General features: G+C 42.5%; 8 protein-coding genes, 7 long non-coding RNA genes, 2 other non-coding genes and 5 pseudogenes across 48 annotated transcripts; 12 read left to right on the top strand and 10 right to left on the bottom strand.

Moving 5' to 3' along the window:
- Nucleotides 1-8,776: 8,776 nt before the first annotated feature.
- On the bottom strand, nucleotides 8,777-9,231 carry LOC137209574 (cytochrome c oxidase subunit NDUFA4 pseudogene; annotated as a pseudogene).
- A 34,007-nt stretch (nucleotides 9,232-43,238) lies between these two features.
- LOC137220057 (uncharacterized) lies at nucleotides 43,239-65,200 on the bottom strand. 2 transcript variants are annotated; one of them, XR_010941438.1, is made up of 5 exons: nucleotides 64,881-65,200; nucleotides 53,412-53,639; nucleotides 50,244-50,328; nucleotides 47,833-47,878; nucleotides 43,239-43,428 (listed from the first exon to the last, which is right to left on the bottom strand). It is a non-coding gene; the product is annotated as an uncharacterized lncRNA (long non-coding RNA). The 2 variants fall into 2 exon arrangements; XR_010941439.1 differs by lacking the exon at nucleotides 50,244-50,328.
- STUM (stum, mechanosensory transduction mediator homolog) lies at nucleotides 63,221-130,509 on the top strand. The gene is made up of 3 exons (XM_067729587.1): nucleotides 63,221-63,652; nucleotides 118,656-118,835; nucleotides 123,485-130,509. The coding sequence occupies exons 1-3, from the start codon at nucleotides 63,445-63,447 to the stop codon at nucleotides 123,517-123,519; spliced, it is 423 nt and encodes a 140-aa protein (XP_067585688.1). The 5' UTR covers nucleotides 63,221-63,444; the 3' UTR covers nucleotides 123,520-130,509.
- Nucleotides 130,510-168,160: 37,651 nt separating this feature from the next.
- On the bottom strand, nucleotides 168,161-265,545 carry ITPKB (inositol-trisphosphate 3-kinase B). Of its 5 annotated transcripts, none has more exons than XM_067729581.1 (8): nucleotides 265,241-265,542; nucleotides 261,673-263,795; nucleotides 182,842-182,941; nucleotides 181,294-181,507; nucleotides 176,773-176,977; nucleotides 174,555-174,656; nucleotides 172,824-172,895; nucleotides 168,161-171,439 (listed from the first exon to the last, which is right to left on the bottom strand). In XM_067729581.1, exons 2-8 carry the CDS (start codon nucleotides 263,581-263,583, stop codon nucleotides 171,224-171,226), a joined length of 2,820 nt encoding a protein of 939 aa, XP_067585682.1. In that variant the 5' UTR covers nucleotides 263,584-263,795; nucleotides 265,241-265,542; the 3' UTR covers nucleotides 168,161-171,223. The 5 variants fall into 5 exon arrangements, with proteins under 5 accessions (XP_067585682.1, XP_067585684.1, XP_067585683.1 ...); XM_067729583.1 differs by having other exon boundaries at nucleotides 265,245-265,542; XM_067729582.1 differs by lacking the exon at nucleotides 265,241-265,542 and adding an exon at nucleotides 264,393-264,541.
- Nucleotides 239,094-239,638, top strand: LOC137220055 (uncharacterized). Its single transcript, XR_010941437.1, has 3 exons — nucleotides 239,094-239,278; nucleotides 239,400-239,431; nucleotides 239,558-239,638. It is a non-coding gene; the product is annotated as an uncharacterized lncRNA (long non-coding RNA).
- A 59,098-nt stretch (nucleotides 265,546-324,643) lies between the features above and the next one.
- On the bottom strand, nucleotides 324,644-367,315 carry LOC137220050 (uncharacterized). 2 transcript variants are annotated; one of them, XR_010941433.1, is made up of 6 exons: nucleotides 367,158-367,315; nucleotides 366,845-366,944; nucleotides 336,861-337,052; nucleotides 330,817-330,855; nucleotides 329,473-329,531; nucleotides 324,644-327,571 (listed from the first exon to the last, which is right to left on the bottom strand). It is a non-coding gene; the product is annotated as an uncharacterized lncRNA (long non-coding RNA). The 2 variants fall into 2 exon arrangements; XR_010941434.1 differs by lacking the exon at nucleotides 336,861-337,052.
- PSEN2 (presenilin 2) lies at nucleotides 367,295-394,088 on the top strand. 10 transcript variants are annotated; one of them, XM_067729577.1, is made up of 14 exons: nucleotides 367,295-367,408; nucleotides 368,276-368,399; nucleotides 372,248-372,332; nucleotides 372,903-372,938; nucleotides 376,832-377,028; nucleotides 379,285-379,499; nucleotides 380,768-380,909; nucleotides 383,044-383,111; nucleotides 383,812-384,032; nucleotides 385,063-385,161; nucleotides 387,682-387,765; nucleotides 388,124-388,225; nucleotides 391,958-392,076; nucleotides 393,355-394,088. In XM_067729577.1, exons 5-14 carry the CDS (start codon nucleotides 376,852-376,854, stop codon nucleotides 393,508-393,510), a joined length of 1,383 nt encoding a protein of 460 aa, XP_067585678.1. In that variant the 5' UTR covers nucleotides 367,295-367,408; nucleotides 368,276-368,399; nucleotides 372,248-372,332; nucleotides 372,903-372,938; nucleotides 376,832-376,851; the 3' UTR covers nucleotides 393,511-394,088. The 10 variants fall into 10 exon arrangements, 8 of the variants coding, with proteins under 8 accessions (XP_067585678.1, XP_067585681.1, XP_067585676.1 ...); XM_067729578.1 differs by having other exon boundaries at nucleotides 367,330-367,408; nucleotides 368,255-368,399; XM_067729576.1 differs by lacking the exon at nucleotides 368,276-368,399 and having other exon boundaries at nucleotides 367,318-367,408.
- A 3,771-nt stretch (nucleotides 394,089-397,859) lies between these two features.
- LOC137220051 (uncharacterized) lies at nucleotides 397,860-427,406 on the bottom strand. The gene is made up of 6 exons (XR_010941435.1): nucleotides 427,058-427,406; nucleotides 420,905-421,003; nucleotides 411,750-412,042; nucleotides 410,792-410,963; nucleotides 402,002-402,111; nucleotides 397,860-398,086 (listed from the first exon to the last, which is right to left on the bottom strand). It is a non-coding gene; the product is annotated as an uncharacterized lncRNA (long non-coding RNA).
- On the top strand, nucleotides 400,578-409,812 carry LOC137220052 (uncharacterized). The gene is made up of 2 exons (XR_010941436.1): nucleotides 400,578-407,207; nucleotides 407,626-409,812. It is a non-coding gene; the product is annotated as an uncharacterized lncRNA (long non-coding RNA).
- Nucleotides 412,365-417,497, top strand: LOC137220045 (uncharacterized). Of its 2 annotated transcripts, none has more exons than XR_010941429.1 (3): nucleotides 412,365-412,753; nucleotides 413,299-413,437; nucleotides 415,703-417,497. It is a non-coding gene; the product is annotated as an uncharacterized lncRNA (long non-coding RNA). The 2 variants fall into 2 exon arrangements; XR_010941428.1 differs by having other exon boundaries at nucleotides 412,366-412,753; nucleotides 417,242-417,497.
- Nucleotides 426,713-476,324, top strand: COQ8A (coenzyme Q8A). 2 transcript variants are annotated; one of them, XM_067729570.1, is made up of 15 exons: nucleotides 426,713-426,870; nucleotides 453,998-454,183; nucleotides 456,700-457,107; nucleotides 457,370-457,436; nucleotides 466,987-467,061; nucleotides 469,970-470,092; nucleotides 471,906-471,991; nucleotides 472,108-472,248; nucleotides 472,738-472,819; nucleotides 472,909-473,002; nucleotides 473,296-473,437; nucleotides 473,669-473,776; nucleotides 473,911-473,976; nucleotides 474,270-474,356; nucleotides 475,176-476,324. In XM_067729570.1, the coding sequence occupies exons 2-15, from the start codon at nucleotides 454,007-454,009 to the stop codon at nucleotides 475,461-475,463; spliced, it is 1,944 nt and encodes a 647-aa protein (XP_067585671.1). In that variant the 5' UTR covers nucleotides 426,713-426,870; nucleotides 453,998-454,006; the 3' UTR covers nucleotides 475,464-476,324. The 2 variants fall into 2 exon arrangements, with proteins under 2 accessions (XP_067585671.1, XP_067585672.1); XM_067729571.1 differs by lacking the exon at nucleotides 453,998-454,183 and having other exon boundaries at nucleotides 426,721-426,870.
- Nucleotides 476,325-477,118: 794 nt separating this feature from the next.
- CDC42BPA (CDC42 binding protein kinase alpha) lies at nucleotides 477,119-802,413 on the bottom strand. Of its 13 annotated transcripts, XM_067729568.1 has the most exons (40): nucleotides 801,039-802,413; nucleotides 738,669-738,760; nucleotides 696,223-696,306; nucleotides 686,770-686,865; nucleotides 673,389-673,537; nucleotides 643,793-643,886; nucleotides 632,011-632,211; nucleotides 630,022-630,270; nucleotides 627,609-627,688; nucleotides 624,702-624,868; nucleotides 612,483-612,605; nucleotides 600,279-600,412; nucleotides 590,407-590,649; nucleotides 590,049-590,159; nucleotides 571,309-571,556; nucleotides 564,980-565,085; nucleotides 554,842-554,966; nucleotides 541,442-541,547; nucleotides 540,866-541,014; nucleotides 539,297-539,388; nucleotides 536,858-536,934; nucleotides 535,741-535,788; nucleotides 528,350-528,388; nucleotides 521,233-521,337; nucleotides 517,279-517,362; nucleotides 511,676-511,781; nucleotides 509,084-509,220; nucleotides 508,257-508,396; nucleotides 506,918-506,999; nucleotides 504,543-504,759; nucleotides 503,596-503,658; nucleotides 502,094-502,687; nucleotides 500,295-500,392; nucleotides 497,764-497,848; nucleotides 495,745-495,868; nucleotides 494,943-495,060; nucleotides 489,934-490,119; nucleotides 487,059-487,176; nucleotides 481,992-482,149; nucleotides 477,119-481,557 (listed from the first exon to the last, which is right to left on the bottom strand). In XM_067729568.1, the coding sequence occupies exons 1-40, from the start codon at nucleotides 801,214-801,216 to the stop codon at nucleotides 481,426-481,428; spliced, it is 5,538 nt and encodes a 1,845-aa protein (XP_067585669.1). In that variant the 5' UTR covers nucleotides 801,217-802,413; the 3' UTR covers nucleotides 477,119-481,425. The 13 variants fall into 13 exon arrangements, with proteins under 13 accessions (XP_067585669.1, XP_067585658.1, XP_067585662.1 ...); XM_067729557.1 differs by lacking the exon at nucleotides 521,233-521,337 and having other exon boundaries at nucleotides 801,039-802,412; XM_067729561.1 differs by lacking the exons at nucleotides 528,350-528,388; nucleotides 535,741-535,788 and having other exon boundaries at nucleotides 477,119-477,288.
- LOC137219822 (sialomucin core protein 24 pseudogene) lies at nucleotides 565,383-567,032 on the top strand (annotated as a pseudogene).
- Nucleotides 707,261-719,221, top strand: LOC137219789 (cathepsin B-like; annotated as a pseudogene).
- TRNAK-UUU (transfer RNA lysine (anticodon UUU)) lies at nucleotides 711,186-711,257 on the top strand. The gene has a single exon. It is a non-coding gene; the product is annotated as a tRNA-Lys (tRNA).
- A 40,645-nt stretch (nucleotides 802,414-843,058) lies between the features above and the next one.
- On the bottom strand, nucleotides 843,059-908,914 carry LOC137212133 (uncharacterized). Its single transcript, XR_010937373.1, has 3 exons — nucleotides 908,150-908,914; nucleotides 903,378-903,450; nucleotides 843,059-843,897 (listed from the first exon to the last, which is right to left on the bottom strand). It is a non-coding gene; the product is annotated as an uncharacterized lncRNA (long non-coding RNA).
- Nucleotides 856,225-857,608, top strand: LOC137212126 (beta-citrylglutamate synthase B pseudogene; annotated as a pseudogene).
- Nucleotides 908,915-943,878: 34,964 nt separating the features above from the next.
- AHCTF1 (AT-hook containing transcription factor 1) lies at nucleotides 943,879-1,023,328 on the top strand. Of its 3 annotated transcripts, none has more exons than XM_067729555.1 (36): nucleotides 943,879-944,232; nucleotides 957,874-957,998; nucleotides 959,852-960,105; nucleotides 963,562-963,742; nucleotides 967,692-967,899; nucleotides 969,550-969,666; nucleotides 970,996-971,080; nucleotides 972,420-972,570; nucleotides 973,900-974,032; nucleotides 974,147-974,328; nucleotides 974,772-974,833; nucleotides 975,761-975,889; nucleotides 983,216-983,306; nucleotides 984,381-984,470; nucleotides 986,808-986,948; nucleotides 987,616-987,720; nucleotides 988,583-988,676; nucleotides 990,124-990,247; nucleotides 990,383-990,439; nucleotides 991,260-991,406; nucleotides 991,973-992,160; nucleotides 997,027-997,171; nucleotides 997,252-997,383; nucleotides 998,073-998,223; nucleotides 998,677-998,827; nucleotides 999,160-999,267; nucleotides 1,001,433-1,001,625; nucleotides 1,003,218-1,003,421; nucleotides 1,004,099-1,004,378; nucleotides 1,006,121-1,006,244; nucleotides 1,008,370-1,008,467; nucleotides 1,010,525-1,010,733; nucleotides 1,012,296-1,014,132; nucleotides 1,018,773-1,018,906; nucleotides 1,020,002-1,020,084; nucleotides 1,022,054-1,023,328. In XM_067729555.1, exons 2-36 carry the CDS (start codon nucleotides 957,881-957,883, stop codon nucleotides 1,022,241-1,022,243), a joined length of 6,696 nt encoding a protein of 2,231 aa, XP_067585656.1. In that variant the 5' UTR covers nucleotides 943,879-944,232; nucleotides 957,874-957,880; the 3' UTR covers nucleotides 1,022,244-1,023,328. The 3 variants fall into 3 exon arrangements, with proteins under 3 accessions (XP_067585656.1, XP_067585655.1, XP_067585654.1); XM_067729554.1 differs by having other exon boundaries at nucleotides 1,004,099-1,004,513; nucleotides 1,008,370-1,008,455; XM_067729553.1 differs by having other exon boundaries at nucleotides 1,004,099-1,004,513.
- On the bottom strand, nucleotides 978,408-983,084 carry LOC137219737 (polyribonucleotide nucleotidyltransferase 1, mitochondrial pseudogene; annotated as a pseudogene).
- Nucleotides 1,023,329-1,023,483: 155 nt separating the features above from the next.
- Nucleotides 1,023,484-1,109,006, top strand: LOC137209558 (kinesin-like protein KIF28P). Its single transcript, XM_067711183.1, is given in 23 exon segments — nucleotides 1,023,484-1,023,552; nucleotides 1,039,471-1,039,665; nucleotides 1,050,112-1,050,315; nucleotides 1,060,485-1,060,520; nucleotides 1,064,303-1,064,527; nucleotides 1,066,386-1,066,540; nucleotides 1,070,420-1,070,531; nucleotides 1,071,990-1,072,057; nucleotides 1,074,051-1,074,271; nucleotides 1,076,769-1,076,875; nucleotides 1,078,299-1,078,389; nucleotides 1,079,938-1,079,992; nucleotides 1,081,506-1,081,629; nucleotides 1,082,666-1,082,810; nucleotides 1,088,069-1,088,187; nucleotides 1,088,824-1,088,931; nucleotides 1,099,105-1,099,379; nucleotides 1,100,901-1,101,035; nucleotides 1,101,776-1,101,942; nucleotides 1,102,194-1,102,300; nucleotides 1,102,561-1,102,732; nucleotides 1,102,993-1,103,183; nucleotides 1,108,332-1,109,006. Coding segments are annotated over 23 exon segments (3,234 nt in total). The 3' UTR covers nucleotides 1,108,485-1,109,006.
- Nucleotides 1,093,723-1,093,829, bottom strand: LOC137220258 (U6 spliceosomal RNA). Its single transcript, XR_010941570.1, has one exon. It is a non-coding gene; the product is annotated as a U6 spliceosomal RNA (small nuclear RNA).
- Nucleotides 1,109,007-1,110,963: 1,957 nt separating the features above from the next.
- SCCPDH (saccharopine dehydrogenase (putative)) lies at nucleotides 1,110,964-1,152,019 on the bottom strand. Its single transcript, XM_067729547.1, is given in 13 exon segments — nucleotides 1,110,964-1,111,597; nucleotides 1,112,663-1,112,744; nucleotides 1,114,005-1,114,116; nucleotides 1,129,882-1,129,938; nucleotides 1,130,028-1,130,147; nucleotides 1,132,407-1,132,524; nucleotides 1,133,188-1,133,318; nucleotides 1,139,480-1,139,529; nucleotides 1,141,848-1,141,977; nucleotides 1,144,133-1,144,213; nucleotides 1,149,534-1,149,646; nucleotides 1,151,345-1,151,570; nucleotides 1,151,572-1,152,019. Coding segments are annotated over 13 exon segments (1,626 nt in total). The 5' UTR covers nucleotides 1,151,872-1,152,019; the 3' UTR covers nucleotides 1,110,964-1,111,491.
- Nucleotides 1,152,020-1,153,433: the final 1,414 nt, after the last annotated feature.

Genomic DNA, 1,153,433 nt, shown 5'->3' with positions numbered 1-1,153,433 from the left:
CCCTGGGTGGAGTACGATCCCTCTCCTGTGAACAGTGAGGAGGGGCCAGCCTAGTTCCCTGGCTCCGGAGTGGTAGGGCTGCCGCTTCATTCCAGCTCTTTGGACTCTCCTGATCCAAGGCTTGTGCAACCGGCCTGACCAGCAGGGAGCCAGGGGTACAAAACAGGAACACTCTTCCTCTTTCTGCCCAGCCTTGGGAGTACAGCACGGAGGTTTTTTTGCTGAGACATGGGCAGTAAGTGGCTTTTTCTTCCATGGTTAGAGCACGTTGCAAAGACAAAGAACAAACCCTCAGTAATTTAGTTTTGATCATCTTGGGAGTTGCCAGTGGACTTCTGGAGCCTGAGTGACAGCTGCAGAAGGGCACCCTGCCCCACTTCCTTCCCACCAGCTCTGGTCTTCTGATTTTATCCATTTTAGTTAACCCCCAGCCTCCAAAACACCTTGGGAGAGACTTCCGTGGGGCCTGCAGGTCCTGATGCCCCAGCTACACCAGCTTGGACCCAGGACTTCTTCAGGTATGCTCTCAGGCCCAGGATCTGTAGAGGCCCTCTTACCATCCTCTGCTTAGCCCACTCACCTAACTCACCTTCACTCCCCATGCCCTCCATAAAACATTTTCGACCAGGGATCGAACCTGCACCCCCTGCAGTGGTCTTAACCACTGGCCCACCAGGGAAGCCTCATGCCCTCTGTAAAGTGTAACCATCCAGAACCCACCAGAACCCTGCACACTTTTGCCTCCATACTTGACATGTTTTTTTGTGTTTTTAAAATATATTTATTTATTTATTTGGCTGCATCAGGTCTTAGTTGCGCACGCAGGACCTTCGTTGCGGCATGCGGGATCTTTCGTTGTGGTGCGCGGGCTTCTCTCCAGTTGTGGCATGTGGGCTCAGTAGTTGTGACACATGGGCTCTAGAGCGCGCGGGCTTAGCTGCCCTGCGGCATGTGGGATCTTAGTTCCCCGATCAGGGATCAAACCCTTGTCCCCTGCATTGGAAGGAGGATTCTTAACCACTGGACCACCAGGGAAGTCCCGACCTGTATTTTTTTACCCAGAATCAGTTGTTCCCAACCCTGACTGTGATTTGTTATTGCATTTAACGTAATTTAATTAATATCATGCAAACTGGTAAAATCTGAGTGCAAAAGGTTTTTTTTGAAAATTAACCTAAATGTTTGGAAAGATTTAATAAAGGCAAATCATACAAAAAAATTTTTAGATGTAGATGAGAGGAAAAGATAGGGGGAAAGATACTGAAGAGCCAGGATTCTGAACTCAGATTGCCTCACAAGCATCTTTACCACTTCCCCTCACTTTAAAGAAATGGAGACTGGAAATCCTCAGGGATAAATTATGGACACGCTTCCTGTGAGAAGAGGACTCATAACTCGCAATGGCAGATCTACAAGCACAGCCTTGACTCCACAGTAAAGGAATGGAGGAATATTTATGTGATTTACATAAAATTAAAATGTTTAAGGGACACTTCATTTTAAGTGATTTCACTCTTTGTTTCGATTAACACAACGGCTTCCAGGTTTGAAAGTGTTGGATAAGAGGGCTCTGACACACTGCATTATGGGAGGATGGCGGGGTGCTGCCTTGCCAGACCGCTGGAATTCAGAGAATGAGGCCCGTGGGAGCCTGTGGAATCAGTGGTACTTGGACTAAGTCTTAAAGGAAGGTCAACTCTGGGGGCCACCATTTTCATAGAGCCACGTTCCTTTTCTTACTGGTCCTCACTGTGCAGGGTCTACTCCTCCCATTCAGGCATGAACAACATCAAAGCAGGGACTAGATGTGGTTTTGCCCCCCATTGTGTCTCCATAGCGCCTGGCACACAGGCTCTCAGCTAACATCGACCCATGAATGAATCAATGAAAGGGTCTCATGAACACCAGAGAGGTTCCTAGGTCACCTGTGTGTGTTTTAAGAGGGACTTAATTTTTTTTTAGAGCAGTCAGGTTCACAGCAAGATTAAGAGGAAGATATGGAGAGTTCCCACATACACCTGCCACCACACAGGCTTAGCTTCCCCATTACCTACATCCCCAGCAGAGTGATACATGTGTCACAACTGATGAACCTCTATCGACACATCATCATCACCCAAAGTCCATAGTTTGCATCAGGGTTCATTCCTGATGTTGTATATTCTATGGGTTTGGACAAATGTATAATGACGTGTATCCACCTGTATAGTATCATACAGAGTGTTTTCACTGCCTTAAACATTCTCTGTGCTCTGCCTATTTATCCCTCCTTCCCCCAACTCCTGACCACCAGTGATCTTTTTACTGTCTCCATAGTTTTACCTTTCCCAGAATGTCATAGAGTTCGAATCACACAGTATGCAGCCTCTTCAGATTGTCTTTAACTTAGTCATTATACAGTTAAGATTCCTCCATGTCCTTTCATAGCTTGATAGCTCCTTTGTTTTTTTTTAAGCATTGAATAATATTCCATTGTCTAGATGTACTACAGTTTAGTTATCCATTCACCTACTGAAGTTTTGTGGCTTCCAAGTTTTGACAATTATAAATAAACATCTTTACAGTGCTATAAACAGTGTACAGGTTTTTGTGTGGACGTAAGTTTTCAACTCATTTGTGTAAATACCAAGGAGCGTGATTGCTGGATCATATGGTAAGAGTATGTTTAGTTTTGTAAGAAACTACCAAGCTGTCTTCCAAAGTGGCTGTACCACTTTGCGTTCCCACCAGCAGTGAATGAGAGAGTTCCTGTTATTTTTACATTCTCGCCAGCATTTGATGTTGTCCGTGTTCCAGGTATTGGCCATTCTAATAGGTATGTAGTACTGTCTCATTATTGCTTTAATTTACACTTCCCTGATGGCATGTGATGTAGAGCATCTTTTCACATGCCCGTTTGCCATCTGTATATCTTCTTGGGTGAGGTGTGGTTACCTGTGTTTTAATGAGTCCAAATCTTAATCTTCTGAAGGTAGAACAAGAAGGAATGTTCTGAGAACTCTCCCTTGGAGCTACCTGGAAACTGCCTGATGAAGTGGCATCGTCACTGATGTTTACTTTACGTGTCCTGTTTCACTTGTCACATCGGGCACCCACACTGCCCCCGACTTAGCATGCAGAGCATAGGAGCTAATATAGACCAGCATGTAGAGCATAGGAGCTAATATAGACCAAAGTCCCTTGGTCAATACGAAGTGTTAAACAAAAAGGTAGAACAGATATTAGGTATTAGTATATTATAGTACCAGTGGAGTCCCTGACTTTAAAAAAACCTCATTAAAAAGTCAGCGTTAAGGTACAGCTAGACTAGGGAGCAGTTATTTGCATTATAAGAACGTCTTCACTTTGCAAATAAAGCCTACAGAGGTGGGTTAAAAAGCAGTCTTCTCTAGCAACTTTAAAAACGCAGTGTAATTTACAGTTAGAAAAATATTTTCTGAATTTAGAAGTAATTATTGTAAGGCCAAATCTGTCGGATCAATCTACGTTTGTGTGTGCTTGTATGTGTGTGGTGAGTGTGGGGTTGTTCCTGAACAGGCTTTTGGTTCCTCTGATAGGGGTCATAGACTTGGCCATACCCATCCAGAGCTCAGATCATGTCCCTCAGAGCCGGGTATATCTGTAAAACAGGCATAATAAAACTGTGAGCAGCGTTGGGAAGATATATGTGAAGTGGGCTGAATAATGGCCTCCAAAGATATTAGACCATAATCCCTGGAACCTGTAAATTTTAAATTATTTGGAAAAAGGATCTTTGCAGTTATGATTAAGTGAAAGATCTTGGGCTGGGGAGACTATTTTGAATTACCTGAGCGAGCTCTAACTATGATCACATGTGTCCTTATTAGAGGGAGACAGAGGGAGATTTGACCACACACAAAGGAGAAGGTGATGTGAAGATGGAGGAAAGAGATTCGAAGATGCTGGCCTTGAAGACTGGAATGATGTGGCCACAAGCCTAGGAATGCTGACTTGTGGATTCTCTCCTAGAACCTCTGGAAGGAGTGTGGCCCTGCTGACACCTTGATTTTGGCCCAGGGACACTGATTTCAGATGTCTGGTCTCCAGAACGCTGAGAGAATACATTTCTGTTGATTTAAGCCACCAAGTTTGTGTAGTTTTTGATAGTAGCCATAGGAAACTTTATACAATATATAAATCAAATAGCACAGTGCCTGGATGCAGAAAGTGTTTAGGAATCCAACAGACCTTGGTTTGAATTATCTCCTCATCCACTTGCTATGTAACTTTGGAGAAATTATTTAATCTCAGTCTAAACCTTAGTTTTTTCACCTGTAAAATGGGAATAACAGCAACTGTTTCACAGGATTATTATGATGATTAAAGCAAACAATGTACAGTGTTTAGGATAGAGCAGAATTTCCCAGCCTTGGCACTATTTTGGGCTGGATAATTCTGTGTTGTGCTGGGCATTGTAGGAAGTTTAGCAGCATTCCTCTCCTTTACACACTCAGTGCCACGGTACACCTCACCACAGTGGTGATACTCAAAACTGTTCCCAGACATCGCCACATATTCCCTGGGGGGCAAAATTGCCCTAGTTGAGAGCCACTGGTGTGGAGCCTGACTCATAGAAAGTGTTCAACAGACAGTAAGTATTATTATTTGCTGAATGAGTGGGTCTTTTAGGAGGGAAGTGGAGCGTGGTGCTTAAGAGCATGGGCTCTGGTCTCAGACTGTCCGGGTTCTGATCCCAGCTGTACCGCTTACCAGCTCTGTGACCTCGGCACATTATTTAACATCTCTATGCCTCTGTTTCTCACCTGTAAAAAGGGAAAAGAATATCTACTTCATAGGGCTACTGTAAGGATTCGATGAGATGATCCAGATACAGCATTTAGAATGGAGTCTGTCATATTGTAAACGTCAATAATAATAATAATAATAATAATTGCTACCGTTATTTGCTATGTCTGAACAAGCAGTTGGGAATCAGAATGTGAGCACAGTTTGGGTTGGTCTTGCCCAAGAATGAGGCAGCCCTTCCTAACTTTACCCTCAATCCCAGCTCTGCAGTAAGTCTGTGCAGGTTGCCTCCTGTCCCAGCAGCTTCTTGGGGGCCTGGTCATAGCAATTAATTGATCACTGCATTTAGAAGGAGTCCGTGTCATGGGCAGAATTTGCCCATACTACTGTTTTCATACTGGCCTGGTCAGACCTCTGCAGAGGTAGTGCATGGGCAGAGGGCAGTCCTGTCCTCCAGGCTTCTCATATAGAGGTGGCTCTGAGGATGCTTGAGGCCAGACATATGGCCAAGGGGGCCAGGATTCCATGTTTAATAGTAAAGATAGGGACACTAACGTTCCTTGTGGGGTACTGACCCAGGCACTATATGTGTGCTGGGAACTTAAATTCCTGCTGTCTGGTACCTCAGAGCCAAATAGGAATACAGACAAAAAAACATGGACAAGTGCTCGCAGGACCGTGATCTAAATATGCTGATGGCGGAGGCACAGGTGCCTGGCATGCAACTAGGGCAGTAGGTAACCCCATTCTGGGGTGCTGGATTAATCAGGGTCTGGTTCAGCTGCATAAAACAATAATATACAAAATAACAGAGGCTAAGAAAATTTATTTCTCTCTTACTGCAAAAGCAGTCTTGAGTTAGGCAGCCCAGGGTGATAGGATGCACCATTAGCTGTTAAGCCCTAGTCCACACCTTAACGTTCCTTAACCCCAGGCATTGTTTAAAAACTAAACATTTTTTTAATTGGTAACTATATTCTTTTTTTTTTGAATTTTATTTATTTATTTATTTTGTACAGCAGGTTCTTATTAGTTATCAATTTTATACATATTGGTGTATATATGTCCATTCCAATCTCCCAATTCATCCTAAAAACTAAACTTAATTTTAACTGACTTGATCCCTATCCTAAACTTAACCCTAACTCTAACCCTAACTTCAACCCAACCCTAATCCTAACCCTACTCTAACCTGATTCCTAACCTTACCCTTCATGCTAACCCTACCCCTACCTCAAACTCAACCTGAATGCCAACTCTAGCCCCGATATCCCTCGAATCTTAACCCTAACTGTAACACTGCCTTAATGTTAACCTTAACTTTAACCCTAAATCCAGTCACAACTCCAACCTTGTATTAGTCAGGTTCTCCAGAGAAACAGAACCAATTAGATGTGTATATATAAAGAAAGATGTATTTTCAGGAATTGGCTTACATGATTATGGAGGATGGCAAATCCAACATCTGCAGGAAGAGCTGGTGTTTCAGGTCAAGTCCAAAGGTTGTCTGCTGGCAGAATTCCCTCTTGCTCAGGAAAGGTCAGTCTTATTCTATTTAGACTGTCAACTGATTGGATGAGGCCCACCCACAGTAAGGAGGGCAATCTGTTTCACTCAAAGTCACTGCTTTAAACATTAATCTCATGCAAAAACACCCTCACTGGGACTTCCCTCGTGGCACAGTGGTTAAGAATCTGCCTGCCAATGCAGGGGGCACGGGTTGCATTCCTGGTCCAGGAAGATCCCACATGCCACGGAGCAACTAAGCCTGTGCGCCACAACTACTGAGTCTGTGCTCTAGAGCCCACGAGCCACGAGCCCACTGAGCCTACATGCTGCAACTACTGAAGCCCACATGCTCTAAGGCCCATGTGCTGCAACTATTGAAGCCTGCACTCCTAGAGCCTGTGCTCCACAACAAGAGAAACGACCACAATGAGAAGCCCATGCACCACAATGAAGAGTAGCCCCTGCTCGACGCAACTAGAGAAAGCCTGCACGCAGCAACGAAGACCCAATGCAGTCAAAAATAAATAAATAAAACAAATAAAAAATTATATAAATAAACAAAAACACCCTTACAGACACAGACACATTCAGAGTAATGTTTAATCACATATCTGGCCCACCATGGCCCAGCCAAGTTGACACATAAAATTAACCTTCACAAACCTCAACCCAAATCCCAGCCCTAATCCTAATCTTCTCCACAAAGAGTTCATTCTCCCTACCAAGCTGATACCTCTGCAGATAGGCTGGTTGACATGATGAAAGAGGTCCACTTGGTGGGTGAAGTGGGTGTGGACACAATGGGTCTCATGAAGCCAGCCTACCTTGGCACAGGGGGTTAACAGCCGGCGGGGAGGGGAGTGCAGAACCACAGCAGGAACGTTATGTTCTCAGACCCAGGCCCACCAGGCAGCATGAACACTGGTGGTATTGCTGTATAAAGTGGTGTAACTTCAGAATGCTATGTTACCATTTGGCCTTCATGTTGAGTTTAAGTACAATTGTAGCAAACTCTGCTGATTTTTATTTCACAGGCTTAGATTTAATGGCTTTTGAATTCATCTTCTCAACCTATGTAAATTATCTACTGTGGTCTCAAATCCAGCAATTTTTATAAGAGGACTGTGGTGTTTTTTGTTTTTTTTTTTTCTTTTGAGGACTGTAATTTTTGTAGGAGGATTTCATACCAGCTTCTGTTAGCACTGGCTCACTGGGCATGGACCCAATAGAAGATTCAAATGAAGAATGAAAGAGCATTAGTGAAATTCATAGGAACAAGGAACACTTTTTAGAGAGCAGAAGAAAAGCAATAGATGGCCCTGTTTTGGTACAATTCAACAAATGTTTTTTTGGATACATGCAAAGAACTGAGATTGGCACTGCTAGAAATCAAATACAAGAGAAATGGTTACCAGGCATGGGGATGGGGAAACTGGAGAGGAGGTGGCAGGATCAACACACAAATCACTTCCCACACCCTCATTCTGTGCTTCAGTGTTACAGTATCAGAAAGGCCTTCCTGTGCACTCTACGGAAAAAGACAACCCTCCTGTATGAGTCCGGGTCCCACGGGAAACAGAAGGTACATTCCACAAGGATTTTGAAGAACATTAATGAAGAGCTGGGAGTAGGGAAAGGAAACTAGGGATAGTGAGGAACCCAGGGACCAGCTTCACTGAGAGGCTGTTCCCAATCCCAGACCTGAAGAGGTAGGAGGAGGGAATGGGAGTCTCAGCATCTCGTTAGAGCTGGAGTGGCCTAAGAGGCACTGTTGTCTAGAGCTGCAGTCCTGAAGGGATGCAGCCCCTGCCGGGACCGAGGACAAGAGGAAGCTGAGAAGACATTCCCTCTCCTCCCACCAATGGTGTGTTGAAACTGGCTTATCCTGGTTCATCAGGGCCCACGGTAAGCATCTCTTTCCAACTCCGACATCAAGATGGCTGTTTGAAATCTCTCAAGGTGGAGTATTTACACCACAGAAATGGGCAAATGCTACAAATCAGGTTGCTTTTCCTTGGAGAGCTGGTTGCTAAACACTTACTGCCACACCACTGCCCCCCATTCTCTCATCTCCTCTTTCTGCCTAAGCCAATAGGAAGGCAGAGGGTGAGGGAGCTTGGGTGAAAGAAGCCTTGTAGGCCAGTCCCTGGGGCATGGAACAGGGCTGAGAGGGAGGACGATGGGTGAATTGTATGGGAGGGAGGGACAGTAAGCAGAGAATAGCCAGCACAGCCCACTGTCACTTTTGATCCCTTTACCCTGTTCTAATTGTTTTAAGGAACTCGTCACCACCAGCCATATTGCAGGTTCATGGTTGACCACCTGGCTCTCTCCCTAGAGGGGAAGCTCTTGGAGAAAAGGGACTTTGTTTTCTTTTCTAACATGTCTTTAGTACTTCCAACAGCAACAGATTCTCAGTAACTTTTTTTTTTTTTAAGTTTCAGATTATTTATTAATCAGTGTAAACCCCAACACAATACACCAACATAATCACGCATTGAGAGGGGAACTATTTCCTGGTCAAGTGCAAAATTGTGCAGATGGCTTCTGGAAGACCTTCATTCTAAGCAGCTTTATAGTGAAATGTTTCATTTAGAAGTCTGGACCTTCTTTCTTCACTTTGCTGTAATCTACATTCACTGGGTAGAACTTGTATTAATCATTGGAGCCCACTTTGTTCCAGGGTTCTGGGTTATTCTTTCTGTCCCAACTGACATCTGGGTTGAACAATGCCAGGCTCCAGACATACAGTGCTCCTCCAGTACCTCCTGCTCCAATAAATACGAAGAGGGGGATCAAGCTAGGATGATTCTTGGCCTGACCAATGATCTGGTGGAGCACGGTTGTGACACAGGCCTCGAGTAAATAATTTTGTTGAATGAAAGAGTATAAGGCAGAATTTAAGTGGCTTAAGAGGAGTGCTGGGTTATGCAGAGGAGAGATTCCATCTAGCATGGAATGTGAGGCACCCGTGCAACACCCAGGGAGAAAGGTCTAGCAGGCAGGTGGAGAAACAGAGGTTAGGGTTGAAGATACAACCTGATTGAGGGTTGTGTCAGATTGAGGGCCTGATCATGGAGGATACCAGTCTGCTGGATATCACTGGAAGAACGTCAAAGGAGGGGACAAAGGCCAAAGAGACGCCAAAGGAGAGGGGAAGGGAGAACCAAGGAAGCAGACAGAGAAGGTCTAGACAGAGAAACAGGCAAATGAGCATGAGGTGTGGAATTTAAGGAAGGAGCATGCCAGAGAGAAGGAAGTGAGTGATGCCAGTAAAAATTGGCATTTAGTGAACACTCAACCCGTATTTGTGCTGAATGAGGTTGAAATGAAGCCTGAGATATGGGAGTAGGGAAAGGAAAGCCTTACAGCCTTACAGTCTTACATTATACAGTCCACTAGACTGTATAATGAGGAAATTACTTGTGACCTACATGAGTCATTTTAATAAAGAGGTGGATTCAGAAGCCAGATTCCAGTGAGTAGAGAAGTGAATGGATCACTTTAAAAATTAAGTATAATGCTACAACACAGATGAAACTTGAAAACACGCTAAGTAAGAAAAGCCAGTCACAAAAGACCATGTATTGTGTGATTGCACAACTCTGTGAATATACTAAAAACCATTGAATTGTATACTTTAAATGGGTGAATGTATTGTATGTGAATTATATGTCAATAGAACTGTTATTTAAAAATTTGTTATGCTTATACAACTCAATATCAAAAACCAGACAACCCAATCAAAAAATGGGCAGAAGACCTAAATAGACATTTCTCCAAAGAAGACATACAGTTGGTCAGTAGGCATATGAAAAGATGCTCAACATCACTATTAGAGAAATGCAAATCAAAACTACAATGAGGTATCACTTCACACTGGTCAGAATGGCCATCATCAAAATGCCTACAAATAATAAATGCTGGAGAGGGTGTGGAGAAAAGGGAACCCTCCTACACTCTTGGTGGGAATGTAAATTGGTGCAGCCAGTATGGAAAACAGTATGGAGGTTCCTTAAAAAACTTAAAATAGAGTTACCATATGATCCAGCATTTTCACTTCTGGGCATATACCTGGAGAAAACTCTAATTCGAAAAGATCCATGCATCCCAATGTTCATAGCAGCACTATTTACAATAGCCAAGACGTGGAAGCAACCCAAGTGTCCATCAATAGATGAACGGATAAAGAAGATGTGATATAGCTATACACATCTATCTATCTACCTATCTATCTAAATCAGCCATAAAAAAGAATGAAATGGACTTCCCTGGTGGTCCAGTGGTTAAGAATCTGCTTGCCAGTGCAGAGGACACGGGTTCAATCCCTGGTACGGGAAGACCCCACATGCCGTGGGGCAACTAAGCCAATGTGCCACAACTACTGAGTCTGTGTGCCACAACTACTGAGCCCGTGCTCTAGAGCCCATGAGCCGCAACTACTGAGCTCGCGTGCTGCAGCTACTGAAGCCCGCGTGCCTAGAGCCTGTGCTCTGCAACAAGAGAAGCCACCGCAATGAGAAGCCCGCGCGCCGTAATGAAGGGTAGCCTCTGCTCGCCACAACTAGAGAAAGCCCGCACACAGCAACGAAGACCCAGTGAAGCCAAAAAAAAAAAAAAAGAAACAATGCCAAATGCAGCAACATGAATGGACCTAGAGATTATGATACTAAGTGAAGTCAGACAGAAAAACACAAATATCATCTGATATCACTTACATGTAGAATTTAAAATATGACATAAATGATGAATCTATTTACAAAACAGAAACATACTCTCAGAGATTGACTTATGGTTACCAAAGGGGGAAAGGGGCAGGGAGTGATAAATTAGGAGTTTGGGATTAGCAGATAAAGAAAATTAGGAGTTTGGGATTAGCAGATAAAAACTACTATATATAAAATAAACAACAAGGTCCTACTGTATAGTATACGGAACTATATTCAGTATCTTGTAATAAACTATAATGGAAAAGAATATGAAAAAGAATCACTGAATCACTTCGTTGTACACCTGAAACTAACACAACATTGTAAATCAACTATACTTCAATAAAAATAAATAAAAATTTATTATGAAATATTTTTACTTACAAATACATACCCTGTATTTCATCTGCTCTTAGACACCATCAATTGTCAGAAGCATCTTCTTTTTTTTTTTGGCCATGCTGCTTGGCATGCAGGATCTTAGTTCCTTGACCAGGGATCGAACCCACGCCCCCTGCAGTGGAAGCACGGAGTCTTAACCACTGGACACTTCCCTTAACTACAGGGAAGTCCCAGAGGCAGCACTGTTTTATGTACCACAGAGAAAGATAATAGCCTACCACCTAAACTATGGCACAAGGCCATTCTTACCACATTGGTTGTGAGATGCATCCCAATTTCAGAGAGATTACATTTTTAACATGTGAGCTTTAGAATCCATGAAATAAGGTGCATAGCATACCTGTGTTGTTGCAGAGGGGGCAGGTGTGGCTGGATATAGGCAATGTACTAAACAAGTATAAGAGTCTGAGTACTCGAGGACTCACCCTCGGTACAGTTGTAGCCCTTTCTTTTTCCCCCTCCCTCCCGCTGCAGTGACCACCATCTTGGTTTTTTTGTTTTGTTTTTTTTAATGTGGTACAATATATATAACATAAAACTTGCCATTCTAATAATTTTTAAGTGTACAGTTCAGTGGCATTAAGAACATTCACATTGTTGTGCAACTATTACCAGTATCCACCTCCAGAACTTTTTCATCATCCCAAACTAAAGTTAAATAAACTGAGTTAAACAATACCTCCTCATTCCTCCCTTCCCCAGACCTCGTAACCACTGTTTTTACCTTCTTCCTCTATGAATTTGGCTACTCTAGGTACTTCATGTAAGTAGATAAGGGCAATATTCGTCCTTTGGTGATTGGCTTATTTTACTCACCATAATGTTTTCCAGGTCCATTCATGTTGTAGCCTGTGTCCGAATTTTCTTCCTTTTAAAGGCTGAATAATATTCTACTGCATGTATGTATATACCACATCTTACTTATCCATTCATCTGTTGATGGACATTTGGGTTGTTTCCACCTTTCGGCTATTGTGAATAGTGCTACTACGAACACTGGTGCACAGATAGCTGAGTCCCAGCTTTCTTTTGTGTATATACTCAGAAGTGGGAATTGCTGGGTCAAATGTAATTCTATGTTGAATATTTTGAGGAATTGCCAGATTGTTTTCCACAGTGGCTGCATCATTTTACATTTTCACCAGCAATGTACAAGGGTCTCAATTTCTCCACAGCCAGCATTTGTTTTTCCGTGTGTGTGTGTGTGTGTGTGTGTGTGTGTGTTTAAATAGCTATCCTAATGGGTATGACTTCATCCTTATCTTGAGCGTGTAATTCTTTTGCTTTTCTTTATAGTTTTACTAAATATATATACCTCTAAATAATACATTGTTTACTCTTGCAAGTATTAAAACCTTATTTCAAGAAATCACGTATTCACTGAGCATTTGTTGGATGCAGGCACTGTGCTGGGTGCTGCAGAAACCACAGTGATGGACTGGGGAGGCCCTGCCACGTGGTGCTGGCAGCCTAATGGGCATGATGCTTTTCCAACAGGGAATCACAGGTAGGATGCGCGTCCCCAAAGGCACTCATTGGAGAGGATTGTTAGGGAGGTCAACCTAGTTCCTTTGGAAGGCTGAATAATATTCTACTGTATGTATATACGTACAGTTCCAGGGGGTGGGGAGGTCTTCGGAGGAGATAATTTAGGAAGTTTGGTAACGTGAAGGGGAAGCAGAATCAAGAGAAGGATTTTGATTTGGGTAAAGGAAGTCTGCCCCAAAGAAGGTGCAAGGCGAGAGGGGCAGATTGAAGATGCCAGGCCCGGGCCATGCGAAGTCCCAGAAGAGGCAGGTGGGGTGGGATGTGAATCATTGAACACAGGCCCCAGCGACAGCGATTCCCGCCCTTCTGCAGGGCACTTGGAGACATGGTGTCCGGAAACACGAGGGAGGAGCTTGCTCTCGGGATTCGCAGGTGCGGCCCCGAGGCCCTGGTGCTCATCCGCCCGGCGGCCTCGCTCCCAGAGGCCTTTGCAGGATCTCCGGGAACCCGGAAAAGGCGGATTGTGACGGAAGAAGCTCAGCTGCAGTGGGCTGAAGGGATGGAGGAGAAGGGAAGTGCCGGTGCCCGCAGTCGGGAATCTCTCACCACCGCCGAACACGACAGAGGAGCCGCTCCACCCACCCGTGCCATCTGCCGCGTGGTCACCCTTCTGCCTCGTTCTATTGATAGGCTCGGGGAGCGTGTTCCACCTCAGCTCAAAACAAGTTGACTCCAGTAAAAATCTTCTGCAAACAGGTGGGGGGGTGCTGTGGGCAGAAGGGGTTCAAGCCTCCAGGTGCTCGGGCCCCTTTCTTCTGACCTCCTCCTCTCCACAGGCAATGTGCCCAGAGTGTCACGGTCGCGAGAGGAGGTGGGACCAAGGCGGCCAGGCCGGTCCGCTGTGCTCCCGGGCCCGTGGGGTGGAGCTAGGAGGGAAGGGCAAAGGCATCCCGCTGCTGAGCAGCCCGGGACACCTGGGATGGCCAGGTGCTCAGAGGGAACACTGCACACGCAGTATAGCTCAGTGCAGGGAGACAGGTTCATCTCCTGAATGTTACACTTCCCTGCTGTGTGACCTGTGGGAAGTTTTCTTAACGTTTCTGAGCCTTGCTTGTCTCAACTGTAAAGTGAAGATTACTGTTCTTATTTGCGGATCAGTTTGAGGACTGAAAAAGATAATGTATGTGAACTCACTAGTAGAGTTCCTGGCATATAAGAAGTACTTAATACAAAGTAATTATATATATATAAAGTAATTATGTTCATATAATGGAAGCCACTCAGTAACAAAAAGGAATGAACTACTGATACGAGCAGCAACGCAGCAACGTGGCTGGATCTCAGAACAGTTATGCTGAGTGAAAGAAGCCAGACAGAAAAAGAATACATACTGTAAGATTCCATTTATATAAAACTCCAGAAAACGCAAACTAATCTCTGGTGACAGAAAGATCAGTGGTTGCCTGTGGATGAAGGGAGGGGAGGGGAAGGATGACAAAGGACACCAAGGAAACTTTGGGGTATGTTCACTATCTTGATTGTGTTGAACGTTTCATGGGTGTGTACATGTGTCAAAACTTACCAAATTGAATACTTTAACTATGTATTGTATGTCAGTAATACCTCAATAAAGCTGTTAAAAGCAACAAAAATGTAACTATGATGATGATGGTATTGAGTTGTTTCCCATCCCCACCCTTCCCATTCCTAGATGATCGCCTTTCTCAAAAACAGGAGAAATTCTGCAAAGAGGGGCTGATGCGATATCCCCTTACATGAAAGCATCAATAGAACTCCTCCAGGGTCTTGCAGAGAAGAGCTTTGGAGGGAAAGGACCCCAGAGAAGGTTCTAGAGGCTGCTCTGATGCACCCCCTCTCGCTGAGAACTATGGACAAAGGGAGCTGAGGGAAAGGACAACCACAGCTCCTGGGCGACGGTCCCCCCCAGCCCGCCCACAGTTCAGGGACAGGCTACCCGGCACCACGGGGCATCACTCCACCCTGTTGGTTTGGCGGTTACGGGCAGACCACAGCTTTGGGAGTTCTCTGGTCTTCTTTACAGGCGTGCTTCGCTTTCTTTGTTTATGCTCTGACATACTTGTTGTGACAGCGGCCACCCCACATTCATAGTGGCAGCCACTGCAGTCACAACTCTAAGGCAGGAGGGCAGAGAAGGTGGGCAGCAGAAGGGACCTAATCCAACTCAAGCCCATTTGTGCTCAGGGGAGATGTTCTCAGCGCCCAGGAAGCAGGGAACCTCTCATGGTCCGTGGCTGGTTCCTTCTGCTCCCTCAGCCAAGCAGCGGCTGAGCTGCCCAGTGCTGTGGGCCGTGCGGGGACCCTGGGCTTCTTCCTTGAAGAGGGCTGCGTGAGCCCTTCTCTTCCCGGCTGGCCACCGTTCTCCCTTCACCGCTCTCCTTGCCAGGCTGGAAGTGCAGCTGGCTTCTTGTCAGGCTCAAGGGCTCAGCTGGGGATGCAACGTCCCTGGAGTGCTTCTGGGGTTTGTGTGTGTGTGTGTGTGTGTGTGTGTGTGTGTGTGTGTGTGTGTGTGTGTGTAGGGGTGTGGGACACAAGGAGGCTTGGAAGACTGTCACAGCCACGTCCCTAATCCCCAGAGATTGTGGGATCCTGGGCACAGAGCTTCTGCCGCAGGCTCCAGGACTGAGCATACAGGCCTGAGGGTGGCCCACAGGCTGCTTTCGTCTGGTCCACACAGGCACTGGTTTTTGTTCTAATTGCATTAGTTGCCAAATGGAAAAATGGAGAGATTTTAAACAAAAATCCAGATTCCCAGCTTCTTTGACGTATTGGGAAATCTGGCATCACTACATCCACCTTGCTGAAGGACGATAGTTGTGTCTGGGGTTGAGCCACAGCTGCTTCTCTAATAATAGTGATAATAATGATGATGATGATGATAATAGCAACTGATAATAACAATGAACACTTAGGGAGTTCTGACATGTGCCAGGCGTACTTTACATGCAATTCATTTATCACTTCCCCCAGGACCAACTTCCCCTCTTTAGGGTCTTGGCCTGGTGGCTGCAGGCTTCAGTTTGCAAGCCCTGCTCCAGAAAAGAAGGAAGAGCCTGTAGGGAGGACCTTGGGCCCCAGCGCATCTTTCAGGCTGCTGCCCCACACTGATGGAAGGCCACATCTCCTCACCGCTGCGCCAGCCACTTTTCGAATCCATTTTAATCTCACTTCTGCCACCTGGCAGCCGCTGTCACACTTCACCCTCTACCTCCTCCCACTGCCCGCTATCACTTCCAAACACCACTAGTCTTTTCGATCTTGCTTTCAGGAGGTCAGAGGAGCGCCTTGATCAGGGCCAGGCCAGATATAACAGCACAGAAAGACTTGGGGAGGGTTGGGGGAGCTTGTTGGGTGTTGGTTTATTACTTCAGGGAGCCTTGGGAGGTAAAGTCTTGATGAAATTTCATGTTGGAATGTAGACTTGACTTCAGCAAAACATTTGATGAAATGCCTCAAGTCCTTGCAGCCAAGCTGAAGAAATGTGGGCCCGTTGATGGTGGATTAAGTGGATTTTTAAAAAAATTTTATTGGAGTATAGTTGATTTACACATTGTGTTAATTTCAGGTGTACAGCAAAGTGAATCAGTTATGCATATACATATATCCACTCTTTTTAGATTCTTTTCCCATACAGGTCATTACAGAGTATTGAGTTCCCTGTGCTATATGGTAGGTCCTTATTAGTTATCTATTTTATATATAGTGGTGGGTATATGTCAGTCCCAATCTCCCAATTTATCTCTTTCCCCCTGGTAACGATAAGTTTGTTTTCTGGATTAAGTGGATTTTTAACTGATGGAAAACTGCACCCACATAGTCATGATTATTGGGTTGATGTCAGTGTGGGTCATTGATGAAGCCAATGCTCACTAGAAAGGAAACAGAAAATATGTTTGCCACATGTGTAGAGGATGAAGCCCACAACACTGAGATTAAGAGCCTTGGTTCTGGAAACAAGCAGATACAGGTTTAGATACCAGCTCTGCCACTTTTAGCTGTGTGACCGCAGGCAGATTAGTTACATCTCCCAGAGATGTAACTAATTTTGTTCCCTCATTTATAAAGCAGGGATCATAGCAATACCGTCTTGTGCAGTTGCTGTGAGGATGAAATGGTCTGATGCCCAGGAGACTGCTCAGTAACTGTCACTCTGATGGAGATCAAGTTCATCACAGTGCATTGCTATGGGAAATGAGGCACAGAGGCCTAATTTTCTCCCCTGTTAAAACAGTGTGTACCCACCTCACTGGGCAAATGCTAGGCTCTGTTGTCCACTGGGTCAAAGGGAGATGGCAGGGGTAGGGTCACAGGGTCTCGGCCCCCCTTGGACACTGAGGGACACAGCTGAAGCCAAGGATAATCAGTAGAGGAGGAGAAGAAAAGGAGAAGCAATTGTAAGGAAGGAAAACAGATTGGAGTTACAGGAGGAAGGGGGCAGAGAAAGATGAGGGGGAGGGAAGGAGGGAGACACAGAGGGTCTCTCTAGTCCTGCCCTTTTCTGGGGGAGAGTCTTACAATGTGACAAATGGGGACCTCGAGGGGGCTGGCAGTGTTCCAGAAGCTACTGCTGGGGCTGCAGAGGAAGGAGTGGATGACTGCAATAAGGGACGCTGCCCCTCAGATCCACTGGAGAGCAGAACGTTAACACCAAACAATTCCCAAACTCCCCACCTTGGAGGTAGCCACTGCTTGTGCACTTCCTGCACCCTGGAGGGGGCTCTGGCTCCAGCTGAGGCCGCTGGAAGCCCATTTCTCTCCCGAGAGCCCAGGAGAGCTGTGTGCATGTTTGCTCTCGTATATTACAAGGGATATTACAAAGTAGAATCTTTGGCCTGAAGTGAGAAGTATAATTTTTCTCTGAAGCTCCAGTCTCCAAGTTCCTGACACACAGCAGATGCCCAATAAATGCTGAGAAAGGAAAAGAATAAAGCCTGAGTGGGAGTGGGCGGCTAGCAGCTCAGAGGAGCTTGGAAGTCTGTTCTGATGGTGGCGAGGATGAGAGAGGTTCCCCATGTAGCCAGCCTCACCCCCTGAACAGATCACACAGCCCTCTTACAATTATCAAAGTAATATGTGTGCGTGGTTAAAAAAAACAATCAAGTGGTGCACAAGGCTTATAATGAAAGCAGTAGATCCTTGCCCTTTCCTGTCCCACTCCCCAGAGGCAACACTATTAGTAAAATGATCTCCCCTCAGAGATACTTATTGAAGCGTTAGAAGTATCTAACTTCACAATAGAAAAGGGTTGGAAATGACCTAACTGTCCATCAAATGGTCAATGAATGCTAGACCACGGCAGAAAAACAGTGAAGAATCTCTTTATGTACCAATTTTAAATCATCTCAGGATATATGAAGTGCAAATAGTGAGATGCATATGTGTTTACATAACATGGTACCAGTTATGCAAAAAAGGGGAAAAATATGTATGTATCATCATGTTTATAGAGGGCTCCGTTAAGGCCTGGCACATTTGAGCAGAGAGCTAAGGGAGCGAGGAGTAACATGTGTATGTCCACATGTATTATATAGACAGAATCATTTGTTAAGTTACGAGAGAAACTGGTTATATTTGTTGCCTCCCAGGGAAGAGAACGTGTTGGCTAGGAAATGGGTGGGAGGGATCCATTAATACTCTTTTATGTATTTTGCATGACTTCTTTATGAAAAAACATTTAAGAACCTCTTTGTGGTGGATAGAATTTAGGGTGATCTCAGTGGTCCCAGCCTCTTGGCGTTCACATCTCCCATCTCCCCTCCCATGGCAAGGTGATGGGATATTACTGCTATGATTATGCTGTGTTATATAAGACTTTCTTCATAGCAAACTGGAGCCAGAGGCTCTCCCCGTGGGCTTGATAAAGTCAGTGGCCATGTTGGAGAAGCTTCCATGGCAAGGAACCGTGAGTGGCTTCTAGGGACTTCGGGAGGCCTATAGTCCTGAGGGTGGCCGCCAGCTAACAGCCAGTAAAAAGCTGGGGCTTTCAGTCATACAACCACAAGGAAATTAATCCTGCCAGTGACCTGAATGAGTTTGGAAGATGATTTTTCTCAGTTAAGCTTTCAGATGAGAACACAGTCCCAGCTGATGCCTTGATTTCAACCCTCTGTAGAAGATCCATGCCCAGACTCCCGACCCAGGAAAACCATGAGAAAATACATGTGTTGTTTTAAACTGTTAAGTTTATGGTGATGCAGCAATAGAAAACAAGCACACTCTTTGAGCTGTTTCTTCTAGCATTTATCTCTATATTTCTAAGTAATGTGCTTATATTTCTTTCCTTGATTTACCAAATTTAGAATTCATCTGTTGAGGTCCTGATATGGTAGACAAGGATTTGTCCTCTTCCCATTCCCTTCCCTTCTCTTACCCTCCCAGGATAATGGCTCTGATACTTTTAGTTAATATAAGTAGTTGGTGTATAATTATTATAACTGTGTGAATATTATTTATGGTAGAGCAAGTAATATGCAGTGATTATATTTCCTACCTTCCTTTGTTTATCCTGGGGTTAATAATTATTTCATTTAAAAATTCACCTAGTGCTTTTCTGATGGTGTGCCTGCTCTGAGCACTACAGCCAGAAGTGTCTAGGCTCGGCTGCCTTAGGGGCCCAGGGCTGTGGCCCTGACTGCTCTGTGGGCTGCTTGGAGGCAAGAAACTACTTTTAATCAATGGTCATTAATCATGGCTTAGAAAGATGGGATGTTTTCAGGCCATTCTTATTGGAAAATGGCAGTGAACCTTTAGAGTCAAGAGAATAAGACAACCGTTTCAGGAGGTACTGCAGCTCTCTTTTTTTCCCAAATGTGATTTGACAAAGCAAGGTTGTTAAAGAAATTTAAAAGTATGTTTTTAAACAGAAGAACAGCAAAAATGTGTAACCCTAACTCAGGAAAACCCTGTCTCCTGTCACTGGCCTGCCCTGCTGCACTTGGCTATAGTTAGCCCCCGAATATAGCTGCATCCTGCCAGCCCAACTCCTGCCATTGGGATCAATTGAGATTTACCCCTGGGATGCTAGGAGCATTTAACATACATAAATTAACCAATGTGACACACCATGTTAACAAATTGAAGAATAAAAATCTTATGAACATATCAAGAGATGTATCATAAGCTTTTGATAAAATCAACATCTATTTATGATAAAAATTCTCAACAAAATGCATTAGATGGAACATACTTCAACATAATAAAGCCCATATAAGACAAGCCCACATCAACCATCGTACTCAATGGTGAACAGCTGAAAGCATTTTCTCTAAGATCAGGAACAAGAAAGGCACAGATGCCTGGGCTCACCACTTTTATTTAACATAGTATTGGAAGTCCTAGCCATAGCAATCAGACAAGAAAAAGAAATAAAAGGAATCCAAAGTGGAAGGGAAGAAGTAGAACTGTCACTGTTTGTAGGTGCAGATAGCGTTGAATCACTTTGAGGAGTAGATTCCTCAAAGTGAGGAGTTAAAACTCCATTTTAACAACATGGAGTTTTTCAATCCATGAACACAGAATGTCTTTCCATTTATTTCTGTCTCTTTACATTGCAGGGGAGGTTGAAGCTGTAATTCTAAGGGAAAAAAATCTGGACTTTGAGGTGACATAAGTCTTACTTCAATCCCCACTCCACCAACTAGCATTTGTCAGAGCTTGGGCAATTACTTCTCCTCTTAGCCTCAATTCTCTATTTGTAAAATGAGGATAATGATAATAAGGATTTTGAGGAATAAATTGAGATAATGCATGCAAAACAGTGTAGTGCTTGGCATACAGCAGGCACTAGATAAATGGCAAATATTATTATCATAGCTCAACAGATGTTTTCATTGCCATTTATCTCTGTATAAATACTTGCTACTCAAAGTATGACGCACAGACCAGCAGCATCCACCTGGGGACTTGTTTGTAATGCAGTATCTCAGGTCCCGCTCCAGAACTACTGAATCAGAGGCTACATCTTATGCTGTGTTTCATAGGCATATTAAACTTTGATAAGCGCTAGTCTAAACGATCTTAGATTACAAACGGGGTTCATGTTTGTACGTTTATCTTTTACTTAAAAAAAATGTCCATTTACATGACTTCTTCCTCCCATTCTGGAAATGTAAATGGTTAGGACAATATTATTGGGTAAAAACGTTCATTTTGGTGAAGAAGCATTTGCCATGGCTATGAAGAAACTTGAACCAGTGGAATGAAATTGGATGGAAAATGTATAAATTGAGTGCAAATTAGCTGCCTGCCCCTATTAAAATATACCTGCTTTATTGCCAAAAAGAAAAAAAAAAGAATTCACCTAGTTTTCTATGTAACTTGCTCCTTTGTTTCTGGCAAAGGCCTAACAGTATAATTTCTGAATGGTGAGACCTATCATTTAATGTATCTATCCCATTTTCCCCCAGTGGTCTCCCTCCTGGAGCAGCTCTCCCTCCTTCTCCAAACCATAAGCTTGCTCTCTAGGCCTGCTGCACATCTGTCATCCAGGGACTTACATTCACTGCTCTGTCCAATCCCAGCTCTGCTGTTTCCTCAGGCCCATATCTTCTTTCTTGATTTACAGCCTAGTTTTGGTGGAGCACATCCTTCAGCAGTTTTTTAAGACAGGGTACATGGTTGGTCAGTTTGGTTGAGTCTGTTTACATGGAAAAACTGTCTTTTTTCTATCCTCACGCTCACTGAGAGTGGCTGAATATAGAATCCAGTTTGAAAATAACATTTTCCCCCTGAGGATGCTGAAGGCATTGTTTCCTCATCTCCTGGCTTCCAGTGTTGCTGCTGAGAAATTGGTACCAGTTTGATTCCTGCTTCTCTTATTGTGCCCTGTTTCAGCTTTCAGACCCAAGCTTTTTGGATCTTCTCTTTATCTTTGGTGTTCTGACATTTCAAAATTGGTGTAGGTATTTTTTTTTCATCTGTAATGATAGACTCTCAATTGGCCCTTTCAATATGGAAATTCACACCCTTCTATTCCAGGAATATTTATCTAAATATTTAAAAATTATTTCCTCCCACCTGTTTTCTCTTTGATTCTTGAAATTTTTAAAAAATTTCATCTGTCCTGTTTTCCCTCTTTGTGTTTTAATTTTCTTTTCTGGCAGGTTTCCCTTTATTGAATTTTAATTGCAAATGTTATGTATATTTTTTATCTCCAAGAGTTCTTTCTTGTTTTCTGATTATTTCCTTTCCCATAAAGGGCAATGTCTGCTCTTGATTCTCAGAATTTTCACTAGAATTCGTTTTGAAACTGTCCTCTGCTCCTTGCCCTGTCTCTGAGATGCTAGGTGCTCTGACACCTACTCCAGAGCTGCCTTTTTTTAGGTCTCCTTTTCACGTTGGAGTCTTTCCTCAAATATCTGTTAATCCTTGACTATCTGATCACATTTCCAAGAGGCTCTATAAAGCCGATTGAAAGTTCTGAATGCTTGGGTGGAGCGTGAAGACAGGTGGGGCTTTTTACATTGGAAATTGTCAAATGCCAGTATTTAGAGATCTTTTTCTCTGGGGTAGTTCAGTTACTCAAGAGGAGAATCCTCTAATCTCTTGCTTGGGGGCAGGATGCCTGTAGCAGGACCAGAAAATGGGACTCAGAAACCCACTGTGCAGTTTTTTGTTTTATTTATTTATTTTTTATTTATTTATTTTTTTATTTTTATTTTTTGCCGTAAGCGGGCCTCTCACTGTTGTGGCCTCTCCCGTTGAGGAGCACAGGCTCCAGATGCGCAGGCTCAGCGGCCATGGCTCACGGGCCCACCCGCTCCGTGTCTTGTGGGATCCTCCCAGACCGGGGCACGAACCCACGTCCCCTGCATCGGCAGGCGGACTCTCAACCACTGCGCCACCAGGGAAGCCCCACTGTGCAGTTTTTAGAATGCAGTCCTGAGCCTTACCCCTCACTTTGCCTGGTATCCCCAAATTTGGAGCTTTCTCTCTGCTTCACCAGAGAACAAGCCTTGGGCATCTTGCCCAGGTGGCGGTGGAGGAAGCATGTGAGCGGCCCAGTTGTGCAGGGCAAAGGGGGAATCTGGGGGGTGGGGTGTCACTCAGTGTGGATGCCCACACAAATCTCCTTTTCCCAGCCCCACTCCTGCCCACAACTTTCTGTACCTGTTGCTTCTACGTCCTGAGCATCCCAGGTTTTCTGCCGGGCAAATGGGTTCGCTTCTCATCTGGAACCTCCTTTGCAGGCATTTCAGCTTATATCTTCCTCTGCTAATTTTCCTCCTCCATCTGCTTTTCATCTTTGTCAAAATCTCTTATCTATAATTGTCTCCTCTCCTAGAGGAGAAATTCTCCTAGTCTTTGGGCTTCTACTTTCAAAAATGCCTTTGCTTTCATTTCAGTGGGGTTTTTGGAGAAAGACAGGATAAAAACCTGTAGTAATATTTGGGAGGGGAAGCGCATTTCTTGTCCTTCAGCCTGGGTACCAGGGTCTCTTCCCCATTTCCTGATGGCTCTGGGCAGCTGTCACAGGGAGGCGGAGATCCCAGATAGCAGGCATATGGCACTCAGAGTCAGGTACGTATGGTGGCAGGCGGAGCCAGTAGCCTGGGCTGACAGCCAGTTGTCCCCGGGGAGGTCCAGCCTCTGGGAGCTGGGTTTAGCTGGAGTACTGAGGTTAGATTTGGGGGAAGGTGGGATGCCTGCTCCCAGGGGATGGCTCAAGGCATGGATGTTGAGGCAGATAGTGGTAATACAGGGGACAGTTCTTGAGGCTGAAGTATAGGAGGGGGAGGGACAAGGGGACAAGGCAAGTGTCCTGGAATCTGAGCCGAAATAACAGCAAATAAGTCCGGCCTCCCGTGACAGCCTTGGGACAGATCATTCCCAAGAACGGGTCAGCCATGACCCGGGGCGGGGGTGGGGGTGGGGGGATGACGTCAGGTGGGTACAAGGCGTGGAAGCCGGTAATTACAGAGGAGTCTTATACACCAGCAGGACCTGGGCGCAAGCGAATTTGCTCCTTGCAGAGGACCTTTCCCCAGGTGGGATCTGACTTTGACCTCTCACTAGCTCCGCAGCAGAGTGAACAGGAGGGAGATGCACCGTCCTCTGCTGGGATCTGATATATTTGCTGGCAACTCTCCCAGTCTTGATCTGGAATAAGGGGAGAGAATGAGCTTCTGTTGAATAGGCACTTTACAGGCCTATTTAATCTTCTTATCAGCCCTTGGACATGGTCTTCTCACCCCATTATGCAGACGAGGAACCAAGGGTCAGAGAGGTCGAGCTGGCTGACTAGGGTCACACAGCTAGTGAGTGGCAGACCCAGGACTCAACTCGGGTCTGCATGAAGCCAAACACAACGTCCCCCGACTCCCTTTGCTGCTACCAGAGAGGTGATTCCTATTCCTTCAAGGCATGTGTGGAGTGGCAAGCTTTGATTTTAGGACGTCCTGTGGAAAGCCCCAAAGCTGCTGTTGAAGTTGATCGAGGCCTGGAATCAGCTGATGGGGTTACTTCTCTGGTAATGCAGCAACCCTGAAACCCTGGTGTGCCCGAGCAGCTAAGCAGAAGCCCTGAGTCTGCCTCTCCCCGGCACACAGAGGGGTGTGTATGTGATGGGAGCAGCTCCCTTTGGAGCCAATAGCAGGATTTAATTTGCAAGCCTGTTCTGATCTCTCCTAAGTTGGCCAAGTTAATTAGGTTGGGGGCATCTGTGGGCTGTGATGAAGCATCTATGTAATCTGGGAAGGGCTGGTCCTGCCGGTCTCGTTAGTATTTGTCCAAATAGTCACAAACCCAAACCTCCTCCAGCTGCTGCTGGAGTGTCAGAGCTCAGAGCTCAGAGCTCAGGCTCTGAGGGAGACCTAGAGAGAGGGAAACAATATGGAGGTAGAGACATTGGGATCGAGAGGTAGAAATAGAAATGGATGTAGTTATATAGTTGTAGGTAAGATAGATGGATGGATACATATAGATACATAGATATCACCAAAGACAGTCCAGGCAAAGGCACACATTTGGAAGAAAAAAGCTACCACTTCCTGAGTTCATTTAATCCTCATAGCAACCTGTGAGGCAGGAATTTTTATCCCCATTTTACGAATGAGAAACAAGGGCTCCTGGAGGTTGAGTGACTGCCTGGGTCTCAGTGATGGAGAACCGGACCACGTCTTGTTCCTGGGGCCTGAGTCCCATCACGGTGAGCGGCCCAGGCTGGGGGGTCCCTGGATTTGGTCCTTCCTTGCTCCTGGCAGACTCCACACCCCTGGGACTGGAGTCCTGCTGGCCGCTGGAAGCCCTCCCTGCCCTGGCCTCCATCCCCTTACCTGCTCTGCCTTGTCTTGGAACCTTCCTAACACCTACAGGTAAGGTGTGACTCAAGTCCTTTATTTTTTAATGTTGTTGAACCATTTCTACAGGCCAGACACTTCAACGGGCACTGGGGAGAAAGTGGAGAATAAAACGAGATGGCCCAGGCCCAGGGGGAGCTCATAGGCGGCAAGGCAGAAAGATACTGAACATAACATGGTAATGGTGGTCAGCGCCATGGAGACCCTAAGGGCTGTGGAGTGTTTCATAGGGGAGGCTGAGCTGGTCTGAAGGGGTCAGGGAGGGCTTCCCTGAGGAAGTGACGTGTGAAGGTTCTGAGGCAGGAAGATGCCTGGGGGAACCTCTGAGTGTTGAGCACAGTGGATGAGAGGGAGAAGGGGCACAGAGAGGCTGGCAATGCGGGTAGGGGCTTTCTAAACCGGCGGTTGCCTGTCAGTCCCCTGAGCAGGATCGATCAGGCCTCCCCTGGGGTGGGCCTGAGCCCTGCCCCTTCCCATTGCACCTTCCAGGGAGGTCCCATCCAGGTCCTGCCACCCGCCAGCTGCCCCAGTTACAGGGCCATGTCCAGCTGGGTTCCAAGATCTCATACTTTGTCTTCCCCTCCTCATATAGCCTTTCCTGTTGCCGCATGAGTCCTGGAAACAGCCAAGACTACAGGACCCCAAGCCAGAATTTATGATCCCTTTCACAGGGTTTGCTGCCCGTAAACCTCAGAGCAAGAGAAAAGTGAAAGGATAATCCCCTTCAGCAATACTTTGATGCTGTGAGGGAGGCCCTGGGTTTGATCTTTCCTGAGCTCGTGGTGGCCCTGAGAGCCTGGCCCTGGTCCCACCCACTGAGTCTCCTACCTGTGGGGGGTGGGTGACCTCTGAAGCCCCCTCATGGGCACAAGCTGGGGGAGGAAGGCTCAAAGGGAAAGTCTGAGAGAGGGACATCGTCACCAGGCCCTGCTGGGTGCTTCAGGACATCCTGCATTCCTAGAACCAGGCCGACTCTGTTATTTCCTTTGATTAAACTTCTGTTTTCCCTAAGCCCACTGGATCCATCTTTCAATTATTTAACTCCAGCTGTAATAAAAAAAATCTATTGAACTGCACACAAACACAATATGAGGCTGTGAAGCAAACAGCAGGCCTGGGAGGGGGGAATTGAGCAGAGAGGAATCCACAGGGCTTTGTTGCTTTTATGTGCTCTGGTACATAAAGTCTGATCGCATTTGGACTCAGAACGTGGGGCTGGGAGACGCACTAAGTACAAGCTGGGGGCTTGGGGCGGGGGCAGGAGGAGGGACCTGTGCTGTCCTTGCTGATAGCAAAATGTTGTCCTTTTCCTCAGTCACAGCTCCCCTTCTTACAGCTTTTCATGCGTCCAGGTCCTGGGCCTCCACCCAGCCAGTCTTAAGAGACTGCAGGCCACGTACCAGCACCACGTGAAACAGGCCTCAAGCCGCCTTATGGTATTCGCATCTTTAGGCTGAAATCACATGCTCTGACCCACCTCCAAAGCCTCTAACCAAATTGTCCTTGCTCTTCCAGCTTCTGTCTTTGAGGCTCATTTCTTTCTCTGGCTTTGCCCCACCCCACAGATCCACACTAACAGTTGATTATCCGGCTTTGACTTCCTGAACATTTAGTCCCTTCTGGGCCACCGCAGACCCCCTCCCTGGACCATTCTTCCAGGCCTCCTGGCTCACCAGGCTCCCGCAATTGGTTCAGGCGTGCTTGGGAGTTGCCCATTCTGGTTATGGGGGGCTCTGAAGGAGAGATGGCTGCCCTGGCCAATTCTCTGCCTTGGGGACCACCCCTCTGTGCTGGCGGAGCCTGACCCCCCAGATGCAGCTTCCCTAGGGGGTCGGGTAAGGAGGACTATTTCATCCCTGGGGCCCAGGAGCCGCTGGAGATGCCCTTTCAGACCAGCAGTTCCCATGACAGGGTGGGACCCGAAGGAGAGTTTCAAAATTATGAAAAAGTGATCTGCACAGGAACGGACCCAGCGTTGACTAAGCCCCAGCCCTCCCCTGGAGCAGGGGCCTGGAGGTTCCATGCAGGGCCAGGCATTAACCCTTGAGGTATGGGATCAGGGGAAGCTCCAGGGTTCCTATGGGGGCTCCTGAGCCATCAGGGCGATGGGGTCCAGGAGGAAGACATTAGGACAGCAGCTGTTTGTCAATGTGCATGAATGTATTTCAAAGTTTTACCAACAGGTACAACTGTACCGGTGCACAGCCAACTGGTTAGCAGTCCTGGTGGCGCTGCTGAATGACAGTCGGGCAGAAAAACAAGCCTCAGTTATAGGGTTCCTCTGTGGAGGCAGCTGCTTTGTCTGAAGGCTCCATTGAAGCCACATTCCCTCAAGGCTTCCCCAGGGGGTGGTCAGGTTACTGACCTCAGATTCCTGGTCCTGCCCTCATTTGCTTTTTCTGAGAGGAGGGGAGGGGAGGGAAGGGGAGAAGTACATAGTGGTCAAAAACACAGGCTCTGGGGTCAGACTATCCCAGGTTTGACAGCTATGTCATAAGCTGTGTGACCTTGGGAAAGTTGCTTAACCTCTCTGAGCCTCAGTTTTCTCATCTGAAACATGAGGCTCATAACATCTTGCTCCCTGGGAGGCCATAAATGTTCATTATGTTAAAAGTCAGTAAAGTACCTGGCATAGAGTAAGCTTAAAAAATGGTAACTAATATTGTTGTAATTGATTTGACTCTGATGGATCAAGCTGACCATCTTCCCTTTGCCAACCTGACTATGCCTATATTCGGCCCCCGCAACTCCTGGGAGCTTGCCACGTGCCAGACACTCTGCTAGACCTTGGGCTTCAGAGAAGAACACCACAAACTACATACTAAGTGCTATGCAGAGCTTAAGTAAATGAACGAGGTACTGGCCGTTCACCACCTCCCTCCCCTTACACCAACCCCTCCGCTATCTTGCGTGGAGACACCCCTACCTATAATGGTCTGTGGTCCTGAGTTCCCACAGAGAGGCCAAGAGGGAGGAGGATCCATGTCACAGAGGGCCAGTGCCTACACAAAGGCAAGGGGCTGTTGACACAGAGGGGCCTTTGACCCTCCTTGAAACTGATCAGTCCTCGGGGAAGAGAGCTCTTCATGGCTGATGCAGCGGGTGGTACAGCAGGGTCCTGAGCACAGGCCAAGGACAGGCCTCTAGTGTTCAGGGCAGGGTGGGGACCAGCCTGGGGAGGGGGGCGGGACAGGTTCTCTCCACCCTGAGGACAAGATGCTTGTGGTTCTTTCCGGGGGAGAGCCAGACATTCACTGCCTGGAATGAGGTCTGTTTCAAATGGGCACTTAACATTAGAGTTGATGTGTTTCTTTTAAGAGTTTTTCAAATGTGGGTACTTAAATAGGCTATCTAATCTGTCTTCTCACCTTCCTACCTATCTAGGGTTCAATTAGGGATCACAACTCAGATCTGATCTCCCTGCTAAAACTGAAAGGGTACAATCTGCCATGCCTGGAAGAATAGAAACCATATTCCTGGCAGATTGCAGATCTATTGGCAATATTTATTGCACTTATAAACTCGATGCTGCTGGTAATAATAGCTATGAGAAGAGTTCTCGTACCTTTGAAATGGAGATAATTGCTTGATTTTCTAATATGGATAATTTGAAAACAATATTTGTACCCATTGCCTGAGGCAGATGCCACCAGTCGACCGCATCCTTTTAAAGATACCCTCATCACGGCCTGCACATCCACCTGTGTCCTTGGCATGACGTACCTACAGGAAGGCAAGCAAGATGGCCCAGATGTACACGGAGCCCATGTGCTTCTCACACGAGGAACGTAGAGGTGAGGCTGCATTTCCTACTTGTCAAGCACTAAAGCTTAATTGGGCCAGAAATACTCCCTGGTTCCTGCTTCTGGAAGACAGATCTCAGCTGTCACTAAGCATCTGTGGTACCCAGAAGGGACGAGTGGAGTTCTGTGGGTTGGAGACTTTGAGAAGATTTTTTTCCCTCTGTGCCAATTACGTGCATGGTATTTGGTTTTCTTTGTCTAAGCCATCACGTCGGAACCTCTGGCCCTGGGGCTGACATTCTGAGCACGGCTTAGTCCCCAGCACTGCTTACTGCCGTGACCCTCAGGGAAGCCTGGTACTGTAGGCATTAGAGCAAAGGGGGCCTCAGACTGGAGAGGCTTCCAGAGGCAGGTGAGGGGAGACATGAGGTGGTGACGATCTTGGATCTTGGAGGGAGGTGGCGGGGAACAGCGGAGCTGTGGGCGCAAAGGCACGGAGTTATTTGTTGAGGACTCACCGTGTGTTGCAGCGATCATGGCGGACCCTGTTCCTGCCGTCGAGGAGGGGAGAAAGGCGACGAGCAAACTCATAGATTTGATGGTATCTGGTGGTGAAGTGGGCTTTGAAGAAAAATGAAACAAGGTAAAGGGAGAGAGAAGGAGTAGGGGGCTGGTTGGGAGGGGGCAGAAGGAGCAGAAGGTATGAAGGGCGCTGCCAGACCAGCAAGGTGTTTGGAGGACTGGGGAGGGGCGTGGCTAGGGTGGGTGGCACGCCACTGGGCATGTGATGTAGCCTGGAGAGTTTTGTTGGGCCTGATGGGCAGTGTGGGGTCCTTAGTGACGTTACCCACTGGGCCAGGGAGGGGGACTGCCAGGTGTTTGGGCTGAGCCCTCTACTCTGTGAAGGAAGTGTCACCTTATTCCACCCGAGCCCTCCAAGCCAGCCCAGAGGTGTCCGTACGTGAGAGTATCCAATGAGCCCACCAGCATTAATGGAGGAGGGAACTGAGCCCAGAGAAGGGAAGTGACTCACCCAAGGCCACTGGCCCACACAGCTGCCTCGGAAAGGCTGTGTTGGCCCGGCTCAACTTCTGAGGAAGGTGAAGAGTGAGGGGAACAGCTATCCCGGGGCCTCGGGGCAGTTTTGGGGAAGTATGGCTAGGCATTGCTGCGGTGAGCTTCCCCCATTTGACCAGAGGACCTTCCCTGGTTCCCTAACCCCTGCCCTTTGCCTTCCTCAATTCTTGCCCTTTCCTCTTCTCTCTAAAGCTCCTTCCTACATTTCCCACCCAGGGGCTGTGGCGTGGCGTGTCCAAGACCCGACTGGATTCCTTTAGCACCTCTGTGCAGAAACCCCCAGATGCTGTGACTTCCGAGGGAGAATCTGCCTGCAAACGCCAGCCTCACCCTGGGCCAAGGAGGAGCCTGTGCCTGGCCAGTCTGCAGACCCTGTGCGCGTGGTGCAGAGTTCCAAGGCTGTGTATATTCCAGGCGGGTGCGGGATCTGACCTTTTCTGTTTATTAACTCCCATGGGGGCCACTGAGCAAAGGACCGGCTCTGGTAGAAATTGCCCGTGTCTTGAAGGGCCTATTAATGCTGTCACGGGCCAAAGGCAGGCCGTCACTGGCATTTTAGCTGCCACTAGAGTGATCCTTCAATCCACATGAAGGTCTCAAAGCCTCTCCTTCGAGACATTCATTAGCCCCCAGTTAATGTAAGACAGAAGCTCACCCTGGAGAGAGAGCTGGATTCACTTCAGCTCCAGAGTCTGTCCCTCATTTGTCTGCAAATGGCCCAGCAAATCATGATGATTTAATCCTTTCTTATCAAGACAGCTAAGTGAGAAAATTAAAGGGCCTTTGGAGGTTCATTTATTTCTTGGGCCTGTCATTGAAGAGTCCCCCAGTGCGGGCCCAGCCATGCCTCCAGCTTTTTTTTTTTTTTTTTTTTTTTTGCGGTACGCGGGCCTCTCACTGTCGTGGCCTCTTCCGTTGCGGAGCACAGGCTCCGGATGTGCAGGCTCAGCGGCCATGGCTCACAGGCCCAGCCGCTCGGCGGCATGTGGGATCTTCCTGGACCGGGGCACGAACCCGTGTCCCCTGCATCGGCAGGCGGACTCTCAACCACTGCACCACCAGGGAAGCCCCATGCCTCTAGCTTTATCTCCCGCTTCTCACTGTGGCCTCAGCCCAGCGCACAGAGAACCCTTGTACGCAGCAGCTTGGGCCTTTAATTAGCAACTCTGGAACGAATTAGTATCTCCATGGAATGGAAATGCCAGGGTTTCTCTAAGAATTATCCTTAGCGGGTTGCATAGGGGTTTCTGAGGCGAGTGGCACTGTCACGGTGACCCCTCTGTCCCCAAGAAGAGGACTTTGCTGTCCAGTGCAGGCAGCTGGGGTGTGAGTCGGGGGAGAGAAACCAGGATGTGGTTCCTAAGTGGGCTTTTGTTCACACTCCAGGCAGCTCTCGGGCACCCACACTACTGCCTGAGCGCTTAGGGGAAAAAGCAATGAATAAAGTCGCAGCTGAGGAGGGCAGTCAGCCCTGCTCACAAAAAAAAAAAAAACGACATAAGGGAAGGCGGAGCCCGATGGCAGAGGCTCAGGCCACATCTGCTCTGGGAAGACAGTTTGAAGTCGGCCAGCTCACTCAGTCCTTCTTTATCTCCCAGGACTCTCTCACGACACCAGTCTCCCAGAGCGCAGGGAAGAGGGAGCGGGAGGCTGAGAGGCCGTCTTCATCGTGGGCGGAGGTGCAACTGACATTCTCTTTCCCACCCACTCCTGCCCAAGCAACCGAGACCCGGAAGAGGCTTTGGGGCGGGGACAGGGGCAGGGCCTCTTAATATATTGAAAGGCATGGAAGTGGGGATGGGAAAAAAGAAAAGGTCAGGACGTTGAAAAGACAGGGTGTGCGTGAGACCAACATCCTTTCTCTCCCGACTCTCACCAGCATTCCACCACGTGCACGCACACACCTGTGCATACACACGTGTGCACACACACACACTCAGATGCAAAGAGGGGGGAAGGGAGGAGTGTGAGAAAAGAGAGAGAGACAGGAGGAGGATGGAAGGCTATATGATGCGATAAACCCTCATTCCTTAACCATCCCTCAGGCTCTAATAACAAAGCAAATTGTGGCCCCTTTATCAGTGCCTTTGAAATATGACTGTAGTTGGCAAACATCAAGAGTAAGGCTGGCTGTTCTGCTAAGTGCTGGGCAAGAGAGAGCTGCCCGGAGGCTATTTGCAGTCTCTTTCCATGGAGAACTATATACAAGCCAGCCCATGGTGAACGCTGAACAAGTGAGGAGTTATACAACTAAGAACATGACTTGCATTGGGAAGTAGCTTGTCTATTTGTATTTTAATATTTTGGCATTTATTTTTGAAATAGAAGTTTATTTTCCAACGGAATTCTGAAGAAAGGTTTAGGTTTAGGTTTAGGTAGTTTTCTTGGGCTGGGAGGGCCTGGGTCATTTCCCTCATTATCATGACTCTACAGGTGCCCCAAGGCAAGGACCTGAGGGGGCTGGGCTGGGCATTCCCTGTCACCACCTTTAGGGTTCAGGTCATTGGCGGCCTGGGGATTTGAACAGGGAAGGGGAGCCACCTCATTTAAAATTACCTACACTTGCAGCCAGGCGATCTAATTCCCCCAATTATTTTATCTCTCAGAATATTGTCAGCACGGGAGGCAAGTCCAAAATAGCTTCTCATCTTACAGATCCAGGTCCCCCAACACTTAGGCGACGAGCCTGATTGCTCAGCTGAGGGGTGCTGAGCCTCTTTTCCTGGCTGGCTGGAGGGCATTTCTACCGTTAAAAAACCTGACAGTATATAGTGATGCTACATGTGCGAGAAGCTATGTGAACAAATCGTAAGAGACAGCAGACTACAAATGTAATAAAATGTATACAAATGTAATACAAATGTAATAAAAACTGTGGAATTAATTAAAGAAATCTCAGCTAAAACTAGAGTCGAGACAGGCCTGTAGGGGAGGCTCTCACGCCCCACCAGGCATCCTCGGATACTCTAAACTCACATCTCAGACAGGAAGGTGTGGTCTACTTTACTTTCTAGCAGAAAGAAGAAAGCTTCCCTTCACTGGAGGACAGCCCAGCCAATCAAAGCAGCCCAACCAATGAGAAGCCTCTATACTTTGGACTCCTGGCTCTTCCAATGGATTCTTTGGTTATTACAAGCTCTTCTAACCCCCCACCCCCCCGCACTTTCCCTATAAAAGCAAGTTCCCCTTCCTTGTTCTGCGGATTTGTTTATGGATCGCCGTAGTTTGTGTGTGGGAGTTGCGTTTCCTCTGGCTATTCCTGAGTAAACTCACTTTTCCTGGTAAAATAACTGGCGATTGCATTATTAAAGGGGACAAAAGCAATACAACAAAATTATTCTAATACGTATTCAATCATATAAGCAATGCATGTGTGTGTGTGTGTGTGTGTGTGTGTGTGTGTATAATAGAAAACTTAACGTGACTAGTTCAGTACTTGAACCCTCACCCTAAGGGTCAGTTAGTCTCCTTCACAGGCTCCTGCCATGCCCTGTCCTTTGGGGTTGGTCCATCTTGCCCTGGGTTGGGGGATATCCACAGCTTAGCCCATGTGCCACAACTACTGAAGCTTGTGCGCCTAGAGCCTGTGCTCTGCAACAAGAGAAGCCACCGCAAGGAGAAGCCCGTGCACCGCAATGAAGAGTAGGCCCTGCTCGCCACAACTAGAGAAAGCCCGTGCACAGCGTTGAAGACTCAACGCAGCCAAAAATAAATAAATTTAACAAAAAGGATTATTAGCACCTGGAAGGCGGCTTTATGGCCCCTCCCACGTACTACCACTTCACAAAGAAAAGCACTCTCCTGATTTCTAACATCCTAAGTTTTGCTTGGTTTTGAAATTTGCATAATTGTGCTGTTTGTACTCTCATATTTTTTAAAGAGGAAACAATCCTGAGTTCATACTAATATTTCCAATTCAAATGTAAGATTACAGAGTTTTCACTTAACTTGGTTGAATTTACACTTTCACTTTCTCTTTGCTGAAAAACTTGGTTTTTAACGACTTTAATAACACAATTGCTTGTTTGCCTGTTCCGCAATACAAGTATAATAATTTCAAAATAGCTATATGCATATCGCTGCTGACAATGAGATGACTGAATGCAGTATAAGATATCTTTGTTTTTGTCCTTAGAATATTTCCCACTAGGACTGTATAATCAATTCTATATTTTAAAATTATTTGAAGCAATTATTTTGTGTGTGTGTTGTTATGCCACCATCTTGACATGCAGTTAGGTGCATTTCTTTCCTTTTGTTTTCAATTTTTAAGACTTGCTTTTTGGATTTTTTTAAAAAAAATATGGATTCAAGTCAAAACTACATAACAAAATATATTCAGAGAAATCTAGCTTTCACCCTTATCTCCTCCATCCTGTTCTCTCTCTGCATGGGTAACTTTTATTAACATAAGTAATATGTATTAGCATTTGGTTTATCCACTCATCAATTTAAAAAAATATAAACAAATACGTATGTATTCACATTATCCCCTCCCATTTTGTGGTGGATTAGTGAGGTAACCAATTCTTTGTTACTCTCCCCGCTGAGGGATGAAGTTTCTCCCCGCTTCCCTTGAACCTGGGTTGGTCCTGGGACTGCCTGAACCAATAGAATGCAGAGGAAGTGACCCTCTGCTAATTCTAGGCCTATGAGGATGGGCAGCTTTCATTTCCTCCTTGGTTCGTTCACCCTTGGGATTTAGGATTCAGCTGCCAACTATAAAAGCCCAAGCTAGCCATGGGGAGATAGAGACGTCCTAGCCTCTCATCCATCCCACCAACACACCAGACACGTGAGTGAGTCATCCTGGACCATCCAGCCCAGCAGCCATCTGACTGCAGCAGCATGAGAACCACCCCCCAAAAAAACCTACAGAAGAATTGTTCAGTGAACTTACAGATTCATGAGAGATAAGTTAATGTTTGTTGATGTGTTAAGCCATTAAGTTTTGGGATGGTTTTTTATGCAGTGGTAGATAACCAAAACATATATATATATATATATATATATATACATATATATATATATATATATATATATATTTATACAGAAGGAAGCATTCTAGCTATGCCACTCTGCACCTTGATTTAACCACTTAATGAATGCTGGAGAGCACTATGTATCACATATGTTGATTCTTACCTTTGTGATGACCCAGGTTATATATGGAGATCTGAGGTTCAGAAAGGTTGAGTAACTTGTCCAAGGTTGCACAGCTATTTTATTAGTTTGCTAGGGCTGCCAAAACAAAATACCACAGACTGGGTAAGCTAAACAACAGCAATTTATTTTCTTACAGTTCCAGAGGCTGGAAGACCAAGACCGAGGTGTCAGAAAATTTGCTTTCTCCTGAGGACTCTCCCCTTGCCTTGCAGATGGCCACTTTCACCCATGGCCCTTCCTCTGTTTGGGCACATCCCTGGTGTCTCTGTGTGTGTCCAAATCTTCTCTCCTTATAAGGACGCCAGTCATATTGGATTAGGGCTCACCCTAATGACCTCATTTTACCTTAATCACCTCTTTAAAGCTCTGTCTTCAAAACAGTTACCTTCTAGGGAACTGGGGGTTAGGACTTCAACATGTGAATTTGGGGGGGGGGGACACACAAAAATTTGTCCAAGAATTTGTGACCATCTTCAATCTGCCACATTGGGTTTAGACTTGTACATATGCATAAGATCTTCTCTTTCTGAGGCTGTTGGAGATATTGGAGAATAAATTTGTAATCTCTCAAAGTAACATGAATGTGATGGATAAGAATTCAAATAATAAATAAAGAACCGATTTGGAAAGCATGAGAAGAGAGAGTAAGAGACTCTCCCCACCACCACATTATAATAGTTCAGGAGAATGATTTTGAAGGAAAACTTAGCTAGGAAGTTAAGGAGGACAGTTCTTTTACTAAGAATATCTCTGTTGTGATAATTGTCATTTTGTTTAATACCTATTTACCTCTATCTTCTTAAATTGGAAAAAAATTAAAAGGTGTTACATGGGGCATAAGTGTTCCCCAAAATATTAATGTCAGTTGTCTCTGAGTAGTGGAACTATGGGTAAATTCTTTCTTTTTAAAACTTTCCTGTACTTTTCCATACTTCCTCTGGCTACTTCTTTTATAATGGAAAAAATAAACATCACAGAAGTGTTTTGAGACAGATAGGGCCATTCTCTTTCTCATTCTTTTGTCCTGATGAAGGCTGGTTAGTGGTGAGGGTAAGGGGTGGCTGGGGTGATGGGGAAGGTATCCATCAACGGCTGGGCAGGAAGCCAGGGCCATGACAGATACTTCCATGGAGGGAGCTAGTCTAGCTCATGGAGCACAGAGCGTCCTCGGGGCTGCAGGTTTGGCCATCCCAGGGAGGGGGTACAGGGCTCATCTCTTCGCGGCAGCTCAGTGCAGCCCCCTGCCAGGGCATGGCGTGTCCACTGAGCTGCCAAAGGTTAGTGGCATCAACCCTCATGGCCAGCTTGCCCTCCCACCCTCAGAGCTGCCTCGGTTACCTCCTGCTACCCTGACTAATGAATCCACTTCCTGTGTTCATAGAAATTCAAGACGTGGGGTTTTATTTGCCTGAAGTTTTCTCCCACTTTCCCTCCCTTTCCTCCTTCTTTCCTTCTTCTCTTCCTTCCTCTCTCCCTCCCTCGCTCCTCCTTTCCTTCCTTCCTCCCTGCTCCTACTTTCCTTTCTCCCTTTCTTCTTTCCTTCTAGAGGGGAAGGAGGGAAAGGGGATAAGAGAATGGGCAAGGGGACAAAGTACAAACCCTTTCTCTTTAGGGAACTGGCCACCTTATCTCATGATCTCAGTGCTCAGAAACCCCTTAGGTCTTGTGGAGAGCGATGCCCTGTCTTTAACCCAGAGCAGAGCCTGGCTTGGCCTGTCCAGCAGAAGGGGCCTCCGTGATTTTCCATGCAGGAGCCAGGAGGGGCCCCACGTGGTGATGACGTGGCCTGTCTGCAGCCAGAACACGAAAGGAGCAAAGGCAGGGATGCTGTGCTGGGAGACGCCAGGTGCAGGTGTTTCCTTCCTTTGGAACTTCACAGCTGGACCTCGCTCCGCCCTGAGGGGTTCCTGGAGCCCAGCTGCTCGCTGTGGGGGGTGGAGAGGATGAGCAGAGCATGCTGATGCAGGCGAGGCCCTGCCGGAGCCGAAAGCTGGCCCCGAGATTCTCCCGCCGGCGATGACAGGGATGCCTTGCTCCTGAGTGGCGCTGCCTGGCCACGGAGCGCTCTCACATTGGGCTGCCTGCCCAGAAGCAGATCTAGAAAGTTCTGTTTGAAGGATAACATTAGTGTACTCGCCAAGAGTCCACAACCTAATGATGTCTTTGATGTAAAGTTACTTCTTTTCTAAGAAACCTGGGGGACCTCCCGTGCTGTGTCCCAAAGCACACGTCACGTACCAGCTGGCTCTTGGGTTTCTCGAGAGCCACGTCCAGGTGGTGAGGCGCTCTCGGGGTCGCACAGGTGTGCTGGAGGCACAGTGGCCGGTCGACTCCGAGGAATGACAGCAACGGGGAGAGGTGCTGGGGGTTGGAGCCGGGAAAACCCACCCGGATCTTTTTAGAGGGAACAAGACAGATTTTAACATCTACGTGTTGGTGAATATGATGTCAATCCACAAGAAATTGCTACAGAAAATTGTTAAGTTCGTTGATTTTTTGAGTACTTAGGGGAAAAAACTAGTCCTCACTAGGTGCCATTGATCGCTAGTTGTTTTTTTTTAATAAATTAAAAAAAATTATTTTTGGCTGTGTTGGGTCTTTGTTGCTGCACGCGGGTTTTCTCTAGTTGCAGCGAGCAGGGGCCACTCTTCGCTGCGGTGCGTGGGCCTCTCGTTGCGGTGGCTTCTCTTGTTGCGGAGTACGGGCTGTAGACGTGTGGGCTTCAGTAGTTGTGGCACGCGGGCTCAGTAATTGTGGCTCGCAAGCTCTAGAGCACAGGCTCAGCAGATATGGTGCACGGGCTTAGTTGCTCCACAGCATGTGGGATCTTCCTGGACCGGGGATCAAACCCATGTCCCCTGCATTGGTAGGTGGACTCTAAACCACTGTGCCGCGAGGGAAGTCCCTGATTGTTTACTAAAAATGAGCTTTCAAAGATTTCTGTGTAAAGATATTAAAGCCAGATTAGAGCATCTTCCTCTCCCTGTACTGACACCAAAACCACAGATTTTATCAGAAAGGAAAATCATGGTCCCATTTCACTCATGAATATAGATGCAGAAACACTAAACAAAATATTGGCAAATAAAATACCAACATGGCATTAAAAAAATATATACCACATTTAATTGGGTATATCCCAGCTGTCTGGGATGCCCTAGTAATAGAAAACTGCAAATATATCATCATATTAACAGATTAAAAGAGAAAAACCATCTAACCATTTCAAGGGGGGGCAGTAGATTTAACTTTGATAAATTTGAACACTTTCATGCTAAAAACTGTTTCTAAATTAAAGATTATTTTGAAAACAAGTATCCATAAAAAAACAAAGAAATAAAATCCTAATAGGGGAAATATAAGAAGCATTTCCTTTAAAATCAAGGATGAGACAAGAATCCCTGCTACCATAAGTTCTACTGTATTGGAAGACCTGGGCAGTTCAGTAAGATAAGAAAAAGAAAAAGAGATTAGAGACATGAAACTGGAAAGCGGGTAATAAAACTCAGTATTTGCTGGTGACATGATTGCTACATAGGAAAGCCAGAAGAATTCATATGCTATTATTGACATGCATCATACCAGAGTTTAGCAAAATTGCTGGATATAAGATTCCGGTATATTTTTGTATACCAGCAGCAAATGATTAGGAATGTAATTACTATTGAAGACAGTGGAGAATATCAAGTGTCTAATAAAAGCATCAGAGAATATCAAGACTCTACCAAAATATGCGCAGGACCTCTATGGAGAATATTATAAAATTTTGTTCGCGATGCTAACGACCCAGATAAGTGGATACACCAAACTTCTGGACAGGAAGTTTCAAGATCGTGAAGATGCCAGTTCTGCCCAATTTGATCTATAGATTCAATGCAATTTCTATCAAAATCTGAACAATGTTTTTCATAGAACTTGATTAAATCATTTAAAAATTCATATGGAAGAAATAAAAGGCTAAGAATAGCAGAGCACTTCTGAAGAGGGATAGCAGGAAGGTGGGGAACGCCCCCCACACACCAGGATTTATGAACCTACAATAAGTAAGGCAATGGGGGATTAGTGTAGGGACGGCAAATGGACCAATGCAGCAGAGCAGAGAGCCTCCTAAAAGACCTTACGCGGATGATGTAGTCAGCTCAGGCTGCCAACAAAATACCGTTGGTTGCATGGCTTAGACAACATTTATTTCTCACAATCCTGAAGGCTGGGGAGTCCTAGGTCAAGGTGCAGATTCAGTTCCTGACATGCAGAGAGCTGCCTTCTTGCTGTGTCCTCACATAGCAGAGAGCGAGTGAGCTCTGGTCTCCCTGGCTGGCTGAGCTCGAGTTCTCTTCATTACACCATGCCGCCTTCTGCAATCATCTGTCATGTTCTGCTGAGTCCAATTCTTTTATATATAAAATATATATTTTATTGAAATATAGTTGATTTACAGCGTTGTGTTAATTTCCGCTGTACAGCCAAGCTACTGAGTCTACTTCGTAAATATCTCTCAGGGCTGTCCTCCCCAGCTTCTCCTCATTGCCTCCTCCTTTTCAGGGCCTTATCATCTTTTCCCTGGATTGTTGCATGATCCCTCACCAGGCTTCCTGGTTTCTAGTTTTTTTTTTTTTTTTGCGGTACGCGGGCCTCTCACTGTTGTGGCCTCTCCCGTTGCGGAGCACAGGCTCCGGACGCGCAGGCTCAGCGGCCATGGCTCACGGGCCCAGCCGCTCCGCGGCATGTGGGATCTTCCTGGACCAGGACACGAACCCACGTCCCCTGCATCTGCAGGCGGACCCTCAACCACTGCGCCACCAGGGAAGCCCGTGGTTTCTAGTTTTTACCTTTACAATCTATTCCCTGCATTGCCATCTGAACTTTTTATTTTTTTATGTTTATTTATTTGGCTGTGCCGGGTCTTAGTTGAGGCATGCGGGACCTTTAGCTGCAGCATGCGGGATCTAGTTCCCTGACCAGGGATCAAACGCAGGCCCCTTGCATTGGGAGTGCGGAGTCTTAACTGCTGGACCACCAGGGAAGTCCCACCATCTGAACTTTGTAAAAACGTGCATCTGGTTAAGGACCAGCTGCGTCTACAGAGTGAGGATGCATTGTCCTCAAAGGGGACAGGAAAACATGCTGGGAGAACACTTCAGTTCACAGCAGAAGGAAAGAGTCCTCAGTGTATGGGAGAAGCCCCATACACATAAGTATAATACATATGACTGTAATATATAAGAGTATAATCAGGTAGCTGTTACTGGGATCACAGTTTAAGCGGTACATACATTCATTTTTTTTTAAAACCTACCATTTATTGATCACGTACTTTGTACCTCGTGTTTGGCCTATACTATTTTATTGCATTCTCCCAATAATTCTTTGAGGCAGGCGATTCTGGTTCCATTTTACAGATGAGCACACCAAGGCTCAGAGAGGTTAGGGAGGTGCTTGAAGTCACACAGCTAGTGAACAGTGGAGTTAGGATTCCCTACTCCCACCCCACCATTGACCCAAAGCCTCCTACTCACAAATAAGTGTATCCAGAAGAACATGTTCAGGGCACATAAGGACACGTCGGAGGAAATGGGTCTTCTGGACCTGGAAAACAAAGACATGACACTATAGAGAACAGTATGGAGGTTCTTTAAAAAAATGAAAATCGAGTTACCATATGATTGTGCAATCCCACTCCTGGGCATATATCAGGAGAAAACTCTAATTTGAAAAGGTACTTGCACCTCAATGTTCATAGCAGCACTATTTACAATAGCCAAGACGTGGAAACAACCCAAGCGCCCAACAACAGACGATTGGCTTAAGAAGACACACACACACACACACACACACACACACACACACAATGGAATATTACTCATCCATAAAAGAATGAAATAATACTATTTGCAGTAACATGGATGGACCTAGAGATTATCATACTAAGTGAAGTCAGACAGAGAAAGACAAATGTCATATGATATCACTTATATGTGGAATCTAAAAAAATGATACAAATGAACTTATTTACAAAACAGAAATAGACTCACAGACATAGAAAACAAATTCATGGTAACCAAAGGGGAATGGTAGGGGGGAGGGATAAATTGGGAATATGGGGTTAGCGGACGTACACTGTTATATATAAAGCAGATAAAGAACAAGGACCTACTGTATAGCACATGCAGCTATACTCAGTATCTTGTAATAACCTATAATAAAAAAAAAGACAGACAGAGACCGTCAATTGTGAGCTCCTGGACACTGGGAGACCCACATGGAGGTGGGAAAGCCAAGGAGAAGGCTCCTGCCTTGCATGAGAAGTTTGGAGAATGACTTACGATTTCATAGCCCTTTCTTTTCCACCTCCCTCTTTGCTGTTTGTTTCTGAGTCAGTCAAATCTAGTTAGCCTTTCTGTTGAGTGGAGGGAGGGTAAGAAAAAGTTGGAAGAAAAAAATAGTTAACTTAATTAAGACCAGTTAACTAGGATAGCTGTCATTAGAGGGACAGAGTTGCTGAAGTGGCCATTGCTGGGCAAGGAGAGCTGGAGGGTTCCAGTCCCTGCTTTGCGGGGACTCTGTGGTCTTAGGAGGGTGCCCATCACTCCCATGTCACCTGTGGGACGTGGGGTCCAGGTCAGATACTCGGCACTTCCCTGCATCATCAGTGAGTCTGTGAGAAATGAGCAGAAGAACATTCCTATGAGAATGTTCTTACAGGAAATGAACATCCTTCTCCTATAAAAATGTTTTCGGAGCTCTATTTTCAAAAGCAAAGCATTTGGAAAAAAAATTTGACTCATAAATTTTTTAGTAAAAATATTATAAAATGCCTGGGGCTGGGAATAGGATCAGAGAGCGACTGCAACCGCACATAGGGATCTTTCTGGGGTGATGAAAATGTTCTAAAATTCAACTGTAGTGATGGTTGCACAACTGTAAATTCACTCAAAACCACGGAACACTATGCAAATGATACTTCAATAAGGCAGTTAAAAATGATCACTGAATTCTGGGAAAATCGACACCAAATAACCCCAGTTGCCTTACAGATAGGTCACTCTGTGGCAGGCAGTGTGAGCAGGCTGTGCCCGGGTATTTGACAGAGCCCGTAAGTTATCCTGGGGAGGAAAGGCGTATAAATACAAATTGCTCTGGCCCATGAAAGCACGTGGTTAAATGGTACCAAAGAGGCAGAAAACAGAATCAGGAGGAGAGCCTTTAGGAGGTTCTGATGGGATGCAAGCCAGATGAGAATCCCAGGCAGACTCTGTGAAGGGCAGAAAAAGGAAGACAGTGCAGGCCACACACAGTGCAGGCCACGGAGAATCAGGAAAGGCAGGACTGGGGGACACGTGTGGGTAAGATAGTCCCTCTTCCTAGGCCCCTAGGGACCCAGCTGGACCAGACATGCCCAGAGTGGCCATGGGAGGGTCACATGGTCATTTGACTGTGCGGAGTGCCTGCGAGGCTGGGCTTCAAAACTGGGGAGGATGAAGTCACCAGTTAGTAAATGGCAAAACCAGGATTTGGACTCTAGAAGTATGATTCTGACCCTTGGCCCTCAACGACAACCCCGTGTTGTTTGTCTTACTAGACAGGAAACCAAAGCTCAGAGAGGCTGATTGAGCTACCCAAGGTCACACAGCAGAAAGTGGTAGGGCTGGGATTCAAACGAAGGTCTTCTGGTGCCGAGGCTGAGGCCGATCCCACTAGCCTCCCCTTTCCAGTGCAAAGGAGGGCATGAGGACTCAGCTAGTCCTGCTTTTTTCCTTGTAGGACTCTGGTTCGTGGCACTGCGGGGTGGGGGTGGGGCGGCTGCTTCCGGATGCAGTCAGGGGGCTGGGGAGGGGATGAGTATACTCTCATCAACCTGGCTCTCGATAAAGAGGGGACTCAATCTCCTTTAAACACTCCTTTTGGGGTGCTTGTTATTCACCCCAGCAGGAAATGGCTTGACAGGGGCCTGCTCAGCATCTGAAAAGGCTGCCAGCCCCCCATGGCCAAGGAGAGAGCGCCAGGCTATTTTAACCTGGGAAAAGCCTTCAACTTACCTCCTTCAGGCTGTCTTTTTCTCTCTTATTTGCTTGAAGAATTCTCATTCCTTTATTTAATGTGATAACACGCATTGAATGCAGTCTAGAACAAATGTCCAGTCGTGGCTCAATGTCCATATTTAGCCCGGAGCTGGCGAGGGTTCCGAGCCAGGTGTACCCGCGTGGCACAGGGCGCTCCACTCTCCCGAGTGATCTGGGGAAGTAAACAGGGCAGTGTGGGAAGAAGGAAGGGCACACTACATGTCCAGCCTTGGACGCCCCAACAGGGATCCAGAGAGCAGTGTTATCACCCCTGCTTCACACGAGGGAACAGAGAGAGGGATCCAATTCCCTGAGTGGCTGGGCTGCGGCGTCCATCTTCTCCATCCCACTCCTGCCAGCATCCCTTCCATCCCAGGAGACGGCAGTGTCTGTGGACACAGCCTGTCCTCCAACAGGATGGAATGCCTGTACCTCTGCAACTCCCGTGGCTCTTCTCCACTCCTGGGTGCCATCCACTGGCAGGGCCCACCCTGGACCTGGCCTTTATGTCCACAGCTGCTCCTCTGCCTAAATCTTTGCTTCCAACCAATGTTTCACTCTCTGGCTGCAGCCTCTACAACACACCTTCTTAGCTAAGCCCTGCTGGAGAAAAATCACATGGCCTGTACATTGGCCTGTGATCCAACCGTCCATCGCCACTTGACCTGGTCCCCTGATCTCCCTTAATGACTGTGCAAACCTTCACCACTTCCTTCCCGTCCTCCGTCCTCGCATTGCCCCTCTTTCACCTACTTTATTGAGCAAATCGCTCTGGGCTGCGTGCACGTGCCCCATGGGGTTGTAATGGCTTATTTATGTATTTGTTTCCCCAACTCAGCTGTGCCCTTCCTTGGGTCAGGATTTGTCCCTTACTCATCTTCCTGTCCTCGGTACCTGACGCAGCACCTGGAATCTGTATGAGTAAAGCAGAGTGGCCAATGGCAGAGGATGGCTCAAGGAGATGCCCTTGCTCCATACATACACCAGAGCAGCTCATCGGCTGCCTCCTGGGCTCCGTAATGCTGCTCAGCTGGCATTGAAACAAGAGAAAACCCATCCCTGTCTCTGCCTTCTGCGTTCTACCGATAAACTCCTATGTCAGGAGATGAAACTCAAAATGCAGGTCATTCAGTCCTTTACGGGGAGGTTTCCACGGTGACTGTAGTCCATGCCTGGTGGGGACAGCCTGCCTCGCTGGAGCAGGCCTGAGTCCCACCTGTGTGTGTATAACAAGGGCCACCTTGTCCTCTCTCCACCGGGCAGGTGTTCATATGTTTCCAAGTCTCTTGTCTCCTACTTCACACACTGAATAGTAGTTTAGCCCACGAACTTCCCTGCAGAGTTGAGAGCTTCGGGAAAAGGCGGCACTAACCCTGAAGGACGGGCCTGCACCCATGCACCCTAGACTCCTGGGCCCTCCCTCAAGCACCACCCTCCAGAGTCACCTGACCCGGGCGGAGCCAGGGATCTTTTGGCCTTTTTTTCCGTGATGGGGTCTCCGGGAGAGGTGTCGACCTAGTTTTCGCGTGTTTCTCACCTCTGTCCTTCCCCTTTGGGGTACAGATGAGCTTTGTGGTCAACAACTGGCCCTTTGGGGTCTCAATTGTCTCACCTGAACAATGAAAGTGTCAGATGCAATGGTAGCCACTTCCAATTATACTGCATTTCCGTGTCTGCCAGCTCCCTCTCTACCTCCCTTCCCAGCCCACCCTCCTCTTCACTCTCCCCACACTCACCAACATCCCTTCCTGCCCCCACCTTCCCTGTCCCATTGGCTCCAGGTGGCCTAGACCTTCCAGCACTGTCCACTGACCTCCCGGTCTCTCGGGAACGAGGGCCTTGGAATCTCTTCGTATTTCTCTTGGGTGTTTGGACCCCTGTCCATCCTCGAATGAAGAAGAGGTTAAGAGAGGAAAGTGAACAGACCAGGCTGGTACACGGCAAGGTTGCTCACCGAAACTAGAAAGAGATCTCTCAAGGTGTCCGCCTCCCAGCCCCAACTCAACCATGTCTCTTTCTCTCGCCTTTCCCTGTCATTTCCTGTCACTACCTGCCCTGCATGCAGGCTTTCACGCTGGTCACTAACTCCGCAGGAGTCAGCTCAGCACTGCTGTCTCAGAGATGTTTATCCTGTGAGTCTGGTTGTTTTCAGTTCCCGCCTCATGCGGGCTGAGAAGTTTAAATGAGATGATGCTTATCGCTGCCAGCTCAGGCCTAAGTGATTGAGCCTGGGGAAGACCAGGACAGTCACCAACCTGAAAATTCACGGCCTCCCTCTCATGTCATGACTTCTCCGCCGTCCTCTTGTTCGTGTCTTGTCCACTCTGTAATGCTTGGCTGCTCCAGCATCTCCCACTATTATATCCCATTTTACAGCTGAGGAAACTGAGGCACAGGGAAATGAAGTAACTTGCCCAAGGTCGCGGCTAGTAATTGGCAGAGCTGGGATTCAGCCGAGGTTGTCTGATTCTAGAATTGATGATCTTAATCACTACGGTATTTTGCCTCTGCTTTAAAAAAAATGGCTAAAAAGAAGTTCCCTTGTCCCTGCTTCATCCTCAAGTCAACTTTCCATCTCTGACTTTCCTGCTGGGCTGGCTGACCCTTCCCACTGTAGTCTGGGGACAACTCGTGACTTTCCTGAGTCGACTCCCTTGAAGGATATTCAGAGTCTGCAAACTGCCAAACTCGATGGCTTTGCTCGGTTCTCATCCTTCCCACAGAGGGGCCATCTTCTTTACATCACTCAGCATTGTGTAAAATAGCTTGTTTTGGACTCTGGGAAAATGCCCACATGCTTTCTGGAATAGTCTTGCTGCTCTCCCATCCCAAGAGCACCCCGCTGTCTTTGGCAGGACGTTTTCTCTGGGGGACCATATTCTAGGAGGCCCTGCCTGCTCCAGCCCACAGAGACCTCCCGCTGACCAGTGAGGTACAGAGAAATTGCGGTCCCCAGTTCCCCTGTGGAAAGCTGCTGCTTTTCCTGTTTCCATGACATCAGAGTCATTACAGGCTAAACTCCTTCCTCTTCTTCCTCCTCCTCCTTCTTCTTCTTTAGCATCTTGGGATATATTTACTCAGAACAGAGTGGTTTCTTTCTATCCTTGTCTCTTGCTTGAGTTTTTCCTTTTATTTGTCAGTTTGGAAGTAATGAAATAGTTTATTAGCGTCCTCAACTGATTATCAATTAGTTTCTGTTTTTCTTAAAACTATCATTACAGACTCACAGACTCAAATATATTTGACCTGTTTCAATCTCTTGAAGTTACTGTCCTCACTGATACATACTGTTGTCTCTCTTGCCAGGGAGAACCTCTTCAGCCTGGCTCCTGAGTCCTTCGGCCCTGGCCCTAGCCGTCTTTGTTTTTTGTTTTTTGTTTTTTTCGCTTCTCACTGCCGTGGCCTCTCCCGCCGCGGAGCACAGGCTCCGGACGCGCAGGCCCAGCGGCCATGGCTCACGGGCCCAGCCGCTCCGCGGCATGTGGGATCCTCCCGGACCGGAGCACGAACCCGCGTCCCCTGCATCGGCAGGCGGACTCCCAACCACTGCGCCACCAGGGAAGCCCCCTAGCTGTCTTCGATTGCTTCCTCGCTGTCTGGTGTGACAAGTTGCTCTCGGCCCGCATCATTTTCAGGGGCCTTTTCTGTCAGTGTTGGTGGGAGACGTCTAATTGAGTTTTCAAAAGAGTTCCTTATAGCATCCTTTTCCCCATGGCAGGGAGAAAGGATAGAAAGGTGGGAGGTAAATCTCTTTTGTGTTTGAGGTCTCAGGAGACTCAAGCTGAATTCCTTTGGGTTGGAGGAGGGGCCAGGGCTGGTGCTGGGAGGGGCTGATCCAGAAGCAGGGGAAGAAGTTTCCCCAAGGAAGGTGAGGGGCTGTGTTTGGGGGTTTCTGAGGGTGGCAGGGAGCAAGCCCTGCTTCTCTTGGAGCCTGGGAGCTGTCAGACCTCTGCAGGGGTGGCCCATGGATGCAGGAGGCCGTTTACAGTGGGCTGTGGACTTAGGCTCCTCCACGGGGATCCCTGTTCCCAGCCTTAGCTGGACAGAAACAAAGCTGCCCGTGGACCATGCCAGCCTGGCAATGGGCATCTCAGATACGATCCCGTGATGGAAGGCTAGAACCCTTTCCTGGTTTCTGCAAGTTCTGCTGTCTAATGTTGCGCCGCTCTCCGGAGGGGGAGGCTGAGAGGCACCACCCGGGAAAGGGGCTCAGAGCCTCGTTTAATTTAGTTTAGGAGAAGTCATGAGGGCAGTCATCTGTGACCAGGTCTCCAGTTTTGAGACACACTCTTTGACTTAGACACTTTGGTTCCTAGTCCTAAGTCTCTGGGGGAACAGGAAGTCATCCTTTCTCCAGATGTGGAGAAGAGGAAGAGGAGAACCACTTCTTAAAAACCCTTCCTCAGGGCCGGCAATTATGATTTCCCTCTGCACCGCATCATCCCAAGAACTCCAGCCTCACCCTGCCTCCCTTTCCAGGCCCCCCCACCACGCCTTCCCCCATCACACGCCATGATTGACTTCCAGTCACTTGGAGCCACTTGCAGCGTGTGAAACATGCCATGTGCTCTCTTACCTCTGGACCTTGGTACGTGCAGTTGTATCTGTTAGAACCAGGCATGCTGCAACAACAACACAACTGATAAGTAGTTTGAATATGGTGTTTATTTCTTTTGTGTGTGAAAGTAGCTAGGTGGGAGGCTCTCCAGGGCTGGCCCAGCTGCTTCATAGTTGTCAGGGACCCAGGGTCCTTTTGACTTTCTGCTCTACCATTCTTAGCAGTTGGTTTTTATCCTCAAATTTGCTTCATGGTACAAAATGGCTGCTGGAATTCCAGCCATCAGGTACAGAGTCTAGACAGGTCCTAGGTGAGACAGAATTCCTTCCAAAGAATCTATATAAACTTCCATTTATATCTCATTATTCATTATTAGAAACAAGGGAGTGTTTTAGCTGGGTGCGTTGCACACCGGGCTAAGAAGATATTCTAATCATAAGGAAGTGATGGATAGATATTGGGTAGGAACTAGTAATCTCTGCCTTTCAATGTCCGTTCCCTTTGTTCAGCTGTTCTATTGACCCTTTGTTCTCAGCTTAGATACAGCTTCTTGAGGAGTCAGCCTTCCTCTAGGTGCTTCTCTAACCCCAAACTTACCCATTATCACACCACATTGCACCTGCTGGTTCACCTGTCAGTCTTTCCCCTTGAACGGTGAGCTCTGGGAAGGCAGGGATTGTAGGCGCTCAAATAACGCATATGGAGCGAATGCGTGGAGTCTGGGGCAGCGTTCATTCTAGAACATTTCACATTAATTCTCCCTATTCAGGATGTTGTTATAATCCCCAACGGATCTTGCTGTTTTTCCACTTGTAAGTCATTACCACACGTGTACCCAAATTGCTTTTTTTTTTTTTTGGAAAGAAAAGGCATCTCTTCCCAAACCACTGGGGATGACACATGATTTGCGCCTTCACAGCTTTGGAAAGCAACTAGCACATCCAAACCAGCCTCCAAGTCTGTCTGGATGGCAGTTTGGAGGGTAATAAAATAAAAAGTAATTTATAAGTGGCAAAAAATTTGAACCAAAGCATAATTCCATTTTGTGCAGAAAGCCAAGCTGTTCTGCATGATTTGTCATCCAGCCAGGGCTCTCCGACTCGCTCCAGCCAAAGGCTCCTACCTACCCCCCCATCTCCTACTGGCTCCTTCTAATTTAATTCCAAGTGGCAGGGCTCCCAGTATCCCCAGTGAAGATGTTTGTTATCTCACAGCTGAGCCAGCTGGTCTATGCTCTTTGTAAATGTCTGACCTGGGATGAAAAGTCTTGGCTATACTAATCCCAGAAACTTGCTCCCAGGAAAATCCTATCAGTGGTTTTCGGTTATCTGTCACCGCATAACAACCACTGCAAGATGTAGTGGCTTAAAATAACCATTTATTATTTCTCACGATTCTGTGGGTTGGCTGAGCTCCCCCGGGCAGTGCCGTTCCATGTGAATCTTTTAGGTCACTCATGTGGTGGCACGCGGCTGGGCGCCCACCTGTGGCTGGAACATCTAAAACGGCCTGCCGTCTTCCAGAGCTTCTCTTCATACGGCCTTGTAGCATTCAATAGCCTAACAGCGTGGTAGCTGTCTCCTAAGAGGGAACTCTGTAAGAGGGCAAGCCCCAATTTGCAAGTGTTAATCCAGCCTCATGTGGCTAATATCTCAATTGGTCAAAGCAAGTCACATGGCCAATCCCAGAGTCAATGAGACAGGAGGATAGACAGGTATATCTCCACGGATACTGGGAGGCGTGGTTCCTTGGGCCACCAATGTACCAGTCTACATAAGAGGCCTCTGAGGAGAGTGGCATAGGGAAGGAGCAGCCTGGCCTGGAGTGAGCCAGGTTCCTCTTAGTATAGGTTACATAACTTATTGTTTGAGCTCCAGAAGCAGGGCCAGTGGGGGAATGTTACAGGGAGACAGATTAGAGTTTTAATAGGGAGACACCTGCTTTGTGAGATAGTGAGTTCCCCGTCATGGAAGGCGTCCAAAGAGAGCCTGGTGGGGATGTATAGGGAATGCTTCCCTGCCTTAGGAGATGGATTCAGTAACCATAAGCTTCCTTTCAACTCTGAGTCTATTTAAAGCTCTCCTAGGCAGGCCAGGAAGAACATTTGTCTCACAGGTGGCAAGTTCACGTCAGGGCATTTGAGAGGTGGGTCGGGGGACAGGGATCGTAGTCTTCCAGGTGGAAAATATCTTAGTGGCTGTATATTTAGGGACTCAGTATGGATGGGGAACATTCTTTTTGCTCTCATTGATTGACAGCTGTGCTGGGGATGAGAGGGTGGGACTTCCTGTTCTGGCCAGCCCTGAGGGAGACAAACAGGAAGTCCTGACTGGGCCGCGGGCAGGAAGGTCTAAACAAACTTCCAAGAAGCACTTCCGCTGAAGTCGGGGAGGGGGCAGGCAGGGGTCTGCTGGGTAGAGGCCACTCACCTCCCTCCACTCAGTCAGAGCTGCTCCACTTTTGTGCCCTTGCAGACTGAGTTTTCTTGTATGATTTTTGTGCGAATAAAGGGTTCTAAGAAAATAAAAGTTAAGAAGTCACTCAGAGAGATTTTATCCATAAGAAACATGAAGTCAGCTCAAGGGCTGTGCTGCAGGTGGAGACACGGGATGGGGGATGTCACACACAGGATCAGAGATGGGAAGCAGGCCCACAGGCCTTTGCCATGGAGGGAGGGAGGGAAGCAGCTGAGGTGCGCAGGGTCCAGCATCGGCTCCAGGACCAACGCTGAGGCTACAGTCTCGACACGCTTGCCTACTTACCCAGGGGTGGCCCCACGTCTAACTAAAGGTGGTGTGAGGTCTCAGGTGACAGAGCCAGGGCCAGGGATGCTCAGATGACCACTCCCTGGGAGCACAGAAAGAGAGGGAGGGCACTGGTCTTGGACCAGATCTGACTGGAGAACCTGGAGCTCCCCCTGAACTCCCAGCAGCCCCCTCCCTGGGTGAGCCTGGGAGCCAGGGACCTTTTGCAACAGAGCACTTGGCTTTCTCTCAGGGTGAGGGGTCTTGGCGGTGTGACTCAAGGGTGCCACTCTCCTCATAGCAGCTTCAGGCAAGGGTTCTTCGGGGAGCAGGACCCACAGACATGGCCCCTCTCCACCTCAGGACAAAGATAGAGTGGGACCAGCAAGGTGATCAGGGTTGAATATTTTGGCCCGAGCAGGTGCTTCCCGGAGACAGAAGCAGGCTAACGTGTTACAGTTGGAGGCTGTCTTCAGCTCCAGGACGTTTCCCTCCATAATATTAGTTTTCTGTCACTGTCACAGATCACACATGTTTAGCAACATGAAGCAACACACTTCATTCTATCACAGTGTTTGTGGCTCAGGAGTCTAGGGGTGGCCTAACCGGTCTTCTGCTCTGGGGCTCACTGGGCTGCAACCCAGGGGTCGGCTGGCCTCCTTCTCCTGAGGAGGCTCGACTGGGGAAGAACCCACTTCCAAGTTCATTCGAGTTATTGGCAAGGTTTATTTCCTTGCACTGATATGACTGACGCTTCTGGCTTTTTGCTGTCTTTGGGCCGGAAGCTGCCTTCAGGTATTAGGCTGTCAGCTCCCGCCTTGTGGGCTTCCTCAGTATGGCTGCTGACTTCACCCAGGCTGCAAGGAGAGCTGCTTACCGCAAGGGGGAGCCAGTCCCATTTTAGGTGGTTTCACCTGATTAAGTCAGGCCCACCCAGAACAATTTCCTTTTAAATTAACTCAGAATCAACTGATTTGGGACCTTAGTTCCATCTGCAAAATCCCTTCACCTTTACGATATGCCATTGGCTAGAATAAGTCACAGTTCCCAGCCAGGCTCAAAGGGTGTGAACAGCAGGGGGTAGGAATCATGGAGGCCACCCTGGAGTCTGTCCCACACACCCCCTTTTAGAAACCCCAGGCTCCAGTGCCCTAATCCATGACCTTGCTTGCTGAGACCCATACTCTCTCCACCCTCACTCCCCCCCCAACCTCATGCCCAACTCCAGACCGGCTCTTCTCTGCTGGTAATCAGAGACTCAGCCTTGCATCTTACCCCAACGCAACTTTTCTCCCTGCTGTCCAACAAGGCCGAAATGATCAGATCAAAGAAGTAAGTCTCCCAAGGAGGCCTCAATGCCTTTTCTTTGTCTGGGGCCTCTGCCTTATCCCAAATAAGTGACCAGAGGTGGACGTGTTAGGGATTCGGGACTCATTTGTGGTAAAGATGGTTTATTGAGATGCTGGGAAGGTCACTCTTAATTACTCTGCTTAGATAACCACGTAGTTTTCTACTTTTTAGGGTCATCTCTTGTAGGGTTCTAGGGTCAAGCCTCCCTCCTCCCGCCACCCCAGAGGACAACTGGCCCAGTAAATCACCTGGACTTTGTGTGCTTGTGTCTGGCAAATGGGATGACTAGAGCTACCTGGTACCAAGGGAATTGTCTTGGTCTCCTCTAGGAAGTGTCAGTAATGATAATGGTAATGGAGTACTTGCCACGTGCCAGGCGTCGTGCTCAGCATTCTCTATGCAGCCCTCAGGGCAACGTTATGAGGTGGGCACTATTATTGGCCCCCCCATTTACAAGTGTGGGAACAGAGTCTCTGAGAGTCTGTCCCTTGCCCCAGCTTGCGCAGTTGGTGAGTGACAGAAGTAGGATGGTACCCCCTGGAATGTCTGACTCCAGAGCCCATGCAACGGCCTCTCGAGAGCCCGAGTGTATATCCTTGTGTCCTGGGTACTGAGCACGCGTGTGCACACCTCCCAGGGCGCGGCCCCCCTGGGCTCTCTGAGGCTCCCCCGGGACCCTGGGCGAGTGGGGGTGGGGACAGGGTGCAGGCCTGAGAGGCCTCCTTCAGCCCCTCTGAAGCCCCTCTGACATCAGTACTGGGTGGTTACCAGAGAGACAAACCAACCTACGCCCAGGGACTAAGGGCCGACAGAACCCAGTCTGCGGTGTCTGCCAGAACGACAGAGCTTCGTGTCCTCATGCGTCATCACGGGAAGCAGGAGACAAGGCACCGGTGCAAAAGCAGCCTGGGACCCAGAGGGGGGGCCCCGGAAGGCGGAAGGAGGGGCCAGGAAGCAGGAGCCAGCCAGCCAGGCTGCTGGTGAGTGGCCGCAGGGCTAAGCCTCCCAGTTTAGGGCCAGAGGGAGTTCAGCTGACGGGTTAGGAACCAGGTCAGTAAGAAGACACTGGGTCTCAGCTCTGACCCCCCTTCAGTGATTTGAGGGTGTCCAGGGCTGATAGCGCCTGCCTGCTAGGTTGGATGGGCTTTGTGGTTGCCTTTCTCTGTTTTGTTTTCTAGTCTGTTACTCTCTTAGTTAAATGCCAGGGTTGTGAGTGTAATGGCACACGATCCACCCTTGTGCCCTGGTTCAGATCACCTGTAAGGTGAAAGGCAGGCTCCCTCTGTCTCTGTCTCGCCTTTCCTCTCCCATACCCTCCTCTCTCTCTCCTTCGCTCTCATCTTCGCTATTTCTCTTTTGATTCCTCCTGGTTTCTCTCATCCTCTAGCAAGTCATCAGTTCTAGGACTCCCACTGTTTCCGAAAAGACATCAGCGAATTGGGGGATGTCTGGGACAGCCGGTTAATAAAAATTGCATGTGGAGATATATGAATTGATTGGCACCTGAATGAGTAGGCGAACTCAATCCACATTGATCGAACACGCGGGATGTGGCAGCCGCTGTGCTCAGGCCGGCGTGGGAGGGTATTGCAGGGAAGAGGAGTTGCCGGTGTGGGCGTGAAGGCTACAGAATCCCAAGCCGGACGGTAGGGAATCTCCATAGGAGGGCGGGAAGAAAGGTCAGCATCCCGGCCTGGACGAAGCACACTTGCTTCAAACCCACTTGGGTTCCTGGAGAGAAAGGAGAGGCAGGTTGATTTTCAGTTTCCAAGGCATCTTCCCCAGCTGTCCTTCTTAGCACCCCTGCCCCCATCTTTGGTCCCCACAGTTTTCAGGGCATCTTCACCCTCTGGCCTTAGCACCCCTCTCCATCTTTGGTCCCCACCAAAGGCTCACGGCTGCTGGCCGTCCCCTTCTGTTTCTGTCAGAAACAGCCAAAATCAAGTGTAGAGTTTCCAGACTACGTAGGGGACTGACACGTCTCAGAAAGTCCCACTCCCTCCCACTTCTGTACCCCAGTGGAGGGAGAGAAACCCCAGGAAACCAAAGGAGAAAGAAAGTACCCAAGACCCAGAGGAGGAGGGGTATCTGTGAACGGGAGGATGAGAGCTCTGGAAGATTCTTGCCTATCTTGGAGACCCCCTTTTTCCGTGACCTTCAGGATCTTGACCTCCAGCCTGAGGTCAGAGGTCTGGTCTGGCGCCCATATCCTCAGCTTTGGGGACAGGTGGGGAGGGGCACAGCAGCGAGCCAGGTCATCTGTGGTCAGGCCCTGGCCGGACAGGCCACAGGAGAGAAGACATAAGGTGTTTGAGGTCACCCCATTTTTTCTGTCAGTCAATTTGATTCATTGCTCGGCTCCTCAGCTGTAATTACAGGGAAACGCAAACCTAATCCCTACCAGGTTTTCTCAGGAGAGTTGATTTATAGGTTGATTACAACTTAATAAATTTATTAGAAGCTGAGGGGAAGCAGTGAGTAATCGGCTGAGTGAGGCCATGCTGTTACATTGGGAGACAGGAAAGAAGAATAAAAGCCAAAAAACCGGGGGAGGAAGGGAGAGGGTTAGGATGTGAGGAGAGAGACAGGCAGTGGAGAGAATCCAAGGAGAAGGAGAGACGGGCCTGGGCCGGGGAGAGAGGAAGAAACAGGTGGAATTTAGTGAACGGGGGAGAAAGCTTTCGGGACCTATCTAGTCCAGCTCATCACTGAACTTTTCTGAGTCACACTGTCTTCATCTGTCAAATAGGCACAATTACTACCGCCCTCACTAGGTGGCTGTGATGGTAAAATGAGACTGTGTATGTGAAATTGGGGAGCATGGGGCCTGCTGCATAGAAGGGGGTGCAGCAGGGAGTGGGGTAGAAGGAAGAGGGAGGAAATAGGAAATTAGGAAGATAGAGAACAGAGAGAAAGGTTACAAGAAAGAAAACTTGGCAGAAATGGATTCCAGGGCTACCCACATAACTGCCATGGAAGAGATTGCTACGTGCCCCCAACATCCATGCTCCCTTTCTCCCATAGGAATACACTTTTTTTAAAAAATTAATTAATTATTTATTTTTGGCTGCATTGGGTCTTCGTTGCTGCACGTGCGCTTTTGCTAGTTGCGGCGAGCGGGGGCTACTTTTCGTTGTGGTGCACGGACTTCTCATTGGGTGAATTCTCTTGTTGTGGAGCACAGGCTCTAGGCATGCAGGCTTCAGTAGTTGCAGCACATGGGCTCAGTAGTTGTGGCTCGTGGGCTCTAGAGTGCAAGCTCAGTAGCTGTGGCGCACGGGCTTAGTTGCTCCACTGCATGTGGGATCTTCCCGGACCAGGGATCGAACCCATGTCCCCTGCATTGGCAGGCAGCTTCTTAACCACTGCACCGCCAGGGAAATCCAGGAATAAAGTTTTAATTTTTCACCAGAATAAAGTTTCCCAGCTTCCCTTGTAGTTAGGTGAGGCCATGAGACAAAATGGGGCCAAGGGATGAAGTGGAAGGGATTGATGCAGGCCTAGGTGGTGCCTTTAAAAGGAGCTGCGATGCTTCCTCTTTCCCTCTTCCCTTGGCTGGGGCACCGTTCTCAACCATGTGGACCAGGAAACACCCTCGCAGTGGCAGAGCGTCAAGATGGAAGGAACCTGGGTCCCTGACTCTGTGGACACCACATGAGCATAACTGGTCTTGATGACTTTGGGGAATTGAGCAACTTTACTGACGTGGAATTTTATAAAAGAGGGAAATAAACTAATACCTTGGTTAAGCCACTCGGTGTTGCATCTTTTTAACATGCAGCTCAATCCTATTCTAATTCAGTGCTGTCCAATCAAATTTTCTGTGATGAGGAAAATGTTCTCTAATTGCACCATCCAATATGGTAGCCACGAGCCACAGGTGGACATTGAGCACTTGAAATGTGGCTGGTGCAGGTGAACTGAAGTTTAAGTTCTGCTGATTTTTTTGTTTTTTTGTTTTTGTTTTTTTTTCTGCGGTACGCGGGCCTCTCACTGTTGTGGCCTCTCCCGTTATGGAGCACAGGCTCCGGACGTGCAGGCTCAGTGGCCATGGCTCACGGGCGCAGCCGCTCCATGGCATGTGGGATCCTCCCGGAACGGGGCACGAACCCATGTCCCCTGCATCGGCAGGTGGACTCTCAACCACTGCGCCCCCACCAGGGAAGCCCCTGCCTGCTTTTAGATCAGAAAGGGCTGTGCTAGCTCTCCTGGTCTCCCTCTTAACAGCATTCCATATTTTTCTTAGTAATTGCAGCCTGACCAACTTTAGAAAACTGTCAAACTGTTTGCACAAGAAGTAGGACTTGGTCAGATAAAGCTCTGGCTGAGTGTCTGCTGAGGACTCTTAAAGAGATGGCAGTCTCCCCCCGAGGCCTTGCTCGTCACATTAACGTGTTTTTCTCAGGTCATCAAGACTCTAAATTCAGTGTGATAATAATTCTTCCCTTGATCCTTAAATACTGTGCAGGGCAAGGAGCAATATTGTTTAACAGTAACTCTGGGTCCCAGGTCCTTCTTCCCCTGGGGTGGAGATGCTATGTCCAAGCTCACCTTCCCACTTGGGGGATAGGTAACTTCTGCTAAGCTTCACCCTTCCCTGTGAGGGGTGACTTCCTATGAGCAGTAGGTTTCCAAATTCTGTAAACAGTTAGTGTCCAAATCTAGACAGCCTGGTCTGATTATGGCCAAGGTTTCTACCATGCTTACCTATTAAATATAAAAAAGAATACCCACAAAGGGGAGCGCCCCTCCTCTAGAACAGGGACCCACACTGAGTCCAGTAGAACACTCTGGCTCCGGCATGGGAAGATGGGAGAGTGGGGGGCCCAGGCCTCCACTTCTCTGTTTGATCTTGGCCTTATAAACATTCCTTTTCTCTCATTTTGTTCCTCTGCAAACCTCATACCATTATGGCTTTGGGGGAGGCGTAGGGAGGGCAAATGTCACTTTAGGAAGGAAGATGAGAAGTTCCATCCACAGAGGAAGCAGGGAAGTGATCCACCTGATCCCAAGACCTGAAATAATACTACTGTTCTAATTTATGATCTAAATCCACATCCCTGGTCTTTTAGTGTGAGAAGGCTGGGCATGAAAATTCCTATTCAACAAATGGATAAATGGAGACACAGAGAGATGACTTGCTCTGACTGAGATCACACAGTTGGGTAGAAGTGCAGATGTGAAGAGAAGCCAGGTTGGGCTCTGTCTTTAAGACCACACTTCACATGAGTGTGTTGCGTCTGGGAAAGGCAACCAGAAGATGTGTCAGTGGAAGTCAGCATGTGGATGGAAGTCCGAACACATGACTCGTGTAGATCAAGATCAGTGACTTAGAACGGCTCATCACCAAGAAGCCCACTAACAGTCTTTGCGGTAGACTGTGGTCACTACGCTATGTTTGTCTAGCATACACCCCCAGACACCTGTTCTGGTTACAGTAGCACCTCTTTTTTGGGGGGTGTTTCCACCCACTCCTTGAGGTTTGATGGGGGCTGTCAATCACAGAATCCCACTCATGACAAGCCTGGTCAAACTTAACATAGTATTCTGGCAAAAGTGATTGATGCAAAATGTGGACCAGTCAGAACCCCTTCTCTGTGGGAAAGAAAGAAGTCTCTTTCTGCTTGGTTCGATTGGGAAGATGTGAACCTAGTGTTCAGAGACCATCTCCCTCACCACATGGGGAGAACCAGTGTACAGAACGAAGCCACTACACAGAGAGGGAAGCAGGGCTGAGAGATAGAGAGAGAGAGAGAGAAGAAAAAAGAGAGAGAGAGGAATTGATCAGATGACTCATTGCTATAGTTTGAGCCCTTCTCTGGACTTCCCAGCCATGTGAGCCCATTGTATCAGTTGGGATTCAATCAGAGAAGTAGAGCCAGCAGAATCACAGATGACTGACAGATAGATAAGGATACAGATATGGATTTATTACAAGGGATTGGCTTGTACGCTGTGGGGGTTGGCTAAGCAAATCTGAGGTCCAGGCAGAGAGGGAGAGAAGATCACAAGCAAGTGGGAAGCCCCTGGTAAGAGTTGAAACTTGACGTTCACAGGTTTGGGTCACAGAGGAAGATCTAGAAGGAAGGGAAAGCAACAGCTGACAGTCTCTTGGAGTTGCTCCCTCAGAGGAGGCCTAAGCCTGCTTTTAAAAGCACTTCTAACTGATTAAGTCAGGCCCAGCCAGGACACTCATAGATTAACTTAAGGTTGACTGATGAGGGACTCCAATCACATATGCAGAATTGCTTCGCCACAGCACCTAGATTAGTATGTGATTAAATGCCTCAGAGAAGGTGCTCGTATGGTATAAAGTGGCCACCGCCTCCATCTGTCCTTCAGCTCTTGAGAGCCGTCATCATCTGTAGCCCACGCTAAATGGAAACAGGTTAGAAAGGGAATTCTGGGAACTGTAATTCAGCTTTGCCACGCTCATACATCAAAAAGCCATCACATCCATAAATTCCTTTTTTCTCCTCTAAGTTAAATTGGAGTCGGGTTTTTCTATCACTTGGGGTGAAAAGGCTCCTGCCTCAGTTGCCATTTATTGAGTATCTTGCACATATTTTTCTCCCTTAATCCCGACACATACACAAATGAGATAAGTATTATTTACAGTTTTGGAAACTGAGGCTCAGAGAAGTTAAGAAATTGTTTAAATACAGGGAACTCCAAATACAGTCTGTCTTTCTACTGCCAAGGCTACGATGTAGTCTTTTCCAAAAGGAGACATCCTAGTTGATATATGAACTCCGTGTACAATTTGGAAGATGACTTAAGCAAAAAAAAAAAATTTTCAGCTAAAAAGGGGTTCAAAGCTGAGGTACTTTATTCAGCTGAGGACAGAACAAAGCCAAACAACAGATTTTATCTTCATGACCCAATGCATGGCCTAGATGTATTTGGCTGATGTAATCAACTGTTTGCTCTGTTTCCTCTGCTGTATTTGTGTCTGATTTGGGGGCGGGGAGATTATTTTTTAAGGTTTCAACTTTTTTGGAGACCTCTTACTACCTGAAGTAGCTTAGATCTTAAACTCACCTTCAAACGTGTCATGGTCACCATGTCAAATAGATATAAACCCCTTGCAAGAGGGCTTAAGAAAAAAGAGAAAGCACAAATGACCAATATCAGGACTGAAAGAGGAGACATCATTACAGATTTCACAGACATTAAAAAGATAATAAAAGGATATTATGAATAATTTTATGCTAACACATTCAATAATTTAGGTGAAATGGGACAAATTCCTTGAAAATGGACACAGTAGGTGAGATTTTTGAGCTGGGATTCCAGTGAGCTGAACCTCCTAACAGCCAAATCTAATAGGCACTTTCGGCGTCTTACTCGACCTTTCTATGGCATTTGACACGGCTGACCGCTCCTCCTTAAAAATCTTCCTCTTTGGCTCCCATGAAACACTCTTAGTGTTTCTCCTTTAAAACCTCCTTCTCCCTCCTCTCTTTCTGCTTGGTTTCAGTAGCCTCTGGTGAGTTTCCTGGAAACTCTAGTCTTCTTATTCCACATTTGCGTTACTCCACAGGGCTTTAAGTATTATTTGTATGCTGAGGGCTCCAAAGTCTGCAGCCCAAATAGCTTTACTGAGACTCACACTGACTGACAGTCAAGACAGCTGGTTATATAATCAACAAGTGCCCACCACCCCTTGGCTGTCCTCAGCCCCTCAAACTCAACTTTCCGCTTTGTCTGCTAATAAAATCACTATTATTTGGGAACTATCCCTTCCCTATCCCCATCCATGGAGGTCAGGAAGAGTCCTTCCTCTCATGAGCCCTAATTTTACACTGTCAACTGAGGAACAAAAACAAACAAAAACAACCCATAAATAATGCACAACCTAAAAGTTGTTGGTTATGTTGTATTAGGGGAACTTACTGATGACTATAGCCTGGGAAATAGCCTCTCAGATAGCTCTGAAGGACTCTTTTAAAGAGGTAAGGGAGGAGCTGGGATGTATAGGAATTTTCGTTGAAAAACAAACAAACATGGAGTCCAGCATCAAAAGATTACTGCCAGTCACAAAAAATAGACATCTCAAGTTAATAATTTTAGTGCTTTTCTATGTCTAGAAAGATGCAAGAGTCTGGGCTCATTGAAATTATACCTTTGATACGCATCTTAACTACCTAGGGCCAGTATCCCGTTTCCCTCCATCCTGAATTCCCCTCAGGGCGCACCGTCAGGGTGGCAACAGTAACGGATGGCTTGATGGAGGGCAACATTCGTTGTTTACTGATATAACAGAAACATTTTTTTTTTTTTGGTCTACAACCCCCTCGAATCCATCCTCCACACTGTTGACTGAGTGGTCCTTCCCCCAAACCGTATCTCATTAGGGTAGTTTTAGAACCAGGGCTCAAATTCTTTGACATTACTCCATTGAGAGGTATGGTGTCCTCCATTTGAATCTAAGCAGGATTGCGACTGCTTCGATCAACAGAGCCCGCAGAACTGACACTGTGTGACTTCTGAGGTTAGGGAAGAAGGTCCACACAGCTTCCACTGGTCCTGCGATGCCCACTCTGGGGAAGTTTCTCCCAGAACCCAGCCACCACATTGTGAAAAGTCCACGTCACGTGGAACGGCCATATGTAGATGCTCTACGGAACAGTCCCAGCTGAGCCAGCTGTTAGGTTATCCCAGTCAAGGTATCAGAGTTGAGAATCCTTTTGGAAGTGGACCCTCTAGCCACAGCTGTTCCAGCTGCCACCGTTGGAGTCCTCTCAGCTCCAGACATAATAAAGCAAAGAAGACCTGTCTGAGCTGCACTCTGTCCAATTTCCTGATCCACAGAATTTGTGATCATAACAAAATAGCTGTGTCTGTGGGTAGTTTGTTACATAGTAACTAGAATATTCAATTCATGCCACATGCCTGCTTAAAATGTTGCAGTGAAGGCTTCCCTGGTGGTGCAGTGGTTAAGAATCTGCCTGCCAATGCAGGGGATACGGGTTCGAACCTTGGTCTGGGAAGATCCCACATGCCACGGAGCAACTAAGCCTGTATGCCACAACTACTGAGCCTGGGCTCTAGAGCCCGTGAGCCACAACTACTGAGCCTGCGTGCCACAACTACTGAGCCCACGAGCCACAACTACTGAAGCCCGCCTGCCTAGAGCCCATGCTCCGCAACAAGAGAAGCCACTGCAATGAGAAGCCCATGCACCACAATAAAGAGTAGCCCCCACTCGCCACAACTAGAGAGAGCCCATGCAGCAACGAAGACCCAACGCAGCCAAAAATAAATAAAATTATATTAAAAAAAATGTTGCAGTGATTCCATATAATCCAAATTCCTTTGCCAGTCATTACTTGGTTCCTGCCCACTCCACCAGAGCCATCTTTAGCCCCTGCCCATACCAGCCTTAGTTCTGCCACACTTGAAATCCTGAAATGTTCCTACTTTTCTAGGTTTCCATGCCTTCATACATGCTGTTGCTCTGCCTAGATGTCTTTCTGACGTCCATTCTAGATATTAAGAAAATCATCTAGAAAACTGGAGGATGTATATCCATTTCCTTCCCTGAAACCGTTTTAGTGGCCCTAAAACCATTCAGGTGCTTTGCAAAAGGATGTTCAAAGAATGTTTACTTAACCTCTCTGTGCTCCAATCTTCCCATTGGTAAAATGGGGTAATAAATAATACTTACTTCACAGAGTGTGGTAAGGCTTAACTGAGTTAAAATATGTAAAGTGCTTAGTGCCCGGCAGACTGCTTGGATAAATAAATGTTTGTTTAAAATAAAATAAATCTCCTGCAAGTAGTTAACTGTAGTCTTTGCTCAAATCTCATGTACTATCAGCGTCTTTGGGAAACCTCCTGACGCCTCCCCTCCGTAGCTGTTTTCACAGATGGTTCCATGTTTTCCCAGCACCTTCAGCTTACCCAGCTACAGCATTCATCACCGCCTGTAATTCTGTCCCTTGTAGTTGTTAGTATCTATCAGTTCCTCTATTAGACTCTTGAAGTCAGGGGCTGGGTTTTACTCCTTTCCCTCTCCCCAGAATCCAAGTCATATTAGGTCTTCAATAAGCAAGTATTAAACTGAATATTGCTTTGATTTTACAGTCACAGTAACTCAAGCCCATAAGAGGTTAAATGAGTTCTTTTAAGTCATACAGGTAACTAGCGGCCGAATAGAGACGAACGTTTCGGTCCTGTTCACTTCTGACTGCCAGGCCTAACTAGTTACTGTGTGTGTGTGTGCACCAGTATCACCACTACCCTCTGCTGACCATCTGCTTTTAAAATTATTTTATTCAGATACCCATAAAGTAATACCCATGGTTCTTTTTAGCATCCTTCTTCGGAGTCCCTGGGTTGTTTGGGGATTATTCAATCACCATTTTTCCTGGAGAAAGAGGGTTACTGAAAAGGAAGGGGATTTATGCAGACAATTTGCTGAACATCTGGATAATTCTGATGCCTTGAATCCCTCCCTAACATAAGAGGCGGTTGCTTTCGTTCATTTTTTCCAGGTGTGGAGGTGAAGGTGGCGTTATTCAGGAAATCTGATTAAACATGGGGCCTCCTGGTGCCGGCTTAGACCCGGCCCGGCCACATCCTTCTGCTTCTACCAATTGCTGCATTATCAACACCAGACGGCGCTGTGTCTTCGCTGGCTTTTTAAACACCAGGTCCAGCTCACAAAAGCCCCAGGTTTCTACCAGAACTGTTCAGGGGATGGTCCCCAACACCCACCTCCCCAACCCCAGTTCCGAGCAACAGGCTCATTTCTTTTAGCTTTTCGCATCTGTGTGTGTGTGTGTGTGTGTGTGTATGTAAGGAAGGGTCCCATTTAAACTAGTCTCATGGACCTGTTTGAAAAGCTGCGTCTCCTGCTTTCAGCTCGATTATCGATCCTAAAATCGCTTTTTCTCTGACTCAAGTCCATTTAAATCAGAACGAATTTAAAGCGTACTAGATACCAGGCGCGGCGCGTTCCTTGCCTCCATCTCCCTAGCGTTAAATGCATCCTCCGGAGTAAAGGACTCAACCTCGAAGCCTTTCCCCGCCGTGCCAGCCGAGCGCACACGCCCAATTCGCGGTGTCCTTGGCTGCGGTTCCCTCCTGGTTCACCTGTCTGGGGAGCGAGACGTGTGTCCATTCCTCCTAATACCTGGACACCAGCTCCCTCTGCGTTCCTCTTCTACTTTCTTCCCTCCTCCCTGATTTGTAAGTGGTATTTTGGGGGGTGGGGGCAGCGGAGGGGAGGGCGGGGAAGGGGCCCCGCGGGGAGGGGCGTCGGAGCGCTGTCACCGAGTGTCACGCCGCCCTCCCCGCCCCTCCGCCGGGGCTGTGGGAGCGCAGCGGAGCGCGCGGCAGAGGGCCGGGCGCTTGGGGACGCGGGAGTGCGGGGCTCTGGGCGAGCCGCGCGGCACACCGAGCACGCTGGACGCCTGAGCTCGGCGTGGAGCCCGGAGCCCGGAGCCCGGAGCCGGCCGCCACCCGCCTCCTGTGCACTGGGCGGCAGTCCCGGCCGCGGCAGCCCGGCTCCCGGGGAGCGCGCCCCGCCATGGAGCCTTCGCACAAAGACGCTGAGACGGCGGCAGCGGCGGCGGCGGTGGCTGCGGTGGCGGCGGCGGACCGGGGGACGTCCTCGTCCAGCGGGGTGGTGGTGCAGGTCCGCGAGAAGAAGGGCCCCCTGCGCGCCGCCATCCCCTACATGCCCTTCCCCGTGGCCGTCATCTGTCTCTTCCTCAACACTTTCGTGCCCGGACTGGGTAAGACGCGGCGGCCGCGACCCCTGCGCCCCGGGCACCGGCGCGGGAGGGCGGCAGGGGAGGCGCCGGGGAGGGACCCTCGGACGGCAACCACGGGCGGCATGTGCTGCGCCGGCGCTCCCAGCGCCCTCTGGCAGGTGGCAGAAGCGCCTGGAGTGGGCGCCCGGAGGGAGGCGCGGCGAAGGGCTCCTGACACACCTTTCACCTTCTCCGACCTGGGAGCCAGGTGATCCGGGCCCAAAGAGCCAGAAACTTTGCCGGGAATGTTGGATCACGCGGGCGGCGGCCCGGGCGGCTCTCTCGGCCCTGGCTAGGTTCCCCTCCAAGCGCCCCCAAATCCTGTCTTTTCCCTCCGCCGCGCTCGCCCCCCTACGAGCTCCTGTCTCGGAGGGGCGCGGGCCCCCAGCCGGAAGAGCGTTGGGGCCGTGGGTGGGGGTGACCAAGGTCTCGGGCATTCGAGAAGTCGGCCGAGCTATGGAAAAGCGGGGCGAGCCCGGATAGAAGGGTCCTCTCAGCCCCGCCTGCGTTCGCACGGTGCTGGGCGTGTGTGGGCGAGAGCTCTTTAGCCAGAGTCTCCCCCACCTCCTTCCCGAGTGCCCGCGATTCCGCCGGCAGCCCCGCAGGACGCCGAGGGGAAGGGGGATGATTTTGTTAGTTTAGATGCCTGTGGGTTTGAACCGCACTTGGCCAGAGGTGACCCCATAACTCCATCCCATCACTTCCGTTCCTGAGAAAGTGGAGAGAGCGCGGTTGTAATTCGGTGTCGGACTTTGGCTGCCTGCAGGGTCCTTGATAGCACCAGTGTCCCAAATTTTAACACAGAGGCCCATCACAGAGATGGGAGTGCCGAAGAGGGCATAAAGGGAGGAAATGCTAGGTTTCCTTGACCCTCCCTCTCCTAACCCCACGCCCAAATCTGACTGCGCGCCCTCCCCGGCACTCCCAGCTTGCCAGCTTGGCACCGTCTGTTCTTCCGTGCTAAGAGCACCACCCCCCCCAATTCCATGCGGGACTGGAGAGGCAGGCACCTCTGTGCCCAGGAGAAAGCTTGCCGCTTGTAAGGCTCCAAGTTCCCAAGAACAGAGGTCAGCTAGGAGTGGTTTTCTGTTTTGCTTTGGCCTTTCTCACGGCCCCGCTCTCAGCCAGCTCTGCAGGGTCCTCTGCAGCGCTGATAGCGAAGATCACACCCACCCACGCAGGTCGCGTTCACTTTCCCCTTCGTGCTCACCTTTCTGCCCCCTGGGGGGAGGTGGGGGGCTGTGGCCAGAGCAGCGTATCTGTCTGAGCAGGAAGTTAGGTGGTCTTTAGTTGGGCGTCCGCCTTGTTGGTGCCTTCATCAGCCTGGTTGGTGTCATCAGGGCGGCTCTCTTAGTACATTTAGACACGGTGGGGACGCAAGCGATGTTAATTTAAGTTGTCAGAAATCCCCACCTGCTGGAGTAAAAACACACTGCCTGTCCATCTCTCCGGGGATGTGAAGATCACGAGCAGGGATGTGTCTCGATTCCACTTTTCTTAAAGTGGTGAAGCAAATGCCATCTTATGGTCTTTGAGGAAAGAAGCACATTGGGGCCTGGTGGGAGGAGCTACGTCAAGTCTCTGCTGGCTGAGGCCACAGCGCCTGTGCACCTGCGCCCGCCCTCCTGGGTCTGCCTCACTAGGTCCCTTTCCCACCCTTAGCCCTGCTGCCACGCCCCCTGCCCTTCTGCCCCCCTGCCCTGGGTATCCAGCTCTTCTCTCTTTACACTTCCCTTTGTTAGATCAGAATCCTATGGGATTTTTGTAAGAAACCTTTCTAAGAAGCCAGAAGAAAATAAAGAGGAAATAAAGCAAACTACAAAAGTAATAAAACAGGCTGAGATGAGCCATGGGTGTACAGACTTAGGAATTTTCAATGACGAAATCCAGGCCTTTTATCATTTTGTTTTGACTATCATTGTACAGTGGACTGAGTGCACAGGCCCCTGCCCCTCTCCACCCTGAAGGGGTTCCAGATCTTTGTTGGTGTTTCATATCTGTGAGTCAGGGATGCGTGTCTCTCCAGGTTGCTGGGAGGATGAAATGAGATTACGTAAAGCTCAGGGTCTGGCCGTTAGAGAGTGTTCCGGAGACCGTGGGTCCCTGTGGCTCTTTGCCCTTCTACAGAGCTGAGCGCTACTCCCATCTCTGGTATGTGGGGCCGCCCCCGGGACCTTTCTTCTGAGTACTTATTGATCTCTCTGTTCCCCTCGACCTGCAGTAGAGTCCTGGACGGCAAAGCAGCCCAGGAAAAACTTGCAGGCTTTTTTTTTTTTTTTTTCTGCACTGCCCCCTCCCCAGTGGTTTGAATGGTCCCAGCTCTCAGAAATTTTTCCCTCAACCCAGATCTACCTCTCCAGGTCCTCCTGGCTCATCTGATGCTCCTGCAAAAACTGAGTACTCGTGTCTGGCTTTGCCCTTTGAAGAAGCGAAGCTTCTTTTAATGCATTCACTCATTCATTCGACAAACACAGAGCACCCACCACATGCCTGGCACTGGGGATGTGATGATGAATAAATCAGTCAAGATGTCATAGATAGTTGAGGGAAATTGATGCAAACTTTGTTTACATTTGAAAGTGCCATGATGGCAGCAGGAAGAGTATTTGAGCAGTAATTGATTCTTCCAGGGTTGGGGTGGGTGTTCAGAGAAAGCCTCCCAGAGGGAGTAGTATTGGGTTAGACTTTGCTGAGCATATCCATCACGAGGCCCCAAGCACTTGCCAGCCTCACTTCACTCTCACTCTCTGGAAACTGGTCACAGCATTGGCCCAAAGAGCTCTTCTTTTTTCTGGAAGCTTCCTTACCTGCAAGTCCTCTCCTCATTTGCAAATTGGATGAGAGTGCCAGTGTTAGGCTGAATGCAGGCACAGTTTTTCTCTGGTAGAGTGTCTCAGGTCCACCCAGTCTGCAGGACCTGCCATGGAGAAGCCCAGTCCTTACAGTTCCCTGGTGCCTTCTCCACCCAAGCAACAGTGCTGTTGGGATAACATACATAAAAGGGATGTTTCCTTTCCTGGGGAGTGGATGGGAAGGAGAAGTCATTTATGATCGCTCTGACACCTCATTGGAACAATGCAAAATAAATTTGAAAAATGGATGATGGTAATTTCCTATTCAGTGAAAGTCTACTAATAAAGACCATGGACCTTCATAGTCCAACTGGTAGGGCATTTATAAGTACACACAATTACTCACACATGTCATGGAAGTTCACCGTTATGCCCCCAGATGGCCAGAGGGTTTATCTTTTGGTTAGGATCCAAATGATACTTTCATATTTGAAAACTGTCATTTATCTTTATTGACTTGGTGAAATGAAAATGTTGATAACTCAGATAGTGGCAGGGAAAGTTGGACAGAGAAGAACTTCCAGTGACTGTTAACCATTCCATCAGATTAATGTTGGATATTAATCTACTGTTGAATATTCATAAATATTTAATCTGTCCCTAATATATTGCCTACTTTTTGACACTCAGCTAAGGTCTTGCTTCCCTGGTCAGAGCACCACAGGTTGGCTCAGCTTCTCTCTCTCTTTCCTTTAAGCCTGAGCCTCTAGTTGATGATGAACCATGCCCTACCCTGTGGCATCTTTTGTATTGTTGCCTTTTTATTATTGCTTCAAGAGTTTATTATTTGTCTATCTAGATAGATTGTAAGTTCCTTGAGAGCAGGAACCATTTAAAATTTCTCCTTGATATACTATCAACATGCTATTTATGGAATGCACACTGACCAGAATTTTACTCCTTGAATAGGCATTAGAGATCATCTCACCCAATGCCTTTATTTTATATAGAAGTGAGTCAGGCCGGAGGATCAAAAGACCAAGGAAGTTTACATCCTACTCAACCTTTTTAAGGAAATCATTTGAGGGTGTATTTCAGCAAAACAAGAGAGTAAACCAAGAAAGAAGATATGAGATCCAGGGAATAATGTATCCAATTCAGGGTAGACATGAAAAGCCACGCAGGATAAAATTGTTCAGCAAGCCTGCAAAGCAGTCAGTCTTCATTAGAATGGGAGGGTAGAAGGCTCCAGGAAGCAGGTTTCTAAGGATGATGTGAGGAGGGGACATTCCACAGAGTAGAGAATATTATTGGTATACTGCAAGAGATTAAAGTTGTGATACAAAACAGAAAGCAAGCAAGAAAAACAGAAGGCAATTAGTAACTGCAGTAAAGACAAAAAGCTATGCAAAAGCATTAATAGGCTCAAATGAAGCAACCTACCCAATTATATCAGGAGGCCAGTAGGCTTCAAAAAGAATAGAAGATTCCAAACAATCAATGAGAAAGAATTTGAGGATACTAGGGATATGATGTAGAAAGCACGTTTCTTCTACCAACAATAAAAAAGAGAGGTAATAACAACTTCAGGAAAAGCAACAACAAAAAATTATTAAAGATATAGCTCAAATAGGAAGCAAATCAAAATGTGGCCTGATTTTAAGCAAGTGGTGGAACGTAAGGAAAGCTCTTTTAAGTGCATAGAATCTGTCATTGGAACAGTGGTGCACTGTATGGGCTCTTAGCTTCCCTTTGATTCTGTAGTGAAGAATATTTGCTTAGTCATAATGATATAAATGCTCCTCAGTTTTGTGGGTTTTTCCCCACATCTTTATTGGAGTATAAATGCTTTACAATGTTGTGTTAGTTTCTGCTGTACAACAAAGTGAATCAGCTATATGTATACATATATCCCCATAACCCCTCCCTCTTGAGCCTCCCTCCCACCTTCCCTACCCCATCCCTCTAGGTGGTCACAAAGCACTGAGCTGATCTCCCTGTGCTATGCAGCAGCTTCCCACTAGCCATCCATTTCACATTTGGTAATGTTTATACGTCAATGGTACTCTTTCACTTTATCTCAGTTTCCCCTTCCCCCTTGTGCCTTCAAGTCTGCTCTCTACATCTGCGTCTTTATTCCTGCCCTGCCACTAGGTTCATCAGTACTGCTTTTTAAAATTTCATATAAATGCGTTAGCATACGGTATTTGTTTTTCTCTTTCTGACTTACTTCACTCTGTATGACAGATGCTAGGTCCATCACTACAAATAACTCAATTTCATTCCTTTTTATGGCTGAGTAATATTCCATTGTATATACGTGCCACACTTCTTTATCCAATCATCTGTTGATGGACATTTAGGTTGCTTCCATGTCTTGGCTATTGTAAATAGTGCTGCAGTGAACATTGGGGTGCATGTCTCTTTATTTTTTTTATTTATCTATTTTGCGGTATGCGGGCCCCTCACTGCTGTGGCCTCTCTTGCTGCGGAGCACAGGCTCTGGATGCGCAGGCTCAGCGGCCATGGCTCACGGGCCTAGCTGCTCCACGGCATGTGGGATCTTCCCGAACCAGGGCATGAACCCGTGCCCCCTGCATCGGCGGGCAGACTCTCAACCACTGTGCCACCAGGGAAGCCCCTGTTCATAGATGTTTTGATGATGGCCATTCTGACTGGTGTGAGGTGATACCTAATTGTGGTGTTGATTTGCATTTCTCTAATAATTAGTGATGCTGAGCATCTTTTCATGCATTTGTTGGCCATCTGTAGGTCTTCTTTGGAGAAATGTCTATTTAGGTCTTTTGCCCATTTTTGGACTGGGCTGTTTGTTTTTGTGATATTGAGCTGCATGAGCTGCTTGTATATTTTAGAGATTAATCATTTGTCAGCTGCTTCATTTGCAAATATTTTCTCCCATTCTGAGTGTTGTCTTTTCATCTTGTTTATGGTTTCCCTTGCTGTGCAAAAGCTTTTAAGTTTCATTAGGTCCCATTTGTTTATTTTTGTTTTTATTTCCCTTATTCTAGGAGGTGGGTCAAAAAGGATCTTACTGTGACTTATGTCATAGAGTGTTCTGCCTATGGTTTCCTTTAAGAGTTTTATAGTGTCTAGCCTTACACTTAGGTCTTTAATCCATTTTGAGTTTATTTTTGTGTATGGTGTTAGGGTGTGTTCTAATTTCATTCTTTTATATGTAGCTGTCCATTTTTCCCAGCACCACCTTATTGAAGAGGCTGTCTTTTCTCCATTGTATATTCTTGCCTCCTTTATCAAAGATAAGGTGACCATATGTGTGTGGGTTTGTCTCTAGGCTTTCTATCTTGTTCCATTGATCTACATTTCTGTTTTTGTGCCAGTACCATACTGTCTTGATTACTGTAGTTTTGCAGTATAGTCTGAAGTCAGGGAGCCTGATTCCTCCAGCTTTGTTTTTCTTTCTCAAGATTGCCTTGGCTGTTCGGGGTCTTTTGTGCTTTCATACAAATTGTAAAATTTCTTTTTTTTTTAATTAATTAATTTTTATTTTTATTTATTTTTGGCTGTGTTGGGTCTTCATCGCCATGCTTTCTCTACATGCAGCGAGTGGGGACTACTCTTCATTGTGGTGCGTGGGCTTCTCATCATGGTGGCTTCTCTTGTTGTGGAGCATAGGCTCTAGGCATGCAGGCTTCAGTAGTTGTAGCACGTGGGCTCAGTAGTTGTGGCTCGCAGGCTCTAGAGCACAGGCTCAGTAGTTGTGGTGCATGGGCTTAGTTGCTCCACAACATGTGGGATCTTCCCGGACCAGGGCTCGAACACATGTCCCCTGTATTGAGGCGGATTCTTAATTACTGTGCCACATGGGAAGACCACAAATTGTAAAATTTCTTGTTCTAGTTCTGTGAAAAATGGCTTCGGTAATTTGATGGGGATTGCATTGAACCTGTAGATTGCTTTGGGTAGTATAGTCATTTTCACAATATTGATTCTTCCAATCCAGGAGCATGGTCTGTCTCTCCCTCTGTTTATATTACCTTTGAGTTCTTTCATCAGTGTTTTATAGTTTTCTATGTACAGGTCTTTTGCCTCCTTGAGTACGTTTATTCCTAGGTATTTTATTCTTTTTGTTGTGATGGTAAATGGGATTGTTTCCTTAATTTCTCTTTCTGACCTTTCATTGTTAGTGTATAGGAATGCAAGAGATTTCTGTTCATTAATTTTGTATCCTGCAACCTTACCAAATTCATTGATTAGTTCTAGTAGTTTTCTGGTGGCATCTTTAGGATTTTCTCTGTATAGTATCATGTCATTGGCAAACAGTGACAATTTTACTTCTTCTTTTCCCATTTGTATTCCTTTTATTTCTTTTTCTTCTCTGATTGCCATGGCTAGGACTTCCAATACTATGTTGAATAACAGTGGCAAGAGTGGACATCCTTGTCTTGTTCCTGATCTTAGAGGAAATGCTTTCAGTTTTTCACCATTGAGAATGATGTTTGGTGTGGGTTTGTCGTATGTGGCTTTTATTATGTTGAGGTAGGTTCCCTCTATGCCCACTTTCTGGAGAGTTTTTATCATAAATTGGTGTTGAATTTTGTCAAAAGCTTTTTCTGCATCTGTTGCAGAGATGAAGAGATGACATATAGTTTTTATTCTTTAATTTGTTAATATGGTGTATCACATTGTTTTGCGTATATTGAAGAATCCTTGCATCCCTGGGATAAATCCCACTTGGTCATGATGTATCATTCTTTTAATGTGTTGTTGGATTCTGTTTGCTAGTATTTTGTTGAGGATTTTTGTGTCTGTGTTCATCAGTGATATTGGTCTATAATTTTTTTTTTGTGTGTGTGATATCTTTGTCTGGTTTTGGTATCAGGGTGATGATAGCCTCGTAGAACGACTTTGGGAGTGTTCTTCCCTCCACAATGTTTTGGAAGAGTTTGAGAAGGATAAGTGTCACTCTTCTCTAAAAGTTTGATAGGATTCACCTGTGAAGCCATCTGGTCCTGGACTTTTGTTTGTTGGAAGATTTTTAATTACAGTTTCAATTTAATTACCTGTGATTGGTCTGTTTATATTTTCTAATTCTTCCTGGTTCAATTTTGGAAGGTTGTACTTTTCCATGAATTTGTCCATTTCTTTCAGGTTGTCCATTTTATTGGCGTATAGTTGCTTGTAGTAGTCTCTTATGATCTTTTGTATTCTGTGGTGTCAGTTGTAATCTCTCCTTTTTCATTTCTAATTTTATTGATTTGTGTCCTCTCCCTCTTTGTTTTTGATTATTCTGGATAAAGGTTTATCAATTCTGTTTATCTTCTCAAAGAACCAGCTTTTAGTTTTATTGATCTTTGCTATTTTCTTTGTTTCTATTTCATTTATTTCTACTCTGATCTTTATGTTTTCTTTCCTTCCACTAATTTTGGATTTTGTTTGTTCTTCTTTTTCTAGTTGCTTTAGGTGTAAGGTTAGATTGTTTATTTGAGATTTTTCTGGTTTCTTGAGGTGAGCTTGAATTGCTATGAACTTCCCTCTTAGAACTGCTTTTGCTGTGTCCCATAGGTTTTGGATCATCGTGTTTTTGTTATCATTTGTTTCTAGGTATTTTTTGATTTCCTCTTTGATTTCCTCAGTGATCTCTTGGTTATTTAGCAGTGCACTGATTAGCCTCCATGTATTTGTGTTTTTTCCTGTTTTTTTCCTGTAACTGATTTCTAATCTCATAGTGTTATGGTCGGAAAAGATGCCTGATACAATTTCAATTTTCTTAAATTTTCCAAGGTTTGATTGTGACCCAAAATGTGATCTATTCTGGAGAACTTTCTGTGTGCATTTGAGAAGAAAGTGTATTTTTCCACTTTCGGGTGGAATGTCCTAAAAATATCAATTAAGTCTATCTGGTCTATTGTGTCATTTAAAGCTTGTGTTTCCTTATTTATTTTTTGTCTAGATGACCTGTCTGTTGGTGTAAGTGGGGTGTTAAAGTCCCCCACTATTATTGTCTTACTGTCGATTTCTCCTTTTATGGCTGTTAGCATTTGCCTTATGTATTGAGGTGGTCCTATGTTGGGTGCATAAAAATTTATAATTGTTACGTTTTCTTCTTGGATAGATCCCTTGATCAAATGTAGTAAAAAGACTCTTATAACAGTCTTTATTTTAAAGTCTATTTTATCTGATATGAGTATTGCTACTCCAGCTTTCTTGTGATTTTGATTTGCATGGATATCTTTTTCCATCCCCTCACTTTCAGTCTGTATGCATCCCTAGGTCTGAAGTGCATCTCTTGTAGATAGCATATATAAGGGTCTTGTTTTTGTATCCATTCAGCCAGTCTATGTCTTTTGGTTGGAGCATTTAATCCATTGACATTCAAGGTGATTATCAAGATGTATGTTCCTATTACCATTTTCTTAATTGATTTGGGTTTGTTTTTGTGGGTCCTTTCCTTCTCTGGTGTTTCTCGCTTAGAGAAGTTCCTTTAGCATTTGCTGTAAAGCTGGTTTGGTGCTGCTGAATTCTCATAGATTTTGCTTGTCTGTAAAGCTTTTGATTTCTCCAATGAATCTGAATGAGATCCTTGCTGGGTAGAGTGATCTTGGTTGTAGGTTTTTGCCTTTCATCACTTTAAATATGTCCTGCCACTCCCTTCTGGCTTGCAGAGTTTCTGCTGAAAGATCAGCTGTTAACCTTATGGGGATTCCCTTGTGTGTTGTTTGTTACTTTTCCCTTGCTACTTTTAATATTTTTTCTTTGTATTTAATTTTTGATAGTTTGATTAATATGTGTCTCAGCATGTTTCTCATTGGGTTTATCCTGTATGGGACTCTTTGAGCTTCCTGGATTTGATTGACTATTTCCTTTCCCATGTTAGGGAAGTTTTTGACTATAATCTCTTCAAATATTTTCTCAGTCCCTTTCTTTTTCTCTTCTTCTTCTGGGACCCCTATAATTCGAATGTTGGTGCGTTTAATGTTGTCCCAGAGGTCTCTGAGACTGTCCTCAATTCTTTTCATTCTTTTTTCTTTATTCCACTCCCTGGCAGTTATTTCCACCATTTTATCTTCCAGGTCAGTTATCCTTTCTTCTGCCTCAGTTATTCTGTTATTGACTCCTTCTAGAGTATTTTTAATTTCAGTCATTGTGTTGTTCATCACTGTTTGTTTGCTCCTTAGTTCTTCTAGATCGGTGTTGAATGTTTCTGTTGTATTTTCTCCTTTCTGTTTCTGAGATTTTGGATCATCTTTACCATCATTACTCTGAATTCTTTTTCAGGTAGGTTGTCTATTTCATCTTCATTTATTTGGTCTTGTAGGTTTTTACCTTACTTCTTCATCTGTAACATTTTCTTGTTGTTTCTATTTTTTTTTTTTTTTTGATGGGTGTGGCTGTATTCCTGTTTTACTGGTTGTTTGACCTGAGGTGTCCAGCACTGGAGTTTGCAGGCAGTTGGATAGGGCTGGGTCTTGGTGCTGAGATGAGGACCTCCAGGAGGCCTCACTCTGATTAATATTCCCTGTGGTCCGAGGTTCTCTGTTAGTCCAGTGGTTTGGACTCAGAGCTCCCACCACAGGAGTTCAGGCCTGACCTCTGGCCTGGGAACCAAGATCCCGCAAGTTGTGTGCCGTTGCAAAAAAAAAAAAAAAAAAAAAGGAGCAATACAATAATAAAGAATAATAAACAAAATAAAATTAGAAAGATAAAAAATATATTAGGAAAAATAAAAATATAATTGAAACAACTGCAACAAGGTAAAATAAAACCACAACAGAAAAAAAAAAATCCTTGGCTGTGGAGGCGGAGTTTAGGTGGGGGTGGAACTTAGGCAGGGGCAGGGTTTATGGTGGGGCGGGACCTAGGCAGAGGGGCGGGTGATGTTTGAGTGTGGGGCGGGGCATCTGCTTAGGACCTGCCCAGAAGGGCAGAGGCAGCACGTGGAAAGGAGGGCCTCTGGAGTGTGGAGTTTCGGAGTTTGGAGGTAAGGCCCTGGGTGGGCTTTAGGCCCAGCGTGATGGAGGGGGTCTCCGAGTGTAGAGGTGGGGCCCTGGGTGGGGGTGCAAGGGCGGGGCTTGGGCCCTGCACGGGAGGAGGGAGGCTCCAGAGAGCAGAGGATTGGCCTGGGAACCCAACAGGCTCCCTGGTGCCCAAGTGGACAGGGAAAGCACTGGCCGCTTTCCCTTCTGTTCCTCCATGCCACCCCACCCATGGTCTCCCCCAGGGTCTCCTCTGTCCCTGCTGGACCTCTAATGGTGGGTGGGTCCTGCTGGGTGTAGGAACTCCTCCCCTCCCCCAGCCACCCCTCAGGGGTGCCAGTCCTGTAGTTCCGGCCTGTACTTTTGCTCCCCCTTCCCTCCTTCCCACTCCCTCAGGACCCACATAGCTGGAGGGGGCCTAGGTGGGCAGAGGATCAGGCCCGGGATCTCAGCAGGTTCCTGGGGGTCCAAGTGGGCAGGGGAAACCTGGCCACCCTCCCTTTTGATCCTTCACCCTCCCAATCGTCCCCCAATGTTCCCTTCGGATGTGGGATCCCTTCTCCCCCAGCCATCCCTCAGGGGCGCCAGTTCCGTCTGGCCTCCACTACTCCTCCCCCTTCACTCCCGCCATGCCCCACGGCCTACCTGGTCACTGGAGGTTCCTCCCGTCCCCTTAGGTGTAAGTGGTCCCCCACAGGTGCCTGGTATGTGCCCTAGTTGTGCAGAGACGCGAATTCCACGTTCTCCTAGTCCGCCATCTTGACTCCGCCCTCCTCAGTGGTTTTCAACTTTTAAAACCAACCACAGGCAAAGCACTGAAGAGTACTTAATAATAGCTATAAAGGAGTGTGAAAGATTTTTTTTACCTTGGCAATATAAAATTTAAAAAAAAAACAGCTTGTAGAAGTTGGCAGGTAGATTGTGATAGATTAAATTATTGTTCCCACTTAGCCACTGAAAGATGACGGCACATCTCCACTTAATGCCCTGTGGCTCGCCACGATTCCTGTGGGAGGGGACTACTTCGTTTCCTGCGCGTCGATATCAGGCTTGGCCATGTGACTTGCTTTGGCCAGTTGAGTAAGTGGAAGTGACATAGGCCATGCCTGAGCAGACATCTTCAGAGGTATTGAGGTTCTGCCACTGTTCTTTTCCCTCTCTCATGAGAATGGCAGGTCTCAGATGGGGGCTGCTCTTTAACCTGGCTCCCAGAATAAAGAGGGTATCAGAAGCAGAGCATGACATGTCACATGAGTGAGTAATAAGCCTGAGTTACTGAGATTTTTCTGTTGTTGTGTTAGTGTTGTTATTGTCCCAGCACAGCCTACCAAAGCTGACTAATGTGTGGAGGGTGGAGTAGAGATGTGAATACCCTCCTCATGTGGAGTGAGTGATCAAGACATACTGTCTGTAGTTGCTAGACCAAGAAATAGACTACCAAGGAAATCAACAGATGCACTGAAATACAGTAGCGATGTCTTGGGACAATGGGATAATGTGGGAACAAGAGTAGAAGGGAGATGAGGAATGGTTAAGTAAGCTAACTCTTATGTATCATAGCAGAAAGTCAATAAATGATGTCTGAAGTTGATAAGACAGAAAAAGCAACATAAGCCTACTCTGGAGATTAGGAAAACACCAGAAGAATTCCCACTCTTTCAGACATCATCAATTTTCCTTTGTCTAGTGACTCATTATTAGCACATATACATACTGAAATTGTCTCCCATCATTTTGAAATAGGATCTCTTGATCCCACACCCACCTCTGCCCATTGCCCATCTCTCTGTTCCCCTTTGTGGCTCAGTCCCCTGAAAGAGTTGTCTAGATTTGTTGTCATCAATCCCTCTTCCCTCATTTTCTCTGGAACCCACTCTAAGCATGTTTTTACCTCCATCAGTCACCTAAATTGCACTTATCAGCATCACCAGTCTCCTCCAGATTTTCTGAATCCAGTGGTCAATTCGGCCGTCAACTTCCCAGACCTCTCAGTCGCATTGGACACAATTGCTCACTCCCTCCTCCAAACACTGTCTTCACTCGGCTTCTGGAACATCACCCTCTCCTAGTTTTCTTTATACCTTGTGACTCCTTCTCTGTTCCCTTTGCTCATCTCATCAGTGTCTAAACTTGGGAGTTCCCCAGGGCACTTGATCTTCTTGCTCTCGATCTTCTCTTTGACCTTGATCTCTTTTCTGCCTACACCACCGCCCTCCCCCGATGTTCATGCTGAGTCTCCTGGCTTTACACTGCATCCTTGTGATGATGACTCCCAGATCCAGATCTCCAGCTCAGACCTCTCCCTTGACCTCCGGAGTTTTATACCCAACTGACTTCTCAATATCTCCCCTTGGAAAGCAAAAGGCATCATAGACTTAAATTATCCAAAACCAAACTTCTGATTTTCTTCCCCAAACTTACTTCTCCCTCGTCTTTCCCCATCGCAGCAAATGGCATCCTTCCAGTAGCTCAGGCCAAAAGCTGGGATTCATCCTTGACTCCTCTTTTTCTCACACCCCACGCCCAGTCTGTCAGGAAACACTTGGCTCTGCTTTCGTAATGTAGTCAGTATCTGACCACTTCTCACCATCTTGTGTCTACTTCACTGGTCCAAGCCTCCATCTTCTCCAGAGTGCAGTGGCCTCTTAACGGGCTGCTTGCCCATACTGACCTCCCTTATAGTCTGTCCTCAACGTGGCAATAAGAGGGATCCTTTTAAAACACAAGTGAATCAGATAATGTTACCTTTGGGCTGGAAACCCTCCAATGGCTCTCACGTCACTCAAGTAAAATCTCAGGTCCTCATGATGACCCACGTGGCCCTAGGCCAGAACTGTTAAAAAGAAATATAACATGAGCCACAGGTGTAATCTTAAAATTTCTGGTACCTATATTATAAAAAAAGTAAAAAGGAACAGGTGAAATTAACTTTATTAGTATATTGTACTTAACCCAGTATATCCAAAATTTCATCATTCAATGCATTTTTTTTTTTTTTTTTTTTTTTTTTGCTGCATTGTGTCCTCGTTGCTGCACGCGGGCTTTCTCTAGTTGCGGCGAGCGGAGGCTACTCTTGGTTGCGGTGTGTGGGCTTCTCATTGCAGTGGCTTCTCTTGTTACACAGCATAGGTTCTAGGCGCACGGGCTTCAGTAGTTGTGGTATGTGGGCTCAGTAGTTGTGGCTTGCGGGCTTAGTTGCTCCGCGGCATGTAGGATCTTCCCGGACCAGGGCTCGAACCCGTGTCTCCTGCATTGGCAGGTGGATTCTTAACCACTGCGCCACCAGGAAAGCCCTCAATGCATTTCAATATGAGAAATTTATTTTCTCACAGTTCTGGAAGCTGGAAGCCCAAGGTCAAGGTATTAGCAGGGTTGGTTTCTCCTGAGTTCTGTCTCCTTGGCTTGTAGACAACCACTTTCCCCCATGTGTCTTTACATGGTCTTCTGTCTGTGTGTCTCTGTGTCCAGATCTCCTCTTCTTATAAGGACACCAGTCATATGAGGTTAGGGCCCATCCTCAAGACCTCATTTTAAGTTATTTACCTCTTTAAAGACCTTATCTCCAAACACAGTCGCATTCTGAGGCACTGGGAGTTAGGACTTCAACATAGGAGTTTTGAGGGGACACAGCTCAGCCCATAACACCTTCCAGACGATCTTACTTAAAATTGTGGCTCTCCTCCTCCTCCCCAGACTCCCTATCTTTCCCTAGTTCATTTTCCTTAAGAGCGCTCTCACTATCAAACATACGGTCTACTGCAGGGACCCTGTCCCCTTTGACCTTGCATCTCAGCAGGAGCACAGTGCACATCTGGGGAGTGATGTGCTCTGTAGTAGGCACCGAGTCAACTGTCCTCTGATCAGCACGCCCCTGGGTCTACACCTGATTGCAGCACAGACTTCCTTAGTATCACCTGCTGACTGACCACGTCCACTCCCCACAGCAGCTCCGTTTCTTGCAACATCTGGGAAGAAATGTGGATGCTATTTACATTATTGAACCGGACCTGGTCACCCCTCAAAGTATCGCTGCCCAGGCTGTGACCCAACTCACGACAGGATACGTCCCATGGGAGACTCACTGAGCGAGTGTCGCTTGGCACAGTGACATTTATACATTGGCTTTTAAGTGATGCTGCAATACATAGGCAGGCAGGTAGGGTAAATACAGTGGGGCGACCTGGAGGGCACTGGACTAAATCACATCTCCAGTTGCGCGTCAGATTCATGAAGCCACGAGGTGTTGTGGAAAGGGGGTGAACTAGAAGTTAGGAGGGCCCAGAGCTAGTTCTGATTTTTCAGATCCGTGCAGCCCTGAGCCCCTTCACCTCTCTGAGCCCATTTCCCCATCCGTGAAACGGAAATAGTCCCCGCTCTGCCACCTCGCAGGGTCGTTTATGTTCTGTTTAACCACGAAGCACTCCATGGTCAGAAAGGGGGTTATCACTGCCAGTTAACATTAACAAAATGTCCTTTGTCCCCAAGCTCATCCTGGGCTCTTCCTCACAGTGGCGCGAGGGCGAGCGGGAGAGCTGCAAACAGGGCAGCTTTTTCAGCATCTGGCCCCATGTGGCTCAGAGCTGAGACCTGGGACCTCCTGCTGGGCACTGCTGGGGCCTCCCATACCCAACACGCTGGGGGCAAGGGGGCAACAGCGCACATTCTCTAGGGCTTGGTTTACCATTTACCAGAAGGTTCTGCCATTATAACCCCCAAACCCTGGGTCTCTGAGAGGGACGCGTCTCTGAGGCCGACTCTGCCGTTTGGTAAAAGGCTGTGGGAGCATCAAACTGGAGAATGAATGTGTGCCTGTGTATCTGGACACGCAGACACATGCACAAATGCCCCGCAAGCTTTACCTGTAGTTATCTTACTGTAAAAGTTAGACAGGTCCTAGGTTTGTGTTTGAACTTCCCAGCTCATGATTCCAGGGAAACCGTTTATTCATCCTGGAGGCCATGTAGGTGGTTTGTAGCCCTGAAGCCCTATCACCTGGGCAACGGGCAGAGGTCGGCCTTGGGAGGATGTATTTTTATTGAAGTTTAGTAGATTTACAACATTACATTAGTTTCAGGTGTACGACATAGTGATTCAGTGTTTTTATAGATTTAAAGTTATTACAAAGTTTGGCTATATTCCCTGTGTTGTATAATATATCCTTGTTGCTTATTGATTCTATACATAGTAGTTTGTATCTCTAATAGACTTGCCCCTAACTTGCCCCTCCGCCTTTGCCTCTCTCCAGTGGTAACCACTAGTTTGTTCTCTCTGTGTTTCTGCTTTGTTATATTCATTCATTTGTTTTACTTTTTTAGATTCCACATATCAGTGATATCATACAGTATCTGTCTCTGTCTGACGTATTTCACTAAGCATAATACCCTCCAGGTCCACCCACGTTGTTGCAAATAGCAGAATTTCATTTTTTAAAATTTAGTTTATGGAAGTATAGTTGATTTACAGTGTTGTGTTCATTTCTGCTGTACAGCGAAGTGATTCAGTTATGCATAAATATATATTCTTTTCCATTATGGTTTATCACAGGATATTGAATGTAGCTCCCTGTGCTATACAGTTAAGACCTTGTTGTTTATCCATCCTATATATAGTAGTTTGCCTCTGCTAATCCCAAACTCGCAATCCTTCCCTCTCCCCCCTTCCCCCTCCTTGGCAACCACAATGCTGTTCTCTATTTCTGTGAACCTATTTTTGTTCTGTAGATAGGTTCATTTGTGTCGTATTTTAGATTCATATAAGTGATATCACGTGGTATTAGCCTTTCTCTTTCTGACTTACTTCACTTAGCATGATAATCTCTAGGTCCACCCATGTTTTTGCAAATGGCGTTATTTCATTCTTTCTTATGGCTGAGTAATATTCCATTGTGTATATATACCACATCATCCATTTGTCTATTGGTGGATACTTATAAGCATTTATTTTATGAAAGGTCTTAAATTCATTGAAGAAGTCATTTTTCTTGAAAAGAAAAAAATGACATGAGACCAGGGCTGTCCTGGAACCTGGACTGTGTAGGGGCCACGGCCAGGTCTTCTGTAGGCTTTGGTCTTCACTGACTGAGAAGTTTGACCCCAAAGCCAAGAATAATTTGGTGTTTGTGGACAAGAGCCTGTCAGCTGTCCTAAAATCTCAACAAAGAAAATGGTCCCCTTTTCCCAGGGCCAGGCAGCTTTAGGGCTGTCCAACCCCTTCACTTTACAGAGAAGAGGTCTCCTCCCGGACCGAAGGCTCTTACCCACAATCTCACGTCACTTACCCCAGCCCAAGGTCTTCCTGCCCACTCCAGTGCCTGGCTTGTACTGGAGGGTTAATTACTATTTGTCGAATTAAATGAGTGTGTGGCTATTATAAAGACCTGATGAGGGCTGCAGGAGACAATACATGACTTGTCAGTGATCACATCCGATCCCACCACCTGAACCTTCTTTTTCTCACTGACCCAGCCTTTTTCCCTTCATAACAGCTTTATTGAGATATAGCTACATAAAATAAACGTCACTCTCTCAATGTGTACAACTCAGTGGTTTGTAGTCTATTCAGAGCCTTTTGTTCCTTCCCCTGCCCTGCTTTCCAATTCCACCATTTGGCCCGTCTCCTTTGAGAACCTCGGAAGCTTCATGTGACAAGAACACCTTCAGGCAGGTGGTTTTGAGGAAGAGTGATTGTCTGGGTACCTTTTTCTCAGAGTTCTGCTAGTCAGCAATCCGCATCTCAGAAGGCGAGGCCCAGATGGGCGAGACGCGAGCCGCTTGGAGGCTTTCAGAAGAAACATTTTTTGGGAGGTTGTCATGTTTTATTTTCTGTTTTGTTTTAAAAAGAAGCGTCTCACCAAGAGGGAAAACTTTCTCAATGAAAAACGTAAAAGCATGGCGCCAGTGGCATAAGTTGAAACGTGGGCCATTTCCGAGGTGGAGTGAGCCCCTCCCTCTGGAGACAGATGGGCTCTGGCCCTGGTTGTGGGTGTTGCATTGGCCCGAGAAGAGTTCCCCTTAGTCCAGGCGGCAGAAGGGAGTGCCCACAGCACCTCAGGTGGACGTGGGTCTTCCTGGGCAACAGCTCAGTGCACCTATGGTTTTAGTAGAATTTCTATGCTAGTAGATTAAGCCATGTCTGCCCATGGCTCAGCTCTGCCCATTTCATTCTTCTGCTCTGAAACCTTCAATAGCTCCCTCTTGTCCACAGACTAAGTTCACATTCCACGTTAGACCCACCAGGATTCAATGAACTTCACCTATTCTTTCCCTCCCTTTTACTGAATCAAACCGGACGACTTGCTTTTATGGTTCTGCCCACGCCTTTTTGCTCCTCTGTACCCCCGCCTGGAACACCCTTCTCCACCATCGTGTCCAAATCCTGCCCAGCTTCCAGGCCCACCTCCAGCGCCCTGCCGCTCCAAGCTTTTCTTGACCGTTTCCGTGTGGGGAGCTCCTCCTTCCTGGGGCTGTCAGGCCACTTAGGACATTTCTCTTGCTCCCCTTAAATTCTGTTCTGCTGTTAGTGTCTTAATCTTCTCGTATGAATCATCTCCTTGAGCGGAGGAGCCGTGCTTTATCACTTCAACCTCCCACAGCACCTAGCACGGCCCAGTAGGCATTTGTTGAAGGAAAGATGTGTGTGCAGACTGACTTCTGGTTGTGAAGGTGGAGTCAAGAGCGTGTCCTGGCCCCGTTAACCTAGTGAGTGTGTCTCTTACCCAAGGGACATAGGCTCTCGTGTCACTTCTCAGCCTTCCCGGCTCAGAGGGAAGGATGGGATCCAGTTCTCAGGGCTGAGGCAGGACTGGAGGAGTGTGGTACACGCTGTACCACAACATGTGTGTCTCTGGTGGGTCCTTGGTGTTCCAGCCACTCAGGGGAGGGATGTTGGCCGCCCCCGTCGCTGGGCCAGAGGGCTTGCTCTGTGGGGAATTCACTGAGGACGGTCACCATGTGACTGGGAAGAGCTGGGTCCGAACCCATCCTTTCAAGTTGCTCAGCCAACAACTGAGAAGCGTGGGCGGGGAGGGGGAGGGGGAGGGCGGAGCAGCGGAGGCGATCAAGCTTCGTAAACCATTTTAATAAAGATTGCTTTGGGCAATAGCCATCAAATTAAACCTAAGGGGACATTTTGATGAGAAGCAGGATATCTGCGTGATCTTCAAGTGTCTCTCCACAGAATGCTCATTGCTTGCGAGGGGAAAAAAATCATAGAGCAGAGAAAGTAGACTGCATCTTGACTGGGTGAACAAAATAACATTACCTGGACCTTGAGAACGTCATGCTAGGTGAAAGAAGCCAGTCACAAAGGACCCTATATTGTACGATTCCATTTATGTGAAATGTCCAGAATGGGCCAATCTGCAGAGACAGAAAATAGCTGTCGGGGGAGGAGTGGCACGGCTGGGAGGACATGGGGAATGATTGCTAATGAGTACGGGGTTTCTCTTTCAGGTGATAAAAAATGTTCTGAAATTGATTGTGGTGATAGTGGCACAACCTGAATATACTAAAAGACACTGAATGATTCAATGGGTGAATGCTATGGTGTATGAATCATATCTCAATAAAGCTGTTAAAAAAATTAGCATCACCAAGGAGGATCGCATGCCTCCTGATGTGACATCCTGAGAGGGACACATCACTACTTTTGTGGTATCCTAGCCAGGGGTGCATAATCTGAATCTATTCATGAGGAAATATCAGAAAAGCCCCAAATCAAGGGGCATTCAAAATACCTGGGCTGTATTCTTCAAAAACATCACCGTTATGAAAGATTAAAGGAGACAGAAAACCATGACCACTAAATAGAAAGCATAATCTTCGGGGTATTGGATTCTGTACTGGAGGGAAAAAGAATACCAATAAGGACATTATTGAGACAGTTGATAAAATCGAAATATGGACTGTAGATTAGAAAGAGTATTGTATCCATGTTATGTTTCCTAAAATCAGTAACTGTGCTGGGGATACATAAGAGAATACCTTTGTCTTTGGAAACACGCTGAAGTATTAAGGGATAAAAAGCCAAGATGTATGCAGCCTTGTTTACAAATAGTTCAGAAAAAAAGATACCACTATGTAAAGAGAAAGGGAGAGAAAAACAAAAGAAATATAGTCAAGTGTTAAAATCTGGTAATCTGGGCAAAGGGTAGACACGATTTTTCTATATTATTCTTGAAACTTTTCTGTAAGTTTGAAAGTATTTTCTAATAGGTTAAAAATTATATGGTTAAAAGCCGAACGTTCTGAACTCACATAGTTCAGATATAGCAATTGCACCTAAATTTAAACTACTGTACCCTATGTAAGTGCTTTCCTATCACTTCAAGTCTACCAGCTGTAATTCACTCAGGGGCTGCCTGGGGCCATGGGAACAAAGTCATGGTACAAGGTGGCATTGGCTTGCAGGGTCCAGACGCCCAAAAGAGATTCTCTCAGGGATGCCAACCATTAAAATCCCAAGGAGGCACAGAAGCTTCTTGCAGACATTTGGGAGCGTGAACCGTTCCTCTGTTCCATCAGCACATCAATCAAGTACAACAGGCTTGATCATAACTAAAGTGAGTTTCCGGGGAGGCTGGGGCCCGTGGGCAGTGCACACAGCTAGCCCGCCTTGCAGTGACTGGTTGGGACTGACCCGGCTACATTCCCAGCCTTCCTTTGGGGCCGGTCAGGCATCTGAATGCTTCAGCCAGAGCTGGAGCAGGTCCCGATGCTGCAGAGCTATTTTGGAGAAGTCTTTCTTGTCTTGGTAATTCCTCTTTTTGACATCTCAGTGTGGAGTCCAAGAATCATTCGTGGACCTCAAAGAAACCAGCCTCAAGCCGACAACCAATGACCACACCATGCCGGGAGGGCACGGGAGAGCCTACCCTTGGCCTCGGCTACTCTGAGGGGTCATGTGGATAGAATACACAAGTGGAATCTTTTCAGGGATCATCCTGTGGCCTGACTCAGGAAGGAGAAAAATAAACATAACCATCTTAGGCCCTAAAGCTGGGGTTCTGAGGCTTAAGGCAGAAGGGGGGCGGGTAGTGGCTGATACACCAAAGCTCACAAGCTGGGCGTGGCCAGGTTTCCAAAGTCTAGGACCTCAGTGTCTGTGGCTGGACTCTGAGTCCATCCTGAGGAGAGGGGCCTCACTCTGGGGCTTGGGAATTGATTTGGGCTAAAGGAAAGCAGAGAAAGCAATGGCCTGGGCAAGATCCCCAATTGCTTGGGCCCACGGTTGGGTAGGGTGGCTGTGTGTCTTGTTTTTGGTTTTTGGTTTTCTTGTACACTTTTTTTTTTTGGCCACGCAGCTTGTGGGAACTTAGTTTGCCGACCAGGGCTGGAACCCACGCCCCCTGCATTGGAAGCGTGAAGTCTTAACCACTGGACCACCAGGGAAGTCCCATGGCTGTGTGTTTTATTTTCCCCACCGGCGTCTCTGAGCCCAACGTAAACCTGCCACAGGGTGCCGTCAATGATCCTGTGCGGGTTCCCCTGAGGACAAGAGCTGGTCTACCCCATGTCAGGATGTAGGTACTTGGAGATGGACCCACACACTCCTTAAAGGTAGACCTAGGAAGGAAGGAGTGAGCAGTTATGTCTCCCCTGTGCTGTTTGCGTCCCATCATTTCATATTCTGCATGGGGTTCCTCACCCACCACCCCCAGGCATCAGGGGATCGGCCATGGGAGAAATGCACGTGGTTCTTAGCATAAGTCTGAAGACAATGAAAACTGACTGGTGGTAGGGGATACGGTGATGGGTAGGATATGCCTTAAAACTGAGCATTTATTTACTCTTTTGGATTATCTGGCCTACCTGCTGCTCTAACTTTGGGTTTTCTAATCTATCACATGGGTTCGACTTGTCTCTTCAACTACACCTCTTTTGTGTCATCCCCTAGAGTGTGGTCCAGCGCAGAGCACAGAGCAGGATCCCAGCCACACTCGCTGACTGATAATAAGCTGGGAAGGAGCGTGGCCCCCGCTGGGCTGAGATCTGGCATCCCAGCTTCTCATTCCAGATCTGTCGCTAACCGTACCTTCGGCCCGTTGGCGCTCACCTCCCTGATGGGCCCTGCTCTGTACTCCTCCGAAGCAAGAGTGATTATTATTCTTGCCTCCTTGTTTGCGCTGAGATAGTTAACGACATAAGATCAAGGTCACATGCACCCTGTCCCTTTAAGTCAGGAAGTGAATGGGGGCTCTGCTCCAGCAGCTTGTCTGGCTCGTCCCACCCACGCAGTCCGGCTGATCTGCTTTCATGCTCTGAGGGCACGAGGCTTGCCCTTGCCGAGGTGGGCAGCAGCGGAGGCTTCCACATCCTTCCTCCTGTCCCCCATCCGTTCTCAACTCATCCCTGGCCTTGAGGCTGACCTCTCCGTGACCTCACCTGCTCCAGGCGCGTTGGCCAATGGGAGGCACCGGCAGGGGATGGAGCAAAGGAACAGAGAGGTGGGATGTTGCCCCTCGGGCTCCCTTCGGCTTGTGTATTGACCATGGTTTCTATCCTGCACCCCCCTTCCTCCACCCAGCCCTCTGGAGACTCAGCACCCCGTTCCCGCCCCTTCTACTGCTAAACATCAGCATTTCACTGGTTGGTTCTCCTGGTCCTGCCCAGACCTCCGTCAACAGTCACTGCCTTAAGACCCTGACCCCCACTGGCAGAGAGACCTGTGTTTCTAGCGCCCCCAGCTGGGCTGTGGGATCCTGAACCACCAGCTTGGCACCATTACCGCCGCCCGGCCGCCAACCCGGCAGTCACGCCCCTCCCCGACCCAGCCCGGTTTTCCTAAAGAAGTTGGTTTCCAACAGTCTTCCTCCTGGAAGCTCTGGAACAGCCAGTACACAGAGCCAGAAAAACGTGGGCGTCCAGCTTCCAAATGGCTCTCGTGCTCGTGAGATGCCACATTCCCAAGAGTGCCCGGGGGAGGGGGCGGCGCAGGGAGGGGGGGCCTGACACGGTGCTGAGCGGCGCCCCCGGGCCCCAGGGATCTTCTTCCTGTGTTTTCCTTTATGGTTTTTCACGTTCTTGTTTAACGGCGGGCGCCAGCCCCAGCTCCTCCCTGGGCAGTTCTGGCCCCTGGCGCCTGGCTCAGAGATCTGTGCGCCGCCCCTCTTTCCCCAGCGGCCGAAGCCAGGTTCTGCGCTCCCACCCCGTCCGCTCTGCAGATTTGGGTCGCCGGAAGCATGGCTGCCCCAGGAGACGCTGCTCTCTCATCCTGGAGCCCTCGTCTTTACTTGCCCATTGGCCGCTCGGCCCCCTCTCCCCCGCTTCCCCTGACATGAATCCGAACACCGTCCACCTTTTCAGAACTAACTCACCATTCACAAGCAACTTTTCGCTTGTGATCTCTATGATCATTTTGCAAGATGCAGCATCAGCCCAGGCTGTTGTACTTGTAACAGCTATTCCTCTTCACGCTTCCTGCTATAAATGGAAGACACTGAAAGCAAATCACCACCTCCATCCAGCGTGTGTTCCTCTCTGGAGGACCCATCATTTTGCATTTTGCCCCCCATTTCCTTTGGTTGTACCCACCACCAGCCCTCCCCGTTGTGGAGACTGAGACCAGTTAGAGAACGAAGTCGTCAGGTGCATGGCTTGATGTTTCTCCCTCCACTCTCAAAAAGAACCCCCACCGTTTGAGTTGTTAAAACCCTCAAAGGTTCCTTGTTATGAGAAGAGTCACCAAAATACGCCTATTACGTTTAAAGTCTTTACAAAAGACACCAAAAATGAGTGCATCAGCTACTTAAAAGGATCCCCTTTGATAGCCATACAATTAACATTTTTAAAAAGCAAAAAGATTCCGGTTGGGTACCTCTGATCTGTTTTTTTCCTCCTCCTGTGTGATTTGTGTGCAGACTTCTGAGAAGCAGATTTTATAATAGAGATTCAGCCAGGCTAAATCACAGCGGCAGAAGCTTATGCAACTGTTAAAAACCTATGAGTTAAAAATGGAATAGTCTTACAGAGTGGGGAAGGTAATAATATCAGTGATGTGAAAATAGAAAGTAAGAAATTAGTATTTCAGCAATTCAGGTCTCTTATCCACATTTTTCTGCACTAGGAGATCTTGGTGTCATTTTCCAGAATAAATCCAAGGTGCAACCTTTTATTAGAAAAAGGAAACTTTGTTTTCACAAATTCAGCCCTCTGTCCGTAGTTAATCTAGGGTCAGGAGCCCTTTTTACTGACTTTTGGGCATCATGTCATGAAACGTATTTTGTATTTGTTCGAATCTGTGTGTTCACTAATGTCCATAAAGGAACAGATTTTAGATTTTTATAAGTGGGTTTTGTTAATTTGCTATTTTAAAAATACTTGTGAGACCTTTACAGTTGCCATGGTGATATAATTTCCATAAACATGATTTTTGTCGAGATTTTTGCACATTGAAGGCTGAGGTTGATATGGTTGGGGGAAAGTAGGTGGTAAATTTGTCAGCCACCAATTGCTGCTCCCTCAAGTGCTAGAAATCTGATTCCAAGAATCCATGTTATGACAGAGACCTGGATCTCTAAAGAATGCAATCGACACGAGAGGCTTCTGGGAAGTGGACTTGGTCAGGGGAGAAGGAGTCCAGCCTGCTCTCCGGATGAAACCAATGGGGTGGTGGACTGTGGGCGTGGTCTCAGCTAATCAATGATCCTCTCCAGGTTTCAGTGACCTGCAGTCTCTTTAAACCTGGCTTTCAGAAAGCCTTTGAGGACCAGACACCCTGGAGCTACCCAAGGTGTGGTGAAGAGCCTGAGGGCTCTTTTATTCCTTTTAACCAGATTTGCCAAAAATAAAAAAAACCCATTTAATGCACAATACGGCTAAAATGCTGAAATCTATAATGGAAAATAACAGGAAATCAAAATGTAACAATATTAACTGCTAAACAAAACAAGAAGACATTGAATCAGAAAGAGTTTTATAGTCATCTTGAATGCCAGCAGTTAAGGAAAAGCAGATTTAATTAGAAGAAGAGGTAGATGGTCCCAGTGGCACCAGACTTTTTATCAATGATGCTAGATATTTCTTTGGCTCATAAACAGAGGGGCTTCACAATGAAACTTCATTTCCCAGAAAATGGAATATACAAAGCCATCGAGGGAGAAGCAGAACACATAAGAGAGAGGATTTTCTAGTAACTAAAAATGTTTTGGAAAAGAAATGACCAGTAAAAGGAGTTAAAAGAGGAAGTGTGTCAGCATGAGATAAATTCCACCGAGGGTTCTCCAGTGAGCAGGGCAGGCATTCAGTGCCAGGAGTTGCTAATTGAGCACCTGGGCCCAGCCGAGGGGTTTGAATCATACAGAATTATGAATCATAAGGCATTATGAATTACTAGAAAGCCATTGTGTTGACTGTTATTATTTATATAGTGCTGGAAATTTGAACAGGACCACCCAGAGGATGTGCGAGACTCCCCGTCTGGCGGAGTGCTGATCTCTGTTCCTTGAAAGCCAAACTGCGATGCCCGGGAGACGCTGTATGTGCACACCCGGTGTGTGCACGTGTGAGCCTGCACACTGGTGCCCCCGGTGTGCACAGGACAAGGGCATGTTCAGAGTTTGCACAAGTTAGAAAGGTGCAGAGCCCCAGCCCTACTACCCACAGTCTCACCCTCACACAGTGGGCTATCCAGTCTACAGACTCTGGAGACAGCAGCTGCTGCTGACTTGTTATTTGTTAAGTGAGTTTATTGAAAAAGAAAAAGAGTGTGAAAGAGAGGCGTGAGGCTCCCTTCTAGAGTAGGTGGAGCTTGGGGCAAGGCTCATGGTGGGGGTGACCTGGGCTGGGTCCCACTGTGGATGCCTGGTGGAGAGCTGGCACCTTTGCTGCTGGGGCTTCCCTGCCTGGGGCATGGGATGTTCCTGGCTGTCAAGCCTGGGTGGAGTGACTTGATTATGACCTGGTGACTAGTTTGTAGTGGTGCCTTCCAGGGCTGCTCAGAGGGCTTCCCAGGCATTTTTATTTGCCCTGAAATAGCCCAGAGGAATTTGGCATAGAGGGCTGCCAGAAAGTGGCTCACTGCCCCGTCCAGGGTGGGAATCAGAACCAGAACAGTGCCTGGAGCACTGCTCCAGCCTCTTCCCTGAATACATATTTAATTTAGAGGGTTTTTTTAAATAATGCACCAGTAGCAGGCAGCACGGCTGCGGCCGTTGGGCAGCTGGGAGAGGGAAGGAGCCTGGAGCGTTTTTTCCTGTTGCCCACTCTGGCGGCCGCTGTCCTGCTGCAGGGTGGAGGCCCAGGTGTGCACTGCAGTGGAGAGCTTTGCCCTGGGGCGTCGCCTTCTGAGATGCTCCTCAATGCTCAGGGTGCAGGAAGGCCAGGCTGGCCCTTGCTCCCCCTGCCAGGAATGGGAAGATTTCATTCTCAGGGTGGGAAAAATAAGTAGAAGCAGAACCACCTGCTACACTGCCCAGAGATGAGGGCGTGGGAGGGAGAGGTCCTCTGTGGGCTCGGGAGCAAAAGGGCATTTGATGTGGGGAGTCGGGGATCCCCAATTTTCTGTGTGTGCTTCAATGAATCCGGGTGATCCTTTTCTGGGTATAACTTCTTTATTTTGCTGCGGGCCTGGATTCTACTCTACCATGTGATAGCTGTGTGACTTGGGCAAGTTACTTAACCTCTTGTGCCTCAGTTTCTTCATCTGCAAAATGGGGATAATAATAGTACCCACTTCATAGGACTCTTTTGAAGACGAAATGAGCTATTACACATAAAGTGTTAAATTGTGCTTGGAACACAGTGAAGACTACATTTTTACCAAGCTCTAAAGGAATTTATTTTTTTACCTCTTCTTTTCCCTTACACCCCAGCCTTTGCTAACCACCATTCTACTCTCTGTTACTAGGAATTTGGCTTTTTTTTTTTTTTTTAAAGATTCCACTCGTAAGTGAGATCATGCAATATTTACCATTCTGTGTCTGGCTTATTTCATTTAGTATAATGCCTTTAAGTTCCATCCATGTTGTTACAAATGGCAGGATTTCCTTCTTTTTTAAAGGCTGAATAACATTTATGTGTGTGTGTGTGTGTGTGTGTGTGTGTGTGTGTGTATATATACACATGGCAGTTTTTTCATCTATTCATCCATTGACAGACATTTAGGCTGCTTCCATATCTTGAGGATAATGCTGTGATGAATATGAAAGTGCAAATATCTCATCAAGATAATGATTTTATTTCCTTCAGATAAATACCCAGAAGTAGAATTGCTGGGTCATATGGTAGTTCTATTTTTAATGTTTTGAGGACCCTCCATACCATCTTCCACAGTGGCTGCACCAATGTACATTCCCACCAAGAGTTCTCGAAGGTTTCCTTTTCTCCACACCCTCTCCAACACTAGTTAGCTCTTGTCGTTTTGGTAATAGACCTTCTGACAGGTGTGAGGTGATAGCTCATTGATTTGCATTTTCCTGATGATTAAGGATGTTGAGCATTTTTTCCTGTACCTGTTGGCCATTTGTCTTCTTTGGAAAAATGTCTATTCAGGTTTTTTGCCTATCTTTAAACTGCTTTTTTGAAAAATTAAATATTATTCTTATCATCCTTGGAATTTGTATCGGGGTGAAGCTAGCCCTCCCATTCCAGCGCTGAGAGCACGGATGCTGTATAAACCAGCAGGGCCTCTAGACTATGGGCCTGTTGAGCACAGGACCGGTCCTCACACTCAGCTCTGCCCCTCGGAGGCTGGTACAATGCCTGGCTCATAGCAGATCCTCAGTAATTTGGGATCACAATAGCCAGTTGGGGACATGGCTGATGTGTGGTCCTACACCGTGGTTCTTCGACCTCAGGGTGTATTAGAATCCCCTGGGAAGCTTGTTAAATGTCAAATCCCAGCTTTCATCCTCTGAGAGTTTGGTTTAGGATTAGTAGGAGTGGGGTGGTGCACAACCTCAGCCCGTGGCACTCTGTGGTGTCCCCAGAGCCAGGCCTGGAGGAGAAGGGAACCAGGGGTGACTGCTACCAGCAGGGCCTGCCCCAGGAGTTTCTCAAATGGGGTTCTTTTTTAAAAATGCAAGTTCCTCAGCCCCACCTCACTCCTACTAATAGGAGTAAGCGTGGGGTAGGGCTGCGAGGGGAAGGTGGTGTCCCTCACAGGAGCCCTTGCTCTGTGCAAGGAAGGCTGGAGCCTTCCAGGGAGAGAAGTTGTGGTTGAATTTGGTCTAAAGCATGATTAACTTCGAACCGCTCTACAGGGAATGGTGAGGTCAGTGGTTCCTAGAAACCCTCAAAGGAGCCCCCCGGATGGGGTGGGGGGGTCCCTCGAGGCATCTCTGCACATCAGGGCCCTGCTCGTCCCCTCAGCCTGCGCTGGTCCCTCCTAGGAGGCCCTCCTTCACCAGCCACCTGCTCAGAGCCTGCAGGCAACTTTGGCCAGGGTGGTGCCCTTCTTTCTGTCCAAGGCCACCACCCCAAGCTCTGCAAGTAGCTCCCCTGTTTGCATCATTGGAGCAGTTCATTGGATTTTCCTCCAGGCTCAGACTGAGGCCTTTGCAAAACAGCTATTAGTTTAACCTAAGCAGCCAGAGAAAAGACACGCTGGAGTCAAGTGAGGAGGAATGTGCTTTTATGGAGCTGTGTGTTTAAAGATACCTCTGGGATTTGTTTCTTAGCAACAGGGCTCATCCAGAGCACGCTGGCAGTGTCGGAACATCCAATGATGCCCGCAGGCACCCTCGCAAATACAATAAAGATCTGTAGAGTACGAGAGAAAAGTCTGAGCATAGTGCCTCCAACAGGCAGAAAAACTCAGAACCCCGAACAGATGCAGCAGCTGTTGGTTTACATTAGAGAGCTCCGCGGGAGAAAAATTCCTACCCAGGGACGCCAAGCCACTTCCCTCCACGAGGCTCCCTTCTGACCAGTGGAAAAAGCATCACTTGGAGGGCTTTCCTCTCCTCATGGCTCCCTCCTTCCCCGGCACCTGGAGACCCAGCGTCCAATCAAATGGCCTTCCATGGTCTGTAATTGAAGAGTGGCAGGTTTGAGCCCTCGAGGAGATATTAGACCCAAATCCAGGGGTTCTGAAACTTGTTTGGTGCCATTGGACCCTTTAACAGTCTAGTAAAGCCTTGGATCCCCTTTCAAAATAATTTTAATGCATTTTTAATGTATTTACTACATAGACTTATAAAGAAAATGAATGATTTTAAAAAACAGTTATCAAGGGGGCTTCCCTGGTGGTGCAGTGGTTGAGAGTCCGCCTGCCGATGCAGGGGACGCGGGTTCGTGCCCCGGTCCGGGAAGATCCCACATGCCGCGGAGCGGCTGGGCCCGTGAGCCATGGCCGCTGAGCCTGCGCATCCAGAGCCTGTGCTCCGCAACGGGAGGGGCCACAGCAGTGAAAGGCCCGTGTACCACAAACCCCCCCCAAAACAAAAAAAAAACTGTTATCAAAATATTAAAAACAAATTTGTATATAGAAACACCAGGCTTCTGTATTAATATACTAAATAAGACGATCCAGCCGTGAGTCTAATTACCATAACTTTGAAATAATAATAAGTGTCAGTGATATTTTGAGAAATCTACTTCTCAGCTTCGTTGTGGTATGGAAATATCTTATTGGTGATGAAGACCAGGTTCTGCTAATATTATGGTGGCTGTTGCCTACATCTATAATGAAAGGAAATGCTGAAATTGAGTTAAAGGTTAGTGAAAATAAAGAAGTAAATTTTTTCCAGTCCTAGTTCGTGGATCCCCAGGGGGGTTGCGGCCCCCTGTTTACCCCTTAGAACCTGTTCCCTTCCTAATCCTCCTACTTTGCACTTCTGTGTACCCAGCCCTGTTAACCAAAGTTGCTTAAAAACCTACGTTGTCAGAGCTGCTCCACGGGCATGGACAGACAGACAGACAGAGAGGCAGCAAGACACTGTTGAACAAACATAGCGAATACGTGTTGACGGGCGTGGCGGCGCTGGGGCTGCCATGAGAACCTGTGACCTGTGTCGTCAAGGAGGCCTCTGCCCTCACCTTCCTCCACAGAGAGGGGCATTCTCAACACAGGCGTCCCGGGCCAAGGTCACTGAGATGTGATGTGACCTCGGAAACCTCGGAAACATGAGAGCTTCTGACTATGAGGGACAGCTATGGGGCTTGTTTTCAGTCTGTTTCTCTCATATTTACTACATCCATGTAACAGCTCTCAACAGCCTAAAATTTAGTCACTCGACTAGATCCTGGGTCTGCAGTGCTGTTCTCATGAAGCTGGGCTTCAGTGGAAACCAGGAAAACCCAGGTGGGGAGGTTGACAGCCCTGCGCGGCCAGGTGCCCACGGGAGACAGAAAGCGAAGCTGATCAGGTGGCACCGGGAGCGGCCCCTGCCTCACTGCAGAGCACCCGAGACCTCTGGGTCAGAGGAGGGGATGCCCTGCACGAGCTGCACCCACCGGGCAGGCCTGCAGGCAGGTTAGGTGGGCAGGGAAACCTCCACGTGTTCCCGGAGTCCCGGAGTCAGCCACTGGGCAGGGTTCCTGGGGCCCAGGGCAAGCCTACGTGTAGGGGGCCCCCCCAGCCTCTGAGCAAAGGCTCAAATCCTCCCTCCCCCGCCCACCACTGATTCTGCTCCATCACCGAGCAGGAAGGTTGTGGGCCCCATGGTGCTGGTTCTGCCAGAATGTCTTTCTTCTGTTTCCCAGGACCAGGGCCACAAAAAGTGAGACCTGGAAGGGTCCTTGGGGAACATGCCATCCAAGCGTCTCAATTTACAGACTTGGACACCAGGGGGCCAGAGTGAGGGGACTCTCCCAGGTCGTGGGGCAGTGGCAAGAGGCAGGGAGAGAGCCCTGGTCCCCTGACCACGAGTCCTGAGCAGTGTGCTGTGACCACACCTTCCTCTTCTCGCCCCAGGCAGGACGGAGGTCGCTCCTGAGTCCTGGGCCTGTTGCAGTTTACGGAGTTTGGCTTGTTGTTTTAATACAACTATCCGAGAGTCAGTTCAGCACGCACAGCGTGTTACCTGGGCAATTCTGATGAGGCGATGTGGATCCCCACCTTGGTTAGTTACCGCATGCTAAGGTTTTCCAAAGTGGTACCTCAGCCCTGCCATCCCTGGCTCTGCTTTGTCTAACCTTGGGCAGGTCATTGAAGCTCTTTGTGCCTGTGTTCAAACAACCTGATGTTACTAGTACCTATTTCACGGGCTTGTTGTCATGTGAGTTCATACACATAGAGCTCCTGGAACACATGGTGATGGGTTACCGCCTTTAAGTTAGAAGTGTCAGGAAACCAATTCAACTGGCTTAAACAAAAGAGAGAAGTATCGCCTTACAGAACTGTGGAATCTAGTGGCACGGTGGATTTCAGGTTTTGCTGGATCCAGGTGCTCAAAGATGTCTCAGGACTCAGTTTCTCTTCCCAGCTCTTGGCCCTAATTCCATTCCTCTATGTTTGATTTTTAGATGGGCTCTTTCTACACAATAGCTCCCAGGTGCTTCATGTTGACAATGTCTTTTAAACGAGCAATTCCAGTGTAAAGAGGGCTTTTTCTCCCAGTTGGTCCAGCAAACTCCTGGAACTGAATCTCAAGGGCCTGCCTTGAGTCATGTGCCCATCTCTGAGCCAGTCACTGTGGCCTGGGGAGTGGAATGTCTGGATCGTCCAGGTCTGTGTCATTCATCTGCCTTGGGAGTTGGGGGCCAAGGTCATTCCCATCCAAACTTCATGGCCTGAGCATGGGAGAGAGGGAGGCCCCAAAGGAAGCTATGGGTACTGTTTCCAGAAGAAGGGGAACTGATATGAAATAGGTAAAAATTACAGCTGAGCAGACAGGTGAGGGATGTGGTGACCTCACAGAAACCTGTGCATCTAGGGGAGCTGACGGTGGGGATGTTACCACTGCCAACTCTCAGAATGGAGAGAGCTGAGTGGAGGAAGGGGCCATGGTGGCTACAACTGGTTTGCAGCACAAGCAAATGGACAAAGTATTAGAGAAATTGTCCCTGATATAAACCCGAGGCAGGATTGAGGGTGTTACTCATATTAGTTAATAGATTTGGGTCCATAAGTCTGGTTCCTGTCTACCAGTCGTTGCCCTGTGTGGACAGGAAGCACCTTTCTGAAGGAGCTACGGGGCGGGCTTCAGAAATCTGTTCGAGTCCAGAATCTAAACGTCTCCAGGAGTCCACCTGAGCTGGGGCTGTGAGAGGACTCCTGAAGCCCAGAAGAGGATAGGAGTCAGGTTCTGGCAGTGAATGAACCAGAGAGATGGAAGGGGGCACCAGGCTGGGTGTCAGGGGACCCCAGGGATGCAGACCTCATAACCCTCCAGGGAAAGGCCTGCCTAGCACTCACAGGGGACAAGCAACCAGAGCAGGTGTGGATGGTCACCCCCATCCTGTGTTATGAGCAGGGTGGAGAGTGTCACAGCGTCAGGGTGAAGAGTACAAGTCTGGGTCACGCACCTAGACTCTCCCTGTAGGTGTGACCGTGTGCCTGGCTGTGTTGCAGGAGCTCTGTGTGTACTCACTCACTTATTCATCACACCAGGCCTGTTGCTGTGGACTGAACTGTGTCTGCCCCCAGCCACTCCATTCCTACACTGAAGCTCTAATCCTCAGTGTGTCTGTATTGGGGAGGGCTTTTAGGAGGTAACTGAGGTTAAATAAGGTCATAAGGGTGGGGCCTTCTTGGTGGGATTAGTGTCCTTATAAGCGGAGACCCCAGAGGCCAACTCTCTCTCGCTCCCTCTGCCACCTGAGAACACAGTGAGACGGCAGCCACCTGAAGAGCCGGAAGAGAGCTCTCACCAGAAACTGAAGTCAGTTGGTACCTTAATCTCAGACTTCCCAACCTCCAGAGCTGTGAGAAATAAATTTCTGTTAAGCCACCCAGACTGTGGCACTTCGTTATGGCGGTCCAAGCTGCCTGAAACACCTGTGCAGCAGGTACAGTTAACATCAGCCCTGTGGGGCAGAAGGAGGCCGGAGGCACAGAGGGCCTAGCTGACCTGCCCAAGGTTGGAAGGGGGCAGAGCCAGGTTGGCGTGGGCACCCTGGCACCATCAGCAGCCCGTGACCAATGTCCCACCCCCTCCCTTGCCAGGAGCGCCCACCTCAGGGCTTTTGTGGGGACGGAAGGAGTCTTTGCAGGCGGAGCACTTGAACAGGCCTGGCACAGAGCGAGCCCCAGTTGAGGCTGAGCGCTGTCGCCCTGCCCCATTGCACACAGAGGACGGGGAGCAGAAAGTTAGGAAGCACCCCAGCTGGGAGCTGAAGGTTCCCAGAGAGGTAGGTTGGCCTGGCCTAGTTCTCCGGCAGGCCACTCTCTGGCCCCCACCCCAGCAGAGCCCCCAGGGTGGGTAGCCGGGGAGAGAGGCCGGACGGAAGCGGCTGGTCGCTGAACTGGGCAGCCAGGCCTGGCTGGCCCCTGGGTCGCGGGGAGCAGCAGAGCAGGGGATGGCTAAGTGGCAACAGGGAAGTCTGGGGCAGGGGCAATGGGCCAGTCTCCACCTACACTGTCCCTGCTGGGGAGATCGGGGTAGGGATTTCTGGGAGTCCATCAGAGGGCAAGATTTTCCAAAGTACCATTTCCGAGAGGAAAGAAACAACCAACTGTTTCTACAGAAAGGCATGCCTTACTCACTTGCCCAGTTTCCAGCCCCCTTTTAGGCGATTGGGATCTATAGTGACGAGTCTGAACTTCTAAAATATTGAAGGGAACTACACTCTGATCACAAATTCTGCTTTTCACATCTGCAGAGCCTTCTTGCAATGTCTGGTGGTGAGCTGCTCCCCAGAGCCTGCCTGGGCGTCTGGACTGGGGCCAAGTCCCACCTCCCAGCTCCCGGGCTGCCACCTTCGTTATTTTCCTGCTTGTTCAGATCTCTGCAAAGAGAATATCCTACCGAGGTTGCAAAGCCCCCAGATAAGTCTCCTTCCACCTAATGAGTTCTGCTCCAAGAAATCTATCAGCTGCGGAAGCGGCTCTATCTGACTCTGTGCTTCTCCCCTTGGCTCGGTAGTCAGATCACAGGAAGGAACACGACTCATCTCCCGGCCGCTCCCTGGCAGGTGGATTGATGGTCTGTCCTTACTCCAGGTCTCAGAAGCTCCTCATTAAAGTGAGTGACACACAGTCTCCTGGAGCTGCTGACCAGGGTGGCTGCAGGAGCAGAGTTAGTGGGACTGAGCTGTACTAGGGGCAGGGGATGGGGTGGCAGGCTGTGTCTTCTGGGGTCCCCAGCTGTGAGTGCCCCTGGGGGGGGTCAGTGGCCCTGATTTTGGCGTTCACACACTGCCTTCCTATAGGTTGGACCTCTTTAATCAAAATGGCATTCAAGGGGGCTTCCCTGGTGGTGCAGTGGTTGGGAGTCCGCCTGCCGATGCAGGGGACACGGGTTCGTGCCCCGGTCCGGGAAGATCCCACGTGCCGCGGAGTGGCTGGGCCCGTGAGCCATGGCCGCTGAGCCTGTGCGTCCGGAGCCTGTGCTCCGCAACGGGAGAGGCCGCAACAGTGAGAGGCCCGTGTACCGCAAAAAAAAAAAAAAAAAAATGGCATTCAAGTCAGAGAAGAAAAAAAATTCTTTCCATATGCCAGAAGCCATGATGAAATTAAATTGAGACATGGCGAGATTACACAGGATCAAGGCTCCCGAGTGGCTGCCGGGCAGGGTGTGTACATCCCCGGTAAAGGCTCACCTCTCACTGAGGCTGCCGACTAGTAGAGATCCAAAAGTGACTTTTGTTATTGTGGTAAAATATACATCACATAGAATTGACCATATTAACTATTTTTAAGCGTACAACTCCGTGGCATTAAGTATGTTCACATTGTTGTGAATGTGAATATACCCATCACCACTCTCCAGAACTTTATCATCTGAAATGGAAACTCTGTATCCATTAAACGGTAACTCCTCACTGCCCCTCCCTTAGCCGCTGGTAACCTCAATTCTTTCTGTCTCTATGTGGAATCAGACCGTATTTGTCCTTTTGTGACTGGCTTATTCAACTTAGCATAATGTCTTCAAGTTTTATCCATGTCGTATCACTTGTCAGAATTTCCTTCCTTGTTAAGACTGGATAATATTCCATTGTATATATTCCACATTTTGTGTATGCATTCATCAGTGATGCACACTTGGGTAGGGCATTTCTGAAATGCAGTGATTGTTCTGAGGGTCTCTCTAGATGTCTAGCTGTGACATCTCACCGTAGTAGTCTCTGGGATTGATTTGTTTGCCTGGGAAGAGGTGTGCCCAGGAGGAGAAAGGAGAGAGGCCCACTGCTCCCAGGTAAAGGCTGTGTGTGGTGGGCGGGAGTTTGACTCCCAGCATCCTTTCCACCAAGATGACTAGTCCAAGCCAGTCTTATAATTCCAACTCTCTTATGGGTGACCGGCTCAGGAACTGACAGGCGACTCAATGATCATTAATTAGGGAAATGTTTCCTCGAGCGTGAAAGAGGGCCACAGGAAGAGGTTATCTTTATTCTTGCAGACAGTGTCATGTCTGGATTGAGATCTCTGGAACTGCCGCAGCCATCTGTGTACAGCCTGAGGTTGAAGCCAGCTCTCAGAGTGGCCGTGCAGGTACGGAAAGAGCCTGGGCCCTTGGGGACACAATCGAGCTCCTTTAGACTTCCTATCATCTGAGGTGATACACACTTCACATCACTCAAGCTCGTTTGAGTTGGCTTTGTGTCACACTCAGCCCAAAGCATACCAAGAGATACCATCTCCAAGCAGCTATGTTCCTCGATTAGACCCTCGAAGCGCTTTGGAAAAAAAGCCTAACAACAGGGCAATTTATCAGCCTCAAGAATGACATGAGCCTGCCATTAACTGTAAATATAGATATAATGTAACAAATCCAGTTGCACTATCCATGCACCCTGACCAGCCCCAGGACCTTGGTTGGTGTACCTGCCATTCCACCAGGGTGTCTGCGTAAGTGCCGATGCCTGTCTGCATCTGCACCTACTTCTTCCAGCCCTGTGGAGGTGGCGTGCAACACTGCAGCAGATGATGTGCTGAGTCTAGGAGTGCAGGGTAGGCCTGACTCTGCTCTAATCTCACCTCTAGAGATGAGGTTGTTGATGCTGAAGGTGGCCACTGCCCTCCAGCATCCAAACCTGCCGTTGCCCGTCCCCACTGGGGAAGCACCGGAAAGGGACACAAGGGAACGGGCTTTTGTGTTTACCCAACGCTTGTGTGCTCTGCCTTTGGACGCCATCGCCTTTGAGGGGGTGACTGGGACATGAAATAACTCCTCACCTACAAGACGCACATTTATGGGCGATCCTCTTGTCCTGCGTGTCACCGGTCTTAGCAGGGCTGCCGCTGCTCAGAAAAAGCTCATGCCCTGGGGATCTGCTCTCAAGGTCGGCGGCACATTTTTTGGAAAATTCTAAATCATTCCCAGAAAGCTCACCCAAGGAGGGTGAAATTAATTTCTGGAAAGAGCCAGTTTGCACCCAAGCGAGGTGAATAAAGTGAGCGATTGAGCCAAGTATTCTGACTTCCATCAGGGTGAACTGTGACCAAGACCTATGAGTCTGAATCCTGGTGTGGGTTCTGAGGGTCTGCTGCCGTGTTCCTGTCCTGACGGTGTGGGTGCAAAACAGTCACAGCATCTCAGGGAATGAAGTGTGTACTTTGGGGCGACTATCTGTGTGGAATAATGGTTCACATATCTTGAAATGTTCCTGCCATTTCATTGCGGGGGAGGGGGCTATGGTCTCCCAAAACTCTTTAAGGACACGTTCCTTGATGTGCGCTTGGGTCTGTTTGTGTCCACTTTTAGGGTGTGGGAAACTCTGGGACATAAAGTCCTTATGCTGTTCATGTAGCTCCTTCTCAACAGGGCTTTGGTCTCTTGTTGTCAGGCTGTCCCCCGAGGGCTTCTGTCCCTTTCCTGTCTCCTTCTCGGACCCTGCCAAGCCTGCAGGGAGGGTGGGGAGTTACTTCCTGGACTGCACAGCCCCCAAGAAGCTACGTCATTTCCATTTCAGATGGCAAAGTGGTGCCCAGATCGAACATCCTGGGGACTGAATACTGCTGGGTGCCTATAATAACATCAGTAGGGCTTCCCTGGTGGCGCAGTGGTTGAGAGTCCGCCTGCCGATGCAGGGGACGTGGGTTCGTGCCCCGGTCCGGGAAGATCCCACATGCTGCGGTAGCGGCTGGGCCCGTGAGCCGTGGCCGCTGAGCCTGCGCGTCTGGAGCCTGTGCTCCGCAATGGGAGAGGCCACAACAGTAAGAGGCCCGCGTACCGCAAAAAAAAAAAAAAATAATAATAATAATAACATCAGTAATAATAACCATCCCAGGAGTAGGAGGATGCTTAGAGAGGGGAAGTGATGGCCGAGGTCCTGCAGTGAGCGATGAGTGTCCAAGTAGGGCTGGAGGCCACGATGTGACTCTGCTCTCCTTTACCATGCGGCCTTTCCTAAACAGCCCAAGGCTTTGGAGCATGTGCAGGCAGTCAGTTTGTCTTCCCAGGACCTCAGGCCATCTCTCATCTGTAGGGACCAGAAAGAGTGGATCCAGCTCCTTGGCTTGCGTAACCTTCAGCTTCTCGGGGAAGATGGTCCCGCGAGGGCACTGCTCTAATGTGAGCTGTGTGCCGACCACAGAAGCGGGTCAGGGTGTGGGATGGGGACCCAGTGGAGATGTAGAAACTCACAAACACATCTCGCCCGGTTCTGTAGACACACAGATCTTCAGGCCTTAGCTGCCGCCTCTGTGGAGATCTATTCATGTACTAAAGGTCTGCCACGTGCCAGGCATCGCACCAGTGCCTGGAAGATAAAGGGGAGCGAAATGCACACCCTATTTCTCGTGTCCTAAGAGTTAAAGCACACACTTCCGTCACACTTACTGGGTGCCCTGTACTGTTCTAAGCTCCAAACACCTCCTGTAATGTTGATGACAGCACAGAGCAGTAGATGATTGCTCTCATCCTCAGATGAGGAACTGAGGCCCAGAGAGGTTAAGTGAGGTCACCCAGGTGGTAAGGGGCAGAGCCAGGGCTCAGACCCAAGTAGGCTGGGTTCACAGTCAGCTTCCATACCTTTTGGCTGCACCCCTCGAAGGGCTCGTAGCTTGTGTGGGGGGCAGAGTGTAACTTCTTGGGACCACTCTCCAGCCAGGGGTTGTCCTCACTGTGCTCCATTCAGATTCCTTAGACACTTGAGTACCTTCTATGTGCCAATTATGCTTCTAGGCAACGTAGGGGCCTCAAAGGTGGACCAGACAAGGCCAGGGCCCTCGAAAGGCTTGCACCGTGGTGAGTGACCTACCTGCAAATAGTACAAAGCGGTGAGCGGAGGTCCGTGGTGCCCGGGTGGAGCGTGGGCTGCTCGCAGCACCACCCAGGCTCCGAGCTGGAGCGTTCAGGTGGGTTGTACAGCGGGAGGGAGTGTAAGCGGAGAAGATGGTGGGGGCGGACGGACGGACAGCCAGCTTGTGGGCGGGGAGAAGAATAGGAAACTAGCAAAATCGGCTGAGAAGAGTTGGCTGGTGGGTAGGAGGCCGGGCTGGGAGACTCACCACCCGTTAGCGAGTTCCCTCCTGAGCCTAGCCTGGCGCCCTCGGGTCACGGAGAAGCTGCAACGGCTCTGGCAGAGCCATTCTCTGGACTGACCGTGGCCAGTCACCTTGGGTAGTAATGTAGATGTCCCCTTCGCAACTGGGATTCCACTGAAATCTTCTTTCTTTCCATTTCCAACTGCAGACCGCCCAGCTTCTGCCCTCCCCTCCCTCCCCACTCATGTATCTGCCCCGTTGAGCATCACAGCTTCCGCGTCCCTGCCATGTGGGCCCCTCAGCTGAGTCACCCTGCAGCCACGGTGGACATTCCCAGCCTCCTTTGGAAGCTTTCATCCCAGGGGTGCTGCCCCAGCTCCACCAATACTGAGGCTGGAGCTGGGACAGCTGTGTGGCCCCTGTCCTATAGAGATCAAGTCCCAGCCTCCCGGACCTGAGGGAAGGCCTCCATCAGGACAGCTGGCTTAATTCTTGGTCCTTTCCTGAAATAAGTAGGTTTATCAAATCCATTCTCCTCTTGGCCCCTGTAAGAAATCAGCAAGTACATGCTGCCTCAGAGGTGGTCCCTCTGGAGGGCAATCCATGGGGAGCCAGACCAATTTTGTTTGGCTATTTTCCGAAAAGCCTTTCTCGGGTCCCAGGATAGGTTCTGCAGCCAAAGCCTGGGTCCTCCCCTCCCTCCTGTTCTCTTGATGGAGCTGAGGGCCTCCAGTCTTCTGGCCTCTCGTTCCCCTTTCCTGGCGTCCACTGGGTTCTGAAAACAGGCACAGTTGGTGTTTAGTTAGCTTTTGCTGCATAGCAAACCTCCCCAAGATGTAGTGGCTTAAAGCAGCGGCCATTTACTTAGTCCGTGGGTTGCACTGTGGGCTTGGTTCAGGGGGGCTAGGCGTGGTTGTTCTCAGCCACGATGGCCGGGTGGCTGGAGTCTCCTCCACGTGGCCTCATCCCCCAGAGGACAGGCTGGACTTGTTCACATGGCGGCTGGCCGGAGCTCCACGAGAGCAGGTGAAGGAACGCGTTGCCCTGTGGCCTCGGCCCAGAACTGCCACGATGCCACTTCTAGCCACGTATCGGCCCATGAAAGTCACAAGGCCGGTCTGGAGCCAAAGGGTGGGGAAACATTCTTTTCATGGGCAGAGCTGCAGAGTCACATGGCGAAGGACATGGGTACAGGGAGTAGAGAATTGGGGCCACTTCTGCAATCGACTACAGTTGGTTAATGCACCTTGTATTCCAGGTCTTGTCTGTTAAATGAGGATAGAGACGTGGCTTGCTGTGGGAACCGGGTGAGGTAATACAGTAAAATGTTAACCTCTAACGAATGCTCGATACATTATAGATCCATAATCAGAATCGTAATAACGGTTATACACGTGGCCGTTGGAAGGTCGGGAAAGGACCTTTCTGTAGACATCAAGCACACGTATCTGGCAGAAAGGACAGTAGAAGCAGTTCTCTCTTCTTCCTTCTCAGTGAATTATTAGTCTGTCCCTGTCCACCTGGCACGGTCCTCAGGGACCCCCTCCTCACTGGCCCCTTCCTCTCTCTTTCCCCATAGCCCCGGGGTCCACTGTACTGCTCCTCGATGGAGTGGGGCGTTGGAGGGGGAGGCGAGGGCATCAGTTCACTGTCCAGGAGACACAGAAGTCACAGTGGCCCAGCTACAGGGCAAATGAGCCTCTCTTGTCCCCGGCTGCCGCCTCCAGTTGTGTGGGTCAAAGGTCACACCATACGTGGCCGGCAGCCCTATGTTTTGACAGTATTGAGTACTTCTAGTAACATTGCTCCAGTGTGGTGTTGTCCTAACTGAATCCCTGACTGTCGGCGGCTGTCCTAGCTCGGTGTGGAGGATGGGACTAGGCACCCAGTGCCCAGGGGGCAAGCAGAACTGGCCCTCTAGGATTGGAGTCAGGTGGTAAATGAGCGCTGTAAGAACCAAACAGCCTGGCCCACTTCCTGCTACCCTTCCTTCCCCACCACTGACATGTTGCTCAGTGACACCCCTGTTCCAATGATCTATTGCTGTCCAGCAAAACCTCCCAAAATTTAGTGGTGTGAGAAAAGCCTTGTGGGAGGCTCATCAATTCTGTGGGTCAGGAATTTGGACAGGACACACTGGATATTTCATCTTTGCTCCATGATGTCTGGAGCTTCAGCTGCGAAGACTCAAAGACCAAGGTGACTTGATGGCTGGCGACTGGACTTATCTGGAAGCATCCTCACTCACATGTCTGGTGGCAGATACTGGCCATCAGCTGAGATCTCACCTGGGCTGTTGGCTGGACACCTACACACCTCTCCACGTGGCTTCTTGAGGAGGCTAGTTTGGGCTTCCTTACAGCATGCCCGCTGGGTTTAAGAGTGCGAAGGTAGAGATTCAGGAAGTGGAAGTACCAGTTGGTTACGGCCTGACCTGGGAAACTAGCACAGTGTTACTTCTCTTATATCCTGTTGGCCAGCCACAGAGCACAGTTTAAGAGGAAGGAATTTAGACCCCACCTCTTGATGGAAGAGTGTCAAAGAATTTGGGGCGATCTTTTAAAATCACCACACCTCCATTTAAAAAATGATGGTCCAATGTGTCATTTCTCTGCTGGACTTTGTAACACATTTCTGTTAGCAAACATCAAAGACCACTTACCAGCCTCATTTTACCCTCTTCTCACTTCCCCCCCAAACTAAGATTTTCACTCAGAAGTCGACACCTCCTTCACACAATCTGGGCGTTGTAGGGAAATCTGACCCTATTTCTAGCTCCAGGGGTGGGCCCAATTGCTTAAGCCAGTAAGTACCTTCCACTTTCTTTGACAAATGGTTGGTTCAAGGGCGGGTATGTGACGTACACAGTCCGATCTAGGTAGATCTCAGGACTCCTGCTCGGAACACTGGGACAGAAATGTTCTGTCTTCTCTGGACAAGTGGTATGTAGATGTGAAAACTGGAGTTGCTGCAATCATTTTGTCACCATGAGGGAAGTTGGTCTTGCGATACAGTTGATACCATGGAAGACACAGCAGAGATGGAAGATGTTGGGTCCCTGCTGAATCACCGAGTCATGGAATCAAGCCAATCCTGAATTCTTATTAATAATCAGACAGCATACAGCGGTTAAGGACTTAGTATGTTCCAAGCACTTTAAATGCGTAATCTCTTTTAAGCCTTACAGAGAGCCCTGGATAAGGGTATTATTATAACTCCTACTTTACAGATGAGGCAATAGGTGTACAAATGTTTGATGAGGGCACAGGCCTCCAGGGGCAGAGTCATTTGCCCACGTTCCCACAGCCAGTAAATGATAGTCAGAAATCACACTCAGCAGTCTGACTCTCGAGCCTACATGCCTAACCACTGCCCCACACCGCCTTCCTGGACGTTCCCAATTATGTGAACCAACAAATCCCTGTGTCGTTTGAGCCTGTTTGAGTTGCTTCCTTCCCAAATAAAGACCACAACTGACAACACCTCTCTGCCAGCGTGGCACGCTCCTGTGCCATGAGCTGCAACGTCAGCCCTGCTTGGAGAGAGCCAACAGGAGCCTAGTCCCAGGAGCCCGGGCAGGAAGTTGTCCCTGTCACGGAAGCACACACACACGGGCCACCCTGCAGGGCACGGCTCCAGGAAGGAGCAGGTGTGCCTGCTGGGCCAGCAGGGAGTCCCCAGCCAGACAGGGAGCATCTGAGCACGAGCCCCACACAGGCCTCCTGCCGCCCTCTCTCCTTCCTTCCCAGTCCTCCGGGAGGCTGGGGTACCCGCTCAGCCCAGCCCCCTCCTTTCCTGCTCTTGCTGTCGCGTGGCCTCCTAAATGAACCCACCGTGGCTCCTCCAGGTCTCTTGGGACTGGAGTCCTTTCCTGGCTTCCAGACAGGAACCTGGAGCATCCTCCTTCTCATCCCACCTCCAGCAGGTGAGCCCAAGCCTCCCATTTAGCTTGATAGCCTAGCTTTCCCTGCTTAAGTGGGAAAGACGCCGTAGGGTTGGGGGCTGCATTCCAGAGGTGTTCCTGGAAGTTCCGGGGATTTTGTCACAGCCCTTACGTGGTCACATGGCATCATTTATTTTCTGTGTCAGGTGTCTGCATGCCACCTGTCCCCTAGTTGGCTCGACTGCCACATGGTTTTCTCTGTCAGCAGTAAGATGCTGTTTGGCGGACAGCAGAGTTGGATTTTGACAGGTGCCTGAAACTTTTTTTAACTGGAAAGAGAATTTGTTTCTGAAAAAAGAGAAGAAGCTACCTCTAATCCTGCCATGGCAAAACAATTCTCATTTTGCTTTAATGCACTCCAATCCTTGTCCACAGCGTAAATATTTTTTAAATAGTCCTCTGCACAGTATACGTACTATTTTTGTAATTTCACTTAAAACACTGGCCTGGCTTGCTGCGTAGTTGTCATAACTATAACTTTTACTGGCTGCATGGTACCGTGGCAGATGGATGCGTGCCGAGCCTCTGGCTCCGTGAGGCTGACACAGTGAACTCGGCAACTGTAGTAAACTTTGTTTTAAGGTAGAGTGAAGAGTAGTACCATTGGCTACAAGCCGCTAGGAGAGCAGGATTCATGGAGATCTTCAGTTTCACTCATGTTCACTGAGAATAACTCCTTTTTCTTCAGGGTTCTGCTCCAGCATTGCCTCCTGGGGAAGACTCTGGGTCTCCCTGGTCGGGGTGAGGGCCCTCCCCTTGCTCCCACGAGGGTGTTCCAAGTATTACATGCATGAATTCAGTCCTCACATCCCTATGAGGCAGGCTACTATCATTACCTTAACTTCATAGATGGGGAAACTGAGGTCTAGAGAGGTTAGGTCACTTGTCTAGGCTTCTGGAGGATCAGCCGGAATTCTGACGCCAGAGCCCCCCCTTTGTAACGTGGGGTCACCCCGCCTCTGCGCTGTCCCCCAGGACTGACCACACAGGTTGTGTTCCGTGGCTTCTTCTCTCTCACCATCCTGTGAGATTCTTGAGGGCCGGGACACTCCTAGCCCTGGTCATTGCATAGCCGCCCTCCTGGTCCTATCCCCAGTTCCTCAGTTTACCCTCTGCCGTTTAAGCCAGAATCTGTCCTGACAAGGCTCAGAACTGGGGAACCGAGAAATTCCACGTGGTTGCATTTCTGCTCAGGCTTAAGATCCCGGGGAGATCTTGGGGCCTCTCTGGGGCCCCCGAGAGACCTAAGGTGTCCAGTTCTGTCCTGCAGCTCGTCTAGGGCTGGGAGCACATCTTGGAGCCCATCAGGGATGTGGCAGGGGAGGCTGAGGGCAGAGGAGATGTGCTAACAGCCACAGGGAGGCTGATGCAATGCCCAGTGCCATTAAAATTAATTATCTGCTCCAGTCAACCTGCCCGTCCGCGGGACAATCAGCCTGATGTCACGGTGGAGGCAGTAAGAGGGACGGAGGAGGGAGCTAGTCTCATTTTCTCTGCCCTCCATGGAAGGATGACAGATTTATTAGTGGCAGCCGGAGGGGCTCCCGTCCTCCTTCCTTTAAGCCACGGAGGCTTTTCAGTTGGAAAATCTAAGGCCCCTCAGTGGCTGTGGTGTCGACCCAGGACTGTTACCTGCCGAGGTCTCCCTTGCAAGCCCCCTTATCCATCTGATGGCTTCTTCCTGGCTGCCTTTCTCCAAGCTCCTCAATCCTCGGGTCCCCATGTGACTCCTCAGCATTTGCCTGAGGGCCAGGGAGGAATACAGAGAGGGTATCCCGAGCTGGTACTTTCTGACTAAGGAGAGTGGAGAGGAGAGGGGGCACCGGGTGTGGGGTAGCAGCTGGGGCTAATGGTGAAGTGGTCCCGGGTACCATACACCTTCTCTTTACTGGGAGCACAGAAGGCCCATCTGTCCACCCTTCATTATTTTTCTTCCATGAAATTGATGCTTGGAAATGTTTAAGTCGTAATAAATTCACTTTCTTGTTTCTAATTGATCAGAGGTGGATAGAACAGCCCCTAGGAGATGCTAACAGCAGGAGGGAACCCCAGTTACTGCACTAAAATGATGAGCTTCCAGCCACACACTTCTAAGCCGCCTTCTGATGGGCTGCTGCGACCTCATTAGGGATCTTTGTGCTGTTTGGAATGGAGAGAACAGTTCACGAACCCTTTTGCCACTGGTCCAGGATCTATGGGGCAAAGACACTAGCAGATTTTTTTAATATATTTTTATTCCAGTTTTACTGAGATATAATTGACATACAGTACTATATCAGTTTAAGGTATACAGCATAATGGTTTGACTTATACACATCATAAAATGATCGCCTTGGTAGGTTTGGTGAACATCCGTCATCTCATGTAGGTACAAAATTAAAGAAATAGAAGAAAATGTTTCCCTTGTGATGCGAACTCTTAGGATTTACTCTCTCAACAGCTTTCATCTATAACATAGGGCAGTGTTTACATATTTATCATGTTGTACATTACATTACATAAGTAGTACTTATTTATCTTACAACGAACCTCAAGTTGGTACATTTTGACCCCCTTCATCCAGTTGCCCTTCCCCGTAGCCCCTGACTCTGGTAACCGCAAATCTGATCTCTTTTTCTGCAACCATGTGTGTTTGTGTTTGAAGTGTAATAGGCCTATGACACTATTTTAGTTACTGTTACACCACGTAGGGATTCGATATTTCTGTACCTTTCCAAATGATCATCCTGATAAGTCTAGTTACCATCTGTCACCATACAAAGATATTACATAATTATCGACTGGATTACCCACACTGTACATTTCATACCCAGGACTCACGTATTTTGTACCTGGAAGTTTGTCACTCTTAATCTCCCTCACCTATTTCTTTCCTCTCCCACCCCTTCCCCTCTGGCAAACCACCAGACTCTGTTTTATGTGTTTATGCCTCTGTTTCTGTTTTGTTTGTTCATTTGTTTTGGGTTTTTTTTAGATTCTACATATTACTGAAATCGTACGGTATTTGTCTTTCTCTGTCTGACTTATTTCACTTAGCGTAATTCCCTCTAGGTTTATCCATGTTGTTGCAAATGGCATACTTCATTCTTTTTTTATAGCTGAGTACTATTCCACTGTGCGTGTGTGTGTGTGTGTGTGTGTGTATATACACACACACACACACATACCACATCTTCTTTATCCTTTTATCTATTGATGGACACAGGTTGCTTCTCTACCTTGGCTTCTGCAAATAATGCTGCAATGAACATAGCATATACCTCTTCAAGTTACTGTTTTCATTTTCTTCAGATGAATACCCAGAAGTGGGATTGCTGGATCGTATGGTAGTTCTGTTTGTAATTTTTTGAGGAACCTCCAAACTGGTTTTCACAGTAGCTGCATTTACATTCCCATCAATAGCGCAGGAGGGTTTCCTTTTCTCCACATCCTCGCCCACACTTGTTATTTGTTGCCTTTTACTGACGGCCATCCTGCCAGGTGTGAGGTGATACCTCATTGTGGTTTTGATTTGCGTTTCCCTGATGACTATTGATGTTGAGCATCTTTGCGTGTGTCATCTGTATGTCTTCTTTGGAAAATTGTCATCTGTGTATCTTCTTTGGAAAAATGTCTATTCAGCTCCTCTGTGCAATTTTAAATCGGGTCGTTTGTGTTCTTGTTTTGATGTAGAATTGTATGAGTTCTTTGTATATTTTGGATATTGACCCCTTGTTGGATGTATCATTTGCAAATATCTTCTCCCGTTAAGTATGTGGCCTTTTTGTTTTGTTCTTGAGGGATGCAGTTAGCTTTGTTTCGAAGAAACAAGGCAGATTTGTTTTGAAGACGTTGAGGGTGGTCAGGACTGTCCGTGTTTTACCTGCACTGTTCTCTCTTGGTTTTATAATTGGTCTCCTCTTTGCAAGTTCCTTGCTGGCCGGGACACGAGAAGCATGGTGTTGGGTCTACGAAACACGTTCTGGAGGAGGACACAGTCGTCCTCACAGACCTCCACAGCCTTGGACCTTGGGCTGACTGTCCTTCGGCTCCCAGCGATACCCTTCGTTCTCTGAGACGCACGAGGTCCCGCTTGTACTGGTCTGGCGTGCATTCCTTGCCCGCCTAGCACAGCCTTCTCAGACTCTGTTCGACTTATCAGGCTGAAAAAACAGACCGTGCCTTCCCACAAGCACATGTGAACACACAATGTCCAAAAGCCTCTCCCCTTTCTGCCCCGTCTGTTAAGAAATCAGAACCACAGGAGCCGGGATGACAGAAGGAACATGCAGGACCCCATCCAGGACCAAGGCCTTATCTTTTGCAGACCGACCCTGGCTTGCTTAGGCCACAGGCACTTTTATTTTATTTTTAATTAATTTTTACTGGAGTATAAAAATTTTTCCTGGAGTATAATTTTTATTGGATTATTGCTTTGCAATGGTGTGTTAGTTTCCACTGTACAGCAAAGTGCATCAGCTATAGGTATACCTATATCCCCTATCTTTTGGATTTCCTTCCCATTTAGGTACCACAGAGCACTGAGTAGAGTTCCCCAAGCTATACAGTAGGTTCTCATTGGTTATCTATTTTATACGTAGCGTCAGTAGTGTATATATGTCAATCCCAATTCATCCCACCCCCTCCCCTTTCCCCCGTTGGTGTCCATACATTTGTTCTCTACGTCTGTGTCTCTATTTCTGCTTTGCAAATGAGATCATCTATACCATTTATTCTAGATTCCGCATATATGTGTTAATATACAACATCTGTTTTTCTCTTTCTGACTTACTTCACTCTGTATGACAGTCTCTAGGTCCATCCACGTCTCTAAAAATGACCCAATTTCGTTCCTTTTTATGGCTGAGTAACATTGCATTGTATATATGTACCACATCTTCTTTATCCATTCCTCTGTTGATGGACATTTAGGTTGCCTCCATGTCTTGGCCATTGTAAATAGTGCTGCAATGAACATTGGGGTGCATGTGTCTTTTTGAATTATGGTTTTCTCTGGGTATGTGCCCAGTAGTGGGATTGCTGGGTCATAGGTTAGTTCTATTTTTATTTTTTTAAGTAACTTCCATACTGTTCTCCATAGTGGCTGTCACAGGCACTTTTAAACCCTCCTGATTCTGTCTTCCTAGGACTTTTGTCCAGAATCATTTGTGAACTTGTAGTCATTTCTTTTTCCTTTCCTTTTCCATTTCCCGTTGAAATGATTGCACAATGATGAAAAGATGATGACCAGACACACTGAATTACAATCTTAGGTTGGTGTAGCCCAGGAAGGTGTATTTTTAGCACGATCTCCATTGCTTCTTATGCCCCCACCTCCAGGTTTGAGAATTGAAATCTCATAGGGCTGAGTTTGACCCTGAACGTGGTCTGCCGTTTATCTTATTCTGGCTGTGAACTGGAACACACAGTCAGCAGTGGGACGTGTTTTGTACGGTGTGGCTTGTCCTTCCGAATCAGCTGTGAAGTCCGGGCCAAGCCTTCCCTTACATTTCCTTCCCCTCCCCCGAAGGTCACGTTCAAGGTTGTGCTGGTAAGAGAGCCGTGCTCAACCAGCCCTCCCTGGAGGAATGATGGAGGGGGTCCAGGTGTAAGTCTCGGCCACTGACGAGTAGCACATCTTAATGACCGCAGAGCCAGCTGCAGATGATGGCTGGGATCCAGCTGGACTTATTGGTCTCCGTCCCAGGGGAGCGCATTTTCTGGGGAGCAGCTTCTTCAGAGGACAGCTCTGCCCTTCTCCCCCTGAGTTCAAGAGGCCTTGAGAGCCCCCCTTGAGCCCAGAACCTTCTACTTCTCTCACGTGAGTCATGTGACAAGCTGAACCTGACGGGGCTCATGAAGGACGATTTCAGCCCCTAGGCTCAATCTTATAGAGCGGAGCCAGCCCCTCTGCTGATGGGAAACTGTCAGCCCACTTCTGGCACCTGACAGAAGAGTGGCGGGGGAGCGGGGGAACCAGGAGCCCTCCCCCAGGACGCTTTGGGATATCCAGGATGGAAGTGGAGGGATGCTTTCCCCTCCCCACTGCCTGCGCCTGGGGCCTGAGCCCTGAGCTCCTCGGGGAAGCCAGTGACCTCGGCAGATCCATGGTGGCCAGAGAGGGCTATGGCTGCAAAGTCCTTGGGGGTCTTTGCTGTAAATCTCTGTGCGGTGAGGGTGGAGTCCTCCTCAGGCTTCTCCCACCCTCCTCTCCCCCTCAGGATCCTGTAGGACATGCAAAGCACATGTCCATGCCTAAGTTGCAGGTGTCTTAGAGCACACACTGATTTTGGGGGTTGACAGTTCAGTTCATTACCATCCTTTTCCTTTATGCCAATTAGTGTTGGCCGGGCCTTGACACCCCCAGAAACATTATGGCCGGGCCCCTGCCTCTGCTGCAGAGGGTAACCTCCACTGACTCAGCGCCGGGTCACGTGGCAGATGCCGTGGGACAGAGTGAAAGGCCGGAATCACGGACTAATTTCCTACCAGGTTCTGTGGTTTTCCGGTTCTGTAACCAGGAAGCCAGTCTCTCCGCCCCTCGGAGAAGGATTCTCAAACCTGATTGTGAGTTAGAATCAGCTGGGGGGCTGTTTCTTTTGTCCTTTCAAACAAGCAATCCCTGGACCCGTCCCTGGATGCGTCACTGTGCCCTTGGTGGTCTGGAGGTGCAGCTCTGCGACCTGCATCTGCATGAACCTCAGTTGGAGAATTCTAATGCGCAAACCGGTTTGGGAAATCTGCTGTAGCCCCCCCCCCACCCCTCACCTTCTCACCTTATCGAGAACCTCGCCACCCACTTACCCTCTATCTGGTTATGTCCTCATCCTCTCCCCTCTCTGGCGGCTTCTCAGCAGACAGACAAGCTGAAGTTTCTCCCAAGTACTTCTGACACAGTGGTCCTCGCCTGTGTTCTGAAACCCTCACCTCATTCTCCCCTCAAACCTCTGACATTCTCTTCTCTCCTCATCATCCTCTCAGCCCCCCTTCTGAGGCTGCTCGTGACCTAATCAGACCCGGGACCCCGCTGTCCCTTCTCCTTCTCTGCGGTAAGTGACCCTGTCCACCAGCTTCTCTTCCCTGAGACTCTGTTTCTGGGACACTCTCCCTCACCTCTCGGATCGGCCCCGCTCTGTCCCCTTTGTGGTCTTAATGTCCCCCTGGGTCTTTTCATGACTCCCCGGGTGACATCATTCGCTTTGGTGACTTGTGCTACCCTCAGCCTCTGTCTCCAGCTCGGCTCTGCTCAGCCCATGGGCACAACCCTCGCTGGGCTCCATACCTGGTTCGTGGCTCAACCCTCATCACAGAGTGCGGGAAACCAGACACCCAGACCCACCTGTGCCCCCTTCTCCCTTCCCCGACATGGAGCAGGTCCCCCAATCCCCGGGACACCATCCCCTCCTGGGGGTCCTTCTCCGCCTCCCCTCCCCACTGCCATGCCTCCCTGACCACCTCACCTCATCTCATCTCCTAGCCTCTGCCTCACCCCTTCTGCCCCATCCTCCCCTTGGGAGTCAAAACCCTGGTCTGTGATTCCCCATTGAAACCCTTCCCGGGGCCGCGTGTTGCCTAGAAGAGGAAGTCGAGCCCCACAGCAAGTCCCTCGGGGCCCTCTGCAGTCTGACCCCTGCCCGCCTCCAGCCCCGTTTTTCATCCCTGCCCCGAACGCTGCACCCTATGCTCAGCTCCCTGTGCCCTCAAAGTCCCCTGCCACCCTCTGAGCTTCCAGACGGACACACTGGGTCATCTCTGGGATGCACTTCCCCTCTTCCTCCCCTTGAATGTTTCCCGTCAGCTTTCCAGACCTCTCCCCACTTCACGTTCTCTTCTGTGAAGCCTTTTCTGATAAACCAAACAAGATTCGTCACTGTTCCTTTTGTGACCCAGTGTCCCCACCAGAATGTGAGCTCCCGGAGTGGGACCCGGCCGAGCCCCATCTCCTGCTGCACTCTGTATTCCCAGGGCCCAGCATGGGCTCGTGGTTGGTGCTCATGCAATAAGTTAGAACTAACCCGTCGCTGTTGGAGAGGGTCCGTTCTTTAGCGGGTAAGACTCATTTAAAGTAATTAACACCTCTTCATATGAAAGGGTGCTAAAATCATTTTAAAAAACTTCTGGTTGAATAGATTAAAACGATGTTTTTATATTATAAATCCATTCACGGGACTTCCACAGGGCGCAGTGGTTAAGAATCCGCCTGTCAATGCAGGGGACACGGGTTCGAGCCCTGGTCCGGGAAGATCCCACATGCCGCGGAGCAACTAAACCCGTGCGCCACAACTACTGAGCCTGTGCTCTAGAGCCCGCGAGCCACAACTACTGAGCCTGCACACCTAGAGCCCGAGCTCTGCAACAAGAGAAGCCCCCACACCGCAGCGAAGAGGAGCCCCCGCTCTCCGCAACTAGAGAAAGCCTGTGCGCAGCAACAAAGACCCAACACAGCCAAAAATAAATAAATAAAATACATAAATTTTAAAAAACAAAACCAAAAAAAGTGTACAGTTCAGTGGCATTAAGCAAATTCACATTGTTGTACAACCATCACTACCTTCCATCTCCAGAACTCTTTCATCTTGCAAAACTGAAACTCTGTGCCCATTAAATAATAACTCCTCATTTCTTCCTCCCCCAGCCCCTGGCAACCACCATTCTATTTTCTCTTCCTATGATCTGACTACTCTAGGTACCTCATACAAGTGAAATCAGAAAACATTTGTCTTTTTGTGACTCGCTTATTTCACTTAGCATAATATCTTCAAAGTTCATCCATGTTGTAGCCTGTGTCAGAACTTCCTTCCTTTTTAAAGATGAATAATATTACAGTGTCTGTATAGATCACATTTTGCTTGTCTGTTCATCCATCTGTAGATACTTGGGTTGCCTCCACATTTCAGCTATTGTGACTAATGCTGCACTGAACATGGGTGTACAAATATCTCTTTGAGACTCTGCTTTCAGTTCTTTTGGGTATATACCCAGGAGTGGAATTGCTGGGTTATATGGTGACTCTATTTTTAATTTTTTTGTGAAGGGCCATACTGTTTTCCATAATTTTCCTTAATTTTTAATGTAAAGATGCAACCTCCTAGACTGAAAAGAGCTCAGCCTTCCACACTAGACAGATGTGGGTTTAAATCTGCACTCTGCTATGTGGGCAAGTCACTTAGCCTTTCTGAGCTTTGGTTTCCCCTTCTATAAGGTGGGAACCGCTATCCAACTGTCGTAAGGATTAGAGGTAGTGTGGTTAGGAGAAGGTAACATGCTGCAGCACACTGTGGGTGTGCAGTAGATGATATCTGTGTTAATTTTACTGAATATTTCCCCCACGTGCTTGTGTTCACCTTCTACCATCTTTCTACTTCAGTGGTGTTCTCTTTTTTAATGGTGTCAGCTTGTGTTCATCTCATATCCCACAGCATAATACACGAGCAGAGGCGAAGGATGGTGGCGCACACTTTCTCATGGTCCCTATGTCCTGTTTCCTCCCGTGCCCACTACCAAGCCCTGAATTCGTGTCCCCATCATTTTTCAGCTCTGCTTTCTTCGTTTGTCTTAGTCATCTCAGACACTTTCAGTCTACTCAATACCCTGCTGACAAAACGGACTGTCCGTCTTCCCTGGTGGTGTAGTGGTTGGGAGTCTGCCTGCCGATGCAGGGGACAGGGGTTCGATCCCTGGTCCGAGAAGATGCCACATGCCGCGGAGCAACTAAGCCCGCGTGCCACAGCTACTGAAGCCCATGCGCCTAGACCCCATGCTCCGCAACAAGAGAAGCCACCCAATGAGAAGCCTGCGCACCGCAACGAAGAGTATCCCCCCGCTCGCCGCAGCTAGAGAAAGCCCGTGCACAGCAACGAAGACCCAACACAGACAAAAATAAATAAATTTTTAGAAACCAAAAAAAACCGGACTGTCCATTTGGTGAGAGTGGGAGAACAGCATTTGCCTCCCCAAATCTCCCAGAGGGCCACCCCTGGCGCTGCGTCAGGAACACAGAGGGGCTGTTTAGACTTGAATCTTGATCTTGAATCTGTTTGGTTGATCTTGAACCCTTGGTAATTACACTTTAGTGAGCATTATCATTATTTGAGTGGAAGGAGAAACTTGCTTAGAAATGCAGATTCCTGGGCCACCCCTCAGACATCCAGCTCTCGGACGGACACCCAGGCATCTGCATTTTAAACAAATACTGCAGGCGATGATGCAGGTGGTCTGAGGATGAACTTCACACGGGTTGCATTTCTTTGGGTCCCCGTATCCCACCTGCTGTTCACCAGGCGCTGTGCTGGGCTGGGGGCAGAAAGGTGGATGGGATGCCACCTGGGACCTCAGAGGAGTTCTCGGTAGCTCAGGAGGCAGAAACACTCACAAGCAGTGGCAGGTGTTCGGATGAAGAGGAGGACGGGGCAGGGTTGGGATCAGAAATCAGCCTGGTGGACTCAGGGGTCAGCCTTGGATCTGAGGCACGAGTGTGTGGGCTGAGGGAAAGGCCACGTTAGGAAGCCAGTAGGAGCCACCAAGTTTGGGCAAAGAAGGACCAGCAGCCAGGGTGCAGAGAAGGAGGGGAATCAAAGCTCCCCCCACTCCGTCCACCCCAATCCCCGCCTGCCGAGCAGCTTCCTCAAGGAGCAGGAAGTATGAGAAGTAGGAACGTGAGAATCATGGGCTGATTTCCCAAGTGGCTTGTGTTCTTATCTGGACCCGCTCTCCCAGGTCACGTCACCTGTGAGGTCAGGATGACAGAGCATGGCCATCCGCGTCAGACAGCGGTGGGGTCAATGCCCACCTGTGAGTGTGACCTTGGATAAGATACTTAACTCTTGATTGTGTGTGTGTGCGTGCTTTAAAATGTAGATTTTATTATTAGTTAGGTATGGTGAGGCCAACAGATCAGGAAATCATGGCCACTGAAAAGATAGTTTTTTTCTCTTTAACATTCCTCTTTTAAAAAAAGTTTTATTGAAGTATAGTTGATTTACCATGTTGTATTAATTTCTGGTGTGCAGCAAAGTGATTCAGTTATACATATATATATTCTTTTTCATAGTCTTTTCCATTATAGTTTATCACAGGATACTGAATACAGTTTTCTGTGCTATACAGTAGGACCTTGTTGTTTATCCATTCTATATATAATAGTTTGCAGGAAAGATAGTTTGTTACTCACAGTTCCTAAGAGGAGGGGGCACACCGCACTTCGGGGGTGGCAAATAAGAAAGCACAGTTAGGAGGCAGAGGGAGTGAGGGGGAAACGTGGGGAGGAGCCTTTACTGTGGTTTCCACGGGAAGGAACGGCAACACAGGGTAAGCAGGTTTAGGATTGGCTAGTTTGAATCATTTCAGTGGTCTCTGGGGTGTAGGGGCTGCCCTAGTGGTCTGGTACCTGGCTCTGGGTGATTAGGGTAGCGGGGAGCGACCCAGAGTGTGAGAGTCCATAAAGGAGGAGTTTGGGTGTGGGCTGTGGATTGGTTGGCTTGCGTAAGAAAGTCATTTAGTATCTCTAGGACTTGGCTAGCTCTGGGAGGGGTTCTCTCCAGGGTCAGCAAGGCCCCAGATATCAAAGCATCAGAAACACCTGGTTAATACAATATGTAAGCTAGTGTGGTGGGCAGAAGGATGCCACCCCCCCCAAAGATGTCCATACCCTGGTCCCCAGAACCTGCAAATATGGTACCTTACATGGTAAAAAGGACTTTGCAGATGTAACTAAGTTAAGGGTCTTAAAATGTGGGAATTACCCTGGATTATCCGGTGGGCCCAATGGAATCACAAGGGTCCTTATAAGAGGGAGACAGGAGGATCAGAGTCAGAGAGAGAAGATGTAAGGATGGAAGCTGAGGTCAGAGAGGAGAGAAGTGCAGCTCCTGGCTTTGACGACACAGCCACGAGCCAAGGAGTGCAGGCAACCTCAAGAAGCTGGAAAAGGCCAGGGAACCTCCGGTCCCCCAGAGCCTCCAGAAAGGACCCAGCCCTGCGGACCTGTTTCAGACTTCTCATCTCCAGAATTGCGTTGTTTTAAGCCACTAAGTTTGTGGTAACTTGTTACAACAGCCATAGGAAACTCATACAAATAGAAGGAAGGCCAGCTGCCTTGCAGGGTCATTGAGGGGCTCCGAGCCTGTGTAGATAAGAGCCTGGCTGGAGAGAAATGTCAGTAAATGCAGCAATAGTACCCGCAGGGCTCTGGGAAGTTTGGGACGAGGTAAAGACCGTGGACACACCCACCACGTTGCTCTGTGCTTTGCGGCTGCCCAGTAAATCTCGGGCTCTCTGTCCTTCCCCTTTCAGGTCTGGGGTGCTTGGGGGAGCCCCCTCAGGATATGCCCTGGCCTGTGCTCTCTCCCCTCTGCTGGCACCCGCCATCAGCGTGTGTGCCGGGGGTCATTTCCTGAATTTACCCTGTGGGTGGCTTCTGTGTCACCTCAGCGGCAGCAGCTCCTACCTCTGAACTGCTAGGCCCTGAGGATCTTTGCCGCACGAGGTCGGTGCCCTTTCCACCCGCTGTCTGTTGTCCTTAAAAGTGGCTGCACCATCGTTCCTTAATGGCAGGGACCAATTGTCCTGTGGCCTCTGTGTTCCCCCAGAGGCCTCAGGACTGTGCTGGGTCCTTGGCATCCCCCGGCCATGCCTCCTCCAGGCTGGGACATTGGCATCTCTAGTATGGGCAGCAGAGGTGGCCTGAGCCGGAAGGTGCCACCCAGGCCGCTCTCTCGGAGCTCCCGGAGGGTGAACCGCTAGTTCATGTGATGAGCGCACGTGCCGCTGTGATATGCGCTAGTGATGAGCGCACGTGCCGCTGTGTCTCGCAGCGCCCTCAGGAGGCTGTCCCCTCCGGCCTCTCACAGGGACGTTCGTCTCGGCCTTCACCGTGCTGTGTGGCGCCCGCACTGACCTCCCGGACAGGCACGTGTGCTGCGTCTTCTGGCTGAACATCGCCGCGGCCCTCATCCAGATGCTCACGGCCATCGTCATGGTGGGCTGGATTATGAGCATCTTCTGGGGCATGGACATGGTCATCCTCGCCAGTGAGTAACCGCTGGAGCGGGCCGGCATGCGGGGAGCAGGGCTGGGGGAGGGGCAGGGGCCAGGGTGGTCTGGGTGTTTGCGATGCTTCGGGGCATGGGGGCGTCGCAGGGCGATCTGCCTCCGGGACCCTCCCCGCACGCCCAGCCCCGAGGCCTGCAGGGAATCTGAGGGACCTGAGCCGGAGGGGAAGGGCGTGAATAAGGGAGGGAGGGAGCCCCCGTTCAGCTCAGAAACAGTCCTGCTGACAACCGCGGTAGCAGGGGTGTGGCCCGCGTCAGCTCAGGTCCCCTGTGCCCCCAGCATGCCGTTTCCAGACAGAAGGAAAAGCCCACTGGGTATGTTTGCCCTCAGGAAACACTGTAACTTTTTCTACAACTAGAACAGCCTAATTTCAACTTCTTTTAAACTAAGCTTTTTGTTCCTTGATGCTAAAGCCTTACTCTTCCTAATTTGTATGCAGTGGACCTTCACCAGTCACTTAACACAAACTTGATCTGGACACAAAACTACCAGAGAAGACTTGATTAACATTTTAAAAATAACCTAGTGAGATCTTAAAACAGACACATATTTTAAGCAGCCGTACTCGTCACCGTGTGCCCCTGTGCATGGCCCTGTATTGTCACACGTTCCGTCTACCTCATTAGGCCTCAGGTCCTAACAAGGACCACGTCTCCTCAGGCACTTTGCCCTTCTCCCCACACCCCACGCTCCTACTGTGTCCTACACCTGACAAAACCATTGACAGGTGGAATGTCAATGCCAGAGGTGAGCTGTGCCAGGTAAGGACAGCAGAAGCAGGAGGGGAAGCCCAGGGGCCAGGGGCTCTAGAGCGATCTAGAATGATTCCTAGTTGACCCAGTCTGAGTTCAGGATCCTGTGAGGACCCAAGATTCAGGGCACACACAGATGCCAGGGCCCAGCAAGGCTCGGGTCAGTGACCAATTAAGCCGCCAGGCCGGAGAAAATGCAGGTCCCTGAGCATGAGCGAGCTCGGCAGAGCCCGTAGATTGGTCAGACAGGCTGCTTGGAAGCAGCTCCTCCCCTGCCTAGGATGCTGGACTGCCAGGGCATCCCAAAGTTAGAGCTGGGAGACAGGGGCAGCCAGAGAAGAGGGAGGGGGACACTGGGCAGGGAGAAGCTGAGGAGCCGTCCTTCCTTGCTGTGGAGAGCTGCTCTCAGGGCAGGGGCTGCTGTCAGGGAGGATGTCGGAAAGTGGGCAGAGCAGGCAGAGACCAAGGCAGGCCCCTCATGGGAGCCCCGCCCCATGGGCCTGTCCACGGACCACTTGCATTTGTGGGGAGGGGTGCAGAACATCGCTAATTGGACGGAAGTGCTGCCTGTCATCCTGTGAGTCCTGAGAAGCCAAGTCTGACAATTTCCCAGGGGGAGTTGGGTGCTTCCCGAGAGGCCTGTTGTAAGCTCCTGACCTTGGTCCCAGTTGGAAACTGGAAGGGGCCTCTGCTCTCAGAGGCTTCCTCAGCGGCAGATGGAAAGCCTGTGATGGCTGCCCCATCTCCACCCAATAGGAGCCCCGACCCCTCTTACTACATCATCTCCTCATCACACAACTGTCTGGCCAGGCACTGGGGCATGTCAGTAAGGAAATTTCCTGTTACAGCGGCACAAGCCTGTGTCACAGGGTGGGTCTCAATAAATGTGTTGATGCCTAATCTGATCCCGAGAGCTTCCTGGTTTCCTTGTTTTGGTCATGCTTGACACCGGGACCCACAGGGGTCTGGATCTTAGAGACAGCCTCAAGAACTCCCCTTATCACCTCCTGAAGGAGGAAACAGAGACCCGAGAAGGGCAGATGGGGGTCTGTCGCTTCCTCACCTTCCACCACCCTAGCTGTTGACTCAGCAGAAATCCCTCTTCTGTGGCTGGTGTCGGGGCCGTATTTGGCGCCAGGCTAATCAAGTGCTGGAACCCACCTCCCCACCCTTCCTACCCTCTCCCCCCTCCCCCCCGCCCCGATCCAAGCTTTCACTGTGGGTCACCTCCTTGGTTCCAGGGATGCTGTCTTTGTGTCAGACTTTTTAGAACACTGTTTGGGGGATGGACTTGAGGGCTGTACCAGAAAACCCAACACACCTCACCGCTACCCACGTACCCCACCTGGCCACCAGACTTGCTCACCTATCTCAGCAAGGGGTGCCTTTGCCCTTTCTCCAAAAAGTAAGCCCACCCTCAAAGGATGAGTAATTGCCACTGTTGAGATGGTGCTGTGGGCTGGAACTGCCCCGAGCAACAATGCAGTGTGTGTATCCCAGGATGACTACCTCGAAGAGAATAGCCACAATTGACTTAATTGTCCTGGTAGATAGTTGGATAAGGGGCTGTTCTTTCCGGTGTCACTCCAGCCTCGTCCTGTGAAAATGAAGGGAACTTTTCAATTATAACAATACAGCGTGATTTTTCTTTTACCTGGCATTGCCTGGGGTGTCATCAAGAAATGTACCATCAAGAAAAACCTCCTAAGAGGTGAATCAGAGAAATATAGATCAAAGTAGAAGTTAAAATCAGGAACTTACAAGGCCGCTGCTCTATTTATATGAATAATAACAAATAACAGTCAACAACAGCCTGTATTGGTTGTGGGTCAATAAATATTTGGTAGTTGTACGAGAGCCTCTCTCTACTGCCATACCCATGACAGACATTGCTAATCAATCATGACACTTTCTGCTGAATAGTCTTACATGTTCTTAACACAGGGCTTCAGGCAGTCACTATCAATGGATCCAAGATGTCTGCAAGATAAAGTCTGTTTACCATCCCCCACCTGGATCTTTCCCAAAGCAATAGGTTTTATATATGTGGCTCCTGTCCACATAAAAGGCAAGCCCCGTGGCTCAGACAGAGCTGGGCTGGGGCCAGGATGGGTCACTTCAACATCTTTAGGTTGTCACAGTTAAACCTGTCCTGTACCCATCCCTCTTGGGGTCCATCCAGAATTCCATCTCAAGACAAACATGGGTTGGGGGTGGGAGAAGAGTGAGGGGCAGAGATGAGCAGAAGAGCGGCCTTGGCTGAGATAGGGAGGGAAGGGGAGAGAGCTTCTTGGCAGTGTCTCACCAAGTATGACCCCCAGGGAGGGGAGGATGCTCTCTGTGCGCTCCTGCAGCCAAGTCCACACGCCTGCTGGGGCTGGCCACTGGCCGCAGGGGCTGGTCACTGTGAATACTGGCCACGGCCCGCTTCCATCTCCTGGGCCGCACTGTGCATCCTCCCTCTTTTTATATTTCAGGCAGTCCCTCTGGCCTCTGTTTTCAGACTGTTTTCTCTTTCTCTTTTTCTCCTCTTCCTCATGCTGCCTCATAACCCTGTGTTGCTCCAAAGTTTCCCAAGGTGAGTCTGTTGGGGGATGACAGGCCACATGCCTGGGCTGCCTTGGGCCTCCCCTTCACTGTCCTGCCCTGCACCCCCAATGCACACAAACACCCCCTCTCCCAATTGGTCAACAAGCTTCTATTTTCAGAAGCTTCTTTTTTTTTTTTATTTTGGAAAATGTTTAAACATAGACACAAGTAGAAGGCCTAGTACAATGAGTCCCTAAACGCACATATTGGCTTTAACCATCATCCACTCATGGCCACTCTGGTTTCATCGATTACTCCCTACATCTTCCTCTACCCCAAACAACTAAATTTGATGAATATCTGGTAAATAAAGAGAAAAACTACATGTAAGTCCACTGCTGCTCCTCTGTGGGCTGAGTTACCAGCTAATAGGGGTAACCACTCCGCAAATTCCAGACTTATAATTTCACCCTTAAATATTTCAGTAGATGTCTTTTTTTTTTTTTTTTTTTTTTTTTTTTTGTGGTACGCGGGCCTCTCACTGTTGTGGCCTCTCCCGCTGCGGAGCACAGGCTCCGGACGCTCAGGCTCAGCGGCCATGGCTCACGGGCCCAGCTTCTCCACGGCATGTGGGATCCTCCCGGACCAGGGCACGAACCCGTGTCCCCTGCATCGGCAGGCGGACTCTCAACCACTGTGCCACCAGGGAAGCCCAGTAGATGTCTTTAAAAAAAAAAAAACCCACAATACCCTTTCATGCTCAAATAAACTAGCATCAGTTCCTTAATAGCAACAGTGGTCAATTTTTTCCCATGTCCTCGTAATCATCACCAAGGCTTTAAAGGCTCGAAGCCATCAGTCGCCTTGGCCAGTGTCCGAGGCGTCCAGCTGATGGAGCACGCACACTCGGCTCCTGCCTTGTGTACGCTGTCTTCCTTTTTAATTCTTTCCTCCTCTCGGTCCACATGCACCAGATGCCCATCACTTGGGGAAGCCTGCCTGGTACCTTCTCCCAAGGCTCCGCGTTGGGAAATCACAGCAGGCCAGTCTGCTGGGGCCACTTTTGTGCAGTAGCTTCAAGGGTGTGGATTCAGGAGCACAGTGATAACCTTCCAAGCCCCACCAGATCTGCAGCAGACACCCTCCTCTCATATATCCCCCACTAAACCCAAAGATCCATTGTTCTCCATTCATCCCTTTGTTTCCCGTTAAAAGCCAATGACCTTGGCAGTCATTTACACCTCTGTGTGAATAAGTTCTAGCATATTCTAGTCTGGGGGCACCGCCTGGAGAAGTGCTGAGGGAACCGGGTGTCTGACCATCTCTCCTCTGCTTCTTCCTTACAGGCTACAAGGAGCAGGGCATCCCACAGCAGCTGTGAGCCCGGGCGAGCCACTGAGAAGCCCGGTGTCCCAGAGGGCCACGTCAGGCAGAGGCGGGCACGGGGTCTTCACATATTCTCTTCTGCCGCTTCCCGGGTTTGGAGTGGAAAGAGGGGACTTAAAAATATTATTTATTTTGAAAACTCATCTGCTTCTCTCAGTAGGCTCTAAGGGCTACCAGCTCCTCCCGCTGCTCCAGAAAGCCCTGTAGTGCAGACACACAGAGCATCTGGGTTGGGTGGGGAGTGGGATGGAAATGGGAATGCCTAGAGAGAGGCAGGAGCGCCCCGGCTCGGCCCGCTTCGCGTCACCCGCCGCCCACTGCGAGGGCACGAGGGGCCGCCAGTCCAGGCAGCAGTGGCCCTGTCCAGACGAGCAGGGCTCGTCAAGGGACAGGACTGCAGTGGACACCTCCTCCGGGTCCCCAGCCCCTGCCAGATTGGTCTCCTGGGGGCAGCGGGAGTGAGGATGGACAGACTCCAGCCCAGCGTGGAAAGGCCTGCTGTGCCCTCAGCTGTCAGGGGGACAGATCTCCGCAGGTGTCTGCTGACCCTAATCGCAGCCCTCACCTCCTCGCCCCTGAAATCTCCAGGCCTGGGTGTGTTTGACCTTTGTTTCCCTGGGAAGGAGGGCAGTGGCTCCATTCCCGGGGCGAAACTGCTGGAATTGCCCGATGTTCATACACAAATTTACCAACCCAGGTTTGCATGGGCAGCCTTTCCCGTTATACTTAACACCATTTGGGGTCCACACCCCTTTTTCTGAAATCCTTGGGGCCAAATGGGTCTCTGACCTGACAAATTTTGGATCTGAGGAGGAGGATAAGAGATGTTTGCCATACTTCCTTACAGCCCAGCAGAGTCTGGAACAGCTCACCACCATCAAACACGCGACCATTTCTGCAAAGAAACATGTGAATATCAGACTAATTAGGATCAATAAAACTGTAAATAGCCTTACCTCAGTGCAGGTCAGATTTTGCCACTAAATAAGCTATGGGAGAAATGTCACCATTTGAGAGCTTTGGCGGTTTTAGGATTGCAAAAAACAGAAAGAAAAAACAAAATTGTATGGGGTGCTGGCCCTCTCTCTGAAAATCCTTCTTGCAAACAGATGCATTCAGGTGATACTGTTGGTGTTACACAGGGATTTCTCCTGTTGCAAAGGGACGGTCAGGCCCTTTAAGACACCTCTGTAAGTGACTGTTACAGAGCCGGGAGCCAACAGAAGCTGTCTGATTCAAGATCCATCAGAAATTAAGAGAATGGAGACCTACGTGACAGGGACAAGATGGACATTTACATGTCTGTTTTCTTTTCCTTTTCATTCTAATGTAGGAATCGCTAAAATGTGGGACTGGCCCAAAGCCAAGTTTTTGGCCTGACTGGACTTTGTGCCATTGGGTGTGTTTCTCTCCAAGGGGCATTTCCTATCCATCAGGGGCTCTGTCAGAATTTGGCCAGGGCGGGAGGAGTGGCCTGTCTGGCCTTTTTCCCCAAAGGATTGGGGAGCCGGCCGCAGGACAGGTCCCTCGCTCCACCGTGAGCCCCTTTGCGAGCCGCTGCTTGCATAGTCTCTGTTCCTACAACCCTCCACCTGGGGCAGTGGCCCACCTACCCCATCCGCTGGGCTTTCTAATTACAGTCCTGCTGGGAAGTGGGCCTCAGGGTTCCTGTGGCCCGGAGAGCAAACCGGCATCCTGGGAGAGACAGAATTCCTCCCAGCCACTTGCTCCCCTAGCCCACCCTGGCCCTGACTCAGGGGTGGGTTCTCTCCTTGGCCTGATCCTACCCCGCTGTCCACTCCTTAGCTCTGATGAGCTGCCTGGGGCGGGGTTGCACTTTCTGGACACCTGGCAGTGTCTATCTCTTCCCCCTCCTTTCTTCCTGGCCCCAACCTGGGCCTTTGCTGCTCCTTTCACGTTTGGCAGCCTCTGTGTTTTCAAGGTGTGGGCTCAGATCTGGTTTTATCCAGAAAGTCAGAACCTTCTGCTGTGTGAAGACAGCATCCTCCAGGCCAAGAGGAGAGCAGGCTGGCGGCTGGCTGCTCTCGAGGAAGCGGCATCAGAGCACAGAGCCTCCCCTAGAATCAGATAAAAACAGCTCCAGCTGAGGGAAGTAACTCCAGCCCACGGCCCGTCACCCCAAACAGCTCCCCCGAGTTTGCTTGACTCCCCGGAGAGATGACAGGTATCAGGAGGGGACTGCCCCCACAGGGAGAGGGGGGATCTTATTTTCCTGGCGTGGCCGGGGGTGGCTGCTAAGGAGGTAGAGAAGAGAGAGCAATTTCTGTCTCGTGTTTAGTGACACATTCAGACACGGGTGGAGTTTTCTTGAGTGACAAGTGTCACCATGTGTCCCAGTGTGGGATGGTTTCATGCCAGGGTTTGTGTGCTTGGAAGGACATCTCCCCTCCTACCCCCCGGTCCCCGGACCCTCCCCTCACCTGCGGCTGCTTCTCCAAACTTGAGAAGACACCAGCCTCAAGAGGTAGCCCCTTTCCAGGTAACTGACGTGCAGAAGAAACCAAGAGGACCCCAGCCCGTCTTCTGAGCAATGAGTCTATGAGGATTGCCAGGCGGGTGGAACGGCTCAAAATAGCTTCTCTCTGAGTGAGACCATGGTCTCAGAATCATCATCATCATTAGATAAGGAACAGTGGCTGGTGTCCTGTTAGTCCCCTGAGCTGGCCGCTCAGGCTTTTAGATGGCCAAAGTTAATTTCTGAAACACCAGCTGGCTGAAAAGCATGGTTCTCTGGCCAGCAAGAGCTTGGTTGACACACAGCCCTTTGCTGACAGATCTGGGCTTACCTCAGTGGTACAGCACAAGGGTGATGGTCCAGAAACTCCAGGGTGCATTTCAGGTCCAGCCATTTATCAGTCAGAATTCCGTAGGACAGTCCTAGGCCACGGGTGTTCAGGGCAGGGATCACAGGCACACAGAGAACTTCACAGTGAATGAGATACTCCCAGAACCTCATTATGACACTTGGAACACAGTAGCCATTCCCTTGGGCCAGAGCAGGATCCCGGAGCAAGAATCAGCCACCTGGCCGCCTGGGAGTGTCTTGCGGACGGTGGACACAGCTGACCTGGATCTTAAGATCTGAGCCCAAGCCAGGACTTCGGGCCGGGAAGGCCGGGGTCCCCGTGGGGAGCAAAGGGGCGGATGGCTCCCGGCTCCGGTCCGGCACCCCTCCCGCCTGCCGTGGCGCTGAGGCTGCAAGCAGGAGCCCTCCCGCGGCCCCTGCCTGATGAGCAGCAGGCCTGGCCTTGGAGCCAGCCTCGGGCTGCACTTGAGGGAATGTAAGGAGGGGACACGAGGCCCTCTCTCTGCTGCCTCGGACCCACGTGTCAGCCCCCACGACAAGGGCAGCCTCTAGATGCTGAGCCCTTGCCAGGCACTGTGGGGTGCATTTCATCTCCTGTGACCCTTACCGATAGCCTGCCGGGGAATCGGAGGAGGGGGATATCAGTGTGCGAGGATGGGAGGGGGTGGGGTGTTTTTCAGATGTCAGAACTGAGGTGACAAGAGAGGGTCCTCTCGGGGGGCAGTGCCCGGCCCACTCAGAAGTAATAGGGTGCCACCCTGCTGCCACCATCCTGGGCGGCCCTCAAACCTGCGCTCCCTTGATGAAGGAAGGCAAACCTGCCTGGTCCCAACACGCAGGACCCCGCCCAGGGGCTCCAGTCCCTGACCCACCGTGTCTCAGAGGCACAGCAGTGATTTCAGCCTCGTCTGGGCGCCACCAGGGCTGAGGAGCTGTAGGGGGCACGCAAACGGGAAGGACAGAAAGAAAGAAAGCCACACGGCAACGTTTCCTCCTGGAGGAACGGGGACCCAGATCTGAGAAAGAAAAACCAAACACCAAGCCCTGAGGCCAGTGAAAGGAGGGACCGAATCCACGGGACCAGGAGGATGGCTTCCAAAGACCTGGGGCTCCTGAGGAGGGAAGCAAGGGGCTGGCTGACAGTGGTCTTTCTGGGCCATCTTGGCTCTCTAAAATTAAAAAAAACAAAGACCTGACGTGTTTTCTTTAGTGAGCCCCCATTCCTGCCCAGACAGGTGAGTTTGTGAGGGTCACTTCAGTTCTGCCTGGATCCACCTCCCTCTGGGCCGCTGGGCCCCAGCCAGGGCGGATCCTACCCTGGGAGAAGCTGGGCCATGGGCTCCAGGCCCACCTCAGGATTTAATGACACCCGCTGTTTTTATCCTGTTAGTGATGTTGACAGAGAAAGCCTCCTCCATTGTGTAAACGGCCTGGGGATATGTAATTGAGATGCAAACCCTCCAGTTGTTGGCTACAGGGCTGTTCACTGTTATTGCTACTCCCTCTGGCAGGCTTGCTTAGAGGGCTTTCAACAGGGGCATCGGAGGTGGAGGAACACTTTTAAATCACCAGCCGCCACTTCGGCCACACTGACCCTCCCCAGAGACCATGACCTTGGCAGTGGGACGAGCAGTCTGAAGCAGTTGCTGACCCTCCGCGGACACACACTCCCCCGTGGAACCTGGCCTTTGTCTCTATGGGCTCCCTGTGCTGGCCTCTAGTAGGCCCGCCAGGGGAGGCTCCCTGTTTTGCTTTTATGCATTCAGCAAGCGCTCAGTGGGCACTGAGTGGGCCAGGCAGGTCCTGGGCGTGGCCTCGGAGGAGCAGCTCAAAGATACCACTTACCTGGTGAGCAGCATCTCTAGAATCCCCACCTCCACAGGTGGAATAGCAAGGTGAGTGGAGGTCCAAGAGAGGAGATGCTCTCCAGGGCCTGGGGCTGGAGCCTCTCCCCCGCAGAAGGTTCTGTGTGTATTGGAGGAGACAGGAGGCCAGGCTGTCAGGGGAAGGGAGGCTGAGGTCAGCCTGAGCAGGTGGCGATGCCCGGGGTCCTGTATTTTTCATCACTTTTCTTCCCGTTGGATTCTTAGAACCTCAGAACGCTCTTGGGCTCAACAGAGGTGTGGAGGCTTACGCTCAGATTCTCATGGATCCACCCCAGATCCCACGTGGAGACAGGATGAGCCGCTCTGCTGACGGATGGGGGAAACCCCAACCAGAGTGACCCCGAATGTCCCCCGAAGCCCCCGGGGGTGAGTTCCAGCCTCAGCGCTATTCGTCTCTCCCAGTGTCTTGTGCCTCAGTTTAAAATCTATAGCTTGGGTACAAGGAGGGGCTTGGGCAACCGTCATCCTTCCCACTTCTCTCAGAGCAAAGGGCTTGGAGGACGAGCCTTGTCAGGCGAGGGCCAGGGCCAGGCCAGGGAGTAGCCGGCCCCATGGACTTAGAGGCCAGGACTCTTCCTAGTAAAACAGAAACACTGGCCCCCCAATTCTGCTCTCCCTTCCTGACTCTGCCCCAGAGAGGGGAGGTTGACCACAGGGTCCCACTTGTGTGTCCTAATTTCTGGTACAAGTTGTCTCTCACTTTTGATTTAGCTGTGGAATCTCTGTTCCTAACCCCTCTTCCTCCCTGTCTGGATTTGCCAAAATGCCAACCACCCAGGCTGGTCCAGACTCCACGGTCATCCCCGACCCCGCACCTTCACCCTGGAGTGAGCAGAAGCACAGACACATGCACACCCCTGCCTGTGCACACACACAGCGCGCACGTGCACACTCACAGCCCCTTTGATGCTGGGAGAAGTCAGGCCAGGGTCTGTCTGGAGACTCAGGATTGGTACTTACCGTCTCCAGAGGAGCCCCGTGCCCCATCCAGGAGCCACCTCCCTTCAGCAGGGCCTCTGGCCGGTGGTACTTTTGCCGTTGTCACCCCCATCCCAGGCCCAGATGCCCACACTGTTTCCTCTCCCTCCAGGGCCCCTGGTCTTGGAACTCTTCCTCCCAGGGTCCACGGGCTTAGCACCCACACCTCACCAAACCTGACTGTGCTCAGCCCTACGCCCCAGCTTGGCCTTCTGTGGGAGGGACAAGAAGAGTCTGCCCAGAGAAGAGGGGACAGTGGTCTCCTTCTGGGCTCTTGTAGGACTGCAGACAACCCTGTCCTCTGAGGTCCTTTTCTGTTCCTACAACCCTCCCACCAGCCCCGGTATAGGAACCAGTGAGGAGAGAAGGGGGACAGAGGTCACGTCCACCCGACTTTCTGGCCCATGTTCCAAGCAGGGAGAGGGTGACGGTGGCTCTAAGTGGCCTGGGCGCCCTGAGGGAGCCCTTGGCCGGCCCCCTTCACAGCCTAAGCTCCATGCTGTTGTACGTGATGCCATTTTTAAAGAAAACAACATACATAGAAAGAGGACTGGTTCTGTTGCTTATCAGCTGAATTTATATATGGATGAGTGCTGTGATTTACAGTTTTTGATTCCGTGATTGGCTTTGTTTGGGTCGCTCTTCTTTATGTTAAATTAATCGCCGTATGGTTCTATTGTTCTCTGGCAAGATCTACTCCCCGATCTCCAGGGCATTCTTGTCTCACTTCTACCCTGACCATTGGGAGCCCACCCTACCTCCACAAGCTTCCCCTGGGATCCAATCCAGCCAAGGGGCTTTTCCAGCCCATGGCAATGACTGGAGCCTTCCTCGGTTCCAAGAGAGGAAGAAACTTCTAATGCCACAGACTAGGGAAGCTTCCAGACTTGCCCTGGCCCAAACCTTGCAGCCTGGGGCCCAGGCCTGCCTGCAGCTTAGCTCCCACAGACCCTCAAAACCCAGCCCCCACTGGCAGACCTGCCCACTGCTGCTGGGTCTCTACAGCGCCCTCTAAGCACTGAGCAGGGTTCCAGTTTCTCCAGCCTTCTGCCAGCTTTCAGATGCATAATTCGAGCACCTTTACTGTACATGTAATGAAAAATACCATGTATGACAATAAAAACTTGTGTACATATCTCCATGTACATATTTATATATTCCTATTATAAATGTAGAAAGCATGGCATCTCTCTGACATTCCAAGTTTGTGTTTTTTTAAATCCCGGAACTATGGCTTTGGAAACCTTTTCTTCCTTTCCCTCTTTTCTATGTAATAAACACCCATGTGACCTTTCTGGTGGCTTCTCGAGTCCCTGTGTCCTCTCGTTTTCAGAATTGGGCAGATCTCTGACTGGTCCTCGATGCCTCCCTCCTTCTCCCTCAGCAGCATTTGCTGTCGGTGTCCTTCCTGTTACGAAGGTTGCCCTTCTCCGAGGCGGGCCTTGCCTTCTTCCTTCACACTGCTTCCTCGCATCCCCCTTCTCCTGGGAGGCTTGTACAAGTTACTCCTCAAAGGCCCACATGTTTGGTAATCTGATGCCTTCTCAACCTGGAGTTTGCGGGCTAAATCGAGTGTTGGGCCCAGACTGGGTTTTCCAAAAATAAGTGTACAGATGAAACTCATTTTCTTCTGTTGATTGCCAGACGGGTTGATGAGGGACGTGTGTATAGAGTACTTATTTGTCCAAGTCTCCGGTGTAAATAAGAAGCTGGGTAAGGGTGGTTAGGAGAACTTATAACTAACGGGTCAGTTGTAACAAGGGACTGGTTGAACGGATGTTACCTTGGAGGGAATTTCAGGGCATGGCCCGTGGCCCAGTCGGTGTTCTCTTTAATAACTGAATGAAGACCTAGATAGCTTATCCAATGTGTTGCTGAAGGGAACTAAATATATTAGACCAATCAGAATTCAAAGAGCTCTCGAGAGGCAGAGGCCATCTAACAAGATGAAATCTAATAGCGTGAAATGAACAAGTCGTGCTTGGAATTAAGAAGGCTCCAGGCTCTCCCTCGTGCCAGGGAAGCATCTGACAGGCGGCTTGGCACTCAGCAGCAGCGCGGTGTAGGTGACAGAACAGAACGTCTGATTTCCGATGCCTTAGGAGCAGCAACCTGGGGTCCAGAAAGAGGCCACATCTGCAGTGCTGCATTCAACGCCGGGGGCTGTGGGAGGTGAATCCCCACGTGTCACCCCAATACTCACACCCCAATGGAAAGGCCTTGCCGCTCGCTGTTTCCTCAGGTCAGCCTGGGACCCCTGGGGCCCGCCATCCTCGTCCACTTGCCGGGGGCGTTTTGGTGTGTCTACTGAGAGATGCTGCCGTCTCGGGACCTTGATGCTGCTGTGGCCCCAAAGAATGAATCTGCTGCAAGGTACACCTTCCAGGGAGGCTTCAGACTCAACCTCAGGGACTGCTTCGAGGCCCCAGAAATGCCATCTGTGCCTAAGGGTTCACTTTAGTCACTGCTAAAACCAGGACGCAAAGCTCAAGGCAGCATAATGACCGAAGACACATCACGGTTGCCCAGACACCCCAGGGAGCATTTCTTGACGGTGTGCATCTTCCAAGTACTTACTGTGCTCAGGTTATTCCAGGAATGCTTTTGGCTAGAGACTGCTTCCTGCAGAGGGTTCCGGCTTCAGGGGGCTGGTGGGAAGGCACAGTGGGAAATGAAGTTAGCAGCATTCTCCAGCCCTGCTACGTGACAGAAAAGAACCCTGGGGGGCACCGACATCTCCTCTCCCCTCCCCGCCGCCACCTGCTCATCCTGAGGAAGGTGACGTGGTTGAACCTTCTAGTGCCTCTCCTGGAGGGTGAGGAACAGTGTCCCCCAAAGAGACAGAGAGTTCTCAGACCCAGAGGGAAGGGGCTGTGAAAAACACAGAGCCATCTGCTGTCCAGAAATCCCTGCACTCCCAGAGCCCAGGCTCTGAGGGAGATTTGTGGTCGCCTGTAGTCAGTCACAGGACGGAATGCGGGAGGATACGTGGGGGGCAGGAGGCGGGGGGGCCGTGGTTGGGCTGTGGATCTATTCTGAAGATGCATGGCCTCCGGAGCAGAAAGAGAGCTGGGGCAGAGAGCATGCTGGGAGCAAGAACTTAACTAGGACTTGTTGTCACTAGTGAGAGGGACTCAACTTGAATCAGTTTATGGAAAGGAGGAATGGAATGGAGGGAGGGAGGGCAGAGGTGCTAAGGAAGCAGCGGGCCCGGGCAGCTCCTTGAGCAGGAAGCTGAGTCCTGTACGCATGGCTCCTCTCCCCCAGCCCCATGACCTGTCCTCAGCCCCCAGCTGGCCAGTGGCCCAAAGTGCTGGAGGATGGCCGCCAGCTAGGTCACTGAGACCTCCTCACACAGCGACATAAATTAGGAATTACTGAGATGGTCACTTGGTGGGTAGCAGGGGGCAAAGGGGGACCCCCCGCAGAAAAAGAGGAGACAGAGCAATGTCTGGCCACGTGAGTGGGGTACACTTTCATGGCTCCGGGGGCAGCCCCATGTCCTGGGCCTAGGGTGCCCACCCACTTGCCAGTTTCTGTGGGGCGCAGCTGTGTGGCCACTCCTGTGGCCTTGGCCCTGAGTGTCCTTGTGGAAAACCTGGAGACCTGAATGGCCCCTGGGTTAGTGCCCCCTCCACCCGCGATGCTGAGTCCAGGCCCCGCGACGGGCTCTGGCTCTGTGGAGGGTAATCAGAGGAGGGGCTCAGAGCAGGAGCCTGCAGCTGTCTCTCCAGTCAGGGCGGTGATTATTTATATTTTTGTCAAAAATAGCTATGTTTAAAAAAAAAAGAAAGAAAAAAGCTCTAGAAAGCAAAGAAACTTTTAAAACTAGGAATGTCTTCAGTGAAAGAAATAAGCACTTTCCAAGCCTTAGAAGCTGTCCCCATCTCCTGAGGTTCCGGGCCAGGAGGGGAGCCCAGCAGTCAGGGGACAGAGGATTCACCTCCGCTGCTGCCTTTAAGTTTCTGGGGAAACTTGAAACACATCCAGAATCTTCTGAAAAAGCCGAGGTGGTGATGTATAGATTTTTGTTACAAAGAGGTCAGAGTGGTGGCTTTGAGCATCCTGTCCCCCCAGCATGGGGGTGCCCCCAGAGTTGGCCGCCTGTTCCCTCTCCCTGAACGGAGGCAGCCCGCCTCCCCTCTCCACTCAGATCCTCGCTGGCTCCCAGGCCCAGCTCAGGAGCCGCACCCACCAGGGCGAGACAAGACTGGAATCTTCTTTGCTCCGCTCTCCACCTGCATTTCCCAGGGGCCAGCTCCTCCCCTGCTCGGCGCATGGGATTCTGGGGGAGGAAGCCACTCCCAGACCTCTCCCCACCCCAGACAGGCCCATAGCATGTCCCTCTTGCTGGGCTAACCTGCAAAGATCCGGCTCCTTCCTGAGATCTTTCTAACAGGAGTACGGGAAAGCAATTTTCCCTCCTTGGTCCTGAGGCGGTGGTTCGTCAGCCTAAACCTGCCAATGGCCAAGGTCCCCCCACTCGTGGAGACATGAGGATGGAGCAAGACATCAGCACACTGGGAAGGGTAGAGGTGAAAGAGGGAGGGAGGATGCCACCCGTCACCCCCAAGGCAGTACCAGCCCTGCCCATCCCACAGTTTAAATGCATGAGCCATCCAGCCCCACTAAATTCTCCACAAAGCAAGGCTAGTGGCCCAAGTCGCTTCACAGAGGGAACTTGGTTTCTCAGACATGAAACTCTCCCCCAAATAGCACCAGCTCAGATCATTTTTTTATTTCCCTTGTGCCGTCTCTGGCCCTGTTCCAGAGAAATTTCATTGCACGGGGCAGGAAGAGTTAGAAGCAGCAAGTTGCTAATTGACACGAAGCACACCTGCGTATTGGCCTCCTATTCCACCTCCCACCTTCTACCTAGAATGGGAAATATTCTGTGCAAAGACCATCTCGGAACCTAGAATAGGAGCAAAGTTTGTGTCCGTTGGCTTCCTGCCTGTCTGAAATGCTGGTTACTAGTCATGAAAGTAAGCACAAGTCAAAGAATTTCATTTGGACCAGAAAGAAGCTAGACAGAAAGAGAACAAACAGATGGAAGAAGGTGGACAGTCAAGCCTCTTGAAGCGATGGTGACACTTGGGACTGACCAGGATTTCCAAAATGTCTCTCAATTTCAGCGAAAGCATTAACCTCCAGGCTCTGTTCTCTCTTTGCTGTGAGACACAAGAGGCACTGTTTGCTGTGGCCGTATGGCAGCCCAGAGTCCTGAGGCCCCAGGTCATTTGGGAGCATGCCTGGAAACATCTGAGGGAGCCGCACTTTGCAGAGGTAGGGAACACTGCATGTGCCAAGGACCACGGTGTAAGGAAAGAAGGCACTGCGGGTCACTGGCCTCAACTTCTGCCTTGGCCTCAAGGTCCCAGCCTGGGAATTGGTCTGGCCGTCCCCGTGGAGGTGGCCTGCCCTGAGTGCCCAGCTGGAGAGATCAGATTCTCTACTGACAGTAGTTTGGTTTGAGTGGTGAAGGTCGAGACCATCCCGTTCAAAACTCACCTCCCCAGATTGCTTCCCACATTCATTTCCTGTCAATCATGCCATTATTACATCCTCTTCAGGACACAGGCAGACCATCTGGTTTTGCAGGATTTGATGCAAAAAAATTGAGCCTTTAAATGTATCTTTTTCACTATAATAGCAATGCATGTTCATGAAAACTTTTTGGAAAATATAAAAAGGCAGTTAAAATAAAAGCTTATTTGTTGGTTGAAAATTACTTTTCTGCATGGCAAGTGGCTCTTCATAAAATCTCAGAGTTGGGAGGGAGCTTGGAGGTCACGGTGCCGCATCCCCTACCTTTTCTGTGAATCCCCCCTACCGTCGGCCAGATGAGTGGTCATGAAGCTTCTGTGTAAATTCCTCCAATGACCAGGGACTCACTACCTTATTCCTCTGTGGGATGGAAAGAGAATTGTGAGAGCCTGTTGGGTGAGTCATAACCTACTTTCCTGTAACTTCTCCCCATCAGTCCCAGTGGTTCTTTCCAGAGCTAAAGAATGAGGATAAGATGGGAGTACAGGAGGTCCTCTCCCTCTTCTACTAGATAGCCAGCCCCTCGATTATCTGAAGGTGTCTCTCTTGTCTCCATCTCCCCTTCTCTTCTGCAGGGTAAATACCTTTGATCCTTTTAACCGTCACCCATGTGATCTGGATTCCAGACATGCCCATGTTCTGAACAAGGAATCCTAGTCCTTATGTTTTATTTGTTTATTTGTTTGTTTGCGGTACGCGGGCCTCTCACTGTTGTGGCCTCTCCTGTTGCAGAGCACAGGCTTTGGACACGCAGGCTCAGCGGCCATGGCTCACGGGCCCAGCTGCTCCGCGGCATGTGGGATCTTCCCGGACCGGGGCACGAACCCGAGTCCCCTACATCGGCAGGCGGACTCTCAACCACTGCGCCACCAGGGAAGCCCGTCCATGTGTTTTGATTGCTGACAAGTGTATGTGCGTGTAGGTGTAGAGAGTGGGTGTCTCACCAACTAGATCGCAAGTCCCAGTGCTCCACCATCCAGGGCCTTGAGATTAGAAAAGAGCTGGGGTCACCACAGCTCTCTCCTTGCAATGGTCACCTCACTGCCCAACACAGGTTTAGGCATAGCCATGAAATAAATGAGTCCTCGGCACCCACCTCGGCCTCCCTTCCTGAGTGATTGCAACCCCAGGCTTAAGACTCCCCACACTCCCCACACCCCGAGCCCTGAGAGAGCCTGAGCCAACTCGCACCCTTCCCTGCAGATGCTAGAACTTCCAGCCCTGCCACTGCTGGCGCATCCACTCTGTTCTCTCCCGAACGAAAGGGCCAAGAGAAGGAGCCTCTTCCATAGCCACTGTCTCCTGCCAGAGACAGGTGGAGGAGAGTGGATGCTGGCTGGGAGGACTCCAGCTCCTCTCTGGAAGGCCCTGCTGCAGGAAAGCCTGCGGCTCTTTCACCAGGGAAGGGGCTCTTGTCAACCTAGTGCAGGGGAAGCCGGAAACTGAGTAGGGAGGAAGGAGAGAGGAAGGGAGAAGCTTAAAATAAATAAGGGGCCGCAGAGAGAGAATTCACTGACTGGGATTCTGCAGAAGAAATGGGGGAGGAGGGAGGGAGGGAGAGAAAGGTCAGGATGCCATTCCTTTCTTTTTAACCTGAGAGGCAAGTCAAAATGTTTCTTTCTTCTGTCCCTGAGGGTCTCGCCTCTGAGTGGAGTAACACAGTGGGAAAGGACAGGACCCACTGAGCTACTAACTAGCTGAGTAAATTGATGCCTATCGTGATGCCTCTGAGTTCTGGTGTATCTTTCAGGCATATCAACCAGAGAAGCAGAGCCAGTAGGAGACATAGATAGCAAGGAAATGGTTTAGGCAATTGTGGCAACTCCAAAACCTGTAGGGCAGACCACCAGGAAGGGCGTGCTGGAATGCTTGGACGTGAGCAGACGCTACCATGCACAGGTCAAGTTGCTTCTCCTGGGAAGTCTCAGTTCTGCTGCTCTAGTCTTTCAACTGATTGAATCCAGCCATCCAGGTTATCTGGGTTAATCTTCCTTACTGAAAGTCAACTGGTTATGGACTTTAAACACATCTATAAAATACCTTCACAGCAACATGAGGTTGACACACAGAACTGACCATCACACTTGGTTTCTGTAAATAATAACCATGTTTAAGGATAAATGAAATAACACTTGCACAATGCCTAGAACAGAGCTGATATAGAGCAGGCAAAGGGTAAAGGGTGATGGTGCACAAAAAAGATGTGTAGAAGGAATTAGTCCAAGACACTAACAGTGATGCTGGGTGACTTATTTTCTTTATGTTCCAGCCTTTTTTATTCATAACAGAGATCAATTAATTTTTCAGTCAGGTTTTTGGAGAAATAATTTACATAATTCACCCTTTATAGGGAATAGTTCTATACACAGTCCTATGTACAATTTGTCAGTCACATACAGCTGTATAACCATGACCACCATGAAGGTATAGAAGAGCTCCTTCCCACCAGAGAGTTTCCTGTGTTCAAGCCCTGCCCCGAACCTCAGCTTTTCGCAACCACTGCTGTTTTCTGTCACTGTAGCTTTTACATTTCCAGGATGTCGTATCATGAGAATCATATATAATTATAACTAGAATAATTGTTCCTTTCACTTAGCATAATGCGTTTCTGATTCATCCAGGTCGTTGCCTATACCAATAGTTTGTTCCTGTTCATTGCTGAGTAGTATTTCACTGTAAGGATAACCACAGTTTTTATGTATTCACAAGTTGACGGAGATAAGCAGAGTTTTGTTTTTCATGATCGTGAATAAAGTTACACACATTTGGGAATGTTCTTGTGCGAACATAAAATATTCATTTCTTTTGGGTAAATACGAGAGATCGTGGGATTGTTGGATTGTATGACAAGCGTATGTTTATTTTATATGAAGCTGTCAAGCTATTTTCTAAAGTGACTGCACCATTCCCTTCAGTATCCCCTTCAGCAGCGAGTCAGAGTCCCACTTGCTCTGTATCCTCACCAGCACTTGCAATCACAGTTTGTTTTTTGAAGCCATTCTAATAGGTACGTAGTAGCAGTTCATTATGGTTTTAATTTGCATTTTCCGTATGACTAATGATGTTGAGTATCTTTTTATGTGCTTATTTCCTATCTTATTTGGTGAGATGTCTGTTCAGATGTTTTGCCCATTTGGCGGAAGGTTATTCGTTTTCATATTGCTGAGTTTCTGATGCCTATCAATGGATGAATGGACAAAGAAAACATAGAATAGATATACAATGGAATAGTATTTAGCTTTAAAAGAAGGAAATCCTGTCATGTGCTATAACATGGATGAAACTCGAGTACATTCTGCTAAGTCAAATAAGCCAGTCACGGAATGACAAATACTGTATGATTCCACTTACACAAGGTATTTAAAGTAGTTGAACTCACAGAAGCAGAGAGTACAATGGTGGTTGTCAGGGGCTGGATGGAGAAGGAAACGGAGAATTGCCGTTTAATGAGTACAGAGTTTCAGTCATGCAAAATGAAAAAATTCTAGAGATTTATTGTACAGCAATGTGCATAGAGTTAACAGTAGCATAATGTACATTTAAAATTTTGTTAAGAAGGTAGATTTCATGTTATGTGTTTTGTACCACAAAAAATTTTTTTTAATATATTCTGGATACAATGTTTGCATCCTTTGTCAGATACGTGTTTTGCAAATATTTTTTCTCAGCCTGTGGCTTGTCTTTTCATTTTCTTAACAATATTGTTAAAAGAACCGAAGTTTTGGGGACTTCCCTGGTGGCACAGTGGTTAAGAGTATGCCTGCCAATGCAGGGGACGTGGATTCAAGCCCTGGTCCGGGAAGATCCCACATGCCGCAGAGCAGCTAAGCCAGTGCACCACAACTACTGAGTCCGCATGCCACAGCTACTGAAGCCTGCATGCCTAGAGCCTGTGCTCCACAACAAGAGAAGCCACCACAATGAGAAGTCCATGCAATGCAATGAAGAGTAGCCCCTGCTCGCTGCAACTAGACAAAGCCTGCACGCAGCAACGAAGACCCAACGCAGCCAAAAATAAATACATTAATTAATTAATTAAAAAAAAGAACAGAAGTTTCTCCGCCTAACTCCAAATCACAAAGATGCTATCCCATATTTTCTTCTGGAAGTTTTATAGTTTTAGGTTTTACATGAGTTTACATGAGTTCAGTTTACATGAGTTCACTTTTGCATGTGATGCAAAGTTTGAGTCAAGGTTGTTTATTTTGTGTATGGATGTCCAATTGTTCCATCACTATTTGTTGAAAGAACTATTCCTTCTTCATTGAGTTATTTTTGCATTTTTGTTGAAAATGAATTCATAATCTGTGTATAGATCTCTTTCTGAACTCTCATGTCCCACTGATTTATGTGTTTATTCTTTTTAATTTATTTTTTTAAATTGAAGTATAGTTGATTTACGATGTTGTGTTAATTTCTGCTGTACAGCAAAGTGATTCAGTTATACATATATGTACATTCTTTTAAAAATGCTTTTCCATTATGGTTTATCTCAGGATATTGAATATAGTTCCCTGTGCTACACAGTAGGGCCTTGCTGTTTATCCATTCTATCTATAATGGTTTGCATCTGCTGATCCCAAACTCCTGATCTATCCCTCCCCCACCTCCCCTCTCCCTTGGCAACCACAAGTCTGTTCTCTATGTCTGTGAGTCTGTTTCTGTTTCGCAGATAGGTTCATTTGTGTCATATTTTAGATTCCATATATAAGTGATATCATATGGTATTTGTCTTTCTCTTTCTGACTTACTTCACTTAATCTCTAGTTGCATCCACGCTACTGAAAATGGTATTATTTCGTTCTTTTTTATGGCTGAGTAGTATTCCACTATATATATGTACCTATGTGTCTATTCTTGCATTGGTGCCACATTGTCTCAATTACTCTAGCTTTTTTTTTTTTTTTTTTTTTGCGGTACGCGGGCCTCTCACTGTTGTGGCCTCTCCCGTTAAGGAGCACAGGCTCCGGACGTGCAGGCTCAGCAGCCATGGCTCACGGGCCCAGCCGCTCCGTGGCATGTGGGATCTTCCCGGACCGGGGCACGAGCCCATGTCCCCTGCATTGGCAGGCGGACTCTCAACCACTGCGCCACCAGGGAAGCCCTACTCTAGCTTTATAGTAAGTAATGAAATCAGGTAGTTTGAGTCCTCCAACTATGTTCTTTTTCAAAATTGTTTTGGCTATTCTAATTACTTTGTCTTACCATGTATATTTTAGGATAAACTTATCAGTTTTTACCCCAAAAAAATCCTTCTAGGGTTTTGATTACATGAATTTTGAGACTTGACATCTTAACAAGATTGAGTCTTCCCATACATGAATATGTTATATCCATCCATGTATTTAGTGCTTCTTTGATTTCTTTCATCAGCATTTTACAGTTTTCAGCATATAGATCCTGCACATATTTTGTTAGATTTATACCTAAGTATTTCATCATTTTGGGCATGATTTATGGTAAATGGTACTGTTCTTAAAATCTCAATATCTATTTGTTCATCACTAGTATATAGAAAAAATAATTGATTTCTGTGTATTTACCTTGTATCCTGAGACATTGCTAAACTTACCTGTTAGTTTTAGTTGCTTTTTTGTAAGGTTCTTTTGGATTTTCTGAGTAGACAAAAATGTCATCTGCAAATAGAGACAATTTTATTTTTTTTCTTTGCAATCTGCATGTTTTTAATTTCTTTTTCTGGCCTTATTTCCGTGGATAGGACCTTCAGTACAATGTTGAATAGGAGTGGTGAGAGAACATATCTTTGCCTTGTTCCCATTCTTAGGAGAAAAACACTTAGTCTTTCACCATTAAGTATGATGTTAGTTGCAGTTTTTCTTGTAGAAGCCCTTATTATGTTAAGGAGTTTTTTTGATTCCTATTTACCTGGAATTGAATGTTGAATGGATGATGAATTTTGTTAAATAATTTCTTGGCCTCTATTAATATGATCATATATCTTTTCTTATTTAGTCTATTGATATGATGAATTGCATTGATTAACTTTCAAATCTGAGCTAGTGTCACATCCCCAGGCTAATCCCCATATGGTCATGATGTATTATTCTTTTTGCATATTGCTAGACATGATTTGCTAACATTTTGTTGAAAATATTTGTGTCTATGTTCCTGAAAGTAATTGATCTGTCATTTTCTTGTAATGGTTTGTCTGGTTTTGATAACAGCGTACTGCTGACCTCACAAAATGAGTTGGAAAGTGTTCCCTTCTCTTCTACATTCTGGAAAAGTTAGTGTAGAATTTGTATTTTTGTTTCTTTCAACAATTAGTAGATTTTGCTAATGAAGCCATCATGGCCTGAATTATTCTCTGTGGAAAGATTTTTTCTTTTTTTGCATATACGTATTTTATTTATTTATTTATACAGCAATTTCTTATTAGTTATCTATTTTATACATATTAGTGTATATATGTCAATCTCCCAATTCATGCCCAAACCACCACCACCCCTACCCCCTTGGTGTCCATATATTTGTTCTCTACATCTGTGTCTCTATTTCTGCCTTGCAAACCAGTTCACCAGTACCATTTTTCTAGGTTCCACATATATGCATTAATATACGATACTTGTTTTTCTCTTTCTGACTTACTTCAGTCTGTATGACAGTCTCTAGGTTCATCCACATCTCTACAAATGACCCAATTTCGTCCCTTTTTACGGATGAGTCATATTCCATTGTATATATGTACCACATCTTCTTTATCCATTCATCTGTCAATGGGCATTTTAGGTTGCTTCCATGACCTGGCTATTGTAAATAGTGCTGCAATGAACATTGGAGTGCATGTGTCTTTTTGAATGATGGTTTTCTCTGGGTATATGCCCAGTAGTGGGATTGCTGGGTCATATGGTAACTCTATTTTTAGTTTTTTAAGGAATGTCCATACTGTTCTCCATAGTATCTATATCAATTTACATTCCCACCAACAGTGCAAGAGGGTTCCCTTTTCTCCACACCCTTGCCAGCATTTGTTGCTTGTAGATTTTCTGATGATGCCTATTCTAACTGGTGTGTGGTGATACCTCATTGTACTTTTGATGTACATTTCTCTAATGATTAGTGATGTTAAGCATTCTTTCATGTGTTTGTTGGCAATCTGTATGTCTTCTTTGGAGAAATGTCTATTTAGGTCTTCTGCCCATTTTTGGATTGGGTTTTTAATTTTTTTGACGTTGAGCTGCATGAGCTGCTTGTAAATTTTGGAGATGAATCCTTTGTCAGTTGCTTCATTTGCAAATATTTTCTCCCATTCTGAGTGTTGTCTTTTCATCTTGTTTATGGTTTCCTTTGCTGTGCAAAAGCTTTTAAGTTTCATTAGGTCTCATTTGTATATTTTTGTTTTTATTTCCATTTCTCTAGGAGGTGGGTCAAAAAGGATCTTGCTGTGATTTATGTCATAGAGTGTTCTCCCTATGTTTTCTCTAAGAGTTTGATAGTGTGTGGCCTTACATTTAGGTCTCTAATCTATTTTGAGTTTATTTTTGTGCATGGTGTTAGGGAGTGTTCTAATTTCATTCTTTTACATGTAGCTGTCCATTTTTCCCAGCATCACTTATTGAAGAGGCTGTCTTTTCTCCATTGTATCTTCTTGCCTCTTTTATCAAAAATAAGGTGACCATATGTGCTTGGGTTTATCTCTGGGCTTTCTATCCTGTTCCATTGATTTATATGTCTGTTTTTGTGCCAGTACCATACTATCTTGATTACTGTAGCTTTGAAGTATAGTCTGAAATCAGGGAGCCTGATTCCTCCAGCTCCATTTTTCTTTCTCAAAATTGCTTTGGCTATTCGGAGTCTTTTGTGTTTCCATACAAATTGTGAAATTTTTTGTTCTAGTTTTGTGAAAAATGCCATTGGTAGTTTGAAAGGGATTGCATTGAATCTGTAGATTGCTTTGGGTAGTATAGTCATTTTCACAATGTTGATTCTTCCAATCCAAGAACATGGTATATCTCTCCATCTGTTTGTATCATCTTTAGTTTATTTCATGAGTGTCTTATAGTTTTCTGCATACAGGTCTTTTGTCTCCTTAGGTAGGTTTATTCTTAGGTATTTTATTCTTTCTGTTACAATTGTAAATGGGAGTGTTTCCTTAATTTCTCTTTCAGATTTTTCATCATTAGTGTATAGGAATGCAAGAGATTTCTGTGCATTAATTTTGTATCCTGCAACTTTATCAAATTCATTGATTAGCTCTAGTAGTTTTCTGGTAGCGTCCTTAGGATTCTCTATGTATAGTATCATGTCACTGTAAAACAGTGACAGTTTTACTTCTTCTCTTTCAATGTGTATTCCTTTTTCTTCTCTGAATGCCATGGCTAGGACTTCCAAAACTATGTTGAATAACAGTGGTGAGAGTGGACATCCTTGTCTTGTTCCTGATCTTAGAGGAAATGCTTTCAGTTTTTCACCATTGAGAACGATGTTGGTTCTGGGTTTGTCATATAAGGGCTTTATTATGTTGGGGTAAGTTCCCTCTATGCCCATTTTCTAGAGAGTTTTTATCATAAATGGGTGTTGAATTTTGTTGAAAGCTTTTACTGCATCTATTGAGAGGATCATATTGATCATATTGTTTTTCTCCTTCAATTTGTTAATATGGTTTATCACATTGATTGATTTGTATATATTGAAGAATCCTTGCATTCCTGGGATAAACCCCACTTGATCATGGTGTATGATCCTTTTAGTGTGCTGCTGGATTCTGTTTGCCAGTATTGTGTTGAGGATTTTTACAACTATGTTCATCAGTGATATTGGCCTGTAGTTTCCTTTCTTGGTGACATCTTTGTCAGGTTTTGGTATCAGGGTGATGGTGGCCTTGTAGAATGAGTTGGGAAGTGTTCCTCCCTCTGCTGTATTTTGGAAGAGTTTGAGAAGGATAGGTGTTAGCTCTTCTCTAAATGTTTGATAGAATTTGCTTGTGAAGCCATCTGGTCCTGGATTTTTGTTTGTTGGAAGACTTTTAATCACAGTTTCAATTTCATTACTTGTGATTCGTCTGTTTATATTTTCTATTTCTTCCTGGTTCAGTCTCCAAATGTTGTGCTTTTCTAAGAATTTGTCCATTTCTTCCAGGTTGTCCATTTTATTGGCATAGAGTTTCTTATAGTAATCTCCCATGATCCTTTGTATTTCTGTAGTGTCAGTTGTTACTTCTCCTTTTTCATTTCTAACTCTATTTAGTTGAGTCTTCTCCCTTTTTTTCTTGTTGAGTCTGGCTAATGGTTTATCAATTTTGTTTATTTTCTCCAAGAACCAGCTTTTAGTTTTATTGATCTTTGCTATTGTTCCCTTCATTTATTTTTCATTTATTTCTGATCTGATCTTTATGATTTCTTTCATTCTGCTAACTTTGGGGGGCTTTTTTGTTCTTCTTTCTCTAACTGCTTTAGGTGTAAGGTTAGGTTATTTATTTGAGATGTTTCTTGTTTCTTGAGGTAGGATTGTATTGCTATAAACTTCCCTGTTAGAACTGCTTTTGCTGCATCCCATCGGTTTTGGGTTGTTGTGTTTTCATTGTCATTTGTTTCTAGGAATTTTTTGATTTCCTCTTTTATTTCTTTAGTGATCTCTTGGTTATTAAGTAGTGCATTATTTAGCTTCCATGTGTTTGTATTTTTTACAGATTTTTTCCTGTAATTGATATCTAGGCTCATAGTGTTGTGGTTGGAAAAGATACTTTATACAATTTCAATTTTCTTAAATTTCCCAAGGCTTGATTTGTGACCCAAGATATGATCTATCCTGGAGAATGTTCCATGGGCACTTGAGAAGAAAGTGTATTCTGTTGTTTTTGGATGGAATGTCCTATAAATATCAATTAAGTCCATCTTGTTTAATGTATCATTTAAAGCTTGTGTTTCCTTATTTATTTTCATTTTGGATGATCTGTCCATTGGTGAAAGTGGGGTGTTAAAGTCCCCTACTATGAATGTGTTACTGTTGATTTCCTCTTTTATGGCTGTTGGCATTTGCCTTATGTATTGAGGTGCTACTATGTTGGCTGTATAAATATCTACAGTTGTTATATCTTCCTCTTGGATTGATCCCTTGGTCGTTATGTAGTGTCCTTCTTTGTCTCTTGTAATAGTCTTTATTTTAAAGTCTATTTTTTCTGATATGAGAATTGCTACTCCAGCTTTCTTCTGATTTCCATTTGCATGGAACATCTTTTTCCATCCCCTCACTTTCAGTGTGTATGTGTCCCCAGGTCTGAAGTGGGTCTCTTGTAGACAGCATTTATACGGGTCTTGTTTTTGTATCCATTCAGCCAGTCTATGTCTTTTGGTTGGAGCATTAATCCATTTACATTTAAGGTAATTATCGATATGTATGTACCTATTACCATTTTCTTAATTGTTTTGGGTTTCTTATTGTAGGTCTTTTCCTTCTGTTGTGTTTCCTGAGTAGAGAAGTTCCTTTAGCATTTGTTGTATAGATGTTTTGGTGGTGCTTATTTCTCTTAGCTTTTGCTTCTCTGTAAAGGTTTTAATTTCTCCGTCGAAGCTGAATGAGATCCTTGCTGAGTAGACTAATCTTGGTTGTAGGTTTTCCTCTTTCATCACTTTAAATATGTCCTGCCACTCCCTTCCGGCTTGCAGAGTTTCTGCTGAAAGATCAGCTGTTAACCTTATGGGGATTCCCTTATATGTTATTTGTTGCTTTTCCCTTGCTGCTTTTAATATTTTTCCTTTGTATTTAATTTTTGATAGTTTGATTAATATGTGTCTTGGCATGTTTCTCCTTGGATTTATCCTGTATGGGATTCTCTGTGCTTCCTGGACTTGATTAACTATTTCCTTTCCCATATTAGGGAAGTTTTCAACTATAATCTCTTCAGATATTTTCTCAGTCCCTTTCTTTCTCTCTTCTTCTTCTGGGACCCCTATAATTCGAATGTTGGTGTGTTCAATGTTGTCCCAGAGGTCTCTGAGATTGTCCTAAAATCTTTTCATTCTTTTTTGTTTATTCTGCCCTGCAGTAGTTCTTTCCACTATTTTATCTTCCAGGTCACTTACATTCTTCCGCCTAGTTATTCTGCTATTGATTCATTCTAGAGTATTTTTAATTTCACTTATTGTGTTGTTCATCACTGTTTTTTTGCTCTTTAGTTCTTCTAGGTCCTTGTTAAACGTTTCTTGTATTTTCTCCATTCTATTTCCAAGATTTTGGATCATCTTTACTATCATTATTCTGTATTTTTTTCAGGTAGACTGCCTATTTCCTCTTCATTTGTTTGGTCTGGTGGGTTTTTACCTTGCTCCTTCCTCTGCTGTGTGTTTCTCTGTCTTCTCATTTTGTTTAACTTACTGCATTTGGGGTCTCCTTTTTGCAGGCTGCAGGTTCATAGTTCCCGTTGTTTTTGGTGTCTGCCCCCAGTGGCTAAGGTTGGTTCAGTGGGTTGTGTAGGCTTCCTGGTGGAGGGGACTAGTGCCTGTTTTCTGGTGGATGAGGCTGAATCTTGTCTTTCTGGTGGGCAGGACTGTGTCCGGTGGTGTGTTTTTGGGTATCTGTGACCTTATTATGATTTTAGGCAGCCTCTCTGCTAATGGATGGGGCTGTGTTCCTGTCTTGCTAGTTGTTTGGCATAGGGTGTCCAACACTGTAGCTTGCTGGTCGTTGAGTGGAACTGGGTCTTAGCGTTGAGATGGAGTTCTCTGGGAGAGCTTTCACCATTTGATGTTACATGGATCTGGGAGATCTCTGGTGGACCATTGTCCTGAACTTGGTTCTCCCACCTCAGAGGCACAGGCCTGACAGCCGGCCGGAGCACCAAGACCCTGTCAGCCACATGGCTCAGAAGAATACAGAGAAGGAAAGAAAGAGAGAGAGAGAGAGAGAGAGAACGAACGAACGAAAGGAAGGAAGGAAGAAAGAAAGAAAGAGAAAGGAAAAGAAAGTTATTAAAATAAAAAATTATTAAAAATAAAAAAGAATTAAAAAGTAATAAAGAAAAGGAAGAAAAAGAAAGAAAGAAAGAAGAGAACAACCAAACCAAAAAACAAATCCACCAATGATAACAAGTGCTGAAAACTATACTAAAAAAAAAAAAAGAAAACAGACAGACAGAACCCTAGGACAAATGGTAAAAGCAAAGCTATACAGACAAAATCACACACAGAAGCATACACATACACAATCATAAAAAGAGAAAAGGGAAAAATATATACATATCGTTGCTCCCAAAGTCCACCACCTCAATTTGGGGATGATTTGTTGTCTATTCAGGTATTCCACAGATGCAGGTACATCAAGGTGATTGTGGAGATTTAATCTGCTTCTCCTGATGCTGCTGGGAGAGATTTCCCTTTCTCTTCTTTGTTTACACAGCTCCTGGGGTTCAGCTTTGGATTTGGCCCCGCCTCTGCGTGTAGGTCACCTGAGCGCATCTGTTCCCCACCCAGACAGGAGGGGGTTAAAGTAGCAGCTGATTCGGGGGCTCTGGCTCACTCAGGCTGGGGGGAGGAAGGGGTACCGAATGTGGGGCGAGCCTGCGGTGGCAGAGGCCAGCATGACATTGCAACAGCCTAAGGTGCACCGTGTGTTCTCCCGGGGAAGTTGTCCCTGGATCATGGGACCCTGGCAATGGCGGGCTGCACAGGCTCCCGGGACAGGTGGTGTGCATGGTGACCTGTGCTTGCACACAGGCTTCTTGGTGGCTGCAGCAGCAGCCTTAGCATCTCATGCCCATCTCTGGTGTCTGCACTGGTAGCCATGGCTCGCACCCATCTCTGGAGCTTGTTTAGGTGGTGGTCTGAATCCCCTCTCCTCGCACAATGGTCTCTTGCCTCTTAGGCAGGTCCAGACTTTTCCCTGGAGTCCCTCCCAGCTAGCTGTGGTGCACTAGCCCCCTCAGGATGTGTTCGCACAGCCAACCCCAGTCCTCTCCCTGGGTTCTGACCTCCGAAGCCCGAGCCTCAGCTCCCAGCCCCCACCCGCCCCGGCAGGTGAGCAGACAAGTCTCTCAGGCTGGTGAGTGCTGGTCAGCACCAATCTTCTGTGTGGGAATCTCTCTGCTTTGCCCTCTGCACCCCTGTTGCTGCGCTCTCCTCTGTGGCTCTGAAGCTTCCCCCCCACCCCCCACTCCCCTTCTCCACCAGTGAAGGGGCTTCCTAGTGTGTGGAAACCTTTCCTCCTTCACAGCTCCCTCCCAGAGGTGCAGGTGCTGTCCCTATTTTTTGTCTGTTTTTTCTTTTGCCCTACCCAGGTACATGGGGAATTTCTTGCCTTCTGAGAAGTCTGATGTCTTCTACCAGCGTTCAGTAGGTGTTCTGTAGGAGTTGTTCCACATATAGATGTATTTCTGATGTATTTGTGGGGAGGAAGGTGATCTCCACATCTTACTCTTCTGCCATCTTGAAGGTCTCTCCATGGGTCTTGTTTTTATATCCATTCAGTGAGCCTGTGTCTTTTGTTTGGAGCATTTAATCCATTTAAGGTAATTATCAATATGTATGTTCCTGTTACCATTTTCTTAATTGTTTGGGGTTTGTTTTTGTAGGTCCTTTTCTCCTCTTGTGTTTTCCACTTAGAGAAGTTCCTTTAGCATTTGTTGTAGAGCTGGTTTGGCGATGCTGAATTCTCTTAGCTTTTGCTTGTCTGTAAAGCTTTTGATCTCTCCATTGAATCTGAATGAGATTCTTGCTGGGTAGAGTAATCTTGGTTGTAGTTTCTTCCCTTTCATCACTTTAAATATATCGTTCCACCCCCTTCCGGCTTGTAGAGTTTCTGCTGAGAAATCAGCTGTTAACCTTATGGGAGTTCCCTTGTATGTCATTTGTCATTTTACCCTTGTTGCTCTTAATCATTTTTCTTTGTCTTTAATTTGTGTCACTTTGATTACTATGCATCTCGGTGTGTTTCTCCTTGGGTTTATCCTGCCTGGGGCTCTCTGTGCTTCCTAGACTTGGGTGGCTATTTCCTTTCTCATGTTAGGGAAGTTTTCAATGATAATCTCTTCAAATATTTTCTCGGGTCCTTTCTCTCTCTCTTCTCCTTCTGGGACCCCTATAATGGGAATGTTGGTGCATTTAATGTTGTCGCATAGGTCTCTTATGCTGTCTTCATTTCTTTTCATTCTTTTTTCTTTATTCTGTTCCGTGGCAGTAAATTCCACCATTCTGTTTTCCAGGTCACTTATCCATTCTTCTACCTCAGTTATTCTGCTATTGATTCCTTCTGGTGTATTTTTCATTTCAGCTATTGTACTGTTCATCTCTGTTTGTTCTTTAATTCTTCTAGGTGTTTGTTCTTTAATTCTTCTAGGTCTTTGTTAAATATTTCTTGCATCCTCTCAATCTTTGCCTCCATTCTTTTTCTGAGGTGAGGTCCTGGATCATCTTCACTATCATTATTCTGAATTCTTTTTCTGGAAGGTTGCCTATCTCCACTTCATTTAGTTGTTTTTCTGGGGTTTTATCTTGTTCCTTCACCTGGTACATAGCCCTCTGCCTTTTCATTTTGTCTGTCATTCTGTGAATGTGGTTTTTGTTCCACAGGCTGCAGGATTGTAGTTCTTCTTGCTTCTGCTGTTCGCCCTCTGGTGGCTGAGGCTATCTAAGAGGCTTGTGCAAGCTTCCCGATGGGAGGGACTGGAGGCGGGTAGAGCTGCATGTTGCTCTGGTCGGCAGAGCTCAGTAAAACTTTAATCCACTTGTCTGCTGATGAGTGGGGCTGAGTTCCCTCCCTGTTGGTTGTTTGGCCTGAGGTGATCCAGCACTGGAGCCTACCTGGGCTCTTTGGTGGGGCTAATGGCAGACTCCAGGACAGGATGGCTTATGCCAAGGAGTACTTCCCAGAACTTCTGTTGCCAGTGTCCTTGTCCCTGCAGTGAGCCAAAGCTGCCACCTCTGCAGGAGACTCTCCAACACTAGCAGGTAAGTCTGGTTCAGTCTCCTATGGGGTCACTGTTCCTTCCCCTGGGTCCTGATGTGCACACTACTTTGTGTGTTCCCCCCAGGGTGGAGTCTCTGTTTCCCCCAGTCCTGTCAAAGTCCTGCAATCAAATCCCGCTAATCTTCAAAGTCTGATTCTCTGGGAATTCCTCCTCCTGTTGCTGGACCCCCAGGTTCAGAAGCCTGACATGGGGCTCAGAACCTTCACTCCACTGGGTGGACTTATGTGGTATAAGTGTTCTCCAGTTTGTGAGTCACCCAACCAGCAGTTATGGGATTTGATTTTATTGTGATTGTGCCCCTTCTACTGTCTCACTGCAGCTTTTCCTTTGTTCTTGGATGTGGGGGATATTTTTTGGTGAATTCCAGTGTCTTCCTGTTAATGATTGTTCAGCAATTAGTTGTGATTGCAGTGCTCTCACAAGAGGGAGTGAGCACACGTCCTTCTATTCCACCATCTTGAACCAATCGATGGGGAAATATTTTTTATTTATTTATTTATTTATTTTGCGGTACACAGGCCTCTCACTGTTGTGGCCTCCCCCGTTGTGGAGCACAGGCTCCGGACATGCAGGCTCAGCGGCCATGGCTCACAGGCTTAGCCGCTCCACGGCATGTGGGATCTTCCTGGACCGGGGCACGAACCCGTGTCCCCTGCATCAGCAGGTGGACTCTCAACCACTGCGCCACCAGGGAAGCCCGATGTGGAAAGATTTTTAACTACAAATTAATTTTCTTTAAGAGATATAGGACTATTCAATTTATTTATTTCTTCTTTATGAGCATTGGTAGCTTGTCCATTCTATCTGAGTTGTTAAATTTAAAGTTATTTATTTTAAAAAAAGTTATTTATAATATTTATTTCTTGTCCTTCTAAATGATGCACTGTTATCCCTTATAAGGATAGTTACCATCACCCATCACCAATTTTAGAACATATTCATCACTCCAAAAGGAAACTCAATAACTGTTAGCAGTCACTCTCTCTTTCATCCCAATCCCCCTAGCTCTAAGACAACCACTTATTTACTTCCTGTCTCTACAAATTTGCCTTTTCTGGATGTCTTATCCAAATGGAACCATTTGATATGTCGTCTGGCTTCTTTCACTTAGCATAATGTGTTCAGGGTTTGTCCATGTTGTAGCATGTATCAGTACTTCATTCTTTTTTATTCTCAAATAATATTCTATTGTATGGATATACCAATTTTATTTACCCATTCGCTAGTTGATGGACATTTGTATTGTTTCCACTTATGACAATTATAAATAATGGTGTTGTGAACATTTGTGTACAAGTTTTTGTGTGGACATATGTTTTTATTTCTCTTGGGTATGAACCTATAGTGGAATTTCTAGATCATATGGTAATTCCATACCTGTTGAGGAACTGTGAGACTGTTTTCCAAAGTGCCCATTTTTCATTCCCATCAACTATTTATTTTTGTGTATGGTGTGAGAAAGTAATTCATTTTGATTATTTTGCAAGTGTCTGTCCAGTTTTCCCAACACCATTTATTGAAGAATCTCTCTTTTACCCTTTATATATTCTTGACTCCCTTGTCATAGATTAATTGACCTATAAGTGTGGGTTTATTTCCAGGCTTTCTATTCTGTTCCATTGATCTATGTGTCTATACCTACTGTTATGATTACTGTAGCTTTGTAGTGTAATTTGAAATCAGGATGTGCGATACCTCTACCTTTGTTCTTCTTTCTCAAAATTGTTTTGGCTATTTGGGGGTATTTTGTGTTTCCATACAGATTTTAGAATTATTTGTCCTAGTCCTGTGAAAAATGCATTTAGTATTTTGATAGGGATTGCATTAAATCTGTACAATGCCTTGGAGAGTATGGTCAGTTTAACAATATTAATACTTCCAATCCATGAGGATGGTATCTTTCCATTTGTTTTTGTCATCTTCAATTTTTTTCATCAATATCTTATTGTCTTTTGAGTACAGGTCTATTACCTCCTTGGTTAGATTTATTCCTAGGTATTTTATTCTTTTTGATGCCATTATAAATAGAATTATTTTCTTAATCTCTCTTCTTATAGTTCATTTTTAGTGTATAGAAATACAGCAGATTTCTATATATTAATTTTGTATCCTATAACATTACAGAATTCATTTCTTAGCTCTAATATTTTTTGGTGGTGTCCTTAGGATTTTCTATATATAGTATCTTGTCATCTGCAAACAGTGACAGTTTTATTTCTTCCTTTTCAATTTGGATTCTTTTTATATCTTTTTCTTGTCTGATTGCTGTGGATAGGCCTTCCAATAATATGCTGAATAAAAGTGGTTAGGGTGGGCTCCTTGCCTGGTTCCTGATCTTTGAGGAAATGTTTTCATTGCAGAGTATGATGTTAGCTGTGGGTTTGTCTTGTATGGCCTTTACTATGTTGAGGTATATTCCCTACCCACTTTGTTGAGTGTTTTTATAATAAATGGATGTTGGATTTTGTCAAAAGCTTTTTCTGCATTTATTTAGATAATCACATGATTTTTATTCTTCAGTTTTTTAATGTGTAGTATTGCATTGACTGACTTCCAGATATCAAACCATCCTTGCATCCCTGGGATAAATCCCACTTGATCAAGGTGTATATCTTTAATGTATGATTGAATTGGTTTGCTAATATTTGTTGAGGATTTTTTCATCTATATTCATCATTGATATTGGCTTGTAATTTTATTTTTTTGTGCTATCTTTGTCTTGTTTCCATATCAAGTTGATGCTGGCCTGTACAATGAGTTTGGAAGCATTGCTTCTTCAATTTTTTTAAATAGTTTGAGAAGGATAGGTGTTAACTCTTCTTTAAATGTTTGGTAGAATTCACCTGTGAAGCTATCTGGTCCTGGACTTTTGTTTGTTAGGAGTTTTTAAAATATTATTATTATTACTGATTCAAATTAATTACTGGTAGTCTACTCATATTTTCTATTTCTTCCTGATTCAGTCTTGGAGATTGTAAGATTCTAGGAATTTATCCATTTCTTCCAGGTTGTCCATTGTATTGGCACATAATTGTTCACAGTAATCTTTATATGATCCTTTGTATGTCTGTGGTGCTGGTTGCAACTTCTCTATTTTCCTTTCTGATTGTATTTATTTGAGCCCTCTTTTTTTTTTTTTTTGAGGAGTCTGGTTAAAGGTTTATCAATTTTGTTTATCTTTTCAAAGAACCAGCTCTTAGCTTCATTGATCTTTTCTATTGTTTTTTCAGTCTCCATTTTATTTATTTATGCTCTGATCTTTTTTTAAATAAATTTCTTTATTTTATTTGTTTATTTTTGGCTGTGTTGGGTCTTCACTGCCATGCACAGGCTTTCTCTAGTTGTGGTGAGCGGGGGCTACTCTTCGTTGCGGTGCATGGGCTTCTCATTGCAGTGGTTTCTCTTATTGTGGAGCATGGTTCTAGGCACACAGGCTCCAGTAGTTGTGGCATGCAGGCTCAGTAGTTGTGGTGTGCAGGCTTAGTTGCTCTACAGCATGTTGGATATTTCCAGACCAGGGCTCAAACCAATGTCCCCTGCATTAGCAGGCGGATTCTTAACCACTGTGCCACCAGGGAAGCCCTATGCTCTGATCTTTATTTTTTCTTTCCTTCCACTACTTTTGGGTTATATTCGCAAACTTTTTCTAGGTTCCTTAGGTATAAGGATAGATTATTTATTTGAGATTTGTCTTGTTTCCTAGGTTAGGCTTGTATTACTACAAAACTCCCTCTTAAATCTGCTTTTACTGTATCCCACGGATTTTGGATCATTGTGTTTCTATTTTCATTTCTCTCCGGATATTTTTTGATTTCCTCTTTGATTTCTTCAGTGACCCATTGGTTGTTTAGTAGTGTATTGTTTAGCCTCCACATTTTTGTGATTTTTAATTTTTTTTCTTGTATTTGATTTCTGGTCTCATATAATTGTGGCAGGAAAAGATGCTTGATATGATTTCAATCTTCTTCAAGTTATTGAGACTTGTTTTGTGGCCTAGTATGTGATCTATCTTGAAGAAAGCTCCATGTGTAATTGAAAAGAATGTGTATTCTGCTGGTGTTGGATTAAATTTTCTCTTCATATCTATTAATTCCGTCTGGCCTAATGTATCATTTAAGCCCAGTGTTTCCTTATTGACTTTCTGTCTGGGTGATGTGTCCATTGTTGTAAGTGGGGTGTTAAAATTCCCTACTATTATTGTGTTACTGTCAATTTTTCCCTTTATGTCTGTTAATATTTGCTTTATGTATTTAGGTGCTCATATATTGGGCCCTTATTCACTTACAATTGTTATACATATTCTTACTGGATTCATTCCTTTATCGTTATGAAATGTCCTTGTCTCTTTTTACAGGTTTTGTTTTACAGTCTATTTCATCTGATATAAGTATTGCTACCCAACTTTCTCTTTGTTTCTGTTTGCATGGAATACCTTTTTCCATCCCTTCACTTTCAGTCTGTGTGTGCCCTTATATCTGAAGTGAGTCACGCGTAGGCAGCATATATATGGGTCTTTTTAAAAATTTTTAAAAAATATATTCAGCCACTCTATGTTTTTTGGCTGGAACATTTAGTCCATTACATTTAAACTAATTATTCATATGTATATACTAATTGCCATTTTGTTAATTGTTTTCTGGCTGTTTTGATAGTTCTTTTTTGTACCTTTCTTCTTCTTTTACTCTCTTCCCTTATGATTTGATGACTATCTTTAGTGTTATATTTGGACTACTTTCTCTTTTTTGTGTATGTATCTATTATAGATTTTTGGTTTGTGGTTACCATGAGGTTCATATATAACACTATTATTATTTCATATACATACATGATTAAGTTGATTATCTCTTAAGTTTGAAGGCATTTTAACAACCCCTAATTTTTACTCCTTCCTTCATGTTTAATGTTTTAGATATAATATTTTACATCTTTTTTGTTTGTGTATCCCTTAACTGCTTATTGTTGATATAGATGATTTTTACTACTTTTGTTTTTTAATGTTCCTACTAGCTTTATAAGTGCTTAATCTACTACATTAACTGTATGTTTGCCTTTACCAATGAAATGTTTTCCTTTCATAATTATCATATTTCTATTTATGGTCTTTTCTTTTTTGCTTAAAGAAATTCCTTTAACATTTCTTTTTTTTTTTTGTGGTACGTGGGCTTCTCACTGTTGTGGCCTCTCCCATTGCGGAGCACAGGCTCCGGATGCGCAGGCTCAGTGGCCATGGCTCACAGGCCTAGCCGCTCTGTGACATGTGGGATCTTCCCGGACCGGGGCACGAACCCATGTCCCCTGCATCAGCAGGTGGACTCTCAACCACTGCGCCACCAGGGAAGCCCCCTTTAACTTTTCTTTTAAAGCCAGTTTAGTCATGCTGACATCTTTTAACTTTTGCTTGTCTGTAAAACTCTTCATCTCTCCTTCAAATCTGACTGATGGACTTACTAGGTAAAGTGTTCTTGGCAGTAGGTTTATTCCTTACATCATTTTGAATATATCATGCCACTTCTTTCTGGTCTGCAATGTTTCTGCTGAAAGTTAATTGATAGCTTTATGTGAGTTCCCTTGTAAGTAACTAGTTGCTTTTCTCTTCCTGCTTTTAAGATTCTCTCTCTAACTTTAATTTCTGCCATTTTAATTATAATGCATCTTGGTATAAACCTTTATGGGTTCATCTTATTTGGGACTCTCTGTGATTTCTGGACTTGGATGCTTGTTTCCTTTCCCAGGTTAGGGAAGTTTTCAGCTATTATTTCCTCAAATAAGTCCTCTGCCCCTTTCACTCCTCTTCTCCTTCTGGGAGCCATATAATGCAACTGTTAGTATGGTTGATGTTGTCCCAGAGGTCTCTTAAACTATCCTCATTTTTTAAAAATTCTTTTTTCTTTTTTCTGTTCAGCTTGGATGATTTTCACTACTCTGTCTTCCAGTTCACTGATCCATTCCTTTACTAATCTACTAATCTTTGGTTGATTCCTTTTAGTATATTTTTAATTTCAGTTATTATATTCATCATCTCCACTTGGTTCTTCTTTATATTTTCTAACTCTTTCTTAAGTTTCTCACTGGGTTCATCCTTTCTTCTCCTGAGTTTGTTGAGCATCTTTATGATCATTACCTTGAACTCTTTATCAGGTAGATTGCTCATCTCCACTTCACTTAGTTCTTCTTTTATTTCTCCTTCATTTGGAACATATTGCTTTATCTTCTCATTTTGTCTAATTCTCTGTGTTTATTTCTAGGTATTAGATAGGTTGGTTACCTTTCCTGATCTTGGAGAAGTGGCCTTATATAGGAGAAGTTCAATGGGGTCCAGCAGCCCACTCCCCTCTTGTCACCAGAACTATATGTTCTGGGCTACATGGGTCCTTCTATTGTGGCAGGGCTGACTACTGTGAGTGCACTGGTCAGCAGGGCTGGGTCATGGTCTTTTTGGCTGCTAAGCCCTGCCTTGTGAATGGGCTGCCAGCCTGCTGGTGGGCAGGACTGGGTTCCAGGGTGGCTGGCTGTGGGACCTGGGGACACCTGAAGCTGGTGTTGGCCTACTGGTGGCAGGCAAGCCTCTGGCACTAATAGGCTAGAGGGAGGACTCCAAAATAGTGCTTTCCAGCACCAATGTCCTTGTGGTAGAATGAGCTCCCCCAGATGGCTGCTGCCAACATTTATGGCCCCAGAGGCAGTCTCAGTTGCCTCCTGCCTCTCTGAGAGGGTCTCCAAGATCAACAAGTGGGTCTGATCCAGGTTCCTTTTGAATTACTACCTCTGCACTGGGTCTCAGAGCATGTGAGATTTTACATGAGCCTTTTAAGATTGTAGTCTCTGTTTCCTACAGCCCTCCATCTCTCCTATATGCAAGCCCTGCTGGCCTTCAAAGTCATACATTCTGGGGACTCATCTTCCTGGTGAAGGACCCCCAGGCTGGGGAGCCTGATGTGGGGCTCAAACCCCTCACTCCTTGGGGAGAACCTCTGCAGTTGTGATTATCTTCCCATTTGTGGCTCACCTACAATATATGTGTCTTGACTATATCATATCTCCACCCCTTCTACTCATTTCATTATGGTTCCTTCTTTATACCTTTAGTTTAGTTGTGGAAAATCTCTTCTACTAGTTTTCAGGTCATTCTCATAGGTAGTTGCTCTGTAAATAGTTGAATTTTGATGTGCCAGGAAGAGATGAGCTCAGGGTCTTCTAACTCTGCCATCTTGGTCACACCTCTGTTGGTTGTTCTAATTTTTTAGAAAATTTTGAAATCAGGAAGTATGAGTCCTCCATCTTTGTTCTTTTTTTTTTTAAGATTGTCTTGGCCATTCTGGATCCCTTTATTTCCACATAAATCTTAGGATCAATATGTCAATTTCTGCAAAATCCAACCAGCTTGGATTTTAATAGGGATTATATTGGATTTGTAGATCAACTTAGGATGTGTGACATCTTAACAATATTAAGTCTTCCAATCTATGAACATGGGATGCTTTTCCATTTATTTATGTCTTCTTTAATTTCTGTCAGTAATGCTGTGTAGTTTTCAGAGGTTAAGTTTTTCGCTTCTTTTGTTATATTTATTCCTATTTAATTTGTTTTGATGCTATTTTAAATAGATCTTAAATTTATTTTCAGATAATTCATTGCAAGTATATAGAAATACTGTTGAGTTTTCTATATTGATCCTGTATCCTTCAACCTTGCTGAACTTGTATATTAGTTCAAATAGTTTGTTTAGTAGATACTTAGGATCTTCCATATGCAAGATCATGCTGCTTGTGAAAAGAAATAGTTCTGCTTCTCCCTTCTCCCTGTATTTTTTTGTGAGATAGGTCAGCTAGCAACATATTTTATTGTCTTTATAACTGAGGATGTCTTTATTTCACCTTCATTTTTCAAAGATAGTTTTGCTGGATATAAGACTCTTTTTTTTTTTTTTTCCTTTCATCACTTTGAAATGTCATGCCAGTACCTTCTGGCCTTCATTGTTTCTAATGAGAAGTTAGCTATAATCTCATTGGGATTCCCTTATATGTGACAAGTCATTTTTCTCTTGCTGCTTTCAATATTTTCTCTTTAGCTTTGTCTTCCAGGATTTATTCTATGAAGTGTTTGTGTTTATACTAAGAGTCTGTTGAGCTTCTTGGATGTGTAGATTAGTGATTTTCATCAAATGTTAAAAGTCTGTCTTTCATACATATCTTCTAATGATTTTTTTTCCCTGCTTCTTTCTCTCTCTCCTCTCCTTCTGGTAGTCTACATACATGTATGTTGGTGCATTTAGTAATGTCCCAAATTTCCCAGTCTGACTCAGCCCTGAGCCCCTGGTGCCCTATAGAAGTACAGGTCTTGGAAACTAAAGCCTGAACAGGCCCCCAAATCACAAATCTCTAACACTTTTCTCTAAAGATCCTGGGTGTTTGCCAGCACAAGGCCTGTGTGAATCACAATGCCCACATCCAGCAGCCAGGGGAGCCAGACCTCCTGGGCCTCAGCAGGGTGGGAGGACAGCCTGGAGGGAGACTCCAGGCAGCGTCTAGGGGAAGAATGTTGAGGACCATCTCTCCTTCTGTTTTGTGGAGTCCAACAAAATTCCCACCTGTGAGCCTGGCCCTTCACTTTTAAGGGGCAGCCTGTCCAGCCCTCACCCAGCATCCAGCAAAACCAGGCCCTCAGCACCTTGCCCTGGACCCCTCCTCTCACGCTCTTGTGCTCCTTTGCTTCTTGACCCCACACTGTTTAAAGTCCTACTCACTCTTTGGTCAGTTTCCTGGATACTGACCTCCCACTCCCCTGAGGACCTAGGACACACTCGTTCCCGCTGATCACACCCCAAGCCACCACCTGGCCAATGTCCACCACAGACACTCAGGGGTGGTTCCTGGGGTTCTCCAGTTGGAATAAAGCCCAAAGGCCCAGGTTGTGGGTTCCAGGGAGCACCATTCACAGGAGATCCAAGGGAATGATGCTCTGGGGCTGGATCCAGAGCTTGTATCCTGCTTGGAAGGTGCAGGGGTTTCCCTCCTTTGTGATCCTTTGAGCCTGAGGTGATGCCTATGTCATAGGGAAGGAAACTGAAGCTCAAGCCCACACAGCTCCGAGCAGTAGTTCCCACCTCTGGACCCTGCAAGGTTCTTCTCACACCAGTTAGCAAATGAGAGGGCCAACAACCTCAGGCAGATGAAGGTCAGGGGCTTTTCCACGTATGGCTCCTCCAACCCACCTGCACCTTCCCAGTAGCCCACCACCATCCTCACAGGCCACCTGCAACCTAATCTGCTCCACGTAGCAGCTGGTAGCTCCTTGAATGACCCTTCATGGGACTGGAAGCAAGAAAAGGGCAGAAAAGTCAGATATGGCACATTCAATCTCATTTTAAAATTATTTATTTATTTATTTTCGGCTGCATTGGGTCTTTGTTGCTGCACACGGGCTTTCTCTAGTTGTGGCGAGAGGGGGCTACTCTCTGTTGTGGTGCGTGGGCTTCTCATTGCGGTGGCTTTTCTTGTTGTGGAGCACGGGCTCTAGGCATGCGGGCTTCAGTAGTTGTGGCACGCGGGCTCAGTAGTTGTGGCTTGCGAGGTCTAGAGCGCAGGCTCAGTAGTTGTGGTTCACGGGCTTAGTTGCTCCGTGGCATGTGGGATCTTCCCAGACCAGGGCTCGAACCCTTGTCCCCTGCATTGGCAGGTGGATTCTTAACCATTGTGCCACCAGGGAAGCCCCTCAATCTCATTTTCTAAAGAAACAACCAAACCGGTCCTTCATCTAAACTTTTTTTAAGAGAATCTGTTAAGATACATAGGTAGGAGAGTTGCACTGCCTGAAAATGAGAGAGGTTAGTGTTTCTGAGCAGAACTTTGTCTGAAAAGGGGAAAACAAAATACAACACGCTGTGGTTTAAAATATGTGTTTGCTGGGAATTCCCTGGCGGTCCAGTGGTTAGGACTCCATGCTTTCACTGCGGGGGCTGGGGTTCGATCCCTGGTCGGGGAACTAAGATCCCCACAGGCCGTGTGGCACAACCAAAAAAATTAATAGATAAAATAAAATATGTATTTGCTATAGCTTGGTACTGTGCCTCACTAAATATTTATTTATCTTATTTTATTAATTTTTTCATATGGGGGTACCTAAACATGGTACAAAACTCAAAGTAACAAAAAGACACACTGCAGTGAGAAGAGGCCCCCTCCCACAGGATCCCACCCACAGCTCTCCCCACCCCCGGAAGCAAGTATTGTTGCCAAAGAGTCTACACAATAACGAACACATGTTGTTATCAGCCTAGCTGTTTTCCAATTAACTATATGCTCTGGAGTGGGTTGCCTCTCAGTACTGATAGAGCCGTTTCGTTCTTTGTAACAGCTGCGTTAGAAGGATGCATGTAGACAGTCCCCACGATGACACGGAGGGCGTTTGCAATCTTTTGCTGTCCTGGAATAAATATACTTGTGTCAGTGTCATCGGACATGTGGGCTATGGTATCTATAAGTAAACACCTGGACAGTTTTGCTCAGTCAGAGGGTATGTATGTGCTTTAAAAACTTGAGACTATTTACCACCAAATTTTCCCCTATGAAAGTAGCGTTGCTTTTTTTTTTTTTTTAACAAGAGAAAAACAGACAGAAGTTTATTAATGTGTGCATTGTGCATACATATGGGAGCACCCGGTGATGAGTACCTTGGAGGAGGTGGTTAGAACCTGGGTTTATATGGCATCTTTTTTTTTTACTATATCTTTACTGGAGTATAATTGCTTTACAATGTCGTGTTGGTTTCTGCTGTACAACAAAGTGCATCAGCTATATGTATACATATATCCCCATATCCCCTCCCTCTTGAGCCTCCCTCCCACCCTCCCTATCCCACCCCTCTAGGTGGTCACAAAGCACCGAGCTGATCTCCCTGTGCTATGCGGCTGCTTCCCACTAGCTATCTATTTTACGTTTTGTAGTGTGTATATGTCAATGAGTAGCGTTGCTCTTTATGAGCTCATTTCTGAGTTGATATATTATTCATTACTGATCCTTGTTTCATATTAGCATTTCATTAGCATTTACAAATATATCTTTCTTTATAAACAGATTTTGCCAAGGATTCAGAGCTCCGTAAAAAGCAAGCTCCTGTCCCCTGCCCAAGCCTGTGAACCCTGACAAGGGCACTGTCAAGGCTCTGGGGTACATGCTTTGTGGTAGGTCTTTTAGGTTTTATTTTTCCATTCATGTGACATTTATCATGCCACCTCTGCATGCCAGGTCCTGGGCTGGAGCTGAGGACATTGGGATGACCAGGACTCAGACCCTCCTGCAGTTCAACAAATACAACAGTGTGTGATAAGCACCAGAAGGGCTGGGGGACTCGGAAAGTGGTGCCCACCGCTGCCGGGAGGGTTCCAGATGATCTGGTTACAGAGGTAGTGACTAAAACAAAATTGCTGATTATGGAAGCAAATTATGCTTGCTGGGAAAGTTTTGATTAAATAGAAAACTGTAAGGAAGGAAATTAAAAGCACTCATGATCCCATCACACAAAAAAAACACCGTTAATAATCTGATGGTTTCCTTTTAACTCCAAAAACCCAGGCTAAATTGCACATACAATTCTGAATTCTGCTTTTCTTACTTCTGGTGATATTGTGCATTCTCCCTGCTCTGGCCTCCCTGGGGAAGCCCACAGTCTATCCCGACGACTCCAGAAGCATCGTTTCCCCCCTGGGCCTGGCTCTTGAACTCCAGGCCCGTGTGCCCAGTTGTCCGAGGACGGCTCCACGTGGATGTGCCCCAGGCACCTCTAACTCAGGACGTCCAAACTAAACTCATCATCAGCTCCCCCTAGCCCGACCCCAATCCTGCTTCTCCTCCCTGCCTTTCCCCTGGGGGAGTGGTGTCACTCTGCCCCAATCTACCAGCTGGTCACTCTTGGGCCCCCCAGGCCCAGCCCTCCTGCGGCCACTCATGGAAGGGCACCCACACTGCGTCTCTCACATCTCTGCAGCCCACAGCCTTCGTCTCATTTCAGGACCCCAGTATTTCTCTTCTGGCTTATCCTAACCTCCTCCTAATGAATCCCCTCACCTCGTCCGTCCCCCCAGCGCACCCCCAAGGCACAGGCAGCCAGAGACATCCGCCATGTGCCAATGGCGATCTCGTCACATCCTGGTGTAAGAGCCTATAGAACGGCCCCTTACCGGGGGGCAGGGGGGAAGTCCACGCACTGCACTGGGCTCACCAGCCCTGTGATAGGGCCCTGCCCGTCCCCCAGTCCCATCCGCCACCTCAGCCCCGCACAGACCCTGTGCTCCTGCCACCTGAGTGACAGCTGACCCGTGTCCTCCCATGTGCCTCTGTGGCTTTGCAGGTTCTCTTCCCTCTACCTGCCCTCCCCTTCCAGATAATTCCTACTGAGCCTGTCAACCGACCTTGGTTGGCACCTGCTCTGCAAAGACTCTCTCCAGTGGCCTTCTTGTGCCTCTCCTGGATCAGGCACCCTCCTCTGTGCCCCATGGAGCCCCATGTTCACACTGCATCGCACGTGCCTGCTTACTGCCCACCTCCACACCACACCTGTACACACTGCATCGCACGTGCCTGCTTACTGCCCACCTCCACGCCACGCCTGTACACCTGGGTCCACAGCTGGTATTTACTTGCAGTGCAAGCTTGGTCAAATTACTTAACCTCTTTAAGCCTCAGTTCCCTGATTTAGACAGCACAGGTAGTAATACTAACAATACCTCCCTCAGCTGGGTGTTTTAAGGATTAAATGAGGTAATGTACGTACTGTGCTCACCGCCATGCCTCCCCACCCGACACTGAACCCTCTGTAATGGTAGTTGGTGATTCCTTCATCATTGCCACGGCCACTGCATCCCCGTTAGTTAAAGATGTAGCTAGGCTTGGAGAAGCCATGAGAGGAAGGGAACTTTCTCTTCCCCAGGGCATTCCTGGGGGACAGCAGAAGAAGGAGTCTCGCTGAGCAGCGGGGCTCCCAGACCTGGAAATTCAACGAACTCTCCACCCATCTTCCTTTTCTTCATGTACCTTGTAATGCACATGACTGTCCAGAAGGGGGCACCCTCCCCTGAAGTGGCCGCATTATTTCAGCAGCCTCTGTAGGCTGCAGTCTTGATTTCACTCCAGCATGTGTTCTCGAAAGCATGACTAAAATTGGGCATTTTTTCCCATTGAAATAAAACAGGGCTGCTGTCGACAGCAAATTGTCTCAGTAAGATGCTGGTTGTCCATGATTTGCAGAAACTATTTTTAAAATAACCCAAATACAGGTTGCAAACCACATTGCAAACCACAGAAACTAGCGTTGCACGCCCCAAACCCACCCCCAAACTGCTTTACTAATTCACCAGTTTGGAAGGTACAGGACTGGAAGATGGAGTTGGAAACAGTCCCTGAAGTTAGGTAGCACAGGAGCTGTGTTATGGACTGTGTCTCTCCCTGCCCCATTCATATGTTGAAGCCCTAATCCCCAGAAGTGATTGTATTTGGAGATGGGGTCTGTGAGGGCCTGATAAAGGTTAAGTGAGGTCATAATGGTGGGGCCCTAATCAGATAGAGCTGGTGCCCTTAGAAGAAGAGGAAGAGACACAGGAGCTGACTCTCCCACTCCCGGCCACTGTGCTGTGTGAGGACACAGTGAGAAGGCAGCATCTGCAAGCCAGGAAGAGAGAAACCCTCACCAGAAACCAAGCCCTGCCAGACCTTCATCGGGGACTTCCACCCTCCGGAAGTGGGAGAAAATTAATTTTTGTTGTTTAAGCCACCCAGTCTGTGACTTTGGGTTGTGTTTTGAGACAGGTACCTAGTCAGGGAAGCACTTCCTTTTCTTATATTATTATTGTTGTCAGTATTATATCAAACTAGTTATTTTCTTCTTAAAAAAAACGAAATAACCGCAAGCCCTCACCTCTTGCTAAAGTGTGAAAGCCCTCTTCTCACTCAGCACTTTCCACTCCCTTCCTGACTTCTCTGCTGAATTTGTCACCTCAGGCCTGTACACGGCACACGGAAAGCCAGGAGCAGGCCACAGCTGTCACAGTAAAGAGAGAAAAACGACACACGTGCTGTTTCCTGGTGTTTTTGAAAGCTAGAACGCGTCTTCTGTTTTTCTGTGGAAAGGCGTGTGAGTCAGCCTGTGAACTGGCAAGTGAACTTGGCTCTGCACGGTCTGCTGTGGGTGGGGTAGGGGGAGCAGTGTGAGTCTGAGTGTTGGTGTCACGGTGCTGTGCAGGCTGCACTTCCCTGCAGGGTCCCACAGAGTCTAGAACAAACAGTGCCTCATCAGAGAGCACCTGATCCAGGGTCTCCCTCCACCCCCGACTCCCCCAGGCTGGCTGGAGACCAGGTCCAGCCTGTTGGTCTTAGGGGTTCTGCAGCTCATCCCCCAGCCCCAGGAGAAGGCCATGCTTGGGATTAACATTCCCAGGGCCTGGTCAGGTTTACAGTCACCAAAACCAGGACTCCTGGCTTGACAACGGGCCATTCCAGCAATCCTGTGATGCAGCCAGGTGTAGGGACAAGCCCTGCTGCTTGAGGAAACTCAGTCATGCAGGGTCATGGAAAGATCTCGAGTTTTGGTTCAAAACCTGGTCTGTTGCTTATCGGCTGTGTGATCTTAGATAAGTTACTCACCCCCTCTGTGCCTCTTCTTTCTTGTGTACAAAATGGGGTTAACAAATCTCATTTCATGAAGTTTTTATAAGGGTTAAACCAGGTAGCCTTAAATTACCTGGTATGGTGCCTGACAGGTAGCAATTCTTCATCAGTGGTCACCGTTATTCCATAAGGCAGGGGTTGGAGGACTTTTCGATAAAGGGTCAGATAGTAAATACTTTAGGCTTTGCAGCCGTTCAGTCTCTGGCAACTACTCAATTCTGCTGTTTAATATGAAAGCAGCCAGAAGCAGTACATAAAGGAATGGACATGGTTATTTCCCATAAAGCTTTGCTTAAAAGCAGGTGGGCCGTAGTTCAAAGGTGGTGCCTGTACAGAAGGCTGCGTGGTTAAGGGAGGGGAAACGGGGGTTGCAGAGGCCGGGCAGGTCTCTGATGCACAGAGATGTCCATGCAGCAAGGGGAGGCGGGCACGTGTCCCTAATGTACTATTAGGAAGGGCTATTACAATCCAAGGGTTCTTAAACCAGGGCCCGTAGACCATCTGGGATATTTTCAAGGGACTTTGGGGGGTGTCTAGGAGTCCCTAAATTTGTACATACGTTTGTTTATGTATATGCTTATGCACATTTTTCTGGGAAAAGGGCTCATAGCTCCCTGTAGATTATCTCAGCCATCTGTGATCCTCAAAAGGTGAAAAACCACTGTGTTAAGACACGTGACTCCCCAGACTTCAGTATTGGGACCGCTCTTCTCAATGAAGTGTTATCTCATAAGCTTTCACCCCGGGTTCCGTGTTTCAGGGAACCCAGCCGAGGTGGCTGGTGCCAGAAGTGGTCCTGGGATGCAGCAGGGTGACTGACCTTCAGGTTCCCCATGATGCAGGACTGTCCCGCACAGTCTGTCACCCTAGAAAGCGGAACCTCCGGGTGGGGTTGAGAAGTCGGCCTGCCCACCGGTCTGGAGGCAGCGAGGCAGCTGTGTCAGCAGGTGGTCCAGTGGAGCGAGGGGCAGGTGGAAGGCGAGCAGGGCAGGCCCCAGTCAGTGGCCGGGCTCTGTGGGCTGCCCTCGTTCTGGGAGGGCCAGCGCTTTCCCTTTGCACCAGCCGTCAGTCTTCCGGGGGTTGTGCTGACAGAGCTGCCTGGCGCCTGAAAGGCCACCCTGGGCCTCTGCTTAGAGAGGGGCTTATAGAGTCCGTGGGATGAAGGAGTTTGGGCCCCTAGCCATCCCACCGCGAGTCCAGTGGGTCCACAGAGCCAGCCTGGTTCCCAGGGGTATAACTGAAATGGCTTTAATCTGCAGCGGATGGAACCTCACTTCAGCGCCTTGACTGGGGTAGATTCTCCCAATGAAGCAGCACGCACTCAGCTGCTTCCGGCTGTTTTGTGCAGACGCCCAGCCAGCTGAGAACCATGGAGGGAAAGAGGTGGCACTCCTCCCTGCCACTGGGACCTCCCTGCTGGCGGGACCGCGCTGGAAGGACTCAGAACCCCACTCCCCCGCCGATCCCGTCTCTACCCAGGATGGACGGGGCCTGTAGGCAGCAGGCTCCCTGAGCTCCACTGGTTCCCAGGCTGACTCTCCCTTCCCAGGGCAGGCAGAGCTCGACAGGCCACCTTGGCCAGTGAAGTTTGAAGCAGGCAGAAAGACCCAAGATCCCATTAATTGAGCCAGAGAACAGCTCTTCCCCACCCAGGGGCCCACGCCCTGGTGGTGCCCAGGCTCCTCTAAGGGTCTCCCCATGGCCTGGGGTCTGGTCCTTTCTCTGTGGCCAGAGCCTCTAGGGGATGTGTGGCGTCCACTCCAGGTTAGCAGGATGAGGGGTGCAGAAGCTGAGAAGGACCGTCCTCCGGTGGGTGGCCCAAGTCCCAGGGCGGGCGGGAGTGGGGGACAGTGGCACCACCCCTGAAGGGCTGAAGGAGCATCTCCATCAGCCTGTGCGCTGGACACAGGAGGCTGAGCAGGGAAACCCAGGCAGGCACAGGAGGCCGGGGTTTCATGGCCACAGGGGCTCCGCATGGGTTGGGGGTGATCACAAAGCCCTGGGACGGGGGTAACCACAGCAGAAAGGATGAGAAGAGGGAGTGTCGCTCACCCATTCCAGAAAGTACTTGTTGAGTGCCTTTACTGGTCAATTACCGGCAACAGCAAGATCTGGAGAGACACTGAGAACGGCTGGCTGAAAGGGGCGCAGATAAGATCGCAGGAGAGGACCGAGCCCAGAGAAGCCACACGACCTGGGAGTTGTTCTCCTGCCTAAGAAGGGGTGTCTGTGTGCCCCACTGCCATGGTCACGCAGGTGCTCAGGGACCCCATCAACATTCCCTAAGCACCTGTACCTGGCACTGCGAGACACTGAAAACAACAGTTAAAAGGTCAAGTCCCCACGCTCAGGGGCAGTGTCGCAATGGAAGAGACAGACCCCAAGTCCTGTAGATGGTTTTGAACCCTGAGCAACAGTGTGGGAGATGAGACAGGGCACTGAGAGTGCGGCTGGGGTACGCTTGCTTTAGCTGGGGGTTCAGAGACCACTCCAAGGAGGCAACATGTGAGCCAAGATCTACACGATGGTGTATCTCTGTTCAGGTTCCCCAGGGAGAAAAGCCTGAGGAGGAGGCTTATTTCCTGCTGCTCTGTCAGAGCGCAAGCCCCACTAAGTGCAGCTGGTTGCTTGATCTCATAGGACCACTTTCGGGGAAGCCAATCAGGATGCATCCGTCAGGGGGGGGGGTGTGGTGAAGGGGCAGGGACCTACTGACCTGTTCTCATCTCCCATTGGGGAAAAGTTTGTACCATAGGGGGATTAAATCCCCCAGACTTCAGGGTTACATGGGCACGGGGCTGGGTACCTCCCGGGGCTCTGGGCTGACAGGGGAGGAAGGGCAGGAAGCAGTTTGCGTGAACCTGTGTAGACAATGGTTGGAGCCCACTGAGCCAGCTGTGGGGCAGGAATGAGATACAGGTGTGAGAATCCGGAATGAGCATAGTTACCACGTGATAACCTGGGGAGAGCAGTCCAGGCAGAAGGGACAGAAGGTGCAAAGGCACTGTGGCCTTTTTGTACTTTTGTCCTATAATTTTTCAGAATGGTAAAGGAAGGAGGCACCAGCCCCCAGATACAGAATTCTGAGTTCTGCAAATGAAGCCACTAGCTATCCAGAGCTGGAGAGGCCTGAAGGCAAGTGCACGGAGAACGTTTGATGTGCTGCAGGGGCTCCTGTTCTCAGCTGTCTTCCTTGGCCATCCCAGCCACACGGCCATTCATGAGTCCATCAAACCCTCGCCGGGCAGCTACTACGTGCCAGGCCCAGTGCTTAGCGCCTGGGATGCAGGGTAAAGATAAGCCAAGCTCTCTGCCGTCTAGATGCTCCCTAGGGAGGGAGGAAGACAACTGGTTTTGAAACCAGACACATTCTGGATCTGAATCCCTGCTTCCCACTTATTACCCAGGTCAAGGTGTTTGTTCTAAGCCTCAGTTTCCGCATCTGTAGACTACACAGCCTTAGTCACGGAGTTAATACAGGGATCAAAGGGGACTACGGATGCAAGCACCCAGTGCCTCGTACAGAGCTCCATAAGCAAAAGTTGCTGGCAGCTCGGCCAGCCCGGGGTGGGGAAGGTGGGGAGCAGTTTGTTGCTTCGTCCCTGAGCTGCTATGTAAAAGTTTTCATGGAGAGAGCAGAAAAGAGCAGTTTTGAAGAGTGTTTAAAATCCTTTGCAGATTAAAATATTACCCAAATCTGACCCCCACCCCTGGGGGTTGTCATAGCCCCCACTGGATCCTCCAGCTACCAAAGACCCCCTCACCCCCAGACACTCCTGGAGGGCTTGGGGTGACAAGGACCACACGCAGACAGCACCCAGCACCGTGGTCTCCAGGGCCTTTATTCAGGAAGGTACAGAGCGTCTGCAGTCTGTTTGCCAGGCACTGTGCGGGGGTTTGTAACAGCTCAGTTTTCTCCAAAGGTGTGGCAGGGAGAGGGGTGCAGGAGGAAGGAGGACGCTCAGGGGAGTTCTCTCCTCCAGAAAAAGGCACTGGCAGGGGGTGAGCACCCTGCTTCTTCCCAAGCAACGGCCTGGGTTATGTACACACGGGGGTTGACCAGACGCAGAGAAACTCAAAGCTAAATACAGCGAAGCGTGGAAAGAGTCCATGGCGGAGGGTGGTGGGGTAGGGTGGGAGGACGGCCAGGGCTGCATCCGGCTCTTTCCATTGGGTGGGAAAGGAAGTTCGGAAAGAAGGCAAAGCTTTAAAGGAGAAACAGAATCCAGCCTCTCAGACTTAGTGTTTTGTGCAATTAAAAAAACCCGACAAAATAAATATAACTTAAAAACTTCTTACATGACACTAAAGGCACATCTGGGACAAGCAGTTGAGATACCTCCCTCCACTGCTGAGCAGTGCTGAACCCCAAGGGCCCCGGGGCCCCATGGGGACAGGGCAGAAAGGGCGCCCACTCACCTGTGCGCAGGTGTGCACACCACGTCCCACCCTCCTGGCACCTGCACGGCCGGGATCCAGGGAGTCCCTGCCTGGACCAGGCTGGCTGGGGAAGGTTTTCAGACCGCCTGGGCAGGGGTTCTGGGAAATCACATTCCAGGATCCATCTATCCCGCTCGGTCAAGGGAGTGGGGGGACAGAGGGGAGAATGGGTTGAGAGAGAGAGTAGGTGTGCAAGAGAACTAGCATGGGAACTACAAACCCCCCAAACCCCTAATAGCATTAACCCTAGAAAGATGCCACTTTCTACCATTCACATATATACTGTAACTCAAAGCAAAAGATCGCCAGTAAGAGGCCCTATGGGCCTCCTTTAATGAACAAGTCACTGGCATATTAGCACATTGTTTGCAAACAACTGGTGCCTGCCTAAAGTGCTTGGAAAGTTTGTTCTCTTAAATTGGTTAAGTTGGTCCCCTGTAATTTTTGTTCATAGCATTAATTTGCTTTAGCAAACTCTTTTCATAGATAGAATGAGGGTAACTTGGCCAGCCCACAGTCGTAGAATTTTACATCTGAATTAATGCTGTCCCTTCCCTGCAGACAGGAGCAGCCCAGACCCCCGGGGTCCCTTCTGACCCAGCTGACTACAGCTCCCAAGACCCCGGGCTGACTTTGGTGCTTCTGCCTTCTAGGGTCATGTGGTGTCACAAGGTCTCTCGTGCTCAGCCGGGAGGGGGTGTGACCTTTAGCAAGGCAGCCCACACGGGAGCTCACTGCTGTTTTGAACAAGAGCCAGGAAGTTCAAAAGTGATTTCCATTTTTAAACTCTGTACTTATGCATCCTCACGTGTCCCACCTTCTGCCCCCACCAATCATCACTCACCCAGCATGAAAAGGGAAACGAACGTGTCACGTGGGCAAGTTGACAGTTCCCCCAGAGACCCTGCGGTGACAGGGGGCAGCCCAGGAAGGCTTCCCCCTGGATTGGTCCTCCAGGCACACACCCCTGGGGACACATCATCTCCAAGTGTCCCTGGACCAGCTCCCTGCAGAGCAATGGGTCCAACCTCCGACAGCAAAGGTGAACACCTGGGGCCCAGCTCCAAATGGCCAAAGAGCTGGACTTTTGTTCTTTACAACTCATGCAAATTTACATTCTTCTCAATAATGTAGACCTACTTGCTTTACAATTAAAATAAGGCTTATAGTTGGTTCCTTGTGAATCTTCAAGCAACCTAGAGATCCCAGGAAGAGATGCCTGGCACCCTCCACATACTCTGGAAGCTGCTCACACCGTATCTGGGAAGCGGGTCTAAGCCCTTCAGGCCGTTAAGACTTATTTCGGGGGCGGGGTGGGGGGGGGGGGTGGGGGAATGATGGCAGTAAGCCAGCTTCCTGCCTCCTCCCTGCTTAGCGCTGGCCTGGAGCTCTGCCCCATCACTGCTGGGGACCCTGGGCCTCATGAGCATCCTGGGTGTGCAGCAGGTGGACCACCTGGCACCAGGAAGTTGGGAGGTGAGGGGACAGGAGAGGAATGTCCTTGGCAGGTTCTGTCTTTTTTCCCCTGGGGCTGCCTGGGCCCTGGCCCACTGCCCTCCAGCCCTGAGGACCCTGTCACAGCAAGGTGGGGAGTGGCAGGTATAAGTGGCTCTGGGGGTTGGGTGGCATCCCTGGAAGCTCAGGGTTGCAGAATGTCCCTCTGAATTCATGGGCGAAAATCACAGACGGGAGAACGCAGCTCCTGCCTGCCCCCTCCTGGGAAGGCCAGTGTCAGACAGCACAGTCAGGTTGGGTCTGGACTTCTGGCTCCTGGGTCTGTCCCAATGCTGGAGGGTTTCAATACCGGATGGATGGGGTCTCTGCTTTAGCGGCCCTACAAAGGCCACCACGGCATCTCTCGGAGTCCCCAGGCTGCTAGGCAGAGGGTACTTTATTCATGGCCAACATTCTGTTCCCAGTGGTTTTGTGCCCCAAATACCAGAAAGCCTGGCACCAGGCACCTATTTTTACAGCACCAGCCCATCCCCAGGCTGAGAGGATGGGGCAGGAACCGGCTGTGCCTAACAGTGGTGCCAATAGCGCTGGCCACCAGGGGGCAGCAGGCCTCCACAGGTAACCTGCCCAGAGGCTTGGGGTGGGGGGCTCTTCTGTTAGCTGGAGCCAGGAACCCCACGGCTACCTGAACCTCCCTCCAGGTTTAAACCCTACTGACCTCCCTGCAGGCGGCCAAGCCTGGGTTTGGGCATTTCTCTGCCAGTAGGAGATCCTATTGAGAAAGCAAAACGGAAGCCCCAGCTCCAAACCCTTCAATCAGGCAGTAACTAGAAAATCTCATCTCGTCTACAAAGTGTCTTGTAGTGCCGTTCGGGAGGGTCAGTTCTAGGGCTTGCACCCAGGTGGAAGTGAAGGAAAAATTCAGAAGGAGAAGGGAAGCAAGGGGGAGAAGACGCCAGGGTGGCGACGAGGTGGGGCGGAGGGTGGCCTCAGGAGAGGGGGGCGCCCGGGCACATTTCCGTCAGGATGTCGACGAGGTTGTTCAGACCCGACAGGTAGCCGTCCTCCCGGTTCCCTTCCTGCCACGGGATGTCGTGCTGCAGGGTCTGGCCCTCGGGCAGGGGCGTGGTTTTCCCAAAGTCGATCATCCACACCTTGGCCTGTTCCTTCTTGTCGTGGATGAAGAGGAGGGAGCTGCCGATGACCTGGAGGGGAGTAGGCGGGTGAGGCGGGGAAGGGCTGGGGCCCCGCCCTGCCCTCCAGACAACAAGCCGGCACCTTAGGGGGGCTTGGAAAAGCCTGAGACCTCAGGGAAGTGGAGCGAGCTTTGCTCAGCCGATGGGCTCTGTTCCCCATTCTCACCTGAGCGGCAGAGCCTGCCCGAGTGGCCACGCCTTGGACGGGGGACATGGGACCCAGAACAATGACGGCCCACACTGCCAGGGAGGAATGTCCAGGACGACAGACCCCGTCTCCATCCCCCAGTCCCAACCTGCACACTTTCCTCTATTTCTAGACCACAGCTAACCCATCCCTCAGCACCTCTGAGTGCTACCCAACTGCCCGAGGGGGAGATGCCAAGGAGATGCCACATGCCCGTCTGTGGGGAGACCGGAAAGGACCCTGTCCCAAGGCACTCACAGCCCCTCGGGGACGGCGGACCGCCAGGCTCAGGTCACTCCCAGCCCGGGAGCACACCTGCTGCAAGTCCTGGGCAGACAGGGCTTCTGAGGCTGGTCTTTGCTCACGGTCTCTGCCAGGGACAGCGGGCACCCTCCCTGCTGTGGTCAGAGCACCTGCGCGGGGTAAGGCGCCTTCCCAAATATGAACACACCCTCCGACCCCCTGGGTCACCTGTGTGAGGCCCGAAGGAGACGTGGAGGTGTGGCAAGGCGCTGAAGTGTCATTCTAGCTCCCAGGGCCCCGGCCAGGGCAGGGAAGACCCCCTGGACGTGCTGAGCTCAGAGAAGGGGGCTTTCTCTTCCCAGATGGAAAAAAGCAGAAGCCCCAGCTCATTTGGCCTCGGTCTGGACCTGAAGTTTCCAAGTGAAACTCCAGAAAGAGTACAGCAAAACAGTTTTTCAGGAAGTAACAGCAAAGTGCTGAAGAAGGGGGGGGCAGAGCCGTGAGACGAAGGCTGGGGCTGCCAAGTGGGCAGCCGCGGGTCCTTCCGTCCACGCAGGAGGTCATGGGCGGCTCTTCGGCCTCAGGTCCTTTCAGCCTCGGCCCCAGGCTGTCCTCCAGAGAAAGCAGGCCAGCTGGAGGAAGCTCTGCCGGCTGCACAAAGCTAAGAAGACAGAGAGACCCCAGGAGAAGCCAAGGACCCAGGGACGCTGGGCTTCAGTGAGGACAAAGGGAGAAGAGGGCATTTCCAGGATGGCCGGACCCAGTGCAGCTACACAGGGCAGAGCCAGGCCGAGCCGGCCCTCCGTATGCCCCACTCCTTCCTTATGGGCGGCCCGTCTAGGAGCAAGCAGGTCTGCTAGCACGGGGGTCAGGCGCACAGCTCAGGCGGGCGTGCCCAGGGGTCGTGGCCAGCCACACGGAACACGGCTCTCTGTCCCCGAGGACAAAGCCCCACACACCTACCTCATGGCACATGAAGAAGGGAGAGACTTCCAGGGTGGCCCGAATGTCCTTCAGCCGGTCCCGGTAGGCGATCTGGGAACAGAAAAGATGACCAGATTTTTAAACACGTGGGCGTGGGAGGTGGATTTTAGGTGCTAATTGGCCCATTAGAGTCTCTGAGCGTCAGCGTGAGAGGGCCTTACACCCTGCTTATTCCAACCTCCTCATCTAGAAATGAAGAAACTGAGGCCCAAAGAAGGCGGAGCAGCTGGGGCCCTGGTCCCACACTCCCCCCACTACACACTGCTTTGTGACAGGAGGCGCGGTTTGGGGACGGGGGAGCGGGGGACAGTTCCCGAACAGCCCGGAGGCCTCCAGGAGCCCCTCGCACGGGGGTTAAGTCTATCCTGGAACGCCAGCAGTGTGGAGGCAGCACCCAGAGAGCCCGGTTGCCATGGTGCTTGTCTTCCTGATACAAACTTCAGTGCCCTGAACTCCTGAAAAGGACAGAATACGAGAGCCAGAGCCACAAATATCTCTGCCAGTGGCCTCTCCACAGAGCTGCGCTGGCCCTGGGGGTGCCCGCCCTCCCCAGGGGCTGCGAGGGAAGCCTGTCGCACACAGGCTCATAGGGTCCCTTGATGCCCATTTGAAGCAGCGCCAGCCTGGGGCTCAGGACCAGGAATAACCCCTCTCGTCCGGGCGCAGGCAGCGCGCGTTCTGTGGCAAACTCTGCTGAGGAGCCGGAATCCTCCCCGGCCGCTGACCCGGCGTCCAGAGGCTCCAGCTATGGAAGAGTTGGGGTGCCTGCCCCGTGACTGAAGCCTCAGCTCTTACCATGGGCCAAGCGAAGTCTCCCAGCTGGAAAAGGGGGGTAGGGAAACTCCCCAGTTCCAGCCAGTGCTGAGTCTCCTTGGAGAAAGGCTGTCTGGGTCCAGCCCTCCCCACTCAGCATCCCGGGAGCCTGTGCAGGGGAAGGTGCCTCTCACAGGGGCTCCAGGGCTCAGGTCCCTGGGGTACCCAGGTCTCTGATTGTCACAGGGCGCCCTGTCCTTGGGGTGTGGGGACTCAATACACCCTACCTCAGCTGATCTCAGTGCTCAGAGCCTCTGTCCAGCAGCCTGCCTGCGGCGAATGAAGTCACTTTGTCGTGAACTTCTGCCACCCACACCTCCAGGCTCAGAGAGCCCATCAGTTCTGGCTGGGGAGGGTGACGTGGCACCTCGCCCCGCAACGCCCACACACCTCCCTCACTCAGTCTCAGCCTGGCGGAGGCCCAGCCAGGCCTAGAAGCGCAGGGACCAGCAGGCTGCCGGCCCACCTGGGTGTGAGCTCCAGCTCCCCCTTTCCTAGCTGTGTGCCCTTGACCTCTCAGTCTCCTCATCTGTAAAATGGGGACAAGGATGCCAACCCGCGGCAGAGGGCTGCTACGAGGGTTTGATGAGCACTTGGCACAATACTTGGCCTTAGAGGAATACGGGCATCGGAAAGGGTTGCTCTGAAGGGGATGGAGACGTTTTTGGGAGCTGAGCTGCTGGCTAAGGGAAAGAGTGAGTGCGTGTTCACCCGCTGGACGGGCTGACAACCACACCACCTCCCTCTTCACCTTCCAAGCAGAAGCTTGGGGCCAGGGTTTTCTGTGTGGGAACCTCGGTTCCGTCTCGGGCTGGGCAAGAACCTCCAGAGGGGATGCAGCTACCCCTGCCCGGAGACCACACGGCCCGACCCCTTCACAGGGGGCACCCAACTCACCAGGATGTTCCGGTTTCCTTTAGTGAATTCTCTGAAGGCCTCAATCACCTGCTCCCTCGTTTTGGTCTTCTTGAAGTCCCGGTTCACGGAGCCATCTTCTTTCTGAGAAGGAGAATGACACAGTGCCTCAGAGCCACGAGCCCCAGGCTGACCCCCGGGCAGCCAGGTGCCTACACGGGGCACAAGGAGGCAGGCGCCGCGTGGTCAATCCGACCGCACGGCACGGGGGAGCCTGTCCTGCGCCCTCGCTGAGGAGAACAAAGCAGGTGGCACCAGCATCCCAGGCAGAGTAAACGGCATTAGGGAGGCCCGGAGGCCCGAGGGGCGCTTGGACCAAGACTGGAGGAGCGAGGCTGCGGGGCCCGCACGTCCATCCTGGGGGTCCTGAGTGTGAGCAACTGGGGGCTGAGGGAGATGCATGGGCCTCTGCTTCCACGAGGGGCCACGTCCCTGGAACCGGGGTGCCTGAAGGTCCCTGCTGCCCAGGGACACCCTCCCTCACCACAGGAGAGAGGCGTTCCTCGCCCCAAGCTCAGCTCGATTCCCTTGTAATGGAAGGTCTCTTACTTAGGCTCCCTGAAAGCGAGGATAAAACACAGCCCATCCCGCTCCCTTCCCCACCCAGCGCACGGAATGGCTCCATTTCCTGAGCCCAGTACTACGTCTGTTCCAGGCTGTTCAGGCAGCACGTGGGGCTCAGCATCTCTACGAGGAAAGCTGTTCTTTAAGATCAAAGGGTGAGAAAGGCTGGCTCTACTAGGCCCCCAGACGTGCATCTGTGCACCACCAGGGTGGCGCTGAGCGCTGTCGCTGCGCGCTATCGCTGCCTCTGCAAGAACAGGCAGGACCCTGGGCAGAGGGAGAAAGCCGAGGGCTGGGCCTTCCCCACAGGGGTCTCTGCAGGGCCTTTCCTGGACCAGGGACGGGGGAGGCGGGGGTGTGCTGGTGAAGGCAGCTGGCTTCTTTCGGAGCTGGTGGCCCGCAGCCCGAGAAGATGGGCTGTCGGCCGTTCCTGCAGCTGGACAGTGGACAGAGACCAGGAGATCCAGCGAGAGACGGAGAGAGAGGTCAAGGGGAAAGCAGACTGTTTCAAACAGATACAGAAAGGAAAGGAGCCTTAAGAGGAAGAGGATGAGCGTATAATTTACTCTCCCACTGGATCCAAAAATACAGCAAAAGCTGATTTCAGAAGACAGGGGAGGGGCAGATGGCTTTCTCAGCCTGGAGGTCGTAAAGCAGCTGTCACAGGAGAAGGCGAAAACTTTGCCCCACTCGAAACCATCGGCAGCCAGGCACTGCCCCGCAGGAACTTCCAGCCAATGCCATCGGCAAGGAGGCTGTCCTGGCTTCTCTCGCTCGTGAGTCAGGGCTCCCCGCTGCCCTACTCTGACTCGAGGGCTGGCCAACGTGGGCCAAGAATGGGCAGAGAACAGAAACCCGAGTATGATCGGACTGTCCTCTGCTTGAGAGGGACGGCTGCCCGAGACCGAGGGGCCAGCGCCTCACAGCCCCGCTCCTTGGGGTGAAGCGTGTGTCTGAGCAGAGGCTCTCACATCTAGCAGCAAAGGAGGCGTGTGGGAGCCTGGGTCTAGGGAGAGTGTTCTCAGGCCCTTCCCGGGAGAGTGAGAGGAAAGAAAAGACACTGAGGCGGCCCCGACCCTGGGGGTGGCCTCGGTACAGCCTCCCCAGAGGGGCTTGGTGACCGGAGGAGCAGCGCCTCGTTCTGCCTCCCAGGCAGATGGCTCGGACGTCAGAGGCAGCCGGCGCGCTCCCTCCCTTGGCTGTATCTCACTGCCAGTCCCAATTTTCGGGCCCTGGGCAGAAGGAGCCAGCTCCCGGCACTGGCACGCGGCAAGCCGCCTCCTGGGTGGGTGGGGTTCTGTGCTGGGCATGGTCTGGGCTAGATGTAGGGCCCTCGGCGGAGGGCTCAACGCTGGGTGGGGCTAGAAGCCAGCCCTGCTCCGAGGCCCCAGCCCCCTACGTGGCCATCCCACCCGGACCCAGACCAAGGAGCAGGCCAGTTTCCCCAGATGTCTGTCCCTGGGGCCGGCTGCCCATGCCCTGGGCCCATATGGGGAGGAATCTTACAGCCTCCGTAGGGTCTTGAGAGCATCCAGGACCGCTGGGTGAACGCTGCTGGAGCCCCAGGACCCAGTCGCTTCCCCACCCAGGAGCGGGGCGGCTCAGGCAGCCTCAGGCCACCGCAGGCTGTCCTCACCTTGATGCCCTCGATCCTGAACCCGAGGGTGGCCGTGGAGCTGATGGTCTCCCTCCACTGCATGTACCGCGGCTTGGTCACAGCCCGCTGGGCTTTCTCCTCCTCGGTAGGGGCCTCTGGGTCCACCTCTATCATCTTCTGGTACATGTCCTTCCGGAGGCTGGGCTTCTTCCGGGCCTTGGTGAGTTCCTCCTCCAGGTAGGTCCTGGGAGGGAGGGGAAGCCACGTGAGGGCCAGTGGCCGGAGCGCGGCCCACTGGTGCCTTGCCCGAGGGCTGCAGTCAGCTTAGCCAAGTCAGCCTCGTCCCGGACAGGCGCACATCTGCTTGCGCTGGGCCTGGCTGTCGACCGAGCACGGGCCAGCCTTGCCTAATGCGAGCAGCTTTGTTCCAAGGGCTCTGGGAAGGCCCGACAAAGCCCAAGGAGCTCTTCCTTCTGGGCACCTCACAGGACCAGCAGAGGAGCGAGGAAGAGGGGCAGCTTGGCGGCTCGTCCTGCTGGCGTGAGGGTGGCGCAGGGGGCTGAGGGCGGGTCCCCCCAGGATCCAGCTGTCCCCCCGGCTGCCTTCCACGAGGCGAGGGCTTCGTAAGCCAGCACCTGTGTGAGTCGCGGAGTGCGTTTCGTCCACATCTCCCTGGTGCCCCGGCAGCCTAAGGGCTCTCTCCGAAGAGGGGGCACCTTCAGGCCAGAAGGCGGCCTCTGAAGGGGCCCCAGTGCTGGAGGGAGAAGCCCGTGATGCGAGGCAAAGCCTCGGGGCTCTTCTTCTACCACAGAGACGTGCTGGGCTCTTCCTGCCCCTCGGACCCCAGGCCTCAAGACAACGTGGCCAAGTAAACTGTTCACCGCCCTGGCCTCCGCACGGGCTGGTAGGGTCCCCTAGGAACTGGCAGAGGTAACAGGACTGGGGACAGTACAGGATCTGGGCAGCCCGAGACCGGCTTCCCGGCCCCAGGCTGCCTCCCTGGCCCCCTTCGCCAACGGGGTGAGTCACCCCTGCTGCACATCACAGACGCCTACCCTCCTCCCTGCTTCTATTTGAAGCTCCCCTTCTCCCCCACAGTGGGCTCAGCGGCTGCCCGTGACCCTTCCTGAAACAGGAATCCGCAACGTCAGTTGAGTGGAGGGAAGTCTTCTCCCTGGGCCTGTGTGCGTGGGCGTTGCCCACACGGCGGCCTGTGACAGCAGGCCCAGCCTCCACTCTCCATCTGTCCCCGGGGCCTTGCTCTACCACTTCCCACCATACCTCTAACCTGCTGGCTTGGGACCCAGGACAGACTGGTCAAATCCTTTAAAAGATAAGTTTCCAGAACCACTGTAGCAACTCTTTCAAGAAAAAAGCAAATCCTTGGTGGTGAACTTGGGTCTGGTCGTTTAGGACCTTCCAGCGGGTGATGCAGACCATACGGAGGTTCTGTCCTTGGTTGCGCCCCTGCACACGTACACACGCACACACACACACACACACACACATGCACGCATGCACGCACTACTGTAGGCACGCCCACGCACGCACACGCGCATGTACGAACACGACCGCGTGCAGAGCCCGGTCAGTGCCGATAGCGCGACAGTGCAGAGCTGCGAGGCAGGCTGCTTTCGCATGGACTTGTGTCATGCTGGCCCGTGTGTGTATTTGTGTGTGTGTGCTGTGTGGTGGGCAAAGGGTTTGCCATCCCCAGTGCTCCTGAGCGTGCTGCAGGGCCTGCGGGTGGATGGGTGCTGCACTTCTGCAGAGACTTCTCAGTAGTTCCGTAAGCAGGAGGCAGCCCTCACCGTCAAATCCCTTTCCACACGGGGCTTGCTCCAGAAAGGGCCCGTGCGGCGCAGTCTGGGCAGAGTTGCTCGCCCTCTGGGAGAGGAAAAGGGCCGGGCAGAGATGCCCACAGGGGTCACGAGCCTGGTGGTGGGGTCAGGGATCCACCGGGAGGTGAGCTGCAAAGCCTCCCCAACCCTGGTGGCCCGGCCCACCTTGCCCACCCCAGCAGGAAGGTCGGCCAGCCCATGGGGAGCCAACAGGTGACACACCAAAGCCATCCACTTCCCACCACGCTCTCTCCAGCCTGCTTCCCACCAGGGCACAGGTGCTACAGACAGCTCTGGTCTCCACCTGCCAGCCCTGGTCCAGAGGTCGGGAAGACACTCCTGATTCTCCACGGCAGGCTACGTGACACACAAGAGATACGGGGTCAAACCTAAGAAAACGCCCTAGAGCAACGTGAGCTCATGTCCATGTGGAACCGGGGTCCCCAGACACCCCTCGTTAGGACACTACGGGTGGCTGCATCACCTTTCCCTCAGGCCTCACCATGGCTGGGTCTGCTGACCAGCCAGCCCTTCCACCACTGTGACAAGTCTGTGACAAGCCTCAACCTCTCATGCCCCGGACTCAGGGCTGGTGGTGGCCCTGGGCTGTGGCCTCCTCCCTCTGGCAAGCACAGAACCCTTGGGGAGTGCCGAGCTGCAGCCCAGGCTCGACCTGGTAGTCAGAGCCCTGGTGTAGAGGCAGGCTGTGTGGCTGCGTGGCCCCGGGGAGTCCCTTAGCCTCTGGTGTCAAAGGGACTGCTCAGACTGGATGGTGGCCCATCCGCCAGGGCGGCTGTAAGGAACACCCAGCGCTCGGAGCACAGAAGGGCCTACACCCCGTCCTCAGGACCCGTGAGACAGGGAAGGGGGTGCTGGGGTGGGACTGGTCCTGGGGAGACCTACTCCTCCCCTCCGTAGGGGATCCTCACACACGTCCTCCCTCAGCCTCCAGGCGGCCCTGCCCAGGACTGGGTTAAACACGTCCCAGGCTTGCTGGTCACTCTGGGTCTCTCCTGAGAGCCCTGGGTGCAGTGGGACAGAAGCTCCAGGCAGCAGGGGGATGGGGCAGCCTTGGTAAGAGAGGGGGCTCCTGTCCCCAGCAGCCTCCCAGGGAACAGACAGGCACCCCGGCAGCCTTTTAGGACTGGCCACACGTTCCACCCACAGGGTGTACTTTTTCTGGCCCTGGTCTGAGTGAATACCGATCAGAATATTTATGTGTCGCCCCCTGAGAGGGCACATCCTGCTGCACCACGGGAAGGCCTTCCAGGGACAGAAATAAGACTCTGGGGAGGGCAGTGGCCGAGGGGTGGCTGGAGGGACATTCTGTCTTCTCCCTGTGGGCTGGAGATGGTGAGACCCCTGGATGGAGGGAGGGAGAGGCTGGGGACAGCGCAGAGAGTGGGGTCTCTACTTCCCCACCCCTTCGTCCCTGCCCTCGGGGCCAAGCCAAGGGAACACAGCGGGTCCGCCTGCAGGGTCAGGGTCTGATTTTACGACACAATTCCCAGGAGGAACGAGGAAGGAAGGAAAACCGACTGGCTTGGCTTCTTTCCTGTGGGCGCGCGCGCGCGCGCGCACACACACACACACACACACACACACACACACACACACACACACATACCCCTTTCTCAAACTCCTCTTATAAGAAATAAAACCGCTTAAACCATCCAAGGTAAACGCAGGCTCCAGCTGTGAGCTCTGCGTCTCGGAGCCTGGTCTCCCCGGAGAGCGGCGGGCCGGATGGAGGAGGCCCGCGCCTGGCCGTCCCGTCTGGGCACCTGCAGTCGGCGGCTCTCTGAGGCTTCAGAGGACTTCACCACCCGCTGACCCGCCAGGGAGGACCTACTCCACGACTCCTGAGACGGAATGGTCAGAGTTTGAGAGGAGATGAGAAAACCCTGCTGCCAAAGCAGGGTCCAGAGCACAGGCGCCTGGGGCTCGGGTCCTCCTGGCTCTGCCCCCCATCCTGTCTTCTCCAGCCCACTCCTCCCGCCTCCTTCCCTCCCGGGTCTTCTCTGGGCGGAGCCTGGTGGTGGTGGGGGGAACACACCCATTTCCACACACATGACCACATACCCATCTGGCCCTGTGCCCTGGACCACGCAGCTACTGGGCTGGGGTCACCGCCAGCCCCAGTCCAGAAGGCGGCAAGCTGGTGACTTGTCAGGGCCTCTCGCACCCCTCTCTCCTCCACTGCACCCTTATGACAGGCGCGAGTCTCTTTTGGCAAATCAACACAATCTGCTAACCGGCTGCCTCTTTGGCCCGGTGTTGGGGGGCGGGGGGCGGGGGAGGGTGGGATGAGAACAGCCTCTACTCCAGTCTCCCCCTCGCAGCCCACATTAACGGGAAGTCGCCCCCTGCTCTCCCCAGCAATCCCACCTGACCAGATGGGCAGCTCTCTCTGCCCTCTCCCTGGGGAGGCTCCGCATCCACCAGGTCCCCTTTCTGGTCCCACCGGCTACCGGCTACCGGCCCCTCCCCCGCCGGCCCCTGGCTCACCAGAGAAGGGAGGGGGCCGTCCTGAGCAAAGCCAGCACATATGTGAGATGACCAGAGCGGGGTCCAGCCAGACCCCTGGCCCACATGAGGCCTCAGGGACAGCCCAGAAAGCCCGGCCTCCTGGAAGCCTGGAATGCCATGCCTGGTATCTGCCGCCCGGCCAGCTGGGGGCTGAGGGGCGGGTGTGCCCCATCTGAGGAGCCTGGCTCACCTGACGCCCATCTTGCAGTCCATCACGCACGGCGAGTCGAAGTCGGCCAGCAGGTCGTCCATCTGGTTGTAGCGCTCCCCGTCCTTCACCACGTCCCCGTGGTAGGCAGGCACGTAGGGTCTCAGCACGTCGGCCATCAGCCGGTCCAGGCAGCGCTGCTCCGACTCACAGTGCTTCTTCAGAATCCTGCCATTGGCAGCCGCCTTGAAGCTCCCTGCACAGCAAGGTGGGAGGAGGCCCTGGGTCCCCAGCCTGAGCCCTCCCCGCTCTGACCCCCGCCCCTGCCAGACACGCCCTCCGTCACAGGGCCCGGGCCGCTCGGGGATGCTGTGGAGCTTGCCAAGCACGGGGCTGAAGGTGTGCCCAGGTCTCCACTGGTGGACCGAGCCCTTTAAGCGGAGTGGGTGCAAGTCCCAGTCCCCGCCCCGCCCCGGCCACGCCCCGTGCCCTGACGGTGGCTCCTGGACTTCCCAGACCCCAGGCTCCTCCTCTGAAGATGGAAGTACACCAGTGCTCACCACTGGAGGGTGAGCAAGACGAAGTGAGAGGTCTGTGTCAGGACCTATTCACCCCTCTCTGTGCGACTACCACCTCCCAACCCCACCATCGACCTTGCTTCCCAGCCACGAAAGTGTCTCCGGTCTCAGTGGAGGAGAAGCCTTGATAGAACCGGATTTAGCGCCAGGAGAGGGAGACCAGCTGAGAAGCCGCGGTCCAAGGCTCTGCAGGGCTGGGTGGTGTTCCTTCTGCGCCACACCCTCAGGTAAGTATTGAGGAAGGGTGTCCATCCACCTGCCTTGGGGTCTGGGCCAACGTGGTTAAGGGTGTAAAAAAAAATGTCAGACCCTGTGCTGGCCTGAAATCCACGGGCGGCCACTGAATTGTCCCCTGGGGACGATGCCCACCAAAGGACCACCATGGTGGGCTAGACAGCTCTAGACATCGTCCCCTGTCACTGAGGGGCCACCTGGAGACCTCATGGCTAGCCCAGGGCATGGCCACTGCAGCCGGTACTCCACTACGTCTTAACACTCTTGGGGCGACCTGCCTGCCTCTCCCACCAGCTACGAGCTCCTTCGGGGCTGACACTATATCTACATACGTATTGTCACCCAGAGGAGCACCCTGATGAGGGGATACAACAGGCACTCAGGGAAACACTTAGCTTTGTCTCTTTGTCCCAGGTGACAAATGGCAGGCAAGCTATAAAGACTGATGACTTCAACTGTTTTATTGAGTTAAAATGGAAGAGAGATTGAAAGAAAGAGATTGAAAGAGACAGAGAGACTGAGGGGGGAATGTGTGTGATTTGTGGAGAGGTGGCACAGACTGTGGAGAGGGCGGGTGTCCATGTGCATTTTTGAGGCAGTGTTAAGGCCCGTCTCTCAAGTACGCCTGCGACTGCAGACCACGAAGCCTCTCGGGGAGCACCTGTTCAGATGCTTCATCCCCAGGAGCATCCAGGGCCAGGCCCGTCCCCCACACGCGCTGGACGCCTCCCCAGAGAGCCGGACATCCTGTCAGAAAGTCCGGGAGAGCTGTGGCTACCTGCGTGTCCTGCCAGCTGGATCCAGGGGTACTTCTTCTTGAAGGACATGACAAAGGGAGACCAATGCACCATGTTTTTTATTTTCCTCCATGATTTGCTCTAGAAACAAGCAAACGAAAAGCTCTACATTAGAAACACAACTACTACTTTCTGGTTAGGATGAATTCAAAACCAGGGAACCCCCTGCCTGTGGCACAGGACAAGAGGTGAGTCTGAGGACTTCACCTCCATCAACTACGTGGCATGCATCTATGGGCTTTGTCCCATGCTACAAACAGGCTGAGCAAAACACCCAGAATCAAAGGGACAAGGATCTGACAGGCTCTGGGAACAGAGGAAGGGAAGGACAGAGCGTTCTCCATCCAGGGCTGACCCCATCCCACGCCACTTCCCCATCAGGGGACAGCTAAACCCGCACTGCCTTTCTTTGTGTCCCCTCTCAGTTTCCTCATCTGTCTAGTGAGGGATGGACAGCTGGTCCCCCATGCTCTTTGGATCAGCGGACACTCTAGGACTCTGGAAAATGACCTCTTGCATCCCAACAGCAAGGGCCCCTCAGAGGAAGACCAGAGAGGCCACGATCACCCAGCTGCAGCGTGTCACCTCCTACTGCACTTGCAGATGCGATGCCAGCAGAGGCACCTCTTGCCTGTGAGAGGTTTGAGGAGACTTTAAAGGGAACTCCCCGGGGACAGCAGAGCCTCCAAGGCTTTGGTGCACACAGGGGTGAGCCAGCCCGCAGGACTCTCTCTCCACTGCACTTCTCCTTCTCAAGACATTTCTTAAGTAAAAACTCTGTGTGTGTGTGTGTGTGTGTGTGTGTGTGTGTGTGTGTAGGAGGGGCTCCTTGGACAGAAAGGAGAACTAACATTTATTGAGCACCTTCTTATTTTATTTTCACAGCAAGGATGCAAGGTAATCATTATTTCCATTTGCAGAACCCAAGCCTCAGACAAGCAAGTGATAAAGCCGCGTTTAAACCTTCACCTATATGACTACTTTAAAGAAAATCCTTTTTATCCCCAGCTATAAACATTTCTCTCTATAAAAATATCCCTAAGTTACTTTAATAAGAACGGGCTGTAGACATGAAGATCAAGTGTCCCCAGACATGAGCCCCTGAAGGGAGTGATGAGAAGTGAAGCATTTCAAGCTCCTGAGAACAAAACCAGACAGTAAACCCCCAAGGCTCTGCGCTGGGAAGGAGAAGCTGGGAATTCTACAGAAGAGGGAGGTGAGAAGTGGTCCTGCCTGGACAGTGGACCCCAGGAGAGGCGGGTCCTCATTCTCTGTCCTGCAGCGTCCGCTAGCAGCCACGCTGAGGGTTGCTGGACTGACTCCAGCTGCTGGAGCCTGAGGTTAAATCAGTCTCCTTTGTTTTTTTCTCTCTGGTGAGACTCAGCTGCTTCTGTCATCAAGGTTTCAAGTTAAAATCTGTTTAAGGAGAAGAATTCTTCCCTACCGAGCCTGGCAATGTTTACCCCACCCCAGAAACCCTCACTCCACCGCCAAGACCTAGTCTAAAGCGAGGGCAGCGCTCTGCCAGGCCACGTGACAAAGGACCGGCCTCACCGACAAGGGTGTTTTTCCTAGATCCTTCTGATGCAGATCTCCGAAGAAGGCTAAGGAAAGCCAGCTTTTCTTATCTAAGCACCCAGAAGGCTGCACAAACACTCAGGACAGACAATGCACGGGGGCAGCAATGGGAAAACCTAATTACATGAGATGACCAACCAAGTGATGGTCTGTCCAGAAGGGAAGCGCACAGCTCTCACCACCTGCTGGTCATACCCCTGCAACAGAGCTCAGAGGGGACGAGGGTCCGACGGGTTCAGAGTGGGGTGGGAGGAGGGGGAGGGCAGAGCGTTTTCCATCCAGGGCGGACCCCATCCCACACCACTCCCCCATCAGGGGACCACTAAACCCACACTGCCCTTCTCCATGCCCCCTTCTCAGGGCCTCAGCTTCCTCATCTGTCTAGTGAGGGATGGACAACTGGTCCCCCCAATGCTCTCTGGATCAGTGGACACTCTAGGACTCTGAAAAATGACCTCTCACATCCCAAGAGCAAGGGCCCCTCAGAGGAAGACCAGAGAGGCCACGATCACCCAGCTGCAGCGTGTCACCTCCTACTGCACTTGCAGATGCGATGCCAGCAGAGGACCCAGGGAGGATGTGTCCCGCTGCCGGGTCGGGGGCCTGCAAAGTTGGATGCCTGCCGGGGAGGAAGGTCATCACAGAGGCTGACCCCACAGACGCAGGCTGGGGGCACAATCGACGGAGCAGAAGAAGACTACTGCGGGCAGCGGGGCCTGTGGGAACAGAGGTCCGGGACTGGGCTTTGGAGCAGTTGGGCCGGATGTGCTGGGAATGGGAGCCGGAAGCAGTGGCTGATAAGGGTTAGAGGGCGAGGCCAGCTCTGCACGCGGGGCCGAGACGCTGGGACTCTGGGGAGTGTGGTGTTGGGGAGGCAGGCTGCCCTGGGCCTGAGTCCTGGCTGCGTCTGCGAGCCCCAGAGGTAAAGCCATCAGAAGTTCATGGGCACCGGGGTGTTTGTGGAAGAGTCTTAGTGGTCTGAGTTCAAGGAGGGGTGCCCCTGAAGTCATCCCAGGAACAGTCAGTCCGGAGCCAAGTGGCGGTGTTGCCATAGTTACTCAGGAATAAAGGTCACGGAGCCTGGGGCTGGACCAAACCCACCCTGTCAGGATGCAGCTCTCTGGGGATCCACGGGGACACACTGGGCAGTGGACCTGGGACCCGGGAGGCAGGAGGGAAAAGAGCTGGGCGAGAACAGCCAGGTTCGAGTCCAGCAGGGTCATCTGAGCTGTGAAACCTCTAGTTCCCGGACCGCTCTTCAGGGGTCCAAAAAGGAGAGGGGTGCTCCAGGGCGGGGTCCTCTGATGGCTCGCGGGACCCGAGAGCCTCCCAACACGGCTGAGCTCTGAGTAAATGGGGCATTTTCCCGCATAGCTTCCTCTTTCCCACACCTCCTCCACAAGGGAGCATTTCTTCAACATGAAAATTGGGCCCCACATGGCCAAGGCCAGAGAGTCCCCCTGCTTCCAAGGTGGAATATTCCACTGGGGCGGGTTTGCACACCACGGGATTTCTCGACTGTGCTGGCAGCAGCAAGCAGGGGGTTTTCCTGTGGTTTTTAAATAGCGGCACCCAGGCAGTGCCTAGAGTCGCTGCCAAACATTAAACAGAAACGCAGGTCCAGGAAAGGCCCAGGAAAGACGGCGGCAGGGTGACCATCGCCCCTACCCCCGGCCACAGGAGTGGAGAGAAACAGAAGGGCAGGAGATGACAGAGAATCGATTCCCTTACGATGCCCGGGAGACCACAGCACCCATTTAAGAACCACCAACTCTAGGCAGAAGCCGCTTCCAGGTGGTCGGTCCCAGAGGGTCAGTTGGGCTAACAGTCTCCCTGCAAGCCCCTCGCTGGACGAAGACGCAGTCCTCAGGAATGGATACCAGGCCTCTTCCCCACCAAAGACAGCTGACGAGGCAAGAAAGGAGGGCAGCCCAACAACCTGGAAGAATCCCATCCAGAGGAATTGATCCCCTTTTCTCTCCTGGGAGAGTCTCAATTAGCCTCAGTCACTTCTCTGCAATCAGACTACAGTCCCAGGTCTCGAATTTCTCGAGCTGAGCTGTGTCAGACACACAGGCAGCTCTCAAATGCCGTGAACACGGTGTGGCAAAGGGCACCTGGTCCCTCCCCCTCGGCAGCGCTGGCTGCCGGATGATTTCACTGGCCCCGTCCCTCCATCACCTCCCAATCACCAGGGTCATCTGAACACCCTCTGCTGACCCTTCCTGGAACGCCCCCCAGAGCTCCACATGCCTGCCAGGCCCCCTGGCCTCTCTGGGTGGCGGGGTCCTCCTGTGTAAATCTGACGAGTCGGCCAGCTGACTCCGCCAAGCTCTACCCTGGCACGCTCCTTACACGCGGATCTGATAGATAAAATGGCCCACCTAATGGATACGCTGGGGTGTTCTTCCTAAGTCCACTGGGCATGACAGAGCAAAGGGAATGGCTCTTAGAAACTCCCTGCAAGCTGGCATCAGTGGTCATCTCACCGGCAGGGCTCTTTTCCCTAGATGTGCAACAGGACGGACGGATGGCCAGCCTCCCCCAGCACTGGGCCTGGCGTGAGCGTTCACGACTCATCACTATGGGCTCTCACTGTGTGACAGGAGCTGGACCGGGCTCCTTATGGCCTCGTTTCTCATCTTCAAACAACCTGGTGGTAGATAGGATTCTTTTCTCTGTAAGATGAAGAATCTTACAAGCTGAGTTGCTTCCCCAAAGTCATTCCATTCTCCTCCCCGCCAGTAGGTTGCCACATCACCCTGGGAACCTCAAAGCAGTTCACCAACTGCTGTGCCTATCAACAAGCAGGGGTCCTTCCAGCCCAGAGCACGCTGGGCAAGGGGATGGGGACAGAAGATCGGGCAGGAAGGACCAGGAGATTCCTTCAAGGAGGTTCCCCTGGGCAGCCAGGCCGCTGGGCCGGCAGGACAGTGCTCCGGGGCAGGGGGTCTTCCGGCTGCTTCTTCAGCAGAGGAGCCCAGAGCCTTCGGGAGAGGCTCCACAGCTGGCCATCAAAACCCCAGATAGGTCTCATTCCAGGGCTGGGCAGGTGCCACTTCCAGCTTAGCTACCAGGGGACACAAGACTCTCCCATGAGTCCGATCAGACCAGCTAATCGCCCCTAGACTGTGGCTGGAATGTTACACTTGGGATGTTCTCGGGCAGCACTTCAAGGGAAAGGCAAGCCCCACACAGCCGATTGCCTCCTGTGCAGGGAAGGAGCCACAGGGCGGGCTGACGACAAACAGCCCTCACCTTGATTCTGTGCTGGGTGTAAGCCAACTGCAGACCAGAAGTGAGGTTTTTCAGGTGACACCTCAGGCTCCTGGGCTTGGATGACCCAGCTCCACAAATCCCTAGACGCCTGCACTCCTGGGTGAAATAAGCACTGCTTTTGTTTCGCTGTTTTCTACTTGAGTGAAGGCAGGGCCTTTTTGTTACAGCCCTGACCTCGCTCTGTAAGAGGTGGGGTCATGTTCTCTGCTTCGGCTGCACAGGAAAAGGTAGGGCCCTCATTCACACAGAGGAGCTCAAAAGGATCAGAAAAGAGCCAGGCCTGGGGAGTGGAGGCTGGTCCTTTACGACTCAGAGCGGCTGGAGACTGCCTGGGGCTCTGAAGCTGCTCTGGGCAGTTCCCTCCCTTCATACCTGACTTGACAGGAGCTGAAATATTCAGAGAATGTGGAGAGGGATTTGTAGCAGGAGAAAAAGCCTAGTAACAACAAAACCCCACCCCTCTTTAAGCTTGAGGTGACAGAAGTCACCTGGAAAGGGAGTTTCAGAACCCCAGCTGAGCCCTCTGCAGCCACTGGTGCCCTTGGAAGGCTCGGGGGCTCTCACTTTTCCCTCCTCCTCTTTGCCCGAAGACTTCTGGTCTCACAGCAGACATGCATCTACTCCCTAACGGCCCATACCCCCGTGTGGCGACCTCTCCCCTCAGCACGAAGAGCCTCAGGGCGCCCGGGGCAGCCCTGGCGAGGAAGGGCAGCTTCTCATCCCTCTGGCCTGGACTCACCCAGAGCCCTTGAGAGCCCAGCATGGAAACGGTCCACTGGCCAGTGGGGCCCAAGGGAGGAAGCCTGGGCAGCGTCTCGGACTCTGTGTTTATCTAAACCGGACTCCAAGCCTCCCAGGGATGCTAATGGCTCCTGGGTAAACGCCACCCTCTGGCTGGTTCCCCCAGCCAGTCATCTGCCTCGTGCTGCAGGGAACACTGCCTTAAATAAAAAGGCTAAGTGGATGACCTCAGAGGCAGGTCTTTCTTTGACTTCCATCAAACAGGCCAAAAGGACTGGTGGAGATGAGGAGAGGAAGGCGGGGAAGCAGGGACCCAGAGCCAAGGCTGGGGGCTGAGGGGGCCTCTAGGCACCCCACTCACAGGACACTTTAGCTGTCATCAGGATCAGCTTCATGATATGCATGGCCCAGAAGGGGTGGTGACGTGGGGGCCAGCTGTTCCTTTGCTGGAGGACTGCCTCACATGCCCTAGGATGTCTGCAGGCCTAGCTCTCCTCCCCCATCCACACACGGAGGTATCTGCAGTTCAGGAAACACATGTTCTCTCAGGCCCAGGAGATTCTGCAGGCGACCCCTGGCTCGCCGCATGTACCCCTGCTCACCCACCCTCAGACACCGCAAGGGTGACACCTTCCGCCACCAGGAATTTTTTGCAAGCAATGGAGTGGAGGCAAAGGACTCCGCTAACCCCCAGGCAGCTCAGAGACCCCGGAGGCCCTTCCTCTGCTCGAGCTGTCCCTCCTGGGTGCTCCCACAGTGCCCGGGGCACGCCTGCACCCCAGCTCTCCTCTGGGCGAGTGTACCCTCCCGACAGCCAGGATCCCCAGCAGCTGGCTCCGCCAGATACTTGGCAACCGCCTGCCGCAGGTCCAGGAGAGGCCACCAGGGCCAGTCAGCTAGGCCTGCAGGCGGGAACCTGGTCAGAGCCTCTGGAAGTAAGCTGAAGTTTCCAGGGTCCTGCGGGCTCTGCTGCCCTCTTGTCGGCCCCAGCAGTGCCTGCACTGTCTCCTGTCCGGAGAAGCAGGCCTCCTGACAAAGCCTCTTTACCCAAGGCAGCCGGCCCTTCCTGCAGCTTCCCTTCCCGCTGGCTTTGCCAGGCTTGCCGCTGTTTCCGCCCTGCAAACTCAGGCTGAAGCGACGCACTCTTCCCCTCCGTCTCGAGTGTGTTTAAAATCCTCTGCCTCTGAGGCAGGCCACAGTGTTGGATTTTGTTTCCAGAAGACAGCACACGACCCAGGCTTTGGAGCTAGAACGATCCCTGGCTCTGCCACCTCCCGGCTGCAGCTGTGAGCAAGCCTTTGAACCTCTCCGACCTCAGCGTTCTCACCTGTAAACTGGGCACGATAACATCACACTTGCCCTGAGGCACACTCTACCTGATCAGTTCTGAGAGAACTGATGAGGTGGTACACATGTACACGGGTGCTCTGTATACCGTCATTGGACAGGTGAACCTTAGATGTTCACTTTGTTTGTACTTCTGTGTCTATTTTGTTTTGTTTTGTTTTAATTGAAACAGTTTTCTCCTCCAAGGCATAGGAGACTGGCAAAAATCCGCTGGGCACTTCCATAGGGTCAGTCATTGCCGGTGGCAAGAAGATGAGCTAATTGTGTGGTTAATTGCTTACAAAACTTCCCTTTGGATGTTCATGGCAACTGCGAACACACAGGGCAGCTCCTGGGGCCTCGAGCTCTGTGACTCAGGGAGAGCAGAGCCGGCCGGCGTCCAGGTGCCTCGACACCAGTTTCTGGTTCAGAAGGTCAGTAAAGTTGCTAAAAGGATAAAGAAGAGTTCCCCAAAGAACGCCATTTCACACGTGTGGAACTCTGCTAGGCACCAGCGAAGTACATAATAAACAGTGAGACTGCTGAACGGATTTCATTTTATACAGAGGGTTTACACACTCTTCTTAACCCCTTTCCCATCTGAGCTGTTCCCCTAATATTCTGCTCTTTCCTCCAGTACTTCCCTTTTTATGTAAATAGTTAGAGCACTTGCCAAACTTTTATTTTTAGATAATTATTAAGAGTATCCTTTTTTTTTTTTTTGAGTGGAAGTGATGAAGGGAAATCTCTAAAATATCAGAAAAGGGAAATTATCTCTGGACCCTATGACTCTTCCAAGCAATATTGCCAGAATCCTTTGCCTTGCTGCACATGTGTGCATGTGTCTATGATGCCTGTGCATATGTGCTGGTTAGTGGTGATAACCTGGCTTGTCCAGGGAAAGAGGCAGAGAAATCACATATTAAATGCCTAACATGTTGCTAGGTACTATGCCAATATTTCATGTAATCCTCACTCACAGCACTGATGCTTATCTACATTCTGCAAATGATGAAACATGTTCAGAGAGGTTAAGTAACTTGCTCAAGGTCACACAGCTTCCTGGTTTGCTCCGAGGATTTTGTTTTGTTTCAGCCAACAGGGTAACTGGGCCCCCATCGTCTCTCCTCCAGTTAAAAAATAGCCTCAGATAAACAGCAAGTGCTTTGTCAAAAGAGTGACCTTTCAGATGGGGCAGGCTTGAATAATGACCCGCCTTGCCCTCCTTTCCAAGTGGTTCCCAGAACAGCCTCACTGACACCCACTTTGGGAAGACACATTAACAAAGCGCTGAAAGTGGGTGAAGACGCCCGTGCCCGGGAAGGTTCATTCTGTGTCAGTGCCTTTGTTCTGGCCTTGCAGAAGTCTGAGCAAAAGGCACTGAGTTGTCCATGTTTGGAAAAAATGCTTTTTTCTTCCTTCTTTTCTTCTTTTGGTCTTTCTAAAAAAGCAGTTTGGGTTTCCCTAGTGATCGTTCTTTCCTTCGCTGGGGAAAAGGCTGTGCTTCTCCCAGGAGGCAGAGCCAGGGCAAGACAACTTTGTTCATTGTATTCGCCCTGGCAGGGCCCTCCTGTGACGGCAGCTGGGTGCAAGCCCAGGCAGGTAGGGGCCCCTGGCTCAATAGCTCCGTCCTGGAGGCCTGGTTAGAAACCTGGCTGGGGCCAAACCCACCCCTGCCAAAGTGAGCTGGGAGCCTGGAGCGGAGGAGGGAAGGCCTTTCAAAACCAAGACACCAAGGGTAGGAGAAACAAAGCCCAAGGACTTGGCAGGGCAGGTAGCTCTGGCTAAAAATAAGCATCTGGATTTTAAGACTAACCGTCTTTCCCCTTTAACAGACAAGGAAACTCCCCTAAAAACCGAATGCAGAAACACTCTTTGAGAAAGACCTGAGTAACGTTGAATTTCATCCCTACGTCTCTCCCCGCCCCACACGGTGCTCCCACAAGATGAGCGGTTCAGTGTCTACGGCTGGCACAGCGTTTCCTCACCTGTCCTGCACGGAACCCACCCACAGATCACGCTGAGGGCAGTGGGGTGGGCGACGTACCTCCCACAGCATCAGCGGCTGCTCTAGGGCAGGAGGATGAGGACGGCCGGGCCCTCACCAGCCCCTGCAGGCCCGGACCCCTTGGCTACTGAGGGCCTGAGAGGCAGGGACCAGCTCTGTGGTCTCAGGGTGGGTGCTCTGTCCTCTCCACTGCTGGTCGGATCAGAGGGCTGCTCTGCTCCGGGTTTGGAGCGTAGGACCCGGGCAGGGCCCAGAGCGCCTGTTGAAAAATGGGAGCTCCTGATGCAAGTGTTCGGCTCGGGCTGGCCCTTCCTGAGGGCCAGGAAAACCCTGAGCAGCTGCCTTCTTCCTGTCGCAACCAGAGGCCCAGTTTCTGGGACAAGGGTAGCACCCAGATTGGCACACAGGGGTCCATCCCTCATTGCCATTCTCCCTCCCCTACCATCCTCCAGAATCCCTGCCTGAGGAGTCCACCCAGGCCCAGCTGGCCCGACTGGCCACCAAGAGTTCCCTGACCACCTACAGGCGGGATCAAGGCCCCCACCAGGGACAGAGGGCCGCCCCAGACACCTGCCCACCCTCCTCTCCTACGCTCACGCTCTCGGACGCCCTCTCTGATCCTGCAGGGCTGGCCACCTTCTTGTCCCATGCCCACCCCACCTCTAGGTCCCCGCTCCCGCAGGTGTTCTTCCTGCAGTGTTCTCCCCCCTCCTTTTCTTTATCCACACCCCACCTGTCCCCACAGCTGATGGTGCTGGAGTCCGTGAACTGGCCCTACCGTCTCCATAAAGCTTCTCAGACCAGCTACAGGCCATTCCAAGAACCCTCCCCGCTGGCAGGAGAGGCTTTGAGAACTTCGTGATCCCTGTGTCCTGTGCTGTGTCTCCCATCAGAGGGTAAGCTTCTGGAGAACCGGAATTTGTCCAGAATTTGTTCTGGACTCCCCTCCAGGCTGGACACACAGTGGGAGCACAATACTACCAGCTGCGTGACCGACGAGAAAATTTTACAGGTCCGTCACACGGCCGGGGCTCAGGCCCTGCTGCGTGCCATCTCCTGGGAATTGATTCCATCTCCTGGAATCTCCACCAGCTCGTACCTCTTTATGCTGGCATGCTCAAGCTTGGAGCTTTCCAGAGACATCTCCAGGGGGAAGACTTGGGGGGATTTCCTGTCCAATCTGCCTGGGGCTCACTACACACCACCAGCCTCCAGGACAGTGGGCCCCGGCCCCAGGGCCTTTTCACATGCACACATAAGGGTCTGGAGGACACTCGTTCACTCTGGTTAGTCAACCCAGCAAAGAAAGCACTTCTCCCAATGACTGTTCCAGATCCACCCTCCTTCCCTCTTCCTAACTTTACAGGAGCTGGCAACAAAGGGGCTCACAGTCTTGCCAAACCAGTCTTTTTTTCTGGTTACCAAGGAATGGAGGTATCCTTCACCCAAAATGGAAATGCTCCAAATACCCCCTACCAGGAAGGCCCGGCAAATGCTCCATCTCTGATCTAGAAGGTCACAGGCTTGGCTTCTCCTTCCTCCTCCCTCCTGGACTTCATCTTCTTAAGAACTAAAAATAATGGAGCGCTAGAAGAAAGAGGCCAGAGAGGGGAAGCAGCTGAAAGCAAAGGAAATGCTTTGGTGCGCAGGGGCCTAGCCTACCTCTCACACCAGGAGCCTGCCGGGGCCACTGGAGCCGAGGCTGGGGGGGAGGCAACAATTGCAGGAAACAGGGAGTGGCCAGGGGGCTGAGGAAGAGCCCTGGGGGATGGGGAATGGCAGCCTCTAGCAGCTGACTTCCTAACGGACAAAGCTCACAGGACAGAAAGGCTCAGCCTTTCCTCTGGGAAAGGGCATCTAGAGCCCTGCCCAGCTGGTGGAGGCGGCCCCTGCGACACACACCAGGTCCCTTCCCTCCCTCCGCTTCGTCCACCCCTCCCCAGAGATTTTATTTTTACTTTGGTTAAAATGCAAAAAACAAGGCCGAGTTACAGAGGGTGGAAATTTACTGAAGGTCTTCACTGGTCAACAGACAATTGGCACCGAAGGCCTGGGACGGCTGAGCACCCCCAGTGCCCCTCCTGAGCGACTTCCTCACAGGGGCCGGTCATGACACCCCCAGCCCCAACACAGCTCCTGCAGCTCAATCTCCCCTTCTCAGCTCGCGAGACGTAAGGCCAGGCGGGCAGTGCGGTGGAGCCAATAGCACTGTGGGCTGTTCTAGTAATAAATAGGTGACATGTCTCGACTGTTTTCTAGAGCCAGACACGATGCCAAGTGCTTGATAAGTATTATGTATGCATGATACAAATATCTCAACCTGTCACACAGGTCATCTCATTAGCCCATTTTACAGATGGGGACACTGAGGCACAGAGACATTAAGCAACTTGCCCAAGGTTCTACACATGATAAGTGGCAAAGCCAAGATTTGAACCCAGGCAGTCTGGCTCCAGGGTCCAAGCTCTCCATCACTCTGCTAGGCTGCCTCATTGGTCATTTGTAACATGTAAACTTATAGCCGGATAAACCTAGGTTTAGATCCTGTTATTCTTGGCTGGTGGTATTAGGCAAGTTACCAAACCTCTCTGAGTTTCAGTTTCCTCCTTATCTGTAAAATGGGAATACCACCTACCCTACAAACCTCTCATGTGTCCAGTCTGGTCTGTAAGCCCCCTGAGGGCATGAGACTGTCTGTGGGATGAAACACACAGGAGGAGACTCTGCGTTGGCTCAGCAGAATTAGCAGCAGGGTCTGATCACCTCCTCCTCTATCCCAGCCCTGGCCTTCAGGGGCCACTTTTCCAAGAGGAAAGGGCAGAGGGTGAAGGCCACAGACGGCAGGCAGTGGGTCCCCAGGAACTAGCCGATTCCTTGCCATGAAATGAACCCTGGAGGAGCTGGGGGCTGGCCTTAAACAGAGACTTTCTGGAAGTCCAGAATGCCCAGGAGCCCTTCTAGGATGGGTGTGAGAGGCGGCACATAAGGAGGCGGCCTTGCACGGAAGCCACCAGCGGTCCTTCTGTTTCCTGCAGACCCTCCCCTCCCACCGCCCCAGTCCACCCCACGGACCCGAAGTCTGAAGGAAGTAACTCTGCCTGTTCCCAGGGAGGCTCAACCCAGCAACAGGACTCATGGGCTCTGACAGGTGGCCCATGTGGAAACAGACTGCTTCATCCCATGCTGGAAGATGACATTTAAATTAAGCCAGCAATCTGAAATGAAGTTTTCTGCAAAATGAGGCAGAATCAGAAAAGTCCTCTTCTCTGCCCCCAGCTCTTACAAGCACAGCCCTGCTTACGGAAACAAGCTTCTCCTGTGTTAGCAGCTCCTGTATTTTCTCCGAGATTCTCTGAGATTGAAAATCTTCTGGTTGTAAATTTGAGAACCTAAGGATCCTACTGTGTACATAGTAGAAGGGACAAGATTTCCTCAATCTCCAGTTTGCTGAAAGCTTACTTCTCCGGGCCAAGAACATTCACAGACAAAATACTACCTTTTAAGTAGTTTCGGAGAACCCAGAAAGCACTTGTAAGGGATTTGGTAAGGGGCTTACTCTGGACTAACTCCAAAGTCAGATTTGGGGGGAACTCCCACCAAAGGAATTTCTAACAAGGAAACTTTTCAGGAAGAGCATGAATACCACATGAGAACAAATCATGTGCAGTATCAAATATTTAGCTATATTTAGAAAATATTTCCCAGCAAGACATACTGGTGCAATTCATATTTCTGACAGATTACACTGATTTGCCTGTGGCTAAATGGCGCTCAGCAAATGGGAAGGCAGACTCGCAGAGGCTCAGAAACCCAGCTGCTGCAGCCCTGCCCACCAGAGGCTGAGGAACAACTCTAATGCCGGCTCTGAGTCACCCGGCCTCCCTCTCCGGACCAGGGCTGTTCAGGGCACAGGTCTGTTTCAGCGAGGCGGTCATGCATCTGTTCACGTGTAGACTGCTGGAGGCCAAAAAGACACACCAGTGAACCCCCAAGTATAAGCAAGACTTGTCAGCTCTCAGCACAGCTGTGAGATGACCCCGGGGGCGGGGGTGGTCATCCTGACGTCTGTGTCAATATGTGTGATTTTCATAAACAGATTGACTCATCGCCCGTCCCCGTGCATCTCTGTCAACTGGGGCCCTGAGTGCTTACTTAGCACTTTCCTGTGTAGCAGGAGCCTCCCGGGGCCCTGAGAAACAGGCAGCGGACTCACCTCTCATTCCCTGAGCAGCAGGGGCCAAGGGGCTCAGCCAGGCTTGGGTCCCAATCAGGGGACAGACCTGGGGCTCCCGCCCCAACCCCTATCCCTGGCAGCCTGCATGCCCAACTGCAAGGGGGTCTCCCACACCCTGGCACCCTGGAAGCAAGGACACCCCATCCCTGTTTCCATCACCTTTTGGCTTTAGGCTACAATGCATTAACATCTAATTCATATTGAGGTATTCTACAGCAGCTCCTGGGGTAATCACATGGGGGATGGACCTTCACAGCACTGTGGTGGGGATCTCCTGTGTTAGAGATGGGCAAAGCCGGCTTCCGCTGCAGTCCCTCCTGTCCTCTCCCTCGGATTTAAAGAGAAGCTAACCCACAACCCAGCATCAGCACCTGCGTATGGGTGGTACCTTTTCTATCTAAGGTACACACCACCCTCTACCTCACAGCTTGACCCACAGAAGTCCCCCTCTTGCCTGTGCAGCTTATGGAATGCTTCTGCTTCTCTTAGACGTGTTTCATCCCCTTCCTACTGAGTTAGAGGAAGTGAAACATTATTGAGAGATGCGAGTGGGTTGTCTGGAAAATGTATTCTGGAATGGGAGGGGCTGAGGTAGGGGCTTAATGACTGAGGGTCCTTCCGGCCAGTGGCCCTGAACCAAAGGAACTGGAGAGACCCTTTGGAGGACTGGACTGCTCGAAACAGACTGGGTTTAGGTGTCACCAAGCTCCGGGACTCTGGGCACAGGGAAAAGGCAGGAGCTGAGTGAGAGCTTTGTCTGCCAATCTGTGACAAGTGCAAACCACCTTTGCGATGTCCACCTGCCGTGTGCCGGCAGACCGGGAGCTAAGCTGGAAGCCCGGACGAGACGTGAGCGCTGCCCTCCTGGGTGAACAGAGCCGCAGGGACTCTGTCCCAGAGGGAGGGACACTCCGGAGTCTCACAATGACCGTGGCCCTGTCGCAGGCTCCGCCCACACCCCTGGGTCTCTGGGGACGGCCCACATTTAGGAACTGTAAGATCACTTCTAGGGAACAGAACCAGCTGGCTGATTTATTCCCTTCAACTTTCAATGCTATTATTAGGGCACATCTGTCTCTGAATGAGGTCACCAAGGAAAAACCCAAATGAAGAAAATATTTTCAAGCCATCGTCATTTCAATCTTTGGAAAAGGAAGTGAGGCGATAAACCTCCAAAGAACCCCAGAATTCAAGGTGACCCAAGAGGAAAATGGAAAGTATTTGCCCTGCGAACGCAGGCGGCTGAGCTGTTTACACGGTGCTTGGACAGCATGACGCGAAGGCACCGGCAGCTCCTGGGACCGTTTCCTCTTCCCTTACTTCCCAAGCTCAGTTCTCCCCTGCCCTTCACCAGGGAAGTCAGTCAGTGGAGTTCCCCCTCAACCCTGAATCAGACCCAGAGGAAAGCCACTTAGTGACCAATGATGCAGGGCTGAGTTTCCGGCCAGTGGCCAGCAGACTTATTTTCTTTGGCAACAATTTTTTTTGTTGTTCTAAATTAGTTGCCAACACTTAAAAATCGGGACATTTCACAGAAACATCCACATCTCCAGAGTTCTTTGAAATGCTGGGCCCACATTCCCGGTAGCGACCGTCTGTGGGCTGGAGCTAAACTGCACACCTTGAGACATGCCTTCCGCCCCCTGTCACCAGGCCCTGTTCATGTGCGTCACCTGCCCGGCCCCCGACGGCATTCGAGGACAGATGAAGGGGACGGAGTGCCAAGGACAGCCTTAGGACCCCAACTGGTCGTAAGCAGGCTACTCACTGCCATGTAACATGGACAAGTCGCCTCCTTCCCTGAGCTTCTGTTTCTCCATCTGCAGACAGTGCTCAGAACCTCCCCCCACCTCTCAGACCGTAGGGAGGATGACGTGGGGAAACAAAAGGAGTGCTTTGAACACCTGCCCACCCCACAGGCAAGGTGAGATGGCCATTTAGGTCTAAAGGATAAAATAAAACACTCAGAGAAAGTTGGCCTCTATGAATGGATTAGTAGCCGGGGAGGGGGAGACAACAGGTGACTCAGTGGTCGCTTACAGGAGCTGAAATAGAACCGGGGGCTTCTGAACCCCTGCCTGCTCACCAGAGAGGTGGGACATCGCGCGGTCACGGCCGAACAGAACAGGCTCTGATGGGCCTCGAGTCAGTTAGAGCAGAATTTAGAACTGGGGGTGCCTGGCCCTTGGGATTGGCAGCTGTGGCCAAGCCTTGGAGAGGTGACACGCACCATGGCATCTGAAGCAGGTCAGGAGGAACCCTCACATCCTGGCTATGAAACTTAACACTCAAATGCTAGGGGAAAACCAGAGGGTCCCACGGCCTCTGAGTATTTCACAGGACAGTCGCCACGCCAGAGCCAGAGCCCCTGCCCCATCCTCTCTCTTCCCCCAAACCTGCCGAAAATAAGAACGAAATGACAGACTCGAAGGTAGAGGGCTAGCCGCCAAAGGGCTTCTCCCAGGCGAGGAGAGCTCTCAGTGGTAAATGCCCTGGTCCCACCTCCATCCTTTAGTCCTCCCGAAGGCAACGCACGAGGGAAGGCTGGGGAGAGAGCGACTGTGAAACGAGAAGAGCAGGGAGCACGGGATGGGATCCCATGGCTTGCGTGCCTGTGGCTAGGGGCTGGGGACTCGGCGATGGGCCACCCAATCAGGGCGCCTCCCCAAAAGCCAGAGGCGCTCAGAGGGCGGGGCCCAAGTGCTCACTGCTCCTGGCATTACCAGCTCCTTCCCAGAGCATCCAGAGGGGAGGAGCCCCACTGCTTGTCCTCACCCCCAACCGGTTTCCTGGTGGCTGGGGGCTCTAGGGGCTCTGGGGGCTCTAGGGGCTCCTGCTCCAATGCCCGGCCTTGTCGCTCCCGCCCAGCAGGCCTGATGCAACTATGAGAATCACAACTTACGTGGGGGACCCTGGAATCTCCCCTCAGGGGAGCTAAGGAGACCCTGGTACTGTGTTTCCAGGACATCCAGGAGATGGCCAAAGGCCCCCGATTCTACCACACTGACACCTCTCCCGTCCCTACCTGGGCCACCCCTTTGCTCCTCCCATCTCTCCTGGATCTGACAGCCTTCCCGTTCGTTCTCCAGGTGTGCCCTCCTGCAGGCCCCTCTCCACACCTCTGCCTTGGAGATCTTTCTAAAATGTAAATCTCATCACACCAATTCCAGCAGACCCATCCCTGCTGTTTTGTTTGTTTTTTTTTGCAGTAGGCGGGCCTTTCACCGTTGTGGCTCCTCCCACCGCAGAGCACAAGCTCCGGACGCGCAGGCTCAGCGGCCATGGCCCACGGGCCCAGCCGCTCCGCGGCATGTGGGATCTTCCCGGACCGGGGCACGAACCCGTGTCCCCTGCATCGGCAGGCGGACTCTCAACCACTGCGCCACCAGGGAAGCCCACCCCTCCCTGCTTTAAACCTTCATTCAATAGCTTCCCCAAAGCCTTCAGGACAAAGACCAAACTCCTTCAGATGGACTCTCAAGCGCTCCTGCCCAGCCAGGCCCTTTACCCACTATGCCGAAGAAAAACTGACCGATCCTCCAAGACACATCCTGCTGCTTCACGCTTCTGAGCCTTTTGTGCGGTTCTCTCTGGCTGGAGAGCCCTCCGCTAACCTGCCCAGAGAATTCTCCTCCATTCTCTCAAACCATGCTCACTTATCACCTGCTCCTTGCCCTTCCCCAGACCCCACTTCCCCTTGCCCAGCGCATGAAAAAGCTCACTGCTTCCTCCTCTGCAGACCTGCTACTCCGTACCTTGTACATGCATTCGCTGCTCCTCTTAGAGTGTATTCAACTCACCTGATTGTACCCCGGCTCTCACCCCCACTACAGAGAGCCATCCTTGAGGGCAGCGAACAGCTGAACCCCTAGGCCCTAGCACACTACTTTCCCAGGGTCAGGAAGCAGTACGTGCCCATAACACTAAACTGCTGGGAGCCCCCTAGACTCAGAGCCTGGGTGGGAAGGCAGGAGGGAGATGTGCCCGGAATCCCCAGCCCTCACTAAGGAGTCTGGCTGAAGGCTGGAGGTTCCTAAACCAGGAAGGGGCGCCTGACACTCACGCAGAGGTCAAGAACTAGAGGCAGCAGCCTCTGAGGCCTGCTTGAGGTCCCGCCACCAGGGCCAGCCCCTCAGGGAGAGCCCCAGACCCCGGAACCAGGCAGGTATCCCTGGGTGGGCCCCCAGGCCTCCCCGCTGTCAGAGGCTGGTCCTGGCCTGCACACAACACACTGTGGTCGGCTTCCTCCCGCAGACCTAGGGCAGGGCCGCCTGGGGACTAGGACACACAAGGAAAGCAGATCCCCCAAAGGCACCTTGTGTGATGCTCTGACCATTGGAGCAAGAAGCAGCCACCGTTCAGGCCACCCTGTGCAGGTCCATCACGCAGAGGATGCCCAGAGGGAAGGGACCTGCCCAGATCACAAGCTCAGCAGAGAAGAATCCAGGTCTCTCCGTACCCAGGCCAAAGCTGGTTCCACAAGTATGTCTGTCACCTCTCTTTGTCAGCCCTCCTCTCCAGAAGGGTCTATCCTTACTGAGAGCAAACAGTCCAGCTGTGCTCCCTCCACTACTAATCCCCAGCCCCCCACAAAACACACAGCTTTTATTTACTGCCATGATCATATACACAAAATTCAGTAAGAGAAAAGTTTCACTGTCTGCAATTCTTTTCTAGCCATTTTCATTATTTGTTTTCTCTCTTAATTATCACTGAAAATAACTCTGTCATACAGAAGAGAGGAGTGTTAAAAAAAATCATCCACGCCAGGTGCCAAATATGCTAGATATGCGACTGATTCAGCTTCCTGACAAGAAGGTGTCAAGAAGAGAGCAGAAGGTGAGGCTTTGGCAAAGGAGAACGAAGCCAAGATCACCAAGGCCTGGACTGCCAGGCTAATGAACTTGGACGACAGTCTCTAGGGAAATAGGTAGAACCGATGGAGGAAATTAACAAGAGCTTTGACTATCCAAACTGTAAGACTTCTAAGTATCAAGGGCAAAGAAACCCCCAAATCAAAATAAAAGTCAAATCAACTGGAAAAAATATTTTACAAAACACATTATGGTGGAAGGGTTAACACATTTTGTCCATAAAGAACTTAAAGAAATGGGTGAAAAAAACCCTCTTAGATGCCAACAGATAACTTGGCAACATACACAAAATTCAACAAACACATAATGAAAAGAACAATATACGATTTCCCTATGAAATGAGCAAAAAAACAGAAAAATAATCAATACGAGTGATTGTGAAGACCAGGACACCACAGAAGTCTGCTGGAGACATCCCAAGTGCACAGGACCCTCGGGGAAAGCAACCCTCGAATATGTTTCAAAGGCAATAGAAATGTCTGAACTTTGCATTAATTATTTTACCTCTGGAAATCTCCTTAAGGAAATACTCTAAAATATGGAAAAACTTACAAGCACAAAGATGTTAATTAGGCCATTGTTATTTAACAATAGCATTGAAAATAACCCAAGATCCAACAATAGAGGAATAATTAAATAAATTAGGGGTCTGTCCTTGGGATTTATCATTCAGTCCTGAACAATAAGACTTAGAAGGAAACATGGAAAATTTGGTAAAATGTTAAGCGGGGGCCAAAGCAGAAGAGACTGTGAAGAATGTGCACATTTAAAAGGCCAGGAGGGGGAAATTTCCTGGCGGTCCAGTGGTTAGGACTCTGCGCTCTCACTGCTGAGGGCACGGGTTCGATCTCGGTTGGGGTACTAAGATCCCGCAAGCCGTGTGGTGCGCAAAAAATAAAAAAAAAAAACAAAAAAGGCCAGGAAGAACTATACCAATTTATATGAATAGTTGCATTCGTACGCATTTCTGCATATTAAATTTATACTGACTTCTATAAACGTATTTAACCCTTTGATTTCTTAGCTATTTATTATATTCTATTGCACTACATATGTTTGTAAGCATCCTCAAACCTTTTTGAATTAAGATGGAATATAAAGTAACCAATTAATAGTCAACAGAATCAATAGATTTAGTTAAGATTTTAGGGTTATGATGATAGTACGGTTATAGGCCCTTTTGCTTTATCTTTTAAATGTCTGCGTGTGGTTAGTCTGCTTTTATAATTTAAAAAAGTGTACGGATCAAACACACACACACACACACACACACACACACACACTAAACAGGCGACATGAATACGCTGCTGCTATATCTCCTCCAGCACCTTCAGTGCTTCTCCCTGCATTTGATCTGAGAACACAGCTCCCTCCAAAACGCCTCTTCATCTGAGCGAGAAGCAGCCTTCCTTCCCCTCTGGGTAGGCTCCTCAAGGTCGAGACTGAACACGGTTCCCTGAATGGGACCCCGTGGAACTCTGGAAGCCCAGGAACATTAGCAGAGGATAACAAACAGCTAGAAGCACATGGTGAGTGGCCTTCCCAATATTCAAAAAGCACAGGCAAGAACAGGAATGGGGAACAGAATTATGTGTGAAACCCTCCCACAGAGAAGAGATCAAGGTTGTGCAACGAGCAGGGCTATGAGAGTCATCCTTGCGCCCCTTGCTACAAACACGACGCCCAAGCAAGAGCTCCATAAATGCTACAGCTTGTGGGTGCATTTCTTTGCTGGCCTTTGGACAAATATTTATAGAGTACCTACCACATGCAGGGCCCTAGGCATGGGGGACGCAGCAGTGGACACAGCAAAGCCCCTCCCTTCCAAGTAGAAAAAGGCATAAATATATAAATAGTACATCATGTAAATACATACACAGTACCTTGGATGGCAGCAAGTGTTTTGAAGAAAGAGAACGGGAGGTGGAGGAAAGGGTATGGCGGAGGGCAGGGGGAGGGTGTGCCATCTGGGCTGGACGCTGAGGAAGCCCTTCCTGCAGGAAGTGAGGGGCTGAGCCCTGCACACCTCCTGGTCCTGGCCAAGGGAACAGCCAAGTACAGAGGCCTGGGACAGGGCGTGCTGGGCACGTTCAAAGGCCAGCAAGAGCAACAGAGTGGCCGAATGGAGTGAGCAAAGGGGGGCGTGGAATGAAACCAGGTCCACTCAGGCAGAGCTCTTCAGGCTGCATTGAGGATCTTGGATTTTATGTGAGTGAGACAGGAAGGCACTGGAGGGTTTTGGGAGAGGAGTGTCAAAATCAGGCTCAGGGGCTTCCCTGGTGGTGCAGTGGTTGAGAGTCCGCCTGCCGATGCAGGGGACACGGGTTCGTGCCCCGGTCTGGGAAGATCCCACGTGCCGCGGAGCGGCTGGGCCCGTGAGCCATGGCCGCTGAGCCTGCGCGTCCGGAGCCTGTGCTCCGCAACGGGAGAGGCCACAACAGTGAGAGGCCCGCGTACCGCAAAAAAAAAAAAAAAAAAAAAAAAATCAGGCTCACTCAGCCTGTGAAGAGCAGACCTGGGGAATAGAAAGAAGGGCAGAGAAGAGAGATCAGTTTTGAGGCTGCTGTAATCGTCCAGGTAAGAGAGGAAGACAGACTTTTAAGAAAACCAACAGCTCTCTGCTTTGGACCATGACTGTTGGTCTCTGGGTGTGAGAGCACAGCTCCTTCACATGCCCACTCTAGCCTGGAGGCGAGATCCCTGTTCAAAGTAGGTGCTTCCAAAGACCTTGGGATCCTGACAACAGGGAAGTGGGAAGGAATCCTGTGCCAGAGATATGAGCCTGTCTGTGGGCAGGTGAGGGGTGCTGCCCTGGGTGGGCATCGGTGGGAGGTGAAGCCTGGAAGGAATTCCATGTTTGATTAGGGGCGCAGTAATCTCACTCCAGACTTCAGCTCCTAAGAGAGGTGTGAACTTGGGCAGACAAACAGGAAGTAGGTCCCAGGTGCAGAACCTGCACTTGGTTTCTGTCCCCCAATTCCAGGGATGAGAAATCCCCACCACGTTCAGAACACTGGCCCTTCCTAACCAGAATCCTGCTTCTGACAAGTGGAGAACATGCTTTAAACTGTACCAAGTGTAACGACAAGAATCTTCTTCTAGATATTCCCATGTTTAAGAAAAGGGATGCATGGGAGAAATTGTGGAAACAGGTTCGGTTTTGCTCAGGAGCGGAGATGATGTGAAGAAGGCCAACACAGACGTCTCGGTCCGTCTAAACACAAGCACAGCAACCAGGGGCGGTACTAGTAACGAGTTCAGCCGACACCCAACCCGTAGCCAGTCTCAACTCCTACCTATCAGGGGACCCTCCTAAATTCTCTAGACATACGGAAATATTTGATAGGTCTTCTGGAGCCTGTAGAGTACAGAGTATAGCGTAGCTATAGATGGATACATAATACATCATATACATTAGATATACGTCATATATTTTTGTTTCTTGGCCTTTCAGCCTTATTATCTATCTGCGCGAAGTGAGAAACGTTACAAGCCTGTGTGCAATTTAAGTTTCTATATCTGGACTGCCCTGCGACCCTGCCAGAGTTGCAGGAAGCTCCTTCTTGTTCTGTCGAGAGATCTCTCGGAGATCTGCTCTTGTACTGTTCCATTTAATAACGCATAAAGATTAAGCACAAACTACACAAAGAGTGGCTTTACTTGTTTTCCCCCTCCTTTGGCTCAGCGACCGCATAACTGGAGGACAGAGTCAGGAGGTTTTACAGCCCATACATGCCTCAAACTCCTCCACTTCCTCGTCGACCTCAGTTGCCACCCTCCAAAGGGTGATCTACATCATAAGCATTTTCTGGTGATGGGATTTCACGGTCTTCAAGGCTCTAAGAAAGACGGGTGGGTTCAGAAGTTCTTGTAACCCCAAACCAGCAATTACAATTTTTTTTTCATTATTAAAGTACTTGAAAAATATCTAAAATCAACAGTATCTTCAGACATTTTACTCATCCTTTACTGACCCTTTCCTTATATTCCCCACACCCTTTTAATTTCTCTAGAATCCCTATTTGCTTCCTTTTCATCATTACCTAACCACCAAGTCCTGCTCTGCTCCCCTTGCCAATTTCAAAAGAACCACTGTTCCTTATCCTCTCTAACAACCTGACCATCAAGTCTGCGATGTGATGCAGTGTGTCCCCCTCCACTCCTGATAATTAACGGCTCCGTATTCCTACTAAGTTGCCTCCAACCCAGTTCCCTCCAACATGAAGCAGGATGACAAAGCACCTCGGCAGACCTGCACCTGACTTGTGTGTGGGTTTTCTGTGTTCCGAAAACCCTACACCCGAGGGGAAAGGGACCTATCCTTCACAGCCCTGTGTGTGTATTTAAAGACAAAAGGAAAAAAAGGAACCCGATGAGGCTCTCAGAAGGGAATACTCTTCTGTAACTGGTGTTTACCATGTTCCACTGGGTGCTGAGGAGGAAGTGGTTACTATAACCCCAAGGGGGAAATGCTCGCTTGAAACAGGAAAATGGAACTCTTACTACTTTCCACTAGCAGCGTGCAAGAAACCGGCCACACCTGGAAACGCTTGCACAGCACTCTCCAGCGCTGAGTGTCTAAGACTCAGTCCTATTACCCTAAACCTTAAAAAGCACAGATCAGGACACAGATACAGCTCCACTTTTTTCCAGAAACATCTCAGCACTGGAAAAATTCTCACGATCACTTCCCTTACCTCTAAGCAGAGGGATGGCCAGGACCCCCTGGGCAGCTGAGGGGAGGAGAAGGGGAAGAAGCCTGGAAAGCGGATTGGAAAGAACACTCAAGAAAGCAAGGGTCGGAAGACCCGGGTTTAGTCCCAGCTCTGCCATTTACTAGCTGTGGAACCTTCGGCAAGTTACTCAACCTCCCTGCTTCTCGGTTTCTACTTCCTCTATAAAACGGGGATATTATTAACTGCTCTGCTCACATCCTTGGCTGTTGTGAGATTGATATGGCATAAGGCATAAAGGTGAAGGCATAAAGGACGCTCCAACGTGCTATGCCCATGCAGGCTGTTACCATCAACAAGATTCAAGTCTTTACAAAGCTCTCCTGAGTGCTGAGCTTCGGCTCCTCCAGTCCATCCCCTCAGCTACATTTCCACTTGAGTACCTGCCCAACTCATCCTTTTGAGCCTTGTTTAATATTCTGCCCACAGTTCTTTAGAGTTTTGGTAGAATACCCTATAGAGTCTCGTCAGGGGATCTAAGCAAGACCAAACAGAAAAAGTGGGGAGAAAGAAACGAAACTACCTAACTCTGGGCCCCTGCTCCCACATCTTCTGCAATCAATCCAAAGACAAAGACTTCATCCTCAATGGCTAATTTGCCTGCTTGGTGGGTCAGGGTGGCCCCAGTTCAGAGTCATATTTTCCATTTATTAAAATGAACATCTGGCTGCTGCCTGATGCCTTTGTGTACGGCCTTTTAACTCACGATTACCTGCAGAGCAATTCTGATGTGTAAAGCAATGCAGAGAAAAGGATCATGGACACCCCCATGCTAATCCACGCCACTGTGCATGGTGCGAAAGCAGGCTGGGTCTGGCACAGAAGTCAGCCATCTTTGTTTACGTGCAAATTCTAATGAAGAAAAGCCACAACCAGCAGGTCCACACACTCATAAAGAACTGTGGGGACTTCTCTGGTGGCGCAGTGGTGAAGAATCCGCCTGCCAATACAGGGGACAAGTGTTCAAGCCCTGGTACGGGAAGATCCCGCATGCGGTGGAGCAACTAAGCCCGTGCACCACAGCTACTGAGCCTGTGCTCTAGAGCCCGCGAGCCACAACTACTGAAGCCCGTGCGCCTAGAGCCCGTGCTCCGCAACAAGAGAAGCCACCGCAGTGAGAAGCCTGCGCACCACAACGAAGAGTAGCCCCCGCTCGCCGCAACCAAAGAAAGCCCGCGCACATTAACAAAGACCCAATGCAGCCAAAAATAAATTTATTTTTGAAAGAACTGTGAATTAATTTAATCCAAGAACACCCCCACCCCACCCCCAGATCTTGGGTCCCAGGAACCATCCTGCTGTTTCATCTCAGTGGGAGGCAGGCCAGTTAAGGAAAGCCTGAGCTCCAGGGCCCTCTCCGCTCCCCGTGTGACCTTGAGCAGGCCACTGAACCCTCCAAAACCTTGGCTTCCTTATCTGTGAAACAGGGATAATAACAAGACATGCCCTGCCTGGCTCCCAAGGTTATTGTGACAACTAAGTGAGAAAACAGATGTGAAAGTGCTTTGCAAACCACAAAACATCATCCAAGTGCGAGGTATTACCTAGCGGAAGTGCCTGGAGAATAACCCCCAAATCTGGAAGTGTTTTATTGAATCCATTAATGGACATATACCCTGCATTCATTTAACAAGAATTTAAGGTAGTTGCCCGGAGGGATGCTTAAACAATTTCTAAAGGAGTTCATACAAGCAAGTTACAAAAACCACCACATGAACTGGACAGTAGGCTTCGGGGATTTTTTTTAATAGGAAAACTGGAAATCTTTTACTTTTCTTCTTTCACTCTGATTTCTGCTTTAGAGCCTTGAAAAGGACTACCATAAGCATATTGTGTTGCCTTTTAGGTAGAACTATGCAGCGTAGCCTCCTCACATTTACACACACACACACACACACACACACACACACGCGCACACACACACACACACACACACACACCGCCTTCCCACTTCTTCCCCCAGCACCTGGGGCAGCAATTTGGCCAAACCTGCAAGCCCTCCCTTCCCAGACCCCAGCTGGGTTGGAAGTCTAGGGCTATTTGAAACTAGGTTTCCCTAAGATCTCCAGGCCAAAGGCATCCCCATCACACTTCCAGGAGGGTGTTGCCCTCAGGGAGGGACAGCACGAGTTTCCAGGACACACAAAGGCTTATTCTGCTCACAAAGGCTATTTACCAAGTCAGCCCAGCAAGTTTGCCAGAGCAGAGCTGGGACAGCCTCCTGAATACACTGCCTGGCAAGATACCCCTCTCTATTATTAGCACCAGGCAAGATGCCACCGGGCTGGGGAGAGACCTGTGTGTCAAGGTGGAGAAGGCAGGAAGAGGTGTGTGTGCAGGGGAGTAGCATGAAGAGCTGCTTGAGGTTTGAGGGGGAGGGAGGGGGCATTAAGGCTGTCTCTCCTTCCTCCTCAGTTCTCTAACCTCATCTGAACCTCAGACAAGCCCAGGCCCAGGATCAGAAGGCCTGGAACTCAGACCCAGACCCAGACCCACTCTGGCTGGAGTGGAGAGGTGAGCTCCCACCCGCTGTCTGGGCCTCGCTGGGAGTCACCAGCCGCCGCTGCCCACTCCCCCCGAGCTCCGGGCTGTGCCAGAGGCTGCGAGACGGAGGAGCCTGGAAAAACAGAGCGAGTGGGAAAGCTAGCGAGCCCCTCTTTCCACGGCAAAAACGCAACTTACTGCAGCCCTAACGGACATATGTTCCCACTGCGTAACAACTACCATTTTATTTATTTATTTTTATTGAAGTATAGTTGCTTACAATGTTTCAGGTGTATAGAAAAGTGATTCAGTTATACATATATATATCTATTCTTTTTCAGACTCTTTTCCATTATAGGTTATTACAAGATAGTGAATATAGTTCCCTGTGCTCTACAGTAGGCCCTTGTTGTTTACCTATTTTATATACAGTAGTGTCTATCTGTTAATCCCAAACTCCTAATTTATCCCCCTTCCCACCCCCGCTTTCCCCTGTGGTAACCATAAGTTTGTTTTCTGTGTCTGTGAATCTGTTTCTGTTTTGTAAATAAATTCCTTCATATCTTTTTTTGGGGGGTTCCACAAACAACTACCATTTGAAGAGAACCTTCTAGGGACTTCCCTGGCAGTCCAGTGGTTAAGACTTCACCTTCCAATGCAGGGGGTGCGGGTTCGATCCCTGGTCGGGGAGCTAAGATCCCACACGCCTCACAGCCAAAAAATCAAAACATAAAACAGAAGCAATATCATAACAAATTCAATACAGACTTGAAAAATGGTCCACATCAAAAAAATCTTAAATAAATAAAGATGACCTTCTACATAAATCACGCTCAGTCCTTCACAAAGTGGGGCATCATGCTCACATTATAGACAAGAAAACAAGCTTGGAGAGGCTAAGTAAATTGCCCAGGAGAAGAAAGTGTCTAACACTGATGAAGACGGACAGCGTTGAAGGGGGAGATGACTAACTTCCCTTCTATACATCTTGTAATGTATTATCCCGCCTGTACGGGTATTTCACTTATATTATTTCACTTGCTGTATCAAGCTTGTATAGGCATTACTTGAACATCAGATGAAGGAATTTTTTTAGAAGATATGTTGCCAGTCAGTGGTGATCTATATTTAAACAGATTTGTCCAATTCCAGAATATGATCTCTGGTCACACATCTACACTTGTCCAAACCCAAACCAGGACATGGAAGCTGACCAAGATTATTTTTCTAACATTATTGCTATGAAAAATTTTACAAAAGAACCAGTTACTAAATGACAATTTGTTATTAAACATGACAAAAATGGCCTGGTGGAAAGAAAAGAAAATGACACAAAATGAAAACTGGTTGCCATGCAAACTTAGGACAGAGCATAGGAACCAAGGCTTCTACCTAGTGTTCAAGACCTCAGACTCTGGCTCAGGAGAGAAGAAAATAAAATCCCTGTGTAGCTGGCTGCAGACCTCTTATAGTATGCTGTCACACAGGCAAAGGGCTGAGCCCCTGTAGGAAACCAATTAGTCTAGTCTAGTGGTTAGAAACATGATCTCTGGAGCCAGGCCAAGTGTGAATTCCGGCTCTGCCATCTACTAGCCCTATGACTCCCGGTAAGCTTGTCTGTGCCCCATCCGTTTCCTCATCTGTGAAATGAGCATGGGACACAGTGAGATAGCATTAAATGCTCTCTAGGTGTTGTAGGAAAAAATGGGGTGCGAGAGGATGGTCATGTCCCAGGTATCGCGTGAGTCCCCGGGATGGGCCGCCAAGTGAGGGTCCTTGGCTTCGTGCAGGAAAGAATTCAAGAGCAAGCCATAGTTAAGTGAAAACAGGTTTATTTAGAGAGATACCTACTCCACAGACAGAGTGCAGGCCGTCCCAGGGCATGGGGTTGGAAAGGGCACTGGGAGAAACACATTCCACAGACAGAATGCATTCTGGTCTATCTCAAAAGGCCCCGAGGTGTGGGGTGGTTAGTTTTCACGGGTGGGGTAATTTCATAGGCTAATGAGGGGGAGGAATATTCTAACTATACTGGAGAAGGGGTGGGAATTTCTAGGAATTGGGCACCACCCACTTTTTGGCCTTTTATGGTCGGCCTTGGAACTGTCAAGGCACCTGTGGGTGTGTCATTTAGCATATGCTGATGTATTACAATGAGTGTATAATGAGGCTCAAGGTCTACTGGAAGTCAAGTCTTCTGCCATTTTGGGCCTAGTAGGTTCTAACCAGTTTTTGTGGTATCCTGTTCTTTTTAATGGTTGTGTCATTCTTTTAATGATTGTGCCCTGCCCCCTTCCTTCCTGTCTCATAGGTGTCCATTTTTATTATCATTACCGTCCCAGTCAGAGAGAAAAAGAGTGAATTATCTATTCCAAAAAGAGCCAAGCTGCGCTAAGGCTTTGGTTGGGATTTTACATGGTCTTGACAACCCTGTTCACAAGAGGCTTACTCTAGGCTGCTCTCAGGAAAGAGGTTTCCTGTGTGAAGAGAGAGGCCTCCCAGGAAGTGACAAGGAGTGTCAATGAATTCTCCCAGGAAGAGAAACAGGGCAGGCACAGAGCGGATGCCAGGAAGTGGAGCATCCCCAAGGGGCAGGCCCCAGAGAAGGTGCTAGTAATGGGCGAATGGAGAATGGTGGCAGCCCAGAGGACAGACCAGCAGGAGAAAGCACACAGCCTCCAGGATTTTGGCTAGAGGATTTGGGGGCTGACTTCTTCATAGATACGGCCATGTATCCCAAAGAAATGGGTGCCTCTCTAAGACAGAGACCTCTGCCTCTCTATGTATCCATCTCCTTGCTGGTGTTTTCTTCCAATGGGGACAGCATCTATTTAGAATTTTAGAAAACGTCATTTTATTTCCATTTGTGAAAAGAAATTAGAATGTATCAAAATTCCAAAGAAAATTGTCTCTCTCTAACTTGACTGCCTACTTCCCCTGTACCCTTCTCTGCCGTTCTTAGTTTAGATTTCCAACCTGAAGATGAGTTGCCATATTCCGTGTTCTTGGAGTTTGGGGAGATCTGCAGCTAAATCGGCAACCCCAAGCTTGTCATGTCACTTCTGAGTCTCAGTCCACAAAACGGAAGGGTTAACCACATAAACTGAAAAACAATAGCTGGCTCTGAAATTCCGTGGTCTTGGGATAATCTCAAAAAAGGCCAAATTGTGGTTACTGACCTGCATTAATATTCTGCTTCCCTTTTGAAGTGATTTTTAAGAGAGAAAGCAGATAAGAGAATGGAAAATTTGTACTTTATCAGAGTAACCCAAAAGAGTATACTTAAAATTGCATTTTGACAGTATGAAAGCAATTTTTTAAAAAAATGCTTAAAAATGTCTAACACGATAAATATAGGTGATTTTCATTTCTTTATAGTTTTCTGGATTTATCCAATTGTCTACAACGGACGTATAACGTTTTCAAGAAACTTAAACGTTCCTGTTCCATATTATATTTCCTGAGACAGGGTTAAGAAAGAATCTGACTTCAGAAATATCCCTCTTCACCACTGTGAACTGCCCTCACTCCCAACCAGGCAGAAACCTGACAAGAGTTAACGCGATGCCGGGCGTGGGAGAAAGTGAAATGCGAAAAGCCCCTGACAACCTGTTGTTTTCCTACTGATGTGGACACCTTGGCCCCGCGTCTACGCCTCTAACCTGCTTACGGAGACCACCTCCAAGCCTAAGACACATCTCTGGGCGGGTAGTGAATTTCCCGGGACGCCCCGGCCCCAGCAGGGGGTTGAAACTTAACCCAAAAGTCAGAAGGCCGAGCCTCCCAGCCTCACGCCGACCATGTGACCGCGGCCCCGCCCCTGCCTTGAAGAGTCGCGGCGCTGGAGGGCGGGGCCGGAGCGCAGGGACCGGCGCACTGGGCTCACGAGCCGCCCAAATCAGCGCGACCCGGAAAGAGCGCCACGCTTTTGGAAATTTAATTCGCATTCCTTTGAGATTTGAGGTTCTAAATCCCTTTTGGCCGCGAGGTGGAAGGCAGGAAAGCGCAAGGACAGCTGAGTACCGACAGGAGGAACGGAAACTCTTCCCCTAAAGAGATAAGACTGAACGTTTCAGGGTCCTTGTCTAAGAACAGCGGGTGGACGAGTTACTGGACAGTTGACTTTACCGTGATTAATTGTATTAAGTTAGCCACGATTTGTATTAAAAAGGAAAGCAAAGTCTCACAATCTGGGGAGGAAGCAAGGGGACCCTGGCTTTTCAGCTTAGCTGGGATGCAACTCAAGCCAAAGAAAAGTCAGATCAAGAGAACTTAAGCCAAGAACTGTTGTCCAGGAGACATTTTAAATGCCTTCTGTCATCACAGGGATTTATGCTACCCTCTTGCCTTGAAGCCCACTGGACATAAGAGCGCTAGCCTGTCCCTGCGATAAACAGGGAAGAATGTTCCACCTCATGCTGGGTGAATGTGAGGCCACACCACACTCCAACACACACACACACACACACACACACACACACACACACACACACACACACACACACACACACACACACACACACACACACACACACACACACACACACACACACACACACACACACACGCCTTGTGATGGCTAGGTGGGTGTGTTTCTTCATATGCTGAGAAAATGTCCCCAAACGGGAAATGGTCAGCCTGTGAGGTGAAGTCCTTGTGCCTGACAGTGCCTTTGAGAGGTACTGTCCTCTGAAACCAAAATTCACCAGGGATGGCAGAATCATTAGTGCCACCTCCGGTGGCCTTTCAGCTGAGCACCTTGGTCAGAAAGTTAACCATCCGCTTTCTTCTACCATGTCAGACCGGGTGGTCTTGAGAGAAGACCTAACACTGTGTGGTGGGCTGTTGCCAGTTCCCACGGAGAAGCCAAATAGCTCCTTTCTTCCCAGCCTGTGGATCCTGCCTAGACCAGGCCTTCGGCTCTTGAGGGGTTTTACTTCACTTAACATTGGGTTGACCGGCAGGTTCACTACTGCAGAGCAGCAGACATCCCCGTCTTTAAAATGGGGCAGAGAAGGAAGGGGAAAGGATTCATATGCATCGGGTGTGCGTTCCATGCCTGGCACTGTGTGAGAGAGACTGTGTCCGTTCTCTCAGGCTTATCCGCCACCCTGGCAAGGGCACAGAGTGGGTAAGTGTAGAAATTTTGATAAATCCAGAGCCCAGATCTAACCCAGGTCTGCTAGATGTCAGGCTGCCTTCCTGCAATTGCCTGGGGCACCTACATCAAGGTAGAAGATTTGATTTAAAAATTAAATATAGTATTTTATTTTAAAACCCAATTTGCATATTTTTGCATTGTACAGATTTGGATCTGTGCTTAGCGTTTCCCACCTGCAACATTTACATGCCTCAACCCGAGTGCTGAAAAAGGGAGTGAATGCAGGTCTACTAGCTGGCCATCTTTTTGGCATCCCTGCAGGACACAGTTCTCCTGACAATACCTCACCTCCCTCTTCAAAACAAATACCTTCATTCCCACATCTGTCTTGAGAAACCCAGACTGGGAGTTTTCATGCTGCTTATAAAGCTTATAGGCTGGGACTTCCCTGGCAGCTCAGTGGTTAAGAATCAGCCTGCCAGTGCAGGGTACACAGGTTTGAGCCCTGGTCCGGGAAGATCCCACATGCCGCGGAGCAACTAAGCCTGTGCACCACAACTACTGAGCCTGCGCTCTAGAGCCCGCGAGCCACAACTACTGAAGCCCGCATGCCACAACCACTGAAGCCTGTGCACCTAGAGCCTGTGGTCCGCAACAAGAGAAGCCACCGCAATGAGACGTCCGCGTGCAGCGCAACGAAGACCCAACGCAGCCAAAAATAAATAAATTAAAAAAAAAAAAAGCTTATAGGCTGTCTGACGCCATTAAATGAAAAGTCAGTGGCAGAGCTATCTGGAAAGAGTGTAGCAGCCGTGGAGGTGGGCCACCTAAAGGGCGGGCTGAAGAACTTCTTGGCCTCCTGAAGGATCCCAGGCAGCTGCCACCACCTAACTTCCGTTACTCAGAGGAGCACCGCCGGCTAGAGGCCTGGTGGGCGAGTGCAGTGGTCCTTACTCCTGGCTGCACAGCACCACCTGGGAGCATTACAGCCATTGTTGCCTGGGTCCCACTCCCAGAGAGTCTGACTTATTTGGTTTGGACTGCAGTCTGGCATCGGGATTGCTTAACGCTCCCACGTTTCCAGTGTGCAGCCTAGGGAAGAACCATTGGGCTAGTGTTTGGTCATAGTGGCCCCAAAGAGCTGGGAAAACAGAAGTAACATTCAGCATTCGGGGTTCCTGAGGACTTCTGTTGACCAGCAGTGAAGGTGAGTTGGCAAGGTAGAGCATAGGTTTCAGAGCCAAGCAAGCTGAAATCAGAACCCTAGCTCCAGCATGTTGCCCACTGTGTGACCCAGGCCAAGCCACTGAATGGTTCTGAGCCTTAGTTTCCTGGTCTGTAAAGTGAAGGTGTTAATAATAATACTTCCCTCACGGGGCTGTATAAGGACTAGCTGTACTAGGACATTGCCTGGCACGTATTAGGTCCTCGGTAGGTGATGCCCTGTTAACAAACCACCTAGGATTAACTCGCACTTGGTATGAAGAGAAGGGATGCTGTGGGCTGACGGCAGTCTTCAGCGGAGCCCCCTTGAGTGAGTGAGATTCATACCTCTTTGGGGAGGAGATCCATGAAGCTCTGAAGTGGCATGGGAGACAGGCAGGGCAGCCCTCCAAGCCTCCAGGACACCTCCCACTTTGGTTCCCCACCTCCAGTCCCCTTTTCACTTCCAAATTCAGCCTCAGGAGGAGGTGTGTACTCAGGGGAGAATCCAAATGCATCTGGCTACAGCTCTACCTCCCAAAGTGCGTGGCCATCAGACTGGATTGTGTCACCCTGGGTTATGTCACCCGAGGCAGCTCTGCCCAGGACAAGTCTGTCCGCCCAGGGACCCACGCCTGCTCCCTCCCTCCTACTTGATGCCATGACGTCATGACGCTCCGAGGGGAGCCAGGCCCCAGGGGGGCGGCCACACCACAGCAAACTGTCACCTGTCCTGTACAGACGTGTGCAGACCTGGGTGGAAGAGACAGAGCTTGGGAATCTGTGACAGGTGTCCGAAGGCAGAGAGGAAGGGGGGAATCCCACTCCGGAACAACAGTTCCCCATTCATGCTCTGAGCAGCCCAGCATAAAAGACCCTGCTGCCAACATGGTGATGTCTCCTTTTCCTCTCCTCTCCTTCCTCCACATCCGCAGAGTTGATGGAGCTCTTCTGCATATACTATGTCACTTGATGCTCAAAACAGACCTGTGAGGCAGGCAACGCAGGGACTAAATTACCCTTGTTCATCAATAAGAAAACAGAAGCTCAGCAGATCCCATGATTTGCTCAAGGTCACAGAACTCATCAGGGGGCATAACCAGGACTTGAGTCCATGTCTGTGTACTGAGAACCCATTTCTCTCCACTACGCTATGTCCCCTTGCCCCTACCCATTTCAAAATCCCTCCCGCTAGCTGTGTAGTGTAAGTCAATTGTGAAATATGGGGGGCAGGGGATAAGGAGAGGTGGCAGGCTTGATTTTCAATTCCAAAACTGTAAATGTGGGCAACACATCATTCCTTGTTTTCTATGCCTGTCTCCTATCTTCAACTGACAAATGGCCAAGCCACCTACCCAAGGCCAGGTTATAGGAGGACTAAAAAACCAGTCACCAAGCCCCTTACAAGATCTATGCCCCAGAGCAGAGCTTTAATCTTACCAAACTTCATTTTAAAAAATTAAGGAAATAAGGATAGTGCAAGGTATTTTGCAAAGAGAGTTTATTAGTTGCTGATCCCAAGTGGGAAATGTTAAGTTCCAGCCAAAGAAGGCACAGATATCCTGCTAATTCCCCAAGGCGTGCTCCATACTGACAAACCATCTGGCTTGATGGGTCTCAGGGAAATGTCCAATACAAACAGTAAATGAACTTGAAACAGTAGAAAAATAGCCCCTGTACAGCACCCAATTCTCACCAACAGAATTCTCTCCTGCCCTTAGCGTGAAGTAGTGATGTGGCGCTATTAGGAACAAAACCGAGGGGAATGAGATGGAACCCGCACAAGCGTTACCAGAAGGGAATGTGGGAGAAGTACAGACTCATCCCCAAAGGACTCAGGGCAGGAGAAACTCCTGCTCACCTGTTACCAGGCCCTCTCCAACCGGCCCGCCTGGCACAAGGCTTCCAGTAGGAAATGAGCACCACCCAGGCAGCAGAGCAGCCAGCCCTTAGACCCCACCAACCTCCTTCAAAAGCCTGTGCGGAATGCCTACACTTGGATTCACGGAGCAGCCCTTTTGTCGGTGAGCGGGGAGGGGTGGACGAAAGGTAGCTCTTTTTTTTTAAAAACCAAAAAGGGACATGCACAGGTACAGTCCCTACAAACCCGAAATCACACGTGACCCAGAACTGGGGTCTCTAAGAGCCCTTCTCCTCAGGCAGAAAGTCGTTTCCACAATGGAGGAAGCCAGTGAAAGCCCTTGCGGGGGCCAGGTACAGGACCACAAATGCACGCATGCAGGGTTATCATTTGCCATTCAGGGAGAATCCAGAAAGTGTGCAGTCATTCACATCTACAGATAAGAACACCCAGGCACAGGGGCCTAAATGACTCGCCCAGAGGGACACAGGGGGGTTCAGAGGCCACTGTGCTGTCCTCTCCATCCTGGCACCCTGCCTCCTGCCCTCCGCCACTCATGCCCAGGGGTCAGCATTCCCGGGGCAGCAGAATATAGAACTCAGGATCAGACTGATCGACCGGTCCATCGAAAGAAACCAAGGTGGGGAATGAAGGAGGTAGCCTTCCATGCACCAGGAGGGAAACAGTCCATCAACGGGAACAACATGGTCGGAGAGTCATCCCAAAGTCCCTGTCGTCGGAGTTGCCTCTCCACACCTAGATGTGTTGTTGCCGTTTTCAAACCTCGACATGTCCTCTTGTCACTCACAGGATATCTGAATCTGCTGAGAGTGATGCCCGTCAAAATTCAGCCTCCGTTGAGCTCAATGTTCAGTACCCTCGGTACAGACACTCCAGCACTTCCCCACCCCCGCCCCACAGTCCTGGGACGCCGCTCACTCACCATTTCCCGGTCCCACCACACTCTCTCAAGTCTCTTGGTTGCTGGCTCTTTTGACATGGACTCTTCCCTCCCTGTCCAGCCACCGATGTCCAGCTCACCAGTGAAGACGTGGCTCCACTGACCCCGCGTCCGGGAAGCCTTCACGGATGGCTCTGGGCTGGAGGCTTCCCAGTGTGCCCCACGGCCCTGCCCTGCCCCTCCCAGGCGCTGGATCTGATTGCACCCCTGTGACCAGCTACACCTCCAGCTCCTCCAGGGCAGGCACTGGGTCTCACTCAGCTGGAATGCTTAGCATGTGACAAGTGTTTAGTTCAGTGTTTATAAAATGAACTAATGAAAAGTCCAAACACACTGCAGAAGGAAAAAGAAAAATCCCCTTTCTTGATTACAAAGCTCTTGATCTCGGGAAGTGAAGTGGCTTCTGAGTGCCAGGAGGGCAGGGGACTGACTGATGGGCAGTCTTTGGGAAGAGGCCTTCCCTGAGCAGATAAACGTGGAGCAACACAGGAGCTGCTGATGGGTGTAAGCAGCTGAGTGAAGAGTCGGGGGAGGATGACGATACCCACCCCCGATTAACGGGACAAGTTGCCACAGGAAAGTGAATAGCTCGTCCAGCATGGTAGATAAGGTCCACGCCCACAGGACTCCCAGGGAACTTCAGGAGAACCCAGTGGAAAGCCATGTGGGCTAGCAGGCTTCCCAACTGGTTTTGTCTGCTGCAAGGAAGCAGTGGAGGTGAGTAAGCTGGGGGCAGGTCACAGAAACATTTGCCCTTAGATCAGCAGCGAGGCTCTGATTGGCTGGAGAACGTCTCCAATCCCTTAGCCGCCCAGTGAGCCTAATTCCACTTCTGGGCATGCCTGGTGTTGACTGAAAAGGAGGGCATGGTTAGTTACCAAAGGACATGGAAAAATTCCCTCGGGTTCACACAGATACCATTACTGGACTCGGGTCCCCTCCAGCATTTTGCAGTCCAGAGCTGGGAATCCACCTTGGGCTTTGGGAAAATGGGATAAATTCAGAAGGATCGGACCATTCAAGCAAGGCTCCTTGGGAAAACACACCCAGTGGGAAAACACGAAGCTCCTGCACCGCCCCTCCCCAGCCTCTGAGAGGCCCCGCCTCCTCCAGCCTGAGCTGTGAGCGCCCTCCACCCAGCACAGACCAACCCAGCGCTAAAAGTGCCTCCTGCCCACCTAGGATTCCCTTCTGTAGCATTAGCTACGCACAGTGTTGGAAAAGGGCACCCAAAGGGTTTGGGTGTATGTGCCTGGGGGCTACTTGGGGCTGGTTTATGGCGATGGACGGGGCTGGAGCAGAACATGAGGTGCAGGAGGACGCGTGGGGAGAGGAAAGGTGCCGCTGGGGAGGATCTGACTGTGACAACAAAAGCCCCCAGAGGGCTCGCCTGGCTGGGTGCACGGCCCGAACCTCCAGGGAGTGCTGCGGCCCTGGACCAACCCCTGCCTCACTGATGTGGTACAAGTCATCTGCTGCCTTGAGTTTCGAGTTCTGTAGTTGGTGAGCAAAAAGGAATACCTAAAAAAGGAATCTTTCTATAGCGTCATTTACACGTGGGCTGAAGTTAAGTTCAGGGTGGAGCAAAGTAAACTCCGGTTAAGAGGAGAAAGCAGAAACAGAGTATAGGGATAGGAAATAGGAATGCTGCCGAATATCTAGCCCATGAGGGACGGAACCATAAATTATTCGTGAAGAGAGCTCTTTCATGGTCATGGGTCCACGGCTCTCATCCTTGGATGGAAACAAAAACCTCACCCACTGCCCACACAGAGCCGCCAAAAGTGGGCCTTTTTAGGGGCCACCGGAGGGTTTCAGCTGCCGTCTGCTGCGTTCCATGTCCCCCAAAGCTCCCTGGTTTCTGTTCTCCAGCCCAGGGGTCAGCCTGGAAAAGAGCCTCTGCCTTTTGTCCCTGTAAACTGCTTCCTCCAGCATAAAGGAACGTGAGCGAGCTCTGACACAAAGTCTGCTTCTGAGCCTGCAGACTTGAAGCCAGCGAAACCGAGGAGTTCCCTGAAATCCTGGTCCTAGCAGCTCCACTCCCCTGGAGGCGCAGTGCCTCCTGCCCTCCTTCGGCCCTGCATGGAGCAGAGACAGCCAAGCAGATGCCGCTGAGGGCCAGGGCAGCTCCGTGATCGATCCGCACCTTCAAGGGCCCCTTACACGTGGCCCTCTGCGAGGCAACAGAGGCTGAGGTCAAAAGACAGCATCCCACACCTCCTCAGGGAGCTCACCAGCTCCTGCAGGCATCTGGGGAGAGGGTAGAGCTGCCCCTGGGAACCAGGACCAGCCAAGGGTGTCTGCAACAACCTTTTCCCCCTGTTTTTTTTTTTTTTAAACAAGAAACAGGAGAAAGCACCCAATCTTCCTAAATTTTCCTTAGGATAAGGAAAAGTGGAAGCTTATATACCAAGTCTGACCCAAATCCAAGGCAAGGGAAAAAAACCCTGGGCCTAACCCGTCTTATAGAGCTAAGCACCGATTGCAAGTCCCTCTGAAATGACAAACTAGACTAGTGATATTACTGTAAAGAAGATCCCTGCAGCCCTGAAGGGCTCAGAAGAGAAGAGTGCTCCCTTGATCACCGCAGCCCTCTATGGGACAGCTGCCATGTTGGGCAGAGCTGTTCCTGGAGACCCAGAATGTAAACCCCTGGCTCTGCCAGGACGGCCCCATCTGTTTAGCGTCTCCTGTAAGACAAAGAGAAGAGCCACCCCCATCCCGCTATATTTGGCATTAGGTAATCATGAAGGTCACGAGGAGAAAGGAGGAAGGGAGGCCTCGTCACCAAAGCAACCCTGACGGCAGACACACTGCTGGGCCCATGGCCCGATGCTAACGAGGCCCATGGCAATTAGGGGGAGGCTCAGAGCCACGGGATCTCAGAGCCAGTGCAACATTCCCATGTGTGGGAGGAGCCCATCCAGCCCAGGACAGAGCTTTTATGCCAGAACTTTCTCCTCTGCCTTCCACCTGGCGTCTGGAACACCACCAACAATCCCTGCATCCTCCTCTCTGCCCAAGTCACCAACTACCCACGGAGGCTGGTATGATTCACTGGTCAAACCAAAGACACACACCCTTGGTGGGGGGGAGGGGAGGGTGGTGGTCGGATTTGGACCCTTTATCCTCCAGTCACCCATCCTTCGGCCCCCAACGCCAACACACAAGCCTTCCCCACTTTACTGATATCCAGATTCCACGCCACTAGCTTGGGACAGACGGAGTTTGTTCTCCGACTTCCTCAGGGTATTCAGTGACCCTTCATCCAAAGAGCTCTCTCCAAGGAGAGATGTTTAGCTTTACGAAAATACCTAAAGCTACTGGGGTATGTTTTCTTGCCAAGATATCTGACAACTGGCCTATTTTTAAAGTCCCAACCAATAATCTTTGAGAGGCACCCTACACACAGACAAGGAGGCGATGAGCAAAAAAGTCATGAGACCAGTATCAGGTTTTTGTTTTTCAATCAAGCCAGAATCTACCCAACCAAATAAACAATATTTTCTTCAAAGGGGTCTCCTTAGGGGGCCCTGCCCTCATTGCACTGATGCTTTGTTTGTTCAGAACACTTTTGGGAAGTCCTGTCGTAGCAGAGCCTCTGTTTTGCATGTAGTCCAGCATCATATTACAAGCACTGAACTAGCGCTGCTACTGTGAGCCAGGCACTGTTTAGGCCCCGAGGCCATCCAGGTAAATAAAACAAGGCCCGTCCCAGCAAGGTGCTCACTACCTGGTGGAGAAGGGAGGAGAAAGGGAACAAAGATTTTGGGGGGAATGCACACCATAAGCCAGGTACTGGGCTAACAGCTTTTGCTACGTTGCCTTTAATACACGCACACCAAAAACAAGGTCCTCTTAAATGCAAAGACTGAGACTGAGTGAGGTTCAGCGATTTAGCCAAAGTCACACAACCCGGGAATTACAGGACCGGTGCTGGCCCCAGGCTGCCAGGCTCCCAGCTGGATCTCCCACCACTGCAGCACCCGGCAGTAAACAGGCCATCCTAGTACAGGAGGTGAGGTGGGGCTGGTCAGAAGAGGCTGCTCAGAGCAGGGAAACTCCACCTGGGCCCAGGGGAGGAGCTTGCCACGCGTGTCTCCTCTCGTGTCGAGAGCTTGCCTTGCACGCGCCTGCTGTTTATCCTCTCGTCAGGACTCTGTGACAAGCCAGGTGGGCAGGGAGAGTTTCTCCAGATATTAAACAGGACTCTTATACCCTAATAATGTATGTACACATAGACAGACAGACGGACACTCAGGCACATCCAGATGTGCCTCACTCACTCACACAGAGTACCATCCACGCAACTTGTCAACCTCACAGGGAGGCAGGGAAAGCAGGCCTTCGTCCCAACATGTCAAAACTAGTTTCTCACAATAGCCAAAAGGTGGAAACCACCCAAGTATCCATCAATGGATGAATGCATGAACGAAACGTGCGCTACACTCACAATGGAATGTTATTCAGCCCTGAACAGGAAGGAAATTCTGACTCGTGGATGAACCTTGAAGATATTATGCTAAGTGAAATAAGTCAGTCACAAAAAGACAAATACTACATGTCTCCACTGATATGAGGGACCTAGAGTGGTCCAATTCCTAGAGACAGAAAGTGGGATGGTGGCTGCCGGGGGCTGGGAGGGAGGGATGGGGAGTTAGTGTTTAATGGGTATGGAGTTTCAGTTCGGGAAGGTGAAAAGGTTCTGGAGATGGAAGGCTCTGGTGTTGGTTACACAACAATGTGAATGTACTTAGTGCCACAGAAATGCACACTTAAAAACGGTTAAAATGGTAAATTTTATGCTGGAGAGGATGTGGAGAAAAGGGAACCCTCCTACACTTTTGGTGGTAATGTAAACTGATGCAGTCTCTATGGCAAACAGTATGGAAGTTCCTCAAAAAACTAAAAATAGAGTTACCATATGATCCAGCAATCCCACTCCTGGGCATATATCTGGAGAAAACTCTAATTCGAAAAGATACATGCACACCAATGTTCATAGCAGCACTATTTACAATAGCCAAGACATGGAAGCAACCTAAATGTCCACCTATGTATGAATGGATACAGAAGATGTGGTGTGTATATATAATGGAATACTACTCAGCCATAAAAAAGAATGAAACAATGCCATTCGCAGCAACATGGATGGACCTAGAGATTATCACACTAAGTGAGGTAAGTCAGACAGAGAAAGACAAATATATCACTTATATGTGGAATCTAAAATATGACACAAATGGACTTATTTACAAAACAGAAACAGACTCACAGACATAGAAAACAAACTTATGGTTACCAAAGGGGAAAGGGGGTGGTGGAGGGATAAATTAGGATTTGGGATTAGCAGGTACAAACTACTCTATATCAAATAGATAAACAACAAGGTCCTACAGTATAGCACAGGAAACTATATTCAATATCTTGTAATAACCTATAATGAAAAAGGATATATATATATCTGAATCACTGTGCTGTATACCGGAATCTAACACAACATTGTAAATCAGCTATACTTCAATTTTTTTTTTAAAAAAAGTAAATTTTCCACACTTAAAAAAAAATTTGTTTATTCTCCTTGGGAGTAAGATGCATATTCTTTTCCTCAAATTAACCACAGACACATTCATAAGATCAGTTTCTTCTATTCTCTTCCCAACCTCAGGCCGTAAGGCTTCCAGTGTCAGCAGCAGGCAGGGGCCAAATGCAACTGCACACACAGTAAGCAGACGTTCTAGAATGAGCCCCAGAAAAAGCCCCCAAATGTATATAAATGCCTTAGCTCGAGCCTGAATCAACAGGAGGAAACGGAGGACCTAGAATTTGCAGACACATGCCCCCTCCCAATTTGCAAAACAGTATTTTGGCTCGTGTGGTTGGCCCAATACAGAGCACAGCAAATAATTTTGATGCAGGAACAATAAAAAGAGACTTCTGGTACTAAGACTGATGTGTTAAGGAAAACTTTGTTCTCTGACCAATTTCAACTTTCCCTGATAAATAATAATGTTGTAATGCCCAGGAGTCTGTCCTGTCACCTCAACAGCTGTGTACTCTGCTTCCAAATATTTCTTCTGTGTTGCTTCCATCTCTCCCCATGGAGTCTTTGTACGTGATGAGTTCAATTTTAAATGACCCCAAACTAAAAATAAACACAGAAGAGCTCTGGGAGCAGTTCTAGATTGTATCAGCCCTAATCCCCAAGGCAAGTTGCAGTGGGTCCCGGGAGGCCCAACCACGACCCACCCAGAGTCCATAGCGGCTACTCTTTGTCCTGGGCTCCCAGGTACCGGCTGGAGTCCACACGGTGACTTATGAAGGGCCAGTAATGAAACATAACAGCTCTGGGAAAACAAGGATAAAAGGCCTGGGGTGGGGAGATGGGGGGGTGGGGTCAGTATTTATCAAGGGCCTACTATGAGCACGATGCTAGACCTTAATTTTTCATGAGCCTTCACAACCGTATAGTTGTCCAGTTTAATGAAGGAGAAGAAATTCAGCAATCTGCCCAAAAAGAAGGGCTAGAATTCAACTCCAAGTCATCTGACTCCGCAGTTTACACTCTTTCCATTACGCTCAGCTGCCTCTCACAATGCCTTTTATATATTTTTTTAAATCTCACTTGTCTGTATTCTAAGCTTTCCCAAGTTTTCTGTAGGCCCCAGCCCAGTCCAACTTTCCATTTGAGTTAAAAGAACATCTTCCCAGCTGCTGTGTCCCAAGTCACGTGAAATGGCGGGAAGAGGTTTCAAAAACCCAAGTCCAAAAGCCTCTTCAAATAAATAGGAAACTGGAACTTATTTTTAAAGGGGTAAGCTTCTAAAGAAAGCACCCTCATTCTGCAGCCCTGAAATCCTCCACAGAAACCAGGGCCGATCTCCACTCTACCCGGCGCCAAAGGAGCTGAGGCTGAACTTGGCCTCTAGAGAGCCTGGGGGTCTGGGCCACGCTGGCTAGTTCTGAGCCACCGCTTTAAGGAAAAGTCACATCACACCACCACCCGGCTGAACCCCAAAGAAAGAGCTGGAGGGCATATGGTGTTCCAGAGACTTAGCTCCATCTGCATAACTATTAATGTCCAGAATATAAATACTGAAGTTTGAGGAACACGCCAACTTCTTAAGAGATGGAAAGAACGAAAGAGACAGGCCAACTCAGCATGCAACAGCACCTTGTGGAAGTATTTTTGCCAATGCGAACGCTGTCTCTCATTTCTCCTCCTCCTCTTTTCCTAACACGTACCAACAACCAGCAGACAATAAAATCTCAACATCTGGCCCTAAGTCCACGGCTTTGGTCTCCTGGCCCGGCTACTTCGGACCCGACTGGAACAGAGCTCGCTGGTCAGGGAACAAAGCAGGCATTTCGGTCCAGTTCTGCTTTTGTCCGAGGACCAAAGAGCCCTTCAAGGCCACACCGTTACAACAGACCTTCTGGTCAACTGCTGGGAGCAGACAGCACAGAGCTTTTCCAGAAGCTGGATTAAAGTTACTGCGTGGAATGGGAGGCCCAGGAGCCCAAAAGCAGAGCGCGGAAGACACTGAGCTAAGTTTGCCTCGGGCTTCCGGAAGGAGTCAGGGCCCTCCATCACCCCCTTCCACCTCTCCTGCCTTTTCCTGGCTGGTCTAAACCGAATACCATCAAGCAATGCTGAGAACCTCTTTACACACAGAGATTAGGGAAACGCTTGTCTAAGAGTCATGGTTTTAAGAACTTAATTTCTAGACTTTAGAACCACTTTCTATGTCCATAGCAGGCAGTCCTCCCATTCTGAGTTCACATCACGTGCTGACACCATGGGTCAGACGGAAGGGCTACGTCGGGGGCTGATGTGTATCTTATTCCCCTTTCCTGGATGACCCCAATTTCCCCACAAAGCCTCATGTGGTTCTTTTAAGAGAACTCAAGTTATCCAAGGGCCCCAGCCACAGGGGATCTCCCAGCGCACTTTGCTTACTATACTTGTCTTCAGGGACAGCCCAAAAGAACTCCACTGCGTGTTCACAGAACCGCTACCAGTAACCCTTAAGATAGCACAGAGAGTATGAGAAGGCTCAGAGGACTACAGACAGGTCAATATGTATTTGCCTAATGTTCTGCCAACCTGGATTCTGGAAGCTGCCAACTGGCAAACAAAGGGCTGGATTATAGAACAAGTGATTTGTGAACAAACAGAGAAAAGTAGACATTGCTAACAGTCTAATGCATTCAGTAAGAAAAAAATCTCAACAAACCACTCTCATTTCTTCTTTGGATGCAGGCTACAAAACCAGGAAGAATGCCACAGAGAATGTGTTTATATCTCACCAAGTTGCATGAAGAAGCAGAGAAATAAAATCTGCACGAGAGCGTGGTTGAATAGTTTTGAAGCTGTTTGAACTACATCCTGGGGACTATTGACAACAGACCTTTAAGAACCTTGAGGGGTGCTTCTGTTAGGACCCCACAGTGTTCTTTCCTGAGTCTAACCCTAGACGACCTTTTCACTGATATCAATGACTTCTTATAACTGGTGAATACAGCAGGACTAACTGGTCTGGAATGCCTTCCATCATAACTGACCAGATGAACTGGACGCCCATATTGCATATCACAGTTTTATCAAGTACTTTCACGTATCTTATCTCATTTGAGCCTCCCAAGTGAGGGAGCCTGGGATCAGGACACTCATTTTGCAGCTGAAGAAACTCAGACTCAGTCATCAGGGTTTCTCAACCTCTACCATACTGACAGTTCGGATGGAGTAATTCTTTGTTCTGCTGTGCGTGTAGGTTGTTGAGCAGCGTTCATGACCTCTACCCATAAAATACCAGTAGCACCCCCTCCCTTGTAGTTGTGACAGACAAAAAATGTCTCTAGGTCCAGAGTTAAAAAGTTGCCAGGGCTGTATTTGCATTCAAGTCTCCTTATTCTTCCTACCCTTGCAAAAAGTTGGGCGGGACAGTGAATAGGATAAATCACAGAAATTCACAGGAGTCAGAATTACCTTGAGTGAAATGTTAGGCCAAAATCAATAATAAAAGAGAATGGAGTCCGTATTTTGGTGTTAAAAATACCCATTGTGCAGTAAGGCTGATGCCGGTTTAACAGCAGTTATATGCGGCAGATCAGGGGCGGGGGCCAAGCTCGTGAAGTGCAGGTGTCTCCCGCCCTTCAGTCCAGCTCCGCTGCCCCAGCACCGCCCCGTGGTCCTGTCTCCCCTCCCTACCCATGGCAGAGGACCCTGAGACACTGCAGAGCCCCCGCTGCCCCTGGAGAACTTGCCTCCACCCCATCCTCACCCTGCCCTTCCGAGGAGTCCGGCGTGCCGTAAAACTGGCAGACAGACAGCAAGAAGGAAGGGAGGTGGGGGAAATGGCTAGAAGTGGAGGAGGGCAATGGAGAAAATATGGCAAGGCCCACACCACCAATGGAACCCCCAGTGCGGGGGCATTGCAGGAGGATGCGGGCAGGGAGAGGGCAGAAGGGCCCTAGGCCCAGGACCAAGAAGAAAAGAGAAAAAGGCGGAGCAGGGGAAAAGACTCATGGTCCCCAGGCCTCCTCCCCAGCCCTCCAACTGTCATTCCCACTTTCATTTTCCCTCGTCCCTCCAGCTCCTGCCTGCCCCTCACCTAGGACACCCAGCTTCGCCCACTACCCACTCACTAATGCCCTACCTGAGAGTCTTTGGAATTCAATATAATTGGTTAAAATCCTGGCTTTACCAATTACTAGCTGTATGATTTGGTCCAATTATTTAATCTCTCTAAGCCTCAGTTGCCTTATCTGTGAAATGGGGATAATAGTTTTGCTCATAGTTTTGCTATGGGATTAAATGAGAATTAGGTTGGCCCACAAAAAGTGCTCCTGGTACCTAGAATTAGATGTAATGGACAACCCTGGCAGGTAGATAGTAACCTTATTCTACTACCCCAAATGCCAGCTCCCACCTCTGACGAGGCCACAGCTGAGAGAGGAAACGGTGGTGGGCCAGGCCCTGCACCTTCTCCTCCGTTTCCTGAGGACATCGTCTTCCAGTTGGAGCATTAGCTGCTCCTGTTTCTCAGGGTCCCTTCAGAGACAAAGTGACCACTAAGATGACCGATTTTCTCCGGAGAAGTCACTGCTGGCATTAGCAGTGAGAAAAACAACACGCAACGCCTTGACATCCAGTGAGGGCTCTGCATAGTTTCTAAGTGCTTCATCACACTTAGTAAGGTCACAGAATCTCAGAGTTGAGACACTGCAGAGGTGACACGGTCCCAGCCTCCCCCTTAGGCTTGAGTCCCCCGTAGGGATTGCAGAGAGCTCGGCACAACCCTTCCCCACTCCCAGGAAACATCCCCAGCACGGATCACACTCAGGGACGCCAGCTTCCTACATAAGGACAGGTGGAGTGTCCCTAATTAAAAAGAGGACACACCCTGACGTTCATTCATCCAGGCTTCTTGGGAACAAACCATACCAGGAACCACTAAACAAACTGGTTCGCTTGAATTTGGAGTGGTAATCATCTGAGAATAATAACCATATAGTTCACTGAACCAGAAAACATGGGCAAGCGTCGACTACAAGTTGGTAGGTCCAGGAGGAAATCCACTGATTCAGGCTACGTGCCTGTCGCAAGGTGGTTAACCTTTCTGCATCTGTTTCTTTGGCTGAGAGATGGCGAAAATAATCACTGTGGGGTGTGATGAAGGATTAACGCATTTAAGGGCACGGTGCAGTGTTTGGCGAATATTCAACAGAGGTGAACTTTCTTTTCCTTTTCTCCACCAGTAAGCAAATCTGAAAAGATCACGAACACACAGTACAGCGAACACGAGAAACAGAATCCCCGCCTTGGAGATGAGCGAGCACAGGAGACAGAGCTCTGGCACGAGCCAGTGAAGGCACCGGTTCCTCTTCTTGGCACCCTCCCTGCTCGGACATCGGGTCCGGGATCCCTTTGCTCCGGTTCTCCAACTCTGCAGTTGACATCTAGCCACTTCCACGCTGAGGGGGAAGCTGAAATGGAGCACATCTCACATGAAGACGGGCTGCACGTGGTTCCCAGCACTCTAATCAGGGCTCAGTCACTTCTCAGCACAACTGCCGGGGCTGGAGGGTGGGTGATTACAGGGGAAGACGCCGGCACCCCGCTCCGGGTGGCATGAGTGAGAGAGACAGAACTCTCAGCATCTTTGCCCAGAACCCTGAGCTCTCCCAGCAAGGGCTGCCCCAGCGAGGCCACGGGTCTCCGGCCTCGCCTGGCACATTGGGCCCCAGCCACGCCCCAGGCCAGGGCCCTTAGCTAGGATTGGTGGTGTCTCCTGGGAGACCACACAGAGGTGGGTGAGGGCCTGAGGGGTTAGGACTGAGGGGCAACGGGCTCTCGAGCCTTCCTTTCCCAAGCCAAGCCCTCAAAGGGAAAAGTAACTTCCAAAGCCGAACCCTAAAAGGAGGGCAGAATTTGGTGATGTGGCCGGTCCTCTGCTACACGTTATCCCCCAAAAGTGCCTTTCCACATGCATGAAGGCTGAAGCAGCTCCTCAGAGATCATTCCAGGGAAGGGCCCTGTCAGAGTGGGCAAGGACAGCCAGCAACACAAAGGGCCCCAGAGAGGAGCAAACAGCCTCTTGGGACAGTGCTGGTCAAAGCTACCAGGCCCAGAGGCACATGTGTCACACTGCCCCCTCCAGACAGATGGTGTGGCACTGTCCCGCGGCAGGACAGCACCACAGGCTGAAGGGCAGCTTTGGGTTTCTCTGCCCAACCCGTTCAAACCTTGTTTTCTGTTCTCTAAATGTCATGGATGTGACTGTCAAGGGGCCAAGAGGAATCACTCATACTGGACAGTTTCCTAAGGGCAGAAGATCTGTTGAATTTCTGCTTCTGCAGCACCTAGCATGGTGTCTGGCATGGCGTGGATGTTCAGGAAATCTCTGTTGATGTGAAAGATGAGAAAGGTCACTGACTCCTTAAGGCTTCTAAAGCAGCGGTTACAGCTCATTTCTGGACTGCACACGGCTGGCCTCAGGGCAGAGGGGCAGGGCTCGGGATGCTGAATGCATGGGTGACGAGAAACCTCGCTTAACTGAGAATGTGGACGCTCTGAGCTAATTAGAGGAGGAGCGCCTTTCAGAATCATAAGGCTGGAAAGTGCGTGTCTTTTCACTTCATTTTGCCTCTCCCCAAGCTCAGAGCAGGGCCCAACCAAACCACACCTGGAAAGACAGAGGCTCGGGGACAGGTACTGTTCACTCACGTTTGAATGGGTCATAACTCCATAACTCCAGCAGCTGGAGACAAACAGAAAAGACAGACTCCTCCTGCACGTGGCTGATCCCGAAGCTCGGGAGCTGCTGACTGAGGCCAGAGCATCAGGAAGAGGAGAGGCATCATCTGCAGGAGGTTCTGGAAGGCTGCATCCTGGATGGGGCAACCCTCTCCCCGCCAGGCCACTGAGCTCGAGCTCAGCCCTGCACCTGGCTTCTCCTCCCCTGCTGCTGACTCAGCACTCACAGATCTGCTGATGAGCTCCAGGAAGAGCCCTGGGCACCACTCGCTCTGCTATGCTGGTCACAGCTCAGGCCTCTCCAACCTGCTGCACTTACTTGCTTAAAATGAAGAAGATTGAAGCCTGGCAGCTCAAGAAAGAGCTGGAAAACTCATATCAAACCAGGGTCATCTGGAAACTCCAATAAACTGCTGGGGAGGACCCAGGGAGCAGCTGATGGCCAAGGAACAATGCTTTAAGTTTCCCTCGGGTTTCTTGAACTCTCCATGGCCCTGTGGCCTCCTCTCCCCCCGTGGCCTCCTCTCCCCCCAACCATCTTCCATAAAGAACAGGCTTGACTTTCTAACACATTGATAATAAGGGTCTATCAGGCCAAGAGAGAGGGAAAGGTCTCAGCCAAAAGGGAAGCATTCAGTGGGCCATTTGTTTAGTAGGAAAGCTGAGTAGGCGGCCTCCCAGTCACAGTGGCACTGGGACAGAGTAAGGAAAGGTTCAAGGGCAGGATGCCTGGAGGATGACCTCTGAGGGTCTCAGCACCACCAGGCACCCACTGGCTGCTGACCACACTGGTTCCCTGGTCTAACAGCCTATACTGAGAGGCAGGGGAGAGCAGAGTGGTTCAGAGCCCAGACCCCAGAGCCAGGCTGCCTATTTTCACATACTAGAACTTTCTCTGAGACTTGGGAAGTTACTTAACCTGTGTCTCAGTTTCATCATCTGCAAAACAGATATATTAACAGCCTTACCTCCCAGGGCCATCATGAGGATTAAATAAGCCAAGAGACTGAAAACGCCGAGAACAACGCCTGGCCCATAGTAAACCCACAGTAGTTAACTATTATCATCTCTACCGTCAGCTTTCTGAGAACAGTCCTCACTCAGATAGTCTCCGCAGTGCCCAGTGTAGCACGGCCTCATCAATGTAAAACAAAAACAATTAGTACCATTTACCACGTATGCACCATGGAGACTTACATCACTCACTCCCCACATAAGCCCAATGCAGGAAGTATTTTCACAGAAGGTAAATATCTTGCCTAAGATGAAACCAGTAACTGTCCAGGCTGGGATTGAAACTCAGCCTCTGACTACAGAGCCTGCTTCTTCTTCCCACAGGCTACACTGCCTGACTGCTAACCACCACCTGCTCAGCACAGAGCAAGACGGGAACGGAAGCCCAAACAGAAGTCTAGCAAGAGAAGAAGAGAATATAAAAAGAGATGCTGTGGACCTCAGAAGAAATTCACTGTCTCGTAAAGGTCTGTGTCTTTCTCTGGACCTAGGTTTGTCATCATTTGAGCTTTCCCTTGGACTCTGGATTTCAGATCGCACAGGGCATTGCACGGCAGTACACAGTGCCTTCCATTCTTCGTGTGAACACACTTCCAAGAGTTTCAGATACTCTTGGCACTCTGATCAGAAGCCAGCCATGCAGGGTCAGTGTGAGCTCCAGGTGAGGCTCGCTGCTATATTAGCCGGGAACTTCCTGCTTTTGGAAGTACCATTTCTACAGAACAGAAAGTACAATCCCAACAGGAGAATTCCTGTAAGGCTCTGAGGACACTAACATCTTCTAACAAGAGCCCTACTTCGAAAACTTGACTTTCCCCATCTCCTCTAAGGACCTCATCTTTTAAGCGCCACGGAAACATGGGAGACCTGCTCAGTGAACTGTCAGCACGGCAGGGAGTAGAAGAGGTGGGGATTCCGCCCACTGCTGACTGGGCCTGAAATGAGCACACTTCAGGGACCCTCACTAACGTACCCGCTTGTGATGAGAAGGCTCCTGGTCATGAACTGAATGCTTCTCACTGACCTCACAGCATCAGCACCATAGACACTCCCTACTTCTGCAGAACACCCAGTACCAAATAGCCATTTCCTGCTCACCAGCTGCTCCCTTATCAGAAATCTTCCTCCTCCTTCCTCCTCTAACACCCCTGCACACACACTGAGAGGATCAGAAAAAGCAGGAAATGCTTGCCTAAGGCCAGAGAAAATACCAGAGAACAGAAAGAGACAAGAAAACTGCACCAGGTATTTGTTGAGCAGGGCAACTAGTTCCCTAACAGAAAGATCAACTTGAGACTCCCCCTCTATCTCATGACAGTGAGGTACCACGAGTTACCTTCTGCCGTGCTGCCTGTCATCTTCCTGGGGCCTCACTGTATCTCTGTTAAAAAGGCAGGAAACAACAGGCACTATGCCTAGAGAGAGAAGAGCTGAGGCAGCGACTACACTTACACATAGATAAGAGCATAGATTTAATTCCCATCATTTGGCTCTAAGAAACCCATGGAACAACTGCTCAGTCTCTTTACTGGGCAGGTGGTAATGCAGACCCATTAACAGGGCGCCTTCCCACTTCATCGGTCTAGAACTCTCTAAGACTCGAGCGGAGTAAGAACAGGGAAACCCAGAGCCAGGGAACCTGGGGCCACGTGCTGTGAGCCAGAAAGCAAAGTTAAGGCGAGTCCATCACCAGGAGCCAACAGACGTTGCATTTCAACAGGGGTTTCTTTAGTCCCTGGTATGTTTTGTACTCATCTGTGTAACTGCTCCTTGCCTTAGCTCCCCCCAGTCTCAAGGAACCAGGAGTTAGAATAATTTCATTCCTTTCTAATTAAACATTTTTTCCTCCAGTAGATAATCTACATTGACCCTAACGAGGAAAAATCTGAGCTGGTGAGACTGCAGGAGGTGGTTTATTTTCACAACAGTAAAATATCTAAACCAAATAGCCCTGCGTTTCAGCAGCTTAAACATTGAGGTCTGACAAGGACCCAAGATTCCACTTCGCTTGCCAAGGGCTAAGTGTGTATGTTTAAGTAGGAGAAAGTGATTATGAAGAAACACGGGAATGTCTGAGTAGGTGAAGGGGAAAAGAGGTGCAGACATCGCTAGAAAAATGAGATTGCACACAAAGTCCTATCGCCTAAGCATGAGAAAAAGCGAGGGGCAGCGCCCCTGGGTGTGAAGGTCTGAGCTTCCCTTGAAACCAGCGAAGCCTGCACCAGGGACCCAGAGGGCCAAGCCTGACTTCATTTCCCACTCGAGCTGTTTACAATTAAGCGACGGAGCGCCGGGCCTTCCGCCCTCCGCTCTGGTTCGCCCTGCCAGGGAGGTCGGAAGAGAGCCGGCACTCGGAGGGGCTTGGCCGCCCAGCGGCTCCTCCTCGCGCCCGGCCCCAACCACCCAGCGCGCGCTCCTCCGGGGCGCGCCGCCCGCCGCCCACTCGCGGAAGCCCGCGGCCTGGAAGGGGCCACCGTCTCCCGGCATGCTCGGCGGCGGGGCGCGCGCCCGCGGCGGTCACGTGACGGCAGGGGCGGGTCCGCGCTTCTGCCCGCAGCCGGGTTAAGGGGACCTAACAGGCTCTCCTGGGCGTTTGCTTGGTCCCCTGGCGGTGGGAAAGTCTGGGGTCCGCCACTGCACCGTTTGGGAAGGAATCTCAGTGCCGCTATCTGCCAGCTCCGTGGTCTTGGGAGGATTTATCGAAGTCTCGGTTTCCGCATTTGTAAAATGGGTAGAATAGCTCTTTTGTAGGGATTTTGTGAGAACCGAAAGGGACAATCTAGGTCTGCTGACCTAATTTACTGAGTTAGCAATAACTTGTAATTGGTATTTTATGGCACGCTAAACAGGTTTTTCTAAAGTGTTTGTACTGTTACTATTTATATGACTCATTAGTTGAGCAGTCCCCGTTTTTCATACCGCCAAGTATGTTGAATTCAGCCCACACTGAATTACCGAACTTACCGGCTCTTATGTCTTCCCCATCCCTCTCACACCCCAGGAGCAACAACTTCTGGTCTCACTGTTGGTTAACTTTTGTGTAAGGGCTGATACCCCAAAACCCACAAAGAAACAAAACCCTTCATTTATTCATAAAACACTGTGCCCAACGCCACGGACAGCTTGCGAAGGGTACTGACCGGTTGCGAAGGGTACTAACCAGTTCCGCAAACGAAACCGACAGACTTAAGCTTGTATTTCCCTAGACCTCAAACACTGAGAGGGTCAGGCTCTAATACTATTTATTCACAGCCCAGAGAACCTGGGATAATTCAGTCTTAGGCTGAATTCAATATGTATGAAAAAAGAGGGCTGCTAAACTAAGAGTTTAGAGCAGAATAAACATTAACAGTACAAGCACTTAAGAAAAATCTATTTAGCATGCCATAAAATATCATTTACAAATTATTAACTGTTACAAAATTAGGTCCCCGATGTAATTGTACATGACTAAGAAAGTAATAAAAATGACTTATCTTTTTAAAAATTGTTATATGATCCAGGCTAGCCACACACCCACCCCGCAACAGCCAACATAACTGGTCAAAGTTGTGAGAATTTCCTGTATAAAACTTGTGTGTGCTGATGAAAATGTATGAGACTGGAGAAAAACCCAGCTAGTTTCTTTCCTGGGTCATTATGAAGAACTGAACTGAGCAGGCAACAATGAAAACTGTCTTTCTGGGAGATTTTCTTGGGGAATGCAACATTTTCTCACTCCGCAGAAACAAACAGAAAAAGACCTTGACCAAAGCACTGGAGATAAAAATGACATGGGGAAAGAGAGTTTACAGTGGCTTGAAACAAAGCAGTGCATCATTTTGGCAACTCTACAGGAAGGCTTTTTTCAGGGATCACTGGCTACTTAAACAGTAAGTGATGGACGTTCAACAATGCAGTGCCCAGTCTAGGAGTAAGAGGCTTTCGCCTCCTCAGCTGATACGGGAAGAACTGTGACTTCACACAATTTCAGCTTCATTTGAAATCTTGTGCTGGAATGAACTTTCTTAAAGTTGTAGGCTCTCTTGCACTGTGAAAAAACTCCTCAAAACTTAGAACTGGAAGGGAGAACTACTGGCAAAATCGTGTGTGTGCTTTTTAGAAGAATCACAGCATTGCTCCTGCTTGGTTAAAAGTGCTAAATGTTCAGAGGTGAGTTCCAGAATACGCAGGAAACAAAAAAAGTACCAGTAACTATGGTAGAACCAGGTCCATAGGTTCCCCACACTCAGGCCACTCTCCCACACAGCAAAATCATCCTAAAATTTTGTAAAATATTTAGGGGCTGATTCCTTTATCACTTGCCCCACATTTTACGTAAACATTCTGACGGCCAGTGGGAGGGAAGAGATCCCAGAAACATAAAATCGGGGTTGAAGATTCTGATTCTCTCCCTCCTGCCCCAAGTCCTGTCAATTTCCTGGGTCGAATCCAAATACTGAGAAGCAGCTGTGTGCACACGTATGCACACATACCTTCAACCTCCAACCAGAAAGACTTGTATCTGTGACTGTCTCCGTCCCACTGCAGGAGGCTGGGCTGGCCTGGACAGTTGGAGGCCCAGCTGGTGACTGTGGGCATCTCCCCTCCAGCTAACACCAAATTACACTGGGACTTTTCTCCTGACCCCTGAGAACAGATCTCTGAGACCCGAGTCATTCCCTTCAGCTCCCTCTCAGGCAGGTCATTTGAGGAATTAGAAAAGTCCCTGGGAACTGAAGCAAAGCCTCTTAACCAAGCAGGCCCAGAGGTGCTGGGAAAGCACTCTGATGAACCCGAAGAAATTTTCCTCCCCCTCTTCCAACTCCCAAGGACCCATCTGCTCACAAAAACATCAATGCAACCAGCCCGTTCTCTCATGTCCCAAGCTGCTAAAGGCGAAGGGTCAGCAGGCAAAGGCTAATAGCTGCTGGGAGTTGCCAGGAACATCTGGGCAGATGTTCCCCTCCCCCTTCCTGTGATAGGAATGTCAAAAAGCATTCGGAACCCATCTCCACCCCCAAAACCCTAAAAGATTTCAATAGTTTCAGAGGCACTACAAAATTTTGAAAGAATAAGATAAAAGAACATGGTATCACAAAGTTGAACTCAACCCTGGAAAATAACAAACAACACAAAACAAACAAACCAACAAACCAGATAGTAAAACCCTTCGGGCTGGACAGTTGCTTCCTCCAAGTACATACAAGAGGCTCTCCTTTGCCCACTTCAAATCCCAGGTTCCTTGACCGGAAACTTTCTGGAACTTGGACTTTCTGAGCTAAAAAGGGACCTCAGAGATCAACAAGTCTTTGGGTTCTAAACCTGCAGACTGTGGAATGAAGTTGAGGTGGGCTTCTAGCTGCACACGTCCTTAAAGAGCATGCAAAATGGTTTTTGAAATGTGCATTTTTCCAGGGAAAGGGTACACTGCTTTCAACCACTTTCCAAAAGCACAAGACGCAAAAAGGGGTTAAAAACCACCGATTTAGTCCAACTCCTGGACTTCAAAGACCCAGAAACTCAACTGAGTGCTCCAGGTGACAGAGCAAATTACAAGCCACCTTCTAAAGCTGGTTGGGCCTGTGGGAGGGGAGGACACCGCATGCGCTAACAGGCTCTTTCCCTTTCTAATTACAAGGATTCCGTGAAGTCTCCAGCCGCCACTCTGTCTGGCTTTCTGGGCCTGGGTGTGTCGGTCGCCACTCGGTTGCCAAGGTGTACAGATGGCCCGGGGGGCTGGGGATGGCTGGATATGGCCAGCCGCCAGCTAGCCAGCACCCAGGCACCAGCTCTCCACCAAAATGCCTCCTGGGAGTTCAAAAGGGGGTTTTCAAAAAACAGGGTGAGACACAGTTCAGTCCTCCAAGGACCCATCACCAAGGTTGGCTGCATAAGAAAAATCAGTAAAAATCATTGCCCTCAAGTACCACATGGTCCCTATTTCCAGACCAGGACAATTAAGAACAGTTTCACACGGGGGAAAAAAAAGAGAGAGATTAGAATAAATCGGAATGAAACACTGTTGCAAAATAAAGTATGCTTTTCAGAGAAAACCACAGAATAGAAAGACATTTGTAAATAATATACTGATCACTTACTATAGAAAAATGCTATCAACACGGGCCATTAATACCGCAATTCAATTACATGGTTGCTCAATGGGGACAAGCAGCCAGTTTGCATAATTAAAGGCATCATCACAAGGAAACACGTAGGGTCTCACTTTAACTAAAGAATTACAAATTAAAATTTTAGGGGAAAAAAAATTTTAAGGGACAATTAGACAATACCAAACTAGAAAGAAAACCCACTGGTGACAGGGAAGCCAGAGCATTTAGACCTTGCAGATGACCCTGAATTGGTTCAGTTTTTCCAGAGGATAAGGCGGAAAGATGACACAGCCATATGTTCTTGGGCTCTGACCGACAATACCACTAAGAGGAACATTTTCCAAATTAGTTACTAAAGGGAGTAGACAGAGGGTAATTTTTACGAAAATGCTCATTGCTGCTACAGTAAAGGCATGACCGTGTAAATTACATAGCAGTTCAAAGCTGAGACTCAGGAATCAGGCTGCAGTACCTTTCTAGATACTGTGTGCCTCAGTTTCCTCATTTGAAAATAGGCTGCTATGAGGATTAAGTAAAATAATCCATAGAAAACACTTAGAACAGTGCCTGCTCTACAGTAAGTACTTGATAAAAGTTAGGTGCTATCACTATTATATTCACTTAAAATGACAAGCAGATGACCCCATGTCAATTCATGAAAATGAAAATGTGAGATGACATTAAAATGATAAAATCGAAAGATAAAACTATCAATACTACAATCAGATTACACGTATGTAAAACAAAACTATGCAGCTTATCGAAGTACACTCAGAATGAGTGAAATCACTCGTTTGATCATGGTTATCGTTAGAGTCTTTCTCCCTAATGTTTATGTTAAAAATAAAAAAGAACAAAGGAAATAATCAACACTGCCTCAAACGCTTTGCAGGATGAGGCAGGGAACAGAGCAAGGGACCTGATATTGTTTGGGTGTCTACATCCGCCCTGAAGGAACCCAGCAAAACGTGTGCTGGGTGAAGCTTTCCAGGAGTAAACACGTACTAATGGTTTTAAGTCACTTCCAGGCCACAGGCGGACTTGGGCACAAGCTTGTGACACATTCTGTTCAGCGAGACGGGGCTATCTGCCAGCCATCTTCTGAGAAAGATGCCTCAGACACAAGGAAGAGTCATCCCCCTTTTCCCTCCACACAGGACACTTGGACCTGCACCAGCCGTCCTGCCACCCAGAGAAGAGGGGCATCACCGTGCTGTGGGGACGGAGCAGATCGATGCAAAGGACATGAGTGACTCTGCTGCTCTAGTGAATTACCCAGCACTGCAGCTGCCTATGCTGGAGCTAATTAATTAAGGTGAAACGTTGTATTTTCCTTACTGTTCAAGCCCGCAGAATTGCAGTTTTCTGATACTTGCAGCGAGAGCATCTTAACTAATGAGGCAGGGAGCCTGTGCAGCCCCCTCGAAGCCCCGGGCCCTGCGGATTCTGCCAGGAGGCCTCATTGTAGCCCATCCAGGGAGAGAGGTCAGGGGAGGTGGAAGAAGAGAAGACACTGGCTTTTCTATCCCCATCTTACAAAAGAGGCCTAAGGACAACTCCAGGTGGCACAGTAAGCAGGTGACAGCACTGGGCAGCAGAGCCCCAGACGTCTGGCCCCTTAAGAGGGGACCTCCAGAGGCCTCCTGGCCTCCAACGCTCATTTCTGGATTCACACATTTCACAAAGCCTAGGACAAAACTGCCCTCTGGAGTAGGGCTGCCAGGAAAAGTACAGGACATCCAGCTAAGTTTGAGTCAGATAAAGAACGGTAACTTTTTAGTATAAGTATATCCCATATGTGAGGCTTCCATGCCTCTGCTCCAGCTCTCCCCCCTCTTCCAGGCATCAGATTAGGAACAAAGGCCTTCGTCTGCACACTGGACATGGAGATGGCCCCCCTGACCCCCGGTCGTCATCTGGGCTGCCCTGGGTGTGTCTGGCCCATGGGTAGGAGGATGGTCTGCGTCTGGCCTCACGAGGTCTCCGATGAGTCTGGGAAGGTCTGATGAGCATGATATAGTAACAGACAAGAAGCGGCTGAGCTTCAAATGCAGGGATGGGGCAGGCGTTGCTATGGTCCTGGGAGGTCTGGCAGCTATGCAGCAGGCGGTAGAGGACCTGGAGAAACACAGAGGCTCCTGACCTCCAGCTTCCCCCAGAAGAGCTTCACTGATGAAGCAGAAACTTCCCTGAGCCTGCCCTGTCTGAATATGACTCCCCTGCCTCTGGGCAGCGCCGGTACACTGTCTATAGACTCACCTCATCTGTGGTCACGTCGGCCACATGGTCTCTCTCCAGCAGGCCATGTCTTACGGCACAGTCCCCCAGGCCGAGCACGAGGTGTGTGTAATTTGCTTGGTGCGACACTATCTACACCTGCTCACAGACAATCCCTTAATACAGCTTGCCGATGAGAGGGGAGCCTCATTTCCTGGAACCTGGCTTTATGGTTCCTGTCTGGTATCCCTCCAGTGTCCTGCCCAGGCCAGTACTGGCCCAGAACTGGCACACAGTAAGAGCCTGTGAAGAAACAGCTCACCGACTAAGGAAGATCTGACTGACTGATTGAAAACTCCAGCCACGTTCCAGCGACAGACAGATCTCCCTTCCCCTCCCCTCTCTCTTCTCTTCCCCGTTTGCTGCTTCCTGTAGAAGCTGCTGTGCCAACAGGTATTGTTAGAAAAGTTTGAGGCTGGTGACCATGACCTTCAGAAGGACAGAGGGAGAAAACACATGGAATCTCCTACATTCACAGTGATCCCTTTTAATTACTTGTCTTTTTTCCTTCCAGAAACGGGAAGGAGAGCTAAACAGAAGTGGCAGGTAAGAATGCTATATAATTTGCAGGGCCCAGGGCAAAGTGAAAACAGTAGCACCTGTTGTTCAAAATGCAGGGAAAAGGGCCAGGAAAGGTAGTAAAATATAAAACTTTTTTTCTTTCTTCCACAGTCTCTCTTTCTCTACCGGAGGTAGTGTTGATTCTCTGCTGTTTAACATCTCTGGGCTAATGCAGACCCTCACGGGACCCAGGCGTCTCACCCCATGACTCTGGCCACTCAAGGGGGCTGCTGGGTCCCCTCCCACCAGCCGCCAGGTCAGGGGCAGAGAGGTCTCCTCTCCCCACAGGCTCGCCTGCCCCAGGATGGGAGCACCCAAAGGATCACAACCTCCGTGTGGAACACTCTTGGTACCTGGATGGGGAGGGAGAGTGAGGCTCGACCCAATAAGTTGTCGCTTTGCGGCGTTGCCAGCCTGGGGTGGGGATGGCCACCACGCCCCACCTTGCGACACCAGTGGCATAGACCCTGGCCCTCCCTGACCCCTCCCCCAGACCCCTGGTGCGACGTCAGCAATTGCTGGGGGGTGGGGAAAGGAGGCAGGTGGTGCCCCAGCCCAGGGGACCCAGGCTCCATTGTCTCACAGGACTTCATTTACAAAACACAACTCAAAGACAGAATTATTAAGAATTTCAAGATGGTGACTGCAGAGCATTAAGCCCAAGGGTGGGGACTTTGCAGGGACCACGGGGCCCTGTGTGACTGCACCGCTCACGCACCCATGAAGCCGGCCCTGAGGTAACAGTGCTGATTCAGAGAAGATGGAATGAAAATGTAAAATAGATAGCTAGTGGGAAGCAGCCGCATAGCACAGGGAGATCAGCGCGGTGCTTTGTGACCACCTAGAGGGGTGGGATAGGGAGGGTGGGAGGGAGATGCAAGAGGGAGGGGATATGGGGATATATGTATATGTATAGCTGATTCACTTTGTTATACAGCGGAAACTAACACAACATTGTAAAGCAATTATACTCCAATAAAGATGTTAAAAAATAAATAAATGACCAAAACCAAAAAATATATATATGAGGCCCATAGCCGGCTCAAGCTAGCAAGGTGTTTGCCTAATATCCCACCCCTGTCTTCTCCCCACCTCTCCAAAATCCTTTGGCTGTGACTGGTGTCCTTCTGAGATGCTGCCCAAGTAACTAATTCCTTGCAGTGGTTCCTAACCAGACACAGTATGTGGCCTGGCCCCAGGGGGTGTCTGGAAGGGGAGGTGCACAGTGGACAGGGGAGTTACTACTGGCAAATACTGCCCAGTGGTGGAAAATACTAGATGGCCAGCAGTGTGCTGGCAGTCCCAAACTATGAGACGGGTCCTACCCAGCATATGCCAGCAACGCCCCAGGAAGAAAAACCACGCAGGGGAATTTCGAGTCACCGAAGCTTCAGTGGAAACCTGCCCTTCCGGACCTCCTCTCCCTTGTCATGGAGGCGACAACAGAAATAGCTCAGGAGTCCGTTGTCTCTTCCAGGTTTGAGCTGAACTGCTGGGGTGTCTGCCAGTACTTAGCATCCCTCACACACCACGCCGGTCCCTGGCCTCAAGGCCCCACGTGAAGGGCGAGAAAGAGGGGTTTCACAGCAGGCTGGGGCCATGTGGGGCCCCAAGTCAGTTAGCAGGAGCTTGAGCGTGAGGTTAATCATTCTTCTAGACGCCCTTCGTTCCCTTCCACTCTCCTCCCAAGCAAACCCTGCAATGCTCTCGCGGGGAGAGTCCCCCAGCCCCTGGGACTGGGAGGAGGGCTTCAGGAAATCTCCCTGCGGTGGCTACAGTGAGCCAAGCCAGGGTGGAAACTTAGCAAGAGTGAGATAATCGCTGAGTTTTATATATAGCACCTGTGTCTTCCGGAGACCTCAGAGCGGGGAAGGACAGGTTTAACCACCTTCCACCTCCCCAGGGGTGGGTAGGGCTCACCAGGAAGCAGCCCTTCTCGGAGCCCTGCTGGGAGGGGTCGGGCCCTTGTGGGGTCCACAGCAGTCTGGGTCCCCTGCACTCTTGATTCTGTGGGCACAGTGCCAATCCGAGGATGAGTGAAGGGTTAGCAAGAGTTCACAGCTTCCCCACACTAAGTGGGCAACTGAGAAAGACGGCAAAGGCAGCTGGGCTACAGGCCTCCTCTGCCCAAACAGGTCCCCAGAGCCCGTGCACTTGCAAACAGCTCCTGCTCGGCTACCTGCAGCATGCCCACTTTACAGCCGAGAAAAAGGTGTTGAAGGGACGCTGGTCCTGACTGGGGAGGCCTGGCCTGGGCGGAGGGGGAGCTGGCCTGGCCCTGGCCCTGCACCCCACAGGCCCACCTGTCTGTTCCCGTCTGGTCCTGCATAACCTGCTGAGGGGCACCATCGGCTTTGATGCTCTCAGAGGGAGAAAGCACAGGACAGGCTGGGGGTGTGAAAAATGGAAGGGAGCCACCGTGCATCACGGAGCACCCTGGGGTATCCGACAGCAGAGGGAGGAAGCCCGTGCAACCCAGGTTAGGCAGCTGTCAGCAAACCGCAGGACGGTCAGGAACGCTACCCCACTGCACACCTGGCATCGCAGCCCTCCCTTGGGTACAGGCAGCCCACGCGCCCCTACAGCTGCACACACGGGCGCACACACACTCACACTCACGCTCACACTCACACACGCTCCAGCAAGACCCCAGAGGTAAGGAGACTCTGGACCTAGCTTGCTGTTCTCAGCTCTTCTGGTGCCTGGAGTCCCTACCTCCAAGTTCCCAGATTGTGACTCATCCTGTCTCCCTGTGGGTCGATGCCTGTGTGTCGCCCCCGCCCTCCCCATTTCTGTCCACCTCACTTGCCCTGTCTCCCTACACGCCACGGGGAGAAACAGTTTGGAAACAGAGTGGAAACCAGGTTTGGAGAGAGCACTTCATTGGGGAGGGAAGTGGCCAACGATTGCTATCTTTATTTCTATTTTTCTAAGACCTCTGTGCCCCCTCTGCCTAGGGGTGACAAGGACTGCATCCTCCCCACAGGTTTCCGGTTTTTTCCCATTTTAGATCCACTGCAGCCAGTCTCTGTCTCTATCTCCTCACCCCAGGGCCTGGGACAGAGGCGCGGTCTGAGCGAGTTTCCAGCAAGGAAAATGCTCCTGGGTTATTTATAAGGCATCGGTTGAGACTTTCTAAAATCATCCCAAATGCTCTCAGTGGCTCCTGCTCTCATCCAGGGCTTCCTTTTGTCTCTGAACAGCCCCATAAATTTACAGTCCACAAAGGACACCATCTTGCTACTTGGCTCGGGCTTGAAAGCTGTTCTACTTACTACAGGACCAGCCAGGGAAAGCCTCCTGGGTGGGTGTTGAGATAACTACCAGTGTCCTGAACAACTACACCCACTTCCATAAAACAACCTACGGCATCCAGGTCTTATTTTCTCCACTCCTTCCTCCCACTCCCACCCCCAACGTCCAAACTCTAAAATGAGGGCCTGTGACTTGGTCCTAACCCACAAGGACCTCTCTGGCTTATTCAGAGTATTAAAATTTTTTGGAATCTTAATAGTTTAATTTTCTCTTTTTGCTCAGCGATTTCACACTGGCTGTGGCAATAGGCCATCACTGAAAGCCAAGCTAGGAGGCCCTCAAAGAGAGGATGAGGTGTCCGTGGTCGCGCATCCCAGGTGAAGACCTTTGACACCTGTGGTAGACGTGAGTGCTGTCTCCAGCACACTTCCGGTTCTTTCCCCGGGCACGTGGTAGGACCCGAATCCCCTGCCGCCTTAAAGTTGAGGACATGAGACTCGCTTGGCCAATTAAATATGAGCAGAAGTGATAGATGCTACTTCTGGGCTGAAGCTCTACGAGCCAGGATGGGATACGCCACATTCTCGTTCCCTCTGCCCTGGTGCCCAGCAGTGTTCCAGACAGTGGCTGCACCACCAGCCTGGGTCACAGTGAAGACGACAAGCAGTAGAGCCCACAGCTGACCCAGATCAGGCAGGAGGCATGAGCAAGAAACAAACGTTTGATGTTTTAAACCGCTGACTGCGAGGTTGTTATGCAACAAAACCTAGCTCATCCTGACTGATACAACACCTTGGATTGAAAGTAAGAATTATACGGCTGCTGTGAACACAGCCTGATGCTGAGGAAACAAGACAACATCAAGAGAGGGAAGTGAAGGGTCTAGAGTGAACGGTCATCCCTTAAACCTGCCTTGTCTTCTCACGCTTTCATGCTTTTGTGCCTGTGGGTCCTTCTACTACGAATATCCTTCCCCTTTCTCCACCTAAGTGAATTCCTCCAAAATTGAACTCAAACAGCACTATCTTGGAGACTTCTCTTCCCGATGACCCCAGACAGAGTGGCATCTGTCCTCTGCTTCCGACAGGACTCTGCATGGACTTATCGTTCTAAACACATGGATACTGTGCTAAGCACTTATTACCTGGGTAGGCAGTATAGAGCCATGGTTACTAGGACAAGCTCTAGAGCAGTGGCTCAACCAGAGGTGATTTGCCCCTCGGAGGACATTTGGCAATGGCTGAAGATATTTTGGGTTGACACAACCTGAGGGAGTGCTATTGGTCAGGGATACTGTTAAACACCCTACAGTGCACAGAACAGTCCCCCAAACTATATATATATATATCTGGCCCCAAATGTCAATAGTGCCAAAGTTGAGAAAACTTATTCTAGAATAAGAATGTCTGGATTCATACTCTGACTCTTCTACTACTGTGATTTTAGGCAGGTCACTTAACTCCTCATTCAATGCCCACCACATAATAAATGCGTAATAGGGACTTCCCTGGCGGTCCAGTGGTTAAGACTCCGAGCTTCCACTGCAGGGAGCACGGGTTCGATCCCTGGTCAGGGGACTAAGTTCCCACATGCTGCGTGGCATGGCCATAAAAACCAAAAGACAAAACAAAACAAAAAAATGAAATAAATAAACGCATGATAGATGTTAGGTATTGTCAATTGCCTCCTCGATTGAACTGAAAATTCCTAGAGGGTAGGAACTAAGCTTCACTAATATACAGATCCCTACCTGTCAGCACAACTTGGATGCAGTCAGCACACAATAAATGTTTGTGGGCCGTAGGAATAAAGAGTTAGTTCACCCTTCCCTGAAAGTTAGCTAGTTGCAAATAGTAGATAAAACCCTCCGCCTGGTCCCAAGAAAACCAAGTCTCTGCATTTAGCAAAACCTCTGCTGGTTTTAATGTTAAGTATTTTATTACTTCTAGTTCATTGCAAAGTACTAATGCAAGTATAGTAACTCTCATTATCCAGAATATTTAAGAAATGAGGTCAACACACACACCATCCTGGAAGAATGCAAGTTCATGGGAAATGAGTTTTATAACAGTGATGCTATCTGGAGAAGTGACTTGAATCAAAATGAACTTCTCACCAATAGCCATAATACGTTTGATTTATTCAACCTCAAACCAAGTGCAAATATAAAATTTTAATTTGAACGAGGAACGTAACAAGAGAGTTTTTTTTTCTTTCTTAACTCTATTGAACAAGTTCAAACCAGAAATAAACCTAGATTTTCAAAAAGTACCAAACCAGAAAAGTATTCTGAACCAAACCGTCATGTGATTCAGCTCTATGTTTGGTCTTGGACCCAATCAAATGACCACTACAATGTGCTGGAATATTCTAACGGGCCACGGGGAAAAGCCCGTGACCATCTACGTTCAGGAGACTATCTCCACCGCCCGGGCCGGGCTCAAGGGACACTCCTCTGCTCTTTTTCTGAAACTCCTCTAAGCCCACACAGAAAACAAGTCGTTCTTTATGATAGATTGTTTGTACAATTTCACCAAAGGCGATTTTGCAAATATTATACTTCATTATACCGAGGGAGAAACAACCATGTCTTTTCATTTATGACTCACTGACGCTAAGATCAAGGATGCTTATTTCACGCGCTGTAAAGTCCCATATACATCATTAGGCAGAAGAACAAAAATAAATACATTCTTAAGCAGATGTCATCTACCCTGCTTCCCAGTGGAGACCAAACCCTCCAGCAGGCCCTCAAACTGGTAGCAATTCCATTAACACTCAAGACCACTTCCGGCTGCCCCTACTCCTGACACAGGAGGCAAGAGGAGAAAAATCAACAACACTGCCAAGCAGCGGAGGCTGAGAGGGTGCGAGTCAGTGCACCCTGAAAAGTGACTTCAGTGCACCCTGAAAAGTGACTTCAGCCACCACTGTCCTTAGCCGTTTTAAATGACACAGACACATTTTTTGTTTAATTAACATAAAAAGGGAAGCACTGCTGGGACCTTCAGCATGACCCTGTTGCAAAACTAAACCGCACAGCACAGGCCCCGCTGAGGAGACGCAGAGGAAAGGAGCATCGGGGGGCCGGGGGCCTGCTGGGCCGCAGCCTTCCAGGAGGCCCAGAGGGGGCACGGAGACACTCGACAGTTCTTCCTTTGTTTTTCCTTTTATTTCCAGGCCCAACGACACCTTTCCTTAAATATAGCACCCATGAGTCAGCCTGGGCGGGATCCTGAGGACACAAGAGCTGACGGTGTGTGGGTGCGGACGCCCGGGACCTCCCTCCTGCACACCGCGGTCCCGCCAAGGAGGCGCTGCTCTAGGTCACCACGCTATTTTGGAGTCAGAGAAGCTTGGGGGCATGAAGGGACCTCAGAGACGACCAATCACCCCCAACCTGAAGCCCTGAGAGGGGAAGCTCATGCGGGGGCGGGGTACCAATGCCCAAGGCTTTTGACCCCTGCCCATGGTTTCACAGCAGCTCTGTGGAATTTTTTTATTTTTCTAAGTCAGGTGATTTCACCGAAGAGGGTATACAGATGGCAAATAAGCACATGGGAAGATGTTGAACACCATCAGGCCACAAAGAGACAGCCCTGCATAGCTATCAGAGTGGCTAGAATAAAAACTAGTACCACCACCACGTGCTGGCGAGGATGCGGGGAAACGGCATCACTGCTGGTGGGAACGTACAAGGGTGTGGGCACTCTGGAAACAGCTTTGCAGTTTCTTTTAAAAACGTAATAAATATGCAACAGCCTATGGCCCAGCGCCTGCATTCCTGGACATTCAGCTCAGAGAAATGAGAGCTTATGGTCTCATAAACACCTGTACGTGAAGGTTCGCAGCAGCTCTATCTAAAGAACCAAAAACTGGAAACCACCTAGATGTCCCCTCCTAAAAGTGAGACTTTCTTCAGAGTCTCAGAAGGCCACGCCGAGGCTGAGAATCCCAACTGACAAGCTGAGGGACCCCGTGAGAGGCTGGCGGTCCCTCCGCCCCGGCCTGCCTTTGCCCTGTGGCACTGCTCGCTGCCCCACGTGGCCCCTACATGGTGCTCAGCGGAGGTCACCTTCACGTGGTGACGGTGCTGTGCTCCTCTCTAAGGAGACGCACGGCATCCTCGGAGCTCACACCCTCAGGTCTCAGCTCTGCCCACTGAGGCTATGCACAGAAAAGTCTCTTCTTGTAGGTCAGGAGCCCCAAGGCAACCATCCTATGGGAAGCCTGGGCCTCCCGGCCACCTGCCCCTTTGGAATAAACTTCCTCCCTTAGCTCATCCAGTGTCTCCTAATTTATCTGAAGTCTGTAGGCAGGTGATGCAACCTGATGCACCCACTTCCAAGTGAGGTGCTAATACTGTGTTTGAAATATAAACCCAGGACAGGCTTTCACCTGTGCCATTTGAAAGGAGCCAGAATGCCTGGGGCTGTGCCGTATAACTGAATCCAGGGACCCATGAAACGAAGAGACCCGTGACGCCCCTCTGGGTGGCCTGAGGAAACGGGACACGTACAAATCATTGCTCTGCGGAGACCCCTGTCCTCGGGCGGCACTGCTCTCTCTCTCCTATGGGAGGGGGCAGGCGAGTCCCCAGGGCCCCTGGGGGCTGCAGGACGAATGCCTGATGCCCTCCCCTCCCGCCACGGTGAGGGGCTCACAGCCCAGCTCTGTCCGAGCAGTGAGGAGCTTTCACTTTTCACTGCCCTTTTGGGTTAGGAGTTCTCCACTTTTCCACTCCACCAGGCCGGGGGCCGAGAGGCAGCTCCAGAAGCTCGCTTCTGCTGCGGTTCCATCTGCCGATCTGTGTTTCCGTACAAAGGCCCATTGATTTAGAAGGAAAAGAATCCCCTCTCAGTTCCACCCCTGTGAACAGAAAACTGATCTTGCACCAGACTAAAATGCTACTCCAAGGCAACCATGTGAAGGCAACTCTCCTGCCCCCCTCCAGATGTAATATGTCCACGGCAACAAGCAACTCTAGTTCCCTCAACCATCTCCAAGGCCTGTGGTGCAGACCGCTCGTCAGCCCAGCATCTTCCTCTGCACTCAGTACAATTAGTCCCCATATTCCTAAAGCACGGAGCCCAGAACTACACTCAGCATCCCTCTGCGCAGAGCTCCATCCCCTTCCTCTCTCCTCCAGGTGACAGACAACAGAAGGAGCAGGGAGCTGGGAGATACCCATGAGCTCAGATTGCAGCCCTGCCGATGCCCAGCTGTGCCCCTGGGACTGGCAACCTCATCTGCCTGATCCCTAGTCTGCTCGCTGTAAAAGGAGGAAGGTAATATACACCTTACAGAAATTGAATGACGTAACTTATGGAACGTGCCTGGCACAGAACAGATACTTCTGAAATCCTAGCCACTGTTATTTGATTATTGTTGTGCGGCCTAAGACTGCTGGGCGTTTGTAACAGCTGCACCGCCAGCTAATGCACGCTGAATTTTTGTTAACATTATAACTCGAATTTCATAAGAAATTCATAAGAAATTTCATAAGAATTATTGCTGAATTTCATAAGAAATATTGCTGAGCTGGATCCCCTCCATCCCATCCTTCGTGCAGCTGACTTTGCAAAACCTCTACTCAGGACTTACATCCTCTTTTACAATACCTGGTCATGGAGTCATACTGAACTATTTTCTGAAATTCTTGAAATCTTATGTCCAAAGTCAGTGTAACAGGTCTGCAAACCACGGTCGGAGGTCAAGCTAATGATCCCCAGCAGTGTGCCACCTGGGACATTCAGGGCACTTCCCGCCAGGCTCACCCCCATCGACCCTTAGGGCCAGCTCCCTTCCTCTGCAGCTCCTGGTGAGACACTCCTGCCTTCCCCTGGGGATGTGGTACTTGAGGCCAATGGTGACAGATCAGAAAATCTAGGCCAGTGCAGAATGCCAAAGAAAGGATGCCAGGAAGAACCTCTGACCTGCAAGACTGTTCAGCTTCTCAGCGTGAACCAGCAGCCGGCCCACAGTGAGGGGGCAGGCGGCTCTCCGGAGGGAGCAGGCTGATTTTTGATGTGCAGCGTGATACCGCAATGTAAACAGCATCCCAGATGCTGCTCCATATGGCTTTAGCCTGGGATGGAAACTAATTACCGTCCTGTGTATATTTCCAGGTCCGGGCAATAGGGAGTTACTGTCCTGTGCACTCACTCTCCAGACCGCCTCTGAGGTTGAGGCTGCCACATACTAACAAGTTCCTTTCGTGGTTTCATTCCTTCCAGACATCAGCCCCTCCATCCCTGCAAAGGACAGGAGGAGACTGGGGCTCGGGGGAGGGGGGATGTTAGCACAGGCCAGCCCTGAGACCCATCTCTCCAGAAAGGTGCGTGGCCCAGTAACGTCACGTGAAGGACCCAACAGTTTAGGGCCTGGAAACTCTGCCCGGATGCCTAGTGGCCGTCTTGGGGTGGGAAGGTGAGCGTGGACCAGCGGCAGACAGGAAGGATGCGAACCCCAAGGGTGCACACCACAGGCTGCCACCCCATATTACAGCCAAGAAGGAAAGAGGGATTTCCACATCACACATCGAGTGTGCAGCAAAGTAGAAGCCCGTGTTTGGCAGGCAGGGCGCCCAAGACTATGGTGATGTCTGGCCCCGGAACAGTCTGTGCTGCTCGGCGGGGACTTGTGGCCACAGAGCCCCAGCTCCCGCCAGGGTCTGCACAGACTCCCACAGGCCCTCCTGGAACTCCGAAGCATGCTGGTATGCCCAGGTCAGCCCAGCTGAGCCCGGCCGCCTGACTGCGTTCTCCCTCCGTACCACCGTCCACCCTCCCAGCCCTGAGAACAGGCCAGCAGGCCGGGTCTGCTCAGCCAGGACAAAGGCAAAAAGCAGCCGTGTGGCTAGGAAGCGCTGCGCAGGCTCTCCTTTGCTCACTCTCCTTTGGGGTGTGCAAAGCGTGCTGCGGAGACCACCAGCCTCAAGACCTCAACTGGGTCTGCAGTGGAAGAAAGCAACTCCTTATCCTAAGAAAGAGAATAAGAAACATCTTCATAAGCCTGTGTCCAGCCCGCCACCAGACACGGCACAGGAAAGCAATGAAGGCCAGTGAAATCACGTACAAGTTCAAAGACCTCCCTGGCAGGAAGAGCCACAGCTACACAAAGCGGTGATGTTTCTCATACACATGTATATATATTTCATTCTCTCTCTTAAGAGCAATGGTGACTCTAAAAGACACACCAAGAAAGCAGAGGCGTGAGGGGAGGGGAGAGAAGAGATGGAGGCTTCCTCACCTGCAAAGGCTGGGCCTCCCGGGCCTGGGTGACCTCAGCCAGTTTCCACCTCCAAAACAGAATAAAAAGAGGCTGGTCCCCGGTGAGTAACCTGACACCTCTTGCCAAGCTACTGAATAAAATGGATTGTTTTTTAAACATTAAGCTCTGAGCCCTGGTGACAAAGTGAGGCCTCTCCTGCAACTGAGAAACCTTCTTGGAAAAATAAGTCCTGCTGCCTATTTTGTCATCATCCTTGACAAGTAACTGCACTTTGGGATAAGGTGGCTGAGGCCACTCAGTGAAGGCAAGTTAGCGTCACAACTGGGGGGTGCAGGTGCAGAAGAAGGGCTGCCTCTATCCCTGCCTGTTCTGTGCCAGGTCCTCGGGCCGCACGGTCTCAGTTCATCTTCACAACAGCGCGTGACAGAGGATTGTCACCCTCACATGGGAAATGAAGAAACCAAGGCTCAAAGAACTGAAGTCCCTGCCGAGGTCTGGGACGGAGTGAGGGCGTGGCTTCAGGTGTGGCTGGCCGGAGCCCCCTCTCCAGCAGACCCTCTCACTTCCTCCCCACTCTAGCACAGACCTCCTACTAACCTCAGCATCAAAGAGCCCCCAGGCCCCATTTTTTCTGCTAGGGGAAGAAGGGCACCAGCAAGCAATACTCCCTTGGTTACCCTCGTCACTTTCACCTAAACAAAGAGAACGGTGGACATTGCAGGTTCAGCATAATACGCTCAGCAACGAGAGCACGGCTGCCTCTAAGTCCTCGTAGATGCTGTTTATTGAGCATTTATAGTATGTCCAGTCGCTGTGCCAGGCACTTCACACATGACCTCGTTTAAGGCTCACAACCTTACGGCTGGTATTAGCCCCACTGCACGGATGGTGAGACTGAGGGACAGAAAGGTAAAACCTTTCTCTAGGGTCACACAGTCAGGAAGTGGCAGAGCTTAGACTCAAACCCAGGACTGTCCTGACGCCACGCCAGGGTTCTCTCCCTGGAAGGGTCTACACAACCCCCAGCCCAGCCACCCCCAGGGCTCTTCCAAAGCTTCAGACTGAGGAGACACTCACTGAGCAGAAGTCCTTCCCAAGTTTTCCTGACCATGTCCCTCTGGTCGATTGGGGTGGGGATGGGGGTTCTCCCGAGGCCCCATTTTAGCCGTCCAAGCACTACATCCTTTATCTGCTGAGCATCAATTTGTGTGGTGTTCAACGCAGGGCGTTAAGGCTTGCGGAGGGAGGGGCGTGCCCTCTTCCCTTCCAACCTCGCAGAGTCTTTGGATCCAGAATAGTCCCTTTGCTTGACCACTTCTAACAGAGGCAGCAAACCCCTCAAGGCCTTGACTGTCTTCAGTGGCTGTCGCCCAAATTCAATTCCCCTACTCCCTGTTCCACGACACGCACTGAAGCCTCCTGCATTTCCCACGCCAACACTGGTTCATTATTTATCAACTCATATTTAATGAATGTGCTCGTTTAATGGCTAGACAACTTGTTCTTGAGTTTCACAAATCTCAAGTCTGTCTGTTGGCATCCACTCTGCCTTAGAGGGTGCATCCCCAAGGACAGGGATAGCATCAATTAAGCCATTCTCCGATGCACAGGCATCTGCAGACGGCGGATAAACGCCTGCTGCTTGGCAGCCACGGGGGTGCCACGTCCGCCTCTCAACGTGGGCAGCCACCAGAAGGGAGGTCCAGCCCTGTGAAAGCGTTTCGGGATCTAGCCCAGGGCCCGGCCATACTTAGGAAGTGCCCAGGAAACAGCTGCTGAATGTAATGTCTGCTTTAAAAAAACCCAAGACTGCCGAATTCCTCCCTTTCACTTTCCAGGACACGGAAGGGAAAACCACAACTCGGTATTGGAAAAATCAATGCTCCCGTTAAGCATCCTCGGACTCTGGATGGAGCGGAGTCTGCTCTCAATTATTCAGGAGCTGACAGACCTGCTCCAGGAACATCAGACCCCTGCTCTGCGGCCCCTCCTCGCTCCCTCCAGCCTTTCCTCAGGTCCATCACATTCGCATCTCCATGGACCAGTTAGCAAACCACAGGGGCATGAAGCTTCGTCCACAGTCAGCACTGGCTTCGATGGTCCCTTGGGCAGGAGGCGGCGCTACTGAGCAGCTGCCGTGTGGAAATAGGATGTAATTCCGAACGTCTACTCATCCCTGCTCCCCGGGCCCACTGCCACGCCCACGTCAGAACTGGCTCTGCTGTGGACATAGAGGTTGTTTCTGACAGAGTCCTTAGCAATTTCTCTTTCAGCAACACAGATGTGGGAATATCTTGCACTGGTGCAGTGATTGCCCTGGTCCATCCTCTTCTGGGAAAGCTTTAAAAACAACATCACAGTTGTACACCTGAAACTAATATAATATTATAAGGCAATATTACACGTCAGTTACAAAAATAAAATAGATCACTGTTTATTAAAAAACAACAAGTATACTTAGAGTGTGCATGACAGAAATAAACAAATGAGTACTGTAGAAATCAAGAGAAAATCTGGGGGAAAAAGGCAACATCATAGTACTCGTGAAGAAAAAATTTAAGTGGGAAAGAATACACCCTCAAAATGACTCTACAAACACGATCTCATTTAAGACTCACAAAGTCCACATGATGTAGGAAGATTATCGATGCACCCATTTTACAGATGAGGACACCAAAGCCCAAAGAGGCCAAGCACCGAATCTGAGAGTCCTAGTCTTCCCAGCACACTGCACTCCTAGAGTATGCCCAGGAAAGTTCTCAGAGAAGGTCTTACATGTCCTAAATTACTTGGAATTAGCAAGATGCTGAATACTAATGAGTACTTAAATGCTGTGACGATGATGATGACAACGGTGAAGAGGAGGAAAAGGTTTCAATGGCCTCATACAGACTAAAATATCAATTATAACGCATTCAAAATGTCTCCGACGTTAGCATAGTTTTGTATCCGTAAGGATTTTTCAGTAGTTTCTCAAACCAGTGTCTTCCCAACCTCCCAGCTTGAACATACAGCAACCAATTTTCCTACCCTTGGCTTAGCAACCTGGGTCTCAGGATCTGCTGTCCCAACAAAACCTCCTAGCCATTTCTTAAGTTACTGGCTGTGGCTGGATTTTCCACTTGACATTGTTAATAGATTAAACTGTTTATCTCATTGTCATACACAGGCCTTTTCAGTTTCCTGCTAATAGATTCAGGTTAGATAAGGATTACAGAAGTGATACTCCCTGAGTTCCTCTCCATATCCCAGCCGGTCTCCTTTCCCCATAGTTATGAGATGTATTGTATTAAACCTACTCTCCAGATAGCTAACTTGCAAAAAGAAAATCTTACACACCCATGTATAGCAGAGGATTAGCCAAACACCAGCTCCTGCACGACTGTGGAAGAAGCACTTAACACAAGATCCTGCTGAATTATACATTTTACGACTCAGTCATCAATTACCATAGAGAAGAAGAAAACAAATTGAGCTGAGCCTGGAAAGAATGTCAGTGTAATTGGAAAAACACTCGCTGGGAACCGCCTGGGGGTGCAGGGACCTCCCCGGTAACTGCCGGGGTCCCACCAACTCTCAGCATACCAAGAGAAGTTGCCAGGTGAGCCGGTGGATAGCAAATCCCTCCGTCCCAGGGCACACGGAAGACTCCCCATAGTGAATGAAAATATTGAGCACTGCTAATATAAAATGTATTACAGCTTCTTCTTGGAAGAACAATAAACAATCAGTTTATTTCTCCTGATTAAATGGAATGGGGGGGCAGGATGCAGAGGACCCATTAAGAAGGGTAAAGAAAGAAAACAACTGTCACAGCCCCCAAAGCCCAAGGCCAAAGTACCTCATTCCTGCCCTCTGGATGCATTAAGACCAATTTTATAAACATGAGCGAATGGACCAGACCACCCTTTCGGCAAGCTCTCCAAGGACAGAGCCTTACCGGGCCTCACAATACATATATCATCTCTGGGTTAGGCGAACCCTAATCTTAGTCACCAGGTCAATGGAAATGATCTCAATGTCTTTGTCTGAGATGCTGTATCATTTTATTTTCCCTTTCCACCCAGAATCTTACCACAAAGTTAAAATGCTAGATTCACAGGATAACAGTGACCTTCAAGAGGGTGGAGTCTCTTCAGTTGAATACTGGTTACCACCAGGTCGAATGAGAAGTTTTTTCCTACTCATTCTGAGATGGGAAAATAAAAACATAAAAAACAACAAGTATACTTAGAGTGTACAACAAGTATACTCCCCCTCCACGCTCCCCCCTACCCCATCAAATCATACATACATATGAACTGCAGAGGTTCATCCCGCTTTTGCTTACTGTCTGGAAAATTCGTTGGGTCCCTTGGAAGAAATTCTTGGTAGCAACTCTAGGATTTTGTTGAGGTGCCACTTTCACCACTTTTACTGTCTGCAGCTCCTACTTTTGGTTACTTATAAAACTTATCAGCTGGTTTGGAGCAAAATAGAAATACACATTTCAGGAAATAAAACATGTAGTATTGACTAGCGGCCTGAAGAGATACCTTTTGTTGAATGGGTTTCCATAAAGTGATATCAAGTAAATAAAATGCCCAAGTAAAGCTCAATGGAGGGGAAAGATCAGATCTCTAGGAGTGAATTCTTTTTTGTGTGTGTGTTGTTTTTTTTTTTGCGGTACGCGGGCCTCTCGCTGTTGTGGCCTCTCCCGATGTGGAGCACAGGCTCCGGACACACAGGCTCAGCGGCCATGGCTCACGGTCCCAGCCGCTCCACGGCATGTGGGATCTTCCCGGACCGGGTCACGAACCCGCGTCCCCTGCATCGGCAGGCGGACTCTCAACCACTGCGCCACCAGGGAAGCCCTAGGAGTGAATTCTTAACGGAACTGCTGAGAAACACACCAGACAAGTTAGTCAAAAGCCTGCGCGTCTTGGCTTACCAGGGAAATGATGATCATAAATCATTCCTCATCAGAGAAAGCCTGGAGGGCCCTGCCTTCCCGTGCAGAGCGGTCTTCCCTGCACACACACTGTGAGAAGGTATCGTCCCTGACCTTGTTCCCTGAGGCTTGTATTGGTCTTTGATCCCCAGCCCCATAACTGAACCAAAGGAAACTACACTAGGAAACAGAGACAGAGGGTAAGACCAGCCTTCTTCTCAATGTTCCATGAAATACACTTCAGGAAGCTGTTGTGGTCCCACAATAGCGTGTGAATTCACGGGTAGCCTGTGAATACCGGTCTCTGAGAAATCCATTTCATTGCAGCCTTATTGGGTGAGGCAGAATCATCCTCCAGGACAGTACTGGGTGAAAGTGGCACCTCAACAAAATCCTGGAGTTGCTACCAAGAATTTCTTCCCAGGGACCCCGTGAATTTTCCAGACAGACACTGCCTCACCAGTACTTAAGATGTCTCCTAATTCCACCTCCACTAACATTGATTGAGCCTGTACCATGTGCCAGGAGCCATCCGAGGCACTTTTAGAACACTGCGTCCCTGAACTCTCATCCCCCACCCCGTGAGGTCATGCCTCCTCTCTCCATTTTTCAGAGGGCTTGCAGGCCATGTGCAGACTGGGATTTCACCCAGGTCTCCTAAAGCCCAGTCTGGCACCCCTACTCCTATGGCAGGAAGGTCACAGGAATAAGCAGTGAGCCTGCCTTAATTGTTCTTTTTTCCCTTTTTTTGTTCCTCCTCTCCCAGATGACTCGACAGTTCTTTTATGGGTAGATAATGCCGCAGAGCTACTGTCTATCATTCATTCATTCATCCATTCCTTTAACAAACATTTTAAAAACACGTCCTATGTTTAAAGCCAAGGTGGATCTCCCCAGGTGAGTAAGGACTTTATCCACTAATGAAGTTTTTTAAGGGAAAAGAAAAATGTAAACATGACTGTATGGAATACGCTCTGGCCTCGCTTTCCTCACCTGTAAAATGTGGGTATTGGAGAAAATGAGTTCTAAAACCTCTCCCAGACTCAGATTTATCTTATGATACTTATGTAGGTTATAGAAAAGAAATTGTTATTTTTTAAATTCTAAGAACAGAGGCCTAATTCCCTAATGAGATCATATTTATATCTATAGTGTCTTTTAGCCCAGGAGACCTGAATTGTCTTTAAAATAATAATACACCCCTGGAAAAATGAACGACCAGGTGTCTTGGGGGAACCACAACGAGATAGTTGATGGCAGAACTACAGTAAGTCATGTCTGACTACAGGATCATGGGACCAGGTTGGACCAGATTCTTCCAGACCCCCAGGGTGGCCTCCACAGTCTAGCAGACTGGACCCATCGGTCTGAGGGAATGCTACAATGCTGAGTGTTTCCATGTTGTTGGGGCCACCTGTAGTACCACACTCCTTAGTTAACTAAGATAACAGTATGCAACCACAGGAGGGCACACAGTCTCAAGAGAACTGGACATACAAAATCCCAAATATTCCAATGAGACAATGGAGGTTGGCACTCTAACTGGCTTTTCACGTTACAAGAGAGTTCACAGTTGGGTTTGTTGCGATTTGTAAACAATGAGCTCCCAATTCATGAAAAATACATCATTCACAACGTCAATTCCACCCAGTCAGGAAAAAATCATTGCAAGGCACATTTGTCACGGACTGGAGGGAACAATGTGTATAGCTTACAATGCCAAGATCTCGTCTCTTATCAAAACCCATAGACCAGGACTTCCCTGGTGGTCCAGTGAATAAGACTCCACGCTCCCAATGCAGGGGCCCCAGGTTCGATTCCTGGTCGTGGAACTAGATCCAGCATGCATGCTGCAACTAAGAGTTGTCATGCCACAACTGAAGATCCCGAGTGCCGCAACTAAGACCTGGTGCAACCTAAATAAATTAAAAATATATATATAGATAGATCCTTCCATGCTGACAGTGTGTCCACAACACAATTTAGAAGAGTTCGTGAGTTAATCCTGAATCACTGATGACCTGAAGTCTACAAGTTTTTTCAATCAAGATATAAAACTCTTACCATTAAATATTTTAAAATTCTGCCTTTAGACAACTACATTGAAACCCGACAAAATAAAATAAGCCTAAACAATGTTATCAATGCTCCCAGGAATATAAATAAACTACAGAGAACTAATCTAATCTGTAACTACATTTAACTGGCATGTGCCACCAAAATCAGAAAAGTGGCTCGGTAGCAATTTGGCGCTAAAAAGCAAAGTTCTGAAAATGCTTTCTGTAACACCTGAAATACATTTCTCTAAAAGCAGACGCCGTCCAGTTTAATATGTTTTTTCTTGTTAAACCTAAAAGCCTGGTAAATCTTGAGCTGTGTTTTTGTGATGCCTCAACACCAATCTCTCTTTTTCTCTATGCCCCACCTTTATTTGAAAGGATTCAAGCTGGATGAATTACTTTTATCTTTGATAAAACGAGGTCTTTGAAGTGACGTTTTGGCTCTGCAGAGGCAAAGCCTCAGTTTCCAAACTGAACTATCTGAGGAGGCCGAAGCCCTCAGAGAACAATGCATTTTTCACTTGTCAGGTTAATGTGCTGGCATCCTACCAGCACAGCCTCTAATATCAATCAGTCTAACCATTAACGAGAATCTTGGGTATTGTACTCATTTATTTTGATGATACTTTTTCAATGTGAAATTACAAAGAACCATTCTTCCAGTTAAGAGAGATGAGAGGCAGATAATTAATGGATCTTAAGGAAAAGCACACAATTAAATGTGCCCAGTTTCGGCCTCGACTGCCCAAGGTCCACACCAAAGAAATCTTGTCACATTTCCAGACACCATGATACGTACTTCACATACAGCAGGTTTTGAATCAAATGTCTGGAATCACATAGTCACAGAGAGTTAGAACTCTACAGGCCCCCATGAGCTCGCCCTCACGCAGAATGCATATTTTAAAAGGAGGAATCTGAGCCAGAGCTGCAGCCCTTGGGTCCCTTTGCCCCTCTGAGTCTTGGTTTCCTCCTTCTTAAACAGATCAGGGTAACACCCAGAACCTCACGTAAATGACTAGGGGTTCTCCCAGATCTGAAAAATCCTGAAGCCTTTCCAGAAAGATTCTGGCTGCACACCTGAGGGGGAAGGGTGCCCCATCTTAAGAAAACAGCATATGCAACCCGAACTCGTGACCCGATAAATCTGGACCTTCCATATTCTCTTCCAGATAAGAATTTCCCACTTAAAAGTACTTACCACCATATTCTTTTTTTTTTTTTAAGTAAGTATCCCACTAAGGCTTTTAAATTTTAATTGGGTTTACCCTCAGATAAAAATTTCACACTTTTAAAAACCACATAAAACCATTTTAAACTGCTCGAATTTTTTTTACCATATATATTAGTTAGTTTTTTACTTTAAAAAAGGCAACAAAACTAGTCAACACACAAAAAACTAAAGGAAACAAAATTCCAATGGCCCTGAAAAAATAGTGAGCACCAAGAAGGCAAGGATTTTGTATTATAATTCCTTAAATGTCCCCCAGGTAACTAGACCAGCGTTTTGTTTTGGTTTTTGTACACATGATTGCTAGTACAATTTTGGAATAAATCAAGAAAACCTATTTTTGGAAGATGCATGCTTATTTTAATTTAGCACTTTAAACCTGGTGTTTCAATGGCCCAGTTACTTTTAAATGGCATAACACAGGGAGGTCAAGAACTGTTGATTAATTTCTAGTTGTCTTAAAGAACAAGAGAGAACACCCTTCTTCCCCAGTGCAATTCGCTTCTGTTCAGATCTCAGAAAACCGTAAATGTGAACACGCCTGAATTTAAGCCATTGAACGCAAAGCACGTGATACAACTACCTGTGAGCAAATTTCAAGCGCCTGCTCCTTTACAAACAGACACAGAGGAGCAAAAACTCTGGAACACTCTATTTCAGAGACAGGCACATCTGAAGCCTGAGCTGTAGGAAAGGCCTGAAGCACTTTGCATACAGCTCCTACCCATGGAAGCAAATGAGCAGAGGCGCTTCTCAACACATTCCCTTTCAGTAAAAAGGCCTCTGCGAATTTGCATAATCTAAATGGCTAAATACGTTTCAGAGTGCATTTCCAAACAACCTGCTTTGCACTTTGTTTTTAACTACAGGGACATCTTCGAATTCCCCTACACTGGCGCTGGGACTTCTCACAGTGATGAACTGGCAGGGAGGCCACACAGCAGGAGAGCTAACCCAGCAGCCAGGCTCCAGGCTTTGCAGGGCTGTCACCTCTGCCTGCGCACCTCGTCACACAGTCATGCCTCCGCAGAAGCAAAGAACCGCCCGCGCACACGAGGCATGAAAGGTCTAACTCTGCTCAAAGACACAGCAGCACACTAAAAAAGTGTTCTCAGTATGGGTCTGAAGGTCAGGGGTTGGTTGTGTGACCGGAGGCTGAACATGCAATTTCCAACCTGTGTGTGTGAACGGGCTGCTGGGAGTGTATGTGTGAGGGTGCGTACAGGTGAGGACGGGGGCCCCTGAGTGCGGTGCTGCAGCGTAGACAGAAGCAGCACAGTCCGAGGAGAGGACCGAGTATCGATACTGTAGAGCCTCAAACAGCTCCGGCTGGGGTTTTATCTATAAAACACTGAACAGCCAAGCCAAAAGGCCCCGTCAATCAAGTTGTCTGGCCTTCTGTAGACAAAATATCAATCTCAGGTAATCAAGTGATTTTTGACTCAAGGAGCAGATGTTTTGGTGTCACAGATAAGGCTCCGCCGCAACAATCTGTATGTGAAAAAGAAAACTGAGCGTATCGTGCAAGCAATCAACCAAAAGCTCAAAAGTCCCTAGGATCCCATAATTTCCAGTTGGTTACCCACCCTTCCCCCACAGACACTCCCTATCAGCCGCACATGACCAGAGAGTGAGGCTGGCAGGGACTTTTTCCCTGGCCCTTCTCTGTGGGTGTCTGAAACCTTGTTTAAAGAAGGGAGGTAGGCTGGACCACAGGCAGGCCTCGTTGCCACCTCTGGACCTGTTCGCTACCTTGACACCACTCAACCCTCTGGTTTCTCAGCTGGCATCCCTCTGGCAAATGAAAAAAAGAAAATTGTCATCTATCATTATTTATCTCCCCTTTAACTCACTTCCAGACAAGAGCCCTTTTCAAACATCGGGACACACAAAATACTTTGAGAGCCAGCCAGTAGGAGCTGCTAATCCACCACTAGAAAGGGCAAATGGAAAGTTGGAGAACAAGTTAAAACAACTTGGCTATGCTGGCTACGCTCCAGGGTATAAAAAGCCAAAGGGAGGACTGGAACAGAGGACCATCTCATAGACCTTTAATTGTGGGCAAGAAGGCCGAGAAACCTGAGCCATTCCTTCAGTGAGAAGCATTTTCCACCTGCCCTTCACCACCATCCGTCCCCTTCCAGGTGGACCATACCTCCTCTAAAGGTGGTGTGCCCGTGCCAGATGCCCTGTGCTGGCCACAAAATGCCAGGCTGATTGGGGCCAGATTCTGCGTACATATTTGCCTCCCCATCATCAGCAGAAGGCGGAGTCTCATGAAAAGAAGTGCCTGGTCTACAAAGATTCAGACTGTGATTTCTGAAGTGGGAGTATGACAGACACATGCTTTGGAGTCCAGAATAACTTAGAGCAGCATGTAGAGTAGAAATATAAAGCTCTCAGTTGCTGTGGTTTAAGTTACTGAGGTACAGCGAATAGTACTTGATAGTCAAGATTAAATCGGAAGACTACCTACTACAATAAAATGCAGACTTTCGCCCAAGGTAGCACAAGAACCCCTTACACGCCGAACTAGGAAATTCCCCAGACTCTGGAAAAGCTAAGAGAAAGTCCAGACCTTTTCAGAAGTGCTAGCTTCAACTCTTACATCTTTCATACGATGCTCTGATCCTCCTAAGAGTGAAAACAGCCTAGGACTGAGATGAACTGTGTACAGAAATAAACCCGTCTACCGCCATAGCCAGAACAAGATGTCAGTGTGCTGAATCACAACAGATGCACTTGAAAACGTACTTGAAATGTACCTGCACCAGCCAATGAGCATATCCATGAGGACGTATCTACCTTAGGGATATCACCCAGATGCAATTCAACCTAATGTAATGTAATATCCTGTTATTAAAGAAACTATCTGCTTAGCTCAAAGCCTAGTTTTCATTTTAATTCATACATCAAACTGTATCTTCTGCTGACCCCACAAATATTGCAATGTCCTGACAATTTCCTGAGGCTAGGTGATTGTTCACCCAAAAGACCGGCCAATGCCACATCTGCAGGTTTCAGGGCCCTGTTCCAGAATCACGTCACTCATTTTCCTAGCCTATTAGTAGAGTCTGAGTTAATTCGATGACATCCTTGTCAGTTCTCCTCTGCCTAAATGAAGCACAGAATTAAGTGTTTCACCTGATCAGACAAAAGCTACACTCAGCAGCTCTGTTCACTATCTTTGGAGATTCACCAGGAAGCTTTATGGTAACACTCACGAATATTATCTTCCCCAAAAATGAGTGGTGACCTACCAGAGATACCTTAAAAAATGTCTTTTAAGATGTACATGGAAATAACAACAGAAATGACTCCGGTTCACTGTCCAAGCTACAAAGTGCATGGCCAGTGCCTAGGTACCTCCCCAGCAAACACACCTGGAGAGGATTATAAGTTGTGACTGCCCCAGGGCCCTGGTCAGAGTCTTTCTGACTCAGTAGAAGGTAAGAAAAAGGGACACGTGGGCATGAAAGCAGCACAAGTTCTAGAAAAATCTCAGGGCAAGACCTACCACTCTGGGCTTCTGCTGGTCCAGGGTATGCAGGAAGGCAGAGTTGGGGTCCAGGCAGCGCTCGGGGTCACTGGAGATGTCCTCCTCCGAGTCCTCATAGGAGGAGGAGAAGCCAGTGGAAGACGCAGAGGAAGAGGACAGTTTCCTCAGCGGCAGGCCGCCCAGAGGGCTTCCCTGCACCTCCTCCAAGGCACCATCCTCCTGGGCACCCATGTCTGTAATGATGACGGCGGGGATATTGCTTCGGCTGCAGGCCTCTCCCCCGGAAGGCTTGTCCTTCTGATCTGGGGAGAGCTGCTCTGGGCTGGGGTGAGCATCTCTGCCCTGAGGCTGGCTTCCCCAAGTCCCCTCGGATTGTACCCCTGTGACACACGTCCAGGCCAGACCCGCTTCTTCCATGGAGCCCAGCCAAACCCTGGAGCTCCCAGGCTGCACACCCACCCTGTCCCCAGGAAGGCACTGAGGTTCTTTCAGATCTTTTGCTTCCCAACAGGGCAAAGGCTCCAGCATTCCGCCAGAGGGAATCCCCGCCTCCAACTCCCCCGGGCCTGGCTGTGCTGAGCTGCTGCCCCCAAGCAAGCCCAGCGACGCAGACCCTTCATCCACTCTGTTGGAGCGCGGCCGTGCCTCCCTGGCCACTAGGGCCCCACTCTGGGTCCCCTCGGAGCCTACTGAGCCCCAGTCTCTGGGCTGCCTGAACCAGCCCGGGGCCTCAGAGGAGTCCGCTGGACTCTGCGCGTTCACAGTCCTCTCCTCTGGCCTTTTGTCCGCTTCAGGCGCCCCGGAGCCCGGCATGCCACCGGGCAGATTTCCTCTCCCCACCTTCCCAGGGGGCTCTCCACTGCGGGGCCCGCCCCTCTCTGGGGCCGGACTTGTCTCACTGCCCAAAGACTGCCCCTGACTCTTGGACAGGGCCTCTCGAGGGTACACACCCCCAAGCTCGCGGGCCCTCTCAGACAGCTCAGTGAGGGCTGGGTCCTGTGGATGGTGTGGCCCAGTGGATGTGGCTCTCGCTGCCACTTCTGCGGCCATCGTTATGTTCACTCCGACCAGCCCCAACGGGGGAGCTTGGTAATTCTGAGTTCCCAAAGGAGGAGAAACCCTCTTGTCAACTTCCATAGCAATGGGTGAGCCACAGTGGCGTCCGGCCGGGACCGGCTTTCTCATTTTCACCGAAGCGCCTGGACCCTGAGCCGCTGATCCTGCCGGGGCAGCAGGGCCGGGGAAAGGTGCTACTCCCTCTTTGTCTTTCGAGAGGCGTTGGCTGGGCGTCCCTCCTCTTCTCCGGGAGTCGGCCTCTGAAGTCTCCGGACATTGTTCCCCCCAGGACTTTGTCCTCCGCCCCTCACTCGGAGCCAGGACCCTTCCTCGGGGCTGACTGATGCTGCGGAAGGGGCACGGGGAGGGCGATCGAGCCCTGCCCAAACGCGGGCTGCGGGGCGCTTGAGCGGCGGAGCTCTGCGCCTGGATGTGTGCCTCGAACATGCCCACTTTCTGGTTCACCTGCACGTTCTGCAGCTCGCGCTGTAGGATTCGAAGCTTCCTTTTGGCCTCCTCCGGCCCCGGAGGGGAGAGGGTACCGGTGGTCACCACCTGCTGCCCGTCGCCTCTTAGGCGACCCGCCCAACTCGGGCTGCCCACGCTGCTGCCGCTGCCGCTGCTACTATTCAGCCTGCGCCGGCCACTCCGCCAGCCCAGGGGGCTCCCGGGCTCCTCCGGCGACGACTCGGCTGCGGGGAAGAGGAAAGAGGAGCCACTCCCGGGGCTGAAAACGCTGCCGGGGCTCAACACGGCCCTCCTCGGCGGCGGGGGCGTCTCGCTGCTGCTGGGCCGAGGGCCGCCGCCGCTCTTCACCTGGTTGGCGCTATTCATGATCACCAGGCTGTTGAGTGCATAGCAGTACATAGCCATAGTACTGGGTCCGCCGCGCTGCCCGCCGCCGCCGCTCCTGTTCCGGCTCCGCCGCCGGCTCCTCCTCCTCCCGAGGCTCTCGGCTCCCGGCTCAGCCCCAGAGGCCCGGCGGCCGCGGCTCCGCGCGCGGATGGGGTGGCATGGCCTGGGCGTTGGGCGGGGGGCAAGACCGCGGGCTCAGCCCCCGCCGAGTTCCGTAAACAACAGCGCCGCTGTGGAGACACAAGGAGAAAAGTCAGGACCCTAGAGGGCGGGTGCGGGGGACGGCTAGGGGACTAGGACTGGGATTGGGATCCCCCAATCTGTCGGGGATCGGTGCCACTGGACATCTTATCTACAGGGGCTGTGCGGCACGGCGAGGACACAAACCCCGGGGGCCCTCGGTCGCCAGCTAGGTTGTGGGTGTGTTTTCCGAGTGCGCTCCCACCCTTCGCCCCAGACTGTGATGCGCTTGAAGGTCCCTTCAAATTCCAAATTCTAAGAGTTGCCTCCAGAGCCGCGCGGACGGGCGGGGGACTGTACAACCACTTGATTGCTAAGCGGGCTATGTGCGGGGCGCGGCAGATTCCGAGCTCTCCGAGAGTGAGGACACCCCCTCCACCGTCTCTGGGTCCCCTCGGCTTTGCAAACACTGGTTGCATCGGGTATAACGGGGCAGCTCCCCCCACCCGCCTTGGGCTTCAGGATCTCCTCGCTCCACCCTCTCTGGCCATCAGGGACCGACTCGGAGGGAACCTGAGCTGGACCTGCCTTCCCCGGTCGCTGCCTGAGCCCGGATCTAGGAAGACCCCTGCGTGCCTGCCTTTTACCTTCCTGACCCTGGCCTTGGTGCTGTGTCCCTCGGCCTACGACGGCCTGGGCGCGCGGCGGGGCCGCAGCCTAGGCATTTTTCAGCACTGGCTTTGTCGCCAGTCCCCAAACAAGTGTGTATTGTGAGTGTGGGTGCGTCTGCGCGCGCCCGGGGCCGAGGCGCTGCTCGTCCCCTGTACCGGAACCAATACACGCCGCCCCCCCGCACGCTGTCGCCCCCCGCGTAGGGGTGTGTGTGTGTGTGTGTGTGTGTGTGTGTGTGTGTGTGTGTGTGTGTGTGTGTGTGTGTGTGTGTGTGTGTGTGTGTGTGTGTGTGTGTGTGTGTGTGTGTGTGTGTGTGTGTACGCGCGCGGACAGCGAGTCCGCACTCCGCACACCCTGTGCCGGAGGACGCGGCTGCCTCTGCGGGCTCCGGGACCCTTGCCCACTCGGAAGGACTCCAGGGTGTGCATGGCTGCAGCCAGGCGGAAGCCCGGGCTCTGCAAACCTCCCGGGGCCCCGCTCTAAGCCCGGAGGCGGCGCGGCCGAGTGCAGGGCTTCTCCGCATCCTGGGCAGCCTCGCCCGGCGCCAAGCCGGCTGCCCGGCGGCCGGAGCCCGTGGACGCCTGCAGCGCGCCGAGGTAGGCGGCGGGGAGTCAGCGGCCCGGAAGGCGAGCACGGGAAACGCCGAAAACTCGCTTCTCCCTCCTCTCCACGCCACCCTCCCCAATCAAACCCCCTTGCCCGTCTCCCTGGCCCACCTCTCTGCGCCTTTTCAGAACCCGGAACCCTCAGATTCGCTCCAGAGCAGAGAGAGAGGGGAAAGAGGGTTCGGAGGCGAGAACCATTAAAAAGCCGCCAAACTTACCTACAATTGCTCAAGATTCCCGCGTCCTGTGCAGACTACATGGCCCGGGGAAGCAGACCTCGAAGGAGAAAGATGGCTTTAAAAGTAAAAAAGCTCGTAAATGGTTTCCTCACTTCTTTTGGAAGACAAAAAAAAGGGGGGGAATGGGAAAAAAGAGGGAAAGCTCCTTGGCCGGGGCGGGAGATCCGGGCGGTGGCGACGCCGGCCGGCCCTGCACGCCCTTGTGGGCTGTTGAGATACTACCCCTGTCAGTGTCTGCTCCCTGCTACTTCAGTGTTTGTTCAATGTGCGATTAAAAAAAAAAAGTTGGGGCGGGGGGGTTTGGGGTGGAGGAGGGAGGAGGGAGAAAGGCGGGGGCTTGGGGGAGGAAAGCAGGAAGGAAGTTGTGAGCCTGTCTGGGGTTGAACTCAGCGGAACAAGTTTTTCTTTTCTTCTTTTTTTTCTATTGCTTGGCAAGACCGAGGGAGGGAAACACTTAAAAAAAAAAAGTTTCCATTGTTAGCTAACAACCAAAAAAAAAAAAAAAAAAACCTTTTAACTTCTGCGGGTTAAAGATATACGATCCATTTTCCACACCCTCCAGTGAGCCTCGCTGACGGCTAGCTTTATGAAACATTTTTTGAAAAATGTTTTTAATAAAGTTTGAGCGTGCATTTTAAGCAAAGCAAATCATGGGGACTTTTTTAACATTTAAAACGGGCTAAAGCCTTATATAAACGGTTTGTGTTCTTGTACACAAATATGCAAATTCGAAGAAGGTACTTTGTGGGCACCTCGTTGCAGAGTTGCAGATTTTAAATGCTTCACACTTGTATTTTGGAAGACTGGTTGGGCTGTGAGCTGTTGATGGTTTTGCAGTACAATTGCTAGTTGTATAAACACGCCTTCGCGCTGCACAGTTTTCTGTTACTAAATGCACACAGCAAATGTGACACTGGCATATTTTTGCACTCAGTTCTCAAGGGTATTTTAAGAAAAAGGATAGTCCTGGAACTGAGAAGGCCTGAGACCCCTTGCTCAGTCTCCTGCAGCTGGATGATTTTCAAGAGACTTTTTCCCCCAACATCAGCAATTACTACTGGGCAGGGATCTTACCCCATTTAAGCTCTGGTGCTGCAAGTGTGTTTTCCATAATTCCCTAAATTCTACACTACAGAATTTAGTGGAAAGAGGGAAAACACAGCTGCCAGGCTCAGGAAATGTAAAACTCCAAAGCCTGTATCAGTCCTAATAGTCTTATTAGCTAAAATTTAGATGGAAATTTTGACTTTGCTTGTGGCAAACCCATCTCTTGCTTGTTTATGTAACAATACTCTGTGAGAAAAGCTGCCTGCTGCTGCATCAGAAAAAAGACTCATGTTAAATCTGAAACTGAGATCTTCTAGCTAAGAATTCCCAGGAATGAGACACTTTTGAGTCCTACTTGTTTTTTTAACGTGCCATGTTGAAAAGACTGAGCCTGGATCCTCTCCCATCCCCAATGGGGCTAAATAAAAAGAGCCCAGAGTTTATTCAGGTGTTGACTCAGGATCTGGGCAGTTGCTAAGGCAGAGAAGCCAGCTCTACCCTTGCCCCTAATTCGCTTCCCCAGTGACAAGAAACAGGAGCTGCCAGTTCCCAGGAGACCCACTCCATGGAGCTTATTTCTATCATAGGAGATGCAAACACCCATGCCAGGTGTCATGGTGGAAACAACTGGAGGACCTAGCAGTGCATACAGTGAACACAGAATCTTAGCTTTCCAGCCTCTGGGAACTCTCACTGTCACCTCAGACATCATTGGCATTCCAAAGAATTGAGAAATTCAGGCTTCCTGAATGAAGAGTTCTTGCTCAGAACGCAGCCAGCAACTGGTCAGGTGTGGCATGCTGAAGGGATTCCTGCCTTGGGCTGGCGGTAGAACTAAATGATAGTTCTACCAGTCTGAAGTTCTAACTGTGCTACCAAGGACAGCAGGGATTAGGGAAAAGATGGAGCAAAAGCCATATCTGGAAGCCAGCATGGTTGGCTTGCATCTTGAAGCAGAATCTGGTAGCCTTCCATGATTTTAAATGAACAAAGAAAAAAAGTTATATAGCACTTATTATCCAGGCACTGTTCTAAGCACATTATAAATATTTACACATTTCAATCCTTATAACGACCGTATGAGATACATACTGTTATTACCCCCATTTTATAGGTGAAGAAATTAAAGCACAAAGTGGTAAGCCATTTGCCACATCTATTCAATATTGTACTGGAAGTCCTAGTCAGAGCAACTAGACGAGAAAAAGAAATAAAAGGCATCCAGATTGGACAGGAAGAAGTAAAAGTGTATTTATTGATAATATGATTGCCTATATAGACTATCCTATGGAGTCTACAAAGAAGCTACTAGAACTAATAAGTGAGTTTAACAAGTGTATTAGTTGCAAGGGCTGCTGTAACAAAGTACCATAGACTGAGTGGCTTAGACAATAGAAATTTATTTTCTCACAATTCTGGCGGCAAGAAGTCTGAGATCAAGGTGTTGGTCGGTTTGGCTTCTTATAAGGCCTCTCTCCTTGGCTTTTAGATGGCCATCTTCCCCCTATGTCTTCACATGGTCTTCTCTCTGTGTGTCTGTGTTCTAGTTTCCTCCTCTTGTAAGAACATCAGTCATATTGCATTAGGACCCACCTAATTTTAACTAAATTACCTCTTTAAGGACCCTATCTCAAAATACAGTCACATTCTAAGGTACTGGGAATTAGAACTTCAACATGTAAATTTTGGGGTAACTATTCAGCCCATAGCAACAAGGTTGCTGGATTCAAGACCAATATACCATAATCAATTGGTTTCCACATATTAGCAATGAACAATCAGAAATCAAAACTTAAAAAATAATATTTATAATATCATCAAAAACTATAAAATATATAGGGATAAACATGAAAAAAGATGTATAAAACCACAGAGTAAAAACTACAAGACACTACTGAAAAAATTAAAGAAGACCTAAATAAATGGAGAGATATACCATGTTCATGAATTGGAGGACTCAATATTGTTAAGATGTCAATTCTTCCCAAATTGATCTATAGAGCCAGTGCAATCAAAATCAGTATCCCAGCAAGTTTTTATTTTTGTAGAAGTTGACAAGCTTATTCGAAATTTCATTGGAAACTGCAAAGGATCTAGAAGAGCCAAAACAGCTTTGAAAAAGAACAAAGTGGAAGGACTATTTGATTTCAAGACTTATCATAAAGTTACAATAATCAGGAACATGTGGTATTAACATAAAGTTAGACAAATAGATCAATGTGACAGAATATGAGTCTAGAAATAGGCCAACATATATACATATGGACAATTGATTTTTTTTAAAGATCTTTATTGGAGTATAATTGCTTTACAATGGTGTGTTAGTTTCTGCTTTATAACAAAGTAAATCAGCTATACATATACATATGTCCCCATATCTCCTCCCTCTTGCATCTCCCTCCCACCCTCCCTATCCCACCCCTCTAGGTGGTCATTTGACAATTGATTTTTGATACAGGTGCAGAAAAGTTGAGAAAGGAATCTTTTTGACAAGTAGTGCTGTAACAATTGGATACCCATGTGCAAAAAAAAAAAAAAAAAAGAACTTCAATCCATATCTTGCACCACATACAAAAAATTAAATCAAAATGGCTCATAGATCTAACTGTAAAAGCTAAAACCATAAAACTTTTATAAGAAAACATAAGAGAATATCTTTGAGATCTTCAGTTAAGCAACTATTTCTTAGATACAATACTGAAAGCATGATCCACAAAAAGAATTTTGGCAGGTTGGACTATATTAAAATTTAAAACTTCTGCTCTTCTGAAAAGAATGAAAAGACAAGTTGCAGACTAGAAGAAAATGTATGCAAAATGCATATTTGATAAAGGACTTGTATCTAGAAAGAGAACTCTTAAAACTCAATAATAAGAGAACACTCAATTTAAAAAAACGGGCAGAAGATTTGAGCAGACACTTCAACAAAGAAGTATAGGAGTGGCAAACATGCATATGAAAAGATGCTCAACATCATTAGTCAGTAGGGAAGTGCAAGTTAAACCACAATTAAACACCATTACACACCTATTAGAGTGGTTAAAAACGTAAAACCTTACTTGGTAAAAATATGGGGGAACAGAGCTCTCATACACTGCTAGTAGGAATATAAAATGACATAACCACTTTGGAAAACAGCTTGACAGTTTCTTAAAAAGTTAAACATATACCTATCATACGACCCAAGCATTCCACTCTTAGGTATTTACTGTAGAGAAATGAAAGCGTATGTCTATACAAAGATATGTACACCAATGTTCATAGCTGCTTTATTTGAATTAGTCATAAACAGGAAACTACCCAAATGTTCATCAACATGTGAATGAATAGACAAATTGTGATATGTCTATACAATGGAATACTATTCATCAACAAAAAGAAATGAACTATTGATATACATACAACATGGATGAGTCTCAATGTAATTATGCTGAGTGAAAGAAGCTAGACTGACAAGAATATCTACTGCATAATTCCTTTTATAGAAAATTCTAGAAAACACAAATTAATCTATAATAACAGAAAGCAGATTGGTGGCAGTCTAAAAATGGGGGGCTGTGGGGAGGAATGGGAGACAGGGAAGACAAAGGGGCATGAGGAAACTTTTGGAGGTGAGGGATACGTTCACTATCTTAATTGTAAGGAAATGTATACACCAGGGAAAACTTATCAAATTATGAAATGTTAGATATGTGCGTTATTGGACTGTATATCAATTATAACTTAATAAATACTTTTTAAAAATAGCTATGGACAGCTACAGCCTTTGATAAGGATGTTATGGGCCCCCATCCTAGTGCCAAGCAGAGTGCCTGACATATGATATACTCTCTGGGTAAAATATGAAATCATTCATCACTCAAGAACTTCATGGAATAATTCTGTGTCCCCTCTCCCCATCATATATAACTCTGTTATTTGCTGCACTGTAAAAATCTTCAATCTTACTATCTTTCCTGTTCTTTCCTAGATAGTGAGCTCTTGAAGGGAAGGACCCTGATGTATTTATTTTTCTAGCCTTAGGTTTTAGCCCCACACAGAATGGATCTATCCATGTTTTAATTTATTTTTAATATGTTTTTATTGAAGTATAGTTGATTTACAATGTTGTGGCAATCTTACATGTTTTTAAATTTTAAAAAAAATAGATGAATCAAGCAATCGAATCATTATGCAAAAGGACCAAGGAATCAGCACCATCAGGAAAGCTGCCCCTCCTATTTCCCATATTTCCCAGACAGAAGGAAGTACTTCCCACCGCCATGCTTGGCTGCTGCGAGCAGGCAGTGGAGGGGGTGATGATGGAGGTCTCCGTCAGTCTTCCCCTTCTCCTACACTTCTTGCTTGAAATCTTAGTTCTAAAGGTCCCAAAACAGCATTAGCCTGAGCCATGGCTGAGGTCAAGGCTTGTCTCTAAGGGAGATCACCACACCCTCTCCTGTCCAGCACAGACCAAGGCCACAAACAAAGAAGCAGCCTTCTACTGCCTTTCACCTCTGCCCTGGACCCTCTGACCCCTTCTTCACTTGTTTCCCTCACCTTCCCCCTGATATGGGTAAGGCAGTAGATGATTCCCTCATTCCTTAGGTATTGGACTACTGAGTGAGAGCTGTGCATCTGGCCTGCAGCAGCTACTAAACACAAGATGATGAAGACTATCCCTGCCCCCCACTCTAGGGGGAGACCAGCAGGTGCATCAAGAATAGGCTGTACCCTTCTTTCAGCTGCTGCCAAGGAGGGAGGGAGGGAGACACAGCTCAGTTAGAGCTGAGGGTCTTATAGGCTCCTTCATTTCCCATAGCTGTGTGTCCTTAGGCAAGTAACTGAAACTCTCTGAGCCTCAGTTTTGAGCTCTGTAAAGTAGCAAGCATTCTAATACCCTTCTCCACAGTGTTCTTATGAAGATCTATTAGATAAAGCACAGTTAAGCACTCCAAAAGATACGCTTTCTTTAAAAAGTAGCTCTCAACCCGTTAGCCTCTCACACCAAAAAGATCCAAGACTTAGTGAATCTAAGAATCTGCCTTACACAAAGCAGGTACTCAATAAATAGTTGCTTCTAGAATAAGATTCTTTAGTACCCAGGTACCCTTCCTTCCTATGCTGATGCTACTCCGATCTCCTGGTGGGAGCACCAAGGGTGGAGGGGTTTGAGCAGTTTCTCTTTGCTCTATCTTGAGAAACTCTGAGGTCTAATGACACCTAGATTGGCTACGCCCGCGCTCAGGCATGTAATACTACATGAGAGATGCCTGTTCCCAGGCCACATCCCCTTCTAAGTGAATCTGCCTGCCTGTTCCTGATTAGAAATGCTGGGTTATCAAAGGGCCATGCTGGGCCCACAGCTAATTAGACCAAGATGAACAAGCCTCCCAAAGACAGCTAATCCACCGGCTAGCTAATGACCTGGCATGAAAATATGAGGCAGTCAGTTGGATTCTCCTCACGGGACTTTGGAAGCCTTATTACAGGAATGAGCAAAAGGATCATGTAGTAACCGTGGGGCTAGTGAAGCATGTATGAGAGGAACCAGGAATGAGCAAAAGATTTCTCGGGAAGTGGGGAGTGCGGAACAGGTGTGGAGACCAGAGAAACTACAGCTCCGGATGAAAGCCAGGGAGAGAGAAAGGAGTTGCCTCACCAACTGGTGGCATCCCAGATCCCATGCCCATGAGGCTGGCAGGTTCTGTGTCTGCCCTTAGGTATGTGAACAGCTGTGGCATTTCTATGAATAACCCCACCCTCTCCCAGCCACCTAATACCTTACCTTACACAGAAATATTTATTCGCGATTAATTCCTTAATCTTAAAAAAATAAAAAGATTTTTAAAAAGACACACACACAGAGTCTTGCTGCTCTCTGCTACTACTAATAGGCCACAGAATCTGGAGGAGCAAAATGTAAATAGCACAGGTTGCGATTCTAGGTTGATAGGAAGCAGAAAAAGCCCATCTTGTCCCCGCCCACCCCCAGTCTTATTATTTTCCTGTGTACAGCCGTTAGCATCGGGGCTTCCCTGTGTTATGATAGCTTATTCTTTCTTTCTTCCATTCATTCATCAAACATTTACTAAACACCACTCGCTACACATCTTTTGTAATCTGCTCCCTTTGTCTCCTTCTCTTTGAGACAGGGAATAATAATGCCTCATTCCCATCTGCAGCTTCAGGGCCTGACGTAGAGAAGGTACTTGATAAATGTTTGTTGAATGATCACTGTCCTCACCTCAGGTAGGGGCACGAAGCAGAAGGATTTTTTCTACCTTCTATTTTGAGGTGGTGCTGGAAAATCAAACTGGCTGGAAATATTCCTGCCGCAAAGCGTAAATAGGTAGACCCTACTTACATGTGGAATAATGAGTTTCAAATAGACTTTTCAACCACTTGAATAACAGATTTCTGCACAGTTGGATTGGATGTGTTACAGATCTGATTCAAGCATGGACATGCAAATGCCGTGGATCTGCCATTATCTAAGCTATGTGGTTCATATATATAAATATATTTTTTTCATTGTCTGCAAGCAACCATGAACTGATACGAGATGGATTGAAAAGATGTGCTCCTGCTTTTCATTTGTGAACTTAGCCAACTTCAACACTCAAGATGAAATGTGGTGTCAAGACTTCGCTGAAATTTAAACCAAGTCGTTTGTTATCAGTTTAAGATACTGGTAGGGACTTCCCTGGTGGTGCAGTGGTTAAGATTCCACACTCCCAATGCAGGGGGCCCCAGTTTGATTCCTGTTTGGGGAACTAGATCCCACATGCATGCCGCAACTAAGAGTTTGCATGCCACAACTGAGGCGCCTGCATGTCACAACTAAGGAGTCCACGTGCCGTGACTAAGACCCAGAGCAAGCAAATAAATAAGTAAAAAAAAAAAAAAGATACTGGGTCTATGGTTTTGTACCACATACACCCCTTCTCCAGGGATCCCCTCCCACTCACTGAGCCTGTTTGTGACTGAAAAAGCTGCTCTTATTGTAAGGTTTAAAAAGTGAAGCAATGAGGAGCAGCCTCAGCGTCTACAGCCCTTCCATAATGCCTTCTCTAGATAACTGGGTTTGTGTGGTATCTGTGGACCCCCTGCGACAAAAAGAAGTGACGAGAAAGAGCATGGAGGACATGTAAGTTACATGAAATTTAAAGTATTTCCTTTGAAGTTATGATATAGTCTGCTTTGGGCTTTAGTGATCTCAATCAGCAAGTCCAAGAGAGCCAGAGAGAGCCTTTGAGTCAAACCTGTCCCATCATCTAATATTTTAGGAAGAGGAAGGAAGTGTAAAGTTTACATACAGAGTCTTTAAGGACAAAGTCTCAGAAAAGGTCACTGTGTAATGTTCTAATACAAAATAGACAGCTATCTCCAGCAGAAAGAGGAAGTTTCTTAGGCCTCTCATTTCTCCTGTTCCCCACAATGAAGGAACGGTATCAGCTACATGAGATCATATCTCTCGTGCTTGCAAACCACCGTCCATCAACACTGTAGGTGTCTAGAGCTTTCCCTGTGTACCCATGCATGCAGCCTATTCAGCTCTTATTTGACCCATGAGCACCTTGTTTCAGCCTTGGGTATTATCATTAATGCCATTCGTTCACGCATCAATCCATTCCGGAGTTTTCCAGGCAGGGAGAGCGGGAGAGAAGGACAGGAGGAGGTATATGAAGAAGACTAGAAGTCTAGGAAGTTCTTCAGAGAACTCATAGACTAGCAGGGAAGTCGAGTTTGAAAACAAGGATAACTCAGTGTAATCCGTGTTATAACAGCATTCAAAGTACCAGGAGAGCACAGTGGCGGGCTGCCCTTGGGCTGGAGGAAGAGGTGGGAAGGCTCCAGGAAAGGGCACTATTTGAGCTGGGCCATAAAGGATAAGTAGGAACTCACCGGGCAAAGAAGAAAGAGTCTTCTAGGCAGGGAGGGACCCAGCATGTGCTAGGGCCCTGAGCTATGGAGGAGCAGGTGGAAGAATGGTAGGTGAGAGGGTGGGAGCAGAGGGTGGGAGAGGCTCAGTACTGGGGGAGAAGAGCCTGGAAAAGCAGTTTAGGGACATGTAGTGAAGTTCCTTGATTGCTATGCTAATAGGACTTTTATTAAAAATAATAAGGCGCTCTGAGGAGTCTGAAGCAGAGAGTGACACAATTACGTTAGCATTTTAGAACAATCTCCTTGAGGCAATGTGGAGGATACATTAGAGGGGAGACAGAGGCCAGTTCAGTGGGGCCACATTCTTAGAGCACCTGTGCTGGGTACTAGGACTTCAAAGATGAATAGAACTCCATCCCTGCCTTTCAGGAGCTTGCAACTGAGGGAGTATACCAATTGCCTATTGCCATAAATATTACCAGAAACGTAGTGCCTTAAAACAACACATATTTATTATCCCACAGTTTGTGTGAGATGCAGTGTGGCTTAGCTGAGTCCTCTGCTTCTGGCCACAGTTAAGGTGTTGGTCAGGGCTGAGGTTTCATCTGAGGCTCAACTGGGGAAGGATCCTCTTCCAAGCTTATGTTGTTGATGGTGGGATTCAGCTGCTTGCTGGCTTTGGCCAGAGGCAGCCCTCCGTTCTTTGCCATGTGGACCTCCTCAGCATGGCCACTGACTTCATCAAAACATGTGAGCTGAGAAGGCAATAGAGAGAGACTGCTAACAAGACAGAAGTGGTGCTCTTATATAACAATCATGGAAGTGATAGCTCATCATCTTCTCCATATTCTATTGTTTAGATGCAAGTTCCAGATGCCACCCACGCTCAAGAGAAAGGGATTACACAGGGGTATGAACATCTGTAAGCAGGAATACTTCGGGGTCATTTTCGAGTCTGTCTCTAGGGAGGGAGACAGATCTTAAACTATTTCAGAATAATCAGGGGAAGACAAGATAGGAATACTCTTGGGGGCTGTGAATCCAAAGACAGGTTATCTGGACCAATCTGGCAACTGTGGGGATGCTTCCTTGAGAAGGTCGATTAGGAAGCCATTGCTGTGAGCCTATGAAATGTCGAATATCTGAACTTTTCCTGTTATTTTTTCTTATTGCCCATAAGGTCCTTTGTTTTAAAAGTCTGTGATGAATAAAGGTTGGGACTCCTGATCTGCCATTTAGAGCTGTGTTAATTTGGAAGTTAGGTAGCCTCTCTGAGCATCAGTTTCCTCATTTGCAAAACAAGGATACTGCTGCTCACCTCACAGGGATCTTGAGGGATTAAATGAGATGGCGTATACAGAAGAACCTGGCACAGGGCTTGCCACATCCAGGTTTAGCCAGTAACTAAGGCCAATAGTACAGACCCAGATGGACATTAGGCCTTGTTCAAGGTCACACACAAAGCAAGCCCCAGCTATGAGAGAGCCTGGGTTCCAGGCTTCTCCTGAGAGGACTGTGATCAAGACTGTCACAGACACACCCAACACCAAGATCACCTCAGTGGTAAAAGTAGGAGGCCCTTGCGTCTTGTGGCATGGACATTCCATCCATTTGGTAACTACCTGATAAATACTTGTTGACTGCCCTCTAGGATGTGGACTCCAGGGCCACATCCTCCTCTCCAGATGTTCTGCCAGGCCCTGAAATGAGCAGGTTCCCTCCACCCTTAAGGTCCAGCATTCATTCGATGGCATGGCACTGCCAGGCACAGAGGGGATGTGAAGCCAGATGCAACACAGTGGACTTAGAGACAACAGAAATCCCTCAAGGTCATTACATCTTTCTCTCCCTGAACAGTAGTAACCAAAATGACAGATGAGCTCCTACTGCCCCATCCCACCAGTTTCTAGAGTCCACAGCCTCCGACACTGGACTTGACTTCCATGCATCCCTCAGTTTTACTTATCAATTACCTACTTAAAACTGTCTCCATTTACTCTTTTTTTTTAATATTTTTTTTTAATTTATTTTCCTTATTTTATTTTATTTTTTTCGGCTGTGTCGGGTCTTAGTTGTGGCACACGGGATCTTTGCTGAGGCACGTGGGACCTTTTCGTTACGGTGCACGGTCTGTTGGGGTTTCTCTCTAGTTGTGGCATGCGGGCTTCTTTCTGGTTGTGGTGTGCGGGTTTTTCTCTCTCTAGTTATGGCATGAGAGCTCCAGGGTGCGTGGGCTTTAGAGTTTGCGGCATGCTGGCTCTCTCGTTGAGGCGCACTAGCTCAATAGTTGTGGCGTGTGGGCTTAGTTGCCCCACGGCATGTAGAATCTTATTCCCCTACGAGGGATCGAACCCACATTCCCTGCATTGGAAGGTGGATTCTTTACCACTGGACCACCAGGGAAGTCCCTGTCTCCATTTACTCTTATCTGCAGTCCACAGACCAGCCGAAGAGAAAGCCTTGGATTGCTTTTTTTTTTTTTTATTTTTTTTAATTTTTGTCTGCATTGGGTCTTTGCTGCGTGCGGGCCTTCTCTAGTTGTGGCGAGCAGGGGCTACTCTTGGTTACAGTGCACAGGCTTCTCATTGTGGTGGCTTCTCTCATTGCGGAGCACGGGCTCTAGGCGCACGGGCTTCAGTAGTTGTGGCACGCGGGCTCAGCAGTTGTGGCTCGCGGCGTCTAGAGCGCAGACTTAGTAGTTGTGGCGCACGGGCTTAGTTGCTCCACGGCATGCGGGATCTTCCCGGACCAGGGCTCGAACCCATGTCCCCTGCATTGGCAGGCGGATTCTTAACCACTGCGCCACCAGGGAAGCCCTGGATTGCTTTTTAAAGTTATTTATTATGTGCCTACCTCTGTACTAAACTAAGATGCATGATTAAGGATAGAAGGCTGGGGTAAACGGGGCTGACATGGGGTGGGGTAGCTCCCAACTAAGGCAGAGCTCAGAAAAAGGAGCTAGGGATAGGCGCGAAACCTCTTCCTCAGTCAGGTCTCCTGAGCACAGCTGCAGTGGTTGTGATGCTAAAATGGGATATACGGGCTTCCCTGGTGGCGCAGTGGTTGAGAGTCCGCCTGCCAATGCAGGGGACGTGGGTTCGTGTCCCGGTCCGGGAAGATCCCACATGCCGTGGAGCACCTGGGCCCGTGAGCCGTGGCCTCTGAGCCTGCGCGTCCGGTGCCTGTGCTCCGCAACGGGAGAGGCTACAACAGTGAGAGGCCCACGTACCGCAAAAAAATAAAAAAATAAAATAAGATATGCAAATATCCTGGAAATGGACCTCTAGAAGAATATCCCCCAGAGGAGTCCTGGGTCACGAATGCTCGGGTTGAAAGCTTCCCATCCAAATTCTGCCTCCATGTGGTGAAATTGCCACCAGCTTGGATAGCTCACGTCATGTGCAGGAAATCCATCTGAAGAAGGCTTCAGAATGCCCAGATGCATAATAACTTCAAATATAGACATCTTTTCCAAAGACCACAGACGCTCTGAAAAAGCACGGAGATGAACGACTTCAAAGTGTGAGATGCAAAGAATACTAAATTGCCCACATTTGGGAAGCTAGGTTGTGAGAGGTTAGGAAGGCTTATATGAGGCTACTGCTTTCCCAGTCGTCCCTCTGATCTCAGTGGTCCCTGAACGTCCCCACCCTCTGTTGGTGCTGGTGCTTATTGCTATGGAGTATCACAGAGCAGAGCCCTGTAGTAGTCAGGGTTCCTAATGGCAAGCAACAGAAGCCTGAGTTTAGCCTCTATAAGCAGAAGACAAATTTATAGTAAAGGATATTGAAGGACCCGAGGCAGGAACACACCTAAGTGTTCAAGGAACAACTGTGGCTGGGACAGAGAGAGAGGGAGGGGAAAGTCAGAGGAAATAAGAGCAAGGAGACGGGAGAGGTTTTATCCAGCACAAGGAGGGGTGCTGTTGGAAGGTTTTGAACAGAGAAGTGAAATTATCTGACTCACATTTTAGAAGGAGCCCTCTTACTCTGGTGGAGAACAGACTGTTGAGGAGAAAGAGTGCAGGCAGGGAGAGATTAAGTGGCTACTGCACTAATGCAGGCGGGAGGGCGGAAGTGGGACCCGGTGGGAGGGTGGTGGTGATGGGAAAGAGACAGATTCTGGATGTATTCTGAAGGTAGAGTCATCTCCCGATGGATTCGATGTTTCATACTTTCTTTTTCACATATACACATGTACATCTATATGCATATACACGTGTGTGTGTGTTTAGGCAAAACAAGAAAACTCTCATCCTAATCAGAGTTCTGTTCAAAAGTTAACATAGTAAAATAAATATAAGAAAGGAAAGAGAGATCAGTTCAGTTTTGAAGCTGAGAATCGATTAGCACAAGCTCCCAATTCCTTGCCACTGGGTAATAATAATCATAATGATATTTGTATTGAGTGCTTACTGGGTTCCAGTCACCGTGCTAAGCACCTTACGCATGTCATTTCCATGTATTACTCATTTCATTATCACAGTTATGCCATAAGGTAGGTAATATTATTATTCCCTCTTCAAAGGCAAGGACATTGAGTAACAGAAAGGTTAAATAAGTTAGATAAGGACCACTTACAGAGAAATGCAGTTTGGGTCTTTTTTAAAATTAATTAATTAATTTTAAAATTTTTGGCTGCATCGGGTCTTCATTGCTGTGTGCAGGCTTTCTCTGGTTGCGTCAAGCAGGGGCTACTCTTCGTTGCGGTGCACGGGCTTCTCCTTGCAGTGGCTTCTCTTGCTGCGGAGCGCAGGCTCTAGGCATGCAGGCTTCAGTAGTTGTGGTGCACGGGCTTAGTTGCTCCACAGCATGTGGGATCTTCCCCGGCCAGGGCTTGAACCCATGTCCCCTGCATTGGCAGGCAGATTCTTAACCACTACACCACCAGGGAAGCCCGAGAAACGAAGTTTTGTCTTTAGTGAAAGATGGAATAATTATTAAATAACCATGTAAACATACACATTCCTCACTGGGGCCCGATTACCCATCTACAAAATGAAGGTATTGGAAGGGATAATTGCTAAAGTCCTTTAGCTGTGACTGTCCGTGAATCCTTCGTTGCTAACAAAGGAAATATTGTCCTGTTTGCCTCCCTCGCATTATAAACAGTAAAAAATCAAGTCACGTTTTCTCAATGCCTACAATGATCATTTAAAGAGTAACCTGATTTCATGAAGTATTTGTTTTTGCTTAAAAATTGTCATTGATGGGCTTCCCTGGTGGCGCAGTGGTTGAGAGTCCGCCTGCCGATGCAGGGGACACGGGTTCGTGCCCCGGTCCGGGAAGATCCCACATGCCGCGGAGCGGCTGGGCCCGTGAGCCATGGCCGCTGAGCCTGCGCGTCCGGAGCCTGTGCTCCGCAACGGGAGAGGCCACAACAGTGAGAGGCCCGCGTACCGCAAAAAAAAAAAAAAAAAATTGTCATTGATGCTAATTAGTTTGATGAATAGTGTGTCTTCATTCAGAAAAATTGTACCTTTCACATATACAGAGCCAAATATTCTCCAACACAGGTGAAAAGTCAACAAAGGGCTGGAGTTCAAGGGACAGCTGCTTGTGGCACCCCAAACCGTCCCACCCATCTGTCCATCTGTTCGTTCATACAAAAAGTATTTATTGAGTCCCTATTATATGCTGAACTGTTCATTGCAAGTTAAGATGTTACAAGACAGCAACATACTCAAGGATGGACAGTGTAGGAGGATGCATTTTGGAGTCAGGTATGCTTGGCTTCAAATACTGCCTCAGCAATTACTGTGTAACTTTGGGCAAAGCAGTAAGCTTCTCTGAGCCTCAAATTCCTCATCTGGACAATGAAGATAATAATATCTAACTTTCCATGTTATTGTAAGGATTTGATGCTACATATGTAAAGCCCATGTAGCCTGTGCTTGGCTTGGAGTAAACTCTCTGTAAATGGTGTCCCCTGGTGGTCAACCTCTCCTGGACAGCACTTTGATCCTTTGAATTCTTTGAACCCCAAGGCCCAGCATCCTTGGGTGTGCTGTGATCCACACACACTCCTTCAGGGCCCCCAACCTGCTGCCACTGTACATCATCAGTGAGCAGTCCAAGGCCCCTTCAGGCAAGCTCGCCGCAGTGGAGGAAGCCGGGTGGAAGAATCCCAGAGCAGGGTGGCGTTGAGAGCAAGACGAAGGGATAGAAGAGTCGCAGAACCTGCTCTCTCACAACATGCATTTTCGTCTCTATTTTCCCAGTGTAGAGTCTAATGTTAAAGTTTATTGCCAGGAGGAAGGAATGAAGATTAAATTCGTAGTATTATTTCAACTCTTAAAAACTGATAAAGACATTAGGACTCAGAGAGGTTAATTGACTTGCCTAAGATTACACAGCCACACAGATATATTTGAACTCAGTTCTGTCTGAAACAAAAGCCTATGCTCATTCTGCTGCCCAGCTGTGGTAGGTGGGCCCACCAGAAATAGAGCCTGAGACACCAGTGCACATCACTTACATATGAAGTGTTCACAAGAGAAAGGGGGTGAGGACGGGAAAGGATGTGAAAGGAAGGATATAGTCTTAGCTGGAAACTAGGTAATTTCTTCAGCCTAGTCCCATGGGGAGCTCTAGAGCATGAATTACACCACAGGGTTTGTCCATCTTGAGGTGAGAAGGGAGCCAGCTTTTTGCTCCTCTATGTGCAGGTGAATCATGGGCTGCAGGGGAGCAGGCCGGGGAGCCTCCCAGTTGAAGCAGCTCCCTTTTGGTCAAGGGCAATTCTGTGAGGCACTAGCAGCCAATGGTCAGAGCCACTGGAGACAGGCCCACCTGCCCAGTGAAGAGATTTGGGCGAGCCATCAACAGTGAAACAGCATCCGTTTCGTTCACATTGCATCCCTAACCATCGACTGAATGAATGAATGAGTGAATGTGTTTTCTCGGTAATAAAACAGAAATGGTAACGTGTACTTCAGGGGTCGTTAGGAAGCCTAAATGAGCTCATGTGCGTAAGTTAATCGGTCTAGCATTGTGAGTGCATAATAAATGAGAATAATTATTAGCCACAGTAAAATTAGTATTAATTTAGCAATAATCAGCCAATTAGGTTATTAATGATCATAATTTTATTTTTGTGACCATTGGCAGTAGCCCTTACTCTGAAGCCTCAGCTAGTTGACTGAAGAAGGATGAAAATTTGCAAAACAGGAACTCCTTCCTTCCTGACAACACCTGGCTCAGATCTGCACGTGGCAATTCAGTAGCTAAAGCCCTTTGGAGTCCAAGGTGACTCCACTTCAACCCAATTCCTGTGAGGATGCCTAGGGAGGGCACTGGCCAGCATGGCCTTGGGTATAGCCCACAGAAATTGGACTCATCACCCCAGCCCTAAATACGCTGTAGGGTAGAGGGGGTGCGGGCAGGGAAGATGAGGTAGGCTGGGAGATGATGGGAAGTGTCCCCAGCCCTGGGTCTCAGACCCAAGCAAAAGGAGAACTGGCTCAATCACAGCGTTGCTGCTTGTAGTGATGTCATTGTTTCCAGACCCAGAGTCGTCACTGAAGGGAAACCTTCTTGGGATCTTCCCTTGTGTGACACTCAGCATTTCCTGCCTGGTGCTTGTCTACCCCCACTGCCCTTCCCCCACTGATTAGAGAATTAAAAAGCCCAGGTTCTGCTGAATTTTCAGAACCTCAAATGACTCATACTGTGCACTTTAGTGAATGCGAAAAGAAACGAGCCATTCCTGTTCCAAATGCTGTGGTTTCCCTCTTCTTGAGGTTATGCAAATCTGCATTTTCTTTTTTGTACCTTGGAAACACTTGATGGAGGCTGAAGGATGGTAGGGAAGCCTGGGGGAGAAGGTGGACCCTGGAGGAAGTCAAATTGGGCACAAATGTGATATACATCTGCATAACCTTTTTTTTTCTACTTCTAGAAACATTTCTTAGGATCTGGAGCTTCATGAATTGGATTTCTTTGCCCCTCATTCCTCCCCCACCTTAAATGCCGATAAGTTGTTCACTCCTGTGCCCCATTCTCTTCTCTAACTCCGCCGCCTCAAACTCCACCTTTGCCGATGACACCGCAGACTGCCCAGACCTGTTCTCTCCCAAACATCAGCCTCGTATCTAAGCAGCCAGATGAAATCAAACGTGAGTCCACATTGAACCAGTATCTTCTGTTCCTTTGGTGGTCCCTCTCTCAGTTGAGGACCTAATGACACCACCCGGTCATCCAAGCTAGAAACCCTAGAGCCTTCAGTTTACCTTAAGGGATTGACTTGGCTTCTTCCTCAGAAGAACTGAATGGATGTAATTCCCTATACATGAGCAAAATGAAAGAATAAGCATGACAACAATAAAACCATACTATAGGGCTGAGGGCTAGGGAGAAGCAACATGCAAAAGACCAGGAACCCAGATGAGAAGAAATAGTAAATCAAGCAACAGAAGGAAACTCCTCCCAGTACCTTCATGCTATACGGCTTAATTAGAGCATGAATCCAGTGAAAGAAGAACTCAAAGATGAGACGGTAAAACGACAGAAATGAGATGAAAAGGGAGATTTCAGATTTAAGGACATACACGGAGGGCAATATTATAGAATGAAAATATAAATTAGAAATAAGAAGAACAGAATAAGAAGAAACACAATAGGTACTGTTGAAATGTGAATTATGATGCAGAGGTAAAGCTTAAGATGATCACTGTGAATGTAACTGAGAAAGAAATAGGTATGGAAGAGAGAGATTGGGAGAGAAATAGGTATGGAAGAGAGAAAAAATGATTAAATATAAAGATAACTGATGGCCCTTAAGTAGAGGGCCCAACACATGGGACAAAAGATGTATTCAAATGTAAATATGATCGAGTGAGTTTCCATGAAAGGAAGGGCTAAATATATAAAAAAGCAGAATACACTGTTCCAAGGAAACATGATGCAGAATGTTAAATACCAACATATAGTCTAATGAAATTATGAACTTTGATGATAAAGAAAAAATTCTTCAGGCATTTGAGAGAAAAAGCAAATCATTCCAGGGGAGCAAAAACCAGCAGGACTCAGCCCTCTTCACAAGTGACATTCAAGGCCAGAAAACAGTGGACACAAAGCACCTAGCGGAGACAAGTTCAGCCCCCCACAGGGGGAGTGGACGTTTGTTTAACGGCTCTATTTGACATTAGATTATAAAGGTGAAAATGCACATCCCCTATAATCATACCCATTCCACCTTTGGATATATATCCTAAATTTTTATTTGCAATAAAAATTATTGCAAATATACTAGGAAACAAGCATAAGAATGTTCATGACAGCATTGCTCAATATAGAAAACAACTAGAAACAACCTGTCAGTTGACAACAGAATGGATACATTGTAGTATATTCATGAAACTGAATACTTTACTTCAGTGATGGTAAATGCGCTACAGCTACACACAGCAATGTGATCAAATCTTAAGAAACATGCCGCACGTTTCATGTTAAAGAACAATTATGTACTACGTAAGGAAAATTTCGTGGTAAATCTATAAAGAAAGTTTAGGATCATGACTTTCTCTGAGGGTTGTCCGGGGAACTCAGCTTGGGGAGGTGCCCAAAGGGAGCTTCACCAGTAGCAATAATGTATCCATTATGAGGTTAGCTGATGAATTCATGCACGTTCATTTTATTATGAAGATTTCTAATATATAGTTTATGCACATTCTTTAATAGGTATCAATATTTCATAAGAATAAAGGAAACAAAATCCATCCATGTTGCTCCAAATGGCAGAATTTCATTCTTTTTTACAGTTGAGTAATGTTCCATTATATATATACACCATATCTTTATCCATTCGTCTGTTCATGGGCACTTGGGTTGCTTCCACATCTTGGCTATTGTAAATAGTGCCTCTGTGAACACTGTGGTGCATGTATCTTTTTGAATTAGTGTTTTCATTTTTTCCAGCTATATACCAGAGGAGTAGGATTGCTATGGTAGTTCTATTTTTAGATTTTTGAGGAACCTCCATACTGATTTCCATAGTGGCTGTATCAATTTGCATTCCCACCAACAGTGCAAGAGGGTTCCCTTTTCTCCACACCCTCTCCAACATTTGTTATTTGTAGATTTTTTATGGTAACCATTCTCACAGGTGTGAGATGATATTGTTGTTTGACATTTTAAAGATTCTTTTAGTCACTAGGAAAATAATTAAGGAAGAAAATAGATCAGTATAAAGAAAAATATATATAGTACTATAAACAAAGCATGACTGAGAAAATGATACTCAGACAAGATGCCATTTCAGTATAAAGACAAAAGGCAGACATTCTCAAACTTGAAAGAGCTCAGGAATGTAGCACCTATCAGTCTTTTTTGAAAAACAAAAACCTATTTGTTATAAAATCAAAGCTTTAGGGGAATGAATCAAATGAAGAACTCAAGAATAGAGAGAACTTTGTAAAAATTACATTTAGGGAATTAGGGAGAATATCGAATCTATTTAAATATAGTATTATTGCTAAAAAGAAAAGAAAAGAAAGGGGTGGAATTATGGCTACAAACCCAGAACAGACGTGTTATAAACTTGGACAATGTAATAATAAACATGATCATAATAGCAATTTTCTACTGAAAATCAGGGATGGATTTTTGTATCTGGCCATCTTGGAGTAACTGGTACTGAATATACTGTCCTGCTTAAATGACTATAAAAATGGGCAAAACAGATGAAACAACTGTTTCCAGGAACTGGAGCATGAGGAGCACAGGGCTGCGATCCTTGAGAGCTGGGATACACACAGGTGACCGCACATCCACCCCAGCTTCCTGTCCCTGGGAGCCTTCTCTGAACCACAGCAAGGAGATGCAGAGAGAGGCGGTCTTACGGAGCCGAGGAGGAAGAGCTGAAGCCCCCGGAATGTGTGGGGTGGGAAAGTGGAGAGAAGGGAGCCCAGGAGTTTGAGTGTGGTGGTCCTTGGCAGAGGGCTGGACAGAGAGCTCTGAGGTTATGAGGCTGCAAGCTGCCTGGAGACCCCAGAAGCCAAGCAGTACCGTGAGTAGCTGGCCTGCCCCAGAGCCAGAGTGGGCAAGCCCTGCTGAGCACCTGGGGTGCCCAGCTGGACCCTAGAAAAGAAGAAACCCCATGAGAAGATGACATAAAGTCAGGCACAGTCTGAAGTCTACACTAGCAAAAGAGATACTGATTGCAAAGGCAAAATCAAAATCAGGGCAAGGAGACGAAATATTTTCATCATTACATAGGAAATGAGCTTACATGAAACAACATGGACCCTCTGGCCCAACTTAAAGACGGTTTGGGATGCACTTCCAACAATTCAACCTGTGTCAACACAAATTGAAAGGTCTTTTTCTACCTCTGGAACACTTGTCATGAAACAAAGATCAAGACCATTGTTTAGGCCAATTGATGCTTTCTGTGTTTAAACATTTCATTTTAAGAACAATAGCTTTCAGGGGCTCCCTGGTGGCGCAGTGATTAAGAATCCGCCTGCCAATGCAGGGGACACAGGTTCAATCCCTGGTCCGGGAAGATCCCACATGCCGCAGAGCAACTAAGCCAGTGCACCACAACTACTGAGCCTGTGCTCTAGAGCCCGTGAGCCACAACTACTGAAGCCCGCGCGCTTAGAGCCCGTGCTCCCCAACAAAGAGAAACCACCGCAATGAGAAGCCCTCGCACCGCAATGAAGAGTAGCCCCCGCTCACTGCAACTGGAGAAAGCCCGCGTGCAGCAACGAAGACCCAACGCAGCCAAAAATAAAGAAATAAATTTTTTAAAACTTAAAAAAAAGAACAATGACTTTCAGTATCTATGATAATATCTTTCAATTTTAATGACTTTTATTTGGTATTTATTTTGTTCTTCTGGTATAACTTTTATTGTTTTCTACTGTCAAATGTCTATATCAGGTAGAGATTATTCGTGTTATTGAAATATATAATCTACAAGCACTATATATTTCTTCATAACAATAATAAATTATACATTTATTATTATGTCTTTTTAAAAATGGAAAACCTCTGAAACATTTATTATAGCCCTATCACAGAAACATGATCATGATTTTTATTATGGTCACCCATTATTTTTTGAAAACAACTACATAAAGTGTTGTAAAATATAGAATAATTTATGATCTGGGGGGAAATTTCAAGAATTCCAGGGAATTATGATTTATTACTGAATCTCAAAGACTCATGTTACTTTTTTTGCCTCATGATCATGCTCATATATCCCCTCTACTGTAAAACTTTCTATAATTGGAAAAAAGACACCTTTCTGTATTAGCCAAGGCTGACGGTTGCAAATGTCAGAAATCCAATACAATCTAGCTTAGGCAAAGGGGTACTTTACTGGCTCATGTGACGGAGTGGTTGTAGCTTCAGGTTCAACTGGATACAGGGGTTCAGAATGCCATGATTGCTCTCTGTCTCTGCCTCTCTGTCTCTCCTTCCCTCCAAGCTCTTCCTCGACTTAGGTTCAGTTTCTCTCCACCTAAAGTTATAGATGGTCACTGGGAGCTCCAGGCATGCATTATCTTTAAAGCTCGGGACCCCAGACAAAAAGACAATGAATGCTTTTCTAATAGGTTTGATAAAAGTCTTCAGTAGCTGATTGTCCTTGTGTGTGCTCCATGGTCATCCTTGAGCAATGACTGTCATCAGGGAGGTAGATATTCTGATTGGCCAGACTTGGATCACCTGCCCTCATCACCCTACCTGACTACATGGAACGAATTCCCCACAAGTAAGACGGCTTCTCCTATCTGAAGACGGGAGGGATGCGATGCCGGGTATACAGAAGCCACAGATCTCCACCTTACCGTCCATTCTTCTTTCCTACGCCAGAAAGAATCAGTACCTCCCTGTCTGTACTCCCATAAGTTTTATTTCTTCCTGCTGCATTGCTTCTCACGGTGTGCTCTTGTTCTGCCCATGTCCATCCCCTCGGTGCACTGCTCAGGGAGCTGGTCTAACTCCTTTTGGCATTCCGGTGCCTAGCCCGTGCCTGGTACATAGTAGATACTCAATAGCTAACGTTTATTGGAATGTGTTAGGCATAGTCCGTTCTATATGAATTTGTTTACTTTTCACAGAAATACTACAAGGTAGATATTATTATCCCCCAAATAAATATTTATTGAATGAAATAATAAGGATAAATCATGGTTTAAGGAAGCTACAGACTGAACCCCATTAGAGAGCCCGAGGGCTGTCTGTCGCAATTGGAAGGATGTGGTGCTGTCAAAGGGAGCTATTGCCTTGTGGGTACTTCCCTGAAGGTAGCCAGGCTGACCACATAACAAGGGTGGGATGACCCCCACCAAAGAGCCTGGGCCGGTGCCAAGGACGGGGGCCCCCGAGGCGGAGGGAAACCTGCCAGTCACTCACTGCCACCCCCGCTCCCTTATAACATCATAAAATATCTGGGTTCCCCCTGAGGACAGCAAACAAAAGAACAACTGCCTTTTGGAATAAGTAATCCTTAAACTGGACGTCGTCCAAGACACACAGAAGGAATCCCTCTGGCAGATAAATCGTGGAGTTGCAAAGCACGAGGGACCTTAAAAATCAACTAGGACTATGCTTTTGTTTTCAAGATGAGGAAACAGAGGCCTGCAGAGGTTAAAAAAAATTGTCCCAGGTCGCACAGGTAGTTAGTATCGAAACTAGAAACTGCAAGTAGAACCCAGGTCACTTTCTGTGTCCCCTGAAGTTTCACATATGCTGAATCTTTCCTCACATGATTTACAGCCCTAACTTTAATATCTGGGCAGATGGCATTGTCTTCAGTTTCTTAGCGAGGGAAGGATTTTTTTTTTTTTTTGGCTGTGTTGGATCTTCGTTTCGTGAGAGGGCTTTCTCTAGTCGCGGCAAGAGGGGGCCACTCTTCATCGCGGTGCGTGGGCCTTTCACTATCGCGGCCTCTCTTGTTGCGGGGCACAGGCTCCAGACGCGCAAGCTCAGTAGTTGTGGCTCACAGGCCTAGTTGCTCTGCGGCATGTGGGATCTTCCCAGACCAGGGCTCGAACCCGTGTCCCCTGCATCGGCAGGCGGATTCTCAACCACTGCGCCACCAGGGAAGCCCCTCAGTTTCTTATAAACATGCTCTGGAGGAGCCTTGGTTTGGGGCTAATCTGAGGTGGGAGCCCCAGGACACAGTTCTGTTGCCTGGAACCTTCCATGCTCAGGGAGGACGGGGTCTTGGTCCCATTGGAGACCTCCTTCAGGGCTGGATGGTGAAGTGTATTGATTTCTTGTTCTGATCAGCAGAACAAACAACTCTCTGAGGATCCTTTCCCTGCTGTTGGCATCGCGGCCCTGCATTTTCTGAACCCCTCCCCTTCTGGCTTCCAGGCTGCCAGGGTGGACTTTTTCAGCCCTGCGACGATGTTTAGCACTATTATTGGCGAGTTTCTAGCTTGGTTCGATGCTGTTGCTGTCTCTTGTTCTGAGATTTGGGGCAAGGCCTGATCAGAATATCAGAATATCTGCTGGGCTGAGCTGCTGCTCTTCTTGAATGCAGACTCCAAAACGCCCCTAAAACCGCCGATCTCCATAGTAACAGGCCCACCCCAGAGCAAGAGCTCCACATACACTATGTCTAAAAAGTAAGAAGAGATAAAGCAAACCAATAAACTGTAAAATAACACATGCTCCCTCCTCCTACCTTGACAAATTTATCTTTCTAACAATTTATCTGTTTAGAATAGATATTTATGTATCTATTTATTATTATATATAAATATAAATTTATTTATAGGATGCGTCTGGTCTTCAGTTGATAGACTTGCAATATCTAGATGAGTAACAAAATAAAGACATACAGAATTCACATATCATATTATTTATTCCATAAAATTAATTTTCCTTATCTTTATTTTAGCAACGTTATTAATTATGGTATTGTAATAAAGATATTTGGATAACTTGTTTTCCATTAACAATAATGATCTAAAGAATTAAATAATAAAAAAATCATATTCAGGGCTTCCCTGGTGGCGCAGTGGTTGAGAGCCTGCCTGCCGATGCAGGGGACACGGGTTCGTGCCCCGGTCCGGGAAGATCCCACATGCCACGGAGCAACTAGGCCCGTGAGCCACAGCTGCTGAGCCTGCGCGTCTGGAGCCTGTGCTCCGCAACAAGAGAGGCCGCGACAGTGAGAGGCCCACGCACCGCGATGAAGAGTGGCCCCCGCTCGCCGCAGCTAGAGAAAGCCCTCGCACAGAAATGAAGACCCAACACAGCCAAAAAAAATAAAATAAAATAAATTAATTAATTAAAAAAAATCATATTCAAAGTACACACTTCAAAATATTTTCACAAAAATATAAAGAAAATGCAATAGATTAAAATTATAATTTTTTTTTTTTTGGCCACTCCCTGCAGTATGCGGGATCTTAGTTCCCTGACCAGGGATCAAACCCATGCTCTCTGCATTGGGAACGTGGAGTCTTAACCACTGGACCGCCAGGGAAGTCTTTATGCCTTCTTAAAAGTTATTTTTCTTTAAAAATACTTAAACTTACCTAATAAAATTAAAAGCCAAATTATAAATTAATAAATATAAATATTTTGATCAAAATTATTTAAAGATGAAATTTTTAATTTACTTTATTGAAAGTTTAATTAAATCTTATTACTTTTTTTTTTTTTTGCGGTACGCGGGCCTCTCACTGTTGTGGCCTCTCCCGTTGCGGAGCACAGGCTCCGGACGTGCAGGCTTAGCGGCCATGGCTCACGGGCCCAGCCGCTCCGCGGCATGTGGGATCTTCCCGGACCGGGGCACGAACCCGTGTCCCCTGCATCGGCAGGCGGACTCTCAATCACTGCGCCACCAGGGAAGCCCCAACATTTTTTTAATAAGAATAGAAGTGTTTGCATTCTGGCATTCCATGCCCAACTAGCTAATATAGTGTAAAAAATTGGTATCTTACTTCACACGGGTTACATCTAGATCATATACAGTTGTCCCTCTTTATGCATGGATTCTGTATTTAAGAATTCACCTACTTGCTAAAATTGATTTGTCACCCCCAAATCAATATTTGCAGGGCTTTTTAGGTCATTGGGGACTATGGTGAAAAATTTGAGCCACGTGACACACATGCTCCCAGCTGAGGTGGAACAAGGGACACCCTCCCTTCTTGTTTCATACTGTAAATAAGCATCCTTTTTGTGGTCTATTTAGAGCCACTCTTTTCGAATTTTTGTGCTTTTTGGGGTGACTTTGCTGTTCAGAATGTCCCCTTGCATAGTGCTGCGGTGCTGTCTAGAGTCCTAAGTCCGAGAAGCTGTGCTGGGCCTATGAAGGAGATACGTGTGTTACATAAGCTTTGTTCGGGCATCAGTTACAGCACTGTCGCCATGAGTTCAATGTCAATGAATCAGCGATACTTATTAAATAGGGTGTTTTTAAACAGGAGCACACATAAAACAAGGTCATGTATAGATCAATTGACAAAAATGTTGTGACCAGAGGCTCTCGGGAACCTAATTCTGTGTTTCTTGTAGGAACAGTGGTTCAGTATTCATTAATTCAGGGTTTGTGGTGATTTTATAGAACATAACTACTTCGAATAATAAGAACTGACTGTCTATCCAAATCTAAGAGTGATGTTTAACATTGCAAAGTATTCCAAGGTTGGCATGTGCAACTGAGACAGACACTGCACTAGTGAGGGCCCCCGGAACCACAAGTGGGAATCCAAGGATAAGGAAGAAAATGCATGTTTGAACCCCCTGGGAAATGATGCTTCATTGTACAAGGATCTATTGAATTCGTGCTGAGAAGAGGACTTAACAAGTTAATTAATTTGTCTTTTATCTAAATTCTTCCACTGCTCAAATCTTTCCACACTCCAGAAACAGTGTCCTTCTCCAAAGTTGGCAGTGATACAACCCACAAACTTCATGGCACTCAGAGGCAGTCACTTTTTGTCTTGAAAATATGGGGCAATAGATGTAGAGAAGCATGTTTCTTGGGCCTGAATGGTGTTAGTTAATAGAGTAGATGCGTACGGTTACCAGCCTCGCTGTACTCAACGTTGAGCACCAGATCCCAGTGACAAAGCCATCTGCGTGTGACTTGATACATTTATTTCTGGTGCACACGTGTGATATCCAGAGTGCCGAAGGCCCAGGCCCAGGGCAGAACAAAGGGCTACAGAAGGCTTGTAGAGGCAACCTGAGTTCTGTCCAGGAGGTGTCCAAGCCAAACACTGTATCGATCTGGATCTTCATCCACTCTTTTAACACAATCCAACTCTGTATGCTCCGAAGTTCCAGTAGGATAGTGAAATGTTGTATGAGAGTTTTCCAGAATAACGTGTTTGTGTGAAATTGTCATCCATGACCACTTGTCATAAGAGGAAATTTCTTTATTTGTTTGGAGAAGAGACAAAAGATAGGTCTCTTTGGCCACCCAGTCAATGTATTCAAAAATCCAACATAGTTTTTTAAAAAATGTGCCTAGCTTGGTACATAATTCTTTGTACTAGCTCTTTGCCCCAGATTCTAGAAGATCAGGATTTCCAGGAGGTGTTGTTCTGCCACTCAATAACATTTCCCTCCTTCTTCCCTCGTTCTCCTTTTTCCTCCTGTCCTTCAGGGCTTAGCATCTAAGACTGCCTGTCGCTAGCTGTGTGACCTTTGGAAAGTCTTGTCAAGGAACCGTTGACTCAAACCTTGGCCAGGCATGATGCTAACTGCTTGCCTGAGTTGTCTCACAACAGGAGGTCCTGATAAAGAACGCAGTGCTGCCGCCGAAAACTAACCGGGAGAATTCGGCAGGGGCCGAAAGGACGTCCTACCAACCTCCCAGAATCCTCCTCACCGGAATGCATCTTGGCTGAGGGATGGACACACCACCAGGAAGGACCCTGAGTCAGACCAAATATGGGCCAACAAAGATGATTGGCCAGAGACAACCCGGAAACTAATCCCATCACCACAAAACCTGAGACTGTGAGCCACGTGGCAGAGCAGTTCTCCCGGGGTCCGTCACCCTGCTGCTCTCCACCCGGGCACCCCTTCCCGATAAAGTCTTTTGCTTTGTCAGCACGTGTGTCTCCTCAGACAATTCCTTTCCGAGCGTTAGACAAGAGCCCACTCTCGGGCCCTGGAAGGGACACAGTCCCTCTGTGCCTCCGCTTCTGCAGTGACAGCGTGTGGGTGCTTGCGCTCCCACCACCAGCACGGAATTGCTGTCACACTGAGTGACATCCTCTCTGCCGTAAGTTGAGGGCTGGGCTGAGCAGGATACTTGGTCCGACGCTTTCGTTAGTCATCATTCTCGTTATTGTGGCAGGAGGATCTGATTACCCTCCACACCCCTCCATCAGAAGAATTTCATTGAACTTGGAGCTCTTCCCGGGGTAACAAATCAAGGAGTCATTAAAGATTAATGTGGCAGGCTTCCCTGGTAGCGCAGTGGTTGGGAGTCCGCCTGCTGATGCAGGGGACATGGGTTCGTGCCCCGGTCCGGGAAGATCCCACATGCCGCGTAGCGGCTGCGCCCGTGAGCCATGGCCGCTGAGCCTGCGCGTCCGGAGCCTGTGCTCCGCAGCGGGAGAGGCTGCAGCAGTGAGAGGCCCGTGTACCGCAAAAAAAAAAGAAAAAAAAAAAAAAGATTAATGTTGCTCTTTTATGACCCAGGTAGGGCCCTGGGTGGAGCAAGAAGAAACCAAAGCTGCTCGTCCCGGCGATGCGGTTTCATTGGCAACAAGGGCTGGTCAGGCACCTTCTGCACTAAGAAAAGAATTCGTCTTAAATATGGAGTTGGATAATGAAAATGAAATATACGAACATATGAAAAATGAACATGAGTTTTCATGGAAGAGCTTCTGTAGATTTTGGATCCGCCTCTCACGTGTGGGAATTCCCAGATTCTAGAGGATCAGGATTTCCAGGAGGCGTTGTTCTGCCACTCAGTAACATCGCCCTCATTCTTCCCTCGTTCCTCTGGTTGGAAATTCCCACCGGAGCATCCGCATCCATGCTTTCCCAGGGCGGGCAGCTGGCCTCGCTCCTCTCCTTGAGAATGAGGGCCACATCCCAGTGCAGCCGCAGAGTTGGGAGGACAGGGGACTGAGATCTGAGGTGTGCTGGGGGCAGGATGGAGGTTGAGGTTGAAGATTTGGCGGGAGACGCAGGAAGAAAGAAGCTGTGGAGAAAGCAGCGGGAATCTGGGACAAGCTTGAGGACAGGGGCTCTCTGGGAACTCACGTAATTGACAGGAGAACGAGTCTCGGACAGAGCTAAACAAGACACGGTCTCGTCAAGACTCCCCAGGAGCCATCCGTTTAGGCCACTGCTGTCCTCATCACCATGCACATTTACTACTGCTCTTCTGGACCCCAGACACTCACCAGCATCCTACAGGATGCTGCAGCCCCTGAACTCCCCCCACCCCCAGTTCTGGGCTGTAGGGTCCACCACGGCTGTGCCGGCGGCTCTGACTGACTCTGTGTCTTAGTGCCCCTCCCTCAAGAGTCTAAGTCCTGGGTAAGAGCACCTGCCTGATGCTTCAGGCCTCGTGCCTGCACTTCCCTCCCACTGGGGCTGGGATTCTCCCAACCGAGGGCTGTTAGGCAGGTGGGTGGCTGAAATGACACAGGTTCTTCACAGGCCCCCAGCTTTACTGCAGACTGATGGAATCTATTAGCACCTCTAAATTAAAAATCATCAGTCAGAAGGGAATTAGTAAGTCTCGGGAGAATAGGAAATAGAAAATTTGAAGGCAGGAGCTGGTTGTGTCGATTTGCGTGCCTGATTTGAAAAGAGATTTATTGAGTTCCGAGTCCCTACCGGGCACTATGTTAAGTGCAAGGGATGTGTCACAGCTCCTGTTCTCAAGGAGCCTGCATTTAGACGGGGAGAGAGAAATCAGCAGGCCCTTTGCAAGCTGGGAGATGGGTGGGATGACCCAGGAGAACACAGGAGCCACGGGAAAGCCAAGGGCAGACTCCTGTCCGGGGGTGGGGGTGGGGGGTGGGGGGCGCGTGCCTCCTGAGGAGGAGGTGTCTAAAGGCCAGGAATGGCCTTGGGGCAGGAAGAGGGTGTCTCAGGCCAAGGCACCTGCCGGCTTTGGATGAAAGGACAGCCCTTGACTCTAGCCAATGCGCTGCTTAGAGCACTCAGGGGAGCAGAATTTGTAGCCGAAATCACTCTCAGTGGAAAAGAATGCTGTACTGAACTAATACGTCTGCTATAGGTGAGGGAGTGGGGACCGGCAGGACACTGTATAACGTCAGGCCAGTCTTAGAAAAAAGGAGGGTAGACGTGATTACTTAGAAAGTGGATGCATGTAACAACAGCAAAATTTGAGAGCCGTCATTATCAGCTCTAGGTGACCCAAAGTCCTGTTTTCTAACAAACAGTTTATATCTCCTGGAAGGGAACAAGTGCATAATATAACCTACATGCATATATATGTTTTAAAAAAAAAGCAATATCAGGCCCTAACTAGGTCACAGAGGTCATATCGAGGAAGAAAAAAAGGAACATATTTATAACAAAATAATGTGTATTTCAATATGTGAATTTGGGGACACAACTACTCTAGAAGACATAGTGAGATGCTGGCATCTGCACCTAGAATCTCCATAAAGGGGACCATGACAAACACAGGCGGATATACGTCTGTGGATTTGGCGACTCAGCCATCACAGGTAGCTTTGCCTGAAGTGGGGAACGACTCTCGGTGAACTTCTGAGTAGTGGCCCCCAGTCTTCCCTAGAAAATCTGGTATATTCTAAAACTGTGAAAAATGTGCCCTGGGTTTGTACATAAAACAGGCTTAGGTTCTAGGCTCAATTAATTATAACCAGATGTATCCGCTGCCTCATGTCCCCTCCGACACACCTTCGTGTATTAGTTTCCTACGGTTGCTGTAACAAGTTACCACAACCTTAGTGGTTTGAAACAACCCCGATTTATTCTCTTACAGGTCTAGAAGCCAGAAGTCCAAAGACAATTTCTGTGCTAAAGTCAAGATGTTACCAAGGCTGGTTCCTTCTAGAGGCTCTGAAAGGAAAATCCACATCCTTACCTTTTTCAGCTTCTCGTGGCCACCTGCTTTCGGCCCCTCTGTCCACCTTCAGAGTGCATCACTCCAATCTCTGTTTCATCATCACACGCCCTTTTTCTCTGACTCTGACTTCTGCCGTGTCCTTCTTATAAGGAGTGCTGTGATTACATCAGGCCCAACTGGATAATCCTGGTTAATACTTTCTCCTTGAGATTCTTAACTTATCACATCTGCAGAGTCCCTTTTGCTGGGAGGTAGCATTCACAGGCTCGGGGGATTAGGATGCAGGCATACCTGGGGGCTAGTATTCTGCCCACCAGACACTGAGTCCAGCTGTTGCTGCAGTATGCAGTCCAGGCAGACTCCCACCTTCGGGAAAGGGAGGCTTGCCTCAAGTGCACCCCAAGCATGTTGGCTTCCTGCCCCAGGCATCTCCCACCCTGGGTACCAGTGGGGCACACATAACAGCACCTGCACAACTGGGAAGTGGAGGCGTGTGTAGCGTCTGGGACACTCCTGGCCAACAAGGAACCCTGGATAGATGCCTCTCATTCTTCACGTGGGATTGAGCCCCAGTCACTATTAGTTTTTTCTCTTTCCTTGCTTCACTTTCTGTATTAGTCAGGGTTTTCTAGAGAAACAGAATCAATAGGAGAATATATATGTCATATATATATATATACACACACACACATACATATATATAATTATATAATATGTAATTATAAAATATATACTAGAAAATAGATTATTTTATATTATGTATTATATAATAATTTATACAATCGAATATATATTAAATATATATATATATATAGAGAGAGAGAGAGAGAGAGAAAGAAAGAGATTATTTATTATAAGAGATTATTTATTATGGTAGCTGAGAAGTTCCAAGGTCTGCAGTCAGTAAGCTGGAGTCCTAGGAGAGCCAATGGTGCAGTTCCATCCAAGTCTGAAGGCTGAGAGGCAGGAGAGCTGATGGTGTTTCGGTTTGAATCCAAGTCCAAAAGGAGCAGAAGACCAATGTTCCAGCTCAAAGATAGGCAGAGAGAGAGTTGGACTCAACCAACTCAGGCTTTGTTCTCTTCAGGCCTTCAACAGATTAGATGAGGCCCACCCACACTGAGGAGGGCAATCTGCTTTCCTCAGTCAACCAGGTCAAATGTTAATCTCATCCAGAAGCACCCTCACAGACACACTCAGAATAATGTTTAACCACATATCTGGACACTCCATGGCCCAGTCAAGTTGACACATAAAATTAACCATCACATACTCTTTGCTTCCTGAAATCACCTCCTAAATAAACCACACATAAGCCTATACTTCAAGATCTGCTCTGGGGGCAACTCAAACTAAAAGAACAGGATTTTTACCAACACTGATGTCAGATAAGACATACACAGGTCTTACAGGACTATGGACAGTTCTCTGCTGTGTGGAATAGTCTACACATCGCAGAATATCTAGTGTTCCTGGCATCTACAAACTAAATGCCGGTAACACCTAACATTCCCAAGCACTATGACAGCTAAAAGGGTCTTATACGTTTCTAAAATGCTGCAAGGGGTAGTATTACCCAATCACTCCCACAAATTGAGAACAATTTGTCTGGAGGATGTGAGCTTCAGCTAAACTTTTCTGCCCCAATTGATGCTTTGTTTGGAGTATGGAGTTTTTAATGGAGTTTTGGGGGGCCAGTCATGGTTCAGTTTGGATAGGGAACTGCAGATGGAGTCGGTCTCCCTGTAGCCCATGGGGTGTGCGTGGCTGATACTGTGATAACAGTTTGAGCCTTAGGAGGGGAAAGGATCCTGGATGGGGAACCAACAAATGCACACAATAGGCAATGTGCCACTTCCGTGGAACCGCAAGTTGTTTGGTGTGACTGTGGTGTGGGGAACAGGAGTGAGCAGATAATAGACCATTTAAGTTAATGAATGTGATCTGTTCCCCTTGTTCCTCAGCCATGTTTACCAAGCAAAGTCCCAGTGACACTTTCATTTCCCACATTACTTACCCATCAACTGGGAATGCTCTGACTGGTCCTCCCAGTGACTGTATTCTCACTTTGAATCAGGGCACTCTGGTCTATACATCAGTCTCTGTGAGCCAGGTTAGTGTTAATTGGCCCTTGAGAAAATGGGCACACTCATTGTGAGTGACATTAGATTCTTGAGCCTGAAGGATTGAACCTGACCGGTGGCGAATTTGCCAAGTTAACTGTGACCCCAGGAGACCTCCTGCTGTACACTCACACCCACATGGACACATGCACACACCACCTATCACATCCCTGGATGCGGGAGCCTATTAACAAGTAGGGGAGGGGGAGGCTGACTCGGCCTGTGTCTAGGTGCCTGTGAAGGGCCTCAAGCAAGCCCTGACTGCACTGGGCAAGTTGGTCTGAGAAGCTCTGGTCTTCATCAGGTGGCATCCATCCATGCCACAGCGCCTGCCATAAACTGTCCAGCTGTCTTTACCCCTAAGCCGGAACAAGCGGGGTCACAAATCTCTCTCTCAGTCCCTTAAAAACAACAGCTGTCTCCTAGGCACTTACTTATAACAACACCAGGAGGATTCTGGAGAAGAAAAGACTGCCCAGGGTGGTGAAATCCATCGATGGACATCCTCGTAATTTGGAGGCTCTCCGGACACAAAGCCATCTCCTGCCTTCCTGCCTCTGTCAGAGACACCACAGAGCAGGCTCCGTCCCCAGGCCCAGCAGCTGAGCCAGCCTCCCCCACAGCTGTGATAAGGGCTCCAGCGACTCTGAGGACCAGGCTGGGACGGCAGAGCCCCTCAGACTTCACGCTTCCACAAGACGAGGTTCAGCTTTCTCCGTTTTATTCTCCAAAAGCTCCGCTGCCCAGACTGTGGAAATGTTGATTCCATTTCCTGCAGCTTCTTGCTCATCTCATCCTAAGAAGGTGCTATGGACTATCTCAACAGTGTCAAGACGTGAAATAAATTTTCATGCAAGCAAAAGACCAAAAACCCCAGGGCTGGGGGTGGAGGGGGGGATCGGAGAGGGAGAGGAGAGGGAAATGGAAAGTCTGAGGCCTGTATTTTGCAGACCAAAGAAGCATCGTTTGCTCTTTTCCGGCCCTAAGAGTCAAAACTCCCTTAAAGGGCCACTCTCCGCTTCCCTATTATGGAGTTTGGGCTGGAGGAACAGTGTTCCCAATAAACAGATGGACAGACCGGCTCTCCCTTTCTTTTCCTCTGGGACTCATTTAGGCTCTGTCTGTGGCCCTTGAACCCCTCCCTGCCACGGATTACACTGTTTAAATTCACAAAACCTTGAGGGGTTTATTGCTGTTTTGAGGGCCCAGCTCCTTTTCTGGTCTTTGGAAGAAGAGTTTTCCTGAGGATTCACAGCCCTCCCATCGTTCTGGTACAAGGAGGAAGCTGTGAACGAGGGGACACAGACTCGCTGAAGCAAAGGCTTGAGATGGGCATGCGTGTCCGACCTCTGTCCTTGTGTTGTCCAGCACGGTCGCTCATGTAAACACAACTTCTTTCACGGGAAGGGGGCTTGGGAGCCTCAGAGTTTGTCCTGTTAAGGCATTGCTCATGTCAGGAGAGGCAGGGTGGTGATGATGGGAGATTTATGTGGTCGGACACGTTTGGACTCAACTCTTGGCTTCTCGCCTATTGACTGTGTGCCCCAGGACAGTCGTTTAACTTCTCTGAGCCTCGTTTTCTTTACCGGCAGAATTAGACAAAGACCACAGCACAAGGTGGATGGCCAATGAAATGTGGCAGTTTGGAGAGGGGTCACGAGGTAGTAGGGAGAGAGCAAGCATGTGTGTGAATTGATCTGTCCTCGCTTTCTTCCGGGCGCATGGCTAAACTGTATTTCCCCACCTCCCTTGCAGTTAGTATGCTCATGGGATGAAGTTCTTGCCGATAGAATTGAGCAGAAGTAATGTGTGCAACTCCTGCTAGGCCTCAAGACAGCAGGGTCTCCTCCTGCGTGCTTTTTCTCTCTTTCCACCAGCTGGCCAGTTGGAACTTGTAGCAACTAAGCTCTGACATGCAGATGACAACAATGTCTCAGTGATGACACAGCAATGACTAGGAAGGAGCCTGGGTCTTTTTTTTTTTTTTTGTAAATTAATTTTTATTGGAGTACAGTCGATTTACAATGTTGTATTAATTTCTACTGTACAGCAAGGTGAATCAGTCATACATATACATATATCCACTCTTTTTTAGATTCTTTTCCCATGTAGGTCTTTACAGAGTATTGAGTAGAGTTCCCTGTGCTATACAGTAGGTCCCTGTTTGTTATCTATTTTATATATAGTAGTGTGTATACGTCAATCCAGTTCTCCCAATTTGTCCCTCCCCCCAGCTCTCCCCCCTTGGTAAAACCGTAAGTTTGTTTTCTACATCTGTGACTCTCTTCCTGTTTTGTAAATAGGTTCATTTGTACCATTTTTCTTTGAAGGACCAGGCAAAACGAGCTGCCCACCAGCCTAGAATGCTCACGTGAAACTGTACAGGAGAGAGATCTAAATGTATTTGTTCTTTTTAATTTTTAAATTTTTAGAAATTTTCTTTTTATACCTCCTACTCCCTCACCCCTATACTGCCTCTCCGCCCCTCCCCACTGGTAACTACAAGATTGTTCTCTATATCTGTGAGTCTGCTTCTTTTTTTGTTATATTCACTAGTTTGTTGTATTTTTTAGTTTCCACATATAAGTGATATCATACAGTATTTGTCTTCCTCTGTCTGACTTACTTCAGTTAGCACAATGCCCTCCAAACCCATCCATGTTGCTGCAAATGGCAAAATTTCGTTCTTTTTTATGGCTGAGTAATATTCCATTGTATATATGTACCATGTCCTCGTTATCCATTCATCTGTTGATGGAAACTTAGGTTGCTTCCATATCTTGGCTATTGTGAATAATGCTGCTATGAACATTGCGGTGCATGTCTCTTTTCAAATTGGTGTTTTTGTTTTTTTCGGATATATATGCTGGAGTGGAAGTGCTGGGTCATAGGGTAGTACTATTTTTAGTTTTTTGAGAAACCTCCATACTGTTTTCCACAGTGGCTGCACCAATTTACATTCCCACCAGCAGTGTATGAGGGTTCCCTTTTCTCTACACATATTTGTTCTTTAAGCCAGCAGTCCTCAACTTTTTGGCACCAGGGACCAGTTTCATGGAAAACAATTTTTCCACAGATGGCAGGGGGTTGGGGGGATGAGTCAGGCGGATGGTTCAGGCGGTAATGACAGCACTGGGGAGCAGCAGATGAAGCACTGCTCGCTCGCCCACCACTCACCTCCTTCCGTGCAGCCCGGTTCCTAACAGGCCTCGGTCCAGCCCGGGGGTTGGAGACCACTGCTTTAAGCCACTGACATCTAGGGATTTCTGCTAGAGCTCTCTAGCCTCCACCTTAACTAACACACATAGGAAAGCTCTGCTTCCCCTTTCTCTCCTAGAGACAGGGGAAAAGCACAGGCTCTGGTCTATTGATGGCCACCGTTGCATGGAGACTTTGTTTATGACGCAAAGAGAATAAGCTGCCCAGCAGAAAAAGTTGCAAAAGATTCAAAAGAGCTTTGAGCCAGTTCATTTGTCCATTCAGCCCACAAACATTGCCTAAGTGCCTCTACGTGTAAAAGGCATAGTGCTGCCTGCTCCCATTCGGAACATTCTCTGCCCACCCCACGCACACCATGTCCAGGATGCCATCTTCCCAGATCTACAGGAAGCAGGATCCACAGAGGTGAAACGGGAATTCCTGCTCAAATGCTTTGACGTGTGGGCAGCAGACAGAGAACAGCGAGGATGGAGTGTTGGATGGAGAAAGGCATTCTCCGTCCTCGGTACCAGTGTCATTCCTGCTCTTACAGAATTGCAGTTGTTCACTTCCATTCATTTGCCACCAGATTTATTCCTGACACGCAAATCTCCCTCCCACGCAGGTCTTTGTCTTTCACTGTGGTTATTGTTAGTGGTAACCGTTTAAAGGAGGTGAGGGATACATTTGATCACAAGGACTGAGTGTGCCCTGACAATGAATATTTCCCAGCCAGGTCATCTGAATTCTAGTCTCTGGAATTCAGGTCCCTCATCTATAAAACGGGGATAAACTTTTCTGTCCTGATTGTCTCACGTAGGTGGAAATTTGGGAAGCAAATATGGAGTAGAATTATAATGAGGTTTTCTGAGTCCCACCAGTTATACCCCAGGGGTACTTGAGTGCACTAGGCACTACCAAACTGAGAGTGATATGGGCTGACATGGTGACCCCAAATGAACCGCTGCCCCCTCCCTATGAGACCCTGTCTGTAAACCCCAGATCTGCAAATCTTTCCTTTCATAGGTACCTTGCTGAAAGTAAAGGTCCATCAACAGATGAATGGATAAACAGATTCTGTTATATACATAGGTTGGAATATGTTTCATCCATAAAGAGGGAGAACTAATACTTGCTACACTGTGGATGAATCTTGAAAATATTATGCTAAGTGAAAGAAGCCAGACAAAAATGTCACATATTATTTGATTCCTTTTACATAAAACATTCAGAAGAGATAACTCCATAGAGACATAACACAGATGGGTTGTTGCCAGGGGCTAGGGGAAAGGTGGGATGAGGTGAGACTGGGTGTGGTGCTTTACTTGGGAGTGGTGGAAATAGTTCGGAGCTACTTAGAAGTGGTACCTGCAAGGCGGTGAGAATGATTGGATGCCACTGAATTGCTCACTTTAAAAAAAAAGGCTAATTTTTTTATATCATGTGAATTTCACCTCAGTAATTTTTTTAATTAAGAGAGACAATTAAATGACAGTGTTTCACAATGGGACCTCAGCAGTGGCTGCCTGAGGATGAGTTCTTCGTTAAGCTCTCCGAGAAAGCCTCTTCCATTCTCTTCACTCACAGCCTGTAACACACTAAAGCCTCCTGTGGTTATCATTTCTTTGATGCAGCAAAGGTCTTCTTCAGGACTTGGTTCACTTCACCAGCTGGCTGCCCACCTCAGCTTCTGGGTCCATGCTCAGGGCAGCTTCAGTCAGAACACTCTGAAATGTATATATCTTCATGCATTCCACAAATATTGGGATGGCCATTCCAGAAAAATTAGACCCAGATTTCCAGGCCAGAATCAAAAAAGTGAAACCTATATGTGTGACTGTGTGAGGATGTACACTAACATATTAATAGTGGTTCTGTCTTATCTTTGGCTTGTGGGATTAGAAATGGGAATTTTAATTTCCTTTTTTGTGTTTACCTAGATACTTTATTTATTTTTAAAACAATTGGCCTTTCGATGAGTTCAATATGGTTATTCTAGATTTACAACAACCTATTTAACAATTTATTTATTTATTTATTTTTGGCTGTGTTGGGTCTTTGTTGCTGCACACCAGCTTTCTCTAGTTGTGGCCAGCAGAGGTTACTCTTCGTCGTGGTGTGCGGGCTTCTCATTGCGGTGGCTTCTCTTGCTGCAGAGCATGGGCTCTCAGCGCGCGGGCATCAGTAGTTGCAGCACGTGGGCTCAGTAGTTGTGGCGCACGGGCTTAGTTGTTCCGCGGTATGTGGGATCTTCCGGGACTGCAGGAACTCAAACCCGTGTCCCCTTCGCTGGCAGGCGGATCCTTAACCACTGCACCACCATGGAAGTCCCTACTTAGATATCTTAAAATAATTCTACAATAAATGTGACTTGTTTATGTAATTTTAAAGAAAATATTAAGTGGGGATGGTCCATTAAAAGATGTAGTATGTACACTCATAAAAAATTATATTCATTCATGGTAATTTTAGAAGCTCATGTAGGTGTGGAGCTTATAAAAATGAGGATGTATCACCCTCCTGTGATATTAGAAGCATTCACAAAGCTATATGGACTTACTTCACTTAGTATGATAATCTCTTGATAATCTCTAAGTCCACCTATGTTGCTGCCAATGGCATTATTTCATTCTTTTTTATGGCTGAGTAGTATTCCATTGTATATATGTACCACATCTTCTTTATCCATTTTAAAAGAATATAAAAAAGAATGTGTGTATATATATATATGTGTGTGTGTGTGTGTGTGTGTGTGTGTGTGTGTGTGTATAACTGAATCATTTTGCTGTACAGAAGAAATTAACACAAAATTGTAAATCAACTACACTTCAATTAAAAAAAAACACACAAAGCTACACAGAAACATAGCTATGTGGAAAGATGGATTAATTCCACCTGGGGAAGTCAGGAAGGGCTTTACAGAGATGTCATTTGAGCTAGACTTCTCCTCCAGCCAACTGGTAGACCCATTTCCTTCTTTCTAGTCTTCATTGTCATTGCTCTTTTTCCTTTATCAGAACTGTATCCTTCTTCCAACGACTGTAGTTGCTCCCTCTTCTGAATTACCTTATCACTTGCTGATTGCATTGTTCTTATATGACACATGTTGTATGCTACTGATCTTTTCATGTCTATTGCCCTAATTATATCATAATTTTTTTGAAGAAAGGCACTGCTATTATACACCTTTCAGTAACCACATCATCCTTAAAAAAATGTGTTATTGATGGTTATGATATCATACATATATTCTGAATCCATCAATAATATAATGGACATGCCAGAAAAATCTTTACTATTTGGTTTTTAAAATACTTAAGACACGTTCTTAAAAGAACCACTGTCATAAATTAAGAGTTGGTGGGCACCAAGCTAGTCTACTCATAAATGCTCTTTGGGGGAGACAAAAGCAGACTAAAGGAGTGGCTGAAAAATGAGAATTTCAAAAAGTTACCAAGTTTAGTAGTTGTGTCAGAAAATGGAAACTGAATAAAATATGTTTCCACACAACTAGCTTTTTTTAAAAAAATACTACGTATATGATTAGGCCCTGAAAGAGTCATCACCTAGGTCTGAAATGATTCTTTCTCTAGAATGAAAGATGATTTCTGAAAAATCTTTAGATAAACAACACCATTTTCGATTTATCTTCAGAAAGGCTTGCTGCATTAATTTGGTTTATGCCTACCGGCAAGTAACATAAACCCAGAATAACAGTAGCTTAAGTAAACTAGAATTTTATTTCCTTCTCATATGTAAGAAGTCTGGAGGTAGTCATCCTAGGGCTTGTGCAGCCTTCCATGCTGTCAGGGAACCAGGTCTTCTATCTTGTTGCACTACCATCTGTGGCTTCCATTCCCAAGGCCCAAGATAGCTACTGCAGCTCCAGCCATTATGTCTGGAATCCATGAAGCAGAAGGGAGGAAGAGAGAAAGGATATATTCCTTCTTTTTAAGGACTCTTTGAGGGAATTGCAAACGCCATTTCTATAGCATTACACTTGTCAGAACAAACTAGAAAGTATATCTCTATTCTACCCAGCAACATGCCCAACTAAACATCAAGGGCATAGGGATTTTTATCCTTTTGTTGTTGTTGTTGTCATGGATCCCTTTGGCAGTCTAGCGAAGCTTTCGGACACCCTCTCAGAATAATGTTTTTAAATGAATAAAATAAATACATAAAACTACAAAAGAATCCAATTATACTGAGATATGGTTCTATTGACAAACACTTTAAGGGCTGTAGACCCCACGTTAGGAATCCCTTCTATTATTTAGAAAAAGAGGGATGGTTATCAGCCTCTGACACTTGACAGAGAAAAACTCTACAGAATGGCTTTATTCATCCATTAAGCAACTGTTAAGATCCTATTTTAAGCCTCGCTCTGTGTTGTAGAGTATGATGAATACAAGAGAAATCTGGCCTCTCCTATTGGTCATTCTGTAATTCATCTAAATACTTAATACAGTGGAAACCTTCAACTTATAAAAATGGGTAGTCATATCGGCCAGGTTTTATATATCAGTATTAGAGGAGTTCAAAATAAGGGGGAAATCATGTGGAGTGGGCTTGGAGAAAGGGAAGAAAGAAAAGTATAAGGTTTATTCTGCAAGAAGGGAGAGGCAGCATATTGGGGGAGGGGCAGGGGAATGTGAGGGGAGGTGATGGGAGTGGCAGGAGGGTCCCAAGGGGGTCTAAAGAAAATAGCTGAGGACGCATGGTTGGCAAGAAGAGGATTGTATTTGAGCTAATTTGAAGTAGAGAATTATCATTAGTTCTTGAAACTGAAGGGATGAAAAAAAGTCAAAAAAAGGTCAAAAATGTGCATAAGTTGGTATGTAAAAATATTTAAAATGGTCTAGAAAGACAGACTTCAAGTTTCTGATAGTGATTGTGGTTGCTCCTGGGGAATTGGATGGGGTGACAGTCAAAAGGATTGAAGTCTTACATACAATATTTTATTTCTTTGAAAATAAAAAGAGATGGGACAAATATGACAATATATGAATAATTAAGAATAAGTTTTTGTTATATCATTCTTACACCACCCCACCCCCCGGCATTTTTAAACATTTCACAAGTTTAAAAAGGTAGTCATCACTTTAAAAAGTTTAAATGCATTTTTACTCTGTACTAGATGTGATTTAACTTACCCAGTAAGTTCTGGCTACACATATTCTAAAGTTTGATGTTGACTTTGAAGAGGCTGGTCTCTTCACATCCCCCTTAAGCACGTCATGATGGTACTTTCCTCGAATTCTTTCCTTAGTCTGGAGTGTATTCTCATCTCTTCCCTGCCCAGCCATTGTCTGACTTCCTTTCAGGACCTCCCAGCCGGTTTTGATTTCTCCCTCACGGGAAGTCCAGTAATACCACTCATTTAGCACATATTATTTGACTTTGAATTTAATTTGCCTTCACCATAGAATCATTATGCTCCTTGCAAGCCTAACCATCTTATAATCAGGCTGGCAAAAGACATTCCATTCCCCATCCCTATTCCATTCCCATGGCAGACATAACTAATCAACCACATGACTTCTTCCCAGTGAACTTGGACGTGGCTCAGAGTCCTCCTCAGAGCACCTGCAGCTGCAGTCACCAATTGTGTAGATTGAGCATGCAGATGAAACCTCTCTCCGCCCCTGCCTGTGCTTCCTTTGTGGCTTCCAAAGGACCAGTGTTGTTCCCAGGAGAGACTCAGAAGGAACAGCATCATCTTGAAAATCCAGAAATTATAAATGTCTTAGGCAAGTAATTTTGAAGAAACTTCACACCTCATTTTAGTGACACGCTGATGGCTGAGTCAACTGTTGGAAATGTCAACTAGTCTGGAAAGGGACAGAAAAATTGGAAAAGAATAATAGTGCAAGAGATTAACGTAATGCCAAACACCCGTACACCTGACACCCAACACCATGAGAGCTTGGCTGCCAAATGCAGGGGAAAAGCTCAAGTCCAAAGTCGCTTCATTTCCATCATTAAGTGGAGGGCGGCCTTCCCAAAGCTCGTTAAGGCCTTGGGAAAGTGCTAGGACAAGAGCAGGGGAGAAGGGTAAGGAATGGTTCCCTGGTAAATTGGAGAAATGGCTGTGAGTGAGGCAGCTGGGAAGGAGGCCTGAGAACAAGTCCTGAGGTCAAGGCCTTTGAAATCTTATTCTGCCCCTAAGAGATGTCAGAGTCCTGAAAGAAATACGCCAACAAACTGACTATTGAAGCATCTTCATGATGGGGTCATGAGTAATTTTTTTTTCCAGCTTCTTTATTCTTTTTTCTACTTAAAAAATTCCTATAATGACCATGTTTTATTTTCATGGTCAGAGGCTGAAAGAGGAAAAAAAAGAACAAAAAAAGATTCCAGAGGAATACCAATCTTTTTTTTTCCAGATTTATTTATTTTTATTTTTGGCCACGTTGGGTCTTCATTGATGTGCACGGGCTTTCTTTATTTGCGGCGAGCAGGGGGTACTCTTCATTGCGGTGAGCAGGCTTCTCATCGTGGTGGCCTCTCTTGTTGCAGAGCACGGGCTCTAGGCGCACGGGCTTCAGTAGTTGTGGCTCACAGGCTCTAGAGCACAGGCTCAGTAGTTGTGGCGCACAGGCTTAGTTGCTCCGCGGCATGTGGGATCTTCCCGGACCAGGGATCGAACCCATGTCCCCTGCATTGGCGGGCAGATTCTTAACCACTGCGCCACCAGGGAAGTCCCACCAATCTTTTTTAAAAGTGTTACTATTACTCTACCTTTGGAAGCAGAAGGAAAGAGAAAAATATATCATTTCACCCACCGAGGAAGTGGACATTGGAAAACTGAAAGCAAATATAAAACTCCTTTATCAAAGTGCCCAGTTTGGTCACCGATCACTTTTTCCCTCATTCATTCATTCTTTCATTCATTCAATGGTCATTTGTGGAGTGACTTCTAAGTGCTGGGGATACAAGACAAAAAAATAGGGGAAGGATACAGTGGGAGATAGGGATTGACATATATAAAACAATAACTAATGAAGACCTACTGTATAGCACAGGGAACTCTACTCAATACTCTGTAATGACATACATGGGAAAAGTATCTAAAAAAGAATGGATATATGTATATGTATAACTGATTCACTTTGCTGTACAGCAGAAAGTAACACAACATTGTAAATGAACTATACTCCAATGAAACAAAAAAAGACAGAAAAATATACAACCCCTGCCGCCGCAGAGCATTCAGTCCGGGGGTGGGGGAGGGGAAGGTCCACAGACCTTCATCAGATGACCACACATGGATGTTAACTTACCACTGGGCTAAGTGCTGGGGAGGAGGGGCTGTAAGTGGCCCTGTGAACGTGGGTGATGGCCTGGGCTGGGGGCGGGGCTGACTTCATCGTCAGCCCCAGCTCTGGGCTGTCCCCATCATCACCGCATTGGCTGTGGGCTGTGACACGCCTCGTCCCAGGCTCTCCCTCTCCAGTGCATCCGGCAGCCCCTCTCACTGCTGGCTTCCCCCAGCCTGTCTCGGTATTCAGTAGCTCCATAACACACAGTGGCTCCCTATTACCACCAATTGTCTCAACATTAAACAACTCTGTCTGTCTAGCTTGCCCAGTCCTGGGGGATCTCACCTCTTAGGGTCTTTCCTAGTCCACACAGTACCTTTGGTGCAAGTTTTAAAAAGGCGTCTCTTCCAACCCCTACCAGGGCAACTACTACTTGGAGAGCAGAGCTCAGGCTGCATTTCAGTCCCTACTCCGTTTTCTAGTTTTATCTCCAGATGTAGACCACATACCTCTTGAGTAGGAATTTTATTCTTTTGTGTTTTAATTCCCATGGTGCCCAACTCAGCACTGGACACGTGGTAGCAGGCCTTCTCGGGGACAGACGGGCTGCCAGATTGAGTCTTAAATTATAGAAACTTTCCAGCTAACCTGTCTTCTATGATCTTGGAAAGTGTCCTTACGTCCTGAAGACCTCCATTTCTTTCTCTCTCTTTTTTAAAAATTATTTATTTATTTATTTTGGCTGCACCAGGTCTTAGTTGTGGCATGTGGGATCTCCGTTGTGGCACGCCTGTGGCCTCTAGTTCCCCGACCCGGGATCCAACCCAGGCCCCCTGCACGGGGAGCACAGACTCTTACCTAATGGACCACCAGGGAAGTCCCCCGAAGACCTCCATTTCTTCATCTGCAAAGTGGGAGGACTCACTGGGGCACTTCAGGCATGCAGCGAGCTGGGAAGAGAGAGCAAATCAGGGCTGAGGGGAGACAGAATGAAGACGGGGTGGGGCGGGCAGAGGAGAAGGAGGACGTGACAGGTTCCTTCTCCCTTGATCTTCTCGAGTTTACCACAGGAGCTGAGAAGTAGCTGGGGCCGCCTGCCCTGGGGAGAGCGTGTCTCTCAAGGGCGCCTTTGCAAGAGACGCCTCCTTCCTGGGCCCCAGCCACCTGTGGTTGACGGGAGAGCTCGCACACGAAGTTGAACCCAACCAAACACCCACCTGAAGACCACAGGAGGGACTGGATTTTCCAGGGAAGTCCTGATTTTGAATCTTTTGTCTCACTGTCTAAACATGATATATTGGACCACGTGTTCCAGTTTGGGGCCCAGAAACCTGACCAGCTATGGACTGGGGGTGCCTAGATGGAAGATGGAAGTGGAGGCTTTGAACGTCTGTGCTCACCCACGGGTGCTTCAAGCTGCCCAGAGCTGCAGCCACTTTTCCTGCTGGCCCTCTATTTCCTAAGTGCAGCCTCGGTGCCATGAGCCTGGGCTTTCCCTCGCACTGTCCCAGGACCCACCTGGCCATCAGGCCAATGGCGGGTTCACTGGGTCCTCCGGGAGACCGGGGCCCTCCTGTTTGATTCGTTAGGGACTCTAGCAGGGGGACTTCCAAGTCTTGGCCAGCTGCTGAGAGGCGAGGGGAATGTTTGGGGATGATGGACACTCAGGTCACATCAGGACAGAGGTGAAAAGCAGGCAGCAGCCAGGAGAAGCTTGTCTTCCCTCTGATCCTGCATGATGGGCAGAAACAGGAAGCAGAGGGGTGTGACGGGTTTGGAGATGCCAGGACTGAGTTTCGGTCCTTGCTCTGCCCCTCACTAATACTGAATCTTCCTCGGGGTCCATTTCCTCATCTATAAAGAGGGCCAGTCCTTGACCAGGATACGGTGCTGAGCTGTCCGGCCGTGGCTCTTCATTGAGCAGCTCCTGGCTATTCCTTGAGCATGGGTGACCCTGTTCTGCACATGTGACCCCACCACTGATTGGACCTGGGAACCTCCAAGGCAGCCCTGTGGGAGCTGCAGAGGCCCTCAGGGGGTCCTGCAGAAAGACTCTGCCTGCTGCACCGGAGGGTAGCTGCGGAGAGACACACGGAGGGGACTCCAGGGGCTGAATGTCAGCCAGGAAAGGACAGTGAGGAAACCCATGAGTCAGCAGAAGCCTTGAGGCAGAAAGAAGGTGCTTGAAGAGAAATGGAGAGAGTAGGGGCAAGAGGAGCAGCTGCAGATGCTACAGAGACCCGGATAAATTGAATCACTGTCGGGCAGACACTCAGGTGGGACCCAGCACGTGCACGCCTGCTTCTGAGGACACACCTGGTCCAGAACAATCTCCCTGTTCTCCTTGAGTTTCCATTGTCTTGACACCCAGAGACCCTGTGTTTCTTTACTTCCAATATGTCTTTACAGTAGCCCTCCCTGGCCTGGGGCAATTAACATTTGTCTATATCCCTTGCAACGTGAAAACAAAGATTTACCTTAGGGCTTCCCTGGTGGCGCAGTGGTTGAGAGTCCGCCTGCCGATGCAGGGGACACGGGTTCGTGCCCCGGTCCGGGAAGATCCCACATGCCGCAGAGCGGCTGGGCCCATGAGCCATGGCCCAGTGGCTGAGCCTGCGCATCTGGAGCCTGTGCTGCACAACGGAAGAGGCCACAACAGTGAGAGGCCTGCGTACCGCAAAAAAAAAAAAAAAAAAAAAGATTTACCTTGCAGGATTCTTATGAAAATCAATCAAAATCATAGATTGAAAATGGCCTCCAAGTGGCCCATGTGCACAGCAGGTAATCAGAAAGGGAGTTGTTAAAGCCAAGGAACCAAACACAGTGCTTGACTGCAGAGCCTGAAGAATTCAGGAGGCCACACGGAAGCCAGGGTGTTAAGAGCCCTGAGCAGACTTCAGTGAGACAGGCTGCGTGGACCCAACCTCATTCTCTTGGTCTGCCCCATAGAGACCTCACAGCTATATGAACGGCGTTTTGGAAACAAAACACAGGACTTACGCTTGAACAAGGCACACTTGTGCTAGTTTCCCATATGAGAGGTAGTCTGAGAGTCATTGGATATATGCTGAAATATTGGATTTCTCAAGAATTTTGATGTTATATGAGGATATCTGCAGAGAACATTTGAAAGGAAATCGGGGCCGTCCTGACAATCCCAGAACACGTGGGATAGACCAAAGCTGTCTGGGTCGTCCCTGACCTTGGTCTCACTGGAGAAGGTGGATGAGACAGGAAGAAGCATTAACTGAGCCTCAGGGGGGCCAGGACTGTGGTGGGCAGTTTGACAAGTGATTCCATTGGCAGCCCAATTGTCTTGACGCTGGGCTGATTTCCTATGTCTTTACTCCCGGTGTATTTTCAGGATGACCCTCTCTCTCCTGTCCCAGCATTTGTCACTATCCCTTCCAAGCTGGAAGGGTCAACAGTTGGGCTTGATGGTTCAGCTCAACTTTACGGAGGAGGAAACAGGGTCAGGGAGGTTAAATGACCCGCCCAAGTTCACATCAGTGGTAAATGCAGGAGACAGGATTCGAACTCAGATCTGCTTGATTCCTCCCCACCAAGCCCAGGTATTTCTGCTGAAAAAAGCGAAACCTAAAATGTCACAGCACACAGGGTAGAGATGAGTACCAGACATGACCTTGTTCTCACAGCACATAGACTCACTTTGAACCTGAAGGTGGAAAGTGGACAAATGCCAAATTGGTTTGGGAAGGGGTGGGGAGAGGAAATGGGGGAGTGTCGAGTTGAAAATGTTCTCTGCTGCGTCATTAGGAGAAAGGAAAGGGGTGCTCTTATTTTTCTTGACAAAAGCAACACAGGAAGAAAACAGTTCATTAAAACACTGCATACTTGAGCAGGGAAGCAGAAACACATGTTTCAGTCCTTGAGAAGAAATTTTTGCAAAGAAGAAAAGGGGTTAGTCAATAGTTTTTTTTTTTTTTTTTAAAGAAACCTTGAGTGGGTTCAAGTGAGTGAGGGCATGTTTGGAGGACTTTGTTTTGCTTGAGATCATCAAATTACACATAATACACTGTCAGCCTCTCAGGGCTGAGGGCTTGTCTGCTCACATGGATCCCACTGCCTGGGACAGGGCTTGGCACACAGTAGGTGCACAAAAAATGCTCACTGAACAAAAGTGCCGCCTGATGACCCACCAGGCTCCACCAGCTTGCAGGGGCATTGAGGTCACAAATAGACAAACCCAGTGTCTGCTGGTCCAACCGCCCCTCTCAGAGGTTACCAGTTCTAAAAGGGACTTGGCTCAGAATCATCTTAAAAATAGGCCTCGGAGGTGGCCAGTGAGGAAGGATATGAACACTGGGGGTCTTTAAAGGGTTCTAACAACACTTCCTGCCTTCCATACCCCAGATGGTTCCATTCTTGCCCACCTCGCCTAGGTGGGACTTCCAACCTATAGGATCTGACTTGGTGGTTAGATGTCAAAGGCGAGAGGCAGACCCATTGTCACTCATCTTGCAAAATTTAGTTTCGCTGCCTCCTCCTCCAGGAAGCCCTCCTTGGTGCTCTCTTTCCTCTTCTCACTCTGGATTAAATCTCTCCCCTGTGTGTCCCCAGATCTCCCTGTGCAGCAGTGCATCTCCATCCTGGTATTCATCATCCCTGATGACGACAATCACTTCTCACTACAGTGTCAGGTCCTCAGGGATAAGAGGTAAGTCTTCTTTAACTTTATATCTCCAGTACTTAGCCCAGGGTCTGGCATGTAGTAGGTGCTCAATAAATGTTGTTATATGAATAAAAGGAAGGGAGGAAGAAGGGAAGGAAGAGAGGAAAGGAGACGGGACACTCTGGGAACTACATTTTCTTTTTGAAACTCGTCTCATAATTATCTGCCCATCTGTCCACAGATGGCAATTAAAGTCAGGATTCTATTTTCTGTAAATGGTTGAGCTCCTCTACTTTCAACTGTATCTTTGGAACCAATGGCAGGAGAAGACTGGGGTGGATTTAGAGGGATTTGGGAGCGCAGTGTCTGAGAAATGTATGCGTGTCCTAACACATTTCTGAACTAAATGTATGTCTCTGGACCACATACAGAAGGCACACGCAGCCACATTCTTTCTACCTGGAACTTAGTTACTCAGCAATTTCACCTTTCAGACCACAGCCAACCGCTAGGAAGCAAGCTGGGTGTGGGAGGGCAGAGAGATTGCCCTCCTGTTCGCTGTTGTAGCCATGGTGCTCAGAAAAGGCCAGGCAGCTGGTAGGTGTTCAAGAGCTATTTGGTGAGTGATTGAGTATGTGAGAAAAGGACTTGAGGCAGCTTAAATGCCACAAAATTTCTATTTTAAATATCCTGAACTTCACTCACGGGGAACCTCTTAGACCCTCACTCAAGTCATGTTGACACTTAATTTACAAATAGTTCTATCAGACTTCATCTTGTTCTCTGTCTACTGCAGACTAAAAACTGGAAGAAAAGAAAGGTGTTTTTACTCTACCTATGTAAATATATATATTTTTTATTATCGAGAAAGAATTAAGAAAAGTAGACTTCAAAAAACATAGTAGACTAGCGGCAATTGTCACGTCTGTTTTTTCTAAATAGTTCACGAGGGCGTTCCAACATATCACAGACCGTTACCAATATTCAAAGTGATAACAGAGTCACGAAAAGTAGGTAAAATCAATTTCAACTTACTCTTCTGGGAAGACAGGAAAGTGAATTAAACATTTTAAAAAGAACTCTATCCATGATGAATAAAATTGGGCAAAGTGAGGTACATAAAGAAGTAATCTTAAAGCGTTTCCATTAGCTGAGGCACCGTGGAACCTGAGTATTTTCGATTCCCAAGTTTGTTGTTGTTAATGGTCTCTGTCCTTTGGCTTCTCCCCATGAGTGTGATGGTCACAGCTTACCTCCTGCCCATGGGCGCGTACGGGGGATACCCTATGGAGACCCCCAGTTGGAGCCCCCATTCCGAACCACTCCTTAAATGTACTCATTTCTGGTTTTCTCCAAGGGGCAGTAAGAACAGGGCTTCTTCAGGACGTGTGGCACGCTAGGCTGATTGAACAAAAATCTTGGTTAAAATTAGAATTAGTGGCTACCTAGGAGGGCAAAATAAGGTAGAGAAACACAGAGTCAGAGCCAAGGGTGGGAGGGGAGGGCCTTGGATTCCTACCCTCTGCCTGGGGGGCGAGGTGTAGGGATGTGCAGGTACCAGCCCCATTACCCCCATCTCCAGGGTGGAGCTGAAGGAGTCCCTTCTTCACCCAGAGCCCAGTGGGCACAGCGTGTGATGTAGCAGAGGGGCGGCAGGGCCAGGCGGAAGCTAAGGGAAAGGTGGCCCCTGGCAGATGAGTCACAGGGCAGCCGTCCTCTCACGCTGCGGGCGCAGGGAGAGCACCGCTCCACCCCCCAGCAGGCTCCCAGATGCCCACCTTTCTGTCTCGGTGGATGGTTCCCTGTACCTCCACTGATTCCTGCCCTCATCAGGTCTAGAAGTATCCAGAAGACTGACAGATCAGATCCCGGACAGCGGGGAGTCGGGTGGGGAGGGAAGAGAGTTGCATTGCCCTGGCCCTCAAGACACCCGGCCAGGCATAGAATCCAGCGGGTTGTCTCACCCAGTAGGAGGACTCTGAATGAGAACAACGACAGAACAAAAGCTAATGGTATCTTCTAGCTGAGAAGGAAGGTGTGCCCTAAAGCAGCGGTGTTTTCCCTTTGAAGATAGATAAGGACTGGGTCTGATGGCCTTGTGGGCCCCCTTGGACTTTAGAATCAATTAGTCCTGCAAGCAACTGGGCCCCATGAAATCACCTTAAGGAATCAGCCCCCAGCATCTTTCTCCAAGAGGGGCTCGGAAGCACCCCCCGCCCGACATCCCAGCCTGGGCCTGTTCCCCACCACCTCCCCAAACTGGGGGCCTGAGACACCCGAAGGCCTCAGGCTTCTGCTCACCTAGGAGATGTAGGACCCATGAAGAGGCAGGAAGAGCAGGCGAGGCTGTGCAGAGAACTCCTGAAACTTACAAACTGCTTCCACCAATCATTTCTAAGCCCCCTCCCCCTCTTACTCCCTACTTCCACTATAAATATCCCACCTCAAAAGTTGATGGGGTTGGGCTTCCCTGGTGGCGCAGTGGTTGAGAGTCCGCCTGCCGATGCAGGGGACACGGGTTCGTGCCCCAGTCCGGGAAGATCCCACATGCCACGGAGCGGCTGGGCCCGTGAGCCATGGCCGCTGAGCCTGCGTGTCCGGAGCCTGTGCTCCGCAACGGGAGAGGCCACAACAGTGAGAGGCCCGCGTACCGCCAAAAAGAAAAAAAAAGCTGATGGGGCGATAGTCTGAGCATTACCTCCTGTCTCCTTGCTTGGCTGCCCTGCAATAAGGCTTTTTTCTTTCTGCAAAAGACTGTTGCCTCGGTATTTGGTCTTCAACCCACTTGCTCGGTTAATTACTAAGTGTCTATCACGTTCCAAGCACTGTGCTGGTCACTTTTTTGTACCTTAGCCCATTTATCCTTTCAAAACGTACCCAGGCAGATACTGATTTCCCTCATCTAGAGAGGAAGGGTCAAGCTGGCGTGGGGTTTTGGAACTGGGTCTGTCCCTCTGCCGACAGCAGTGGAGCTGTCTGGCCACTCTCCCTTTTCACCTGTGTCAGGGCTGTAGCATCTGTCAGGCCCAGGTTCTTACGTGGGACCTCAAGAGGGAGCCCAGCTGCTCACCTTCTCAGTGATCCAAAGACAGGCCCTTGGCCGTGGGAGGGATACCAGGGTGAGCACTGAGTAACCGGCCCACGGCCACCAAAGGTGAGCACTGTGGGCTTCACCCTTCCAGCCGGCATTTCCTGCGGAAAGGAGCTGCTGCTGGCTACCTGCTCTGTCTGCGGAGCCGAGTCCCACGCCATCCCTCAGAAGTTGTTAGGGCCTCCGGGGCCTGGACTGGGTTCTCATTCTCATCCTTGACTGAGTACGTATTAGTTCAGCCAGATCAGGCCTTGACCACTCAACAGAGCCACTGTTGGAGTATTCCAGGAAGATATATTTTACGGCAAAATCTTGCTTCCTTCTGTTTTATGTATGACATCTTCCCCAAAGAAAAAAGAAAAGTTGGAATAACTAGTATCATTATTCTTCTCTTTCTTTTATTTTCTACCACAGAACCATCTGTCATCAGAAAACAGTTTACTTTATACCTCTCAGGCTGATTTCCACATCCAGAGGAGACTGGACAGGGGACAGAGGTGACCTCTGGACGCCCTGCTGCAAGAGGCTGGGAAGTAGGGGAGGGGAGTGAATCATCAGCCCCAAGGCTGTTCAGGAGAGAGCTGAGCTGAGCGACTGCAGAGGCAGACAAGGGCGTCTCGCCAGTGTGTTGGATGGTACATGGGATGGTGAGACATTATGAGACAGGCATCTTCTCCCTGTGTCACTTCTCACTCCGCTCTATTGGGTGAAAACACAGTTAAAGTTCTGCCATCGTTGGTGCAAACATCACCTGTGACACGGAGTGGGGGGGGAGCACATGGAGTTGAAGCGAGCACAGAATACTTTGAGGTTTGTTTCATCCTAAAGTCTATGGGGTCCAGTCTGTGAACCGAGAGAGAAGAGCGCCTGAGTTGATAACACTTTGTTATCAGATTTTGACCTTCTTCCTCCATCTGAGAAGGACCAGGTGAGAGACTCTAGGCTGAGGCCGCTGCTACAGACCCGAAGGTAAGGAGGGATGGGAAAATCCATCAATGTCCGAACACCCTGTTTATGGCATGTCAGATATCCAGCCATTGAAAGGGAGGTACTATATCTTTGGGTTTCTGGGTTGATGATGAGCTGAAGAATCTGAATTTGATCCTTCATTTGAGCTTAGATGAACTTTACCACAAATTTTTTGAGCCACATTTTCAGGCAACCCAGATTGAGTAAATTTCAATCCTGGCAACCAGAAACCTATCCTCACACTGACCCCTCCACTGGAAGTTCTGGGCTCTTATCCGGCAGGGGTCACGCTAATCAGAATTTCATTTTGTAACTGGTGAGGAGCCTACTGCAGGTTTTAGCAGCAGAGTCACACGGTCAGATCTGTGTTTTTAGAAAGATCACTCTGGGTGCAAGTGGGGGGTTGATTTCGAGGGGGAACTGGCTTAGGGACACTAGTGAAGAGCTGCTATGGTCTGAAAGTTTGTGTCCCCCTAAAATCCGTAGGTTGAAACCCACACTCAATGTCATAATATTGGAAGACGGGGCCTTTGGATGTGACACAGTCATGAGGGCAAAGCTTTCATGAGTGCGATTAGTGCCCTTATACAAGAAGCCCCAGAGAGCTTCCTCACCCTTTCCACCATGTGAGGACCCAGCAAGAAGACAGCCATCTACGAATCAGGAAGTGGGCTCTCACCAGACACCAAATGCACCGGCACTTTGATCTTGGACTTCCAGCTCCAGAACTGTGAGAAATAAACTTCTCTTGCTTATATTATACACCACTCAGTCTACGGAATTCTATTATAGCAGCCCAAACTGACGAAGACGGGAGCCCATTGGAATAACACAGATGGGAGGTGATGACAAAGGCCTGAAATTCTGCAGCAGCACGAGGGATGACGGGTTTAGGCATGATGGTGGGCCTGGGTACCGTTACAAGGTTATCAAGACAGAGAACCCAGGAATGTCTAATCCTGCTCCAGCCCAACCACCTGCCAACCTACAAAGCTCCCAGGGAAACATCCAGGGAACGGAGGCTGAGTAAGAAAGAGGAAATACCACTTTTGTTAAGTTGCCATATTAATTCCCCTTTCTTTGTGTTTCCTTCCAAGCTTAAAAGGATCAGTTATCCTTGTATCAATTAGCACAATACTCTGGTCTCTTGCCACTGCTTCCCTGATTCCTCCCAGGGGAGAAAGCACACACTGCAGTCTGCTGGTCCATGCTTCAGGTTTCATGGGAGCTGACATCTGCCAGTCTCCCATTCTGGAAGCTGCCCTGGTCCAGAACTGACTGTGGGGAAGAAATCCTACTTGCTTCCAGGATGAGCCACATTCTCCAATATCAGCTTTATCTGTAACCAAGATGACAATTTGACATCTATATGCTTTGTTCCTCCTTTTTTATCTCTAAATTAGTCCAGAAGTTGGATGAGGAAAACAAGTTTGTCATTTATTGTAGTCCCTAAGACTCCAAGTTTAATAGAAGCTGGTGTTTGGGGTCCAAATCCCAACCTCTATTAAACTGGGCTGAACCATGTACAATATTTTTTTGGCCTAGGCTAGGGATCAGTGCTCTTTAGCTCCCCTAAACCCCAGTTACCAAACTAAAAGGGTGAGGAAAAGCCTCAGGGCAGCCTCAGGAGGCAGAGCAGTAGAACATGTTTGCCTCATAAAAGATCAGGAATATCTTCAAGATGGCGCCCACAGGAATCATGGCCCAATTCATGTCTGGGAAACCAATCCATCAGACCAACATACTTGCCCTTTGGGAAGAAGTGAGTGGAGGGAGGATGGCTTGGGGAGGAGCCAAGTGTGACTTGAGGCCCACAGAGGGGAGAGGAAAGGTGAGAGAGACCTGTTGAAGAGGTAGAACCAGCTAGGTACAGTGGGTGAGATCCGTGTCCAAGTGCTCCCTGGCTAGAGAGGGAGGGGCCATTCAGGAGGCGGGGAACGCAGCAGTTTGGAGGGAGGAGAGATCTGTCATGGCTGGGCAAAAGGGAAAGCACCTCTGCAAAGTTCTAGAAGCCTTACAGGACACCCCTTCATTCCAGGGGCCAGGGGGATCGCTGACGCTAACAGAATAGAAGAGATCGATAAAGCTGGGTTAATGGGAGCAATAAAAAACTGGAAGTTTGATTGATTGGCAGGTCTTTAGTGAACAGCATGTCGGACACTGTGCTCGAGCCTGAACACACACTCAGTGATGAACGAAACGGGCCTTGCTCTGCCCTTGGGGCTCTACCAGGGTTTCTCCAGGTTTGTCTTGTTTTTTGGTTCCTTCGAGGGCTGGGGAGTAGCAGTACTCCCTTTCAGGGGGTGCTGTCAGTGCCGGAGGTTTGTGTATGTTGACTTTCTGTTGTTATGAGCCTTAGGGAATTGAGCAGGGAAACCACATCCAGTAACAAGAAATAGCTCAATTGGCCAGAAATGGAAAGTCTGTCTAAGTGGTGTCCTTGCTGTCCTCCTTTTGCATGATTAAGAAGCTATATATTTGGGCTTCCCTGGTGGCGCGGTGGTTGGGGGTCCGCCTGCCGATGCAGGGGACACGGGTTCGTGCCCCGGTCTGTGAAGATCCCACATGCCGCGGAGCGGCTGGGCCCGTGAGCCATGGCCGCTGAGCCTGTGCGTCCCGAGCCTGTGCTCCGCAACGGGAGAGGCCACAACAGTGAGAGGCCCGCGTACCGCCAAAAAAAAAAAAAAAAAGCTACATTTTATTTAGTCGCTCCGCGGCATGTGGGATCTTCCCGGACCGGGGCACGAACCCGCGTCCCCTGCATCGGCAGGCGGACTCTCAACCACTGCGCCACCAGGGAAGCCCAGAAGCTACATATTAATACACATGTGTGTACATCTCCACAGGGGTGTGGATAAATGAGGTGGATCCGGGGCCCAGGTCCTGAGTGTGAAATAAATGTCACCTTGTCCATTTCCTCTCCCCCACTTGTGCTCCCAAAGAGCATCCGAGAAATGAGCCCTAGGTGACTACACAAATGGAATCTCATTGGGGAATGCACCCTGTTTAGAGAGGAAAGCACCCAGCCACCACTACCACTGAAAGCTGAGTGGCCGAGGCAAGACACCTCCCCTCCCGCGGCCTGTTTCCACCTCCGGAGTAGATGGAGTTGGCCTGGCTTAGTGGTCCCCACCCCGGGCTATGCACCAGCATCCTCTGGGAGCCTTATAAAATACAGATTCAGGACTCCAGGTCTGGAGGTTCCGATTCACTATGTCTGGGGTGAGACCTGGAGGTGAATATATGATTACTAAGCAGCCTTTCTCCTCTAGCGATTCTGGTGCAGCATGGAATCCAGGCAACCCTGGGTAAAACTACCCAAGCCATACAGATTATGTGGCTTGTCGAAAGGGAGGCCGAGGACACAGCTGTGGCTTTAGCGAGGGTATCGGGATGGTCGTGGAGCCTTCAGCCTTGAAAGCCCAGTGGACAGTCAGCGCTGAGCGAGAACAAAAGTGAGACAACAGGAAGCACCGGCTTCCTCCTTCTGGTGTCTGAGGAAGTCAGTCAGACCCGCCCAGAGGGGATGCTCCTGGTACCTGTGCCCTGTGAGCCCCAGACGGATCGGTTGCACGTTTCTGGGTGATGGGGTCTCTAGTTTCGGATTCCCCTTGTTGGGAGCATTGGAACACAGCTCAGAGTCATAAAGATTTAGGACAGCGGTCACTCCAAAGGGTTTGTAAGGAAGATCTCTCTTCCTGCCGGCTGACCACCGCTGGTGGGGAACTAGATACTTCCTTCAGCTTTTTTTTTTTTAATAAATAAATAAATAAATTTATTTATTTCTGGCCGCGTTGGGTCTTTCTTGCTGCGCGCGGGCTTTCTCTATTTGCGGCAAGCGAGGGCTACTCTTCGTTGTGGTGTGCAGGCTTCTCATTGCGGTGGCTTCTCTTGTTGTGGGCTTTAGGCGTGCAGGCTCAGTGGCGCACGGGCTTAGTTGCTCCCTGGCACGTGGCATCTTCCCGGACCAGGGCTCGAACCCGTGTCCCCTGCATTGGCAGGCGGATTCTTAACAACTGCGCCACCAGGGAAGTCCCCTCCTTCAGCTTCTTATAGAGGCACTTTTGTCCCTTTTGCACGCTTCCTCTGTCAGTCTCCCATCTTCCTGGAGCTCTGGACTCTCTGCCAGAGCCCTCAGTGTCCTGATGCTGGATGAATCCAGAGAGAAATCTGACCAGCCCTTCTCAGGCTAGAGCTGCAGCCACAGCTTGCTGGCTGACATTCAGATACCCCATTTGGTCCAAACTGCTGTAGCCAGGGGCAGGGCCCTGGAGCTAAATTATGAGCTCAGCTGGATCCGTTCAGCAGTGACAGGCCTGGAGGTGGGAGGGGTGAGTGAAAAGCCATGAGCGGCACCTCTGAAGAGATCTCTGCAGCCTGCCCCGTGCTGGGTGTTTGAGCGAGGTGGGGGCTGAGAAGGGCAATACACCAAGTATTCGAAGTTCATATCAGGGAAATTGTTAGCACATATTTAAGGCAAGCTCTGGGTGTCTGCATCAGGCCCTGCATAAGGGTGAGGCGTGTGGCCACAGAGCTGTGTGTCTAGGAGGTCTATCGCTTTCCTGGGAGATGGAACCTCGAGACAGGTGGGCACAGCTGACTCCAGAGAATGTTGGAGACCGAGTGGGTTAGCAGGGGATGCGGCGAGCGTGCAGTGCCCGGTTCTTGTGCTCTCAGCCGGGGCTGCTCCACTGCATTGCCGCTGTGGCCTCCTGGCACAGCTCCACCCGCAGGCTGGTGGCAGAGGTGCTGCCACCCCTGAGACGCAAGCTGGGTCCAGTCCGGGGGGCAGGGAGGCTCCCGAGTGCTGTCTGACTTGGACACAGGAGTCTCTCCAAGGGATCATGGGAAGGAGTGAGAGGTGATCCCGGATTCCTGATTCGCTGTGCTGTGCTGGGGCTTTCCTGACACTCCTCCCTGCCCTTGGCCACATTCTCTGGTCCATTGTACCTCCTCGGGTCACTTTTGAAGTGCCCTTGGCCTAAGCTGCTCGGAGGGGTCAGGGGCTGGGCTAACAAAGCCTCTCCTGGAGACAGGGCCCGGGTTCCCTCCTCCTCACACGCATGGAAAAACTGGGGGTCATCTGACTCCTAGGAGATCTCCCCCCGAGAAGACTGCCCGCTGAGACCGGAGAACGCATTCCACGCCGGCTTTAGTGGTCACCAAGGAACTTGCCTAGGAACCAATGGTGTGGCGCTCTGCCTCTCATTTAAACAGCTTGCCGAGCAGCTGAAGGGCGAGGACCTTGAGCCCCTGCACTTGTGATTTCAGGTGTTTCACGACAAAGCCCATGCAAAGCGGAGGGTGGTCAGAGACACAGCACCGAGAGAGGCAAACTGCGGGGCCCGGGGCCCCCTGCCGCGCAGCAGGGGTCATCTGGCTCTATCTGCATCTCGGGGAAAGGCCTCTGCAGCCACACAGGTGTTGTCAGAAGTTCCGTAACCTGAGGTAGAAATGGGGCACACGCCTTGCAGGATGTGGGTTCCTTCCTTCTCACCTTGTGGCATCTCAGAGACTCCAGCCAGTCCCACCAGTCCCAGGAGCTACAGTGGCTTCATCCTCCCAGGTGCCCCGGCTGTGGGGACCAGGCCTGAAGTGTCCCTCCAGCCAGGCCTGGGCCTCTCGGGACACCTGAGGCAGGCTGTGGCCTCCCAGCCTGCTGTTTCTACTGGATCATCTTAGCCACCAGGAAGAACTTTCCTCACTCATTACTGGAGGTAAACCAGCAGCCACGGGGCTCTAGTGGAGAAGATTTACCATAAGTTATGTAACCATTTCCCTGCTGCTTTGTTTCTGTTTTTGAATTTTCGCTCTTAATAATTCTGTGCTAAATACCATGGGCACACAGTATCTTTTCCTAAAGGGAGAATCCCCAAAGTGAAAAAACTGGGTCCAAGGTTATAGAATTTTTATGACCCTTGGCAAATTACTTTCCAAAATATTTGTGCCACTTTACAATGTCATCATCAGTGTCTGAAGAGTACCAATTTCACCCTGGCTCCACTGGGTGTTGTTTTTAAATTTTTTTCTAATTTAGTACTTAAAAATATACTACCTCATTCATGTTTCAAGTTTCATTTCTTGGATGACTAGTGAGACTGAATATTTTCCCAGGTTTGTTTATTGATTCTATTTTCCCTTTTCTAAATAGTCTTTTCCCATCCTTTGCCCACACATCTGCTGCAAGTTCAGTGTGTTTTTCTCGTCAAGGTATCCAATACGAACGCTTTGTGATATTTGCTATGCACGTATTAGAAGTTGTACGGCAAGCTTGGGTGCCTAATGGGCCATTCAGATTTAACGCATCTTGAGATGGGACCCTCAGTATTGCTCCCTAAACCTGCTGTACCTTTGCTTGTCTTCCCCATCTTAGTAAATGGCACTCCAATCCACCCTAGCCCGGAATCTGAGTCCTCCTGGCTTCTCCTTGTTCCCCGATGCCTTGTGTCTCCTCCACCAGCCAGGCTCCGTCCCCTAGCTCTCCCCAAGCACCCAATCTACCTAAGTCACTATTCATCACAGAGCCCTAGATTTTCTTCTTTACAGTACTTGCCGAAGTCGGAAACTCTCTGGTTTATTTATTCATTTTTTAAAAAAATAGTATGTACCTTCTCTAGATTCTAGAGTCTAGAACATAAGCTCCCTGAGGGCAAGCGGCTTGCCTGCCCGATTCATCGCTGTATGCCCAGGGCCTAGAGCAGTGTCCATCCCTTAGTGGGAGCTCAATAAATACATGTTGAACGAATGAGTGAATGAACTTGGCCCTTTTAAACCCATTTAAATGTATATGAAGGAGACCTTACGATATGGAGGATTAGAGCTTTGGCTTTCAGGATAGACAGTTCCGGGTAAAACGGCTCTGCCACGAACTGCGTGATCTTGGACAAGTTACTTAATATCTCTCTGCCATAGTTCACTCATCTTTAAAAATGAGAATAATAATACCATTTTCATAAGGTTGAAAGATATATTAGATTATGTGGACAAAGTGCTTAAAAATAGAGACTGACCATAATTAAGCACTCAATAGATGTCAACATTTCTTTGTTATTTTTCTCTGTGCTTTCTGGGCTTAGAACCTGTTCCCTTTTTTCATTAGAGTCTCAATTAACATTAAGTGATATTTTATTTTAGTTTTTATGGTATACTTTTAAAAACTATTTTAAAATGTATACCCTTTAATTAGTTTGGAGTTTATTTTGGTATATTAAGTAAAATGAACTTCTAAATGCCATTGGCACCATTTGCTGACTAATCTTTCCCATTTGTTATGCTTTATCACACATTTAATTTTTGTATATAATAGGGTATTTTTTCTGGCTGTCAAGTCTGTCTCCCTGTCCCCTCTTGGGCTGGACTACACCATTTCACCGAGTGGGTCAGACCCAGCTGGGTCGTAGAAGATTCCAACATTCTCTGCTGGCAGATTCAGAAATGGGATGTCTGTTTGGAACGTGTGTTTGTTCTGGTTCCAGGCCCTCGCAAGACTACTTGCCCTTCTTGCCCTTGGGTTCCCTGAGACACCAGTATATCCTGATACAAATGTCCCCTTTTTACTTGAGCCATTTTAAACAGGTTTCTGTAACTTGTGACTAAAAGAGTCCAAAGGTAAACTTCACCTTTATAATGGCCTGAGGAACATCCCCAGCCAGTGAGTCTGTATTCCTACATGTCACGGAGATTAAAATGCTGTCCCGGCTTCCCTGGTGGCGCAGTGGTTGAGAGTCCGCCTGCCGATGCAGGGGACGCGGGTTCGTGCCCCGGTCCGGGAGGATCCCACATGACGCGGAGCGGGTGGGCCCGTGAGCCATGGCCGCTGAGCCTGCGCGTCCGGAGCCTGTGCTCTGCAACGGGAGAGGCCACAACAGTGAGAGGCCCCTATACAGAAAAAAAAAAAAGATGCTGTGCGTAACACATCGTCAGAAAGTCACTGGCCAACAGGGTCAGCAAAAGACAGGAAAGCCTTCAGGACATCCACATGTCCAGCCACATATGCCCACCCTGCCACCGCCTTGATGGTGGGTAGGTGCCCCAACACTGTGCTACAGATTCAGACAAAGCCCAAAAGGCAGGTTGTCTTTGACCCATTCAAGACTCCACCAGTTCAACAGGCCATTGTAAGACCAAAGATCAAAGAAAACAAAGTATGCGGAAGTACTTGCAAAAGCCTTTAAAATATATTATTATTACTGCCTTGTTTTATTCCAGAAAGGATATGGAACAGCATGCAAATTAAATATTAATAATGAAATATTACTTTCGAATATGTCTGAGGATCTCTGTGATGAAGTCATCACATTAAGAATATCAATCTCGGGCTTCCCTGGTGGCGCAGTGGTTGAGAGTCCGCCTGCCGATGCAGGGGACACGGGTTCGTGCCCCGGTCCGGGAAGATCCCACATGCCGCGGAGCGGCTGGGCCCGTGAGCCATGGCCGCTGAGCCTGCGCGTCCGGAGCCTGTGCTCCGCAACGGGAGAGGCCACAACAGTGAGAGGCCCGCGTACCGCATAAAAAAAAAAAAAAAAAAGAATATCAATCTCATTTTTCAGCCTATGAAAGTATTAAGGGTAGGATCGCTCTGGACTTGTCTTTGACCCTACGTTATACTTCACCTCTTGTTTTCTTCTAAAAATCCTTGATAATAGCTTGGTTTTGCCGAGTGGTTGGCTCTTGTTTTGGGAGGTGTCTGTTTGCCATGTGACCCTTTTTCTTAGATATTAAGTATATGAGGGAAAGTCCGTTAAAGTAAGTGTGTTCTGGATTCCAGTTATGTTTAGTTTGCTGTCCTAGAGAAGGCAAGAGTGCTACGGGGAGGGAAGAGAAGGGCTGGCAAGACAGAGCAAAGAACTTGTGACTTCACTCCCCCAGGCAGAGGGAAGAGTGACTCAGCCGGATGCTCCATCTACGCAGGAAAACCGTCCAAGCTTGCTCATTTCCCATCAGCCCTGCACCTGTTGGGATCTCCCGGCTGGTGTGGACTCTGTACGGTCACCTGGTGACCCCAGCACAGGATACCCTGGGGCCTTTTTCCTACTCAGTCAGATGCCAGCGGGTGTGGCCATCTTCCAGACAGAGCTAATAACAGCAGTCATTCCACCTGTGGTTCATGCAGCACTTAAAGCATTTCAAAACAGCTTGCATACACGGAGAGATCTTGCATAAGCAGAGGGACACGGCCTTTTGATTTGTGCAAAAAGGCACAAGCCAATTTAGAAAGTGATAACTCTTTTCGACACCCCCTTTGCACTGCTCCACATCGACTGCTGGCCTGTGCCCTGGCCTCCCTTGCCTTTGCCACTCGCTCATGGCCCTTCTTGCAGAAAGACTCCCGCGGTACCATGTTTCCACCTCTTTCCCCTTCCTCTGTTTTCTGAGAGGTGACTCTATGGAAAACCACCTCAAATGCATGCACAGGGAACACGAAGACCCAGAAAATGGGCCGGGGCCATTGTAAACACTGAAAGATTAAGATGAGGGACAGAAGCATCTTCTGGCCCCAATACAGGACACTCCTCTTGTCCCCTGTCTTCCTTCTTCTCAGGGGCTTGTCAACCAGTGGATACTCCGGGTGAAATAGAGGCAAAGCCGTTTTGTTCTCACTGCTTACCGTATCCAATTCAAAACAGCCTCTGCTGGCAGCTGACCGCCCATATTTATCAGGAAATGCTGGTCCCCTTGCTTTTACCACCTGGTTATTCAAACATTTACAGCAACAATTTACATACATCCCCTTAGGAGTCCTCCCCAATTCAAATGAGTAACTGCTAGAGGAGATCTTTTTTCCATGACCTGGAGATTTGAAGATGAGGGCGTCTTCAGGAAAGATGCAAGTGATGGGCTTATGCTGATGACCCAAGCTCACCCCACCATGTGGTTCAATGGTAGGTGAAGGTCAAGTCTACAACAGGCCAACAATTCAGCTCCAGATTCAATTTCCTGTGGCTCTCTCTGGTCTGGAGAGTGTGTATGATGCCCCAGGAACTGTCCAAGTGGATTGTCCATGCCTGGGGGATACCTTAGCACCGGTCTTGGATTCCCTGAACCTAATGAAACGTCCAGGTAACTCAGGCAGAAATTGATTGATTTAACAAACACCTTTGTGGGTAACTGTTACATGCTACGGATCACGCCTTGAACATGGGAACTCCTGCATTATTTCTCATCTGGGTCTTCCTAAGGAAACTCGGCTCTCAGAAGCTCCTAACCTCCTATAGGGTCCTAGGTCTCCTTAGAGACTCAGATTCTTCAGCTATGACTCCTTTCTGTGTGAGACTCTCCCTTTGAAAGGCCACAGGGAGAAAGGGAACTACGAGGGTCTGGGGCCCCTTTCTTCCCTGAACCAACCCTCACACTGAGTTCTCGAGAGCCCCTGACGAGGCCCCTCTTGGCCGGGGACTGCACCCTGGGTTCTGGTTCCTCTAGTAGGAGTGAGTTTAACGAACATCTGAAAATTCACAGGGGAGCAGACAGGGCTTCAGGGTATTGTGGAGGCTGTGTGTCCTTTCCTTTCTCCAGTGTTGTTTCAAGTGTTTCTAGGAGGGCATTACCGTCCATCACTGTTCCTGACTGCATTAGATATCTGCTTCTGTACAGCAAACTACCCTAATACTTAGTGGCTTAAAACAATACAAATTTATTATTTTTCATGATTCTGTGGGTTGGCCGGCCTCGGCTGGGAAGTTAGTTCTTCTGCTCTGTATGGAGTTGGCTGAGGTCACTCACGTGGCTGCATTTAGCTGAGAGCTCGGCCGGAGCTGGAACATCCAGGATGGCTTCACTCCCATGTCTGGCTCCTTGGCTGGGGCTGGAAGAGCAGGGAGCTGACCAGGCCTCTCCCTCCCCAGGCAGGCTCTTGTCATTCAGCTCTCTGGCCTGAGCTTATCCGTGGTGGCCAAATCCCAAGAGGCCAAAAGCAGACACTATCGGGTCTTGTAGGCCTGGGCCTGGCAGAGCATCCCTTCCTCCACGTTCTTTTGGTCAAATCAAGTCACAAAGACAGGCTCGGTTCAAGGGGAGGAGAGATATCTTCCACCACTTGTTGGGAGGAGTGGCATGAGGTTACAGGGAGGATGGAAGTGTTGACGCCATCTTTGAAAGCACTTTGCCACACTAAAGAAAGGAAGGAAGTCAACAGAGGGGTAGATGTTATGTGGCTCAGATAACACACAAATTGCAATTTTTTTCAACGTTAAAATTGTCTCATGTTGTACCCTTGAAGGGTTTTGAGCAGAATCATGCAGAATGGTATTTTATTGACCACAATATATTCTCATTAAAATCAAAGCTCTTTAAAACTAATCTATAGTGACAGAAAGCAGATCACTAGTTGCCTGGAACTGGGGGTGGGGAGGGGGGTTGACTGTGAAAGGGCATGAGGAAACGTTTGGTGGTGATGGAAAATATTCTATATCTTGAGTATGGTGGTGGTTACACAATGAGTTTGTTGTATCTCATTCAACTGTACACTTAGAACAGGTGCATTTTATTACATGTAAATTATACCTCAATAGAGTTGGTTCAAAAAAAAATCAAAACTGACTTACTAAGAATAAGCAGAAAGGCTAAGTTTGAAAAAGTGGTTAAACAGAGCCAGTGTTAAGAGTATATTATGTTTACAAACAACAGCAAATTCCTTCAGGGAGGGAAAGGAAGCAAAGGGCTAAAGGGGATGTTTTGTCAGTTCCAAAGCAGGATACACGTTACCACGTCCTCCTGCTGTAATACTTAAAAACGTTTGCTATCATTTTCAGAATGTTGAGTAGGTGATTCTTGGTATTTTATAGATTATTGAAGAGTGACTACATCCTGCTTCCTGGGGTACAGGAAGGGCAGGGGTCACCTCAGAGCAGAAACAAACAACAACATGTGTTAGACCATCTTGGAGTTAAACTGGCACCAGCATTGGGGAAAGCTGAGTGGTGACCCTCCAGGGACTTCCTAACTTCAGGAGTCGAGATCCTGCAAAGCAGGTGATCCGTGTGAAGCTGACACATTATTCGGGTTCTGAGTATCAAGCTGGGGGCTAAGAGTATCAGGAAGGGCTGTCTCGGAGGATCTGGCATCGTGGTGGGTAGATGGGTGTGTTAAGTGAGTCCTATCTGCCAAATGCATCCCACCTGGACACACGGTGAGAGCACAGGAACTGCCCAGCTCTGAGATCCAGCTCTGGAGAAAGAGACTGTCTTGAGTGAGCAGGAGAGGAACAATGTTTAGATTTTCTTGCGTGGTACAAAGTCTAGCCAAGAATGCCCATAACAGAAGAGCAATGCAGGGACTTCCCTGGTGGCGCAGTGGTTAAAGAATCCGCCTGCCAATGCAGGGGACACGGGTTCGAGCCCTGGTCCGGGAAGATCCCACATGCCATGGAGCAACTAAGCCCATGTGCCACAACTACTGAGGCTGCGTGCCACAACTACTGAAGCCTGCGGACCTAAAGCCCATGCTCCGCAGCGAAGAGTAGCCCCTGCTCGCCACAACTAGAGAAAGCCCGCACGCAGCAACGAAGACCCAACGCAGCCAAAAATAACTAAATTAATTAATTAAAAAAAGAAAAGCAATGCACTTTCTGCAGACATGGAAAGGGGGCAGGGATCCTCCTCCATGGGTGAATTGGGTGGCTGGGGGACAAAGGGACATTATTCAGGGATCCCTTGATTGGGAAGGGTGGCCCTTGGTCTCCTGTGTTCACATGTACCAAGTGGTTGGTTGAACCTGGAGCTAGAGTCTTCTTTAAAGACTCTGCTTTAAATGAACATGCACTTGGGAAAAAGAGGCATTAAACAGACATTACTGTTCACATACAACTCACTGTGTCCACATCCGCAATGATTTCGATTTATTGCAGCCATATCAGCAAAGCACAATTAACACAGATCACTGATTCTTGTATTGCACTGGGTAGTAATCTTAGTTACTATCAGAATTCTACTTGAACTTTTAACTAGGGTCAGGCCCAGAGCAAACCCTATCTGGGGCTAAACGTCCTAGGGTAATGAATAAAGCACACGTACCATAAAGGAAGGGAGGATGCGTCCAAGACATCTTTCCAGCTTTCCTCAAGAAAGGGCTCCTTGGGAATGAACAGTTTTTCCCTAATGTAATTAGTTCATCAATTAATGTCCTAACCTACCCCCACCCCCAATCAAAACTTGAAATTTATTTCTTGGGAAACTGTTCTGCTGAAGGGATGTTGGAAAGGGTCTGATCAAATCCTTATATTGATTACTATTATTAGTAATTATTGGGAAGGTCTTAACATTTACCCTCTTGAGACTTTGGATTAGGATGTTTTAGCCTTAAATCAAAGGAATAAAAATGTCTAAGGGTAGATCAGGCAATGGTAATCAGGAAACCTCTCTTCAACAATATTTTTTAAGGAAAAAATATTTTCCTGGGATTAGCATTCTTCAAATGAAACCATATATAAAACCACTCTACTTGCCCCTTGTAGGATCCAAGAAAACACAAACAGTGTCTCCTGGAGGATGTGAGATCATCTAGAGACATGGATTTGATTTCCTAGTAGCTAAAATTCCTATGCCTTCTTGAATGTCCATTCACAGTTTCCCCTTCTCTTATGCTTCTTAAATTCTCAAAAGTCTCTATCTATATAACATTTAATTTGGGGGTCATCGTTCTTGGTTCAGGGTTTCCAGAGCATCCTTAGGAGTAAAGGCACAGTATAAAATTTCATGCACAGAGACACTCAGCACCTCGGGTTCCCAAAGTGCTTATAAACTGTGAAGTGACTCAGAAATACCAAGCACTAATCCTGACAGAGTCCAGAGGGAAAGGATGACTTCATCTGAAGCTGACCCCAAGAAGAAGGCACATCTGTCATCTCCTTGACAGTGTTCCAGGATGAGCATGAGCTCCTGGAAGCGGGATGGGTGTCAAGGCTCAGCTCACATCTGGCTGCCTCATCCCTGAGAGCTCTCGGTCCCAGGAAGGTCAGGAACACTTCAGGCATTTCTCCCCAAACCGGAAATGGGGACTGGCTACCCGCCCCTGGGGGAAACTGACTCTGAAAGATGTTTCTAGCAGCTCCCTCACCTGTGTCTGAGGAAACTATTTTAGTAATCCCTCGCCTCCTCCAGATGGGCCCTTCTGCAGCTCAGGAAAACCCATTTGGAGCTTTCCTCACTCATTATGTGAACCCTGGTCTCTCTCCATGGCCGCTCAAGGCTTAAAGAGGACCAGCTGTTCTGCGGTGGCCCTGACGCTCTGCAGCTGTAACTGGGAACTAATGTGCACTTTGGCCTGCATCTCCTGATCCTATGAACAATTCTGCCTGGCTGGAAGAGCAAACTGCAAATGCGTCACCTTCCAGCTGCTAAAATGGGCCGGTTACTTACCACAATGCCATGAAGTGATGTATCATTCAGAGTCCTTAGCTGCAAACAAAAAAATCCACACCGTAAGATTAACTAGCAAACTGATTTATTGAAGGATAATTGTGTGGCTTACAGAATTTCTAGGAAGGCCAGAAGATCATCCCTGGAGGCTCTACAGCCTGGAACAATACCCAAATCACTTTCCCACTACTGCTGGAGTGAAGGTGCCATTGGCACGTTAGCTACTGAGCTAGGACACCACCACCTCTGCCCCTGCTGCCCTGAGATCGCAAACCGACTGCTCCCCTGAGGCCCCTAGGAAAGAATTCCTCCAGGTGCCTTCTCACAACGGTGCATCTGATTGGTGGAGTCTGGGTCACATGCTTGTGTTCTAGCTGCAAGCGATCCTGGGAAATGTAGTTCTGGCCTAAAAGTCTGACAATAGGAAAGTTATTTATTCAAAAGATGTTAAGCAGTCACAAATATGACACATATCCACTCTACATGGCCCTTTATTTTAGTCACTATGACCTGAAAATAGGCATTATATATATATATATAATTATATTATTATATATATAATTATTACTATATTATTATATATTATTTCATTCATTTATTTTAAATCTTCTATTTTCAAAAATTGAAGTATAGTTAATTTACAATATTGTATTAGTTTTAGGTGTACAACATAGTATAAATCTGCTATTTATTGCCTCTTGAAAAGGTGAGGTGGTGCGCTTGTTTTGTGTGTTGGTTTCCTATTCCCGCTGTAACAACTGACCACTAACTTCGTGGCTTAAAACAACATGAATTTATTATCTTATATTTCTGGAGGTCAGAATTTTAAAATCAATATCACTGGGATAAAATCAAGTTGTCAGCAGTCCGGTAGTTCTTCTGAAGGCTCTACAAGAGACACTGTCTCTTTTTCTTTTCCAGCTTCTGGAGATTGCCCACACCTGGAAATCGGCCCCTTCCCTGCATCACTCCAATCTCTTGTTTTTGTTGTCACATCTACTGCTCTCTGCTTCTCCTTGTCCCTCTTTTAAGGACCCTTGTGATTACATTGGTCCCACTCAGATCATAATCCAGGATGATCTCCCCAGCACACAGTCCTAATGTCATCACATCTTCAAAGTTCTTTTTACTACGTCAGGTGACACAGTCACATATTCGGGGGATTCGGATATGGACATCTTTAGCAGCCATTATTCATCCCTCCACATCCTACTAGGCCAGCTGGCTGTCTACACCAGGGCCTCTGAGAACAGAGTGGAGTTTCTCTGATCCAGGGTCCAGTCTCCATCCTCACCAGTATCACAGAGCTGATCAGCTTGGAGAGGTTGGCTCGGGAACATCAGGCATCCAGGACATTGTTGGGTAAACTGGAATGCCAATTCATTTACCCATTTTTAGTTGGCACTATTCCTTTCCAGAGGGATCTGCCTGGCATCTGAATGCCCGTGTGTCTAATTAACCATCCGAAGGCTGTTAAGTGAGCATGAACTCAAACAAACCGTGTTGGATGTTCCCAAGAGGTGTTTCACCCAGGTAGTGGGAAGGCCAGTGAGCTGTCCTGACCCGTAATAGAGCTCACCTTTCTGTTGGCCAGATACTGCATTTTCCCTAAGCAGAGCTGGACAATACCCGACGACTAGCTTCCACCTGCTTGTAGAATGAGCCAGGATCCTAGAGTCATCCTCAACTCCTCCCTCACACTTCACATTCAATCCATCACCCAGTGCCACTTCTCCTTCTTCCTGTTTTCCATCATCAATCACATTTTTGAATCCCCACTGCCGCCCCCTAGTCTAAGCTATCTCACCTGGGCCACTGTAACAGCCTCCTAATCGCCTTCTGGCCCTTCTCCCGATCCCCTCTGACCAAATTCTTCACCCTGCAGCCACATTGTTCTTTTCCAGATATACTCTGATCGTGTCACTCATTTAAAACCCTCCACCACTGGCCATTACCAGGAGGATAAAGCCTCATGTGTTCGTCCAGATCTTCCCAGAAGCAGACACAAAGTTAATATTAAACATGTAAGGATTTTCTTTGGGGAAATGTCGGTGAGAGGAACCTGAGAGGTGGAGACTGGGAGAGCTGTCAGACTGTGATGCGAGTCTGACCCCCAGTGAAGGAGAGAGGCGAGAAGGGAAGGTAGAAGTGTCCCGGACTACTGTGCAGTCTAAGGAAGGTTCAGCAAAGCCACTGAGTCCTTGAGCCAAAGCTGGCATCGCAGGAGTCCCGTGCCTCCCGGGAATGAGCCTGCCCTGCGCTGTACCCCAAGGTGCCCAGGCACTGCCTGGGAGAAGCCAGGGAAGGCACGCTTCGGTGTGAATGGATTTTAGAGCGTGGCAGCTGGAGCTCTCGGCCAATTACACTCCATGGAGCTGGAGGTTTGCAAGGTGCATTCATCCGGCCACCACATCCCGAGACCTCGACGTGCCGACAGCCCACCTCTTCAGCTCCTCTCCTGCTGCTCTGACACCACTCACTCTTGCCCATACCTGAGTCTTTGTAAATGCTGTTTGCTCTGCCTGAATTACCCTTCTTCTTACCTCTCCTGCCCCTTTTCCCTTTACTCAGCGAACTCTTCAAATCTCACCGTAACATCACTTCCTCCAAGAGGCTGCCTCATTCCTCTGCCATGTGCTCCCATAACCCTGGTCCTTCTCTGTCCACACTATTCATCTTACATGTTTAATGCCTGACTCATTTTTCAGACCTGACTCCAGGAGAGCAGGAACCATGACTATTTTGCTCACTGGCATATCCCCCAAGCCTGGCATGTAGTTGGTGCTCAGTCAGATATTGGTTGTTGAGTCAGCAAGGTCACCTGAAAGACAGGGTGCCTCCCAGGATAGCCTGGTGTATGCGAAGAAAGAACGTCACAACTAGGGGAGTGGTCAACCATGGAGGCCCAGAAAAGGGAAGCCCAGGGGCAAACGTGGCAGAGCCCAGCCGGGCACTATCAGTTGTTTGAGCTCAACATCACAACCACCTATTATGTGCCATTGAGCACCTCCTATGTGCTAGATGCTAAATTAACCAAGGAGTAGAACCTTGTGAAGTCTAATGAGGGGCTTATAGTCAGTCCGGGGGAGAGACAACCTGTCAGGCTCCCAGAAACTCTGACTCTTCTGGCAGGTGTTACACGCACCTATTATTAAGGGTAATGTTTAAAATATTTAACTTATATGGCAGAGGTGCTGCTCAGTCAGAATAAGCTCCAGCCATTAATAAACTGTGGGGTCACGGAGGGTATTCTGCTGAATATCCACTCTGACTGAATGCAAGCAGAGACCCCTGCCACTTACACTGGAGTCGTACTTCCCACCACACTTGTTCTGAGCCACACCCACAAAAGGAAGCCCCGCCCCCCCACCCCATTCCCTGCCCCTGCCTGTTGCGTTGGTTGGGCTGATAGAAATAGCTGATCTTATTTCTCATGGTAAGTGATGGCTTCACGCATCGGGCTCTTGCGAGCCTACTTGGGTCCCAGCGCCACTGAGCCATGGTGACCCACCTTCTTTAGGGCCGGGCTAACTTGTGAAGCCCCTTCCCTGCAACCCTGGACCTCTCTGGGCTGCCAGGCAGCTGTCCTTGTTGGCTGCCGTGTGGGCCTACGAGTGGATGCTCCACTGGGAGCAGGTGGGGTAGCCTCTCAGAAGACAGGCCCCGGCGCATTTTCCAAGAGGTTGCCTCTGATGCTGGAGTTGTGCGGGAGCTCAGTACCAGGTAATTACAAACTGATGACGGATTCAGTCTTAGATCTCAATACCAGACCCAGAGCAGATAGCCAAGGGCTGCCACCCAGAGGCGTAGGAATTAGTATGAGAATCAAGCAAGAAAGTGCTGAAAGCGGGGGAACCCGTAGTAGCAGGGATGGGAAAGCAGGCATTGTGTGTGTGTGTGTGTGTGTGTGTGTGTGTGTTTATTCTCGTGTGTCGAAGATGCGGCAGTATGTGCTGCTATGTCTTAAAGACACCATTCATGTCAGACTAAGAGGTGCCAGGAGCCCCCCCTCCCAATTGTTGCTTGGGCCTCACGTTCTCCAAAGTAGATTTTGGTTCAGTGGTTCTAATCCTGGCACTCCCAGACACGGGTAGGGTAATGACTGATCCTCAGACTTGTTGACATGAACTTTTACCAAGCACCGTCAGAGCAGAAGGCACCATGAAAAGCCGAAAACTGAGCTACAGTCTGGCTGCTGGGCTGTACTTAGAGAACAGTCGCAGTTGTTAGAGCTGCACAGTGTGTGTGTGTGTGTGTGTGTGTGTGTGTGTGTGTTTGGAGTTGGTGTTGAGACAAGCCCCTCTGTTAGGGAGGGAAAGGCACAGCCAAACCCTCATCTGGGGGCTTCCATCCCAGGAAGAAAGGTTTCTCCCAAGAGCTATGAAAAAAATGAAAGCAATTTAGAAGGCTGCCTGGCCCAGGGGAATCAGGGAGCATCAGCGGGGTGGAGGGAGGCTGGGAGACACTACACTTCAGACCCTAAGATGGGGGCTTCCCAGGGGGCTCAGGGTTATACAAGAGAAGTGGCCTGTAACTGAAATATTAAAATGTATGGAATTCCTGCATGGATGGTTCCCACGTGGAATAGAAAACTTACCTTAGGACTCTCAGATTAAGTGAATGGCACCAGAGGATGTAGTACAGTGGAAAGTTTCTCAACGTGTGGTTTGAGGATCCTCTGCCTGAGAATCAAATAAGGTGTTTGCCAAAAAGGCAGACTCTTGGGCCACACCCTGGGCCTACTGAGCTGGAACCTCCAAGGGCGGGGCCTGGGTGTCTGCTCTTTTATCTGGTGACTCTTAAAGCTTCCATGGTCTAAATGCTACCAAGAGGTCACACAATCAAGTGAGGAAGCAGAGAGGACGGCTTCCTGTGCCTCCCACACAATTCTCAACTTTTTAGGAAGTACCATAGAGGAAGGCAAAGTAGATAAAGGCAGTTTTGTTTTGTTTTGTTTTTTGGACTTTGCAATTTTTCTTTTATTTTAACATTTTACTTTAGTTTTGAGAACTTAAAATGTGACGAGACAATGGCATGCTTTCCCCCCACCCAGCCCCCAACCCCCAGGGGCCTTGAATGCTCTGTGAAAGGTGACCTGTCTTACCCCACCCTCGCAGCCTGCTTTCCGGCAGGAACTTGACTCCCAGAGGGGGTCTCGGCCAAGGTCTCCAAGAGAATATGCCGTTTCCTGACCCGGGGAGGGGGGGTCTCCAGGCCTGAACACTCAAGGTCAACATAGAGGGCCTAAAAATAGAGGCGGGAGGCCCAGTCCAACATAAAAGAGCAAGAGGCCTCCCTGGATTTCCAAAGAGTGATCTGAATAAGGGAGCCTGATGCCCTCTAGTGGAGAGAAGCTGCTTCCCAGCCAGACCAACAGGGCTGGAGGCTGAGCCACCCTGCCGAGCAGTAACCAAAGGGGTGACATGGCCCTGGAAACACCACCTCCCTAAGATCCCTGACTCAGGGCAGAAGGAGGAAAAACTGTACTCCCTGCGTTTGCTAGTTTCCATGTGATTTTAGAATGCTTTGCTAGGGGCTTCCCTGGTGGCGCAGTGGTTAAGAATCTTCCTGCCAATGTAGGGGACCCTGGCTCGAGCTCTGGTCGGGGAAGATCCCACATGCCGCGGAGCAACTAAGCCCGTGCACCACAACTACTGAGCCTGCGCTCTAGAGCCCACAAGCCACAACTACTGAGCCCGCATGCCACAACTACTGAAGCCTGCACACCTAGAGCCCGTGCTCCGGAAAGAGAGAAGCCACCGCAATGAGAAGCCCTAGCTCTGCAACAAAGAGTAGCCCCCGCTCGCCACAACTAGAGAAAGCCTGTGCACAGCAACGGAAGACCCAATGCAGCCAATAAATAAATAAATAAAGTAAATCTATATAAAAAAAAGAATGCTTTGCTATAAGGCACACGGTTTTAATGATGAATGCCTTCCATTATGACCGGATTTTAGACTCTTTTCATTATTTCTCAGTGAGATTGAGACTACTACCACTAAATTCACACACACAACATATAATCTATAAATGTATCCAAGGACCTCAGACTGCTGCACAGAGAGATCCGTCTGGGAAGGCTATTCTCTTGGAGGGAGATCAGTCAGAGCTTTGGGACAGGTGTCCGGGAATGGTGTAGGAGGAAGGGGACCCGTCCAAACCAGGAAACCTGGCTGAATCATTCCAGGTACTCTCCATGGGGGCAGGTGTCTCTGCTGGCTAAGCTGTCTTCCCATCTGAAGATATCAATTCAGTTACACTTAAATCAGAAAGACAACGCACTCCTGTTGTACACATTTTGAGAAAGAAAATGTACAGATGAACATTTGATATCCAAGCAGATACACAGCAGATCCTAAAGTGCCTACTTCATATTTGAAGGAAATCAGACTGTGCCTGAAAGACACCAGGCTTTTAATAAAAGTTTAAAAAGTAAAGGCACACAACACCTCACACCCATTAGGACAGCTACTATGAAAGAAAGAAAGACCAAAAGAAAGAGAGAAAATAAAAAGTATTGCCGAGGATGGAACTCTTGTGCAATGTTAATGGGAATGTAAAATGGTGCAGACATTGTGGAAAACAACACGGCAGTTCCTCAAAAAATTAAACATAGAACTATCATTATCATATGATCTAGCAATTCCACTTCTGGGTATATACCCAAATGAATTGAAATGAAGTGTCTCGAAGAGATATTTGTCCACCCATGTTCATAGCAGCATTGTTCATGATAGCCAAGAAGTGGAAGCAACTCAAGTGTCCTTCGATGAATGAGTGGATAAACACAATGTGGTCCATCTATACGATGGAATATCATTGTCTTAAAAAGGAATGAATTCTGACACATGCAACATGGATGAACCTTGAAGATATTATGTATGCTAAGTGAAATAAGCGAGGTACCAAAGGACAAAAATTGTATGATCCCACTTAAACATGAGGCACCTAGACCAGAGAAAACCATAATGCAAAAAGACACAGGCACCCCAATGTTCATTGCAGCACCTCTTACAATAGCCAGGTCATGGAAGCAACCTAAATGCCTATCGACAGATGAATGGATAAAGAAGATGTGGTACATATATACAATGGAATATGACTCAGCCATAAAAAGGAACAAAATTGGGTCATTTGTAGAGACATGGATGGACCTAGAGACTGTCATACAGAGTGAAGTAAGGAAGGGGAAAACAAATATCGTATATTAACGTATATATTTGGAATCTAGAAAAATGGTACAGATGAACCGGTGTGCAAGGCAAAAATAGAGACACAGATGTAGAGAACAAACGTATGGACACCCGGGGGGAAAGGTGGGGGGGGGTGGTATGATGAATTGGGAGATTGGGATTGACATGTATACACAGATATGTATAAAATTGGTAACTAATAAGAACCTGCTGTATTAAAAAAATAAAATTAAATTAAATTTAAAAAAAGAGGCACCTACAGTAGTCAAATTCATAGCGACAGGAAGTAGGACGGTGGCTGCCAGGAGCTGGGGGAAGTGGAGGATGGGCAGTCGCTGTTTAATGGGCATGGAGTTTCAGTTCCACAAGATGGAAACGTTCTGGAGAACTTCGGGTGATAACGATGCGTCAGTGAAGGTCCAGGGATTGTAACAAATGTACTACTCTGGTGCAGGACGTTGAGAGTAGGGCAGGTTGTGTAGACAGGGGTATATGGGAGCTCTGCAATTCCCGCTCAATTTTGTTGTGAACCTAAAACTGCTCCAAAAAATAAAATTTAGTAATTTAAAAAAAAATTTCTGGAGATGGATGGTGGCGATGGTTGCATGACAATGCGAGTGTACTTTAGCACTACTGAACCGTATACTTAAAAATGATTAAGGTGGTGGGCTTCCCTGGCGGCGCAGTGCTTGAGAGTCCGCCTGCCAATGCAGGGGACACGGGTTCGTGCGCGGGTTCGGGAAGATCCCACATGCCGCGGAGCGGCTGGGCCCGTGAGCCATGGCTGCTGAGCCTGCGCGTCCGGAGCCTGTGCTCCGCAACAGGAGAGGCCGCAGCAGTGAGAGGCCCGCGTACCACAAAGAAAAAAAAAAAAAAAAGGTTAAAATGGTAAGTTTTATGTTATGTGTATTTTACCACAACTAAAAATAAAAATAAAGTAAAAAACAAAAAGCCGAAGGAGAGATGGGCTAGAAAGGGATTGTAATTTAGGAACCTTGGAACACTGTACATTTTAAAATGTCATAAGTAGATGTTACAGTGTTTCTAAAATATATTTTAAAGTCTATCTTATATGAACAAGAAAAATTTTTTAATTTCGGTAAATAAAAGTATACAGAATAGATGCTTATCAGGCAAAGACAAGAAGAACATGTGGTAGGCAGAGGAAAGGAAGCAGAGGGAATAAACATTTTAGGGCCTTTGCTCTGCAGGGAACATCACTGGGGGCCTGGAGGAAACTAGAGAAGGAGGGAGGCGTGAAACAGAGGGAACTCAGCCCTCACCCGGGATCCAGGTGAAACACCGTGACTGTGCTGGCGTCATCTGGTGAGGAAAGTGGTCATTTTTTAGGTTGGAAAATTGCGGAGGAGGGAGATATGAGAAAAGCTGTTTGTTCCTTCCACCCCTCAGAAATCTTTTATGACCTCTCATCCTCCAAACCATCAAGTGGGAGCAGGAGAGGAAGAAAAAGCTAGAAAAAAATGCAGAAATATTAGCGGCAGGGTTCACATCTGTTTTTCACTTTGAGCAGAAGGGAAATCTGTAAGTGCTGTTCAGGTCCAACCCTAAAGGAATATGGCATCAGAAGAAGGGTGGTGACAAGCCAATAGGACTGATGTGTCCAACAAGAGCAACCCCTTCAGAGTCATCTCTGTGGGGAAGGCAACCAACCACCTGTCCGTCGAGAACTCTGATGGCAAACATTTCAAAAGAGTGGACCGGACATTTCCTTTAATACCTTCACTGTCGGCCAATCTTTGTCCTTTCTGGGAGTGGACTGAATTTTTGGAAACAGACACACGTTATTCACAACCAACGGATGTGAATTAAGAAAACCAAGCTGATTTCCCCCTTGTGGATCATATGTTGATGCTTACATCAATGTGAACAGAAGAAATCTAAAGCACGTTCTAAGCCAGGCTCCCACGCGGTACTTCCTGCAGTGATTCGGGAGGGTAACGTTCACTTAGGGGTGTGGGCTGGAGACAAGATTTCACACAGCTTTATCCTATCATCACGTTTTGCAGCGTTCACAAATCCCAGATAATTCCGGTCTCACGGTTTTAAACGCCCTCAAATAAACGCTATGAAGATCTATGGAAGATCAACAATTGCCGGCTGCTTCTTGTATCTGCAGATGTTGCCATTGCTGACAGTGGTTGCCACATAGACCTGGCTTTGGAAAAGGCTCTGAGGCCAAAGTTCTCTTCAACTTGTGCCGAGACCAGCTGCTCTTTAGTTTAAGAACAGAGTGTAGTTACCACTAAGCCTGGCACTGAAATATGACCCTGTAGGTCAGACTCAGGCACCTCTTACCACATGTACTTCCAACTACCCCCAGCTCCCCAGGGCTGATGCCCAAAGACCAGAGCCAATCATAGAATCATCCTTTCCCCAAAGGTCCATATTTATCAGATGTACAACACTCCATGCGTTTCACAGGATGGGTATAAAATTCCATTTAGAGCATTTTCCTATTTTTTCAGGTAACTATTTCCTCTTTATCTTCTTTTGAGCATTTCCGGGACTGTACTTTTGTTTTAATTTCAAGGAAATGGGCCAATTTTGAGCTGTATTAATCAGAAAATGAGGCCATTTAGACAAAGACCGTCATGTGCAGGAAAAGGACAAGTGCCCTTTGTGGAGAGGGCGACACTCAGCTCTCACCCTGAATAGCCACCTCAGACTTTTCTACTGCCTCTTTCTTTGGCCAGAAGAAGCAGGCACCTAGAAGCAAGGAGGGAAGGGGAAAGAACTTGGAGGTGAAAAGAAAGCCCTTTCCTCTCTACCACTGGAATCAGCCATTCTCCCCACTAAATTCTGGATGGATTAAAGAGAAATTCAGAAAAAAATACATAAGAAAAATAAATATGTTTTTCAAATTTCTATCTCAGCAAAGACTCTTTAAGCTTTCATTGGATATAATATTTTAAAAGACAACAAAATTTTTTCCATCTTTATTATTTATTTTAAGATATTGCATATTTACAATAGACAAGGAAAGGGGAGGGGAAAAACAAACCCAGTTAAATGTGTTTTATTTTACTTTTGAGCTTCCCCTTAAGTAGCACTTATTTTTGAGATATTGGGATGCCCGTAACAAATATAAATATATATTTTATATTATACATACAATATATAAAAATTTACATACAGTGAAATGCAGATATTAAATATACAATTCAGTGAGTTTGGATATGCGTACACGTCCATATAACCACTACTCTGCCAAAATACACAACAATTTTATCACCCAGAAAGTTCCTGATAACCCCTTCCAGTTAATCTTCACCCCCCAGAGGAAACCACTGTTCTGATTTCTAGCCCATAGATAAATTTGCCCATTCTTAAACTTTTTACAAATGGAATCATACCATATGTACTCTTAATGTGCCTGTTTTCTTTTACTATAATATGTTTATGATTTATTCATGCTGTTGCATGTATCAGTACATTTTTTTTTTATGGTCTTTTTTTTTTCTTTTGGCTGAGTTGGGTCTTCGTTGCTGTGCGTGGGCTTTCTCTAGTTGTGGCGAGCGGGGGCTACTCTTCGTTGCGGTGCACGGGCTTCTCACTGTGGTGGCTTCTCTTGCTGCGGAGCATGGGCTCTAGGTGCGCAGGCTTCAGCAGTTGTGGTACATGGGCTTCAGTAGCTGTGGCTCACGGGCTCTAGAGTGCAGGCTCAGTAGTTGTGGTGCTCGGGCTTAGTTGCTCCATGGTATGTGGGATCTTCCTGGACCAGTGCTCGAACCCATGTCCCCTGCACTGGCAGGCAGATTCTTAACCACTGTGCCACCAGGGAAGCCCAGTACTTTTTATTGCTGAATATTCTATTGTATAAATATACAATAATTTGTTTATCCATTCTGTTGATAGATATTAGAGCTGTTGTCAATTTTTGACACATGAATAGAACTGCTATGAGTATTCTCATTAGAGACTTTTTCTGGACATTGTTTTATTTCTCGTGGATAAATACTTAGGAATGGAATAGAACAGCTGGGTCATAGTATGGACGGATGTGGAACAGTCTTCCATGATGACTGGATCGTTTAACACTCCCCCCTGTATAAGAGTTCCAGCTGCTTGCTGTTCTCACCGCATTTGGCATTGTCAGGGGGATAAATCGTACCTCATTGGGGTTTGAATTTGCATTTTCTTGGCAACTAATGATGCTGAGCATCTTTTCATGCCTTTTTTAACCATTTGTTTATCTTCTTTTGTCAGGTATCTGTTCAAGTCTTTTGCCCATTTTTAATTGGATAGTCTGTCATTTTGTTATTTATTTATAGGAGTTCTTTATATATTCTGGATATGTCTTTTGTCAAATATATGTATTGCAAAAATTTTCCAACAATCTGACTTGTCCTTTTGTTTTTTTATAAATTTATTTTACTTAGTTTTGGCTGCGTTGGGTCTTCACTGCTGCGTGCAGGCTTTCTCTAGTTGCGGCGAGCGGGGGCTACTCTTCATTGCGGTGCGCGGGCTTCTCGCTGTGGTGGCTTCTCTTGTTGCGGAGAAGGGGCTCTAGGCGCGCGGGCTTCAGTAGTTGTGGTGCACGGGCTGAGTGCTCCACAGCATGTGGTATCTTCCCAGAGCAGGGCCCAAACCCGTGTCCCCTGCATCGGCAGGCGGATTCTTAACCACTGTGCCAACAGGGAAGCCCTGTCCTTTTGTTTTATTGATGGTGTCTTTTAGTAAGCAGAAAATTTCAACTTCAAAAAAGTCCAATTTATCAGTTTTTAATTTTATGTTTAGTGCTTTTTTTGTGTCTGCTCTGAGAAAACGTCCCCAATCCCAAGGTCATGAAAATAATGACCTAAATTTTTTCTAGAAGTTTTATAGTGTTAGCATTTACGTTTAGGTCTATGATGGGGACAAGGTTCATTTTTTCATATACATTTATCCAATAGTTCCAGCACCATTTCTTGAAAATACGTTCCTTTCCTTACTGAATTACCTTGGTAACTTCGTCAAAAATCAACTGATTAGGGGCTTCCCCGGTGGCGCAGTGGTTGAGAGTCCGCCTGCTGATGCAGGGGACACGGGTTCGTGCCCCAGTCCGAGAAGATCCCACATGCCGCGGTGTGGCTGGGCCCGTGAGCCATGGCCGTTGAGCCTGCACATCTGGAGCCTGTGCTCCGCAACGGGAGAGGCCACAACAGTAAGAGGCCCGCGTACCGCAAAAAAAAAAAAAAAAAAAAAAATCAATTATCTATGTGTGGACTCTATATTCTGTTCCATTGATCTATTTGCCTTTATGCCAATACTTGATTCTGTCTTTATTACCACAGTAGTCTTGAAATCAGATTCAGTGGAGCCTTCAATTGCTCTCTTTCAAGATTGTTTAAACTATTATAGGTTCTTTACATTTCCATTAGAAAATTTTAATCAACTTGTCATTTTCCACCAAAAAGATTTTAATTTAATTGAGACTTTAACTGGCACATTGAATTTATAGATAGATTTGGAGAGAACTGACATCTTCTAATCCACAAACATGATATATTTCTCTATTGCTTTAGATTTTCTTAAATTTCCTCATGATTGTCATGTGGTTTTCATGGTAGAGTTCTGCATGTATTTTGATAAATTTTTTCCTCATTTTTTTGGTTTGTGGATACTATTAAAAAGAGATTTTTTAATTTCCATTTTAAACTGCTTGCTGTGAGTATATAGACATACACTTAACATTTGTATATTGACCTAGTAATCTGTGACCTTACTAAACTCACTTATTAGTTCTAGTGGTTGTTTCACAGATGTCATATATGGTTATGTCAGATGTAAATAGTTTTTCTTCTTCCTTCCCAATCCTTACACCTTTTATTTTTCTTTGCCTGATTGCAATCATTATGGCTCTAGTACAATACTGAATAAAATTGAGACCATTCTTGCCTTTTTCCCAGTCTTAGGGAAAAACATTCAATATTCCATCATTAAGTATGTCAGCTATAGGTTTTTCATAGGTGGCCTTTATCAGAATGAAGAAATTCTCTTGTACTCCTAGTTTTCTGAGATTTTTATTATGAATGAGTGTTGCATTCTTTCAAATGCTTATTCTACATCTACTGAGATCATAATGGTTTTTCTTTATTCTGTTGATACAATGAATTACTTTGATTGATTTCCAATATGAAACCAATCTTGCACTCATGGGATTTATCCCATGAGTACTTGAACTTGATGTACTGCTCTTGATGTATTGATGTATTGAATACTTGATGTATTGCTCTTTTTACACATTGCTGGATTCAATTTGCTAATATTTTGTTAAAGATTTATGTGTCCATATTCATGAGGGATATTGATCTGTAATGTTCTTTTCTTGTAGCATCTTTGTCATATTTTGGCTTCAGGATTATTTATTGCTGGTGTCACCAAACAAATTGGAAACTCTTCCTTCCTCCTTTGTGTTCTGAAAGGATTTGTGTAAGATTGGCTTTATTATTTTTTCCTTAAATGTTTTATTGAATTTACCAATGAAACTATCTGGTCCTGGAGTTTTGTTTGTGGGAAGATTTTTAATTAGGAATTCAACATCTGTAAAAGACAATATTTGTAAAAAGGGACCATTAAATTTTTGTATTTATTTTTGTGTCAGTTTTGATAATTTGGATTTTTCAAGAAATTTTCTCATTTCGTCTAAGTTTTCAGATTTAGTGTCATTGACTTACTTATAATATTCATCTATTATCTTTTTAATATCTGTAGAATCTGTGATGATACCCCTCTTTTATTGCTGATACTGGTAATTTATGTTTACTTTCTTTATTTTTCTTCTTAATCAGTCTTACTGGGGTTTACCAATTTTATTAATCTTTTTAGAAAACCAACTTTTGGAATTTTTAATTTACTCTATCATTTGTTTTTTATTTTGTTGATTTCTGTTCTTATCATTATTTTTTCTGCTACTCACTTTGGGTTTAAATCACTCCTCTAGTTCTGGAAGTAAAACTTAGGTCATTAATTTTAAATCTTTCTTCTTTTCTAACACTGTAAGCATTTAATGCTATAAATTTTACTCTAAGCACTGCCTAGCTGCAACCCTCAGTTTTTTGGTTGTTTTTTTTTTTTTTTGCAGTACGTGGGCCTCTCACTGTTATGGCCTCTCCCGTCGCGGAGCACGGGCTCCAGACGCGCAGGTCCAGCAGCCATGGCTCACGGGCCCAGCCACTCCACGGCATGTGGGATCTTCCCGGACCGGGGCACGAACCCGTGTCCCCTGCATCAGCAGGCGGACTCTCAACCACTGCACCACCAGGGAAGCCCAACCCTCAGTTTTTGATAGGTTGTATTTTTATTCAGTATGAAATATTTCCTAACTCTCCTTGTGATTTCTCCCTTGTCCTGTGGGTACTGCTTAATATCCAGATATGTGGGACTTTTCTAGTTATATTATTATTGATTTCTCATTTATTTCTGTTGTCAAAAGAGAACATACTACATAAAACTGAAATGTACTAAGGCTTATTTTATGGTTCAGCATATGGTCTATTTTGATGAATATTCCATATGCACTTGAAAAGAACTGATGGCATTTGTGATAGACTGAACAATGGCCCCAAAGGTATCTAGGTCCTAATTCTTGGAAACTGAATGTTACCTTATATGATGTATTAGTCAGGTTCTCAAGAGAAACAGAACTAATAGGATGTGTGTGTATAAATTTAGAGAGAAAGAGATTTTAAAGAATTGGGCTCATGCAATTATGGAGGTTGGCAAATCCAAAATCTGCAGGGTAGTTGGCAGGCTGGAGACCCAGAAGAGAGTTGCAGTTTGAGTCCAAAGGCCAGTTGCTGGCAGAATTCCGTTTTCTTCCAGGGAAGTCGGTCTTTTTCTATTAAGGCTTTAACTGATTGGATGAGGCCCATCCACATTATGGGGGGTAATTTGCTTCACTCAAAGTCTACTGATTCAAATGATAATCTCATCTAAAAAATGCCCTCACAGAAACATCTAGAATAATGCTTGACCAAATATCTGGGTACTGTGGCCTAGCTAAGTTGACACATAAAATTAACCACATATGGCAACAGAACCTTTGCAGATATGATTAAGTTAAGAATCCTGAGATGGGAAGATTATCCTGGATTATCCAGATGGGCCCTAAATGTGATCATGAGTGTACTTATAAGGAAAGCAGAGGGAGATGTGATTACAGAGACAGAAGAGAAGGGGATGCCATGATGAAGCAGAGAGAAATTTGAAGATGCTCTGCTGCCAGCATTGAAGATGGATAAAGGGAGCCATGAGCCACAGAAGGCAAGCTGGAATCTGCAGGAGAAACCCCACTAAAAGCTGCGAAAGGCAAGGAAATGGATTCTCCCCGAGAGCCTCTGGAGTGTGCACTGCATTCTGACACCTTGGTTTTGGCCCCGTGAAACTAATTGCAGACTTCTGACCTTCAGAGGTAGAAGAGAGTGAATGTATGTTGTTTTGAGCCAACTGGCTTGTGGTCATTTGTTACAGGGGCCATACAAAACTAATACAGATTTTACTGCCTGGAAGCGGGGTGCTGCTGTAACAAACACCTGAAAACACAGAGTAGCTTTGGATTTGGGGAAAGGATAGACTCTGGAAGAATTCTGAGAAGCATGATAGAAAGAGCCTGGATTGCTGCGAGTAGACTGTTAGGAGAAATAACGGTTGTTAAAGACTGTCAGTGACGGCTCAGATGGAAGTGAGGGGCACAGTAGAAAAGCCCACATAATCTTAGAGAACACCTAGATTGTCATAAACAGACTGTTGGCAAAAAGTATGGATGTTCAAGGTGCCGCTGGTGAAGGTTCAGAGGAAATGAGGAACATGTGATCAGAAGGAAAGAGGATCCTTATTATATCATGGCAGAAAGCTTAGCTGAATTATGTCCTCCTGTTGTGAGGAGAGCAGAACTTGTGAGCAAGTGTAGCTGAGGAGACTTCCAAGCAAAGTGCAGAGGATGCAGCCTGGTTTCTTCTTGCTGCTTATAGTAAAATTTGAGAGGTAACAGATAAATTGAGGGAAGAACTGTTAAGCACCAAGAATTGATGATTTGGGAAACTCTTCACCTATCCAGATTGCAAAACATGCTAATTAGGAGAGTCACTGTCCAAAAAGCAGACTGTAGAGAGAAGGCCAAGGGTGTGTCTGGAGAGCCATTTGCTAGTGCTGAAGAGATGAGACACGTCACCATGGATCCCCCCAGCCATTTGAGCAGAAGCCAAGAATAGAGATGGGAGACTCCAGGGAAGCTCTGTGGAAGAACCTCTTGTTTCATGGTGTGATTAATGTCCTTGACATACACAAGGGTTTTGAGAATGCTATGTCAGCAGAAACACTGCCAGCTTGAACTGAAAGAGAAAGGGTGAAATGAAAGAAGGTTGTCACCAAAATTCTAGAGGCCGGAAGCAGGCTGATAAAACTACTCTGGTGCAAACATGTGCTACCCTTCAAGAAAAAAGAAGATGGGGAAGCAGGGGGCAGGGTAGGGGTGGAAGCCTCAAGCCACAGAGGATAACTCCTGGATCTTGAGACCTAATGGAGTTTGGCCAGTTGGATTCCAAAATTGCTTGGGGCCGGTGACTCTTCCTTCCTTCCATTCTCTCCCTTTTGAAATGGGAATGTCTACAGCTGTTACCCTGTGCCTGTCCCACAATTGTATTTTGGGAGCAGGTAACTTGTTTTCTAATTTTACAAGTCCACAGATGGAGAGGAATTTTGCTCCAGGATGGCTCATACCCAGAGTCTCACCCATACCTGTTTTACATGATATACGTGACGAGATTTTGAGCTGATGATATTTAGACAAGATTTGTGGCTTGAGATGATACTGTCATAGGTTGAGACTTAGGAGGATGCTAGGATGAGGTGACTATGTTTTGTGTGTGGGATAGACGTGACTCTTTGAGGTCTGAGGGTTGGACTGTGGTTGACTAAAAAATGGTCCCCAAAGATATTCAGATTATAATCCCTGAACTTGTGAATATCACCTTATATGGCTTTAAAGAAAACCTCAGTCCTCCTCTTTTTCGTCTCTCCTCTACTCTCATACTACTATCACACTCACAACACTTCTGACACCAGATGTGTGAGAGTTTTTCCCACACCAAGCAACTGTATGACACCAGATGAGTGTCCTACAATTCAACTCAATTCTGACACTGTCTACCTGGAGATAGCAACAGATCCCATAAGACTGCCCCCCACCTTCCATCTCAGATGCCAGTCAAAAGTCCACATTGTTACCTGTGCTTCTGACCAACCAGCTGTAAACTGGAGGTTCCCACAACACTCCCCTTGGTTTTGATTAATTTGCCACAGAGACCCACAGAACTCAGGAAAACCGTTTACTTACTGCCTACCAGTTTATTATTAAAAATAGGATAAAAGATACCCATGAACATCCAGATGGACGAGATGCATGGGGCAAGGTATATGGGAAGGGGCATGGAGCTCCCACGCCCTCTCCTAGCACCTCCATATGTTCACGAACCTGGAAGCTCTCTAAACCCCAAACTACTGGGGTTTTTATGGACGCTTCATCATGCAGGCATGATTGATCACTAACCCCACTTCCAGCTCCTCTCCCCTCTCTGGAGAATGATGGGTGGGACTGAAAATTGATTTAAAAATTGATCATACCTACATGATGAAGCCACCACGAAAATCCTAATAGTGTGGGGTTCAGAGAGCTTCTACGTTGGTGAACACATCCATGTGCCAGGCGGGTGAAGCTCCTCAACTCCATGGGGAAAGAAACTCCCGTGCTTGGGACTGCCCCAGACTTTGCCTTATGCATCTCTTCATTTAGCTGTTCCTCTGTATCTTTATCATATCCTTTAATAAATGGTAAACATAAGTGTTGCCCTGAGTTCTGAGAGCTATTCTAGCAAGTAATTGAATCCAAGGGGGAGAAGGCCCTGGGGATCACTGATCTGTTGTCACGTTGGACAGAAGTTGTGGGTAAACTGGGGACCAACTACTTGTGAGTGGCATCTGCAGTCTTGTAGGACTGAGCCCTTCACCTGTGGGATCGATGCCATCTCCAGGTAGATAGTGTGAGAACTGAGTTAAACTGTAGACACCCATCTGGTGTTGTGGAGAATTGCTTGGTATGGGGAATAACCCCACACATCTGGTGTCAGAAGTGTTGTGAGTGTGGCAGTCATGTGAGAGCAGAGGAGAGACTCACAGGAGTGGTGTGGGTTTTCTATACAAGGGCAAAAGGGGCTTTACATGTGTGACTAAGTTAAGGATCTTGAGATGAGAAGATTATCATGGGTTATCCAAGGTGGGCCCTAAATGTAATCACAAGTGGTCCTTGTAAGAAAGAAGCAGGCACAGGTACATTTGACTACAGAGAAGAAGGAAATGTGAAGGAAAATGCTACATTTCTGGCTTTGCAGGTGGAGGAAGGGACTGTAAACCAAGGATGCAGCTCTGGAAGCTGGAAAAGGCAAGGAAACAGAGCCTCCAAAGGCAGTGCTGCCCACTGGCACCTTGATTTGGGGCCAGAGAAACTGATTTCAGACATCCGACCTCCAGAACTGTGAGAGAGTTATTTTGTATTTTTAGCCATCAACTTTGCGGTAATTTGTTACAGCAGCCATAGATAGTGTTGTTCCAATCTTTATCATTACTGTTGTGTGTGTGCGTGCGTGCGTGCGTGTATGTGTTCTGTCTCATTTTATCAATTCCTAAGAGAGGATGGTTAAGCTCTCTCCAACCATGATTGTGAGTTTTTCTACTTCTCCCTTCAGTTCTCAGTTTTTGTTTCATGAGCTTGGAACCTCTATTGTTAGATACAAACATAATTAGGATGGTTGTATCTTCCTGATGAAATGTCTCTTTTATCATTATAAAATGCCCTTCACCTCTGGTGATACAGTAATACAGTTCAGGGGTCAGCCATGGCTTTGGGGGGAATTTACATGCAGATTTGGGAGGGGGTTCTCCACTCTGTGGCTCCTTCCTTCCAGGATGGCCTCCCCCAATTTCTATTTACCCTGCCAGCCTCAAACTCCATGCTCTGGTACCTAACTTTGTGTCTTAGGATACATTTGACTGTGTCTGTGACTTACTGTGGCTTCCTACTTGACTTTTAGTCACCCCAAGCTCTTACAGATTGGTCAGTGCCTCCAGGGGCAAGTCACAGGAAAGCAGGATTTACAGAGTGCACCTCCCTCCTCAAGAGTCAAATACCCTCCAGTTTCTGCCTGCTTTCTTTGCTCTCCAGTGTCTTAAAATAATGTATGTATTTTTAAAATATTTTGTCTAGAGTTTATAACTGTTGTCTGTAAGAGGATTAGACTAATATAAGCTACTCTGTCATTGTTGAAACCAGAAACCCCCTTAATTACACTACAGTTTTTAAGAACTTCTAGAGTCCAAAAGAAAAAAAATTTTTTAATGCAAACAGCTACCTTGGGAAATGAGGAGGAAAGAAGTTAGGCAGCTGGCTTGGACTCATTCCTCTTCCGATTAGTGGGGGACATTCCCAGGGAAAGAAAGGCCAGCGACCTGGTCTAATCCCCTTGTAAATATACTGACAACTGGATATTTGCTAGGAGGAGAGTGCTTATAAACTAAATTCTTTCAGCATGACGTCTCTGGTTTAGAATGGCTTATCATAAACAGATCTAGACTCTGGATTTATGACTGGAAAGGGTAATATTAGAGTTGTACAACTATTGGGTATAAAATAGAGATGACCTAAATTTAGAGGACCTAAGTGCCACTCCCCACCCCCACCCCCCGCCCCGCACTGTGTGAGGTGCCCTGCAAACCTTGTTAGAGACTTCATATATTATTGTGAGCCAGGGAGCACATGTCCAAGCAGACCCAGGAACCACCGGGGATGTCTCAGACTTCCCCCTGCTTTGCATGTGCCTCTTGATTATTATATTCATAAATTTGATACTGGCAAGATCTCTGCCTCAGGTCAGTCCAGTTTCACCTGATCCTTTGTGTTAGCTCAGAAAATATTCATAGCAAATACCTGAATGGGGCCAATATCCTTATTACAAAAGCTCATATAAATTATTAAGAAAAGCATCGAGACACCAAACGATACACACACATAAGACTCAATAGGCAATTCACAAAAGAAAAAATGTAAATGAATATAGAAAAAGATTCATACTCCCTAGCAATCAGTGTAATTTATAACAACATGGAGTTGTTCTTGTATTTTTTTAATCTTGAAAAATTAGCAAAGATGACACAAACAGATGGAGAGATAAAAGATGACACAAACAGATGGAGAGATATACCATGTTCTTGGTTTGGAAGAATCAATATTGTGAAAATGACTATACTACCCAAAGCAATCTACAGATTCAATGTAATCCCTATCAAATTACCAATGACATTTTTTACAGAAATAGAATGAAAAAAATCTTAAAATATGTATGGAGACACAAAAGACCCCGAATAGCCAAAGTAATCTTGAGGGAAAAAAAAGGAGCTGGAGGAATCAGACTCCCTGACTTCAGACTATACTACAAAGCTACAGTAATCAAGACAATATGGTACTGGCACAAAAACAGAAATATAGATCAGTGGAACAGGATAGAAAGCCCAAAGATAAACCCACGCACTTTTGGTCAACTAATCTATGACAAAGAAGGCAAGGATATACAATGGAGAAAAGACAGCCTCTTCAATAAGTGATGCTGGGAAAACTGGGCAGCTACATGTAAAAGAATGAAATTAGAACACTCCCTAACACCATACACAAAAATAAACTCAAAATGGATTACAGACCTAAATGTAAGGCCAGACACTATCAAACTCTTAGAGGAAAACACAAGCAGAACACTCTATGACATAAATCACAGCAAGATCCTTTTTGACCCACCTCCTAGAGAAATGGAAATAAAAACAAAAATAAACAAATGGGACCTAATGAAACTTAAAAGCTTTTGCACAGCAAAGGAAACCACAAACAAGACGAAAAGACAACGTTCAGAATGGGAGAAAATATTTGCAAATGAAGCAACTGACAAAGGATTAATCTCCAAAATTTACAAGCAGCTCATGCAGCTCAATATCAAAAAAACAAACAACCCAATCCAAAAATGGGCAGAAGACCCAAATAGACATTTCTCCAAAGAAGTATACAGATTGGCAACAAACACATGAAAAAATGCTCAACATCATTAATCATTAGAGAAATGCAAATCAAAACTACAATGAGGGGCTTCCCTGGTGGCGCAGTGGATGAGAGTCTGCCTGCCGATGCAGGGGACACGGGTTCGTGGCCCGGTCAGGGAAGATTCCACATGCTGCGGAGCGGCTGGGCCCGTAATCCATGGCCGCTGAGCCTGTGCGTCCAGAGCCTGTGCTCTGCAACGGGAGAGGCCACAACAGTGAGAGGCCCGCGTACTGCAAATAAAAAAAACAAAACTACAATGCAATATCATCTCACACTGGTCAGAATGGCCTTCATCAAAAAATCTACAAACAATAAATGCCGGAGAGGGTGTGGAGAAAAGGGAACCCTCATACACTGTTGGTGGGAATGTAAATTGATACAGCCGCTATGGAGAACAGTATGGAGGTTCCTTAAAAAACTAAAAATAGAACTACCATATGACCCAGCAATCCCACTACTGGGCATATACCCTGAGAAAACCATAATTCAAAAAGAGTCATGTACCACAATGTTCATTGCAGCTCTATTTACAATAGACAGGACATGGAAGCAACCTAAGTGTCCATTGACAGATGAATGGATAAAGAAGATGTGGCACATATATACAATGGAATATTACTCAGCCATAAAAAGAAATGAAATTGAGTTATTTGTAGTGAGGTGGATGGACCTAGAGTCTGTCATACAGAGTGAAGTAAGTCAGAAAGAAAAAACAAATACCATATGCTAACACATATATATTGAATATAAAAAAAAAATGGTCACGAAGAACCTAGGGGCAAGACGGGAATAAAGATACAAAGCTATGAGAGAATGGACTTGAGGACATGGGGAGGGGGAAGGGTAAGCTGGGACAAAGTGTATATATGGACATATATACACTACCAAATGTAAAATAGATACCTAGTGGGAAGCAGCCACATAGCACAGGGAGATCAGGTCGGTGTTTTGTGACCAGCTAGAAGGGTGGGATAGGGAGGGTGGGAGGGAGGGAGACGCAAGAGGGAAGAGATATGGGGATATATGTATATGTATAACTGATTCACTTCATTATAAAGCAGAAACTAACACACCATTGTAGAGCAATTATACTCCAATAAAAATGTTAAAAAAAAAAAAAAAGGCAGAAGACCTAAATAGACGTTTCTCCAAAGAAGACATACAGATGGCCAAGAGGCATATGAAAAGCTGCTCAACAACACTACTTATTAGAGAAATGCAAATCAAAACTACAATGAGGTATCACCTCACACTGGTTAGAATGGGCATCATCAGAAAATCTACAAACAACAAATGCTGGAGAGGGTGTGGAGAAAAGGGAACCCTCTTGCACTTTTGGTGGGAATGTAAACTGATATAGCCACTATGGAGAACAGTATGGAGGTTCCTTAAAAAGCTAAACTTAGAATTACCATAAGACCCAGCAATCCCACTACTGGGCATATACCCAGAGAAAACCATAATTCGAAAAGACACATGAACCCCAATGTCCACTGCAGCACCATTTACAATAGCCAGGTCATGGAAGCAACCTACATGCCCATCGACAGACAAATGGATAAAGAAGATGTGGTACATATATACAATGGAATATTACTCAGCCATAAAGAGGAATGAAATTGGGTCATTTGTAGAGATGTGGATGGACCTAGAGACTGTCATACAGAGTGAAGTCAGTCAGAAAGAGAAAAACAAATATTGTATATTAATGTATATATGTGGAATCTAGAAAAATGGTACAGATGAACCGGTTTGCAAGGCAGAAATAGAGACACAGATGTAGAGAACAAACATATGGACACCAAGGGGGGAAAGTGGGAGTGTGGTGGTGTGATGAATTGGGAGATTGGGATTGACATATATACACTAATAGGTATAAAATAGATAACTAATAAGAACCTGCTGTATAAAAATAATAAATAAAATTCAAAAAAATTAGCAAACAATTTTATAAAAACTGTAATTTCTAAAAATAGCCAGGGTAGAGGGAAGAGACAGTCTCACACCTTGCTGGAGGGGAGCAAACCTTAATGCAAATCTTTTGAAAAGCAATTTCATAATATTCTTCAAAAGCCCCAATAATTTCATTTATGCAGATTCATCCTAAAGGAAATAATTCTAAATACAAAGAAATCTATGCCCTAAAATTTTTTAAATTGGAAGTAATCTAAAAAGTACAACAGTAAGTGAATGGTTAAACATAGTGTGGTGTATCTATTCACTGGAATATTGTCCCACTATTTCAAATAATGTTGATGAAAACTACATAGTAATACATGAATATAATGCAATGTTAAGGGGAAAAAAGTAGGCTATAAAATGGTTCACATAGGGCTTCCCTAGTGGCGCAGTGGTTGAGAGTCCGCCTGCCGATGTAGGGGACACGGGTTCGTGCCCCGGTCTGGGAATATCCCACATGCCGCGGAGCGGCTGGGCCCGTGGGCCATGGCCGCTGAGCCTGTGCGTCCGGAGCCTGTGCTCCGCAACGGGAGAGGCCACAACAGTGAGAGGCCCGCGTACCACAAAAAAAAAAAAAAAAAAAAAAAAAAAAGATAAGCTGAGGCACATTAACTTTTTTTTTTTTTAAGAGTTTATTTGAGTCCACATTGATTTAACTGGGCAGCACCAAACCAAAGGTGATTAGGAGCTCTCACTGACAGCAGCTAGGGGAGGGGTTTTACAGAGAAGAAGCAAAGCAAGGAAATTATTTGATTGGCCACAGCTTAAGCAGTTAGTTGCCTTATTTGGGAAAGCCTAGTTGGCTGTTTGTGGTTGGTGGTTCTTAAGTTTCATTTTCTCTGGTTCAAGTGCATCAACTCTGGCTTAGGTTTTGGTTTGCCTGCGTGAGGCACCAAGGCATTAGAGCCAATTCAGTCTAATGGCCTCCTTGTTCGATTACCTTAACATGCATCACACCTTTTCCCTCCACGTTCAGTAAAGTAATTCCTCACTCAGTGGGCATGACTATTGGACAGCTACTACTTTCCTTCCTAAACCAACACGTGTAGAGTGGTACACACAACCAAAGAAAATAAGAAAGTGGAAGCCAGGCTATTAAAAAAAATGTTTGCCGAGTTGTCTACAAAGTATAATTTAATTTCATAAATCTTGTAAGAAAAATGACAAGGTGATATGCACATCCTTGAAATGGTTTAAAGAAACAAACACCAAAATGCTGCGCCCATCCGCTTCACGCCATAGAAATATTGAACGAAGGTGGAGCCCGGAGAGAAAACGGCTTCAATTGGTGGTTCTCCAAGTGCGATCTGCAGACCCCTAGGGTATGTGTGGGCAATATGGTTTCCATACTAATACTAAGATTTTATTATTATTCTTTCTCACTATGTTGACATGTGCACTGATGGAACAAAAGCAATGGCAGGTAAAACTTCTGGTGTCGGAGTGTAGAAGAACTCAGCAGCGCCAAACAGTACTGGTAGTCATTACATCAGTCACTGTCACAAATTAGTGACTTTTTAAAAGAGTCAGATTCAACTGAGAACGTACAAAAGAAATCAGTAAAGGTTATCCATTTTATTTAATCTCTACCCTTGATTTATAATCCTTTTACCATTCTGTGTAGTGAAATGGGAAGCAGGCATCAAGCATTTCTGCTACAATCTGAAGTGTCTTGGTTGTCTCTATGAAAAGCACTCATGTGATTACGCTTACACGTAAGCTGCACTAGCTGCTGTTTCTAGAGAACATCATTTTTGCTTGGAAGTATGATGGACAACTGGAAGCTATTCAGACTTGTGTACCTGGCAGACATTTTCTTGAAAATGAACAAAGTGAGTCTATCATTTCAAAGGGAAACAAGTCATAGGGAGATACTGATGGTATGTGTTGCTAATGACAAAATGTAAGCTTTCAAGTGAAAAGGAGAATTCTAGAAAACTTGTATCTGTCATAGTGACTTTAATAGCTTCCCAGCACCTAAAGATTTTCCGGATGAGATTGGTGGTGATATTAAAAATTTGTGGTTTTTATAGTGTAAAATGAAGTGTGTTAATATTTGGAAGATCTGCATAATCAGTGAACCAATGTTTTTCTAAATGGTCAATACATGATGTTATAAAATCATGCATGGGTAAAAGGATCCATTAAAGTTCAAGAGAGATCAATGCATTTTAATGTAACAGATATGAAAAGTTATTGATATCATTTCAGACTCCACTCTGCAACTATAAGAAATTACAATTGTTAAACTTAGCATAGTATCAGAATAATCCACAATGATCTGAGAAGGCTATTGAAACATTCTTACGTTTTCCAACTTTAAATCTATGCAAGGTCAAATTTTCTTCGTATACTTCCACCAAAGCGGCATATCACAAAAGATTGAATGCAGAAGCAGATGTGAGGATCCAGTTGTCTGCTTATAAGCCAGACATTAAAGAAATTTGCAAAAATGTTGTATTAGTTTTCTCTTGCTGTTATAAAAAATTACCGCAAACTTAGTGGCTTAGTAATACATGCTTATTACCCTACAGTTCTGTAGGGCAGAAGTCCAACACACGTCTTACGGGACTAACAGGTGTTACAGGGCTGTGCTCCTTTTTCGAGGCTCTAATGGAGAATGTGTCTCCTTGCCTTTTCCAACTTGTAGAGGCCACGCTCTTTCTTTGGCTTGAGGTCTCTTTCCTCTATATTCAAAGCCAGCAACACTGCATTTCCCTCTGACTCTTCTTTAGTTGTTGCATCTCCTTCCGACCACAGCCAGGAAAGGTTCTGCACTTTTAAGGATTTGTGCGACTAAGCCCACCTGGACAATCCAGGAAAACTCCCCATCTCAGGGTCCTTAACCCTAGTCACATTTACAAAGTCCCTTTTGCCATTTAAAGTTAACATATTCACAGGTTCTAGGGAATAGGGTATAGACTTCTTTGGGGGACATTATTCTACCTCCCACAAATGTAAAACAGTGCCACTTTTCTCGCTAATTTTTTGCAGTAACATATAGTTATTTTTCATTAAAATGTTATGTTAATATGCCATTGGTTATTACTTTAAAAAGAATAAATTTTTTAAATTTCTCAGTTTTAATTTCTAATACCGTAAATATTGATAGATATAGTCCACATAAACAAAAGCTTTTTGGAGTCCTCAGTTTTGAGAGCATAAAGGGGTAGCAAAACCAAAAAGTTAGAAAATGTCTAGCTTAACTTATTGAAATGGTAAAAGCAGACATCATAGGAACTCCTTTAAAATAACACAAACATCGGGAATTCCCTGGTGGTCCAGTGGTTAGGACTCGGTGCTCTCACTGCCAGGGCCCCTGGTTCAGGGAAATAAGACCCCGCAAGCTGCATGGTGCAGCCAAATAATAATAATAATAATAATAATAATAATAATAATAATAATAATAATACAAACATCCTCTGAGGAGAGATGAGCCATCCTAGCTATCATGCAGAGAAAATGATGTAAATGTGAGTCATTACGTGAATTGACATAATCTTTCAGGCAACTGCTGGCAATTTCTAGACATACTGGCAAGAGCTGTTTCAGGGTGTCCTTCAAGCATCCCTTCTGTCCACAGTGTCACCCATGACTGGCAATACTGCAGATCTGTTGCCAGCAACTGGCCCATGGCTGGGTTTCATAGCTGGCAGACTGGCTCTGTCCTGAAACCCTACAGGTGAGACTATCCAATCATGGTGTATCATGGAAAGTGGCTTTGCATGGCTCAAAGGGGAGGCAAAGAAACTGTTCCAGACTTGAAAACACAACAGTCCAAAACCTATGGGACACAGCAAAAGCAGCCTTGAGATGGAAGTTTATAGCGATACAAGCCTACCTCAGGGAATAAGAAAGATCTCAAATAAACAACCTAAACTTATGCCTGAAAAACTAGAAAAAAGAACACACAAAGTTCAAAGTTAGCAGAAGGAAAGAAATCGTCAAGAGCAGAGCAGAAAGAAATGAAATAGACACTTTAAAAACAAAAGAAAAGGGCTTCCCTGGTGGCACAGTGGTTGAGAGTCTGCCTGCCAATGCAGGGGACACAGGTTTGTGCCCCGGTCTGGGAAGATCCCACATGCTGCGGAGCAGCTGGGCCCGTGAGCCATGGCCACTGATCCTGCGTGTCCGGAGCCTGTGCTCCACAACGGGAGAGGCCACAACAGTGAGAGGCCCGCGTACCGCAAAAAAAAAAAAGAAAAAGAAAAAAAGAAACGATTAATGAAACTAAGAGCTGGTTCTTTGAAAAAACAAACAAAATTGATAAACCTTTAGCCAGACTCATCAAGAAAAACAGATTGAGGACCCAAATCAATAAAATCAGAAATGAAAGAGGAAAAGTTACAATTGACACCACAGAAATGCAAAAACTCATAAGAGATTACTATGAACAATTATATGCCAATAAAATGGACAACCTAGAAGAAATGGATACATTCCTAGAAACATACAATCTCCCAAGACTGAATCAGAAAGAAATAGAAAATATGAACAGACTAATTACCAGTAATGAAATTGAATCAGTAATTTTTAAAAAAACCTCCTGACAAACAAAAGTCCAGGACCAGACTGCTTCACAGATGACTTCTACCAAATATTTAAAGAAGAATTAATACCAAACTATTAATGTCAAACTATTCCAAAAAATTGAAGAGGAAAGAGTGTTCCCAAACTCATTTTATGAAGCCAGCATTTACCTGAAAGCAGACAAAGATGCCACAAAAAAAGAAAACTACAGGCTAATATCACTGATGAACACAGATGCAAAAGTCCTTAAGGAAATATTAGCAAGCCAAATTCAACAATACATTAAAGGGATCATACATACACCATGATCAAGTGGGATTTATCCCAGGGATGCAAGGATGGTTCATTATCTACAAATCAATCAATGTGATACACCACATTAACAAAATGAAGAACAAAAATCACAGTATCATCTCAATAGATGCAGAAAAAGCTTTTGACAAAATCCAACACCTCTTTATGATAAAAACTCTCAATAAAGCAGTTATAGAGGGAACATACCTCAACATAATAAAGGCTATATATGACAAACTAGCAGCCAACATTATACTCAAGGGTGAAAAACTGAAAATGTTTCTCTAAAATCAGAAACAAGGATGCCCACTCTTACCACTTTTATTCGACATAGTATTGGAAGTCCTAGCCACAGCAATCAGACAAGAAAAAGAAATAAAAGGAATTCAAATTGGAAAGGAAGGAGTAAAACTGTCACTGTTTTCGGATGACGTGATACTATATATAGAAAATCCTAAAAACATCAACCAAAAAACTATTAGAACTAAGAAATAAATTTAGTGAAGTTGCAGGATACACAATTAATATACTGAAAGCTGTTGTATTTCTATACACTAACAATGAACTATCAGAAAATAAAAATAAAATTAACTCATTATTGACTGGGGGATTTTTGCAGAAACTAATGCCTATGGCCGGTGATTTTTATTTTGGCCAGCCAAAAATAATTATGTTATTTCACTAACACTTTGCGGGTTTATTACATTCAACAGTTACACCTGACTCACCTGTAAAGTCTTCTAATTTTCATGAAATGTTGTCTTCAATTCACTCTTCTGTAGAAGCAAAGGAGCATTCTCCAGCACCATGAGTTTCATTTTCACTTTCTGTATCAGAATCAATCACTAAGGTTTTTTGTCTTTTTTTGGACTAATATTCACATCGTCTGAATCAGAACTATATTCTGAAGAACTATCATCTTCTGAGACACTAGTATATATGTCACTCGGACAATCAGAGAAAGTATCTGCATAAAATTCGCCGAAAAATTCTTCCTCACTCAAAATTCTGTGATGCGTCATTTTAGAAAATTTTACATTTATAATATACACAAGGTTGGAACAAAAACCTAATGGAGCAAAATGTGAATGATAACGACAATCATGAGTTCTATAATGAACCCCTGATCAATTTTAAGTTCTAACAACTTTGCACGGTGATGTTAGTTGTATCACTCTCTAAAAACGGATTAATACATCTCTGGTCAATAATGTGTTAAGAAAACAATCCCATCTACAATTGCATCAAAAAGAATACCCAGGAATAAATCTAACCAAGGAGGTAAAAGACCTATACTTGGAAAACTATAAGACACTGATGAAAGAAACTGAAGATGACAAAGACAAATGGAAAGATATAACACGGTCATGGTTTGGAAGAATTAACATTGTTAAAATGCCCATACGCCCCAAGGCAATCTACAGAGTCCATTCAACGCCTATCAAAATATCCATGGTATTTTTCACAGAACTAGAACAAATAATTCTAAAATTTGTATGGAAACACAAAAGATCCTGAATAGCCAAAACAATCTTGAGAAAGAAGAACAAAGCTGGAGGTTATCACAATCCCTGATTTCAAACTATGTTATAAAGCTACAGTCATCAAAACAGTATGATACTGGCACAGACACATAGATCAATGGAACAGAATAGAGAACCCAGAAATAAACCCACCCTTATATGTCAATTTATCTATGACAAAGGGGGCAAGAATAAACAGTGGGGGGAAGACAGCCTTGTCAATAAATGGTGTTGGGAAAACTGGACAGCCACTTGCAAAAGAATCAAACTGGACCACCTTCTCACACTATACACAAAAATAAACTCAAAATGGATTAAAGTCTTAAATGTAAGACCTAAACCATAGGTTTTATGAAACCATAAAACTCCTAGAAGAAAACATAGGCAGTAGGCTCTTTGACATTGGTCTTAGCATATTTTTTTGGATCTGTCTATTCAGGCAAGGGAAACAAAAGCAAAAATAAACAAATAGCACTACATCAAACTAAAAAGCTTTTGCATGGCAAAGGAAACCATCAACAAAATGAAAAGGCTGCCTACTGAATGGGAGAAGGTATTTGCAAATAATACATCTGATAAGGAGTTAATATCCAAAATATACAAATATAATATATCCAAAATATACAACTCAACATCAGAAAAACGAATAACCCAATTAAAAAATGGGCAGAGGAGCTAAATAGACATTTTTCCAAAGAAGATATACAGATGACCAACACACATGAAAAGATGTTCAACATCACTAATCATCAGGAAAATGCAAATCAAAAGCACAATGAGATATCACCTCACACCTGTCAGAATGGCTATTATCAAAAAGAGAAGAAATAACAAGTGTTGGCAAGGATGTGGAGAAAAGGGAACCCTTGTGCACTGGTGGTAGCAATGTAAGTTGGTGCAGCCACTATGGAAAACAGTATGGACGTTGTTCAAAAAATTAAAAATTATTTACACTTAGGTTGCTTCCCTATCTTGGCTATTGTAAACAATGCTACAATGAACATAGGGGTGGATGTATCTTTTCGGAGTGGTGTTTTCATTTTCTTTGGATAAATACCTAGGAGTGGAATTGCTGGATCATATGGTAGTTCTAGTTTTAATTTTTTGAGGAAACTTAAAATCCCCTGCACACCAAAACCTGAAGCAGAAACCACCCCTTCTGGAACCGAGGTCAGGTTCAGGAAGGTGCTTATTCATCCTTCACAAACCAGCATGTGAAAAGCAGCTGAGAGTGACAATCTCAAAGGAGAACCATGAAGGGAATTAATTCATCAAAGATTACTCAGCCACAGCCCAGCTGATGCACTGACATGGAACCTTCTAAGTGGGCTAAAGAGGGCTGCTGCATCAGGTCAGACAGACTCGAGGTCTACACTTAATTCTGCCCCTCGCTTTCCATGTATATTTGGGAGACATCTTTGTCTTTGTTGACTTCCATTTCCCCATATATAAAAGAGCAATAATAACGTTCCACCCCTCCAGAGTTGTTCTAATGGTTCAAATTAAGACAAATAAAGTGTAAAGCACGTATAAATGGGATCCAAAAACTGTCCATTCCCTATTCCTCTTTTTCTTGCCTTAAAAAGTTGACATGTCAAGAATCCAAGAAATGTACAGGTCCTGCTCTAGAGATGTTCACAGGAAGTGAGGGAGAAAAGTGGCTTGTCTGCAGTAGATGCTGTGCAAAGGAATGCTAGCAGAGAGAGGTGCATGTAGCTTAGTACAGCCAGTGGAACAATGGTGTAAGGGGAATAGGGCTGGAACAGTCTTGTGCATTAAGCAAGCTTTGGCTTAGTTTCATGTGAGGGAGTCAAAAAATAACAATGGCCTGTTGAACAAGATAAAATTGTTTTTCCCTCCCTGAGACACAGCAAGGAGGTAAGCAATTCTAAGCTAGTGGCTCCACAATCATCAAAGACAGAGCTCCCTCCATTTTATTGATTCTCCATCCTCATGGTCGTCACGGTCCAAGACGGCTGCTTGAGCTCTGGTTATCACCTCCACGTTCCAGATAGCAAGAAGAATAAGAGTAAGGATGTACCTCTTCTCCTTCTATCCCATTAGTCAGAACTTACTCACACGGCTTCACCTAGAGCGATCTGTGGGATTTCTGAGTGGAGTGGTCCATGAGTAGTGGTCCACATGTCTGGGGCTCTGGGGAGAGGACTAAGTTGGAGATTCATCAACATAGAGGTGGCAGCTTAGGTCATGGGTGGATTCCTCAGGAAGAGTGTGCACAGTGAGAATAGAACTCCAGTGACGCCTGGAAGCAACAATGGGCAGAGGAGGTGAAATCCACCATGGAGAGAAATAAGGCGAGCACGGCATCAAGGAGAAAATTTTTCAGTCAATAGTGTTCAGTGGTAAAAGTCAGGCTACTTAGGAGTGATGTCATGGAAAATGGCAGACCAGGGGCTCCAAGAATCAGTACCTCCACTTAAGCAACCATTAAGCTGATAAAATCTGACAGAATCAGCTTTTCTGGAACTCTGGAATCTAATAAAAAAAAAAAAAACTTAGAGCAACCAGGGGAGTGACTCATGAAGAAAGAGGCTGCTATTTCAGTAAGAAATTGTTGCAGCATTTTTGTTTACCCACCCACCATCTCCCATTCCCCAGCCCAGCAGCAGCCAGGGGGACAACAGCCTGAATCCCTGCTGTGGCTTGCTGATACCAAGGTGGGCAATACAGACCTTGTTCTCAAAAATGTGGCTGTACATTTTGGCCCAGCTGGCAGGTCTGTGAGGGTGCAGAGGCTGACATTTGCTTCACCCCCCTCAGACTGGAGCAGCTTCCCAGGTGGCATCTTTTGAAAGGATTTAAAGACATACAGTACCCACAGTTGTCTGGGGCAAGCGGTGGCAGATGGGGTTAAGCAGCAGACAAACCAAAAAGCCTGGAAAGGGGAAGGCTGAGGAGGAAGATACTGGAAGAACAAGGGCTTTGAAGGGCTACTTCTTATATCAGGAAATCCAGACTACAACACACATGTCCAGGGCCAGACACATGCTCAGAAAAGACCTGAGAGGACCCTAGGCTTGCACTTTTGGCTAATCTTCCATGCAAGCAGGAAACAAAGACTAAGGCAGAGTTGCAGGTGGCCTGGTTAAGTGCAGCAGGAGAACCCAGCTCAGGGCCAATCTACAAAGACCAGGAGAGGTTTCTTCTAATTTGGGGCAGGGTGGGGGTGAACTCCAGGTATTTAAAGAAATCTGTGTCAAGTCAGTGGCTGACCAATGAGATAATGGAACAGAGACCTCAGTGACTACACATGATTGGAATACAGTCTGCACGTGGAAGCAACCTAAACGTGCATCAACAGAGGAATGGATAAAGAAGATGTGGTACATATACACAATAGAATATTACTCAGCCATAAAAAAGAATGAAATAATGCCATTTGCAGCAACATGGATGGACCTAGAGAATATCATACTAAGTGAAGTCAGTCAGACAGAAAGACAAATATGATATGATATCACTGATATGTGGAATTTTAAAAGATGATACAAATGAGCTTATTTACAAAACAGAAACAGACTCACAGACTTCGAAAACAAACTTATGGTTACCAAAGGGGAAAGGGGATAAATTAGGAGTTTGAGATGAACAGATACACACTACTGTATATAAAATAGATAATCAACAAGGACCTACTGTATAGCACAGGGAACTATACTCAATATTCTTTAATAACCTATATGGGAAAAGAATCTGAAAAAGAGTGGATATAGGTATATGTATAACTGAATCACTTTGCTGTACACCTGAAACTAACACAACATTGTAAATCAACTATACCCCAATATAAAATAAAAATTAAATTAAAAAAAGGAATACAGTCTGCAAAAATAGTTTGGAAATGTCACTAAACAAATGGATGATTGTAACCCTTAACAAGCAATAACGGCAAACCTTGCCAAGGGGTACAGAATCTGATTTCCAGAGCTGCCACAATATTCAAATTGTCTAGTTGTCAACAAAAAATTACAAGGCATACAAAGAAAAAGTATGACTCATTCACAGGAAAAAGAATTTGGCAGAAACCATCTCCGAGGAAGCCCAGAAATTGGACTTGCTAAGACAAAGACTTTAGATGAACTGTCTTAAATATGCTCAAATAGCTCAAGGAAACTGTGGACATAGAACTAAAGGAAACCAGAGAACAATCAATGTATAAACGAATAGAAGAGATCAACAAAGAGACAGAAATTATAAAAAGGAACCAAACAGAAGTAATTCTGGAGCTGAAATGTACAATAACTAAAATGAAAAATTTGAAAAGCTCAATAAAATTGACCAACTTTTAGCTAGACTGATAAAAAAGAGAAAAGGTATAATTAAATAATTAAAATCAGAATGACAGTGGGGACATCATTATGACCCTTGAAGAAAAACAAAGAATTATAAGGGCATACTATGAACAATTATACACCAACAAATTAGATAATCTACAGAAAATGGACAAATTCCTAGAAACACACAAATTACCAAAACTGACTCAACAAGAAATAGGAAATCTGAACAAACCTATAAAAAGTAAAGGGATTGAATCAGTAGTAAGAGATCGAATCAGTGATCAAAAATCTCTTCAAAGGCAGGATCAGATGGCTTCTCTGGGTGAATTCTACAAAACCTTTAAAGAACTAACACCAATCCTTCTCAAACTCTACCAGAAAATGGAAGAGGGAATACCTCCTAAACTCACTTTACGAGTCTTTATGCTCCACATTAGGGGCTGAAATTCAACCTCTCAATAAAGTACAATACAGAAAGTTCCCAAAACAACGACAAACCTGGCTGGGCAGTCCTTTCTTGGGGATTCTGCAGAGATGACTCATACATCAGTTAGCGTTGAGTTTGTGACCCTGAAGGATCTTTACATTTTAAAGAACCTATTGTTTAATCATTGTTTCTGTTACTTGTAATTCATTTCTCTAATTTATCAAAGGTTATTATTTGGATCATTATTTTGTCTGTCAAAATGCGGACCTGCCCCATTTCCATCTTGGGTTTATTTTCATTTAAATAGCTCTTTTTAAAATTTGTTTTTTCCCATTTATCTATAGCCCAATGATTTTTGACAAGGGGGGTCCAAGACCATTCACAGGGGGAAAGAACAGTCTCTGCAACAAATGGTGCTGGGACAACTGGATAACCACATGCCAAAGAATGAAGCTGGACCCGGACCTCACACCATATACAATAATTAACTCAAAACGTATCAACAATCTAAATGTAAGTGCTAAAACCATAACACTCTTAGAAGAAAACATAGAGGTAAATCTTCATGACTTTGGATTTGACAACAGATTCTTGACTATGACACCAAATGCACAAGCAATAAAAGAAAAAATTGATAAACTGGACTTCATCAAAATTAAAGCCATGTATGCACTAAAGGATATTATCAGAAAGTGAAAAGACAACCTACAAAATGGGAGAAAATATTTGCAAATCATATATCTGATTGGGTCTGATATCCAGAATATATAAAGAACCACTTACAATAACAAAAAGATAACCCAATTAGAAATGGGCAAAGGACTTGAGTAGACATTTCTCTGAAGATATACAAACGGTCAACAAGCACAGGAAGGACACTCAACATCACTAGTTAACAGGGAGATCCAAACCAAAACCTTCATACCCATTAGGAAGGCGATAAATAATTTTAAATTTTAATGTTAAATAACAAGTGATGGAGAATGTGGAGAAATTGGAACCCTCTGTTCACTGTTGGTAGGAGTGTAAAATGGTTCAGGCTCGTGAAAAACAGTTTGATGGTTCCTCAAAAAGTTAAAAATAGAATTTCCATATGATCTAGCAATTCAACTCCTAGGTATATACCCCAAAGAACGGAAAACAGGTATTCAGACAAATATTTGTACACGCATGTCTACAGCAGTGCTACTGACAATAGCCAAAAGGTGGAAACAGCACAAAGGCCCATCAGTGGATGAACAGATAAACAAATTGTGGTTTATACATGCAATGGAATATTATTCAGCCATAAAAAGGAATGAAGTGCTGATACATGCCACAATGTGGATGAACCTTGAAAACATTTATGCTAAGTGAAAGAAGCCAGCTACAAAAGGTCCCATATTGTTATAATTCCATTTATATGAAATATCCAAAATAGGTAAATAGGTTGCCAGGGACTGAGGGCAGAAGGAGATGTGAAGAAACGTTTAAATGGGTAGGAGGTTTTGTTTTGGAGTGATGGAAATGTTTCAGAATTAGATAGAGGTGGCTGGGATTGTACCATACCGTGAATGTACTAAAGGCCATTGAATTGCACACTTTAAAATGGTTAATTTTATGTTGTGTGAACTTCACCTTTTTAAAATATGAAGGCACTCAGAAATATCAGATTATTGACAACTCACCCCTTGGACTCCAAATCCTGGAAACAACGTTCCAGGTCAATTCTCAGGTCATGGGTAGCAATTTCATTCCTGTTCAATTTTATCTGGTAGTTTTGAAGCTCTAGAATACAGACCAGGAAAACTCTCAAGATGTTAGCTCACCCCAGGCCACTAGAGCTCCCTTATTGTGAGTAAATACCGGGGGTGGGGTGGGGGGTTGGAATGCAGGGACCTAAAACTACAAGACAGGAGACTGTCCACGAAGCAAATGCGCTACCGTCCTATGGTGCTGCCGCCAAGGCCTTCTTACATTACAGGCCCAGCCTCCACTCACTCTCAGGTCAGTGCTCAGCCCAACGTCAGGTCCATTCCGCGGTCCCTGCGGCGAATACGGGTAAGCCAGGCCTCTCTCGCTCCCCTTGCCTTTACAGGGCCGCCGCTCAGGTTGGGGCCCCGACGTGGACCGGGGAGCGTAGCGTCGCCTACGGGGCGGGGGTGGGGCCGGGGCGGGGTCTGCGCCGGCGCCGGGTCCGGCGGGCGCTCTGCCAGCTGCGTAAACAATGCCGGAGCACCGCGGCGGAGCAGGTGAGCGGGCTGGAACGCGCGCGCGGGTCGCGGCCCGGTCGCCTGCGGCTCGAAGGACACGGGGTGGAGCCGCAACCCGCGAGCCGGCCCCTGCCCTCCGCACGCCGTTCGCGGCAGTGGGTCGCGGCCCCTTGGAGGGTTCCGGGGCTGCGGCTCCAGCGGCCGGGGAGGGGAGGGCGCCGGGACAGCGGCGGGGCCGGCCCGGAACTGGGGAGTGGAAGGAGCGCGGGGAGGGGCCCCAGGCCTCGGGCCTTCAGCAGGGCCCGGTCCACCCGGCCGCTGGAGCCCCCGCCGGGGTGGACGCGGTGCGGGCTGTTACAGGGCCGGGGCATTTAAAGGAGCAGTGCACGTGGGTCTCGAAGGCGTGCGGACGCGGCATTGTGTTCCTCCCTCCTGGCTGGCACCTAATGGGCGCCCAGTCCTGCCGGCCTGTGGCACCCGGCCCGGGCAGTGCTTGGCGGGGGCAGGAGGGGAGGCGGAGGTCTTCCTGCGTACGTGAGGAACAGGACCTCAGGTCCGGGCTTGGAGACTCCCGTTTCGTTATCATTGGTATTTGGCCGTTTTATCAGGCATTTACAGCTGCAAGGAGACTTGCAGAATCTAGCTTTTGAAGCTGAAGAAAATTTTATCAATGAAGAAACTCAGCCCACAGAGCTAAAGTGACTTTGTTCAAGGTCACGCAGATCGGCTATATGAGAGCCAAGCTTAGAACCCGTTGTCCTGGACTCTAGTTCTGTTGTCCAGCCCTGGAACTAGACCTCGGCCCTTTGACAGTTGGGTGAAATGCCCCCGCCTGTGCCTTAATGAGTATTCCCTTTTTACGGTACGAACTGTGGATTGGTGCAGTACCTGCATCCTCATTTACAGACGGAGAACCTGAGAGGCATCCATCCCATCCGGAACAGTTGCAGAGCCAACTTGACCCAAAATTGACAACTTGGGTTGCCAGCCTGTCCTGAGAGTAACTGATCGGTACAGACCCCGGCTTCCGGTATGGATGCCCCTGCCTTCTACATAGACCCCGTTCTGTAGACACCTGAGTCTCCAAGGACTTCAGCCAAGACCTTTGGCAGTAGTTAAAAGGCTTCGTATAAGCTGCTTCCGGTGTGTGAGCCTCAGGTTCCCCTCTGTGTGAATGTGGCTGTGTGGGACAAGGAAACGTGTTGGCAGCGGTGTTGTCTGAGCCCAGCTGGTGAAAGGGCCTCGGGTCCTGTCTCCAGCTCAGAGCTGCAGCTTCAGCCACCCGTCAGGCAGGCCATCCAGGTTTGTGCCCTGGGTGTGCGAGGGAGCATTCAGGGCAGTGGCTGGAGGTGGGGGTCTTGGTGGAATGTTGCTGTGGAGTGGGATGGTGGTTGTGTCAGGTTTTTAGGAAAAATTCTATATCGTTTGGTGTTGAAGTATCCGTGCACCAAGTCTAGAGTCTGACATGTGCATGCATGGGAGGTGAATGCCCTGAGCCTGTCTATTTGAAGAAGAGGAGGACAAAGAAGAGCGTGGCCAGGGGCTGCTGCTCAGATGCGCCTGGGGGCCCGTCGCCCCTCCCCCCCAGCTCCCCTGTGGCTACTCACAGCCCCGCTGCACCCCCAGGCTTTGCCAAATGAGAGGCTCCCACCTACCTTGGCCTCTCTCTAAGTCACTGACGGTAATAATGACAATAACATAACTTAGGTTTGTCATATACAATAAAAAGCCATTTTGTACAGTGGTTGTCACAGTTGTCTTAAGAGCATCGATCACACTGAAGCAGTTCTTATTTTTAACCCTTTTACAGAAGGGGAAACTGAGGTTCAGGGAGACAAGCAGCTTGTCCTGTTGTGTGGCTTCCATGGCTGTGAGCACCAGAATTTGAACCCAGCTGGCTGTGTCTTCTTCATCTTTTGAGTTTTTGCACAGGAGGCTTCCCACACTCATGCCCTACCCATGTCACTGCACTACCGCCCAGGACATTGCTCTGTGGTCTCCATTAGCAACTACCTGGCAAAGCAAAAAACAAAAACAAAAATTTTTTATAAAGAAACCAAAGCAGTGCGTGTAGGTCACATTATGTTTTATTGAAGACATGTTTGGCTGGTTTTCAGCTGTTGATTTGACTTTTAGACACTGTTTAGTTGGGGACTGGCACGATAACAAATGTTTCTGCCAGTATTTCCACCTGTTCCTGGACTGCAGCAGCTGGGGGTGGGGCTGGGGGTGGAATACAAGGGCTCTGAGGCTGGCACACCCTCCACACTGCCCCTGGCCAGGGCCTGAGAGGTTCTCCGCACCTTGAGCTGGCCGGATCTGACATGGGCTTCAAGCCCTGTGTAATCAGTGTTGGCTTCTTGACCTGGAGGTGGTGAGGCTGCTGTGTTATTACAGTCTGGGGAAAAGTAATTTCAAATTGATCCTCAGGGAGGACCAGGTGTGAGGGAGGGAGATCATTTCTGTCCAGTTTCTTCGTTGCCTGGGAGAATGGGTTGCTGATTTGTCTTTGCTAAAATACAGTCTTCTGGAGCAGTGGGAAGAAAAATTAAAGGGTGCTCACTTTCTGCTGTACCGTATCTGCTGAGACATATCCTGACCTCGTCTGTGTTTTGTAGGCTACCTGCGTGACTATGGTCCTGGGCCACTGAGTATGTGACCCTCACAAGTACTTTACAGCAGCAGGGAAGAGCTCCTTGTTGGTAATTTGGAGACCTGAGCTGTAACTGTGGCTTCTGGTCATGGGCCTTAACCTTTTGTCCTTTTGTCCCTCTGGGCTTCAGTTTCCCTAAATGGGAAATGGGGTGCTGACCGGATGGGCTATGAGGTCCTTGCCAGCTCTGACGTCAGTCTACGGACTTGCCCTTTTGTTTGACAAAATGTTCACATTGCCGGAGTGCCCTGGACTGGGGCTAAAGTGGAAACACCCGGGGCCTGGATGAGGCGTGACCTTGGTGCTCAACTCGTGTGTCTGGTGGTTTAGCAGATCATAGCTTTCCAAGAGGGCCATCAACAGGCTTCTGTTATCCCTTCTCACTGAGTCCCTGCCTTTATTTCATCTTCATTATAACTACCGTTTATTGAGCTCTGTGCCAGACACTTTACACATTATCTCTAGTTTTTACAGTCATCTTGCAAAGTGTGCCTATCCTGCTTTTTACAGAAGAGGACAGGGGCCATGTGAAGTGGCCCGAGTGTGCGGGCCACTTGTCCCAGTGTGTGGTTCACATCAGTCAGCCTAGCTGATTTGAACTCTGTCCGTTTCTAAGGCTCAGCTTTTGCCCACTGGCTTACTGCTTCTCATTAAAACAAACAAACAAAACCCCACAATTTTTTCTGGGCCCTACTCAACGGTGGCCACCTTCCCAGCTTCCCTCTGCTACTTCCAAATGAGAGAAAATGTTTCCTGGGAACTTCTGAGTAGGAAAGGGCAGACAGAGGTAACTCTAGAGCCTGGGTCAAGGTTTCAGGAGGCCCCATAGGGTCGCCTGGGGCCTGTGACTTGGGAGGGCGGAGTGGGACTTCAGGGCCTCCCTGTGGGACTCAGGCCCTGGCTCCGGCCGAGGCCACCTCCCTGTGCTGGGGAGAACCATCTGGCAAGTGATATGCATCAGAGTATGGGCAGGGTGGATGGACAGATGGATGAAGGTCAGCCAGGGCCAGTACACGGTCGGGGGAGACAGGCAGGCAAGCTGTGGGAATTTCTAAGGGAATTTCCTCAGCTCAGGAAAGTCTTCCTTAGTATGAGGGAAGGCTGGGAACACCCCAGGGGTCATGGGAGCTCTGTGAAGTAGCCATGTGACCATAGACAGAGGCCCATTTAAAACCAATGCCACCCTCTTTGAGGGAGCACTGAAAAATAAAATGAACAAATGTGACAAAACAGAAACAGACCAACAGAATAAACTGTGGTTACTAGTGAGGAGAAGGAAACGGGGAGGGGCAAGATAGGGGAAGGGGATTAAGGGGTGCAAACAACTATGTATAAAATAAATGATACAAGAATGTAATGTACAGCACAGGGAATATAGCCAGTATTTTACAATAACGTTATGTGGAATATCTATAAAACTATCAAGTCACTATGTTGTACGCCTGAAACTACTGTAATATTGGAAGTCAACTATCCTTCAGTGATGAAAGGAAGTGAGGGGCACTGTTCAGTTAGGCCTGCAAAAACAAGTACCCGGATGCAAGCCTTTCTCTGCTGACCACCTGTTTGTCTTAAGTGCAGTGACTCCCAATTTTCTTTTGGAGCCGAAATTTCCATCTTTTTGCATGAGGCACTAGTGTTTACTAGGACATTTAAAGATCGATTTCCTACGTAGGTCCATTGGCCTTCAACTTTAAGGTCAAAACCTTTGCATTTCTCTGAAATGAAAATCAGGTTGAGGAAATTGGGTCACCAGGGTTTCTGTAATAACTGCAGGAACTGCTGACACAGCAAGGTTGGGGAAATTCTCTGGGTCACACTCCCTTGGTTTGGCTCATTCAGCATTTGGATCCCGTTCAGCTGATTAATGCGAGTGAGCAGTGGCTCCTTTGGATGTTTGATTTTACATCCTAATCCAAGGAGCTTTCAGCCACAGTGCTTTGTTCTGGGAAGGGTTTCCAGAATGCAGTCTTAGGCACCTGTTCCTCCCATTAGCTTCTCTGCATTTTCCCGCTGCTCCGTCAGAGAGAACGGAGAGCCGGTTGCTATGTGGTTGATAGGATTTGACATCAGCAGTAGGAGAGTCACCCAGTCCCACCAGCACCTGCCTGTGAGTCAGCCTCCCGGCAGGAGTTCTTGGCGTCACTGGTGCTCTGATGTGGAGAAACATCTAGCAAGAAGGTTGTTTATCTGCATACATTTGAGTGGTGATTTTTCCCTCCAAGGATTGCAGAGTATCATCAGTCTTCAGTTCCAACTTAGAAGCAAAAGGAGTACATCCCAGCTGCTCTGTTCTCCTTCAGGAACCAGGTAATAAGAGGGGTTAGGAGAAGGTGTAAAAGAGGCTTCCCGAGTCCATCTGTTCCCCCCAGTCCAGGGAGAGAGGATGTGGGAGAAGGCGGGATGGAAGAAAATCTGTCTAAATGTTGATACTTGTTATTTCCCTTTAAAAAATTAATAGCTTTACAAAAAATGCCAGGCACAATCCATGTTTATTATAGAAGCTTTGAGAAATGCAGAAAAATATAAAGTATCACCCACAATCTCACTATCCAAAGATAACCACCGTTAATGTTTTGTAATATTTCTTGCCAATCCTTCATATACATGCATTTTCTAAGACAATTCAGATAATTATGTATGTCAAGTTTTATATCTATTAAATTTAACATCTTGTTTTCATATGTTAGTAAATATTCTTTTTTTTTTTTTAGTAAATATTCTTTGAAGTGAGATTTTTAGTAGTCATATGTTAGATCCCATCAAATGGATATATTATCATACAGAGTCAGGCATCTTGGTCATTTTCACTTTTTAAAAAAAATATATAAATGACTGCAACAACCATGTTTTTATGTAAATCTTTTATTATTTTCTTAGGACAGATTCCAAGAAGTAGCATTTCAGGATCAAAAGGTATGAATGTTTTTAAAGCCCTCGATTTTTACTGCCTTCAGAAAGGCTGGTCCATTTGGTACCAGCGATGCTTGAGCCCCAGTTTTACTACACCCTCCTTCGAGGTGGGCATTGCTTGGGGGCTTTTTCAGCCAGACCACTCTCTTCTCCCCCTGTGGCTCTCCTAGTCTGAAAAGCTTCTGCTCATCTGCCTCCCCAGTGGCTCTCTGACCAGGCACAGGGTATTCAGGAGGAAGGACTGTTCGTTCTTTCACGCCCCCATTCAGCGAGCAAGTTGTACAGGGCAGTAGGTGTGTCAAGCTAGGTGAGCGAGGCGCCCTGCCCCTGAGACAGGGAGGTGAACTGTAACTGGACACTTCCAGTACCAAGTTTGGGCCCTGGCTAGGGCATCTGATTACTTGTCAGCAGCTCCAGGGAAGGTCTAATACCAGCCTAAGAATTGCCCAGGGACCATCTCAAAATGCAGATCCCTGGACCTTTGGCCAGGATGGAACTTAGGATCTGCATTTTAAATAAGCACCCTAGCGTAGCATTTAAGAGCCCAGAACCTGACCACCTAGGTCCAAGGATGACTTTGAACCTATCACTTTTTAAATCTTGTTCCCTCATCTGTGAAATGGAGAAGGATAGCAGTACCCCGTACCTGACTGTTGTGTTTAGTGCATAGTGAGTGCTCAGCAGCTGTTCTATCACCACCCCTCAGGTGGCCTGGACCACTTTGAGAAACAGCATCTCAAGCATCTTACAGCTTTCTCAAAGTCCTAAGCCATGCCCTCAGGTGCTAGGAGCTCCGGGAGGCACCTCCACCTCAGCTCATGACCACCAGGCCCAGAGGGCTGCGATTAGAGCCACAGCCAAGTCCAGCCCTTCCCTGCTGCAGCCCCTCTGTGCCCTGGTTTTCTGGGAGTCCTGGGCAGAGCGCAAGGAGGGAAGGAATCTTCTCAGGGAGCATTTGTTTTCTCGCGAGGAGGCCATGAATTACATGTGGTGGATGGAAAAGCGTGTTTTGTAGTTTTCTGACTTCCTGCCTCTGTGCAATGCGATGCTGCATGGAAGGGATACAGTCCTTTTTTAAGCTCACTCTCCCTGGGCGCGTCCTTCACAGACTTTGGGAGGCAGAAGTGCATTCCTGGGATTTGGTGACTGGCTGAAGAAATGGAAATTGGAAGGACTTTACTTGATCCGGGTCCCGTGCTTTTCTGTCCCCACCCGCCCCGTAGCTCCCTGTCTCCTTCCAAGAAGCATCTTCACTCCTTGTCTGTCCATCTCCCCACTAGGGGAAGAGGCAGCCAGGATGCTGCAGCTGTTGTGGTTCTGAAGGATGAGCTTGCCCTCTGCCCTGGGAGTGCAGCCCTGCCGTTTAGATGCAGGGACTCCTGATCTGCTCCTCCAGTCGTGGTAAAGGCAAATCACAGGCCCTCCAGAGGCGTGGGAAGAATAGAAGGAGTGAGATCGTAACTAAATTATTAATTCACACCCCTAACAAATCTGACGTGCTACAGAATAAAGTGTGGAAAGAGCCGCTGCACTGCTCCAGTTGGAGTGTCCCGGTTTAGCTTGCAGAAATGCAGCCAGCTCTGCGTGCCGGTACCCCTTTTTGAGTCAGAATGGACTCACCGTTGCCAGAGTGGGCAGCGAGGGGATCTCCTGGGTCCAGGCAGGGGTCTGTTTGGGATTTTTCTGGTGGGGCCCAGCCTTGCAGAGGAGGAGCGCTTTGAAGTTTTCCCTCCTGGGTCCCCATTAAGTGTTTTCTTTCGTTACCGTTACTGTAGATGAAGGAAGCTAGGAACTTCCCAAGGTCTCACAGCCTGTGGGGCTGCAAAGCCGTGTCCCCTCCAGCTGGGCTCTGAGGTAGACTCTGCTGGTCCCAGGTCTGGGCGCTGAGAAGCAGATCCGCCTCCTGGGCCCTAGGCCGCACTAGTCCTGGGGCCTCCCGGGAAGAGGCAGGAGGGCTCAGCTGGCCCTCTGCTCCCACAGAGCGCACTCTGGTCACATCCCTCTTCAGCACCAAAACCCTGGCTGGCCCCCTCTGCTAGCTTCAGCTCCCCCTCCCCGGTCAGGCCTCCACGCCCCGCCCTGGGATGGTCCACCTCCCACCACTGCCTCCCTGGTCTCCACCTTAGTCGTAACTGCAGTAGCACAGCGTCCTCGTCACCCCTCCTGGCAGCTGCTGTACTTTACTTCCTACCGATGTCACTACTGCTGTCACTCCTGTACTTGTCTTATCTCTGCTGAACCCTGGGGAGCTTAGCGTGTTCATTCTGAAATCCCTGTGAGAGCCACGGGGGAGCCTTTTGTGAGGGCCCAAGTCTGTGAGGTGAGCAGAGTCAGGCTCTGCCGCAGGCCTGTACTTGGGGATGGAGTAGAAGTCCAGCTGGGAGTAATCCAGGCCACGGCCTGGGGCACTGTCTTCAAAAACAGCAGCAGCCTCGGACCCTGCCAAGATGAACAGAGCTGGCTGACTCAGTAGAAGGAACCTGCCTGCTCCATTTGAAAATCATAAATTCTTGGAGGCAACTGACGTGGAGATGAACTTTGAGCTGAGAGCAGACCTGACTGTGCCGAGTGGCGTGAGGCTGCCCCAGGGTCCCAGGAGGCAGGTGACGGGGGAGCTGGCCCAGCCGCTAGCCCAGCTGACCTGCCCAGGATGTTGGTAGGGCTCCGGGCTGCCCCGGCTTCCCAGTGGTGCTGCTCTGCCCGCACCACTGCGGCACAGCAGTCCCGGGGGACAGGCTCCCTCCCGTATGGTCCCTACAGCCTTGTTTTTTCCTGTGGGTCCCACACTCAGCTGTACTTCCCCAGCGCGCATGCACGCACACACACACACACACACTCACACACACGCTCGCCTCTCGTGGTCTCGGCTCACTGCTCCCGTGGCCGTCACTTCTAAACTCATGACTCTCATCTCCACCTCAGGCCCCAGCACTCAGCTGCCTCCCAGGCATCTTCACCCTTTTAACCCATTTACATTCAGCAGATTCCTGGATCAAATTCACAGTGTTTCCTCTGAAACCTTGTTCTTCCGCTTCTCCCATCCTACTCCCTGTCTGGCCCTAGTCTTGGACTCTGTCCCATTTTGTCCCACACATCTGGTCCTGTCTGTCTACCTCCTACCCATTCTGGATTCTCTCTCCTTACTCCCATCCATTCTTGCCACCTTAGGCCCTCTTCATTACCCACAATTGTCTCCAGGGAGGTCACCTTTCCTTCTTTTTACTCCTTTTTCAGTCAGTGGCCAGACTGATATTTCTAACCAGAGATCTGATCTGTCACCTCTGTCCTCGGGGGACGAAGCACACCTCCTGAACTCGGCACCAGCGACCCTTCACACCTCCACAGCATCACCACCCCAACCCCGGCAGTGCTGGGCTCAGGCGGGAACATTCTTCATGCCCTCTGCCATTCCCTCCCCCCTGGGAAAATCTGTCTCCATCAGATGACGTTATCTTCTCCAGAAAACACTCCTGATCTCTGAGTTTTAGTCCCTTCTTTGTGCTTCTGTACCTCTTGATGAACACCTGGATTATATAATTTGTCACGTTGGATGGTTGGTTTTTAATTTTTTACAACAGAAGTGTCGTTGGCGCACGATAGGTGCTGAACAGATGTTTGTTGATTGAATGAGTGAGTGTGCTGGCAGTTTGGAGGGGCTCTGACATTTCTAGTTGGGGGTTTTGCCCCCTGTGGCCTGGATCTCCTCTAGCCAGTCCCTCTCGAGGTTGCTGCAGCCTCAGTAGTGGCTCCTGGGGACTGTTGCTTTATAGCAGTCCTTTGACAAGCGCGTCTTGGGTGGTCATTGCGGGCTGTGCAGGTCTTAAATCCGCCTCTCACCCTCTGCTGCCTTTGCCTCGCAGGAGAGTGGAATAAGGTCCCCTGTGCTCCTTTTCCAGGCACTTTCGGAGGTAGGGTCATGCTCACATTCATGGCCTCTGACAGCGAGGAAGAAGTGTGTGACGAGCGGACGTCCCTGATGTCAGCCGAGAGCCCCATGCCGCGCTCCTGCCAGGAAGGCAGGCAGGGCCTGGAGAACGGAGAGGGTGCCACCCAGTGGGTAGGTTCCCACCAGCAGTCCAAGGCCTCCGGACAGGTACCTGGGGTCCCAGTGGACAGAAACCAGGCATTCTCTGATGTGGGAGGGAGGGGAAAGTAAAGGTGAGAATTGGCCAAAAGGGCGGGTGGTCCACCATGGTGGATCCTAGGTCTGTGAAGGCTTGATAGTAGACTCTGCACAGACACAGCCTATTACAGATCGACCCCGCAATGGACTGAGTGATTCTCTCCATCCTGGCCCGGCCCCTTAGGTTTGCCTTCCTAGTGCAGGTTACTATTTCCACAGGAACCTGAGAGTGAGTTTGGATGCCAGGACAGGCAGCGCAGAGACGAAAGGACGGTAGGAGGAAACTGCTAGAGGGAACCTTTTTGGTAGATGGCCAGACATGGTCACCAAGAGGTTACCTGATTCATGTTTGACTTTTGAGCTGGGGATGTGTCTTAGTTCAAGGCTGCTATCACAAAAATACCATGGACTGGGTGGCTTATAAACAACAGAAATTTATTTCTCACTGTTCTGGGGCCTGGGAAGTCAAGGTCAAGGTGCCGGCAGATCCGATGTCTGGTGAGGACCTACTTCCTGGTTCATAGGCAGCTGTCTTCTCTCTGTGTCCTCACCTGGCAAAAGGGGTGAGGGAGCTCTCTCGGGCCCCCTTTTTTTTTTTTTTTTTTGCGGTACGCGGGCCTCTCACTGTTGTGGCCTCTCCCGTTGCGGAGCACAGGCTCCGGACGCACAGCCTCAGCGGTCATGGCTCACAGGCCCAGCCACTCCGCGGCATGTGGGATCTTCCCGGACCGGGGCATGAACCCGTGTCTCCTGCATCGGCAGGCGGACTCTCAACTGCTGTGCCACCAGGGAAGCCCTCGGGCCCCTTTTATAAGGCACGAATCCCATTTGTGAGGGCTCCCCCCTCGTGACCTAATCATCTCCCAAAGGCCGTACCTTCTAACACCATCACATTGGGAGTTAGGCTTCAGCATGTGAGTTTGGGGGACGCAGACGTTCAGCCCGTAGCAGGAGGGGTGGGCTGCACTGTGATTTTGCCTCTGCAGCCTGCAGGGCAGGAGGTTGTAACATATGAAGTGGAGGATATACTTGGGAGAGTCATCTAGCCAAGCCACCTCCCTCCTCATCAGGGTAACACAACATCTGAATTTGCCTAAATTCCGTTCTTCGTTTTGCCCATTATAGTAATTTTTTCTTCCAGCCAGCCTTATTTCCCTTTGCTGAAACTTGAGCTCACTTCTCCTATCCTCCTCTGGGCTCTGAGAGAGAGCTCACCAGCTCAAGACCACTGCACAGCTACTCCTTAGCCCATTTCTTGCTAGTTGCTTTGTCTTTTATCTCCTGGAGTTTTTGTGCATTTCAGCTCTTTCAGTTCCTGTTCATTAAGTGTTCCTTTCTTTCTCAGATGAATATATAGATGGAATTCTCTCTGCCAAGAACTGATACCAAAGAACAGCCGCTTTACCAAAGAACAGCCGCTTTTGATTTTTGTTTCATTTGGCTTTGTCTTGGCTGTTAATGTAATTAACAGAGCAGCTAATGATTCTGAATTGCCACAATTCCAAAACAAATCCTTGCAGATCAGTGTGTGCCAGCGCCTGGCGTCCTGTCCTCCTTCGCCGCCTCATCATTTATCCGTAACCCAGATCCTCCCAGATGCTTGATGCCCAGTTCGCCTCTTCGCTTCGGAGCTGCAAATCTTGCATGCTTGCTTTGGGGGGCGGGGCGGGGTGCAAAAAGTTCAAAAGTTCAAAGTAATTTCTTGCTCTGCAAATTCCCAGTGTCTTATTCACAATCAGAGACAATCCCCACATCCCCATGTGTGCTGACCATTCTAGTTTGTGATGTTTCAACCAACAGAGTTTAATTTCTGCCCTCCTCCTATCACCTGGCCTGCCAAATTAGTGTGGCCATGTGAACAGAACTGAGTGGCATCCTGAGTCCCTACACTGAGGGAGGGGACAGATCTTTAGACATGCCCCAGACCCATTCTGCAGACCGTCCTCGTCCACAGCAAAGTGGACCGTCCTCGTCCACAGCAAAGTGGCCTCCCCTCCTGAATCTGTGGTGGTCAGCGCCAACTTAAATCTCTCGTTGTCCTCATAAACTTTTCAAATGTCCTGCAGTTCCACCACTCCCACATCTAAACTACAGCCCATAGACTGGTTCTTACATCTGGAAAGCAACATTCAAACTTCTCGTTTCCGGTTCCAAAACACCCATGCGCCACATCGCTAAGGCCTCTGGGGGGGCGTTCCGTGGCCCTCACAGTGTGGTTTCCCACAGAGAGGCCAGGAGAGCGAGGAGGACCATGAGGAGGACCCTGACCGCTACGTCTGCAGCGGGGTCCCCGGGCGGCCACCAGGCCTGGAGGAGGAGCTGACCCTCAAATATGGGGCAAAGCACGTTATCATGCTGTTCGTGCCTGTCACGCTGTGCATGGTCGTGGTGGTGGCCACCATCAAGTCCGTGCGTTTCTACACGGAGAAGAATGGACAGCTGTGAGTTGGGGGCTTGGCGGGGAGGGGGAGGGGGAGCTGGGGGAGGGGAGTGCAGCCTGTGTCGGCCCCATGCCAGCAGTGAAGAGCAGGGCCGAGGAGCTGCCCGAGTCCACACCCTGGTCCGTCCACTGCCTCCTGGCTATGTGACCTGCCTGGGTACACTGCTAACCTTTCTCGGCCTCAGTTTCCTCATCTGTATGATGGGTTTGATAACAAGGTTACCAGGAGAATTGAGTGAGTTGATCCACATAAAGGGCTTAGAAGAGCACCTGCCACCCGCCAGGCAGCGCTCCGGCACGCTGGGTCTCGCTGCAGGAGGCAAGCTCTCCGTCCCAGGTGTGGCTGTACCCCCCATCACTGCGTGACCACAAGCAAGTTGCTTTCTCTCTGGGCCTCTTCATTCATATCCCCATGAATGTAAACCAAGGAGGACCAAATGATTTCTGAGCTCACTTCCAGCCTTGCACGGGAGACTTTGTTACTTTTAATAAGGAAAACGCAGGCAGAAGCAGCAGCCTGGGGAAATGGGAGGGCTCTCTCTGCTCCCTCCCCCAGCCTCCCTGTGGTTATTGCTGCCGAGTACCTTCTCTAAACATCTTTTTTTTTTTTTTTTTAGGGAGTTTTTGTTAAATTTCGTTTATGGTTTTTTTAATGAAAAGAGTAGAGAAAGAAGCCCTTGCCCTCAGGAAGCTTGTAGTCTGGTGGGGGGGGGACTCAGAGCAGCTCAGGTGAAAAGCGTTAAGAGACCTTGAGCGCTTCGCGGGCAGTTTGTTTCCCTACGTCCAGAGCGAGGGATCCATGAATTACCTTCTGAGTTTATTAGCTGCCTGTGCAGCTATGGGGTTACGCTGGGTGTGGGTAGGGGAAGCAGCGGGGGCGGAGGCGTCCTAGGCTCGATGGGGCTGATAAGGAAGTGGATGTAGGGAACCGCTGGGTCTCCCTGGACCAGAGCTGGGGATTGGGGTCAGCCGGGAGAAGCACTTCCAGGGGAGGGTTGAGTTGGTGTGGGGGCCAGGGGAGGCCTTGGTGAGGCCAGCCAGGCCCTTCCGTGCGGCTACATCGGCTCAGTCATAGGCCAAAGTCAGGAGCCAGGAGACGGGAAGGCAGGGCAGCTCATGGGGATGGTGGGCAGCGCGTGCCAGGGCAGCCAGAGCACGGTGCTGAGGGGCAGGGGTGCCCAGGGCACCTGCACCCCAGGTCCAGGCTCCCTCGGGGTGAGGCGTACAAGCAGGCAGGGCACAGAGACCTAGCCCTTGCCCCTCCCTCAGCATCTACACACCTTTCACCGAGGACACATCTTCGGTGGGCCAGCGCTTCCTCAACTCCGTGCTCAACACCCTCATCATGATCAGCGTCATTGTCGTCATGACCATCTTCCTGGTCGTGCTCTACAAGTACCGCTGCTACAAGGTGAGCGCCGGTCCGCCTGCTTTCCTCCTGCCTGCCATGCCTCAGTGCCTCTTGGGCAGCAACCCTGGCTCCTTTTTTTTTTTTTTTTTTTTTGTAACAGAGTTCATTTTTCTTCTGTAAAATAGACCCTGATTTTTGGTGCAGGCATACCTCGTTTTATCGGGCTTCACAGACACTGCGTGTTTTACAGATTCGAGGTTTGTGGCAACCCTGCGTTGAGCAAGTCTGTTCGTGCCATTTTTGCAACAGTATTATTTTTCAATTGATGCTGTTTTAAAAATTTTTTTAGACATAATGCTATTGCACACTTAATAGACTGCAGCATAGTAGAAACGTTAACTTTTACGTGCAGTGGGAGACCAAAAAATCTGTGACTCACTTTCTTGCGTACTCTCTTTATCGTGGTCCGGAACCCAACCCAACCTCACTGAGGTTTGCCTGTACTCTTTCCCACCCCACCTCTGCCCCCCCCATGGATTACCTAATACTCCTGTCCTTTGAACTTACACATAATCCCACTTACTTGAGTTCCTCTTTGCAGTGTTCATAGGGTTACTTCTCACGTTCAGAAGTTAATTTTATTTTGCTTCTCCTTCCGAAGAAGTGAGATGTTCTATTTTAGGCTCCTTTCACCCGATATACTTCCCCTCCAAGTTTATTTTTATTTTCCCATTTCCCTTTCGGCTGGAGATGTACAGCTGCTGTGCCGAGGTCTTCCAACACTGGGAGATGTTCGGGCGGGCCCCCTGCTCTGCGGGGCGGTCCCAGGGAGGAACAGGGGAGTTGAGTCCCACGTGGCCCAAATCGTCCATAGAGATCCGTAAGCTTTTAGGCACAGGTTTCAGGCTTTTCTCCCAAGGAAGGCTTTGAAGCCCTGAAGACTGAATGGAAGTTGAACTAGACATTACCTGATTTAAAATCGTTCACACACAGGCGTGTGCGGCCCTTGATATTAGGCTGCTGCCATCTGTGGAGCAGGTAGAGACAGATGGGGAGGCTCAGTCTAGAGGGACGAGCCCCGTCCCAGCGGGGGTGACGGTGGGGGTGAGCGGTGGGGGTGGGGGGCGTGTCCGAGAGCTGGAGCTTCTCAGTAAATAGCTACCTGTATAAAGGCAGAGTTCGTAACTGGGGCAGGGATGGCCGTGGGTGGCAGGAAGCAGGGTAGAGGGCTCTGTGTTTGGAGCAGAGGATACAGTACACGTAAGGACAAGCTAGAAGGAGCATGGCCAGTGAAAAGCCGGCACTGCTTTGGTCAGCAGGTGTCACGCGACCACTCCCAGGGACTGTTAAGAGGCAGCTCGACCCTCCGTGCAGTAAGATTTACTCCATGACGCGGGCAGGAGATGACGGTGGACTAGGCAGGCCCAGGTGGGATGAGGAGGGTCAGCACGTTCCAGAGGCGGCCCCTTCCCCTCTGGGTGGAGCGCACAGCATGGCAGACAGACCAGGTGGCCGCTGAGGTCCCCAGCGGCCTGAGCTGGTGACCGATGGTTCTGGCCTCCAGGGAGGCTGGTAGCGGTGACCACCATGCCGCTGCCGGCTGCCTGAAGGACTGGTTGAGGATCAGCCCCACCCTCGCCCTTGACCCTCCCTTATTTGGCCAGGGGAGGAGGAACGTGTCTTTCTGAAGACCTGTCTGTAGGCCCTCAGGTGGGCAGTGACTCCCCGGGCTGACTCTTCTAAACAGGCTACCTCAAGAGTCTTCCCTGACCACTCTGTCTAATAAAATAGCACCCCAGTGGGTCTCCTGTCACTTTATCCAGCCAGGTTTTTTTTCATAGCCCTATCACTTCATGCTAACATGTGTCTGTGTGTCTGTTGTCTCACTGCCCTCACACTGGGTTGCAGCCAGTGGGCGCAGAGACCTTGCCAGCCTTATCTCCAGAGCGTGGAATGTGCCTGGCGTGTCCAGAAGGAGTAGAGTGCTAGGTGTTCAGACCTGAAGGAGCTCCAGCTCCTTCGTATGCTGGCTGGGTTACCTGGAGAGAACTCCTTGACCGTCTGTGCCCTCCTTATCTGTAAAATGGCCACCTTCCAACATAGTCAGGGAGGAGCCTAAGGAAGAAGGGTTTCCAGGCCTGGGCGTCAGTCCCGAGGACCGGGGCCTGCGATCATGCTGCCTGTTTCCGTCTAGTTCATCCACGGCTGGCTGATCATGTCCTCCCTGATGCTGCTGTTCCTTTTCACCTACATCTACCTTGGGTGAGTGGCAGCTGGTGGGCAACAGGGTCCTTCGAGACCCCTCCCCTGTGGTACGAGTGGGTCTGAAGGACCTGGGAGGGAAGGGTGCCCCTTGGTCTCCACACCTTCCCCGTGTTGCTGCTCCAGGAGCCCGGCCTCCTCGACACGGGAGTGGAGCTGCGAGTTGGGCCACACGTCTCCTTCTGGTTCCTGATTTAAAACAAATAACGCAGAGCCATCACAGAGGGGGTTCTCTGTGAACCCCAGCGGGGGTGGGGATTCGGGGGCAGAAACCCCTCAAAATTTACATTCTGATCTTCAGGCTGGGCCTGGGTACCTCCTAGTTTATGGGGAAAGGGATCTCTCTTGCCCTGGATTTGGGACATCAGCCTGACCCAGGGGCCCAAAGAGACTGGAGGGACAGGAGAGAACACTTTTCCAAGGACCTTTTCCACAGGCAGAGGGTCTTCCAGGCCGTGCCGGCGCACGTTTATGGGAACCAGCCCGAGGATGAGACGTTGGGGTACTCCCCACCGTTTCATAAATTTTTCAAGTGGTTACATGTGGGGCTCATGGAAACAGGGAAGGAGATGTCAGCAGGTGAAGCCAGAGGTTGGAAGAACCCATGCTGGGACTTAATGATGGAAGGGTGTTGAACTGTGTCAGGGTCTAACATCTCCACTGAGTTTCCCAGCTCACGGGCTTGACTGTGGTCCCGCAGGGAAGTGCTCAAGACCTACAATGTGGCCATGGACTACCCCACCCTGTTCCTGACCGTCTGGAACTTCGGGGCGGTGGGCATGGTGTGCATCCACTGGAAGGGCCCCTTGGTGCTGCAGCAGGCCTATCTCATCATGATCAGCGCGCTCATGGCCTTGGTGTTCATCAAGTACCTCCCAGAGTGGTCTGCGTGGGTCATCCTGGGCGCCATCTCTGTGTACGGTAGGTGGGCCATGGGCTTGCAGGGGTGGGCCATGGAGTGATGTCCAGGGCTGAGTCCTCACTGCTGGACAAGGGTGATGGGTGTGGAGAAGTCTCCCCTCCCCCCACCCCGCCCCGGGAGGCCTCGATGATCCCCCTTCTAGAAAGTTCACCTTTGTAAAAAAAAAACAAGTGGGGTCCTGTGGAATCGTGACTGTTGACATGGTTACTAATAACAGCACTCACACCGTTAAGCGCTTTGCACACTGGAAGTCATTTGTTCCTCAGAACAACCCTGAGACTGGGCACAGTACCGATAAATAACGAGCACCCAAAATGTTAGCTGCTCTTCAGTTAGTGTAGTCGTCCCTCGGTATCCTCGGCGGATTGGTACCAGAACCCCCTCAGATACCAGAATCCGAGGATGCTCAAGTGCCTTGTGTAAAATGAGGTATTATTTGCACATCACCTACGCACATCTTCTCGAACACTTTAAATCGTCTCTAGGTTACTTGTCATGCATAACGCAACATAAACAATATGTAAATAGCTGTCGACGTGCGGCAAATACAAGTTTTGATTTTTGGAACTTTCTGGGATATTTTTCTGAATATATTTGATCCGCAGCTGGTTGAATCCATGGATACGGAACCCAGAGATATGGAGAGCCGCCTGTATCAGTGTGATAGCCATCACCCGTACTGCTTCTTACGTTGTTAGGATAAGGAATTTGGGGCTCAGAGAAGTGGGACTTCAAGCCCATCCTCTGGTCTCTGAGGCACACAGCAGTTCCCTGTTTGCAGCTAGCCTGTTTGGACACCGCTCAGACCCCACTGTGGGCTCCAGCCAGTGCAGGCTTTAAGGATCGTGGCTGAAACCCGGGGTGGGGGGTGGATTGCTGGAGCAGCAGGGCGTGGTCTGAGAGCCTCGGCCTGGGGCTCTGGGACACGCTCGCTCCGACGCCTGGTGTTCAGAGGGCTGGTTCCTCTCTGGGGGCTGCTTGGGAATAAACATGTTTCTTAACATGCCAAGGACGTCTTTGCTTTCCCAGATCTCGTGGCTGTGCTGTGCCCCAAAGGGCCGCTGAGAATGCTGGTAGAAACTGCCCAGGAGAGAAACGAGCCCATATTCCCTGCCCTGATATATTCATGTGAGTATATGATACATGCATGGCTTTCGGAGGTGATGAGGAGATAGTTAACCGTTTCCCTGACGAAAGGAGACGAGGCAGCCTCGGTGACCAGGAGGGCTCCACCTTCTGAGATGGAGGTGGGCTGTGTCTTGCTTTTAGACAGGAAGAAACTTGGAAAGTCAGAGCAGGAAGAGGACACCGGGGATGTGGTCCTGCCCCGCAGCTTCCTCCCACCTGCCTCCAGTGGCACATGGTGGCTATAGGCCGCGTTCCCATGAGCCCAAGGCCACCGACTCAGCCCTCCAGGCCCCTGATAAGGGACTTTGGAGAGGGACTCTTTAGGGTGGGGGTCTGGGGGGGAAGGGTGCGCCTACCTTTCCCTGGCCTACCTCAACAGCTTCGTGGCTGGTTGAAGTGAAGTCTCTGAAGGGAATGCCTTCGGGGTTGCTGCTGGCCTTGGGGCCAGTGCACTCGGGGATTTGTACTTATAAAGGCATCAACAGACATGCATCAAATTCATACTTTGTGGTGGGCGCTGTGCTGGGCATTGCGGTTGCCATGGAAACAAGATCCACAAGGTCCCAGGCCTCAGGGAGCTCACTGCGCTGTGGTTTTCATGCCCTCCCCTCTGTTATTCACGTAGAGAGCCTGAATTTCTGGGGCTCGGTTGTCTGCAGGGCGCACTGGGAAACAGCCTATGAATGGCTAGAGTTGGCACCCTATACAAATGAAGAACCGAGCTCGTCGTGGAGAGCCGCTGGCGGCCTGGCCCCAGGGTGAGAAAGCACATTCCAGGCACAGCCTAAAAAATGAGCAGAGACTGTGTATGGAAAGACTGGGCCGTGTCAGACTTCCGCTCACCGTCGCTGTGCTCTGATGGAGCTTACATTCTAGGAGGGGAGGCAGACAGGGACCCAACAGGCAAACATAAGTCAGGAGGTGAGAGCCCCATAGAAAGATAAAGTGGGGGGCGGGGGGTGGGCGTGAAGGACTCCAGGGTAGTGAGGGGTGCTATTTTACAGAAGGTGGTCAGGGAGACCCTGTGTCATTTGACCAGAGACCCGCCTTAGGAATATCTGGTGACAGAACTCCAGGCAGAAGGAACAGCGGCAAGTGCCAAGGCCCTGAGGTGGGCGTGGGCCTGGTGTGCTCGGAGCGCCCCGAGGCCAGGCAGAGGGAGCCAGCGGGTAGCGGGGGAGGTCAGATCCTCTCAGGCCATGGTGGGGACTTGGCTTTTATTGCTGAGTGAGATGTGATGCCACTGGAAGACTGTGGACTGACCTGACTACGTTTTAACAGGACCACAAAGGTTGTATCAGGGACAAGGGTAGAAGCAGGAGCCAGGTTTGGAGGCTGAATAATAATCTGGGAGAGAGATGTTGGCGTTTTGGCCCCAAGGCAGCAGTAGAGGCGTTGAGATGTGCTTGGACTCTGCAGACATCTTGGAGGCAGAATTGGCGAGATTTTCTGATGGTTGGGGTGCAGGTTGTAAGAAAGAGAGTCAAGGTTACTGTCAGTTTTTTGGGCCTGAGCAACAAAAAGGATGGAGTTGCTGCTTACTGAGAAGGAGAAGGCTGGTGGGCGGGTCGGGGGGCAGCTGTTGAGAGCGTTCAGGGCATGTTGAGTCTGAGATGCTCACTGGACATGCAGATGGAGAGTTGGAGAGATGGGATAAGAGTTCAGGAGAGAGTTTCTAGGCCAGAGAGAGAGAACATGTTAGTACCACAGGATCCAGCAGTCCTGCTTCTGGACATAGACCCAAGAGGATTGAAAGCAGGATCGTGAACAGATTTTTGTGCACCCATGCTCACAGCAGCACTCTTCACAATATCCAAGAGATGCAAGCAACTCAGGTGTCTGTGGATGGAAGAACAGATAAACAAAATGTGATATATACAGAGAACGGACTATTATTCAGCCTGAAAAAGGAAGGAGGTTCTGACACGTGCTCCAACATGGATGAACCTTGAGGACATTATGCTAAGTGAAATAATCCAGTCACAGAAAGATAAATACTGTATGAGTCCCCTTATACGAGGTATCTTAGGTCGTCAGAATCATAGAAACAGAAAGTGGAATGGTGCTTGCCAGGGGCTGGGGGATGGGGAGTGGGTACAACGTTTCAGTTCTGCAAGACAAAAAAAGTTCTGGAGATCTCTTTCACAGCAGTGTGAGTATACTTAACACTATTAAACTGTACCCTTAAAGATGGTCAAGATGACGTATTTCATGTTACATGTTTTTTTACCACAATAAAACAAAAACATAATTAGTTCACCAAACTTGTTCACTAACAACATTATCATTGTTTTTGTGAGGAGGCCAAAAAAGACAGGAAGAAGCATCGTCTGCCCACACCTGGTCAGTGAGTCTGGACCCCCAGCGGCCCCCTAACAGTGGGGCATAAGCAAATACCCACAGGAACTGAGGGTCCTGTGCAGGCTTTCTGGGGACACAGACTGGCCCGCCTGCCTCCCAGGCCCTGGGGGCAGCCACAGGTAGTACTGCCTGAGGCCTGACCCTTCTCTCCCTCCCCAGCCGCCATGGTGTGGACAGTGGGCATGGCCAAGTTGGACCCCTCCTCTCAGGGAGCCCTTCAGCTCCCCTACGACCCAGAGATGGGTGAGTATCAGGGGGCTGACAGCCTCTCATCATCGGGGGCGGCTTTTCACCACATCCAGCTCAGCCTGGCCTGGCCTCTGCGGGAGGCACGAGGGCCGGAGGGGCAGGTGGGAAGACCAGCCCCCCCTGGACACGCACGCCCTGGGGATCGAGTGCGGTGGGACCGCGCTCCTCTGCCTCCGCCCCGTTCCTCTCCCTTCCCTTCCCTTGTGTGTGGACTGGAGAATCCTCTTTGGGTCGGGCTGGGTGTGGGGGGTAGGGGGATGGTAAGGGCAGGGGAGCCCTGAGCTCAGAGAACCGTCTGACGGGCTGTCGTCTCTCTCCCTTGCTCCCTGCTCACACGACACCGGACACCCAGAAGAGGACTCCTGTGACAGTTTGGGGGAGCCCTCGTACCCTGAAGTCTTTGCGCCCCCCCTGCCTGGCTACCCGGGGGAGGAGCTGGAGGAGGAGGAGGAAAGTAAGGTGCCCCGACCGTCTGCGTGGGCCTGGGTGGGGCCCCCTGAGGTCAGGGGAGGAGGGCGCGAGGGGAGGAGCCCCTTCCACATCAGAGACGGCTTCGCAAAGTCGAGGAGGAGCCTGCAAAGGCACAGCCTTGTCGGCAGGCCACGGGGACTTCTACGCCCAGGCTGCACCTCGTGTGTGGCAGACACTGGTTGAGTACCAGCTGCGTGCCTGCTCTGTGCTGGGAGGCGGTCGTACGGACGCAGCTCTGGGGGACGCAGCTACGCAGGCGTGGGCACTGACCGCCCTCCCCGGAGCCGGGAGGACCGTGAAGGAGAACACGGGGTGATGGGGAGCGCTGACGGGGCTCATGACCTGTTTCAAGGGGTCCGAGGAAGTCGCCTGAGGAAGTAACTTCTGAGCTGAGCTCCAGAGGCTGAGCCACTGGAACTCGGAGAGGGGGACGCACAGCGGGGGTGCGTTTCCAGCTGAGGGGACCTTGGGAGCAGAGACCCTGAGGCAGACGGCACGGTGAGTTAGAGCCAGTGAAGGCAGGACGCTGAGACCCTAGTGCAGAGATGGGGCAGGGAGGCAGGCAGGGACTTGAGGGGCCTTCTGGATCAAAACGGGGATCTGGTCTGTGTCCCGTGAGCGGTGGGAGCCGTGGGGGGTGGGGGAGGGTTTTGAGCTGCATGGGAGGAGGGACATGAGGGAGAAAGGCAGGTTTGTGGCTGGCAGAGTGCACCTGCGTGGCCTGAGGACGTCCCCGTGTAGCCATGGGGGACGCAGGCGTGGGCTCTGGGCTCAGAGGGCCGGCTGGGCTGGGCAGGTCAGCGCCAACAGCACGGCTCCGTGATGGGACTGACAGTGGAGCTGGGGTGGAGACTCCCCCAGGCAGAGCCCCGGGTGTTTGGGGGCAGAAGGAGCTGGTGTGGAAGGCCGTCCTGAAGACACACCCAAAGACGTTCTAACATATGGCTGTGTTCCCAAGGGGATTAAAATAGCCATTCCATCAGCACACGTTTACGTACCACCTACTGTTGCCGGGTGGCACATGGGAACAGGGAGGTGCTGCAGGATTAAAACAGCCTCTGCCCTTGAGAAGTTCCCCGTGGGAGCAGCCCAGGTGGGAGGAGGTGAGGTATAAAGTACTCAGGGCAGACCTGGGGAAGAAGATGATGCCGAGGTGGGCCTGGAAGGGCAAGTCGGCCACCCGGCAGACAGGCTGCCAGGCTGCAGCCCAGGCCTGGCACTGAGCCCCCGGAGTCAGCGCGGATCCCACCGGGGCACAGTCCACAGGGCCACCCTCGCTTCACACGCCAGCCCCAAGTCCTGGGGGTCTCCAGGCCACCCGCACTTCTGACCGACTGGCTACGGATCTGGGGGTTCCCACAACCCCCCCCCCAGGTTGGAAAAGTTGCTAGAACGACTCACAGAACTCGGGAAAGTACTAAACTTAGAATTACAGTTTTAGTATAAAGGATACAAATCAGGACCAGCCAGATGAAGAGCCTCATTGCTCGCGGGACTGGACTTCATCTCCAGGCTCCCTCTTCTCCCCAGAGGTTGGTCTGGCCCAGAGTCGCGGCCCCCTTATCACATAACCACGTGGTCTTTCTGGAGACCAGCGCCATCCTGATCCTCTCATTTGCATAAATGATCCAAGGGGCTCCTGAATGACAGACACTTCTGTTACTGGGGAAATTCCAAGGATTTGGTCTCCCTCCTGGAACCAGGGACAAAGGCCAGTTAGATTCTTTGTTACACAGCAGCATTGGCAAAGGCTCAGATGAGAGAGGAGGAGGCCTTCCGGGAGCTCGGGGCAGTTTGGTGGCCCAGGCAGCTGGGGGCCGGACCTTCAAGGGTGCACAGCACTCACAGGAGCTCGAACTTCATCCTGCAGGCTGTGGGGAACCGTTAGTGGTTTGCTGCAGGGAATTGAAGTGAGCAGAGCTGCATCCCAGACAGATCCCGGGCAGCAGCAAGGAACACAGACTGCTGGGGGACCAGGTGAGGGAAGAGTCATGAGGGCCCAGCTCAGGCAGCAGGCTGAGAGGAGGCGGTGCTACCACATACCTGGGACGCACTGACAGGACTTGGCTGGGCAAGGGATGGGCAGGGAGGCGTGGAGGGTGACGGGGGAAGGTGGGAGGCTCTGCAGGACATCAGATGGAGACGCCACGGACACACGAAGGGGAGCGATGCTCGAGAAGGTCAGGGTTGGAGACCCCAGTTGAAGTCACCAGGATATACATGTTGTCAGAACTGCGGGTCCCCAGAAGGTACCCAGGGAAGGTGTAGGGTCAGAATGGAGAGCGAGAGGGACAGCGTGGGCGACGTTTACGGGATGAAGGGAAGGGCGCTTGTGGAGGACCCCGGGGAGTAGCCAGCCAGGGGACAGGGCGCTGAGACAGGTAGCGTGAGGGTGTCCATGGGGGCCGGGCGGTGGCCTGGCCAGAGCACATTGGCTGGGGGACATGGGACCTGCCGCCACAGATCTCTGAAGTGCCTGGGAGGTGAGCGCAGTTCCTTTGAGAAAGAACTGATTGAAAAAGAAGAGAGCAGGAAGGGGAGAGGGCAGGCAGAGCAGGGAAGCAGGAGTGGGGGTAGCGGCGAGAGGAGGCACGGCAAGAGAAGTCACCTCTGTGAGGTGACGAAACTGGAGTGTTTGCTCTGTGCCGAGGCAGGAGCCAAAGTGAGGAAACTGAAGTCAGAGAAGAGGGGCCGTGGAGGAAGGGACAGACCGAGGTGAGGGGCCTCTTGCTTGGAGCCCAGAAGGGAGGCGAGGGGGGCAGACAGGACAGAGCATGTTTCCTTGATGCAGACCTCCTCAATTCAAGTCTGTTTCTTAAACATTTTTATTGTCTGTGATGAATAAAATTATCCTATAAACAAGTGTACAGAGCAGTTGTACGAAAGGAAACAAATGAAAGCATTCTAGAAGCTCTTGTTTCCTTATCAGTAATGGATACACTAGTTACAAATTATGTTTACTTATTTTTCTAATTGAAGTTTAGTTGATTTACAATGTACATTTACGTACTTTTAAGGGACATGAGTCTCCAGAGAACCTCAGGTATTGTACATGTTCTTTAAAGTAGTGAAATTAAATTTCTTAAAAAGCATTTATAATTCAAACTGAGCGCTCAGTTGGGTAGCCTCCCATCAGCCCCAGGCAATGCATTTTATTCGCTCTAGTCTTAACCAAGTGCCAAGCACCAGTTTGTTTGTTTTTTGGTTTTTTTTGCGGTATGTGGGCCTCTCACTGCTGTGGCCTCTCCCGTTGCGGAGCACAGGCTCCGGATGCGCAGGCTCAGCGGCCATGGCTCACGGGCCCAGCTGCTCTGCGGCATGTGGGATCTTCCCAGACCGGGGCACGAACTCGTGTCCCCTACATCGGCAGGCGGACTCTCAACCACTGCGCCACCAGGGAAGCCTGCCAAGCACCAGTTTTACTCGAGTTATCAGAAATGCTGGCTTTGCACGGCCCAGAATGCAAGTCACTCAGACTACAGGTTCCCCCTTTTTCCCACTGGCTGCTGTTCTTTCAAGGCAGCCAGTCCTTGTCCCAGAGTCCAGGTGAGGTGAGCTGGGCAGTCACACTACCCCATCTGCCCTCTGCGTTCCTCAGGACTCTGGCCCCTGGGCTGGGCAGAGAACCTGGGCTGTTTGGCTGGGGTCAGCCTTCTCTGCCGCTTCCTCCTGGGGCTTCCGAGACCTATGGATTCCCTCTGTCTCCACCACACAGGGGGCGTGAAGCTCGGCCTCGGAGACTTCATCTTCTACAGCGTGCTGGTGGGCAAGGCGGCAGCCACGGGCAGTGGGGACTGGAACACCACGCTGGCCTGCTTTGTGGCCATCCTCATCGTGAGTGGGCTGGGGGATGCTCCCCGCCCAGCCCTGGGCAGTGGGGCCCCTGAGGGTCTGTCTGGTGGGGGGCCCAGGAACCCAGGGGAATTTTCAGGTGCTGTTATCCCTTGGAGGGGCTGGGCAGGGTTGCCAAGAAGATCCTCAAGATGAGACCGAGGTTTACAGGAGGTTCTGGTCATCAACAGACGCAGGCACAGCACAGGGGAGCAGTGACCAGGGGCTCTGACATTACCGAGCTTGTGCACCGGGTGCCAAGGGCTTGGCTAGCTCTGTGCATCTGTCTCACGGCACCTGTGAGGCAGGGATGGTGACCTGAGATTTACAGAAGACGGAATAGGTTGAGGGCCTGGCCCGTGGGCACAAAGCTGTGAGGGCCGAGCTGTGATTTGAACTCGAGTCTCTGAAGCCAGGGCTGTGTGTTTTCCCTCCATGCCACCCAGGCACCATGGGGTTCTGAAGCCCCATGGGATCTCCTGGGACTTGAGACGGGGGCCCATCACTTTGAACCCCAGCAGTGAAATTTGGAGACCTGTATGTCACGTAACATGGCCAGATACACATGGTGGGGAAGCGTCTTACGGTGACTGGAGAGGTGGAGGCTCTGAACGGTGCATACTCGATGTTCTGCCTGGTGAACCCCGGGTGGCACGTGGCACGTTAGGGCCGAGGCTCCAGTCCTGCAGACATTCTGTATTTGCCCAGTGTGTGTCAGGGATGGGGTAGTGAACTCCCAGGCTCCTCCACTTCCAGATTGTCTGCCCTGAATTCCTGCTCTCCCCAGGGATAGGGCAGGCACTCTGGTTTCCTGTCCCCACCCTGGACCACTGCCTGCATTGACTGGGCTGAGAACAGGATAGGCAGCCACTGGGCCTGCTCCCCAGGGCGGGGTCACGTGGCATCTTGGTTCCCTTGGTGTCCGCTGCTGAGAACATTGCTGGCTTTCAGTCCAGCCCGTCCAGTTCTTGTATAAATATACGTCCCCTTGGGGAAAGCTCCTCACCCTCCAGCAGCCAGCCAGGGGAGGTAGTCTGGTAGTGGCAGCCCCGTTCTAGGGGTCAGGAGGCCTGCTTTCTGGTTCACCCGTCCATGTGCAGGGCGTTGCTACAGGGTGAGAACTCCTGCCCTCAGGCACCTCACAGAGCCGTTGAGGGGACCAGGGAAGATGACGGGGTGTCCAGGGCTCCTGAACCCAGGGACTGTACCATCACTGACTGCTCTCCGTCCCCCGTCCACACCCGTGGTCACCACCAACCCCCTCGCCTTTGTGTCCTGCAGGGTTTGTGTCTGACCCTTCTGCTGCTCGCCGTGTTCAAGAAAGCGTTGCCCGCCCTCCCCATCTCCATCACGTTCGGGCTAATCTTCTACTTCTCCACAGACAACCTGGTACGGCCTTTCATGGACACCCTGGCCTCCCATCAGCTCTACATCTGAGGGGAAGCCTGGGCACCGTGGCCTGGAAGCTGGAAGAAACGGTAACTGGATACAGTTGTGCAGTTGTACACTCTAGTGCCATATATTTTTAAGACTTTTCTTTCCTTAAAAAAAAAAAAGCGGGGAGAGAGTAAAAAAGTGTCGTGTTTACTTTGTGAAGAGGAAGGACCAGCTTTTTGGTGCTGGTTGTTTTGTCACCAGGCCGTGGCTCACCCCTTTGTGAGCATTTGCTTCACCAGCAGGAGACGCGGGAAATCGGTCCAGAGGAGCTGAGGAAGGTTCTGAGACGTGGGAGGGGCTTGGGGAAGGCCCCTGCTCTCGCCCCACAGCCTGGAGTCCTCTGAGGGCCTAGCCGGAGGACGGGGCGCGTATATTCGGGACCGGGAGGTCACGCCTGGGACGGCATGTAGCGCCTGGTCGCTCTGGCCGGAGAGGAAAAGCCAATTTTCTCTGCAAGGAATGTTCACCAACGCTTTGTCTATGATGCTGTCATCATTTTATTACCTTTAGAGTCCTTGTTAAAAGCAGTTACTGCTGGGAAGTGTCTTAATATCAATAAATAGACGAATCCTGTTGCAGTGTTGGGGTTTGGTCTGCTCATCAGTGTGGGCCCCTCTCCCGGCATCCTGGGATAACATGCCCTGGGCGCAAAAGGGAAGAGATTTGCCTAGTTGTGAGGAGAGAGGCTTAACTGCCCCCATCTCTGCGATCGTTTCTTTAACTAGGTTTCCTAAGCAGAGGCGCTCACAGACTCCCGAGGCCCACTGTCTGACAGCTGGGCGGGTACCCGGCTGGCTATCTTCAGAAACACTGCAAGGCTGTCGCCAAAACACAGAGCGAGAGAGAGGGCTGGTCCCCAACAGAAGCAGCCCAGCGGGGGCCAGGTGGGAGCCCAGGAGCCTGCTCTCCTCTCCTTCTATGGCCATGTCTCTGGGCACTGCGGGGGGTGGGAGGTGGGCAGATGGGTTTTTCCTTTGTTTCTCTACATGTTTCACGGGCTGCAAAGAGAACCTCAGCCTCCAGACCGGAATTTGAGCCCCTTGAGGCCTTGCAGAGCAGGCCGCTGGGCCCGCAGGGAGCGCGGCTGTCAGACACCCGAGAAACGCAGGAGCCGTGGAGCCGGCTGGGTATCACAAGGAGATGAAGAAATCGTGCACTTTGGTGTCTGACTTAGCTTCCTTTTCCCCTGGGCTGTTTGTAGAAGAGCCGAGGGAGGCAGGCGTGGAAGCCGGGAGGCCAGCGTGCTTGGCCTGGGGGTGGCAGTTCAATCCGGACAGCTGTCACTGGCTTGTGACTGACTCGCAGGTGACACCCAAGGTGGCGGCATCACAGCCTCGAAAGCCAAAGGTAGGGAGAATTTTAAGACAATGAGAGCTAGGCCGTGATCGTAAAAGCTCCCTGGAGATTAAAGGGGAAGAAAAACTGGGAAAAACTCATTCAGTTTGGCAAGTAGGGCAACGTTTATCTTTGAAAGAGGAGTCTCAGGGTGGGGCTTCCAAAGAGGAGATCTGACAAGTGTTTTGACTCGTTAGGCTTAAAAGGCCTTTGTCAAAGGCCTGACCAGGGTGCTGAGGGTGGAGCCTCACTTAGAGGTAAAAGCAGAAGGTAGAGATGGACAGTGAGGGGAGGAGAGGTGAACGGTGCCCTGATTAGGTGTTAAGATTAATATGAAGACTGGGAAGGAACAAATGTGAGAAGGCGAAAGGGCAAGAACCACTGGTGAGAAAACAAAGATGCTTGAGGAGACTCTGCAGGCGGAAGCGTGGTCCCTGAGTCGCTGGGGGACTGGGGAACCCAGAACCCGAGTGGAGGAGAGGAAAAAAGAGGATGAGAAAAGGTAATTCAGGCATGCTGAGAAGGACAGAGAAGTGGTATGCAAACACCTCTGTCCCCCACCTTGTAACCAATCAATTAATCTTAGTATTTTTTCCATATTCCCTCCAGATTTGTCTGTACAAATACAACCTTACAGTTCTTCAGTGCTATTTGTATTGTGCCCCAGTTGTATTTACTCCCTTCCACTGTCCTGAAGTCAGCTTGTGTCCTTCCCATCCACGTTTACTTTAGTTGTGCACGTTGGCATGTTTTCTTAAACTTTATAGAAATGGTATCATACTGTACATACTTGACATTTAAAAAATGTTTAATATTACATTCTAAGACACCCATGTATGCAGATGAAGCTCTGGTCCTTTGTCTTAACTGTCGTTTAGTATTGCACTGCGTGATATTCCGCTGTTCATGTGTGATGTTATTGATGGACACTCCAGGTTTTTGCAGGGTTTCTGTATTAGAACTACTGCAATGAGCATCCTGCTTTGTTAATTTGGGTGAGTACCAGCAGTCCTCTCACTGACCGGATGTTCCCACTTGCTTCCCAAGCACTTGCATCCCTTGATCCTCCCATCAGCCATCTGAGAGTTCCCCCTTTTCCCCAGCTCTGCCAACACTTGGCATTATCAAATTTTTCACTTTTGCTAATTGGGTAGGTGTTATCTCCTGAGGTTTGAGTTTGCAATGAAGTTAAGCATCTTCTCACGTTTTGACTGTGTGGATTTCCCCCACCTTTTTTTTTTTTCCCTGCTGTGCTGCGCGGCTTGTGGGATCTTAGTTTCCCCAACCAGGGATGGAACCTGGGCCCTTGGCAGTGAGAGCTCGGAGTCCTAACCACTGGACTGCCAGAGAATTCCCCAGATTCCCTTGTTTTTGATCCTTTGCCCAGTTTTTATTTGGATGCAGACTTTTACTTACAGATAGTTACGCCTCGAGATATATATTCTGGAGCGATGCTAATCTTTGGTCAATTATATGCATTTCAAGTATCTTTCTTAGGCTGCGGCTCGTCTTACCTATCCTCCCTTTGGAGTCTTCTGTGATGCCAAAGTCATTTTTAAATGCTAGTGTTGTTAAATGTAGCAGTCTTTCACCTCTATGGCTTATGCCTTTGAGTGGTTAAGAGATCCTTCCCTACCCTCAAGTTTTTCTAAAAGCTTAAATTTTTATTTTCGTATTAAGATTTTTAATTCATCTGAAATTTATTTTTGTGTATTTTATTTAGCAGGGGCCCAATTTTGTTTTTCTGCGTCTGAACGGTTGTCCCAGCGCTATTTATTGAACAGTTTCTGCTTTCCCCATGAGCTTATAGAACTATCCAGATATTCACCGAGTTTCCATAAATGGCTTCTGGGCCATCTGTTCTGTTCCACTGGTACGTGCACTCTCCCATGCCAATACCTCACCAAGTGATTCTAAGCAGAGAAGTCCAGTGGTGAAAAGAAAAGATGGAGCTCTTTCTGGGACCTTCCATTCCTGGGATTCTAGAGGCAGAGGGTATGTAAACGTGATGACACCACATCTCCAAAAGTAGTACAAAACCACATTATACCAGTGTCGAGTTGCTGTAGGAATCAACATCTGTATTCATTGGATAAAAAGACAGTCCTAGGGCTTCCCTGGTGGCGCAGTGGTTGAGAGTCTGCCTGCCGATGCAGGGGACACGGGTTCGTGCCCCGGTCCGGGAAGATCCCACATGCCATGGAGCGGCTGGGCCCGTGAGCCATGGCCGCTGAGCCTGCGCGTCCGGAACCTGTGCTCCGCAACGGGAGAGGCCACAACAGTGAGAGGGCCGCGTACTGCAAAAAAAAAAAAAAAAAGACAGTCCTGGAATGAAACCTGGTGTAACCAGTTCAGCCCAAGTGCCAGCTTTCCTCTCCCTCTGTCTCCTTCCTCAGTGCCATGGGAAGGAGCATGCAGAGTGTACGGGGAAGCTTATCCACTCCCTCTGCACTGTGTTCCTCTTGTTCCCTTTTCTTCCTACATCACACGCTCTCTCAGCTTCTTGTTGCCCCCTGGAGCTCATGACTGCAGTCCCTTGTGCTGTGCCCCCTCTGTAAGGCCCTCAAGATGGGGCAAACCCCACTTTCATGAGTGTCCTATGGGCTCTGGAGTAAAACTGCCAACATTCAAATTTTGCCTCTGCCAGTTACTTACCGTGTGACCTGAGGGAAGTCTCTTAAACTTCCCGAGAACAGGATTAAGTTAAACTGTACATAGCAAAAATAGCAGTGATTTAAACAATATGGCTATTGTTCTCCCACAACCAGGCAGCTCAGAGAGGTCATGATAGCTTGTGGTCCCAGGGGTCAGTCTTCTATCTTCTTGTTTGATGTCCTCAGTATGTGGCTTTCACCTCATGGCCCAAATTGGCTGCTGGGCTCTAGCCATCCACACTCCATCTGACATGAAAGGAGGATAAGAAAAGGATGCACTTCCTCCTCTTAAAGTCGCCCACAGCACTCCTGCTTATATCCAGTTGGCCATTATTCACATGGCTACAAGGGAGACTGAGAAATATCTTTATTTCAAATGACCATATATCCATCTAGAGAAGATAAGGAAGTATGCGGTTATGGTGTGTCTTCTGATTCACCAACATAGACCTTGAAGTTACCAAAACAGTATGAGAAAACGAGGTCATGAGGGATAGTGTGGACCACAAGCTGGTGTCTTCGAAAAAGGTAGAAATCAGCCCTGGGAGATGACAGACGACAGCCAAGGATTAAGGTAGACAGTCATCCTGGAGTTAAAACAGGCAGGAGAGAGAGTGATGGAGGTGGATTAGCACAGTACCCAGGAGCTAGGAGACCCCTCCTGCTATCCACTGCGTTACAGAGTGCCTGGCAGCGGCTTACACTTGTGAAGGATGTGGTGCAAATCTACGGCCCCTGCTAGGGGGCATTTCCCTGCCTCACAACACAGCCTGCAGGCACTGCAAGCTGACCAGACTACCCGATGTAGAAATGCTCCGGGGGTCTGTGATTCGGTGATGTGGGATTATTTATGTGAGTTGAACGGGGAGGGGGGTCCTGGGGTCATCTGCTGAGAAGGAAGGGCCCTGTAAGTCACCACCTTTCTTCCAGCTGCTCGGGAAAGGTAGTGTGCAGGACATGGGATTTCCGGACAGCTTTGAATGATGCTAGGTAGGAAGGATCTGAGCAAGTGGCCAGAGGGCTTTGAGGAAGTTGGAGGAGCTTCCTGGGGACAGATAGGAGAGCCGTGGGTTGAGGAGGGTGAGTGTGGAGCACCTCTGGAAGGACCTCGAGGCAGTGCCTGTGGACTTTCTCTAGAGTATGGTGACAACAGCAACGCTTTACCCAGAGTTTGCGAAATGAGTTCATGTCTTAATGCCTTTAATCCTCATACACTAGGAGGTAGAATAATAATTCCTGGAGGAGAGTTTGGCATCTACTTAATGAGGGAAGAAAAAGAGTTAGTGGGAGGCCCATGGCCACACTCTGTGATGTTACTTCACCCCAGAACCCCCCAAACCTTTGATCACGTCAGCCCAACCCTGAAATAGTGTTATGTGCAGATGACTTACAGAAGCCAGGGATGTGAATTTTATCTTCTCTCCTCCATCCTGCTCAGTATTCCTTGTGTCCTTTCAGTATGAATAGTTGTGTCTTTGTTTAGATCTCAGAAATGTTCTCATGTTTCCTCTATTCTCTCTTTTAGGTTTTTGTTTGTTTGTTTGTTTTTCGGAGACTGCTGTTAGATCTTTCAAATTGTTCCTTATTGTCTCTAAACTATTCACTTGTGCTCTCTCTTTGTCTCTCCTCTGCCTATATTCTAATTTATCTTTCAGCCTTGCAACACTTTATTTTTTGGCAATTACATTTTAAAAAATTAAGTGACATATAATATTAGTTTCAAATGTACAACATAATGATTTGATATTTGTATTGTTAAAAAAACAAAATTTAACTGAGTACATGTAAAGATCTAATTGGCTTTACTCAATGACTTTTGAATCAGGCAGCATCCCATCTAGCGGATAGAAAGGAGGTCTGAACTGCGGTACAAAATGGAAGACTTCTGTAGGCAGAAGGAGACAGGACAAGGAAGTTACAAGCAGAGAGTGGATTGTTTCAGGGAAGGTCGCCTGCCTTTGGGGGATGGCAGGGGTCTAGCTGGCAGATGACCTCAGTAGTGCTGACCAGGAAATTTCAGGCAGACTGGTTAAGATTACAGTTCCGGACAGGCTGACTGCAATTAGGTTAGACATTAAGTCTCGGTTTGGTGACGTGGGCTTAGCACAAGCGACTCTATTTTGGGCCTATTGTCTCTTTTTTAAGAGTATATATTGTGAAATGATCACCACAATAAGCCTACTTAACATCCATCACCACACACAGTTAACAGAATTGTGTGTGTGTGTGAGATGAATGGCATCATATTTTAAAAAATTTCCCAGAAGTGTTCACCTCTACTTGTTCCTTTCTCACAGCTAACCTGTTAATGTTTTGACATAGATAATATCATCTCAGATCTCTCTGGAAAAATTAATCAGTTTTAAAAGTTTTCTACTCTCTGAATCCTCCCAGTTTTCTTGGGGGTTATCTTTTTCTTCATCTGCTCATCCTTTTCTTTTTTATACCTGTTCTAAAATGGCTGATGATCCCTGCTTGATGGCTCATATTTAGGGATGAAAGACTGGAATAGGATCGGGGAGTGACTTTCCTTTGCCGATGTAGGAGTCGGGGTGGGTTGGGGAATTGTTCAGTCAACACTCCTTGCCCCCCACTGGCCTCCTTGCCAGAAGCCTGATGATGCACCTTGACCCGCTGCCGCCTCCTCCCCTCCCCCTCCTCTCCTCCCCCTCCCCTCCCCTCCCCTCCCCCTCCTCTCCTCCCCCTCCCCTCCCCTCCCCCTCCCCCCCTCCCCTCCCCTCCCCCTCCCCTCCCCTCCCCTCCCCCTCCCCTCCCCTCCCCTCCCCCTCCCCTCCCCCTCCCCTCCCCTCCCCCTCCCCTCCCCTCCCCTCCCCCTCCCCTCCCCTCCCCCTCCCCTCCCCTCCCCCTCCCCTCCCCCTCCCCCTCCCCTCCCCCTCCCCTCCCCTCCCCCTCCCCCTCCCCTCCCCTCCCCTCCCCTCCCCTCCCCCTCCCCTCCCCCTCCCCTCCCCTCCCCTCCCCTCCCCTCCCCCTCCCCTCCCCTCCCCCTCCCCCTCCCCCTCCCCTCCCCTCCCCTCCCCTCCCCTCCCCCTCCCCTCCCCTCCCCCCCATACTGGAACATCCCCCACAGTGCACAGGAGCTGCCTGCTCTCAATCCTCCTCTCAGGCTGGCTGCTGAGGGAACCAGATTAAGACAAGACCTGCCCCAGCGTAACCAATGTCTCCCTCTATCTTCTCATTAGGCTAAGAAATTGTATCTTCCTAAAGCAAATGCACATGGGATTCTCCTACAGTCATAGTTTCCTGACAAAAGAAGACTGTAATACAATAAAATGTACGGCTGTTTGGGGCCTAGAGAGTCGATTTATAGTCAGCTACCCACAGCCATGACCAGCTGGCCAATTTACCTCTTTGGACCCCAGTTTCTTACATTTATAAAATGAAGGGTTTAAAATACATTAGTGATTCCCAAACTAGTGATTTGAAGAGTAGTAAAAGTGATCCAAATGGTATTTTAACAGTTTTTAAAAAGCTACGGCAAGGCCCCTCGAACTATTAGCTAATAACCACAGCGAGTCTGGCAGACCAGAGTTAAACATGGCGGGGGGTGTGTGACACAGGGCTCTTGGGTGGGAGGAAAGTGGGACCCTTGGCACGAGGGGAACTCTGCCTGCCCTTCAGCCCCTGGCCTGGGACTTGGTTAATTGTCCCAGGCTCATCCCTACTGGTCCTGGCCCTGTGCATTGAGGGTAGTTGGAGGGGCTGGTACAGGCAGAGTTGTCAGTTGTCACCACAGACAGAGACTTTTCTGGGCATGATCTGCCCTGGCTCAGGAGGAAATTGATTTATTCATACCAGAGAACTTGCTACCTTCTTGGTGTATTCCAGGCAGCATGGAGATATAGAAATGAAAAGATTCAGGGCTCATGGGGCTTGGAGTCTGGCCACTAAAAGAATTTTTAGTTTCTAGAAGCACAAATCAAACCCAAGAGGGCTGCAGTGGCAAAACAAACAGCAAAGCAGAGCTGGTCAGAGGCATGGGTGCCGGGGCCTCAGAGTGGTACCTGAGATCCCCGAGGGAAAGGTGGCCCTCCCTGATTCCAGATGGCCCTGGTGCAGAATGAGGGGGACTTATTTTACACCATGTTTCCAGATGTGAAAAAATACAGAAAACCACCAGGATGCTGTGGCTGCAAGTATCTGAAGGCCTTAGTAGAGGACTTTTTTTTTTTTTTTTTTTTGCGGTACGCGGGCCTCTCACCGCTGTGGCCTCTCCCGCTGCGGAGCACAGGCTCCGGACGCGCAGGCCCAGCAGCCATGGCTCAGGGGCCCAGCCGCTCCGCGGCATGTGGGATCTTCCCGGACCGGGGCACGAACCTGCGTCCCCTGCATCGGCAGGCGGACTCCCAACCACCGCGCCACCAGGGAAGCCCAGGACTTTTTTTTTTAATTGTTTAAATTAAATTAAATTGTTTAAGTTGGGGTAGGTCTTGCCTTAATTTAGGCTCCAGTGGACTTAAGCAGTCAGGAGTTTGTTATCTCACATGACAAGAAGTAGAATATGGTGGTTCTGGGTTTGGTTTATTCAGCAGTTCAACGAAATCATCATTGATTATTGTTTCATTCTTTCCATTTTCTTCTCTGGCATTCTCACCTGTGCAGAGCCAGATGCAGAGAGAGAGAAGAGGGGAGGGGGAGAGAGAATGAATATTCCTGTGTCATTTTTTAAGGTCAATGCAAATCATTCTTAGAAGCCCCCTGGGCAGATTTCCCCCTAAATCTCATTGGCCAGAATTGTGTCACATCCCGACACCTAAACCAATCACTGGTTTAGTGTGGGATTGCCATGGCCAGCCTAGACCAATCAGAACTTAACCCTGAGTCTCACGGGGGAGGGGTGGATATCTGAATAAAATTGGAGTTCTGTTAGTTAAGGAAGAAATGGCAGAGGAGCAGGGAAGGTTCTAGATAGACAACTAACAGTGTTTGCCACAATAACTTTCTTACTTTTTCTGTAACTTAAGTCCCATTGTGCCTATTGTTAGAAAATAAAACTGATAAACTCAGTTTTATGAATTGTCATCTTCTCCCTTCTTCTTGGAGTAGCGCCTAAGTGTGAAGGGCTGGGGGAACCACTAGTCCTTGATTGGCACCTATATGCTTTGATTTCTTTTTATTTTTAACTGTGGTAAAAAAACATAACATAAAATTTACCATCTTAATCATTTTCAAGTGCAGGGTTCAGTAGTGTCAAGCATATTCACATTGTTGTGGATTAAATCTCCAGAAGGTTTTCATCTTGCAACCCTGAAACTCTGTACCCATGGAACGACTCCTCATTTTTCTCTCCCCGCCAGCCCCTGGCAACCATCGCTCTACTTTCTCTATGATTTTGATTGCTCTAGATAACTTATCTAAGTGGAATTCATACAGTATTTCTCTTTTTGTGGCTGGCTTATTTCTCTTAGCATAAAGTCCTTCAAGTTCATCCATGTTGTAGCATGTGGCAGATTTCATTCCTTTTTCTGTTAAATAATATTCCATTGTATGTACATTCCATATTTTCTTTATCTATTCAGCTGTCAATGAGCATTTGGATTGCTTCTACCTCTTGGCCATTGTGGGTAATGCTGCAGTGCACATAGCTGTGCAAATATCTCTTTGAGATCTTGCTTTCAGTTCTTTCGGATATATACCCAGAAGTGGGACTGCTGGACCATATGGTAATTCTATTTAATTTTTTGAGGAAACAGCATACTACTTTCAATAGTGGCTACACTATTTTACATTCACACCAACATTGCACAAGAGTTTCAGTTTCTCCACGTCCTCACCAATGCTTGTTATTTTCTGTTTTGTTTTGTTTTGTGTTGATAGCAGCCATCCTAATGGATGTGAGGTGGTATCTATTTGTGGTTTCGATTTGCATTTCCCTAATGCTTAACAGTGTTGAACATCTTTTCATGTGCTTGTAAGCCATTTGTATATTTTCTTTGGAGAAGTGTCTATTTTATTTCTTTCCCCATTTTTCAATCAGATTATTTGGTTTTTTGTTGTTGAGTTGTAGGTGCTCTTTTCATATTCTGGTTATTAAACCACTTATCAGATATATGATTTACATATATTTTCTCCCATTCTCTAGGTTGCCTTCACACTTTGTTGATTGTTTCCTTTGATGCACAGAAGTTTTTAAGTGTGATGAAGTCCCATTTGTCTCTTTTTGCTTTTGATGCCTGTACATTTGGGTCATATCCAAGAAATCATTGTCAAATCCAATGGCATGAAGCTTTTCTCCTATGTTTTCTTCTAGGGGTTTTATAGTTTGGGGGTCTTATGTAATCCATTTTGAGTTAATTTTTGTGTATGATATAAGATTAGGGTTCAACCTCATTCTTTTTCATATGGATGTCCAGCTTTCCCGACACCATTTGTTGAAGAGACCATCCTTTTCCCATTGAGTGGTCTTGGCACCCTTCTCATAGATCATTTGACCACATACACAAGGGTTTATTTCTGAGTTCTCTATTCTGTTCATTTATCTGTCTTTATGCCATACAACACTGTTTTGATTACTGTAGGTTTTTAGTAAGGTTTGAAATCAGGAAGTACGAGGTCTCCAACTTTGTCCTTTTTCAAGATTATTGTAGCAATTTGGGGTCCTTTGAAATACAATATGAACTTCAGGATGTTTTTTCCTATTTCTGCAAAAAATGTCATTGGGGTTTTGGTAGGGATTGCATTGAATCTGTAAATCATTTTGGGTAGTATTGACATCTTAACAATATTAAGTCTTCCAGTCCATGAACATGGTTGTCTTTCCTTTTATCTGTGTGTCTTCTTTAATTTCTTTCAGCAATGTTTTGTAGTTTTGCCTCCTGGATTAAGTTTGTTCCTAAATATTTTATTCTTTTTGATGCTGTTATGAATTGGATTGTTTTCTTAATTTCCTTTTTTGGATTGTTCATGGTTAGTTTACTTTGGTTTTGACTGAGATGATCTCTGGCCTTAGGATGCATACCACACTCCCTTGTCCCAACTAGGAAACCCTCTCAGTTTCTCCCTCCCTGCCCCTCTGCTGGCTTCCGTGCCCTTCTCCAGGCACAGGAAGGGTGCTGCTCTCTGGAACCACAGAAAACCCAGAGGAATCTTGGTTCCTTCTGCCTGTACCTCCGTGTGGCCATCTCTTCCCTTGAGTGTCCATATGCCAGGTAGGACAAGGACCTCTGAGCACCTGTGGTCCCCAGGGTCCTGGGCAGGAGGGGCAGGTCCCCTCTGTTATCTGGGGTTCAGCCACCTCCTTTAGAGAGAAGCCTAATGAGGGAGAAGAGGGGGGCAAAGGGGCCTGGGCTCTTCCCACAGACTCTGCCGGAACCTCTTTCTGTTCATCTCCTCTTGCACACCCTTCTCTCCCTCAGCCTGGAGAGAATTTAAAAATCTTGTCTCTGATGGAGAAACACTGACTCTCCCAATTTTTCTGTCTCACATCAGTCCAGCTGTTTTAAATGTAAAAGAAAAAAAAATTAGAAGGCTTTCCTATTTATTTCTGTGGAAGTTTCCTCTTGGAGTAAAAGTCACCTAGGGTGCTTCCCTTCCCGGCTTCCCTGTCCTTGGGCTCTTGAGCTGATAGAGGAGGACCCTGAGTCAGGACTAGTCTCAGAATGTGGTTCCAGGGCCCCCTAGAGTCAAGACTGTTTCACAATAATACTAAGATATTCTTTGCCTATTTCATTCTCCTTCTCTCACAAATGTGTGCTAGAGTTTTCTAGAAGTTTCTTGACACTGTACTGCAAGGGACTGAATGCAAAAGAAATGAGAGTCCAGCTGTCTTCTGTTGAACTACTGTATTCTATTAAAGAGAATTGTAAAAATGTAAATAAATGCCACTCGTTTTATTAAAGTTTCCTTTTGTTTTGCAAAATACACCTCTTTTGATAACTATGTTATTTATGTTAACATGAAATGTTTATTGTTACTTCTAAAAGAACTGACACATCAACATTTTTAAAATATTCTCAGTTGTAATTTCTAGGAGAGAATCAGTCACATAACAAAAGGTCTTTGGGGTCCTCAATAATTTTTATGAGTGTAAAGGGGTACTGGGACCAAAAAGTTGGAGGACCACTGCTTCCCCTCACCCCCCCACACAAGGCTGCTACTTTCACCTGGTGGCTATCAGTTCAACTGTCCTTCCCAGCCTCTCAAGGATTTGAATTTCCTCTTCTGCTAGCTCTGAGCCAGGATGGCCACATGAGGGCAGCAGATTCTGCCAGAAGCCACCGTGAGGCCCTCAAGCCCCGGTGTTCAGGGTTCAGCCTACAGCACTGAGTTCCTGTCGTTCCAGTGGTGCTGGGGAAGCAAAGGTGATAAACCCAAGTCCTTGCCTGTAGAAGGTGCAGCACCCCTGTGCGCCCTCCCAGTGAGCCGAGGAGCCAGGAGAGGACTAGGTTTGATCCAGGCCCAGGCCAGACACTGACCACATGGGAGAGGCTGACATGTTTGGGAATGAACATTACCTCGATGTCTAGCGGAGCCGAGAAGCCCATTTTCCAGGTTCTCAGCCTTAATCTGGACGTGCTCCTTCTCTTCAGTACTGCCCGCAAGGAAGGAGGATCCTGCCCTCCTTACTGTTAAGTAGCGTGTAGTTAACACAATAAAGGGGTAAGTAAGGCGAGAGAGGGAGCAAAGGAGTTCTTCTCTCCTTTTATCGCATCTTGGATGAAGGTAGAGGTAAAGGGCATATGTGAAGGGCCTCATTTTTCAACAGCCATGGAAACCTCTAACAAAGGAAAAAGAGAGCCTGTGGTCATTTAATACAGACAATCCTCTCATTTTCTGTTAGCTAATGACCTCTTCCCAATAACCTTAAAGCAACCTGGCATGAATAGCTAGCTTGAACATTGGTCATTAGAAAAGGCGTAAGATCTAAATTTGTAAGACAAGCCCTCAAGTCCCAAGTCTCCTGGCTTCTGGACTGTGTTTTCTCCCTTTTACTATTATGCCAACCCCACATTGTTTTTTTTTTCCCTAAATAGTCATCATCATATTTAGTCAACCCACTGATACACAAAAAATCAGCAGTTTCTGCTGAAGCATGGCCTAGCAGTTAAGAGCAGGGTTTTGGAGAGCAGGCAAAGTTGTATTCCTGGTTCCTTGGGGAAGTAGCTTAACCTCTGAGCCTCAATTTTCTCAACTGTAAAAAAAGGGTGATGAAATGTCATAGGGTTACTGTGAGAATCATGTGACAGGTATCTAAAGTGCTCAAATCAGTGGGTGGCTCATAGTAAGTGCTCAATAAACAGTAGCTGTAAACTTCACTGCATTTGAAATTCACAACTTTTTCAGTTGTCAGGGTCAGAAAGAATCTCAAAAATCATCTAATTCAGTATTTCCTAAAATGTGTTCAAAACACTCTCTTCCTTCAAATGTTCTAAGCAAAAGGGTTCTGTGGCCAAGTATGATGGGGATTTAAAACTCAGGGTAGTGTATTAAAGGCTCAGAGAAGTCACAGAGTATAAAGAAACCTGTTGAATGTCGACAGCATTTTCCAGCCTTTGTCAACTGATTTGACCACAGAATCCTTTTCATACATCACCTCTTAAGTTCCAGGTTGCTAGTATTGGCACAGCACATCCTAACCATCTACCAATGCAGAAATCTGTCCTATGATTCCAATCAGTAATCGAGCGGACTCTGTTGGAACATCCAGAGACAAGGAGCTTGATCACCCCGAACAATCATAATGGCCAATAGGTAACGCTGATGGAGGGTTTGCCATGTGCCAGGCACTATGATGAGCACTAGACATGCATTAGCTTATTTAATTCTTTAAAAAAATATATATATATATATATATTTATGGCTGTGTTGGGTCTTTGCTGCTTCGCGCGGGCTTTTTCTCTAGTTGCAGCGAGCGGGGGCTACTCTTCTTTGGGGTGTGTGGGCTTCTCACTGCAGGGGCTCTAGGCGCGTGGGCTTCAGTAGTTGCAGCACGTGGGCTCAGTAGTTGTGGCGCACGGGCTTAGTTGCTCTGCAGCATGTGGGATCTTCCCGGACCAGGGCTCGAACCCGTGTCCCCTGCATTGGCAGGCGGATTCTTAACCACTGTGCCACCAGGGAAGTCCCTATTTAATTCTTATAGTAACACTAAGAGTTATTATCTCTTTTACAGGTGAAGAAACTGAGGCTTAGAAGAGCTAAGTAACTTGCCCAAGGTCACATGGCTAGAAAGTTCCAGAATGCAACTCAGGTTGGCCTCTTACTCAGCCTTCCTCACCCCGGTACTACTTCCTACAGCCGCTCAATCATCTCTGACTGTTGGAAGGCCCTTCCTTGTGTTGAGCTGAGATCCAGTTCCCATCACTCCCCTTTCTCCCAGGTGTACACACAGCAGTTTCTGTTCTAAATATCTTCTGTAGTCATTGTTTCTAGAACTTTATCCACTTTGCTCCTTTTTCTCTCGACTTGCTCAAGTACTCCAGCATCCCTTTTGGACTGAAATACCCAAAACTGAATACAATTCTGTCTACTCTACTATAATATGATGGTTGCATTTTGGGGAAATCACACATTATCAAAAAACAACTTTTTAAAGAGGAGTTCTAAACTAACATAAGAACTGTTTTCTTTAAATCAGGGTCAGGGAATAGAAAGTTTTAGACGTACAATAACAGAATTAATTTTCTTGCAAACAATTTGATAAGAAAGCTGTTTTCATAGTTCTGGTAGGATTGCTATAAATCCTTAAATATCACTTGATCACTTTTCCCTCCCATACTCCGTGCTAATTCCCAGTTGAGATCTGCTCATAACCAACAGCAGTCTCCAGTGATGCAAAATATTTTTTTCTATTTCATCAGTTTCATTCTGGCCAATTCTAGTTCTGAAACACCACTGAAGGAAAAACACTTGCATTCTCAGTGTAGTTTGACCAACGTAGCTTGGAACTATCACTTTCTTGTTCTGAACCTTATACCTCATTAGCTCAACTCAAGAGCTCATTATTTTGGTTTGCTGCAATACCCCACAGATACCTATGGAGCTTTCCTTCAACAAAAATGAACCCCCCTCCATTCTGCTATACATCTGCAGTCATATTTTGGAGTCCCCATGGAGGATGTGATGCTTAGAACTGTTCAAGTTCATCTGTCTAGACCTGGCTCGTTGTGCCAGCCCATGGTGATCACCTGGGAAGCTGACTCTCCTTCATCCTGTGTCCTCTGTGAAACCGATAATCATTACCCGTAGATCAGCACTTTCCAACAGAATGTTCTATAGTGATGGAAATGCTGTATATCTAAGCTGTGCAATACAATGGTCACTAGCCACATGTGCCTATTGAACACTTAAAATAAGGCTAGTGCAACTGACAAACTGAATTTTAAATTGTATTTAATTTTAATTAATTTTAAACCAATTATTCACACACAGCTAGTGGATAGCATATTGGATAGGGCAGATGTTCACCTGAGTCAAGGGTAAAAATATTGAACAGGAAACCTAATTCTGGATGGGGTATGGTCATTCTGTGGTTATCAACCACTTCATACTGAGTCACAGTCTTATCTATCAGTGAAGTGAGTAGTGTTGAAGGACATTGTCAAATGCCTTGTGAAATCATGATGTCCCTTTTTTTTTTTTTTTGCTTTGTTGTGTCTTCATTGCTGCACGTGGGCTTTCTCTAGTTGTGGCACACAGGCTTCTCACTGTGGTGGCTTCTCTTGCTGCGGAGCATGGGCTCTAGGTGCGTGGGCTTCAGTAGTTGCAGCAGGCGGGCTCAGTAGTTGTGGCTCACAGGCTTAGTTGCTCTGTGGCATGTGAGATCTTCCCGGACCAGGGATCGAACCTGTGTCCCCTGCATTGGCAGGCAGATTTCTTAACCACTGTGCCACCAGGAAGTCCCATGATGTCCTATTTATATGTGTGGTTGACCTGCTCTGCCAGCTTGGTGATTTTTTTTTTTTCAGAAAATAGATTTTTCCCCATCTTTGTAGAAGTAATACATGCCCACTGTGACAAAATATAGGAAAGTATGTAGAGGAATTAACAGTGACTAATAATTCTACTATCTGAGATAACTACTGTTAACATTTTAGCATATTCCCTTCATCACATTTCTGTGCTGGTATTTTTCACATCACTGAGAGCATATATTCTCTGGTATTTGCATCCTGATTTTTTCATTGACAGTATTTCATATGTATTTTCTCATATCATTAAACATTCTTCGAAAACAGTCTTAAAGGCTGTATAATAGTTCATTGTATGAATGATTAATAATTTACATAACCATTCCCCTATTGCTGTACTTTTAGATTGTATCTAATTTTTTGCTATTATAAATAAAATGGTGACAACATCTTTTTGTGCAAAATAACTTTGTCCATAATTTGCATTGATTCCATAACACAAACTTCCTGAAGTAGTATTATTAAGTCTAAGGATATGAACATTGTTAAATATAATTCTTTCAAAAGAGAAAGGGAGGTTAGCGTGGACCCCATGCTGACTATTAGTGGTCAATGCTTTCCTTCTCAGAGTTCGAGACCGTCCATCTGATTATCCCTTTGAGCTGCTCATCCCATATTAATGTCCAGTTCACCCTTGTATACTTCTTAGATTCCAATTTCTTAGTCTTTATGAAAATCAGGATGACAGTGCCTGCCTCTTCAGCCTTCTAGTAGCAGTTCTGTTTTTTACAGTTCCCCAAAGATAAGTTAGCTTGTCTGCGAGCCCCCTCAGTACCCTTGGGTATAATTCATCCAGGTCAGAAGACCTGAGCTCTTCTGGGGCATCAAGGTGCTGTCCTTCTACCTCCTTCCATACTTGGACCTTCAAATCTTCTTACCGATATTGTTCCTCAACTTTCCACACTTAATAAGGAAAAGTGAAAGAGTATGTGGCAGAGACTGTTAGCTGCTGGACAAAATCGTACTCTTCCCTCCCTTCTGAGCACACACCTAGACTCCGTTCCCAGATTCCCCTGCAGGTGGGTGTGGCCATGTGATTGAGTTCCAGGAGGGAATGTGAACAGAAGTATGTGTGCCACTGCCAGGCCGGGCCCACTAGTCTCCCACACCGAATGGAGAAGACTCCCAGGGCAGCCTTGGAAGTCATGTGATGAAGATGCCAGAGCTCTTGTCAGCCAGTGTGGGAAGGAACACCCTGCTGACCCATTCACCTACCTACGGGTGTATCTGACTGTGGAAACTGTTTTTCTCTTTTCCTCCTGTGGGATCATTTGTAATTTACAACTTCACTTGGTCCTGCTTGAGCTGTCTTTCCTTTATTCTTGGATCACAAGCCCAATCACATCTAACTTTTCTCCAAATACTTACGGAGTCTTCTTCCTGAGTGTTGGCACACGCTGGACCGTCTAGCAGGCCCTTCCCAGCTGTCCCAGACTCCTGGGTGACAGTGAGCTTTCTCTCACTTTCACCTGACGAGCAAATTTCCCTGGTTGTGCAGAATTAGATCCAAAATGCTGCTCCTCTCTATTTTCTCTGCTTTCTAAGAAATGGAATTGTCATTTCGGCAGAAGAATTTAGCAGAAGCCGTATCGCAATTTTAATAGAGTGAGAAAAAAACATGTACAGCCACAATTGCCTGGTACAGAGGGGAGGTTGATCTTGCTGTCTGGAAGGGCCTACTTTACACCTTGATGAGTTTGAATGGCTGAGTTTGGCAGAAGAAATGGCAGAGAAATCAATGACTCTACAGAATACGGTGAGAATTTGGAGTTCTGGAGGCAGTCTAAAAGGGAAGGGATAAGTGGGAGAGATGGGAAGGTGAGGAGAGGGAAAAACCACTAAGCTGGACCGCTCCATGAGTGAGATCAGCTGATAAAAGTCCTCCTAGGATGGGATAGCTAAAGAACTTCCGAGGACAGAGGTATCTAATATTTAATCTAACGTCACGTAGATCCCTTCCATTCCCCAAAGGAGCAGGCACAGCCCTGGACAGGGACAGCACACAGATGGCAAGCCCGTCCACAAATGGATAGAACTCCGCACTTGCAGGGGCTCAGGGCCAGAGGTGTCTGTGCACAGAAGCCTCCTCCCACCTTCCACCCTGGCCTCCCAGAATTGGCCAAAATATGGGGGGCAGGACTTTAGGCTTCCGCAGGATATGGAATGCTCGTTTGAACCAGTCTTATCTAGGGAGGCTTCAGCTGGCATCTGAGTCACATAAAATAAAATCATAGTAATAATATCTTAAGATTAAATTAAGAATTAAGTAGTAGGTCAGGTATTTGGCACCTTAGAACATGAAGCCCAGGGAGGTTATGTAACGTACCTAAGGGACCTGGTGTGGCGGTAGAGCTCTGCTCTGTTCTCAGGGTCTCTCGCTCCTGGTCCCTTGTTCTCACTCCACGCCCAGGAGGACAGAACGATGCTGCAGGGCTGCAAGCAGGGTGTCTCCTCGGGCACTGTGTGCTCCTCGTCCCTCCTGAGCTCAGCTCTTCCCCGAGCGGCTCCCACAGGGACCTTGGGGTCAATCAATGACTCGTTCTGCCCATGAGCTAAGCTCAGGATTATGCCCGGCAGGAGTGAGGAAGAGGTTCCTTCCACTCGGGAGACAAATTTTCCCTAGTAAGGGGAAGCATGTGAGAAACAAATTCATTAATAAACTCATCAGTGGTCATAACGATATTTTATCTGAATGTCAGAAGGTTTTCTTTGTTCCCATCAAAGGATTTGGGCCCCCAAACAAGAAGAGTGAACCAAAGGTAGGGAGACATTGGGGCCATCTAAGCAGCCGTGGAGGAAGAGAGTTTGTTTATCACCCCACTCTTCTCTTCTCTAGATAAGGACATGTGTTGACAGGTGAGGAGGGGCAGAAGTTTCTTGAGTGCAAAGTGCCAAGGCACAAACCCTGAGATAAGAAGTCATAAATAGACCGCAGACCTGACCTGGAGCCAGGCTCAGTGTACGTGGGCTGGTAGGACTTGCAGGCCAGGGCCCAGGCTGGGGGGCTAAAGCTGGGCAACTGCTGTGGAAATTTCCATGGGCTATCCACCAGCTCTCGGGAAGCTGTGGAACTCCTCATGGCATGAGGAGGACACAGGTTATGAAAGAGGCACAAGATGTGGTCCCAGGTCACAAGGAGTTAGGCCCCTAGAGAGGAGACCCAGAGATGCTTGCCAAGAAAGCAAGTGAACAAGCAGGCTGGAAAATCTTAAGTTGTAAAGCAGGTCAAGACATGGAACCGGACAAGAAAAAGTCAACATCGCCTTTCAATTATTCGAACCCCATTTCACCTTCGAAGAAAAATGTTGAAAATACAAACTTCACATAAAGGTAAAGGCTGCTTTTATTACTTTAAGTACTATTACAGGGTCCCAAACAATATATGATTTTTTTTAAGGAAAAAAATGTACACAGTTTATTACCAGTTGCTAGAGTCTGAGATATCCTTAAGAATTCACGTTAAAATTGCAAATCATTTTTAATACAGAAGTCAGTTAAAACTTTTCAAAAGATGTCAGTTCCATGTCTTGGTAATTGTTAGCAAAAGCTTTAAAGTGTTCACTTTTGTGTGTGTGTGTGTGTGTGTGTGTGTGTGTGTGTGTGTGTGTGTTCCCTCTCGCTGGAAAGATTCAGGCTGGGTGCTGGGGTAAGGGGTGTGTATGTGAACACATGTGAACCCACAATGTTCACTGTAATGCTGCCTTCCCAATGCACTGGCTCAGATGCTTTGGGGTGCAAGTAAGAGAAACCGTGAAGAGAATTTATTGGTTCACATGGCTGAAAAGTTAAGTTAGGGAAGCCTTCTAATATGGTTTAATTGGGGCTCCAGCTCCATGTCTCTGATTCTCTCTGCCCTGTCCACATTTGTGCACCAGATTCCTTTTTAGGCTGGCTTTCTTCGTGGTTACAAGATGCCTGTGAACAGCAGCTCAGTTAGTACTGACCAACTTAGTTGAAATTTCTTGACAACTAATCTGGGGAGAAAAGGACTACTGCTTCCCTTAACCACTGAGGGTAAGTCCTAGCTTCATTCTGATTGGACCACCCCCAGGACCAATCACTGTGGGCGTGCTATGCACTGACTGGCTCAGGCTAAAAAAACCTATCACTTTGGCAGGTGCGTTAGGATTGGCCTACACCATAGGGGACCACCCCTGGAATCGGGGGAGGTCAATGCCACTCATATTATGGTGACTACACAATGGAGAGAAGGACAAGAGGTGTTGGGAAGACACTCCCAATGTCTACCACACCTTGGTAGCAGTTTAAATTTTGTTTTTTTTTAATTTAAGGGCTACTTTCTAGGTACAAGACACTGTGGGAGGTATTAAGATATGCAGTTTATAATTTATAAGGTATAAAAAGGAAAGTTGAATGAGGCATGCAAATGCTAAAACAAAGTACACTAAAAGTAAAGAAGAGAGACAGACTGTTTCTGGTTGAGGTGATCAGAGGGGTTGTAGCAAGTAACACTGGAATTAGGTCTTAAAGAATGAGTAGCATTTTAATGATTACAGGTAGGAAGGGAGGACACTGGAGGCAAGGGCAATAGTTGGAGCACAAGTTCTAGAAGTTACTGCTTAGGCAGGACCTGTTACCTGAGTACAAAGAATTCTGGGGGTTCAGATGATACCTGAGTAAGTAGGATGAACTGCCCCACAAAGTTAGGGTACAAGGTGAGCCTGTCTTTTATTTTCTCCCGTAAAGAAAACCGGCTTAATTCCCCTTTTGCCTGGTTAGCAGGAAGTTCAGTATCTCCTCCGTGGGGCTCCTTCACTCCTTAATTGTCCCCAAACCCAAAGGCTTACACAGTTCAAAGTAGGGGATGGGGTGGGTCTGACTTTCACATGCAAGCAGGGACCACTGGTCTCTGGTCTGTCTAGTTGCCATATGAGCCCCCAGGTCTCTGTGGCTCCTCAGGAAAGACAATTCCACTCCTGTCACTTTGAGCTTGGCGAACGGTGTTCCTCACCGGTGGTCCAGGACCATGATCTAGGAGCTCTGCTTCTCAGTTAAATTCACAGCTCCCCCATCCACCCAGGCACCAGCTGCCCAGAGACTCTCGGTAAGAGATAGTTTGGGGTCTCCTCATGGATGCAGAATGCCTGTCCTCTATCCTTCCCTGGGATCCACGGCACCAGGAGGCAGGAGTTTCTCCTTCTCAGCTACACCTGCCCTGTAACAATACAGCTATCGTCCCTCCCTTCTATGACTCCCTCCCTGCATGCCTTTCCCCACCACACACACACACACACACTCCTGGGGTTCTTGGGGTGGGGACAACTATGTGACATGCTTTACCATGACCAGGGGGACTAGCTGACACCGCTCTCACTGGCTCAGAGAAAGAAAATAGAACCCAGAGTTTAATTACCTGTAGGACAAGCTGCCCTATCCAGACTTGTAGGTTCACGCCTCCTAGTCTTTTCCAGAGATTGCTTATTTCACTGGAGGGAACCAGGCACTCCTGCACTCGTACTGAAATTTCACATTGACTTTCGACCTCCTTGATCATTGGTAAAATGGAGCCGTGTGTGTGCCCTTGGTCTGTCCTCACCTTTAGGTTGAAGTGTCTTTCCTTGCAGCCCTCCTACTTGCCTTGATTGAGGTTCCTGGCAGCAGGAGCTCTTTCTGTTTGGGGCACATCTCTCCTCTCTTTTCTAAACTCCCCTTCACAGCCTCGCTCTCTTAACCCCTGACCCTGGATAGCTCAGAAGGACGCGGTGCAAGAGATTGACATACAATTAAGCTCTGCTCCTGGCTCTCAGCTTCCAGTATGTTTGTTGCTGCTCTAGTCTACAAACTTGGGGCCCAGATCTGGAAACTGCTCCTAAATTTAAGTGAATTTTTAAAAAGTTTTAAAAAGTATCCAGTGACTCTCTGAGGGAGAACAAAGTAAAAAACATTCAGCAGCTAGAATGGCTGCCCACACATGCTTGAGAATTTAAGGACAAGAGAATGAATTACATACTCTTTCAATTCAGAGGGTACTCTTTCCCAATCCATGTCATGTAATCAGTTATTTCTCCTTAACAACATTCACTTAGAATCAGAACAGTTGCCTGGAGCGAGGTAGGGGGTGACTGGAAAGAAGGGCATGAAAGACTTTTTGGAGGGAAGAAATTTGTTCTATATTTTAATTGGGGTGTTAATTACATGATATATTCATTTGTAAAAACGTATGAACTATAGACTTGAGATCTGTGCGTTTTAATGCATATAAGTTATATTTCAGTTTTATTTTATTTTATGTTTTTGGCCGCACCTCGTGGCTTGCAGGAATCTTCTTCCCCCACCAGGGATTGAACCCGGGCCTCCGGCAGTGAGAGCACCATGGAGTCCTAACCACTGGACCGCCAGGGAATTCCCTATATTTCAATTTTAAAGTGGACAAATTAAACCAATGATTAGGCATACTTGGCTAATGTCCCTATGCTACAGTGTGTTGAAAAGAAGTTAGTCTGGAAAAGAAAAAGCATAACCCTACGGTGAAGGCAGACACGTGCTGCAAAGGCTAAGAAAACGGAGAGGAAAGCAGCCGACATTGCTAGCGGGCTGAGCTGGGATGCTTCCAGTTGTGGGGAGCTGAACCTCTTCTGTAATGTGCTTAATCACTTACAATTGCGCAGTCAGCTAATTACAGTCATTAGGCTGGCCTTAGTTGAACAGGCTTGGGAATCCCTTGAAGTCATTCCCTTAGCTGGTTGGGTTGGACTTGTCTGAGTCCAGCGACCTCCTCAGATTGCGGCCTGTGATGGTGCATTCCTGGTGCTTCAGAAACGATCTGTTTTCACCATGGGGTGTTTGGGCGTACGTGACTAATCTTGGAACCAGTGAGTCATGGGTGTCAGGTCTCAGAGCACAGGGAGAGCACTTGCGGGTTCTGCACTGGCTCTGCTTTCTCGGTGCACCAACCCAGCCTTGCTTAGGTCCAAACCAATCACATTTTGGAAACAGGATTGTTCCTGTTGCTTTCGTTTGAAAGAGCAAAAGAATTGAAACAGTCTGCATGACCATCAGCAGGAGACTGGTTAAATAAATTATGGCTCATGCACATAACATAATACTGAAAAAAGAACGAGGACACTTATCTACGTACTAATTTGGAAAGAGCTTCAAACTATACGTAATCTTAAATCAAGAAACAAAACATAGTGTGCAGTATGAGTGTTAGTATAAAATATAGGGTTGTATGTTTGTATTTGCTTACATATGTATGAAGAAACTTTGAAAAGAGACAGAAAACTTAAGAACAGTGGTTGCATTTCAGTTGGGAGGGTGTAGAGGTGTGGGGGGCATTGGGGTTGGGAAGTGGGTGGGAGAGACATGGAGTAGGGGGAGAATTTTCACTGCAAACCTTTTCAGAATAGTTGTTTAAAAATCATGTGAATGGGGGGCTTCCCTGGTGGCGCAGTGGTTGAGAGTCCGCCTGCCGATGCAGGGGACACGGGTTTGTGGCCCGATCCGGGAAGATCCCACATGCTGCAGAGCGGCTGGGCCCCTGAGCCATGGCCGCTGAGCCTGCGCATCCGGAGCCTGTGCTCCGCATCGGGAGAGGCCACAACAGTGAGAGGCCCGTGTACCGCAAAAAAACCCAAAAATCATCATGTGAATGTAGTACCTAATGGAAGATCGAAATCTATTAAAATGTTCAAAATTTTTTAAAAGTAGGAAAAAGTTTTAGGGAAAGGGGGCTCACCCTATGCAGCGTTCCCACACAGTGGTTTGTGAAGGTGTCGTGGGAAATTCATGTACTTAAAACGGTAGTGGAGGGCTTCCCTGGTGGCGCAGTGGTTAAGAATCCGCCTGCCAATGCAGGGGACACGGGTTTGATCCCTGGTCCGGGAAGATCCCACATGCTGCGGAGCAACTAAGCCCGTGCACCACAACTACTGAGCCCGCATGCCACAACTACTGAGCCCGTGCGCCTAGAGCCCGTGCTCCACAACAAGAGAAGCCACCGCAATGAGAAGCCTGCGCACCGCAACGAAGAGTAGACCCCGCTCGCTGCAACTAGAGAAAGCCCGTGTGCAGCAATGAAGACCCAATGCAGCCAAAAATAAATAAATAAAAATTGAAAAAAACCCCACAAAAAAACAGTAGTGGAATTTGTCTTCATTCCTACTTTCTTACATTTAAGGGATAAAATAGATATTAAACGACTGTTTTCCTGTAACAGAGCCCTGGTGGTGTGGGGCACTCACACTGGGCAGCCTGTGGAGAGGAGGCGTGCAGGCTCTGACCCAGTTGCTCAGGCATCTTCCCACTTTGAAACAGCCCCTCCTGAACTGCTGGTTTTGACTATCACACAGTTATGAGTTGTTTTTATTCTTAGCCACATGCTGTTTAATATATACGCCAAACGGTCCAGGAATTGACAAAGATTCTTCGCTTGACTGTCAAGCTTCCTTGTTTTACCAAACTTTAGACAGGCTCCTGAACCTTCTCCTAGGCCCATCTGTGCATTTCCCTGTAAGATCCAGCTTTATCAAGAACCCAGCTAAGTTGGTTTAGCAAGAACCCGCATCCTCCACATCTGATTGCTGGATATCTGATCAGGCTCCTCAATCGCCAACATCCCCCAGGTGTTGTCTGATCACCCTGGCCTGTCTTCAGCAAGAATCCTTTTAGGTTAGTTTAGCTAGAATCCTCTTTACCCCTAATGTTTCCTCTTAATTATTTTCCATACACTCACCTCCCACCCAGCTCCTTGGCTGTAAATTCCCACTTGCCTATGGTATATTCAGAGTTGAGCCCAATCTCTCTCCCCGCTGCAAATTCCTACTGCAGTGGTCCCTGTACTTATAGCAATGGGCCTGAATAATGTCTGCTTTACTATTTTTTTTTGTTATACGCGGGTGTCTCACTGCTGTGGCCTCTCCCGTCGCGGAGCACAGCCTCCGGACGCGCAGGCTCAGCGGCCATGGCTCACGGGCCCAGCCACCGCGGAATGTGGGATCTTCCTGGACTGGGGCACGAACCCGCATCCCCTGCATCGGCAGGCGAACTCTCAACCACTGCACCACCAGGGAAGCCCCTTGCTTTACCAACTTTAACAAATGCCATGAATTTTTTTTCTTTAACAGAATCAAAAAGAATACTGACGTTAAACACTACTAGGTAATGTGGAGCACGAAAATCATAATTCTACAAAAGTGCCTCAGAATTTTTTCTCCAGGTCTGAAAGTTATGATTTATCAACCTCTTAGCTAGAAAATTAAGCTCTTCTACTTCAGAACCTAGTGTTAAAGAGAAAATATTGCAACCAGTATATAAATTTTCTAAGTATTATCAATAAAGACTAAGCTTTGACTTAGAAATGAAAGATGCAATTATTAAGTAAGCTAGTTGATTTTTACTATGGGTTAGTAATATCAAGATGGTCTAAAAGTACTTGAAACACCATAGCTAATAAATTAGATGAAATTGCAGAAAATGTGGTCCTTTTTAATTTAATTTTTTTCATTTCAAAATCTAGAAGTCATTTTCAGGTGTATGTATGGTAACAATTTAGTGAAAAATGGATATTAATATAGTATCTTGCTGAATACATGTTACAATGTTGGGTTTATCATTCATTTATTAAGCAAAAATAATAACTAGAATTATATAAAGTATACATGTGATAGGCACCATCTTAAGTACTTTACATATATTAATTCATTTAATCCTCAACAACCCTATTACATATAGATACTAGTATTATCCTCATTTTACAAAGGAGGAAACTGAGGCACAGAAAAGTTAAGTAACTACCTCAAGGTCACACAGTTAGTAAGTAGCAGAGCTGGGTTTCTAATCCAGACATTCTGGGTCCAAGGTCCATGCTTTCAACCATAAACTTACTATTTGCCAGGAACTGTCCTAGGTTCTGGGAATACAATGGTGAACTAAAGAAACAAAGATTTTGCTCTCATAGAACTTACATTCCAGTTGGGGGATACAAATGATTAAACAAACAAGTAAATAGAAATATGTTAGGTGATAAAAAGTACAAGGAAGAAAAATAAAGCAAGATAAGGGAATAAAGAGTCCTTTTAAGACAAGTTAAGGAACAGGATAGGTCATATTTTGGTAGGATGATCAGGAAAGAATTCCCTAATAAGGTGACATTTTGTCACAGAACCACACAAAGCATGGGAGTGAGCCATGAGGATGTCTGAGGGATGAGTGTTCCAGGCAGAAGGAAGGGTCAGTGCAAAGTCTGACATGGGACAGTTCTTGGCATGTTAGGCGAATACTGAAAGGAGGCCTTTTTTGGTTGGAATAAAATTAGAGAGGGAGAGGGCAATTGAAAATAACATCTGAAAGATACCTGGGGGTAAGATTATGCTGGGTCTTAAAGAGCAATGTAATAATGTTGGATTTCATTCTGAGTGGGATGAGAAGCCATCAGAGGGGTTTGAGTTTAGAAATAACATGATCTGACTTTTGTTTTCAAGCAAAGAAACAAACAAACAAAAAAAGATCACTGTAAGATGATGTGTGGAAACAGAAGATCAGCTCATTGGCTACTTAGAATAATTCAGGTGAAAGAAGATGTTGGTTTGAACTCGGGTGGCAGTGATGTTGAGGCAAAGATTGGCTGATCAGGGTGTATTTTTCAGATAGAGTGGAAGAATTTGCTCATGGATTTGATGTGAAGTATGAAAGAAACAGAGTAGTCAAGGGGAATGCCAAGGTCTTTGGTCTGAGCAGTGAATGAAGGCCACTTATTTGAGGCAGGGAGCCTTAGGGGAGGAGCAGGGATGGGTGGTAAATCAAGGGTTCAGTCTTGGACATTTTGAGTTTGATAACTAGTGGACATCGTAGTGAAGATCCTTATAGGCTGTTGGATTTGTGAGTCTGGAATTCACAGGAGAGGTTCGTGGCAGAGTTAAAACTTTGGAAGTTGTCAGGTTATGGGAAGTGGATGAGATCACTAAGAGAGTGGGTGCAGACAGAGAAGGGATACAAGGACTGGGTCCTGAGGCCCTCCAATATTTAGAAGTCAGGAAGATGAGGAAGACCCAGCAATTGAAATTGAGGAGAAAACGCTGGTTCTCAAAAGGATAACTAGCAGAGTATAATGTTCCAGGGGCTAAATTTAAAAAAACTGTTTCAAGAAGGAGGGAGTGGGGTGATATTAGAGAAAATGGCAAAGGAAGGGCATTTGAAAATTCTGTCCTCCACAAAAACAATGAAAAAACTGGCAAAAATATTCAGAATCAACTTTTTTTTCCAGAACTTTGCAAACTAACCAAAGGCTTGCAGTAACCTGGGGAGTGAAGAAAAATGGCTGAATCTCAGTAAGAAAAATGAGCTTTGTGGTGGTGTAACTTGCTTTAGTCTCACCTGTGCCCTGCCTCCACCCCCCCACCTCCAGCTATGTGGTAGCTTGAAAAATAACAGTCCACATTCCTGGTTCAGCCTGGCCCAGGGAGCATAATGGAACTGGAACTTTTTCAAAGCCAAATTCTCAGAGCATTGTCATTATTTTACCTGTCTGGTGGTTCTCTAGAAGACTCCACTTGCAAGGCTGTCTGTATGTGACCTGACTCAAGCTTACCCAGTGTGAAAACCATTTTTCTTAAGAAGCATCTGTCAAAAAAAAAAAATTTACAGACATATGTTTTAACTTCGCAGCTGCCTGAGGCAGTAGATCACAGTTGAGACAAACAATAGACTAACCAGAAAGCTTAAGGAGAGCTGGGGAATGAGACATCCACAGGGACTTTGAAAATCTAACATATTCTTGGGACTCTAGAAGGCCACACACATGGCAGGGCTGGGCATATGCTCAGGGAAGGCACTAAGATCTCACCTCTGACTGTGCGGCTCTGCACAAGCAGGAAGTTAGGTTGAGGAAGAGTTGTCAACTGCCTGGCTGAGTGTTGAAATCATGCCCCAGCGTGCACAGAGTCCCTCAGCAAAGACTGGATGATTTATTAGTTCCATGCATTTAAGGAAATCTCTGTCTTATCATTAGCTCACCACTAAGCTAACTGAGTAGAGACTTCAGTGGCCACATACAACAAAATCAGACTTTACAGAATTAGTTCAGAAAAGTCACTAAGCAAACAAAGAATAATAGTACAATAAGCAGCAGCAACAACAAACTCTGGGTTTATATGCGAATGATGTCTCGCCAAGTAAGGAATATCAATAAAAAGATAGAAAGTGTTAAAAAATAGTCAAATAGAAGTTCTAGAGTTGAAAAATACAATAAGTAAAATGAAAAATTCACTAGAGGAGCTCAACAGTAGATTTGAGCAGGCCAGAGAAAGAATCAATGAAATTGAAGATAGGAACCAATTCAGATGATCCAGTCTGAAGAAAAGAAAGGAAAAAAATGAAGAAAAATGAACACAGCCTCAGAAATCTGTGGGATATCATCAAATATAGCAACATACCTATAATGGGAGTTCTAGAAGGAGAAGAGAGAGGGGGAAAAAGACATAAAGAATATTTGAGGAAATAATGGCAGAAAACTTCCCAATTTTGATAAAAAACATTAATCTATATGTCTAAGAAGCACACTGAAGTCTACATAGAATAAACTCAGATAGGAGAAACAACTAGACACATGATAATCAAACTATCAAAGACAAAGACAGAGAGAATCTTGAAAACATCAAGAAAGAAGCAACTCATCATGCACGAAGATCCTTAATAGGATTGACATCTGATTTCTCATCAGAAACACGGAAGGCAGAAATCGGTGGCATGATATAAAGTACTGAAGAAAAAAAACCCCTGTCAATGAAACATTCTATATCTAGAAAAACTATTCTTTAAAAATGAAGGAGAGGGGGCTTCCCTGGTGGTGCAGTGGTTGAGAGTCCGCCTGCCGATGCAGGGGACATGGGTTCGTGCCCCGGTCCGGGAAGATCCCACATGCCGCGGAGCAGCTAGGCCCGTGAGCCATGGCCGCTGAGTCTGTGCGTCCGGAGCCTGTGCTCCGCAACGGGAGAGGCCACAACAGTGAGAGGGCCGGGTTCGCAAAAAAAAAAAAAAAAAAAAGAAGGAGAAATTAAGACATTCCTAAATAAACAAAACCAAGGGCATTCATCACTAGAACATACACTCTCTAAGAAAGAAAGTATGTCCTTCAGGCTGAGATGAAAGGACAATAACTCAAATCCACATGGTGAAATAAAGAAAATGGTAAGAGAAACTATATAGGTAAATATAAAAGGCAGCATAGGTATATTTTTGTTGGTAACTCTTATTTTTTTGCCTGATTTAAAAAATAACTGCATAAAGCAACAATGATAAATATGTGGGGATGGGCATAAAATGAACAGAGATATAACTTGTATAATAATAACAGCACAAAAGAGGGGGGAGAACGGAGCCATATAGGAGCAAAGTTTTTGTATATTATTGAAATTAAGTTAGTATTAATTTGAACTAGAATGTTATGTTAATTATACCCCAGGGCAACCACTAAGAAAAAAGAAGGGAGTGATCAACTGGGTCAAATGCTGCTGATAGTTTAAGATGAGATCTGAGGATTGACTACTTGATTTGGCAACATGGAGATCACTGGTGAGCAGTTTATGGGAATGATGGGGGGTAAAGCTGACTAGATTGGTTCAAGTAGAATGGAAGAAAAGGAGGAGAAAATGGATATAGGCAATTCTTCCATGACTTTGCTGAAAATGGGAGCAGAGAAATGGAGATGGGATGAAGAGTGAGAGACAGTTAAAAGGTTTGTATGCTGATAGGAATAACTGAGTGGAGTGAGAAAAATTGATAATTGCCTTCTCTGTCTCTGCTATTAAGGAAGAAATTTTGAGATCAGAGGGGAATTGCTGCAGCATCATGCTTCTCACCCAAACGTCCCAGGCATTGGCATCTTTGCTTATTGGGAGAATATGTATATACATACATGTGCATGTATGTATACACAGATCTGTGTGTGTTTTGAATAATACTGTATTAATATATTATGCCCATTAAAAAAGATACACAAAAATGTAAATTTTTAGAAGTTTAAGATAAATTTAAAAGAAAGTCGATAATTAAGATGACGTATCATATAATCAATAATATCTCAGGCACTCAGACACTCGGAGTGAGGTACATAGTGAATAAATCCATGCTTCAAATATCTTCTTGCTAATTTTGAATTTTCTGGCTGTCTTTTCATCAGCTGCAGTTAGATTCATCCTTGCTCTTACTTTGTAGTGAGTTTATACCTAGAAGAGTAGTAACGATTGTTATTCGTTGTTTTCTCGTCGTTCACTCTGCCTTTATTATTAGTATTATCTTCCAACTGGTTTTTTTTGGCCCAGATTTCTTTTTTATTTTAACTTTATTATGAAGAATTTCAAACAAACATAAACAGAATATGAACCCCACTATATATATCCATCATACCTTCACAGTTATCAACTCATGACCCATTCTTCCTTCCAGCCCTGTAGCATTTGGAAACTAATCCCATGCATTTTATTATTTCATCTGGAAATAATTCAGTGTGTATATCTAAAACATAAGGACTCTTTAAAAAAAACCTAACTACAATGCCATTATCATAACCAAAAAATTTGAAGGAATCTTTAACTTGAAGTAATGGGGGAATCTTTTTTTAAAAAAAATTTTATTGGAGTGTAGTTGATTTACAATGTTGTGTTAATTTCTGCTGTACAGCAAAGTGAGTCATTTATACATATATCCACTCTTTTTTAGATTCTTTTCCCATATAGATTATTACAGAGTACTCAGTAGAGTTCCCTGTGCTATACAGTAGGTCTTTATTAGCTATCTATTTTATATGTAGTAGTGTGTATATGTCAATCCCAATCTCCCAATTTATCTCTCCCCCTGCTTTCCCCCTGGTAACCATGTTTGTTTTTTACACCTGTGACTCTATTTCTGTTTTGTAAATAAGTTCACTTGTACAATTTTTTTAGTCCGCATATAAGCGATATATTTGTCTTTCTCTGTCTGACTTACTTCACTCAAGATGACAATCTCTAGGTCCATCCCTATTGCTGCAAATGGCATTATTTTGTTCTTTTTTTAATGGCGGAGTAATATTCCATTGTATATATGTACCGCATCTTCTTTATCCATTCCATTGTCGATGGACATTTAGGTGGCTTCCACGTCCGGGCTATTGTAAACAGTACTGCAATGAACATTGGGGTGCATGTATCTTTTTGAATTGTGGTTTTCTCCAGACATGCCCAGGAGCGGGATTGCTGGATCATATGGTAGTGCTATTTCTAGTTTTTTAAGGAACCTCCATACGGTTCTCCATAATAGTTGTACCAACTTATATTCCCACCAACAGTGTTGGAGGGTTAATGGGGGGAATCTTTGCAATAAAAAAGTCAGGTCAGGAAAGAAGGGTGTTTTTAGCACAATAAAGCTGAGGTCATAATTTCACATTTCACATAATTTCATATTTCACAACTTGCACAAACTAGTTGGGGGGTATTTCTCCAGTAAACTAGACTGGTGGTCTCTGAAGAAAAACGAATGTTTATGGTACTGGGTAATGCTGGTCTTCAGGTACTTTAGAGAAAAGCTAACCCTGGCATTGCTGGTGGAGTGAGACTGAACTGGCATAGAAGTACCCAATTCCCTCCTCGCTAAAGCACCACATCCTCTCTCCCCTTCGGCAGAAGCTGGAGCTGATGAAAATCACACCCTCTTCCCAGTGAAGTCTCACCAGGTAGAGTTTGTACATTATGGGAAGGGATGAACTGGGGACTCCATTATCCTATGGGCAGTGGTAGAGGTCACTACGCTGGCAGGGGTTGGAGGAACACAGGCAGTTAAGGGAACAGTTAGCTTAGGAGGGAGCAACGTACACCCCTTGAAGGCCTAACCCAGGGGGCTGGAACTTTCTCTCCTGTGTGGTAAAAGGGAGCCAGTTGCCTACCCAAGGCAAGTTCCCAGTTCTTAGCCCCACCCTGCTTGGGGCAGTTCCTTGAAACTTGTCAAAACCTCCTTAATTCTCTCTCAAAATATACGTTGTACTTAATGTGGAGATGATTGGGGGTGGGGCGTGTGTATAGAATTTGGACTGGTAAGAGTATGTGAACGTTCCTGCAGAGGAGACCCGGCAGCGCAGAGGACCCGGCCAGAGAAGCGCACAGCTGTGCCACCCCGGTCCCGCACGCTCCGCTTCTGCGCTGCGGGGGACACGCTGCCTCAACTCAGGTCCCACGGCCGGGACGGCCTGGACGCCGGGCTCCAGCGTCCATGAGGAACGGTGAAGCTCGGTTCACGTCTGGATTTCATCACAACCCTCTCCCCCCATTGCAGGCATCAGCATACAACGGTCAATTTTCCTAAGTAGTAATAGTAAACAAGTTTCCAAAATGTTAATTCCTCAAAATCACCTCGGAAAAAAGGACAATCCTTTGGCTTGAGTATCTAGTTTTGTGGAAGAGTCACTAAATTGTTCTGATTTCCCTTTTCTCCACCGACATCCCTGGACAGATTTGCAGACCAGGGAGTGGAAACGGTCAAGACAACCGGGTCTCAGATCTGATACCTCGGGCTGACGAGGAGATTTGGGGCCACTCCGTTTGGGAGGAGGCACTTCCTCAGGGGGCAGTTCCCTGTCTTCCGCTTCTTATCGAGCCGGCCGCCCGCCGCAGAGCCCGCTTCCGCTCCTTCCACGTGCTGGCCTGTGCCCGCTACTCCGAGGAGGGCCGGGCCCCCGCGAGGAGCCTGGCTAACAGGGGTATACGACGCCGCACGCACCGGGGCCACTGCTCGGGCGACCCAGCCTGGGACGCGCCCATAGGGCCAACACTCGTAGCCAGAAGAGAAACGCGACATGTGGGCGGGGCCGGGCGCCGGAGGCGGGCCCGCACTCAGCCAGCCCACAGCGCTTCCACCTTCTGTGGGAGTCTTTTGTGGGAACTGGGAGGGGGCCCTCGTTACATAAAGGAGAGCACGGGCCAGCCCGCTGCAGTCACGTCAGTTCCTTCCACTGCCTCCCCTCCAGTCCCGCTCGGAGGCCCGGCGAGCACCGGCCGGGACGTGACATCCAACCGCTGGTCACCGCGGCTGCGCCCGCCGCCTCATCTACCGAAGGGCTAGTTCTCGGGGTGCAGCCGCATCGAGCACCCACGCCTGCAGCCCAGCCTTTACCCAGCCTTCCCAACCAGAGGAAAGGGCTGGCGGTAGGGAAGAACGGGAGGGGCCCGCGCGCTGGGGCGGCCTCCCATTGGCTCCTCTCTCTCTGCCCTCCGTCCCGATTGGCCGCGGGTCGAGCGCACGGGCCGTGCACGCTGCCCCACGCCGCGCGACGTTGGACTGGGGGCGGGGGAGGCGGCGCAGCCAATGGGAGTGGCCTGCGGGGCGGGGCTCCCGGCGCTGGGTCTCTGGGCTAGGGCGCGCTGGTAAACAGATACGGAGTGCATGCCGGGTGTCTACGCTACGGCGAGCGCGTGGAGGCTGCGCGAAGGTGACCGCGGATCCCAGCTTCCTGCAGCCGGGTAAGGCTGCCGCCCACCGCGTGCCCTGGGCGCCGTCTGCCTGCGGCCAGATCTGTGCTCACCACCCGCTTGGGCCCTTCTTGTATCCTCAAGTAACAGCGCGGCTTCCCGTTTGCGAGTTTCATTTGCCCCAAGCTCCGGGCGCCCTGCGGCTGTCTCCTACCCCCGTGCCCACCTTAGCCCATACCTGTCTTGGGGAGGGGACGAGGGCCGCGTGCTGGTGCCTTGTCTTTTGGTCGACAGTACTGCTTTCTTGCCTCGCTTTCTCATGATAATATTTCTCTTCACGCCTAGACCCCTTTGCACTGTCTCAGGGGCGCTAACTGCCCCTGGCCCCAGGTTTGTGCCAGGACTTTGACTCGCTTGACCCGAGCCAGCTGTTGGGTTCCACAGTTGGGGGTTTTGGGTGAACTTGGGAAGGAGGACCCTTCTTGGTCCTTTCCTCCGTTGGCTTTTCTTTGGCCCCTCCTCGTACTTCTACAATCTCCGGGGGTCTTGTGAATGGTTTGGGCTTAATTGCCTAAACTCGTGCCTTTGCCCAGTCTCTGCCCCTCTGCCAAACCCAGGCCAGTTCTCCCATGTGCCTTGTGGGATGGAAAATGCTGCGGGGGCAGGCCTGGATGCTGGAACTCTCCATTTGGACGACAGGTGCCAGTCCTCTGAAGGGTGAGAGACTTAAGTGCAACCTCTCATCCAGGGTAGGGCCTGCAGCCCATTGGAAAACTTGTCCATGCTCACTTGCACCTTGGGTGTGCGTGACAGAAGACTGAGGAGCTGGGCCTGCCAGGTCTAACTTGTTGCCAAAGGATTTGAGCATGCCTGATGCCAGCCTGCCAGTTGTCATGCTGTGCATGGGTGGGTCATGCTGGCAGGAGGGCCCATCTCCGGAGAAGAAGCAAAGCAGGGGCTGGTGGTTCTCAGGAGCAGCATCTTTAAGACTGGTGATGACTTTGGGCATTTTCAACTTTGCAAATAATGCAGACAAGGCAGGGTTAGGATTTTGGGCCTGACCTTGGGCAACTCAAAGGAAAAGTGAACTAAGGTGAGCACTTACGTGTGTGTCACATAAGACAGCGTTTCTCAACCTTTAGCAACATCCCTGGCCTCTATCCATTAGATGCTAGTAACCCCCACCCCCCCCAACACACACACACACACACACACACACACACTCTATTTGTGACAACCAAAAATGTCTCCAGACATTGCCACATGTCTCCTAGAGGACAAAAGCAGCCTTGGTTGAGAACCAGAGGTAAAACTGTAAAAAGAGTCTTCCCATACTGCCAGAGGGCCCCTAGGACCTGTCCATGACTGGCTGAGAGGTTTATGTAAAGGGTAGCATCTCTGTCCTAAACCAATGATAGAAGCCCTGTAGGTTGGGCTTTAATGGAGTCCCCCACTCTGCACCTGGGGGGATAGGAGTGAGGAAACCCATGGTCATTTGCTGTGCCTGCTGGGTGCATGGCAGTGACTGGCTGGGTCCAGAGTACAAAAGAAGTGGGAGACTTGTGGTTTCTGTCTTTGGGGACTTTGCAAGACTGTGGGAGATACGCATATGAAATAACCATGGGGCAGTTTTTAAATAGTGAGCAAACAAATTTATACTGTCTGAATGCTGGCAGAAAGGCCAATTCAGTTATCCATAAGTGGCTTTTCCAAGGCGATGCTTTGCTCATCCTTACTGATTTGCTGAGATATCTCTTATGTCTTATGATGTGGGAGGGTGCCAGGCCTGGGTCTGCAGAGAGTAAGTGTGTGGCTGCATTTCAGACATATATGTGGGTGTATGTACATGTGCCATGTACTCCTCCAAGAGAGGGGCTACCCAGGAGCGCAGAATGGACACTACAATTTGTACAGTTCTTTTACAGTTGATTGAAGCATCAGAGACAGTGAGCCGTTTCTTTTTGTGTGGGGAAAGACACTACTTCTGAGTCTAGATTTTGCCTTCACTGTAACCCAGAATTTATGCCCCAAACCTCAAAGTCCCAAACTGGTGGGGACGCAGAAAAGTGAAGAATGGTGATCATTGTACAGGGCAAGGAAAAACATCTGAAACCCCTGCCATGAATTTCTTTTTCTTGTTGTTAATTGATCCTATGGGGATGTATCAGGATTTTCCCATAACATTCCTTGGTTAGTTAGGGTGTCTTTTGGGTGCCCTTTCTTGCCTATAGAGAAGAATCTGGACAGGAAGGTCACTTCTCTTTTCTCAAAAAGAAGTTTACAGGAGTGTATTATTGGGAAGCTCCAAACTTGGCACGATAATTTTCCATCAAGAGCCGTGGATACTGAGTCATTATCTTTGTCAGTTGAAACAAGAGCTGTATGCAAAATTAGACAGGAATATTTAGAGAGTTGTCTTGATCTGACAGTGGCATCTGGAAATAGTTCCAGCATTCTTGCTAAACAACAGCCAGGAACCTGGGAGAGCCAGTAGAAAGAAGAGCCAGTGGGAGAGGGGGAGTGCGAGGGCCCTGCTCCTTGAGGAGTTGCACCTATGTGGGGGATGGGGTCCACCGACTCTGAGGCAGACCCTGATGTGTCTGGGTGGGCTGCTCCCCACACTTTTCAGACCCAAGTGGGTGTCCACTGGTCTGTCCACAAGCATGTTTGTCGTGGGGTTACAGGCTCCTGAGCCCTTGACCTTTTGCTTTGAGGTCAGGGGCCCACAGAATATCTAACATTGGAAATGACCCTGAAAGTCTCTTTTTATTCTCCATACTTGGATTTCCTTTTTTTACTCTGTGCATGTAGAGAAGGATTCATGAGAAAGCTGAGTGTTTTTCACTCACCTTGCCCTTTCAGGGTATTGTAGAGTCTGTTGTAGTGAATAGTGACTGAGTTCTTGTCTCCGGAGTCCTCGACTTGCTTTTTTAAAATAGCCCATTTCCATCTGGGCCGAGGGAGAGGGGCTGCACTTGCTAGAAACCTGGAAAATCCCTGTGTGCTCTAAGGGTTGGTGCTTCTCCACATCCTGCCCTGAAGAAAAGCCCGCTCTGGAACTGTGGGTTATTCCCTCCTAGTTGAACAAATATTGACTGATTGTCTGCCTTGAGCGTGGCATTGGAAATATAAAAGTGAACAATTCCTTGGTTCCCGGACCTCAGGGAGTTGTAATAAGGGGTGTGCAGATACCACCTAAACACCCTCAGTGTGCAGATCTAGGGCTCCGGGTCTAGATCAGACCACTTCTGGCTGGTGGAAACGGCAAGGCTCTTGGAGGAGAAGGCGTGTTAGCTGGGACTCTGAGCATGAGAAAGATTTCAGCAGGAAGAGGCAGGAGTTTGGAGGGGTGAAGGGCCAGTGCTTCCCAGATGCTCTATGCTGAAGGCCAGGTTTTATTTTTTCCCAGTTTGTTGCAGACCAGCGCTTTTGCAAAACACAGTAAAAATGTCCTGACGGTGCTAAATTGCTGTGAAAGTTTCTGAGCCCTTACTCCTGTTATCTCACCGAGGATGACAATATGAGTCCAAGGACCATTCTTTGAGTAGCATTGGTCCAGGCAGTGGGCTCTTCGAGCAGAGGCATTGGGGTGGCTGAGTGTCTGGTAGGGGTGAGTGCAGTCTGGCCGGAGGGTAGGGAGTGGCAGGGGAGCAGCGGGAGGCTGGGCAAGGGAGCAGAGTGGAGTGAGTCCCCCACCCCATTTCCTGTTGAAGCAGCTTGTCTGATCTGCCCTTAGGAGTTTAGGATAGTCTGAGCAGCATTGCTGCCACTGGGCTTCCGTAGGGTCGAGGTGGTGGGGGGCAGGAGGGCTTTGGCATAGGCTCCTGGTAATTTTCACCTGACAGTTCAGTTCAGGCCAGAAAGAGTTCCCTGGGCGCCCACAACTCAGCTGCAGCCTAGTGGGCTCTGACAGAGAGGGAGGTGGCTCCCTGCCCTGGCATGTGCACAGTGGACGTGGGTACCTGTGGGTACTGGCAGACCGTGCAGGACCTAGGGCGGGTGCAGTCCTCTGCTGTGGGAACCCAGGGCGCAGCGGTGCTGGTTCTGCTGGAAAAGGGCTGGGAAACCGCCTTCCTGTGCTGGGAGGTCTAGGAGCTAGGGCCTGAAGGAGGAACAGGTTTCCATGGGAGAGAAGGATCTGAAGCTGACGCCAGAGCAGGGAGGGCAAAGGTGGGCGCTGCTGTGGGGAGGAGAGGGGAGGGCACTCAGGCAGGCAGGCTGTGCAGAATGGGTCTTGGAATGGGTCAATTTGAGAGATCAGGGTGGATGGGGAGGGAGACCCGTGAGGCGGCCTGTGAGAAGTGAAGGCGGCCTGAGTCCCAGGTGGCGGGTAGTGGGGAGGTGGAATGAAGGCGTAGATTCAAGAGGTTATAAACCTGTGCAGGTGGACTCTCTGGAATACGTTACTGCTTGGCCACTGCGCTGAGATTTCTAGTGGAGGGAGCGGTGGGGACTGTTTGGGGTGGATGGTGGTGTCACCAATGAAAACAGAGGGGGCGGGGCTGGGCTGGCGGCAGGAAGACGGTGATGTTAGTTTTAGACGGGAAGGGGTTGAGGTGCCTGCGGGACTTTTTTCCTATCCTTTTTTATTAAGGTACAATTTGCATACCGTAAATTCACACTTTCTCGTGTGCGGTTGTGCCGTTTGACAAATGCATATAGTCATGTAACCATTACCACAGTCAAGGTCCAGAACGGTTCCGTCCTCCCCGCCCCCCGGGTTCCCTGTGCCCCTTCATCGGTGCCTGTGGGACTTGGAGGGAGAGACGTGGCGTGTGTGTAACTGGATTTGTTCTAGAATTGGGCCAGTGGTTGAGATGGCCTGCCCAGCCTGGGAATGGGATGCACGGTCCTGGGGGAGCTGCCAGCCCGTGGGGAGGCTGAAGCAGCCCAGGGGACAGCGTAGAGAGCAGGGAGGATGGGGGCTGGGGACCAGGCCTGGGGACTCCTGTGGAGGTGGAGGGGGGGAGGGGGAGCTGGTGAGGGAGGTTGAGGAGGGGCCGGGTGAGACATGGCAACCCAGCAGAGGATTTCAGGGGAGAGGGTGGGACCCGCTGGAAAGGCTGAGGAGGGTGGTGTTGACTCAGGTGGGTGGAACCATCAGGTGGCCGTGGTGAGTGCCACAGGGGGAGAGCTCGGGGTCGGGGCAGCCTGTGCTGAGGGAGAAGGGAAGGCAGGGTTGGCCGGGATGAGGCTGAAGGAGAAGCAGAGTCAACGGGAGGTTTTTCAGTATTTGGTACGTGAAAGCCGAGAGCGGGGTTTGTGGGCTTGAGGGGTAAAGCTTTTGTGGAAGGAGACATTGAAGGCAAAATGAAAAATAGGTCCGGGGCAAAGTCCTAAAGGAGGAGGGAGAGGGAGGAGGGGAATGGCCAATGCGGGGAGGAGATAGGATGGGGGGGGAGGGCTGAGACCGGACCGAGGGTTGAGGGTGAGCACATCTGATTGCCTCTGTTTTGAGGAAACAAGAGGTCAGTTGCAGTGAGTGAGGCCCTCTGCTTGATGTGAGAGGGGGAGGCTGGGCTGGGGGTGGCGCTTGAAGGGGAAGCCGGGCTCCTGCCAGCCTCTGAGGAGGGGTGTGTGTGTGTGTGCGTGCGCGCGCGTGTGTACGTGTGTGTGTGCGTGTGTGCGTGCGTGCGTGTGTAACGGGGCAGGATGGGTTTCCTGGCCGTCTGAGAAGGGGCGCGCTCCCTGCCCCTCCCCACCGCTGGATTTTCCCAGAGGTGTTTGCTGGCCTGGGAAACACCTCACCGCCCCCGAGAAGCTGGTCTGCCCCTCCACACTTGCTATTTTCATAGAACGTCTAGAAGGGTTAGTACTCAGATTCTTTTGTGTATGATTCTTTCTAGAACCTGTTAAATCCCAATTCTCAGCCCAGCCCTTCTGTGCTCAGGGTAAACGGCCGTGTCCTAATCTCTGGGAACTGGAAATCATCTAGGTCAATCACCTTGTTTTACACATGAGGAAACGGGGAAACTCAGGCCCAAGGGAGAGCGGATGTGCCCAGGGTCACATGTGGCTGGTGCCCAGGGTGGGCCTGGAACCCGGGCCTGGCTGGCCACCCTCCTCCATCAGCCTCATCGTAGTACCCTTGTTGTCTGGGAACCGGAGGGCCTGATGGCAATGATCCTGCCGTCTGCTGGGCGGGATGGGAGGTCCTGGGGTCTGTTCACACACCCAGAACTTTTACATTAAATCCAGATCCTGGGGTCAAGCCGGTGTTTGCTTTCTGTCTGGCATGTTTTCTCTGCGTTTGGCCCGGGTCCTGGCTCAGGGGAGGGTGAAGGTAAGAATAGGTTGCCCTGTGACCTGCAGGTGGTGACTGTTTGACAGGTGCTGGAGCAAACATCTCCCCATCTGTCTGAGATCGAAAAAGCAGTTTGTGGCTCTTGCCCCCTAATGTGTATACAGCCAGCATTTGGTAGAGCAAGGGCTGGGCACCACGTACAGGTCAGGCCTGCTGTGCCCCTGTTCCAGCGTGCGTGAGCTCACTGGCAGCCAGGCCTGCTGTCTTTTGTCCCTCTTCCCTCTCACTCTTCTAAGCAAGGAGTGGGACCGAGCAGAGGACGCAGTAGAGGTGCTGCATCCTGGGTGTGCCGCCACCCCTCCCTCCCAGTGTCTGTGTGCGCATGTGAGCAGGCTCCGGGCCCCTGTGAACGACGCTTTTCCTCCATCTCCCTCTTCTGCCCTCACCCCATTTAACACAGGGCGCTGCTGCTGCTGCGTCCAGGGCTCTGGATGGTGGCGGTTTCAGGGTGATTGGTGACAGGAAGAGCGTTTCCCAGATGCTTAGCATCCCTGGTGTCTCTTGGGTTCTGGGTTCTAGAAGAGGGAGCTTGAGAAGCTGGGGAGCCCCTGGGCACCCGTGGGTATTAAACTGCTGGTATGGACATGGTACAGCACCAACCCGCAAGGGGAGTGTAGGTCTGGGTAAGAGATCCTCTCTCCAGGAGCGCACCATGCAGCCTGGGAGACGGGACAGGTACTCTAAGAGTCCTATAGGGCATGGCAGGGCGACCTTAGGCCATTAAGAGATGAGGGACTTTAGAGGACAAGAGGTGACTTCAGGATGGGGGGCAGACCCTATGGAGCGTCTAACATTCCATCAGGATGGGTAGGATTTTGGCAGAGGAAAGGGTGTCCCGGGGGTGGAGGTGGGAGCAGCATGTGGAAGTAGGAAAGTGTGTGTGTGTGTGTGTGTGTGTGTGTGTGTGTGTGTGTGTGTGTGTGTGTGTGTGTGTTGGGGCATGAGCCATTCTGGCTGAAGCGCTGGTGTGGGGTGGAGATAGTAGGAAATAAAAGCTGGAAAGATGTCTTGGGGTCCACAGTGAAGGGCGTTGAAGGCCAGGCCTGGGCCCGTGGCCTTAGTTCTGCCGGCAAAGGAGAGTGGAGGTCAGCGAGGAGACAGTCGCCTCTTCCTCTGAACATCCTCTTCTCATTTCTCTTCCTGAGTATTGTTGTCTGTCTAGGATCGTCCCTGGTAGGGGTAACTCACTGGTCTTAAAAACTATTGGGGTTTTGCGTACGCTTGTAGTGCCAGAGGGTTGCACGGGACCTCGGTGGCAGGACCTGTTAATTTAATGTCTGCACCAGTGATGTGCACAGGTGTCCGTGCCTGGCCTGTGTGTGGTGTTTGGGGGTGCTGCGGATGGAGGCAGGTTCTGGGAGTCAGCGTGGCAGGACTGGGGGCCGCGTACCCAACAGCTCCTTCCAGAGGCGCACGCCCAGAGTGGACTCAGTGTGGGGCTCCTGCCTCTTTCTCCCACTTACGTCTGAGACAGAACCGGGGTGGGATCGCTGGTGCTGAGAAGCCTAACACTCTCAACCTGGTAGCTGAGGAGTTTCCAGAAAGGGAGTTTGGCCAGGTGGCCTTTGAGAGCCCCGTCAGCTCCTGGATTTTTAGGACTTATGATTTTCTGCAACCAGGTGGACACACTTCTCAGGGCATGAACCTTGCCGTGTTTCCAGGAGAATGACTTTTGTTCTTTTTTCTAAGGCATTTCTTTCTTTTTTTTTTTTTTAATTATTTTACTTATTTATTTTTGGCTGTGTTGGGTCTTCGTGGCGGTGCGCGGGCTTGTCTTATTGCGGATCACGGGCTCTAGGCGCACAGACTTCAATAGTTGTGGCTCGCAGGCTCAGTAGTTGTGGTTCACGGGCTTAGTTGCTCCACGCCATGTGGGATCTTCCCGGACCAGGGCTTGTACCCGTGTCCCCTGCATCGGCAGGCAGATTCTCAACCACTGCGGCACCAGGGAAGCCCCCAGGAGAGTGACTGTTGTTACTGACCTGGGGGCAGGTTTCTTATCTGCTCACTTCCTAGGCTGCAGGAGGAAAGGACTTGAGCCTGGGGTCAGACAGGCATGGATAGGCCTGCCCCTGACAGCGTTGGGACTTAGAGGAGATTTCTTTACCTTGGGAGCTGTGTCTCATCAGCAGATGGGGACAGTAATACCTCACAGGGTTGCTGTAGGATTAGGACTAATAAAAAGTGATATACACAGAAGGGGAGTAATAACTGGTAGCTGTTCTTGTTATTAATACTATTTCACTGAAATATTTAATCTGAAGTGAAAGTGTTTTGAAAGATTAAGGATGTAAGAACTGATGAGGAGCATTTTGAGGGGTGCGGGCTCTTACTTGGACGTTGCGGTACCCCAGGCCGTGCACAGTGCCTGGCATGTAACGTAAGTGCTCCATAATGGTTTCAGTGTTGAACCGAGCCTGGGAAGGAGGCTGGTAGACGAATGGGGCATATTCATACTGAAAGCAGGCAGGACTCTGTCATAATGTGTCTTGAGCTGCCCATGGGATACGTGAGAACCTACCACAGCACCTGGCACTTAGCTGGCACTCAGTACCACTTGTGGAGTGACTAAACTAAGTTATTTTAGATGAATGATCCGGAAATTATTCTAGAATATCGCCCCTCTTCCCAGCCCAATGATGTATCTTTTAAAAATAGCCATTGCATTAGTTTCCTATTGCTGCTGTAACAAATTACCACAAATTCAATGACTTAAGACGCCACAAATTTATTATTTTACAGCTCTGGAGTTCAGAAGTCTGAAATGGGTATCACCTGGCTGAAATCAAGGAGTCAGCAGGGCAGATTCCCTCCAGAGGCTCAAGGGCAGAGCCCCTCCCCTGGCCTTTCCAGCCTCTGGGGGCTGCTTGCATCCCTTGGCCGTGGTTCCTTCCTCACAACTGCATCACTCCAACGTCTGCCTTTCTCACATCTTTCTCTCACTCTTCTGACTCAGATCCTCCTGCCTCTCTGTCTCTCATAAAGACCCTTGATTACATTGGGCCCAGCCGGATAATCCCCCCATCTCAAGATCTGTAACGTAATCACACTTTCAGCAGTCCCTTTTGCCACATAAGAGAACATAGTCACAGGTTCTGGGGATTAGGGTGTGAACATCTCTGGGGGGCCATCAGTCAGCCTCCCAAAGCCACCCACAGTATTTTGGCCAGATTTAAACACAACCCCTTAAATATCTGATTTTAGTTTAAGATAAACTCCTCAACTACAGCTGCAGGGTTCCCCACCAGGGTTCTTATTCACCTACCTGTGTGACAGTACAGATGACACTTGTATTTGTGTGGTCAGGGTCCGTCTGTGTGTGGAGGTAGGTGGGGAAAGAGTCAGAGGTGTGTGAGATGTGAGCCTTATTATTGGAAAGACTTCTGTGTGCCAAAGATAACTTACAAAATGGGGCAGAATCTGACCAGCAGTGGAAAATTTACATCAGCTGATGGGAAGACAAAATCATAAGAGCCAAGAGTAAGTTAGGGCCTGATTAGAAATGTGTCCTTGAATATATGTGACATGTTCATGCATTTCAAAGTACTTCTGCCTCTCTTATTTAGATTGGACATAATAAGAACTTATGCTGTCATAATATCCAGGTGAGGAAACAGATTATAGGAAACGGGTTCAGGGACAGGCCTGGAGTGGCCTGGCCGGGTGGAGCAGAGCTGATGCACAGGCCCGGAGGCAGGCCTCATTCAGTTTTAGAAGTGCAGGGATGAAGGGTTGGTGTGAGAGGGAAGGAATTGGAGCAGCGCTTACATGGCACAGGTGTAAGCGGAGGCTGGACGGGAGGCCTGGGTCCTGACTTCAGACTCAGGAGTTTGGAGCTTATCCTCTAGAAAACTACGAGCCATTTGAGCCGGGGCTTAACATGATGAAAATGGATTTGGAGAAGGTTAATCTGGCAGCAGATGGGCTGTAGCTTGGAGACAGGGAACTTGTGGGGGTCAGAGGGGTTCCCCAGCACTGTCAAAAGCCTGTGCTTACCTGGCGAAAGCCTCCTGTGCTGTTATCTCCTCTGAGAGTGGTATTGACCATGGTGAGGATTACCAGCGGTATTTATGTCCTGGTTGTCTAGGCACTCCAAGCAGGCCGCCAGCACACCAGACCACCTCTCCTGAACGATGCCTCACACCACAGCCGAATCAGCCTCACTGGCCCCCGAGAGAGGGCGAGTCTGCTCTCCCTGAGTCAGATCTGGTACCAGGTGCTGGGGTAGAAATCGGTAAGAGGGTTGTCCACACTGGTCTCACCAGGTCTGAGTGACTTGGTGAGCCCTTCCAGAGTGTCCGTGTGGTCTTAATAATGATCATGTCGGCTAATGGTTTTGAGGACCTACTGTGTGCCAGGCACTTGGGTCCTAAGTACTGTTATATGGATTACCTAACCCACTCTTCTTGAGAACAGATGAGGGAAACTGAGTTGCAAAGATGAGCTTCAATGACTACTTAGGTTCACAGCAGAGTCGGGATTTGAACCTGGGGCGCCCAGCTCCAGAGCATCTTGACTGCTTCATCAGTATCACTTCCTTTAATGTTCTAAGCAGAAAACTTGGGTGGGTTTTTGGTCAGGAAATGAAATTGCCCTCAGGACCCCATGCTCAGCAGGTTGGTATTTGTCATCAGTTATGTTTGCTCCCCAGTGGGAGGAAAGACCACTTGGGACCCTCCGTGCTACTCACCTGTGCGTTGGAGTCCGGGCCGTGCAGTTTCATACACAGCATTGGGTTTCTCTCTGGATTATCATTAGAGGCTGGAACTTCTCCTTCTGCTGCTTTTTTATCCCCCCCTCCCTGGCCCCAGCCCAGTGCCCACCTTGGGGCAACACACCAGGGAATCCTAAGAATGTCTTCTTCTTTTTTTAAATAAATCTATTTATTTATTTATTTATTTTTGGCTGAGTTGGGTTTTTGTTGCTGTGCGCAAGCGGGGGCCACTCTTTGTTGCGGTGCGCAGGCTTCTCATTGTGGTGGCTTCTCTTGATGCAGAGCACGGGCTCTAGAGGCGCGTGGGCTCAGTAGTTGTGGCACATGGGCTTAGCTGCTCCGCGGCATGTGGAGTCTTCCCGGACCAGGGCTCGAACCCGTGTCCCCTGCATTGGCAGGAGGATTCTTAACCACTGTGCCACCAGGGAAGCCCCTAAGGAATGTCTTCTTAATCACCCATTGGGTGGAGAATTAAGGCTTGCAGTCTAGGACATCAAAACACACTCTTATTTGTTTTCTCTTTTTATCTGTTAAATGGTTGCCTGGCTCCTGAGCCATGATAGATTCGAGTTCTAGCTCTACTTGTTATTCATTGTGTGACTTTCGGCAAGTTACTTAACCTCTCTGTGCCTTAGTTCCTTCATCTGTAAAATGGGCAAAATACTAGTACTTACCTTTTAAAAATGAGTCAGGTAATACACATAGAACACTTAGCACACAGCCTGGCGTATAATAAACTCCCAGTAAATAATAGCAGCTATAGTTATCATCACATTGTGCTGGTTTTCTGCTTCTCACAGAATAAGAATGTTTGGGGAACTGGTGAAATTCATTGGAGGAGAATGTCACAGTGCCTGCTATTCAACAAGCTCTTGAGTGTGTTAGCGTAAGAGTGTATACGTTTTAAATGGTTCCAAGAAAAATCCCAATAGTCCAGAAATGGCTTTTGGAGGAACATGAAGTCCTTAGCCCAGGAGACAACTTGAGGTCCAGAAACGAGCTCCTTTCCTTACGGGGCACAATTCCGCTGTGCCGCCCCACAGTAGTGGACATCGTGTCTGCCTGTGTCTCCCCTCCAACCGCCCCCCCCAGAACTCGGCTGCCCTGTTCTAGGTGACCCAGTAAAAGGTGGTCACCACAGAACCCTCCCTTTGTCCCTGGGGCCTCTGGGTGGTGGGCAGCTCTGTGCCTGGTGAGGTACCCATCTTTTGGGGTCAGGAGCAGAGCTGTAATGGGGGGGTCCTCACCCCAACACCGGCCTTGTTGGGCTGCTCTGATATAACTCTAGTGACCTTTCCGGATTTCCTGGGACAGTTGTGGTTACATTTTACTCTGTTGCCCTAGAATAAGGGTTAACAAACTTTCCTTGAAGAGCCAGATGGAAAAAAAAAAGAGCCAGATAGGAAATATTTTAGGCTTTGTGGGCCATAGTTCTCACTTGCAACTGCTCAACCGTGCTGTTATAGCTTAAAACCAAACCAAACCAAACCCCCAAACCCCAAACAGCCATAGATAGTGCACATGTAGATGAATGAGCTGTTGCCAGTACCTGAATGAATGAGCAAGGCTGCGTTCCAGTAAACGCTTATTTACAAAAACAGGCAACAGGGCTGCATTTGCCCCCATGGTTTGCTGACCCCTGATCTAAAAGGGCACCAGTCATGTTACGGAAAAACCCAAACAAATTTTTTGCCAGCCTATACATGTCTTAACTTTCGGTTCAGAAAAATGTGATCCCTGCACTAACTACATGATTCTAAACTAGGATCCTGTTTTGGGGAAAGTACCGTTAATTATTTCTATCTTTGAACACAGGGGCCGGCATTAGACCTGCCTCTGCCAAGTGGTTTTCTCACCACTTTCTGAGAAGCACAGTTGAGCCTCTTTCCCAAAAGTGGGGTGGCCGTGTTCCACCTTCCTGGTGGCCTGTCAGGGGCAGTTGTTTGCTGATGAAGGACAGTGGCTAAAGGGTGTAGAGAGGTAGTATTTATAGCACTCTGATTTGCTATCTAACCCTCTGCCCATCCCGCCCAGGACAAACGCTTCAGGGATGTGGGATAGTTTCTTTAAATCACACCTTTGTGTGCTTGCTTTTATTTTAACAACAGATATTTAAGATTATTTTTATATAACTTATTTTCTGTTATAAAAGTAGTACATGTTCTTTGTAGAAGATTTTAGGAAATAAAGTAATAAGAATCTATCACCCCACCACCCAGAGAAAACCACTGTTCCTCTTTTGCATGCTCTGTTTCTATCATCCATCTCCCTCCCTCCCTCCCTCCCTCCCTTCCTCCCTCCCTCCCTCCCTCCAAAATAAAGGATAATACTGTTTTGTAACCTGCGTTTTTCCTACATGGGAATATATAGTAAACTTTCTTATTTGTCAATAAATACCTTCCACAGTGTCATTTTAGATGGCTGCATAGCAGTCCATCTAATGGGTGTACCACTATTTATGTAGCCAGTCTTAGACAATGTTGTCATTTACATTCTTGTGGCTGCATTATCACACATCCACGGTTAAGGAAATGCAGTTTGACAGAATTTGGCTGCATGCTTAGATAACTTTCAGGCAGGATGGCCTGGGAAGGAGACAGGGAAAGGGGACTTTAGTGGTAGACATGCAGGTTTGGGGCATTCCAGAGGTGACTTGCAGCTGTGGGGAATGAATGACTCTGGTGGCCTGGTTGACTCACCAGGCCTGGCGGGGGCTGACTGACAGGGGAGGGGGAGGCTATGAGGTGGGGTTTGAGGGGGGACAGAGGCTCTTTATATCTTCCCCTGGGTTCTTCTTCATGTTTTTAGTTGCCTTTGAAAATTGATATGTATTAGGATGTTTCTGAACCTGCTGCCAGACGGACCCGGAAGCCAGACCTCACTATGTAGAAGCCTGGAGTGCCTGAGATATTTGAGTGATGGGCCCTGGGGTGTGCTTTTAAAGGCCGAGGCGAAGGGTACATCTAAAGAAATTCATGGATTTTGGGTTCAGAAGTCTAAGTCTTTCCCCTAACACATATACTCTTCTGAGTCCTTGGAGGAAACAGTCGACTTTATTTCCTTTTTCTAAGAGGAAAAGAAAAATTTCAAGAATGTAAAGGAACTTTCCAGTGTCCACACAGACTGTTCCTGCCCAAAGTAAAAAGATTGTCCTTGGCTGGGAGGGGGCAGAGGGCCACCTGTGAGCCCCTGCCCTGGGGCCTCCCTCTTTCCCGGGAGTACTAAAGTGACAATTTTGAGATTCCTCTGGTGGCTGGATCTGTGGGCCATTGTCTTTAAGCCCATTCATTTCCGATGTTCTTTTTCAGTTTCTTGAGGGAGTAGTGGGAAAGGAAGGGGCAGGTGGAAGGTTTCCACTTAAGGACAAAGCCAGACTTTTGGGGAGGGAGTAGCAGGGAGAAACTTTTAGGAAAGGATCCCTGTTTAGACTTCCTGCCTGACCTTGGGCTTGGGCCACCTCTGTTCCCTTTTCCCCTCTTCCTCCAGAACAGGGTTCTTAAGGTACGTTTCTAGGACCACCAGCAGCAGAAGGTGGGAATTTGTTAGAAATAGAGGTTTCCAGGCCCTATCTTAGACCTACAGAATCAGAAACCCAGGGCGGCGGTACAGCGGTCTGTGTTTCAGCAAGTCTCCCGAGTGGTTCTGATGCCCACTAAAGCCTGAGAACCCTGCCTCAGACCAGGCTCCTGAGAGACCTTTGATTCCATGTGCAGATTAAAAATGCAAGCAGGTGTGAGTCAGTTCCAGAAATGGCAGGCTTTCTTAAACCTTGGGGGGACCAGCTGAGCTCATTTCTGTCTGCTCTGTGTCAAGCACGGTGCTAGTTGCTGGAGATACAGAGAGGGGACAACAGATGTGGTCTGTGCCCTCCTCTGGCTGACAGCCCAGTGTGGCGGGAAGATGGGTACATAGGCAGGTTTAGAGCATGGTCACTGCTACCTTGGGGAAAGAACAGGGAGCCGTGGGGGACATGGATGGGCTTTAGGGATGGGACATGTTGGGGAGGGCATCCCAGAAGAGGTGCTGTTTGAGTTGAGATCTGGTGAGGAGGAAAGACATGCGTTCCTGTGCAAGGCGGGGGCCAGAGAGGCCAGTTAGGGGCTGCTTCGGTTGCCCAGCTGGGAGCACCCTGGGGGACTAGGGGAAGTGGGAAGGGTTGGAGAGACGTGGGGGGTGGTCGCAGTGCTCAGGACAGGGAGCATGGGGTGGGCGGGGTAAGGGGGGTGAGGTCAGTTCTGGACATGCCGAGCTTGATGCCTGTGGGCCATTGGCTGGTGCGCATGCAGCAGCTGCGGGACGAAGCCGGCTCAGGAAAAGGCTTTTCAGTGAGCTTCACACACACTCCCCAAGACAAAGGGCTTGCTGGGCAGCTTGCTTTTGGGTCCTTACACCAGTCATCCCATGGCTTCCGAGGCAGCTCAGGATGGGAAGAGACAAGAGGAGGGCGTGCTGGCTTTTAGAGGTATAGACACTCTGGCTCTGCTTGGGTGGGAGCTGGTCTGCCTTGTCACACTTTATACTTACGAAGGGGGTTGAACAGTGGCTCAGTAAATTCATGCACTGTCCCTGGCTTATTGTCACCTCATGAGAAGAGACAAGTGACAGATGGTGAGTTCTGGCTGTGAAGGGGGGACTTCGGGGTGCATATGGGAACCCTCCCCCCAAATAAAATTCCCCCATGTGGGTCCTGGTGGAAAGGTTTATGATGCCTTCATTTGCTTAGTGCTTGTCAGGATTGCCTCTTTTATGTATGTATGTGTGTATGTATTTATTTTTGGCCGTGCCACACGACTTGCAGGATCTTAGTTCCCCGACCAGGGCTTGAACCTGGGCCACTGCAGTGAAAGTGCTAAGTCCTAACCACTGGACCACCAGGGAATTTCCATATATTTTTAAAAAGAACACAACTCATTGCTGCTGATACATCTTATTGCATCTGGCCAGGTAGGCATCACTTGGTGGTTTTTTTGTTTGTTTGTTTTGGTTTTTTTTTTTAGTTTTGGAGACTAGATTTGAAGGTCCTCATACCCCAGATAATTTCCAGCTAATGGCGTCTCTGAGTCTGTTTTTCAACATGAATGAAATGGTATCTCAGAAATGTCTTCGGGAAGGTCAGAGAGTGAGGGTTCAGCAGGAAAGTTTCCTCTTGGAGCTTGAGGGCTCATGTCAGGGGACACTGGCTGTGCTTCTTTTTCAGTCTCTGTCCCTGGGGAGTGGTGAGCTGTATTTATTCCAGTTCTTTCTCTCTCTAGACAACAACTTTGTTCACTTCCTTTATAGCACTTTAGCATGTTAGGGCTGGAAAAGGGGCCTGGTGAGCCACCTGAAGCCCCCTCTTGCTATGGAGGGTGAAGAGGCGAGCAGCACACGTAGTGTCAGTGGCTGAGCTGTCCAGGCTCCCAGGCTTTGCCGCTGCTCAGCTGCCTCCTCTGCACCTGGTCCTCGTGTGTCGGCCTCAGTGGGCCTCTGGCCGTCTCCGTGGTGTCTGTGCCCGTTATAGATGTGCCTGCGTGCTCCTGCAGCTGTGAGCACCCCGGGGCCAAGGGCAGGTTTATCCCAGAACCTGCACAGACTAACCCAGAGCACTGGGCGGAGACATCAGTGAACAGGTGTTCAAAGAGTTGACCAAATGACTATTTTGGTGCTGGTACCTAGTGGGCACTCCCAAATGTGAGTGCCCGTCCTCCACCCTCACCGCTGTATTCATTGGTGCTCGCTCAGAAGAGACCGGGCGGCGCCCAGGCGTTCTAGAGCAAGTGGGTGAAGAGCCTGAATGCGCCCTCCATCCCTGTATTGCTCCTCCGTGAGGTCCCGAAAACCCATTCAAGGACCAGCAGGGTGAAGCGGGGTGGGTGAGGACTCTAATACTTGTAGATGAAATCGTGGTGAGGATAAGATTTTAAACTTGTGATTAATGTATCTTGGCTTTTGAAAATCAAAAGCCCCCAAAACACATTTTTGATTTTCATTTCCTTAAGGTCCTGATGAAAATGCGTGCTGGTGTAGCTGCGTGCCTGGCGCTCGTGCATTCCTTTTGCGGGGTTTGCCCCACCATTCAGGACAGCTGAATCCTGAGTCACGTTGGGATCCTGGTGCATTAGAAGTAGGGTTTATGAGAGCCAATTTTTGAAAACCAGGAGGTGAACGAAGTTCTGGAAAGGTATTTCCTCTGGCAGTTGTTTGCCTTCCCACCCCTGCTCCTTGAGGGTAGGCACTCCTTTGCAAAAGAATACCTGGTATTGACTAAGGTCACTTTGTACCCAGCAGAGCAGCATGTGGGGAGGTTTGGGGGCAGCGTTCCTTGAACATTAGGTAAATAATCCTTAAGGGGGCTGGCACGGGCTGCGGTTTTGAAATGTGCATCCACCTGTGAATCTGCTCACAACGACAGACTGTTTATGAGCAGCACCTGTTAATGTGAGAAGGGGAGGGACTGCCCCATAGTAGCGGGATGGTAGCTTTCCGTGATGTCATTTCCATGTGGATGGAGCCTGCCTTCCCAGGGAGCTGGCTCTAGTTCTCCTCCTCCATGACGGCACTCGCTGTCCCGGGTGAGACGGGAACCCATGGAAAGTTCTCCGGTATGAGGACACAACCGTTCAGGCAGGAAGAAAGGCATAGCTAATTAATTTTTCATGTGTACTTTTTAAAGATGACGTATTTATTTTCCACTTTGAAAGTGGGATATGTGAACTAAAAGAGTTAGGAAGGGCTTCCCTGGTGGTGCAGTGGTTGAGAGTCCGCCTGCCGATGCAGACACGGGTTCGTGCCCCGGTCCGGGAGGATCCCACATGCCGCGGAGCGGCTGGGCCCGTGAGCCATGGCCACTGAGCTTGCGCGTCCGGAGCCTGTGCTCCGCAACGGGAGAGGGCACAGCAGTGAGAGGCCCGCGTACCGCAAAAAAGAAAAAAAAAGGAAAATACAGTTAGGAAAATACTGCAGGAGACCATTATTACTCATATGTCTCAAATGCAGGAATTTAATAAAAAACTTGGTCAGTTTATTTAACATTGTTTCCTCTTTTGAATTTTAAAAAAATCATCGTCATAAAGTAGGTATAATCCTGACCCATCACAGAACTATGCTCAGAGTTGACATACTTAGAGACCAGAAAAGTTAGGACTGGAGTCTGGTGGGTGCCAGAGCTGCAACTGCAGAGTGCAGGACCAGAAATGGGTATTTCACAATGAACTGCAGAGCTAGGGCAGGGGAAACTGGCCAAAAAAATCACTTATCAGCTTTGCTCTAGTGAAACTTTAGTTTGTGGGTATGATAACTTGGGTGAGAAATTTAGGCAGAATTAGTTTTAAGCCTGAAAACAAAGTCTGAGTTAAATAGGTCTTATATCCGTTACCAGACAAGGTGAGGTTTTGAAATTATCCAGGTTTGTGGCTTATGGGAGACCGTTGCCTTGGTTATCCGGATTGGATTTAGAGGTGAGCAAGGGGAAAGCCTGTTTCTGGGGACCCCTGGGGCAGTGGGGTATGGTGGATGGTCCACCAGCAGGGGTCTCTCTGAACAGATGGGGCTGGGGCCCTGGCCTCTGCCATTGCATGTCCCTGATGTCTCTTTCAAAAACCTCTTTCCTTAAGAGTGAAATGTGTCTGTGTGTGTCCGGGGCCAGGGGCAGGGGAGCTGTTGAGAGCTGGCAGCAGCTGCATCTGAGCTCTGATGACATGCTGTTTTCCCAGTCCTAGACATTTGGTCTATGGGGCTCACACTTGTTGACTGCCATAAGGTGCAGAAGCCCAGAGTGGAGCCCAGGGTGTGAAACAGCACCAGGTGATGGGCAGGGCTAGCTCCCCCTTCTCTCTCCTGTCTCCTTCAACGGTTTGGTCACCTTCCAAAAACCTCCTTGGCTTTGATTAGGGTACAGGAGGTCCACTTGTGTCTAATCAGTACCCTGTCCCTATGGGGGTGCCTTGGAGTTGGTGGACTGAGCATCTGGGGAAGCAGTGTGGTGTGGTGGGCACAGAGCAGCGGAGGGCAGGTATCAGACCCCAGGGCCACTGTTCGGGAGCTGAATGACCTCAGCCAGTTAGTTAACCTCTCTGACTTTGGTTTTCTCCTTTGTGAAATGGGGGCAATAACATCCATGTCATTGAGGTTGTTTATAAAGATTAAAAGAAGATGAAGCCCAGTGCCTGGGCGCTGCTTTCCTGTGAAGGTGAAGGGTTCTTAGAGGGCAGGTTGTGGTGGGTCATTTTAACTTTCTAGGCTTCTGTGCATTCCTGGGTTTCTCTGGCTATCACTACAGCTCTCCTTTTAAATAAAAGTAGCTCTGTCTCATGCTCAGGAGCAGAGCGGATCTGGCAGGAGTCTTTGGACTGACTGGGGCTGGTTCCCCATGAAGGGCAGGTGGGAGTGAGCCTGAGGTTTTTGGAAGGCACGAGAGTTCTGGTTCAGATCCTTGTCAGTGCTCTCGCCTGACCTTCCTGTCTGTGCTTCTGTTAATTCGGGCCCTTCTCAAGTCAGCCTCCATGCGTCTGTGCAGAGATTTGTTCCTGCAGGTCTCCTGCCTGCTGTGCCTTCCACACCTGCTCCTCTTATCTTATCTCTGAGACTCCTGGCAGATCCCAGCTCCTCCCTGCCCCCTGGCCAGACTGCTCCCTCCCCACTCTGGGTTCTCCAGCTCCTTTCCTTTTTGTTTTTTGTTCAGCCACCTTATTTTACCTTATCTTATCCCTCCCAGCACACAGCTCCAGGTAGGTCTTGAGAAATGCTTGGGAGACACACCCAACCCTGTGCAGCACCCTGTGTACTCTGGCTTTCCACTTCTTTGACCCTGACATAAACACGTTTTATGCTGTGACCCAGGAGAAAGAAGAGAGCGCATGCCCACGCGGAGGGGAACCAGGTTTCAGCTCCAGTCCTGCCCGCAGTGTGCCCTGATGCTTCTGACATCATGTTGGTGTTGTTTTTAATGCTGGTTAGGATTTTCCAAGTGCATTGCTCTGTGGTCTGGACTGCAGTTTGAAAACACTGGCTTGGGGAAGAGTTGAGTCTGAGGGGGGGGAGGGGCTCTGGTTGTCCCTTGGTGGGTGTCTGTCAGAGGCTTCATTGGGCAGAGTAAGAGTGGCTGGGCAGGGACAGGCAGCCCCTGAGGAGTTGGGCTTGGGGCCCCTGGGTCCCTGCAGGGAACTGCTACCGGAGCAGGTGTTCCTGAAACCATGCACCTCAGACTGGGACTTGAACCCATGTGGCCAGGACTCAAACCCGGTCAAAACCCTGATTGGGACTTGAACCCATGCAGCCGGGACTCGAACCCGGCCAAAACCCACAGTCTTCTAACTGAGATCACACACCTGGTTTCAGGACTTAATGAAGCTCAGGTTCTTTTTTTTTGTTATTGTTGTTGTCATTGTTTACCTATTTTATTTTTTCCCTTTAAATCCTTTTATATACTGAACCATCTCCCTGTTGGTTTTCAGGGGGAAATCTTTTTATTTTTTAATTTTTTATACAGCAGGTTCTTATTAGTCATCGATTTAATGCACATCAGCGTATACATATCAATCCCAATCGCCCAATTCATCCCCCCACCACCCCCCACCGCCACTTTCCCCCCTTGGTGTCCATACGTTTGTTCTCTACATCTGTGTCTCAATTTCTGCCTGCAAACCGGTGCATCTGTACCATTCTTCTAGGTTCCACATACATGCGTTAATATACGATATTTGTTTTTCTCTTTCTGACTTACTTCACTCTGTATGACAGTCTCTGGGTCCATCCACGTCCCTACAAATGACCCAATTTCATTCCTTTTTATGGCTGAGTAATATTCCATTGTATATATGTACCACAACTTCTTTATCCGTTCGTCTGTCGATGGGCTTTTAGGTTGCTTCCATGACCTGACTATTGTAAATAGTGCTGCACTGAACATTGGGGTGCATCTGTCTTTTTGAATTATGGTTTTCTCTGGGTATATGCCCAGTAGTGGGATTGCTGGATCATATGGTAGTTCTATTTTTAGTTTTTTAAGGAACCTCCATACTGTTCTCCATAGTGGCTGTATCAATTTACATTCCCACCAACAGTGCAAGAGGGTTCCCTTTTCTCCACACCCTCTCCAGCACTTGTTGTTTGTAGATTTTCGGATGAAACCCATTCTAACTGGTGTGAAGTGATACCTCATTGTAGTTTTGATTTGCATTTCTCTAATAATTAGTGATGTTGAGCAGCTTTTCATGTGCTTCTTGGCCACCTGTATGTCTTCTTTAGAGAAATGTCTATTTGGGTCTTCTGCCCATTTTTGGATTGGGTTGTTTGTTTTTTTAATATTGAGCTGTATGAGCTGTTTATATATTTTGGAGATTAATCCTTTGTCCGTTGATTCGTTTGCAAATATTTTCTCCCATTCTGAGGGTTGTCTTTTCATCTTGTTTATGGTTTCCTTTGCTGTGCAAAAGCTTTTAAGTTTCATTCGGTCCCATTTGTTTATTTTTGCCTTTATTTCCATTACTCTAGGAGGTGGATCAAAAAAGATCTTGCTGCGATTTATGTCAAAGAGTGTTCTTCCTATGTTTTCCTCTAAGAGTTTTATAGTGTCTGGTCTTACATTTAGCTCTATAATCCCTTTTGAGTTAATTTTTGTGTATGGTGTTAGGGAGTGTTCTAATTTCATTCTTTTACATGTAGCTGTCCAGTTTTCCCAGCACCACTTGTTGAAGAGACTGTCTTTTCTCCATTGTATATCCTTGCCTCCTTTGTCATAGATTAGTTGACCATAGGTGCGTGGGTTTACCTCTGGGCTTTCTATCTTGTTCCATTGATCTATGTTTCTCTTTTTGTGCCAGTACCATATTGTCTTGATTACTGTAGCTTTGTAGTATAGTCTGAAATCAGGGAGTCTGATTCCTCCAGCTCCAATTTTTTCCCTCAAGACTGCTTTGGCTATTCGGGGTCTTTTGTGTCTCCATACAAATTTTAAGATGTTTTGTTCTAGTTCTGTAAAAAATGCCATTGGTAATTTGATAGGGATTACATTGAATCTGTAGATTGCTTTTGGTAGTGTAGTCATTTTCACAATATTGATTCTTCCAATCCAAGAACATGGTATATCTCTCCATCTGTTGGTATCATCTTTAATTTCTTTCATCAGTGTCTTATAGTTTTCTGATACAGGTCTTTTGTCTCCCTAGGTAGGTTTATTCCTAGGTATTTTATTCTTTCTGTTGCAGTGATAAATGGGAGTGTTTCCTTAATTTCTCTTTCAGATTTTTCATCATTAGTGTATAGGAATGCAAGAGATTTCTGTGCATTAATTTTGTATCCTGCAACTTTACCAAATTCATTGATTAGCTCTAGTAGTTTTCTGGTGGCATCTTTAGGATTCTCCATGTATAGTATCATGTCAGCTGCAAACAGTGACAGTTTTACTACTTCTTTTCCAATTTGTATTCCTTTTATTTCTTTTTTTTCTCTGATTGCCAAGGTTAGGACTTCCAAAACTATGTTGAATAATAGTGGTGAGAGTGGAGATCCTTGTCTTGTTCCTGATCTTAGAGGAAATGCTTTCAGTTTTTCACCTTTGAGAATGATGTTTGCTGTGGGTTTGTCATATATGGTCTTTATCATGTTAAGGTAGGTTCCCTCTGTGCCCACTTTCTGGAGAGTTTTTGTCATAAATGGGTGTTGAATTTTGTCAAAAGCTTTTTCTGGATCTATTGAGATGATCATATGATTTTTATTCTTCAATGTGTTAATATGGTGTATCACATTGATTGATCTGTGTATATTGAAGAATCCTTGCATCCCTGGGATAAATCCCACTTGATCATGGTGTATGATCCTTTTAATGTGCTGTTGGATTCTGTTTGATAGTATTTTGTTGAGGATTTTTGCATCTATATTCATCAGTGATATTGGTCTGTAATTTTCTTCTATTGTAGTATCTTTGTCTGGTTTCGGTATCAGGGTGATGGTGGCCTCATAGAATGAGTTTGAGAGTGTTCCTTCCTCCACAATTTTTTGGAGGAGTTTGAGAAGGATAGGTGTTAGGTCTTCTCTAAATGTTTGATAGAATTCACCTGTGAAGCCATCTGGTCCTGGACTTTTTTTTTTGGAAGATTTTTAATCACAGTTTCAATTTCATTACTTGTGATTGGTCTGTTCATATTTTCTATTTCTTCCTGGTTCAGTCTTGGAAGGTTATACCTTTCTAAGAATTTGTCCATTTTATTGGCATAGAGTTGCTTGTAGTAGTCTCTTAGGATGCTTTGTATTTCTGTGGTGTCTGTTGTAACTTCTCCTTTTTCATTTCTAATTTTATTGATTTGAGTCCTCTCCCTCTTTTTCTTGATGAGTCTGGCTAATGGTTTATCAATTTTGTTTATCTTCTCAAAGAACCAGCTTTTAGTTTTATTGATCTTTGCTATTGTTTTCTTTGTTTCTATTTCATTTATTTCTGCTGTGATCATTACGATTTCTTTCCTTCTGCTAACTTTGGGTTTTGTTTGTTCTTTCTTTAGTTCCTTTAGGTGTAAGGTTAGATTATTTATTTGAGATTTTGCATGTTTCTTGAGCTAGGCTTGTATAGCTATAAACTTCCCTCTTAGAACTGCTTTTGCTGCATCCCATACGTTTTGGATCGTCGTGTTTTCATTGTCATTTGTCTCTAGGTATTTTTTGATTTCCTCTTTGATTTCTTCAGTGATCTCTTGGTTATTTAGTAACGTAGTGTTTAGCCTCCATGTGTTTGTGTGTTTTATGTTTTTCCCCCTGTAATTCATTTCTAATCTCATAGCATTGTGGTCGGAAAAGATGCTTGATATAATTTCAATTTTCTTAAATTTACTGAGGGTTGATTTGTGACGCAGGATGTGATCTATCCTGGAGCATGTTCCATGTGCACTTGAGAAGAAAGTGTAACCTGCTGTTTTTGGATGGAAAGTCCTATAAATATCAATTAAATCTATCTGGTCTATTGTGTCATTTAAAGCTTCTGTTTCCTTATTTATTTTCATTTTGGATGATCTGTCCATTGGTGTAAGTGAGGTGTTAAAGTCCCCCACTATTATTGTGTTACTGTCAATTTCCTTTTTTATAGCCGTTAGCAGTTGCCTTATGTATTGAGGTCTCCTATGTTGGGTGCATATATATTTATAATTGTTATATCTTCTTCTTGGATTGATCCCTTGATCATTATGTAATGTTCTTCCTTGTCTCTTATAACATTCTTTATTTTAAAGTGTATTTTACCTGATATGAGTATTGCTACTCCAACTTTCTTTTGATTTCCATTTGCATGGAATATCTTTTTCCATCCCCTCACTTTCAGTCTGTATGTGTCCCTAGGTCTGAAGTGGGTCTCTTGTTGACAGCATATATATGGGTCTTGTTTTTGTATCTATTCAGCAAGCCTGTGTCTTTTGGTTGGAGCATTTAATCCATTCACGTTTAAGGTAATTATCAATATGTATGTTCCTATGACCATTTTCTTAATTGTTTTGGGTTTGTTTTTGTAGGTCCTTTTCTTCTCTTGTTAGAGAAGTGCCTTTAGTATTTGTTGTAGAGCTGGTTTGGTGGTGCTGAATTCTCTTAGCTTTTGCTTGTCTGTAAGGCTTTTGATTTCTCCATCGAATCTGAATGAGATCCTTGTGTGGTAGAGTAATCTTGGTTGTAGGTTCTTCCCTTTCATCACTTTAAGTATATCATGCCACTCCCTTCTGGCTTGTAGAATTTCTGCTGAGAAATCAGCTGTTAACGTTATGGGAGTTTCTTGTAAGTTATTTGTCGTTTTTCCCTTGCTGCTTTCAATAATTTTTCTTTGTCTTTAATTTTTTGCCAATTTGATTACTATGTGTCTTGGTGTGTTTCTCCTTGGGTTTATCCTGTATGGGAGTCGCTGCGCTTCCTGGACTTGGGTGGCTATTTCCTTTCCCATGTTAGGGAAGTTTTTGACTATAATCTCTTGAAATCTTTTCTCTGGTCCTTTCTCTCTCTCTTCTCCTTCTGGGATGCGTATAATGCGAATGTTGTTGCATTTAATGTTTTCCCAGAGGTCTCGTAGGCTGTCCTCATTTCTTTTCATTCCTTTTTCTCTATTCTGTTCTGCAGCAGTGAATTCCGCCATTCTGTCTTCCAAGTCACTTATCCGTTCTTCTGCCTCAGTTATTCTGCTATTGATTCCTTCTAGTGTAGTTTTCATTTCAGTTATTGTATTGTTCATGTCTGTTTGTTTGTTCTTTAATTCTTCTAGGTCTTTGTTAAACATTTCTTGCATCTTCTCGATCTTTGCCTCCATTCTTTTTCCGAGGTCCTGTATCATCTTCACTATCATTATTCTGAATTCTTTTTCTGGAAGGTTGCCTATCTCTACTTCATTTAGTTGTTTTTCTGGGGTTTTATCTTGTTCCTTCATCTGGTACATAGCCCTCTGCCTTTTCATCTTGTCTATCTTTCTGTGAATGTGGTTTTTGTTCCACAGGCTGCAGGATTGTAGTTCTTCTTGCTTCTGCTGTCTGCCCTCTGGTGGATGAGGTTATCTAAGAGGCTTGTGCAGGCTTCCTGATGGGAGGGACTGGTGGTGGGTAGAGCTGACTGTTGCTGTGGTGGGCAGAGCTCAGTAAAACTTTAATCCACTTGACTGCTGATGGGTGGGGCTGGGTTCCCTCCCTGTTGGTTGTTTGGCCTGAGGCAACCCAACACTGGAGCCTACCTGGGCTCTTTTGTGGGGCTAATGGCAGACTCTGGGAGGGCTCACGCCAAGGAGTACTTTCCAGAACTTCTGCTGCCAGTGTTCTTGTCCCCATGGTGAGCCACAGCCACCCCCTGCCTCTGCAGGAGACCTTCCAACACTAGCAGGTAGGCCTGGTTCAGTCTCCCCTGGGGTCACTGCTCCTTCCCCTGGGTCCCTATGCGCACATCTGTTTGTGTGTGCCCTCCAAGAGTGGAGACTTTGTTTCCCCCAGTCCTGCATCAAATCCCAGTAGCCTTCAAAGTCTGATTCTCTAGGAATTCCTCCTCCTGTTGCCAGGCCCGCAGGTTGGGAAGCCTGACGTGTGGCTCAGAGCCTTCACTCCAGTGGGTGGACTTCTCTGGTATAAGTGTTCTCCAGTCTGTGAGTCACCCACCCACAGTTATGGGGTTTGATTTTGCTGTGATTGCGCCCCTCCTACCGTCTCACTGTGTCTTCTCCTTTGTCTTTGGATGTTGGGTATCTTTTTTGGTGAGTTCCCGTGTCTTCCTGTCGATGACTGTCCAGCAGCTAGTTGTGATTTTGGTGTTCTCACAGGAGGGAGTGAGAGCACGTCCTTCTACTCTGTCATCTTGGTTCAGGCTCTGAAGCTCAGGTTCTTGATGTCTCATCGCAGGAAGAATTCAGTGAGAGACAGTGGATGTATTTAGAGAGAAACACACTCCACAGACAGAGTGTGGGCCATCTCTGAAGGTGAGAAAGGCACCAGGGTGTGGGGTTGTCGGTTTTTATAGGGGTGGGTAATTTCATAGGCTAATGAGTGGGAGGGGTATTCCAGCTATTTCAGGAAGGGGCGGGGATTTCCAGGAATTGGGCCACGGCCCACTTTTTGATCCTTATGGTTGGTCTTGGAACTGTCGTGGCGCCTGTGGGTGTGTCATTTAGCTTGCTGACGCGTTACAGTGAGCATATACTGAGGCTCAAGGTCTAGTGGAAGTTGACTTCTCCGCCATCTTGGACCCATTTGGTTCTAATCAGTTTATGTCATGTCCTTGGGCTATGTCATTCTTTCAAAGGTTGTGCCTTGCTCCCTTCCCTCCTGTTTCATTCCTTCCCCAACCTACGGTTTTGCTCCAGAGGGAAGAGCTCTGGACTAAATCAGGACACCCAGATTCAAGTCCTGGTTCTGCCACTTGGTGGCTGAGAGACTTTGGGCAAATCCCTTTACTTGTCTGTGCCACGAGGTGGCTGTGAGGCCCAGGTGAGGAAACATGGTCCAGGCGCACAGCCCTGACTCCATGGACTCTCTTTTCCTGCTCGGCGCCCTGCCGTGTGGGGAGTCACTCCGTTTACCTTGAACCCTGGGCCCTTCCTCTCTTTTCTCTCAGTCAACCTGGATCAGAAGGGGAGGTCATTGGAAAAATCAAACAGCCATAGTTTGGGGTAGAGGTGGCCCGTGTGAGTGCGATGCTGTGTGAGGCGTGGAGCCCCGACCCTGACTTGGCCCACTCTCTTCCAGCCCTGAAGGATGGCTTCCATGTTGGGGGACACCATCATGGTGGTCAAAGGCCTTGCCAAGCTGACCCAGGCGGCCGTGGAGACCCACCTGCAGCACCTGGGCCTCGGCAGGGAGCTCATTATGGCGGCCGGGGCCCTGCAGTCCACGGCCGCAGAGCAGATCAGCATGGTCTTGGGGCAGGTGCAGGTAAGGAGGCCGGTTGGCAGTGGGCAGGGTGCCAGTGGGAGGGGGCCTTGACGTTTCACCATCCAAGGGGAGGGTTTTAAGCAAAAACGAGTGCTGGAGCTGTGGTTGTCAACACGGCCTGCTGTAGCGGAGCGCCATCCACCATGGCATCACCCGCATGGTCCCCACCCCTGTTCCTGACAGTCTGAGGGCATGGGGAGGGGGCGTGTGTGTGTGCGCGTGCGCATGTGCACGCATGTGTGCGCCTGGGCATGTGTATGTTGGGAGCTGTGCTGCAAGGGTGCCCTGCTGCCGCACTCCTCCCATTTCTGCTCTGACCTTCTGGACAAGGACACGCACGCTCCTCCAGGCTGTGGGACATCCCAGCCCGCCGGCCTCTGGTCATTCTCAGGGTTAGGATTCCCAGCTCTCCCCTCATGCTCTCTAAGGGTCCAGTGGCGGTACTGTGTCTCTCTCTCTACACAGATACCTTCAGCTTGCAGAGGTGTTCACACCTGTGACCTCTTACAAGCCTCACAGCTGTCCTGGGAGGGGTGCAGACCCAAATGCTTCCCCCTTTCTCAGATGGGGAAACTGAGACTAAGCAGTTCGATGTGATTACTGATTGACAGCACCGGCATCCTGTGTCCTCTTCCCAGTCTCAGACTCCCTGCCCGCCCTCTCTCTGCTGAAGCTGGGCTGTGCCCTGGCAGACTCATTTGGTGCCTTCGCTGGTGAGGAGCCATCGCCTTCCTGTTGGGTGTTTGCCTTGGAGCACCCAGGAAGTGAGGTTGCCCAGCACCCTTGGGCCGCCCAGGAGAGGAGCATGCTAGACGTGGGCAGGCCTCCCTGAAGGGTGAGAGGGAGCCCGGGCTCCCCGCTCACCCCTCTGCTCCCCTCGGACGGGCCTGGCCCCGGTCCTTGGAAGAGGCAGGGCCATCCCCTGGGACGGCCCCTCGGAGGTAGGAGGGAGTGGCGGTCCCCCATCGCGTAGGAGGCGCGATGGTCTCCAGTGCACTCCCGTTCTCTCCCTGCACACTCAGATGTGGGTTCCTCCCCTGTCTGTGAGGGGGCGGAGGCGCAGGTACTCCAGGAACCTCTCTCCCTCTAGCTCCTCAAGGGATTTGTTCACTTATTCATCCGACAGACACTTACTGAGTCTGGTCCCGTTGAGACACTGAGACCCCTTGGCTGCCACATAAACAGCTTATGGTCACGCAGGGCCGGTGGCCAGCACTGGAGTAGTGGGGCAGAAGGAGCGGTGAGCCCGCGGCCGGTGTGGGAGCTACAGGAGTTACGTGGCTCTCGGACCCTGTCCCAGACTCCCTCACTCCAGGGCTTCCCTGGCCATCTGACAGGTGCCCCTTGATTCCAAATAGAATTCATTTCTGCTCCGAGGAGGGTGCTGTCAGGCGGCCTCGGGGCGGCCCGCGGGGCAGGCCCTGGCTCGGGATACCTGCCCTGCCGTTGGCCGCCTGGTGGGCCTTTACCAGATTATTTTAGCTCTCTCGGCCTCTGTTTGCCACTTATGAAATGAAAGTAACAGCCTGTCTCTTTCCTTCCTCTGGAGGGCAAATCTTATCTGCTTAGATCCCACAGTGTCTTATAAAGCTGAGAGTGAGAAGGCTTTGGGGTCTACTGCTGTTTCTGCAGAACCTACAGGCCACACTCCGTGCACTGAGTCCATTTCAGTGGAATCGGGGAATCCAGGTCCCCGACCTCCCTTCAGGAGTCAGTGCTGTTCTAATTATAGCCTTCTCGGCCCTGTTCCCCTGGCCCCGTCTGTGCTGCACGTAACTCTGTGACTGTGGGGGGAGCCCTCTTTTCAGATGAGGAAGTGTCAGAGAGGGCTCAGGAACTCTCTCCAGGTCGCGAGGGGTTCAAAAGTGGAAAGAACCTGGGCCTGAAGCTCAGGTCTCGGCGACCGTTACAGGGAAAACATGGTGTTCTCTCCCCCTCCTCTCCTGTCCTGTCCCCCCTGCTCCTGGAAGAGCCGGGCCAGGTCCTGGATGTGACAAGCCCTCTGGGGAGAGCCCCTCGGGTGGCGCGCAAGGCGCTGGCCTGGAGAGGCAGGGTGGCCCTGCCTGTGTGCTGCGCTCGCCTCCTCTGGTCTCCGGTTGTGCTCTTACTTCTCAACGCTTTCCCCATCTTTTGCCCTGGTTCCCCTTCCCCAAAGCCCTGGGAGCTGCCCTTGAGCCCGGATTTACAGGTGAGGAGCTTCCTGTCAGGAGAGTGGTCGCTCCCCTGGTCTGGGCCTGGCACCCAGTGGGCGCTCAGGGACCACGGGCGGCCGGCTTGCCGGGGCCCACACGGCAGAGCCCTGGCAGGAGCAGGGCTGGAATCCGGGCCTCCCGGCTCCTGGGCTGCTGCTCGCCTCCGGCACTGGCCACGGGCCACGGGGGTGACATGGTAGGGCCCTCCAGAGGGTCAGAGGGTGGGACGCGCTGGTGTGCTGTTCCGGCCAGAAGGGGATGCACACAGGGAGGGGCTCCTGGCCGGCCTCTTGCTCCTCTCACGTTGCCATTTGTTCCCTGCAGGGTCAGGAGAAGCATGAAGAGTCTTATACCAAGAGCTCTGACGACCCGCAAGCAGAATTCCACTCCTCAGGGCTGAGGGCCGAGGGCGCCTCCGAGGAGCCGTCTGTGGCCTCCTCCCCGGATCAGTCCCCTCCGCCCTGGGATCAGGCCCGCAGCCAGGGCCCAGCTCCTGCCTATGTTGCCAGCGGACCCTTTGGGGAAGGCGGGCTCCGGGGCCAGGCCGCCTCCCCTATGGGCAGGGTGAACGGGCCGCTCTTTGCGGACCCCAGAGACCCATTCTCTGCCACGGGCCTGCAGCGAAGGTTCTACCACCAGGACCAGTCCCCTGTGGGGGGCCTGACGGCTGAGGACATTGAGAAGGCCCGGCAGGCCAAGGCTCGCCCGGAGAGCAAGCCCCACAAGCAGATGGTGTGTGCAGGGGGCCCCCAGGGTGGGGCTGGGGGCTTCCCACGGTGCTGCTGGTGTCAGGCCCCCTCTTCGGGGACATTCTTTGGGTGCCGTGGCCTGGAATGTCGGGCACACGGAGGCCTCTTCTGGGAGGCGTGTGCTGCTGGGCGGAGCTGCTGCCTTTGGGGGTGGAGAGGGCGTGTGGGGGGCGGTGTGAACCCCTGAAGGTCGGTCCTGTCCCTGTTCACTGATCCCCGGAGGTCTCTTTCTTTTCGCCCTCTAGCTCAGTGAGCGGGCTCGCGAGCGGAAGGTGCCAGTTACGCGGATTGGGCGGTTGGCCAACTTTGGAGGTGAGGTCCCAGTCCTGGTGAGTGGAGCGGGGGCCACCGTGGGGTCTGCGTGAGGCGGGGAGGCCGGGGACCCAGGGCTGCCCCGGGGAGCGTGGCAGCTCCTGTGTTAGCCATGCCGGGATGTTTTCCGTGGGTGGGCGATTCAGTCTCTGCCTCAGCTCACCGCTGGGGGTCGATGCGTGGCTGATTCCACGCTGTGGGCTGCGGCTTTGCTTCTCGGGGGGCAGCGTCTGCAGCATCCGCGTTTCACTCAGGCCTTTGGAGGCCCCTGCAGGGAGGAGGTGGGACAGTGGGGCTCTTTGGCTCCTGGACCCAGTGGTTTTTGCCCAGCCATTTGGGGACCCGTTTGCTGGGCCTGCGGGCATCAGTGGAATGATAACGAGGTGCCGTGGCCCCGAGCTGCTGTCCTCCATTTCAGTGTGCTGAGGAGTTGTGAGTTTGTTCTTTTCTTTAGGGGTTTGCATAGCCGTTGTGTCCAGTACCCCCCTGTGCTCTCTTCGTCCAAGTTGGAGGATCATTTTATAGTGAAGGTTTACAGCAGTTGTCTCTGCTTTTATGACATTGTATTGTCATATCTGACCAGGATGTTCCTGTTGCAAGTGCCGTCCTTTGCTATGGTTCTGCTTGAAGATGGAGTGACTTCTCTAAAGCCCGCTTATCCTCAGTAGGTTCTCCAGACAATACAGTTAATGAAAGCAACAGCCTTGGCGACTTGATTCGCGTGCCCACCTGGGGCAGGTGCTCATTTGCGCGGCTCTGTGTAACGGTGGTCTCATTGATGGGTTCATGTTGATGCCGGTGCTGACTGGTCATGAAAGCCCGCTCTCATGTGTCTGAGCCTTTACCTACCTGCCTTTTGCTTTGCTGGTTTGTACGTCTCCCCTCCTACAGACCGCACATCGGGCACGCTGCTCTCCCCGGCTGCCTCTTCTCTTGTGGAGACCCCGTCTTACTCCTTGTTCGGGGGTGGATCTGTGCTCCCTGTTAGCCTGGCCTCTGGAAGCTGGCCTGATGTGTGGGTTCTAACGTTGAAGGAAGGCTGGCTGTCTTCCTTAGGTGCAGAGCAAACTAGGTTAATTGGATAGAATTTTCTCAACTCTGAGGTTTTCTTCCATGATTGTTATCTTAAAATGTGGCATCTGCTGCTACTTAGCTTTTCAGGAATCCAGCATACAGTGTCATCTGAGTTTCAGCACAGAATTATTGCTTCATTTCACTTTAATGGGTTAGCGTTTTAAGCAGTTCCTCGTAGAACACTGTAACTCCCTGGGGTGCCACTACCAGAATGGGCTGCTCTGGGGGCCTCCAGTGGTCCTTATTCCCCAGAAGACATGTCACTTGCCCTGCTTTGCTCAGTGGCTATTAGTTGGGACATCTATTATTCTTAAAGTATTAGATGGAGATTCTGTTCTCTCCCCCATTAGTTTGAGGGCAGGAACTGTTCTCTTCTTACTTTGTAGTTAGTCTTTCTCTGTAACCTATAATCCTCCTCCCCTCACTGCAGACCAGGGCTCAGCACAGAGCTCTGTCCCCATAAGGCTTAGTTTGACTGATGTATTTTAGGATGGGTATAAGCCTCTCTCGTGAGTCTTTGCTGGGGTGGGGTAGTGGAGGACCTGTTTGGGAAAAGTGGTTAGGATGAAGGTCATGATGGCCAATTAGTATCTGATGGAGGTCCTGGTGAAGCAGGCAGGAGTCAGGCCTTTTTGGGGGGTGGGTTAAGGAAAGCAGACTGAAGTGAAAGCGGTTGTATAGGAAGGTGTGTAGGACAAAAAGTCAACTTCGTTAAAACCAGGGTACAGGGCTCCCCTCAAGGCGTGGGGGACGTGGGCTGCCAGAGGGAGCTGGGGTTGGGGTGAGGAGAGACCCTGGTCTTTGTAGGGGCTTTGCACCATCAGGAGCCTCTTGAGCCCTTGCTGACAGCTGCCTGATGCCTGGAGCCGCCCTTCAGAGTCTGTGCTGGAGATCTGCTCCCAGCTGTGATTCTCAGCTGCACACGTTGTTGCCCAAGCAGTTGGCAGCTCATGTTTCAGGATTAGAGGTGGCAGGAGGGGAGCAAAGAGGAGCCAGGTCTGGAAAGAACGTGAAGTTCTGGCCCCAGAGGTGAATTCTGGGCCTTCTACCCTATCCAGAGGTTTTCAAACTGGGGTTTATGACCCTTTAGTGAGTGTGAAATCAGTTTAGTGGGTCAGGACTGGCATTTAAAAAACAAATTAAATAGAATGGAATTGAATAGAAAAGGATCAGAATTAGTATCATAGATCCTTAGAACTGCACATGTTGCAAAAATATTTCTGTTTCAGAGATCTAAATATCCTGCTGATGTACGTTCTTCATTGCCTTGTGGAGTATATGGCTTACTGGTGGGCCATTATCTAGACAGTTGGAAGTAACACTGCTCTGCTTTCTTCTCCTAGAAAATACTTCTGGCCTTTCTTCCCCTCATGAGGGCGAGATGGTTTTGAGGTGTAGACTAACAGACTTTAGGAAGCTGTTACACTGCAGGTATGAAAGAAAGGGATTGCTCTAGATCTCAGGGGGTAGGATTGTCTTTGGGAAGGTCAGCAGCAGGTATTGAGCTGTATAGAGGCAGAAGGCAGGGCTTTCCATCTGGGTGGCTCATTCTGATGCTGAGACGGCGCAGGAACTCTAGGTCTGATTGGGCTGTGGGACATTGTGGCTCTGATGCTGTGGGGCATGGTGATCTTTGGATATTAGCTTTTGTTGGAGAATGAAATGAAAGATAGCATTAGATATTGGATTTGGGGTCAGAACTGGGCTTTAGGTCATCATAAGATTTGGGTTATAATTCCGGCCCTGCTTCCTGTGACCTTGGGTATTGCCTTGGTTTGCCTTTCTGTGAAATAGGGGTCTTGCCATTGACTCCAATGGGAATATACTGGTAAATGTTCCATGTGTATCTGAAAAGAATTCTGGCACTGTCAGGTGCAGTTTATCTATCTGTCTAGTCTAGTTTGTTACTCATATTAGTCAGATCTTTTAATGATTTTTTGGTATGTGTATTCTTTTGTTCTTTTTTAAACTTCTTTTTAAAATTCTTTTTTAAATTAATTTTTATTGGAGTATGGTTGCTTTACAATGTTGTGTTAGCCTCCACTGCACAACAAAATGAATCAGCCATACAAAAACAGATATCCCCTCCGTTTTGGACTTCCCTTCCATTTAGGTTACCACAGGGCATTAGGTAGATTTCCCTGTGCTATGGTATGTTCCCATCAGTTGTCTGTTTTACACATAGTAACAATAAAGTATAGGTGTCAATCCCAGTCTCCGAATTCCTCCCACCCTACCTCTTTCTCCCTCGGCATCCATACATTTGTTCTCTACATCTGTGTCTCTATTTCTGCTTTGCAAATAAGATCATGTGTACCATTTTTCTAGATGGTATGTTTATTCTATCAGCTATCAAAAGAGACATTTAACAGTCTTATGCTGTGATCATGGATTTACCTTCCTCTTAGTTCTGTCAATTTTTACTTTAATGTTTTGAAGCTGTGTTATTGGTTGCTTACAGATTTAGAATTCTTATATCCTCCTGGGGATTGACTCCTTTATTACTATGTCTTACCTCTCTTATCTCTATGAAAGTCTACATTGTCTGATATTAGTATAGCTGTTTTCCAGCTGTTCTTTTGGGAGGTGGTGGTCAATGTTTGCATCGTATATCTTTTTCCTTCCTTCTCCTTTCAACCTTTTGTATCCTTATATTTAAGGTATGTCTTTTGTAAGCAGCATATATATATTTTCTTTTCCTGTGATTTAGGTACAGACCATTAATCTTAGTCTTATAATGTGAGTATTTAGTTCATTTACATTTAATGGAGTTGCTGACGTATTGGGGTTTATATTTACTGTCTTAGTCTTTGTTTACTGTTTGACCCATCCATTCTGTTCCCTTTTTTTCTCTTCTGTCCTACTTTCTTTTTAAAAATTTTTACCTTTTTTTAAATTGAGGTATAGTTGATGTATAATACTATGTAAGTTTCAAGTGTACAACATAGGGATTCACAATTTTTAAAGGTTAGATTCCATTTGTAGCTATTATAAAGTATTGGCTATATTCCCTGTGCTGTACTATATATCCTTGTAGCTTATTTATTTTATACATAGTAGTTTGTACCTCTTAATTCCCTACCCCTTTCTTCCCCCTTTCCCCTTCCCTCCCCCACTTGCCTTGCCTTCTTTTGAATTAATCAAAGAGTTTTTTTCTTGTACATGTTTTCTCTTTATTAGTTTGTGTGTTATTATTCTACTATACTTTTAGTGGTTTCTCTTGATTACAGCATACATTCTTGACTTACTACAATGTAATAGAAATGATTATTTTGACTACTTCTGCAGTAATGCTAGCACTTCAGAACAGTTTAAATCCCTTTGTGTGTGTGTGTTAACGTGGATATGTATTTTGTTTCTACATGTTTTATATTATATACTAAATTATTAAGATATGTTAAACCTTACAAGATGTCATTTCTTTGTATAGCCCATGTGAATTTAGATTAGCCACATATTTACCCTTTTTGTGTTTCTTTCTCCCTTCATTTTTTTTTTTTTTTTTTTTTTGCTGTACACGGGCCTCTCACTGCTGCGGCCTCTCCTGTTGTGGAGCACAGGCTCCGGACGCGCAGGCTCAGCGGCCATGGCTCACGGGCCCAGCCGCTCCGTGGCATGTGGGATCCTCCCGGACCAGGGCACGAACCCGTGTCCCCTGCATCGGCAGGCAGACTCTCAACCACTGCGCCACCAGGGAAACCCTCTCCCTTCATTTTTATATTAGAATTACTTTTGGGGTAATTTTCTTCTTCTCTGCAGAACTACCTTTTCTCTTTTTTTGTAGTGCAGAGTGGTAATCATTAATTCTCTGTTTTTATTTGTGTGTAAATGTCTTTATTACACTTTTGTTTTAGAAGGTATTTTGGCTGGGTATAATACTCCATGTTCAAAATTAATTCTTTTGGACACTTTAGCAATATTATTCCATTGTCTTCTTTTTTTTGTTTTGTTTTGTTTTTTGGCCACACCACACGGCATGTGCGATCTTAGTTCCCTGACCAGGGATTGAACCCGCGCCCCCTGCAGTGGAAGCGCAAAGTCTTAACCACTGGACCACCAGAGAAGTCCCTCAGTTGTCTTCTTAACTTCCCTTGTTTCTGTTGAAAACTTAGCTATTCGTTTTATTGCTGCTCCTTTGAAAGTAATTTGTATTTTGTCCTCTGCCTTTAAAATTTTCCTTTTGCTTTTGTTTTCCAGCAGTGTGACTGTGACATGCTTGGGTATGATTTACTTTGCTTTTATCCTGCTCGGGATTATAGAGCTTCTTAAATCTGTGCTTGATGTCTTTCATCAATTTTGGAAAATTCTGGTCATTTCTTCAAATATTGTTTCTGCCCTGTTCTCTTTCTCCTCTCCTTCTGGGACTCCAGTTACACATATGTTAGATCTTTCCCTTCTGTCATGTGTGTCTCCTCTACTCTTTTCTATATTTTTCATTTGTGCTTCAGTATTATAGGTTCAGAGGAGAAGTCTTATCTCCTCTGCACCTATGAAATGAGGGAGAACTGGACGATTATAGAAACGAGACCAACAGATCAAGTAGGCACTAGAGAAAACTTACCAAAAGGAGTTGAGCACCATGTGCCTGACTTCCTGAGGGGACACGCTGCACGCTTGCTGCCGCTCTAAGTAGCCAGCGCTCCTCCGGTGCTCTCTGAGGCAGCAAGACAGATGCCCTTTAGGTCCAAGAAAAGTTTGTGCCCTTGGCAGGGGCGAGGGAGCGTGGTTTCTACCTTCTCCAGGAGCATACTTTAAAAGGGAGTCTTCTGTCTATTTTCTGTCACTTAGAGCCTCTGTGAAGGAGATTAGGGCAGTTATAATCTCCAGTTACAGGTGAGGAAGCTGAGCCACAGTTGCCAGTCACCCAGGCCCATATGTGCACCTGTGACAGTCCTGGGACCCGGGCTGAGGAGGCCTGTATCATACAGATACAGGCAGGCTGAGCCTGTTGCCCCTGAATTCGTCCCGTCTCCCCTGAGCCAGCAGAGGGGCTGTCAGGTCTTCCCCGCCGCCCCGCTCTGGCTTAGTTCTGAGAACCGAGGAGAACACTCTACAGGGACCTTCGTCCACTGCTCCTTCCTGTTCTCCTTCCTGCGATGCTGTGGGTTGCAGCCCCCTCCCAGGCCCCCTCTTCTTCCCGGTGCCTGCTGCTGGCACAGCGTGGAGGATGCAGGTGATGGAAGAGAAGGTGGAATTACCAAGGGTTCGGGAACACCTTGAAGTGAAGGAAATATCCTTGTCCGCTGCCTTTTCTGTGTGGACTTTCTTGTCTTATCAGATCAGAAGGATTGTTGGGTGTGTTGGAAAAGGGAGGCCTGAGAACAGTGCCTGGCACGTGGGTGGTGCTGTGTGAGTGAAGCGGTTTTGCCCTCAGATCTGGCCCTTGCTGCTGCAGAGGACCTCCGTCCAGCCTTGCTCTGTAAACATGCCTGGGGTGCTGGCCGGTTAGGCGCCCCTCACTAAGCCTCCTCACAGACGGTGCTGTTTGTTAGAAGGTTTTTATTTACTTGTTTCCTCTGTGTCTGTGGGGTGCTGCTCAGGGGGCACTCATTTGGCTCTGAGGACCTGCAGAGGGACTTCGGGGAGGAAGGAGCTGGGCCAGTGGCCTGGGCCCCCTGATCAGTCCCACAGCCTGGGAAGCAGCCCAAAGCGCCCCCACCCCCTTGGGGAGACCCTGCTCCTCGCTGCTCGTCACTGCCACCGCCTTTCTTGCCTGCAAAATCTCCGTTTGTGAGAAATGTCAGGAACTTTCTTGGAAAGGGCTGGCGCCTTCTCACAGGCTAGGGTGGTGGCCAGGCTGCTGGTGGTGGCCATGGGCCCGCGGAGCTGGTTCTGCGGCTGGTCTCCCCTGGGACATCCATGCGGGCCCGGCTGAGCCTGCCTGTGGGTCCGGACATGGACAGGCGCTGTCCTAAGGGCTGGGGGGCCGAGGTGGAGTGGAAGACCTCAGGTGACGCCGGAGACTGAGTGAGCACGGGCTCGGGCTGTCCTCACCAACGCGGGGAGTCCGAGGCAGAGGCGCTGATCTCCCAGGAGCTGCCTGCAGGTGCCACCCAGCTCCGGGGGGAACGAAGAACCTGGCTGGCCTCTGCCCTCCTGTCTCTGCAAGGTTCTGAGAATGCTTTCAGGTCAGCCAGGTTGGGTATGGCGGGATGGCCAGCCTGTTCTTGGTTCACTAGAGCAGGAGCTCCTGAGGTCAGGATCCCGCAGTGGGGAGCCCATCCCTTGTCAGCTCCTCGGGCCTGGCCCTGAGGGAGCTCGCAGGCGCACAGAAGGAGCCTGCAACCTGCTTTGCGGAATGTTCCCTCCGTGATTCAGTGTTCAGTGACGGTCCTTGGCCTTGGAGAGCTTTGGCTCTGCCCAGCAGCCCAGAATGGGCCAGAGAAGAGTTCGGCAGAGCATGTGAGGGGGCCCAGCTGGGGGCCCTGCAGAGAAGGGCGCTCGGCGTCTGCTCTCAGTGGCCAGCCTGGGTAACCTTTGACACGTCTGCCTGTTTGGTAGGCTTGTCTTTGGACTTGATGTAGGCAGAGAAAAATCTAGAGGCGGAGAGACATTGGGGAAGGTCACTGCAGTTTGAAGGTTAGCGTTGCTGTTGCCATTCGTTTGCTGAGTTGGACAGTGTGCTGAGGTGGGGGGAGGGGAGGGGAGTTACCATTTGACCGGGGACGCAGCTCTGTGCCCAGTGTCCTCCGGGGCTGGGTTGGGGTGTCAAAGGGAAACAGGCCGTGGCAGCTCCATTCCAGCACGCCAGGGTGTCCTTGGGGGCATTTCCAGATGACCGTGGCCTCTGCTCTGGTCGCCAGAACTTGCCTTGTGCTGCCCTTGTGCTGCCCCACCAGCAACGTGGCGTGTTGAGCACTTGAAACGTGGCTGGTCCAAGCTGAGACAGGCTTCCAAGACGAAACGCACATTGGATTTTGAAGACTTGGTACAAAAAATAAATAAAACAAGTAACATCTCTCTAACGATGTGTATATTGAGTACTTGTTGAATTGATAATGTTTTGGATACACTGGGCTAAGTAAAATATATGATCAGGATTCCTTTCACATGCTTCTTTTTGCCTTTTTTAACATAGCCCCCAGAAAATTTAAAATCATATATGTGGCTGGCATTATATTTTTTTGGCAGCACTGGTCTAGCCCTTTGAATAGGAGAAAGGACAGTAATAGCGAACACCTGAATAGTGTTGCCTTCCGCCCAGCCCTTCTGGGAGGGCTTCACTCTCATTCAGCTGTTTAATCCTCACACTGACCCATGAGGCAGGAGCTACCTGGCAAAGCAGAGGGTGAACGGTTGTGTCATGGTGGGTAAAATGTACTGCAAAAACATTTTAAAAAATTGGGTTATCCTCTTATGATTTTTAAAATGTATTTTTCATTAAATAACTTTTTCAGTAAATTCAATAATAATTTTCATAAAAGTAATGCATAATCATCGTAGAAAATTTGGAAAATATAGAAGCACGTGCAGGTGTCCTTGCCAGGTGTGAGACTCCCAGCCCCCCAGGGCTGTGCTCGCCAAGGCCCACTGGCCTCGGGGCATCTCTGGCATCTTCCCGGGGTCTTTGCTGTCCCTCCTGCTGTGGCCAGCGTGCTCCTCCAAATGTTCCTCACTCTCTCGCCTAGTGTGCTCCCGCCCCCCAAGCCAGCTGGAACTGTATCTCAGTAGAGGAAATAGGCCCTGAGCCAGGCTCCTGGGCTTTCTGTGTGCATTTAGTGGCACCTGCTGGCCTCCTCAGGCCTCCCCTAGACAGTAGGGATCATCCAGTTCCAACCTCTGGACCAGTGAGATGTTAATAAACCTTGATTTCAAAGATTGCTGACGGGAGAAGGAGGGCCTGGTACCCCACTGTCCTTAGACCACCGTCAGTGCCTGTGGGGCCTTCCCCGCAAGTGAGGGCTGTAGCCTGAGCTCCTGGGAGTCCCCATGGCTTTTGCAAAATGTTCCAGTTCCCACCAATGACTGCTTTATATTGCAGTGGTAATGCCTCTCCTTGCGACTTAAGTGAACTGGGTTAGAGAATTCTAGAGTATTGGAGGCTCTTCACACAGACTGTGAAGTGGGCGGCTGCATCCCAAGGGGGTGCCCAGTGTTGTCAGGATGTCCTTGGCCTGCAGCCATTCCTGGCCCACATTCCATTTGTGCTGCGTCTTGCCCAATGCGTTTCTCCGTCGTACGTTGTTTTGGAGGTGTGTGTGTTTGTCGCGTGAGCCTGTAGCAAAGGTGATGGAAGTGGCGGTGGAGGAGGCTTTTCCAGCGAAAGCACCAACCTTGAGGCAGGTCTTCTCTGAAAACAACAGCTGTGTATCTCCTACCTCCTTATCCCCTCCCTTTTCAAGATGCCTGGAGTGTCAGCGAAGGTCCCCAGGGGAGCGAGGCAGGTGTCTGTGTGGGGCTGCTCCGGGCCTCGTGGGCGGCGGGCAGTGGGCAGCCCCTGAGCGAATGCCCAGAGCCCTCAACCTCCTCCTTGCAGGTCTGGCCGTGGGTCTGGGCTTCGGGGCCCTGGCCGAGGTCGCCAAGAAGAGCCTCCGCCCTGAGGATCCCTCAGGTGAGCTGGGCCCTTGATGGGGAGGGCAGGGTGGGCCCTGAGAGTTGGGCCTGTCAGCTCCCAGCTCCCACCTGCGTTCCCCGAGGGTTGGCCTCCAGGGGCACCTTTCATCTTGTGTTCCGTGTTCACGGCAGCCCTGGAGTTTGAGGCCTGAAGGCTGTTCTGTTCCTGTCCTGGCCCACGTTGGCTCACCCAGCCGTCCTGGTTCCTCCGGGCCCGCATACCTTCCCTCTTCTGATAGGAGCCTCCGGTGTGGCCCTGCCTCTGCCCCCGCTCTGCAGAGACGCTGGGGTCCCAGGTCTGGCCAGGTCAGGTGCCCAGGGCTCCCCGTTTGGCTGTGGTCGAGGGGCGTGGGAGCTGCTGGAACAGACCCCATGGGCCCCCCATTCCCCCACCTCGTGACCTGGGGTGGCCATTACCTCTCCAGCTTCAGACGCTTTGTCTCTGAGGTGAAGATCGTGACTCCTCTGTCCCCTGCCTCCCAGGGTCAGCCCGGGGTCAGGTCAGAACACTCAGTTCCCCTTGTCTGGGTGGCCGGCTGTGGGTGGTACTCCATGGAGAACGTTCTGCAGACTGGCTGCTCTGAAACCTGGCGTGCTTAGGATGCTCTGACGATGGGTCAGGGGGCAGCTGGAGGCCCCACCCACCCCCTACCTGGTGCCCTCCCCCAGGCTTGTCCAGGTGTCGGGGGGGAGGCGGCTAGGCAGGTGCAGGGCGCTTTCCCTTCAGCAGGGTCCTGGGGGCTGTTGAGAGCAGCCCTGCTAGAGCCATCTGCTTGGTGGATTTCTCAAAGTTTACTTGAAGTTCTGGGCTGAGTGCCCCCTGCCCCTGGCCCATTCAGGGGACATCAGTTCATTCCGGTACTTGACACTCCTCCCCCCTTCCCTGGGGACCCTGAGTGATCCCCACTGTCATGCTGTGCTGTGGTCCCTGAGGCCCTAGCTACAGCCTGGGGGCCCTGAAGGGGGCCCTGCCAGCCACCTGGATGGCCCCGCTTCACCTGCAGGACCCTCTCGAGGGGATGGGGGCCTCTGCGGAGAAGGTGCTAGCCTGTCCTCCAGGCCCCTGAGTATGTGTGTGTCCTTGGAAGGGACGGGAGAGCAGAGAGGATTAGGGAGGGTATTTTTAGTGTTGGTGCTGAGACTCTGGGAAGTGAGAAGCCAGCCTTCCCCAGGCACAACCTCTCCCATCGTGCCCCCCCGAAAACTGGCTGCCCTCCGTCCTGCCCCGTCCAAGCAGGAAAGAAGCTATACTGGCCCCAAGGTTACAGCTGGTGTCCTTTGTCAGGGAGGCGGTGGCCCTTGTTGGGGGTCAAGAGGCCTAGATGCCACTGGCCCAAGAGCAGGACACGGGGCTCAGGCCCAGAGGGACGTGCTCTAGCTTCCTGAGCAGGCCCGGGAACCCCTGGGCCTGGAGGGCACCGACCAGCCTGGCCCAGGCCTCCCCAGGGGCTAAGCCTCTTCTAAGCGGGGCACGCGCCCACCACACCCTTGAACACCCCCGGCTCCCCCCGGGTTGTTTTCAGAACCAGCCTTGCCCGGGCAGGGGCCCAGACTCCAGCCTGTGGACAGTGGCCAGCCGTGAGGAGCGGCTGCCTGGGAAGCTCAAGAGGGCCGGGCGCCGTCCCTGGATCTCGGGGGCGCTGCTGTGTCCCTAGGGGAGAAGATCTCCCTCCTCCTGCCGGGGCTGTGGCGTCTCTGCCCCGCCCACCTCTCCTCAGGGACACAGGCCCAGGTCCCGGCCCACAGGGCCCAGGGGCTGGGGAGGGCAGAGCGGACATAGAGGGCGGCCCGAGGCGAGGGGTGATCTGGGCACCCTCCTTGGCCCAGACACCCTGGAGTGGCCCTGCCCAGGGGCTACAGCTTTCTTGACCCCCGGCAGCTGGGCTGCTTCCTGTGGAGCTGAGATCTCTCCCCTTCCCGGGACCCTGTCCTGCTGTCCGGGACCTTGGGGTGAGCCTAGCCCCGCGCAGGCCTAACAGCTGCCTCAGGTGTGGGCCTTCAGTCTCGCATCCCCCTGCAGCCCACCCACCCTGGTGTATCAGAGGCCGTGCTGGGCACGGCCCCGGACGGAGGGCAGTGGCATGACGGCCGCCTCCCGTGTTCGCGCCTTGGGGACCCAGCTCAGACCCACTCTGAGCGCTGGGCCAGGCCCGTGGTGATGCTAGCTGAGGAAGGTGCCAGGCTCTGTGGGCGGCACCCCTCGGGGGTTCCCGATCTAACTGGGCTCACAGGACAGAGGGCAGGAAAAGCACCGACTGCCACTGGGTCACCCCCTCCTCATCACCTTGAGTCACCAGCCTGCACCCTCCCACCCCCGACTGTGCTGAATGGAGGTTGTCTGCACACCTGAGGTCCCTATGCGTTCTCCCCAGGCCAGCTGGCACCAGCCGGGTGAGGCTGTCCTTGACCCTGAGCTCCCCTCCCTTGAGGACTGCGCTCTCACTGCAGCCAGTGGCCCCAGGTGACTGTGCAGAGAGTCCAAGGGTGCTGGTGACCTTTGTCCAGCACACTGAGGGGCGAGGGACAGTGACTTGGCAGGGGCTGATACGGAGGGAGAGGCCCCGTGGGCGAGCCTGTGTGTGTGTTGGGATGGGGTTGGAGGTGGGCCCGGGGAGACCTGGCTGGCCCCTGAGGGCCTTCCTCGGCATCTGGGAGGTGGGTGTGAAATGTGGGGTTAAAGTTGCGTTGCTGGTTTTGTGGACCCCGAGGAGGAAAGACGTTGACTGAGCCCTTTGTGTCAAGCTCTGTGCTGGGACTTCACTGCATCTCACTTAAAACGTGTTAAACCCTGATGTCTTGTTATTGTCCCTGGACCTACAACCAGGGGCGGGTGGAGGGGCCTCTGGGGGATCCCAGGCCCAGCAGCCCCGCCTGAGGGAGGCCATGGTGACTTCGCTCCTCTGCAGGGAAGAAGGCCGTGCTGGATTCCAGCCCCTTCCTGTCAGAGGCCAACGCGGAGCGCATCGTGCGGACGCTGTGCAAGGTGCGCGGGGCGGCGCTCAAGCTGGGCCAGATGCTGAGCATCCAGGGTGAGTGCGGCTGCGCGGGCTGCGGGCGGTGAGGCGGCGTAGGGAGGGGAGCTGGGGGCGGCGAGGCGGCGTAGGGAGGGGAGCTGGGGGCGGCGAGGCGGCGTAGGGAGGGGAGCTGGGGGCGGCGAGGCGGCGTAGGGAGGGGAGCTGGGGGCGGCGAGGCGGCGTAGGGAGGGGAGCTGGGGGCGGCGAGGCGGCGTAGGGGGGGAGCTGGGGGCGGCGAGGCGGCGTAGGCAGGGGAACTGGGGGCGGCGAGGCGGCGTAGGGAGGGGAGCTGGGGGCGGTGAGGCGGCGTAGGCAGGGGAGCTGGGGGCGAGCAGTGGGGGGCACCGCACCTGGCCCCGAGGGGAAGGGATGGGAGGTTTCCTGCCCACGGGCTTCTCTTGTTTGAAGCTTGGCTGTTAACCCACCTGGGATGTTTAAAAACAGTGTCTGAAATAGGAGCCCACGGTTGTTTTTCTGGCTTCTTTCTGAGTGTTTTGACATGTCCAGAGGTCCTGGCGTCTCAAAAGTTGGGGAGAGTCCGGCTGATGCCCCCTGGTGCCCCGCGCAGTGGTCCGAGGGTACTGTTTGGGGAGCTCACGGGCCTGTGGTGACGTGACACCGGGGCATGGGCTGTGTGGCCCCGAGGAAGGAAGGCCGGGGGAGACGGCGGCGGCTGAGCTGGAGGCTGGCTCATTGTAGCCCCCAGAGCAGAGCTGGGGTTCGGGGGGCCCTCCGGGCTTCTGATGGTGCCTCCCAGGGAGGAGCACCCGAGGGGCTGCTGTCCTGGGTGGGAGCACAGCCAGTCCCCCGACAAGCAGTCAGATGGACTCACTGAAGTGGCCAAGTGCAGGACAGGAATAACCACCCAGGCAGGTGGGCGCGGGCACTGCCTGTACCGGTGCGGACTCTGGAGTGGCACGCGCCCCTCGGAAGCCCTTCCGTGCGTGAGCCCCACCTCTAGGACGGAGAGCCTCAGAGATGCGGTCAGGGCTCTGCAGGAGCGGCTTCATCGAAGGATTCTTTCTGGCCTCAAATAAACAAACTGAAGTCAGCCGCTGTCCGGCTAGTGAGCTGCGTGTTGAAGCTTCTGTGTGTGTTACAGAATATTTCAGAAAGCTATTCAACGACGTGGCAAGTGCTCGTGAGAAACGGCTGCAGGAGGGGAGTCAGCCAGAGCGTCTCCAGGCAGCGTGACTGCAGTCAGGGAAAAACGCATAGGAAAGGGTCAAAACGAAAAAAGAGATCAGTAGTTCTCTGTAGGTAGATTATGGGTATTTTAAACATTTAATACGCTTTGTTCCCTAAATGTCTTTCTTTTATAATCATAAAAAGCTACGCCTGCTCTTTCTAAGGAATCTACCTCCTCAGGTCCCTGGGTGAGGGTGAGTTCAGAGGCCCCGGCACACGCTGCCCCGCACGCCATCGGCAGGGCCGCAGCTGCACAGACGCACCCAGTGCCCGGCTGGGGAGGGGTGCCGTGGGCCGGGCTGCGGGGGTCTCGGATTTGGTTGTTGGCCGAGGCGGGCCAGGAGCGTGCACGGGTCAGTGTCCCTGTATCCCCTCTGGAGCCTTGGTCCGCAGTATCAAGGGTCTGTGTGCCAATGGGGAAATGCTCCGCGGGAGCAGGGAGAACCCGAGGCTGGGCCTGCTGTGTGGCATTGGGCCTGTGCCTCGTCTTCTCTGAACCTTGGGCTCAGCGTGTGAAGGGCAGAGCGGTACCTCGGCCTCCCCCCCGGGAGACCTTGCTGGGCAGGGCTGATCGAGGTGGCCTGTGCACCCTCCTTCCGAGGGGTCAGCCTTCCGCTCTGAATGCTCTGCTGCCTTCCAGATGACGCCTTCATCAACCCCCATCTGGCCAAGATCTTCGAGCGGGTCAGGCAGAGCGCAGACTTCATGCCGCTGAAGCAGATGACGGTGAGGCCGGTGCGGCCCAGGGTCCAGGCGCTGGCAGCCCTGCGGGAGCGGTTGGGGAGGGCCCCTCAGGGTGTCCCTGGTGGTGCTCATGGCCCCTCCCTGGCCTCTCCCTCCAGAAAACTCTCAACAACGACCTGGGCCCCAGCTGGCGGGACAAGCTGGAGTACTTTGAGGAGCGGCCCTTTGCAGCCGCCTCTATCGGGCAGGTGCACCTGGCCCGCATGAAGGGCGGCCGCGAGGTGGCCATGAAGATCCAGGTGGGCACCCGGGGTGTGGGCTCAGTGCCCTCAGGGGCTGCACAGGGCTGAGCCGGGCCCTGCAGTGAGGGGCCTCTGCACCCCACGTCCCCTGTGTGTCCCCGTGCCCAGGGCAGGGCCTGTGTCTCTTCACTTCTGTCCTGGCACCTGGTCAGCGGTGGGTGCCGAGAAGTATTTGCTAAGTGAGTGACTGTAGGAGGGAGGACAGCCTCCCAGCACGCTTGGTTTGGGGGGAGCAGGGACTGGGGACAAGTGACTGTCTGGGGCCTGAGCCGCAGGGATGGGGATGGGGGAGGGAGCGGTCGGCGGTGGAGAGCAGGGTCGTGGTGGGCCCGGGGGTCACAGCAGCCCTGGTGGGTCTTGGCTCTGCCTTGCGGAGGTGCGGGGTCCTGGAGGGACACAGCTGGGCAGCTGGTGGGTGGCAGGGAGGCGGGGGCGCCGCGGGGCCCTGCTGTGTCTGTCTGCCTGACTCCCCTCTGTCCCCCGCAGTACCCCGGCGTGGCCCAGAGCATCAGCAGTGACGTCAACAACCTCATGGCCGTGCTGAACATGAGCAACATGCTTCCAGAAGGTCTGAGGCTGCCGCTGGGCAAGGGCAGGCCTGTGGGGGGGCCTCCCGGGGAGCCCCCCGTCCCCCTGACGCCCCCCTCCCTGGCCCAGGCCTGTTCCCTGAGCACCTGATCGACGTGCTGAGGCGGGAGCTGACCCTCGAGTGTGACTACCAGCGAGAGGCCGCCTGTGCCCGCAGGTTCAGGTGCGGCTCCAGCCTCGGGCCCTTGCCCGTTGCTCCCGCTGGGAAGACAGAAGGGGCGGCTTCGGGCAGCCCATTGTGGGCTGAAGGCCCCCCCCCCCCGCCCACCTCCCCCGGCTCTGAGGGGCGATGGCTGGGGTTGGGGCCTGAGGCCGGGGCCGTGTCCCGCCCAGCTCGGGGCAGGGCCCTCCTCTGCCTGGGGGGCTCAGCCCCTTGCTGTCCTGTGTGTCGCCCCAGTGTGTTGCTTGGGTGGGATCAAGGAGGCCCGGGTGTGACCTCCCACCCGCCTCTGCTAGGGAGCTGCTGAAGGACCACCCCTTCTTCTACGTGCCCGAGATTGTGGACGAGCTCTGCAGCCCCCATGTGCTGACCACGGAGCTGGTGTCCGGCTTCCCCCTGGACCAGGCCGAGGGGCTGAGCCAGGAGATCCGGAATGAGGTGGGTCACAGGGTGGGCCTGGAGCCCCGAGGCCCCACTGCGGGGCAGAGCGGGCAGGAGGGCTGCTGCGTGTACCCACCTGGTGGTACGCTTGGCCTCAAAGTCAGCTCTGGGCGTGAGGCAGGATGGGGTGGAAGATGGGGAGGGAAATGGGAGTCAAGCTTCCCCGGCCCAGATCCAGGGGCCACCGGGTGGCCCGGTGCTGGTGACGAGGACCCACCCGGCCCCCAGATCTGCTACAACATCCTGGTCCTGTGCCTGAGGGAGCTGTTCGAGTTCCACTTCATGCAGACAGACCCCAACTGGTCCAACTTCTTTTATGACCCTCAGCAGCACAAGGTGAGTGCCCAGTGGGGCTCCCACAGGGAGCCTGAGCTCCGCTGGAGCAGGGTCCGAGATCAGCCTTCTGCCGCCCTGTCCCCCCAACCCGTGCTCCACTGGGGCAAACCCTCCCCGGTATCGCCCGTTCCCAGGTGGCTCTTCTGGACTTCGGGGCAACTCGGGAATATGACAGATCCTTCACGGACCTCTACATACAGGTAGGGGTGGAGGCAGAGCTTGGCCTTGGCCCGTGCTCTCCTGGGGCTCAGATGGGATGCTTGGGACTCGAGTGGGCGGGCGGGCGGGCGGGCTTCTGTCCTCATGTCCCTGCCTGTCCGCAGCATTTGGTGCCCGTGGATGAGGCCGCAGCCACCTCGGGCTCAGGGGAGTAAAGGGGAAAGGTGGGTGGGCCGGCAGCTGTCCTGTGTGGGGAGGGGCAGTGCTGGCTCCCTGGACCCCCAGGAGCTCCCCTCTGCGTGCTGCCCACGGTCCCCTCTGCACCTCTGCCCAGATCATCAGGGCTGCTGCTGACCGGGACAGGGAGGCCGTGCTGAAGAAGTCCATGGAGATGAAGTTCCTCACCGGCTACGAGGTCAAGGTGAGCTCCGCACCCCACCCCCCACCCCGTGACTCTGGAGACGCACAAGGCCTGCTGAGCCAGACTCAGCCCCGGGCCATGGACTGCTTTTCCCTTGAAATCTGAAGGGAATCTCAGTTTACAAATGAGATCAGAAGTGACAGCTGCTCTCGAGGGTCTCCACAGGGCCCCTGGGCCGGCCCCGCCCCAGCCCCTGGGCTGAGGGCCTCAGAATGCCAGGGGACTGGCCACCAAGCTCTTGTTTTATGCCCCACTCCAGCCCATTCGAGATCCCAGTCATCGTGTTGGCGCTCGGGGCCCGGGTGGGCAGATGGGATGGCAAAGCACAGCCCTCACTTGCTCAGGCCTCACCGGGGAAGGGGTGAGGGGAGCGCTGGAAGTAATCGTAGCAGCCCTTTACGTGAAGGGGCGACCACCTGTGTTCCTGTCACCCAGAACCCACTCAGAAAGCAGCACTTTCCTCTCCTGATGACAGTGGGGAAGGGTTGCAGACACACAGGTGGTCTCAGGTCTACCACCAAGAGGAGTGCAGAGGCTCAGGTCAGCTCAGGCCTATAGACTGTTCTTTTGGGAATGACAGGTGTTTCGGCCGCAGACCCCGCCACTTCCTTTCTTCTTCCACGGAGCCCAGTTCACACATGAATGATGTTCTCCTGGCCCCTGTTGGTTTGAGTTTACACCCTGGTTAACGTTCTTCAGTCTGGTTGAAACACTCACCTACCTGGCCCACTCCTCAGCGAGCAGTCAGTCTGGGCCCCGTGATGGGAGCCCTGGGCTGGTGAGGGCTCTTTGATCTTGCCTCCATTCACCTCCCTCCAGGCCATGGAAGATGCCCACTTGGATGCCATCCTTATCCTGGGGGAGGCCTTTGCCTCGGAGGAGCCCTTTGACTTTGGCACCCAGAGCACCACCGAGAAGATCCACAACCTGATCCCCGTCATGCTGAAGCACCGGCTCGTCCCGCCGCCCGAGGAGACCTACTCGCTGCACAGGAAGATGGGGGGCTCCTTCCTCATCTGCTCCAAGCTGAAGGCCCGGTTCCCCTGCAAGGCCATGTTCGAGGAGGCCTACAGCAACTACCGCAGGAGGCAGGCCGAGCAGCAGTAGCCGCGGGCCCGGCCGTTAGGCGGGACCCTCCGTCCTCCTGCCGCTAAAACTAGTAGGAAGCCGGTGGTACCCACGCTCCGTTTAAGCTTCACCCAGTGAGAGGGGGCCGCGCTGGTGGGGGGGCCGCTGCTCAGAGCCCGTGGCCAGCACTTATACACGGTTCTCATCGCTGAGTGGGTGTGGGGCGAGAGGCGCCAGCACGGAAGTGCAGCCCCACTGCTGTCTGGCAGAATCTGCTTATTGTTTACTCATCCTCTGAAATGACTCTCGATAAAAAGACGATTTTATTTCCTTTTCCTTTTTGTAACAGGGCTTTTTGCTAATGTGAATGGTAACCAGAAGAAGATGAGAGTTCTCCCTTTGAATCCCTGCCACCAAAAAAAAACACCAAAAACAAAACAGAAAAGCCTTTTTGGATTTTATGGAGTGTGTAATACAAGGTTTGTGTGTGTGTGTTTCTAGAATGAGATTTGTGTTTTCTGCCTTTTCCTCTCCAGCTTGGATCTGCACCTGGGAGAAGTGCTGATCTGAGCAGTGCCGACAAGCACTACTTCTCCAAGCGAGGTCCACCCACAGCTGCTCTCTGGCTGGTTCCTAGAGGCTTTTTTGGACAAGCAGAGGTTTCCAGAGAACTGCTGCCTCCTGTGGGGAGGGGCAGGAGCCCCAGAAGGGGAGAGAAAGCCGCGTGCTCTCTGGGTGTGTGTGGGCCCTTCTTCCCGCTCCGGTGCCTGGGCCTTTTGTGGAAGGTGATGTGCACGTGTCATCTGCTTGGACCCAAGGGGTCGTTTCAGGCTGTTAACCTCTGTACAATTCTTGTAATTGTCTGATTTACTTGTTTCAATTAAAAAAAAAATGCTAGCATTGTGGCATTAATTCTTTCTTTCACTTGTAAACGATTCTGAGCTGATGGTGAGGACCCCGAGGTCAGCGTCACAGCCTTTCGCGCCTCCAGACGCTTCTGCAAGGTTTGCCCCTGTTCCCAGCGTGAGGCTCTTGGTGCCTGAACCCGGAAGGCTCAGCCCACATTCCTCGTCGGAGAAAGGGTGCGGGGAGGGGACGGCACAGCTGCCAGGTCCCTGCCGCAGCAGCTTCCCAGGCCCCACTGCGCAGAGGCGGAGAAGCCACAGCTGCACCAGAGGCTGTATGACATGGTGCTGGCAACCGCGGGCAAAGGTGGCCACCAGCCAGCAGGGCGAGGGCCTGGCTTGAGCGGCAGTGACGCCCGGGTCAGGGATCAAGCGCAGCTGAGGCGCACTTTCCTGGGGCAAAAAACTTCACTCCTCGGTCACGGGGGCGTTTTGAACGTTCAAACGTCCCAGCACAAGTCGTGGGAAGTGTCTGCTGCTTCTCTGCAGGAGGAAGATGGAAGATCAAAGGGCTGCCCCGTTTACAGTCAGCGGTGGCACCGGCAGGGAGGTCCAGAAGAGGGGAGTTGAAAGCTTCAAGGGAATGGAACACTATGCCGCCTGAGCTATGGAAGGGACTAAGAAAGTCCTAGATTAAACTAACCCCACGTCCTTCTAGTGTAACGAGGAAGCTGGATGAGGAGAGGGACGGGCAGAAATGGGGGTCAAACGAGACAAAAAGAGTCAGTCACCTTTGCTCCATTCCTCAGACTTTTTAATCAGGGAAAAGAAGACAAAATACTCAATTCGAACAGTTCCCTGTTTTATTGCAATACATCAGAGTCTGGTTAATATTAAGTGATACCAACGTAAAATATCGGCGAGGCGTCTTCTGTTACATTTTGACTGTCCCACCTTAAATATCTCTGTGCAAAAGAATCCACACCATTGTTTGGTAGCAGAGAATCTCATAAAGTTCCCTAAGACAATGAGGGGATAAAACCAAACAAAATGAAATGAGTGATGAGAGGCCAAAGCAGTATCTTTTCCCCTTCCATACACACTTATTTGTCAGCATTATATTCTAAACAAAAAAATGATTACACCCAGGCCATGCAAAACTGTACAATAATATTACAATGAGAAAAAAAACCCTAAAAAATTTATAAAACAAATGGTATTACACTATCAAATAAAAAGGCAGGTCATTTTGTTTTCATGAAATTTCAAGGTTGACTTGTTTTCATCAATTTCCCCCCATAAATGCAATGGTGTCTGTGTGTAACGGTTGTCCCTGGGAAGGGAGAGGGGCGCTGGCCTACCGGCCAGCGCTGAAACAAAACACCAGCTGAAGCGAGGCCCTCTAATGGCGCAGGACTCTGCAGAGGACACTGGACTTGCATGATCAAGTCATCACAAGCAAAGAGGTTTTAACGTGGGCCCAACGAAATGCCAAGTGGCTTATCTAGCGAATGCAGGGACTGGGCCACCGAGAGGTGGGGAGCAAGGCGCCCAGTTACTTCCCTGTTTTGCCCAGCGGACCGGGGCAGTGGCGAAGTCTGGCCGCTGCCGAGAGTGCCCCTCTGTCCAGAGGGTGGACGCTGAGCTTTACAAAGCTCTGTGCAGCTGGGAGACTACAGTGTTCATGGCCAAAGGCCAGCAAACGGCCCTGCTGTACCTGGGAGTTAGGGATGTCCACCCACTCCTACTCTGGATTTTCTTTAATGATACCTGAGAGTCCATAGAAATGCAACTGGTCTTTCGCAGAAGTAGATGCGGCCACTGAGTAGCAAAATGACAGGATCCTAACCATGTGGAAGGCAGACAGAGGGGCTGAGAGGCAGCTGGGGAATGGCAGGTTGTTGCTGTAAACGTAACAGGAATTTCAGATTCTTCCCTGAAACCTGGGTACAAGAATTGCTTGGAAAACTCAGTAGATGGGCCCTTTTTAATTGTATTTCATAGCCTTAAAACTGTGCTCCCTGGGAAGGAAGATAAATCACTAAGTGTAGGGATGGGCGTGTGCGTGTGTGTGTGTGTACGCACATAACTAAAGAAGTGAAATTTGCTTTAGCAATCATTTGACAAGGAGGAAGGCTTTTGTTTTTGGCAAAAGAAATATATATATATATATATATATATGTAATTTTATACACCCAAAGCACGAGCAGATTAAAGTAGTCAGAATTCAAGAGCAGACAACAAATTGGCTGAACAAAGATAGCACCAAATACCAACACATCTAGACTATGCCAGAAATGCCTCTTCACTTATTTTTACTTTCTACTGAGAAGAGAAATGAGTTCCTGCTGCCACATACATTCTTTGAATGTCCTGCATGAAAACAAAGGATAACTTCAGACAGCAACATCACATCTGTTCCATGATCTTTCAATGATCCCTTTCGATGATCATTATGTTTTCTGTTTCTCTAGAACCCAATTCCCCATCTTTCCAAATCATTCTCAAGAAGCTTCTGAAGGTAACTGCTTCATATTTAAGAATGGGGATAAGCCCAGTAGAATGATCATTATCTTGGGAAAATACCTCCCAAACTACTACCCTTGGCAGTGTTTCTCCCCCAAAGTTCTACTATTGGAAGCTAATCATATTTGGGACTGCTCTCTCACTACTGGTAAGACCATTTCAGATTACTGGAGTATAATCCACTGGGTTAATATTACACCTCCCAGTGAGCCCAGTGGCCAAGACAAGCCCTTCTCTCATCTGCCCTGTTGGGGGGGCTGCAGGGTATGACTCATCATAGTGGAGCCCAGACTTCAGGTATGGTTATATTTTGATCCTAAAAGCATCTTTTAAAAAAATAAGCACCTACAGGCAGCAGAAACTTGGTTGTCAAAGCCATAAACTAATGGCTTCGTGTGGAGTCCTGTGAATCTCAGCCTGGTCTGCCTCCTCGGGGGAGAAAAGGGAGGCAGGAAGACGCGAGGGGAAAGGAAAACAGGGGGAGGGAGGGTCTGGAGGAGAGCGGGCCACGTGCACTTGGCACCTGGCTGGCCGGTTCCCTCCTCTCCCGAGAAGTGTCAAGCTTACGGAGCTACCGGAGTCCTGGCCATAGCCAGACTCAAGGTCTCACTCTTGCTATCTGAATGCACCAAAGTATTTTTACATGACACTTTTCCAAAAGCAAAGGATTTAGGTTAGAATTGTGCAGTAATTTATGCCCATCCAAAGTAAAACAATCAAATCTGAGCAAGCACCAAGTTCAAATGTCAAAACTGTTATTATTTTAAAATTCTCTGTTGTAACATTTTATAATATAATCCCCAAACGGGATCCTTTCTTCCCTCACTGAACCTCAGTAACCTGTTCCAGAGAGTGGCGTCAGTGCAAACAGTATAGCTCCCTGTGGCTTGTGGTGGGGAAGGCCGGCACAGCTGCTGCTGAGGAGAAAGGTGTGAAATCGGGGCCAGGGGTGAAATGACGGTGCTCAAACGCTGCGATTCAGACAAGCAACTGCAGGAAGATTCTTCCATGTTAGCTGAATTTTAAAGAAGGGAGCAGAAAATCTGTTTCTATTTCTCAGAGAAATTTAGATGAAAAAGTAAAAGAGAGGCAGATTCTCTTTACTTCCATGAAATGTTTTTATTTCTATCTCTTTCTCTACTCATGTGCTTAACCGGTGAAATGACTCTGGAGACATAAGGTCCTGGTCCTGCATCTCATTTCCTCGTGGTAATTAAAACAGCGGGAGTCCAAATGGGAATGTGACTAACAACACAACACAGCAACCGAGGGAGGAAAAGCTTCAGCAGTCAAGGTGGCCATGCTGGGCTGACTTCCTGCCCGCGCCCAGGCTGAGCGCGTCCATTTCCCACTGCTTGCGGGAATGAGTATTTGGTTAAGGCTGGTCAAGTCCTTGCGTTTGAGGTTTTACATTATTTGGTAACTAAACCCCCTTTCCCAGGCTTATCTGAGGAAGCTCACACCCCCCTCAAAACAGACCCCTCCCTGAGAAGCTGGCGCAGCTGGGGGCCAGACGCCTCACTGCCACTCAGGGAGTAAGGGGTTTCGCCAAGGAGAAAAAGCACTTTTATGAACCCTTTTATGGACCTTCAGAAACTACGACATTCCTTGTGTCCTTTCAGGTGGAAGGGATCCAGAAGGTGACAAAACTGCATTTCTACATTCATCAGCAGAAGATACCAAAATATAGTAATAAATGAGAAGTGTGGTTCAAATTCTACTGCTAGAAAAAGAAATGTCTTGGATAGAAGTAAATATGCCTTTAAATGATGCTGCTGAAGAGGCTTCAAATGTTAAAAGTCTGGTTTCCAGGTCACACTCCAAACCGATGAAACCAAAGCCTTGGAACATTCCCTAAAGCTCCCAGGTGACTGCGACCAGGGTGAGGAATGGCACTAAGGGGAATTCTCACTCCTCTCGCTCTCCTCCTGTAAACGTCAGCTGGAGGCCTTTCTACCCTTTGATTACTTAGGTGGAAAACAGACAAGAAACAATACATGTCTTTAAATTAAATGATCTCTGTCTCATATATGCATCCATCTTTTGTTGAATACAAGATGCTTCTTTTTATTATGTACAGTCAGTATTTAACCTCTACATTTGTGTATTTAGTTAAACTCTATTTTGTAGTAAAATATGCATCGCTTTAGTGAACAGGGGTTTACTGGCAACGATCAGGTCGACATTCACTGTGGTGCTGAAGGGCATGGCGTGCCCGGGGCCCACTGGCGAGCCCCACGTGCTGTCTCAGGGCTACGAGGCTCTACTGTGAAAACAATGGCTGTCTAATCTTATTCTTATCGCTTACATTTGTGTAATCTGCCTACTTAAGCTCCCTTTCAGGGGAGGGGGGAAATATTCTGGAAAGCAACGCTAAGGGTATGAAATGAAATCGGTATTCATCTGAGCTGCTCAATGAAAGTCTGCCTTTACGACTGTTGCTGTTCAGTCGAGGGGTGCGTGGATGTGAGTCCTAGAGGCAGAATTCCTGAGTCCCCGCCTGCTACTGCTGCGGCCCTGGCGCTTCCAGGCAAGGGTGGTGGGAGATGACAGTGAGAGCACAGGGGGAGTGAGGGGAGGGAGCCCAGAGCGGCCGCTGCTCCGGCGTCTGGTCTGAGAGCAGAGGCCACTCATGGGTCCCAGCTCCCGCGGTCGGTGCTCTCCAGGGAGAGGCTCTTGGTCTTCCGGGGCGACACCGGGCTGGGAGGGCTGCTCAGGTTGGAACTGTTGGAAGCCGTGGAATGCCTCGGAGAATCAGAGTCCTGTGAGGCCCAGAGGAAGACGTCAGGGAGCAGCAGAGGGGCGGGAGGGGCTCAGGCCACCACGGCTCCCCTCCAGCCACCCTGGCCAATGAACTGACGTGACTTCTCTCCTGTCGGTAGAAAGCCCCTTTTCTGAGCTGAGTGAGAGGCACAGAAGATAACGAACGCTCATAGGCCCTTCTGCAGGTCTTTAGAAACGTAGGCCATTTTCATACAGAAGCTATTAGAAGTCTGAACACCTCCAGGGAAACTGCAGTTTGCAACCCAAGTGACTGGCTCCGCCACCCCCGCCGCAGTGAGTGGCTGATCCCTGCGGCAGCGGAGGCCAGGCTTAAGGCGGTGGACCGGCTTTGGGAAACGCACTCGCCTTTTCTCGTTCGGGACTTCTCCAAACCCCTGTCCCCAGACAGAGGTACTGCCCACGCGGTACTCACCTCTGCGTCGTAGTCCCTCGCCGGGGCGTCACTTCCTTGGTCCAGGCCTCCTGAGGACAGCGAGCCCTCTGACGGAGAGGGCATGGGCTGCCGCTTTGCACTGTAGCTTCCTCCAGAGAATTCTCTCTTCAATGCACTGCCGTTCTGTGCGGATGACCCTACAAGCACATCGTTCAGGTGAAACTTTACACGTGCAGAAGGGGACGATCCTCTAGAAAGTGCACAGACTGCTGAGGTGACGAGCCATCCTTCCCGCTGCCCTGGGGTCATCCTCCCGCTTACAGCCCTTTACTGATGGACAGTGGGTCCAGCTGCGTTACCCTGACACCCAAGCCCACCTCGGAGCCCAGCCGCCAGGGCTGCTGGGTGAGCGGGCACCACTCACCAGGCCGCTGGCCTCTGCTCTCACTGGCTGTGCCCAGGCTGCCCTGCTTGCTAGACAATTCCACAGGATCAATCCTTCCAGTCTCCACCCATGTGCTACTGCCTTAGTGAGTTTTCTTTCCTACTCCCTGGAGCACCTACAGCACTTCCTATCACCTCTTTCAGAGCATTCAGATCCTATGCTGTAATTATGTGCCTTGCCATTCTTTTAATAGAAGGACGGTCTTTGCCTCTGCAGGACCCAGTGCAGGACTGGGTATGCAGCAGGTGCTCAAAACACATGTGCTGAACGATGAAGCAGAACAGAACAGTTCCCAGAAGTGAAGACCATGCCACCTGATGATGCATAACTGTCACTTAACTTGTAGAGGATTTTCATAAAAAACACAAACGAACAAAAGAGAAGCATTTTCATTCCACAGGGCAAAAAGCCTGAGATACAAAAATGAGGTGAGTTTCTTTAAAATCACACTCTATTTTGATCTTAGAGTTGGGGTACATCAAAGGAGGACTGGCACCATGCCCAAAAATATCTTAGAAATATTGGGGTATTGTGAGTACCTGTTTAAAACTCTTAGCATTCCCTACTATTCTTTAGTTTTTACTGAAAAATGTTTTAATCTTGCTGAGCTGCAATATTAAGATCACTGGTCAAAAAAGACTGTGAGACTGCGTTGAGGTTTTAGCACAACTGCGAGGTATAGACTGTGAAGCCTGCCTGCTGAAGCCCTGTCCTTGGTGATCTCCCCCAGCTTCCTTCTAGTTTCGGTTTGTTTCCTGAGCCCCTCAGCTGTGTCACCATAACTTACTTATTGCAGACGTTACCAACACTGGTTGTATGCTGCATATTATATTACGGAGCTTTAAAAATACCAGTGCCTGGGCCCCGTCCCAGACCAATAATAACAGAATTTCTGACTTAACTTTTAAAAGCCCTTCTGATGATTCTAGAATGCATCTCAGGCTGAGAACCACTGACTTACTCTTACTTCCAACACTCCATCCAATTTCTAAGCCGTCTGTCACCAGACATAGACTGGTTTTCATTTGTGGATGTGTCTCTCTGGCTATGTACTCTTTACTTTTTTGCTGTGGATTAGATTACAACCTAATTGAAGGCATAAATCACTTTGTATAACTTCTCTTTGAATTCCATGCCTAGTTTAGTGCTCAATTTAACAAAAGCTGTAATATAAGTTACTATTTTTAAAATTTTGTCGCTCTGAATAAAAAACCCAAAATGCCAGAGAGTTCTGCTGCTCTGCTTACTAACCTGTGTGACCTTAAGCAAGTTACTTTATCTAAGTCTCAGTTTTCTTCATTTGTAAATAAGAAAATAAATTCTATCTTACGGGATTTTTGTGGGAACTGAGCGCTCAATACATGGAGAATGAAACGTGAGACGGAAGGTGTGTGAGGGGGCTGCCCAGAGCTTAGTACACACTTACTGGGCTCTTTTCCTCTGTCCTAGTGATCGTTTATAGAATGGAGAAATTAATCCACCTCTGTGATTTACACTTTTTTTCTTTTCTTTTCTTTCTTTTTTAACTTTGGGAATGTTCCTTTCAGAGAAAAATTACACTCAACTACCCTAATCTTAAAAAACTGAGATGGGCTGTTTTGATTGAACAGCAAAGGGGGACAATCTGAAAACTGTGGTCCCAACTCAGGCAGGGTCTCTTCCAAAGAGTTCTAGATGGTGATTCAGGGGGTTGGGCCCCAGATCTCTTGGAGTGACGGTGTCTAACTCTACATGACCTCTAGGAGGGTCTGCAGGCTCCCCAGTGAGCCTGTCACTGACAGGAGCGGGTAGTCACAGTGGAAAGCTCTGTGTTAATTTGACTTCAGTCAGGAAGCCACCGCAAGTCTGGCCCTGGAAGAGCCTGTGCTTCTGGTTCTGGAGGTTGACAACACGGAACCCTGTTTCTTCTTGTGTCTCTCTTGGCAGGCTGCCCTTCTGGAAATTCTTCACGTGAGCTGGGCTACTCTTGAAGCCAGCGAGACGCACTCTCAAGAGCAGGTGCCCCTTGGAATTCCTGGGCTGGTCTTCCTCTTAACCTCTACACAAACAGCTTGGTACCAAGAATCTCAGGAAGGCCACGCCTGATTATTGCATTAAAGGCCTTGACAGGGACCTGGAGCTGGCTCCAGTCTGTAGCTTGCATATGGTCAACAGTGACAGTGGACCCTCACTTCAGCGCTCCTAAGGAGATGGCCACTCAGCCCTTTAAATCTCTGTATCACAGGTCCTATCCTTACCTGCAATTCCACAAATCCCAAAGCCCTGAAAAACCAAAACTTTTTTCGTGAGTTTGACGTCAATTCATGTGGTGGCAGACTTAATCTGAACTGGCTGGAGGCTGATTACAGACTTCACTTAAAAATAGTACATTTATTTATATATTCATAGTGTGACTAGTCATAAATTTTGCTCTATAAATATTGTTTGTAGGTGCTGTCTTAGATCTTGCTTGGAATGTAATATAATATATGGTAGATTCCCTTCTAAAATATATATAAAAAAAAATCTGAATTCTGAAAACAGGTTTCTGGCTCTGAGAGTTTTGGGTAAGGGATTATGAACTTAACTATTAATATTGTGATACTTTCTTCGCATCTCAAGTGTTGATAACTTCTGGTTAGTTATAGTAAATCTACTATCTTATCGAGCTACCATTAGTAAAAAGATAATTCATAAAATGGTTGCCATTTTTCCAATTGGCTAGATATTTTCATTGTAATCAAGGCTACACACAGTGTAGAGATGACTTTGGGAGATGACGGCAAGAAAGTCACAAGATGTGCCCTTCAACTTCTGCCTGTCGACTGAAAACTCCTTGAACGTGCTCTGTACGTCTGCAGCCAGTCTCTGCAGCAGGCGCCTGTCTTTGGTTTGCAGGCCCGGGGCAGGGTCCCTCCCATGGTTCCAGGGGTGGTCTGTGTGATCACCAGCACTCTGCAGAAGCGATGGCATGTCCCTTCTGAGACCGCTGCTCGGTCTCTCTGTCTCAGGTCACTTGCTCTGTGGGAAGCCAGAGGCCATGTCACCAGGACACTCAGGCCCACGCTGGTGAGGAACAGAGGCCTGCCAACAACCATGTGGGTGAGCTGGGAAGTGGCTTCTCTAGTCCCAGTTGAGCTCGGAGTTGATGGCAGCCCTAGCAGACAGCCTGACTGCAGCCTCCTGAGAGGCCCTGAGCCAGGACTGTCCAGCTAAGCTCCCAGACTCCTGACCCTCAGAAACTGTGAGAGATAATAGACGTCTGCTCTTTTGTTTTTTCTTTTCGGTACGCGGGCCTTTCACTGTTGCGGCCTCTCCCGTTGCGGAGCACAGGCTCCGGATGCGCAGGCTCAGTAGTTGTGGCTCACAGGCCTAGTTGCTCCGCGGCATGTGGGATCCTCCCGGACCGGGGCACGAACCCTTGTCCCCTGCATCGGCAGGCGGACGCTCAACCACTGCGCCACCGGGGAAGCCCACGTTTGCTCTTTTAAGCTTGTAAATTTTGGGGTAATTTGTTCCACTGCAAGAGAACAAATGGTATTCCAGCACCCTTCACTTCTGTGTTGCCAGAGCCTAAAACCAAGAGCTGGGCACAAGCCGGGTGCTGATACCGGCGTCCTCAGCATGAACAGTACGTGAAGGAGGACACTCACTCTGCACCGGGAGGCCTGACTCGAATGTCTCACATTCAAGAATACAAGGCAACGGATACGCTTCTGACTGAATGACTCTGAAATGTGAGGTGGAGTTACTACCGGCTGTTCTTCTCAGAGCTCAGCTGCAGGGAAGCGAGGGAGGCTTCGTTAGCGTTACCCCGGGTCCACCCTGGGCCTGCATGTGCTTGGGCGCACTCGCCCCACTCTGTCTGATCGAAGCCAATACCAGGTTACTTCTGAGAAAGTGACAGAAAAGCAGTTGTTGGCCAAGAACAGTCTTGCCCTTGGATAATGGTCCTTGCCTACTTAAAACTCTTCAGAGGTTTCCCACTGTGTTTTTAAAAAAATAAAAAATGTCTTATGTTGGTCCCCAAGTCCCTGCTTGATCTGACCCCTGCCTACCTCTTGAGCTTTACTCTGTCACTCCCTGCCCACTACCAGGTGGCCACTGTGCCTCCTTTCAGTTAATCAAACATGAGTCAATGTGACTTCACCCCCAGGGCGGGCACGTGACCTTGCTAATTATTCTAAGTGTGTATTCATCCTCAACAGCTACTGCCTGTTACTCTCTATTACTGTCCCCTGTTTATTTCCTTCGGAGCATTTTTTTTTTTTTTTTTTTTTGCGGTACGCGGGCCTCTCACTGTTTTGGCCTCTCCCGTTGTGGAGCACAGGCTCCAGATGCACAGGCTCAGCGGCCATGGCTCACGGGCCTAGCAGCTCCGTGGCATGTGGGATCTTCCCGGACCGGGGCACGAACCCGCGTCCCCTGCATCGGCAGGCGGACTCTCAACCACTGTGCCACCAGGGAAGCCCTTCTTCGGAGCATTTATCATCACAATTTGTAGTACTGTTTGTCTGTCTCCCACATGGACTGTAACTTCTAAAAGGATTCTATGACTATTTTTGTAACAGCTGCACTTGTGCCTCCTAGGCATTCCCCAGCCAGGTCTGAGACACTGGCCACCGATAATGCACGGCTGCTACCTTGCTATGGAAATGCTTCCTGCAGCTGGGGCCACTTACTTGCTGACAGGCCACTGCTGGCACTCATGGAGCGACCAGGTTCAGGGCGGGATTTGGTGATAGATGGAATACTGACCGAGCCACTGAATGCTGTCCGACTTTCCTGAGGCCGAGGGTTCTAAAATCAAAAGAGAAAGAAAAATTCTTCATCCAGAGTGAAACTGATTTTCTACAGAGATGTCTATTTTTTCACCCTAATTTCAAGAAATAAAGTTGTCTTGACCAGAGTGATACAGGACAAGAAACAGAATAATCCCTCCCGCCCACAAAAGTACTAAAGCCCTAACAGAGGTAACCCTCACCCCAACCAAAGATAAGTGCTTATCTTTATACTTACTGAAATACTTACCAACAGATAACAATTTTTTTCTTGTTGTTGTGAGTGCAGTAAGTGAAAGTTACATGGTTAGAAGTGACAGTGAAATGTAGAATTACATGGACCTCTGCAGATAACTGAAACAAAGCTTTTACTACATATGAGATTTTTATTTTCTTAGGATAATTCAAAAGCGGAATAAGCCCATTTAGAAGAAAGCCACTTCAAAGTACATTCTTCTCAAGCACACCTTCTATCGTCCTGATACTGAAAGTGCCATTTGCACGTTCCCATCCCAGTCACCAGGCAGCCTTCCTGCCTCACGGACAGAGAGCAGCACCACGGGTCATAACTATGACGCTTGTTGACAATCACAGCCTGGGTGAAGTCCTTTAACTTGGGAATGTTGGTGTGAGAAGTTTCCCATCTAATATTGAATAATTTTGGTGTCCAAGGGAGGAAAATGAGCCACAGAGTGCTTTGAAAGTAACACACACCTAGAGAAGTGGTGCGTCGGACCAGCTGCCTGAACACGGTCTCCTCGATGGCCCTAACCTTTTCAGACCGGAAGGGGTGTCAGGGCTGGTACCTGAGAGAAGGTTATGGCAACACAACTAGTGCAGGGCCAAAGCTAGCAAACATCCACGAACATCTCCTGGAAAACATGCACTAATATATCTTGAAAAACTCCAAATCATACATTTTAAAGAATCACACATACTGAGATTTGGCTGGCTGGGTGGCTCTACGTTCAACTATTGCCATTTTGGTTCATATATCAAATTTGCGAAGTCCATGTAATTCTTACTGTGTTATTCGTTCAAAGCAAACATTTTACCTTTTTTTCTCTAAGAAAATAAAAAAATTTAAAACAGAAAACAGTGCTAGCATTTCAACAGCCACTCATAGGAGCAACCCTGAGAGATGCCGATGACATGCATACAATGCAGCAGAGTCAAGTTCAAGAGAGATGGGGATATCAGTTTAAACCTTTAAATTTTTATTGTTTTTGCTATTAACCTTAAGGTACCTTTGTGTCGTCCTTTTCTATAAAACAAACCTACCCTAGAAAAAAATGGCAAAAATTAAGCCTGTAAAAAATACCAGTGGTTTAGTAACACTGAATGTTGAGGTAATAAAAGAATGATACACAGAAGATATGTTCTGGGGGAAAAAAAACCCCACACAAAACCCAAACCCAACAGTTTATCATTCATTCAGCTGAAGTTCAACTTCATTATGAAGTAATGTGAAACCTAAGCTGATGGTCCTTTTCCTGCACAAATATGCTTAAGATTAGGGTAAAACTTCCACCAATCGTAGTGTTTCTATTTATAGAAGACTAACTTAAGCAACATTTCCACCATCTTCTATATCAAAAATTCTTGACTGATTAGTTTATACAACTTCCCCTAGAATCCACTCCCTGAAATCTGTTACCAAGCACACTGAAGCTTAGTTTATCATAAGTGATCTTATCTTGTGAACTAAGACACTTAAATGACATTATAGTTTAATGTCAATAACAATGACATTTAAAAACATCACAATTTAGAATGCAAACAAAAATACAAAAATAAACTTCTCGCCCTACAGGTAGCTTTCTTATTGGAAAATTACTTTACTAAATACACAAATAAAAAATGGATGCTAATTTTTTCTAAGCCAGAGGAAATGTGTTTGCATGATACAATCTAAATATTTTATTATCTGCAAAACAAACTTGAGAAAATGCTCCCTTGAAGTCAGTACATATTTCTTGACAGATGTGTGGCTATTCAGCTTGAATGGCCCACTTGCTCTCCAGCCCACTGCAGAGACACTAGTTACAAAGATGCAAGGCTGCATGGAAGGACCCAGTGGCAGGTACCACGGTCCTTCAGAATGCAGCACACTGTGTTTTTTTTCTCTTGTTGATTTACTTCTCTTATCTTGGATCCTGGCTGGAATTAAAGGTGCATCAGCAACTCAAAGATTAGTAAGACTACCTTCTTTTGCTAATTTTTCCTGTTATTCACTGGTACTATTATACTTTATAATTTTGAGAATTGTGAGCTTTTCAAGAAGGGGTTTATTGTAGATAAAAGGCCTTTGGACAGGCCCTTCTATAGACTTTAACTTCACTAAATATAAAAAATTTCTCTGAACTGAACTGGTTTTAGGGTAACGAGCAATCCAGAATTCAGAAATTCTACATCCCTTTTTTGTTTGTTTTTAATAGAATAAAGATTTACTTATTCAGGGGCTATTTCTTATGGTATCCGTAATGAAAAATATCATGATGGGATGATGTTTTATTAAAAAATAGAAAAACCTCCAATACTGTTTTAGAAATAAAACTGAAATCTTCCCAAATCCTCATCTTTTTCCTCAAAAGAAGAAAAAAGTAGAACGCCAAGACAGAAGAGGAGGAAGAGGAAGAATAGAAGTTTGGCAACAGAGAAACAGGCCAAAGGGAAACGTTCACAGAATGTACCCCCTTGGCAGTGTTACTTATGAAGCCAGGCAGAGATCCACACATGGTTAGTACAAGTTAACACCTAACTCAGCTGTTCATACCCTCAGAGTCATAAAGCTTGGTGTACCGGGGACAGAGCGTAGAGACGGGGAATATTCAGGGTTTATGGAATCAGGAGAGAGAAATTTTTCAGCAGAATTAACAGTCATGTGATAGATGTGCTCAAAGTTGATCGGAGAGGAGATCAGACCGGAGTGATGATGAGGGGATGGATAAGGGAAACCCGGCTATCAAAAACAACAGAAAGAAGAAAAAGGTAATGAGGTAATGAAAATGGATTCACTGGATATATGTGACATTTCAGACAACATGCATGTAGAAAAAATGAAGTAAGTATCTCACATCAAGAATTGAATCCATAATGAAATACTTTTAGGCCTTAGAAAGTTAAATTTTGTAATCCTCTTGCCAGTTACCTAAAGAGCTGATTTGCAAAAAATCATTTGCCTCATAAACGTATTCTCTCTTATTACTATCAAGCTGGGTAGAAACTGGACTTTCAGAGATACAAGTAGATTTTCAAAATTTAGTTCAGTATTTTCCTATGGGATAGAATCAAAACATGGCAAAAACCTACCAAAAACATTAGGGATAGAAAAAGCGAGAAATAATTAAAGAAAAGAACAAATGAACCTACAACCAGCCTCTCACCAAAAGCGTTATGAAACTGTTCCTTTAGAAACTAAAGCCATTTCCTGGTGTTTATAGACTTGACATGTGTTTGCTTTTACTGATCTTATCTTCCCGTAACAGAAATAGTAACTGTGGAAAATACCAATTATTGGTTTACCTTTAAGTAGCCCAAGCTTATCTCCACTTAGACACCCAAAGAACATGTTTGTTTTTAACAAGAGAACAAGCTTCTCTTCAATGTTCAGGTGTATTTTTAAAAAATGAAATAATGTAATACTAAAGACATAGAAGAAAGTTTTTGAAAACAAGGGCTCTAGTTTTTCATGTTAAAATAACTTGGGAACATTTGGGAACTGTCGCTCAGCACCCAGTCACCTTCTCTAATGGGAACTTTCAAAGTTCAGTTTCTGAGAACAACTGTGTTTCAGGAAAACATCCTACCATCTCTTCATTAGAGACAGGCTGAATGACTTCCCGGAGACACGCTGACTGATATTCTCATGGGCTGAGATGAGCTTTCTTTGTTAAAAAAAAAAATCTTGGGCTTCCCTGGTGGCGCAGTGGTTGAGAGTCCACCTGCCGATGCAGGGGACACAGGTTCGTGCCCCGGTCTGGGAAGATCCCACATGCCATGGAGCAGCTAGGCCCGTGAGCCATGGCCGCTGAGCCTGCACATCCGGAGCCTGTGCTCCGCAACGGGAGAGGCCACAACAGTGAGAGGCCCGCGTACCGCAAAAAAAAAAATCTGGTAAATTAGGGAAGCTTAAAAGAAAGGCTTCTATATAAGGTGTTTTAAATTTAGAGATGTGAGTGAAACCAGTACTTTCTAAGGTTTTTTTCAAAAAGATAAAACTATTGATATAAATGTAACTTTAAGAAGTAAAATTACTTCATAAAGGTCTAAAAGGTCACCGAGCTTGAAATTTTATTTGTTAACAATTTTAGGAATGGGTAAAAGGCTAGGAGAAATTTTATGTGCTAAAAAAAATAAATCTTTTAGAGATAAAATATTACTCTTGTATTCAACTAGAGACAAATCTATTCTTTATTACAAGTACCTGCTTATGAAAAAAGGTAAATGACAAAAAGGATTCAAGGAAACTACTACAGTATGTACTTGTAAGACATATGTGCTGTTTTATATTAACTGCCTATATTCTCTTGGCTCACTAAGACACATCTGATATAGGAGATATAAGAAAAAAATGACTCCTTACCCTTACTATCTTTTCCACATTCATGAGGCAAACAACCCTTTTCAGCATCATTTTGGTACAAAGGAAACAGAATAAGCTTCCAAAGACATTCAATAAACTCTCTAAGCTTTTAAGTATTTCAGAGAAAGGCAATACTGATTTGAATAAGTTAAACATAAAAATTTCTGGGGCACATGCTCTTTGCACGAATGACAACATCATAGCTTTGGTATTTGAAAGTGCTTCTTATAAATGTTAATGTTAGATGAATTAAATTCATCTTCATTTTTGAAAATAGTTCATTAAATATAGAAAATTACAGTGGAAAGAACATACTAAAATCTGAGACTATATTAAAATATCACAAGCTTTTTAATACATGTATACACATACACACACACACACACACACACACACACACACAGGTACAGACATGTATATTATTTGCTTTTCAGACATGCATATTATTGTGTCATTTACCAGTGTCTACTCCAAGGTAGGTACAGTTCTGGCATGACAGTATATCAAAAAATATTTGTTAAGTGATTAAATGGATGCCTATGAAAACCCCCAGCTTTTATGTTCTTTGCTAGTGAAAGGAAGAAAGTCAGGTGAAAATAAAGAACAGGAGTTCAGACACATAACATCTTTGCTACAATATTACAAGTACAGGTGAACAGGTTTCAAAAATTTACACCAACTTCTTGTCCTGGACATTCAAAAGTGCTTATGTGATAAGAAAACATGAAAGGAATGAAAGGAACATTAAAAACTGGATTGCACCTCTAGGGTAAAGAGTCACTTGTGTTAATTACAAAAAGAACCAGCAAGGCAGTCATGGGTTAACAAAATCAGTGACACTAATACTAAAAATCAAGAGGTCTAATGGGAATAAGTAGCCAGCACAGGAGGCCCTGTGTCATGGGGTCAGATTGATGTTGAATCTTTGGGAAATGCTATCTGAACTTGTTTTGCCCAGTAATTAAGAATGGACCTTATTCTGAACAACAACAATGACAAAACAGAGATTTCGTTTAAGTGGTGGGATGGTGAAGGGAGAAAAGGAGGGATGCTAGGATATGAAAGTTCTTACAACGCTTGAAATTTCACATTTTGCTTCAGTGTGCTTATTCAGGGTGTAGAAAGACCAAGTCTTACTGTGAATGAAGGTCTGAAAAAAATTCTGGAACATTAGCAAACTGATTTTTCACCTGGTCAAGCAGAGGAACATTTTATTAAATCCTGAAACTATTTCTCCTTAAGGAACAAACTGTGGGATATAACATAATTTATAGAACAATTTTCCATAATTCTTCTTGCTATGTTATTGGAATATATGAGAGGAAAACCATACTATTCTTTTTTTGTATACCAGAATGAAGCAAGTGTGAAAGAAAGTTTAATTTTAAAAGGATAATACACATTAAAACCTTGTTCACTACTGAAATAATTTTGTATTTGCTGATATGTTGCTTTGCAACATATGGATGTGTTTGAAATTTGTATGCCTCTATCCCTCCATAATGCTACCTACACAGCAGATGTTGAAAAACTATTTACTAACTAAATTTCAAAAAATTTCACATTGATCTATCAAATATAAGCTATACATATATTCACATTTCAACTGTTTATCATAATTAAAAAATTCTCTTTCCTAAGGTACTTTGTACCTGCCCTGACCTTGTAGCTTCTGTAAGGAAAAATGACAGAAGCTTTTGGACCGTGTGGTTCTGCTCCGTTTACCTCTCAGAATAAAGAAAAACCAGTCTGAGGACTTAAGTAAACGTTCAGAATGGGAAAAGAATGGAGAAAAATCTGAACTCTCATTCCCAGGCAAAAGCTGTAAAAGTAGTATAGCTTTTAGATATGATAGATAAGTATAACAGTTAACCATGTCAACTCAGCCTTTATTTATTCTCAATATTTTCAGCTTAATATTTATGCTCAGCCTTAAATTTCTTACTTCATTTTAATTACTATATCAAGATTGGCTGTAATCTTTCTGCATACTTTATTTATATCTACCTAGCACGGCTAATAAAAATCCCCATCTGACTATTGTGAATGATTTGAAAGGAAGTAATGGTACTATAATCATATAATAATGTCTTGATGAGGATGAAAAAACAATGACAGTAAGAACATCACATCCATTCATAAACAGGGCAACTGGTTAATTGAGATATTTATAATGTGGAACTCAGGCTCAAATTAGTGCAGATTTTTTTGGTTTCTCCTATGAAAGAAATGCAAAAACTACCTTTAAGAGCTGAACTTTTTTATTAAAAAAACTTGACTGTACAAACTGTATTACCTATTATTTTTTCTGTCAGTGATACATGTCTATATCTTCTATCACAGTAGAGTTAAGTAATGTGGGTAATTAACACAGACTTCCTTAGAAAGAGCTTTGGGTTGAGATTTACATATCACCTCCCAAACTATCATAGCATTTAAATTATGCCTAAAATTCTGAGCAAAATCTAGATGCTATCACCACCTATCAAAAGAGTCATGTTTAAGTTTCAATAGTTTGTTGAGAGTACCATGCTACTGAAATGTTACAGAGCTTGGATAATTAGCTAATTCCACTAATGTTCTTAATCTCAGTATATCAGGTCCAAGAATCCAATCTTCATGTTGTTAAAAAAAAAAAAAAAAAACACAACAGTTTTCCTATGTTGTACTTTTTTTAAAATATAAGACTGACTAGGCAACACGTCTGTAATGGGCAGAGGAAAAAGATTTAATTTCATAATCAGATGAGAGGTGTGACCATTAATGATCAAGCTAATGTGGTTCTTTGGGGGACAAATATCTGTGTTGAATTGCTAAAACTTAGTGAAATTTTAGTAATTCGGTAACAAAGCTCTGAATCTTGGTATAGAATGTCTCCAAATCTGATGGTTTATTTCTCCAACAATAGTAAATCTAGGTATGGGAGAAGTATATAGGGTATTCAACTAAATAAAAACTTGATATGTTTGGTTTTTGATACACATCTGTATTTTATGTTTTTCTCATCAGCTATGTCATTATGCATCTTACATATTTGTGATATATTGAGATAAACATTTCCTCATTATACTAATATGTCTTTTTAAGTCTTATATGTATTTAAGTGCACACACACACACACTCATATGTATCCACCCCCTCCCCCCTCCAACTTAGTATTAACCCCATTTATATTCACATTCACTCTTCATTTTTCTTACCATGGGCAGGTCTTTTAGAATCTGTATTCCATCTCCTGGACCCATGTGTGCTATGTGGTTAAAATTAGTTGGGTTGGAAATTAATTTATTTCTCATTTCTGGATCTCGCAGCATCTCCCTGTAAGAGAAAACACCTGTTTAAACACTTTTATTCCATGACCAATCTAGACAATTTCAGAGAAAAATTAAGTATACTTAAATTTTTTCATAAAAATAAACTGTGAAATCATGTTAATAAGGATAGAATTAAAATAATAGAATATACTAAGTTAAACATTTACTTAGAAGATTTTGTTTTAAATTTTAAAAAAGATCTTATGATTTTTGGTGGGAAAACAGAGAGGGTTATTTTAGTGTTTAAATATCAAAGAAGCTCTATTTTACAGATAATTCTGAACATTTTATGTACATCTTTTAAAATAATTGCTAATATATTAGAAATGTTTTTATATGTAACTGGAAACACTACAAGCCTATTTCTGTTTGGTCATGAGAATAGTTAATCTGCACAGGTATGTTCTATGTTTATAAAAGCCCACATTCTAAAAATCGTAACTATTCCATATACAAAGAGAAATGAATCAAAATATGGTACTTTAATCTAGTACATACTCACAACTTGGGAAGTATTAATTAAAATTACACTGAGAAATACATTCATTATTGCAGTTTTTAACACCATAGATGATGATGACAGACTTTCAGAGATCAAATTTTCCTTCCAAATCAAATAAAGTATTATTACCAAATAGTCCTTCTGATGCTATAAGCATCTTTAGATGAGTATGAATTAAATATCTACCTCCTTTGTTGCATCCTTTCCTCTTCTGGAACTCTGAAGGAATAACGCCTCTTATTGTTAATATTTCTAACCATTTGTTTCCGACTATTATCTGATGTTTCAGGAACTACCAGTTCATCCCCTTCTGTTAAAAAAAAAAAAAAATACAAAGAACAATGATGTTCTTTAAAGTGCTAAAATGCTTTTCACCCATTAATCTCCAAGACGGTACAAACATCAATCAATTATACAAGTATATGCAATTCTGATTTTTTTTTAAGTTGTGCTGATAAATCATAGTAAATAATAATTTTCAATGAAATATATGTAAACAAATATATGCTGAAATTAAATATAGCTTACAGAGTATATTTTCACCTTTATTTGATTATAAACACAAAATGGTACAATTTTACTAGAAGAAAAAAAGGAAAACGTAGTTGCCTTGGTGTCCTATCACTTTGGCCACCCCACCCCCAATATCTCTACACCATCTTCTCCCACCTTCCCAGTATTGGTTTCAATGGCTTAGGGTGTTAAAAAGCTCTTATTGTTGACCTGCACAGTAATCAGGCATAAATGGTAAATTATCCATGAAAGTGATAACAGTTAAGATTTTTTTAATATATTAAAACATGTCCTTTGCAGATCCAATTTGCAAGATGTGGAGTAAAGGAAAGGAATTGTGTTTCTTCCAGCTTCCTTTACTAAAAGTAAGAATCTTATTGCTATTTCTACTCTCCTGATCTTCAGGGGATACTTACTTATGTACATCTAGTCACCTAATGCCCATCTATCTCAATTTTAATACCTAGAAGTAAACAAAACTCTTAGCCATGGGCTCCCAAAACATGCTGGGATATGGTGAACATCCTCTAAAACAGAAAACTGTATCCATACAACATGATGAATTCCATTCTCTAAATAAGGTAAGGAAAAAGAGAAAAGCCAATCTTTAGAAGTTTATAACACCCAAAAAGCTAAAATGAGAAAAATGTAGTAGGAAGAAGCCAAAGGAGCCTGTAAGGCCAGCCAAAGCAAGATGATTAGTACAAAAAAAGCAACATTCTCCTTGTATCATAATGATACCTTTATCAGATTGCTTTCCTAACAGCAAATGTTAAAAGGATAAAATTTTAAAAGTAGATGAGAATTTGAGAGTTGGAATTTGAGAATTATGAGGGTGAAGCAGATCTTGGTGAGTTGCAGTGGCAACAGGAGATTTTGGACAGCCAGAGGACTGCAAGAGCACTTTGGGCTCCTGAGAGATGAAAGAGAAACAGACAAGACAGAGAAACAGAATCTCCAGGAAATAGGATTTCCTTTCCTTTTCAAAAGATAAGACAACTATGTTGAAATTTTGTCAGGTATTCCTTCTCCTAGCTCCACCTTTACTCCTAGCCTAGAGTAGAAAGATGAGAGCATAAAAAAAGAGAGTTGGAATAGGTTTTATCCTATAGAGACAAATTGGGTTACGGACACATTCTACAATCATTACATACAGTGAGAAGAGGGTGGATCTAATCTCGTCTAATACCTGAATATCCTTTCTCAAGTCATACTGCAATATCCTCTTAGCATAGGACTTCTCCTACAGTCACCAGTCTGTATACCAAGAAGCCGCCAGTGCCAAGAGGATATACCAGAGCATCAAATCTGAAGCCAAGCCATTTGTATGTATCTTAGTACTTAAAAACAAACAAAACAAAAATGACAAACTTCTGATGGAATTTGTTTTGATAGACTATACAAATTTATTGGAAGAATATGGGGGAAAAAAGAAAAGCATAAGGAATATAATAATCCCACTACCCAGAGATAATTGATATAAACATTTTAATGTGTTTTCTTAATGCCAATGTTTTTACTTACATTTAAGTCAAAATATTATTCCAAATACATAATGTACCATAATTACATCTTCATTAACTAGATCCACCAGAAAAGATCATAAATTTATGAATACCCCTATACAGACTTTGGAGTAAGATACACCTGAATACTTCTATGAAGCTCTCCTACTAATGTGTATTTTCTTACCTGCCATCTTATTTTTGAAATATATTAATCTAATCGTCTCCAACCCTAAAAGATTTAATGATCCTTCACTGTTTAAGGGTCGAACCTAAAATAATAAAAAATAAAATTAGTATTTCAACAAAATCCAAAAATGAAATCATAAAACTTTTGAGATATTTATAAGGCACATACTATTAAGACCTTTAATTTATCCTTCCTCTTTAGGAAGGAAATCAACAATTCTGACTAGAAAGGTATAAAATTATCTAACTTGAATTAACACAGTTATAATGATAACATTTTAAAGGAAGAGTATTCTGGGCAAAAAAAGAAAAGCAGAAATACATTTAAACCTTAAATTTGACTTTTTAAAGCCATTAGTACCAGACGATGATACTAAGATATTCATACAGCTACTTTATGAATCTTATTTGAACTAAATGTACACACATGACAGAGATGAAATTGTACATCACTGGGGAAAGGAGGGACTGTCAATAAATGGTGATGGAGCAACTGGGTATCTATATGGAACAAATGAAACTGAATTCCTACTTCACACCATACACAAAAAGTCAATTCTAAATGGAACAGAGACATAAACACAGTAGGCAAAACTTTCAAACTTTTGAAAGAAAATAAATATCCTATCTTTATGACCTTGAGGTAGGAAAGAGCTTCTTAAGAAAAAAAAGATAAATGTAAAAAGGATAAGAATGATATTACATTAAAATTTGTAACAATGAATTTTCAAGCAATAACAACAAATGTTCACAAAATACACTATAAAAATTAACAGGTCACAAACAGGGAAAAGATTGACCTCACCCATCACTAAACCAGTATCTACCATATATGAATAATTTCAAAAAATCAAAAGATGACCAAACAGGAAAATGAGCAAAAAACATGACCAGGTATTTCACAGAAGAGGAAATATGAACGATGAATAAACATACAAAAGATTATCAGCAACACTGTTAATTGGGGACATGCAAATGAACACGTCAATGAGATATCACTTTATAACCATAAATAAATGGTTATAAAACTATGAATTCTGACAACGGTATGGGTCATAAAGAACTCTTATATACCGATGATGGGAGTGTCAACTGGTACAATTACTTTGGAAAATAATTTGACACTCTCTTGTAAAGTTGAACACGTGCATTCTCCACGTCCCATCAGTTTCGTTCCTAGGCATATGACGTAAAAGAAACTCCTGCACATACGCACCTGAAGACATATATGACTTCTACAGCAACGTTCATAATAGCAGAAAGCTGGGAAATAATTCACATGTCTGCTAATCAGACAAATAAATTGTGATCTATTCACCCAACAGAATATTTTACAGTAGTGAAAAGCAATGAAATATATATATATGTGTGTGTACACATATATATAATAGTACATGTAACATGGATGAATCTTAGAAACAGTAAATACATTAAGATAGCAAGGCAGAAGATGATATACAACATAACATTTTATTATCTCAAACACAAGCAAAACTGAACAATATATTATTTAGAAATATTTAAATATACAAAAAATTCTGTATTTTAAGGAAAGCAAGGGAATCATAAACACAATAATCAGGGTAAGGGAAAAATACACAAGCAGATTCAGTGAAATTGGTAATGTTCTGGCTCTTAAGTTAGGAGATGGGTTCATAAGTGATCAGTTTATTATTATGCTTCATAAAGATCATATATTCTTTTATATATACTTCAAAATTCACATGATAAACATAAAAGGGAAAACTAACTGTAACCAGCCCGAATTTATAAACACGAGGACCGTATTTAGTTAAAATAAAATGTGGCAGCATTTACAAGAGCTTTTCCCACTGCTGTTATGGTTTAAAATTGGGGCAGATTTTGAAATAAGATCTTGGTTATTTTCTTTTACCCATTCCTCTAAACCCTGCCCTGCAACTAATGACACACGCTGCATATACTTACATGAAACTATTATTCTTCATTGTTGCAAAACAGCCATTCTATACTCGTAAAAATTCTCTTTATGTTACCATAGGGAAATGTTAAAGGAAAATATTATATTTTATTAGGAATGTGTGAGACCCTTATTTTTTAATCATGAGATGCTTATACAGAGCATTGGTTCTAATTTTAATCACTTTTCTAGCCCATGAAATTTGCCCTCACAGGATTAAAATTGCATACCATTATGTGAAAAACAGTAAAATTACAAATAATATACTCCTTCAGAGCTCCTTAAACTAAAGTGGAAGATAACACTGACATTTTAAGTTGTAGAATATATTCTAGTTGTTCATTATTATAATAATCATACATTATACAGTGAAACAAAATGTAATAAAAATAAAACGGTGCTGAGCTACCTGTAAAATTAACCAGCTTGATTTTTCTTTTTTTTTCTACTCTTAGCTAAGTCCCAGATTACCAATTATGTTATTACATGTGACAGAAAATGCTAAACTAGTGAAAACTAGCTAAATAGTCATATTAGTGTTTCACTTATAATCATTTGTTCACTTAGCCCATTTTTTAATGTTAAATTACCTTTTTGAGTGGGAGAGTCTGAATCCATTCCATGGAGTTCACATCAAAGATATCAACTGCATTTTCACTATACACTGAGAGATACGGTGCATTGTAACCTGGGAGATGGGAAGGAGAGAACAGCTGGCTGGTTACTTTTAACTGCTAAACCCAAAACATTTTGAAAGATCTATGCTAAAGAAGTGTAGAGTGGAATCCCACCAAAGTCCTATTGTTAACATACAGTAGCCACATCAATACATTTTTGAAGTTAAAAAAAACCCCGTAAATCATAAATGAAGAGGTTTTAAGGCCATTATAATACAGAAGGAGTCTGTTAACACCAAGAGTATATTATTCCCTTGCCCCATACTAGTTCTATAAAGGAATTTCATTACATTTTAAATAACCGATTCCTAAAGTAGTTAAGCTCTTGACAGTGAAACAACTTACGAAGTAGAGAAATCTTCAGGTAAGAGTTATGGTCACATTTATCAAAGTATGATAAAGCATCTGGCACAGGAGATGCTCAATATATATTTACTGAAAGAATGAACATCAATAAATGGTGACACAAGCAAAGAAAGATTAAATGATTTACCCAAGCTAAGGTCATGAATTAAATTTTTGGCAGAGCTATTCATAAAAGCCAGATATTCTAATTCTTATTCTAATTCCAATTAACACTGTACAATTCACATAATACTTTGAATTATTTTCTGACTAGGATTCATTCCAAATATGATGCCATAGATAAGAGTATAAATTTCAGAAGAAACAAAACATCAAGAATAGTTAAGTCTGGGTAGGTATATGTATTTTTCTTTTGATCTAGATTTTCTAATTTTTCTGTAATAAGTATATATGGCTCTCCTAAACTTTCTTATATTGAACTTTTAAACTTGACTATACACATACCCACCATTCCTCCTATCTTGTTGCAGTGGAAGAGGTTTTACTCCTCCTGTTCCAAATCCTTTCCCCTATATTCCGACTTCCATCCTTTTTGGCCTCTTGGGGATCTTACTCTGTTTCCTGTATTTACCATATAGTCATCAACCTTTCCCTGGCTCCCTAGTGGCTATCTCCCTTCGGCATTTAAACATGCTCAAAGTATCTTCCACTAGAAACAAAATGTGTTGGATTAGATATTCCTCCTACATGCCTCTACGGAACTCTGTACTTCTGCTATCAGAGCACTTATATTCTACTGCAACTTGTTTTGTCAGGAATCCATTCGACTGCATTCATGCTCTGTGAGGGTAAGACTGTCTATTTTGCTCAATGTTATATCTCTTACAGTAAAATGACACATAATAAGTATTCAATAATTTATTAATATCTTAATGTTTCTTGAACGTATCTACCTACCTAGATAAAAATGTAAAAGTGAATAACTTTTCAAATGCTACATCATACCTTCACATAACTGATTAAAATAATTCACTAGGTAACCACTTCTCTAGAATAAGTCCTATGAGCTATTAGTGCTCACAAGCACTACATTCGGGGGGACCATGAAGATAACTCCTTAGGGTTATTTCAAAATACAATAATATGTGTTAAAAAATCTATCTAAGTAAAACATTGCATAGGAAGGTTAGCTTTAATTATGTTCCTGTTAATGTTGACCCTGTTGGCCTAGGTCTTCACTACACATGGTTAGTTACTTTACATAAAACATACTTGATGCTTAGGAAAAACCTCAAAGATGACTTAAAAAACAACCTGTTATTAACAATGAATACATAAAGGAGATGAAGGAGAAGGAAAAAGAAAGAAACAGCAAGATAAGACAGCAAAAAGTAAGAGAATCTTACAACAAGAGGAAGGATTTGCTGGCCACATCAATTCCTGTTGTCTAGATCTTCGGCCCTGACAGTCAGTATATATCCCAATGCTGTTAAAACACAGCAGATATTCTTTACTGGAGATTTCAACTGCACAGATGGCATCCATTGGTTGATGTGCAATAAATGAGAGTGTATGGTCATTTGAATGGAGCATACTGTATGGACTTCCTTCTCCATTCAGGGGGTATCTTAGAAATCCAGACTGGAATCCCACACAGAGTTGTTCACTGAAGATTGCCATCCACTGGACATTATATGGGACTTGAATTTCCTTAAATTTTCTGTGACGGGTCTTGCTCTGAAATAGTTCATAACAGAGGACCTGCCTTTTCATAGCCACACACAGGCATGTAAGAGCTCCATGACGTACTTTTCCAGAAGTTATGGTTTGACACCCTTTAGTTTCTGCCAATTTATAAAAATCAGTCTCTCGCCCATCCAAAGCTGACATAGGAAAAAGTCGTACATGACGATTTCGTCCTGAGATCACAGCGACAAGCTGATCATTTGGAATGAGTTCAATATGATGAATCTTCTTATTGTCACCAACTCTAATAATTTCTATGCAAAGAAACAATAATAAATCAACTGCAAAATATTTTGTTTACCTGTTAATTATATCCCAATTATACTCAAAAGAATATGTCAACTTATAATAAAGACAGAGATACACACAGAAAAAATGAGAGATCAGAAATCATATGGAGAAAGATGAAGATAATTACACCCATTATAAGATAATTTAACCTATCTATAGTAAGGTATTAAATTTAGCACTGAGATTTCTGGCAGCCATGGCAAAGAGTTCCTATGTGATAAAGCATGCCAGATCTTTAAGAAAAACCTCTTTATTCTCACCAAATCCTAGGCAAGTTTACCATGGGGTTACTATTTTTAAAAACGGAGTAACTCATGTTTCACTAAAGGTATTTCTTTGGGTAACAAATTAATGAAGTTTAAATGCATTGTTTTCCCATGATCTAACTTGATATAAAGACAGAACTTAGAACACTGTATTCAAGAATGCTAAGTTAAATGGGTTCCTTTTTACTTCACCCAGTATTTAATTTCTCCCTAAAAAGAAATCTGTTGTGTTAAACTGTGGGATAAAAGACCCCAACAACAAACACATGTTAATGACTGTTACCACTCCTAGTACTGTTAGAACTATGAAAAAAATCAAGTTGCATTTTTCTTTCATGTACCATCTTTAGAAATGCAATCTGAGTTCACACAGCAGAACTGTAAATAAAATGACACAAGAAAGACAATACACATGGAAGTTGTAGAACTCAGATGGATTATAAAAATCAAAAAAATTATCTTTTGACTTATAAACGTATCCAATTAGGCCTGGAAAATTTCAATTATAGAATAAATAAGAGCAAATCCTGCTCTTTTTAGAATTCAGAATCTGTAGGTTAGAATACTCTATCAATAATATTTTCTCCAAAATAATTTTCTCTTACCATCTTTGGTGACATGCACAACAAATAACCCTTCTTCATTCCCCAAAGCTATTCTTTCATGATCTATATAAGACATAAATATGAAGTATTTTTATTAGGTAGAAACTATGTAAATTCATAGAATAAAACAGATAGCAAAAGAAATTTGGTACAAAAAACCAAATAAATAAAATAAACAATTAAAAAATAGCAATAACAATTTGCACTATTAACTTTCCTTTCAGATTACTGTGGTACATATTATCTCGTGTCTTTTTTTAATAGAACAATCATTAGAAAATAATTTATATCAATGCTTATAAAAAGATATAAATGTTTATTCAATAAAAGGTGAAAGAAAAAAACCCCTAGTTTGTTAGCACCCTGTGTCCAGTTCCATTTCTTGTTTGGGGAGGGAAAAATTGTGCAAGGCATTTGAACCCTACTCATCAAACTTTTCATTATTTACTAGAAAGTAACAAAAGAGTGGGCAGTGTACGTAAGAATATAGCGAAAATTTAACCCTCCAGACAGAAAAGCTGCCATTTTTGACGGCATATTATATATGGAACACTGTGTGTTACACATTCCATCTTATTTAAACTTCACAGTAACCTTTGCAAGGTAATTAGTACCTACATTTTACATAGGAAACTTATGCTTTATGAAACGGCTTATGCTTTAAACAACTTTTTCTAAGTCACACAAGCAGAAAATCGATTCGTTAATAGGTTAATCTTCAGCATTGTTGCTTTTTCAGAAGAAAATACATTTGAAAAGTATATTTATTCTTGTTTACTGAAAAATAAAGTTCTAATATGGTCTCATGCATTCAATAAACATTTACTGAGCATCTGTGATATAACACATACAATGTTAGACACCGGGATTCCTAGATGAAAACCAGTCCCTGCTGACAAGGTATATTAGTAAACAATTATAACAAGATAAATGTTATGAATTCATACCTATGATTGCAGCTGCCTGGGTCGTTTTAATGAGGGGAAGAGTGCTGTCATAAGCCTCTTTGGGAACATACACTGAGCGGTCTCTGAATTTGTTTTTCTTCAAAATCTTGTGCAATTCACTCAGCACTCCCACCCATTTACTCTTCTCATTCTCACTATCTGCTAGCATCAGGATTGAACATTTGTTATTAGACGCTGAGAGCTGGGAAGCTGTGACCTAAAACAATTTAATCAAAATTCATGACATCAGCAAACAGATACCTTTTAAGCCAGTTTTATACTGATGCTAGTTCGCTTAGCACTAGCCAACAAAATGAGCATTCATTAAGTGATACCTTTAACAGAGTTTAGCTATTCATAATCAGAAGAATAGTTTTAGCATTAGAATTCATGACAAAGGTAGTAGATACCGTTCTAAATGTTAGCGTCATTTGTATTTTCTTTGCTGCAAAGTGCCAGAATACTATCACTAAAAAATCCATTACACACAGTCATATAACAACAGCAACTGACATCTATTGAGTAATTACTGGGCACTGATCAAAGCACTTTGTAAGTATTAACTCATTTAACTCTATCAACATCTTTACAAGGTAGGTATTATTATTATATTCTGATTTTATATATGAAAAAAACTGTGATGCAGATAAATTAATTTCTCCAAGGACACACAACTAGACTGGAATCCTGTGTCCACGCTTGTAAGCCCTACACTGCACTGATTTTCAACTTGTTTTAAAAAAGTCAAAAATACTCGGAAGTACTTAAGATTCTCTATTACTTCATAACGATAACTCATCTCAGGGAAAGACCAGATCACTTGAGCTAGTATTTAAATGAAGGTTTATAATTATACAATGACACTATAATCAGAACAGAATTGAATTATGTATATATGGATCCTTTATTAAAAGTAATTTAAGCAGCAGTGACAATAAAATCCCACAATTAGGATCAGTTAAGATAAGTGGGCCTCTGTAGGATCCCTTGGTACTGGTGAGAGAATAGCTGTTGGTCTAGGAACTGAAAGACTAAGTATGGTCTTTGTCTGACCTTCCTCATATACAAGATTCATAGACAAATACAAAGCATATAGGCACACCATTAAGGCAACAGCCCTTTTTATTAACCTCTATTACCTTAATTCACCAATTCGAGATGGCCCTGTATTAGACAGCCTCCAAAGATGGCTACCAACAATTCTTCTCTGGAATCCCACTCTTCTTATCAAGAGATGCAGTCTATTTCCCCTTCTCTTAAATCCGGGCTGACCTCATGACTTGCTTTGGCCAACAGAATGGAGAAGGGTTATTATGCCTGTTTTGAGCCTAGCCCTTAAAAGGCCTGGCAGCTTCCTCTGCTCTCTTGGAAGTCGGTCATGGAGAGCTCAGCCAGACTAGTGGACGATTAGAGACCACGTGGAGAGAGTTCATACAGAGAACTGAGGTGGCCCAGTGACCAGCCAAGTACCAAGGCGAACAGCCGGCACCCAGGCCCCAGATGTGAGAGTAAGGTCATTTTGGATATTCCTGCTCCAAATGAGCTGAATGCAGTCCCATGAGTGCCCCCAGTTGACACCAGAACTGTACACCTGAAGGACTGACCCACAGAATGGTGAAAAATAAACCACTGTTGGCTTAAGCCACTAAGTTTTGGAGTGGTTATTACAAAGCAATAGAACTGAAACATACTAACTTTTTAAATGAGATCTTAAAGAAACTTCTATTTTTTTAAAAATTGAGAAATCTCATGCTTATTCATTTTTTCATGTTGTAGCGCTTATCTGAAAATTGAATTGTGACTCAAAAATATTATCCAAGAGGAAATCTATTTTAGAAGCCATATATTCATGCTTTCTTTCTTTTTTTAAAAATTTATTTTATTTTTGGCTGCGTTGGGTCTTTGTTGCTGCGCGCAGGCTTTCTGTAGTTGCAGCGAGCTGGGGTTCATCTTCATTGTGGTGCGCGGGCTTCTCATTGCGGTGGCTTCTCTTGTTGTGGAGCACAAGCTCGAGGCGCACGGACTTCAGTAGTTGTGGCACGCGGGCTCAGTAGTTGTGGCTCACGGGCTCTAGAACGCAGGCTCAGTAGTTGTGGCGCACAGGCGTTGCTGCTACGTGGCATGTAGGATCTTCCCAGACCAGGGCTCGAACCCATGTCCCCTGCATTGGCAGGAGGATTCTTAACTGCTGCGCCACGAGCAAAGCCCTATTCATGCTTTCTATTGGTCTTTTACTAATTAAATATTTACTTAGCACAAATTGTCTATAAGATTTGGTTCTATTCCAAATAAGTTTGTGATGTATATAGAAAGGCGAAACGTATACTCATAAAAAGCGAATAATTCAGTGATCAAATTACAGCACACATACTTACTCTAAATATACAGGGTATGTCTTTTCGACTTGCGTGAATAACATCAGAAGCCAAGACTGAACTCACAGAAAATTCTTCGTCCCTGAAGGAAAAGTTAAAAGTCAATGGAAACAGTAAAAGTCAGTGTATGTGGGTATGTGTGTGTGGTTTTAGGCATGTATCCAAATAACACATATGAAGCAATCCTTAAAATTTAATTACATAAAACATCCAAATTAAATTTTTAAAAATTTTGAATTTTCTCCCTTTGTAAATTGATAGTGCCAGAAGTAATTTATCAAGTGTAATTTAACAATGCCACATTATACAAGAGTTAGAAATCATTTCTGGATTACTCGGCGTCAAAAGGCCAGTAAGTACAGATGGAGTCGAACCCTGGTAGGTCTCCAGGGTCTCCAGTAGACTGCACCCTCTTTCCTCTCGTAATACATCTCAAGTGCCTTCAACACAGCTCATCTGACATTTTACTGTTCCTTCAACACCTGAGACAGATTTCCTCCACAACAATTTATTCCTTGTGACTTCCTTAATTTGGTTATTGGTACCATCATTCTCTTGGTCTTGAAGACTTGACATCTTAGTCTTATCTTTGATTCTTCTCCCTTAGGAGGTTCTGTCAAATTTTCCTTGCTGATATTCTAGTATTTCTTGCATCTGTTCCTATATATTCCATATTTGTGGGGAAGATAATGTGTTTGAAATGCTGGTATGAAGTGCCAATGTGAGCCAGAGCTAGAAATTCTAGTTTTGAGCACTGGAGAAAGACCTGGACTGGAGACATATGTCCGGGAGTCGTCAACACAGAGGCGATGGCTGAAGCTATGGCAGTCAATAAGATCACTGAGGGAAAGCGTTAAGGGAGTCACGAGAAGAGGGTAAGCAGAGCACCCCAAGGGGCAGGGGAAGAGTCTCAAGAATGAAACTAGAAACATTTAAGAGGTATACGTAAATGTTCACTGATTCACTTTATATTCCAAGAGCCTGTACGATTTTGAGATTTTTATTTCCTTTCCTCACATTGGAATTATACCTAAGCCTTTACTTTAGGTGATGATATGAACATTACACACATTAGACTCCAGTACCCCAGCAACCTTTAAACTGGTCTTTTGGTTTCAAACATTAGCTTCTTCTCCCTGACCCAACACACATCAACCTGTTCTATAACTACACCTTATTTCATATTTTTAATTATGTTACGATTGCAATATTAGTAAATGAGAAAATTAACATTAAATTAGATTTAAATAAAAACATGGCAATGCAATTAGAAGAAAAATCACACACTTTTCATTCCTATGTTGCAAAGATACAAATATTTTCACCTTCACAAACTTACCTCATGTCAATCACCTGACTGACTACGACACTGGGCTGAGAAGCTTTTCCTTCAGCAATATCATATAGAAAGAGTTTGAAATCACAAACTACAGCCAGTGCTCTCTGCCATCCTTTCTTCACTCCAGCTGGCTTAGGGATCTTAGACAGGCAAACAAACAAACAAACAAAACAACCTAAACTGAAATGTCAGTCAGAGCCCCTTTAATTACATATGTAACTGCATGATGAAAACCTAAAGACAGTGTGCACGTGTTGTAAGTCTGCCACTGTGTTTGGTAAAGTAGCAGATGGTACACATACATCATTAATAACATGAGAAAGTGTGATAACACATTCTTCAAACACTGATTGACATTATATTCTGAAAAAAACTTTAATGGTACCATTTTAATTTTCTCTAGTGATTCATTAAAATAACATTCATGGATTTCTAAGTAGCATAAAAGCCAAATTTGGTAGTAGGACGAAAAGCAGCTTACACTTTAAATATTATTCAAGATGACAAGTAAGATTATGTCTTGACAACATCTCATACTTCATAAGCATATGCCACCTATCCAGCAAGATGAAGAGCCAGACTCCTTTATGGAGATTTCAACATCTGTTCATTATAATACAGACACAGTACAGAAAATTTTGAGACATTTTGGAATTTATTCTGAGCAAAAGCTAGGTTTTTGTTTTCAGACCATTACTCTGAATGAAGTAAAACTGTCAGATGAATTTTATTCACCTAATTTTCTGTCAAGGACTGTGTTTGTAAGGTGACTTTCTTTAATTCATTAATAAGCCTTAAAAATCTAAACCCAACCTAATCGTACTTACCCTGACATGCCCTTCATATGCTGTTCCTATTCCTTTCTGTGGATCTATACCCAGGGGACCTTTTGTCTGTTCAGGAGGAACTGGACAAGCAGTTGGAGCTTTGTTTACACAAGTTATGTGACATGAAAATCCACACACTTTTGGAGGGAAAAAAAGAAACAGTGTTCAATAAAAATTCATTTTGACAAAGAGAAAATTCACTGAGCACTCATTACATGCAAAGTGCCATGTTAAATGAATGCTTACCTCTGATTTTATTTTAAACAACTTGACAATATTTTTGTCATTTGGGGAGTTGATTCATTTGCTCACCAGTAAGAATTTCAGTGAGAAATAGTAAATACTTTTTTATTACTGTAATATGTAATATTACTGTTCTGTGTTAACACTAGTGATCAAAATGAGAAGCAAATAGATGGAAAAAAAAAATCTAACCTTGCAAATAAAACAGCTGTTTTAAACTGAATTCTTAAAAGAGTAGTTTCTGGAGTTTTCTTTAACTCTTCATCTCACTGCAATTTGGTATCTGACCTGAAATCTCTCTTGCGGGAGTCACTGATGGATGTTAAATTACCTGACATCTTTTCAATATCTGGCAAATTTTACCAATCCCTCTTTTTGAAATTTAAATTGTTCAATGATTAAGAAGGTACAATTTAAATTTTAGGAGTTACTGATATTATTGTATATAGGTAAATTACTACTAAGATAATAATAGTAGTTAACTTTACTGAGTGTTTTTAATTTTTTCTGTAATAATCTAAGAGAGGTAAGATCATCCTCATTTACGTATGACTGGCCCTGGGTCACAGAACTTGTTAAGTGGCATTGCTGGGATTCAAACCCAGGCAGTCTTGCTCAGAGCCTGCATATGTAACTACCAACAGTATTGCCATGATACCTCTTGATACTTAAACGATGAACCTGAGATTCTAAGACAAAATGATAAATAAAAATAAACTCTCTTCCACTGAGACTTGGTTGGTTGAGAATTAAAGGTTAAAGTATTTAAAACAAACAAGCTTGTTGGGAGAGGTTACAGACTAAGAATATCTATTTAGACAATTCCTACTCTCAGGGGGATCCTGGAGAATATCTGGGAAGGAATAAAAAAGGAACTGAAGGGATACCGTCATGGGAACATACACATGGGAAAATGGATTGTATATCACAAATGGATATAAAACCAGCAGAGGCAAGAGGGACTAGTACTGACTGTCAAAAACGATTCATCTTCTGTAAGACAACTCATTCACTTCTAAGTAGAGTGTCTAACAAGTTACAATTTGCTTTAATAAGCAAAAATCTCTCTTCCAAGGGGCAATGGAAACAATAAGGTAATTGTCCAATACTGGATCTAATTTCAACCAAGAAGAATTAAAATGACAGGAATCTTTAGAGGTTATAACCACATTATACAACATTTATGAAAGCCTGAGCATAGTCCAATGTGTCCCCACAGCTTTATAGGGTAGGCTGGTAGGCTGCAAAGAGTCAGTCTGAAGAAAAGACCGGCCCAATTTCATGGCAGGAGACCCTTAGAAGGGAAGAGAATTGGGAAGATCTCAAACATTCCTACTATGGAACCGCAAATGATTCTGATTCATAAAAAATGACAAGGGACCTAAAGCCAAGCAGCTGCCAGGATTCTTTCTGATAAACAGATTAAAAAGTCACATTTATAAGTACTGGCTAAGTTGCACAATGAGACAAGGCAAATTCTCTCCGTTGGGCTCAGACACACCTCCCTAGTCAATGATAGAGGCTATTCCTTCTCAGATTACTTTGTTATCTTTACCTTTTACCTCCCCTTAACTATGTTTCCCAAGGCTCTGTCCTCATACTTGTTCTCTTTTCACTCTACATGTGTTTCCTGGAAAACATCATTCATATTCATCACTTCACACATTCATAACTCTCAAATCTCTACTTTTAAAGCCTGCCCATTTCCTTTTGCTCTAAACCCATGCATCTAAGAGACTAGTTAAGATAATGCAATCAGGATCTTCCACTTGGCTTGTGAGAACTAGCCGAACATAGAACCCTGACCCCCAGTGCCTAGAAGCACAGAGCAGGCATTCTGCGAGCATGTGATGGATGGATCAATGAATGGTAGGGAAAAACCTCTGCTACTAACACTTGGAATAAAATATCTTTTGAGGCATAGTAGCTGACATTTAATATTTGTGAAAAGATACTTCATTGTCTACTTATTAATAATAATTTCTCTAATAAACTAAACAAGAGTAAAATTAAATGAATAGATTCAAGAATAACTTTCACATATTTTGTCATACAGGTTAATGGGTTTTGGGGACCACAAATTCTCCTGAATGATGAAACAAAGATGAATGAAACATATTTAAATATAGCTCCCCTAGAAAATGTTTCTAGGGACCATCTGTCTAGTTTCCAATATTCAACAGACTTTAGCAAGGTGTTCAGTTTATTATCCAAAGAAAAGCAAATGATTAAGTCAAATAAATAAACATTTATATACTTTTTAAAGAGAATAAAGCTATTTGATTACAGTTTAGGGAGTAAATGTCAGGACATTAAATTAGTCACATTTTCTTACCATTTAATTCTTACCTTCACAGGAACAGCCTTGTCTTATCAAGCCCACCATCAAGGAGGTACACTGATGACATTTGGTAGGAGTAGTAAAAGATTTGACAAAAAACTGATGAGTCTTGCGCTGCAAAACAAATTGATAAAAACATACACATCGTTCATTTAAAGGACTTCCATAATATGAATCTCTGTGAACCACACCAGCTGCTAGAATGTTTTCTAATTAGGTGTAGAATGAATTCTTTTCATTTCTCACCATATCTTTCTATAATTAATGCTCTTTAAATATTTTTATTAGGCAATATTGAGCTGGATTATGCTAAAAATAATATAAGAAGTTAAATGATAATCAATTGCTCTTGAATGCCATTTGAAAAGTTATAAAATAAACTCGCAATTTTTGCTCATGAATTTTGAATTCAGGATTTTTGTAAGTTCTTTGGCAATGCATTAGGTGAAATTTTGCATATTTATACCTATACAAATAAAGAAATTTAATATGCTTTTATACCTTCTTACGAAGAACAAACAGTAATTTAAAATTCTTGGCCCTACTAAAAATGATGTATTTGATTTTCTGGGACCACGAACAAGTAACATGCTTAACAAATATGTTTCCTCCCTTGGAAGCAGGCAGTATTACACTTGAGCAGATATAAATACACATATATTATTCCAGAGACAGACTGAAAACCCAGTAGTTAAAGTTCTTCTCTAAGTCTCTGCTGATCTGTATGGTGGTACACCAATGTACATTTCAGCTCTCTAGAACACTTCTTTCCTCTCCAAATGAACTCTTAGCATGTTTTAATAATAAATGAATTACAGCCACTGTTCTATCACTCTGCTGTGTGAACTTAGGAACAAATTACTTAACTCCTCTGTGTCTCACTTTCTTTATTCTATAAAATAGAATCAGTAATAATATCTACTTCATGGGGTGGTTAAATGAGCATTAATATAAACAAAGCCTTTTGAACAGTGCTGGCACAGAGTAAGCATTCAAAACATATTTACATATGTGTGTTATAAACATATTTATAAAACATATTCTGAAAACAAATTTGGCTAATTATTTCTTTTTTATATGTGTGATTGGTTTAAACTAGTAAAAACTTTATCCTGTATTCCAGTAACATGTGAATACTGATGGAAAACAGTTTTAAAGTAGTACTATTTCAGCTGAAATTTACCATATTAACAAAAAACTAAAGAGAATATTCAAAGCTTTAAAATTTAAGTTAAAAATAAATTTTGCTCTTCTCAACTGGGATATATTTACCTACCACAAAAGAAATTTTTAAAAAAATCAAGCGTAGAAAAGTAGATCATCTTTTTATATTAGGGTCCTGGAATGGAATGAGATCCTCAAACTTAGAGCAGTCATGAGCTCTGGTCCAACCTCAAACCATTCTATCTAGAAGTTCCTCAGGACCTTTGGTCAGTTGCAAAGCAGCACTGGGATCTGACTTTATTCTAAGTAGAGGACAGACTATCTTTCTACTGGCTCTATAATTGCTGTGTGTGGACTGAGCAACAACCAAGGTGCAGACATTGCGCCAGTACTTCTCAACCATCTCATTTAATGGAGACAATGCCTCTGGGAAGATAGGTATTATTTCTTCACATAGATGAAGAAACTGAAACTCAGAGAGATTAAATAAATTAGTCATGAATAGACAGTTATTGGTAGAGTTAAAATTCAAGCCCGGATCTGATTCTGCCATCTTTCAGAGTTTGATAATTTAAAAACATGTAACTGAAAAATATGATCCTAAAAAAAAACCCCACCAGACTGCATAAGACACAGTTAGGTCAAGACTAGAGGCCTCCGTGCCTGTGATAAAAATACCTGATTTGTTAACATCACATAAAATTTTGCTCAACATTTCTCCTGTATACTAATTTTTACTCTTAGTTTTTTTAACTTTCAGGAACTATGAGAGTAAATTTTCTAGTGCTAACTTTTTCAATTGTTCAAAATACATTAATGCAATAATGCAAAATTTGTTACTGATTGGTTCTAAAGGCTTCTATTACAATGAAAGAATTAGTCAATGGCTCAAGGTAAGTAACTGTTGTTTTTCTTCTTCTAAAAGATAAGAAGACATGTCTGAAATGACAGTAATAAAATAACCATGCCCATGACAAATTTAATAGTATTACATCACAATATCTAAAAATTGCTTATAAAACATATCTATTATATACTTTTTCCCCAGAGATCTGCTCAGGATGTCATAATTTTAACTAAGTATGCAATAGTAGGAAAGATAAACAATGTTTTACCAAAGCATTGATTTTAAATGATCAACTGGCAGGTGCTGGTTAAATTGTAGGAGGTGGGCGTGATTCACTACTGAAGATTAAATGGTCCATGTTTTACTAATCCCAACTAAGAACAGTATAATACGTAACATAATTAACATGATTCTGAGAGCATCAAACTTCAGGCAACACACAATAGGTTTTTGGTTTTATTTCTTTTTGGTGCGGAGCAGGCGGGGGAAGATGAATAGTAACAAAAAGATAGGTGAATTCAGCCCTAGGGTCTAGACCACTTGGCTTCTGGATCTTTCTAAGATCCCCTTTCTTGTCTCCTGGTCAATACCTGATTTCTAATACTTCCACAAAAGGTAGCTGGAGGAGGAGAAAAAAATTTCTAGTAAAAGAGGCATTAAGCCTAAAGCATGAACTCAAATTAATTTTAGATTATGTGATAATTTGGAGTAAAATGAGAATTAACTATAATCTCGAAATTTAAAGAAGTGGATAGAAAGAAGGGTTCTTTTCTATTCCAATTTTGCCAGTGTTGCAGACTTCAAGCTACTCAGTGGAGGAGGTCAAATACTTTTAATGAAAGATGTGAGAACAAAGTAGAACCAACCCTTTTTGAAAACTTACAAATCAGTAGTTGTACATAATTAGGATTCTACACTATAAATGACAAGGAGTCTTTATCTCAAGCAAACCTTTATTAAAGGTTTTTTTTAAATAACCTTTTTCCCTTTTAAACACTTTTACTTTGAGAAAACTATAGATTCAATCCTTCATCTTTTAAAAAACATGAAGTAAATCTTATTTTATTTTTGGGGGAGGAACAACAGGTGTACATAATTGAGTTAATATTCAGTCCATGAAATATTATTACCAGAGCTTCATGGAGGCCCCTCTAATTTTATTTGACCTTATTTATTTATTAAACTGGACCCCTATCTTAAACCAGTTATAAAAATCAACTCAAAATGGAGTAAGGATTGAACATGGACCTGAGTCCATAAAACTCCTAGAAAAGAGCATAAGGACTAAGATCCTTGACATTGGTCTTGTATTTGGCCTTATTTTATTTTTAATTCACCCTTGATGATCTACTCCCCATCCTTCCCCATGAAATCTGTCACCCAATCTAAGGTGATCTACACAGGTCCTTGGATATGTACACAGCCTTATGAATTAGATATTTTTGAGTGTTGCTAATTTATATAAATGTGATTTTGTTACACATCAACCATATTTTACCTATCTTTCTTCTATTTCCAACTCCCTGTTACCATATGCAGCACTAAGCATCTCTGTCATTTTGCCTAATGGATCTGCATAAAAATTTTTCTGAAGGAATGAGATTGCTGGGTTATGTGGTATATGTCTATTCCAGTAGCCAGGCTGTTCTCCAGAATGGTTGTACCTGTTTAAAATTCCACCAGCTGTGTGTGAAGCTGCGTGTTTCTTCACATCCTTGATGCTACCTTACTTAATTTTTGACAATCTGGTGAGTATAAAGTAGTATTAATTTAAAAATTATTAAATTACTTTAATTTTTAATTTCACCAATTATAAATAAGGTTGGACATTTCTTCACATGCTTGCTGACCATTAGGATTTCCTTTTATGGGAATTACTCATATTATTTGCCAGATTTTCAACTGGATTTCTAATCTTCTTCACATGCAGTTACAGAAGTTTCTTATATACCGTGTTCTAGAAATGAATCCCTTACTGGTGTTAAACACTGCAAATATCCTCTCCTAGTCTGTCATCACTTATTAACCACCTACTAACAATGTTTTCAATGTACAAAGATCTTTAATTTTAATGTAGTAATGTCCATCAATGTTTTCACCTTATGATTGTGATTTGCGACCTTATTTTCATTAACTAGTCACAAAGAAATTCCACATTTTCTCCTATGTATGTATGTTTAACTTTTAAAATCAAATTAATACATGTATATAGTTTTAAGAGTAAATAGTATCACAATCCTTATAACAAAAACAGAGGAACCCCTTTGCCCCAAGTCGTCCTTCCTAGGGGCAATTTCCTTTAACCCTGTTAGCTATTTACTTCTAACAGCAGAACGGATTTTAGGGTTCTGAGTTCTTTTCTTTCAACACCTTGAACATACTTCTTGTCTTCTTGCATCTCATTGCTGTTGAGAAGACCAATATCAATTTGACTTCTGTTTAGATAATCTGCTTTCTCTTTGAAAGTTTTTAGAATTTTCTCTTGATCTATGATATCCTTAAATTTTGCTATAATGTGTGCAAGTGTGAATGTTTTCTTACCTCCTCTTTTTAGCACATAATAATGTATTTCAGTATGAGGATTTCCACCTTTATTTCTGGGAAATATTAGGTCATTATTTCTTTAAGTATTTCCATCTCTCTATTTTTTCTTTTCTTTTGAAAGTCCAACTATATAGATAGACACTATTTCTGTCTTATAGCTTAACTTTCATATTTTCCACCTCATCTTCCATCTCACAACTTGTTTTTCTGCTACATCCAGTTTGCTCATTCTGCTATTAAGGCCAGTTACTTAAGTTCTTTATTTCAGCAGTTATATTTTCAGGTCAAGCACCTGGAAATTATTTTTCTTTATAAGTACCTTATCCTGACCCATGTTCCCAACTTACTTCCTTTCTTACCTCTTTGAACATACTTATTATGCTTATTTTAAATTCATGCTCTGTCTAGCCTCAAAATTTTATCTAGCATAGATAATTCAGTTTGTTGCTTTCTTTTATACCAGTTATACTTTGGTATATTTTATTAGTTTTTCAGATGCATCAATCTGTCTCTAATTCTGGGGTTTACCCGAAGTTCATGTTCGGGGGATGGAGAGTTCCAATTTCTAGAATTCCTTTGTAGGAGCTTGAGATAAGCAACTAAATCTTCATGTTCTACCATATACAATACTTTGGACATGGTCATGTTGAATGGAATGAAAAAAAAATGATCTGAATTTTTCTCTAAACATTTCTCTTTCTAAGTGTTTTATTAAGCTCAATTTTAGATTCTTCCACAAGTGGCCTCAACTTAATGCCTTCCTTACAGTACATACTCCAAGCACTACTCCTTGCTGTAACAGACTTCAAAACATTGAATTTAAGAAGATGGAAGTTAAAACAAAACAAACTTTGCATGTTTGTCCTACCTTTCTTAGTGGTGATTATTTCCACTCATACAGAATTTATTCTCTTTCCCTGCTTTTATGTTTATAATTTTGAGGAATCTAATAGTAAAAATCATGGTACATACAAAAAGCAGAAGAAATCCATTCTCCTTCTTTCCTTTTTTTTTTTTTTTTTCACAACATACAATGCTTATCACTAGATTGAATACCTTAGGTGGAAAGCCAGTTGAACCAGGGCATCCCTTTTTCTTTAAGGTTGGTGTGTGAACTGGAAGTGGAGTATAGTCTACAGTCTGAATCCAGGGGAAAAGAGGAAATAAATGTCATAAAACAGTTCATCTATTTCAAACATCACTAAAAATAAAAGTAAACACAGCCAAACAAAACAGCAATAAGGAAAAATTATCTCAATGAAGCTAAATTCTTAGTGTTGATAATTTAAATTTCTGCCTGCAATATCTACAAATAAAATATTTGTTCAATTTATAAAAATTATTTCAGTCTGGAAATTTAAAAATAAATAACTTGTAAAAGAGAATCTACAGAAGAACACAAGAAAGTCATAGCATGTAGCCTACATAAAATTTAGGATATTAATTTTCAAGTTCAACTGAAAATGCCATATTAATTGTATAAAGTATCTTAAAGAGTTTTAAAGCAAGATTTATAATCAAAATATTTAGAAGATTCTTTTAACTCCTTTGACTTCTATATACAGGATGCACATTACATATATGGAATACAATTCTGTGGATTTGTGTGTATGTGTGTAGAGAGAAAGAGCGAGAGAGCGCATGCGAGATAAAGAGATTGACTGATTGATGGATTGATTGATTAGTGGAATTTTTGTGAAGAAAGTAATTTCTAAGAAGGGAGTTAGATTGTTTAATATTACTGGAATTCAGAACTGACAGAAATTTAATTACTTGCCATATCTTTATTTTATGGCATATTACTGTAAGATATTTCTTTGAATGAAAGGAACCAGTGCTTTTACTGGATGTTATTGTGGAAGAAAAGAGGCATCACTTATTAGCAAAGTGTAAAAAAAATATATGAAGAATGACTTCCTTTTAGGATGCTAAGCAAGCAAGCAAGCAAGAGGGAAAAGCTAGCTTTGTGTAAAGTTACAGAATATTCTAAAATATTAAGAGAAAAATGGATGGTCCCTCTTTGCCTTTGTTACTATATAACCTCCAAAAGCCAAATATTTTACACACATGATAGCCTTAAAATGGAATTTAGATGGGCTTCTCAGAGTTTTCAACTTAACTATGAGTTTAGTTCTAATTTAAATTTAATTTACTTTTAAATAGCTTGAAAAATGTATTAAACCCAATTTATAATTTAACATTTAAAAAAATAAATATGAAATAAAAGAGATGGATACAAAACCTTTATGAAAGTTAATAAAGAACAATTCATAGGAAACAAAATTGTCACTAGAATTTACATAGAAAGTCCAAGAGAAGTTTTTAGAATTAAAAGGGGTGAAGTAGGGGTGCTGAATCCAAGATCATCATAATTCACAAAGACCAGCAATGCCTAATTTAGAAAACATATTTTAAAGAGATCCCATCCACCACAGCAATAAAAATTTAAGGTTCCCAGGAACAAATCTAACAAGCAATTTGGAGTACCTTCGGGAAGAAAATAATGAAACTTTATTGAAGGATATAAAAAATATCTAAATAATGTTCATAGATGGAAAGGCCCAATATCACAAAGAGATCAGTTCTCCTCAGATAATCTATAAATTCAAATCCAATCAAAAGCTTTACATGGAACCTAGAAGCTGAACCGAAAAATCATATGTAAAAACTAAAGAGTCAAGAAGTAAAGGAAGAAGAACAAGGTATGTGGGAGTGGCTGATCATACCAGGTATCAGGAATTATTTTAAGGCTACAATAATTAAGACAATGTGATGTTGGTACAGGAATAGACAAAAAGAACAATGAAAGAGAACAGAGAATCCCAGACAGAAAGAACAATGAAAGAGAATAGAGAATCCCCAAACAGACCCATTTATATAAAGCAGAGATAGATTTACAAATCAATGGGGGAAATACAGGAGAGTTGGTGGTTCATACAAGAAAAACATTAGAACTCCATTTCTCATAATACATAACAACAAATTTTAGTTTGATTAAAGTCCTAAACATGTAAAAGCAAAATTTAAAAACTTTCAGAAGAAAATATGGAAGAAAATCTTTATAACTGCTGCATAGGGAAGAACTGTTTTAAAAAGACATAAAAAGCAGAAGTCATAAGAGACTGACAAATATGACTACTTTAAAATAAAAACTGTTGCAAGACAAAAAGATACGACAAATAAAATTTTAAAATAAGCCACAGACTGGAAGAAAATATTTGCAATGCATATAGCCAGCTAGGAATTAGTATCCAGAATATATAAAGAACAATTACAGAACAAGTGGAAAAATAATTCAATAGAACAACAGACAAAAAGACATGAACAGGCAAATCATCAATGGTCAATAAACATATAAAAAGATGTTGAATAACACTTGAAATCAGAGAAATGCAAATTAAAACAAAAATGCCACTCTATACCCATCAAATAGACAAAAGTTAATGTCTGACAGTACCAAGGGCTGGAAGGATGTGGGGAAATAGGGAATTCACTCACACACACACTGCTGGTGGGAGTGAAAACGGGTCCAATCACTGTGGAAAATAATTTGACAAGATCTAGTTAAAGCTGAAAATGCATATTCCACACAACCCAATAATTCCACTTCTAGGTATATATGCTGAACAAACTCTGCACATTTGCAAAAGCAGATAGCTATTAGGATGTTCACTTCAGCAACGACTGTAATAACAAAAAAACTGGAAACAACCTAAATATCCAACAACAGGAGAATGGATAAATAGTTGTGGTATATTCATACAATGAAATATTATGCAACAGTTATAATGAATGAACTAAGTAGACATGTATCTGTATAAGATGCAGATAACCTTTGTGTAAAATTTAAATATACAACAAACACTATTATGTATTGTTTATGCATACAAATGAAATAAACATGTAAAAGTAAGGAAGAAAGGGAGTATGCCAATTTTACGGTATTTAGATATGTCTGGAAAAGGAGAGGGGGAATGGTATAGGGAAGGTTATTTCAACTGTCAGGAATATTTTCTTTCTTTTTAATACATATTTTGGGGCAAAATGTTCATATATGTTAAATCTATGGTTATGTGGGTATTTATAATATTATTTTCTGTATGCTTTAAGTATTTTAACATTAAAATAAAAATGCATAAACTCAAAATATTAAAACAATGAAAATCTAAAATCAGAGGGTATCATCAACTTAACCAAGCAGTCTATCACAGGGTTGGAAAAAACCAAGTCAGAATCTGACTACAACTCAAACTTCACTTCAGACAGCTTTCAAAATGGGACTATCTGCTTCTATTGTAAAACTAGACACAGCTCTGTCTGATGACCAAATGGGAAACAAGGGAGCCATGTCAGAATTGTAAAGCTTGAGTAACCAGAACTGCATCTGAGGCAGGATAGCATTAACTGATGACTAATACATCCTCTGACTTGTTGAGAAAGGTGGTCAGTTGGCTGTTTTAAACCATTTACTTACATAAGGTGCAAACACAACACTGTTTTCGCACTATAAAAAGGCATGATTTAAATATTAAAAGGTTGGATGCCTATTGCTGATTAACAGAATAAACTATTCAGCTGCCAGCAGTGGCAATTTTCAGTTCTATTTATGAAGTAACAGTTATGTCATATCTTATTAGATTGATCAGAAGAATTAAAGTATGAGAATGGCACCTGACACTGCCATGTGTCCACAGAGTTTTTATCTGATAATTCCAAAATTCACACAACTCTGTCCTCTGTTCTATATAGCTCTCTACTTAAGATAAAGACTACTTTAAAATTAAATAAAATTTCTGTCTATTTTGGGTTGAAGTTGGGGGGACCATTTTTTACTTCAGTTTTATAATCCTATCTATATTATCAGTCAAATGTAATGATCTTCAATATACTGTGACTTATTACACAATACATTTGATTAAAAGAAGAGAGTCAGATTTCACTTGTTTTTGCAAGTCCCTCTTTCCTGACACAAGTGAAAAGTTGGGGAGCAAGACTGCTCCAGTGAGGCACCTTAACTGGCTCAGCTTCACTAGATGTGGAAGGAGATGTGGACCTTGACTGGATGTAAAACTTGACGTTCGGATTCCGTACATATGTGTTCTCAACGGGATCAGTCTAGGAAAATAAGTCAGGAAAAACAAAAACCCAAGAAATCACTTTTAAACAATGTGCAGCTCTTAGTAAATTTCTGTAAGGCATGACCATGATAACATTCTTGAGAAAGGAGAATAACAAACGTTAGTTTGAATATTCACATTAGGGATGTGTCATTATACAAAAACATAACCACTAGCTTTAAACAAAGGTCAAGATAACAGTAGTTAACAAAATGCTCCAATCTTCACCACTGATCTCTTACTTCGAGCTACTGTATGTTTTTCACTTGTATTCCACAAAATAAATCATACATGTGAAATAAATGCAGAGTACTTAATAGAAATATGTACTGCAAATTACAAATAAGTTTGTCCTTGATAAGAATGAAATTTGGTCCTCTACGAGGCATTAGTTGAAAGTAAAAGAAACAAACCTATCAGCTTTGTCACTAAATTAAATTCTCTTTTTATTTTGCAGCAGTAGAAATACTGGCACTTATACTCAGTCGCACCCTTCTAACCAAGTATTTTTAGAAACTGAAGATGCTTCGGGTTAAAATTTAACATAAAAGATCCTATGGAACACACCGATCAATGATATATATTCAGTTTGGCAATTTTCAAAATTACCAGGATTGGGTTTTTTAAATGAAAGGCAATGAAGACAACTTGGGAAGGTTAGAGAATTTGTTTCAAATACGTTGTGCAGCAAGAACAATGCTTAGGTCAGCATTTATTGTAAATCAGCATTTACTGATTTACAAATCAATAAAAAGAGTAATCAGCTTAAGGATTTTAAACATGTACTAAAAAGGTTTTTAAAAAAATTTTTCTCTATTATTATTATGGTTACTATTTTAGGGACTGGCTAGTGGGCTGGCAAATACTGGAGTAGCCCTCTGGTGGTGCCCACCTGTGGCCTCCCTTGGTGGTGGGCATGGGCAGGTATTCTGGCAAACTGCAAGGCAAGACTTTGGTGGGACCGGCTAAGATGGCCGGCAGCCAGGCCTTAAACCTTTAGCTACTGGATTCGGGAGAAACGGGGACAGGAAGGATCTCAGTAAGGGCATCTAGGGGACCTGGAGTAGCAGCTATGTACTAACAGCTAGAAGAGTATTTCATATTTTAAAAACTGAACCACTGAACCGACGCATCCCAGCTGTATGTCAGCTCTGTGTGTGTGATGTGGATAATTTCATAAAACTAGTATGCCTTATGAGGTGGGAGAGCCAGGCCTGGATCTCATCTCTTGACTCCAAATTCAGTACTCTTTTTTGTTGTACCAAGGCAACTCCACAGTAGAGATAGTCAAAGTAATTTAGTGATCATGGAGACTGACAATGAACTTTGCTCAGGAACAGGAGAGTAAAAGAAAGAAGAAAATGGGATTCCGGTCAAATTTTACCTAGTTCACAATTTTACTGGGGGACAGCCATGGAGAAGGTTATCAGTTCAAATTGTTAATCTGAAATATGACCCTAGGTCGGGAATAAGGCAAAATGTCTTTTATTTTCTAAAAATCTACTTCTGGTTTCCCTAAGTTTATATAAATTGCAAGCTGAATAAAAAGTACATGGGGGAGTAGGTTCGATTAAAATGGAATTCATAAGCAATACTAATACATTTTACACTAATAAGAATTTTAAAACTGACTCAAATAATTAAGAGTTAATGATCTCATAAAGTTTTAAAGAAGTGTCCAAATAGAGGATTTGCTACTTGTAAAAAAACTGGATTATTTTAAGAAAATTTAATGTTCTGACCTGTCACACAAAAGCCTTTAGCCCACAGATTAATTAAAAGACATAAAATCAGAAGTTCCTGTGTGAAGGATAGTGCTGTGTTTAAAAAAGGTGATAATGAGAATTCAGAAACAATTTGGTTCCATTTTACTTGAAGCAGATTTTAAAATAAGACAGTGATTCTCAACTTTCTGAGAGGAGCAAATTTAATATAGCAAATATAGTGGCTTTGTACCTCTGGGTCCAATTACTTTAAAAATTCTTCAAAAATGAGAAAGGCAAGACATTGCTGCTCCCAATAGTACTGGCTGAAATTTTAAAGCAGGCTTGCTCTTTGTGCCGTATGGACACATACTGACAGAAGTTGAACACACTGTTTTATATACTTTCCTGTGCTGAAATTAGAATATACCACCTTAAGCCATTTTGCCAATATGTGCTCTAAAGGGGGGTTCACATCATGAAAACCGTCAAACCTAAAAATCAAGTTGATCATTAAAACATTTACTAGCATGTTTCATGACCCTATGAAAATGTGACATTATGACAGTTTGATATTGGCAAAGAAAAAAAGCACTATCACAGTTTAATCTGTGATTACACAAATCAGTGACTCTTAAGGAATGACTGAGGCCTTTAGCACATACCTCTTAGCCCTTCTGAAGAATTACTGGCATTATAAATCTTTTTCTCCTAAAAAATTTTTACTCATCAATAAAATGAAAGAAAGCAACAGAAATGAGAACAGATTTTAAAATGATTTTCTTAGCTGAAGGAGATTAAGACTGGCTTTTCAGAAGTGGAAAACATTTAAATGTTAAAAATAACCCATCCGAATTATAGTAAAATAGAGTAATGAAAATTTCCACACTAGCTTTCTGGAGCTTTATGCTCCTAAAGTAAAATTAATTCCAGAGATTAAACAAAATCAAGACAGTTTTGTTGAACAAAATTCAAAGTAAGAAATATTGAAATAACATTTTGAGATGGCATTAACTGACCTTATTAAAGAGTTGAACTATGCCATTTACAATGATGCTGTGATTTCAAAAATACCATGCATGTATAAGTGAAGCTTAAAAATTACCACTTTATTTTCCAAGTGTGTTTCTCATAAAGACAAGGACACAAAAGTTTGGTAAAGATGAATAAACTCATGGTAAAAAAGTCTTGACTATCAAACTTTAAAAAAACTTCCCAGGTCTTTTAAAAGACTCTAGTAGAAGCTAATAGCTAATTAGATTAATAGATTTTAATATTTCATTTCCTTTCTGGATTACTACCAGTATAAACAATATCTCAAAAGAGGTTACCAGTAACAAGAAAAATACAATATCACTTACATATTCTCTTCATCAAAGTGTTAACCCCAACACGACTATGGTTTTCAAGATGTTATTAATTTTATCTATAATTACATGCTTACCAATGCATTTATAATTAATTTGTAATTCCAGTTACTAAAAAGCAATTAATTTTACTAAACTTTCAGAATACTCAATGACTATATGCCAGGATTTACAGATACCCTAAAATTAATTGGCAATGATTCAGATATAAAAATGACAGCAAAGCAATTGATTAATAGTATATTAGTTACTTTTACCTTTGAGACAAATATAATCACTAATATTATATTAAAGCCAAGGAAGTTAAAAATTCTTTGTATTATAAAAAAATTACAGCATTAAATGTACGCAATGACTTGAATTAATAATGCAGGAAAAGCTAATAAATGTGATATACATCAATAGCAGAGATATCTTAATTCATAATTGGGTTTATGATTATAGAAAGAATAATAAAATAGGGAAAATAATAAGGAACAATAGCTAATATTAATTGGACAGTATATTTTGATATAATCCAAAGGAAGGTCTTGGAAACAAATCTTAACTGAATAGTATAAGCAATTCACTCAATATTTATAAGCTGCCGTCTACTGAGAAAAATAAGAAACCTCTTCATGTAAATGTGATTTTTTTCTGTTTTTTGATTAACTGATTCTTTTTCTAAGTAAACATACTTTAAGGAGTTATTCCGATGAATAGGTATTAGAAACATCTACTCTAATGTCAGTTTTACTTACTGCTCTACTGCTTGGGGAAAAAAAAGCAGAAAAACTGAATCTCAGTGTATTGTCCATAATGCATAACACTGTCATGTAAAAAGTCCATAATGTTTCCTGAATCTATTAGGACTTCTCTAATGAATAAACCACGAAATGTATTTTTAGAGCAGTATGGTATTATAAAATAGAAAAGTTTTTTTCCACCGTGGCTCACATCTGATTTTCAGATGACCCACTGATCAAGAATTTCTCAAATTATGCAATATGGCCTTCTTATAAATAACAAAAGGATCAAAAACTACTTATCTTGAACATGTATCAATGGGTATTTTCTACTCCAAAAATAATTATAGATTTGAACAAGTACAAATAGCAAAACATTCATATAAGAAACCTGGTTTTAAAATAAAAAGATACCAACACTTGATACGAATTTGATATAGATTAAAAAATAGCTTACATCTAACATGTTGTTTTATACTGGTAAATAAAAAAGTCTAAGTTAACAGAAAAAATCCAGTTTTCATCAATTTTCTTTATCCTGTAGCTGGGAGTATTTTAGAAACAAAGTGGCAGGTAATCCAATTTTTTAATATTCAGAAACACTTTATAACTCAAGCTTTTAGTGATATAGTTATTTCTGTTAATTGTTCTTTTGATTAAAAAACAATATTGGACATTGTCTATGTCATTTGGACAACAGTAAATATATTTTATCGTTCTAAAACAAATATTAAATTACTGAAGTTATGACTAGTAAATGTAATCTTACTAGTTACAAATAATATAACTTGTTTCTCTTTATGAAAATTTCTCCTTAAGTTATTTTCAATTTATTGATTTGAATATCTACTCTGGAGAATTTACACATGTTCTAAGAAAACACAAAAGAAAGTCCAGCCACATGTTAGCTATTTACAATTTCTGCTTTAAATTCTGAAGGAATAATCTAATAGATACTCAGTGTTTCTCACTATTAATGAAAACACTATGAACCTTTCCAAAACCATCTGTATTCAGACATTAATAATGACATTAATAACAAATCTTTCTTACACTATGATTAATTAAATAACGCCACTTAAAAACAGCATTATTTAAATTGTAAATGAGGTTTTAGAACACATGGGAAATACAAATATATACCTCATTTATATGATATTTCATTCAGAGAATTTTAAATTTATGAAAGTATTGTACATTTCTTGTCTAAAAACACAGTATGTAACATAAAATTGTATGCCACTGTTAGATTCAAGGCCACTGTCAGGAATGGTAACTATTTGTGTCCTGCTGTTTTCATGGATGTTCCCAGGGACTATTAAAGTTCCTCACTATTCTATGTTTCTATTTAACTGTTGAATAATTGGTAATTCTTCTGTCATCTCCCTCACAGACATTACCACTTTTAAGTGGCTGACTTCTTATCTGTCAAATAATAAAGGAAAATTTAAAGGAAGCCTGGAAAGCAAATGACCAAGCCTATCACATCTGCATTTAAAAAAATCATATGTAATTATAAGTCATTAGGCTCTGGTTAAGTGTGACTTATTTATATCCTATAGAATAAAAATGTAGACTAAATAGCAGGGGTCTTATAACAGCTATTTCCCTCAACAATTTTTCCTATTTAAAGACTCACAGAAATGTTCTGGGTGGTCAAAGCCCCTAGAAGTCTACAAGGTAAGAGACATAACTAATCTATGATAAATTTAACCAGAAAAACAAAATCTCTCTGAATGATAAATTTGTTGAAAAGCAAACAGATAAAAATGTAGTCAATCCACAGGCTAATGATTTGAACCTAATATAACTGGGCACACAACATCTTGGTTTTCCCTTCTAGAGGTTATATGATACCAATGAACATATATTCAGATCGGATAAATCCAAATACCCAATGGTTTTAAGTCTCTACAAATGTCAAAATAATCAATAAGTCAGTCGACCAGAAATCTTTTCATAAACTTCATTAATTAATGAGATATCAGTTGAAGTCGAAGTTCTACTGGCCATACCACTGGTATCTGAAACCGCTTATTCATTGTTAAACAGTAGTTTGAAAACATGTGCTATATTTGGGTTAATCGTGTTCATTTTACAATCAACCCTCCATCACACCAGAAAGATAAGAGTACAGGAAGCAGTGGGTCACTCTGTTGCTTACCATGCCTTCCATAAACCAGATAATTCCCTGATTTAGAACTTTTCCAGTCTGAAATTCTGGATTTAAGGTGTTGATCAATACCAACGATCATGAAGCCGACAAGGAGAAATTTTAAATTTGCATCCATCACAGATTTTCCTTTTTAACGGTGTTATTTACATTGCATATAAATACCAGAGCAAACGGTGTCAGCTAGCTTCTCAACTAGTGAGTTTGAATGTGTGTATATTGGTGTTCGGGTGGAGGCTGCTTTACAAAAATTTGAGACCTTTTCGCAAACAGATTCCCCACTCTGGGCACATCAGAATCTTGCAGGATAGAGGTAGAGAGGTAGTGTCTGGCCCATTTCAGATTGAGAAACACTGAACTAGCCTTAGCATAGGAAGATGTTTATAGCTTGTTATCAATACATGTATAAAGAATGCTAAAATTTTTTTTAAATCTTGGAAATATCTTAGAATATAAATGATTTATTACCAACATCATTGCCTCAAAACTCTAAATACAAGATATTTGGGAATATAACTTAGAGCTACATTAAAAAAATCTATCAAAGGTTTCTCCAGAACTGATTTACATAAAATTATAATCAGTAAGATCTATACCTTATCCCAAATCTTTTTTGAATTTTGCATAATATGACTTATCAAGTTTTCTTTCTACGTAATTAAAATGTCTAAGAATCTCCACATAATTGCTAACATCAGATTATTTAGAAACTCATTTACTTTGTATGTGACCAATTTAGAAAGCATACTTTAGGATCACTCTTTTACCCAATCAAAATAAAAAAGATACCTTATAATTTTAGTAGTTTGGTTACAGAAATTTATATGAACATTCCTAAAGCTTTGCGGCCAAAGCCAAAAAAGAAAAAAAAAAAAAGTACAGAAAAGCAGAGTAGCAATAGCAGGAGCAGCAGCACAAAGCATGCAATAAATGTAATAATACACCACAAAAACATCAGCATGTACTGCAACCACAGGCAAAAAGGATAAGAGCTAGGGGTAGAGGGCATCGGGTTGGGCTCACAAGTGCAATAGTCTCTTACACGTCTGCCTTTGCTAGCTGGAGTACAGGATGGAGAGCGCTTCAACAAAGAAAGGAGAATACTACGTTACAAATATTTACACACATGACTCTCAATGACTAATACTGTATTAACAGACAAAGTATATAAACATACATATAAAGACACATTTTTGATAGGTTGAAAGTACATGTATTTTCAGGAAAAACTGGAAGACAGGAGAGTAAAGAAACAGTTCCTCAGGCTAGGTCTAAGAGTGGTAATAAAGTTTTCATTGGACCTTGCACAGTCACCCACCAAATAATGCTCCATCAAGCTATGGCCAGTTTCTTGTCTGGAAAGGTTGGTAGTGGCAACTTGAAATGGGAGCACAGAAAGCTCTAAATAACTCTGATTTAGTGCTAGTAAGCATGTAACAAAATATTTAATTAACTAGTCTTGCTTCAGACATTTATCTACCAAATTCTTGCTCTTTTCAAAGATGACTCTTTTCAATGATAAGAGCTAAATGAGGCCTGCAGAACTACTGATGTTCAATTAAAACAAAAAGTTACTTCAACAATATTGTCCATCCTCACTAGGCATTAGGCTTAATCAAAAGAGGGACCTTCACCTTTCTGACATTAAAGAATTAAGTAATTCAGAAAAAGTAACAATGAGTAATTATATAGAAATATTTTTCAAGTTTTTGAAATTTGTGATGCTCAAGTAATAGAGTTTTACAAATATATACCACCTCTACTCAGGCAATTTCCTATATTCAGTTGAACCTGACATTTACTGAGTGTTTACAATATGTCAGGTACTTAAAAGATAAAGAGGGTATGGCAGTTCACAGACTGGTGGGGGAGACATCATGCCATCAACAATGTGACAAATGCTATAATAAGGGCATGTACGAAGTTTGTATGGGAACCTGGAGGAGGGATGCACAAGATTTTTGGGGGGACCTAGAGGAGGGAATTTATAACCTGAGTCTATAGGAGTTACAGAAGATTTCAGAGAAAACCTCAAGGATAAGAAATATCACCCAAGATGATCAGTTTTACTTGTACAATAGCTCTGACAAGATTGGTACACCGGAACTCTTATTTCTTTCTGTAGGAAACTGGGATGGAAGGTGACTTAAACACTGTGTCCCAAAGAGTTAATAAGCAAACCAGGATTAGAAAGTCTGCAGATTTCTCAACAGGTTCTTCTTAGTCCAGTGAGTCTTCCGTTACGGTGGAGGCTAAAGTCTCAGGTTCAAACCTGGTTATATTCCTTCAGTGATTAATAGGAAGTATCTATCTCCCTCCACACTCCCCCAAACCAAACAACCAAACATTAAATAACTCAACCCTCAACCCTTCCTCTAACATTTAATCTCTCCCTTCTCTTCCTTAATAATGATAATAGCTAATCTTTATCATGGGTAAAATATATACACATACTTTTCAAAGTACTTTGCATATATTAACTTTTTTAATCCTCATAGAAGGATTAATATAAGGTAGGTATTATGATCCCAGTTTTAAACATGAAGAAAACAGATTAACTTGCAACAGGTCACAAAACTGGTAAGTGGTAGAGCTAGGATTCAAACCTTCTCAGTCAGACTTCTGTCAGAAGTCAGACTATCACTGTCTCTACTGCCTAGCCTCTCAATTCACTTCTCAGTACTGTACAATTTGGCTTCTGCTTTGATCGCCCTAATGAAATGCTGATAGCATCAGTATCTCCTGTATGTCTTACAGTACCAGATATCTCCGGCTGTACCTGAGGCTGCTGACCTCTTAAAACTCTGTACTCCCTTAGTTTTCGTGAAACGACACTTTGCTGAGTCATCCCCTGTGACCACTGCCCCTCCTTCTCTTACGTGGAGTCCTATGCCTCCACAACCTTCTCAATGTGAGAGATCCCAGGTCTCTGTTCTGACTTACTACTTTTCTCTTGCTACAATCTCTCCCTGGGAGATCTCAATCTACTTTCAACTATGTTGATCATTCCCAAATTTCTACTGCTAGTTCACTCCTTTTCCTTAACCTTCTGACTCATCTAGAAAACTATCTGCTGGACATTTCCACATGGATGTCCCTCAGGCACCTCAAACTTAACTTGTCACCTTTCTCCTCTGTTAAGGTTTTTAATAATTATTACATATAGGACCGATTAAATCTAAGCTCCATAATATCTCCTTTATATTCCCATGATATGCAGTCCGCATCTTTTATTATTGTACTTCTCCCATTGGTGTTGTAATTATTTAGATGTTTGTCTTTTCCATCAGACTCAGATCCTTAAGGGCCGGAAATACTGTATTATGCTTAGCATAAAGCTTGTAAATTTTAAAATTCTTCGTAAATATTGAATGAATCCTTCTGAAATTCTACAATATTTAACCTAAATATTTCTTATGGCATTTACCATTTTCTACTTCACATAATACATTAACTGTGTATTTTTTTCTAATAATAAGATAAGCATTTTGAGGTCTACTTCTAAGTCTGATTTATCTTAGCATCTACCACTGTGCACAGCAGAGTACCACACATGTAAAAAGTGGTAAAACACAGAGAAACCCTTAGTTGTTGGCTATCCATACTCCTAAAGTCTAGAGTATGTTAAACCATGAGAAACAGCATGAATAGCTCAAAATAAACTATATTTCCACTATACCAAAAACAAGTCAGAATGTCTCTCAAAATTCTCTTTGCATAGGAAGGACAACAAGTTTTCTAAGCTGGCATTTAGTATCACTAAGCTAAGAGTGATACTAAATCACCATTGCAATAATGTTCTTCTACAGGTGGCTACCTAGAAATCAGACCATTTTTATATTTTCAATAGAAAAGAGCAAATTACACTTTCCTGATGGTGTAATTAGAGGAAAACACACACACTCTTATACATACCCACACATACCACGGTTTTCTATAAACACTGAAACTGATCTCATAGCAAGCACTGGAAACCAGTACATTTTCTTAATATGCAATCATATAACTTTTTGTCTTAATTTTTTTTCATATACCTTTTTATATCTAGGTCTATAAATTCCCACCAGAACTTTAAGGCTGATTATGGAAGGTAAGCACGGTAAGCATAAACCAAAAGAAGCAATTTATCTTGTGGACACAGAATTTGGCTAACAGATTTTAAGGTTCAGTTAATGCATTCCAGAGGTCTTATTTAATAAAATACCAAAGAGGTAAAAGACTATGTAGTCATGGTTCTTTCCTCTAGTTACCCAAATATATTATTGATATAATATATGATATATAACATACCATATAACATACTACCTAAATTAGAGAAGAATTGCATATGCCAATCTTCTGAAGTGTAAGAGTTTCAAGTCAGGTTGTGCTTAACATGTGGAAGTTTTAAAAAACAAGTATTAAAGGAGGAAATTATAGAAATGTCATAATTTCTCAGAAGGATCTAGGCCTAGCTTTGGTCATAGGATTAAGAACTCTTTACAATGCATGTTTTAGAAATTTGTCTTCCATTGATTCTCCCGTGTGATCAACTTTTCCCAGATACAGCTAAACCTATGCTGCCAAGCCCAGATTTCTGTGATTGGTTATGACAGAATATGGAAGAACCTAGGAGGGAGAACAATGTTAAAGGCAAGACATAAATGAAGGAACCTAGGAGCCAGGACTGAAATTAAATATTTTGGGACATCTTAGTAAGCTTCTATATGAGGCCAAAACCAAGAGTAGAACTCAGCTTGCCAATACTCCCAGGCTACTCTCCTCTTGATATGCCAGAATGCAAGAAAAGAACACGATATTAGGAGTACTGGACTAAAGGTAGTTGGACTAAAGGTACGATCTCTATTCCTTTATGTCTGACCTTTATACTCTAGAGCTTTAACTCCTTGATTTACTCTTTTCCTCAGTTCACTAGAGTAAGACAACCTCCAAAAAGCAAGCTGACACGTTCGCATTTGCCAGATAAATGGGCAAATTCCATTTTCGTGAACTCAGGCTAAATGAACAGAGTACAGAACTGTAATTTAATAAAACTCAAAACTTACCTAGCATGTGTTTCATATATATGACAATATATTTATCAAATATAAACAGCAACTCATTCAGTTATATAACTATAACTAGTATTCCTTGAATATAGTCAAGCATTTTGGGGGTTCACTTGAGAAGGAGAAAATGAACTCAACAGAATGGGAAGTTCCTGTAAGCTTAGTCTGATGATCCCTGGATCTGCTACCATGGGAATGAAGGGAACAGATGAGAGAAAACTTAAGCTGCTGAGCTCCATTTGCTCCCCCCATCTGTAACCTGCAGGATGACGCTGGGCCTAATATGCAGTATCACAGGCAGTCTAGGATTGGGCACGTGGGGTTGAGAAGAAAGATAAGGGTAAAAGAGGAAATCATTTCCACAGCAGAAAGGATCCTGGTATCTGTTCAACTGCTATCTCAGTAACTCATATGGGAGTGCCTTACCCAAGGGACCACTAATCAAAATGGTCTCAGTTTCTTTCAAAATTAACTCAGCCCCCACCCCCTTTTATCTGCCCTAAAGAATGCCACGTAACCCTTTTGTCAACACTTCCCTATTACTCCAAAGACTGAGAATCCTAAAATGTCACTCTCACTAATGGGAGAGTAACCTATCTACTAGTGGGAGTGCTGTGGTAAATAATTACTAAAACCACTGGACTAAAGATCTTCTAAGGTTCTCTTCTCCTTGAAAAGCCTATTATTCTACATGTGGAACTGCAAACGCTGAGTTACAGAAGCAGAATGTTGAGAATGTATTCTGCTGTGCCTGAGTCAGAGGGAAGGAGGGACTGGTGTTACATATACTCTTTCTCTTCTGTCAAGAGTTGTCTAAACAGCGTATCTTAAAAGGAAAGCATCTTGTTCCGAACGTCTTCCCATATTGCCCCAAATCCTAGCATTCATCTGAATTTTGAATAACAGGCAAAACATAGTGAGGAAAACTTAGAGGTAGGAGAGTGATTAGGTGTACTATTTAAGTAAAAAAATTATAGTTTTAATAGGCCTGTGTGGGAGGGTTAAGGAAAAAAGTAGAAGGTAATTTTGGGGGAGGGGCGGCACTGGTGATAAAGCTCTGGAGAATCTGAGGGCAGTATGAGGGCACTAGGTTACTGGGGGCAGATGGAGAAGGTCAATGATGTGTGGGCACAAAAGAAAACTTCATTTGTGCAATTCTGCTTAAAACTAACCTTATTCCCTCCTATACCTACAAATTTCACTGCAATTCAATTTTAGGTCTTCAACATAATCTTTTTCTTCTCTATAGCAATGAGATTGAAAACCGAAAAGAATGAGCAGAGGATGTGTCCTATGGATTAGTTAAGAGATAGAGTCTACTTAGTATAGAGCAGTCACATATTTTAAACATCATGCACAACAACGTAACTAGTTTGGGCACAAAGAACAATCAAGATTTATTTTAATCCTTAAGAATCCACATGCCTAAGAGAAAGGAAGCTACAGAACTTGAGTTTTATGCTAAGTATCTTGGATGCTGAACCCAAGCATGCCAAAGATTGAATACCATTATTCAAAATAACATTCTATTATGACTTTGAGGGTGAAACGGATGATAATGCTGGGAAGGGTGGTCGCAGTTACAAACTATGAAGAGAAATAAGAGGTTTATGCCATAAAATATGAATTAAGAATACAAAATATTTTTTTAAATGGGAGGTTACTGCTGGCCTTTGCCCTGACACGTAAAAATCATTTCCAGTGGTAACGTGATTCAACAGGAGGAAAGTATAATGATGCACATTGGTGGTAAGCGGAAGGCTGAGTGGGGAAGAGCTAAGGAAGTACTTAAGTGAAATTGAGCCTGGATCATAAAGATCCAGCAGCCTCTGTGAACTTAGTTCTGGTTTACTTTATAATAGGAGTTCCTTTGTACTACTTTACAATTTACACGTATGTCTGAACTGTATCTATACTGGGTAATAGTGGGTGAAGCGTAAGAAAGGGTACTTCTAGAGGAAAAGTAAAAGTGGGAAACAGACACTACAGCTGGGTGGTGGCAGAAGACAGCATATGAGAGCAGAGATGAGATAGGAGTGGGCTGAGGTGTGCTTCTGCTGAGAAGAGCTAACCTATTTACCAAAATACATACTACTCCTGTGTTGTACATTCAAAGATTTTTGTGGGAGAAAAAGGGATGTGGAGAAGAGTTTATTAGAAAGAAAAATGAAAATGGTCTTCTGGGAGAAAGGACAACTAAAATATTTGTTCAAACTTCCTTCCCATTCTTTTTAAAGTGAATGTTATCTATATGGAAATACCATACTGAGTATTTTAGAATAGTAAAATATACATCAGATTATAACATCAAATATTATTGTACATCAAGAGTTCTCTTTTTATCACACTGCAGAATTAGCTAGTTTAATTATTTGTCTCAAGAATAATAAAATAGTTTCCATTTAGAATGGAAAGGTGCACACTTTGGTATAAATATTTCAAAGAAATAAAAAATCACTTAAAAATATAGATCAGGAGTTTTCTTTAGTAGAAAATTATGCTTAATACTCTCCTCAATATAAGAATTATAGTTAACAAAACACAAAAATAAAACATTTAAAGAATTTCCCCTGGTTTAAAAATAGTTATATGCACAATATTTGCATTTGAACCCATTTTATTTCCAAATTTCTGTAAAGATAGAATGTTCAACAGGATAATACAATGCTTTACAACAAGAATTATTGTGCCATTTAATGTGGATTAGAGAGAATGTATATGTCAGGTATTTCTGTAAAGAGAGGAACACTATACATTAGGAACTTCTAAATTAATAAATCTATACAATTAATTTAAGAGAGAAAATGATAATGCAGTCAATTTATAGTGAATATAGTGCATATATTAACTAAAATCATTTTTTACATTAGAAGAGAAATTCTGTCAGCATTAAAAATTGATCTGTACTCAATTATTGTGTCATGATAAAATCTACTGGAAGAGTTAATAAAACGTGTCACTTGTTCTGATTCTACCACCAGAGGTTTACTTTTAACTAACATATAAACTAAACAGTAAAGTGCTGAAAAGAAAAGGGGAATGTGAAATAGAAATTGCCATGAAAAACAAAAATGAGCAATTATTTATATCTATATATCTATAGTGACGATAATCAAATACGCATTCCAGTCTTCAGAATTGTTGCAGATTGGAACTATAGAGATTCTCTGATGGACAACACATTTTTAAAAGTACATTTTTACTTTATTATATTTAATAATGATAACTCTTCATTGTATTTAAAGTAAGAAAGAAGCACATTTTGGCTCACAAATTATCAAGTGTGATATTTCTAAAACTGACTGCATTACTAGGTAAATTCTTCATATCAATTCACTGATCTCTTTTACTGAAGGATGCATTGGTTTGAAAATCAAAGACTTACGTCATCCAAAAAATCAATCAGTGAAGATGAGGAAGAAGAAAAGGAATCCTATTTAACGAATACAGCAATAAAAAAATAGAAAAAATGGATGAAGCAATTTAATAAGAACAAATAATAAATCAAAAATTTTGTAAAACAATTGAAAGGCAAATGACATTAATTCAAATAAATAAATGAGAAAAGCAGTCACTGTCATTGTTTCTCAAGAAATGTAGAAATTCATTAATTACTTTTTAAAGAGTGATTCGGTTTTCCTTTCCCAAAAGAATGAAATACAATTCATATACTGTGCTCAAAATGTATTAAGCTGAAGCTCATTAATAATCAAATTAAATGGAAGCACTCCAGAAGGTAACAACTAAAAGTAAGCAACAGAATCTCTGCCTCTAATCGTTCCTGCTAGAATGTAAGCTTCTTGAGGGGCAGGACTTTGTCAATTTGGTCACTACTGTATCTCCAGCACCTAGAACAGTGCCTTGCACAAAGACATATGATTATTTGTTGATTAAGATATAATCACTAACTTAAGTTTTCTGACATAAAAATATACTTCATATCTTAATTTTTTTTTCTAGCAAAGAATTTAAGTACCAAAGAATGACAGAGTCATATAATCACTATTTCATTATAATGGAGTGTGCCAAATAAAGTCTATGTAATACTTTTAACAAAAAGCATTCTTTTGGTATACTTCTAAAAAACTGAATTGATTTGGAACTAGAACCAGCATTGCCCTATTGTGAGCTCTGAAATTTTCACTTGTTTTTTACTGTGGCTCTATGCTTTGGAGAAAAAAGAAAAGAGTCAAAATTATTTAAAGTCAGGATTTGTTCTGCACTTACTGTTCCTCAGGGAAAAAGATGAAATTTCTTTTAAATCTTATCAACGACCCTCTTATTTAGATCTTTCTTAGATTTTTCTTAAACACAAGAAAAGTTTATGATTAAAGTTTCCATAACATTGCAGAACATATTCCTTTCCTAATACGTTTTTGTTTATATAAGATTCTAGGTCCTCTTATATGGGATGCAATAAAGATTTTATTGCAAATAAATTTTAAATCACAAAGTAAATTTTAAATTGACTGCAGAGGATATATGAAAAGTTTAATACTTACTTCAAATTGATCCAGAGCATCGGTAGGCGTATTCAAAAATGCCAAGAAAGAATGCTGTGAGTCTTGGTGCTCTATACCTAGAAGACAGCAGCAACTTTTTTTAAAACTAGAACAATTAAAACTAATTTTCACGGATAACCTTTCCTGTCTGAATCTATTAAAAAGCTGCTCACAAACTACTGTATTTTAAAACCAATTAATATCATTAACTCCACATACTTAAAAAACTAAAATACATTAATGTTTCTTGGAATATCACTCAAGAGTTAAATTACATCAGACTCCATGAAATACTTGTTTCTTGACTTATTTGAGTTCCTGAATTTCTTTTCCTACACAGTACACTGTAAGAAGCACATTAAATCTTTTGGTACTCTTGAGAAAAATTTTAAAATAGGACCCTGGTTACGTCTGATTTTTCTAAGGTAATTTATCACCAAACAAGGTTTCCTTTTTGAAATACTCTCATCAAGCATATAGTATATATTAATATAAATAATCTTTTATTTAAAAATGCAGTGATACAACAAACTTATTTAATTATGAAAAAACTTTTGCTAAGGCCTCAATCTGATTTCATTTACTGTTTTATTGATAAAAATTGCATGAAATTAAAAAATTTTGTCTGAGAAAAACTAGGGTTGGCGAATGAGGACTCCAAACCCTAGCTTTTCTCAGGCAAATTAAAAAAAATTCACTCATACCTCTTGGCTATGGTATTAACTTTAAATACATGATTTCCAAATTAATTCTTAAAATACACATAATGATAAATACTAGGGAGGAAAAGGAGAAACAACCAACATACATTTTTGATCTCCATAGCTTTTCAGGAACTGATATCAACTGATACCAAATTATGTTTTTTTTGAATTACTCTCTAATAATATACCATAGTTGCCAGATAAGGCAGTATGTTCAGAAATTCATTCCATCAATGAATATTTATTGAGAGCCTTTTATTTGCCAAACCCTGTCTAGATACTGGATATATAATAGTAAATAAAGCAGGAAAACAAAATCCTTGCCCTCATTATATAAACATTACATTGTATTAGTTAAGTAGACTATTATGTTACAACACATAGTGAAATTTTATTATTCTGCAAGGCTCAAAATCCAAATATAAAACCATAGCCATAGGTTAGCCTGCAATGTGATAAACGATTTCTTCTTTCGCAAGTTTAGATCTACTTTAAAATGATGCAATCAATGCCAACTGGTGTGTTATAGTAAGTCACACTCTTCACTGGTCTCTTTTCTATACAAATTGCCTTTAGGGCCACAGGTCCTCCATGTCTGATATATTCTTTTTCCTCAACTCACTAAATAACACAGCTCCTTCCACTCTTCATACATGAAAATTAACCTTGATTCTCATTTTAGCATGATGCTTTGTACTCCTAATCTGAGTTCCTAATTCACTTTTTCTGGGTTCCTTCCTTCCTTCTTGTTCACTAGGAAATTCAATCAACAAAAATTTATCTACTACTTTTAATGGCTTTTTCATGTTAACTCCTTTGTGTGATTACCCTCTTTCCGCCACAATTTTAAAAGCAGATGCGGAGACTCAACCAGCTTTACGTCACTGTGTGTCACAGGACTGGGAAATGATAAGGCAGCACATAAGTACAACATAGAGCCTATTAACTAGTTCAGTATTCAGTCAGGAATACTGTCAGGAAAATGAATTTTTAACAACTATATATAAGAGATCCTTTCATTAAGATAATAACAGTCTGAATTTTAAAAAATTAAATCTTCACATTCTTAATGCCCATGTTATGGAAAGAACGTTGAAGTTCATGTAATAAAGCTACCAAGCACTCTGAGTTACTTTTTACATTAATGAAAAAATGCTCAAGTAATGTTTTCAAGAAAATGGGAATAAATCCTGGAAAATCCCACAGGGCAAGCACTTTGAGTATCAAACATGGAAGAAGACACCGAAATGCCCAAATAATTCTTTGTTACTGAGTTGTCTTTCTAATACTGGATTAGGTTAATCTTTAGTTATTTCATACATTATTTCATCAACTACCCTGAGAGTGAATCTCCTATAATGTTTGAGAATAGTATAAAGTATATGATAAAAACAAATTTTTCCAATCACAAAAATATTCTTCATGATATAGTCCATGGTCCTGAAAAAACAGTCAAATTTACGGCACAGTGAGTTTTCTGTTAAGAAATCTTTAAACAATGCGTTATCAAGTAAAACAAAATGACTCAGGAGACTTGTCTACCAAATATGTGTGTGTGTGTGTGTGTGTGTGTGTGTGTGCGCGCGTGCACCATATACACATACATCTATAAATGAGTGCCAGAATTGTGTATGTGAACAATTCTCCTGCCTACACAGTAGGCTGATTCTTGTATAATAAAATGTATTCATAACAGAACATTAAGTCCTGGTTGATGCAAAACACATTCCCATACCCTTTTCAGATCTAAGCTCTTCAGTGTCCTTTATCAGTTGTTCAATTTCTGATAGCAGTTCCAAGTTCTTCTTCTCTGAATCTTTTAGTTTACTTAAGGGAAAAAAAGGAAAAATGTCATTATTTATATTGTTGGTTAGTGAGCCATCATGTATGTAGTTGAAGTTAATTGGTTTAAATGCCAGTCATGATAATGTAGGGAACTGAAAACTACTACAGGAAGGACAAATGTAGCCTGCGTAAATAAAGATTTACTGGAACACAGTCAGGCTCATTCATTTATATGCTGTCTATGGCTGCTTTTGTACTCAACAGCAGAGCTGAGCAGACAGAAGCTATATGGCTTCAAGCCCCAAAGTATTTATTATCTTTCCTTTTATAGAAAAGTTGCTGGCTCTGAGCTACATTATTAAATTAAAAAATGTCATAAAATCAAAGGTTAATTTTAGAATTGTTAGACTTCTTTCATAGAGAACCATGAAAGTGACTAAACTTGTAATTTTCAGTTTGACTCACATTCCTGATTTATGAACAAATGTGTAAATTTATATGTCCTAAGCATAAGCAGAAAGATCACACTTATTCCAAATTACAATACAGAGAATGACATTTAGCAGGTCTTTATGTTGGGATCAATTCATATTCTCCAAAAACAGTTTTTTTCCATTTTCAATGTTACACTAGCACATTTCAGTAAAACATACTTAATTTATGATTGGATAATTCATAGCAAGAGTTTATAATTCAACTGGGGTGCTTCATACCATTAAAAACCGAATTTATGGGACTATATTTCTTTTCATGCTGATGCCTTTGCAACATTTGGTATTCTGAGCACCAAATGGATTTTTCTATTTACATTTTGATTTGTAACATGAACTTTCTACTGTTCCTCTATATCACCTTATTCCTCTATATCACCTTATTCCTCTATAACTTATTCTTGAACCAATCCAATTACGAGTTTCCTTTCATCATTTATTTATTCAGAGTATGATTTATTCTACTGTTGTGATAAGAATGGAGGGAATGTATTCATTAGCTAACTGTCCTGGACCTGTGGGGGATACACTTTTTTTAATACATAACATGAAAGAAAGGATAATTTAAGTATATTCTACCTTTATGAAATTTACCATCACTTGAAACTTCATTTGTAAAAAAACCTATGGTAGAGGCCAGAATTTTCATATGACTATAGTTTGTTCTGACTCTATGCTGCAATTTTATACTAATGTGATATTCTTGAACAAAAGATTATTTTGGATTTAATAGAATAAAATTTGAGAGTGAATTTTACAAATAAGGGGAAAAGTAAATAACAGAATATTAATTAGTACTATTAATTCCACTTTAAGGACAAGTCAGAAACAAAGCTGTATTAAAATTGCATCACTGCACACAAGGCCTAAAATCATCAATTCATTTTCAAATATTCAGTTTTTTTCTGGTCATCACTTAAAAAAAAAAAAGGTATAGACAGGTAGGAAACTAAACATGTAACTTCTCTCCAGAAACTTTTGGACCAAATTAGAAATCACTCTAGTGGGACTATATTATTCAGTCTTACCATTCTGTTATGATGTTAGATGCTTTAACTTTATTCAGCTCTTCTTGGATGGCCTGCTTAGCTCTTATTTCTGCATCCAGAGCTGACTGCAACTCCAGTCTAGCTGACATATCCAGTTTTGCGAAACGACGCATTTTCCAGGGCATATCCTATGAAAAAATATGACTGCGTTTTTAGCTCCATTCGATTTTATCTTTAACATTTAAGTTTAGTAATGTAAGTGCATTTGGAAACTACTTAAAAGAACTATCTTTCCCTAAGTAAAGAATTTAAAAGAACTATTACTTGTGAAAATATATTATTTTTCATTAACTTCAGAAAAACTGTAGACTCACATTATAAATGCATTTATTTTTTATGGTTATTACCATTAATGGCTAGCCACACAAATTATAGTTAAGCAGCTATGTATTATAACTTCCTAAACTGGAAAAACGTTGAATGATTTCTCATGAAAATCTTTACAGTAGGCAAAGCCTAGACAAACTGATGTAAGTACTCAGATTTATTACAGTGTTTGCTGAGCCTTCCCACCGACTAATATAATAAGCCTGTGTGCTAAATGGCAGAGCTTACTGTTGCTCGGGTACCCAAGCTGGAGTTTCTTAAAGCTTCCAATTCTTCAGTCATTTTAGAAGCTAAGGCCTGAAGATATCCTCGTGCATCCTTTTCATCACTGACCCTAGAATACATGCAAATAAAGACATAGATCAAGTACCAAAGTAAAACAGAAAACTTCAGTGAGATATATATTAAAGCATCATAAAGAAACAAGTGAAAAGTGACAGAAATTTAAAGATGTTCTTAATATCTTCTTTTAAAGGTCTACCACAGTACTACTATCTGTCAACAAGTGGGAAATGGTTTACTGAACTGTTCAGTTATTTACAGATAAAGGTAGCCACGTTTAGAAAGGTCCAAGTTATACATATCTGATAAATCAGTAAAACTTCACCCTTGAGCCACGGAATTAATACTCTTTTAATCTAACATTAAACATACACACACACACACATACACTCACATGATTTCTAAAGAATATTAAGATTTCTTATTAATTAGATTCCATTTTTTATCTTATGAAAACACAACACACCCTTCTTAAAACCGAAGTACACTAAATTTAGAAAGTTTAAAGTAGAATATTTTGTAAAAAACAAAAATTCTGTGTTGTAATAAAGCTCTTTTGTTTTCTAAAATGGTCAATGATATAACAAAGAGAAAAGATTAAAGTCTACTGAAACTCAGTTTCTACAACCCCCCCCCCCAAGCCCTGCCCCAGCCGCACCCCAAGGCACGTGGGATCTTAGTTCCCGGACCAGGGATCAAACCAGGGCCCCCAGCAGTGGAAGCAGTGGAAGCGTGGAGTCCTAAACACTGGACAGCCAGGGAATTCCCGAAACTCAGTTTCTATTTACTATTTTAAGGCTATCTTACTGATGTAATTATATGATTTTAGAGAGAAATGTTTTCAAATTATACTCAATAAAATTCAGGTCATTGAATAGCCGTGAGGAAAGTATATTTCAGGTAAATCAATACGTATCTGTGATGCATACAGCAGACAAGTTTAAATCTTGAGGCATGATTCAGCATCTGTTACAATTTAAACTCCTGAGGAGTTAAATTCATCTGTCTACCTACATATCACTCCATATCTACATCTTTTTTTTTTTTTTTTTTGCGGTAGGCGGGCCTCTCACTGTTGTGGCCTGTCCCGTTGCAGAGCACAGGCTCCAGACGTGTAGGCTCAGCGGCCATGGCTCACGGGCCCAGCCGCTCCGTGGCATGTGGGATCTTCCCGGACCGGGGCACGAACCTATGTCCCCTGCATCAGCAGGCGGACTCTCAACCACTGTGCCACCAGGGAAGCCCCCATAACTACATCTTAAAGAGGCCCTTTAAAAGGGGTTTGATCCCTTCTTCTCTCAGATGGGAAAGTGCTTTGGAGGACAATCAAAAGAATAAAGGAGCAAATAAAATCACTGTTAAGAAGTTGCCTACTCTAGTGATAGCTACATATTCGTAGGCTCTATATACATGTATATATGTTCACAGCCTTTTAAAGAAAAGTGGCTTAAGAAAATATTAAGAAAGTTTGTGTATTGGGATGCTGTTACCTTCTAAAATTCTTTAACTTTGGACACCACAAGTGACCACAATCTTTTCACTTAATCACCTAATCTATAACATAAAGAATAAATATAGATGGGGGAAGATTGTTTTTTCCTCCAAAGACATTTTGTATTTTCCTCTAAAGACACTCACAGAGTAGCAATTAAGAAAACGATATCACCATTTAACCAGGCTAACAGGCCTCAGCCAGTGCTGGTTTAGTATCTATCAAAGCCCAGAGATCTTGGCTTATGCACATCCAGGAACCTATGAAATCCAGTGTATTTTATTCACTTTGGAACTCAAATAACTCCATGTAAATTGCTATAATGTTGTTTGAAATATTATATAAAAAACAACACCTTCTAACTTTGCTTTCTATTTACATCTTGAATACATTCACATCCCCTTACCACTGTGGTCTTCCACTAATTCTCAACTTTTGATGAAACCTATGTCTATTTTCTTGGCTACAAAATATTACTGATGGGAAGGGTGATGAAAAACGAAAAATAAAAAGACTTGGTCCACTACATGCTCATGCCATTTAAGTTCCACTAGGCCATAGGTCTTGCACAACAATTCCTTTTCATAATCATCGTCTACTTCCAACCTCAATCTTAAAAACATCGCACTTTCCCCAACCCAACACCATCTCTTGTCCCTTCCTTCTAGGCCATCTGGTTAAGCTTACACTGCTCATTCTCTTAACTTTTTTTATTTTTTAAACAGTTTTAGGAGGAGCTTCAAGATGGCGGAAGAGTAAGATGTGGAGATCACCTTCCTCCCCACAGATACATCAGAAATACATCTACATGTGAAACAACTCTTACAGAACACCTACTGAACGCTGCAGAAGACCTCAGACCTCCCAAAAGGCAAGAAACTCCCCATGTACCTGGGTAGGGCAAAAGAAAAAAGAAAAAACAGAGACAAAAGAATAGGGACGGGACCTGCACTAGTGGGAGGGAGCTGTGAAGGAGGAAAGGTTTCCAAACACTAGAAGCCCCTTCATGGGCGGAGACTGCGGGTGGCGGAGGGGGAAGCTTCGGAGCCGCGGAGGAGGGCACAACAACAGGGGTGCGGAGGGCAAAGCGGAGAGATTCCCGCACAGAGGATCGGTGCCGACCGGCACTTACCAGCCCAAGAGGCTTGTCTGCTCACCCACCGGGGCGGGCGGGGCTGGGAGCTGAGGCTCGGGCTTCGGTCGTATAGCAGGGAGAGGACTGGGGTTGGCGGCGTGAACACAGCCTGAAGGGGCTAGTGCGCCACAGCTAGCCGGGAGGGAGTCTGGGAAAAGGTCTGGACCTGCCGAAGAGGCAAGAGACTTTTTCTTCCCTCTTTGTTTCCCGGTGCGCGAGGAGAAGGGATTAAAAGCGCTGCTTAAAGGAGTTCCAGAGACGGGCGCGAGCCGCGGCTAACAGCGCGGTCCCCAGAGACAGGCATGAGACGCTAAGGTTGCTGCTGCCACCACCAAGAAGCCTGTGTTCGAGCACAGGTCACTATCCACACCTCTCCTCCCGGGAGCCTGTGCAGCCCGCCACTGCCAGGTTCCCGGGATCCAGGGACAACTTCCCCGGGAGAATGCACGGCGCGCCTCAGGCTGGTGCAACGTCACAGCGGCCTCTGCCGCCACAGGCTCGCCCCGCACTCCGCACCCCTGCCTCCCCCAGGCCTGAGTGAGCCAGAGCCCCCGAATCAGCTGCTCCTTTAACCCCGTCCTGTCTGAGCGAAGAACAGACGCCCTCAGGCAACCTACACGCAGAGGCGGGGCCAAATCCAAAGCTGAACCCCGGGAGCTGTGCGAACAAAGAAGAGAAAGGGAAATCTCTCCCAGCAGCCTCAACAGCAGCAGATTAAATCTCCAAAATCAACTTGATGTACCCTGCATCTGTTGAAGAATTGAATAGACAACGAATCATCCCAAACTGAGGAGGTGGACTTTGGGAACAACGATATATATATATTTTTCCCTTTTTCTCTTTTTGTGAATGTGTATGTGTATGCTTCTGTGTGAGATTTTGTTTGTATACCTTTGCTTTTACCATTTGTCCTAGGGTTCTGTCTGTCCTTTTTTTTTTTTTTTTTAGCATAGTTTTTAGCACTTGTTATCATTGGTGGATTTGTTTTTTTGGTTTGGTTGCTCTCTTCTTTCCTTCTTTCTTTTTTTTACTACCTTAAAAATTTTTTTTAATAATTATTTTTTATCTTAATAACTTTATTTTATTTTACTCTAATTTTATTTTATTTTATCTTCTTCTTTCTTTCTTTCTTTTTTTTTCCTCCCTTTTTTTTTTTTTTTTTTTTTGGTACGCGGGCCTCTCACTGCTGTGGTCTCTCCCATTGCGCAGGCTCAGCGACCATCGCCCACGGGCCCAGCCGCTCCACGGCATGTGGGATCCTCCCGGACCGGGGCACGAACCCGCGTCCCCTGCATCGGCAGGCAGACTCTCAACCACTGCGCCACCAGGGAAGCCCATTTTTTTCTCCCTTTTACTCTGAGCCATGTGGAAGACAGGCTCTTGGTGCTCCAGCCAGGCGTCAAAGCTGTGCCTTTCAGGTGGGAGAGCCAAATTCAGGACACTGGTCCACAAGAGACCTCCCAGCTCCATGTAATATCAAATGGCGAAAATCTCCCAAAGATCTCCATCTCAATGCCAAGGCCCAGCTCCACTCAACAACCAGCAAGCTACAGTGCTGGACACCCTATGCCAAACAACTATCAAGACAGGGACAAAACCCCATCCATTAGCAGAGAGGCTGCCTAAAATCATAAGGCCACAGACACCCCAAAACACACCACCAGACATAGACCTGCCCACCAGAAAGACAAGATCCAGCCTCATCCACCAGAACACATGCACTAGTCCCCTCCACCAGGAAGCCTACACAACCCATGGAACCAACCTTAGCCACTGGGGACAGACACCAAAAACAACAGGAACTATGAACCTGCAGCCTGCAAAAAGGAGACCCCAAACACAGTAAGTTAAGCAAAATGAGAAGACAGAAAAACACACAGAAGATGAAGGAGCAAGATAAAAACCCACCAGACCTAACAAATGAAGAGGAAATAGGCAGTCTACCTGAAAAAGATTTCAGAATAATGATAGTAAAGATGATTCAAAATCTTGGAAATAGAATGGAGAAAATACAAGAAACGTTTAAGAAGGACCTAGAAGAACTAAAGAACAAAAAAACAGTGATGAACAACACAATAAATGAAATTAAAAATACTCTAGAAGGGATCAACAGCAGAATAACTGAGGCAGAAGAACGGTAAGTGACCTGGAAGATAAAATAGTGGAAATAACTACTGCAGAGCAGAATAAAGAAAAAAGAATGAAAAGAATTGAGGACAGTCTCAGAGACCTCTGGAACAACATTAAACACACCAACATTTGAATTATAGGGGTCCCAGAAGAAGAAGAGAAAAAAAAAGGGACTGAGAAAATATTTGAAGAGATTATAGTTGAAAACTTCCCTAATATGGGAAAGGAAATAGTTAATCAAGTCCAGGAAGCACAGAGAGTGCCATAAAGGATAAATCCAAGGAGAAACACACCAAGACACATATTAATCAAACTGTCAAAAATTAAATACACAGAAAGAATATTAAAAGCAGCAAGGGAAAAACAACAAATAACACACAAGGGAATCCCCATAAGGTTAACAGCTGATCTTTCAGCAGAAACTGTGGAAGCAGAAGGGAGTGGCTGGACATATTTAAAGTGATGAAGGAGAAAAACCTACAACCAAGATTACTCTACGCAGCAAGGATCTCATTCAGATTTGACGGAGAAATTAAAAGCTTTACAGACAAGCAAAAGCTAAGAGAATTCAGCACCACCAAACCAGCTTTACAGCAAATGCTAAAGGAACTTTTCTAGGCAGGAAACAGAAGAGAAGGAAAAGCACAATAACAAACCCAAAACAATTAAGAAAATGGGAATAGGAACATACATATCAATAATTACCTTAAATGTAAATGGATTAAATGCTCCATCCAAAAGATACAGACTGGATGAATGGATACAAAAACAAGACCCATATATATGCTGTCTACAAGAGACCCACTTCAGACCTAGGGACACATACAGACTGAAAGTGAGGGGATGGAAAAAGATATTCCATGCAAATGAATATCAAAAGAAAGCTGGAGTAGCAATACTCATATCAGGTAAAATAGACTTTAAAATAAAGAATGCTACAAGAGACAAGGAAGGACACTACATAATGATCAAGGGATCAATCCAAGAAGAAGATATAACAATTGTAAATATTTATGCACCCAACATAGGAGCACCTCAATACATAAGGCAAATACTAACAGCCATAAAAGGGGAAATTGACAGTAACACATTCATAGTAGGGGACTTAAACACCCCACTTTCACCAATGGACAGATCATCCAAAATGAAAATAAATAAGGAAACACAAGCTTTAAATGATACATTTAACAAGATGGACTTAATTGATATTTATAGGACATTCCATCCAAAAACAACAGAATACACATTCTTCTCAAGTGCTCATGGAATATTCTCCAGGACAGATCATATATTGGGTCAGAAACCAGCCCTTGGTAAATTTAAGAAAATTGAAATCATATCAAGTATCTTTTCCAACCACAATTCTATGAGACTAGATATCAATTACAGGGAAAAAAATCTGTAAAAAATACAAACACACAGAGGCTAAACAATACATGACTTAATAACCAAGGGATCACTGAAGAAAACAAAGAGGAAATCAAAAAATATCTAAAAACAAATGACAATGAAAACACGATGACCCAAAACCTATGGGATGCAGCAACAGCAGTTCTAAGAGGGAAGTTTATAGAAATACATCCTACCTTAAGAAACAAGAAACACCTCAAACAAACATCCTAAATTTACACCTAAAGCAATTAGAGAAAGAAGAACAAAGAAAACCCCAAAGTTAGCAGAAGGAAAGAAATCATAAAGATCAGATCAGAAATAAATGGAAAAGAAATGAAGGAAATGATAGCACAGATCAATAAAATTAAAAGCTGGTTCTTTGAGAAGATAAACAAAATTGATAAACCATTAGCCAGACTCATCAAGAAAAAAAGGGAGAAGACTCAAATCAATAGAATTAGAAATGAAAAAGAACAACTGACACTGCAGAAATACAAAGGATCATGAAAGATTACTACAAGCGACTATATGCCAATAAAATGGACAACCTGGAAGAAATGGACAAATTCTTAGAAATGCACAACCTTCAGAGACTGAACCAGGAAGGAATAGAAAATATAAACAGACTAATCACAAGCACTGAAATTGAAACTGTGATTAAAAACATTCCAACAAACAAAAGCCCAGGACCAGATGGCTTCACAGGCGAATAGTATCTAACATTTAGAGAAGAGCTAACACCTATCCTTCTCAAACTCTTCAAAAATATAGCAGAGGGAGGAACACTCCCAAACTCATTCTACGAGGCCACCATCACCCTGATACCAAAACCAGACAAAGATGTCACAAAGAAAGAAAACTACAGGCCAATATCACTGATGAACATAGATGCAAAAATCCTCAACAAAATACTAGCAAACAGAATCCAACAGCACATTAAAAGGATCATACACAATGATCAAGTGGGGTTTATCCCAGGAATGCAAGGATTCTTCAATATACACAAATCAATCAATGTAATACACCACATTAACAAACTGAAGGAGAAAAACCATATGATCATCTCAATAGATGCAGAGAAAGCTTTTGACAAAATTCAACACCCATTTATGATAAAAATCCTCCAGAAAGTAGGCATAGAGGGAACTTTCCTCAACATAATAAAGGCCATATATGACAAACCCACAGGCAACATCGTCCTCAATGATGAAAAACTGAAACCATTTCCTCTAAGATCAGAAACAAGACAAGGTTGCCCACTCTCACCACTATTATTCAACATAATACTGGAAGTTTTAGCCACAGGAATCAGAGAAGAAAAAGAAATAAAAGGAATCCAAATCGGAAAAGAAGCAAAGCTGTCACTGTTGGAAGATGACATGATACTATACATTGAGAATCCTAAAGATGCTACCAGAAAACTACTAGAGCTAATCAATGAATTTGGTAAAGTAGCAGGATAGAAAATTAATGCACAGAAATCTCTTGCATTCCTATAAACTAATGATGAAAAATCTGAAAGAGAAAGTAAGGAAACACTCCCATTTACGATTGCAACAAAAAGAATAAAATATCTAGGAATAAACCTACCTAAGGACACAAAAGACCTGTATCCGGAAAATTATAAGACACTGATGAAAGAAATTAAAGATGATACAAACAGATGGAGAGATATACCATGTTCTTGGATTGGAAGAATCAACATTGTGAAAATGACTCTACTACCCAAAGCAATCTATAGATTCAATGCAATCCCTATCAAACTACCACTGGCATTGTTCAGAGAACTACAACAAAAAATTTCGCAATTTGTATGGAAATACAAAAGACCCCGAACAGCCAAAGCAATCTTGAGAACGAAAAACGGAGCTGGAGGAATCAGGCTCCCAGAGTCCAGACTATACTACAAAGCTACAGTAATCAAGACAGTATGGTACTGGCACAAAAACACAAATATAGATCAATGGAACAGGATAGAAAGCCCAGAGATAAACCACGTACATATGGTCACCTTATCTTTGATAAAGGAGGCAAGAATATACAATGGAGAAAGGACAGCCTCTTCAATAAGTGATGCTGGGAAAAATGGACAGCTACATGTAAAAGAATGAAATTAGAACACTCCCTAACACCATACACAAAAATAAACTCAAAATGGATTAAAGACCTAAATGTAAGGCCAAAAACTATCAAACTCTTAGAGGAGAACATAGGCAGAACAGTCTATGACATAAATCACAGTAAGATCCTTTTTGACCCACCTCCTAGAGAAATGGAAATAAAAACAAAAATAAACAAATAGGACCTAATGAAACTTAAAAGCTTTTGCACAGCAAAAGAAACCATAAACAAGACAAAAAGACAACCTTCAGAATGGGAGAAAATATTTGCAAATGAAGCAACTGACAAAGGATTAATCTCCAAAATTTACAAGCAGCTCATGCAGCTCAATATCAAAAAAACAAACCACCCAATCCAAAAATGGGCAGAAGACTTAAATAGACATTTCTCCGAAGAAGATACACAGATTGCCAACAAACACATGAAAGAATGCTCAACATCATTAATCATTAGAGAAATGCAAATCAAAACTACAATGCGATATCATTGCACACCGGTCAGAATGGCCATCATCAAAAAATTTACAAACAATAAATGCTGGAGAGGGTGTGGAGAAAAGGGAATCCTCTTGCACTGTTGGTGGGAATGTAAATTGATAACAGCCACTATGGAGAACAGTATGGAGGTTCCTTAAAAAACTAAAAATAGAACTACCATACGACCCAGCAATCCCACTACTGGGCATATACCCTGAGAAAACCATAATTCAAAAAGAGTCATGTACCAAAATGTTCATCGCAGCTCTATTTACAAGAGCCAGGACATGGAAGCAACCTAATTGTCCATCAACAGATGAATGGATAAAGAAGATGTGGCACATATATACACTGGAATACGACTCAGCCATAAAAAGGAACGAAATTGAGTTATTTGTAGTGAGGTGGATGGACCTAGAGTCTGTCATATGGAGTGAAGTAAGGCAGAAAGAGAAAAACAAATACCGTATGCTAACACATACATATGGAATCTAAAAAAAAAGAAAAAAATGGTGATGAAGAACCTAAGGGCAAGATGGGAATAAGGACACAGACCTACTAGAGAATGGACTTGAGGATACGGGGAGGGGGAAGGGTAAGCTGGGACAAAGTGAGAGAGTGGCATGGACATATATACACTACCAAACGTTAAATAGATAGCTAGTGGGAAGCAGCCGCATAGCACAGGGAGATCAGCTCGGTGCTTTGTGTCCACCTAGAGGGGTGGGATAGGGAGGGTGGGAGGGAGGGAGACGCAAGAGGGAAGAGATATGGGGACATATGTATATGTATAACTGATTCACTTTGTTATAAAGCAGAAACTAACACACCATTGTAAAGCAATTATACTTCAATAAAGACGTTTAAAATAAACAGTTTTAGAGGCAAGTCTCTCATCTTTTCTTTGGCTAAGTCAAAATAATCAAGAAATATTTACTAAATACTGATTATTATGTAGACATATTAGGAAGACTGAAGAAGACATATAAGACATGGTCCTTAAAAAGTTTGGTAGTCAGCACAGACTTAGCGAACTTATGGTTACCACGGGAGAAGGGTTGGGGGAGGACAGATTGGGAGTTTGAGACACTGCTATAATTAAAATAGATAACCAACAAGGACCTACTGTACAGCACAGGGAACTCTGCTCAATATTCCGTAATAACCTAAATGGGAAAAGAATTTGAAAAAGAATAGATACACATATATGTATAACGGAATCACTTTGCTGTACACCTGAGACTAACACAACATTGTTAATCAACTATACTCCAACATAAAATTAAAATTAAAAAAAAAGTTTGGGAGTCAGGACACATATAGTAGAGTGATTAAGAACTTGACTCGAGTCATATAGAACTAGGTTCAAATCCTAGCTCACTGTTTAGCAGTTGTGTGTCTTTGGATAAGTCATTTACCCCCTCTAACTCTCTGTTATCTCACTTATAAGATGGGAATAATAATAATATCTACTTAATAGGACTGTTGTGATAACTAAATGAGAAAACATGTGAATTTTCAGCCTAATGCCTACAACATACTATTTTTTAATCACTGTAAACTATTACTACACAGGAATGAAAATTAATGAATGAGGAGTGTTTCAAATAATGTGAATGAATTTAAACAAAGGAAAGTAAAAGTTTCACTATTGAAAGCCTTTCCTGATTATTAAAACATTTTCCTGATTGTCTTACACAGCTGTTTCCTCTATCTTCTACTATTATCACCCTCACCATTATCCTTCTTTCTATTATAAAACCCAACAACTTCAACGGCCTTATTTACTAGAAATTAAATCCCCAAATTTATATTTCTAATCCTAACCTTTAAGTCATCTTTTCTAAAGCATATTGGAAATCTCCACTCAGATATCTCAGAATGATCTCAGACTCACCAACAAACAAAAGAACAACTAAAATTGATTATAGCATCCTCCCCAAAGCTGGTTCCTTCTCCTGACTTTTCTTACTTCAGTGATAGCACCATTTTCTTAATCTCTCCAACACAGAGTTTCAGAAATACTAATTCCTCCTCATCTCTTGCCCTTCATTTATAATTAATTAAGTCCTATAGATCCTTCTTCCATGGCTTCTCCATTTGTTCATCTTCCCCCAAATTTCCTTCTATTTCATGCTGAACACCACTATGAAGAATTACCTTCCTAATGCATCACCTCAATCAATTCCATAATCCGTTGCAGAAAAGCCTTCTCCTTCTTCTTATAAATAAATGAAGTTCTGATTCTTACCCAGTATTCATGTTAATTGTGCTGCAATAACTTTATTGGTCTTATTTCCTACTATTCTTTTATAGGAATAGTAGCACCCTTTATTGAACTCAGTGTTTTCAGAAAATGCATTATAGTTCCACTGATTACCCCCAACTTTCTTTAGCACCCAGTCTGAAGTAATTCTCCTCTATACTCATATAGAAAAATCAGTATTTGTACAATACATAAGACAATTTACATTTAAGTCTTGCTATTTATATCCAGCTCTGATCACATTAGTTTTTAAACTTTTAAATGTTACACTATAAGCTAGTACTTGAAGGCCAAGTACCCTATTTTACAGACCTTTCTATCTCCTATTATACCAGAAGAATGCATTATATGTGAGGAGATACATCTAAAAAATGAATCTTATGGACCAGCCTACTACTTCAACCTCTCCTCGTAGTACCATTTCGAAGAGAAAGAGTGAAGTCTTCTGATGAGTCAATGGTGAGAAGAAAAGTCCCTGTTCCAATACAGTGTGAGCAACAAGGTCTCCTTGACCTAAAAGGTTTTCTTTCACATGAAAGAGGTATTTCATAGGGAAAGGCAGAGGGAGCAGAGTAATGAGGCCATTAGAAATGCATTCAAATGAAGTCTTATATACAGCAGTGTTTGTTTTATTTTAAAACTGTTAATTTGGCCAATGGAAACATTGAAAACACTGCATATCACAAGTTTCGAAAACCTTGTTTTGGCATTACTTCATTTTTTAATATACCAAATTAAAGAACCAGGAATAACCTGAGACTTCTGACCTTTATAAGCTTGCACAGAATATCTCAGAGATATAACTTTCAAATAGGTGAGAACTCTGAGAACAGTGAGTATATCTTTTACTTTTAGCCTATTAGGTATTTAATAATTTATTATCGAATATATTAGTCCATTTCTAAATAATAGTTTTAATGCAAAGTGAATTCATTGTATTCCTGATTTCTTCTGCATATTTAACTTGAATGTGAAATGTGTAAAAAAGTGCTTTGTAGTATCACACAAAAATTTTCATCTTCATCCTTTCTACTAACCCTTTCCAGATAGTCCATATTTAAAGCTTCTTTACTAGAACCACTTCCCATTCCATCTGAACCCACCATGCAATCACTTGAAAAGATCAGTGGTCTAGGATCTTAGGCTTTGGCCAAATCAGTTTTGTCTTCTGTAAAGTCATTTTCATTAACATCTTATTACAAATTTGATTACATAATAATGGAGTTACAAATGAAAAGTCATAATGTTTGATATTATAAGCACGGCTAAAGATTAAAATGATTTTGCTTCAGAAATGTAGAGTTTATGACAAGGATCTCAATTAAATATTAATGAACCATTAACTGTACTATTTGGAACACAACCATATTTCCACAATTTGGGCATTTTCCTTCAGATATGCACTCAACAGTCACATTCATAAGCTAAAGCTGAGTTAACATAAGAGCTCTATAGTTAAGTCAATATCAAAATATTTGAGTCATTTGGGTAAAATTACTTAAAAAGGCAGTGTTTATTCACTTATGATTTCATTTAAGAAGGAGGGTATTAAGCTGGTATAAGTAGGAAAAAATGCTTAGAGAACAAAAATAAGAGCATGATAAACTAACATTCTCACCAAATTACTGGTCTACAGATATTTGAAGAAACCAGTAGCTGTTTATATAAATAAAACATCAATAACGTGCTAAAAAAGAGTCAGAAAGTTAAAGTAAATATAAAAAGTTAGGCTATTTGCATTAGAAAATAAAGTCCCTGTTGGATTCTACTTTCTTCAAGTATTATAAAAATATACAAATTTTTACAAATACCAGAACAATCATTTGAGTTAATTAATATGAAAGTTACTAAGGCAATTATCCCAAATTAAATCCTAGGGGCTTAAAGAACAGTTGATAAAACTAAACTGTAACCATTTAATGTTTTTAAAATGCCGTGTGTGAATTAGTCTGTTATAATTATGAAAAGGGTGAAACCACATCTTCAGCTTGTAAAGTATTCTCCAGGCTTTCTGTTTCTTAAAGTAATCACAAACACAGCAATTTTGATCTTAGAAAGGAACACAGATAGCTAGTGAATGAGTTTCTTCAGTTCTTTAAGGACCAACTGTCTTAGGAGACAATAACATTTTCTTTTCTTAGAAAGAAATATCAGCTTCCAATGAAACTGTGTAAAAGCTGATATGGAATATTTGATGGAGTTAGAGAAAAGAGGAAAATAACAGACAACATAGAAGAAGCACAGACCAGTAATAAATATTCCTCCTGGAATTCATACCAACTTGACTATATGGCCAAAATTTACCCACAAAAACAGATTTAAGAGAGTACTCACCACTGAATTATTTCTGTGATTTGAGCTTCCCAATGTGCAACTGATTCCTTCTTGTCTGCTAGATCCTTTACCTCTTCTTCTAACTGCTGGTTGCATGTACTCAAGTTCTCATACAAAGTGGTAAGCTGAAAGGCAGTTTTAAGGTACTTAAAGACGTGTGACTTTTAGGAACAGGAATTCAAGGTGCTCAGATGCCTCTTGTTAAATCTGGTAACTCAAAAATGCTTGTCTTTCTGATTTCCTATTATGATGCACCCTCTGGTCACTGAATGTGGAAACATCAAGTACTCTGAATTCTCCTTCTGCCTTTGCTTTTCCCATACTCCCCATATTGAATTGGTTCCATCTGTGAACATTCTCCATTTGCCTGAAGAACTCCCCAGTTCTGTTGGTAACAACATCTCTCATTTTTTTGTCTGAAAATATCTCTATGTCATCCTCTTTTTAAAAAAACTTATAATTTCAAGCATATACAAAAATGAACAGAAGAGTATAAGTGAATTCCCATGAGCCCATCATCACTAACTTCAACAATTATCACCTCAATGTCAATCTTATTTCATTTGTACTCCTGTCTTCTTACCCTTTCCTCCGGTATTATTCTGCAGCAAATACCAGACATCATATAATTTTATCCATATATATTTCTGTGTATATCTCTAGAAAATAAGGCTCCCTTTTTATGTATAACCACAATATCATTATCATATTTAAACAAATTTAACAAGTTTCCTTACATTATCACATAGCTAGTAATTGTTCAAATTTCCAGTTGTCTCAAAACATCAAAAGACTTAACAGTCTGTTAAATTGAATCATACCAACAAGTAAACGTAACTTAATGGTTGCTCTATCTTTTAAGTCTTTTTTACTTATAGGCTCCAGATTATTCCATTTCGGCTGCTGTAGTGGAATATCACAGTCTGAGTGGCTTAAACAAGAAACATTTATTTCTGATAGTTCTGGACGCTGGGAAGTCCAGGATCAAGGCACCAGCAGATTCAGTGTCTGGCAAGGGCCCACTTCCTGGTTTTATAGATGGTCGTGGGATGAGGGAGCTCTGTGGGGGTCTCTTTTATAAGAGCACTAATCCTATTCATGAAGGCTCTACCTTTATGACCTAATCATCTCCCAAAGGCTATACCTCCAAACAGTACTAGGTGTCAACATCTGAATTTTGGAGGGACACAAACATTTAGTACATAGCAGTTCCCCTCCAACACTTTAATTTTTCTTGTAATTTATTTGTTGAAGAAAGTAGGTTGTTTGTCCTGCAGAGTTCTCTACAGTCTGAATTTTTGCCTTCATTTTTGAAAGACATTTTTTGCTGTATATAATTTTCTAGATTGGCAGTTATTTTCCTTTCTATTCCTTTTTATTATTTATAGATGTCATTCCTTTTTATCCTGGGTTCCATTTTTTCTGTTGTAAAGACAGCTTTAAGTTTAGCTTTTGCTCCTTCTAATACAATGTGTCTTTCTTCTCTGGCTGCTTCTAGGATTTTCTTTGGTTGGTTGGTTTTTAGCAATTTTTCTATAATGTGCCTAAGGGATTTAATTTCTATTTATCACTTTTAGGGTTTGTGGCATTTCTTGAATTTGTGGCTAAATACTTCTCAGAGGTTTTGGAAAATTATGGGCCATTAACTCTGCAAATATTCCTTCTACCACAGTCTTTCTCCTCTCCTTCTGGGAAAGCAAATATTTGTATGTCATCTTTTCATCACGTCCCCTATGTCTCACATCCACTTTTATGTATTTCTGTCCTTTTTTCTTAATATATCTTTTAAAATTTATTATTTATTTAATTTATTTTTGGCTGCGTCTGGTCTTAGTCGCGGTGTGAGGGATCTTTGTTGTGGTGCATAGGCTCTCTAGTTGTGGTGTGCAGGTTTTCTCTTCTCTAGTTATGGCACGTAGGCTCCAGGGCACATGGGCTCTGTAGCTGTGGTGCGCGGGTTCCAGAGCACATGGGCTGTAGTTGAGGCATGCAAGCGTGCAAGTAGTTGTGGCATGCAGGCTTAGTTGCCCCATGGCACATGGGATCTTAGTTCCCTGACCAGGGGTCAAACCAGCATCCCCTGCATTGTAAGGCGGATTCTTTACCACTGGACCACCAGGGAAGTCCCTGTATTTCTGTCCTTTTAAATCTATATCCAGACTTCAGTATGGGAAGGTTTTTATTTACCCCTTCCTTTCTTTGGTTCTTTCCAATCTACTGTTAAAATTTTCTGTTGGGATTTTTCATTTATTTTATTTTTCACTTCTAAAGATTTATTTGACTGTTTTGTATACATTCCAGTTGTCTGCTGAAATTCTTCATCATGTTTATTTTCTTCAATATATCATACAGTTATTTTAAAGTTCAGTTAAGAAAATTCCAATACTCGGAATTGTGTGGGTCTGTTTATACTGACTGCCTGGTTTTCTTCTCATTTATTCTTTTCTTACTTTGTTTTTGCTATTATACTTTTATGTCTTGGTTTTCTTTGGTTGTATCTCTTGGTATGCATTGTAATTTCTTACTGCATGCCACATATAGTGTATGAAAATTTTAGAGATAACTTGAGGCTCTATATAATATCTTCCTCCAGAGACTGCTTACTTTTACTTCTGCTAGGCAATTAGACAGATCATGGATTCAGTTACTTAGAGGCTGGGTTTCAGTCACTGAGAGGGCTCATCTCTCTCTGGTTCACCCTTATTTCTAAAATGTAGCCTTTTCGATGAGTTCAATTGAAAGCTTGAATTGATTACCAAGGATCCTGCACCTTGGTGGGCATTGATATTCAGTTTTTCTCTCTAAACTTGTGATACTGTGGAATACTGTGCTCAACTTCCTGGATTCTCTGCTACAGCTTTCATATCTGCAAATGCCTCAAGAGGAAAACTGGCACTGAATGCTGGGCTCATCTCTCTGTACTACTCCTTTCTAAAGGATCTGGGTCAGTAAAGTCTCAGCTGCCTTCTTATCTCTCCAGTGCCTTCCTGCAGATGAATACTTCCAGGCAGTATTGCTACCGTATTAAAAACATTTTTTTTTAAGTCCAGCTTTATAGCTCTTCTTGGTGAGGTGGTAGGTATGATGTAAGCTAATCTGTCACAGAAGCAAAAATTCTTGTTTATTGAGTTTTTAAAAGTTCATGATAAAACATTTGCATACAATTTTTATTTCATGGCTACATTTTTCTGATAAATGGTCTCAATATGTCATTAGTTATTACTATTCCTTTCTTCCTTTCTGATATATTTGTAGAGATATTGTGTTAGTTTTCTTTCTGATTACTCAGCTTGAAGGAGACGAATATTTCCTACAAGAATTATTTATAGGTTTGTGAAGATGAGGGGCCATGTGATGGCTAAATTTATGAGTCAACTTGATTGGGTCATAGGGTGCCTAGACATTTGGTCAAACATTCTGGTTGTGTCTTTGAAGGTGTCTCTGGGTGAGATTAACATTTCAATTGATTGACTGAATAAAGCAGATTACCTTCCTAATGTGGATGGTTCCCATTCTATCAGTTGAAGGCCTGAACAGAAAAAAAGGCTGACCCTAGTAAAAGGGAACTCCTCCTGCCTGACTTGCTTTCAAGCTGGGACATTGGATTCTGTCCTTGGTCTCTTACTGAAACAGTAGCTCTTCCTGGGTCTGACATAAGAAACTATTGGTATGATTTACATCAGAGAATGTTTTGCCTATGTTCTCTTCTAGGAGATTTATGGTATCATGTCTTAATATTTAAGTCTTCAAGCCATTCTGAGTTTATTTTTGTGTATGGTGTGAGGGAGTGTTTTAACTTCATTGTTTTATATGCAGCTGTCCAGCTCTCCCAACACTACTTGCTGAAGAGACTGTCTTTTCTCCATTGTATATTCTTGCCTCCCTTGTTGAAGATTAATTGACCATAGGTGTGTGGGTTTATTTCTGGGCTCTCTATTCTGTTCCACTGATCCATATGTCTGTTTCTGTCAGCCAATACCAAGCTGTTTTGATTACTGTAGCTTTGTAGTATTGTCTGAAGTCTGGGAGGATTATGTCTCCAGCTTTGTTCTTTTTCCTCAGGATTGCTTTGGCAATTCTGTTTTTTGTTGTGGTTCCATATAAATTTTAGGAATATTTGTTCTAGTTCTGTAAAAAATGACATGGGTAATTTGACAGAGATCACATAAAATCTGTAGACTGTTTTGGGTAGTATGGCCATTTTAACAATATTAATTCTTCCAATCCAAGAGCATGGGATATCTTTCCATTTCTTTGAATCATTTTCAATTTCCTTTATCAATGTTTTATAGCTCTTAGCATGTAAGTCTCTCACCTCCTTGGTCAGGTTTATTCCTAAATTTGTTTGTTTTTTTATTGATGCGATTTTAAAAGGGATTGTCTTTTCACTTTCCCTGTCTGAGATTTCACTGTTAGTGTAATGCAACTGATTTAGCAAATCAGTTAGCAAATGCAACTGATTTCTGTATGTTAATCTTGTATACTGCTACCTTGCTGAATTTGTTTACCGGTTCTCGTAGTTTCTGTGTGGAGTCTTTAGGGTTTCCTATATATGGTATCATGTCATCTGCATACAATGACAACTTTACCTCTTCCCTTCTAATTTGGATACCTTTTATTTCTTTTTCTTGTCTGACTGCTGTGGCTAGGATTTCTAATACTATGTTGAACAGAAGTGGTAAGAGTGGGCATCCTTGTCTTGTTCCAGATTTTAGCAGGAAGGCTTTCAGCTTTTCACCTTTGAGTATTATGTTGGCTATGGGTTTGCCATAAATAGCTTTTACATGCTGAGATATGTTCCCTCTACACCCACTTTGGAAAGAGTTTTTATCATGAATGGATGTTGAGTTTTATCAAATGCTTTTTCTGCATCTATTGAGATGATCATGTTGTTTTTGTTTTTTCTTATGTTGATGTGGTTTATCACACTGACTGATTTGCATATGTTGAACCATCCATGTAACCCTGGGATGAATCCAGCTTGATCATGGTGTATGATCCTTTTTATGGTTGTTGGATTCGGTTTCCTAATATTTTGTTGAGGATTTTTGCATCTATATTTATCAAAGATATGGGCCTGTAATTTTCTCTGCCAATAAACTGGACAAACTAGAAGAAATGTACAAGTTTTGCCAACTCCCTAAACTAAGTTCATCTGGAATTCTCCTAATGACCCAGGTTTTTTCTGGTGTGTGTTTTTAACCTGTACTTCCATGGGAGATAGGCAGTTTTAGCACAAGTCACAATGCAAAGCTTCATTTCTTCCCCTCTGCCAAAAGACAAATTACTTTATGCATTCTCCATTTAATCCTATCCTCAACCTCATTGTCTTCTTAGAAAGAAAAACAGTCAGAGAACCTGTCACTACCAACGCACATCGTTATCTGCCTATTGAGAACAAGGAACTTACGTTTTGTACTCCAGGGTGTGCTATTTACCTTTAAAAATGTATTTTACCATCTATTTTCTTTTTATAGGTTTATTAAGGTGTAATTTACATACTATAAAATTCACTCATTATAACACTTATGGTTTGATGATTTTTAGTAAATTTAAACATTTGTGCAATAATCACCACAATCTGGTTTGGGAACACTTCCAATACCTGAGAAATTTCCCTCAAGCTGGTTTGCAGTCAATCCTGGCTTCCACCATGAGTTCTTGGCATCACTGATCTATTTTCTGTGTCTATAGTTTTGCCTTTTCTAGAAACGTAATATCAATGAAATAATACAATATATAGATTTTTGTATCAGGCTTTTTAAAATTATCGTATTATTGAGGTTCAACCACAGTGTTGCACATATCAGAAACTAACTCCTTTTTATAGCTGGGTAGTATTCTATTACATGGATATTAGTACACTTTATTTATCCGTTCACTACTTGATGAACATTTGCATTGTTTCCGGTTATTTGCTATTATGAATAATGATGCTATGAACATTCATATACAAGTGTCTAAAGGGACTATGCTTTTAATTCTTCTGGATAAATAACTAGGAGAATTTCCGAGTTACAGGGTAAGTGTATGCTTAACTTTTTGAGAAATTTAAAACTGTTTTCTGAAGTAGTTATACCATCTTGCACTTCTACAAGCAGTGTAGGAGTTTCAGTTCCTCCATATCCTTGCCAACAGCTGGTATGGTCACTGATTGATTAACTCTTGAGCCTGTACAACAATATGTTTCTATGGTTTAACTTGCATTGTTCCTAATGACTAATGATAGTGAACATCTTTTCACGTGCTTATTTGTTATTCATATATCTTCTTTCATGAAATTTTCCCCCCGTTTTCAATTTTCCCCCCGTTATTTTCCATTGGGTTGTTTGTATTATTTCTTGAGTTTTAAGAGTTCTTTATACATTCCAAATATAAGTCTTTTATCAGATAAATTATTTGAAAATCTTTTCATCTATATATGTCTTTTCATTTTATTAATGTTGTCTTTAAATTTTGATGAGGTCCAATTTATAATTATTTTTCTCTCAAGGTTTGTGCTTTGTGCCATATCTAAAAAATCTTTGACTAACGCCAAATCACAAAGGTTTTCTCCTATGCTTACCTCATATTTCAGTTTATGATCCATTTTGAATTAACTGTGTATGTTATGAGGTAAGGATCTAAGTTAATTTTTTACACATAGATATCCAATTATTCCAGCACCATTTGTTGAAAAGATTCTCTTTTTCCCATTGAATTGCCTTGGTACTTTTGCTGAAAATCAATCAACCATAAATACGACGTCTTATTTTTGGACTCTCTACTCTGTTCCATTATGCCAATGTTACCGTCTTTTGATTACTATAGATTTACAGTAAGTTTCGAAATTCTGTAATGTAAATCCTCCAACTTCTGTACCCCTCGCCTCCCCGCCCCCCGCCAAATATTTTTGCTATTGTAGATCTTCTGTATTCCCATATAAATTTAAGGATAAGCTTGCCAGTTCTAACAAAAAAGCCTAGCAAAATTTTGGTAGTGATTTCCCCAAATCCATAGATCTATTAGGAGAGAACTGCAGTTCTAACAATATGCAGTATATCTCTCCATTTGTTTAGATATTCCTTAATTTATCTCAGTAATGTTTTGTAGTTGTCTTCCTTTGGTTAACTCTGGGAGCTCTGAAATGTCTGTTTTCAACAACTGTGTCCACTTTGAAACTTTTTTTTTCTTGAGCGGATTCATCAATCTCTTCATGTTAGCATAGCCAGAAGTCTACCAGCTATTTTGGAGAATGTTTTTTGTAGATGCAGTGTCTTCATTAATTCCTACAACACATCCTTTTCTGATCACCATTGCTTTTGACTTACAATCTGTGACTGGGGTTTCAGCTGGAGATTTGCAAGAGGAGGAAATACAAATTTTTGCACTGTCATGTTACAGTAGTTCAAAGGAGTCTTAAATAGATGTGTTTAGTATTTGTCAGGAAAAGTTAATCTTCTCATTCTTACTGAATTAAAGCACAGGGGCTCTGGAGCCAGACTACCCGTGTTCCAATCCCATCCTGCCACTCCCTAGTTTTGAGATTACAAGAGTAGCTTAATCTCCTTTTTCCTCAATTTCCTCATCTGTAAAATGGTAGGAACAATAGGGTATACCTCACAGAGTTATTGTGAGAATTATATGGTTTACATAAAGTAACTCAGGAGAGGACCTGCACAAAGTAAATTCTACCTAAGCATTACTTCATTTTGCATGTTTGGGAATGAGAAGGTTTTACTATTTGTAAATTGACATACCTGGCTTACAATAATTATAAGACTACACAGGAATATGGAAAAATGCTCATGTTTTAAATGAAACGGCAGATTAGAAAATAAAATGTATATATGACTGAAATTATGTAATAATACATATACAACAAAACCTGGAAAGGAACATATAAAAGTAAAATAGTTGTTTCATGTTAATGAAATCATAGGTAACTTTTATGTTGAATATTTTCCACATTGTGTAATTTTGCTTTTATGTAAAATAATTATTTAATAACAAGATACAAATGATAATATTTTCTTACTGGAAACCATTTACTTCCACTCCTTGGCATATATGGCTAATTTTACTTGCAATAAATTACCTTTAATAGAAACTTTGAATACAGACTTCTGAAAATATCAACAAACTTTTTTCTATTTCCTTTTTAATTTTTATTTTTGAAGTTAAAAAATCTGACTATGAGACTCTATTAGTTATATAAGTTTCAAAATTAACATACTAATTGCTTTTTGGTTTCTATATCTGAAGTTCTGTTGAGAAGGAATTCGGTTCTCTTCAAGCAGGTTCCCAATGGAACAGTTGGTGTAGCAATGGCAAAGGTATTCTTTGGTTATCCCTCTTGGGGAAAATACCCAATTCAACCAAACCAAAAAATGAATAAATGGAAAGAAACAGTGATGATGTGCAGTTAGGTGGACTGACAGAGAAGTAAAGCTGAATAAAAGGACCAAAAATAGAGAAGAGGTTCAAATGGAAGAAGACCCAGATCCTCCCCTATTTCTCCAGAAATAAACATTTCCTGTTATCATTTGTCACTGAATATTTGCCAACCATATGATTTGCTCTCAAAGTTCTGTTCATATCCTTTACCACATCTTTCAATTTAGCAAGACAAGGTAATATTCTACTTTTTATAAAATTAGGAGATAGGCTTTTATTTTTATCCTTCAGATCTCATCAAAATCCAAAGAGTATTGTTTAAAAATTATTTCTAAAGATGTATTTCTGATAAACTTGCCAGAACTTTATGGTTAATAATGAAATGAAACCAAGGGGTGAATACAAGATTTGATCTACATTCGATTTGATTATATCACAATTCAATTTTTCTCTAACTATAATACCATCTTTTACTAGGTAATTTGCTTATAAACTCTACATGAAGTGACCTTCTAGAGTTTAATTATATTTCTTACCTCAAGGTCACTCTTAACAGAATCTTAAAATTCTGTCTGGTAGACAGAAATGATGTTTAATTTTGTAGTCATATTGGTTAAGCCCATTAAATAACAATTATGTGACCTATTTGGATAAAGTTTAAATACTGTTAGTTTTATTTTAGTGGAAGTAACTAAGAGTTATACAATACTGTTCATACAGTATTCATAGTTAAAAAAATAATTTATACTACTTACTATTTGGCCACTTTCCACAGTGTTTGTGTGCATCAGCTTTGTAATTACAAAATAAACTAACAGAGCTCTTTCTCAAGTAGTTTGCGACCAAACAAGCAGTCATTTTTAAATGCTTAGAAAACTGAACAATCATTGGGAAAATAGTGACAGAAATAAAAAGAAATATGGAACACAATGGAAAATTGAGATAGAATGAATGAAAAGTCTCTCTTTTATGACTATTTAGCCATTGTCTTTCAATGTGTTATTGAAATGACTATTAATTGAACATAATACTTTTACTTCAGGAAAATCCTTGAACTCATTACAAAGCACAATTATCCAAACCTTATTATTTAAAAGTAAGTAAAACTATTAAAACTGCTGATTAATATTAGGATTTTTACAGCTGTTAACAACTGGGACAAGAAATGCAGAATGATGTCAGTTCAAGAAATCTGAGATACTAAATGGAAAAAGATTCCTTTAAGTATTTAAAATTTTGTTCATAAATCTAGCTGTTTTAATCTAGGTTTAATCTATGGTTCAGCTCTTTATTCAAGCTGTAGAGTTTATAGGCAGAGTTGGTTTCTTTGGCTTCTTAAGTACCAATGGTATTACTTCTAGCTATTATCAGTTCTCCATCATGAATATGACATCAGAACTGTCAAAATTTCTCTAGTTTGGCTTAATTGTTCCTGTTCTTGTCAAAGACAGGCCTTAGCTTAGCCATGACAAAGTAAGTGATTAATAGTAAAAGAGAGATGGAAAGTGAAATAAAGAACAGGGGCTCAAAAAAATAAATGGGACAAAGAATAAGATGAGGTAAGCCGAGTCCTCTCTCCAAGAAGACTCCTGTACAGATTGGTAAAATGAAAAATGGCCTGTACACAGAAGCAATCCTTGCGTTTAGGAAGAATAGTAAATAAAAAAATGTACACCAAATATAAAATTATATCTATAATTGCTATGATAGTGCTGAACATCTAGCATGTATCAATGAGTATCAATGAGATTAAATCACTCACCTTATCAAGCTCACTTGTCAGTTTTTTATTTTCTTCCATTAATAACACTTTTTCTCGTTCATACTGTTGTTTGAACTCATTTTCAAATTCTTCCCTTTCACTTTGACTAATACAATGCAAAAGTATAAAAGGAAAAAAAGGAATTGAATTAAAGGTAAAATAATGGTATCCCAGATTGGCTATTATATCATATGCCTTATTCTGAAAAGCCACTTATATCTCAATTGCTCCAAATCCCAAACATTTCCCTTAAAATTAGGAAGTCACAATCATTTCCTTTTAATTAATAAATAGATTTGTCTGCTTAATAATATCTATTTTGTTCTTCATTTGAAAATCTGAGGAAGACAACCTGATTATGCTCAACTTATTCAGTTGTAAATATCCTAGAAAGCATGGGAAAATGAGGAAGCTAGGGAGAAAGGAGGGTATAGGGACCACAATACAATTGCTTACACTCAGCTCTAGATTGCATAGAAAATTCAACTTCCATTTCCAACAGTTCTCTCAGCACACTAAGCCCATCCTTCCATTACTCCTGCCTTCCTTCTTCCCTTCCTCCGTACGTACCTACCTATCTACACATACATACATACATACAATATTATAAAACTTATTTAAAATGATAGTTTTAAGGGACAGAATTGATTCACCCTTAGGGGTAAACACAGTTCTAACGAACTTTTTAAAAATCTCCAAAGGGAGGAGTCTGGGAGGCGGCACCGCAGGGGACAGAGGGACGGACGCGCTCGAAGGCCAACGCGGAGGCCGCGATACTGGCGCTGCCCCGCCTGCTGCTTTTGGCCGCCGGCTGCCTGGCAGCGCTCTGCGTGACGAGCGCGGCTCAGAACACCACGCTGGCCCCGAACGTGACTACACCCTTGGCTTTACCGACTACCACCAGGACAGCCCCAGTGCCGCCGCCGCTCCGCCGGGCACCACTCCAGCACCAGAAATCTCTGAAAGCCGCAACAACAGGGTTTCCTGTTTTGATGCTAATGCTGCTAACACTACCTGCTTTTGGATAAAATGCAAAGGTAAAGGCTACTGTTCAGATAATTCAGCAGTTCGTGATTGCAAGGCGGTGAACAGCACAGAATTCTGTCCTGCGTCCACTGCCACACCATTGCCAACCAACTCTACAGCTAAAACCACAACTCTGCCTTCCTCTTCTACAGCTTCCACCACAACTACTACATCAGGTACAACTGATACCTCTTTAACTCCGACTTCACAACCTGCGCGGAAGTCTACCTTTGATGCAGCCAGTTTCATTGGAGGAATTGTCCTTGTCTTGGGTGTGCGGGCTGTAATTTTCTTTCTCTATAAACTCTGCAAATCTAAAGAACGAAACCACCACACTCTGTAAACAGACCCGCTAAATTAACAAGAACTGGTGTGTAACCCACTGAAACCAAAATATTATCTTTCAAGATGTCCCACATGGAAGACGCTATTCTAGGATCTTTAATTTTTCAAAGGATGCATATAGGAGCATCGCCCTTGAAGAAAAATCATTTAAATCATTTTGCTCAACGGGCATATTTAAAATATTCTGCACGAATCCTTGTGGCTGTCTTCTTTTATTTTAAATGTCTGCTGCTGTGGGCTTATGTCCTCTCTTCTTGACATGCCAAATGTAACTCTGTAAGTGATGGAAAACATTGTCCTGCGCAGACAACCTCCTGACCCTTTTGGCAATTTCAATGTAGTCATTTCAAAGCCTGAAAGCTGCATTATTTTCATCCTAACTCAGGATGTAGTTTAGCGACCAGAATTGAGAAGAACGTGCCAAATGAGCATCAATCAGGTGGATTTTGGGCTATCATTTCAAACGTGGAATAAATTTATAAATGTAGTATCCTTAGAGTAAAATTTAGTGTTTGATAAGTTATTTTTTCTACATTAGAAAACAGATGCCACACACGGAATTACATTCCAGATTTAAAGAAAAAATCAATGGAAAGGATACAAAACATTAAAGTGTAGCAGGTTATTGTTCATACTTGTAAAGCACCTTATATCATTGAGAAAATAAAAAACAGTGTCTTAAAAGACAAAAAAACAAACAAACAAAAAAAAGAAACAACAAAAACCTCCTAAGGGAGAAAGGGGAATCAGTTTTTGAATACTGAGTTGAAGTGCAAATAAAGAGGCTTATCTCTACAGCAGTGTGATGGGGGATGTTAGTTAGCAGTAAATGTGAAGCAGTTCTGGGTAATTTTATGATTGCTTCCAAGTCAATAAACAACATAAGTAACGGCTGATTTTAAAAATGTAATCTTAAAAATCCCTTCCTCACTAAATTATTGAATATAAATTAAATTATAATTTAAATGATAACTTCTAGGAAAATAACCATCCTGTGTCCAAACAAATGTGTCCCTTTCCTTCTTATCTATAATCAAAATGTGAAATTTAGTTATGTTTAGGAATCTTTCTTTTTTTTTTTTTTTTTTGCAGTACGCGGGCCTCTCACTACTGTGGCCTCTCCCGTTGCAGAGCACAGGCTCCGGACGCACAGGCTCAGCGGCCATGGCTCACGGGCCCAGCCACTCCGCGGCACGTGGGATCTTCCCGGACCGGGGCACAAACCCGTGTCCCCTGCATCGGCAGGCGGACTCTCAACCACTGCACCACCAGGGAAGCCCAGGAATCTTTCTTGATTCAGAAGCAACTCCAAACAACAATGAAAAAAATATGAAAAATTACAAAGAAGCATCCTTTCAGAAAAATAAGTATATGAATAAATTGAGTAAAATTTCTATATACAACCATTTTTGTTTTTTCCTATTAGCGTTAAACAAAACTTAAGTCTCTCTCATACTGAAATGAAATAAACAAACTCTCCCCTAAACTCTACGTCACACTTCATTTTCCACTTTCCTTGTCTTCCCGTTCACTGGCAACCACCTTGAAATCTTGAGAGTTTGCCGTATCCACTTCCTCACTGCCTAAATTTTCCTCCCTGTGCCAAAATCTGACTTCTACTGCCACCACCTCAAAAAAACTGTTGTCCGCAAACTCATTATTGTCCCAACTGTTATTATATCCAATCTACTGGCTACCCTTGACAGTGTTGTCCATTCCCTCCCTCTTGAAATGCTGTCCTCCCTTGGCTTCAGTGATACCCACTTTCTTGATTTTCAGCCTACATTTAGACTTTTCAGCTGTATTTGTGAGCCCCCCAACCCCTCTTTCCTCCATGTAAATGCCAATGCTCCCAGGTATTCTGTCACAGGTGCTCAACTTTTTTTTTTTTTTTTTTTTTACACATTTTCCCTGAGCTATCCCATCTATTATACCACCTATTTCAATTATCATCCATTATGCTGACAAACTCTGAATCTACATCTGAAGCTTTTCTGGGCTTCAAATTGCTGACTTGATATCTCCCCAAAGTTGTCTCCCAAGCACCTCAAATTCAACATGCCCAACCATAACAACAGAAAAACAAGTTCCCAACACCCCACGTACCTTCCCCTGTGATCATACACTCTGCTTATTCTTCTCTTACTACAGGAGAAAAACATAGCTAAGGTTGCTCTTTGCTTATGCGCCTGCTCAAGTACACTTTTCTCCTCTCTGTCCTGAATCATCTACTGGTACTTTCTATCAGATTACAAGCATGGTGTTATTTTTGAGACAAATTTCTCCTCCAGTTATTATCTCGTTGCTTTTATTATCTGCTTGCTCTTACAATTGCTCTCCTTCAAGTCTTTGGATCCATTATGGGGTTTCTGCCCACTACTGTTCCACTGAAATTGTTCTTATCAAAGTCACCAATGACATTCATATTGTTAAACTCAACTATCAATTACATGGTCCTCATCTTATTTGATTTAGACCTCATCTAATTTAACATGTAGACAGATTTGATACACATTCATCATAACACCAAATTTGGACACCAAATTTGCACACCAAATTTGCCTGGTCATCTTCCTATCATTCTTACTGCTCTTTCCCTCTCCACTTTGCTGTTTCTTCCTCATTTCCAAACTTCTAAAGATTGGAGTGCTCCAGGTTGCAGTCCTAGGACTTCTTTTCCATCTATATTCATTCACTAAGTGATCTCATGTAGTCTCACCCCTTTAAATATCATGTGAATGATAACTACTCCCAGGATTTTACCTCTAGCCCTGAAATCCAGACTAGTCTGTATGATGACCTGCTTGACATTTCCACCTGGATGCCTAAAAAGCACCTCAAACAGAATTTGTTTAAAATGAGCTCCTGATATTCCCATCCCCAAAATGCTTCTTCTGTGGTTTTCCTCTCTAAATGGTAACTATATTCTCCTAATTGCTAAGGCCCAAAACTGTAGCACCATCCTTGATTTCCCCTCTTTCTTTCTTACCCCATATCTAGTCTATCAGCAAATATCATTATTTTTACCTTTTAAAGAAATTGGAATTCGAACATTTTTCACAGCCAATTCTGCCACCACCCTAGGCCCAATCCACCATTATCTTTTGCCTGGATGATTGCAATAGCCTTCTCAATGGTTTCACTGCTCTTTCTCTTATCTAGTTCAGACTTTTCTTAATCTAGTAGTCAGAATAATCCTGTTAAAACACAAGTCAATATTTGTCCATTTTCCACTCAAAATCCTGCAATGCTTCCCCGCCATGGTTTTACTGAGAGTAAAAAATTGTAAGTCACTGAACATGACTTACAAAGCCTTACATGGTCTGGCCCCCATTACCTCTCATACGTACCTCTCACTATTCTTTCCCCTTAACTCTGCTTCATCCACATTGGCCTCTTTTTTAGTATTATTATTTTAACAGACTTTATTTTTTAGAAAGGTTTTAGGTGCATAGCAATACTGAGAGGAAAATACAGAGATTGCCCATATACTACTCAGAGTGGTGTGTTTGTTACTACTGATGAATCTACATTTGACACATCATTATCACTAAAACGTCGCAATTTACATTAGGTTGTATAATGACATATACCCCCACCACAGCTTCATACAGAGTAGTTTCACTGCCCTAGAAATCCTCTGTACCCTGCCTATTCATCCCACCCTCCTCCCAATCCTTGCAACCACTGATCTTTTTACTATCTCCATAGTTTTGTCTTCCCATTATTTTTTTTAACAGACTTCTCGTTCCTCATGTAAAATGTTCTTCTCACACATCTGTATAGCTATCTCCCCCACTTTCTTCAGTCCTTACTGAGAAATCACCTTCTCAGTATAATTTTCCCTGGTTATTTCATTCATTCATATATATATATATATATATATATATATATATATAAAATTTAATTTTCCCCCTTAATGCTTCATAGCCCCCATCCACTGCCTTATTTTTTGTTCTTAGAATTTATCACTACCTATATATTACCTATCCTATATCATTACCTATATATTCTGTATTTTACTTATTTCATTTATATTTTGCTTATAGTCTTTCACCATAATTAAAGGAAAGCTCCATAAGGAGAGAGAATTTTTATCTGTTCACTGTTATGCCTCCAGGGCCTACAGCAGTGCTTTCACATAGCAGGTTCTAAAAAATTCTGCTGAATGAACAGACCAAACTGAATTAAACTTAGGCTTCCAATATAAGTTGAGAATGACAATAACATACATTCAGTTACCTAAAACCTAGAAACTTGAGTATCACTGATAATTTCTCCTGCTTCTAATTTCTCATATCTGGTTATCATGTCATCCAGGTTCTGTCTTCTCGGTAGACCTTCTGAATCCATAAACTTCTCTCCATCTTCACTATCATATCTAAGGTCCAGCCACCTCATCTCTCACAGCTAGATTACGATCTGCAGTCTGCTCCTTCCAATCCATTCTCTAAACAGTAGCAAGAGTGGTCTTTCAAAAATACAAATATTGATATAATCATGTAATTTTCCTTCAATGGTCTTACGACTGTTTTCCTTTCTAGTCTCATTTCTCACCACTCATCTTCCGTTTTATGCTTCCACCATAATGAATAGCTTTCATTTTCTGAAAGTGCCATGCTACCCTTTTCCTCTAGATCTTGGCAAATTCTGCTAACCTTTGTCTGGACACTCTTCCACAGCTATATATTTCTTATATCTTTGGTCTTAACTCAGAAATAATTTTGTCCACAAAACCTAGATACACCAAAGTTATCTTTTGTGCCTCTTCTACGGGTGTTCCTATACTTATCCAATTTGCTTTCCTATGATGCTGTAATATAATTTTCTATTTACCAATCTTGACTTTGGTCTTCTTGAGGACTGGAATATGTTTATTGCCTATGTATCTCCAGTCCTTAACACCGAACAGGTATTCAATAAATAATTATTAGAGGAGTAAATAACTTGATTCTTACCTCTCTCTCCTGTTTTTTTCCAATTTGTCTTTCAAAATCAGAATTTCTTTGTTGAGAGCAAGTTGCTGGCCTTCTGAATCATGTAGTTCTTTCTTCAGATTTTTAATTTCATTTGCATGTATTCCTTCTCTCTTGGACAATTCTTCTTCATAAAAGATACTCTTCTTTTCCAAATCAGTCTTTAGTTTGGTTATTTCTTGCTGATGTTCTATGCTGCATACTCCTGGTGAGTAACTAATTTGTTTTTGCTATAGAAGTAATAATAAAAGATTAATCTGTAAGAATAATAAAATATCAATAACTCTTTCTACAATATAAAGAACTGTTCATATAACTGAATATTATTTTTGTATATTATTACAAAAAATAATACTTTATTCAGGCTATTAACCTTTTGCCTGCCATATGTTGCCAATATTTTTCTAAGTGTGTATTCCTTTATTGCTGGATTTTACAGTCTTCTTCACACCAAGATTAAATATTTATCTGTATTTTCTGCTGGTACTTATATAATTATTTGTTTTACATTTAAATATCTAATTTACATATAATATTGTTGGTGTATGGAGTGAAGGAAAAATCTAACTGCATCCTATTTCTGATGTGGAACTAATAAAAGGTTATAAATACATTTGTGTCTTTAAAAGATTAAATTGGGGGAGGAGTGGTAGAGCTAGAATGCACAAAAAGAAAAGGGAGAAAGAAGGCTTCTGCAGTGGTCCAGGGAGAAATGACAAAGGTCGAATCTAACATCTTTGTATCTATTCTAGAAAAACATGATACAGCTCTTCACATTTAGGTAGGGCTTTAAGAAGGGGAAATTTGATTGAAAGACATCTTTTTAGAAATGAGGTTGAAATATACTCTTGGTATCAGTGAGAAAGGAAAGTGTAATGTCCAAAGGTTCTTCCAGGTAGTAGCTAAGGTAAACAGAAGCATACAAAGGTTATGACTATAAGATTTCCTGAGCTTTTTCCTGAGTAACTTTTCTATAACTTTGTTACATGCTATTTTCCCAGGTGATCCACAACAAAACTTTTAAAACCCAAAGAACCTATAAGCTTATATTTAGTGACAACAAGGAATCAAGATCTGGAGGACACTGTATCCTTTTTTGAAGTCAGTATTAAGGGCAGGAAAACTGGTAACTGTCCCTGATTTAAAGTCCAAAGAAAACTATGCTAGCTTCACATTTGAGGTCTATAGTTTAAAAAAAAAAAAAAAAAAAAAAAGCATCAACGTGGGCCTGAGAAATGTTTCTGGGATAGTCACTGTAATGTTAACCATTTACTCAAAACTGCTTATGAAGTGCCTACCATATGCAGGACCCAGATTTTCCAGTGGTTTCTGAGTCAGCCTGACATGGAAAGCTTGGCGGAAACTGGGAAGAGCCATGTCAAGTCATGTTCTTGCTCTCATGCAACTCCCTGAAAAGGGTGCCTAAATCAACATCTGCAGCACTAACCACTTATCATATTACTCTTTCATTTTTCTAATCACCTAAAGAACACTCTTAGTTTGCCGCTCACTTTAGTATAGTTTGTCTGTTGGGATAGCAGTAGATATACTAGAAGTTTCAAGCAAAAATTACCTTGAAATCAAAACCTCACAAAGATACCACCAAAAAAAGTTATAGACTCATGTCACTAATTGATAAGAATGTAAAAAAGCCAAATAAAATGCTGAGAAACAAAATTAAGCCATAGGTAAAAAAGAACAATCTACTGCAAAACAATAAGTTTTATTACAGGTATTGAAGGTAATTTAATATTAGCAAACATTAATAACTGTGCAAAAATTAAAGTAACTCCATGTGATAATCTCTGTAAGTACCCCTGCCCAAAAGTATTGGATAAAATCTAATACCAATTCCAAAATACTACCCAAAGTCCCACAAAAAAAAAAGAGTTCAGTAATTCTCTTAAGAAATAACCTCTTTCAAGCTATCAGACAAAATAATACTTTCTAGTGAAACACCAGATACATCCAGGAATAATAACAACGAAAAGGATGTCTTCCATTACCTCTCTTATTTAATATTAGATTTTAGATATTCTAAGTAACATGTGAAATAGTTACAAAACATGAATAGTTGAAAATCATGATCATTTTCACGTAATATAACTGTTCATCCAGAAAATGCAAATAAATCCACTGTAAAGTGTTGGAATTGAAAAAGCTGAGTAAAACAACTGCATATTAGATAAATATAAATCACGCAGTACTTCTAGACAGTACAATAAGCAATAATAGTAAAAATTTTCATTGTTAATAATAAAAAATTTTCATTTCTTTTTAATAGATCCAACAAAAATCACCAGCAACTAGTACACACACAAGTAATAACAACAGTGAATAATTTGAATTATATGAAAAAACTACAAGTCTTTATAAAAGATTTAAAGAAGACAATATAGAAAAATACCAAGTACTTGAAACGGAAGATTGAATGTATATATATTCAATGTTTCTTAAATTATCTTCCCTGTAAATTTAATTAAAAAATTTTTAATGTGGGAGGTAATACTGGGTGAGAGATGGAGACAAATGTTCTAGCACACAGGCAAAAATAAACTGGTAAAAATACCAAAGAAAATCCTGAAAAAGCACAGAGTAAAGAAGGAGTAAGGGTAATGTTCTTTTCAGATGTTAACATATACTATAAATTTTTTTTTAAAATTTTTTGTCTGCTTTGGGTCTTTGTTGCTGCACGCAGCCTTTCTCTAGTTGCAGGGAGTGGGGGCTACTCTTCATTGCGGTGTGCAGGCTTCTCATTGCAGTGGCTTCTCTTGTTGCAGAGAACAGACTCTAGGCGCGTGGGCTTCAGTAGTTGCAGTACACAGCCTCAGTAGTTGCAGCACGCGGGCCCTAGAGCACGCAGGCTTCAGTAGTTGTGGCGCGTGGGCTTAGTTGCTCCGTGGCATGTGGAATCTTCCCAGACCAAGGATCAAACCCGTGTCCCCTGCATTGGCAGGCAGACTGTTTTTCTTTTATAAATTTATTTATTTATTTTTATTTATTTTTGGCTGCCTTGAGTCTTCGTTGCTGCATGCAGGCTTTCTCTAGTTGCAGCGAGCAGGGGTTACACTTCATTGCAGTGCGCATGCTTCTCATTGCAGTGGCTTCTCTTGTTGTAGAGCACAGGCTCTAGGCACACGGGCTTCACTAGTTGTGGCATGCGGGCTCGGTAGTTATGGCTCACGAGCTCTAGAGCGCAGGCTCAGTAGTTGTGGTGCACAGGCTTAGTTGCTCCACAGCATGTGGGATCTTCCCGGACCAGGGATCAAACCCGTGTTCCCTGCGCTGGCAGGCGGATTCTTAACCATTGCACCACCAGGGAAGTCCCTACTATAAATCTTTAATAAAGTAATCAGTGTAATAGATCTCCACCCCAAAATAATTTAATTCAATATGTGAGATACTGTCAATCACTGAGGAAAGCAGTGATTAATTAATGGAATTGAAACCACAAACTAGCAATTAAAGAAAAAAATGATTCTCACATCATACCATTTAGCAAAACAAACTCCAAACGGATTAGAACTAAATATCTTTAAACCCAATAGAAACATCCAGGAAAAAGCAGAATTAAATATTTAGCAAACTCTGAAAAAAGAAGGACAAGCCAAGCTTCGAAGCAATAGAAGAACTATTGAGGAAAATAAAAACAAATCATCTATAACTTGAAAAAGAAAGAAGACCAAAATTAAAGGGCAAATGATAAATTGGTAAAAGAGTTGCAGAGAAGATAAACAGTACAATTTTTACTATGCAAAGAGTTTATAAGAAGTGATAAGAAAAACATTAAGACTACAAAATTAAATGGGCAAATGACTTAAAGAGATAATTCACAAAAAGAAAATATGATTAATAAAAGATCTACTAAGAAAGCAAGAAATGCCTCTCATACTTGCAAAAATTTGTGGCATGTATCAAGTGCCTTAAAAATGATCTGACCACTTCATTTCCAGGTATCTGTTCTAAAAGAAGTGCATAAAAGGGTCCATGGCAATTATTATACTGCAAAAGTGAAAAATAAATACAGTCAGCTTGGGGGGATTGGTTCCAGGTCTGTCCACCCTCCATTACCAAAATCTACGATCGCTCAAGTCCCATATATAAAATGGAGTAGTATTCGCATATAACATACTCTCAAATTCTTTAAATTATCTACAAATGCTATGTAAAAGTTGCTAGGGCATGGCAAGTTCAAATTTTGCCTTTTGGAATTTTCTCCCCCACACCACCCCAAACAATGGGCTCTCTGTATCTGCAGACGTGGAAACTGTGGATATGAAGGGCCAACTGTATTTAACAGTAGGAAACTGGCTAAGTGGATATTCTTCTATAATCATTAAAATTATGTTTGTGACAATCACATAATAATCAGAGAAAAAGCTTACATCACACTCTCAAGTGAAATATAAGGGTTAAGGGTTGAATTGTGTCCCTCCAAAATTCATATGTTGAAGCACTAAACACCAGTACCTCAGAATGTGACCATATTTAGAACTAGGGCTTTAAATACTGCATGATCTGACTTATCTGTGGAATCTAAAAAAGTCAAACTCTTAGAAGCAGAGCGTAGAACAGCGGTTGCGAAGGGCTGAGGGGGTAGGGGAAATGGGGAATTGTTGGTCAAAAGGCACAAGTTTCAGATATGTAGGATAAATAAATTCTAGAGATCTAATGTAAAGCAGGATAACTACAGTTAACAATACTGTACTGCATACTGGAAATTTGCTAAGAGAGTGGATCTTAAATATTCTTAGCCAAAAAAAAAGGAAGGGAGGGAGGGAGGGAGAGAGAGAAGGAAGGCAGAAGGAAGGAGGTAACTGAGGTGATAGACACGTTAATTAGCTTGATTGTGGTAAACATTTCACGATGTATACATATATCTAAATATCAGGTTTTACACCTTAAATACATACAATTTAAAATTGTCATTTGTACTTCAAAAAGCCTGAAAAAAAAAGAAAATGAAAATAGGGTCTTCACAGAGGTAATCAACTTAAAATGAGGTCATCAGTGTAGGCCCTAATCCAATAGGACTGTATCCTTATAAATAGAAGAAGTTTAGACTTAGAATCACGCACACATTGAGAACATCATATGAAGATTAAAGCAGAAATCAGGGTGATACATCTACAAACCAAGGAGCGATAAACACTGCCAGCAAACCATCAGAAGCCAACTCTGCAAACACCTTGATTTCAGATTTCTACTGCCATAATTGAGACAATAAATTCCTGTTTTTTAAGCCAGCCAGTTTGTGGGTATTTGTAACAACTGCTCTAGCAAACTAATACAACAGGGTAAAACAACTCCTGTGGTATATGATTGCAACAATTGGAAAGTACGTTTTTTTTAAAAAACAGCCTTTCTCAAGTAAAGTCAATAGGGGAGAGGGGAGGTATATCTAACAGGGAGGAGAGGGCCCAGTGGAAGGAAGAACCATAGAAGGAAAGATACCCACAGGAAGTTATATCTAAATTGAGACCTAAGCATAGAATATTGCTGGCAACATGTACGAAAGTCTAGATACTAGAGAAAACCTGATGTATGAGCAGGGAAACCCAAATAGTAAGTTAAAATCTCCAACAGCAAGGACCTCATAAGGTAAAAGCTATGTTAACAAAGTTTGAGCCTCTTCTGAAAAGCAAAGTGGTACCATGAAAGGATTTTAAGCACAAAACTAAAAGACTTTAAAAATACTATTCTGACTACAATATGAAGAACAAATTTTTTTTCAACTAGGGGGGAGAAAAACCCAGGAAAACCACACAGAACATTACATATTTATCCAGACAAGAAATGATAGCTGTATTAATGTTTAAAAAACAAAATATTAACCAAAAAAACAGCTTTACTAAGATATAATTCACACACCATACTATTGACCCATTTAAAGTGAACAATTCAATAGTTTTTGGTATACTACATTAATTATTTTAAAGTGGTAAAACATATATAACAAAAAATTGTCATTTTAACCATTTTAAATGTACAATTCAGTGGTATTACATTCACAATGTTGTGCAACCATCAACACTGTAATTTCTAAAACTTTTTCATCTTCTCAAAGAGAATTCTGTAACCATTAAGGAATAAACACCCCATTATCCCCTCTAGACTGCCCCTGGTAATCTCTATTCCACTTTCCATCTCAATGAATTTGTCTATTCTAGATATTTCATATAAGTAGAATCATATAATATTTGTCCCCTTTTGTCTAGCTTCTTTCACTTAGCATAATGTTCTCAATATTCATCCATGTTGCAGGATATATCAGAACTTCACCCCATTTATGGTTGAATAATATTCCATTATATGTACTTGCCACATTTTGTTCCTTTATCTGTTGATGAACACTTGGGTTGTTTATACTTTTTTGGCTGTTTTACTAATGTTTTAATGAACACTGGTGTACAAGAGTCTGTTTGAAGTCCCTGCTTCCAATTCTTTTGGGTATATAACTAGGAGTTGAATTACTCGGTCATACGGTAATTCTACATTTACTTTTATTGAGGAATCACCAATTGTTTTCATATTCTTGCGATCACTTATTTTGTTTTTGTTTTTAATTTTAGGCACCTTAGTAGGTATGAAGTGGTATCTTGTGGTTTTAACTCCATTTCCCTAATAATTAATGATGTTGAACATCTTTTCATGTGCTTATTGGCTACTAGTATATCTTCTTTGGAGAAATGTTTATGCAAGTTATTGCCCATGTTTTGATTGGGCAGTTTATCTTTCTGTTAAGTTGTAGGAGTTCGTTATAAATTCTGGATATCAAATCCTTATCAGATATTTGATGTACAAATGGTTTCTTCCACTCTTTAGGTTATCTTTTCATTTTCTTAAAAATATCCTTTGATGCAATACAAATAAGTTTTTATTTTGATGAAGTCTAATTTGTCCATTTTTTGTTTTGTTGCTTATGCTTTCTGTGACTTAAGAATCTACTTCCAAACCCAAGGTCATGAAGATTTACCCCAATGTTTTCTTCTAAGAGTTTTATGTTTGTAGCTCTTATATGTAAGTTGTTGATCCATTTTGAGTTAATTTTTTAATATGGTTTAAGGTAGGGGTCCAAATTCATTTGTTTGCATGCAGAAATGCAGCTGTCTGGCACATGAGTTGAAGGAACTATTCTTTCCATACTGAACAGATTTAGTACCTATGTGTACCTATGTCAAAAATCAATTGTGGCTATAGATACATGAGTTTATTTCTGGACTCTTAATTCTATTCCAGTGGTCTATATTCTTATGCCAGTGTCATATTCTTTTTATTGCTGTGATTTTGTAATAAGTTTTGAAATTGGGAAGTTTGGGTCTTCTAACTTTGGCCTTCTTTTTCAAGTTTTTTGGCTATTTGGGGCAATTCCACATGAATTTGAGGCTCATATTTTCCATTTCTGCAAAAGGGGCTTTTGATAATAGGGATCGAATTGAACCTGTACATCACTTTGGGTAAAACTACATCTGAACAATACTAAGTCTTCCTATTCGTAAACATGGGATATCTTTTCTTTATTTTAGGTATCCTTTAATTTCTTTCAGCAATGTTTTATAATGTTCAGTGCACAACATTCTTGGTTAATTTTATTCCAAGGCATTCTTTTAGATGCTATTGTAACTATAATTGCTTTCTTAATTTCATTGTGGATTGTTCATTGCTGACATAGGAACACAACTAATTACTATATGTTGATCATGCAACCCTGCGGTTGTTTGTTTTCTTACTGAGTTTTAAGAATTCTTTGAATATTTGGATAACAGTTTTGTATCAGATATGTCTGCATTTTCCTGCAGTCTGTGCCTCGTCTTTTCATTCTTGGCCGTGGTTTTCACAGTCCAGAAGACTTCAATTTCAGTGAGATCTAGCATAGTAATTCTTTATTTCATGGATTGTGCCTTTGGTGCTGAAAGTAAAAAGTCATCACCATACCAAAGATTATCTAGGTTTCTCCTACGTTATTGTCTATGAGTGTTAATAGTTTTGTGTTTTACGTCTAGGTCTGTGATCCATTTTGAGTTAATTTTTGTGAAGGGTGTAAGTTCTGTGTCTAGATTCAATTTTCTTTTTGCATTGATGTCTAGTTCTTCTAACACTATTTGTTAAAAAGTACATCTTTGCTCCATTATATTGCCTTTGCTTTTTTGTCAAAGATGATTTATCTGTATAGTCTCTTGCCAATACCATACTGTCTTGATTACTGCAGTTTTATATAAGTCTTGAAGTCAGTAATCCAGCTATGTTTTTTTTCCTTCACTATTGTGATGGCTATTCTGGGTCTTTGCCTCTCCATATAAACTTTAGGCTTAGTTTGTTGATACCCACAAAAGAAGTTGCTGCAATTCTGACTTGTACTGCATTAAATCTGTAGTTGAAGGGGCTACCCTGGTGGCACAGTGGTTGAGAGTCCGCCTGCCGATGAAGGGGACATGGGTTCGTGCCCCGGTCCAGGAAGATCCCACATGCTGCGGAGCGGCTGGGCCCATGAGCCATGGTCGCTGAGCCTGCGCGTCTGGAGTCTGTGCTCCGCAACATGAGAGGCCACAACAGTGAGAGGCCCGCGTACCACACAAAAAAAATCTGTAGTTGAAGATGGGAAGAACTGACATCTTATAAGACACCTAATACGGAGTCTTCCTATCCATGAACGTGGAATATCTCTCCATTTATTTAGTTCTTCTTTGATTTCTTTCATCAGAGTTTTATAGTTTCCCCCGTACAGGTCTTATGCATATTTTGGCATATTTATACTTCACTATTTCATTTTTGTGGGTGCTAATGTTAATAGTACTGAGTTTTAAATTTCAAATTCCACTTATTCATGGTTGGTATATAAGAAAGTGACTGACTTTTGTGTATTAATCTTGTACCTGCAACCTTGCTATAAATGCCTTACTAGTTCCAGGAGTCTTTTTGTTAATTTTTTTGATTCTCTACATAGACAATCATATCATCTGCTAACCAAGACAGTTTTATGTCATCTTTCCCAATCTGTATACTTCTTTTTTGTTTTCTTGTCTTATTGCATTAGCTAAGACATACAGCATGATGTTGAAAAGTAGTGAGAGGAAGAATCCTTGCTTTGTTCTTAATCTTAATGAAAAAGCGTCAAGATTCTTGTCATTAAGTATGATGTTAGTTTACGTTTTTTGATAGGTATTACTTATCAAGTTGAGGAAGTTCCCCTCTATTCCCAGTTTACTGAGTTTTTATCATGAATGAGTATTAGAGTTTGTCACATGCTTTTTCTGTATCTACTGATATGATCATGTGATTTTTTTAAAATTTTTTTATTTTTTTTGCTGTACACGGGCCTCTCACTGTTGTGGCCTCTCCCATTGCGGAGTACAAACTCCGGACGCGCAGGCTCAGTGGTCATGGCTCACGGGCCTAGCCACTCCGTGGCATGTGGGATCTTACCGGACTGGGGCATGAACCCGTGTCCCCTGCATCGGCAGGTGGACTCTCAACCACTGCGCCACCAGGGAAGCCCGATCATGTGATTTTTATCACATCAGTGATGCATTACATTAATTCACTTTCAAATGCTGAACCACCCTTGTGTACATGGGATGAAATTCCATTTAGTTGTGGTGTATAATTCTTTTTATATATTGTTGGATTCAATTTGTTAATATTTTTTGAGAACTTTTGCACCTATGTCTATGAGGCTTTCTACATTGGTCCGTAGCATTCTTTTCTTGTAATGTCTTTGGTTTTGGTATTAGCATAATTCTTGCATCATAGAATGAGTTAAGAAGTATTTCCTCTATTTCTATCTTCTGAAAGCAACTGTAGAGAACTGTCATAATTTCTTCCTTAAATGTCTGGTAGAATTCACCACTGAATACATCTGGGCCTGGTGCTTTCTGTTCTGGAAGATTATTAATTATTGATTCAATTTCTTTAACAGACAGAGCCATTTCAGATTATTTATTTCTCCTTGGATAGTTATAGGAGCTGTGTCTTTGAAGGAATTGGTCCATTTCATCTAGGTTATCAAATTTGTAGGCAAAGAATTAATTGTTCATAGTATTCCTTTATTAGGCTTTTCATGCACATGGGTTGCATACTGATGTTCTGTCTTTCATTTCTGATACTAGTAGTGTCCTGTCTCTCTTTTCTTTTTTTCTTTGTATTTGTGTTTTATTTTACAATCAAAGGTTTAAAGATATAGCAGAGAGTACAGCAGGCAAAACACAGATTAAGCATATTCTGTGCAAAAATATTTACCACAGAAAAGAGAAGAAAAATTTTAAAAGAATTACAGTGTGAAGGTAATTATAAATATATGAAATAATATAAACTATATTGATAGGTAATTCCCCTTCTTTACAAGTTTCCAAGGGAATTATTAAATTTATATAAGGTATTCAAACTTGTAAGTTTGAAAATCTGTTTGAAAGACACTTTTACGGGAAAAATATAAGTGACCAAATTGTCTCAAATCAACAATAAAATAAAGCACTGAGAAGCTACTAAGTAATAACAAAGAATGTGTTACAAGAGAATTTTTTCAGATTTCAAGGAAGAGTTTATTTCTATGAGCACAGAGAAAAAAAGCAAGCTTTACTCTACTTTATATAAAATTAAGATAACCCTGAAACAAAAGCTGATCAAAACACCAAATAATAAAACCAGACTCATCTCAATATATTGATACATTTAACAGCAAAAATTGTTAATAAAATGTTAACATTTGAAATCCATTGCTGTATTGAAATTCAGTTATTTATATGAGCAACTGATTCCCAGAATGTAAGAATAGTTTCATACTAGAAAACTTGTTAATATGATTTCTCTCAAAAATAGATAAGGGACCCCTTTTTTTCTTAATTAGCCTGGATAGAGGCTTATCGATTTCATTGACCTTTTTAAAGAATAAGCTTTGGTTTCAATGATTTTTCTCTATTGGTTTCCTGTTTTCAATTTGATGGATTTCTGCTCTAATTTTTCTTCTGATTACTTTAGATTTAATTTGCTCTCCTCTTTCTAGTATCCTAAGGTGGAAGCTAAGACGATTAATCTTAGATCTTTCTTCTTTCCTAATATATGCATTCAATGCCACAAGTTTCCCTCTAAGCACTGCTTTCACTGTATCTGACAAATTTTGATAATTTGTGTTTTCATTTTCATTTAGTTCAAAATATTTTTAAGTTTCTCACGAGATATTTTCTTTGGCTCATGTGTTTTTTATAAGGGTGGTGCCTTAATTCCAAGTATTTTGGAATTTTCCAGCTATCTTTTTGTTACTGACATCTAGTCTAATTCCATTGTGGTCTGAGAGCAGACAATGTATGATTCCTGTTCTTTTAAATTTGTTAAGGAGGGCTTCCCTGGTGGCGCAGTGGTTGGGAGTCCGCCTGCCGATGCAGGGGACACGGGTTCGTGCCCCGGTCCGGGAAGATCCCACGTGCTGCGGAGCGGCTGGGCCTATGAGCCATGGCCGCGGGGGCTGCGCGTCCGGAGCCTGCGCTCCGCAACGGGAGAGGCCACAACGGTGAGAGGCCCGCGTACCGCAAAAAAAAAAAAAAAAAAAAAAAAATTTGTTAAGGATTTCTTAAGGTTTGTTTTATGGCCCAGAATGTGGTCTGTCTTGGTGGACGTTCCATGTAAGCTTGAGAAGAATGTGTATTCTGCTGTTGTTGGGTGAAGCAGTATATAGATGTCCTTACATCCACTTGATTGATGATGGATGTTAAGTTCAACTATGTCCTTACTGATTTTTTTGCCTGCTGGATCTGTCCATTTCTGATAGAGGGGTGCTGAAGTTCCCAACTATGACAGTGAATTCATCTCTTTTTCTCTGCACTTCTGTCAGGTTTTGCCTCATGCATTTTGATGCTATGTTGTTACACACATACACATTAGTATGCTACATCTTCTTGGTGAATAGCAATGCCCTTCTTTATTTCCAAAAACTTTCCTTACTCCAAATTCCACGCTGTCTGAAATTAATATAGCTACTTCCACTTTCTTTTGATTAGTGTTATCATGGTATATCTTTCTCCATCCACTTACAGGCATACCTTGGGGATATTGTGGGTTCAGTTCCAGACTACTGCAAAAAGGTGAATATTCCAATAAAGTGCATCACATGAATTTTTTGATTTCCCAGTGCACATAAAAGTTGTATTCACACTATACTCTAGTTTATTAAGTGTGCAATAGCGTTATGTCTAAAAAAAATGTACACACCTTAATTTTAAAAATACTTTATTGCTAAAAATGCTAACCATCATCTGAGCCTTTAGCGAGTTGCAATCTTCTTGCAATAGTAACATCAAAGATCAATAATCACAGATCACCACAACAAATATAATAATGAAGAAATTTGAAATACTGTGAGAATTACCAAAATGTGACATAAAATCATGAAGTGAGCAAACGCTATTGGAAAAATGGTGCTGACAGACTTGCTCGATGCAGGGTGCCACAAACCTTCAATTTGTAATATCTGCAAAGTACAATATAGCAAAGCACAATAAAACAAGGTATGCCTGTACTCTTAATCTAGACACTTGGCCTCTGTATCCACGAATTCTGCATCCATGGATACAGAGGGCTGACTGTACTACACCACTTTATATAAGGGAATTGAGTGTGTGCAGATTTTGGTATCCATGGGGTGTGGAGAGGGCATGGAACAAATGCCCCATGGATACTGAGGAAAAACTATATGTGCCTCTATACCTAAAGTAGACTTTTTAGACAACATATAGTTAGATACTGTTTTTTGATCCAATCTGACATAATCTGTTTTGTAATTGGTATACTTAGACCATTGACATTCTAAATGATTGTTGATGTTTTTTGATTAATATCTATTGTATTTGCTACTGCTTTCTATTTATTGCTCCTTTCTTTGTATCTATTTTTGTCTTCCATACCTTTTCTGTCTTTTGCTGTTTTTTTTTCCCCTTGTTTTTGGCCACGCCATGCAGCATGCGGGATCTCAGTCCCTGACCAGGGATTGAACACATGCCCCCTGCATTTAAAGCACAGAGTCTCAACCACAGAACTGCCAGGGAAGTCCCTGTCTTTTGTGGTTTTTAATTAAGCATTTTATATGATTCAATTTTCTCCCCATTCTGAGCATATCAGTTGAACTCCTTTTTTAAGTGGCCATTCTACAGTTTGCAATCTGCATTTATAACCAATCCAAGTCCAGTTTCAAATAACACTCTACCACTTCATGGATAGTGCAAGTACCATAAAATGAAATAATCCTAATTCCTGCCTCCTATCCCTTGTATAATTGCTGTCATTCATTTCAGTTACACATAAGCACACATAAGCATATTTATATATACATGTAATCAGACATAAGCATGTATATAAGTATATATAATTGAATACATTGTTGCTATTATTTTGAACATTTCATCTATTAGATTAAGAATAAGAAAAATAAAAGCTTTTATTTATTTTACCTTCATGTATTCCTTCTCTGATGCTTTTTCTTTCTTTATGTAGATCTGAGTTTCTGACCTATATCATTTTCCTTCTCTCTGGAGAACTTCTTTTAACATTTCTTGCATGGCAGGTTTACTTGAAACAAATTCCCTGAAATCTTTGTCTCAGGAAGTCTTTATTTCTCCTTCACTTTTGAAAGATAATTTCTCAAAGTACAAAATTCTAGGTGGGTAGGTTTTTTTTTCTCAACACTTTAAATATTTCACTCCACTCTCTTCTTGTTTGCATGAAGAACAAAAGTCAAATGTAATTCTTACCTTATATTTTCTAGAGGTAGGGTATTTTTTTATCTCTGACTGCTTTCAGGATTTTTATCTTTATCTATAATTTGAAAATGGCATGTCTAGGTGTAATTTTTTGGGTATTTACCCTGTTTGGTGTTCTTTGAGCTTCCTGAATCTGTGGTTTAGTGTCTGACATTAATTTGGGGGAAATTTTCAGTCATTATTGTTCCAAATGGTTCTTCTGTTCCTTTCTCTGTTCACCTTTTAGTGTTCCCATTATACGTATGGTACAACTTTTGTAAATGTTCCACAATACTTGGATATTCTTTTCTGTTTTTTCACTTTTTTCTCTTTGCTTTTCAGTTTTGGCAGTCCTATTTTGATATCCTCAAGCTCAGAGATTCTTTCTTCAGCTGTATCCAGTGTACTAATAAGCTCATAAAGGGCATTCTTCATTCTGTTACAATATGTTTCATGTCTAGCATTTCTTTTTGGTTCTTTCTTAGAATTTACATCTCTCTGCTTACATTGCCCATTTATTTTTCCATGCTCTCTACTTTTTCATTAAAGTCCTTAGCATATCAATCACAGTTGTTTTCAATTCCTGGCCTGATAATTTCAACATCCCTGAGTCTGGTTGTGATGTTTGCTCTATTCTGTGTTTTTTGTCTTTCAGTATGTCTTGTAATTTTTTGTTGATAGGTGAACATGATGTACTGGGTAAAAGGAACTGCTGTAAATAGGCTATTAGTAATGTGGTTGCAAGCTGTGGTGGGAGGGGAAGCGTTCTATAGTCCTAAGATTGGATATCAGTATGTTACTGAGCCTGTGCTTCTGGCCTGTGAACTTAAGACAACCTTGTCAGTTTTTCTCCACCACTTACCTGTTTTGACAGGGTGACTAGAGTGGGCTGGGGCTGAATATTTCCCTTCCCTCAAGTCAGTTAGGTCTGATAAAATCCCAGCAAGTTAGATTCTGGTTGAAGAGTTTCTCCTGAAGATAGACCTTGTTAAGAAGAACAGAATGCTCTGGCACATTCAAAATTGTTACCCCTATTGTTAGTACAAGGGGACTTTTCTCTGATATTTACTGTGAAAACCTCGTAGAGCTCCAGGATGTAAAACTGATGAAACTGTCAGGGCTCCCCAATGACGAGGCTCCCCTGGAGTTTTTATCTCTCAAACTTGTCCGCACTGAGCCTCTAGCAATTTTTCAATAACAGTTCAGGTCTCCCTACACTGGTACTGATTTCCTACAAGGGTTCCTGATCTCATAAGCTGTGATTCTCTTTATTTGCCTGTCACTCTCTCCAGTTTGGAGGACAGCAGTTGGTTCTGTGATATTACTTCCCTTACAGATCTAAGAAGAGTTGCTGATTTTTCAATTTGTTCAGCTTTTTACTTCTTGTTAGAACAAAGTGGTGACTTCTGAAGTTCTTATATACTGGATTGGAAACTGGTAGTATTCTTTGGAGTTATTAAATATAGGATCCTGTGATCTGCAAATAGAGATAGTTTTACTTCTTCTTTTCCAGTTTGGATGCCTTCTATTTCCTTTTCTTATCTAATTCCTCTGGCTAGAACCGCCAGCATAATGTTAATTGCAGTGGTGAAAATGGGCATCCTTGTCTCATTCCTAAACTCAGGGAAAAAATTTTCAGTCATTCACCATTGAGTATGATGTTAGCTATGGGTTTTTCATAAATGTCTTTGATCATGTTGAGTATATTCCCTTCTATTCCTAGTTTTCTGAGAGTTTTTATCATGAAAGGATGTTGAATTTTGTGAAATGACTTATGTGCATCAATTAAGATGATCATGCAGTTCCCCCCTCCCTTTGGTTCTTTCAATGTGATGTATTAAATTGATTTATTTTCTTACATTCAACCACCCTTGCATTCCTGGGATAGACCAGGTTAAACCATTGCCATGGTTTATAATCCTTTTAATATGGCTTTGGATTTGGTTTGCTGGTGTTTTGTTGAGAATTCATACGTCTATATTCGTTAGGAATACTGGTCTGTAATTTTCTTTTCTTGTGATATTATTCATATGGCTTTGGTATTATGGCAATGCTGGCCTATGGAATGAGTTAGGAAGTGTTCCCTATTCTTGTATTCTGTGGAAGAGTTTAAGAAGAATTGGTGTTAATTCTTCCTTAAAAGTTTGGTTCAGTTCACTAGTGAAGCTATCTGGTCCTGGGCTTTTCTTTGTCAGGAGGTTTCTTATTACCAATTCAATCTCTTTGCCTGTTGCAAGTCTGTTGAGACTTTCTATTTTGTCTTGCATTTAGGTAATTTGTGTGCTTCTCGATCTGTCCATTTCATCTAGATTATTTACTTTGTTGGCATAGAGTTGTTCATAGTATTCTCTTATAATCCTTTTGCTTTCTGATGATAGGTATTAATACCCACTTTCATTTCTGATGTTATTTGTTTCCTCCCTTCCTCCCTCTCTCTGTCAGTCTAGCTAAAGGTTTGTCAATTTTGTTGATCTCTCAAAGAATGAACTTTGGTTTCATTCCCTTTATTATTATTATTCTGTTCTCATTTTATTGAACACTGCTCTAATCCTTATTATTTCCTTCCATCTGCTAGCTTTGTTTCCTTTGCTCTTCTTTTTCTAGTTCTGTAAGATATAAAGTTAGGTATTTTCTAATTTCCCTTGTGATTTCTTCATTGACCCACTGGTTGGTTAAGAGTGTCTTATTTCATTTCCACATATATTTTTTAACATTCCAGTTTTCCTTATGCTATTGATTTCTAGCTTCATTCCATTGTGATTGGAATGGATACTTTGTGTGATCTCAATCTTTTTACATTTATTGAGATTTATTTTGTGGCCTAACATCTGGTCTATCCTGGAGAATGTATCAATTGCACTTGAGAAGAATATGTATTCTGCTGTTGTTGGGTGGAGGGTTCTATATATGTATCTGTTAGTTCTAGTTGGTTATACTGTTGATCAAGACATCTATATGCGTATTTATCTTCTGTCTATATGTTCTATCCATTTTTGGAAGTGGGGTATTAAAGTTTCTAACTTTTATTCAAGAACTTTTTTTCTCTTCAATTCTATTGAAGAGTATTCTTAATGAAGTAAAGATTCCTACAACCTTTTCAAGGGGCCAAAATAAGTTTCAAAATTTACATGTGTATACCTTTAAATCAAGAAATTCCACTTTTAGAAAATATCTTAAAGAAATGGTAGTATGATAATAATAATAGCTAACAGTTATTGAGCCTTTACTTTGTGCCAGGCCATGGGCTAAGCATTTTAAATGCATTAACTAATTTATTGGGTAGTTTTATTATTTTCCCAAATCTGTAAATGACACAAGAGATTATGAGTGTCTGATATGTAGGTAAACACATGTGACTCAGAGTTTTCAATGAGCAGTGTTTGTTACAGAAAAAAATAAAAATCAAACTAGTGGACAGAATGGTACTAAGAAATAGAAAACCTGGGTTTAAACTGTACTCTATCATTTAAGACTATAAAATCCTAAACTCATCTGAGTTTTGCTTTCCTCAAATGCAAATAATCTCTAAGATATCCTCCAGTTTGCACTTTGTGATTCTTGTGCTTACCAAAATCACCTAAGATAGTGCTGGAAACAAAGTAGTCCCTGACTGAAAGTTATTTGAGACGGTAATGTAATGACTTCTATATACTAATCCTGCTCTAGAAGCATAGGTTATTTATAGAAGAAACATAACTATTTTGGAAAGCTAACCAAGACTGTGCAATCATGATCAATCAACACAAAACAAATAATATACCAGTCTATGTTTTCAATAAGCTAAGTCACAGTTTAGGTGGGGAGACATTTTGTGAATAAATAATTATAATAAGAGCTATTGTAAAGTTATTAACAAAATTCTATAGCAGCAGAGAATAAGGAATATTTAGACTTCCTGAGATGACATTCAACTTCGTTCTTATATTTGCTGGATGAATAAGATACCAGACTAGGCACGCAAGGAGTGTGTGGAGGTGGTGGCTGGCAGACAATGCAGAGGAATTGGGATATGCAAAGGGTAGAGTCAAGAAAAGGCAGACATCATATTCAGATTATAATTTAGTGTTATAGAAATACGAAGTCAATTAATCCTAATTCTCTCACTTTTGACATATATAATATTATTACTATAGCTAATAGTTACTGACCACTTATGATGTGGCAGCTTACATACATGTATATGTACTCCTTACATGAAACCAATGAGATAGGGTTTTACAAATGAGAAATTAAGGTCCAAAGAGATTAAATGTTTTGTCCAGCGATACACAGCTGGTAACTGATGAGGCTGGGCTTTAAAAGCAGATAGTCCAACTCTAGAGCTGGCACAAAGATTTCCCTTGCTAAGCACTTCTGCTGAGATGTTTAAATCCAGGCCAATTATCATCTCATCCCACTTAACAGAAGTATCTGCAAAGCTACCTCTGAGCCTCTCCTAAGTCACTTAACAAGACAGAGGATCTGGACATCTAACCCTGCCTCCCATGAGATTACCAATATATCTTGTCAAGGTATGCAGCCCTTCATAATTTTTTTTTTTTTTTTTTTTTTTTTTTTGCGGTACACCAGCCTCTCACTGTTGTGGCCTCTCCTGTTGCGGAGCACAGGCTCCGGATGTGCAGGCTCAGCGGCCATAGCTCACGGGCCCAGCCGCTCCGCGGCATGTGGGATCTTCCCGGACCGGGCACGAACCCGTGTCCCCTGCATCGGCAGGCGGACTCTCAAACACTGCGCCACCAGGGAAGCCCCCTTCATAAATATTTTAACTCCTTCCTGAAAGATTTCTTCTCCCCACTAAATACAGCCGCCTTCCCTTTCCTTACAGCATGATTAAGAAGTCTATACCAGCTTCCTATTCATAAGAATGAGAAATAAGAATACTATGTTTGAAGGATAGCTAGTTTTTACTCTACACCAAAAAGAGAACATAACGTAGTCCTGTTAAGCAGAAAGAGGAGAAAATTAATTCAACTTCATAAATATGAAATCAAACGATACCTTCAGTCCCTCTAATTCATTTTGCAGTTGCTTAGAATAGTGCTCGCTCTGTTCGCGCAATTTCCTGTCTTTAGATGCTTCAGCAGCTACAGCTTCTGTACGAACTTCCAGCTTTAAAATAAAATGATAAAAGCAGATTTCACGGTTATAATTGTTTCTCCAATAAAATGTCTCCCCATGGGAATTTACCTTGCAATAGATAACTCAAATGTTGAAATTCATATTAAATATTATTACCAAACTAAAAAAAAAAACTCTTTTCAAAAATTAAAGAATGAAATATATATTATTTCACTAGTCTGAAAAAGCAGCTTTAATCACTACCCCATGGGCACTACAAATTTGCCTGACTACTAACCTCTTTTTTGGCTCTTTCTGTTCTGCGCAGTTCTTGCCTTAAGCTTTCAACTTTTTGCATCACCAGGTCCACCTCTTCTTCCTTATCTCGGACATGGCGAGCAAGTTTCTGTTTTTGGGTGTGCAATTCTGTTAGCCGCTCATTGATCTCCATGAATTCCTGCATGGCCAGTTTCCTCTGACAGTGTGCGTCTTTCAGCTCTTTGGATTGGTTTTTTAATCGCTCACTAGCCTGGACTAGTTCCTACAGTTTCGTAAAAAGAATATAAGTTACCAATTCTGCACCCTAGGGACCAAATTTGGCCATCAAAATATTTATCATGAAGTCAAGAAGAGCCAAAATTATTCACCTCAGAACAAAATTAAAAGAAATGAACTACTTTTGAACAGATACTAGGAGCATGGTGCTCTGTTCATATTCTCAATTCCTTATGCTAACATGCTAACTGCAAAGGAACAACTGATTTAACCTTCCAGTACCTTAGTTTCAATAAACAAATAAACAAATAAAGGTATAGGAATACAAGATACAATGGTAAAGATAAAGATTTTGTGAAATTTAACGGATATCTGTGAGATTTTTAAAAATTATATCAAATGATTACAAATGATAAAAACAAGGGCTGTATTTGATGTGGAGACTAACTCTTGGGCCAGCAGCAAAGAGAAAAGCTAATTAAAGTGAGAAACTTAGAAGAAGCTGAAGTAGACTTGGGTCAGCAGAACCACCTGTCTCCCAGCAAAAGGAAATGCAACCTTCTTTGAGGAAGAGTCTCAATGATATCTATTTTTTTTTTTAAGAGCATACACATATGAGCTCACAACCATAGATTTCCCAAACACCCAAAGGACAAACAACCACAAGCAAACATTACAAACAATAAAAATAAACCCCAATGGTATTTGGATATTAGAACTATCAGATACTGATAAGATTGCTATACATGAAATGTTTGAAGAAATAAAAGGAAATCATAAAAATAGGAAAATGACAAAAGACTATTTAAAATGATGAGGCAAAAAGACTACGAAAAACTGTTTATAAAACATTGTATAGAGCATTTAGAAATGAAAAAATGTAAGTATTAACATTAAAAACATGAATCTACCAATATAGAAAGCTCTACCTTTATGAAGAAAAATAAGAAGAAACTCAAACCCAGAAACTTTAAAAAATAAAGTATATAACATTAAATAAAAATTAAAAAAAAAAGAAATCGGAGGGAAAAAACACAAATCACCTATTCCCCATCCTCAAAAAGGAAAAAAAAAGATAATTAGAGCAGACATCTAAGAAGTAACAATAGTAACAGGAGGACATATTTTTTAAGAGATAATAATTAAAATTGTACACACAGAAAAATTACTTTTGAAGTATGAGGCTACTTTTGAAGTATGAGGCTAAAAAATAATGAGATTCTTACAAACACAAATTGACAGAGCTTACCACAACCAGATCTGAACTTAAAGGAACCTCTAAATATTTATTTCAGGAAAATGAAAAATGATTTTAGAAGGAAGGTCTAATGAAAGAGAAGTGGAGGGCTAAGAAATTGGTAAACATAAATATGAATGTAAGCAAACTTGTATATAAGATTGTATTATTGTCTCATTTGTACAGTAAACAAATAGGACATAACTAACATATTGGTCCAAAAAAGCACAGTAGTTGGGAAGAAGCAATAGAGTTAAAGGTCCTCAAAGTGTTTGGAAGCAACAGTTTAAGATACTGGGTTGGCCAAAAGGTTCATTCGGTTTTTCCCGTAAGACGGCTCTAGTAGCGCTTAGCTGTCTTTAACCTCATTCGAAACAATTTTATTAGATTTTCTTGTGACACCTGTCATAACAGTATACATTAAAAAAAAAACTTAACAAAACTGGTGAATTTTTGTGTAGCCATTTTAATACTTAAGATGGAAGAAAAAAGCAACATTTTCAGCATATTATGTTTTATTATTTCAAGAAAGGTAAAAACTCAACTGAAACACAAAAGGAAGATTTGTGCAGTGTATGGAGAAGGTGCTGTGATTGACTGAATGTGTCAAAAGTGGTTTGCGAGGTTTCATGCTGGAGATTTCTTGCTGGACGATGCTCCACAGTCAGGTAGACCAGTTGAAGTTGATAGTGATCAAATCGAGACATTAACTGAGAACAATCAATGTTATACCACGCGGGAGACAGTCGACATACTCAAAATATCCAAATTAAGCGCTGAAAATCATTTGCACCAGCTTGGTTATGTCCATCGCTTTGATGTTTGTGTTCAACATAAGTTAAGCAAAAAAAACCTTCCTGACCGTATTTCTGCCTGCGATTCTCTACTTAAACGTAACGAAAACATACCGTTTTTAAAGCAAATTGTGATGGGTGATGAAAAGTGGATACTGTACAACAATGCGGAAAAGAAGAGATCGTGGGGCAAGTGAAATGAACCACCACCAACCACACCAAAGGATGGGCTTCATCCAAAGAAGATGACGTTGTGTATATGGTGGGATTGGAAGGGAGTCCTCTATTATGAGCTCCTTCCGGAAAACCAAACAATTAACTCCAACAAGTACTGCTCCCATTAGACCAACTGAAAGCAGCACTCAACAAAAAGCATCTGGAATTAGTCAACAGAAACCGCATAACCTTCCATCAGGGTAACACAAGACCGCATGTTTCTTTGATGACCACGCAAAAACTGTTACAGCTTGGCTGGGTAGTCTAATTCATCTGCCGTATTCACCAGACATTGCACCTTCAGATTTCCATTTATCTCAGTCTTCACAAAATTCTCTTAATGGAAAAAATTTCAGTTCCCTGGAAGACTGTAAAAGGCACCCGGAACAGTTCTTTGCCCAGAAAGATAAAAAGTTTTGGGAAGATGGAATTATGAAGTTGCCTGAAAAATGGCAGAAGGTAGTGGGACAAAAGGTTGAATACGTTGTTCAATAAAGTTCTTGGTGAAAATGAAAAATAAGTCTTTTATTTTTACTTTAAAACCGAAGGCACTTTTTGGCCAACCCAATATTAAATTTAAAAAAAAGATATTAAATTTAGACTTTGTTAAATATGCACGATAAAATTCAATACTACTAGAAACTGCTAGAATGAGTAGTGAGCAAAACGAGAACAAGAAAACAAAAACCTCAACTAAAAATCAAGAAAAATATTTTCAAGATGAAAAGAATTCTAGAGATTAGTTTCACAACAATGTGATGTACCTTACACTACTCAATTATACACATAAAAATGATTAGGATAGAAATTTTATGTTATATATATTTTGCCACAATTTAAAAAAAGAGCAAACTCAGCCATAAAAAGAATGAAATAATGCCATTTGTAGCAACATGGGTGGACCCAGAGACTGTCATACTAAGCGAAGTAAGTCAGACAGAGAAGGACATATGTCATATGATATTGCTTATATGTGGGATCTAAAAAAATGGTACAAATGCACTTATTTACAAAACAGAAACAGAGTTACAGATGTAGAAAACAATCTTATGGTTACCAGCGGGGAAGTGGGGAGGGATAAGTGGGAGATTGGGATTGACATACACACACTACTATATATAAAATAGAAAACTAATAAGGACCTACTGTACAGCACAGGGACCTCTGGTCAATACTCTCTAATGATCTATATGGGAAAAGAATCTAAAAAAGAGTGGATATGTGTATACGTATAACTGATTCACTTTGCTGTATAGCACTAAGTAATGCAACATTGCAAATCAACTTTACTCCAATTAAAAAAAAAAGAGTGAGAAAGGAGATAAAGATAAGCATAGAAAATGCATGACAAACAGAAAACAAAAAGTGGTAGAAACATGTCCATATAGATTAGTAATCAAAATAAGTATAAAAGGAGTAAGTTCACCAGTTAAATGCAGTTTGTTATACCAAATTATGAAATAAAATCTAGACTTAAATAGAAAAAGCATCATTATAGCAATGATAAAATTCTGTTCACTAGAAAGAGATTCCATTCTAAATTTTTGTGCATTCCATAAGATAGACTCAAAATATATTAGAAAAAAAATGCTAGAACTTCACAGAAAAACTGGTGAATACATCATCATGAGAAAATCCAATTTCTCAATCATTAATAGATAAACCAAGCAGTTAAAAAAATAGTGAATATAAAGAAGATTTGAAAAGCTCAATTAATAACCTTCATGTATATTTAGAAGCTTGCATCCAACACTGGGAAACACATTCTTCTTAAGCATATATTGAATATTTAAAAATGAAAAGGTCTAGATCATGCCGTAATTCTCAGTAGATTTCAAAGAACAGATATCATACAGATCAAATTCTTTAATAATATTACCATTAAAATAGAAATAAAAAATAACAAGGCTAAATTCCATAATAACTCACAGATCAAGGAGAAAAATCATAAAGGGTATTAAAATATTTAGAACTAAAAAAATTTTAAATACAGAAAACAATAAAAATGTTTAGTAAAGACTAAAACTTGGGGATGCAGTAAAACGTATTGTATATACATTGGGGGAAATTTATAGCCTGAAATACTTACACTGAAACTAAAAAAAAGTTGAAATTCAATGAAATTCCACATAAAAAGTTAAGAGAAAACAATGTATTAACCGCTTCCGCCAATATGAGATGATAATAAAGAACATAAATTAATGAAAAGGAAACATGAGAATAATGAAGATCAACAAAGCCAAAAGCTTGTTCTTTGATCTCACTGAATATCTGGTGAGGTCAAACAAGGGAACAAGAATAAATGCACAAAGAAATAATATGAAGAAAGAAGGAGAGGTTATAACTACAAATCTAGGAGAAATCAAAAAAGGTAAAAGGATGCAATGAAAAATTTTATGCCAGTAAATTTTTCAACTTAAGAAATGAACAAACTCCTATAAAAATAAATTTAGCAAAACTGTTTCAAGAAGAAATAGAATGCCTGAATAGTCCTATAACAATTAAAGTAACTAAACCAATAGCTAAAAAAAATCCCCATCCCCCCAAGTGGGAAAAAAAATCTCCAGACTCAGATGGTTTTACAGATGATTCCTCCAATGTGTTTCAAGGAACAAAACATTCTTGTTTTACAAACTTCTCTAGAGAACAGAAAAAGAGGCAGTGCTACTCAGCTAACTCTATAAGACCAGTATAATCTTGATACCAAAGGAAAAAAAAAAAAAGAGAGAAAAAAAAAAAGCCAATCTCATTGAAGAAAACAAATAAAAAGTCCTAAAAAAACCCAAAGACATTATTAGGAAATCAGGTCAGTGATATATAAAGTGGGTAAACATGAACTCTGGAACTCAACTCCCTGTGTTGAAATTCCAGTTCCCCCACTTTCTAGCCCTATGATCTTGAGCAAATGTACCTAACTTCTCTGTGTGGGATCTCACCATTTATAAAATAAAAACACTACTACCACTGCTGCTGCTGCTGCTGCTGCTACTACTAATACGTAAATCACAGGGTTCTTTAAAAGATTAAATGAGCTAATAAATGTAAAGCACTTAAAACAGTACTATTAGAACAGATGCAACATAACTGTTACCTATATTATCATATTAATATTTAGGAGACAATACATGGGCAATTCAGTTGTAACCCAGAAAAGTAAAAATGGTTTAACGGTAGAAAAAGTTTATAACTGTAAGTCATCAAACCAATTTATTTTTATTTATTTTTGGCTGAGTTGGGTCTTTGTTGCTGCACCCGGGCTTTCTCTAGTTGAAGCAAGTGGGGGCCACTCTTCATTGAGGTGCATGGGCTTCTCATTGCGGTGGCTTCTTTTGTTGCGGAGCATGGGCTCTAGGCGCGCGGGCTTCAGTAGTTGTGGCTCACGGACTCTAGAGCACAGGCTCAGCAGTTGTGGCACAGGGGCTAAGGTGCTCTGCGGCATGTGGGATCTTCCCGGGCCAGGGCTCGAACCCGTGTCCACTGCATTGGCAGGCAGATTCTTAACCACTGTGCCACCACAGAAGCCCCAAACCAATTTATTAAAGGAGAACAATCATATAATTCTATCAATAGATATTAACAAATTTCTAGGAATTTGTTGCAATACTGTGCAAAAAAAGCACATTTAATAAAGTCAATACCCATTTTTGATAAAAATGATTAGCAAAATAGGAATAGAAGATAATTTTCTTAACCTGATAAAAAGTATTTACCAAAAACTTACAGAAAACATTATTATTTTCTTAGAAATCAGGAATAAGATAGGGATGCCTGCTATCACCACTTCTATTGAATGTTTTTGAGGTCCTAGCTTATACAGTAAGACAAGGGAAGAAAGAAAAGTAAAAAAAAAAAAATCAAAAGACAAAGGAAAAAACCTGTCATTATTTCATAAAACCTCAAAGAATCTCAAATATATTATTACAATTAATAAGAGTTTAGCAATGTTCCTAGAACAAAATCAGTAAGAAAGTATAATTTTCAAGGTACCATTTAAAATATGAAAACTTACAATCATAAATTTAAGGAAAGGCAAACAAGACCTGTATAGAATTTTATGGAGAAACATTTTAAAATACTTTAACGATACAGAGTGACATACTATGTTTGTGGATAAAAAGACTGTGGGACTGCAGAGAAAATAATTTTATGTTTTTGTACAGTTAGGCCTTTCTAAGCAAATTTTACTGAAACTTGGAACATGAGTTAAAAGCAAGCCTTGTAAAGTAATTTATGACTAATTTAGATACGTAGTGAGAAAACTCCAAAGAGATTTAACTCCTGGACTTATGTGTTTACATTTCAAGGAGAGTTGGAGAGAGAGATAAGAGCCTGTACCAAGGAGAAAATCTCTTTATAGAGCTGGAGACTTGGACACATCTTTCCACTGGAGTGACTTATTTATATTCCAAAGAGTCCTAGATCCTTCTCTTAAGGTTTCCAAGGAGACCCGCAGAAAGGTGGGTAGAGATAGAGGGGAAGCAGGAAGCATCTGCCTCTCTCCTCTATGTAAACACCCTGATTCACTATTTCAGGGCTCTTTCTCTACCATACAGTCTCCATATGTGTAGGGTTTTATCCAACCAGCTCTCATTGTGTTGCCCTAAAGGGTAAGAACGGGCATACAGGAAAGCCACCTGGTTTATGTCTTGTTTTGCTTTTCTGAATGTAAATCGTAATAATCTTTCCTTGCTCTTGAAATCTTGTGTGCATTTAGAATGATATTAATAAACATGGATAAGAACGTAAAGACTCAGTGTTATAACGATGTCAATTCTCTTGAAATTGCTCTATGGATTTAATGCAATTTTAATCAAAATCCCATCACAGTTTTCAAGGAATAGAGAGTTGAGATATAGACCCATGCATAAATGGAAATTTAACATATGACAGAGGTGACACTGCTCATCACTAAGGGAAGGAGGGCCTATTTAGTAAATGAACAACTGGCTAGCCATATGGGAAAAAGTGAAATTGGATCCTTATATGATACACAAAAATAAATTTCTGATGCATTAAAAATTTAAATATGAAAACCAAACTTAAAAACTTCCAAGATAAAAATTTAGGAGAATTGTTTTTTACCTCAGATTTCTTACATAAGCCAGCAAATGCAATAATCATAAAAATGAAGATTGATAAATTTGACTACATTAAGACTAAAAACTTTTGTTAGTCAAAAGCTCCCATAAACAAAATGAAAAGACAAGCCACTACCTGGGAGATATCTGTAACATACATAATCGATAAAAGATTAGCATGTCCAGAAAATTCTTAGAAACCAATAAGGAAAAGACAAACAACCCAACAGAAAAATGTATAAAGTATATTAAGAAGCATTTCACAAAAGAAGAAATATAAATGATAAATGGACATGTGTGAGGATACTCAGCCTCATTAGTAATTAGAGAATGCAGATTAAGACCATACTAAAACATCATTTTAGACCTAAAATGTCAACTTAGATTAGGCTGGCCAAAAATAATATATCTAGTAATATAAAGTACTGTTGAATATAAAAACTCCTGTACACTATCGGTAGGAGTATAAACTGGTAGAAGCAGTGGAAAATGATTTGACATCATCATAAAAAATACACTATTTCCATTGCGTATGACCCAATTATTCTATTCGTGTTTGTGTGTGTGTGTGTGTGTGTGTCTGGATATATGTTCAAGAATGATCATAGCAGCATCATGTATAGTAGCTATTAATTATAAGCAACCTAAATGTCTGCAAACAAAAAATTAGATAAGTAAATTGTGGGTGCTGACATAATGGTGTATTTTATAGCAACTAAATAAATGATCAACAGCTATACAGACAAATCTTAGAAACAACGTTGAGTGAAAAAAGCAAATTGCAAAAGATTGCATATACCATTTTACAAAGCTCAAAAAAAGCCAACACTAATATACTGTTTAGAGATACACTAATATGTGATAAAATTTTTTTAAGGGAATGATTAACATAAAATTCAGAACAGTGATTACCATTGTCAGGGAAGTAATGAGAAAGGAATAGGAAATGACTACCCAGGGCTATGTCACAAAATAGGTAACGCTCTATTTCTTAAGTTGGATGTTTGGTTCATTTTATTATTTGCGTCAAAACTTATATAATGGTACATTTATTTTTTATATGCATCAAATGAAAAAAATCTTGAAAAGAATATCTGCTGCCTGTAGGATATCAGGCAAATCATTTAAAATTCTTTATCAATATGATGTGTTTCATTTCAGTACTACTCTCTTCTCAAAATATACTGAAAGGATTTTTAATATTAAAACTTATTAAAAATTGGCAAAGTACCTGTTACTATAAATCTAGATATCAGATGCTCATCCTTATTATGTTAACCAAGTTTGGCTGAGTAATCCTACCTTTAAATACATCATAGTAACTATTAATATAATATTATTAAAACAAATAGGATATGTTATAAATTCCAAATATTAAATTGACCATGAATATAAATGAATCTATACAAAACACTGCTTGAAAGCGCATCAAGAAAAAAGTAAAAATATACTAATCTAATTCACTTTGACCTTCATAGCTTTCTCTGTTAATCTTTTTGATTAGCTTCATCGGCAAAAGGTTATTTGTTTTATTTTTAATTACCTCCATTTCTTTACAGGCAGCAAGACTTATAAGTCTTTCCCAGAAGGACTTCATCTGTTTTATCAATGAATTATATACAACATCATTGAATACAATTTATACTATGCCATAAACCACTCATTTCTTTTTTGCATTGGCTAGTATTAATTCCAACATTCTAAAATTTGTTAATGAAAGGCAAAGTACACACAGCATATCATTTATGTAAAGTATTTTTCTCTAGTGCTCGAATATTATATATCCTATTGGACTGTGTTACTGTGTCCTAGATATTAACAAATTTTGTTGATGTTTATAGTAATATTTACATGTTCACAAAGTTCTTATGAAAGTAACTTCAGCTTATTCATCCATGCTTTGAAAGATAAACTGACATCTAAAAAAATTATTAAAGAATTAAAGAAATTTTCTATCATAATCTTTAAAGAATGCTCATATTAGCAAGTCACAATGAAAATATGCCTGTATTTTTCATTCTTCCATAGACACTAACAGATTTTTACTATTCTCTCACTTCTTCATAATATTTCTTTTTCAATAACATTTACTTTTAATCAAGTCCTTTGGTTATTAACTCTCCAAAAGAACAAAAGATTCTGAACTTTGAAGCCTCGAAAATTTAGAAGTTTCTTCATAACTAGCCATTCATCAAATGTCATACACCAAAATAATTCTTAAATTTTTAAACCATCTTTTTACAAAGTATACTATATATTATTGTAATTCCTTATGAATGCTTTCAGTATACAAATTAAACAAGATTAAGAATTCAGAAAAGGCTTTAACAATCTATCTATGTATTTTTACCTTATTTAATTCTTCCCTTTCTTGCTGTAATGTTTTGATTTGTTTTTCATAAGCCTTGATTTGTCTAAAAGCATCATCTAGTTCTCGCCTCACAGAATTAGCTTCTTCAAGTTGCTGTTCCAAGTGACTTGATTCTAAAAACAGGAAACAATGTTTCTTTTACTATTTGCATAAAAATAAATACTCAAAACCAAGGTTTAAAGCAACTAAATTTTAAAAAATAAAGTATTTTGAAACTGGTATTCAGCTTATCAACACCACATGCCACTGACTCATGAAAATTAAGTGCTTATCAGTTCACTGTAAAGATGGTTTATAGGTAATGCCAGGATGAAGAACAAATTTTAAGTGCAAAGTTTTGCACAGAATTTATGCGCAAAAATGCCTTCATATCTATTAGAAAAAAAAGACCATAATTCCAAAAAACAGTATCTTCAGAACCAATTGAAAACTTAAAACTAACAAAAAAGAACACGACCAATCAAACAAAATAGATAACTTTTCCTCTACTGTTAGTTAGCATTCCTCTGCTGATATTACTCAAATTATTGTATGATGATGGTTTTGCTTGTAACGTTGTGGTTCCAGATCACCCCGCCTGGTTTCACTAGTGGTGATTTGAAGAATAAACTCTGATTTCTAAAAGCAAATATTTGAAATAGGCTCAGGGAGTTGAGTAACTTGCCTAAGGTCACATTGCTAAATGGGTATCAGAGCTAACTACAGCCCACCAGTCTTACATCAACCTCTCCAACTTAAAAAGTAATGTAATCAAGTGATGTATAACATTGTAAGTTCAGAAGAGTTATTATAAAATAAAATAAAATAATTAATCTTAACATATGCTTAAATAAAATTTAATAAATTGATATGAAATATCCCTGGCATCAAAAGTAAATTAGCAAATTAAAGAACTGAAGCCAGTGAAAACAGAGAAATCTAAACACATTCACTGTTAATTTTGTTCTGGATATTTTCTATTCTTTACAGCCTTGTTACTCTTGAGTGTCATCCCCAGAGAAGCAGCATTAGCATCCTCTGGGAGCTTGTCAGAAATGCAGATCCTCAGGCCCCACCCCAGACCTAATGAATCAGAATCTATATTTTAACAAGATCCTCAGGTGGCTCATTCGCAAATTAAAGGCTGGGAACAAATGCACAGAGCATTGCACACTGTTGAGTTTGATGCTTTCAATAAACGAAGAAGTGTTTATAATACATTAGTTCTATTGAAAAGAGCATTTCATTTGTATAGACAAATCCTGTAGTCAAGAAGTAACTTAAATGTATCCGTGTATTACACACTAACTGGTTCTAGATTCCTTAAATAAAATAATTTACTAATATTCAGTGCCCTAAACTTACAGATTTATTAAAAGCTTATTTATATTAGGTATTAGTTTTTAGCAATTTTGAAAATATCTGCAAAGTTGCATATAATCAGTTTTCATTTTGTCTTAATAGTATGTGTTAAGTGTTTTCCTTGAAGAACAATAAAAAAATATCAATGGATGTTTAATCTTAAGGATCACAGGGTATTTAGTCTTATATTCAGAAAATTACATCTTATCATTCTCAAATTTCAGCATTTCATGTGGGAATTTTTCTGTTTATACTAATTTCTTTTAAATATCTTAAAATTTTTTTGTTATTTTAACTTTTCAGCATTTTTAGGATTTCAATGATTTGTAAAGTAGGTATAATTTAGTTTGTTATTTCTAATAACTTGGAGTCAAAATTTAGTATGTGACACAGCTGATTTCTATCATTTCTGGGGTCATTTTAATCAAATTTTATGGCTAAGGTATATCAATCTAGAGCAGTAAGTAACATGGTACATTTAGTAATGCCTTCTGAGAATGCTCACTTCCTTTCTTCTACTTTGAAAAGTTTTTCCCTAGCATGTTAAAATTTTTGCAAATTATTGAGTCATCCATTTATCTAAACTGCTGTGTTAGAAACTAAAAAAGTATCAATATTTAATAAAATGTCTGCATCATATGAAGTTTACAGCAAAATGTATTAAATGTGATAGCTTCAACAGTCTTTAAGAATGTTTTTATTGTTTTATTTCAATATAGGTTAAATTTTAGTTTTATCCCAGCCATTTCATGTTGGCAGCTTTGCCATGGAGTTGTTAAGTAGATAATACAAAATACATGTCAGATTTTCATGACTCATATTTCAGACACTTTAAAAATGCCTAAAATACTCAAAATATTCATTTAAACAACAACAGGTAAATTATGAGAAGTACATGAGGAAATGTACTGGCTAAAGAAGTTGGAGAAGACAAACCCAGCCAATTACTTATAAAACCCTCTAATATGGAGAAAAGTATAGCACTTGTAATTTGGAATACACAGAATTTTGTATCGCCAAAGATAAAAACCCCAAATCAAGAAAAATTCAGAATGTATTGAACTTTGGCCAACTACTTATAAAATGGCTCAGGCAGAAGAACCTTCACTTTCACTACAACAAATAGAAAATTCGATTAAAATTTTGAAAGAAATCCTCTAAGACTATCAAAAATATCTATTAAATATACGGCAACATGACTAGCCAAAACATTTAGATGAAGTTATTTAAAACTATTTTAGTGATTAAATTGAAAAGCAGTACTAGGGAAGTGAGATTAGCTCATAGCAACAAAATGATTCTTAACTCACTGCTGCTAGTAGAATCCTGAAACTCAGTCTGTTAGTAATAAGGATTTAAGGAGGGCACAATACACAGGAATTTTCTTTGCACGGTGTGGTATATAAGAGAAATATAAAATACGGTCTCTGTCTTGAAGGAGATAGGAAGACAAGAGTAACACTCTTGAAATCATAAAGGAGAAAATCAAATACAAATTGTGTGGCAGGTTATATGGATGATATAGGAATTAAGAGAAGGGCATGACTACAGTGGCACTCACAGCAGAACACTGATAAACTACAGAGGGACTGAGGCTGGAGTCAGAAGGAGGCTGACAGAACAATCAAAGCACCTCTCTCTCTGATACACAAGAGCAGTGTCACAGCTTTTCCATTATGGTCTTATTTCTCAAATAATCCATAACTCTTCTGATGTGAAGAGATTTTACTTCTAACCATGATGAAGGAAAACAGATTTCCCTATTACCTTCCCCTCCATTCACTATTTTTCTCCTTTACTTACATATTGTAGGACAGTATGTGTGTGTGTTTGTGTGTGTGAGGGAGAAAGAGACAGAGACAGAGAGAGAGAGAAAGGGGACAGAGGGAGACAGAGAAAGGGTGGTTTCAGTGTAGAGTTGGAGGGACACAGACAGTACACAGAGGTGCAAACCATAACCCTTGAGGCACTGTATGGCAATTCCTAAAAAATTAAACACAGAATTACCACATAATTCAGGAATTCCACTTCTTATTATATACCCAAAAGAAGAGAAAGCAGGGACTTGAACAGATATTTGTACAGTCATGTTCAAAGCAGCATTATTATTCACAATAAACAAAAGGTGGAAGCAACCCAATAGTCCATTTATAAATAAGTGGATAAACAAAATATGATATATACATACTGAGGAATATTGTATTAAGGTAGGAAGTTCTGACACATGCTATAACATGGATGAACCTTGAATACACTATGCTAAGCAAAATAAGTCAGTCACAAAAGGACAAATATTTTATGATTCCGTTTATATGAGGTTCCTAGAGCAGTCAGATTCTAAGAAACAGAAAGTAGCATGGTGGATGCCAGGGCCTAGTGGGTGGGAGGAATATGAGTTATTGTTTAATGGGTAAAGTAGAGATGGATGGTGGAGATGGTTGTACAGCATTGTGAATGTGCTTAATGTCACTGAACTGTACATTGAAAAATGGTTAAAATGATCATTTTAATATTATGCACAGACCTACTAGAGAATGGACTTGAGGATATGGGGAGGGGGAAGGGTAAGCTGTGACAAAGTGAGAGAGTGGCATGGACATATATACACTACCAAATGTAAAATAGATAGCTAGTGGGAAGCAGCCACATAGCACAGGGAGATCAGCTCGGTGCTTTGTGACCACCTAGAGGGGTGGGATAGGGAGGGTGGGAGGGAGGGAGACGCAAGAGGGAAGAGATATGGGAACATATGTATATATATAACTGATTCACTTTGTTATAAAGCAGAAACTAACACACCATTGTAAAGCAATTATACTCCAATAAAGATGTTAAAAAAAGATTAAAAAATGAATTAATGAATGATATTGAGGAGATGGAATAAAATCTAGAGTATCACTGGGACTAACACGTGACCAAGAAAACAGTGCTTGTGAAGGAAGAATACTAAAAAGAGGGATATAGCCTTTCTTACAACATTATTTTCACTGATTCTATTCCACCTCTGGGAAATGATAAAAAATAATGAGTAGAGTAATCCTATAAGCACTGACGTTAGGGAGAAGGTAGGAATAAAGTAAAGGAAGGGCATTTCAACCAATAAGTTAATGGTAATCAATTTCCCCAATTCGGGTGATGCCAGGGACCATTTATTTGTATGTAAGGGATGTGAGTGTGTTGGGGACTGCCTGTAAAGACACAATGTAAGAAGATACATTAGGAAGTGGTCAGAGATTTCCAAGAGTGAGGTTTCATTTAGTCGTTCATTCACTCATTCATCAACAAATACTGATTTAGGGGTTTTTATGTGGCAAGCATCATTATAGGCACTTCGATATATCAATGAATAAAATACTCAAAGTCCCTGTTTTCTAGGAGCTTATAGTCTAGTGGTAAGGTAAGGGAAGTAAAGCAACATAAAATTTTTAAAATGTGTCAGTGGTGAAAAGTTTTATAGAGAAGTAGAAATTTACTAGGTGAAGAGTGTTTCCAGCAAACAAACAAGCAAAAGGAAAGAAAGAAAGAAATAGATGTTTAGACGGATGGATGGATGGATAGATGGATGGATGGGCAGATGGATGGATGAAAAAAATGAATGAAATGGGGGTGAAAAAAAAGAAGACTACATAAAAACACAACAACCAAATATGTGTAAAACCTGGAGGTGATTAGGTGAAACTAAAAGTAGTTCACCATGGCTGGGATCAGTGGGTGAGGGAGTAGTAACAAAAGACAAACCTAGAGAGCAAAATACATGCAAGATAATGAAGGACCCTGTAATTAGAATTGAGAAATTTTACTTTTATCCCAGAGGCAACGGGGATCCTCTGAAAACATTTACGTATGTATGTTGAAGCTGTGATGGGATCAGATTTATATTTTAAAAGCTGGACATTATACGTAAAATAAACTAAGAAGTCTGAAATTGGAGAGAAAAAGGATGACTGGCCAGGGACAATGGAATCTGACACAGTGTGTCAGGAACACTGAAACTACTGTAAGTTCCCTGGGTTTTCTTTTTGGTTCTTATTTCACAGACTTAGAGCTGAAGAAGCCAGCAACGCAGAAATGCCAACAGAAGCAGAGAACAAAAGCTTGAACAAGGCTACTCTTTCTAGCCAAAGAACCAAGAAGAGGGTAAACTAGCAAGACAGAAAAGTTTTAGAAAATAACCACTCTGCTCAAGTTAAACACCACAGAAAACACTGTGGCCTGATGACCACCTGTGTCAGCGAAAGACAAGTGAAGAACTAGATTTCCAATCACATGAGGTTTTAATGAAGTGCCCAAACATACCACAAGGGTAATTAGAGAAGGGGGGCCAGGATTTTCAACCCCCTTGGCTGGTAACAAGCCCCTTCCCACACACAGTGTCAGTGGAGACCACATGGGGAACCGGGACTTCCATCTCCACCCAGCATTAATGAGGATCTCCCCCTTCTCCCCATTGGGGTGGTATCAGAAAAGAGTAAGAACTTTCACCATTGCCCAGCAGTAATAAGGCCACCCCTGTCACAGTGTCAGTGGAAACCAGTCACGGGGCTGGAACTCCCATTCCCTTCCAAGAATAACAAGGAGCCCTTCCTTGGGTGTCAAGGGAGGTCAAGTGGGGAAACTGGATTTCTACCTCAACCTGGCAGTAAGGAGATGGCAATCCCCTTCCCACTGCTGGAATGGTGTCAGGAAAAACCAGCTAAAATGGAAGGTTTAAATAAGATCGAGAGTCATTCATCAAAAATCACTCATCCTACCAAGAACTAGAAAAATCTCAACTTGAATGAGAAAAGAAAATCAATAGATGCTGACACCAAAATAACAGAGATGTCAGAATAATCTGACAAGATATTAACACAGCTATAATAAAAATGCTTCAATGAGCAATTATAAACATATTTGAAACAAATGAATAAGTAGAAGACCTGAGCAAAGATACAGAAAGTCTCAGCAAAGAAATGGAAGATTAACAAAGAACAAAATGGGAATTTTATAAATTAATAAAATAAAAATATTGGTAGATAGATTCAGCAGCACAAAGGAGGGATCAAAGGGATCAGTGAACTGGAAGGTATAACAATAGAAATTAACCAATCTGAATAACAGGAAAGAAAAAACAGAATGGAAACAAAAATGAACAGAGCCTCAGGGACTTGTGTGATGATTTACAAAAGATCTTACACTCGCATCATCAGAGTCCCAGAAGGAGAAGAGAAAGTAGGCAGGTCTGTAAAAGTACTTAGAAAAATAGGGTCTAAAAGAATTCCAAAATATGGCCAAGACACATAGACCTACAGATTCAAGAAGATGAACAAACACCAAACAGAATAAACCCAAAGAAATCCATGCCAAAACACACCATCAAACATCAGAATACTACAGAAAAAACTTGCAAGCAGCCAGAGAAAACTTCTTGCATAAGGGGAAAAAATACTCAGAATGGCAGTGAATTTCACCTCAGAAAACATGAAACTTAAAGGAAGCAGCACAGTATTTTTCAGATGCTAAAACAAAAGAACTTATCAATCCAGGCTCCTATGTCCAGCAAAATATTCTTGAGGAATAAAGGGAAAATCAGGACATTCTCAGATGAAGAAAAATGAAGAGAATTTGTTGGTAGCAGACCTACCTTTTAAAAATGGCTAAAGTAAGTTTTATAAACACAAAGCAAACAACAAAACAAGGAACGCAGTAATATCAGGAAGGAAGGAAGAGCATCACGTAAAAATACGGGTAAATAGAATAGAATTTTTTTCCCGCCTTAAGCTTTCTAAATTATCCTTCATGGTTTAAGGAAACATTATAACCTTGTCTGATGTGCTTCTAAAACATCTGAAGAGGAAATAATTGAAACAATTATATAATAAACAGGAAGAATAAACAGTTGTCATCAACATAAAATAGACTGTTACATTTTATGTATGCCTCACAGTAACCACAAAGCAAAAACCTTCAGTAGATACACGAAAGAGAAGGAAATAAAAGCACCACTATGGAAAATCATCAATTCACAAATGAAGTCAGTAAGAGAGGAAGAAAGGAACAAAGGAACTGTAAAACAGGCAGAAAACAATAAGATGACATTAGTAAATCCGTGCCTACGCAATAATTATTTTAAATATAAATGGATTAAATTTTCCAATAAAGACCTCAGGTGGCTGAATGGATTAAAAAAACAATACCCAATTACATGCTGCCTATAAGACTCACTTCAGCTTTAAGGACACACATAGGCTCAAAATCAAGGGATGGAAAAAGATATTCCATACAAATGGAAACCAAAAGAGAATAAGGGTAGCTACACTTTTATCAGACAAAAGAGAGGTTAAGTCAAAAATAATAACAAGAGACAAAAAAAAGTTTATTATATAATAATAAAGGGGTCAATTCATCAAGAGGATATAACTATTAAAAATTTTTATGACCCCAACATTGTAGTGCCTAAATATATTAAGTAAATACAACATATCTGAAGAGAGAAATAGACAACAACACAATAATAGTAAGGGACTTCAATATTATACCTTCAACAATGGATACATTATCTAGACAGAAAATTGATAAGGAAAGATTGGACATAACCTATACTTCAGAGCAGATGGATCTAACAGATATATACAAAACATTCCATCCAACAGCAGCACAATATACATTCTTCTCAAACACACATGGAACATTCTTCAGGATACATCAAGTTAGGTTACAAAACAAGTCTTAACAAATTTAGAAAGAATGAAATCATACCAAGGATCTTTTCCAACCACAAAGGTATAACACTAGAAACCAATAACGGGAAAGACTGGAAAAATTCACAGAAATGTGGAAATTAACACATTAGTAACCAGAGGGTCAAAAAGAAATTAAAAGGGAAATTTCAAAAAATCTTGAAACAAACAAAAATGGAAAAAATATACCAAAACGTTTGGAATGCAGCAAAAGCAGTTCTAAGAAGGAAGTTCATGGCAATAAACACCTACAGTAAAAAAAAAAAAAAAAAAAAAAACAAAGAAAGAAAAACAACCCTCAGACACCTAACTTTACACTTCAAGCAACTAAAAAAAATAATAAGGATATTTATATCAATCCTTCTCAAACTTTTTCAAAAAATAAAAGAGGGAATACTCTCAAACTCATTTTATGAGCCCAGCATTACACTGATACCACAGCCAAAAGCAAAAATCAACAAATGGGACTACATCAAATTAAAAAGCTTCTGCACAGCAGTGGAAACCATAGACAAAATTAAAAAGCAACATATGGAAAGGGAGAAAATGTTTGCAAATCAACAAATATTTGACAAGGTGTTTGTGAAAGTTAATAAAGGGAAGTCTCACTAAAATGGAGTTGGGGGGCCAGAAGGGGGAACTCTCACACAGTAACTCTCTTCATCAATTACAGGAAGAACTGTCAATTACAGTTCCAAGAATGGAATCATCAATTACAGGCCCCAACAGGAAAGACAGTACATCACATCTCCTATAAGAAATCAACTACCCCAGGAACTAAGCCAATGAGAAACCATCTTCACCCTGAACTCTCACTATTCTCCAAAGGACTTTCATTCAAAACAACCTTTACCGACTTCCTCATTTTTCTCTATAAAATGTTCCTCACTTTGTTTGTTAAACTTGCCTATGATTTTTGCCATGGCTTGCTTGTCCCAAACTGCAATTCTCTGCTATTCCCAAATAAACCCATTTTTTCTGGTAAAATAATTGACTTTTACTTTTAAGATCAACAAGTTGATATAGAAAATGTACAAAGAACTCATAAACTCAATGGCAAAGAAACAAACAATCCTATCAAAAAATGGGCAGAGGAGCTGAATAGACATTTTCTAAAGAAGACATATAAATGGCCAACATGAAAAGGTGCTCAACATCACTTATTATCAAGGAAATGTAGATCAAAACCAAAATGAAACATTATCTCACACCTGTTAAAATGGTTTTCATCCAAAAGATAAGAAATAAAAAGTGTTGGCAAAGATGTGGTAAAAAGGGAACCCGTGTGTACTATTAGTGAGAATGTAAATTGGTGCAGCTACTATGGAAAACAGTATGGAGAGTCCTCAAAAAATTAAAAATAGAACTACCATATGATCCAGAAATTCCACTTCTGGAATTGTATATATACCATAGAATACTTTTCAGCCACAAAAATAAATCTTGCAATATGTGACAATATGGATTGGATCTTGAGGGCACTGTGCTAAGTGAAATAAATCAGACAGAGAAAGACAAATACAGTAAGATCTCACTTACATGTGGAATCTAAAACAAAAACAACAATAACAACAAACTGAACTCACAGATATAGAGAAGACTGGTGGTTGCAAGAGACGGGGGTGCAGGGTGGGTTAAAGAAGGAAAGATGGTCAAAAGGTACAAACTTCCAGTTATATAATAAATAAATACTGGGGATGTAATGTACAACGTGGTGCTATTATTACAGTTAATAATACTGTATTGTATATCTGAAAGTTGCTAAGAGAATAGATCTTACAAGTCCTCATCACGAGAAAAAAGAATTTATGACTATATGCGGTGATGGAAGTTAACTAATCTTACTAAGGTGACTATTTCACAATATATACAAATATTGAATCATTATGTTGTACACCTGAAACTAAGATAATGTTACGTGTCAATCATATCTCATTAAAAAGCCAAAAAACAAAAGAAGAAAACAAACTAAAAACCCAGGCAAAGGCAGTACAAAAAAAAAGAAAAATACAACAAAGATGAGTATCTCTCATGTATACAGATTAAAAATTCCTGAACAAAACAGTGGAAATAGAATTAATATATAAAAATAATTATACACCATGACCAGGCATGTGCATATTCCAATGATTCAATATTTCAAAATCAACCAATTTAATCCACCATATTAACAGGTTAACTAAAGAAAAAAAACACACATGTTCATATCAATCAGTGCAGAAAAAATATTTGATAAAATTCAAACCCATTCATGATAAAACCCTTAGAAACACAGAAATAGAGGAGAGCTTCTAAATTGATGAGAGTATCTATAAAAGTCCTACAGCTAATATTACAATTAAAGGTGAAAGACTTAATACTTTCCCTCTAAGATAGGAAAGAAAACCAGGATGTCTGTTCTCAACACTCTTCTTCAACGAAGTACCGCAAGTTCTAGCCAGTGAAATAAGGGGGAAAAAACCCCAAAACATCCAGATCAGAAAGGGCAAAAGAAAATTGTTCCTATTTGCAGATGCATGATGGTCAGCACAGAAAATCCCAAGGAATCTTAAAAACAAACAAACAAACAAAACAAAAAACCAAAAATCCCTCCTAGAACATGTAAGTGAGATAGACTTATGTAAATAGGTTTTTCCGAATCCATATCACTTCTTTGAAGTGATATGGATCACTAAACATCCTAGTTGTGTCTTGTGTCTCACTGCTTTTTTAGTGCCAAAAAACTCAAATACATTCAGTGCCACTGATAATGTTTTAGTGTTGATATCAAAGCAAAGTAAATGATTCTACTTATCATATTCCTAATCTAACTTAGTTTTAAAAAGATAAAGCTACAGAAATTTGATAAAGAGATGTTTATTAGGAGGACAGCCACTTAAAAAAATAGAACAGCATAAATTATGCTCAAATTTAAAATCTCCACGTGCCTTAATATTGCATTTTAAATAATCCTTTTTGTAAAAGACACTGGGTCAGATCCTTATTTTCTTCACTTATTTTGGCCTAAAACTACTTTTCTAGAGAGGTCTGACTGTTCTAGCTAAAATAGTACCTTCTCTCTCTCTCTCCCCTTACTCTTACTGAGATCATGTGATGCCTCTAAACCCTGCAGAAGGCTCCCATTTCACCCACAGAACAAACCAAAGACCTAACAGTCAGTAAGACTCCACTGATCAGGCAATGAGCCCTCTCCACCTGTTTAATTTCTCTACCCTCATGTCCATCCATTCCACCTGCTTGCTCATTCTGCTCTAGCCTTGCTGTCCTTTTATGTTTTATTTGAACTCACGAGGCACAATTTGACAGTAGGGCCTTTGCACTGGCTGATCCGTCTGCATGTAACATGTGTTTCCCATTTAACTGCATGGCTAGGCCCCTTAACTCCTTCAATATTTTTCTCACATGGATCACACTATTTAAAATTATAAAACACCTCATCTTACACTTTTGACCCATTCTCCTTAATCTTTTCTATTTTTAAGCACTTATCACCTTCTAACATACTGTATCATTTACAAAGTTACATAGTTATTGTTTAATGTCTGTTGTTTGCCCTCCACCCCAGCAAGGACAAAGATTTTTATCATTTTGTTTAGTACTGCATCCCAAGATCATAAAACAACACCTAGTACATAGTAGCTACTCAATAAATATTTGTTGAATGAATGGAATAAATGAATAAATGGATATAACATTTATCAGCATATCAGCATATCAACAGCATATCAACAATTCAAAATTAATTTTAATTAACCTACACTGAAAAATGAACTACTCATATAAATGCTTTGCCAGACAAATATCCCAAATGAATAGGTCCTCCAAAAATCATCTTTTTTCATGTAATTCTGGGTAAGGTGCTCCTCCTGTGTACTCTCTATGTACCTATGTTTATTTTTCTTCTGGCCTTTTAACACGTACTGCAAAAAACTATTTGTTTATCTTTTTCCAAGACCAGAACATGAGCTCCTTGAGAGCAGAACCATTTTATTTGCTTTTCCCTCACTGGCACATAGCTCACATCATGTAACACATAACAGGTACTCAATAAATGTTTTGTGCATGAATAAAACATTTAAAAATATCTACTAAACAGAATTAATAATGAATCACAGAAATTTACCTCTTAGTTGTTTCCTCAGTTTTTCAATTTCTTCTTTTAAGTTTTTGATTTCTAAATCTTTACTTGCTGTTAGGGGACCATCAGCAGTTGAATACTGCAGAGCCTGGACAGTCTGTGTTGACTCTTTAAAAAAAAAAAGAAAGGATGAAAAATATGCTCATACTCTAAATTTTAAAAACTAAGAGCAATATATTTCTTTCTAGAGAAATCCTTATTTAATTGTACTAATCGAAGCATATACCTACTGACAAAAGCATGTAAACACATTAAAATTAAACCACAAAACTCCATTGCATGTTGTTAAAATTATATGTAGGAAACAGTCTACCTCCTAATATGTGAGGTTTTCAGTTTTAAATACTGTTGGTACATTCTGCCAGTGAGTCAACTATTCAGCCCCCTTTCATCCTAGCACAAAATGTCATCATGTGATAACCCAACAACATATGTCAGATGATGTATGAAAAACTGAGCCTGGTGTATGAAGAGAGGTTTAGAGATGTTAATATAGAATATGTATAAGTGCTGGCCTTCCAAATTTTATATATGAACACTGAGGTCCACCTATTGACGACCTGGCTCATCAACTTAGTTAAAATAGGGATTATTCATTTAACTTGTGGTTCTAATGAGAAGATGCAAGGTACTAAAGAAACATTAAATCTAGTGAAGCTCATTCCCAGATACCATTAAAAGATGTGGAAAAAAAAGAAATGGTCCTAAAACAGTTACTCTGCTAGCTTATAGAGGGACCCCAAATAGTAAATCCCTACCTCACCATAATTTTTTGTTAGTACAAATCATTTACTGACTGCTTTACATTACTAATATTATTTATATATTGTTTTACATAACTTATATTACTTATATATTTATATTATTTATATATATATTTAAAACTCCAAGGGACTGTGACCTTCAGAGGATGGAGATTTTCTAATTTATCTTCATCATCTGTACAGAGAACAGTATCATGATATTCATATGCATGGTGGTCAGCAAGTATTTGTTAATTTGAATTAAAGATATAAGATATACCATATTGTGCATTCAATCATGATCTTCTACATCCAATAAGTATTTCTTACACATTTTCTTTTTCTTTCGATTCAAGACATGTTGAAAACTGGTACTTTCTGTATTGATTATTTTTAAAAGAATATCCTTTTTTTTAAGGACATCTAAGTTGGGAGCAGAAAATGGGGAGAATAAAAACATCCACTGGACATTAGTAGTTTTTTTCCTTCTACACCCCACACACTGCAGGGTATGGAGGTGGGATAGGTATCCTTCCTCCTCTTTGTCACCTCTGTCCTCCCTATAAATCTCAGGTCTGCTAAAATGCCCATTACTTGGGTTTTTTTTTTAACTTTTTATTTTATATTGGAGTATAGTTCATTAACAACATTGTGTTAGTTTCAGGTATACAACAAAGTGATTCAGTTATACATACACATGTATCTATTCTTTTTCAAATTCTTTTCCCACTTAGATTTCTACAGAATATGAGGCAGAGCTCCCCGTGTAATACAGTTTGGGACCGATATGTACCCACTGCTATATTTAAAATGGATAACCAACAAGGACCTACCGTATGACCCATGACCTGTTTATTACAGTTATCCACTGCCCTTCCTTCCATTACAACTCTTTTTATTATTATTCTTAGTGACTTTAACAATAAAAGAGACGATCTATCCAACTGGCTTCACAGGCACACAAACCCCTTATGCAGACACTGTTGAGGCTGTTTACCCAGCAGCTACCCCTCTCTTCCTGCTTGTGCACCAAATTCAGGTATTAGGCTACAGTGCGCTTAGGCAAGGTAGGCTCAGCCGAAAGGAAGAAGGCTGCCATCAGTCATGCCAATCTCATTCTACATTGCCAGGACTGGTTAAGAATTAGGCACGTGAACTCGTCAGAATGAATGGTACCTTGAGAGGTCCCGTTAAGTGAGACATGTATGAAAGGAAATGAACCTTCCTTTTTTTTTCTTTTTTTGGTCTTTGGATGTGTGAAGTCATGAAGTCTGGAACTTTGACAGTAATGTGGAATCATGAGGGAAAAGTCAAGAAAATCACAGAGAAGCTAACCCTGGTAAGAGCACAGAAACTGTGTACTTCTGATTCCTTAAGTGAGATAAGAAATCTGTATTATTTAAGAATTCTATTACTTGCTGCCTAAAACAACCTAGCTGGTAGACGTCTCTCCAGCACAACCACCAAATCTATTGGTCATGCCCTAGACCTGTGGCTCTGACCTTACTTAGAAATGTGCATGTGTGTGGGGGTGGGGAGGTGGGGAATGGAGGTTGGGGTGGGCTCCTAGGAGACTGCTACAGACTTTTACTGTCTGGGGACCAATGTGAAACAGTCTCTCACATCAAAGAATTACCCTGCCCCAAATGCTTGTAGTTCACCTACTGAGAAATGCTGCTGTCATTATTAATAACTATATAGCCTCCAACATCCTGATTTCAAGTAAATACTCTCTATCTCTTATATTTACAGTTTAACTTACTCTAGGGACCCCTTCAGTAATTTTTCATTCCCACCAAGAGTGCCAATCCACTGTTCCTAACACTATTTCCTTTTCTCTTTTCTTCCTTACTTATCCAGGTTAGATTCCTTGGTCCATCACTACTACTGCTTTGCATACACACCTCGGATTCCTTTGCTCTTCTCTCCTCCACTGTACTTAGCCTAGAATGCCCCAGTCTTCCCTAAATCCTACTCTCCTTCTACTCCGTGCTTTCACCTTAATAGCTGAAAGTGATGGAAGAAAGCCCAACCATTCAAAATTCATGTCTAAATAGTTTGGCGATGCCTGATGCCAACTAAAAACTGGCACTTGCCATCTGCCTCTAGCAGCCGCTGACCTTCAACACCCCCTGAAAGGAGATCAGTGTGGAGATCAAGAATGAGGCACTCTGTGCTCTGGGAAACACTGGCAGAGCAGGTCTTCAGATAATTTTCAGGACAGATATTTTCAGGACAAAATTTTACGAGCCCAATTCTTGCATCTTCTCACATCTAGAAAAGCACTAAAATCATTAACCATGACATCTGCTCCTTGTGACTAGCAGCAACCTTCTGCCAAAATGTGTGCTTCACTGCATGTACCCCTCTTCACTAAAATCATATATAATACCTTCCCCCTTACCTCTTCGGAGCAGTTTCTCAGAGCTACCTGAAATGCTGTCTCCCAAGCTATAGTCCTCATTTTACCCCAAATAAAACTTGACTCACAATTCACACATTGTGCATTTTTTTCAATCAACACTGGCAATCCTAAAATATTTCCCTAGTCCATTCACTCCTCTCTCTTCTCTAAACTTACCATTTCACATCTTCTCTTTTTCTTGTCAAAAATCTAATAGGAAAAAAACCCCAAAAATCCCAAAAAACTAACACATTCTCTACCTTCCTTATTCTCAGCTGATGACCCTGCTTTGTATTTGATTTATCGTCTGTTTCCTCAAAGTGGAGTGTGAGCATTGAGAGGGCAGGTATTTTTTTCTTTTTCTGTTCATTATTATATCCCCAGTCATGTGCAGAACAATTCCTGCCTAACTGGTGCTCAACAAGTAGCGAACAAATAGATGAATCAGCTTAAATGTTAACCTATGCCATTGTATGAAATGAAACAGGTGTTAGTACCAAAAGGCAACGATCTAATATTTTCTGGGTTTGTTTTGGGCAAATGACACCAACTGTATGTAATGACACTCTCTAAGAACAGATTAAAGAATTTAAAACATCAAAAAAAACCTGGGACATAGGAACTTCTCATTCAGAATAGGATGGAGTAGGAAGTAACAGGTCATTTCTCTATCACTCCTGTTGCAAAAGGTAAAAATACACTATATAATTTGAAAAAAACTTATTTTTACAAACATCATGTATCTGGGAAAGCAAAGAGAACTAAGTAAAATAAACCAGAGAGGGATGAGCCATTCTAAGGTGAAAAGGCCATGACAGCTGCCTCTTACCTCAGAATCTTATCCAATTCTGTGAGCACATGAATTGAGGGATAGGACGCTGGAAAATAAATGACAAATTCTGGAGAATGGGTGGGCTGGTGCAACAATTTGGAAACTTCAGGATCCCTATATATGCAGTGGTATTTTCCTCATGGTATATTTGCTGTATCTGGAGACTGTATGGGAAGTTAAGGAGCTTCTAAAAGTCAGACCAAAGTCTCCTACAGTATTGAAGTATTTCAGAGACAAAGTCTTGCTTGAGGAAAAGAGCCTATTTCAAACACATGGCCCATCTAGACATTTGCCAAATTTGAAAGTGGCATGGGGTAAGAGTCTGAAGGTCAGAATAAATCTCTCACAGTTGATAGAGCAAGTCCAAACCAGGTTCCAGCTAGTTTTCCTTCATGACATTTGAAACCAGAAGTAGGTTGAATCTAATTAAAACTGCAACCCAGCCTTGTCTTAGTTCAATTCCTGATTGGACCAAAAAAAAAGGGAAAACCCTCTCTGGAGTGAAAATAACATAATAACATCATTCTCTATGTTATTTTTATTCATGATATTTGTCATACAATAAAAATTGAGACATTTGGAAAAGCAGGAAGGTGTGATCATTAATCAGAAGAAAAAACAGAAAGAGAGACACACGCAGATGGTTCAGGTGTTAAAATTAGCCGACAAGACTTTAAAATAAATATTATCGATGTTAAAGAAAACATAGGGGAAAAAAGACAAAACAGTGGGAAATTTCAATGCAGAACTGAAAACTATAAGAATGAATCAAATGATTATTCCTTAACTAAAAGAGACAATATTTGAAATTAAGACTCATTGAATGGGCTTAACATCAGAACAGATACAGCAGACGACAAGACAAATGAACCTGAAAGCAAGTGAATAGAGAATATCCAAATTAAGCACAAAAAAACCTAAGAATGGAAGAAACAGGACTGAACATAAAATGAATGTGGGACACAGTCTAAGATAAATGTAATTGGAGTCCCAGAAGAAGAAGAGATAGTGAATGGGGCAAAAGAAATATCTACAGAGATTATGCTTAGAACTTTCCAAAATTGATGAAAGATATCAATCAAGATTTCAGAAGCTCAGTGAATCCCCAACAGGATTTTCCATTAATACAAAGAAAACTACACCCAGGTAGATCATAGCCAAACTGTTTGAAAGTGAAGTTAAGCAGAAATACTTAAAAGCAACCAGAGGGGAGGAAGAAAAGATACATTCAAGAGACCAAGATTAATAGTTGGCTGGCTTCTCAAATATAATGGAAGTCAGTAAACAATGAAATAATATCTATAGAGCACTGAAAGAAAAAACTGCCAAGCTAGAATTCTAACGCAGCAAATATTCTTCAAAAATGAAGGCAAAATAAAGACATCTCAGGCAAACAAAAATGGAGAGATTTAGTTATAACACACACAATCATAAGAAACACTAAAGGAAGTTTTTCAGACTAAAGAAAAATGATTCTGGATGGATACATGGATCACTAGAAAGAAATAAGAACACAAAAAGGGTAAATTTGTGGGTAAAAAAAATATTTTAAAAATTAATGAGTAATAAATATTGAAAGCAAGAATAAAATAAATGTATTGAAACGTTTACAACACAGATAGAGGTAAACTATAAAACAACAACAACATAAAGGGCTGTTATAAGGGTCTTATATTGTTTGTGAAGTTGAAAAATAAAAATTATTTAAAAGACATGTAAAGACCTAATGGGAAAAAAGGGCAAGAACCTACACAAGACTGAATATCCAAATGAACAGTAAATATTACTTATTAGAGAAATATAAATTTAAAATCATAGCAAAACTCCACTATACAGATACCAGAATGGCTAAAATTTAAAAAGCTGACAATATCAAATTCTGATGGGAATATATAGCAAGTGAAACTCATATATTATTAGTGAAACTATTGATGCAATCACTTTTGAAAACTCTTTGGCAATATTTTCTAAAGCTGAAAATATGCTATCCTATGACCCATAAATCCTACTCCTAGGTAGATATCCAAGAGAAATAAGTACATATGACCATCAAGAGAAAGATATAACAATATTCACAGAAGCTATGTTTATAATAGTCTATATCTGGAAATAACTCAAATGTTCAACAACAACAGCTTAGATGATACGGTCTGAATACCTGTGGTCCCCCACCAAATTCATATGTTGAAATTTTAACCCCAAAGATGATGTTATTATGAGGTGGGGTCTTGGGAGGTGTTTAAGTTACAGTTATAAGGATGGAGCCCTCATGCATGGGATTAATGCCTTATAAAAGAGAACCCACAGGGATCCCTAGCCCTTTCCACCAGGTGAGGACACGGCAAGAAGGTGCTGGCTACGAATCCTCACTTGACCATGTTGGCACTTTGATCTTGGACTTCCAGCCTCCAGAACTGGGAGAAATAAATTCCTATTGTTTATAAGCCACCCAATGTGTTGTATTTTTTAAAATAAAAGTCAGGGGCTTCCCTGGTGGCACAGTGGTTGAGAGTCCGCCTGCCGATGCAGGGGACACGGGTTCCTGTCCCGGTCCGGGAAGATCCCACATGCCGCAGAGCGGCTAGGCCCGTGAGCCATGGCCGCTGAGCCTGCATGTCCGGAGCCTGTGCTCCACAACGGGAGAGGCCACAACAGTGAGAGGCCCGCGTACCGCCAAAAAAAAAAAAAAAAAAGTCAGAACTCAGACATTGGATAAATTTTTTTAGTATTTGTATACAATGTAACACTCAACAGCAGTTAAAAGAAAAGGAACTATTGATATTTACACATGGAAAACCATGTTATTAAAAAAAGAGATACAAATGAGAACATACTGTATGAAACCATTTATATGAAGTTCAAAGGTAAAATTAATTGATGCTGAAAAAATTTAGGATAGTGTTTACTTCAGAGTTGTAAGCTACAAACTGGGAAGGAGCATGATGGAACCTTATCCTATGCTAGAAGTGTTCTATATAGTGATTGGGGGGGCAAGTTACATAAAAGTACACTAATATAAACATTTACGGGGCTTACAATTTGAAGTGAGTACTTGCACACTTTACTGTATGCATATCACCATTTAAAAATCAAAACTGAGTGACATCAGTATCATGCCCCTATGGGTCATTCCTTTTTCCTCTCCCTTCGATTTACAACTAATTGGACATCCATAACTGAACAAAATTGCTTCTGCACAGCACACCAGGACACCAGAGATACATCCATATGTGTATCCAAAAGTGGGTAGACTGGACCTCAGAGGAGGCTGCAGATCCAAGGTACCGGCAACAGTGACCTCTCTAGCAGAGGAGGTAGAAAGTGAAAGTGATGAGTGAAAGTGCTGGGCTGTGAAGGCTGTGAGGGCTGCAGCTGGAGGGACCCTGTTGCTTTTCAGCAATACCCGGATTTCTGAGGGGGGGGGTGGGGGAAGGGTAGGAAGGAAAGAAGGCAGACAAAGAGAAATGAAGGAATGCATTTCCTGCTGTCTGTCCACAGATTTCTGGACTCCTCCACTAAAAAGCCCCAGGTACTAAGCATACACCTCCTACACTCTGCCAACAGCTTTTACCATGCACACACTCCAAACTTTAGTGGAGGGTCATCTCTGGTAAGAGAAAGCCAAATTTTGTGCTATAGCGCCACCTTCTGGAAAACAAAAGAAAGGCTTCTGATTGCCAAGCTGCTGAACTTAGAATCAAAGTAAAGCCTTACCTAAATAAGAAAGGTGTTTGCTACTTCAAATGTGATGGCAGAGGCACAGTTCATGAAACACTATGAAAAATCATGGTAACGCAGTATCCCAAAAAAATGACAATTCTCTAGGCAACCAACTCAAAGACACAGAATATTGCAATCTAACTGATAAAGAATTCAAAATAGTTGTTATGAAGAAATTCAACAAGCTACAAGAAAACTCAGAAAGGCAACTCAGTGAACTCAGGAATAAAATTAATGAACAGAAAGAGCACTTTACCAAAGAGATTGAAATTATAAAAAAAGAACAAAACAAAAATTCTGAAGCTGAAGAATTCAATAAGTGATATGAATACTGCATTAGAAAGCACTGGAAATAGAACAGATCAGATGGAAGAAAGAATAAGCCATATGGAGGAGAGGAATTTAGAAATGATTCAGGTGGAAGAGGAAAGAGAACTAAGTTTTTTTGTTTGTTTGTTTGTTTTTGCGGTACGCGGGCCTCTCACTGTTGTGGCCTCTCCCCTTGCGGAGCACTGGCTCCGGACGCGCAGGCTCAGCGGCCATGGCTCATGGGCCTAGCCGCTCCGCAGCACGTGGGATCTTCCCGGACCGGGGCACGAACCCATGTCCCCTGCATCGGCAAGCAGACTCTCAACCACTGCGCCACCAGGGAAGCCCTCTGTTTTTTTTTTTTTTTTAAGTGAAGAAACCCTACAAGAGCTATCAGACTCCATTTAAAAAGCCAAAATAAGAATAATGGGTATACCAGAAGAAGAGAGGGAGAAACGGGCAGAGAGTTTATTTAATGAAATAATACCTGAGAACTTCCCAAACCTGGGGAAAAAACCGGACATACAAATCTATGAAGCCAATAGAACACCTTGCTATCTCAATGCAAAAAAAAGACCTTTTCCAGCACACATTATAATGAAACTGTCAAAAGTACAGCGGAAACTAACACAACATTGTAAAGCAACTATACTCCAATTAAAAAAAAAAGTCAATGCTAAAGAAAGAATTTTAAAGGCAACCAGGGAAAAAAAGAAAGTATCCTCCAAAGGAAGCTCCATTAGGCGATAAGCAGATTTCTCAGCAGAAACTCTATAGGCCAGGGGAGAGTGGAATAACATACTCAAAAGTATTGAAAGATAAAAGTTGTCAGCCAAGAATACTCTATCTGGCAAAGTTATTCTTCAGATATGAAGGAGAAATAAAGGCTTTCCACATAAATAAAAGCTGAGGGAGTTCACCACCACTAGACCTGTCTTACAAGAAATGCTGAAAGGAGCTCTTCAAGCTGAAACAAAAAGTTGAAAGTACACAAAACTCTGATTAAGGTGACAAATAGACAGTCAGAATTAGAAAATTGTAACTGTATTTTACAATAGTGTGTTAAACAATTATAGCATAAGTGTTAAAGAAAAAGAGCATTAAAAATTACTGTACTACAATTTGGTAGCAAATTCACAGCATAAAAAGTGATCATCTGTGACATCAAAAATCTAAAAGGAGATGTAAAAGGATGAAACCTTTACAGGTGAATGAAGATAAGTCGCTATAGGCAGAAAAAGGACTATTTTATCAATTAGATATTTTATGTAAACCTCATGGTAAAGACAAAGCAAAAATCTAAAAGAGAGACATGAGATGTAAAAAAGGGGACAGTGAGCAAATCACCATGGAAAATCATCAACTTACAAAGGCAGACAAAAAAAAGAAGGGGGAAAAAAAAAAGAACCAATGGAGATACAAAATAACCAGAAGGCAAAAGACCAATGGCAATAGTAAGTCCTTACATACCAATAACCACCCTAAATGTAAAGGGATTGAATTCACCAATCAAAAGGCACAGAGTGGATGAAAAAAAAAAATCAAGTTCCAACTATATGCTGCCTACAGGAGACTCATTTCAGCTCTAAAGACAAGTAAGCTCAAAGTGAAGGGATGGAAGATGATATTCCAAGCAGAGACCAAAACAAAGTGGGCGTGGCTATACTTATATCAGACAAAATACACTCAGGCCAAAGACAGTAACAAGAGACAAAGAAGGTCATTATATATAATGATAAAGGGGTCAATAAATCAAGAAGATATAACAATTGTTAATATATATGCTCCAAACACCTGAGCACAGAAATATATTAAGCAAATACTAACAAACCCTAAGAGAGAAATAGACAACAACAGAATAATAGTAGGGGACATCAATATGCCACTATCACCAATGGATAAATTGTACAGCCAGAAAATCAATAAGGAAGCGTTGGAATTGAACCATCTTTAGAACAGATTTAACAGACATATACAGAACATTCCTTCCAGCAGCAGCAGAATACACATTCTGCTCAAGTGCACACAGAACATTCCCCAGGATAGATCATATGACAGGACACAAAATGTATCTTTACAAACATAATATTGAAATCATACCAACTATCTTTTCTGGCCACAACTGTATGAAAGTAGAAATCAGTAAAGAGAGGAAAGTGAGAAGATCTACAAATATGTGGAAGCAAAATAACATGCTTCTGAACAACCAACGGGTGAAAGAAGAAATCAAAAGAGAAAAAATCTCAAATTAAAATGGAAATATGACATATCAAATTTGTGAGATGCAGCAAAAGCAGTTCTGAGAGGAAAGTTTACAGCAATAAATGCATATATTAAGAAATTAGAAATATCTCAAATAACCTAATCTTACACCTCAAGGAACTAAAAAAAGAAGAACAAATTAAGCCCAAAGTTAGCAGAAGGAAGGAAATAACAAAGTTCAGGGCAGAAATGAATGCAATAGGACAAGAAAAACTACAGAAAGGATCAACAAAACTAAGCTGTTTTTTTAAAAAGACAAACAAAAGTGACAAAATATCTAGACTAAGAAACAAAGAGAGAAGACTCAAATAAATAAAATTAGAAATGAAAGGGGAGACATTACAAGTGATGCTGTAGAAATATAGATGCTCATAAAAGACTACTATGGACAAGTGTATGCCAAGACATTACATAACCTAGAAGAAACTAACACATTTCTAGAAACACAACCTATCAAGATTGAATCAGGAGGAATTAGAAAATCTGAACAGACCAATAATGAGTAAAGAGATTGAGTCAATAATCAGAAACCTCCCAACAAAGAAAATCCCAGGACCAGATGGCTTCACTGGTGAATTCTACCAAACATTTAAAGAATAATTAACACCAATCCTCCTCAAACTTTTCCAAAATACTGAGACCGGAACACTTCCAAACTCATTCTATGAGGCCACCATTACCTTGATACCAAAACCAGATAAGGAGACCACAAGAAAACTACAGTTGACCCTTGAACAACACGTTTTTGAACTGCACAGGTCCATTTATACACGAATTTTTTTCAGTAAATGTGTACTACAATACTACATGATCCCCAGTGGTTGAGTCTGCAGATGCAGAACCATGGTTTCAGAGGAATGACTGTAAAGTTACACGCAGATTTTTGACTGCATGGGGCTTGTGCCTCTAACCCCTGTGCTGTTCAAGGGTCAGCATTAACCAATATCCCTGATGAATATAGATGTAAAAATTTTCAGCAAAATATTAGCAAACCAAATTAAAGAACACACTGAAAGGATTATACGGGGCTTCCCTGGTGGCGCAGTGGTTAAGAATCCACCTGCCAATGCAGGGGACACGGGTTAGAGCCCTGGTCCAGGAAGATCTCACATGCCACGGAACAACTAAGCCTGTGCACCACAACTACTGAGCCTGTGCTCTAGAGCCCGCAAGCCACCACTACTGAGCCCACGTGCCACAGCTACTGAAGCCCACATGCCTAGAGCCCGTGCTCCGCAACAAGAGAAGCCACTGCAATGAGAAGTCCACACACCGCAACCAAGAGTAGCCCCTGCTTGCCGCAACTAGAGAAAGCCCGCGTGCAGCAACGAAGAACCAACACAGCCAAATTAATTAATTTTTAAAAAGAGTTACAAGTTTCATGATTATAGATACATTCCTTCATTCACTAAAGGAATGCATACATTGTATGTAACGTATAAACATTATTGCAACCATTGTATATAAGTAAAATACATTGTATATAACATTTTTTGTAGAAAATAAAGCAGGAAAGTGGGAGGGGTGGGGGTGGTGGGACGAGGTAAGGCAGGGAAATCAGTTAGGAAGCTATTGCAATAATACAGATGAGAACGGAGAAAATATGGCAGGGCATCATATAAAGTGCAGTAGGATAAGAAGGGTTCCATTTTTCTTGGTAGTTCTATTTTCCTATCCCAGAGGTATTTATTCCCACACTTTTATATACATACATATATAGCTGTGGGAAACAAATGCTATTTTGCTGTTTACTGTTAATTATGTGAGTTTACGTAAATGGCATTATACTGTATTCTGTATAAATTTCTACAACTTGCTTTTATCCATTTAATAAAAAATTTCTTTTCAAGATAAAACAACCACTTATAATAAATAGCATCTACACTGTGAGTCCAATACAAAAAGGGAAAATGTTATCTTTAAAATGTATTTACCTTGAAGCTTTCTACTAAGTTCAAGTTTTTCCTGTTCAAGGCGTTTAATTCTTCTTTCATAAGCTTCGGTCGCTAAGTTGTTATCTAGAGTTCTCTGAACATTAACATCGAGATCCAGTGGAGCGGGACCAGCTGTAACTCTTAAACAGCTCCGATCAGACAGAACACTGAAAAAAAGGGGAAAAAACGTGGGTTTACACTGAAACAATAAGTTTGAAGAGAAAAAGATAACCTTTTGAAATTGTTCATTTAAAACATCATTTGAACATCTAGTTATAGCTAGCCATCTGGAGTGATTACAAAACATATTTTTTTGCAAAATCACCATAAACAATTCTCTAGAAGCATTTTTGAAAATGAAAACTTAAATAGCCCAAATTCTCTTGAATTTATTTTAATATCACAAATTATAAGATGAAGTTTGCTGAAGGGTTATTGGTAGCTTAAAACAATGTGACCACCTAAGTGAGACAGTAGTCAAAAGCACCAACCATGGTCGTCTTTGGAATTCAAAAGTGAAATGCCTTCATAAGCTACAAGGATATACTGTTCAACACAAAGAATATAGCCAATATCTTATAATAACGATAAATGGAGTATAACCTTTAAGAATTGTGAAGCACTTTATTGTACATCTGTAACTTATATTGTACATAAACTGTATACGTCAATTAAAAAAACTTTTAAGTGAAATGCTTTCTTTAATTCCATACAATTTAATTAAAAACATTTGAAGTGCTGGACATTCAGCAGTGAGCAAAATGCACAACACTTGCCCATGGAGCAAGCTTTATATTCCAGTGGCAGAGACAAAAATAAACAAACAAGTAAAATATGCAATACATTAGACAGTGTTATATGCTAAGGAGAAAACATCAAGCAGGAAAGGGGGAAATGAAGTATTAAAGCAGAGTAAATAAAAAATGTAGATAAAGTGGTCAGGAAAGCCATCACTCAGAAAGTAACTGAGTAAGTCCAGAAGGAATAAGGGGACCTGCCAAGGAAACATGAGAGGAAAGAGCATTCCCGGCAGATGAAATAGAAGTACGAAAGCCCTATCAACTATACTTCAACAAAATAAATTTAAAAAACAAAGAAAAAAGAAGTGCAAAAGCCCCGAGACAGGAGTATGTCTGGCACGTTCACGGGCCAGAAAGGAGACCTATGTGGCTGAGAAGTGAGCAAGGGGAAGAATAGTAGGAAATAGAATCAGAAAGATAAAGTGAGCCAGTCTTGTAGGGCCCTATAAGAACTTTAGAGTTAAGATATGAAGCCACTGGAGTTGGGGGCAGTGAGAACTGGTCCTGAACAGGGGAGTGACATACTCTTGACTTATCTTTTAGCAGGATCACTCAGATAGGTTCAGAGAAATATAAGAAATGAGGTTACAAACATCTGAAATAGGTGATTAAGAGAGATTTTAAGTAGAAGTGAGGAGAGAGGCCTCAGCTGAAAATACACATTTAGGAGTCATCAGCAAATAATACCAGAGCACCAGAGCATAAACAAAAAAGATCCAAAGATGAAGTGATAGGACACAGGGAGAGTAGGAGGAATGTGGAGAATGAGAAGGGGTGGCCAGAAAGGTAAGGAGAAACGAGGCAAGTGCTCTGGAAGCTAACAGGAGAGAGTGTTTTAATGGGAAGGAGCCGGGACAAATGAGATGAGACTAGGCAAATAAGTCAGACTAGGACTGAGAAATGATTGCTAAACTTAGCAACATGGAGGTCAGTGGTGACATGGATAAAAGCAGTTTGCATGAAGTGATGGGAGCATAAACCTGACTGGAGTGGTGCCAAGAAAGAAGAGTATGAGAAAAATGGACAAAGTACAGACAACAATTTGAAGTAACTCTCCTACAATTAAGAGCAGAAAAATGGTTGGTAGCAGGTAAAGAAAGTTAGATGAACAGTTTTTATATTTTGCTTTAAGATGGGAGAAAAAACTGCATGTTTGTGAGCTGATGGAAATGATCTGTTATGCAAATGACACAGAAAGGGAAAAATTTATGATGTAACAGCAATGCGCTAGAGTAAGTAAGAGAAGAAAGAAGGGATGCGGCTTAGCTAGGGAGATCACACCGTCATCCATAAAAAGAAGACTACATGGGTCCAGCGGTGTGAAGGTGGTAAATGTGGTGATGTGAACTTGGGGAGGTTGTCTGCTGACCGCTTCAACCTCTCTGTGAAAGAGGAAGCGAGATCATCAGGTGAGACTAAGTATGACAGGGGTTTTAGAGGAAAAGTATAAAGTATGAAATAGTTACCTAGGAGAGTGGAAGAGTGAATACACTAGGGTAACACAGTATATTTGCCAGGCAGCAATAAGTGGCACCTGAGGTTGGTAATCATGAACTTAAAGTGAGACCAGTAAGAATGGACAGATATTTTTCTCCAGACACTTTGAACTGCACAGGTATTGGCAGAAAACGGAACTGTAATAATGAATGTCAACTTAGCAAAACCAGTGTTACAGAATAACAGACAGTCAAGGAATTGAGGGGGCACCCAAGGAGTGACTATAGTCATTCTCAATGATATTTAAGGAAAGGTAAGGAGGAAAGAGAAGATATGAGTGGAATGAGGGTCAGTGAAAAGAATGTTAAGATCAGTGGGTTGAAAGTTCTGATGCTTGACACCTAGAAAATATTTATTCAATAGCATGGGACTCTTCTAATTCCTGCCCTGTTGCTAAGCGTTAGATTCTGAGCTCTCTATTTGTCCTCCAAAATGAGTTAAGATTCTTATATGTTCTATTCACTTTGTAATGTCTAACTTTTTCCAGTAGCTTCACCCTTTTTCTAAAAATTTTTTTACAAGGCTCTCTTATGCATTATATTTTTTAAAACCTCAATTCATTTTTAATTTGACTTAAATCATCCAAATCATGTTAACTTTTCAAACTTACCAGCTACTAGTATATGTAAAACCAACAAATGGCAGATGGTGACCAGAAAATGCAGTATGTGTTGGTGGGGGCATTGTTTCCTAAAGGAGGAAAAAACATCTGGTAAGAAATGAATAACTATAAACTGCAGGCTGGGCTATAAATATTACCTGTCAATAGTAAGTAGGTGACTGATCAATTTAGAAACATTGCTAAGTTTGGTACAGACATTTAGTGATAAAAAATTTAGACCATAAATATTGCTATTGTAGAATTCTAATAAAATGAAAAGGAAGATTTAAAGTCTGACGGATACTGAGTAGAATCATTATTCACATATTCCATATTTGCAAATTTGCCTAGTCACTGAAATTTATTTGTAGCCCAAAATCAACATTCACAAATACTTTTGTAGTCATTTGCAGACACTTGCAGAGCAAAGAAAAAATTGAGTTGTGCTACGCACATGTTACCAGCTGGAGTTGAACAAGGAGACGTATGCCTTCTTGTTTCAGCTCTCATACTATAAACAAGTGGGTTTTTTTCAATGTCTACATGTGCCACATTTTCCTCATTTTTGTGCTTCTTACAGGTGATTTTGCTATCTAAAATGGCCTCCAAGAGCAGTGCTGAGATGCCATCTATTGTGTCCAAACAAGAAGGCTGTAATGTGCCTTACAAAAGAAACGTGTGTTAGACACGCTTCATTCCAGCATGAGTCACAGTGCCGTTGGCCATGAGTTTGACATCAATGAATTGACAATATATGTTAAATAAGGTGTCTTTAAATAGAAACACACATCAAACAAGGTATTGTGTGGCTAATGTATTGCACTGATTGGTTGATGAGAACATTATGACCAGAGGCTCACAGGAACCTGACTGTGTATTTCCCCTGGGAACAATGGTTCAGGATTCACTAATACAGTATTTGCAGCAACTTTACTGAACATAACTATAGCAAATAGTCAGAATCAACTTTACTGTGTATTTAATTTGGAATGACTCACAATTCCTGTTAACAGTAATTCTTGTAATAAAAAAAACTGATGAGGAAACTCCATTTAATTCTTTCTTGTGAGGTTCAGTAAGGAAAGTATAAGAGAAGTTCTTATCTGTCTTGAATATGGTACTTACTGAACAGTGGAAAGTAAATTCTTAGTGCAGAATTAAACCCATAAGAAATAACTGAATAAAAATGAAAGTTCAAAATAAGAAGGCTAAGGACCTACTGTATAGCAGAGGGAACACTTCTCAATACTCTGTAATGACCTATATGGGAGAACAATCTAAAAAAGAGTGGATATATGTATTTGTATAACTGATTCACTTTGCTATATAGCAGAAACTAACACAACCTTGTAAATCAACTGTACTCCAATAAAATTTTTTTTTAAATTAAGAAGGCTAAAAAGACAAAAGAAAAAAAATTGTGTTATTTCCCTAAATTTTAATTTAATATAACCTAATGGTTTAGAGCAGAGGTTGACAAACTATGCTGGCCTGCTTTGGTATGGCCCACAAACTAAAAATGGAGGACTATTTGGCTAATCCACTGGTCAGCCACCTGCCGCAAACAGAGCTATAACTTTAGGTTAATAAGGCTATAGATTTTCTCTCCCCATTCATTTCCTACCAAGTTTGCTATTTTTAGTGGCAACACCACTGGGCATAGATATTTAGCTCTACAATCAAGTCAGCTCCCTCTGTCAGCAAAACGGCTGGTTTTTACAAGCAGCTCCATGCTAGCAGTTCTACCGTCCCCATTAAGCTGAGGGAAAAGTTGGGAGGGCTGTTTTTAACCAAAGTTCAACAGTATTTCATGAATAAATGCTTCTCAATTTATTTACCTTGGGTTTGATTTATTAAGCCCTGAAATGGTTGTTTTTGACAATTTTGCCCAGTTTCAACGTGGTTTTTAAGGAGAGATTTGCCAATGTCTTCACTCTGCCATCATGAAGTCCACTTTTTAAAGCATCTAATTTGTCCTCTTTTTTTTTTGTGGTACGCGGGCCTCTCACTGTTGTGGCCTCTCCCGTTGCGGAGCAACAGGCTCCGGACGCGCAGGCTCAGTGGCCATGGCTCACGGGCGCACGTGGGCTCCTCCCAGACCGGGGCACGAACCCGTGTCCCCTGCATCGGCAGGCGGACTCTCAACCACTGCGCCACCAGGGAAGCCCCTAATTTGTCCTCTTCTTAAGAAACGTAATGACATAACTAATCTAAGAAGTAAATCTTTGAATTTTAATTTAGCTCCTAGTCATGAATAACTATGCTCACCTCAGTTAGCTCTTTTAATTTCTTGATTTAGGGAGAGTAAATACTGGAAGCCACGATAACTGTTTGATAATTGGTAAGGTGATCTATAAAATTACTTTATAACCATATTTACAAAAAAAAGCAAGACAGAACTTCTTTACAATGTCATACTCACAGAATTCTTTAAACAATCATCATCCACATCAAAATTTGATGTATCTGTTGGGCTACTAACTTCTGGAATGTAAGGTGCTTCACAGTTTCGAATATTATCCCAATCAATTCCACTGAAAAATGGGTGTTTCTTAAAGTCTTCTATTCCATTTTGACCAAGTCGATGTTCTCTGCTACAAATGAGCCTTCGAATAAGATCCTTAGCATTTTCAGAGACATCAGCCACTTGAGCTGGAAACTGAAACCTCTCCTAAACACAGAATAATAGAAACAAAATATAACAAAATATAGAAACAAAATATAAATCACTATTCAATTTACTAAGTAGGTTGATGTTAGCATTGACTTTCTTAAAAATACATTTTCTTTTAAAAATATCTAATAAATATATATGGTACACTGTCCTACAACAGTGTAAAGCAATTATACTCCAATAAAAATTGTTTTTAAATAATAAGAATATATGGTACAAAGTACTGATACTAAAAGAGATGCAGGAATAAATTAAAAAGGATAATTTTCCTAAAAGAACTTTTCATTTCATATGTGACTTAGTCATAGATGCACTACAGAAAGAATAAGTTAAATGCTAAAACACCTTAAATGCTCTCAAAATGAATTCATTAAAGGTAGTAGAATGTGACTCAGTATTTTAATAGTGTATATGATTGATAATGTTCATATAAGTCACATACTAATGATTAATAGTATGGAACATTTTTAAAGAATGTAATACATACTTTACACTACGAGAAGTGCGTTACTCCTTTAGCTCATTTAATCCTCAGAGCAACTGTATAAGGTAGATACTCCTATTACTCTAAGTTTATAGAAGAGGAAACAAAGAAACAGTTCAAGCAATTTGCTTGATGTCACACAACTAATAAATGGTAATAAACTGATTTGAACTGAAACTGTCTGATTCCAGAATCTGTGCTCTTAACAACCATGTTATAGTACAATGATTTCTATCTGAAATGCTTTACATGCTATTTACAACTTTGTAGCTATTTCTTGTCTTTCAACTCTTCGTTACTACTCAGCAGATTATCTTTGCAGCCAGGTAGAAAAGCATTGACTCTATAAGACTGATTTATATATATGTGTAGCAATTAATCATAATTGTATCACCAGAACAAATTAAAAAGAACAGACTGTCCCTCCCTTTATGGGATATTCCTATTCATATTCTAGGTTTCTGCAATTGCTCACAATCTTCTGAGACTGATAATCAGACTCTTCCTCTTCTTGTACAATCTATTTCACTTGGCACTAAATGGATTAAAGTTTATTCATTCTTTCCTGCTCTGCATCTGGACTGTTTCCAATGTTTGGTGACCATAAATAATACTGGGATAGGTATCTTTGTACATATATCCTTGTTCTACGAATATTTTCCCTAGGGTAGATTCCTAGAACTGAAGTTACTCAACCAAATGTTTTAACCATTTTTTTTTTAAGGCTGTCGATGCATACTTATAAACTTCTTGACAGAAAGATTACATCAATTCACATTCCTATCAACAACGTCTAACAATTTCCACCTCACTGGATTATTTACAGTAACAAGTACTATTTTTCTTTTCATCTTTGCCAATTTGACTGGGAAGAAAAGGATGCTCTTATTTTAATTTGCATTTTATTTATTAAGATTGAGAATTTTAAATGCATTCTAGTCATGATTATACTTATACTATATAGTAATGATATAAATTATCTGCTTATGATCTTTGTTATTCTACTGAAGAGAACATTTAATTTTCTACTTATTAGCACCTCTAATGAAATACAGGAGAAGGTGAAAACTAGTAATTTTATGCATAATTTATGGATCTTGATTACTCATATTTGTCATGTCCCTTATTAGCATAGAAATTAGATTGTTTATTGTTCTTGGAAAATCATTTTTTTAAATATCACATTTTAATTTTATTGAATATTATATGTATTATTTACCACATTAATTTGAAAATTAGTAAAATATACTAACTTTGTGATTCATGATTTTTCCATATGTTTCCACCAGAGATTCTGCATAAAATGGTGTTTCTCCATAAAGCATTTCATACATACAGACCCCCAAAGACCACCAGTCACACTCAGGTCCATATCTGCCTTTTCCATCTTCCATGGCTTGAAGGATTTCAGGAGAGATATAATCTGGAGTTCCAACAGCCACTGAGGACTGTACCTGAAGAAGTTCACATTTTTAGTAATCTACCATAATATATTAGAAACAAATAATAATTTTAAATTAGAAACATTTACTTAAAAATACAATAGCATTACTTCATAACAACAACTTCATCATTATCTGAATTTAGCCTCCTTGTCCATATAAGTTAAAATTTATATAAGCACCACACCAACAAGTTCTCCAGATTTTTTAACACTATAGAACGTTTAATATAGCTGTTACTTAATTGACTACATTTAGGGTAACAATATGATTTGAACACCACAGCCACTAACCACAAATTGAATATATATTTTAGAACATTCTTATTACTGATATTATCTATCCAACACTTAAATATGAAAAATGGGACTGTGAAAACTTTACAATTAATTAGGGGGAAAAATAAAAAAGTCTGGCTAATACTATGAGCAGACTGGAGATTATTTTAAAACACTTTAATGAAAACCTAAGGAAATAAATGTTAACAATGTCCCGCAAACTACTTATGTATTTAAAAAAATTATAAAAGGGAAAAAAATATATCCTTCAAAAAATAAAGTCCCAACAGAGAAAAAGAACTGGGCATAAAATTATGGCCAGTTGGATGTAAATTAGAAAACAACAGCTAAAAAAGATCCTGGGCACATGTCTTGTAAGGTATTCCAAAGTAAAAGAAAATTGGTTCTTTATGTTTTAAGAGAACATATCAAGCAATGAACATTCTCAAGATAAAATAATGGTTAATACTCTGAGTTTTCTAGACTAAATTACCATTCTTAATAATCATTAGAATAGACTTCCTCCTTGGCAATACTGAGATTAAGTAATTTGAAAACTCTTCTACTACAAACTCTTAAAAGTACTAGATAAAATATAACAACCATTTTTATAAATACATAAATGAGCCTTTAAATAAAGAGACAGTCTTAGGGGCCCAGTAATCAAGAAATGATTGAGAACCAGGGCGATAAACATTGAAGCAGGAGTGCAGTCGGAGAAATACTGGTTTTCATTTTCTAGGTACTTGGCTTTTAACATATACATAAGGACAAAAGGAAAGACCTTGAACTTACAGGATGTTTGAAGTGAGAGGCTGCCCCATATAACCTTTACCCTAAAAGGCATATTGTAAGGAAAAGGTGAATTATAAAAATCTGCCACTCAGCAGAGAAAGATTAAGACATTTTGTCTATCTTGACTGTGACTGATATGTGAAAAAACTTTCCTCCTTTAGAAATTCATAACTTTAGGTCACATAGTCCCACCATTTGGAATTCTAATTCACAGGGTTTCTGCTGTTCAGAAGTTCTCAAGCCAAGAAACTGGCAAAAATACTGGCACCAGGTTAGGTGCCCCTAGAAAGCCTGGCATAACAAATTCAAAACTACCGTGGAGGACACATGCTCAAACTTGGCCACATATAATTCTCACACATAAAAGGCCATTGAAGATGAGCTCACAATCCAATAATATAACAAAATGAGGAGACATTCTATTACAAGCAAAAGTCAGAAATCCAAACAATTAGACCTCTAACAATTATCAGTTCCACTTCATGAAATAAGTATGTTTAAAATTATTAGACATATTAAAAAATCAAAAACATAAGAAAAAGATAAAAAAAATTAAAGAGAGGTCCTAGATATGGAAAAAAGTAGTCATTGAAATAAAAGATATGAAAAAATAAATGAAATCGGATCCACTACTATACACACTGTAGTTAAACTGCAGAGCACCAAAGGCAAGAGATCTTAAAAACATTAGAGAATAAAGAGAGATTTTTCTACTAAGGAATGACAATTAGACTGACAGCTGAATTATTAATACTAACACAGCAGTCAGAAGAAAATGGAATTGTATTTTCAAAGTGATGAGACAAAATAATTGTCAATATTATATTCCCTACCTATCTAAATTATAATATAGGAATGAGGGTTAAATAAAGATATTTTCATACAAAGATTGAGTGAACTACCACTTGCAGCCCTTTTCAGTTGAACAAAAGTACTAAAGGATATACTTCAGAATCAAGAAATATAACCCAGAGCTTCCCTGGTGGCGCAGTGGTTAAGAGTCTGCCTGCCGATGCAGGGGACGTGGGTTCATGACCCGGTCCGGGAAGATCCCACATGCCGCGGAGCGGCTGGGCCCCTGAGCCATTGCTGCTGAGCTTGCGCGTCTGGAGCCTGTGCTCCGCAATGGGAGAGGCCACAACAGTGAGAGGCCTGCATACCGCAAAAAAAAAAAAAAAAAAAAAAGAAAGAAAAAAAGAAATATAACCTAGATGGAAGAATGTGACCCGAGAGGGAATTATGAACGAAGAATTAGTAAACTTTAACATACATCTAAATGGTTATTAATTGGATAAAATAATGACAAAGAGAAGGAGAAACAGGACAACAAAGAGTAAGATGAGAAGGAGGAACAGGGGCAACAGAAAAAGGAGATGGAGGAGGAGGAAGGAACAACTACTTGAAGGCTGAAAAATAAGATGGAACTAAAATATTAGAAAACAACATGTTACTGAGGGAGCAGTTAGGATTACAATGTTCTAAGTTTCTTGGTTTTCTAATTTTTATTTACTTTTTAATTATCATTTTTAATTGTGGTAAAACACCCATAATATAAAATTTAACATTATAACCATTTCTAAGTGTACAGTTCAGTGGCATTAAGTACATTTACATTGTTGTGCAACCATCACCACCATCTCTAAAACTCTTTTCATCTTGCAAAACTGAAAATCTATTAAGCAATAATTCCCCTATTCCCTCCTCCTCCCAGGCCCTGGCAACCAGCACTATACTTTCCATGAATTTGACTACTCTAGGTACTTCATGTAAGTGAAATCGTACAATGTTTGTTCTTTTGTGTCCGGTTTATATCACTTGACATGTTTTTAAGAAGGTCTATCCTTGTTGTAGCATGTATCAGAATTTTAAGGCTGAATAATATTCCAGTGTATGTATATACCACATTTTTTTTTATCCATTCATCCAACGATGGACACCTGAGTTGCTTACATCCCTTGACTTTTGGGAATAATCGTGCAATGAACATGGGTGAACAAATATCTCTTTGAGACCCTGCTTTAAATTCTGTGGAGCATGTACCCAGAAGCAGAACTGCTGGATCATATGGTAATTCTATTTTTAGTTTTCTGAAGAACTGCCATACTGTTTTCCACAGCGGCTACAGCCTTTTACATCTCCATCAACAGTACACAAGGATTCCAATTTTCCCACATCTTTGCCAAAACTTTTTTTTTTTTTATAGTAGCCATCCTAATAGGTGTGAGGTAGTATCTCATTATGGTTTAGATGTGCATTTCCCTAATGACTAGTGATGCTGAGCATCCTGTCATGGGCTTGCTGGCCATTTGTCTATCTTCTTAGAAGAAATGGCATTTCAAGTCCTTAGCTTATTTTGAATTGGGTTGTTAGTTTGTTACTGAGTTGTAGGGGTTCTTTATATATTCTGGATAGCAACCTCTTATCAGACATAGATTTACAACTATTTTCTCCCATTCCATTGGCTACTTTCTCACTAAGATAACTGTGTCCTTTGATGCACAGAAATTTTTAATGATGGTGTAGTCCAATTTGTCTATTTTTTTCTTTTGTTGCCTATTGCTTGGTGTCACATCCAAGAAATCATTGTCAAATAAAAGTCATAAAACTTCTCCCCTGCCCACTATGTTTTCTTCCAAGAGTTTTAGAGTTTTAGCTCTTACATTTAGGTTTTTGATCTATTTTGAGTTAATTTTTGTAGATGGTATAAGACAAATTAAGTTTTTTCTTTAATTAGGAATATGGTGGAGAAACTGATTGTCTCTAGACTTTACATAAAGGATAAATGCTAAAATTTTTAAGATAAACATTAAAATATTTGAAATAGAATGTATAACTTCCGAAGAAGAAAAAAAGAAATAAAAATAAATTTGACCCAGCCAATAGAAGGAAGGGAAGAAGTGGGGTGTGCAGGAGAAGCACACATGCAAACAAACAAGCAAAACCTATAGCAAATAGTACAAGACAATATACTAGAAATAAATACAAACATATTAATAATGAAATTCATAAATGGATTAAATTCAACTATCAAAAGACAGAGTCATCACACTAGATGACAAATAAAACCAAAATGAACAAATTTTTTAAAAATCAGCAATAATCTGCTTAATGCACCTAAACATAAAGACAAAGAAAGGTTAAAAATAAAAGGATGGAAAAGATATACCAGGCATATGTTAAACAAAAGAAGGTTCAGGTAGCTGTATTAATATCAGTCAAATTAGATTCTAAGGCCAAGATGATTATTATGATTTTTAAAGATTTATTAACATAATTAGAAAATACCCTGGAAGAGCAATTCTGAATAATACGTAACTAACAACATAGCTACAAAAGAGTTGTGAAAACATTGATAAGTTCAAGGGAAAATTAATAAATTCAACATCATAATAAGGACTTTTAAATAATAAATAATAGATCAGAAAGAAATAAAACTGGTAAGAATATTAAAATTTTGAACAACAAAGTTAATAACTGTAATCTTACGGACATATATAGAAACCTGCACCCAAAAGTTAGGAAAAAATGTATTATTTTCAAACAAACATGTAACAGTTATAACAATTGGCCTGTTACAAAATTAAAAGCAATCTTGACAAATGCTAAAAAACTGATAACAAATAGATCCACTCTCCAGTAAAAGAAAACTTTCTATAAACAGCCAAATAAGTAAACATAACACTATGAATACTAAAAGGCACACGTCTAAATAATTAATGGTCCACAGAAGAGTTCTAACTAAAGCTGGAAAATATTTAGTAAAATACTCTATGTCAAAACTTATGAAGAAAAGTAAAGCACAAATAAACAACATCAGGAATGATAAAAGGGCAAAACTACACATGTAACAGAGATTTTAAAACTAGAAAGAGTGCAAGCTGAACAACTTTATACCAATAAAATTGAAAACTCAGAGAAAATAGATAATTTTCATAGAAAAAAATATAACTTACCAAACTGACTCAGGAAGAAATAGAAAACCAAAGAGACCTATAACCATTAAAAAATTTGAATCAATAGTATAAAATCTACCTGGAAAACAAACAAAATAAAACAGAAGAAAACAAAACCTCACCAAAGCAAAGGTGATTTAAAAGTGAGTTCTACCAATTATATAAAAAATAGAGGGCTTCCCTGGTGGCGCAGTGGTTGAGAGTCCACCTGCCGATGCAGGGGACACGGGTTCGTGCCCCAGTCCGGGAAGATCCCACATGCCACGGAGCGGCTAGGCCCATGAGCCATGGCCGCTGAGCCTGTGCGTCTGGAGCTTGTGCTCCGCAAGGGGAGAGGCCACAACAGTGAGAGGCCCGCATACCGCAAAAAAAAAAGGAACAGATAACCCCAGTATTATATAACTGTTCTAAACCCAAAATGGGTAAGGGCAGCGGATGTGGCTCCCCTGTTTATTTTATAAGGCTAAAATAACCTAAATACAAAACAAGACAGATAAGAAAAATTTGAGAAGGAAAATTATACTGCAAGCTCAGATATGATCAATGTCAGGTATGAATCTCAGGTAACAATTCAATATAGAATTTTAGCATGGTCAATCTAGCAGTTTGTTCAACTATATCAGTATAACTTGATGATAAAGTTATGTTTATATCCAAAGAATGGATGATTTAACATTGGACGATCTATGTCATTCATCGTATTAACAGACTGAAGGAAAAACACCCTGGTATTATCTCAATGGATGCAGAAAAATCACTTGATTACACAGTATTAAAAACCATAACAAACTCTTGGTAATCAGAAATAGAAATCTCCTTAATCTGATGAAGAATATATACCAAAAGATTACAGCAAACATCATACTTAATTTGAAACTACAGAAAAAACACCAATAAAGTCAGGAACAAGGCAAAGAAGCTCCCAATTACTACACCTATCTAATATTGTGTTTAAGGTCACTGACTGCATGATGAGAAAAAAATATAGCAAAATAACGGTGTAAGGACTGGAAAGGACAAAACACAAGGCTGTGTCATTATTTGCAGATTATAAGATTGTCTATATAGAAAAATATGCATATACACATAGAATCTACAAATTATTTTGAACTAATAGAAAAATTTAGTGAGCTTGCTAGTTTCAAGATGAATACGCAAAAATCAACTGTGGTCCTAAAGAAGAGCAACAAGCTATTAAAATGCAAATTTTTAAAAGTTATCCATTTATAATAGCCAAAAAAAAAAAAAAATCCATGAAGTGTCTAGGAAAAAATCTAACAAATAAAGGTAATAGGTTTACCTTTACCTGAACATTATTATAAAACTTCATTAACAGACATAAGAGAAAACCTAAAACAATGGAGATACCATATTCACAGATGGGAAGACTTCATGTTATAGACAAAAATTTTCCCATAATTAATCTCTAAATTCAGTGCAGGTCTACAAGCTTGTATATGTGAAAGGGTGTTTGTATATGTCTGTATGTATGTATATAAACTAGTAATATAATCCTAACAATCATATGGAAAAACAAGTGGCCAAGAATAGCCAAAACAATTTTAGAGACAGAAAAGGAATGACAGCAGGACACCCTCTCACAGAAACTGACTTCTTACAAAGGTATAGTGATTAAGACGGTATAATTTTGACTCAGACGTGAGACCTAAAAAGCAAGTTGAAACTTAATTTGGAAAGTCACAAACTTTGGGAAAGGTTAAAATTGAAGCAACTGCTTCAATAATAATAAATGATGATCCACACAGAGTTATATAATCACAACATTTCAGAACACCGGAAATAAACAGAACATCCTAAAAGCTTCCAAATAAGGGGCGAAGGTTATAACAGAAGTACTGAGAATTAGGACGGCATCAGATGTCACAACAGTAAATTAGAACACAATGCAATGTCTTCTAAATTCTAAGAGAAAAATAAGTTCAAATCCATCATACCATGTCCAGTCTAGATAAATTATCAATCAAGTATGAGAGAAGAAATGAAGGCATTTTTCAGACATGCAAGATTATGAAATATTTACTTCCACTGGAACCTTTCTTAGGCAGCTACCACCAAATGAGATGAAAGACAGACATGGATCCAGGAAACAGAGGATCCATTACTAGAGAGCGACACACAAATTCCATGATGATAAGGAAAGGTATGTCTAGGATGACAGTTCTCATCAGAGAACTGGAGATAGGAGATAGGCCTATCTCCAGTAGGCCTATAGGACAGTCTAGACTAGAATGAGAGTATGCACGCCTCCAGACAAAGGAGCCACTAAGTTATTCACTGTGTCTAAGAGAGAAAGGAATTGCTCAATTTCTTAATGTGTGGTAGAGAGTCTGGGGATAAACTAGTGAGAATTATACAGAAAAACTAAGCAAAGTAAAGGGGTCACTTACTTCAGGGAGAACAAAGAGCTGTCCAAGAAAAGAAAGGTAATTAAAATAAATAATATGGCACAGCTATGAATAATATTTATATAATTATTAAAAAACTGAACAGGATTTAATGAAAGATTATGTGATAATTACAACACTGGGAAGATAAAGAGGAAGTGTAAGGGTTGGTTGAGACAGGTATAAAAGACCTGTATCCTCATCTTCCATGGTAGGAAATTAATAGATAATATCTAAAACTAAATAACAAGAGGCAGTAGCATGAATACAATAATAAAAAATACATAAGTAGAAGAAACAACGGAAGAAAGAGCTAAAAGATTTTTATGTGTCTGCTTGCAGAAAAAGACAGTTGGAGGTGGGAAAGAACCAGGACAAAGGAATGCTGTTTCTTCTCATGTCTTCCTAAAACATGTATACGTCACATAAAAAATAAAGTAGAAAGGAAAAGAAAAAAGAAGGTTCTTCATTATAATTTTCTAAATGGAGGACCAATATGCTATCATGTCCAGGAAAATTATTTGAGATCATTAATAAAAAATGAATGACTAGGAAGACATACTAGAATTTTAGGAATAAATCTGATCAGGGGCAACTCATATAGACAGAAACAGTACTCAATGCATTCTGGAATGCACAGGGACTTGGAGGACTGAACACCAGACTCCATAGGAGGAGCCCCAACTTTAAGGGGCTTATAACATGCAGGACTGAGGAAACACTACCTCTTCCCCTGGAATTCTTTCTCAGTGTAGCTCTCTCTTTTCTGGAATTGTGGACCACAACCTTCTGATACCACAGCCTACCTGACTTTAATCTGTGTTTTCTCAACTTAGACCACCATGCTATTTCTCTCCCTCTCATGTCATACCTGGCACTATCCACTTCCCACTATATACTTCAAACACATGCAGTTATCTTAGAGCAGAATAATTACATACACCGGTCTTACGTTGTTTGTGTGACTACTGTCATATCTATTACTTCTACCTATGTCACAAGCCCCACATTACAATTTTATTTTCGCTTTTAATAGTCAGATACCTTTTATGTAAATTTTAAAAGAAAGATTAATATAATCTTTTTCCTTTATCCTGTAAATCTTATTTATCGTATCTGATATGCTTTATCTCATATAGCTAAGTATCCAAATGGTGTCATTTCCTTTGGTGTGAAGGACATTCTTTAGCATCTAGGCCTCTTTCATTTACCTGAAAATGTCTTTAATTCACCTTCATTTTTGAAGAATATTTTTGTTTGATATAGAATTCTTGATTTACAGACTTTTTTTTTTCTTTCAGCACTTTAAAGATATCATTCCATGATTTCTGATGAGAGTTCAGTGGTTATTTTTACCCTTTTCTCACAGTATGTAAAGTGTTTTTTCTTCTGGCTGCTTTCGATTTTTTTTTCTTTAAGTTTCAGCAGTTTAACTGTTATGTAGCCAGGTGTGGTTCCGTTTATTACCTTGAGATATGCTAGGATTTTTTTTTTTTTTTTTTTTTGCGGTACGTGGGCCTCTCGCTGTTGTGGCCTCTCCCATTGTGGAGCACAGGCTCCGGACGTGCAGGCGCAGCGGCCATGGCTCATAGACCTAGCCGCTCCGAGGCATGTGGGATCTTCCTGGACCGGGGCACGAACCCGTGTCCCCTGCATCGGCAGGTGGACTCTCAACCACTGCGCCACCAGGGAAGCCCTATGCTAGGATTTTATATCTGTGTTCTTCATCACATTTGGTAAGTTTGAGCCATTAATTCTTACAAATGTTTTCTGTTACTATCACACTTTTACTAGGATTCTAACTGTATGGATATCTGAGCCTATATTGATTTTGTTTCAATCTTTTCCTCTCTGTTCTTCAGACTGTTTAATCTCTATTAATCTGTCTTCAAATTCACTGGCTCTTTCTTCTCTCATTTCTAATCCACTCTTAACCTCCTCCTGTGAATTTTTTATTTCGATTACTATAATTTTCAAGTTCTAAAAGATCCGTTTGATTTATTTTTCTGCAGAGATTCCTCATCTGTGTAATCTTTAAGACTATTATCTTCCTTTGATTCTTTCAACATATATATGATAGTTTCATTAAGTCTCTGTCTGGCAACTCCAACGTCTGTGCTAGCCAGGCTTTTACTGACTACTTTTATTTTTCAATTCTGTATCACAATCACTTACCCTACCCTCTATTTTTGTTTGGTCTAGTGATTTTTGACTGAATGCTGGCCACTGTCAATAAAACATTGTGGACAGTATGAATTCTATTATCTTCCTCTGAAGAATATTAAATTCTCCTTTAAGCAGATAAAAAAATGCTAACTGATCTCCTTGAACATGGGCTGGCTTACACTTATACCCTTTAAAGGCAATTTATAGAAAACCTAAGATTCATCTCAACCCCTTTATTTGGAGGACCACTTTCAAACTCCGTTGATCTTATCAGGACTTGGTTTTAGGCTGTTAGATAGGCTTAGAGTAAGTCTTACATGTTACAAACATCTTAACTAGCCAATATTCCAATGTCCCCTAGTGCTGTGTCTCCTCCAGCGCTGCTTGATTTCGAGTAATCTGCTCGATTTTCAAATGGATAGCATCTACTCTTTGGTAATTCTCATATGTTCTTATACAGCTGTCCCTCCATATCTGCTGGTTCCACATTTGCAGATTCAACCAATCATGGATCAAAATTATTTTTTAAAAACTTTTCCAGAAAGTTCCCCAAAGCAAAACTTGAATCTGTCACACGCTGGCAACTATTTACATAGCATTTACATTGTATTTACAACTATTTATATAGCATTTACATTGTATTAGGTATTATAAGTAATCTAGAGATGATATAAAGTATACAGGAGGATGTGCATAGGTTATATGAAAATACTACATCATTTTATATCAGGGACTTACTTGAGCATCTGCAGATTTTACTATCCATGGCAGGGGGGCAGTCCTGGAACCAATCCCCCACAGATACCAAGGGACAACTGTACGACATATGTACAGACCAACCGTCATGAGATAGCCCCATATGGATATTTTAGGCCCTCTCTATGCACAACTCCCTCCTTTCCAATGGTAAGCCCTGCAGATTCCAGCTGCCTCAGCTAACTCAACTCTGATCTCCTCCTCCTCGGCTCTGTAAGACGGTTAAACTCTGCTTTAACTCTAGCTTTCTGCATCACAGTCAGCAAACTGTCCCAATCCTGGGAAATGGTGAGGCATACCTCATGAATTAACTTCTCTCAGAGATAACAGTCTTGTGTTGCCTGTTGTCCACTGCCTAAAAACTGTTGTTTCAAATCCAGTTTTACAGTTATTTATAGTGAAAGAACAATTTGGTATCAATTACTCCCTCCATCAATGGTTAGAGGCAGAAGTCATATAATCCTTTTAAAAAAAGTTATCTCCTTAGGATAAATTTTCAGAAGTCAAATTGCTGGTCCAGAATAATGTGACATTTTCGTGGCTTTTGCAATGTATTATACTAAATTACTCTCCAAAAAGTTTCTGCCAATTAAAATGATATATATTTGGATGTATGCTATACAACCAGGAAATTGAGGTAAATACTACAACAATAACAACAACAATAACAAACAGGGAAAACAATTGGGACATGTAAACTTTTAAGTAAGTGAGAGAACATAACGGAGGGGCCTAGGGTTAGCAGAACTAAAGTAAATGGTAACATAAAACTGAATCAGCCTAGAGGACTTTCTGATAAAAGCATTCACTTGTTGAACACTGTCCCTCAGGAAAACCAGACAACTAGTAAAGAAACAGAAAAGAAATGAAAGTGAAGAAGTCACATATTCGTTTTCCCTGTGGGATTTATTTTCTTCACTCCTCCGGAACTGTGGAAATATCTCAAGTACAATAATAAACAGTTCAGCTAAAAAAGGAACAAACAAGAGTCTCATAAAAGGTATAGTGTATAGATCTTAAGATCATTAATATAAGCAGTTGAAAATGGTATATGACTTTTTAGACAAGCCCTATTATGAGTAAGTATGCCTAAGTGGAGGGAAGTAAAGCACAGAAAGACAAATGGATGGAAGGATGTTTGATAGATAATATAAATAGATGGCTTCTAAAACAGATAAAGAAAACAAGCAGTAAGGGAGATGTCTGTGGGTCAAACAGTTTAAGATTTATCTTTATTTACCGTTCCATCTTCCATCAGCTTCAGACATGAACCAAAATCTGCTAACCGAATATGTCCATTCATATCCATCAATATATTGTCAGGTTTGATGTCCCTGAAAAAAACAGACGCATGCAATTTTTAGTTGGGAAAAATAAACACAATCAGTTACTTGGTAAGATAACCATTTTGTCTGAAAATCTCAACTTCTTTTAAAATTAATACTCTAAGAACATATATTTCTTTAGACTATTTCTTTATGGGTTCAAATCCTAGCTCTGATTCATATTAAAACTTTTTTAAACACATGCAATTTCAGTGTTCTGGAGATAAAAAGTACTGTGGTAATTTTCACTGAGGTTAAATCTTACCATTCTTCCTTTAGATTTGCACAGATTCCAATGTGGCCATGGTAGGCCTACTTTCTGCATACAGAGAAGAGCCATAATTACTTGATACCCACAAAACATACTACCTTCTAGCCCATGAAACTGAACAGGGAAAATATACTTCCTAGACCCTGAACATAAATGTAAATAAATACATTTTCAATTACTGCAGGTCATGACAACACAAAAAGAATTGCTTCACAAAGCTGATTCGGAAAATGATTGAAACTACTTAATAGTGATCTATATTATTATATAAAGTTATTTACAGATGTTAAGTCAAAGGCTTGTAAGATATCCAAATCTAACTAATAACAAACTAAATCATGCCAGTTTTTGTGTTTGTTTTTACATTTGAATAATAAAAAGTGTTGCAAACCTTTGTGGCAGCTAACCCACTAAAAAGGCAGAGTTCAATAGTTCTGACAGACTATAGCCTTCAAAGCCTAAAATATTTCCTATCTGGCCCTTTATAGAAAAAGTTTGCTGACCCCTATTACAGATGATAGATGACTGCTTAATACAGACAGGCAGATAGACAGACTGAAAACAGCAGCCTGCATAGGAATTGTCTTCATAGTCCTCCATATTTGAATTTATAACCTCAACTCTCAGAAATGCTATATTAAGAAAAGATTTTTCTCTTGTTCAGAAACATCAAAGAAGTACACTTTAGTGCTGGAAGGAACCTTAGAAATTACCTAGACCATTTTTAGATAAGAGGAAAACTGTATTTTATTCTTTATTTTTTTAAATATTAAACTGCATAGTGATTATACATAACTGCTACTGGTAGAATTCTCAGATTTTAAAGGAGACTAAAGGAATTACAAAGACAGGATTTATAAACATCAGTAATATTTTTGTCTATGTAAAAACCAGGAAATATTAAAACTTAAGAGAAATAAATTGTATTTATACACTTGTAACAATTAATAAAATGTAAAATATTTAACAAGACATTATAGATAATACTGCCACTCCCCAAGTATCTCATTACCCTTCCTGATACCACCCCCTTCCTCCACTCCCCAGAGGTTAGCAACCACAATCCTGAATTTGGTGTTTACTATATCATGCATATTTTATATTATTAGTACATATATATGTAACCATAAGACTATATATTTTTCTGAATGTCTTTAAACTTTATAATTGATACCAAACTGTGTGTAGCCTTTTGCAACTTGGTTTTATTCTAATGTTATGTTTCTAAAATTTATCCATGTTGACACATATTGTCCTAGTTCATTAATTTAAATGCTATATGGAATATTTTCACAGATCCAATTTATCTATCAATGCTCCTGATTATGGAATTTAGATTGTTTCCAACAATTTTAGATTGTTTTAGATTTTTATTTTGCTATTACACAAAATTCCGAAATGAATATTTTTACAAATACCTCCTTGTACTCATATGGGAACATTTCCCTAGGCTATCTAGAAGTGGAATTGCTATGATAAAAGACATGTACATCTTCAACTTTACTAGCAGGATTACTACTAAGGTTAAGACTCTTTTTTACATTATCAATGGTCATCTTAGATTCCTCTTCGGTAAAATGCCAGTTAAAATCCCGTGCCATTTTTTTATACTGTGTGTGTGCTGTTTGTTTTTGGTTAATCTTCAGGAATTTCATTTCCTCAGATTTAAGTACATGTGTTACAAATCTCTTCTCTCCGCATGTGGGCTTGTTTTTCCACGTTGTTTATAGTGTCTTTCTTACTCGTAAAAACATTGTTTAATGCTAATATAGTCTTATAATTTATAAGTTGTATTTTTTGTCTTTTTTCACTTTTTTCAGCTTTACTGAGGTATAATTGACAAATAAAATTGTAATATATTTAAAGTACAACATGATGATTAATCTGATGTACATCACATTGTGAAAGGATCCCCACCACTGAGTTAACATATCCATTATCTCATCTCACATATTTACTTTTTTTTTTTTTTTGGTGTGAACACTTCCATTCTACTCTCTTAGCAATACAATATTATCAACTATAATAACCATGCTATACATTAGCTCCTCAGACCTTATTCATCTTATAACCTAAAGTTTGTACTCTTTGACCAACTTCTCCCTATTTCCCATACCCCCAGCTCCTGTCAACCATCATTCTACTCTCAAAATTTGCATTTTTTGTCCTAAGACATCTCCCTTATCCTCTCCTTCCAGGGCTCATAAGGATAATGTCCTATATTTTCTTTTAAAAGTTTTAAAGTTTTACTTTTCAAGTCTTTAATCTCCCTGGAATTAATTTTTCTGGGTAGTGTAAGATAAAGGCCACACTATATTTCTTTCTGTCCCAATACCATTTATTGAATGACATCCTTTCACTACTGATTTCTAATAGCACCTCGGTCAGAAATCAAGTGGATCTGTTTCAGGACTTCCATGCAATTTTAATCAAAAATCTTTGGAACGAAAGGGAGCCTATTAACAATGACCAGGACAATAGGCATGAACTGGAACTGTCACAGGCAAACAGAGGTATGCTCACCCATCTATACCTAGACTACTGTCTTAATTATGAGAGCTCTATAATGACCTCTCTATACCAGTAGACCATGTTTTAAATTGCCATGGCTCTTCCAGATAAATGCTAGAATTAGCTTAATATGTTCCATAAAACATACTGAGATTTTGATGGGAATCACAATGACTTCACAGATTAATCTGAAGAGAAATTATATCTTTGCAATATGACTCTTCCCATCCATGTATCAAGTTAATTAACATTATAGACACATATCTTAATTAATGTATATAAATACCTTATATATTAGTTATGAGTCTTCCTTTATGTCCTTCAATAATATTGAATATTTTTCCACAGAGAGCTTACACATCTTTTGCTATTGATAGTCTTGGATACCTTAGAGTTTTGTTGCTATTGTGAATAGGATTTTCTTCATAGAAGCATTCTCATTTTGCTTCCAGTTTTCATGGGAATGTTTCTCATATTTCACCATTAAGTGTGATCTTTGGTTTATATTTCCAGTAGAAACTCAATATTAGGAGAATTACCTTCTCCTCCCAAATTGCTAAAAGTATCAGGAGTGGATATTCAATTTTGTTGTCATTTTTGGTGTTGAGTTTATTTTCCTCTTTTAACCTATTAATACAGTGTGTTACTCTAATAGATTTTCTAATGTTGAAACTCCCTTGCATCCTGGAATAAAACCTACATGGCCATACTTTTTTTTTTAATGTGCCATCTATCACTGAATCTAAAACTCCACTGACTGTAAAGATGCACCATTATGGCATGTGCCACTAAAAGAGAGAATAAATTGACTACTATAATTTTAGAAGCCATTTATTTAAAAATTACAGAGATATTAAATTGAAAAATACGTTTGTCTTAGCACTCATAATATATACACTGCTGAATTTGATTTTTTTTTTTTTTTCGTCACGCAGGCCTCTCACTGCTGTGGCCTCTCCCGCTGCGGAGCAGAGGCTCCAGACGCACAGGCCCAGCGGCCATGGCCCACGGGCCCAGCCGCTCCGCGGCATGTGGGATCCTCCCGGACCGGGGCACGAACCTGTGTCCCCTGCATCGGCAGGTGGACTCTCAACCACTGCGCCACCAGGGAAGCCCCTGAATTTGATTTTTTAAAACTTTTATTTTTAGGGACTCTCCTGGTGGTCCAGTGGTAAAGAATCCGCCTTCCAGTGCAGGGGATGAGGGTTCGATCCCTGGTTGGGGAACTAAGATCCCACATGCCACGGGGCAACTTAGCCCACGCGCCACAACTACTGAACCTACGCACCTCAACTAGAGAGCCCGCGTGTTGCAAACTACAAAGCCCACACGCTCTGAAGTACGCGCACCACAACTAGAGAGAGAAAAACCCGCATGTCACAACTAGAGAGAAGCCCACGCGCCACAACGAAAGATCCCGCGTGCTGCAGTGAAGATCCCATGTGCCGCAACTAAGACCAGATGCAGCCTAAAATAATTAATTAAAAGTTATTTTTAAAACTTTTATTTTTATACTCATAAGTGATATTGTGCTATGTAACATTCTCTTCTTGTACTACCCTTGTCCAATTTTGTTGTTAAGGTTTTACTATCTTCATAAAGTGAGATAAATGGCTTATCAAAATTTCAAAAGAAATTTATACAGAATTCAATTATTCCTTTCCTTTTTTTGGCCGCACCACGCGGCATTCGGGATCTTAGTTCCCTGGCCAGGGATCAAACCCGTGCCCTCTGCAGTGGAAGCACGGATTCTTAACCACTGGACCACCAGGGAAGTCCCCAATTATTCCTTTCTTAAAAATAAAAGAGAACTCATCTATAAAGCCACGTGGGTAAAAGGCTGTTCATAGGAGCTATATTCGTAACAGTTCAAAACTGGAAAAAACTCAAATGACCATCAGCAGGTGGGTGGATAAACTGTCACATATTTACACAGTGGAAGACTACTCTAGCAATAAGGAAAGATCTGTTGATACTATATCAAATTGGATGAATCTCAAAAACTTTATGTTGATCAAAAGACATCAGACAAAAAAAATATATGACGTATGATTCCATTTATAAGAAGTTCTAGAACAGGTAAAACTAAGCTATGGTGATAGAAAGCAAAACAACTGGTGATGGAGAGATAGAAGATGCTAACTGGAAATGAGCACAAGGAAACTTTTAGAGTGATGGAAACATTCTACATCTTGATTTGGGATTGTGGTTACACAGGTATATACATTGTCAAAAATCATCACTGCCCATTTAACACTTGTGGACTTTATCATATGTATTTCAATTTATAAAAATAAAAGGGGTGAAGACAAGAAGTACCTTTAAAAAATATAAGACTGCAGTCTTGTGGAGGGAGAACTTTCCATTACAGATTCAGTTTTTTTAAACATTCTTAGTTTATTGAAATAATTTCTATTTCTTCTTGAGTAAGTTATAGCCATTTATATTTTCTAAGATACATTTCATACACATTTTCAAATTTATTGGAATACAGTTGTTCATTGTATTCTATTATTATTTGTTTAATCTACGATATATAGTTATATTCCTAATATTATTCCTTTGTATCTTTTTTTTTTTTTTTTTGTGGTACGCAGGCCTGTCACTGTTGTGGCCTCTCCCGTTGTGGAGCACAGGCTCCAGACGCGCAGGCTCAGTGGCCATGGATCACGGGCCCAGCTGCTTCGCAGCATGTGGGATCTTCCCGGACCGGGGCACGAACCCGCGTCCCCTGCATCAGCAGGCGGACTCTCAACCACTGTGCCACCAGGGAAGCCCTGTATCTTTTCTTGTATCTTGATAAAAAATAACACCTAATGCTTATTTAGTACCTTCTAATTTCCATGCAGTGTTCTAAATACTTTATGTGCTTTACTTATTTAATGTTCACAACAATACCGCAAGGCAGGTACAATTATTTTCCCCCTTTAGAGATGAGGAAGCTAAGCCACACAGTTAATGCTCAAGGTCACATAGTGATTGGAATCAGAATTTAAACTCAGGCAGTCTGGCTCCAGAAACCATACTCTTTGCTATGATCATTACTGCATATGATTCAATGTTTACTCCATTTGGAATTCTTCCTGGTACACCTTGGAAGGTATGATCCAATTTTATTTTTCCCACACACCATTCATTGAACCTATTTAAGACGCAACCTTCACCAGATGTTAACACTTGTAAGTTTTTGGATCTACTATAAGACTTTCAATTCAGTTCCATTAGTCTGTCTCTACACACAGTGGTAATATACTTTTAATTATTAAATACAGATATTTTAATATCTGGTAGGGCTTGTCTTCCTCACTGTATATTTATGTTAATATGCTATATATTTCTTAATAAATATATCCCTAAGTAGTCCATATTTTTAGATACCATACCTAGAGTCTTTTCTTCTACTATATCTCTTCATAATTATTGTTCCTTGCTACATTATAAATTCCACAAAGATAGGAATTTTGTTCTCTACTAGATTCCCAGCACATGGAAAAGAGCCTGACACATAGTAGTATGCAATAAATATTTACTCAATTAATTAGACAACAAAAGCTCTTGATATCCTTCTTGAACTTTCTTGCCATTTGTAAGTAGTTTTTAGGTTAATTCTCTTTTTGATTTTCCAGGTATAAAATAATATCATCTATAAATGTTACTATTCTTACACTTTTAATTTTTTTCTTTTGCCTTACTGGCTAGTATTTCTACTACAATGTAAAATAATATTGGTGACAATGAACATCTTTGTCTTGTTTTGACTTTAGTAAGTTACCTATTTAGCATGATGCTGACTTTTGAGGTATAAGATACAGGCACATACAGCACGTTAAGGAAGCATCTACCTATTCTTATTTTATTAAAAAAAAGTATTTACTAAATTCAACAACTCTTCTTGATTAAAAAAAAAAATAATTCTAAAATGCATATATTATATGTCTAAAATTTATAAATCAAGAAATAATAGGCTTAGATATCAGGACATTAGAGATATGGGGTTAAAAAGCAACAACAAGAAAAACAGCATAAAGAAGTTGAATGTGGCTGCCACTGGGGCAGCGGGCATAAGAGGTATTACAGAGGGACTAATTTCAATATAATCTTTTTGATACTACTTGAGTTTTATTTTAACTATATGCAGTATTATTTGATTTAAATTAATTAAAAACCAAAATACAGGGGACTTCCCTGGTGGTCCAGTTGTTAAGACTTCACCTTCCAATGCATGGGGTGTGGGTTCAATCCCTGGTCGGGTAGCTAAGATCCCATGTGCCTCGCAGCCAAAAAACCAAAACATCAAACAGAAGCAATATTGTAACAAATTCAATAAAGACTTTAAAAGAAAAGGTCCACCTCAAAAAAAACTTTAAAAAACCCCAAAATACATGGATATAATATCTGAGTCATTTAATTCAAGAATATGAAAATGTTTTGCCTAAGCCACTATGATCATCTGCAGTCAGCAATATTTTTCAGTGAAAACAGTTAACGGGTATCAAGATCATAGATAGATATGATAATGTTATAAAGATAGTACAAATTGGTCTCTGCTCGTCCAACAGGGAATACAATTACACATTTCATGTAATACGTTGCCTAATGATTCATTCCACATACCTAGTGTATTCCATGGCTGAAAAAGAAGTCTCTCTGTTCCTAAAATGGTATCTATTTGATTTGATGGAAACTCTCCTAATCTTCTGAATTAATAAAACCTCAGGAGTATATGAACTATGAACTATTCCCTAATCACCTGTTAGGTTTGAAAATATGTTTTATTTTTTTTGGTGGGGGGGAGACAAAGTATAATGCAGATATGAGGTAGAACTTAAAGAATTCATAAGAAAGAAACAATGACTTTTCTATCTAGCTGATATTAAGTATGACCTACACTACCCGGCATAAGGAAGGCCTAAAACGTATGTAAGCCCACACACTTAACCACCTCAAACAAAGGAAAACATGTCCCTTCCTCCTTTTTCAACCAAAGACTACAGATTGATCTTCTGTGGTTTCCTTTCTCCTTTAAGATTGTCTACCATTTTCATCTAAATCTAATCTAAAAATGTCTGGGAGAAAGTATACAAAATATGATCTGAATTGGGCCTAACATATACAGAAATAGGCCTGGTTCTTTTTGCACTTTAGGATTTTGAAGTGTAGGCGAAGCGAAACAGAAGCTGCAGATTCAACTCCCCACAAATGTCAGGGGAGGTGTGGATACATCTGCTGACCAATATCCGTCATATGAGTCACAAATGCTCTTAACTACTTCATAAGAATGTTCTCACTGGAGCAGAGGAATAGAAAGAGATCCCAAGTGTAAAATGATAGAAAGATGGTTACACTTACATAACTGACAGGACCCTCAAACCCAAGAGGTTCTTTTCTCTCATCTAGAAGAGCCAGGATCAAAGAAAAGCAAGTGAACACCTATCTATTCTCTCTACAAATAATTTGATAATTGAACCATGATTTTGGCATCTTGAAGGCTACGTACAGAAGAAAAGGTTTAACAATCTGTAAGTAACAAAACCCTTTCAAGTAAAGTCATAGTTATAAAGTTATCTATCATTATTATATAGGCCCAAGAAAATGCAAGTCTTTATTCTTACATTACCACTGAAATGTATCATCAAATTTTAAAAGAAATTTGAGTGCTTAAAAGAAGTTCTTAAAAAAATTTTTGGCTTTCCCATTCCCATTCATATGCAGAAAATATTCTCTTTAAGATGACAAATAACCTTTTAATTGCCAAATCCAGCAGAACCTTTTCAGTTTGAATCCTATAATGATTTCTCTGTGACATCTGACAATGCTGATTATTCTCCCAACTCCACCATTTTCTCCTCTATTTTCTCAACTAAGACCAATTCTTCTCAGTCTTCTTTCCTGATTCCTCTTTTTCCAAAGTCATACTTCCCATTCCCCTAATGCTGTCCTTCCCTAAGACTCAGTTCTCAGCTGCTTTAAAGTTACAGAGAGCCTCTTCCCCAAAAGGCTTGTCCTTCTTGGGCAACCTATATCCACTGAATAATTTACAGGGAACTATAAAGACTCAGCCAACTTAACTAAATGAGTAACAATTCTGATGGGCTATAGACTTTCCAGAACTCCTAGTGGGACTGGCTGAGGCTTTGGCCTGCAGTGCAAACTGACTTCTCCCTCTGCCTAACCCTGCTTCCTCCAGCTCCCCTCCCAAAGGTGTTAATCCTTAGTACATCTTGCATTATACATACATTCCGTCTCAGTCCCTGTTTCTGGAAAATACAATGTGTTGCATGGCAATGGATAAATGGAACAATGGGCTGGCAAATTCCATTTTCTGACGTAAGAAGCAAAATAACATCTGGTATTCTGAACCACTCTGAGTCAGTGACATCTTGCAAATAAGGTGGCAGCCAGCCAACCAGATACCAAGTATTGTCAATAAAGGAAGTGAAAGGGAAATTCAGGCAAAACATTAGTTCCAACCTTGACAATCCATGAAAACTAAGAAAGAGACAGAAATGTTTAGAAGAGATAAAAATCTCTACATTATCACTGTAAAAAAGTATTATTCAAGTTTCTTCCTAATTTGAATATGAATTGTACCACTTATCATGAATTAAAGTTTCTGTAATCTGCAGTTTTCCTTGTCCCCAAGGAAAAGCATTATTCTACTTAAAAGGAACATCTGACTTAAAACATTTGACTTAAAAGGAACAACATTATTTAAAACTCTAAGTCAAAATTAATATTTATAATGATACATATTTTTATTTGTAACATTAAGAATAAAAAAGCATCCCAAAACAATGACCACACTGAAAGGGCAATATTCTATAGGTCATTTTTACTTTAATACTTCAGTAGAATATCAGTACCAGAGCATGATTATTATAATTATTATTCCTATAATAGTAAAATGTGGATATAATAACATTAGTTAACCTTCAAAGCAGTAGTTTTCAACTCTGGCTAGACAACAAAATCAACTATAGAGGTTATTTAACTATATGTACCTCAGCCCCAGTCCAGACACCACAAATCAGAATACCGCATAGGGATTGGTTACTGAGAATACTAATTTAGGACACGTATCTCTCCTTCCATCAAGCTCATGTCAATGCCTCCGATTTGGTTCCTTTTCATCATTTACACAGGTTGGGGGAGTAGGCTCTCACAATGGAATGCTTTTATTTTCTGGTCTTCCTACTCCTCCTCTTTATATACCCATACAGAAGAAAATCAGCATATGGTATTATAATATTACAACTAAAATGTTTATTGAAAGTGTATATTAGGGCTCCCCTGGTGGCGCAGTGTTGAGTCCGCCTGCCGATGCAGGGGATACGGGTTCATGCCCCGGTCTGGAAAGATCCCATAGGCCGCGGAGCGGCTGGGGGAGAGGCCGCGACAGTGAGAGGCCCGCGTACCGCCCAAAAAAAAAGTGTATCTTAATTTTGTCAAATACATATTATATCAGTAATAAAGAAAAGAAAACCCACACTGGTAAAATTATGTCACAAACTGCCTTTCTGTTAGTCATACATTTGAATTTTTAATAGGAACATTAATTTGAAGTTCATCTTACAATTTAAAAAAGTTATTCATAACATTCTGTCAATAAACTTTTCTCAAACTTCTTTCCCAACAGTGGCTGCCCAAATCCTGATCTTTTACATATCCTTCAAAAAACCATCTAGATACAATCCACAAGAGGAAACAAGTAAAACTGACAACCCACACCTACAGTGTAGCTCAAAGAAAGTCTACCACAAAATTAAAACCATTTCTAATTATAGAAATAAATATTCAAATCCAGCAGATCAAACTCTAGAGTGCATGTGGAAAGGAAGACCTGGGAAAGAGACTATGGGAAAAAGAAGAAAAGAGCAGGGAGTCCAGGGATGATAAAATGTAGACTAAACTACTACCCACTGTCACTGAAAGAAGAAGCCCTATTACGAGTGGGGTAAGATGTAACAATGGGGGAAACTGGGTAAAGGGTACATGAGATCTTTTTGTACTGTCTGCAATTTCCTGTGAATTTAAAATGATTTCAAAATAAAAAGTTTCTTTTTTTTAAAGCCCGCCCCAAAAAATTACCTTGAGAAAATTTATGGGCTTATTATCTTATGTTTCTCATTGTCTTGTTATACATTAACATAATCTCTTTAACACATATTTATATTTACTTAATATATCACTAAAGAGAAAAACCTTCTAAAACTGTGTACCAGTCAATAGTATCTGATTTTCATCAGTGGACCGCCTATGATCTTGTCCTTGTCAGCCCAGTCGTTTCTCACATTCCCTTTTGCCCATCTTTGCCTCCGCTCCTCTGGATAAATCCCAGCTGGCCTAAATTGCAAGAATAATTGCCTTCTCTTCTGAGAACCACCTTTGACACTACAGGCACACCTCAGAAATACTGCAGGCTAAGTTCCAGACCACTTCAATAAAGCTGATATCACAATAAAGGAAGTCACATGAATTTTTCTGGTTTCCCAGTGCATATAAAAGTCTGGTGAGTGCGCAATAGCATTACATCTAAAAAAAACAATGTACACACTTGAATTTAAAAATGCTTTACTACTTAAAAATGCTAACCATTATCTTACAATGCAAGGTTGCCATAACCTTCAATTTGTAAAGAGCTCAGTATCTGTGATGTGTAATAAAGCAAAGCACAATAAAACAAGGTGTCGATCCCTATATTCCCTCCACCAGACCTATCTTGCTAAAGCTCTATAAAAACTGCCTTTCTTTCCTAAGGTAATGTCTAAGTCAGCTTGGGCTACCACGACAAATACCATAAACTGGGTGGCTTAAACAACAGAAATTTATTTTCTCACAGTGCTAGAGGCTGGGAAGTCCAAGATCAAGGTCCAGCAGGGTTTGGCTTGTAGTTTTCACATGGCCTTTCCTTGGTGTGTTCACAGAGAGAGAGAGAGAGACGGAGAGGGAGAAGGAGAGAGGGAGGGAGGGGGAGAGGGGGAGGGGGAGAGAGAGAGAGAGAGAAAGAGAGAGAGAGAGAGAGAGAGGGAGGGAGGGAGGGAGGGAGAGAGAGCCAGTGCTCTCTGCTATCTCCTTTTATATGGGCACTAATAATCCCATCATGAGGACCCTATCATAATGACATCATCTAACCTAATTACTTCCTAAAGGCACACTGGGGATTAAGAGCTTCAACATATGAACTGGGGGGTGGGGGGAAGACACATATCCTCATTCCATAGCAAGTAGAATATTCCTTGAAACTTCCTCATGTACTAGCACTCTGAATAAAGGCTTACGTATGCTTAGCACTTATCTGATTTTCTTCTACAGTTTCTATTAATTAATTAATCAACTAACAATTGAATACTATGTACCACAGATTGTACTTGGTGCTAGGGTTATCAAATATATATCTGAGATTAACCAAGGCACTTCTACTGCTAAAATTAAATAATGAGAAATAGGGGGAAAATAGTTAGTTAATGGGTAAAACTTATCTATTTTAAAATACCATATAATTATATAAGAAATGCTAATGAATAATCATGAATAGCTTAATAGATTTTTCTTTTCAATAAATATATGACTTGATACTGTGATTTTTATATTATATATACACAATACAGTCATATTCATTGATAACAGTGGTTCCTTCAACATTTCATGGTGTTCCACAAAGTTCATTTAACACCTATCAGAACTCTGCATTGGTTTTAGATACCATGAAGCAGAAGTGAGACCATGTGAACCAAAACCCAGCATGTTCTGTTTCATAATGAAATCAGCCACCAACTTGCAAGAAAATGATTAGACATACTTTGGATTCTTCTGAAGGTTCTTCAAATCATTCTCAAACTGACGGTACTACCATAACAATATGAAATTACTTTAAAATGTATTTATACACTGTTATGTTATGTAGGCACTTCTGTCTTCATTGGAATCTATCTGTTTCAAAATTTATACTTATTCCTTTGACTTTTTTGATAAATACAATACCATATTGTAAAAGTTAACACAACTCTTGAAACAAGTAATTAAAGCACATAATCATTAATGAGTCACAGACTTTTCTGGATCAGCAAGTAAAACAACTAGCTGCCACATACTAAAGAGATACTCAAAATGAAAAGAATAAAAACAAGATGAAAGAAATTCACAGGAATATGGCTACTAAAGCCTGGTATACTTGTATTTTACGTGCAAAGTAAATTTCAAGGCGAAAAAGAAAAGCACCCTTAGTGATGAGAAGGACCTCTAAATCACGACTAAAAGAAAATTATTTCACCAGTAATATATAACAAGTAAATTTGTAATACTTCACTTCCCTAAGGAAAAAGGAAGTGAGGAAGGACGCCGTTATGACTATATAGCTCTTCCCTTCTCGCCTCACCTCCCTACCAGATGCAGAGTCCCAGAACCAGGGCTCCAGCTGTAGGTGCCAGAAGCAAGGATAATTCCCAAGAATAATTTCTAGCCTTTAAAGCTTAATGTCAGTACTCCTAAGGGCCTGATAGGGTGAGTCGTGCCATCAATCCATCTAGTAAAACCAAGGCTGGCAGGGAATACTGCTGGATTGCGTGGTGGTTGAGATAGCCCACCATTTCTGTATCTACACAACCCTACACTGCATCAATGCACTGGGACGGAGGCACTTGCTAGACTAGTAGTGCTGCTGTCAATTTGGACCAGCACAGTGGTCAAACCTGACATTCTTTCCAAAGGACCAAAAGTTTGGGCAAAACTAAGTGACAGAGAGAAGGAAAAGTAACAGCTAAGGATAAAAGAATGAATAAATGGGTTATGCAATAAGGGAAATCCAGTATTATTATATTGATGCTCTGTGAGAGGCTCAGAGCAAGATATGATATTGTCTTGGGAGATTGGGATTGACAATATATACACTAATATGTATAAAACGGATAACTAATAAGAACCTGCTGTATAAAAAAATAAATAAAACAAAATTCAGAACAGATATGATATTGTCTCTTAGCTCAACTACACCAAATACCAGAATGCATGAAGACATATGCTACTGAAACAACTTCCTGCTTTTGGAACCTGGCATGATCAAAGGGAATTCTGCGAACCTGAGTGGCATCACTCTGGGAGACAATTTAGTCATATGAAATGATGATGGACTAGATGGTTGATGAGTCGGTGGGACACTGGTAATATGCCAGCATCTTTTTTTTTTTAATTTTATTTATTTATTTATTTATTTTTGGCTGTGTCGGGTCTTTGTTTCTGTGCGAGGGCTTTCTCTAGTTGTGGCAAGCGGGGGCCACTATTCATCGCGGTGCGCGGGCCTCTCACTGTCACGGCCTCTCTCATTGTGGAGCGCAAGCTCCAGACGCGCAGGCTCAGTAGTTGGGGCTCACGGGCCTAGTTGCTCTGCGGCATGTGGGATCTTCCCAGACCAGGGCTCGAACCCGTGTCCCCTGCATTGACGGGCGGATTCTCAACCACTGCGCCACCAGGGAAGCCCATGCCAGCATCTTTTGACTCACCATACTGCCATATGGTGTTAACACTGGCCTTGCTGATAAGATTCAACCACATTATGTAAACAGGCCTTTTGATAAGACTGATATTAATAATTAAATGTATTGGGAGATTTAAAGCCTCCTCAGGATTTAAGAAAATACTCAGCCGGAGGAAGAACTAGATTTCGTTAACCATCAGCTAGCTTCTATGCTAAACAGTTCTGCACAAGTTTATCATATGGTACAAATAACAATAGATCAAAGGGGAAAAACAAGTAATTAAAATAGTAGTACAAAAATATGAGAATGTATGTAATGGCCTTATAAGATGAATTAGTGGTTTCTTTAAATTTATCCCTACCCAACACTGGGCTCCTCCAAATGACAGACATACTCACTATGACACTATTGCTGTGTCCATCATATAAATGCTACGCTAAATTTAATACCCCCAAAAAATTATCATTTTGTTGTAAGAGAGCCTTGGCTGAAGGCCAGGAAGTGGCCTGTACAGTGAGGAACTAATCTTACCCAATGAGAGGTCTGGCCTTTGCTGCAGCTACTGGGAGGTGATCTCTAGGTTCTTGGAATATCATGCCTAACAGGAGTATCTTTGTCTGGGGCCTTCAGACACCAAACAGATTAAGAATGTAATTTATGATGGATATAATTTATTTGGGCCATGTAGTATCAGTTTTATCTGACATATTCCATAGCAAGGGATGGAAACTAAAGGGATCATCCCAACCTCAGGGAAGGGCTGGAGACTAAAGATCAGTCCTGCAGGCAGTATGTGACTGAGCAACCCCCAAAACTCTGGAAACCAAATGCTCAGGTGAGTTTCCTCGGTTGGCAATACTCCATTCGTACTGTCTCATGGATGCCGGGAAAGTAATGCTGCCCTAATTTCACAAGGAGAACAGGAGAGAAGCTCTGGGTTTCGTACTTCTCCTGAAATCTGCCTTGGGCACATCTTCTCTCAGCTGATTTTAATCTGTACCCTTTCCATGTAATAAACTGTAACTGTAAGTAGAACAGCTTTCAGTGAGTCCTGCTGAGTCCTTCTCATAAATTATTAAAACTAAAAGTGGTTTTGGGGACACCCCGAACCTGGAATTGGTGCCAGAAGTAAGGGTAGTCTTTTGAGACTGTTCCTTTTAACTGTGAAGTTGGCCCAAATTCCTTGCAGTTACTGAAATGCCAAATGCACTGTAATATGATGACTATCTTTATATAAAATGATCCCTGTAATGGCGCACATCCCAACTTCACCTACAACTCTAGTTTGACAATTTCTAACTATAAAATTATCTATTCTTTAGTAATTTCAAGATATTATACAAATACCTCCTCCATTAGCAGCATCAAAAATTCTAGTTTTCAAATGAGACTCAGGACTGTGGGGGACTGAAAGGAGTTTTATCTTAGCGTCAGGCTTCAAAGTTTTTCTATCTCATTGTAAAAGTGTAATGATTTTACATATACCAAGAGAATAACAGACAAATCATACCACAAATCCAAGCTTAAAGAGACGAAATCCGCCTGAAGCCCTTGTGGAGGCTGAGCGCATACCTATCCTTCATAAAATCTTATGGGATAAGGGATAAAAAACTCTTTAGAATTGAATTCTGTGTTATTTCCCTCAACAACTTCTATTAAAATAGGTTTGATCCATTTCCTGTAATGCATCAGTACACTTTACCCAAGAGTTAGCCATATTATATAAAACAGTACTAACATTAAGTAGATGAGGTTAATAAAAACTGTAATTATAGATCCCGAATATTGAATAAATTCCATGGGGAAAAAGTACGAGTTATGAGGAAATCCATGAATAACAAGTGAATTATTTTTTGCCTTTTATTTTTGGACTAGGGTAAGGAGAGAATACTTCAAAAAAAATACTTTCCATCCTAAGAATTTATTTAAGCCAGTACTTAATGTTTAAAACAAACACAGCAAAGCACACATACTCCATTACGTTCCACAAAACCGACCTAATTTGCCTTCAGAGACAGATTCTATCCAACAAAAAGTTAGTGTGCCTGAGACCTTAGGATCCTCGTCTGATCTGAAATGGCGAGCATTTTTATATGAATAAGCTATACCAAGCAAAACAAGTAAAGGTAAGCATGAAAAATATGAAAACATAATGACAACTGCTGCTCATTAGTTATTTTTTCCTGGTTTAGGTTCTTTACTTTTAATTGCAAGTTCTAGCTCATGTTTCTTTACTTGTACCTATATTTTGCCAGTGTTTTATTGTATGAATTTTAAACTACCTAAATCCATTATGGAATGAGGTGAGAAAGAAAGGAATAAATTAAATGACTAGATACATAACTACACTATGAGGAAATACAATCCAGTGGGCGCTACACAATAACTGATGTAACTCTTTTTTAAGCCTATGTGTAGTCTAAATACTAGATGCAACAGTAACTCTTCCTAAAATATGACTTGACAATGGGAATGCTATGTTGCAGCAACCTATTAACCCGTAACCCAGTAAGAAGACCTTGAAAAAAACACAAGGTTCTAGAGGAAGAAAACCTCCAGAGATACATAATAAAATATATCCACTGAATACATTAGACGAAAACATCAGTCTCTGCCTCCAGAAGCTTAAAAACTAGTGGAAAATATGAGGCAAATATAAAAATAAATAAGTAATTTGATAATGTACACTATCCTATACCTTAACGAAGCATGTAACAAATTACAAAGTGATCATTCATTACACATATTCTGTATATTAGTTCTTGCATATATATATTTGTTTACATTAGTTCATCTGTACCATCCTTAGGAATGTGATGTGCCTTGAGCGGGTCTATATCCCATAATTGGGTTGAGTATAGTGGACCCTTTAGATATGAAAACTCATGTCTTTTAGCTCTATAGATGCTTTCAAGACTACTTCATTATCCTTTCTATTAATTGATTATAAGGTGCTAAGTGTGATTTTCTTTGAATTTATATTGTTTTGGTGCTGCAATTGTTGATTCTATAAATTCACATATTTCTCCAAAGTTGAGAAGTTTAGGGCTGTTCCTAAACTTCTGTTCCCTCCCTGCTCTCTTTCTGGGACTCCAATTATATATATGATAGATCTTTTTATTCACCTTTATTTTTTCAATCTTTTCATCTCTGTTCTTCATAGGATACTTCTGCTGATCTATATTCAATTTCACTGACTTTTTCCTATAAACCTCCTTTTGATACTGAAACCACTCAGTGAATTTTTATTAGAGATACTGTATTTTTCTGCTCTGAAATTCCCATTGGTTTTTTTATATTATCTATTTCATTGCAGAGATTTTCCATTATTCATTCATTTCAAACGTGTTTTCCTTTACTTTGTAGAGTATATTTAAAATAAGTCCTTATTTAAAGGTTTTGTCTGATAATTCTTAGTCCTAATGACTCTTCAGGTGGATAAATCAACTATTTTTTCTCTTGAGACTGAATCATAATTTCCTGATAGATTGAGTAATTTGGGGTTGTATCGTGTGCACTGTGATGTTGTCATGTATACTCTGCATTCTATCAAAAATCTCCGGAAAATGTTAGCATTTTAGTTTTAACAGACAGTCAACATGGTTGAGACAACACAACTGAACCTCAAAAATACTAAGCTAAGTGAAATAAGGCAGTCAAACAAGACATGTTATATGATTTCATTTACATTAAATATCCAGAACAGGCAAATCTATACAGATAGAAAGTAGATTAATGGTTGCTTAGGGCTGGGGAAATAGGGGAATAGGGAGGTGAGAACTTAAAGGTATGGGGGTTCTTTTTTTTTTTTTTAAAGAATTTATTTATTTATTTACTTATTTATTTATTTTTTGACTGTGTTGGGTCTTCATTGCTGCACACAGGCTTTCTCGAGTTGCGGCGAGCAGGGGTTACTCTTCGTTGCAGTAAGCAGGCTTCTCATTGCTGTGGCTTCTGTTGTTGCAGAGCATGGGCTCTAGGCATGTGGGCTTCAGTAGTTGTGGCTCGCGGGCTCTAGAGCGCAGGCTCAGTAGTTGTGGTGCACAGGCTTAGTTGCTCCACGGCATGTGGGATCTTCCCGGATCAGGGCTCAAACCAGTGTCCCCTGCATTAGCAGGTGGATTCTTAACCACTGTGCCACCAGGGAAGCCCCTGGGGTTTCTTTTTGAAGTCATGAAAATGGTTTTAGGCTGAGGTGGACAGAGTTCCCAAGATGGTGGAGTAGGAAGACCCTGAGCACACCTCCTCTCATGGGCACACCAAAATTACAACTATTTATAGAACAACTATTGATGCAAAACTGGAACCTACCAGAAAAGATCACTACAACTAAAGATTTAAAGAAGGAACCACAATGAGTCGGGTAGGAGAGGCAGAGTCATGGTATAGCAAAGACCCGTATCTCAGGGTGGCTGGCACACAAACGGGAGGGTAATTACAATTGCAGAGGTTCTCCCCAAGGAGTGAGGGGTCTGAGCCCCTCATTGGGCTCCTGAGCCCAGGAGTCCCATATTGGGAAGAGGAGCCCCCAGAATGTTTAGCCTTGAAGGCCAATGGGGCTTACTTTTGGGAGACCAGAGGGCTGTGGGAAATACAGATTCTATTCTTAAAGGGCACACACAAAATCTCACATTCTCCAGGACCCAGGCAGAAGCGGTAATCTGAAAGGAGCCTGGGTCAGACCTAACTGCTGATCTTGGAGAGTCTCCTGGAAAGGCAGGAAGTGACTGAAACTTCACTCTGGGGACTTAGATACTGGCAGCAGCCAATCTGGGGAGCTCCATTCTACCACGTGGACACTAGTGCTGGCAAGCACCATTTTGGAATCCTCCCTCTAGCTTATTAGCCCCAGGATCCAGTGCTACTCACTAGCAGGCTGACACAAGCTTTGGGACACCCTGTACCCCACAGCCAGCTGTGTCAGGAGCCAGCCCCATCCACAGCAGTCTGACACCAGCTCTGGGACCTCTAGCCCTGCTGCCAGACCCCAGGACCCAGCTCCGCCCACCAGTGGGCCAGCATTAACCCCAGGACCTGGCTCCACCTACCAGTGGGTGAGCAACAGCTCTGGAATTGCCTAGACCCAGACCCCACCCAACGAGCCAGCACTAGCCCTGGGGCCCTCTGGAGTTCTACAACCATCTGCCTTGTGACATGGCCCGACCAACCATGCCTACAAGACCATCCACAGTATTCAGCCCACCACAACAGAAGGATCCACACAGCCCACACAGGGGTACCCCTACAGCATATAGCTCTGGTGACCAAAGTGGAGTCACATAGGACATCTCCTACAGAAGGCCACTTCTCCAAGGTTGGAAAATATAACTAACCTCCCAGATACATAGAAACAAAGACAGCAAATTAGGCAAATTGAGGTGACAGAGAAACATGTTACAAATGAAGAAACAAGATAAAACGCCAGAAGAATTAAGAAAAGTGTAGACAGGCAACCTACCCAAGAAAGAGTTCAAGCATGAACTCTTTCTCTCAACAAACAAAATGAACTCTTTATTCCCAACAAACAAAAGTCCAGGACCAGATGTCTTCACATGTGAATTCTACCAAACATTTAAAGAAGAGTTAACACCTGCACTTCTCAAACTACTCCAAAACACTGAAGAGGAAGGAACACTTCCGCTACATCCTACAGGTCCAGCATCACCCTGATACTAAAACCAGACAACAATATCACAAAAAAAGAAAACTACAGGCCAATGTCACTGATGAACAGACGTAAAAATCCCCAACAAAATATTAGTTAATCATATCCAGCAACACATTAAAAGGATCATATACCATGGTCAAGTGGGTTTTATCCCAGGGATGCAAGTATGGTCTGCAAATCAAAGTGATATACCACACTAACAAACTGAAGAACAAAAATCATATGATTAGCTCAATAGATGCAGAAAAAACTTTTGACAAAATACAACACCAATGTATGGTATGCCCACAAAGAGGGCATAGAGGGAATATGCCTCAACATAATAAAGGCCATATATGATAGGCCCACAGCTAACATCATACTCAGTGGTGAAAAGCTGAAAGCATTTCCCGTAAGGTCACGAACAAGACAAGGATGCCCACTCTTGCCACTTTCACTCAATGTAATATTAGCAGTCCTAGCCACAGCAATCAGACAAGAAAAAGAAATAAAAAGGATTTGAATTGGAAGGGAAGAAGTAAAACTGTCACTTTCTGCAGATGACATGATACTGTACATAGAAAATCCTAAAGACACCACCAAAAAACTACTAGAGCTCATCAATGAATCTGGTAAAGTTGCAGGATACAAAATTAATTTACAGAAGTCTGTTGCATTTCCATACACTAACAACAAACTGTCAGAAAGAGAAATTAAGGAAACAATCCCATTTACAATCTCATCAGAAGAATAAAATACCTGGGAATAAGGCTAACTAAGGCGGTAAAAGACCTGTACTCAGAAAACTGTAAGATACTGATGAAAGAAACTGAAGACAACACAAACAGATGGAAAGATATACTGTATTCATGGAGTGGAAGAATATCATAAAAATGACCATACTATGCAAGCCAATCTACAGATTCAATGCAATCACTATCAACATACCCAGGGCATTTTTCACAGAACTAGAACAACTTAAAATTTGTATGGAAACACAAAAGGCAAAGGCAAAGGCAATAAAAGCAAAAATAAACAAATGGGATCTAATTAGATTTAAAAGCATTTGCACAGCAAAGGAAATCTGACAGAATAAAGAGACAACCTACTGAATGGGAGAAAATATTTCACCAAAACTGATATTAGCAATAAGGGGTTAATATCCAAAATATATAAACAGCTCATGCAACTCAATATCAAGAAAACAGGGCGGGCTTCCCTGGTGGCGCAGTGGTTGAGAGTCCGCCTGCCGATGCAGGGGATACGGGTTCGTGCTCCGGTCCGGGAAGATCCCACATGCCACGGAGCGGCTAGGCCCATGAGCCATGGCCGCTGAGCCTGCGCGTCCAGAGTCTGTGCTCCGCAACGGGAGAGGCCAAAACAATGAGAGGCCCGCGTACCGCAAAATAAAAAAAAAGAAAACAAACAACCCAATTTAAAAGGGGGCATAAGACCCAAATAGACATTTTTCCAAAGAAGACATACAGATGGCCAACAGGCACAAAAGAGATGCTCAACATCATTAATCAGCAGAGAAATGCAAATTAAAACCACAATGAAATAATCACCTCACACCTGTCAGAATGGATAACATCAAAAAACCACAAATAACACGTGTTGGCAAGGATGTGGAGAAAAGGGAACCCTCATACACTGTTGGCGGGAATGTAAACTGGTATAGCCACTGTGGAAAACCGTGTTGATGTTCCTCAAAAAGCTAAAAATAGAACTATCCTATAATCCAGCAAGTTCATGTCTGGGTATGTATCTGAAGAAAACAAAAACACTAATTTGAAAAGATACATGCACCCCAATGTTCATAGCAGCATTATTTACAATAGCCAAAATACGGACACAACCTAATTGTCTATCAATAGATGAATGGATAAAGATGTGGTATACACACACACACACACACAAAATGGAATACTATTCAGCCATTATAAAGAGTGAAATTTTGCCATTTGCAACAACATGGATGGACCTGGAGGGTATCATGCTTAGTGAAATAAGTCAGACAGAGAAAGACAAATACTGTATGTTATCACTTATATGTGGAATCTAAAAAATAAGATAAATGAATGAATATAACAAAAAAGAAACAGACTCACAGATATAGAGAACAGACTAGTAGTTACCAGTGGAGGTGGGGGGTAAGATAGGGGTAGGGGATTAAGAGATACAAACTACTATGTATAAAATAAACTACAAGGATATATTGTACAGCACAGGGACTACAGCCAATATTTTATAATAACCACAAATAGAGTATAATCTATAAAAACTTTGAATCACCACTTTATACACGTAAAACTAATATAATATTGTAAATCAACTACACTTCAAATAAAGAAATTTTTAAATATAAAAATGGACTGAGGTGATAGTTGCACTTATCTGTGAATATAGTAAAAACCACTGTATACTTTAAATGACTGACTAGTATGATATGTGATTTATATCTCAATAAAGCTGTTAAAGAAGATTATTTATAATTTAATCTCACAGCAATTTTTACGCAGATCCCCTGAATACCACTGGCAAGTTATACAAAAAAACAGAGATCATTCTTTCCTAAGGGTGAAAAAAGTTTGGAAAAAAAATCACATGAAGCAGCAATACAACAATGATTTCAAATGTTAATTATCAAAGATAATATCTAGTGCAATTATGAGTACAGCCAACAAAAGTTTGTGATTTTTATATCTTTTTTTAAATTGCCTTTGAAGGGTTTAAAATGGAGAGGGAATTCTCCATTTTTTTAAACTGCTTTAAAAGTTTAGTCTACCATGATCTGACTATATGGATATCTATTTTCACTAAGAACTTTAAAATATTTTTTCCTTCTGCAAAATGATAAGTGCTCCATAATAAAGAAAATTATCTCTGCAGATTATGTACACATATCTAATTCTCTCTAAAAGTATACAACTTTAAAGTGTTGTATACTTTATAATATCATTGATGTTTGTAACAGAACAATCTGCCAACCATCAAAGACTTTCCCTTCTCAATCAAAGTAGTTTCAAGCAAGGTACTTCTAGTTTGGAGGCAAAATGTGCAGTACTCTTAAAATGGTGTTATAGAAAACTATACTAGAAACAGAAATCAAGGTAAGAGCTTAGTCCCTGAAGGACACAGGGTATCAGAAGGTGACATTTTGATTATCTACGTAGAGTATCTATATGGTACTGAAGAATACCACAGGAGTCCTCATCTTTCCATTTCTGTCATCTGAAACTAAACCGCAAGATAATCAAACACAATATTTGTAACGAGATCAATTAATTAGACTGTTCTAGTGGGATTGTGTGTCTTTCATTATTAGCATTTTTGAAGTTGTAGCTAACAACTTGAACACAAAGTCTACTGCGGAGTTTAGTTAGCATATTTATTTAGAAATAGGTTGGGTTTTTTTCCAACCTATAATTAGGGCTTACTTTACCATAACCCAGTATTTGGCACACACTTTAATCAACCTGAGTCAGATACACCCAATGATGCTGTGTAGTTGTTAGAAATAACCTCTATTCACAAATTTTGCATATAAGCAAATAAATGATTGAAAAGAGAGGACATACCCTGAAAATGTAAACTGCTTATTCAGCAAATAACAAATGGAAATGCTGGCATTTCAAACTTTAAGGTGAAAATTAAAGTGCACCTATGGCAAAGTCTAATATCTGAGTTGAGAGGTGACTGAAAAGAAGATATTTTATGACTGCTAAAATAGCATTTCAATAAACGCGGGGGGGGGAACCATTTTGTTAAAAGCAAAGGGAAAAAATGGACATGCTTTTATAATGCTGATATTTTTTGATACAGTTGACCTTTGAACAACATTTGGTTTGAACTGGGTGGGTCTACTTACACATGACCTTTTTAAAATAGTAAATATTACAGATGGAGGAACCTCAAATATGGCGGAACTAAGGATAAGGGTGGAACTAAGGATACAGAGGGCAGACTATAAAGTTATAGGTGGATTTTCAACTGCATGAGTGTCAAAATCCTAACTCCCACAATGTTCAAGAGTAACCTGTGTTGTATTTTTCTAAGTATTCAAGTGCTATCTTTAACATTAAAATAATGATAATATATTACTTCTGAACCTTAATGGTCATTCTCTGTGTATCGTGTTTACTTTGGTTCTCCTTCCTTAGCTAAGCTAATTCAATCTATTGAAATGTCTTCTTCCTATCGTATACATGGCTTTTTCCCAAGAGGTCTTCCTGATTCACCTGTTCACCTAACTTATTTATTCTTTTATTTTACATCTCCACAATGTTTAGTATACAACTTTACTACTTTTTTTAACCTGGTTTTGTCATCATTTAATTGCTCTCTATTATTACTGTTAAATTTATCCACGTAACTTCTCAAAATGAGGGAGTATTTCTTTCATTTCTGTTGTCTCTCTCACCCAAGAAAGTAGCTAGAACACTGGGAAAACAGTACTGATTGAACAAAACTTTCACGATGAATGAATTTACAAAATTAAAAATCTGTCCAACTTGGGCACAACTATGAAGCATAAGTATTTTGTTAAACATCTTCTTTCAAAAGACAATAAATTGAAAGTAAAGAGCATATTATATTACTTAACATAAAAGCAAGGGATATCTTACAGCTGCCCCCAACACCCGGGACAAAAGTATCCACAGGAAAAAGAGATTATTAAATGTTTGCTTGAAATGTGTCATCTAGGATACTAATGTAATTAAATATAAAGGGAAAGATGATTTACTTTTTTTTTTGCGGTACGTGGGCCTCTCACTGTTGTGGCCTCTCCCATTGCGGAACACAGGCTCCAGACGCGCAGGCTCAGCGGCCATGGCTCACGGGCCCAGCTGCTCCGCGGCATGTGGGACCTTCCCGGACCGGGGCACAAACCCATGTCCCCTGCATCGGCAGGCGGACTCTCCACCACTGCGCCACCAGGGAAGCCCAATGATGATTTACTTTTATTTCCCATAAGACACCTTATCTACACTCTCATTATTTTCCTCCTAACCTCTGGCTGTTCCTAACTTCTAGCTGTTCCTTCTTAGTTTGCTTCCTTGACTACTCCTACTCCACCCAGGCTCCAAAAACTGGAGCTCTTCAGGGCTCAGTCCTGGATCCTCTTCAATACTGACTCTGTTTCACAGAGTGAGCTCAGCTTATCCCATGATTTGCGTATCATCTATGTGTTAATGGCACCCACATACTTGAATTACAGATACCAGCCTTACAGGTGGTAAGAAAAATCACTTCCTGACAGGCCAGGAGCCTAAGCAAATCTGTCAATCTTGAGAAATTCACCAAAGTTTATAAGAATTGCATATGTAACATAAAGAACTTCTTGGGTTTGGTTTCCAGACTTCAGAAGAACAAGTAATCAAATTACTTTTTTCCTTAAAATCTTATTATTTTGAAGTCATTGCACACTCAAAGCAAATTGCAAAAACAGTACAATGAGTCCCATTACCCTTCTACCCAGCGTCCCCCCTTACTCCCTATAACATATTATAGCTGTAGCACAATAGTAAAATGAGGAAACTGACACCTGTACATTAATGTTAGATTATAGACCTTAGTCAGTTCCCATCCTTTGTTTCAACCTTCGTGTATGTGTATGTAGTTCCATGCAATTTTATCCCACTCACAGATTTGTGTAACTACTACCACAATCAAGATACACAACTGTTCCATCACCACAAAAAAGAACTCCCTCTTGCTGCCTTTTTGGCCACGCAGCGCAGCATGTGGGATCTTAGTTCCTTGACCAGGGATCGAACCCATGCCCCCTGCAGTGGAAGCGTGGTGTCTTAACCACTGGGGCACTAGGGAATTCCCTCATGCTGTCTTTTTATATTCCCTCTCACTCCCCACACTCTTCCCTGCCCCTCTACCCTGGAAACCATTAATCTGTCCTCTATCTCTGTAGTTTTGGTATTTCAAGAATGTTACATAAATGGAATCATACAATATGTAACATTTTGAGTTTTAGTTCTTTTCACTAAGCATAATGCCCTTAAGGTCCATCCAGGTTGCTGCATGTATCAGTAATTCATTCCTTTTTATTGTTGAGTAATAATCTGTTACATGGATATACCAGAGTTTGTTCAACCATCACCCACTGAAGGGCATCTAGGCTGTTTCCAGCATTTTGCTATTACAAATAAATCTGCTATGAACATTCATGTACAGGTTTTTCTGTGAATATAAGTTTTAATTTTTCTGGGATAAATACCTTAAAATGTAATTGCTGGGTCACAGTAAGTAAGTACATGTACTTACTTACACAGTAAGTAAGTACTGTACTTACTTACACAGTAAGTAAGTACAGTAAGTACATGTTTAATTTTTTTTTTAACTTTCAAACTGTTTTCCAGAGTAGCTGTACACATTCTTATCAGCAACGTGTGAGAGATCTACTTTCTCTGCATATCAGCATTTAGTATTATCACTACTTTTTATTTTAGTTATTCTAATACCTTCTCATTTGTATCTCATTGTAGTTTTAATCTGCATTTTTCTAATGGCTAATGATGTTGAACATCTTTTCGTGTGCTTAGTTGACATCTCTATCTCCCTTTGGGTGAAATGTCTGTTCATGTGTTTTGCCCACTTTATAATTGGATTGTTCAAGATTTTTAAATTTTGTTTTGAGAGTTTTTTTTTTAACATATTCTACATATAAGGCCTTTGTCAGATGTGTGGTTTGCAAATATTTTCTCCCCTTCTATAGCTTGCCTTTTTATCTTCTTACCAGAATCTTATGTAGAACACGTTTTTAATTTTGATTAAGTCCACTTCACTAGTTTTTGTTTTAGGGACCATGTTTTTGGTGTCATATCTAAAAACTCCTTACCAAACCCAAAGTCCAGAAGATGTTCTCCATTGTTTTCTTCTAAAACTTTTATACTTTTACACTGTACATTTAAACCAATGATCCATTTTGAATTTTTTTTTTTGTATTTGTGTGAGGTTTAGGGAAGTTTGTTTTTTTTGCCTATTATTCTAGCCCGTTTGTTGAAGACTATGTTTCCTACGCTGAACTGCTTTTGCAACTTTGTCAAAATCAGTTGGGAGTTATTTGTGTTAGCCTCTGTCTGGGTCCTCTATTTTGTCTAGTGATCTATGCGTTTATTCCTCCACCATTATCAGAGTCTTGCTTAAGCTTAAGATAGTGATATAGTAAGTCTTAATATCAGGTAGAGGGATTCTTCCTAATTTATTCTCCTTTTTCAAAATCATTTTAGCTACTTTAGTTGTTGCCTTTCCCTATACACTTTAAAATAAACTTGTTTTTATCTTTAAAAAATCTTCACTACTCTAAACAAAATTTTTGTTTATGTCTTGTGTTTTGTGTCCCCCAACAGACTGGAAGCATCTTCAGTGTCAGGACTGTATGCTATACTTACTTAAAATTTCACATACTTTAGCACAATGCTATTTATAAAAGAGGACTCAATAAATATTTCCTCAGTAAAGCATTTGCTGAAAATATTCTATCCAGAAAATGGGAATCACATTTTAAGAAGCACATCGATGCATCGGAACATGTCCACTGACAGGCAAAGGGAAAGACAAGAAGGGAGGGAGAAGAGGTATGGGAGTGGTCACAGGCTAAGAGTGTGTGTGTGTGTGCGCGTGTGTGTGTGTGTGTGTACACATGTGTGAGACAGTGGGAGAGAAAATGTGTTTGTCAATTTTGACAAGAGACACTATAAATGTTTAGACGTTTAACCTAAAGAAGAGATGACTTCTGAAGGCATGATGACTATAAGATAAACTGTATTATTATATGTGGCTCTGAAGGCAAAACTAGGACCAATGATTAAGAGAAAAAGAAATTCAGCTTAACATAAAGTAAAATTCTATAACACTGGAGCTGTCCAACAATGGAATGAATAGGATTCATTTAACATTAAGTACCTTGTAAAATTAGAGGTACTCAAGCAGCACTCAGGGCTGAAATGGATTACAATCCACATTTCAATATCGGAAAGATAGTTGTTACCCAGAATGCTGTCCTGAGAAGAATTATGAGACTGCGTATATAGTCAGTGGGAAGGAGTCCTGTGATCAGTTAAGAATATTTGTCACAGCCTGGCAGAAGGGAGGGTAACAAAAATACCTCATATTTACTATCTCTAATCTAGATGAATTATTTTCAGAAATAATATAAGTCCTCGTTGTGAATTTAGACGTGAACTGAGTAAGGTTTCTCTTAAACTCCACAAGTCTAAGACTAGCATTCTTTAAATGTTCAATGAAGTGATTTTTTAAAGTACTTTTAAATGACAGTCCTCAGCTAGGATCTTGGCTTACTGCTTAAGCAACAAAACAGCACTTGAGTTTCTCATCCAAATAATTCACTCTTGAGACAACAATGCCACCTTAGAAACTGCATTGTGCTTTACAGTTTTCAAAGTATGTTCATGTTTTTGCTTTCAAGAAAATTTGTGACTATCAGATATCGACAGAGAAAAGCATGTGAATAGGAAAAGTCAAACTGAGATCTGAAAAATACAAAATTTTTTAACCAAATTATTCTTCTTTTAATAATGTACTAAAACTTCACTGCTAATTAAATCAATCAGCATAAGATACCCAAATCTTAAAACAAACAAACTCTGAAACAGAAAATTTTTCTTCTTCCTACATTCTTGCTCTTCACAGAGATTACTCTCATCACCCACAACTCAAAACGAAAGAGCCGGGCTTCCCTGGTGGCGCAGTGGTTGAGAGTCCGCCTGCCAATGCAGGGGACACAGGTTCGTGCCCCGGTCTGGGAAGATCCCACATGCCGCGGAGCGGCTGGGCCCGTGAGCCATGGCCGCTGAGCCTGCGCGTCTGGAGCCTGTGCTCCGCAACGGGAGAGGCCACAACAGTGAGAGGCCCGCGTACCGCAAAAAAAGAAAGAGCCATTGCTGTCTTCGAGCGTAAGTTATCACGAGTGAGGTCACTAGACCAGCAGGGGCAGAAGCAGCAGCATCACCTGGGAAGGTGTTAGAGATGCCAAGTCCCCAGACCCATCCAACCTACTCAATCAGAAACTCTGGAGTTTTAACAGCCCTCCATATGATTCTGATGCATGCTGAAGTTTTCAAACTATGGTCTTAGAAAATGGTTGTTTCTTTCCAACATGCCAGGATCCCTTCCCTTTCCCTGCTTCTCCTTAGCGTCTCTTTACTTTCTCACATTTTGCACAACCCAAAGATTTTCTCATTTGAGTGATCAATTCACCAATAACTTTGTGAGGATTTCCTACTTTCTTTCTTTTAAAAATGTGAGACTGCCTTTTAAACCATCCAATAAGTTTTAACATTTTTTACTACACATAAATTATTATGAGATGTTTACAGAGATTTTTAATATGTGTCAACAGGCGTAAGAACAATCTTACACAAAAATCTTTTTGTAAATGGCCTGCTTTTTCATTCCATCTTCAACGGTACACAAAATAACACATTTGTAGGAAATTCTTAAAATAAATCATTATACCTGTCGAACAGTTTACAAAGAAGAAAGTATTCCATGGCAATCAAAATCACCACTTTCTTACAGAAACATCTCTTTTGACATTTATACAATCCGCTCCTTCACTGCATCTTACTCACCTGTGTACATAATGCAGTTGATGAACTGAATCAATTGCTATCACCATCTCAGCCAAGTAAAATCGAGCCATATCTTCAGGCAATCTATCTTCAAATTTGCTTAGTAGAGTAAGCAAATCCCCACCAACATAATAATCCATAACCAGGTACTGAGAATGAAAAATAAAATGTACTCAATAAATAAGGGGGAAAAAACAATGTATCTAATGTAAACCAAGGTCAAATAGCACTGGATCAAATACTTTTGTTGTTAAGTAACAAGGAGCTGGGTAAGATGATCAGCAGCAGTCACTTATAAGTCTTGAAAATTTCATAAAACAGTTAATAAATCTTCTAAAAACTGGGGCAGGAAACAATATAGGACTATCACTGCTTTGTTGTTGTTGTTTGCAAAGTAAAAATATGGAAAAGTAACATCATCATCAACTACAACAACAGACCACAGTTTTACCAACATTTCATAGAAGAAAAAACATTTAAATTCTCCAAATAAATTTTTAAAACTCAGAATAAGACAGTCATTTATGTTGAATAAATTCATCTTCATCTCACTACATTTTCCTTATTTCATCTTGAACCAATAACAACTTTATTATGACCAGCACTTGGATCAGCATTTGGAAGCCACTGGTATATAAAATATATAGCAATTCTCACCATATGCTTCTCTTCCCATTTCTGATACTGTGCAAGTATCAGAATGGATTTTTCTTAAGTATACATAAACAGAAGCCAACTAATTTTAGATAGGAACTCTTACAGGTATGTGTGTGTGATACTGTGATTTATAATAAGAAATATATATTTTCTGGAATAGAGCAGAGAGTTCCTTAAAACCATTGGAATTTCCTAAGTGACAAGATAAAGGTGTCTTTTGTTATTTATAACAAGCCCTTTCAACCACACCTAAGTTTATGTTAATGAGGTGACTTTTGGAAAACCCCTAGGAAACCTAAGGATGGGAGCTGGTTGCCAGGGAACCAACCAAGATTAGGGTATTGGAACTTACAGTCTCACACCCTCACCTCCCAACCCCGGACCTCCAGGGAAAGGGACTGGAAGTTGAATCAATCATCAACGGTCATATGATCCAACAATCCCACTCCTGGGCTTATATCTGGAGAAAACTCTAATTCAAAAAGAAACATGTACCCCAATGTTCATAGCAGCACTATTTACAATAGCCAAGACATGGAAGCAACCTAAATGTCCAAGGACAGAAGAATAGATAAAGAAGATGTGGTATATATATACAATGGAATACCACTAAGCCATAAAAAAGAATAAAATAATGCCATTTGCAGCAACATGGATGGACATAGAGATTATCATACTAAGTGAAATTAAGTCAGAAAGAGAAAGACAAATACCACAAGATATCACTTATACGTAGAATCTAAAATGTAACACAAATGAACTTATGTTCAAAACAGAAACAGACTCACAGACATAGACATAAACAAACTTATAGTTACCAAAGGGGAAAGGGGGTGGGAGAAGGATAACTTATGAGTTTGGGATTAGCAGATACAAGCTACTATACATAAAACAGATAAACAACAAGGTCCTACTGTACAGCACAGAGAACTATACTCAATACTCTATAATAAATCATAATAGAAAAGAATATGTGTGTGTATATATATATATATATAAAAGAATAACTGAATCACTTTGCTGTACACCAGAAACTAACACAACATTGTAAATCAACTATACTTCAATTTTAAAAAAAATCAATGGTCAATTATTTAATCAATCATGCTTAAGTAATGAAGCCTTCATAAAAAACCAGCATGGGGTTTAGACAGTGCCCAGGTTGGCAAACAAGTGGAGGTGCTGGGAGAGTGGTACATTCTTGGAGAGGGCACGAAGCTCCGTGCCCCTTTCCTCATACCTGCTCTACACATCTCTTTCATTGGGCTGTTCCTGAGTTCTGTGAGCTGCTCTAGCAAAGCAACTGAATCAGAGGAAGGGGTGGTGGAAATCTCTGATCTATAGCCTGTAGGTCAGAAGCGCAAGTAACAACATGGACTTCGGACTGGGGAGTATGGGGAGCCATCTTGCAGGACTGAACCCTCAACCTGTGAGATCTGATGCTATCTCCAGTTAGACAGCATCAGAATTGAGTTAAATTATAGGACACCCAGCTAGTGTGGGAGAACTGCTTGATGTGTGGAAAACCCACACATCTAATGTCAGAAGTGAAGTACTGTGCAGAGAGTACTGTGTGTAATGTAAATAAAAACAACAGAGTGTTCCTTTACAGCGTGTGTATACCAAAAAAGAAAAAACAAGGAGTATACACCAAAATGTTGACAGCGATTATCTCTGGGTTGTTAGATTACAGACTATGTCACAGCTTTTTGTTATTTTCTGGATTGCTTTATAAACATGTATTACATATACATGTGTATATTATGTTATGTCATGTCATACAGTGAGTGAAAACAAACTAGACATAGTGGAAAGATGGACTTTGTAGTCAGAGAGACCTGTATTCAAATTCTGACTATGGGTTATAAGTGGCTTTTGAAAGATTAATTTCTTTGGTACTTTACTTTCTCATCTATATAACTACAATAATGATACCTTCTTCAGAGTATAGCACTTAGCATGATGGTTAGTAAATTAAATATATTTAGAATGTCAGTTATAATGTCTTAAAGTTCAGGTCATTTTATTATAGAATGGAGTTATTATTTCAAGGATATTACCAAGTAATATCTTATTGACATTAAGAGTTAAAGAGTCTTGAGAAAATTCACATTCTTTTTTTGTTTGTTTGTTTGTTTTTGCGGTATGCGGGCCTCTCACTGTTGTGGCCTCTCCCGTTGCGGAGCACAGGCTCCGGACACGCAGGCTCAGCAGCCATGGCTCACGGGCCCAGCCGCTCTGCGGCTTGTGGGATCCTCCCGGACCGGGGCACGAACCCGTGTCCCCTGCATCGGCAGGTGGACTCTCAACCACTGCGCCACCAGGGAGGCCCCACATTCTTATTACTATACATTAGAACTACAAGCATGGGCAATTTTGTTAAATAAAAGAAAATTTTATGTTTTAAATCTTTGAAAGTTAGGGCAACAATGTATTTCAAATCCTGGTCTATGGTTTACTTGCTATATTTACTAGGCCTAATGTTTAACAGTCTCTGTCAAGAAGGTTAGAACAAAATAATTTAATGTAATAAAATTCTGTTAACATAAACATGTTGCTAGATTTGGCAATGGATGTAGAGCAGAAATCCACAGCTCTTACTTTAAAAAGAAGTACTTTGAGTATAGTAGCAAACACAGAAAGTTTTCAAACAAAAAACAAGTCTACTATTAAAACTGGAATCTAATATTTATACATAGAAAGTCATATAACATAACACATTTCTTCAATAAACATTTACTAGGTGCCAATCAGGATTTTTTTTGGTACCAAACAGAGGATAAAGAGATCAAAGGCTTCTACATCAAAGGCTTTCCTCTCTTGAAAGTGTACTTTTGCCACCCACGGTCGCCATTTAAAACTTAGGCTCCTTGAGTCATCATCTATCTTCTACTTTCATCCACATACTGCTATGTGCTTCCCTTAATAAACCCATGGATCCCTTCACTTCCAAGCTTTCAGTGTGCCTTACTGAACCTCTTCTACAGTAAACAACGTCCTTGAGATAGAATAAAAAATGATGAATACATAAATATTCCTAGTTTTCCTTTCCTGCTGGCTGCTAAACAATGCTCTGGCTTTGCCCACTCACATTCTTTCCCCACCTTGTCCTCAGAGGTAAAGTAGCTGTAGATAAGACAGAATTCAGCAACTGGGAGAAGCAAGAAGCAGAAAACACAAAAGTTTCTCAAGAGAAAAGCAATGAGTTGAAGATGAACTACACTTGCAATAGGGTTCTAGTGTTAGGGAGACAAAAATGCATCCAAAAGGCAAACAAGTAATAACCTCACATAAGAAAAAAGCCCCTTTTCCTCTATAACATATCCCAATGAATGTCTCTAAGTCATTCTTTTATGTTTTTTCCTTTGTTCACTACAACATTCAACTAAATCATCAAGGTCTTGTTGAGTCTACTCCCTGCTAAATCTCTGTGAAGTCCATCTACTTCTATCCCTACCCACTACCAACAATCCTAACCCAGGCTCCTGGCCTCTCGACTATATTACTACTACAAGTTTAAGACCAAAGTGAATAGCTTTCTATAATATATTTTATTCTGTAGATAATTTTCTTGGGAATGGAAAATAGAATACAGAACAAGAAAGGGACAAATAAATTCATTTACTAAGTCCACAGATACTTATATATAAGAACCTACTATGTGCTAAGAATACACTTATGCAATGGAGATACTACAATAAATTAGACATAATTCTTGCCTTCACGGTATTTACAATCTAATGAAGAAGAAAACACAAATTAATGGGCAATTTCAGTGTAATATAAATCTTTGACAGGGATAAGAAGAGGGTATTCCTGCAGGCTCTTAAAGGAAAAGAACCCAACCTTTTAATCAGGTTCATTCATTCATTTGTCTGAAATTTACTTTTGTACAAGGTATGAAGACTATTTTCTTATATACAGAGAGTCAATTATCTAAAACAAGTAGTTAAATATTCCATTCTTTCCCCCAGTTTAATTGAAATGCCCCCTCATTGTATTTTAAGACACTAATACACTTGGATCTGCTCCTGGGCACTCTATTCTGCTACAGTTGTCTATTTCTATATCAATATCATATTGTTCTCATTGACTAATTAGTAAAATTTAATATCCAGTAGGACAAGTTCTTACTTATAGACTACCTTTAAAATATTACTCAATATGGCAAAAGTGTCTTTAGACAAGTTTAGAAAACCACAGACTGAGAGGCAATATTCATAAGACATGTCAAGGAGATAATAATCCTAACATAAAGAGGTCCTACCAGTTGTTAAGAAGAGGGCGAGCAATCCAACAAAACTAGGATGAGGCTATTAACAGGCTATTTCCTCACATAAAAGGAAACACAATTAGCCAATTAATATTGGGCTGGCCAACAAATTCGTTCGGTTAGTGAATACGCTGTTCAATAAAGTCCTTCGTGAAAGTGAAAAATATCTTTTATTTTTACTTAAAACTGAACGAACTTGTAGGCCAACCCAATACATAGTCAAAACCAAAGCAACAAAGAGATATATTTCACCAATTAGATTAGCAAAATGATCATTACTGTTTTGGAGAAAGTGACTTAAAACAACACTGCTTTTTTGGAAGACGATAAACTACAACTATTCGGGAAAGTAATTTCACAGTATCTACTGAATTTTAAAAGGTGCATACCCCTTGATCCAGCATTTCCACTCTTAGGGATATAGTCAATTAAAATAAAAGCTCCAATGTGTAAGGCATATGGGCAAGTATGTTTACTGGACAGCACTGTTGATAACTGGAACAAATAAGAAAGTATGAATAGAGATCAACAAGAAAACTGTTAAATGGATCCATTCAACATATCCATTCTATGAAATATGATACTGTTGCCCAAAAGAAAAATTAAATATATATGCCCATGAGATATTTTAAGCAACAACAGCAAGCTGCAGAGTAATATATACTTTGTAATCCCATTTTTATAAAAAGGAAGAAAATATACATATACACACAAACATTCAATTATACAAAGCATAAAAAATGAAAGGATACAGCAAAGTTAACATTAGTTACCTCAAGAGGGTGAAATGAAAGATGAAGGTAAGGACTATTAACTTTTTAATGTATATAGATCTCTGTACTGTATAGAGGAAAAGACCTAGTCAAATCGAAGTTGACCAATGGAGTAAAGTTCTGCAAAAGGCCAAAGGTGATGGAGTCAAAGGGAAAGGTTGATAGGAATAATCCTAAATATAAAGATATAACTCATCCACACTGAGAAAAAAAGATAAGAACAGGCCCAAATATGGATAAATTTGTATACGGGGGAAGGATGAAAGGAAATGCTGAGGTCAGAGCACAGAAAGTTAAGAAAGTTCATACTTGAGTAACCAATGGCTTTCATTTTTTCCAGGAAGTAGGGGGTTATAGAATGAGGGTGCAGGAATATTTGTATAATGTCCCTATACTGGAGATAGGGATCACAACTGTTATTCCTGCTTTATGGCTATGTAATAAGAGACAATAAAGATAAATGATTTGCCCAAACATTACATTAAAGAGTAGGAAAGCCAGAACTCAGAGTTCTTGATCTTTGATCAGTTACCTTCTTACTCCAATTAAAGAAAGTCAGTGTTCAGTAAAAAAGCTGACAATACCCATGACATAAAAGAGTATGTGCTAAACATCAGAATAACAAATAAGAAATTAAGGATACAGGCTGAGTCCTCAGAAATCTTGTATCCCTCCAAAATAAACAGATCTCTAGGTGTAGATATACACATCAGAAAATTTCCAACTCTGAATTTCTAAAAAATCTCTAATTCAAAGTTTGTGCTTTTTAAGGAACTACATTCCAAGGAAAGAATGCTAAAGCATGTGAAAACATACAATAAATAGATTGTGTCCAGAGAAAATACATTTCACAGAACAGATATGCTTTTAGAAGTCTTCTTACGGAGAATACCAAACTCCTTTGGTCATCTTGCTGTCACAAGAAGAGATTAATAGTCAATCCTTAGAGCCCCACCTTTTATTTATCCCTCCTAGCCCTTTTTTTTTTCACTCTTACAAAAATACCTTTCTAATAATTTCTATCTCCAACACAAACTGGATTCCTGTAAAGAATTTAAAGTTCATATGACTAATTACAGTTTAATATTTAAATATCTTTCATCCTCTAATCAGTTTACAAATGCTAATTCAAAAAGCAAAATTTTTGCTTTAAATATCTTCCTATCTGTTCTTTTTTCTTCCTCAAACATAAAATAATAGGAAACAGTGAATAAGAAAATGTGAGGAAAAAAGAAATTTTCATTGATTTGTAATATTCTAAATGATATCTAAGTGATAAGAGGTTTATGTGCCCATATAGATACAACTAAGTAGGTTTGTATTTAATGAGTTTTTCTTAAGGAAAAAATGTTCTAATCACACCTTAATATCATTCATTAAATTACGCAGGTTATTCCTAAACAAATAAAATGCACATATGCTATGACCATATATTTTTTTCATAAACTGGCTATAGTGATATTTCAGCATATTACAAATGAAAGTCAAATTATTTACCACAGCTTCCTTGAATTGTATAGCTCTGTAAATCATGTTACTTATTTGACTGCTTTAGGGCTACTAGGGTTAAAAGTTATTTTGGAAAATAACTATGTATAATAAAATTTCTTTTTGGGTATCTAAAACAAGGTTTGTCAACATTTTTAAATGATTTTATTTTCTTATATTTCATGAATATTCAAAAGAAAATCTTTGATGATAACAAGACAATTTAGGACTTCTGACTCTTGAGACTAATAGACCATGAAGGTTTCCCTGAACTAAAGAAAAACTGGCTGTTTACAGGAGAGCTGACTACTAGAGTATTTCAGTCCTCCTCCAGTTATTGTGGAATTTTAATTCTAATATAATTAATGGCTGATATACACACACAATTTCTTAGAAGTGTCTTTGAAAAAGAAATATTAATCCTAATCTCAAATGCAAAGAGCACAGATAAGACTAAATAACTCAGAGGAGAGAGAATGATAAGTCAGGCTTTTATTCATTGAAAATTTGGCAAAATTTTGCTATATAAAATTTGGCATTTGGACATTTTATTTCTGTATCTATATATATTTCTATATTTATAGCAAAATGTAGAGTTTTAAGCAATCCATAAATATACAGTGTTACATCTATCTACAGTAGAATTCATTGTCATAGTGGATTTTAGTCCTTATCCAAAAACTTCTGAAAAGTCATCATGATAAACTGTTATAATTTTGTTAAGCAAGTATTTGGCATGTGTTCGATTTAATCTTAATTTTGCTGACAAATCTATGCAGATTATATTTGCACTGATACATTCATCCCTAAAATCTCATATAAGTATGGTAAATTCAAATCAAATATTCCATTCAATTTAACAACTGAGCAACTAAGATGTGCAAAGCTCTACGTTATGACTTTTAAACAATTCTGACTATAACCCACAAAAATAATATGGTTTATATGATTATTCAGTAATCATTATAAAAGAAATGTCATGAAACAATATTTACTATTTGAACTCTGTCATTTCCTAGTCTATTTAATTTTTTAAATGCTGGTGTAACCTACTAAATTGATTTTATGACTCACAATTTGAGGTTTGAAAAACACTTTTATACTCTGGAAGCATGTACAGGATACAAAGACAAGTAATGACCCTGTTTGAACACCTGAACCTGGCCTGAAATCAGATAAACTTCACGGCTATTAAGTTACACTAACCTCTAATTATATTTTAGCTAAAGATAGCAGGGTTCATGCCATCTATTTAAAACTTTTTTAAGTTGTACCAAAAAAATCAAAGATATATACATACATAGGTTAATCATATAATAGCAGTACTAAAAAATGTAAAGCTAAAATGAAATAAGAAAGATTAATTCAAACTGGAAATACTGTTAAGATGTAGAATTTGAGTACAATTCTAAAGTATTAGCTAGACTTCAACAGGACTAGTGGCAGGAAGAGGAAGGAGTGGCACTAGTATGAAAGATATCATGGACAATAAAAACAAAGACAGAAAGTCAAAGAGTACAGAGAATGCTCAAGAATGGAGGGTATTCCCTCCACTGAGGCTGAAACAGAGAATTTGGGCAGGCACAATATTTCCAGTCATATCTTTTTATTTACCACTATACTATATTTAACACTATTAATGGTTTTCTCTACCAACTCTCCTTTCAGTTTCCATGGTGCAGTATTTTGATTCTCTTTCTTGCTCTGACCATTTCCATTAGTTTTCTACTTCTTGGGGTGCCCTATCTCTGACTTCTCTAGGCAAACTTGCTTTCTCATTTTACAAGCACTGCTCAGTGATTCTCATTTACTCCTTGTATTCACTGTTATCTACAAAAAGCGTTGGCCAAGTTTTCCTGTAAAGGACCAGAGAGTAAATACTTTAGGCTTGGCAGGCCAAGAGGCAAAATCAAGGATATTATATAGGCACATATATAATGACAGAAAACAAATTTCCACACATTTCATTAGCAAAATGCAAAATATAATAATGATAATTGAATACAATTTTTGTAATATGGACTACTAATGAGAAAATGTAATTCTTTTGTGGGGAGAGGGGAATAGAACAGTTTGCTTAACTGGGGCTCAAAGTTAGTATTCCCTACCATCAAAAACCTACTGCAAATGTATATCTGCAAATGCTGATCTGTACTGAGAGTCTACATATTTCATCTGTGAAACTCTATTCACAAAGATAGGTACTGCCAAATACTCGTATCAGTTCATGAGTATATAATCTTGATTGAGCATATTACTCTACTTGAAATGCATTTATAGAATGCTATTAAAATTTTCTCCTGATTCCTGTGCATAAGTATGTCATTACTGCAGATTAACCACTTCTACCTGAAATTTAGGTGGAAGTTCTCAACTGCCCAGTTAAATGGATGTTGAACTACAAACATTTCCTTTGCACTTGCATCAAGTTCCAAAAATTGCTGCTAGAACTGTAGCTTGAGCTCAAAAGATTTATCGGCAGCAAATCTATGTGGAAATGGAAATCTCACTCCTTTTTACTTTTGACAGCATGGGAAGTAGATACAGCAGCTTGACATTACTTGTGATTCAAACAATGTCAGTTGTCAAAATGACTTCACCATAGCATAGTTTTGCATATAAGTGTTGTTTTGCCTTGTAATTTTATTTTAAATTTATTTTTAAAACATATCAAGTCTACAGGAAAAGCTAATTTCCAAGCCTTTTCAATACTTCATAATAATGGTTGAGGGTGGGGTTTTTTGTTCAGTTATATTTCAATCGGTCCTTTGTTCAAAATATCGCAATAAAATGTTACCACTGCAAAACCAGTGAACGGCTGTATGGCACAGCAAGAATGTTTAGCTCTGATTTCTGATAAAAATCCATGGAAATGATAATAGTTGTTTCCAAAAAACTGAATGAAGTGCAACGTTGATACTACTGGTTCAACACATGATAGATTCAAATATTTGCTGCAAACTACCTGCTGATTAATAAGACAATGAACATCCACATGCTTTAAGCAACTAATATTTTCACATGATTTGTAAATCTGTCCAAATAAGCCTTTTCCTGCTCATACATATTTTTACCACTCTCAACTGTAATATGTTTTAGCAGATTCCAATTCAGGTTGTACCAAATCAGTGTTTTCTCAACTCCTTTGAAAATAATATGACTGTAATGATTCCACACAAGATATTCATAGAGGCTAATTCCTCAGCTATTTCAAACTCAAACATTGACCCCTCAAGTAACAAGGACTGAGCAGAACCAGCACCATCTTTCAACTCAAGAGTCAAAGAAACCCTCTCAATGTGACAGGAAATGATTATTTCCCTGGTTTTAAAATCCACCATTGATGCTGCTCCCATTGTCCTCGATTCTTGAAGCAACTGTTCTCACCAAAACGCTAATAGTCTTAGACAAGTTTATTTTCTGTGGACACATTTCTTTGGCTGCTGCAATCAAACATGATTTAATTAACTCAAGATTGGTAAATGGCTTTCCTTGTTTGGCTAGTAAATGAGCCACTTAGGAACTTACTACAGTTGCAGCCTCATTTTCATTTTTTATTTTGTGAAAAAATTCTGCTGTGATAAGATATTGTTTTAAATTTTCTAACTTTTCTGACTGCTGCTTTCCTATGAGTTAGGAATGCTGTGATGAGTGCTCAGTTTGGCAATGTACACATTTATTGTATTCTATTAGTACAAGTGAAGTGTAGTTATGCAATAAACACTATGCCGTAATTTAATTCATTAACAAAATAATCCACACTCTACTGTGCCTTAAAAGCATGATACTGAAAAGTCTACTTTTCTTATTTTGACATGAGGCATATGCACTGTTAATTTTAAAAATAATAAAACGTCATGATATAGCACTTGAAATGCTATCAAGTTATAAATTGAAATGCTATCAAGTTATAACTGTCACTGCACTTTGTAGTCTGACTCAGTGCAAAGCAACGAGTGACACATATAGTGTGTTACCCTCTGTCACAGTGCCAGTCTCCATCACAACTAGTCAACTCTGCCACAAAGCAGCCATAGATAATACATGAATCAATGGGCATGGCTGTGTGTCAATAAAACTTTATGAACACTGAAATTTGAACTTTATGTAATATTCACATGTCATAAAATATTCTTCTTTTGATTTTTTCCAACTACTTAAAAATGTAAAAACAACTCTTAGCTTGCAGGCTGTATGAAAATAGGTGGCGAGCCAGATTTGAGCTGCAGGCCACAATTTGCCAAAATCTGATCTATAAGAACTCCAAGACACCCTCAGAAACACCAGACTTACATATCTAACCCATTAAATGGATCACATGACAATTCAAACCCAACATATATCAAATTAAACTAATCATCTTCCCACCTACTTTAAATTTTCTCTTCCTCCTATATTCCCCAACTCAATTCATCACCTACCAACCACTGAATCCCACAAGTCAGACACCAGAAAACTGGCAATCATTCTGACTCCTCTCTCCTCCACTGACACTCACTCAAACACAACAAGTCCTAATTATTTTACTTCTTAAATAGTACCTGAAACCATCCCCTCCCACTGTCACCTTTATTCAATCCCTCATTATCTGTCACCTGAATATTGTCTCCTAACAAGTCTCTCTAGTTTTGCCCCCTGAAATCCATCCTTAACACTTCTGCTAGGATGTTCTATACAAGATATAAATCTGATTATCACACTATCCTTAAAACCCTCCTGGAAACTAGAATAAAATTCGAACTCTTCTGCATGGCCTACACTCTGGAAGCCTCATTTTATACCTCTCTCCCCTCCTTATCATATCACATTAGCCTTCCTCTCATCCCTCAAACAACCTCAGTCCTTTCCTGTCACAAACCCTTCTACAGTCCTAAAACAGCAGCTTCCAAACTTGCTCTGTGAAAGAACCCTGAGAAAGCATGAAGGAAAGTGGAAGGAGGAAGCTAAGAGATCAGTCAGGGCAGTTGCGTTTCTATATGCTTCATTGTATAGGCTTTCAGATATAATGTCGTTTTACAAAACACACACACTAGAGTTCCATGATCAAAAAAATATTTGTTTTTGAAACTCATGACTGTAAAAGTTTAATTTCCTTACCATAACGTATAAGGTGCTATATTATGTGACTCTCTCATCTCTCCTCCCTCATCCCCAAGCCTCTTTTTCTATCCTTCATCAAGAGGAACATAACAAGGTGGCTTCAAATCTCCATGCTCACCAAACCATCTCCACCTCTTCCCCCTTCTTGGTTTAGGCAATGTACATTTTTCTTAGAAGAGCCCTTACTGACTTCATACCTTTGAATAAATGTTATATTTTTCTTATATGAAACAATGTGTAAATATTATTTACTTGACTGTGAATTCCTTGTCTGGTTCCCCTCACAAGAATGTAAGAATAAGAAAAGAGATCCTTTGTCTGTCTTATTCACTACTGAGTCTCTAGAATCTAAAGAACAATGCCTAGCACACAGCACATGTTCAATAAATATCAAATTAATGAAAAATGTCTTATTGATTTTTATATCCCAGTACATAGTAGTAGTAGCTGGCACAAAGCAGGAACTCAACACATGTATGCTAAAACTAAACCTTGAAATAAAAACTGGGGTCAGAAAATGAAGGGCTTTGAATAACAGGCCAAGGAGTTGTACACTCGACTGTGACAGATATCACCTATTTTCCTATTTACTTGTTCATCTCTTCAATCTTCAATTGGTAGTGCTTCTAACAGTTTGATTTTCCTCCAAGCTCTTTCCCAACTTCTTTTGTCAAGTGGTTCATGATGTTAATATAAAATTAGACACAGCCTAGATTTTAAATATGGCTCTACTTAAAGTAACACATGACAATTTTGAAAAATATGTAAAATTCTAAATAATAATAGAATACTACAAATAAGATATCTTGAGAAAATAATGGAAAAAAAATCCTGACCACCTTTTATAGAATGTAAATCTGTTTGGATTTAGTTTTGACGTGTTTATTAAAAAACATAAAAAATTCCAACGGAAAGGTATTGAATTACCCAGGGAAAGAAATCACATATCAAAATAAACAACTTATACTCTGAAATTCAGTGGTTTTCTAAATAACATTTACATTTAAATAATGCTTAAGAGAAAATAATGCTAAATTCTGCCAATAAAAAATTAATAAGGATATAGAAACATATAAAAAGTGATTCTTACTAAGTTATTGTCATCTTGGAAAGCATAATGCAAAGTTGTAATCCATTTATTGTCTCCATTCACTAACACATCCCTTTCTTCACGAAAACATGCTGTCTGAAAAGGAAAAAAACATTTTTTTTAGATAAAGAATACTTCATGTAAAACTAGGAAATATATTATGCAAACAATTGCTTAAAATATTTATTACACTTTCTGTTCTGAAAAGGGAATACATCTAATATTATACGACTTTCCAATAAGTCAAGTTTCAAAGACCCCTCAGAAATTGAACAACTGAACAGTACACTTATAAGTATTTTATATTTAAAAATACTGTTGTAGTTCAAAAAAATCAGAAAAATACACAGAATTATTTAACAACCATGGTCCAATCTACCATCTAGATAATATAAATGTCAACATTTTGTCACATTTACTTCTGATCATTTTGTTATTAAGAAAATATGATACAAGTTGTAGCCTTCCTATTCCTAGAGCATTCCTGTCCCTTCTCCCTCTGAGAAAATGAATAATCTGAAGTTAGTATATATTCTTCCCATCACATGCTTTATTATTCATGTATGTGTCCAAAAACAATAGAATTGTTTTGTGTTTTGAAAACTTCCATGAATAGTGTAATTTCATCTATCCCTTTGCATAGATGGCTGTTTACCTTTTAATTGCTGTGGTATTCCATTGTATGAATACGGCAGAATTTATTTATATAACCCCCCAATCACGAAGATCACCCAATTTTGTATTATTTCAATGCTGCCAATGAATATATTTGTACAAATGTACAGTAAGTCCCCTACATACGAACCTTCAAATTGTGAACTTTCAAAGATGCGAACACGTGTTCGCATGTCCAATCACGTAAGTTAGTTCACCTGTCTGGCATACGTTGCCATATGCATGCATCCTCTACAAGTGGTTGTGCTTTTATGTATACTTTACTGTACAGCACTGTATACAGTACAGTAGTACAGTATTTTTATTTCAAGCCCAGGATGTCTGGAAGCAAGTGTAAAAGCAGCGGTGATGGAGCTGGTACAGTACTAACCAGACATCACTGGATCGTTTTTTCAAGGGGGTAGATAGAATTGAATCCAGCAAGGAACTAAAACCTGTGTCATCAGTGTCAGGCGTGAGTGAAATTGCAGCTTGCCCTCCGTCTCCTATTGCTGACGATCCTTCAGCTCTACCATCTCCCACCTCCCCTCCCTCCTCCAGTCAGTAACTCTTCTTGCCTGTTCACTCAGTGCCAGCCCCTGTATGCCAGCTGTTGTACTGTACTACTGTACTTTTCAAAGTACTGTACTGTAAGATTAAAAATGTTTTATTTTTTGTTTTTTATGTATTATTTGTGTGAAAAGTACTATAAACGTATTACAGTACAGTACTATATAGCTGACTGTGTTTGTTGGACACCTAGGCTAACTTTGTTGGACTTACAAACAAGTTGGACTTACAAACGTGCTCTCGGGAACGGAACTCGTTCATTGTAGGGGACTTGCAAGAGTTTCCTAGAGTATACACTTGGAAACAGAAATACTAGTTTTAAGCGTTTTCAACTTTACCAGATTCAGCCAATTTTCTTTCCTAAGTGGTATGCCAGTTACTACCCTCACCCTAGTGTATGAAATCTCCCCTTTTCCCCACATCCTCAACTGCACTTGGCATTGTTAAACTTTTAAGTGCGTGTCAATATGATGGGTGTGAAATAATATCTCATCATTCTTTTAATTAACATATTCCTAATTACAGGTGCAAACAAATAATTTTTTTGTTGCACTCGTTTTTTAATTAACTTTTATTGGAGTATAGTTGCTTTACAATGTTGTGTTAGTTTCTACTGTACAGCAAAGTGAATCAGCTATACGTATACATATATCCCCTCTTTTTTGGATTTCCTTCCCATTTAGGTCACCACAGAGCATCGAGTAGAGTTCCCTGTAAATAAATAATTTTACATATGCTTATTGGACATCTGAGTTTTCTCTTTGAAAAACTCGCTTTGCCCATTTTCTCTAATGAATTGTCTTTTTCTTACTGATTTATAAAAGTTTTAATTTATTCTGAGGATATATTTCCACTATTATAAAGATGTATCCTGGAGAACCTTAGAAATGTGTGGCTAAAAATAAAAAATAACTTTATATGATACTTTATAATTCTACAATATATCTTTAAATTTTTAATTAAAAAGCTGCTATGGCAAAAACAACTGAAAGGTAAAGTAGAAATTAAAAGTCTCCCTGAGTCACGCCCTGATAGTTTCACTGTCCACCTGTTATGTCCAGAGGTTACTACCAATAACTCAGTTGAATTTCTTCTCAGAAAATTTCTGTATACACATAAGCATATAAACACACACACACACAACACACACACACACACACACACACACACACACAACTATATTCATATGGCATCCCATCTCCCCTATCTTTTCTTCCTTTACACAGATGAGATCACAGTGCTCTGTAAGTCATGTTTTTCAAGTAACAATATATCTGAACAGCTTTCCACACCAGTACATAGAGACCTAATTTTTCTTAATGGCTGTACCACATTCCATACACACTGAAAAACCATCAGACAGTATTCTACACATAGCAGGTGCCTAATAATTTATTTCCCACAAGATAAATTCAACAGCCATGATATATAAAACAATTAGCATTACTTAATTTACCCTAATTAAGTACCTTAATTTTTTTCCACATATTTCCATAAATTTTATTTGATGCAATAGAATTTCCAAAGCCATTTATTAAACAGCATCACCAAGGAAAAATTTTAAAACAAGTAAAGCTTAAACCAAATGAATGGGCAGTTTTACCTGTCAATTCAATTATTAAAATCTACAATATCATGCTTTCGTTCACTTTATGGGGAAAATAGAATCACTTGACATACAACTAAGTTCTGTTTCAGACTTTAACTGACCTGAAATTATGGTTTGCTGCTAACATTTTAGAGAGGTGGTGAAGTCTGTCAAGCCTAGGAGACTCCTTTCTCCTGGCTTTATCTTACCAGGACAGCTATCTGAAATTTTAAAGACATTTCCAGCTAGAATCTGGAAATGTGACTGACTGATGACTCCAAACTAAATAAAGCTCCAAAGACTACCTGTCAACAGAACAGATTAACTTTAGTAGGATCTAATCTATTCTAAACTATGTAGTGAAAAAATAAATTAATTTTTAAAAACATAAAATATAAACTATTTCTAATATAAAATTTTAAACATATACAAGAGAAAGCAGTAAAATAATCCCCTGCCCCCAATGTACCCATCAACGAATTTCAACAATTATTTTATCGTTCAATTTTATTTCATCTACACTCTCACCCACTTACCACCACCCTTCCTCCACGCACATACATGTGAACACTCACACATATGTATATACACAGAGGATTTTTTTGCCGCAAATCTCAGACATATGATTTTACCCATACATACTTAGGTATTATAGACTATTCCTATTAATGCCTCAGATACTTAGTTTAGATGTGAAGCACAGTCTCCTTTTTTGCTTCAGAATATCACACTGTCCTCAGTTGGTTGTCACAGCTGAGGAGGGGTGAGGGGTAATGCTACCAGCATCTAGTGGGAAGAAGCCAGGGATGCTGCTTCACATCCTACAATGCACAGGACAGCCCCCAGATGGAATTATCTGGCCTCAAACGTCATAAGTGCCACTGCTGAAAAACCCTGTTCTAGATCAATATTAACCCAACCATGATGCATGTATACCAAGGATTCAATATAAAGACATTTAATAATGTCCATTTCAATTACATTTTTGAAAAAACTAAGTAAGATTTTTTAAAAATCCTCCCTTAAAAAAAAGAATATTTGGGTCTCTAAGAATGCGATCATCACAAAGGAGAGGTTACTGGAGACAATATAGCTTCTTCAGATTCTGTCACTCAGTTTCTATTCAACCAAACATTCTGCTTGCACAGTGATGGTTTTGAGTGTTGTGCAGTTTTACATTGTTAATATTCAGTTACATAGTGTTTAAATTTTATCCTTAATGGGTTATTGGTTAAAAAGAAAGAAGAAAAGGAATACCTATGCTGAAACAGAAGTTAATACAGACCATATATAAATGATAATAATTCTGCAAAACTGTCACATGATTCTCTTCCCTAGATCCATAGGTGCATTCATCAGATCATTATTCTTATACAGAATATCCAAATTGCCCAAATACTTGGAAATCACATGTTAAAATGAGAAAATCCATTCATGATATATCTACTTTGGCTTCTAATTTATAAGTAACAAAGACTTATCTCACCCATGAAGTATTACCACAGAAGACTTTCAAATAATAATTGAATCATTCTCTCTAAGCTAATATTTGAGGGGAAAAAAGTCAAGTATTTTTTTATTTTAATAAAATATTTATAAATATTTTAAATTGCAAAATGCAAGAACTTCAAATATCAGCTCTTACACACCAAAGCATCAATTTACTTTTAAATCTCCATATTAATATGTATTTGGTGACCAAATCAAACATGAGATACATCACATAAATCATTTGATAACATCCACAGTTGGCAAATGTGTGAGAAAACAGACATGTTTAAATACTATGAGTGCAAAGATACACTGATTCAACTTTTTTTAGAAGACAATTTGGCAATCGCTATCGAAGTTTAAAGGTATACCCGTCCCACACAACCCAGGAATTCCACTACTGAGGAGTTTAATCTGGGGAGTGGACAAATTCTAGAGTCAGCAGGACGTGAAAATCCCTTAGTGTAAAAGCTATACTTAAAATCCCTCAACCTCAGCATACACAACCTGGAGTACCTCAGGGCAGCCAACAGCAACATCTCTGATTAACAGTATTTCACAGCCCTTTCTATTTCTATGTTACATTGCATATACTTCTTAGGTGGCGTGACTAGTTCTGATGCACTATTTTCTCTCTTGTTTTGAAATTCCTCTTTGCTAAACACACATAGTTAGATTTGGTGAAATAACCAAATAAAAATAGTAAAAAGGTGGAAATAATCTAAATGCCCATCAATGTTTAAAAGAAAAAATCATCATACTAAACAATATATCCATTCAGTATAATGAAACTATTAAAAAGAATCAGGTAGGGCTTCCCTGGTAGTGCAGTGGTTAAGAATCCGCCTGCCAATGCAGGCGACACGGGTTCGAGCCCTGGTCCGGGAAGATCCCACACGCCGCGGAGCAACTATGCCCGTGTGCCACAACTACTGAGCCTGCGCTCTAGAGCCCACGAGCCACAACTACTGAAGCCCGCATGCCTAGAGCCCGTGCTCCACAACAAGAGAAGCCACTGCAATGAGAAGTCTGTGCACTGCAACGAAGAGTAACCCCTGCTCACCACAACCAGAGAAATGTCCGCACGCAGCAACAAGAACCCAACGCAGCCAAAAATAAAATAAAAAATAAATACTTTATTTAAAAAAAAAAAAAAAGAGGGCTTCCCTGGTGGCGCAGTGGTTGAGAGTCCGCCTGCCGATGCAGGGGACATGGGTTTGTGCCCCGGTCCGGGAAGATCCCACATGTCACGGAGCGGCTGGGCCCGTGAGCCATGGCCGCTGAGCCTGCGCTCCACAACGGAAGAGGCCACAATAGTGAGAGGCCCGCGTACCGCAAAAAAAAAAAAAAGAAAAAAAAAAAGAATTAGGTAAAAGTATAAATATGGAAATGGAAAAATCCAATATATATTATTAAGTGATAAAAGCACTGTGAAAAAATCAGTCTTTTAATATGATTCCAGTATAGTAAATTTTTCTATTAAGGATAAATAAATCATCTTAATAATGATTTACTTTGAACAGAAAGACTGGACATCTGAGGGAGGGGAAAAAAAGCTTTCATTTTTTTACTTGTTATTTTCTAGAGTGCTTGCATTTTCTTTTTTTTACTATACGTAGCAGATCAGGAAGTAGAGACAGTTCCAATCTAATGACCTCAATTCATTACTACTGTTAACTACTACAGCTACTACTACTACTCCTGGCACATACATGTATAAAAAATAATAAAACAGAGCTAACAACAATAACAAAAATAGCAAGACAACAGGCATAAACCAGTACTATCACAGTTAAACTAAGATATATTATTCCTCCACTTATGGTATAGAGACAATTATCTTTATTTAACAAATAAGATAACTGAGCCTTGGAAAGGTTTGACTCGAGATGGAGAGCATTTCTGTAAACTATACTGCATCTTCCAACGAAATGAGTAAGACATCTCCTATATGAGTGAAATCAGTAAGAGTTGAATAAATTTGAAATGAAAGTAAAATTCACAGAATAGATTAGGAGAAGTTAACTTAAGGGACTGCTGACATACTAACAAAGTTTGTAAATGATGACTCTCTAGAGATATTAATCTTTGTAACTATAAGATTATTTACTAATTAGGTATCTGCCAGGTACAGAAAGAGACAAATTTCCTAGTATCTTCAAATAATCCATGTCCCACTAATTATTATATCTGTTACATACCTTAAATAGAAATAAATATGACAAACAGGTTGGAGGTAAATCTCTGAATAGTGTTCTAAAGTATCAACAATACACAGATTTAAAAAGTAAGAAATTTTGCTGCTCATTTGTAATTCATTAAGCATCATTGGTAGGACCAGTTTTCCCAAATTAGATAAGTAATGATCAGAACGGGCTTCTTTTCAATGTTTTTTTAAAAAAAGGATTTGACAATTCAAGCACAGAAATATAATTCCATCCTACTTTAAAATGAATTCCTCTTTAAAAGTTTCAATGTAGAATTTCTTCCTAAAAAATGAATGTTTCAAATAGTTTGAGGCAAGTTCCTTTCAAATACTGAACCAGCCTTGTATCCCTCAAATAAACCCCACTTGGTCATGGTGTATGATTTGTTTTATATATTGCTGAACTCTATTTGCTAATATTTTCTTAAGGATATTTGCATCTATGTTCATGAGGCATATTGATCTTTAACTTTCTTTGTATGGTCCTTATCTGGTTATTCCATCAGAATAATACTGACCTCACGGAACGACTGACATTCCTTGGGTCCCAAGGCCCCTAGTTTTTCCACATTCTCTCTGCCTTTCAGAGTCTTTGTATATCTGTTTTATATGTAATGTCCATGGTCTTTAGCTGTACTTAATGGGAAAGATAGGAAGAAGCACATCTATTCCATCTTGTCCCAGAAACAGAACATATTAATGATTTTTAATTCAACAAAATAATATTTAATTTTTAATTATTCCTGTTTTATCTTCAATTTTGCCACTTCCTCCAGTGAGTAATGAAAGTTAAACCAGTTACTCTTTCTTTTCAAAATTCTTCCCCAACATATATACACTACCAAACATAAAACAGATAGCTAGTGGGAAGCAGCTGCATAGCACAGTGAGATCAGCTCGGTGCTTTGTGACCACGTAGAAGGGTGGGATAGGAAGGGTGGGATAGGGAGGGTGGGAGGGAGGGAGATGCAAGAGGGAAGGGATATGGGGACATATGTATATGTATAACTGATTCACTTTGTTATAAAGCAGAAACTAACACACCATTGTAAAGCAATTATACTCCAATAAAGATGTTAAAAAAAAAAATTTCTTCCCCAACATATCCAACATCATAAAAAGTAAGTACAAACTTTAATTAAATTTTTTTAAAGTTCTAACCCTGGAACACTAACCCACTACAATTATGAGTTCTGCGAAACAATTAGAACATAATTCTTTACTAATTTTTAATAATAAGACTTATTGCTCCAACTGCTGGCAATGCTGTCAGCCCCTCCAGGCTTTGTCTCAGCCACGGAAAGCCTACTAGCCCAAGGCCATGTCCTTCTGGAGGCAGCCCGTATCCCGTATCCAATGAGTAACTGAGGCAAGTGCATAAAGGTCAACCATTTGGCCCAAGGTAGGACAACTCTGAAGGACCATTTCTGCTCCACGGATCCCTGTTGGATCAACAGAGGCTGAAGGGGCAGCTTGACTTCTCCCTGACCAATCGTATTTCACCTCCTTTCCTGTCTGTCAATGTCAATTTCAAAGGCACCCCCTAATAAATAGACTGCATACTAAACTCAATCTCAGTGTTTATTACCTGGAAAATATGACTAGTGACAGTAAGGCAATTCAGTTTTAGGGAAATACAAAAGTAAATATTGAAGTTATTGAATATAACGGGCACTGGCACATATGTCAGAGAGTGACATAAAACTTTCCAGATACTCTTTTAAACACGATTTTATTACCTCTGTAATTACCTCTGGAAGGTAGAGAGGGGCTGGACTTGGGCGGGGTATAGTCAAAGAGTACCTTAGCTTTATCTGTAATGTGCTATTATTTGTTTTACAAAGAATATATCTGTAATTTCATGTGTGCAGTTTTTTTCAGTAGGCAAATAGAAAAGAAAAAGACTGAAAGCAAAACTTGCCCAAAATGTTATTAATTCTAAATGATGGAATACAAGTGATTATTAGTTTCTTCTTTGTGTTTTGTTATTTCTTCAAATTTTCTAAAAGAAAGAAATATTGAAGTATTTACTTTCACTACCACAGTATGTATCTATCATCATGGGAACCATTTGTGCTTTTCCCTATGTATTTGCTGTTTTTCAGGTTGCTACAAGTACTGGTATATACAGAAAGATTTCTAAGGGCTAATTTCTCATTATCCTCTTATGAATCTTACTACCCTCTAGAGCTAACACTCAGCCTACTCAGCAGTATAATCCTTCTGTAAGTTAAAATATTTCCACACCAGTAAGTTCTGCTTCCCTGAGGCCCCTGAATGCCCTACCTCACTGAGCAACTCACTATAACCCAGAACAGCAGACCTCCAGAACCACTCCCCAAATTTACATGTAATGTCAGGTTTGACATACATATCGGCTATTAGATATTTTTAACATCATGCCAGTCAGTCTTTCCCTCAAATCTAGCACGAAGATTAAAATGCTGACAACTCTTTCAACAGCAGATTTTACTCCCATTTTTAATAATATGAAACAAAACATAAATTTAACTGCATAGTCAGCAATAAACAGAATTCTTACAGGCCATATTCAAAATTCCTGCGGAATTTGCTTATAGCAGAATACAGATAAATAATATAAACAAGTTATATCAAATTGGATATCAGTCACTACAAAATTTCTTCCTGTAAAAGAAACTGGTTTCCACACATCCTTTTAACATAAGTGTCTAAGCCTGACATTCAAAGGGTTTCCATTTGGTTTTCAGATAATATTAAAATAGCATCACAAATGTAACATTCATCATAACTATATCATAATTGTGAATTACTGAATTTGTCTTTTAGGCTTTAAAAAATAATGCCATCGTAGATAAAAGGTTACTAAATGATACTTAAAGACCTATGGGCTCTCTATCATTTTATTTTTCTCTAAAAATATTTCTAAAATATTATTTAAATATTCCAATAATTAGAATCTTACCTCAGCTCTTTTCAGCATTTCCCATTTATTCAATATTTTCATGGCAAATACTTTATCTGCATTTTTTAGTTTCACTACAGCAACCTAGGAAAGGAAATACAACTTTTAAAATGTGACAAATAGTACTTTTTTTCAGTCATCCATTTTCCTTTTTCCTCTCTGTAAAAAAAATAAATACCAAAATTATCAGATTTCCATGCAGTTCAAATTCTAAGATCCTAAATCAAATAATATTGTCAGTTGAAAAAGTTACATTAGTGAACACGTGCCAAACAAACAACTGTGTTTTTGAACATGGTGTCGGTTGGTGATCGTATACTATATTCTCGTTTTCAAGTTTTCTGCTCTGGAATTTAAACTCAATATCTACTATCACTAAGAAATTGACCAAAATGTACCAAATGAAATAACTAGAGCTTAAACACTGCATGCCAAATTCCAACACGATGCTACAGGGAAAGCCAGCTGCCAAAACAAACATGTTTCATGGGGATCAAACAGTACGCCATAAACTGACACGCCACGTATTCTTACACACTATACCACAACCCCCAACGTGCGCGCACGCACACGCACACACACACACACACACACAACCTAAAGATCAATTAAGGCTAACACCTCTACAAATTGCAGACTTCACACATACCTTTCCGACAAAAAAAGGAACAGATATTTCTGTATTTTGTATTTTAGTTATGGATCAAAAAACTGTCAAATACAAATAACTAATCCCCTATTTTCACTCTCAACAAACCGATTACATTTCTGTTTCTACTCCTCTCCCTCAGTTTGACTAGATAGTCTCAAAGGGCCCTTGCAGCTCACTTGGGATGCTATAGAGCAGAGACTGAACTACATGAGAGGAGACAAAGGCTGTTTCCAGCCTTTACTGGGGGCGGGTGGAGTAGGGGGAAGACAAATACTACTCTAATGTGCAGAAGGAGAAAACAAACTATATACAACATATCTACAAACAGTTCAAAAGGATAGTTCTAAGCATAGAGAATAGGTTTAAACTCAAGTCCAAAATTTTTTAAATCTTAATAGCAAATGTACATATCAGGGGCATTTAATAAATTTATTTTTGGATCATTGTGCAATAACAATAATATGACTATATAATTAAAATCAGTGTATAATACTATAATATTATCTAAACTAGAATACATCTTGGTAATTGTCATAAATGGTTATACTAATGACTGTGATTACAGTTTCTCATCAATTAAAATGGTGGGAAGGAAGAAGAAATATCTCAAATTCATATGCAGTCACTTTAGTCTTTAGTCGTATCTGGTCATATCTGCAGAAATGATGGATCAGTTGGTTCATGTTTAAAGAAAAGGGGCTGTACAAGATATAGAAACAACCTAAATAGCCAATGACAGATGAATGGATAAAGAAAATGGAATATTATTCAGCCATAAAAAAAGAAGGAAATCTTGCTTTTGTGACAACATGGGTGAACCTAGAGGATATTATGCTAAGTGAAATAAGCCAGAAACAGAAAGACAAAAACTGTATGATCTCACTTCTATGGGAAATCTGAAAAAGGTGAACTCACAGAAACAGCAAATTCTATTTCTAGAATTCTAATTCTAGAAAGGTGGTGAAAGGGGCTGGGAGTTGAGGGAAACGGGGAGATGTTGGTCAAAGGGTACAAATTTCCAGTTATAAGATGAGAGATGAGTAAGTTCTGGGGGTCTAATGTACAGTATGGTGACTATAGTTAACAGTATTGTATTATATACTTGTAAGTTGCTAGAAAAGTAGATCTAAATGTTCTCACCACAAAAAAGGCGGGGTGGGGGGGAGTGCTGTGATAAGGAGCAAGGAAAAACTTGAAACATTTTTTCACTAGGATCTCTGAAAGTCTGAAAACACAAGTTTCATTATTCTGCAGACTCAAATCATACGCTGCACAACTGGGAGCACAAACAGATGGAAGGACAGGAGCATAGAGCTAGACATGCCTACATTTAAGACAGGGAAGAGATAAGGACGGCTATCACTTAAGCCCTCTCTTATTCTGTTTTAGAGAATGGCTGAAAGACTCCAACACTTAGATTTGCCCTTCTCAGGTCATGTGGTATGAAAAGAACTCCTCCCAGCACTGTGTGATTCACGAATTTTCTATGCACATGAGTATATAAGTATCTGATGATAACCAGTATAGTAGTAGCAGTATTCACCAGCATATATAGAGTGTGTTCTAAATGCCAGTTACTCTTCTAAGAGTTTTATGAAGGTCCACAATCCCTTACCAGCAATTCTAAAAGCCAAAGCATTTTCAAAATTCATTTGGCAAATGAATCAGGCAAAGCATAGTTTTGGGGGAGTTCTGTTTTCTTTTTAATCTCAGTGTAAAGATAAACATGCTTCACTGCAGAAACACCAACGCATTTGCTTATGAGGTTCTGCTCAAAACCCCAATAGGACTGTTATATAAAATAGAGTATATGTATTAAATTATCTTTCTAAAATCCAAATACTATTGGAACCAAAACCACCTCTGGATTATAGAGCTGTGCGGTAGAAATAAGCTAGCACTTACTGAACACTCAAACCCTGAGCTAGCACTTAGCGTGGCTGTTCAGGGTAGTGGTGATAGCGTGGACTCTACAGCCAGACTCGGGCTATACACAAGTATGAAATATTTAAAACAGGGTCTGGCACTTAATAGGTGTTCAATAAGCAATAGCTATTATTATGTGCCAAGCATTGCACTAAGCACATTATAGCCCAAACTCTCAACTGTTGTTTACTCTATCACTAATACGTGGTAGACGTTAAACATCCTTATTTCTTCCATTTCTGTAACAAGGAAATAAGAAGCTTTGATCTCTTCAACTTCCAACTTTATAAATTTATACCCATGACACATACATCAACATAGAAATATAGTTAGAAATATCCTCAAATGAACATATATATATACAAATAAAAACTAAGCCACAATATTTACGTGTGGTTTCCAACAGTAAAATATTGTAAATAACTTAAATATTCTGAAAGGTGAAAGTTACTGAACATACCACAAATAATAGAAAATTATTAATATTCTTGAAAATGTTGTTAAAGAATACTATTTAATAGGGAAAAGTTCACAGTATATTGTTTAAAAGAAGTTTATTAAAATTTGTACACTAAAATTAATTTTTTTATATATAAAGTATTTAGCTATACATTTCTATGCCATATTTATTCTGAGAAAGGCATCAAAACATTTTAAAAATCAGGTATTTCTAGGGGATATGATTTCTATTGCCCTTTCTACATTTTCTGGACAGAACATATGAAATTTGAAGCATGGGATGGGATAGTATGGAATACCATACCTCATCCTGATCATGAAATGACCATTAATTACTGAGGTATTTACAGTGTGGCTGATAATGGCCAAAACGAGACCCATACTACACATCTATGTGATAATCAGGAATGCCATGCTGCTGCAGGGTGAAAAACATTCTCAAAGCTAGCTTACAACAGTTTCATGAGCTGCCTAAAAACTCTTCTGGAATGCAGTGGGATGTGGTGAAATAAAAATGTCAGTTCACACAGAACACAAACTTATGGTTACCAAAGGCAAAACGGGGTGAGGGAGGGATAAATTAGGAGTTTGGGGTTAGCAGATACAAACTACTATATATAAAATAAACAACAAGGTCCTACTGTATAGCACAGGGAACTACATTCAATATCCTGTAATAAACCATAATAGAAAAGAATATGAAAAATATGTGTCTGTATCACTTTGCTGTACACCAGAAACCAACACAACATTGTAAATCAGCTATACTTCAATTTTTTTTAAAGGCAGTTCAGAAAATATTCTTAAATTATCGAATTGATGACATGATGAGACAAGAGTATGAAGTTGATGAAGTGATAAAATAAAACTGATCTTGCTTTTCTCCTTTGACACTACAGACCATTTTCATGTTCATTTCAGTAAAGAAGAAGAAGGAGGAGGAGAAGGGGGAGGGGGAGGAGGAGGAGAAGGGGGAGGGGAGGACGAGGGGGAGGAGGGGAGGAGAGAAGGGGGAGGGGAGGGGAGGGGAGGAGGAGGGGGAGGGGGAGGAGGGGGAGGGGGAGGAGGGGGAGGAGGAGGAGAAGATTCTCCTAGAAATCTAACTTCAGGTTCTAGATTTTCAAGAGCCACAGCTAACTGACATATAAGAGGGTAGTACGTTAAAATGTCCTTTCTTATATAATTTGATCAGAATGAACAGTACACTTAGTATGGACGGGAAGATTATAAATTTAATACAGAACAAAGACATGTTTTTAAAAACACCAAATATAGAGCTGTCTTATATTATATAAGCATATTAAAAGCACTACAATGTTAGAAAAACTGCAAATGCTACAGAAAAATCAGTAGGTGACAAATGTAAATGAATGAGTTCTTAAACACGATTTAAGAATCATCACTTATAGATACAACATATAACTTAGGAATGATCATACTATATTAAACAGAATTTCAATATCCAAGAAGCAGCTGGCATGCAGTTCTACAAATCTAGTCTACATTCAATATATCCAGAATTTGCCATACCTCCTCCTCTAGTCCACACCATTCCCATCTACCATTATGTCTTGCCTGGACTATCCTGCCCAGCCTCTCTACTTCTGCTCTCACAGCCCAAAATCTGTTCTCAAAACATCAGCCACAGTGATTCTGTTTAAACTAGCTCAGATCATGACACTCTGCTCCAAAACTTCAGTTTCTGATCTCTCTCCATGTAAAAAAGTCCTTGCTATAACTTATAAGTAGCATGGTCCAACATATCGTGGTCTCCCAGATCTCATATTACTCTCCTCCTAGATCACTCTCTCCAAACATACTGATCACCTTGTTCAATCTCAACTTAGTGTTTTTGCACTTATTACTCCGTAGGTCTCAAATGGTCTTTCCCCCCTATAGCTACACATGGTTTGCTCTCTCAATCCCTCCCTAAAATGTCATTCTGCCCTTTCACACTTTCTATCCCATTTCTTTGCTTCCTTTTCCCCTTAGCTCTTTTTACTTAACAAACTGTATATTCTATTTATGTATTTTGCTTACTGTTTGCCTCACTCACTAGAACATAAGCTCTATGTGGGTAGGTATTATTTTTTTCTCATTTGTTCACTAGTACGTGCCCAGTGCTTGGGAATCAATAGGTACGCAATAAATATTTACTGAATAAATAACGAGTGATTTGTAATCTATATGAGTGTATCTACATAGAAAGTTGAAAGGCATCAATACAATACGCTCAGCTTCAAGTACACTACTAAATTGATACTGAAACTCAAATAAAAATAAGGCATTATGATAAAAGAGATACAATTCTGTATCTTAAGGTTTAAGTGTGTACCAGATTATTCCAGCTCATGTTGCTCTCCTAACAATTATGTACGGCTTTTAAAGTCTCAACTTCACAGCTTAGCTTTTATTATCTTTCGTGTATTGTTACTGTTCACTATTTATTGCTCCATGTCTTTGTCTCCTTTTTATCTCTGCTGTATAATGTCTACCATCACTTATTAATAATAATAATAAACAAAAACAACTCATTTATCGAAAGCTTACTGTGACTGGCACTGGGCTGAGCACAATACATATACTGCCAAAATCAATTCCTACACCACTCTAAAGTAGGTTCTACAGTCCTCACGACCTGATTACAGAGCTAGAGTTATTTACTGCTATGAGTACTGAATAGTTCTCCAGGTTTTTGAAGAGATCTTCCCATTCATCATGCCTATAGTCTTGATTCCTATTGTCATGTTAATGGTGATCATTGTTAATATGTATGAAAATCACTGTATTTGTTTTTTATAAACTGCTCTGTTAGTGATCAGTCTGTATTCAAAATATTTAATTAAAAAAATACTAAGTCTCTTTAACAAGCAAACTAAAAACACTACAAAGAGTTCACTAAACCGGCTAGAGGTATCCTCTCTACGGAGTTGCAATTTATATATATAGTAGTGATAGTCAAAATATTTAGAAATTGGTACAGCATGGGCATTGACCAATTAGAGCAGACACTGGCTATAAAAATATAGTATGCCCATGCCAGTGTGCCCCTATGGACTGAAGACTAGCCCATATACAGAGGCTTCAAAGGTGAATCATGCAATATAACTTCAAACGTCTTTCACTCTCCCTTGAATCCCAGGAGAGCCAGGGTACAGAGTTTTTAAGGAAGAATGAACGGCTAAAAATAATTCTCCTTTCAGACCCTAAGACTAGGTTATGCAGACACATTAGGGCCTAGTTATGGTAATTAGAGGAAGCAAGCTAATTAAAAGCTTTTGACACCTGAAGCAGGGGTAGCAGGCCAAAGCAGCAAGCTTTCACAACAAGCTCTGAAGCCCAGAAGCCTTGAAGCTGCCGGAGCAAGGCTGGAGCAGGCAGAAGCGGTGAGCCACCAGGAAACTGTGGACAGGCAACACCCAGGGCGTAAGTTAAAGGTTTTCCTGAAAGCAAAAAGGAAAACCCAGCGTTAAGTTAAGCAGTAACTGACAACAATTGAGTCGTAGAGAGTAGGTTCTTAACTCATAGAGCTGTTGATTTTCAATTATATCTTGCTCCTTTATTATTTCCCATAATTTACGCATTTCTTGTAGGAGGTACATAAATTATGCTTTCATTTTCGGATTTTTTCTTTTTTTTTTTTAAAGAAAAAGCATAATTGAGAGAAATGCTGTTTCTGTCAGATATCCATGCCAGAGATGAACCTATCCACTGGGTCTATATAATACCTAATGACAAATTCCTGATAGAAGACAAAATACTTTGGAGAAAAAAAAATTCTCTTTAGGGCTGTCTGCATTTTGAAATCTATTAGTTGATAACTACTACAGGGTATGTAAGGCCACCAGAGATATTTTAACCAGGAATGAATAACTAACAGTAAGAACTCATAAACCAGCCAATACTACTTTTCTGTACAAAATTCACTGTCTTAAAATAGAGTAAACTATCTACAATCTATTTGTTGCTTTTATTTTACATACTTTAATTGATATACATACAGAGCAAGGAGAGAGGGAGAGAGGGAGAGAGGAGGGAAGGAGGGAAGGGAGGGAGGGAGGAAAGAAAGAAAAAAAGGAAGGAAGGAAGGAAGGAAGGAAGAAAGAAAGAAAAAGAAAAAGAAAGAGAGAGAGAGGGAAAGAAAGCGAGAGAGCGAGAGAGAAAGGAAGGAAGAAAGGAAGAAAGGAGAAGAGAAAGGAAAAGGAAGGAAGGCACCTTCTCATACTAAATCTCAAATATTATCAGTCATGCGTTAAACACTCTGAATTGACTCTGGATCACACTGGCCTATGACCAGGCAGGACTTAGTCTACTGACAGCCAGGCTGCTGTCTGCAGCAGCCCACTCCCGACCCTGCACCCATTCTTCAATTCTTCCAAGCATTAGGACTATAGAGCAAATATCACTGTCCTTAACTATCTGCCTCACTTAATCCTACTGAGTAACTGTAAGCAATTCTCCAGGGCCCTGTCCTTTTCTTCAGTCCCTTTTATGGAAAAAAATATATAAACAAATATACATATTATTTAAGTATTTAAATTATTGCTTTATTTTTTCCATAGTTCAATCTCAACTGAGCCCTAAATCTATCTGCAGCCTCAACATTAATCCCTTGTCCTTTACCAATCTTCTAAAATGACCTGTGCCACCCTGCTACCACCATCTGTCCTATCCCTGACCTATCCAAACCTTACCCTGCAATTAAGGACCTGGTAGCCTACTTCACCGAAAATAGATCCTTCACATTCCCTCATACCACCTTTAAATGTTTCTCTATTTCTACTTCTCCTTACTTCTTTTCCTTTTGAGCCCAAGAAAGAAGTGTCCCCACCACTTGCAAGGATAACAGTATCATCTGAGATCTTAACGCCAGGCTCTCCCCCTTCCTTTTCTTCTTTCCCTTGTTCCATTAAAGATTTATTTCTGGACTTCAAGCCTTCTTTCTTATGGCTCCTGAACACCAATTGATAAACTTTTCCATGACCATCTCCCATCCAAAAACAAAACATAAAACAAAAACTTTATTGCCATCCTACCTTCCCCTCAAGAAAGTGATATCACATTCCTTTTTCCACAAGGTATCATTTCTCCATAAAGCAAAGAGTACTATATGCTTGCTTTTTCCACTTGTTCATCATTCGTTTCTCAGCCTTCTTCAATCACCTATTTCAATCTAGTTGCTATTTCCCTCTACTGGACTGAAATTACTCTCTCAAAGATCAATTATGACCTTCCAAATTCCAAATCAAATATATTGTTCTCAATTCTCATCTGTTTCAACCTCTCTTCACTATTGGACATCACTGACAATCAATATACTACCCTACTTTTTCTTTTTTCTGTAACCTATTAAATGATTTTCCCCAAGGATCCCTACTCCACATTTTTTATATCTCCTCTCCTTCCTGACCTGTATTATCTATTCCATATGCCCTAATTAATATTTCTATGCTGATGACTCCTAAATCCTTATCTCCTAATAGGTAGACCCATACTTCTAGTTACCTATTAGTCATCTCTCTAGAATGTTCAGCAAATATTTCAAATTTAACAAGTCAAAAACCTGCACGTTAAACTCATTTACTCAGGTTGCATACCTCAATCATCCATGATTTCTACCTTTAACTTATCACTGACATCCAAAGTGACTTCTTTAACAATCTGTCTATCCCACCTATCCTTCTTGCCCACTGGCCTGCTTCAAGCCCTCATTATTTCATCTGAAAAATGATAATAGGTTCCTTTTTGACCACCTTACTATATGCTAACTGCTGAGAATACAAAGAAATAAAAGAGCCCTTGCTCTCAAAAATCTCACAGTCCAGTGTGGGAAACATAACTAAACAGATAATTATAGCACAGCATGAAAGGAAAGGTAAAAACAAGGTCCCATAAAAAGCACAGAAGAGAGATTCCTAAGCCAAAAAGGCAGGAGAAAGGAGGGAGGCATGTAATCTGTGAATATATATGTTAACATTTCTTGGAAGAGGTTACTGACATATGAGTCTTACACAGTGAGCCCCAGAAAAAGGGGACCAAGGGGGTTCTGACTGGAGAGAGGGAATATTTGGGGAAATGGGGGCAGCGTGAGCGAGGCACAGAAGCAAGTGCTATCTGTGCGGGGGACAGGGGTGAAGACAATCAGGGATAATAAGCAGTTTTCTTTCTTAGGAAAGGTTTTCTTCACAGCAGGGAATAGCTGGAAATGAAAGTGAAGGATCCAAATAATGGAAGGGTTTGTATGCCAGGCTAATCAACTAGAACCTTAAAATGTAGATAACAGGGAACCATTCTTCATATTTGGTTGTAGCTACATCACTTTAATAGCTCTGTGGAGAATGGTTCTGAGGCAGGGAAAGAAATGAGAAGGTTACAGCAGTAGCTGAGGTGAAAGATACTGAGGACTTACCTAAGGGAGAGAAGAAGAAATTCAAGAAATACTTAGGATAAAAAAAATCAATGATGAATTGAATGACGTGGAGGCTAGAGAGTGAGAAATCCAGGATCTCCCTCCCTCTGGTCTCTTCTCTACCAAATCCTTCCTCTACACTATCAGTATGATCTTTCGTATCATTCTCATTCTATCACTACTCTGCTTATTAACATTTGAGAGGACTCCCATTCCTATGAAATAACGTTCCTTAGAATAGCATACCAAATCATTCGCTGCATCTGCCCAAGAAAACTTTCAATCCTCATCTTTCACCACCAACGACAAAAACCCTATATTCCAGGCACAAGATTACTAACTGCTCCCTGAATAAAAGAAACGCACTTAAAAGAATAAAATAACTATTTTGATTCTTTTAGAATATAATTATTATAGAAAATTTATAAAACTAAAGTATAAAAAAAAGCCACAGATAACATTATTTCATAGAGAAAACGACTCTGAAATCATATAAGTTTGTCCATATCCTTTCAACCAGCAAGGTCCTCTTCTAGAAGTTTCTTCTAGAAGTAATTATTTAGAAAAGCATCTGAAATACAGTGAAAGCATTTTGTACAAAAATGCTTTGGAGAGCATTATTTCTAATATAGAAAAAATAGAACAACCTAAACATTTCATTCATTTTTTATGTATTAAGCACCTACTATGTACTAGACACTGTTGTAGGTGCTGGGGAATTGCAGTGAACTGACAGGGGAAAAATTCCTATATTCATGGAGCATACATTCCAGCTCAACATTATTGTTAAATAAATTACAGAGTTTCCACATAATGGACTTCTATGGAGCCATTAGAAATCAGGTTTAAAAGAAATGTTTCAACATATGGGGAAAAGACTTAAAATATTTGGTTAGAAAAGCTGGTTAGATATCAATGTTTATAAAACTATCCCAATTTTATTACCTATGAATAGAAATAAAATTGGAAAGAAATGCCCCCAAAATTACAGAAGTAGATCTCAATGCTGTGTACCTTTCCCTCTTGTAGATTAGACTGTGATCCTAATCAAGGGTATGGAACATGTTTGGATTATAGTATATGGTTAATAAGTATTTTTTTATTAGTCAAAATAGAGAAGGATGAAAGAAAAAAAACTTCATTTTTCTGTTTTTAATCTCCAATAAGGAAAATTATTATATTTAAAAGTACTGTGCTAAGTACTGAGTATAATGAATAAAGAAACTCAGTCCTTGCCTTCACTAAGAGTCTATTGGTGAAGACAAACATTAAACACAGAAATAAGGCATTTAAAAGTTAAAAGTATAAGTGCTAGGAAGAAGTTGTACAAGGTTCTCACCTTCCCCATTAGAAAGATAAAAGTATCTTACATCTTCACTCCCATTTTTATAAACTCATTAATCTACTGATTTCATTTTCCCATTCAGTTCTTTCACTGATTGCATTCTGCCATCAATTCTTTCACTCATTTGCAAATATGTAATGATTTTAAAGAAGCAACAGTAATAACAAAATATATTTTGTTAGGCCGGGATGACCTCCACTTTCTCTGAAAACACAATATCCATTAATATTGGCCTTAAATATAACGCATGAGTCATTTCGAAGTATCTGCAGGAACTGTATCAATAAAAGGTGAGTGCCTGGACAAATTCACTCTGCTCTACTTCCCATTTCTGTAAAACTTATCCTGCTGCTTTTTTATTCCTAGAGTTTAAACTTGGAGTGAATAAAAATAGTCTATCTTTAAAGCGAAAAAGGTTCTACCCTCTCTATTAGACTCAAGAGACAAGTGTTGAAAAACAAAGGTGAGTAATCCTCCTTCACTTCTGTGAAGTCCTAAGACTCAAGACTTGTCCTCTAGCAATCAGCCTAGAAGCCCATATCTTAATATGACTCTGTTCCACTAGCAAATGAGTTTCTAAGGCTGACTAGAAATAATTCAGCTAGCTGGATATACATAATTTTTGTCTATTTTGAGATCCAAAGTGAGGAACGAAGGTTTACATTTGAGGGAAGGTAATGGGAAGTCTCCAGCTTGGCTCCAAGTTCATGTCTTAATCTTTTTTAACAGGGGATCCTGATAACACTAAACCTGATCTGGCTCCAACATACTGGTTAAAACCCACAGGCAAAGAGAACAGAGTAACTGGAACCTTATGTCCTTACATGGATGCAACGTCTTATAGCCCAGAAATAAAAAGTATCAAAAACATCCAGGATTCTAGAGTACAGGGACTAGAGACATTCATGGAAGGTATGTAGACACAGAACAGGGAAGACTGGGATTCTCAAGGGATGGAAACACTTAAGTAGTATAAAGAACCTGAGCTGTGCAGACCAGTCAAGAAATATTCAATTACTGAAGCACCAAGAGCCAGGTACACTGACTTTTGTTGATGTTTTCTTTTTGTTAGTATTTAAAGATGGTTTTGAGATGGTAAATGAGGGACACTCATTTACTTCTCTCTCACAATCTCATGAAATTACAGAAAATATATGTTGTTCAAAGGAATAAAATTACAACACTGGAAAATAAGAAGAATAACATCAACGAATCACATATTTTAAAGAATTCCTGAAATCTAGGATGAATAAAATGGGATTAGATAGAGACAAGAATGGAGAAAGCATAGCCCAAATTACATTACAGAAGAAAATTAAGGCACAGATAAGAGCAATGACATAGGGAGTTAAAGCTCAAAATTAATAAACTCAAAGACTAAAGAGAGCTCATAAAGAAACTGTCAGTGTATATTCCAAATGTTTGAATTTTTGCCAGAAGATATAATTGTATACTTTGAAAGGAATAAAATAATAAATGAAAAGGAAACTATCAGAAACCACAAGGTACTTTGGTAAGGTAGCTGGTAACTGAAGTAATATTAAAAAACTAGTATACATAAAATAATAGCTTTCATATTTTCCAAGAAAAAAAATCGGAATATAATGGTAGTAAACTATCCCAACAACAGCAACAGAAGAAAAAATACCTAGTAAATGAGCCAAAAGTTTAGGAAAACTGCCTATCTTTCTTCTCAAAAATTATAAATCATAATGTAATTCCAAAGAAGACTGGGTATCAATTCTCCTTTAATTAATCCGTAAATTTAACATTATCCCAATGAAAATAACACTTTTTTTAAGTAGACAAGTTGAGTCTAAAATTCATATAGAAAAATAAACCTTCTATTTTTGGTGGTATGTAAGGTTAGATACTTTGAATGAGCTTTCTAAACACAGCAAATATGAAAAACTATTAAAATCACCTTTTAAACATATTTCAGAACTAGGATGAAAGAAACTGGTATAGCATCAAAACTAAGTGCATCTAAGAATACTAAATAACAAGCAAGCATAGCTGGCTTTCACCATGAAGGTTTCTGCCAAACTCTGGAGACTGAATTTTCATGTTGGTAACTGTAAAGCAGGTAGAAACAGGAAATAAAGACCAGACAGCACACAACATAGATAATCTAACAGGAAGCCATACATGTAAAAAATATCTCCTAAGACTAATAAATGGATTTAAAATGGTCACAGGATACAAGGTCCATATACAAAAAAATCTACTGCATCTTGATATACTAATAAATGGTAAATGTTCCATGCGTTCGTCAGCTGTTAAACATAGTGTACTATGTCAATTAAGTTGTCTGTTAATTGTTGTTCACATCTTTTATTCCTTACTGATTTTTGTCTACTTCTATCAGCTATGAAAACAGTGTGTTAAAATTTCCTACTATGAAATTGATATGTCTATCCTTTTAGTTCTGTCCATTTTTGCTCTATATACATAAAAACTGTCCATCAGACAATACAAAGTTATAATGGATGTAGTATAATAAAAATAAATATTTTGCCTTTGTCCCTAGATCCTGGCACACAGCCCCTAAAACCCTTTGAATTTGTGGAGTTATAATATTCTTTTGTGTGTTAAGGAGATGAGTGGTGGCGGTAGATAGTTCAGTGTCGGGGGATGGTTGCCTGAAAGACTACTCCATTATTAGAATCTTGTGACTTTCAGCCTCACCCCCAACATGCAGAGAAGGGGAGAGGGGCTAGAGATTGAGTTGTTAATGGCCAACAATTTCATCAATAATGCCTATGTAATGAAATCTCCATACAAACCCCTAATTGAAGGGCTTCTGGGAGCTTCCAGGTTGCGGAACACATCAAGGTGCTGGAACAGTGGCACACTCAGAAAGGGCATGGAAGCTCCATACCTCTCCTTCCATGCCTTACCCTATGCATCTCTTCCATTTGGCTGTTCCTGAGTCGTATCTGTTACAATAAACCAGTAATATCAAGTACACTTCTGGGAGAAGTTAAAGATGGCAGCATAGGAAGACCCTGAACTCACCTCCTCCCATTAACACAACAAATGTGCAGCTACATAAGGAGACGTTTTCCTCAGAAAAGGGCCTGAGAACTAGATGAACAACACCTTGGCAACTAAAGATAAAAGAGACACATGGAGGGGGTAGGAGAGGCAGAGACATGGTTTTACTTGGGACACCAGCCCAGGAGCAGTTACCCACAGTTAGCATGGATTCCAAAAATATAGAACTCTTCCTCAAGGAGTGAAGGTATTGAGCACTGCATGAGGTACCCCAACCCTTGGGTCTGGCCCAGGAAAGGTGAACCCCCAAAACATCTGATTTAGCAAATAAATGGGAATTAAATCCAGGAGAACCACAGAACCAAAGGGAAGGGAGTAGCCACTATTCAAGGGGTCACATACAGACCCACTCACCCTGAGATCCAGTGCAAAAGGAATGGTTTGGAAAGCACCTACACCATAAGCAAGGGAGACCCACTTACTAATCTTAAAGTAGCTGCCAGAGAGACATGAGCCAGCTGGAACATTCTCTGGGGACAGAAGCACTGGCAAGCTTTGCAATAACATTCTAACTTGCTTATGACAGAGCTGATGAATGACATTTTTGGTGTCCTCCCTCTAGCCTGTTAGCACCAGGACGGATGCTCTGCCTACGCCATGCCACAACCTGGTCAGGTGAGCACCCTAAACCCCCACTTACCACACACACCAGCCACACTACAATGGGGCTGGACGAGCACCCTGCACCCAGCCCACCCTATGCAGCAGCTGAGCCAGGCAAGTGCAACACACCCTGCCCTCCCTGCAGAGCAGCCACAGCTCTGCCACAGCCATCAGGTGCATGCACCCCACACGAGTGCCATCCCTTGAGTGCCTAACACTGAGAGCCAGGGGAAATGGCACTTCTGCGCCTCATGGGTCATCTCCTACACAAGACCGCTCTTTCGAAATTGGAAGAGTAGCTGTTTCGCCCAATACGTGAAGACAAACATAGGCAAATGAGGCAAAAAAATACGTTCCAAACTGAAGAACAAAACATATCTCCAGAGAAAGGCCTTAATGAAACAGAGATAAGCAACTTACACAACAGTTAGAAGTAATGCTGTAAAGATGGCTCACTGAACTCAGGAGAAGAAAGAACACAATGAGGACATCAACAAAGAGATAGAGGGAATTCCCTGGCAGTCCAGTGATTAGGACTTGGTACTTTTACTGCCAAGGCCCAGGTTCAATCCCTGGTCAGGGAACTAAAATCCCACAAACCATGCAGCCAAAAAAAACCCAAAACCAAACCAAAACAAACCAAAAACAAAGAGATAGAAAATATAAGAAAGTACCAAACAGAAGTTATAACTGAATGGAAAAAATACTTGAGGGGTTCAAAATCAGACTGGATGAAGTAGAAGAATGAATCAGTGAGCTGAGACAAAGCAATGGAAATCACCCAGACAGAGCAGCAAAATGAAAAAAGAATTTAAAAAATTGAAGATACCTTAAGGGACCTCTGGAACAATATCAAGGTGAATAACATTTGCATTATAGAGGTCCCAGAGGAGAAGAGAGAAAGAAAGGGCCAGAACAATTATTTTAAGAAATAATGGCTGGGGCTTCGCTGGTGGTGCAGTGGTTAAGAATCCGCCTGCCAATGCAGGGGACACGGGTTCGAGCCCTGGTCCGGGAAGATCCCACATGCCGTGGAGCAACTAAGCCCATGAGCCACAACTACTGACCCTGCGTGCCACAACTACTGACGCCCACGTGCCTAGAGCCCATGCTCTGCAACAAGAGAAGCCCGCGCACCGCAACGAAGAGTAGCTCCCACTCGACACAACTAGAGAAAGCCCGCACACAGCAACGAAGACCCAACACAGCCAAAAAATAAATAAATACAATAAATAAATTTTTTAAAAAAATAAAAGAAATAATAGCTGAAAACTTCTCTATCTGGGGAAGGAAGCAGACATACCAGTTGAGGAAACCCAGAGAGTTCCAAATAAGATGAACCCAAAGAGAACCACAGTGACACACATTATAATTAAAATGATAAAACTTAAGGGTAAAGAGAGAATTTTAAAAGTATAAAGAAATAAACAACCTATTACATACAAGGGAAACCCCATGAAGCTATAAGCAGATTTTTCAGCAGAAATTTTACAGGCCACAGGGAGTAACATGACTTATTCAAGTGCTAAAAGGAAAAAAAAAATTCCAATCAAGAATTCTCTAGCCATCAAGGTTATCATTCAGAACTCAGCAAGAGTGGAGTTCATCACCACTACATCAGCCATACAAGAAATGCTAAAGTGACTTCTGTAAGCTGAAAATAAAAGACACTAATTAATAATAAGAAAACATACAAAAGGGAAAAGGTAAATATATAGTAAAGGTAGTGGATAAATCACTTACAAAGCAAGTATGAAGGTTAAAATACAAAATAGTAAAATTAAAAATACAATACTTGGTTAAGGAAAGCATAATATTAAAACATGGAAAAGGTGTTATCAAAAATATAAAAGATGACAGAGGAGTAAAACTTTAAAACTTTCAAAAAAGTTACTATCAACTTAAAACAGATTACTGTATACTTAAGATGCTGTATGTGAACCTCACAGTAACCACACACACACACACAAACACACACACACAAACTTATAGTAAACATACAAAAGAAAAAGAGAAAGGAATCTAAATAGAACACGAAAAAAAGCCAGCAAACAAGAGAGAAAGAGAAGAAGAAAGAACAGAGAGGAGCTACAAAAACAGCCAGAAAACCACTAACAAAATGGCAGTAAGTAAATACCAATCAATAATTAATTTAAATGCAAATGGACTAAATTCATAAATCAAAAATCACACACAGTGGCTGAATGGATTAAAAGACCCATCTACCTGCTGCCTATGAGAGACTCAATTCAAAAGTAAGAATACACACAGACTGTATGTGAAGGGATAGAATACACACAGACTGTATGTGGAGGAAGAAAGAAAAATTATAGGCCAATATCCATGATTAACACAGATGTAAAATTCTCAATAGAATATTAGCAAACTGAATTCAACAATACATTAAAAGGATCATACACCATGAACAAGTGGGATTTATCCCGGGAATGCAAGGATGGTTCAACATCTGCAAATCAAACAATGTGACATTAACAAAATAAAGGATAAAAATCATATAATCATCTCAATAAATGCAGAAGAAGCATTTGATATTATTCAACATCCATTTATGATAAAAATTCTCAACAAGTATGCACAGAGGAATGTACCTCAACATACTAAAGGCAACATATGACAAACCCACATCATACAATTCAACGGTGAAAAGCTGAAAGCTTTTCCTCTAACAGGAACAAGACAAGGATGCCCACTCTCACCATTTCTATTCAACACAGCATTGGAAATCCTAGCCACAGCAATCAGACAAGAAAAAGAAATAAAAGGACTCAAAATTGGAAAGAAGTGAAACTGGCACTATTTGCAGAAGTGCAAATATATATATAGAAAACCATATATATAGAAAACCCTAAAGACTCCCATCAAAAAACTAATAAATGAATTAAGCTAAGTTGCAGGATACAAAATCAATACACAGAAGTCCATGGCATTTCTATACACTAATAGAGAACTATCAGAAAGAAAAGTTAAGATAACAATCCCATTTACCACTGCATCAAAAGAATACCTAGGAATAAATTTAACCAAGGAGGTGAAAGACCTGTACACTAAAAACTATAAGACACTGATGGAAAGAAACTGAAGAAGATACTAATAAATAAAAAGCTATTCAGTGCTCATGGACTGTAAGAATTAGTATTGTTAAAATATCCATACTACCCAAAGCAATCTACAGATTCAATGCAATCCCTATCAAAATTCCAATGGCATATTTCACAGAACAGGAACAAATAATTCTAAGATTTGTATGGAACAACAAAAGATCTAGAACACCCAAAACAATCTTGAAAAAAACAAAGCTGGCATATACCCTGAGAAAACCATAATTCAATAAGAGTCAGGTACCACAATGCTCATTGCAGCTCTATTTACAATAGCCAGGACACGGAAGCAACCTAAGTGTCCATCGACAGATGAATGGATAAAGAAGATGTGAAACGTATATACAATGGAATATTACTCAGCCATAAAAAGAAATGAAATTGAGTTATTTGTAGTGAGGTGGATGGACCTAGAGACTGTCATACGGAGTGAAGTAAGTCAGAAAGAGAAAAACAAATACGTATGTTAACACATATATATGGAACCTAAAGAAAAAAAATGGTTCTGAAGAAACTAGGGGCAGGACAGGAATAAGGACACAGACGTAGAGAATGGACTTGAGGACATGAGGAGGGGGCAGGGTAAGCTGCGACAAAGTGAGAGAGTAGCACTGACATATATACACTACCAAATGTAAAACAGATAGCTAGTGGGAAGCAGCCGCATAACATAGGGAGATCAGCTCGGTGCTTTGTCACTACCTAGAGGGGTGGGATAGGGAGGGTGGGAGGGAGGGAGATGCAAGAGGGAAGAGATATGGGAACATATGTATATGTATAACTGATTCACTTTGTTATAAAGCAGAAACTAACACACCATTGTAAAGCAATTATACCCCAATAAACATGTTTAAAAAAAAATCTCATTATAAGGACATATCACAATTGTTTATCCATTCATCACTTGATGGGCATTTGGACTGCTTCCTTCGCTAATATGACTAAGGCTACTATGAAAGTTCATGTACAAGGTTTTGTATTTACATGTGTTTTCAATTCTTTGGGGCATGTATCTAGGAATAAAATTGCTGAACTGAATGGTTGTTTGTCAAAGCAGTTGTACCATTTTACATTCCCACCAGCTATGCAGAAGAGTTCCAATCTTTCTACATTCTTGCAAACACTTATTACTGTCTTTTAATTATATTCACCTTAGTGGGTGAGAAGTGGTATCTCATTGTCGTTTTGACTTGTATTTCCCTAAAGACTAATGATGTTGAGCACCTTTTCATGTGCTTATTGGTTATTTATATATCTTATTTGGAGAAATTTCTATTGAAATCAGTTGTCAATTTTTTAGTTAGGTTATTTGTGTTTTTATTGTTGAGTTATATTCTTTATATATTTCGGGAAAATAGACCCTTATCAGATATACAACTTGCAAATATTTTCTCCCATTCTGTGAAATGTCTCTTCAATTTCTTGACAGTGTTATTTGGAAGCACAAAAATTTTTAATTTTGATGAAACCTAATTTATCTTTTATCGTTGGTGCTTGTGATTTGGTGATTGTGATATATTTAAGAAACTACTGCCCAAACCAAGGTCAAAAAAGTTTACATCTATGTTTCCTTCTACGAGTATCAGTTTTAGCTCTTACATTTAAGTCTATGATCTGTTTTGAGTTAATTTTTTATATGGTGTGAGGTAGAATCCAACTTCATTCTTTTGCCTTCATTTTTAAAAAATATTCTCTGGGAATAGAATCATAGATGACAAGTTTCCTTCTCTCAGCAGTTTTAAGATGCCATTTTCTATTATCTTCAACTTCCATCATTTCTGTTAAAAGGCGAATTGTCTTCTCATTGCTTATTGGAAGTTACATGTCCCTTTCCTCTACTATTAAAATTGTATCTTTATCTATGGTTTTCAGAAGTTTTACAATTATGTGGCTGGATGTATTATGTGCCTAGATGTTTTTATCCTGTCATGGAGTCAACAGAATTCTTGAATCTATGTATGGATTTATGTTTTTAGTTAGCTCTGAAAAATTCTCTGCCATCATTCTCTTCAAATGTTGTTTTTGTCCCATTTTCTCTCTTTTATCTCCTTCTGGAAATATAAATACATACATGTTAATTTTTTTTACTATGTCTAATATGAATCCTAACTTATTTTTAAACTTTCCTTCCATTTCTTTTCCTCTCCATGCTTCAACCTAGATATTTCCTACTGACCTATTTTCCAGTTCACCAATCTTCTCTTCAGTTTGCTGTGAAACCTATCAAGTTTTAATTTAAATCACTGTATGTTTCATTTCTACTACACTGATTACCTTAATCCAATCTGGGGTTGATGTGATTAGAATTGAGTTGAGTTTTGTGAGGGCTGGCCTATTTCCATTTGTCCTTACACCAAATGGTGTAGACTTTCAGGAGTTCCAATTAACTACCTGAGATATTTAACAGAGCCCTCCTTTTTATTGAGAACTGAACTCCAATTTTAGTTTCCCTTACCTGTGAGATTTCTGAAAGTTCTCTTTAACTTCTCTGCCTCTAGACAACTGCCTCCAAGAGAAAGGTAAAGCTGAATGTTGGGGGTTCACCTCTCAAAACACCTATTTCTGTGACTCTTAGCCCCTTGAGTCCTTAATGATTTCATAGCTCTTATGCCTTCAAATAGATGAATTTATATTTTAATCAAGGTTTTCTAGTTGTTTTCAGCAGAAGATTTGGTATGATATAAACAAGTGCGTTACAATCAGAAGTTTTATGCAAATTGTTTAGTATGTCAAATTTCTCAAAATATTCCACTGAATTTTTATTGGCATTCCACAAAACTTATAGATTAATTTAGGGAGAACTGACATCTTCAGAAATTTTTTTTTCCATATTTGAACATGGTATATCTGTTTTTCAGGTCTTCTTATCATACATTTTAATAAGAGTTTTAGAATTTTCTCCATGTAGATCTTGTGCATTACTTGTCAGATTAAATTCTAGAAACTTGATTTTCTTTTATTATTGTGAATGGTATCTTATATCATCTCTTCTAGCTAATTATTTTGAGTACAAAGGAATTCTGATTTTCAGAAAACAATCTTTTATTTAAGAAATACTAAATTATCTTATTAATACATATAGTTTGTCTATTTCCCCTACAGATTTTTATATAGGTGATCTCTAAACATTTACGGATTTATCTCTTCTCTTCCAATCCCATTAACTCATTTCTATTTATTTTCTTAATGCACTGGCCAGGAACTCCAGTAACATAAAAAACACTGTTAACCATCTTTACCTTATTCCTGATCTTAAATGGAATGCATGTAAAGTTTTTCCATTAATGTTTGCTTTAGGTTTCTGGGCACATATCCTTCATCAAATTAAAGACATTCTCTTTTATTATTTCTTAACAGATGTATATTAAATTTATGCTTTTTCTGAAATGGAACAAATCATGTACCCAACTATTTTAAAATATATTAACTTTTTTAAAGAACTAATTTTGGGTTTTGATAATATCTACTCTCTAAGAGATTTCTGGCCTTATTATTTCCTTCCTTTTTGTTTACTCTATAGCTCTTTTTCCAACTTCTGAATTAATATTTGTCTCATTAGTTACTGTATTAGTTTGCTAGGGCTGCTGTACTGAAGTATCACCGACTGGGTGGCTCAAACAACAGAAATTTATTTGTTCTCACAGTTCTGTAGACTATAAGTCCAAGATCAAGGTATCAGCAGGGTTGGTTCCTTCTCAGAGTCGTGAAGGAAGGTTCTGTTCCAGGCCTCTCTCTCTGGCTGGAGATGGACAACTTCTCCCCTATGTCTTTACATCACCTTCCCTCTGTCCATGCCTATGTCCAAATTTCCCTTCTTATAAAGACACCAATTATATTAGATTAGGGCCCACCCTACTGACCTCATTTTAATTTAACTCCGTAAAGACACTATTTCCAAATTACTGTCACAGTTTGAAGTACTGGAGGATAGGACTTCAGTATATCCTTTTTTTTTGAGGGCATGGGGAAGGAGACACAGTTCAGTCCATACCAATTACCAAAGTTTCTTACTTCCTGGTAAATATATTATAAGTTATAAATCTCACTTTAAGTATCTCACAAACTTTGAAGTGCAGCATTTCCATTAATATCTAATTATTTTATAATTCCTCTTATGATCTATGCTTGTAAGTGTGCAAACATTTGGGTCATTTTTAGCTATCTGACTGATATTTATTGTATTTTATTCAGGTCAGAGATTATGGTCTGCATAATGATGATTTTTTGGAAGTTACTGAAGCACCCTTTGTGGCCTAGAACATGTAAATTTTAAGAAGGATCTGTATGTGCTAGAAAAAAATGTGTAATTCTCTGCTGGATGGAGAATTCTATATATATCTATTAGGTTCAGCATGACAATCATGTCATTAAAATATTTTATATCTTGTCCAAGTGGCAACATGGTGGACTCGGGTTCCAGACACCAGATACTGAGATTAGACATGGCAACTGCAGGTTTAGGGTCTCCACAACTTCAGTAAATCCAGGATCCAGATGCCAAAGTGTGGTGGGCCCTAGCCATCATTTTCTGCCTGATGGTGCTGCCTAGTATCCCAAGCAGACCCTATTTTGCACCCCTGCAGATGAACTGTTCAGCCTCCATAATGGTGATATGAACTGAATGGGCTTTTTAAGCATTTCCTGGATAGATCCAAGCTGCCTCAGAGAGTACAGTTTGCTAAGAAAATGCATATGCCAAAAACATTTTGCGACCAAGGAATGGTGGCTAAACTGTCTAAACATTAAAAAAGACATTGCCAACAGTCCTGTGCTTCTTCCTGGGCATTTGGGGCCATAAAAACCATTTCTGATCAGATCTGTATTGACACCAGTAGGAATGCCCCCACAGAGATGCCTGCTGAAAACGTGCTCATCTACTGCGAAGTATGGGGATGGCTGCATGGGGGCTTTCCCTCTGCAGCCTGGAATTTCTGGACCAAGAAAGGTCTCTGGTGGTCTCTATGATGCCCATGTAGGCTGTAGGTCCTATTCTATCCCACAATGTGAGCACCATTTCAATGGCTCTCAGCTACCAGGAGATGGAGGTGAAGAGACACTCCCAAGTGCAGCAAGACCTGTGAGCCTGGCTATACTCCTTCCTACAAAGATAACGAGCACTACAGCTGCAGTTTCTACTATGTCCCTTAAGATCACAGCTGATATTTACAAGAATGGCCCAGTAGAGGGAACCTTCCCTGTGTATGCCAACTTCCTGCATGTCACAAATGAAATGAAGGGAGGCCACACCATCTGCATCCTGGACTGGAGAGTACAGAATGCCACCCCCTAATGGCTGGCTGTCAACTCTAGAAAACTGAGCAGAGTGACAATTTCTTCTTCAAATTCTCTAAGGAAAGGACTACGGTGGAATCAAATCAGAGATAGTGGACAGATTCTCATGTACTGATCAATACCAGAAAAAAAGTTAAGCCTACTGCGGCCTATCCAGCCTGCCCTGCACAAACTGTTTTTGTTTTTGCTTTTAATATGGCAGGTTGGGTTAAGGTGGACATGAGGGTGGAAATTCCTTTTATTTTTTCAGTTCAGATAGGACTGAAGAGTGTAGACGGTGGCTATGACAAGACTAGACTAGGCCAAACCTGTGTATACGATTTGAATTGATCCTTTCTGGGTTAAAAAGAGCTCTCTTACACAGAAAATAACTCCAGACCCTGGCTACATCTCAGCCTCATCAGTGGACTGATCCTTACTGCTGACGAGGCAGAGCGCCCTTTAAATTTCCTAATAAGGACTTTCACAGAGACTAGTTCTACAAAGTGTCTGCTGCTCCAAAGCCTGCTACAACCAACCTCCAAACCTCCCCCAACCAATATCTCCAAGGAGCAAAACTGAGTGAGAACGTGACGGGTTTAAATGAAAAACTGAATTCCTAACAAGGATTTAAATTCCCACATATATTCACTACCTCTTCCCAAGTAGTTATTTTTGAGGTTTGGAGTAAGTTAAGAGGAGAAATGGTAGACAGCCCTTTAAATGAAGAAAGCCATTTTTTCCTTTGGTCCCTAAATCTGTTGAATTTCCAGTGTTGCATACCCTCTCTGTTCTTTTCTGTAGCATGATTTTTTTTTTTTTTTTACCAGAAGCTTTATTTGCAATGAACCTGGGCTGATCATAGTATGAACAATTCTAACACTGGCAAGAACTGTTGTGCTAGTTGCAGAGTATAAATCCCAACAGAAATAGCTTAAAACAAAACTAGGTGGTCCCCACTAGGTACAGATTTAACTGACCTCTAATTCCCTTGGTGAAACTAGTTTGGGAGAAACCAGTTTTTATCAATTTTTAAAATCACTGCTCTACCAAATGTTTTAACACAGAATGGAATAATTATGCCATTAAAAAGTTCCACCTTCAAAAAATAAACACTTCTAAGTCTCGATTTTTTTCATCTGCTTAACTTGCCAATTTCGGAGGAGAGTTAAAAGCTCTATCTTCAACTGTTGAAAGTTCTTGTATTCCCCTATGCAAATTCTATCAGTTGTTACTTCATATATTTTAAAGCTAATTTGTTAGATGAACATGTATTCCACGATTACTATAGCTTCTTTCATTAATTTATAACACTTGTAATTGATTAGAACACAGATAAAGAAAATAAAACAAAGGTAGAGTTAAACACAATTATAAACTGAACAAAATAGAACTGAAACTGAGATGAAGAAATAGAACATTGGAGCAACGCTGAAACCCCCCATGTGCCCCACCTGACCACAACTTCCACCTTCCCGCTAGAGATAACCATTACCCTGACTTTTGTGATAAAATCAAATCATATGCATTTTTTCCTTATGTTGCCTCCTTCACTCAACATACAGTTAGATTTTAGAAACAAAATTATTCTAGCCTCATAAAATGAGTTGGGCAGTGGTCCCTCTTTCTGTTATCTGAGAAAGTTTAAATTTAGAATTGCTTCTTCCTTAAATGATTCACAGAACATGCAAATTAGTACATCCAAACCTGGAAGAATTTTTTCATGATTTTTAAAATAGATGATACACTTACATGTTTCAGAAGTCAAAACAAAATAAAAAGGTTTCCACTTAGAAGTGTCACTCACACTCTGCATGTACCCCATTCCCTCTTGTCCCTTTAAAACGTCACTTTATGAAAATACAAGTAAGAATCATAATATTTCTACCTCTTTTTAACAAAAGATAGCGTACTATATATCAAGTTGGCCAAAAAGTTCACTGGGGATGTTAGAGAAAAACCCCAACAAACTTTCTGACCAACCCAATATATTCCCCTGCATCTGATTTTTTCACTTTACAATGTATCCTGGAGATTTCTCCACAGAAGTACACTGAACTTTTTTTTTATGGCAGCTACACAGCATTAGATAGACCATAACTTAGTCAATACATTGATGGGTACTTGTGTTGCATTTTTTTTAATATTTATTTATTTATTTATTTTGGCTGCACCGGGTCTTAGACGCGGCACACGGGATCTTGGTTGCAGCATGCAGGATCTAGCTCCCCAACCAGGGATCGAACCCGGGCCCCCTGCATTCGGAGCACGCAGTCTTACTCACTGGACCACCAGGGAAGTCCCTATTTTATTTTTTATACTTGAACATTTGATACATTTGTACTTTCTCCTAATATATGATATGAATTTTAATTGGATCCACAAATGGACTTTTCCAATTGGCTACCCAGTTGTCTCAAAGATCTAAGTTTCTACCTTGAGAAGCTAGAAGAACATGAATAAATTAAATCCGAGGAAGTATTGATAGAAGGAAGGAAATAACAAACATTTTAAAACTGCTTAACTTTTTTAAAAAAATTTTAAGTAAAAAGAAGACAAAAATATAGACAATTCACAAAGCCAAAGTAGCTCTGTTCAATAACTAACAACACTGAAAAACCTCTACGTGACTGATCAAGAGAAATAAAACATAAATTATAAATATCCACAATGAAAGAGAATATCACCTTGTATTCCACAGACATAAAAAAAATAAAAGAGGGCTTCTCTGGTGGCGCAGTGGTTGAGAGTCCGCCTGCCGATGCAGGGGACACGGGTTCGTGCCCCGGTCCGGGAGGATCCCACATGCCGCGGAGCGGCTAGGCCCGTGAGCCATGGCCACTGAGCCTGTGCGTCCGGAGCCTGTGCTCCGCAACGGGAGAGGCCACAACAGTGAGAGGCCCGCGTACACCAAAAAAAACAAACAAACAACAACAAAAAAAAACCACAGAGATATTATGAAAACCCTTATACATTTGAAAACTTAAATGAAATACACAAATTCCATGAAACACAAAACTTACTGAAGCTGACAAAAGATGAAATAGAAAATCTTAATAGCTCTATAACCACTAAAAAGTTAAATTAGTAGGATTAAAAGCCCCACAAGGAAAAACTCAAGTCCAGATGGGATCACTGCTAAATTTTATCAAGCATTTAAGGAAATAAATAAAAATATTCACAATTTTTTCTGAAAAAGAGTAAACACTCCCCAATTCATTTTATAAGTCCAGCATAACCCTGATGTCAATATTTGACACAGACATGATAAAAAAAGAAAATTGTAGGTCAACATTCCCCATGAATATAGGTATGAAAACAGTTAAAATATTAAGGAACTGAATAGAGCCATATCTCAAAAGGATAGTAAGTCATGACCAAATGGAGTTTATCCCAGGGATTAGTTTAATATTTGAAAATCAATCTATATAAAACCAAAGGCATAATTCATGAAAGAAATAATTGACATATCTGATAAAGATATATCTGATAAAGGACTGTTACCTAAAATACACGAAAAAAATAACTCTTAAAATTCAACAATAAGAAAACAAACCAGGAGAGGAGGAAGATGGCAGAAGAGTAAGGCGCGGAGATCACCTTCCGCTCCACAGATACATCAGAAATACATCTACATGTGAAACAACTCCTACAAAACACCTACTGAACGCTGGCAGAAAACCTCAGACCTCCCAAAAGGAAAGAAACTCCCCACGTACCTGGGTAGGACAAAAGAAAAAACAAAAAACAGAGACAAAAGAATAGGGATGGGACCTGCACCAGTGGGAGGGAGCTGTGAAGGAGGAAAGGTTTCCACACACTAGGAAGCCCCTTCACGGGTGGAGACTGCGGGTGGCGGAGGCGGTAAGCTTCGGAGCCGCGGAGGAGAGCACAGCAACAGGGGTGCAAAGGGCAAAGCGGAGAGATTCCCGCACAGAGGATCGGGGCCGACCGGCACTCACCAAGCCAAGAGGCTTGTCTGCTCACCTGCCGGGGCGGGCGGGGCTGGGAGCCGAGGTTCGGGAGCGAGGGGAGAGGACTGGGGCTGGTGGCGTGAACACAGCCTGCAGGGGGTTAGCGCACCACGGCTAGCCGGGAGGGAGTCCGGGGAAAGGTCTGGACCTGCCGAAGAGGCAAGAGACTTTTTCTTCCCTCTTTGCTTCCTGGTGCGCAAGGGAGGGGATTAAGAGCGCTGCTTAAAAGGAGCTCCAGAGACAGGCGTGAGCCGCGGCTAACAGTGCAGACCCCAGAGACAGGCATGAGATGCTAAGGCTGCTGCTGCCGCCACGAAGAACCCTGTGTGCGAGCACAGGTCACTCTCCACACCTCCCTTCCGGGGAGTCTGTGCCGCCCGCCACTGCCAGGGTCCCGGGATCCAGGGACAACTTCCCCGGGAGAACGCACGGCGCGCCTCAGGCTGGTGCAATGTCATGCTGGCCTCTGCCGCCGCAGGCTCGCCCCGCACTCCGTGCCCCTCCCTCACCCCGGCCTGAGTGAGCCAGAGCCCCCAATCAGCGGCTGCTTTAACCTCGTCCTGTCTGAGTGAAGAACAGACGCCCTCCGGCGACCTACATGCAGAGGCGGAGCCAAATCCAAAACAGAGCCCCGGAAGCTGTGCAGAGAAAGGGAAATCTCTCCCAGCAGCCTCAGGAGCAGCGGATTAAATCTCCACAATCAACTTGATGTACCTGCATCTGTGGAATACCTGAAAAGACAACAAACCATCCCAAATTGAGGAGGTGGACTTTGAGAGCAAGACTTATTATTTCTTACCCTTTTCCTCTTTTTGTGACTGTGTATGTGTATGCTTCTGTGTGAGATTTTGTCTGAATAGCTTTCCTTTCACCATTTATCCTAGGGTTCTATCCGTCCGTTTTGGGGGGGGGGTTGTTTTGTTTTGTTTTGTTTTTACTTTTTAAAGTAATTTTTCTCTTAATTATTTTTTATTTTAATAACTTTATTTTATTTTATCTTTATTTTATTTTATCCTCTTCCTTCCTTCCTTCCTTCCTTTCTTCCTTTCTTTCTTTACACTTTTTCTCCCTTTTATTCTGAGCCGTGTGGATGAAAGGCTCTTGGTGCTGCAGCCAGGAGGCAGTGCTGTGCCTCTGAGGTGGGAGAGCCAACTTCAGGACACTAGTCCACAAGAGACCTCCCAGCTCCACATAATATCAAACGGCGAAAATCTCCCAGAGATCTCCATCTCAACACCAACACCCATCTTCACTCGACAGCCAACAAGCAACAGTGCTGGACACACTATGCCAAACGACTAGCAAGACAGGAACACAACCCCACCCATTAGCAGAGAGGCTGCCTAAAATCATAATAAGTCCACAGACACCCCAAAACACACCACCAGATGTGGACCTGCCCACCAGAAAGACAAGATCCAGCCTCATCCACCAGAACACAGGTACTAGACCCCTCCACCAGGAAGCCTACACAACCCACTGAACCAACTTTAGCCACTGGGGACAGACACCAAAAACAACAGGAACTACGAACCTGCACCCTTCAAAAAGGAGACCCCAAACACAGTAAGATAAGCAAAACGAGAAGACAGAAAAACACACAGCAGATAAAGGAGCAAGATAAAAATGCACCAGACCTAACAAATAAAGAGGAAGTAGGCAGTCTACCTGAAAAAGAATTCAGAATAATGATAGTAAAGATGATCCAAAATCTTGGAAATAGAATAGACAAAATGCAAGAAACATTTAACAAGGACCTAGAAGAACTAAAGATGAAACAAGCAATGATGAACAACACAATAAATGAAATTAAAAATACTCTAGAAGGGTTCAATAGCAGAATAACTGAGGCAGAAGAACGGATAAGTGACCTGAAAGATAAATTAGTGGAAATAACTACTGCAGAGAAGAATAAAGAAAAAAGAATGAAAAGAACTGAGGACAGTCTCAGAGAACTCTGGGACATTAAACCCACCAATATTCGAATTACAGGGGTTGCAGAAGAGAAAAAGAAAGGGACTGAGAAAATATTTAAAGAGATTATAGTTGAAAACTTCCCTAATATGGGAAAGGAAATAGTTAATCAAGTCCAGGAAGCACAGAGAGACCCATACAGGATAAATTCAAGGAGAAACAGGCCAAGACACATATTAATCAAACTTTCAAAAATTAAATACAAAGGGTTTCCCTGGTGGTGCAGTGGTTGAGAGTCCGCCTGCCGATGCAGGGGACACAGGTTCGTGCCCCAGTCTGGGAATATCCCACGTGCCGCGGAGCGTCTGGGCCCGTGAGTCATGGCTGTTGAGCCTGCGCGTCCGGAGCCTGTGCTCCGAAACAGGAGAGACCACAACAGTGAGAGGCCCACGTACCGAAGGAAAAAAAAAACTTAAATACAAAGAAAACATATTAAAAGCAGCAAGGGAAAAACAACAAATAATGCACAAGGGAATCCCTATAAGGTTAACAGCTGATCTTTCAGCAGAAACTCTGCAAGCCAGAAAGGACTGGCAGAACATATTTAAAGTGATGAAGGAGAAAAACCTACAACCAAGATTACTCTACCCAGCAAGGATCTCATTCAGATTTGATGGAGAAATTAAAACCTCTAGAGACAAGCAAAAGCTGGGAGAGTTCAGCACCACCAAACCAGCTTTACAACAAATGCTAAAGGAAGGAACTTCTCTAGGCAAGAAACACAAGAGAAGGAAAAGACCTACAATAACAAACCCAAAACAATTAAGAAAATGGGAATAGGAACATACATATCGATAATTACCTTAAATATAAATGCATTAAGTGCTCCCACCAAAAACACAGACTGGCTGAATGGATACAAAAACAAGACCCATATATATGCTGTCTACAAGAGACCCACTTCAGAATTAGGGACACATACAGACTGAAATTGAGGGGATGGAAAAAGATATTCCATGCAAATGGAAACCAAAAGGAAGCTGGAATGGCAATTCTCATATCAGACAAAATAGATTTTAAAATAAAGACTGTTAGAAGACACAAAGGAGGACACTACATAATGATCAAGGGATACATCCAAAAAGAAGATATAACGATTGTAAATATTTATGCACGCAACATAGGCAAATACTAACAGCCGTAAAAGGGGAAATCAACAGTAACACATTCAGAGTAGGGGACTTTAACACTCCACTTTCACCTTATTTATTTTTGATGCAAAATGAAAATAAATAAGGAAACACAACCTTTAAATGATACATTAAACAAGATGGACTTAATTGATATTTATAGGACACTGCATCCAAAAACAACAGAATACACATTTTTCTCAAGTGCTCATGGAACATTCTCCAGGAAAGATCATATCTTGGGTCACAAATCAAGCCTTGGTAAATTTAAGAAAATTGAAATCGTATCAAGTACCTTTTCCGACCACAATGCTATGAGACTAGATATCAATTACAGGAAAAGATCTGTAAAACATACAAACACATCGAGGCTAAACAATACACTACTTAATAACAGTATTCACTGAAGAAATCAAAGAGGAAATCAAAAAATACCTAGAAACAAATGACAATGGAGACACGATGACCCAAAACCTATGGGATGCAGCAAAAGCAGTTCTAAGAGGGAAGTTTACAGCAATACAATCCTACCTTAAGAAACAGGAAACATCTCGAATAAACATCCTAAACTTGAACCTAAAGCAATTAGAGAAAGAAGAATTAAAAACCCCAAGGTTAGCAGAAGGAAAGAAATCATAAAGATCAGATCAGAAATAAATGAAAAAGAAATGAAGGAAACGATAGCAAAGATCAATAAAAGTAAAAGCTGGTTCTTTGAGAAGATAAACAAAATTGATAAACCATTAGCCAGACTCATCAAGAAAAAAAGGGAGAAGACTCAAATCAATAGAATTAGAAATGAAAAAGGAGAAGTAACAACTGACATGGCAGAAATACAACAGATCATGAGAGATTACCACAAGCAACTCTATGCCAATAAAATGGACAACCTGGAAGAAATGGACAAATTCTTAGAAATGCAAAATCTGCCAAGACTGAATCAGGAAGAAATAGAAAATATGAACAAACCAATCACAAGCACTGAAATTGAAACTGTGATTAAAAATCTTCCAACAAACAAAAGCCCAGGACCAGATGGCTTCACAGGCGAATTCTATTAAAAATTTAGAGAAGAGCTAACACCTATCCTTCTCAAACTCTTCCAAAATATAGCAGAGAGAGGAACACTCCCAAACTCATTCTACGAGGCCACCATCACCCTGATACCAAAACCAGACAAGGATGTCACAAAGAAGGAAAACTACAGGCCAATATCACTGATGAACATAGATGCAAAAACCCTCAACAAAATACTAGCAAACAGAATCCAACAGCACATTAAAAGGATCATACAGCATGATCAAGTGGGGTTTATTCCAGGAATGCAAGGATTCTTCAATATATGCAAATCAATCAATGTGATACACCATATTAACAAATTGAAGGAGAAAAGCCATATGGTCATCTCAATAGATGCAGAGAAAGCTTTCGACAAACTTCAACACTCATTTATGATAAAAACCCTCCGGAAAGTAGGCATAGAGGGAACTTTCCTCAACATAATAAAGGCCATATAAGACAAACCTACAGCCAACATTGTCCTCAACGGTGAAAAACTGAAAGCATTTCCACTAAGATCAGGAACAAGACAACGTTGCCCACTCTCACCACTCTTATTCAACATAGTTTTGGAAGTTTTAGCCACAGCAATCAGAGAAGAAAAGGAAATAAAAGGAATCCAAATAGGAAAAGAAGAAGTAAAGCCGTCACTGTTTGCAGATGACATGAGACTATACATTGAGAATCCTAATGATGCTAACCAGAAAACTACTAGAGCTAATCAATGAATTTGGTAAAGTAGGAGGATACAAAATTAATGCACAGAAATCTCTGGCATTCCTATACATTTATGATGAAAAATATGAAAGTGAAATCAAGAAAACACTCCCATTTACCACTGTAACAAAAAGAATAAAATATCTAGTAATAAACCTACCTAAGGAGACAAAAGACCTGTATGCAGAAAATTATAAGACACTGATGAAAGAAATTAAAGATGATAGAAATAGATGGAGAGATATACCATGTTCTTGGATTGGAAGAATCAACATTGTGAAAATGACTCTACTACCCAAAGCAATCTACAGAGTCACTGCAATCCCTATCAAACTACCACTGGCATTTTTCACAGAATTAGAACAAAAAATTTCACAATTTGTATGGAAACACAAAAGACCCCGAATAGCCAAAGCAATCTTGAGAACGAAAAACAGAGCTGGAGGAATCAGGCTCCCTGACTTCAGACTATACTATAAAGCTACAGTAATCAAGACAGTATGGTACTGGCACAAAAACAGAAATACAGATCACTGGAACAGGATAGAAACCCCAGACATAAACCCATGCAATATGGTCACCTTATCTTTGATAAAGGAGGCAGGAATGTACAGTGGAGAAAGGACAGCCTCTTCAATAAGTGGTGTTGGGAAAACTGGAAGGTACATGTAAAAGTATGAGATTAGAACACTCCCCCTAATACCATACACAAAAATAAGCTCAGAATGGATTGAAGACCTAAATGTAAGGCCAGACACTATCAAATTCTTAAGAGGAAAACATAGGCAGAACACTCTATGACATAAATCACAGCAAGATCCTTTTTGACCCACCTCCTAGAAAAATGGAAATAAAAATAAACAAATGGGACCTAATGAAACTTAAAAGCTTTTGCACAGCAAAGGAAACCATAAACAAGACCAAAAGACAACCCTCAGAATGGGAGAAAATATTTGCAAATGAAGCAACTGACAAAGGATTAATCTCCAAAATTTATAAGCAGCTCATGCAGCTCAATAACAAAAAAACAAACAACCCAATCCAAACATGAGCAGAAGACCTAGATAGACATTTCTCCAAAGAAGATATACAGACTGCCAACACACACATGAAAGAATGCTCAACATCATTAATCATTAGAGAAATGCAAATCAAAATTACAATGAGGTATCATCTCACACTGGTCAGAATGGCCATCATCAAAAAATCTACAAACAATAAATGCTGGAGAGGGTGTGGAGAAAAGGGAACACTCTTGCACTGCTGGTGGGAATGTGAATTGGTACAGCCACTATGGAGAACTGTATGGAGGTTCCTTAAAAAACTACAAATAGAACTACCACATGACCCAGCAATCTCACTACTGGGCATATACCCTGAGAAAACCATAATTCAAAAAGAGTCATGCACCAAAATGTTCATTGCAGCTCTACTTACAATAGCCAGAAGATGGAAACAACCTAAGTGTCCATCATTGGATGAATGGATAAAGAAGATGTGTCACATATATACACTGGAATATTACTCAGCCATAAAAAGAAACGTAATTGAGTTATTTGTAGTGAGGTGGATGGACCTAGAGTCTGTCATACAGAGTGAAGTCAGAAAGAGAAAGACAAATACCGTATGCTAACACATATACATGGAATCTAAGAAAAAAAAGAATGTCATGAAGAACCTAGGGGTAAGGCAGGAATAAAGACACAGACCTACTAGAGAATGGACTTGAGGATATGGGGAGGGGGAAGGGTAAGCTGTGACAAAGTGAGAGAGTGGCATGGACACTTATACACTACCAAACGTAAAATAGATAGCTAGTGGGAAGCAGCCGCATAGCACAGGGAGATCAGCTCAGTGCTTTGTGACCACCTAGAGGGGTGGGATAGGGTGGGTGGGAGGAAGGGAGACACAAGAGGGAAGATATATGGGAACATATATGTATAACTGATTCACTTTGTTATAAAGCAGAAACTAACACACCACTGTAAAGCAATTGTACTCCAATAAAGATGTAAAAAAAAATTTTTTTTAAATAATAAAAAAACCATTTCATTAAAACATGAGTTAAAGATCCAATATACACCTTACCAAAGAAGATATACAGATAGCAAATAAGCAAATGAAAAGATGCTCAACATCATCTAGGGAACTGCAAGTTAAAACAACCATGAGATACCACTACACGCCTAACAGAATGGCCAAAATTCAAAATACTGACAACTCCTAAACGCTGGTGAGGATGTGGAGCAACAGGAACTCTCATTCTGCCAGTGGGAATGCAAAATGGTACAGCCACTTTGGAAGAGAGTTTGTTGGTTTCTTACAAAACTTAAATAATGCTCTTACCATACGATCCAGCAATTCTGCTCCTTGGTATTTATGCAAATGAATTGAAAATTGATGTCCACACATCACATCAACCTGCACATGAATGTTTACAGCAGCTTTATTCATAATTGCCAAAACTTGGAAGAAAACAAAGATGTCCTTCAGTAGGTAAATGGGTAAGTAAGCAGTGGTACATTCAAACAATGAAATATTATTCAGTGGTAAAAGCAATAAAAAGACATGAAGGAAACAAAATGCCTATTACCACGTGGAATAAGCCAATCTGAAAAGGCTACATTACTGTATGATTTCAACTCTATGACATTCAGGAAAAGGCAAAACTATGGAGACAGGAAAAAGATCACTGGTGGCCAGAGGTTAGGGGAAGGAAGGGATGGATTGGCAAAGCACAGAGGATTTTTAAGGCAGTGAAACTATTATGCATAATACTAAAATGGTGGATAAGTTGTAACTATACATTTGTCCAAACCCATACAATATATAATACAACACCAAGAGTGAACCCTAATGTAAACTATAGACTTTAGCTGATGATGTGTCAATGTAGATCCATCAGTTGTAACATATATACCACCTTGTGTGGTAGGCTGATAGTAGGAGAGGCTGCACATGTGCAAGGTCAACGGGTATATAGGAACTCTGTGTACTTTGCACTCAGTTTTGCTGTGGACATAAAACTGCTCTAAAAATCAAAGCCTATTAAAAAAGTCAATCAAGGCTTCCCTGATGGCGCAGTGGTTGAGGGTCCGCCTGCCGGTGCAGGGGACGCAGGTTCGTGCCCCAGTCCAGGAGGATCCCACATGCCGCAGAGTGGCTGGGCCCGTGAGCCATTGCCGCTGCGCCTGCGCGTCCGGAGCCTGTGCTCAGCGACAGGAGAGGCCACGGCAGTGAGAGACCCGCGTACCACAAAAAAAAAAAAAAGTCAAAGTAGCACACCGAATTTACATAATAAAAGAGCAAATCCATATGATTATTAAATTCTCAGCAAACTAGTAATAGAAGACAACTTCTTCAATCAGATAAAGGGTTCCCTCAAAAACACCTACAATTAACATCATACTTACTAGTCAAACACTAAATCCTTTCTCCCTGAATTCAGGAATAAAGTAAGGATATATACCCTCATGACACCTATTCGACATTGTATTAGAGGTCCAAATTAGTATAATAAGACAACATAAAGAAATAGAATGTATAAAGTCTGGAAAGTGAAAAGGACAGTATGATTGTCCTATTCTCAGACAATATGATTGTTTACACAGAACAACTAAGAAAGTAGCAACTAAAACAACAAAAAACTATTTAAATAATAATAAATGAATTTAGAAAATAAAGTCAGATACAAAAATGAGTGGTATACATAGCACAGGGAGATCAGCTCAGTGCTTTGTGACCACCTAGAGGGGTGGGATAGGGAGGGTGGGAGGGAGATGCAAGAGGGAGGGGATATGGGGATATCTGTACACATATAGCTGATTTACTTTGTTATACAGCAGAAACTAACAAACCATTGTAAAGCAGTTATACTCCAATAAAGATGTTAAAAAAAAAAGAGTGGTGTATCTACATACCAACAGCATACTATTTGAAATATAAAATTTTAAATGTCATTTACCGTAGCATCAAAAAACATTAAAAATTTAGCAATAAATTTAACAAATTATGAACAAGACCTGTACACTAAAATTACAAAAAAATTTTGAGTAAAATTAAAATAGACCTTAAAAGACAAAGAAAAATGCCTTGTTCATGGACTAACTAGTAGACTCATGATTGTTTAGATGTCAGTCCTCACAAAATTGATCTATAAACTGAATGCAAACTAAATTTCAATACCACTAGGCTTTTATGGAAACTGACACAGTGATTCTAAAATTTATATAATAATGCAAAAGTCTTCAAATAGTTAAGACAATTTTGCAAAAGAACAAAGAAGGAGGACTTACACTCAGACTTCATTACATACTCTCAACTCTACAGTATAAAGCTACAGAATCAAGATTGTGTGGTACTGGCATAAGAACAGACAAAGATATCGGTGAAATAGAATAGAAATAGCAAAAGTAGATCAACATTTGTATGGTCAACTGACTTTTTTGACAAAGGTACTGAAGTAATTCAATAGAGGAGAAACAGCCTTTTCAACAAATTGTGCTGAAACAACTGGATATCCATATGGAAAAAAATGAACCTCGATCCCTATCATCTCACATCATACATGAATTAATTTGAAATGAATCACCAATCTAAACATAAGAGCTAAAACTATAAAGGTTTTAGGAAAAAAACATAGGTAAATATCTGTGACCTAGATATAAATCAGAATTTCTTACAAAGAACATGGAAAATAATAACCATAAGAGAAAAAACTGATAAAATTAAACCACCAAAATTTAAAACTTCTGCTCATCAGAAGACATTTTTAAGAAAATTAACAGGCAAGCTATGCAGCCTTTGAGAAAATATTGACAAAACATACATCTGACAAAAGACATTTATAAATATAAAATATGAAGAATTCTTACAACTCAATGATGACAAATACCTCATTTTTTTTAATGAGCAAAATATCTGAACGTATACTTCACAAAGGAGGATATAAGAATGGTGAATAAGCACACAAAAACTCATCATTATGTTGATATATAACACAAATCCACGTAACAATGCAATTTAAGACCATGAGATACTATTACACACCCATTAGAATGACTGAAATTTAAAAGACTAACAAAAAAATATTGGTGAGAACATGGAACTGGTGGGAATATAAAATGGTACAACCCCACTGGAAAAAATGTGCCAGTTTCTTTTAAATTTAAATATGCACCAACCACTTAACATACCAGTTCCACTCCTAGGTATTTATCCAAGGAAAATGAAAACGTATTTCCATAAAAACTTGTACAAAAATATTCACAACAATTTTAATCCTAACAGCCAAAAATGAGAAACAATACAAATGTTCATCAATAGAAGGATAGTGGTATATAGCTTACTAATCAGCAATAAAAAGTATTACTACATTTGATCACAAGAATGGATTTCACAGACATTATTCTGAGCAAAAGAGGCCAGACACAAAAGAGTACATATGGTATGATTTCCATTTATATGAAATTTTCAAACGGCCAAAACTAATCCATAGTTAAAATTTAGAACAGTGGTTGCCACTTGATGGACGTTATGGGGAAGTAACAGGAAAGGGAACTTCTTAGGGTGATGGAAATGTTCTGTATCTTGATAAGGGTGAATCCATTTGTCAAAACTCATGGAACTGTACATAAACAATTGGTGTATTTCAACATATATACAATTTACCTCAAAAGATGTAAACAAACCAAATAAAAATTGCACTCCTAGTCTAGATGGACTCACCAGAGAATTTTTCCAAACATTTAAGGAAATAATAATATTCTCAAACTCAGAAAATTGAGAAAGCGCAAATACTTCCCAAATTGTCTTATGAGCTAAGCATAACATTTTAAAAATATAAGGAAATTAAAAGATAGGTAAAATAAAGTTCAATCTTTTTCATGCACATAACAAAAAAAATGGTAAACAAAATATTAGCAAATCAAAACCAACAATATACTAAAAGAATACATAAGGAACAACTGGATTTATATAGTAATCCAATATTGGTATATTTAAAAATTAATCAATATTATTTCCACATTAACTAAATACAGAGGTCAAATCATATCATCAAAAGAGATATTAAAAAAAGCTTTTAATAAAAGTTAACTCTGATGCAAGAGGGAAGAGATATGGGAACATATGTATATGTATAACTAATTCACTTTGTTATAAAGCAGAAACTAACACACCATTGTAAAGCAATTATACCCCAATAAAGATGTTAAAAAAAACAAAACAAAAAAAAAAAGTTAACTCTAATGCATGATAAAAGCTCTCAACAGACTAGGACTAAAAGGAAAACTTCCTTTACCTAAAAAAGAGTAACTTCCTTAACCTAAAAAAAGAGTAACAATTTTTTTTAAAAAAGCTGTTCCAAACTTCATACTTACCCCTGAAATCACAAACCAGAAAAAAATTGATTTTCAACAACTGAATTTAATATTTTAAGGAAGAAACTCTCTATTGTAATAATACAGGAAAAAGAAATAACAAGTATAACAAAAGAAAGAAAAAAAGCTGTCATTATTTGGAAATGGTATGACTGTGTATATGAAAAATCTTTTAAATTTATAAACTAGAATTAATAAGTTAATATATCAAGATGCTTAAATACAAAATCACTACACAAAAATTAATTGTATTTCTAGTCTAGCAACATGGTTACAAAATGAAATCTAAAAATATCATTTACAGGCTCATCAACAAACGTCAAAGACTGATAAATAAATTTAATGAAACATGAACAAGAATTCTACATTAAAAACTATTAAAAATTAATAAAAGTAACACATATAGGGTCAGCTGATTCACAATGGAAGTTCCTTTGCAATCAAATGTAGAAAAAGTAGTCTTTAAATAAATGATGCTGAGAAACCCACAAAGAATAAAATGAACCTTGACCTATACCTCACAAAACACAAAATAATACCAGACGGATCACAGACCTAAATGAAAAAGATTTTTTTTTATAGATTACATAAGATAACAGAGGAAAATATCTTCATGACCTTCAGAGTAGAAAATAACTTTTTTAACGAACACAAAAAAGCACTAATCATAAAGAAAAGCTTAATTAAATGTACTTCACCAAAACTAAGATCTTCTCTTCCATAAAAGATCTATACAGAGAGGGAAAAGCCAAGCCACACACAGGAAGACATTTTGTTTAATACACACACACACACACACACACACACACACACACACACACACACTTCCAACAAAGGACTTGTATCCAGAATATACCAGTAAGTCAGACAACACACCCTCCTGCTCCCACTCCCCCAATCCCAAAATGTGCACTTATGAAAAAGGATATCCAAGTTATATGAAGTAATATGAAAATGGGCTCAACTTTAAGAGTTATTAGGAAATGTAAAATGAAATCACAATCCAATACCACTACTCATCCACCAAAAAATGTCCAAAGTTTAAAAAATGATGCAAGTGTTGGTGAGGTTGTGAAGCAACTGGGACCTTAATACACTGTTGGTCAGAGTACACATTGAAAACCAATTGGGATATTATTTGGCACTACCAACTAAGACTAAATATGCCTAACATGCAACCCAGAAATTCCACTAGGGTTATATCAAACACAGATGAGTGCTTCTACCTCCCAAAAGACATGTACATGAATGTTCATAACAACATTATTAACAGTGGCCAAAAACTATAAACTTGAATACCTACCAACACTAGTATGGATAAAATACTTGTGGTATATTCATATAGAGGAATACTTTGAACCAATAAAAAACAAAAATGAATCACACAAGCATAATATTGAGCAAAAGAAGACAGAAACAAAAGAATATATATTATATAATTCCACTAATATAGCATTCAAAAACAGGCAAAATAAATCTATAATTATAGAAGTCAGAATAGATGGTTAATGAGAAGGTGGTTATCCGCATAGAGGGGGCAATGGGAGCCTATCTTGATCTGCATAATAGTTACAGAAGTTCATGCAAATGTACAATTCCATTAAGCTATGTGTGTATATAACACAATTTTTTTAAGACCTCAAAATAAATGTATTTTCAGACAGAAAATGCAGATAATTTATCTCAGCAGACTTGGCAAAATACTAAAGGGAATTTTTAAGTCAAAAGGAAAATTATATCAAAGACAAGTATATGAATATAAATAAGTATGTGAACGTGAAGAGTAAGAAAAAATGTAAATACATGGGTAAAGCTAAAATGAATAGGGACACTATAATCGTATCTTTTGGGGTTTCAAATATATGTAGAGCTAATGACAATGAAAGGTAAATTTGGGTAAATGGGAACAGGCAAAATACAAATTTACCAAGAATACAAGTGGCAATCTCTAGGGAAACCAATAAAAGAAGGTACAACTCAGAAATGAATAGAAGGGGGAAAGAATAATTTAAAATATTCAGTTAATCCAAGAATTGAGAGAAACATAATACAGAATGGACAAGACAAACAGAAAACAAATAGTAATATGTAATGTAATTACATTAAATGTCAACTGACTACACTCCAATTAAAGATAAGACATTATCAGACTAGATCAAAAAATTAAAACTATATTCTACTTAACACTAAACGTATAAAGTAATAGCTGAAACTAACAGGGTGGAGTAAGATATTTAATGCAGAAGACTAATAAAAAGAGCTAGAATCATTCTACTAACATCAGATTAAGTAAAGTTTAACTCAAAAAGCATTATTTAGAGATAACAAGGATCATTACATCATGATAAAAGAGTTAATCACTAGGGAAATATAATAACTTGATATTTGTTATCAGTGAAAACTGAAAAAAATAAGAAAGAAATAAGCAAATCCTCTCTCAGGAAATGAAATATCACACAGAGAGAACAGTTAAGGATATGGAGGATTTAAATAAAATTAATGTCTTTTACCTAACTGATATTTACAGAACACTGCACAGCAAATTTCAAAGACTTGAAATCAGACAATGTATATTCTCTGACTGCTCTGGAATTACATTATAACTCAAAAACAGAAATATAACTAAAAACCCTCCAAATACTTAGAGATGGAGCGATAAACTTCTAAAATCATAGATCAAAAAAACCATAACAGAAATTTAAAATCACATTGGAAATCACATTGTATTTTGAGGAACTCTATAATGAAAATATGACATATCAAAACTTTGCTATAGCTAAAGCTGCTTAGAGGAAAAAGTATAGCACATCTGAAAAGATCTAGAAATCAATGCTCTGAGCATCTAACTCAAAAAGTTAGAAAAAGAACAGCAAGTTGAAACCAAAGGGAGAAAAGAACATTAAAAGATAAAAGCAGAAATTAATGAAACAGAAAACAAATCTACCATAGAAAAATACAAAGGGCAAAAGTTAATTCATTGAAAAAAATAACAGAATTGATAAACCGCTAAGTATAACAAATGAAAAAAATGAGAAGTGCAAACGGCCAATATAGTAATAAATATGAAAAATCAGATGACATGGATGAACCTAGCAAAACTGACACATCTATACAAAATATCCAAATAGTTCAATTTCAATTTAAAAAATTAATTATATAATTTAAAACTCTCTCTCTAGGAACCTCCAGGCTCAAATGGCTTCACCAGTGAAATCTTCTAAGCATATAAGAAAGAAATAATAACAATCTTCTCAAACTCCTCTAAAGAACAGTAAAAAAGGAAATACTCCCTCTTTTTATGAGGCCAGAATAACCAAGATACCAAAATCTGATCAGGATGTGATAAGTAGGAAAATTACAGGCCAATTTCTCTCAAAGATCGAAAACACACACAACACACACAAATAGCAAACTGAGTCCAAAGGTAAATTAAAAGGATAATACATCCCAACAAAGTTGGCTTATTTTAGAAATGCAAGGTTAGTTTCACATTGAAAATAAACCAGTGTAACTCAACATGTTAACAGAGTAAAGGAGAAAAGCCTGAGTGTCTCAAAAGATGCTGATAAAGCATTTTATTAAAATCCAACACAATTCATGATTTTAAAAGTAAAATTAGCGAGGTTGCTGGGTATGAGGTCAATAAACAGAATTCAATTGTGTCTCACTACTAGCAAAAACAATTAGAAAATGAAACTTAACCAATAATTCTAATTAAAATAACATAAAGAATATCACATACCTAGGAATAAATCTGCTGAAAGATGTATAAATCCACTCTACTGAATGGAAACTACAAATAATTAGTGTGTTAAATTTATAAAGCCCTAAATAAATGGAGGCATATACCATGTTCATGGATGGCTGACTCAATATTGTTAAGATGTCAATTATCTACAAAGTAATCTCTAGTTTCAGGGCAATCCTAATCAAAATTCCAGCAGATGTGTGGGTGCTGGGTGTGGATGTGGATTTTTAAGAGTAGGTAAAAACTGAAACACTTATTCTAAAATTATATGAAAATATAAAGGGCCAAGAACAGAGGAGAAGAGGGAGGAAGTTAGAGTATACACACTACCAGATATCAAGACTTCTTAAACTAAAGTAATTTAAGGCAGTGAGAGACAAACAGACCAATGGAACAGAAGAGAGTACAGAAACATACTCAAACTTCAATGACATATGAAAAACAGAAATATCTTGGAAAAAAATTCCATGTAGAAAGACTTCATTCAGAAGTTTAATGATTTCTGATCAATGATATCAATTACAACACCAAGTAAATAATATTTCAGTTAAATTCTCTCACAGACTGTATAAAATAGCTTGCAAAACAATTATCAGATCTTCTATAAAATCTTTATCTCTTACCTCTCCAAAAGCCCCTCGACCAATCACCTTTAATATTTCAAAGTCTTCTCTATGTAATCGCATCTGTTTCACTTTAGAAGTAAATGGTTTAGCTGAAACAAAAAGGCAACATCAATTACTTAATGAACTGTGATACAAATCAGATATAAATAAGGATATTTCTTACTTAAACAATAAAAATGAAAATAAGGATTAAGGATTACGCCAAAGTATTTAATAGTCTCATCAAACTATATTGAGAATAGATTTAATTTTCATATGATGTTTATTTCTTATATATGAATTATATTTTGGGTGAGAAACATTTTTTTAAACACCAAATAATGCAAAGTACTAGTGATGTACAAATCAGACCAATTTATTCTCATTTTAAACATTCCGTGTATTCTAACTCAATGCTAGATACATATTTTAGGACAAAGGTCCAAGAAGTAAAAGCAAATTTCTTGGCACCAGAGAGAAATTCAGCAATCCCTACCAAGTAAATTAATATTTGTCACACTCATTCATTTATTGATCATTTTAACATGCCTTTAGCAAGAGCTGACATTATACAAAGTATGGTGGCAATTACTGGAGCTTAAAACAAATATAATTACAATATGGTACCTTCATTCAAGAACTTCTCAGTCTTCAGAAATAGATACAGTATGTACACACATATAACACAGTAATGTGATAAAAGTTTCTAATAGAGATAAATACAAAGTGCTTCAGGATCAGTGAAAATGGAACCCTAATTCTCTTGTAAGAACACTAATGTTTCACAGAGGAACTAACATTGGATCTGGACCTTGAGGACTAAGTAGACTTTTGCTAATTTGCCTGTTTGCAATGTACTATAAATATTCCCAACAGAGGGAGCAATATAAGCAAACGAAGAGAGACAAAGTGAACTTGGGTGATAATGGTAAATAATCCACTGTTGTTATAGAATTATAAGAAGAAATACAAAGAAATCAGGGCTAGAAAATGGAAAATGGAAGTGGCCTTGGATGCCATGCAAGGAACTTAGACATTATTCTATTAATTATAGGGAACATATTGACATTTTTTTAAAAAATTATAAAACCAACTGCATGTTCTGCTGCCTTAAGAGAAATATAGACCTGTCTCCTTTCCTCCCCTCATGTCCCTCCTTATTCTCACACAAAAAGGAGTTAATACAATTAAATAGTCACTGTATATGGGTACAGCTCTCTTCTCTTTCCTACCATGCACGAGAGTGTGGAAGATCAAAGGTATGTATTTGAGCATTAGAAAGGGAAAGAGACACAGCAGGCCTTACCACTTGCTTTGGTCTAAATGTATTTAGCCCTAACTACCGATACTTTAGGAAAGAGGGGTATTCCACATTGCAAAACCCAGTCTACTAGAGATTTCTGTATTAGTGTTTTAGATTATAAGGAAAGGAAATAGAGATTGAATCTCTATTTGGAATTCACACAACAGAAAATATGATCAAAGAAACAGATCAAATTTGAATAAAGGTATAAAGGATCTCATACTGTAAGAGAGAGAAGATGTAAAACCATGGCAGCCAGGAAGTGAACATTTTGATAAAATGACCAAGATATCTTGGTTTTGAACAATCTGGACTGGACAAACGGTGAGACTGTGGCAACTGGGAATCAGTCAGGGTCCTAACAGGAAATAAATTATCCCAATCTGAGGAAGGCTTATTTACAAATAGACTATTTACAAAGGTATAGATGGGTTATAAGGGAATGGCAAGGAAGAGTGAAATCATCTTGAGACTAGTGTCCCTCCCTTTCCCAGCTTCTACACAAGCATATCAGAAATACTTGGTTAAGAACAGTACACATAGAAATGTGTAAATTCAAAATAAAGATGTGGAGCCAGCCAGTGTGAGAAGAGTGCTAGGCTAGTTGCTAGCTAGAGCTGGAAAATATCACAAAGCAGCCTACAACATTACACTTAACAGTTCTTTATTTCTTTTACTTCACTGTTTATTACCCTGACCCCCTCAAGATTTCCAAATACCTTAATCCAAATAGACGGTATGTTCTATATCTTTGTCTCGTTCTGACCCTAAATCCAAACAGCATTTCATCACAGACAACTATGTTTATTCTTAAAGAATAATTCTGTGTATACCTTCCTCTGGGTAACATCCTACTTATCTAAAAGGTTAGAAATCTAGGTATTTCAATCCTCTAAAACATTACCGTAAAGCAGGGAAAGAAACTTTTTTAAAACTAGAGTAACGGAAATACAATTCAGGTAAGCAAATGATTGTTGAAACAATCTTTTAGCAAGGTACAAAGGATAACAATATGTCAAAATATAAATGATGTTATCTTTCCATGCAATAGTATACACCCTGAAAGCACCAAGCAAATGAATACTGTTATATCGTGCATAATTAGGATTAAGGATTTTATGAGCTATCCACGCTTTATGGGAGCCTGTAGTATTAACGTAAACTAGAAGAATAATCCTGTCCATTCTTTACTTCCTGGAACCTGCTAGTAAAAATCCCATTTCTTTGACATAGCAAAATTATTCTATTTTCAGACATTCAAAAATGAGTTAAGTCACAAATTTCTTCAGAAGGCTCATAGTTTACTAAATATTTATTCAATTCACTCGAAAAGTAACTTTGAATACCCGCTATATGCCAAGCACTTTATAAGATGTTAGAAGTATGAAGATAAATAAAATAGTCCCTGTCCTCAAGTAAACAAATTATGCAATAAGTGTTACTCTCCCATTTTAAATTTTCAGTGTTTAAAACAGACTTACACCCAAAAAATTATGCTCACATTACAAGGAATGAGAGAAATGCAAATAAACTTACTGCTAATATTTTATTATTTAACAACCAAATATGCCAAAAATAAAAAACCTGAAACCACCAAGTGTTTGCCGGAGTACGAATAACAGGTATTCTCACACATAACTGGTAGGACTGTTAATTACAACCTCTGTGGACAAGATTTGGTTTTCTTTTTCATTCTCTTAACATGACATTTTACTTAAAAAGATTTTAGAAGCTGATACATCTTTGTATACCTTGAGATAAACGTTACTTGGTTATAACGTAATTTTTTAATACATAGATGAAATTGCTTTGCTTTGATTTTACTTAGGAATCTTACATTTGTGTTTATAAACAATTCTGGTTTACAATTATATTTTTTCTGTACTATCTTCATCTGGTTTGGTACCAATAATAAACCAACCTCATTAACTATGTTGCGTAGCTTCCTCTCCTTTTCTTTTCTCTAAAATAAAATAATTCCAGGTTTTTCAAAGATCTCAATGTGAAAAACAAAACTACAAACCTTTTAGAAGACAATAAAGGAGACTATGACTATAAGGTCTGCTAAAACTTGCCAGTGAAACACCTTGCACGTGTCATTTTGTTGGATTTTTAATATTTCACTTCTTTCACACTGTCATTTTCATTTTTCTGTTTCTACCTGTGACAACTGTATTAATTATGTTTTTCTAAGAAATTATATATTGCATTGAAATTTTCAAATTTATTGGGATAGGGTGACATAATATTCTTTTCTTTATAAAACTCTACTACATGAACAGGTTTGATCCCTTTTTAATTACTAATATTATATATTTAGGTCTATTTTCATTATTTTTCTTTACTAATATTGCTGGAAAGTTTGCATATTTTACAACTATTTTTCCAAATATACATTATTTAGACTTGTTTATCCTTTCTAAAATTCTGTGGAGTTTTCTCTTCTGCTTTAGTAGGTTCTTACCTGAATTTACGTAAAATTTCAAAAAAAGTAAATAAAGGCTAATGTTAACCCTCGGCTCTCACCCACCAAAAAATCAATATAGCCATACTGATATTAGATGAAAGAGGTATTGGGTGGGGAGGCATTAGTGGAATAGAAATTAAAAGGAGTCATACATAATGATTAAAAAAAACAAAAAAACCCAGCTGAAATTAACCAGGACACAATAAGTCTAAACATGTATACACCCAACAACATAACCTTCAAATGTGTAAAGCCAAATTGACAGACATAAAAGAAGAAACAAACTCACCTTCCTAAAGGGAGATTTTACTCTCTCTCTCAGTAACTCATAGCTCAAGCAGACCAAAAAACAATTTTTTTAGTGTATTGAGTGGCATACATGTAACACTCCACCTAAGAGTTGAAGAATTAATTTTCAAACACACACTGAACCTCTACAAATTTTTATAATATGCAAGGCATAAAACTACCTCCAACAAAATTCAAAGTATTGGGAACACAAAAATAAAATTCTATGAGTACTATGCAATTAATATAATTAGAAATCAAGAACAGAAAGACCAGAGGAAAGCCCATAAGCTCTGAACTCTGACAATAATTTTGAAGAAGAAAGTAATAAGGTAATTAGAAAATATTCAGAACTACTTAATAATAAAAACATTACATATCAAGACTTCTAGAATATAACTGGGGGGGAGGGGAAAGCCCTCAATATTTATACTGGGAAAGAAGGAAGGCTGAAAATTAAGATGTCAGATATGTTAAGGTCAGACCAAGAGACTAAAATCAAAGTAGAAGGAAAAAAAATAAGGAGGAAAAAAATTAAATTAATTAATTAATTAATATCATTTACAACTACACATCTGCCAAAGACAGATAACTGGACTCTAATCACAAGGAAATAATCAAACTTAAATTCAGGAACAATCTAAAAAATAACTGGCCTGTGGTATGACAAGTTTCAAGACACAACAAGGACACTGAAAGATAAAAAAAAGTCTAAAGAACTGCTCCAGATTAAAAGATTCTAAAGAGACATTAAAAGTAAATGCAGAATTCCCTGGTGATCCAGTGGTTAGGACTCCACCCTTTCACTGACAAGAGTGCGGGTTCTACCCCTGGTTGGAGAACTAAGATCTCGCAAGCCACACAGCATGGCCAAAAGATAAATAAAATAAAATAAAAACTAAATGCGGGCTTCCCTGGTGGCGCAGGGGTTGAAAATCTGCCTGCCAATGCAGGGGACATGGGTTCGAGCCCTGGTCTGGGAAGATCCCACGTGCCGCGGAGCAACTAGGCCCGTGAGCCACAACTACTGAGCCTGCGCATCTGGAGCCTGCGCTCCGCAACGAGAGGCCGTGACAGTGAGAAGCCCACGCACCGCGATGAAGAGTGGCCCCCACTAGCCGCAACTAGAGAAAGCCCTCGCACAGAAACGAAGACCCAACACAGCCAAAAATAAAAAAAATAAATAAAATACTGAATACATAACTACTTTAAAAAAAAAAAAAACTAAATGCAATGTGTAATAATGGACAGGAACTCATAGCCAAAAATAAAAAATAAACATTGCTATAAAGGATATTATTGGGATAACTGGTGAAATTTCAATATTAAATATGTATTATATAAGGTATCAGGGTTAAATCTGCTAAATTAATAATTGTACTGTGGAGATATCTAAGAGAATGCTTTCATTTCTGAGAAAACAGATGTTGAAGTATGTACAGGTAAGGAGTCAAGATATCTATATACATAAGAATGAACATAGATCCTTATTTTACACCAAATACAAAAATTAACTCAAAGTGCATCGAAGATCTCAACTTAAAAGTTAAAACTATAAATACTTGTAGAAGAAAACACAGGGGAAAATCTTCATGGCATTGGATATGGCAACGATTTCGTGCACATGACACAAAAAGCACAGGCAATAAAAGAAAAAAATAGATAAACTGGTTTCATCAAAATTTAAAACTTTTGTACATCGAAGTTTAGTATTAAGAGAGAAATTAAAAAACCTACAGAATGGTGAAAAATATTTGCAAATCATATATTTGAAAAAGAATTAATACTAGAACATATAAAGAACTCCTACAACTCAACAATTGAAAAACAGCCCTATTAAAAAATGGGCAAAGGTTTGATTAAATATTTCTCCAAAGATATACAAATAGCCAAAAAGCATATGAAAAGTTACTAAACACCAATAATTAGGGAAATGCAAACCAAAACCACAATGAGATATCACTTCACACCCTCTAGGATAGCTATAAATAATAATAACAATAATAATAATAAATTAATAAGTAAATTTTACAAAACAGAAAATAACAAGTGTTGACAAGGATTTAGAGAAACTGGAACCCTCATACATTACTGGTGGGAATGTAAAGTACTTTTTATGTATGAATGTAAAAAGCTATTTTGGAAAAGTTTGGCAGTTCCTCAAAAAACTGAACATAGATTTACCTTATGACCCAGCAGTTCTATTTTTAGATATATATCCAAAGGAATTGAAAAAAGGGGTTCCAATAGATCCCTGTACACCAATGTTTATTACAGCATTATTCACAATAGCCAAAGGTCCATCAACAGATGAATGGATAAACAAAATGTGGTATATACATACAACAACAGTTCAACCTAAAAAAGAAATAAAAGTCTGATACATGCTCCAACATGGATGAATCTTAAAAACATTATGATAAAATGTTAAAAGAAATAAGCCAGACATAGAAAGGCAATTCTTGTTTGACTCACCTTATATGAAATATCTAGAACAGGCAAATTCATAGAGATAGAAAATAGATTAAAGGTTACCAGGTGCTGGAGGGAGGGTGGAAAATGGGGAGTCATTGCTTAATGGTTATAGAATTTCTCTTTGGGATGATGAAAAGTTTTAGAAATAGCCAGTGGTGATGGTTGCACAACACTGTGAATGTAATTAATGCCAATAAATTGTACGGTTAAAATGGCAATTTTGTATTACATACAGTTGGCCCTTGAACAACACGGGTTTGAACTGCAAGGGGCCACTTACAAGCGGATTTTTTTCAATAAATACATACTGCAGTACTACACTCTCTGCAGTTGGTTCTGAACCTCTGATGCAGAATCGCAGATGCAGATGGCCCACTATAAAGTTATAGGTGGATCTTCCACTGTGCAGGGGTCAGCACCCTTAATCTCCACATTGTCAATTGTACTTTACCACAACTTTTTTAAATTAATAAGATAAAACAGTAAGATAATACCACTGAATTGCATACTTCAAATGAGTGAATTGTTTACTCTGTGAATTATATTTCAATAAAGCTTTTTAAGGAAGAAACCTTAACATACACACACACACACACACACACACACACACACACACACACACACACACACACACACACACACACACACAAGATGGGTTTCTTGACATGGCTGTTACTCCCAGACTCTAACTCTCCCCCTTCCTTGAGAGAATCTAAGCTGGGGGTAAGTATTATCTTTGTCTTACAGGAAACCACCAGAAGAGAAAAACAAGAGGCCACCAGACCTGATTAGAACTGGTGAAACCCAAGATGGTGAGAGACCTGACCTCCCGTAGACCCTGAGCCTCATTATACATTCATTGTAATACATTAGCATGCAAAATGACACACCCACCAACAGCCATGACAGGAAGTACCGGACCATAGCAGGAAGAAAAGGAGGTGGCATACCAGTTCCAGGAAGAACAGTGCCTATTCCAATAAAACCAATGCATGTGCCTCCCCCTCGTTAACCCTACGTTTAAAAATCTCGCCTTGACTGCTCCCCCTAAAAGAAACTGATTTGTAACTAAGTTCCTGCTTCTCCATTCTCTGGCCATTGAATAAAGCTTGTGCTGTTTCAGTCTCAGCACTGGTTTGGTTACTGGCTGTGGAAATCCTCACGGGAAAAGACTCTCCCCCCACACCACACCCCCACTGAGGCAGGGGGTTTTGACCAGACTGGGGCCCAAGTGGGAGTCCACAGAGACAATCCAGCAATGGGTTGACACATAAAGGCCTTATTAGAACTGAAAATGGGAGCATAACTATAATTCAAATAAATTATAACATCAATCTCCAATACTTAAAAGGAGCTTTGATTTCTACTATATCTCAGGGTCACAAAACAAAGGTATTATTAATACATACTTCAAGTTCCTCCGAAGGATAAAGCAGAAGTCCCAAAAAAAAGTTGCTGCAGAGCTAACACATAAGGTATATTATACCTATTATTATAATCTGTGGTACAAATAAGCAACAATAACTATTAAAATCTATAGAGGGGTATATAGGTATTTTATGATACTCAGATAGTACAAAGAAAATGAACCAAAACAAAGTTAAAAGCTGTACAATTTATTACTGAGCACTCCATTCACAATGTCTGAGACAGTTTAAAAGATGCCCTAACACATTATTAGAGATGAGGGTCAGATATTAAATGAAATCATGAAATAGAATGAGATGATTCACAACTTCAACTACTGGAACATTTATTTCTATATTGCATTTGAAAAATTTGATTATACACTCAATTTACTGCCAAAAGTTCATTAGCACTATCTAACAAAAATCCTTTATTTATTTATTTATTTATTTATGTCTGCGTTAGGTCTTCGTTGCTGTGCGTAGGCTTTCTCTAGTTGCAGTGAGTGGGGGGCTTCTCTTTGTTGCAGAGCACAGGCTCTAGGTACATGGGCTTCAGTAGTTGTGGCACGGAGGCTCAGTAGTTGTGGCTTGCAGGCTCACTGATTGTGGTGCACGGGCTTAGTTGCTCTGCGGCATGTGGGATCTTCCCAGACCAGGGCTCAAACCCATGTCCCCTGCATTGGCAGGCGGATTCTTAACCACTGCACCACCAGGGAAGTTCCCAAAAATGCTTTATACAAAGATATGTAAAATAAAAATCATGAATTCTATCTACCAAAAGGCCATTTCAGGCACTCGGTGCAATTTAAATAATTTTGGATATATAAGACTAGTTGCAAAAACTCTGTATTCATTACAGTAATTTTCAAAGAATTAATAATCACTACACTACTGTCCTTGACAAAAATCAAGGCAATATAAGGGCCCAATCCAGTCTGCTGTGCTGCTAAACAATGGCTATGTCTATACTGAATAAATGCTATATTCAGTGACCTTTCACAAAGTACTACACCATCTAATGATAACAATATGTTGACTTTCTTTAGTGCTGTCCAGTTCAGCGCTTTCACTTGTGGCACATACTTTCTGAAATCTGTGCCACGCCACCTCACTCTCCTTTCTCTGAAAATCTCCCCTAGAATCTCAGGGGAAGGTTAAATATATATTGTGGGGCCACACTTCACAGGTCAGAGTAAAGTGATCCAGAGTAGAAAACTGACCAAAGCTGTGGAACAAATAATTTACAACTGAACTCAGAAAGACTTAGTCTCTGCAAGTGGTTATAAGAATTAACATAAAAACTCAGTAGTTATTGGGGTAAGCATTCTACCACAAGGCTAAAAGCTGGGGAGAAAATTAGTTCTGCAGAAAGATACAAAGCACATGCATGAAGAGAAGGAGATATGAATGACAAGTATTATTATTCCCATTTTACAGAAAAGAAAACAGGTTCAGAAAGGTAAAATAAATTCTGAAGATTACTAGTAAGTGGTACTAATAGGATTGAAGGTCTGATCTGTCAGGCTCCAAAGCCTTTCCAATATAATATGTCTCTTTCTTCCCAAAAGTTCTGAAATTAACACAGATACTGGAATTTAAGAAATCAAATATGAAATAATTCTAAGTTAAAAAAAAATCTCTTTGAAGCTGCAAAGAAAGCATATTTCTATCTGAGCCACTCACACAACTGCCTGGTTCACTGTACACTGATAAATGAACGGATAAATGAATGAATGATTCTAAAATAAAAAGAATTCGAAGTTTCAATATGAAATGCCAGGTATACCTTGCAAGGCATACCCTTTTCCCTGCTGAATGTAGCCCAAGATCTAAACACGGAGTCTCCTTCAGTTCTCCCCTCCAGCCTGCCTCCTCCCAACAGCTACTGTCCAGGCCTCATGGGAACAGTCTGCTGGTTTCAAACCACTGGTAATATTAGCTGCCATGGCTTGAGAAAGGAACCTAGTTAGTGGTTCCAATAGAAAAAGAAAGTGGAAAGTAAGAAGATGAAGAATAAAAACAAAGACAGAGCCTGAAGGCATAAAGAGGCCTAGAAGAAAACAGTGAGTACTGGAGCAAGAGATTTTAACCTTCCCTTCACCCATGATTCTGCTTCCTCCCTTTCCTCTCAGATTTCTCCAGTGGGTGTCCATCCTTCCATTTGTCCTCTCCCTTATCCTTTCTACTGCATGTCCTTCCACTATGGATGCTGATACTAATCTGCAGTGGAGGAACATGAGAATCAGGGACCAAAACTAAGGCAGGGAGAAAATCCATGCAGAAGGGAGGGAGGAAGAGAAATATGAGGGAGCAATGACAAAAGAATAGTTACTGAAGTCACATTAAACTTTTATCAGTTTTATCAGGTTTTATGTCTATATTTTACAAATAAAATATACAATGTAGTTTTAAATTAATATATAGTAGATGATGAAATATACTGCAACTATATACGAATCACCTGTACAAAGAATAAAATTACAAGTGGTATGTTTCTGAGATGTTTAGCAATGACAGGAGGACAAGTGTAGCACTGTGTTATTGATTTTTAAGCCCATAAAATAGTATCTTTGACAGAGTATTTTTTAATTTTTTAAATAATTGATTACTGAAAGAAGTTTCCAAATAGTCCATATGTGTTTATGGTTTTGGCGCCTTAACAGGCAAAGGTAACGGATCCACACACATAAAACCATGCAACAAACCCACAGAAATGCTGAATAAGAGACACCCATGAGAAATTTTAAATATACATTCAAACTCAAAAAACAGAGAGAGAGAGAGAGAGAGAGAGAGAGGCATGGGGAAATTCCCAAGAGCCAGAAATAAAGAAGTCCAATCAAAACACAGGAGCAGATGCTGCAAAAAGCATAATATTGGTCCTGGGCACAGTCGCTAACAGATCCACAGGAAACATGCGGGTATTGCTCATGACCTAAGAGGGGGAAAAGAATGGAATCAATACTCCTGATTAAAATCAGGACCCAGGACCCTTTCTCCACGTAAGGGAATAACAAAAATTCTGACTCTTGGTTTAGGGGAGCAGCCCAGGATGGAGTGGGGGGTAATGTAATGGGGGAGCATGTGACAGTTTGGAGTCTGAATTTATACTGCTCATGTGGCAAAGGAATCCTCAGCCAAGAAATGAGTATTAAATCTGGTCCCAACCCCACAGAGCAAAGCACTCAGAGAGAATAGAACTCAACCCAGAAAAATATACCCCAATCAAAAGTGAGCTCACAATCTAAAAATTTAAACCACATGAGGAAATAGTCCACCATAGTGTAAAGTAGGCAATTGAAACAAACAGGAACATTAGTACCCCCAAGAACTCAAGAGAATAGTACGATCTAAAAAACACCATAAAATAAGTGGGTAATGATGACTAAGAGATAGAATATAAATGATAAAACAGATATGAAAATCTACCAAAAGAAGTCAAGAAATTAAAGGTATAGTCATTGAAATTTAATGTTATTTTAAATAGTAACATGTGCATATATGATAAAATAATGAATTTAAATCACCAATTTACTTCTCTATATGCTGTTTATAACTACTCAAACCTTATTTAAAATAAAAAAAAACCTCTTAATCAATAACTCAAAAAAAGGGAGAGTTTACAGAGAGATCACAGACTACTTCAAGAATATGGTATAAGGCTATGAACTCCTCCCAAAGAAAAAGCACAGGGCTTCCCTGGTGGCGCAGTGGTTGAGAGTCCGCCTGCCAATACAGGGGACACGGGTTCGTGCCCCGGTCCGGGAAGATCCCACATGCCACGGAGCGGCTGGGCCTGTGAGCCATGGCCGCTGAGCCTGCGTATCCGGAGCCTGTACTCCGCAACGGGGGAGGCCACAACAGTGAGAGGCCTGTGTATAGCAAAAAAAAAAAAAAGAAAAAGCACATATACCTCAAATTTTATATATCATACAGAAAGATTACTAGATACTTCATAATCCTAGATTAAGAAATGATGTTCTACCAATGTATGGATACCAAGGGGGAAAGGGGTGGGGTGGGAGGAATTGGGAGATCGGGATTGACATATATACAGTACTATGTATAAAACTGATAAATAATGATAACCTACTGTATAGCACAGGGAACTCTACTTAATGCACTGTGGTGTCCTAAATGGGAGGGAAACCCAAAAGGGAGGGGATATATGTATATGTATGGCTGATTCATTTTGCTGTGCAGTAGAAGCTAGCACAACATTGTAAAGCAACTATACTCCAATAAAAATTAATTTAAAATAAAAGAATAGAACTACCATACAACCCAGCAATCCCATTACTGGGCATATACCCTGAGAAAACCATAATTCAAAAAGAGTCATGTACTACAGTGTTCATTGCAGCTCTCTTTACAATAGCCAGGACACAGAAGCAATGTAAGTGTCCACCGACAGATGAATGGATAAAGATGTGGCACATACATACAATGGAATATTACTCAGCCATAAAAAGAAACGAAATTGGGTTATTTGTCGTGAGGTGGATGGACCTAGAGTCTGTCATACAGAATGAATTAAGTCAGAAAGAGAAAAACAAATACCATATGCTAACACATATATATGGAATCTAAAAAAAAAAAAAAAAGGTTATGAAGAACCTAGGGGCAGGACAGGAATAAAGACGCAGACATAGAGAATGGACTTGAGGACACAGGGAGGGGGAAGGGTAAGCTGGGACGAAGTGAGAGAGTGGCATGGACTTATACATACTACCAAATATAAAATAGATAGCTAGTAGGAAGCAGCCGCATAGCACAGGGAGATCAGCTCAGTGCTTTGTGACCACCTAGAGGGGTGGGATAGGGAGGGTGGGAGGGAGACGCAAGAGGGAGGAGATATGGGATATGGGGATATATATATATATATATATATATATATATATATATATATATGTATAGCTGATTCACTTTGCTATAAAGCAGAAACTAACCCACCATTGTAAAGCAATTATACTCCAATAAAGATGTTTAAAAAAAAAACCATAAAAATAAAATAAAATTCTCCCACCTAAGAAAACAAAAAAGAAAATATAAATACAAAAACATAAGTTAAAAAAAGAAATCACGTTCTAAAAGGTATTAAGTATGTAGACATATTAAACCAAATTACATGTCATCACAGAAAATATCACCTGATTAAAAAAAAATCAGCCTTTTAAGCCATATGATAGCCTGAGAATGTCATTTTCCACATTCCCAGCATCAATGAATTCTACTTCCTATGACACACTAGAAGGAACTAGGAACTAGACAGCGTGAACTTATTGCACAGATTTAAAAACATCTTCCTTTACAAAATCTTTCTTTCCTTACAAAATATTTCTTTAAAATAAAAACCGGTGGTGAGCCAGATTTGTCCAATGGTGTCATAGCTTCCTGAACCCTGGACCAACAAAACAATGAAACAGAAATAAGTTCAGTTATTTGCACACATATACCTAAATGAACGCATAGGAAAAGAGTCTAAAAAGATATAGGCCAAACAATTAATACAGAGAACTTCTGTGAAAGAGAATGGACATAGGGCACAGAAAAGGAGGGACTTTCACCTTTACTACTGAAAGCAGAGAAACATTTGATTAAAAATATGGAATCTGAGGTCAGACAGACCTGAGTTCAAGGTTAGGGTTTGTCACTTATTAGCTATATGATCTCATACTAGTTACTTATCTTTTATGAACCTCATTGCAAAATAGAAATAATAGAACCTAAGTCAACAGGTTGGTTGTTTTTTCAGTTTTATTTTGTGGTAAATATATATAACATAAAATATGTCATTTTAACCACTTTTGAGGGTACATCACTGGCATTAATTACATTCACAATGTTGTACAACCATCACTGCTTTCTATTTCCAAAACGTTTTCATCACCCCAAACAGAAACTCTGCAACCATTAAGCAATTGTTCCCCATTCCCCTTTTGCTCCAGTCCCTGGTAAACTCTATGATCTACTTTATTTCTGATTTGCCTTTTCTAGGTATCTCGTATAAGTGGAACCATACAACATGTGGTTTATTTCTGGCTTATTTCACTTAGCATAATGTTTTCAAGGGTCATCCATGTTGTAGCATGTATCATAACTTCACTCCTTTTTAGGGCTGAATCATACTCCATTGTGTGTGTGTGTGTGTGTGTGTGTGTGTGTGTGTGTCACATTCTTTTATCCATTCATCAGTTAATGAACACTTGGGTTATTGTGAATAATGCTGCTGGGAACACTGGTATACAGTACTTTCGTGCTGTTGTTGTGTTGTTTTACAATTAAATAAGAAAATACAATACTTAACATGATATTTCATGTATATAAAGGCTCAATAAATGCTAATTATACTTATATATTGTTTGAATGGTTTAAATAAACCTGTGTTCATGTATTGGGTTGGCCAAAAAGTTAGTTTGGGATTATGGAAAAACTCGGACAAACTTTTTGGCCAACCCAATATAACATGTAAATTTTTTTAAATAACTGCTCCTAAGAGCATGATCTGATGGTAAAACAATCATATAACTAAAGAAAGAATGTGTCCAGGAGGACGATATTGATCAGGAGAGAATATTTGTGAGTGAGAAACCTAAGTAGTAGTCTTTCATGCACAGTAGATGGGGATGCTGACAAATGAACAAAACATTAATCCACCTGACATGTCATTCCTGCCATGGAATAGCCCATTCCTGCCATGGGCTATCAGAACTTAAATCCATTAGAGTAACTATCCTTATTCCAACTCCATTCTTTAGGCAAACTTCTAATAAAATACTTTCTGCAAGAAAAAAAAAGCACCAGTAGGGCTGACACAACTAACTCCAATGCTCGATAGATATATTCTTTATTTTAAATCACTAAACTAGCATTCTAAATTCACCTACTTTGCTTCCTATAAGACTAGTAAATATATTAGCATCCCTAATTTGATCAATTCTATAAGGTTGAGTCTCATAAATTCACCAATAAAATGTCGTCATTAATCATTTAATTCTACATTTAATTCCTTATTGAGCTCCTGTTCAGTACCAGCCACTGTGCTAGAAATGACTAGTTACTTAGTCTTCCCATAGTAACAATTTACTCTCGTCACATACTTCTTTCAAATATCTTCAGTTATCACCACTATTAATAATGCATAAATAAATAATAGGTTCACAGGAAATTTTATATAACTGTTTTATGGGAAGTAAATCTCAAAAAAGAGAAAATATAGACATTATATAAATTTATTTCCACTCAGCTGGTGAGAACACTACTATAAAATGGTGTTTTTAAATTATTCCATATGTTTAAAATATGACAAAAGTAAAAAAAAATAGTTTGGCCACTTTGTTTATATTTTTTACATGTTTTTAAAACATTTATAAAGAAATATGAAGGGTCTTGTTTTACCAGCTATTAAAAATGTATTTAAAAAGTATCAGTCTAGGGGCTTCCCTGGTGGCACAGTGGTTGGGAGGCCGCCTGCCAATGCAGGAGACGTGGGTTAGAGCCCTGGTCCGGGAAGATCCCACATGCCTCGGAGCAGCTGGGCCCCTGCGCCATAGCTGCAGAGCCAGCGCTCTGGAGCCCGTGAGCTGCAACTACTGAGCCCACGTGCTACAACTACTGAAGCCTGCATGCCTAGAGCCTGTGCTCCGCAGCAAGAGAAGCCACCGCAATGAGAAGCCCGTGCAAAGCAATGAACAGGAGGCCCCACTCGCTGCAACTAGAGAAAGCCCGCACGCAGCAACAAAGATCCAACGAAGCCAAAAATAAATAAATAATATAAATTTATTTTTTAAAAAAGTATCAGTCTAAATACAGGTAGATTATCTAAAAAACAACCTATGTATACCATAAATGTATTAGAATAGGACATTTTTATGATCGGGGGATGAGGAGGAACTTTTCTAATCATATGCCAAAAGCAAAAACTCTAAAGGAAAAGACAGAAAGATTTAACAGAATTTTAAAGTTACTTTTTTTTGGGGGGGGGGGGGTGGTACGTGGGCCTCTCACTGCTGTGGCCTCTCCCGTTGCGGAGCACAGGCTCCGGACGCGCAGGCCCAGCGGCCATGGCTCACGGGCCCAGCCACTCCGCAGCATGTGGGATCTTCCTGGACCGGGGCACAAACCCGTGTCCCCTGCACCAGCAGGCGGACTCTCAACCACTGCGCCACCAGGGAAGCCCTAAAGTTACATTTTTAATTGAAGTATAGTTGATTTACAATATTATGTTAGTTTCAGGTGTACAGCATAGTGATTCAGTATTTTTGCATATTATACTCCATTATAAGTTATTACAAGATAATGGCTATAATTCCCTGTGCTATACAATATATCCTTGTTGCTCATCTAAAAGTTATAGATTTTTTTAATTCTCTGAATAAATTTAAAAGAAAATTATATTACAAACAGGGAAAATACCTGTAAACTGTGAAGGTCAAAGGGTTGCTATTCCTAAAATTCAAAGAGCTCTTGCAATGTAGTTAGAGAAAAAGAACTTTATAATAGAAAATGGGGCAAATGGTAGGTAATTTTTTTTAATAACTTGATTTTAAAACATACATTTAAAAAGCCTTAAATCAAATATATCAAATAATTAAGAGCTCTGTCTTCACAGTTTGGATCCTGAGTTCCAAACCTGACTGTAATTGAATAGCTATGTAATACTGGATAAGTTTCTTAACCTAATTCTCAGTTTCTTTATGGAGACTATTTATTAACCCAAAGGTACTGGCAAGATAAGGTAAGTATTTTATAAACAGATAAGATGAAAAAATCAAAAAGGGAAGACGTGGTTATAAGACGATTAATAAAAATGGTAAGGAGCTCAAGTTAAAATGAAAAGAATGATAGCCAGTGGAGACTTCAGAAGAACGTCTTTGCCTGCTAAAACCTTTGAGTGTGAGACACACAGGTGTCATTTATTTGTATAGGAACACCTATGTCACATTCAAAGTTTCCTAGGAATTCTCAAGCAGATAAGCACTAATGGAAAAGAAGGGACAGACCAAGGAAAAAGACATAAATGACCTAAGCCTTCTGAAACAGCACAGCCATGGAGAGATGATCAATTGGGGTGGGGGGACTGACTTTGACAGGTTTCAAATATTCACATATACAAAAAAAAAAAAAACCAGGAAGCGGAAGTAGGGAGAAGGGAGAGAAGGGAAAGGATAAGGAGGGGAAAGAGAAGGGGGAGAAGGAGGAAGAGGAGGAGGAAGAAGAGATTTCCCCACAATTCCCCAAACTGTGAATCTGTGAGGAAAAAAGTCTTACAGAAAGTATACAGAATTAGATATATTTGGGTTTGCAGCAATTCTGTAGTAGATATCTCCTGAATGGCAGATAAGAGACAATAATATATGGTACAAGGAAGGGAAAGAAGGGGTGGTAAGGGGTAAAAGAGAAGAACCTAGTGGCCATATCTCTACTAAACCCTCCCCCTCCCCCACTCCTTACAATGGCTATGATCCAGAAGGAGACACTTGATCCAAGCTATCTCAATTAGATTCTCTCTCTCTCAAAAGAAATAGAGACTAGGAATCACAGGAGAGCATCCTTGGGAGAAGCATAAAAGACAGTGATTAACTTCACAGTTTGATAACTTACATGTATTAAGTTTCAAATGGGTAACCTCTAAAGGAAAAGAAATGGAATGTTTGTCAATCAAACAAGTAGAGGGGAAAACTGATTCAGGAAAATAAACTGAATTAATCCAAAAGACATTGAGAACATATGAAAAAATAAATATTTTCAAAGTCTTTTTAAAAAGGAAAAAAAATGGTAGAAATAAATCCAAATAATTCTGTATTTACAATAAATGTAAATGGCCTGTTACAGTCAAAATACAAAGATTTCACACTGAGAGAGAAAAATCCAGTCAGATGCTTTTCCAAAAAACATCAAAACACAAGAATACAGAGAGAATTAAAATAAAAGGATGGAAAAACAAACCACATAAATAACCAAAATAAAGCCACATTATTTATAATAAGGGAAAAAAAGAGGAACTATAGGGCAAAAATCCTAACTAAAGATAACGATTGTCATTACATAAAAGGTGCAAATCATCATGAAAATAAAATAATTCTACATTTCATCATTTAATTAATCTAGTATTACTCAAAGTATATAATCGGCAAAAATTGAGACAGTTACATGGAAAAACTGGAAAATACCCCATCAAGATAGATAACTTTAATACACAATAATTTATAGGTGAAGCAGACAAAAATCTGAAAATCTAAATAACAAGTTGGGTCTACTGGACACATACAACAACTGCAGGAGAAACATTATTTTGAAAAACATGTGGAACATTTATATACATGGAACAAATACTAGGCCACGATGGAAATAAGTTGGAAATTTTTTTAAATAATAACTTTTTTTAAAGCATTTGGAAATTAAAACACACCTCTAAACAACTCATAGTTCAAAGAAGAAAACAGAAATAGGAAATAAGAAAGCATTTAACATGGAACAATAATAAAAAGACAACATATCAAAATGTGTGGGATGTACCTACAGTGGTACTTAGAAATCTAAAGCCTTAAAATTTATATTAGAAAAGAAGAATGCTGAGAATTAACAGGCTAATCAAAGAACTTTAAAAGATGGGGAAAAGAACAAAAGTAAATGAAAGAAAATAATACAGATGAGAGTACAGATTAATAGAAAATAGAGAAAATCAACATTACAAAAATTGGTTCTTTCACAAGACTGACAAGATCTTTTCACAAGATCTCTAAAAAGAGACCAAGGAAAGAGAAGACGTAAATAAGCAATATTAGAATTAAAAAATGTACACAATTACTGATCTTAAGAGAGTAACCAGAAAATCATCATTTAGAACAAGTTTATGCCAATAAATTTTTAAATTAACATTAAGTGGGCAAATTCCTAAAAAATGCAACTTGTCAAATGACACAAGAAATAACAGGAAACTTGAATAATCCTACATCTAATAAAGAAACTGAATCCCTACTTTAAAATCTCTCTGGAAAGAAAACTCCAGGATGAGATAGGTTTGTCACTGAATTCTTCCAAACTTTCAAATATCTAAGGTAGTAATGACACCAACATTACATGAAGAAATACATTTCAACGTGTTTTGTGAGGGCAGCATAATGTTGATGCCAAAACTTTACACAGACATCAAAAGAAAAGAATCTCTCTTGTGTACACAATGCAAAAAAAACATAAAGCACTAGTAAATCAAATCCAAAAATATGTTATACTTCACAACTAAGCTGGGTCTAATGAAGGAATGCCAGATTGAGTCAATATTCAAACTTAATGTTTATCACCACATCAATGGAATAAAGATGAAAAATCAAATGATTATCTCAACAAACACAAAAAAATAATAAAATGCAATATTAATCTATATTAAAATAACAAAAAACTTAAAACCTTTTAGAAAATAAGGACTAGATACATTGGATAAAACTCTTAAGCAGTTTTTAAGGTCAACTTCTAAAGGCATATTGCCAAGGACAAGATCCAAAGCTAGGGTACTCAGAATGACTCTAAAACCCAGGCTTTTCCCACAACACCCCAGCAGTGGTCATGAAATATTTTTGTTCACATACTAGCTCTACAAAGGTTTTGAAAAACAACGTACTCCTTTGAACAGTTTTAAATTATAGCTCAAATAATTATAGGTTTAACAGTTGTAAATGATGTGACTTCCAGTATATTTCATACTGCATATATGCTTTAAATAGAATTCTATTAAAACCTGGAATTTATGAAAATTTATGGGAAATGTCCACCATATAATCTAATTGGCAAAGCCAAGCCTCATTATCAAACCAATCTATAACGTAAGACTTATTTTGTTAGAAAAGGTCTGACTTTAATTTTTAACTCAAATGAGTGTGTTATTACATAGCGCAATGTCAGTCATTTTGCTTCAGAGTTTTCAGAAAGATTATGGATGACTGATAGAGCTTCGTTACTAGTTTGTAAGCTAGTGAAATAAAACACCTGCCTCAATACTTTTTATAGAGCTTTTTGTTATGCCCTCCCTTGGGAGCTATGCATTCTCAAATAGTCCCTTTTGTTTTGCATCCAAGAGATTTTCACAAGCTAAAGCATGAACCATAGATTTGAGACAAGAAGTATGCCTTTATCTTATAAAGCGGGAGACGAGCAATTATAAAATGGGAGTGGAAAATGAAAACGGACTTCATAGTGTTCTCAAACAGATGGATTTTAGAAAAGAATACTTACGGAAGTTGAGGATCTGGAATTTGACTCCCATTAAACTATATGCACCCACATACCCTTGGGGTGCCTTCATGCACTAATGGTACAGCTACCTCAATTTGAAGACGAGTATCACAATCCTGAGCTTTAATAGATAATTTTAAGTGAAATTGACAATTTGTATTTTCACAAAATGTTTTAATCTGATTTTAATTGACTCTCAGGTGTAAGTGAATGACGGTATCTTTAAAAAGGACTCCATGCTGGAGGCTTTGTTTTCTAACAGGGATCACCTGCAGTATGTGAGGAGGGTTGTTTTGGCTACTGATAGGAATCATTTTCTTAGCCCTCTCCCTCTCCTCCTCACTCTAAGGTAAGTTTGCCAGCCAGGGATCCCAGTACAGCAGTTCAGGGTGTCAGAACCCTTTCTCAGGGCCAAAACTGCCTCTGAGGTGCCCTGGGACACAACTGCTGCTACTGGTGGCCAACACTCCATCAGCAACTGTCTAGTGCCTGTTCCATAGTCCAGATACAGTGCCAGGCCTGTTGCCTCCCTCTTCACCACATTCTCCCAAACTCCAGTCCTCCATACTCCCAAATACTATGCCATGTGTGAGCAGGGAAAATGCCGAGCCACATGAGAATCTAGGCGCAAACCAAACTAGGAAAGTCAGTCTGGTGTCCTATTAAAACCTCTCTAATGATGCAATTAAAATAAAAAAATGTTTTCGTTTAATTTTTTGTTTGTTTGTTTTTGTTATTGAGCAAACATGTTTATTTTTTCCATATTTCTATTTTGACATACTTGAAATCACAGAGAATATGGTTCCCTGTACTTTTAAAAATTTTAACAGTACATTTCTTAATTTCTCTTTCACATTAAAAGGGTGATAGCCATCAAATTCTTTCCCTCATTCTGGAGTTGACAACAGGGGGGGAAATTACTCCCACATTCTCTCAAGTTAATAACCATTATACACATTTAAAAGTCCTTTTAATTATTGGAACTCTTTTTCCCGATTGCCTGCTCTGGTTTTACCCAAAACCACATTGGGGTATGTAGGTTCAGAGCCCTAGACCCTCAGGCTTTTTGTTCTGTCCCTACTTCTGACACCCCAGACATGCCTGGGGAATTCCACGGCTTCTCAAAACACAGCTCTTAAGGGTATCAGCAGGCTGAGTTTCCCAAGCTGTGGGACAGAGGCAGTCAGCCAGCAAAGGGCCACCAACCTCATCCCAGCCAGGGCAATTCTAAGCCAGGGTCCTGTCTTGTATCCCACAGCCCACAAGACATGAAGCCCACAGAAGCAGCTATTCCAGGGCTCCTAAAAGCAGCCCAGAGCACACAGCCCTGCCCACCTGTAGCTGCTGAGTCTACTGTGGCAGATACTCCATGCCTGCACTGAAGCAGACGTAGTGGGACTTGGAGGCCCTGCCCTGAGCACCAAGCAGCAGTGTGTCTCTGAGCACCACCCACTCAGAGCTAGAGTTTTACAAGTGCTCCCAGCTCTTACAATTGAGAGTTTGATGACAATGCCTGAGGCAAGGAAGAGGAGTGGGACAGAGTACTACCATGACTCAGAAAACCTGAACTTCTGCTCTGGACATGCCAGGACCTCACAAGTAATCCTGGGCAGGACACATCCCTTACTATAAAAGGAGAGAGAGATCAAGAAGAATTACAAACCTGAAGCCTGTGGAACAAAAACAACATTCACAGAAAGACAGACAAGATGAAAGGGCAGAGGGCTATGTACCAGATGAAGGAACAAGATAACATGCCAGAAAAACAACTAAATGAAGTGGAGATTGGCAACATTCCAGAAAAAGAATTCAGAATAATGATAGTGAACATGATCCAGGACCTCAGAAAAAGAATGGAGGCAAAGATCAAGAAGATGCAAGAAATGTTTAACACAGACCTAGAAGAATTAAAGAACAAACAAACAGATGAACAATACAATAACTGAAATGAAAAATACACTAGAAGGAATCAATAGCAGAATAACTGAGGCAGAAGAACGGATAAGTGACGTGGAAGACAGAATGGTGGAATTCACTGCTGTGGAACAAAATAAAGAAAAAAGAATGAAAAGAAATGAAGACAGCCTAAGAGACCTCTGGGACAACATGAAATGCAACAACATTCGCATTATAGGGGTCCCAGAAGGACAAGAGAGAGAGAAAGGACCAGAGAAAATACTTCAAGAGATTATAGTCAAAAACTTCCCTAACATGGCAAACGAAATAGCCACCCAAGTCCAGGAAGCGCAGCGACTCCCATACAGGATAAACCAAAGGAGAAACACACCGAGACACATAGTAATCAAATTGGCAAAAAATTAAAGACAAAGAAAAATTATTGAAAGCAGCAAGGGAAAAATGACAAATAACTTACAAGGGAACTCCCATAACGTTAACAGCTGATTTCTCAGCAGAAACTCTACAAGCCAGAAGGGAGTGGCATGATATACTTAAAGTGATGAAAGGGAAGAACCTACAACCAAGATTGCTTGACCCAGCAAGGACCTCATTCAGATTCCATGTAGAAATCAAAAGCTTTACAGACAAGCAAAAGCTAAGAGAATTCAGCACCACCAAACCAGCTCTACAACAAATGCTGAAGGAACTTCTCTGAGTGGGAAACACAAGAGAAGAAAAGGACCTACAAACACAAACCCAAAACAATTAAGAAAATGGTCATAGGAACATACATATCGATAATTACCTTAAACGTGAATGTACTAAATGCTCCAACCAAGAGACACAGGCTTGCTGAATGGATACAAAAACAAGACCCATATATATGCTGTCTACAAGACACCCACTTCAGACCCAGGGACACATACAGACTGAAAGTGAGGGGATGGAAAAAGATATTCCATACAAATGGAAATCAAAAGAAAGCTGGAGTAGCAATACTCATATCAGATAAAATAGACTTTCAAATAAAAACTGTTAAAAGCGACAAGGAAGGACACTACATAATGATCAAGGGATCAATCCAAGAAGAAGATATAACAATTATAAATATATATGCACCCAACATAGGAGCACCACAACACAGAAGGCAACTGCTAACAGCTATAAAAGAAGAAATTGACAGTAACACAATAATAGTGGAGGACTTTAACATCTCACTTACACCAATGGACAGATCAACCAAAATGAAAATAAATAAGGAAACAGAAGCTTTAAATGACACAATAAACCAGATAGATTTAATTGACATTTATAAGACATTCCATCCCGAAACAGCAGATTACACTTTCTTCTCAAGTGTGCACAGAACATTCTCCAGGATAGATCACATCTTGGGTCACAAATCAAGCCTCAGTAAATTTAAGAAAATTGAAATCATATCAAGCATCTTTTTTGACCACAATGCTATGATATGACAAATTAATTACAGGAAAAAAAACCTGTAATAAATACAAACATATGGAGGCTAAACAATATGCTACTAAATAACCAAGAGATGACTGAAGAAATCAAAGAGAAATCAAAAAATACCTAGAGACAAATGACAATGAAAACATGACAAACAAAAACCTATGAGACGCTGCAAAAGCAGTTCTAATAGGGAAGTTTATAGCTATACAAGCCTACCTCGAGAAACATGCAAAATATCATATAAACAATCTAACCTTACACCTAAAGCAACTACACAAAGAAAAAGAAACAAAACCCAAAGTTAGCAGAAGGAGAGAAATCATAAAGATTAGAGCAGAAATAAATGAAATAGAAACAAAGAAAACAACAGAAAAAATCAATAAAACTAAAAGCTGTTTCTTTGAGAAGATAAACAAAATTGATAAACCATTAGCCAGACTCATCAAGAAAAAGAGGGAGAGGACTCAAATCAATAAAATTAGAAATTAAAAAGGAGAAGTTACAACAGACACTGCAGAAATTACAAAGCATCCTAAGAGACTACTACAAGCAACTCTATGCCAATAAAATGGACAACCTGGAAGAAATGGACAAATCTTAGAAAGGTATAACCTTGCAAGACTGAACCAGGAAGAAATACAAAATATGAACAGACCAATCAAAAGTAATGAAATTGAAACTGCGATGAAAAATCTTCCAACAAAAAAAAGTCCAGGACCAGATGGCTTCACAGGTGAATTCTATCAAACATTTAGAGAAGAGGTAACACCCATCCTTCTCAAACTCTTCCAAAAACTTGCAAAGGAAGGAACACTCCCAAACTCATTCTATGAGGCCACTATCAGCCTGATACCAAAACCAGACAAAGATACTAAAAAAAAAATTACAGACCAGTATCACTGATGAATGTAGATGCAAAACTCCTCAACAAAATACTAGCAAACAGAATCCAACAACATATTAAAAGGATCATACACATGATCAAGTGGGATTTATCCCAGGGATGCAAGGATTCTTCAATATATGCAAATCAATCAATGTGATACACCATATAAACAAACTGAAGAATAAAAACCGTATGATCATCTCAATAGATGCAGAAAAAGCTTTTGACAAAATTCAACACCCATTTATGATAAAAAAAACTCTACAGAAAGTGGGCATAGTGGGAACGTACCTCAACATAATAAAGGCCATATACGACAAACCCACAGCAAACATCATTCTCAATGGTGAAAAACTGAAAGCATTTCCTCTAAGATCAGGAAAAAGACAAGGATCTCCACTCTCACCACTATTAGTCAACATAGTCTTGGAAGTCCTAGCCATGGCAATCAGAGAAGAAAAAGAAATTAAAGGAATACAAATTGGAAAAGAAGAACTAAAACTGTCACTGTTTGCAGATAACATGATACTATACATAGAGAATCCGAAAAATGCCACCAGAAAACTACTAGAGCTAATCAATGAATTTGGTACAGTTGCAGGATACAAAATTAATGCACAGAAATCTCTTGCATTCCTATACACTAATGATGAAAAATCTGAAAGAGAAATTAAGGTAACACTCCCATTTACCACTGCAACAAAAAGAATAAAATACCTAGGAATAAACCTACCTAGGGAGACAAAAGACCTGTATGCAGAAAACTATAAGACACTGATGAAAGAAATTAAAGATGATACCAACAGATGGAGAGATATATCATGTTGTTGGATTGGAAGAATCAATATTGTGAAAAGGACTATACTACCCAAAGCAATCTACAGATTCAATGCAATCCCTATCAAATTACCAATGGCATTTTTTACAGAACTAGAACAAAAAATCTGAAAATTCATATGGAGACACTAAAGACGCCAAATAGTCAAAGCAGTCTTGAGGGAAAAAAACGGAGCAGGAGGAATCAGATTCCCTGATTTCAGACTATACTACAAAGTGACAGTAATCAAGACAATATGGTACTGGCACAAAAACAGAAATATAGATCAATGGAACAAGATAGAAAGCCCAGAGATAAACCCACCCACCTATGGTCAACTAATCTATGACAAAGGAGGCAAGGATATACAATGGAGAAAAGACAGTCTCTTCAATAAGTGGTGCTGGGAAAACTGGACAGCTACATGTAAAAGAATGAAATTAGAACACTTTCTAATACCATACACAAAAATAAACACAAAATGGATTCGAGACCTAAATGTAAGACCGGACACTATAAAACTCTTAGAGGAAAACATAGGAAGAACAATCTTTGACATAAATCATAGCAAGATCTTTCTTGATCCACCTCCTAGAGTAATGGAAATAAAAACAGAAATAAACAAGTGGGACCTAATGAAACTTAAAAGCTTTTGCACAACAAAGGATACCACAAACAAGATGAAAAGACAACCCTCAGAATGGGAGAAAATATTTGCAAACGAATCAATGGACAAAGGATTAATCTCCAAAATATATAAACAGCTCATGCAGCTCAATATTAAAGAAACAAACAACCCAATTCAAAAATGGGAAGAAGACCTAAATAGACATTTCTCCAAAGAAGACATACAGATGGCCAAGAAGCACATGAAAAGCTGCTCAACATCACTAATTATTAGACTAATGCAAATCAAAACAACAATGAGGTATCACCTCACATCAGTTAGAATGGGCATCATCAGAAAATCTACAAACAACAAATGCTGGAGAGGGTGTGGAGAAAAGGGAACCCTCTTGCACTGTTGGTGGGAATGTAAATTGATACAGCCACTATGGAGAACAGTATGGAGGTTCCTTAAAAAGCTAAAAATAGAATTACCATATGATCTAGCACTCCCACTACTGGGTATACACCAGGAGAAAACCATAATTCAAAAAGACACATGCACCCCAATGTTCATTGCAGCACTATTTACAACAGCCAGGTCATGGAAGCAACCTAAATGTCCATCGACAGACGAATGTATAAAGAAGTTGTGGTACATATATACAATGGAATATTACTCAGCCATAAAAAGGAACAAAATTGGGTCATTTGTTGAGATGTGGATGGATCTAGAGTCTGTCATACAGAGTGAAGTAAGTCAGAAAGAGAAAAACAAATATCATATATTAACACATGTATGTGGAACCTAGAAAATGGTACAGATGAACCGGTCTGCAGGGCAGAAGTTGAGACACAGATGTAGAGAACAAATGTATGGACACCAAGGGGGGAAAATCGCGAGGGGGTTGGGGGTGGTAATGTGATGAATTGGACGATTGGGATTGACATGTATACACTGATGTGCATAAAACTGATGACTAATAAGAACCTGCTATATAAAAAAATAAATAAAATAAAATTTAAAAATTAAAGAAAAAAAAAACCTAATACTAAAAAAAAAAAAAAAAATAGAGAAAACCCACCTGGTTCTGGGTAAAACCAGAGCAGTCAGTCAGGAAAATAAAAAAAGAGTTATAAGAACTAAAAGGGAAAGAAAAATTTAGAGTGAATGAGTAAATATTGCCTAAGAGTGCAATATTAATATTCTTAAGGTGAGAAAAGCAATTTTCTGAAAATTATTTTTATGGCTCCTAAGCAGTACTTCCAATGAGTTTAAACTAAATAAAACAGTTGTTTACATAACACCCTAAAATATCTGTATAGCAAATAGCAGGATCATGTCCAGTGTTTACATATATATATTACACATATGTGATATAAGAATTTTGATGTATTACACATATGTGATATAAGAATTTTGATGCCAGCTGAGTGAAAAAGGCAACAGAATTTCTCTAGCACAATACTGCAGCAGCAATGTGCTCTCTGTTATTACCTGCAGGCATCTAGGATCTTGCTTAATATATTATAGTTTTTTTAAAACACAGATGATAAATTATTTTTTAAAACTATTTAAAACAGTAATACTACTTACTTAAGAGCAGGTAAAGAGCAAACAACAGAAAGGTACAGCTCTAACTCACTTTTTGCTAGTGGGTCTCTCCTTTATTCAAGTGTATAGCCACTGAAATAAGCCAGTCAAAAAAGGGCAAATACTGTATGATTCCACTCATACGAGGTACTTAGAACAGTCAAATTCACACACAGAAAGTAGAATGGTAGAGGTCAGCGGTCAGAGGGAGGGAGTTAAATGTGGAGTTATTTTTAATGAGTACAGTTTGGGAAGATGAAAAAAGCTCTGTTAATGGATGGTAGTGCTGGTTGCACAACAATGTCAATGTACCTGATGCCACTGAACTGCACACTTAAAAATGGTTTAAAAGGTAAATTTTATGTTATGTATATTTTACCACAATGTTTAAAATAAAGATTTTTTTAATTCATGGAAGGAAAAAGTTTAAATTGAGAAACTTCTACCCATTGACTTAATCTTTCCTGCAACTAAATAAATTTTCCATTATTCTATTTTAGTGGCAGAATATCAGTGCTCTAAGGAGCATGGCTTAAAATCCAGATACTGATGCAACAGCAATGTCCTGAAAAGTTACATATGTCTCATACATATTTTTGCAAGCAAACATTTATAATTCTGTTGATATTAAATGATATAAGAAATTTTTATATAGCTTTCTAAATACACATAAACAAGAGAAATATAAATGAGTAAAAGGTATTTAACCCACCATAAAAATGAGAGGTTTCACATGCCATTGTAAAAATACTTTACTATAATATCTACTAATAGCTAATACAAAGTTTGCCTTACTTGCCAGTCTTTCTGCATTAAAAAATAATAGCAAATGTATCTAGGAACCAAAAAGGAAGATCTATGTCTGATGAAAATGTTTGTAGTACATTTACTTTCAAAGTGCTTTACTAGCTTATTTTAAGTAATGAATGAATGAAATATTAATATTAATTATTAATATTTTATAATTAAAAATGTTATAAGGATTATTTCCTTTAAAAAATTAATGATTTATTTACTTTTCTACAATTTATTCTCAAAATGAAAAACTGAAGTTCAAGCAGTTCACAAGTTATGAACTAGTTATAATCCAGAAATTTATTTCCAAATAATTAATTTGAAATTTAGAATACAATATCTCATAAAAAGTTTTACAAATACTGGTTAGTTTTCCAGCCCACTTAAATCTGTAAGTTTAAACCTAAGGTCAAACAAGTAATTATCAATTCTTTCACTCACCATCACTTTCAGGAGCATGCCTGAATTTAATAGCACTGAAGATAGTGTACTTATTTTCTCAATCTATGATTTCTAAAGAAATACTAAATTGGTCCCTGAGCCTAGACTTCAGGGCAACATTTGGTTGAGTTTCTCTCTTGCTAGAATCCTAAGTTCCCCCAACTATTAGAAATCCACTTAGTTCTAGGCAGGCTGACCAAAGGATTCAGTTCCCTGGCATGCACCTCCAGGTGGAGAAACATGGTCCAAACAATCAGTGCTCTCCAGTCTATCCAGCCAGACACATGGCCCAACATGACAAAATTCTTCTGGTTTCTTGCATAAAACAGGGAGCAAAACAAACTGCCTCCACAGTATTAATGGAGGATCCAAACTTTATAAACATTAAGCTGACATTCTCTAGGCTGGAGCTGTGATTCTTAATCAGAAGTGCACATTAGAATCAACAGGGAAGCATTTTAAAAATTCACATACCATTTCCTGCATCCTGACTTAACCGAATCATAATCTCTGGAAGTGAGATAAAATCATACATACTTTGAAAAAGCCACACAAGTTATTTGGATGTATACCCTAAGTTAAGAACCACTTCTTTTGAGGACTTTACATCTTTAGTTGTTCAATAGCCACATAGACCTATGAAAAACAAACCAAAATTTACACTCTTGGTTCCATCTATCTGCCCTTGAAACAAAAGACCCAAACTCCATCCAGCTAACCCTGAAATAACTGGCCCAAAACCAAACCAGGTAAAGGTACCCCATAAAAAGTCACAATGAAGGATTTTCAGGATCTGGTGCTCTTTTCTTGAAGATAGCCAGGTTATTCCTTACAAATTCTATCTTCTGTGAGTCCTACAAGCTCCTGTCACTGGGGAGAGGATCATTTATTTAGGATTTACTATGGAATTATCAATTGAGAATAAAATCCAAGAAACTCCACCTTTGTCTCTGTCTCGGACTGATGTGAAAAAGAAGCAAGCAATGCCATTTTTGCACAAGTCAAATTATTTTGGCACACCTTAGTTAAAACTACAACACGGCCTGTTTCTGAGCAGCTAGACGTAGCTTCAGGGGAAAAAAATCACAATCTTACTATCTGATAAACTCATCACCACACATGTCATGTGAACATACATTCCTGACAATTTCAATACCTCTCCTTATGACAGTCACTCTCCTACCCTCCAAAATCACTATTTCATATTGTGCAGAAAAGAGATGGCATCGCAGGCCTAAGGCTGCTATTCTTAGAAAGACCTGCTTCCAAGGCTGGTCCTTGCCTGGAGTCTGGGAACTCAGATTTGAGAAGTGTTTCCTCAATCCCGATAGGATTAAGTGGCTCAGTGTACCTAAACTGTGTAAACAATAATGGCTTATGCTGAATGCTTGCTGTTCTGGGTGTCTGGAATTTTGATCTGTGCTAGGCAGAGGGAGCCTATGTGACCAGGCTCCAGTGAAAACCTTGGGCATTAAGTTCTTAATGAGCTTCACTGCTAGACAACACTTCACATGTGATGTCACAATTCACTGCTGAAGGGATTAAACGCATCTTGTGTGACCAATGGGAGAGGATTCTTGGAAGCTTCTGTTTGGTTTCCTCTGCCTTTGCCCCATGAGCTCTTTCCCTTTGCTGATTTTGCTTTGTAGCTTTTTGTCATAATAAATACTAACCATGAGTATAACTACATGCTGAGTTCTGTGAGTCCTGCTAGTGAAGCACCTAACTTGGGGGTAGTCTTGGGGACCCTGACACACACATCTCTTCTCTCATTAAATTTCCAATAATCCCATTACCTACCAACACTCTCACCTGATTACTTTGTCTTAAATATTAATGAAATAATAGGAGCAATCAGAAGTGAACTCCTTTATCTTCCCACAACCCTGTATCTGTACCCTTGTCCTCTGCCTCTCTACTATAAAAAAACCAAAAAAGTGCCCTGCTTCAATCAAAGACCAATCTCTATATTTATGTTCCCTCTCTCCTATATCATAAATTTCTTTCTCCTCACTGGATCACTTTTATCAACCATAGTTTTCCCCCATGCTTAAAAACACTCCCTAATCCCATGTTCCCCTCTACCTACCACCAAAATTCTTTGCTCCCCACCACAGTGACACCTCTGTAAAAAACTGTCTCTCCCTATATATATGTGGCTTCCACTTTGCTCCCATTTTCTTTCCATCTGACTTGACTTAGACTTTTGCCTGCATCTTGGCCACATTCACCACATGTGATATTCCTTTCTTCTGAAACTTTTCTTTTGGCTTCCTGACAACACGTTCTCCGGGTTTCTTCTACGTCACCAGCCATTCTCCATTTCTGGCTCCTCTACTGTTCAAGCTCTAAATTTTGGATGCCTCAAGAGTCAGCCCTTAGTCTTTTCCTCTTTCTTATCTACAACATGTTAAGGGTTTCACCTAGTCCTACTGCTTCACCTATAAGCTGATGAATCTGAAGTTTATATCTCCAGTTCTAACCTCCCAAATAACTATATATCTCCATACTAACATATCAACTGCTTACTATCCCAAATGTGGCCAAAACAGAATTCTTGATTCAGTCCTCTCATCATATAATTCTATCTCAGTTACAGTAGTAGAAATGAGTAGTTGTGATTAAGAGTGTGTGCTCTAAAATCAGATTAAATGGTTTGGATCTTGACACCACCACTTGTTAGCTATTGAGACCTGTACCTCAGTCTACTCATATATAAAATAAGAATAATTCTACCTTCTATTCTTCATAAGGTTACGATGATTATTATTAGATAATCCATGAAAACTGCTTAGACAGTACCTGGCGCACAGTAAATAACAATATTAGCTATTGTTATTCATGTGGTTGCCCAGGGCAAAAACGTGGGTCATCCCATGACTAACAATCTAAATTACCACCCAAAACACTCTCTGTCATGTCTAACTCTTTTATTTTCTTTAGAGATCTTAACAATATCTAAAGCAATCTTATTTATTTACTTGTTTATTTCCTGAATCCCCCCCCAAATTATGATACATGTTCCATGATAGCAGAGACTCTGCCTGCCTTGGTGACTGCTGGATCTGTAGAAACTTATACCTACCACATACTGGATATGCAATAAATATTTGTTGAAATGAATTAATGGGTGAACTCCAAAATCATTCTATCATTAACAAAAGACTACAAATCTTAAGGCTACTTATGCTTTGGTAGGAAGCAATTTCCAAGACTCATGGCTTTAAAAACTAATACATATTTAATGGCTTCCTACTGTCCAGAGTCAAATTCAAATTATGTAGTAAGCCTTCTCAAATGGCCCCAACCCACCGTTCCAACTATCACATATTTCCCACTATTCCCTCACTCTGCTCCAAAGCACCCGCCTTTGAGCTTTCCCACCTCCATACTCTAGTTCCACTGTTCCCTTCCATCTAAAATGCCCTCTTCCTATCTCAAATTCACAGAATGCTATCTTCTTAAGGATCAACTCAAACGTCACCTCCATAATTGATCCTTTTCCACTCCCTACTCTATTAATCAAAAGTAATCTCTCCCATGCCTCCTTTAATATATTTACATTATTTAATTCCTTGAGGGCAGGAACCACATGCTGTTCATCTTTATTGTTCCCACACTCCATTATATACATAATGTTTATTGTGCACAATAAATATTTATGAATTAACTTTAAACAGACCTTCTCCCAACCACACCTTCTGCAGATATCACTAACAATAAAGATACACTGGAATTTATTTTTATTAGAGATACAATGAGAGCTGACCCTTGGTGTGACATATATAAAAAAATAGTTAATAATCTAAGGTTATTCATATTGGTTGCCAAACAAGCACCATAAACAAATTTTATAGGCATTCAGAGAAGAATAAGCCAACAAAGGAGGGCATGGCTGAGAAAAGTATCATTTTAATGACCATCTGCAATCTTTTTTGATCGTCTGTAATTTTTAAATTAAAACTTAATTGTACATATCTACAATGCATCCTTTTCTCTCTTCTATACAGCAGTGCTGGCTCAGAATCCTTAAATCAAAACCGCACATTAGAGAAGCCATTACTTAGAGGTGGTCAGGGAAAAGGTAAAGAACACCATAAAACTTTACTGTAGCACTAATAATTCCTAACGAAAATGCTATAAATAAACTGTAAAACCACAATGCCAAATGTAGTAGAGACTGTTTGTGGTTTACCCAGAATCCATTCCCTCTTCCTAAATAGAATCCTAATATTGTTAAGTTATCTACACTTCCTTCACATAGCCCATGTACCCTGAATAATCTCACCAACATAATGACTAGTTCAAGAATAGACATGAAATCTCATTCGGCTACTAAACTAGAGAGGAAATTTTGGGGTGTTTCTATGAAAGGCAGGTTTGTTCCTCTTGAGAGGGCTATAGAAAGCCAGTTCTCTCTGTTGGTATCTCTGTCCTCCAACTTAAACAAGGAATCAAGTTGCTCCAGTGCCATCCTACAGTCTTGAGGGAAAAGTGTTAAGAGAAGCCTACACTACAGCAGCAGTGAGGCTGGAAGAACATAGATGTTTGATAGCACTGTTGAGCCACCAAACCAGAATCTTACCCTGCCTTTGCTCTTGATAGGTTAGCAAGTAAAACTTTCCTTATTATTTAAACCAATTTGCATTAGATTTTCAGTTACTTATAGCCAAAAGCACACTATCAACCCTCCATTTTTAATGTGTAATCAACAATTTTTTCTTGTTACTGTACTATCATTGAGGTTTTTTCCCCAACCACTGAAGGACTTCTTGTACCATCAGAAATCTTACCGGTTTCTGCTACAGAATCATGAATTCAAGAAATAAAGTACAGGGCTTCCCTGGTGGCACAGTGGTTGAGAGTCCGCTTGTCGATGCAGGGGACATGGGCTCGTTCCCTGGTTTGGGAAGATCCCACATGCCGCGGAGCGGCTGGGCCCGTGAGCCGTGGCCGCTGAGCCTGCGCGTCCAGAGCCTGTGCTCCGCAACGGAAGAGGCCACAACAGAGAGAGGCCCGCGTACCGCAAAAAAAAAAAAAAAAAAAAGAAAGAAAGAAAGAAAGTACAAATGTTCACAAAATTCAAGTTTAAAAGAAAAAGTTTGAAAATAATAAACAGGCCTAGGGTCTACAACAAATCTATTATATTGAATAGTAATTTTTAAAGTATCACTGTTTAAAAGAAGAAATATAAAGTTTAAGGTAATTTTTTAAATCTCAAGTGAAACCTACTTTTCACTAATTATATATATCTCTATTTAGAGACACAAGCATTTCCATATTTTTATTCTGAGAGATAAAAGACATCATAATTATTATGAAAAAGATCTTGTTCCAATTATTTTTAGACAGAATGGCAGTAAAACAAGTATTTTTGAAAATATTTTTATTAACAAATGAGTCATCAATAAAGTTCACTGAACTAAAATACCCTTTCTCAGGACTTCCCTGGAAGTCCAGTAATTAAGACTCAGCACTTCCAAGCAGGGGGCACGGATTCGATCCCTGGCCGGGGAACTAGTAAGATCCCGCATGCCCTGCGGGAGGCCAAAATATAAAATTAAATAAAATGAAATAACTCCTTCTCTATTACCTAGAAGATGTAGTGAAAATTCAACAAATATCAAGATAATCTGGTCATAATCTTATTACTTTCTACTAATCAAATTTCTGTATTTGTTAAAACTTTACTTGAAAGAGGATTAAAACATTTTGATATTTAAATTGCCCTCCTTGTCATATTCCCTTTCTTTCCTAATTTCTACAGAATTGCTTTTAAGTAGAGGTTTTAGAAGTGTTTTCTTCATCAAAACAATTGACTCAATGTTGAGATTTAACTGTATCAAAATAATTTTAATTTTATTGCCTATTTATTCCATTGTTCATTCACCATTTTTTCATTTATCAAATAAATACTCATATGTGTTGCAAGATAGTGACTACATTATATTTTTAATCACCTTTTCATCCTTAATTGCTTACAATTTCTAAAAATTATCACAAAAAAGGAATTCAAACAAACAATCTACCAGTTCACAGAACCTACAACAAATGTGCTATCAGAACTGGCTTCACAATCTAAAACTAACATCATTTATTGTGAAAGATAGCTGTAACCCCTATGGCCATGAGATTGATATACAAGGCTATTATGACAAAGAAATTTTTTTTTTACATTTACTTCATATTTTTTTCACTATTTCCTTATAAAATCAGGGTCAAATGTTGATTTAAAAATGGCCCTAAGGAGTAGAAGGACGTGTTCTCACTCCCTCCTGTGAGAACACCAGAATCACAACTAGCTGCTGGACAGTCATCGACAGGAAGACACTGGAACTCACCAAAAAAGATACCCCACATCCAAAAACAAAGGAGAAGCCACAATGAGACAGTAGGAGGGGCGCAATCACAGTAAAATCAAACCCCATAAGTGCTGGGGGGGTGACTCACAGACTGGAGAACACTTATACCACAGAAGTCCACCCACTGGAGTGAAGGTTCTGAGCCCCACGTCAGGCTTCCCAACCGGGGGGCCTGGCAACGAGAGGAGGAATTCCTAGAGAATCAGACTTTGAAGGCTAGTGGGATTTGACTGCAGGACTTCAACAGGACTGGGGGAAACAGAGATCCCGCTCTTGGAGGGCACACACAAAGTAGTGTGCGCATCGGGACCCAGGGGAAGGAGCAGTGACCCCAGGGGAGACTGGACCAGACCTACCTGCTAGTGTTGAAGGGTCTCCTGCAGAGGTGGGGGGGGGTGCGGGGTGTGGGGTGTGGCTGTGGCTCACCGCAGGGACAAGAACACTGGCAGGAGAAGTTCTGGGAAGAATTCCTTGGCGTGAGCCCTCCCACAGTCTGCCATTAGCCCCACCGAACAGCCCAGGTAGGCTCCAGTGTTGGGTTGCCTCACACCAAACAACCAACAGGGAGGGAACACAGCCCCACCCAACAGCAGAGAAGCACATTAAAGTTTACTGAGCTCTGCCCACCAAAGCAACGCCCAGCTCTACCCACCACCAGTCCCTCCCATCAGGAAACTTACACAAGCCTCTTAGATAGCCTCATCCACCAGAGGGCAGACAGCAGAAGCAAGAAGAACTACAATCCTGCAGCCTGTGGAACAAAAACCACATTCACAGAAAGATAGACAAGATGAAAAGGCAGAGGGCTATGTACCAGATTAAGGAACAAGATAAACCCAAGAAAAACAACTAAATGAAGTGGAGATAGGCAACCTTCCAGAAAAAGAATTCAGAATAATGATAGTGAAGATGATCCAGGACCTCAGAAAAAGAATGGAGGCAAAGATCAAGAAGATGCAAGCAATGTTTAACAAAGACCTAGAAGAATTAAAGAACAAACAAACAGATAAACAATACAATAACTGAAATGAAGACTATACTAGAAGGAATCAAAAGCAGAATAACTGAGGCAGAAGAACGGATAGGTGACCTGGAAGACAGAATGATGGAATTCACTGCTGTGGAACAAAATAAAGAAAAAAGAATGAAAAGAAATGAAGACAGCCTAAGAGACCTCTGGGACAACATTAAACACAACAACATTTGCATTACAGGGGTCCCAGAAGGACAAGAGAGAGAGAAAGGACCAGAGAAAATACGTCAAGAGATTATAGTCAAAAACTTCCCTAACATGGGAAAGGAAACAGCCACCCAAGTCCAGGAATCGCAGAGCCCCATACAGGAGAAACCCAAGGAGAAACCCAAGGAGAAACACCCCAAGACACATAGTAATCAAACTGGCAAAAAATTAAAGACAAAGAAAAATTATTGAGGGCAGCAAGGGAAAAACAACAAATAACTTACAAGGGAACTCTCATAACGTTAACAGCTGATTTGTCAGCAGAAACTCTACAAGCCAGAAGGGAGTGGCATGATATACTTAAAGTGATGAAAGGGAAGAACCTACAACCAAGATTGCTCTACCTGGCAAGGATCTCATTCAGATTCGATGGAGAAATCAAAAGCTTTACAGACAAAGCAAAAGCTAAGAGAATTCAGCACACCAAACCAGCTCTACAACAAATGCTAAAGGAACTTCTCTAAGTGGGAAACACAAGAGAAGAAAAGGACCTACAAAAACAAACCCAAAACAATTAAGAAAATGGTCATAAGAATATACATATCGATAATTACCTTAAACGTGAATGGATTAAATACTCCAAACAAAAGACACAGGCTTGCTGAATGGATACAAAAACAAGACCCATATATATGCTGTCTACAAGAGACCCACTTCAGACCTAGGGACACATACAGACTGAAAGTGAGGGGATGGAAAAAGATATTCCATACAAATGGAAATCAAAAGAAAGCTGGAATAGCAATACTCATAGCAGACAAAATAGACTTTCAAATAAAAACTGTTAAAAGCGACAAGGAAGGACACTACATAATGATCAAGGGATCAATCCAAGAAGAAGATATAACAATTATAAATATATATGCACCCAACAAAGGAGTACCACAACACAGAAGGCAACTGCTAACAGCTATAAAAGAGGAAATAGACAGTAACACAATAATAGTGGGAGACTTTAACATCTCACTTACACCAATGGACAGATCATCCAAAATGAAAATAAATAAGGAAACAGAAGCTTTAAATGACACCACAGACCAGACAGATTTAATTGATATTTAAAGGACATTCCATCCCGAGACAGCAAATTACACTTTCTTCTCAAGTGCGCACAGATCTATTCTCCAGGATAGATCACATCTTGGGTCACAAATCAAGCCTTAGTAAATTTAAGAAAATTGAAATCATGTCAAGCATCTTTTCTGACCACAACACTATGAGATTAGAAATGAATTACAGGGAGAAAATTGTGAAAAGCAGAAACACATGGAGGCTAAACAATACGTTACTAAATAACCAAGAGATCACTGAAGAAATCAAAGAGGAAATCAAAAAATACCTAGAGCCAAATGACAATGAACACACGACGATCCAAAATCTATGAGATGCAGCAAAAGCAGTTCTAAGAGGGAAGTTTATAGCTATACAAGCCTACCTCAAGAAACAAGAAAAATCTCAAATAAGCAATCTAAACTTACACCTAAAGCAACTAGACAAAGAACAAACAAAACCCAAATTTAGCAGGAGAGAAATCATAAAGATCAGAGCAGAAATAAATGAAATAGAAACAAAGAAAACAATAGCAAAAATCAATAAAACTAAAAGCTGCTTCTCTGAGACGATAAACAAAACTGATAAACCATTAGCCAGACTCATCAAGAAAAAGAGGGAGAGGACTCAAATCAATAAAATTAGAAATGAAAAAGGAGAAGTTACAACAGACACCACAGAAATACAAAGCATCCTAAAAGACTACTACCTAGTGGGAAGCAGCAGCAGAGCACAGGAAGATCAGCTCAGTGCTTTGTGACCGCCTAGAGGGGTGGGATAGGGAGGGTGGGAGGGAGGGAGATGCAAGAGGGAAGAGATATGGGAACATACGTATATGTATAACTGATTCACTTTGTTATAAAGCAGAAACTAACACACCATTGTAAAGCAATTATACTCCAATAAAGATGTAAATAAATAAATAAATAATAAAAATACCACATAAGAACAAAAAAAAAAAGACTACTACAAGCAACTCTATGCCAATAAAATCGACAACCTGGAAGAAATGGACAAATTCGTAGAAACTTATAACCATCCAAGACTGAAACGGGAAGAAACAGAAAGTATGAACACACCAATCAAAAGTAATGAAATTGAAACTGCGATGAAAAATCTTCCAACCAACAAAAGTCCAGGACCAGATGGCTTCACAGGTGAATTCTATCAAATATTTAGAGAAGAGGTAACACTCATCCTTCTCAAACTCTTCCAAAAAATTGCAGAGAAAGGAACACTCCCAAACTCATTCTATGAGGCCACCATCACCCTGATACCAAAATCACACAAAGATGCTACAAAAGACGAAAATTACAGACCAATATCACTGATGAATATAGATGCAAAAATCCTCAACATAATACTAGCAAACAGAATCCAACCACACATTAATAGGAACATACACCATGATCAAGTGGGATTTATCCCAGGGATGCAAGGATTCTTCAATATATGCAAATCAATCAATGTGATACACCATATTAACAAACTGAAGAATAAAAACCATATGATCATCTCAATAGATACAGAAAAAGCTTTTGACAAAATTCAACACCCATTTATGACAAAAACTCTCCAGAAAGTGGGCATAGAGGGAACCTACCTCAACATAATAAAGGCCATATACGACAAACCCACAGCAAACATCATTCTCAATGGTGAAAAACTGAAAGCATTTCCTCTACGATCAGGAACAAGACAAGGATCTCCACTCTCACCACTATTAGTCAACATAGTATTGGAAATCCTAGCCATGGCAATCAGAGAAGAAAAAAGAAATTAAAGGAATACAAATTGGAAAAGAAGAACTAAAACTGTCACTGTTTGCAAATGACATGATACTATACATAGAGAATCCTAAAAATGCCACCAGAAAACTGCTAGAGCTAATCAATGAATTTGGTACAGTTGCAGGATACAAAATTAATGCACAGAAATCTCTTGCATTCCTATACACTAATGATGAAAAATCTGAAAGAGAAATTAAGGTAACACTCCCATTTACCATTGCAACAAAAAGAATAAAATACCTAGGAATAAACCTACCTAGGGAGACAAAAGACCTGTATGCAGAAAACTATAAGACACTGATGAAAGAAATTAAAGATGATACCAACCGATGGAGAGATATGCCATGTTCTTGGATTGGAAGAATCAATATTGTGAAAAGGACTATACTACCCAAAGCAATCTACAGATTCAATGCAACGCCTATCAAATTACCAACGGCATTTTTTACAGAACTAGAACAAAAAAATCTGAAAATTTGTATAAAGACACAAAAGACCCTGAATAGTCAAAGCGGTCTTGAGGGTAAAAAACAGAGCAGGAGGAATCAGACTCCCTGATTTCAGACTATACTACAAAGCTACAGTAATCAAGACAATATGGTACTGGCTCAAAAACAGAAACATAGATCAATGGAACAAGATAGAAAGCCCAGAGATAAACCCACCCACCTATGGTCAACTAATCTATGACAAAGGAGGCAAGGATATACAATGGAGAAAAGACAGTCTCTTCAATAAGTGGTGCTGGGAAAACTGGACAGCTACATGTAAAAGAATGAAATTAGAACACTCCCTAACACCACACACAAAAATAAACGCAAAATGGATTCGAGACCTAAATGTAAGACCGGACACTATAAAACTCTTAGAGGAAAACATAGGAAGAACAATCTTTGACATAAATCATAGCAAGATCTTTCTTGATCCACCTCCTAGAGTAATGGAAATAAAAACAAAAATAAACAAATGGGACCTAATGAAACTTAAAAGCTTTTCCACAGCAAAGGAAACCATAAACAAGATGAAAAGACAACCCTCAGAATGGGAGAAAATATTTGCGAACGAATCAACGGACAAAGGATTGACCTCCAAAATATATAAACAGCTCATGCAGCTCAATATTAAAGAAACAAACAACCCAATCCAAAAATGAGAAGAAGACCTAAATAGACATTTCTCCAAAGAAGACATACAGATGGCCAAGAAGCACATGAAAAGCTGCTCAACATCACTAATTATTAGAGAAATGCAAATCAAAACTACAATGAGGTATCACCTCACACCAGTTAGAATGGGCATCATCAGAAAATCTACAAACAACAAATGCTGGAGAGGGTGTGGAGAAAATGGAACCCTGTTGCACTGTTGGTGGGAATGTAAATTGATACAGCCACTATGGAGAACAGTATGGAGGTTCCTTTAAAAGCTAAAAATAGAATTACCATATGATCCAGCAATCCCACTATGGGTATATACCCAGAGAAAACCATAATTCAAAAAGACACATGCACCCCAATGTTCACTGCAGTACTATTTACAATAGCCAGGTCATGGAAGCAACCTAAATGTCCACCGACAGATGAATGGATAAAGAAGATGTGTTACATATATACAATGGAATATTAGTCATAGAAAGGAAAGAAATCGGGTCATTTATTGAGACGTGGATGGATCTAGAGTCTGTCATACAGAGTGAATTAAGTCACAAAGAGAAAAACAAATATCATATATTAACGCATGTATGTGCAACCTAGAAAAATGGTACAGATGAACTGGTTTGCAGGGCAGAAGTTGAAAGATGTAGAGAACAAACGTATGGACACTAAGGGGGGAAAGCTGCAGTGGGGTCGGGATGGTGGTGTGCTGAATTGGGTGATTGGGATTGACATGTATACACTGATGTGTATAAAACTGATGACTAATAAGAACCTGCTGTATAAAAAAATAAAGAAAATAAAATTTAAAAATTTAAAAATAATACTAAACTTTCTTTGGGTTATTTGTATGGAAATATGTTAATATAAATGTTTCAGACATTACGTGATATTCCTAAAAATCTTATATATTCTGGTATAATGTTTTAAGTCATAATTCTAGTTATTACTTTAAAATGTATATCTCAGAAATAACTAAATTTCCTTGTCAACTGCATTATTATGAACTTTCATCAAATCTTTAACCATGGTCATTTTTAAGTCTTTCGTCATTTACAGACAGTTCTGGGTGTACTCTGATGCTTCTGCAAAAAATGTTCCTATAAAAGGGTTTCATTGGGCTTCTTGGTGGCACAGTGGTTCAGGGACCACTGAGCCTGTGCGTCCGGAGCCTGTGCTCCGCAACGGGAGAGGCCACAACAGTGAGAGGCCCATGTACCGCACAAAACAAAAAAAAAAAAAAAGGATTTCATCTTCAAGGAATTCATGGAAAAGACTGACAAGTACAGGTTTCTGGTAATTGACTATACTGCTGAACTGAATGAATAAGCATTTTCAGAACTCTAATGGAAAAATGATGAATTCATAAAAGTGCTAACAAAAGATCAAGATGAAAATAAAATTAATTTCATGGGACTGAGTGAACTGATGAGGATGATTATAATTTTTCTGACTTTGTTTGAATAAAAAAAATGGCTCTAGCTTGTAATAAAATCACATTTAAACACATCAGTTTATAACAGTATTATTTATAATAGCAAAAAAATCGGAAGTGACAAATACTGAAAATACATTTCAATGTCCAATACATAATGGTATATCTATTTAGTTGACTTTGAAAATGGTCATAAAAACACAATAATATAGAAATAATATAGAATACATTTTATATACAATAATACAGAAAAAGGTTAGGATAATACAATATTAATAATAAAGATAACTAATACTTATTGAGGGCTTACTGTATGCCAGGCACTGGTCTAGCACCTCATGCACAGTATTTTATTTAATCCTCACAACCCTGTGAGGTATGTATAATAACTATCCCCATTTTTATTTATTTAACATCTTTATTGTAGTATAATTGCTTTACAATGGTTAGTTTCTGCTTTATAACAAAGTGAATCAGCTATACATATACATATATCCCTATATCTCCTCCCTCTTGCGTCTCCCTCCAACCCTCCCTATCCCACCCCCTAGGTGGTCACAAAGCACTGAGCTGATCTCCCTGTGCTATGCAGCTGCTTCCCACTAGCTACCTATTTTACATTTGGTAGTATTTATAAGTCCATGCTACTCTCTCACTTCGTCCCAGCTTACCCTTTCCCCTCCCCATGTCCTCAAGTCCATTCTCTACGTGTGTCTTTATTCCTGTCCTGCCCCTACGTTCTTCATAACCAATTTTTTTTTTTAGATTCCCTATATATGTGTTAGCATATGGTATTTGTTTTTCTCTTTCTGACCTACTTCACTCTGTATGACAGACTCTAGGTCCATCCATATCCCCATTTTTAGAGATGAAGAAACTGAGGAACAAAGAGGTTCATTAATATGCACTATCACTTACCATGTTAGTGAAAAAAGCAGAGTATAAATATAGCAGAAGTGTTCCTTTGTAGAAAACTAATGTATACATTAAAAAACAATACTCAATAGGAAGGTATAAAAATGACAAAAGCTACCATGTTATAGTGGCAAATTTTTTTTCTACTTTTTAAAAAACTGCAGAGGCCATTTAAGAACATAATATTATATATTAAGAAAAAATAATTTTATAGTGAAATTCACAAAACATATATACAAATTTTGTACATAGATACAAACTTTTTAAATTAAGTACAGTTCCAGCAATTCTAGCAATATATTCTATTCAATGTATTCTATTCCTCACTCTCTTCACACACTGCACACGAAGAAGAGATAACCAAATTAATAATTGGAAAAGTATATCAATTAAGTTCAGGGGCTTCCCTAGTGGCACAGTGGTTGGGAATCTGCCTGCCAGTGCAGGGGACACGGGTTTGAGCCCTGGTCTGGGAAGATCCCACATGCCGTGGAGCAACTAAGCCCGTGCGCCACAACTACTGGGCCTGTGCTCTGGAGCCCATGAGCCACAACTACCGAAGTCCACACACCTAGAGCCCACGCTCCGCAACGAAGAGTAGCCCCCACTCGCCAAAACTAGAGAAAGCCCGTGCACGGCAATGACGACCCAACGCAGCCAAAAATAAATAACTAAAAATACATACATTTATTTAAAAAAAAAAAGATTAAGTTCAGTTCTAACAAAAAACCCAAATTCTCAGCTTAAACAAAATAAAAATGTATTTCTTTTACAAACAAAGAAGTCTGAAGGTAAACAGTCCAAGGCTGATAAGGCAGTCTGATAAAGTTGTCAAAGGATCCAGGATGTTTTCAGCTCACCACTATGCCATCCTTGGAGCATGGCCCTCATGCCCCCATCCTTAAGGTCCAACCTCTGAAGACATCACATGATATGTGTTCTGTGTAGCAGAAGGGAATAAGTGGGGAAAGCTCACCTTTTAATGAAGCTTCTGATAAAACATATCACCTTCCACTTACATCTAATGGCCAAAACTAGTCACGTGTCCACACCTAACTGCAAAGAAGACTAGAAAATAAGGTCAACTGAATTTTGTTAATACAAAAGGGGGGCCATATCAAAACTCCAACATTTTTTCCCATTTTTTATAGAAATGGAAAAGCCAATCCTCAAATTCATATGGAAATGCAAGGGGCCCAGACTAGTCAAAATAATCTTGAAAAATAAGAACAAAGTTGAAGGACTCACACGTCCTTCAAATTTCAAAACTCACTACAAAGCTACAGTAATCAAGGCTGTGTGGTACTGGCCTAAGAACAGACATAAAGATCAATGGAATAGAACTGAAAGTCCAGAAATAAACCCATATATTTATGGCCAATTGATTTTTGAATAGGGTGGTAAGTCCATTCAGTGAAAGACCTCTATTTCAAACCATACACAAAAATTAACTCCAAATGGATCAACAACTTAAGAGCTGAACCATAAAACTCTTAGAAGGTAACACACGGCAAAATCTTTTTTTTTTAATTCTTTTTTTAATATTCTTTTCCATTATGGTTTATCCCAGGAGACTGTATATAGTTCCCTGTGCTATACAGTAGAGCCTTGTTGTTTTTCCATCCTAAATGTAAATGATACTGGACTTGGCAGTGACTTCTTAGATATGGCACCACAGGCACAGGAAACAAAAGAAAAAATAAACAAACTGGACTTTCTGAAAACAAAAAAAATTTGTCCATCAAAAGACAATTATCAACAGAGTAAAAAGGCAACCCACAGAATGGGAGAAAATGTTTGCAAATCATATATCTGATAAGAGATTAATATCCAGAATACATAAAGAACTCTTACAACTCAACAACAAAAAAACAAACAACCTGATTTAAAAAAATGGACAAATGACTTGAATAGACATTTATTCAAAGAAGATATGCAAATGGCCAATAAGCACATGAAAAGATACTCAACACCGCTAATCTTTAGGGAAATGCAAATTAAAACTACAGTGAGCTACCATTTCACACATACTAGGATAGATACAATGAAAAACCGTAAAATGCCAAGTGTTGACAAAAATACAGAGAAACTGGAACCTTAGTACATTGCTGGTAGGACCGTACAATGGTACAGCTGCTTTGGAAAACGGTTTGGCAGTTCCTCAAGAAAAGTTAAACACAGAATTACTGTATGACCCAGAAATTCCACTCCTGGGTACACACCCCAAAGAATCAAACAGATACCTGTACACCAATGTTCGATGCAGTATTATTCATAATAACCAAAATGACCCAAATGTTTGCCGAAGGATGGATGGATAAACAATGTTGCACATATACATACAACGGTATATTATTCGGTCTTAAAGATAAATGAAACTCTGCTATAGGCTACAAAAAGGATGAACCTTAAAAACATTATGTTAAGTAAAATAAGCCAGATACAAAAGGGTAAAAATTATATGATTACACTTTCATGAAATATCTAGAATAGGCAAATTCACAGAGAAAGAATAGACTGCAGATTACCAGGAGCTGAGGGGAGAAGAGAACGGAAAGTTATTGCTTTATGGGTACAGAATTTCTGTTTGGGGTGATGAAAAAGTTTTAGAAATAGACAGTAGTGGTTGTTGCAAAACACTGTAAACATAATTAATGTCACTGAATTAAATACTTAAAAATTGTTAAAATGGCAAATCTTGTTATATATGTTTTGCCACAAAAAAAAAAAAAACCCTTAAATGAAAAGAATGGAGACAGGAAAATGGGGGAAACCAGAGGGATTACTGTTTTCCGTCCATCTCAGGACAAACACATACATGAATACACACACACACACACACACACAAACACACACTCATGTGTAGTAAGTAAGAATTTCAGGCAGCTGCAATTGTCAAGGGTCCTTCCCTCCCCAGAGTTGTACCATGATTCCAAACTCATATATATTTATTTCCAAGGCACTGGTAACAAGGAGTATTTAGAGCACATCCAACACATATACACAAACACAAAATAACCGTAAGTTAAGTTATGACCAAATAGCACCAGAAATGCAACCACTATAATTGTGTTCACTCATCTTGTATTATTTTTTTATAGTAACAACCTAAAGAAAATAGTACTTGTTTAAATAATGTCTAAACACATGAATAAACTAGATAATAGCGTTTGTATAGCCATTTCTGCTCTAGCCTAAAAACTCAAAGGAAAATTAGTCAAAACTAAGCTGAGCTAAACACATTGGTTATCTATGAAACTCCATATCCAATATAATAGAAGAGAATCAAATATGTACAACTCTTTACATTCTGGAGGCTAGTATCTTCTACAAATGGACAACCTTTAAAGTAAAAGAAATATAAATCAAGTGAAACAAATATAGTGAAAGTCCTTCTGTGAAAGGACAGTAGTAAACAACCAAACATTTTCTTGGTATTTCTCCATAAAGTATTCCAGATTTTCAAAACAAGAAATTCAGACTCCAATAAAATTTGAGTCACACACAGAGAATTTTAGAAAAAAAAATTAGTTAAAACAACTTTACCTGAAGATCCCACATGCTGCAGAGCAACCAAGCCCGTGTGCCACAACTACTGAGCCTGCACTCTGGAGCCCACGTGCCACAACTACTGAGCCCGCACGCCTACAGCCCATGCTCTGCAACAAGAGCAACCACCGCAATGAGAAGCCTGCGCACCGCAACGAAGAATAGCCCCAGCTCGCCGCAACTAGAGAAACCCCGCGCACAGCAATGAAGACCCAACACGGCCAAAAATAAATTTCTTTAAAAAAAAAAAACTATATAGTCTTACAAAAATTATCTTTGTATATTTCAGAATTGAAATGTAAATTAGATACTACTGTAAAGGAAATATTACTACTGCTAGGGGAAAATTCCTTTAACATTTTCAAATACTAGCTATATTGCATCATTTCCTTTTACCTCTTTCTTTTTTTAAATGGAATGGTTAAAGTTGTATTTTTTAGTAGCATACCTAATTGAAAACAAAATATACTAGATTATCATAAATATTTCATTCTAACCCTAAGTAGCTATTTTAAACTATGGAAGTTGCTCTCTAGGAACTCTAGTTATATCTACTTTAAATTCTTTTGATTCTAAGTAAAGGCATTAAACCTAGAAACTAATAAGTGATCACCAATTTAAGATATAAATTTTAATTTATGGCTTTACTATTTTTAATGTTTTCTTTTTTCCTTTTAGATGAAATGCAACACTAACAGAATTTTTTTTTTTTTTTTTTTTTTTTTTTTTTTTTACGGTACGCGGGCCTCTCACTGTTGTGGCTTCTCCCGTTGCGGAGCACAGGCTCCGGACGTGCAGGCTCAGCGGCCATGGCTCACGGGCCTAGCCGCTCCGCGGCATGTGGGATCTTCCCGGACCGGGGCACGAACCCGCATCCCCTGCATCGGCAGGCGGACTCTCAACCACTGCGCCACCAGGGAAGCCCTAACAGAATTTTTTAAGTATACAATCACCAACAAAAGAAGTTACCGACAATCTGGAAAATAAAATAAAAATCACCTTGAACAACAGCGGTGCAGTCAACAAAAAAATCAGAATAATCTCTAATGCAAGGAAACAAAGTATTGCAAAATTGTTTAGTCGTTTGGGCTGCTATAATAAAATACCACAGATTGGGTGGCTTATAACAACAGAAATTTATTTCTTACAATTCTGGAAGTCAGAACTCCAACACCAAGGTGCCAGCATGGTTGCTTTCTGTGTCCTCTCATGGTGGAATGGCTCACAAGCTCTCTGGGGCCTCTTTTATAAAGGCACTAATAATCCCGTTCATGAAGGTTCCATCCTCATGACCTAAGCACCTGCCAAAGGCCTCACCTCCTAATGCCATCATCTTTGGGGGTTCAGATTTTAACATATGAATTTTGGAGGGACACTAACATTCAGACCACAGCAGCAATTCAATAATAATTTGTTTTAGGGTGTGTTTTTCAATATGTATCCTAATGTTCAAATTAAATAATGAAATCATTCCCTGAAAACCTGACCAGGAGTAGTTAGAAAGCTGACCAGTTTTCCACTTAGTCCTACTGCTCAGCAACTCCCTGAAACAAGCTTCTCTTAAACTCAGCCCTAAAACAGAAATGAAAAGGACAGCTCAATTATTTAGGCTTCAAAAAATTTTCTGTGAGATATTAAAATTACAAGAAGAATCTCATTTAATATGAGGCATTTCCTTGCATTTACAAGGTCCAACATGGATTTCAGAAGACTCAAGAGCAGGTGAGTACTGTTAAACAGAGCTACCCTGCAGCTGTGTATCTGACAAGTGTTCTGATGTCTGCTCTCACAGTACCTGGTCGCTTACTAGTTTATAGAAGTGACAATTTCATCCATAATTCATAACATTTGTGTAATTTAGTTTGTCTTTATTGCTCTGTTAGAGTTCTTTGTTGTGTGTTCAATTCCATAAACATTGAGTATTATGCGTGTGCCTTATGTAACTTTAGAAGGATCTGTTTATCATTAATGTAATTACATAGAATTTACCCTACATAGCTTTTTCAAGAATAAACTACCTTTTCCTACGATAAATCAAGACTATTTATAAATTGCCATCTATAAGAACAGAGCAATCACTAAAGAAGAAAAAAAGACTGATCTGCTCAAAGACAAATTTTAACTGATAAATTTTAAATCTTCTATTTACTGTATCCAGTTTTCAGTTCCTCATTTAAAGACTTGGAAAAAAGTTTGAAAATGAGGTCAATGAGGAAGGATTAAAGGAATAGGGACTTCATAATTCTTCAAAAACTAATACTATTTTTTAAGTTTTCATGTTTATTAGTTATTCATAAACACAGATTCAATTGCCAATTAAGGTTCAAGAAAAACACCAGGCCCCAGTTAAGTACCATCACCCTCACCAAAAATCTTTTCCTTCCTATACCATCCTCCCAATATAGTTATAGTATAATTTTAGTTAACTCAGTATTCACTGGTTCCACTACTGTAACCATGTAAATTATTATTTTCCTTTCCTACACAAATTTTTATTTTTCTTAATCACTGCTTTCTCATTTGCTTCACTTTCCAAGCAAACCCAGACTCTCTCCAAATTTCTAAATCTCCTCTCAAGATGTTCAATCACATCAGATATTAAAGTCTCTCGGGGAGATTTCTGCACTGCCTCTTATCTGGGCTGATTGACCTCTATGTTTGGTGCAAAGCAATCATTCTGTATTCTCTCTTCACCATCATCTTAAGAAATCCTTTCTTCTCTCCCCTGTACTGGATCTCCTACTAGGGGATATCTTATATTTCCTCATCTTAATTTACTCTGTTTAGTTGGGGCTAGAGCATCCAACTCGTCAGTTTGCCTATGGCTCTCCTGGTTTCAGCACAAGTCTATATACTAAGAAATTCCCTAGTCCCAGGTAAACCTGGATGGTGGGTTACCCTATTGGGAGTCCAGAGGTTGCAGAAGGTAAAAAAAATTTTTTTTTTTTTTTTTTTTTGGCAGTACGTGGGCCTCTCCCGTTGCGGAGCACAGGCTCCGGACACGCAGGCTCAGCGGCCATGGCGCACGGGCCCAGCCGCTCCGTGGCATGTGGGATCCTCCTGGACCGGGGCACGAACCCATGTCCCCTGCATCGGCAGGCGGACTCTCAACCACTGTGCCACCAGGGAAGCCCGGTAAAAATTTTTTGAAGACTTGCAGGTCTTAAACTGTCCTTATCCCGCCTTCACACTTGACTGAGAATTTGGAGGGTTACAGAATTCCAATTCGGAAATCATTTTCCTTCAAAATACTAACATTGTCTTCTAGCTTCCAGTGTTGCTGCTGAGAAGTCCAAAGCCTTTCTGATTCCTGATCCTTTGTATTTTCTCTTTGGAAACTTTTTGAGTCTGTTCTTTGTCCCCAGAGATCTGCAAATTCCACAATGAATTGGTTGTAAATCTTGGTATGCATCTATTTCCACCCCTTGTGCTGGTATTTGGTAGGGACTCTTTACCTAGAAACACGTGTCCTTCAATTATAGACTATTTTCTTGAATGATTTCATTGGGTTCCTCCCCTCTGTTCTCCCTATTGGAATTCCTATTATTCAGACCTCTTAAATTGGTCCTCCAATGTTCTTCTTTTTATCTCCTCTCTTCTATCCCTTTGTGGTTTCTGCTGTATTTTCTGAGAAATTCTTTGTTTTACCTTCTGGTTCGTGTTCTGAGGTTTTAATTTTAGCTATCACATTTTTAATTTTTTTCATTCTTTCATTTTCATTTTTTTCACTGTTCCTTTTTTTTTTTTTTTTTTTCCGGTACGCGGGCCTCTCACTGCTGTGGCCTCTCCCGTTGAAGCTCACAGGCTCCGGACGCACAGGCTCAGCGGCCATGGCTCACGGGCCCAGCCACCCCGCGGCATGCGGGATCCTCCCGGGCCAGGACACGAACCCACGTCCCCTGCATCGGCAGGCGGACTCCCAACCACTGCGCCACCAGGGAAGCCCTTCACTGTTCCTTTTCATGACATCCTGACTTACTTCATGGTTCTTCTCTTATCTGTGAGAATATTAATGATAGTGTTTTGTTTCTGAAGTCATACTTTCTCTGCAGAGTCTGTTTCATGTAAGGTGCTTTTTTCCCCTGTTTTTTGTTTGTTTGAAGCTGTATCTTATTTATTATAGGCTTTCTTCAGATATCTGACAATCCCTGGTTTTATATTAGGAATGAGAAAATGGAAAGATGCTCTGAAGCTCTGAACCTTTGGGTGAAGCCCACTGATAATGAACTGCACTGAAGTGTGACTACCTGAGCCCTTTACTGAGGAATCTCTGATGTATCTGTATCTTTAGGCCTTTCTTCTTGGACTGGTCAGATTCTTCAGAGAAGACTTTTCTGATCTCTTATCTTCGTGATAAAGGCCTAGTTGCCAACTTTCTGGGAGCCAAGCAAAAGTATATAAACATTTATTTACGCTCCTGTTTTCAGTATGAAATGCCCATCCTAAACTGTGCCTAACGTCACTCAACACAGAGAATCTCTGTCTTACCGAAAATAGACATTCAGTCTTTGTTTGGGGAGGGAAGACAGGAGCCAGCTGGCATGTAGCAGGGGAAGGGCTCTAGAGTTCCTACTGCTTATACAACAATTCAATCAGTCCTCCACATTTTAGCTCCACCTGTACCTCAACTTTCACAGATTCCTGACAATACCAATTTCTAAGACTTTTAAGCATTCTGCCAAGTCAAGGGGATAGGTCCTAGCTTACACTATTACTGACTTAAGACTTGACTTTCTCAGATCTGCTAAGTCAGCAGTTATCACCCATCTACATGCTTTTTCAGCTTCCAAAATTTCACAGTATCCTCCCATGTTTTTCTCATCCTTGAAGATTTACGACTTCTTAAAAATTCCTTTACCATAGTTTTAGTGGTGCTGCAGAAGAGAATGAAACTAATTTGTGTGTTCAATTCATCATCACCAGACTATGCTGGACACTGTTGCAAATAAGGTTAAACACAGACTTAATGTAAGAAAATTTTACCTTTAAAAATTGGAGGCTATTTGCATTTTATCTTATTCCTTTAAACAGTAGCACCCTCTTCTCCTTACCTTCACCCCATAAAATACTCATTTATAGATTATCAACTGCTGAGGGAGGGGACTATGAACCACTACTTATAAGAAACCCCTTCTGAAATAAAGCAGGATACATCAATGAAGAAAGAAATCCATGGAACAGTTAAAGAATAATCAAGTAAAAGATCTGATTAGTAGAAGAGTCAACACCTCATTATAGCTGGAGGAAAAAGGTGAGTGTGGTACAAAAGGGCAGCACAAGAGAATCTGGGGGATAATAGAACTGCTTTGTATCTTGACTATGGTACTGGTCTACATTTGTCAAAACTCATAGGATATATACCAAAACAAATGAACTTTACTATATATAAATTTTTTTTAATGAAGTACAGTTAATTTACAATGCTGTACTAGTTTCTGCTGTACTATATATACTATATATACTGTACTATATATATATAATTTTTGAATAACTTTAAAAAACCCTTTAAGGTAAGAATGGGAAATATAAACAGAATTATATATATACATATATATATATATACATATATGCATACATACATACACATATACCATATATATGCCATTAGGAGGAATAGATCAAAGTAGGAATGGGGGAAGAGAAGGCATCGTGGATCAGAGTAGGGTGTTGAAGGCTGAGCTGAATGAAAAGGATATCCACATAAAAGAGCTGCATGGCATCACTTCTGGGATATTCTTGCCAAAGATGTATTATCATGAGGAAACAAACCCAAATTTAGGGTTTACTTCAAATGCTGCAAAATAACCAGCTGGCAATCTTCAAAAGTGTCAGTCATGAAAACTGAGGAAAATCTGAAGCCCTAGTCCAGACTGACTGACACTAGAAGGCATGACATCCAAATGCAACATGTGATTCTAAACTGAATCCTTTTGCTATAAAGGTATTATCAGGACAACTAACAAAATTTGAATGAGGTCTAAGGATTAGATGATACTAATGTACCAGTGTTAATTTCTTAATTTTAATAATTGCATTGTGGTTATGCAAAAGAATGTTACAAAATACACACGAACATATTTGGGGATTACGGTATCAAGTTGGCAATTTACTCTCCAATGATTCACAGGGGAAAATATTGTACTAGCAATTTTTCTGTACATTTCAGATTGTTTCAAATTTTTTTAAATAATAAAAAGATTAGAAACATAGACAAGGACCATATCCATATGCCATGCTAAGGAGTTTCAATGTCATCCTGAAAGCTATCAGTAGTCACTGTAGGATATTAAGCAAGATGTTGACACGATCAAAGTTGTAACCATTTTTTAAAAGTTCTACTAAACAAAGGCCCTTGGATATGTAGGATTCCCAATATTTTCAGGTTAGGTGCACATGTAATACTGAGATTATAAGTTACTTAGCATTTAAAGGAGAAACAAAAAGCATGATTAATAAGGTCAACAAGACCCAGGAATGTAATCCATTTAGATACATTTAACATAGACAAGTCAACTGAGCAGATGCACACAGAGGTTGAACAGTACCAGGATAACTCAAGAGCTGCTGTAATTAATTGGGGTTACCACAGGAACACAGGTAAAAGTAACAAGTATGATCACACTTAATCACAATTTACAGCAATGTAACACAGCAAGGAACGCCTGGAAAAAACTGTCAACTTAGCACGCATCAGTCAGAAATGGGGTGACACATTACAAAGGCATTCAGGAAAAAGGCAGAAATAGAAATCACACTAGACTTGGGGGTATTATTATGGTTTTAACCATAAACTCTAGGAAAATCTTTATAAGTACAGAAGATGAGAAGCTTTACGATATCATGTCAATGTGTCAGCTGCACCACATACCCGAGCTTTTGGTCTGTTTTTAAATGTTCCTTGGTTGATTTTTGGTTGGGGCAAGGCCATAATTAGCTAGCAATACAATCACAAACTGGGGCTCTAGCCACTGCGGGTTTTTCCTAATCTTTTCAAACAAATATTTTTTTAAATCTCAGGACAGAACACTTCTAAGTAAGTGCATGACTACTTTTAATAATATCTGAGTCAACTTGGGGCGTTAGCCACTTCCAGTAAACCAGGTATTTAAGGATGGGATTCTTGTTGCAGCAGGGCAACATTGCTTTGACCAAAAAAACCTCTCATAAAATTAATTAGTTTTGTTCTATTTCACAGCCATGACAGTCTGTCTCCCAAATTCTATACCAGCGCAACAGTTAGAGAGATAACTGGATTAAAAAATGATCAATTGCTACTGAAAACAAAAAATCACTAGGTTAGCAGGAGCATCTTTACAAACCACGAACTACACACATAAATATAAACTCAAAGGCATGTATCAAGTTTTATTGTTCTTTGTCTATAAACACATACTTACCCAATGCAGAACTCCACATTAACCTAGTACATACTGCCGAACTGCCTTCTAGGTGATGCAAACAGAAGTGCTAAGGAAACATTAAACACGGAAAGGATAAAGGCAAGTCATTCAAACCTCTGCCTTTGGAGTTGGATGTGAACTCTGATAATATTCAAAATACGATGTGATAGAAGAATTCAGTAGCCACTTTCTGAAATATAATTAATTTAAGAGCTCTGACACGGCCTATGGATTCTTAGCGCACACCAGCACTTCCCAAACTCTGCCAGCTATCCTCATAAAAAGGGTTCCAGGGCTTCCCTGGTGGTGCAGTGGTTGAGAGTCCGCCTGCCAATGCAGGGGACACGGGTTCGTGCCCCGGTCCAGGAGGATCCCACATGCCACGGAGCGCCTGGGTCCGTGAGCCATGGCCGCTGAGCCTGCGCGTCCGGAACCTGTGCTCCGCAACGGGAGAGGCCACAACAGTGAGAGGCCCGCGTACCACAAAAAAAAAAAAAAGGGTTCCAAAGTCAAATAACTTAGGCAAATTCTAGGTAAAACAAAGTTAAAGAGGTTTCTGTACCACAGAAGTTTTGAAAAGTGTTACTATGATAATGTGCTTTGTAATATACAAAGAGGGATGCAATAAGTACTATTTCCCAATCTTACATATACACTGAACTCTTAATTTTCAAAATCTTCATTTATATCTATTGAAACATAGTTTAGGAAACACTAGGGTATACTGTGGATTTTCTTCATATTTACTGTCAGTCTACAACATGCATTTATGGGTGCTGCATAATCTTTAGTCCACAAAAATTCCTAAGTGAATGACATATCAATAATTTTTCATCATTATTTTAATCTTCTGAGTTGAGGTCTAGAATTCCACCACTGATTTGCAGGTTGGAGCTATATAAATATAAAAATAAATCATAACTAGCCATTTCACAATATTTGCTGTTGGTGATGAAAAGAATAGGCATGGGCTTAATATTTACTGAAAAACAGTTCAGAACTACACAACATTGTAAAGCAACTATACTCCAATAAAAATTAATAAAAAAAAAAAGTTCAGTTGATAACAACAAAATGTTCCAGTGCAAAATATCCTGAAAGAAGGAATAAGATGCTGTTTGCATAGTCACACAGGGAAAGACATCTCCGATGCCAATATAATTCAATAAAATATTATCAGTAAGCTATGAGTATGTTTGTTAATGGTGAAATAAAGTTATTTACATCCCTGTATTAGTACAACTATACATTTCAATTAAACTTTACCAAAAAATAGCATTTTATCTTCCTTTATCATAAGGCCAGATAGAAACTTCAAAAACAGAATGAGAAGTCTCTTGCCTTCTGAGATGGCCCACACTCTGTCTATGGAGTGTGCATCTCCCTGAATAAACCTTCTTATCATTTTGGGGAAAAAAAAAACAAAAACAGAATGAGAAAAAAGCCAACAAAATTCAACTATAAATCACCAGAAAAAGAAAATCCTAAACCAACTTTCAACCTTTTGGAAAAATAAGCTATTACTATTATGCCAATTTTTCACTGATGTTAAAACAGACTTAGGTTAAGTAACTTGCTTAAATCACCCAGCCAATGATCAAGGGAGTCAGTCTGAACCCAAAGTCCCTACTCTTTTCCAGTATTATAGGTTTAGAACAGAAATATTTCAGGTTGAGGTATTCCACTTGTAGATCTTCACCATGGAAACTCTAAGTAAATTTAATTAAGCTTTATCACTGTGAATAGAAAAAACTGACTAGAACATGTTTTGGTTTTTTTTTTCATAAATTAAGCCTACAGTGATGTGTATGCAATCTGAAATAAAACCAAAATTTAGTAAGCGATTGCACGACTGAACTAATTCACAGGTATTTTTAAAAGATTGTTTTCATCCACATAAGTAGTCTTTTCAAGCATAATTAGATTGGGGGTGAGAGGAATAGTGTTGATGGGGAAGAATTAAAGAGAACAATAAATGTATGTCAGAAGAGAGAGAAAAAGACTAATTAATTTATGCTATAAGCTATTTATCTTTAAAATCAAGTCAAATTATCCTCTAGTATTATCTTCCACCTTAATACTCAGAATAGAAATTTATGGTAATCACAGAGTTCTAATTGCTCACATAGTGTTGAAACAGCACCAATTATATATGGTTTCCTCTTTAATAAAAGTATTGTATATTCTGGCTTCTTTAAGCTCTACATAAATAGGTGCTGGCACTTGAAACCCATAGTTTCACAGATACAAATAATAGTAAAGTTCCCACACTAATCCAAAAATCTGAAACCAACAGCCTAGCAAAAAACATTGTAACCTTAGAAAAAACAATACTTAACACTCTGAATTGTAAAATTGCATGTCCATGATCTTTTCCTCTGAAATATCACAAAGTAATGAATAACATTATTTCACAGACAGACAACAGTTGTGCAACATGTTACAATTAAAGTAACTAAAGCTGCAAAAGATAAGGTGAGAATTTCTGAATTTGTTGTGAATGCCTATACTTGAAAAGCAAGTTTAATTAGAGCAAGAAAAGGTCATAAACAGAGACTTGTCAGTAATTTCAAAGACTTCAGAGGCTAAAAGCACTGGTTCATTATTTTATCTAATTTCATTCTACTTTATAGGGTGCTTTTCCTGGACGCAAATGTTCACCAGCCTCACACATGTGCTACTCCGCCATGATTAAGTTTATCTGTGACTATGACACAGAAGACAACTGAAAGTCCACACCACTAAGTAAAACCTAACTTACTCAGATTTGGATTTTCTCTCCAAACCACACAGTGTTCCAGGCTTTCCCTAAAATTATCTTTTTCTAACCCTGAAGACACAAGGGACACCATGACCTCATACTGAAAGAGCATTTCCCAAAGGGTGTTCCATGGAACACTGGTTGCCATCCGTCTTCCTCAAAACATTATAAATTCTAGGATAACCCACAATATTTTTAATGTTTAATTTTGTGTAAAAGTTTCCCAAATTTATTTACCCACACAACCCCCCCCCAAAAGCACCTATTAATATCCCATGGATTTCCAGAACACATTCTGAAACTAGGGAGGGGGCTAAAGAAACCCTAACCCCAAAATGAACCATCGTTCATATGAGGAAGAATTAAGGGGCAAATAGTGAGATTGGAAAGTGGAGAGCCAGGTCTCTGAGCCTCCTGTTAACCAATGAAAGCTTAAGTGCTACTCACCTATAGCAGCAGATAAAGAAGCACTAGAATTGGGGGAGGGGTGTTAGCCAATAGAGGCTAACAGCTACTAATTGGAAAAAGTGGACACTGTAGAGAGGAAGTATGGAGCAACTGGCTGGGAAGAGCAAACCTGTTACTCTGATCAGCATCAAAGGGGAAAAAAGGAAATCCCCTGGATCTGGAAAGGAGTTTTATATGCAGTGACAACAAAAGACAGTCATTCATATGTCTGGGATGACCTATACTTATAGTGTGGGTCATTTCCAAGAAAAAAGGAAAAATCTTTATGGAAAGAACTTCTTGACTCAAGATACAGCAAAAGCTGTTGAGCAATTCTTCACCTTAGCTACTGAAAACTTGAAGTCACCCCCACTGGAAGTTTCATGAGTAACAAGGGATGAGAAAATTTATGGAACTAGCAGATCCTTCTCACCTGCATCTACTCTAACATTCATCTGGAGTAATGGGAAGGCATAAACAAAAAACTACAACCAATGTCTAAAGGTCACATCCCTCATGTTTGACAAGTTACACAACTTTTACAGTTAATGGAAGTCAATATCCAGGAGCCCAAAGTCAGAAAAGGAAAAATGTCAAAAAAAAAAAAAAAGGAAATGAACCATCAAAGACAAAACCGAGTGAATTCCGCTGTCCATTAAGTTCTTCTAAATTAAAAATACTCAATTATTCACGAATCAGACTAAAGTAGCAACCCAGGAAAACAGTATATTCATGCTCATTTTCTCATTTCTCCCCTCTCCCATTCTCCCTCCCTCCTTCCAAGTATCCTGTCACTACCTAAACTCCTTTCTTTTAAATTCTTCAGTCTGTCCCAAATTTAATCATGTGTACTTTTTGAAAAAGGGAACTAGGTCTATAATTTTTTCACTGTTAAACAGTGAACATGTTTTAGCGTCATCTACACTAGAATTCAAACTCTTCTGCTTCCAATCTTCGGTAAGAAATGTAAGAAAACATGAGTTCTGTATAACAATATTTATTCTTTCAACACATGATGTACTTGATATATTCTAGTATACTTAATTTTTTAAATGCTGGTTGGACTTAGTAAATTGATTCTAAAACCTATCAAAACCAATAGGATGAAAAACAATGAGCAATATATACAATATACTGGCAATAAGTGTACATGAATAGAAAAGGGTTTGGAAGAATTTTTTTTGACTACCATAAAAGAGTAGCAGAATAAAATATTCATTTGTAACAAGTTCAGTTCTTTTACCCTAAAATAGCCTGGGCTTACTATCTAATATTAACCAAGTCCCAGGAATTAGGGAACATTTCATAAAATTTCCAACACATTATGCTACGTGTTTTTACACTGCTATGTTAAGGTATGCCTTACATTTCCATATGAAATAAGTTCCTAAAATTATTAGTGTTATTCCTGACATCCCTGTTCACACTCATGGAGCAGTACATCCTTTAAAAAAGAGAGAAACAGAATGGAAATGGAAAAATAATAGCCATCACTTATTGCCTGCTTCTATCATATGCCAGCATCGTGTGAGATCAAATAACTGTACTTACTGTCACTCTTAGAAGAGACTAGATTATTAGGTGACTAGTATGAAGGAAACAAATGCCCAACCTATATTTCTGGTGACATTTATGATGATCCTAATTGAGGACTTAAATAAAAATAAACCTAATCATGTGTATTAAATGAACTTTTTGGTAATTTGGTATGATTAATAAATTCTACTCAGGAAAAGCTAACAACGAGGAACAACATAAGTGAAGAACAAAGAAAAGATTCAGATTCTTCTAATCAAGGCATCATCATCTCACTTAAATGACCCACATATCAAAAGCATGAAAAAGCTTTAAAACTACTCTAATAAAATGAAAAGTTTAAACCACAGTACCTGCTGATGTACTCTAGTAACAAGTTTATTAGTCATTCAGACTATTGTGTGTGTGTGTATACACTGAATAAACTATAAAATTACTGTTGTTTAAGGATAATTTAAATGAAATGTTATGAAGTCCAAGATTCACAAAGCATCAAAATACAGTTGGCCACATACAGATAGTTCTGCATTTCTTTTTTTGTATTGAGTAATATTATCTTATGCCTATTTTTTAAGTAACTTGGTTAAGAATTCCCTAAAATTCTGATTTTCCATTTCAAAGTAGAAGATAACCAATTCAATGAATAACATATTCATTTAGTCATTACTAGCAGATTAGCTTATAATGTAAAAGTTATTTTTACTTCTACAGCTCTACTGTAACTTAACTCTAGAGTCACACTACTGACAACAAAACTTTTATTTTATAAACAAAACATACAAACCATAACCACTTCAACAACTTAAAAAACAAGGACAAAACAATCTTTCAAAGCTTGTTGTATATAACAGGAAAATATAATAATATTTAATAAAAATAATAATCTTATTAAATTTAAAAGTGATATATGGCCTTAAGGCACTCTTTGTCCCCTTGCTCTGTTGCTCAGTGACTTAATCCCCTCTTCCTCTCTAGAGCTCTACTTGTTTCCTCCCTCAAGCCATTAGCACCAAATGCAAGGAGTGCTATCAAAAAAAAGAAAAAAAAATCTAACTTTGAATTGTCAGCTTTCTTACTGTCATGATACTGTAATGAGCGAAACATTAACTATATCAATAGAAAAGTGAAATGGGCCATAACTAGGAATAAAGTGAAATTGATGGAAATGAAGCAAGTCAGAATCTTGCTGACTTCATTTTTAAAAGTACCATCAGCATAAAAATAAGGCATATCTAGATGACACTTCCATTCATATAGACAGCCAAACAAATATACATCATGTACTAGTATTTAACCACTACAGCTCTTCTGTTGCAAATATTGGGTCTTTTAAAACTCAAACAAAAAATTGTATCATTTAAGGCAAACCTAAATTACCAAATTTAACCCCAACAAATAATCCCTTTCAATTTCCATCACAGACCAAAAAAATAATATTTAAAATATTAAATTGAGGTCAATTCACTATCTGGAAACTTCCTTAATCTAACTTGTTTTTTATATAATGTTAGGTAGTGAGAATCCAATAAGACATTTCCCCAAAATGTAGTAATCAGTTGATCTATTTCAATAATTAACTGAGGAGACTGGCATTCTTAAATAACCTAAATTTTCAAAAAACTTAAAGATAGTAAATACTACTACTCATGATGCACTTCTTGACAGTTTTTTCCATTCTTTCTTTCCTGCCTCCTTACCCAAACTTCTATGGTTGGTAACTCCCACTTTCAAGACCTCACACTCCAACTTAAAAACGCCTAAGACTTAACAGACACTGCCTAGTCCCAAAGCCTACAAAATAACTGCCTAAAAATTCTAGTCTCTCGTTCTTTATTACTGAGAAACACAACAGGAGTTTACTTAAGAGAATGTATATTTTTGTTACATCACACCAGACTTCTAAAAGACAAAATATGAAGGATACTACTAAAACATAATTTACTTTAAAATTGTGAAAAGTCCCTTGCTTGAAATTGTTTAAAATCTGCTAATAAAAGTAAAATGTATTTGGCCAAACACTTATTTGACTTTTGGCTTATTTGGCTTAAATTAAATATATACAAACAAGGGTTTTTTTAATACAGATATAAGAAACAAGATCCAAGAAAACATATTTAGTGGGAAATATATATAAATTATTCTGATAATACAGAAAAATATCTCATAACATAAATGTAAATTCTTAATCACCAAAAGGCAATTGAGGATATAGTTTTTTATCATATTTTTAAATTACATTTACAACTGGTACATACGAAGAGTTCTCCCACCATTTTGCAGATGAGAAATAATAGATATTAAAATGACAATCATAATCATAGACTAGAGTATCGCTATGAAACCATAATTCAAGAACTGAATCTCTAAAAGTATCAAAATCTTTTCCTTAAATCTTGCAAAAACTAAAAATTTTCTAAATTTATTAAACATGAGGTGTAAAACTACACATCCTTTATAAAATGTTTTACACATAAAAATAAGGGACATATATTCACAAATCCAGTACCAAAGTCAAAACTGTTTCATTCTTAAGAGAGCAGTCTCTTGAAAGATCATTTAGAATTCTTACATTCCCAGTATGAGTCTAGTAATCTGTTTTTAAAAATTATTCTATTCACATTTCATATATATATATATATATATATATGTTTTTTAACCCTTGCGATATCAAGTTGCTAGAAAACTTCTGATACTGACAAATTGAATAATTAAAGTTATGATGTGTGGGCAATCTTGAATAAGTGATTTACCTGACAAACGAATTTTTAATAAATTGCAAGTCAAAAAAACGAAATAATCACCAACTGACTTTTACTTCAGAAAAATAAAGATTTACTTGGAAACAAAGACATTTTAGTGTAAAAACTTTCCAACAAACTCAAATATTGGTAATCCAAAGGTACAAAATAACTTCTTTAGCTAATATCCTTCAAAAGTCAATGTACCAATGTAGGTACACTGCCATGTACTATACACAGTATGGTATGTCATGATGTGTACTCTTCCCACAGAGAACTGGTGGATGTTGGAACTTGCTCACATGTAACATCGGAAACAGAACTTAAGCCAAGCCTTCAAGCTTGAAGGTCACATGGAGCATTTGCTCTCATCATTGATTTACTCCACTACCTAGCTCTTCTAAATCACATCTATATTTAGGAGAATGAAGACAAAAATTTAGCCAGTTTAGGTTTGAATTAAATTTAGAGTAAATCTAACTCTCAGGCAGGCAGGAGCTGCTCCCAAACATTCTCTACCAAATACTATCACAAAATTCTTAAACTATTTATGTCATCTTACAAACATGACAATTTTTGGCAAGTCCGTGTTTAGTAATTTCCTTTGCTTGTACTATATAGAGATGTGATAAAACCCACTGATGACCACCTTCAAGTTCCTGTTGACCTAAGATATTTTAATATCTCCTCCCATTTCCAGAGTGATTTCCAAAGCCTGGGAAGGAATGTTTCCACTAATAAATATCTTTCAACTGAATGCCTGTTATACCACCACGCTCTCGGCAAAGCGAGCAATAATCCATTTTTGCCCATCACAGAATTATTCAAAATCTCTTACTGCTGACCAAAAGACATAAGTTCTTCCTCATAAGTCCCACATTAAATCTAGGCAACACTACAGGGGTGGGATAGGGAGGGTGGGAGGGAGGGAGACGCAAGAGGGAAGAGATATGGGGATATATGTATATATATATATAGCTGATTCACTTTGTTATACAGCAGCAACTAACACACCATTGTAAAGCAATTATACTCCAATAAAGATGTTAAAAAAAAAAAATCTAGGCAACAACTGAGTAGCATGCTTTTACTCTTGGGAAAATATTTACTGAAAACTACAAGAAAAAAACCTTGAATAATTGGTGTCCACTCTTTTATTGTATATATATTTAAACACATTATGTATAATGTATTTAAATACATAATATATATTGTGTAAACACAATATATATTTATATACTCATTACAGAGAGTTTATCATGGTAACTCTCTATAACAATTAAACCATAATGGCTAGCTAAAGAGTTTTTTATTTTACATACAAACTTACCCCATTCTAGGTATTCAAGAATGTTCTTCTCTCTTCTCAATGGAGAATTATTGCATTCATCATAAAGGCAGATGAGGATATCCAGTAACGTTTCCACACTGAAGCACTGCCCATTGGTCTGAGCGGGCCCATCCAAAATAAACTGCTCCAACTGCCTCAAACGCACTTCTCCAGACATGTTTGCTTCAACTTCTGCTGGTTTTTCTTTCAATTACTGAACCGATTTTGACGATGATTATTTGAACCTAAACTTGAAAAGGTGTGGTTTTAAAAATAAACCACTTGTTATTCAAACAACTGTCATGCAATGCCGGTGCTGAATTCAACATCCAACACACCAGTAACCTCACTTAACTGAAGCGTCTTCTATTTCACACATATACATATATTTTGAGGGAAAGTTACCATAAAATATATTTAAAACATTTTTAAAAGAATAATACAATTAAATCGTATATTTAAATAAAATAATTAAAAAGTACTGAGAACCAAAGAGTCAACACTTCTTTAAAAAAAAAAAAACTCTTCTCCTTCATTCAAAATTCAACTCGTGCAACATAATCCTGAAACGAATCCAGTTGCATCATTAATGAATTAAGTCCGATCTGCATCAGCAATTCACTTCCCAAGCAGAAGGAAAATCGAAAAGGAAGGAAAAAAACCAGAATGTATATAAGGGGGAGGGAAAACCAAAAATTCTGCTGCAAATCCTCCCAACCACCACTTGGATAACGCATCAGCGGCAATTTCTCCGGAGGGAAAGGGAGGGGGCGAGGTCCCTGAAGCAGCCCCTCGACTCGGAGCACGCCAAGCCTTCCCCGGAGGAGGCTTTCCCTTTCTCCTCCCGAGGTCCTTCTTTTTAAGGCTTTGCAGTTAGTCCTATTTCCAACGGATTCCGATGAAAACTCTTCATTTTTCTCCCCGCTTCTCCCAGGGGCCTGACTGGCTGCGGGCGGCACTCGCCCCCGGCTCCGGGAGCGGCGGCTACTCGGCCGCCCGAGCCCGCTCCATGTCGGTGGTCGCTGGGCCGCCGGCCTGGGCCGCGCCGGGCGCAGAGCCCGGTCTCCCCCACACCCGCACCGCGGCCGCCCACCCGCTCGCCCGCCCACACTCCCGACGCCCTGGCGAGGGGGTGCTTTTCTGGATTCAAAGGACACGGACGGCAGCAACTGCGGCGGCGACGGCGCGGGCGGCTCCGGCAGCTAGTTCTCCCCCTTCTTCACACCCCTGGGTTAAGGGCATCTTTCCCCCGCAAAGAGGGGAGCGGCCGAGGCGCAGGAGGAGGGGTTGGTGCCGCTGGTAAGGAGACCAGAGGCTGCCGCAGCCCGGCTCGCAGCCACTCCCTTCCTTTCCCTCCACCCCTCCCCCTCCTTCCCCGTCCTCTCGCGCTCGCGCCCTGGGCTCCGCGAGGCTGCTCCAGGCCCCGCCGCACGCAGGCGGAGGCTCGCCGACGAGTCCGGATCCAATATGGCGGCCCCCGCCCCCCGACACGCGCGCACCCGCCCTCTGCCTTCCCCGCCCCCGCCCCGCCCCCGCCCGAACCCTGCCGGCGCGTTGAGGTCCGGTTCTGCGGCCCCGCAGAGCCGAGGCCAGGCCTTGGGGGGCGCGCGGGCGGGGGCCGGGGGCGCGGCGGCTGCACCACCCCGAGGGGAGGGTGGGGACGCCTCGGCTGGAGAGGCTGCGGCTGCCGCAACGTGGAATGCAGGGATACGGGAGGACTGAGGGAGGCCGCGGCGGCGGTGGTGGCGGACGGTATGGAGGCGGGAGGACCCAGGCGCGGGTTGGGAACTGCGCCACAGCCTCGCCGCCGTTCCCGGTTCCTCGAGGCTTCTCGTAGGGATCGCAAAGCGGGGCTTCCTCCGGTCCTCGGAGGCACCACCCGACTGGCACGTTTGCTAAGGGGGCCCAGAAGCAAACGGCTTTAGGCTTCCAACAGATCTGTAAAACAGTGCTTTTCTCACCGCCTCTTACCTGCGCGCTACCCGCCCCCCAAATTCAGTTCTCAACAACTCCAAAGTAATTTTCTGGGTGTCCAGTTACACCACTTCTTGTGTCATTTCCCGGGACAAATACACTGACAGACATGTACGCGCTACCCTCCAAGTCCTGAGTGTGTGTGCGAGAAGAACAACTCTCCATGTCTATTCCCAAAAGTTTCCCTACGTAGAGCACAGTGTTTTCTCCTCCGGAACTATTCTAGCTGCTGCCTTTATCCCCAGCCTAGGTTACCACCTACAGGGGATTCAACCAATGAAGGGGAGTCAAGACAGTTCGCCACTCTCACCAAAACTCCATCCCCTGTGCGCGCTCGCATGCGCGCGCGCGCACACACGTAGCCCAATGGCACAATGCAGAAACTGGGCAGCAAAGGCAAGTAATTCAATAGGTAAGGCCATTTAGGGCCTTCCGGGGTTTTTTTGAATCTTGATTTTAGGAGAGCGCTCTACAAAATTCTCATGGAAGATCCCACATTTAAATGTATCACTAAACTGAGTCACTGCATCTCTGTCATTTCCTCTCAAAACTGCCATCTCCTTTATAATCTTTCTCCAAAATACAATTATTTTATATTCCTTTCCTACACCCGTGAGGCAGTTACGTTTTCTATGTTAATGCCTACAATTGCCACAATTTTTCACATCTTACTAATATGAAATCTGAGGAAGCACTAGAAATGAAGGTCTAGAAATGAAGGCTAAAAATGAAGGCTAAGGATAATTATTCAAGTTGCTGTCATTCACAAAATATTGTGACTCTTGTGAAATCTACACTTGCATGGCTTATATGAGGAGACACTATTTCCAGTAAGCTCTTGACACATGTGAGACTTACATAGATTCAGACAAAAGATGGATCATTTATAGCCATGACATCTTTATGTGCATGTGTATTGGCTAATTATAAAAGTAATAGAAAAGCAAAAAGAAATGTTTAATCCTAACACAGATAATAATATTTTGGTGTTTATTTTTAAAGTCTTTCCTATGTATTTTAATAAAATGATGCATAACAGAAGCCAGTTTTATAGCCTCCTGTTTTCACTTAGCAATATATTATGAACATGTTCTCAGGTCAACACATATTCTTAAGCAACATGGTTTTTAATGGTGAAGCCAAGACATTTTAACAGTTTCAGTTGACCATGAGGTGGGGTAGCAAAGAAAGAAGCAATTTCTTCTGCTTTGGCACCACAGAGCCGACTCTAAGATACCTACTTATCCAACTTGTAAATAACTCTAAAGAAGAGTTTAAAAGAGAACCTATAACACATTGTCTCAATAAATGCTAATTAACAGTGGAAGTGTATGAGGTACAGACATGTTTTTTAACAAAAGAGTCATGCTGCCAGTTTTCTCTCTACCTATTCTGTTAGCACTTGGGTACCACCCACAGTCCAGGGTACTGACGGTTGCTTAATAACCTTTTCCACATTATTTAGAGAGTAAAGGGGAGAACTTATTATTTTTATTTTTTAAGAAAAGCACAAAGAGAAGGAAGAAGGTTGAACCCAAACAATTTTGCTTGAATAATTCAAGCTCAGAGACTTAATAATTAACTAGACCCTAAACACATTGTGTGGGTGTTATTTTAAATGTTTGGGTTGAAGTGTGAACATTCTTGTTAATGAAACCGAAGAAAGGTGCAACTCCAGCAGCCCTGCAATGCTTGAAGTGATCCTGCAAAACATGAGTGCTACAGGCTGCATGGCAGGGTAGCACTTTTTTCTTTGGATAAAAAACCTGGAGGAGGTCTTCTTTGTGAAATTTTGCGTGGGGGCCTGGAGATTAGATGTATACCACTGCAAACACAAATTGTTTGAAATAATCAGGAAAAGTTTTATGAAGATGCTGGGTATTATTCTGACCTTTCAGAAAAGAAATAGGACAGGAGAGGACAGAGAGATAGGAGAGTGAAAAGAATAAAACAGGACAGGAGTCATTAAGCCTAGTCCAACAAATCCTCCAATTCTGGCCTAAGAACAGAATTGATCTACCAGTTTATAACAACCAGCCCCACTCTTACCTTGCTGTACCTTACTCCAGAATAACTAGATAGAGAACAGGGCCAAAAGCAAGGTGAGTGCCACAGCAGGGCTTCATGTATAGTAACACACAGGTATCTTACTACATCACCTTTCAGGCCAGCTAGCACATCCTGACCCTGCAAATGACTGACTTGGTTTAGAGCCCTCTGAGGATAAAACGCCAGCAAATGCTTGTCCTCACTTCATGTCTGACTCCTGACATGAGTAATACCAGCTGCAAAGGCTTATGTTATAAAAAAGGGAGACTTTGTGATTAATAATTACCTCTTTTACAGAACACTTACAATGTGTAAGTACTCTCCTGAGTACTTTGAGGATATTATTCTATTCAATCATTATAACCATATGGAGTAGACAAAGTACCATTTCCATATCATAGATAAGGAAACGGGTTTAGAGATATCTTGGATAACTTGTGAATGACCACACAGCTAGCAAGTGACACAGGAACTGGGAGTCAACACCAGGCCTGAGCCCATGGTATTAACCATTATACAAGAGAGGTCAGAAAGATCTGCAGAATTCCATAAACCCAACTCCTCCTTCCTGTTGTAACCAGGGAGCAGTGGGATATAGTTGTTAATCCACATATTTGGACATTAGAAATTGACATCAGGGCAGAGGAGGGAAACACATATGACGGATCGGGATCCAACCAGAAAAAGAGAAATCACCCATGTATTTAAACCAGAGAGACCTTAATTATGAGAAATGGGTACACAGGCGATGGAAGAGCTGAGGAAACACACAGGGGAGAGTGAGGTGACCCACAGTCTGGTGGCAGCACCTGCTACTACCCCAAGGCTGGTGGAAGCTAAAACCAGGCCTGGAGGGAGCTGGAGCCCAGAGGAGGTACAAGGGCTACCAGGGAGGCTGCCTAGGCAGAGAGAGGGGAAGGAGAATCCCCTTACCGCGAATCCCCCACTATTTGCAGCTAACACAGAGCTTGTGAAAGAGAGCCTGCATGCATTGTCCCCAAAGATACAGAGCAGAGCAGGCGATGGATGTGGAATGGCTGCAAAGACAAACCGGCCAAGGATTTACATACATATAATCAACACAGTTTCAGTTTTACCCAAACCATTAAAAAAAAAAAAAAAGCAATAAAGCCAATGTCTTATCTTTGAACAATAATTAAGTGGATTTTAAAGTGGCATGGTTTTAACCTAGGAGCAGTTTTTACTCCTCCCTTTTCATATTTATTTTGCTTTGTTTTAATTTCTCAAAAAAAAAAACCCTAGGGGCTTCCCTGGTGGCACAGTGGTTGAGAGTCCGCCTGCAGATGCAGGGGACGCAGGTTCGTGCCCCGGTCCGGGAAGATCCCACATGCCGCGGACCGGCTGGGCCTGTGAGCCATGGCCGCTGGGCCTGTGTGTCCGGAGCCTGTGTTCCGCAATGGGAGAGGCCACAGCAGTGAGAGGCTCGCGTACCGCCCCAAAAAAAAAAAAAAAAAAAAAACCCTAAACACCCAACCAAACAAACTCTCCTCATCTAGGGCATGTTTACTCAGGTTCACAGACCAATACTTCCCACTTGCTGATCAGTGGATCTTGCCTACCTTGCCCTATCTTTAAATCTTGCATTTAAATTTCTCATTAAAGCTCTACATAAACAAGCTCTACTATAAATGGCATTTTCAAAAATATGTTTAGGGTCAAACATTATAATACAGATATTGCCCCCCTATTATAGCAGTTTAGTAAATTTGGATATTAAGAAGATAGATGCCATTCTCTTATAAATACCATCAGCAGGAAACATTTGGCAAAAGGCTCCATGCCATGGGTGTTGACAGAAACCAAGCCAGTTAAGCCAATGTGTTCTTCTCAATCCTGAGGCGGGGCTAGAGGTGACACAGCCAGGACCTAGGGGCTGGCAGCAGAAGAAATGAGTTAAAGAATCCATTTACCCCACTCTGGAAATCTCTCTGCCAAGGTTACTGTGACTTCCACATTATCAAAGCCAATGGTCAATCCTCATTTTACATTTCATTTGATCTTTTAGCAGTTTTGACAGCACTAATCACACACACACACACACACACACACACACACACACACAATTGAAATACTTTTCTTCACCTGGCTTCTGCACTCTCCTTATCTTCTCCTCCCTCACTGGCCACTCCTCAGTCTTCTTTGCTAGGTCCTCCTTGTATGCCTGATCTCTAAAAATTGGAGTGCCTCAAGGTTCAGTCTTTGGAACCCTTCTCTCTTTTCTATTTACACCTATTCCCTAGGTGATCTCAATCAGTCTTAAGGATTTAAATACTATATATAATGGTTTGAAAACACATGTCACAAATTCTTCAACACTTCTCTCATTGAAGGTTGAGTCTGCACCTTGAATCTAGGCCAATCTTAGTGAATCACTTGTTTAATTAGAAATTAAAATGAATGGAACAAATAGAATGGAACAGAATAACCACTTTATGTGGGTTATTGAGGTTGGGAAAACAAGATGTGATAGCCATATCCTTTGTTGTACAGTGCCCATCAAGCAACACTAATAACAGCTAACATTAATTGTGCACCTTCTATGTCAAGTACCAAACTAAGGACTTTCCATTCACTGAATTCTCTTAACAACCTTATAGGGCAGAAACTATTATTACTTCCTGTCTTAATCAACTCAGGCTACTATAGCAGTTTACCATAGACTGAGTGGCTTAAACAGCAAACTTTCATTTCCACAGTTGGAGGCTGAAAGTCCAAGATCAAGGTGCTGGACAAACTGGTTCCTGGTAAGAGCACTCTTCCTAGTTTGCAGATGGCTGGCTTCTCATTGTACCTTCACATGGTGGAGAGCAGAGAGAGAGGAAACAAGCTCTCTCATGTCTCTTCTTATAAGGTCACTAATCCCATTCATGAGGGCTCCACCCTCACGACCTTAATTGCCTCCCAAAGGCCCCACCTCTTAATACCATCACATTGAGAATTAGGATTTCAACATATGAATTTTAGGTGGGATACAAACATTCGGTTCATAAAATTTCCATATAGAAAAACTAAGGACTAGATAGTTTAAGTAACTTTTCAATGGTTATAAAGTTGATAGGTGGTAAGGTCAGGCTTTCAATCCAGGTGAGATTCATTTTAAAGCCTGTGTGCTGAAATGCTTTGTTAACCTACCCCAACACAAGCTAAAAAAAACTAATATCAGCTAATTGATTAATAATTAGACAAAGCCCTCTTGTCTAACAAAAAGAAGGGAAAACAAAAATGACTTCATTATAACCTTGAAGCATAAAAGACATTCTCTTGCAGGAGTTTGGTCAATTGTTTTCCATATAAAGAAGAGCAAAACCAGAGAGAATAGTTTATTGAAATAGGGTTTATTTCATGTAGACAAAAAGAGAAACTCTTAATTGTCAGGTTGGTAAACCCCAAAATCAGACACAAAGAGAAATTGTGGAGTTGTAACATCTGAGGATCTTTAAAACGATCGTTTCAATTCGATTTCAACCGCCATCTCTCTTGAATAGTTTGGAATCCACCTGCCAGAAGGTGATGGGATCAGAACAGATGTGCTCTCCAGGCTCCCTTCAGCAGTAAGATTCAGTGCTTCCTCGCCCGTACGGGGGACTAATTAAACCCACAGTCATATGGTAGAGCCAGCGATTATGTTTTAGAAAAGACTGTGACCTCTCTCTGACCCAGAGGATAGCAGCATCAGCACTTACAAGCCAAATGAAATGAGGCACTGTCAGCAATGTTCCTTACGATAAAAAGTATAGCAATAATAATAATAATAAGTATCAAGACATAAACCCACAAATAGGATGGTATCTGGAGCACCCCAGGCATTCATGATGGGAATAAGGGAAATGAAAATTCAAGAAAATTACATTTGAGATATCAAGAGGGGCTTTCCTCAAATAAGAAAGGTTCCTAACATTACAAAGTACAAGCAGAAATCCATGCAGAAGATAAGAAACAATGTAAAAAACTTTGTAAGTATTAAAACTTGGGACTTGTTCCAACCACTTCTTGAGATACTAGGGTGGCATGGGTCAGGATAAGAAGCTAGAGAATAATATTAAGAAATGATGTTAGAAGAAACAAATTAAGTATTTTTCTTTACTGTAACATTAGACTTTCCTGTTCTTTGAAACTTTGTTTCTCATAATGATAACATGTTATCCTGTATAAACTGTTGATCATTAGTGGATTATTTTCTCAGCAATGGAGCTGAGTTTCTCTGAACGCTTTTACTCACCATGCCTTGTGAGAAGAGCACAATTTATTTAATAACTAGCCACAGTACAAGGTAGCACTGTGGAACAAACACTTTTTCTAAATAAAACTGAATTGTCTAGGCAGTGATAAAACTACAACTTTGTCATCCTTAGTACTTCATACTAAAAATGGAATTAACCATCTCATAAAAGTATTAGCTAATCATTAACAAGTACAAGAGCAATCATTCCCAATTTTTTCAAACAATTCAACTGTTTTACTTTCATTCATTCATTCATTCCCCCTAGTCATTCACCAAGCCCCCAGTCTGCACCAGGAACAACGTAAAAAGTGTAAGTTCAACCTTCACTGTACAAATCCCCAAAGATACACTTATAAATTATAAGCGAAAGTATCACAATATTGTTAATATCCTCTTAGTTGGAAGAGAAAGATTGGTTGGTAGGAGGTGATAAAGCAGAGAAATTTTCCCGAGCAGTTGAATTAGACTACACGTTTTGGTAAGCTTTGGATTACTCATAGAACAGAGCAGACAGAGGGGATTCTTCCAAATAGGGAGAAAAGAAAAGCCAACTTCAGCACTGTGGGAAACAAGCCAGGACAGAAGAATCAGGGCCCTCCAGGAAGGGACAGAGGTACAATGAAATCCAAGCGTGGTTAAATGAAATCTTACGTGGGTGATTTAATATTCAAGTGGCTAATTCCATGAGGACAGGGTTGAGAAGGGCAGTGATAGTTGTCATGTGGGCGCTAGGATTATGGTGGTCCTTCTAGGTTAGGGTGGCATTGGTTACTAAAAGAGGTGGGAAGAGGATACAAAGGCAGGAACCCATGAGAGTTTCCAGGTCTCAGCCAACAACGGATGGACTCATTTCAGCAGGGAATTGGAACAGAAACCCAAAACCAAGATGCAAAGCCTGACATACAAGCTGACCTAGTAGAATAAGGGTCAGGTAGAAGCTCTCTGATGTGTTTGGGAGCTGATGTTACTTTGGAACCACTAGACCCAAGGTGTACAAGCAAAGGCCCATTTCAAGATGTTGCTCCCTAATGGTCAGTGTTGTCAGTGTGCCCTATAAGGCCAGGCTTACCCTACTCAGGGCCTATATGGGGTGGAGCCTGAGATTCATCATTGCTGGCATCCGATTAGACCCAGAACAGCCACGGACTCATGCCACCTGCCTAAAACTATCGCCCTCCATACCCTACCATGATGCCTAACACCAACAATCTGACACTGCTTTGGGTTAAAGTCGAGTTGGGGAACATTTTTCATGGGCTGGTACAATCTAGAGCTTATATGCACTGGAGCTAAAATTCAAATAATGATTTCTCCTTCAATTGTCTGTTATGGCAGTCCTATTCACAGTGGAACCTCTGAAGGTTAAATAACGAACTATTGTGGAGCTATGAACCATGGTTTAAAAGCAAGTTAGCCTTGTAAAGAAAAGTCATTAAAAAAAAGTAATGAAGGCAGAACATCCTCAGCTCAAAGAGCAATCAGATGGTGACTGTGTCCCTCTATGACACTGTCTCTCAGTATGTCTCTCTGACATACTGACCGTCCCAGACAGTGTGCTGGATGCTTCCCAGTCTCTGTGAACTTTGAGAATACAAGCAATTCTCTCTCCAGCTCTCTCTTGTTCTCTCCCTCTGTTTTTACCTTGATCTCTCTTCAATCTCTGTTAATGTATCTTTCTGTAGCTATTTCCGTTTATCTACTTCTTCCCCCTTTTCCTCTGCCTACCTTCCCTTCCCCCTTTATATGTCCTTTCTCTTTTTTAGTCTTCTCCCATTTCTCTTTCCTTCTTTTTCCTTCTTACCTTCCAATTACTTTTTTCCCTTAACTTCTAATAATAATAAATGAAGATTCATTTGTAAATATTTATTAGAGATAACCTGTCTCAGTAAATAAGCTTCTGGTAAGTGCATTACCAGAGACATAACATGAAGTTAGCGCCTATTAACACATTCCTATAAATTTAGATGAACTACCTTACCTAGAAGAGACAGGGCTGAAGGAAGAGCATGCAAGGCATATAATTTTTCCTGACAACTGGTGGCAGGTAGAGGGATGAAAGAAAAGTCTATGCATGGGACATTCCATGAGGGCAGTGAGAAACAAAAAAATCTGAGCATATGTTCAGTGCGGGGTCTGTTCTGAACATATTTCTCACATCATTTCTTTGATCCTCACAACACCCCCATGAATTAGGCAGCATTATTATCTCCAGATGAGGAAACAGGTGTAGAAAGTAAGTGGCAGAGCTGGAACTGGGACCCAGTCTGTCTGTTACCAAAGTCCATGGTGACAAAACAAAGAGAAACTTAATGAGCTTGATAGTTCTATCTGTTAGAAAAAGCCAAGTCATGAAAAGGAACCACAGTAAGATACCCTGAGGACTCGTGGCTCCACCGGACTACTCCCATTCAGCTTCGCACCTGTGGTCCCTAACAGTGCGCTGGCACAGACTAGGAGCTGAATAAGTGATTATGGAACGCATGAACAAGATTCAAAGCAGCAGGCACTGAAGTTTCTGAACTGGAAAAATCATTATCGTACCCGGTTCAGGAGTCATGCAGCCTCTGCGTAAACATTCCCAGGGACAATTCTCCTACAAAATAAGAGTCACAATTGGGCCACATTTTTGATACAACAGTTCAAGGCCTTAAGCTCCCATGTATGCAAGAGGCTTTAAAATATATTTCTGATACTCCCACTTTTGCAACATTTCATCTGTCATTAATTCTTTAAAAATCACCAGAAGGTAATGTGAATATACTTCTGGACTACTTAAAAATGGTTAAGATGGTAAGTTTTGTGTGTTTTTCACAATTAAAAAAATTTAACTCATCAGGATGTAAATATTTATGTATATGAAATATACATCATCTTGAAACATATATCATGAAAGTTCCTGGCATGGACAAGTAAGTTATTCATTTCATTTCAGAAAAAAAATTAAAATCTGATGGATGACTAAGCAAGTCTGTTTGGGAACTTGACGCTTAGCTGTTAACTGTGCTGAATACTCTGTTAGTGCCACTCTTACCTCTATCCTCCTGGAAGTTTTAATAACTCATTTTTCTCTTCAGCCTTCTATGTAAATATAAGTTTAAATTTTCTACAGTATTTAATATTTCACAGTTACAGCCGTCCCTTGGTATCTGACAACGATTGGTTCCAGGATCCCCCCTTGAATACCAAAATCCACGGATGCTCAAGTCCCTTATATAAAATGCACAGTATCTGCATATAACGCATACCAATCCTCCCTTATACTTTAAATCATCTCTAGCTTACTTATAATAACTAATACAATGTAAATGCTATGTTAATAGTCATAAATACAATGTAGCTGCTATGTAAATAATTCAAGTATTGCTAGTTGGAACTTTCTGAAAAAAATTTTTTTAATATTTTCGACCCATGGTTGATTGAATGCATGGATGTGGAACCCACGAATACTGAGGGCCCACTGTAATAATTCAGTTTGATCATTTATGTTGTAGCCTAATTGTTTCTTCAATGATACTTTTATTTGGGGATATTCATCCCTTAGGTGATATATTTATCAAGATATTCTCCTTAAGAGATTTATTCTCCTCATGTGATAGTGCTTCATATGTATATTTAATCTAACTTGAGTTCTCAGTTGTGTAGAAGGAATATGTGATTAGCTTAAGATGGAGAAAGATTACCGTGTCTATTTTATTGATCATGCAACTAAAACTCAAATACATGAGTTTACCTGAAGTGTAGTAGCAACAGTGGGAAGGTATTAAAGACATGACCATGACTTAGAAGTTGATGCTTGTGTTTCAGAATCTGTCACTTCTATTACACTGTCATTACATGACCAATTGGCTTTTTTGAGTCCATGCTCAACAGATGTTGTTTTGTTTTTTTGTTTGTTTTTTTGTGGTACGCAGGCCTCTCACTGCTGTGGCCTCTCCTGTTGCGGAGCACAGACTCCAGAAGTGCAGGCTCAGTGGCCACGGCTCACGGGCCCAGCCACTCCGCGGCGTGTGGGATCTTCCTGGACCGGGGCATGAACCCGTGTCCCCTGCATCGGCAGGCGGACTCTCAACCACTGCGCCACCAGGGAAGCCTCAATAGATGTTTTATTAACTTAGAGATGCTTAGAGATCCCAGTGACAAGGATCTTATTGCTTTCCAAAGTTGTCTTTATTGCTGGATAAGTCTACTTTTTACTATGAATAATAAGTAATATATTACACCAGTTAGCACTTTTGATGTTGTTGCATAACAAACCACTTCAAAATTTAGTGGCTTAACACAACCATTTATAAAGTTCATGATACTAGAGCCAGCAGTTCAAGCTCCACTTCGCAGTTTTTCTGCTAGGTTTCTTCATGCATCTGTGGCCAGCTACCAATGGATGTTGTCACTCTTGGGTGGGCTCTCACACACGTCTAGAGCCTCAGCTGGGACGACTGAGCTGACTCTGCTCTGATCCGCATGGTCTCACATTCTCCAGCAGGCTAGCCTTGACTTGTTCACATGGCAAAGGCAGGAGTCCCAACAGTGCAAAGAAAAACACACAAGGCCTCTAAAAGCCTAGGATTGGAATTGGCACACCATCACTTCTGCCACACTGTATTGGCCAAAGCAAAGTCCCAAATCCGGCCTAGATTCAGAGAATGGGAAAATGGACTTCACCTTTGAACAGAAGAAGACACATTATAAAGAGTGTAGATATGTGGAACTATGAACGACTGTGACCATTTTTGACATGTACCACAAATATAAAAATTGCATTTAGGAGGTATTGGGTATGATATTAAGGATATAAGAGATGATATTCAAAATGTCAAAAGGACAACCAGTAGGGAATGAACACTAAACATTCCAGAACGGATGACAACTATAAACAATCGATAAAGCCACATTGATGTGGAGTCATTGACTTGAAGGATGTGATACTCATGACAAATATATGCTCAAAAGATACAAGTTACCTTATCATTGGCTGGAGCTTTGAATTTCTAGCAGAGGACTCAAGTTAAATCTGAATAGCTTCAAACTTAAGTAGACCCAAAGCCCTACTTTGTGTTTTTCCACTGGAAGTCTGAACTTGATTCTCAGATCTTTTCACTCCTCTGCCTGGAGAGGTCATATCCACCAAATGTGAAGCAAAAGATCCAAAGGGACAGTCACAAAAGAGATGATTTGCCTCAAAGCCTAAACTTGTCTACCTCATGCCTTCTCAGATCATGGCAGAAGCATAGGGCTTCTCAGATTAGCCACAGAATGGGAAGGGGGGAAAAAGGCATCTAAAGAGAAGAAGACAGTGAGAGTTTATCCCACTGGCTGCCTTACCCTTTGGTGAGAGATGAGAGAGCCCTGGGTGAGTCTCCACTCTTAAGTAAGAGACTCAGGCTTTATCTCACTTGTCTAACTTCCTAGAGGGAGGAGTCCAGAAGGGAACCTATTCTTGTACAACAAATATTTCAGCCCAGTGCAGTGATTCCATCCACTGATATAGAGTGGCCAATAAATTATGCTTCAACCTGAATATCTATACCATAGCCTGGCTTTTGGTTTAGAGTAAGAGGTGGGTAAGAAGAGTAGAGGGAAGACTAGAGGCCAATGCTATATGCTGCTTACCATTTCACAAAATACTTGTGCACACAAATTCTCTTAATACATCCTGAACTTTCGGAAACCCCTGTGAATTTACTTTAACAGTCAATTTTGCATAAAGTGTCTCTATTTACTGTATTCATGTCAGTTGGGATTCTATGGTTGCAAGCAACAGAAACCAATGCTAACTTAAGGAATTTGCTGGAAGCTAATGAGATAGCTCACAAAATCAAAGGAAAGCCAGAATCACCAAGACAACTGTTAGGATCTAGACAGCGTTAACTAATGGTCATTTCTTCCAGGTGCCAATGATAGGATAAATCAGCTTCAACATTTTTTATCCTTGTATCATGTGATGTAAGAACCAAATTTCAGGGAAACAATGTTTAGCTGACCTAGTTTGATCGCATGCTCATCCACTGGACAGAGAAAAGCATGGCACCAAACAAAGGACTAATTTGAGAAGAGAGGACTCATTTCTCATTTTCCAAAATAATAGGAAAGGTTGCAGGGCCATCCAAAAGGGTCCACTGTAATATCATGGCCACAGTATCATTAAAGTGCTGAGTGAAGACATGCAGCGAGGTTAAGGTGGCCCGGGGACCGTAATATGTAATAGGCTAACAGACAACCTCAGAAGAACGTATTAAGTTGGAACACGTCTATTTGGATAATAGAGAAATTCAGTAAACTTGCATAACACAATTGCTCTAAAAATGTACCTGGCACTTGTTTTGAGCAGGCAATTTAGACAAAGAGACAAAAAAATGATTGCCATGAAGGAGGAGGCTTTTTTCTTCTACTCACAATCCCCTAGAAATAGGAGGCATGCCATGCTACACCACACCATGCAGGGCCACAGAGGGAAGCACCAAAGCAAGATGAGCCAGCAGAGAGAGGGGCAAACTGTAGGCAGGAGCTTTTATTGCAGTTTACACAGGAAGGAATGGGAGAAGCAAGGTAAGCAAGAAATACAAACTTATGATTGGATAGTCTGAATAACGTTGATAGTCTCTGGACTGTAGGGATGGTTCCCAATTGTCCAATACCTGGTCCTGTGCTGATTAGGGCAGGAGCTAATATCCCAGACTGAAGAAGTATGAGAAAAGGAAATTGGTGGAGGGTGTTGTTTGCACATCGAAAGTATGCTGGCAGGAAAGTTGTTTGCCTCTCTAGGAATTAGTTAACTCTGGGAGGGCGGTTCCCCAGATCTGTAAGGCCCCAAATGTCAGAGCAGCAATAATACAGAAGGTAAGAAAAAATAGTTAAAGCAACTACATTCTTTGGGCCACCATGTGAAGACGTATAAAGATACTAGATAAGCGCTTTACTACAGAGCCTCATTCTAAGTTCCATTTTACTGACCATCCAATATGCTGCAGGCATAGTCTGTTGAACCTCCTTCCACCACTCCAGTTCCTCTTCCTTTCCTCTAGCCTTGTTTATTGTGGCTATAGCAACTGTTTTATTATAGCCACAGTTATTGTCTGAATTTGCTTTTAAACATGATAATATGGTATAGCCAACCATATTTTAATAATCTATTTTAAGATATTAAAAAATCTTATTTATATTATAGATTTATGGATGTACGATCTTCCAGACTGATGCCAACATATAATAAATCCCCAGTAAATTAAAAATGTTTAGCATGTGAAACTAAGTCTAATTTTTTTTTCTACTTTGATGTTCCTCTGTCTTCACATTTGTTTCAACTCCCCTACTAGAATCACATTCTTATTTATTTCCTCGCTGGGCATTCTTGAGATATTTCTACTCAGTAGAAATACAATATCAAGCTTCACTGTTTTATTAAATATATCAGACATCAGACTCTCTGGATAGTGAGCCAAAAGTTGCCAAAGGATATATTTCTTTTGTCTGCTGTGAATTATGCCAGCAGGCTCAACAGAGTAGTAAAGACTGTGTGTTTTATATTATTAACTGAATATGTGAGAACTGATCTTTGCAAGGAACTAATTGTCCTATAACCTTATGCCATCATCGAGAGAGATTTAAGCATTTTTTATTTTCTCCACAGATGAAGTGTATGTTTTCTTTGGCTTTACTTCTATTGAGTTTGGTTAATCCCTTTCAAACCAGGAGACTCAGACTTAATATATATACTCTCCTTTGTACAAAATCTTCAATATTTTGCACTTACTAACACACAGTTTATCTGTCATTTTAACTGTGCTCACCTGAATTATGCCAATTTATACTTAACCATACCAAATTTCATTTATGATTCTGATTTTTTTTTGATTTTCAACAGCAGTTGAAAGTGATTTAGCATAGTACTTTGAATCGTTTCTTTTGTAAACAGTGATGATGTAATGTTTCTCCACAATTATTTCCTTTAAAGTTATTTAGTTTTTATATTGATAGAAAAGGAAACTCAGCCAACATTGACTTTCTACATTTTAAATTAATTCTCCAGTATCTTCACATGACTATGGCTTCTCCTAAATTTCAAGCTTTTAAGTCTGAATTTTACACTTCCTCGTTTCACAAACCTGGAAAAATTACTTTCTTCTTTTATTTCCATCTCCCCATATAGGAAAGTTAATAATTTATCTACCATAGGTCATACTGTGAAATTCCATTAAGAAACCACCATGGTGGTATGTTGCTTTGGGAGAGAGAAGAACCTCCATAAATAGTGGTTTGCACCAGTCTTCCTCCTAACACTTCTCCACAAGCCCACTATTCTGATACACAGGTTTCTGCCCAGTCCCAGAGTTTCACATTTTCCTCTTTTATGAAGTAACCATTTCCCATGAAGCTTACTTATATACTGCTCATTCTCAGTGTCTCTACTTCCTAAATAAACATATGGAATGGATTCAAACTCCTGAACTCTGGGAACTTCAATAAACTGAGATTGTTTAAAGAAAACTCTCAGTGAATAATTATGCTATCCCTCCCCCATGAGGCTGCAGAATGTTAGCTTTGAAAGGACTATAAAGGACATCTAGCCCAATCTCTGCATTTTAGAGATGAGAAAACTGAGCTTTTGGGAGCTTGAGTAATCTTGAAATTTGCCCAAATTGACAAGACTAGTAAGTGGCAGATCCGTATGTGTATAGTTTCAAAAGCATGAAATATTGATAATTACTTCATTTTCATTAGTTTCTCTTTTAAAAGTATCTTAAGACTGGGGCTTCCCTGATGGCGCAGTGGTTGAGAATCTGCCTGCCAATGCAGGGGACACAGGTTCGAGGCCTGGTCTGGGAAGATCCCACATGCCGTGGAGCAACTAAGCCCATGCACCACAATTACTGCACTCAAGAGCCTGCAAGCCACAACTACTGAGCCCATGTGCCACAACTACTGAAGCCCACGCACCTAGAGCCCATGCCCTGCAACAAGAGAAGCCACCACAATGAGAAGCCTGCACACCACAAGGAAGAGTAGCCCCCACTCACCGCAACCAGAGAAAGCCTGCATGCAGCAGCAAAGACCCCATGCAGCCAAAAATAAATTAATTAATTAAATAAATTTATTTAAAAAAATAATAAAAGTATCTTAAGACTAATATAGCCTGGTTAAATTTTTGAAGTCTCAAAACTCAAAGGGAGTTTCCTGGTGGCCTAGTGGTTAGGATTCAGGGCTTTCACTGCCATGACCTGTGTTCAGTCCCTCGCTGGGGAACTGAGATCCTGCAAGCCACACACCACGGCTAAAAAACAAACAATCAACCAAACAAACACAACTAAAATAACCTAGTGTTATTTTGTGCCTCATTTTTTTAATCAAAGAATTCCTCCTGAGGTTTGTGCCTTTAAGAATGATTTCTAAGAAATCATGACTCAGAGGTGATATTCAATATATTAAACAACAGGACATCATAGACATTGCCCAACAATTGGTGTGTCTGTTCTTGTTCTACCAGCTGTATGTAACCATGGGGATATTACTCAAAAATAGACAATGCCCTGTGTTAGAAATTTAAAAAGAATAATCCTGAGAGGTGGTCACAACACAATGAAAATGTAATACCCAGTAAAACTATAATATTTTCACTATCATGTTTGGTCCACACAATTTGTTCTTTCTCAAAAATTTAAAGAGGAAACAAAGGACGTTTTTCCCCACGTGATAATTCTAGTAGACTGTTAGATTTAACTGTTAGTAATGGTAACAGAATTGAACTTCTGGAGCTGGTAAAATTGATTGCCTCCTCAAGTTAGAATTTTTAATATTTTATAAAATAACCTCTGGATATAGTTATCCATGTATGTAATTTGTAGTTGCTACATTGGGTTTGGGGAGTGAGGACATAATAATATGCTTTATTAGCAAACTTGAATATGGGCTAAATTTGTGTTTGCTGATTGACTACAGAACTTCATAAACATGGCAGTGTATTTTTCCCAAAGTCAATATGGAGATGCACTGTGGTGCTTGCTTTACTCAGCAAGTCTGAATTTGTGGCAGGAACACATTCAGTTTTCCTGTGCTTCTCTGTTATTTGGAAGAACAAGACAGAGTGTTTCATTGTTCTTTTGCTTCCCTCCACCTAGAAGAAATTTAAAAGAAACAAAAAATGTTAGTATTAGGAGGGAACCTAGAAGTGTAGTGTAATTTTCCACACAATGCAAAATCCCTTCTATGAGCATCCCTGAAGAATCTTCAGCTGGCTGCTTCCTGAATATTTTCGATGATGGGGAGTTCATTGCTTAATGAGGAGCTGTTCCTTACTCAAGAGCTCTGGTTGTACAAAGATTTGTGTTAACCCTTAATCCGTGTTTCTGAAAATGCAGTCTCTGGACCAGCAGCATTAACATTACCTGGAGGGCTTCCCTGGTGGCGCAGTGGTTGAGAGTCCGCCTGCTGATGCAGGGGACAGGGGTTCGTGCCCCAGTCTGGGAAGATCCCACATGCCGCGGAGCGGCTGGGCCCGTGAGCCATGGCTGCTGAGCCTGCACGTCCAGAGCCTGTGCTCTACGACGGGAGAGGCCACAACAGTGAGAGGCCCACGTACCGCAAAAAAAAAAAAAAAAAAAGAAAGAAAAATTACCTGGAAATTTGTTAGAAATACAAATTCTCAGACCTCCATTCCAGACTGACTGAATAACAAAGAAAATTCTAAGAATGGGGCCCAGCAGTGTTGTAACAAGTACTCCAGGTGATTTGATGCATACTAAAGTTTGCACTGCTCTATATACAACCCCATACGATAAAATTAACAAGAACAGCTCCCCTGTTGGCACAGTGGTTAAGAATGTGCCTGCCAATGCAGGGGACACGGGTTCAAGCCCTGGTCTGGGAAGATCCCACATGTCACGGAGCAACTAAGCCCGTGCGCCACAACTACTGAGCCTGCGCTCTAGAGCCCACGTGCCACAACTACCGAAGCTCGTGTGGCTAGAGCCCATACTCCGCAACAAGAGAATCCACTGCAATGAGAAGCATGTGTACCACGAGGAAGAGTAGCCCTCACTTGCCACAACTAGAGGAAGCCCACGGGCAGCAACAAAGACCCAACGCAGCCAAATATAAATTAAAAAAAAGAAAAAGAAAAAAAATTCTTTGGGTTGCAGATATCAGGAATCTAACTATAAATTTAACTTTAGCATAAAAGGGAATATCGTAGTTCATGAGGCTTGTGATAATGGGGTACTTCATAGGATCAAAGGGATTGATCTGGACCTACAGGACCTGGGCTTCTGGTATTGGAAAGAAGGCAATGAACGTCTTACTCTTGTTCATGCTCATAGTGTTCTCAATGGCTCCACCCCCCACCCTCCACCCATATGTTGCTCATTTCTGTCTCTGCTTAATTTTATCCTCTACTACAGACAGGCTTCTGTTCATGGGAAGATGATTACCTTCTCTACCCTCCTACCCTTATACATGTCTTCATATGCCTCAAGCACCTGACCTCAGGGGCAGGGCTATTCCTCCTCAGACTCCGAATCAAGAAATCCCAGGAAAGAACTCCTAGGGCAGGAAAGGTTAACCGAAGAAAGGCATTGGGAAATCTTGCTGGGCAAACAAATAACAATAGTTACTGTAGTCTATTGCATAAACTATAGTCAATCTTACTTTGGTAAAGGAAGTTCAGTCACCTTGCCCAAATCACTCAAGTCAGTGAAAATTAAAATCCCCAAAACTTGAAATAATAAAATTTAAGACTACATTAGAGTCACCCATTTACTGAAGACTGCTCTAGAAAACTTTTGTTTGGATTTTAAGTCAACATTTTTGTACTGAACTTTCTCCCCCCCATGAAAAAATAAGAGTTTTATAAAAATAGCTTCATGAGCCTGCAATAAAACAATGGTGAAAGAAATACAATTTTTCCTATGTCAGACAGATGATTGAGATTTTTTTGCATTTATGTCACTCAAAAATGATTGTTATAAACTTCCAACTTGGCAGGAATGTACTCCCAATGGAGGAAAAGAAAAAATCAAGCCAATCTAAAGTCATAAAAATTTAAATAAAGTAGTTAAGAATAAGCACAAAATAGAACATTTTACGGGTTTTCTCAAGAACTTTGACTTAAGGCTTCCCAATTCAAAAAAATTACAACTTAGAGATTTGACATTAGCAAAATGATTACTTTTTCTTTTGATATACCTTCTACCTAAACTCAGAAAAAAATGTAGTAATGGGGCTTCCCTGGTGGCACAGTGGTTGAGAGTCCGCCTGCCGATGCAGGGTACGTGGGTTCGTGCCCCGGTCCGGGAAGATCCCACATGCCGCGGAGCGGCTGGGCCCGTGAGCCATGGCCGCTGAGCCTGCGCGTCCGGAGCCTGTGCTCCGCAACGAGAGAGGCCATAACAGTGAGAGGCCCGCCTACCGCAAAAAAAAAAAAGCAGTAATGAAGCACACGCATTCATTATCCAAGCATAAGGAATTCCAAAGATTTGCTTAGCAATGTTCATTTGAGCTCTTTACCCATAAGTTGGTCTTCCCATTTTTCCCTTTGCATGGTACACTATAGCATAACACATTATGGTTTATATTTTTAGGGCATGTTATAAACCATATTAAATGGGCTCGATAGCTGAATCAACATAAGAATCTGAACTCTGGAATTTCCAGGTTGTTGAATGTCTAAATTCATAAGACTGCTGTGTTACACTATTTATGGACAGTTTCATCAAAACAAGCACCATCCTAGGTTTTGTCTTTCCAACTTTATGTTTCCTTTCACCCATTAGGCCATTGTGGCTCTCCAAGGCAGCCTGGGACAAGGCGTTTCTGTCAGCCAAAGCAGAGCTGAGCTAATGCGGCACTAGTGAATTCTGATATTGAAGTTCTTATTAATATTTTATTTTAATTTATTTTTTTGTTTGTTTGTTTTTGCGGTACGCGGGCCTCTCACTGTTGTGGCCTCTCCCGTTGCGGAGCACGGGCTCCGGACGCGCAGGCTCAGCGGCGATGGCTCACGGGCCCAGCCGCTCCGCGGCATGTGGGATCTTCCTGGACCGGGGCACGAACCCGTGTCCCCTGCATCGGCAGGCGGACTCTCAACCACTGCACCACCAGGGAAGCCCTATTTTATTTTATTTTAATAGATCTTCATTGAAGTATAATTGCTTCACAATACTGTGTTAGTTTCTGTTGCACAACAAAGGGAATCAGCCATAGGCATACACATGTCCCCATATCCCCTCCCTCTTGCGCCTCCCTCCCACCCTCCCTATCCCACCCCTCTAGGGGTGCAAAGCACTGAGTCCATCTCCCCGTGTTATGCTTCTGCTTCCCACTAGCCAACTATTTTACATTCAGTAGTGTGTGTATGTCGATGCTACTCTCACTTCGCCCGAACTTCGCTCTCCCACCCCATCCACGTCCTCAAGTCCATTCTCTACATCTACCTCTTTATTCCTGCCCTGCAACTAGGTTCATCAGTACTAATTTTTTCTTTTTTTAGATTCCTTATATATGCATTAGGTTCTATATGAAGTAATTGTTTTTTAATTCTTAAAATCATTATTGACTCCTCCCACAAATTTCTGTCAAACAAGCAGGACAGAAGCTGTTACAAAAGCAAAGAAACATCAGTGGTTCTTATGGTAATACACGAGCTCTCTATTTTTCCATGACCTTTTGTGCTAAATGTTACATCTGAAGTGGTGCAGAACAGAGGGAATAGACTCGGTTTTTCCTTACTCACAATTTCATTTCAGTGGACAAGTTATAAAAACAAAATCAGAGGACCTCATTCTGTTCTCTATCTGGGACACTAAATAAGCCCGTCCATGCTATTTTGCCACAAGTAGATTAAGAGGGAAATTCCAAATCTCGGTATGACTATCCCCAAAGCCATCTGGTTCTACTCTCACTTGTCACTTTCAACTGGAACTCAAAACTGCCAACACCCTAGAACCAGTTTTTATGTTAGGAGGAACATACACGAAGTCTCTGGCTCAGATGAGAATCTTGCTTTAGGATGGTTTTTCCTTATGGTCCCTATATGCAGGCTGTGTGTATGAACTTTCTTCTCTATTCTGAATGCCTGATCTGGGAAAATTACATGTATGATGATGGTTTTGATAATCAGTATGATGATAATGATGTTGACGATGACTTCACAATCATTTAGAGCATTTCCTATGAGGCAGCCACTCTATTAAGTACAGTCGGTTCTTCTCCAGTGTCTATGCATATAATGCAAATTAGTTCCTACATGACCGGTAAATAGAGAGACATCAATATAATCAAGATTACTTTGATTCATAAGTAGTTCTCCCCAGCATATGAATATTTTGCAGCTCAGTGCACACATGTTAATATTTTACAGTTCAATGCTCACTATTTATTAAGGTTTAAAAAAACACGGGAAGTCATGAAGTAATCCAGTACAGAACACAGTGCCCATTCACCCCACTTTCTTCCTCTTGGCTCTATCTTGGAAATGCTCACTGGGAGTTTTCCTGAATCCTGGTGCATTTTGCCCTCATCTCCATAACTTGGCAGCATCTACCCTTACTCAAACCCTCTTTCATCAAGCAGCCATCAACTTTTCTTAAAGGCAAGTCTTATATTTACTTAGTATTTCTTTTTTTAGGAGAAGTTTAACTGTGATAGTATTTTATTAGGATGGGTAGTGTTATTGTCAGTGCTTTGGTTACAAAGTTGCATAGATTTTGAGCAATCTGCCCCAACTCTGTTTTTCTTATAAATCGTCTTACTTTTAGTGTGCAAGTTTGCAGAATGAGTGGTTTGTGGTTTCTGCACTTATTTTAGAAATGCCTGTTCTTTACCTGTGTAATCTTATTCCGTTCTTGTCACTGTTTTATGGCATAGGTGTTATTCCCCTTAACTGATGAAAGGAAACCAAGGCTCAGGGAATTTAAGTAACTTGTCCAAAATCTCATTGTAATGAGAAGGCAAGATGACTTTGAGTCATTATATATACCCCACTTATTACCTGGCTTCCTAAACTTCTATTCAGCTTCATTTTCCAGTCTTAGGACCAAAGTGAAGGCAAAGGCAGTAAGACACAGACCCCGTGCAGCAGAGTTGTGGTGAGCGGGGAGCAATGATCTGCCTTGCCATTCTCCTACACTGACAGCACTTCCTTTTCATTTCTTGTGGAAGACATCCCAGAACATTTTTTGTTGTTATTGTTCCAGAAAAAGTCTCCAGAAAAATAAATTAAGTATGTGGGTCAGCTGTAGCAAGCTACTGATAATGTCACATGAGGGAGGCTGTGGAGTTCTGCAGAGGGAAAAAAGCCAGGCTGAGCCTGACCTGGCCCTGGTTTCATGGTACAGTGATATAGCACATTCCAGAAGAAGAAAATAGGATGTTGAGGATTCCAATAAAAAAATAATCCCAGAAGAGATTTCTTATTGTCCGTGGAGTTCCCTTTAGAAATTGAATATGATTTGAGGCAAGCACTATTGTTCATCTCACAAATGAAAATAATGCATTTTTAAAAGAAATGGTCTTACACAGCATCATCCTATTTTTATTAAAATAGAATACAGACATACAAATCCTCTGAACAGTAAACATCAAAATATTAATGGTATTAATTTCTGAGTGGTAGGATTATGGGTTTTTCACTAGCTTATATTTTTACAAAATGTCTAAAATGAACAAGCATAATTTTTCTAAAAAAAAGTGATAAAAGTTACATTTGAAAACAAATTTTTAGGAGAATTTTGTGATTTTCTTTCCTGAGAACAATTGATTTTGTACTGGGGAAAGACATTAATAATAGTCTTCAGGTAGATCAGTCTCTTGGTGTCACTCAGCTTTGCTGTCCTTATAAATGTCACAGACTTGCTATTTTTTTTCCTAGTCTTTCATTTCAGCTTTTCACGACTTTGCTTCTCCCTCTTTCCCACACGTTTTATCTCATCCACACTTACGGTCCGTTTTTCACCCCTCTTTGCACTGCTGCTTCTCCCTCCTTTCCTCGACTCAGGCATCGCTGCTTCCCTACGATCCCCAGCCACCCCTGTGCTGACTCTAGCATTCTCTTCCACCAATGGGGCCAGAGTTCACAGTTGATTGCACACTCCTATTGTTTTGGGGATTTTTTTTTTTTTTTGCGTCTTTTTCCCCTCTTATTTCTCCCAGGATAGCAGTGGCTATTGGTTTACTTTGAAGGAACCTATGTCATTTGGGTTTCCTGGCAGCACCACCGAGAAGACGGATTCCTCTTAGAACATAATCACAAAACAACAACAACAATAAATCTCTATTTCTAAAGTTTTTCTGTTGCCACTCACTCATTTGTTCCTTAGTTGCAGCAGCAAAATGGTCATACCTAAAAACCAGGAGGCTTGGTAAACACACAAGAGGTTATTGTAGACTCCTCTCTCAGAAACGTTTCCTTTTCCTTTTATTGTCTATTATGAGTGAATTACAATACTATCAGGATCTAATCTCACTGGTAGCTTCATCACCTCTGGGGAAAATTACTGTAAGTCAACAGAGCTTGTCTGCAACCATGTCTACTTCCATCCATGAATCCTTGTGGTGTTTCACTAGGATATCTAAGTTTGCATCAGTCCCTGCTTTCTGAATCAAAATGAGCATAATGTCATTAATTCAATCGATCAGTCTGATGTGCTACTTCCAACAGATGATCAAGATAGTCAAGGTCTCTGTGGGCTACGTTGTCATAGAAAGAAGACAAGTTAACACAGACCTGTGGCAAGACGGTGATTGTATCTTGCTGCCTTGTAAAAGCAAATGGGTTTTTAATTTTCCTTACTGATCACATTCGCCACATCAGTAGTTACACTCCAAGTGCCAGAGACTTTGTGAATATATTCCAGTAAAGATCCAACATCTGGTACAACAGCTGCAACTGGGTAGCCCCAGTTGCCACCTGCCTCGATCCATTAGTTTTCACAAGGGCCAGGCAGGTGAACTGAATGGGGATATGATGGAGGTCACCATCCTTGCATCCCTTTGCCTATCTCCACAATTCTTGGTATACAAGATTGCTCCTGATTTACTATCTTGGCTGGAGGAGGGCAGTTTTAAGGACCTCCACTTGGGTCTTTCTACCATAATAGCTCTTACTCCATAGATCAGGTATCCAGTGTAAGGTTTCTGCTTTCTGTTAGGTATACATAGCCCAGTTATGCCCTTGGGAACTGGGACAATAGCCACAGTTGGGTCTGCAGACTTAGTAGACCCACCATCAGATGGATTTGGACAGGATTCCATTTGTCACCTGGATTCCATAAGATTCACCTATAACTGGGGGATCGTGTTGGTGTTTTGAATCCCCCGTATCCAACAGCCCTAAAAAGCCATGGTCATTCCCCTTATCCCTCTATATACTTATTCCAGTACATGACCACAGATCCCTTTAGGAAAGGAATGGGGGAAATGATGACTGTATATTCCCATAGTGGCGTTGTGGGGTTCTTTCTCAAGTGGACCTAGCCTCTCCTTCAATTAATGGCCTCTGGGAGTGAGAACTGGCTCAGATCTGGAAACCAGGTGAGGGGTCATGATTTTCCACTTCTGCAGTTGATGTTAACTTTCTGCTCACTAAGCTCTATAGTGTTTCTCATTATATAAGTGAAGTAATATCTTAGTTAACTGCCCATTGATCTTGCCTCCCTAGGATCACCATGGTCTTTTATTAGCTGTTGCCATAAAACTCTGAGAGAAAGCACCCCGTATGAGATTTTGACTTGTTGCCTACTTCTGTTATATTTACCTTGCTCTTGTCTGTTAAGTGCTAGCACCTGGGCTCTGCTACCCCAGAATTCTCTCACCTATCCTGACACTAGGGAGCCCAGTCCAAGGCAGGATCTCCTACAGTTACCAGTGAGGATAACCATCGTGGGGCTTCTCAAAGATGCTGGTGCCCTCCTTGCTAGCGCATCCTTAGCCCTTCAATGGAAGGAATGTTCTTTAGACCACACGCTCAGGAATGGGTTCTCTTTATTACATAATAAACCCATTCTTATATTTTCATCTCCCCAAGATTTCTAACCCCCTCCTCAATATTCTGCAAGACAGTTCCAGCATCTCTACCTCATTTCCAGCATCTCTACCTCATTTACTACCTCAACGTTATGTTAAATTTTTATGGAGCAATCCCAGCCCGTATTAGGACTGATTTTCAGCGTCATTGCCAGGATATGAAACTCCTAATCTTAGAACACTCTCATATCAATGAATTCTCACCTACACAGCCTTAGATCCTGCCCTTCCTAGCCCAACTCTCTCAAGATCCATCCCTGGATATAGCTTCCCCTTTCCTGCCAGTACATATTAGCCAGATCTTGGGGCAATGAAGGGAGGCAGGAGCAGATTCAGAGGAGGAAACTCATCCACAGGCAACTGCTTCAGGTGAGGGTTTTGAAGGGTCTCCAGGAGAGGAGGAGCTCTTTTCCTCTAGCATTGGGATAAGTGAGCCACTTCTGCCAACCTGGAGAGTTCAGAGGGACCAAGATCTCGGGGGCTCAAATTCTCTAGCTCATCCACCCCAATGTTCCCATTCCATGTTGCAGGGTCTCACTCATTCCCTCTCAGGGCTCTGGTTTTGACACAGACTTCTCAAGGCTGCAGGTTCACTCTTTGCTGTAGGTCTGCCATCCTTAGAATGAAATCCTGGGCCTGAGTTAAGGAAGACAAGAGCCTTTTTAAAAGCTGCCGTGAAGGTTTTCTGACTTTCGCAGCATATCTTCAGTTGATATTTGATTTAACTGAGCCTGTCATTGTCTTTTTCATGACTTGTGATGCTGTTCACAAGACCCAGCCAACACCACAGTCGCAGGATACACGTCACTCCCATACCATTCAGCCCATCCCTGGTGAAATTCTTCATGATTAGGATGCTGCTGCAAGCTGGTGGTTGTTGTCACCTCCCTTAACACCAGTCAGAGGTCCTTGACTGGTAGAAGAGCAGACTCCTCTCTGAAAGTTTCCTCTCCACGGTACTTCTGGTTCCAACTGTCTTAAGCCTGGGTTTCCCTAAGAAGCAGAGCCTGACATAAGGGTTTGCATGCAGGTAATTCATCTTGGGACGTGATCCCAAGGAACAGAAATGAAGCTAAAAAGAGTAAAACAGGAAAGGAGAAAACACAATCCAAAGGTGTGTTATTAAGCTGATCATTGGGCTCGATCCAGCTGGGAAGTTTCTAAGGGGTCACGTAAAATGTGCCTCAGAATTGTCCATCTGAGTGCCTACCATGGGTCAGGGGGATGTCTCCCCGGGAAACGAAACTCCCTGCCAGGCTTGCACAGCCATTTTGTCAGCATGGCTGAATGGGTTCCTCAAGGCATCCCACGGGGTACAAAGTGAGAGAAATAGAGACACATGTGATACAGCTGAGGTGGGTTGCTCTCAGATTACACCTGCACATTGTTGGTGAAATTCTTACTGATTAGGGTGCAAGCCAGCCCCACTTAACCTCACGTAACACCAGTCACGTCAGTGACTAGAATTTAAAAAAAGGGTCAAAATGTTATGACAAGGTGCAAGATGTCTCTGACATGCATCTTCTCCCAGAACATTGCCTCGTATTATTCTCTTTGCCCAAACCTTCTATTTTGTTTATCATCACTGTGATTCTCTCCCGGAAACAATCTCAACAGGGTGTCTTTCCCCATCTGTAAAGCTTAACCCAACAACACTCTTATTATCTAATAGCAGTATTCAGCCAGTTCCTCTGTGTAGTATCCTTTGTGGATTTCAGATTATGACTCTTTCCTCAGGTTGTTTCTCATATTATTTAACTGTCCCTGGTCATAAACTGTAATAAATTTGTGACAAAGGTTTCTTGGGTCGTGTCCCCTGAGACATACGCTTTGAGATCTGTAGGAAGTTTATTGGGGAGTGTCTTCAGAATCAGCACCAATGGGGAGGGAAGGAAGTAGGATAAAGCAGAGGGAGGAGCTGAGCTGGGTTGCAACAGAGCCGGGCTGCAGCCAATGGGGAGCTGTGCATGGCCTGTCTTGTTCCACCTTGACGCCAATTGGGTAGACGTTTGTATCCTGCATTCATCAGTCTTTGGGTGGGGACTGGCCCCAGGGAGGGTATGTTCTTGGGTGAGGGATTGAGAGCATTTCCTGGAGAGTGACTCAGCTGAGAGACTTCAGCCGCCAAACACTCCCAGCAGCTGGGGAGATGATATCTCAGTTCTGAAGGGAAGATCTGGGCAGTGTATCATAGTATTAACTATAGCCCACCCTTTCTGCTGCTTGGATTATTTTCTTTGTAAATTAAGTTCTACAAACAGTTCTTCCGGGATTCTGGTTGGTTCTCCTTGTGGGAAATTTAAAAGAGGAAAGTTTGCAGGAAAAAAACACAACTTCTGTCACGGCAGTAACGGAGCCTGAGGCTCCAACTAACCGTCTCCCTCTTCTGCTGCCAATTCTATATCCTCTCACCCTTGGCTGGCCTCTCTGTTGGTCTTGGTGCCTTACTTGATGGGGTGACCTAGACTCTCATCCCTGACAGATCTGGGACCCTGGTTGCCATGCCCTTCTCAGGCTCTGACTGTGGCAACTTGTCCATTTACTATCAAAATTGGGAAAGAGATTACTAGGCGACTCCCCTAGAGATGACCTGAGTGCCAAACACATTTTCCCTTAGTGCCACTGTACATTAGCAGCCCCACCTCCTCCTGGTGACCAGAGTCAGTTACCCCTACTGTGTCCCCAGTATGGCTCATCCCCAGAATGATGATGATTTTTTTTTTTTTTTGTCTCTTACAACAAGGAGTCTGAAATGATTGGGCAGCAGCTACAGCTTATTGGTTAATGGAAAGATTACTCTGTCCCTGGTGGAAGTGGTTTCCCTCTAGGATACAAGATCTCTAAACCCACAGAGTCCAGAGTTGTATGGACAGAAAGCACAAATTCCCGACAGTCACTGATAGTGATGACAAACACAGCCACTCCTACTTCACCTCGTTTCTCAGACCCATGTGTTCTTCCTGCTGGGGATACAGTACCACATAGTGGTAGCTGATTTAGGGTGAGTCCTGCAACCTGGAGGATGATGCCTCATCCTCACAGGTTATCATCTCCAAGCCTGGGCTTCAGTGGCTCCTTCAAGGGCCATTCTATTCCTTTTGCAGGCTGGCATGGTCCAATTGATATTATGGTCCTGTGTCCACTTTTACACTCCCCTGGACTGATACAGAGTCATATGGGATTCCATGTTTGTGGGTGAAACACTGTAATCCCTCAGAAGGTGGTGCTGGCTGAGATCCTGGAGGCAAAAAAGGCAAACCCACATCTATAGGTATTGATTCCTGTCAAGATTAATTGCTGCCCCTTCCAGGGTAGAAAGGCTCCAGGGTAATTAACTTGCCACCAAATGGTTAATGGGACTCCTTGAGAGATGGTACCATATTGGGGATGTGGGGTTAGTTTGTGTTTCTGGCAGGTTGGATGTTTGGCAATTGTAGTAGCTAGACCAGCCTTGGCGAGTGGGAGTCCATGCTCTTGGACCCCCATGGCTCTCTGTTCATGCACCCTTTGTGCCAACACTGGGATGGCTGATGACTACCAGTGAAGGCATTCTGTCTGATTGGTTCTAGTGTCCCTTCCCTGGTGGATTGCTCTCTGATAAGCATTAATTAACAATGGGATTCAAAAACCTTCACATTTTGGGTCATGCCCATTGCTCTAGCCTCCTGAGCAATCAGTGAAGCTAATCACCAAGAGTAGATGACTAAGTGCACTGCTCAGAAATCTGCCGACTGGTAGGATTTCCTTCACTGTCTTTCAGGGTCTTCCACTGCAGGGCTACAATGGAGCTGTAGTGCAGGCACAATTCATTCTCATCCTGTGTCCACACACCAAGGCGACCCAGTGAATTTAACATGGCCTTTTCCCTCTCTGTCAGTTGGTCATAAGGGACCCTCCATGGTCCAGGTGTGAGCTGAGGGAGAGGAACCATTGCAACAGAGGTAGAAAACATGAATTCAATCTCTCCTGGAGCTCTCTTTTGCTTGTAATTAAGTCCTGAGCCTGATGCTCAGTTTTTCCTGTGTTCTAGCTGTAAGATAAGAGTCTCTATATATGATGTCAGAGAGAACTGGCTTTCTGATTGTTGACTAATCATCCTCAGGCTTTTATTGTCTTTCTCCAACACATTAAATGTCTACAGTAACAGCCATCCATTTCCATAGTTCTTAAAATTACTACTTCGCCTGAACTTCTCAAATGCCTGAGATGTTACCCCTGTGAACCCCCCCACCAATACCCCATCCCAGCTCACCATCAGGGAAAGTCTTAACAGTTGCTCGGCATCTGGGCTTTCTATCCTATTCCACTGATCTATATTTCTATTTTTGTGCCAGTACCATACTATTTTGATGACTATAGCTTTGTAATATAGTCTGAAGTCAGGGAGCCTGATTCCTCCAGCTCAGTTTTTCTTTCTCAAGATGGCTTTGGCTATTCAGGGTCTTTTGTGTCTCCATACAAATTTTAAGATTTTTTTGTTCTAGATCTGTGAAAAATGCCATTGGTAATTTGATAGGGATTGCATTGGATCTGTAGATTGCCTTGGGTAGTATAGTCATTTTGCATATCCATGCTCCACCTACCACAGTGTTGGTGTCATTGCCAATGACCATGGGCAATACAGCTCCAAAATCCATTTCTGAGTCAGCTTTCTCAGACCAGTCCTGGAACCAACTATCCTAGGTCAGGTTCCCCAAGAGGCAGACTCTGAGATGAAGATTAGCATATGGTGAATTTATGAGGGGAGGAGTGTCATCAGATCACCATGAACAGGAGATGAAGGAAGAAGGACTGAGCAGAGGGAGGAGATGAACTGCATTACAGTCACAACAAAGACCTCAGCTGATCCCATAGGGAGTTCTGGGCTAGGATGTGGGCCACTCCCAAGGGAGAGGGTGACTTGGGCAAAGTGGCTCTCCTGGGCTAAGGAAATTCACAAAAAATAATTCAAAGGAGAGAAGTCAGATGTCAACACTCTTGACAGCTGGGTGAATGAGCACCTCAGTCTTTTTTAAAAATATTTATTTATTTATTCATTTATTTATTTGGCTGTGTCAGGTCTCAGTTGCAGCATGCCAGATCATACTTGCGGTATGTGGGGTCTTTCATTGTAGTGCGCAGGTTCTCCTTTGCAGTGCGCAGGCCTCTCTCTAGTTGTGGTGCGCGGGCTGCCCATGGCATGTGACATCTTAGTTCCCCGACCAGGGATCGAACCCACATCCCCTGCGCTGGAAGGTGGATTCTTAACCACTGGACAACCAGGGAAGTCCTGGGCGCCTCAGTCTTGAAGGGGCCTATGGGCCCCATGTCATAACATCCACTACATAAGGCCAATTCTTCTTTCTCAGATGAAGAGAACTAATAAGCCTATAACTTCCTCCATTATAAGGCAGGAGACTTAGCCCAGATAAATCAGGCCTAAAAACATCAACAGTATTAATAACATGGTAACTGTGGATGACTTCATATAATCCCAAGGTCAAAAAGGCAAAAATATAACTTCTCTCACCCCAAGGATGTTCTTTTCATATTTTGTATATCCTTCCCTGTAATAATGCCATGGAAGAGAAGCAAAGATCCTATCTTCTATACTTTCTATAAACTTTTAATATCACCCGTCTATAAAGATGAGACTTAAAGTCTATCCAGGTTTTGAAACCAGCCCTTTTAAAATATATTTCCCAACAAAGCAATTCTGGCAGAGTTGAGGATAGGAAAACCTTTCTAAACTGCTCTACACCAGATGAGTGATACCGCTTTCACACCTGTGTAGTTTTGCAAATTCACTCTTTCTGCCAGAATGTCTTTCTTAACCCATGTCTTCCTCCAGAATTCTATTCACGCATAAGGTTGCCAGATTTAGTAAATAAAAGTACAGGATATCCAGTGAAATTATTTTTTTTACATCTTTATTGGATTATAATTGCTTTACAACGTTGTGTTAGTTTCTGCTGTACAACAAAGTGAATCAGCTATATGTATACATATATCCCCATATCCCCTTCCTCTTGAGGCTCCCTCCCACCCTGCCCAACCCACTCCTCTAGGTCGTCACAAAGCACCGAGCTGATCTCCCTGTGCTACACAGCAGCTTGCCACTAGCTGTCTATTTTACACATGGTAGTGTACATATGTCAGTGCTACTCTCTCAATTCGTCCCAGCCTCCCCTTACCCCTCCTGTGTCCACAAGTCCGTTCTCTATGTCTGCATCTCTATTCCTGCCCTGCCACCAGGTTCATCAGCACCGTTTTTCTAGATTCCATATATACGTGTTAATACACAGTATTTTTTTTCTCTTTCTGACTTACTTCACTCTGTATGACCGACCCTAGGTCCAACCCCATCACTACAAATGACTCAATTTCGTTGCTTTTTATGGCTGAGTAATATTCCATTGTATATATGCACCACATCTTCTTTATCCATTCATCTGTCAATGGACATTTAGGTTGCTTCCATGTCCTGATTATTGTAAATAGTGCTGCAATGAACGATGGGGTACATGTATCTTTTTGAATTATGGTTTTCTCTGGGTATATGCCCAGTAGTGGGATTGCTGAGTCATATGGTAGTTCTAATTCTAGTTTTTTAAGGAACATCCATACTGTTCTCCACAGTGGCTGTATCAATTTACATTCCCACCAACAGTGTAGGAGGTTTCCCTTTTCTCCACACCCTCTCCAGCATTTATTGTTTGTAGATTTTTTGATGATGGCCATTCTGACCAGTGTGAGGTGATACCTCATTGTAGGTTTGATTTGCATTTTTCTAATAATTAGTGATTTGAGCATCCTTTCATGTGCCCCTTGGCCATCTGTATGTCCTCCTTGGAGAAATGTCTACTTAGGTCTTCCACACATTTTTTGATTGGGTTGTTTGTTTTTTTGATATTGAGCTGCATGAGCTGTTTGTATATTTTGGAGATTAATCCTTTGTCCATTGCTTCGTTTGAAAATATTTTCTGTCATTCTGAGGGTTGTCTTTTCATCCCGTTTGTGGTTTTCTTTGCTGTGCAAAAGCTTTTAAGTTTAACTAGGTCCCGTTTGTTTATTTGAATTTCAAATAAACAACAAATGCTTTTTAGTATAAGTCTGTCCATATATTCCATGGGACATACTTATACTAAAAAATTACTTGTTGTTGATGTGAAATTCAAATTTAACTGGGCATCCTGTACTTTATCTAGCAAACCTATTCATTCTTCACACATTTACTGAACATTTACCACATGCCAGAAGCTATTCTAAGTACTGGGAATATAGTGCCAAACAAAAGTAACTCAAATTCTTGCTCTCATGTGATTTACACGCCAGTGTAGAGAGCCTGGCCATAAACAAACACACCAGTAAATATACAATAATATTGTCAGAACATAAATAAATGCCATGAAGAATAAAGTGAGGTAAGGGGAAAGGGAGTGCTGGGCCTGGAGGTGAGGCAGTGTTGTTCTACGAAGTTCTTGCTGATCAGGTGAAACTTGAGCGGAGACTTGAAAGAAGCGGAAAGCCAGCCACGTAAAGATTTGGAAGGGGTATACTCTCCAGGCAAAGTGAACCCCAAAAACAAAGTCCTAGAGGTGGAGGGACAGCAAGGAGGCCGGTGTGGCTGGAGCACAATGCACAGGAGGAGTTTGCCAGGAACCCCCTGGCAAAGGCACGGGCAGGGACGGGGGCAGGTAATCTTCAGCCTTTTGGTCACAGTGAGGGCTTTGGCATTTACTCTGGAAACATGGAGCAGATGCTTGACGAGGTCTCACATTTCAGACAGGGCAAATGTTCAATTAATAAGTATTTGTTAAATAAATGGTTTCCACGTTGAGAGTTGACTCTTCTTGCTGGGGCAGGGAGGTGGGGCAGAAACAAGGAGGTCAATAATGAGGCCAATAGAATAATCCAGGAGAGAGTCTGGACTACAGTTGTAGCAGTAGAGATGGTAAGTGATTGGGTCCTGAACATATTGTGAAGGTATAGCTGATAGGATATGCAAAGCGAAGAGTCAAGGTTGAGGCTTGAGTCTCTAGAGAGGTGGAGTTGCCATTCACCAAGTTTGAGAAAGCTGTCGGGGGGAGCAGGTTTGATGGCGTGCAATGGGGGAAGACGTGGAAATCTGGAGTTCAGCTTCAGACTTGTTGATTTTGACATGCATATAAGAAATCCATGTGGAGATGTTGAGGCAGCAATTATGATAAAGTCTGAGTTCAGAAAAGAGAAATGGGCCGTCTGGAGATGTAAATTTGGGAGCAGTCACCTACCTAAAACCATAGATCTGGATGAGATCCCTGAGGAGTGTGTATAGACAGAGAAGAAATTTCCAAGGACTGAGCCCTGGGGTCTCTAAGTGTTTAGAGCTTGAGAAGAAAAGTGGAAAAGAAGTCATCAGTCTGGCAGGAGGAGACCAAGGGAGAGTGATCCAGAAGCTAAGAGAAAAAATATTTCAGGAAAGAAGATGTGATCATTTGTGTCAAATGCGTCTGAAAGTCGACGTCGGATGGGGCCTGACCATTGGGCTTAGCACCCTGGAATTACGGACTCCTCAAAAAGATCTATTTCGGTAAGATGGTGGGAAAGAAAGCCTGATGGGAGTAGAATAAAGAGAGAATGAGAGGAGGAAAATAGAGCTAGCAACTATAGGCTAGGCTTTCAAGGAGTTTTGCTATCACATGGGAATGATCCCAAAACAGAGGGGAAAGATAATGACGTTGGAGATGAGGGAAACCGTATCAGGAACAGTGTTGAGCTTGGGAAAGAGAGTGGGAATTAGCACATGAATGAGAAGTTGGCTTGAGACAAGAGCACAGGCAGTTCATCCAGAATCTCAAGAGGAGGGTGAAATAGCGTGTGTGGAGAGAGATGCAGAAAGGTGGGCAGAAGTAGTGGGAGGGGCACACATGAGCTCTCCCACAGCTGCTCCTGTCCTCTTAGTGAAATCAGAAGCCAGGTGGGCATGAAGGAGAGGAAGGATGAGGTACTGGTCGGGGAGAGAGGAGAAGGTGTGAGCGGAGGAGTCGCCTCTGGAAGTGTGATAGGATGGCCCGGCAGCACTAGGGCTACAGGAAATTAGTGGTTGTTAGTTTAATTTAGAACCAACACCACGCTTGTGTGTTTTTCTTCGGTCACTTTCAGCTGTCCAAATGCAGGCAGGGAGTAGGCAGAAAACCAGGTATAAGAAGAGGTGGAATTTTGGCAAGCAAATATGTCAAAGTGAGAGAGAGGCAAGGGAGCCTAGAATGTGGTGGGCAAGGGAATGTTTACAACAACTGCCCAAGAAATCTAAATCGGGTTAGGAGGGAAACCAGGACATCAGGGGGTGAAGGACAGTGAACAGATGGTAGGATCAGGGGATTGGAGGATCCAGTGGGATTGAAGGATTACTGGAATCAGAGCGCTACAGAGTGCTGAAAAAATAGGAAGCGGTGGTCAGAGTGAGATCCTTGAAAGTGAAAGTTACAGAAGACTTGCAATTATTAGTAATAGTAAATCTAGGCTATCACCAAGCGACTGAGTGACTGAAGTAGGATAGAAATCACTGAAAGAAAGAAATCAATGAACTGAGAGGTCTAAGAACTTGAAGAGAGCAGGCAGTGAACCGTTGCATTAGTTTCCTATTGCTACTGTAGCAAATTACCACAAACTTAGTGGCTTAAAACAATACAGATTTGTTGTCTTACAGTTTTAGCGATTAGTCTAAAATCAGTCTCATTAATCTATAGTCAAGGAGTCAGCAAGTCTGATTCTCTCTGGAGGCTCAAGGGCAGAGCCCCTCCCCTGGCCTTTCCAGCCTCTCGGGGCTGTCCGCATCCCTTGGCCGTGGTTCCTTCCTCACAACTGTATCACTCCAACCTCTGCCTCTCTCACATCTCCCTCTTCTGACTCAGATACTCCTGCCTCTCTCTCATAAGGACCCTGTGATTACCCTGGATAATCCACCACCCTCCCCCGCCCTCATCTCAAGATTTTTAACTTTTAAGATGTTAATCTTTACATCTGCAAAGTCCCTCTTGTCACTTACATATTCACATGTACTGGAGATGAACACGTGGACATCTCTGGGGGGACATTATTCAGCTACCACACCAGCAATATATATTTTTCCTCTGTGAAGACTTTCCTGATTCTGGCACTCCCACCCTACCCCAGGCTGAGTTGATAAATATTCCTTTTGGTTCACCATTGCACTTTCTAAGGACATTCCCGTATTAGAGGATATGGCTTCTTCTTTTTTTTTTTTTTTTTTTCGGTACGTGGGCCTCTCACCGCTGTGGCCTCTCCCGTTGCGGAGCACAGGCTCCGGAAGCGCAGGCTCAGCGGCCATGGCTCACGGGCCCAGCCGCTCCGCGGCACGTGGGATCTTCCCGGACCGGGGCACGAACCCGTGTCCCCTGCATCGGCAGGCGGACTCTCAACCACTGCGCCACCAGAGAAGCCCAGGATATGGCTTCTTTATTTGAGTATGTGCTATGCTAGGTTCTGGGTTAATCGCTGTTAATACAAATAGGATACAACATTTAAAAAACTCTCGCCAATGTTTGCTTATATGTCTATTTCCCCAGGTAGACCGTGGATCACACCAGGACAGGAACTACTCACATTCATCTCTCTGTCCTCGGTGCCTGCCATGGCACCTGACGTATAACGTGTACTTGGTGGACCTTTTTAAATGGGTAAATGAGCTCTGCGTGCATTTAGTAACAGAAACATCTTCTCTACGTGATCACATGCACATGAAAAGAAACTATTTTCATAATCCTAACCCAGCTTCCTGACAGCACTGAATTAGTATGCCTTAATGATACATATGTTATCATTTTACTAATCTGCAAGCTAATCCCTCAGCTGTCTGGAAACAAATGCTAGTCTTCTGAATATTATGTATTTTTAATATTATGTATTTTTGATATCCACCAGCTAACATCTTAATTTAGGAACACTTGGACATCGTAGTTCATAATGGTTATGCCAAGCCTGCTTATTTAGAGAATTTAGATTGGGTCATATCTCCAGGGAAATCACCTGAATTAAAATAGAAAGTACCATCCATCTCTTATTCAGTCACGATTAGAGACTGATAAAAACACATCAGCAATCAAATAAAGACTGAATTCCTCAAAAGCAGCCCGGCAAAGTAATAAATAATATCCTGTGCAAAAATCAACTGCAGACACTGTTTAAATTCATATCCTTTTATATGAATATTTTATAATTATTACCTCAAAGAACTAGATGATAACAGATTCCAGTGAAGATTTTGATATCTACAGTTACGTAATGGTGAAATTAGATTCTGGGACACTGAGTCCATTGTAAATCTTCTGTAAATGGAATTATCAAAGCCTAAATCATTTTTCACCAGACAAGTTGCTTTCTTCAGCTGTGCAATCCTACAACTGCGGGTACATCTTTTGTAGATTATAGAGACCTACATTATAACCCTATCCTAATGGCTGATCAGCTACTCAATTGGAAAAGCCCCAGCAGAGTTCTGTCATCAGAATTATTTAGATGCTACCCTGATTTATGAACACCAGTCCTTGCCAAACTATTATCCCTGTGAATAGTAGGGGTATCTTCCCTCAGAATGTAGACAGAGGTTTGTCCATCCCATTTTCAAAAAATACTCATGTTTTAAACTAGTATACCATATATTTCCTCAAAACTCCAGGCCTATTTCTTTTTGACACATTATAGGGTCATCGTATCTAAATTGAGACTTCATGTAAAGAACAAACATACTTCAGGCGATGGAGAGGCACTGATCACAGTTATTCTGTTTTAGATCAAAACAACTTAAAGCTATTAGTAGCATTATCAGTCATTCATAAGTCCTTGATTCCCTAGACAAAAGCCACCCAGAGACCAAGTCCAGCTGTCCTAATATAGATGCAAGGCACTCATGTTTCTGTGGAGTCTCCTCCTACTATGAAAATCAGAATGCGTCCAGGTACAACCCTAGAGACATACATGCATGCGTGAGTAAAGGCACACAGACAATTGTGTTCATTGGGGTATTGTAGGTAACAGCCAAAGTGAAAGAGGGCAGATTCCACTTACCTTTGGGGTAAAGTGGCGACTGGATGGTGCACAGGAGGGCTCCTGGGGTGCCGGCAATGTTTTAATTTTTGATCTGGGGACTGGTTATGCAGGTGTGTTCACTTTTTGGAAATACACTGAACTGTTGTTATTTGTACACATTTCTGTATGTATATTATTCTTCAACAGAAAGGTTTTTTTTTTCCTTTTTTGTTTTTTTAAAGATCAAGAGATTTTCTCAGCTCTCACGAGGTTGATCTTGCTCTTCAAAATGCATTCCACAGGACTAACAGCATGGACTTTTAGGAGAATGACCGAAAAGTAGACTCTCGGGCCCCACCCCAAACCTACTGAACCTGAGTCTGGATTTTGACAAGATCCCCAAGTGATTTGAATGTGCACTGAAGCTTGAGGAGCACTGATCTAAAGTATAAAATTACAAATAGAAAAGCTCAGCATGACAGTGTAATAAGTAGTATAATGGAAGGAAGCACAGGGTGCTGTGGAAGCCAGAAGAGGCACCCCTCGCCCAGACCAGCTCAGCTGCCCCGCTGAGTTTGCTCCCAAGCTGAGTAATTCTGGGAGGGCCTAATTGCCAGAAATATTGGCTTAGAACCTCAGGTTTGCTCCCTCCCTTATTTACGGTTTAGCATTTTAGTGAAGAGCAGTAATTGGCTAGAATCAATACAAAGGGAGCCTGAGTTTCAGGCCAAGAAAGGGCTGCTGTGATTCTGCAGTTGTTTAAAAAGATAAATGGTCTCTATAGCTAGGGACAAAGAAAAGTAGGACAAGCACAAGGAGAACCTGATAGAGGAGTGCCTCGCAAATAATTAGTGGCTAATTTTAGCCCATCAGCTTACCTATTTTTTCACTATTCAGTAAAACTGAGTTCCAAAGTCGTAAAATTTGACCCTACAGAGGAGACCCCAAAATAACAGTTAAGATCCAGTTATGCTATCTCACGTAATGGACACTAAAAGCAGAGCCTCAGCAGCACCTCGAATGTTGAGTCATTACTTTCCTATTTCTTCTGTTTGTCATTCCTATGATCACCGTTATTGTATTTCTCCAGAGCATTTTCTCTTCTAAAAACGGGATCTTAAAAAATGAATTCCAGGTGTAATGATGTTAAACACCATGGAGAGATGATTTCTTGTCTTTGTATGGCATGCTCCCTTTAATTTATACTTGAGTCACAATAAATTGTTTTAATTATAATACTACACTGCTAACTCATTTAGCTTGTGGTCCACTCTGACCCGGAAGCACTTTCTACTACATTTGTGACTCTTTAGCCTTAAGCCTCTTTGAGTCTGTATTTCTGACTCCTCAAGATTTTAACATGCATTTGTCTCTGCTGAGGTTGAAAGCAAGTCTTGGTTGTCAGTACACAGATTTTCTGAATTTTCCGTCATGTTGCCTTCTATTCCTGGTGTTCAAGTTGATAGCATCCCCTCCCTGCAAGCGGGTGCTCTCTTCGAATTTAGTGAATACTGTCAATATCTTTATCTAAATTACTGATAAAGAACTAGCCCCTGAAGTTGTCCTTGAGTTGATAAGGAGCCACTGATAATCGCTGTTTAGGAATTTTCAGTAGGCTAATAGTATCTCAGCCTCTGGCTTAGCAAATCATGTGACACAGGATCAACTGCCTTAGTCACATTCATACGGGGTCCTTCCCTCTAACCCGCCATCCACTCACCCACCACCATATATCCTGCCCCCGAAGCACAAAAGGAAATAACAACATTGGTCTGGCATAATCGTCTTTTAACCAACACATGCCTTGGCATTAAAAATGTAAGGAAATAAGACCATTTTTTCTGCGTCATAGCCAAGGCACTCCGCAGCAAACCCAGTGTGGTTTCTGAGCAGCATTTAATAAGTGGAACAGGCTGGACCGCCTGATGCCTGGAAACACACACCAGATCAGATATTTATTAGCAAAAGTGGCAGGAATGATTCAAGATCTGAGGTCACCAGGGTCTGAGAACAACCGATCAGGAGAACAAGTAGCCACCCTGGATAAAATCTGACCTCCTTCCACAATCCCACTCAACAGTCAGAACAGACGACAGAAGCAGCCAAAGGAAGCTCCCCAATATATATATATTTTTTAATCTAAAACAGAAATGCAGACAATCATCAAGCAAAGACAACTACATACTGTGTAACAGGAAAACATACGTTGGTCTGTGTTAAATTATAACTTAACCATGCACAGGCAGGCCCCATAGAAGTCTACTACTTTGCTTTAACTTGTCCTGGTAATTTACTTTTTGGATAAAATCCCTGCCGTTTTCATGCGACTCCCTGCAGGACTATTTTCACTCACTGGCACCACCTCCTTTTCAAGAAGTAAACCTCATTCTTCTTCTCCATGTTCTAACTTGACCGTAACATATGCAGAGTTTGTACAGGGTCAAATATCTGCTTTTTGCGTATCAGGTTCTTTTACAGTGTCAGAACCATTGTTTCAGTTGTAACCAGCTAGATGGTAAGGACTGTGTGTGTGTGTGTGTGTGTGTGTGTGTGTGTGTGTGTGTGTAATAGATTCTTTTCTTAATACAAGTATTCCTCATCCTGTGGCAAAAGGGAAAAGTGCCAGATTTTAGCATTAGGAAATAAATAAAGCAGGGAATTAAATCCCTAGTAATGGCCTGAAAACTCGTGACTTCAGGATTTTAAAATTCCTTTTTCATTATATTCAGTGGATTGAAACTGCTATGCTAAAATGTGACAGGGGATGGGAGGCACTCCTCCTGCTGGCTGAAAGAGCTGCAGAGGGGCAGGTGCTCAGGACCACCTGGTTACAGCTGTGATGCCCCCACTGGCACCAGTGCAACTGCTTCTACACCAGTTCCAGAGGTCCCAACCCTTAATCACTTGCTTCTTTTCCAATGACCTGACAAACGCCTGGGAACCAAGTCTCTAATTCAGAAGGCTCCCCAACTCCTAAACCCCCTTCTCTCTCCCTTATTCTCTCATATGGCTTCACCAGACCTCAGTCCCACTGGGTCAAAGGCCTAATGTCCTCCCTGCTCTGACCGACACACTTCTATTTGACTCTGTGTTCTAAGCTATCTTCCCTTGACTCCATCTCCTCCAGAACTCATCTCCCCCAAATAGGGTTCATGATACAGAATCTCACTTTATAACCAACTTAGCTGGTATGTCTACTTTTTCAAATTGAGCACCACATGCAATCTGGGATCTAAGTCACTTTTGACACCCACAGCTGATAAATGGTTACCCCTAGAGAGGGGGACTTTTGTTTGTTTGTTTTTGTTTTTGTTTGGCGGTACGCGGGCCTCTCACTGCTGTGGCCTCTCCCGTTGCGGAGCACAGGCTCCGGACGCACAGGCTCAGCAGCCATGGCTCACGGGCCCAGCCGCTCCGCGGCATGCGGGATCTTCCCGGACCGGGGCACGAACCCGTGTCCCCTGCATCGGCAGGCGGACTCTCAACCACTGCGCCACCAGGGAAGCCCGGGGGGATTTTTTTTAATAGATTTTTAAAATTAATTAATTTACTTATTTATGGCTGCCTTGGGTCTTCGTTGCTGCGTGCGGGCTTTCTCTAGCTGCAGTAGGCAGGGGCTACTCTTTGTTGCAGTGCGCGGGCTTCTCATTGTGGTGGCTTCTCTTGTTGTGGAGCACGGGCTCTAAGCGTGCGGGCTCAGTAGTTGGGCACGTGGGCTCCAGAATGCAGGCTCAGTAGTTGTGGCACACAGGCCTAGTTGCTCTGCGGCATGTGGGATCTTCCTGGACCAGGGCTCGAACCTGTGTCCCCTGCATTGGCAGGCGGATTCTTAACCACTGAGCCACCAGGGAAGCCCCAGAGAGGGGAATTTTTAGTGCCACAGCAGAACCACTAAATTCCTCTGTGTCTCATGATGTATTTGTCCTTGAAGAATTCATTCATTGATTCATACATACATATATTCATGTATTTAATCACTTATTTAAAATTCATTTGTTAAACATGTGCCATGTGCCAAGCAAGGAAGAGATAAACAACATGATATTGTTACCTTCAAGAAGCTCATAATCTAGTAGCCAGATAAATAAAGATAATTATGGCTCTAAAACAGTAAGAAAAAATCAGTAAACATGAAATGCAAAGGGTCTTTTGAGAGCTCTGAGAAGAGGTATCTTAACCAGCTAGGAGGGATTAGGGAAGACTTTTTGGACAAGTCTGGGGTATGATCCAATTTATTGCTTGCTGGGAGGTAAATGTAGAAGTAAGGCAGCAAGTGAAACCGAATTACATTTCATAAAATCAAACTATAGGCCCATAAAGCTTCAGCCAACATATAAAAAAATTTATATCGTGTCTTTGACCAAATACATCCAATCTTTAGCAGGCAGTTTCTTGCTGTGAGCACAGTTAGATACGTACAAAGATGGTTTAGTTTGAGGTACTCATTAAGTCCTTGGACAATGTTTTGAGGATTCCAGGTCCACTTTCTCTGCCCCTGGCTCGTTCACAATTTTCATAATAGATCTTCAGAGGGACCAACATACAGGAAACTCCACTGTTTCTGAAAGATGACCTCTAAAAAAAGGTGAACACAGACTTAAAGAAGGTTTGCATTTGATTCTGCTCACAGAATAGCAGCCAGGATCTTTCATATTTAAAAAGGCCTTAAAAAGAATCAGCTGTCCATATGTATACACGCTACAGTGCTGATCTACTTAGGCCTGCTGCTTCCTGCAAATAGAAAGAGAAGGAAATAAAACAGCTTCCAGTCAAAATGAGATCAACTCATCTGACCCACAAAAAAAAAAAAAAAAAAAAAAATCCAATTACTTTACAATAAGACAATTACAGCAATTCCCATGGAATAAGCTAGCTTGGGCTTTTAACTAATCCTGGATAAAGCTTGGAGGCCAAGTTGATTTTAAATAGTGATCTAAACATTTACATGCTTATTTGAAGTTTGGCTCTCTTAAATTCATAAGAAAGGTCTCCATTATTTCTTAGTGAAAAATTCTTCTCATATTGATATTTTCCAAACTTTTGTCATTACCAAGCCCCCAGAAGACAGCAAGATTGTCTTATATTTTGTATACTTTGTATCCCCATGTGTAACAATTAGAAAATAGGAAGAATTTAATGAATGTTTATGAATAAATTAAAAAACCCAAATTTGGGAGGACTTCCCTGGAGGTCCAGTGGTTAAGGCTCCACGCTTCCAATGCAGTGGCTGCGGGTTTAATCCCTGGTCAGGGAACTAAGATCCCACATGCTGCGCAGCATGGCCAAAAGATTGAAAAAAAAAAAAACATTTGGAGACAGGATGAATAGATAGGAAGGAAATAATACAATCTCTGTTCCCACAGTGGAGTGAATCCTGCACCCCTAGACTAGCTACAACCATCTTAACCCAGAACATAAGAACAAGTACTAATCCCTTTTCAGAATGTCAATATTTCAAATTATGTTTATTTGCTGGATAGGGTGTCTGTTTATGTTTTTCCCAATGTTATGCAGCTGTGTTTGTCTGCCCTTTGACGTATTTGTCCATCCTGATGGAAAGCTTAGACAAAGTGGAAATGATGCCTATTTTAATGGCTTCATGGCACTTAAGTGGGTACTTAAAGATGCTATTCTGAATGGAGCCTTTGGGAGACCCTAATGAGTGACACCATTCTAAATGAACTGAAATACCAAAAGAACAGCCTGTCTCTCTGGAAGAAGAGTACTGAATGACATCACTGTGTTTTCAAAGCACAACACCATCATTTAGAAAACATTCCTCGTTACTTTGCAAGTCTCTCCCTCTGTGCCTCAGTGCCCATTTCCCTAAAGGAGCATGTCTGGAGTGAGCAGAGGAAGGGAAGATAGAAATGAAGGAGCCACTGTTTTGTTGCTTCTTCCTTAGGCCGAGGTGCCCTACATACATATAAATGGCCAGCATATAAAAGGCACCCTTATCCATATTTCTACCCATCACCTCCAACAAACTTCCCAGCAGTGATACTCAGGCTGGGGCATCAGGAGAATTTCCAGTTCACTCAGGCTTCTGCCTTGATATAAACCAGCACCATAGAAAGATGTGATCACAGAGCTGGGAGCACTTATTATATCCACAACATCCCCAGCTCCTCCCCCAGAGACTCTGATCCCCTGGGTCTGGGATAGGAGAGCACAGGCTCAGTAGTTGTGGCGCACGGGCTTAGTTGCTCCGCGGCATGTGGGATCTTCCCGGACCAGGGCTCGAACCCGTGTCCCCTGCATTGGCAGGCGGATTCTTAACCACTGTACCACCAGGGAAGCCCAGGGAAGCCCACCACTTAATTTTATAGATGATGAGATTGAGGATAGAAAGTTGCGATGACTTGGCCAAGGTCACACAGCAAATCTGTGTTTAAGCCTAGGTTAGGCCACAAGGAGCCGCTTTTTTTTTCTTCTTTTTTTTACTTCATCCCCAGGCTGATCTTCAGGAAGCACATGAAGCAGTGCTGGCACATGTCATCTGGTGGTTTATTCCCACATGAGTGGCTGCATGAGACAGACTACTTCCATGGGTAGTATCTGCCTCCAGGCTGTGCCTAATTAAAGGTTATAAAAACCAGTCTGCCAAGTGCAGAGGGATTTGCAGGAAACAGCAGAAAAAGGAGTAGAGAAACAATTAGATGAATGTTGACAACAGAAAAAAAGGATTCTTTAACATATTTCAATGTCTATGTTATAATTCTTATTCTAACAAAATGAACTTTAAGCAGGAGAGGTTCTGTACATTTTCAAAGGCAATTTTTTTTTTTTTTTTTTTGTGCGGTACGTGGGCCTCTCACTGTTGTGGCCTCTCCCGTTGCGGAACACGGGCTCCGGACGCGCAGGCTCAGCAGCCATGACTCACGGGCCCAGCCGCTCCGCGCCATGTGGGATCTTCCCGGACCAGGGCACGAACCCGTGTCCCCTGCACCGGCAGGCAGACTCTCAACCACTGCGTCAAAGGCAATTTTTTCTGACAGCATTCTCAAACAATTTAAAGTGACTGCCTGTTTATTATTGAAGATCTGTATAATACAGCAAAAAATTCGAAACACGATTTAAAGAAGACCAACACTAGACAAGGTCATAGCGACAGCAAGTGTGCTCCGACTTCCCCATCCTGCTCTGGTTACCCTTCTGATACCACAATGGCAACTGCTCAGCCCCACTGTGGTTAATGCCCTCCTGCTCCCAGTCTCCCCATCTTCATCAGTTCAATACTCATTTTTCTGTATGTTTTCAGCCTCCTTACTCTCGTCTTCCTTTCTTTCCTGAGGGATGGCTCCAAACCCTACTTCAGGTTTCTACATTCCCCTTCCCTCCACTCTCAGATGCTTCCTCCTCTGTCTCTCTTGCCAGCTCTTCTCATCTGCCTGATCTAAAATGGGCCCCAACACATATATAAACAATGGAATACTACTCAGCCATAAAAAGAAACGAAACTGAGTTATTTGTAGTGAGGTGGATGGACCTAGAGTCTGTCATACAGAGTGAAGAAAGTCAGAAAGAGAAAAACAAATACCGTATGCTAACACATATATATGGAATCTAAGGGGGAAAAAAAAAAAAGGTCATGAAGAACCTAGGAGCAAGATGAGAATAAAGACAGACCTACTAGAGAATGGACCTGACGATACGGGGAGGGGGTAGGGTAAGATGGGACAAAGTGAGAGAGAGGCATGGACATATATACACTACCAAACGTAAAATAGATAGCTAGTGGGAAGCAGCCGCATGGCACAGGGAGATCAGCTCGGTGCTTTGTGACCGCCTGGAGGGGTGGGATAGGGAGGGTGGGAGGGAGGGAGACGCAAGAGGGAAGAGATATGGGAACATATGTATATGTATAACTGATTCACTTTGTTATAAAGCAGAATCTAACACACCATTGTAAAGCAATTATACTCCAATAAGGATGTTAAAAAAATAAAAAATAAAATAAAATAAAATGGGCCCCAATACTGAGGTCCCTCTCCCCTCGACTCTGTATATTGAACATATCCCTTGCGCGATTCATCCACTTTAAGGCTTCGGTTTCCACCTACAGACTTAAAGACTCCCAAATCTGGGTCTTAGCCCAGATAGCTCTCCCAAGCTCCAGACACATATTTCCAACCATCTGGACACTCCACCTGGATGTCCTGCAGGCACCTGAAGCATACATAGCACATTCAAATCAAACATGTTATCCTCCGGCCAATGCTGCTCTCACCTGCGTCTCTATCCTAGTGAATTGTGTCTCCAGCATTAGACACGCCTGAGTCATCTCAGATTCCTCCCTCACCCTCATCCAAATAAATCTACTCCACACATTCTGGTAGTCTCTCTCAGGAGTGTTTCTTGAGCACAGCCAAGCCAACTTTCCTAGTGTCACCGCTCTGGTCATCTTGGAAAAGAGCCTCTGAACTGGTTTTCCTGCCCCCGGCCTCTCCTTGCTCAGCTCCATCCTGCACTGTTTGCAGTTACTGATTGTCTCTTTTGTGTGGTTCTCCTTTCCTGTAACGTAACGTTGGGAATTCTTAAAATGGCATAAATGGAGACTTCCCTGGTGGCACAGTGGTTAAGAATCCGCCTGTCAATGCAAGGGACACGGGTTCGAGCCCTGGTCCGGGAAGATCCCACGTGCCATGGAGCAACTAAGCCCGTGCACCACAACTACTGAGCCTGTGCTCTAGAGCCCGCGAGCTGCAACTACCAAGCCCACGTGCCACAACAACTGAAGTCCACACGCCTAGAGCCCGTGCTCCGCAACAAGAGAAGCCCCTGCTCCCCACAACTAGAGAAAGCCTGCGTGCAGCAACAAAGACCCAATGCAGCCAAAAAAAAATTTTTTTAAGAAAAAAATGGCATACATGTTCCTTCAGCCTAGCTTTCCTTTTCATTCTGACTAATCTCTCATCACTCCCCCAGAAATGCACCCCTTTGCCAAATGAATTTACAATTTCCCAAACACCCCAGGCTCACCAGTGATTTTGTGCCTTTACGTACACTATTCTCTGAGCCTGGATTCCCCCCAACCCTGCTTCCTCTTTCATTGTCCTACTTGTCCAATGAAAAAGCACCTTCTCTGAAAAATTTCCTCCAGTACATTGGGCATGAAGGCTTGTTCTGCCTTCCTGGATCCTGCACTGTTTTGTTTGAGTTTCAATTTCTCTGTTGATGCATTTGGAGTCTTTACTTAACTGTAGTTAAGGTGCTTAAGGGCAGCATTATGTTTTATCTACTTTGGCATCTTCCTCATGTAGCACATAGAGGTTGCTCAGTAAATGGTGGAGGAATGTGTTACTGAAAGCAGGTATTTCTCATTAAAAACATTTTTTAACAGATTTATTGAGATATAATTCACACATCATACAATTACCCTTGTAAAATATATAATTCCATGGTTCTTAGTAAGTTCACAGGGTTGTGAAACAATCATAACAATCTAATTTTAGAACTTTTTTGTTCCCCCATAAAGAAAGCCCATACCCTTTAGCTATCACTTCCCCAACCCCCCAGTACCCTGACCCAGTCCTAGGCAACCACTTATCTACTTTCTTTCTATGTAGATCTGCCTAGCCTTGATGTTTTATATAAATGGAATCATACAATATATGGTCTTTTGTGACTAGTTCCTTTCACTTAGCAGAACCTTTTCGAGACTCACTAAGGTTGTAGCATGTACCACTATTTCATTCCTTTTTACAGGCTGAGCAAGAGTCCACTGTAAGGCTATACCACACTTTGTTTATCCATTCATTTGTTGATGGCCGTTTGAGTTTTTTTCACTTTTTGGCTATTATGAATAACATTGTTTTTAACATTCATGTACAGGTTTTTGTGTTTTCATTTCTCTTAAGTATATACTTAGGAGTGGAATTGCTGGGTCATATGGGAACTCTACATTTAACTTTTTAAGAACCTGCCAAAATGTTTCCAAAGTGGTTGCACTATTTTATATGCCAACCAGCAATTAACGAGTGTTCCATTTTCTTCAGATCCTCACTGACACTTGGTATTGTCGATCTTTTTTATTATAGCCATCCTGGTGGTTATGAGGTGATATCTCATTTTGCATTTCTCTAATAACTAATAATTTTTAGCACCTTTTCTTATGCTTTTTTTTTTTAGCCATTTGCATATCCTCTTTGGAGAAATATCTGTTCAACTCCTTTGCCCATTTCCAAATTAGGCTATTTGTCTTTTTATTGTTGAGATGTAAGTGTTCTTTATATATTCTAACCTAAGTTTCTTATCAATTATATGATTTGCCAAAGTTTTCTCCCACTCTATGGGTTATCATTTTCACTTTCTTTTTATTGGAGTATAGTTGCCTTTTTCACTTTCTTAATGGCATCCTTTGAAGCACAAAAGTTTTTAATTTTGATCAAGTCCAATTTATATATTTTTTTCATTTGTCACTTATGTTTTGGTACCATATCTAAGAAGTTATTGCCTAACCCATAAAAATTTACCATTACGTTTTCTTCTAAGAGTTGTATAGTGTTAGGTCTTACATTTATGTCTGTGATCCATTTTGAGTTAATTTTTGTAAATGGTTTAAAGCAGGGGTCCAACTTCATTTTTTCGCATGTGAATATCCAGTTGTCCCACCACCATTAGTTAAAAAGACTATTCTTTTCCCATTGAATCATCCCAGCACTCTTGAAAATCAACTGCCCATAAATGTAAAGGTTTATTTGTTGACTCTCAATCTTATTCCATTGAGCTATATGTCTATTCTCATGCCGAAACTTTTAATCTTTAATTTAATTTGAAAGATGTCATCCCTGTCAATAATTACATTGGAGGCAATATAGTTTGAAGCTCAGAAGGGCCCCTAAAATTACACTAAGCTCAAGATCCTGAGATAACACTTGCCCTAGGGGAAAGCAATGAGCTTTAGCTGCCGAAGGTCTATTCTTGGACTCTTTTTAGGAGAGGGAATCATGCATGTGTCAACATTCTTGGGAACTGGCTGTCCTGCTCAGCAGACTTCCTCTCTCCAGGTGGTCTCACTGAAAACGTCCATTCTTCTTTTGCTTCAAAATAAGCCCCACCCTGTCCCAATCTTACTGTCTCCCTTATCCCAAGATTCATATTTTGAGTTTCCCAGGATATTAGGTATAGTTTTTAGTAATGTGTAATTCATTTTTTCAGCATATATTTAATGAGCATCTGCTGTGTGCCAGACATAGTTCTTGACTCAGAGAATAACAGTAGTAAACAGAACTCATTACTCTCAAAGAACTTACATTTTAGAGGCACAAAGAAGCAAAATCAAGTAATCAAATAAATAAAGTAATTCCAGATAAATGCAATGAAGAAAATAGAGGTAAGGGCTTCCCTGGTGGCACAGTGGTTGAGAATCTGCCTGCCAATGCAGGGGACACGGGTTCGAGCCCCGGTCTGGGAAGATCCCACATGCCTCGGAGCAACTAGGCCCGTGAGCCACAACTACTGAGCCTGCGCGTCTGGAGCCTGTGCTCCGCAACAAGAGAGGCCGCGACAGTGAGAGGCCTGCGCACCGCGATGAAGAGTGGCCTCCACTCGCCGCAACTAGAGAAAGCCCTCGCACAGAAACGAAGGCCCAACACAGCCAAAAATTAATTAATTCATTTAAAAAAAATAGAGGTAATAAGATTGCAAATGAAAGCGGGACCTTATTTAAATAGGCTGGTCTAAGGGAGCTCCCCAAGGAGGTGGTATTTGAGCACAGTCCTCAGTGTTGATAAGTGAGCTATGTGAAGATCTAAGAGGAAAGTAATCCAGTCAGAGGTAACAGCAAGTACAAGGGCTCCAGTAGGGTATGTGGAACAGTGAGAAAGCAAATGTGGCTGGAGCAGAGTGAACGAGCAAGAAAGGGGTAGAAGGTAGAGGTCAAAGAAGAAGCCGAAGGCAAGATCGTGCAGGTCTTCATAGATTAAAATCAGGAGTTTAGATTTTATTTTCAATATGAGGGAAAATGCTTGGAGAGTTTTAGCAAGGGACTGATGTGATCTAATTTACACTTTAAAAAGATTACTCTACTAGAAGAAAAGAGATGAAAATCTTTGTGACCTTGAGTTAGGCAAAGATTTCTTAGATACAACACACAAAAGCTTGATCCATGAAAGAAGATATTTAAAAATTGGGCTTCATTAAAATTAAGGAGTTCTGCTCTCTGAGAAACACTGTTTAGTGGATTAAAAACAGGGCACAACTAGTCCAGTATGTAAGGAGCTTGGAAGTTGCTACTCCATCTTAACAAGCAGACAGCTGACAAACTGAAAAATCAACCACTCTTCTTGGATCCCTAAGAGCAGTGAGGTCACAAGGCAAGCTGCTACCCCAAAATTGAAGAAACAGGCAGGTAAATACAGAGAATCACAATTTGCCAGAGCAGAAACCCACAAGCAAAAACCTCCGTGGGAACCAGTGCTGGGGTAGAGAAACCTGAACTGTAATTGACACATTATTATAGGCTCAGTGTGAACAACTCTGAGAGATAAAAGCTCCAGGAAGACCCTATCATAGGGAGGCCTTCACATTTTTGTGAGTTTTGTGTCTAGGAACTCAACTGTGTGCTCAAGTGCGTATCACAGAAAAATTCCCTTGTGCTTCTGGCCTGGGGACGAGAAAATGAACCATTTTGAAACACACCGGATCATTCTGCTCTTCTTAACAAGGTCTGTCCTCAGGAGAAACTATTTAACTAGAGCCTACCCTGTTAAGGTTTTATTAGAGCCTAACTGACCTTGGGGAAGGGAAATACTTAATTCCAGCCCACTCTAGCCATCCTGTCCCACCTAAGGCAGGGTTGCAGCAGAAAGGGTGGGGGGTGGAGTTCAGGAATTAATAAGCACTTGTGACGTTCACAGTCCAGAAGCATAGGTTCACTAAAAGCCTGAGACCTAATCATAGGACTAAAGGATGCTTCCCCTCCCCCACACCTTACCACATTACCAAAGGCCTATATAGAGTACTTCCTTTTACCTAGTACATCATGTCCAACTATCAAGAAAAAAATTACAAGGCATAATAAGAGGCAAAAAACACAGTTTGGTGAGATAGAGCAAGTATCAGAACCAGACTCAGATACGGCAGGGATGTTGGAATTATTAGACCAGCAATTATAGCAACTATGATTAATATGCTAAGGAATCTAATGATAAATTTGACAGTCTATAAGAATAGATGGGCAAAGTAAGCAGAGAGATGGAAATTATATGAAAGAACCAAAAAGAAATGCTAGAGATTAAAATAAACACTGTAACAGAAAGGAAGAATGCCTTTGATGGGCTTATTAGTAGACTAGACACTGCTGAGGAAAAAAAGAAATCTCTGAATTTGAAGATATCTCAATAGAAAGCAGTGCTTAGTGGGAAATTTATACACTGAAGGCATATAGTAGAACAGAAGAAAGATCTAAAATCATAATCTAAGCTTCCACGTTAGAAAATTAGAAAAAAAAAGAGGAAATTAAATTCAAAGTAAGCAGACCTCATAGATATTGAAAGGATAATAAAGGAATACTATGAACAACTCTATGCCCACAAATTTTATAATCTAGATGAAATGGATTATTTCCTTGAAGGACACATCTGCCAAAACTCACACAAGAAGAAATAAACAGTCCAAGTTGACCTGTATCTTTCAAAGATCTTGAATCAATAATTAATAGCTTTCCAAAACAGAAAGTGCGAGACCCAGATGGATTCACTGGTGAATTCTGCTAAACATGTAAGGAAGAAATTATACCAATTCACTACAGTTTATTTCAGAAGAAAAAAGCAGAGGAAATACTTCCTAACTCATTCTATGAGGCCAGCATTTCCTGAATACCAAAAACAGATAAAAATTACAAGAAAAGAAAATTACAAACCATTATCTCTCATGCAATAGAGGCAAAAATCATCAACAAAATATTAACACATTGAATTCAACATTGCATAAAAAGAATGATATACCATGACCAAGTGTGATTTATCCTAGTTATGCAAGACTGGTTCAACATTTGAAAATCCATTAATGTAATCCATCATATCAACAGGCTAAAGAAGAAAAAACATGTGATCATATCAATAGATGCAGAAAAAATATTTGACAAAATCCAGCAACTATTCATGATAAAAACTCTCAGTAAACTTGAAATAGAGGGAAACTTCCCCAACTTGATAAAGAATATCTACCAAAAAAACCAAAATAAAAACAAAAAGACTTACAGATAACATCATACTTAATAATGAAAAGCTTGAGGCTTTTCCATTAAGATCAGGAACAAGGCAAAGATGTCCCTCTCACCCCTCCTTTTCAACATTATACCATATGTGTTAGTTAATGCAATAGGACAAGAAAAGAAAATAAAGGTGTACCAATTGGGAAGGAAGACATAAAACTATCTTCTTTTGCAGGTGACATGATTATGCACGTAAAAAATCCAAAAGAATTGACAAAAAACTCCTGGAACTAATAAGCAATTATAGCAAGGTTGTAGGATATAAGGTTAATACAGAACAGTTGATTGCTTTCCTAATATACCAGTCATGAACGAATGGAACTTGAAGTTAAAAACATAATATTATTTACATTAGCACCACTCCCCCAAATTAGATACTTAGGTATAAATCTAACAAACTATGTATAAGATCTATATAAAGAAAACTACAAAACTCTGATGAAAGGTATCAAAGAAAAACCAAATAAGCTGAGATACATCCCATGTTTATGGACAGAAAGGCCCAATATTGTCAAGATATCAGTTCTTCCCAACTTGATTTATAGATTCAAAGCAATCCCAATCAAAATCACAGCAAGTTGTATGAATATCAACAAACTGACTCTAAAGTCTATATGGAAAGGCAAAACACCCAGAATAGCCAACACAATATTGAAGAAGGACAAAGTTGGGGGACTGACACTACCCAACTTTAAGACTTACTATAAAGCTGCAGTAATCAAGACAGTGTGGTATTGATGAAAGAATAGACAGATAGATCAATTGAACAAAACACAGAGCTCAGAAGTAGACCCACATAAATATAGTCAACTGATCTTTGACAAAGGAGCAAAAGAAATGCAATGGAGAATAATCTTTTCAACAAATGATGCTGGAACAACTGGCCATCCACTTGCAAAAAATAAATCTGGACACAGATCTTACACCCTTTACAAAAATAACTTTAAAAGGATCACAGACCTAAATGTAAAATGCAAAACCATAAAGCTCCTAGAAGACAACATAGGAGAAAACCTAGCCTTGGATATGGCAATGACTTTTAACATACAACACCAAAGCCATGATCTATGAAAGAAAAAATTGATAAGCTGGACTTCATCAACATTAAGAAACTTCTGCTCTGCAAAGACAATGTCAAAAGAATGAGAAGACAAGCCACACACTGGGAGAAAATACTTGCAAAAGGCACATCTGATAAAAGACTGTTATTCAAAATATACAAAGAACACTTAAAACTTAACAATAAGAAAACAAACAACTCAAAAAATAGTCCAAAGACCTTAACAGGTAACTCACTAAAGAATATAACAGATGGCGAGTAAGCACATGAAAAGATGTTTTGCATCACATGTCATCAGGGAAATGCAAGTGAAAACAACAACGCCATACCACTACACACCTATTAGAGTAGCCAAATCTAGAACACTGAAAACACCAAATGCTGGTGAGGATGTGGGGCAAAAGGAACTCTCATTCATTGCTGGTGGGAATGCAAAATGGTACAGCCACTTTGGAAGACAGTTTAGCAGTTTCTTACAAACTTATGGGCACACAAAAACCTGCACATGGATGTTTATAGTAGTTGTATTCAAATTGTCAAAATTTGGAAGCAACGAAGATGTCCTTCAGTGAGCGAATGGATAAACAGTGGTAAATTCATTCAATGCATTATTATTCAGCACTAAAAAGAAATGAGCTATCAAGCCATGAATAGACATGAGAGAATCTTAAATGTGTATTACAAAGTAAAAGAAGCCAATTAGAAAAGGCTATATCTTGCATGATTCCAACTACATGACAATTCTAGAAAAGGCAAATGGAGACAGTGGTGGCCCAGGGTTAGGGGAGAGGAATGACTAGGCAGAGCACTATTTTTAGCACTATTCTATATGATACTATAAAGATGGACACATATCATTACACATTTGTCCAAACCCATAGAATGTAAAACACTGAGTGTACCCTAATGTAAACTATGGACTTTGGATGATTATGATGTGTCACAGTAGGTTCATCAATTGTAACAAATGTTCCACTCTGGTGGAGGATGTTGATAACAGGATAGGCTGTGCATGTGGAGGGGCTAGGAGTATATGGGAAATCTCTGTACTTTCTGCTCAATTTTGCTGTGAACCTAAAACTAACCTAAAAAATCCTAACCCTAAAAACTCCAACAAAGTACTTCTATTCAGACTATTTCTAAAAACTTTCTGAACTCAACAGTTAGAAAACAATCTAATTAGAAAATATCAAGGGAATTCCTTGGCAGTCCGGTGGACTGTACTCTGCACTTTCACTGCCAAGGGCCTGAGTTCGATCCCTGGTGAGGGAATTAAGATCCTGCAAGTCGTGCATGGTGCAGACAAAAAAAAAAAAAAAAGCAAAAGATTTGGACTCTTCAGTAAAGAGGGTATACGGATGGCAAGTAAGCACATGAAAAGATGTTTAATATCTTTAGCTATAAGGGAAATGCAAATTAAAACCACAATAGAGAGTTCGGGTCTTTTGAGGATGAGCTGCCTGTTCTCCATCCTTGGTGCCCTGCAGTAAACGCTGTACTTTCCCTCACCACATCCCGGTGTCAGTAAATTGGCTTTGCCGGGAGGCCGGCGAGGGGACACAAGTTCGATTCGCTAGAAAGAGTCTATATTCAGGAGGAAGTAAGCCCAGAAGAGGAAAACAGGCAAATCAAGATGTGTAGCTCTGTTGCTGCCAAGTTGTGGTTTTTGACAGATTGTCAAATCAGTGAAGACTATCCCCCAAAAGAGATCTTACGAGCATTAAAGGCCAAATGTTGTGAGGAGGAACTGGACTTTAGGGCTGTGGTGATAGATGAGGTGGTGCTAACAATCGAGCAAGGAAACCTGGGTCTTTGTATCGATGGAGAACTAATTACTGCCTATCCTCAGGTGGTGGTAGTGACAGTACCAACCCCTTGGGTGCAAAGTGATAGTGACGTCACTGTTTTGCGCCATCTAGAGAAGGTGGGAAGCAGGTTGATGAACTGACCTCAAACCATCCTGAACTATGTTAATAAGTTCTGGATGTTTCAAGAGTTGGCAGGTCATGGTGTTCCTCTGCCAGATACTTTCTCTTACGGTGGTCATGAAAATTTTGTTAAAATGATTGATGAAGCAGAAGTACTGGAGTTCCCAAAGGTGGTGAAGAATACACGGGGTCATAGAGGCAAAGCAGTTTTCTTGGCTCGCGATAAGCACCCTTTGGCTAATCTAAGCCATCTTATTCGCCATGAAGCTCCATACCTATTTCAGAAATATGATAAAGAGTCTCATGGAAGGGATGTACGTGTCACTGTCGTGGGATGTCGTGTGGTTGGCACAATGTTACGCTGTTCAACAGATGGGAGGATGCAAAGAAACTGCTCACTAGGTGGTGTCGGGATGATGTGCTCATTGAGTGAACAAGGGAAGCAGCTAGCTATGCAGGTGTCTAACATCCTGGGATCGGATGTGTGTAGCACTGACCTGTTGATGAAAGACGACAGCTCCTTCTGTGTCTGCGAGGTCATTGCCTTTGATAAGGCGTGTAATCTAGATGTAGCTGGTATCATAGTGGACTATGCCGCCTCCCTTCTGCCCTCTGGCCGGCTCACCCGGCGTATGTCCCTGCTCTCCATGGTGTCCACGGCCAGTGAGACTAGTGAGCCGGAGTTGGAGCTCCCAGCCAATACTTCTGTCGACAACATGAGCGCAAGTTCCAGCTCTGTTGACAGCGATCCTGAAACCACGGAACGAGGGCTGCTCACCAAGCTCGCAGGGGGCCTATTCAACGGAAACCAACTGCTAGCCAATGAAATCAGACTCCTGGTGGAGTGATTCCACCAGTAAATAATTAACCAGCAAAACCCTTGTAAAACTTTCTTTTTCCTTTTTTTCTTTTTCTTTCTTTCTTTTCTTTTTTAAACCAACTTGCAATGCTGTTCATGGAGAATGCTCAGGAAGATGAGAGAAAATTGAGTAGCATTAGTTAGGAGAGAAGAAGAGGGAGATAGATGAGACGTTTGCTACAAAGATGTTACTGATTTTGATTTACAAATCCTGCAGACAGAGAGGCAGAAGAGGTGAGATACAGAAAAATGTCAGGCTCTCATAGTTGCCCTTTTAAATTACTCAAAAATGTGTAGGCTCTCAGGACATGAAGAACATAATTTTTTTCATGGTTTTTGTACAGTTGGTACAAATTTCAGAGTAGTGTAACTTCACATTGTGTTGTAATCGGTGACGAAGACATCTATGTAAATTATAATTTTTTCTATATAAATCTGAAAATTCAGCCTATACACTATTATCTAGGAGCTTTATGTTCATAATTATGAAATCTTGAAGGGCTCTTTTATTGACTTTTCCCCCCTTAATTTGGGTGGGAGGGCAACATGAATGTGACCCAATAAAGGTTTTTTTTAATGATAAAATTGGCATGTTTGCATGATAAAAGGGAAATGAACAGTATTGCAATGGCTGGCACACAAAATAACATTTACTCCATTGTAGATAAAATTGCACTAGTTAAAAATATGTTCATTGACTTGTATTTGTTAGTATTTTAGCCTTTTTTGAAAGATATATGCTCTGTTAATGTTGCTTTTTTTTAAAATACATGTGAGTATTAACATTCCCTGATCTATGCCTGCATCCTTAACAATGGCCAAAGTGAAGAAAATGCTACCTTTTTTGTTAACAAGACACTGACTTGAAACATGTGCATTTAAAGCCTTTTATTTTTTTTCCTTTTTCTTTTGGTGGTTGGGCATTTAAAGAATAAGGACAAGGAAAAATATTTTTGGGGGGGCAAATGAAGGGTCTATAAATTCCTAAGTATGAAGTTGAAGTGATTTCTAATACCAGCGTTATATATCTGCATTTTTCACATTTTAGGACAGTGTCTGTGTGTGCGTGCGTGTGCGTGTATGTGCACACGCATGCACGCTTGCATGTTTATGTACTTTGCATTTTGTTTATACCAACCAATCAAAAAGCGTAGATTCTAGAAAATGGAGCATGATGGGAAACAGTTTTTTACCTTAAAAAAAAAACAATTGAGTTGTTTTCATGACTATAATCTACTGGGTAGAGGTACTCACCTAGAGACGTGAGGAGAATAGCTGCTTCTTAGGCTTTTGTATATACGTATGTTGTTTGCTTTTTTCTTTGGTTCTAGACTGTTCAGTGTATGATCTATTCCAGTCTACATGCTTTTCCTCTGCTTCTTGCTGTGCATTTTCTCCTATTACACATAGGTTTGGGGGTGGGGGTGACTGAACATTTTTGTTTGGGAACTTATTTAGCAGTATTGAGTCTCTTATAGCCCTATTCTGAAGGCTTCAATATTCTACTCTTTATATTACTTTATTTCTGAATTTATAAAAGCCCCCAAACTGCATATAATGAGACTTTAAACATGGGTAAAACTATCCCAATGAATGGTTTGGAAGGTGTGTTAAGTAATGGAGGCGCTCCAGAGCTCAACATAATTTTTTTAAGAAGCAAGTTCCGTCTCCCTACAACCCTCTGAAGCTTTTGACCCAAGACCTTTCTTGCCTCTCCAGTGCTTTTTTTCTTCAGACGGACCTTAAACATAATTTCTTGGACACTACTAGAGAGACTGTGAGGCAATAAGATCAGCATTAACCAGCTCTAACAGAGGTTTGATCATGCTTACTTGTACAGTTTTCCCCCCATTTTAAAAAAGGAATGTAATAAAACTTGTTTTTTCCATAAAATTAAATAATATTAAGATGGAAAAAAAAAACCACAATAGATATCACTGCACAACTACGAGACCAGTTAAAATAAAAAATAATGTCAATACAAATGCTGGTGAGCTCAGGGAGAAACTAAATCTCTCATACATCACTGGTGGGAGTGTAAAATGGTACAACCACTCTGGAAGATAGTTTGGCAGTCTGTTCCAAAGTTAAATATATACTTACCATAGAGCTTAGCAATGCTACTCCTGGATATTTACCCAGAAAGAAATGAAAATGTATGTTCGTTCAAAAGCACATATATGAATGTTTATAGCAGCTCTATTTATAATCATAAACGGGAAACAACCTAAATGTTCTTCATTGGAACTGTTCTATATCTTAACTGTGGTAGTGTTTACAGGATTATCTACCTATGTCAAAACTTGCAGAATGACCAACCAGGTGAATAAGGATGCTGTTAACTGAAATGGGGGTGACTGGGGGAAAAGCAAAGTTTCAGGAATGTGGAGTCAAGAGTTGTTTTTCAGACGTGCTATGTTTGAGAAGACTATTTGACACTCAGTAGAAATGGTATGTTTGACCTTGGAGCTAAGGAGAGTAGTCAGAAATGGAAGTATAATTTAGGATTCATCAGCATTCTGGTGGAATCTTTACATCAAAAGCACACCATCAACGATCACCAGATCAATGTGACCTTGGTTATTTTGACACTGGGCAGTGTGGGTACAGACGACCAACTGTATTTTCTTTTTCTTTTTTTTTTAAACTCTTCTTTATGTATTTTCTTCATTAGTTGTGACATGAATGTGAAATGAGACAGAAGTTATTTCCTCCATGTTACTTACAACTAAATCTAGATGTATCTGTCAAAGGACTTTAAACAGAACTTTTACCTTTGACCCACCTATTTTGTGAGCAACAAATTGCAGCTCAAAACAGGGCTGGGGCCTCGAACTCTTGAACTACTGTGAGCTACAAAAGATGCCAGATTTGATTGATCCTATAAAAATGATTTATTGTACATATGCATGTGTGCATATGATTCATAAATATTTTCAGCAAATTGAAAACATATTTTAAACGTATGGAAATTAGCAGAAATAAAAATGAACAATAGATAGTAAGGGGAATAAAATACTTGATTTGTAACTTCATGGAAGTAAAAAAAAATTTGCTTAAACAAATCCATCCTATGTAAATAAGAAGTTAAAAGGAAAAGTCGGCTCCAATGTACTCTACATTTGCACTTCTGTAGTCAGAGCATTTTGTTTTCTGTTTTGTCTTGGAATTGGTTCCCTTATATAACACATGTCGGAATAGCTGGAAAAATGTGATTAACAGTTGCCAGCTGAAATTCTTGTCCCGCAAGGACAACTCCCTGCTGGCTCCTTATTTTCTTCTCATATTTGGGGTACTGGGAGCTAGTGGTTGGAGCACAGGCAGGCAGGCAGGCAGTGTGGCTCTACAGGAGAGAGAATTCCAGGGTTGGGCCTTCTCACTTTGCAGCTATCATTAATTTCCTCCATCTTCTTGCCAAAGCCCCTTTAAGACTCACTGTGGTCTCACACAGGGTGTGGCCAGCAGGAATTTTGCCATTATCCGGATTCCTGCAGGAGCCCAATCTTGCCAACGTATAATTTAGGTGCTTAAGGAAGAGGGAAAGGTGAACCAACACTAACGCCTTGGCCTTGATTTCCTCATCCACCAAAGAAGCAGAGCCTTGTACACATTCGAGAGCTTACCTTCTAGGGGAGGTTTTGAACAAATATACAGCCAAATTCTAATTTTGGTTCCACCAGATGTGCTGTTTTGGACATCTAGCAACCTCTCAGTTTTCCAGTAAATGCTCTACAATGAAGCTCATAAATGTAGTTAGAAAGTTCCTTTGATAGAAGACCCTATTAGGAAGGAATACATTCAAAATGGATAGCATAGTTTTTGCCACATGGGTACTCAGAAAAATTTTTTTTTAAATTTTTTTGGTTTTTTTGAGTTGAGCTCCTTAGATGACTGGAAAATAATACTAATGGGCATTTGCTAAAACAGTTATAAGAATAAGAGAAATAATTCTAAAAATCTTTAGTCTTTAGGGTGCTAAGTAAATCTTACGATATCGACATGCCCTTTTCCCTATGTCTCAGGTACTGTCCTTTCTTGCTCATACCAGATTCCCTTTCACCACCTTCAATCAAGCAACTGATCAATATTTATAGAACATTTACGATATAACTAGCACCATAAAAGGCACCAGGCAGAATCCAGAAGATGTGGAATGCATGGTCTTTGCCCTCAAGTAGTTTATAATTTATTTAGGAAATACTAAAATTCAAAACAGCAGCAAATGACATATACCATCTAAGTGTTATATCAATACCTTAGAGATGTAGTCATAATCTGAGGCAAGGGAGGTTAGTGAAGATTGGAGTGCTTAAGAAAAGCTTTATAAATCTCACCTTTCTCCTGGGGAGGAAAGTGGGGAAGGAGGAAGGTCAAGCGTGTAGAATCTCGGAGCTCAGAGCCTAGAGAACAACAATACCATTTCTCACTAAGCAGGCAATTGTGTGACAAAGTTCAAAGAGACAACACGTGTAGATTTATCAAAATGGGGTGCCAAGATAGTCTAGAACGGTGTTGTCCAGTACGGTAGCCAATAGACACATGTAGCTATTTAAATATAAATTAAAATCAAGTAAAATTAACATTTCATTTCTTCAATCTCACCAGCCACATTCAAATGCTCAATGGCTATATGTGGTTAGTAGTACCGTATTGGACAGAGCAAATATCAAACATTCTCATCATTACAGAAAGTTCTCTTGGACAATGCAGGTCTAGAACCATCAAAGTGTGAAGGAAGCTTGAAAGGATTCTCCCAGCCATTGGCATATTGCTGCAGCTGCTTTCTTTATGCTTTCTGTGGACACAAGGTTTCCAAAATCCAAAAGAGGTTTAATTATTTTAAACAAATGGACATTGAGCAGCTATTAATACAAGGCTGGGAAATGTGATAGACATAAAAGTGAATCAAGCAGATTCCAGTCCTCAAAGAGCTGAATACCTGGGGGAAAAAAGATGTGAGCACAAACAACTGTCACAAAAAAATTAAAGTGATAAGTATCCTTAGGGGAATAAAATTAAACATGTAGGAGTTCAAAGAAGGGGCAGATTAGTTCTATTTGAAGATTTCAGCAAGGCTTCTGAAATAAGGCATTATTTGAGCAGAACCTTGAAAAGGCAGTGGGTGTGGTAGAAAATAATCCCTGGGAACCAAGAGGCCAGAGATGATCTTTAGGTTCAGCTATGCCCTAACTAACTATGTGGCCTTGGGTAAGTCAGGCTCCAGGCCTCGGTTTCTTTATCGGTTGAGTAAGGGTAGCAAAGGAGAAACCAAATTTCCAGATGGCGTGTCCCATGCAAGCAAAGGCACAGGGACAGATGGTTGTATGTACAAGAAATCTAATAGTCTAATTAATGCTGAGGTGCTGTCACTATACGCCCATCTTAAAACTTGTTCCTGGGCATTATGTAACTCTAAGACAACTCAAAAATGTTTGTTTGCAAGAATAAAAAGCCACCATCACAAAAACAAAAGCTAGATTTTGGTAATGCCTCCCCCACTCTACCTTATTGACATACAACATCGTGTACATTTGTAAGGTGTCCAATATGGTGATTTGATACACTTATATATTGCAAAATGATTGCCATTACAGCATTAGCTAACACCTCCATCACATCACATAATTACCACTTTTTTTTGTGGTGAGAACATTTAAGATCTACTCTCTTAACAACTTTCTGGTATATTATACATTATTATTATCCAGAATCACCATCTGTACATTAGATCCCCAGAACTTATTCATCTTATAACTGAAAGTTTGTCCCTTTTGACCAACATTTCCCCATTTCCCCCACTCCCTAGCCCCTGGTAAACACCATTCTATTCTCTGCTTCCATGAGTTCAGCTGTTTTAGATTCCACACATAAGTGAGATACAGTGTTTGTCTTTCTCTGTCTAACTTATTTCACTTAGCATAATGCCCTCAAGGTCCATCCATGTTGTTGCAAATGGCAGGATTTCCTTCTTTCTCGTGGCTGGACAATATTCCATTGGAATAATATATATATATATATCTCACATCTTCTTTATCCATTCATCTGTTCATGGACACTGAGGTTGTTTCCATATCTTGCCTATTCTGAATAATGCTGCAATAAGCACGGGAGTGCAGATATCTCTTCAAGATCCTGTTTTCATTTCCTGTGTATATATATCCAGAAGTGGGATTGCTGGATCATATGGTAGTTCTATTTGTAATTTTTGAAGAACCTCCATACTGTTTTCTGTAGTGACTATATAAATTTATATTCCCACCAGCAGTGTTCCCTTTCCTCCACAGCTTCGCCAATATGTGGGTCTCTTGTCGTTTTGAAGATAGCCATTTTAATAGATGTAAGACAATATCTCGTGGTTTTGATTGGCATCGACAACTGTGATGTTGAATACCTTTTCCTGTACCTGTTGGCCACTTATATGTCTTCTTTGGGGAAATGTCTATTTGGTATCTCCACCCATTTTTTAATGTGACTGTTTGACACTTTTGCTATTGAGTTGTATGAGTTCTTTACATATATTGGTATTAACCACTTATCAAATATATGATTTGCAACAATCTTCTCCCATTCCATAGGTTGCCTTTTCGTTGTTTTGCTTGTTTCTTTTGCTTTGTAGAAGCTTTTTATTTTTATTTTAAAATTTTTTTAATTTATTTATTTTTTTTGCGGTACGCGGGCCTCTCACTGTTGTGGCCTCTCCCGTTGCGGAGCACAGGCTCCGGACAGGCAGGCTCAGCGGCCATGGCTCACGGGCCTAGCCGCTCTGCGGCATGTGGGATCTTCTCAGACCGGGACACGAACTCATGTCCCCTGCATCAGCAGGCGGACTCTCAACCACTGCGCCACCAGGGAAGCCCTGCAGAAGCTTTTTAGTTTGATGTAGTCCCACTTATTAATTTTTGCTTTTGTTGCTTGTGCTTTTGGTGTCATATTCAAAAAATCATTTCCAAGACCAATGTGAAGGAGATTTTCCTCTATGTTTTCTTCTCAGAATTTTACAATTTTGGGTCTTGTGTTTAAGTCTTTAATCCATTTTGAGTTAATTTTTGTGAGTGGTTTAAGATAGGGGTCCAATTTCATTCTTTTCCATGTGGTTATCCCGTTTCCCAATGTCATTTATGGAAGACACCATTCTTTCCCCTCTGAGTATTCTTGGCTCCTTTTTCAAATATTAGTTGACCATATGTGAAGGATTTATTTCTGGGATCTCAATTCTGTTCCATTGGTCTATGTATCTATTTTTATGCCAGTACCATACTGGTTTGATTACTACAGCTTTGTAGTATAGTTTGAAATTAAGACATGTGATGCCTCCAGCCTTGTTCTTTCCCAGGATTGCTTTGCCTATTCAGAGTTTCTTGTGGTTTCATTTGGTTATGTCTTAATAGTTCACATTAAATATGAGAAGTAAAGCCAAACAAATGGAAACAATAGTATTTGTATTTAAATATGGTTTTTAAGTGGAGCTAGAGGATGACTCCATTAATTTGGTCCCCTCTGGGAAAAGGTTTTATTCATGGAAAATATGAGTGAGAGCCACACTTTGGGAAGCAAGAAATAAAATTACAGGACATTTCTGAGGGGGAAGAAAAGTAAGTCAGAGTCTGAAGCTGAGAAATCACTACTGAACAGGCTGTTAAAGGATAAAGCTGACATGAAAAGAGCAAAGCCAAGAACATGGTAGTTAAAATAAAATGTGGGTCATATGTGGAATGTGGAGTCCCTTGTTAAGAAGCAGACAGAAAATAGTGCATAAGTGAAATACCAGCTCAGCAGGTTTATAGATCTCTATCTCTAGAGCGATTATGAATATATAGAGAGAAGTATTTTCATTTTGCAGCTGTACCAAAGCATCTGTCAGTAGTTCCATTATCATTTTCTTGTGCATTTATTTTTATATCCACACAGAAAGATTAGAGAAGGTAAAAATATATGCTCTGTGTGTACAAATATACTGAAATATTTATTTAGTGGTTAAAATTAAAAGTTCCTGGAAATTGCTTTTCTAACCCCACAGCTCCCTACTGGCTAAGGGCACATTTCTCAGTCCCTTACTCTTCACCTAAAAACCTGAAAATAAGATCCAATATAAGCCCAGGGAAGAGACATAGCTATTATAAATAGAGATATTATGTAATCATCTACCCATCCAAGTTTTTAAAATAGATTGAAATGCTACTCTCTCCAAGATTTATAGAATTTGCTTTAAAAATAAACGTGTGGACTTCCCTGGTGGTCCAGTGGTTAAGAATCCATCTTGCAATGCAAGGGACACCAGTTTGATCCCTGGTCAGGGCACTAAGATCCCACATGCCGCGGGGCAACTAAGCCCGCACGCCGCAACTACTGAGCCCATGCACCACAACTAATGAGTCTGTGCACCACAACTAGAGAGAAGCCCACGCACTACAACGAAGAGCCCAACTGCAATGAAGAGCCCACATGCCGCAACGAAAGATCCCGTGTGCCGCAGCTAAGACCCGATGCAGCCAAAAAATAGATAAATAAATATTTTTAAAAATTTTTTAAATTAATTAAATGTGAATTTTGTATGTATATGGCTGAAATCCATGCTTATATTTGTTCAAGAGCCCTTAAATCCAGACTGATGTCACTTTTTCTATTGCTATAGATGACTGTCATTACTGTATTAAATTAACCAGATAAGGTTAATTGTTAGGTACCATAATTAAGAGAATGGAATTAGCTTTTGTTTGACAAATTCAATTGCATGTTCTTTTTTCCTTTTGCTTTATTTTCTTTTTCTAAAACATGAACTCCAGAAGGTAGAGTTAACATTTAGTCAGGATCAATTTTAAGTGAAAGACTGCTATAAGAACTCACATGTCAAATGGGTCCTCCAACTTCTGCAATGAATTACTAACATATATTTTAAAGAAAATTACCCATGTCATCTAAGTTTTCAAATTGGTTGGCCTAAAGTTATTCATATTATTCTGTGTTTTATAGTGCAGTGATTTGTGATTTTGTGATTCTGTTCTGCATGCATGGTTGTACCCTCTTTATGATTCCTAGTATTGTTTATTTGTGCCTTTTTTTCCTTGATCAGTCTCGTTAAAGACTGTGTATCCCTATTAGATTTTTTTTCTAAGAACTAACTTTTGGTTGTCTTTATTTACTCTGTTATGACTTTACTTTCTATTCAGCCTTTATGCGCTTATTTTTATTCATGTTTTCTGTCATGGATCAAATTGTGTCCCCCTTCCTCCAAAAGATGTTGAAGTCCTAACCCCTGGTACCTCACCATGTGACCTTATTTGGAAGTAGGGCCATTGCACATGGAATTAGTTAAATTGTCACGAGGTCATACTGCAGTAGAATGGGTCCCTAATTCAACATGACTGGTGTCCTTATAAGAGGAGGAGAATTTGGCCACAGACACAGGTGCAAAGGGAAGACGATGTGAAGATGCACAGAAGGAATGCCATGTGAAGATAGAATTAGAGTGATGCATCTATAAGCCAAAGAACACCTGAGGTGCCAAAAGCTAAGAGAGAGGCCTGGATAATTCCTCCCCTTTAGAGGGAGCATGGCCCTGCCTACATCTTGATTTCAGACTTCTGGCCTCCAGAACTGTGAGCCAATACATTTCGGTTGTTTTAATCCACCCAGTCTGTGGTACTTTGCTATGGCAGCCCTAGGAAACTAATGTACCTTCCTTCTCTACTCTAAGTTTATTACTCTATCGTTTTTCCAGTTTCTATTTTGAATGCTTACCTTGTTTATTTTCAATCTTTTTCTTAATAAAAAAAAGGATATACCTTTATCTCTAGATTTTTGTAATTTTCATTGTGATTTCATTTTTTTTTTTTTTTTTTTTGAGGTAAATGGGCCTCTCACTGCTGTGGCCTCTCCCATTGCAGAGCACAGGCTCTGGATGCACAGTCTCAGCGGCCATGGCTCACGGGCCCAGCCGTTCCACAGCACGCAGGATCCTCCCGGACCAGGGCATGAACCCACATCCCCTGCATCAGCAGGTGGACTCTCAACCACTGCACCACCAGGGAAGCCCATGATTTCCTTTTTAACCTTGAGTTATTTGGTTGTAAATTTTTAAGTTTTGAAGTATGCAGAAATTTAAATATTTTTAGTGTTGATTTCCAATTTAATTGAATTATAGTCAGACTATGTTTGCTATTGATTGTTTTTTAATTTGCTGAGACTAATTTTTAACCTAGTAGGTGATACATTTCTTTTGTAAAAGTTCCGTAGATACTGAAAAAGAATATACTGTATATATTTTTTTTTGCTTGGTTCAGAGTATTACATGCATTAGATTTACATATTAGCTCAAACTTTTAAATTTGGTGTTCAAATATTCTGAGAGTTGCTAATTTTAAAAATTCTGTTTGGTCTATCAAAGGTGTGTTAAAATTCTTTACCATGATACTGGACTGGTAAATTTCTCTATAATATGGGCAGTTTTTCTTTATGTATTTTGAGGTAACTACAGGTTTGTGACTGTTACATATCACATATATCATGTTATCATGTAGTGTACCTCTTTATCCTTATTAATTTTTGTGTTTTTAAATTCTATTGCATCTGGTATTAAGATTTCTATACCAACTTTCTTTTTGCTAATATTTTTTTACTTCAAATAATATTCTATTCTTATATATTTTTTATTTTTCCAAATGGTTCTGTTTTAGATATGTCTGTTGTGTGTAGTATATAACTGATTTTGGTATTCTATGCATTCTGATAATATCTTTGTTTTAAATCAATTTTTAACACATTTATGTTTGCTGAGGTTAACGATAATATTTGAACTTATTTTAAACTCTCTTTTCGTTGTATTTTTACCATCTTTTGCTGTTCTTTCCCCACTTTTCCTGCCTTCTCTTGCATTGAAAATATTTTCTGCATTCCCTTCTTCCTCTTCTGCTGGCTTAGGAGTAAGACATGGTATTTTATTTATTCTAGTAGGCATCCTCAAACTAACATACATACTTAACTATTCCATTTTCTGAGAACATCTAAAGTTATTCAGTATTTTTATCCTTTTCCCTGACACGAAACTGATCTTAGCATATATTAACTTCCCCTTGAGTAATTCTCGTCTTCTTTTCCCATTCTTTACCCCCTCTAGTTTTTTCACTTTTGTTCAGAGTTTTGTCTAGAGTTCATCCTTTAAATAAAGGCAAAAAATGGTGAGTTTTGTAAGAAAATTAAATTAAATTTACTAATCTAATTTATCAATTTCTCTGTTTATCATTATCAATCTCTGTTCTCTTTTGTTTTTGCTGAAATGCATTCTTTTCTTAATATTTATTTATTTATTTGGCTGTATCGGGTCTTAGTTGCCCGCACAAGGGATCTTCGTGCCATGTGGGGGATCTTAGCTGCAGCACGCCAACTTAGTTGCAGCACACCAACTTCTTAATTGTGGCATGTGGAATCTAGTTCCCTGACCAGGGATCGAACCCGGGTCCCCTTCACTGGGAGCACGGAGTCTTAGCCATTTGACCACCAGGGAAGTCCCTGCTGAAACACATTCTTGCTACTTATTTTCATGAGGGTCTCTCAGTGAAAATATTTAAATCACTGTCTTTTTGAAAATGTCTTTGACCCTCACTGTTAAATAATAGTTTAAAGAGATATAAGATTTTTATATTCTCAGCTATTTTCCCTCAGGACTATAAAGATATTATTTCATTGTCTTCTGGCATCGGTTTCTACACATGAAAAGTCAGCTATCAATCAAATTCTCATTTCTATTAAGGTGATATGTCTCTTCTCTCTAACAGCTTTTAAGTTCTATATTTATCTTTGATGTTACACAGTTTCACTAAGACGTGTGGATTTATGTTTATCTTGCTTGGCACTTTATATGTCTCGTCAATCTGAGATCACAGATCTTTCTTTAACTGTGGAAAATTCTTAGCTATTACCTCTTCAAATAGTGGTTCCTCACCATTCCTTTCATCCTCATTCTCTAGAACTCCTTGTAGATGTTATGTTGAAGCCAATCAATCGGTCCTCTCTGTCTCTTAACTGCTCTCTCACATTTTTTTTTCTCTTTCTGTCCTGTTTCCTGGGTGAAATCCTCAGCATCATCTTCAATTCATTCATATTCTTTTAACTATTTCCAGTCTAGAGCTTATCTCATCTGTCGAATTTTTATTTTGATGACGCTATTTTTCACTTCCAAGATTTCTAGTTGTTCTTTTTAGTATCCATCCATTCTGATTTCATTTATGCTGACATTTTCCTCACAATGTCTTGCTCTTTTTTTTTTTTAGAGTTATTTCTTCACATATCTCTTTGAGCATTCTAAACATATTTAAACCTTCTCTCAGATGGTTCCATAACATTAGTTTCAACAGTAATAAATTATGTACTTTTGTTCTGTTGGCTATCTTTCTTAGCATTGGGTTTTGATTGAAGAGCTCATTTTGAGACGAGGCTTGCATTCCCTCTGTCTCTCTTTCTCTTCTTCCCTCAACCCCCATTGTGCTTTCTCCTTCCTGTCTAGTGGTTTTGTGATTGCCCTCCTTCTGCATTTGGCTCTGTGGACCCCAGTTCAGACCCAGATCTACTAACAGAGCTTCAGAGATCCAGCCCACAGGGACTGAGGACAGCACAGATCCAGGCACCAAACCAGGCAATGGACTGCTCCTTTTCCTGGTCACAAGGCTATATCTGTGTCCTCTCTTTCCTCCAAGTCCACAGTTTGCTAAAAGCTATAGCCCCAGGCAGGAATGACATCTTTTTCAACCTCCTTTCATGAATAGGAGGAGGCTGCCTCTGCCTCTGGCTTCAAGCGGTGAACCTGGCTTCAGTCTCCCATCTCGGCATGGAACTTTTTTATTTTAATTTACCCTGGAGGAGCCAAACTCCAGCTAACATTGCCTGGTTCCAGACCTAGAGCCCAGTAAGTTTGTGGCTTCCGCTCAGCATGAGCTTTGTATTTCTGTCCCAATTCTGGGCCGCAGAAGTGTTTATTTAGTTTTTAAGCTTGATAAATTTCATTTATCATTGCTATGTGTTTGGAGTAAAGACGTGTCAAAGAACAAACCTTCAGAGCTACTTGGACTAGGTTTGCGTGCTGACTTCTTCAGTGAACTAAAGACTCTGTAATGCATTCAGTTCAATCTTTAGTTCCCTCTTAGATGAGGACAGTATTTAGCCTGTGGTGACATGTCATAACTAAAACAATGTCAAAAGCATGGTTCTTTAAATGCTTTTATCTTAACACCTGATTATCTAACAATTAACTTGGTTATCTAATGATCTAATTCAGTTGTCATGATACTGAAAATACCACACTTTCCAACTTCCAGTGAATTTTCTTATCTACATTTTCATAGAATAACAAGCAATTTTTTTTAATGAAAAAGAAAGATGGGGGAAATGTCATCTCTTCACCCCTGAATTCTGGAATCTTCTAATGATTATTTTACCAAGTAAATAAACCCAGGAGTAAATGAAATGTGGTTTACTGCTATGTTTCCTGGAATTTCTTGCAGCCAACTCAGGATAATAGCATCTCAGAGTTGGAAGAAATTCTTCATATGACCACACTGAATTTTTTTTCCTGTTGGTCTGCATCATATTTGTGAAGGTTAGTGACTAAAAGGCTGAGACTTTAGAAAGTCCTGTGGCCAAGGTAAAAAAAAGCCCACTTCAAAGGAAGTTCGGACATTCAGCTTGTTTCTTTGAAGAGAATTCATTTCCATGAAAAATGTTCTGAAAACTTTCTGATGGGACCAGAGAGAGCAGAGAAGCCTGTTTTCCCCTTCATTTTACTATAAATGGAGTCACATTGCCAGTGTCATGCTGGTACATGTTTAACAACTAGCTTTCCAGGAAAAAAAAAAATGTACTGTTTGTCAACTTCCATGTTGTCAATACTCTCCCCGCGGCTGATTTCAAACTATCAGTGTGTCATCGCTAAACACAGAATTAGAAGGAGATGCCCATAATAGGTTTTCTGCGTGGATAGGACTCAGCTTCTGCACAGTACTGTGATAATGCCAAATCCAGTAGATACTTTCCAGACCTCAACTTCACCTCTCAGCAGCCTTCAGCATAGTTGCTTGTACCATTATTGAAACACTCTCTCCTCTGCTTTTCTGGCGGCTGTGCTGTCCCCTCCTCTCTCCTAAGCTTGGGCTAATGTAAGTCTCACTGCCAGCTCTTCCTATGCCTATATTATCAGAGACACTCAGCACTCCTATTGGAGCTTGTTGCTCATTTCTCTCTACATTTCCCCCCTGGGGGATCTCATCCAGTCCCATAGCTTTAAAAATCACCAAAATGCTGTTAACTGCCATATTTTTATCTCCAGCCCAGACCTTTTTTCTGAGCTCCAGGCTTGATATCTAACTGCCTACTCAGATATCTCAGAGGCGACTCCAACTCAACTTATCCCAAAACTGAATTATTGACCCTCCTCTTCCCATGTCCCTTATCTAAATAAATGAAACTACCAGCTGTTCATCGGCTAAAACCACAAACCTAGGAGTCATCTCTGCAAGATCCCTCCCCTTTGCTCGTAACAGCCAACCCATTACCAAATACTACTGAAACCACTTTCGAAATATTTCTCAAATCTGTCTGTATCTCTCCATCTCCAAGCTCTCACCATCGCAAATGGACTACTGCAGCTGAACTCCTAAGCACTATCCCATCTTCTTCTCTTGCCCTTTCCTCCTGTGCTCCCCAGAATGGGCAGAGAGATCATTTAAAATGCCTTAAAGCCTGCACTGGTTTTCCACAGGATTTAATAGAAAATGAAACAAGCTTACATGGCCTACAGGGCCTACATGATCAGATTTCAGTTTAATTCTCCAACCTTATCTCCTACCCCTCTCCTCCTCAACTACCACACTTTGGTCCCACAAGTTGTTGGGTTTTTTAAAATAAATTTTTAGTTATTTATTTAATTTTGGCTGTGTTGGGTCTTCGTTGCCACGTGCGGGCTTTCTCTAGTTGTGGCGAGTGGGGCCTACTCTTTGCTGTGGTGCATGGACTTCTCATTGCAGTGGCTTCTCTTGTCGCGGAGCACAGGCTCTAGGCGCGCAGGCTTCAGTATTTGCGGCACGCAGGCTCAGCAGTTGTGGCTCACCAGCTCTAGAATGCAGGCTCAGTAGTTGTGGCTTGCGGGCTTAGTTGCTCTGCAGCATGTGGGATCTTCCCAGACCAGGGCTCAAAGCAGTGCCCCCTGCATTGGCAGGAGGATCCTTAACCACTGTGCCACCAGGGAAGTCCCCCCACAGGTTGTTTAAGATTCTTAACATACATAATTCTGAGTATTGAGCTGTTTGCCTATTTCATGTCTATCTCTCCCCATTAGACTGTAAGCTCCATGAATGTAAGGACCATGTCTATTATGCTCACTGTATACCCAAGGCCTAGCCCACAGAAAGTACTCAATGCATATTTGTTGAAAGAAGTAATAAATAAATGAATGAAAACAAGATCATATTTTCAGATAAATCTTTTAAGGTTAAACCTTTTGGACACGTACAAAGGGGTGATTGGAGTGGCTGTTGCCATTGAAGCTTTCCTAATTTTTCTTGTTTTGGGCTGCACCATGCGGCATGCAGAATGTGGACTCTTAGTTCCCTGACCAGGGATTGAACCCATGCCCCCTGCAGTGGAAGCGCAGAGTCCTATCCACTGGACTGCCAGGGAATTCCCACCATTGAAGCTTTTAGGATTCTGTGACTGAAAAAAATTCACAATTCCTTTGATGACAGTACTTCTATAACAATATAAAGTTGGAATAATTTATCCTGGAAAGAAAACAGAGAAAACAAACCAAGGAAGTGAATGAACTTCCCTGAGTATGACTAAGATGCAAAACAAATGATCAAGTAATCCACCACTAAGTAGATTTATTTTTATGAAGACAAGTGCTGAAGAAGGGAGTCTAGCATAGAGGTTAGACCACATGTTCTGGAATTAGACTTGATTTCTGCCATTTAACTTGCTGTAGGAACTTGATCAAATTTCTCACCTCTCATTTTCTTCATCTGTAAAGCAAGGACACTAATATCCCATACATCTTAGGGTATCTGTGAGATGATGCATTGAAAACACATTCCACCACCAAATTTTACTCTACCCTTAATTTACTTAATTTCTCTGAGCTACAGTATTTTCATTTGTAAAACAATGTGTTTGTACTTAACTTCTTTTAAGACTTATCTGGTACAAAGGTTTTATTTTATTCTGCGTAGTTTTAATGCTCTCAAAGCCATCCCTACTCTCATTTGATGTGGGGATTAAGGGCCCTGCTCTATGAGGACCCTGTACGGTGCACCCAGGCAGGAACAGGCTGTGTTCAGACACCATTCTGCCTGTTTGGTCTTTCCACATCCAGTACACCAAGTTCTAGAATCAACTTTTTAAAAAATGTTTTAAAAGTACTTATGATTTTTTTTCTTCTTTTCAAATGTAATACATGCTAGCAACTATACTTCATTAGGGCAGGGGTTGTACCCATCTCTATTTTCTCTTTTATTTATTTATTTTTCAGTGGGCTTTATTTTTTAGAGCAGTTTTAGGTTCATAGCAAAATCGAACAGAAGGTGCAGAGATTTTCCATAAACCCCCTGTGCCCACACACCCACCATTATGAACATCCCCTGCCAGAGTGGAACATCTGTTACAATTGATGAACCTAAACTGACACATCATAATCACCCAAAGTCCATAGATTACATTAGGGTTTACTCTTGGTGTTGTACATTCTTTGGGTTTTGACAAATGTATAAATGTATAATGACATGCACCCACCAATTATAAAATCACACAGAATAAATAGTTCACTGCACTAAAAATCCTCTATGTTCTGCCTATTCATCCTTCCTTCCCTCAACCCCTGGCCACCACTGATCTTTTTCCTGTCTCCAAAGTTTTGTCTTTTCCAGAACTGTCATATAATTGAAATCATACAGGATTTCTTTTCGGTGCTGAATAGTATTCCATTATCTGGATGTACCACTGTTTATGTATCCATTCACCTACTGAAGGACATCTTGGTTGTAACCAAGTTTTAGCAATTATGAATAAAGCTGCTATAAACATCTGTGTGCAGGTTTTTGTGTGCATGTAAGTTATCAACACCAAGGAATGTAATTGCTGGTTTTTTTAGTAAAAATATATTTAGTTTTGTAAGAAATTGCCCAACTGTCTTCCAAAGTGGCCATACCACTTCATATTCTTACCAGCAATGAATGAGAGTTCCTGTTGCTCCACATCCTCACCAGCATTTGGTGTTACCAGTGTTCCTGACTTGGACATTCAGTAGATGTGTAGTGGTATGTCATCAATGTTTTAAATTTGTATTTCCCATTTGTTTTAAATTTAAAACATCGATGTTTTAAATTTGATGCTCCACATCAAATTTGCATTTGTTGTGGAGCATTTTTTCATGTGCTTATCTGACATCTGCATATCTTCTTTGGTGAAGTGCCTGTTAAGGTCATTGGCCCATTTTTTAATCCAGTTGTTCATGTTCTTATTGTTGAGTTTTAATTTAAATTTTTTTTTCTTTTTATCCAAGTGATGCTTGCACATAATTTTGAAAAAATCAAGTAATCTATAAGTATTAAAATCAGCATTTTCTTGAATCCACCCTCGTTTCCTATGCCTTAGTGGCAACCCTTTCAACTGATTCTTCTAGCAATTATTTCCATATTTCTAAAAACTAGGTTTATATTGCAACTTTTTGATTTTTCAGTTCCAACATTATCTGTTAACTTCCCACATTGGAAAGTGAGGATTTAGTGCTCTCTCAACATCACAGTCCTCCCCCTGTATCCACTCTCTCCTCAACTCCCATTCTACAATACAGTTGAAACCTAATTTTATTTTGATATTCAGTGTTTATACTATTTTGACTATATGGTATGATTAATAGCTAAGCAATGTGGTATACCATGTTGACTTTTTCTTTCCCAAACATTTTATTTTCCATAGTCTGTTTGTTTTTCAAATGTGTTTACTTTTTAGTGTACTTACGACTGAGTCATCTCCAAATTCTTCCCCAGTTGTGCAAATATCTTCTCAATAGAGTTACTCACATTAAGCACTCCATTAATTTCATCTTTTTGAAGAAGTCTTTCCTGGAAACTTCTGATCCCCTTCAATCTGGATTGGTTACTCTCTAAACTGTCCTCTTGGGATCTCCCTTTACCATCTTCCTGAGAATTCCCTGAACTCCCTCCAGGTTGGATCTTCTGTTTCACAGATCCCATGTCTTCCTCTTTTTGGTTTACTCCCCTTTTTAGTGAAGAACAATTTGGGAGTGCTTACATGTCTGAAAATATTTTTAACCTACCTTCACACTTGCCTGAAACTTTGTCTACGTATAAAAGTCTAGATTTTAGATTATTTTCTTTCGGAATTTTGAAGACATTGTTCTCTTGTATTCTGGCTTCCAGTGAGACTGTTGAGAAGTGGGATGCTATTCTGATTCCTGATTCTTTATATAGTACCTGTTTTTTTCCTCTTGTAGAATATTTTCCTTGTCTTCCGTCTTCTGAAATTTCATGTTGACAGGCTTTGGTGTGAGGATATTTTCATTCAATGAGTTAGATATTCAGTGGGCCTTTCCTATTTGAAATTCATACCCTTATGTTCTGGGAAACTTGCCTGAATCTTTCTTTCTTCTTTACTTTTAAATAGTGTACTGTTCTTATTTCATGTGTTTAATATCTCCCCTTATCACTCTGAGCATATTAATTATAGCTTTTCTTTGGAAATACTCTTTTCCTCTCATCATCTCTGTTTCATCCAAGTTGCTTTTCCTGTTTGTTTTCTATCTTTCGTATTTTAGAAGCTTTCCTCAAATGTCTGGCGACCTCTAGATGTCCACCTATATTTAAGAAAAGCATGCTAAGAAACAGATTGAAATCTTCATACACATGAGTGGGGCTTATTAGCTACAAGTATCACTGTAGAGTGATCTGGCTAGAGTCTTCATTAGAGGACGCCCCCTGCCCCATCTATGTCAGTATCATTAGATCTTTTCTCAAGGGCTGGACAGATTCTTCAGAGAAGACTTCCAATTTTCTACTTAGATGGAAGGCCTAAGCCTGGCTGCCAGTAGACCAGGAGCTGATTAAGGGAAGAGGTAATACATGTACCTACATTCAGTGAGTAAAATTTCACCTAATATCTCTAGTTTTAATATGGTAGCCCCATCCTGAACTATGTCTGGTGTTCTCTGGCCCAGAGAACATATTCCTGGGTGAGAGAGATAATATGGACATCTCATTTTTTTTTAAAAAAAAAACCAGCTTTATTGAAATATAACTCACATACCATATGATTTCACCCATTTAAAGTGCACGATTCAATGATTTTTAGTATATTCACTGAGTGGTGCCTCCATCACCACAAACAATCTTAGAATGTTTTCTTACCTCCAAGAGAAAGTTCATTTCCATTAGCAGAAACGCTCCAATTTTACCTCCCACTAGCTCTAGGCAAACATTAATCTACTTTCTATTTCTATAGATTTGCCTATTGTAGGCATTTCATATAAATGGAGTCATACAGTATGTGTTCCTTTGTATCTGGCTTCTTTCACACTTAGCATAATGTTTCACAATTCACCCATGTTGTGTACTGAATCAGAACGTCATTTCTTTCTTTGATGAATAATATTCCATTGTATGGATATATCACATTTTATATATCCATGCATTGATCTAACTGCTTTTTTTATCCAATCCGCTGATTGTAGCCCACCTTCAACCTCACTTCAAGAAGAACCTCCAAAAAAAAAAAAAAGGAAGACCCTCCAGTCACCACTTCAGTGGTGGGGTTCTTCAGCGTAAACCGGGTTGCTTTTCAGCTTCCCAAACACTGCTATAAAATTTGGCATTCTCAGATTTCCCAAGCAGCTATCACTTGACCAGGTGCTTTCCAGTACCCCAAATTTCATCTTTGTTTTCTCTTGTCCTATTCTCTCTTTCATTATGGCTTATGCCCCCCCATCCCAATTCCTTTATTTATACTTTAGAACAGTTTAGAAGGGAATGAAGGCTAATGTATACATTTAATCTGCCATCTTCAACTAAAATGCTTAATATCAATCTTTATTAATACAAGAAGAGATGGTTTTAATCTGATGTTATGAAATCAGCAGAAAGCAAAGAAAGCACCAACATTACAAAACAACTGTAAACAGGTAACTTAGACAAATGTATGCATGCAATAAGCTAAAATATGATGTGGCTCTGGTTTTCATTTTAGACAGGTATGGCCAAGGGAAATATCTCTGCTCTGGTCCTTCCTGATCCTTCCATTGTCCCTGGTTCTTGCTCATCTATAGATTCTTTTCTGTGTCCCACACTGTCCCACATCCCATGCCCTCCTCTATCAATAAATCTTCCTGGCATCAGGAAGCATTTTACATGATTCCAGAGCAGTCTCTGTCTCTCAGTCTGCCATTGCTCCTTTACGTAGATTCTTCAACATGTTCTCTGGTTCTAGCTATGCACATTCTGGTTCTACATTATACCAAAGCATAAAGAGATCTGCTTACTTCCAAGATCCAGTGAAAATGACTTCGGCATGTGCCCTTTTCCTGGCATGTGCTTTTTCAGTTGCAACAGCTGCTATGTAATATGGTAGGTTACACAGACTACCTATGTCTGTTCTATGAGATGACTACTATGTCTCATTCATATGTCATATGTCACAGAGTTAAGAACAAGACACAAGAAATAACAGGATCGATGATTATTGTATAGTGGTGCTTCCTGAAAACATAGTTCCCCACAATACATTAATCATCGATTCTGTTATTTCCTGTGTCTTTTTTTTTGGCTGTGCCGCGCGGCATAGGGGACCTTAGTCCCCTGACCAGAGATCAAATCCGCACCCCCTGCAGTGGAAGCATGGAGTCTTAACCACTGGACTACCAAGGAAGCCCCTCCTGTGTCTTATTCTTAAGTATGTGACATATGATATATGACATGAGACATAGTCCCTATAATATATTTGTTGTTTGTTAAGCAAATCTTTTCATAGATGAGATTAGGTTGAATATTGGCCTTGTTTTATCTGAATTATAACATGTTGTAAATTAGAATAATCCATGGTAAAACAATGTTAAGTTATAACTTTGCCCAAGCAGGTGATAATTACTGTATTAAAGTATTTCATATCTAGTCACTCTACAGAGCGCTGACTACCAGTTTGAAGCCTCACTTTACATCTGTGGATCAGCATGCATCAGTGGGCCTCAATGTCTTAGAAAAACTCAGCCCAGTGGACCAGGTTTACAGACCTGAGAGGACAAGGAAATTCTAAGTTCTAATTCAGAATCTTCTTCCAACTTTCTGGGTGGCTTCCACGAATCATTTCACACTCATTCGGTCATTTCTTTATTTCAGCAAGCAAATAGAGTCTACTAGCATCTCAAGGGCATTGCAAGAAAGGGGAAAGTGGTGGCCAAAAAGAGAATGAACTGAAAATATCAAGAGCACGTCAATAGTTCTAACCTGTAGCAAGAAAAGAAACAAGGCAGCACCGGAAAACAGCACGAATATAGCCAAAACCAAAGGCTTGTTGTTGTTATAAAGAAAGGGAACGATGTCTGATTTTAACATTCACACACTCCAAACCACAGTCATCCAAGATTTTCTCCCGCAGCCAAGCCTGCTGGTGGGAGCCAGGTCTAGAGGAAAGTTTGCAGAAAGCAGATTTTGGCAAAGGTTGTCGCTAAACCTGCAGAGAACACAGTTCCGTTTTTTGTTGTTTTTTTTTGAAAGAACATTTTCATTCCTCTTTGCCACAGAGTTTCACGGACTCTGTTTATTTTTCCTTTTCAGGTTATAGTATATGGATTTTTCATCATCAGATATGAGAAACAGGCACATTTCTTTCCTTTTTTTCTTCCTTTCCTCACAAAATTCTTTCAACTCATGGGTGCAGCCAAAGTCTAAGATTGTATTTTAGAGAATCTATTTTCTTATATTATCATTCAATGACTTCAGAGAAAGAATGCGTTACTAAAGTCCACTTTCTGAGTGCTTTGAGGAGGGGCTAACACATGCCCAACGGGAGGCACGATTAATGATTTTGATTACAATCCCTGGACAAGTGGCTTAGGTGGCCCAGAGTCCTATACCCAGAGAGGATAGCACGGGTCCTGGGTCTGTTTTGGATGGTTTTGGAAACCAAAAACAACCACTGCAAGTGCACTGGTTTTAGAGGAATGTCCAAGAAAATTGCCTTCCTTCTCACAACGTGTCATTACAGAAAAACAGAAGCCCGTACATTCCAATCTGATTTTCATTTAACTCTGCAAGCCTGTAAATTTTGCCGTGAGGTAAGGGGCTGATTCAGAGCTTCAGAATCCTTTTGGTGCCACAGACACTATTTTAAAATGGATATTCCTTTGAGTTTCTCAATGTTATTCTGCTAGGGTCACGGAATAGATGGGGCTCTGCCTGATGAGAACTCCCAGTCCTGGTAAACAAGAACGGGGATGCCTGGTGGCCAAAGTAGCTGCCTTGTATTTTAAAGGTTAGGAGTTCAAACCTTGTGGGTTTGCACTTGGCTTGAAGTGTGCACGTATCTTGGTTGAAGAAGCAATAACATTACACGCCATAACATTACACGATGGAATCTGGCCTACCCCCAGCTGAGTTCTGGCTACAATTAAACAAATACTTCCTATGGAATGCTTTACCTCGTAGATCCTGAACAAAGGGTCCACATTCCAGGAGACATAGAAAAGCCGTATTTTCAAGCTTCCTGCCCCCTACGGTGTATAGATACTTGAATTCCACCATATAGACTACAGTTCATATTTGACACATTCTTTAAATTTTGATATACCTATAGCCCCAGGCTTCCTTTCCACTCTTCATTTTCTTTTCTCCTGATTTTCCAGGAAGATGATAATTTACAGATTTAAAGGCTCCTTGCACCACTGACCCATTGGAAATAGACCCCATTGGAAGAAAATATAACCTGCACTAGGCATCATAATTTTAGTGGTCCATTAGCTTCATAATAGCTTGTTTTTCTATAGTATTTTAGTGTTTATAAAGCACTTTACATATATGATCTTTTCTTATTCTCATAGCCATTGGTTAAATGGTACTCCAGCTCAGACCTTTATAACTCTAAATGTTTTCATCACTATAGTAGAATTGCCTCTAATAGCAAAAAATTGCTATAGAATCACATTTATGCCCTGCTTTATTGAGCTATGCTTGGTGATACCACTGCCGTCATGGAAAGAAAACAAACACGGAAGTTCCCTTTAGACGCTGAACACAAAATACCAACAGTTGAATTGATTTAATTAAATTATCTGCTACCCCATTCGCTCCTATACAACCACAATAAAGAGAAATAACTAACGCTTTATGCTCCCTTGCTTCAAGAATGCTTGAAATTAGAAATATCCCAGCATTGTGACCTGAAGTTGCCTCAACAGGAAGTTCTGTTTTTTAAATTAAGCCTCCAGTCATTTTCCTTCCAGCTGCTCTTATTACCAAGGGGGTTTTGGACAAATAATTCCCAGGAAAGCTATCAACATATCTGTGCGAGGAGGAGAGTAAGATACCTGCTCCCTACCTAGCTGGCAAAAGTGTTGGGAAAAACAACCAGATAATGTCTACTGTGTGCTTTGAATGCCTAGAAAGAAAGTTTACACACAAGACTGTGATCATATCGAGTCAACCGTGATATCATCGTCTATATTTTACATGTGTGGCTGTTGCCTAAGACACTGATGAATATGATTTGGCACTCATGTTTGATGTCTGAAGGACATGATGATATTACAATAAATTAGCAAAAGTGTCTGAGTTGGGAAGGTTAGGCATCCTGTTCTTTTAAAAATTCCTGAATGACCCGAGTTTTATTTTTGGCTAGCTTCTCCACCTGGTCCTGCAATTAGGACCACCTCCAAGGTGCACAAAGCACTCCTTCCACGTCTTTACCAGTCATGTGATTCCCCCTCTAGAAAGGGTCAGGATACTGTGGCAAGGGGTGACTTGGAGAGGAGAGAAAATGTGTCCAATCCTACTGAGGGGCTACGAAAAGGTGAAAGCCCAATTGGAGGATATCTATGGTCATGCTTCTAGAAAGCCTATGCCCATCAGGCCTATGCCCACAGAGCAATATCTTTCCCAGGCCTAGAAAGACCATACTAGGTGACCTTCCCCCAAGCACCATTTGAATTTGCTTAAAAGAATAATTCTAAAATCTAGAGTCACAGTGTGTAACCACATTGACTATCTTCGAGTGGGCCAGGCACTGCATGAGGTGCTGGAGACACAGTTAAAACACTATTCCTCAGAGAAATGGCTGTCCAGTGGGGAGACAGACAAGCACTCAGATAGGACAAACGCCCAGCACAGTGCCTGACACACAGTAGGACTTGCAGCAGACTTGCTGAACGAATGAGCAGTATGGGCTGCATGGTGTTGAGGACATTCACAAAGGAAGCACGAGGTGCAGTGAGAACACATATGAGGGTGCCTGACCACAAGCAGCAGGAGAAGGAAAGAGACTGCAAGAAAGACCTTGTGTGATGGCTGTGCGTGGGAAGGTGGGAGTGCACGTGGTTTACAGAGGCAAGAACACTCGCTGTCAGGCTTTTCATTTTATCCTAGTTTACTTTCTTTCTTTTTTTTTTTTTTTTTTTTTGCGGTACATGGGCCTCTCACTGCTGTGGCCTCTCCCATTGCGGAGCACAGGCTCCGGACGCGCAGGCTCAGCGGCCATGGCTCACGGGCCCAGCCGCTCCGTGGCATGTGGGATCCTCCCAGACCAGGGCACGAACTCGCGTCCCCTGCATCAGCAGGCGGACTCCCAACCACTGCGCCACCAGGGAAGCCCCCTAGTTTACTTTTTAAAAATATGCTGTTCACAGCCCACTAAGGTCTCAACGCTCAGTGTGAAAAATGCTACATTTTAAAAAGAATTTTCTCTTCTACATAACTGTTGGCCTTGAAGTCAAGGACCAGGAAAAGAATTGGAACGTTTGCTTGGGAGCTTTTACATTTCTGCTGGGTAGCGCAGTCCATTTCCAACCCGTCTCCATAGTATTCAATCTACAGAGTCATACAAACCATCTGTATTAGTTTCTTATTTCTGCTGTAACAAATTACCACCAACTTGGTGGCTCAAAACAACAGAAATCTATTCTCTCGCAGTTCTGAAGACCGGAAGTCTTAATCAGTCTCGCTGGGCTGAAATCTAGGTGTTGACAGGGCAGTGCTCTCTCCTGAAGCTCTAGGGGAGAATCCGTTCCTTGCCTCTTCTTCCAGGTTCTGGTGGCTGCTGGCATTCATTGACTCGTGGCACCATCGCTCCGATCTCTGCTTCCCTGGTCACGTTGCCTTCTTTTCTGACTGCTGTCAAATCTTCCTCTGCCTCCCTTTAATGAGGATGCTCACGATTGCATTTAGGACCCACTGGATTATCAGGATAATCTCCCTATCTCAAGATCTGTAAAGTCCATTTTTGCCGTATAAGACAATATTCACAGGTTACAGGGATTGGGACATGGCTATCCTTTTTCTTGAGGTCGGGGAGGGGGACATTATTCAGCCTACCACACCATCACTGTCTGAATCCCTGGGTCTCCAATATAAATTTATCTCAGTTGAGGTTCTCTTTACTTTCCTTTAAAAAAGTCAGAATAACCGCTCTCTTCTTTCTTTGGAGGAGAAGAAAAATGGACAAAAGATGGGAGATAATTTTTGTGGAGCTCCTACTATGTGTTAAGTAATTTATAGGTACTCTTTACAACAAGATTGTGGGTAGCTATTGTCACCATTTTACAGATGAGAAAAGTGAGGCTCAGAGACGCCAAGTAACTTGTCTAAGTAGAGACAGAATTTGAACATGGATGTGTCTGAGCCCATGTGTCAAAGCCCATGTCCTTTCCACTATATCAACACTCCTCAAATTTCATTATTACTCTGAAATCTCATAAAGGAAAAAATTCTCACAGACCTTGGTTGGAGAAACAACCGAATTAAGGAACTAAAGTTATATTCTATGAAAACATAAATTTAAAAAAATCTCAAGTTCTTCCCAAATCCTGGCGACCTCCAAGTGAGAAATACTTTAAGAAACCATGGTTCCCCCCACTTGAGAACTTCATTTTCAAGGATCTTAATATTAAGACCCAGGACGGCTGCATTTTAACCTCGTTGCTCTGCTGATTAGAAAAGGCTTTAATGAAACAAACATTTGCTGCTAATAAGATTTGAACGCTAGTGATCTGTTAATACTATAGATGTAAGTTAATTATTTCCACCACAGAGACGCTTGATGAATTTCAGCCACATCAAAGTAAGTGGCCGTGGCATGTTTTGAGTTTAATCTAAATGAAAGTTTACCTGGATGTCCTACACAAGATTTGAGGTTTAAAGATGTCACCCTCATTCTGGCACATGCTGATCAGCTATAATAATATGGAAGCATATCCACATCGGTTCCAAAACAAAGGGGTTTTTCTCATTTTTAAATCACTGATTTCTAGTTCCACTCTTAAGACTCCAAACTCTGAAATGGTCAATCCCACCAGTTTTCTTCTACACAGTCCAGTTTGGGGTCTGTGTCCGGCATCTCAGAATTTCACAGCAGGGGCTTCCCTGGTGGCGCAGTGGTTGAGAATCTGCCTGCCAATGCAGGGGACACGGGTTCGAGCCCCGGTCTGGGAAGATCCCACATGCCGCGGAGCAACTAGGCCCGTGAGCCACAACTACTGAGTCTGCGTGTCTGGAGCCTGTCCTCCGCAACAAGAGAGGCCGCGATAGTGAGAGGCCCGTGCACCGTGATGAAGAGTGGCCCCCGCTTGCCCCAACTAGAGAAAGCCCTCGTAGAGAAACGAAGACCCAACACAGCCAAAAATAAATAAAATAAATTAATTAATTTTAAAAATAATTTCACAGCAGTCAGAGCAGCAGCAATTCTGTCCTTGGACCTCATCTCTTGGTCTCTAGACTCAACCCCAACATTTGGATATTTGCAAACAGAAAGAAGGAAGGAAGTCAATAAAAGACCTGTGTTTACACTTTCCACTCCTTTCCTGTTCCCTGTACATAACAGGGCCTTTCTCTGAGGTAATGTCAATCTATTTAATCAGCTTCCCTGTACTCTAAGTTCTTCAGAGAAAAAAAGTCCTTCTAATGCCTTTTATTCCTTCATTTTTCTTGGTCAGTGGTATACATCCATGTGGCTGACAGACAGAGTAAGCAACAAACTCTAGCCCCCACAGTCACATGGGCATTTTACATTTGCCTCCCGGTTCCTCTGAAAAATGGTCATTCTTGTTTTATTATTTAGTGTGACTTTTACTAAGAGAGGTCAGTTATTCTGAGGGGCAGATTTTCTACCAACTGATCAAGAAATCTAGTGGAAGCTTTCCCATCTTAGGAACCCAGGCTGAAAGGAAAGTGTGCATTCTGTAGTTGGGGGAGGGTAAGTTCTCTTCTGAACGTGACTGGCCTCGATCTGCCTCTGCCTCTCCAACATCCGAGCAGCCCTCTGACAGAATACCTAAATGCTATTCCTATTTGTCATTCTGGCAACTAGGCCTTTAATATCCTCCCCATTTGGGGAGAACCCCAAAGTAGAGGAAAGACAGGACTCCACTTCCTACTTTAGAAGCCAAAGAGGGCAGAGAGTTTCTATCTTCACCCCAGCAGTGAGGAAACTAGAACATCACCTGGGCTCTGCAGATCGAAGGCCCCATCTGGGACATGCAGCCTGTGGGGAAGCAGAAGCCTTTGGCAGTGACAGTAGTGGGTTTGAGTGTCCAGCAGTGTGGCAATGAATGATAGTGGCAGAGCCCAGCAGCACTGTGACAAGTAAGTGTCCAGTAGTGATAGCCTTAGTGGCAGCATTTTAAGCACATTATCCCTGTGGCAAGATCTCGGTTGTACCTTGCTTCCCTTGACTTTTATTCATTTTCATTGCCTGATTCTCCAGCCTTCCCACTGATTCTGTGAGCCATACAATATTCTTTCAATAAATTCATCTTTCGCTCAAGTCAACTAGAAGAGATTTTCATTGGTTGCAACCACAAATTCTGACTGGTATGCCAATCTTTCCTACGTGGACATGTGATCCAACAACAGCTGAGTATGGCGGGCTTGATTGGGCCATTTCCTTCTCTCAGGCTGACCTTCCAATCGTGTGTGAATTGCTTTGCTTCCTCTTAAGTCAGAAGTAGCTGTTTGTATTCCAAGGACAGGTACAGAGAACCTTAGAAGACAAGTGCCATAGAGCCCAAAGCAAACTAGGAGAAACGACTAGAAGAGGGAGGATCATCTGAGGTCTTCTCTGAGGGAGGTGGATATGGTCACTTAAGAACAAATGACAAAGGTGAAGTCAAGGTGGCGGCATGGGAAGACACGGAGTTCACATCTCCCCGCAACTAGGGTGCCTGCCGGATACTGGTGGGAGACCTCAACGCCCAAGGAAATGCGAGGAACACCGAAGCAAACCAGGAATATTCATTGGAGTGAGGTCTCCCGGAGGTCCTCATCTTGGCACCAAGACCCAGCTCTACCCAACAGCCTTCAAAGTCCAGTGTTGGAAGCCTCAGGCCAAACAAGCAGTAAGACAGGAATACAATCCCACCCATTAAAAAAAAAAAAAAAAAAAAAAAGATGGCAAAAAAAAGTCTCACAGATGAAGGAGCAAGGTAAAAACCTACAAGACCAAATAAATGAAGAGGAAGTAGGCAATCTACCTGAAAAAGAATTCAGAGTAATGATAGTAAAGATGATCCAGAATCTTGGAAATAAGAATGGAGACATGGATTGAGAAAATACAAGAAATGTTTAACAAAGATCTAGAAGAACTAAAGAACAAACAGAGATGAACAATACATAACTGAAATGAAAAATACACTAGAAGGAATCAATAAGAGAATAACTGAGGCAGAAGAATGAATAAGTGAGCTGGAAGACAGAATGCTGGAAATATCTGTTGAGGAGCAGAATAAAGAAAAAAGAATGAAAAGAATTGAAGACAATTTCAGAGCCCTCTGGGACAACACTAAATGCACCAACATTCAAATTATAAGGGTCCCAAAAGAAGAAGAGAAAAAGAAAGTGTCTGAGAAAATATTTGAAGAGATTATAATGGAAAACTTCCTTAAGATGGGAAAGGAAATAGTCTCCCAAGTCCAGGAAGCACAGAGAGTCCCATCCAGGATAAATCCTAGGAGAAACACACCAAGACACATATTAATCAAACTAACAAAAATTAAATTTAAAGAAAAAATATTGAAAGCAGCAATGGAAAAGCAAAAAATAATACAAAGGAATCCCCATAAGGTTTTCACCTGATTTTTCAGCAGAAACTCTGCAGGCCAGAAGAGAGTGGCAGAATATACTTAAAGTGATGAAAGAGAAAAACCTACAGCCAAGATTACACTACCCAGCAAGGATCTCATTCAGATTCAATGGAGAAATCAAAAGCTTTTCAGACAAGCAAAAGCTAAGAGAATTCAGCACCACCAAAACAACTTTACAACAAATGCTACAGAAACTTCTCTAGGCAGGAAACACAAGAGAAGAAAAAGACCCACAAAAACAAACCCAAAACAATTAAGAAAATGGTAATAGGAACATACATATTGATAATAACCTTGAATGTAAATGGATTAAATGCCCCAACCAGAAGACGCAGATCGGCTGAATGGATAAAAAAACAAGACGTTATGGAGATTCCATATATATGTTGTCTACAAGAGACCACTTCAGACCTAGGGACACTTACAGACTGAAAGTGAAGGGATGGAAAAAGATATTCCATGCAAATGGAAATCAGAAAAAAGCTGGAGTAGCAATACTTGTATCAGGTAAAATAGACTTTAAAATAAAGACTGTTACAAGAGATAAGGAAGGACACTATGTAATGATCAAGGGATCAATCTGAGAAGAAGATATAACAATTATAAATGTTTATGCACCCAACATAGGAGCACCTCAATACAAAAGGCAAATACTAACAACCATGAAAGGAGAAATCGACAGTAACACAATGATAGTAGGGGACTTTAACACCTCACTTACAGCAATGGACAGATCATCCAAACAGAAAATAAATAAGGAAACACAAGCTTTAATGACACAATAGACCAGACAGATTTTATTGATATTTATACAACATTCCACCCGAAAGTGACAGAAGACACTTTCTTCTCAAGTGCACACGGAACATTCTCCAGGACAGATCACATCTTGGGTCACAAATCAAGCCTCGGAAAATTTAAGAAAATTGAAATCGTATCAAGCATCTTTTCTGACCACAGTGCTATAAGTTTGAAAATCAATTACAGGAAAAAAACTGTAAAAACCACAAATACATAGAGGCTAAACAGTGCACTACTAAATAAACAAGAGATCACTGAAGAAATCAAAGAAGAAATAAAAAAATACCTAGAGACAAATGAAATGAAAACACAACTCAAAACCTATGGGACACAGCAAAAGCAGCTCTAAGAGGGAAGTTTATAGCAATTCAATCTCACCTCAAGAAACAAGAAAAGTCTCAAATAAACAATCTAACCCTACATCTAAAGCAACTAGAGAAAGAAGAACAAACAAAACCCAAAGTTAGTAGAAGGAAAAAAATCATAAAGATCAGAGCAGAAATAAATGAAATAGAAATGAAGAAAACAGTAGCAAAGATCAATAAAACTAAAAGCTGGTTCTTTGAGAAAATAAACAAAATTGATAAACCCTTAGCCAGACTCATCAAGAAAAAAAGGGGAGGATGCAAATCAATAAAATTAGAAATGAAAAAGGAGAAATCACAACTGACGCCACAGAAATACAAAGGATTATAAGAGACTACTACAAACAACTCTATGCCAATAAAATGGACAACCATGAAGAAATGGACAAATTCTTAGAAGGGTACAATTTTCCAAGACTGAAACAGGAAGAATTAGAAAATATAAACAGACCTATCACAAGTAATGAAATTGAAACTAATTAAAAATCTTCCAACAAACAAAAGCACAGGAGCAGATGGCTTCATAGGTAAATTCTATCAAACATTTAGAGAAGAGCTAACACTGATCCTTCTCAAACTCTTCCAAAAGATTGCAGAGGGAGGGACACTCCCAAATTAGTTCTATGAAGCCACCATCACACAGATACCAAAATCAGAAAAAGAAAATTATAGACCAATATCACTGATGAACACAGATACAAAAATCCTGAGCAAAAAACTAGCAAACAGAATCCAGCAACACATGAAAAGGATCATACACCATGATCAAGTGGGATTTATCCCAAGAATGCAAGGATTCTTCAATATATGCAAATCAATGTGATACACCATATTAACAAGTTAAGGAATAAAAACCATATGATCATCTCAATAGGTGCAAAAAAGCTTTTGACAAAATTCAACACCAATTTATGATAAAAACTCTCCAGAAAATGGGCATAGAGGGAACCTACCTCAACATAATAAGGGTCACGTATGACAAACCCACAGCAAACATCCTACTCAATGGTGAAAAATTAAAAGCATTTCCACTAAGATCAGGAATAAGACAAGGATGTCCACTGTCACCACTCTTATTCAACATAGTTTTGGAAGTCCTAGCCACAGCAATCAGAGAAGAAAAAGAAATAAAAGGAATACAAATCGGAAAAGAAGTAAAACTGTCACTGTTTGCAGATGACATGATACTCTACATAGAAAACCCTAAAGATGCCACCAGAAAACTACTAGAGCTAATCAATGAATTTGGTAAGGTTGCAGGATACATAATTAATGCACAGAAACCTCTTGCATTCCTATACACCAACAATGAAAAATCAGAAAGAGAAATTAGGGAAACAATCCCATTTACCGTCATAACAAAAAGAATAAAATACCTAGGAATAAACCTACCTAAGGAGGCAAAAGAATTGTACTCAGAAAACTATAAAACGCTGATGAAAGAAATCAAAGATGACATAAACAGATGGAAAACTATACCATGTTCTTGGATTGGAAGAATCAATATTGTGAAAATGACTCTACTACCCAAAGCAATCTACAGATTCAGTGCAATCCCTATCAAACTACCAATGGCATTCTTCACAGAATTAGAACAAAAAATTTTACAATTCCTATGGAAACACAAATACCCCGAATAGTCAGAGCAATATTGACAAAGAAAAACGGAGCCAGAGGAATCAGGCTCCCCAACTTCAAACTATACTACAAAGCCACAGTAATCAAGACAATATGGTACTTGCACAAAAACAAAAATATAGATCAATGGAACAGGATAGAAAGCCCAGAGATAAACCCACGCACATATGGTCACCTAATTTACGACAAAGGAGGCAAGAACGTACAATGGAGAAAAGACAGCCTCTTCAGTAAGTGGTGCTGGGGAAAATGGACAGCTACATGTAAAAGAATGAAATTAGAATACTCCCTAACACCATACACAAAAATAAACTCAAAATGGGTTAAAGACCTAAATGTAAGACCACACACTATAAAACTCTTAGAGGAAAACATAGGAAGAACAATCTTTGACATAAATCACAGCAAGATCTTTTTTGACCCACCTCCTAGAATAATGGAAATAAAAATAAAAATTTAAAAAATGGGACCTAATGAAACGTAAAAGCTTTTGTACAGCAAAGAAAACCATAAAGAAGACAAAAAGACAACCCTCAGAATGGGAGAAAATATTTGCAAATGAAACAACAGACAAAGGATTAATCTCCAAAATATACAAGCAGCTCAATATCAAAAAACCAAACTATCCAATCCAAAAATGGGCAGAAGACCTAAATTGACATTTCTCCAAAGAAGATTATACAGATTGCCAACAAACACACGAAAGGATGTTCAACATCACTAATCATTAGAGAAATGCACATCAAAACCACAATGAGGTATCACCACACACCAGTCAGAATGGCCGTCAACAAAAAATCTACAAATAATAAATGCTGGAGAGGGTGTGGAGAAAAGGGAACCCTCTTGCACTATTGGTGGGAATGTAAATTGATACAGCCACTGTGGAGAATAGTATGGAAGTTCCTTAAAAAACTAAAAATAGAACTACCATATGACCCAGCAATCCCCCTACTGGGCATATACCCTGAGAAAACCATAATTCAAAAAGAGACATTGGGCTTCCCTGGTGGCCCAGTGGTTAAGAATCCACCTGCCAATGCAGGGGATACAGGTTCGAGCCCTGGTCCGGGAAGATCCCACATGACATGGAGCAACTAAGCCCATGTGCCCCAACTACTGAAACTGTGCTCTAGAGCCCATGAGCCACAACTACTGAGCCCGTGTGCCACAACTACTGAAGCCCGCACACCTAGAGCCCATGCTCCACAACAAGAGAAGCCACTGCAATGAGAAGCCCACGCACCACAACAAAGAGTAGCCCCTGCTTGCTGCAACTAGAGGAAGCCCGCGCGCAGCACAGAAGACCCAATGCAGCCAAAAATAGATAGGTAAATAAATAAATAAAGAGATACACGCACCCTAATGTTCATTGCAGCACTATTTACAATAGCCAGGACATGGAAGCAACCTAAGTGTCCATTGACAGATGAATGGATAAAGAAAATGTGGCACGTATGTACAATGGAATATTACTCAGCCATAAAAAGAAATGAAATTGAGTTATTTGTAGTGAGGTGGATGGACCTAGAGTCTGTCATACAGAGTGTAGTAAGTCAGAAAGAGAAAAACAAATACCATATACTAACGCATATATATGGAATCTAAAAAAAAATGGTACTGATGGACCTAGTGGCGGGGCAGAAATAAAGACGCAGACATAGAGAATGGACTTGAGGACACGGGAAGGGGAGGGGGAAGGTGGGGCGAAGTGAGAGAAGAATCGACATACATACACTACCAAATGTAAAATAGATAGCTAGTGGGAAGCAGCTGCATAGCACAGGGAGATCAGCTCAGTGCTTTATGATGACCTAGAGGGGTGGGATAGGGAGTCTGGGAGGAAGGCTCAAGAGGTAGGGGATGTGGGGACGTATGTATGCATATGGCTGATTCACTTTGTTGTACGACAGAAACTAACACAGCATTGTGACGCAATTATACTCCAATAAAGATGCATTTTTTAAAAATGACAAGAAAAGAACTTTGTATATTGATTCTTTTTAAGAAATGAAGTTTATTTTGTTTTTCACCCCAAACATAGAAATAATTCGTGTTCATTGTGGGAGAATGTGAAAGAAGGAAAAAAATTACCTGTCATTCTACCAGCCACCAATAGCCACAATTGAAGCCACACTTGAAGTTTTGGTGTGTCTTTCTAATATTGTTTCTATGAAAATGTTTTCATAGTTATGATCATCCTAGTCTATTGCTTACTAGAATTCAGAAAAGAGCAGGAACATTTCCATTAAACACTGATAGATAGATACACATATCTCCAGCTGCTAAGGGTAGGATAGTGAACTCTGTCTTTTGGCTGAAAGAAGCATTTCTCAAAATGTGTTCCATAGGACACTTATGCCTGCATTTGTTAACAGCTGTAGAAATAATATAAAAAGAAATGTTCTCAATCAGATAAGTTTGGGAAATGCTGAGTTAAAGTTGAACAGGTTTCTTTATTGCATGAATTTCCAGAGCTTGTAACACATTAGGGTGCAGTGTGATTCTTAAAGAGAGCAGCATTTCCCAAACATATTTGACCATAAAACTACCCTCTGAAAACACATTTCTCAGGACCAGGGTTCTAAGGATTACTGACCCAGAAAACTCAGATCTTCATGTCGTTTTACCTTCCTCCCACTTCATTATTGAAGAATCAGTTCAGTCAGGGAAATGGAGAATGTATTTCAGATATATAAGAGCAAACTTTGGAAAGGAAGTAACAGAATAGGACCTTGGAAGTAAAATTTCTTTGCCTATTTATTTACCTGTAAGAACTTGTTCTAGGGAGTGAGGTTTATAGACAAACATCAAATTCATACCTGAGAGAACTGAGAACAGAGCAACACTGAATTCTAAAGGAGCAATTTTATCATGGGAAATGTTGCTGCATAAATGAGTTTATCCACATTTAAGTAGAAAATCCAATTAACGTACTAGAACACTGCATTGCCAGGCTAAGGAGATTAACTTCATGTTGCTCAATATCATTTTAGTACCTCCCCCCTAAAAAGGACAGTTCCATATCACAAATTTTTTTTTCAATGATGCAAACAAGGACAAATGAGAAAACAGAAGAACACAAGAATATATTTAAGACAAGGACAATGTCCTCACCAGAACAAAGCACGGTTGACAAAAGAAACTTCGGTGAGAAATCCTGTTCTTACCCCATCACTTCCCCAACTAACCTAACGTCTGGACAGACTCGAAGTGGAGAATCTGCCACTTGGAGTCTGTGGATTCAGCCACAGATTAAGTATGAAAACATGGCTTCTTCCATTAAAACAACAAGTGTGCATGTCCATTTGACATTTGCGGGAGGCGAACAGGAAGTAAAAAAGAATCCTGAAATGGGTGTTGTCTCGTAATATACACCTTATTTACCACCTTGGGGTCGGCTCTGTGTACTTGCTTTGTGCCAAAACCCAGCCCCAAGACTCCCTCAATGTTCCTGAGCCTGGTGTCTATCGTTTTTGGAATAAACTAAATGTTTAGGAAAGTCTGGGAATTACCAGAGTTCAAAAGTACCTTTCTTCTGTGAAGGAGCCTAAAGATATTCTAGGACAACTTCCTGATTTGGGCCTGAGACTTTCATCCTGCTTCTGTTTGGTGAGCTGCTCGTCAGACCCCCGTCACCGAGCTGGACAGCGCGAGCTCCAGGTGACCCTTGAGAGGGAAACGGAATCTGAGACGTCAAAGCTGGAAGGGACCTTAATGATCCTCTCCTCTAACCCAACCCCCTCTATTTACAGATCCAAAAACATGAAGTCTGAAACCCACCCAGAATCCTGAGAGTGAATGCGCTTTCCTCCCTTCGTCTATTTTTGTGCAATTTTCCCATGGCAGCTGGCCAGAGCATCTACATCAGTAATGTCTAGAGGATTTATGAGGCCAAGCGATCCTTTGGGTTTCTACGCAGACCTAAACAGGAAACCCACACAAGGAAATGCCCTTTCTGTTTGCAGGCCGAATTCCCAGGATGCTTTCACCAGAGTGCCCCGGCTGGAACAAAACAAAGGCCTGGCAGAACAAATGCCCTGAGATCCGGAGGTGGAAGTGCCCTCCCCACCTCTCTCCACCCCCTCCCCACCTCTCTCCACCCCCTCCCCAGTCTTGTGCTAATTTAATGAGAACAAGTCTTGCTTCTCTCAGACCTCGACTTGAGGTTGCTCCGTTGGTCTAGATGCTGAATAGGGGTCAGGCTGGAGACTGCCACCCCTCGGCTCTCAGACCGAGTTCAAAGCTTTGCGCCTCTTTTTCAATTACCTGGGGAAACTAGGCAGCCCACTCACACCTCTCCTATTCCTTCTGCATGTTCCATTTTGCTTCCAGAGGGTGCCTTAGGGCTGAAAAAATTTGTGCATTTCCTAGCCGAGGCTTCTGAGTCCTTGGGAGCCACCATTGTGCACCGTGACAGCCTCTCAACCAGACACCGCTCTGCTCCCCTTTGCTGCAGCCTCAATAACCAGTGTCCTGCCAATCTCCTCTGCCCGTGTAATCAGTCCATCTGCCCTGTGTCCAGCCATGCCGGCCCGGCATGGCATGTTTAAACCTTTTCAGCTCTCCATGCAAGATTTAAAACTTCAGAAAGAGACGGTTGCTCAGGGCTGGACAGGAGGGAAGCCTGCATTCCCAGCTCAGGGAACAGAATGGCGTGCTGCTGACCCTTCTCCCCCTTCTCAAGGTGTCCCCTTGGGTTGACACTGCAAATAGACTCTGTCCTCCTTGGTTGCCCCCAGCCCTGCCTTCCCTTGGGGAAGAAGACTTAGGCATCTAGTGAGCCAACAGTATTATCAGGGCCTGTCTTTCAGGAATTACCAGATGCTGGGAAGAGGATAATGTGTCATTTCCTTTAACAAATAGCCTGGGCATCTGTGCATTTCCTGTCGAGCCAGCTGTTGAGGAGAATGTGATGTGGTGAGAGTGAAGGACTAACCACACTGTCTTTCACTCTCAGGTACTGAGGGGCCTCTCCAAAGCCTTTGGTTCCAATCCTCCGTTAAGAAAATAGTTCTGTCCTCTGTAGGCATGGGTGACACCACGAGGAGACAGCACCCGTTCAAAGTAAGGCTTTGGAAACAGGAGGAGTGCTCTAAGGGAAAACGACAAGGAGCCAGGGAATGGTGGGAGAAGGCTTGGAGTGATCAAATTGTCTACCCTTTCCCCCATATCATCCGGCTCAGTAGTGAACCAACACAGGCCACGGTCTTTGCGAATTTGCCCCCTCTCAGCCATCGCTACTAATCTGAAACTCTGGGGACAAAGCCCAGTGCTCTCTTTTGAGCCTTCCAGGTGATTTTGGTGTGCCCTCAAGCTTGAGAACCTCTGACCCAGATAGATGCATGTCAAGGGTTCTCAGAAGGCAAAAGAAGAAGAGATGGTATGAGATGGTTATCTGAGAAAATGCTTTAAAGACCTTGCAGCAGTGGGAGAAGAGGATGGGGCCTCTGGATGAGGCTATCTTGGAAAGAGAAAAATTCTAGAAATAAAAATGAAAGACGGTAAACAAAATAAAGATACAGCCATATCTCTTTTTTCAGACTGCACTAGTTTGTACTTCTTCCAGAGTATGGTTTAAAGAACATAAGAGTATATTCACAGAATAATTTTCAGTTCAAATAAAATGTGCAGTGTGGGCCCAATTATATAAAATGTATGTGCATATCAACTGATATATGGAAAAAATACTGGAAAATTGTGCATCAAAATGTGATCATTCCTGGGTGATGGATTATGGAGCATTTTTATTTCATTCGTTACACTTTTCTGGGTTTCCTCCCAATTTTTTCCAGGATAAATAGGTAGTTTTATAACCAAAAAAATTTTAATAAAGTGACAAGCTCGTTGGGTCAAAATGGTCATTTAAACAAATTTCTGTAGCTCTCTCCAGAGGCCAGCTCTTCAAGAATTTATGTCACATAGATAATTAGCACCACCTGTTACACTTGTGCTAAAACAGGGCATGAAGAACGTTGGATTCAGAATGTATAAAGAGATGATTAAACTCATCAGCTCCAAAACAAACCAGCACAGCAGCACCCTGGCCTCACTGGGGCCCAGCCCAGCGCCCTGGCTGCCTCCCCTGCCTGCCAGGTGCCTCTGAGGGAGATCTGGGTGCTGGGTGTTCTCTGCAGCCTGCAGGGACTGGCTGTCCTCCTGGATGGCTTTGTTCGGAAGCCCCAGCCGCCTCTCGGTTTTTACACCCCTTTTTCCTAACAGGGATAGGCCGGTGGCAAAAACAAAACAAAACAAAACCACTGAAAGGCCCTTAAAAGCCTAGAAAGGAAGAAAGGACAATGGAACGTGATGTAAGAGCAACTAAACAGCCAGTGACTCAGCGCTTCTGCGCCATCAACACCAGCTGCAGTCCGCGGTGGCAGCCGCAGCGGCGGCTCACAGAACAGACACACACACACACACACACACACACACACACACACACGCAGTGTAAACATCTCACAGCCTGGAGAGCAAAAATTCTGGCTCCTAGACTGTGCTGCTGACAAGACACAGAATCAACGATTTCTGGAGCTGCATACTTGGCAGAATGTATAAGGATGTTGCATGTTAATTCAGCTTTCCACTAACATCTTTTCCTAAGGACCTGGACATGTATCCCTGGGGTGAGATTCTCCAAACCGGAGCTAGTATCCACCTGTAAGCACAGCTATAGCTCACAGCTATTGAGTCCCTGAAACACCACAGGATGAAGTTTGGTTAACGTGGTAGATTTTAGTATTGGCTTCTCAAGAAGACCCGGGGGGAGAGGTGCAGGGGTGGGGGATGAAATTCCCACCCTTTGTGAGTCATGGAAGGGGCTGGGAGACCACAAATGGGAGTAGGACTCTGCCCCATGGAATTTTTTTTTTTTTTTTTTTTTTTTTTTTTTTTTGCGGTACACAGGCCTCTCACTGTTGTGGCCCCTCCCACTGCGGAGCACAGGCTCCGGACACGCAGGCTCAGCGGCCATGGCTCACGGGCCCAGCCGCTCCGTGGCACGTGGAATCTTCCCTGACCGGGGCACGAACCCGTGTCCCCTGCATCGGCAGGCGGACTCTCAACCAGTGCGCCACCAGGGAAGCCCCTGGGCCTGATTTTTGTTTCAGTCTCATGTAGGCACCGTGATGCCCTCCTCCTTCTTCCAGCTGCTCCTCACACACAGATTCTCTTTCCATCTGACAATCCTCTCACCCCCTCACCCCCTCACCTTCTCAGGCCAACTCGTGGATCAAATTTAGAATGTCTCCTGGCCTGCTCTCTCCATCGTGAGGCCCATGTTGGTTGGTTCCTACTGTCTGCGGTAGGGCAGTTCTTTCTTTTTTAAAAAAAATCTTTTATTTTTTTAATCTCTTTATTTGTGTGTGTTTCTTGGGCTGTTCTTTCTTAAACGAAGCCCTGTTTTCTCTCTCTCTATTTATTCCCACAACCACGGCTGCTGTAGCCTCCCCAGGAGTTCCCCAAAGTAGGTCTCAGACTGGTTTTCCTCTTGTAATTTGATATGAAGGAGGCAACGCGCCCCAGCTCCACCCCTCTTACAGAGGGCAGTCCAATCATAACTTTCCTCACAAATTCCCCTCTCTCCATTTTCTTGATCCTTCTATATTCCTTCACGGATGGGGTTTTTTAAGGGTAGTAAAAAGCTGTGTTGAGATATTTCTTTTGAAAATCTGCATATGGTCTGTCACAACACACACGCCTCAAATGAATATATTGTTCAACCAACCACCTGTGTGGGGCACAGACGAGTTTTCATCTATAAACTGGGGATAATAATATCTGCCCTCCTTACCTCACAGAAGCAGTGTCAGGATTTGGACAGGATCAGACAGGAAGTTCTGGTAATGCATGCCGTCAGTGGCGTGCAAGAGTCTGCTCATATCCGCTCTGAAAGCACCTTTGGAAACCCAACCATCATGTTCTGTGATATCATAAGAGTAGCTCGAAATCGGCCATGGTGAGAGTATTTACACCATGGAAATGAGCGGATGCTACACGTTAGAGCTTTCTCCCCTCTCCCCATCTTAAGGCAGCTTTTAAACATTTACCAGCACACCACTGCATGCAATTATAAATGCAATAAATCTTATCGTTGTATATTTTTTATATCTGAAGCCCTCACATGACATGGCTGGAAGATATGGCTCCCAGTTGGAGCCATAAGAAGAGGGCAAGAGAGTGAAGCCTTCACTTCATGTAGGAATATCCCTGGGAGTGGCCAGCAAGGATGTGCCGAAGGGAAGGACAATAGCGTTCTCAGGGCCTGAGGAAGCACCTGTTTTCTAGGAAAAGTAATTTACTAACAGATGGGAGAGAGAGGCGGGTCTGTGTTCCTCAGAGTGGACAGGCAGTCTGGGGCAGCTGGAGAGTGGCCCACCGGGCAGGGCTGCCCCATTTTCAGGCCTGGAGGAGTCTCAGCTCTTCCAGGCCTTTCCCAGGGCCCAGGAGCAGGGAAGGTGCACTCCAGCCCCACAAACAGTGTGGCCACCATGGCCCCCGAGCTGTGCTTAACCTTCTGGTCTTTGAAGGCAGCAGAATTGAGGACAGCGGAGGCCACTCACACGAGGAGGAAACAGAGGGGCTTCAGCAGCCGTTGGGGATGGTGGAAGCCTTTCGGGGAGCTGGCAAGGCCAGGAGGACCTTGGCTGTCTGCCCCCAGCAGGGATGCAGTCATGTGGCTTGACATCTTTCCCTATGGTGTGAGGATGAGCCAGACTTGGAGGAGGGGGCCAGGGTTGGTGATCATCCAGGCTCAGGGTGTGGAGGGCCAGCTCCTGGCCTGTGACAGGTTACATCCTGTGACAATTACGATGACCCCTGGAGAGGGTAAGCGATCAGAGGAAAGCCTGAAACTCAACAGAGAAACAGCCTGTGGTAACGACCCAGTGAATGAGGGACTGTCAGTGCCAGGTTCCTAAAGGAGCATTAAGGTGCTGGGGGTGAGGAAACAGAACCCCACACAGGTGAACTGCCTCTGAGAATCTACGACCCCTGAAGCCCATTCGAAAATCTCTCTACCACCTTGATTCTGAAGCTAAGAAAACCTTTACAAATCAAATCCACTCTGTTTTCTCTATTTCTCCGGGTTTGTTTTCTTCTTGGACTCATTACCTTCACTGAAACTAGGTCTAATTGGATTTTTTTCTTTCTCTACCGGCCATGGATAGCCCCATTAACATTCTAATACCATTAGAGAGTCTTTCAATTATGTTAGAAATTAAGCCTAACTCGCCATTCTTAAAAATGTTTAAATTTCCACGCAAGTCCCCTTGACCTGGTTTTCTTTTGTCTTCTTGGGCACAGAATCCCTGCTACTGACACCTTATGACTCACTGCGGAAGATCGGAAGACACCAGTGTCAGAGGGCAGTGGACTCTGGAAACCGAGGAGGGACAGAACGTGAGAAGAGCCGTTTCTTTCTGCCACAGGTCACAAGTTACGGGGGAGAAAAGTTGCCAAACACTAGCCTTGCTCCTTTTGAAAATATCAACTTAGGAGCATATAGACATGAGGAAGTGGAAATTACATTCTAATATAAAGAAATGCATTTGATTCGATGGTGGATAAATGACAGCTCTATCAGAGAGTAACGATAAGCTATATACTTTAATATCCACATTTAGAAAAGCAGTGAAGCCAAAAGCTGTGCTAAGGGGTCTCAGAACAACACCTCCAACCCCATCAGAGCATTCTTAGGCTTCAATGATAATTATCCCTGATCTGAAGGTAACAGGGCTTCCTGCAACCAAAAGTAAGTTCTGTTACCGGTCTGACTTTCCATGGATTCTTACTTAGGACAGAGGTCCCAGGCCCAAATCTACCCTGTTGCGCTGACAAGGACCTGATAGCTCTACTACACCAAGCCAGACCGAGCGTGTTTAAACAGGTGAAGAGACTGTCCCTCTGCCCCCAAATTATTATGCCTATTACTATACTACCATCTAATGGTGAGGTGCATTAAAACATAAACGTAACCTAGTCCAAGGACCACTGGCAAATAGTTATCATGTATCTCTCTGTCTCTCCAGATAAGTCACCAAGTGACATAGTTCATAAAACATGGCTCCAGATCTAAGATTCCTGCTAAGGAGAAGGTAATGAAATCTCTAATTTGCCTACCTGAGAAGAGATTGTGTCAACATCAGGGAGAACAGCAAGATTTCTAAAACACTCCCAAAGTGTGCAAGCTAAGAGAGAACTATAATTTCAGGATAGATGTTGGTTAAACTTTCCTATATATGAAAATTGAGTAATAACAGAAGGATTTGTACAATACAGTACGTGCATAATGAATTACTGTCTTACACAGAGAAGGATAAAAAATTCAACCACAGTCGTATGCAGAGACTATCCACTGCTCTAAAAATAAATCCCCACGGCAAAAGTCAGGTTTTAATTGTTATAAAGAAAACAGTAATATATTATCAACCCTTTGCCCTCTGCTCTCGCTGGTCAAGATTTTAGATTTTTTAAATCTATTTGGGGATTTTCCTTCAGTGCTAAATGTTGAAAGTGGAGATTATTTGGGGAAAGTTACTGAACCATGAAAACAAAGACTGCCCCCCCTCCCCCCTCTCCCCCGCCCTTTCTCCAAACACACAGGACACACATATCAGGGATTTTTCCACTTCCTGAGCCGTTCCATTAGTACCACCAATAACTCAACTCGAAATCCCATCAGAAGACAGACAGAACCTCAAGAACTCCTGGGATGCAGCTAGCTGGTCCACAGTGCATCAAGGCTGGGTGCAGAAACCCCAGAGCAGCATCTTCTGTGGGTGGCCTAGACAGATGACAACCAGATACCCGGCCAGCTTGTGAGGGTTGAAATGCCATGGGAACAGCAAGCAGGAGGGGGAGGTAGCATTAGGATACCCTGGAACACGGCTTCCAACACCCGTTATGCCGTGGAATTTTGAGAAACATCATTAATAAATTTACAGCAACCTAAAAATGCAAACTGCAAGTTGACTTCCATTCCGGGAAGTGGGCAGGGGTCAGCATAAGACCAGAGAAGAGCCTTCCTGGTTGAGATCCACATTGACGTGCGCCTTCCCAAACAGCATCCCTCCCCAACGTTCTACAGAACAGTAGAAATGGTGTGCTGCTGTTAGAAACACACCTCAGAAGCACTGAGCTGTGCAAAACCACCACATCTCTTCCTCTCCTGACCTTGATTTCACCCCATCACAGAGATAAAACCACCCGTCTAAATCAATGGTTCTCTAAGTGGTGTCCCCAAAAAGCAGCATTGCCCCAGAACTGCTTAGAAATGCAAATTCTTGGGCTCCACACCAATCCTACTGAATCAGAAACCCTGGGAATAGGGTCCAGAAATCTGTGTTTTAACAAGTTCTCTTGTGGAACTTGTGGATTCTGATGCCCACATAAGCTGGAGAGCCACGATTATAAATGAAGACACTGCAGGAACACACAGGGATGCAGTCTGTTGGTTAACTGACGGCAAACGAGGGTGCGACCAAGTTAGCTAAAACCTGCAGCTCTGGAATCAGCAGTTTCATCCTGCACCCTCAGCTCCCTCCGGTGTCAAGCACCATGTCATCTTGGTCCAGACTCCCCTGCCCTCACCAGCGTTAGTGGGTCTGCCCACCTCCTCTCCCTGGAAACCGGAACAAAGCACAGGACAGGGTTAGTAATCCACGGTACAGTCAAGCAGAGAGGTCCCCTGGGACACTACATCTCCTTATTTTGTTTTTTAATCTTTGGGATCAGTGGTTCACTTCCAGGTCCAGCAAGAATGGTTGGCAAGCCACGGTTGTTAGGTGGGAGAAACACCGGCCTGTAACACTGAGATCTCGTTGTGCTCAAAGGAAACGGTGTGGCCTTGCTGGCAGCTCAGGAACTGAGATAGCAACCAAGCCACCGACAGAACCTTGGGCGTGAGGGCACAAAGCAGTTGATTTCAGGGGTTTTCTTTTTCTCTGATAAATGTAAACGTTACATAAAAGTCTAAATAATACTTTAACTAAAACCCATACTGTTTTGTGTCACGTGAGAAGGCGGTGTTTTAAAGTCGTAAAATGACTGCACGTGGCCATGAGCTGGGAGAGGTTGTGGGTACAGAGGACAGAGTTAGAACAGGAAGAAAGGGGCGAAGTATTTCTGAAATACTTTTTAACAAAGAACATCCCCGTTCTTTTATCAGAAAACATTTCGACTGTGAGGTTTCCACATAGCTACTAATAATAACTTGTACATTTGCCTAGCTGGAGGCTGGAGAGCTGGAATTTACAAATAATGAAGAGCAGAATAAGAGCTGAAGAGGAAGCCAGCTCTTTTCCTTGGGAATAAACAAAACATGGTTCGGACAACCACCGCCTGAAGAGAGCAGGAAAGAAATCAGGCTGGTCCAGGAGACATCAGGCTATAGCTCATCAAAGCGTAAGGCTTTCCCGTCTCTGCTTCTACAGCTGGAGCCAACCCGGGAAGCCCTAGAAGAGAGCATCATCACCAAGGGCATTTCCCTCCCGGGCTGACCTTGGACTGCCGCTTGGTGTCACCTGTCAAAGCCAGTAGGCAGTAAGAACGAGTGCTGAAGTAAGGTTCCTGAGCCTCTAGTGCTTGTTCCAGGCTGGGGACGGAATGGATGTATCTAGACTGTAGAGTTCGTCTCCAAAGAGGACAAAGCCACATGGTGCTGAGCTGGCCCAGGAGCAGGCAGGAGGGCCTGTCATCTTTGCTCTGATCCAGCCAGTTTCACAGCCGCCAGAGCAGCCCCCATGGCACATTTAGAACCTCCAAAATGAAATCACCTGTCGCACTGAGGACCTGCTTTTGTTTTTATTTATTTATTTAAGGCTGTGTTGGTTGGGTCTTCGTTGCTGCGCGCGAGCTTCTCATTGCGGTGGCTTCCCTTGTTGTGGAGCATGGGCTCTAGGCACGAGGCCTCAGTAGTTGTGGCTCGCGGGCTCTAGAGCACAATCTCAGTAGTTGTGGTACGTGGGCTTAGTTGCTCCACGGCGTGTGGGATCTTCCCGGACCAGGGCTTGGACACGTGTCCTCTGCATTGGCAGACGGATTCTTAACCACTGCGCCACCAGGGAAATCCCTGCTTTTGTTCTTTGATAACCTCATTCCGTCAGTAAAGGGAAAAGATATATTAAAATACTCATCCTCTTCCCTTAACCCCGCCTGTGAATCTCATCCTTGCTTGGACAAACCCATTTCTCTTACAGGCAGGACGACGATGGAGGGGGGCAGGGGAGTTCTTTTGGCTGTACGAGAGGGCCAGAGGAGGGGAAACTTAGGCTAGAAACCCACTGGGTACCTCCTTTTTGTGTACCTATTGATAACTCGAATATACTCATTAGAGAATTTAATAATGTTAAGCATGCAGCTCAGCTGGGCAGCCTCAGCTAACCTTCCTGCACCCCCCCCCCCGTCCAGGTGCACAGCTGCATGGTGAGAACATGTCCCCGTCTCTATCACTGGGTCCCCCCCGCCCCCCCCCCCGAGAAATGCTGGGTGCTGTCACAGTCACAGGCTTTGTGAGGACCAGGTGCACCCCCTGCCCTCTCCCGACTTCCACACACACGCCGGCTGTGCTTCTTCCCGGAGCCTTCAGAACCTCTATCAACGCAATGGAAGCGCGTCGGCTGCTGCCAGAGCAAACTGCCAAGGAAGCCTGCAGACGCATTCAGTCTTATTAAAAGCCAATAACATGAACTGAATTCTTCACCTGGTTTCCTATGGGAAAAATAATACTGGGGAGAGAAAAAAAAGAGTGTACTCTGTGTGTGTGTGTGTGTGTGTGTGTGTGCGCGCGCGCGCGCGCGCTCTCCTCACTCTCATCTCAGAAATTTATTCTTTCAGCCAATACACATTTTTGATACTTACTATGTGCAAAGCTCTGTGCTAGATTCTGTTAACAGGAGTGAGACACAGTCCCTGACTTCCAGGAGCTCACAATCTAGAGGAGAAAATCATACGTAAATAAAAACTAGGAAATCGTATTATAAGTTCTGTAATAAAGGCTCATTGATCTGTTCAACAAAGATTTATTGTGCACGACGTGCCAGCCTCAAGTATGAACAAATAATTTTGAGAGCCCAGAGGCCCAAGATAACTGCCGTTCCTCTTCCAAACAGGAAAGATGCGCTATGAGAGCTCCCCACGCCTATGCTCTTAAAGGATAGAGTCCAGATCTTTTCATATACCCATCATACCTGGTGTGTGGCAAACAAAAATGCCTTCTACGCATGAATTTCCTGTCCTGTTATTCACCAGGCAATTTCAACCTAATCTTTCTTTGCCATTCATTCATCAATTCAGTAAACATTTATCGAGCACCTACAATGTGCTGGGAACAGGGGCTACAAAAACAAGAAGATCTCTGGTTGTTCACAGCTCAGTGCGGGAAACTAGCAAATAACCACCAGACAACACGACAAGTACTCCTTCCTGAGCATAGGATCCCTGTGGAGTGTGCACTGAAGAGGGGACTCTCACCCAGCCTGGGGCAGGAGGGAGGGGTCTGGGAAGGCTTTCTGGAGTGAAGCCTAAGCTGAGTCTCGAAGGAGGATGCATGGGAGTAAAACCAAGTTGTGTGCGTCAGAGGGACGGCGTTCCAGACAGAGAGGACAACTTAAGAAAGACAGAGAGGGGACATGCAGTAGGGGTTCATGGGGGCCTTCAAGCGTCCAATATCCTGGACTGGGCACTTCCGAAACCTTGATCTTGTCAGAGCTGCTTGGCGTCCAGTTAGCTTCCTTCAGCTAACCAAATCCTTGAGAAGGTGTAGCAAGTCAAAGCAAGGTGTTCTCAAGTCAGAGTGACTCTGCCTAGTGGGCCAGATGTTCGTGTGGGCCCTGGAATCTGGATATGTGCAGAGGATGCTGAGTGAGCATGAAATTGGAGCAAGTTGCAAAGCCAATGATCTTGTCATCAACTTCTGACAGCCCCGTATCTGTCTCCACTACCAGCTCCTCTCGTCCTCCTTTTGCAGCCAAGCTTCCAGGATGCAGCCCTTTTCTCTACTTCCTCAGCCTACATACTCCCCACCACACCGTAATCTGGATTCTACCACTTCTCCCCTGAAGCTGCTTTCACCTAGGTCACAAACGCTCTCTTTGCTGCTAAATACAGGGTTCCTTTTAGTCCTTCTCGTTCTTGGCGTCTCTACAGCTTCTGCCCCTGAGACCTGCTCTCTTCCTACCGCATGTTTCCTCCTATTTTCCCTCCGATGCTACTGGCTGCTATTTCTCAGGCCCCTTGGTGTCTTCCGTTTTCTCCGCCAATCCTGCAACTGATCGTTTCCCTCTCTATCCTACTCTAGGTGAGATCACGGCTTCAGTTGCCATCTATGCAGTCTAAAGATTCCCAAATTGCTGTCTGTGGCTCAAATGGCTTTTTAAAAAATTGTGGTAAAATACAAATAACATAAATGTACCATCATAACCTTTTTTTTTTGTTTTTGCGGTACGCAGGCCTCTCACTACTGTGGCCTCTCCCGTCGCGGAGCACAGGCTCCGGACGCGCAGGCTCAGCGGCCATGGCTCACGGGCCCAGCCGCTCCGCGGCATGTGGGATCCTCCCGGACCGGGGCACGAACCCGTGTCCCCTGCATCGGCAGGTGGACTCTCAACCACTGCGCCACCAGGGAAGCCCCGTGATTCTCTTTTATCATAACCATTTTTAAGCGTATGATTCAGTGGTGTTAAGTACTTTCACATTGTTGTACAACCATCACCATTGCCCATCTCCAGAACTCTTTGTCATCTTGCAAAACTCAAACAAGGCAGTCATTAAACAATAACTTCCCATTCCCCACTCCCCCAACTCCTGACGGCCACCATTCTACTTTCTGTCTCTATGAGTTTGACTACTCTAGGTACCCAATTAAGTGTAATCATACAGTATCTGTCCTTTTGTGACTCCTTATTTCCCCTTGCAAAACGTGCTCCAGGTCTACCCATGATACACCATGTGTCTGAATTTCCTCCCTTTTTAAAGCCGACTAATATTCCATTGTATGTATATACCACATTGTGTTCACCCATTCATCCATCAGTGAACACCTGAGTTGCTTCTACCTCTTGGCTATTGGGAATAATGCTGCTGTGAACATGGGTGTACAAAAATCTCTTTGAGACCCTGCTTTCAATTCTTTGGGATATATATATCCAGAAGCGGAATCACTGGATCGTATGATAGTTCCATCTTTAATTTTTTGAGGGACTGCTTTACTGTTTTCCACAGCAGCTGCACCATTTTACATTTCCACCAACAGTGCATAAGGGTCCCAATTTCTCTACATCCTCACCAACACTTGTTATTTTCTGGTGTTTTGATATTAGCCATCTTAACGGGTGTGAGATTCAAAGGACTTTTAGCAACTCTAGACTTATACAGCCAGCTGCCTACTGGACATCTCAGTCTGAATATCTTAGAGAACCCTGAACTCAATTTGCCCCCAAACAAATCTTTTTCCCCAAACCTGATGCCCCGTGGTGTTCCCTACCTTGGCAAACCCCACCACCATCCCTCCAAGTGCCAAAGCTGGAGATCTGGATGGCTTTCTCGTCAGTTTCAGCAATTCTAGCTCCCTGGTATCTCCTGAATCTTCCCACTTCTCCCCACCTGGACCCAATACTACCATCTCAGTTCATCTCACATCTGAACGCCCACAAAGAGTCCCTGCCTCCTGTCCCTGTTCCCTCTGATTCATTCTTCTCGCTCCAGCCAGTTATCGCTTTAAAGTGCAGATTTGAGCCCATCTTCTTCTGTTTCAAATCCTCCAGGGCTCCACCATGTCTTCAGGATAAAGCCCAAAGTCCTTAGAATGACAAATTCTGTAGTGTGGCCCTTTATGATCTGGTCATATGATGTTCTGATTCAAGCCTAATTTCTTGTCACTTCCTGGCTTTGTCTTCTGAGCTCATTTTGAAGGACTAGCCATTGCCCAATGTGTTACAGTCACAATGCCTCTCACCAGGAATTCTTGATCTGGAACATCCTTCCCCTCTCCAGCTTCCTCTCTTGCCTGACTCTGTTGAAACGTTACATTCTCTGGGAACCTCCCACCCTCCCTGGGCTGGGTGCTCTCTCCATGTTTCCCATAGCACTCACCACACTGCCCTCTCTCCTACACTGTGAGCACTTTTAGGTTCTAGACTCTGATTTATTTATCTTTGGATCTCCAGGATCTAGCACAGAGCTTCGGACATACTAAGTGCCTGTCTGAGTGGTCAAGGGAGGCTTCCTGGAGGAGATGACAACTAACCCGAGTCCTAATTAATGGCTAAGAATTGGCCAGATGAAAACAGGTCAAGGAATATCTCAGGCAGTGGAGGCAACAAGCAAAGATGCAGGTATGTGGTATAGAATGAGGCACCAGAGAACAGCAGGTTATTCAAGGTGGCTGGAGCACATGACATATGAATGACCAGAGACAAGCCTGGGGCACTTTTACCAGTAGACTCAGAGGAGAATCTATCGGGCAATCCTGGGCATGGTACCAAAGTATGGAACTATTATATAAGGTGAGTTGGGGCGACTCATGGGCACCAATATTCAAAATTAAAGAGCAGGGCTTCCCTGGTGGCGCAGTGGTTGAGAGTCCGCCTGCCGATGCAGGGGACACGGGTTCGTGCCCCGGTCCAGGAAGATCTCACATGCCGCGGAGCGGCTGGGCCCGTGAGCCATGGCCGCTGAGCCTGCGCGTCCGGAGCCTGTGCTCCGCAACGGGAGAGACCACAGCAGTGAGAGGCCCGCGTACCGCAAAAAAAAAAAAAAAATTAAAGGGCAAATGACAGATGAGAGATAAATGTGTTGTCCTCCCAGAGTATGTATGTTTGAATTAAGTGATGGTTGGGCCATTTACCAAGTAGCTCCTCACCCATATTTGTTAAACTCAACCACTAAAGCATTAAGATAAAACATACTGATAATAATAATAAAATATATAATATACACTAAAATATAATAATATTAATGAAAGGAAATATGACACTTCAGGAAATGAGTCAGAGGATGAAGGAGATGTGCATGAGGTCAGGAGAGACTAAGCTTCCTGAAATTGGGAACCACTAGTTCTTTCTACTCTCTAAAGATCACGAAGTCAGAAGGGTAAGGTGGGACTTCCCTGGTGGTGCAGTGGTTAAGAATCCGCCTGCCCATTCAGGGGACACAGGTTCGAGCCCTGGTCCGGGAAGATCCCACATGCCACAGAGCAACTAAGCCTGTGTGCCACAACTACTGAGCCTGTGCTCTAGAGACTGCCAGCCACAACTACCGAGCCCATGAGCCACAACTACTGAGCTCGCCGGCCACAACTACTGAAGCCCACACACCTAGAGCCCGTGCTCCACAACAAGAGAAGCCACCGCAATGAGAAGCCCACGCACCGCAGCGAAGAGTAGCCCCCGCTCGCCGGAACTAGAGAAAGCCCGCGCGCAGCAACGAAGACCCAATGCAGTCAAAAATAAATAAATAAACTGAAAGTCAAAATCAGCAGTAGGGTTACATTCACAAGTCTTTAAAAAAAAAAAAAGAAGGGTAAGGAGTAGAAGCAGAAAGTGTGGGGACAGAAGAGAAGAGGTTGAAAGGGGTCAGCTGGTGAGCATCCGGCAGAGGGGAGCGCTAATGGGGTGGGGATGCCGGCAACTTACCCTGCAGAGTAAAAGCCTTCATTCACACGTTGTTCTGTCCATGCCTAAGAACCTGAGCAGTGGGAGACGAAGTCCTGAATGTGCTGCCCCATGTGGCTGCAGACCTTTACCCTTTATTGTACAGGAACCTGCCCCGGCCCACGGCGAGATGGCTTTGGATGCCGACTTGTGTTCCTCCTGGCAATGTGCCCCCCTAAACTGACCTTCAACTTACTGTGTCCCTCACTGGGTCTTTGTTCTTTATACTTTTCACACCCTTCCTCCCCTGCCACTCAAGCCCCGTCTTTCTCATTCCTAACCCAGAGGGTTATGTTCACTTGATCAATCAGTCCTTTTACGTCATTGGGTTAATTTGAACCTGTTCCCACTGGCCTTTCAGAACTGCTCTTCCGCTCTGGCCGCGCGTTCTAGCCTCCCTTCCTGGATCAAACCCACCTGACTCTGGGTGAGACGGTCCCTGCCTGGGCTTTTCCCGCCTCCCCCGGACATAACTGAGAAGGGCTTGCCTAGGCTTGCTTAGGGGTTTGATGCCCAGCCTGGAGCAACAGGAAGGAGAAGAAAGGTCCCGTTGGCCCTATCAGCCTGGCCCGAGTGCTCTGTGATAGGCGGGGATGCTGACAAGAGAAGCCTGTGCAAAACCACCGCAGCTGAAAATAAAGAGGCTCTGGCCACAGAATCACTGAGCAAATTCAGGCCTTGGTCTACATGAAAAGCTCCCCGGCTAAGTCACACCCTCCACTGAGGCAGCTCAGAAGGGCTGGGGAAAGCTCTCTTTTCTGGGAATTGGGAATGTGGGAAACTCCCAAAAGGAGTCAAAATCCGCGGGCTGCAGGAAACGACGGCCAGGCCACGGAAACAGTGACCGGCTAGTTTTCGTGTGCTGCCACCTTCCGGGAGACTTAGAAACTGCAGAACTGCCGGCCGAGGAAGAGAGACGCTGACTCATTCTCTAGGTATTTTTTGTGCATCCAGATGTGGGAGGCATAAGACGGGGTCCCCGACTTTGATAAGGATACAGTTTAGGTAATTTGTTGTAAATGCAGTAGAGAGAAGTGTGCAAGCCAGAATCCTGGGAGCCCTCTCCACCTCCAATCCATGATCAAGTCTTCGTGATTCCACGGCCAAAATGCTCCTTAGATCCATCCACTTCTCTCCACTTCTGCTTCCTTCTCTCCTGAGTCAAACCAGGACTTTCCTTTTGCCTAGCTTCCTCCCTAAATATTCTCCTTCTCTCCATCAATGCACTTCCCTCAAACCATAGCAGCCTGCTTAAACCATTTAAGGTTGCTTAAATGGAGAAAGACCAAGCTCCCTGCTGCAAACCAGGGCCCCGCGTGGCCTGGCAGCTGCCTCATCTGGTGCCCGCTCCTCCTGACTCTCTCACATCCGCACACAGATCTTCCTTCCATTCTCCAGACTAGACAAGCTCGCTCTTGCCTTCTTGTGCTTCTCCGTCCCTTCTGCCGAGCACCGTCTTCCTCATGAGCCCCCTCTATCTACCTAATTCCATTCACCCTTCAGATGGCAGCTCAGACATCACTTCTTCAGATAACAGGTCCCTCTGCGATCTAATCTAAACTTTGTGTGCTTCCTTCTCACGGCAAACATCACAGTTTAATTCCTTTGTGCCCATTCAGTTGATTAGTGTCTCCTTCCCCACAAGCCTAAAACTCAACATTGTGTCACCAGCGCCTGGCATGTACTAAATGCTGAATAAATATTTGTGGAATGAATTTGAATGGGCCTGTGGACTTCTTACATTGAAGAAGGGAACAGTTCGGTTTGCTCAGTGAATACAGACATATACTCCCCACCACAGGAGTAGAACAGGGCCGGGATTTCCCCTGCCACCTGGTAGGATGCTCTAACCACAGTGACACCTCCCTCTGAGCCTTTCTGGAAGGCTCAGCATTGCTCTGTCCTGGGTGGATGGTCCTTAAGGTGGATCATTGGTGGCGGGGTGGGAAGGCTAATGACAGAGGGTGGCTGTGAATGGAGCAGAGAGCAGGGAAAGGGGGTAGCAAGAGACCATTCAAGTCAGAAGGCCACTGGACTGATCACCTCTAAGGTATGTGAAGTCCCCACGCACTTTCTCCAGGTGCCAGAGAGAATGATGCTGTATATACGCTATGAGGAGAGTCATCGTCACCCACTTGGGTGTCATTACCTGGGGCTCAGGCTGGTTGAATTCATTCATTCGGTAACCTCTACTGCGGTCTTGTCCTCCAGGAAGTTACACTGCCCTCGGCCCGCAGAGGGCACCCTGGAGGCACTTCTGCGCATCCTGTCCTGCACTCAGGTCCGCGGAGCCTGATGTGAAAGTCGCTGAGGCAGAAACCATCTGATTATAAAGCAGGCTGGGTGGAGGAGGGGGGGAGAGTTTCCCCCGTGTGGTTTCCGCAGTGGTGAGGTGGGTTGATTAGTCACGTGGCTGGTAGAACATACAGCAACAGAGGTACGTATAGCAGCCATTTGTTTTTTTAATTGCCCAGCGTTCACTTCCCCGTTATTGGAAATATCACCCCAGTTTTTGTGTGTGGAGTTAAGCCTCTCTCCTGTATGCACTCTTGGTGGGAAAGTAAATCAAGGGACTTTCCCGCACAGCCGAAGGGTGGGCACGTGATGCGGTCCAGGCTGTTCAGACTCTCTCCTGAAACTGTAACTTTTTTGGGCGGGGGGTGTGGGGTGGGGGGCTGCCCTGCACGGCTTGCGGGATCCCAGTTCCCCAACCAGGGATCGAACCCGGGCCCTCGGCAGTGAGAGCTCGGAGTCCTAACCACTGGACCGCCAGGGAATTCCCATGAGACTGGGACTCTTGAACAGAGCCAGGCATCATCAGCAATGAACACTTGGAGCACACCTGTCGCCTCGGTAACTCTCAGGTAAAGCAGCTGACCAGTTTCTGTTGGTTCCTGTCCCATTTCAAGACTGGGTGTCCAGCCTCCTGTCTACTCTGTGAGCTACCCAAGAGTGTTTCAACACACATCTCCTTTTGTCTGACTTGCTGAAGCAAGTTTTTGTTCCTTACCACCAAGGAACGGTGACACATTATCATCTGATTCATAACTTCCATTTGGCCAACTACAGATGCTGTGCAATAGTGCAAAGGCTTGGATAGGAGCTGCCAAAAGAGGAGGTGGCTGGGAGTGCCTGAAATGTTGGCCATCAGAGTCCTTGGAGGATAAACAGGTTGACACTAGTCGATGAGGATAGCAGGAGAATTAAGTGCACCATCTTGCTGACAGTATCTCCTACCATTAGGCATGAGCCAGCCGAGGGTATATAAACACAGAAGGTTGGAGATGAAGCCCAGAGATCACATATTCCAGGGACATTTGGGACTGGGGAATGTGCAGTGATACTCAGATGACCCCAGGCACAGATGCCAGAAGTGGTGCCGCAAGGGGGGATGTCATCAAGCAGAAAACTGAGACAAATGTCCCTTTCTGAAAAGGATATCCACCCCCTACTCCTGCCAGATTTGGAGAAAGATAGGCACGGGGTGGCCCCATCCTCTGCTGGAGAAATCATTCACTCTCAACAGTGAGAGTCTGGGCCGGGTCAAGATAAACTGGAACTACGGCAGAGGTGGTGGGTACTTGGCAGTGTTGGGGACAGACTTCTGAGGTGGAGTGAAAGTCTGGGTCCTCCAGGAGATGGCTCCTGCTTTATAGGGAGCTGGGGCCACGGGTGATGACACTAAGCTCTTGACATGCTCGTCATGAGCAGCTGGATGGGGAAGAGCTTAGGAGACACACCCCCTCTTCAGAGGGTGTGTGTGGGCAGTGTCCGTCTCCACCCAGGTGGCCCTGGGTAGTGTTGGAAGCCTGCTCTGTCAGACCAAGACAAAGTCTTTGCTCCACAAATCTCCTCATGTTCTGAGTCCATAAATGCTCTGATCCAAAGGCAGAACCCTACCCTTCCCTTGCCCCCTACCTGCCCTCAGAGCTCCAGCAGGCTGTGAAACACACACACACCCCCACCGCCACTGTGGCCATGGCCTGGTGACAGGAGTCAGGGACCAGGCCGCTGGCGTCAGGCCCATCCTCTCCGTAGTCATGAGGATGGGGGAGTTGGGGGCTGTGCAGCACGGCCCTGAGAAGGTGTACTTCAGGGATCTTGGTTGTAAGCAGCAGAAACCAATTCTAGCAGGTTAGAGTGGCAAATACACTGAAAAGATACTGGATAGATCAGAGAGGCGCTAGGACTGGAAAGTCAGACCCGGAGCAGACAGGAACAGAAAGCCCCAGTCCACTGCTGCTTGCACCGCGGACACCGCCCACACTGGACAGCGGACACCACGGCCACAATCCTGACACTTGTGACACTGGGGGTGATCGTGACTGTAATCTTGTCACAACTAGGAAGGATCCCTTCTTTGTTTCATTAACTCTCAAGTCTGACTCTAGGGCAGTGCCTCTGATAGGCTGAGTCTAAAAAACAAAACATAAGAGACAGAAAGAAAAGATTTCCAGTAGAACTCCCCTCTACCTCCACTTACTCCTTTACTTTTCTTTTGTCATCTGAATTCTTCCATACACATTTTATAAAGAAGAAATCTAAACTGCCGCTCTAGTGGATGTGGTGATGCCTGCCCTGGTCCCATCCCAGCCACTGAGTGCTGGCGGCTAACATGTCACAGCTGCTCCTTTTTCCTCATCTTCTCAGGAGAAATGCCCTTGGCTGGCAAGAGCTGCCTGTTGGGAAGTTACAAACCCTTTTCCCCAAGAGGAGGGGGCAGCTCCAGCCACTGACTGACTGATATGGGAGTACAAAAGCTGCCCCCGTGCCTCAGGGCAGGTTATGTTCCGGAGTGCCCCTCTGTTAGCCTTTGTCTGAGACCACAGCCTTCAGCTGAGTTAGAACTTAACCTGCTTGAAGCTTGCCCTCCCCTTACCTATTTTGCCTCGCTTTCTCCCTTACAGGTCTTTCCTGAAAACAACCCCTCAATAAATCGTGAGCCTGTCTCAGGCTCTGCTTCCCCAGCCCTGCTTTCATCCTCATCTCTCTCCCCTCTCACTCCAAGCCCTAGAGTCTAAGGTGTCTTGGCTTCTGCTTCCTGGGCAGACAAGTGATAGTGATGAAGGGCAGGCAGGAGAGAGAAGCTGGGCCCTCCCGCGGGAGAGACAGGTATTAACCCAGTAATCACTCACGTAGCTTGTAGGGTAGCGATCGAGACAAACCTTTTGAAGGAAAGTCTGTGTGAGAGGATCCAACCCAGTCCGGAGGTGGGGAAGTCTTCCCTGAGGAAGTGAAGTTGAGTAAAAGTGTAAAGTGGGCCGAGCAGAGCCTTCTCACACAAAGGCCCTACGGCAGAAGGGGATCTGGGATGAAAACAGGGCCGCTGAGATTGGAGCAGAGAAACCAAAGTCTAGTGGCGCTGCGGCTGCGGGGACGGAGAGGGCCAGAGGGGTTGACTTGGCTTTTTAGGGAATCTGGTCTTCATCCTAAAACAAAAGAAGCATTGGAGGGTATTCCGCTCGTGGGAGAGGGGTAAAGAGACACGATCCGTCTATGGTGGAAAGATTTCTCTGCCTGCAGCACAGAGAGAGGGTAAGAAAAGGAGTTTTATTTTAAGAGCAATGGGAGGTCACTGGTTGGTTTTAAGTGGGAGCTGGTATGATGAGATTTCTCCTCTGAGAACATCTCTCTGTGTAGAAAGCAGAGTAGAGAAGGGCAGGGGCTTCTGCCCCTGAATCAAGAAGACCAGTGAAGAAGCTCTAGCAGTGCCTCAAATGAAACCTGTCAATCAGATGTGGAGTGTGCGGGAATGTGAGGATGAAGAACACACCTGGCTTTGGGGAAGAATTTGATGCTGATGCCACTTACAGAGATAAGAAGGCCTGAGGAGTGAATTAAGCGAGGGGAACCAAGAGTTCCATTTCAGATCACGTCACATTTTAATATGCCCATTAGGTAACCAAGTGGAGATATCAAGCATGTGGTTTGATATGAGTTGGATTTCAGAGCTAAGGAGAAATGGTTGGGCCCTAGAACTGGATGAGATTATTAGGAAGAAGAGCTCCTGGGACCCAGAGCTGATGACAATATCTAATCCAGGCAGAATAGTAAGCACTTGCTTTGTGGAATATTTTTATTATAAAACTACATGTGTTATATAGGTTTTCTGAGTTGCAGATAACAAATGTTCACGTGGATAAACTCAGATATTCAGGATTTATTGCCATCATGCCCAAGAAAATACAGATGGGAACTTTAGCCCACAGCCTGACTTCATAATAACTCAGGGGCAGCCAAAAAGCCATATTATTTTAACATAGTTTTGAGGAAATTTCAGTGGGTCTGTGCTCCATGGAACCCAATGACCCTAACTAAACTATGATTATGTTTTATAACACTGCTTGCTTTAGGCCATAGAGCACAACGCTAGTGCATGGGTCTCTGTGAAAGGGCAAAGGCGTATATCAATTTGAAAGTCTGGCTTAAATGAAAGAATGATTTTAGATTAAGTAGGGAAATGAATTGACCATGTATTTTTCAGACTATCCCTCATAGATACTATTCTTGCAACCAAACTTTTGATACGTAGTCTTGGAGGTTATACTCCCAAATCGTATCTGAAGAGCCTGGCAGATAGTAGTTGTTCAATAAATATTGTCTGAATGAATGAGAGTCATTTTATGTTGCTGATTAAGAGCATACTTTAATTATGGACCTCCCTGGTTGCCCAGTGGTTAGGACTCTGAGCCTCCAGTGCTGGGTGCATGGTTCGATCCCTGGGCGGGGAAGATCTGCATGCCGCCTGGCACAGAAAAAAAGAACATACTTTAATTAGAGATAGGTCACTTGACTGAATAAAAGCCTAATGTACAAAGAAGGGCCAAAGGACTGTTCATAGGTGAACACATTTTATTTTAGAAAGCAATTTTGGTTTCTTTTTTGAATTATAACATATATATTTATTGACAACTGCTTGATGTGTTGAAGAGGTCACAAGAAACTGAGTACAATAGATTTTCCCCACTAGTTGGAGGAGAGATTTGGTTTCCTCTGGTCTCCTTCCACCATTCAGGAACTAAGCTCAACAAGTATTTATTAAGCACTTACTATGTGACAGGCATCATGTTATATACTAGGTATAAGGACTTATAAATCACTTTAGAAAACAGTTCTGAGTCGATTCCAGCACAGGACAAATGGGTGACTAAAGTCCAAATCTCTATGCCATGAAACATAGTCATGATAACTTTTGCTTAGAGGTTTTTTTCCAGAAGTATTAAAAAATGCCCAAAACAACCATTATGAAGTCTCAATAAAGTAGTCATAGAATGTCTAACTCCAGGAAATCAATTAGCTATATATATCTAGGTGAATTTCTAGTCTCTATTCTGTTTCATTGATCTGTATATCTTATCATATACCAATACCACACTGTCTTAATGAATTTAACTTTATAGTAAATATTACAATCATGGAATATAAGTCTTCCAACTTATGTCTTTTTCAACTTTTGGTTAATTCTAAGACTTTGCCTTTCCTCATAAATTTTAGTATCAGCCTGTCTGTTGGGATTTTAACTAGGATTCCACTGACTCTGTAATTTAGACAAATTGACATATTAATGTTGAGTCTTCTAATCCAAGAACAAATGATATCTTTTTGTTTATTTAGGTCTCCTTTAACTTCCCTCAGCAGTGTTTTGCCTTAGAGGTCATTCCATATTTTGTTAAGTTTATATAGCCATCTGCTGGTGAGCCAAATCTTGGGGCAAGGTGGGAGGTCATAAAGTCCTAATTTGTTCTGTTTGCCAATTTCTGTGGTGTAAATACTCACACCATGACCAGCTTCAAGCTCTCAACATGATGTCACCCAATGTAGAGTTCAGAAGAGATGACAGAATCACCTGTCGTGCGAGCCAGTTCCAACACACATAGGATATATTCATAAATATTTCATGGTTTTGTTGCTATTTTAAATTCCTGACATTGTAAACGTTGTTGAGCGATGGGATTTTTCTTGTCTTCCTTTAAAGAAAGTTAAAGTCTGTTTTGTTGGGCAGTTGAGTTACTTGCAAATCAGGCTGACCTTTTTGAATTATTAGAGCCTCATTTTGAGGTCTTTACTATGGGCCAGTTTAGCTCTTCTACTAAGACACGACACTTCTGAGGTCCTTACTCTGTACCCCAAGGGTTCAACAAGTGCTCTCCACTCTGCACAGTAAGAACTTAGGTCTCCCAGCCCTGTGTCAGCTTTGGGAATTGTTTAGCTTATAGATTCCCATCAGTTGCTCTTTGTTAGGCCTTGGGGGTTTCATCCAACATGTGCTCAGGTTAACATTCACACAAAGTCTCAAGGGAATCCTCATGCAGATTTCTGAAGCACTTTCTTTTTTTTTTAATTTTTAATTTTTATTTTATATTGGACTGTAGTTGATTTATAATGTTGTGTTAGTTTCAGGTGTACAGCAAAGTGATTCAGTTATACAGATACATATGTCTGTTCTTTTTCAAATTCTTTTCTCATTTAGGTTATTACAGAATATGGAGCAGAGTTCCCTGTGCTATACAGTAGGTAGAAGTGTGTATATGTCAATCCCAAATTCCCAATTTATCCCTCCCCCCTACCCCGCCCCCTCACCTTTCCCCTTTGGTCACCATAAGTTTGTTTTCTTTGTGAGTCTGTTTCTGTTTTATAAATAAGTACATTTGTATCATACTTTTTTAGATCCTGCGTATCAGTGACGTCATAGGATGTTTGTGAAGCACTTCCTTTATATAGTGTCTTCCTCTTTAATCCTCTGCCTTGCAAATTCCCTTGGCACCACCCCCTCCTCCACCCCATATACACAACACCAGTTTTGTCTCTTTAATTCAGCAGGATCTCATGGGTTTTAACTGGGTTCCCAACCCCTGCAGAGCAGTTTAAAAATTGCCTTCGGGCAGAAAGCTGGAGCCCTCATAGGGCTCACCTTATTTGTTTCTCTTATCTCTGGGAGCACATTCTTCGCTGCCTCTTGTCCCAATATCTGAATACAGTCGTTTCATAGGTTTTGTCCAGTTTTCTAGTTGTTTATGCCAGAAGGGCAAGTTCCATTTCAATGACTCCTTCACTGCCAGAACAGAACTTATTGGTTTGTTTTTTAGTCTGAGTCAATACATGCTTAATCGAAAACATTCATGTTAAAAGGGCTGCTTTGTGCACTGAGGGCTATGACCGCAATTAGGAACAGAGTTAGAAATGTGCATATTCTAGGTGAGGGGAGAGAACTGAGAAGGCTTTCAGGAGAAGACACTCAAGGTGAATCTTAAAGTATCTCAGACTTTTCAAACCCAAATCAGAACTACCGATATTCCCCCCAAACCTGCTCCTCCAAGTAGCCCTATCTCAGTTAATGCCAACTCCATCCTTAGAGCTGCTCAGACTAAAACCTTTGATGACATCCCTGTCACCATTCTTTTTCTCATATCCCACATCCAATCCATCGGCAAATTCCATCAGACCTACCTTTAAGCTACATCCAGAATTCAGCCATGCCTCACGGCCTCCACTGCCCCCATCCTGGGCCAAGCCACTAGCGGTTCTTGCTTGGATTTCTGCAGCAATCTCCTAACAGGTCTCCTGCTTCCATCCTTGTCTGCCTACAGCCTGTTCTCAACTCAGCAACCAGAGGGATCCTTCTAATATGTAACTTCCCTGTTCAGACCCTCCAATAAACTCCTCATCTCACTTAGAATAAAACTTTGCGTTGGTTTACAAGGTCTCCCCTTATCTTTCCCACTTTGACCTTCACTCGTCTCCCCCTCGCTCACTCTCCCCAGACCACACTGGTCTCCTTCCAGTTCCCCCCATGTTTAAGGGCTGCCCCTGCCTCAGGATCTTTGCCCTCACTCTTCACTTATCCCTTAATACTTTTCCCCCGAATACTCACCTGGCTGGCTCCTTCACTTCCTTAAGTCTTTGCTCAAATGTCCCTTCTCAGTGAAGCCTTCGCTGACCATTCCATTGGAAATTGCAATAACCTCCACACCTTCTCCGGCACTCCGCCCACATCCTTCTTCCCTGCTTCATTTTTCTCCATAGCACTTACCCCTCCTAGTCTGTTATATAATTTACTTATTTATTTTGCTCCTTATCTGTCCCCTCCCGCCACTACCGTCACCACCACTAGAGTACAAATTCTGTAGGTCAGGAAGTTTTGTCTGTATTATTCACTGATGCTCAGCGCCTAAATTAGTAGCTGGCGCGTAGTAAGCCTCAGTAAACAGTTCATGAATAGATGAATGCCGAAGCAGTGGGAGCGGAGGTAACTAGTGAAGGATAACCATTTCGGGCTGAAGGAATGGCACGGAAAAGCACCGAATGGGGAAAGAGCGTGATATGATTGGGAAACTGAAATTAGATGGATATAGCCGGAATGAAGGGCCTGTGGGGAGGCAGGGGATGGTCTGCCATGCTAAGGTGTTTGAACTTCAGCCTAAAGCAATGGGGTGTCACTGAAATGTTGTAAGCTTGGTGGAGAGGGCTGTGAAACCTGATCATGTTAGTAATTTATAAAGATCACTCTGCCAGAAGACATGGGTTTAGAGGTGCCGAGGCCAAACACAAGGAGACCAGCTGTTTCTAATTTCAGTAACTCTGATGATGAATGATGAGGACATGAATTAAGTCAGTAGCCAGAGGCATTAACACAGAGAGGGGGTGGATTTGAAGGGGAGTTAGGTAGTGAAATCTTCAGGATTTGGTAAAATGAATTGGTTGTGTGTTGCGAGACAGAGCCAGTGTTCAGGATGACAACCAGATTTCTAGCTTTTGGGTAACTTGAGGGTTGATGGTGCCATTCACTGAACACAGATGTAAAGCAATTATACAGACTCACCAGTCATCTTCCTGTTATTGGGCAACCAGGGCCCAGTGATGATGGGTGTAAAACCCAAGCCACTTGTCTGCATTCACCCTATGTGGACACCCAGCTGGTGGCAGGAAGTCTGACCTGAGCACCGTTACTCAGCAAGCAGCCTCCCTTCCATTATGAAAGACCAAGCCTGTAATGTAAATATTGCTTTCATTTGTTAGACACGGCTTTGTGGCTTCTTGCCCCACCTTGACTGCCCTATGAAGTAACTGGAGAAGGAAACTGTGTGTGGGTTTCCCTAAAGAGAAGTTTAGATTCGTCTAAGATTATAAAGGTACAGGCAGCAAGGACTGTCACTACCAAAATCTGCCATGACCACGAGTATATATGCAAAATACAGTGCTAGACGCTAAACTAAGCTCATGTGCCATTGAGGTGCTGCTTTATTCTTTGCCTTCCTGAGAAGATCTTTTCCTTTAATCGAGTGGTGAGGGGAGTGGTGAAGAAGACACTTGGCTGACCAGGCTGGTCATCCTTGGAGTCAATGTTCACTGTAGTCAGATCACCTTTACCACCAAGTCCAAGCTGTCTGAACTTCCCTCCTAGGCTGGGGCTGGGTGGAGAAGTGAGGCAGGCTGCAGGATAAGGAGTCCAGGGAGAGCACCCAGGAAAGGAGTCTGAAGCATCTTTCAACTTTCAGAGGGATCAGGCTGATGGGTGAATGTTGAGTGTGAAACAAAGGGGCTATAAGCAGAGTTAGCAAGAGAGAAGAAGTCAGCTTAGTAGGGTAGAAGGGAGGCATCCTGGAAAGATTCCCTGAGGGTCCAGAAAAGAGAAGCAGAACCTGCCTGTGAGTTTGGAGAAAGCTGTTGAAGCAACTCACTTGAGCACAAGCAGCTTATACAGCAATGGCGCTGCATTTTGTGTAATGGAAGTGATAGAGAATGGAATAAAGGGGGTTAGGACTTAATGGCATGCACTATACGAAGGTAGAATATTTGCATTCATTCATTTAGAAAGCTGTTATCCACTACCTACATGCACATAAAACAAGATAGCCCCATGAATGGAATAGACAGATTATAGGCTGGTGCAGTTGGAGGAGGAGTTTAACACATAATATAACTTCTAATGAAGTGTTATTCCTAATTAGAAGAACGACACGTATATAATTTCTTTTTTGATGATACTGCTAAAGATGGCAATTCTGAGTTAAGTATATACTTTGTAAGAGTTTTTGTTTGTTTGTTTGTTTGTTTTTCGTGGTACACGGGCCTCTCGCTGTTGTGGCCTCTCCCGTTGTGGAGCACAGGCTCTGTACGCGCAGGCTCAGCGGCCATGGCTCACAGGCCCAGCCGCTCCGCGGCATGTGGGATCTTCCCGGACCGGGGCATGAACCCGTGTCCCCTGCATCGGCAGGCAGACTCTCAACCACTGCGCCACCAGGGAAGCCCACTTTGTAAGAGTTTTATCCCATGGTTTTGAAATAGATAATTTTTCTGGGTTATTAAATTTACCCTCCTATGAGTTTTCTTTTTTCTTTTTTTTCCTGTGAGTTTTAATAAGTGACTCAAGTCAGGAGGCTCACCATCACGATGAACATTTTAAAAATGATAAATGAAATGAAAACATTTGAGTTCAAAAGATGGCCATGGATCCTTTGCCTTTGCAGCTACTTGTACTGTTCTTTGGAGGCTAGATAGCTTTCTTGAACTATTGAGAACTGACCTGCGTTAGTGGACAGAAATGAAGAAAAGAATTTGTCCTGCATGGCCAAGCAGATCTTGTATAGCCTGATCACTCTGAATGGAAAGAAATTGTTCTCTGGGGCTTTTACATATATGTAAAACATGGGTAATATTGTATGCTACTGTGCCAACTTGTTTTTACTTTTCCATATATGACAAATAGCATTGTAGAAAGCAGCAGGCCACCATAAAAAATCTATCTAGTTAGGCAGATAGATATACATATGGAGATATATATCTTTTACAAAACAGCAACCCTAACATCTTGCTTGAGTACGGTAAAATGCATCTGGGTCACTAAGAAATTTTAGGGTGGCCCTGTTGTTCACTCTCTAAATATATATAAACAATTATAGATTCTTCATGAAAGTTTAACTTGTGTTCTGATAGAAGAAAGACTAAGACTATTAAAAACTGGGCTTTTTAATGCAGTTTGGTTTTTTTCAAAGAGCACATTTGTGAAACAAATAAACTGATACGTGATGCATTGTAGGCAAAAGGGACAATCTCAGTAGTCCAAGTTCTAAAGATGCTTTTTGGAGCTTCTCTGCAGTAACGTTCATTTTCAACATTTAAATGCTTCTTTCTGAAGAGAGACTGTCTCTAACTGATGGCTGGGGGGATTAATGATAACTTACAATGCATTTCAATTCTTCTCCCCCAGTGACACTCAATTTTCTAAATCAATAACAAACACACTTTCCACGTCAGAGGATTTCACTTTTACTATGACTGCAAAAAGTTACCCCAAAACATGGTGCCTTGAAGCACAATAATCATGCGTTATATAATGTATTATTTCTCACTCTTTCTGTGGTCAGAAATTCAGACCAGGTATAGAATGTTTTCTGATCCACAATATCTGGGGCATCAACTGGAAAACTCCAAGGCTGCGGGCTGGAATCGTCTGAAGGATCATCCACTCGTACTGTATGACAGCGATCGATGCTTGCTCACGGCTGGGGGCTGGCTGTGGCTGTCAGCCAGGGTATCTTCACTGGACCCCTCCCTCTATGTGGGCTGGATTTCCTCACACGTGATGGCTGAGTGCTAAGGGCAAGTATCCCAAGAGACGAGGAGAAAGAGATGGAGAATTGTATCTTTCGTGTGGCCTGGGCTTCAAAGTCACATATTTAGTGGCATTCTGCCAAACTCCAGTGCTTGAGGCAGTCACAGGTCCCTGTTCAGGTTCATAAGGAGGGAACAGAGATCCCACGTCTCTTTGGGAGAAGTGTCAGGCTCATTGTAAGACAAGCATGTAGGATGGGATAAATGTATAAGTAGAGCCATCTTTGGAAGATACAGTCTGCCCCACTGTGCTTCTAGAAAGGTATAGGAGATTCATCTCCTAGTTGCTACATGACTTAAATTTTAATATATTTTATGATATAGTATCTGCTCATATGGAAAACTTAGAAAAATATGAAAAGAAAATAGTCCAGTACAGTCCTAATACCCAAATAAGCCATAATTAGAGAGGATTAAAGTTTTTGTGTTGTCACATATACCATTTCCCCCTGTGGTTTCTTTTTTTTTTTCTTTTCTTAATATTTATTTATTTATTCGGCTGCACTGGGTCTTCACAGCAGCACGTGAGATCTTTAGTTGCAGCATGCAAACTCTTAGCTGGGGCATGTGGGATCTAGTTCCCTGACCAGGGATCGAACCAGGGCCCCCTGCATTGGGACCTCAGAGCCTTAGCCACTGGGCCACCAGGGAAGTCCCTCCCCCACCGCCTCCGCACTGAGGTTTCTTTCATTGCCTTTCCCTCCCAACTTTTAATGAAGGTTTTGAAAGAGTGGTTCCAAGAACATCCATTTGCTCTCCACATAGGTTTAGTAAATATTAACATTTTGCAATATTTGCTTTATCTTTTTTTTCTTGCTGAACCAATAGAAAGTTAATTTCAGATATCGCGATACTGCCTCAACATATTGCTATTGCAATATGTATCTCCTGAGAATAAGGACATTATCCTAAACAATCACAGCACCATTATCATCTAAGAAAAGTAATAGTCTCATAATGCTATCTAATATCTATTCTATATTAAAAATTCTCCATTTGCTTCATGACCATCTTTTATAGCTTTTTTTTTTTTTTTTTTTTTTTTGTGATACGCGGGCCTCTCACTGTTGTGGCCTCTCCCGTTGCGAAGCACAGGCTCCAGACGCGCAGGCTCAGTGGCCATGGCTCACGGGCCCAGCCGCTCCGCGGCATGTGGGTTCCTCCCGGACTGGTGCACGAACCTGTGTCCCCTGCATTGGCAGGTGGACTCTCAACCACTGCGCCACCAGGGAAGCCCTATAGCTTTTTTTAATACAAGTCAGGATCCACTCAAGGTTAACGTTTGGCCCCTGGGTGACTTTAGCGAGTTTCCTGACCTGGCTCCTGTGCCTCAATACCCACGTCTGTCAGATATGCACTTAGCGATAAGATCCCTGTCCACCCACGGAGCTGTTGTGAGTATCACATTCATTCATTTCAACTGATACTTATTGGACACATACTGTGTGCTGGACAGCAGTGCTCTCATGGAGCTCACACTCTAGACAGACAATAGAATACGCTTTGAAAATTAACAGTGCTATATAAATATAGCGGATTATCCTTTTAAAGGACTGAAGCAAATCTTGAAAAACAAATCTCCTTTATATAAAATAAAATGGATTTGGATTAAAATTAAATGATTCCTGTTCTGTATAGGTGATTGGCAAGCTCAATGAAGAGATGAGTAGCACTGAGCAGAATGACAACTTTGGAGTTTAGAGTGTAAACAGTTTCTTCTGCTTCTAATGAAATAAAATTATGTATATACATTTCATCACATAAGATTTGCTAATTTTGACTTTCTCAGTTATTATTTTTCTAAATGCTTAATAAGCAAAATAAGACCATATTAGAACACAGAGATGGTGAGACTCACAGAGGTTAGAGCTGGAAGGGGCTTGAGAGGTCATCTAACTCAGATTCCACATTTTTACAGATGACCTCATCAGTTATCATTTTAGAGGAATTTGCATGAATTTTAAGGCTCTAGACACACATAGTTTCCGTATGTAGAAGCCCAATTTTGAAATCCTGCACATTAGATAAGACAATCTGAATCTTGTATTATCCTAATCTTTGTTCCTCATCTCCCAGTTACATGGATTTTCTTGTTAGTCCTGTGAGAGCTGAAGTAGTAACGGTGTGACAGTGGAACAACCATGGTGCAGTGGTGCTTGCCAGTCTGGAGATCTATCTTATGCCGCTAGAAAGGTGATGGATCTTCTTCAGCAATATGGGTTGAACTTAAGCAAAGGTGAAAGAGATCATTTTGGAGCCTTTCCCTGGAACAGCTGACAAGCATTGCCTGTTCCTGTCCTTGGCTCTAAGCTGCTGGGCAATGTGGTTGGCGAGTAGATGCCAACACTTGGGGATTTTGTTCTCCTGGATTAACAGTTCTTAGCGCTGTTGGCTCTCAGGGAAATTCAGGACAAGCTCCTTTTGTTACTATCGGGTCGGCTCGACTGGCGAGGGGTTCTGGCCAGCTGAGGACAAATTGAAGTCATTTGTTCATTCATGTGCCGGTGCTCCTGTATTCAGGAACAGTTGTTCTATGGATAGCAAAAGTGGAGGACTTCAGGATTTATGATAAAACTGAATGGTCAGGGACTTCCCTGGTGGTGCAGTGGTTAGGACTGCACACTCCCAATGCACAGGGCCCGGGTTCGATCCCTGGTCAGGGAACTAGACCCCACATGCATGCTGCAACTAAGAGTTCGCACACCGCAATTAAGGAGCCAGCAAGCCGCAACTAAGGAGCATGCCTGCTGCAAGTAAGACCCAGTGCAACCAAATAAATAAATATTTAAAAAAAAACTGAATGGCTGTCCTTTTGGGACTCCTTAGGGACTTAGACGTGCCCCATGTGTTACACTTACCCTGAGTTTTAGGTTTCTTTGTTTTTTATTACGGAGGATATTCTATAGGTTTTCTTAAAATAAACAGTCAGCATCTAGATCCAAATTTACAATATTTGATGATCTTCCAGAACTTAATGAATAAAACAATAGCTAGCAATGCCCCATTAACGCATTTAAATATACTGGAGTCTGCCAATGTCCTCTTATGCCTCTCTCCAAAGGAGGCTTGAGGTTTGAGCATATGATGATAAGGAAACATTTAGTACAGTAGAGCAAACCCAATATTTAACCAAGATTCCAGGAATGTGATAAAAGCTGGCTATACAGAACCCTTCGAGAATGGTGGTGGGGATGTCCACCTTCGAAAGAATGGCCAAGGCATGGTCAAATCCTTTTCCCAGGTCTTCTTCGGCATGGCTGAGAAAGGCAATCATTTCCAGAAAGAAGTTGCTGAATACCATTGGGGGTGGATGGGGAGGTGAATTAAACATAAAGAATAAAAGAAAAAAAAAAAAAGAATAAAAGAAACATAACATCACTTATTCAATCATTCATTCAATAACTATTCACTGAGTATCTAGTATATGCTGGAGACAAGCAGTGAACAAACTTTAGAGAAAGCTTGTAGCTTTTAATACCCTTTGCCTTATCAAAAAGGCAAAAACAACTTGCAAAATACAGGGGACGGAAAAGAAAATCTGAAAAATATCACCTGTGGTCCTTGTTCTCATAGAGTTTCCATTTTAGTGCTGAAGGTGGTATTTGGGAAGCTAGAGAGTAAGTAAACAAATGAGGATGAAATACGTTAGCTGGTGCTATGAAGAAAAGCAGGGTAAGAGGATAAAGAACGAGGGAGGAAAAGGTGCACTTTAGGTGGTATGGTCTGGGAAATCCCCTCTGATGAGGCCCCATGGACCTCACTCTGTCCTTTCTAGTCTCAAAGGGCTAACCTAACTTTGCAAGCACCTGGTTTACCAGGCCCCAAAGTCACCACATGGAGGATCCTTCATATAGAAACCAGTTTTGTAGACAACTTGGGTCCTTGTAGTCAAGGAGCAGTGCTTCCCTGTGGTTGACCGGAGGCTTGTCTCTCAGTGCCAGCTTCTGGTCTAGGAGCCTGTGTTCGTTTCCTAGGGCTACTGTAACAAATTACCACAAACTGGGTAATTATCACAACTCTGGAGGATAAGAGTTCAAAATCAAGGTGTCAGCAGGCCCTACTTCTTCCAAAGCCTCAAGTGGAAGATCCTTCCTTGTCTTTTCCAGCTTCTGGTAGCCTCAGGTGTTCCTTGGCCTGTGGCAATATCACTCCAATCCCTCTTTCCATCTTCATATGGGCATCTTGTCTTTGTGTTTCTTCTCTTCTTATAAAGACACAAGTCATACTGGATTAAAGAACCCACCCTACTCCAGAATGAAAATATAACTAATTATATCTGCAATAACCCTATTTCCAAATAAGGTCACATTCTGGGGTACTGGGGTTAAGATTTCAGCATACCTTTTATGGAGGGCACAATTCAACAAATAACAAAGACCAAGAGTCCAGCCAGTTTGGGAATTCTCTGGTGGTCCAGTGGTTAGGACTCCGTGCTCTCACTGCCCAGGGCCGGAGTTCGATCCCTGGTTGGGGAACTAAGATCCCACATGCTGTGTGGAGCAGCTAAAAAAAAAGAGTCCAGCCAATTGTTCCCAAAACAAATGACGAGGCCATGGGTGACTGATATGAAGACCGAATGGGCACAAATGCTGAGGATGTCTTAGTACCTTTATATGATGACAACTGTATGACAATACTTTGCATACAGTACAAATTGCACACATTTTGTGACAGGAGGATGATTAGGTCAGGCTCTTGGTTTATTACTAACTATATGTTTATTGGTAGTAAACAAGGAGAATGTGGATTTGAAGAAACTAGGGTTATCTATTTAATCTTCTTAAAGTAATCGTAAGAATAACTGATACTTCTTGAGTATTACTACTTGCTAGGTGCCAAGTTCTGTCCTAAAGTGTTTTATGCATGTTAAATCATTTAATTTTCGCAATAACCCTAGAAGTTAAAACTATTGTCTTTTTGTATTTTGCAAGTGAGGAAACTGAGGCATGGCATGGTTAAGTAACTTGCCCAAAGCTACTCAACTGGGATGTGACAGAGCCCTATGAGCAAACTATTGTCTTTTTGTTGCAAATCCCTGTAACTTGGATCTGTTTCTGGATTGGAAACATTATTTTAAAAGGATTATGCATAATCACAAAGGGTAGCAAATCTGAATCTCTTCAGTGATTATTTTTAAACCATTCAAGAGTCCATCTTAGTTATATTCAAACCTCAATTTTGTCTTTCTCCTAAAAGATCACAAATAATAAAATTAAGCAAAAGCAAGAGGTGACTGGATAAGGGAGGTGAGACATACTCTCCTCTTAATGCAAAGAGCCTTTCACGTTGAGTTATGTCAACAGCTTATTCATTCATTTGGCTTCCAATAACTGAAACCTAGCCACTTAAAAAATAAAGCACAGGGCTTCCCAGGTGGCGCAGTGGTTGACAGTCCGCCTGCCGATGCAGGGGACGCGGGTTCGTGCCCCGGTCCGGGAGGATCCCACATGCCGCGGAGCGGCTGGGTCCGTGAGCCATGGCCGCTGAGCCTGCGCGTCAGGAGCCTGTGCTCCGCAACGGGAGAGGCCACAACAGTGAGAGGCCCGCGTACCGCAAAAAGAAAATAAAAACATAAAACACAAATACCACCTCTTCTTATGGCGTGAGATAAAGAAATACTACTTAAGCAATAAATTCTGAAGCTGAACTGCTTAGATTCCCTATACATTTAACCGTTATAAAATGTACCTTTTATACATTTATATTAACAGACCCACAATTGTTGATATATAATTGATAGTTATATTATATAATAGAGTAGTAATTTGATTTTTTCCATTTGTATGCAATATGATAAAGACATCAGAAGTTCCACTGACCACATACTCAATAGCAAGAAGGCATAAGGGAGGTGAGAGACCTTTGAGGAGCTGAGAAGGATCCATCACTTTGGGGAACATGTAAAAATAAGAGCATTCGGTTCAGTCAGGAAGGGAAGCCCATGGTTCAAGGGAGAGCTCTTTAGGAGACATTAGTCTCACTACTTCTAACATGACTGGATTGAGCCAGAGTTCAAATTTTCCTGCTTTTCTCAAATTAATTTAAAGAAAACATGGTATTTTTATTTTCGTTTTTATCAGCAGGGTCCTTCTATGTCATTACTCCCATCTTTAATTATTTTAGAGCCCTGGAGCTGCTGTTACCTTTAGAAAACTTTTGCATATGGTTGCTCTTTCCCTATATATTATGCCAATATTCTTGAAAGTATCCTTTAAGCTGGTGAAAATGAAGGAAGAAAACTAATATTTGTTGAATACCTACTATGTGTTTGGCATTGTTCTCGGTGTTACCTAGCATATGTAATTTAGTTCTCATAACAACTCTATGAAGTAGGCACTACTATTATCCCAATTTACAGATGAGAAAATAGGTGCTTAGAGAGGTAAATCTTGGAGTCTTCAGAGTACTGAGGTGAATGGCAGGATATAAAACCTCACCTTCTTGCTTCTCTTTCCTCTGTGAGCCTATTGCTGGGTTATACTTGCTGGAAAAGTTTGCTGTTAGTGCCAAATTGTGCAACAATAACAACAACAAAATAACAAAACAAACCACTATTTATTGTACACCTAGCATTCCAGGCACTTTACATGCATCACCATTAATTTTGTTCCTATAATAATAGCCCTATGAAGTTGGTATTATTTTCCAATTTTATTGCTTTATTATTTTCCAATTTTATTGCTTTATTATTTTCCAATTTTATTGCTAAGTAGCCTGGGCCAGAATGTAAATCAATGCACAGCTTCCTTCATTGAGAAAGTTTTCCTTTGAAAGAAAAAGTCAGTGTGCTTAGTGACATAAATGATTCCGTATTCTGGCACTAGTTCCTCATCTCCTTGGAGATTTGTCCAGACAGTCTAAAGATCGCACTTGGAGTAGCAATGGCTTAGACAGATCAAGTAAATCACTCACGGTCTCATAGGTAATGGGTGGTAGGGACAGGATTCCAACCCAGGTCGACTGCTCTTTCCCAATACCACACTGTCTTCCCAGTGTTCAAGGAATGAGGTACTGGCCTCTGCAAACAACTCTGCAGAATGTACTCTCTTCCTTGTGCTTTCTCTCTCCCATTCCTTGCCACAATTCCACAGTATCTATGTTATATGAGGAAAACAATAGCTATTGTAAATGTTCCGTTAGAATTATAGAAGAGTGAAATTGGTACATAGTAATTCGTGGAGGTGAGAACAAGGTATTGCCCAAGAAATTAGAATAAGGGAAATAATAAACAAACAACCCAATTAGAAACTGGGCAGAAGACCTGAGTAAACATTTTTCTAAAGAAGACATACAGATGGCCAACAGGCACATGAAAAGCTGCTCAGCATCATTAATTATTAGAGAAATGCAAATCAAAATCACAATGAGATATTACCTCACATCTACCAGAATGTCTGTCATCAAAATGTCTACAAATAACAAATGCTGGAGAGGGTGTGGAGAAAAGGGAACCCTTGTTCACTGTTGGTGGGAATGTAAATTGGTGCAGCCACTGTGGAAAACAGTATGGAGGTTCCTCAAAAAAACTAAAAATAGGGACTTCCCTGGTGGTCTAGTGGCTAAGACTCCACGCTCCCAACGCAGGGCGCCCAGGTTCGATCCCTAGTCAGGGAACTAGATCCCACATGCATACCGCAGCTAAGAGCTTGCATGCCGCAACTAAAGAGCCTGCATGCCGCAAATAAAAAAAGATCCTGCATGCCTCAACGAAGATCCTGCACGCAGTAACGAAGATCCTGTGTGCAGCAACTAAGACCTAGTGCAGCCAAATAAATAAATATTAAAAAAAAAAACTAAACTAAAAATAGAACTACCATATGATCCAGCAATTCCACTGCTGGGTATATATCTGAAGAAAACAAAAAACATTAATTTGAAAAGATACATGCACCCCAATGTTCATAGTAGCATTATTTACAATAGCAAAGTTAGGGAAGCAACCCAGATGTCCATCAATGGATAAAGAGGATGTGTTATATATATACAATGGAATACTACTCAACCATAAAGAAGAATGAAATTCTGCCATTTGCAACAACATGGATGGACCTAGAAAGTATTATGCTTATGAAATAAGTCAGACAGAGAAAGGCAAATACTGTATGTTTTCACACACATATCACTTATATTTGGACTATAGAAAATTAAAACAAATGAATGTATATAACAAAACAAAAAGAGACTCACAGATATGGAAAATTAGTGGATACCAGTGGGAAGAGAGAAGGAGGGGAAGGGCAAGACAGGGGTGTGGGATTAAGAGATACACACTGCTATGTATAAAATAGATAAGCAACAAGGATATATTGTACAGCACAAGGAAATGTAGCCATTACTTTGTAATAACTTTAAAGAGAGTATAATCTATAAAAATATTGAATCACTATTCTGTATGCCTGAAACTAATATAATATTGTGAATCAACTATATTTCAATCAGAAAGATAAACAGAAAATAAGACTGCCCTCTGAAAATCAAACAGATGGAATCCACACGTATCATGGATAGACTTGACCAACAGTGAGAATGAATTAAGAGATTGTATGAGTAAATGTTTGGTTGAGAGGTGTGGAAACACCCAATATACTACTCATAGTGACCTAGAAACAATCGCAGGGAGACCAGACTGATTGTTTCATCAGCAAAATCCCGATCTGTTGTACGGGGCTTTGTCTGGATTGACCTTGTACTCAGACTGGCGATGGTGAACCTAGTGTGGGAAAGGAAGTCAGGGACACGGAGTTGGGCGTGTTTATCCAACACGGACTCTCCTCTGCTGTGAGGCAATTATGAGTCATCAGGCTTCCCAGGCCTGGATGAGATCTGACTCAAAACAATGCTCCCTTCTAAACTTTGATTTTGTATTCACCCAGTAACATTTTGATTATTCTGTTTCCCAGGTACCTCACTGTCAGAAAAGAGGGTTCTCTGGATATGAGTTACAGGGACCTTAGTTAAAGCAAGAAAATATCCACTATAATATTGTAATGTATTGTAAATGAATACATTAGAATTTGGGTTTATGTATGAACTTCTTATGAGTGTGATTCCTACAAGTCAGTCTCCTTGAGACAGAGCAGCTCTCTAGGAGTCCTGGCATGGCCACGTTTCTGTACCTCCAAGGCCAAGACTAGAACCAGGCTCATGGTGCTGTCACCCTGAGAGGGTGTGCAGGGTCTGCCAGCCAGGTGCCATCTCTCTCATCCCCCTTCTTTTCAACTTCAAAAACAAGCATAGTGGTTGGCTATATAAATGCCAGGAAATACACAAATGTCCAAGAGGTAAGAAAACTTTTCAGAAGGCTAAAAGTGAGTAAATAATCAGATGGCATAAGAACTGAGAAAATGATAGGAACTACATTTTTTTAAAAAAAGAACCATGTAATTCAGAAAAGTGACACAAGGAAAGAACAAGCTTTGGAAGAGAATGAAAGTATTGATAAAAACCATGTTGTAGGGAGACCAGAGGAGAATTTCACAGCGTACATGAGGGACTCTATCACGTCGAGATAGGTGGATCCAGAAAAAAATCAGGAAGCGATCAGGGTGTCCATGTGAAAAAAACCTAGGCTGGGGAGTGGGGATCAGGAGAGTCAAAAGGCAGTGACATGAGGATGATGGCCCAACTGTCAACAGGTAGAAGGGTTTAGCATTTTCCATTTTCATTGCTCGCTCTTTTGGGAAAGACAATCAACTGCAAAAAAAAAAAGGCTTAAACACCAACATTTATACAATTATTGCGAGCTTTAGATTCCGTCACCTTTTTGTGGTCTAAAACACCTCAGGGCACTAAAGATTTGAAACGGCAGTAGACAGGAGGACTTCTCTCCTTGAAACTAGTCTTTCATCAGAAACTGTCAAGCTTCTCAGCACAAACCATACCCAAGGAGCTCCTCAGGGAGAACTGTGAACTGCTTTGAAGAGGGTCCAGCAGAGGATCTGCCTCTGCTTGAATACAGGGTCTGGATTGCCGGTTAGGAGGTGGATCAATATAAGCTGTAAATTAAAACCCATCTCTCACAGAATCTATTTTTAATTGATATTAAAGGGAGATTCCCATGTTTGTGTTTATTAACAGATACCTCTTTATCTTTTTTTTGTCTTCTTTTCCTAACTCCACCAATAGAAGAAAAAGTGTATTCACTCATTTATTCAAAAAAAAAAAAAAAAGGGAATACCTACTAGGTGCTAGGTACCTTGCTGAGTGTTGTGGAAAAAAGATGACAAAGATATTGTCCCTGCCCTAACAAAGCTCACAGTGTAGTGAGAAAGATAACTTATAAAGAGTAATCAGAATACAGGGTAGTAGGTACTGCAATGGATCCTTGAACACTTTCTCATTTCAAGGCAGCAAGCTTCTCAACTGTGTGCAGATAGCAACATTATTCATTAGCTTCCTTTGTCTGGAGTACCTTTTCTATTAACTTGCTGCCAACACATCAGATAATAGCGGCAATTTGGTGTAAGTTTTTTTTTCTGGTTCATTAAGCTGGAAATGTTGTTTCTCTTTCATTTCTCAACTGTGTTTTGTTTCCTGTCTAGTTACTCATGTTGATGTTTTAACATGGGCAGGAGAATAGATTTTATTTACATTGCTTGCAGTTGTGTCATAAAGGATAATTTATTTTCTTCTAGTTGAAAAAAATGAGAGACAGGGACTTTGATCAGAGACAAATGAGAGACAACCTGGGGTTGCCTATCTAGGTTTGCCAAAACTACACACAACTTTGAGCCAAAATTTTATTGAAACAAGCTGGATTTGGTAACTTCTAAGGGTCCTCTGACCTGATAATCTATGAAATTATTATTTGATAATATATGAAATTGTATATTAGGCAAATTAACATTAAAAAAATCAAGGACGAGCAAATTGAAAAAAATCTTAATACAATGATGGAATGTAGCCTGATATTTTTGTAGAACAACTCATCCAAAAAGACAGAGAAATCTGTTCTATACTGTCACATATTGTTCTTATTGATACAGCTTAAATAAGTCATCTGATGTCCAACAAAGTGTTGGCAATAGCAAATATTTGGTAGAAGTTAAAAGTTTACTACAGGGCTTCCCTGGCGGCGCAGTGGTTGAGAGTCCGCCTGCCGATGCAGGGGACACAGGTTCGTGCCCCGGTCCGGGAAGATCCCACATGCCGCGGAGCAGCTGGGCCCGTGAGCCATAGCCACTGAGCCTGCGCGTCCGGAGCCTGTGCTCCACAATGGGAGAGGCCACAACAGTGAGAGGCCTGCGTACCACAAAAAAAAAAAAAAAAAAAAAGTTACTACATATTTTTACACATAATCCTCACAACAGATGAGGAAACTGAGGCTTGGATAGTTTAAGGTCTTTGTCCATGGATGCACAGATAGCAAAGGGTCACATCAGAGATCAGTGTTCACATTTACATCTTCTCCCTCTGAATTTAGTACTTTTTATGTTTCAACAAGCTGCTTCCCAAAGTGCTTCATATATTCAAAGAAATTCTCAGGAGACTGCTGCTTTAAACCACCTGCTGGAGGGCTTGATCCCAATGCATTCATGTTGAGGCTCGTCCAGAATGGGATGCGGCTCACTCAGGCTGATACTGGCCTGTGAGCCCCTGATGGTCTGGGGAGAGTTGAGGGTTGACACAAAGTTGGGAGCTACTGTCTCAGATCCCCTTTTCTCTAGGAGGTTGACATTATGCAGGTTTGAAATGTGCTAGGAAAACTAGCAAAGGAAATAAATGATTTTAATTAAATAAAATTTTAAAAAGCACTTGGGTTTTAAGTACTCCATCTGTCATGGAATGGTTTATTGAGATTTCATCTACGTTACAAATGGTTTCCAAATCAGCTGGAATTATTCTCAGATATGCCAAAGTTGGTTTTTACACATCAGTTTGTCCTTTTACGTTTCTGCAGCACAACTCCATCTAAGTCTTATAGTATTAGTACGACTGCGTTTTACTCTTTGGAATGTTTATGACCTTCAAATTGAAAGACTCTTGATCTTCTTTTCTAATCTCTGAACACTGTAACTCAATAAGACAATAATTCTTACACAATGGTTCTGGTGTGTCCCTCCCTACCCTCCGTCCCCCTTTCTGGTTTCCACTGTCTACCCTGCTGACAAGATAGCTCCTCAGCCTTATTTAGTAAAGATTTACCAAGTGCCTATTTTTCCAAAAGCTGCTCCCCATTGATGAGACAACATATGTTTGTCTGAGATAGGATTAAAAGATTACATAATTGATTGCTGTGTCAATCACCCAAAGAATGTAAGAACCTTCTTATGATACAAAAATATAAGTGCTAGGGGAACGTGGGTAACAAGGGTGTGTCTTGTCATTCACTCTTTAAACAAAAGCACTGTAATATCTGAAATTTGCCAACTGTACTAAACTTTCATGTCTATAATCTGTGACAAAGGTAATGAAGGGTAGTTATCTAACTTTAAATTTAGACCCTTTAAAATAAGAGAATGCAGAATCAGAAGAACAAAAGAAATCAGAGAGATTATAGAGCTGTTGTTCAAAAACGCTCCAACCGTAAAAGTGACAAGCCTTCTTTAAAAGTGCCTTTTGTCCAACTGGTGGGAAATAAGTTTGTGATCCAATGAGTTCTAGTGAATAAATGGCTTGCCCTAAAGCAGAATGTGAAACTAAAATATTCCTATGACAAACTAGTACACTGAACTGAGGGTTCATTATAATTATCAATAAGATGCTTAAGAAAGAGTTGTAACTCTCTTTGATTTTAAAGAATTTTTATAAAAATATTTCCAATAAAAAGTAATTTGTCATTTAATTATGCTGTCCTGATTGCATTGCTGAGGGACACAGATATTGGTCTTGCCAAGCTTTGTATCCCCAGTGCCCTAAGTAATGACTAGCCCATCAAAAGCATTCAATAGATATTTGATGGTTGAACAAACAAATGAATGAATGACAGGGAACTGAAACAAAATAAAACTATTCTGAAAAATACAGTTTGGAATCTTAAGGATGTAATTTCGGTTTCATTGAAGTTCTGTATTGTTTTCTTCACAAAACAAGAATTATGTGGTCTGCTAATAAATAATTCACTTCTAAACCCTAAAGGTCTTTGTCATTCAAACTTATTTTCAAGAGAAGAATGCTCTAGGGCAGGGGTCCCCAAACCCTGGGCCGGTCCGAGGCCTGTTAGGAACCGGGCCACACAGCAGGAGGTGGGGGGAGGTTGCGAGCAAGCGAAGCTTCATCTGCCTCTCTGCATCGCTCCCCATCGCTCGCATTACCGCCTGAACCATCCCCCCCTTCCCCCCCGTGGAAAAATTTCTTCCACGAAACCAGTCCCTGGTGCCAAAATAGGTTGGGGACCGCTGCTCTAGGGCATGCTGAACTTTATTCTGGGCATTCCACTGCTGGCTGTCCACTTAGGGCATCCTAGTTGACATCTTGTTTCAATTTTCAGACTTTTCATGGTGAAAAATTGATACCGTGTCATCTATGCTTTTCTTCAATCAAATCTAACAAGTCTACCTGAAATTTATTAAAATGCCATTCAGAGGACCCAAGAAGGAGTAAAGATAGAAAAGGCAAAAGGAAAAAAATCCCTATAGTCTATAATATAAACCATGTAGAGATATTGTTTTGACTAACAAATTAAAATGCTTTGAAAACTTATGAAGCACCATGTAAACATCACAGTTCATAGAGGACGTGGAAGCTCAATGGGACTAAACTAAATTCACAAGGAAAAATAAGACTGAGAATTCACCTAATAAACTAGGCATGAAGCTTTGTTAAAATGGGTGACCTATTCCCTCAATGGAATATCATCAGACTTGACTGTTCTCATTTCCATCACTTTCCAATGCTGCAGAGCCAACTTTTCTTACCCACCTGGTTTCTTTAGAGGCAGGATGCTTCAGGCGAGAGATTTGTGACTTGTGAACAATACTTGCAACACCATTGACTAAAAGAAGCATAAAAACTATTATGTGCCCCCTGGAATTTGGCATAACAATGCTCTAAGGCAAGCATGAGTCTTGAGGAATTAAAGGTTGAAAAATGAAAAATGCAATGATATGTGAGTACATAACCTGTAGCTACCCATAGCAGAATTTCAAGGTCCATCATTGACAGTGTTCTTTGGGGTTAAGGAACAGAGAAATCATAACCGTGATATTTTTAGTTAAAACCTACAGATTTTTAAAATAAAAGAGGAAGATGTGAAAGAAAGGGAGAGGTAGAAAGGGGAACAATTTTTAAGAAGAAATTAAAATGTGGTACCATGTCTATGACAAATATTACCAGTGTTCAGAGAAAGAAATAAAATCTGTGGCATTTTGGGGGTACCATTCATGAAAAACAATTTTTCAACTGCATAAAAGACTATATTTTAATGGCAGAAAAATATTTCTATTGCTTTTCTTTAAAAACTTTAGATTTGATTCAATGTTTATTTTTTAAACAAAACAAGTATAATCCGTGCGAAAATATTTGTGGCAAAACATTTGATAATCTGTTTCCCCCTCTATAGAACGAGATGTTTAACCTAGAATATCTCTAGGGTCCCTTTTAATCTAATATTCTATATTTTGCTTTTTGAATGGTGAAATCAATAAATATATACTCATTCACTAAAAAATTATTTTAGCACTTATTTATATGCTGGCCACAGGGAACATGAAAAATGACTCTTCACTCACCAAGTTTATTGTCAATTGGAGAAATCAAGGTTGGGGTACTCCTTGCTATAAAAAATCGTCTCCACAAAATTGACGAAAACGTAGCTGTTGACAGAGGCACCGCTTCTATGTGAGACAGAGAAGCTCCGTTTTGTTGTTATTGCTAAAATATAAAGGTTTTTCCCCATTACTTTGCAAAACAAACAAGATCTAATTCAGAACACTTCAATGAGGTTCTTTTTCTTTTCTTTTTTTTTTTTAAAGATTTTCAAGCCACTCATTTCTTTTTGTTTTCTTTTTTTCCCATTTATTTATATATTTATTTGGCCACACTGCGTGGCATGTGGGATTTAGTTCTCCAACCAGGCATCAAACCCGCGCCCTCTGCATTGGGGAAGTTCCCAGTGAGGTTCTAAATTCTCCGAAATTAGATGGTTGTCTGTTGCTCCCAGGATGCTGGATTGGTACTGAAACAGCTTCTCTTGAATAAAACATTCCAAATGGAAGCATGAGCATCCACACTAGTCGTTATCATTTTCTAGGCCTTTTACCAAAATAACAAATGACTGATCATATAGGGAGAAAGGGAATGAAGTGTATTTTTTAATTTAATTTAATTTATTTTTTATACAGCAGGTTCTTATTAGTTATCCATTTTATACATATTAATGTATACATATCAATCCCAATCCCCCAATTCATCCCACCACCCCCACCCCCACCACCCCCGCCACTTTCCCCCCTTGGTGTCCCTACGTTTGTTCTCTACATCTGTGTCTCAATTTCTGCCCTGCAAACCAGTTCATCTGTACAATTTGTCTAGGTTCCACATATATGTGTTAATATAAGATATTTCTTTTCTCTTTCTGACTTACTTCACTCTGTATGACAGTCTCTAGATCCATCCACGTCTCTACAAATGACCCAATTTCATTCCTTTCAATGGCTGAGTAATATTCCATTGTATATATGTACCACAACTTCTTTATCCGTTTGTCTGTCAATGGGCATTTAGGTTGCTTCCATGACCTGGCTATTGTAAATAGTGCTGCAATGAACATTGGGGTTCATGTGCCTTTTTGAATTATGGTTTTCTCTGGGTATATGCCCAGTAGTGGGATTGCTGGGTCATATGGTAATTCTAGTTTTAGTTTTTTAAGGAACCTCCATACTGTTCTCCATAGTGGCTGTATCAATTTACATTCCCACCAACAATACAAGAGGGTTCCCTTTTCTCCACACTCTCTCCAGCATTTATTGTTTCTAGATTTTTTGATGATGGCCATTCTGACTGGTGTGAGATGATATCTCATTGTAGTTTTGATTTGCATTTCTCTAATGATTAATGATGTTGAGCATTCTTTCATGTGTTTCCTGGCAGTCTGTATATCTTCTTTGGAGAAATGTCTATTTAGGTCTTCTGCCCATTTTTTGATTGTGTTGTTTTTTTAATATTGAGCTGCATGAGCTGTTTATTTTGGAGATTAATCCTTTGTCCGTCGATTCATTAGCAAATATTTTCTCCCATTCTGAGGGTTGTCTTTTCGTCTTGTTTGTAGCTTCCTTTGCTTTGCAAAAGCTTTGAAGTTTCATTATGTCCCATTTGTTTATTTTTGTTTTTATTTCCATTACTCTAGGAAGTGGGTCCAAAAAGATCTGGCTGTGATTTATGTCAAAGAGTGTTTTTCCTATGTTTTCCTCTAAGAGTTTTATAGTGTCTGGCCTTACATTTAGGTCTCTAATCCATTTTGAGTTTATTTTTGTGTATTGTGTTACGGAGTGTTCTAATTTCATTCTTTTACATGTAGCTGTCCAGTTTTCCCAGCACCACTTATTGAAGAGACTGTCTTTTCTCCATTGTATGTTCTTGCCTCCTTTGTTGTAAATTAGGTGACCATATGTGCGTGGGTTTATCTCTGGTCTTTCTATCCTGTTCCATTGATCTCTGTTTCTGTTTTTGTGCCAGTACCACATTGCCTTGATTACTGTACCTTTGTAGTATAGTCTGAAGTCAGGGAGTCTGATTCCTCCAGCTCCATTTTTTTCCCTCAAGACTGCTTTGGCTATTCGGGGTCTTTTGTGTCTCCAAACAAATTTTCAGATTTTTTGTTCTAGTTCTGAAAAAAATGCCACTGGTAATGTAATAGGAATTGCACTGAATCTGCTTTGCTTGGGTAGTATAGTCATATTCACAATATTGATTCTCCCAATCTAAGAACATGGCATATCTCTCCATCTGTTTGTGCCATCTTTGATTTCTTTCATCAGTGTCTTATAGTTTTCTGCATACAGGTCTTTTGTCTCCCTAGGTAGGTTTATTCTTAGGTATTTTATTCTTTTTGTTGCAGTGGTAAATGGGAGTGTTCCCTTAATTTCTCTTTCAGATTTTTCATCATTAGTGTATAGAAATGCAAGAGATTTCTGTGCATTAATTTTGTATCCTGCAACCTTACCAAATTCATTGATTAGCTCTAGTTGTTTTCTGGTGGCATCTTTAGGATGCTCTATGTATAGTCTCATGTTATCTGCAAACAGTGACAGTTTTAGTTCTTCTTTTCCAATTTGTATTCCTTTTATTTCTTTTTCTTCTGATTGCCAAGGCTAGGACTTCCAAAACTATGTTGAATAATAGCGGTGAGAGTGGACATCCTTGTCTTGTTCCTTCTACGTATTTTTGATTTTCTCTTTGATTTCTTCAGTGATCTCTTGTTTATTTAGTAGCATACTGTTTAGTCTCCATGTGTTTGTGTTTTTTATGCTTTTTCCCCTGTAATTGTTTTTTAATCTTATAGCATTGTGGTTGGAAAAGATGCTTGATATGATTTCAATTTTCTTAAATTTACTGAGGCTTAATTTGTGACCCAGGATGTGATCTATCCTGGAGAATGTTCTGTGTGCACTTGAGAAGAAAGTTAATCTGCTGTTTTTGGATGGAATGTCCTATAAATATCAATTAAATCTATCTGATCTATTGTGTCATTTAAAGCTTGTGTTTCCTTATTAATTTTCTGTCTGGATGATCTGTCCATTGGTGTAAGTGGGGTGTTAAAGTCCCCTACTATTATTGTGTTACTGTCGATTTCCCCTTTTATGGTTATTAGCATTTGCTTTATGTATTGAGGTGCTCCTATGTTGGGTGCATAAATACTTATAATTGTTATATCTTCTTCTTGGATTGATTCCTTGATCATTATGTAGTGTCCTTCCTTGTCTCTTGTAACGATCTTTATTTTAAAGTCTATTTTATCTGATATGAGTATTGCTACTCCAGTTTTCTTTTGATTTCCATTTGCATGGAATATCTTTTTCCATCCCATCACTTTCAGTCTGTATGTGTCCCTAGTTCTGAAGTTAGTCTGTTGTAGACAGCATATATATGGGTCTTGTTTTTGTATCCATTCAGCGAGCCTGTGTCTTTTGGTTGGAGCATTTAATCCATTCATGTTTAAGGTAATTATCGATATGTATGTTCCTATGACCATGTTCTTAATTTTTATGGGTTTATTTTTGTAGGTCCTTTTCTTCTCTTGTGTTTCCCACTTAGAGAAGTTCCTTTAGCATTTGTTGTAGAGCTGATTTGTTGGTGCTGAATTCTGTTAGCTTTTGATAGTCTGTAAAGCTTTTGATTTCTCCATTGAATCTGAATGAGATCCTTGCCAGGGAGAGTAATCTTGGTCCTAGTTCTTCCCTATCATCACTTTAAAAATATTGTAGCACTCCCTTTTGGCTTGTAGAGTTTCTGCTGAGAAATCAGCTGTTAACTTTATGGGAGTCCCCTTGTATATTATTTGTCGTTTTTCCCTTGCTGCTTTCAGTAATTTTTCTTTGTATTTAATTTTTTGCCAATTTGATTGCTATGTGTCTTGGCGTGTTTCTCCTTGGGTTTATCCTGTACGGGACTCGCTGCGCTTCCTGGACTTGGGTGGCTATTTCCTTTCCCATGTTAGGAAAGTTTTTGACTATAATCTCTTCAAATATTTTCTCAGGTCCTTTCTCTCTCTCTTATCCTTCTGCGACCCCTATAATGCGAATGTTGTTGCGTTTAATGTTGTCCCAGACGTCTCTTAGGCTTTCTTCATTTTTTTTCATTCTTTTTTCTTTATTCTGTTCTGCAGCAGTGAATTCCACCGTTCTGTCTTCCAGGTCACTTATCCATTCTTCTGCCTCAGTTATTCTGCTATTGATTCCTTCTAGTATATTTTTCATTTCAGTTATTGTATTGCTCATCTCTGTTTGTTCTTTAATTTTTCTAGGTGTTTTTTCTTTAATTCTTCTAGGTCTGTGTTAAACATTTCTTGCATCTCCTCAGTCTTTGCCTCCATTCTTTTTCTGAGGTCCTGGATCATCTTCACTCTCATTATTCTGGAAGGTTGCCTATCTCCACTTCATTTAGCTGTTTTTCTGGGGTTTATCTTGTTCCTTCAACTGGTACATAGTCCTCTGCCTTTTCATTTTGTGTATCTTTCTGTGAATGTGGTTTTCCTTCCACAGGCTGCAGAATTGTAGTTCTTCTTGCTTCTGCTGTCTGCCCTCTGGTGGATGAGGCTATCTCGGGAATGAAGTTCTGAACTGGGCACATACTTCCCTTTAATCTCTGCAACAGCTCTGCAAGGAAAATAAGTAACATTAGCCTTTCTTTTTAGATGAGAAAACAAGCTGAGAAACTGAAGTAATTCCATTAAAATCATGTTGCTAGAAAGTAGTGAAATGGATTAAAACCTTAGTTTGTTTGGTTCCAAATAACCATGTTCTTTCCACTACGCAGTGCTTCCTCCAGTAATGGCAGGCTTTGAAGCCATGTTTACCAGTCCATCCTGTGGAACACTAATGAGGGAAAATGTTTCACAATCATAAATGGATTCATGCCATGGTCAAGTAAATTTGAGAAATGCCAAGCATATTAAAGACAGTGAAGTATTACGTAAAAGAAATGTTTAATTTCATTTAGTCCCCTTTCCCCCAAACTCATCTGATTACCAAACACAGATTTTTTTCATTTTAACAGTTATTAACATCTCTGGAAAGTAAAACAGTTCGGCATATGCTCAAATGACTGAAAAGAGGAAAAAGGAATTATCGAGAGCTTTAAAGTGGAAATTTGGTTTACAAAGCAATTGAAATAAAAAACTAGCAATTATGAGGGAAGCATTAAAAAAGTATAAGATACAGTCTGCTCTCATTGTAGCTGGGAGATGGGGTTGCTGGGTGGGTGGAGGGAGTCTGAGGCAAAAGGGGAAACAGACATAAAATAATATGCACAGCATATATTCTGTGTGAGTTCTTAGTGATTAATATGGGCTGAATTTGAGAAGATTTGTGAGAGAAAAGAGACTTGAGCTGCACCATTTTCAGTGGAAGACACTGAAAGGGAGAAACATGTTTGGGGGAAAGTGAAGAAAAAATTCTCAGAAACTACATAAGGTAATAAAATAGGACAGGTAGTGTTGGTCCAGATTATAGACAATCATACAGAAACCATACCAGCATTCTGTCATCATTATGCAAAGAAAGATTAAAATCTGAAAGATCATTATAGAAAGTCAATTAATCTGGATAATAAGTATGATGAGACAGATTTTTGAATTTTACAACTGGCAGGGCTCTTAGAGCAAAGTTAACAAATGTTTGTCTAACGAATCCATTGAACCTCTAATCCAGCCATTCTTGCTCTCTAAATCTGATAACTGAAGCCCAGAGAGGTCACTTGATTTTCCTAATGTTACACAGCTCATTAGCAGCACACCTGAGTTGAGAACTCAGGTCTTCAGACTACCAAGAAGTACAGCACCCATGAACTGGGCATAAAATGATGCCAAGGAAAGGAAGTGTAGAATGGGGAGCAAAGCAAGCACATGAATTAGCACATCTGACTGCAGAGTAGCTTCTGTTTGAAGAAGTCTAAAATAATTAAGACATATAACCAAAAACCTTTTTTAAAAAAATTTATAAATTTATTTATTTATTTTTGGCTGTGTTGGGTCTTTGTTGCTGCTTGTGGGCTTCCTCTAGTTGTGGCAAGCAGGAGCTACTCTTTTTTTTTTTTTTTTTTTTGCGGTACAAGGGCCTCTCACTGTTGTGGCCTCTCCCGTTGCGGAGCACAGGCTCCGGACGCTCAGGTTCAGCGGCCATGGCTCACGGGCCCAGACGCTCCGCGGCATGTGGGATCTTCCCGGACCGGGGCACGGACCCATGTCCCCTGCATCGGCAGGCGGACTCTCAACCACTGCGCCACCAGGGAAGCCCAGGAGCTACTCTTAGTTGCACTGCACGAGCTTCTCATTGTGGTGGCTTCTCTTGTTGCAGAGCACAGGCTCTAGGCGTGCCGGCTTCAGTAGTTGTGGCACGTGGGCTCAGTAGTTGTTGCTGGCGGGCTCTAGAGAGCGGGCTCAGCAGTTGTGGTGAACGGACTTAGTTGCTCCATGGCACGTGGGATCTTCCCGTGTCTCCTGCACTGGCAGGTGGATTCTTAACCACTGCACCACCAAGGAAGTCCCCCAAAACCTCTTTTAACTCCTTCTCCACCACAACTTAGCCCAGTACCTTTTGCAAACAAATGTCACGTTCAGAGGTTGCTGTCAATAAAGGAACAAAAATTATGGAGAAAAGGATATTACAATTCTAAAAGACAGCCTTTGACAAAAAACATACGGGAAAGGGTAACAGAAAAGAATAAACTTTCCTGATTAAAAAAACGTGGCCTGCTAGAATCCTACCTCTACCTCCCATTATAATTCTTTTATTTGGAATTTACTATTGTGGATATATTCCACACGTTTGAAGAGTGTGTGGTGCTGGGACTTACTTCAAAGATACTAACAACAAATGAAAGAAATTCCACAATGAAACCCCAGGGTGACCAAACATGCAACACTGACTTGGGGTAAAATTTTGACTTAGAAGATTAGACTAGACCTCGTGAACATCTCTGGCCACGAAAGCACGCTCGGATGTTTAAAAATACAGAGAGGGAAAGAAGCGTTTCCCCAAAAGTCAGGCGCCCACTTTTGGCACGGAAAGCCGGAGCAGGGAGAAAGAAAAACACCTAAGGCAAAGATTATCATTCGGCCGCCGGCAAGCGGATCCAGAAGATAACGCGGCGACTCTCCCGTCACAGTAGACACCCGGCGGGATCGCTACGCGGGCGCTACTTCGGGTACAGACTACCACTCCCGACTCCGCTCTAGGCCCAAGGGCTGGGCAACCAGAGCGGTTTAACGCGCAAGGCATTGTGGGGTTCGTAGTCGTTCTTCCCTTCAGCTCTTTGGAGGTGGGGAGATCCTATTTTACAAAAAAGCCCTGCCCTTCCCCACCCTGCTTCCCTTTCCTCCCTTTCCCTCCCCCACCTTTTTTCGCAGAGAGTTTGAAATTCCCGCAGAGCCGGCGCCCAAGACCGGAACACTCGCGAGAACTCAGGTCCCAGCGCCGTGATCTCCTTTCCGTCTCCCACTTCTCTCCGCCCTTCCCCGCTGCTCCCCTCCCCACCTGGTTGTTTGGGACTGTGTGTCGGCCGGGTGGTAATGCGCAAAGACGGGTCATCGCTGCGCGAGCGGAAGAGACAGAGTCGCGTGGGGAAGGGACCCGGGGCCGCGGCGCAGGCAACGACTGCGTTTTAGTCGCTGAGCGGTCGGCCGGCCTGTTGCCGGCGAAGGCGCTCGCGGGGGTTGTGCGGAGGTGTGCGCGCCCTGCCGGTGGCGGCTGTGTCTCTTGGGAGATGCTGTGACGGACCCGCGCGGGAGGAGCTCGCGCCCAGCCTCGCGCCCTCCTGGACTCGGCGGCCGCGGCCGCTCGGTCACCCGCCCTTCTCAGGTAGTGGGAAGGGAAGGAGGAGGTTGGGCCGGGACGGTGGAGGGCTGGTCGGCGCGGCCTGGGCCCGGAGCGGCGGTCCGGCTTCTCTCGCCGCGCCTGGCCCGCCGGGCCCTCCGCGCGCCGGGCCTAGGCCGGACTTGTGGCCGCTCAGCGAGCAGCGGCGGCCCGACTCGCGGAGCGGCCCGACTCGCGGAGCTGGCCCGAGGGGGCGAATGCGGGCGTTGGCGGTTGCGGCAAGCTCCAGGGCTCCGGGAGTTTGTTATATAACCTCGGCGGAGCGGCGGCACATGGCGGCGTAGAGGCGCCTCAGGGTCCAACCCCCGCGCCTAACGCGCCGGCAGCCGGGTGCTCACGCCCTCCCGGCGGCCTGGACCGCGGCGCCTCTAACCTACTGTTCTTTGGTGCGGTTGAGACTTTGGCGGGCCTCCCTCCGGGGGAACCTGCTCGTACTTTGAGTCTGTCTTAACATTGGTGTGTGGTCCCCATGCTCCTGGGCCTGGCTGGGATGAGTCCCGGGCGGAGAAGTTTGCCTCGTGATTTGAAAAGTGCAGTGAATTGGTTCGATAAAGGAGATTTAAAATAACTATACATCTTGGAGTGGGTATTAATTTGCCTTGCTTGTGCCACCTGGAAACTTGAGGACAATTACTTTTGTTACTCGTGGACTGGGGGGCGTGGGGAGGTTAATTTGTTCTCAAAGCCAACGAGGTTCAAACTAGCCGTTATTATCTTTTTTCAAATGGGCAGTTTGAGAAGATACTTGATAAGAACCTGGGTCCTTGAGGATAAAATATAGGTCTCTTGGAAACTCTAAACTTGAGTGTATTCTTAAAATATCCTAAAGAGCCAGTAGATGTTAAGGACTTTTCTTTAGTGAGCTTTCATTGATTAAGTCTGTAAGGAGAGAAGAAATTAGGGTAGGTTTACTTATTTTGGAGGATTTGACTAGGGATGACAAGCCCAGCTCAAGTTAATGTTTGAGGCATGCTCTGAGTGTGTTAAGCGCTAGGGAAAGTCTACATTCTCCTCGTACTGTAATTTTTGATTCTAATTTTTCAATAACCTAGTGCCAGAATGTCACCGATTCGCAGTACAGCAATAATTACCAAAAAAAATTTTTTTTCTTTTTTAAAGATTGTTATACAGCAATTTTGGGATGGACACATCTCGATTTAAGAGGACACAAAACATTGTTTCTTTCCTAACCATAAAAATTTTCCGGAGATTTTTCGTTTTCTTCTTCAGAATGAAGTCTCATTTCCCTAGGTTAGGTCAGCGGTCTCTACAGTAAATCTTGTCTGCTGTCCACCCTCAACTGTTCCCGAATTTATGCTTCGGCTATTCCAGAATCATCCCCAATCCTGGGCCCATTTTCTTGAAGATGTACTTTAATGTTCCTTTGCTCCTGTCCTTCAGCCTGGAGTGCCATCGCTGCCTTTTTCAAGTTTTCAGCTTTCAAATCCTCCTTAGCTTAAATGCCATCTTTTCTATATACTCTTTCATTTCTCTTTATCCCAGTTCTTTCCTGGGATCTCACAGAATATACACCTTTATTGTAGCATTTATTTTCATGGTTGATTATGTGTCTCCTAGAATGTAAACTCCTTGAGATCAGGAAGTAGGTCATCTTTCTGCCCTTGCATTCCCTTCCCAACGCGATGTTTTAAAAGTAGTTCGTGATTGGTAACTGTTTGAATTAAGTTTGAAAGAACAACTGCTAAAAGGCTGGACGTTTTTGGGTCCACAGCTAGTTTACATTTATATCATAATTCTTAGTGTTTTTTTTTTAAAGTCAAAATGCATACAAAATGTTTTGTAGAAATATTCGCTCAGTATATGGTGCATTATAATTATTGAACAACTAGATCAAAGTTTTATTTTCTGTTGTGGAGTTTAGCAGCCTTCTAGGATGTGTGTATTTCACACAACTGATTTTTCCTATTGTGTCAATATCTTTCCTAGTACTTTTGCAAATTTTGCTTTGCTTCTTAATATTGAAGCAATGTATACTTAAAAACAAGTGGGATCCAGTATTAAGCTTTTTTTTTTTAAGAATCAATTTAATTAATTAATTTATTTTTGGTTGCATTGGGTCTTTGTTGCTGCGCGTGGGCTTTCTCTGGTTGTGGTGAGCGGGAGGCTACTCTTCGTTGTGGTGCGCGGGCTTCTTATTGTGGCTTCTTGTTGCGGAGCACGAGCTCTGGGCGTGTGGACTTCAGTAGTTGTGGCGCACAGGCTTAGCTGCCCCGCGGCATGTGGGATCTTCCCGGACCAGGGCTCGAACCCTTGTCCCCTGCCTTGGCAGGCGGATTCTTAACCACTGCACCACCAGGGAAGTCCCTGAGCTTTCTCTTTTTAATACACTTTATTTTTTAGAGCATTTTTAAGTTCACAGCAAAATTGAGTGGCAGGCACAGAGATTTCCGGTATATGCTTTCCCTGCTCCTATTCATGCATAACTTCTCCCATTATCAACATCCCCTACTAGACTGGAACATTTGTTGCAATTGATGAACCTGCACTGACACATCCTCACCCAAAGTCCATAGTTTACTATTCATTCTTGGTGTTGCACATTCTATGGATTTGGGTCAATGTCTAATGGCATGTATCCACCATTATGATATCATTCAGAGTAGTTTCACCACCCTAGAAATCCTCTGTGCTCCCCTCTCTATCCCTCCCTCTCTACTAATTCCTGGCAATCACTGATCTTTTTGTCTCCATAGTTTTACCTTTTTCAGAATTGTCTTATAGTTGGAATTATGCACTATGTAGCTTTTTCAGATTGGCTTCTTTCACTTTGCAATACGCATTTAAGTTTCTTCCACGTCTTTTCTTGGCTTGTAACTCTTTACAGCACTACATAATATTCCATTGTTTGGATGTACCACTGTTTATCAGTTCACCTGCTGAAGGACATCTTGGTTGATTCCAGGTTTTGACGATTATTAATAAAACTGTTAAAAATATGCATGTGCAGGTTTTTGTGTTTTATATAAGTTTTCAGCTCCTTTGGGTAAATACTAAGGAGCGTGATCACCAGATCATATGGTAAGAATATGTTTAGTTTTGTAAGAAACTGCCCAACTGTCTTCCAAAGTGGCAGTACCATTTTGCATTCCCAGCATCAATGAATGAGAGTTCCTGTTACTCCACATTCTCACCACCATTTGGTTGTTGTCAGCGTCCGGATTTTGGCCATTCTAGTAAGTGTGTAGTGGTAGGTCATTGTCTGAATTTGCATTTTCCTGATGACATAAGATGTGGAGCATCTTTTCATGTGCTCATTTGCCATCTGTATATCTTCTTTATTGAGGTGTCTGTTAGATCTTTGGCCATTTTTTAATTGGGTTGTTTGTTTTCTTGTTGGGTTTTAAGAATATTGAGTTTTTAAAAATTGATTATATTTATTGTTCAACATGTCTTTTCCTGTCCCTGCTAGTATCTTGCTATCCTAATTTATGACATGTTTAGGACCTGTTAGTTGCAAGGCATTGTGACCCTCTGGAATTCACAGGAATAAGGTATGATTTTTGTCTTTTAGGAATTCACAGTATTGTGGGGAAGACCGGCAAATACAAATAACGGATTTCAAAAATTATTTTTAGGATTGCTAACATAAATGTGGAAAGGAGTGAGCTCAGAGATGAGATTAAATAGGAAAAGGATTGATCTACCCAGACCACACTGGGAATCTAGTCCTTAAATGGGGCTTTGGCAGAAGGAGGTAGAGGAGGGAACAGTATAAATAAAAGAATGAATATGCGAGGCAATAGCAAACTGATGAAGGAAGGGGCGTGGGGAGACAAACATTGTAAAGATAGTCTGAGACTGCCAGATTGTGGAGGGCCTTGATTACCTGTGGCTGAAGATGTCAGTTTTTATATTCAGTAGGGGAGTCATTGAAGGTTTTTGTGAAGGGAGTGAAAATCCATCTGTACTTTATAAAGACAGTGGACAATATTTTCATTGAAATTAGGCACAATTTTCTTGCTCTGCCTATCTAGACCTTGGAAGGATTTGAAACTTTGTAAATTACTTTTTAGAGGTTGTCAATACTGGCATGTCAGGCTAGGACTGTACTTAATTTTGTACAGTACTGACCATAGCTGCTTAATGTATTTTTGTGAAGACGTATATATAGATATGTCTTTATATAAGATGTTCTTTCTAATATAATATTTAGAAGTTCTCATCATTGTGCTTAAAATGTTAAAATTCACACTGTAAATATGGGATTTGAAAGGTCTGGAAACCAGAAGCCAATTTTTGCCCTATAGATTCAAAGGCTAACTCCTAAATTTGGAAAACTTTTTCTTTCACTCACTGAACCTTTTTTTGAACTCCTGTGTGTCAGAATTGACCCCTTTATTGTTATGAAATGACCCTCTTTATCCCTGGTAATATTCTTTGCTCTGAATTCTACTTTTAAAATTAATTAATTAATTAATTAGACTGTGTCAGATCTTAACTGTGGCATGCAGGATCTTTGTTGCGGCATGCGGGATCCTTCATTGTGGTGCCTGGGCCCTCTAGTTGTGGTGCGTGGGCACCAGAGCGCGTGGGCTCAGTAGTTGCAGCACTTGGGCTCTCTAGTTGTGGTGAGTGGGCTCTAGAGCAGCAGTTGCAGCACACGGGCTTAGTTGCCCTGTGGCATGTGGGATCTTAGTTCTCCGAGCAGGGATCAAACCCACGTCCTCTGCATTGGAAGGCAGACTCTTAAACGCTGGACCACCAGGGAAGTCCCATGAATTCTACTTTGACATTAATAAGCTGCTTCTGTTTTTTTTATTGTTAGCATGATATATCTTCCATTATTTTACTTTTAACCTATCTAAGCTTTTTATTTAAACTTTGTCTTGCTTTTTTATCCAGTCTGACTGATCTTTGCTTTTTAATTAGAATATTAAAGTCATTTTGTTAATGTAATTAGTGATGTAATATGGTTAGGTTTCAATCTACCATCTTCCTATTTTTTTATTTGTCCCACTTGTTCTTTTTAAAATTTTTTATTTTATATTGGTGTATAGTTGATTAACAATGTTGTATTAGTTTCAGGTGTACAGGAAGGTGATTCAATTATACGTATACATGTATCTATTCTTTTTCAGATTCTTTTCCCATTTAGCCATTTGTTCTTTCTCTTTTTATAGCATTTTTGAATTAACTTTTTTTATGTTGATATTTTATTTTTCATTGGCTCATTATATCTGTGTGTGTGTGTGTTTAATGTTTATTTTAAGGTTTCTAGTGTCCATCTTTAAATTACTATAGTCTGTTTTCAAACAACATAGCATTTCGTGTATAGTGTTAAGAACCTTGTAACAATATGCTTCTATTTCTCCTCTCTAGGCCTTTGTGCCATTGTGTCATTTGTTTTCCTTGTAAATATGTTATAAACTCCTCAATATATTGCTGTCACTTTTGCTTCGAATAAACAATTGTCTTTTAAAGAGATTAAAAATAAGAAAAAAAAGTGTTTTGACCTTTTTTGGAAGTCTGTATTCTTTTACGTAATCCAGATATCCATCTGGTATCATTTTGCTTCTGCCTGAAGGAATTCTTAAACATTCCTTGTAGTGCAGATCTACTGGTGACCGTCTTTTCAGTTCTTCTGTGTCTGAAGTGGCTTTCTTTTGCCTTCATTTTTTAAAATTTATTTTTTAAAATATTTATTAATTTATTTATTTTTTGGCTGCGTTGGGTCTTTGTTGCTGCACACGGGCTTTCTCTAGTTGCGGCAAGTGGGGGCTACTCTTCATTGCGGTGCACGGGCTTCTCGTTGTTGTGCCTTCTCTTGTTGCAGAGCATGGGCTCTAGGCACATGGGCTTCAGTAGTTGTGGCACACAGGCTCAGTGGTTGTGGCTCGCAGGCTCAGTAGTTGTGGCACATGGGCTTAGTTGCTCCATGGCATGTGGGTTCTTCCCGGACCAGGGCTCGAACCTGTGTCCCCTGCATTGGCAGATGGATTCTTAACAACTACACCACCAGGGAAGCCCTGCCTTCATTTAAAAAAGATATTTTCACTGGATATAGAATTATAGGTTGACAGCTTGCTTTTTTTCAGAACTTAAAATACATTGTTCCACTTTTTTTTTTTTTTTGCGGTACGCGGGCCTCTCACTGTTGTGGCCTCTCCCGTTGCGGAGCACAGGCTCCGGACGCGCAGGCCCAGCGGCCATGGCTCACGGGCCTAGCCGCTCCGCGGCACGTGGGATCCTCCCGAACCGGGGCACGAACCCATGTCCTCTGCATCAGCAGGCGGACTCCCAACCACTGCGCCACCAGGGAAGCCCATTGTTCCACTTTTCTGGCTTGCATTGTTTTCAGTGAGATGTCTCGTAATTCTTTGTTGCTCTGCAGTGTGCTACCTTAATATTTTCTCTTTGTCCCTTGATTAGGATGTATTAATATTTTGGTAGCGTTTCTTCATGTTTCTCATGCTTGAAGTTTACTGACCTTTTTGATTTATGAGTTTGTAGTTTTCATCAAATTTAGGAATAATTTGGCCATTAGTTTTCCAGATGTTTCTGTCCTCTCCTTTTGGAGATTCCTATTACACATATTAGGTCACTTGAGGTTGCCTCATAGCTCAGTGATGCTCTCTTCTTTTGCTCCTCACCCCAGCCTTTTTTCTTTCTGTGCTTCATTTTATTTAGATAGCTCCTACTGTGGGTGTTTAAGTTAACTAATATTTTCTGTGTCTAAACTGTTAATCCCATCCAATGTATTTCTCATCTCTGGACATTTAATTTAGACGTTTTTATATCTTCCAAGTCTTTCCTTAACATGTTCATGATTTCCTCTATCTTGTTGGACTTAGGGACTATAGCTAGAATAACTGATTTACTGTTCTCATCTAATAATTCTAACTTCTGTGTGATTTCTAGGTCCGTTTCTATTTGTTGTTGTTTTTTCCCCTTATTATGGGTCACATTTTCCTGCTTTTTGCATGCCTGACAGTTTTTGATTGGATGCCAGACATGATGAATTTTACTTTCTTGAGTACTGAATATTTTTGCAATCATTTATATATTCTTGAGCTTTGTTTTGGGATGCAGCTAAATCTCTTGGAAACAGTTTGATTCTTTTGAGGCTTGCTTTTTGAGCTTTAGACCAGAGCAGCCTTTAGACAAGGGCTAATTTTTCTCCCCACTCCTGAAGCAGTCAGTACCTTTCTGAGTACTCTACTCATTGCGCATGTATTAGGCTTTTTTTTCACTCTGGAGCTATACCTGGGCGTGCATACACTTTGGGGATTGTTTCTCCTCTACTTTTCCAATGATTTATTTCTTGGCTTCTGGTAGTTTCCTTACATGCTTATATTAACCATGTGAAGATTCAGGAGAACCCACTGCAAATCTCCGGAGCTCTTTGTATGACCCTTTGTACTGCAGTACTCTGTCCTTTGAATTCTAGCTACCTTTGGAATTCTCAACTCTGTCTTCTCAACTCAAGGCGACCCTTGGGCTCTATGTGGGTTCCCCCTCTCTGCTCTGTGTTCTGGATACACGCTATACACGGTAACCTGGGACAGTCCTAGAAGTCATCTTGTTTGTTTTTCTTTTCTTAGGGACCACTGTCCTGTGCTACCTATTGTCTGGTGTCTGAACAACTTGTTTTCACATATTTCGTTTCTTTTTTTTAGGTGGGAGAATATATTGGGAATGGAAATTACAATTCTCTTTTTAAATATTGCGATTGTTTGAGCCACTACTTCCACGTCGTAATCTTTGTTTTACATTAAAAAGAGCATAACAGAAAACACATCCAGCCTGAGAAATGGAACATTTATTATATTTCTTTTTCAAAAAATTGATTATTGTGCACCTTTCAGATGAATTTTAGAATCACTTTGTGGAAGTCATCTCATAATTCTGTTGGTTGATTGATTTGCATTGATCATGGAACTTTTTTGCCTAATGTCCATGAACACTCCAGTGACTATACTTTGGGAAAAGCTACCCAAAGTGTACAGAATTTTGGAGGTTTTAGCTTCAGAGAAATGATTTGGGTTTTAAGTTTAATAGGAAAAATGTGTTAACTTCAGTTTACCATTACACTGTTTTTTTTAAATCAAGACTAGAGAAGGCCATCAGAGGTGAAACCAACATAATAACAATGTGATTGTGGCCTTTCCTACCTAAATTTGTGTAAAATTTTCTTTGGTACTAAAATACTTAGGAGGAGAGGGATACAATCACTTTATGAAAACATAATGCTTTCAGCATCTAAAGCTTGAGCCTAGGACCATCATGTATATATAAGATGTTAATATAATTATAAGAGGCTAAAGGTCATTACTTCTCACTGACTATATGTTATAGTAGTAATAGTCTAATTACTTTATATTTGATTATACTTTTAGATCTGTTTTGGATTTTAAAAAAACTTACACTTTAACTAGGAAGTCTCAAACACAACTTTTTTTGAGTTTTTTGAGTTAATGGTGACATACATGTTTTTTGACGTAGTTGATCAGATTTTTGTCCAGAAAATAGCATTCATAGCCTGGACAGAAAATTATAACTCATGTTTTTGAGTAACCTTTTCAAATCTATTTTTTCTTTTCACATAAATTGGTAGTGAGAATAAGTACTTGCCAATTGTAGAATGACCAGAAAGAACAGGAGACTGGAGATCAAAAGACCATTAGTCTAGGGCTTCCCTGGTGGCGCAGTGGTTGAGAGTCCGCCTGCCGATGCAGGGGACACGGGTTCGTGCCCCATCCCACGGCTGGGCCCGTGGGCCATGGCCGCTGAGCCTGTGCATCCAGAGCCTGTGCTCCGCAACGGGAGAGGCCACAACAGTGAGAGGCCTGCGTACCGCAAAAAAAAAAAAAGACCATTAGTCTAGTTTTGATAAAGCCTGAGTCACTAGGAAGAGAAATAATGGACTAGAAGGCAGAGGTTTTTTTTTTTGTTTGTTTGTTTGTTTTGTAAAATGGGCAGTTTTTGGTGACCACTTGTATTGCAGGGTAAGGGGAGGAAAAGGAAACCATTTATTCATGTAGTCAACCAATATTCTTTGCCCCCTCCAGCGTGGAAACTACTTGGATTAAAATAAGTAAGATCTAATCTGTCCCCTTAGAACTTTCTAGTTGGGTATACAAAGAGGAAATTATAGAGTGCGATAAGTACCATCCATGATAGGGGAAGTACCAGGTTTATCAGGAGCAAATGAAATTGTAACTTAACCCGGGCAAGGAAAATTTTTTTTGAAGAATCATTGTTTTAACCAAGTCCTCAAAGTTTCTGGGTAGGTGATGGAATCATTAACTGAGAGAAGAAACAGAAGAAAAGGAACAAATCTGTAGAGAGGAGGGAGAAAGATTGTTTCATTTTGGAAATGTTGAATTTGAGGTGCAGTGGAAGCATCCACATAGAGAATGGTTAGTAGTGTCTGTTACTTTGGAAAAAATATGGTGTTGCTGTCGTACAGTATTTGAAGCCATGGAGTAGCAGGGATCTCTTTCTCCTGGTGATCTGGTGTGATACGATAATGAGGTAAAGTTTTTTACCTGTAGGAAATAAAAATTCTAGAATTACCAAGTCAAAAGATTTGTCCGCATAAAATTAGGGCCTGGCAAATTATCTTCCAAAAAGGCTTTGGGGGTTTATGTTTCTGCAAGAGTGTATAAGCACATGTGTGTTTTCTCTATACCTTTAACAGTGATTGGCAAAAATGGTATCATGATTTAACATGGCATTTTCTTGATTGTTAGTGAATATTAGGTTGATTTGCACCTTCTTCCCATCTTAGATTATATAAATATCTCCTGTATTTTCAAAGTTTTTTGTTTTAGATTTTTTTGTTTTTAAAAAGTTCTTTACTTAATTCATTTTATAAAAATGAAAAACATTTTTAAAAAATCCAAGCCATACCAAAAAAGTATAAAGAAAGGAACAAATCACCCCAAATTTGGGTCACACAAAAGTAAATAGTACTAATGTTTTGTATTTCAGACATCTCTGTAGTCAGATATATAGGTATAAGATTTCACACAGAGACTAGTTTTATGAAATGCAATAGACTATAAATGTTATTTTTTAGAAAATTAATTTTATAAGAAAAAACTAAAATTAAAGGACAGGAATTATTAAGCTTATGATAATTCTTTTAACACATCAGTCATTTCTTTATAAGAGTGGTGTTTGGGTTTTTTTGTTTTTTGTTTTTTTTAAAGAAAGATCTGTTAAGAGTGGCTGTTAACTATTGTTTTGACATAGGTTTCAGTTTGATAGTATTGATTTTATTTTCTGAGAATGGCTTGGGCTGAGTGTTACAATTGTGTGTAGTCCCTGCTGGGGAACCATGTACCTAGTAAAATGACTTGTAGTTGGTATTACTCTCCTGCCAGGGAGACTCCTTTGGATGTTAATGCCTTTCTCCCAATAAAGCAGCACAGTGCCCTGGAAGATGGCCCACTGATGAGGTTCAATGGTATGTAGTATGTAATGAGAGGCTTCTAGACCTGGAATTTTCCTAGGGTTATCTATTCACCCTTCTAGTTTACTTCTTTCCAAACTGAAGGATATTAGAATTCTATGGATTTTTTGAACTCACCTTCTTTCTTCTGTATTGTTTCATGATGTACACACACACACATATACTTTTATTCATTTTCTAGATATTAGGGGAGGAGTGTGTAGTGTGTGTGTGGGTAATGTGTGTATAACTTTGCTCTACCAATGTGTAACTTCTTTGCTGGAACAAATTGTACTGGTAACATTAATTGAATAGTCCATACTTCTGCTCCGATTTGAAATACCCAAATATGCTTATATCATCTACTAAATTTTTGTGGTTCTGTGTCTAAATTATCTGTTTCATTGATCGATTTGTCCATTACTAGCATATTATTATTACAGTTTTAATTATTATAATGTATTGAATAATAATATGTTTTTATAATCTGATAAAGCAAATTTCTCTTTATTTTGTTTGGTTATTTTTAGTATTTTCCTATTAAGGAAACTTTCTACTAATATATACGTTCTTGTGTATGCCTCTTCCTATATATATTTTCAACTTGGATATGTAACAAAGTCTAAAATAAGTCAAATGTCTCTTCATTCTCAAGACAACAAGAGGATTACAGATGCTTTATTTAAATCCAGTACTTGACCATTATTATTGTTGCTGTTATATTGTCCATATTTTAGATTTTTCCATTTATTTACCAGTACTTTGACACACCATTCTTTTGTGTCTCAGAAGTTGTGTCTGATCATTATTCTACCTGAAGCCTTCTTTTAGAATTCCCTTTAAGGGAGGATCTGTTTGTGCTAAACTCAGTTTTTGTCCAAAAATGTGTTTTCATATTTGTTTTTGAGGATAATTTCAGTGATATATAAACTGCATGTTGACAACTATTTTTGCTTAGAATTTTGAAGATATTCCAGACTTCTGACTTCCACTGTTGTTGAAAAGTCATTTCTTTTTATTTGACCTAGGATTCACTGGTCTTCCTGATTTCAGAGAATTAGTTTGTCTCTACAAATCTGGGAAATATCTTTTAGAATATTGCCTCCTCCTTGCCATTCATGTTATATTTTGGGGGGATTCTGAATAAACGTATGTTAGATTTTCTCCCTGTATTGCCTGTAACTTTTAACTACTCATCTCTTTGTCTCTCTGTGCTACATTTTCTCTCTCCACTGCTTTTCTTATCTTTTGAGTTTGTTTTTATTGACTTAAGTAGGTACAAAAGAATATTTGTAAGTTATGGAGAACCGTGATGCAAAGAATACCTATGTTCTCGCTACCAAGTTTTAGAAAAAGAAAATTACCATTACCTGGAGTCCCTTGTGTATTCTCCATTCCATTCCCCTTTCTCTCCTCTCATGGGTAGCTACTATTGTGGACTTTGTATTTATGGTTTCCTTTGTGTTATTCATACTATTGCTACATGTGTTTGTATTCTTAGGAAATATTTTTTTTAGTTTTGTAGTCTTTTAAACTTTATATAAATGTAATTCTGCATGTATTTTCTCTACTTTTGTTTAATAATATACTCTGATGTTTGTTCATATTGTTGCACTGTAGCTGCTACATTCTCATTGCTCCATTGAGGTTTTTTCCCCATTGAGTTCTAAATTTTACTTCATTTTTCATTCCAGAAGTTCTTTTTTCCCCCGCAAATCTACTTGACCAATTTTCATTATAATATATATATATATATATATTTTTTTTGGTACGCGGGCCTCTCCCATCGCGGAGCACAGGCTCCGGACGCGCAGGCTCAGCGGCCATGGCTCACGGGCCCAGCTGCTCTGCGTCATGTGGGATCTTCCCGGACTGGGGCACGAACCTGGGTCCCCTGCATCAGCAGGCGGACTCTCAACCACTGCGCCACCAGGGAAGCCCCTTCATTATAATTTTTAAAGTTTATTCCTCATTAGCAAACTAAATCTTTGATTTCTTTAAACCTATTAAACATACTTATTTTCTGTTCTCTGATCTTTTCAGTATCTGAATGAAGTCTTTGATAGCCTGATTCTGCTGGCTATTGATCCTGATATCCTTGTTAAAGTTTTGTAATTTTGATTGTAAGCTCATTTTCTTTGGAACTTCATCTTTGAGAACTCTTTGAGATTCCAAAGAGTTCAGTTCAAATATTTGGTGGTTTCTGTGGGTTGCTTGGAGCATTACCAACCTGAAACTACTTTATAATATTCTTCACCTGAGTATTTTCTGGTACCATAGCTTGAATTCTGGCCACTAATTTGTATGAAGGGAAATTTTCTTTTTCTGTGTAGAAACTTTCAGCCATGGTCAAAATGAGCAGCTTTATTGCTCGCAGTCCTGCACAGAGGGTGTTTGTCTCATTCACCTTTATGCTTGATGATATAGCCCTATGGAGTTTAATGGGGGTGGGGGGGTTAGCCCTAAGCTTTTTCTTCAGCCTCTGTGGACCTCAGGATGCTCAAAACAAGATCAGGGTCACCAGAACCGGATTTAGTAGCTAACCCTCAAGACCCAAGCCAGCTTATATATTTTCCAAAATTCCTACTGTTTCCACTTTTGGCTTTGCCAACTCCGTAATCTTTCAAAAAGATACTTTTATGTTTCAGCCATCATTTTTCATTGTTTACAATGGAAGAGTCATTTAGGAAATCTACTGTTGTATACATTGTAAATGAAAGATAATTTTAGATTTTTTTCTGTGCAGTTAAAGACATGTGCCGAACTCAATTCCTGAGGTTACTGTGGGTTTGGACATTTTTCATGCACTTTCTCCTCTTTTACTGTAGTGGTAACTTTCCTAAAATAATAGCAATTTTTCCTGTTTTGTGTGTGAAATGTTCTTTGAGAGTAAATGAAGCAATAAGATTAATTGCGTTGAACCCAGTCTTCGAACAATCTAGGCACTCATATATGTCCTTAGGACATCTGGCTTAATGAATCTTTACCCTCCTAAGGCTGTTTGGGAAATACTTTCTTAGGAGAGAATGTCTCAGACCCAAAGCACATAATGTGTAGTTCATAATCAGATTTTAGTTTCAGTTTGTTTACTTTTGTATGGTAGCTTTTTCTTTTTCTTTTCTTTTTTCCCTTTCCCCTTGGTTAGAGATAATCAGGTGTCTTATAGTACAAATATATCATAATAATCGTACTTTAAAAAATGTTTGCAGTGGAAGTATGCGAGACCTAACAGCCCAAGTGACTGTAACAGCACAATTCCCAGAAGTGACTATCCAAGCCCTTGGAGAAGATGAAATAACATTAGAATCTGTGCTTCGTGGAAAGTTTGCTGCAGGTAAAATAATGTTGCTGAAAATTTAGCAACATTATTGCTAAATTTAATAAGATTAATAATAAACATATATTAAGATAAATAATATTAAGCATATATTGCAGTTCCTTTAAAGTGGAAGAAAAAAAAGCAGAACTGCTTAGAGTGGTCTTATATAACTATATTACATCTACAACTACATATGTATTAATTTCTACCTACTTGAGCACATTGTCATTGAATCTCCTGGGGTATTATAGTTCATTTTTCCTTTTTGCAATACCATATATTTTATATCTCTTAATATTGAGTATCTGCATTTGGAAAGTAGAAATGATACATGGCTGGTTTTCCTTTATAATTAGTAAGTTTTATCGGTGATGAGTTTAGATTAGAACGTGAACAGTCTTACGAGTAGAAAAACCTGATTGTAGTGCCCTAGGTGATACAATATATTCTGAAAGTCTTATTTCTTAATTCTATTAATCTGAACAAGATCTTAATAATAATGATGTTTTACATAATATAATACAGCAGAGAATTAGACCAGAGAAGCCATTAAATTATGGATTTCAGTCTAGTGAAATATGTTGCAGAAGACTTTTCTGAAAATGAATTTTATAGCCATCCTGCCTAGCAGGAAGACAACAAAACATATAGATCAGTAATTTAGCTATTTATAGTGCTATTCTCTTGAATATTGAAGGTAATAACAGTACTACTCTTACATACTAGGTACTGTAACAACTTTTCATTGAGGTAACTACTAGGTTTTTCTAATTAGGCACTATTCTATGTAACTGAGAATCAAATAGGTTAATTAACTTGGTCCCAGTTACATAGAAAGCAAGTGGCAAAAATGAGCTTTGAACCCATGCATTCTTGGTCCCCACTGTGCCATGCTATTTTTTTTAAAACTCTTTAGTCTCTCTCAGCTATAATCTAGTATATACAGCTATTTATTTGGATGCATGGTAGACATCACAAATTTAGTAGTAAAAATTAACATCATTCATCTAGCTGTTCAAGGGAAAATTCAGGGTCTAGTTCTTGATTTTTCTGTATTACTCACCTGCCTATATATTATTCATCAGCACGTAAATCCTTTTAGTTCTGCCTCTGAGATGAATCTCCAGTCAATCCCCTTTTCTCTATTCATGGCCACCATAAGCATAAGGTACCATCTCCCTACTTCTGCTCTGGTCCCACCTTATTGTCCATTCTCTGCTTAGCATCTGGACTAACATTTAAAAATGTAAATCAGATTGTCACTGTCCTGCTTAAAACCCTCCAGTTACTTTAGATTGCATGAAGAATAAAATCCAGACATGACTAGTCAGAGGCCAAGAAGGGCTTCTGATATTTCCTATTATTATACTGGTTATGTCTCGTCTTCTCAGATTTTGAACTCTTCAGTGACAGAATCATGAGTTATACTTTTATAACTCCCATAGCACCTAGTTTAACTCTTAAGGTATAATGTAGTAAAAATATGAGTTTGGGAGTTAAACAGACTTGCGATCCACTTCTGGCTCTGGTATTTGTAGCCATGTGGGTTTTGGGCAAGTCATTCATTCATACAGTTATATGAAAGTTTAGTTGCCTTATTTCTGTATTGAGGTGTAACAAGGAGTAAGTGAGATAATGTATTTAAGCATATAACATGGTACCTTTACTGAATGGTTACTTTATTATTATTGCATTAGTAGTTGTTCAATTTATTTTACTAATTAGAGGACCACTCTTCTGTAAATGCTTAGATTTCAGTTTGGAGATAATGGCTGTATATTATATATGTAAAAGAGCTAACTGCTATTTAGTTTTGTTGTATATATACAATATTAAAATAAACAACATTTTTGTTTTTTTTCTTCTAGGGAAAAATGGACTTGCTTGCTTGGCTTGTGGTCCGCAACTTGAGGTAGTAAACTCTCTAACAGGAGAGCGGTTGTCGGCATATAGATTCAGTGGAGTGAATGAACAGCCTCCTATAGTCCTAGCTGTGAAAGAATTCTCTTGGCAGAAGAGAACTGGATTGTTAATTGGATTGGAAGAAGCAGAAGGGAGTGTTCTCTGTCTTTATGACCTTGGTTTATCAAGAGTGGTTAAAGCAGTTGTTCTTCCTGGAAGGGTAGGTACTGCTTAAGATATGTGGACATTCTGCTTTCAAAACCGAACCCCTGCTGGTTACATGGGTGTGTTCACTTTGTGAAAATTCATTGAGCTATATACATTTGTAATTAGATTACTTTTATGGAAGTTTGTTGTTTTTCATTAAAAAGTTTAAAATAAAGAGGTTAAAAATATATTATCAAAACAACATAACATTTAAAATAAAACTTTCTTTGGACAAAGAAGATGTGGGGTGTGTGTGTGTATATATATATATATATATATACACACACACACACATATACACACAATGGAATATTACTCAGCCATCAAAAAGAATGAAATAATGCCATTTGCAGCAACACGGATGGACCTAGAGATTATCATATGAAGCAAAGTAAGTCAGAAATATTAGAAAGTCTAATGTTTAGACTCTAAAATATTTCAGTGTATCATATTTTAGACTCCACATATGATATCACTTATATGTGGAGTCTAAAATATGATACAAATCAACATATCTATGAAACAAAAACAGACTCAGAGATAGAACAGACTGTGGTTGCCACAGGTGGGATAGGGGTGGGTCGGGGAGGGAAGGGATGGGAGCTTGATATTCAGAGAGACAAGCTATTATGTACAGGATGGATAAACGACAGGGTCCTGCCGTATAGCGCAGGGAACTGTATTCAATATCCTGTGACAGACCATAATAGAAAAGAAAATATGTGTATATATATAAAGAATATATGTCTATGTATATGTATAACTGAGTCACTTTGCTGTACAGAAGAAATTAACACAATGTAAATCAATGAAATTAAAAAAAAATTAAAGTACAACTTCCTTATTCTTGGTTAGAAAATTACAGAGTAAAAATAGTGATGACATGTAGTGTTCTTATATATGAAAAGTATCATCTGAGTTTTGTTCTTACATCCAGTTGTGTTTTATGAGGATACCAAAAGTTTATAAAAATATTATATTCATTACTATGCCATTTTTTCCTTGCCTGTTTTTTTCTCTTTTAATTTGAGACTGTAGCCTTGCAGCAGTATGTAAAATATGTCTTTATTACCATTTAAGATGTGAATAATATATTTAAATAGTGAGTTCATTTATATTCACCATTTATTAATTCTAACATATGTATGCCTTGATATGCCAGGCATCTTATCCAGTAGTAATTATAGAAGTTCTTTGAATTCAGGTTGTTTCTTCAGCAGATTTATTACTGCTCTTTTTACATGGTGAGAAAATGTATACACTTACAAATACACACAGACAAAAATCATGGAAGAGTAGAATTCTTTTTCTTCCAGTGTGAAAGAAGTATGCACTTTACACACAAAAGTATATGTAACTATGTATGCATATATATGTATGTAATGTATATAGTCATAGAATAGAATTTTTAAAGTTAAAAGGGAGCTTAATGACAAAATAATAATGTTTTTATAGTGAGGAAGCCAACCCAGTGGGCTAATGTGGGGTCTGAAGTAATTTATAGCCTGGTATCTTATATGTACTTGCCAGTGATGATGATTTTAAAGACAGAATTATTTTTGGCAATTTATTGAGTGCTTACTGTAAATCAAGCTATGTGCTAGATTTTGGGGGTAAGTAGATGAATTGAACTTGGTACATGCTGTCCAAAAAGGCTTGTAGTCTAGTGGGAGAAGACAGATTATAGGATGATAGCATAAATATAATAAGTGCTTTGATAATTTTAGCACTTGGAACGTGGAGAACACCTGGATGATTTCTGTTCAAAAAGGTTGGACATTTTAGGGAAAGAGACCAAAGTGTAAAAAGTCACAGAGTATGGAACATTTGGAAAACTAATGTTATTTAGAACGGCGGGCGAGAAGGGAAGGAGGAAGTGGGTGCCAGAAATGGTGAGGATTGAGATTGTGAATGGCCTTATTTGCAGTTAGGGGCCTCCTCTTAAAGTCTGTGGTGAAATCATTTTAAATTTAAAGTGGAATTGTAGTGTAAAAAGCTATTTGGTTGGGGTAGATCAGGTAAATAAGGATGATGGACTGAACCGAGGAAGTGGCATAAGAAATGGAGAAGATGGGACAGATTCAAAGTAGATTCCAGAGGTAACATGGACAGGACTTGTTGATCATTTGGATAAGAGTAATTGAGAAGGAATAAGAATTAGATAAATTATTGGTTGCTTAATTGGATGAATGGTTGATATCACATGGAATATAGGGGAAGGAAAAGATTGGGAGAGGAGTGATAGATACCTTCAAAAGGTATCTTTTTTGACTAGGGCACAGTATCCCCTCTTAAATTAAATTTTTAACTGCCTCACTTTAAAATTAATTAAGGTAGCATTGTCGATAACTTCATGTATAGTATTTATATGAGGAATGCAAACAGATCCCTTACCCTTCACTGAAGGAATTAAAGAGAACATGCTTTAGTATTTATAGACATTATTACATAATTTAGAAAAGGAAGACAATCCATGAAATTACAGCTTTCAGAATTAGAAACACTAAGGAATGTTTTGTGTACTAATGAAATATTGAGAAAGCCAGGGTTTTGTCTGTAATAATAAATTACAACCTGAAACAAACTTTAACCTTACATTAACACATAAACCATTGATAGCAAATTTCCTCTTTTCTTTCTAGGATATTCATCAGTATTATAGTAGAAATCACCAAATACTTAATTATCAAATATCATACCTAATTAATTTTTGTGAATTAATAAGAAACAGAAGGAAAGCTAAGTGTAAACTAAAATACAGACTATTAGGTACAGACATTTAAAATTTGACTCATGAGATGAAGAGGAAAAATACAACTCCATAATGTAGCTACAGTATGATTTTCTTTAAGTAATTTCAGTCCTTGTTAAATGTCAGTGATCCAGTTACTGCCAAAGCTTTGTGTGAAGTCCATTATAATGTAGCCCTTTTAAAGAAGGTTAGACCTCTTCAGGCTTTAGGGCATAAAAAGGACCTTTTTAAAAAAGTGTAAACAGTAAATTTATCTGGAATGATTTATTTTTAGTCTTCCTTAGAGAAGAGGCTATATACTTATACAGTAGCTGGTTAAGAGTTTTAAAGTGAGAAAAATCTAGGTTTCAGTTTTATACTTAATGACTGTGTGACTTGAATAACTCGGCTATTCTAAGCCTCAGGGTGTTTCATCTTTAAACAGAGATAATTATATATAGTCTGATATCAAAGGGTTATTGTGAATTGATTAGCATAATGCCTAGAATATAGTAAAGTCTTGATAAACATCAGTTATTATTCCAACTGCACCATGTGATTCTTGTTATATCTGAACATTTCTTTATGTTATTCAGATTTGCAAGTATCAAATGCAGATTTATGATTCTGTATTGGAAAATGTTAACATCTGTATAACTAATACCTGCTTTAACCTCAAAATTTGTTGTGTTTTCTCACTTTGTATAAGAAAAGCAAATGATATATTCTGCTTTCTAGGTAACAGCTATTGAACCTATAATTAATCATGGAGGAGCCAGTGCAAGTACTCAGCATTTACACCCAAGCCTGCGATGGCTTTTTGGTGTGGCAGCTGTGGTAACTGATGTTGGACAGATCCTTCTTATTGACCTGTGTTTGGATGACGTGTCATGCAATCAGAATGAAGTAGAGGCATCAGGTAATTAATTAGTCATTCTTTGCTTGAAACCAGAAATTAAGCACCTGAGTATTCTGATGCAATGGATTGATTTTTTTTTTTAATAGTCAGAAAATGATATATAGAAAACTTCTTTATGTATCTTTTTTAAAAAAAATGTTTGCTCCTATTTTATTGTTTTGGGCACTATGGAGATTTTTTGCATGAGTTATTCTACTTTATTGATGAAGTGTTTATAGACTAGGTCTTGAAAGAGATAGGGGTATGTTTCCAGACATACACTTGGATAATATATTCAAGTTATTAAGTAAATGCCAGAAGAAGGGCTGAAAGGTATAAAATCTTGTTCCTACAGTAAGCCCAAGATAGAAATAAAGCAATAAATAACAGTAATTTAAAAGTCTTCCCTCACAAAATAACATCCTAAAATAGAACTAATGCTACTTAAGTGAAGAGAGATAATTTTCCCCCTTTAATACTAATGCATATATTTATAAATCTCCTCAAGTGTTTTTTGTTTTGTTATTTTTGTGATTTATGAGACTCTTACTTGATTGGTTTATGTAGGGAGGAGAGCTAACCTAAAAACTTCTAAAAATGTGTGTATTACCAATAAAGTTTCAGGAAAGGACTATTCCTTGAGGACCTTCTTGATTTTTAAAATAGTCCTCTTGGGACTTCTGGTGGTTCAGTGGTAGGGAATCCATCTTACAATGCAGGGGACTCGGGTTTGATCCCTGGTCAGGAAACTAAGATCCTACGTGCTGCGGGTCAACTAAGCCCATACCCTGTAACAACTGAGCTCAGGCGCCTCAACTAGAGAGCCTGTGTGCTGCAAACTACAGAGCCCACGTGCCCTGGAGCCTGTGCGCCACAACTAGAGAAGAGAAAACCTGCACACAACAACTAGAGGGAAGCCCGTGTGCCTCAATGAAGATCCCGCGTGCCGCAACTGAGACCCGACACAGCCAAAGATAAATAATATAATAAATAAATAAATAATAAATCTTTAAAAAAAAATAGTCCTGTAATATTAGTGCAGATCTGTTTATTTATGGATCAGCTAAGAAATAGATATAAATAATCAGTATTTTGTCCCAATTTATAATGAGTATAACTAATAAGAACTGTTGGTATGTAATAAAACTGATAAAAACTGCAAGTGGTAAAAATTATGTTTGACCAGAAATTAACTGAAGAACCAGATTATCTGATCAAAATTTAAATCTGCAAAATATGACATGAAAAAGTTTGATTTGGTAGAAATAATGGCCACACATGCACTTAAGGAAAAAAAAAATTCTCATAGTGATGGAAACTATACCTGGAAATTTAATATGTATTAAGATCTGATTGATCTTAATAAAATCCCAGGTAAAGTTGAAATGAAAAGAATTGATTAGTATAAATAACAGTAACTAAAAATGAATTTGTAGAATATTAGAAATGATTTAACTGCTCTTTGTAGAAAATTGATGAAGGAATTTGTCTTGACGGAGTTTTGTTCCAGAGTGTTTTGTAGATGATATCGCTATAGGTCTAAGGCTAATTAAAATACCTGTATTCATAATTAAAACTCTTCAGATCAAAATAGTAGAGTTGAAACATGCTTTATTTCAGGAGTCAATAGTTAGTAGTTAAATTCAACACAAGGGTAATTTTATAATGAAACTCTGGATTGTAATCAAAGATCAGAATCAGTTTCTCAATTCTGAGAATTAGGAAGCCATTGAATTTTATAGCATACAAAAAGTTGAGTTTTGGGGTTTAATGCAAAATTAATTTTTTGTTTACAGAAGTAATTTATAATTACAGCTATTTAGACTTCACTGAAACACACACAACGTAGAAAATGAAGTTCCTAACATGATAAACATATTATACATACTGTTTTGCAACTTTTTCAAACTTAACAGTATTTCTTATACATCTTTCCATATCAGTGCATATAGAGTCTACTTTATTCTCTTGAATAAGTTTACAGTATTCCATTTATTAACTAGTTATTTTGGCAAAATGTAATCACTTGCTGTTTTCTGGGGGAAAAAATCAGAAGCAGAATGGATTAGGAGGGTAATCATTCAAGTACAATGTGATAGGATTTTTTCCCCCTTCATAACAGCATTGAGGGAATCTACTCTTGCACAAGTTATATCAATGAATGGGCCTGAATTTTTTTTATTTAAACATTTCGAACATCTTCAAGTAGATAGACCAGTATAAAAATTCCCACAAACCTGTTACCTAAATTCAAGTCAGTTTTCAGAATTTACCCATATGTGCATCTGTTCTCTTTTATTTCCCTTTCCCCACCTTCTCTCTCTCTCTTTCTTTTTTTTTCTTTTTTTTCTTTTTTATTTTTGGCTGCACCGTGTGGCATGCGGGATCTTAGTTCCCAGACCAGGGATTGAGCCCTTGCCCCCTGCATTGGGAGCACAGAGTCTTAACCACTGGACCACCAGGGAAGTCACCCTTCTCTCTTTTTTACTCTGTACTAATCTAAAGCAAATAACAGTTATTTTACTACATAATCATGATGTGGTTTACCACTGTTAACGACATTAAATATGGACTTACATTTGATGGTTTGCGTCTCATGTCTATTAATTTAGAGCCGTCCTCCCTCTATCCTGTCCTTATTCATTTATTTATTTTTAGTGCCACTGACTTGCTGAAGATGTTAGTTATCCGGTAAAATGCCCCACATTTTGGAATTATCTGTGTGTCTTCATGTGATGTCATTTACATTTTGTATTTTCTGCAATTGTTAAGTTAGCTCTGATTAGATTGATTTAACACTTGACAAGTATACTTCAGAAGTGCTGGGTATTTCATAATGTATCACAGCAGGAGGCACATGGTGTCTTGTTTCATATTCAGTGATCAGTGGGTTCAGATGACGACAGCATGATCCATCAACCTTTGTACCAGTGGTTCTCGGGTGATTTTTTGCCCTCCAGATTTTTGGTCATATCTGGAGACATTTTTGGCCATTAATACTGGAGGGAGATGATGCTACTTGGCGTCTGGTAGATAGAAGCCAAGGATGCTGTGAACATCCTATAAAGCACAAGACAGCCCCCACAGCAAAGAATTATCTGACCCAAGATGTCAATGGAGCCAAGGTTGAAAAACCATACTTTGTTTCATCCACTGAGATTGTTGCCTAGGTCTCTTTTGTCATTAGGGCTGCAAAAAAAGATGATTTTAAAGTTCTGTTAATCTAAAGAATAATTTTCTGATTAACTAGGGCCATTTGTTCACCTTGAAATACAGTTTGTACAGAAAAGGGAGAATAAATGCTTATATTACTATTTCTTTAAGTACTAATTTTCAGAGTAAGAAGCTGGTACTCAGCTACCTTCAGTGTTTCAATTCATTAAGGTCTCTTGTAAGTAAGGAGGGCAGGAACTCATGGGGTTTTATATATTGTACTTAATGTGTTTTATTCATTTTCATTATTTTCTTCTCATGCCCAAAAATGTTCTGTTTTTGCTAACGAAGGCACCTTCATGTAGTCTGACACATCCCCTCAGATTTTGATAGCTTCCTAGATTTCTGGCACAGGATGTGCCAGGCTCATCTTATATATTTTCTGCTTCTGACTTGGAACCAGCCATTCTCCAAGGGGAATATTTAGGTTGTTAGTTGTAAATTTGAATAAAGAAACCATCAGCTTTATTTATGATTGTTAAGGAAATTGTTTAATTCTTTTAAAATAAAGAGTCTACTTTAGATAATATTTGATGTGTACTATGAGATTTTTAAGAAATTATACAATTAAATATACTTCGAAAATTATAGCATTTAAAATAAAGGCAGTTATTTTATAGTTCAGTATGCTTTATTATCACTAATCTTATTTTAATTGACCCCATTAGTTTTCAGTTGCTGCTTGAATAATGGGCAACACACTTGCTTTTATGATGTTTATAGTTTGTTAATCTTACTTGTCTTATTTATTTTTTAGACCTTGAAGTTATAACTGGTATCCCAGCTGAAGTACCACACATCAGAGAAAATGTGATACAAGAGGGACGCCATCTGTGTTTTCAATTAGTAAGCCCATCAGGAACAGCTGTTTCAACCCTTAGTTACATAAACCGGACAAATCAGCTTGCTGTTGGTTTTTCTGATGGGTATCTAGCACTTTGGAATATGAAAAGCATGAAAAGAGAGTAAGTACAACTTTTTCTCTTCGATTATGTGATTATTGGTAATTTCTTTGTGAATGTAACTTGTTCTCAATTACTAATATTTAAAATTAACATAAACAGGAAAAGATAGGATAATGATTGAATGACTATGTAATTTTCCATTGCATTAAATTATAACTTTGTATAATAAAGGAGTGACCTAGCACATGAATTTCGGTTGATTCAGTATATTTAAAAGGCATTTCAGGGAATTTCCTGGTGGTCCAGTGATTAGCACTCTGTGCTTTCACTGCTGTAGCCCGGATTCAGTCCCTGGTCAGGGAACTAAGGTCCTGCAAGCAGTGTGGCTCGGCCAGGGGAAATAAAGGCATTGCAGTCATTGTGGTGTTCAATTTGCTAGTAACTATGACTACATTAAGATAAACTACATATTTGTATAGTATGAATTCCTTCAGAAGTACTTTTCTACATAACCATATGTGTAAGGTAGTTTAATAGTAGTAGTTCTCAGTTCACAGAAAAACAAAAGCTTTTTTAAAAAGTTACAAAATACTGTGTTAAAAATTTTTTATGCTGTCAAAAACTTCCCCCAAGTATAATTATATTGATACTTTTCTATTAATCTTTATGTTGTTAAAATTGCTGAGGAATTGACTCTTTATTGAGGGAGGTAAGGCACTATAGGTTTTAAGTCTAATCTCTGTTAAGAGTTAAGTAGATACCTATTTGTCTCTTAAGTTGTCAATTTAATATTTATTTCTTCTTTTTTCTTCCAAGTAATATTGGAATATTTTCTTGAGTAATTTTTCTTGCAAATGAGTCAACAAAATATTCACCCTTCCAAACTTCCTGCTCAGTTCGTCTCACCAACAAATTGGTACCTACTTGGCTGTGTTTGGTTATAAATATTTGCCAAGTTTGAAGTGAAGGAAAAAGAGAGAGGTAGAAAATAAAGATTCTCACCTATACCCATTTTTTACTGTTGGGTTCTTTGATGATATTAGAGTGTTACTAGCCCCTTAAGTAAACATAAACGGTCCTTGCACCTCCTCAAAGTCAAATTTTTCTGCAAAGTGCCAGTGATGAAGTGGCAATGCTATTGCCTAGTAGCTCCCTATGGGAAGTCCATCTCAACTCTCTTTGTTGATACCTTTTTATCAGCTCTTGTTTTTGCATAGCTCCCAAAGGAGTGCCTGGAGAACCTGGCTTTTACAGTGTTTTCTTTAGCACTATCATCCTTCACTGATCATACTTTTCCAAAGGGTTTGTGAGAACTCTTCAGATTCTAACTCATTCTGTTGTCGTAATGGGGAAATTGACTCTAAACCCAAGCAGCTGAAATAGAGTGTTGTGGCAGTATTTCATCTCTTTCTAGAGTACCTGTTATTGGGGAACAGTACATCGTGGCATACGTTTACACGCCTGGAAGGACTAGTTCACACATGTGTATATGCATGTGCTTTAGTAATTTTAACCCTTCCCAGTTCTACCTGGGAGATGGGGTGCCATGCTCATTGTCTTGATGTCTTGTACCCGGTGTATTTTTGAAGATAAGACGATTGTATGAACAGCAGTTGCTCTAACCCAGATTCTTACATGAGGCATCTTCTTCCTTTTCATGAAATTATAACTTAAAAGTATGAAGTGTACTGATATTTGTGCCTGTTATAGATACTACACACAGTTGGAAGGTGGAAGAGTTCCTGTATATGCTGTCACTTTTCAAGAACCTGAGAACGATCCTCGTAATTGCTGTTACTTGTGGGCTGTTCAGTCTACACAAGATAGGTAAGTGTGATACATGTGGTTTTAAATATTTGTCAGGAATGGAGTAGCAGTTAATTTCCTTTGCAAAGCTTTGTACTGTGTTGTCCCTTTTTAGTGAAAGTGACATAAATTCAGTGAATTAGAAAGTGGTAGTTGAAATGACTTTAAAAGGGAAATGATTATTTCTGCATGTTTGAGTAATGCTGAGATATCAGTAAGAAGAAATTGTGCTTACTTGACCCGTTTAGGTGTTATTTCAGAGAGTAAGCCAATACACATGAGTAGGCAATTTCTTATTCCTTAGGCAATTTTTATGGCCTTCTATGTTCTCTCATAAGAACATTTTTTTCTCTTTTATAATCTCATTCCTTTTTTCTCTTTGTTGTGTATGTATCTGTACTGTGTTCTCTAGTCCCTCTGCTTGCCTTTTGCAGTATATCTTTAGGGTTAATTCAGTTAATTTTTCCGTCTTTAATAAGCTTTAATTTTATTCCAGCTATAGCTTGTGAGAAATCTTTCCTTTCAATTTAATTTCAAACTGGTTAAGCTTGTTCATTTGCAATGCTAGGACAGTGTAAGTATTGATTTTCTCTTATTTTTCATTGGTGTTTAGTACTTTCTTTGATGATCAATGAAACAGTTAAGTCTGTGGCATAAATGACATGATTTGATAACTGTTCCTAATACTTTCTCTTCCCAAGTCCGTACATGAATTGTGGTCAGCTTGGATGTTTGTGTTAGATGTCTTCACTTTGAGGTTTTGTCTTACACTTTAGTGAGTAAGTCAGTGAAGGAAGAATTGATTTGTCACTTTGTCAATCCTGGAGGAAAATAGAAATAAAAATATAGAGACAGCTATTGGGATATTCCTCATTAAGTGAAATCCGTATTTCCATCCATCTGAGTGTAATGTGGGCTGGCAGCAGCTTGAGTAATGTGCCTTGTGAAGGCTCCATGTGGTGAATGAGAAGGGACATTTATCTGAACAATTTTTGTATCCCATTTATTTTTTCTTCCAGTGTTGCCTAAGTAAAGCACACCTATTGAAGAAAGGGAGAAGGACTATTAAGTAAAGAGTTATAGTCTCAGGCACATAAGATGTCACCTAAAATATGCAAGCAACATAAGCTTTAGTTAATTAGAATCAATAAATAATTAAATCAGTTATTATTTCAAAGGACTACATTTTGTGAAAACAGCCAAGTAAAACTAAATTCTTTACAGTGACCTCAGTTTTGTCACATGCACTCAATATTGTATGCAGATTAAATTTATTTGGACAATAAAAAGTGCTTAATGCACTAATATGATATTCAGTATTTCTCCTTAGCTAATTTCTGTTTCTTTCAGTGAAGGGGATGTTTTGAGTTTGCATCTGCTTCAGCTGGCCTTTGGTGACAGAAAGTGTTTGGCATCAGGACAAATTTTATATGAGGTAAATGGTAATGGTAGTATGGGTTCAGAGTACCATTTTGTTCATTGTTTGCCTGTTTTAAGATACTGAGATATTGAAATGTTATTCTTCTATTCAAGTTAATACTGTATTCGAAATATAATGTATAAAGTATTAGATTAGGGATCAGGAGACTGGTATTTTACCAAGGTAGCAATCTTAAAATCTTCAGGTGTCACTTTCCTCTAAAATGAGGGAATTAGACAAGACAAACTTGTGGCCTAATTGGTAGCCAGGAAAAATAACCCCACTTTCTTGCTCTAAGATAACAAGCAGTAAGCCATGGGGTGACTTTATAGTCTTGTCGCTTGCAATTGTGAAAGAGGGTAAATGCATCTACGTTTTGTATGACTATTTTTCTGGCTGAATTCTTGAGGAAATAGTGGGGTCCTGCTAATAGCCATATTTGGTTAGCCATCACATTAACTTCTCTAGAACAGGCTTTCTTAACCTAGTATTTGAGGGTGTGTGTTTGGGTTTTAGGGAATTTGTGAAGTCCCTGAATTACGTGTGGCATCTTCATGATCACAGTGTCTGCGTTGTCCCTCCCCCCCGCCCCCCCAATCCTCCAGTTCCACATCTGTGGATTCAACCAATCTCGGATCAAAAATATGCGGGGGGGGGGGGAGGGAAATTCCAGAGGGTTCCAGAAAGCAAAACTTGAGTTTTCCGTGCCACAGCAACTATTTACGTAGCATTCACATTGTATTAGGTATTATAAGTAATCTAGAAATGATTTAAAGTATACGGGAGGATGTGCGTAGGTTATATGCAAATATTACTCCATTTTATATGAGGGACTTGAGCATCCACAGATTTTGGTATCCGAAGAGGGTCCTGGAACCAGTCCCTCATGGACAGCAAGGGGCAACTGTATGCATTTTTCTGGGGAAAAATTCATAGCTTTTGTCAGATTGTTACAGGGATCAGCGAACAAAAATTTAAGGACTACTGTTTTAGAGCAAGAACTTCAGTGAAAACACAGAAGTAGGTTTGCTGGTCTAGAGTATACGTATATATAATTTTAATGCTTAGGTCCAGTTTACCCCCGCAACCAGTAGTGCATGAAGGTTCCCGTGTTCAGTAACAGCTTTAGAAGATTTCTTGGTAATATTTTTGGGAGACTAAATTTAGTCTTTTATTTGTGTTTTATGCTATATAAAATTTTAGAACCCTTTTCAATAATTTGTTCTCTTCAGTCTTTTAACTTTTTTGTTTTCTTTGTATTGTAAGAAAACTCTTTTGGAGAACATTTAATTTTAGAATGACTTTTTCCTAGAATCCTATTAGGATATAGATTGTTGTACATTTTCTATTTCAGGGGTTAGAGTACTGTGAAGAAAGATATACACTGGACCTCACAGGTGGCATGTTTCCTTTGAGGGGCCAGACTGGTAATACCAAACTGTTGGGATGCCAAACTGTAGAGAAATTTCGATCTCATGGTGACAGGGAGGAAGGCATGAATGAAGGTTGGTTAAAAGTACTCTTATTATATACCATGTGAATACTTGATTTAAGATTTATCTTGATTTAAGATATATGACAGGTATTGTTTTCTGTAGTTCATTGGAATACTAATTGTGGAATATATTCAGGTCTGTATGAGATATGAGGTATGTCTTGCTCTCCAGATTGCCATGTGTAGAACTCAAGAATTGAATAGATTAAGAAAATGAGAAACCCTTGTATTTTGATCCAGCTCTCAAAACAGACAGACATACAAAAAAAGGTCTCTAGTTGTAACTAGTATGAATAGTCTCTGAATAATGTTTACCTCTGTATTTTTTGAGACGTATACGGCAAACATGCTTTGGTTGCCTTGAATTTTTTGTCTACTTTAGTGTCATTCCTTCTTCCTGGTAAACATCCTGGCGTAGTGAAAATTGCATAGATCTTAGAATCCAACCAACATGGATTCAAGTCCCAGCTCTGTCACTAGTTGTAACCTTTCATAAATTATTTAACATTTGTGACTGAGCCTCTTGTTTCCTTACCTGTGAGTGGAATAATACATTTATACCTTCTGCAAAGGGTCGGTTGTGAGGATTGAATGTGATAATGGGATAGTTTTATTTTGTTCTGGGAATGTTCAGTGGGGCCCTGATTTTGTTCTTACTGGGATTCATTCTCATGGTTAGCTCATTCATTCCAGAGATGGCCTCTGTCCTAGTCCCCGCATCTATATTTGTGATCCATTCTTCACATCCAACTAAACATGTCAAAACAGAACTTATCAAACCCTGTCTCTTATTCCCCACTCACATCTTCTTTTTTATATTCCCTGTTAGTTGTGCCTCAGATTTTTACTTTCCTCTTTCCTTCTATTGATCTCTTAACTTTGTTCCTATCCTTCTAGGCCAGCCACCATCCAGGTACTTATGTCCCCCCACCCCACGCGTTACCATATAGCTGGATCAATCCTTCTCAACTAGAATTCTTCTAAAGAATTAAGCCCTAAAGCCTAAAGGCATCCATTTTAAGTATTGATATTCTCTGGTAGCAGTGACATATTCATGGGAGAATTTTCATTCAAATCGTTTTCTACTTTTCTACCTACAATACCTCAAAGTTGCCAATGAGTACTTTTTAATAAGGTCTTCTTGAAATAGAAAAACAGTCAACATACAATTGAATGAATCTCTTCTTATAGAATAAATGATAGAAATGTGTCTTGACAAATCAAATCAAATATGAATTAAGCCTCTTAATTTATGAGAAAGTCTTGCTCTAATTTTATTTGGGGGATTTATTTTGAGATTATTTATTCTATTTTTAAAGATTATCTTCTTTTCTTTTAGCTTTGTCTCCTGATACCAGTGTTTCAGTCTTTACTTGGCAGGTGAATATATATGGACAGGGAAAGCCTTCTATATATTTGGGGCTTTTCGACATAAATCGTTGGTATCATGCACAAATGCCAGATTCGTTAAGGTATGATTTTTCTCTCTCTCTCTACGTATATGTGTATGTATTTATTTATATATACATATATAGGAATTTTATGTGTAGCAGTACATTGACCTAATGTGTAAAATTTTCTTTTAGATCAGGAGAATATCTACATAATTGCTCTTATTTTGCATTGTGGTCACTGGATTCTGTTGTAAGTAGGACTTCTTCACATTACATCTTGGATATATTAGTACATGAGAGAAGTTTAAGTCGAGGAGTTCCTCCTTCATATCCACCTCCTGAGCAGTTTTTTAACCCAAGTACTTACAACTTTGGTATGTATTTCTTTAACATTACCTTTTGAGAAAAATAACATGCAAGAGTATGTGTTTGTATTTGTGTTGTGTGTATATGTGTGTATAGTGTATTGTTCATTTCTCATTGTTATTAGTTAATATATGGATAAGTTAGGAAGTTAACTTGATATATGCACACAAGAAGTTTAGTGTTTATATGTTTTATAGAGAAATTATCACTATTTTGAATTTGCTAGAAAAGGTATTAACTATTTCATATTAAGTGCACTTGTGATAAGGTTTGGTATCTTGTTAGGATAGAAATACCTGGACAAATTACTTAAAAATTTATTGTATGTAGTAATTCCATACCTTGCCTAAGAATCTGTTATTAGGATAAATTTTATTGTATTAAAACCATCCCAAATATAATATGTAAGTGGATTTTTTTTTAATCTTTTTTTTTTTTTTTTTTTTTTTAGATGCCACTTGTTTGTTAAACTCAGGAGTTGTTCATATAACTTGTAGTGGTTTTCAGAAGGAGGTAGGTAACAAATGACAATTTGGACAGAGTGTTTCTTCTTGAACTGAAGTCAGATGATGGATTTAAACTTTACTTAGTGTTATTTATATAAACTATTGTTTCGTCTTAAAAGGTAGCTTCTGCTAGGTTTATGAGATTAGCCGCTAGTAGCATCAGTTACTGACGGCAACCTTCTAGGTTCTAAGGTATTGGGATGTTTTTAGCAGCTTTATATGGATGTTAGCTCCTGAACCCCAGGCAAAAATAAAGCAGTGCTTTACTGCATCCCTTTTTATCCATCCTCTTAATTCTCTTCCTTCTCAGAAAGCTTATGGGTAAATGAAGTAATGCAAAGAAGATACCTAGCACAGTGGCACAGTGACTGGCCCAGAGTGGGTTATGACTGTATGTTGATAAATGAAGTAATGCAAAGAAAGTACCTAGCACAGTGGCACAGTGACTGGCCCAGAGTGGGTTATGACTGTATGTTGAAAATACTTTTCCAGGAAAACACAAAGTGGCAGACCCTTTAAATGATAATCAGCTAGATGTGGATGAATGCCATATTTATACTTCATATCAGATCTCTTTCACATTAGGCCAAGAGGAATAAACTGCAAGATTTTTCTTTTGTGTATTAAGTTTGTTAAGATCTGTTACCAGGTCTGTCAGCTTTATAGAAGGTAACAGGGTTACCTTACATATAAACAACTTAAAATACCCTTATCAGTAGTATTATTTGTAACTAGCAAGCATTGGTTACCTCAAGAACCTATAAGCACTTTTCCCTGCAAGAAGTACAGAAATGTAGTCTTCCACAATTTTCATTCAGTGCCTTTTAGTTTTATTCAAAATGTTAAGTGTAAAGTAGGGTGATGAGTTTATTAGTTATTCTTAAATTTGATTATTTGAATTGAATAGTGACTGATATTAATCAATCTATTATAGACTTTGACTTTTTTAAAGAAATCAGGACCATCTCTCAATGAAGTCATTCCTGATAGTTACAATCGATGTCTTGCGGCTGGCCTTCTCTCACCAAGACTTATTGATATTCAACCTTCCAGTTTAAGTCAGGTGAGAGATTTTTAACTCTGTTGTTTCTTTTGGATCACATGTTATTAGCTTTCTATTATAACAAAAATCTATTAGATAATTTCTAAAAAAGTAGATTAAGTAGTATAATGCCAACTCTGCAAGTCAGTAGCTGTGGTTCTTGGGTTTGGCTTGAAATTCATACTTGTAGGACCCAATAGGCCTAACTTGCCACCAGGTCTATAGGCTAGGAAACACATCATGGCTGCATCAGGCATGTCATGAGTAGAAGTCATTATAACAGTCGAGGGGCCATTTTCTAGCCCCCAGAGAGAACAGCTTAGGTGCAAGAGAATGAGACCACATGTGTGGAAACCATCTTGACTTAGGTGAATCTCACAGTCTATAGCCACAAATTAGGGTTCCCAATATCAGCTTCCCTGGGAACTCGTTAGAAATGCAAGTTCTTGGTTCCTGCCCTAGAGCTACTGAATCAGAAACTCCAAGAGTAGAGCCCAGCAGTCCGTATTTTAATAAGCCCTTGAGGTGATTTGTGATGGTTTGAGAACCACTGCTCTATAGAAACAAGTGTCTTGTGAAAGCCTCTTAGTGAAGATTCCAAGTTCCTGTAAAACACAAGACAGTTATGGGAGTCAGACTTAGTCGTGGAAGCCAAAATCTTAATTTCCTAATGGATATATAAATAAAAATATTGTAAAATCCACTCACAGTTTTTACAGTCCTAATACATTTTACCAGTCAGATGACATTCTTAAGCAGTGTTGCCAAAAAAAAAAAAACCAGTGTTGCCTGGTGATAACTTATAATTCACATTTATTTTAACTTGATGTTTGCTAGTAAAATGTGCTTAAAGAAAGTAAACCAATCCCAGGTCATTTTCCTGTGGAGAAGGAGAAAATGTTTTATTAACTTCCCCCTCAAGTAGTGTTGGAATTAAGTTATTTAAATAATTGCAGGTATGTAACATAATGAATTGTTAGGGAAAGAGCCTTTTAAATATCAGACGAAATGTAAATATTGCTGCTGGTGATTTCACACCTGCAGTTGGAATTTAATGCCTAATTTCATAGAAATAAGAGAAATTTTCAATACTATTACCAGGGGATTTTTTTTTTCTTTCTCTCCCCCCTCTCCTTTTATATTACTGTACTGGGCAAATATTCACTGTGCAGTCATGTACAGTTGTCCCTCTGTATCCACAAGGGATTGGTTCCTGGACCCCCACAGATACCAGATTTCAAGGATGCTCTAGTACCTCATGTAAAATGGCATAGTATATGCATGTAACCTATGCACACCCATCCAGGTACTTTAAATCATCTCTGATTAAAGTACTTAGTACAGCATACATGCTATATAAGTAGTTGCTGGCACATGACAAATTCAAGTTTTGTTTTTTGGAACTTTCTGGAATTTTTTTCCCCTGAATGTTTTCTGTCTGCAGTTGGTTGTATTGTGGATGAGGAACTGACTGTGGATATCTACATAAACATTTTCTTATATAACTTTTGTTTTTTCCTGGAGTTTCCAGATGGCCTTAACAAAAACCCAAAAACCCTTGCCTAGCCTGTCATTCACACAACCTTAATTTTTTCTTTTCAGTTTGTTTTTGCTCTCTGTAGAACCCCATTAGACAAATGTTGACTGTCTGAGTTGATCTTAGGTTAACTTATCTTTGCTTTCCAACTGTTTGTCTCATTTGCCTCTGATTTTATTTTCTGGGAGATTTCTTCATCTTCCTTTCTTTCTTTTAGATTTTAAAAATTTAGCCCCAATTTAAAATTTCTGTGAGCTCTTACTCTTTGATCATCCTTTTTTCATAGTATTCTGTTCTATTTTATGGATGAAATATCTTCTCCTAGCTATGTATGTTTCAGGTTTTATTTAGTTCCATGAATTATCTCTATTTTCTCTGGAGTTATTTTTATTATTGTAGTCTTTCTGATCTGGTGGCTATCCTTAAATGTTTGGTGGCTCTTAGTTATCTTTTCATATGTTAAGTGAGTCAGTAACAGATTATAAACTGTCTTTTGTGTGTTTTGTGTGGATAGAGTTCATCCAGAGGTATCTTTTACTTTAGGAAGATAGATTGGATATGCACCATTTTAGTTGAGAAACGCAGATTTTTTTTCTGGGACTATTCAGTGTCTCCAGAGATCTGTCAGGCTGGCTCCACAGTTCTTTGCTGCAGGGTAACAGAAGGGTGGGGACTGTCTGTTCTAGATACTAAGTTTGAACCTGTTGCCTGTATTCAGTCCCATGTTTGATCACTCTTTCACCCACTTTCCTCTGTACCTGGATTCTCCAAGAACTTAACCTGATAGGATTCTAAGAGCCAAACTGGCTCTATTCTCATCTATAGTTCCCCTCTGTGGGGACTCTAGGACGTGGTTTCCTTCACACTGCTAAGTCAGTCACCTTTCCTCTGCTTAGTACTGCTTTTCAAAAATTTTGTTGAGCTGTCTTATCCCATGATGCCTTCCCTTCTCTTTTCTTTGTCCTTGTTGATTTATACCTTTTTTGACTCTTTACCATCGTTTTAGTGAGACCCAGTGATGATGTAGGGGTAGGAAATAACGGCTGTGGTGTGATGTTCCATTTTTAGACACAAATAACAACGATTTTTTTTTTTTAAGAGAAGCGTGTTTGGAGACTGGAGCACTTTACGAGAAAGCCTCATTCTTCCATCAGCTGGATCACGTCCAAAATATTTCATCTGAATTTCTTGGCCAACTTCTAATCCTAAAGCAGTGGGATGTTTAATCTTCCGTTGATCATGTTGTGTGTTATGAAGCAGTGCTGCAGTCATATTTGGATATAGTTTAACCATTACTCAGTGTCTCTGATTTCAGTTATTGTGGCGGTGTACACTGCTCCCGTTTCTAACTGCTGCTCTTGATCATCTTCGCAGATTTCGGGAATGAAGTCTCTTGCTTCATGCATAGCACTGGATGTTGGTACAAATACAGAAAATGTTTCTTCATCCACCTGACTAATAGTTACTCCTGTTTCAGCCTGAAGTTATTTTTAATTGATATCCACCTGGTCCAACAAATTTTGCTCACTTTAGTAATGGAACCTGAACAGTTTCTACAACAGGTCCACTTTCTTTTCTAGATGCTCGAGGTTTTGAAATAGTTTTGTTCATAATCTTCTTTTGTTCATTGCGAGTAGTATGATCTTTTTAGCCCATCTGTTTGGTGCATGTTCTAGCAGAATTGTTAATATGTTGTGTAGAAGAAATCTCTTCTGTCTAATGGTCCCTGGATAATCTGTGGGCTGTGCATTTGCATTTAAGCTAGCGGGCTTCCATTCCCCTCCCCTCCAAGAAAACAAAATTGAAAACACAAGATTCAAAATGGCTTTATGCAGCTCTGAATTAGATTTATTAAAAGACCTCAGGTAAATTTTGCCCTGGTGGCCCTGCTCATAGGGCCCTTTGGTCAGGAAATGAAACTGACTATCCTTCCCTGCCAAAGGCTCCAAATTAGTATTGTGTGGGAACTGTTTATCATCCTTAAGGAGTTGGGCACTTTAAGTGCTCTATTTAATTTTTTTACTTTAGGGAATTAATACTGATTCCTCCCCACCCCCGCTGCCATTATACATTATCAAGTTTAGTTAAAGCAATGATATCTAAGTTTTAAAAAGAAAAGTGAAACTAGAAAAAAATTACCTGTAACTCAACCATGTTAATGAAACAGCATTTAATATTTTCTGTGATTATTGTGAATCTGTTAATCCAACCCTTGTTGTTTTTTCCACTTATATAGATAATACATGAATAATTTGAATTGAGAAAATTGACTAAAGTATATGGAAGTATGCAAATATTAGCATTTTGTTGACTTTTTCCATGTATCTTCTTTAAAACTTTATTCCTAGAATAGACCAAATTGAGCTGAATTGGTTAGTGATGCGTACACAGAGGTAAAACAAAAAGAAAAGCAACACTCTTGCACTGCTGGTGGGAATGTGAATTGGTTCAGCCACTATGGAGAACAGTATGGAGGTTCCTTAAAAAACTACAAATAGAACTACCATATACCCAGCAATCCCACTACTGGGCATATACTCTGAGAAAACCAAAATTCAAAAAGAGTCATGTACCAAAATGTTCATTGCAGCTCTATTTACAATAGCCCAGAGATGGAAACAACCTAAGTGCCCATCATCGGATGAATGGATAAAGAAGATGTGGCACATATATACAATGGAATATTACTCAGCCATAAAAAGAAACGAAATTGAGCTATTTGTAATGAGGTGGATAGACCTAGAGTCTGTCATACAAAGTGAAGTAAGTCAGAAAGAAAAAGACAAATACCGTATGCTAACACATATATATGGAATTTAAGAAAAAAAAATGTCATGAAGAACCTAGGGGTAAGACAGGAATAAAGATGCAGACCTACTGGAGAATGGACTTGAGGATATGGGGAGGGGGAAGGGTGAGCTGTGACAGGGCGAGAGAGAGTCATGGACATATACACACTAACAAACGTAAGGTAGATAGCTAATGGGAAGCAGCTGCATGGCACAGGAATATTGGCTCCGTGCTTTGTGACAGCCTGGAGGGATGGAATAGGGAGGGTGGGAGGGAGACAGACGCAAGAGGGAAGACATATGGGAACATAGGTATATGTATAACTGATTCACTTTGTTGTAAAGCAGAAACTAACACACCATTGTAAAGCAATTATACCCCAATAAAGATGTTAAAAAAAAAAAAAAGATTCCTAGGGTTTCCCTGGTGGCTCAGTGGTTAAGAATCTGCCTGCCAATGCAGGGCACACGGGTTTGAGCCCTGGTCTGGGAAGATCCCACATGCCACTGGGCAACTAAGCCTGTGTGCCACAACTACTGAGGCTGCGCTCTAGAGCCCGAGTGCCACAACTGCTGAAGCCCATCCGCCTAGAGCCCATGCTCTGCAACAGGAGAAGCCACCGTGATGAGAGGCCCATGCACCGCAATGAAGAGTAGCCCCCGCTCGCCGCAACTAGAGAATGCCCGCGCGCAGCAACGAAGACCCAGTGCAGCCAAAAAAAAAAAAAGAAGTGATTGCTACAAAAGGCTGGGGAGTGGTTACCAGGGGGGATGGCAGGAGTGAGTGGGATTTGCTTTTGATCAGGTAGGAGGAGACAGGACTTCTGGGAAGTATTCTCAATCTAGACTTGGGCCATAGTTTGATCAGTGTCCACTTGGTAATTATTTGTTAGTTGTATGTAATATGGACTTTTTGATATGTATACTTTCCTGTATCTCTTTATCCCTCCATATACGTGAAAAGGATGATATATATGTAATTTCATATATTGTTGTCAGGATTTGTTCTTCTGTTGATTACGTATTTGTAGGTTTTACCTTTTTTCTTATTGGGTTGTCTTTATAGAAATTCTTTATTAAAATATGTAGGTATTTATCCTGTTGTAAATCTTACACATATTTCCCCCATCATTTGCTCTTCACTGTTTTATGATATCTCTTACCACATTCAAAATAATATTTTTAGAGTCAAATGCATTTTATAGCTCTGGCTTAAAAAAATTTTCCTAACACCTAAATGTTTCTTTAACATTTAAGGCTATAATTCATTTTTGTGTGTCATATAAGGTAAAGGTACATTTTTCTTTTTGCCAGATGATTAGTCCAGCTGTGCTATATCATTTGTGAAACAGGACCCATAATATCCTTTTATCATGCTACTGAAATACCACCTTTATCTGATATTATATGTCCATATCTACTGGGTTCTATTTCCAGGTTTTTATCTTGTTTCATAAATCTGGTTACCTATTTCTATACCATTTTAATATACTGCTTTGATATTTGGTAATGCAGTCTCTTTTTAATCTATAATTTTTGAAAGTTCATAGGCAGTTCTTTTTTATTAATTATAAGATGGTTTTATCCAGTGCTTCTGTTGGAAATCTTTTGGGAATTTTATTGTATTCACATGTTAATTTGGGGGAGAATTGGCATTTTTATAATCATCTAGGTATAAATGGTATATCTTTCCAATTATTTAGGGTTTGTTTTACATCTATCAGTAAGAGTTTATGATTATTTTCTAGTGGGTTTCTTTCTATTTTTATCCCTAAGTGTTTTGTAGTATTTTTATGAGTAGACCATTTTCCCTATGTTCATTTCTAGATGGAGTTGATTTTTGTATATTCATTTGGTATCCACTTAACTAAATTAGAATATCTTAGATTTTCAAGGTATGCAACCATCAGCAAATATAGGCTTTCCGCGCCCCCCCCCATTTTTGTTTATTACTTTATTTTCTCATGGCATTTGGTAGAGCCTCTACAAACCATAGAAAAATAATTGTACTAGCAGACATCCTTGTTTTGTCCCTGATTTTAATGTAAATTGTTCTGATGAATCTCCATTTAGAATCATGCTATTTTTAGTTTTGGAGAATTTTTATCATATTGTAGCTCCCTCTTCCTGTTTAACTTATCTATTTATTCATATGATTCCTTTTTTAAAAGGTCTTTGCTGCTGTAGTGAATGAAATTCATAGATTCTTAAACGAGATGTATAATGCTTTTTTAAAAAAGTGTTGTTGAGATTTAATTCATATACCATTCAGTTCAGTGGTTTTTAGTATATTTATGGAGTTGTACAACTATCACAACATTAAATTTTAGAGCATTTTTATCACCTTCCCCCAAACCCCATACCCATTAGCAGTCAATTCCTTTTCCTCCCTTCTCTCTCCTAGCCTTTGGTAACTATTAATCTACTCTCCGTCTGTAGATTTACTTGTACTAGACATTTCATACAAATGGAATCAAATAATATATGGCCTTTTGTGACTGACTTCTTTGACTTGGCACAGTGTTTTTCAAGGTTCATTCATGTTGGAGCATGTATCAGTACTTCATCCCATTTTCTGGCTGTGTAATATTCCGCTGTACGATATACTACATTTTATTTATCCATTCTTCAGTTGAAGGGCATTTTGGTTATTCTCATTTTTGGCTATTATGAATAATGCTGCTTCATGTACACTTTTTGTGTGGACATGTGTTTTTATATCTCTTGTGTGTGTACCTAGGTGTGGAATTGCTGGGTCATTTGGTAACTCTCTGTTTAAGATTTTGAGGAACTACCAGACCAAACTGGCTGTCCCATTTTACATTCCCACCAGCAGTGTATGAGGATTTTCTGCACCATCACCAATGCTTCTTACCTTGTGTATAGCCATCCTAGTGAATCATAATGATTTTTAATCCTTTTAAAATTTGTGTTCTGAACTTGAATTTGCTGCCTCTGTCTCTGATCACATATCCTTTCTTTTCTTTCTTTCTTTTTTTTTTTTTTTAACACATCATTTAGGAAGAACAGTTAGAAGCTATATTGTCAGCAGCAATCCAGACAAGTTCTCTGGGACTTTTGACTGGATGTATCAAAAGGTGGATAACAGAAGGTAAGATTATGATTTTTAGCAATTAAAAACTACTTTTGTATTTTTAAAACTATCAATTCACTGTTTTGCGGGGGGTTAAGTTAAACTTTATTTTGAGATAATTGTAGGTTCATGTGCAGTTGTAAGACATTTACAGTGTACCTTTACCCCCATGAATGATAAGATCTGGCAAGTCTCTAATATTATATCACACCCAGGACCTCTCTTGTTGCCCTTTCATAGCCATGCCTACTACCCCCGGCCGCCACCCCATTCCTAATGCCTGGCACCCATTCATTTATTGTCTATTTCTGTAATTCTGTCATTTCAAAAATGTTCATAAATGGAATCCTACAGTACCTAATCTTTTAGGATTGGCTCTTTTTCACTCAAAAATTTTCTGGGGATTCATTCAAGTTGTGTGTATTACTCTCTTTATAAACACACACTTCACACACACACATTGTTTTTGTTCTGACCATTTGAGAATAAGTTGAAGGCATCATGCTTCTTTACTGAAATACTTCGATATATTCCTTCTAAGAACAAGGATATTCACTTAAAAAAACACTTTTTAGTTATAAAAATCAAGAAAGCTAATATTGATGCATGCTGATGTCTAATCTGTAGACCTTATTGGAATCTCACTAATTGTCCTAATGTCCTTTGTAACATTTTTAGGGAGGGGGAATTCAGAATCCAATCCAGAATGTATTTTGTATTTAGTTTTCAGGTCTTTTTAAATCTCTCTTAATCTTGTATAATTCTTAAGCCATTGTCTTTGAAGAAAGTTACATTTTTAAAGAATATGGGCAGTATTATTTTGTAGCCTGCCTATCAGTTTGTGTTTGTTGATCTTTCCTCATGATTAGATTCACATTTTACAGTTTTACAGCAGTGTTATGTAAATTGATGTGCTCCCTGAAGTGATACCCTGAAGGTACATGTTACCAGTTTGTCTCGATTAATGTTGATGTTAAGGGCGCTCACTTGGTTAGGGTGGTTTCTGTCAGGTTTCTCCACTGAAAAGTTTCTAATTTTTTTTTTGTAATTAATAATCATTCTCTATTTTTCCCTTTCATATTTACAAATAAGAACAACCAAATTCTGCTGCTAATTTGCGCTTTGTTCTTGAATGGACATGGAATAAAGCGGTTCTCACAAAAGAGGAATTTGACAGACTATGTAAGTAGTATATTAAAAAACTAACCTTGGGTTATGTTTTGAGTATATAGCAATAATAATTTTTAATCATTTTGAAGTTGCAAACTCTTTAAAGAAGTCCCAGAAGGAAACTTATTTCATTTTACATTAGCGTGACAGGGTTTTTCAACAGATAGTTTATTTTTTTTTGTTTATTTTTTAAATGAGCATGTGTTAGCTTTAATAAAACAATAAAAATATCCCACATTGAAAAATGTCAACTTCATATTACTTATTCATGTAATCCTTTGCAATCATCATGGATAATTTGAGATGGACTCTTCTTAAATTCAGCAGATCATTTAAATTGGCAGCATGTTAGGTATGTCCACAATAGGAAGTTTCAGAATTATAGCTTAATTATCTTTTGATCTTAGACATTTAATTTATAAAATATGTTAATGATGGAGTAAAGAGAATATGCCAGTTAACTTCTGAGCTTTATTCATTTTCCATTTAAAATATTTATGAAGCTAAATAGCAGGGCAAAAACTCAATCACCTGTCTTCTACTAACAGATGTCATTAGTCATTATCTAGTCTTGTTTATTAGTGAATTGTACACTTTGAGTTTTCTTGTATTCTGTGAATATTAGCCCATTATGCCCAACTAGTGCAAAAATAATGTTAAAGGTAAATATATGATTGCCCTGTACATGAAAGTAAAATTTAAGTTTATTTAGAAGTATATATGTATTTGTTATTAGTATTATTATGTTATGATGAATGAACAAATTGGACTTATTTAAAAAGTTATTCTTAGTAGAGGATTTTTAAACCAACAAAATTTGATAGGAGTACATGGAGTTCTGTATAGTATTTTTAGGGTGTACTTAAATGAAATTGTAAACATGAAATAAGTAATTTTAAATATTTCAGTATTCATTGTACATTTGAAGTGTGGAACACCTGATAATTCAGAATCAGGGTGAAAAAAATATTTTTTTGAGAGGAAAATGTTTTCAGGGCTGATTACGTAAGTTATGTAAAAAAAAAATTCAACTTGGGAATTCCCTGGTGGTCCAGTGGTTAGGACTCAGTGCTTTCACTGTGGGGGCCTGAGTTTGATCCCTGGTCAGGGAACTAAGATCCCCCAAGCCATGTGGCTTGGCCAAAAAAAATATTCGACTCAGTTCATAAATTGTATGCTTTTATTATGCTTTGAGCATAATGTGGTGTTTCAGGGTTGAACTTGGTAGCTCAGCCATTATTATTACTGTTTTGAGCTTTATTACTGTTATTATTTTTTTTTAACTAAGAATAATTAAAATACAAAGTATAATAGTTTTTTAAATGTATTGGAAGTAAAGCAAATGATTTGAGGAAGTATTCAGAATTAAGGTATTTGTTTTCTGGTCAAATCACACATAATTATTAATGTAATTAAATCTTATCTAAAACAATGTAACCAATAGCTGCTAAAATAGCTTCTCCCAAAAGTGCATTTGTAAACTCAACCTTGAGTTTGAAATGAGAGGACAACCGAGTCTACAGTGCATTCATTGTAGAAAGCATGCAATTATATTGTAATAGGTCTCTATCTGAGTCTTAATTTCATTGTCTCACTTTTGAAGACTGGCGCTGAAAGAAAGAGTTCTTATCAAATAATAATCACAAAACAACATAATACATAAAAGGTCTGATATAAAAGATTTATTTGAAGGAGAAGCATTTAATGAATATAACTGATTTCTAGTGAATCTGAAGTTGAATCTATATCACTTTCCTCTGTGCTCACCTATTGCTTACCTCATTCTACATTTTTATTTTATTATTATTTTTAATTATTATTATTTTTTGGCTGCAGTGGGTCTTCGTCGTTGCGCACGGACCTTCTCTAGTTGTGGCGAGTGGGGGCTACTCTTCGTTGCAGTGCGCGGGCTTCTCGTTGCAGTGGCTTCTCTTGTGGAGCACGGGCTCTAGGCACGTGGGCTTCAGTAGTTGTGGCTTGCGGGCTTCAGTAGTTGTGGCTTGCGGGCTTTACAGTGCAGGCTCAGTTGTGGCACACGGGCTTAGTTGCTCCGTGGCATGTGGGATCTTCCCGGACCAGGGCTCAAACCCTGTCCCGTGCATTGGCAGGCGGATTCTTAACCACTGCGCCACCAGGGAAGTCTCATTCTACATTTTTAAAAAGTAAAAATTTGTATTTGTATCTGCCTTTCTAGATTCCTTGAGGGTATTTGTCATTTGAAGCTTGTCTTTGTAGATCTCATATAGAATAATTCTCTGGTTAATAGGAATTTGATATGTTTTGCATTTGTGACTTTAGTTAATTCAGATGTACTGTGTCAAAACTAATCTTACATTTTATCCTTGAAAGGTGCGCCATTATTTGATGGTTCGTGTCGTTTCATCGATCCACAAACTATACAGTCTCTCCAGCAGTGCCATTTACTTCTTAGCAACCTTAATATAGTCTTAAGCTGTTTTGCAGCTGAGGCCCAAGAGATCACCGAGAGAGGTGTGCTATTTGTCTTATATAAATGAGTGTTTCATTGACTTTTACTTCTTGACTTCGAGAAAGAATACATTTCCTATGTATTAGATGGATTACTGGGCAAACAGGCCATCATTTCTCAAATGCTGGGATTTTTTTTTTTTTTTTTTAATGAAAAGCTACAGAATGTTATTAGATGTGCCATGAGCTGATGATTAAATAAGGTTGGGAAATTTGGGGATTAAGGATTGTTAAGATAGTGTACTAATGGTAGAATTTCAGATTTTTTAATTATATGTAAGTTTTTATTCATAGAGTTGGTCATTGTAATTTTTCTCCTCTGTTTTGCCATTTAAACAAAATAGCCAGTTTCGTCTAAAGGCCTGGTTTGAACAACCTGTATGATGATACTGTACTAGTTTGTTTTAATGTAAAAATCTGACTACTGAAATTAGATAAATGGAAGTATAGCTAATATAGAAGCATACGTACCTAAAGTGTCTGTTTTAGTCAATGAGTTAGTTTAGCATTTTGGAGATTATTTGTTCAAGCTAAGTTTGTTTAAAAATACGTACATATTGCTTAAAATCACCAAGTGATTAATTACTTTTTTTGAAAACTATTGAGTGCCTTGATTTTTCATTTGTGGTTGATAAATTGAAAGCTAACAACAGATTTTAACTCTTTGCAGGTCTTATGGATTTAAGCAATAAGTATATGGTTACCCAGCTCATCTGTCAATATGCACAAGTGGTTCTTTGGTTCTCTCATTCTGGGCTTTTACCAGAGGGCTTAGGTAAAATATTTACCTAATCTATAAATATTAACATTGGAACATTCTTAAATCTTTATAATTTTGTTGTTCTGTTGTAGGATTCCTTTCTTATACCACCTCACTTATGTTTTCTTGTATTCTTCTTTTCTTACATTCTTCCCTACTTTGTACCTTCAGTGCTTCATCCCATGCCTGATACACATGTGTTCCATACATGTTTATTGGGTTAAAAGGAAAGAATATTTGCTGAAACATGGCTTCTGAAGATGGGTTCAATGATATCACTGGCTATAATTTAGATCCATAGAACTATGAATTTTATAATCTAATTTGTCCATCTTTTTCTCTTAAGTGTTCTTTTAATATGGTTATTAACCAGTATTATTAGCCATCAGTTAAATACTCTCTTTATCTAATAACTCGTCTAATACCAAGAATTAGAGAATTTGACTTACTATATTTGTTTAGAACAAAAGTATCCAACTTCTCGCATTTCCAGGATACACAGACTTAGAAGTGCTTCTGCCATTGTGCATACTTACTGTTGATCTTATTCTTTCATAATTCTCTTAGAGTTTTACTTGAACTTGCTCGCTTTTAAATTATCATTTGTGCCTAAGGGAGTAAAATCATTTTCTAGAATAGCTTTTCCATGGTTTTAAGCCAGCTTCCTTTTGTTACAAGACTTTTATGGGAGACTCAGTTTTCTCATTTGTGCATCTATTAATAAAGGTGTGCAGTGTTCTTTTATTACTTTAAGGAGCCTGCAAATTGAACAACATTACAAAATTATAGTAAAATATCATTGTATGTAACTTTAAGTATTTGGGGGATATTTTGGAAATATTACTAGCTTTTCTTCTAACTCTTAAAAAACATCTAGATGATGCTGTGCAGTTGTCAAGGTTATGCTACAACTACCCTGTAATTCAGAACTACTACACCAGTCGTCGACAGAAGTGTGAGCGTTCATCAAGGTATAGTACATCCAGAACCTTCAAAAACTATTTTAGAAGTTACTTGTGTAAGAAGTTAAAGCTTTCTCAGAACAGAATTCATCATGTTATAAAACGATTAAATGGGTGGAATTCTCAGTAAAGTATATGAATTTGTCACCAGCATTACTATTTTAGTTGTAATGTTTGCCTTGACCTAATGGTTACACCTTTATTTTAGAACTTGAGAATAGCTATTTATGATTTCCTAAATAAAACTATTTACCACATGATTGATTTATTGGAGGAGATTCTATAATTTAAGCATGTATTTTTCCTGAGAATTCTTACACAGAAAAAGACTAGAAGCAACTGTTTATTAAAGCATAAAATATATATCATGTTAGTTATTTTACATTGTTTTTCCATTACCATTTGCATTTCAGCACTTCAACCACTTTTTTCTTTATTTCCTTTATTTCTCTTTTCTTTAAATACATACTCCCCCCTTCCCTTTAAATACATATGTAGTTGGTTCCTTTGAAATAAATATATAGAAGTAATAGAAGAAAAAAGAGGAGTGTTTAGAGCCTTGGGTCTACCTTGGGATTATAAATAGCCTTCTTCTACAGGTTGGAATGACAGAATTGTAGAGCAGCTTAGAACCTTTAGAGCAGTGATTCACAAACCTTGGTTCTGGGTTTGTTGTGTCAGACTCACTTGGAAATCTGTATAAGGCTGCGCATGGCAAGTTGGGAGATCCAGTACTTCAGAGTAACTGATCTATGATAGTGAGCATTGGCTTGGGAGATTTATTAGGCATATTGAAAATTTCTAGATCTGTTATTTCCAAAGTGTATGTCCTTGAGCAGGTTGGCTAAGCTTTCTAATCGTATTTGTCACATAAATTATAAAGTTAATATAAAGATGAAATAAAATATTATATGCAAGGTACCTCTTACAGTGCCTTACTCCTAAGAAAATTTCATTCAATAATTAGTAACTGCTCCTGCTGTTATTAATCTTAGATGAGGAAACAGACAAGGTCCATATCTGCTTACCCCTTTGTAGGTGCTCAGTAATATATATTATCAGGGAATTAATGAGGTTAAAAGACTAGTCCAAGTGATGAAACTGAAAATATTGACATTGAACTACAGTATTATTTTCTTTATACTGAGCTGCCATGCTCTTTGGTAGTCTCAAGATGGTAAAAAGTAAGCCTCAGGCATTTTGCTGGCTAGACCACATTCTTCCCTGGAATCTGACCTTCACTGACTGACTTGCTGATGACCAAACTTGAAGCTTCTTCAGGGTTTATCTGACTAACTTTCCTTGATGTCTGGATTTCTCATGATGGGATCCTGTCCTTGAATCTCTTCTGCCTTTGATAGTTGAGATCATTACTTTTAAGAGTTTGGTGCTTTTTGTTTTGATAATAATAATTTAACACTAATGCTAAATATCCTTAATGTTGTCCTTATTGCAGAGGGAAGTGGAACCCTGATTGCTTGATGATTGATGGAATGGTTTCTCAGTTAGGAGATCGAGTAGAGAAGTTGTGGAAACGGGATGAAGGAGGCACAGGAAAATATCCTCCTACTAGTCTACATGTAGGTTTGCAATAACATGATAACATTTTTTAGTCTCCAAAGTTGGGCGGGATTTTTCATACCTGGCACGGGCTTGGGAAAGCAAGGAGCATAGATGGACGAATATATACAATGCACTAAATTTTTTTTTAATAGGCATTACTTGACATATACCTACTAGACAACGTTACCGAAGCAAGCAAGCATTCTGTTGTATCCTTTAAAATTTTATCAAATAATTCATGTATTACCAAAATCATTCAGTGTCAGACTAGTGGGAACCTTATGCATCTCATCCAATCTCAATTTCGCATTTGGATTTGTCTTAAAGGAAAGATTCTTAATCCAGGACCTGTTGGTTGGGTTCAGATGGTCTATGGTTAACCTTGAATCTATGCAAAATTTTGTTTTAAGTTTATTTTCCTAGGGATAGGGTTCATGGCTTTTATCAGACTCTCAAATGTGTCCAAGACACTCCCAAAGAAAGTTAAGGACATCTGCTCTAAAACATTGCTAGCAAGTGGTCATTCTCTGAGGTTAATTCATGTGCTGAATATGAATGCATTATAAGTTAGCTTAAATTACTTAGGCATTGTGTTTGAGCCTTGTGGTCTCTTAAATAAGATTTTTGTACTTAATGTCAGTTTCTTAGTCAAAATGTGTAGTTTTATTAATAATTTATAACATAAGTGATGTGTTTGCTTAAAGGCTGCCAGGTTTTGCTGGATAACTGGAATTTCGTGTATAGCTTTCTTAAATTTGCCAAGCTACTAACTTCATGAAGAAAGTATGCTTTAGATCATCTCCTTTGTGGTGGTACTTGCTATTGAGAATGAATGAAGTCGGTTGTGCGATTGGCTGTACCCGTGTTTAATAAAACTATACTTCTGTAGCTGGACATCCATAATGGCTTTCTGAACACCTAAAGAAGTGTCGTAAGCCTTTTTTCTGATATCTTCTGTTGCTACCTATTGCAAATATATACGTAGGAGTTTTTCTTTTTGTTTATTGTCCTTAATCCTCTTTTTTAAAGACTATTTATTTGCTACTTGATATTATGTATTCCTTTCCAAACAAAACGGATACTTCCATTGAATCATTTCCCACTGCCTTTGCCATTTCTTGGGGCCAGGTTAAACTTATTCAAGGGTTTTGGCTGATAGATCATAATGACTATGAGGTAAGTCTGTAGTTCACTTATAATGTAAGCTTTTGTAAATTATTAGAATTTTAGAAAAAATACATAACTGGATTTAAATTTGATATTAAAGATATGACACCTACTTCCAGAGGTAATTTAAGGATTCAGTTTAATCAGTACCTTCACCAAGCACCATCTTAGGCAGTACAAAGATAAAATAGTTTAGAACCCCAGGTTCCTTACTGTCTAAGGAAGGAAGGAAACAAATAAATAATTACTAATAGTGCAAATATAGTGATTGGTATGTTAGAGATATGGTTGGTGTATTGGGTGAACTAGAGAAGGCAGAATTTGGCATTGATGTATGAAACTGGTGATGGAAAGATTCTATATACTAGCTTAAAAAGGTCTCAAAAGTATGAGGCTTTTGATAAGGGTTTTATCTAAAATAAAATATATCAATATCATAGATTAAAGTAGATATTTTCAGATATATTTAAATTGGTTTTATCTTGGTTTATGTAGGTTTAGTATGTTGCCTTTTTTTTTTTTCTAAAAGCAAAGCATTATATTTGTATTTACCAATTTTTATGTCATTTTTGCAGAGTGGTTTGGATCTTCTGTTTCACCCAGCTACTGTAAAACCTGTGTCATGGCAACATTCAAAGATTATTGAAGCCTTCATGGGTCAGGGTGAGCACAGACAAGCCCTCAGATATATTCAAGCAATGAAGCCAACAGTGTCCAGTGGTAGTGATGTTATCCTTCACCTCACTGTTTTGCTCTTTAATAGGTAAGTACCTATTTTGAAAGTACAGTCAAACTCTTGTTCATGTGTTAATAAAGTGGAATTGATGAAATAGACAGTAGCAATGTATATTTTGATTTGGTTGCATTACACAGTATTCTTATGTTATTCATCTTTTCATCATTAAGAAAAATGTAAAGCACCTTTTATCTAAAATAAGATGAAGAAAAGAAGTACCTTGAGTAAAAGGGGAAATCAAACTGAGGTTTAAAAATTGTATTTGTTTCTACCTGGCAATATTGACAGTCTCCTGCGTGGACAGTTGAAGTTTGATTATGCTGAAAAACAGCCAGAAATATGTTGAGTTGATAAATTATGCTCTTTGAGGGTATATTCCAGTGATGGTACTCTGATATTTTTGTTAGTCTTGGTTGCTTGGGTGTTGCAATTCTTTGATTTTTCTTGTTGCATTATAGCAATACACTGTTGCTATAATAATTATATTTGTCATGTGTATAATAAATGACAAGTTAAATGGCATGATTGGAAATATAGTAATCTGGTTTTGGGGTTTTCTTAATACCTAGTTAATTGGGAAACTCGTTTGGGACTGAAATTTCTTAGATTGTAACTATTTTTTTCAACTTGTATTTTTTTTTCAATCTTACTTGGTTGGGTCATTTTTTATATTTTTAAAAATTGGTCACTTTACTCATCCCAAATTGTCATTTATGAACCATACAGCACTTCAGTGTCGGCACTCTGAAAGTTGTTTTCTTTGTTCTCTTTGGTTAAACAGGATGTATTTCTGAGGAGAGAGGGTTGAATCTTTCCGTTTCAGACAGATTTGCAGTTTAATAATAGACTCGTTAGACATATTGAAACTTACAGTGTCCTCAGAAGTAATGAACTAAGAAGTACTTGTTGAAATAATTTTGGTTAGCAAAAGTATTTGACTAAGCCGAATAAATTAAGAATGAATATAAGAACAAAAATTTAAAGAAGCTAAAGGAGATAAATGTTTAATAAATGGGTTAAGAGTTCTAGTACTTGGTAGGCAAGTAGCATGCACATTTTTTTCAGTTGCATGTAAGCTTCTCACTTTTAAGTGACTTTAAAGAGGTGGTACTTGCACACTAATGCTTTTACATCAGAAAAGCAGATGTTGGAACATTGAGGGAAAAAAACTTTGAAAGGTTGGTGGTTTTTCCTCTTTTTCATTCCGTTGTCCTTTGATTCATCCAGAGTATGTTTCTCTGTTTTGCTAGATTCTCATTTCCTCTCCCTTAGCCATAGCAAACATTATGTAATAATGTTTATAATAATACAAACTTTATATAGTGTAATTTCAAAACCTTATTTCTCAAGTACAATAAAGCCTCAGTTATCTAGTCCCCAGAACACTAGCATTATTAAGTGTCCTTTACAGTAAGTGCAGGAGTGAAAACAAAGGACCACTCAAAATGCCATTTGTGAGATAGCATGTTTTCAGATTCAGTAAATGTTTAAGATAATTACTGGTTCTATAACTGGAGAACGACTCGAATGTTAGAGAGGCAGAAGACAACTGTTAAGATAAGTAACAGTGGGGGTTTTTTTTGTTTGTTTTTGTTTTTAAGTTGAGGTATAGTTGACATACAATATTATATTAGTTTCAAGTGTACAACATAATGGTTTGAATTTGTATGTATTATAAAATGATCACCACAATAGGTCTAGTTAATATCTGTCACCATACATAGTTATAGAATTTTTTCTCTTGTGATGAGAACTTTAAAGATTTACTTTTAAATATGCAACTTTTAAATATGCAATACCGTATTATTTACCGTGACTTATTTATTTTATAACTGGAAGTTTGTACCTTTTGACACTTCATCCATTTCACCCACTCCCCACCCCCCTCCTCTGGTAACCACAAATCTGATCTCTTTTTTCATGAGTTTTTGATAGATTCCACATTGAAGTGAGGTTATATGGTATTTGTCTTTCTCTGTCTGACTTAGCATAATACCCTCAAGATCCATCTGTGTTGTCCAAATGGCAAGATTTCATCCTTTTTTGTTGTTTTTATTGAAAGTAAGAAAACAATGTAGGAAGAGGCTGCTTTAGTTTTTGAACTGATACTTGTGCAGAAAGGCAGCCATGTTTCATTGCTCAGGAGGTCATGCAGCTACATACATATTCTGCCCTCCACTTTTATTAGAAAGAAGTAAATGACAAGAAAACAAGCTGATTTTTAGGGACTTAATTCAAGAAAGCAAAGTTCTGAGGTATGTCCCATGTTTAGCACATAATCACCTAATTTCCCCAAATGCCTACATCTCTAGTCCAACAGAATGATTAACCACAGTGTGCTTGAAACATGGAAAAAAGCTAAGCTTGGGAAGTTTGAACTAAAAGTAAGTCAGGCTACACAGCGGTCTTGCTAACATCCATATGCCATGATTGCATAGCAATAGTTAAAATAGCTGAAAAAATTTTGATACTTCAACTATCAGAATACTAACCCTCTCCCCAAACTCACCACATGCTAGATAAGTGAGGTGTTGTTTGGTTTTCCAGCTATTGTTTGAATTTATATTAATGATGATATTATTTATTAATCTATATCTTTAAAAAAATAACAATACTGTAATAGCTGCTGATGGTAGCAAAGATGTTAAGAGCACAATCTTTGGACGCAAATAGATCTGAATTTATACCTGAATTCTGCTACATTCTAAAATATGATCAAAAGCAGTTAAGTTATCCTTTCCGAGCCCAGGTTTCCTCATGGGTTAATAATGACCAGCTTGCAACATTTCGAGGGTTAAATTTTGCAAGCACTATTATAGTTGCAGGTAGTAAGTCATTAGTAAATGGTGGTAGATTGAATTTTTTTAAAGTTAACCGTCACTGCCATCATTTATTTAACTTTCCAGCCTGACTCCTGACTCTAGCCTCTACCACTTCTTTTTTTTTTTTTTTTTTTTTTTTTTTTTTTTTTTTTGCGGTACGCGGGCCTCTCACTGTTGTTGCCTCTCCCGTTGCGGAGCACAGGCTCCGGACGCGCAGGCTCAGCGGCCATGGCCCACGGGCCCAGCCGCTCCGCAGCACATGGGATCCTCCCAGACCGGGGCACGAACCCGCGTCCCCTGCATCGGCAGGCGGACTCTCAACCGCTGCGCCACCGGGGAAACCCTACCACTTCTTTATTAAGATCATCTTTCTTTAAAACCATTATGATGGTAGCTTTCCAGTTGTATGAGCTTTATTTATAGACATACCATCACAATTATGGCTTGGCAAATAGGTTTACCTGCAAAGTAATCATGATGCACAGTACACGATAGCCTCAAAGTAACAGCTTTAGATTTTCAGCTGTTAACACTGAGTATTCAGTCTTAGTAACATAAAAGTACAATAGAGCTGGAAAACCTTTTTGTATAGGCGCAATCATTGTCTTTATTCTTTTCTTCCCACTTCCTGTGGGTTTTATTCTGCTGTGCTTTTTTTTTTTAAGTTTTTTAAAATTTATTTTTATTTTTGGCTGTGTTGGGTCTTTGTTGCTGCGTACGAGCTTTTCTCTAGTTCCAGCGAGCGAGGGCTACTCTTCGTTGCGGTGTACGGGCTTCTCATTGTGGTGGCTTCTCTTGTTATGGAGCATGGGCTCTAGGAGTGTAGGCTTCAGTAGTTGTGGCTCACAGGCTCTAGAGCACAGGCTCAGTAGTTGTGGCGCACGGGCTTAGTTGCTCCGCGGCATGTGGGATCTTCCTGGACCAGGGCTCGAACCCGTGTCCCCCGCATTGGCAGGCGGATTCCTAACCACTGCACCACCAGGGAAGTGCTTTTTTTTTTTTTTTTTTTTTTTTGCGGTACACGGGCCTCTCACTGTTGTGGCCTCTCCCGTTGTGGAGCACAGGCTCCGGATGCGCAGGCTCAGCGGCCATGGCTCACGGGCCCAGCCGCTCCGTGGCACGTGGGATCTTTCCGGACCGGGGCGCAAACCCGTGTCCCCTGCATCGGCAGGCGGACTCTCAACCACTGCACCACCAGCGAAGCCCATTCATGCTGTTTTAAGCTTATTTCTACTTAACAATATATCGTGAGAAACACTGCTTCATTTAACACTTTATTGCCCACAGAAGGATGTTTCAGCAGCCCCACATGTTATCTAAAACTGTCTAATTTGACCCAAGTTCTCCAGTCAGATCTTGCTGTAGATCAGCCAAAATCGTCTGTTACCAAGCTAAGTCCTTTATTTTCCCATCAATACAATATGCTGTTTCTGTCTGTAGGTCTTTGCTCATTTTCTTTTCCACTCTTCTCATGCTGAGTGTCACCTTCTTAAGAACCTCGCTTTAATCTTTCAGTACTGTGCAGACCACATTAGTTTTTTGTCTTCTTGAACTCTTGGGTACAGACGGTCCCTGACTTAAAATGGTTTGACTTGCAATTTTTCAACTTTAAAATGGTGCAAAGCAATATGCTTGTATGAAGTAGAAACCATACTTCAAATTTTGAATTTTGATCTTTTCCTGAGCTAATGATATGCGGTGTGATTCTCTCTAATGATGCTGAGCAGTGACAGCAAGCTGCAGCTCCCAGTCAGCCACGTGATCACGAGGGTAAATAATTCATATGCTTAAAACCATTCTCTACCCATAGAACAATTCTGTTTTTTACTTTCAGTGCAGTATTCAATAAATTACATGAAATATTCAACATTTTATTATAATATAAAGTCTTTAGAGATGCCTTATCTTCTGGTTGACAACTTCATTATGCAGTGATTAGTATTCTATAAAATTTTAAAGTACTTTTAAATTACATGTACAAAGTATCTTTGGGATTCTTCAGGTGGATTACTTGTTTTGAAGATTTTAAATAGCTTTTCTAAAACTAAACTTTGATAAATATTGATTTCAGGTGCATGGTTGAAGCCTGGAGTTTACTGCGACAGCATTCTAATAGGTTGGATATAGAGGAGTTGCTCAAGCACACATATGAAGTCTGTCAGGAAATGGGCTTAATGGAGGATTTACTGAAGCTGCCATTCACAGACACTGAACAGGTAATGACTTATCAGTATAAACTTATATCCAGAAACTCAGGATAAGTTAGTGGCTTACAAATCTATTTTGTTCTTTCTAGGAGTGTTTGGTGAGATTTTTACAGTCCAGTGCCAGTGTTCAGAATCATGAATTCCTTTTAGTTCACCATTTGCAGCGTGCCAATTATATTCCTGCCTTGAAGCTGAACCAAACTCTGAAGATAAAGCTTATGGTACAGTTAAACTTGTTTTATTATGGGGGACAAGAGAATAGGGAAAACAGGTGACTTTATTATATGAGAGCTTGTAGTTCGGTAGCCGCTGAGCATTGTATAATCTTGAGTTTAGGAAATCCTCTTCTTGGCTTCTGTAGCAGAATTGAGAAACAGGGTATTGTTACTTATCTAATTCTTTCATATATGCAATTTCTGTTTAGATATCTGCCCACAGTCTTGCCAGACTTACTGCTTCACTCGGAAAACAAGAGGAATTGGTAGAGGATAGTAGTAGGAAATAAATAGTGCAACAAGTATGGACTGTAGGGGTTGGGCTAATTGTTCATTTGCTCTGTGTGAACAAATGAGCACACTCTCTGAACCTTGGTTTCCTCAATTGCAAAATGACAGTATCTCTGTGTGAGGATGCACAGAGGTGTGTGTGAACATGTTGCTTAGTAAATGATAACGATTGCTTTTATTGTGAATAATCAAGGCTGGGAAGGAGAGGCTTGGAATTTAGTGACGGGTAAGGACTGATGAAGCAATTAGGTGTGTGTATGAGGTCCTTGGTTTGGAAGAATGGATATGTAGGAAGGAGGAAGATATTCTTGCATATTCATAATTAACATTAAATGGTAGATATATAAACATAGCACTAACATTTTTGAAGATTAAATTTTTACCAGTTATGATATGTTCAACAGAATGATCGTGATCCTCGTTTGCGAGAGAGATCAGTGGCTCGAAATTCTATATTAGACCAATATGGGAAAATTCTTCCTAGAGTCCAGCGAAAATTAGCCACTGAGCGAGCTAAGCCTTACCATCTGTCAGCATCATCAGTTCTTCGAGAAGGTAGGATATCATTGAAAAATGTCATAAAGTATTGGGCTAGAAAAGATATTGAATGATTGATTATCTTCTGAAACCATCGTTATCTTCTGTTTAGCTCAATGTTGCTTTGATTCCTCACAGTGGTACTTTTTTTTTTTTTTTTTACTGGCTACTCTACCCCAAGAACTCAAAAGCTTTCTTGGAACTTTTTACAGTTTATTTAATACAAAATGACAGAACTCTTTTTATTTCATTTGAAGACTCCTGTCTAACTTCTAGAAAACATGTAGAATAATTATTTTACCATCTCCTAAAAGCCCAAATTGTTAAATTTCTGCATAGATGTTGCTAAACCAAATATAACTTTAACTGCCCTTATGTTGTGTTTCGTTTTCTCCAATCACTCTTACATATTAATCTATTAAAATTCTGGTGTTAGAGATGAAATTAAATCCTACCTTTTTCATTTTACAGTTTCTAGGCCAAGACCATTATCAGCAGTTCCAAAGCAAGCTGTAACAGGAACTGTGTTAACAAGATCTACTTTCATCAGTAATGTGTTATCTAAAATTGGAGAGGTCTGGGCAAGTAATGAACCTAAAAATAGCATCTCTGTCTACAATAGGTATGTTTTTCTTACACCTTTTATAGTCATGCTACTTGTTAATCTTTCCTGGATATCAGCTGCATTCATAAACAATCCAGCCTTAGAGCTTATTAATATATATAAAAAGGAAAACTCTTTTTTTTATGTTGTCTACTTTTCTTGCAAGAAGAATGTTCTTTGTCTTGAAATTTAAAACCAAATTATGTTCGTTATTTGTAAATAGGCAGAAATGCACTAAGGAAAAAAATGAAAGCCCCCTTCTCCCATCTGATCTCACCTTCTTATAGCATTTGTAATTTAATCCTCCTCATGATACATAATCAAAAGTTAAATTTTTATTTTCTTCGTAGTCCTAAAATAGAGGAACCATCTCCTATAGTATATTCCCTCCCAGATCCAGAGCTGCCTGAGGCATTTGTTGGAACACCAATTTCAAAAGCATCACAAAAAATTTCTAGGTAAGAATTTATTAAATCACTTTTAAAAGACAAGGTTAGATAAGAATTACACTGTGATATAAAATTTGTCTTTCTCTATCTGACTTTACTTAGTATGGTATTCTCTAAGTCCATTCATGTTGCTGCAAATGACAACATTTCATTCTTTTTTTATGACTAATTCCATTATATATATATACCACATTTTCTTAAACCAGTTGTCTGTTGACTGGCACTTGGGTTGTTTCCATGTCTTGGCTATTGTAAATAGTCCTGCTATGAACATTGGGGCGCATGTACCTTTTCGAATTAGAATTTTCTTCATTTCTGGATATATGCCTAGGAATGGGATTGCTGGATCATATGGTAACTCTATTTTTAGTTTTTTAAGGAACCTCCATACTGTTCTCCATAGTGACTGCACCAATTTACATTCCCAGCAACAGCGTAGGAGGATTCGTATTTCTCCACACCCTCTCCAGCATTTATTATTTGTAGACTTTTTGATGATAGCCGTTCTGACCAGTGTGAGGTGATACAGTTAATAATTACACTGTAATTTTTAAATTGTCTTTAAAATTTTTATAAATATTGTTTTAAATTCTTGAATGAGTTTTTAATGCTTGCTGTAAATGAATAATTTGGGCAGTATTATAGTAATTTTAAGAAATTTTGCATCAGTTGATTGTCTGCTTAGAATTTTTGCTTAATGATTTCAGACTGCCTAGAGAAAAGAGGCAAACTTTGTTTTATTAAAATCATGAGCAAAATAAACTATTAACTTGCTTTCTTTAATCTCATTGTTGATTGACCCATGAATAAAGCTTATTTTTATAAATCCCAACTAATCTTGGTTGGCTTCTTAAAGCTTGTTCCTGTGTAACAGAGCCTACTAAAATGTCTTAAGTGGCTTCAGATGCAATAATATTTTATTTCTTAACCTGTGGTATTAGAAAAGTAAATAGTTAAATTGAAATTTTGCATCCAACATGAAATTGTGATTGTGTTTATTTTATTTAAGAACATTGAAGAGTTGAGAAGTGTTCATAATCATCAATAGCAGAGAACAAACAAGTGTCTCAATGTAATGATTCTTTAATAATATGACCATAATTGTTGGAAATTTTTGATTGTTTACATTTTATCAATGGCAGAATGACATAATTTTATGGGAATAAAGTTATCTGAACCTATGATACTAAGAATAAAGTACTCAGAATAAGTTAATAACTTAAAAGCAATTGGGGCCAAAGCTGTTTGTAGTGTGCATAATGGATATATTTTCAAATCGTGAAAGGATTTTCCCTTTCTTGGATTTTATTAGATTGAGGTTCTTTTCCTTTAATTACCCTCAGGAGATGGTAAGAAGATTGCTTCAAATGGATGTCATTATCACTGGCATTCTGTTTTCCTACCAGTAGTTTTGATATTTTTCCCACAAGTCACTTTTTCTCAGTTCCTTTGTATTTTAATAGATCTGAGGTTCAAGAAAGGAACGATAATAAAAGTGTTAAGGCTCTCTGTCCTATCATTTGATATGATAAAAATGTCCAGGACACTATAGAAAGCCATTTAGTAGAATCCTGGGATTCTCTTTTGCCACTAACCTCATTAATTTGAGAAAATTAACTTTTTTTTTTGGTTGGTAAGCCTAGTCTTTATTGTGATTAGAACCATAAAGGTAAATAAACCAGTATTCATTAGGTACCTCACATGTGGGTGAAAGGAATTTTTATGTTGTGAAAGTGAATTGTAGCAAATGGATTGCTAGGGAAACATAGCAAATGGATTGCTAGGGAAACATTGCCTTGTTTTCTTGAGTATTTAAATCATTAACAGTTCATCTTCATTTGAAAATAATGCCTGGCACATAGTAGGGGCTCAGTAAATATTGGTAAAAGGGAGGGAGGAGGGCTAGAACTCCTTTTCAGGGTTGCAGGGGGATGACCAAATTGTTATCTAGAATTCATAATTCTCTTTTTTGCTACTGAATTAATTTTGATTTCTGGAACTAAGGGTGGCATTACAGTAATATACTTGTCTGAATTTATATTTTCATATGGTTATATTTACTAGTGAATATAGAAGTCTGCATAATTAAATGGGGTACTAATTCTTTTGTTCCTTCAGTATAACTCAAGTATGTTACCAGGATTTTTCTATTTATATGTATGCTGTGATTACAGACTGCTGGATTTGGTTGTTCATCCTGTCCCCCAGCCTTCTCAGTGTTTGGGATTTATTCAGCAAAGCCCCACAAGATCTCCTTTGTCCCTGGCGTCCACCTCATTGCCAGTAAATTCACAATCAAAAGGATCACGTCACAATTCTTCCAGGGCTTCAGAATTACATTTACTTGAAACTCCTCTTATAGTTAAGGTAAGTATTAACATGTCTAGCATTCCTAGTGAAGCTAGGAAGTTCTTACTTTTCAAGTAGCAGAGAGAAAGAAGCTGTTTATAATTGATATCTTTGGGTAATAAGGGGCTTTAAGCCTTTATTTTCCTTTTTTCTTTTCTGTGGATATGTTTCCACAATGCTTACTGTATTTTTATATTTTCAGAAACAGACTTCATTAAATTTACCCTTTGTGGTTAACGGGCACTATGCTCAAGGTTAACAGTTATATTGCTCTGAAAGTAATGCAGGCCTCTGTGGTTATTATAAATAGGCCTTTTTCCTTTGAAAAATGCTTTCATATTCTTGGATTTGCTTTTTTTTTTAATTCAGTTTCTGATAGCATTTTGCCATTATTTCTTTCCTTTATCAAATGCTTTTTAGTTCTTAATATTTTTAGAAAAATTTATTTTAAAATTCTGGCTTCTTCAGTAAAATTATAAACTGTTACTCTTTCCTACTATCAGTAGGGAATTGCTCTTTCCTTCACCCTCTCTGATAAATTATTAGCTGAGAAACCACAAAACTAAACTTGAGATGACTGGTAGCAGTGGACTTTTACCCTCCCGTTGTCAAAATGTTTTCACATATGTTATCCACAAGCTCGTTGTCCAGTGCTCTGGATTCAGTCCCAGAAGCTTTCTTTTTTTGTTGTTGTTTTTTCTTAATTGTTTCTGGATATCCAGCATTTAAAGTGAAGCCAGGGAATTCTTATTTTTCAGGTTGGATAAAAGATACTGTAATAAATGCTAGACCTAAAATAGTTATTAAAAGAAGTTGAAAAGAAGCTTGCTAAGATTATTAAGTTCCTGACATTTAATATCCAGTATAGTATTACTTTTTTTCTTCTATAGAAAAACATTCACATTTTATTCTCTAGGGCTAAGTTCAAATGAAATTAAATGAGGGAATAATTTTGTACTTGCTACCAAAATGAATCTAGGAAAAAAATCAGTATAATCTTGTAACAGATCTAATGGAATTTAATAATGTAACAGGATCCAATAATCTGTTTACTAGTCCTTTAAAGGAGAGGTTAAGTGAAGGAATTATCAATATTTCTGCTAACTAGTTCCTATGCTAATTATTTGCATTCATTATAGTAAACCAGTCAGAATTCTTATAAGTAATTCAGTTACTATTGGAGTCGTGATGGAATTATATTTTTTCAAAAACATTCTTAAAGTTAGTCTAATTTAGATTAGCTTGCTATAATTAAACTAGGTTCTGTTCATCACACACTATCATCTCTTTCACCTAACTAAAGTTTTCTAAGCAATAGTTAAATAATTTATCTTATCTCAGCACTTTATTAAGTTGAACTTAAACCTGGGAATAACCAAGGTCTTTAGAATGATTATGGATGCAGCTTTATGGTTTATTTTTATAGCCTTATATATAGAAAGCCCTGAGTAGAATTTTGTATTTCCAGTAATGTGTAATACAACTTTTTATTGATATTTTTATTGGAGATGAGAATATAGCCACCATTGTGACTCGCTTGGCCCTGTCTGTCCTTGTGTAGGTGCCTTTTACAAACACTAATAGTGAATTCCATTTGCTCTTTGTCATAGAAAGCTAAGACTTTGGCTATGTCAGTTACTTCCCCTGGATTTGCCGAGTTCACTCCTCAATCCATCCTAAGGTCTGGTCTTCGAACAACACCTTTAGCGTCTCCCTCTTTGTCACCTGGAAGGTCTCTTACTCCTCCTTTACGACTTAAAGAAACTAGAATTTCATTCATGGAAGAAGGCATAACCATAAAATGGACTGCTGGAGTAAGTTTGATAATAGTTGGAACAAAAGGATTTAATAAGAATATATTAGCTCTTATAAGTAAAAAGTTAGATAAATTGATTTATATAATATCACTATAGATTTTTATGTACAGTCTTGCAGGTAGTCATAAAATCAGAAGACATTAGTTCAGAAGGCAACTTTAGGGCCTTGGCCAAGCCAAACCCATCACTTACAGGTGAAGAAAATAGGACTAGAAGCGCCAAGCCAAATTATCTATAACCAAATAGCTTTTTGGTGGTAGAAATGGGACTAGAATTGTTTTGTTTTGTTTCTTTAAATTTCTTTGTTTTTTTAACCCGTATTGTACTGCTTCTCTTACTAAGTTCCTAGTTCGTTGTCTATTTAGGGAGGGTATGTCTTCAGAGCTCCACTGTAGGTTAATAGGAACTCATTGGTGCTTATTGGGCATCTTGCCTATTCTGTGTTTTAGTCTTTTGGGATTAGTGGTCTATTACCAATTAGAGAACCATTAACAATCATTAACTTTTAATCAGCAATCTGAAGAGAATGGGTTTAGAATAAGTGAATTTTGATGGAGAAAAGAATTTGGAGAAAAACGGAACGTGGAAAGGGTGGGTATGATTGGGATGGATAGCTTAGATGTGACTGATTTTTACTAGTAAAATTATTTTTCTCCAAACCTTTTACTTAACAGGCTGCAGATGACAGCAAAACAAAAGCATTAATTACTGCACCTTTCCATAAATGTGCAGTTCCAGCAGAAGCTGAATGGCTGAAGAATAAAGATAAGGCAACATCTTTTCCCCTGAATAGCCCTGAAAAGGACCATCAAGAAATTAATGTGAGGTCACAGGATACAACTTCACAAAGTTTGGAGAAACTGGATGTGAACATAGAAAATAGCAATACTTCAACCAGATCAGACCAGACTACCTTGGAGTATCAGGATGCTCCATCACCAGAAGACTTTGAAGGTATTTTCATGGGCTCTAAGCCAGTGACACGCTCTTCCACTGAACAAATTACTAATTTAACTGAACAGACTGAGAACAGTGATAAAGATACATTTGAATTGGAAGTAACTCCTCCAGACCTGGAGAAACAAATGGGTAAGAACTCATCCCAAATATTCAAAATGGCCATTGATACTCTTCAGTAAAATTTGTAATAGAGGTTTGTCTGCTTTTTCAGAAAAGCATCGGGGTTAAATAATTGTATGGTCACAGCACAGTAGGTTCTAGACATAATACACATATCTTAATTCTTTCCACTTACAAATATGGCTTACTTATATTGTTACATTCATTATAAGTAGGTATGAGATTTGAGGAGAGCGGAACTTAATGTGTGTTCTGTTTTTATTTGGAAATGAAATTTGGAAAAGAACAGTAATGGTTAAGGAAGAAATGTCAGGTATCAGTGTGACTTAAGGTCTTCCTATAGCTATGAGAAATAATAATACTACCTTTACAGACTAGATTAACTTATCCATACAGCAGCCTCAACTTTCTAGAAGGCTGCTCAGAAAACAGGAAGTTCATTCTACTCTCCATCCCTACCTCCAAAATAATCACTGGAACTGATAAGTAATGTCTAAAGACCCATGAATTTATTGTCTTTATATTCATTTGTCAAAAAAATTTTGAGCCCCTAATTTATGTGCAACAGGTGGGCTCCGGCTTTGTGTGTGCTAAGTGATAAAGTAATAAGTAGACATAGCACCTGCCCACATGTAATTTTGAACCTAGTGGATTATATCAAACAAGCACGTACAATGCAGTTTGATAAATGCTACACTGGGGAACATAGAAGGGACCAGTAGATAGTACACCAGGAAGGGGAGAGATTTGGCTTAGAATTGGTGGATCAGAAAAGTTATTCTATTTTTATGTTTTCTTACCCCTGCATAGATTTAAAGGTAATTCTTAACTTTAAATATGTAAAACCCAATACTTATATAAAAATCTGTGTCATAGTGGTTTCTTTGGGGAAATACGTTCTGCCTAAGCTGAACTAAGGTTTCTTAAAATGTGAATGCAGTGAAGTTTGGGCTATGATGTCTTTATTTAATAAATATACACATTATTAATTGCTCTAAGAATTTAGGACTCTCTTTATAAATAGCATATGTTTAGAAGTTTACATTACTCTTTTGATGTGCTGTGTTCCACTGAAATATTTGAATGGTGAAAGTTGAACAAGGATGTTCATGGCAGTATCTTCATTGATTAGTCCTAAAATGATTAGACAGTCTCAAATAGAAATTTTTATTGTTTTTGTGGGGGATTATATAGCACAAACTTTAGAGTGAAATAGCTAGATTTGAATCTTACTAGCTCAGCTAGTTACTAGGTTTGTGATCTGGGATAAGCAGTGTAACCATATGCTTCTGTTTTCTCATCTGTAAAATGGGAGTAATAGTACTACCTCTTTGGATGTTGAGGATTAAGAGAGTTGTTAAATGTAAAACACTTGCAACAGTGCCTGTTAAGCCAAAAGTGTGAGTGGTAGATGAAAGAGAGGGGGTTGGGAGGGGGGCTCTTGACCTAGGCTCAGAGAATTAGAAGGAACTTGCAGTCTGATGCCAATGGAGTAAATCTAAAAGTACAAAAAGCAGACCCAACAACTTATTAAAAAGGAATAGGCCAAGACCGTGAGTAATCGCTAAACATTTAGCCTAAATAATTATGAATGTTCTTAACTGTGTGATTTATAGGCACTTTAGAAGATGCAGAAACAAAGGATCTCTTAGTTGCAGAGGGGGCACTTTCAGAATTAAATACCTTAAGCCCCATTCAAGGAGTTGAAGCTTCTCTTTGTGTACCATCAGTCTGTGAAGGGTAAGTTTATAGAGAAAATTTCAAATATTAATAAAGTTTAATGCAACTGTGAAGCAGTAGTAAATATTGATATTCTATGCATAGATGAGCTCTTATTTTGATCTTTGGCATTTCCATTTTGGTAAAGTTTTCTGTTATGAAAGAAGTTAATTTGTACAACTGTGTTATTTCGTAGTTATTATGAAATCTGAGAATGATACCAGATGTTTCCTAAATATATAGAGACATGATAAGTTGAGGCAGAACTCTTTAATATTCTTTGGTGATTCTATTTTTGTTGAATACCAAAAGTGTCACTCACAGCCACGCATCCCTCCATGCTGTCCCATTTTCAGTGGTTTCAGGATGATCAGGTATGTATCCTATAGCACCAAGGCAGAGCATAAGGGAGATGGTTCAGAGGCAGTAGTGTTCCCTGCCATTTGATTGATACAAGACTCTAGCAGTTTTTGTTTTTCAGTGACTGCTGGAACTGTTATGCTCCCAATTATTCCGTTTCATTTAGCACTTAACACATTTAGCCCGTGTACTAGATGATGTATGGCAGTGCTACTTAAAGTGCGGTCTAGTAAGATTGATGCCAGTTCCCAGTTTATGGTCTACAACAAGATAGCAGCTTCTGTTAGAATATATATCAGTAGCCTTTTTTGAAAGTCAGCTGAGCTAATCAGTGAAGTAATTGATTGATTGACCTTCTGGCATAAACTCCTTATCTCATTGCAAGACTGGACACATTGTATATCAGCACTTTGAGCAGCACTGTTGCAGAGCAGGGGTCTCCAACCCCGGGGCTGCGGACCGGTACCGGTTAGGAACCGGGCCGCACAGCAGGAGGTGAGTGGCGGGCGAGCAAGTGAAGCGTCATCTGTCGCTCCCCATCGCTCGCATTACTGCCTGAACCATCCCCCCTCATCCGTGGAAAAACTGTCTTCCACGAAACTGGTCCCTGGTGCCAAAAAGGTTGACTGCTGTTATAGAGAATACCAAAAAAGTTGCAGCTTCAGTTATCAAGAAGTAGTAAGGGTAATTTACTAAGATTAACCCACATAAAATGTGATAATTTAAGGCGTTGTAAGTGGTTCATTGATTTATAAGTCTTGAGAGTGACTTCACAAACCACCCACAAAAATCAGTATCATGATAGTCACCTCTCATACATTGAACTCAATCAGATGCTTCACTTTTGAGAAGAGAAATCCTGATAAACTGTGATCTTTGCCAGGCCTTCATGGAAAAAGAGGGAGAAACAGTACAAAAGGATTATCAAGATTGTTTTGTTGTTTAATTCTAAGGTTTTTGAAATTTTATTGAAAACTAATATTTATTGTAATGGGTTTGATGGATAATCACAACAATGGCAAATCAAAAGAGCCATCATCAGTAACAATCTAGGTGAATATTCACCATCCTTGGCAAGCTAGTTCCTTTTTAAATGTAAACTTATTTGGTTGTGGGTTCTTAGTTATCCTTACTATAAATATTGTGATTGAGTTAAGTCTTACAAATATACCTACAAATAAATGTGTATATATTCCAAATACATACTTTTTCTTGAATTTACTTTACAGTTTGTCCAGTTTAAAAAATCAGCATGCTTTAGTTGGCTTTAGGGAAAGGCCAGCTCAGAATAGAAAGGGACCACTGTCAGCATCTTTCCAGAACACTTATCAAGTGAATTAACGCAGGTCACACTGGTCTCCGATTTTGAGGCATTTATCATGTGCTTTCCAGTTAGCAATAAAATATTGAATCTGATTCTACTGAGTATATGGGGGAAATGTCTATAATATTTGATAGATTTATTTGAAGAATGTGGCCACAGATAATTAAAAATTGGCCTAAGTGTAATTTATACTGACCAGCATTTTAAAATCATTTTATTTGTAGTTTAAGGTCATGCCATTGTATTCAACAAAAAAAATTTAGAAAATAGGAAAAACAAATACAGCATTACTTGTTTCTAAATTCACTTGTAAATTATTTAGTATTATTCTGGATGAAGTTGCATGGTATTTTCTCTGAACCTCAGTTTTCATGAACAAAATGAAAAGTAAGAATTGGGTAAAGCAGGTTAGAGCAGATGGAATCTTCTTACACACTAAAGTATATATTTCAATTTCTAAAGGAAAATCCTCACCCCGAAGTCCAAGGTACCTGTTTTAGACGAAGGACTAGTATCTGTTGAAAGCTGTACCTCTACAATTAGAGCAGGTAACAATAAATGTATGTATTATTTTGACTTTAGAATTATTTCATTTTAGTGTTGTGTCTAAAGAGTGTTCTATTCTTAGGACAAAAGAATCTGAATAATAATCCAGACTTTGTTATCTCAGTTATTCTCCAGTTGTTTCCCCAGCTAAAAATAGAATTCTGAGGAGGTATGTTAGCTACCAAACAGTGGGTTGCTTATAAAACACTCTTTGGTTCTCATAGTGGAAGTCTTAGAATAGCTTTTGTGGACATATTTAAAGAAGAGCAAAGTAAATTACCAGTCCCCAGCCAGACTGCACACCTGCTTTTTGATCTTCTGAGATTCAGTTATATATACAGGGAAACTTCCATATTTATTCTGTGTTTGTGGTAACATATAGCCAAGATTGGCTTATTATTATTAGAAAATAATCTCAAATGACTGAATTTGCTCCAGGGAAAATGAACAGATACATGGAATTTGTTTTTTTTGTTTTTGAGTGCCTCCTCTCAGACCCTGACTATACAGAGATGAGGAACATATATTTTCCTCATTGAACTCACAGTTGGGTTTAGGGAAAGCAGACACCTTGAATGCCTGTGCCTAGAACTTGTCTAAGCATTTCACGTGAGGACTTGTCTAAGCATTTCACATATGGTGTTGACACTGTCTGACTCTAGAGCTCATGTTCTTAACCGTTATATCCTTCTGCCTGTCACATTATGAATAGGGCTTAGGACAAGTTTGAGTAGACCTGTTCTCCCCCCACCCCACCTCGCCCATTAAGAATGTAATATATATTTACTGTAAAATAATCAGGAAATCATAGTCTCACATATAAAGTAAAAATCCCCATAACCCAGTTACCCAGTTTAAGAATCTATTATTAAGAAAGTGTCTTTTCCCTGAGTTTTTTTCCTGTGCATTTTTTTTCCCAGTATGTTGAAAGAGGAGGTAAGTGTGGTGGATGGAGAATACCAAGGATTTAAACAGACTGCTTGGGTTCATAACCCTGTTCTGCACTTACTATGTATAAGACTATGAGCTATACTTCTGTTTCTTTGTCTATAAAATTTAATAGCTTTCACTGTTAATAAAAGCTCAGTAAATGTTAGCTATTATAAATTATTAACAATTAAATTTATTATAATCAACAACTTTTTTCACTTAACAGTGTATTTAAGATATTTTTCCATGTCATTAATACAGATTAATTCTGTTTTTTTTAGTGGCTATAATAGTATTTCATAGTATGGATGTTCTGTGGTATGCTTAACTAATTGCTGATTGGTGAACAGTTTGAGCTGATGACCATTTTTGTTTGTTTTGCTGTCTCATTTCTGCAGTGAATATTATTGTGTATGCATCTTTGCACAGTCTGTGTCAGTGTTTCTTTTGAGCAGATTCCTAAAAGTGGCCTTGCTGGGTCAAGGAGTGTGCACAGATTTTTAATATTTTATTGTTTTCGCCAGTAAAGGTTGTTTAAAGAGGAAGGTGAAAGATGAGAAATTTTTCTTTATGATCCCCCCCAATTTATTTAAGTGGTAGAATATGTGGCCATTTGGATGCTTTCTGCCAAAAGGGAAATATCTAGTCCTTTTCACAGCCAGATCAAAGCCCAGATTGCATGTCCCTCATGTAATTCTGTAACGGCTCAACAAGAATAGCTGGTTGTCTAGTAGTCACCTGGTGAACATAATTTTCAGATTAATAAGGAACAAACACATCTGAGCTCCTCAGAGCAGTTTATCGTTTCACAGTAAGGGCAAGAATTATATTCTAGTTGAGAAAAACCAAAGTTGTCATTTTTAAATGTAAAATTTATCTTCTGTGTTTTATTTTTGTGGAAAGCAAATATGTATTGTTTAAACTGAGTGATTGGATACTGATGAAACAGGAGTGATATGTAAATCCTCATAGGCTTTTCCTCTTTTAAGATGTTAGAAATTTTTTGGCACTATGACAGTTTTTCAAGGAAACATTACGTGCAATGCAGCCTTTTCCCTTCTGTTTGCTTCCCCAGTTGTGTATATATCTTTTTTTGTTTGTAGCTTAAAATATGGAAGATTAACTCTCATTTTTCTTTCAGCTATGGCTGATGTTCTTGGTGATGGTGGAAGCTCTGGGCTTGTTATCTCTGAAGGCCCTATTATCTCTGAACATAGGCTTGACCAGGAAACAGCACTGAACTTAAAAGAAGATCATGAAATAGAAGTTGATGTACTAAAAGCAAGTGTTGACTTACCAGAAGAAAAGCCTCCAATTTCTGATGATTCTCCTGATACTCAAGAAATTCATGTAAAAAAAATAATTTTTCATTTCTTTGTCAGTCAGTTTTGGTTTAGTTAGGTTTCAAACCATAGTTCAAATCTAATGTATTCATTTATTTGACTACTATATGAAAACCTCTTTATAAAAATCTGTGTTCAAAAAAGTATATAAATATATTGTGGAATTACGGAGCACATCCTTTAAGTAAGAAATTGTTTTTCATGAAAACCAAAAGGCTGTGTTAAAGAAGTCACAATTTTAATAATTTAATTTTTGCTCAGTATCCGGTTCAAATGAAAGTTCTTTTAGCCATAAGAAAACAGATATTGGTTACTCTAGAGACATGTGTGACATCGAAACTATCCAGAGCGTATATTTGAGAATAATTGAGTACAGTTAAATAGGATTCTTTCCCACCCCCCACCCTCCCCACCCCCCCCATTCATACTTGTGGGAAAATGCTGTTCTGCTGGCTGGGGTTTAACTTCTTAGACGTTCCAGAAAGGTGGGGGCTTTTTTGTGTGTGTGGAGGGGGGTTGGTATTTAATATGACTTACATTTCCTAAAATTCCACCAAATCTCTTTTATTATCAACAGGCAACTTTTATATGATACATGAATTTAAGATGAAGAAAAATCACCTCTTCTAATTATTTATAGAGATGTGATTGTATAATATTTGGGAGGTTTAACTCATAGAAATGTCATGGTTATCCATATTCAGTTTCATGAGTATTGTCACCGTGAGTTAGATGGATAAAGTCCCTGTTCCTTCAGCTGGGAAGCTAACACAATTTGTGGGCATGGTGTAAATGGGAATCCTCATTTCTGGGTATTTCCAGTCTTTCATTTCACTGAATGTTTGGGGAGTGGGAAAATGTCATTGTTTAGGTGGGTGGTAATGTTCTACCTTCTTGGTCAGGAGATCTCTCTGTTACTTTCTGCCTCCTCCTTTTTCTCCCCTTCCCTTACCAAAAGGTAAATGCAAGGAGCATTCCTTCTTCCACCAAACCCTTGCAAGAGAGGTACTGAACTTGAAAGCCTTAGGAATTTCATGGTTTATGCAGCCCCAGCAAAGGGAAGAGGATTGAGTCTAGCCCAAGGGAGCTTATGTAGGTGAATTCTTCTTCAACCTTATGGGGATCATGCTGTTTAGAAAAAGTGTGGTTAGTTAGGTAATTTGGGGATTATCATTAAAACACAGTTTGGGGGTTGTTTCTTTTTCTCCAGTTAATTTTTCTTTCCTTGGGTGAGAATAGAATAAGTCCTTAATTATCACAACTGTTAGCATCATAATAATTTTTAAGGTTTTGTTAAGACTGTCTTTTTTAGCCAGGGAAATGTAGAATTCTACTTTTAATTCCATTCAGAATCTCAATCTTTTTCTATCTAGTTATTTTGACTGAGTGAGAAAGTCTAATTGCTTAAATGGATATTTTATAAAGTAAACCCATAAGTACATGCCATATCAAATGTAGTTTATGTTTAACAATTCATACACCGAGGGAGAGGTGGTCATGAAAAAAATTTATGCTTTAGGTTAAAATAAATGTATACATTAACAGTCTCTTATCTTTAATTCATTTTAGGTAATTGAACATGAAAAGCTTGAAGTTCAAGATTCAGGACAAGAGGCTAGGAATCTTTCATTTAGTGAGTTGTATCCCTCAGGAACTCTTAAGCTTCGATACAATTTTGATACCATTGAGCAACAGTTTTGTGACTTACCTGATAACAAAGACTCTGCTGAGTGTGACATTGCTGAAGTAGATGGGGAACTTTTTGTGCCACAGAGCAACTTTACCTTGATTTTGGAAGGTGAAGAAGGAGAAGTAGAGACAGGTGATTCTGCAGCATCTAATGTGCTAGCTAAAGCAGCTAATGCAGCCACTGAGGAAAAACATGTATACAGTGGGGAAAATGATAATCACGGACATGTTGCAAATTTGCCATCTGTCATAACTAGTAATCAGGAGTCCCAAAGGGTAGAGACATTACCATATGTGCCTGAACCAATTAAAGTAGCAATCGCAGAAAATTTATTAGATGTAATTAAAGACACAAGAAGTAAAGAAATTACTTCAGATACAATGGAACAGTCCATTCAAGAAAACATACCTTTAATAAGCCAAAAGGTAATGTGTTCCACCAAGTTAGCCAAATCTACATTTAAGACTGTTCAGGAAACGAGTACGGTGACTATAAATGTCAGCGAGGTTAATGACATGATTTCCTCCAGAACTCGCAACAGAGGACGTGTCCAAAACCTGAATGTCAAATCGGCACAACAGGAAGAGTCAGCAGATGTTGCTACTCCTAAGATGCTGGGACTTTCAGTTATGAAGAAAACTAGGAAAACAAAAGAAATTTCAGGGGCTTTTGAAAGTGCCTGTTCTGATGATAAAGGAATATCTCATAACCAGCAAATACCTCAAAATTCTATTACTCCTAGGAGAGGAAGGAGAAAAAAAGAAATTAATCAAGACACTTTAGAAAATATTAATTCTGTGGAACCAGAATTACAGGTTACTCCAGGTAGGGAATTAAGAAGTTTAAAATCATCTCAGCTGTTGGAACCAGCAACTGAAGAAACTTCTTTTAGAAAAGAAGTTAAGCTTTCATCTGTTACAAAAAGGACTCCTAAACGAATTAAAAAACCTCTCGAAAATCAGGAAAGTGTTGAAGTTATAAATGATCTGAAAGTCAGTAAAGTATCAAGTCCTAGCAGAAGTACCAGGAAATTGAGAAGTTCTAATTTGGAAACTTCTAAAAATACAGGATATAAACAAGGTGGGGAGTCCATTGAAGAGCAACTGCCAATTCAACATAGTAAAAGGGTTAAAAAGAAAGAAGTTAGTGCGTCAGATGTAATAGAAGATTCCAAACTTGGTTCATCCCAGTTGACTCTTCAAGCAGAATTTGATACTCCTGCTACACCTAGGAAACGTGGTAGACCAAGAAAAATTAATCCATCTGAAGATGTAGACTCTAAGGCTGTTAAGGAAGCAAGAAGTCTCAAGAAGAGAGAAGGTCTCGGCATCCAAAGGAAATCTACAAGAAACACCCCAGCTAAAAGTGAAAATGCTGATGTTGGCAAACCAGCTTTAGAAAAATCAGTTTTAGTGCCAAATGAGGAACTTGTTACAGCGATGAGCTCTAAGAAGAAGCTTACAAAAAGGACTGAAAACCAAAGCCAAAAACGTTTATTACGCTCAATATCAGAAAAATGCATAGATGAAGAAATGACAGACAAAGAACCAAATGACCGAGAAGAAAAATTGCTTGCCACAGTTGCTTTGACTAGATCTTCCCATAGCACAAGGACTAGATCTAGCAAGACCATCTTGTTGCCAGACCTTTCTGAACCAAAAAATGAGTCTTTTTTATTTTCTTCTCCTGTGTCAAAGGTTCCAAGGAAAGAGAAAGGTACTTTTATTTCTTTTCAAAGCATAATTTTCATCTCATTCAAAGTCTTCAGTTTAAAAAAAATTCTGTTGGTTCGAACATGATTAGATTTTGTGTTAAGGCACTAATGGATTATTTCTTCTAAAAATGATTTGTCGTTGCAGGGAATTCCTCCCCCTTCAAAAAACAAAAACCGATTTTGATCTTTTGATAGTAAAATTTAAATATTTTATATTTTAAAGTTTATTTTTAGGTTCAAGAATTTCTGTTTCACCATGACTTTTTAAATCCTATAATTCACTTGACATAGGTTTAATTTTTTAGAATAGTATTATTTCTCTTCATTCTGCCCTTATATCTTGTGACTTAATTTTGGTTTCTCCCCAGATAGAACTATCATTTTTGGCTCATATCCCAGGTGATGTCCACAACTTCAAATTGTTTTGAAGGGAAACAGCGGTAGAATTCTATTGATTACAATACAGAAATTATTTAAATCCATATTCCCTATTGTCTATGAACTGGCAAGGCTACATGCCCAACCTCCCTCACTGACGATAAGTGAGCTAATGATTGTACTGTTTGGTTGGTATAGTTCATACCTTCTCAACAGGAGTGATGTCTCTCCCAAAAGGGTGAAAATATCTTACTCTTTTTTATGTATAAGGCAGAGATATACATAAAGTACATAAACAGATATACAGTATTATCTGTGCTATTAAGATTTCTTGCGGGGTGGGGGGAATTCAGTGAGGGAGACAATTAAGGAAAAAGGTCTAAAAAGGTGCTGATAAAGATTAGGGACTTGTAAGTAAAGTAGGTATCTTTGTTGTTCTACTAAACTTTTTTAAACTATTGCATGCATTTTTAAATGCATTAGTGAACATCCTATATAGTTGCTTCCTGACTTGGGGAAGGCCAAGAGAAAGATAAGTCATTTAAAAACCTGCAAACTGAAATTTTCTGTCTTCAACATTCACTGTGTAAAAACCTCTTTAAGTATATTGTATTCATGAAGTCCAGTTGTTATATTTACATAGCACAAGCCCAGGAAAGGGCCTTTTGCCATAGAATTGATCATTTGACCAAAAAATGATCTGTAGTTATAGGAGATTTTGGTAGTACTGTATAATCCAGTTTTTTCATGCTGTTGGGAAAGTGTGGTTATGCTTATACTTGGCATGGAGGAAAATGAAATGACCAAATGTGTGAGATTTTAGCTGACTTTACTAAGCTGCTATTTTAGATAAAAGTTAAAATGAAAAAGAACAGTGAGTGGTAGAAGAATGTCATTAACAATTCTTTTATACTTTTCTAATGACTTTTAGAGTATAGTAAACACAAAATTTGGGGGTTCTTTTGGTAGAGCATAGCCAAATATCTCAGTGATTCTGATATTTGTTATCTTTACATAGTCGTCATCTGTATACATGTTAGCTCTAACTTTTTTCTGTAATAAAAATAATATATGCCTGCCACAGAAAATTAGAAATTAAAAGTATTTAGTCAACTAGAGGACCAGTAACCACTGTTCACATTTTCTTGTATATCCTTCTAGTTGAATATATAGTTTGTTTTTTATAAAACCCAACAAACTACGGTTTGTGTATAGATATATATACTGCTCCTCCCACCTCCTACTTATTTCATGAGCATTTTTCCTCAAAACCCTGAGTGTTCGTGGTTTTGTATTTTTTTGTTTGTGTTTTACACATGGATAGAGTCCACGTGTGGCATTTCGTCTCACTTATGTGCCGCAGATCACTCAAGCATTCTCCTGCCAGGTATTTGAATTGTCTTCAGATTTTCTGGTATTAACAATAAGCATCTTCTAGTATGAGGTTAGAGAGAGGTTAGATAAGAAATTTGGGACTGAGATTTCTCACTTCTGCCACGTACTAGCTGGGCAGAAAATCATTTAACCTTTCTGAATCTTGTTTTCTCATCTTTACAGTGTGGGTAATAATGCCTACTACGTAGGGTTCTTGTGAGTATTGAGTATTCACTACTTTTTGTTAATTAACACCATCATTAGTTTCCTTTCTTATTTTGCCCTCAGATTATAGTTTCTGCACTCTTACAATACCTTCTGTCCCTTGTGCCTATTCAACTTGCATTTAAAAAAAAAAACTCCTTCAAGGAGGGGTGGGAGGTACAGAGAAGAGTGGATACAGAAATGATTAGAAAGCTGGAGGCCACCCTCTATTTAATTGAAACATGTCGAAGAAACAGATATCATAGAATCACTAACTAAAAAGAATGTAAAGCTTTACATTTCAATAGATTTTCTCAAATTCCATTACTCAGCAGCAGATATTTAAGAAGGGTTTGCTGTATACCTGAGTCTATACTAGGCTATACATTCACCAGTTCGTTTGATTCTCAGTATAACCCACTGTAGTACAGGTACTATTATTCCTTCTTTCCACAATGAGGAAATTGAAATTCAGTGAAACTGAGCACCCACATCGCCCAGGTAATGAATAAATACTGATGTCTTGGAGCCGATTCCTGCTGGCTAGTGAGAGCCAGTTGTTAAATATTCAGGAATTTTGTGAGCCAGCTATGGAACATTTATAGCACAGAAATAAGCAAATGCTGTAAATCAGAGTTGCGTTTTTTGTTGTTGGTGGTTTTTCCTTCCCAGAAAGCTGTTTACCAGTACATTATTGGGTTTGAATCTATAGGACTTTTGAACTTCTTAGGCCTTAAGTAGCACTGGCCACCAAAACTTACCCTCAGGAAGCTTACCAAAGTACGCAAGGAGTTGAAAGTATAATAAAGTCTTGTCTGGCTAATAGAAGCGTATGGAAGGAATGGTGGGGCCGAACATTTTTGCACGTGATAATGTATTTTTGTATTTCCTTCTTTATTCCTTTGGGTGCGGTGGGGAACTGTAGGTGAAAAATATGAGCTGGTCTTTGAAAAGCCGAAGAAGCTGTTGCTCCTGGTAGCCTGGAAAAAGAAAAATAGAATGTATCATTTTCATAGAGCATAGATTTATTTGCCTGTATCTTAACTGCAAAAGAGAGGAGTTACCACCAGTGCCACTTATGCCACTTATCAGCTGGGAGCAGAGATGACTTTTATTTCTGACCCTCTTTTGTTAAAAATCACATGCTTTACAGAATTTGATATCTTATAGAACTCTTGATTGTCCCGGTAGGTGAAATATCATTGAACTATAATTTGGGAATTTTATTCCAAAGATTTGTAAATTATATTCCTGAAATAATAACATTATAACATGCAAACATCCATAAAGCACTTACCATATATTAACATTATTCTAATCTTTAATCTCCACAGTAACTTTAAAGGGCCATTTTGAATCTCATTTTATAGAAACTGAGGCAGAGACAGGTTTAGATAACTTGCTTTTTGTCCCACAGCTAATAAATCCAGAAGCTAGGATTTAATTTCTGGCAGACTGGTTCAACTGCACCATGCCACTTCCATAATTACATTGCTAAACTGCCATTAATATGGAGACTCTATAGTAAAAACGGGAAGAATCTGTGATAAAGTGTGTGATTTTTTTTTTTTTTTTTTTTTTTTTTTTTTTTTTTTTTTTTTTTTTTGCGGTACACGGGCCTCTCACCGCTGTGGCCTCTCCCGTTGCCGATCACAGGCTCCGGATGCGCAGGCTCAGCGGTCATGGCTCACGGGCCCAGCCGCTCCGCGGCATGTGGGATCCTCCCGGACCGGGGCACGACCCCGTGTCCCCCTCATCGGCAGGCGGACTCTCAACCACTGCGCCACCAGGGAAGCCCGATAAATATTTTTAATTACATACTTTCAAGTAATTCTTAATTAAACCATTTCTATTTGTCTATGGAAAATCTTCCTATCAGCCTGTTTTTTCTGTATTGTTACTTTCTGTTTGCTTTTTTCCTGTTATGCTGTGGACTTTTCTGTTGTTCCCCTTGCGTGGAACAACTGGCTCAGAATAAGCTGAAAGGAAAGAAGGTTTGAGTCTCTTCTTTGTAAATAAAATTACTTTTAAAAATAAAAACCTTGCCTCTGGAAAAGTAGGAATTATGAAGCAAAGTAGCTCAGGTTACACAGGGCAGGCATACCTGGGAGATATTTGCAGATTAGGTTCCTTACTATCACAATAAAGCAAATATCACATTAAAGCAGGTCACGCAATTTTTTTGGTTTCCCAGTGCATGTAAAAGTTATGTTTACACTATACTGTAGTCTTTTAAGTGTGCAATAGTCTTTTTTAAATGTTCATACTTTAATTATAAAATACTTTATTGCTAAAAACTGCTAACCATCATCTGAACTTTAAGCGAGGCTAATCTTTTTGCGATAGTAACATCAAAGATCCCTGATTACTGTAACAAATATAATAGTAATGAAAAAGTTTGAACTACTGGGAGAATTACCAAAAATGTGACAGAGACATGAAGTGAACAAATGCTATTGGACAAATGGCACTGATAGACTTGCCACAAACCTTCATTTTGCCATACCATATTTCAAACCTTCAAATATGCCATACCTCTTTTTATTGTGCTTTGCGTTATGGCCCTTAACTGCACTTCACAGATCTTGCTTTTTGTTGCAAGTTGAATTTATATGTCTCTATACATAAAATAGATATATATAAATAGATATACAGTGTTTTGTTCTTTCTTTCTACCTTTCTTTAGCTAAAAAAATAGAGGCTCCTGTGCAGCTGCAAGAATTAGTTTCGGATTTATCTTCTCAATTTGTCTTCTCACCTCCTACTTTAAGGACCAGGCGGAAAAACACATCTAATACATCCAAACTTGTAGCTGAACTGGTAAGAAATGCATGATTTTATTTGCATGTGTATTTAAACATGCTTTTTATTTTTTTAAGCAATGCTTCCTACATAAACTTCTTTAAAAAAGAGCAGACATTTATACTATTAAGTCCAAAATAGTCTTTTCTGCACTTTGGGGGATACTACCTTTAAGACAGATTGGTATGTTACTCGTGGTTTATTATTGGCAGCTGCAGTTTAAATTACCTATTAGGGGAAGGGTTTTTAAATTGTAGTGTCCCACCATAATTATCTGGATGTATTTATTTAAAATGTAGGTCCCTGACCCCCCTGGAGTGTCATCCACAGACCACACTTGGAGAGAGAGTGTTTCAGAACTGACTAGTTGCATGTAACTCTAAAATAAAAATAGTTCAGGGATTGAATGTGAGCATGATACCCTTATATTTACCAGTTTTAATTCATAGTATGTCTTGAATTATCTGCTGTGAGCCAGTTACTATACAAGGACAAAGGCACAAAAATAATTCAGGCAGATTCCTTGTTTTTCAGGAGTTCAGTTTAATTGAAGAGGCAAAAATACAGATAATTATTGCACAGCATGATAAGAATCATTTATACCCAGATAACCCTGTAGGCCCTGTAGGTAAAGGAGATGGGCATTGCTGGAGGAGAAGACAGCAGATGCAAAGGCACAGAAGCCTGGTGATGCATGAGGAAGGGGGTGGGGCTGTTCACAAACTAGCAAATAGCCATGTGCATGCTTTAAGTAGTTTCGGTGAAAAGGGAATTCTAGGGAGGAAAAATAGTCACTGGTGGCCTAATTTTTATGCCGCGAGAGCCTGGATTTGGACAGAGTCAATAGAACAAAAGGGCAGGGGACAATGGAAACATTCCAGAATAAAATTGATAAGACTTGGAGATAACAATGTGTGGGGATAAGGGATAATGAGCTGTCCTAGATGACCAAGGTTTCTACCAAAAAATATAAGGAGTCCATTTGATATTTGTTAAGTTTAAATTCATTTAGCACTGTTTGGCTATATTCCTTGACTCAGGGTGGAACTTCTTAGTTTAGATTTCAATTGTTTAATTACATAAAGTTCATCTTTTAAAATTTTTAACCTATAGGAAGATGATGCTCAATCAATTGAAACTGTGGCAAAGCAACAAGTGAAAAGAACCAGGACTGCAAAAACAAAACAAGCAAGCAAGTAAGACTTTTTCTATGCTATTATTTTTTTCCGTTTTGTTTCTTAAAATTAGAGAAGACTCTTAACTTAAAAAGAGAAATTAAGCTTATCAGAAAAGGGTAATTCTTAGGGGCATTTATCTGCACTGGCTCTGTGTAATTGTTAGATTTCACTGCAGAAGGTGGCTTTCTTATATAGCATGAAAGCCCATTCATTCGTCCTTTTTAAAGAAGGGTATCACCTCACACCAGTCAGAATGGCCGTCATCAAAAAACCTACAAACAGGGCTGCCCTGCTGGCGCAGTGGTTGAGAGTCCGCCTGCCGATGCAGGGGATACAGGTTCGTGCCCCGGTCCGGGAAGATCCCACATGCTGCGGAGCTGCTGGGCCCGTGAGCCATGGCCGCTGAGCCTGCGCTTCCGGAGGCTGTGCTCCGCAACGGGAGAGGCAACAACAGTGAGAGGCCCGCGTACCGCAAAAAAAAACCAAAACCTACAAACAATAAATGCTGGAGAGGGTGTGGAGAAAAGGGAACCCTCTTACACTGTTGGTGGGAATATAAATTGATACAGCCACTATGGAAAACGGTATGGAGATTCCTTTAAAAACTAAAAAAGAACTACATATGACCCAGCAATCCCACTACTGGGCCATATACCCAGAGAAAACCATAATTCAAAAAGACACATGCACCCCAGTGTTCATTGCAGCACTATTTACAGTAGCCAAGTCATGGAGGCAACCTAAATGCCCATCAACAGAGGAATGGATAAAGAAGATGTGGCACATATATACAACAGAATATTACTCAGCCATAAAAAGAAATGAAATTGAGTTATTTGTAGTGAGGTGGATGGACCTAGAGTCTGTCATACAGAGTGAAGTAAGTCAGAAAGAGAAAAACAAATATTGTATATTAACGCATGTATGTGGAATCTAGGAAAATGATATAGATGACCTTAATTGCCAAGCAGAAATAGAGACACAGACGTAGAGAACAAATGTATGGATACCAGGGGGAAAGGGGGGCAGTGGGAGGAATTGGGAGATTGGGATTGACATATATACACTACTGATACTATGTATAAAGTAGACAACTGATGGCAACATACTGTATAATACAAGGATCTCTACTTAATGCACTGTAGTGTCCTAAATGGAGGGGATGTATGTATATGTATGGCTGATTTATTTTGCTGTGCAGTAGAAGGTAACACAAAAAGCAACTATACTCCAATAAAAATTAATTAAAAAGAAAAAAGAAGGGTAGTAGTAGTTGAATACCCACTGAATCTTTGTTTTTACAATGAGCTGGGGGAAGGGAGTGGGATGTTTCACCTTAGTAAAGATAGATAACTATCAGTAAAAATCGTTAAAAACTTTTTAAAATTCTATGATTATTTCACTATTAGCGATTAAAATTTCATCCATGGGGAAATTACTCCATTTCAGATATATTTTGCTTAAGTTGAATTTCATAAAAGTACAAAGTAATCAATCCATTTTATCTTACTTTAGAAACTGATTTAACGAAAGCTTTTGACTATAATAACACTACATATAAATTGGCTTTCTGTATATGTGGAAAACTTCATATTATGAAAATATATACACAGTTGCTAATTGCTGGTGTTTGAGAATTGTCGTTTCTCATACATCTCATTATGGGCCTGCTGGGCTCTCATTCCATGGACTGGCTACTGGTACTTGACCCCTCCTTGTAACCCAGCAGTATTAATACATATGAAACATTTAAATGAAAATTCAGCAGTAATTGTTTTGAGTATCCCAATCATAAAGAAAATTTCTATCATGTGAAACCTTAACTCTGCCTCTGATTAGTTTGACTAAAGTTTTATTTCACTTCTCCTTTATAAAATAAAGCACTAGAAAAGACTAATCCCTAAAATTTCTTTCAATATATTGGGAAGCCAATTACATTTTATATTATAACATGTTTATTGTTACTTAAATTAAATCTTTATTTCAGAAACACAGAAAAAGAAAGTTGGTCACCTCCTCCAGTAGAAATTAAGCTGATTTCCCCCTTGGCAAGCCCAGTTGATGGAGTAAAGAGCAAACCAAGAAAGACTGTAGAAGTAACAGGAAAAAGTCTTGGAAGGAGCAGGAAGAAATTGTCTTCTTTTCCAAAGCAAGTTCTACGCAGAAAAATGCTGTAATTTTTTTCCAGTTTTTAACGTTCACCTATTTGTAAAGTCATCAGAATTGTGTGGATTATTAAAAATCATCTAATTTGGAAGAAAAATAATTTATATAAATTATTGTAAATTTTTGTAAACAGAATGTCTTCAATAAGTAAAGTAACTCCATATGGAGTGTGATTCTTTTAGTCCAGGCAGTTTTTTCTATTTTATATATTAAGACTTCATACATTTATATAATATGTAAATATAGCTTATTATTGGAATGTTAAATAAAGTGTATACTTCACAGTAGTCTGTGTGTCTGTTAGATTTTTGAGAGGGGATTTCTGTTTTAATAATGATTTTATATGCTAGTAGGTATTGGTTCCATTTTTTGTCTCTGTGGTTAAAAGTATTAGACCAATTTTAAAATGAAGATGATCGAACTGTTTTTTTTAAGTTGCTGTTTTATAATGTATGCACTTTGTTTCTGTGATTAAGATTTCTAATCATAAATTGGGAAGGCTGTTACTGTATTGAAATTGAATTATGGGCATGTAATTTTGCCACTCTTTTGTAGTTTAACATATTTTGTGCATTCTACCTCAAATTAGTAATTTTCCAAGTAATGCATTGGTTAAATATAATGTTGGCATTTCTTGTTCAGCAAGCTTAAAGGCTGTTATCCTTCAAGTCTCTTAATTATTCAGAGACTGATTATCCAGGTTAGACTGACCGGTTCACTGCTCACTAGCAACTTCTTAAAAGGGTTTGAGTAGTCAGAAAGGAAATGTAAAATACATCTGTTTCGTGGCTATTCAGTGCACCTTGTATGTGCCTGATATTCATAGAATGAGAAGTCTGATCAAATTTTATAAAGATTCTTGCTGTGAAGGAGCTTGCTACTGAATCGCAGAAGTCCCTTAATATTCAGGTTTTAAAATGACAAATTCTCATAGGACCTCAGGCACAGAATATTGAGGATGGGTAAAGAGTGTGAGTAAATGTGGAAAAGGAAGAGAAAAACCACTGTTCTCTGCAATGTGACTGTGTGCAATTAAGTGGTGATGCTTGATGTGGGCTATAAAATTCATCAATAAATAAGTATTGTAAAATTATAACAGGTAATTGATAGTGTGTAATGAATGGACCATTAATAATTGATTGTCTAGAAACAGACTGCTTTTGCTGGCTAAGCTTTCAGTGTTTCAGTGTGAAGCATAAGCAGTGTACTTTCTACATTATTTTTATACCAAATAACACGAATAATGGGAAAATGATGAAAATGCCTATGCCAAGTATTGACAGTGTGAGAGTGGCAGTACGAGTGCGGCCCTTCAGTCAGGTTAGTGATAAATGTTACATTGCCTTGTTGAAAGTTTGACTATGACTTTCACTTTATTAATTTTTTTAATAATGATTATCAAACTTGTATTTAAGCTGCTTGTCATTTACCGAATATTAAATTTAAATTAACTTGTTAAATGGGTAATTTAAAGATCTAAACATAATTCAGAAAACACTTCATTTCATTCGTTTGAGCGAATAGCACAATAAAAAAATTGACAAGAAAAACGTATTGTCAAGTTAATAATTTTTTAAATCAGTCCAGTTTGGTGAATATAGACATGTGCTATGTATTTTTAATAATGTACTTTTTGCCCCTCAAAAACGATAGGTCATAAGCAAACGAATTCCCAGTTCTGAATGAACTCTGCATTTTACAGGCTTTTATGTATAATTGTATTTATATAACTTTACAGAAACACCAGTCGTTAAACAATTTATGGATTATACTCATTCTGGGACCTTTAGCAATTGGCCTATCTTTGATTATCAATGGAATAGTTGAATCTTAAGATAACTGTTAACAGTTGACCCCTTCAGCAGAGTTTTGATTGTTTGTTGTGGCTCAAACGCTGAACTAGAAACTGAGGATACAGTGTACCGTCTATGTATGTTAATAATTTATTATTATTATGTATGTACCGTGGTAAGGTAAATCATCTTGGCACCCAGAGAAAGATCAGGTGTAGTTCATTCTGCCTGCACAGAACTTGAAGACTTCTGGAGCTAGAAGCATTTGTGATGACCATAAAGGATAAGTAAGATTTGGATAAGAGTATGCTAGAACGGCATGCAAAGGTTTATTTGACAGTAATTAATTCTGAATGGGATACAGTGTAATGATGACCTCATATTACATCTTTTTTCCTGCTTGTACAATTTGCCGCTGCTTCTTTCTTGTCCATTAAAACAAAATACTGCTTTGCACATTTTCAGTTGGTATCAGTTCTGCCCTGTCCCTTGACATTCCTCTATATTGCAGAAAATATTTTAGCAATCAGGCAGATATATGATTAGATAACTTTATATGTATAACTAGACAACTTCAAGTGTAGCAGATATTTAAGGTTTCTAAAGTGGCATAGTTTCTCAGGGAACTGATGCAGAAAATGTCAAAGAATTAACTTGTGATCAGTAAATTAAATGTTTTGGCCAAAAGGAAATAAAACCATTTTATGACCTAACCCATCAACACATTGAAAGTTATTCCAGGGGTATTTTTCACTGGACTTTAATATCACTAAACTAACTGCAAGTTTTAAACAGTTAACAAGGATGTAGAAATGGGCAGTAAAGCAGTTACATAATTATACAGCCTTTAGGTCCACTAAAAGTGATTGCATTTGATTCAAATCTACCAGCAAAGTTGGTTATCTTCGACTAGAATAGTAGCAAGGAGGAAAGAGAATGAATTCAAGAGGTGGTTTGGGGGTGAAGAGTTATGGATCACACCTGGACAACTGTTATACTGCCTTGGTGACCTAGACCCTGCCCAATTTTCTAACTTCATATCCAGTCTCTATCTTCACTGTGGGATCAGAGAACCAACTTTATGAGACTTCCTTTGTAAGAAAAAGGCCGTCAGGAGCCTTTGAAGTCGGATGAACTTGGGTTCAAAACCTGACTTTATCACTTACCCACTGTGTAGCCTTCACGTTTTTAAGCTCTGAGCCTTGAATTCCTTACGTGTAAAATGGAGATATTGATATCTCACAGGGTCAGTGTTACAAACACTGGATGAAATGATCTGTAAGTTAGCACTATGCTTAACAAGACAAACTTTTAATAGTAGCTGCTATAGTTATTTTCACCATAGTATCAATATCTCTTAAATGGTTTTATTGAAATTATAATTTATATTCTATACATTTAACTCAATTTACAGTGTATAATTCAATTATTTTTAATATATTCACAGATACATGCAACCATCACCATGGTCAGATTTATTGATAGAACATATTTGGCACCTCAAAAAAGAATGTACTTTTTTTTTTTTTTTTTTGAGGACGATATTTGTTTTTCTCTTTCTGACTTCCTTCACTCTGTATGACAGTCTCTAGATCCATCCACGTCTCAACAAATGACCCAATTTCATTCCTTTTTATGGCTGATTAATATTCCATTGTATACATGTACCACATCTTCTTTATCCATTCGTCTGTCGATGGGCATTTAGGTTGCTTCCATGACCTGGCTATTGTAAATAACGCTACAGTGAACATTGGGATACATGTGTCGTTTTGAATTACGGTTTTCTCTGGGTATATGCCCAGTAGTGAGATTGCTGGATCATATGGTAATTCTATTTGTAGCTTTTTAAGGAACCTCCATACTGTTCTCCATAGTGGCTGTATCAATTTACATTCCATTAACAGTGCAAGAGGGTTCCATTTTCTCCACACCCTCTCCAGCATTTGTTGTTTGTAGATTTTCTAATGATGCCCATTCTAACCGTTGTGAGGTGATACCTCATTGTAGTTTTGATTTGCATTTCTCTAATAATTAGTGTTGTTAAGCAGCTTTTCATGTGCCTCTTGGCCATCTGTATGTCTTCTTTGGAGAAATGTCTATTTAGGCCTTCTGTCCATTTTTGGATTGAGTTGTTTGTTTTTTTAATATCGAGCTGCATGAGCTGTTTATATATTTTGGAGATTAATCCTTTGTCAGGTGTTTCATTTGCAAATATTTTCTCCCATTCTGAGGGTTTTCTTCTTGTTTATGGTTTCTTTTGCTAGCAAAAGCTCTTAAGTTTAATTAGGTCTCATTTATTTATTTTTGTTTTTATTCCCATTACTCTAGGAGATGGATCAAAAAAGATCTTGCTGTGATTTATGTCAAAGTGTTCTTCCTATGTTTTCCTCTAAGAGTTTTACAGTGTCTGGTCTTACATTTAGGTCTCTAATCCATTTTGAGTTCATTTTTGTGTATTGTGTTACGGAGTGTTCTAATTTCATTCTTTTACATGTCGCTGTCCAGTTTTCCCAGCACCACTTATTGAAGAGGCTGTCTTTTCTCCATTGTATATCCTTGCCTCCTTTGTCATAGATTAGTTGACCATAGGTGCGTTGGTTTACCTCTGGGCTTTCTATCTTGTTCCATTGATCTGTGTTTCTGTTTTTGTGCCAGTACCATATTGTCTTGATTACTGTAGCTTTGTAGTATAGTCTGAAGTCAGGGAGTCTGATTCCACCAGCTCCGTTTTTTTTCCCTCAAGACTGCTTTGGCTATTTGGGGGTCTTCTGTGTCTCCATAGAAATTTTAAGAGTTTTTGTTATAGTTCCATAAAAAATGCCATTGGTAATTTGATACGCATTGCATTGAATCTGTAGATTGCTTTAGGTAGTACAGTTGTTTTCACAATATTAATTCTTCCAATCCAAGAACATAGTATATCTCTCCATCTGTTGGTATTATCTTTAATTTCTTTCATCAGTGTCTTATAGTTTTCTGCATACAGGTCTTTTGTCTCCCTGGGTAGGTTTATTCCTAGGTATTTTATTCTGTTGGTTGCAGTGGTAAATGGGATTGTTTCCTTAATTTCTCTTTCTGATCTTTTGTTGTTAGTGTATAGGAATGCAAGAGATTTCTGTGCATTAATTTTGTATCCTGCAACTTTACCAAATTCATTGATTAGCTCTAGTAGTTTTCTGGTAGCATCTTTAGGATGCTCTATGTATAGTCTCATATCATCTGTAAACAGTGACAGTTTTACTTCTTCTTTTCCAATTTGTATTCCTTCTATTTCTTTTTCTTCTCTGATTGCCAAGGCTAGGACTTCCAAAACTATGTTGAGTAATAGCGGTGAGAGTGGACATCCTTGTCTTTTTCCTGATCTTAGAGGAAATGCTTTCAGTTTTTCACCATTGAGAATGATGTTTGCTGTGGGATTGTCGTATATGGCCTTTATTATGTTGTGGTACGTTCCCTCTATGCCCACTTTCTGGAGAGTTTTTATCATAAATTGGTGTTGAATTTAGTCAAAAGCTTTTTCTGCATCTATTGAGATGATCGTATGGTTTTTCTTCTTCAATTTGTTAATATGGTGTATCACATTGATTGATTTGCATATATTTAAGAATCCTTGCATCCCTGGGATAAATCCCACTTGATCATGGTGTATGATCCTTTTAATGTATTGTTGGATTCTGTTTGCTAGTATTCTGTTGAGAATTTTTGCATCTATACTCATCAGTGATATTGGTCTCTACCTTTCTTTTTTTGTAGTATCTTTGTCTAGTTTTGGTATCAGGGTGACGGTGGCCTCATAGAATGAGTTTGGGAGTGTTCCTTCCTCTGCCAGTTTTTGGAAGAGTTTGAGAAGGATGAGTGTTACCTTTTCTCTAAATGTTTGATAGAATTCAGAGTTTGAGAAGGATGGGTGTTAGCTCTTCTCTAAATGTTTGATAGAATTCATCTGTGAAGCCATCTGGTCCTGGACTATTGTTTGTTGGAAGATTTTTAATCACAGTTTCAATTTCATTACTTGTGATTGGTCTGTTCATATTTTCTATTTCTTCTCGGTTCAGCCTTGGAAGGTTATACCTTTCTAAGAATTTGTTTATTTCTTCCAGGTTGTCCATTTTATTGGCATAGAGTTTCTTGTAGTAGTCTCTTAGGATGCTTTGTATTTCTGCGGTGTCTGTTGTAACTTCTCCTTTTTCATTTCTAACTTTACAGATTTGAGTCCTCTCCCTCATTTTCTGGATGAGTCTGGCTAATGGTGTATCAATTTTGTTTATCTTCTCAAAGAACAAGCTTTTAGTTTTATTGATCTCTGCTATTGTTTTCTTTGTTTCTATTTCATTTATTTCTGTTCTGATCATTAGGATTTCTTGCCTTCTGCTAACTTTGCGTTTTGTTTGTCATCTTTCTGTAGTTCTTTTAGGTGTAAGGTTAGATTATTTATTTGAGATTTTGCTTGTTTCTTGAGGTAGGCTTGTATAGCTATAAACTTCCCTCTTAGAACTGCTTTTGCTATATCCCATAAGTTTTGGATTGTCGTGTTTTCATTGTCATTTGTCTCTAGGTATTTTTTGTTTTCCTCTTTGATTTCTTCAGTGATCTCTTGGTTATTTAGTAACGTAGTGTTTAGCCTCCATGTGTTTGTGTTTTTTACGTTTTTCCCCCTGTAATTCATTTCTAATCTCATAGCATTGTGATCAGAAAAGATGCTTGATATGATTTCAATTTTCTTAAATTAACTGAGGCTCGATTTGTGACCCAAGATGTGATCTATCCTGGAGAATGTTCCGTGCGCACTTGAGAAAAAAGTGTAATATGCTGTTTTTGGATGGAATGTCCTATAAACATCAATTAAATCTATCTGGTCTATTGTGTCATTTAAAGCTTCTGTTTCCTTATTTATTTTCATTTTGGATGATCTGTACATTTGGTGTAAGTGAGGTGTTAAAGTCTCCCACTGTTATTGTGTTACTGTCAATTTTCTCTTTTACAGCTGTTAGCAGTTGCCTTATGTATTGAGGTGCTCCTATGTTTGGTGCATATATATATATATTTATAATTGTTATATCTTCTTCTGGGATTGATCCCTTATCATTATATAGTGTCCTTCCTTGTCTCTTGTAACATTCTTTAAAGTCTATTTTATCTGATATGAGTATAGCTACTCCAGCTTTCTTTTGATTTCCATTTGCATGGAATATCTTTTTCCATCCCCTCACTTTCAGTCTGTATGTGTCCCTAGGTCTGAAGTGGGTGTCTTGTAGACAGCATATACATGGGTCTTGTTTTTGTATCCATTCAGCAAGCCTGTGTCTCTTGGTTGGAGCATTTAGTACATTCACGTTTAAGGTAATTATCGAAATGTATGTTCCTATGACCATTTTCTTAATTGTTTTGAGTTTGTTTTTGTAGGTCCTTTTCTTCTCTTCTGTTTCCCAGTTAGAGAAGTTCCTTTAGCATTTTTTGTAGAGCTAGTTTGGTGGTGCTGAATTCTCTTAGCTTTTGCTTGTCTGTAAAGCTTTGATTTCTCCATTGAATCTGAATGAGATCCTTGCCGGGTATAGTAATCTTGGCTGTATGTTCTTCCCTTTCATCACTTTAAGTATATCATGCCACTCCCTTCTGGCTTGTAGAGTTTCTGCTGAGAAATCAGCTGTTAACCTTATGGGAGTTCCCTTGTATGTTATTTGTCATTTTTCCCTTGCTGCTTTCAATAATTTTTCTTTGTCTTTAATTTTTGCCAATTTGATTACCATGTGTCTCCGTGTGTTTCTCCTTGGTTTTATCCTGTATGGGACTTACTGCGCTTCCTGGACTTGGGTGGCTATTTCCTTTGCCGTGTTAGGGAAGTTTTTGACTATAATCTCTTGAAATATTTTCTCGGGCCCTTTCTCTCTGTCTTCTCCTTCTGGGACCCCTATAATCCGAATGTTGTTGCATTCAATGTTGTCCCAGAGGTCTCGTTGGCTGTCTTTATTTCTTTTCATTCTTTTTTCTTTATTCTATTCTGTGGCAGTGAATTCCACCATTCTGTCTTCCTGGTCACTTATCCGTTCTTCTGCCTCTGTTATTCTGCTATTGATTCCTTCTAGTGTAGTTTTCATTTCAGTTATTGTATTGTTCATCTCTGTTTGTTTGTTCTTTAATTCTTCTAGGTCTTTATTAACATTTCTTGCATCCTCTTGATCTTTGCCTCCATTGTTTTTCCAGGGTCCTGGATCACCTTCACTATCATTATTCTGAATTCTTTTTCTGGAAGGTTGCCTATCTCCACTTCATTTAGTTGTTTTTCTGGGGTTTTATCTTGTTCCTTCATCTGGTACATAGCCCTCTGCCTTTTCATCTTGTCTATCTTTCTGTGAATGTGGTTTTTGTTCCACAGGCTGCAGGACTGTAGTTCTTCTTGCTTCTGCTGTCTGCCCTCTGGTGGATGAGGTTATCTAAGAGGCTTGTGCAGGTTTCCTGATGGGAGGGACTGGTGGTAGGTAGAGCTGACTGTTTCTCTGGTGGGCAGAGCTCAGTAAAACTTTAATCCACTTGACTGCTGATGGGTGGGGCTGGGTTCCCTCCCTGTTGGTTGCTTCGCCTGAGGCAACCCAACACTGGATCCTACCTGGGCTCTTTGAGGGAGCGAATGGCAGACTGTGGGCGGGCTCATGCCAAGGAGTACTTCCCAGAACTTCTGCTGCCAGTGTCCTTGTCCCCATGGTGAGCCACAGCCACCCCCCACCTCTGCAGGAGACCCTCCAACACTAGGAGGTAGGTCTGGTTCAGTCTCCCCTGGTTTCACTGCTCTGTCCCCTGGGTCCCGATGCGCAAACTACTTTGTGTGTGCCGTCCAAGAGTGGAATCTCTTGTTTCCCCCAGTCCTGTCGAAGTCCTGCAGTCAAATCCCAGTAGCCTTCAAAGTCTGATTCTCTAGGAATTCCTCCTCCCATTGCCAGACCCCCAGGTTGGGAACCTGACATGGGGTTCAGAACCTTCACTCCAGTGGGTGGACTTCTGTGGTATAAGTGGTCTTCAGTCTGTGAGTCACCCACCCAGCACTTATGGGATTTGATTTTGCTGTGATTGTGCCCCCATACCGTCTCATTGTGGCTTCTCCTTTGTCTTTGGATGTGGGGTGCCTTTTTTGGTGAGTTCCAGTGTCTTCCTGTCGATGATTGTCCAGCAGCTAGTTGTGATTCTGGTGTTCTCACAAGAGGGAGTGAGAGCACGTCCTTCTACTCAGCCATCTTGGTTTCAGGCCCAGGATGTCTGTACTCTTTAGCTATCATCCTTATTCCCCCTATCCTAAACAACCATTAAACTAATCCCTGCTTCTGCATATTTCCCTGGTCTGTACAATTTGTATAAATGGAATTATATAGTCTTTTATGACTGCCTTCTTTCACTCAGCATAATGTGTTCCAGGTTTATCCATGTTGTAGCATATGTCAAAAATTCATTTCTTTATGGCTGGATAATCCATTGTATGGATATACCACATTTTGTTCATCCATTCCTCAGCTATTTGGTGTCAGGGTTGTTTCCACCTGTTAGCTATTATGAATCATGTTGCCATAAACATTTGTTTACAAGTTTTTGTGTAGACACGTTTTCATTTGGTTATATACCTATGCATGGAACTGCTGAGTCATACAGTAACTCTATGTTATCATTTGAGGAATTGCCAGACTTTTCCAAAGCAGATGCACCATTTTATATTACTACTAGCAGTGTATGAGGGTTCCAGTTTCTCTAATTCAGGCTAACACTTGTATCTTACTTCATTATAGCCATTATAGTTGGTGTGAAGTGGTATCTCATGGTTTTTCAGGTAGACTGCCTATTTCCTCTTCATTTGTTAGGTCTGGTGGGTTTTTATCTTGCTCCTTCATCTGCTGTGTGTTTTTCTGTCTTCTCATTTTGCTTATCTTACTGTGTTTGGGGTCTCCTTTCTGCAGGCTGCAGGTTCGTAGTTCCCGTTGTTTTTGGTGTCTGTCCCCAGTGGCTAAGGTTGGTTCAGTGGGTTGTGCAGGCTTCCTGGTGGAGGGGACTAGTGCCTGTGTTCTGGTGGATGAGGCTGGATCTTGTCTTTCTGGTGGGCAGGTCCACGTCTGGTGGTGTGTTTTGGGGTGTCTGTGGCCTTATTATGATTTTAGGCAGCCTCTCTGCTAATGGGTGGGGTTGTGTTCCTGTCTTGCTAGTTGTTTGGCATAGGATGTCCAGCACTGTAGCTTGCTGGTCATTGAGTGAAGCTGGGTGTTGGCGTTGAGATGGAGATCTCTGGGAGATTTTTGCCATTTGATATTACTTGGAACTGGGAGGTCTCTTTTGGACGGGTGTCCTGAAGTTGGCTCTCCAACCTCAGAGGCACAGCACTGCCTCCTGGCTGCAGCACCAAGAGCCTTTCGTCCACACGGCTCAGAATAAAAGGGAGAAAAAGTAGAAAGAAAGAATTAGTAGAAGTAGAAAGAAAGAAAGAAAGAAAGAAAGGAGGGAGGGAGGGAAGGAGGAAGGAAGGAAGGAAGGAGGGAAGGACGAAAAATGAAAGAAAGAAGATAAAGTAAAATAAAGTAAGATAAAATATAATAGAGTTATTAAAATAAAAAAATAATTATTAAGGGGAAAAAAAAAACGGACGGATAGAACCGTAAGACAAATGGTGGAAGCAAAGCTATACAGACAGAATCTCACACAGAAGCATACACATACACACTCACAAAAAGAGGAAAAGGGGAAAAAATAATATATCTTGCTCTCAAAGCCCACCTCCTCAATTTGGGATGACTCGTTGTCTATTCAGGTATTCCACAGCTGCAGGGTACATCAAGTTGATTGTGGAGCTTTAATCCGCTGCTTCTGAGGCTGCTGGGAGAGATTTCCCTTTCTCTTTGTTCTCACAGCTCCCAGGGGCTCAGCTTTGGATTTGGCCCTGCCTCTGCGTGTAGGTCGCCGGAGGGCGTGTGTTCTTCTCTCAGACAGGACGGGGTTAAAGGAGCAGCTGATTTGGGGACTCTGGCTCACTCAGGCCGGGGGTAAGGAGGGGCACGGAGTGCGGGGCGAGCCTGCGGCGGCAAAGGCCAGCATGGCATTGCACCAGCCTGAGGCACACCGTGCATTCTCCCGGGGAAGTTGTCCCTGGATTCCGGGACCCTGGCGGTGGCGGGCTGCACAGGCTCCCCGGAAGGGAGGTGTGGAGAGTGACCTGTGCTCGCACACAGGCTTCTTGGTGGCGGCAGCAGCAGCCTTAGCGTCTCATGCCCGTCTCTGGGGTCCGCGCTTTTAGCCGCGGCTCGCGCCCATCTCTGGAGCTCCTTTAAGCAGCGCTCTTAATCCCCTCTCCTCGCGCACCAGGAAACAAAGAGGTAAGAAAAAGTCTCTTGCCTTTTCGGCAGGTCCAGACTTTTCCCCAGACTCCCTTCTGGCCAGCCGTGGCGCACTAACGCCCTGCAGGCTGTGTTCACGCCGCCAACCCCAGTCCTCTCCCTGAGCTCCGACCGAAGCCCAAGCCTCGGCTCCCAGCCCCGCCCGCTCCAGCGGGTGAGCAGACAAGCCTCTCGGCTGGTGAGTGCCGGTCGGCCCCGATCCTCTGTGCGGGAATCTCTCCGCTTTGCCCTCCGCACCCCTGTTGCTGTGCTCTCCTCCGCGGCTCCAAAGCTTCCCCCCTCCGCCACCCGCAGTCTCCGCCCGCGAAGGGGCTTCTAGTGTGTGGAAACCTTTCCTCCTTCACAGCTCCCTCCCACTGGTGCCGGTCCCGTCCCTATCCTTTTGTCTCTGTTTATTCTTTTTTCTTTTGCCCTACCCAGGTACGTGGGGGGTTTCTTGCCTTTTGGGAGGTCTGAGGTCTTCTGCCAGAGTTCAGTAGGTGTTCTGTAGGAGTTGTTCCACGTGTAGATGTATTTCTGGTGTATCTGTGGGGAGGAAGGTGATCTCCGCGTCTTACTCTTCCGCTATCTTCCCGGAAGCCTTCCGTATCTCAAGGCTTTGATATGCATTTTCCTGATGACTAATGATGTCATGCATCTTTTCATGTACTATTGCCTATTAGTATATCTCCCTTGGGAAAATGTCTGTGCAGATCCTTTGCTCATTTTTATATTGGATTATCTTTTTATATTGAACTGTTCTTTATATACTCTAATACAATTTCTTACTAGGTATATGATTTGCAAATCTCCCAAAGGGTCATCTTTTCATCCTTTGAAACACAAAAGTTTTTAATTTTGAAGTCCATTTTTTTTAATTGTGCTTTTGAGGTTATATCTCTCTTTGCCCAATCCAATGTCATGAAGATTTATGTTTTCTTTTTTAGTTTTAGCTCTTACATTTAGGGCTTTGGTCCATTTTGAGTTGATTTTTATATATGATGTGAGGTAAGGATCCAAGTTCATTCTTTTCATGTGGCCATTGAGTTTTCCCAGCACCATTCCTTCTAAAGGCTATTCTTTCTCCATTTTGGCAGCCTTGTTGAAAATCAGTTGATCACAGATGTTTGGGTTTATATCTGGATTCTCCACTTCATTACATTAGTCTGTATGTGTGTATGTGCCAGTACCACACACACTTGATCACTGTTGGTTGTACTGAATTGTGAAGTTGGTGTGAATCCTACTTTTTTCTTCTTTTTAAAGATTGTTTTGGCTATTCTGGATGCCTGGCAGTAACATATGAATTTTACAATCAGCTTGTCAATTTCTACAACGAAGTCAGGTGGGATTCTGAAAGAGATGGCATTGGATGTACATCAATTTGGGGAGCGTTATCTTAATAATGCCAAGTCTTTTGATCTATAAAATGGGGTGATTTTCTAATTTTTAGAAACAATGTTTCTAAATTCCCACAATGTTTTGTAGTATTCAGAATATATGTTTTGTACTACTTTTGTTAACCTTATTCTTAAAGATTTTATTCCTTTTGGTAGTATTAGAAATGAAATTTTCTTAATTTCCTTTTCAGATTGTTTAAAGTGTAGAGAAATAGTTGATTATTGTATATTGATTTTACATCCTGCAAACTTACTGAACTCATTCTAATAGTTTTTAGTGGATTCCTTAGGATTTTCTAAGATCACGTCATCTGCAAAGAGCAATCATTTTACTTCTTCCTTTCCTATCTTGATGCCTTTTGTTTCTTTTTCCTGCCTAATTGCCCTGGCTGGAACCTCCAATACAATATTGACTAGTAATGTCAAGAGTAGAAATCCTTGTCTTCGTCCTGATCTTAGGGGGTAATAGTCAGTCTTCACTATTAAGTGTGATATTAGTCGTGGGTTTTTCATGGATGCCCCTTATGAGATTGAAGAACTTCCATTCTATTCCTGATTTGTTGGGTGTTTTTTATCATGAAAGGGTGTTGGATTTTGTCAAATGCATTTTCTACATCTTGAGATGTGTGATTTTTTTTTGTTTTATTCTATTGATATGTATTACATTAATCATTATTTTAAAGTGTACCCAAGATTTGTTTTACTCAGGTATAGTAAGGTGACAGATTTAGTGACAACTGCCTTATAATTCTCAAGAGAAAGGAACATTCCATGCAGCCACATGGGGAAGTATCAAAGTTAGTCAGAAGGCTGGAGAAAAGAATGCATGGGGCTTCCCTGGTGGTGCAGTGGTTGAGAGTCCGCCTGCCGATGCAGGGGACACAGGTTCGTGCCCCGGTCCGGGAGGATCCCACAGGTCGCGGAGCGGCTGGGCCCGTGAGCCATGGCCGCTGAGCCTGCGCGTCCGGAGCCTGTGCTCCGCAACGGGAGAGGCCACAACAGTGAGAGGCCCGCGTACCGCAAAAAAAAAAAAAAAAAAAAAAAAAAAGAATGCATGGCCCACAGCCTTATGGTCGTTTCCACAGGAAGGAATGGGCAAGGCATGGTAGGCAAGTTTGAGCAATCTTAGGATTGGACAGTTTGAGTAGTTTCCATGCGTGCAGCCTACTTTTCAGGTACCTGGCCCTGGGGTGATGTAAGGTGAGGAAAATATTGGTTTGGCGTGTGAGTTAGATAAAGGAGGTGTTTGGGATTTGGACTTTGGATTGGTTGGTTTGCATGAAAGGTAAGTTTTTTGCTATCTCTACAAATTCATTAGCCCTGAGAGGGACAATCTCTCCAGGCCCCAGGGATGTCAAAGTTCATAAATGTAGAAAATAAAAAACATGATCAATAGAATCACTTTCAGATGTTAAACCAACCTTGTATCCCTAGGATAAATCTCATTTTGTTACGGTGTATAATTCTTTTTATATGTTGCTGGATTCACGTTGGTTATCATTTGTCGGGGATTCTTGTGTCCATATTTATAAAAGATATTGGTCTGTAGTTTTATTTTCTTGTGATGTCTTTATCTGGATTTGGTATCAGGGTAATACTGGCTTCATAAAAATAAGTTGGGGGATATTCCCTGTTCTATATTTTGGAAGAGTTTATGAAGAATTGGTATTAATTCTGTAAATGTTTGATAGAATTAAGCAGTCAAGCCATTTCTTCATGAGTAGTTTTATTTGTTGTGTTTTTACTACCATCTCTTCATTTGTTATAGGTCTATTCAGATGATTGTCTATTTCTTCTTGAGTCTGTTTCAGTAGTTTGTGTCTAAGAATTTGTCCATTTCATCTAAATTATCTAATGTAATCAATTGTTTATACTATTCCTTTATAATCCTTCCTTTAGTTCTTTAATCTGGTTTCCTTTATTTCTGTGACTATATTTATAATTGTTACTTTAAGTATTTTTCTGATAACTCCAGCATCTGGTTACTTCTGTTGCCTGCTTTTTTTCCAATGTGTAGGTCTTACTTTCCTATTTCTTTGCATGCCTCACAGTTTTTTAGGGAAACTGGACATTTTAGATAATATATTGTAACAAGTCTGGGTACTGGTCCTCCTGCCCCTCTGTAGCTTGTTATTGTTATTTGCTTGTTTATTTGTTTAGTGATTGGCTGCATTATTTTAGTTAAGTCTTATCTTCCACCAGGTTCTAGGTACTTTTGCTGTAAACTTCTTTGCCACAAACATTTTCACATAACTAGTTGGCCGTAGGGTAATTTTGCCATAAAAAAATAAAATAATGAAAAAGAAAAGAGGGACATTAAAAGACTATTTCTAAATAGAAAATATTTGATTGCATTTAAGTTATGTGTAGATTCTTAGCAATACTGCACAAATAACTGATTTTATTTTGTGGCTTGTACGTAAAGCACTTATCTTTGAAGTCTTTCATTTATAGTATCATGCTTTTTTTTTGGTTTTTTTTTTTTTTTTTGCTTGTTGATTAGTCTTCTCATTTGGCATTGAACTTTTTTCTTTTTCACTAAAATTTCTTCCTTCATAAGAGAGGTATCAGCTCCAAACACTAGGATACGTATTTGTAACTGAGCTTTGGTGTGTTGTGAAAGCTTCTACACTGTTGTTGGTTCTTGGCATATTGTCACATGTCCCTTGATGGGTGTTCCAAAGTTCTCTGGGAAATGTTGCAACTCTGTGCCTTTGAGGCCCTCAGCTTCTTTCTTCTCTAACGTAGTGTGTTTCAAAATAAGAAAACAGGGACTTTCCTGGTGACACAGTGGTTAAGACTACACACTCCCAATTCAGGGGGCCTGGGTTTGATCCCTGGTCAGGGAACTAGATCCCACATGCATGCCGCAACTAAGAGTTCGCATGCCACAACTAAGGTCCCACCACCACAACTAAGGAGCCAACAAGCCACAACTAAGGAGCCCACCTGCCACAACCAAGACCCGGAGCAACCAAATACATTTTTTTTTTAAAAAAAGAGAAAATCAAAACCTAAAAAGATGGGGGGAGCACAAAAATTTTTTTAAATACCTTATTAAAAAAATAAGAAAACAACTCTTGGAGCAAATAAATCATCGTCACTGTCAGTTAAAGCCTTCAGTAACGTGGATAACAGGAAGAAGTGCTAATGCATTTAAACCAATTGAAAGCAAACTGTTAACCAGTTAATTTTATCTGGCATGGCAGAATTGCTTTATGGACAGTTAGCTATGCACCAAAAATGTTTGTGGTGAAAATGTGTGCAGCAAATATGTTTATGGCAAAGAAGCTTAATGGTGAAAATACCAAACACGCCCCCCAACCCCTACTTTTTTTGTTGCTCCTCAAGATGACACAGCTTTGGGTATGCCCTGGTTACCCTGGGGTGGTAACAGTTTTTGTAGGGCTCCCTTTCCCTCTTCTCCACACCAAGCTGCAAACTCCACTGATTGCTGATTGATTGCTGTGTTGTTTTCAACAATGAATTGGGCATAAATTGCTCTACTAACTAATTCAATCAAATTCTGGTTCTTTTGAAAAGTTTAACTTCTGAGATCAGTGTTTGATATTTTTTTCAGTGTCCAGGTGGGTTCCTCCCCTGTAAACTAGAGGGCCTGTACTTTAACCTGTTTCTTGAATCTCCCAATTGCCTTTCATCACAGCCGCCTCTGTTCTTAAGAGTGCCCCTAGGGTTGAACTTCTCTAAGGGGGCAAATGAAGTCAGTTCCTTTGGGAAGAGATTAGGTGCTATCTGCCCAGGCAAGATCTCTAAACCAGGGCTGTGGATTTGTGGGTGGGGACAACAGCAAACTACTCTGTATGACACCCCTGCTCTAGAAGCCCAGCACTTGGTGAATGCGGAACAGCAGCCTGTGACCCTCACAGCTTGTCTCTTTTGGTATAGAACCACTACCTCAGGGACCAGGGTAAGGGTTATCAGCACCCCAGTATTCTCAGCATGCTGCAACCGAAGTAGAGTCTCCGTTCCATGAGTGGAAACTGGGTAGAAGAAGGAACTCTCATCTCTCACCTATACTTTCCTACACTTAGCCTCAGTCACAGGTAGATGGGGGCAGGGTGGGAAATGCTGATATTCTCCTCCTAGGAATAAATCCCTCCTACTGGGGTCTGGGGAGAAAGGGAACCCTGTGTTCTTAGCTCCAGCAATCTGAAGTCATCTCTGCTTTGCTGAGCTGGCAATGGAGAGGGAAGGAATAGTCTTGCTTAAACAACACAAATTCTTCTTTCTTACCAAATTTTGATAGAGTTTATTGAATAGATCTTTCTTCATTGGCTGTTTGCTTTTAGAACCATTTCCAGAGGCTTTAAATTTTTTCATTTTCATTTTTTTCTTTAATAATTTTCACCAGTTTTGCTGGGGGATGGGACAGTGGAGCTTCTTACATTGTCATGTTGGAAATGGATCTCTGATGCTATTGTTTATGCTATTAGTATAGCTGAGTGTTAGATATGCTATTCTCAGAAATTTAATATGACTAGAGACAAGCCTTTTAAAATTTCTGAGGCAGTATAAGAGAAACTGTTGTCATAATAGCTGCTAAGAATAACATAATTAGAGAACAAAATGAATAAATGATAAGTTATTGGCTTAATTTCTTACTAGATGTAAAGACCTGCAAAACAATCAGATGACAGAAAAACTGTAATGATTGACTCTGAATCTGTCATTTGACTACAGAGAGAGAAGAATTCTGGGAGCAAATGTGTGATTTCCATGCATTCCAGGACCACTACCATTATACAAGACCCTAAGAATCCAGAACATACGAAGACATTTACTTTTGACCTGGCATACTGGTCTCACAATGGATTTCAAAAGGATAAGGATGGTGTGTTTATTTCAGCTAATCCTAGCAGTAAATTTGCAGGCCAGGTAAATTGCTTTAAAACAACTTCAATGGTAGTTTTTTTTTTTTTTAATAAAGTGTTGACAATATACCGGTACAATTATTTTTATGCAAGCATATTACAATGTATGCTTCCATATGAGAGTTTGGTTTTAAATTTATTCCTTTTCATGTTCAATATGAGGTCCAAAAGTGTAGCTATTGCCTAAATATTTAGACACTCAAGTCAGTTATTTTCCAATGTACTGACATATTTTGAAAAAGGAATGTCAAGTCAATTATATTTCCTTCTCTGAGATGAGCAAAATTGCACAGCACTCAGCATTTGAGAACTTTGGTTTATTGAGTATTTATCATATGCCATGCACTATTCTGCCTTAAAGTTGCTCACAATTTGCTGTAGGGAGACAGGCAAAAGAGTGCATTCACACGTTACAGTTTCTGTGATAAAAAATATTTATGGGATACAACGGGGTTCAAAGGAAAAATGGTCATTTCAATCTGGACAGAGCTCATTAAGCTTCTTGAATCTGTGGGTTTGTAATTTCCATCAAATTTTGAAAAAATTTCAAACAAAATTTCTCCAAGTATTTTTGGTCTCTTCTATTCCTTCTGTGACTAGTTACATGTATGCTTGAGATTGTCCCATAAGTCACTGAGGTTCTTTTTTTTTTTTTTTTGGCTTTCTTTTCTTTTTTTTAACATATTTATTGGAGTATAGTTGCTTTACAATGGTGTGTTAGTTTCTGCTTTATAACAAAATGAATCAGTTATACATATACATATGTTCCCATAGCTCTTCTCTTTTGCGTCTCCCTCCCTCCCACCCTCCCTATCCCACCCTTCTAGGTGGTCACAAACCGCCGAGCTGATCTCCCTGTGCTATGCGGCTGCTTCCCACTAGCTATCTATTTTACGTTTGGTAGTGTATATATGTCCATGCCACTCTCTCCCTTTGTCACAGCTTACCTCTCTCCCTCCCATATCCTCAAGTCCATTCTGTAATAGGTCTGTGTCTTTATTCCCGTCTTGCCCCTAGGTTCTTCCTGACCTTTTTTTTTTTCCCTTAGATTCCATATATATGTGTTAACATATGGTGTTTGTTTTTCTCTTTCTGACTTACTTCACTCTGTATGACAGACTCTAGGTCCATCCACCTCACTACAAATAACTCAATTTCATTTCTTTTTATGGCTGAGTAATATTCCATTGTATATATGTGCCACATCTTCTTTATCCATTCATCTGTTGATGGACACCTAGGTTGCTTCCGTGTCCTGGCTATTGTAAATAGAGCTGCAATGAACATTTGGCACATGTCTCTTTTTAAATTATGGTTTTCTCAGGGTATATGCCCAGTAGTGGGATTGCTGGGTCGTATGGTAGTTCTATTTGTAGTTTTTTAAGGAACCTCCGTACTGTTCTCCATAGTGGCTGTATCAATTTACATTCCCACCAACAGTGCAAGAGGGTTCCCTTTTCTCCACACCCTCTGGTCACTGAGGTTCTGTTCACTTCCTCCCAACCTTTTCTCTCTGTTCTTCTTGTTTGCATACTCATCTTTAAAAATTCAGCCCAAATATTATAGCCTTTGTTAAACCACCCCAAAAAATACTCTCTGTCAAGTAGTTCTAACTTCACAAATGCACTGAAAGGATTTAAAGGATCTCCTGGGAATGCACTTTGAGAGCCACTGCCCTAGAGCAATGAATAAAAAATCAAGCAACAAAAATATAACTAATGAGTCAAGTGTGGGGAAATGGAATTATGAAACAAACTCAAAGTGTGGCAGGAAAAGAGGGAGAGAAAAAAACAAAGAGGAGATAAGACAAATAGAATACAAATAACAAGATGGTAGATTTAATGCCAACCATTGATTATTTTATCAAATGTAAATAAACACACCAATTAAATGGTACAAATGATCAGATTTGGTAGGAAAAGCTGGATCCAACTATATCTGTTTACATAAACCCAATTTAAATATAAATAAATAGATATCCATGTAAACACTAACAGAAAGAAAACTGCAGATGCTATATTTACGTCACACAAAGTAGACTTCAGAACAAGGAATATTTCATAATGATAAAGTAATCAGTTCACTAAGAAGACATACTATCCTAAATGGGTATGTACCTAATAACAGAACTTCAAAGTACATGAAACAGAAACTGATAGAAATTGAAGGAGAAATAGACAAACCTACAGTTGTGATTGGTGACTTCATCACTCCTCTCTGAGTAACAGAACAAACAACCCCAAATCAATAATATTATAGAAGACCAGAACAATATTGTCAACCTAATTGACCATTATAGAACAATTCTTCTACCCCCATTCAACCACAGCACTACACACTTTTTTTGAGTGAACATGGAACTTTCTTTATGATAGATCATATTCTGGATCATTAAACTAGTCTCAATAAATGTAAGACAATTGAAATCATACAAATTACATTCTCTGACCACAATGAAATTAAACTAGAAAGAAATGACAGAAAGGTATTAGGAAACTCCTCAGATATTTAAAAAATAGCAGATTTCTAAACAATCCATAGGTCAGGGAATAAACCATAAGGGAAATTAGTAAATATTTTGAACTGAATGAAAATCAAAACATCAAAATTTGTGGGATGCAGCTAAAGCAGGGCTTAGAGGAAATTTTATAGCATTAAATGATTATATTAGAGAAGAACAATCTTAAATCAACAGTCTAGGCTTCCACCTAAGAATTTAGAAAAAGAAGAGTATAGACAAAGCAAAAGAGGAAGAAATAAGAACGATTAACTTAAGACAGTAAAATAATAGAGAAAAATCAATTAAAAGCTGGTTCTTTGAAAATAACAATAAAATTGATAAACCTGTAGCCAAATTGATCATCAAGGAAAAAAAGATACAAAGTACCAAGATGAGAAATGAAAGAGAGATGTTACTGCAAATCTTACAGACATTAAAAAAATAATAAGAGAATATTATGAACAACTTAATGCTGATAAATTTAAAAACATAGATGAAATGGACACAGTCTACTGAAGTTCACACAAAAAGAAATAGATAACTCAGGTAGCTCTATATCTATTAAAGAAATTGAATTTATAGTTAAACTTCTCCCCTCAAGAACTAAGCCCAGATGACTTTTCTGTGAATTCAACTAAAGGAAGAAATAATGAGAATTATGAAAAAAAAATCTTGTAGATGATAGAAGGACCATTCATTTTTTGAGGAAAATATTACACCAAAACCAGCCAAATACTACAAAAACACTACAGATCAATACCCTTCATAAACATAGACACAAACATTGTTAACAAAACTTTAGCAAATAGAATCCCACAGTATACTTTTTAAAATACATCGTTGTCAAGTGGGACTTCTTTTCCTGGGAATGTGATCAGATGCAGAAAAAGCAATTGACAAAACTCAACACCCAATCATGATAAAACTCTCAGCAAACTTAAAATCGGAGGGAGCCTCCTAGAAATAGAACTTCCTTCAGTACATAGGTAACATAACATTTGATGGTGAAACAATGAATATGTTGCCCCTAAGAATGGGGACAAGGCAAGGAGGTCCAATCTCATCATTTCTATACAACATCTACTGCAGGCCCTAGCCAGGGCAGTTAAGTCAATTAATAGGAAGTGAATGATATGCAGATTGAAAATGAAGAAGTAAAACAATTTGCAGAAAACATAATTATCTATGCAAAAAACGCTAAGGAATCTACCCAAAAAGGGAAGAAAAAGCTATTACAGTGAATAAGTGTGTTTAGCAAGGTCAATATACAAAATTGATAGTATCTCTCTATTCTATCAGTGAACAATTGGAAATTAAGATTTTAAAATATTTACAATAACATCAAAAGCACAAAATACGTGCAAAATCTGTACACTATGAAACATTACTGAAAGGAAGACTTAAATGAATCAAAAGACTCAACATTATTAAGAAGTCAAATTGATCAATAGATTGAAAGAAATCAAAATGCCAGCAGTAATTTTTTGTAGAAATTGATACATTGTTTCAATAGTTTACATGGAATTGTAAAGGACTGACAATAGCCAAAATTATTTTGAAAGAGAATAAAGTTGAAGAACTTACACTCACTATAGATAGCCCTACAGTAATCAAGACATTGTGGTATTGGCTAAAAGACAGATATAACAGATCAATGGAACAGAATACAGTGTCCAGAGACAGATCATCATATATCATCGATTTTTTTTTACAAAGGAGCTGTAATAGGTTGAATAGTCTCCCCAAATTTATGTCCACCCAAAGACTCAAAATGTGACCTTATTTGGAAACAGGATATTTGCAGATGTAATTAGTTAAGATGAGGCCATCCTGGATTAAAGTAAGCCACAAATCCAGTTCTTTTAAGAGGGAAATTTTGACACACAGATACACAGGGAGAATGCCATGTGACAATGGGGACAGAGATTGGAGTGATGGAGCTATAAGCCAACGAATGCCAAAAACTGCTGGGAGCAACCAGAAGCCAGGAAGAGGCAAGGAAGGATTGTTTCCTACAGCATTCAGAGAGAGCATGGCATTGCCAATACCTTGATCTTGGACTTGTAGCCTCCAGAACCGTGAGAGAATAAATTTCTGTTGTTTTTAGTCACCCAGTTTGTGGTAATTTGTTATGGAAGCCCAAGCAAACTAATACAGGTGACAACGTTCTTCAAAACTAAAGTCTTTGAACAAATGGTGCTGGAGATATAGGATATCCATATGGAAAAATATGAACTTTGATACTTTCCTCACACCACATACAAAATGAACTCAAAATAGATTGTAGACCTAACTTTTAGAGGTAAAATTATAAAGCCTCTAAAAGAAAGGATAGGAGAAAATTGTAGTGATCTTGATTTGGCAAAGAGTCTTAGATAGGACACAGATCATGAAAGAAAATATTTGATAAATGAGACCCATTAAAAACACATTTTGCTCTTTGAGAGATACCAATAAGAACATGAAAAGGTAAGCCATAATGAAAGGAAATATTTGCAAAATATATATATGATAAAGTACCCAAAATATATAATGAATTCTTACAACTTAAGGGAAAAAAAGGAAGAAAAGTCAATTTTTTAAAAATGGCAAGGAATTCCTTAGTGATCCAGTGCTTAAGACTCAATACTTTCACTGCTGAGGGCCTGGGTTCAATCCCTGGTCTGGGAACTAAGATCCCACAAGGCACACAGCATGGCCAAAATAAAAAGAAAATAGCAAAAAATTTGATCAGAGACCTCACCAACAGAGATATATAAATTACAACATATCCTAAAACCAATGAAAAAGTGTCCAACTTTATTAGTCATTAGGGAAATGCAAATTAATACCAAATGAGAGAATACTACACATACATGAGAAATGTCAAAAATTAAAAACAGTATCAAGGTTAACATGCATGAATGGAACAACTGGAACTCTAATACAGTGCTATGGCCATGTAAAAGATTCAGTTATTTTGGAAAACAGTTTCTTTAAAATTTAAGTATACATTTAACATACAATCCAGCAATTCCAAGAGAAATAAAAATATATTTTCTCACAAACACCTATATACAAACGTCCTTAGCAACTTTATATGTAATAGTCCCAAACTGGAAACTCAAATATCCATCAACTTGTGAATGGATAATAAAATTATGATATATTTATAAAATAGAATACAATTCAGCAATAAAAGGAATTAATGATTATATGCAACAACATGGCTGAATCTCAAAGCATTGTAGTAGGTAAAAGAAGTCATATACAAAAGACTGCTCACTATACAATTCCACTTAAATGACAGTTCTAGAAAAAACAAAACTATAGTTACAGAAAGTAAATCATCAAGGGCTGAAAGTGAGAAGAAGGGCCTAAGTGCAAAGAGTCACAAGAGAACTTTTTAAAAACCCTGATTGTGGTGATTGTCACATGGCCAAATACATATGTCAAAACTTATGGAACTGTGTGCTTTAAACTGATGAATTTAGTGAATATTAATTTTATGTCAATAAAGAGTTTTTCCCAAGAAGAATAAAATACCAAGGAATAAATGTAGCCAAAGAGGTGAAAGACCTGTACACTGAAAACTATGACACTGATGAAAGAAATTGAAGAAGACACAAATAAATGGGAAAGATATTCTGTGCTCATGGCTTGGAATAACTAATATTGTTAAAATGTCCATACTATCCAAAGCAATCTACAGATTCAATGCAATCCCTATCAAAATTCCAATGGCATTTTTCAAAGAAATGAACAATCCTTAAATTTGTGTGGAACCATAAGAGACCCTGAATAGTTAAAGCAATCTTGAGAAAGAAGAACAAAGCTGGAGGCATCACACATCTTGGTGTCAAACTATATTGCAAAGCTATAGTAATCAAAGCAGCATGGTATTGGCATGAAAATAGACACATAGATCAACAGAGTAGAGAGCCCAGAAATAAACCCATGCATATATGGTCAATTAATTTACAACAAAGGAACCAAAAACATATATTGGGGAAAGGACAGTCTTTTCAATAAATGGTGTTGAGAAAACTGGACAGCTACATGCAAAAGAAGAATCCCATACCTTACACCACTTAAAAAAAATGGATTTAAGACTTGAATGTAAGACATGGAACCATAAAACTCCTAGAAGAGAACATAGAGGGTAAGCTCCTAGACCTCAGTCTTGGCAATGATATTTTGGATTTTACACCAAAAACAAAAATAAATAAGTGGGAGTACCTCAACCCAAAAAACTTCTGTACATAAAGAAAACCATCAATGAAATGAAAAGGCAACTTACAGAAAAGGAGAAAATACTTACAAATCATATATTAATAAAAGGTTAATATCTAAAATATATAAAGAATTCATATAACTCAATAGCAAAAAGAAATCTGATTTTAAAATGGGCAGAGGAATTAAATGGACATTTTCCTCAAAGAAGGTATACAAACAGCCAACAGATACATGAAAATGTGCTCAACATCACTAATCATCAGGGAATGCAAATCAAAACCGCAATGTGGGGACTTCCTGGTGGCACAGTGGTTAAGAATCTGCCTGCCAATGCAGGGGACACGGGTTCAAGCCCTAGTCGGGGAAGATCCCACATGCCGCAGAGCAACTAAGCCGTGCGCCACAACTACTGAGCCTGCGAGCCACAACTACTGAGCCCGTGTGCCACAACTACTGAGCCCATCTGCCACAACTACTGAAGCCTGTGTGCCTAGAGCCCGTGCTCCACAACAAGAGAAACCACCGCAATGAGAAGCCTGCACACCACAATGAAGAGTAGTCCCTGTTTGCCCCAACTAGAGAAAGCCTGTTCATAGCAACAAAGACCCAACACAGCCAAAAATAAATAAATAAATTAATTAATTAATTTTTAAAACACCACAACATGATATCACCTCACACCCGTTAGAATGGCCATCATCGAAAATGACAAGAGATAAGTGTTGGTGAGTGTGTGGAGAAAAGGAAACCCTTGTGCACTGTTGGTGGGAGTGTAAATTGGTGCAGACACTATGAAAGGCAGTATGGAGGTTCCCCTCAAAATTAAAAATGGAACTACCATGTGATCCAGCAATCCCACTTCTGAGTGTTTATCCAAAGAAAATGAAATCACTATCTTGATAAGATATCTGCACCCCCATATTCATTGCAGTATTATTTACAATAGTCAAGACATGGAAACAACCTAAGTGTTCATCGACAGATGAATGGATAAAGAAAATATATATATACATATATATATATACATACATACACAATGGAATATTATTCAGCCATAAAAAGAAGGAAATCCTGCCATTTGCAACACATGGATGGACCTTGGGGCATTATGCCAAGTGAAATAAGTTGGACAGAAAAAGACAAATACTATATGATCTCACTTACATGTGGAATCTTTTTTAAAAATGAACTTTTAGATACCGAGAACAGATTGGTTGTTGCCAGAGGCAGGGGTTAATGTTGGGTGTCGAGTTTGAGGGGGGTGGGGGTGGGACACGGGTGAAGTGGGTGAAGGTCATCAAAAGCTACAGACTTCCAGTAAGGGAAATAAGTCCTGGGGATGTAATGTACAGCATGGTGATATACAGGCAGACCTCATTTTATTGTGCTTTGCTTTATTGCGCTTCGCAGATACAGTGTTGTTGTTGTGGGTTTTTTTCTTTTTCTTTTCTTTCTTTCTTTCTTTTTTAAACAAATTGAAGGTTAGTGGCAATCCTGTATCAAGCAAGGCTTTTGATACCATTTTTACAACGTTGCTCACTCCGTGTCTCTGTGTCACATTTTGGTAACTCTCCCAATATTTCAAATTTATCTTTCTATTTCTCATGGTGATCTGTGATCAGTGATCTTTAATGTTACTATTGCAAAAAGATTATGAAGGCTCAGATGATGGTTAGCATTGTTGAGCAGTAAAATATTTCTAAATTATGATGTATACATTGTCTTTTTAGACATCATGCTATTGCACACTTAATAAATTACAGTATAGTGTAAACATAACTTTTATATGCATTGGGAAAAACAAAAACTTTTTGTGACTCACTTTATTGCATTATTTGCTTTATTGTGATGGTTTGGAAATGAACCCAGAGTATCTCTGAGGTATGCCTGTAGTTAACAATACAGTATTGTATATTTGAAAGTTGCTGAGAGAGTAGATCTTAAAATTTCTCATCACAAGAAAAAAAATTAGGGGAATTCCCCTGCGGTCCAGTGGTTAGGACTCTGTGCTCTCACTGATGAGGGCCCAGGTTCGATCCCTGGTCGGGGAACTAAGATCCCACAAGCCACACCGCATGGCCAAAAAATAAACAAACAAAAACTCTGTGAACTAAATTTATTCTGGTAATCATTTCTCAATATATACATATATCAAATCATTATGCTGTACATTTGAAACTAGTATAATGTTATATGTCAATTCTATCTCAGTTTTTTAAAAGGTAGTTTTAAAAGGCTGCAAGAACTGTGCTGTAAAGAGACTTGATTAACTTTGTCAACAGCTTTCCCTCTCATCCTCCCTATCTTTTGTTGATCACCTATTAAGATACTGCAGAATTATAGTTTTACATACTGTAGTGTAGGAAAATGTTTCATGTAGTTGATTATAGGATGAAGAACAGGAAGAAACTAGAAATGTAGCTCTGTGACTTCTTGGTTTACCTAATATGCAAATCACTGACACCCAAAAGAGATTTCAATGGAAAACTATACAGAAAACTCTACAGCTAACAAAATTTACAGAATGATTCTATTCTCTAAGATTTTGTTTATTTAATAAAATTCTATGTTGTTTGTTTGAAGTTTTCAATTCATAAAAATTGGCAATAAAAGCATTTCCCCCAAATCTCCAAATAGCACAGAGGAAAAAAAGATAGCAAAACCAGTTACTTTACTAAGCTTGTGAGCACTCCTTAGGTTCAGCTCATAGCTCCTAAGGTAGAGTGGATATCTATTACATAAATACATTTTTCTGGTAAAAGTATGGTCTCAATGTTCTGAAAAACCACTGGCCAGATTCCACATTTTAAGCCTAGAGCTCCCCTAACACTTACAGTGTAATACTTTTTATTCCTTTCTCATGAGAAATGAATAGTGTAAGAAAATTGGTTATTGCCTATTGTCCTTATAAAAATCACACTACGTTAGTATGTGCATCTTTCCCAGAAATAAAAATTATATAAATTACACAAATGTATATATTGCAACAAATGGAGTGTATAATGCTTACTTACTATTTTATTGATATTAGAGAACAGAAAAGAATATGCACTTTGAAACAGCCTCAAATAAGAGAATTATTGCTGGCTATGACAATAACAGATAATATCTCTCATATTACAGATAACATAATAGATAATAATAGATAATCAGATGATAGATAATAAAAGCCAGACCACATCTTCTCTTTCAAGCAATTGTGGGCACAAGCATCTGTGTCTGCCACTTAAAAAAAAAAAGGGTGCATATGTATATGTGTGTGTTGGCTTCAGAACCACTAGGTCTTGTTAAAAACAAAAAAAGAAAGAAGGTTCAGCAGCAGCGAGTTAAAATTAGTGTAGGAATTTTGTGACGTTGTCTGGATTAAAGAATACAGAGAAATCAGAAAACACTTTGGTCTGTGTCCCTTGGTCCCTTGAAATTATTGTCTAATTGCTGAATTTTAAAGACCTAGCCCATGTTTTGTCAAGGCTATAAAATACTCAAATCCATTACTGATGAATACTGGCTAGTTGAAGATACATGGTGATTTGTGGTGATCAGTGTTTTCCAAACTGACAAATCCCTTTTTGGTTGCCAGCTTTATTTCACTGGTTCTAAGACAGCATCTGAGTTATATTTCAAGTAAGTCATATGACATTAATTAAGGTGGAACTCACCAAAACCAGAATATTAGATTTTAAGAGTACTGTGAAAAGTCAGTGCTGAACTTGATGCCTGCGGTCTTCTTTCCAGAGAGATGTTTTCCACGATCTTGGCAGGGGAATTCTGGACAGTGCCTGGCAAGGCTATAATACTACTCTCCTGGCTTATGGCCAAACTGGCTCTGGAAAAAGCTATTCCATGATTGGGTTTGGGGCAAACAAGGGTATCATTCCAAATGTGTGTGAAGAGCTATTTCAAGCAATTGAGAACCGGGAGAAAAATCAAGAATACCAGGTATGTATTATTCTAGAATCCCTTATTTAAGGAATTTTTTTTTCATTTTGGAAATTCTCTGCCCCCAATGAAAGTTATCGGCATCTCTATTTTAGGATAATGTTAATTATCCTAAAAGGATAGTCTTCAATAAATGGTGTTGGGAAAACTGGACAGCCATGTGCAAAAGAATGGAATTAGACCACTATATTACACCATACACAAAAATTTACTCAAAATGGATTAAAGACTTGAATGTAAATTTTGAAACCATAGATGTCCTAGAAGAAAACATAGGCAGTAACCTCAATGAAATCGGTCTTAGTGATGTTTCTGTGGCTCTGACTCCAAAAGCAAGGGAAAGAAAAGCAAAAATAAACAAATGGGACTAATAAAACAAAAAACCTTCTTCACAGAGAAGGAAACCATCATTAAAATGAAAAAGCAAATAAAAGAAATGAAACTGAGTTATTGGTAATGAGATGGATGGACCTAGAGTCTGCCATACAGAGTGAAGTAAACCAGAAGAGAAAAACAAATACCATATGCTAACACATATATATGAAATCTAAAAAAAAAAAAAAGGTCATGAAGAACCTAGGGGCAAGACAGGAATACAGACACAGACCTACTAGAGAATGGACTTGAAGATATGGGGAGGGGGAAGGATAAGCTGTGACAAAGTGAGAGAGTGGCATGGACATATATAGACTCCCAAATGTAAAATAGATAGCTAGTGGGAAGCAGCCTCACAGCACAAGGAGATCAGCTCGGTGCTTTGTGATGACCTAGAGGGGTGGGATGGGGAGGATGGGAGGGAGGCTCAAGAGGGAGGGGTTATGGGGACATATGTATGCATATGGCTGATTCACTTTAATGTACAACAGAAACTAACACAGTATTGTGAAGAAATTATACTCCAATAAAGATTTATTTTTTAAAAATGAGGGCTACCCTGGTGGTGGAGTTGTTGAGAGTCCGCCTGCCGATGCAGGGGACGCAGGTTCGTGCCCCGGTCTGGGAAGATCCCACATGCCGCGGAGCGGCTGGGCCCGTGAGCCATGGCCGCTGAGCCTACGCGTCTGGAGCCTGTGCTCTGCAACGGGAGAGGCCACAACAGTGAGAGGCCCGTGTACCGCAAAAAAAAAAAAAAAAAAGGGCAGAAGACCTGAAAAGGCACTTCCAAAGAAGATATACAGATGACCAACAGGGACATGAAAAGATGTTCACCGTCACTAATTATTAGGGAAAAGAAACTCAAAACCGCAATGAGATATTGTTACCAAAAGTGGGGTACAGCTGCTCACTGCTCAAAAGCCAACAAAGAGGCAAGGTTGGTGGAAAGGAAAGTTTGCTTTATATTTCAGAGGCTGGCAACCTGTCCAAAGGCTGACTGCCGCCAACAGTCAGTGGGCAAGAGCTTTTACAGGGAAAGGAGAGAGGGGGCTACATGTGGAAACAGTAGTGTCAGCTCTGACAGTCACCTTGAAATTGGTCGTGTGGTGATCTGATCAGCATCATCTTGATTGTTTTAAGTATGGTTAATCTTCAGTTCCAGGGTCGGTTTCCATTTTTTTGAGGCCAGTTCTCAGAATTGTGGCAGCTTTTGTCATGGCTACAGTCTGGTCATCATACAGTTAACTTCTTCCACCTTGTGGGGTTTTTAGTATCTATAAGACAGCTCAAAGGATATGGCTCAGAATATTATCTACATCCCTTGGAGAGGAACTAAATGTCTTTGACTATGCTTAATGACTAAATGATTATTTAGTCTTGTTGGACTGTTTTTTTTAAATTTAATATAATTTAATTTTTTTATACAGCGGGTTCTTATTAGTTATCCATTTTATACATATTAGCGTATATATGTCAAACCCAATCTCCCAGTTCATCCCACCACCACCCCCACTTTCCCCCCTTGGTGTCCATACGTTTGTTCTCTACATCTGTGTCTCTATTTCTGCCTTGCAAACTGGTTCATCTGTACCATTTTTCTAGATTCCACATATATGTGTTAATATACGATATTTGTTTTTCTCTATTTGCCTTACTTCACTCTGTATGACAGTCTCTAGGTTCATCCAAGTCTCTGCAAATGACCCAATTTCATCCATTTTTATGGCAGAGTAATATTCCACTGTATACATGCACCACATCCTCTTTATCCATTCCTCTGTTGACAGGCATTTAGGTTGCTTCCATGACCTAGCTATAGTAAATAGTGCTGCAATGAACATTGGGGTACATGTGTCTTTTTGAATTATGGTTTTCTCTGGGTATATGCCCAGTAGTGGGATTGCTGGGTCATATGGTAATTCTATTTTTAGTTTTTAAGGAACTACCATACTGTTCTCCATAGTGGCTGTATCAATTTACATTCCTATTAACAGTGCAAGAGGGCTCCCTTTTCTCCACACCCTCTCCAGCATTTGTTGTTTGTAGATTTTCTGATGATGCCCATTCTAACTGATGTGAGGTGATACCTCATTGTAGTTTTGATTTGCATTTCTCTAATAGTGATGTTGAGCAGCTTTTCATGTGCCTCTTGGCCATCTGTATGTCTTCTTTAGAGAAATGTCTATCTAGGTCTTCTGCACATTTTTTGATTAGGTTTTTTGTTTTTTTAATATTGAGCTGCATGAGCTGTTTATATATGTTGGAGGCTAATCCTTTGTCCATTGATTCATTGGCAAATATTTTCTCCCATTCTGAGGGTTGTCTGTTCATCTTGTTTATAGTTTATTTTGCAGTGCAAAAGCTTTTAAGTTTCATTAGGTCCCATTTGTTTATTTTTGTTTTTATTTCCATTACTCTAGCAGGTGGGTCAAAAAAGATCTTGCTGTGATTTATTTCACAGAGTGTTCTTCCTATGTTTTCCTCTAAGAGTTTTACAGTCTTACATTTAGTTTACATGAGTTTATTTTTGTGTATAGTGTTAGGAAGTGTTCAAATTTCATTCTTTTACATGTGCCTGTCCAGTTTTCCCAGCACCAATTATTGAAGAGACTGTCTTTTCTCCATTGTATATCCTTGCCTCCTTGTCATAGATTAGTTCACTGTAGGTGCGTGGGTTTCCTATCATGTTCCATTGATCTCTATTTCTGTTTTTGTGCCAGTACCATATTGTCTTGATTACTGTAGCTTTGTAGTATAGTCTGAAGTCAGGGAGTCTGATTCCTCCAGCTCCGTTTTTTTCCCTCAAGATTTCTTTGGCTATTCGGGGTCTTTTTTGTCTCCATACAAATTTTAAGATTTTTGTTCTAGTTCTGTAAAAAATGTCGCTGGCAATTTAATAGGGATTGCACTGAATCTGTAGATTGCTTTGGGTAGTATAGTCATCTTCACAATATTGATTCTTCCAATCCAAGAACATGGTACATCAGTCCATCTGTGTCATCTTTGATTTCTTTCATCCGAGTCTAATAGTTTTCTGAGTATAGTTCTTTTACCTCCTTAGGTAAGTTTATTCCTAGGTATTTTATTCTTTTTGTTGCAATGGTGAATGGATTAATTCACCATTAATTTTTTTTTTTTTTTTTTTTTTTTGCGGTACGCGGGCCCCTCACTGTTGTGGCCTCTCCCGTTGCGGAGCACAGGCTCCGGACGCTCAGGCTCCAGACACGCAGGCTCAGCGGCCATGGCTCACAGGCCCAGCTGCTCCGCAGCATGTGGGATCCTCCCGGACCAGGGCACGAACCCATGTCCCCTGCATCGGCAGGCGGACTCTCAACCACTGCACCACCAAGGAAGCCCAATTCACCATTAATTTAATTTCTTTAATTTAATTTCTCTTTCTGATATTTCGTTGTTAGTGTATAGGAATGCAAGAGATTTCTGTGCATTAATTTTGTATCCTGCAACTTTACCAGATTCATTGATTAGCTCTAGTAGTTTTCTGGTGGCATCTTTAGGATTCTCTATGTATAGTATCATGTCACCTGCAAACAGTGACAGTTTTACGTCTTCTTTTCCAATTTGTATTCCTTTTATTTCTTTTTCTTCTCTGATTGCCATGGCTAGGACTTCCAAAATTATGTTGAATAATAGTGGCGAGAGTGGACATCCTTGTCTTGTTCCTGATCTTAGAGGAAATATTTTCAGTTTTTCACAATTGAGAATGATGTTTACTATGGGTTTGTCATATATGGCCTTTATTATGTTGAGGTAGGTTCCCTCTATGCCCACTTTCTGGAGAGTTTTTACCATAAATGGGTAAAATGCTTGTCAAAAGCTTTTTCTGCATCTATTGAGATGATCATATGGTTTTTCTTCTTCAGTTTTTTAATATGGTGTATTGCATTGATTGATTTGCATACATTGAAGAATCCTTGCATCCCTGGGATAAATCCCACTTGATCATGGTGTATGATCCTTTAAATATGTTGTTGGATTCTGTTTGCTAGTATTTTGTTGAGGATTTTTTCATCTATATCCATCAGTGATATTGGTCTGTAATTTTCTTTTTTTTCTTTAGCATTTTTGGTTTTGGTATCAGGGTGATGGTGAGCTCGTAGAACGAGTTTGGGAGTGTTCCTTCCTCTGCAATTTTTTGGAATAGTTTGAGATGGTGTTAGCTCTACTCTAAATGCTTGATAGAATTCACCTATGAAGTCATCTGGTCCTGGACTTCTGTTTGTTGGAAGATTTTTAATCACTTTCAATTTCTTTACTTGTGATTGGTCTGTTCTTTTTTTTCTATTTCTTCCTGGTTCAGTCTTGGAAGGTTATACCTTTCTAAGAATTTGTCCATTTCTTCCAGGTTGTCCATTTTATTGGCATAGAGTTGCTTGTAGCAGTCTCTTAGGATGCTTTGTATTTCTGCGGTGTCTGTTGTAACTTCTCCTTTTTCATTTCTAATTTTAGAGTCCTCTCCCTCTTTTTCTTGATGAGCCTGGCTAAAGGTTTATCAATTTTGTTTATCTTCTCAAAGAACTAGCTTTTAGTTTTATTGATCTTTGTTACTGTTTTCTTTGTTTCTATTTCATTTATTTCTGCTCTGATCTTTAGGATTTCTTTCCTTCTACTAAATTTGGATTATGTTTGTTCTTCTTTCTCTAGTTCCTTTAGGTGTAAAGTTAGATAGTTTATTTGAGATTTTTCTTGTATCTTGAGGTAGGATTGTATTGCTATAAACTTCTCTTTTAGAACTACTTTTGTTGCATGCTGTAGGTTTTGGATCGTTGTGTTTTCATTGTCATTTGTCTCTAGGTATTTTTTGATTTCCTCCTTGATTCTTCAGTGATCTCTTGGTTATTTAGTAACGTATTGTTTAGCCTCCATGTGTTTGTATTTTTTACAGATCTTTTCCTGTAATTGATATCTAGTCTTGTAGCATTGTGGCCGGAAAAGATACTTGATACAATTTCAATTTTCCAAAATTTACCAAGGCTTGATTTGTGACCCAAGATATGATCTATCCTGGAGAATGTTCCATGAGCACTTGAGAAAAATGTGTATTCTGTTGTTTTTGGATGGAATGTCCTATAAATATCAATTAAGTCCATCTTGTTTAATGTATCATTTAAAGCTTGTGTTTCTTTATTTATTTTCATTTTGGATGATCTGTCCATTGGTGAAAGTAGAGTGTTAAAGTCCCCTACTCTGAATGTGTTACTGTTGATTTCCCCTTTTATGGCTGTTAGTATTTGCCTTATGTATTGAGGTGCTCCTATGTTGGGTACATAAATATTTACAAATGTTATATCTTCTTCTTGGATCGATCCCTTGATCATTATGTAGTGTCCTTCTTTGTCTCTTCTAATAGTCTTTATTTTAAAATCTATTTTGTCTGATATGAGTATTGCTACTCCAGCTTTCTTTTGGTTTCCAATTGCATGTAATATCTTTTTCCATGCCCTCACTTTCAGTCTGTATGTGTCCCTAGGTCTGAAGTGGGTCTGTTGTAGACAGCATATGTAAGGGTCTTGTTTTTGTATCCAGTCAGCCAGTCTGTGTCTTTTGGTGGGAGCATTTAATCCATTTACATTTAAGGTAATTATCGATATGTATGTTCCTATTCCCATTTTCTTAATTGTTTCGGGTTTGTTATTGTAGGTCTTTTCCTTCTCTTGTGTTTCTTGCCTAGAGAAGTTCCTTTAGCATTTGTTGTAAAAGTGGTTTGGTGGTGCTGAACTCTCTCAGCTTTTGCTTGTCTGTAAAGGTTTTAATTTCTCAATCAAATCTGAATGAGATCCTTGCTGGTTAGAGTCATCTTGGTTGTAGGTTTTTCTCCTTCATCACTTTAAATATGTCCTGCCAGTCCCTTCTGGCTTGCAGAGTTTCTGCTGAAAGATCAGCTGTTAACATTATGGGGATTTCCTTGTGTGTTATTTGTTGTTTTTCCCTTGCTTCTTTTAATATGTTTTGTATTTAATTTTTGACAGTTTGATTAATATGTGTCTTGGCATGTTTCTCCTTGGATTTATCCTGTATGGGACTCTCTGTGCTTCCTGGACTTGATTAACTATTTCCTTTCCCATATTAGGGAAGTTTTCAACTATAATCTCTTCAAATATTTTCTCAGTTCCTTTCTTTTTCTCTTCTTCTTCTGGGACCCCTATAATTTGAACGTTGCTGTGTTTAATGTTGTCCCAGAGGTCTCTGAGACTGTCCTCAGTTCTTTTCATTCTTTTTTCTTTATTCTGCTCTGCAGTAGTTATTTCCACTAATTTATCTTCCAGGTCACTTATCTGTTCTTCTGCCTCAGTTATTCTGCTATTGATCCCATCTAGAGTATTTTTCACTTCATTTATTGTGTTCTTCATCGCTGATTGTTTTCTCTTTAGTTCTTCTAGGTCCTTGTTAAATGTTTCTTGCATTTATTCTATTTCCAAGATTTTGGATCATCTTTACTATCATTATTCTGAATTCTTTTTCAGGTAGACTACCTATTTCCTCTTTATTTGTTAGGTCTGGTGGGTTTTTATCTTGCTCCTTCATCTGCTGTGTGTTTTTCTGTCTTCTCATTTTGCTTATCTTACTGTGTTTGGGGTCTCCTTTTTGCTGGCTGCAGGTTCGTAGTTCCCGTTGTTTTCGGTGTCTGTCCCCAGTGGCTGAAGTTGGTTCAGTGGGTTGTGTAGGCTTCCTGGTGGAGGGGACTAGTGCCTGTGTTCTGGTGGATGAGGCTGTATCTTGTCTTTCTGGTGGGCAGGTCCACGTCTGGTGGTGTGTTTTGGGGTGTCTGTGGCCTTATTATGATTTTAGGCAGCCTCTCTGCTAATGGGTGGAGTTGTGTTCCTGTCTTGCTAGTCGTTTGGCATAGGGTGTCCGGCACTGTAGCTTGCTGGTCGTTGAGTGAAGCTGGGTGCTGGTGTTGAGATGGAGATCTCTGGGAGATTTTTGCCATTTGATATTACGTGGAGCTGGGAGGTCTCTTTTGGACGGGTGTCCTGAAGTTGGCTCTCCCACCTCAGAGGCACAGCACTGCCTCCTGGCTGCAGCACCAAGAGCCTTTCGTCCACACGGCTCAGAATAAAAGGGAGAAAAAGTAGAAAGAAATAAAGAGGAAAAAATAAAATAAAGATAAAATAAAGTCATTAAAATAAAAAATAATTATTAAGAAAAAATATTTTTTAAAGTAAAAACAAAAAGAAAAACGGACGGATAGAACCCTAGGACAGATGGTGAAAGCAAAGCTATACAGACAAAATCTCACACAGAAGCATACACATACACACTCACAAAAAGAGGAAAAGGGGAAAAAATAATCTATCTTGCTCGCAAAGTCCACCTCCTCAATTTGGGATGATTCGTTGTCTATTCAGGTATTCCACAGATGCAGGTACATCAAGTTGATTGTGGAGCTTTAATCCGCTGCTCCTGAGGCTGCTGGGAGAGATTTCCCTTTCTCTTCTTTGTTCTCACAGCTCCCAGGTGCTCAGCTTTGGATTTGGCCCCGCCTCTGCGTGTAGGTCGCCGGAGGTCGTGTGTTCTTCGCTCAGATAGGACGGGGTTAAAGGAGCAGCTGATTCAGGGGCTCTGGCTCACTCAAGCCGGGGGAGGGAGGGGTACGGATGCGCGGCGCAGAGGCCAGCATGACGTTGCACCAGCCTGAGTTGCGCCATGCGTTCTCCCGGGGAAGTTGTCCCTGGATCCTGGGACCCTGGCAGTGGCAGGCTGCACAGGCTCCCCGGAAGGGGAGTGTGAAGAGTGACCTGTGCTCGCACACAGGCTTCTTGGTGGCGGCAGCAGCAGCCTTAGCGTCTCATGTCTGTCTCTGGGGTCCGCGCTTTTAGCCGCGGCTCGTGCCCGTCTGTGGAGCTCCTTTAAGCAGCGCTCTTAATCCCCTCTCCTCGCGCACCAGGAAACAGAGGGAAGAAAAAGTCTCTTGCCTCTTCGGCAGGTCCAGATTTTTTGCTGTACTCCCTCCCAGCTAGCCGTGGCGCACTAGCCCCCTTCAGGCTGTGTTCACGCCGCCAACCCCAGTCCTCTCCCTGGGATCCGACTGAAACCCGAGCCCCAGCTCCCAGCCTCGCCCGCTCCAGCGGGTGAGCAGACAAGCCTCTCGGGCTGGTAAGTGCCGGTCGGCACTGATCCTCCGTGCGGGAATCTCTCCGCTTTGCCCTCTGCACCCCTGTTGCTGTGCTCTCCTCCGCGGCTCCAAAGCTTCCCCCCTCCGCCACCCGCAGTCTCCGCCCGCGAAGGGGCTTCTAGTGTGTGGAAACCTTTCCTCCTTCACAGCTCCCTCCCACTGGTGCCGGTCCCGTCCCTATCCTTTTGTCTCTGTTTATTCTTTTTTCTTTTGCCCTACCCAGGTACGTGGGGGGTTTCTTGCCTTTTGGGAGGTCTGAGGTCTTCTGCCAGCGTTCAGTAGGTGTTCTGTAGGAGTTGTTCCACGTGTAGATGTATTTCTGATGTATCTGTGGGGAGGAAGGTGAACTCCACGTCCTACTCTTCTGCCATCTTCCCCCTCTCCCCTCCCATGCAGTGTTTTTTGTTGTTGTTGTTTGTTTGTTTGTTTGTTTTGCGGTACGCGGGCCTCTCACTGTTGTGGCCTCTCCCATTGCGGAGCACAGGCTCTGGACACGCAGGCTCAGCGGCCATGGCTCACGGGCCCAGTCGCTCCGCGGCATGTGGGATCCTCCCGGACCGGGTCTCGAACCCACGTCCCCTTCATCGGCAGGCGGACTTTCAACCACTGCGCCCCCAGGGAAGCCCTCCCATGCAGTTTTAATCTGCTTCCTCTGTCTTGTTTCTGGAGTAAGCAAGTGTGTGCACACTCTTCATGAGTGGAGTCTAGGTTTCTTACAGCCCTCTGTCAGTCTCACTGGTTTTCAAAGCAGCTAGGGGAACTCATCCTCCTGGTGTCAGACCCCAGGGCTGGGTTGCCCACTGTGTGTTCCATCCTCTCACTCCCCAGTAGGATCTCCAAGCCTGTGTAATACCTCTCCTCTTCTGTGTCCCTCCCAGGGGCACAGGTCCCGACCTGATTGCTTCTCTTCCCTTCCGACCCGATTCTGTGTGGATCTTTCTTATAGCCCTGGTTTTGTAAGCATCCTTCTGCTGGTTTCCAATTAGTTTTCAGTGAGAATTGCTCCACGGGTACACGTATTTTTGATGTGTTAATGAGGGGAGGTGAGCTTAGCGTCCTCCTGCGCTGCCATCTTGATCTCCCCTCCCATTTGTTTATCTTAAAATGTGATGCTCTCTGAAGCTAGTTGGAAGCTCTGGGGAGGTAAGGTTTGACTGGCAGGACTCACCACAGGGTGACTAACAGACAAGCCAGTTTTTCATGGGTGAGGGATGGTGGTGGCAAAATGTCAGTATCTTAGAGCCTTTTCTCTAGACGAGAGTAGTTCAGATTCCCCCAGTCTCCTGTTTAAGGGGTGTAAGCTTGGCTAGCATTATTCCAAAAGCACAGTAGGGTGAAGACCAATCTTTTTCTCTGCATATGTTCAGATCAGAGAGTGAGCAATAAAGAACAACATTTTTCTCTTCACAGTTGAGGCTGTAACACAGGCACACACACATGCAATGTTTTGTATGTTTTTAATTTATATTAAGAACTTCCTCCATATCATTAAAATTATTTGAGAATCTCCTATGGCTTGTGAAAAAGAGCTTTACTATATTTAATATTTCGCTTTTTCCTTTGTTGTACATTTATCTTGTTTCCATAGTACTTTTTTTTTTTTTTCAAAGATGACAGTTTCAAGAGAATCTTAATTTACTTTGTGCCCTTTTTTATACAGGTTACATTCAGCATGCTGGAAATTTACAATGAACAGGTAACAGTGATGATATTTTTTGACACACAAATCTGAGTGACTCTCTGCAGCTTAATAAATATCAGAGGCTCCCCCTCACCTATCCTACAGATAAAGTCAAAACTCTTTAGCCTGGCATTGACTATTCAGCCCTAACCTACCTCATTTTAGGTAGGTTCCACTTCATTTTATGTCCTTGTGTCTCCACACATTCTATTCTTCAGCCACATAGAACTATTCTTCCTTTGCAGAATATGTCATTCTTTCCTACATCTATCTTCCCCTACCCGGAATACCCTTCCTGCTTCCTCTGGCCTTAAAGAAACTACTAAACTTCAAATCCAGCTCAGATGTCAGCTCCTCTATACATCCTAAGGCTTCAGTCAGTCTGGCTTCAGGACAGTGGTTGGCAAACTTTATCTTCAAAGTCCAGACAGAAAATATTTTAGGCTTTGAGGGCCATAAAGTCTCTGTCACCACTACTGTATTCTGCCCTCAGGGCACAAAAGCAGCCACAGAGGATATGTAAATGAGTGGATGTGGCTGCATACCAATAAACCTTTGTTTACAGACACTGAAGCTTGAATTTCACCTAATTTTCACGTCACAAAATATTTTTCTTTTGATTTTTTTCAGCCATTTAAAAATGTGAAAAACATTGTTACCTCAATGATCATACAAAAACAAGTGGAGGGCTGAATTTGGCCCATGGGCCATAGTTTGCTTGATCATAGAACGTGGGTTCAAATCCCAGCTCTCTCATTTACTAGCTTTGTGACTTTGGGATATCACTTTATCTCAGAGCTCAGTTTGCTTATTTATAAAGTAGAGAATTTAAAATAAGACACTACACTTTGAGATGCACTGAATCTTAAATTTCTAACGTAGCGCTTATCAAACGCTAGATATTGAGCAACCTTTCCTCTTTGTGCTTATATCATACTGTAAAATTTTATTTACATATTTGTATCTCCAGAACAGATAATTGCACCTTTCTATTGGCAATACTTAGTATAATACTTGGTTTAGAATGGATGCCCCTAAGGTTTGCTGAATGTGTAAATTGACAGGGGTATCTATAATTGTAAGCTTCTTAAGGGTAGTTTCATACCCCAAGATTTCTTGTGTAACCCCACGCACTATCCCAAAGCCTTGCACTTAATCATTACTAAATAACTATTACTGAAGGAATAAATCTGTCAGTGTTTTTCTCTTTATATTAGGAGAGAAAATATCTATTTTTTTCTCATATGCTTCCATGAGGCATTTATTACTGTTGAAGTTTGATAGTAAATTCAAATGGGTTATTATGTTAAGGTCACAGATTAAGTTTCTATTTCTTTCAAGTTGATGGGCTTGGGAGACAGTATAGCTCCTTTATTTCATACCAGTAACTTCAGGAGGACAACTTTACTTCCTTTATTATGAAGTTCTTGTGAAAGGAACAGGGGAGAATGGCATCACATTGTGGGTCCCTTACTGATATCTATTAATGAGGATAATCTCTCTGGAGTTCTCTTTTCTTATCTCTAAAATAAGGACATTGGACATCCTAAATACTTCTTCATGTCTCACCTTCTACGAGTCTCTGGTATTTTTCCAGCCGTACTTCAACAAAGTGACATTTATTAGATACTTTTCATGTTTCAGACATCATACTAGACTCTGAGAATGAATAAAACCTAAGACATGATTCCTGTCATGGAGAAGTTTCACAGAAGATATAACATCCACTGAAGATAGTAATAAAATATATTACATATGCCGCATGAATGGTGAAAAGAAAGGCATAGGAGAGAGAGAACTAATACTGCCTGGGATTGTTGGTGTTGTTTGTCAACAGAGTTAGACTGGGCCTTGAAAGATATTTATGAATTTGGTGAGGCAGTAGGAGGCCTGGGGGGCACTTTAGGCAGCAGGATTCATATTTAATAAGTCCACGGATACGTGAAAGCACATGGCGTTTAAGGGAACAGTGAGAGTCCTGTGTAGCCAGAGCTGGAAGCATGTGGGGAGGTGAGAACAGGGAAGCATCAGTAGATGGCGCTAAACATCAGTTGCTAAAAGGCAAAGGCTCTTTGTCTGGGAGGCAATGGAGAGACAGTGAAGGGTTCTAAACAGGGAAATAAGAGAATCAGACTGGGGTTTTAGAAAATTTCTCTAGCGGCAAAGTCATATTTGAAGGAGTGCCAGATAGAGACAGACTTAGGAGAGTTCACAAGAGCTGAGGTGAGTGAGGAAATTCTCGTGATAACCATCGATTCAATCTCCAGGTACAACCTGGAGAATCAGGTACCAGGATCTGCCCTTGTCTCTGGGCACTTCCATATTCCATTTAGATAAACCTACTTACCTTTTTTCTAATAAGCCTTCTTCAGACACATCTTCAGCCTTAGATGCCGCTTCCTACAATTTATAATCACTCAGTGGAAGTTATAGAAAAGGCTTCCTATCTAAGACAGAGTTGCCTCCGTTCTGATGTCTGCTTATCTCTGACCTTTCTGTCCACTGTCCTAATTTCCTTTCCTGAATTCAATCTGTGATCTTGCTTTGACTCTAGGACTTAAAGCTACAGAATACTTGGGGAGATCTTAGAGACCATTTTATCCATCGCTCTTCTCTTATGAGGAGAAAACTGGGGATGTAAGAGACTTTCCAAAGCTCTCACACTTTGGAGGCAGAACCAGAACTAAGAGCCCAGGTCAGATTCCCAGCCCAGATCTCCCTGCATCGTATAGCACCAACTACCTGCTCTAGGGGCTCTGGCTCTACCAGGCTCCCATAGCTCGACCTACTGTGCCTTGGCAGAAGTGGCTTTTTTGGGGGAGAGGCAACATGGACTTTCACCTGAGGCCATGGTCTAAGTGTGACATCACACAAATCTCCAATAATAAGAAGAAAATCCAAAGAATTACCCACAGTCTCTTGTTAGGTTTGGCTGTAGCAAATACTGTTTGGGTTAAATAAGTTTCCCTTGGAAGTAGATATGCACAGTGGTGGCATCTGTTGCAGCATGATTTAACCTAGGCAGAACATTAGGTACTTTGAATGTTACTAACTTTTAAGTGTTTTAAGTTTCATTGCTCACTGTTCTCGGAAAGTAAGACTTCATTACTTTGTAATACAAAATTTGTGATAATTCAGAAAGAGGCTGGGATCATTTCTTTTTATATTATTCACCAGGGATTTGCGAATCAACTACAAGAGTTAACAAGATTGCTAGGAGAATATTTAGGATAATCCAAGAACCATGTTTTCAAGCACAAAAGCTTTAGAATCACCTATGTAAAGTCAGACAACTGTAGGTACCGACTAAAATGTTTTTTCATGCTACAAAAGCAGTTCGGCCAGTACTCCATATTCAGTGTATCAAACATTACTTGTTAGCTTAGCTTCAGTTACACTATCTTCTCCACAAGCATTCACTGAGTTCCTACCACATGTCAGGAACCATGTTAGGAGTTACTGTCCTAGTAAAGAAACATGCCCTGCCCTCAGGGACCTCGCAGTCTGGTTGAAGTGCTCTAGGTACTTGAACATAATAAAACTGAATTTCTAAAAAAATATATGCTTCTGATTTCACTAATTACAGCAGGTTTCCATATTTTCTTGCTTGTCATTTCTCTATTCCTTACTTATTTAAATTATGAGGTGGTCTGGTACCTACAGAACTTTAACATTTATTCATTCATCCAATACATATTTACTGAGCACTTAATATATTCTAGAAAGGGCTGTAACGGTGAAATAAACACAAATCCTTGCCTTCCTGAATTTTGCATTATTTATTCTTTTCTCCACAGGTAAGAGATTTGCTGTCCAAAACCAAGAAACCTGGAGGGCTAAAAGTAAGGGAAGACCAACAGCTGGGCTTTTATGTGGATGGTCTAAAGTCAGTGCCTTGTGAGAACTATGCCCAGATTGAAAGACTGATGGAACAAGGAACAAAAATAAGGACCACAGCTTCGACCAACATGAATGCCAGCAGCAGCCGGTCTCACATGGTCATCACCATTCAGTTCAAGCAGGTGAGATTCAAGTAGATGCCATTGTCCCCACCTCCCACCAAGGGGGTCCAGGGAAAGGTTCCCAGAAGCGTTATGGGCTGGTGAGTATTATGGAATCTTTTTAGAGTTGATCTATGGATTAAGGTGGCTCTTTCCAAACATAGACTATAGGGTCAGAAGCAGGAGAAAGTGAGGCACTTGTCTTCTTGCCTCCCTCCCCCGACATCCATGCCCCCCAACCCCGGCCTAAGTGAGCCCGTTACTAACAGAGGGGTGGCAGTAAGACCTACCAGATCCCAGAAATGCCCCTGAGACTAAAGACTGCTTTCCCTCAAGTAAATTCGATGCTCTGGGAAACAGGTTTTGACCCCCAAGTTGATCAAACTGTGGAGATATGAGAGTGGGTCTGTGGTTTGTCATGGAGAATTCTACTAGTAGGCTCTGTATGCATCACCAATATAATAATGCCCAACTTTCAGATCCATGAGCCTAGGGGACCACCAGATACTGAAGTGTCTTTCTGATATCTGGAATCACAAAGATAAAGTCTTTGAAATCAGGTAATCCATGTAACGCCCCACTAAGTAGAATCTTTGATAAACTAGAGCACACTTTTCTCCTCCATTCTCCTCGGTGGATATCACCGAGTGATCTCTACAGTTATGGACAATTTGATTCAGACATGGTTATTCACAAAGCCTGGTTAAACATTTAGCTACAATTTCACCACCTCCATCCCCTAAGCCACAGCACTAGTAATAGATAAAACAGTAATAAATAAAGATTGTCCTGCTCTAACCAGGAATAGTGGAAAAACACTAGACCATGTATGACTCTGTTTACCAGCTCTGAAACTTTGGGAAGTAACTTACCTTTCCTAAGTCTCAGTTTCTTGTTCTGTAAAAATGAGATGAATAGTTCTCCTCATAGGAATGTTGAGAAGTTTAAATAGCATTCTGCATTTTAAAGAACCTTGTAAACTTTTAAATGTTATTTACTTAATTTTACAATGTTACTGAAATTCATAAACTTTAAATATGGTTTGCCCTGCTTTTTTTTTTTTTTTGCGGTGCGCGGGCCTCTCACTGTTGTGGCCTCTCCCGTTGCGGAGCACAGGCTCCGGACGCGCAGGCTCAGCGGCCGTGGCTCACGGGCCCAGCCGCTCCACAGCATGGGGGATCTTCCCGGACTGGGGCACGAACCCGTGTCCCCGGCATCTGCAGGCGGACTCTCAACCACTGCGCCACCAGGGAAGACCTGCCCTGCTATTTTTTAAACTTGATATTTTAGAGGCAAGAGACAAAATTAACTGGAAAAGAATGATTTTACTCTGTTTATTGGTGTCAGTAACAACATTAACACCTATTTATGTATGCCAGGCATGGTTAGAACCATTACATCTATTATCTTTTACCCTCATAACATCCCCAAAACATGCTATCATCCCTATTTTACAACTGAGAAAGTTGAAACTCTGAAAAGTTAAATCATTTGTTCACAGTTACATGACAGAAAGGGAACCTGTAGCATTCTTTCCATTACATGACTACACCATCGCGAACAGTTACTTATTTTGCAGATTTCACAGTTGATTTAAAATACTTATTGATCACAGATATACTAGGGCAATAATTGGTATCTAATATATCATTGGAAGTAGCTTTGCAGAATTGGGAAGGGGCAACTGAGACATTTGAACCTAGTAATGTTATTGTAAAATGTCATTATAGAGACGATGGCATTTTAACTTGCAAATTTTATTACACCTTTTTTGAGTGTGAAATACAATTAGAAAAAATATTTTAGAATGTAAAATAGATTGTCTTCTTGTGTAGTCTGCTACCACTCTAATAGCATGACCTGTGTTGCTTTCCTACAGGTTTTTCTAGATAGAGACCTCAGCAAACAATCCAGTATTAATTTGGTGGATTTAGCTGGAAGTGAAAGGCAGAAATGTTCAGGATCTGAAGGTGACAGACTGAGGGAAGGATCACGAGTTAACTTAAGTTTAACCAATTTAGGAAATGTTATCAGGTAAATAATCAGTGGATAGGTACTTATTTGTGCCATAAAAATAAACTCAAATACCAAAATTTAGATTAATCATGACCCTTGGTTCATGACCCACTATCATCATTGATTCATTCCTGGCCCTCCTGTAGATTTTATTTTAAACTAATTAATTGCTTCTAAATGAAATAACAAATAAAACCACCACCCAACCCAAGAAACAGGTGGTATTCCTCTCCTATTCTCCCCTTGGAGGTAACCACCATATTGAATTTTATGTTTAATCTCCCTCCCTCCCTACTTCCTTCCCTCTTTCTTTCTTTTATCATTTCTTGTTTTATCGCTTGTACACATTATTATTTATTAGTAGCACTGATTTTTGAATTTTATAAAAGGGTAAAATATTATATTGCTTTCTGGATCTTGCATTGTTAAGGTTACTTAGGTATAAATTACATATAGTAAAGGGCACAAATCTTAAATGTTCAGCTCAATGGATTTTTATATATGTATATATCTATGTAATTACCACCTAGACTGAGATATAGTACGTTTCCAAAACTCAGAAAACTCCCTCATACCTCCTCCTAATTTTTAATCCTAACAAAAAGAATTGACCTTTGTTATCAAAGATTAGTTTTGCCTAACTGTATTGATTTTTATAAAAATGAGATCATGTATATCAGGTCATTGTCTTTTATTGATTTATTTAATTAATTTTTTTTTGCGTTGGGTCTTCATTGCTGCACGTGGGGGGCTCTCTCTAGTTTCAGCAAGCAGGGGCTACTCTTTGTTGCGGTGCGTGGGCTTCTCATTGCAGTGGTTTCTCTTGTGGCGGAGCACAGGCTCTAGGCATGCAGTCTTCAGTGGTTGTGGCACACGGGCTCAGTAGTTGTGATGCGCAGGCTCAGTAGTTGTGGCACACGGGCTTAGTTGCTCTGCGGCATATGGGATCTTCCTGGACCAGGGCTTGAACCCGTGTCCTCTGCATTGGTAGGCAGATTCTCAACCACTGCGCCACCAGGGAAGCCCAGGTCATTGTCTTTTACATCTGGCTTCATTCACTAAGGATTGTGTCTATGAGACTAATCCATGCTGTTTCACTTAGCAATTATTAACTGTTTTTCATTGCTATGCAGTATTCCATTGTAGGAATATACCACTATTTATCCATTCTCCTCTTGTATGGGCATTTAGTTTGTTTCCAGGTTTTGACTATTATGAATAAAGTTGCTATCAACGTTCTTGTACATGTACTTAGGGGAAAATAATTACTCATTCCTCTTAAGTACATACCCAGGAGCAGAGTTTGCTTTTAGATTCAACATTATTGGCAATATCTATCCATGTTATGTGTGGCTCTGGTTAATTTATTTTCTGTTCTTTTACTAAATGTTCTGTCTATGAGATTCATCCATGTTGTTACAGTAGCAGTTGTTACTTCTTTTTCATTATTGTGTAGTATTCCATTGTGGGAATATGCCACAATTTATTCCTTCATTCTCATGTTAATTGGCATTTTGGTTGTTTCCAGGTTTTTGTTTGTTTTTTGCTATTACAAACAGTACTACTATGAATATTATTGTACAAATCATTGGGTATCAATATTTCAAAGTTTTTTTGGTATAGACAAAGAATTGAAATTTTGGGGTTTTATATATAAGGTGTGTGAACACCTTATTTTTTGAGATGGTGACAAATTGTTCTCCAAAGTGGTTGGACCAATTTATATTCCCAGGAGCAATGTATAACATATCCCATTGATCCACATCTTTTCTAAGGCTTGGTATTGTCAAATTTCTTGATATTTACCAATTAAGTGGGTATAAACATATTTTACTATGGTCTTGATAGCATTGGTTACCTACAAGCTGGAGCATCATTTGATTTGCTTATTAGCAATATGTTTCCTCTCAAAATACCTGGTCTTATATTTTTCCAATTATTCTATTGAGTTACTGTCTTTTTGATCAATCTGCAGACATTTTTTACTATTTTTATTACTCTTTTCTCAGGTATATGTACTGTAAATATCTTCTACCAGTTAGTAGCTTGACTTTTCACTTTTTTAAAGGTGTCTATTGATGAGCAGAAGTTATTGTTTATGTTTTGCATTTTTGCATTTTCTTTGTCTTGTTTAAGAAAATTTATACTTAAGTTCCTATCCATCTGGAGTTGGTGTGTAGTAGTGTAAGGTGGGCATCCTTTTTGTTATTTTTTCCTTATCGATTACCAATTTTTTCAGATCATTTGCTAAGTAGTCTCTCCTTTCCCCAGTGATCTTCTATGCTACTTCTGTTATATGTCAAAATTCAATATATGCTTACTGTTCCTTGGCTCTTCGATCTGTTTGTCAACATCTAAATATAATAAACACTTTATTCTATTCCTGGATAATATGAGTATCTCCATCCTACATATGCTATTTTTGATATATATGTTAATTCTATTCTTCTTTAACCCCGAAAGACATTATCATTACTATCTTATACAGTTAGTGTTCATTCACGTCTACTCCTTTTTTATTATTTTTATTCATTCCTTCTTAAACATCAGAGCTGCTCTGTAAGATCAATTTCCTTCTGGTTGAAGTATGTTCTTTAGAATTTCTTTTAGTGATCATCTGCTGATGGCAAACTCAATTTTTGTTTGGTTGAAATTTCTTTATTTTATCTTATTTTTGAAAGATAATTTTGCTGAGTATATAATTCTGGACGGACAGTATTTTCTTTCAGCTCATTAAGGATACCATTCTCCTGGTTTCTATTCTTGGTCTAATCGCTATTCCCTTGAAGATAATCTTTTTCCCTACCTGCTTTTAAGCTCTTCTTTTTTGATGTTCCCCAATTTCATTATGTTGCATTTGAGTGTCAGTTTGTCTTTATTTATCCTCCTTGGAATTCCTTAGCCTCCATAACTCTGTGATAGTGATTTTCATCAATACTAGAAAATTCTCAGCCATTATCTCTCACATATTGCTTCTACCCATTTTTTTTCTCTTTTCTCTCCTGAAACTTCAATTAAACTATTTGAATCTTCTCCCCCTGTCTTCCATGTCTCCTAACCTTTCTTTCTTGTTTTCCATCTCTATGTCTCCAGGCTGCAATCTGGATTTCCTCTGAACTATCTGGTTCACTAATTCCCATTATGGCAATGTCTAATTTGCTGTTGAACCTATCCATAGTGTTTTAAATTTCAATTATTGTATCTATTCCTTTCTAGATGTTCATTTTGTTTCTTTTCTAAATCTGATGGATTAATTTTTTAGGTTTCTTTTCTCTGTGATTATAATTTCACAGAGATGGGATTTCCTCCCTCCTCTTCCCCAGTCTCTTCAGTGACAACACTACTTTCTCTATAGTGCCCTGAGCAGGGCAGGAACTGAGCTGTTACTTTTCTTATTCACTGTTACTTCTCTTATTCACTGTTACTCTGATGCTGTAGTCCTATGGGGTCCTAAGGCTATGGGATCTTCCTAAGGCAGTATGAGAGAAAGGCAAGAAAAGGACTTAAACCCACTCCCCATTTCTATCTTCACCCTGCTAGCCACCCTCTTCCTCAGATCACAACCCTTCCCTATACATAAATTTACAATAGCCTGCAGGCTCTGGGTTTTCCTCCAAAGGTTTAGTGTGTTAGTGCCTCAGATCTGGGCTTCCCTCTCTGTTATGGTTTCCCCAGTGCTGACCTTGGAGATAGAACCAGCAGCCTGTGCTGCTGTCTTAACTTCAGCATCTTTGTACAGAAGGTGTCTCAACTATTGGATATTCCTTAGAGTCATGTCTCTGGTATATAGGGTCGACAAGGGGATTTGAGGAGTGTTTCTGACTTATCCACAGGGAAGCAGATTTCTTCTTGATACATGTAAAAAATTTTGTTGTTTTATATTTTCTTTTGATTCAGTGCTCTGGCTGATGCAGCCATGGGGAAGAAAGTCTTGCACGTTCCCTACAGAGACTCTGTTCTGACCAAACTGCTCCAGTCAGCTCTGGGTGGGAACAGCAGAACTACTTTGGTAAAGTGATTTTCTTACCACATTTTAGACTGTTTAGACTCATGTAGCTGTCATTATTGCTGTTGTTATTATTATTATTAAAGTTATTCTCTGTGGACCACTAAACACAGCACTCTGCATTGATATAGCACGTTCTCATCTATGATCTCATGACTCCTGGAGCTCTTTCCATGGCGATGTTCAAATAAAGTTTCTATAGTGCTAATTTTGATTTTTTAATTTACTCTTTTCTGGTTCTCTACAGAACTATATATTACTTTTATTATCAGGAAGAAACTAACACAGTTTTAAAACTAACACTAACAATGTCATGTTATTATAAATCAGCAGTCATTCCATGGCAAGACTGGAATCAGTTTTTGACTGTTTTAGACACAGGGCAGGTGTTTAACCTGGAGAGTAGCCAAATCGTGTCATCAGCAAAAGACTCCAGACTCTATTATTGAAAGTTGCCAAGTGGTACCGTGTGCAGTGTGTTAAGTCAGGGCGCTCCGCTCTCAAGCTTCAGATTAGGGAAGGAACAGAACTGGGCAAGCTCTGCTTCCAGCCTCGTACTGGCCTCCAGTCTGTTGTCCTGATTAGGAGAGAAAGGCCTGCTGCTGGATCTGTCTTTATCATTTATTCTTGCCTAATTCTTTTCAAACATTTTGGTTAACGTTTTTCTGGTTGTCAGTACCTGTGGGCCTCCCTGGGCCATCCCCCAAGAGCCTGGACTAAAAGAAGGCCCATAAGACTCCTCTGAATGTTAAACATCCAAGCTCTTGAGGCTCCATGGCTCCAATCCCAGACCTCCTCTTCCTCCTTCCTAAAGTGAAGATAACAATCTCGCCTTGGAAATACTGCTGTGGTGATTAAATGAGATCATATAATGAACAAGCTTTAAAAGCTCCAAAGCTGGACAAAGATAAAGGACTATTCACCAGGCCCTTATGCTCTGAATCTTGACCTCCAGGACCATAAGTTACAAGCTGCTGCCTGGGTAATCACACTCCCCCCTGTTCACCCTCAGTGACCCTGCCCACCTCCAGCTCATCAAAACGTTTGTTTTCTCGTTTGATTTCTAGAACAATTAAGCCAAAGTCAATAGCCAGGCTTGAAACCATACAAGTGGCTACTCAGTAATGATTTATTGATTGGTCTCTGCAGTGCCAGGGTTCAACGGTCATTTAAATCCCCGAGGAAATCTGCTGGGGACTCAGTGCTGAGGGACACGTTGTACAGAGGTTAGCTGCACAGGTGTCAAGTCAGGGCTGGTCCAGGTCCCAGCTCTGCCAGTTATTATCTGAGTGACCTTGGCACATTATTCTTCTCTAAGCCTGAGTTTTCTGTCTGAGTTGTAAAGTTTGAACAGTACCACAAATTACAAGATGTTCCGTGACTGTTAGTTGTGTAATATCGACAACAATAGCTCTAAAACCTTATATGAAAAACAAAATCTGAAAAGGTTATTTTTTACAGATAGCAGCCATAAGTCCGGCTGACATCTGCTACGAGGAAACTTTATCGACATTAAGATATGCTGAAAGGTACGTTTATGAATACTTATTATCCACAGTGGTTCTAGGTTCTAAATCTGGCAAATTCTTCTAGTACCCTTATACTTGATGGGCTGGCGTCTTGGGAAGGGGTCCAGAAGAAGGAAGAACAAAAGGATTTGTGAGAGAAGAGTGAGAGAAAATAAAACAAATAAAAGGAGGTCGAATTAGGGGCTCAGGACCCTCCTGAGCCTGTCATTTTGCCGCTCCAGCCCTGGATGGGGGAGGAGCCGTGGGCTAAAACCCATGGGAGGAAGCACTGATCCCAATCCTGATGTGGTCACTTATCTGTCCCCCTGCATTTTCCTGCCACATAGCATGACCATTCACAGATTCCCCTTCTGTCGTCTGGGACACACGTAGAGCATAGTGGCAGGCAGGGAATTTTTGTGCTAGTAATAAAGATGAGCACGTCAGAGGCACTCCCAAAGTTGGGAACCAGCCCCCGGCTCTGCAGCTTTCCGTGAGCTGCTTCTCATTTCTCCAGGTCCCACACAGCAGGTCCCAGGCGCCTCCTCCCTGTGCGGGTAGAGCGGGGCTCTCACTGCTGGTTCCCTCCCTTCGGACTGGCCGGGGAGACAAGCCCACTCGATTAGCCCCTGCAGGACGCTGTGGAAGAGCTGAGTTCCTGCGTTTCAAGGCACGTAGGAGCCTACTCTTCCTGACCTGTCTAGGCAGGTGAGGGTCTGGGGAGAGGAAGCCTCTAACCAGGGGTAGAAACGGCATGCCGCCACCACCCCGGCATCGTATTCACGTGGCAGATTTGAGAATCCACCTCTGTCGTGTTCCCATCAGCTCCTTTCAGGAGCTTGGAATTCTCAGCCTGTGTTCCAGGCAGCTGCAGCTGGCATGTGAAATGGACTTGGTTCCTATTCTTATAGGTACGGGCCTGTGTGTCAGAATCTGGCCCTGCCTGCCACGGGACCTGACCCTCGCTGGCCCTCGGTGACCTCACGTGCTGAAGGAGGTGATACCTCACCCTCTGGGTGGGGTGAAGACCACCTGAGATTGTTCATGAACCGTTTCTGGCTAAGTTCTGCTTGGCATGGGGCTGAAGCTCAAAAGTGGTAGTTGCTATGATGTCCCCAAGTAATCGCCTGTCCTTCTGGTCTTCCTTTGGCGTCTTCTCAGGGAGGGGCCCTTGCATTTTAGTCACAAACACTTGCATTCTCATTCTGCGCTGCGTGGTCTCAATATCATCTGACTCCAGTAGACATTTTCTTCCAGCATCTGTACCACTCAGATCTTGAATTTTGTCTTTAGTATTACTTAGAATGGTCATTTTCTCTCTGCTTATCAGATGTAAATCTGTTGCTAGCACTTTTTACGTGAGACACTGTGTGATGCAGAGGAAGGAGAAAATGGTCCCCAGGGGCCCTGGGCTCCAGGTCCAGATCTGCCGTGGACTGTGCGACTGTGGGCTTGCCTTGGAAACCCTCTTCCTCAGTGAAAGGAGTAAGGTTGCCAGATTTAGCAAGTAAAATATAAGCTGCCCAGTTAAATTTGAATTTCAGATAAAGAGCAAGTCATGTTTTAGCATAAGTACACCCCATGCAGCATTTGCTGGGAGTGAACTAGGTAATCTCTAAGCCCACTGCTGGCCTGGTGCACATGGCAGAGAGTCACTGGGAGCCTCCAGGGTTTGTGGTGCTATAGCAGCAGCAGCAGCAGTGACTGAAGAGAGTTTTTCATTAACCAAGTCAGCCCAGCTGGGGGAGTGTGTTCAGGGCTCAGAACACGTGGCGGGCAGGCTCCAGGCCTCGGTTGAGCTGCCCCTATTTATTTGAACCCTGGATATCTCTGAGTCCCTTCTAGTCTTCATGGTTTACTGGAACCTTACATGGTGGAGTTTCGAATCACTGGGGCATGAAAGGCTCCCACTTTGACCTTCTGAGACCAGAGCCCAGTTTCCAGCCAGTGATCTGGTGGTACTGCTCCAACTGCAAAAGGTCCAGGGCCTGGTTGTGTGTCCACCTTTGCACAGGGCTAAGAAGATCCGGAACAAAGCCGTGGTCAACACCTCGACCCTGATGAGAGAGTCCAGGGCAGAGAACAACAAACTGCTGCTTGGGTGTGGAACTCCAGAATGGCAGGTAAACCGAGTCAGGAGTCAGCGCGGGTCCAAGCCAGCAGCCAGGAGGCTGGGAGTGGGAGGGAGGAAGGGAGGGGCCGTGGCCAGGCCCAGGCCTGGGGGCCAACCCCTGGGTAGAGTCTTAGGGGAGCCCTAGGGCAGGTTGGGGCACCCCTGGGCCTTTGTCCAGGACATTTTGGCCTGAATGTAGATTCACAGCAGTTATAATAATGGCCTTGTCCTTTTTTTTTTTTTTTTTTGCGCTACGCGGGCCTCTCACTGTTGTGGCCTCTCCCGTTGCAGAGCACAGGCTCCGGACGCGCAGGCTCAGCGGCCATGTCTCGCGGGCCCAGCCGCTCCGCGGCATGTGGGATCTTCCCGGACCGGGGCACGAACCCGCGTCCCCTGCATCGGCAGGCGGACTCTCAACCACTGCGCCACCAGGGAAGCCCTGGCCTTGTCCTCTTTAAATGGTCATTTTAGTCTCATTTTTTTTTAATTGCCATTTTTATTTTGAGGTTATTCTTTCCACCGGGACTACTTTTTCCTTACCAGATTTGGACGGTGGCCCTAAGGGCGTTTATTCGGCTGATGGCCTCATGCAGTTAAGTGATGTTTGGAGCTAAGAAGCACTACCCCCAGCACCCTCTTCTAAGACTCTGCTCAGCCCTGGCTGCACGTTAGAGTCACCTTGTGACTCTGTGCGCCATCTGGACCAATTAATCCATCCCGGGGGCAGCAGTGGTTCTTAAAGTGCCCACCTTAAGGTGGCCCACTGTGCAGTTATTGAGGACCACTGCTTTGAGTGAAGGCCTGAGATTTCAGCATGGCAGCATGAGGTGTGTGTAATTTTATGCCCATGAACAATTTAGAATGGTATGGATGGAAAGGACAAAATATAAAACTGTTGAAGTAGAATTGGTAAAAGCGTTCAGCATCAAAACAGCCAGACCAGAAGGTCTGAGAGCCCTGCGCTCAGTGCTCTTAGTGGAGTGTGCCCCCACTGTCATCGTCCGGCCCTTGGTAGCCGTTCCCCTCGCCCGGCCGGGCTCCCTCGTGCCACACGGGCTCTCTGTCTGGCGGTGGCAACACTTCCCAACCACAACCCGCTCCCGCATGCACACACACCTGGCTGCCCCCATGGATGTTCAGTTCGAGGACAGGTTGGCCCCATCTGGCATATCTCTGGGTTCCCAAGTCCTGACTCACTAAGGCTTCAGACTCAAGCACGCACTTCCTAAATTAGAGGCTGTGCCCACATCTGGTCCAGGCATGACTCTGCTCTGTCACAAATCTCCGTACCTCTAAAATCCGGACATGCAGATGTTGACCTAAATATAGCATCTAATTCCCATTATTCATAAGCACAGACACGGAACACATGAAAAACAAGGTAAGATAAATCTTTGATTCTTCCTGAATCCCCTGACTTTACAGGAATGCCCTGAAATGCTCTCACCTGCCCACATGATTAAAAAAACAGATTGCTGAGGTTCAGTGCTCCTCCTACAAAGGACCTCCTTGCTCTAGTTTCCTTTGAATTAAGAGGTGATCCTAGTCTTTTTTTTCTTTTAATTATTGAAGTAGAGTTCATTTACCATGTTGTATTAGTTTCTTTTTATTAATATATTTATTTTTGGCCGTGTTGGGTCTTCGTTGCTGCACTCAGGCTTTCTCTAGTTGCTGCGAGCGGGGGCTACTCTTTGTTGCGGTGCACGGGCTTCTCATTGCAGTGGCTTCTCGTTGCGGAGCACGGGCTCTAGGTGCATGGGCTCAGTAGTTGTGACTCACGGGCTCTAGAGCGCAGGCTCAGTAGCTGTTGTGCACGGGCTTAGTTTTGCTCCACAGCATGTGGCATCTTCCCGGACTAGGACTCGAACCCGTGTCCCCTGCATTGGCAGGTGGATTCTTAACCACTGCGCTACCAGGGCAGCCCTGTGTTAGTTTCAGATACACAGCAAAGTGATTCAATTATACACCTACACATACGTATATATATTATTTTTCAGATTCTTTTCCCATATAGGTTATTACAAGACATTGAGTATAGTTCCCTGTGCTGTGCAGTAGGTCCCTGTTGTTTATCTATTTTATATATAGTAGTGTGTATATGTTCATCCCAAACTCCTAGTTTATCCCCCTCCCACCTCCCAGCTATCCCCTTTGGTAACCATAAGTTTGTTTTCTATGTCTGTGAGTCTGTTTCTGTTTTGTAAATAAGCTCATTTGTGCTATTTTCTTAGATTCCACATATAAGTGATATTGTATGGTATTTCTCTTTCTCTGATTACTTCACTTAGTATGATAATCTCTAGGTCCATCCATGTTGCTGCAAATGGCATGATTTCATTCTTTTTTTGGGCTAACCTTCCGTTGTATATATGTACCACATCTTCTTTATCCATTCATCTGCGGATGGACACTTCGGCTGCTTCCACATCTTGACTATTGTGAATAGAGCTGCTGTGAATATCCTAGTCTTTCTAGAACTTGCCAAGTGCAGTCAGTGCAGTTCTATTTCCCACTCCTGCTGAGAGTGCCATGTTTTGACTGAGACATTCTGTGCCTCACCTTTGACACTGCAGACCTTAAATTGGTCTTAAGTTGCTTAAAGTATCTCCCTCCTTCCAGAGCTGCCAGCCTGTCAGCTCAGGTCTCCCCCTGATCAGCTGAGCTGGGTGCACCAGCTGGAGCAGGCCCGGAGTGAATGGCAGCAGTACTACGTGGCCATCGCCCAGGTGAGCTTACCACCTCCACCTGCCGAGGCTGACAACCTGGCGGGGGGGTGGGCGGCCTTGCCCCTTACCCAGACAAGCGCCAGTGCCTGGGTTGATGCCAGGTGGATAATCGGGGTGAGGTGTATTATGTATAATATGTGAATGTGTCATGTTATATGTGACGCATGACTTAATTAAATTATTGGCAGAGTTGGGGAGAGAATGACAGGGCACGAAAGGGAAGGAAGCAAAGAGGCCATGAGGCTGAGAATAGAATTCAAGGCTGTGGATAATTAGAATTTGGGGAGGATCTGAGGAACATGATTGTCTTCTGGGGTCTATGAGTTGTGACCCTGAACCACGTATCTGGTATTCACCGCCAATTCCAGATCATAAATGGGCTGGGGTGTGAACTCTGTACCTGGGCCAGGGAGATGCCCTGCCTCCCATGACCTTCCTCCCCAAAGCCACGAGGCTCTGGACAAACTCCAAAGTCATGGGCCAGCTCTGGAGGACTTTAGAAGTAGTGGGATGGGTCCAGTCCAGATTCCAAAGGGCTCATGACGCCAGAAGAGATGTGAGCTCCAGGCGGAAGGAGTGGAGTCGGGTGGAGGTCTGTGGCAGCAGGGGGTCAGGTTAAGTTAGGGTCCAAGAACTCTAGAGGCGTGGATGTAATATGGCTGCGCCCAGCAGCCAGAAGGGCCAAGAAAGTAACATCCTGTGTAAGGGGTACCTGGGTTTGTGACCCTTGGCTGCAGGGGTCAAGTAGGATCCAGAGTGAAGAACCTAGGACTCTGTTCTGTATGGACAGTTAGAACCAGGACTCTCATCTTCTTTATTCTTTATGAGAAATTCAGGATTTAAAAGCTTTCCTTGTGCCTGCATAGCTTATTCCAGTTCTGCTTGACTATCAAACCTCTATAACCGCAATACCAATCAACACCTGTATTAAAAAATGAAGTGCATTTTGGTAACCACTAGAGGGCGATGCAATAGGCCCCATTTTGCTCGCCAAAGGACTTGGGGGAATGAGATGTAGGGCAGATGGTTTAGTGGAACCTGGGAAGAATTACCCAGGCGGAGCACCAGAATGGGGCCTCCTGACAGCTGGGGATGCCGGGGGCCAGAAGAAATGGCAGGGGTAGAAACCAAAGTGCAGGGAAGCATGCGAGAGCAGGGGGGAATGGTGAACAGAGTAGGAAACCGGCTGTGCTTTGCAACAGTCCTGACGGGATGAATGCAGGCCCCCGACTGCTGACCTGCCAGGATCGCACCCGCTCTGTCAGCGAAGCCCCTGGTCACACTTTCCTCCTCTGGGTTTGCTTTATGGGGTGAGTTGACGGAATGCACAAACAGCTCCGAGGAGCAGTGGATAGGAAGGAACACTGCTGTCTGCTGTGCTGCCCTGTCTGGCGAGGAAGCCCTCTCTCTGTTTCTCCTCCAGGAGCAGCAGATGATGAAGACCTTCCCGCGCCTTCTCAACGTCAGTGAAGACCCGCAGCTCACGGGGGTTCTCAAGCACTTCATTGAACCTGGTACTCACTCCTCTAGACCTGCCCTGGTCCTGCTCATGCTTCCTGCCCCTTTTTTCTTTTTGATTTTTTTTGTGGTAAAATACACATAACAGGGCTCCCCTGGTGGCGCAGTGGTTGAGAGTCTGCCTGCCGATGCAGGGGACACGGGTTCGTGCCCCGGTCCGGGAAGATCCCACATGCCGTGGAGCGGCTGGGCCCGTGAGCCATGGCCACTGAGCCTGCGCGTCCGGAGCCTGTGCTCCGCAATGGGAGAGGCCACAACAGTGAGAGGCCCGCGTACCGCAAAAAAAAAAAAAAAAAAAAAAAAAAAAAAAAATACACATAACAGAAAATTCCCCATGTTAACCGTCTTTGAGCGTACAGTTCATTGGCATTAAGGGCCTTTGCGTTGTTGTGCAGCCCTCACCTGCACTCACCTCCAGATTGATTCTATCTTCCCAAACTGAAACTCTGTCCCCTTTATGCAATAATTCCTCATTAGCCCCTCCCCCAGCCCCTGGCAACCACCATTCTACTTCCTGTCTCTATGAATTTGACTATTCCAGGCACTTTGTATAAGTGCAATCTTACAGTATTTGTCCTTTTGTGTCTGGCTTACTTCACTTAGCATAATGTCTTCCAGGCTCATCCATGTTGAAACCTGTGTCAGGATTTCCTCCCTTTTTAAGGCTGAACAATAATCTATTGTATGTGTGTACCACATTTTGTTGATCCATTCATCCACTGGAAAACGGCACCAATATTTAGTCCCATTTGGCTTTCCCACCCTAGCCCTGTGCACACTCAGGACAGGAGAGGCTCATGCAGGACGGCAGTGGGGGCTGAATGAGGGGGCAGCCCCAGGAGGTTGGTGTGATGCTCCCAGCCCTGTCCTTGGGCTCAGTCACTGGACAGAAACAGAACTTCACAGACCAGGGCCTTCCCTGTGGCCAGGCTTCAGTGGGTCTCCTAAGGCCCAGATGCAACAGTTTCTTCCTCCAGAATTCCCATGAAGAAGGTAGAACTTTTAAAAAGTGAGGAAATTGAGACATTGGGGTTGACATATACTCACTACTATATATAACATAGATAACTAATAAGAACCTGCTGTATAGCACAGGGAACTCTACGCAATACTCTGTAATGACCTATATGGGAAAAGAATCTAAAAAAGAGTGGATATACTTATATGTATAACTGATTCGCTTTGCTGTACACCTGAAACTAACACAACATTGTAAATCAACTACACTCCAATAAAAATTCATTTAAAATAACAACAATAAATCCATTAAATGTTAACATAAATGACACATTCTTAAATAAAAAATATTTTCCTAAACAAACAAACAGAAAGTTAGGAACATCACAAAAAAGGTAGAAAGTAGAACAGTCATCCCCAAGGCAAGGTGATGTCCGTGCACCATCATGACTGAACATCGCAGCGAAAAAATCCCTTCACATGATCTAATTGGAGAGGATATGGTACTTCCCAAACATCAAACATGTTAGCTTACTAATGGCAAATCCTGAAAACATTTGAAAACAGCTTACCGTAATTCTTTTCAGGTTCGTGTGATGCTGGTCAGGCAGCTTCAAATGCCATCACTCTTCAAGGTTTGGGGTAAGTTGACGTGACCCAGCACCTCTGTCCAGCATTAGAGAATTGCGACCACTGCACCCAGAGGAGACTCTCAGAATTCATCCAGTCGTCCTCAGGCCAGGCCACAGACCCTGCCGGACAACCGAGGACAAGATATGACCAGACCTTCCTCGGGACCGACTCTAATGCTTATGGAAGATCACCTTCAGAGGGTTTTCTTCTGTCACCGAAATCCCTTGTGCTGCGCTCACTTTGTTTCCTTGGCTCTGAGCTTGGGACAAAGGGAATAATTCTCCACAAATGGACATGAGTAGATGGGGCAGGAAGTGAAGAGAGTTAGGAGGACAGGCCCCCTACGGGTGGCCTATGCCTTTTGTGGTCCCACCACCAAGAGCAAAGTATCCTTGGATCATGTGCTCAGAGCCCTCACCAACCAGACTAAGGCAAAGCCCAGACTTTGAGCTGATCCCCTCCCTGAGGACCCCTCAGGATCCTTGTAGGAGCCCCTGTGGAACCTCAAGGCAGGTTCGTAAACTCACAGTGGGGCCCTACCTCCGTGGCCTCTCTCCTGGGGAGGCTGCTGCTCCAGGGTTTCTTTCCCTCTTCCAGGACCACTGTGTCCTGACTGCCCACAGATTTCCAGTCAATAGACTCAATCAGCCCCTACAAAGAGGGACCTTACTGACCAGTCCCCCCGACATACCTCAGCCCTCCTGAGCCCGTCTGGGGAGCATGTGTGTGTGTGTTTGTGTGTGTGTTGGTGGCTGGGAGAGGGGAGGCGGGGGACCTGTGGGCACTAACTCACCCTGACCACTGGCCTCCAGGCCCTTTGCCCTGATTCTTCCTGGGGACCCCCTCATCTCCCTTTCCAGACCACTTCCTGCGGCAACCCTAGTCTAACACACAGGTCTGGAAGGGCTGAACTCCAGATGAGCTGAGGGTCAAACCTTCCCACAGGACCCCTGAGCCCCAGGCAGACAAGGGCTCTGGGTGGCTGTTGTGTGTCTTGACTTCCCAGGAACATTCTAGAACAGCCAGGAAGCCGGTCATTCAGGGCACAGAGATGACGTCTGTTGGGCAGCCAATCTGACACCTCTGATACTGACCCCAAATCCTGTAACATCTCAAGTCTGGATTTGTATAGATAAAGACCAAGAACCAGACCTAAACTTCTCAGCAATATGTGGCCACATTATTAAGTCACCTTCCAAGTGTCTCTTCTGAAACACCTATCTTTCCATTTCCCTTCCTCTCAATCCTACAGGCCTGTGCAACCCCTGAGGGCTCTAGTACTGGGGTGGGGGAGGGGCGGGGTTCCACTAAGAAATGATTGCTTTGTTGTCTCCCCGCTGGAGGGCAGAGTCCCTGCACCCACCTCTCCATCTCCACCCACGGAGCCAGCACACAGGAGCCCCACAGGGCTTCCTTGGCAGCTGTAGGGCTTACCTGATTGTGCAAATGAGAAAGGACGATCTAAACTGTTCACTAAAATCGTAATTTATTTGGTCTCTTAGACACAGTCTTATCCTTTTAGAATTTCAGATAAACACGCTTCCTTCACAAATTCGGATGGTAAAGTGACGGTGACTCCACACGGCAAATGCAAGGTCATCGTTAACGGGGTGCCCATCACGACCAAGACGAAGCTGCAGCATTTGGTAAGCTCTCCTGCGGAGCCACAGGGTTTCCCAAGTTTGTCCGAGAGCTGGAGGGAGGTGGGCAGGGCTGGGAGCTAACGCCCTCGTGTCCCTCTGCTACGTGTCACAGTGATGACAGGGTCACAGCTGTGGGCTCAGGAGACCTGAGATTAACTCCCCGTGTGTCCTGGGGAAGTCACTTCACCTCCTCGGACCTCGCCCATAAAGCAGAGAGGGGTGAACTAGGTGATCGCCAAAATCCTTCCAGCTCGAACCCCCGTATGACATTTTAGATTTTTAAAACCTGCCGTGGAGAGGGACTGCCAGCCCCTTGCCAATATCGGGCTCTCCCCATCTCCTGCCACCACCCTGGCCCGAGTCCCAGCAGCACAGGGGCTCCAGGCCCCTCTCCAGTCCCTTTTCCACCTTTAGCCACAGAGAGCCTTTGAGACAAGCACACTGGAGCAGGCCACCCCTTTCTCGGAAATCCTTCGATGACCTCCCTTTTAGGACACCCGAGGGAGCCGGCCCATCTCCTGCCTCTCTGGCCTCACTGCTCTGCCTGGGCTTCCCTCGGTCACACGACCCCTTGAATGCTCAAAACGTGCCAGGCTCCGGTGGGCAGCGGCCTTCTCAGCCTCGCCGAAACTTAACACACTTGACGTGTCACCTTAAATAGTGCACCTTCCAAGAGGTCTTCTCTAATCCCCAGTGTAAATTAGGCCCCATACACTCTGCAGAAGGCCCGCCCTTTTCCTCCCAGCATCCTGCATGGGCTGGGCTGTGATTACATCGCTGTGATGACATCGTTAGTTCATCAAGTCCCGGAGGGGAGGGATGGGTCTGCCCGGTCCCCACCGACTCTCAGCGCCTGGTGGAGAGTGTGGAATAAAGGAAGGAGTCAGTGAAAGCACGAAAAAGCAAGAGGCCCCCTCTTCCCTCCTCGTTTATGGGTCTCTTTCCTGTTTGGGGGATAAACAGGGTCTCAGGATTTACACAGAGGAGCTGGCTCGCCTCCTCTGGCCTCTTCCCTCCGAGCCCACTCTCTCCTCCCTAGGACCGAATTATTTCGGGGTCCAACAGCGCCTACCTCTACATCGGGTTTCCTTCAGAGCGAGGCAGCGAGGACTTGAGCAGATTTGATTACGACTTTTTCCAGCTGGAGAGAGCGGCTTCGGAGGGAGTGAGTGTGGACACGCTCGGTGAGCAGCCTGGGCCTGACTGCTGGCATTTTCCATGGGTGGATGTGAAAGCAGCTGCGTCCACTGTGTGCTCTCCTGCTTTCCTTAAGAAAATAATCTTCTATTGTGTCAAAATACAAGGTTTAGAAAAGTAAAGGTATGATTTTCATACAGAGTGAGCACACGTCAAAGATTGTTTCGAGGAGTAGAGAGTGGATACAACACTGGGATAGGAGGATGCTGAAATGCGATCGCTGGGTCCGGCACAGCTAATTCATGCCTTCAGGGAGATAATCTTCTCCTGGACAAAAATTCATTTCAGTGTGCCAGTCTTCTAAATTTAGTCTTCTGTAAATTAATATCTAACGGCTCAGAGTCTGGCCCTAATCAGTAGTCAGTATTGAGGGTACCTCCTGCCCCCTTTGCAGCCCCTGGGGGACCGGAAGCTCCTTACACGGGCTCTGCTAGGAAAGGGAAGTCATCCTTTGGCCCCATCTCCATGCTTTGTATGACGTCTTGACAGCTCTCCCTTTTGCCCCTGAAACCTTTTCTTCTGTGGTCACCATGTGGCTCTCTCATGGGCACACTTCCCAAAGCATCTTGGCCAAGAGTCAGCCAGCCTGTCTTTGAGCTCAGACGCCTTTAGCCCCAGTTCTCTGGAGCCCCTTGCCAAGGTGGGCAAGCATTTTGTGGGTTATTCTTAACTCTGACATTTCTTGAAAGGTATGGAAAAGTTTCCAGAGTAGCACACTGAACTCTCAAACACACTCTGCTCAGATTCCTGTTTAAATATTTTACTACATTTGCTTTGTTATATATGTATATGTGTGTGTATATATATATGTACACATATATATATAATTTTTTTTCCTGAACCATTTCAGAGTAAGTTGCAGACATGGTGCTCCTTTATCCTTAAATACCACATTGTATACTTCCTAAAGGCCAATCATTTTGTATAATGTTCCTTTGTTTGGGTTTTTATGATGTTTCCTCCTGATGGGACGGGGGTGATACATTTTTGGCAGGAATGCCAGCAAAGTGATGTTGTAGCCTCTGTGCCTCACCTCAGAAGGCACATGGTGTCAGGTTGTCCATTTTTTGTGATCACTTGGTTAGGGGGGTGTCTGCCAGGTTTCTCCACGGTACAATGACTAATCCTATCTTTTTAATTAATAAATATTTTATGGGGAGAGACTTTGATATGTAGGTATCCTATACCTTATCACACTTTCATCCACTAATTTTATCACCCTTTGATCATTGGATGATTAGTATGATTTTTGTCAAATGGTGAATTTCTAGCTCCACCATTTCTTCTACCTTTATTTGAAACAATGTTACTACAAGAAATGTGTTCCCTCCTATTTATTTGTTTATTCATTTGTTTATGTCCCTGTGAACTCATAGAGTCCTGTTTTACTCCATAAGTTATAAGCTGTTGCTTTCATAATTTATTTTGAGGTGCAAAGTGTCCTGGATTTGGCCAGTGGGAGCCCCTTCAAGCTGGATTCTGTGTCTTCCTGACAGTCCTCCTCATTCTTTAAACACTAGCCTACTTTCTGGCATCAAAAAATGTTCCAGGTTTGTCTCGTGGGCTCTCAGTCCCAGCTATGGTGTCAGTCATTTCTCCAAGGATCCTGATTCCTTTTGGTGGAGAAGGACATTTATAAATCAAGATCTGGGACTATGTGTGCAAACTGCTGTATAGATACATGGTTCCCACACACATATTATAGCTTCACCTATTCTGTAAAGCCATAAGTTAGTAATACCTCCAATTCCAGTTCAATACCACAGGGTTTACTTTTATCTTTCTCTTGGTGGGCGAACATAGTATGTTTGCCCATTTTCTCCATCTGTCCTCTGGATTCCATCCCTCTCACCTTCTCAAGCATTTGTCTCTGAAGAGCCCCCTCCTCTCATCCTCCTGCATCACTAAATGCTCTCCATGGGTCATTCTATCACATGCAAACATGCTCCACTATCTTCCACCATAAAAACAAACACTTAGACCCACATCTCCCTCGAGCTCCTGCCATATTTCTTTTTGTTCCCTTTTATAGAAAACTAGGAAGTTGTTTCCATTTTCTCATCTCCAGTCTGGCTTCTGTCCCACTCATGCCTGACCCTGATCCCTCTGCATTCCAGGTCTAGCAGGCACTTGTCTGCACACATCTTACCGAGGTCTCAGCAACATCTTACACGGTTGAGCCCTCTCTCCTTTTGGAGATATTTGACTCTTGGAACCGTATGTTCTCCTGGTTTTCTTCTAGGCCACTTCTTCCACATTCCCTTTCCTGGCTTCTCCTCATCTTACCCATCTTGAAATTCGGAGAGCCCCAGAGCTTGGACCTTGGGACTCTTCTCTAGATGGATGCTTTCCCCACTCTGTTCTCATCATTCTCAGTGGCTCTAAGTGCCATCTGTGCTGACAACCCTCAGCTCCTCTGTCTTCTTGCTGTCCCTTGATATCTCTTGATACCCCCATCCAGCTGCCTTCTTGATATCTCTGCTTGCATGACTCACAGGCGTCTCAACATGAAAGTGTCCAAAACAGAGCCTTGACTCCCCACTCACTCCAAGCCTGTTCTCATTCCCAGGACTTATCATCTTGGCAAACAACTGCTCAAGGCAAATCTAGGCCTCCTCCTTTCCCTCACTTCTTCATCCAGTCTGCCTTTTCTCCATCCTCCTGTGCCACCATTTCAGTGCAAGCCATCATCTTCTCTTACCTGAACAGTGTAGTCGTCTCTGAACTTATCAGATCATGATACACTCGGGCTGCAAAATATTCACCCACTTCTCAGTGTTCTTAGAATAAAACCCAAACTCCCTACCACGTTCTTAAGGCCCTTTATGATCTACCTCACGCTCTCTCTCCAACCGCATCTCACACCAGTTTGAACCTCACTCTCTCCTCACCCCAGTTTGAACCTCACTGGTCTCCTTTCTACTCCTCCAACACATCAAGCCCTTTCTGCCTCAGGGCCTTTGCACTTATTGCTTGCTTTTCTTTCCATCTTTGGCTCATTTTCATCTTTCATCTCTCAGCTCAAAAATTACCTCCTCACATAGATCTTCCCCTTTCTTGGCTTCATTTGTTTATTCTTTCGTATTTAACTCTATTTCTGTCCTAGCATTCATTACATTTTAAAATTATTTTATTTATTAGTTTGATTATTATTCATTTGTCCACCTGAGAATATAAGCTCTAGCTGGGATTTTTTTTTCTCTTGTTTACCCATTCACTTATATATTGCTTCACTCAACAAGTATTTACTGAGCTCCTACTATGTGCCAGATGTGGTTCTAAGCCCTGGGGATCCAGCAGTGAGCAAAGAAATGCCCTGTCCTTACAGAGCTGACGAGAGCGGGTTCACTTCTGAATCCCCAGAGTCTGATAACGGCCTAGCAATGGGCCTTTAGTAAGTGTTTGTTGAATGAATGATGAATGAGATTAACCAGATCAGCTCCCACACAGAAGCTTAGTCATGCACACATGCATGACCTAGGGCCCAAATGTGGGCACGTCCTGCTCTGTTCTGTCTGAGAACACCCTGCCCCAGGAGGCCCATGCCTGGACATCGGGTTCCCCCCAGGGCAGGGCAGGCTAGGGTCTGTCCTCCCCACTCACCTCCCAGCCCCACCCAGGGGCCTTCTGGGCCTATAGAAGCTACAGCCCAACAGCTAAAGATGCTGACTGGGAGCCTGGAGAGACGGTGATGAACGAAAACCAGACCCTAGCCTAGAATAAATTACAGCCTTAGGTTTCTGAGTCAAAGGCTCCCCTTATCCTCTCAGCCCAGCCTCCACTGCCCAACAACCTGGGATTCCTCGTCCGTAGGAGCATTCAGGAGCTCTGGCATCTTCCTTTGTCCGTCTCTTCCCTCGCCTCAGATGGAGGCTCTTGACCACCTTACCTCCCCTCCCATCTCCAGGCCCCGGCTCACTCCCCTCAGGGGAGGCCATGGTACCAGGGCCCCTGGAAGCCACCTGAGCTTGGGCTCCACTGAGGTCTCTGGCTGTGCTGGGCTTCCCAAACGAGGAGCGTCTCACGTGCGCCGGTACCTTCTCTCCAGCCCGCGCGCCCTGCCTGAACTTGCCTTATAAACCCATGCTTGGTGAGCCGTGGGGTGTGCCTCGTGGGGTGTGCCTACATGTGTGCAAAATAGTCCCTCCCTTTTTCGTATACCAAAGACTTTTCTTCAGAATTTTAGCAAAATAAATGGACGGCACACCTGCCTTTCCAGCCCAGGGCTGGCAGCACAATGAGGTCAAACAAGCCCCAGACGCTGGGCTGAAGGTGCTCAGCGCCAGCGAAGACTGTAGGTCCTCAGCAAGGCGGCTGGTGGGCAGTTCTGGGAGTCAGACCTCAGGGCAGGGAATCCCTAAATAGTTGAGAGTTCCTGGCACAAGGCAGCACCAACCGAGGTCTGGCAGGGGGATTGGCTCACCCTTCATCTCCGTGATCCCCTCCTCCAAGCCACCCCAAGCAGAAGTAAGAACAGGTTGCTTCTGTGCCAGCTGCGGTTCTCGAGAAATCCCCAGACCTTCCTTTAGCCAACTGTATTCTTCCTGCCCCAGCCTCCTCCCTGGAGAGTGTGGAGCCACCTTGGGTCAAGGACCCTGAGACCAAGATGGGAAACTGGAGGCAGAAGGCCTCCTGTCACAATGCTGCTGAGATTCTTGGGTTAAGTGGAGCAATTGCTTAAGTAAAGCCAGGCAGTGTCCTCTCCTCCTCACTTAGTTTTCTTTCTTGGTTTTTGTTTGTTTGTTTGTTTTATTACATGCTTGTAATTTTTTTTTTTTTTTTTTGCGGTACGCGGGCCTCTCACTGTTGTGGCCTCTCCTGTTGCGGAGCACAGGCTCCGGACACGCAGGCTCAGCAGCCATGGCTCACGGGCCCAGCCGCTCCGCGGCATGTGGGATCTTCCTGGACTGGGGCGCGAACCTGTGTCCCCTGCATCGGCAGGCGGACTCTCAACCACTGTGCCACCAGGGAAGCCTGCTTGTAATTTTTTTAAACTTTTTATTTTATATTGGAGTGTAATTGATTAACAATGTTGCGATAGTTTCAGGTATACAGCAAAGTGATTCAGTTATGCATATACATGTATCTATTCTTTTACATGCTTGTAATTTTAAAATGTAAATATTTGGTGAACAGTTGAATGAACGACTGAATGAAGGAACCAAGGAGTGTGTAAATTTATTCATGGCTGAAAAGTATCCTAGAACCAGTGAGTGACTTTCCCTTCCTCTCCAATCTTTCCTAGGTGCTGTGAACAGTGGGGATGGCAAGGCAGACCCCAGTGTCCTGGCTGTGTTCCAGGACTACATCAAACTGATGCCACTGGTTGCAGAAGCAAATCAAATGAGTGAAGAGCTGAAGAAGGTAAGGCTAGAAAATGGTAAAATCCCAGCTCCAGAAAGGACCTCAGAGAACAGGTTCAATGTACCCCTCACTCCCATTGGCTGGCTTCGTGGTGTAGACATGCCTGACACGTGGGCCTGGAGAGGGCGGGTGCTTTGCCTAAGACCCCACAGTGAGCTAGTGACAGGGCCTCAGCCAACACCCGGGCCTCCCCAGTCCCAGCCTCGAGTCCGTTCCTTCCACCTCTGGCCCCCACGGCTCTGGGACCACCAGGACTCCAGACCAACACTAGCTTGCCATGGCCACCCCACCCCAGACTGTCCTGCAGAGGCCCTCTCTGGGTGCAGGCACCCTGGTGGCTTCTCTGCCACAGAGGAGGCCTGGGCTGGCATTCGCTCTCTGGTGACACAGGATCCCAATCATCGGGAAACTTGCATGAGATTCAGTCACTTTGGTGAGGCCTACACGTGTTAGTTCCAGAATACTGTTGAGAAGTTCTGGTGCTCTGGCTTTTCTCTTGATGGGAATTCCAAGGAGCAAGAGGTAGACCATCTTCTTTTAGAAAGCCTGAGTATGGAGAGAATGAAAAAGAAATTTCAAAGATGGTATAGGCTGATGAAAGTAGGATTATTTAGTGAGAAGTATTTTTCTTATCAGGGACTTAACATGGAGCTGAAAGTGAAGAACTTAGCGTCATCAGATTCCAGGGGCTATGACCTACAAAAAGAGGTCATGGTGAAGGTGACCAATCAGAGGACTCGTCAGGTGAGGCTGCCCCTTGGGGGCAGGTGTGAGACTCCACAAAGAGTTTCTGAGGAGCTTTCCTAGGGATGCAGGTTAGTTTTACTTGCTACAGCTTGTGGAGACCCAGCGAAGGGGCCAGACAGGTTCCGAATGCGAGTGGGGCTCTGGGGGACAGCCTCTGGGGAGCGGGGACCCTCTCTGTGATCCCCTCCTCGGCGTCTCTCCCCGACAGCACCAAGACCTGGGATCTTTCCCACCCACGGGCTTTCCCACCCATGCTTTCTGCTTATTTTTATCATGACTCCAGAGCTTTAGAACCAGAAGGGAGCCTGAGAGTGTGTCCAACTGATAGTGGTGTTCGTGCGAGTGCTCGAGAGAGACAGAGCTGCCGTTCTGAGCAATGAGAAAATCCACACTTTCATTAAGACGCCAGAAGAGGCCGTAACCTCCACTGGCTGGTCCATTCCCATTTGTGACATTGCTCACTGTCAGGAAGGCCCTTCTTAGGCACTTCAGACCCCTTTCCTTTCCCTCTGCCTAACAGAAAAGAGTGGGCCTAGAGTTGGTGTCCCTTATGCCTTCAGAGCAGCCCTCCAGACAAATGTTCACTCCCTACTGCATCTTCAGAGGATGTGCCCCTAATTCTCAGGTGACCTTTGGGTGGGCTGCTCCCTCCCAATCCTTGGTGTACACATGCCTCCTTAGCTGTAAGTCTTGTAGCAAACACGCCTCTGGAGGAGGGGCTGGCTGTGGCTGGGGACTTTTCCGTCATTGGATGATCTGCTCCGCCAAACGACTAACTGGTGCTTCTCTGGGTTTAATTTTTCTGCTCGTTGCCCTAAAGTTGCCAAAATTTTCTGGGTCAAGACCAATCTTTAAAAACTTTTTAAAATTGTGAAATATGACAAACAGAGAAAAGGTTATGAATGTATCTGTTCACATGGTAAACGCTTGAGTACTCATCAGCCGGGTCAAGGGGCTTTGTGTCTGCCAGGTGCTGGGAACACCAAGACCACTGCTCGAAGTGTGGGCGCCCAGAAGGCACACCTGAGCAAGGCCGTTCCTGAGCCACAACCCCTGAGATGTGTTCCTGTCCTTTTCTTCTTTTCCTCTGACCAGCACCGAGGTGGCCTCCCCTCCATCCCCTAGAGTTGGAAGAAGGCAGAAACATGTCTTGTCCACCCAGGCTGCTACAGCAATATACCAAAGACCAGTGCGCTAAACAACAGTTATTTCTCACAGTTCTGGACACGGGAAGTCCGAGATCATGGCAAGGGCAGGTCCAAGTGTCTGGTGAGAGCCCACCTCCTGGTTCGTGGATGGCTGTCCTCTTGCTGTGTCTTCACGTGGTGGAAGGGCTAAGGGAGCTCTCTGGGGGTCTCTTTTATAAGGGCACTAATCCCACCATGTGGGCTCCACCCTCATGACCTAATCACTGCCCAAGGCCACACTTCCTAATACCATCACATTGGGGGTTAGGATTCAACATATGAATTTTGGGGGCATACCAACATTCAGTCCATAGCAGCATGTTTGATGCTGGCTCACCTCACACTCCCAGTGTAGCTGTCAGGGGTCTCAGTAAGACCCCACATCCTGGAAAGTCAGCCTTGACTTCTATGCCAAGTCCCATGAGGCCTTTGGAGCTGTGTGTGTGACTTTTGTTTTGTTTAATCTGGCAGATGCCATCAGGGCAAAGAAGCTTTGGTGACCCAATATTCCATATGCGTCTCTGGGGCCAGGCGTTACCCCAGAATTTGTTCTGGCAGTTTCTTACTACCTTGTCAGACTTTGCTTTAAGGAGATTTTTAGGTTTGTTTTGAACTTTTCCCCCCAATGTTATTCCTTTTTATTATTGTTTATTTTTATTACAGTTTAAAGGTGATTTGAAAAAATATTTCATTCAGCCTTTTCTATTGTTAGCAGAGGGGTTACCTGAGTAACAGCCTGCCATTACCAGAAAGAGAATGCAAGATGATGTTTTCACACTTTACTCAGTGTGCCATGTGGGAGAGCTGAGGGCCCGCGCGCGTTCGGAGATGCTGTTCTTTTGCTCCAACCTGGCATCCCGGTCACGGCCACAGATAACTGATGGGAATGCTTCTGCATAAACTGTACTGCGTTCTCTTTTAAGGGATTATGCACTAATTAATTTTATGGTGATTTCTTTTCTAGTTTTCTTTTTTCTCATGCAGAGATTAATCTTACTGATCTGTCATCTTCAAGTCTGTCCATTTTCACCTTTTAAAAGTACTAGTTACATTCCTCCAATGAAGCCCTGCCTTCCTCAAAAGCCCTGTGAAACGCTGGTAGTAACCTCTGGTAGTTCCTTGGATCGTTCGTGTGTGTGTGATTTTGAAGGCCAAAAGACAAGACCGGTGAAGAGCAGCAGTGGGTTCTAGGTATGGACACGAGTGGCGCTTTTTTGGCGGTCGATCGTGTAAATGTTCACCCCTGCACCACGTGCACCGTGGGTGCTCCGCCGCCGCAGGGTTAGGGCAGCGACTGTCAGAGCCACCCGGGAGCAGCCAGGGCCGCTGGGGGCTGGGAGGGCCTTCTAACCGCCAGTGCTGCGGCTGCACCTACCAGCCCAAGAGCTACGAGAGCCCAGTGATCGCTCTGCGCCAGGCCCACAGGCCGGCTGCGGGGTCGGCAGCGCAGGGGCCTCGCTGACCTGCCCGGGTGACGTCAGTTTATCCGCCGCAGGGCACAGTAACGAGGCGGTGGACTGCTTTCATTACCTGGATTCGCATTTTCTTAGTTCCCTAGCCTAAAGGGCTCTAAAAACCCACGTGACTAGAATTCCTGTTGTGCTCGGCTCCAGCGCCGCGTGCGCCACAGCCAATGTCTCCTGTAGCCTTCACCACGCCTCTGGGGATGGAGTACTGTGTTCTTCGCCATTGCTTGGGGCAAACAGAAAAAGAATGGAGTCTTTTTTATGTCTGGAGGATGTCCTTTTTTTTTTTTTTTTTTCTAGGATGTCCTTTTTATATGAAGATACATAACACTCAGAGAGAGAATGACTTACCTGTTAGTTTTTTGGTGTTTTCCAAGTTGCTCAAAGAAGGAATTGCTACTCTTACCTGGTAACCGCGTTGTTTTTTTTTCCTTCTAGTTTTATTGGGAGATACTTGATGTACAGCACCATGTAAGTTTAAGGTGTAGAGCATAAATGATTTGACTTGCATACATCAGGAAATGATGACCACGATAAGTTTAGTGAACATCCGTCATCTCATATAGACACAACATTAAACAAATAGGAAAAAAATTGTTTCCCATGTGATGAGCACTCTTAGGGTTCACTCTCTTTAACAGCTTTCCTGTACGACACGCAGCAGTGTTCATTACATTCATCGTGTTGTACACATCCCTAGTACTTATTGATCTTATAACTGTAAGTTGGTACCTTTAGACTGCCTTCATCCAGTTCCTCTTCCCACCACCCCTGCCTCTGTAACTACAAGACTGAACTCTTTTTCTATAAGATTGTTCGTTTTAAAAGTATAACTGACCTAAAACCCTGTGTTACTTCCTGGTACCCAACATAGTGATTTGATATTTCTATGCATTTCAAAATGATCGTCAGTCTAGTTACCATCAAACAAGATACAAAGATAGTTTCATAATTATTGACTACCTTCCCCATACTGTCCATTTCATACCGAAGACTCACTTACTTTGCGCTTGGGAGTATGTACCTCTCCATCTCCCTCAACTATTTCCTTCCCCCACCCCCTTACACTCTAGCAACAACCTGTTTGCTTTCTGTATCTATGACTCTGTTTCTTTTTAGTTATTTTTTTAAAATTGAAGTACAGTTGATTTACAATATCATACTAATTTCAGGTGGAAAACATAGTGATTCAATATATTTATATATTATACTCCATTTAAAGTTATTATAAAATATTGGCTATATTCCCTGTGCTGTACAATATATTCTTGTAGCTTATTTATCTTATACATAGTAGTTTGTAACTCTTAATCCCCTACCGTATTTTGCCCCTCCTCCTTCCTTCTCCCTACTGGCAGCCACTAGTTTGTTCTCTATATCTGTGGGTCTGTTTCTGTTTTGTTATATTCATTCATTTTATTTTTTAGAACCCACATATGAGTGATAACATACAATATTTGTCTTTCTCTGTCAAGCTTATTTCAATAAGCATGATACCCTCTAGGTCCATCCACATGGTTGCAAATGGCAGAATTTCATCCTTTTTATGGCTGAGTAATATTCCATTTTGTGTGTGTGTGTGTGTGTGTGTGTGTGTGTGTGTGTGTGTGTGTATATATATATATATATATATATATATATATATATATATATATATATATATCTCACATCTTCTTTAACCAGTCGTCTGTTGATGGGAACTTTGGGTTGTTTCCACATCTTGGCTGTTGTAAACAGGGCTGCTATGAACATTGGGGCGCATGTATATTTTTGAATTAGAGTTTCTTTTCTGGATATATGCCCAGGAGTGGGATTGCTGGATCATATGGTAGCTCTATTTTTAGTTTTTAAAGGAACCTCCATACAGCTTTCCATAGTGGCTGTGTGAATTAACATTCCCACCAACAGTGGGCTAGGGCTCCCTTTTCTTCACATCCTGGCCAATATTTGTTATTTGTAGATTTTTTTGATGAGAGCCATTCTGACAGGTGGGAGAAAATCTCTCATTGTGGTTTTGATTTGCATTTCTCTGATGATTAGTGATGTTGAGCATCTTTTCATGTTGCTTTTGGCCATCTGTATATCTTCTTTGAAAAAATATCTATTTAGGTCTTCTGTGCATTTTTTTTTTACTCTAGAATATGGAACACTTCATGAATTTGCATGTCATCCTTGCGCAGGGGCCATGCTAATCTTCTCTGTATTCTTACAGCTTTAGTATATGTGCTGCCAAAGTGAGCACTCTTCTGCCCATTCTTTAATGAGGTTGTTTGCTTTTTGGATATTGAGTTGTATAAGCTGTTAATATATTTTAGATGTTAACCCCTTATCAGTCATATCATTTGCAAATGTTTTCTCCCATTCAGTAGGTTGTGTTTTCATTTTGTTGGTGGTTTCCTTTGCTGTGCAAAACTTCTAAGTTTAATTAGGTCCCATTGGTTTTTTTTTTTTTTTTTTTTTTTTTTTTTTTTTGGCCATGCCACACAGTGCGCCTAGTTCCCTGACCAGGGATCAAACCTGCACCCCCTGCAGTGGAAGTGGGGAGTTTTAACCACTGGACCACCAGGGACGTCCCCCATTGGTTTATTTTTTATTTTGTTTCTTTTGCTTAGCAGACAGAGCCAAAAAAATAATGCTACGATTTATGTCAAAGAGTGTTTTGCCTATGTTTTATCCTAGGAGGTTTATGGTTTCAGGACTTACATTTAGGGCTTTAATCCATTTTGAGTTTACATTTGTATATGGTGTGAGAAAATGTTCTAATTTCATTCTTTTACATGTAGCTATCCAGTTTTCCCAGCACCACTTATTAAAGAAACTGTCTTTTCTCCATTGTATATCCTTGCCTCCTTTGTCATAGATTAATTGAACATAGGTGCATGGTTTTATATCTGGGCTCTCTGTTCTGTTCCACTGATCTATATGTCTGTTTTGTGCCAGTACCATGTTGTTTTGATTACTGCAGCTTTGTAGTATAGTCTGAAATCAGGGAGCCTGACGCCTCTATCTTCATTCTTTCTTCTCAAGACAGCTTTGGCATTTGGGGATCTTTTGTGGTTCCATATAAATTTTAGAATTGTTTGCTTTAGTTCTGAGAACTGTCATGGCAATTTTGATACAGCTTGCATTAAATCTGTAGATTGCTTTGGTAGATGTGGACTTTTTAACAGTATTAATTTTTCCAATCCATGAACATGGGATATCTTTCCATTTCTTTAAATCATTTTCAATTTCCTTCATCAATGTTTTATAGTTTCAGAGTATAGATCTTTCACCTCCTTGGTTAAGTTTACTCCTAGTTTATTCTCTTTTTTGCAATTGTAAATGGGATTGTTTTCTTGAATTCTCTTTCTGATAGTTCATTATTAGTATATAGAAAAGCAACAGATTTCTGTATATTAATCTTGTATCCTGCAAATTTACTGAATTCATTTAATAGCCCTAATAATCTTTTGGTGTAGACTTTATGGTTTTCTATATATCAAATTATGTCATCTGCAGATAGTGACAGTTTTACATCTTCCCTTCCAATTTGGATGCCTTTTATTGCTTCTTCTTGTCTGGTGGCTGTGGCTAGGACTTCAAATACTATGTTAATTAGAGGTGGTAACAGTGGACATCCTTGTCTTTTTACTGATTTTAGAGGAAAGGCTTTCAGCTTTTCACCAGTGAGTACAATGTTAGCTGTGGATTTGTCATAAATGGCATTTATTATGTTGAGATGTGTCCCCTTTAAACCCACCTGATGAGAGTTTTTATCATGAATGTAAAGCTGGTTTAGTGGTGCTGAACTCTTAATTTTTGCTTGTCTATGAAACTCTATCTCTCCTTTAAATCTGAATTATAGCCTTGCTGGGCACAGTATTCTTGGTTGCAGGGTTTTTTCCTTTCATCATTTAAAATATATCATGCCACTCCCTTCTGGCTAGCAAAGTTTCTGCTGAAAAGTTAGCTAATAGCCATATGGGAGTTCTCTTGTATGTAACTTGTTGCTATTCTCTTTCTGCTTTTAAGAGTCTCTCTTTATCTTTAATTTTTGCCATTTTAATTACCATGTGTCTTGCTGTAGATATCTTTGGGATCATCTTGTTTTGGACTCTCTTTGCTTCCTGGACTTGAATGTCTATTTCCTCTCCCAGGTTAGAGAAGTTTGCAGCTATTATTTCTTCAAATAAGTTCTCTGACCTTCTCTCTCTCTCTTCTCCTCCTTCCGGGACCCCTATAATGCAAATGTTAATATGTTTGATGTTGTCCCAGAGATCTCTTAAACTGTCCTCCTTTAAAAAATTCTTTTTTCGGGCTTCCCTGGTGGCGCAGTGGTTGAGAGTCCGCCTGCCGATGCAGGGGACGCGGGTTCGTGCCCCGGTCTGGGAGGGTCCCACATGCCGCGGAGCGGCTGGGCCCGTGAGCCGTGGCCGCTGAGCCTGCGCTTCCGGAGCCTTTGCTCCGTGACGGGAGAGGCCCCAATAGTGAGAGGCCCGTGTACCGCAAAAAAAAAAAAAAAAAAATTCTTTTTTCTTTTTATGTTCAGCTTTGGTGATTTCCACTACTCTCTCTTCCAGTTTGCTGATCTGTTCCTCTGTATCATCTAATCTACTGTTGATTCCTTCTAGTGTATTTTTTTCATTTCAGTTATTGTATTCTTCAACTCTGTTTGGTTCTTTTTTATATTTTCTAAACCTTTGTTAAAATTCTCATTGTGTCACTTCATTCTTCTCCCGATTTCTTTGAGCATCTTTATGATCATTACTTAGAACTCTTTATTGGGTAGGTTGCTTATCTCCATTTCATTTTGTTCTTCTTTTTTATCTTTGTTCCCTCATTTGGAACATATTTCTTTGTTGCCTTATCTTGACTAATTTGCTTTTTTATTTCTATATATTTGGTAGAAATATATGGTTACATCTCCCAATCTTGGAGAAGTGGCCTTTTGTAGGAGACATCCTATGTGTCCCAGCAGTGCCCTCCCCTCTGATCACCAGAGCTGTATGCTATAGGGATGCCTCCTATACTGGCTGTGTGGGCCCTTCTGTTGTAGCGGGATGACTACTGTGGGTGGTCTGGTAGGCATGGCTGGCCCCCAGTCTGGTTGGTTGCCAGGTCCTCCCTTTTGTAGAGGTTGCCAGCCACTTATGGTTGGGGCTGTGTTATGAGGTGGCTAGCTGTGGAGCCCCAGGGGTTCTGGGGCTAGTCCTGGCCCACTGGTGGGTGGAGCTGGGCCCTGGGGTGGCTGTTTGCAAGGCCAGGGATCTCAGATCTACTCTTGCCTGCTTGCCTGCTGGTGGGTGGTGCTGTCTCCTGACATGGCTGGCGGTGGGGCCTGGGGTGTCCCAACTCTGGTGTCGGCCCACTGGTGAGTGGCCCTGGATCCTGAGGCAGATCTAGAGATGCCCACGTTTCTCGCAACTGCTGTTGGCTTGCTGGTGGGTGGGGTTGGGGCTCAGGGGCGTCCTAGGGCTAGTGCTGGCCTGATGGCTGCAGAGTCCTGCAGGTCCCACAGTTGTTGTTGACCTGGTGAGTGAGGCTATGTCCTGGGGTCTCTGGCTGTATGGTCCTGGGGGTCCTGGAGCTGGTTTTGGCCCACTGGTGGGCAGGGTGGGGGCCTAGTGATTCCTGGAGTTGGTATCAACCCGCTGGTGGGCAGGGCTGGGTCCCCTAGCAGCTGGGGGCTCAGGGGGTCCTTAGGCAGCAGCCTGCTGATGGATGGGGCTGTGCCCCCTTCCACTACCTGCTTGGCCTGAGGTATCCTAGGACTGGTGCTGACTGGCTCGTGGGTGGGGCCAGGTCCCAGCACTAGCACACTAGAGGGAGGACTCCAAAATGTGCTTGTCAGCACCAGTGTCCTCTTGGTAGAATAGGCACCCCAGATGGCTGCCCCAGCACCTATGTCCCCTGGTGAGCTCCAGTTGCCTCCTGCCTCTCCAGGAGGCTCTCCAAGATCAGCAGGTGGGTCTGATCCAGGCTCCTTTCAAATTAGTGTTTCTGCCCTGGGTCTCTAAATGTGTGAGATTTTGGGTGCATCCTTTAAGAGTGAAGTCTACGTTTCCCACAGCCCTTTAGCTCTCCTGAAAGTAAGCCCAGCTGACCTTCAAAGCCAAATGTTCTGGAGGTTTGTCTTCCCAGTGCAGGACTCCCAGGCTAGGGTGCTTGATGTGGGGCTGAGACCCCTCACTCCTTGGCGAGAACCCCTGCAATTGTAATTATCTTCCTGTTTGTGAGTTGCTCACCTGGGGTTATAGGTCTTGATTACACTGTGTCTCCACTCCTCCTACCCATCTCGTTGTGGTGGTTCCCTCTTTATATCTTTAGTTGTAGAAGATCTTTTCTACTCATCTTCAGGTCTTCCTCATCGATAGTTGCCCTATAAATAGTTCTAATTTTGGGCTTCCCTGGTGGCGCAGTGGTTGAGAATCTGCCTGCCAGTGCAGGGGACACGGGTTCGAGCCCTGGTCTGGGAAGATCCCACATGCCACGGAGCAACTGGGCCCGTGAGCCACAACTACTGAGCCTGTGCGTCTGGAGCCTATGCTCTGCAACTAGAGAGGCCCGTGCACCGCGATGAAGAGTGGCCCCCGCTCACCGCAACTAGAGAAAGCCCTCGCACAGAAACGAAGACCCAACACAGCCATAAATAAATAAATACATTTATATTAAAAAAAAAAGTTCTAATTTTGGTGTGCTCATGGGAGGAGGTGAGCTCAGGGACTTCCTACTCCTCCGTGTTGGTCACTCCTCCTGGTAACCCTCACTTACTGAAGGGACAGACAGTACCAGGCTCTTGTCCTAGATTTTCTGCTCATTGGGTGTGAGCACACAAGTTTATTATCTTATAGTTCAGTAGGTTAAAAGTCCAACACAGATCTCACTGGGCTAAAAGCAAGGTGTCAGGAGGGATGTTTTACTTTCTGGAAGCTTGAGGGGAGAGTATGTTTCCTTGCTCTTCAAGCTTCTAGAGCCACCAACATTCCTTGGCTCATGGCCATCTTCAAAGTCATCCACATAGCATCCCTCTGACCCTGCTTCCATCACCATCTCTCTTTCTCTGACCCCCTCTTCTACCTCCCTCTTCCACATTTAAGGGCTATGTGATTACACCGGGCCTATCTGGATAATACAAGCTAATCTCCCTATTTTAAGGTCAGCTGATAAGCAAACTTAATTCCTCTTTGCCGTAAGGTAACATATTCACAGGTTCCAGCGACTGGGACATGGACATCTTTGAGGGTCATTCTACTGTGTACAACAAGCCTTCATTTCTCCTGGGAGGGTCTGTTTTCTAACTCCATCATTTCCCCTAAGTCATTTCTTGGGATCCAGCAATGCTGAAGTAAATAGGTCAGGAATGAATGTAGTGCTTTTGAAGGACCTCACCAAAGCTAAGTTTGATGAGAGTGTTATTGATCTTGGGTACCCAAAATCCAGCCCATCAGAGACAGCATGCTGGGAAAAATCATAGAAATGAGTCGTTAGCGCAGCAGATGGAATCAAATATTGGCGACCTACCTTTGTGTTTCCAGGTGTGAATTTGCTCAAAAGCCAAGTTTATCAATAGGAAATTCCTAATGGAGGAACTTTACCAGCGTTTTCTGGATGGAGAAGATAGCCACGTAGCTCAGGAAGAGGACCCTTTCTGGGATCCTGCTGAGGTCATCCACTTGGGCTCAGCTCACATCTGGCTCCAGTCACTTGCCTACTGCATGAAGTTCGAAGAGCAAGTGGCGTTTCTGAACTGTGACGGGCTAGAAGAGGCAGTGTTGCATATCCACATGGGCCCCTGCTCCCCGACAGGACAGTGGGTATCTCCTCCGCCACCTTGTCTAGTTCTGGGTCGGCCACACAGAAAACTCATAGCACGCCTGAGTTCTCCTGGAGGGGGTGGTCAGCTTGGTACCCTGAAGAGGTCATTCGTGAGGCAAATGAATGAACTCGTTCATTCATAATTTGGCTTTATCAAATCTGATTTTGCCATGGCAGCCAAAGCAGCTGACCTGGAATACTTAAAATCCCATGTCCAGCAGCCTTTGAGCAGCTCAGCACTGCCCTAGGGGACCAAAGGAGTGAGGAGGAGGATATCCTGCAAAGAGGCAGGAGTGTAGTAGAAGGAAATGTGGACATGAACCAATAGACCTAGTTGGTAAAGAAGCCAAGAGTGCTGTAGGACCTTCTACTCACAGCCCCCCCACCCCACCCCCCGGAGCGCCCGTGAGGTCTGGTACCCGCCACACCCACTTGCTCTTTCCAGTGTTAGGTCCTCATCCCTGCTGATGAGGCCCAAGAGGCAGAAGCAGAAAAGCTCATTTTGTAGCTCAGCCTATCTCCCTGCACAGACTCTGGTAATTTCTTTGTTCCTTTTCTCAAGGAAGGAACTGTGGTGTCTGTTTCCTTATGTGGCCTCATTCTGAGCTGTTATCCAACCTTTGTTCTAACCCCACTCCATTACCTTTACTGTCCCCTTAGGGCGTCTCATCTGTTTTCTCTCTTTGGGCCAAAGGCAGTTAAGGGAGCTTTTACAAAAGCTAAAGTCTCTTAGCAATTCTAAGCAAAGAGGCTGGCAGGAGGTCTGGTCTGGGTGCCAGGGTCCTCATGGGTACCCGATGCAATCTTTTTCTCTTTCTGAAGAAGAAACAGGCTGAAGAAGGGAGCAGGAAAACTGCAAAGTACTGTGACTAAAAGACCAAGATGACCGTTGACTCACTGTCTTTACTGGGACTCTAAGAAAACTTCTTGGTCATTTTGCTACTTCGGGCTTCTAGGCTGCCTGATGGTTACATTTCCCACTCTGAATTAATAAAGTAGCATTCTGGTTTACAGGTTTCAATCTTTGTGAGCTCGTTGATGTGAGAGAGGTCCCCTATTGGAAAGCTGTCCCTATTGGGTTCTGAGCCTGAGGGCCTGGGGTTGACCCTAGACCATGAGGAGTTCACTGCGGTAGATGACACCCGGAGAGGCTGCATCTGGGCAGCCAGCTGGCTTTCTCTGGGTGGCAGTCCCTCTGTCCCACTGGGAACCCACCTAAATCTTCAATGCTAGTTTGGCACCCACATCTGGGTACATTTACTGCAAGAAGCTGTTGTTATATTCCTGTCTCCTCCTTGAGACGGTCCATATCTTACCTTGAAGTACTAGAGCATGGAGTGGGCTCTTGTTATATGTCTCTTGAATGAATGAATTCTACAGCTGGTAATATTATCCATCCTTCCTTCAGAGAATCTGGCCATCTCTTAGGAGTCTATGTAATTCCCATTGACATCACAGTCCTAACTTGCTTGGACCCAGGCTAACCTGTGACAATGTTTACCTCTTCTGTTTGTAGAGCACGTGGCGAGGAGGATGTGGTTATTGACCCACTGGAGCTGCTGGGCAAGAGAATGGACTTCCAGATTCGCATTGTGCAGTGCCTTGGCACCAAGTGGCTAAAGGAAGATGCAGAGCGGGGTGTTCAGATGGGGTACCAGCCTGCCCCGCAGAGCTGCTGAACACGAACTGCCCACTTTGTGGGCCCTGGTGGGAGGGAGTCTTTCCTCAAGTTTTAAGAATGAGCTATCATGTCATTTTCTTACGTTTTTTTTTGCTTGTTCAACCCCCAAATGACTATTTCCTCCAACTGTTTAACAGACAGATAAGCCGCATGCCCCTCCAGTCAGTGGAATGTGATTAGCGCATACTGATCCTCCTAAGTAATTGAAGCAAAGAGTCAGAAATTTTAATTATCAGAAAGACTATCCAGTAAAACTGTGTTATCTAAGTAGGACGATTGGGTTTATTTTATTTAGTTGGAAACAAAAGGACTGTATTACAATATGGCAGAGGCACCAGATATGCTTAAACTAAAAGCTTAAACTAATTAAGCTAAAAGGATATTAAAAGATAAAGCAATAAAAAAGGTAGGCATTGAAGGACAAAAACAAACTGCAACCTCATGTGGAAAATTAACAATTTTAGATTATCTAAGTGGAAAGTATTTATCAAAATCCTTTTCTCTTTTTGTTAGGCATTTAATATTATCTATGTAATGATGATACCCACATTGAATAGCTGAGATGTTGGAGGTGGCAATCACGAGAATCAATTATAGGTCACCTTTTATCAACTAACCAAAGCAGGCTATAATTCTTTGGCTCACCTGATACTTTTCTTTACAAATGTATCCCTTATGGTTTTAAGTTATGTTTTCTGTTCTTGTCTCAGGTACAGAATTTATGATCTTCCAAACACTTTATATACCAAGCCTGTATGGAAAATTCTGAATCCCCAAATTGAAGAGACTGTCCAATTTACAGCCTTAAATGCATCTCAGGAGTTTCTGAATTATTTACAGACAAATGCTCTCATTGTTGATTTATGGGGCCTTCAAGGTACCATGTTTACTTCTTCTTTTGCATGGTGCATTCCTCAGTCAGATATCATGTCTGTATACCTAGGGCTGCAGAGGAGGGAGATGGAGGGAGGAGGTCAGGGTCTTGACAGCAGTGGCCAAGAGCTATCGTCCCTTGGGCCTCTGGGTTTTAGTCCACAGGTGATCATATGGCTTAAATCTCCTCACACAACAGGGGGGCTGGACAACTGAGACATTTCTTTCCTTGATGGTGTCTCCCTCACACTACAGAAGGCTGTGCCGAACTGAGCTGCTCTCAGCCAGGCCTCATGGTCACAGGTGAAGGCCACATCATGGTGGACACCAAGAAAATATCCTCCATGATGGATAAGGGCCAGGTGTGTATACTTAAGTGACATTAAAAATAGATGTCACAGATGACTAAAAATATCTCCGATGACAGTTGCTTGGGGATCATCAATGTTCCTTCCCATTAAAAAACCTTTTTCTTGATTTATTCCTGTGAACCCTGAGGGTCTTAAACCCTGGTCACCACACCTCTCCACCCCACGTAGTTTTCACATGGTAGGAACAACTGCCACTCTTCAAGCGTATGCAAATAATCCAGCAAAAGGCTAAACTGACCTGTTTTTTGTAGACTACATCAAACCAGATACCAGAACTTTATCTGAAGCTGCTCAAGTTAGAACAGGAGACAGAACTGCTCAGAAACATTAACAGAGTGCTCAGAGAGGAAAATGTGTTTCTTAAAGAATCTCTTGAGAAAACTGGTTCTAGTCAACAAGGTAAGAGGCCGCTCAAGTCTTGGTGTTTAGCTTTTCTCTAAACTCCTACATTTGTGGTGTGTATTTTCTTTCTAAGAAATGAGATTTTAAATGAGTTAATATCTTGTTTCAGTTTTAAAAAAGGGGGGGAACATTTTTTCCTTTTTCCTTGTAAGATTTCTTTGAATGGGTCCAAACCGGTGCCTGATAAATGCTGATGTAGTAAAATGCACCAAGATAATTAAATATATAAATATCTGGATAAATAAATAGATGAATAAATAAATGTTATCTTTCAACCTCAGCACATAAGCCTTCCAATACCCTGAAGCTAACTGGGACGACAGCACAATTGCCAGCAGCCAGAGAGATTAATCAGATGCGCACCCAGCAAGCCAGCTATGACAGAGAATTTGCCAAAGCTCTTAAGGTGTTCTACCAAAGCATGAATGTGGCAAGAGGGCAGTTTCTCAAATTGAGACATCATAAACCTCCTGTAAGTAACCAGAATCCTGGGAGCAAAAGGAATTTCTTTCCATTAAATGCAGCTGTTTGATATAACTACACTTCCTGAGCGTGGGGACGTGGGTGTGCTTAAGCCAAAGAGCAGGTTGAGGCCTAGAACACTGTGAGTCTGCTGCTTTCGGGGCTCCACCCATCTTTGCTCCCATTTTTCACTTTAGTGTACATCTGGCTGGTTCAAGGCAGCCGTGGCCACTGCAGCACTGATATTCCTGCACTTAAGGATGTACAGAGTATCTCAGAAATGCAAGTTCGCTTTATCATTATAAAACCAAATAAATATAATTCATCACATTAAGATATTATAGGAGAAAAATCATGATTATTTCAATATATACAAAAAAAGCATGTGATAAAATTCAGCATCCTACCACGATAAAAACTTTTAGCAAACTAGGAATAAAATGGACATTACTTAATCTGATAAAGGCAATCTTAAATGAACACACAGTAAGCATAATCTTAATGGTAAATCACCGATGCCAGCTATCTTCACTTCTGTTTGACATTGTACTTTAGGTTCTAGCCAGTGCAGCAAGTCCAGAAATAAAAGGTATAAGGATTGGAAAGGAAAAAAAGGTAATAATAATAATAATAGTATACATTTATGTAATACTTACTAAGTGCTTTTACATTTACTGACTCAATTCTTGCAACAACCTGATGGGTAGGTACTATCATTAGCTTTATTATACAGTTGATGGATCTAAGGCACAAGAGAGGTTAAGTAACTTACGTAAGGACACACAACTAGTAAGTGTCAGGGCCAAGCTCCAAACCCAGGGCTGCTCCATGGTCTATACTCTTTCCCACTACACCATGATGCCTCTAGTATTATTTGCAGATGACATGTTTATGTAAATAGAAAACCGAAAAGAATTTATAAATAAATTACAAGGTTGCTGGATACAAAAATCAATATTTAATTAATTATGTTTGAATATAACAGCAATAGAACAACATTTTTAAAATAAAAGATAGTTTTTTTTTTTTTTTTTGGAGGTACTTGGGCCTCTCACTGTTGTGGCCTCTCCCGTCGCGGAGCACAGGCTCCGGACGCGCAGGCTCGGCAGCCATGGCTCACGGGCCCAGCCGCTCCACGGCATGTGGGATCTTCCCGGACCGGGGCACGAACCCGTGTCCCCTGCATTGGCAGGCAGACTCTCAACCACTGCGCCACCAGGGAAGCCCCGAAAAGATAGCATTTATAATCGCATCAAAGTAAGAAGTACTTAGGCCTAGAGCTAACATAAAGTATGGACTTCTATGGAGAAAATTTTAAAGCTTGTTTGAGAGATGTTAAAGATGATCTAAGTAAATGGAGAAACATGCCATGGCTCCATGGTTTGGAAGGTTTGCTACTGTAAATCTGTCAAGTCTCCTGAGATTCAATATAATCCCAATAAAATGTAATGGAATCTGACAAGATGATCCTATAATTTAGATGGAATCACAAAAGCAAAGTTTAGCCGAGACAATCCAAGGCTCAAAAACAAGGTAGAGAACTTGCCCTACTCTATATCAAGGCTTATTTTAATGCTAGTGTAATAGACGGTAAGGTATTGCCCAAATGTAGGTAAGATAACCAAAGGAAAAGAAGGCCAAGAAACAGATTCACTCAGAATTAGAGACTTGATATATGACCGAGGTGGAACCAAAGATGAGTGTGGCAAGGATGGATTTTTCAATAAACAGTGCTCAGAGCATTCAGAATACATATGAAGATAAATGAAATTGGAGCCTTATCTAGAACTATACCTAGAAGTCAATTTTAGGTGAGAATTAAAGACCTATACGTGAAAGGTAAACCCCTAACGCTTACAGAAGGTACTTTAGGAGACGTCTTCATGACCTCACAGTGGAAAAGGATTTAAATATGACAAGAAAAATACCTAGATTTAAAGAAAAAGATTGATAGACTCACCTATATTAAAATTGTGAAGTTTGGTCCAGAAACCAAAACAAAGTCGAAAGGGATAGGAAAAGTCATTTGCAACACATTTAATATATAATGAGCTAATATCCAAAATAAAGAACTACTACAAACCGAAAAGAAAAACAGATAGATTTTAACCCAGTAGGAAAAAATGGTCAGAAGACCCAAACAGGAACTTCACAAAAGAGGAAATCAAAAAGGCCAATAGGGCTTCCCTGGTGGAGCAGTGGTTGAGAGTCCGCCTGCCGATGCAGGGGACACGGGTTCGTGCCCCGGTCCGGGAAGATCCCACATGCCACGAAGCGGCTGGGCCCGTGAGCCATGGCCGCTGAGCCTGCGCGTCCGGAGCCTGTGCTCCGCAATGGGAGAGGCCACAACAGTGAGAGGCCTGCGTTCCGCAAAAAAAAAAAAAAAAAAAAAGGCCAATAAATATATGAGAAAGTGCTTAACTTCTTTAATAATTTGGGAAACACTAATTGAAACCAGTGATATGCTAGTATAAAGTAACCATACTGGCAAAAATTTCCGTCTGAAAATATCAAGTTTTGGTAAAGCTATGAAGCAACAGAAACTTTCATGCCACGTTGGAAGGAGTATGAATCGGTACAACAACTTAAAAAACTGTTTGCCATTTATCTAATAAAAGTCAAAGATGCATCTACCCTGTAAGCCTGCAACTCAACTCCTCTTCTCCACAGAGTAAACTGGTTCTGCACTTCTCTGCACCTTAATGCCCTGAGGCAGAGGTTCTCACAGTGTGGTCTTCTCACCAGCAGCTTCAGCATCATCTGGGATCTTGTTAGAAATGCGAATTCCAGGGTCCCCTCTCAGACCTGCTGAACCAGACTCTCTGGGTGTGAGGCCTAGTAATCTGTGCTTTAACAAGTCCTCCAGATGATTCTGCCTTAAACTCAAGTTTGAGAACCACCTTTCTAGACATCCTATGTATGTAATGAATTAATTTCTCTCCTACCTATCTAGAATGGTACTAGTTATACACCATTCTTGAGAGAACTGGGAAAATAGTCACTCAAGTCATTTTCTGTTCTGTAGTTCAGATGATGGACCAGCTGAAAAATTCTGTAGGAACCCAAGCACTCGTGCACTGGCTGTATTTTAACACCATCTTCCATAACAGCCCCCAAATGGAAACACCTTAATGTACACCCACAGAAGATTAGTAACTTATGGCACAAATGGCCAAAAGACAGGCAAAATATACTGTTTAGGGCTGCATTCTAGGTGGCGAGAAAATGATTATCACACAATTTAGGTTAGTAGTTGCTTCTGGGGGGTAGAGAAATGGGTGTGACCAGGAGGCGCTCAAGACGCAGTGTGCTTTCTTGAGCAGGTATGTTCACTTTAACTGTACCTACGCATACATTTTGGGTACTCTTTTGTCTGTACACCTCACAATAAAAAAGAAGGAAAAACCAGTGTGATAAACACGCTAAATATAAAGTTATAAGCCACAACCTGGGAGAATCTATGTGTATTATTTGTCATCAAAGATTAGTATCCAGAATATATAAACTACATACTTTTTTTAAAAAAATATATTTATTTATTTATTTTTGGCTGCGTTGGGTCTTCATTGCTGCACACGGGCTTTCTCTAGTTGCCAAAAGTGGGGGCTACTCTGTTGAGGTGCGCGGGCTTCTCATTGCAGTGGCTTCTCTTGCTGCGGAGCACCGGCTCTAGAGCACAGGCTCAGTAGTTGTGGCGCATGGGCTTAGTTGCTCCGCGGCATGTGGTATCTTCCTGCACCAGGGCTCAAACCCGTATCCCCTGCATCGGCAGGTGGGTTCTTAACCACTGCGCCATCAGGGAAGTCCCTACATACTTTTAAAATAAGAGAAAGACAACTCCTTCTCTTTGTAGGAAAACACACTGGAAAAAATGGCCAAAGTATCTGAGCGGGCATTTCACTAATAATCATCAGGGAAACAGAAACTAAAACGAGATGCCACGACACACTATCGGCCCCCTGCCTGCTCGCGTCTCTGTGACCACCGTCACCTCCTCCACCGTTGCTCACTGGCGCTCTGGCCACAGTGGGCCCTGCAATCCCTGCTCAGGGATACCTGCTCCTATGGGGCAGAGGACACATCAACCAACTCTCAGTGGGAGAATCCCCACCCAACACAGTCCTGTGCAAACCTCAGAACTTCTACAGTATTAAAAGAATATATACCATACCAATCTCAAATATTTGGATTATCTCACCAATTTTCCCTGTTGGCAGTAAGTAAAGGGTCATTTAGGCAGCCTTCCTGAAACAGGACATGCTCCTAGGTGACTTGTCGCCTCTGGTAGCAGCTTTCAAATGCAGCTTTCTGGCCCAAAGGGAGAACTCGCTGGGCACCCCACTCATGTACACACACAGTACTTTTACTGTAATGAAGTGAGTCCACTAATATTGAAACCGAGCAGGATGCTGCGGGGCCCTCCTGAGTACAGAATCCCCTCTGTGTCCCCCGTTTGTTGTTTATAGAAAGTCTTTAGTCTCCTAGACCTTCCCTGAGTTCCAAAGAGCAGATTCAAGCTGTTACTAACTAGGCGAGTGAGGGAACGCAGAAACAATGGAAAAGCAAGCCCAACATAATCTTTTCCATGATTGTTAGCTTAAAGTAATGCCTTGACTTATGACCCCAAACTGTGGAGATAATGTCCTGTGGCTTCAACTGGCTAGCCCCAAGTGGACTTAAAATTGGTGACACTGGGAAGGTCAATTAAGAACTGAAACTCCTGAACCATCACGAAGTAAATAACAAAATGCCTCAACCATTGCTTTTGCTTTCTCCTAAAAAGAAGTTAAGGGATCACAAGACCATGATTTACTAGTTTGCTTTGCAGGAACACACAGATCAATCACATTCACCAATGACAGACACAACGAGTCCCAAGACAGTGCTGGGAAGTCTGCAATTGAAGTCTTAGAGGAAAGCTGAAATCATAAAGACCCCCTCCCCTTTACTTTTTTTTTTTTTAAAAAAACCCTGCGCCCCTGGCCAGCCAGCAAGATGGATTTGAGATGAGTCTAGGTCTCCCATCTTTAGGGTTGGTGCCTCCTTGACTAATACAAGTTTCTCTGCTCCAAACTCCACCATTTCAGTTTGGCCTCACTGTGCGTCGGGCACACGAACTTGGGTTTGACAACAATATTGTTCTTTTCTTTATTTTTAGGAAGACGATCAAATGCTTCGACCATTTGTACACCAGCAGTCACAAATGTTGAAGGACTTTGGGGACCTACTTGAATCCAGCTTGTGGAAACTGAAAAATGATGTTGCTCTTATAGTGAAAAAGAAGAGAGAATGTTTATTGCATATGGAATAGTGAGGCTACACCAACTGAAAACATTTGAGCTTTGAGTTGGAAAGATTATTTGTGTAGCTACTAAGCTTAATTAACTTGGCTCTCAGAGCTGAATTGTGGACGCAACCTAGTCAACCCATTTCCCACTCACTCAACCTGTTATACCACTTTTAAGCAAAACTCTTCTTCAATTTGATTTAAAATCATGTAAAAATGAATCCATAACCAGGGTGAAGGTGAGGTGGGAAATATGAAAGGTGAATGGTCAGCACTCTGAGCTCTGGGATTGACTGCCTGGGGCTGAATCCATCACTAATCAATTGTGTGGTTTGGGGCAAACGACTTCCCCTCTCTAAGTCTCTTTCCTTATCTGTTACAGGGGAACGGTAACAGTACTTACTGCAGATGGTTAACAAATATAAAAGAATATAAAGAACTTAGAATGTGCTTGGCACACAGAGGAATTGATAAGCAACTGCCGTTAATATTTTCATGATTAACAGCTCCAAACTTCAAATAAAAGCTCTTTTGTAAGTTTCTTGCTGTCTCACCTAGAGAATGGTTATTTCATGCCCCTCATTTTGTATCCTTGTTCTGAACAAATTTGATATTCTACCTCCACTTATTTTCTGTCTTCATAGGTTTATTTGAAATAGGTTCAATTCATTAAGCATCGTTAAGTGCCTGTACTGTGGGACCTGTTCAGTGCAAGGGCCTGGGGTGGCAGAGGTTAAGATTTACTATGACATCTGCCGGGAATTAGTCAATCGCGAAGAGATCTTGATTCCACAAAGAACTGAGATGAGTCTTAGTTAAGTCCCACGGGCACTGAGTGCTCTGGGGAAAGGCTTGTAAAGAAAACTTTTGCGGCCTTAGACAGACTAACAATAGCAGCAATAACAGAGACTTATCCAGGGCTTACTGTGTGTCAGACACTAATCTAAGTGCTATACATCTGTGAGCTCATTTAATTTTCACCATAATTCTATGAATTTGGCCCTATTACTTTCCCCATTTTGAGGCTTTAAAGGTTAAACAAACGACGCTTGTCCAGGCCACTGTAAGCAGTGGGCTGACTCTGGGACTGCATTCCTAACCAAAGGCCTGGGACCTTAATATGCAGGACTGTCCCAAGGAGCAGCTTGACTGATTTGCATAAGAACAGGAAGGAGGCAACAGAGGTGACAACTCCAATACTTGCTCCCTAAAATATAAAGTTAGGGGCACTGAAACTCTACTGGCAGGAGAGGCTATCAAGGGCTCCAAGAGGAGTCTCCCTGGGAGGGCAGAGGCATCTGGGCTGGTGACTTCAGCTTACTACCAGGACCCAAGGGCTTATGGGAGGGGCTTGGGTTTTGCCTGTAGCTCAGGTCCTGGCTGAGTGTATGCATATGAACTAAAATATAACCTGTAACCCTGGAGCCCAAGTGTGGAGCTCCATGTTGGTGATGGCAGGGACAAGGGTCAGCAAAGCATCATAGAACCCAGGAAAGCCTTTGTCCTTGAGGCAGGATAGAAGTGAGGCCATGGGAAGCAGGAACGACTTCTACCTCTTGGACTGAGACTTAAAGCTCTTGGACAATTTGCTTGAGGCAAGTAAATATACTTTCTGCAAGTGAGCAGGTGGAGCCTTGGAGGGTTAGAAAGAGTATCAGGACTAGACACTTGTACCTCAAGCTGGAGGACAGGGTCACCCAGGTGGTCATATATCAGCATCAACACTAGAGCACAACACAGCACACGTTGCAAAAGTGGAAAGATGCACATGGAGTCTCAGCCAGTAGCTCCCAAGTGCAGATCTAAGCCACGGATTCCTAGGGCCCAACCGTCATACCTCCTGAATGCAAACTGCTGGGGTCCGCTGGGGAACCTATATTGTTTGTGGTTTGGATATGCAGCTAGTCATGAGATCTCTTGCTCTTGTCCATCTTCCTGATTTTAGAGATGATAAAACCTCTTCTAAGGTCCCACAAATTAATGCACAGCTGAGACCCGATTCGACCAGCCCTGGGCAGAGGAAGCAAAGTTAGGATGGACAGTACTATCACCAAGGATCTCCCTCTTCAAGTTAAATAGACCCTCTTTCTTTTGTACAGGCAGCACAGATGGACCTCCCAACATGAATAAGATTCCTATCAATGTCATGCCTCTCACTGTAGAGTAGAAATTCCATGAAGGCAATGGCTGTCCTCTTTACATAATGAACGTAACAGAACACTTAACGTGTGTTTATTATATGCTAATTACAAAAGGAAAAGTCCTTTGCCTTATTTTTGGGCTTCAGTGGAAACCTGGTTAAAATATAAAAAGTAAATTAGAGAAAAATTTTGCTTAGGCAGTGAAAATCAATAGAAACTTAGCAGCTATATCCTTAAACCTAAGGCACAGGTACAGAACCAGGGAAAATGAATGATAAGCCCAATTATTAGCAGTACACAGACCACTAAGGAAGCACATTTCTACCACTACTCAAATACACAGGCACGTCCAAACACAGAACCACTGTTCAATTGACAATCCTTTATTATTAAACTTAGGTAAGAGTCCAAAATCAGTCAGTGTGGATGCGCGAAAAAGTAGGCTAAAATAGCAAAAACTGCAGTTTCATTTGGCAAAGGCCTACACTATGCAGAGAAATTCATGGGGAAGTGAGATCCCATTCAATATCATGGCGAGGAAAAGAGCAGTTGCCGTCTTACATGACCACCAGCCTGGGCGTGTCAGCCACACAGAGAGAGCCACCCATCCCACCCTCTGATCTTCCAGCTCACTTAAAAAACTGACCTTGAATTCTTCAATGAAAAAGTCAAATATTAATTTTTTCTCACAAGCAATAAAATCACAAAAATCAGCTAAGATTTGAAATTTATGGTAAGCTGGTACAATTCCCTGCTTGTACTATATACATATTTTAGATATGACAATCTTTTCCACATACAGTCAGACAGGCTTATAGAAGAATTTCAAATATCAAATTAAAAAGCTGTTAATTCATGCATTTTATGACTTCGGTTAATTATTCAAACGTTTAGACTTCAGAGCTGCTAATGACACTAAATTCAATGCCACGCTGGTTGAGTCTGTCAATCAGCTTTGTTCTGGAGAAAGCTGCTCCAGGAGTGAAGACCCCACCCCTGTAAGACAATAACAAGATGAAACAGTGCACAAAGCCCAGCTCCAGCCCTTTCCTCTGCTAGTGTGATTTACTGGAGGACTAGCTATCGAATCAATGCAGAGCTTATGAAAACCTGATTCTTGATTCCATAATGGACTGGTTTTGGTTCCATTCCTAAAATCAGCCAAATGAGCAAGGAGCTATTATTCAAAAGTAAACTAGTACCCTGCAAACCCATCTAGGTTGGTTCAGTGACTAATGAGACTGTTTCCATGATACCAGTGTGTGTGTTGGAAGGGGCACACTGAGGGTTATTAACCCAAGTAACAGCTGCTGTTTATAAAGTCAGCCCTTAGACTCAGGAGGATCAAATATGCACATGGGCAAAATAAATTTAGGTAATCAATTATTACTAAAGCATAAACAAGACAATTTGGATGAAAAAGAAGTTTCTTTAAATGTAATGGGTAACATTTAGAAAATGCTAAATATTTTCAAAGAGTATACAAATATTTGAAGAAAATTTAATTAGGTTTCACTTTATATAATTTTTATGTTTATTACTTACTACTGTTTCAGGTCAGACCTAAATTTATTTGTTTCTAAGCCTGCAGGCCTATGCTCATTTGTAAAGTTGGCCTACTTTTAGGGTAACAGCTATATGCTCCAGAAAGATAGTTCACTTGATACTTATCTAGCCAGGATGCCATGAATCAACTCATGCTTGGGGTCACGGCTCCCACTGCCAGCTGGGTATCATTCAGCATGGATTAGGGGCTCCTGCCAATAACATTTAACTACAGGGACATTTTTTTGAGTAGCTGACTTTGGATCTGAGTTATTTTCAGGAGGAACTGAAGCATGGCTCTCAAACTTTTCTGTCTCCTCTCATTTACTTCTGCACTGTTCCTAGAGGCCAGTAAGGAACCGTCCTTCTCACAATATTAAGTTTACCTCTATCTTTGGATCAAAGGTACTGTAAATGCTTATGTACAAACCCAATGCCTGAAAACTGAACCAAGATAAGCTAAAGTATAACATAAATGAAAAAGATATCTTCAAATTTGAAGAAAACCAGACTTACGCCTTAGGAAGATCAGAGGTGTCAGTTAGTAGAGTTATGGCTGCCTGGACCATGGCTATGGGGGTAGCCACATAGCCAGCTTCTGCAGATAACAGGTGATGAAAGAAAAAGAAAGTATTCATAAAATATGCATTCAACAACACCCAAAAATCAAATGGTAGATTTTATATCTAAGTATCAGTGTACAGAATTTCCTCAATAAATACTCTGTTCATGTAATAACAAAAATAACAACATTTATATAGTACTTATTAAGTGTCAGGAACTGTATTAAGTGCTTTAAATCCATTAAACTCATTTAATTCTCCTAACAATCTAGGCTAGTACTATTTTATACTGATTTTACAGATGAGGAAACTGAGGCATAGAGAGGTTAAGAGACTCATTCAAATTCACAAAGTTAGGTAGTGGTTGGGCCAGAATCACATGCAGGCAGCCGGCTCAAGTCCACACTCTTACCAATAATCCTAGGTTTCTTGTTTCTCTATTCATACACTACACTGATCTTTCTCAATCAAATACATCAAACTTCACTTTTAAAAAAAGACTCCATTTCTTAAAGAACAATTGAGTAACTCTCAAAGAAGTCTAACTTTAAGAAGTAACTTTAAAAAAAGTCTATAAACAAGGAGAACATTAGTGTTTATATTCATATTAAATAAGAACATAGCTTTTCTTAAAAACCCAGGTGGAAATTTGAAAAAAAGGCAAGATGCAAAGATATCTTTGCTATTGGGCTTGATTAAAACTGCACAACAGACCCCCTGTGATCTATTAGGAATGATGGTAATTAAACTTATACTGTAATTCACAAGTGGGATTGTCTCTGTACAGTTCTCTAAAATTTACAGCATAAGTTATTGAATGTTTTGGAGTGATAGTCCTTTTTAACTATCTATCAAAACTTTTACCTTGCCCAGAAAAATGCACATGTACACACACTTTACAAACAATGTCAGGGTGATCCAGACTCCAAAAAAGCTTGGATCACAGCTTTGATTATGTTATAACTACACTGCTTTAAAGTGACCCTTGACTATAAAAATAGAACAGATAAATATCAATCAGCCCCTTGTCTTCTTAATATTAAAAATTCCATTCAGAATTACTGAATCATACTGAAAGAAAAAAAAACAGTGAGAGGGACACAACAATAAAATTGAATGATACCAATAATTCCAATCCTTCTTTTGACAGAATTATTTATCATTATTACTTAAATAATTTGTGCAAAATTTATTTCTAAAACAAACTTTAAAAAGAAACTGCTGTAATAGCACACCACTTTATAGCTTAAGACAATGTAAAACTCCCAAGCATCCTTAAGTCACATGTGAAATACCTGGTCCTTTCACCTGAGTACAAATTCTGATATTTGGTTTGTTCTTATCAGGACCAAAGCCTTGGCTGTACCCTTGACCAAAAAATGTCAACGTAAATGATGAGGCATCAATCTGAGGAAAAGAAAGCAAAGGGTTTATTAAATAAATATGTCGTTTCCTCCTTGAACACAATAAAACCTACTAATATACTTCCTATAAGACATTTTCAATAAATAAAAAAATCAATATTCTATCTGTCAGAATATCCCGTCATCCTTTACTTAAGCATGGAGCAAAAAATAATTCTTTGAAAAACAACAAGTTTTGCTGACTGGAGTGATGTTGAGAGGAGGGAGTTAGTGAGGAATAAAGCTGATATAAAGATGAGTCTTAGGTTGTGGCTGAAAGAAGAACAGCACCACCAGAATAGGCAGTTTCAGAGGAAAAGCTGGAGGTAGTTTTCATTTTAGGATAGAATATGGTACTCGGGCTTTAGATATCTGTTTGAGGTGACAAGGCAAAAAAATAGTCAACAAGTAACGGCAGTATGGGCCTAGGGTATAGATATAAAATTGCTCCACTTAGAAGTGTAAAAATTTGATTCAAAATTTAAATTATAGAAGATCTATCCAAGCATCTGTCACAATCACTAAATTTAGAAATAAAATAACAAAGCCATGGTGAACAAATTTTTATTAAGTATCAACCAAGGGTCAGACACTATGTTAGGTCCTGAGACATAAATAAAGTATTAATAAAATTAAAAGAAAAGAAAAGAAAAAGAAAAGGCATTCCTGGAGATTACAGTTTAGTGTGTGTGGAAATATATACATATATATATACACACACAGATATATATATATATACACATATATATATATGTGTATATATATATATATATATACACATATATATATACACATTACATAAGAGATCTAATAACAATATGAGACATGAATTAGAAGTGCAGGACTAGTTTAGCAGAGAGCATTATTAAGTTTACTGAGGAAGAGGTGAGCGCATGTGCGTGAAGTTTATTACATAGAAAAGTAAGGTGAGTACCAGAAAGGAGAAACCATTATTTAAAGGCAAAACCAGACAAGGATGCCACAAGAAAAGAAAATGACAGCCAATATCACTGATGAACATAAGTGCAAAAATCCTCAACAAAATATTAGCAAACTGAATTCAACAATATATTAAAAGGACCGTATACCATGATCAAGTGGGATTTAGTTTAGGGATGCAAGGATGGTTCAACATCCATGAATCAGTCAATGTGATATACCACATTAACAAAATAAAGGATAAAAATCATATGATCATCTCAAATGCAGAAAAAGCATTTGACAAAATTCAACATCCATTTATGATAGTCTCAGCAAACTGGGTATATAGAGGGGATATACTTCAACATAATAAAGGCCATATATGACAACCCATTGCTAACATCATACTCAATGGTGAAAAGCTGAAAGCTTTTCTTCTATGGTCAGGAAGAAGACAAGAGTGCCCACTCTTGTCGACAGTATTCAACATGGTACTGGAAGTTCTATCCAGAGCAATTAGGCAAAAAATTGAAATAAAAGGTATCCAGGGCTTCCCTGGTGGTGCAGTGGTTGAGAGTCCGCCTGCCGATGCAAGGGATATGGGTTTGTGCCCTGGTACGGGAAGATCCCACATGCCACGGAGTGGCTGGGCCTGTGAGCCATGGCCGCTGAGCCTGCGCGTCTGGAGCCTGTGCTCCGCAACGGGAGAGGCCACAGCAGTGAGAGGCCCGCGTACCGCAAAAAAAAAAAAAGGTATCCAAATTGGAAAGGAAGAAGTAATACCATCACTATTTGCAGATGACATGATGTTATGTATAGAAAACCCTAAAGATTCCATCAAAAAATCAGAACTAAAATGAATTCAGTAAAGTCATGGGATACAAAATCAACACCCAAAAATCTGTTTCATTTCTATACATTAATGAACTATCAGAAAGAAATATTAAGAAAGCAATCCCGTTTACAAATGCATCAAAAAGAATAAAACATCCAGGAATAAATATAACCAAGGAGGTGAAAGACCTACATGCTGAAAACTACAAGACATTAACAAAAGAAATTGAAGACCCAAATAAATGGAGACAGTCCATGATCATGGATTGAAAGAATATCATTATAATGTGCACACTACCCAAAGCAATCTACAGATTCAATGCAATCCCTATCAAAATACCAATGGCATATTTCACAGAACTAGAACAATAAATCCTAAAGTCTATATAAAACCAGAAAAGACTCCAAATAACCAAAGAAATCTTTGCAAGAAGAATGAAGCTGGAGGTACCATGCTCCCTGATTTCAAACAATATTACAATGCTATAGTAATTAAAACAGTATGGTATTGGCATAAAAACACGCACACAGATCAACAGAATAGCACAGAGAACCCAGACATAAACCCACACATATGTGGTCAATTAATTTATGACAAAGGAGCCAAGAATATTCAATGGGAAAAGGACAGTCTCTTCAACAGATGATGTTGAAAAAACGTAACTAGACTGCTGCTTACACCATACACAAAAATTAACTCAAAATGGATTAGAGACGAATATAAGACCTGAAACCATACACCTCTTAGAAGAAAACATAGGCAGTAAGTTCCTTGACATAGGTATTAAAGTTGCTTTTTCTGAACTTGACACCAGAAACAGAAACAAAAGCAAAAATAAACACGTAAGACTATGTCAAAGTAAAACGCTTCTGTGCAGCAAAGGCAACCATGAACAAAATGAAAAGGCAACCTACTAAATGGGAGAAAATATTACAAATCACATATCTGATAAGTGGCTATTACCCCCAAAATATAAAGAACTCATACAACTCACTAGCAAAAACCAAACACTTGAACTGAAAAATGTGCAGAAGATCGGAAGACATTTTTCCAAAGAAGACATACAGACAGCCAATAGGTGCATGAAAAGATGCTCTACATCATTAATCATGAGGGAAATGCACATCAAACCACAATGAGATATCACCTCACACCTGTTAGAATGGCTACCATCAAAAAACTAGAAATAGAGGAATGACCAAGATGGTGGAGTTTAGGAAGTCCCTGGACACACCAAAATTATAACTATATACAGAGCAACTATCAATGAGAACAACCTGAAGACTAGCAGAAAAGATTTTCAACAACTAAAGATATAAAGAAGAAACCACAACATGATGGTAGGAGAAGCAGAGATGCAGTGTAGGCAAGACCCAAACTCCCAGGTAGGCTACTCCCAAATGGGAGGATAATTACAATTACAAGCATTCTCCCCAGGGAGCAAGGGGTCTGAGCCTCACACTGGGCTCTCCCCAGCCCGGGGGTCCTGTACCAGGAAAACAAGCCCCCAGAACATCTGGCTTTGAAGGCTAGCAGGGCTTGCATACAGAGAGCTGGAGGGCCATAGGAAACAGGGATTACACTCTTAAAGGACTCACACAAAATCTCACATGCCCTGAAATCCAATGCAGAGGTAGTAATATGAAAGGAGCCCAGGTCAACCCACTTGCTGATCTTGGAGAGCCTTCCAGGGAGGCAGAAGGGAACTGGGACTCCCTCTGGGGACAGAGATGCTAATGGGAGCCATTTGGGGGCACCTGTTCTGCCATGAGGACACTGGTGCTGGCAAGCACCATTTTGGGGTCCTCCCTCTATCTCATTAGCACCAGGTGCTTCCCTGCCCAGTAGCAGACCAATACCAGCCCTGGGACTCCCTGGGTCCTGCAGCCAGCTATGTTGGGACCCCAGTACTGCCCACCCCAGGGGGGTGGCACCAGCCTGAGCCCCCTGGATACCTGGCGCAGCATGCCATGACTTGGCCACACCTACTATCAGGCTGGTACCAGCCCAGGACCCCCAGGGCCCTGCAGACAGCCTCTCCAGGTCCAGGCCATGCCCACCAGAAGGGCAGTAGCCTCGGCATGAGGCAGGGCCTGGCAGCCATCTGGGGGCCAGCTCTGCCTACTAGTGTGCCCACAGTAGTCAGAAAGGCCCATACAGCCCACATAGGGGGCACTGCTAGAGCATATAGCTCCAGTGACCAGTGGGGAGTATGCTGCTAGGCCCCACTGAAAGTCTCCCACAGGAGGCCATTCTCCAGGATTGCAAAATGTAACTGACTTACCTAATATTATACACAGAAGTAAAAAACAGAGACATAGGCAAAAGGAGGCAACAGAGGAATGTGTTCCAAAAAACAACAAAATAAAACACCAGAAGAACTAAGATAAGTGGAGATAAGCAATCTACTTGATAAAGAGTTCAAGATAATGATCATAAAGGTACTCAAAGATGCTTGGGAGAAGAACGGATGAACACAGTGAGAAGTATAACAAAGAAAATATAAAGAAGAGCCAAACATAGCTGAAGAACGTAATAACTGAAATAAAAAATACATGAGAAGAAATCAACAGTAGATTAAAGATACAGATCAGTAAACTGAGAGTAGTGGAAATCATCCAAGCTGAACAGAAAAGACAATGTTTAAAAATGAGAACAGTTAAAGATACCTCTAGGTACTAATGTACTAATTTACTAATATTTGCATTACAGGGGTACCAGAAGGAGAAGAGAGAGAAAGGGGGAGAACTTATCTGAAGAAAAAATAGCTGAAAACCTCTCTAACTTAGGAAACAGACATCCAAGCCCAGAAAACACAGAGGGTTCCAAACAATATGAACCCAAAGATATCTACACCAAGACATACTGTGATTAAGATGGTAAAAATTAAAGATGAAGAGAGACTCTTACAAGCAGAAAGAGAAAAGCAAGCAGTTACGTACAAGGTAACTCCCGTAAGGCTATCAGCTGACTTTTCAGCATAAACTTTGCCAGGAAGAAGGGAGTGGCATGACATATTTTAAAGTAATGAAAGGAAAAAACCTACAACCAAGAATACTCTACCCAGCAAGGCTATCATTCAGATTTAAAGAGAAGTTTTACAGACAAGCAAAAAGCTAAAAGAGTTCAGCACCACTAAACAGGCTTTACAAGAAACATTAAAGGGACCTTTCTAAGTGGAAAAGAAAAGACTACAACTAGAAATATAAAAATATGAAAGGAAAAATCTCATCGGTAAAGGCAAATATATAGTAAAGGTAGTAGACCAACTACTTGTAAAGCTAGCAGAAAAGTTAAAGGACAAAAGTAGTAAAATCACCTATTTTTACAGTAAGTAGTTAAGGGATACACAAAATAAAAAGATGTAAAATATGATTTCAAAAACATTAACATGGGGCTTCCCTGGTGGCACAGTGGTTGAGAGTCCGCCTGCTGATGCAGGGGACACGGGTTCGTGCCCCGGTCCGGGAAGATCCCACATGCCGTGGAGCGGCTGGGCCCGTGAGCCATGGCCGCTGAGCCTGTGCGTCCGGAGGCTGTGCTCCGCAACGGGAGAGGCCACAGCAGTGAGAGGCCCGTGTACCGCAACAAACGAACAAACAAACAAAAAACCAAAATACATTAACATGGGGTAGGGGGGAGTAAAAATGCAGGGTTGTTAGAAATGTGTTCGAACTTAAAGAGATCAGTAACTTATAATAATCACAAATATATACAGGGTGCTATATATAAACCTCATGGTAACCCCAAACCAAAAATCTATAATAGATACACACACACACACAAAAAAAGAGATCCAAACATAACACTAAAGATAGTCATCAAATTACATGGGAAAAGAGAAAAAGAAGAAAAAATCAAAAAACTACAAAAACAACCAGAAAACAATTAACAAAATGGTAGTAAGTACATACCTATCAATAATTACAGTAAATGTAAATGGAATAAATGCTCTACTCAAAAGACGTAGAGTGACTGAATGGATACATAAACAAGACCCATATATATGCTACTTACAAGAGACTCACTTCAGATATAAAGACACACATAGACTGAAAGTGAGGGAATGGAAAACAGTATTCCATGTGAAAAAAAATGAAAAGAAAGCCAGAGTAGCAATACTTATATCAGAGAAAATAGACTTTAAAACCAAGACTATAACAAGAGATAAAGATGGATATTACTAAGTAGAAAGGGACCAATCCAACAGGAGGATATAACAACAATCCAACATAGGAGTACCTAAATACATAAAGCAAATCTTAACAAACATACAAGGAGAAATTGACAGTAACACAATCATAGTAGGAGAATTTAACACCTCACTAACATCAATGAACAGATCACACAAACAGAAAATCAATAAGGAGACGCTGGCCTCAAATGACATATTACACTAGATGAACTTAATAGATATATACAAAGCAATCCATCCAAAAGCAGCAGAATACACATTCTTTCCAAGTACACACAGACATTCTCCAGTATAGACCACATGCTAGGCCACAGAATAAGCCTTGGTAAATTTAAGAAAATTGAAATCATATCAAGCATCTTTTCCAACCACAACACTATGAAGCCAGAAATCAACTATAAGGAAACACTGCAAAAATCAAACATGCTACTAAACAACAAATGGCTTAATGAAGAAAGAGGATATCAAAAAAATACCTGGAGACACATGAAAGTGGAAACACAACAATCCAAAATCTACAGGGCACAGGAAAAGCAGTTCTAAGGGGGACGCTTACAGCATTACAAGCCAACCTCAGGAAACAAACAAACAAACAAAATTCAAGTAAATAACCTAACTTTACACCTAAAGGAACTAGAAAAATAAGAACAAACAAGACTCAAAGTTAGTAGAAGGAAAGGAATCATAAAGATCAGGGCAGAAATAAATGAAATAGAGGCTACAACAACAATAGAAATGATCAATGAAACTAAAAGCTGATTCTTTGGATAGATAAACAAAATTGATAAACTTTTAGCCAGACTCATCAAGAAAGAAAGGGAGCTCAAATAAATAAAATCAGAACTGAAAAAGGAGAAGTTACAATTGATATCACAGAAACACAAGGGATCATAAAAGATTTCTGAAACAACTGCATGTGAATAAAATGGACAATATAGAAATGGATGAATTCCTAGAAATGTACAATCTCCCAAGATGGAATCAAGAAAAAATAGAAAATATAAACAGACTGGTTACCAGGAATGAAACTGAATCAGTAATTTAAAAAACCCTCAACTCCCAATAAACAAAAGTCCAGTACCAGAAGGCTTCACAGGTGAATTCTACCAAACATTTAAAGAAGAGTTAATGCCTAACCTTCTCAAACTATCCCAAAAAAATGCAGAGGAAGAAATGCTTCCAAAGTCATTCTTATGAACGTGCATCACCCTGATACCAAAACCAGACAAAGATATCACAAAAAAAGAAAATTACAAGCCAATATCATTGATGAACATAGATGCAAAAATCCTCAACAAAATGTTAGCAAACTGAATTCAACAATACATTAAAATAATCATATACCATGATCAAGTGGGATTTATCCTGGGATGTAAGGTTAATTCAATAACTGCAAATCAATCATTGTGATACAAGGTATACAGGGAACATACTGGGTATACAGGGAACATACTTCAACATAATAAAGGCCATATATGACAAGCCCACAGTTAACATCATCCTCAATGGTGAAAATCTGAAGGCATTTCCTCTAACACCAGGAACAAGACAAGAGTGCCCACTCTTGCCACTTTTATTCAACATAGTATTGGAAGTCCTAGCCACAACAATCAGACAAGAAAAAAGAAATACAAGGAATCTAAATTGGAAAGAAAGAAGTAAAACTGTCGCTGTTTGCAGATGTCACAATACTACATGCAACAGATCCTAAAGATGCCACCAAAAAACTATTAAAACTAATAAATGAATTTAGTAAAGTTGCAGGATGTGATACAAAGTTAATATACAGAAATCTGTTGTATTTCTATACACTAACAACAAACAATCATTAAGAGATTAAGAAAACAATCTCATTTACAATCGCATCAAAAGGAATAATACAATACCTGAAAAATTATAAGACGCTGATGAAAGAAACTGAAGACGACACATAGAAAGATACACCATGCTCGTGGATTGTAAGAATTAATATTGTTAAAATGACAATACTACCCAAGGCAATCTAGAGAATGAATGCAACACCTATCAAAATACCAATGGCATTTTTCACAGACTGAGACCAAATAATTCTTAATTGTGAAGTCAAAAGACCTCAAATAGTCAAAATAATCCTGAGAAAGGACAACAAAGCTGGAAGTGTCATCTTCCCTAATTTCAAACTATACTACAAAGGTACAGTAATCAAAACAGTATGGTACTGGGAATTCCCTGGTGGTCCAGCCATTAGGACTTCATGCTTCCACTGCAGGAGGCACAGGTTTGATTCCTGGTCATGGAACTAAGATCCCGCAAGCCACATGGCATGGCCAAAAAAACAAAAAACAACCCAAAAAACCCAGTATGGTACTGGCAGAAAAAAACAGACGCATAGATCAATGGAACAGAATAGAGAGCTCAGAGATAATCCCACACGTACATGTTCAATTAATCTACGACAAAGGAGGCAAGAATATACAACAGGAAAGACACCTCTTTAATAAATTGTGTTGGGAAAACTGGACAGCTATATGCAAAAAATCAAACTGGACTACTGCCTCACACCATATAGAAAAATAAACTCAAAGTAGATTAAAAACTTAAGTGTAAAACCTGAAACCACAAAAATCTCTAGAAGAAAATATAAGTAGTATGCTCTTTGACATTGGTCTTAGCAATATTTTACTGGATATGTCTCCTCAGTCAAGAGAAACAAAAGCAAAAATAAACAAGTGGGACTATATTAAATTGAATTTTGCACCGTGAAGGAAACTATCAACAAAACAAAAAGACTGCCTACTGAATGGAAGAAGATATTTGCAAACAATGTACCTAATAAGGGGTTAATAACTAAAATATACAAAGAATGTATATAACTCAACATCAACAAAACCCCAAACAACCTGATTAAAAATGGGCAGTGGAACGGAATAGACATTTTTCCAAAAAATATATATAGATGGCCAACAGACACATGAAAATATGCTCAATATCACTATCATCAGGGAAATGCAAATCAAAACCATAATATCACCTCACACCTGTCAGAATAGCTATTATCAAAAAAGACAAATAAGTGTTGATGTGGAGAAAAAGGAACCCTTGTGAATTGTTGGTGGGTATGTAAATTGAATGCCACTATAGAAGAGAGTATAAAGGTTCCTCAAAAAATTAAAAACAGAACTAGCATATGATCCAGCAAGTCCACTCCCAGATATTTATTTGAAGAAAACAAAAACACTAATTTGAAAAAAATATATGCATCCCCATGTTCACTACGGCATTATTTACAATAGCCAAGACGTGGAAACAACCTAAATGTCCACTAATGGATAAAGAAAATGCAGTGTGTACATATGTATGTGTGTGTGTGCGCACGCGCGCATATATATATTAAGGTCATATATACAGAGAACAGATTGGTGGTTGTCAGAGGCAGGGGGTAGGGGTGGAAGAAATCAATGAACTGGATATTTTTTTTAGATTAAATAAATTGAATAAAAAATAAAGATAGGAGCTTTTCAGTACATTTATCAAAATTAGGTAACTATTATTTAAAAGTAGCAATAGATTCATCTACTAATGTATGCCCAAGATCATATGCTGTCAAAGGCCAATAATACCAAAGAAGATGAATTCCAAATAAAAACAGGAGGAAGCCAAGTTGGATAAGTTTCACAAAAGAAACCAAGTGGACTTCCTTGGTGCAAAGATATTTGGCAGCTTTCTCAGGCATGACAACTTTTCCTTCCCATTTCCCTCACTTCATTCTACAACATGTAGCCTTATAAATGCCTGAGCATTACATTATAAATTGTAAGTGAGTTCATGAGATCTGAGCAGAGATTATTTTAAAATAATAGGATGAAAAAAATAAAATAATAGGATGGCATCCAGGCCTTTCAAGGCCTGATTGATTGTTCACTATACACTAAATCTCCCAGAATTAGTGTTGGCAAGTAGAGAAGAAAGGAAAAGAGGAAACAAATAGGGAGAGAAGTTATTGATTTTTTTCTGTCCAAACACGTCTAAGGGAGAGGATAACTCTTCCAGGCTACCTGCACTGTAGTCCATCTCTTGTGAAGATTGATTCCACCAAAAAAAAAAAAGTGAATTGTCTTCTGTAATTTGCTTAAATGGAGAGAATAAGTAAGCAGGACAATGCCTTGTTCTGAAATTATCTTACCTACCTAATAGATATATTTCTGGTTAATTAATTGCATTCTGGTTTATATACCTCAGGCTCTTGTGAATTAGTTACAGTGAGTAACCAATTCTTCTGGCCGTGATAAATCTAAACAGTGTTAAGAACCCATATAATGATTAGTAAGTTTCAGCACTGGAATCAGGACCATTGTAAGCTCTTCCTTCTTTTCACACTTACACTGCTCCTACACCAGTGGTTTCTAATTTTTAACTCAAGAACCCCTTTCAGGGGAAAAAGTCGAGAAGGGATGCAGTAGCATGGTGGATCGCAGTCTAACATGGCTAGAACATACAACTGAAGAGGAACAGGGTGTGAACAAAGTCAGACACACAGGCTGTACTTGTCTCCTCCCCTGCCTGAGGCACACATGCTATCTGATTGTAACCCTCTCAGGCATGACACATTCAGTATGAGACAATTTTCAACAGTCTCTAGGATGCTACTACCAATTAATCAGAGTTGGTATAAAAAAAAAAAAGCCTATCTGCTATCCAGGGCTAGCTCATGAAGGCCCTCACATCTGCAGAGATGGACTTCAGTCACTGGTGCTCTAGGAGTGTGGACCAAAATAACCCAAACATCACCCAGAACCTTCCTACCTCCACATCAGTGATTCACAACCTTGGCAGTGCATTAACATTACTGGGGAGTTTTCAAAAAGCCCAGTGCCCAGGCCACATTCCACACCAATCAAACCCGCATCTCTGGTCATTTGTTTTGGGCTCTCTCCCAAAGCTGAGAACCACTGACCTATCCTTCGAGGCCCCACTCCACACCTACTGAATCAGAATGTCCAGATGCCAGGGTCAAAACATGTATTTGAAAAAATCTCACTGGGTGATTCTGATATATAAAGTCCCAGCTGTAAGAGTCATTGTCAAAGCAATAAGCCAGGGAAGTATTTTAAAGAAGGTGATAACAGGGTCAGATTTTATTGTTTATTGAAGTATAGTTGATTTACAGTATTGTTAGTTTCAGGTGTACAGCAAAGTGATTTAGTTATACGGGTGTATATATATTTTTTCACATTATTTTCCATTATACGTTATTACAAGATATTGAACATAGTTCCTTGTGTTATATAGTAAATCCATGTTGCTTACCTATTTTATGTACAGTAGTTTGTAGCTGTTAATCCCCTTCTCCTAATTTATTCGCCCTTTCCCCTTTGATAACCATAAATTTGTTTTCTATCTCTGAGAATGTTTCTGTTTTGTATATAGATTCATTTGTATCAATTTTTAGACTCCACATATAAGTGATATCATATAATATTTGTCTTCCTCTTACTTCACTTAGTATGGTATTCTCTAGGTCCATCCACCTTGATGCAAACGGCAATATTTCATTCTTTTTTTATGTCTGAGTAATATACACCACATCTCCTCAAACCAATTGTCTGTTGACGGGTACTTGGGTTGTTTCCATGTCTTGGCTATTGTAAATAGTGCTGCTATGTACATTGGGGTGGATTTAACTTTCTGAATTAGAGTTTTCCTCTTTTCTGGATATATGCCCAGGAGTGGGATTGCTGGATCATATGGTAGCTCTATTTTTAGTTTTTTAAGGAATCTCCATACTGTTTTCCATAGTGGCTGTACCAATTTACATTCCCACCAACAGTGTAGAAGGCTTCTCTTTCCTCCACACCCCCTCCAGCATTTATTATTTGTAGACTTTATGATGATAGCCATTCTGACTGGTGTGAGGTGATAGCTCATTGTGGTTTTGTCATTTCTCTAATAATTAGTGATGTTGAGCATCTTTTCATGTGCTTCTTGGCCACATGTATGTCTTCATTGGAGAAATGTCTATTTAGATCTTCTGACCATTTTTTTTTTTTTTTTTTATGCGGTACACGGGCCTCTCACTGTTGTGGCCTCTCCCGCTGCGGAGCACAGGCTCTGGACGCGCAGGCTCAGCGGCCATGGCTCACGGGTGCAGCCGCTCCACGGCATGTGGGATCCTCCTGGACCGGGGCACGAACCTGCATCCCCTGCATCGGCAGGCGGACCCTCAACCACTGCGCCACCAGGGAAGCCCTCTGACCATTTTTTAATTGGATTTTTTTTAATATTGAGTTGTATGAACTGTTTGTATATTTTGGACATTAACCCCTGTTTGGCTGCATTGTTTGCAAATGTTTTCTCCCAGTCCGTAGGTTGTCCTTTCATTTTGCTGATGGTTTGTTTTGCAGTGCAAAAGGTTTTAAGTTTAATTAGGTCCCATTTGTTTACTTTTGCTTTTATTTCTTTTGCCTTGGAATACAGATCTAAGAAAATATTGCTATGATTTATGTCCAAGAATGCTTTGCCCAGGTTCTCCTGTAGAAGTTTTATGGTATCGTGTCTTACATTTAGGTCTTTAAACCATTTTATTTTTGTATATGGTGTGAGGGAGTGTTCTAATTTCATTGACACATGAAGTTGTCCAGCTTTCCCAACACCACCTGCTGAAGAGACTGTCTTTTCTCCATTGTATATTCTTGCCTCTTTTGTCAAAGATTAATTGCCTATAGGTGTGTGGTTTTATTTCTGGGCTCTCTATTCTGTTCCATTGACCTGTTTTTGTGCCAATACCATGCTGTTTTCATTATGATAGCTTTGTAGTATTGTCTGAAGTCTAGAAGGGTTATGCCTCCAGCTTTGTTCTTTTTCCTCAGGATTGCTTTGGCAGTTCTGTGGTTCCATATTAATTTTAGGATTATTCGTTCCAGTTCTGTTAAAAATGTCATGGGTAATTTGATAGGGATGACATTAAATCTGTAGATTTCTTTGGACAGTATGGCCATTTTAACAATATTAATTCTTCTAGTCCAAGAGCATGGGCTATCTTTCCATTTCTTTGAATCATCTTCAATTTCCTTTATCAATGTTTTACAGTTTTCATCATATAGGTCTTTCACCACTTTGGTTAAGTTTATTCCTAGTTTTTTTTTTTGATGAGATTTTAAACAGGATTTTTTTTTTACTTTTTCTTTCTGATATTTCATTGTTAGTGTAAAGGACTGCAACAGATTTCTGTATATTAATCTTGTATCCTGTTACCTTGCTGAATTCATTTATTAGTTCCAATAGTTTTTGTGTGGAGTCTTTAGGGTTCCCTATATAGGGTATCATGTCATCTGCAATTTTACCTCTTCCCTTCCAATTTGGATATCTTTTATTTCTTCTTCTTGTCCGACTGCAGTGGCTAGGACTTCCAATACAATGTTGAACAGAAGTGATGAGAGTGGGCATCATCTGTCTTGTTCCTGAATTTGGTGGGAAGGCTTTCAGCTTTTCACTGTTGAGTTTTATGTTGGCTATGCGTTTGTGGTAAATGGCTTTTATTATGTTGAGATACGTTTCCTCTATACCCACTTTGGTGAGAGTTTTTATCATGAATGGATGTTGAATTTTATCAAATGCTTTTTCTGCGTCTATTGAGATGATCCTATGATTTTTGTCTTCTCTTTTGTTAATGTGGTGTATCACACTGATTGATTTGCATATGTTGAACCATCCTTGGGAAGAGAGTCAGATTTGCATCATAGATTTCTTATACAGCAGTGGGAAGATGAATTAGAAAGAAATCATAGGAAGGCTATGAACAGTTCAGCTGAAAGATAAGGACCTGCACTATTAACAGTGAAAAGACAACCCCACAGACTGGGAGAAAATATTTGCAAATCACATATCTGATAAGGGATTAATATACAGAATATACACAGAGCTCCTCGAACTCAACAGTACAGCACAAAAATGGGCAAATGACAAGAATAGACATTTCTCTAAAGAAGATATACAAATAAGCCACTAAGCAGCACATGGAAAGAAGTTCAACATCACTAATCATTTAGGGAACTGCAAATCAAAACCATAATGAGAGATCACCTCACAACTATTAGGATGGCTACTATAAAAAAAAAAAAAAGGAAATAGCAAGTGTTGCTAAGGATATGGAGAAATTAGAACCTTTGTGCACAGTTGGTGGGAATGTAAAATGGTGCAGCTACAGTGGAAAATAGTTTGTTGGTTCCTAAAAAATTTAAAACTAGAATTACCACAGGATCCAAAAATTGAATTTCTGGTAATATACCCAAAAGAACTGAAAGAAGGGTCTTGAAGAGATATCTGCACACCCAATTTCATAAAGGCATTATTCAAAATAGACAAAAATAGAAGTAACCCAAGTGTCTATGGACAGATGAATGGATAAGCAAAATATGGTATATACAATCAGCCCTCCATATTCATGATTTCTGTGTCCACACTCATCCAATGTCAAATCCAAATTATTTGGGAAAAAACTTCCAGAAATTTCCAAAGAGCAAAACTTGAATTTGCCTTATGCCACCAACTATTAACATACCATTTACAATTATTTATGTAGTATTTACATAGGTATTATAAAGTAATCTATAGATGATTTAAAGTATACAGGACAATGTCTATAAGTTATATGCAAATACTATGCTATTTTATATAAGGGACTTGAGCATCATGGATTTTGGTACCTGTGGGGCATCCTGGAACCAATCCTCTGAAGATACTGAGAAACAAGCCTATATACAATGGAATATTATTTGGCCTCAAAAGAAAGGAAATTCTGACACATGCTACAACATGGATGAACTCTGAGGACATTATCCTATGTAAAATAAGCTGATCACAGAAGGACAAATTCTGCATGATTCCACTCATGATGTTCTAGTGTGGTCAAACTCATAGACACAAAGTAGAATTGTGTTTGCTAGGAACTGGGGAAAAAGGGGAAAGGAGAGTTATTTTCTAATGGGTATAGAGTTTCAGTTTTGCAAGATGAAAACAATTCTGGAAATGGATGGTGGTGATGGCTGTATAATAATATGAAAGTACTTGATACCACTGAGCACTTAAAAATGGTTAAGATGGGGAATTTTGTCATGTGTATTTTACCACAATTAGAAGGAAGAGAGAGAGAGAGAGAGAGAGAAGAGAAGAGGGATAAGAGCCTGAACTAAGGTAGTTATGATGGATTTGGAGAAAAATCTAGAATGATGCCTACGTTCAGGACTGGGCAGATGACAGTGCCACCAACTGAGATGGGAAACACAGAAGGAAGAAGAGGGTTCAGTGGAAATAAGTTTAGCTTTTACACATGAAATCTGAAGTGCCTGAAGCAGTTATATTGAGGATACCGGACAGATGGTAATTCAACTTATCTACCATGGGGATCCAGGGTGTGTGAAAGAGGAAAGGGAAGGGAAGCTTGGAGGAGGGGGAGAGAAGACGTAAAAAAGGAGGAGATAATGAAGGAGAAAAATTGAAGAGTAAAAATATTTGAAATCTCTATGAAGTAAAGAGAATATAATTTCTGGAGCCAGATAGCTGGGTTCTCATCCTAACTTGGCCATTTACTCACTATAGGACTTTGGCAAGTTTCTTAGCCTCTCTGTGACTCATTTTCCTCATTTGTAAAATGGAGATAACACCTCAAGGAGTGTTCAAAAAGACTGAGTAATCTAATTTATGTAAAGAATATAAAAGAGTGTCTGAACCACAGTAAGTGCTTCATCAGGTCTTAGCTGTTATTTTCACTACACTGAGGAAAAGTAAAAATGAAATAAAGAAAAATATTATTTTAGAGACCTGGATACAAAGGAAAGAGTTACCTGTTTTTGTGTTGGACCTTGTTTTGAAAAATAACCAAAGGAGAAGAGCCATGGGAACTAAAGGAAAAAAAAAAAACCTTTAGTGATATTTTCAAAACTTCATGGAAAATACTTCTAAGGTCTAATTTCATAGAAATATTACTTACTTTTATGAGGAGTTGCCTTCCAATGCCAAACTTCACAAAGAATAAAAAGAAAAGTCCAGCAAACATCAGCTTAATAACAGAGGTGACACCTCCCACAGCTACATAAGCAGCATACTGAACCTAGATGAAGAATATAAAGTCAGGATGTTACTCCCTACTTTCTTAGACCAAGTAATACAAGAATGTTAGCTACTAATAACTTACTCTATAGTCATAAATATCAAACAAAAGCAGTTTCCATTTTATGAATGTGTTATGTTCCAAAAGCTTGTCCAGAAATCAGACACTGGGAAGACTTTTTTTTTTTTTTTCGAGGTACGCGGGCCTCTCACTGTTGTGGCCTCTCTCGTTGAGGAGCACAGGCTCTGGACGCGCAGGCTTAGCAGCCATGGCTCACGGGCCCAGCCGCTCCGCGGCATGTGGGATCTTCCCGGACCGGGGCACGAACCCATGTCCCCTGCATCGGCAGGCGGACTCTCAACCACTGTGCCACCAGGGAAGCCCCCAGGGAGGACATTTTTTAAAAGAAATTATTAAAATGGGCAGAAGGCGTAAATAGACATTTTCCAAAGAAGATATACAGATTGCCAACAAACACATGAAAGGATGCTCAACATCACTAATCATTAGAGAAATGCAAATCAAAACTACAATGAGGTATCACCTCACACCGGTCAGAATGGTCATCACCAAAAAATCTACAAACATGGGCTTCCCTAGTGGCGCAGTGGTTGAGAGTCCGCCTGCCGATGCAGGGGACACGGGTTCATGCCCCGGTCCGGGAAGATCCCACATGCCACAGAGCAGCTAGGCCCGTGAGCCATGGCTGCTAAGCCTGCACGTCTGGAGTCTGGAGCATGTGCTCCGCAACGGGAGAGGCCACAACAGTGAGAGGCCCGCGTACTGCAAAAAAACAAAACAAAACAAAACAAAAACACTACAAACAATATATGCTGGAGAGGGTGTGGAGAAAAGGGAACCCTCTTGCACTGTTGGTGGGAATGCAAATTGATACAGCCACTATGGAGAATAGTATGGAGGTCCCTTAAAAAAATAAAAATAGAACTACCATATGACCCAACAATCCCACTACTGGGCATATATCCTGAGAAAACCATAATTCAAAAGTAGTCATGTACCACAATGTTCACTGCAGCTCTATTTACAATAGCCAGGACATGGAATCAACCTAAATGCCCATCAACAGATGAATGGATAAAGAAGATGTGGCACATATATACAATGGAATATTACTCAGCCATAAAAAGAAACGAAATTGAGTTATTTGTAGAGAGGTGGATGGACCTAGAATCTGTCATACAGAATGAAGTAAGTCAGAAAGAGAAAAACAAACACTGTATGCTAACACATATATATGGAATCCAAAAAAACGGGTTCTGAAGAACCTAGGGGCAGGACAGGAATAAAGACGCAGACGTAGAGAATGGACATGAGGACACGAGGAGGGGGAAGGGTAAACTGGGACAAAGTGAGAGAGTGGCATGGAGCTATACACACTACCAAACGTAAAACAGACAGCTAGTAGGAAGAAGCCGCGTAGCACAGGGAGATCAGCTCGGTGCTTTGTGTCCACCTAGAAGGGTGGGATAGGGAGGGTGGGAGGGAAAAGCAAGAGGGAGGAGATATAGGGATATATGTATATGTATAGCTGATTCACTTTGTTATACAGTAGAAGCTAACACACCATTGTAAAGCAATTATACTCCAATAAAGATGTTAAAAAAAAATTGTTGCAAAAGGTAATTAGCTCCCCCTACTTGAACACAAAAGTCCACATAATCTATATATAAAAAGTCCATAACAATATACCTGAGTTTAACAATTATACATTATAGAGTGTACACTCCACTTACAATCTCTTCTATAAGAAAATACTCTCGTTTTTTGTTTTTTTTTAAACTTGACACAGTTTCCTCTTCAAGTCTCAGCAGTGGGAATAATTACTTCCCTCACCAAATGGAGTAGGATAGTTCTCTAGAGGTAGCAAGGAGATAAGAGAGAAGAACCTAGACACCTCCATAAGCAACAGAAAGAGTATTCTAGCAGCTGAAACTCGCAACAGGACTGTTGGGTATTTATGATACCAGGATTTCCTATATTGAACTTGCTGCTATTGTGTTACATTAAAAAGGTATTCAGAAGGTCAGAGTTGAATTATGGGAGAAGGCTATTACCACCCCCATAAAATGCAAAATGTTCTACACTACTAATTCTTTATGCTTCCAGAAACTGAAACATGCACTATTTTAGCTCTTTCATTTTTTGCTTTATAAACATAAAAATCCTACATTAAAATGATAGGGGAACTGAAACAAACATAGAATACTCTTTATTAAAAAATAAATCATATATGCTTACAGGTGATTGCTGTAAATTTTCGTGCAAGTAACGCTGAGTCCGCTTCACAACAGACACATCTGCTCCCAAGAAAGGAATGGAATAACTGTTGAGTTCTCTGCAGTAAGAAATTGGCCACCTGCAAGACAGAAGCATGTTGTATCTTCTCCATTTACAGTGACCACAACTATAACTGGTAAATTTCTGAATAAAAACCTTAACTCTTCTTGAGGCAATTAATAATAACAGTAAAGATGGCAGATCTGCTCTTAATTAAAATTTACTTCAGTATTTGTCCTTTGTTCTCTACACCTGCACCCAAACAAGTGACAAGTTGGAACAATGTAGTATTCTTCACACCATGGGCACTTAACACATATAGTTTAACCATGTTTTATACCCCATCAATTTCCCTAGATAATGATAAGAAGAACACTCATTTCAACAGCCAAACTCTGAGTTTAGAGTTCTCACATATAAATACTAATTAATAGGTTGATTAATATACATAAGATCATCACATTTTTACAGCATGAAATTTAATTGATGTTTAATTTTGATATTAGAGTGAAGAGTCATAAAACTGATTTTTTCCAGAATTTTCCCAGAATCCAAATGTATTATTATATATGAAGTACTTAAACTTAGGGTAACATATTAATTATATTTTATTTATCTTTGAAAATAATCCTGAACTCACTATAAAAGTCTCCAGGCTTTTCTTAGTAGCATATGTTATTAACAGTCAGATAAACAACAATATGGTTAGATAAACTGAAGAATAAATTTTGAGATAATATACCTTCTTTTCAATTTTGGACCAACAATTGGGACAGGCTTCAAATTGGACTCATTTCGTAGTTTCTTCAAATTACTCTGATCTCCAAAACCATAAACCGCTGACTTCCAGGTACCATCATGAGTGCACAACCCCTAACAAAATAATTCAAGAGTTAAAGCAACTTGTCTTAGAACTGACACAATATTGTAAATTAACTATACTCCAATAAAATTAAAATATTAAAAGAAACATGTCTTAAGGGATAAGTACTAAAATGTAAAACCAAGTAATTTATAATTGATACAAAGAACATTTCACCTCTATTTGAGCAAGGCATAATCCCTTATTTAATAATCTTGAGATAAATTTTTATGACTGGCTAGGCAGTAGTAAAACTCATTAGTTTGATCACATTCACTATTTATACCCTATTTATATATTATATATTTACAAACATATGCCCTTTCTTCTTTCCTCCTACCATTATTTATGCTCTTTTTAATAAGTTTCATGTCATCATTTTCACTCAACTATTTATCACTGATTGCTTTAAGCAGAAAAATAGAAACACTAAAACCATCAGAAGATTCAGGTTTTCATATAACAGCTTTGATGAAACTGAAAGGTAAAGAGACACCAACCTAATTTCTATTCTGGTACAGATTAATTTCTTCTGTTTGTTAAAACTAAATCAGAGCTAAAAGTCTTAAGAGTTTGATTTGTGAAACTATCCTCAGTCTGCACCTAGCCAATTTGACCTACTTGCAAAGATTTCCAAAAATCAGGAGAAAATAGTTTTTTAAAAAACGTTAAGAGTATCTTCTCATACAAATAAGCCATCAAAAAGGCAAAAATTACATTCCATTTTAAAAACCTTTTATTTTGTTGAAAAATAGGAAGAAAAGTGCACAAGACATAAAAGTATAATTTAATGTAATTATGAAGCTAACATCTATGTAAACCCAGAAGGCCCTCCTTCTGTCCTGCCTTTGTGGTAATCAAGAAAACTCCTTGCTTCTTTAAGAGTTTTACCACCTAAGTATTCATTTCTAAACAGTGCAGTGAGTTTTGCCCGTTTCTAAATTTTACAGAAATGGAACCATATAATGTATATTCCTTGAGTTTGGCTTCTTTTGCTCAAAATTGTGATGTTAGGATTCATCATGTGTTAGAAGGACCTCCTACTCTGCTGTTGACCTTCCATTTTCTTAATGGTGTCTTGTGATATAAAAAGACATACTCAATTTAAAATTTTAAATGTATTCCACTTTTTTTTTTATATTTAATGCCTTCCGTGTCTTTTGCAAGCAGTCATTTGTTCCCTGTACAACATGGTGACTATAGTTTATATTATATAGAAAATTAGAAATTTGCCAGGAAAGATGATTTTAAAAGTTCTTAGGACTTCCCTGGTAGTGCAGTGGTTAAGAATCTGCCTGCCAATGCAGGGGACACGGATTCAATCCCTGGTCTGGGAAGATTCCACATGCCGTGGAGCAACTAAGTCCGTGCACCAAAACTACTGAGCCTGTGCTCTAGAGCCCGTGAGCCACAACTACTGAGTCTGTGTGCCACACTACTGAAGCCCATGCGCCTAGAGCCCGTGCTCCTCAACAAAAGAAGCCACCGCAATGAGAAGCCCACGCACTGCAACGAAGAGTAGCCCCTGCTCGACACAACTAGAGAAAGCCCGCATGCAGCAACAAAGACCCAACACAGCCAATGATAAATAAATAAATTTTAAAAAATTGTTTATATGCTTAAAATATAAAGAGCTGCTGATAATCAGATTCCAAATAAAGAAAAGTTACTTCAAAAAAAATAAATACAAGTTCTCATCACAAGAAAAAAAACTTAAGTATGGTGATGGATGCTAACTAGTGGTGATCATTTGTAATATAAACAAATATTGAATTATGTTGTACACCTGAATAGTACAATGTTATATGCCAATTATACCTCAATAAAAATAAATTAACAAAATAAAATATATTTCTGGAAAAAAAGAAACCATTCCTGACCTTGAGGCCATGAAATATTCATCTTCTAAAAGCTTACTGTTTAGCCTTATGCATTTAGGTCTATAACCCACCGAAACTTGATTTTTGTACACAGTGCAAAGTATGAGTCCAATTTCATTGTTTCCCCACACCCATCATCTCCCGAAAAAGACCCTTTACCATAAATCAAGTGCTCATATATGCACAAACTACTCTGAGTTCTTTATCCTAATCTGCTGGCCTATTGATATCTCCCTGCCAATGTAACACTCTGACTTAATAATGTCTTGATATTCAAGAACATCCTTATTCTCCTTTAAGAAAGTGTTGGTTATTCTTGACCCTCTGCATTTCCATATACATTTTAGAATTAGTTTGTCAAATTGCATACTAAAACAAAACAAGCAAGCAAAAAAAAAACCTGTTTGCGATTTTGATTGGAATTATATGGGATTATAAATTAATTTAAGGAAAACTGACATTTTAACAAAATTGAGCCTTCCAATCCATGAATATGGTGGATTCTTCCATTTATTTGTCTTCTTTAAGGTCACTCAATAACATTTTATAGTTTTCTTCACAGAAATATTGTACATTTTATATCCCTTATTCTTAAGTACTTGATTATTTAATGCTACTATAAATGGTCTCATTTAAAAAAATTCATTTTCTAACTGTGGCTGGTATACAGAAGTGCAACTGATTTTTATATTACTGTTGTATCCAGCAACAATAAAGACTAGAGTGGAAATAAATGAAACAGAGAATAGAAAAACAATAGAGAAAATCAATGAAACCAAAAGGTGGTTCTTTGAAGAAATCAACCAAAATGAAAAACCTTTAGCTAGATTGACAGAGAGAGAAAGAAAAAGAAAGAGAGAGAACTCAAATTATTAAAATCAGGAATGAAAGAAGCGGCATTACCAACCTTTCAGAAATAAAAAAGAGTATAAGGGAATACTATGAACAACTGTATGCCAACAAATTAAACAACCTAGATGAAATGGACAAATTCCTAGAAAGACACTGTTACGGATTAAATTTTGTACCCACCCCAAATTTATATGTAGAAGGCCTAACCCCCGGTACCTCAGAATGTAACCTTATTTGTAAGGAGGGTTGTTGTAGATGTCACTAGTTAAGCTGAGGTCATACATATTGGAGGAAGTGGGCCCCCAACCCCAAACCACTGGTGTCCTTATAAAAAGGAGAAACTTGGACACACACACATATGAAGATGGAAGAGCGGTCTGAGTGATGCATCTACAACAAAGGAACACCAAAGATTGCAAGCAAACCACCAGAAGCTAGGAGAGAAACATGGAACAGATTCTCCCTCACAGCCCTCAGAAGAAACCCTGCCAACATCTTAATCATGGACTTCTAGCCTCCAGAACTGTGAGAACAATGTTTCCCTTGTTTAAGCAACCCAGTTTGTGGTACTTTATTACAGGATTCCTAAGAAACTAATGCAGACACAAACTACCAAAACGGACTTAAGAGTATACAGAAAATCCTAACAACCTATAAGAAGTGAAGACATTGAATTCTTATTATCTCTTCACTGATTTCTAGTATAATTTCATTATAGTCTAAAACATACTCTAGAACGGGGGTTGGCAAACTATTTCTGTAAAAGGTCAAACTAAATATTTTAGGCTGTGCAGGCCACATCTGGTCTCTGCTGCGTATTTTTTTTTTATTATAGCTCTTTAAATATGTTAAAATTATTCTTAGCTTACAGCCATATAAAAGTAGGCCATGGGCTGACCCTGCTCTGGAGCTGCACTATCTGGTATGGGAGCCATTATATAGCATATATGGAACACCTTCATCACTGAGGGAAGATTTACTGGACAGCACTGTCCTTGAGTATATGATTCCAACTCTCTGAAATTCTTTTGAGTCTTGCTTTATGGTCTAATACATAGTCTAAGATTCAATTTTTTATGTAAAGTAACAAAGCTTAAGGGGAAAAGTAGGATAAGGAGTAGGAGGAGAACAATCCTGTGCCAAGGGATGCATAGAATCAAGGCAGTTACCTCTGTCCATCCTTGTGAAATTAAGGCTCTGTATTTTGCTTTAAGGGGAATGAGAAGGAGCTGCATTGATTTCGATGTTTTCAAATGTCTCGTCCTGATTAAGCCCCAACTTTGAGTCCTTATAATAATAGGACTTAATAACATTTATTGAGTGATTGTAAAGTGCCAACCACTGTTCTGATTTATATTCATTGACTAATTTAATCCTCATAGCAACCATATGAAGGAGACACAACTCTCATCTCCTGTTATAGATCATCTCCTGCTCCTCTTTCAAAAGAAGCCTCTTGGGCTTCCCTGGTGGCGCAGTGGTTGAGAGTCCGCCTGCTGATGCAGGGGACACGGGTTCGTGCCGCGGTCCGGGAAGATCCCACATGCCGCGGAGCGGCTGGGCCCGTGAGCCATGGCTGTTGAGTCTGCGCGTCCGGAGCCTGTGCTCCGCAACGGGAGAGGCCACAACAGTGAGAGGCCCGCTTACCGCAAAAAAAAAAAAAAAAAAAAAAAAAACTTGCTCCACTCATTGACCTCCCGCATGTCAATAAACAAAAGAAGCCTCTTTTCTAGCTCTGTTTTCTCACTATCTCCCTGTAGTGGACATCTGTTTTTTGTCAGTCCTGCACTAATTTCCTGCAGGGAATTCTTAATTCCCCTACCCTATGTTCTGCTTACAACACTCTCTTTCCTATTGGAAGTTTGTTACGTTGTTGTTGAGAAGGGCTTGGCCCTATGATTCCCTCTCCAGAGGCCCATGACCCAGGCCTGGGCAACCTTATTACTCCATTACCCCAGGTCACACTGTTTGGCTCAAGAATGACCAAATGACCCAATACTTGACTAATCTTCCCCATCTTTGAATATTCAAACTCTGCTAGCTGTTCCTGGGAAATCATGAACCTTATGGACAATGCATACCTGGGGCTGCCAGTACCTTCCCCCCAACTCCCCGATTGTGAGAGCCTACACTGAGGAGCACAGGAGTAAGGCAGAGACAGGAAGAGGAAGAGAAAAAAATGAGTTCCGATAATACCATTTGAACATCCAGATCCAGCCATACTGTTTACTTGCAGATGTTTGGTTACATGAATCAATAAATTCCTTTCTGTTTTGTTGGTTTAAACCAGGTTGAGTTGGCTTTCTAACTCATGTTCCCCAGAGCTCCAAGCATGTCCTTCTTTCTCATTTCTGAGCCTTTGTTTAGGTTGCTGCCTCTCACCTTCCAAATGCTATTCACTTTTCAAGGTTCAACTTAATAAGACTTCTATGAGGCATTCCCAAATTACTCAGGCCCACTGTCACTTCCCTTTATTCTGATACTCTAGTGGATATTATCTGTAACCACAAATTTTAGCAAGTTTTATATAGTTCTTCATGTTTATTCATCTGAACCTACAATCCAGACAAATAAAACCATTACTTAAACATGCTCCACTCCATCCCACAGTTACATCTTTATTAAACTATTTCCTCTCTCCCTTATCCACATCTCCTCAGCACCAACCTTTAAAATTCCATATCCCAACTTCTCCAAAAAGTCCTTGATCTCTGGCCTCCCAGCTAGATGTAACTCCCCATTCTCAGAATCCTATAGTATTTCATCTGACCTCTTTAATAACAATTTTTGTCTCCTGCTCATCTAAATTATTCCCTTTAAGGGTCTGCATGTTGTTCATTTATGTGTCACACTATCTTGCACTACTATATATACTTGTATTACACAATATGTGAAATACTGAATATTTTTTAAAGAGAATAAATACTTATGAAGCCTCAAGTATAGACAGAGAATTGTGTTAGACACTACTGGCAGTAAAACTACTACCACAAAACATGGTTCTTTCCCAGAAATGCAACTATCTTATGCTCCCAAATAGACCATAAATTCAGTAAGATTACATTTACATTATACATTTCTTGTATGGCCACAAGAACACCTAACTCCAAATTAGGCACATAATAAAAATGCACTGATTTGCACTAAGGTGATAATTTTCTAGGCTGACAACATTCATCACATAACAATGATAGATCTTTAGTGTTAGGATGATGGTAACTCATTCTAATAATGAACTATGCAGTTTTAAACAAATTCTATTTTAAGTCAAAATAACTCACAGCAATCTTTACTTTTTAAAATTAAACAGTGACTTTCATACACTAAAAATTACAACTGTATATACAATTTAATTAATTGAAACCTTTTTAACAGGCAAGTATCATTTCCAAAATGTTTTTAGTATTAACAAAGAAAACACGTGACAAACAAAAACTAACCTCAGGTCCTGAATGTATAGTCAGGAAACTTTCCACAGCCGTCAATGTACCTAAAAGAGAAGGAAAATGGTAAAAGTAAAATCAAATAAAAATCTATTAACCCAGGATAAGTAATAATAAGCTATTCCTATTCATTTAGGGAACATTTTTATTAGGCCTACAGCTGATATAATCAAGAAAATCTGTGCTATAACAGTATTATTAGGTTATTGTAAACAGATTTAAGGAGCAGCTAAAGCCAGATAAATTATCAGAAAAATAGTAGTTTAGTATAAATTAACTGCTGGTACTCACAAAATCTTTTCTAGTATTCAAACTGACATTGCAAAAAATCTCTTCCAATAAGGCAACAATTTAGCTCACTGATTCTGGAAGGCCATCAGTTCTCAAAACTACATCTATGGGCTTCCCTGGTGGCGCAGTGGTTGAGAGTCCGCCTGCCGATGCAGGGGACACAGGTTTGTGCCCCGGTCTGGAAAGATCCCACATGCCGCGGAGCGGCTGGGCCCGTGAGCGATGGCTGCTGAGCCTGCGCGTCCGGAGCCTGTGCTCCGCAACGGGAGAGGCCACAACAGTGAGAGGCCCGCGTACAGCAAAAAAAAAAAAAAACAAAAAACAACTACATCTATGGGAATTATTCTATTTTCCAATATGAAAGCTTTCAAGAAGACTCATTAGTAGTGACTTAAAATGAATATACAGAAACCCTACCAAAATGGGCCTTTGTGATGGCTTATTAAATACTTAAAGTAAGGCTATTTAAATGAAATAAAAATATAATGAGTAAAAACAAAGTAGAAAACCAAGGCCAGAAAAAAGGGGAGAAATCAATTATATTAACCATGAGGACTAATACATACGTATAGTGGTTAAGTATTTAATTAATCTTTGAGCTTATCGAGAGCAGTAAGACAAAAGAAAAACATAACGGGCTAGCTAATTCTCAAAATCTGATAAAATATACCAATTTGTTAAGAGACAGTATTCCTAGTTTTAATTCCAAGAGAAAATTAAAGCATGGGGCCTTAGAAAGTTGACAATGAGCAAGGTAACAAATAACCACACCATCTACAATGATGTTACAGCAGAAAAGAACTAAAGCCACATAAATATCACTTATCTAACACTGTCAAAAACCAAGAATAGATCATTAAATTCTAACTCACTGGAGAGGATTCTGAGAGTTAAGAGAAAGTGGCCTGGATACATGGCTCTTTGATCTAACCCTGTGCACAGAAAGAACATGTATCGCCTAAGGCAGTATGTAATGAAATGTGAGCCACCTGAATCAACAATTAGCTGGGGTATTTGTTAAATGCTGACTCCTAGGTTTCAGTGACTGAAAAAAAGTTCTAAAATAAATCTTAAAGTAATATTTCTCCCTTAAAAATAAAAAAGGACCTATTCAAAATAACAACTATTAAATATTTAAGAATAACCTCAATAAGAAACATGTAGGACCACCATAAAAATACTCTAAACTTTTTCAGTAAATGGAGATTTTTTTAGTAAGTTTTTTAATAAATGGAAATATACCAGATCCATGGGTTGAAGACTAAATAAATATTTTAAAGATGTTCAATTCACGCCCTTCTCTTTATTGGGAATGGTTCCAGCGTTTCATCATTAAGTATGATGTTGCCTACTGCTTTCTGACATTCACTGTGTTAAGAAAGTATTCTATTCCTCAATTTCTAAAATCTAAAATCAATAAATGGCAGGCATGCGTATTACCTTTGTTGAGCTTTGGTCTCAGAGTTACCGTTCTAATATAAACTGGAACACTTTCCATAATTTTAAGCTCTAGAATGGTTTATATAGAACTGGACTTATTAGCTTCAGGTCATTTTTATAAAGGGCATTTTTTATGTATGTATAACATTCCACTGTTTTACTATAATAGTGATTTTTTTCCATTCTTATTGTCTCCATTTTATAAATGAGCTAAAAAAGATGTCAAAAAGCTTGTTCAATACTTTCTAGCTTTGTTCGTTAAAAAAATTAAAACTTTCCAATTATAGTATGTGTATAAATTATACTTTAAGATGTATTAATTCCTAAACAAAGCAAGTTTGAATTTATAATGCCTGCCAAAAATTTTTTCCAGAAATTTTATAGCTATAACCACAACTAAATTCTAATGGAGAATTCCTTCCTTTAGAACACTTATAGTATTACCCATACCTCAAAAAACAATAGTGTCAATATCATTTTCTAACAAGTACAGCTATATTAAAAACAAAGTATGTGTTTTAATACTACCCATTAATAGTTGTTTCTTTTCTCAAGAAGATTTTAGTTCACCACAATTACAAACATGAAACACCTCTATTTTAAATTCCATTATTGCTTCTTGATCAATAATTACCATTCATTTTATTTCTGGTATATATTACTCCCAGATCTGCTGGAATGGAGTCAAAGCCACTGCTTCCAATGATATAAGCCCCTTTTTCTGCAGCTTTCTCATGATACTTCCAATACATTAGTTCCAGAAACTAAAGATTCAAGACAAAAGATCTGAATCAGAGCTATGGAGAAACATCTAGACCAAAATTAAATGATTTACCTTTAAAAACAAAGCAATTAAACTGTGAAAATGCTAACCAAGATGGCTCTGCAGCAAAATATTAACTGCCAAATAGCTGGCACTTACTCAGCAAACATACCTACTATGTTCCAGGTGGTGTGAGAGGTATGCAGATCTGACTTAATTCATTTTTTAGAATGACTTTTAAATGCAAAAGCAATACCTATTATGAAAAATTAATATAGAAAAATACAAAGAAAACAAAAAAAAGTTACCCCGAATCACATCTTCCAGATGAACATCATTACAGACATATATCTGTGCACATATGTAAGTAGAAAGAGTGGTAGGAAAGGAGGGAACGCAAGAACGGGATAATGTCTGTTCAAATTCTTTGTCTGTTTTTTTTAAAAAACAGTTCTAGATTTACAGAAAAAAAATTGAGTACTAGAGAGTTCCTAGGTACTCCACACTCAGTTAACCTTATCATTACACCTTTTACATTAACATTTATTATAATTAATGAACCAATACTGATACATTATTACTAACTAAAGTCCCTATTTTGTTCAGGTTTCCTCAGTTTTTAGCTAATGTCCTTCTTCTGTCCAGGATCCTATTCAGGATACCATACTACATTTAGTTGTCATGTCTCCTTAGGCTCCGCTGGCTGTGATGGTTTCTCAGACTTTCCTGGGTTTTGATGACCTTTACAGCAGTGGTCAGGTACTTTGTAGAATGCCCCTCTATTGGAAATTGTCACATGATTTTCTCATGACTACACTAGATTTACAGGTTTTGGGGAGGAAGACGGGGTAAAGTGCCATTTCCTGATGTCATATCAAGAGTACATACTATCTCACAGACACAGAAAATAAACTTATGGTTACCAAAGTGGGAGGGAGGGAGAGATGGATAAATTAAGAGTATGGGATTAAAAGATACACGCCACTATGTATAAAATAAACAACAAGGATTTACTGTACAGCACAGGGAACTATATTCAGTATCTTGTAATACTCTATAATGGAAAAAGATCTGAAAATATATATACATATAGCTGAAACACTTTGCTGTACATCTGAAACTAACACAATATTGTAAATCATTTAAAAAAAGAAGAGTACATACTATCAACATAATTTCTCACTGGTGATGTTGACCCTGAACACCTGGCTGAGGCGGCATTTGTCTGGTGTCTCCACTGTAAAGTTCTTCTCCCCCCGCCCCCCCCCCCCCCCCGCCGCTTCCATACTGTACGCACTGGAAGGCAGTGACTGTGCAGCCCACACATAAAGAGGGAGGAGTGAAGCTCCCCCTCCTCAAGGGCACAGTAGTTATGTGAATTATGTGGAATTCTGCACAGGTGATTTGCCTCTTTTCTTCCCTTTGCCCATTTTAAATTTGTATTTAAATTTGTATTTTTGACTTATATATATTCTGGCTCATTACTAGGTTTTGATGCCACGTTCACGGTACTTTATAAGGTAACTTAGCAGCTTTCCACCATTTTCTCTGCTCTAGAATATTTTAAATAAGATAGGAATAGTTTCTTTTACATTCATATTTCCTACCTCTTCTTTTATCAGTCTTGGTAATTTACACTTTCTTAACACTTTCCGATATACATCGCCAACTGATAAGCTCTAAGTATGTATATACCAGCACACTGATGATGGTACTCAGCAGAGACTATAGGGACATATGAGGTTACAGTTATAAAGGAGCTAGTGTAGCTCAGTGCTTATCAACACTCCACTTCCTGCAGTGTTAATTCAGGCAAACCTCAATGCAAGTCCTAGTTTTTCTACTTAATGGTTGCATGACTCTGAGCAAGTTTTATTTTAATTAATTCTGTTTACAGCATGCAGTAGCAATAAAAATCAACACATCCTATACACAAAGGCCATGGAAGAAATCAGGATGTAGGGAAGAAAAATTCAAGAAAACTGAAGCTAAGACCTTACCATCATGCTCTCCTTCAAGCTTTCAATGAAATACCATCTCTAAATGCTACAGAGTCATCACCTTCTAAAATCTGTCTGCAAAATTACACTAAATATTTTTCACTTTAACAGAAAGTTGTATTGTTAATTTTGCTCCTTCTTTTCCATTTTACATACCTGAGGTTCTCCACAGATGTCAATACAGCTAGTTCCATTTTCAACACATGCTTTTACTACAGGTTCTCCATAAAATCGGTACTGGGAGAATAAAGAAAACCAACAGTTTACTCTTACTTAGCAAGCTTAAATGAAGGAATACCACTGAGTGTTGGAAGTACAGTCTTCACTATTAAGAAATCAAATATTAATTAAGTAGCCTAATGAGAAAATGAGAAAATAATGTAACTGCAATTTACTGACTCTCACAGTGTAAATAAAAGCATGATGGAATTACCCCTAACTGAAGACAAAGTCCAAAGTTTTATAAAAGAAGTGACTCATTTGAGTTGAATTCTGAAGAACAGTAAGGATTTGCCAGGAAAAAGAAAATCCAAATAATGGAAAAATTATATGTAAAAGTGTAAAAAAGGGTGATGCTCAGGATACCTGAAGCACAGAGTAGTGGAGAGGGAAGTGGTAAGAGATGAGTCTGGAAAGAAACACTTGGTCCAGATCAGGAACGACCCTGAGTGCCATGTTATCAAGACTGAACTTTATCCTTTCTGCATTGCTGAGCCCTCCTAGAGTATTTTAAACAGGACAGTGGTGGAACGTTTATAACACAGACATATCACTCTGCCTGTGGTATTGGAAAACAAAACTCACGGCAGGTAAGAAATGAAGGACAAAACTAAGGAAGCGGAAGGATATACTAAGAGTGAGATACACTTAAAAGACAGAAATGACTGCACTTCCTGATTAGCTGGACATGGGGACCAACAACTAATGGCAGTATTAGCAAAATAAAGAAAGGACAAAGAGGGTTGGAGGGGATAAGTTTAATATTGTACAAAGTAGCTATTCTGAGCCTGTATGATTTTGGATCTCCCAAACTATTTGTTGCTCAAACTCAAGGAATTAAAATTAAAAAAATTTTATATAACAGTTAACACATCAGAGTCAGTCCCATTTCAAAGGAAGCATGACGAATTTTCCCTTTGTGAGGGAAGGGTAAGCGGAAGCATAAACTCCTCTGCTCCTCTCATTCCTCACAGCAAAAGATGGAGAAAGGAGATGGTCTGCTTCTTCTAGCCTTCAAGAAACAGGTAAACGGACACTTAAAAGAAAAGACAGAGCACTACAGGGATTGCCCTTTTCAAGTGGGTCACTTAGGCTCCTCTCTACCTGACTCCACAGCCTCATCTCCACATCCTCCTCCCCCTTCTTAAAAACAGCAAATGACACTGGAATTACAGGACTAGAAAAGTGTGTTTAAGTTCTAGTTCATCCTCTGCTATTCATCAACCATGCAAAATTACTGAAAGCACTTAACTTCTGAGGCAACACAGTACAACAGAACAAACAAGGGCTTTCAAGGCAGCAGGACCCAAGTTCACATTCTAAATCCATCATCTACTAAATTGTATGAATTTATTTACAAATGACATATATGGACTACTATACTAATAAAATATACACTTTAAACATATATAAAATGGACATAGAGTTGAAATTAAAATGAGTACAAGTCAAAGCTCTATTTTCTTTCTGTACCCAATGGATCATCTTGGGTAATTTTTACACATATCCATTTGAAACTCACTTAGCAATTTCCTTGGCCTCCTGGTTATTTCACCCCCGAATACCTCAAGTTGTCCCGTAGTTCACCTGGGTCAGAATCAGCTGGGTTGCTCGTTAAACATGCTGGTTACTCAGTCCCACCCCAACTCCCTCCAGTAATAAGTTTTCTGGGGTAGACTGCAGTAACCTGCATTTTAAATGAGCCTCACTGGTGACTCTTACGTACGTTAGAGGTGGAGAATCACCTCCCTAGACATTCTCCCTGGAAAATCTCACCAACTTTCTGGATTTCTACTACAACATGTATACTGATGACGTCCAACTCCTATCTCCAGAGCTGCTCACTGATGAGGCTGCCTCATCTGTGGCTTCTGTTATAAACTTCAGGACCCGCAAGAGCTCAGGACATGGGGCAAAATGAATTTCACTTTGGCTTCTTTTCCTCTCCTCTATTTCCTCTTCACCCTGACTTCCTCACTTGCTTAATAATTCCACTATATAGTACACATTTCCTGTCTTAATTCAAAAATATCTAGCAGACACCTCAGTTTCAACACATCCAAAATCAGATTCATCATCTTTCTCTCAACAGCAGTTTTTCCCCCTCCACTTCCTAGCACAGGAGACAATAAAGAATAATGCTTAAAAGTATTGATTCAGTCATTTTCTGTATATTTTGACATAATACTTGTTTATATATGCCTGACTAGTTTTACAGCTATCATTTAGCTCTCATTAGAGACCCTCACAAAATAGAGAAATGGGTAAAAAAAAATACCTTCAAAGAAACAAATTATGACACCAAAACTGGTAAACTGGAGTCTACCCCTGGGAGTATAATCCATATTACAAAGTGAAAACGACCTTCCAAGTAGAGCTTAGAAGGAGCATGTTTTGGGGTCAAAAAGCTAGAGATGCCTATAAACCATCCAACTGGAAAACTGAGAAGGTAATTCGATCAACCAGTCTGGAGTTTAAGGGGTAGTTCCTCAGTGGAAATAAATTAATGTAGGCATCATCAGGAAACAGATGGTATTGAAAGCCACCCTAAGAAATTCATTTCACATAGTAGCTCCACACACAAATATATCTGACACAAAAGCTTCATGAACCAGTACGTACCTGTATTACGTGTAATTCACCCTATTTTCTATTTCAGTCTATCTGATTTTTCTTTTCAATGCCTAGTCTTAACCTACTGAACTGATTTCACAAAGTTTAAAAAGTACTGGCCCAGTTACAGTTTCTGTTTGGGATGGTGAAAACGTTCTGGAAATAAAGAGGTGACAGTTATATAAGATTGTGAATGTACTTAATGTCATTGAAGTGTATACTTAAAATGGTTAAAATGCTAAATTTTATGTTATGTATATTTTACCACAATAATAATAATATTAAAAAATGGTCCAGGGAATATAAACAGAAAAGAGTTTCTAAGGCTTAAGCTCTGAGACCTCTGGCATTCACAGGAGGATAAAAAGATCCAGCAGAGGAGACTGAGACAAAGCTGGTAGAGAAAAAGAAAACTAGGAGAGGGCAAGAATTCAGATACCAACTGAAGACAGGAAAAAGTGATCGACTGTCACAAATGCTGAGAGGTCTGATTAAGATGAGGACGGAGAACTGATAATTGGATTTGACAGGACGGGGATGCTGGCAGAGTAGTTTCATTTAAGGAGTACGGATAAAAGCCTGACAAGACTAGATAGAGGAGGAGGTGAGGGAGTGGAGACAGTAAGTAAGGCAAACTCTTTCAAGTTTTGCTAAAAAGGGGCACAGAAAAATGGGAGTAGTTAGAAGAGCATGCAGAATTCAGAGAAGTTTTTCTTTAAATGGGAGATATAATCCCATACTTGTATGTTGAGATAAATAATCCAATCAAGAGGCAAAATTTGATGAGAATAAGAATATGTGTAACTGTAAACCTGTAAATATAAAGTCTTTGAATACCGTGTCCATGAGAAGCAGGGGTAGTTTTTCCCTGTAAAAGGAGATAAGGCAGAGTCAGGATACAATGCAGATAGGAAGATCTGGTGGTATAAATTCTCTTCTGACAGCCTGTATGTTCATAGTTTAAAAAAAAAAAAAAGGAAAGAAAGAAAGGAAGGGAGGGAAGGAGAAAGGAAAGAAGGAAGGAAGGAAGAAAATCACGAGGTAAGAGTGAGGAAAAAGGAAGAAAGAGGTGGGATGCTGAAAGTATGAGAAAAAAGAAGTTATAAAACTGCTGCTTCAGTGAGTAGGAGAGAAAACAGCCTAGGAAAATAGATTAGAATTGCTGGAGGTACTGAGGCTGCATGTGAGGTTTGTAACCACATATTTAAAGTGGGACTAGTCAGCATCGGGATGCATTTTTCTCCAGCCAGGCTGGGTTATACATGTTCAGGTAGAGTAAGCAGCGAGCTGGAATAACCAGGGCTGGGGTTTCTCCAGAGTACTTCGGAGGGAGGGACAAGCTGGCTGAGGATGTATATAAGACAGTGATTCAAGCAACGAACCACAGACCACATTCTAAACTAGTTAATGAAATAAATTGAAATAAACAATAGAAATACATTTCATTTAGTGACAATCAAAAACCTTTCTGGTTTCATTTGATGAAATTATCAACAATTTTCTAGATGCTTAGTTTTCAAATGTTTTAACAATTGAGAAAGCTTCCTCAGATCCATAAATGTCACCAACATTCACCCTGTTACACAGACCACAAGTGTCTCTTTCACATCCAGTCCAATAGCAGCAGCTAGAGGTTCTCCTTTCAAAATATCCGCTTTCAACCACTTCTCACCACCTCTAACACTCCTACCCTGTGATTGGCTTGCTTGGCCCATTCCACTGTTGGTTCCCTACCATCTATTTTTCCTCTCAGAAGCCAAAGAACTTCAAATACGTAAATCAAATCATGCCCTTGTTTTTAACCATTCAATGGCTCTTTCATATTTAGAAGGAAACCCAAACCCTGATCTTGACCTTGCAGACCTAACCACCTAGTTCCTAGGTACCTCTCCAATCTAACTCCCCACCTCTCTGCCCTGCTCACGCTCAACCACGCTGGCCTCTCTCACATCCCTCAGTCAGGCCAAGCACATGCTCATCTCAGGACCTTTGGATTTGCTCTTTCCTGGAACACCCTCTCCTCAAATACTCACAGGATTTACTCCCTCACTGCATTCACGTCCCTGTGCAAATTTCAGTTCCTCACAGAGAACTTCCCTGACCATCCATCTAATAGAGACTGGTGTGCCAATCTTTTTATCTCCCTTCCCTGTTTTATTTTTCTTCAAAGCACCTGTCACTTACTATTATAACATTATTTTTCTGTCTCCCCACTGGACTGTAAGCTCCATGACGGGTTTTCTGTTTTATTCATCACTATGTCCGTAGACTAGTTCAGTGTACATATAATAAACACTCAATAAACATTTATTGAATAAATGAATGAATCTTTTTTTAATATCTTTCTTTGTACATGCACTAACATATGTACTGATACAGTAATACAGAATGTAATTTAAAAACAAATAAAAAGTAAATTATGGGTACATGCTCAACCTTTTTTAGTTAAGGGACATGCAGCACAAAAAAAAGTTTGGCAATTATAGTTGTAACCACTAAATAAACCAGCACACATTCCTGGAGTCTAGGGTCACTCTCTCTCTCAGGAGATTTTGGTCATATCCATTTGCTTCTCATGAGAAGTAAAAACTCCCCATATGGGGTTAAGGCCCTGAATCAATTCTTCTGTCCCCTGCCCTTATGTTTCTCTGGAATATAAAATACCAGATTCTGCTAGAAATGAATAGATTGTTTGTTCTGATTCAGAGAAGGGCAGATTACTTACTGGTCCTACACAGTTGAGGACAACTGTTGCCTGTTTAGCCATTTCATCAAGTGAGGCTGGATTAGTGATATCACAAATTATTATTCCAACTTCAGATGACAGTGTCGGCCTTCCTAAAATAAGAAATAAATTGTTTTAAGCAAATCCCGATACAGTATTAGATCACCCAGCCCTTCTTTTCATAATAACCACTGAAGGCAAATTTACTAAATATACTAAAAGCTAATTCTCCCTCTCAAACAAAAGATAAAACTGTTTTTAACCAGGTAATTAAAAATACGGAAAAGACTATGAGGAAAATGGAGTTAAAACCAAGAGTTAATAAAACACATTACTAACCTTTAAAAGAAAATCTAAGATAAGGAATGTGTAAATGACAACTCTATGCAAAATGCCAATTTTACAAGTTTTCAGATAGAAGACGATTTTCCTGACCTCCTCTCCAGGAAAAATTATACTATTATACTATAAAAGCAGTTTCTCATCAACGATTAAACAACTACATATGATAAAATTATGAGGAGGGGAGTTAACATCAACATAATGAAACAAAAGTGGACTGAAGTAAAAAACAGTCTAGCGAAGAACACTCAAGTTCATAATAAGGAAATAACTAGAATAAACTGAATCAATAGAGTAACGCAGGTTTCATGGCTCAAGGTGTATTTCCTGCAATAACCTGATCTGGGCACTACAAATGGTAGGCAACTAGGCTATACCTGTACAGACTCGTTGAACAGAAAAGAAGAAAGGGAAGCATATATTTTAGTCGTGAAAGTATTTCTCTTGGAAAAGTAAAGAAAGACCAAAAAGCTTTTTGGTCAAGATTCTGTACTTGGGAGTGGCAGCAGGAGAGCTGTAGGAGAGTCCAGCCTACATGGTATCTTCTGTACCAAGCACAAACAAAACAGGTTCCATAAACAGGGCTCTGTGTGGAATTATGTGAGATGAAGGTTAAGGTGAAGAACAAAGTATGCCCGAAACTCTAATAGGTGCTATCTGTCTGTATGACAGGGCAGTAGGGTGGAAAACTGACAGCCAAAGTTAAAGGCGACTGACTCCTAACTTAGATGTTCTCACCACGGGGAACATGGGTAGGGTCTCTGCGTGTGTGTGTGTCTCTCTCCGCCACATCTGTATCTCCAGCATTTACACTAGCACCTGACATTAAAAAGACCACTCAATAAAAACAGGCTGAATGAATGCCGAAAGAGTAAGTAAACTGCCGAAACAAAAACACCAAAAAAACTTTCTGGATGAAGAGTGCGACTGCTGGAGAATGCTTACAAGTAAAAATTAAATTAAAAAGTAAAGCCACAGCAACGTTCTCCGTAAAACTCCTAAGCTTCCTCTCCCATCTCCAAAACACAAGGCAAAGGGAGAGCACAAACCATCCTGAAGAAACCAGTGCTCTACTTTTGTACCCGATCAAACATCAAGAGACTTCCAGGCCCACCAGGTTACCCCCCCTCTCCCGCTCTAGAAGGGGCCGGAACAGAGAAAGGAAAAACTCAAGTTCCTATTTCGCCAGTGGGGATTCCCTAATTATGGGAGAAATTCAAGGGGGGGGGGGATGTCTCTCTCTCTTTTTTGTTTATGGAACAGAACGAAGCTCTGACGTTATCAGGAGCCCCGTGCTCCTCCTCCTGGCCGCTAACAGGGTTGGGGAGCTCGAGGGGCACCCAGGGAGAGAAGCTCTCATTTCAGGCGACTGAAACCCCTCAGCCGGGAGAAGGGGGCTTGGGGATGAGAGCCGCGGCGGTGGGGCCGAGACCGGGGTCCCGGGGCCCCGTCCCAGTCGCCCCCTTTACCCAGTTTCATGGCAGCCCTCTCCAGGACTCGCTGCAGCTTCTCCCGAGAACGGCCCGCCACAGCCCAGGGCAGGCGGGAGCTCCGCTCCGGGGACATCTGCTCCCGGGCCACCTCCTCGGTCACGAACTGGCCGGTAAAGCCAGAGGCGCCGAACACCACCAGGTGGAAAGGCCTCTGCTGGGTCGCCATTACGAGCCCACGGCGATGCAAGGACCAGGATGGCCTGAGTCCACGGCGCCTGCGCCTCAAGCAGCGACTCCAGGACCCGGCGCAGCAACCGCCTCCTCCGCGGCCGCTGCGGTCTCCGCTGCCTGCGCGCCGCGTTCCCGAAGGCCCGCGCGCACCGCTGCGCCAAGGCCCCGCCCACACCGCCTTTTGCCGGCGGCGCCAGTACGCCTCCTCCTTCTCCTCTGGGGTGGGTCCCGCGTTGCTGCTGCTGGCTGCCCTGGCTCGCGAGGCCTGTGTGCTTGCGGGGCTGGCGGCAGCAGGCGGCGGCCCATCCTCCGCCCCGTTGTGGGTCCTGCATAGCTCTGACTGCCCCAGGCGTCGTATCTTTTCGTTCTCCCGAAGGTTGTAGGGAGATACGCAAAGAGAGAGCTCACGAAAACCTTCTGACGGCTGAGAGCACTTCCCGCGCCGAACCCCCCCCCCTTTTTTTTTTATTTTCGAAGCACGTTGTCCAAGGGGGTGTCTGCGGAGCCAGGTGTAGGGTGGACACTGAGTCTGGGGTCCGCCTTCTGTCGTAGGCCCCGCCTCCACCGCCTCGGTGTCCGTCACCTCCGGGACGCCCTTGGTGATGCGGCACACAGTTAATGGTGAACCTCCGCCGGAAAGAAACTCCCAGAATTGTCGTGCCTATTGAGCTGCGAGGTAAAGGTGAATGGTGGTTCAGGACGTCCTCGAAATGCAGAAGAAATCAAAAGTTTCTTGAGCAGTCGTTATTTATATAGCCAAAAACGTTTTAATATAAATAAACGAATAAGTGAATACATAAATTAATGGGGGAGAAGAGACATATCTCCCAGTACAGAGGCATTCCAAATAATTTGTCATTACGACCTTCTCCAGGAGAAGAGTTTAACTCCTTCCCCTTTGAATATAGGCTTTGCTTAGTGACATACTTTAAAGAGAAGAATGTGGAAAGGGGGAGGAGGGGTGGGAAAGAGAAACCAGGTAAAAATTACTCTGGCCAAATGATCAAGGTTAACATCATCAATACATCATGTTGATAGCACACATCCCTAATATGATGTGATAAGGATGATAGATACTTCATCTCTGTCGGGTTCCTCCCCCAAACCCATAACCTCATTCTAACCATGTTGAATATTCTAGAAGATACCTGCCCAATACTCCCCAAAATGTCAAAGTCATGAAAAAACGGGTGGTAGGAGAAACTGTCAGTTACTAAAGGAGCCTAAAGGGACATGATGACTAAATGTAATGTGGTATCCTGGATGGGACCCTGGAACAGAAAAAAGACATGAAAGAAATCCTAGTGAAATCCAAATAAAGTGTGCTTAGCTAATCACAATGCACCAATATTGGTTTCTTAGTTGTGACAAAGGTACCAAAGTAGAGTTAAATGTTAACAGTAGGGAAGACTGGTGAGGGGTATAGAGAATGCTCTGTACTATCTTTAACTTTTCTGTAAATCTAAAACGATTGTAAAATTTAACATGTAATTTTTTTTTAATAATAGGAGTGATTTTAAGACATTTTATTTATTTATTTATCTATGGCAGCGTTGGGTCTTCGTTGCTGTATGCGTGCTTTCTCTAGTTGCAGTGAGCGGGGGCTACTCTTCGTTGAGGTGCGTGGGCTTCTCATTGCAGTGGCTTCTCTTTGTTGCATGAGCTCTAGGTGCAGGGGCTTCAGTAGTTGTGGCTCACTGGCTCTAGAGAGCAGGCTCATTAGTTGGGGCGCATGGGCTTAGTTGCTCCACGGCATGTGGGATCTTCCTGAACCAGGGCTCGAACCTGTGTCCCCTGCATTGGCAGGCAGATTCTTAACCACTGTGCCACCAGGGAAGCCCCAACATACAATTTAAGAAGAATTTTGTGCATTTGTATCAGATGCGTGTAAATA

This window comes from Pseudorca crassidens, chromosome 2 (genome assembly GCF_039906515.1).
Source record: "Pseudorca crassidens isolate mPseCra1 chromosome 2, mPseCra1.hap1, whole genome shotgun sequence".
Taxonomy (NCBI): domain Eukaryota; kingdom Metazoa; phylum Chordata; class Mammalia; order Artiodactyla; family Delphinidae; genus Pseudorca; species Pseudorca crassidens.
This window is presented reverse-complemented; position numbering and strand designations above follow the sequence as displayed.

Bases quoted from the DNA above. Each gene is read 5' to 3' on its own strand.
- PSEN2 (XM_067729572.1), top strand. From the start codon at position 367,384: ATGCCGGAGCACCGCGGCGGAGCAG. The intron at 379,500-380,767 runs GTGAGTTGGGGG...CCCCTCCCTCAG, and splicing joins ACGGAGAAGAATGGACAGCT to CATCTACACACCTTTCACCG. The intron at 387,766-388,123 runs GTGAGTATCAGG...CCGGACACCCAG, and splicing joins CCCCTACGACCCAGAGATGG to AAGAGGACTCCTGTGACAGT.
- AHCTF1 (XM_067729553.1), top strand. From the start codon at position 957,881: ATGCGAGACCTAACAGCCCAAGTGACTGTAACAGCACAATTCCCAGAA. The intron at 1,004,514-1,006,120 runs GTAAGAACTCAT...TGTGATTTATAG, and splicing joins AGACCTGGAGAAACAAATGG to GCACTTTAGAAGATGCAGAA. The intron at 1,014,133-1,018,772 runs GTACTTTTATTT...ACCTTTCTTTAG, and splicing joins GGTTCCAAGGAAAGAGAAAG to CTAAAAAAATAGAGGCTCCT.
- COQ8A (XM_067729570.1), top strand. From the start codon at position 454,007: ATGGCTTCCATGTTGGGGGACACCATCATGGTGGTCAAAGGCCTTGCC. The intron at 457,108-457,369 runs GTGTGTGCAGGG...TTCGCCCTCTAG, and splicing joins GCAAGCCCCACAAGCAGATG to CTCAGTGAGCGGGCTCGCGA. The intron at 474,357-475,175 runs GTGAGCTCCGCA...ACCTCCCTCCAG, and splicing joins TCACCGGCTACGAGGTCAAG to GCCATGGAAGATGCCCACTT.
- ITPKB (XM_067729581.1), bottom strand. From the start codon at position 263,583: ATGGCTATGTACTGCTATGCACTCAACAGCCTGGTGATCATGAATAGC. The intron at 181,508-182,841 runs GTAGCCACAGCT...CTTGCTGTGCAG, and splicing joins CCAGCTGGCAGGACACGCAG to GGAGCTTCAAGGCGGCTGCC. The intron at 174,657-176,772 runs GTGAGGACAGCC...TCTCCTTCTCAG, and splicing joins TCAGGATCGAGGGCATCAAG to AAAGAAGATGGCTCCGTGAA.
- STUM (XM_067729587.1), top strand. From the start codon at position 63,445: ATGGAGCCTTCGCACAAAGACGCTGAGACGGCGGCAGCGGCGGCGGCG. The intron at 63,653-118,655 runs GTAAGACGCGGC...GGCCTCTCACAG, and splicing joins CACTTTCGTGCCCGGACTGG to GGACGTTCGTCTCGGCCTTC. The intron at 118,836-123,484 runs GTGAGTAACCGC...TCTTCCTTACAG, and splicing joins GGACATGGTCATCCTCGCCA to GCTACAAGGAGCAGGGCATC.
- CDC42BPA (XM_067729568.1), bottom strand. From the start codon at position 801,216: ATGTCTGGAGAAGTGCGTTTGAGGCAGTTGGAGCAGTTTATTTTGGAT. The intron at 630,271-632,010 runs GTTAGTATATTT...TTCTGTGTTTAG, and splicing joins GAAAAATCATGAATCACAAA to GAGAGGTTTCAGTTTCCAGC. The intron at 600,413-612,482 runs GTAAATTTCTGT...TCCTGTTTTTAG, and splicing joins ACTGAGGAAACAACTAAGAG to AATCAAGTCACTTGGAACAG.